Genomic DNA, 1,074,502 nt, shown 5'->3' on the forward strand with positions numbered 1-1,074,502 from the left:
ACCAAATTTATAATAACAAAGAGCAACAACAAAAAAACAGTAGTTGTCCCCAGAATTAGATTCACCCAAAGGCAGAGGCAACATTTAATTCAATACCTGTTTCTCCTCTTATACTTTACTCCTTAGTTTTAATAATAACTTTATGCTGCTATATACTATTAAACAATTTTAGACATTATGTACTCACTTCACACTAAGGAAGATAAGGACTTAATATCCTTTTACCACTCCTACACACACACATACACACACACACACGCATGCTCTTCTCCCCTCACCCCCGTGTATTTTAATCATAATTTTGTCTTAAATGAATATTCAGTTTTTATAACAGAATAATGCAAATATTGATTACAAGTAAGCAACGCTTTGTATACATTTCTTTTTTATATATATTTTTTATTTTTCCAGGAGTTAATATTGCTTAATCATTTTGTTTTGTTTTTGTATGTGTGAATGGAGATTGTGTGTGCGTGTGTGTATAATTTTTCTTATATTTCTCCAATTCTCTTCCCAGCAACATTGTCAAACACCTCAAGTTTTCTTGTAGGTTTTGTTTTTGGGGTTTTTTGCTTTTAATGGAGACATCTCTCTTAGATCCTTCCATCCTTCTGTTTCTATCAGGACTGGTTGATCTCTAGAACTGCTAAATTTTGTCAGCCTCGTATTTTCTTCATCATGACTCTAGAAATTCAATTTGCCTCTTTCCTTTGTTGGGATTCTTGTTTCCTTACTCACATCTTCCTCTTTCTTGGCTTATTCTCGTCCTTTGGTAGAATACATGTTCCAAAAGATTCCTGGGGGAAAAAAAAGATGTAAAGAAAGCAAAGTTTTTGAGATTTGCCTGTTTGAAAACATCTTTTTTCCTATCTTCATATTTGATCGTTTAGCTGAGCAGAGAATTGGATTGGAAAGATATTCCTTCAGAATTTTGAAGGCATTCCTTCATTAGCTTTCAGCTTCCGGTCTTGAGAGTTCAATGCTACTCTATTTCCTCATGACCTTTCTTTTTCTTTCTGGAAGCTTTAAAATTTTTTTTATCCTTACTGGGGATTTTACCATGCTGTGCCTGGGTATGGGTCATTTTCATTTCTCCATCTTAATGGGACCCTTCCCATCCTTTATTCTGGGCTGTGTTCCTCTATCTATTGATGGTTCCTTCTATGTGTCAGCTTGGCCGGGCCGCAGGTGCCTACATACGTGGTTAAACATTATTCTGGGTGTGTCTGTGAGTGTTTTGGGATGAGATTAACATTTGAATCAGTAGACTGAGTAAAGCAGATTGCCCTCAGCAGTGTGGGTAGGCCTCGTTCAATTCCACTGGAACTCTAGGGACAGAAGAAAATGTTATATTAGAGAGAATTCATTTTCTCTGCCTGACTGCCTACCACCTGGGCTGTTGGTGTTCTCCTGTCTTTGGACTCAGACTCGCACTGGAGCTCTACCGTTGGCTCTCCTGGTTTTCTAGCTCGTGGATTGCGGATCTTGGGACTAACTGGTCTCCATATTCAAGTAAGCTGATTCTTTATAATAAATATATTACATTTGTATGTATCTATACTATCGGTTCTGTTTTTCTGGAGAACCCAAACTCATACAGTATCTGACGATTTCTGCCTCTCTCTTTGTCCTCTTCTTGAAATCCCTATTAAGCAGATACTGAACCTCTTGAATTGCCCTTCTTTTCTTCCCTTTCCTTTTTTGTCCTACTTTTGAGAGATTCTTCAACTTTATCTTTCAACTGCTCTATTCCATTTTTTATTTAAATCAACATATTTTTAATTTCTTTTTTTTTTTTTTTAAAGATTTTATTTATTCATTTGAGACACAGAGATACAGAGAGAGAGAGAGAGAGCATGAGCAGTGGGAGAGGCAGAGGGAGAGGAAGAAGCAGACTCCCCGCTGAGTCAGGAGCCCGATGTGGGACTCGATCCCAGGACCCTGGGATCATGACCTGAGCCGAAGGCAGACGCTCAACCATCTGAGCCACCCAGGCGCCCCTATATTTTTAATTTCTAAAGCTCTTGTCCTTTAATTATTTAACTATTTTTATTTATTTATTTATTTTTAAGATTTTATTTATTCATTTGACAGAGAGAGACAGTGAGAGAGGAAACACAAGCGGGGGAGTGGGAGAGGGAGAAGCAGGCTTCCTGTGGAGCAGGGAGCCCGATGCGGGGCTCGATCCCAGGAACCTGGGATCATGACCCGAGCTGAAGGCAGACGCCCAACGACTGAGCCACCCAGGCACCCTGTTAGCACGCTATTTTTATCCCAAGAATGCAATAGCATCACTTATCTTTCAGAGGGTAGTAATAGTTTGTTTGAAGTTTTTGTAGAGGCCGCTTTCAGGCAACAACAGGCTTGAGCAATGGAAACTTGCTCAAGGTAACAGGGCCCACAGAGACCACCGACCGCCGAATGGTGGTCTGAAGGCAAACAGGCTCATTAAACAACCCATCTTGAAATAGCCATAGACCCTAACTGAGCAATCGGCTACTTAGAACCTGGCACAGTTCCCAAGATGACCAGAAAAGGGGAGAAATCCCATACAGCCCCCATACTCCCTCACTCTGCCCTCTAACTAGAGCCCCTCACCACCGCCCCATCAGTCTCTGCTTTGCTGTACTGCCCACTTTTACTCCCTTGTGGCGTGTTCGATAAACTTCAATGTCCGTTGTTCTGCCTCTGGTGAATTCTTCATGGCCCATGCCACCAGCCTCCACCCGACCTGGACGCCCCCCAGTTTTCTTCTGCTCCTTGCACAGCCTTTGATTCTCCTGAGTTTCCTTTTTTTCTGTTGTTTCATTACTTTTCTTTATGTAAGAAGTTTTCCTCAAAAGTCTTCCAGTTCATATTAAAACTGAGGTGCTCAAAGCCTGACTGGAAGCTTGGATGATGCAAACAGGGCTTGTCCAATGGTGAGTTTCACTGTAGGGTAATCAGGTGGAGCTTGGATGTTTTACTGGGCAACCCTAAAAGCCATCGGGTCTTTTTCTTGGGTCTTCTCCAAAGAAGTGTTATCCAGTCTGCTGAGTGAGAGCTATAGGCTTCCCTGCCAGCATTCTGGGGACTGAGGAGGGGAGCAGGACTGGGCATCACCCTGTGGTATGCAGCCTTTCACTCAATCCCACGGTCTTTTGTCCCGTGCCTCATCCCCACATTCAGCTGTGCCTGGCATCATCCCTGAGTCCAGAGTCTCTTCGGCATAATCTCTCCATCAACAAACCTCCCATTTCCTTCTTGGGTTGGGGATGTAATCACGGACTTCAGGGGGTAGAGTAGAAGTTCAAGGGGTCTAACTGCTCCTTATGCAAACTCTCAACTAATTTTCCTAGGTTTATCTCACATCTTGCTCCTCCTTTGAAGATGTCTAGCTTCTGAGTCTTTCAGGGGCTCCAGGCCATGAATCAGTGTGCTCTTCACCGGCAATCCGCTCTGCAGAAACGTAAGCTTCAGTTCTCCCTGCTCTAACACTTCAGTTACTACCTAGCCTTCACTTTTAACCTTCTAAAATGTTGTTGTCTCTATCGAGGTCTCTGTTCTACTGGCCCTGTATTGTCTCTTTACATCTTCACTGTCATTTTGGGGAGGTTTTAGGATAAAGCATAAATGAACACAAAACACACATTCCAAAAGATACACAAGAGTCCTTTGCCATCTGTAAGCAGAGAGAGCTGAGCACCGTTCTCCGTTCTGTGAAGGCGCCGACTGTGGGCTGGCGCGCTCAGCCTCCCCAGCCTCCTCTTCACGATTACACATACACAAAATGTTTGATTCTGTATTTTGTGTCCAGACCTTGGTTTTGTTACTTAACAAAATGTCTCGGAGCTACTTCCGTATTAGTACTTACAGGCCTGTCTCATTCTTTTTAATGACTGCATAGTATTCAACGGTATGAATTTATCACGATTTATTTAACCATTTCCCCACTCTTTTTACATTTTATGCACGCACATAGACACATATCTATACATGCATGCATTCATATTGTCTTAGAAGGTAAGTAAATTAAGTGACTAAAATTGCATTAATATCAAATAATCATATTTATGCAAGGAAGGGGTCTAAAGAATATCCAATATCATATACATAGACATCTTCACTATTGACTTATGTCTAATAGTGAATGACTAGAACCATCTCCACTGCCTCCAAAATCAGAGATGTTAGAATTCCCCTTCAGCTGAAGATACATCATAAATTAAGCGCCAACGTCCTTGAAACTCTGTAAGCCCATAGATGTAGATTTATGTAAATGAAAAACCAGGATACAATTTACTATTTATATTTTTACAGAACAGGTAATGTATTCTCCACTAATCAGATTTTATGTCAGTCAGAGTCCTGACAGGAAACAGATGGCATTTTCCAATGGGGAACTGAGGAGAATTTAAGGAAGGGACCATTTTCAGGGTTTCAGGGTTCAAGGAAACCAGAATGGGACGGTGAAGCACTTTGGGACTACAACAGAGAGAGCCTTTGCCACTTCTGCGCCCGAGGGTCAAGAGACAAGAGTTACTGGGTGCAGAGAATAAGTCTGGCTGTAAGACGGGCCCCCTGCAGGAGCTGTGGCTTCGTGGAGGGACCCACCCGACCTTCAGCAGACAGAGGAGGAGGAGCTGGGGGGAACATCTGACCTCACTCTTCATCCTGTAGTTTTGCTAAATCTGGCAACCCTAGGGGGGAAAGAGTGAAGAGTCAATCTGGAGGGGCAGATAGAGAACCTCCTCTTACCTGAAGGAGCAGTGTTGTACTGTGCTCATTTTGTAGCCGTGTCTGTGGACCTTGGGGCAAAGCCAGACAGATGCCAAGAACCACAGACAATGTATTTATCCAGTCATGATAATGAGTTCATTAAGTCAGCTCTGAAAGTTGCCCACATCTTGGCTTATAATTCCAATTATATAGAAAAGAGACTACATATAAAAAGAGTCAATAAAAATGAAAAAGCAAACTTTTCATTAAAAGAGTCAATAAAAATGAAAAAGTGAAAACATCCCCTTGTTGTCCCCTCTCATTAGTATTTGGTTTCTTTATTATTCCAGCCCATGGGTCTGCAAATAAGATATGGCATCAGTAGCTGAATGGAATGTCTCTGTCCAGGCGTTAGGAGAAAAATGCCATCATGAATAGAGGCTAAACAGACCAGAGGATGCAAGAGGGATAACTTGAGCAAAGCGTGGGAACCAACCTTACATTTATAATAAACATCAATTCGTGACAGAAACAACAAAGAAGAATATGGATGGGGCCAATAGGAAAGCAGAGTCTCTCACAAATCAGTATGATTGAATAGTAGTCTGGTAATTCCTAAGCAGCAATTTTATTCTTTATGAATAAAATTGATTTTAATGGGGCGCCTGGGTGGCTCAGTTGGTTAAGCGACTGCCTTTGGCTCAGGTCATGATCTCGGGGTCCTGAGATCGAGCCCCGCATCAGGCTCCCTGCTCGGCGGGAAGCCTGCTTCTCCCTCTCCCACTCCCCCTGCTTGTGTTCCCTCTCTCGCTGTCTCTCTCTCTGTCAAATAAATAAATAAAATCTTTTTAAAAAATTGATTTTAATTTATAAGCAAATAGAAAAAAAATAGAGACGGAGTGTCTGCAGTCATTCTTACCTTAAAATAATAAATCTGAGGGGCACTGGGTAGCGCAGTTGGTTGGGTGTGTGACTCTTGGTTTCAGCTCAGGTCCTGATCGCAAGGTCGTGGATCGAGCCCCACTTTGGGCATCTTGCTCAGCGCAGAGTCTGCTTAGGACTCTCTCCCTTTCCCTCTACCCCTCCCCATTGCATGCTCTCTCTCTTTCTCTCTAAAAGTAAATATATAAATCTTTAAAAAAATAATAATAATAGATCTGATTAGATGGGGTGGAGAAAAAGAGCCCCAAGGAAGCACTAAGATTTTATAGGTTTGGAAACTTTTTCCCCTTAAGTCTTTTTTAACTTAAGGACAGAGTCTATTTATTCCATTTCCATAGTTCATCTATTTACTGCCAAAATATGACATTTTTTATAGGTTTAACATGTTATACTTTTTATTATAAAATTTGTTTTTTGAAAAAGTACTGAGGAGGAAAAATTATTTTAAGATTCTGCCATTTGGCTCAACAGCTGTAAGAGAGTTTGAACTCATTTTTAGTGATGAACTACTGCATACCTTGAAGCCTGGGCAAGTCCAAGATTCTGGTTTCCAAATAATGACCCACATAGCCTAGTGATCTACCTGGGACAGATCACTTTTTAACACACCCTCTCTATGTGACAAAAATAACTTTTAAAGAGCAGGGGGAGTGGCAGGCAGAGGGAGAGGGAGAAGCAGGCTCCCTGCTCAGCGGGGAGCCTGACATGGGGCTTGATCCCAGGACCCCAGGATCATGACCTGAGCTGAAGGTAGACACTTAACCGACTGAGCCACCCAGGTGCTCCTCATATTATTTATTTCTAAAAATAATCATGTCATTAAAAAAACAAAGTAAACATTACAGTAAAAAAAGAAGGATTGGATTAATTCTGTTTAATTACATTATAGTAGGTCTTTTTTAAAAGGAGCAGAAACATACAAAGAAAGGCTTCCAAAAATTGTGACTACAAGGGGGTAACACAAGGGTCTTTGCAGTGATGGAACAATTCTGTGTCTCGATTGTGGTGGTGGTGACACAAACCCACATGGGATAAAATTGTACAAGAACTTTATACACACCCACAAATGAGTGCACACAAAACTGATGAACACAGAATGAGGGCTCTGGGTTGCACCAAGGTCAATGTCCTGGCTTTGATACTGCACTATAGTCAGGTTAAGATTGCAGCATTGGGATAACGGGTGAAGAGTATCAGGATCTCTGTATACTATTTTTTACAACTTTCTGTGAATCTATAATTATTTCAAACATTTAAAAATGCTTTTAAAGGTTACATACTGTGTGATTCCGTTTTTTAAATATTCTCAGAAAGACAAAAGTATGGCAACAGAGAAGAGAGGGTGGTTGCCAGGAGTAGGAAAAGGATAAGACTACAAAGGAGTAGCACTGAGAGATTTTGGGGGTGATGGAACAGTCCTGTATCCTGATGGTGGTTGTGGTTACATGAATCTATACATGTGTTAAAATTCATAGAATTGTATACCAACAAAATGTCAATTTTACTGTATGTTAATTTTTAAAAATTTTGTCATCATCTTAAATATTTTTTGAAAACTGTTGAAAGCTTTGGAATCAGTCACTTTCACTTCAATATTGGATATTGATCTCACTTATATGAGGAATCTAAAAAAAAAAAAAAAAACAGACTCATAGTAGATTCGGGAAACAATCTGTTGGTTACCAGAAGGGGGAGGGGTTGAGGGTGAAGGGGATTAAGAGGACAAACTTCCAGTTATAAAATAAATAAGTCACCAGGATATAATGTACAACATAGGGAATATAGTCAATAATATTGTAATAACTTTGTATGGTGACAGATGGTATCTTATCATGGGGATCATTTCATAATACATGAAAATATCAAATCACTATGATGTACACCTGAAACTAATGGATACTGTATGTCAATTATACTTCAGTAAATAAATAAGTAAATATCGGGTTACTGGGCACGTTAGTCTCAGTTATCTATCTGTAAAATGGTAATATTAATATCCATCTAATGATAATGTATGTAAAGGCCTTAGCATGTTACCTAGCACTGGGAAAGCACTGATTGAATAGCATTACTCATTTTTATTTACTTTTTATTTTGGGAATTCATTCTGTAAGGAAATTTAGAATAAGCAGAGGAGATAACTGGATCTTTCTCATGAAAAATTGTATTTCTTAGAGCACACCCTTTGCTTTATCTGATTCAACCTTTTCACTGAGCTATTTTGTAACTCAACTTGTAGATATGTGATAGCAATGCAAAGTAATTATCTGGTGTCATGCAAATAAATTCTGTGGTAGAATTGTGGTGTGGTGGTTTAAATTGACTTCCCCCACACCCCTGAACCCCCACCCAAGTGAAAAATGCCAGTTTTGTGTCCCTATATAAATTCATTTCAACATTTCTTTACTCCATATAAAATGGTGGTTCTTTTGATTTTTCCTTTGAACCAGTTACACTGTGTGTTTCCAGTTTCTTCACTAAATAATGAATTAAGTAAAATCTTTAACATGGGTTCATTTTATATCTGCTCGAGAGTCATGATTTTACCATTTTCAGAAATCTATCCTTTAACAATTTTATAGCTGGAAAATGCTGAAAGACAATGTGAAATTGTAATAAAATCACTCTGCACAGCATCTTATATACTAAGTCCTTTTGGCTAGTCTTAATTATCTGGAATTTTAGTGTCTTAGAAATAAATTGTCCTGCTAACCAAATAAAGTTTTTTGTTACCCTTATTAGTATTTGAACAGAGGAGGTCCTTAATAAATATTTGCTAAGTGAATCAATAGAATTGGTATTTCATCTGAGGTCCCTTTATCAGGTGGAAAGACAGCCCTTAACTTTTGTACTCGTGGGCTGAGGCCAAGATCTGCAATGCTCTTCATTACTTATTTATGGTTGTTCTGAACTTTATCTGAAATATTATGAATCTAAACTGTGGAGATATTAGAAATTTACTGTACACCTTTGCCCCTCACAAATCCTTTCCCCCACCACTATGCCACAAGAAGTCATCTTTTGCATTGTTTTCTTTTTAGTTAGAGTTTACAGAAAAAAAAGGAAAACTTTTATTTTTATGGTCACTATCAAAACCACTGAAGTCCCTGGTAAAGGTGAGGAGAACCTGTAGGCACTCACCAAAAAGTGGGAATAATCTGAATGTCTAAAGGGAAACTGAACGCTTAGAAAGAATCAAAATAAAATTTCAAGTGAGGGGGGAAAAAAGGAGGAATGAAAAAATAGTTCTGATTGGATAAAAGTAAGAGATTTTTCAGAAAACAGCGGGGTGGGTGTCAGAAAGTACCTGACAATCCACCACGGGAGTGGCTGCAGGGCCCTGGCTGATTTTTGTGTTCTCCTTGGTGAAGACAGAATGATTATGCCTTGGCACAATTTTAAAACAGGAAGAATGGAGGTTTTAAATCACTGTTTTATTGAAGGAAAAAACAGGAGTCTGCACCAGAGGATTCAAAAAACCCAGGAAGTGAAGTGTAGCCAACTGCTGCCTGGGGGAATGGGGGGGCCAGGTCTGTACCTGGATCCAGACCAAGTCTGTTTCAAGTTTATTTGATTGAGAATTTCACTTTGAAAAGAGTACTTCACGGGACCTTTGGGAGCTGTCAAATGCTGCCCCCGGGCAGAAGATTAACGGCTCCGTGGACCAGCAGGGAGAAGCCTAGTAAATCAGAGGCCCCTTGTTCGCGGTCTGTGGGCCTACAGGTGGCAACGTAACAGGCCGCGCATCTCCTGTGGGACTTCACGTTTATGGGTCAGAACTAACCGTGTGGACGGAAAGGAGCATTTGAATCCATTTTCCAAACTGCAGATTGAAAAATGGGCCTGAATGAGCCTGCAAAAGAATCATCTGTCTTCTGGAAGGATCCCCAGGACGCTGGGAGCAGTAGTGGCCTCTGGGGAGGGGAACAGCCCTTTTGTGTCTTATTGAAGGGGGCGGTCAAGTGTGGCAGTTACGAGCATGACACTGGAAGCTGCGGTCTGTCCTTTCATTGTGCGGGTTTTCAGCCTGCAGTGGTCTCAGCTGTGAAATGGGGATTATAATGAGGATTAAATGAGTGAACTCTAAGGAAAGTGGAACAATGAACATAGTACTACATACAACTATTGGCTTTTATCATTACATGTATTTGCACATATTACTGAAAATAATGTTATGTTTTGATAGAGCATTAGAAATATTTCTATAAAGCAAATAATTGTCTTATAATCTCTCAGTTTTCTGGCATTTTCTTTTTATAAATAACATTTTCTTACAGTTAGACACAACTCTAATGCTCCTTCCTCCCTCTGTCTCCCTTCTTTGCATTTCTCTTCCATGATGCTGCTCTGCTTTAGATCTGGGGTGGCCGGGAAGCGTGAGGGGTCATTTCTATCAGTTAGCCCCCAGAGCCTGGTTCTCCAGATAGCACCTGACTGCTCCCCGGAGAGTTTATCAGTAGTAGAGGAAATGAAATAATATTTACTGTCCCTCAGGCAATCCCCTGCATTGCAGTCACCTGCAAAAGAGAGGAATGTCTTCCTCCATTTTATTGTGCAATTAGTAAAGGCAAGGGAATGCCTTCTCAAATGTATGCCCAAGGGCATGGATGTTAAATGGAACCACTACCCTCCTTTCTTCATTAAAAAAATTGTTCAAATATACAAAGAGTTAGAGAGAATAGCATAATGAGCCCCCATATATCCAACAGCTAGATTTAACAATGTTAACTTTGCTATATTTGCTCCTTGTTTTATTTGTTTATTTTTTTAGGTATCTTTTTAAATATTTTATTTATTTATTTGAGAGAGAGAGCAAGTGGGGGGGGAGCGGGGGAGGGACAGAGGGAGAGGGAGAAGCAGGCTCCCCACTGAGCAGAGAGCCGGATGTGGGGCTCGATCCCAGGACCCCGGGATCATGACCTGAGGCGAAGGCAGATGCTTAACCAACTCAACCACCCAGGTGCCCCTATTTGCTCCTTGTTTTAAACAAAATTACAGAGCATGACTCCCTTCTTTGCTTTTTTAAAAATAGCTTTATTGAGGTATACTTCACATAGCATACCATTCACCCATTTAAAGAGCACAGTTTAATGTTCTTAGTGTATTTACAGATGTGTCCAACCACTACCAATATCAATTTGAAAACATTGTCATCACCCCAAAAAGAAACTTTAAATCCTCTAGCTGTTAACCCCACTTCCCACCACTTCCCTAGTCCTAGTCAACTACTAATCCACTTTTCGTCTCTATTATACATTTTGCCTGCCCTAGACGTTTCATATAAGTGAAATCATAACACATGGTCTTTTGTTACTGGCTACTTACTTTCATTTAACATAATATTTTCAAGCTTTACCCATGTTGTAGCATGAGTCAATACTTTATGGCTGAATAATATCCCATTGTTTAGATATACCATATTTTATTTATCTATTCATCAGCTGATGGATATTTGGGTTTTTTTCTACTTTGGGACTACTATGAATAAGGCTGCTATGAACAGTAGTCTACAAGCAACATGACATTTTACCCCTAATTTTTTTATATTCATCTCAAAGGGATAAGGACATTTCTCTACATAACCACACAATAGCATCCAAATTAACAATCATCTAATAACCCAATTAAAATACAAGTTTCTTCGATTTCCTCAAAATCTTTTAAGTTTACTTGTTCAAATCAGGATCCAGTCAATACAACACTTCAATATATTAACATTTGGTTGTTATGTCTCTTGAGTATCTTTTAATAGAAGAGTGCCATTCCACCTGCCTTTTTTCCTGACATTGGCTTGATGAGCAGCCACAACCTCCTTTAAATCACCCTCTGGTTGGGGCGCCTGGGTGGCTCAGTCAAGCAGCTGACTGTTGATTTCAGCTCAGGTCATGATCTCAGGGTCCTGGGATCGAGCCCATGGGATCAAGCCCAGAGTCAGGCTTGGTGCTCACTGGGGAGTCAGCTTCAGGATTCTCCCTCTCCCTCTGCCCCTCCCCCCATGCCCTCTCTCAAATAAATAAATCAATCAATCTTTAAAAAAAATAAATCACCTTCTGGCAGCCTATAAGAAAATAGCAGATAGGGCTTCCAATAGCCTCAATTCTAGTTATGTTCATTCATTGTTTTTGTAGTGAGTTTGAATTTCAGTCCACAAAATAAGTGTACCTTTCTTTTTCTATATAGAACTTCCTTTGAGCCCTGCCCTATTCTACTACATGGTGGATACTTAATCATGATTAGGATGGGCTTTCACCTTTCCCCAGGGTGGTGTCCAAGTTCCTGGGGGTTTATAGAGTGTAAACACGTGTGGGAGGAGGGTCTTGGGTCCCTGGATTACCATCTCCACAGCATCCACTGAGACATCCAGATGGCCCTCTGTCCATTCAGCGCATGCCGATCGGTGCTAGATCAGGCTCCCCTCAGCCTGGAACATGCTGTCCTTAGGTCACCTGGCTCTTGGGGCCTTGTCAATGTATTCTTGAGCACATAATAAATATTCTATGGCTCCAATTTTCAGCGGGGAGATTAGGCATTCCATGGGGCCATCTTAGGTCTGACTGTCCAGACTTGTGCTCTGTAATATGGCCTCCAGCTACAGGTGGCTGCCAAACACAAAATTGAAATATAGCTCCTCCAGATTGGGATGTGCTAGGACTGTAAATACGTCCTAGATTTCAAAGACTTCGTGCCAAGAATACAAAATAGCTCATTCACGATTTCTGTATTGATTACATGTGGAAATAATAATATTTGAATATATTGGGTTAGATAAAATATTTTATTAAAACACATTTCACCAGTTTCTTTTTACTTTCTTTAAAATGGCTACTTACCAGAACACTGAAAATTCCATATGTGGCTCAAATTATATTTCTGTTGGACAGTGTGTTGGTCTAGACTCTCCACATGGCCATTCCTTCCCTATTCTTCTAACGCCACACCGAAGCAGGAAGAGTTCGGATGTTTTATTAACTGGGCAAGCTCTATTCTGGAATGGGATTCAGCAGGGTGGGATTCACCAAGGATTCACCAGGCCTCTTTCCTGAGAGGGAAATGACACCAGTATCTCACTTGTTTCCTTTTTCGTCAACTTTCCTCTCTCTTCCCAATTCGACCATATGTAGTCAAGGGTAATACAGCCCTTCAGCCACTCTTCTAAATGTGTTGTGTATACCCCACCTGAGCTTTTGAAGGTCAAAAGCCAATCATTTGACTCTGGTTCTACTGTGTTATTCTTACCCCCAGGCAGTCTGTGGGCAGAACACCCTAGCTGCTGCCAGAATGGGGAGCTTTACAAAGAAACAGGAAATAGTGAGAATGAAAACTGCATCAGTGACTGTACCAAACATCGCCCATTACCTGTCATTCCAGAAAAGTATTGTGCAATGATTCTGTGTTAAATGTTATGCGAGGATCTGGGAATACCAAGATGAATGAGACCCAGGTCCTATTCTCAGAAAGAACGGGCCTCGTGGGTGATTGAAGAACGTAAATCCCTAGGTGCCGTGGAACGTTAGAGGCACGGCGGCTGAAACATCTGTTCAGGACACCGGAGGGCACCAGGAAAGGGCTAGACTGGCCAATTCCGCTGTGGGGGAGGGGGGCGGGCAGAGCAACCAGGAAATGCAAGTGAAAGCACTACGGAAACGAAACACTTTTTATTATGGACTGTTCTAGTGCCTCAGGAAAAAAAATCTCTTTCTGAGCCTTGGTTTCCTCAACTGAAAGTAATGGGGATGATTTTGAGCCGTTCTCTACCTCAGAGCACTGTTGTGAAGGGGAAACGTTCGACAGATATACCAAATTGTTAACATGGTTTGGCATTGGTGGTGGGATTATGGGTGACTATTATTCTGTTCTTAATATTCTGAATCACCCAATTTTATATAATGAACAAGTATTACTTTTATAGTCCGTAAAAAAAGAAGAATTTTATTTTAAATTTTGCCTTTGCTGCCAAACTTCTTGAGCTAGTGATCTATACTGGCTCCCTCTACTTCCTCCCCGTTCACTGAATCCAACCATTGTAATCTGGCTTCCACCCCTCATCCAAAGGTCTCCAATGGCCTCCCACTTGCCAAGGCCAATGACCTCTTTTCAACCCTTGTCCAACTTGACTTCTCCACATCACTAACACAGCTCCTTAAACTTTCTGAAAAATCATTAAGTTATAGTGGTAATGTACCTATACTACAGAAAATAAAAACAAAAACAAAAACCCGGGATCTACAATTGCCACCACCATAATACAACCATGGCCATTTTGGTGTATTTCCTGCTAGTCTTTTTACTTAAGCATATTTTTACACCATTATGGCATCAATGTCTATCCAATTTTGAATCTACCACCTCCTTGAAACTGTCCTTATTTCCACAAAACAATTCTTTCCTGGGTTTTCCACAAGTCACCCATCTCTCAAGCTTATACACTAATGCACTAGTATGCGTAAAATTTTCCAGTGTTTGTTAAAATGCAGATCCCTGGACTTCACTCTACCTGCTCATTCATATCCTATTTTATTAGGATTGATTTGGCTCCAAGAGCCTATGTTTTTCACTTTCTGTAGCATGTGGTCCAAAGACCATACCGAAAAAACACTGCATTGGACTCACATCTTCACAGCAAACAGCTAACCAAGCAACCCCAAACCCAAAAACAACCTTGCAAACCCAAACCACTGTTTCCTAATCATCAGATTCTCTAGGGCTAGGATTTGAGTATCTGTATATTTTTTACATCCTCCTTGTGATTCTGATGAACCCCTGCCTTAACTACAACCACACTATTCTATTTGCATTTCCCTGAACATATAGCTCACTTTCAAGTCTCAGAGCCTTTGGCTCTTCACTTGGCCTGGATTCAATTCTTCGTCACATTCTTCCTTGAGCCTAGTTCAAAGGTGGTCTCTCCTATAAAAATGCACAGAGGCTTCTCTTCCATTTCCTCCACCTTCCTTTCCCACTCACAAATTAAAGTTAGTCATTTGATGTCTACGTCTTTAGGCTGGGCAATGAGCTGCCTGGATGTATGAGTTCCCATTTCTGAGGAACAAATTACTCTAAGACTTAATGGCTTGAAAGGATAATAAACATTTATGATCTCACAGATCTCACAGCATCTGCATTCAAGAATTCAGAAGCAGCTTGGCTGGGTAGTCTGTCCCGAAGTTTCGGTCAAGGTGTAGGCCATGACTGCAGTCATCTGAAGGCTTAACTGGGGCTGGAAAATCTACTTTCCAGATGGCACACTCAAGTGGCTACCAAGTTGGAACTAGCTGTTGGCAGAAGGCCTCAGTTCCCCTCCCCAGGGATCTCCTCAGGGGTGGCATGCGCATCCTCACAACATGATGGCTGGCTTCCTACAGAGCAGGAAATCCAAGAGAGAGCAAGGTGAAGCCTGTGATATCTTTTATGACTTAGCCTTGAAGGTCACACACCATCACGTCTGCAGGATTCTATTAGTCACACAGGCTAGCCATGATACAGTATGGAAGATTATGCAAGGATATAAACACCAGGAGGTGAAATTCATTTGGGGTCTTCTTTGAGGCTGACTACCACAGTGAATATCTATTCTTTTTCTCTATCCATCACCCCTTTCTCTGTGTGGGAAATGCATTTCATGTTGTACAACTGGAGTTGAACCTTCCTCATCTGAGGGGGAAGCAGGTAACCTATGTGTGGCCGATCTGAATATTCTATTCTCCTGGTCAGAGTGGTCAATCAAATAGGCATGCCATCAACTGCAGCCAATCAGAATCTTCCTTGATTTTTGCTAGATGGATTCTGAGGGAGAGGGGGTCTCTATTCCTCTACTATTTTGATCCCTAAGAATGACTTAAGCTGAAGCTTCTTATAGCCATTGGTTCAGGTTATATTGGAGAAGGCTATCTTTAGTAAGGGAAAATGAGGCCAGCACACAAAGAGAGACAAAGATGAGCAGAGATGAAAAGAGAAAAGGGAGTCCTGATGAAATAATTTGAGCTCCCTTGATCCATCCATGCCTGAAATTTATGCTCAGACTTTTGAGTTATATGAATCAATACATTTCATATTTTGGTTAAGCTACTTTAAGTTGGATTCCTACTCCCTACAAGCAAAACGATTCCCAACAAACCAGCAGGATCCATATCTTATTTCTCTTGCGTTTCCAGCGTTGGGTTCAATTCCTGGTCTCAATTCAAATTTGATGAATAAATAAATTAATTATTATATTTTTATATAAAATCAACCTGATATATGCAAATATTGGGGATTTTTAAAAAAGAATTTGCAACTTACCAAGTAACAGTTATAAGAACCCTAAAAGTCCTAGAACCTTGAAATGCTTGTGGATCTGGCAGCCCCCAGAGCCATGATGTTAGTCTGCTGAGCTCACGGTTAGTTTCCTGTAGTTCTGTGATGTGGCTGAGTGAGTGGTTTGCCAGGATCCTGAGTGTACACAGAACTAGGCTGAAAAGGGGAATAAGAGGAGATGCACACCATATTCCCTCCATGACAGGGAAATAGAAAAAGGCCCTGAGTGGACCTCCAACCACTCACTTCTGTGAGATGTGGGTAAAATTATGTTGCAGGAATTAAAGCAAGTAAATGGTAAAGGACATCCATAAAATGCCGGCTGTGGGCTGGTGGTTTCTGTCCCCTTGAAGAACTCTGCCCAGGGAGGAACTTGCAAAAGCAAGGCACAAGATCAGATTTATAGCTGCAGGTAAAGAGTTCACCAAATAACTGTGCCAGTGATCAGATTATCCAACTCTTGGGCACCTGAGTGGCTCAGTCAGTTAAGCATCTGCCTTTGGTTCAGGTCATGAAACCAGGGTCCTGGGATCGCATCCTGCATTGGGCTCCCTGCTCAGTGGGGAGTCTACTTCTCCCTCTACCCTTCCCCCTGCTTGTGATCTCTCTCTCTCACTCTCTCGCTCTTTCTCAAGTAAATAAATAAAATCTTAAAAAAAAAAAAAAAAAAGATTATCCAACTCTTGCCCTGGCTGAGGGATTGAAAGGATCAAAAGGAACAGAGAAAAATATGGCTTCATCCAGGGATATTTTGCTGTGACTTACATTGGTAACCTCACATGTGTGAACGGTTGATCTAGTATGGGATGATATAGGGAGATAGAAAAGGAAGGAAGTAAAATGTGGAAGAGAGAAAAACAGCTTGTCTGCTGCCTGCCTTTTTCTTCAAAGTCTTCTAACACTCGGCAGCTTTGTTGCGTCTAGGAGAACTGTTATACACATCATGGACCAAGTGACAGGTCTTTATTTTTAATTCATCGCAGAAGCCCTGCTGCCCAAATGATGCCTGACAGAAAGATCTCTTGTTGGTAAGGGCCTTTTCTCAAGCCAAGGAAAACCTCAGAATTCCTTAGTTTTCCCCTTGGACTCTTATAGCAAGTCCAGTTTTCTTTAACTCTATAAACTCCGGTGGCTCCTGGTCACATAGCGATGGCTATGTTTCAGAAAGGAGACTCATTTCTAAAATAATGAGAGCCTGGATTCTAGAGTCAGACTGCCTGGGTTCAAATCACTGCTTGTCCACTTACTCACTCTGTATGATGTAGGACAAGTCATACTTTGTGCCCATTTCCTGGAGAGTAAAACGCAGTTAAGCATATGATAATAGGGGGCACCTGGGTGGCGCATTCGGTTGAGCCACCGACTCTTAGTTTTGGCTCAGGTCATGATCCCAGGGTCTTGGAATAGAGACCGCCATCAGGCTCCACGCTTAGCAGGGAGTCTGCTTCAGGATTCTCCCTCTCCCTCTGCTCCTCCCCCGCTTACTCTCTCTCTCTCTCTAAAATAAATAAACAACTTTTAAAAAAAAGAATATGATAGTAGTATTTCTTCAAAGATCTAGGGCAAGTATTAAATGAACACATGTATATGTTTATGTTTAGAGAGAATTTAGGACATGTAGTAAGCCTTATATAATTCATTTACATTATTATTGTTATGCAGACAAAACCCCCATTTTTCTCTATGAATCTTCCTGAATCTTTGTCATTGTAAGTACATTTTCTTTTTTCTTTTTGGTCCTCTTTTTTTTTTTTTTCTTTTTCATTAAGTACATCTCATGGTAATTATTTGTGGACCAAATGTTGGTTCACTGGCTTAAGCCAGTTTGGTGGTACATCATTGTCAGTATCTTGGTGGGATCTCTGCCAATTTACATCCATAGAGCTTGGGGCTTCTTGCCCTCCATAGGACTACTGGGTGGTGAGGTCCATGAAAGTCAGTGTCTGACCAAATTCCATCTGCAAACACTGATTAGCAATCAAGCATAAGAGTCCTTGTATGCTCCCTGAGCTCAAGGCTCCCGACCAGAACCTTGCAAGAAATGTTTGCTTGAACCAGATACCATGTTGTCCTAAAGCAGGGTCCAGCCACACTTCTCATTGACTCAGGTGACAGAATCCTGCATTAAGTGGCAAGCATAGGACTAAACGATCACCCAAGCCGAGAGCCCCGTTCTGGACTCATCCAAAACTTATGCCCCATTCCTTTAACGGTGAGATTCCTGTTTAGTACACGTACCTCAAAAATCATGCATTTCACTAATAGAAAGTTGTTTCTAGCATCTCTTATGCTAAAGAATAAATCCTCTAGTGTAGATTCAGAAATGAATCGTTCAAGGAGCTGTAGTAGCCACAGATCCCAAAGCCAAGTTCTTTTTTTTTTTTAAGATTTTATTTATTTGACAGAGAGAGACACAGCGAGAGAGGGAACACAAGCAGGGGGAGTGGGAATGGGAGAAGCAGGCTTCCCGCCGAGCAGGGAGCCCGATGTGGTGCTCCATCCCAGGATCTGGGATCGTGACCTGAGCCGCAGGCAGATGCTTAATAACGACTGAGCCACCCAGGCGCCCCTCCCAAGGCCAAGTTCTGATTAGAGCCCTTCAGTGCTCACAAACCACCCCCCGGAGTTTGTATTCCCCATTAGAACTTTAAAGTATTCATTAATAACTCCTAGGGTGAATATTAAAACTAATTTTTAAAGCACTCACATATATCTTGCTGTCTAAACTGAAGTATTTAAATTATAACAATAATCACCCAATGCCTATGAAACCCTCAGACTGTAACTTGATTTTCTTTTTTTAGGTGACAGTCTACCTATTAAGTCTGATTTTTTGAAGACATTCATAGATTCCTCATTAAAGACGAATACTTAAAATAACATCAGCTGATGAAATACTCTCTTTGCAAGGAATCTTCACAGCTCTTGATTTTATAATCGCTGAAAAATGTGTTTTCAGACACGTGGGTGGGTTGTAAGTGATTCTACATGTGACTCAGGCACTTTAGAGGTGACACTAACTAGAGCTCTTTAATACCAGAATTATCAGTGGGAAACGGTCCCCAAAGAAATAGATTCCTGATGAAGCTTAAATATCAATATATTGACACAGAAGGTCTTTTAAATTCTTACTGTCTATAGAAAACAACTTTGGTTTATGGTAAAAAGCCATGCAGCCAAAACAGTAGAACAGAATTCAATGCCGTGTTTATTTAGGACACACCTCACCCTCTTGCTTATGAAACTGAGCTAAAAGTAGGTCACAGTAGGCAAAATATTAAAAGAAAATATAGATATTTATTTTTAGTGTCCTGGATGGTACATAAGTTTGGCTCTAGTTAATTGCACAGAGGGCAGCAGGGGGCATAGCTTTTCTGCAGGATAAGAGAGAGAAGGCAGAAGGCAGGAAAGATTAAGAAGGGCATTTGCCAAGGACAGGGTTTGTCTAGTGTGAAGTGGGTGGTATAGGGATGCCTGGCTGGCTCAGTCCCTAGAGCATACAACTCTTGATCTTGGGGTTGTGAGTTCAAGCCCCATGTTGGGTGTAGAGATTACTTAAAAATAAATAAATAAATAAATAAAATCTGAAGTGGATGGTGTATCACTAAAAACTCAAACCAAAGTTTTTTGTTTTTGTTTCTCGTTATTGTGTTGTTAGGGGAAATGAAGGAACCCTACAATTATGGAGGCAAAGCAATTCACTGGGGTGTAAGCATGAAGCTGTTCAACCGCTCCCAGTGCCTTCCGGCGGAATCCCTGGGTAGTGGGCTCCCTTTATACCTGACTGATAGTCCCACCCAATTCCGTAACTTCCCAGTCCTATTTCTAACACTCAGTCCTCCTCATCTCTCAACTTCAATCTCAAGAACAAAACAACACAAAACTTCAATGTCAATCTAGCGGGAATGGGGGTGGGAGATGTGTCTGCCTTCACACACCCATCTTCTTCTTCTTTCCTAGAGAGGACCACCCGAGGTTTGGGGGGAGGGAATGAGAGGTGGGATCTCCTCACTTGACTCCTTTGGGCAGGAGGGCAGGAGGGCAGGAGGGCAAGAGGGCAGGAGGTGCCACGACCAAGGTTGCTGTTGCCTCTCTCACTTTTGTTAAAAAATATGTTGATTTTCTTCCCCACTCTAGCTGCCCATCTTCGCCCTCTGTGGGGGCACATGTCCTGCCACGTAGTCTCTTGATATGGGGTCTGGCTCAGGCTCAGCCTCTTTTTCTTTCTCTTGGCTCGGGCCTCCCCCTACCCAAGCAGCCCTCTTACACAACATTCTCTTGGAGGTGGCACTGGCCGGGTGGCTCAGGCTCTGTTGCTTGTCTACTCTGCTTAGATGAAATTCTATCCTTGCAGTGCAAAGGGTGGAAATGCAGTCTGGAGCCTCAGGAAGAGGGAATTAGAGCACTTTGTAGGAGACAAGGAGAACAATAGAAAACCATCTTTCATTAACTCAAAGGAATGCATCATTCCTAGAAGGAATGCAATTCCAGGCTGGGGCAGGGAGTGGATAGAGCAAACTCTCAACCCATCTCCTAATTCCAGGCAGTAACTTAATGCCCAGCACACGGACAGAGAACACATCAGATGCTTTAATTGATGAAAGCAGATACTGCATTTGATTTTAGCTAATAGGCAGAGAAGAGATAATGGTTCTACTTAAGCCACACCTTTCCCTTTCACACTTGAGGTGGAAGCTAGCGCCTCCAGAGCTCCCCACACCTCTTCAGTGCTCTGAATCTTGCCCTGATATTGCTCTGAACTGTTAAAATGCTCCTGAAGAAAAATCTTTCTTACTGGAAATAATTAGGTTTTCTTATAGATTTTATTTATTTATTTGAGAGAGAGAGAGAGCATGAGCGCGCGGGGTGGCAGGTGCGGGGAGGGGCAGAGGGAGAAGCAGATTCCCCGCTGAGCAGGGAGCTCAACCCAGGGATCCCAGGACCCCAGGGTCATGACCTGAGCCGAAGGCAGACGCTTAACCAACTGAGCCACTCAGGCACCCTGGAAATGATTAGGTTTTGATGTCTTCTTCCTGAGGCCTGATTCAAACCCCTTCTTTGTGTACCAACTCGCTAAACTTAATTGTTCCGCTCCATCCCCCCAGCTCCCATATTTTCTGTACCTCTTTGGGTGTCCAGGGACAACTCTGGGGCTCAAGTGAATAGATATTTTTTTAAAGATTTTATTTATTTATTTGAGAGAGAAAGAGAGAGAGAGAGAGAGAAAGCACGTGTGTATACAAGCAGGGGGAACAGCAGAGGGAGAGGGAGAAGCAGATTCCCGCTGAGCAGGGAGACTGACCCAGGACGCTGGGATCATGACCTGAGCGGAAAGCAGATGCTTAACCAACTGAGCCACGCAGGCACACCTAGACTTTCTTTTTTTTTTTATTTGACTGAGAGAGAGAGAGAGAGCACAAGCAGGGGGAGTGGCAGGCAGAGGCAAAGGGAGAGGGAGAAGTGGACTCCCTGATGTGGGGCTCGATCCCAGGACCCTGGGATCATGACCTGAGCCAAGGGCAGACGCTCAACCATCTGAGCCACTCAGGCGCCCCCTAGACTATTTTTTTTTTAACTTTTTATTATGGGAAATTTCTAAATCGTAGTAATCAAATTTCTACAATGGTTTCATAAATTGAGATCCTAATAAGGTTTATCTGTTTTATTTGATTGAAACATTTCTTTTTTTTTTTTTAAAGATTTTATTTATTTATTTGAGAGAGAGAGAATGAGAGAGAGCGAGCACATGAGAGGGGGGAGGGTCAGAGGGAGAAGCAGACTCCCTGCTGAGCAGGGAGCCCGATACGGGACTCGATCCAGGGACTCGATCCAGGGACTCCAGGACCATGACCTGAGCCGAAGGCAGTCACTTAACCAATTGAGCCACCCAGGCGCCCCTGAAACATTTCTTACAAGAGGCAGATTACATGAGGTTATGCTGTGGTAGCAGACAGCCCCCAAATCATAGCAGTTAATAACAACTCAGGTTTATTTCCTGCTCACATGAATTTCCATTGTGAATCAGCTTCACATACTCTTCACTCCTGGCCATGGGCTGAAGAAACAGTCCCCGTTTGGGATACACCCACTTACTGGCAGATGGAATGAGAAATGGTTAAAAACACAATGACTTTTAAAATTTCTGCTCAGAAGTAGCAAATAACACGTCTGCTCACATTTCATTGATCAAAGAAAATCACATGGCCAAAGCTGATGTTGGTGTGGAAAAGGGAAGCATAATTCTCCCAAAAAGGAGGGCCACATATATTGAGAATAATGCAATCTGTCATACCTTCTAAGTCTCTTCTTTTTTTTTTTTAATTTTTTTATTGTTATGTTAATCCCCATACATTACATCATTAGTTTTAGATATAGTGTTCCATGATTCATTGTTTGTGCATAACACCCAGTGCTCCATGCAGAACGTGCCCTCCTCAATACCCATCACCAGGCTGACCCATCCTCCCACCCCCCTCCCCTCTAGAACCCTCAGTTTGTTTTTCAGAGTCCATCGTCTCTCATGGTTCTTCCTTCTAAGTCTCTTCTAATGTTAGATTTCTCTCCTCATCCTTTTTCCCCCCAACTTACTAGTTGAAGAAATTGGGTAATTTGTGCTGTAGAATTTCCTATATTCTGGATTTTGCTAATTGCATCCCTGTGGTGTACTTGTTTAACACATTCCTTTGTTCTTCTATTTCTTCTAAATCTATCATTAAACATATATGCATATTTAGACTCAGGTTCAAATTTTTGGCAAGGATACTTCCAGGTGGTCAGGTGTGTCATTAGGTATCTCTTGCTGTGTAACAAATCATCCCCCAACTTGGTGGCTTAAAACAACTGTCATCATGTATTATCTCATGGCTTCTGTGCATCAGGGATTCAGACAGGGCACAGGGGGATGGCTTGTCTGCCTTATGATTTCTGGGGCCAAGCTGAAAAACTCAGAGGCTGGACTGAAATCACCGAAGGCTTGACTGAGGCTGAAGATGCCTTGTTCAAGCTGGTTCACTCACTTGGTTAGCAAGATGCAGTTAGTAAATGGGTTCTTTTTCTATGTGGGCCTGTCCATAGGGCTGCTTGAGCATCCTCACAACATGGTAGCGGACTTCCCCCACAGTGATTGATCCAAAAGACCAATGTTGAAACAGCAATGTCTTTTATTACCTAGCTTGTGAATTCACATGCTGACACTTCAACTGGTCACAAAATCAGTCCTTATTCAGGGTGGGAAGTCTACACAAAGGCATAAATGCCAAGAGTGGAGGTTCACTGGGGGTTGGTCACCTTGGAGGCTGGAGGCTACACGTATCAAGTGGTTTTTGATGTTAAAAAAGATAAGTAGGAACAATCTATAGCATGCTGTGTGGAACAATGGTTTCCAGCATTTGAGATGGCACGGTCCAGGAGAATTTCAGGGGGGAAAGTAGGCCTAAGTAGAACTACTAGATCTTTATTTTGCCATGTAAAGTCACTCAAAAAGAGTAACCTGATAATTCTACCATCATTTTTTCATTTTTTTAAAAGGCCTTTTTTTTTAATAGAAGTACATTATCTCAGAGTGAAGAATTATCAGTTTTGTTTTTTTTTTTTTAAAGATTTTATTTATTTATTTGAGACAGAGAGAATGAGAGAGAGAGAGAGCACATGAGAGGGGGGAGGGTCAGAGGGAGAAGCAGGCTCCCTGCCGAGCAGGGAGCCCGATGTGGGACTCGATCCAGGGACTCCAGGATCATGACCTGAGCCGAAGGCAGTCGCTTAACCAACTGAGCCACCCAGGCGCCCCAAGAATTATCAGTTTTGATGTGGAGCAAGAACTGCTCCACAAATGTACAGTGGGAATCCACTTCGGAAACATTCTGTGGTCAAGTGGAGGAGTCACGTGCTCTATCATCCCACAGTTCCGCTCCCAGCTGTACGCCCCAGTGAAATGTATACACGCACACCCCAGGAACCACGCATGAAAGTGTTCTTGCTGGTATGTTAACAATAGCCCCGCACTGGAAATAAACAAAATGCCATCAACAGTGGCTAGATAGACAAACTGATGTATATTCGTACTGTGTGCTTCCACTTACATTAAGTCCCCCAACAAGCAATACTAAAGTACAGTGCTTTAGGGTGCATACTTATATGAAAAAAGTGAAAGAAAAAAAAAGAATTAGAGTGTGATTGTGATAAAGATCAAGAGGCACCTGGGTGGCTCAGTTGGTTAAGCATCTGCCTTCGGCTCAGGTCATGCTCCCAGTGTCCTGGGATCGAGTCCTGCATGGGGCTCCTTGCTCAGCAGGGAATCTGCTTCTCCCTCTCCCTCTGCCGCTCCCCCTGCTTGTGCTCTCTCTTTCTCTGTCAAATAAATAAATAAAATCTTAAAAAAAAAGGATAAAGCTATGGTTACATTTGTGGGGAGGGAGGGTTTTCTGATTTGGGAGAGACACAGGTAGACTGTTGAGATGCTGGCAATGTTTAATTTATTGACCTCAGTGATGGTTACACAGATATTGCCTTGATAACTCATTAAGCTGCACATTTTATGTTTTTTTCTGTCTGTATGCTATATTTTACCATAAAAAGGGAGTTTTAAAAAGGAAAAAAATTAGTCTTTTTAATTAAAAATTTTAGCTTTAGGGGAAACTTTTTTTAAAAAAGACCATCTGTTCTTTCTCAGCTCCATTATCCCTCTCCCACCCCTTTCTCTGCACGGGGTGGCAGTAGGATCTCTGTTAGTCTCAGCGCCGGCAGCCTCACACTAGAGACTCTCACACATCCCTGATTCAGTGGGACAGGAGTGGATGTGTGGTTGTGTGCGCACACACGCACGAGGCTTCCCTCCCTGTGCTTCAAGAGGGCACCTTTGCTCCTCTTCCCAGGTTGGCAAGAAGAGGGAATAGCCTCTCCTCACCAACTCTGCAGTTTCCCAAAGACCGCCCCCCCAAGTCTCCCCACTTCCCCCTCCCAGGCCTTCTGGGCAGGAATGAGGGCAGACCTGCTGACAGGCATTGTCAGCAGGCCCCGCAGGCAGCCCCAGGGCCTGGGAGTGCCCTGGACTAAGAGCCGTGTGGCACTGAGCTTGCAGTTCTCAGCAGTGGGCCCGAAGAGCCCATTTTGGGACCAGGCACTTTACGGCATCCTCGTACGCTGTTGATGGAACATCTATTATATGCCAGGCATTTCACTAGCTGTTTACGTGGTGCAATGCTTTATAATTTACAACAGTTTACTTCATCTTCATAACAATTCTATGAAATAGATGGGCGATATCTAATTATTTCCCCTTTTCAAAGAGGCCATTGAGGCTCCTACGGTTTGAGTATCTTACCTAAAGTCACTGTAAAGGGCTAGCCATACCTCTGAATACCTACCATACCCAAAACCTCTCGGCAGAAAAGTAACCCTGCGTGGTTTCTCAGGCAGGGTTTGTTTGGTGTTATCGCCCGACCCACCCCCACTCCCCGTCCACAGTTGATGTGGCCAGAAGAGGTGACCTGACTCAAGGGCAGCCAAGCTATAGGACAGAGATAGATGGAGTGGCCGCAGGAAAGATCTGCCCACACAGGAATGATGGTGACTGGGGAGAGAATTCGATCATCTTGGAAACGTTTTGTGCAAAATACAGGGAAGCTGTTGTTATAATAGGAAAAGCTTTATAAAAGACCCCAGAGATGAAGAAGTTGTGCACAGGTACCATAAGGAGGTAGAAATCATCAATAACCGGGGAGTACGAGTAAGAGTAAGGTTGACTGTGAACAGAGAGCATGTATCTGCTGATACCAACAGGAGGTGAGTTATTTAAATGACGCTGGCGGGAGCCCTGGAAGCAAAGATTTCAGGGGACCAGGTTCCCATAATGATGGGGGAGCAGCACCCCTATTGCTGAGTGGGCTCAGTCCCATCTCTGTTGGCTTCTCTTGTTCGTTTCCCTCTCGACTGTTTGTTTTTTTTTTTTTTTTTTTGAAAAGTGTGAGCAGGGGCGCGGGAGGCCGTGGTCCCTGCAGGACGGGCGGCCCACCAGCGCTCTGTGTGGTGGTGGCGGGGAAGCCACGGCCGCGAGGCTCGGTTCCCGGGGATTCTGACCCGGGCAGGCGGTGGAGGGCCGGGCGCAGCCCCTGCTCTCCCCTGCTCCGCTGCCCCGGGCCGCGGGAGGCCGCTCACCGTGCGCGGCAAGCACTAGCCCTCCCAGCAACCCGAGGTGGGCTGCTGTGGGGAATAGTTCCCGTTTGGCTGCAACATTGTCTTCTGGGTGCCAGGAGCCCTGTTTCTGGCCATCGGCTTCTGGGCCTGGGGTGAGCAGGGCGTTCTCTGCGGCAGCTCCGGGCTGACAGATCCCAGAGGCCTCCACCCCGCCTGGCAGTTCGTAGTGATCAGAGGCATCATGTTGGTGCTGGGCTTTGCCGGCTGCATCCGGCCCCTCCGGGAGATACCTTCCTGCTCAGGTTTTTCTCAGCCTTCTTTGGTCTCATCGGCTTCCTGGAGCTGGCAACAGGGATCTCGGCCTTCGTATTCATGGACTGGATTTGAGACCGGCTCAATTTCTTCCTCAACGACAACATCAAGGCCTTTCGGGACAACATTGACCTCCAGAAGCTCATTGACTTTGCTCAGGAATATCCGTCTTGCTGCGGAGCCCGAGGGCCTAAAGACTGGAACCTCAGTATTTATTTCAACTACCCTGACTTGAACCCCAGCTGGGAGCGCTGCAGGGTGCCCTTCCCCAGCTGCCTCAGGGACCCTGCGGAAGGTGTCCCCAACACCCGGTGTGGCTAGGTCGTGCAGCTCAAACTGGAGCTGCAGCAGCAGGGCTCCATGTGCACCGAAGGCTGCTGCGCGGGCCAGTTTGACAAGGGGCTGCAGGACAGCCTGATTCCTGGGGCTGAGGTCTTTGTGGCCATCGCCCTCCTCCAGATCGTTGGTATCTGTCTGGCCCAGAGCCTTGTGAGTGACATCAAGGCAGTGAAGGCCAGCTGGTGAGGCTGCCACAGTGGCCATGGCCACCTGCCTGGCCTACCCAGGCGCCACCCCCTTCCACTTCCCCTGCCACGCCACTGTGCCCATAATGGGCAAGGACACAGGTGTTTCTGCTTGGACCTGAGCTCTACGTGGGGCTTGAGTGTGGGTGTGCTGTGCGCCCTGGGAGACAGCTGTGTGCCTTGGCCCGGGCTGCCTGTCCTGGAGCTGTGTGCGTGGAGGGCGGGTGTGTCTCTGTGAGTGTGCACAGGGGGCCACCATCTCTGCTGTTGGCGGGTGGCCTAAGAATGGCGCAGCTAAGAAAGTGCGGGCCACGTTGGGTGGGAGGAGTCTATCTTGTCCCCTCCCAAGCTAGGACACACTTCTCTGTGCATGGCTATTAGGGCAGGTTTGGGGCCTGCTGTTGCCTGGGACACAGCCTCGGGCAGCTCCAGAGCTGTCTTCTTTACTAGCTGGGACTTTGACCCTGCCACGAGCCCACTTTGGCCTCAATGTCTCAGATTCTAAAATGGATTCAAGAATTTTCTCTCCCTCACTTGCCTCTCAGTGATGGCTACAAACTACTCAAATAAACAAAACCCTGAAAAAAAAAAAAAGTTTGAGGCAGATAACCAAGCTATGAGAACAATGATCAAGGAAGCCTGAGCCTAGAGGCAATTAATATTATATCTTATTGGATGACAAGAGTAAAGCCTTTTTTCCAAAGTACCAATGGAAAAGTAAGAGATAGAAAATAAGAAAGTTAGAGAATTAGTCTAGGAATCTATCATCTGATTAACAGGAAAGAGGGATTTTTTAAAAAGTGAACAGAAAAAAATGGAGTGGAGGAAATTATCAAAGAAATAATGGAAGAAACATCCCCCCAACTAGATGATGTGAATCTTCAGAGGCTAAGGTCCCATTGAGTGCTCAGTGAAACAAATGAGACAAATAAGCAAACAAAAAGCCAGGGCGTATCTGCACATAGGCCAAGAACACCAAGGAAAAAGAGAAGAGTCTAAAAGCTTTAAGAAAGAAAAAAACAGGTGACACACAGGAATAGGTAGGAGATGACACTGGACATCTTAATAGCAACATTGGATGCCAGAAGACAATTCTGAGCGGGGGTGGGGGGCGGTGGGGGGGGTGGAATACTTACCAATTAATACCCGGCTAAACTGTCAGTCAAGTCTGAAGGAAGAATAAAAGTATCTTTAGTCATTCAAGGCCTTGGAAGATTCACCTTCCAGGTTCCCTGTCTCAGGAAGCCATTAATGGTTGGACTCCAGCAAAATGAGTGTGTAAACGAAGAAAAAAGATAGCATGGAACAAAGGAAACAAAAGCCACAGGGGCACCTGGGTGGCTCAGTCAGTTGAGCCTCTGACTTGGGCTCAGGTCAAGATCCCAGGGTGCTGGGGATGGAGCCCCGTGTCATCGGGCTCTCTGCTAAGCAGGGAGTCTGCTTCTCCCTTACCACGCCCCCCTTCATGCTCTCTCTCTCTCTCTCCCAAATAAATAAATAAAATCTTAAAAAAAAAAAAAAAGCCACAAAGGGAAGCTACAAGCATGCAGGACACCTAGAGAGCAATCACTTCACAGTGAAGCAGGATGATGGCAGATTTGGAGAGGGTGGTCTCCAGGAAAATGATTATTAATATACTTGAGAGTTTGACAGAATTTATAGCTTTATAAATTCTCATTGATCTATTCCTATGTACTTCGTTATTTTAATTACTATATTCATATTATGCTTTGATATCTAGTAACACAAGAACGTCCTCATTATTTTTCCTTTTCAAAAGTTGCTCTTTTGGATAAGCTAAACATTTAAATTGCAAAACAATATACACCTTTGAGTCCATGAAAAATATTATTGGGATTTTTATTCTAAATTATAAAGTATAGTAGGGTTAATATTTAGCTGGTATGTACTGCTTGGTTCTTCTAGTTGTTTCTAATTAGCAGCCATTTTGATTACTTGACATCTGTGACTCTGTGACATACCAATTTTAAATATTTTAAAATCCCTGTGGCAGAGAATGGTAGCTGGGCATATAGCTGCCCAACCTTACTATACTTCCCAGTATCCTCTGCAGTTCTCTTCAATGAAATGCCCGCTGAAGCAATGAATGTCACTTCTAGGCCTGGCCAGTAAAAATTTCTAGGCTTATCCCTTTGTGCTCTCCCCTCCCTCCTCATTTCTTAGAATGATGATGGTGACAACCAGAGTCACCTTAGAATATCATAAAAAATGACAGAGACACTATAATCCTGGACCCCTGAAGAACCATGTAGATAAGAGCCATGTGGGCAAAGACCTCCCATCCCTCCAGTCCTGCCATTACTGACAGGAAAATCTGCTTTGAACTATTACAGAAGAGAGAAATGAACTTATTGTCTTTAAACCACGGACAATTTTTAGCTCTACTTAGCCTATCCTAACCAATATAATGACTAAATAAATGTTACACTTTTAGAAGGCAATTTGATGGTACTTATCAAAATAGTAAAAGCAGAAATATTCTGATACAGCAATTTCATTTATTTATTTTTTTTTTGATTGGTATCATTAAAATCTTTTTTTTTAATTTTATTTTATTATGTTATGTTAATCACCATACATTGCATCATTAGTTTTTGATGTAGTGTTCCATGATTCATTGTTTGCATATAACACCCGTGTTCCATTCAATACGTGCCCTCTTTAATACCCATCACCAGGCTAACTCATCCCCCCACCCCCCTCCCCTCTAGAATCCTCAGTTAGTTTCTCAGAGTCCATAGTCTCTCATGGTTCGTCTCCCCCTCAGATTTCCCCCCCATTTTTCCCTTCACTATAATCATCAAGACAGTATGGTACTGGCACAAAAACAGACACATAGATCAATGGAACAGAATTGAGAGCCCAGAAATGGACCCTCAACTCTATGGTCAACTAATCTTCAACAAAGCAGGAAAGAATGTCCAATGGAAAAAAAGACAGTCTCTTCAACAAATGGTGTTGGGAAAATTGGACAGCCACATGCAGAAGAATGAAACTGGACCGTTTCCTTATACCACACACAAAAATAGACTCAAAATGGATGAAAGACCTAAATGTGAGATAGGAGTCCATCAAAATCCTAGAGGAGAACACAGGCAGCAACCTCTTCGACCTCAGCCGCAGCAACTTCTTCCTAGAAACATCGCCAAAGGCAAGGGAAGCAAGGGCAAAAATGAACTCTTGGGACTTGATCAAGATAAAAAGCTTTTGCACAGCAAAGGAAACAGTCAACAAAACCAAAAGACAACTGACAGAATGGGAGAAGATATTTGCAAATGACATATCAGATAAAGGGCTAGTATCCAAAATCTATAAAGAACTTATCAAACTCAACATCCAAAGAACAAAGAATCCAATCAAGAAATGGGCAGAAGACATGAACAGACATTTCTCCAAAGAAGACATCCAAATGGCCAACAGACACATGAAAAAGTGCTCAACATTACTTGGCATCAGGGAAATCCAAATCAAAACCTCAATGAGATACCACCTCACACTAGTCAGAATGGCTAAAATTAACAAGTCAGGAAATGACAGATGCTGGTGAGGATGAGAGAAAGGGGAACCCTCCTACACTGTTGGTGGGAATGCAAGCTGGTGCCGCCACTCTGGAAAATAGTATGGAGGTTCCTCAAAAAGTTGAAAATAGAGCTACCCTACGACCCAGCAATTGCACTACTGGGTATTTACCCCAAAGACACAAATGTAGTGATCTGAAGGGGTACGTGCACCCCAATGTTTATAGCAGCAATGTCCACAATAGCCAAACTATGGAAAGAGCCAAGATGTCCATCAACAGATGAATGGATAAAGAAGATGTGGTGTATATATACAATGGAATATTATGCAGCCATCAAAAAAACTGAAATCTTGCCATTTACAATGACATGGATGGAACTAGAGGGTATTATGCTAAGCGAAATAAGTCAATCAGAGAAAGACATGTATCATATGATCTCACTGATATGAGGAATTCTTAATCTCAGGAAACAAACTGAGGGTTGCTGGAGTGGTGGGGGGTGGGAGGAATGGGGTGGCTGGGTGATAGACATTGAGGAGGGTATGTGCTACGGTGAGTGCTGTGAATTGTGTAAGACTGATGAATCACAGACCTGTACCTCTGAAACAAATAATATATTATATGTTAAAAAAAAAAAAAGAAGAAGAAGATAGTAGGAAGGGAAGAATGAAGGGGGGGAAATCGGAGGGGGAGACGAACCATGAGAGACTATGGACTCTGAGAAACAAACTGAGGGTTCTAGAGGGGAGGGGGTGGGGGGATGGGTTAGCTTGGTGATGGGTATTAAAGAGGGTACATATAGAATGGAGCACTGGGTGTTATATGCAAACAATGAATCATGGAACATTACATCAAAAACTAATGATATAATGTATGGTGATTAACATAACATAATAAAATTTTTTTAAAAAGTAAAAAAAAAAAAAAAAAAAGAATATACCATACAGAAATACTTAAATAAGCAGGTAAGGTTTTTATGTACCAGGATGTCCACTGCAACATCATTCACAGTAACAAAAAACTGAAGATAAACCAAAGGTACATCTTTAGGGAAATGCTTAAATAAATTATAAGTATCCAATGAAATGCTATGCAGCTATTTAAAAGAAGCAGCTCTGTGGCATGCGGATAAATGATGTCATTTATAAATTAATGAATAAAAATTTGCAAATAATATTCATAACATTTTCTGGGTTTTGTAAAACAACTATAAATATATAATCTAATATATATCTAATATGTAAAATTCATATGTACATTATACATATTTATATGTACATAGAAAATGGTCTAGAAAGTTATATACCAATATATTAGTAGTGAGTATCTTTGAAGATTAGGAGCACTGTGATAGTTTTAAACTATGTCCGCAAGTACTTCCGTATTCCTCTTTGCAAAGGTGAGGCCCAATTTCTATCCCCTTGAGTGTGGCTGGATTTAATGTGTGTGTGTGATTCAGAGATGAGGTTATAAAAGACATTTGGATGCCTCCTTACTCTGTCTTTTGGATCATTCAACCTTGACACAGCTAGCTCTTACCTTGAGAGAACACCTAGCAGCTGTAAGGTGAGGTCCATGTGTTAAAGAACTGAAGCCTGCCACCAAGCAGCACTCTAACTTGCTGGGTGTGTGACTAGATCCTACCTTGGTAGTGGACCCTTCGGCCCCAGTCAAGCCTTCAGATGACTACCATCCCTGCTGGCATCCCCGCAGCAATTTGTGAGAAACTCTGAGCCGAGAACCACCCAGCTGAGCCATTCTGGATTTCTGATCCACAGAAGCCAGTACGATAATAGATGTTTATTGCTTTAGGCTTTTAAGTTTTGGGGGTAATTTGTTATGCAATAATAGATAACTAAAATGAGTATGAAGAGAAGGGTAGGGGAGAGCACTACTTTAAAATTTTTTTATATTCCTCTTCATTGTTTACTATTTTTATAATTAACATTTGTAATTTTTAAATAAAAAAAACTTTAAAGAGGGCAACCTTTAAGGCTCATCATTTGCTGGACCTAGAAAGAATCATACATATTTCAAAAAACATGTAAGAAACTCTTCCAATGACTAGCAGAAGTGACTGCATATATAGAGAAACAGGCCAAGAATATATAAAATATCTGCTGCTAGTGATATAAAACATAAGATTTTGTCAGTCATCGATCTTTATTATGTTTTTCTGCCTGAATATTACCCAGTCATCCCCGACCTTGCAAAGCAGAAAACCACAGAAGGGCATTTCTCTCTGTTCTACAAATGTTTCTGTTTGTGTTAACAAAGGACAAAGAGCTCCTTTCTGATTTTTTTCCTTCCAGAACCAGTACTTAAACTTACAGTTTTGATTAATGGTAATGCCCCTAGTTAAGACACCAGCTGAAGAAGGTAAGTAAGTATTTAACATCTGCTTCTTTCTCATCACTCCATAGCCTTCCTCTGGGTTGTACCCATTTGAACTTCAGTATTTGTCTTTTGCTTACATTATTTCTTCTCTTCTACCCAATTATTGTATCTCTGTACTCCTTGGGCAAACCCAGCAAATCAGTCCAGCCAGGTTGCAATGCAAGGACTTCCTGAAAAAAACCATTGACTTAATGACTTCCCCTCTTCATAGTTACATTTAATTCCTGTTAAGCTAATGGCACCAGGGGACTGATGTCTGCATACTGTAGCAAATATTCCCATCATTTCTTCCTCTCCACTTAAAAACATTCTTTAGCTCTTACTAAAGTTAAGGGCCCCAGAGTTCTTTATGTGAGTATTGCATATACTGTTATAGGGATTTTTATTCATGTACCAGATTTTTTAAAAAAGTAAATATTAATCTTTCCTGTTGTATAAACTAAACATCTGCAATTTTCCATATGTAATGATACCATCAAGGGAGAAAGGAGTGTAAGAGAAGAAGGGGAAAAGTCATTAAAAAGAGAATGTTAGGCTGGCTATTTCAAAGAAATCTAGACCTAGCCTGACTGAAAAGTTAAAGTAATTGTTCAACTTGAACTACATCATCACCCAAGTTGGGGTGCTCAGGGCATTCCAGTCATGGCTGTTCCAGCTAACCACCCAAGTAGTATAAAAACTGCTCTCAACCTGTTCTTATTCATTTTTAGTATCCAGGCTTAATTAGCGTTCAGACAGGAACTTGACACCTATTTGGCGCACTTAAAATATGTTAGTAAAATAATCGTCCCAATATCCTCCAGTAGTCCCCTTTGCTAACATAGTCAAAGCATCCACTATAATATTCCCGAAAGACAGTGGAGATCTATGCTGTTTTGACTATGGAAAGCAGGTCTTTTTGGATACTGAGTGTTTTATGGTCTCATTTGGATTGTGGTGGGTAAATAAGAGTGAAATTAAGTCCAAATAAACTGGCTCTTAAATCCCCATACTTGTATGGATTTATTTGGTCCTTTGATGTCTTTTTTGTTTCTCTGTTGGAATGTTTCAAATATGCACTTAAGTCACCCATAGAAAAGGCTGCTAATGTAAATGGACATGTGTTTAGAATGGGCTGTCATCTTAACCTTCCCAGAGATGCAAAACCCATAAAGCACAAAGGGTCAATTGGAATTACCTCTTCTGTTTCTTCTTTTAAATATGAGAGGTTGTAGAGTTCAGAGTGCCCTTTCCTTCTCGTCTATTTATTCAGGTGACTTAAATTTTGGCTGTTATAAGGAGGGGTTGACCCTCAACTCTAGGACATTCTTTTTAAAATTGAGTTTTAACTTTCATGCCTTACTGATTATTTTAAGAGTACTATCTGAGGCTTTGATACTCCATCTTCACTGTGTTTCCCATTAAAAAAAAAATCTATTAGGAATATAAAAGTGCGTAATCTGAAGTATTTGAACTCATATTGTAAATGCTCTTCAAGTTAAAAAAAATTTTTTTATCAGAAAAGTAACACTAAAGAAAAATTGGAAAGCAGAGGGAAAAATCATCTGTAAACTATGACTCAAATACAAGTGCTGCTAAAATAGACCTACACAGAGGTGAGGTGGGACATTGACCCAGCCAAGCACATCCAGGTTGGTATATTGAAACTGGTACATACCAACTCTTAAAAGCCCTAGAACCAAGGGGCTGTACAAGTGTACAGACTGCCTTTTACATATAACATTTTATCACAAGCATTTTCAAGTAGAGTCTTCATAAGAGAAGGAATTCTGTTCCTTCAGGTTTGTCATTTTTTTAGAGTATACTTAGAAAAGTCAAAATCTAGCTATATTATATCAACGGCTTCAACTTGGGTTGAATACTTAAGGTCTTACAGTTAGCTGTATAGTAGAAATGAGACACAATGTAAAAACTATTTTAAAAGCTTAAAGGATCATCCCCCCCTTTGCTGAAAATTACATCCCTCGAAGAAGCAGTTCAATGGAATGCAACCATGTTCTACCTGGGACGTCTAGGTTAGATCAGTCTCCCTGGCATGCTTGAGTGCATACTTCCCTTCAAAATGTGAATCCCTCCCAAAATTAGTATATTCGGAGCAGTAACAAAAATGTGTGTATAATGCTTTTAATGAACTTAACGAAATGACCCGCACTCTCTAGGGATTAAAGGTGAGATTTATGTAGTAGCAAATGGAGCTCTTGAAAGCAATTGGGTATCACGCTGGGTAATAGGAAGCATTCTGAAGTGATCACTTGAAGGTTTTTGAGGAACAGAAATAGCATAATGCTGCCTCTCAATTTTATGGCAATGTCTGTATGATCACCTTGGCATCCCTAATATCTCTTTCTCCACAATCTCATTTTAGTCGTTTTTGCCTCTGGTCTTACGGGATTTAGTTTCAGATCCTAGGTTAGGTTAGTTCAGTTGGTCACCTCATTGTACTAATGAGGCCACAGAAGTATGTACTTTGGCTTTGTGGAGAGAATTCTCTCTTAACAGTAAACCTTTCCTTCACTTTCTGTTTCCCTATCTCGCCCAACCCCCCGAGGCTAGGAGATTGTGAGCCGATGAACATATGGGAGGCTTAGGGAAATAATGGAAAAAGCACTGATTTTGGAATCAGATGAAACTGAAATCAAGTGTACTCGTTAGATGGGATTCTTGGATAAATTACTTGACCTGTCTAAGCCTCAGATTTCTCATCTGAAAATTAAAGTTAAACAATATCAAGGTTTGTTATGAGAATTAGGTAACATGAGTGGTATGACACAGCTGTAGGGAGGTGGTCCTCTCAGTAATGCTAACTCTTTACTGTTACTAGTGCTCCCCTTCCAGCACATGGTAGGGTTGAACTTCATGGCCCACTTTTGGTTGAATGGGGCCCTGAAACTGGTTCTAGCTAATGAATTGTGAGCAAAAGTGATGTCTGTTTGAAACTGCCTGTGTAAGGCCCTTTCCTTTTGACATGGTGATAGGCGACATTCAAGGTGGTGGCTGTTCTCTCAGCTTGGGCTCAGTGGCTACTGAGGAGAATGTTCCTGCTGACCCACCTAGGGTGAGTAGAATAAACAAGAAATACATTTTGACATTTTCAGACACTGAGATTTTGGTATTACTATTACAGCATAACCCAACCTATCCTGTTGCTTTCCTTTATTTGAACAACAAAGTATAAAAACGGAGAGAAGAAAAAAAAAAAGAGAGAGAAGAGGAACACAGTTTACTTAGTGGATTATGGAGACATCTGACAGATATTCTGATTTCTCCCTAGTCTTATGGTAAAGTTGTATTTCCAGACTGAATCTAGAAACAGCTTTCCTGGTGGTAGAGATGGATGTATGTTTCAGCCCAAGTAGAAGAGCTTGGGGACGCAGAGATATGAGGGCAAGCTATTTACGGTGTCATAAAGGACACTTGGGGAAATCCCCTAGGGCTTTCATGTATTTCAGATTTACTCTTGGGTGAATCAACAATATTGTCCTCTCCCTATCCCCTACTGGCAGTTTTACTTAGAAAGCATTGTTGAGTTCCAAAGAAACAAATCTGTTATATTTATAAATAAAAATAAAGACAGTATCTCTTGGAAAGGAACATTTCTTTTCACTGAATAAAATTTAATTTTGAAAAAAATAAATGTTAGTCAGAATATTTAAATGTCCTAGTCCCTTCCCCTTCATTGAATTACTAGATTTATCAATAAAATCATCTTCTCAGAGGGCTAGTTGAATATGGCCTAGTAGCAATAAAAAAAAATGCAATAGAATGGCAAATTTTATTTTAACAAACATTATTACATCCAGTGTCTCTGAATAATGAGAATGTTTACCAGCCCAAGTTGATAATGGGGGATTTTATGCATTATTTACTGTTAACTGAATTCCAGAATAATAATGGTGAACCTCTCTTAGTGCTCGTTGTAATGACAGCTGATTCATAATCATGATACTTTACAGAAAAATAAAAGGTAAACTTTATAGTAAGGTATTATGTTGGCAGGCAGTATGCTGAGTGCTCTGAGCAGGATTGCATTCAGCTTCATATAACAGAACTCCAACCACAGTGGCTTAGCCAAGTGGAGTTCGTTTTTCCATGTACAAGAAGTTCAGAAGCAGGTAGTTCATTTCTGGCACAGCTGCTTGAGAAAATCCTCAAGGACCCAGATTCCTCCTAGCTTCCTGATCTATCATCCTTAGCTTTTGTTCTCTTGGTTACAAGATGGCTGCTTTTCTTCTAGGTGTTCTCATGTTATATGGAGTGAAAAAGGAAGAGCAAACAGCAAAATACACATCCTGGCTGGCTCTTTCCTCCCCCCCCCTTTTTTTATATCAAACTATTGCTTTTCTGGAAACCCTTCCCTATAGAACAGAAACATATGGTCACCAGAGCTGTAAGGGAGTCTGTGGAGGGAGTATTTTAGCTGGGCATATTGCTACCCCAAATGAAATCGTGTTTCTGATAATAAAAAAAAGAAAGGTAGAATGGATCTTGGATAAACAACTAGCAATATTGTCCATTAAGCCTCAAGGGCATTATCCCAGATCTTTCAACAAACCTATGAAGAAGCTACCATTATTTCCCCATTTTATACATTAGGAAATCGAGGCACGGAGGGCTGAAATCACTTACCAAGGGTTACACAGACGGTAGGTGGCAACACAGGACGAGGCTAGGCACCCTATGGAAGATGATTCTCAAGTACTCACAAAAGGCAAAAATGGCAAGCTGATCGAGTTTGGAGCTTGGTTCTCCTGTGAGTCCTCTCACTGCTTAATCAATCACAGAGAGCCAGCTGGGGGCATGGCCAAGGTCTCTTGGGCAATTTGCCAGCAGGTCCCTATGGGAGGCAGTTATGCTGTCATACTTTCCTTGATGTAACCACATACTCTCAGACTCCAAATAGTCTTGAGGCAGCTGTGACAAGCATCAGTATGAGCCTGCTAATGAGGCAGAGTTCATGAGTGCAAAAAACTTCTTGGCACATCATGATTCTGGGAAGCAACATGGGTTGGGGGAGGGGTGACTTCGAAGGTGTGGTCTTCTGCCCTCTGGGTTTAGGGAGCTTTGTTTTAGGAAGGGTATAGGCACTTTGGGCTCAGGGAGAGAACAAATCATTTTGAAGCAACAAATATTGACAAAAATTTAAATAGTCATTAAAATGCCGGCGGTGGGGAGGGGGAGCTGTTTGTACTGCCCTGTTATCTTTATTCATTGTTTTAGTTAACTTTAACAGCTCCTGGCCTGTAGTAAAATACATGAAGTATAGCAACAAGAAAAAAGGCTCAGCTCAGGGCAGGAGAGCAGAGGCACTGGGAGCCAGCCAGTGTTCTCAGGTTGTAAAATAAAATCTCTAGACCAATCGGACACTGGCCTCGGGCCATGGCGGTGATTAATGCCAGAGTTGTACAAAGTGCTATGGTGGGAATGGTTAGCCAGGCTGTAGTGTGTGTGTGTGTGTGTGTGTGTGTGTGTGTTGGTTGGTTTTTTTCTTTAAAGCAGCTTAACATGAAAAATAATTTTTAGCTGGTTTGAAATCTAAAAATAAGAAGGGTCGTTACTTTTCTTTTTTAATTAAGAACTTAAGCAACTTTATAGGAGAAAAGAAGCCTAAGAAACATTAACTCTAAACTGGTTACATCATTCCAGTTCTCTCCTGATCTTTGTTCAGATACTTTCACACAGTTTTATACAATTATAATTGTTAGAGTAGAAATACAATTCTGGGTTGTATTTTTCCACTTAAATTTATTTTATATGAACATTTTCATACTTATTTGAAATATATATTTCTTTTTTTAAGCTTGAGTATTTTATTACGTAGATCTGCCATGGTTTGCTTAATCATCTCCCTATTGTTGAGCATATGGGCTGTTTTCATGGTTTTGCTGTTATAAATGATGCCACTTCCAACATCTTTGTACAAATTCTTTATTTCCTTTTTTTCCTTGAGGTTATTTCTTTATTCCTTTTGGTTATGTTCCCCAATATGGTATTATTTAGTCAATAGGTATGAAGAAGTTACTTGTCTCAGTGCTGTGACTTAACAGTGTCATCAGCAATGTAGAAACCCACCTGCTTTTCCACATCACCGGATGTGCTATTTATTTGCGTGTTGTCCCTTGATTCCCCATCTGCCCTTCCACACAATCTGCTTCAGAATGCTAGGGTGAGGAGCCTGCAAACCTCATTTCCCAGGCTTCGTTTCTAGCTGGCTTTCTGTTAGGTTCTGCCAATAGAAGTTTCCAGCAGAAAATTAGGAGACATTCGAGAGAAAGAGGGGAGAAGTCATAGTTCTCTCTCCTTCTGTTTCTGGCAGTATCTCTAGAAGTGACTTCATTTCTGGATGCCCTCTCCCTGGTGTTCCCAGCATCCTGTTTAGCACTTCCAGTGACAAAGTATAAAGTGCAATCCTATTTTATTATAGTGTAACCTCCTCCTTTTTGTTCCCTCAACTGCTGTCTTTCTGTGTTTACTAATCTCAGGGTTACTGACTTTTCCATTTTTGACCTTTCAGCTCTCCCAACAATATAATTTCCTATATTAAATGCTGTCTCTTTGAAATATCTAGTTTGGTTTCTATTTTCCTGACTGGACCCTGATATATAAACTGGATCTTATAATTCTAACATATATTTTATTAAGGCAATATGTGTTGATGGCTACCCAAAGTCTTATTTTTCATTTGTAAAAATTACGAGTGGAAATGGATTTTCTTAAACCTGTGAACATTTGACCCATTTGTCATCAACCTACTTGTTCTACAAGTCTCTACAACGATAAAAATCTCTAGATGGCTACATATATGTGCATTATTTAAAACAGTAAATCACTTGCATTTAACTGAAAAAATAAAAATAAAACTGTACACATTTCATTAGCAAATTAAATTGTAGATTTAAATCTAGTCTTAGAATCTTTATTCACTTTTGTTAGCTTATTTTTCTGTTTTAACAAATGCTATAGTGGATTGAGTGGTGGCCCCCAAAAGATATGTCTATGTCCAAATACCTGGAACATGTGAATGCTAACTTATTGGAAAAAGGGTCTGTTGATGTAATTAAATTAAGGATTTGGGTATTAGATCATCCTGGATTATCTGGGTAGGTGCCCAAAATCCAATTACAAGTGTCCTTATAGAAGAAAGGCAGAGAGGGGTGCCTAGTGGCTCAGTCAGTTAAGTGTTTGCCTTCAGCTCAGGTCATGATTTTGGGGGACTGCTCAGCGGGGAGTCTGCTTCTCCCTCTCCCTCTGCCCCTTACCCCTCACCCCTGCTCGTGTTCTCTCTCTCTCTTTCTTGCAAATAAATAAATAAAATATATTAAAAAAAAAAAGGGCAGAGAGAGATTTGAGCCAGACAAATAGGAGAAGAAAGCACAGACACACAGAAGGAGAAGGCTGTGTGCAGTTGGAGGCAGAAACTGGCGTTATGTGGCTACAACCAAGAAATGCTGGAAGCCTCAGAAGCTGGAAGAGTAAGGAAGGATTCTCCCCCACAGCCTCTGGAGGGAGTGGAGACACTGCCGACACCCTTAGTTTAGACTTCCAGCTTCCAGAATTATGAGAAAGGACATCCCTTGTTGCTTTAAGCCACTGAGAGTTTGTGATTTGCCACAGCAACTATAGGAAACTCATACAAATATTATATAATTTCAATATCTACTGTTGAAAACTATTTTTTCTTTATTCCATTTGTAGTATTCAAAGTATGTACACGTTAAAAGGGAAAAAAAGCACATAAATATTGCCATTAGACAATTGGGTTTCAGATGCTTCTTTACTTGTATCCATCTCTTACTTAGTATTTGTTCCCACCTTTTTTAGGTGAGATTTATTACAGGTTGTTCTGTTCTTTTCTGTTCCATTTTGCTGATGACTCAAATAAACCCGATAATTAGGCCTCTGTGTCATTCATGTTCAAGGGAAAAAAAAAACCTAATAGCTTTTTATTGAGCCAAGACTATTACAAATAATTTGTCTTTGTCTATCAGATGTTCCTTGACTTACAGGGAGCCACATCTCAAAAACCGATTATCAATTGAAAATACCATGACTCAAAAATGCATTTAATACCCCTAACCTACCAAACAGCATAACTTAGCCTAGCCTGCCTTAAACATGCTCAGAGCACTTCCATTAGCCTACGGTTGGGCAAAATCATCAAACACAAAGTCCCCCCCCCCCCCCACTTTTTAAAGAGTGTGGAAAATCTCATGTAACATATTGAATATGGTACTGAAAGTGAAACACAGAATGGTTGTGTGGGTACAGGATGGTGGTAATTGTACCAGTTGTTCACCCCTGAGATCCCGTGGCTGACCAGGGAGCTGTGGCCCACCACCACTGCCCAGCGCCATCAGAGAGGATCATGCCACATAGTGCTCACCTGGGAAAAGATCAAAATTCAAAATTTGAAGTACAGTATCTATGGAATGTGTATCACTTTTCTGCCATCGTAAAGTCGAGAAATCGTAAATGAACCGTAAGACAGGCACCAGATGTATGGTTTTTCCTTTCAATCCTTTTTTTTTTTTTCATTTTCAAAAATCTGTTTTCCTGTTCTTTTCCCTTTCTTTTGCTTCTTCTTAGACATATGATTCCCAACCTGTTTTTTTGTTTTTGTTTTTGTTTTTTTTAATGGTAAGGAGCTCCTGGGTGGCTCACTTGGCTAAGCCTCTGACTCTTGCTTTCGGCTCAGGTCATGATTCCAGGGTCATGGACTTGAGCCCCATGTGGGTCTTCGTGCTCAGCACTCAGCGCAGAGTCTGCTTGTCCCTCTCCCTTTGCTCCTCCCCCTGCTTGTGCTCTCTCTCTCTAAAACAAATAAATAAAATCTTTTAAAAAATTGTGGTAAAGCACACATGCTTATTTTTTAATCACCAAAGAGCCCCTTGATTATTTCCCCCCATATAGTTCATAATTTGGAGGATTTTTGTCTTTAACCTATATTTGCCACAGGTGGTGGATATTTGTTGGTTTGCTTCTCCCTAATCAGATATTCTTTTGGGAACTTACCCTTTCTTGGTGTAGCCCACATGCTTCAAGGCAAACTAACCATCTCCTCTAACACCAGAGCTAGGCCATGATTGACTTAGGTAATCAGCACATTCCAGCTCTGTCCACTGACATTGATTTAGATAGAAGAGGGCATTGGACCACATGGTCCAATCAAGGTCAATTTCAGGGCTCTTGCTTGGAATGTTGGGATAGGAATGTGCATTCTCTCCTACTGGATATAAACAAGGAAGCATACAGCCCAGCTGAGGTTGGTAGTTACCTTACGTTGTTAAGGGGAATTGATGTTAAGATGAGGGATGAAGCTTACTTGTACATAGCTGAGCAGAGGAGGAAAAGAAAATGGATCTTTGATTACCTTGGTGAGTTTCTGGATCATCTAATTTTGAAGTTTGCTTTACCTGTGGCCTTGGCACTTAAGTGAGCCAGTAACACTGTTATTGGTTAAGTCCTTTTAAGCTGAGTTTTTTCTGATTCTAGCCTTAACCGGTATATCAGGATATAATTATTTTTATTAAGACATGTAAATTTGAGTCTTTGATCCATAATTGTAACACCTGTTACCATTTATCTGCTATGTGTCATTACATTGAAAAGTAGGTACTATTATTCAGCCATAAAAAAGAATAAAATCTTGCCATTTGCAACAACATGGATAGAGCTAGAGAGTATAATCCTAAGTGAAATAAGTCAGTCAGAGAAAGAAAAATACCATATGATTTCACTCATATGTGGAATTTAAGAAACAAAACAAATGGGGGCACCTAGGTGGCTCAGTCATTAAGTGTCTGCCTTCAGCTCAGGTCATGATCCTAGGGCTAGAATGGAGCCCAGCATCGGACTCCCTGCTCAACAGGGAGCCTTCTTCTCCCTCTCCCTCTCTCCCCAGCCCCCCCCCCCCACTTGTGCTCTCTGGCTCTCTCTTTATCTATTTCTGTAAAATAAGTAAATAAAAATCTTAAAAAAGAAAAGAAACAAAACAAATAGGCAAAAAGGGGAAGAAAAGAGACAGAGAGGCAAACCAAGACACAGACTCTTAACTGTAGAGAACACACTGATGGTTAACAGAGGGGAGGTGGCTAGGGGAGATGGGTGAAATAGGGGATGGGGATTAAGAAGTGCACTTGTTGTGATGAGCACTGGGTAATGTATGGAAGTGTTGAATCACTATATCGTACACCTGCAACTAATATTACATGGTATGTTAACTAACTGGAATTAAAATAAAGACAACAACAAAAAGAAAAGTACTTACAATCATAGTCATTAAAAATATAACTCTTATGTGAGCTGCAGAGAGGAGTAGAAGGGCACAAAAGGACACACAGAAGCAATCCTTCATTTTATTTTATTTTTTTAAATATATTTTTTTTATTTATTCATTCGAGACACAGAGGTACAGAGAGAGAGAGAGCATGGGCAGGGGGAGAAGCCGAGGGAGGGGGAGAAGCAGACTCCCCGCCGAGCAGGGAGCCCGATGCGGAGCTCGATCCCAGGACCCTGGGATCATGACCTGAGCTGAAGGCCGACGCTTAATCATCTGAGCCACCCAGGCGCCCCTTATTTTATTTTTTAAGATTTATTTATTTATTTGAGAGAGAGAGAGTGCATGTGCCCGTGGGGGGGGCGGTGCAGAGGGAGAGAGAATCCTCAGGCAGGCTCCACACTGAGAGCAGAGCCCAAAACAGGGCTCAATCCCAGGACCCTGAGATCATGATCTGAGCCGAAATCAAGAGTTAGACACTCAACCAACTGAGCCACCCAGGCGCCCCAACTTTAAATTTAATAATAGGCACTCTTTCATTCTTAAAATGTTTTTTGAGGGGTGCCTGGCTGGCTCTTGATCTTGAGATCATGAGTTCAAGCCCCTCACTGGGGTTAGAGATTACATAAAAAAAATAAAATAATTATTTATTTGAGAGAGAGAGAGAGAGCAGAGCAAGAGAGAGAGAAGCAGGGGTGGGGGTTGGCAGGGGTGGGGGGTGAGGAGAAGGAGAAGCAGGCTCCCTGATGAGTAGGGACCCTGATGCAGGGCTCAATCCCAGGATCCTGGGATCATGACCTGAGCCGAAGGCACACGCATAACCGGCTGAGCCACCCAGGTGCCCTTAAAAAAATAAAATAAAATAAAAATGTTCCTTAGTGCACTCATTGCAGGAAACTTCTTGGTGGGGGGTGAGGGGGAATCCTTTATACACATTGCTTCATCCTTTTGCTATCTTACAGTTTCCTTTTACCTCCTCTCCTTAGAAGCAAACACAAATTCCTCTCCTTGTCACACCCAGAGCAGTCTGGCCCTTATCTGTGATATCTTGCTAGTTAACTCATACTCGGGACCAAAGGTCTCACTTCCTGACCCAATAAATGTTTTCCCAGTAAAGATCTGCTACAGGGGAATTCTGATGCCAGTTATTAAGATAACAGTTTCACCTTGGGGTGCAATGAGGTTAAATCACTTTGCCAACAGCTCATAGCTAAAAGGGGCAGAACTGGGATGTGACTGCAGGTCTGCCTGTCTCTAAAGCCTAAGGCCTTTTTATTAAGCAATGGCAACTCTCAATGAGAACGTTAAAGGTGTGACTTCTGAGTCTAGGTTGGACAAGGGCATACAGCTTCTGCCGTGGCTCTTGGGAACTCACTCTGTAAGCCTTTAGCTGCCATGTGAGACGTTTGGCTATGCTGCGGCCACCACGTGGAGAAACCATGTAGCCAGATGGAGAGATGCCTAAGAGGCCCTAGCTCTTCTAGGTACCAGACCGCACTGAGCTATATTCTGAATGTAGCTCATGAGGCATCCTGAGTGAGAACTCCCTGGCTGAGCCCAGACTGTGGATCATTATTGTACAAAGACACTAAGTTTGCAGTGGTTCTTCACACAGCAATAGATGACTTGGAAAAAATGCAGAATTTATATTCACTCAATCATGCAACATGTCCCTTGTCCTTATGGAGTTCACATTCTAGCAGAAAAAGCTGTCAACTTTTAAGCCACTCTGCCGTTTAGCTATGGGCATTATTTATTGTACAGATTGCTCTTGTCAAGGGCCTCTGGAAGTTATGTTTCAATCAACATCTGGAGCCAGTCTTTGTTTTTGGTACATTCGTCATTCTAAGTGATGATACCCAGGACCCTTTTTTAATGGCTTTTTAAAAAAAGTATTATTTTGGTTTTCAACTTCCTGAGTATTTTTCCCCAACTGATTTTTTAAAAAATTAAACTTTTTTGTTTTGAGATCATTGTTAATAACACATGCAGTTGTAAGAAATAATTCAAAGCTGTCGTGTAAAAACAAACAAACAAACAAACAAAAAACAAAGCTCTCCTGAACCCTTTACCTAGTTTATTCCAAACAGTAGTATCTTGCAAAGCTATAGTGTACTGCCATGGGGATATTGACGTTGACAGTCAAGAAACAGAACATTCCCATCACTACAAGGATCTCTTCTTTTTTTTTTTTTTATGTTTTTTATTTTTTATTTTTTTTTTAAAGATTTTATTTATTTATTTGAGAGAGAGAGAATGAGAGACAGAGAGCATGAGAGGGAAGAGGGCAGAGGGAGAAGCAGACTCCCTGCCGAGCAGGGAGCCCGATGCGGGACTCGATCCCGGGACTCCAGGATCGTGACCTGAGCCGAAGGCAGTCGCTTAACCAACTGAGCCACCCAGGCGCCCCTACAAGGATTTCTTCTGATGTCCTTTCATAGCTCCCTCCCCTTCACATCATCCCTGACTCCTGGCAACCACTAACCTGTCCTCCATTTTTATAGTTTTGTCATTTCAAGAATGTTATGTAAATGGATCTTTCATTATGTAACCTTTTAGAATTGGCTTCTCTCATTCAGTATAATTCCCTGGAAATTCATCCAGGTTGTGTGCATCAATGTCCATTCCTTTTTTTTTTTTTTTTGAAGATTTTATTTATTTATTTATTTGACAGAGAAAGAGACAGCTAGAGAGGGAACACAAGCAGGGGGAGTGGGAGAGGGAGAAGCAGGCTTCCTGTGGAGAGGGAGCCCAATGTGGGGCTCGATCCCAGGACCCTGGGATCACGATCTGAGCCAAAGGCAGACGCTTAATGACTGAGCCACCCAGGCACTCCAATGTCCATTCCTTTTTATTGCTGACTAGTATTCCATGGATGTTCCACAGTTTGTCTGACCATCCCTTGGTGGAAGGATGTCTGGATTATTTCTACTTTTGGCTATTACAAAAGAAGCTGCTATGAACACTTGTGTATAGGTTTTTGCATAAACACAAGTCTTCATTTATTTGGGGTAAATGTCCAGGAGTGCGATTGTTGGGTCATATGGTGGTTGCATGTTTAGTTTTTTTTAAAAGAAATTGCCCAACAGTTTTCAAGGGTGCTGTTTCATTTTATATTTCCATCGGCAATGTATGAGTGATTCAGTTTCTCCACATGCCACCTGATTTTGAATGGTAAGTTAAATATAGTTTCCCAGATAAATATTAGGACATTTTTTCCCCCCTTTGCAGGTAGCAATTCTTTGTCAACAAGCTTTAGGCCTCTAACATTCTGATTGGCTCTTAGGGGTAGGATGAGGGAGTGAAGAATTAGAAAGAAGATGAAGACCGATGAGGACACCATCTAATTTTAACCCCCAGTGACTGCTGTCTTATTTTGGGTTCCTGATGTCTTGTTTTAACCTGTTTCTATTGTAATTGTATCAGTAATCTCTTTCCCTTCAGGAGGTCTTTTCAAAGGCACTGAAAACCTTGAAGAGAAGCAAAGAGGAGCTGTAAAAGCAAAAAAAAGGCTTAGGAAGAGCTTTGAATCTACTGAAAGGTAGCAGGGCTTTAGCTATAGCTCACTAGGTAGTCAAATCAATCTTTACTAAGTAGCTGGTTTTTAGAGCAAATGCTCTAGGTAAGAGGTGACTTCTCTAATGAAGCCCAGTGGTTTAATTTCTCGTGATAATTACATTGTGCCCTATTTTCTCTCAGGCAGACATGACTCCTGTTAAAGCTACTGAAACATTGAGACATGACACACACAGAAGATAGAGCAAAAGTTTATATTTAAACATTTCTGCCCCAAATTTAAAATGTTCAGATCCTTAATAGACTGTTTTAGATAGAGCTTCTAATTATTGTATTAAAATTCCAAGACTAGTTTAAAAAATAGTTTTCTAAGTGCAGGAATCCTGCTTTATGTACATTTTGTCTTGGAAACTATGTCTGTCTATTCTGCATCGCCTCTTAGGGGAGAAACCTCTCTCAGTTCTAGGAAATTGATTATCATCATCATCATCATCATCAATATTCCTCATCTGTTTCTGGATTATGTTGTCTGATCATCAGAGGCAAAACAGCAAACTGATTTTGAAATAAAACCGAAGTTTCCATTTTGGCTAGGCTGTCCATATTTATGCTCCCCACCCCCACCACCTGGCTTAAACCGAATCTTTTGGTAGGTGTTATTCCCTGATTTATATTTCTTCAAATAAATACGCAACTGCAAAGGAGGTTTGACTAGTGCTTACAGAAAATATTTATATGGGTTCAAGCTCACAATCTCATTAGTGTTGGTCAGCACTATTTCACAGAATTGAAAGGATGGTTAGTTATTAGTAATGTAAGTAAGATTGTAGTGGCACTTGCAAAGAATCTGAGCAAGAATTTTTTAAAGGAGACCTCTCCTTTAAATCAATACATTGTGTAATTAAGAATTTCCATATATTGATTTGCATAACGTGAGGTACACTTATATTTTATATATACTGCGATTTTTCCTCTTTAACACAGGAGAAATATGTAACTCTGTAAATGGCTCCTGACTGCTTCTGTTTGAGAGAAGAACTGTCAATTTACCCCCAGATGAGCCTCTGAGAGCTTAATTGGAGTTATTATCTACTACTAAATCATCTTTAAGGCACTCTTCCTTTCACATTTGGCAAATGTGGGCATTCTGGACTCCTCTGATCAAGACTTTAGGTTGTTATTCCAACCAAAGCGGCCCTGGGTAATGGAGAGGGAAAAGCATAGCTTATTGTCGACTAAATAAAAGTTAGCTTTTGTAGAGCACTTTCTAATTTCTGAAGCACTGTTCACCTTATTTCGTTTAATCTTCCCAACAAACCCGTGAGGCAGAGATTCTATGCTCTCCTTCTTATTTCATAGATGAGAGGCCAGAGACTTGAAAAGACTAAATGAATTGCCAGGAATCACAAACAATAACTGCCAAAGTCAAAACCGGGATCTAGATTTTATAACTCTAGTGTCAGTGTCTTTCATACAACTTGTTGAGAAGAGCAAAAGCACCACTCCCAAGGTGGTGAATATTAAAATGCATTTCTTATACTCAAAGTTAACAGCACATTTCTTTGTAAGCCATCTTAACCAGACATTTATTGGAAGGATTACTACCTGATTGCATTACCTCGCCCTTCCTAAACATGGGAAATTTCTATTTCTCCCTATAGACCATTTCACCGTCGGAAGATTGAACTAAATCTACGTTTAAAATGTTAATCAATGGCATGCCATCTTAAACAAAATTCTCCTGGGATTTTAGTTACTCCTATATTCTTAAAAGGAAGTGTGAACCCCTGCATCTATTTCCCTATTTTCTTCCCTCAGTGGATTCCTGATAGGTTTAAATAATTCACTGCCTAGCCCCTTTTGGATAAGTTTCTACAATATTGGGAGGCCATGTGCTAGACCTGCAGAGGGGTTTATATGTCCCATTAGATGACTCTTAATTTGACTGCCTGGCTGTCTACAAATATGGCTTTTGATATCCCAAGACAAATGTCTGCCATTAGCCCACCTCTCCATGGTGTTGATACACGTGTGTGACCATGAATTGTTCTATACCCAGGAACTGTGTAGGGTATACAATTTCATTGCTTTTCCCAACAGATTTCTAACTATCGCCCAATTTATTTCAGTATTCCCCATGTCTTTAAAAATGCTTTTCCTCCCCAAAGTGTTAAAAGGGAAAGGAAGAATGAATGGACCAAAGGAGAATGCATTATGTAAACTTTAAAAAGACACTCCAAAATAGGCAAAAAGTGTTTGTGGGCTGAATTATTTTGAGTCTGGATTTCCTACCTTGCCTTAATTTTTTTTTTTTTAGTCCCATCTCAGTTTTTGTATTTAATTCCTACACTGTTTTAAACATTTCACTTCTCACTATGTATTCTATACTACACATACCATAATAAACACTGGCTCTGATCCTAACTTAGGCTTGATTTAAAATAGAAGTACTTAAGAATCTGAGCAAGGGGAAAAAAGCATACTAACACTCATGAGACACATTCTTTTCTCACGCCTTCTTCAGCCTATTGCCCTGGGCAGTAAATTGTACAGTAAAATAACCAGTTTATTATTTGCTGTTTTCTTTCGCTCTGCTGAGAAAAGCTACCATGCTGGCAAACCGACAGAAAATTTTAAAATGGAATACAATGTATTGCATACATGTTTGGTGAATGTGTTCAGCATATAACATTAATGTAATCTATATTTGTCTTTCAATTATTTTTTTCAGCTGGAATCAACAGAAATGTAATGAGTGAGTTTTTTAAATTCAATGGGATGATCAGAAATGCTCTAAGGAATGCAAGAGGTGATTCTTGCTCTCCGGTCCCCCTAAAAATAAGAACAATCACCTAACAACTAACTAAAAATATCTTTTTTTTTAAAGGGAAAAGCAGATATTTAAAAAGCATTGGAATTTGTTTTTTGAACTTGTGCTCAGCTAATACTTCATATTTTTAGATTCTTAGAAAATGTTCAAAGTTTTCTCTTACAGACTTAATCTTAATGAATCCTCCCCGCCACTTTTTCCCCCCTCACCCATGAATTCTGATTACTCTGTGTTTTTGGCCTTGTCTTCTATAAAATGTACCATTTTCACTCACAGCTTAAGACAGCTTTGATGTTCTTAGTATGACATACTATATGTAATGTTAGCTGTTTAAAGCTGAAGATCAGATTGTGCATAATAACATATGTAGTTTGGATTATGTAAACACTACAGAAGAAGGGGAGACAGGGCCCTTCTGTGTACAAATTTCAGATTGCTAGCTGTATGTCTGTTTAGAATGTTAAACACTCCTAACGAGGCAGTGATGAAGTTACTTCTTTGGTGACTGTGACTTCTGGAACTATAAAGACATAAATTTTTCAACTAAAAATAATTTAAAGATAATGCCGATAACGAACATATTTACTTTATGTGATTTTCTACTTGCTACTTTGGAAGCTTTGAAGATAGAAGGGGAAAAATGAATTTCATTGTCTTCAGAGTCCAGTTTAAGCAATTTCATCAAAAGCTTGGAGAATATAGCTTAAAGGAGCCAAAGACAGAAGAATGTGATACAAATTATAAATTTCATCCACTATACATTTCACCCATTATAAAGAGGTCTGAGACAGGGAATTGTACCAGTGTTTCCCTAGGATTGTTTCTTTTATATCTTAATATTTCAGATTAGACTACTGTGGAGTTTTTTTTCCCTTTGTTTCTGTCATTCTTTTATTTTTAAGGTTGCTGTCTGCCTTTTCATCTGTTGTTGAAAGATTGGTGCATTTCATTTTGAGAGAAATTAAATAAAACATATCATCATATTTTTCAGCAATGAGACATTTCAGAGTGAAGAAATAGGTCAATACTTTTCAGTTTAATAAGTTTATATTTTATTGTAAATATTCATATCCTGCTTTGTTTGAGGAAGACTTCTGGCTGCTGATATGTTTACTGCTCAAATATCAGCACAATAATAATCAGGCCTTTGAAACTATGGGTGAAAAATCCAGCGAATTTCAGTCGTTTTTCATTTATGTAGGAAGATTGTGTGGCATTTTGCTTCCTGTCCCTTTTCATAAGAACTCTAAATATGGACACCCCTCTCTGGGGGTATCTTTATATTGGGAAGCTCTGCATGAGGTTGAAATTTTTATGGGGAACATGTTTAAAACACAGTTAAAGGAGGGTTTGCCACAGCAAGGTTAGGGGTTGCCAATAAATCCATTTATAGCAACTTCTGTATTCCCAGCTCCAGACACACCATTGGGGTGACCCGTGCACAATCTTCGCAGGCCACACAAGGCAGCAGCAGCCCTAGTTGCTCTTTCTGTGACCACGGCTGGTCCAAAAGGCTTCTGGTATGGAGTGGGCTGAGCTCTCCCCTGGCTTGAATCGACTGCCTGGGATTCCTGCGGGGTGCTGGGGAACGCAGGACTCCAGAATCCGTAGGCCCTATCCTGGCTTTCGCTCTGCTGGGAAATAAAAAAACATTTTGGGAACTCAGGAATTTAATTTACTGCTACCAACTGCAACAATAACAACATCTTTGTCTCTCCCCCCTCCCCATACCTCCCTCCTCCCACCGACAGAAACACGCCCTCCGTGGGTGTAGCATAGACAACACACGATCAGCACCCAGCGGTAGGATGAGGCTGCAGAACTGGGCCCTGGGGGATCCCCGCCGACCCCCCCCGACCCCCCCCCCCCCCGGGCAATCACCAGTTCCTGAACGTCCCTATTTCGCTTTTGGGAAGAAAAAAGACAGCAGGGGAGATGCCTCTTACACCTTCCATCTCCCTTAGCTCATTCTTGCCCCAGAAAGTGAGTGGTCGAGTGTGTATGTGTATGTTGAAGGAGAGAAAATTCAAGAAAGCCACAAAATTCACCATCAAGCATCCACCAAAACTTCAGCTTAGTTAATTGCTCCCATATGTCTTCTTCGGCTGTTTTCCCAAAACGCGGCAAGGAGAGGACGCCGTGTCACTACACTGATTCTAAAGAGGTTGAAAAACTACCACTCATCTAATCCAGGCCCAGAGGGGCCCAGGCGCAGCCTCAGGAGATTAGCCTGGAGACCCGGCCCGGAGAGGTGGGGCGGGGAGGCGCTGCGCCCGCGCCCGGCGGAAAGTTCGCGCGCTGCGCCCCAGCGGGTCCCCGCAGACGCCGCAGCCCGGGGCGGGGAGGGGCGCGGGAGGCGCGGCCCGGGCGGGCGCGCGAGAGGAAGGTGCCTTCGGGAACACGCGCAAGGGCGGGGATTCGCGCTGCCAATGAGGCCCGGGTGTGGGCCGTGCGAGGCGGGGGGACGGGCCGGAGCGCAGCCTTCGCTGTGGCAGCTGCGGGAGCAGTGGCCGCGTCGGGAGCCGGAGGAGAGGCAGCCGCGGACCGTCGAGCTGGCCGCGCCCCGAGGCCTGGCCCTGGGGTGGGGAACCGCGCCGCGGAGTTGGAAACTTTCCCGGCAGGTAACTCCCGCCGCCCTGGCGCCGCCGCCGGCCTCCCTGTGTCCCGGGCAGGGCCAGCTGCAGCGGTGCTGAGGGGAGGAGAGGGTCCCGCGGAGGAGGAGAGGGAGATGGGGAGAGTGGAAAGGCATGTGGGAAAGTTTCTGGAGCCTGCTTCCCTTCCCCCCCCGGCCCCCGCCCTCGCTGGGCACACCCGGGAGCTTTCCGGGGATAGGCTTGGACATGTTGGGCGCCCGGGCCTTGGTCCTGCCGGCTCTGGAGAGTCGGCGCCTTCCCTTCGCGGTCCCCTCCGCGCGGGACCGAGTCGACCCCAGCAGAACTGGGGTGCGGGGGCACCGGCGACGCGCGGCAGCACGCTCCAGTTTCGGGACCACCCCCGCCCGGCGCGCCTCCTCGCCCCCTTTCCCGCCTCCTCTGTAGCTCGCGGGCTTGGCAAGGGCTTGGGTTGCGCCTGGTACCTGGGGCAGGGGAGGTGGAGGAGAAGCGCGCCAGGCACCGCGGGGTCCAGGACGCCCCCGGAGTGTAGGGGAGCTCGGGTCGCGAAGTTGCCGGTTGAACTTAAGCCGGACGGCGGAGTGGGGGTTTGGAATGAAAGTCTGTTGCTTCCCTTCCAAAACACAGCGATTAGCATATCCATGTTCTTTTTTTGGGGGGGGGAGGGTAGGATTAGACATTGAGGGGGAGCTGGGAAAGACGATGATTGTATCAAGATTGTGAATTCCCCTGCTCTTGGATAGTGGAGAGTGGTCACTTTTGGGGGGCCTTCTGTCTCACGTCTTACTGGAAGACTTTGGGGTGCGGGCGCTCAGCACTGGGGGTTTGGGGGGCTCCCCGCTTTGGCGCGGCAGCTTTCCGGAACGGCTGGCGAGGAAGGAAGCCCTAAGCATTGTGTGGCGTATTTGCAGACAGAAAGGTCTCGGGATCGGCAGTCTCAAAACTTACTTGACTTATTGTGTAAGGCTCCGGGAGGAAATGCGGCGGTGCCCAGGTAGAAATACCGCGCCGCGGCCAGGGGTTCGGAGGACGCTGGGCTCGGCCACAGTCTTCCCCTCCAGCCCAGTTTTGGCAGCCCCGGATCACTGTGCCTCTGGTGATGAAACTCGTATCGGTAGCGCTGTCCCTGCTGGAGTCAGCTAGGGAAGGGTAGGAGGGCACCTTCATCTTGAACTTGACCCTAGGAGCAGCGCCGTCTGGGCGGGTTACATGGTAAAGGCAAGCTGAATCTAACCGTGGGATGGGCCTCGAACTGTGGCACGGAAAGGAAGTGCCTGGTTCAGACTCTTTGAGAAAGGGTTTAGGACTGCTGAGGTCACCAACTCTGGAAATGCCAGGCCACCAGACTGCAGAAGTTAATAATGTGCTTGGAGGGGGTGGGGATGGGAGAGGAAGGGAGAAATCTGGTTAGTTGGTACAGAGAGTTGGTATTCCTCTATAGTAGAAATGAGAGGAGTGTGCATCTCTACTTTCACCGAATCCGCTACCCTACTCCCCCCGCGCCGTCCCCCCTTCCTGGGTCATCTTTATTCCTGCCAGGCTGGCACTCCTGGGATGGGGGAGGGGCAGCAGTTGTGAAGCTCCTCTGGCCAGCTTGGAGATATTTTAGATCTGCTACTAGGAAGATTCCTGGTTTTTAACAGCTGTTTCTTGATTGCTGGGAATGAGAGAATTTATGAGTGACTGATGGTCATTATAGTAGTAGTCTGAATGTTTTGCTCATCTAATCTACTTAAAGATCTCACGAGGGACCTTCCTGAGAATATGCCAGTTTCTGCAGAGTTTGTCAGCCAGAATGTTTGGTGGGTGTCAATCAGAACTCGTGGTAAATATATCCTGGTGTATTGAGATGAAAAGTATGCAGGAATAAAGGAAATTTGGTATCTGACATCCTTCAGGACTTCCTCCTAGCGTTGCTCCTGTTACCTGCCAAGTGAACTTGGTCCAGGCTTCCGGACTGTTGTGATTTGACAATAAGGGATGGGAAATAGTGTCATCCATTTTAGAGGAGGCAGGAAAGTCCAGAAATAAATGTAAGGTTACTTTTTCATGACCCTGTCTTTCAGCTGTGATGCCACAAACTTAACTTTTGCTGGGACTTGGAAGCAGTGTTTTTCTGCTTTCCTGGTTTAACCACCAGAATGTCCAAATTATCATAATTTATGTCCATGGTGGAACTAAAGCATAACTGATTCAGAGTCAGCCCTTTTCAGCTTCCCATAAGAGCCTGTAGGAAAAAAAAAACATTTTGTCTCTTTCACCACACACAATTTATTTGGTGCCATACTGGGTGACTGAGGGCACAATTTTGAAGACAATGAAATTGTCTTGATTAAACTGTCCATTTTTAGGCAATATCCCCTTCAGAGTTGCTGATTAATTCTTTATCTCCCAGGAAACGGTAAAACCAGTATCCCTGGGCTGATAAAACTACAATCCATATTATAATGATACCTGCCAGCATAGCTGGAGGTTAATGTTATGTCAATGTTTCTTTTAGACATTTCTAACCCAATTGTAAAGGTTTTGTCTAGGTTGGGTTGAAAGTGGGCTGTGAGCCTCACAGTCAGAGAAGTGGCTTTATTTTTATCTTTCTGATGAAAAGTTTAGCTTGTTACAGAAGTAAAGTTTACAAAGGCAAAATGAAGCAGAGGATGTGTGTGTGTGTGTGTATGTGTGTGTGTGCACTCATATTGCTGGGGAGGGATTTTAGTCTCTAGAATAACTTTGTTTGACTGTCTTTTAAATGTGTATTTCAGTGGTGGAAAATTAGAACCTCCTCCCAACCAAGGCTCTAACACCTTTCCAGGCCTTGGTTTTCTCATCATTTTCATCTCTAAGATGAAATTATCTTTCAGTGATAAACTTCTCTAAGAGGTAGAGAAATGTAGGAATTCTGTAACTGTGCTGTACTATTAGCACCGTGCTTTGGGGTTTACGAAAGGCTTTACCTACATATTTTAAACTGAGGCTGAGCCTGTTAGATCAGTTTACTGGGTGTCATCTATAAATGGTGGAGTTGAACTTGAACCTACATCCTCTCATTCTCCCCACTCCCACCCCCCTTTATTTATGGAGTCACCTGAGAATTGGCTAAAACTTGACAAACAGACTAATGTTAATATTTGTGGCAATTTCTCATAGTATTTCATTTATGGGTTATTCTGGTTTCAGAACCCCAGGGTTAACATCTATGCTTTGATGTCAGAGATTAAAAACAGATCAGTAATAATGGTAATAAAACTTTCTCCCCAAGAGAGCTTCAGAAATTCACATACCTCAAACTAATCATTTGTTTATTTTCAACTTCTCTTTTATTAAGTAGGCTTCAGGGTCTAGTGTGATTTATAATACAGACTAGTAACCCAGATAGCATTCTTAAGGAAATCACTTCTCAAATCTGTGTCTTTTTTTTTTTAATTTAATTTTATTATGTTAATCACCATACATACATCATTGGTTTTTGATGTAGTGTTCCATGATTCACTGTTTGCATATAACACCCAGTGTTCCATTCAATACATGCCCTCTTTAATACCCATCACCAGGCTAACCCATCCCCCCACCCCCCTCCCCCCTCCCCTCTAGAACCCTCAGTTTGTTTCTCAGAGTCCATAGTCTCTCATGGTTCGTCTCCCCCTCCGATTTCCCCTCTTCATTTTTCCCTTCCTACTATCTTCTTCTTCTTTTTTCTTTTTTAACATATAATGTATTATTTGTTTCAGAGGTACAGGTCTGTGATTCAGCAGTCTTACACAATTCACAGTGCTCACCATAGCACATACCCTCCCCAGTGTCTATCACCCAGCCCCCCCCATCACTCCCACCCCCCACCACTCCAGCAACCCTCAGTTTGTTTCCTGAGATTAAGAATTCCTCATCTGGAAGAAATGGATGCATTCCTAGAGATGTATAAACTACCAAAACTGAACCAGGAAGAAATAGAAAACCTGAACAGACCTATAACCACTAAGGAAATTGAAGCAGTAATCAAAAATCTCCCAACAAACAAGAGCCCAGGGCCAGATGGCTTCCCAGGGGAATTCTACCAAACATTTAAAGAAGAATTAATACCTATTCTTCTGAAACTGTTCCAAAAAATTGAAATGGAAGGAAAACTTCCAAAATCTGTACGTCTTTTTGTAAAACAAGAAATGAACATATCATTTGCCTTTCATCTTGGTATCTCTCAGCGGAATTACAAAGCCTGGATAAATGCCCCTTTTTTGGTGTCATCGTGTTGGGCTCTTGCTACTAATGTCTGGATAAGTCTAATTTTGCAGCACTTTTGGTGCTACATAAATTCTTCCCTGATGCTGTTGGTGTAACAGTAAAGAAATAAGGAGTAGGCTGCAGGTGACCCATTTTCACTGTGACTCTAAATGTTTGTACTGTGTCCTGCTTGCCTATTTAAGTGCACTGAGTGCAACTTGACACTCATCTGGAAGCTGGTATGGATTTTCTTTAAAAGGTTCTAAAATAAAATTATGTGCTAAGCTATAGGCCCTTTTAAGTCTGAGTAGCCTGTCCATCTTTAGCTTTTTAAACTTATTCTCAGAAGACTGCCTCTTGAGAATATGAAGCAGTGGGGTTTAAACCTCAAAAACGAGTATGTATCCAGGATGTACCGATTGACTGGAAAGACTGCCATTTCCAGTTCTGAGTAGAGAAAGCATGATGAAGCAGTATTCGCTAGTGACGCTGGGAGACTTTGTTATCAGTGTACCAGAAGGGGACGAGAGCAGCAGAGCAGAAGAGCTTCTGGTTTTTTATTATCAGGAGACTGGATTTTGAATGATAGGGGAAGCCTTTTGGTAAAGAAGGCTATCAGGAAACATTATCTTGTGGAGAGTGATAGGGGTTCTGGTTTGGTTTGGCTGTGGTATTGATGGTGGTTGCCCTTCCCCAGTAGATGTTGTCTTTAAGGGCTCTTGCAGGTATGTGTGATCAGGAAGAATATTCTGGAAAGAAGAGTCCCATAGGCAAGAATGTCAGGGACAAGAAAATTGGTGCAGAGGGATGGCAGAGTCCCTGGATTTTAGCCCCTACCCACAGATTTTTGCCACAACCATGAAGGAATTTATTAGTAAATAATCTTCCAGCCGTAGCTGAACGTAGATGTGAACCGAGTATGTTCAGTCGTATAGCCCAGAGCCGTAGTGACTCACCGCCTTCCTTGCCCCACCCAGTACACCTAGGGTTACTTGCCTATCGTGAACAGTGGCTTATATCCTCTTTGAGTCCGGGTGGGGGGTGGGGCAGTCTCTGAAAAACACTTGGTAATGCTCTTTTCATGCATATATACTCATGCAAAACGAGGATCTTTTATTACATGTGCTTTTGAAGAAATGTGAGAAAGGTTTGACATACAAGGGTACATATATTTGTACAGTTTAGAGTATAGTTTATACTTACGTAATGTGCTTTTTCCCCTCTGTCCTATCAGTATATTCTTTCTTGGCACCGTTTTAATGGCTGTTTGGTAAATCCATTACATACGTTACCATAACTTATTTAACCAGTCTATTTGGACGGGTAGGCGTGTTGAAAAGAAATATCTCTTAGGCTATCAGAGCCCTTTGGCTCAGATGTGATTTACTTATCATTAAATTACAGGGCCCAGCACAGTGCCCCGCATAGGGGCACCTGGCTGCTGGTAGCTTCAGAACCTCACATCATCAAGAAACTGACTCTTTGCTCTTAGTTCCAATTTGGGAAAACCCTAGAGAGAACCCGGATTGGCCTGATGCCAACCAAAGGAGAGTTACGGTTGGCAGTCTCCATTAGACCCACAAGATGGGACTGTGGGGAGACAAAGTGTCCCACAAAGAAGGGGGTTGTTGTTAATGGAAGAGGGAGGGAGCTGGCTAAACAAAAAGAGCTAGGTGTTTAATGCAGGATATGTTTCCCAAAGTGGTATTGCTGGTCATAACAACATACCAATGTGCCAGAGGGTAAGAACACTTTAACGCTCCTGGGATGCACACCCCGCAGTTTTCTGTGGGGGTTTGAATTGCTGCATATACAGGTGCTTGTATAACAGGGTGTTGAATTACTGCAAAAAAGTTGGGAATTGGTCATTATTATCATGTATCCCATTATACTCCCCTCTCTTTGCCATGCTTTATTCTAAATTACTTGGGGTTAGTGACATCAATTATTAATGTTTATTGAGTGCTTGCTTACCCCGAACTAGATGTTTGGATTCAAAAAAAAAAATCTGTGGAAATGAAACAGTATATTTTTTTCCTTCCCCCATTGTCCTGTGTACATAGAGTGTTATACCAGGGATGGTTAGTTGCCCATACCGTAGCATCCTGCATCCTGGTCCCCTTTGCTTCTTGTGGTTTAAACCAACTACTGTTTAGCTGATCGGGATTCAGAAATTGGAGCTGGGCTCAGCAGGCTGGTTTTTCTGCCTGGGCCTAGGCTCACTCACACTCTAGTGGTTACATGATTCTTTATGAGGGCCATTGCTATAATTCCACATTAGTTGGTATCATAATCTTGCTTTTGATTAGTTTTCCATTGGCCATGCACTTCAGGGTAAGTTGGGTGTGTCCTCTGCCCTAGGGATGAGTCTTGATTAAATCAAGTCAATTTTAGTAATGCCATACCTCCTGCTAGTGACTGGTTAATGAATATTTATGTGACAACTATTAGGAACTGCCATATTGGGAACCGAAAGTTGTCAGCAAAATAGAACAGGTTGACACTCTGAGGATCACAGAGTACAAAGATGGATGTGCTTAAGAATACAGTGACATTTTCCAGCTGCTGAATTAACTAACCCTGAAACCACTGTGACTCAGAACAGCTTTATTATTGTTTGAGGCAGTTATCTCCAAACGGAGTATGCTAGACCATCCAGTCTGGAAAGGAAGGAACTATTAGAACTTTATATCTAGAAAAAAAAGCTTTACTAATACTTAATAGATGCTTGACACTGGTTGGTATATCTGAAGGTCTCCTGTTACTTAGGTTACCTGAGAAATGAGTGGGCATTTTACAACCTGGTGGAATTGCCAGTGGTACTCTCTTTTTTTTTTTTTTTTTAAAGATTTTATTTATTTATTTGAGAGAGAGAATGAGAGAGAGAGAGCATGAGAGGGGGAGGGCCAGAGGGAGAAGTAGACTCCCCGCTGAGCAGGGAACCCGATGTGGGACTCGATCCCGGGACTCCAGGATCATGACCTGAGCCGAAGGCAGTCGCTTAACCAACTGAGCCACCCAGGCGCCCCTCCAGTGGTACTCTCATTCTTATTCTTGCCTTTGGTGAACTCTATCCCTGTAAATGGGTTTATGAATTATATTATCTATTTTTGAGTAAACTGACTCCCACAAAGTGGGCAAGTGGCTTAAAAAGATTCCTCCAAAGAAAGCTTAATGATAATGATGTAAGTTTACAGGATCAAGAAAGTGTCTTATTAAGGAGATGAGAAAATGACTTTTTTTTAATTGTTATTTTTTAAAGATTTTATTTATTTTAGAGGGAGAAAGTGGAGCTGAGGCAGGGGGGAGTAGCAGAGGGGGAGGGTGAGAATCTCCAGCAGACTCCCCTCAGAGCCTGTCGCGGGGCTCCATCTTAGGACCCTGAGATCATGACCTGAGCTGGAACCGAGAGTTGGAAGCTTAACTGACTGAGCCACTCAGGTGCCCTGAGGAAATGACTTTTAACTCAGATTAGTAAATTGGCACAAAAATTGTGTATGGATTTGTATTAATAAAAAAAACTTAAGAATACTGTTTGCATCATTCTTGTCCTTTACAAAGTTTTTAATGGATTTTTTTTTTTTTTAAAGATTGTATTTATTTATTTGAGAGAGAAAGAGTGAAAGAGAGAGAACTGGAGCTGGGTCAGGGGCAGAGGGAGAGGCAGACTCCCCGATGAGCAGGGAGCCCTATGTGGGACTTGATCCTGGGACTCCAGGATCATTACCTGAGCCAAAGGCAGACGCTTAACCAACTGAGCCACCCAGGCACCTTAATGGATGTTTTATAATGTACACACTATATTGGTATACACATGTAATTCATAACTCCAGTGTTTTAATTATGTATAAACTATATGCAATTTATAACATGTTGGGGGTACATGTTTAATTTTTTTGAGTAAAAAAAGACCAAAAAGTTTTGAGACCCTGTTTTCGTGTCACTTGTAGTTATGTAATTTTTGTTACTTGTAGGTGAAAGCACAACTGATTCAGGGACAGATAAGAGCCATGGCTGTTCCCCTTTTATTCATAGCTTTCAAGATTCTCCATGATCTGGTTCATTACTTTCTTTTCCAGACCCAGTTGTCTCCTGTGTGTCTCTGCAAATGCCACTCAGCTCCTGCCCATTCCATAACTGTCACATTCTTTGTATCAATTTTGCCTCTGGGGAGGCCATTCTCCCCATCCCCCACTACATTTTCTTTTCTTTCTTTCTTTCTTTCTTTTTTTTTTAGGATTTTATTTATTTGAGAGGGAGAGAGCACATGAGCGTGGGGGCGGGGTGCAGAGGGAGAGGGAGAAGCAGACTCCCCACTGAGCAGGGAGCCCAACATGGGGCTGGATCCCAGGCCCCCGAGATCATGACCCAAGCTGAAGGCAGATGTTTAACCTATAGAGCCACCCAGGTGCCCCCCCCACTATGTTTTCATTGTCCTTCAAGGCCTAGCTCAAATATTGCTTTGTCATTAACATTTTTCTCATCTTCCCCTTCTGCATTTACATGGTTGGTTTCTTCTGTTTAATCCCCCCAGCACATTACTTGTACAATTACAATGTTTTTTTTCTTTTTATCTTTTATTATTAAGTTACTGGCCAGCTTACTTTGCCTATGGGTTGTAGGCTTTTTTTTTTTTTTTCTTTTCTAAGTAGGCTCCATGCCCAGTGTGGGGCTTGAACTCACAACCCTGAGATCAAGAGTTGCATCACATGCTCTACGGACTAAGCCAGCCAGCCACCCTGGGTTGTAGGCTTCTTGATGGTTGGGGTCCTGTCTTGCCTTAGTTTTTTAAATTGCTTGTTTCCCTTTCCTGGGAGAAAAGGGAGGCAGGCAGAGCCCACAGTTGTTAAATTCAGTTCTGTGGTGGATGGGGTGATGGTGGGGGAGTTCCTCTCTCCTCCAGCCCTCAACAACCTTAGGAGGTAGAGTGTTCCATATACATGTGAGGGATCTGAGGTCAAGGAATGTGCATGGTTAAGAAAGGAGGATCCAGGATCCAAACCCAGGGCATTTTTATTCCAGAGTTTTTTTTGTCTGCCCTCACATGTGTTGTCCACAGTTAGACATTGTTCTCCTTTCATGTGGGAACACTGACATGGGTACACGTAGGAGGCTGTGTAAGCTGATGCTGCAGAAACACTGGACAATACTAGGCAGGTGCAGTCAGTTCAAAGGACAGTCTCTTCCCCTGTGGAGTAAAGACAAGGCCTGGAGGATGGGTTGTATGAAGCTCTAAATGCCCGTGGACAGTTAGCTGTCTGCAAGTAGCACCAAGCAAAATCATGGGGGGACTCCCATGGTAAGGGTCTGGCCTGAGTGTCTCCACTGGGAGACAGGAGGTGATGGACTTTACATGGCTCAGCTGAATCGAATTACATATGCCATTATTTTCTCCATGCTAAGGATAATTGAGGCTTGACAAGTTGTTCACTTTCAAGTTGAGCCATGTTAGATATATGCTATCATGATGGAAAACAGACATCTCTCTAGGGTTTTGAGGGTCAAATGACAGAATGTCTATGAAAGGGTTTTGAATGTTGTAAATTGCCTCCTAGATGCAAGGGAGACATCAAATTTTATTGTTTCCTTAAAGCAGTGACTTTTTGCTCAGATATCTTTGTTAGCCATTTTTGTCTTCTTTTAAGTGTATTCCCAAAGAGTTTTTAAGTGTTGAGACTTTTAAATGGAATAGGACACATTTTTTACTCAAATGAAATGCAGATATTATTCGAAAGCTTGCTTTTATACTTTTAGCCATGGAGTAGATAGAATTTGTGATAAGGTCAGTCTGTCTCGGGATCTAATTAATTGTTCAAGTATCCAAAAGACCCTTTTATAAGAATGGGACCACTTCTGGTGCATAACGATGGGAATTTGGGGGACTTCGAGGTAAATTGTTAGAAGCCCTGAGTGCTACCTGAAAGACTATCAAAAGAGTTTTGATTTCAGGTTTTGTTTAGTTTTGTGTTTTGTTACAGTAACTTATTCTGAGAAGTCATTGGAGAGGGTTTGAGGAGCCTTTGAAACTATCTCAGGGAAGTTCTGAAAGTGAAGACATGGTGTGGTTTGACAACTTATGAATTTGAAATCTATTCCATTGTGGATTTCAAAGGAAATGGATTCGAATAAGTAAAATTTAACTCCACTGAGGGAAATTTTGCAGTGGCAATTTTGTCTTATACAAAGAGTTTGATTTAGAAATTAAAACGTGTTTACTTAGAGAGTCAATGTATACTTATTGATAGATGCAAAGACAGAAAAAGTGAGGGGTTCCTAAGTTGCAAATAGATGCAGTTCTGAATATTTTATTATTCAGGGTTCTTGGAGCATGTATGTGACTTAAGAGAGCCTTATTTCAGAGTGAGTTAGCTAGAGAAGGCAGCAGTTCCCAAAGGGGGTTCCATGGAAACTGATTATCAGGAAATTAGTAGATGTTATGCAGTGAAAAAAGGCTCTGTGTTCAAATAAGTGGGACGATCTGGGTTAACTAAAGTAAAATAGGTATTTTTCTTTTTAACTGCAAGACTTTTGAGCACCGTTATTTCTAATGATCATTGTGAATCTCATTGGAGGGAAACAAAGTTTTAAGCATTTCCCAAATACATTGAATTGTAGAAACTTTCTTTTGCAAAGCATCTTTGCCAGAGAACAGTGTTGGGTTTAATTTGCTGAAGTATTTTATTTTATTTTTTTCAAGGTTAAAAAAAAATTTTTTTTTTTTTTTAAGTAATCTCTACACCCACTATGAGGCTCGAACCTGGAACCCTGAGATCAAGAGTCTCACTGCTCCACTGACTGAGCCAGTCAGGTGCCCCTAATTTACTGAAATGTTTTCAAGCAAAGCCCTGACGTCCTGACAAACTTTAGTATGCATTTCTAGCTAAGGACTTAAAAAAAAACCCACCACTTCATTATCACTTTTAAATAAAATTAACAGTGATTTCTTAATGTCATCTAATTGTCCCCCAGATGGCATTTGTCATCATTTCTGTTTTCTTGGAACTGGGATTCAGTCAAGGTTTTCATATTAGCACTGTGGGTTTTTGTTGATTTTGTCTCTTTAGTCTTTTTTTTTTTTTTAAAGATTTTATTTATTTATTTGACAGAGAGAGACACAGTGAGAGAGGGGAACACAAGCAGGGGGAGTGGGAGAGGGAGAAGCAGGCTTCCCGCCGAGCAGGGAGCCCGATGCGGGGCTCGATCCCAGGACCCTGGGATCACGACCTGAGCCGAAGGCAGACGCTTAACGACTGAGCCACCCAGGCGCCCTCTTTAGTCTTTTTAAATGTAGAAAAATGCTATCTCACCACTCCTTCCATCTCCCTTCTGACTTTTAGAAGAGATCTTGTAGGATGTCCCATACCTGAATTTGTTTCCTTGTGGTATTGTTTACCTTGTCCTTTGTCCTCTGTATTTTCTAGAAATTAGAGGTTAGATCTCAAGGCCTGGTTTAAATTCAGGTTAAATATTTTGGGCAAGAATAGGTTCTAGACTATGCTTTTCTCTTCCCTATGATTTGGGAATAGACATTTTAATTTAGCAATTTATATATATATAAATGCTATATATGTATGTAGTGGCTTAGAGTTCATTTGGAAATTAATTTTATTAGTATAACAAGGGAGAACAAGCTTAATTTTTTCCAGTTGTGGTTGGAAACATGGTGTTATTCTGAATAGTTGGCCTGGTTAAATGGTTATAATTTTTCAGTATATCTTAACAGTATAAACTATGTGCCTACTGGGTAAAGTGGTTTGAGCATTAAACATTTTTGGTGGTTGAATTTTATTCAGAATGACAGGGTATCAGGACACCTGGGTGGCTCAGTCAGTTAAGTGTCTGCCTTCGGCTCAGGTCATGGTCCCAGTGTCCTGGGATCAAGTCCCACATTGGGCTCCTTGCTGAGCAGGGAGGCTGCTTCTCCCTCTGCCTGCCGCTCCCCCTGCTTGTGCTCTCTCTCTGACAAATAAATAAAAATCTGAAAAAAAAAAAAAGAATGACAGGGTATCTGAGTTGTTATTGTAAAACGCTATTCTATAAAGATTTATTCTAAGCACATTAATTTAGGAATATGCATTCTACCTCTGTTGGATAAATTTTAACAGAATATTTTTCTGATAAATGCTTATGCTAATTTGAAGTACAGTTACAAATCTAAGCACACCCTCAAGAGTTGTAATTTTATATGTACATTGTCTTGGAAACTCAGACATGTAAATAAAATTCCTGTTGTAGCTGACTTTGCTAATTTAATTTGATATTTAAGTTTTTTTCCCTTGATATCCTTCCAAGTACTTGTATGTCTGGGACAAATTAAACTCAAAGAAATTTTGTGTGTCTTAAGAATAGCATGGTGTATATAAAGTAGCTTTGTGGGGCGCCTGGGTGGCTCAGATGGTTAAGCGTCTGCCTTCCGCTCAGGTCATGATCCCAGAGTTCCGGGATCGAGTTCTGCATCGGGCTCCCTGCTCAGCACAGAGCCTGCTTCTCCCTCTCCCTCTGTCATTCCCTCTGCTTGTGCCCTCTGGCTCTGTCTCTCTGTCAAATAAATAAATAAAATCTTTAAAAAAAAAAGTAGCTTTGTGTGATGAATGGTAGCTATCATAGGTAGTTCCCAGCACATTCTTGATTTAATCCCTTAAAGGGCAGGAATACTATTCTCTATATTAAAATTTGCTTGTTGTGAATAATAAGGCACCTTGGATAGTAAGTACTTTGGAACTATAGTAGTACGCTAAACATATATACACAGTGCTCTCTTTTTTTCCTCCTCCTCTTTTAAAAATACAAATATATAGGTTTTGGTGAAACAAGCATGGTCTTTGAAGCCTGGTGAACTGTGGTTTTGTGTGTGATTCTGGGCAGTTTACTTGACCTCTGTCTTTTTCTCTGTAAAATGGGGGTAGTAATCCTGTTTCATAGGCTTCATGCCAAGACTGAAGGTGAGAGCCCATATAAAGCGCTTCACGCTGGGGCGCCTGGGTGGCTCAGTCGTTAAACGTCTGCCTTCGGCTCAGGTCATGATCCCAGGTCTTGGGATCTAGTCCCACGTCGGGTTCTTCGCTTGGCGGGAAGCCTGCTTCTCCCTCTCCCACTCCCCCTGCTTGTGTTCCCTCTCTCGCTGTGTTTCTCTCTGTCAAATAAATAAATAAAATCTTTAAAAAAAACAAAAACACTTCACACTACTTGTGATGAGCGCCAAGTGATGTATGGAAGTGCAGAATCCCTATATTGTACACCCAAAACTAATATAACATGCTCTGTTAACCGGAATTAAAAACTTAAAAAACAAATAAACGCTTAGCACGGTGCTTGGCTCATAGGTGGCAAAACACATCGTCTTCTTCCTTCTCCTCTTCACCATATTTTTAAGCTCCACTTTCTGGATCAGTAATTGAATGGAAGTTTTTGTTCTGGGTGTTTTTATTATTTTTATTTTTATTTATTTATTTTGTTCTGAGGGTTTTTAAAATTGCTAATTTTAAGGTACGCCTTATGGAAATCCAAATAAGACCTTGATCTCAAGATAATCTGTATAGTTAGCTGGTTTATATTAAAACAATTAGATGTTTATATGAAATGTTTTGAACAAACTAGTGGGACATTTCTAGATGGTAATTTATAAAGGAGAAGGAACCAGATAAAAAGGGTGTATCATTATTGGCATGAGGATATTGCTAACAAACTGTCTGGTTTTAAATGAAAATCAGTATTGTACAAATCCATTTATTTACTAAGGATTGTGAGAACATGAGAAGCTCTGCAAACTCGAGTAGAGTTTCACTTGAGTGTGGTTTAGAATAATACACTTTATTTTCCTTAGGTGAAGTCCGCCTGTAGGGCCGTACTCAGTAATGCGTGTGTGTTTATGAACAGGGTATTGCCAGCCAGCAGAGCAGACTTCCTGCAGAGGAGAGGGGTCAGTGCTTCCCTGAAGGGCTTCAGAGCTTCACAGTGGGGAGGAGGGGAGCTTCTCCTTCCCGGCCTATTCCCTGTTAAAGACTCACGTAAGGGAGAATTACTATATCCTAAGTTTCGAGCGGGAGAAGTCAAGGAACACGTTTTGGGAGCTGCTTAAATTGACATTTATGGGCCTTGGCTCCTTGGCAATTTGGGTACACCAGGAAGTAAGTGTGCTCTTCCAATCAGCTGTGTCTGAGTCTTGGGACGTGTGGCTTTGTTAATGGCTTGTGCAAGAACAGGACCCAGGAAGATGGGCGCACACTGCTCTCTGCCCAGGCAGCACCTGTTCTCTGAGAATGAACCTGATTCCCTAAGGGCACTCACGTCCGCTGCACTTGAGCTTGTTACACTTTTTTCCCTACCATTAAGTAACAGTTTTGTTTATCCCTTCCTTTCTGAAATGTTTTGTTTAGGCAAGAGGGACTCCTTAAGCTGTCCAGCTCCACATACCGAAAGTCAAGCCAGAAAGAATCAGAGCGAGATTTCCCTCTCCCATCGTGGAAAAAGGGAGGAGATGTCATTTCTAGAGGGATAGTGATTGAGTTCTAAGCAGACGGAACTTATAAGGACATTTCACCTTCATAGGACTTTTTTGCTTCGTTTATTAAGAGCCATCTTTGCTATCTCAAGGAATATAATATCCTTATGAGTTTTAGAAGTAAAAAGTGACCATGAAGGTGTGAACTGTTTGACAAATTAGATACTGTTTTCATGTGGTGGAAGTCTTGCAATAATTTTTTTCTTTTTTTTTAAGATTTTATTTATTTATTTCAGAGAGAGAGTACACAAGCGTGGGGGGGCGGTGGGGAGACAAGCTGAGGGAGAGGGAGAAGCAGACTCCCCACTGAGCAGGGAGCCCGATGTGGGGCTCGATCTCAGGACCCCGGGATCATGACCTGAGCTGAAGACAGACGCTTAACTGACTGAGCCACCCAGGCGCCCCTAATTTTTCCAACAAATACTTCTTGAGGGCTGTCATTGTGCCCTTCTGAGGTTGAGGCCCCGCTCTGCGCCTCAGTCTGAGGAGACAAGTGCATGCATAGTATAAATGAGAGAAGGCAGGTGTGTAGCAGGAGAGTAGAGAAGGAAGGGCAGGAGGAGAAGGAGGAGGAGGAAGAGGAGGAGGAAGCGGAGGAGTTGGTGGCTGGGGAGGACTTCAGGGAGGGGGTGAAGGATGCTGATGCGTTGCACTTTGCCAGGCGGGGAAGAGGGTGAGGGGTTTTCCGTGAAAGGAGCACGAGCAGCAGAGGCAGGGAGGCGTGGAAATACAAGTCATGTTTGGGGTATTGTTACTAGAACAGATGGTGCTTGGCATTTGGGTGCAGTGGCAGGGAGGAAAAAGCCAGATTGCAAAAGGCCTTGCATGCTAGGCTAAGAAGTATGGACTTGATCCTGTAAAGCAAGTGATAGCTGTCAAAGGTTTGAAAGCAGGGAGATGATATGATCAGAGCAGTGTTTCGGAGAAAAGCTTAGGCGGCGGTGGTGTGGAGGAGAGACTGGCTCGGGGACAGATGGGTGGCAGGGCTCTCTGTTATGAGGCTTTTGAAGTAGGTCAGGTGAGAGTTGATGTTTGGGGCCTGCGTTAGTGGGAGGAAGAGAACTAATGTCCGTTCAGTACCTTTTGTTGTGCATTTAGGGTGCATTCGCTCATGTCATTGTTGCAGAGCACTTTTCATAGAACGCTGTTGAGCATTTTGCGGAGAAGGAAAGGGGCTCAAAGTAACCTGGCTCCGCCAAGATTTGCACTCGGGTTGACAGTCCTGTGCCACCATGCTTTTACAACAGAGGGAATGAGAACACAAAAAAGGGTGAGCATGGGAGATGATTTTTGCAGCAGAGTGGAAGCTTCTTCCAGAACAGAGAAGGACTGCTTAGCCGCTGACTCAAGGTAGAGGGCAAGGCTGTTTCCAGGTGGGCAGCAAGGTGTGCACAATGGGTGATACCCATGACCAAGGCCTCGCTGAGGAGGGGAGGGGCAGGGTTTGGGGCTCCTCGGGGATACCCATTTGGAAATTCCCTATGGCCAGTTGGAAATTTGGTTCTTGAAGCACTTCCTAGCCTCTCTGTAGGAGCTCCTTGAAGTCCTTTGGGTAGGCTTGGACTAGAACTTCTGTAGGAGGAGATGGTAATGAGCCTTCCTCCCGGAGCCCCCGGTCCTAAATGGTGCTGTATTGCACTTAATCCAAAGGACCCCTTCCAGACCCTGCCTGTTGGAGTTCCAGTTGGTTTGGAGTGAGGGTTGGCAGTCTGTGTTTCTATCAAGAGCCTGGGATCCCAGATTGAGCCAGGCAAGTCGCAACAGGATCCGACTATTCAGAATGTTTGGCTCTGTGTGGCCTAGGCTGTCTTTTCATTTCACTTCTTTCGGCGGGGGGGGGCTTTCAATAGCTCCTTAAGCGATATGATGTTGACCTCTGGTAAGAACCAACACCTTGGAAAATTGCTTGTTTTTAGGGACGTTCATACATTCATATTTAATTTTGCCAAGGCTGTTTTTTAGTTATTTGGATTAAATACTCAAAAGTAGCAAGCCCCTCCCCCCATTAGGTTTGTTTTTGCCTTTTAAATGGACTTTTGGCAAGAGATTTCTAGGGAAATTAGATTATGAGTATTTCCTTGCTTATGAAAAAGAGGTTGGAGGAGGGAACCTGGCAGGTGGAGGGTGAGGAATAATGCACTGGGGCTGTTGGTTTGCCTGCGGATGGCCTAGGTGGCCACAGATCAGAAAGTCACACTGAACGTGGGCCTAAGTACAACATGGTGACTACATTCACGATGCTATATTATGTGATTGAAAATTGTTAAGAGGGGCGCCTGGGTGGCTCAGTCGTTACGCGTCTGCCTTCGGCTCAGGTCATGATCCCAGGGTCCTGGGATCGAGCCCCGCATCGGGCTCCCTGCTCTGCGGGAAGCCTGCTTCTCCCTCTCCCTCTCCCCCTGCTTGTGTTCCTTCACTCGCTGTGTCTCTCTCTGCCAAATAAATAAAATCTTTAAAAAAAAAAAAAAAAGAAAATTGTTAAGAAAGTAGATCTTCGGGCACCTGGGTGGCTCAGTCAGCCTTAAGTATCTGCCTTTGGCTCAGGGTCCTGGGATCGAGTCCCACATTAGGCTCCCTGCTCAGCAGGGAGTCTGCTTCTCCCTCTGCCCCTCCCTCCTGCTTGTGCGCGCGGGCGCTCTCTCTCTCAAATAAATAAAATCTTAAAAAAAAATTAAAAAAAAAAAAGAAAGATCTTAAATGTTATCACCACACACACAGAGAAATGGCAATTCTATGAGGGGTTGGGGATGTTAACTAACCTTATTGTGGTAATCATTTTGCGATATATATGTGTGTATATTATATATACACATATATCATCGCAGTTGTATACCGTAAACTCTCATGTATAAGTCAATAATATTTCAATAAAGCTGGAAAAAAGTTCACTGAAAAGTACTCAACTCTTTGAAATCTGGGCTTTAAACCCTATCAACCAACGGTCATTAGACTGTTATTAGTCATGACCCCAGCCTAGAGACAGAGAGAGACACAGCGAGAGAGGGAACACAAGCAGGGGGAGTGGGAGAGGGAGAAGCAGGCTTCCCGCTGAGCAGGGAGCCCGATGCGGGGCTCGATCCCCGGATCATGACCTGAGCTGAAGGCAGACCCTTAATGACTGAGCCACCCAGGCACCCCTCTCTTAGCAGCTTTCAAGTATGTGATCCAGTATTGTTAACTATGGTCATGCTGTACTTTACATCCCTGGGACTTCTTGTATAACTGGAAGTTTGTATCTTTTGGCCACCTTTATCCATTTTGCCCATCCCTGTTTTTGGTGAGTGAAGGCTTTGAAGCTGGACAAACTGGGTTCAGGTCCCAAGTCAGTGTGACCTAAGTGTGACTTGGTCTCAAGGTGACCCTGGCCTGTTACCCAGCTTCCCTGAGCTTGTTTTCTGAGATTTGGGAATGTGAGTACTTTTGAAGGTTGTTTTGAGAATTGAGTGACATAAGGTCAAAACACCTAGGCCTAACTCCCTTAATCTTGGGAGGGAGTATAAGATCTGGGAATGTGCTTCGTTAAGCATACCTTCCGTGCCTGCTTCTTCCACTCGGCAGTGTATTGAGGGCTGACTATGCAGTGCATTTCTTTTTAACCATTACCTACCATATTCTACCTTTCCTAAAGAGGTGGGCATTCTTGTTTGGTTGGGGCTGATAATAGGAGAGAAAGGGTTTTTTGGTTTTTATTTTCAGCCTGTGTGTCTTTTGTGTTGGTGTCTGGTGACCATTGGGATAATTTCTGCTGCTTTGTCTCTCCTAGTGAGTAAGGTTTGGGTTCATTAACTGCTTGCTGCTGAATGGTTCATTTTTCTCATGTGTGGGAGGGAGGAGCGGCTTCTTCTTGTGTTCCCACCTTTGCTAAATGCCATTCCTACTTCCTATGTTAGTTATAGGACTTCCCCACCCCCTTTCCTTATCCCTGTCCTGGGGGAGAGCATAGGAGGGGGTCGGCTTGTTCTCTGATTGGTTTGTTCAGTCACTGACTAGGTGTCAGGCTCTGTGCTGCGTGGTTATTCTTAGATGGTCTGATTTCATACTCTTAAAGGCTCAGGAGCAGGCATTCTTTGCTCAGCTTGCAGATGAGGGTTCATCTGCGGCCCTGGGTCTCCTAGCAGGTTTACAGGAGGACCCTGGTGCCTGCTCCCTGCAATCTGCCTTCTGTCCTGACCCTCACCCACTCATGGCCCTTTCCAGGGGTGGCTCATTCTGTGCAGAATTGGTCAGCTTTTAAATCCTTTATGGGTGCAGGCCCAAAGGTCAGTTTTAGCCAGTGGTATGGGGACTGTGGATAGATGCTGCAGAGTTGGGGGTGGGGAGAGAAACAGACACTGCTCCCTGGGAGAGCGAGCTGGTGGGATTAAGCAGGGATATTGGGGCTGCTTAAGTCGGCTGGTCCTCTTTATTTTGAATGGCTCCTGAAAGACCCTGCCTGAGTGTGCAAAATGCACATTTGTGGATGCTGTAGACAAGATTTGCTTGTTCATAACCTCCTTTTTGTTTTCTGCTATTTTAGTCCTGCATTCTAGATTGCTTTTGGCTGACTTTTTGGGGGGACTTGGATTACCCACAACAGTTAAGAAGGTGTCATACCCTTCAGGACTGCATATTTGACCTCCTCAACTGAACTTTCAGCATCAGAACATGTGGCCAACAGCAGAATGGAAAGATCAATGATTCTGGAGTAAAGTAGACTTGGTTTCAAGTTTTAGCTGTCCCTTAATGCCTTCGGACAGGTTTCTTAACTTCAGGGCCTTGGTTTCTTCATCTGTAAACTGGGTATCATTGTGTTCAGGGAGAAGTGATGTTTGTGTACTACATCTAGAGTAGGGTTTCGCACCTAATAGGTGTTCAGGAGCTTCCTTTTTCATTCTAGCTTGATTCAGTGGTATTCAGTATATTTAGTGTGCCAGATATTGTGCTAAACTCTGGCAGGGGCAAAAATTAATACAATGTTTTCTTTCCTGGAGAAATTTAAAATCTAATGGCTGGGGCTGACTTGTACAAATTCATCCTGAGGGGGATAATTGCAAGGCCTAGGCTGTGGGGGAAGCCAACCACAGGAGCATTTCCTAGGAGATCCTTTCTTTCTGGAAGGAGGTTATACCTAAGCCCTCTCTTGAGGGACTGAGTAAGAATTAACCAAGCAAAGGAAGGCGGGATGGGTTGTAGCTAGGAGCAAACAGCATGAGCAATGCATGGAGTATTTAGGAGAACTATACCCAGCCTGGGTTTGGCTGGAAGCTGGAGGTACTGGGAACAGAGCCTGGTCTGGGTCTTGCTCAGAAACTTAGAAGATGTAAAATTTGCTAGGATGGAAAATCATAAATGTAAGGAAGAAGAGTTACATAAATAGTGTTTGATAGCATTGTCAGGCATTTTTATAGCACATAGTCTGAATTAAATAGATTACGGTGCATCTATATAAGAGAGTGATCTGCAGGTGTTAAAAGAATGAGGTCAGTTTATATGTGCTCTTAAGGAAAAATTTCCAAGAATATTAATAAATGAAAAAGTTTATATGCATAGGGTATCTTTGGAAGTACATATCTGTATATGTAAGCAGTGATTGCCTTTAGGAGGGATGCGGGGGTCTGGGATGGAGGACAGGCCTACATTTTACTGAAGACCCTTTTGTACCATTTGGCCATTTTTCCACATGCATGCATTCTTTAAAGAAGGAAAATACTGTAAAGAAATGACAAATGTTGTACATTATCAGGTGAGGCAGAAACCAAGCAGCAGTGTAAAAATAACCTGGGCTACTGCACTGTAATGCTATTATGCAGAATGCTAGATTATTTCATGCTCTGACAATAATACCATTCATGGGGTGTTTTAGAGTTTCCCAATTTCACATACATTATTTCAGTCAAAATTAATCACTTTCATCTGTACTTTCATAGCAATTAAAATGTTTTAAGAGCTATAAATGTTAAATGATGCTCTGTAAAGTTTGGAAAAGGAGAGAAAAGAATATTTGTTTAATGCAACATCCATGATTTTATTCCCTTCCATTCTTTGTGTATGCCTTTGTGAAAAATACAACTAAAACATACATTTACTTAATGGACTTTTCTGTTTATAGGATTTCACGTGTTTTCCCGGTGTTGTGTAATTGTTCTCCTTATCTTTTTGAAAAACTGCTATTTTTTTGGGGAATGCTGTGGTTCCTTTCCCTGTGGCCCCTGTGACTCACTCATGCTTACGTGCTCTCTGTCACAGGTGTGTTGGTTTTCTGGGTTGATGTTCATCTCTTCCTATGTTCTCGGAGCTACGATGGCCCCTCTGTCACCAGACTGCAGGGCACAGGGAAAGGGCTCAGCAAGTAGTTTTGAAGGAATGGATGTTCCTTTTGGACTTTACAACAGCATTTTAAGGGAGAGATGGCAGATATGTACAGTGTTCAGCCAAAGAAAGAGATTCAGGTTAAGCAGTCTTCCCAAATTCACATAGCACCAACCTGTAGGTGGCTGAACTCCACCTTGAATTCACTTCTCCTGACCCCAGCCATCTTTCCACCATTCTTGAAATCAGAGTTTTCAGTAGGTTTTGCTGGGGAAAGAGATGGCGGGGTTCCATTTAGAATGAGTGAAGAGGATTTTGACCTTCTTGAAAAAAATTGCTCTAGTGTGTTCCGGCAGCGGGTGAACTGGGTTCAAACCCCAACAGCCTCTTTGACAAGCTGTATGACCTTGGGCAAGTTACTTAACATCTCTGGGCATTAGTTTACAGTAAGTTAAGTAGGTATAAAGTGTATGTGGGTGCCTACCTCCACAGGGCTATCATAGTACACATAAAGCTTTTAAGATGGTGCCTGACACATGGTAGCGGCTTATTCAATGCTAATATAACTTTTTTCCCCTCATGGTTTGATGAAAAAGAATAATGCCAGTGTTGGGAAGGGTGATGGGAAAATGAATACTCTCATACAGTGTTGGGGGAATAAATGGGGACAACTCTTCTGGAGGGCAGTCTTTCAATGTGCTAATTTAAAACGTGCTAGCTTGGGGCACCTGGGTGGCTCAGTCGTTAAGCGTCTGCGTTTGGCTCAGGTCATGATCCCAGGGTCCTGGGATCGAGCCCCGCATCGGGCTCCTTGCTCCACGGGAAGCCTGCTTCTTCCTCTCCCACTCCCCCTGCTTGTGTTCCCTCTCTCACTGTCTCTGTCAAATAAATAAATAAAATCTTAAAAAAAAAAAAATGCTAGCTCTTTGACCTAGAAATTTTAGCTCTAGAAATTTATGCTAAGAAAATAATTGTATAAATATGAAGTTATATTACATGGATATTCACTGTAATATTGGTTAATAGCAAAAAAGTGGGGAAACCAAATATTTACCTCAAAAGGAGCTTGGTGATAAACTTGGTCACCCATACAATGGAATTAATAAGCAACTTTGTACAGAGTAAGAGGGAAGTGAATAGGGTGATGTGGAAAGATGTCTTCTATCTACTGTTAAGTTGAAAAACAGGCTATTGAATAGTATGCATGCCGTAACTGCATTAATGCTTTTTTCTTCAAAGTATGCATTATGTAACTGTTTGACACATTTGAGGGTCTGCTATGCGCAGGTTGTAACCCCCTTTAAATGGGTTGTGTATGTAGAAAAAGGTCTGGAAGATCTTTGGGTGGTAGGATTGAACAGTTTTCCCTATTTAAAAAATTACTTCTATACTATTTTTTCCTAATACAGGAACCATTTACATGCTTCATCCTGGTATTCTGCATGTTTTATTTTTATTTTTTTAAATTATGTTTTTTGAGAGAGAGTGAGAGAGCATGTGTGTGCAAGCAGGGGGAGGGGAGGGGCAGAGGGAGAGGGAGAGAGAATCTTAAGCAGACTCCATGCTCAGTGTGGTCCATCTCACAACTCTGAGATCATGACCTGAGCCGAAATCAAGAGTTGGATGCTTAACTGACTGAGCGAACTGGGTGCTCCAAATTAAATTTTCTTCTTAAATTTTTAAAAAGTTGTTTACTAAAATTCTCCTTTGGTTTGTCTAGAGAGAAGAGAGAGCAAGAAGACATTGTCTTCTGTCCTGACTTGCATTTACTCCATAACAAATAGCATTTGGTGTCTCCTGTGTGAGTGAATGTACTAAGGTTTGACAGTGATGTCCCAAACATCTACAGTGTTTGACATTATCACTCTTAATCACTTAAAGAGTGCTGAAGAAATTAAATTGTTTTAATTTGAAAAACTTTTCGGGTGGTTTGGGCAAAGTAACTCTAGTGTACTTGACATATCTAGTTTAAACTTTCAAGGGGGTTTCTATCTTAGGACAATGGAGATTAAACTATCAGTGGGTCCTAACCTTTTTTACTTCATGGTTTATAGATCACAGAATAGATTCATTGTTTTGTAATTAAGTGTAGAAGCCGGATCTGTTTGTGGGGAGGGGAGAGTGAGTGGAAGGGGAGAAGTGGTAGGGAGGAACAGGGTAATACATTTTAGAATACAAACTACATTAGTTCTCCCTGAGAATGAAAAAAAAATCAGTCTTGATGCTCATATCTCAATTTGAGATCTTCATATTGAAAAATGTTGAGTTTTTAATATTTTAGATTTTCAGTCATCTAAAAAAACTTGTAATCAAGTTGACTTATTTGTGGGCTTTGTAATGGTATTTTGTTAAATCCTATCTGGTTAGCTTTATTGTGTTGGGGCTTGAGGATATACTTTAGATTTTAAAATGGAATTCTTGGCATTATATATGAATTATATAATAAAAGAGCTATTATTTTGAGGAGAAAATGGATCATATATCTTCTTTTTTTTAAAGGAGTGATATTAAAGGTGTGTTTAAGTCTGCTTTCAAGTTTGTTGGAACAGATGACACCAGTCTTAGAAAGATGACAGGCTTGGAGCTGGACAGAGCAGAGTGTGAATTGAAGTTCTGCCATTTCCACACTGAGTGACCATTTCCAAGACCAATCCTTGCCTTGCTGGTTGTGAAGACACAGAGAGACAGTGCATGAAACGTCTGATCCTTGTCCAGTTAAATGTTCAGCACATAGGAGTTCCTCCTGCGCTCTTATGGTTGAGATGAAGATTCTCTCTCTGTGTTTACACCTGTGCGTGATATGGTCCTAGCTGGAGCTGGCTAGCTAGCTGGTGGGCACGGTGTTGTGCACTGAAATGTTTTGACAAGCTGGAATTCGGTCATTATTGCCATTGAACTTTTCAGTGTAATGGATGGTTACCAGTGTTTGTCTTTATTTTAAAAAGCAAGATTTGGGGGTGCCTGGGTGCCTCAATCCATTAAGCGTCTGCCTTCTGCTCAGGTCATGATCTCAGTATCCTAGGATCAAGCCCCATGTTGGGCTCCCTGCTCATTAGGGAGCCTGCTTCTCCCTCTCCCTCTGCACCCCCTTCCCTTTTGCGCTCTCTCTCTTTTTCTCTCTCAAATAAATAAAATCTTAAAAAAAGAAAGATTTGTAGGGATGGAGTGCAAATTCCAATGTAAAAGTGATGTTTGAAAACCCATGTTTGATAATCCTGTTATCAGCCACCTGAATGTTATCAAATCTGCTATAGGCTAACCAGATCTTATTGGGTAATCATCCCACCCACCCCCCCAAGCACTTGGCCAGAGGGCAGATAGCCAGAGGGTCGGATACTTGAAACTGAAGCTCCCAAAATGGCTGGAATTGTTTAGGGTCTTCTGTGGGTTCTTATAGAATGGGATAATGAGAAAACTTCCAGGTGGATAGGTCGTCTTATTAACACCTGTCTGCATTCACACTGCCTCCCCCTTCTTCTTTCCGCTTAAATCTTCCCTGTCCTTTAAGGCTCTGTCCAGGCCTCACTCAGGATGTTTCCCAGACAGTGCTCACTTCCACTCTGTACTTCTGTCCGTGGTAAACATATTAGCATAGGCACCACGGTCCTCGTCTTTGATTATGGCTGACCCGGGGGCACCCACCAGCTGTGCCTTTTGCTTGCTTTTCTTTACATCTCCTACCTGGATGCAGTGTGGACCTTCAGGACACAACTCCTGATTTTGTTTCTTCCTCTTTGTCTGGTCCAACACCTAGTGTCTTAGAAGAATCCTCTATAAAGTTTCCCACACAGCAAACAGTCTTCTCTGCTTTACTTTTCACTTAAAAAAAAGGGGGGGGGGCTCCTGGGTGGCTCAGTTGTTTGGTGTCTGCCTTCCGCTTGGGTTGTGATCCCCAGGGTCCTGGGATCGAGCCCCGCATCGGGCTCCCCACTCTGCGGGAAGCCTGCTTCTCCCTTTCCCACTCCCCCTGCTTGTGTTCCCTCTCTCGCTGTGTCTCTCTCTGTCAAATAAATAAATAAAATCTTAAAAAAAAAAAAAGATAAGGAACTTAAAAAATCATCTTTTGGTGTGTTTTCCTTTCTTCAGTGTTTTCTTTTTATAGGCATACATGCACACGATATGTATGTTAAATGACATGGTGTACTTTTTATTATATAGTTTGCTGTTTTACATACACATGGTGTATATTATCTTATTAATATGTATTTTACAAGTGATTTGTAATGATTGTGTATTAGGCATATGCCAACCTATAGGTATAACAATTTTTTAAATTACTTATTATTGAATTTTAAATAACATTGCAATGAACATTCTCCTTCCACAGCTTTTTAATTTTAATTTTAATTAATTAATTTTTTGGGTGGGGAGAGGCAGAGGGAAAAGGGGAGGGAGGGGCAGAAGGAGGGAGGGAAGAGGGGGGAGAGACAGAGAGAGAGAGAGAGAATGAATCTTAAGCAGGCCCCCTGCCTAGTAGGAGCCCGATGTGGGGTTTAGTCTCGCAACCCTGAGATCATGACCTGAGCTAAAATCAAGAGTCAGATGCCTAACTGACTGAGCCACCCAAGCGCTCTTTTTTTTTTCTTTTTAATTAATTTTCTTTGAAGTAGGCCCCATGCCCAGTGTGGGGCTTGAACTCACAACTGTGAGATCAAGAGTCACATGCTCCACCAACTGAGCCAGCCAGGCACTCCTCTCCTTCCATAGTTTTATTGAAAGACTTCCAGGGGCGCCTGGGTGGCTCAGTCGTTAGGTGTCTGCCTTTGGCTCAGGTCATGATCCCAGGGTCCCGGGATTGAGCCCCGTGTGGGGCTTCCTGCTCAGCGGGAAGCCTGCTTCTCCCTCTCCCACTCCCCCTGCTTGTGTTCCCTCTCTCACTGTGTCTCTCTCTGTCAAATAAATAAAATCTTAAAAAAAAAAAGAAAGACTTCCAACAACTTAATTGTATTAAAATCAACTTAATACAGTAGTTTAAAAAAATGAATTTGTAGAATCTGTTGTTTTATTAGTGTCCAAGTAATTTCCATGATTTGGGACTGTTCTAGTTGTTGTGGGGTCCTCTCAGAAATAAATATTAAAGTACTAAGGATCAAATAAACATGTATACTAATAGAGAGGGATGTCAGATATTTAAGTAGATTATATAAAATAGATACTAAAGAACTTACGGAAACAACCTAAGTGTCCATTAGTGGATGAATGCATAAAGAAAAAAAAATAAACACACACACACTGGAATAATATTCAGCCCTAAAAAGGTAGGAAATTGTGTCCTTTTGACAATGTATAGGAAACTGGAGGGCATTATGCTAAGTGAAATAAGTCAGAGGAAGACAAACAATGCATGGTATCATTTATATGTGAAATCATGTCTAAAAAAAAAAGTCAAACTCAAACACAGTAGAAAAGTAGTGGATGGGGGGGTGGGGGAAATAGAGTTTGGCAAAATAGGACAAACTTTTAGTTATAAGATGAGTAAAGTTTGAGGATCTAGTGTATAACATGGTGACTATAGTTGATAATACTGTTTTATATGTAATTGAAATAAATTTGCTAAGAAAGTAAAACTTAAAGTTCTCACCAAAAAAAAAAAAAAAAAAGTAAATATGTGAAATGATGGGTATGTTAACTCGGGGGTAATCCTTTAATAATGTATGTATATCAAAACATCACATTGTGTACAATAAATATCTTATGGCTTTATTTGTCAAAAATCAGTACAGGTGGAAAAGAAAAATAATTTTATGCAAGAACTGTATACAAATTAAAAGCAAAAAACTGGAGGGGGGTGTGTGTGTGGGTGTGGGTCCCAGGGTGAATGCAGACTTTGACAAAAGAATCTACCTGGATTACAGTTGTATGACAAAACCTCACTGAAAGGAATGAGGGACAAAAAGCATGAACCTGACAACTTTGGAAAATGGTGTTTTGAGTAGACACTGTATTGTAGTTGGTAAGATTGTTTCTCATGGAGTACAGGTTAGCAATTCTGAAACTGCTTTACATGTATTCAGGGGTCCAACAAATGAATAAATGGATGGTGGATGCTGGGAGCCAGCTTTCTTACTGGTGGAGAGGGGAGTTCTGTGTCAGCAAGGGCATAAGGCTACAGTGAACCATGTGGTACTGGATTAGAGTTGGAGACATCTGTATGCATTAGGTTTAGCTTCATATAGGCATAGAAATCGTTAGAGATGTGTATGCATATGCGGATTATTAGACATACATGTATTTCCTCTGTCTGACCACAGAGGTGTATATGTATATGTATATCAAAACATCACATTGTGTACAATAAATATCTTACGGCTTTATTTGTCAAAAATCAGTACAGGTGGAAAAGAAAAATAATTTTATGCATTGGAAGGGCTTGGAAGCAGTGACACCCTAGTTGTAGCAACATATCCAAATTTTGGCTTCTAAATACCATTCTTTAATAAAAATAACCAGGGCTTCTTGAAAAATGGATAATTATAGGTCTAGAGCATCTTGTATTAGAAAATTAGGAAGTACTCAGAAACATTTAAAAGGACATAGGAACAAAGTCAGAGAGCCCCAAATAGCCAAAGCTGGAATAATTTGAGCAACAAAATAGTGTGGTACTGCATTACAACCCCAAGTATAAAATAAATATAAATGAGTTTATATAAGGGAAGGGGAAGAGACATCCTCCTCATAGAAGAGTTCCAAATAGTTTATGTTAATTCCACTTACCCCTTCAGGAGCTGGGGCTTAATTTCCCTCATTCCCTTGAGTGTGGGCTGACTTTAGTGACTCACTTCTAAAGGATACAGTGTGGAAAGGGTGAAAGGTAAACTTACAGTGAAGAAAACTGACAAACACTAGCTTAACCGAATAATCAAGGTTGACATCACCAGCGGTCATGCTGCTAGCATGTGCCCTTATTATAATGTGACGAGAAGGGCACTTTACCTCTCTGGTTTCCCCTACCGACTGCAGTCTAATTGTGAAAAAAACATCAGGAAATCTCAGCTGAGAGATTTAAGACACAGTACTTGATCAGTATTCCTCAAAACTGTCAAAGTCATGAAAAACAAGGAAAACTGAGAAACTGTGACAGAACAGAGAAAACTAAGTAGATGTGATCAGTAATTACAAAGTGGGATCCTGGAGTGAAAAAAGGACGTTTGTGGAAAAACTAGAAAAACCCAAATGAGGTCTGGAATTTGATTAATTTTTTCAAAAGACACTAAAATTTTCCGCCTCAACATTTAATTATGAAAACATTCAAATGTAAAGAAAAGTTGAAAGAAATGTACAGTGAACAGCCACATACCCACCACCTGGATTCAACAATTAAGATTTTGTGGTCTGCTTTATTACATGCCTACCCATCAATCCATCTTATTTTTAAAAGCATTTCAAAGTAAGTTGCAAACATTAGTACACGTGACCCCCGCCCCCCCGCCAAAAAAAGAACCCAAAACCTGTTTGGAATGTAATTTCTGCCAAGGCTGTTGCCCAGTGCCTACTAGGCACTAACGGTTGACATTATGTCTGTGGTTGTGCCCTGTTGAGAACAGAGGGGGATGACCGGTTAGAGAGGATGTAGGTTATGTAGGCACTTTCCAGTGGTGATCACAGCAGCATGTGATTAGGAGGCCATGCTGGACTGAAATGGATCTGTGCTTGCGGGCACTGGGGCGTTGTCGGGTCTGCGAGCATCCAGGAAATCGCAGCTATTTTCCTGTCACATGGTTCCAATACCTCACACGGTATTCACTGATGTGGACAGCTCTCAGGATATCGGGAAGGGATGGTGGGTCTGGACTGGGACAGTGTGAAACGCTCAGGTATGTGGATAGTGCCTGGGCATTTATTTGGGGAGAGTCCAAGTCCTCCCTGCCTGTGCCATTCTTCCCACCTCTCTGGTCCCCTGGGAAAATAAATAGAGCGGGAAGAGGGAGGCTTTAGCTCTGAACAGGGGTAGGAGGACTGATCAGCTCATCAATCAGGAGAGTGTGTAATTATGTAGAAAGGACAGAAATCACTCCCTGAAGGCCACAGACTTGGGGATTTGCCCAGAAGAGGACCTTACAGCTGCTAACAGTAGCCCTATTCAGCTTGGGTGCATAATGATTTTTAAACTAATCAGGAACCAAAGCCGGAGGCAGAGGGGACAAACACAAATATCTTGTTGACAGAGCAAACATCTAGATTTTGTTGGATAGGAAGTTGCTGAGGAAGGTCAGGGTGATGTAATGGTGTGTGCCAAGCTTTCATCCTTAAACAGATGGGCCCCTGAGGTACCATCTGCAGCTCCCTGGGGCCCTTCGAAATCACTTCCTATAAATTAAATCGTGAGTTAGGATTGAGAAATTAGTGTGGAAGACATACCTAAAGTAAAAGTAGACAAAGGAAGGAAATTTCCATTGGAGTTACCCACTTCCTCTTCCTCCCTTGCCTTATAAATAGACCTGAGACTTATTATTTTGGTCAACTTTCTTGTTTAGTACTTGAATATCATTGCCTCCCCCAATAACCATCCAAAGTAAACTTCCCTTTCTCTTCTTAAGTGCAGACAACTGCACTTATCCCCACCTAAGCCAGTGTCAGCTGGATATTTTTCATCAACTGTCTTGCTATTTTGGGTTTTCTGTTTTGGTTGAGGAAGTAGTGTTTTTGTTTCTGGTTTTTTCTTTCATCAAAGGAATAGTTGTTCTGGGAAAGCAGGGGGAAGGGATGTTTCTCAGTCTAGATCAGAGGAAGAAAATGTACAGCACCATATTTAAGTGGCTGATTATGAATCTTAATTGGTGATGTTTTTAAGAAAACATTTTAATCAAACATTTAATGAAATACTTCAGAACAGAAGGCAGAGTCCTCTGTACCCATCCTTTGATTTATTCAAAGTTGTCGACACCCCTGGGTGCCAGGCACCGAGGAGTCACAGTGGCTCATATGGCCTCTGCTCTTGGGGAGAGGCCCAGTCAGAGGAAATGGCAGGGTGAAGTTTGCAGAGGCGTGAGGTGTGAGTAGAACATTGAAGGAGTCAGAGGAGGAGCGAGGGGAGACTTCTGGAGGAGGTAATTCTTGAGCCACAGCTCAGGGGAGTAGCCAGGTAAGGTGTGGGTTGAGTGGAGAGGACAGAGCTGAGACTTGGAAGGTAAACTGTGTGTGGGAACAAAGTGGAGGGAACATGGAGTGCAGTGGGATATTCAGGAGAGACCCACGTAAAGGTCACTTTGGAAAAGGACTGAAGAGAAAAGCCAGGGAGGGTGCATACAGATGCTGGTGGGTGAGGTCAGGGGCCGGAAGTTGGGGTGTTAGCCTGTCAAGCCTGCCGGCTTCCGTTTTCTGGGTGAAGTGGGAGGAAAGGGCATTTGTTAGAGCAGGGTTGAGGAGAATGGTAAGTTTGGGATAGTTGTTGAGGGGGCTGGGAGGGGGCTTTTTTTTTTTATTAAAAAATTATTTTTGAAGATTTTATTTGTGTGTGTGTGAGAGAGAGAGAGAGAACATGAGCGGGGCGGCTGGGGTAGGGGAGAAGCAGACTCCATGCCGAGCAGGGAGCCCGATGTGGGGCTCGATCCCGGGACCTTGAGATCACAACCTGAGCTGAAGGCAGACACTCAACCCCCTGGGAGGGGGCTTTTAAAAAAAGACATTGAGTGTCTTTCTGAGTCCAAGACATTCAAGTGCAGTAACAGCTTTCTGTGAGTAGAGTGACATCTCTTTGGGGATTTCGGGCCCAGTGTTGAGGTATGGGGAAAGTGAGTTGTGGTATTGATTCCTGTGGGTGTGGCGAAAGCAGAGAATTGCAGAGAATGGAGGGTGGTGGCAGTGGGGGTGAGTCGGATGATCAATGTTGGGGTCCATGCTGTTAAGGAATGAAGAAGGGGGCACATACTCCAGGGCATCGAAGAGCAAGTACCCTGGGAGTGAGGGGGTGTGAGAACTGGAAGGATAGGAGGTTTGGTTTTCATGCCAGAGCATTGAATTGTGCCCTCTGACTCTAAAGTGTGGTCCTGGGAATGGCTGACTAGAGCCTGGAGCCAAGGTTTAGCAGCCCAAGTGCAGTAACAGTGATGGTAACTCAGGTCAATGACTAAGTGCTGTGTGTTAGGAACTGCTGTATGTGCTTTTTTTTTTTTTTTTTTTTTTTTTTTTTTAAGATTTTATTTATTTGCGAGAGAGAGAATGAGAGACAGAGAGCATGAGAGGGAGGAGGGTCAGAGGGAGAAGCAGACTCCCTGCCGAGCAGGGAGCCCGATGTGGGACTCGATCCCTGGACTCCAGGATCATGACCTGAGCCGAAGGCAGTCGCTTAACCAACTGAGCCACCCAGGCGCCCCTGCTGTATGTGCTTTGAACTGTTAATTCAACAGTATCTCTGTGAATAGCCACATTATTATCCCCATTCATAGGAAACTGAGGCCCCCCAGTAATTGGTCAAGGTCAGTTAATAGATGATGGGATTCTAATCCAGGGTGTCCATCCCCCACCCCCAAACCCCTAAACTCTCATTCCTTTAGGAGCTGACCTTTGGCCGAAGAGAAAAATTGTAAATTAAGTCCCTCCTTCCTTTTTCTAGTGTATGAGGAGAAGTTACCAAAAACAGATAGGTGACAGCTGAGAATTGGGGTGGAGGGTGGTATGACTGTGGGTAGGGAGCGGGGGACAAACTCAAAGGAGGGTGAAATTTTTTTACTTGAGTTTGTAAGAGAAATGGGATCAGCCAGTGTCTCCTGGTGGAGAGAGGCTCCATCAAAGGCAGGGAGAGGGATGAAGGGTTAGTGTTTAATGGACACAGAATTTCAGTTTGGGAAGCTAAGAAAGTTCTAGAGATGAATATGGTGATGGTTGCACAACATTGTGACTGCACTTAATACCACTGAAGTGTACACTTAAAAATGGCTGAAGTGGTAAATTTTATGTTGTAGTATGTTTTACCACAATAAAAAATAAAAAGATGGTGAAGGGAGAAATAATAATTGCAACCATTTATGATTTTCCCAGTACAAAATGGGCGCTTATTACACACTTGACTGTATGCTGAGGATTTTGCGAAGTGCTTTATGTGTATTTTTATTTAACGCTCACTTTCAGACATGAGGTCAGTTCTGTTGTGCAGAGGAGGAATCTGAAATTTGAAGAGATTAGGCAGCTCGCCCAAGGTCCTATATGCAGAAAATGGCAGAGGCCAGGCACTACCAGATCCCCCTGACTCCAAAGCCCTTGCCATTAACCCCTAGGGGATTGAACAATGGAAAGAAAGTTCCAGATGGACACAGTGATGGTGGAGCGAGCAGGGGCAGGGTTGTGGGTGGAAGGAGGACTGGATAGGGAAAATGCTGGGCTACGCAATGAGGTTGGGTAAAGACTGGGGAGCAGCAGGACCGTGGCCATGAGAGGTTGGGCGCAGGGACTGCCCTCCTGTGTCTGGATTGGGCATGAGCTCTGACAGAGCCAGTGGGAAGGCCAGCCGACACTGACCCTGGACCCTGTCTCTGAAGGGGGCTGGGACTATCGGGAGCCCTAAGTGTAGAGTGTGGGGGGAGGTGTCTGCCATCTATAGTTATGTTGGTAGAAGTTTCTTCTTAGACCTGCGGTAGCAGAGGCCAGAGGTGTGGAGAGTGCAGAGATGGGGCTCAGCCTGGACCCCCTTTCTCATCTTCCTCCTGAACTTCTTTCCTACTGCCTGTTGAATCCCGCAGCCTGATGTTGAATTTAGGTGCATGAATATGGGAGATGAGCTGGTGGCAGTGAGGAGGATTGGCTATATTTCTAATGCTGACAGAGCAAATAGCAAGGGGAGGTCAAATCGTGGCCAGCTCTCTGCCTTGGTAGCCCGTCAGCAAACTCCAAACGTTTTGCTGCAGGTTTTCTTTCTTTCTTTTTTTTAATAAAGATTTTATTTATTTGACAGAGAGAGACACAGCGAGAGAGTGAACACAAGCAGGGGGAGTGGGAGAGGGAGAAGCAGGCTCCCCGTGGAGCAGGGAGCCTGACGCGGGGCTCGATCCCAGGACGCTGGGATCATGACCCGAGGCGAAGGCAGACGCTTAACCGACTGAGCCACCCAGGCGCCCCTTTCTTTTTAACACAAGAGTATGAAATACATGTATCAGGAAACAGATTTACCTGGCTCTTCAGGAAGTTTTTGAGGTTGTAACCTGACACTCAGAAGGCATATCCTGTCTTCAGTGGTGACCGATGGCAGTTGTGACGGGGGGGGGGGGGGGGGGGGGGGGCTATCCCAGATACTTGGATTTAGAGAGGTGGTTGTGAGGAGATCTAAGCTGTTTATAAGGGAAGTGCTCTGTTGAGAGTTCCTGTTATTATTTTACTTCACGTGCTTACATTGGATTCAGCAGAACTCTTCTCCTGCTGGTGGTTTTAGATTCTGTGCTGAGAGGCAGGCTCCTTGAGCATCGCTTTCTGTGTAACAGTGGTGACTTTGGAGAGCGTGGCCTGTGATTATATAATCATTTTGAATAAATAAAGAGATGTTCTCATGACAGGTCCTGCAAGGGCAGCCTGGAAGCTGGCATCATAGGGATTAAGTTGCCCTGCAGTAGGGTTTTGCCGCCGTCAGAGGCGCGGCAGCCGGGCAGCTGTCACCTCCAGGTGTAAACAGACTTTCGTCAGCATCATTGCAGAGTCCTGGGAGGATCTGAGCTCAGCGGGATGCTCTCCATCCAAAGTCGTTTGTAGAACCTTGCCCTGGCTGTGATATGTTTTACCCCCAATAGCCGGCTGGATCTATAGAGCTTTACAAGGGAGCTTTTCAAGGGAAGGTGGCTTGTATACTTGCTGGTGCCAAATTCTGATGAATCATTTAACTGTCCCCTTTTCTGCCCTTTTTCTTTGGAACACTTGGGGGCCAGGTAGAGTAAGGCAAATGGGATTTACCTTAGAATGAAAATAAGGACTAAAATAGCAATAACGAAGGTAGCCCTTAGTTTGGGAAATAATAATGGCTAACATTATAATGAGCCGTTATCTTCTGGGCCAAGTGCCTTCCGGGTATTATCTGAAAGCCTCTCTGAGAACAGGATCTTGTCTTTTGTTCAAGCTATATCCCCCAGCCAAAAACAGAGCCTGGCCCCAAGGAGGCTGCTCCAGTGAATGAATTTAGCACAGATAAGGATTCTGAGGCACAGAGAGTTTAGACTGTCTGCCCAAGGCCGCACCATTAATAACTGGGATTCCTTGACAATAGGTAGATAAAGTGGAAGGCACAGAGAATAAAGGTTTGTCTTCAGAATCTCTTGACTGAAAATATGATTTACTGTGGTTACAGAGATGTCTTGAGTTTTACAAAAGTTAATTTCTCCATCTATTAAAAACCAATTTTTATAATTAATTTTATTAAAAATAAATATAATTATATAATTGTAATAATGTTACGGAGATTAAATGAGAAAGAACTTGGAACACTGCCTGTACTTTGTTAAGCGCTGTATGTGTTTGAAAATTTGCCTTAAGTATCATTTATCTTTTAAAGGATGTTCACTTGGTTTTAATTTTGAAGTAAAACAACAAATTTCTTTTTTTTAACTGTGGGTACTATCTTTAAAAGTATAGACCTGAGTGAGGGGCACCTAGCTGGCTCAGTCAGTAAAGCATGTGATTCCTGATCTCAGAGTCATGAGTTCAAGCCCCATGTTGGGTATGGAGCCTACTTAAAAAAAAAAAAAAAAGGTAGAGTTGGGTGAGAAAGTATAATTCAGAGATATTATAGGAAAGCCAAGAGTGAGGTCTGATTTTAGTAATAACAATATTATGTTATACTGCATGAATACAAAATATTTTCTTAGCCAAACAACTAGAATACAGTAGTTTAGTAGGAATAGTCCATAGATCACCAAGAAATGTATATTAGAAGAAAGTGTTATTGTTTAGCCTGTAGTCTAAACATTTTTGACACAGAGTCCTATCAGTAAAATACTTTTTGCTCATACCTGTAACATTTTGTATATTTTGTATATTTATGAATTATAGTCATTATAAAACATAAAAATAAAAATAAAAGAACCAGACAAGTAAACATGATTAGACATTCTCTGCACCTTCTACTTTCAATCTGGTTTAGAAAGACTGAAAGTAATCCACAAGGGAAAGCACATAGCATTTTTTGAAGGAAGGTCTGCTAGATGGAGTGCTATGTGGATGAGAAATTGACAGAGAGGTAAACTGTCAGGCAGATTGAGTGTAGGATGTTTTGCGGAGTGAACCAGAAAGCTGTGCCTGGCCATCTGCTTGAAAATGTTGGTGAGGTGGTCATAAACCAAACTCCTGAGGATTGAAGTGTCCCCATTAGAATGGTCCCATCACTTCCTCATGACTGATTATGCCAGCCTCACTGAATTAGAGGAAAAAATATGGTTCATATACTGTTGGCAAAATTGCTTCCAAACTTGAAAGGTATTTCAACTATTTGAAAGGAATAGACCTGAATGGAGTAGTAAGGAAGTTAAATTTGGAAGTGAGAAAGTGGAAGTAAGATGAAATCACTGGACCTGACCTTGGCAAGAAGCCGGGTGGATAAAGGGGTAGGGAGGAGGCGCTGATTGTGGCCCCAGGAGAGACCGGGGTGGAGGCTGTTGAGGTCTCTGGAAAGCCAGGAGTAGAGAAGGGAGTGGGGCACTTACTGTTGTCATTATGGAATATCTGCTGGTAAATTAGTCTTAGTTTCCCACAACTTAATATTTTCTAAGATTGTCAAATACCTTACCTGTTTCTGGGTTTGGAAGATCACAGGGAAGGGAGACTGTCAAGTTAACAAACTGTTGTTCGCTTCTCTGGGGGAGAGTCCTGTAGTGGCTGGCATTCCATGGTAGAAGTCTTCAGCCTGGCAACATTGGTAAGTGCCCCAAACCGACAAGTGGTAATGAATGTGAGCTTATTTGGGATGATGGTTGGTACAGACTGATCATCTACTTTTTCGCTGATCCCTGGGATTGGGTTGAACTACTATGGTAAGTGGGGAATTGCAGACAGATACGGAATTCAAATTGTTTCTTGAACAACTGTAAGCAGACTGGGGAAATAAATGAAAGATTGCTCAAAGCTTCATTTTCATTCGAGAATGCACAAAGCTGCGTACTCAGTACTGAATGGAAAGTACAATGTGACAGGATTTCAGCAGTGATGCATTTTATTCATCATCCACAAATAAAATACTTGGGTACTATTGTAATATTTTGGGGAGAGACATTCCACAACAAGAGAGAAAAAAAGCCTCTTCTGGAAATAGGTGGGCTGGATATTAAAGAACCAGAGGAAAAAGCAGGTATGGGCCATTGATGGATACCTTCTGTTCCCTTCAGAACTTCTTTGAAAGACCCGACAGATAGACATACCCAGTCTTTGGCAGTGTTCAGCTCTGGAGAAGTTTTTAAAAATGATAGTTACAATGTCATTCTTAGAACATGACTAGTAAGTATTCCTGTCCTTAGTGTTACATATAAAAGGCTTAGTCACTCATAAATTATTGGTTGATGTGTTTGTGGCTTAATGGGGAATTTGAGAAACTGTGATAGTTGGCAGATCCTTAGCAGTGCCAGGAATAGAATCGGAGACTGATAAAATAAGGATTTGGGGTTGCTGGGAGGCCTTGAGAAAAGTGACCTCACTAAAGGAGTGAATCAAGGAAAAGTTATGTCGATTCCAGAAACATTACTCATTAGGGGAATGCAGCCGAGCCCTTCCTCTCTGAATGAGAAGCCTTGGGAGCGCCCGGGAGGGCCTGTCCTACCGCAGGGGTGCCCATGAACCCACTGTTGGGATGGTAGAGGAATTGGTACTAACGTGTGGTGCTAGTGTACAGATTACCGTCTGCCAAACCCTAGTTCAGGGATGTGGGAGGGGGATAACATTCAGAACTAAGTGTTTGTGGAAGTGAATGAAAAACTTTTAAAAATTTTCTCTGAGTGACCTTTGGTACATCACTTGTTCACATTGGGTCTCGATTTCCTCCTCTAAAAATAAAAGAGAGGTTTATTGGAATAATCTCCTAAAGAGAGATTATCTCAAGTAGAAGAGATAATCGTGTGTCCATTTTGAGTAGATGAGGGTGAAGTGACATTTATTTAACACTATCTACTACATATATTCCTGGTGCTTTGTGTACAAACGTTCCTTTAATCCTCATCGTTTCTTTACTCTAAATCCTCCCTGTAAGGTAGGGACATCACTGTTCCCATTTTACAAATGGGTGTGAGTCACGTGGACAAGGTCACCTGGCTACCACTAATAAGTGGCTGAGCTGGAATACAGAGAGAAATGGTGGTAATAATAGTAACAGTGATTCATCATAAGTTTTGAATGAAATGAAAAAAAAGTCAGTGTTTGGGGTATTGGGATTGTTTTATTCTCTCATAGGTTACTTGGAAGCAAAACAGACTTTTTAAAGATAGCAAGATCTCAGATTCCACCCCTTGAAGTGGGAAAACTCAGTTTTTGGATTGTTGGGGTTTGGGGGAGGGGCCATAAAGTGACACCCCAGTTTTTCCTGTCAGTCTGAGTTCTGAACCAGTTCTGACAGAGACAAGGAGAAAGAAGACAGTGGGAATTCAGATTGCACCGTTTTTACCGGTACTGGAGAATAGGACACACAAAAGTATCAACAGTGGGCTTCTTAACACTGAATCACAGAGCAGGCTGCGCTGGACCACTGAGGCTCCCTGACACGGAGGCCTGCTTCCATATAGCCAGCATTTTAAGAAGACTTAATTGTGTGCTTCCAGAGAGTAGCTTGACACCCAAGGAGAGGAAGTGGGGAGGGGTTGGGTCCCCCACCCCTAGTTTCTGTTTCCAAACCTCAAGGATTAGATAAGTCACCAGGGCATTTAGGAAGGGGTGAATGAGGGGCCAGTGGGGAGGCCCAGATGGTAGCTGGAGGCCTGCTCTCCTTCCACACGAAGAGAAACAGGAACCAGTTATCCACCCCCCCCCCCCCACCCCACTCCTCCCATAATAATGCTGTTCTGTTTCCCAAAGTCAACAACATTCTGGATAAATTGTTCTCTTCTACTTGAGATACTGGCTTCTGTAAAAGTGAAATTGTATTTCAAAACAAAACAAAACAAGCCTTACCTGTGTTGTTGCTGCTCTGGTTTCCATCTTAGTAGGAGTCACAGTAAACTATCGGGTCGTATATTGTTCACTCCATGCTCTAAGAAAGTCTCGGTAATTGTGTTAATAGCAGTGTCTTTCAGACACTGAATTCAGCTGTATGCCTTTGGAACTCTAAAATACCTTGGTGCTTCTAGTCTTTTTGGGAGATGGTGAATAGGTTGAAAACTTCAGGTAAACAAAAACCACCCTTATCCATATGGCTGTTGAAGTTTCTGCTATGCGAGAGATCCTGTTTTATTATTTTATTTTATTTATGTTTTTGCGAGAGACCTAGTTTTTAAGTTTGTTCTCTCCCATCATACACTATTTTTTCCTAAGAGTAATGGGAGATACTCAGACTGAAAATTATTGTGGGCAACTGGCTTGTCATTTTCTTTTTCTTTTTCTTTTTTTTAAGATTTTATTTATTTATTTGACAGAGAGAGACACAGCGAGAGAGGGAACACAAGCAGGGAGAGTGGGAGAGGGAGAAGCAGGCTTCCCACTGAGCAGGGAGCCTGATGCGGGGCTCAAACCCAGGACGCTGGGATCATGACCTGAGCCGAAGGCAGACGCTTAATGACTGAGCCACCCAGGCACCCCGGCTTGTCATTTTCTTAAGTAACATTTTTATTCTACAAGTAAAACAAATTTGCCTAACTAAATTATTCATACGAATTCTAAAACTTGTCATTTAGAGTGGATGTTGGGATATTCAGGTCATTTAGAAGGCTGTGGTTAAAAATAAAATGACCTAAATATATAGTTCTACTTTTTTTTTTTTAAGGGAAGCTTAAGCTTTTAATTTTTGTTTGACATTGGTCCTAATTCTGTTTCTATTGGGAATGTAAGTAGCTAGTCTTTCAGTGTTCTAAATAAGGAAAATTCCTTCCTCTTTTTTTTTTTGGTCGTTTCTCATGGTATCTGTGGCTCTGTTTTTTAGCCAGGTTGTGTAAGTTCTATATCCTTTCTGATACTTGAGGGGCTTATATGTGAGTGAGCAAGAAACTGGAGAGGGTGGAAAGCAAATGACTTCTCCCAGAAAAATTAATGACCGTTCGTTAATTGTTCCGATCACTCCTTTTGTATTTTAAAGGAAGGAACATTTGACATGTGAACTTGTGCCGATCTGCTTTTGGGCAGTAACTGGAGCATAAAATGTTGAAAATCAATTATGCATTTAGGGAGATGAAACAGGCTGACATATTGAAGGCATATTGTATTCTGTTTGGTGGACAAAGCAGGGCAGTTACGTCATATTCCTGCAGTAAGATTGTGTCCCAAGGGGGTGAGACACAGAGGATAACACATCCCGATGTACTCAAACCTTACAGAACATGGGGGCTTTTATAACATACTTGCCATTTGTCCTGGGAAAAAATCCTGTCTTAAAAATTGGCTCTGCTTTTTGGGTTGTTGGCTGATAAGTAAAGAATTTGATTTTTTTAAATACATTCTTGGCCTTGATTTATAGCAGTCTGGTCAATTTGCAGTGCATTCTACAATTCCCTTGTGCCAGTTAGGTGGTCAGATTTTTGCAGGAGAGGGTAGAGAGAGTTTCAGGTTTCTTCTGTAACCCACTGTGCCTGACAGAGCGCCGACTACCTCCATAGCCATTTGTAGATTTGCAGGATGCCCACATGGGTGTTGTCTTGCGTTCACTTGATAGGAGAGGCCCCGATGACTGGGTTCTGTTGAGTCTTAAGCCACACGGTTCGGTTGGTAGCTGTATTAGTCTGGATCAGGTATATTGGTTTGTGAAGGCTGCAGTAACAAGTACCACATATTGGGAGGCTTACACAACAGCAATGTATTGTCTCACAGTTCTGGAGGCTAGAAGTTCAAGATCAAGGTGTCAGTAGGGTTGGTTCCTTCCGGAGCCTGTGAGAGAGGTTTCCGTTCCCGGCTCCCTCTTTGGCTTACGGATGACCTTCTCTTCTCTGTGCCTTCATGTCATCTGTCCTCTGTGCATCTCAGTCTCTGTGTCCAAAGTTCTCCTTTTTTTTTTTAAGGACACCAGTCTAGTTGTTGGGCCCACCCTAATGATCTCATTTTAACTTGATTACCTCTGTATAAAGACCCTGTGTCCAAATAGAGTCACCTTCTGAGGTGCTGGGAGTTAGGACTATAATGGATTTTGGAGGGACACAATTCAGTTCATAACAGTAACGTATCTGGGGTCACATTCTCCTTTTGTCTCCAAATTCATCAACTTTCTCAGCCTTGTTTAATAAATATTTGTTGTTTGGTTTATATGCAGCCTAGACAGGGAAAGCCAAACTTTTTACTCACAGAAATGCCCGTTGCTCTCCTTCAGGTTCCCTGACATGCTGGTTTATAGATAGAAGTCATTTCTTAGATCACAACGGTTTTGCTTGAGGCTGTTTTTTATTGTTTTAAAAACATTTGTCTTCTCCCCCTTTGATCCCTGGAATATAAAAATTCTTGTGATTTGATGTATACATTGATTTAAGAGATATAAACCGATATATGTGCACTTTGCCCATGATCTTTTCTCTTTTAGGAGTACTTTTTTTGTCTTAGCAGCGGAAAATGATTGTCAGTGTTTGAGGGTTTATATATAGGACATGCAGCCACCTGGGTGGTTAGTCTCTTTAACTATCAGGTGTCAGTAAAAATCAAGGTACCAGGTAGTTCTCCCATCCAGGTTTGGGTTGGTACTCAGAATATAATACCTAAAAGATAAAATATATCCTATGACTTTGAATTTTCAGTAATATTTAAAGGGATATTTCCTACCAAATAACCTTTGTGCCAAAAAGGTATCAGTTTGTTTAAGAAATTTCCAAGTGTAATGCAGTTTCTTCTTAGAGCTAGGTCCAGTTTGTCTGACTCAGGATTGTAAATTCGTAGGGAATGGCTCTGTAAATGTCAGGAAATAACTATTTGCAGTGGTTCTGAGTTGGAAGACTACAGATACATACTGCATGTACTGTGTGCACGCAGGTTAAATATAGTTTTCAAAGTAGTTTTAAGTTTGCTTATATTTTACATACCTTTTTTTTAAAATGAAGGACAGATGCCAGCATGTTGAAATTTAAAAATAAGACCCTGATTGAAATGGTTTAGGACATTCTCTTGTGCATGTTGATTTATAGCCTGGCAAGACTTGTGTGTGTGTGTGTGTGTGTGTGTGTGTGTGTGTGTGTTTTGAATGCTGTTATAGAACAGGCACGGAGATCAAAACCTCTTGTCACTGTTGCCCAGCATCCCACAGTTCAAAGGCAGCCAGTTACATAGTGCTTGGCAGGAAGCCTCCCATTCTGTATATTTGTTGAGAGAAAAGAGAGACAGAGGCATCTGTGTGGAGCATTTTATAACGAAGGAAGAACAGCCCGGCTGCTGTAGGCAGGTATTAAAAGTCTATCCCACCGGCCTCATACTGTATTTGCTGCAGATGCATTCCCACGAGGCCGCCAAATTGAGAGAAAGCCCACTCTTTGTGCAGCACAGCTGTTAAAATAGTTAATACTGTTCTTCCTAAACTATTATGGGAAATACAGTATCTGGCTTTTGAGAACATGAACTTATAGTGCATTTGGGGTCTTTGAGCTCATTAACAATTTAATTCTAGCAAATAGCAGCAGACTGAATTATGTAGGCTCTAATAATTCATTTTTTTAAAGATTTTATTTTTAAGTAATCTCTACACCCAGTGTGGGGCTCAAACTCACAACCCCAAGATCAGGAGTCATGTGCTCCACCAGCTGAGCCAGCCAGGTGCCCCTCTAATAATTAATTCTTTTTAAAAATGCATGCTAAAATATATATGGCAAAATTTACATTTTAACCATTTTTAAGTGTATAGTTCAGTGGCATCAAGAACATTCAGATTGTTGCACAATCATTACCACATCCCATCTCCAGAACTTTTTCATCATCTCCAAGAGAAACTCTAACATTACTATAACGTTAAACGGTAAGCCCCCATTCCCACCTCCCCCGGTGCCCCTCTAATAGAGATTCTGCTTTCTTTCTCTATGACTTTGCCTATTCTGAGTACCTCACGTAAGTGCAGTCATATATTTGTCCTTTGTGTCTGGCAGGTCTGGTGTAATTTTTTTTTTTTTTTTTAAAGGTCTGGTAGTTCTTAAGTTCTATCTGACTAGCTTTCACCATATGCCATTTTCTTTTTGATCATAAAATAATGTAGTAGCTAACTTTAGGATATTAAAGCTCTAGGACAGAAGTTCAAAACTCATATGCCTTCAGGGGCCAGAGAGTAGTAACATCTAATATTTATAAAGCATTTGCTGTGTATCAGGTACAGCTGTAAGTGCTTTGCAGGTAACAACACATCTCCCCTCACACCAGCCCCAAGAGGTAAATACTATTCATGTTGCAGTTTGGCAGAGGGAAACAAAGATGGATTATTTGCCTAAGATAATAACATGGCTAGTATGTGGCAGAGCTGAGATGCCGGCTCAGTAGTCTCTGTGTGAGAGCCTAAACTCCTAAGAATCTCCTTGGTTGTGCGCTGGTGGTGTGCACAAAGGCAAATGGAATCCTGAGCCAGCGATGGAATGAGCGGACCAGGAATGGCACCCAATCCTCAGCCCCAGGGTTGGGGTTAACTAAGGGAGCAGCGGAGGTGGAGTGCTGCTGAGTGGAAATGCGGCCCAATACTGCTGGCACTTCCAAATTTCCAAGAGAAGCTAGAACTCCTTCTTTATGTATGACTTCGCTATTTCTAAGTCTTGGCCACCTAACTCAATTAAAAACAAAACCAAAGCACGTGGGCCAGACAGGATTTCTGTTGCCTGTTAGTTTGAGACCTCCACTCTGGAAGTTTCCCGATAATCTTTTACTTATCTAGGCCCCTCAACAGTTTGTTACCCCTTGCACTCTCATCACTTGCCATTGTTTGGACCCAGAGGCAGGTCTTGGTGATCTTTGCTCCCCAAGCTGTGATGTTCATGTAGCAATATTCAGTAAATGTGTGCTGAGTGAGCCTTTACAGCACTCATGATTTCTTCTGCTGCTGCAGGAGTTCACTGCAAGTCTCATTTAAAACGAAACAAAGCCAGTCGATCTTGAGAGGTTCATGTCCTCTCATGTAGAGCTTCATAATTTATGAAGGGCTTTTTTGACTTAACAGTGCTGATTAAAATAGGACTTTAAAGTGTGTGTTTAGAAAATCCCCCAAGGAAATTCAAATATATGCTGTGTATTAACACATAATCCTAAACCTTCTTATTCTAATAACAGCTGCTAGCATTTGTGACATGCTTACTGCATGCTAGCCAATATGTTAAGGATTATACACACCTATTTCTTTTCATTCAGTCAGGTAAGAATTTGGATTTAGATTGAATTTTAGAATTGGAAGCACTTGAACACACCTAATGCAATTTGCTGACTTTGTATATGAAGCTGGTCAAGGCCAACGAATTTAAGAGCCTAGTTCAAGGTCATATATCTGTTATGTGGTACAGCCAGAACCCTCTTGGACACACACATATCTCTTGAGTGGTATAGACATAACCCTCTTGGACATTTACCTCTATTGGATGGTGTAGACATAACCCTCTTGGACACATACATCTTTTGAGTGGTGCATCCTGTGTCTCTCCTTTTTCCTGACCTCTGGTCCCAGGGTCTTTTTCTAGGCACATAGTGCTGCTACTTGGATCTTTCCATCATCTGTGGGAAAACAGGGCTTGTTAAGTTAAAGTATAATAATGTGTTATCACTCATATAAACAGCTTCTGAGCTGTGGATCATTACTAGGATATTTGAAATGGTTTGCTAGTACAGGTATGGTTTTGGAGTCTTTGTGAGATGCCTGGAGTCTGGAGTTACATGAGGCTAAGATACCCAAGTCCTTACCTTATTAGCACAGGACCCTAAACTAAAATATCTGATCATCTTATAGATAATACTGTAAATGAGAATGGTTAACTTAAAACAGGTAATTTACATATGAATGATATAGTAATCATCACATTCATCTAATATTTGATCCTTTGCCCCCACTTGGTAGATGTCCATGGTTTTCAAGTCTACATTTGAAGCTGGAGGGTAGGGCTTGGATGCTTCTCTCACTTAACTGGAAATTATTAAGGCCTTTTTTTTAAGTTATTTTCCCAATGACAAAAGTAATCTATGCTTTTGGTATAAATTTAAAAAAAATGCAGAAAAGTACTTTTACCATTCAGAGCTTTCCTGCACACATTTAAAGTAAGACAGTAGGGGCACCTGGGTGGCTCAGTCGTTGGGCGTCTGCCTTCGGCTCAGGTCATGATCCCAGGGTCCTGGGATTGAGCCCCGCATCGGGCTCCTTGCTCCGCGGGAAGCCTGCTTCTCCCTCTCCCACTCCCCCTGCTTGTGTTCCCTCTCTCGCTGTCTCTGTCTCTGTCAAATAAATAAATAAAATCTTAAAAAAAAAATAAAAATAAGACAGTAATTTAATTTTATTTAAATTGAACAAAACACAACTGAAATGAAAACAGAAGGAATTGCTGAACTTAATGTTATTTTCAAATTTAATGTTTCCCAAACACACCCAAAGAATATTGCTCTAAAGTTAAAAAAAAAAATAGTGTATATGAAAAATATTGACAAGCCAGCAGAAGAATCTAGAACACTGTGACTTTAGAGTTCTGTTTTTCTATGTTACCATATTGTCCACATGCAAGAGAAGGACAAACAATATGGAGTGGCATATAATTAAGGGCTAGAGTATGTGATACGGCCTTACGTCAAAGTTTGAGGATGGGAAAGGGGACTTGTTAAAAACAAATTGAAAATTTTTCCTACAGAAATTAAGAGATCAATGTCTTTTTTGGTATTGTACAAGAAAAGAGTTCTGCTACATAAAAATAGGTTTGAACGCCCTGGATATACATGATTTTACTTGCTCACAACAGCCTTTAGAGGTGTTCTTTCTTGGATCATTGAGACTTGAAGTCTACCGGTGGTGGTGGGGGGGGATGGGGAGGGACACAACTCCCTGGAGGTGACAGTGCTTGTCGGGGGCGGGGCAGAAGGCCACCCTCTCTCAGTGACCTCCTCAGGCAGGTGATGTAGGTATTGTACTGGGACAGTTGTGTATCACTTGGCGATCTAGTCATGCTGAACACAGTTGCACTTCTGGAATTAAGCAGAAAAGCCCTCTAAGCGGTCCGGAATAGATAGATCATCTGTGTTTATATGCACCTGTCTCCTAAGTGTGTGCCCAGGGCTCTTTTATCTGGAGGCCGTTTGAATTCTATCCGTAGAAATGACAGTCTGGAAATTGGAGACATGCCTGACTGTGTAAGGACATCAGCTTAGAGAAAACACATGCTGTGTGCAGCCTGACAGGCCTTTCCAAGATCCCGTGGCAGGATGGTAACTGGGTTTTTGTGATGACTCCAGGTTAGGTTTTGTTAGATTCCCAAATATTTACTTGGTGTGTACTATGTGCCAGGCTCTGGGCACATGATGATAAACAAATTAGGGTCCCTTACTTACAGTCTAAGAGGGCAGATGGTTTCGTATGCAAATACAAGACAGTATAATAAGGGGTACAGAGTAGAGATGAAGGGGATATAGTGGGAGCAGAGGGAAAATTAAGACCTCTGCTCCAGAGTGAATGCAAGGTGGTAGGGTCTTGGGGAGTGAATAGGAGTTGTCCAGGTGGAGTAAAAACATATTCCAGGTTGAGAGAGACCTGTGTACACTAATAAGGTCGCTGGAATCTGGATTGTAAATGTTAGAGACGGTTTTATTCCAGATAGGTAACCTGGGGCTTTTAAAAGTTATTATGGAAATTGTCAAAAACATACAAGTAGTGAGAATATAATGAACTGCTATATACCGATCAGCCAGCTTCACAAATACTAACATTTTGCCAATCTTGTTTTACTAACCCTTCACCACTGGTTTTTATGTGGTTAGAGCATTTTAAAGCAAATTCCAGACACTATGTAATTTTACTTGTAAAGAGTTCAGTATCATCTCTAAGAAAGATCCCCCCATGCCATTATCACACAATAAAATAAAGATAATTCCGTAATATCTGTCCAACTCCAGTCCATGTGCAGATGTCCCCTATTAACACAGGTTTTTTGTTTTGTTTTGTTTTTTAAGGATTATATGTATTTATTTGAGAGAGAGAGAGAGAGAGTGCTCATGCACATGAGGTGGGGGGGTAGGGGCAGAGGGAGAGGGAAAAGCACACTCCCCACTGAGCAGGGAGCCTGATGCTGGGCTCAATCCCAGGACCCTGAGCTGAAGGCAGACACTTAACTGACTGAGCCACGCAGGCGCCCCTTGACAAGGTTTTATACTTAAAGGGAGCAGTTTCATTATCTTAAAGATTCATTTATTTACCATACCTAATTTTCCAGGGATGTTGGATAAATGGGGCATTACTCTCATACCATATTTTTATTCCTTTCTTTAGAAATGTTATACACTTTATTTGGTCTTCTGATTGTTTTAACTCAGACTGGCCCTGATGGGGAGCTGTGCCTTATAATTTTTTATATTACTTAATGGTCACATTGCAAGGTCTTTTCCAGGATTTGGAAAACATTCAAAACTCTGAGGGCTAGATTATAAATGACTTAGGATACCCTGACCAGTTCCTTTGGTTTTGCTTCAGTTTCTAGCTGTCAGTGATTAATTCATGGGTTGGAAGTGTGGAGTTTGTTCTACATAATTTTGCCCCTGCAGCCTTTGAAAGCTCTTTCCTAGCATGCCTTCTTGGCTTGGACCAGCTCAGTGTCCATACTCACATGCCAGGCTTGTTGGAGGCTCCACAGGCTCAGCTTAATCCTTCATGAGTCACCCTCCATTTTGATGCTTTCCTCAACTATTTCAGCCTTCTTTGGTTCCCTGTCCCCCTCCGTTCTTCCTGCCATGTGCTCGAGCCTTGAATTATATGCTAATCTATATCATATATACTTCTCTTGCATGTAGGCAATATGAAGCAGAAGGGATGGGAACTTTGAAGCCAGCATCATCTGAATTCCTGAGCCTGTTTCTTCTTTTTTTTTTTCAAATTGTGGTAAAACACACACACATACATAACATGAGATCTACCCTCTTAACAAATTTTTAAGTGCACTATGTAGTATTTTTAACTATAGGCACAATCTTGTACAGCTGGTGTCTAGAACTTCTTCATCTTGCATGACTGAAACTTTATACTCAATGAACAACATTTCCCTCTTTCCCCCTCCCCTCAGCTCCTGGCCAGGAGCTATTCTACTTTCTGCCTCTGAGTTTGACTACTTTAGATACCTCATGAGTTGGAATCATACGGTATTTGACCTTCTGTGACTGGCTTATTTAACTTAGCATAGTCCTCAAGGTTCATCCATGTCTTAGTATGTGACAGGATTTCTTTCCTTGTTTAAGGCTGAATAATATTCCACGTGTATATGTGTGTGTGTGTGTGTATATATATATGCACCACAGTTTCTTTATCCACTCATCTGTCAATGGACATTTAGGTTGCTTCTGCAGTCTTGGCTATTATCAATAATGCTGCAGTGAACATGGAAGTATAAATCTCTCCTTGGGATCCTGATTTCAGTTCTTTTGGTTAAATACCCAGAAGTGGGGTTGCTGGATCACATGCCTAATATGTATATTTGGGTTTGTGATACAGAACTTGTGCTCCACCTAATGCATGGCATAGAGAATGGGTCCTCTCTTGTCCAGAGTCATTGGACAGACCCTCTTGTTCATGTATTTCGCTGTACTTTATCACAGGTAGTTAGTACTTCTTGCTTTCCTGATGCCTTACTGTTTTTGACCATGTGTTCAGTAACTTTGAGAATTATTTTGAGGCAAAGTCATCATTTTCCATAAAGAAAAAAAAACACACACAAAACCAAGTTTTTATTCACTGGTCACTCACAGCAGCTGTGTCATTGAGGAAGTGTTGACACTGCTTTTGGTTTTTAAATGACTGTGTGTTATTCCTTCCCAGGACTGAAAAAATTGCAAGGTTGGAATTTTCGGGATTGTTAACAAGATCAAAAAGCAAAGATATGAAGCCAAGGGAGAAATGTCTTTCTATAAAATAGTGGTGGAAAGCAGAAAATGCTAGAATTCTGTAGAAAATGATAGGTATTGCAAAAATAAGCTTTGACCAGAAAATGAAGGTTGCAGTTTTTCATGTTATTTTGAATTGGGATACAGTTTAGCCAGTTAGAATTTTTAATGTTGTCTGATTTTTTTTTTTTAAAGATGTTGATAAAAATGTGCATATAAATTTAGCTTTGTTATCAGGGTTTTAGAACATGACTTGATTTCTTTGGAGAGAAGACCTACGTTGTTGTTTTCATATTTGTAATTTCAGTAGCCGTAGGTGTTAGCTTTGGAGTGGTTTGTAAGAAGCCTTTTCGCTCCCCTCCACCCAGGGAAGACAGTTGTAGCCATTTCTCTGATTTTCCTCAGGTTTCACCTTAGAACTTGTGAAGGAAGCTGCCATGGCGTCAGCGTACCCACTGTCAGCATAGGGGCATTTTTCTCAGAGAAAAGACACATCCTATTTTCTCTTGCTTTGTTCATGTTTTGTTGCTGGGATTTTCATTTCTGATAGGTTAAAATCCAGATCTTGTGACTTATTTGTGTTCTGGCCAGGGGACCCTCAGCTTTTTGTGATCTGAGTCATTTCCTACTGAGGCCCCGTTTGGGCCTGGAACTCCCCGCCCAGGGGTGGGAGACGTGTAGCGGGGCAACAGACCTACTGTTTGCAGCTGGGAGGAAGTCTAGTGTGCCAGGAGGAAAGAACAGGGGTCTTCAGTGCTAGTGGCCTGGCACATGGTGGTCTGGAGTGGCCCAGCACAGCAGAGTAGCCTGACAGGGGCATCCGTGTCCCCTGTGGGTCCAGAGAAGACCTCTGGTCCTTTGGAGGATTGCCAAGGGCAAGGAAACACCCCAGCCCCCAGAGACTTGGAGGTTATCAGAACTGAGCGAGAGGGTGAATGAGGCCTATGGAATGCAAGAGAAAGAAGTCGAGTTACTAGACCCAAAGTCAGGGCCGGTTAAGCAGCAAAAGCAACTTGGCCCAAACTGTTTAAATCTCTATTCCTGAAATTCCCGCTGGATTGAGCCAAAGAAGCAGGGTGGGGCAAGGGTCAAGAGGCCTCAGCTGTGGGAGGGAAGGGCTGTAGAAGCTGGAAACAGCAGGCCCGGCCTGGATGTCCCGACAACCTTGACCTCCACCCTCTTAAAATGGAGAGGTTTTTAGTACCCTGGTAGGTCATTGTAGCCTGTTTGTAAAATGAATGGGTCTGAGTGTAAGGGACACATTCAACAATGAGCTTAAATAAAACTGAGAATTGCTTTTGTGAATCTGGAAATAGATTTAGTTTTTTAACTCAGTGTAGATAAAAAAAAAATTACTTGAACCAAGTATAAACCATAACCTTTTATTATGGAACTACCAGTTAAACTCATTAAAGTACTCTCTTTACTAATCCCAAAGCAAATCAGTACTTTTGAATGCTATTACTTATCAAGACAAAAATATGAAGTCACCCAATAATCACTTCTGAATAGATAAATGATTGAAGCCGTTTGAGGTTAGGTTGCTTGTAGATGAAGGAAAAACTCACCCTAACCTTTGTGGTTCAGATAGGTACATGCAATGGTGCAGAATTTATTCCTTGGCTCTATGTCCCATATAGATTAGATACCAAGATAAACCGAAGCTTGCCCCATTGATCATAGAATCCTAACATTTAAACTTTTATTTTTTTAACTCCCTAGGAAAGTAGGAAAATCAGCATCTTTAAAAACTGTGGAAATGCTCGGGCTTATGTTAACTATACTGGAGTTAAAATTAAAAAAAAAAGAAATGCTTGGGCTATTTTAAAACACACTTACTTAAATCCCTCCTTCCTTAAGACTATCTGGGCTTCTAAACAAAAGGAACTGGCGAAGGGCAAACAGGCAAACAGGCAAGTTGGTGTCCATGCATGGTATCCCTCTGCTCAGGGAAGTTTAAATCTGGTAAGGAGCTTAACTTAACAAATACCAAAGAAAAGGTAGATGATGAGAAGTGCGAGTGTGTGGCAAGGATGGGAATAGAGAGATGGAAGGTTCCCGATCAGCATGGCAATGCTCAGGGTTGTGTACCCGCCTTTGAACACCTGTCCCGGTGTTCAGTAGTGTTGGGGACCACCGAGAGTCAGTGCGCTGCCGCTGCTTACAGTGCCTGTTCTTATTTTTGAGAACACATGGGTCCTCGGGACTGAGGTTGGCCATGTGGGCATCTTCTCTCCAGGACAGAGTGGCTTGGAGACCTACTGAAAGTGAAATAACCTTTTCTTAGTGCCCGGGATAATCTTTCAGGGCCACTAATTGTGTTGTTTTGAAATGTTTTGTTTTGCTGTCCTTGGACACTTTTGGGGATTGAAAGTCTATTTAAACTGTAACAACCTGTAATCTGTTTGGGATTTTATAAATTGTCTCCTGTCCGTCATACTTTCTCAGGGCTCTCATTGTGCCTTGATTTAGCAGCTACCCACCACCCGCTTAATTTGCAGTGACCTGGGAAACCAAATATTTCCCTCCTGTTAGAATCCTATCTAGAAAGAGGAGTAAAATAGCTCTCAGGGAGGGCCTGCGAAAGAGGTGTTGGATCAAGGTGGGGAGAGGCTGGGGAGTTCTCTTCTGAGCTGTGTGTTTGTGTTTTGAGCTGTGAAGGTTTGCAGATTTTGGCAGCTGCAAAGACTAAGTTTTGGTTCCTAGCTGCTTGCTGGATAGTTGAGGTTGCTAGTTTATGACTTCTGTCCCCTCCCCCCCTTTCCCCCACTAGTGTGTAAATCTTTTCTCCCACCCATGCCTGAGACAATTTTGTTATGGAAAGGAGAGAATGAATGTTTTCTCAGGGACAATGAGAAGAAGGTGAATGAAGGCAAACCCAGGGCTGAGGCAAGGGTTTGGTCAGTCAGCCACTATTCTCGAAACCTAAGATGCGCCCAGCCCTGTGGAGGATCCAGAGGGACGACATGGAGCCTGCCTTCAAGAAGCTTAGCATGTAGTTGGGAGAGAGAACTAACAGACCCGAAACCCTAAGTGAAAGTGCTGGAGAAGTTTTGCATTGGGTGCGAGTTCAGAGCAGAGGGACTCGAGTCAGGAACTTTAAGCCAGCTGTGCTGGGGTCCAAGCTGTGCTGGGGTCCAAGCGGTATTTGAGAACGTGGTCATGCAGTGACATTGGAGAAACCAGCTGCATTGGGAGAACGTAACCCCAATAGGGAAGTGGCAGAGGTTCTGGAGAGACTTAGCAGCACATCTGTTGAACCCATTTCAAAGGGGGAATGGATGAGGGTTTGTGACTGGTTCCCTGACTGTTGTGTCTGGGTGGCTGATTAAAATGCAGACTCTTGGGCTCTACTCCAGATAGTATGATCCCCTTCTTATGTGGTCTGAGGTGGTGTCCAGGGATGACCTCATTCTGCTACGGTGGCCTGCAGGAAATACTTGGGAAGTACTGGTAAAGAATGGATTAGGCAAAGCTGATTAACTTTCCCATGAGAGACATTGGGAAGGAGGCATCCAAGCTGGGCTGCCTGATTTTTGTTACTGTTTCAGAAGGACGGAAAGAGAACAGGTAGCTCTCGGAATTAAAGACCAGGGAAGGGAGAATAGAATTAACTCCCCAACTGGAGACGGTATTCCTGCAGTCCTCATCCTTCACCCAGATGCCCATGTTCTCCTCCTTATCCGGTCACCGTCACATCGGAGAACATAATGATGACAATTTAAAATCACGTCTGGGTTCAGCCCTTGTATGAGCCAGCTGGGTTTTATGCCTAGGGAAGCTTGTTTTTTTGGGTGCTGTAACTCCAGGAAGTTATCCTGTAATGAATGTGTACTTTGTTAGATTTGGGGAGCAAGGAAATATGGATCAAAACAACAAGCCTGTTAATACTGTTAATAGAAGAACCAGGAGAAATCACAGGAGTAAATACAGTTCAGTAGATTCTCCACATATGAAAACCATCATATTATAATCACTTCTTATGTAGTAGACACTTGACCTGGGAATGTTCTTTATGGATGAGCTTTGGATTGTTCCCTCTTGCCATCCAGGGCTTACCTGGGGAACGACCCAGGCTGTCCCACTCCTGTCTTCTCCTAAAGGGAGTGAGCCCTGCAGGCCACACCTTGCACCCACTCCAGTGATCACCACCTGCAAGTTATTATTCACTTCAGCTTCCTCCAGCTCTTTCCCTGGTCCATTTGTTTATCCTACCACCCCTTTCTTAGGCATAAATATTTCCTGCTGCCCCCACACCGTCAAGAAAAAAGAAAACAGCTCGGGGATAGGGCAGGGGCAGTGGTTCGTAGTCCCAGCTATACCTTAAGATCACTTAAGGTCAGCTTTATAAAGTATCAGCATTTGAGCCTCATCCCCAGAGGTTGTTTTCATTGTTCTGGCGTCAGGATTTCTACAGCTCGCCGGAGCCTCTGATCCGGGGTTAGGATTAAAAGGCACCTCAGCGTGAGTGAGATGTGATGGTACTACCAGTACCTGCATCTCAAGGAAAATGGGAGCTGCAGGATTTGAAATGAAAACAGGTATTTTAAAATAATGCCTTTTGGGGGCGCCTGGGTGGCTCAGTCGTTGGGCATCTGCCTTGGGCTCAGGTCACGGTCCCAGGGTCCTGGGATCGAGCCCCACATCGGGCTCCCTGCTCGGCGGGAAGCCTGCTTCTCCCTCTCCCACTCCCCCTGCTTCTGCTCTCTCTTGCTATCTCTATCACTATCTGTCTCTCTCTCAAATAAATCTTAAAAAAAAAAAAATTGCCTCTTGTTGCTCCTGTCCCTCCAATGCATGCCAAGTCCCTGGGGTTCTCCTTCTCCCTCTCTTCCTCCTTTATTTAAGTCTGCTTTCTATTAAGCATCAGCATCAAAAGGAAACAAAACAACAACCGAGAACATTCCTTTCCTCGATTTAGCATTTCAGTGACATGGTCTTCCACTCCGTCTATGCAGTTGACTGGGACCTACACCTCCGTGAACTCCCACGTGCAGCAGGCTGTGATCTTCATCTCCTCTCTGGGCCTCATGTTCTAGTGGAGCCGTGTTGGGGGCTGCAGAACCCCGTACAGCCGGAGGGTATGGGCTGTCACATGGAGCCGGTGGTCACACGCTTTGGTCCACGAACACACACTTATTTCTCTTGGATAAACAACTTGGGAGTCTCTTTGTTCATCCTTGAAAGAGAGTGATGACCAGGAAGTAAACCCTCATAATTCTCAAAAGCATTTTAAGGTTTTTTTTTTTTAGGCGCCAATTAAAAATTAGATCTGCAAATGAAGAGCTAGTGATTGGCAATTGAGGGTTATTCACCTCCTCTCTAAACTCCCGTTGTTTTAGGTTCCATAAAAATTCTTCCAATAAGTGTACTTTGTTGTCTTTTGAATTTTATAGGAGAATATTTTGTGGCATGCTTGTTTTTCAAAACTTTCTTGGGCCCAAATTTTGGATTATGCATTGAAAGGGAATGGAGCCCTCTGAATGGAGGAATACTGAAACAAAAGCAAGTAAAAAGTAGAAAGTTGCACTTTTTTCTAACCTAACATTGATTCTGGAGGACAGATTCGAGGCATAGTTTCTGAGTTTGGGTAGGTGAGTGATCTCCCTGCAGTTATAAGTAACTTCTCAAACACCACTCAGAGTTCCTCTGGTCTCGTTGACCTGCTTTTTTTCCTTTCTGTAATTACGGAATATGGCCCTTAAAACCCATGTAGGACCAAATACAGAATCTAAACACTGTGATCTCATCACCACAAAAACAGGCCGTAGGGACGGTCCTTCTTGCAGGAAGCCGCCTCCCCTTGGGACCTCTGTCACTCTGTAATTTATGGTGGTGCCTTTGTAGTCTCGAACTCAGAAAGGACCTTTCCCCCGTCCTTACAGAAGTAGTGTAACAGATGGGCTGCTCTAGGTGGAGATGGGGCCAGAGGAAAAGTATGTGTGTTTGCATAACGTGTTACAGATGTAATTTTAAGGTGCCCAAACATCGGCAGGTCCTCTGGGCAGAGGGTCTGTCTGGCAGCTGGCATATTGCGGGCTGTGATGGACATTCTCTTAAAGCTTGTGTGTAGGTGTGGCTGGGACAAGTGAGAAGCTTGCCTTCTCTGCTGAGGTGTGCTTTAAGAAGGGAGGTTGGCTGAAATACTCACATCAGCTGTGAGATGGCTTCCTTCCCTGGCTGCCAGAACCCTCCGTAAAGAGGCAGGTGATCCCTTTTATGAGTGAGTAATAGGAGGACGCCCTGAGATACCTGAGCAGCTGCTATTCACCAGGTGGTGCTGTCCTGCAGTGAGTGCTTAAATACCACCAGTGAGGTCAGCAGCCTGGGGGCAGAAGAAGCTGGGGTGTCTGGAAGTCTTGGCAGCATTTGTGGGCTGTCGCTGAATGCAAGATGAGGAAACATTTGACCCAAGGTGCTCACCTGGTCCATGTCGGTTTCTCCTCCGTGTTCTGCTCCAGGGAGATCTCTGCTGTCTCTGAAGTGGGGGAGACTTGAACCTGTGCCCTGCAGCCGTCCCCGGTTTCCTCCCAGAGAAAGGCTCTTGTGCTCTGTTCTCATCTTTGAAGCCCTGGTGGGGAAGGGGGGCATGTCTTCTAGAGCTCCTCATTAAACAGACTTAAAGGGGAGAGGGAAGGACTCCACCCAGGCTTTGCGTGCACGAACCTCTAAGACTCCGCTGCCCTGCCAGGTGGTTTTGTTGGCCTAAATGTGACTACACACGATTCTGTCCTTTTTGGCAGTGAAGCCCAGCCGCAGTGCTGTGAGGGCATTGCTGTGGGCCGAGCCTGATGGCTGGTGTGGTTGGGCATGGATAGCACCCTTGCGGAAGAACATTTCCCCGGGAAATAGACTGAGTCAGTCATGGGGAACCTCTTATTGGAGTCCTTCATTCAACAAGCATGCACTGGGTGTCTTTCCTCTTGTGACAAGAGCTGGCGCTCGGGGGTAGGGGTGGCAGGTAAGACCAGCCCTGGAGAAACTGGTAGGAGGGGAGGTCGAGGCAGAAGGAAGTGGACGCTAGAGCTCAGATTCCCTAGGAGAAGGTCTGGTGAGATTCCCTGGGGGTGGGGCAGGGGGATATTTGAGCTGTGCTAGGAGGATGACTAATTTCCAGAATGGGAGAGAGATGCCTCAGGATGAGGGAACCGGAGGGCAGAGGTGTGAAATTGGACAGTGTGTTCAGAAAGCGGGAGCTGTGTGGAGAGCTGGGACCTGTGAGGAGTGGGGCAGGAGATGTGGGCACCCTTAGTGCTTTAGGGAGGTTCTTGGCTCCTTATTTCAAACCTTTGAAACATTTCTTTGTGTCTTGGGCTGCAGACCTATTAGCATCACTTAAAGAGAAAACCTGAGATAGGAGAAGTAAACAAGTACTTCAGTACCCTGTTCCAGACCGGAGGCTTTCAGTAAATGTCCCCGGTCTGCTCGGATAGAGGGCATCGGAAGAAAGCACTAATTTTCTTGCTTTTGCCAGCCGGTCACCTTGTTTTCCCCTCTGTTAAGAGTATGTATATGCTGATGTCTCTTTCCTCTCCATCCTGGCTTTGTCGGGAGTTTCTGGGAGGTTGTAGCTGGTTTTATAAACTCTCTGCTTCTTGTCTCCTAGGGCGAGTGTGCTCACAGGATTTCTTTTTTTCCAGTTCTCTTCCTAGTTTTCTGTGGTCGACTTGTCCAGAGGAGCTTTCTGGGTGCTGTGCCCCACCCCACCCCCCGAGTGAGACCGCCTCTCTCTGTTGCCAGCACGTGGACTCTGGGGTGAGGCAAGGTGAGTGGGACTCACAGAGAATCCGACCCCTGACAGACCCCGTTTTCCAAGATGAGTTATTCTCTGAAAATTTTGAGGGATTTGAAAGTAAATTGGGTTTTTAGTCAAAGAAATTTAAGAATTTTTGAAAAAAATTTGGTGTCTTAATTACTGTGTTAAAGCACTTTTATTAATAGGGATGCTTCGATATGTTTTTTTTTCCCAGAACTTTTCTGATTTTTTTTTTTTTGGTGCCCATTTCAAGGTTTTGGGTCTTTGTATGGTTCCTAGCACAGTACTTCTCCACTGAAAACATTTAATACGTGTTGTGTGAGTAGCTTAATACCTTAATATTGACAGTTTGCAAACACAGCAGTCCTGTTAACTTATTCTGAGCTATGTCTTTTCCCTTCCCTGGGTTTCAAGGAGGATTTTTTTTTTAGTTATGTGCTTTCAGGAACTTTAGGAAAGCCGGTAAACTTCTGTACTATGGTTTTCCTGTACTGCAGTTTTGTATATGAATTTTCAAACAAAAATACCTGCTTCAAGGGTTTGGGTGAGGCTGGAAGCTCCCGATGGGTAAAACTTTTGTTCTGTTCACATTGTTAGTTGCATTCCCTATCTCTAATGTGTGGCAGTTAGTAGGACTCAAATATTCTCTCTTTCCTTTAAGAAGAGAGTTGGCGGAGAACTGGATCTTCAATCCCATCTTAAGTGAGCACAGCTTGGAGGACTGTTATTTATGCTCAGCTGCTCACAGTTGAGGCCACGGAGCAGGAATCCCCAGGAGGTCCAGGATAGAATGGTTGACTGAGGGCTCTGAAGACTGCCCTATATTCCTTATCTGTGGGTGTTGGAAAGCGTCCCCATAGGAGATGGGGGTCAAGGTTAAACCTGCTTCCAAACCTCTGTGAATTCTTGAAACGCCCGTGTAACATGCAGGTGCACCCTGCTATCTGTCCTGTGTGGCTTGCTGGCAGGATTTCACATTCTGCACTCACCCCTCCTGCCATGCCTTGCTTGTCATAAACAACACAGTGGTCACATTGCCCCTAAAACTTTGGGGGATCCTGCCAAAAGGTAAAGCTTTTCAGCAGGAGCATGGCTGGGGAGTACATAGCAGAATCTAAGGTGAAGCTTTAAAAATTAGAATACTGGGACCCTCCTTCCACCCCCAGTGTACTGAACTAGAAGTTCAGGGATGGGGAGGGAGTCCCTGCTATATATGTTTGTTGTTTAAAACTCCTAAAAGAGATAGTTATAACTTCTTAAAAAATATTTCTATGTGGACTAGACTTAAAAACAAAGAAACTCTTTCTTAGCCTGAGCAGATGTTTGGGGGAATTATTTTTGAACTCTACTAACTAGTTTAACCAGTTCATACAGCCAAGCCAAACATTCCCTTATTGTGCCATAATTTGCATGGTAGAACCATTTTATAACTTTAAGTTAAAATTGCCTAGGACAACACTTTCTATCATTGTAAGTATACAAGGAACGAGAAGAATGACATTGAAGAACAATTTTCTAAATTTAATAAGAGTTAAGGCTTATTTAGAAATCCAGGTGGGAATCTGCTTAAATGGAATTTTACCCAAAGTATGCAGAGATTTGCATATTGAAACCAAAGTTTTTTGACCTATGGTAACACATTTTTCAAAGTAGTATTGAAATAGCAATTTAAATGTATTGCCCTCAGATTTATTAGACAGGAAATTTATTTAGTAAGGGATACAGTTTTTTCCTCTTCCAGGAGGTTTTTGGGTGGTTGAGAATTAGCTAATTTTTCTTTATTCCTTCCTTGGGACCAACTTCAGGAAGTTGATAGGAGCTTAAAAGATCAGTTAAATGTTTAACTGTGTCTCTTGCAAATTCCCTTTCTCTGAAAGAAAACCTTGCAGCTTTTTGTTATTTGAGGTTTTAATAAGGTTTGATGGAAAATAAGTTTATATTTTGAGATCAAAGAATCTTACTGCTTAGGAGGGACCTTAGAGATGACCTGTTACCTGCTTTTCATTGCCTCAGCTTCATGGAAACTGCTCTTGTTAAGGTTACAGATGGCCTCTGATAGAACTCTTTGACATGGCTTTTCTGTAGCACTTGATAGCACTGACCACTCCTCATCTGAAATTTCCTTTTCTGGGTTCCTTTGCATCATTTCTGACTACATTTCTTCTTCTTTAATTTCTTCCTAGGTCCTACTGTATTTGCCCTTAAATGTTCATGTTCCCTGAGCTTTGATCCTTGGTGGTTTTTCTTTTAGTCTGCTGAGCCTCTTCGGGGGACCTCAGTACTTCTGTGGTTTCAGCCACCACCCACATGTTAATGACCGCTAAGTCTTTCTGTGAGTTCATCCCCTTGTCTAAAAACAGTCTCTTGGACATTTCTATTTGGATGACTCATATTTACTTTTAAGTAGGAATATCCAAACCAAACTCCTTTCCCTCCCAATTATTGCCTGCTTCCTGTCTCTCTGCTCCGCACCCCCCCCCCCCCAACTCCCACAAGTTCCCTTATCCCTAGGCTTCTGTCTGCTTTTCCCACTTTGGTCATTGGCATTATTCAAGCCAGAAATGTGTGACTCATCCTTCATCCTCCCTCAGCCCCATATCTTCATTTGCAATTAAATTCTATCATTTTAATAACCTAAATAAAAAAGGAAAAGGCCATTCCACTGACATTTAAATATTATAGGCATTAAAAGTTGTAGTTGGGCTTATATAAGCAGACACAATAACATGAGACAATTATGACCATTTATGTAATATACATTTTGTACTCTGCATAATCCTAGATACTTTTCATATGTTATTTCTAATTTTCACAACTAGTCTGTGGCATATTATCTCTGTTACAAGTGAGGAATTTTTTTTTAAGATTTTAACGCGAGAGTGGAGAGTGCGGGGGGGGAGGGGTTGGGGGGAGGGGCAGAGGGAGAGAAAGTCTTAAGCAGACTCCATGCTGAGCTTGGAACCCCGGGGGTGGTGGGGGTGGGGGCAGCGCTGGATCTCACGACCCTGAGATCTCGACCTGAGCTGAAACCAAGGGTCACACGCTTAACTGAGACATCCAGGTGCCCCATAAGTGTGGAACCTTAAGGTTCAGAGATCAAGTTACTGGCCCAAGATCACAGGGCAAGTAAAGCGTGGTCGGGTTGGGATTGGGACATATTAAACCTCTAGGTTGGTCTGCCTGACTCTAAAACCTTTGACACCATGTCACTCTGTTTTGCTGTGGTCCCATAATGCCACAGTGCTATTTTGGACTTCTGGTTGGTAGGTTGATTTTTGTTGAGGCCAGGAACTGGGTGTTACTCAAATTTGTGTGTCCTATATTTTTTTCCTTAATAGTAGGTGCTAAGGACAAGGTTTATTTTTTGTTTTTTATTTAGAGAGTGACGTGTGTGTAATTGTGGAATCAGTGGGGAGGAGCAGAGGGAAAGGGACAGGCAGACTCCATGCTGATCGAAGAGCTGGACGTGGGGCTTGATCCCACAACCCTGAGATCATGACCTGAGCCAAAGTCCGATGCTTAACCAACTGAGCCACCAAGGCATCCCAAGCCTCTCTTCTCTTTTAAAGTTTTTATTTTAATTCCATTTAGTTAACATACAGTATTGTAGTAGTTTCAGGTGTACAATGTAGTGATTCAACACTTGCATACAACACCCGGTCCTCATCACAAGTGCACTCCTTAACACCCATCACCTATTTCACTCATCCCCCCAACCTGCCTCCCCTCTGGCAACCATCAGTGTGTTTTCTAAGAGTCTGTTTCTTGATTTGTCTTTTTTTTTTTTTCCTTTGCTCATTTGTTTCATTTCTTAAATTCCACATATGAGTGAAATCATATAGTATTTGTCTTTCTGACTTATTTCGCTTAGCATTTTATTGTCTAGCTCTATGCATGTTGTTGCAAATGGCAAGATTTCATTCTTTTTTATGGTTGAGTAATATTCCATTATATATATATTCCATATATATGTGTGTGTCTGTGAATATATATGACTCCTCTGCTTTAGCTCTTCGTCAGTCACGTGACACTTGGGCTTCTTCCATAATTTGGCTATTGTAAGTAATGCTGCTATAAACATAGGGGTGCATGTATCCCTTTGAATTAGTATTTTTGTATTCTTTGGGTAGACACCCATTAGTGTGATTGCTGGATCATAAGGTTTTTCTATTTTTCAATTTTGAGGAACCTCCATACTGTTTTCCACAGTGTCTGCACCAGTTTGCATTCCCAAAAACAGTGCACGAGGGTTCCTTTATCTCTACATCCTTGCCAGTATCTATCATTTCCTGTGTTGTTTTTATCCATTCTGACAGATGTGAGATAATATCTCATTGTAGTTTTGATTTGGATTTCCTTGATGATGAATGATGACCATTCTTTCATGTGTCCATTGGCCATCTGGATGTCTTTGGAGAAATGTCTATTCATGTCTTCTGCCCATTTTTTAATTGGATTATTTGCTTTTTGGGTGTTGAGTTGTATAAGTTCTTTATAGATTTTGGATACTAACCCTTTATCAGATATGTCATTTGCAAATATCTTCTCCCATTCTGTAGGTTGCCTTTTTGTTATATTGTTTCCTTCACTGTGTGGGAGCTTTTTATTTTGATGTAGTCCCAATAGTTTGTTTGCTTTTGTTTCCCTTGCCTCAGGAGACCTATCTAGAAGGAAGTTGCTACCACCAATGTCAAAGAGGTTACTGCCTGTGTTTTCTTCTAAGTTTCAGGTCCCACATTTAGATCTGTAATCCATTTTGAATTTTCATGTATGGTGTAAGAAAGTGGTCCAGTTTCATTCTTTTGCATGTTGCTATCCAATTTTCCAACACCATTTGTTGAAGAGACTTTCTTTATCCTGATGGATGTTCTTTCCTGCTTTGTCAAAGATTAATTGACAGTGTAATTGTGGGTTTATTTCTGGATTTTCTGTTCTATTGATCTATGCATCTGTTTCGTGCCAGTACCATACTGTTTTGATTACTACAGCTTTGTTTTTTTTGTTTGTTTTTAAGATTTTAAGTAATGTCTACACCCAATGTGGGGCTCGAACTTATAACCCCAAGATTGAGTCGTGGCTTTACCTACTGAGCCAGCCAGATGCTCCAATTACTGCAGCTTTGTAATATACTTGAATTTCGGAATTGTGATGCCTCCTACTTTGCTTTTCTTTTAAGATTGCTTTGGCTAGTCTTTTGTGTTTCTGTACTAATTTTAGGATTGTTTGTTCTAGTTCTGTGAAAAATGCTGTTGATATTTTGATAGGGATTGCATTAAATGAGTAGATTGCTTTGGGTAGTATAGACATTTTAACAGTATTTGTTCTTCCAGTCCATAAGCATGGAATGTCTTTCCATTTCTTTGTCATCTTCAGTTTTCCTTCCCATCAGTGTTTTATAGTTTTCAGAGTATAATCAACTGAGCACCCAGGTGCCTCAATGTAGTATTTTTTTTTTTAAGATTTTATTTATTTGACAGAGACAGAGAGGGAGCACAAGCAGGGGGAGTGGGAGAGGGAGAAGCAGGCTTCCCACAGAGCAGAGAGCCCGATGCGGGGCTTGATCCCAGGACTCTGGGATCATGGCCTTAGCCGAAGGCAGACGCTTAACGACTGAGCCACCCAGGCGCCCCCCCTTCAATGTAGTATTTTTTTTAATGGAGTCTTTTTTGGGGGGGGGCGGGGGCAAAGGGAGCGGGAGAGAGAGAATCTGAAGCAGGCTCCACACCCAGCGGGGCTCAATCTCACAATCCTGAGAGATCATGAGCTGAAATCAAGAGTTGGATGCTTAACTGACTGAGCCACCTAGGTGCCCCTTTAGTGGAGTCTTTATCTAGTATTGGTATCAGAGTAATGCTGTCCTCATAGAATGAATTTGGAAGTTTTCCTTTCTTTTCTATTTTTTGGAATAGTTGGAGAAGAGTAGGTATTAATGCTTCTTTAAATGTTTGATAGAATTTGCTTGTGAAGCTGTCTAGGAATTTTTTTGATTATTGATTCAGTTTCTTTGCTGGTTATCTGTCCCAAGTTTTCTGTTTCTTCCTGTTTCAGTTTTGGTGGTTTATATGTTTCTAGGTATTTATCCAGTTCTTCTAGGTTGTCCAATTTGTTGGCATACAGTTTTTCATAATATTTTATGATAATTTGTATTTCTGTGGTGTTGACTTATTTCTCCTCTTTCATTTGTGACTGTAATTTCCCTTCTTGATAAGTCTTCCTAGATGTTTATCAATTTTACTGATTTTTTTTTTTTCTTCAAAGAACCAGCTCCTGGTTTCATTGATCTGTTCTATTTTTTTTTAGTTTCTGTATTGTTTTTTTCAGCTCTAATCTTTATTATTTCCTTCCTTCTGCTGGCCTTAGGTTTTGTTTTCTTTAGCTCCTTTTTTTGTCAGATAAGGTTAATTGAGATTTTTCTGGAAGTAGGCCTGTAGTGCTATAAACTTCCCTCTTAGAGCTGCTTTTGCTGCATCTCCAAGGTTTTGGACCGTTGTGTTTTCATTTTCATTTGTTTCCATGGACTTTATAAATTATTTCCTGGTTGATCCATTCATTCTTTAGTAGAATGTCATTTAACCTCTATGTATTTGTGGTCTTACAGATTTTTTCTTGTGATTGACTTCTGGTTTCAGAGCCTTGTGGTCAGAAGGTATGCATGGTATGATTTTGATCTTGAATTTGAGGTTTGTAATGTGATCTATTCTGGAGAGTGTTCCATGTGCACTTGAAAATACGTCTTCTGTTTTAGGATGGAATGTTCTGAATATATGTAAAGTCCATGTGGTCCAGTGTGTCATTCAAAGCCATTGTTTGCTTGTTGATTTTCTGTTTAGATGATCTGTTCATTGATGTGAGTGAGGTGTTACAGTCCCCTACTATTGTAATATTATCCATTAGTTTGTTTATTAACTGTTTTGTGTATTTGGGTGCTTCCGTATTGGGTGAATAAATATAATTGTTACATCTTGTTGGATTGTCCCCTTTATTATATAGTGTCCTTCTTTGTCTCTTGTTACAGTCTTTGTTTTAAAGTCTGTTTTGTCCAATGTAAGTATTGCTACTCTGGCTTTCTTTTGACATCCATTTGTGAGATAAATGGTTCTCCATTCCCTCACTTTCAATCTGCAGGTGTCTTTAGGTCTGAAATGGGTCTATTGTAGAGCCTTTGTTTTTTTTTTACGATTTTATTTATTTGACAGAGAGAGACACAGCGAGAGAGGGAACACAAGCACGGGGAGTGGGAGAGGGAGAAGCAGGCTTCCCGCAGAGCAGGGAGCCCGATGCGGGGCTCGATCCCAGGACCCTGGGATCATGACCTGAGCTGAAGGCAGATGCTTAACGACTGAGCCACCCAGGCGCCCCAAGCCTTTTTTTTTTTTTTTTTAAACAACAGCATGTGAAAATGTAGAATCTTCTGAATTTCTGGTCATGCTGTTTGAATCATTCACATGCTCGTCATAATGAAGGCAGAAAAGGCCCTTTCAAGTAAAGACCTTGTTAATAAGAATAGCATAGATCGATGTAGCTGTTAGCTTGAGGTTAACTGCTAGAACAGACGAGGGTATGATCTACAAAAAGCAGAGAGTACATATGTAAGTAGAGGCAGGTAAATAAAAGAGTACTGACGTTTTTTTATTTGGTTAAATCCTCTTGGGAGGTTGGATTTGAACATGTGTTGGTTCTACACTTTGTATTCTTATAGGTCCCACCTTTTACCCTGTCCTGAGAAGGAAATGCTCTCTGTTTTCTGCATCAGATTTTGGTAACAAAAGTTTGTCTATGGAACACTACATCAAAAACTAATGATGTATGGTGATTAACATAATAAAAAAAAAAGTTTGTCTAAGGAGAAGGGCCCCTTTAATACATAAAGCCAATTTATCATTATGGAATTTAGAAATTGCTTAAGCTTTCAAAGTCTGTTTTTTTCTTTTTTTTTTTTTTTTTTACAAAGTTGCCCTGTAAATTTGGAGGCAATGCTGTATTTTGTAGGGGGTTGTTTTAACTGTAACATGACAGAGCTAACCTAAAATATGGCAGGTCCACAGTGAAGAGTAGGTCTTATTGTCCCCAATTATCAGAGGCCTGCATTTTTTTAAAATATTTTTTTAAAGATTTTATTTATTTATTCATGAGAGAGAGAGAGAAGCAGAGGGAGAAGCAGGCTCCCAAGGAGCAGGGAGCCTGATGCGGGACTCGATCACAGGACCCTAGGATCATGACCTGAGCTGAAGGCAGACGCTTAACCATCTGAGCCACCCAGGTGCCCATCTTTTTTTTTTTTTTTTTTTAAAGATTTATTCATTTTAGAGAGCATGCACGTGTGTGTGCAAGTGGGGGGAGGGGCAGAGGGAAAGACTCTCAAGCGGACTCCCTGTTGAGCCATAGCAGGGGTTGCAGGGCTCAATCCCATGACCCTGAGATCATGACCTGAGCCAAATTCAAGAGTCAGACACTCAACGGACTGAGCCACCCAGACACCCCCGCCCCCCCCTTTCTCCGGAGGCCTACATTTTCAGATTTAAAAAGGCTTTTGTTGGTCCATGAAGAAAAAATTCTGGAAGAATTGATGGGAGGTGGAAAGGGATCGAGGAGAGTCAAAAACCATGATTCTTAGGCGTTGGACCCTGAAGAGTGGAGTCCTCATTAGTTGAGACTTATTAGAAATAAAAAGTCTCCGCTTCAAACCAGGCCTAAAAATCAGATGGGGTGTGGGGCTCAGCAATCTGGCTTCACAAGCCCTAGAGGTGATTTTGATGCGCTTTAACTGGCCTGAAGTTAGAGAAATCAGGCTGCAGGCCCTCCTGGTGGTCCAGTGAGGGGATGGTGATTCCTTCCCCAGAATGGTGGGAGGGAGTGGAGAGGAGCTGGAACTGGTGAGACTTAGTCATTCTCTTGGCTACTTATCAGACCAGGAAGCAGGCCATGAAGATGTAGAGGCCTGGGGTCTGGTGGACTGAACGGGGAGGTGAGAGGGGTTGCTGTCAACAGGAACCCAGAACCCACGCTGGCGAGGGGGTGTTGGAGTTCTGGGGAAGAGGAAGGCGAGTTTAGTTTTGGACATGTAGAGTTTGTGTTGCCAGGGTTGATGTCAGCAAGCTGGAAACAAAGTACTAAAACTGCAGCACAGGTGAAACAATGGGGAAACCTATTTGTGAGCTGCCCGCGTGGAGGTGGCAGATGAAGTGGGTATTCACATCATTTTTCCAAGGACAAGGGTGCAGAGAAGAGAGCTGAGATTGACTGGTTTGGAATTGGATGTTGGCAATGATCGCATTCAGCTTCTCTTTCAGAAGTGTAAGTGTATATGTTTAGGAATACATGGTGATAATAGTTTTAAATAAAACCAGATTATCCCAATTTCGTTGGAGTTTTGTCATAATGCTATCTTTAGAGGCCCCATGCTGTGTGATTAGAGCCTGGTCTTGTACATCATTCGAGCTTGGGATCCAAGGCTTAGGCTTCTCAGGACAAGGTTCCTAGTGTTCTTTCCTCCGAGAGACAAGAAGTGGAGTCAGTGTTCCGAGTTGATGGTGGCCTGTGGCAGGCTGCTGGGTCTCTCTGTCTCAACTTCTTTATCGGTCAAAGAGGACGATTAGAGTTCTATCTCCTCCTTGTGAGGACGAGACAAGACCCCTCACAGCGGGGAAAACTTCACAGCTTCAGCCAAAGGATGCTTTTGTCTCCACCTGTGCTGTGGTTTTCATGGTGTTTGGTTGCATTTGTGGAGCAAAGGTCTTCTATTTGTAACAGATGTGCAGTATTGATAAGAGGAGATAATTGTAAGGAGTCCTGAGTCTCAGTTGGAGATGGATGGCTTTGTGGTTTTCAATGAATTATCAGTACACAGAAATATGTGTTTTATTAGGTTTGTGAGAAGGCAGAGGGAGTTGGCTCGGGAAGTTTGCATAAAAACAAGGACCAGACATTTAAAGAATTTATTTTATATCCAGCTCTGTTGTAGACTCCCATATTTTGCTGTAGTGGAAAGATGCTTCACTGAGATCATGAAAACTTAGTACATCTGTGCAGCATCTTCATTATATCTAGAACAATTTCACATCCACTCTTTCTAATTCAGTGTCGTTCAAGAAACATGTGTTCCTGTTTTTCACTGGGTTCTAACTGGGATGTTTTTCCTTAAAGGGACCACACACTTATATTGAGGAAATAACGTTGTAACTGCTACAAGTACAAGGAAGCTTCTAGGTTTGGAGACTGTAGCATCTCCCCCTCCCACACGGCCTCCCCCCAACTAGAAAGAAAAGTGATCTACGTGTATTTGTAGGGAACGTGTGTGTGTGGTTTCTATGCCACTTCACAATACCGATTTTATTCCTTCGGTCTGAGATCTCTTTCATACTGTTTGTATGTGTTCCGAGAAGTGGTGACAGAATCCACGGTCAAAAGTTTCACTGCAGAGTTGAGTTACTAAGGGCTTTAATTGAACCTTTCACTGGGTTTTAGAGAAGAAAAGTGAGATGTTCGTATGTGGCATGTCACCTCACTTCAAGCGTAGAGCTTGAACTTCATAGATTTGATGAAATTATATGGGACTCCAGGAAATAACGTTTGTAATCTCCACGCATAGGAATTATTCTGTAATTCACAGTTTAGCCAGTGTTATTTGCGGTTGGGTCAGGTTTGAACGCCACCAGTTTAGTTCGGCACTACCCTCCCAGCTCTCCTGCGACTACTTGCATCTTTCTGGGAAGTTGAGCGGCTGCCATGGCTGAAACTGTGAGCCAGACTTAGGTAATTTTATTAGTCTAGAAAAAGTATTACACTCCTGCAGCTGTTGTTGTAGGTCCTGACCATGAAAACAAAAACCGTCTCAGTTACCCGGGATCCATGAGAAATTGGCAGTGGCCCAATGTAAGTCCATGTATTTTGGACTCTAAATTATATTTATCTTCATATGGGCATCCCCTGGTTTAGGGCACGCAGCTGGGGAGCGGCCTGACTGTATGAGGCGGTGGGGGTGGGGGAGCCTCGGGTACCACCCTTAACTAGGAAGCCTGATCCAGTTAATTGGAAGACTGTATAACTCCTGGATGTTAAACACTCTAAAAGGGATAAGGAGAGCGTCCAAGAAATCAGAACCATAATAAAATACACTTGTCCCATATATTCAGCCCGGCTTTCCTGGTTTTGTCTGTCGTCTCATAGTGTAAATTCCCACAGGTCTTTCTCTTGCAATGACAGGCTAGTTATTGTGGGTGGGTTGGTAATTTGGTGGTGATGGACTTTCTTGTTAGATAGAACTTTTATAGATCACTACGAAAACTAATCATGGGACTTGGCATTTAATTGCTAGGAGTGGTGCATATGTGGAATACCCAGTCTTGCTAATGTGTGCCAGTCAGTAAATGACCGTCTAATTTTCTGAATTTCAGTGGTTCTGTGAGTGGGAGAAAACTGCACTACTGTGTCTCTAGAAGCCCCTGGGCTATTAGCAGAGCACTTAGCAAGTCTGAGTAATTATCCCATTGAGTCTGACTGATTCTTTGGGTCAGAGTTTCTAGTCCTTGGGGTCCTTGGATGTACTTCAGGGCATCTGTGAAGGTGGGTGGGTGGGGGAGAAAAATCACATCTTTGTTTTCACAATCTCCAACCAGAAAGTGGCTTTTTCTTCAGTCGTGAAAATGGGCAGCATCACATATTGTCAGCACCTGTGGCTTTGGCAAGTAGAAATCACATTTGTGTACTGCACTGTGGGAGATCGTTTAAACTATCACTTACGCTCATCATTGCTTAGAAAACTGCAGTAGCTCTTACACCTGCTACTGTGTCTTGTTATGTGCGTTAAGAAGCACACATTTACTATTCTCACGGTTTTGCTGCTTAAATATTTTTATATCTGTGTTTCAACACAATTGATTTTCTTTGTAAGTATTTTCTTCGTCAGAATCCTTCAGAAACACTGAGGATCTGGATTGCTGAAGCAGTCCATGACACTTAAAAGCTCCCAGACTCCTGTCTTAGATGGCACCCTTGTAGCTCTCTCCTCTCACTCTGAGATCAAATTAGTTAACGTTTAAAAAAAAAAAAAAAAGTCAACATATTTGGCTTCTGCTTCCTAGCATGAATTGTCTTTTATTTTGGGGGCTCTGACCTTCCCCCATTTTGGGGCTCTTGGAGTGAATTAAAAAAATACGACCATCCGCCATTTCCGGGTAACCTTTCTTAATGGGCCCCGTAGCAGTCCCCTTTAAGACTGCTTACTGCAACCAAGTGTTTATGGCCAAAATGGTTTCCCTTACAAATTTCAGGTAAGGGTATACAGTGCTCTGTCTGTTGATATTATTTGCTTTAGCTATGGGAGAGATGATGCTGTGTGACTTGTATGAATTTCATTTAGCTCTTCATTGCATTACCATGGCAGGCATACCCTAGTTTTATTTTAGAACTTGATATCCAAGGTTAAAACCTTATTATATCTATTGGACTATGTAAAACTGCCCAGAGAAAGAAAGCCTGGACACCAGGCCATTCCTTGCCCCATCTCATCACCTTTTAATGGGCTTCATGCAGTTCATTCAGTGAGCTAGGGGGTGGGTTTTGAGCTCCTCTTGAATAACACTGTTCCTCACTTCTGGGGTGTTAGGAACAGGGGAAGCATTGCCCATGTGAGACTGCAGTCTCTGTCCCAGACACTCTTCCCCGTTGGTCATATGGCCCAACTTCCAGTGGTGTTCTTCTGTAAGCTCATGAATTCAGGAGCGAGCTTGCATTTTGTTGCATGACCCATCCAGGTCACCAGTATTGACAACACTGGTGTTTGAAATAACTCCTAGAGGCCTAGCAGAACTTGAGCAAGTACACAGTAGGTGTCTGTCCATAGAGGCAGATTCTCTGTTTCAGGATCGATTTGAGACATGGGATGCTGCTCTGTGAGTGGAGCGGTGTGTGTGTGTGTGTGGCCAAAGATGATTTTTTTTCCCTCCCCTATTAAGCAGTTTTGTCTGTTTGACCACCTCACCAGGTCCCTGGGAGCTAGTCTGTCTCATTTTTAGCCAAAAAAGCAGGTATAAGATAGGGACTGCGTTATTAGGCTCTGGAGCAAAACTACTGGGATGGGGAACCTGGCTCTGCTCCCATGAGCTATGTGACCCTGGCAAATCACTAGCCTCTCTGTCTTTGTAGAATGGAGATATTATGGTACCTTCTGCAGAGGGTGGTTGTGAGGATTAAATATATGTGGGCTAAGTGCTTACAGCAGGGCCTGGTATAGAGTTAGTGTGAAATGGGTGTTGCTGGGTGCACACTTCAGTCACCTGGGGGAGTTGTGAGAAACGACACCAGGTATTGGGGACTCTCATCCTAATGAAATCAGGAGCTGGGGGGCGGGGGGTTATCACCTTGTTCAGAGCATCCTAGCAAGTCACTGACAGAAGTGGAGGAGGGATTTTGATGTCTTCTGTTCCATGGGTTTAAGTGAAAGATCCATCTGTCAGCTACAGAAGCAAGAGATCTTTGTGTAATGAATAGCTGCCTTTCACGGGGCATCTTTGAAGTTGTCTGACCTTTTTTACTTTGAGGCCAGATGCCGTGCAATTTAAAAAATTTAATTTCTTTAGATTTATAATACCAGACTCCATTCGGTTGGCATTGATTGACTGCCTTTTAACAGTTTCTGAAAAATGGGATTTCTGACATGTCTTCAAGGTCTCTTCTCCTTTTCCTGTAAAGGCTTATCACCCATGCCCGAGACTCCAGCCAGGGGCTCTTTTTTCATTTGGGGTGATGGCTTATCAGCTACTGTGATGACAGTGGTCTTAGGAACCAGAAATAAAGTTTGCCTGTAAAATTCTAGCTCCTGCAGGTGGAAGAGGCCTGATTGTCCAGTCAAGCAAGAGAGGGAGCAGTATCCCTGTTAGACAGATGAGCCCATGAAAGGGGGAATAACTTGCCCAAAGCTGTTTTGTTTATGGAATGCCTTCTAGCTTTCTTCAGGGAGTTGTAGTTGCTAGATATCAAGAAGTTGGTGTGTGTAAGCTGGGAGTTCATCGCTCTGTTGTACGGTACAAGTGGAAAGCTTCACAGAAAGGAAGAAGGGTAAAGAAGGAAAGGTCATCTGTGTGGCTGTTGTGGGGATAACTGCCATGGGGAGGATCGGGGCTTGGGTCTCCCGCTGCTGTAAACCTTACAGGGGAGCATCCTGTGACCCGAGACACGTCCTCTATGGGGCTGTGTGAGAGGGTGGGAGCACGTTCAAAGACTCAGCTTCGTATTCAAACCCTAGGTGGTCCTCCATGGGCTTTTGACCTCGTGGCCACTGGGGCTCAGAGTTGATCTTGGCTTTCTCCCAGCCTTGGCTGGATGGAAGACAACTACACTTTCGCCCTTCTGCAAAAGCCACCTTGTCTTTGAGGCTTGTATTATGCACTCTCCTGGTCACCTCCCTACCCTCTTGTCCCCGAGTTCATGTAAGACTTTGGAAGCAGCCACTTGGTGCCTGAGCTTTCAAGTTCCATGTCCATCTTTACATATTGTGTAACTTTCCAGAAGTTGTTAATCTCTCTAAGCTTCTCTGCTTCCTCGGTTATAAAAAAAAAAAAAAGGATCCATACATATCTCATAGAGTTTTGTTTTGGTTTGGTTATTTGGGTTTTTTTTGGATAAAAAGATATATGTATATAAAACTCCTTACCTGACCTGTAGTCAACACTTAATACTAGCTATTAGGATGATGGCTGATAACCCCAAATGCTACCTCTATTACTGCAGTCAGCATCTGAATGGCCCTTCCCCATACCAGGAATCAAGTTGCTTCCAGCAACCCTTATTTGAAGGCCTTCCACTTTACCAAACCATGCTTTTGGCCGTCATGTGGACTTCATCATTGTCTGGAATTGTTCCATATCCAAAATTTAAAAATTCATTTAAAAGGACTGGACTCTTTCTCAACTCCCTCATTCACATAGTCTGTGTGTGTTCTTTGATTTCCTTGAGACCCCATCCCTGTCTTCTCTGGCCATCAGACCTCTCAGGGCCTCACTCCCTTCCTGTTCAGTCCTGACTCCATGGAGCACCACTCCCAGCATGTCACACGGGCCCCCTTCTCCGTCTTGTTGCACTTGTGCTGCAGACACCTAGTCACTGATCAGTCCTCCCCTCTTCTGGGGGGGTTCTTGGGGCTGAGCATCAGAGGATGCAGCTGCATAGATTCATTATTGGGTGCCATGGCTTGCTTGGTCTGCAACCTGGATTGGGTAGTCAGAGCTGTTCAGCTGTCCTTGTAATCTTGTGCTTGCCTTCGTCTCTTCTGCAAAGGCTGTTTTCCACCTTTACTGCTCCTCTCATACCTTATTTTTACTTTAGAGAGAAAATGGAGGCATGAACTCCTAGCTTCCTGCCTATGTTTTTTTACTTTGTTTTCTTCCCCCTCTGTCATATTATGCTTGACTTTGTGTCCTTCTTTGCTTGGTACAGACACTTAGGAATTTGTGCAGAATGAAAAACTGCAGTCTCTAGCCCTGTGCTGCTTCCTTAATTGGAAAACCAGGTTGTAACCCTGTTTCTCTCTGCATCTTGCTGACCCAGGAGAGTCAGGATAAGTTCCTTCAGTGCTCAGGGCCTTGCATTTTAAGTGAGGCTGTTATATTTTTTTAAATTTATTAAAGGATGGCAGTCTATTTTGAGATACAGCCATTCCCTTTGGGAATTATAGATGGATTAAAATTATGTTCCTCCCCAATATATCTATTGGTATTGAAGCAACAAAACAAATACTCTGCTGGGGTGGGGAGTGGGGCAAGTTCTGACCATCAGTGGCTCACAGCCTAGTGGAGGAAGCAGGTGGGTAAGAAGGCCTTGAGCAGTTTTGAGGTGGCTTTTTTTTTTTTTTTAAAGGTTTATTTACTAGAGAGAGAGCTTGAGCAAGTGGGGGGGGGGGAAGAGGGAGAGACTCTTTCAAGCCAACTCCTCGCTGAGCGTGGAGCTCATTAACTCGGAGCGATCCCAGGACCCATGAGATCTTGACCTGAGCTGAAACCAAGAGTCGATCACTTAATCAACTGAGCTACCCAGGTGTCCCAAGGTGGCTTTTGAAGTGGACTTGCAAATGCATTTGCTTTCTCAGATCTAAACATCTATGAATGTCTGGATGGTGGTGGTGGTGGTAATAATATCACAGTTATTTTGTCTTCTCGTTTGGAGCATCTTGCCGTTGGGGTAGGGAGGTAGGTGCTTGGTTGAGAAGCATCCAACCCGAAGACAGCTTCTGGCAACCAGGGGCTTTCTGCAAGACTGGTGCTCAGTCTTGTAAATAGCCATTGGCCTGGGACTCATAAGGCTTATTGCCAGGAATGCTGCCTTTGGTTTTCTCCTTATCTGAGCTCTTCCTGGTTTGAAGGAGAATGTATTGATTTCAGGTTTTGGCTTTTCTGTCATTGTACTTATCCCTTCTGTATGTGTATTTGAAATACCAAAATAAAACCTCCCTGCAGGCTTCTGAAGACCGGATAAGAGAACAGATCCTGCTGTGGAAATGAGTTGTTGATTGTGTATAGGCCAGATAACTTTGACCATAAATTTGGAAACTAGTGGTTGGTACCAGAACAATTCTTAAATTACTGGTCCAAACCCCTCGTGTGAGAGGATTGCCATTGAGTTCCCTTCCATAACAACCTGCTATTCATACATTTAAAAAATGTCCTTAGTGTTTTTTGTGTATAAGGTACATTGCTAGGTACTGGGAGGGATTTGTAGAGTTGACTGCCATGGCCTGGGAAGGCTTTATGGAGGAAGTAGTGTTTAAAAGTTGGGCTCAACAGATCTCTTCACAATATAAAAAAAAATGGCTCTTGGAGCCAGAAGGAAGTAGCTTGTTCATATTTTCCTCCTAAAGTGAAATTTCCTTTGTGTCAAGTAGTTCACAAAATGAAAACTTCTTTGAACAAACTTGCATATTAGTAATTTTCTAGTAACTTGAAATACCAGCTTGGAAGAGTCAGGATTTAAAATTTTTTTAAGTAATCTCTATACCCAACGTGTGGCTCAAACTCACAACCCCAAGATCGAGAGTCGCATGCTCTACCTACTGAGCCAGCCAGGTGCCCCAGGAGAGTCAGGTTTTTTGTTTTTTTTTAGAAACTTTTCCCAAAGCAACTTCTATATCCTCCTATAAAATATTTAAAATGTGGGCTGAAAGTGATTTCAATCTAATAGTTTCCACTTAATTTGTGCATCAGAAAACATTTGAGTTGAGACTTCATGCCCAGAAATCTTTTAAATTCAGGTTACTTGAGGCTGTAAATTTACTATGCTTTTTAGTAAGTCCTACTCAAATCTGAAGTCTTTTTGCCTACGATAAGCCTAAGTATAAAGAGCAGTAGAATTAGAGGTACGGTTTGTGGAATGGCTTTGAATAAAGAAGAGTGAATGGTTGAGCCTTTGTGTCTTGGGGAATAAATTATAGCCCATTGATGCCATACTAGCAGTGGAAATGGGGCAATAACATCATACAGTTGCTTTCTGATTGCTTGGTCAGTAGCCACTCTTGTCTCCCCCAGCTTTTCTGGACGAATCATCTGAATCCTTAGAGAAGTTCAGTGACTTGTTCCCAGTCACAGCACAAGGACCAGGGCTGGGATTAGGTCTCTTGATTCCTGGGCTTTTTCTAATATAGGGGGGAAAAAAAAGTGGGGGCGGGGAGAGAGACCTACTGGAATTTCAAGTATTCATCAAGGGTTGTTTTTCCCCAGCCTCATGGGAGCTCTAAAAGAATGTTGAGATATGGCTCTTGCTTTCAGGAAGCTTCTATAACACAGTTTTCCGTGAATTTCCAGCCAACAGCCAGTGCCCCATCTAGCAGGCCTCTTTGTTTCCTTTTGTGGTCTCTATTCTGCTTTGTTTTCTTGACTTGCTCTATTCTATATATTATTTATCTTGAAAGGTGCTTCAGACCCCCCACTGCCGCCACACATTTCCTTTCTTTTAGCAAACATTAAAGGTTGCTAATGGAAAGTAAATTCTAAAAGTAGCCATACAGAGGACATGGCTATTATTCAGATGAGTCAAATCTTGGTTGGAAAAAAATTTTCATACCCTTAAAGTTGAGTATGTTTTTGATGTCTCCCTTTTCTGGGGGGAGGGGGGGAATCCTTAATTATGTACAACTTATTTTTCAGTGTTTCACTTGTAAATATTGCTGTTCTGGTTTGCTTGATGTTGACAAAAGAAGGGAGGCACCTTCAGAAGAAGCTTTGCTCTGAGGTCAGATAAACTGTTTGATGGGAGAGGCTCCTTCCAATGGAGTGTGCACAAATTCAGGATAACTGGATAATAAGATTTTGTGATTGTGAGAGTTTTTAAGGTTAATTCAGGTGTGGACATGAAAGAGTATTATGAAATGCAGCATTTTCCTCACTAGTATCTCATTGCCTGATGTCACATGGATTTAACTGCATTTTCTGGCATTCCTTGTGAATGAACATATATAGGAATGTTCCTTGTAACTTATAAACTGCTATAAATGTTGGCTAATTGCTTGATTTGGAGGAAATTGCTCATCTGTGTTCATTGCAACCTAGTTAAATCTGTCAACAAATGCTGAGAACAGAGTGGGTGCGAAGCCTGTGTTCTGGCTTCTGTTTGTATTAAAGAATAAACATAGTCCCTGCCCTCAGCTCACAGATTCAACTTGGAATTGTGTAAATACGCGGTATGGCACTCCAGAAGAGGAAAATTTTCATACTAGTGTTATTCTGTGATTTCAGACAAGGTGGTCATGGTTATGATGCTGCTCTTGTGATTGCAAGCCAAAACAGATTTTGTCTTGCTTTGAAATCCTCCCTGTTTTACCTAGGGTGATCTTTGTTATATTTTATCTATCACTGTAGTCACTGTGCAGAATTCTAACACATAACATGGAGAAGTTGTGCCTATTCTCAAAGACTCTATGTGGTAAATGAGAAATCCAAAAAGTGAAAGTAAGTTTGGTACTTTATGTAACTTCTGGGCATTTTAAAAGGAAGAACTTATGGTATCTGGGAAACTTGGATGTTGAATGGCAGTAGAAAAATAAGGAAATCTAGGTGCGTTCAGGTCGTTGGTCTTCTAAGGTTAATGTCCTATACTCATATTTTATTTTCTTTTAAGTGAAAATGATAGGCAGTTTTCTCCCTTTAGAGAATTTCAGACGCTGGTCTGGAGGCTGGTCTTTTCTCTCTTCCTCAAAAGTATATAATTTAAAGAAATGGCAGCTGAAGTGACTTTTGCACTCGGGTAGACTCATTTGAAGTTTCTTCAGGTCACAGTTTGAATAGGTCTTAGAATATAAATTTAAGCTTTTCCCCTTGACTTGCTATTTATGGAGGAAAGCAGGAACTGGAAAGAAAAATTATAGTGGCTATCTGATAGCCTCTTTCACTTGACTCAAGACCACTGATGTGGAAGATACGACAATCCTGAAAACAGCTGAGCTCCCCAAAGTAGGCATCCAAGATGTCTGGCATGAGATGCCTGAGTCAGTGTGTCTTAGTCCTTGTCCTGTGGGATGTGTCTTCCCAGTGGCACAGCAGATCTGCTGTGGGTTGGAGATGACCAGGGTGATGGATCACGGGCAGCCTCACCGCCATGGTGGGGCCTGAGCTAGTCTGTGATCCAGAGAAGCGTGGGGCTTCTGGACAACTCACCAAGGGACCGTGGCCAAGCTCTGTTGGCATGTTTTATTTTTCTTTATTTTTTAAAATATATAGTCTTTGTGAAATGACAAATCCTGAAGGTTGGTTGATTTTTGGCAAAGAAAATATCTGTGCTTAGCAGGCATCTATTATTGAATTTTGTCCACCATTTTTTACACAGCATTTTGCAGTGTTTTAAGCATGACCGTCAAGAGAAATTTGTGTTTCCGTAGTTACCTTGTAGAAGCACACTGTGGTCCTCTTCCCAGATTCCGTGCTTGCCCTTCAGGTGAAACCCAAATCTTTACACCAGGGTTCACTGAAGTAGCATTTTAAAGAAGAATTAGGCTGTAAGCCATGCCCCTTTTGTGTGTAGAGACTTGTTTATAAGGTGATTTAACCCTATCAAACTTCACTATAGCTTTCTCCAAATTCTGCTTAAAGATACTATCCTCCTGGTATCTCTAGGGTGGGTTGGTTTGTTGATTTTTGTTTGTTCATTTGTTTGATTGCTGTTGCCCAAACCTTTCATTTTCTGAGAGGAGAGGCAGAGCAGTGGGAGGAGGAGGACCCTTGCTAGGAGTTTGCAGATTTGGATTTGGGCCCTGCTATTAATTAGCTGTGTGACCCCTGGGCAGTCAGCCTTCCAGGGTCTCTGTTTCTTCATCAGGGAAACAAAGGACTTGGAAAAATAAATACAGGCCTGGACCAAATGATAAGAAGGTCACTGTGTGTGCTAATGTTGTGTGACTCTGAATGGCAGTACTTAGGGACTGCTCTCTCTCTGCCCCCACAGAGGCTCTGCTTCACTCTGGGGTTGAGCAGTTGTGTGGGGTGCTACACCAAGGCCATTTCAAGCATTCAGGCTCAATAGGCAGGTGGGACCCTCTTCTACACACGTGTTTCTCCCTCTTAGCCCCTCTCCCCCTCTTCTTTCTTCCAGGAGCAACCTGCCTGCCTTCCACCTTCCTGCCCTTAGTGCATTAACAAGGTTGTGATGGGTAACACAACCCACTCGGATTTGTTACTGCTGGGAGTTGTCCAGCCATCTCATCTGAGTTACTGGAGGAAAAAGAGAGCTGCAGGAGACTCCATGATGAAATAATGGTCCTTTTGTCTGTCTCTTGCTATAGGGATGGTTTTAGGTTTCATCTTAGGCCTGGGCTATTGTGTTGTTTTTCCATGCTCAGTACAACCCTGTTTAAAAATGCAGCTTATCATTTTAAGGATTCAGCTGTAGTGCCACAGACTGTTCTACTTTCCTCCCCATCCCCCCCAAAAAGTCCTAACCATATGTAGTAAAAACACACTGTTGTGTATGCTGTTTGATTGGGGCTCCTAACATCAGCTTTAAAATGTGTTTCTGTTGTATTTATTTTGCAAATGCTTATAAGGTATGTTTTAATCTGATAAACTTCCAAAATGTTTTCCTTGTGGTTATATAATCAGTAGCATCTGCAAAACATGCCTTTAACCGTGTAGCTTTATTCTTAACCATTATCTTGTTGATTCTCCGTTCTCATGTTTTCTTTTGATGAGCTGGGGTTAGATCTGAATTCCTGTGCCAGACATCTTACAGTAATGTGCCCAGATTTAGCCTTGTAACCTTAATTCGATGTGGAATGCTGAGAATGCCCTGGGGGTGTGTGTGTGTGTGTGTGTGTGTGTGTGTGTGTGTGTGTGTGTGTGTGTAACTTTTATAACAATACAGTGAACTTCTGATCACTTCATTAAAAGTTATAAAACACTCCTTGTGTCTTTAACATTTAGTTCCCCATCTTAGTTTCTTCACAGAAAATTACTGTAAGACTCAGGGTACCTTTACATTTTCCTAAGCAATCTGTTAGAGCCCAAGTTACCTTTTATGTCAGTATGTAAGTTCAATTCCAGCTCACAACCCCTAATTCCTCTTCCCTCCCCTCCTTTTCTCTTTAGAAGCAAAGAGTGTGGAAAATGTTAAAAGCTGTGCTGAAGAAGAGCCGTGAGGGAGGAAAGGGAAGCAGGAAAGAAACAGGTATGTACAAGCAGGTGTCCATGGGGCCGTGACACCTGTGCACTCCAGGCTGGGTGGGCACCATTGCGTTGGGAATGGGTCTGAGGAGTGTTCTGGGTTAGGACGCACATAATACTGGAAGCTATGAGAAACTAAATGTATTTGTGAGTTTTTTTTTTTTTTTAAGATTGTACTTATTTTAGAGAGAGACCGTGAGAGTGAGATAGAGCACGAGTGGGGTGAGGGGCAGAGGGTGAAGCAGACTCCCTGCTGAGCAGGGAGCCCAATGTGGGACTCGATCCCAGGACTCTGGGATCATGACCTGAGCCGAAGGCAGACACCCAACTGACTGAGCCACCCAGGTGCCCCTATTTCTGAGCTTTCTTATGGGAAGTGACTTTAAAAATTGAGTTTGGGTTATGAACCAAATCCTTCCCCAGAAGACTTGTAAGGTTCATAATTTTAACAGATCATTCAGATCCAGAGGCAGTCAGAGTTATAGACATGGAGGGATAGCAGGTGTGTCCAGGAATTTGGTTTCTAGAAAGCCCTTTCCCTTTTCCCACACGTGATTGCATTTTATGTTTGACCAACTGCTGGCTGACTGGTCCTCATCTTTTGAGTATCAAATTTTCCGCCTAACAGGTGTAGCCTCACTCAGTGCCAGACTGCTAGTTTTCATTATGATGAGAGCTACTTCATTTGGCTTGGATTTCATTCCTGTTTATAGACTTCTGGTGCTTATGTGGTCCTTGTGACTCTTCATTGCATTCCATGTGATAAACTCTTCTAACGTTATTTTGGTGACCACTTAGTGGCCTATTTTTCTAGAAAAATTACATATTGTTTACCATTATTATACAATAAAAATCTGTTAGCATGGATTAATTTCCCCAAAATGTGCTATTTTACTCTGCAAACTTATGATAATCCAGAGTTGGAAAGTGGCTGGTTTTCTGAGTTACTGTATATTGAATAACACTTCAGTTTTGATTTCTATTAAAGTATAAATCCACTTATTACTAAAACATCACTGAATTATAGTTAACTTTTCATTTGAAAAGATCTTGTAATACTTTTTATTACATATTATGTGTGTATATAATTACATAATATATGTAATGTTATGACAATGTTAATATCTGTTGTTTCTGTACTTACATCATAGAATAAGAGGGCTTATACTTTTTAGTTATATGGAACTTAGACAAATTTTGTTATCCCTTAAACCAAAAAGTCTGCAAACGGCAAACTTACGTTAAAAGTAGTCTTTATTGTAAAGTTACTGTTAAGATTCCATCAGAAGCTTTTCATTAATCCCTGCATAAGCTGATACAAAGAATTCAGTTTTTAACGATAGAAACAAGAAACCATAGTCAGCTTTTAACCTTAAGAAACCAACCCCTACCTTTGAATAATTAATTAGAATTGTTACTATGGAGAATTTTCAGTTCACACAATTTCTGTCCAGGAGGACATTCACCCTCTGCTGGGTCAAGGCCAAAATATCCTTCTCTTTATTTTTCTGAAAGCAGTTTAAAAAAATTCCCGCCCTCCACTCTCCCCGCCCCCCCCCCCCCCCCCCAGTTTTGGCTCATCTGACATTCATCCTAGGGACTTTGTTACTTGCTTCTTTAGATGTCTTTGTAATTTCCAGCATAAAGTTAGGTCCTAAGCTGTCTGTCTGGCTGGAGCCGCCCAATGAGTGGCCTGGGTCTCCAAGCCAAAACTCCCTACTTAGTAATGGAGTCTTTCACAACAGACCCACCATCCTCTTTGACCAGTGCCAGTGAAATAACAAACAGTACAGTAATGATTTGGGGCACCCTGCCTTTCAGAATGGCCAGACAGTGAACATAGTTTGCATTTGTAACTTTTCCCATTTTAGAACATGTGATTTTGGGTTTATTCCCCTCTCTGGTCCTTAAGAGCAACTACTGTTTTTTCTGAATCATTTCTTCATAATAATTCCCACACTATGGTTTTTCACTAATGCAAACCAACTTGAAAAAGCAATGGGAACATTTCTCATAAAACATCTGTATGGTATGTGCCTTTTTTCTCTTAACTAGAACCTGGTTGTGTTAGTTGGGGAACAAGGCAGATGGAATTTTAAATCTTGATGAAGTTATGTCACAAGATGATTGGGGAAAATACTTGGAATTTGACCATTCATATGTTGAGCTCTGTGCCAACTCTCATTATATAAGTAGATCATAGCTAAGTTTCTGTGTAAATTAAAGTTAGCTAATCTATGGAGACTGCCCTGAAACTTGAGTAATAATATCTCCTGCAATATGGAAAAATTTTGCTCTACTGTTTCCAATTAAAACCAATCTTTGTTGCAAAGACAAAGGAAAATTCATTTCTATGTACTTGAACTAACAATTATAGAAATTTAGGAAATATTTTTGTCTAAAATATTGAGCTCAGCATTTTATATATCCTTTGTAGATTTTTACAATCTTGAACCCCCTCCCTTTTTTTTTATCGAATTGGCTTTGAGAATTTAGAAAACAATCACTGAGTTAAATTTAGTACTTAAAACAAACATTTTTCAGAAATATTGAAAAGTTGTTATACCTTCAGTTCCTATCCCTAAAAGAAAATGTCCCATGTATCTACTTTAAATTACTGGCAAAATTTTAGCAGGTATTGAAATTTAAGTTACATGTATATAAGGGTATTTGAAATATATATAGTATTAAACTATTGAACCCTGAGTGAACTCTAAAAATAGCAAAATTCTTTTTTTTTTTTAACCTAGGAAATGCTTACAGCTAAGCAAAACGTGTTTTCTGAAAGCTGTAGAATTGTGTCAGAGAATACAATATTAAAAACTTGAAAATGTTTTTGGGGAAAGTACATTTGCCTTGTCCCCACTATTCCATCAGTGCAAATGAGCACTGTGTTTCTCTTGACCTTGAGTTAGGACTGAGGCAGCAAAAATCAATATTAAACCACAGTGTGGGGAGAGCTAGATGAGGGCATGTGTGTGTGTATATATATATATATACATATATATATATATATATTTTTTTTTTTTTCCCCTCTCCCTGCTCTTATGTTAGGACCTTGATTTTTTTTTTTTTTTTAAGATTTTTATTTATTTGACAGAGAAACAGCGAGAGAGGGAACACAAGCAGGGGGAGTGGGAGAGGGAGAAGCAGGCTTCCCGCGGAGCAGAGAGCCTGATGTGGGGCTCAATCCCAGGAACCTGGGATCATGACCTGAGCCGAAGGCAGACACTTAACGACTGAGCCACCCAGGTGCCCCTAGGACCTTGATCTTAAGCAAATGTGGTATTTATTTTGAGGCTCTCCAGAGAGGAGAGACCATGTCTTTTTATTTTAAGTGACCTTTGCTATCAAAAAACTTTTGTGTTACTATTATTAAACCTATTTAATTTAAAGATGAAATAATTAAGTATATTGAGAGTATTCTGATACAAATCTGGACCAAAATAAGAGTTTAGAGTTGATATAAGAGCAGTGTAGGGAATTAATATCTTTTCTGTACAACAACACTATTTAGATAATGCATGGGGAAATGTCCCATTTTATAATAGAAACAAAAACTTTAAATATTAACCAAAAAAAAAAGTGTGCAAAACTTACATTGAAGAGAAGAATAAAACTTTGCTGAAGCACTTAACAGAAGAACAATGTTCCCAAATGGGCAGATGCAGTATTTTAAACCGACTCTCTCTTATGGAATTACCTATGCATTCTATTTAATCCCTAATGAAATCCCAACTATTTTATTTTTAAAGACCTTGTTCTTTTAGAGCAGTTTGAAGTTCACAGAAAAACTGAGTAGCAGGTACAGAGATTTCCCATGTAGCCTCTGTCCCCACTCATACGTAGTCTCCCCCAGGATCAACACCCCCCACCAGAGTAGTACATTTGTTACAACTGATGAACCCACACTGACACATCATAATCACCCAAATTCCACAGTTTACATCAGGGTTCATTCTTGGTATGGTACATTCTGTGGGTTTGGACAAATATGTAATGATCTGATCTGTATCATACGCAGTATTTTCACTGCCCAGAAAAGTCCTGTCATTTTTTTTTTTTTTAAACTTGACATAACCAGTTGATCTAAAAATTCATCTGGAAGAGAAAATGCTTAAGAATAGCCAAGGAAAAACTGAAAGTGTGGGGTAAGTGTTTCTAAATGGCTGAACCTGGTTCCCATGCCTGGCTTCTAGCTGCAAGAGAGGCTGGACAAATATGTATTTTGACTTCTTAGCTTCTATAGGGTAAAGTGGACTTCACCTCCCACCAAGGCATGCGCTGTAGAGGATTCTTCTGTCATCGACATTGGCAGGTCCCTCTACCACAAAAACCAAGCACAGATATTTAGTATAGCTGATTAGAATAGCTACTGTGTCCACCTAGTAAATGATTTGGCTAGTTTTTTGGACTTTTTTTTTTTCCTATTGGTCTCCAAGAAATGAATACTGATTTTTACCTAACATCTTTAGTATAATTATAGCTCACAGCTGATAACAGTTTTTGTTTTTTCTTTTAATCCCAGAGATATTGGCATCATTCTGGAAGCATTAGGCAGGCAAGACCAATTGCCTTGTGAGAGAGGGTTGGTCCCTCTCCCTCTATATGCATTCCTTCTCCTGTCCTCTGCCAATCTTGAAACCATAGCCTTTTGCCCTATCCAACTTTTCTAGTTGCTCTGTTTTGGTGTGGAGGTGGCTCCATGTTGAGTCAGAAGAACAAAGTTTGGTGAACTTTTAATTGTGGTACTGCCTCAATTAAAATATAGACTGATGGGACACCTGGGTGGCTCAGTCGTTAAGCGTCTGCCTTCGGCTCGGGTCATGATCCCAGGGTCCTGGGATCGAGCTCTGTGTTGGGCTCCCTGATCGGCTGGGAGTCTGCTTCTCCCTCTCCCCCTGCTTGTGTTCCCTCTCTCGCTGTGTCTCTCTCTGTCAAATAAAATCTTTAAAATATATATATATATATATATAGACTGATGAAGGAAGGGTTGCTTAATATGCCAAAATAATTGTTTATTAGTCTTTCCCTTTAGTTTAATTATTTGTGTTCTTTTTTTTCCAGCAGGGGGGCTTAGTTTGAAGTAATTTACTTAAAAAAAAAAAAAGACAGTTGACCTTCACCTTTTCATCGTTAAAACCCAGCTGGTTGGCTAAGTGCACTTATAATGGTGTTAATTAAGACATTGGATAGTCTCTAAACTTGAGTGTGTACTGAATTAATCTGTTAGCTTTGCATCTAATCCTTCACTTTGAATTTGTAGTAAAAGCAAGCTGTTTGCCTCTAAAGTTTAAAAGCCATTGATGTGATTGTTAAATGTGGTATTTTAAGCCATTCCAGGCTGCAGTCTGGTTTTCAGTGGTACCTTCTAAAAATGCCTCAATACAAACGATGCTTTGTTTTATCCGGAAAATATGAAGCTGCTTTTGATTATTCTGTGCTGCATTGCCCATTTTCTGTGGTTGTGGACTATTATTTAGGAATTTAGTGCAGTGACTGTCTTGCTGAGCTATGGATATTTGGTATCTTGTTGTTAACGGACTCCAAAAATGTTTCCCAAGCAACAGAACAGGCAGAAATAATTCAATCTAACGTATTGTATTTCGCTTTACCAGGGCACTTAAGCAAATTCTGTAAAATATTGGGGCAGGGTATAAACACAGAATAGAGGCCAAGCTGGCTTTTGGTAGAATCAGGAACACTGTTCCCTCTGGTTAGCTTGGTTCCTTCACCAGTTTCTCTTTGTTGTCTCTTATACCTGTCTCAAAGTCTAGAAAAAGCAGACTGTGGAATTAGAAGTCACAGACTCCAATCCCAGCTTGATCGCCTCCCGGTTTACATGAGTTGGGACAAGTTCCTTAGCTTGACGAAGCTGCCTTACAAGGATGTCATCAGGGCTGAATAAGAGAACCTTTTTGCAGAAGCGTCTCACTCGACACCTGACTTCTGCTTGATACTCTGCAGACCTTTCCTTTCCTGAGAAAACTGTGTGGTGCCTTGAACAAACAAAACCATTGTAAGACTTCTTGTTCTTTCCCAGTTGAAGAAAAGGCAGGACTGCTCTCAGGCAGAGGAGTGATGTTCTGAAAGCTTCTTTCCATGACTTCCCATCTTCAAATACAGATTCTGCCATCATCCTTGCATACTGAGGTCTTTTGTGCCATCCTGACCCTTTTCCTCATAACAAAACTGTGAAAGCTGAGTCCTTGGTCTCTCATATGGTGGTTTATACTTGGAAAATCCATTATTTTACCTATCAGCCTATATCAAGTACTGGCATTTTATCCTTTTTCTTTGTGAAGTTAAACCAGAAGACTTTCTCCCTTGCTAAAGAGATTTTGGGAGTCAGTAAGCAACTTTAAGAATAGATTTCTAAGTACAGTTGATAGAGTTCCTGGGGTGTTTCATTTCAACACATCCTTAATTAATGAAGGTCTTCCTATGTAGAAGGCTCTGCCTTCCATCCTCTTTGTAGCTTTCCCATGTGTTTTAGGGAAATAGAAAGGATGAAAGAGAGAAGGAAGAGAACAGATACTTAGCATTTGTCATGTGTCAGGCGTCTACATGTCATGGACCAAGCTGGTTCATCCTGAACGGCCTGTTTCCTGTGAAGGGCATAATTAGAGAAAGCTCTGGACAGAGAAGGTGAAATCAAGATACCTCCTGGATTTTCTGTTTTCTGGCTAATAAGACCCCCCCCCCCCTCCAGCAAGTCACAGCCTATCTGAATCATAAAGTTTGTAGCAGAATTCTCAAACAACATTTATTTGGGTTCCTCTTTGTATGTGCAGTTGTCCCCAGAACAACGCAGAGGTTATGGATTCCAGCCCCCATATAGTTGAAAATCTACATATAACTTTTGACTCCCCAGAATGTAAACTAATAACCTATTGGACTGGAAGCCTTACTGATAAAAAACAATCTATTAACACATATTTTGTGTTATTTACTGTATTATAATCTAGAAAAAAGTTTGCTAAGAAAATATGGGGAAGAGAAAATACATTTACAGTACTGACTGTATTTATTGGGGGGAAAAAAAACACATAGAAGTGGACCTGTGTAGTTCAAACCCGTTCTGTTCAAGGGTCAACTGTATATGTGTAAACGCAGTAGGAAACTTAATAGGGAACATAAAATAACAGTTCAGAGTCTCATTTTTTGGATCAAATCTGATTTTATTATATACATATTAAAAAAAAAAAAAAAAGCTGGGGCGCCTGGGTGGCTCAGTTGTTGGGCATCTGCCTTCGGCTCAGGTCATGATCCGAGGGTCCTGGGATAGAGCCCCACATCGGGCTCCCTGCTCAGTGGGAAGCCTGCTTCTCCCTCTCCCACTCCCCCTGCTTGTGTTCCCTCTCTCGCTGTGTCTCTTGCTGTGTGTCTCTCTGTCAAATAAATAAATCTGTAAAAAAAAAACAAAAAAAAAAAAACTGCTTTTCTGTAAAATAACCCCAAAACAATGGTCTTATTTTCTATATACCTAATTTTCAAAGAGGCTTGTCATGTGTAGTTTCTAATTCCCATAAAAACTCTATATCTGAATTTTCATGTGACCATTTGCTTTTTTAAAATTATATATACACATACATGTTTTTTTTTTTGAAAGAAATTGAGAGCAAGTGGAGGTGGCCAGGGAGAGGGAGAGAGACTCTTAAGTAGGCTCCACAGCCAGCAAGGAGCCAGACATGGGCTCGATTTCACGGCACTGATATCATGACCTGAGCTGAAATCAAGAGTTGGTTGCTTAACCGACTAAGCCACCCAGAAGCCTCCCATTTGCATTTTCTAGGAGGAGAATTCCAAGGTTTTATTTCTATTCTACAGAAATATAGAAAACTTGATTTCATATAATCTATTGGCAAATGTAGTTTGTAGTGGGGAGGTAGGCTACTAAAGATTTGACCTAGATTGACTTTTTTTTTTTCTGTGAAGGATGATCTAAGCTTACTATTCGTCTTAAGAGGATGAGGCTTCGACCTTGAGTTGTCCTGCAGCTGATGGGTGGCCACCAAGGCTAACCTGTTGGGTAGCATTAGCCTTGGTGTGGAGCCTCAAATTGAGAAACCTTTATTCACATCTGAAATCACGGAGTTGGAAAGTAGAGTCTGTGTGTCTCCACCGTCTGGTGAAGACTCTTTCTGGCTTGTAGTTACCTTCTTCCTGTGTCCTCAAATGACAAGAGCGAGCTCTCTGGTACTTCTTCTGACAAGGACACTAATCCCATCACAAGGGCCCCACCCTCCTGAGGTCAGTTAAAACTAATTATCTTCAGGGGCCCCATCTCCAAATACCATCACATGTGGGTTTAAGGCTTCAATATACAAATTTTCAGGAGACACAGTTCAGTCCGTAGCACTTGTCTCTTTTCTGATTATAAATGTAATACTGTATTTCACTGACTATAAAACATACCATATTTCATGTACCTCTAAGGAAGAAAGAGCTACTGTCAATTAACTGACATGATACTTTATTACTTAAAATTTTTGCCTTACTGAAGATTTCCTTTAGAGTTATTTTTATGTATCTCAATCTTTTTCATAAAACTGAAGGCAAAGAGGGGACCCTGGGTGGTGCAGCTGGTTGGGGATCCAACTCTTGGTTTTGGCTTGGGTCGTGTGTGATCTTTCGGTCATAGGATTGAGCCCCAAATCGGGCTCTCTGCTTGGCATGGGATCTGCTTGGGATTCTCTCTCCCTCTCTCTCTGCCCCTCCCGCTCGTGTGCTTGTGTGTACATACTCTCTCTCTCAAATAAGTAAGTCTTAAAAAAAAAAAAACAAAAAAACAAAAAAAAAACTGAAGGAAAATATAAACAGGTTGGTTAAAGCATTTCTAATTTATATTCAGAGTCTAATTCTTGTCATTTTTTTTAAACCTAGTTGTCAATATCCATTTTTCTCCACATTACATTTCTACCATCCTTTCATGATCTCAAAAGGAGATTTTAATGGAAAGCTTTCAGATATAATTCAGGATTCTTTTGCCTTCCACAGCTGACCTTAAGTGATCTGTTGACTGAAACCTGGAAAGGGCTAAAATTGTCACTCTACCAGACGTGACAACCCAGGTTTGCAGTCAGTGGGTACGACGTTATGATCACTGCCTGGGTGATGCTGATTTTTAAGATGCCATCAACTATTACATGCATTTCAGTTTTAGAGAAGTTAAAGTGAGAATAAATATGGGTCTTTGAATCTGTGCCCGATATAGTATGTGCTCATTGTAAAAAATTTGGAGAATACTAATAAGAATTTAAAAAGCCCCAGGATATTCTTTGTCTTTTGCTTATCCTTTTCAATGTCATTAGTCTTTGATAAATGCTTAATATTTTATTGTACTCCTATACCATGATTTTGTTTGGGTACATGCTTTTCTCATTCATTTAAAAAAAAAAAACAAGCCTCTGGAAAATAGGTATCTGTCTAGAAATCTCTGATTATTTTAGTAGAATGTTTCTAGGCAAGAAATTAATAATGAAAAGAAAACAAACTTTTCAGAAGCCTGTGGTACCTCTTGCCAAATTCTTTTCCAGAAGGATTGTATTGATTGTCACCTGTGTAAGCAGTATGTGATTGTGCCTGCTTACATGACTCTTCCTAGTATTGGGTATTTGTAGATTTTGATAATCTTTGCTGATTTTATAAGTTAAAACATGTATATGTTTTTAATTAGCATTTCTTTGAGATTGTTAGACCTCTTAAATATTCAGTACCCGTTTATATTTTCTCCTCATTGTCTTTTTATGACCTTGTACAATTGACCCTTGAACAACATGGGGGTTAGAGGCACCTACCCTCCTCCTCCTTCCCCATCCACACTCAAAAATTCAAGTATAACTTTTGACTCTCCAGAACTTAATAGCCTATTGTTGACCCAGAAGCTTTCCCAATAATGTAAATAGTTGATTGATGCATTTTGTATATTTATTATATACTGTATTCTTAAAAAAGAGTAAGCTAGAGAAAAATGTTAAGAAAATAATAAAGAGAAAATACATTTACAATATTATACTGTATTTACTGAAAAAGATAAGCGTCTTGGTCCTGTGTAGTTTAAACCCATGTTGTTCAAGGATCAGCTGTACATTTTTTCTGTTGTGAGTGTGAGAGGCTCTTCAGGCTGGATCTTCCCTTTTTCTAGTATGGCCCCTGGTGTGTAGTAGTAGGATTTCCTTATAAAGTCACTCACAGGGGAATTTTTATTGAAGTTACTAAAACCTGCCTGTGTTGTTAAAATACCAGGTTTGTGTTGAGGCTGGAGATATTGCTGGTCTGATTGGCTTCTGTTTAAGAAATTTATAGAGAAACCAAAATAAAGGCATAAAACTGACTCAAAATGAGTCATCAGGTTTTCCATAGTACTTGATAACTTTCTCTCTCTCTGCACAGTCCGAAAGTCTCAGTACCTCCTGATACCTGGATGTGCTAGAAGCCTGGTTCCCAGTGAGTTGCTACCAGCAGGCTGGGATAGTTCCAGATAGTTAAGCATCTCTTTAATAAATTGCTGTATTCTTTTTTTTCTTTTTTTTTTTGAGAGAGTGTGTGCACAAGCAGGGGCAACAGGCAGAGGGAGAAAAAGGCTCCCCGCTGAGCAAGGAGCCCTACGTGGGACTCGATTCCAGGACCCTGGGATTATGACCCGAGCCAAAGGCAGACGCCTAACCAACTGAGTCACCCAGGTGCCTCAAACTGCTGTATTGTTAAGTGTAAAAATTTTTATCCATGGTTTATAATCTTAGATTTTTAGATGTAGGGATTCTTTTTCAAACTAAGGTAAAGTAATGAAATTAAAGGTTTTAGAACCAGAAGAGTCTTAGAAATTGAGTTCATTGTCTTTTTTTTTTTTTTTTTAAAGATTTTATTTATCTGAGAGAGAGAGAGACAGAGCATGAGCTGGGGGGAGAGGAACAGAGGGAGAGGGAGAAGCAGGCTCCCCACTGAGCAAGGAGTCTGACAAGGGTCTCCCAATCCCAGGACCCTGTGATCGTGACCTGAGCCAAAACCAAGAGCTGGACGCTTAACCAGCTGAGCCACCCGGGCACCCCAGTGTCTTCTTTTTTGAGGAATATTTGGAAAAGAGGCATTGAGCAACTGCCCAACATTATATAGCTAAAGCAAACATAGGATCGAAGTGTAGTTTCTGACTCCAGACTAGTTCAGTTTCTACTGTGTCTCTGGCTAGCTCCATTATTTTTATTTCTAGCACTGAATAAATAGAAAGGAAGAGCTATCCGTGAGATAGAAGACAGTAGATTTCCTTTATAATTTCTCTCTCCAGGAATTTTGATTTCTACCCTGCCCCAACCCCAAAGGATTATTTGAGTTTCTTATATGGTCTTGATATCAAGACTCAGTAACTGTGAATAGTATCTCTTCTTTTTCTGTATCATTTTTTTTTTCCCCTAAAGATTTTATTATTTGAGAGAGAGTGAGGGAAAGAGAGAGAAACATGATCTGGGTGAGAGGCAGAGGGAGAAGCAGACTACCTGCTGAGCAGGGAGCCTGATGCGAGGCTCAACCCTGGGACTCCAGGATCATGACCTGAGCCGAAGGCAGATGCCCAACTGACTCAGCCACCCAGGCGCCCCCTTTTTCTGTATCTTAAGGACCATTTCTGCTTGGTGTCTTTGAGACTGTTACAAATCCATCCTATTTGGTTTTTGTAAAGCCATTTAAACACCATAAATGTAAATAGTTAAATATACAATTATTTAAAAAAAAAAAAAAAAGCTAGGGTGCCTGGGTGGCTCAGTAGGTTGGGCATCTGCCTTTGGCTCAGGTCATGATCCTGGAGTCCCAGGATTGAGTCCTGCATTGGGCTCCCTGCTCGGCAGGGAGTCTGCTTCTCCCTCTGCCCCTCACCCAACTTGTGCTTTCGCTCTCAAACAAATAAAATTAAGGAAAAAAAAAAACTATAATAGTATTAAAAATAAAGACACATCCCTATTTCTTCTCTGCTTTGCTTTTTGCTCTCTAAAGGCAATTAATGTTTCTTATTTGATTTTCCAGATATTTTCTATGTATATATGTGCATATGTACACACATACATAGATCCTTAAGAAAACCCACACGGACTTTACAGTGTTTTATTTGTAAATTTGTTGATTGCAGTTTTAGACATTTTTCATATTGGCACACACTGATAGGTTTTTTTTTTTAAAGTTTCTCAATATTACATTGGACAGATAGCCTATAACTTATTTCATTTTTCCCCTATTGATAGTTGGTTAACAAGTTTGTTCATTTATAATCTTCCTAGATTTTTGTCAAATTGCCCTTCAAAAAGGTGGCATTAAATTTACAATTCCATTTTCAGTATGAGAATGTCTATTTACACACTTACCAACATGGGTTATAATCAAATTATTTCATCTTTGCAGTGTGATAGGCAAAAATTGTATCTCATTGTTTTAATTATGCAGTTCTTCAGAATGAATTCAAACACATGTTTATTGGCCATTTGAAATCCTACTGCCTGGATCTGTAGCCTGGCTCCATAGTTTACCAGCTGTGTGAAAATGAGCAAATTACTTAAACTTTCTGTGCCTCACGGGTCACTTATGAGGATTAAATGAGTTAATATTTATAGAGTACTTAAATCCATGCTTGACACATAGTATATATTATATAAGTATTTGTCATAGAGATTTAAATTTTTTTCTCTGTCCTGTCTGTATGCTTACCTATTTTTTTTTTTGTTGAGTTTAGTATCTGTTTTAATATTTTGATAAGTGGTTAACCATTGATTACCAGCTAGAGTTCTAAGCAAGTCACACATGTCATGTTTAATTTTGAATTATAAAACCTAAAAAGAGTCATGTATGTTTCATCCTTTATTTTTGGTAGGATTAAGTGAAGGATTTTGTTTTAATTCTGTAAGTTCAGTGTTGAAAACTGAGAGGTTGCACATCATTCTTTCAGGGAGGTCAGCTCTCTTTCTTTCCCTGCTTTGTATGAGAGTTTTGATGCTGCTAATCTGATTAAACCTCTTAAAGCTACATCCTTCGCTCTAAGATTACGAAGATTAGAGATTCTGGAGTTCTTCCCTCCCCCATCCATTAAATGGTTTCCATGGTTATTGGACTCCCCAAACAGTACTTCAAATCCCTTCTGATTTCGTGGAAGCAGCATCTCAAAGATGAATGAGCGCTCTGCTGGCTTGGCTTCAGGAAACTTGGGAGTTCCAGTTTAATGTAGCTGCTAGCTCTTTTTGAACAAGTGTTTCATTTTTCTGAACTTCTGTTTTCTTGCCTATAAAATGAAGGTAATAATCTGTCATACAGTAATGATACAGGTCAAATGAAATGAAGTTTTTTTTATTTTAAGTTCAGGCATGATAATATTGATGATGTGAGGAATTTGTTTCACTCTTACCACAGGGTAACCTTGGTTTGGGGAAATGCCCATCAAGTGAGGAAATAAAATATACTCCTATAAATATTTAAATTTATATCAGGAATTTTTGATACCCAAATGTTGAGGGAGGGGTGAGATCTTTTTTTTTTCCTCAGATGTAATAGAGAAGCTGGGAAGTGAATCCTCTGGGAGAAAATAGGGCAGCACTGATGAAAGATGCTCTTTGAGTATTTACTATGTATCGGACAGTGTGCTAAATGCCTATAAACTGTTACCCCACATAATCAGTAGCTTATTAGTAGAGGTTAGAGAGCTAGTTTAAGATTGTGCAGTTAGTGGCAGAGCCAAGATTTGAACCCAGTTTGTCTCCAAAGCCCGCGTCCTCTGTAGTGTAGCAGCCGAGTTGTGTAAGCTTCCGCCATCTGCAACATAGTATCTCTCTCCCAGGGTCGTTTGTTGTCCTGATGATCCAGTGAGTTACAGGGCTTAGAACAGTGCCTGGACCACTGTAAGCATTTTATGTTTGCTCTTACTATGATTGATAGTATTTTCTGTGTCATTCTGACTCTTTTTTTTTTTCCCCACCACCCCTTGACCCCTTTAGGCTTTAGGGAATGGCAGCGTCTTGGATAGTTTTGTTTCCTTGCCTATGTGGCAGACACAACCCTGGCCATTTCATCTGGTGCCGATGGAGGAGAGCCGTGGTGATGGGTCTGGCCTTAGCAGAGTGCTGTGGGGGCATGCTGTGGGGCAGTTGTTGTCAACAGTCTGGGATGGCATGTGCTGGCTAGGACAGGGAAGGGGGAAAGGGTTTAAGTCCTAAACACAAGGATCCGCCACCAGAAGCCTCTGTATCTGCAGACAAGATGTGTGTGCACTCAGGGGTGTGGTGCCCGTATGATTCGGTGTTCACCTTGTCCTTATAAAAATGGGCTTTGGCGTAGTTGTCTAGCGCATTGGTTCCTAAATCTGGCTGCTTCCCAAAAGCATTTGCGAGTCAAATTCCCACCCGACCCCGAGGTGGGGCTCAAGCATATGTATTTGTAATGTAATGGTTAGCCAGGTTTAAGAGCCACTAGGAGGCTGCTGTTTGTTCCTAAGTCTGTGCAGGGCCAGCCCCAGCCAGCCATGGCAGAAGTACATGTATGTGATTTGAAAACTCTTGGGAGAAGGAGCTCCCCCATTATCTAGTCAACTCTGTTCTTGGCAGCCGTCTAAAGGTGCATTTGAAATACAGCTCTACAAGGAGATGAGTGACAAGGGTTCCATTCCAGAAATAACCAGGGATAGGATTTCATCAAAGCAATTTGTATTTTACTTGGTTCTTGTGTTTATGTCGATTCCTCATCAATATTTGCGTATTCTCATGCTTCCAAGTTAGGTACACAAGCAGTAATAACTATTGAATATAATTTTGGTGCTTAATTTACATGCAACTTTATAGAAATCGTTTGAGGACTGTATTTCCCAGAGCGATGCTCAGAGAATGAATGGAGTAACTCGCATTCCATTTTATATTTGAGAAATCATGATTAGAGTGGAATGTTAATATGGTTAGCTGTGGTGAGACAATATTGACATTGTTGCTAAGATATTGTACCAGACATGTCATTGAGGCTGCTGTTTTGAAAACTGAGCGATGCTGCCTCCCCCCCCCCCCCCCCATTTGTGGTGCTGCTAGAGCAGGAATATAGCAAATAAAATAACAGATGCAGAAAATGTAGTCGTCTTGTTCTCTCTCTCCACTCCCTGCCCCCCAGTACAGGCCTGGAAAGGATCTTGCTAAACAGCCACATGTACACAATTGACTGTACTGCTTTTTTTCTAGAATGTGTGCTGAATTGGTTATATAGCATTTTTAACGTGTTTTTTGTGGGGAAGAAACTTTCAGTGCTGCTTAGAAACTTGGAGATATTTTCCCTCCAAATGTTTATAGATCCCATTTTCCTTGTAAGGAGTTGAAATAAGATAAATGGTAGCAGCTCCCTCTTATCCTTCCTTTCTCTTGTAATGAGGCCTGTTGGCAACAGAATTGCTGATGGGACTGCCAGAGTTTGGATTTGAGTTGTTAGTGAGGGAGTGGTGTGCTGGTTATGGTATTGTTCTAAAAGTCTTTTACTCCCCACTTACTTTTCCACCCCCAAAATGTCATCGTGTCCAATATGACAGAATGTTCCCAATGATTATCATTCAGGGAAACGTGACTTGCTAAATTATCTGTGGATGACAGTCAGAATTTCTTAAGCACCGAACAGCATTCCACGCTTGGTACACGCCTTGGTAAGGGGATCCACAGTGTACAAAGGCAGGCTGGTGTGAAGCCATGATGAAGAGTTCTGACGGTGGGTCAGACTGTCTGGGTTCAAATCCAGATCTACCACTTGCAGGTTGTGGGGGCCTAGGCAGCTTACTTAGTAGCCTCCCTAAGCATTAGTTTTCTCATCTATAGCCCAGGGACAGTGACAGCAAATGGTGAATAAATAAGCTAATGTATGTAAAATGCTTAGCAAGTTGTCTGGTACAGAAAGTAAGACTTTTACTACTAACTTAATCCTCATTTTTTAGACAGATACATTTGATGAACATACATATATAGTTAGAATAGAGAACTCAATATAAATCCTGATGTGTTACTTGGGTACTTGCTATAACGTGAAATTCAAGAGTAAGTGAGCTCCAGCAGTCCTAGTGGGGCTCAGTGTGTAATTGGGGTAGAGAATGGCTTTACGAGTTGGATAATCATTGGGTAGTTGCAATACCCAGCGCCACCTCCTTGCAGGTCCAAGGCATCATTCACATAGATGTGAGATGTGCAGCATGGTGGTCCTAATGTCACACCCAAGATCTACAGAAAAAGGGGAATTTTCTATGTTGTAAGAAGTCATATTCAGGATGTTGTTTTTGAGAAAGGTTATTTACTTTTTTTTAAATGATTTTATTTGACAGAGGCACAGCGAGAGAGGGAACACAAGCAGGGGTAGTGGGAGAGGGAGAAGCAGGCTCACTGCGGAGCCCAATGCTGGGCTTGATCCCAGGACTCTGGGATCATGACCTGAGCTGAAGGCAGATGCATAACTGACTGAGCCACCCAGACACCCCACGGTTATTTACTTTTAAAGATTTTACTTGAGAGAGCACGAGCATGAGCAGGGGGAGGGACAGAGGAAGAAGCAGGCTCCCTGCTGAGCAGGGAGCCCAATTCGGAACTCGATCCCAGGACCCCAGGATCATGACCTGAGCTGAAGGCAGACACTTAACCGACTGAGCCACCCAGGTGCCCCAAGAAAGTTTAATGTTAAGAGAAGAATTGATTGGTTAGAGATTGCAAGTTGTAAGCAGAGAAGTCAGAGTGTAGACAGAGCTGGGGCGGGTGTGGTTCCTTTGTATGTAGTACATAGTACTACATACTACTTTGTATAGTAGTCATTGTAGTACTACAGACAAAGTACATAGAATAAGGAACTGGATCTTGAGCCACACAGTGACTGGTAGGAGGAAGCCAGTCCAGACCTTCACTGTGAGAACAATCAGTAAGGGAGACCATTCAGTGTTTGTAAGACCTGGGGAAAAGATGATGGACAGTTTGAGCTACATGGACAAGGGCAAGTCTGAGCCAGGTGGATGAGTAGGCACAGTTGGAGGTGCCCAGATAAAGGAAAGGTGAGCCCTCCTTCCTGGGGGGCTCCCTTGTTATGAGAACGATAACTTGGCAGGTGTCCAGCAGGGGGCTTGCTGGGAAACCTCCTGAAGTAGAAAGAGATGGGTACAAATTTATGTTTCAGATAAATGTTTAATGGAAAATAAAGTGTATTTTCTTGTAAAATATTCTCATTATAAAAATGTCAGAATATATGTCAAACCAAAAATGTAAAAGGGAAGAACCGTTGCTCCTTCCACCACCTTAAGAATAACCATCAACATTTTACTGAACCTTCTTCTAGCTTTTGGTTGTGCACATTTTCCTACTGTCTTAGCATATACAAGATTGTGTATACTGGCTTAAATGTTTCTTCCATATGTCTTTAAAAATGTTGATCATCTGGTAAACTCAAATTTTCCTTTCTCGTAATTTCAGTTTTTTGGCAATGAAGATGGTTGTTGTGGTGTTCTGTGCTCTTCTGCTGCTTTAGGGGATGGGGGGCGGGTGGTGTGGGAGAGCTTTTTCTATGCAGTTTCACAACCATGCAAAAAATGTTAGCCATTGTTTGCAAGTTCTGGCACAGGGCACTATTGTTTTAAGAGGTTGCCAGATAAGGTAAGAGATTGTTTCTGCGCTATGGAGTGAAGGATATGGTTCAAAACCCACATTTCCTGAATGAGAAGGGAGTGGAAACAGAAGAGGGACAGTTGAATGAAGTGTTTGAAGGCTGGGCTAGGGCTATAATTTATAGTCCCCCCCCGTTTTTTTCCCCCCCTTAATAGGCTTGTTGTCTTCACTGTTGAATAGTTAATTTTGGTTCTTAAGTAACTTTTTTTTTTTTTTTTTTCCTTCCAAGAAGGATAAATGGGCTGGCCATTTTCTGAGCCTTTGAATATCTGAGAATGTTTTTTGGTTGATATTGTAGAAAACTTGGTGTGGTTTTATAAGGTTTGGTTTTGCTGTTCCCTTCCTCAAGTTTTGTAGATGTTGCTTTTGACTTCTGGTTTTTAGTACTAGAGAGAAGTGTTGTGGGTCAAATTGTGTGTCCCCCCCCGCCCCCCCAAAAAAGATGTTGAAGTTCTAACCCTCAGTACCTGGTGAAGGTGACCTTAATAGGAAGTAGGGTCTTCGTAGATGTAACTGAGGTAAAACGAGGTCATACTGGATTAGCGGAGGCCCTAATTTATTAGGACTGTCCTTAGAAGAAAAGCACAGACATAGGGGATGATGCCATGTGATGACAGAGGCAGAGATTAGAGTGATGTGTCTACAAGCCAAAGATAACCGGCAACACCAGAAACCAAGAAAGGCATGGATTAGATTCTCTCCTGGAGCCTTCAGAGAGAGCCTGGCCCTGCCGGACACCTTAATTGTGGACTTAAAGTCTCCAGATATGGGACAGAATAAATTTCTGTTGTTTAAGCCACCATGTGGTACACTGTTACAGCAGCCTGAGGGCCTAAGATAAACAGTCTGAGGGCAGTTGGGTTCTTGTTCCTTTGCATGTCTCTGGTTTTGCAGCCCATTTAACTTTTTTTTTTTTACACTATATACTTACCTGGATGTTTATGGGTTAAGAAAAAATTATCACCTTAGTTTTGCCAGGATGAGTCAAGGTGTGTTCCCTTCAGGGACACAGCCTAGGGTATGGTGGGTCCTTTCTATCTGCATACTTTAATTCAAAAAAGATTTGTTTTTAGTTTTAAGATGATCATCTCATTTTTTCTCAGAAACACCTTTTGTTTTTCCTATCTGTAATCTTACATCATTAAAATGTTTACCCCACTCCTCTGCATCTGGGGAGACTTCAAGCTTGTTCTTTATCAAGGAATAGATTTTCTATAGTGTGAATTCTACTCTTTAAGCCTGGAATGTGGATCATAATCTGGCAACTGCTTTTTAAATTCCTTGCTTCCCTTATTTTTGAGTCTGGTGTATAGAGAAGAAAGAAACACAGTTCATGAAGGATCTAGAGGCCATGTTATCCTGGATTCTGAGGGTGTCCTGCACTTCACTGATTTTTTTTTTTTTTTTTTTGCCTTTTTTCTTTTGAGTCTTCAAGAAAATACTCCCTTTCCTCTCTCTCTCATAAGCTAGATGCTTCCTCATTCTCCCATTTTCAGGGGATGTTTGTGGGGGAGGCTTTTCATCGAAGAGACAAGATCTAGTCAGCCTGTTTGACTTACATGGATCTATTGCTTCCTGCTGGTAGGCGTGGGGCAAAGACACGAGTGGATGCCAGGGTACCTGGATCACTCCCTGACCCCATGGGCTAAGTGTACTTGGGCCCCCAGTTGTCGCAACAACAATGAAGTTGCCCTGTTGTTATCCTTAACATTACTGGGAATTCTTTCCTTTTCTGGCACTCCCTTATCTTTCCATATGCTTTTTGCATTTATGAGTTTGTCTTTTACTTTGTAGTTACAAGTATCTTATTGGGGTCTTGGGAGACGTTTTGCTAGCAGTTTTAAAGGAAACCGGAATTCATGCTTTTATCACCTTTAGCCTACCACCACCCCACTCCCTGCACTCCTGGCTGCTCCCCCTCTTCCTCGCACCCCTGTATTCCTTGGTCCTGTCCTGCCTCGTTCCTGGCCCTTTCAGCCTCTGCTTTCCCCCCATCCTCTCTACCCCCTCTAGCCTATCTTTCCCTCTTCCTGCCCTCTCCCTGGCAAACCTCTGGATTATCCTGTGTGCGCTGCAACCACAGGCGTGCCCCCCCTCCCCCACCAGCAGCGGAGATGCCCTGGACCTGGAAGAGAGCCAGAGTGCAGGGTGGGCAGAGAAGAAATGGAGCGTGTGTCTACACAGAGCCCATCAATGATGGGAGCAAGTGTGCCCAGTGAGACTGAGAATCCACCTCCTTCCGAACAACATCCTATGCTGCGTTCCCTGTACTGCGTCCACTTCAGCCACTGGAAAATAAGCTCACCTCCTAGCAGTCAGCCCCACACACCCGCACTTCGAACGGTCTTTGTGGAATAGATCTTCATTTCATCCATTTGCCAAGTCAGGCCATGGTGGGTGGCCCATTTAGACTTAAGATCTTTGTACATGGCTCAGTCCTAGGGAATGCAAATTTAAAATATTTACAGGAAACATATGCACATAAAATGTAAACTATATAAAAGTGTATACCTTCCATCCATGCTCCCACTTGGTCCGTTCGCTTTTCCAGAGGCAACCACTGCTGCTGGTTCCTGTGTGTCCTTCTAGAGACCCTCTGCACGTTTATAACTGTACGTTTACATATATTTATATACATAGGTATACAGTATATACACGTATGTAGACAGATAAGCACAATAAACACACACTCAAGGAATGTACCTTGTGTTTTAATCATCTGTATGATTATTCCCTCCACTTTCTTTCCCTTTTCATCTCTCCCACCTGTCTTGGAAGAGGAGCATAAACATTTGACTGCCTTCCTGCCTTGGTGGTTCTCAATCCTGGCTGCACCTGAGAAACCCTTGACGGAGAGCGTTGCCAGGGCCTGAGCCACGCCCCAGAGCAGCTCTGACAGCCTCCCTGGGACAGGCTCATGTTTCCCTGTGCGCAGGGATTGGGAACTGCGGCTTCAGTCGTGTGCGGGAGCGGCAGACCTGGCAAATCTGCAGAATCTGAGTGGGGGGTGTTCCATGGGACTCGGGGACCTGAGTACCGACTATCCCTGACAAGGAAATGGGGAGTAACAGATTCCGTGCAGATTGAAGATGAACCCTACCAGCTTGCTTTGGACCACAAGCGGCCCACCACTTCCTTCATCTGGGCCGGGCAGAGTGGTCAAGATTCTCAGTTCGATGAGGCGGGAACAGCTCCCAGTGCCTCCACCCAGGGCAGAGAGAGCAGGCCCGAAGGCTGCAAGAGTTAAATGAATTTACAGCGCAAAGGAAGACGAGAAGAAACTATTTAAGGTGCTTGATGACTAAACATCTATCTCGGATCCACTTCGCTTGTATGGTGACAGCATAAGGTGTGACTGACTGAAAGAAAATTAATGATCTGGGCCTGGGTGCCTCCCAAATGGAATGATCCGGAGTGCTGTGGAGCTAATTAACCAGCCGGCACGAAAAGTGAAAATAGATGAGGGAACAGGTTTCTTCTCATGGTGGCCTAGTACTGCGTATAGACCTACATATACTATTTTTGGCATTCCCTATTAAGTATTCAAAATGACGTCATGTTGAAAGGCTTAGCTCAGTAGCCTTTTTTCCGGGGAGCAGGATGGATCCTGGATTGGACTGCCTGGGTTCAGACTCAGCTCATGCTGTCGGCCAGCGTGCGCGGGCAAGATACCCGGTGCTTTCTGTGTGGTGGTCTCGTCAGAGGAGCATGAAAACAACACCCAGTTCACGAGGTCGTTGTGATAGGAGATAACGGGTATAAAGTGCTTTGAACCCTGTCCTAACACACAGTGCTCCAAGGAAAGCATTTATTGTGTTGAAATACAGCCCCCCTAGGGCTTGGGGGGGGGGGTTGGGAATATTTCTGAGGGCTTGTATTTTTTTTTTTTTTTTTAAAGATTTTATTTTATTTGAGAGAGAGCGTGAGCGCATGAGCAGGGGAGGGGGAGAGGGAGAAGGAGAAGCAGACTCCCCGCTGAGCAGGGAGCAGGATGCAGGGACTCGATCCTGGGACCATGGGATCATGACCTGAGCCGAAGGCAGATGCTTAACGACTGAGCCACCCAGGCGCCCCGAGGTCTTGTATTTTTAAAGTTTAAGAACTCTTTCCTGGTGACCTGCCTTAAAGGAGAATTTTGACAAAAATAGAGGAAATGCCAGTCTCTTTCCCCATCACCTGTGTTAGGATAAAGTACATTTGGTTCTATAACCACTGAGTATTGAGAATAAAACTGTGAGGATAGTATTTACTGATTTCCTTTTAGAATCCGCTTGGTGGATTTTTGAAGACAAAAGGATAAACTTGTCCTGTTGACCAGGTTTTTCTATACTGGGGGTTGGGGGGTGGGAGTTAGCTGCTTTGTTGCTTCTTGGCAGTATTGAATCTTAGTCATGATTCTGAATAATGTTCTGGAAAATTGCTTTCTTGGATACATTTATCTTAACTCTCTTTTTGAAAATGTATGTTAACAATCAGTAGCTCTGGCTGGTTACTTGGGGGAGATCCTGTAAGACATAAAACAGCGTAAAGTGCTTTCAGTTGCAGAGAGAGCCTTCCAGAGGCTCCCAAAATGATACTTGGATCGTGTGGGAGGAAATCTTTTCCAATTTTCTAGGTTTCTGTAAATATATATGAGCTATGTGGTTATAAAACCTTATGATGGAAAATATGTTTAAGAAACATTAATGTGCTCCCAGGCAGGGACGGCACAAAAGATGCCCTAACACATTTAATGCCCCAGTTAAAATATATTGCACAAGTCCCATTTTCTGGAACTGGATAAACAGAACATCTTTCTATTCTGAGCTTCTGTCCCCCTCCCCTCTCCACCTAGTCACTTCAATGGCACAATAAATGGAAATCTTATTTCCTGTATCTGCAGACCTATTTACCTGAATGTCTAAGCTCTCCCTTGCGTTTCTCAGGTCTGTTCTTTCTGAAATGCGATTTTGCTTTCATCTCCCTGGCTTCTTTGCCCTCGTTTTTTTTTTTTTTTCCCCTAAGCCTTCTCTAATCCTGCACTCCATTTACTTTAATCTGTAATGGTGGACATTGCCATTCTGCATAGACACCTTTAAACATTCATCATCTCCCAGATTTGCATTTTCTTCCATTATGAACTTAAATCCCTTTTCACAGTCTGTAACAGTGAAAAAGTTTTAAAAGGACTATTATCAAAAGCCATTTCTGCCAATTTAAAATGCCTTATTGGATGGCTTTAACCCTTTGATAATTCCATCATCTTTGTAAACTATGACTTGGATTTATAGTTCTTTTGTGTTGTATGTATGTGCCTATGTATGTAGTTATATTTATTACAGGTGGGAAGAACCTTATGCCCCTATGCCCTTTACGGTCTTTTATTTTTGGAACTCAAAGAAGTGGTGATTTTAAAATTAGAAAAGTGAATGTGGGTGTGTATGATGGAGGCTGTATGTGACCTGCAAAGCCTAACCCTTAAAAGCAAAAACGTGCTGACCCTTTATAGATTTCTTAATTTAAAAACATGTCTGTTTGGGGGGACCTCCATTTTTTTTCCCCCCAAAATAAAGTCCTTAGATGTGTGGAGCAGTGAGCTGGCCAGTTGCAGGAATTGGGAGAGGAGGTTGTTCTGGGTGCGTGGACCCTGCTCCCCATAGTTCACCTCCACGTCCCAGCTTCCCGTCTGTGAAGCAGTCCGATTGGACTAGACGTTCTCTGAGATTAAAAACATGTTGCGGGAGATGTGTCTGTGGTACATCAGTGTTTCATGCGAGACACCTGCTAGTCGAACAGGAGGCGGCCTAGCAGATCACGGGGTGGTTGATAAATGGTTTTCCCACTCCGGAGAGGATGCCTCGTCCTACCTGGGCTGGCATTTCTGCTGCGGCAACAGGAAGGTTGATCCAAGTGAGTCTCCTCCTTTAACGGAGGTGGGAATAAAATAGGTCACAGTTCAAAGAACACCAGAGCTGGAGGAAATGTGCCCACAGTGCCGGTTATTTCAGTGAAATGGTTTTAATTTCTCTTGAAACCTCCTTAAGCGTCTGCTGAGGAATGTTAAATCGGCCAGAGAATTTCTGGTGTCGTGTTGCCCGGAACCAATGTTGGGTAATTCTCATGGATGCCCCTAAGAGATTTCCATGTGCCACTGGCATCGTCTGCGTCCTAGTGATGCTCTTGGATTTACATTGACCTGAACCCCTTTGCTCACGTGGAGTTAAAGCACCAGGCTCCAGAATGCTGCCTCCAGCTTCCAAGCTGCCGGATCACCCCACTTGTTTCATGCTGCCTGTTCATAGGTAAAACTTCTATCCCTGCTTTGTGCCTTTCTAATAAAAGGGAGCTGGAAGTTCGGGGTCTTTAACTGTGTCTGAGAAACCAACAGGACAACATGTTTGGGATTGATGTTATGGTGAGATGTCAGAGTAAACTTGAAATAGAAACCTTTCCTTCCTGGGCCCATCTCTGTCTTGTTTTATTGCAGACCACATAAAATCACAGTGTCAGAGTGCAGCTTTTCCAAAGGCTGAAGGTCCTCATGGTTACAGCCTGCTTTGGAAACTCATCCTCACTGTACTTGCAGTTAATGAAAATATTTACTTTGCTTGATATAACAAAGTTTATGGGCAGAATTTGTAATTAGGTAGCTCTTTAATTTTCTTTTACCCTTCACTCCCCAGTTTTTTGCTTGTATCACATTGGAGAATACTAAGTATTTAAGAAAACAAACCCTTTTCCAGTAATGAGCTTTACTGTTTATTTCTGGCATTGTCATAATAGGTACATTTCTCCCTAAATTTGTGTGTCCCCATCCAAATTAAGGGGCTTGAAGTCTGGTTTGGGGTTTGCTTTTTTTTATTTTTATTTTTTTAAGATTTATTAGAGAGCACGAGCAGGGGGAGCAGGAGAGGGAGAAACAGGCTCCCCGTCGAGCAGGGAGCCCAATTCGGAACTCGATCCCAGGACTCTGGGATCATGACCGGAGCTGAAGGCAGACGCTTAACTGACTGAGCCACCCAGGTGTCCCCGGCTTTTTATTTTTTGTACAGGTTAGGAATACTTGTGTGTGAGTAGGGAAGACCGTACCTTGTCACAGCACCTGCTCCTATCAGGCCAATCTAGCCGTTGAACTAGCAGGTCTGTGATTTAGATGGTATGAGGGCAGCCACAGGGCAAACCACATGGGCAACCCATTCAAGGTCTCCCACACATCCTATCTGTGTACCTCTTGGGGCTGTGGCCCCCATGCTTTCCAAGTTCTCCATCTCCTAATGTTCCTTGCCAAATATCCAGGAAATCAGGTGACCAGGCACCATGCTTGTAGGCGTAGCACCTGCTTGTATTCCCCCTGATGAGACAGTGTGCTGGTGGGGACTGGTCATGTGCGCCAGAGACTGGACCAGAGAAAACCGCTCTCCTTCCCTCTACTTTCTCAAATCTCCTCAGTGTGGGGGTTACTCAGCCCCAGTGGGCATTGGCATTACGATATATACCCCCAGCTCTGCCTTAAGGTCCCTTCCATGGACAGAGAGCTGGGAAACCTCATGTCCTGGCTCAAGCCCTCAAGGAGGTGGTTTCAGAAGGATTTCTGGCTTATCTCCAGTGGTGTAAGAGTAGCTCCCAGGTCCTAGGAATTGGTGGTGGTTTCTTACAGTGCAGATCAGGAAGCAGGGCGAGCAAGGGTTATAGGAGGACCAGAGTGGGTGACTGTTGCTGTTCACGTAGATTTAGGATATAAGAATTTCCACTAATTCCGGCTTCCTTCCCCCATGGACAGAACGTTTGTGTGAATCTTCTTGTTTTTGAAAATTCTAGTGAGGGTTTCCTGGTAATTCTGTTTTTTTTTTTTTCTTCAAATACCAGTCACTTGGATGCTTTAGTGATAAATCTTTAATTTCCCAAGTCTGTTAAAACCCCTTCAAGCACAGCTGGCCCAGGGGAGACTCAAATGACCTTTCTGATGTTGCCAACTCATCCACTGTGGGACCATGGCTTTTCCATTCACAGCTCTTCTGGTTTTGAGTTGCCTTTTGAAAGTCAGGCATGAGCCTATATGCCTGTTTTAACCCCCCACCTTCACCCCAGTCTGTGCAGGAGGTGACTACCTATTTCACCATGCCTCCTAACATGAAGAATAAGCACAGCGATGCAATTTGAACTTGATAGTTTGGGTAATGTCTCTTTTGAGTCTTGCACACAAAGATTGACAAAAATTGAGCTTCTGATTCAAATCCAGGCCTTGATTTTTCAGAGTCAAGAAGGCCTGGTAAGGACCAGTTGGGTAGTATTTATCAGAGAGACTAGTTTGCTTATAGAAAACTTTCTATATCTTTTCCAGTTCTGCTGTATATAAAGTTAGAGCTTGTAGATGTTTTAATCATCAGGGTAATTTACCTTCCCTCCTCACCCATCCTTAGTTGCTTCTTAGTACACCCGGGAGGGGAGGAAGTGATGGGTGCGGGAGGAGCAATAGAGGAGAGCTTATATGAATGCTTGAGGACCAGCTGTATCTTTTCCAGAGAGGCTGACCCTAACCAATGTACTCTCTTCCTTTTGTCCTCTCTATACTGTAATTGTGTCCTCTGTATTTTGTCATTGGATCTGCTTACCCTAGAATATCTAATTTTCTAATAGTAAGCTTGTTTGTCCTTAAGTTCATTTAGGGGCTGAAAACCAGGGAGAACCAGCTTCATCAGTGAGTCCTGTTTCCAGTCCCACGACTAAGGGTTGGGCTGGTCGAGTTGTAGGAGGGTGGTCCCTGTGCTGTGGGGAGTGTGGCATGGATCTGACGAGAGAAGAGATACATGGTGCTGGGGAGGAATGTTGAAGTCGGGAGACCCTCCCTTGGGTTCTCTTATTGGAGAGAAGTGGTGGGAAGGTAGGGAGTTCTGGAAAACATCTGGGTGTTTGAATCTATTCTGTAATACCTATGTAAGACCCTCTCCGTTACTTGAGCTGAAATCATGGCTTCTTGTGGATCATTCATACTTGGTCTTAATCTAATCTCAGGGGGTGCCCAAGTGGCTCGGTCAGTTAAGCATCTAACTCTTGACTTCAGCTCAGGTCATAATCTCAGGGTCCTGGGATCAAGCCCGGCATCAGGCTCTGTGCTAGCAGGGAGTCTGCTTGAGATCCCACCCCCACTCTCTGCTCATGTTCTCTCTCAAAAAATAAATCTTTAAAAAAAAAAAAAAAAAAATCTAATTTCGGGGGCGCCTGGGTGGCTCAGTTAAGCATCTGCCTTCGGCCCAGGTCATGATCCCAGGGTCCTGGGATCGAGCCCCGCATTGGGCTCCTTGCTCAGCGGGGAATCTGCTTCTCTTTCTCCCTGCTCTTGCTCTCTCTCACTTTCTCTGTCTCTCAAATAAATCTTAAAAAAATTCTCAGATTGGTGGCTTCCTGGACGCATTGTTAGGAGTGAAACTGGACCAGTTGATAGGGTACAGAAAAGGGTATGAGGTGTGGAGTTCATTGATACTTGAGTGGTGAAACTTGAATTTTCTCTCACATGGTAAAAAGTCCTAGAAGTGGTAGAAGAAAAAAGAAAAAACTATTAAAAAACAACATACACATGAGATATATGGGAATTATATTCTAAGGATGTAGTTCTTAAGAATTAATCTACCTGTAATGGATGGTCTAAGTTAAGGTTTTCTCTCTTCACTCCAGGAGGTGACTTTGGTCCAGAGACTTCCCCCCAAGTCCTGCCACCCGGCCATGGTGGCGACTTTTCTGTGAGCAGCCTTCCTATAACAGAGGACACCTACAGGGTGAGCTTGGCCAAAGGTGTCTCCATGTCTCTGCCTTCATCACCTCTGCTGCCTCGACAGTCTCACTCGGTGCAATCAAGATCAAATAAAAAATCCCCAGGTAACTGAACAGCAAAACAGCACCCAAACTAGCTTGGTTATATATGTAATGCATATTAAAATGAAGCAAAACTGGTGCTTATAAGGAATTTTCTGGGAGGTTGTTTTCTTTGTTATAGTAATTTCTGGAAGAAGAAAATCTTTAAAAAAGAGAGTTATGATTTGAATAGACTCATTTCTTTAGTTCAACCTACATACAAACTATTTTGATTGCTCAGGCTAGACTTTTACAAAAATTCAAGATCTTTTTATCAATATTAATGTTAATCATTGGTCTTGTGTTCTTGATCATGAATTAGGGAGTGTTATAATCTAAACTCATTGTGGTGCATTTAAAAGTTCTGGATTTTGGCAAGGGTAATCTGACAACAGTCCATTTATTACTACGAAGTGTTATGTACTGATATACTTTCTTTGATTACATCACCCACCATTTGAACAATTATAAAATTTTTGAAAATTCAGACTTTTAAAGGGGTGGGAAGCAAGGGTTTTATGGATTACTTGTTTCAAGTATCTTTGCTTCCCTCATTACCAAGTTTTTGCACTTAACATTACCAGTGAAAACACAAACGTTACTTAACTTTGAGAGGTTATGAATCAGATGTGAGGAAAGCCTTTCCAAAATTCTTATACCTGCAATCATGAGAGTTCTTTGATCTTTTAGCTTTGCTGAGCGTTTGTTTACTGAAGGCAGGATAATTTGGGGCCCTTATTGATCATATGCCAGTGTAAGGATTCTTCTCATTTACACAGAAACGAGTTTGGAATTGGTCTAAGATGTGTCCTGGAGCTATAAAATTGGTATCTGTTTTTCTGGTTTCCTAAATATTTGTATTACTTGAGATGTGATAGGCATTATTTCTGAATCATTTAGTGGATATTTGCAGTTTGTGTGGTGACAAAATTAAGAAGGCAAACCTTGAGGCTTTGAATGTTAGAAATGGTGCTATGAATTGGTGAGTGTCCAAAACCCTTAATTGTTCTAGAGCTTTCTTATTTTGGACAGCATTGTTTACAATCCAGTCATTAGCTGGAACTTGGAAACCTTTTTGGTATGAAGCAATTTCCTGTGCCAAGGAATTTGACCTGTTTATCAGTATTTGGGGAAATTCCTGGAATGTCCTTCCTTCTCTTTGCCTTTCCCTACCACTATATCTCTTTGTCAGATTTCTTCCCTTCTTTCAAATTGTGGTTCCCACACTGCCTTTCTTGATGGTTACCCCATTGGGATTACTCTTCTTCCTACAAATTGTGCGCAGCATTTTACTTTTTCCTTTATCAGCCCTGTCATTTGTCCTTTTCCCCTTGAATCAGTGTGTTTATGCGCAGCCTGTGTCTGATGGGCATGGATAGGCACGATGGCTTCTTTGAGTATACATCATCTATATAAAACCAATATTAGAATTCTGAACTTATCTGGATTTTATTTATTTATTAGAGAGAGCACGAGCAGGAGGCAGGGGGAGAAGCAGGCTCGATCCCAGGACCCTGAGATCATGATCTGAGCTGAAGGCAGACTCTTAACCCCTGGGATCATGACCTGAGCCAAAGGCAGACTCTTACCTGACTGAGCCACCCAGGCGCCCCCTCTCTGGATTCTTAAGGGACCTCGGTTGAGAGTAATGTGAGTGCTAAGTGCAGAAGTACAACCTTTGGTAGAATTTGCCCTTCTGTAGTCTATGCTGCTGCAAATGAGTTGATGCTGCTTGGGCCTTAGGCCTGGTGAGAATACCTAAGAGACTAGGGAATATGTATTTCAGAGGGAATTTTATTATTAACAGAAGTTTGTTTTAGTGGGACTTGAATCTTTGTAATTTTTTTAATTTGATTTTTCCAGCTCTATTGAGATACACTTGACTATACCATGTAAGTTTAAGGTGTACAACATAGTGATTTTATCTATGCAGGTATATATTGCAAAATAATTACAGTAAGGTTAACACGTCCATCACTTCATAGCTACAATGTGTTTATTTTGTGGGGTGTTAGTGGGATGCTAGATAGCAATGAATGGCATGACAAACATGGGAAGTATGGCTCTCCAGAAGGGTCTCAGAGGCCACAGGCTCTTATGGGCCAGAAATCCCTGATGAGGCCTGGTCTCCTGTGTCCTGACCAAATTTGATATTTTTAGTTTTGAGACACTATCATATAGTTTGTTTTTCTCCATAGGAATAAAATTTATTAATGCTTTGCAAGGCCTTATGAACAGAAGGGAATAGTTGTGCGACATTCAGCCTTTTAATGGATTGAAGAGAATGTTCTCCATATTAGATGCTTTGGGTCCAAATTAAATACACTAAGCAGATTCTTCTTTAACGGAGCCATGCTTGTGCATTGCCCAAATTTGTGCAGCAAATTAGTGTCTCACAGTGGTAATTTGGCTTCATTATCTTGGCAATTTTAATTCAAAAGGGAAGCTAAGGGCAAAGATGCTTGCTTAAAAATGGCAGTGACTCAGAGTACATCAGACAATAAACAATGTTTTTCCACAGTGTCTAACACTCACAGGTTTCTGTTTAAGCAGTATTGTTAGAAAAGTATCCAGAGACCTAGTGTTCTACCTGCCTGTAAAATTAGTTGGCATATGGTTGTGAACATGCATTGGATTTAAAAATAGCCGTCTATTTAAAAAGCTCACACTGTTGTTGCTAATGATACGGTAAATACGGTGTGCATGCTGCGCCCATAGGTAACTGAGCCCTTCCCCTGCGCTCCCCTCACACCAGCCGGGCTGGGCTTCAGATCTTGTCATCATTCAGAACCAGCTCTGAATTACCATGTTGACTTCTGTTCTCATTTGTATGATAAGACTCTTCTCTCTCTCTCTCTCTCTCTCTCTCTCTCTCTCTCTCTCTCTCGTTTAAGAAGGTGCATTAAAAAAAAAAACTAAACCTGTTTTACTCGTTTGGATAGAAACTCTTCACTAATTGATGCTAATCAAGAAACTGTCAGGGACTGAAACCATTCTAGCAAAGGTCAAATACTATAAACCCCTGTAATAGGCACTCCAGGTAGCTTGTTTTAATGAAAGTTTGTATTTTAATACAATAGGTGATTAGCTGGTGGGTCATGGGAACTCTGGGCCAGAGACAGTTTCATTAACCTTGCAATAATGTGACCTGCATTTTTCATGGTTGAGTTTCTTACATTCCACTCATATTGCTAGCTAATATTATTTATTCTCCTACTACCTTGTTCCACATAGTTATATTTTTTTCACTTGTTAGTCTAAAGATGCAGTTTTTGAGTATTGTTTCAATTTTTTTTTTTTTTTTTTTTTGAATGGAAACTACATTTGCTGGTAAAGAAAACAAGGGCCAGTATCCATTATAGTCCTGTGGTGGTTGCAAGCTTTTTTGGATTAAGAATTCATTAATATTTGTAATGTATCCTTTTGTCTTCCAGAGAAGAGCAAAGCCCATTTCCTATGGTTTATTTATTAGTAATATCATTAGTTACTTTATACTTGGATTATATTTCCCAGATCACTTTGGGCCCATTATGAAACACTCCAAAGGTAGGGCATGAATGGGAAGCACACTTTTAAAATACTGTGATGGGGTACAGCAGTAAAGGTTAGAAAGTGGGGGATACTGCTTTTTTCAGCCTCGCTTGTGTGGAGAGAATGGATGGTACCGGCTAGGTGCACGTCTGCTGCTCGTTACAGTTCCAGTTCCAGTTCCTGCTGTAGCCCTTTTGGAAACCCCTCTGGCTGGCTGTTTCTTCAAGGCAGAAACCTCCAAGTTGACAGGCTGTGAAGTGAAGTCATTCTGCCCTTTGATTCTTGGACCATAAGTTAATTGTCTGTCCAGGTCCTCCCTCTCTCACCCTGCAAGAGTGTTTCCTGTAGAAAATTAGCATTTTTATTTACTTATTTATTTTTTTAAAAAGATTTTTTTTGATCTACTCCATCGAGACCTGAGACCACACATGCATTGCCTTTTTTCACTTAATATTATATCATGAACAATTTCCAGTTTGCTTGAAGGACTTCAGATTTAATGTCTTTTGTTTCAGTATTCCATGATTGATTTTTAACTAGTTTCCAATTGTTGGGTATTTGTTATTTTTCAGGTTTTTAAAAATTGTAGCATGAGCTAGGATATTTTGCTTTGTTTTTGCTGTTCACTGCCTATGAATTCAAAATTTTTAATTGTGGTAAAATACAAGTAACAGAATTTACCATCTTAACTGTTTTTAAATGTACAGTCCAGTCATGTAAAGTACATTCACATTATTGTGCAAGCAGTCTCCAGAGCTCCTGATGTGAATGCTTTTGTCCAGTAATTTTTGCGCACATCTGATATTGTAAGAGTGGCAAGTTCCCAGAAATGGAATTATTGAACTAAATGGACTGCATTTTTAAAGATCTTGATGCATACTGCCCAGTCACTTTCCAGAAAAGCTGTATTGATTTCACATTCCCTCCCGAGTTCTTTGAGAGGCTTCTTTTTGAAGTTAACCATCTTCTGGGAACAGTCTCAGATGGATAGTGCTGGTGCGGTGCTTTGTCCGAATTAGTAAGAAGGGGCTGAGAGAAGTCCTCCTGTCACCTTCCTCTTTTTGAACTTCCCTTCTGTCTGCACTTCTCAGACAATTCCCATTTTCTTTCCTTCCATGATACTGTGTCAGGGGAATGATCACAGCTGAGTCAGATCAAGTTCACGGTCAGAAAAACACTCAGCTGGCTTCCAGTTTTAGCTACAACCACACTCTGTTATGTGGGGAAGATCATAGACATTTTCTATTTTTTTTTTTTAAAGATTTTATTTTTAAGTAATCTCTACACCCACCGTGGGGCTCGAACTCACAACCCCGAGATCACACTCCACCAGCTGAGCCAGCCAGGCGCCCCAGGATCATAGACATTTTTGAGTTGGCGAGGCCTCCAGACCAGGTCAGGCCATCTGTGCCAGGCCCCTTTGCAGATAGGGAAGGGGATGGAACTTGCCCCAGTGTGGAAGTTACTGGTAGAGCTTTGGCCTAAGCCCAGGTCCCCTGCTCTGTCCCCAGCATGTTCTCGATGCCAGTCTGCATTGTTCTGTCTGTACGTTGTTGACACATGAGCTGTAAATGACGGCGCTTTGTGTCCTGGTTGTGTGCACACAGGGAGGCCATGGGCCTCAAGTGCCCACATGCATCTGTGAGGCTTTTTTTGGGGGGCGGGTAGGAGAGGGGAGAACAACCCAGGAAATGCACAGTCCCAGCCCAAGCCTGCCTGTAGCGCTGGCTAGTTTTAGGCCCTGCTTTCACCCAACTGGTCAGGGCCACAATTAGGGCTCTGACTTTCAGCAAGGACAGTTCCTCCTGCTGCGGTGAATAGGAAAACATTCTTTGTTTTCTCCTGGAGACATGTTATACGATAGCCTCCTCCTCGGAGTAGGCGGCTGCCTGTGCCTTACTGCCACGCCCAGCCATGACCCGGACACACACTCTCTGTTACCCTGTGTTTACGCATCGAGCCTGTGTGAATGCCTTTGCTCTACTGTGAACCTGAGGACCTTTCTGAGTGCCCTTTATTTCCGCACCTGCGATCCTGGTTCACCCATATACACTTTGTCCGTGCCTCTGACTCACCCCAGAGCTTTTGGTTTTTTGTTTTTAAAGATTTTATTTATTTATTTGACAGAGAGAGACACAGCAAGAGAGGGAACACAAGCAGGGGGAGTGGGAGAGGGAGAAGCAGGCTTCCTGCCAAGCGGGGAGCCCGATGCGGGGCTCGATCCCAGGACCCTGAGATCATGACCTGAGCCGAAAGCAGACACTTAACGACTGAGCCACCCAGGCGCCCCTCTCCCCAGAGTTTTAAAGAAGACTGATGCCTGAGTTCTACCTTTAGAGATTCTGATTTAATGCATATGAGGTATGGCCTGGGCATTGGGATTAAAAAAAAAAAAGCTTCCCAGGTGATTCTAATATGTAGCAAAGTTTGAGAACCCCACTGGTAAGGAATTATAGGAGACAATCACATATTCTTTTTTAATGAGGGTAAATAGACTGATACTATCTTTAGTTTTTAAATTTTAGAAATAATATTTGAGGAGGAGAAGACATTACAAAAATGAACTAAATAAAGGTACAATAAATCTTGGTTTCCTCGTACCCCCAGAAAGACCAGCTCTTTTGACACTCGATTGAATGTCTTTCCTGTACTTTTGTAGTACACAAGTGATGCATTTGCCCATTTGCCTGAGCACTGGACATGTAAGAGGTTCCCAGTTTTCCACCAAATAAAGAACAGTGGAAGAACATTCTTGTATATTAATATTTAAAGGCATCTCTAATATTTTCGTTGGATAGACTATGCAAGTGGGATTACTGGGTGGAAACTAATGTTGAGAGTGGATTGTGATATACTTACTGGTCATTTGTACTTTTTTCTTTGGGGAATTTTTTGTGGTATTTGTTTAATGTTCTGCTTGGGCAATATGTATTTCTTACCAAATCATCACAGCTTTCCTGTTGTTTGTTTTAAGACATACATAAGTCATGTATGTCACTAAAACATTTCCCCAGATCATCATTTTCCATTTAATTAGGTTTATAATAGTGTTTTATGACCCACAAAAGTTTTTTGTTCTCTCAGTTCAAATTTACATACTTTTCCATTGTGATTTATCCCATTGCATTTTTTAAAAACAGCTTTATTGTGATGTATCACATACCATATAATTCACCCATTTAAAGTTTACAGTTCAGCGTTTTTAGTATTTCCACAGGGTTGTGCAACCATTTCCACAATCTAATTTTAGAACCTTTTTATCTCCCTTAAAAAAAAACAAAAACCCATTCACATTAGCAACTCCTCCACATTCCTCCCTACTTCCCTCCCCCTCTCCCTAATCCACCATCCCGCAGCCCTAAGCAAATAGTAATCTATTTTCTATCTCTGAATCGCCTATTCCAGGCTTTTCATATAAATGGAATCCTGTAACATGTGGGCTCTTGTGACTGACTTCTTTCGTATAACAGTGTTTTCTAGGTTCATCCACATTGTATGTAGTATGTATCAGAACTTCATTCCATTTCATTACCTAATATTTTATTGTATGTATATACCACATTTAAAAATCCATTCTTCAGTATATGGACATTTGGATTTCTAGTTTTTGGTTATTATGAATAATACTGTTGTGAACATTTGTGTGTGCATTTTTGGGTGTATGTATCTTTTCATTTCTTGAGTGTATACCTAGGAATAAAATTGCTGGATCATACAATAATTGTATGTTTAACATTTTGAAGCACTGCCAAAGTATTTTCCAAAGTGACTGCAACATTTTGGATTCCCACCAGCAGAGTGCGAGATTTCTAGTTTCTCCACATTCTTGTCAACGCTTGTTGTTGTCAGTCTTTTTTTTTTTTTTTTTTCTTTTTGTTACAGTCCTCCTACTGCATGTGAACTGGCATCTCCTTGTAGTTTTATTATTAAGTTGTAAGAATTCTTTTTATATTCTAATTACAAGTTATGGAGTATAAAAATTTACTTCCATTCTGTGGGTTGGTCTTTTTCACTTTCTTGATACTGTTGTTTCAAGCACAAGTTTTTAACATTGATGTAGTCCATTTTATTTTATCACTGTTCTTTTGATGCTCTAAGAAACTATTGTCTACTCCAAAGTCACAAAGACTTAGACCTATGTTAATTTTTCATACATGCTGTGAGGTAGGGGCCAACTTCATTCTTGTACGTGTGGCTATCCGTTTGTCCTGGTGCCATTTACTGAAAAGACAGTTTTCCCCCCATTGAATGGCCTTTGACCAAGTCACTGCTATGCTCTAAACCAGCCCTATGTTTCACTTCTCCCGTCGCCTTATTCTCCTCCCGGTGCCTAAGGTCAGAACTTCCTCTGTCAAACTTGACCTCATGGGTGGCTTACATCTTTTGCTTCAGCCAGCCTTCCTTTGTGTCTCTCCTTTTCCCTGTGGGAGAAATAAATTCTTGCTCCAAACACCTGGAGCACTGTGCTTCCTCCTTTCTTCCTCCCTCTGCACCGATATTCATTGCATGTCTCTGCCCTGACCTTCCTTGAGCTCCTTGTCTTTGGTTCTTGTCTTTGTTTCCAACTGGAAGCCTTGGAGATAGGATCTAATCACTTCTTTCAGTTACCCTGGTACATACCTATGCCCCTGTTAAAATGGATAGTTTAGTAATTGCCAGTCATCAGCCCCATGTGACTGGTTGAAAATACTAATGGACACGTAAGCAATTTCAGTGTAATGGTACCTTACATTTATAAAGCTAGAAACATAGCTTCCCCCCTATCTAGAGAGAACTGATTCTTTAATTAAGGTCTTACCTCTTTGTCAGGGCTTTGCTATCATTAGGCAGTGAGCAAAGGGGAGTATATTTTAAGCTGGGTTTGTCAGGGGCCTTCTCAACCCTACTTTTTTTTTTTTTTTTAAGATTTTATTTGAGAGAGAAAGAGCAAGAGAGAGAGAGCACAAGCAGGGAAGGGGGCAGAGGGAGAGAGAGAAGCAGACCCCACCCCCGCTGAGCAGGGAGCCCGACATGGGCTCAATTCCAGGACCCCAAGATCATGACGCTTAACCGACTGAGCCAAAGGTGCCCCTCAACCCTACTTTTCTATGCTTCTGTCACTCTCCCGTTTTCTCAGGCTCTTGGCATTTTTGCTGCATGTTTCGCACCGCCTGCGGTTAATGACGACTGGAGGCTTTATCCGGTCACACTTTACAGCAGCGTCAGCTGCACCCCGTGGTGGTGTCAGATGGCGGCGAGGACAAACCCAGTGCCATGCTCAGAAATGAGTCTTTTTACCTCAAGAAAACAGATGGGGGCAGGGAGAGCAGTGGTTGGAATCTCTTCTTTTTGATCATTTCCGATTCTCAGAGAAGTCACAGAAGCTCATGGAAGCTATTGTACCTGTAGCTGACATTGATGAAAGTTACTGTAAAGTAGAAATAGACAAGAAGGAAAGATTGATGCTCCAGCTTGAATCCTCAAGCTTGTGGTGAAACAGGTCTGTGTGTGTGTGTCAGCAGGAATGGCTGGCTGCATTCCAGGTGGAGGGCAAGAGTGTGCAGAGCCTGGCGTTGGGAAGCTGACGCGAACACAGAATGCTGATCTCTAGAGGAGAGCTCAGTAAGAACCGGAGTGCCTTACAAAGGGAAAACTGGGACCACAGGGAAAATCTCCGTTATCTGGGCCTAGAGTGTTAAAGCAGTAGGCTTTGCCCCTGGTGGCTTACGGAGAGTAGCTAGTGAACAGTTAACGCATGGAACCCTTTGTTTGCACAAGCATTCTGAGAAATAAGATTTAGGAAACTCTTCCAAGGAGGTGTGACTTGGTGTGACTTTCTTGTCCCTTCCATCACCAACCAAGTCCTCCTTTATTGGTCAAAGGTCCTACGTGGCAGTTAATGAGCTCACTTAACTATTTTTTTAATAGAATTTTTTAAAGAGCAGCTCACAGCAACATTAAGTGAAGTGTCTGGAGATGTTTCATACACCCCTACCCCTACACACGCACAACCTCCCCATTATTGACATCCCCCATCACAGTGAGACATTTGTCACAATCAGTGAACCTACATTGGCATGCCATCATCACTGAAAGTCCAAAGTTTACATCCTTGGTGTTAGATTTTCTGAATTTGGACAAACATATAATGACATGTATCCATCATTATGGTATTCTACAGAGTATTTTCACTGCCCTAAAAATCCTCTGTGCTCCATTCCATCTGTGCTACACATCCCACCTTGAACCCCTGGCACTACTCACCTTTGTAATTATAATCTCCATAGTTTTGCCTTTGCTGGAAGGTCATAGAGTTGGAATCCTATAGTATGTAGCCTTTTCATACTGGCTTTTTCACTTAATAATTCTGCATTTAAGGTTCTTCCATATCGTTTTCATGACTTGATAGCTTATTTCTTTTTATTTTTTATTTATTTATTTTTAAAGATTTTATTTATTTGACAGAGGGAGACACAGCGAGAGAGGGAACACAAGCAGGGGGAGTGGGAGAGGGAAAAGCAGGCTTCCTGCGGAGCAGGGAGCCGATGCGGGGCTCGATCCCAGGACCCCGGGATCATGACCTGAGCCGAAGGCAGACGCTTAACGACTGAGCCACCCAGGCGCCCCTTATTTCTTTTTAGTGCTGAATACTATTCCATTGTCTGAATGCACCACAGTTTGGTTATCCCTTCACCTACTGAAGGACATCTTGGTTGTTTTTGGGTTTGGCAGTTATGAATAGACCTTCTGTAAACAGTTGTGTGCCAGTTTTTGTATGGACATAAGTTTTTAATACCTTTGGGTTAATACCAAGAAGCATGATTGCTGGCTAATATGGTAAGAGTATGTTTAGTTTTATAAAAAATTGATAAACTTCCTTTCAAAGTGGCTGTACCGTCTTTGCATTTCCACAAGCAATGAATAAGAATTCCTGTTGTGCTACATCCCCACTTGCATTTGGTGTTGTCAGTTTTTTGGATTTTGGCCATTTTGATAGATGTATGGTGGTCTCTTACTGTTTTAATTTGTAGTTCCTGATGACATATGTTATAGAGTATCTTTTCATAGCTTTTTTTCCACCTGTACATCTTTTCTGGGTGAGCTATCTGTTAAGGTTTGGCACATTTTATTTTATTTTTTATTTTTATTTTTTTTTAAAAGATTTTATTTGAGAGAGAATGAGAGAGAGCACATGAGAAGGGGGAGGGTCAGAGGGAGAAGCAGACTCCCTGCCGAGCAGGGATCCCGATGTGGGACTCGATCCAGGGACTCCAGGATCATGACCTGAGCCGAAGGCAGTCGCTTAACCAACTGAGCCACCCAGGTGTCCCAGGTTTGGCACATTTTAAAAGGTTGTTTGTTTTCTTGTTAGTTTTAAGAGTTCTTTGTATATTTTGGATTATAGTCCTTTATCAGATGTATCTTTTGCAAATATTTTTTCCCAGTTTGTGGCTTGTCTTCTCATTCTCTTGACATTGTCTTTCGCAGAAGAGTTGTTTTTAGTTTTAGTGAATTTCAGCTCATCAGTTATTTCTTTCATGAATTGGGGTTGTATCTAAACAGTCACTGACATAGCCAGGGTCGTTAGGATTTTTTTATGTTATCTTCTAGGGGTTTTATAGTTTAGCCTTTCACATTTAGGTCTGCGATCCATTTTTGAATTTTTGTGAAGGGTGTAAAGTTGGTGTCTAGGTTTAATTTCTTGCATGTGAATGTCCATTCTTCTCCTTCAAAGTTGTATTGGCTATTTCGGGTCTTTTGCCTTTCCATATAAACTTTAGAATCAGTTGGCTAATATCTACAAAATAACTTGCTGGGATTTTGATTGAGATTACATTGAACCTATAGATTAAGTAGGAAAAATTGGCATCTTGACAATGTAGAATCTTCCCTTCTATGAATATGGACTATCTCTCCATTTGGTTAGTTCTTTGATCATCAGCATTTTTTAGTTTTCTTCATGTGGATCTTTTATACATTTTGTTTATACTGAAGGATTTCACTTTTTGAGGTGCAAATGCAAATGGTATTGTTTTTAATTTCAAATTCCACTTGTTCATTACTGGTATATATGAAATCAATTGGCTTTTGTATATTAATTCTGTATCCTGCAAGCTTGCTATAATCCCTGTTCCAGGAACTTTTTGGTCCGTTATTTCGGATTTTCTACATAGACGATCATGTCATCTGTGGAAGAAGTCAGTTTTATTTTTTCTTTGCCAATCTATATACCTTTTCTTGTCTTATCTTATTGTATTAACTAGGACTTCCAGGGCAATGTTGAAAAGGAATGGTGAGAGGGAATATCCTTGCCTTGTTCCTGATCTTAGTGGGAAAACTTCTTGTTTCCACCATCAAGTATAATATTAGAGTTTTTGTAGATATTCTTTATCAATTTGAGGAATTTTCCCTCTGTTCCTAGTTGACTGAGAGTTTCTATCATGAATGGATATTGGATTTTGCCATGAATTTTCTGCATCTATTGATATGATCATGTGATTTTGCTTCTTTAGCCTATTGATGTGATGGATTACATTAATTTTCTGATGTTGAACCAGCCTTGCACACCTGGAATCAATCTCCCTTGAGTGTGATACAGAATTCTTTTGATTTATTTTTTTTTAAAGATTTATTTATTTTAGAGAGAGAGCGTGTGTGCACATAAGCAGGAGGGGCAGAGGGAAAGGGGGAGAGAACCTGAAGCAGACCCCTTGCTGAGCACAGAGCCTGATGTGAGGCCTGATCCCATGACCCCAAGACCATAACCCGAGCTGAAACCAAGAGTCGGATGCCCAACCGACTGCACCACCCAGGTTCCCTTATAATTCTTTTTATGCATTCTTGGATTTGATTTGCTAATACTTTGTTGAGGATTTTTGCATCCATATTTATGAGAGCTATTGGTCTGTAGTTTTCTTGTACTGTCTCTGGTTTTGGTGTTAGAGGTATGCTGTCGTCATAGAATCTGTTAGAGTGAGTTAGGAAGTATACCTTTTACTTCTGTCCTCTGGAAGAGATTGTAGAGAACTAGTATGATTTCTTCCTTAAATGTTTATTAGAATTCACCAGTGAACCCATCTGGGCCTGGTGCTTTCTATTTTGGAAGGTTATTTGTTGATTCAATTTCTTTAATAGCCATAGGCCTATTCAGGTTGAGCTCACTTTTTGAAAAGCCTGATGTATTACCTGCCATCAGTCAGAAACCTGTGAGACTCTGGTTTTAGCTAACTAAAATATTAGCGATACTGATAGGTGCAGAAGTCTCCATCCACCCCAGTCTTGGGCAGTTTGGAACTGGATTCACCTCCTACTTGGTGTGCTTGGGTAGGTTATAGGTCTTTCCTTATCTGGGAGATGGGGGTAATAATGGCACTTCTCTTTATAGGGTAGCTGAAATTTATATGAGATGCAGACTGTGAACTGTAGGGCCTGATACACAAGCTCTTCTGTGGGGGTTGCTGTTTCAATGTAGCCATCTGCCTTGGCGCCCATCTTCATTTTCCTTCATCTGACTTGGTGGCCGAGAATGGATTCCCACAGTATCAGTCCTCTCAATTCTCCATCCTCAGCCAGATGCCCCCCTCACCCCCCTCACCCCCGCTGAGGGATTTCATCCTCTGATATCTGTGTTTCCTGGCAAGCATATGTCTTCCTGATGGGCAGCAGGACATGAAAGCAGTATAGGGCAGTGACTGACCCACTGTCTGGGTTCTGATTCCGGCTTTGCCACTAACGTATTATTCCTCTCTTGGTTTGCTTGAGATTTGTGCAAAGTGATTAGAATTATGTCTGTAAAACTGCCCTGTAAAGGAAGCCAGCTCTGTGAGCTGTGAGGCAAATGCAAAGGCTTATTAGGAAAGCACTTCTGAGCAGAAAAGAGACATTTGGGTATAAAGCAAAGGGAGGATGCGCAGTGGCGATACATGGGATTTGTGAAGCTCCTGTGAGCTCTGTATGGAAACAAGAGTGAGTGATGGCCGAAGCTGATGGAGAGTAAATGCTCCAGCATGGTCCACACTTGCTCACCAGGCAAGGAGAGCAAAACTTGGATGGAAGTTGAGCGGACACTTACTTGTCAGAAGCACAGTTATAAAGTTGCTCCTTAGGTAGCTGAGTGATAAAGTTGGCACTTACGGCAGAAACCTGTGTGTCTGGTTACTCTTGAACATCCCTTAAACTGCTCATGAATTACTGTATGCAGACATAGTGTCTCCAGATGGCACGGTCATCTTTCTTCTGCCATTGACACAGATGGTTGTGTATTTGGATGCGCCCGATGAAGTAGGTAGCTTGTACTTAGGTCTGTGTTGTACCAGAAATGTGTACCTTATACACAGAATCCCATTATGTGAGGGCATGTAGGGGCCGAGAGTGACTAAGGGAATAGTAGATGTGTGTGTCTCATCCTCTGGAACGTTTCCCCCACCTTGTGGAGCCCATGTAGTTGAATGCAGGTGAGTGGTTGGGCCCAGGTCACAACTCCATTGTAACACTACAGGGAAGTGTCATTTGAGAATATAGGAGGTGTTAACAGACACTTGTGTCTTGGGCATTTTGATATTTCACTCTGGATGTGAGGGTCTTCAGTACTCAAAAGAAAATATGTGCCTGCTGTATACATCCTAGAGTCTAGTGTTAATATTTGATATGGGAATTAGAGGTCTTGAAGTGAGGCTTATAGGCTAGGAATCTCCTCTTTTGTTAATCAAAAAATGATTGTGGACTTTGAGATCTTTAGCAAAAATTCAATAGAAATTTTCTTTATTAAGAGTAGTTTACTTTTACAAAATAATTTACAACATTTTTTTTCTCAGTTTGAGTTCTTATTAGAGCCAGGTGTGTGTTCTCTAAGATTTGAATGAATGTATATGTACACTCATACATATGTTAAAATTTGAGTATATGTGTATAAAGGATTCTCAGAGTGCATGGTTTTTGTTTTGTTTAGAAGTGGTGGTGAGATTTAAGCAGATCTTGTCTGCATTACATAAGGTGAACTTATGTACACTTCCCTTGCTGGGGGAAATTCTATCTAAGCCATGTAGTGCTGTGGGAAGTTTCTGGATAAACCTGGGGTTCACATCCAAAGTCCCTGTTCTTAGCAGCTGTGTGTGCCTGGAAGTGACTTGACAAGTTCTCTGAATCTTGGTTTCCTCATAGTTCTTTGAGAAGATAGAGGGGATGTTGGTAAAGTGCCTGGCTACTAAAACACACGCAGAAAGTGCTGTTGCCCCCTAACTTCTGAGATTGGATAACTTGCCCCTTTTTTCATTTGTTGGCTTTTCATACTTCCTCCTCTTCTGACTTGAGTTTGTCTGACCTGGGCAGCGGGGAGGGCACGCCTGCCTCGGTGCAGGGACCTCTCACATCTTGCTGTTGATACCTGGATTTGGGTCTGTGAGTTCTGGGTGTGGCTTTGCGGAGGAGGTGACCCGTCCACAGCTTGTGTGACAGGTCTCGTCAGATCTTTCCTTCCTTTTCATTTCCTGTAGTAGGTGTTGCTCCCAGCCAAGTGCCTTATTTCTTTATTCATGGTCCTATTATAGTTCTTATTGAAAGTGGTAAAGATCAAACAGTGAGAATGCAAGTAACCAAGATTTGGAGTGTGAGAAGCGGTTCACAAGGAAGCAGGCTGATACCAGAGGTTTTGGGGTGAGGGTAGGGAAATCACCCAGCATCTCTATGCTGTCTTGAGGGGGTACTAATTCTGCCTAGTACGAAAGATCCCTCAGAATGGCCACCTGGGCCCTGTAAGATTCTCAGGAAGAAATGGTGTCAGGCCAGGTCAAGGAAGCACGCATTAGACAGTTTCTGAAGACGTGATATTTATTCGACATAAGGTTTTACTGCATATTTTTTTTTTTAAGTTTGTGGTGTCTTAATAAGCAATTGAGGAATAACAGGTCCTTTTAAGGCAGGTAAAAAATCTTACTGTAGCTTCATACCTGTGAGTCACCTTGACTTTTTTGCTGTTGCTGGTAGATTTCTTAATGATACAGTGGAAGGAAAAAAATAAAACTTACTGAGTCCAATATGTTTTCCCTGAAATGAGAAAGACTGCTCAAGAGTCTAGCAGACTGCTCAAGAGAATCATTTTAATTTGCTTTTGGATACTTTTATTATTTTTGTGGTTTAGTTTCCCTGTTTCTTCCTTTCAGACTGGAAATTCTTAGTTTGTGTGCCCTTTGGCCTTTAAAAATAGTCCCTCTCAGGACCTCTTGCTTCCCCTAGCTTTTCTGGACTGGCTGGCAGCTGAGTTGGCAAGAGTTGGTGGTGACCTTTATTTTTTCGAATGTCCGCAGAGGCACCCTGAGTTAATTCCGTTTGTCTTTCACTCGGTGATTTCATGAGGTTCCATAAACATTTGTCTTACTCAGGCTTGTTGAGCATTAGCTGTATGTTGGGCTGTGGGGTAGAGGTGAGGTAGGTAGAAAGGTAAGTAAACACTTGGCCCTCAGCTTTGGGGACCTCCCAGATTAGTGAGAGAGGTATAACTTGTGAGACCTTGAGCTGTCTACAGAGTTGTGATGTCACGGAAGAGCGAGAATCTCTGGGGGCCGCTGGTAAGGTGCCAAGTGCATGTGACAGTAGAAGGTGCTCTGAACGTGTGAATTTGGGGTTATGGCTAACAGGGGTTGGGGTGGCAGGAAGACTGTTGTGTGAAGTCTGGAGAGCATGCAGGAATGTGAGGGACTGGGCCGCCCTGGCTGGAGCTAGCTCACAAAGGCATAGTGGGGCAGCCGGCAGTGTTCGAGAAGAGCATGGAACTTCGGTGGGAACCAGGAGTGATTTTAGTCATTTGGTAGTGGTGTCCTTTGATCGTTTTTTAAATAGAAAGAAGGAATAAATAGATAGGGGTTTTAGGACAATAACTATTTTTATTCAGGCCATCTTGGAGTTGGGGCAGCTGGTTGGGACTCTTTTGTAATGATTCAGATGAAGTAGAGTAACCGAAACCTCTGCAGCATCAGGAGAATGGAGGGAGATGGGAGTCTGAGAGAGTTGTAGGGAAAAGAATCTATAGGTTGTGGTGACCTGTTTGTACGTGAGAATGAGGGAAGGAAGACAAGTGCAGAACGGCTCTGGCCAGACCTTGCTATCTCTTGTCATATACTGTGGCACACGGGAGAGATTTGTTCAGCAGTTGGGATAAATTGACCGTCCCTTGGGGCACTGCCCAGCTGCTCAGGTGTCCAGACAGCTGAGGGATCCACATCTCTGCACACGCTTCACTCCTCCTTTGCAAACCAGTTGGGAATCTTGCCGAGGGCTCTAGCTTGGTTTTCTAGGTGGGTCTAGATTCGGAAAAATTGTTGTAGCCCTAGTGGCTTTACCCTTCCCTGCTATGTAATTATTAGGAAGTGTCTCCAAGGTGATCATCATTCTTGTAATTTAAGTAAGGCTCTGACAGTTGGAATTTCAACCCCGGTCCTGGGATTTCGAGTCCTGCTGGTTCTGTCCTGCCAGAGGCGCAGGTGCTGTGTAATTAACCACAGTGTAGACTACAGAAACAGGTTGGTTGGGCGGGGTGGCGAGTTGGACTTTGAATGTCTTGAACCGTAGATGCTCCACAGAGCCTTGTTCATGAAGAGCACTGGGGAGTTGCACGTGCAGAGCCTGGGCTCGGAGTGCTCAAGGGAGAAGGAAGGGTTTCAAGACATGGCATCTGTGGCAGAGGCTGGGAAGTTCAAGTACAATAAGGCATAAAAAGTGTTCGCTTTTGGAAATGGGTAATTGATCACAGAGTAGAATTGACAAATTTCTTCTGTCAGAGGCCAGATGCTAAATATTTATTTCGGGCTTTGAGGGCCATACGGTCTGTGTTGTAACTACTCAGCCTTCTCGTCGTAGCACAGATCAGCCGCAGTCCATAAATGGATGGTCATGGCTGTGTGGCACTCATGTTTTATTTATAAAAACATGCAGTGGGGCAGATTGCATAGTTCGCCAGCTTAAAGGAAGGGGGGTGGGGGATGGAAAGTTAGTATTTATTTAGTACCTGACCACTCTGTATCTAACCCTGAGGTGTAGGTACTAACCCCATTGGCAGTTGATGGAGAGACCCAAGAGTGGATGATTTGCCTAAAGGCTGCACAGCTGGTTCCCGACTGGCTGGGATTTGAACTTCCGTCAGCCTGACTCCGAAGCCCTGGACAGTTCCATTTCCCCTCATTGCTGCCCAGAATAGCAGCATTTGGTCAGATCCCTCCCGGCAGGTACAGGTGGCATGGAAGCCATCAGGCTCTTCATTCCCATGACCTTCAGGGATGCCGGGTTGTTTGTTTTTTTTTTTTTTTTGCCTCCCCCTTGTATAGTTTGCTAGGGCTGCCATAACAAAGTACCACACAGTGGGTGCTTAAACAACAAAAATGTATTTCTCACAGTTCTCGAGGCTTGAAGTCCAAGATGAGAGTGCTTGCCGCTTTACTTCTTCCTCTGGCCCCTCTCCTCAGTTTACAGATGGCCTCCTCCTCACTGAGTCCTCACATGGTCTTTCCTCTGTGCCTGTGCATCCCTGGTGTGTGTCTGTGTGTCCAGACTCCCCCCTATAAGGACACCGCTCCAATGGGAGTAGGGCCCACGGCAGTGGCCTCATTTTAACTTAATTACCTCTTTAAAAGCCTGGTCTCCAAATACAGTCACATTCGGAGATACTGGGAGTTAGACCTTCAACCTATGAAATTTGGGGGAACACCATTCAGCCTGTAACAACCCTCTTCTTCTGTGATGGGTGTCAGAGGACTGTCAGGAACACAGCCTGAATTCCTGAATACAGGAGATAAAGGCATTGTCCTGTATGTGAAGGTATCAGTTACCATTAGAGCCTTGGATGGACTTTTTTTTAACATAAACTTTTTATTTTATCTTATTTTAAAGATTTTATTTATTTTAGAGAGAGAGAGAGCAGGGGGAGGGGCAGAGGGAGAGGGAGAATCTCAAGCAGACTCCCCACTGAGCGTGGAGACAGACATGGGGCTTGAGCTCACGACCCTGAGATCATGGCCTAAGCTGAAATCAGGAGTCAGACGCTTAACCAACTGAGCCACCCAGGTGCCCCTAAACTTTTATTTTAGAATAGTTTTAGATTTATAGAAAAGTTGCAAAGATAGTTCAGAGTTCCCATCTGACACATACCCAGTTTCCCCTATTATTAACATGGTACATTAATGATATATTGTCACAATTAATAAATTAATACTGATACATTATTATCAACTAAAGTCTATGCATCACTCATATTTCTTTAGTTTATAACTAATATTCAGGATCTTATTCAGGATACCACATTACGTTTATTTATCATATCTGATTAGGCTCCTCTTAGAGCTGTAATAGTTTCTCAGACTTTCCTTGTTTTTGATGACTTGGGCAGTTTTGATGCGTACTGATCGGAATTTTGTAGGACGCCCCTCTATTGGGATTTGTCTGATGCTTCTCTCATGATTAGACTGGAGTTAGGGGGTTTTGGAGAGGAAGACCACAGACGTAAAGTGCCCTTCTTATCACATCGCGTTGATGGTGAATACTAGCAACATGACTTATCACGGTTTATGTTAACTTTGGCTACCCAGCCAAGGTAGTGGAGTAGAGAGTAAAGTTACTGTCTCTTCTTATACCCCTCCCCATATCCTACTCTCGGGAGGAAAGGTGCCGTGAGCAGCCCATATATGAAGGGTGGGGTGTTCTCCTCCCCTTCTTTGACAATGGGGTATCTACATAAATTTGGGATTTTCTGTGTGGAGATTGATTTCTTCTTCCCCACTCAGTTACTTATATCACTGTAGATTCACAGGTAGATGCCATTTCAGGTTGTGCTATGAGACAGCCAACCCAGGGACACTCGGCCCTTCTGCCCCACATGTTGCCTTGTGGGCTCTAAGTGAAGGGAAGCTCTTTGCAGGGGCCAAAAATGCAGAGCTCTGTGAGGTCCAGCCTAAAACCTGGGCAGAGAGCTGCTGCCTCCGAAGTTTAATTCCTCCACGTAGACTGTTGACCACATGTGTGTTACGTGAAACCGTCAAGAAGAAGCCTTCTTGGGTTTTGTTCTCCGAACCCCTAATGGGTGCAAGCATTGTTGTCTGATGGTGAAGAAATGCCCTTGTGGATTTTGTCTGAAATCTGCATTGAAGCAGCGCCACCGTGTGGTAGATGCTGAAGGATGAGTGTGTTCCAGGAACAATGTCTGCCTAGTTCTGGGACTCTTCTGACCCATGTTCTTAAAAGAGGCTACCTTCTGACTTTGGCTTCACACATCACCAGGTTTACATAAGAAATAAACACTTGAAGGTTAAAATTCTCAATAGTTCTTTATTTTGGCATAGTAATTGTTAACTTTGGTCACCCAGGCCAAAGGGTGTCAGGATATCTTAAGGTAAGCTTTCTCTCTGATTATTCAAAATTGTTTAATTGCTGAGGCATAAAAGTGCAACAGGTTGAAACCCTGAACTTCTGGAGCTGTTTGTCTTTGGCTTAGGCAGGTTGGGGGCTGATTTTAGCAGTGTCATTCTTCTTTGCTGAAAGGTTTTAAGGTGTTGGGGCCTGTGTGGAAAGCAGGCAGGGAGGCTGCTAATGCCCGCCATGATGTGTGGGAATGTGGGGGTGGGGCGGGATTCCTGGATCTCTGCTTCCTGGAATGTTTACATCCACAGGAGTCATCTTTGGAATGGGAGCGGTGGGGGGAGTTGGTGGGATAATTTATAGGGCCTCGTGGTTGACCTGGTGACTCTTAGCAAGTGCTAAGCTGGAGGTCAGTTTGATAGTCTGTTGGAATCGGTTAAAGGGAAAAAAATCAAGAAGCAGCCACTGTTGGTGTAATAAGTCAGCTTGGAATCAGGAATTCTAAATTGAATGTTAATCTTGATCAGCTTTTGAAAGTGGGGTAAAACCGTAGTTGTTTTGATGGATAAGGAAAATTCTAAAGAACCATACTGTTAACTCTGTGCGCAAACCCTGTCCTTGGGGTCCGGACACAGAAAGTCAGACGTTGCTGGAGGAGGGTTGTGATGGGCTGGGTCACCGCCGGGGCTGGCTGCCTATAAGGAGATGTGCTCTGCCAGTGGGTCTTCAGTGGGCTCCTTGTCAGTGATGTCATGGGTTACCTATGTCCTCTGTGAGTGCCATTTGTCCAGTTCAAACTCTAAAGAGATAACGGCTAAGCCTCCAGATATCACCCTGCTGCTGCTCTCTTAGGTTCCTGATGTTCCCAAGAGGTATTTCAGATAACGGCAATCACATGCTTCTAAGTGTGAGCTTCTCACCAAAGAGGTCACAGAAGAACATTTGCCTCAGGCTCACAAGCCCAACCAACCTCTGCTCCGCTCTTGCTTTCAGTCTCCAATGAGCCTGTCCTGGGACTCTCTGGATTGTTAGGGGCCACTTGTGTGTGGCCTGATGCGCCAACCTCTGACCATGTACAGCAAGACCATGGGCTGCTCCTGACCTGAGAGAGAGTGTCTCAGAGCAGAGTGCTGCCTCTGTTCAGACACCAGGAACACAGAGGAGTGAGTTCTCTGGGGGATGCTGACAAGCATAGTGTGATGACCATGGGGAAGGTGGTGGCACATGGAAGGTTCTAGAATTCAGCCGAAGGACTAGAAATGAATGATGGCTAGCTCTGTTGGCTGGCTAAGGGCTATGAGAGGGACATGGACTGTGGACTGTGGTAAACTTGGAGCTAAGGGAATTTTTAGGTCCTTTTTCCCTCCCTCCCTCCCTCCCTCCCTCCTCCCTTCCATCTTGAACTCCTTCCAGTGAGCATTTTGAAGGTGAGAGACTGACTTAATACTGTGGAGAGACCATTGTTAAAATGAGTCTTTTGATGTCTGAGAGCAGCATTTTGTATACAGATGATGATAAGGGTTTCAAATTACTGTTCAAGGTATTATCGTTAATAATTTTAAACATAGCTTTCCATAGCCTTTAAACTCAATTTATAAATCTTATGTTTGTAATCTAAAGTCATACATTTAAAATGAATTTCACTTAAAGCTAAAAATTACATATTTCGAATAGGAATCACAAAGCTAATCAGTCAGATACTCTGATGGGCCACATTTAAAAAACATTAAAAATTCTCTACTAAACATGTTCCCTGAGTATGCCCAGCAATGGCAAACTTATTTCTAAAGGCAACACAGTCCTATCAGTACTTTGAGTTTGACTTCTTCAGCTCTTCATTTAATTCTCAACCTTTCTGAGGTTGCAGGGCAACCAGTATGATTGATCAGCTCAGGCAGGTTGAAGTTGGGGCCAATAATTGATGATCACAGTATGTTACTGTATTAGGATCCTAAGTTTGGCTTCAAGTAAAAACGATCAAATACATAATAGCTTAAACAAAATAAAAATTCATTTCTCGTTAATAGTTCGGAGTTACATGATTCGGGGCTGAGGTGACCTCAAGGTGTCCGTCGTCAGGGAACCAGGCCAGTTATTAGTTTATAGCAAATAGGTGTAATTCATTTAAAGAGCAGAAACTTTTTCTTGTCAGAACCCGTGTTTGTGCACTCCTTGAGTACACAGTACTATAAGGGAGCCAACAAGGGGCAGGTTCTCTTCCTTGTCTTCCTTTCTTGTGCCTACCCTCTGTGTTAATTTCCTGGGGCTGGTGTCACAAAGTAGCACAAACTGGATGGCTTAAAACAACAGAAATTCATTTTCTCACAGTTCTGGAGACCAGAATTCAGAAATCAAGGTTTTAGCACAGTGGGGTTCTAGGGAAAATCTGTTCTTGCTTCTCCTAGTTTCTGGGGGCTCCAAGCGATCTTTTTTTGTGGCTGCTTCCCTCCATTCGCTCTGTCTTCACATGGCGTTCTCTGTGTGGTGATCTGGTCTCCCTCTGTGTCTTTTGTAAGGGTACTCATGATGGCACTTTGGGCCCACCTGGATAATCCAGGATGATTCCTTCACCTCAGAATCTGCAGCTTGATCACATCCACACGAACCACTTTTCCAAATAAAGAACATTTACAGGTTTCAGAGATTAGGTCATGGACATATTTTTGGGCGCCATTATCAACCTGCCGTACCCTCCTCCTTCAAGGTCACCTCATGGTCCAGTGTGATTGTTAGCGTACCAGCTAGCATGTCAGCATTTCCTGCCAGATGGAAGAAAGTGAGAAGAGTCATAAGGGGTCCCTCTCACCTGGGTTGGCTCCATTTTAAACACTCTTCCTTGAAATCCCACCGAACACTTGATTTCCTCTCAGTGACTGCATTTATGCTGGGAAACGCACTCTTTGATTTATTTAATTCCCTGTGCTGCTAAAGTATGATTTTCAAGAAGGCAAAAAATAGGACATGCACATATAAAAGGTCATATATCAGCAATTTTATGTAGCTCATTAATTAAGGAGGGAATGAGTAAGATGTTAAGGCCAGTTTAAATGAGAATTTGGATTACAGAGATTTGTTTTCTCTGCCACACAAAATTCGTTCACATTGCTATGGACAGGAATCATTTGCATTGCTGTTAAGTTCTTGGCAATGTGCAGAGCTGTAAAATAGTCCAGGTGCTAGTCAGTCAAGAGTATAGAATGGGATAGTCCTGGAAAGTCTGCTTTATGTAAACAACTCCTACCACCCAACTCAAGGGATGCTCTATAATCTCTTTGCTTCTTTCTAAGTATTGGTTACTTTTTAAAACAGTGACCAGTTAAAAATTACGGCTTTCTTACCAAGGTAGGAGGGGTGGTAGATGCTGGAACTGGCGTCTCTGTTTCTGCCCCTCAGTAGGTCAGAGATTTTGCCCAGAACGGAGGCATCCTGCAAGTAGTGATATTCCCACATACAGATGGATACCCACTTTTTAAATTTTTTTCACTTTTATTTATATACAATAAAGTTCACTTTTTGTTGTACAGATCTATGGGCTTTAACAAATGCATGGAGTTATGTTATCAGCACCACCAGAGTCAAGTACAGAACAGCTCCCTCACCTTCAAAGTATTCCCTCATGCTTCTCCTCTGTAGTCAACCCTTACTCCCTGGGAACCACCGATCTGTTGCCTGAATCTATAGTTTGCCTTTTCCAGAATGTCCCATAAATGGAATGATACAGCATGCAGCCTTTGAGTCTGGCTTCTTTCACGGAGTATAGTACATTTGAAATTCATTTTTTTTTTTTTAAGGATTTTATTTATTTGAGAGAGAGAGAGCACGAGCAGGGCAGAGGGAGAGGGAGAAGCAGGCTCTCTGCTGAGCAGGGAGCCTGATGCGGGGCTCGATCCCAGGACCCTAGGATCACGACCTGAACTGAAGGCAGACGCTTAACCGACTGAGTCACCCTGGCGTCCCTGAAATTCATTTCTATTGTAGTGGGTATCAATATCGTTTTAGTTTTTACTGCTGAGTATCATTCCGTTGTGTAGATATACTATAGTTTACCCATTCACCAATTGAAGGACATTTGAGTAGTTTTTACTTTTGGTTGGTTATGAATAAAGTTGCCATAAACAGGGGCGCCTGGGTGGCTCAGTCAGTTAAGGGTCTGCGTTCGGCTCAGGTCATGATCCCAGCGTCCTGGGATCGAGTCCCGCATTGGGCTCCCTGCTCGGCGGGAAGCCTGCTTCTCCCTCTCCCACTCCCCCTGCTTGTGTTCCCTCTCTCGCTGTCTCTCTCTCTGTGTCAAACAAATAAATAAAATCTTAAAAAAAAAAAAAAAAGTTTCCATAAACATGTACATGCAGGCATTTCTCTTGGGTCAGTACCTCATTGTGGAATTGCTTGGTCACATGGTGTGTTTAATTTTAATTTTATATAAAAGTGCCAACTCTTTACCAATGTGATTGTACCATTTTGCATCCCCACCAAGTGGGGGAGCATTCTCATTGATTTGTATCCTCACCATCCGTTTTTACTCATCAGTTTTTTGTTTTTAAATTTTACCATTCCGCTAGGTGTATAGTGGTGACTCATTGTCGGAGCTGGACCCTTTTAATGGTCTCAGTGCAACCTAGTCAGGTTGTAACAATATCCGTGGCTAATCTTTCGACTTAATCTTATTAAGCCTATTAACCCTCTTATCCAGAGCAACAGTTCTGTTATTTCTCTATAGAAACTGTTGGAGTCTGAATCTCTTGCCTTTTCTTGCCCTTGATCTTGTCACCAAGAACATGGAAGGATTAGTTTTACTGGGTGTGACGGGATGAGTAGCATTGCAAGTAAGTGGGAGGATGTTGCTGAACAAAGTTTCAGGTGTCTCCTTTTGATGCCGTTATCTCTGTGATGGAGACCATGAGGGTTCCTGTATAGGGTGAGGGTGGGGTGTGCGTCCGAGGTTTGTTCGAGGAGAGTGGAGAAGTCTTGACCTGGCTACTATGGAGGAATCAGGAAGAGAGCTGATGAGTGAGGCATAGGACTGCTCTTCTCCTGCCCTCTCCTGAACTGTTAGGGAGGGCTCATGGAGCACCTGCCAACAGGTGGGAACCTGTGGTTGGACTGGGACCCATGCTTTTCCCTCCCACCTCTTCCCTTACCTCCAGTTCCCCCACCCTTGACAGAAAGGGTGAATGAGGTTAAAACAGGATTCCATAGTAATGACTTGCTGAATATTTGAAAAATGGTCCCAAATCAGGCTGTTCCTTAGAAGTTATTAGTTTATAGCGAATAGGTGTAATTCAATTGAAGAGCAGAAACTTTTTTTTGTCAGAACTAGTATCTGTGCACTCCTTGAGTACACAGTATTCTAAGGGAGCCAACAAGGGGCAAGGTGCTCTTCCTCAAGCAGCTTTCATCCTGTGTAGGAAAGGGAAGAGGAGAACACTCGCTCCCCCACCTCTGTGCACTGTCTGGTGTGATGCCCCGCGGGCTCCTCCCTCCCTGCACTTGCCTCTACTGCTGCTGTCCTCCCAAGTCACCTACCACTGGCCTCTGTGGTGGCTGTTTCTGTCTGATCTTTGTACTTGATTGTAAGCTGCTTTGGGGCTTGGGCAAGGTCTTGTATAGCTACACAGGACCGGCTAACCCGGTGGGTTTCAAACCTGAGTGCACATCAGTATCACTCTGCACTGGGGTGGGGTTGAGGGTTTGCATTTCGAACAAGATCCTTGGTCATGCTCTTGTTCCTGCTCTAGGGACCGTACTTTGAACATGATTGGTCTGCACCTTCAGGGAAAGAAAGTTATTGGGGATGCCGCCTCCCTCTTTTTAGAGTTGGTACTTCACCACGCGGCATAGGGCTCATTTCCTGCTTGTGTGAGTAACAGGAGAACCCTTTCTCTTATGGGCTTCTTCCCTAGTTCCTTAGGGAAACTCTGAAATTACCGTTCCAAGAAGGAGTCAGACTTTTTTCCTAGGGACATCTTAAAACCAGGATTTGTGGCTAAGCACTTATTTGTGATGGTTTGGTTAATGATTCTTATCAGCATGATAAAAACCAACTTCGGGCGTTAGATCTTTATGGTGAATTATAATTGCTACCAATAGTTAAAGGAGGTGAGGGCTAGAGATTTCTCCCCTATAAACTCAGGTGTGAATGAAAGCAAGGCTCAGACAAGGTTCTTTCTGCATGTAGATTCATAGCAGGCTGGCTCCATGTAACCATATAACCTGTTTTATATGCCTAGTAAAGTTCCAGCGCGGTTCTTTTAGGGGGTTGGTGCCCTGACAGCAGCTTGCATTCATGGTTACCTGTAGCAAGTATGATAGTATTTTAGAGACAATATATTAATTTTTCATTGTTGCCCTAAGAAATTACTACAAACACATACGCTTAAAACAAATTTATTATCTCACAGTTTTGTAGGTTAGAAGTCCAGACAAAGAGTGGCACAGTTGGTTCTCTGCTCTGATTTCCCAAGGCCCACTAAAGATGTTGGCCAGGCTGCATCCTTTCCGGAGGCTGAGGGGATGAGACACTCACAAGCTTGTTCACATTGGCAGAATTCCATGCCATGTGGCTGTAGGAGCGAGGTCCCCAGGGCTGGGGGTTGTTCTCAACTTTTAGGGGCTGTCTGCATTCCTTTGCTTGTGGCTCCCTTCCTCCATCTTCAAAGCTAGCAATGAGTCAAGTCCAGAAGGGTTGAATCCTCCTTGTGCTTTGAGTCTCCCTGGCCGCCACCCCCAAATTCTGCCTTATCTCACCTCTTACTCTTTCGTTATGGACAAGGTCACATTAGTAATAACTCAGATTACACTGACATGCTACCCTCCTCTCCTTATACAAGCCCCTTGTAAAAGTGTTTCTGGAAGGCCCCTGGGGCATCACATGTGCGTGTGAAATGAAGATCGACTCTACAGTCTTCCTCTTCTGCTTTAAAGGGCTTGTGTGAGTACATTGGGTCTACCCAGTAATCCAGGATAATCTCTCTAGTTTAAGGTCACCTGATTAGTAACCTTAATTCTAAATTCCATCAGCAGGACCCCTTCACAGCAGTACCCAGATTGTGTTTGGTAACCAGGGAACAGGAATCTTGGCGTGACATCTTTAAAGGTTCTGCCTACCACAGACAGAATTTCAGTTATCTGCCATTTTGCACTGGGGCCAAATAATTCCCTGGAATCAGCAGCTGGACCTGGGCCCTTTATTTATTAAGCCTAGGGCACCTTTCTGAGGGTCTGCTAGATTTTCATACCTGGGTCATACAAAGGCCAGAGTGTTTCCAGAATGTGTATGGTTAATCCTCTTAACTAAAATATGAATTTCACCAATGAAAATAAATTTCCAATAACCATAATACTGATTAACAAAGTCCGTGATTTAGCCAGTATGGAAGTCCATTTTTGACCTCAACTAACTTTGTGCTAACTTGTGTGACTGTGGTAAGGATGGCTAGCTGGCTGACATGTGGTGGTCTGCTCTTGTGTGTGGCTTTTTATTTTGTTTTATTTTTTATTTTTTTTTTAAAGATTTTATTTACTTGAGAGAGAGCGAGGGAGAGCGTGAGCCAGCAAGAAGGGGGAGGTGCAAGGGGAGAGGGAGAGAATCTCAAGCAGACTCCCTGCTGAGCATGGAGCCCCATGCAGGGCTGATCTCACGACCCTGAGATCATGACTTGAGCTGAAATCAAGAGTCTGACCCTTAACCAACAGAGCCACGTAGGCACCCCTGTTTTTTCAAAGATTTTATTTATTTATCTGAGAGAGAGTGCATGCATGTGCATGCTTGTGTTCTTGAGCAGAGGGAAGGGGCAGAGGGAGAGAATCTCAAGCAGACTGTGCTGAGGGTAGAGCCCTATGTGGGGCTTGATCTCAAGACCCTGAGATCATGACCTGAGCTGAAATTGAGAGTCAGTTGCTTAACTGACTGAGCCACCCAGATGCCCCTGGCCTTTCGTTTAAAAGCTAGTTAGGGGCGCCTGGGTGGCTCAGTTGGTTAAGCGACTGCCTTCAGCTCAGGTCGTGATCCCGGGGTCCTGGGATCGAGTCCCACATCGGGCTCCCGGCTCAGCGAGGAGCCTGCTTCTCCCTCTGACCCTCTCCTCTCTCATGCTGTTTCTCTCTCGCTCGCTCTCTAATAAATAAATAAATAAAATCTTTAAAAAAAAAAAAAAAGCTAGTTAACCTCAGGGCATTTGCGTGGCTCAGTCGGTTAAGCACCCAATTCTTGGTTTCAGTTGGGGTCAAGGTCTCAGGCTCGTGAGATGGAGCCCCTGTGTCAGCCTCCACGCTCAGCATGGAGTCTGCTTGAGATTCTCTCTCTTTGCCTTCTCTCTCCGCACGCTTGCTCTTTTTCTCAAATAAAATCTTTAAAAAAAAAACAAAAAAAAAACTAGTTATCCTCTGGAGTCTGTATTCCAGATTAAGACAACTAATTGCTTTTAGGCAGTAGCTTAAAGGCACCTGGCACACATTTATATCACATTATTTATGTTGAAGTGTTTGGAAATAAAATTTAGACAATGTGATAGAGTTTTGTCCCCTCATCTGGGAGCTTCAGGAGAGCGTGTTGATGTCTTGTTCTCACCCTGTGCCTGGCATGCGGTGGATGCCAGTGGATACCTGTTGAGTAAATAAGGTTGAATGAATTCATTTCCCTGCTTTCATGTATAAAAACAGGTTCAGTGTAGGAATAGCACGACAGATCAGACTGCATTGGAAGAAAGTGGAAACATTACTCAGGGTATTTTGTTGAGCTAGGGGTTTATTATACTCATAGTGCTGTAAACATGCACACTACAAACTGAGACTATCATTGTTAACAAATCATTGTTAACATTTATTTGAAAGCTGATTTATTGAGGGAACATGACTGCATTTTGAAACTGTTTTCCTACTAGATTTAAGTGCCTGAATGGCAATGCATATTTGTATCACACAGGGCCTCGTGCACTGCGTGAAGGAATGCGCCCTTCTCAATGTACCTTCAAAAATAAGGTATTCGAAATAGGAAAACGGAGGCTTATTGAGAGAGAGTCATGTCAGGTAACTCTCCTATTTCAGTCACCATTAGCAGGTGACCCATTGTTTTCCTCTCCCCTTCTGCTTTTTTTCTTCCCTAGAATTAGTCTGAATTTCCCCCGACCTTACCTGTGTTGGGGTATGGAGGAGGTTACACACAGTAGTGACAACTCAGATTGCACTGACTTACTGTCCTCCTCTCCCTGCACAAGGCCCCAGGCTGTTGTAAAAGTGTTTCTAGAAGTTTCTGGAAGCTCCCTGGGGGCAGACCAGAGAGGCTGCTGCTGAGGCAGCTGAGGCACTTCTCCTGGTGCCTTCTCTCTCATCAGCTCCCAGTACCCAGGCATGTTGGGTGGGGGGGCCTTGTGCTGCCTCTGTCCATCCGTGGAGTAGAGCCATCTCAAGCAGCATTTTAGGATTTTATTTGCAGTCTCTTCCCTGCTTCTTGTGGGAGAAATCCAAGTGATGGACAACGCACTGTGCTTGATATTACCCTCCCTTCGGGGCGAGGCTTCCTGACTGGGTTAGTTCATTTTCTGGCTCCTTCTTCCCTCAAAGTGAATCCTCCCAAAAAGCTCTCACCCCTCACAGGTAGGGGTTGTGGGTTATCCCACTAGCTCACCTGCCCTGCCTCAGCTCGGCATAGGACAAAGCAGCAGGGAGCCAGGACAGCCCGATCCCAGCTGTGGTGTTCCCTTCATGCCCTCAGGCCAGATTTCCCCCTTTCTCAGTCCCAAGTGTGTGTCTCTCCCCTCAACACTTGCGTTTTGGGGTGCAGGAGGGAGAGGGGTCAGACATTGGAAGCTCTCAGTATCATGCCCTTTAAAAGTCCCAACTGTGATCTGCTAGTTTGCCACAGTTCACCATTTGGAAATTGACTGTTTAATGACATTTGCTTTAGTGATAAAGCTTCCCACCCCCCAAAAATTCTCTTTTCCTTTTTATTGTTCCTCTATTTTTGTGAACATTTCCCAGTGTAAAATGAAAACCCCAGACCAGATAAAATTGACAGGAACCTTTTCTGTGAAAGTTCAAAATGCTTTAAAAAAAAAAAAAAAAATCTCTAAAATGATTGATAATAGAGTGTCACTTTTCATAGTCTCCAGATGTTGTGAAAAATGTAAGACTGCTTTAAATGCAATAAGTAGCCTCAGGTGTTCTGCGTCCCAAATATTGCTTTCGTATATATAATTATTTTTAACTGAAACACTCAGAAATGAAAAGTAACCCCTGCCCTTCTGTCTTTCACTGCCTGGAGGTAAAGCCCAGTTTGGTTTATTTCTGCCATTCCTTTTAAAAAATATTCCTTATATGGCAGTTTCTAAGCAGCAGAATAGTCAGCTATGTGATTAAAATGTCAAAAAGAGTAGGAAAACTGGCCGCTGGGAAAAGTATATTTGGTGATCTACATAAAGGCAGAGGACTGAATGTGGAGAAGGCCTGCCTCCAAGGTTGTCCACTGAAGTGATTAAGGGAGGTTTGCTGATCCCCCTCCCAGACGGACACAGGCCCTTCTGTGCAATGAAAAGAGCTGGCAGGAGCTCTTCTCGTGCAAGCTTCGTACTGGGAACCTGTTTAATGTCTCTGGGGCATGTTCTGTGTCGGTTGATCTTCAGCGCCCTCTCTCTTTAAAGTTGAGGACCCTTCCCCTGTATCACATAGTAGAGAATGGGGGTGGGCCGTGGGGGAATCTGGATGAAGTAAAGAATCCAGAGTTGCTATGAAATGGGTTATGATCAAGAACGATTCCTATTTATGATTGAGAACAATCCTCATTTATCTAAAACCTTGTAAACTGGGCAAGTTGGTACCCCAGCCACACAACCCTAGACCCTGCTCAGACCTAACGGAAGAAGGGTGGTCTTCCTTAGGGGCCCCACCCATGGTGGCCTGTGCTGTCCTACTTGATACCTCTGCTACTGAAGTGTGGCCATGGTCCCAGCCATACCTGGTAAGGACATCAGAATCTTCATTTTAACAAGAACCCCCCCCGCCAGGTGATCTCTATACACAGTAAAGCTTGAAACGTGCTTTGTGCCAGTGTTGTGGGTGAGCTGCCCAGGAGTGATTGGGACATGAGGCTGCTGTGACAGGGAAACATGTTGGCCTCTATGTGACCTGATTTTCCCACTAGTTTTTTGTTTTTGTTTTTGTTTTAAAGTGATCTCTACACCTGCCATGGGGCTCGAACTCAGAACCCTAAGATTTAGAGTCACATGCTCTACGGACTGAGCCAGCCAGGTTCCCCTTGCTGATTTTCAAGCTAATACCTGACAATCGTGTATTGTTTCTAAGGAACGCTTGCCTAGTAGCCAACAGGAGCACCTTGGGTGGCTCAGCCCGTTGATTGTCTAACTCCTGATTTTGGCTCAGGTCATGATCTCAGGGTTGTGAGATCACGCTGGGCATGGAGCCTGCTTAAGGCTCTCTCTCCTTCTGCCCTCCCTCCCCCCCCAAAAAAACAAACATAGTAGCCAACATACCATGCTTTCTGCATAATTATTACGTAGTATTATATTTTGGTTGTTTTGCGGGGATTAACCTGATAGCGAAGGGTGGGGGGGGGGGAGATTATTTTACTTTCAGGTAGCTAATGCCTGGGAACATTGAGCATTTTATTTTAAACAAAAAGCTGTGTGTAGAAAGGTGATGGGCAGTAGTATCCCCTGAGTAAGAGGGTGGTGGGGAAATGGAATTCTCAGTTTGGGTCCCTCTTGACAAGGTGGCCCCTTCATTTTAGGGGAGTTTGTTTCAGTGGCATAGAAATCAGTGTCACTGTGGTTTAATAGCAGTTCAGGTGTAAGATGGGTGCCCGGTGGTCACATGGCTCCCACTGCCATGGCCTCTCTTCTCCTCATCCTTCAGTCAGTCTGCTCAGCTGCCCACCATGTGGACCCTAGGTGCCCCTTGTCATGGTAGCCCTTTGGGTGGTGGAAGCAATAATTCTTCTCATTCTGAAGGGTGTTCCTCCTGTTTTCTCTGATTCCTCACAGTTCCGTTCTTGTTTCAGTTGCTGTCTTTCAGGGTAGGGACTTCCTCGACTGTCTGATCCTAGTTCACATCTGAAGAGCAAAGAAGCTGATTGAAAGCGCTGGGTAGGTGTTGAGGACAGGCTTTGTGATACTGTGATTGGTTAGGGATCTGCCATTTCTTTTAGGGGATGTCCCCAACTGGTTATTTACCGGTCTTTTCTCTTGGTGACTTTCCCCAGAGGAATCCTCTGATGTCTTTCTGCCATGGTGTGCTAGCTTGCTGCCCCTGATCTCACAGCTCAGGGTGGGGGTGCATCTGGGGTCCACCAATCTGCATGTGGAATTTTTCTTAATCCCAGTTTCTTAGTTTAGCACTCAAGAGTTTAGCTCTTGAGTCTCTGTGGTCTTGGCAGTCAGCCTTTCCAGAGAAAAATTCAGCCTCCAGGATGAGAGAGGGAATGCTTCCTGGTTCTGAGGGTCTAACTCTCCCTTAGATAGATTCTCAAGCCCTGATCCTGTGTGGCCCCATCCATGCCCCTGCCTTCAGAGGTGCCTTCCATCTCTGAGGCTGAGCCGTCCTGTCGCCTACCCCAGTGCCAACCTCTTCTAGCCCGCCCAATTCACTGCTCCTTGGCAAACTGTTTCCCACTTTCAGAAGTTTGGTTTCTTGCCTGTGGTGTTCTCCTTTGCCCATCAGTCTCTCTCAAATCCCTTTCCTGCAACTTTAATGATGTTTTGAAAAGGAGTAAAGGCAAATGAGTGTTCATCTGCTATGTTTAATGGAAAGTGTGCAAAGATTCTCTAATGAGCAATTGAGAGGAGGAAGGAACAAAACCTCTGTAGTTACACATTTTTCTTGTTTTATACATTTGAGGTTCAGCTGTTTGTAGAAAACAATTTAAATAAAAGGATCATGTTGGAGAGCAGTTGTTTATACAGGCATACCTCGTTTGATGGCACTTTGCTGTGTTGCACTTCCCAGATGTTGAGGTTTTGCAAATTGAAGGTTTGTGGCAACCCTGCGTCCAGCAAGTCCGTTGGCACCGTTCTTCCAGCTGCATTTGCTTACTTCATGTCTCTGCATCACATTTTGATAATTCTTGCAATATTTCAAACTTTTTCTTTCTTTCTTTTCTTTTTTTTTTTTTTTTACAAATTTTATTTATTTGACAGAGAGAGACACAGCGAGAGAGGGAACACAAGCAGGGGGAGTGGGAGAGGGAGAAGCAGGCTTCTCGCTGAGCAGGGAGCCCGATGCGCGGGGCTTGATCCCAGGACCTAGGGACCATGACCTGAGCCCAAAGGCAGAGGCCTAACGACTGAGCCACCCAGGCGCCCCCAAACTTTTTCATTACTATGTTTGTGATCTGTGGTCAGTGATCTTTGTTACTATTGTAATTGTTTTGGGGTGCCATGAACTGTGCCCATATAAGACAGCACACTTAATTGATCAATGTTGGTATGTGCTGACTGTTCCACCAAACGGCCAATCCCCCATCTCTTCTCTCTCTCCTCGGGCCTCGGTATTCCCTGAGACACAACAATATTGAAATTAGGTCACTTACTAACCCTACCATGTCCTCCAAGTGTTCAGGTGAAAGGCAGAGTCACATATCTCTCACTTTAAATCAAAAGCTAGAAGTGATTAAGCTTAGTGAGGAAGACATACCAGAAACTGAGATAGGCTGAAAGCCAGGCCTTTTGCACCAAACAGTTAACCAAGCTGTGAACGCAGAGGAAAAGTTCTTGAAGGAAATTGTAAGTGCTACTCCAGTGATCACATGAATGATAAGAACCCAAAAATATCCTTGTTGCTGAAAGGGAGAAAGTTTTAGTGTTCTGGATAGAAGATCAAACTAGCCACCACATTTTCTTAAGACAAAAGCTAATCCAGAGTAAGACCTTAATTCTTTTCAGTTCGTGAAGGTTGAGGAGAAATGAGGAAGCTATAGAAGAAAAGTTTGATGGTAATAGAGGTTGGTTCCTAAAGATGCCATCTAGGACTTGAATAATGAGAGAGAAGTCGATGCCTGGCTTCAAAGCTTTAAAGGGGACAGGCTGTCTCTTGTTAGGGACTAATGCAGTTGGTGACTTTAAATTGAAGTCAGTGCTCATTTACCATTCTCCAAATCCTAGGATTCTTAAGCATTAATATAAATGTATTCTGCCTATGCTCTATAAATGGAACAACAAAGCCTCGATGACAGCACATCTGTTTACAACGTGGTTTACTGAATATTTTAAGCCCACTGTTGAGACCTACTACTCAGGATAAAATTCCTTTGAAAATGTTACTGCTCATTGACAACACACCTGGGCACGTAAGAGCTCTGATGGAGATGTCCAACGAGCTCGATGTTTTTGTGCCTGATAACACAGCATCCATTCTGCAGCCCATGGTTCAAGGACTGATTTCCACTTTCAAGTCTTCTTTAAGTGATATATTTTATAAGGCTATCACTGCCACAGATAGTGATTCTCCTCTGATGGATCTGGACAAAGTAAATTGAAAACCTTCTGGAAAGGATTCACCATTCTAGATGCCATTAAGAACATTCATGATTCATGGGACATGGTCAACATATCAACATTAACAGGAGTTAAGAAGAAGCTGATTCCAGCCCCCATGGAGGACTCCGAGGGTTCATGACTTCAGTGGAGGAAGTAACTGCAGATGGGGCGGAAATAGCAAGAGAACTTGAACTAGGAGTAGAGCCTGAAGATGTGACTGAATTGCTGCAGTCTCATGATTAACCTTTAATGGATGAGGATTGCTTCCTACGGATAAACAAATAGTTTCTTGAGATGGAATCTACTCCTGGTGAAGATACCATGAAGATTGTTGAAATGACAACAAAGGATTTTAGAATATTATGTAAACTTAATTGATAATGTAGTAGCAGGATTTAAGAGGTTTGACTCTAATTATGAAAAAATTTCGGGGCGCCTGGGTGGCTCAGTTGGTTAAGCGGCTGCCTTCGGCTCAGGTCATGATCCCAGGGTCCTGGGATCGAGCCCCACATCGGGCTCCCTGCTCGGCGGGGAGCCTGCTTCTCCCTCTCCCTCTGCCTGCCTCTCTGCCTACTTGTTCTCTCTCTCTATCTCTCTGTCAAATAAATAAAATCTTTAAAAAAAAAAAAAAAAAATTTCTGTGGGTAAAAATGCTATTAAACAGCATCACATGCTACAGAGAATTCGTTCATGAAAGCGTCAATTGATGTGGCAAACTTCATTGTTTTCTTACTTTAAGAAATTGCCACAGCCACCCCAACCTTCAGCAACCACCACCCTGATCAGTCGGCAGCCATCAACATCAAAGCAGGGCCCTCCACCAGCAAAAAGATCACTTGGCGTTGTTTAGCAATAAAATAATTCTTAAGGTATGCACATTGTTTTTAGACACAATACTATTGCATACTTAACAGACCACAGTGTAAACATAATTTCATATGCCCTGGGAAACAAAAAAATTCATTTGACTCACTTTATTGCAATATCTGCAATATTTCAAGTATGCCTATAATCACTTTATAATATCTCAATTCTTAGTAAAAGGGATGATCAGAGACAAGTATGAATAAAATCTTTGTTGACTATCCTAAGGTCCATGGATGACTAGGTGGTGGAAGGTTCTGTTGCTCTGGCCTTTTCTAGAACTGCATGTTTCATCTGGGTTTCCCACTTTTATCAGTGCTGAGTGTTGGTTGAGTACACGGGCTTCAAACCTGCATGGACCACAGAACTAGTGTTTTGCCATGTGTAGGCCATGACAAACAAAGCCTCAGTTTCCTGACCTAAAAATGGAAGTAGTGTTCTTCTCCCAAAGTTACTACCACCGAATGAATTAATGTATGTAAGGGCTTAGCCTTGCGTGATCACTGAATACACGTTCTATTTACTTTGGGATATTCCATATCTCCTTTCCTATCTAGCATCACTGTTTACTGTGCCAGGTACTGTACTAAGCCTGGGAAGCAGGTCCACCTGTCTCTGCTCTCATGGATGTTCCACTTGGAACAGGAGGCTTACTTGTTCATCTTTTATCTCTGTGATATTACTGAGGCCTGAGTTGGGGAGGCTGGGGACCATATTTGAACCTAGGTAGGTCTGCCCAATTCCAGAGGCTCTGCTCTTAACACTCTGACTCCTCAATGCCAAGTATTTCTTACAGTTAGCAGTTGGCCTCTGAGCAGAACACAGTGATAGACCATTAAATGGATGGGCATGGATGCTTTCTGAAGGCTCTGGGTGATGTTGCGGTTCGATGTTCCAGCCATTTCCATAAAAACCATTGTACATCCATGTGAAATAGCCCACGTTTTAAGAGTACTTACTATTAGAGAATATTTTTGAAGGATATATGGGGTAGGTAGATTGGAGCCTGTAAATAGAGCTGCTGTTGGATTTGCTGTTACTATACCCTGAAGAGTTAAGGTGAGCAGAAATTTACAGGTGTCTCTTGAGCAGTGGCATGTTGCTGGTTGGGGCAGTTTGAATCATTGGGCAATAATAATAAAGGGCTTGACCTCCTCTGAGTCCTTTAAGTGGAAGACAGCAGATGGTGGGGGGAAAGATGCCTGTGATTTTTTTTTTTTTTTTTTTTTTTTTTACCACAGAGAATAGGTCAGGAACCAAAAGTGTAGAAAGGTTCTCGTACTTGTCCTGCTTCCATTTCTTCCTGCCCTGTTAGAGCCCTTCTTCCTAATTTCTGGCTCCTCCATAGCAAATATGTTAAATTTCCCCTTATACCCCCCTCCCCCTAGTCTTCTCTCCATGCATATTTATATAGGGATATGTGTATGTTCTAGATAAAATCTGAGTAAACCACGCTTTGTATTTTGCTGTATAGCCTACGTCCTCCGTTCATATTGTGAATTCTCCCCCTTCCCCTATAACCATTCCAATTTAACCTTTGAAAAATCCCCTTTCTGACAGGGTTAAATAAATTATGGAGACAGCCATGTGATTGAATACTGTGTTAGCCATTTAAAAACCATGATTTCTAAAGTTTGAAATAATATCCCTGTTTGTCAAGTACCATATGCTTCTTTGATGATGTAGCCTGTTTTAATGTGTAGTACATTGTAGGCGCTGGGAATTGGATTATTTTTATACTGATGTAGATGCTTTTGCAGTAAGCCTTTAGATGGCAGCATCTCTCACCACAGACCACACTCTGAACAGAACTCCTTAGACGCATAAGATGTTTGATGCAGAAGGATGCTCAAGATCCGCCTGACCCACCGTTTCAGTGTGCGGTGACGGAGCCAAGGCCCGAGAGGGTCGGGGCTGTGGCTCAGGGCTGAGCACGAGGGAGGGCTGTGGACCCCTGTCTGTCACTCTTTCCACCAGCTTTTCCACTGATGTGAAATGCTCCCTGTCTCTGTGGCCTTGTGAAAAGTGCACTTTAAGTAGAAGGCAACCAAGGAAAATGAAAGTCAAGTGGGTGATTCTGGGCCAGATGTAATGTGATGTTTGAAAGGAACAGACAGGATGGGCAGTCTTTTTTTTACGTGGCTTCATTTAGATATAATTCACATATCATACAATCCACGCATTTAAAAAGTGTACACTATAGCGATTTTTAGTATATTCCCAAGGTCGTGCAGCCATCACCACTAATTTTAGGACATGTTAATCACTTCAAAAAGAAGTCTCATGCCCTTTAGCCATCACCCCACTAGCCTGCATATCCCTCAGCCCCTGACAACCATTCGTTCTTTGTTTCTATAAATTTGCCTGTTCTGGATATTCCATACGAATGGACCCCTATAATATGTGGTCCGTGGGGACTGGCTTCCTTCACGTAGCATCCTGTTTTCAGGTTTCCTCCTGTCGCATAAATCAGTACTCCATCCCTCTTTGTTGCCCAATACTGTATGGATAGATCACATTCTGTTGTCATCAGCTGATGGGCATTTGGCTCTTGATAATGCTACCACAAGCACGGGTGTGCAAACTCCTATGCGAACATGTGTGAGTATAGAAGTGGAATTGCTGGGCCCTATAATAACTGTGTGTTTAACCTTTTGAGGAACTGCCAAACTGTTTTCCGAAGTGGCTGCCCCTGTTCATTGCCACCACCAGTGTGTGAGGGGTCAGTTCAGTCTCACTGAGAATTCCAGATTTTCCGATGATAAGTTGAGGTGGAGGGGAAGGTGAGAAATAGGACTGACGGGCTCTCTTGTGTCCCCGAGTCGCATGCTGGACCGGCTTCTGTGCCTTTTTGAAGGCGGCTCTGTCATGTGCCAAGAACGCCATCGCCTTCTCTGCCCCACACAATTGCAGTGCGTCACCAGTGTGATAAAATGCCGCTTGGAGTGTGTTGATGGGACAGCCTGGCTGTTTGTAATCCTTGCCTCCTGACTTTGGAGATAGCAAGCAACCCAATCGTCTTTGTCCCAGTTAGAGACAAATTCCAAATAAAAAGCCCGTTGCCAGAAGCTGTCCAGGTTTGAACATGTCAAAGTCGCTCCTTGATGTACACCAAAGACAGCTATAGAGTCTTCACAGCGAAAGAGCAGCTTTTGTTTTTGTTTTTGTTTTGTTTTGTTTTTGTCAGAGTTGACATTCTTGAAACTGAGCTTACCCATTCCTGCTTTGGCAGCCAGGCTGGACGTTCCCGCGTCTGTACTGAAATGACCGTGTGTGTGTTCAAGGGAGGAGAAGGGGCCGGCTCTTCCTTGAGGCGTATTTGGGTCCTGGTGAGGACACACGCTGTACATGCCGAAGCTTTGTTTGCGTCTGGAAAAAATTAGCCACACTCAGATCTTTTCCACTGCAGGTCCCGTCAGGAAGCCCAAGTATGTGGAAAGCCCCAGAGTGCCTGGAGATGCAGTTATAATCCCGTTCCGAGAAGTGTCCAAGGCAGCAGAGCCCAATGAGAATGGTAAGAATATGTTTTCAATGATTTTTACTCCGAAAGATTTTTACATAATGACATTCCATTTCTGAGTGAAACTTGAGTGCCTCTTGTAGGAATGCTTTGCCAAATTGAATTCTATTTGGGAGGTCTTTCCCCCCCCTCCGCCAGTTCCAGAGATCTGTTGAGCTAATGTAAATTCTTGGAATTACATACACCGTGTAGGAATAGTCGAGTGGGTGCATATGCATTGTTTAAGGGTTGAGCCTTATTTCCTCTCAATTTTGACCTCCCCAGCATGGGGAGATAAGGAAAGCCAGCCAGTAGACGGCTTCCAGCACTCTTCTGTTTTGCTTTTTCGGTACTCCATCGTTTTGGAGTATTCAGTAGGCTTTGGCTGAAAAGCTGACACTTTCACTGGACAGGCTTCTGATAACTAGCCTTCTTAAAAGCGTTTGGTATCTTTTGAAAGCTTTTTGTCTTTTAAAGTTTTTCTTTAGGGAATGTTGAACTAAGAGCCAAAATAAAATAAAAGTCCAAATTAATTGAAATCTTTTAGTAAAGATATTTTATACCTTTTTTTCTAGATCTGGAAATGAGTGTAACAGACATTACAAACTATAGTATTTCATGGATATATTAATTGTTCTTTATTTCTTAAATCAGTTTGGGGATTTTCCATTTGTTCCATTCCTGGGTGGCAAGGGGTCCCCAACTCATGACTCCATGGTCTTTAATTTGTATGTTTTGAACTTGTATCCCATTTTCCTGCAGAAACATGTGGTTAGGAATCCTGGCTTATGTAGAGAAGCCCATTTTACCCTCAATGTAGATACAAGTTTATGTAGTAATGCTGAAAGAGAAAGCTCATCCCTATTTCCCCTTTGGAATACCTGGCATCCTCCTCTCCCTAATTGTGGGTAGTCAGAGGTACAGCTCCTTTATGTTCTAACCAATGTGTGTGCATTTTGTGTTTCTGTGGTTATGTACTGTAGAGAGGTATGAAGTAGGACATGGTAGGAAAATGGAATAAGTAGGGTGGTGGTGAAAATAAACCTAACAATGAGCTGGGAAGAGGATTTGGCAGAAGATAAACCTCAGCAAGGGGAGTTTGGAATGGGTGGGAGATGAGATAGGGCCAGGAGCTGGGCATCGTGGGCAGGGAAAGGTGCTGTTGCCTGCGTCTTGGCATGAGAAATTGTACTCTTTCCCTTCTGTCCAGGCACCAGGCTGTTTGGTTTGGGTAAGAGGTTCACAACTAGGATTTGTGCTGAGGAGGGGCAGGGTGCCAGGTGCATGGTGGTGAAGAGGGGAGAGTCCCCGGTGGTGTCTGGTTAGGATGGCCATTCTACAGACATGAGGACCCTCTTGGTGGTGAATTCATGGTGATGGGCATTTGGTGATTTTCAAATCTCTTCTCTCATTTCTATGCTGGATTTTGAAAGAAAAATAAAAACCTGGTCCTCTGAAGTGAATATCAATGATCAGATTTACCAAGCCATTTGCCCATTTCAGAATAAACCACCCCTTACCTTCATCCCCACCCTCCAAAGCCTTTGAAGTCCTGGTCATTTATGCCCTTGGTGTTTTGACTGGCCTAGACTCCATGATGTAACCTTTCTCCCTGGTGGGGAATACCACTGAGGTCCTGTGTAGAGTTTAGGACTCCCTCTGGGGTAAGAGTGGGGGAGAAATTTAGGATTTGTATTGGGCAAAGAAGAGAGGTTAAAAAGAGTTCCAATTGTCAACTTTTCTCCTCTTGCCCAAGGCAGAATCAGCTATCTTTCTTGGGGGAGGCTTTCTCAACTGCTTGGCTGCCCGGTGAACATTCAAGTGTAAAGATTGATATTGCTGGCATAGTCTGCAACCCAAGCCCTCAGATTCGGCATTGTCTGTCTCCAAGGGGACTGAAATTATGACCTACCTGGGCTCTGAATACAGACCAGAAGTTTCCGGAAGTTTGGCCTAGAATTAAGAAATAGGGTACGTTTTCCCTTTAAGTGTTCAGGAAAAGGGGAAGAGGTACGGTTCATGTTTGTAAGCATATGGTCTCGTGTGGATAGCCATGATGTTGGTGGAAGCCCCGGCAGTTATCTGTTGGTTCATGAGAAAGTGGTTGCTTAACACAGTTCAGCTGGACAATTAGTAAAGGATGGTGTGTTTTGTAATCCCCAGGGAATCTTTTACATTTCAGTAGGGTTCATTAAATCTGCCATATTAAAGTGTAAATTTTATGTCCAGGTCAATGAACCTAAAGGAGAGGCTGAAGCAAACTACAACTAATTGAGTTTGGGTATTAACCCAAGCATTCACTAATGTATGGTAGACAAACCCTACTCTCTAGGGTTGAATATCAAGCATCATCACTTAAGTTTTAACTCTTAAAATTTTGTCTTAGCTTTTCATATTTCCTTTGGGCATTTTCTTTTTAATCTTTAAGATGTTTTTCTGGATGCTGTCAGTGACAGCATTTCCGTATTTACCGGCCTAACAAACTATTGGAAACAGCTTTTTGTGAAATGCTTTCAAAATTTCCCATAGGCTCATGAAATATCAAGTTACTCCTAAATGTTTGAAATACCCTTCCCAGGCTAAGCTGCTTCGTTTTATGGTTTAGCTCCATAAATTCTTGATTCTTAGCTATTTGAAATTTAAATCAAAGCAAAGCAAAACCAATGAGCACTTTGAATTTGTTCATTAATTTATAAGTAATTGTATTTATGCAAATTTGCATATTTTAGCCATCTGGAAAGTGGTTTGTATGATATGGGCAGATGAATATTTTTATTATATGTGAAGAATCAATCTGTTAAAGTTTACATTCACCTGGAAACATCTTTAGAGAAATATATTCTACTTTATTCAATATTCTAAAATATTTTGGAAAAACAGCATTTTCTACTCTGGGGAAAAGGAGTGACTTAATGAGCTCCTCAAACAAAATACAATCCCCCTTTTTCTATCAAATAGTTCCAATAACCTGTGTGTCATACAGAACATGTTCTTCACAAATGAGCTTCCTATTGCTAAACTAACATATTATTTAGGGGGAGAATGTCATTTACCCACAAGACAATACCTCTGCCTTAAGGGAAAATTTTATTTTTATTTATTTTTTAATTTTTATTTTTTAAAGATTTTATTTATTTATTTCACAGAGAGATAGCGAGAGCAGGAACACAAGCAGGGGGAGTGGGAGAAGGAGAAGCAGCCTTCCCGCTGAGCAGGGAGCCCGATGTGGGGCTTGATCCCAGGACCCTGGGATCATGACCTGAGCCGAAGGCAGACGCATAACGACTGAGCCACCCAGGCGCCCCTTAAGGGAAATTTTTAAAAAACAACAGATAAATTAGGATTATTCAATTACTGTAGGATCACAGCTGTATTTCTTTGAATTAGGGGCAACCATAATCCATTTAGGTTTGCTTCCATCTGTCATTAGCTACTTGAGCAAGCTTTGATGGGGAGGGGTGAGAAAGTTTTAGTCTAATGAGTCATTGCTTGGTGAAGATCAGTCTCAAAATATGATGAAACTTTTCTTCTGGCAATCTAGTTAGCAAGTAAAACTAACACATATGAAACAATAATTACATGCAAAGCTATCTTGGGAGGAGTGTCTTTTTTTTTTTTTAGATATGTTTAAATAAATACTGACACCTTATGTTTTTGATTATAATTTCAGACATCCAGCTTCTTAGAATGGTGATATGCCATTTGACTAATAGTTGATTAAGTTTTTAGTTAGATGAAAGTTCAGAAAGGGGATGTGCCTGGTATGTGTACCATGGAAGAGAGACCAGAGGTAGGGTATCCGTTCATTCTGCAGTTCCTTAAGTAAATATTAATTCTGATGCTACGAAAAGCACTATTTTGGATGCATTTGAGATGGGTTATCAAGCATAGGTTCTTTCTTCATGGAACCTTAGAGTCTCATTGGGGATTAAAGACCTGTATATGCAGAGTGACTGTAATGCAAGGGGGGAGTAGTGTTGACTAATCCAAGCTGGGTGCCCGTGGAGGAGCTGAGTTGGAAGGATTTGATTACCTTAAGATTTACCTGACAACGAAGTATAGGATGCAGTGGGGGCAGGAAAGAGACTAGGGTCAGGGAGATGGTTAGGAAGAGGTTTCAGTAGTGAGATAAGACAGAGTAAGGTCTCAAATTAGAACAGGATCAGGAAGGAAGAGGTGAGGAATAGGATGATTCTTGAGAAATTGCATGGACCTAGAAGCCAGAAGAGACAAAGGTGATGACTTCAAGGCTTTGAGACGACATTCAAGGAGCACTAAGAGAGAGGGAACCATCCGTTTTGGTTTGAGTTCAGTTTCAGGCACGTTGAGTTTGAGATGCTGATGGAACATCTAGGCAGAAGTGCCCACTGAACAGTTGGAAAATCAGACTGGGTCTCAACAGTTCTGGGTATGAACTTTTGTTTAGAGGGAATGTGATGAAATGAGAGGTGTGTCAGACTAGGGAAAGGGTCACTGGGAGAAGAGGACGGAGAAAGGATAGAAGAACCCACAAGACTGTACAGCAATCCTGGAAACTACGGATTTCCTCTCTGAGTGTCTGATGTGACAGGTGCCACTTTCCTCCTTGTAGGATGGAGGATTAGCAAGGTCAAAATTATAGGAAAATCAAATGAGGAGATGGCCTTTTAAAAAGACAACATTACTGTGCCTACCAGGGCTGTTTCAGGAGGCTAGCAAAGGTGAATGAATTTAAGTTGTAGGTAGGCGAAAGGGAAATGGAATTGGTGGGGATAGACCATTGCCTTTTTGCCACAAGGCTTTGAGCAGGTAAGGGGAGATGAGAGATCAGTTAATAGATTGAGAGGTGTATACAGCAATGGCTTTTTATTGATTTTAAAGAAAAGGGAGAATTTAGCACAATTGAAGACTTAAAGCAGAGGTTCTCAAAAGCATAGGCTGTAGGGTGCCTGGGTGGCTCAGTTGGTTAAGCGACTGCTTTTGGCTCAGGTCATGATCCCGGAGTTCCGAGATCGAGCCCCCGGGCTCCCTGCTCAGCAGGGAGTCTGCTTTTCCCTCTGACCCTACCCCTTTTGGGCTCTCGCGCTCTCTCTCAAATAAATAATCTTTAAAAAAAAAAAAAAAAAAAAAAGGTATAGGCTGTAGACTTCTAGGCATTCCCAAGACCCTCACTGAGGATCTGTGACGTCAAAACGCTTTTTGTAATGATTATTAGGAAGATATTTCCATATCTCTTGCATTGACATTTGCACTGATGGTGCAATTGTTGGTAAGACTGAGGCCTTGGTGCACATTGAGGTGGGGATACCCGCTGTGGTAGAGCTAGGCATAGTATTTTGCACCACCGTGCACTAGCATTAAAAATAATAACTCACTGAGTAACGTCCCTGACAAAGTACTGAAAATAAGGTTATTAAATCTTGACCCTAGATTGATCTTTTAAATAGTCTGTGTGGTGAAAGGGGAAGTCTCCCCAAAGCACTTCTACTGCATGCTGAAGTGTAATGGTGGTCTCAAAGAAAACTGCTTGTGTGATTGTTTTAATTGCAAGCTGACCTAGCCAATTTTTTAATGGAACACCATTTTTACTTGAAAGAATGACTGGCAAACCATGGTTATTCAGAATTGGGTATTTGACACACATTTTCTCAAAAAGGAACAAAATGAGTGTGTCATTTCAATTAAAACAAACTGACGGATTCCTTGCTAATGATAAAATTTGACCAAGTGAAAACTTAGGTTTTTGGGAATTTGTATCTGTCACCTTGAGCTTGATGGCTTCTCAGGACTTTTCATTTGAGATGTGGTGATATTAATGTGATATTTTGGTATTATATAATAAAATGTGTCAGCACTTGCAAGATCTGCAAAACCAATATTTTCCAAATTACTCAATGCATGATGTTAAAAAATCATGGGTAAAAATTCATTTGACGCTTGTAACAGACTGTTGACTTTTTATTGTAACAGAGTACAAAAAGTGTATTCATACAGATTCAAAGTCAAGAGTAGAGCTAACCTTTAAGAAATTGCTACTTGTCAAATTTTGGTGCGGTATCAACGAAGAGTATCTGTATTTGAGAAGGCTCCTCCCTTTCCCATCTACATATCTCTTTGAGACCACACAGTTCTTCACATGCTTGAACCAAAAGAAGATATCACAACAGATTGAATGCAGAAGCAGACATGAAAAATCTAGCTGTCTTCTATTAAATCAGACATTAAAAAGAATTTGCAGAAGTATAAAACAATGCTATTCTTAACTTTTAAATTGGAAAATATTTTTGGGGCCCCTGGCTGGCTGGGTCGGTAGAGCATGTAACTCTTGATCTCAGGGTTATAAATAAGTTCAAGCCCTATGTTGGGTGTAAAGATTACTTACAAATAAAATCTTTGAAAAAATTTTTTGTTAAAAATGTTTAACATGTAGGTTTTATGAACTTAAAATGAAGTAATATAGATTTAAAAAATTCTTAGTTTTAATTTCTAGTATGATAAATATCAATAGCCCATATATACCAAAGCTCTTTGGAGTTCTCAATTTTTAAGAGTAAACCTGAGACAAAAAGTTTGAGAACCACTGGCTGTGAGGAAGGAAAGGAAGACAGGGAGAAAAAAAAAGAGATGAGAAAATTGGTCCAGAGTCTGATAGTTATCTAGACTTGAGGGGATGAGGACTTGATAAGTGGCAGTATGACTGGAAAGAAAGAGGCTAATTCAGGAGACATTTTGAAAGAGGAAATAGTAAGGTTTGATACAGTTTCAATATAGGGTGAATGGGATGGAGAGCTTAAAGATAACTTGTGTGATAAGTACGTTTTTGTATTAAGTAAGGACTAGAAGTCAATTAATGGCAGTCAGCTCAGGTTCATGGGTAGATGCTCCTCTATAAATACTATTTTTGGAAAATCAAGGAGGGATGGTGCCTTAGGAGAAGGAGCAGTCAGGAAGAAATAGGAAAATGCTTGTGAACAGAAGTCAAGGAGGGCAAGAAGTTTAGCAAGAAGCAGGTCATGGACATTTAGAAGCAGAGGAAAGGACTAACATCCATCAAGGCTGTGTCTCATTTAACGGACTCAATTCAGAAGTACTATTTTGGAAACTGTTATTAAGTAAATTGCTCAAGGTCACATGGTAGTAAATGGCTGAACATTGCCAACAGTGTCCAAGCTCCTAGAGTTTGAGGAGGATGAGAGCAGAGAAAGGGCTTCTCTTGATAGAATGATCTTTGGTCATCCCCAGGGACCTCCACAGTTCTAACAGAGTCGGACTTGAAGAAGAGAGAATGATGAGATGAGAAATGAAAGCAGTAAGTGTGCGGGGCGCCTGGGTGGCTCAGTCGTTAAGCGTCTGCCTTCAGCTCAGGTCATGATCTCAGGGTCCTGGGATTGAGCCCCACATCAGGCTCCCCGCTCGGCAGGAAGCCTGCTTCTCCCTTTCCCACTCCCCCTGCTTGTGTTCCCTCTCTCGCTGTGTCTCTCTCTGTCAAATAAATAAAATCTTAAAAAAAAGAAAGCAGTAAGTGTGGGCCAAGTGGGAACAGTTCGGTAATTAGAAAAAGGAGGAAATTTGTTGTCTTGAAGGAATAATGAGTTCAAAAAAAGTTACTTAAGGCAGAAAAGTCATAAACAAAAAACTATTTTTTGTTAGTTAAGAGAAATAGAAACACATTGAATATAGATAGGAATCTGTGAAACCAGAAAATGAAATAATAGTGAGAAAGTGGGCTCTTGGTGTTAGAGTTGGTATAAATAATGACCAACTTTGATATAGCATCTTATCTTAAAGATGCTTGGTGTACAAGGTATTTTCTCACCTTTTTTTTTTTTTTTAAGCTCACAACCTTTAAGAAGTGGTTATGGCCACTTCCCTCATGAGGAAATTGAGGGTTAGAGAGGTTCACACTGAGTGGTCCAGAAGAGCTTTGATAGAAGTCCTTTCTTCTGAGACTGTAGGGAAGGATGGGGGGGATGGTTATAAGGGGCACAAATGGATTTGACTTTATGATGGCAGTAACTGAGGAGCTGGTCAGTTTATGGACTGTACCTGAGGGTTGGTGCTGCAAGTCCGAGTGTGATTAGTTAGAAAGAGACAGGAAGTGACCCAAGAAATTCCCTTTGCTTTTCTCCACTTGATTATTCCATTATGGTGTGATATTGAGGATTCCATGAAAACATTACTGGGAAGGATTATCACTCTCCACTTGTCTAATGGATTCCCAGGAAGTTATTCTTTCAGCTCCAAATACAGCCATCATAAATTCTTTGGATATTTAAATTCATGAGATGTAAAGTGTTGCTAAGAGATGATGTCTTTCTCTCCAGTTCTTATCCTGCTGGTTTTGGGTAAGGTACACTTTTTATTGATGAGTGATTTAATATTAACTACACGAATGAAAATACTTTCCATTTAGAGTGTCCCACTGGATTTTGGTTTGGGGGTCATTTTGCAGTAAGAATGAGCTCTAAGAAAATCTTATCTGACTGTTCAAATCTCAGTATTTGGTGATCGACTGTGGAAGTAGAAATGCATTTTAATTTCACAGTCCAGTGTATCAGTGTGAGTTTGTAGGCAACTCATCTCTCCCAAAATGGCACAGTCACTCTTCACCCAGGGGTCCTTCTGCCAGAATGAAAAGTTCAGAGAGAGAAAGCTGTGTATGTTAGGCAGGGGGAAATGTGGACAGCTTGATGTGGATTAAGGGATTCAAACTGAAGGGGGCTTCTGAGGGGAAGGTCACTGGAATGACATTTGAGAAAAGAGAATAATATGAAAAGACAGTTGGGAAGCTTTTGGACAAAATGAAATTGCAGTGACTTACTGGTTGCTAAACCTGAAATAAAGGACGTCTGTTCAAGCATCCCGAACCCAGGTTGGGTTTTGGAACTTTGGTGGCATCCAAGTACAGACTGAATGGTTAAGAGAACAAGTTGATCATGAGCTTGGGGGAGTGTCCTGTCAATTCAGACATTAAACCTGGGAATTGCCACAGCTCCCAACTCGTCTGAAGGGGGGAGGTTTGGATGAGGAGTCAGCTGTCTTTGCATAAATATATATGTTTTAATGAAAACCTTGGCAATTTGGGGTGTCTGCGGACACAATGTGGAGGCAGCAGTGACTCCTAAGGGGGCACCCCATTCCCCAGGGACCTACGTGGGATGCAGGGTCTCAGAGTGAGCCCCATGTGAACAACGGGCTGTGGCCTCATTTGTTGTCACGGTAAATTCTGTGGCAGCCAAGCGCAGTGTGCCTCCACAGCTGCTGCCAACTGGGAGTGTTTCTGGCGCTTTCCCTGGAGTTTCAGGTTGAACCAGAAGCTAGACATTCAGGGGCACATTCACAGTTGGGGAGCAGTATAGAGATTGTGTCGAAAGGAAAGGGAGGTGTGGAGTAGAGAAACTGCTGAGTTCCGCCCCCTTACCCGCTTCTTCCTCTTGCCATCTGCATCCTGTTGGCTCCCTCTGGTCCAGCTGCCCCTTGAGATAAAAGAGCTGCCCTGCCTGAGCCTTGGGGCGAGGGAGGGTGGGACTGATCCTGTTCTGAAGTGGTTCAGCCCTTGGGTGTGCCTGGGTTTTGCTGATTTGGTTTGGTTCCTGCCTGCTTTTCCCAATGCCCAAGTACTTTGGGAATCAAAATATGGTGGAACTCTCTGGTGGGAAGGGACCTTTTGTAGAGTGGCCTTCTGGGTGTGGTTGACCTGCCCCGGGGTGCTCTCTTACCCCTTTGGCATGGGGCCACTGCCCCTTCCTGGTACGAGTTTAACACAGATGATCCAGAAACATGTGGGCTCTCTTAACCCAGAACAATCAAGCCTTGGTTATTTTACCCCTGCAGTTTTGTTGAGCAACTAAAAAAAAAAAAATCCAAGCTGGCAAACCACAGTTCTTAGTGCAAACATTGGGAGCTTTTGAGAGTAAGCAAGGGGCGGGATGCTTTTCCTTCCTTGAGGATACAGCCAGCCTGGTTTCCCGTGTAGCTGCTATCCTGGGAGCATGACTGAGCAAAACTGGTATGTGAGTGAGGATAATACAAATGGTCTTCTCAGCTCTGCTGGTTTTGATTTTGCGGTTCCTTACAAAAGGCAACGTTAGCATTGAACTTTGGTGGTGATACTGTAGCTCAAAGGTAACACTGCTATTTTGTTCTTTCCTCATGTTGTATTTCTAAGACTTATTATCTGCAGATTTCCACATCTAGGAAAAACTGGTTCATCAATGTATGGGGTCTCGTCTCTAGACGATTAACAAAAAAAGAACAAAACATTAAGATGAGTGAGTATATTACAGGTTGCATATTGTTCTTAAGTTCTAACTTCTGTAAGCAGGGTTTGCTTTATACTTTATTTCATTCCCTGATGGATGCTGATTTAAAAATACATGAGAGGTGTTAGAATGATGTATCATTTCGTCGCCCTTAATTAAGTCCCCTTAGGCTTTTGGATACAAGGTTAACCTATAGCTCAACATTTAAACCCAACAACAGAATTCTTTTAAGTGCAAAAAGCAAGATGAGCAGCTTCTTAGGGGAGGCCAGAGAAGGAAAAGGTTGCAAGCATGCGCTGTGACCTTCAGGTTAACCGCGCATCCAGCATTACCGTGGAGTATGCAGAGAATACAGCCTGATTTCTCTCCATCTCCGCATGAACAGCAGAGTGTATCACTGGGCTTTGTCTCTTGGGACACATTTCGCTGGGATTTAAAATCTTTGTTTCAGAGTGGATTCCTGACGATTGACCCTTGAGTTGGAGTCCTGGTTTGGACTTGGCTGTGGCTGTGGAAACCCGCCAAAGTAGTCCTGCCCATGTTTTGGTTAATGAGAGCTTGGATTTCAGTTTTACCCCAACATTTAAGTAGCTTGGGGCTCTGCCAGCATGCCACTAGGTTTAACTTTATCTCCGCCTCCTGTGGGCATTGGCCACCCCGTCCTCTTGGAGAGTTAAGACGAAAGGCAGGCCTCTTTCCGCCTCTGGTGTCTGAGATGTACCCATTTTTCACATGCCGTGGAAATAGAAATTGCTATCGTATAATCACACTGTGTTCTGATTCAGGTCAGATATTTCACTCTTTGCACTTGGAGTTTCTCTTCCACTGTTTTCTTAACCTGTCACAGCCTCTTAACTAGAATGTATTGCTAGAGGACAGGCAGCGTTGTCAAACTTTGTGCATTTTATGAAAATACACAAAAGCACCAGACAAGCAGCTGTAGCGCGAGCTCCTCCAGATGCAAAACTGAAATTCCCCAGAGGGGCATCTTCATTGTTTTCTTTCTTTGTTCCAGAAGCAAAGGCCGATAATGAACCGAGCTGTTCGCCGGCAGCTCAAGAACTGTTGACAAGGCTGGGATTTTTACTGGGAGAAGGGATCCCAAGTGCCACACACATAACCATTGAAGGAAACAATGAGACCATGGTAATGCCCAAGGAAGACACTGCATATCATACCTGCTCAGAGTATGCGTGAAGGAAGGCATAACCTGTCTTCTCCCCGTCCCTGCGTGGGGGAGTCATTGTTCAGTCAAAGGAGTCTGGGCTGTTGTGTATTGAAATTTACTTCAACAGTTTGTGATTTCTGCAGCGGGGAGGTGGGGCGAGGCGGAAGGGTGCGGAACTCAAGAAAATATCCACGTTAACCTTCAAGTCACCACCCAGGGAAGAGTAGCTGAATGACTTTAAGTGGCTGAAAGAATCCCATATTAAGGATACTCCTTTTATCTTTGTAACACCAATTGTTCTCAGCTGGCTGCTTTGGGATGTGCTTTCCTGTGCGTTTTTTTAGGGTTGAGATTTTGGAGGGTCAGTGGGATGAGGAAAAGATTTGTAGGAGATGAGGCAGAGACAAACTAAGATGCGAGCAAATGGTTTGTGCATGGGAGAGCATTCTGCATTCTAGGGACCCAGCAGCCTGCCGCTTCAGGGTGGAGATGGGTAACGTGTGCATGGCAGTGAGGGGCCAGAGCTCCCGCCCCCCTGCTGCGGAGGGCCTCTGCGAGGGTGTCACGCACTGATTGAGATGGCGGTGGCCACCAGCCCCCTGGCTCTGCGAGCAGAGCCCATAAATCTTCAGGAATTGAATCAGGCTGCTGTGCTCGTGAAACATTACAAAAACAGAGTTCCCAGGTTTTCCGTACAGAGGTCAAAGAACCCATTTGTCTTCTGCAGACTTTAAATGAAAGGAAGTCTGCCTGTTTGCTATTTCTATTTTACGAATGTGCGTTCCCACTAAATTATTTCTAAGACTGCCCTTTTAATAAATAAAAAAAAATCACAGGGGAAGGGGACAGAAGAGAGATTTCTCTTTTAAAATTTGGAAGGCCACATATATATATATGAAGCCGCCTCACTTTAAAAAAAAACTGTTTTCCATGTTCCTGTTTTTAGTTTTATTGCTTTAGCGTCAGAAACAAAAGACTGTGTAGAAGCGTCCTGTGTGAAGCCGCGCTAACTCCTCCTTCCGTTCGTCTTGCAGTGCACAGCTCTGAGCCAAGGCATCAGTCCTTGCTCCACACTAACAAGCAGCACCGCATCTCCTAGCACCGATAGCCCCTGCTCAACCTTGAATAGCTGTGTCAGCAAGACGGCAGCCAACAAAAGTCCCTGTGAGACCATTAGCAGCCCTAGTTCCACCCTGGAAAGCAAGGACAGTGGAATTATAGGTAAGAAGCACACGGCTCGGTAATGGGACGGCTCGATGCACGTCGGCCAGAGCATTCACCAGGCACTTCTTCAGAAGATTTTAGTGTGGTCTGTGAAGGTTGGTCGGCCCGGGCCGCCCTGCTCTTTGCAGACTGCACAGGCTCCACGGATAAGCGAGAGGATGAAGCCTCCGCTCTTACGTTCCTTGGTGTTTATTTTTTATAACCCTGGGCTCATTGGGTGAAAACATTTCCTGATCAGACCTGACCTGTGAAGTTACAAAATCCTACCTCCTCATCGATTAATTCCATTTACTGGGCATCTGGTCCCACTAGGGCATAGAACCGGGCAATAAAATCCCTGCGTTTCGAGGCGTCTTCCCAGCCCAATCGCAAGGTCATTTATTTCTTCACTTATTTCCAGGTGTTTGTTCTTTAGTTTCTTTTCATGGGATCTGACCGCTGTTTTTGAGGCCAGAATTTTCTAAGGATGTCCACCCTGTGCCCCCACACACCCACACTCACACCAGTAGGTTTGGTTGTCCTGACCTGTGGATCAGGAGACACAGATTCTAGTCCCGACTCTTAGGGTGCTTAGCTAGGTCAACACATGCATAACATTTGAATTCTTTGCACACTTCTTTCCTTCTCTGTTAAAGTAAGGATTCTGATTCCTTCAGTAGTTTCTGGCCTCGGGTACACATTAGAATCAACCAGGGAAAAGAGCCCTTACTTTTCACATCCTCTCCCGGACAGAGTGCCTTTCCGTTTCTGAAGGTGGGGTTGTGCACCTGTGTGTGTCAGGTGTCCAGCGTGGCACCTTTCAGATAACAGACGTGTGGGACCGCGGGGTGGATTGTACGGGCCCTCCTCTGCTCCTGGACTGCTGTTTAACATTGGTGCTCTACTGAACATTCAGCTGCTTCCCTTTTTCTGACTTATGCACATGTCTTTGCGGGATATTTTACGTTCTAGTAGGGCCTGAACCCCACTTATTTCCACATTAGTATGTAATCAAAGGGAATGACATTTGAGCTCCTTGTTTTCTTCATTCACCTGCTACTTCAAGTGTAATTTGCAAAACCAAGTTGCAGGTTCATGCACTTTATATTTTGGAGGTTGCCTCAGAAGATCTGTGAGATCACTGGGGCTGGGTGGTGGGCTCCCTGGTATAGACCTCACTGTAGCTTTCTCAGGGGCCCTTCGCATAAGGACGGCCACCTCTGCCCTCAGTTTTCACTTGGATCAGCCTCTCCGGTAGGTTTTTGTTTTGTTCAGTTTTGGTCATCTTATTGAGATGCAATCACATACCATAATATTCACTCATTTAAACCACCGAATTGTTTTCGGTCTGTTCAGAGTTGTGCAGCTATCGCCACAATCCGATTTCAGAACCTTTCACCCCCAAAAGAACCCCGTAGCCATTAGAAGTCACATTCTGTTCCCCCTACACCCCCAGCCTTGCTCATTCGGTAGTCTACCATCTGTCTCCGTAGATATTAGCTGGTTCTGGACATTGCATTAAAGTGGTGGCTTGAGGTTTTCGTAGCAGATTTAAATGCTTTCACTTATTCTGCTGATTTCCTCTTCCCACCTCACTCTGCTTCTCCACCTGCCGTTTAGTCCAAATAATTTTTGCCGGTGTTACTTCTGTCCTCACGCCTTCTCTGAGCTATCCTCCACTGCCGGGTCTGTGGGGTTCTGCGACAGCCAGGCGACTCCCCTGACGGCATTTACTCTTCTGAAGTGTCCTCTCCTCCTGCCTTCAAGGAGTTCAGTGCTGCACGGTTTTTTGGACAGCCCTTTCTCTCTTCATTATATGATCTGGCATCGGCATTGCATGCCTCTGATTATGACCAAGCCAGTGTCTTGTGACAGAACCTTTTTCAGTGACCAAAGAGGACCCTCATACATTCATTCTCTCCTCCCCGCCCCCCCCACTTTCTCTCTCTTATTGAGATACAGTGCTGCAATTTTAAAAGTATTCTAAAGAGGGGAAAGAAAAGTTGCCGGTTTGGTTTTCTGTCTTGTCAAAGGAAAGATTGAGCTGCAGGGATACCAAGGCTTTTAATGAGAACTTGGTTGAATACATCCATCCAATCCCAGACCGCTTAGTCCCTCTATTTACGTGCTCTCTGTAGCACCTCAATGTTTTCCTTCAATTTACTTGATCTTGTTTTATTATTTTTGTCTCCATACGGAGGGGAAGGGGGGGCTCTCATTTATATTACTCTGGCTATCTGCTGGGCTCCTGGCATGGTGTTGGGAATGAAAAATTAAGGAAAAAAGAATTGTTGCCACTGTCACGTCGCATCGGAGGACGGAATGTTTAGTTGGTTTCTAAAGAAGATATGCAAGATTCCCATTCCAAGTTGGCATTGTCACGTCTGTTAATGTCAGCTGTATTGTAAGCTGTGTCTTGTTCAAGTTAAATGACACGTTTCATGTCATTGAGGCTGTCCTTCATTCCTTGGCTTCAGAAAGACAAGTTCCCTTTGGCTCAGCTTCACATAAAAACGGTGACAGTTGAGATGAAGTGGGAGTCATGAGGAAATGAAGTCCCCCCCAGCTTTGGAGATGGTGCTTCTCAGTGCCTTAGCTGGTCTCCGGCAGGGAGGAAGGACTGTAGGTGGCTGAGAAGCGAGCTCTGTGCTGGTGACAATGTTCCTCTGTTCGCTCTCCTGCCATGACGTGCAGAACTAGAACCTGTCGCCAAGGGACACATGGGGGGTGTGGTAGGGAGGGGAAGGAGGAAAGGCAGGTATTTCCTCTCTGGGCAGCTGGTAGCCACAGCTCTTTGAAGAGGCAGGAGTGGGGGGGCCGGGGAGGGAGAGCGCTTCCTCCTCAATCAATACGGGGTCCGCAGGTTTCACAGCCTCCTCACGGAGCGGGGATCTTGACTCAGTTGTGGTTCTGTGATTGCTGGGGGTAGGGGGTGTGCTTTCTCTGCCTGAGGAACATGACTGTTTTTGTAAGGTGTAGCCTGGGAACGGCAGCCTTTAGGCATCTTAAATATTTAACAGAATAAAATATTCAAGAACACAGTGATCTTAGTGGGCAAAGATAAAGGTGAAGATACCTTGGCTTCCTGCTTTGGAAGGCCTGGCAGCTGCTTGGTATAGGCCGGTTAGGATCCATATGCTAAATTCCACAGGCTCTGGGGAGAGGGGGAAGAAGTTTCCATTGAATTTTCCATTTCGAGTTGTTTCAGATGTGTCCACCCCTAGAGCTTGGGTTGGGGCGGCAAAGGTGTCGGGGGCGGGCTGGTGACAAATGCACACAGTTGGCGTGGCGTGACGAGCTTTGAGGGGGCTGCCGGCACCCACACGGGGCTCAGAGCTGCATGTACAGTATTAGTACTGTTTATTTAGGGTACCTGGGGGAAATTTCAAATAGTGTTAACCCATCCTTAGAAATTCCTAGCCCTCTTCTTTTTTTTTTTTTTTTAAAGATTTTATTTATTTATTTGACAGAGAGAGGCACAGTGAGAGAGGGAACACAAGCAGGGGGAGTGGGAGAGGGAGAAGCAGGCTTCCCACGGAGCAGGGAGCCCGATGCGGGGCTCGATCCCAGGACCCTGAGATCATGACCTGAGCCGAAGGCAGACGCTTAACGACTGAGCCACCCAGGCGCCCCCCTAGCCCTCTTCTTAATATGTAAGCTGATTTCCATCAGGGTGATTATATTTAATCTACATATTTTTGCCCAACAGATGCCATGTAGAGAAGGTCGTATCCCCACATGGTCACATGGCCTTCTTGGGGCTGCCACGGACTACCCTTCCTGTGTTCTGTTTCTGCTGGTTTTGATGCATTGCAGGTGAAGAGGATTTTCCTTTGAGGAATGGCTGGCTTAGTGGGAGAAAGGACAGAATCATGACCATTTGAAGAATTTATTGGACCCCTTCCAGTCTCTTTGTGTAGAGGTCAGTCAGGGCTTTGCAGAACCTCCGTGCCCTCTGTTCCAACTTTACTGTGTTATACAGAGGGGAGTCCCACTTCATCCTATTTGAGGAGGTCCCAGTTCTTGAAATGTTCTTTAGGAGTATAATAATTCTGTCATGTACAAATACTGTCTCAGCTGGATGGGCGTAACTGAATTCCCTACAAATATATATATTTTGAAAGTAAAATTTCCTACTCTTGACAGATTAAAATCATTGGCATTACCTAGAAATTAGTGTCTGATTTTTTAAATTTGCAGTGTAAAGACCTTCTAAATGTAAAACTATACCCAATCAGCATAAAGTAGCTTCTTAATAACTTGCTCTAAAAGGAAAACTTTGCAAAGAAGTGGCTTTAATCGGTGTTTCCTCCATGCCTGGAGCATACATTTTTTCTTAGTGACACTCCTTTGAATAAACTTGCTTCCAACTCTTAACAAATGGAAATTGTAAACTGTATTAATCTCAGCTTAGAAAAAATCCTAAGTAGGTGTACTCACTAGAATGTGTATGAAAGCCAATCTGATTATTTATTTACTTTAAAAAGATTTATTTATTTTAGAGACGGAGAGTATGTGAGGAGAGAAGGAGGGGCAGAAGGAGAGGGGGAGAGAGAATCCTCAAGCAGCCTCCCTGCTGAGCGTGGAGCCTGATGTCGGGCTTGATCCCAGGACCCCAATATCATGACCTGAGCTGAAACCAAGAGTTGGCTGCTTTTAACCAGCTGAGCCACCTGGGTGCTCCCCAGTCTGATTTTTTAAAAAGCATCACTGAAAGCAATGGGTTTTAACAAGCACTTTTTGATTTAAACATACTGTGTAGTTTTTGTCTGTGTCCATATCATGGTCAGTATTGTGTGTGTGTGTTTAAAAAAATGGATTATTGCTCTATTTAGGAAGAAAGGGAATGGATATTGGATGAGGAGAAACAAAACCTAGTCTTCCTATCAAGATTAAAAAAAAAAATCCTTCCTATGTATTAATAATAAATATGCCCAGGAGAAGGACTTACAAGGTAACAATTAGAAAAATTCTGGCTAAGAGGCCATTAAAAGTTAGTCACCTGTCCCTTCCAGGCCCTTCTCTACTATCTGCTTGTACCTGCTGGCATTTATAATCTCCAAATTACTTTTGTAGTATCCCAGATCTGTTTCTTTTTGAGAGCTGGTGTTACGCCAGCCCCACGAAGGAGGAGGGGCATTCCGAGTGGATGGTGTCCACATCTCCCCCACTGGGCCTGTCTCGCACACACAGCAGGTGTGTTGTTCACCTGCCCAGCTTCCCAGCGCGTGAGCCACCACGTTGCACCCGGCCAGATAGCTCTCAGGAGATTAAGTGCTCAGAATATGAAAAGGGTAAAGAATTTAGGCTCTTTCTGTTGCCTTTCCCCTTTCTCTGGTGGGGAGGTAGGGTGTGGCTTGCGTTTGCTCTTTCTCCCTTTGAAGCTGGAAGGCAGGTATAAACTTAGGCAAGGGAATACCTTCACAGAAACATTTCTCCTGCAAAAGTAGCTTGCAGGAACTACTGGGTACTGGATTAGTATCCTGCTGGTGCTTACTAGAGTTTGATAATGTTTGTTTTTCTGGCCGGTTGCTTAGGATATTAAAACAAAGTTTATCGTGGGCTGACTTTTATCTTCCCGTGCCTCGACTTGACTCCCTCCTGGGCTTGTAAAATGAAATTGATTTCAGAGGTAGCTAGAGACCTTTTGTTCCTTTTATTTCCTGGACTTCGTGTCCCAAGGGAGATGATCAGATGTGGAGAGAGGCCTACAAAGAGGAATTAATTGTATTTTATTTTCATTTTTAACTTGTTGTCAGTCCTGCCCTTTTGACTTCATGCTAATCCAGCTTTGTTGACGCCTATATTACACTGCTTGCTGCTAAATTGAAATGCTTTGAAATTGATTTGGTAATAACTATTTAGTGTTTCAGATCTGTGTTAATATTCATTTTGCTACATTGCCTGCAATTTAAAAAATCATCCTTAATTATAGAAACTTTTTTTTTTTTTTTATCTCTTGGGTGAAGGAGGAAAATTTGCCTTTACATATATAATTTGGTAGTATACTTAATGTGGGAAAGAAATCCGTAGCGATGATTTGGCCTGCTGAATGCCTGCTCTACTTGTATTCATTCACGCTGTGGTTGGATTCTTCAGGCGGCTGTCCTGTGGGTGTAGCAAGCATTTATCGGTACCTGCTGTGTCCCAGGAGCAAGTTAGTTCAGTGCTGGTACAGTAAAGCTCAGGTACAGTATGTTTTAAAACTTGTCCACCTGCGGAACCAAAGAGCGGTCGTCTGCCCTTGGAGACCTGGGCAAGTTGTCAGTTACTGAGAAGGGTTTAAAACATGGCCGTGATCGACACCTCTTGGTGGAAGGTGCATGCTGTAGGTGCATAATAATACCAGCCGCTGATAGTGCCTTGTGCTCTGTTCTGGAAGAGTCCACGACTCTGCGGAGTCACTGGACTACGTCTGAAGCTCCAGTGTCCATGCCTTCAGTATACAGGTTAGGCGAAGCTACTGGAACACGGCGTTGGGTGTTACAGCTAGGAGACTTCACGTTGTGCAAATCCACGGGCTTTTCTCTGGAGGCTCCTACCTGCTGTGTCAGACTGTGTGTGGGCAGTGTGGCCTGTCTTCGCCTCCAGTTCCCTGTCCCTGCTGACCCTTGAGGGGTTTCCACAGTCCAAGGGACTGGCAGGTGCTGCTGTGCACCATGGCTTGGGTCCCTGGCCTTGCTGCTTGTTGCGTGTCGTAGCAAAGCATGGCTTGCGCAATGCCAGGAGCACTGAGGTGGAGATGTGCTACGGAGATCTGTCTGCCACGAGCCCGAGCATGGTGTCCCTGGGCAAGGCCAGAAGGAGAGCCGGGCTCTGCGGTGCTTGACACAGGCCTGCTTTGGTCTCCCAGGAGCTGTGGAAGAAGAAGTCAGAAAGTCCCCTGGAGCCAGAGGTAACTCAGGCCACTTTCCCCGGAGTCCTCTCCTTGCTGGGCTTGGGGAGGTAAAAGCAGTCCCTCCAGGTCAGCCGCCTCTGTTCCCTGTGTGGTTCGTTAGCTTGCAGGGGGCGCGGAGGGAGAAGCCCAGTCTGGCCTTTCTGTCTGAAGGTTTCAGGCAGGCTGGTTTCATCTCTGTAATCCTTCCCTTCATCACTTGGGGAAATCCCAAATATGTTGTGGCAGCCGGAACCGTGTGTAAGATGGGGGCCAACAAGGGAAGAAGCGAATCCTGGCAGGCCAGGATGGCCAGGGTAATGGGCACGGTGCTTCTCGGGCTTTCTCTCTGCTCTTTACCCAGTCTCATTTAGACTCTGGTTTCTCCTTCCACAGGTGTTAGTGATCTTTATTCTATCGGGTCAAAGGCGGTGTCCGCAGAAGCTGGGTTTTCTTTTTTCATCCCCTTCTCCCACTTTTCTGAGCAACCATTATGTCCTTTTCTTGTTTGATCTCTCCAGCGTTTTAACTTTTAAACTCTGTGTCAACCATTAAACTGAATATAGAAGTTAAAAAATGTTTGTTTTTTCAGTGCTACTTTATTTTCACTTGTGCGGGGAGGAAAACATTCTTGGGTACTCATGAGATACGAGGCACTTTACATACCTGCCCTTGTGTCTGATTTTCTCCACAACCCAGGGAAGGACAAAGGACTCTCTTCATAGAGCCCTGGCTTTGAAAACAGAGAATGAAGACCGGTCATCTGTGGAGTGCTGGGGGGGGGGGGGGGGGAGTCAATTTCTGGGTTTTTTAGAAAAGTCTCTTCAGAAATTTTTATTGTATTATAACTTAGTGTACTGCAGGTACATGACTTGTAAATGCATGTATTTGGGGTGCATGCTCAGATTTTTCTGATAGTGTGGTGTGATCAGAACAGTGCAGAGCACCACGGCAAGGCTTCAGGCCTTATGGAGCTTCCCGCCCGTGGGGCTGGTGGGAGTATTCAGTGAGCTGAGAGATGACAAGGGCTTAGAACAGAGCCCCTACGTAGTAAGCGCTAATGTATTTATGGTAGCCACTGCTGTGATTTCCTGCGGCTACTTTATACTTAATCCCTCCCCAGTGGATTTGAAATACTTACAAATAGACATTTAGCAAAATAAGATTTTTTTCTCCCCACGAAGGTATGATTTGAGAAAAGGAAGTAAGAGCAAGTGAACGAGGGGAGGGAAGTGGGGGGATGGGGAGAGGGAGGCCCAGGCTTCCAGTTAAGGAATGAGTAAGTCATGGAGATGAAAGGCACAGCATCGGGAATACAGTCAGTGGGCTTGTAGTAGTATATGCAGACGGACGGTGGCTACACTTGCGGTGAGCACAGCATAATGTGCGGAGTTGTGGAATCGCTATGTCGTACGCCTCAAACTAATATAACATTCATTTATACTTCAATAAAAAAAAATACAAGAGAAAAGATGAAGTCGGGAGTGAGTTTTGTTAGACATTTTCATTTTGCTTATCAGTGGGTAGGAAGTTTGACAATTCCTAGTAGCCAGTATAAAGAGAAACTCAGGGGCGCCTGGGTGGCTCAGTCAGTTACGCGTCTGCCTTCGGCTCGGGTCATGGTCCCGGGGTCCTGGGATGGAGCCCTGCATCAGGCTCCTTGCTCAGCAGGGAGTCTGCTTCTCCCTCTGCCTCTCCGTGCCCCTCCTCTCCCCCAGCTTGTGCTCTTTCACTCTCTTCCTCTCATTTTAAAGGGAAAAAAAAAAAAAAAGAAAAACTCAAACACATAAGTTGATGTTTGTAAGGTAAAGACAAAAACGTGCCCATTCCCAGTATTTGGCCTGGAGAGACTTATATTTTGTAGGTCCTCAGAGAGGGAGAAGCCAAAGTTTGAACCCAAGCCCTTTGTACTTTTTACCTCATGACTTTTCTCCATCTCAAAGGCAGATGAATTCTGTTCTACCTGTGTGGTATCCATTTGATGTCAGAGGCCCTTAGTCCCTAAACAATTCTGGACTAACACTGTACTCATTGTAATTTTCTTCTTAATGTTCCTTTAAACCTATAACTTGATTTAGATCCTACCAAACTACTTATTGGCCCCCAAACTTACACGGATTTTTTAAAATTCTATTTTAAGTATGCATTCAACATATGAAAGAACCTTCAGTGGACAAAGAATGGGGTGCAGCAAAGCTGGGAAGGAGAAGGAATACGGTTTTATTGCAGTACTTTATATAGCAAAATTTAATGACTGAGTAGGTCTGTCTGTCTCTCCACCTCCTAGTCAACCGGTAACTTCGTCCCGGCTACTGTGCACCCATGATTGGCTTCTCTCCACTAGCCCCTGCCTGAGGACTACTGTTTTTAACAAGTGAGACTTCATGAACTGCAAAATACTTTTTAGTCACAGACACTTAGAAAACTTTGGCTTGTTGAGAGCTATGCAAGGCAAAGGGAGTTTTAATATAGTGCGTGGGCAGGCAAAAGGGCTGGTATTAGACCTACCACTAACTGTGTGTGTGTGTGTGTGTGTGTGTGTGAGAGAGAGAGAGAGAGAGAGAGAGGGAGGGAGAGAGGGAGGGAGGGAAAGCAAGATACAGGGCAAGAGAGATTAGTTTCTCCCAAGTCTGTTCCGTATCTATAAAGTGGGTTGATGGTTCTCAGCCTGCCTACCTCTTCTCCAGGGTTGTGGTGATCATGTATGTCCTACTATGTGTTGGACATGGTTTGGAAGTAGTGTAACCCTATGCACCAGTAGGTCTACTTAAATGTGCCATTTACTACAGAGGAAGAGAATGTGTGCTGTCCCTGGTTAAAAGGAGTTTTCAAATGATATGGAAAGTTAGAAGTAGCACGTGTGAATCAGTGAGCAGGACCAAACAAACCTAAAGTAATACTAAATTGTGAGAAGCGAAGCCTAACCTCATGGCTCGATAAAACTTGAGGCCTGATAAATCGCTCATTTAACAGAATACTGTGTGTTGGAAGAGGGGTAGAGCCCCCGTCTGAATGATGGTGGCAAGTCTTCGTTGACAAAAGCTGGCATCTGTACTGGTTGATGGAAGAAAATGCTAGAATGTTTGAGTTGTTAGGGAACTTGAAAGAGTATCCAAGTCTCCAGAAAATGTCAAATGTTACATAGATTTTGGAGGTTTTTTTTTTTTAAGTCATCATTGTGAAGATGTTGCCGTAGTTGTGTATGTGTCTGTTAACCTGAAGGTGACTGGTTAACTTGGTTAGGAGTTTGAATTTGGTAGCCTGGAAGAAAAATCGGTATTTTTGAGTAGCCTGTCCTTGTTTTAGGAACCAGCTTCTCTTCCTTGGCGACTGTGGAGCTGCCCTATTCAGTGTGTTTCTTGGGTCGTATGGGGAAACGTGTTGGGCCTTCACCTGCCCCCTTGAATCTGCATCAGGGCTTAATTGTGCCTGAACGAAGACGAAAGTACGCTGTGGGGCTTCCAGCCATGTGGGCTGCCTCTGGCACCGGATGGCAGGCAGAGAACCTTGTGAAGTGGGGCAGCCCCAGTGGGAGGGCCTGTGGCTTCAGAGCTGCTCACCTACCTGCACAGTGCACCGTGTGTCTTCGCTGAACATCACGAGGGCACTTGCGAGAGTCTCCAGTTTAGGAACACATTATAAACTTCTCCTTTTGAAACGGCAACCCCGTCTCGGACTTCCCTTCCCCCCCACTGCTTTCCTCCTCAGGACCTGGGCACGTGTGGCTATACGGTGAGAGCAGGACCTTCAGCCTGTCCCTGTGGTCTGGGACCCCTGACCAGGCCGTTCCTGTTCCCACTGCCTGCGGCCTGACCCAGGACTCAGGGTCTTGGGGGTGTCACTCTGCAGTGTATGGCACTGAGGGAATGCAAATGCAGACAAACATCACTTTGATTTTCTGTGTATTTTTTCCCTTAAGAGTATGTGCCCCCAAATAAAACCGCCACAGAATAAAACCAAACAAACGCATTTCCTGTAACTCAGATGTTGGGGTAGCCTGGGAACCTAAGTATGTCTGAGTCCCCAACACTGGACTTACAAAAGAAGGCTTGTAACAATTCACAATCACAACTTATTGACAAGTTTACCATTAATCATTATTAATAAGCAATGATCTCATTAATGAATTAGACTATTCCTATGAAGCATTAGCACAGTCCCTGACGTATAATAACCTTAAGTAAATGTTACTGGCACTGTTACCACCACCACCAGCATTTTCGGGGTGGAAAGAGTCCTACATGCCATACTTAGGCTCATATGAGTGGTCCACTTAAAAAAACACATGACTGTGATTGATTCCAAATAGATGGAGAAATTAGTTTTAATACTGTTGACAGAATGCTTGGAAATACCGGGAGTAATGGCAGACACCCAGTGATGGGCCCAACCCAAATCCCCTTAGATTGTGGTGGAAGACAGAATATCAAATCCTGAATCAAAAACAATGAGATTAAGTGTAATGTCTCTGACCACAGTTGGAAGAGAAGTGTGTTCATTTGCTTATTCATTGAATAAGCAAACATTTATTGAGCACTTAGGATGTGCCAGGTGCTGTGCTGCTCAGAAGAGGGAGATACCAGATGGAGGTAGGTGGTCTGAGGCTTCAGCACACAGGAAGGATTTTTGAATAGGGAGACAAGCAGTGGATAATGAGTCCAGACTGGAGCAGCAGTGGTAAAGACCATTTTAGAATTGTGACAGAATATCCTGCGGTCACAGGTGAGGAAATTGTTTTGTCTTCATTTTTAAACCTTTAAAGAGCATCGTAAAAATAAAACAAAACTCAGACCCTTTGATCCTGGATAACAGGCTGTTGGAGCTAATTCACCAGCCTGCTGCTAGGTGTATCATCAGGTTATGTTGATGAAGTAGCTTAATCCAGGTGGCCGAGTTCTCCATGCACTCTGATCTGCTCCATCCCATTGGCTCTCTCTGTTAAGGGCCTGGGCTATGGGGATCCCAACAGGGAACAAAAAGGGATCAGAGGACATGGCCTTTGTTCTCAAGGACACAAGCCAGTATTGGGTCCATGGTAACCTAGGCTTGCAAGGGGCTCGGGTGTTTAAATTGGAAGTGGCTGTTTGTAGAAGCCACGTAGGGCAAATATTGCTGTTTTCTTGCATCATATTCCTCCTCTTTTGCCAAGATGGTTTTCCATGCTGGTTTTCTTTCTTAGAGGCTAAATTATAATTCTGCAGTCCAGCATCCCTTCCCATGCTTGTTTTCTCGTGCTGGGAGGTCTTCTACTCCATGCTGCTAAAGGAATAAAGTCACTCTGTCCAGTTCATCTTGAACAGCTCTTATAAAGTTTAATTCTAAGGATCAAATTCTCTGCTTGACTTTATAATTGTATTTTTGTTTTCATAGATTTTCTCCTCCATCTTTTCTGCATTAACGATTGTAGTGCCTCGTCCCCCTCCCCCCTTGTACAAATATTAATTTGGGAAAAGATATTTATAGGCTCAAAGGAATTTAATGAGATATGAATTCTTTTGTGAGCAATTTATCTTTGTTAAAAAGAGAAGATACATCATCTCTAAATTACATGGATTTACTGTTAACTCTCAGATACTTTTAGACAGCTTTTTCATTATCTTACCAGCTTTTTAACCCTCCCCTGTAGAATGGCTTAGTTTATTTTCCTTGATAAGCAACATTCTTCTAATTTACCAAAATACACTGTATGAAACATACTTTGATAAAAATCTGCATGGACCGGAAAAGTTTCCATTGATAACGGGGAGGGCAGTGTGCTTGTGTTAACTCTCAACAGCCCCAGCTATGCCTGGCCTCCTTCAAAGTATTTTGGTCTCTCATTTCAGCCACAATTACAAGTTCATCCGAAAATGATGACCGGAGTGGCTCCAGTTTGGAATGGAATAAGGACGGAAGCCTAAGGTTAGGGGTACAGAAAGGAGTCCTTCATGATCGCAGGGCAGATAATTGCTCCCCAGTGGCAGAAGAGGAGCCCCCTGGGTCAGCGGAGAGCATACTGCCCAAAACTGAAGCCTCAGTTGGAGATGGTCCGGTCCCTTATTCTCAGAGCTCCAACTCGCTAGTAATGCCACGGCCCAACTCAGTTGCAGGTAAGGCCATGCCTCTCTCCAGAAGGGTTATCTCACTGGCTCTGAGGTACCCCATGTTCACTCTCTCCCCTTGGGAATCTGATCCAGACACAGGCCAGCTTTGTGATCGTGGACTGGGCACTTACCTCGTCTAGGCCTCAGTTTACCCATCTGTAAACATGATATGGCTGTCCTTACTGGTCTTTAAGTGATCCTTCCACTCTGGAATTCTGGAAAACTAATATTTAGACTCTACGGCTCTTTTGTGTACAAAGGAAGAAAGTGCCAAAAACTTTGTTCTTGTTTTTGATATTTTAAGCCTGAGTAAATTCATAACTTTTTATTACGTCTTGGTAAATAGGAATCCTTGTTTAGAATGAGTTTGTTAATACCAGCTCCAAGAATTTCTGATCCAGCTTTCAAACTTACTTTTTATAATTGAGGCCCATCATAGAGATGGGAGGTCCACTTTCTGTATCTTTCAGTTACAAGAGAGCTCACAGCTTAAAACATACGCAGTGGAAGTGAGGCTTCTCAATCAAGGGAATGCAGGCAGGCAAGGCAGATGCTCCTCAGCAGGATGGGGCAGCTGGAGCAAGATGAGGACACAGAAAGGGTGACTGTTGCTAGTTGATAGTGGGTGGTCGTCAAGCGAGGAGAGCAGTGGGGTAAGCGAAGAAAAGAACTCTGGTTCTGAGCTGTCCTGCCTGCTTTTACAGTCCCAAGTTTCTAAACTCTGTGCTCTTGGGTTGAATTTAGAAGACGACCTTGTTTCAGTCCTTCTTTGTCACCAACGTAGTACTTAAAACTTCTCCTCTACTAACACAAAGACCCAGGTTCTCTCTCCCTACATCAAAGAATTTTTTTAGACTGCTCCTTGGGGATGTGGCAGGCCAGTCTGGTTGTTGTGAGGCATTTTTTTTTTTTTTTCCAGTGGAACTCCGAAGCAGCTGATACATAAATGGCTCTAATGGAAAAGTTCTGAGAGGCAGCTCTAATTCACTTTCAAAGGAAGTAAATGGCCTTGTTCCAGAAGAGGGATTTGGCGTGTCTGCCAGAGAAAAGTTCTGGGGAGTGTTATGCATATTGAGTGATGGTTCTTCCAGAAGCTTTTATGCCCTCCCACCACTCCCCCACTCCCGACGGCATAGTATGTTGCACCCGAGGCGTTTTATACCACGTCTACCTAGTTAGGATGAACAGTTCGTTTGTACGATCCCAGAACTTGATAGTTTTATTGACCTCAACAAAATAGCAAACTTGTATTCAATTTAATCAAGCTATTTTAAAATTAGTAAACACATTAATACATTAATAGTGTTGAAAGCCCCCCATTTTGGGTTATGTTTTCTGCCTGATGTTCTTTCATGTGGTCTCCTGCTATGTGGAGTGACAGTGGGTAGGAGCTGAGCTTTTCCAGGAGAATGCAGTGATTATAGAGCAGGGCTCTCGGATTTCTGCTGTGCTCATTCATTAGTGTCTATGTGCGCACTCGAGCTAGACCTCCTGTGGAATGGGAGGGTTTTACCTCTGGGTTTGAGCAGTGGCTGCCTGGCCGAATGGGTGGGCTCATTTCTTCTGTGTTGCAAGTTTTATCAACTAAAAGCTTATTTTGAAAATAAGCAAGTTCCTTACCTCATGGTATCTGTTAACAAGCTAGGAGTCTGGGAGAGTCTTCACTCTCCACCTTCCTTACCCCTAAAGCTGAACCTCAGTTCAGAAGTCATGGCAAGATTTTTCCATGTATCATTGAGAAGAATAAAAGATTCGGGTTGTGTAGACTGTGTGTAGCACTTTGTCTAGTGATTAGAAGGCCAGCTGCTGCAGACAGGGCATAGGCAGCCCTCAGTGTTAGAAGGATGGAAATAATATGTCCGGGACCGTTTATTGCAGTACCTTGGAAGTATTTGCATGTGCAGATCCACATAAACACAAATAAATTGCCGTTTGGGAAACATCAAACGATTAAATTTGGCAGAGTAAGGACTGGCAGGTGAAGGAAAGGGGATGCCAGGTCTCTGTTCACAGCTGCCCCAGGGGATCTGGCCTCCCCTGTGGGGGGCGAGGGTATGGAAGCAAGTTCCTGAGGTGGCCGCCTTTATTATCAATGAGCCTGTTCCAAAGAACTGTGGTTCTCTCTTCACTGCTGTGCCTAGTACAGTAAAATTCTTATGTCAAAGACTATAAAAATAAGTTGGCTAGGTTTGGAGATTCACTGTACAGAGATTTTCTTTGTAAAGGTATTTGTTGGAGTGGAATTGGTTTCAAATGCTGCAGTCAGGTTACTACTTTATATCACATCAAATGTGTGGCACGGACACCTCATTCCTTTGTTAGGAAACAGAACCAGAAGCCTTTAAAATGGTATCTCAGATAATCTAGAAGTTAGGTGATTAGGTTCTACTGGTTTGGGCTAACTTCTTTTTTCTTTTGAAATGCTTTCTAAGTGGACCACAGACACAGTGTTTAGTTTTCCAAGAAACCAACAAACAGAATTACCAGCCAATTTCCTTGAAATTCTAACTGGTAATTGCCTAGACCTTATGGTATTTACCTTTAATACGTTAGTCCATGGTGTTTCAACAGGTGTTTCTTTTTGTTCAGTTCAGGGAAGTTTCCTTCTGCTTCTCCCTCCACCCCACCCCACCCCCAAAAAACTCTCCTCTCCTGTAGCATCTGAAAATGTCTTTCTCACTCAGATGTTAGCTGTACTGTGTGTGTGTGTGCACACGTGTGTGCGCACGTGCACGTGCAATGAGTGTGTAATTTAATTGTAGGGATACTAGCAGTAGGTTTATTGCAGCGTAAAATTATTGCTTTACCTCTGATTTTTGTCGGCCCTGAGTCCGGCTGAGGATTTCGAAAACGTTTATTGTTAAATACCAGAAGTGAGTCCTGTTGTGCGAGTGATGTCTGAGAATCTACTGTGCACCTGTGTGAGAAGGCCGAATGTGGTCCAACAGCCTGCTCTGCCAGGTGAGGAGCACCAGGGCGCCGAGCAGGCAGCTGAAGCTTCGCTGTCCCGACTTGTCTCCCTCAGTGGCCTTGACGACAGCTTAGAAAGCAGAGGCAGCCGGCAGCTCCTGGCTTGCAGCCCCACTGAGCCACTCCATTTCACCGCACCTTAATCATGTTTGACACAGAGACTCAGAGCTGCGGGATGGGGGAGGCCGCTTTGTTGCACACTTGGGAGCCAGAGCTGTAGTGACTGGAAATCTGAAAACAGGTGTCTGCCGCCTCACCATCTCCTGCATCTGTGTCAAGCTAGGGCTTTTTTGCAGTCCTCTCTTTGGAATGCCCTTTGTATAGTCTCATGTTCTTAATCCTTTCAGTTGTCACAGAATTATAAACTGAATGTCGTGTTCTGAGGGGTCAGGAGAAGGGAAATAGGAAACCCTTTGGAGGCTCCAGGTGTCTTTGGGTTCCCTAGGGCTGAAGCAGCAGGCCAGATGTTTGTGGCTGTTCAGCTCTGAGCTGAACTCGGCTTACGGGTTACAGCTCTGGGTGCTCCTTCCCCCTCAGCCTCCAGCATGTGGGTGTGCTCACGGTGAGATGTGTTGAGGAGAGGGGCACTTGCAGAGGCCTGGCTCAGAGTCCCAGATCCCAGGTCCCAGGCAGGAGCCTAGAAATACATGTTCCGGGTGGTGTTATTGTAGGGAGCCAGGGTGCAGGGTCTGGTCCTGGTGGCCCTCCGGGAAGTTTCACACACCCTCGTTGGGAAGGACCCAGAGAGAGAAGCTAGAGGCTGCCATTGGATTCCCAGAAATTAGGTCCATTTGGAAGTCCTACATAAGGAATTAGCTGAATCTTTCTAATGGGAGAGACTTGTGTGGGGTATTGACATAAGTATGCACAGGGTGTGTAAATAAACTGTGGATACTCACCAAAAGGATAGAGGAGCATCAAGTGTATGCTGTTGTGAAGTCATGGTGTCAGATGTCTCTCCTGGGACTGGGTGTGTGGTGGATTGCCCTTTGGGGAATGTGGCAAGAGGGGACGTGCCACCACAGAGCCAAGCCCTGGAGCCACCCAGGTGCTTGTTGAATGAAGGAGTCATGGGGGGAGGGTTTGCTAACAGTGAGGGAGAAAAGGATGAAAGCCTCAGGAGGGGAAATAGGGAGGACCCAGATTGAGCAGATGGTGCCGGTCAGTAGCGGGATGCTGTGAGCCAGAAGGTTTTCAGCAGACAGATGGCCCAACTTGACTTCTCTCGCTCGAAACTTGGTCCCACTAATGATTTCACCAGTCCTTAGAAGCCTTAGACCTTGGAATTCAACTCCTGCTCCCCACTTATTTACCCTCAAATGATGCCTATATTTTATTATCCTGGAAGAGAATTGTATGTCTTGGATTAGCAGTACCTTATGTTGGGCCACTTAACTCACAAACAAATTAGGTTAATTTTATTGAGAATTCTCTCACTGTGGCCTAGGATGTATATGCAAATAAGGGGAGGTTCTTTTTTTTTTTTTTCTTTTTGGGCAAAAACACGTACCATGTATTTACTGTTAAGATTTGCTAAGACTTAGCAACATTATTTTGTATTGGTTGTTTTTATAATCCAGCTGGTATGTATGCGTGAATAGACCTTAATGCATTTTAACTGTTCCCTATGTACTGTGAGTCTTACTGATTTGATCAGAGGTAAATATTCCTTCTTTTTAGAATTAAAAAAAAAAAAACGCATACATATAATATAGTATATAATATATACATAAAAATTTAAAGCTTAGGAATATGTTTATTTCCGATGAAATCCGCATGGCTACTTTCCAGTCAGGAGCTGACTTTTAGTGTTTGAGCACTGTGGGATTGTACTGCAGAATCTGCTCACTTAATTAACAAGGTTGGAATTCCAGCAACCATGGAAGGCTCTCCGGAGCTGCAAAGAAGACTCTAGAACTGTGCTGTGTGTTTGCAGTGTGTACTGCAGCCTTGTTGAGTGACACTTGCTGGTCAACTTTGTTTGTAAACATTTTTGGTGAAGTCTGTCTCTTTCCAGGAATAATGGAGAGTTCCGGCAAACATACCACCACATCGTTAAGAATGAGGAACACGTGGTGTTCACCGTTTTTAGGTTAACCTCACTGCAGGAAAAAATAAGCTGGGGTTGGCAAACAAAACCAAAATTACCTTGAAGTCCATTTAGTTGAAAGCCTGAACGAAATCGCTTAGTGCTTTATGATTTATAGTAGTTGGGGTATGTTATTAAAATCAACTTTGAAAAGACTAAACTTGAGTTTAATATTACAGCAACAAGCTCAACCAAATTGGAAGATCTGAGTTATTTAGACGGGCAGAGAAATGCCCCTCTTCGAACGTCAATTAGATTGCCGTGGCACAATACAGCCGGAGGTAGGGCACAGGAAGTTAAAGGTACTGATCTTTGCATCTGCTGGGATAGCGGATATCATGAATGCATTCACTCAACATTGAGGATCTGTGATAACCAGCGTTTAAGCCAGCTCATTTAAAAACATGACGTGTGCGTGTATGCTCAAAGTTTATCTATGACGTGTGCTAGGAGGCCATCCTTAACGGTTTGGGGCTTCTTCCTTAAAATCTGTGATCAACTCATTTCTGGAGTTGAAAAATAATTCTGCAATATATTATTTTGAAGTGAGGGGTAATTGAACACTCACTGGATAACACTTGTCACCAACGAAGAATCAGCTTCGTTTCAGGTCCGTGGGCCGTTGGCCACTTCCTGTAATGCACAGTCGGGTGGTCCACAGCCTCACCGAAGGGGCCACGCGTCACCACGCCCAGATGAGAGCTGGGGCTCTGTCTCTAGGAAATCGCCTTTCCCTTTTACTCCTACAGTAGTGGAAGAAACCTGGCTTAGATACTGTTTCAGACAAGCCAATGAGACCTGGTTTGGGGCCCCCTGCATCACTTTCTCTAATCCTCCGCATGTCTGTCCTGAGTCATGATGACAGAACTAGCTGGTCATTTTAATAGGACCCTTTGTAAAACCAATGGGGGGATTATAAATGAGATATGACAGAAGTATTAATAGAACCAGATTGGAAACACAGATCGCTGGTGGCATAAAACTAAAGGCTAATACTGAGTATAACATGCAAGCAATGCTAAATTGAGTTTTTAAGTGTATAAAATTATGACATTCTTCTAAAATAATTATCTTTTTTTTCCCCCTAAGCACGATTTGCTCCCTACAAGCCCCAGGACATTTTGTTGAAACCCCTGTTGTTTGAAGTACCAAGCATAACGACAGACTCTGTGTTTGTGGGAAGGGATTGGCTCTTTCACCAGATAGAAGAAAACTTGAGGAACACAGAACTGACAGAAAATAGAGGCGCCGTGGTTGTTGGAAACGTGGGCTTTGGGAAGACAGCAATCATTTCTAAGTTGGTGGCACTTAGCTGCCATGGAAGCCGCATGAGGCAGATTGCTTCTAGCAGCCCCGGTTCACCACCTAAAAGTATGTGCATGTTTCATGCTGGTCTAGTTGATGATCAAATGTAAGGTAGATGGAGGACATCCATTCTCAGTTCTCCTCACATTGTTCCAGCTTTTTGAACGCTCCCATCTCTCCTGATGCCCAGGAGCCATCCCCTGGGGTGAGGCCAGCCTTCCCTGGTCTTCTCCCAGCTGGAGAGCCTGTCTCCCTCTTTATATGGGCAGTGAAGCCTGATCCGGTGCCCTGGGGAGTTTGGGTCCCAAAACCAAGGGGGTTAGGCTCCCGGCAGAAGCAGCCAGGTGGAGTCTGTGTACAATTCTCTTGTACCCCGTTCTCCACAGCCTTTGTCCTCTATGCTGGATTTACTAGGAGTATAAAAACTAACTTAAAATGGGATATAGTAGCTAAATATTTGACTAGTCATGTCTTATTTTTATGTATCATAAACCCATTAAAAGAAAGTGTCTCTAACATGGTGCACAGGAACAAGTGAGCCATGAAAGATTATTATTATTATTATTTTTTAAAAAAGCAGAAGGAATTTAATAAAAAACCAGAAACAGCAGTTCTCCTGGGGCGGGGGAGGGGGGTGGCATCTGGGTGGATGGGAGGCAGGGCTGAGAGGGACACTTGTGTTCTCCTTTGCACCTTTGCATTTGGGACGGTGTTCACTCATTACCTATTAAAATACTCTCTGGGTCTAATCAAGAAGTATGTTCAGTATCTCACTGTACCCCTATTCTGATGTTGTAATAATTAAATTGGTCTCTTTCTCTGCAGCTTCAGATTCCTCCCAGGATCTTCCTTTCACCCCATTGCTTTCACCGAGTTCTTCTGCAGGTGTTACCAACACAGCTAAAACACCCCCTGGGTCTGTATCTGATACTCCTGAAAACCAGAGACCAAGAGAGGATGCAGTGAAATACCTTGCTTCTAAGGTAATCTGCTGTTCTAGGGGGAGCCTTCCCGAGCATGGAGGTGGGGGAGAGAGATGTTTGTTAGTTTGGCTTCTGAGAAAGGAGTTTAAAGAGGGATCTTAAAACAGAGACCATTGCATATAATGCAAAAATGTAGCTGTTGATAAAATAGCAATAGAGTACTCCAAGTAAAAGGTATTAATGAAAATAAATCTCCCCAGACACTGGCAGTGGACCTTTACTCATCTTCAACAGTGGATTGAAAGAATTCCCCAGAGTAGCAGGTTGTATCGCAGGCTCCACAAATCCATCCTTAAAACCCCATGCTGGCCTTCACTTGGTGCCAGAGTGGGAGACTGGGAGCCTTGAACGTGACCCAGGCCACCACGCCTGTGTTCCCTGCGTCCTTCTATCAGAGGTTTCTTGTGTTATAAAAGAGACTTGGCCGACTTTCCCTTTGTAGATTCAGAGCCATCAGGATCCTTCTGAAATTTTCCATGTGCTCAGCATCCGTCACAAGTTCCTGAGCCTCCCTCTGCATTCGAGCAGTTACGTCGCTCACTCCTGGTGCCCTGCTTGGGTCTCCCTGGGCAGCAGCAGTGTGAGTTGGCAGAGCTGGGGAACACGAGGGGCCAGTGTGAGGGACATCTAGGGAGGATACCCCCTGGGGGTGAGTTTGGTGCAGGGGACGGAAAAGGAGGCTTTTTTGCCCCAGATCCTTGCTTTTTGCTTCTGCTTCTGAGGTGAGAGCCGCTCCTCACTGGTGTAGGCAGCCCTGGCCGCTGATTCGGGGCAGTCCTCTGGTCAAAAATGGGTGATCAGAGATGAGGGATGGCATGTAGACTTCAAAGCCACCCTGCCACAGTGATTTTTCAAGCCACAGTAAGAGACGCGTGTCAGATGGGAGACCTGGTACACACACATACACAACTTGAAGCAAAAGCCTGTTCTTATAGCCTATGAAATTCACTGTATGGAGTGAAGACAAGCTGTCGCCGCTCCAGATGGAGCTCATGACCCGCTGTTGAGTCGGCCGACTTCTTTTGTCACACAGTGCTGGATGGACGTGGTGTGGGCCGTCTCCCCGGCGGTCTTCTGTGCTCCGGCTCCTCGGTCCAGGGGAAAGCTGAAGAGCCAACAGCCTTCCCCCGAGTGTTGATGATAAATCCAATCTCAAACAGGAGTCACATGACAGTTCCACATTGGCCACATCTGCTCTTGCCTCTTGTTTTTAAGAGTCTGCGGACCTGGAATCTAATCCCAGAACTTCCCTTGATTATCTGTGTCACCCTGGCCACACATTTAACCTGGGTGCTGCCCTCAATCTGTGACCCAGACCCAGTGAGGCCGGGCGTGTGTGGAGCTCAGGGAAACAGCAGGTGCTCATACCCTTCTGAAGAACACAGAGCACTTCGCACACGTACATTTTTACCTTTTTCACCTTTCTTGCCTCATACTCCCATTCCTCCTCTTACTCACACATGGGAAGGTATCAGAGTTTGCATACGTCTACAGCACTTTTCTTCCCAGACCCTTCTGCATCTGGCACTTTCCTTGGGCTCTCTCACAAGCAGCCTGCTGCCGCTTCACATCCGTCCCAACATAGGCAACGCTCCTCGTCCCCTCGGTACCTGGGCAGGGACCCGTCTCCTCCTGTGTGTCCCTTCACAGAACAGGCAGACATTTGGTGATTTCTGATTTGAGTCCTTCAAACCGTGTTGCTGTTGAATTTCTCCACGGTGTCAGGGTTGTGTGTGGGGAGGGGGCTGAGGGTTTGAGCCGGGCTGCCTGGCCTCCAGCTCCAGCTGTGACTTTCAGCACGACTCCCCTAGCCGCCAGCGTTACCTGGTTTGGGGAAGCAGCAGATGAGCTTCCCGAGGAGATGCTGCTCTTTGTGAAAGCAGAAATGCCGTGATTAAGGCACTTCTGGATGTTGAGTACATTGGGACTATTCGGAATTGCTTTAAGCCAGGGTAGGCTTTAGGTTTTATGCATGAGTTTTATTCATTTAGTTTCCGTACAAAGTAACTTGTACTGATCTTAGTGTGAATCAAGGTGGATTTGTGGCTGCAATTAAAAGTCTGCCCAGAACTTGGCAAAGCATGTGAATGAAAGAATAACCGAATCAGTTAAGCTAAATAATGACTCAGCGTTGGCGAAGAGAAGCGGCCTGTTTCGTGACTGTGGCCGATGGGGACACTGCATCTGTGTGGGATTGTGGAGGGAGCATGTGAAGAGGGGAAGGTGATGCTGATGGCTGTGCTTCTTGCACAGGTCGTGGCCTACCACTACTGCCAAGCCGATAACACGTACACGTGCCTGGTGCCCGAGTTCGTGCACAGCATCGCAGCTCTGCTCTGCCGGTCCCATCAGCTGGCTGCCTACAGGGACCTACTGATAAAGGAGCCCCAGCTACAGAGCATGCTGAGCCTCAGGTCCTGCGTGCAGGACCCGGTGGCCGCCTTCAGGAGGGGAGTGCTGGAACCGCTCACAAGCCTGAGAAATGGTACCTCTGAGTAGCCGCGCGCACCCTCTTTCTCGTTAGGAGTCCGGAGCGCCCAGGATGGTCCTCCAGATGACTTGGATGGGAGTGAGGGTGGGCGCCTGGGGAGAATGTGGGTGAATCTGTGTACGGCTCATTCTCTTCCCCAGAACCATCTCCCCAAAGTTCTTCCATGCTTCTTTTTTTTTTTTTTCTTCCATGCTTCTCGAATGGTGTCATTCGGGCTACCTGCTCCGCGGGAAGCCTGTTTCTCCCTCTACCAGTTCCCCTGCTTGTGTTCCCTCTCTCGCTGTGTCTCTCTCTGTCAAAAAAATAAATAAAATCTTAAAAAAAAAAAAAAAAAAAAAAAAAAAAAAGCATCTCTAATAAAGAATTAACTCTACAGTTGAATATTTCCAAAGTAGCTAATTTGTAACCGTAGGTTATTTAGAGGACTTATGCCCTGGAAACTGTTGCCTGCATGTTTTATATTCATTCCTACCTAGCAGGGGGAATAAGTTGGTCGATTGAGTGACTTGCCAGCATGTTTTTTCAGGGCATCTGCTCAGTTGAGTTGAACCTAAAGGCTTTTCTAGAAGTGTTCATTTGATTTTTTTTTTTTTTTTCTGTTTTTTGGGGGGGGTCCTTGAAATATTCAGCAAGGTAGGAGAAGTTAATGCTCTTATGGGTTGTTGCATTCCTTATCCTTTCTCCTCCTTGCTCCTCACCTTTTGAGCTAGTTTACCTGCTTTCATTAGTACCTCTGCTAGAGGAAAGGGGATTGAAACAGATCTGTCATCATTTCGCCTCATTTTCCTGGGCAGAAAGTTAGTGCTAATAAATGGAAAACTAGATTGAGGCTTGTGGGAAAGAGCCCTGTTCTAGAAGTCTATAAAAGAGAGGTTCTCACCACTGGCTGGCTGTGTGCCTTGGGCCAGATGCTTTGCCTTTGAGGGTCAGTTTTTATCCCCTGAAATCCACTGAGAGAGTTCTATGGGGGAGGACCTAGAGCTTCTCCAGAGTTAATCTCCGTATATGCTAGTTATCTTAGCCATAGCTCACCCCAGTGACAGGAGTTTATGAAGAGTTAACTGTATCCTATACATGGGTGAGATCCTGCTAATGTGTGTAATGCAATATGTTTCTGAAAGCTGTTCTATAAGATTTGTTTTTCTCTTGGCTGTGTGCTCTGGTTTTCATGATAAATTAGTAGAAAATATGCTTCTGTGAAAACCGTTTCTTCTGTGATATGCAACCTTTTTAGTTTTTCCTAACACTTTAAAGTGTGCATTAAAATACACTGGGTGGTGCCATTTTATAGAAAAGTATAATTTCATAATTAAAAAATTATTTTATCCTTTAGAGCAGAAAATTCCTGAAGAAGAATACATTATTTTAATAGATGGCTTAAATGAAGCTGAGTTTCATAAGCCTGACTATGGAGATACGCTTTCTTCATTTATTACCAAAATTATTTCTAAATTTCCTGCCTGGCTGAAGTTGATTGTGACTGTAAGAGCGAATTTTCAGGTAAGAAAGAATTCTCAAATCTCTTTTCAAGACCCCATACCCAAATTTTATGGTGTGATTAACAACATAAACTGTTATAAAGCATTTAGCTGCTGAATTGAAAACTGTATTAGGGCTTCAAAATATTTAGTCTGCAAAGCTCCAAATGGGTGAAACTAGGACCTTTTTACCATCCAAGGCACATGCATCAAGGTGTCAGGAAAGTCTCCTGTTAGCATGGCACTGTCCCTGCACTTCCAAAATGCAAGTGTCAGCCCTGGATGTAACTCAGTTTGTCTACTAGAGTTTAAAGTTATTCCTGCTGGTAGTTAATTTGTGTGGGGTTGCAGTGGGACTTTATGTTTTTTGTTGTTGTTGTTTTTTTTAATGAGGAAAGGAAGGAAAAATTTTTAGGGCTTAAAGAAGGTCCATTTTTTCATAAAACTTAAGCATGAGCTACCACTTGCAGCCAGATGAAGTGGGGGTTTTTTTGTTGTTGTTTTTTAAATTTTCTTCCCCATCTTTCCCCTCATTTGAACCCTAGATTATATCTTAACAACCTTTGACTCCTTCCCTCTACCCCTGTCCTTTTTTAGTAAAGACATTACTCTTAGATTTGATTTTTGCCCTTTTATGATGATGTCTATTTAAAAATAGCACTTGGGTTCTTTCTTTTCTCATTAGAAGTGGCATTAGGCCTCAGCCAAGCTTGATGGTTGTTTTTATGGCCATTTGATTCATACCCTTTGCAGTCATTTATCACACAGGAAGCAGAATTTGGCAATCGATAGAGCAAAGGAACAGAGTCCTATATTTTCTGTACTAGCCGTGTAAATTTTGACAGGTCCGTTAGCATCCATGTAAAATGGGAGTGATTATACTCAGCCTGACCCCTGCAATTATTACATTCAGTGAAGACCTGGAGTTAAATTTCTTCAGAAATGATAGTGGGAAGTTTAAAGAAAAAAACTAAAAACTCATCTCTGCTGTGAGGTGTCAGGATAGTGCTGATTATTAGGATGGGGATGGGATGGGAGGGGACATGGGGCTTCTAGGAGCTGGCGATGTTCTGTTTCTAGCTGCTGGTGACACAGGTATGTTTGACTTTGTGAAAATTAATGACACCATGCAATTATGGTTTGTATGTTCTACTTCCATTTAAAAGTTTACTTTGAGGGCGCCTGGGTGGCTCAGTTGGTTAAGTGACTGCCTTCGGCTCAGGTCATGATCCTGGAGTCCCGGGATCGAGTCCCGCATCGGGCTCCCTGCTCGGCAGGGAGTCTGCTTCTCCCTCTGACCCTCCCCCCTCTCATGTGCTCTCTCTCTCTCAAATAAATAAATAAAATCTTTAAAAAAAAAAAAAAAAAAGTTTACTTTGAAAGAACAGCAGTTAAAAGAAAAAAAGATGGTAGGCTCTACTGAAGTCTGAGGTAGGCAGCTTTGTCGGCAGGCTGGGTCTGGGGCACAGCCTGGCAGGGGCGGGGGCGGTTTCCGATTTCCTGGCTCAGTTTTGCAGTTCCAGTATCTGATGCATGGTGAGGGATGCCTCTTATCTCGGTGTCTGGCCGTGTTCTTAGATACACAGTGCTGGTTTGTGTCTGTCTTTGTTGTATAACCTCTGCACAATGTAAGGATTATGGGTATCAGGTCACTTCAGGATCTCCCTCCCCTTGGCTGGTATGGCCAGCTCGCTGTCTGCTCAGGGCCCTCGCGCCTCGCTCGGCTCTGAGGCTTCGGATGAGGGCTTCGGGAAAGCCATTACTGATTCGATCTCGCATCAGGATTTCTTTCACATAAGCTTTTTATCTTCAACTTATCCTATTACATGTTTTAATACAAAACAATGAGTCCCTGTAATCCATGAAAATCCTCCTTGAAAGAAAAGTTAGTGAATCTGGTTTGGAATGCAGCTCACATAAAAAAGAAATCTCTGTGGAGTGACACTGTGGGTTTTGGTGTTTCTTTTCCCCTTCCCCTGCAGGAAATCGTCAGCACGCTGCCCTTCGTCAAGCTTTCCTTAGATGACTTCCCGGACAACAAAGACATTCACAGTGACCTGCACGCCTACGTCCAGCACAGGGTCCACAGCAGCGAGGACATCCTCAGCAACATCTCCCTGAACGGCAAGGCCGACGCCGCCCTGATCGGGAAAGTGAGCAGCCACCTGGTGCTGCGGAGCCTCGGCTCCTATCTGTACCTCAAACTCACCCTGGACCTCTTCCAGAAGGGACACCTGGTCATCAAAAGTGCCAGCTACAAGGTGGTGCCCGTGTCTCTGTCCGAGCTCTATCTGCTGCAGTGCAACATGAAGTTCATGACCCAGTCCGCATTTGAGAGAGCGCTCCCGATTTTGAACGTGGCCCTTGCATCCCTCCACCCCATGACCGACGAGCAGATCTTCCAGGCTATTAATGCGGGCCACATACAAGGGGAGCAGGGATGGGAGGACTTCCAGCAGAGGATGGAGGTGCTCTCCTGCTTCCTCATTAAGAGGCGAGACAAAACCCGCATGTTCTGCCACCCATCTTTCAGGGAGTGGCTTGTGTGGAGAGCAGATGGTGAGAACACAGCCTTCCTGTGTGAGCCCAGGTACGGCAGGCCGCTTGCTGTCAGCGCTTTGCAGGGAGTCGAATGTGCGATTGGGGAAGGGATTCCAAACACAGTTCACCTTTCTCCCCCTTCCCCCTCCAACAGTTCACCTCTTCTAATGGGAAGGCAACACAGGATGAATAATTCAGGAGGGCAGTGGAAGATCCTGCTACTATACAAAAGCTTCCTTCCTTTAATTGCTAGAATCTTGGGATTCCTCAGTACCTTTGGTGAGAGAGAAGCTAGGCACACCTGGTGACCTTTCTTTGCTGCCCATTCTCTTCTAGACCTTGGGGCCCTTTATGGGAATCACATGTGGGAAAGTGTGCTGCATGCTCGGGGGGACAGCGGGCTTCTCCAGGGGCTGCTCTCAGCTCGCTTTCTTCACCTGCAGTCTGTGGACTGTCTTGCACCTGCAGGACCCCCCCTTGCCACCTCTTGGGCATGCAGCATCTTGTCCCAGGGATCAGATGTGTCTGCTGGCCCACGGAGGAGCACAGAGATCACATGGGCTGCCTCATTTTGCATTTGTGGCTCAGTGCGGTGTAACAGATTGGGATTTGGGCTCGGCAGGATTCAGGTTCCGACCTCGGATGCCCTGTTTACGACATGGTGCTGGGGCAGCTGTGTCCAGGGAGTCGAAAGTTCCATGGAGGATTCGCAACAGGGCCAGGCCAGGATGCAGTTCTCCTCATTGCCCAGGGGAGGGCCTGCACCTCGTGTGGCCTTGTGCTAGTCAGAGTGAGAGGTCAGGGAATTTGAGGGCACGCAGATGCTTTCATTTCAGTAAGGGTGGGTTCTTGTCCCACCACTTCTGCCTGGCCCCGGCCCACCTTGCTGTGGTCTTGTGGAACTTCTGCTATTCATGAGTCAGAATTGCCTCCGACTGTAACAGGCCCAACAAGTGGCTGGACTATCGCCTGTGAGCTGCACGGGGCATTTGACCTGATGCTGGGGTCCAGAAAGGAAGAGGTAAAAAAAAGCATTAGTGAGCCGCACACCACCTTCCTCCCCACAAGGATTGACTCAACATTGACCAAATAGGGGTCTGGCTGGTGTTTCATGTTGTGGGTAGCATTGTCTTCTTAGGCAATCCTGGGCTAAAAATTTGTTCTTTTGAGTCTGGTTTGAGGCAATAAACTTGTCACTTCCAGGCTATTTAGCCAGACTGTAATAACTAGGTGGAAATGTGTGCCATTTTATATTTGACATATTTAGCCAAGTCAGATCATTTTCTAGGAAGATAGGCTGTAGTTGAGTTTGTAGAAACATAGAAACAAGTTTGAAAGACTGGCGAAGGGCGTGTAGATTTGTTACCCGGGTTAGAGGCAGACATAGTTGGACTGGAGTCACCGTAAAGCATTGCTCTGGTTTGGGGGGTAGGTGGCATTGACGTTATGCAGCCGAGGGCAGAGCCGACCGCACGGTGACGGGTGGCTCCCGACTGCTGATGTGTTCCAGTACGCAGGCATGGGGCCTGACCCAGGGTAGGGCCAGAACTGCACCAGGGCAGGAGAGACACCCAGGGTGCAAAGTGTAAGGAGTTGCTACTTCTTGGGATTGTGTACATCAGCATTTACCCAAGACCCCTATAGTTCTTGAACTTCATTTAGCAGATAGAGATGGTGGAAGGGCCCTACTGGATACATTTCAGCAAAAGTTTATGCAGATCCACCACCTATAGGGTACTGTGGCAAATACACAGATTCTCTGGGACAAGGGCCTGGCTCTCGAGGGCTGCCCACACGGGAGGGCGGGTACGGCAGGAGGTGACCATGTGTAAGGAAAACACACTGCATGTGAACTTCAGGAAAGAGAAGCTTCCAGCTAGGGGAGACAGTTTTTGGAAGATGTTTCACATACATGAGGACCTTTGGGTTGGACCTTGAAAGATGGGTAGCATTTCTCTTTCCCACCTCAATTAGTTGTAATTTTGCCCCAATTATGGAGAAGAAGCAAAAAAGAACCCAGCACCCAGAGACAGTGACATTTTACCTTTTATTTCTGCCTCTTTTTGTTCATTTTAAACATTCTCCAAATCAACTTTTCTGTATTAAAATTCCCAAATTGCCTTTTTTTTTTTTTTTTTTTTTTTTTTATTACACATGGACAGCTTAGGGAGTGGTTTGGAAATGTTAGTCAAGTATCATTTTTCAGGGCTGTGTAAACCTAGTAGGCGAATGATAATGTGCTTTACTGTCCCTTTATTGTGGGGCCTGGCAGTTGTTTCTGGGTTACTTATAACTAAAGAAACCTATTGCGAATATCTTGGTGCTTTGCAGGAAAGCAATAGAATTTTCCTCCCAGGTTTGATTATTCCTTAGGTTAGAATTACAGGAGCAGAATTAAAAAGATAAAGAGTAAGTTGCTTAGAGTCTTCAGTCACATCACCTAGACTTAAGCATCATTCACATTTCATTATGTCATTTTTTGCTGATACAAGTTGTAGACACCATGACATTTTACTCCTAAGTAATGGATTATGGACCTCAAAAAGACATTTTTTAAAAAAAGATTTTATTTATTTGACACAAAGAGAGCATGAGCAGGGGGGAGGAACAAGGGGAGAGGGAGAAGCAGGCTCTCCGCTGAGCAGGGAGCCCGATGCCGGTGCTCAATCCCAGGACCATGGGATCATGACCTGAGCCGAAGGCAGGCACTTAAGACTGAGCCACCCAGGCACCCAGAAAGACATTTTCATACTCAACCACAACACTATTGCCACACCTAAAATATTAATACTAAGTCATCAGTATTATCACACATTTAGCTGTGCTCAAATTTCTCCACTTCCTTCATATTTTTCTAGTATGTTTGAATCAGGATCCAGATAAGATCTATGAAATGCATTTTATAGTGTCTCTTTTAATCTGTAGGTTTCTTTTTGCTTTGTCCTTACATTTCTTGAAAAGAACGATGAAGGGGCACCTGGGTGTTATATTCGGTTAAGCATCCGACTCTTGATTTCAACTCAGGTCATGATCTCAGGATGAGATTGAGCCCTGAGCCCTGTGCTGGGCTCTGTGCTGGGCATGGAGCTTACTTAAGATTCTCTCTCCCCCTCTGTCCCCACCCCCCTCCTCACGCTCTCTCTTAAAAAATAAATAAATAAATAAATAAAGTGGTTTCCTGTAATCTGAATTTTGCTGATTTCATCCTAATGGTATTTAATGTGTTTATCACCTCTATTTCCTGAAATTGGTTTTTAAATCTAGAGACTTGATCAGATTTTATCTTAAATATTTTTTGCAAGGATACTTAATAGGTGGTAAGTTGGCTTCCATCAGCATGCCCACAACGTCTTAGAGCCACTGATGATCATTTCCCAGATCTGTCAGTTCATTAGGGTTGCACGAGGAGTTTTAAAACTTGAACAGCCTGCTGTCTGTCCTCTTTTCTACATGTGGACTTGAGGAATGAACAGATAGGATGTCAGTAGGTGGAATGAGGCTATTGCAGACAGGAGGGCTATCTAAGGCATCACGTCAGAATAAGCAGGTTGTGTTCTGGCAACAAGAAGTCTAGTTTGGCTAGAGTTTTTGTCAGGGATTGGAGGAGTTAACAGAAGCATGTGCTAAGGAGAGTGGACTTGAATCTGTCATCTGTGGAGAACCCACAATTGAGCAGGTTTAGAACGCAGATTGCCTATGCAGGAGTGTGGAGGCTGTGGAGCGTGCGGACCTGTGTAACAGGCAGCGGGGACTTGGTGGCCCTGGCTTGGGGATGCAGCAGGTAGGGCTGGCCCTGCTGACATGAGATGGGTGGGCACAGCCTGGCCTTATGAACAGAGTCAAGGAGAAGGAGGTGCTGTAGAGGATGTCAGGGTGGTAAGCCTCAGAAACCAGGAGTGGCACTGCTCTTAGGAAGGGTAAGAAAAACAGGAGGTATGGAGCAGGTTTTGCTTCATGCAACTTGAGCTTGTGGGGTCAGCAGACCCGACCCCCACACCCCTCACTGCCACCAGTGGACAGGTTCCATTGGTGGAGTGAATGGGGGAGTCCGAAGCCTGGGGAAGCTGAAGATGTGGCATCACTGATGGGAGAAATGGTGGAGGGGCCTGGTGAGGAAAGGGAGCTCCTGACTTCTGGAGCATGGAGCAGGATTCCGGAAAGGAGGTCGGGGGTGTAGGAGCTGCTGAGAGCTAAAGGAAGATGAAGGCGAAGAGGGAGCCGTTGGCTTCCTAGTGTGGGAGGAGGGTCCTCCATCCTTACAGATTCCTTCCATCAGGCAGTGAGGGGCGGAAGAGGAGAGAGCCAACATCCTGGGATGGGAAGTAGAAGGGTGGAGAGGATCAGCAGGCACACAGTGTCTTAATGTCTCTCAGAGCCACTGATGGTCGTGATTGCTGAGGATTGTTTGTGGGGCGGGGGGAGGGTTTTGTTTTTAACACAGGAGATGCAGATGTTGGAAACAGTGTTAAGTTAATGTGGGGAAACGTAATCCATGAAGAAGGAGACGTTGGAAGTGCAAGCGGCTGGGGGCAGGGAGTACAGGCACCTTGCCTCCTTTGTGTTCCCGTTGAGGATGTTCACAGTGCCATTTCACCGAATCTTGTTTACAGTGTGTGTCCTCTGTTTGCTGAGAGCGCCTCCAGGGAAGCGCCTCACATTGTTCCCCGGGGAATCCTCCGTATCCAGCATGGTGCTAGTTAGGAGGTGGGTGTGATTGAATGAGAAATCATGGTTCGCTGATTAAGAGCATAGGCACTTGCATTGGGCAGACTGTGGTTCAGATTTCTACCCTGTTGTTTACCAGCTGTTTGATCTTTTGGGCAGATCACTTAAGCTATACCGGCCTCTGTTTCCTCATGTAGACAAACTGGGAATTATGATACTTAGTTGTTCACAGGGTTGTGCAGATTAATGAAATAATTCAGTTAAGTTTCTGCATCTGGTATATAGTGAAAGCTTGATATATAGGAGCTTTGGAGAATGAAGAGACTTATGAGTGCAGGTAGACTTAGAAGGGGCACATGATCTGGAGACCAGGAGGGAGGGAAGAAAAGGTAAATGGGATATAGAGGAATGCAGGTATCTGGTGATTACATGGTGAATTGTCTCCTCAGGTGAGAAGCTGTGTGCTTAGCTGGGATGAGTAAGAGCCTTTGATCCAGACATTGAAGGGTTCATGGTCATTTCCCCATCAGGGCCAGCCGTGGTACTTAGCTTCATGTGTCTTTGTGGTGGACATAGTTGGCATGGCCACTGAGCTCAGCAGACTGGGAGATTGAGGATAACTTAACCAGTGGCTGGGAGATGTGGGCCAGGATGAACCCTGGGACCTGCCTGTGGCTAGGGACTAGGGAGGGCATGGGGCCTGGAGCACTGGAAGGTGGCAAAGAGCAGGAGGGGTGGGAACATGGGAGGATCTCATCTGAGAGGGAAAACCCAAGCTTGAAGTCTGGGAGGTGGGTGTGTGCTCGTGGAAGAGCTCTAGTCCCTTACAGGACCATCAGACAGGACACTCAGTGTCAGCATAGTTGTAAGTCATGCCTTCCCTTATAGTATAAAAAGCAATCTCTTGGTCTCCTGCCTTGGTCTCCTCATCTCTAACATGGTTTGTAACTTATTTGAAAAACAGGCATGCAGCTGGATAGTTAAACAATATTTAAATGATGCATGCTTTTAATGTAGATTAGCAACTATCAGGACATTTGGGAGAATGCATTTTTTTTCCCTAACCTTTATCCTTTTTTCCACAACTACCTGCTCATCTTCCCCCCACCCCCCGAAAAAAAAAAAAAAAAAAAAACAGCACCTGGGTTGTCAGGTTGATAGAAATGAGAATAATTCATATTGTACAGAAGTCACTGCTGTTGGAGTAAGCAACCCTTAGCATCTTTCCCAAACAGATGGGCTCAGACAGAGGCCTAGAGCCCACAGGAGGCAGACAATGCATCTTGCAGATCTGGAGAGCATACTGGGTGGGATGGCTCCTTCATGAAAGGGTTGGTGGGGGGTTAGTTGGTAGTGTTAGTTGGATGTCCACCACGTGCCCGGACCCAGCAAGTCCACTTGTGCATCTTAGCTTTCTCCTCACACCCCCGCCCCCCCGACAAGGATCTGTGTTCCATCCAAGGCTAGAATTCTAGGTGTTTCTGTCCTGAGCTGTTGCTTGCCTGGCTCGATTTTTCTTTCCTTCTCATCGTCAGGTCTTCCCCTTGGGCCAGGTCTGCTCCCAGTGGTGACTATGCTGAGGGAGGCCTGAATCCCTGGTCAGCGATGGTTTGCTCCATCTGTACACCCGTCCATCCAAGAAAGACACATTTGAATGGTCGCTGAGGGGTGGGCATTCGCTCGGCTTTGTGACTGTCTGTGCCTCAGACAAGACCCTTAACCTAACACAATTTACAGTTTTGTGAGGGACCTAAGTAAACAAGGTGATGGCTGATGGATGAGGGACAGAGAGTGGGTGGTTCCAAAAATAAAGACCTGCCCCATCCTAGAACTTCTTTCTAGGTCACTCCACAGAGATAGGGGAATCCAGAGAAAGCTCTAAAATGACAGGAAAATAAACAGCATTGGCCATCTTTTTAAAGAGGCCACTTTTCACCTATTTTGTATGGCGATGCTGAAGCACCAGGAGAACAGTTCAGAGTTGTGTGGAGATGTTCACACCTGAGAGCCTACAGTTCGTGGAACAGGGTCTTTGTTCCCAGCCTTTGTGTTTCTTGTCCTAGGAATGGGCACGCTCTCCTGGCCTTCATGTTCTCTCGACAAGAGGGTAAGCTGAACCGCCAGCAGACCATGGAGCTTGGCCATCACATACTGAAGGCACACATTTTCAAGGTGAGACACACCGCTGCCAGGAAGAGCTTCATCGTCATTTTGATGGGTTTTGGAGATTTTCAACAGCTTTATCAACCCTCGCAGAGCTTTCCATGAGCCCCATTTGTTTTTCCCCCTTTGAGTCTCTTTTAAAAGTTCCTTTTCACCTAAAGATTCCACTTCATTCATTCCCTTTTGTTTCTTGGGTATTTAGTTGTTGAAGAGCCTGAGCTACATGACCTGTGGGGTTTCGCACTCCCTTGATTTTCCGATTGTGTCCCTATTTCTCATGGTCTAGTTTAACATGTTCTCTTTCCTCTGGATTTCCTATCATTTGGTAGTTATATCTAGAGGCTTAATCAGGTTCAGGTTTGATTGTTGCTTTTTTGGGGGGTGGGCAGAGTGTCACAGTTTCTTTAGAGTTTAAGTCTCAGGGGTTTCTGGCATCAGGAGGTACAGAATTTGTGCTTGCTTCTCTTAGTGCGATGTTACCAGTAGCTACTGATCTCTGCCTGGACTCTTCATGAAGGGTTACAGAATGGTGATATTCCAATTTTTATCCTTCCTTTATGAAATGATTGGAGAACTTGTATAAAAAGAAACTTTCTCGGGATGCCTGGGTGGCTCAGTCGTTAGGCGTCTGCCTTCGGCTCAGGTCATAATCCCAGGGTCCTGGGATCGAGCCCCGCATCGGGCTCCCTGCTCGGCGGGAAGCCTGCTTCTCCCTCTCCCACTCCCCCTGCTTGTGTTCCCTCTCTCGCTGTCTCTGTCAAATAAATAAATAAAATCTTTAAAAAAAAAAGAAAAGTTTCTCCTTCGGCGTAGTGTACGTAGCAAGGGCAGGCGTATTCCTTGACTCTCGGTTTTAGGGAGGGAAGTCAGACTCCTAGGTCCTGGTGTCCTTGTGTTAGTGCCCAGCTGCACCCTCCCAGGCGTACCCCATTACAGCCTGATGCGGCTGGGACAGGAGACATGGACACCCATTTGTCTCTGATTGCTTCCAGGGCCTCAGTAAGAAGACGGGAATCTCTTCGAGCCACCTCCAAGCCCTGTGGATCGGGTACAGCACCGAGGGGCTGTCTGCTGCCCTGGCCTCTCTCAGGAACCTCTACACTCCCAACGTGAAGGTGAGCGACACTCTGCATGGAGAGCCAGAGCTCCCAGCCCCTGCCACCATTCCTCCAGCCGTCCCACCTTTCCCTGCCCTGGACAGTGGCCAGAGGAGCTGCCGGAGCTGCTAATGATGCTTCTTCCCCTGATTCACACAGGCTTGAATGCCCTGTGACTGGTTCTCTTCCAGGAGTTTAGCTTTTGCTTGGGCAGGAAAATGTGGGCTGCTGTGTGAGCACATGGTGACAGGTTCAAAGCGGATGTGCTGAGGAAGCAATTCACAAAGGAAACCAAAGGTTAAAGGGAGATTTCCAGGGAAAATGGATTTTTAAAGTGTCCTGGGTTTCTAATCTGGACTATCTCTTTATGGTTCATAGGAAATTAAGCATTGATGAGCGACAACAAAGCAATGGGTACACAGAGACAAACTGTTCTAGAAGTGGCACGTACACGTGTGTCTGTGACCATGGGACGTGTAGCAGGGGTCGGCCCGCTGCTGGGCCTGGAGGCGTCCTCACTCTTGATCACTGGCTGTCATGTGACAGTATTCTGCTGTGCTTTTTAGAGTAGATTTTCCTTCCTCCTTTAACCCAGTCTGAGAATCTAAAACACATGAGGGCCAAGTGTCTGTTACGGCAACAAAGAAGGGCCAACTCCCAAAGAGTGTGGGAATGACTGGTTTACATTACGGCAGCTTACAACCATCTTGTCCAGTGCAAAGTAAAAAGATCATAGATGTCTTCCACTGGACATGTCAGCTAGACTCTAGGCCTTTCAGCCCCAGGCCCTGACATGCCCTGCTGCATGCAGAACCCCTGAGGCAGTTTCTCAAGGAGCCAGGTCCTCCTGTTCCAACACCTCCATGAACACAGTCCTGCCTGTTACCTTCTCAGTAGCATGAAGGGCCAGTGTAAGTAAGTAAGTGGTCATGTGGGGAAGGACATGCGAAGCCCTGGAGGTTTCTGGGCATCCCCCCTCCCTTTTCCTCCCTTCAGTTCATCAGACCCACCTGGGAAGGGTGCCCTGGGGACACTCCTGGGGGACTCCTGCCCCTCTCCTCCCACCTTGTCTGCAAACCCCACCCTCAGCACCTGGACCTTAGCTGTGTGTCTGCGTGTGGACCTTGCAGAACGCTTCCCTGGTAGATAGAGTTCTGCCCCCCGTGCTTCCTCCTCTGCCTTCCTGGTGCTTGGGAGAGGGTAGAATGAGCAGACCAAGGGGAGGCGCCCAGGTGTCAGGAAGGATGTGGCAGCGCTCCAAGTCTGGGGCAGCTCCCCTGGAGCCCTGATGCCCATGCAGCGCCCTGGTGTTGGGTAGAAAAAGGCCACTGCTCCTGGATGGATGCAAACCGGGGCTTTGCGAAGATAAGCACTGCCTCGTTCAGGCAGCCTCAGCCCACTGTCAGGGTGTTCCAGGCTTGATGAGCCCAGGGCACCTTGGATTTCAGCCGGACTCCCCTCTTGGCTGGGCACCTGACAGCGAAGCACCCCTGGAGAGCCCCTCACAAGAACCCTGTGCTCTGCCCCGCTCCCTCACTTAACAGACATAGGTGTGAATGCTGTGTCCCCGGCTGAACCCACATGAACGTTGTACAAGCCAGATGGATCGGGATGCCGGTGTTTGTAGTTAAGGAGAACTAGCTCCTACTGATCACAGGGAGCTCTTCCTTTCTGGATGGAGTTACTCTAAAAGAAAGGTGGAGGACAGGGCTGAGTTTAGATTTCACATAGTGAAGAAAGTCATATTAAGAATTTTTGTTTTACTTAGATTTTATAGAAATGAGAGTTGAGGTTACTGTGATAACATTGTTTCATCTTTCCTTTTAGCTAAAAGTGTATCTTTTGGCTTCTCCATAATTAGTAAAATTCTGTAATGATGAGGAAGAAAAATAAAATGGCAATATCTGTTTCCACTACTTGAATGAATTATGGGAACAAAAGTTACTCTTTTAATGTGGAGAAAAGTAAATGGGAAGTATACCCTGTTGCGTACGAGTTCTTAAGACAATAAATTAGAAGGTACAGTGTAAGAATGTAATGAGCTTGACCCTCCTGAGATCATACTTTCCTTTTCAACATCCTCGCAATTTTAAGAGTTATTTATCTTTGTTTTATGGAACTCCAGTGTCACCTACATCTACACAATGCCCAGAATTCTATAACTTGGTTATAGAATTTTAAGGCTTTCCATTATCCTTCTGTTTCTTTTATGTTTCAAGGAAAAAGGGGTTTTCACAGAATCTTGAACAAATTACAGTAATTTAAAATTATGCATGCAATTAAGGAACTTTTTTTAGAGAGTATTAAATGTTGTCATACAGGAATGAATGTCATTTTGAGCAATAATTGCAGTTTGCCACTTTGGTAAATTAAAGTGACTTGCTCCAGAATGATTACTTGGTAGATGAATTTTAATTTTACTGGCATGCCAGTGATTTCTAACAGTGTAGTCTCCCCTTGCAGGCTGGGGTCATGCTGGCGCACTGGGGTCCTGGCTGCCAGTGACTCTAGGCTCCTGCCCAGCCGGTTCTTTTCCTCACACAGTCCCATCAGAGTGGCAGCCAGCCATGAGCTTCCCAAGGCTGTGAACTGGGAGAACTGAGGCTGTGATTCTTCCAGCGGAAGGCAGAGGAGAGGAGAGGAGACAGGAATTAAGCGTGGACTTTGGCCTGACTTCCTTTGATGGAAAGGATCCGGTCATATTCTGCATGACAATTGGGCAGAACACATTTAAAGCGGTTGTGTTGGTGTGAACCTGTGGGGTACTTGGAAAACTGGGACTCCAGTGCTGCTTCTGGTTTTTCATGATCTCATTGCTTTGCCTGTCTCCTTCAGCCCCCTTTTTTTATTTTCTTGGATTCATTAAACCAGACGTTTATAGATAATATTGCCATTTCCAAATGTTATCCAGGGAGAGCTTATGTGGCAGCGAGGATCAGGAAATTTCCATGTAGTTAGGAATAAGTGTATAGGATGAACCATGAAACACCTTCCTTGAATGCAGAGTAATCTTAACTAGAACCGCTACAGCCGTTAGACCACGACAGTAATTAGCGTTGTGCCCAGAGCTGATCTGTGCCTTTCCCCTGTGAGCCTCTTGTTTTCTCACCTGTCAGATTGGAGGTAACAAAAGAGCCTGTCTCATAGTGATCAGAAACCTCATCAACATGTTACCACTTTTGGAAGAACATTTGGCATCTACTGTGTGATACTAAAAAAACAAAATTCAACCAAAGTAAATTTGAAGATCTAATTGCCTTTATTAAGGGACTCATGAGTAGGGCAGCATCCCACCTCGCAAGTAGAGCGGCTCCCGGAGGAGTTGTACAAAATGGAAGGTTTTTATAGGATGTAGAGTGGGGGAAGAAAGTTATAAGCAAAAGTAAAGAAACGATTGTTCCAGGCAAGGTCAACTTGCCTTAGGGGAAAGGGCAGGGGGTCTCATGCAGATTCTCTCATCTTCCTATGGCTGGTAGAGAAGGCCCATGTGACAGATTACCTCATTGGTGCAGATCAGAAAATTCCAGATTGACGGGTTAAAACTTACGTTTCTGGAGGAGGTTGAAACTACAACCAGGTTAGGTATTAAGCCCTGGTTTGGTCATTTGGCATGGCCCAAGTAACTCCATTTTGGGCTGGTGGTTTTCTTTTTAACAGTGGTCAAGTGAGTTCTTTTTATTAATTTTGCTTACTTTCAGGGAACTGCGACTCGGCTGTAGGCACCTGAGAACTTCTGGATGTGCCTTTTGGTGGCTGTTATAGGAGGTGCCCACATCTCCCCTCAAATAAGCAGGAGGTCTCCCTGCTACTCTGTGCTAGTGACAGTGGTGGTGGGGAGGGGTTTGGGGATAGGTAGACCTCTGGGGTGCCAGGCACCTGGCAGGCTCCCTTCTGTGCCTTCCAGGGGTCAGGGACCTGGGGTCTTAGCCCTTCTAAAGAGTCTGCGGAAGGTGACAGACAGTAGCAATTCATATTTATTTAGCGCTTACAGGATGCTGAGGGCTGTGCCAAGAGCTGTATGTGTGTGAGGCATGTTCATTTTTAATCTTCACAACAACTCAAAGAAGTGGAACTCTTCTGTCCATTTTTCAGATGAGGACACTAAGGCTGGGGGCACTTGGTATCATGCCCCAAATCACACAGCTGCTAGGGTGCCTGGCTCTGAGCAAGCCCGTGCTTTGCCGCCGCATTTATTTATCACCTGCTGTGTTTACAGCCCCGGGTGCCAACTAGATTCCCTTGGGAGCTCCTGGTACCAGGGCCAAGTCAGAATCTCCAAGGGTGGGCCTCCAGCATTGGAAACTTTGAAGCTCCCAGGGGGTTTCCGTGTGCAGCGGGGTTAAGAACTGTGGGCTAGGGGAAGAGCCACAAACCGATTGGGGGTTAAGTGGTAAAAATACCAGCAGCATTATACCAACGAAGGAAATGTTTTTCCCAAGAAGCAGATGAAGTGTGAGTTGATGACAGATATCTTTAGGAAAGCTCTGCCTCCAAGCACATACCTTCCAGATCAAGTCTTGTAAGGAATCCAGCAAGGAAGTACTAAAAGTATACTTTCCAACATCGTTAACAGAGTACCTATTGGGTAGAATGGGATGGCATACTGTTGTTGTCTTAGGAGGCACCTGAAGCAAGAGAGATTGAGTAATTTTCTAAAAGTCACAAAGCAAGTTTAGTGGGTGGTGGATGTAGTAATTAGTAGAAAAAGCAGGTTATTTTCTGGGAGTCTTGTGCTGCTGACAATCCCAGAGGCACATGAACATTTTAACATGTTCTACTTTTACTTTCAGGGACGCTTCTTTGTAAAGAAAAGAGTATTTACCTTTACTTTTGGCTTTACTAGGTCACTGTTAATTATTTAATCCTGTGATGATTATTTGCCAGAAAAGTGAATGTTCTGTTTTTATTTAAACAGTGATTTTTCAAAGTGTGGTCTGCCAACCAACAGCATCCGTATCATCTGGGAACTCATTAAAAATGCACAGTCTCAACCCTCCTCCAGGCCTACTGAATCAGAAATCTGGGGGTGGGGCCTGAGGATGTGCATTTTAAGTGTCTTTTTTAAATAAAAGGTTTTTGTGGCTTTTTTATTTTTAATTTTGGTTTAAAAAAACCATAACATTTAGCATCGTAACTATTTTTAAGTGCAGAAATCAGTAGTGTTAAGTATACCCCTATTACTGTGTAATAGATCTCCAGAACTTTTTCATCACATAAAACTAAAATGCTGTGCTCATTAAACAACTCATTTTCCCCTCCCCTCACCCCCAGGTAACCACCATTCTACTTCTGTCTCTCTGGATTTGACTTCTCTAGGTAGCCCATGTAAGGGGTCATACAGTGTTTGTCTTTTTGTGACTGGCTTGTTTTTTACTTAGCATCATGTCCTCAAGGTTCATCCATGGTGCAGCGTGTGACAGGACTGCCTCCCTTTTAGAGGCTGGAAAATACTCCATCCACTTCTGTTTCTCCATTCATGAGTCCGCAGACATTTTAGTTAGTTTCCTTCTCTTGGCTACTGTGACTGGTGCCGCCGTGAACACGGGCGTGCAGGTATCTCTTTGAGATCCTGATTTCCCTTCCATTGGATATGTTCCCAGAACATATGGGATTGCTACATCCTGAGGAAACTCCGCACGGTTTTCCAGAGCAGCTACCACTTTAGATTTCCACCACCAAGAAAGTGCATGGTCAGTGCATTCCCGGGTCATACTGTTGCACACTCTAGCTTGAGAACCCCGGATTAAAGTAAGGATGCTACCCCTCTCCGCAAACGCTGTTGTGACCGACATTTACGTGAGAAATTAATCTTGTTGGGGGACGTTATTCAACAGGTGAGCCGGCTCCTGATTTTGGGAGGGGCCAACGTGAACTACAGGACAGAAGTGTTAAATAATGCCCCAATCCTGTGCGTCCAGTCCCACCTTGGCCACGAGGAAGTGGTCACTCTGCTCCTGGAATTTGGCGCCTGCCTGGAGGGAATGTCCGAGAACGGCATGACCGCCCTCTGCTATGCTGCCGCTGCTGGCCATATGAAGCTGGTGTGTCTGCTGGCCAAGAAGGGGGCCAGGGTAAGCCGGTGGCATTCCCCAGTGGGTGGCGGCGGGGGGAGGGTCTTCAGAGCCCTGCTAGAATTATCGTCAGCTGGGCCAGCCTCTCTACTTTGTCGAATTGCAACAAATAGAAATTGCCACACAAACAGAGTGAGCTGCCTGTGTCAGGCAGTGCCCAATGGTGGTGCTCCGCTCCACAGCCTAGGGAAGAGAGAGGGTCCTGTGTGTTGCTCATCAGCTCTTAACTCTGCTTCGTACTGCCCAAGGGGAGGCAGAATACCAAGGACACCCCTGGCCACTGGCAGCATGAGTGGGGGGGTCATCCTTTCAAAAGCCTGGAAATGGTGACCTAGAGCTCAATCACAGATTTTAACACGGCACTGGATTGGTTGAAAAGATTTTAGATGTTTGATGTTTTTCCTTTCTTCTGCCTATCCCATTTCATTCCATGTCTCTCTCTCTCAATTTTTTTTTTAAGATTTTATTTGTCAAAGAGAGAAACGTGAGCAGGGGGAGGGGCTGAGGGAGAGGGAGAAGCAGGCTCCCCACGGAGCAGGGAGCCTGACACAGGGCTTGATCCCAGGACCCTGGGATCATGACCTGAGCCGAAGGCAGACGCTTAACGACTAAGCCACCCAGGCACCCCTCGTGTTTCTTTTTTTAAATAATAAATTGAGTCCTATGGATCTTAGAAGCCACATGCTTGAGCATGCTTGAGCGCATGACACAGGAGCTGGACAGCCCAGAATCCTCATTTCTCCACCTGCCAGCTAGGATACAGGGCACACTGTGGAGCCTGCGTGCCTCAGGCTTCTCATCTGTAAAATGAGTCTGACAACAGTATCTACCACAGGGCTGCTGTGCGAGCATTAAATAAATGTAACTGTCTTATTAAACAAGTTACTCTAGGACCATTAATGTTAAGAGATTAAATGAGAACAGTGCCAAGCTCACAGTAGACTCTGTTTAGGTTTACCATAAGCATTTTGTTGGGAGAGATGGGATGTGCAATAGAAATAAATCGCTGGTGTTTGTCTTATGGTTAATTAGGATATGAAAGTTTCAACAAAGACATTAATTAGGCTTATAGTAACTATGGGAGCCTTTTTGTTTTTTCCCTCAAAAATACAACGTTTCGGACAAATGAACTTTAGCTCACCGAAGAAGGACAGTGTTGCAGTTAAGCCTTCCCAGTGGGTGCCTTTGTGCACGTCTCCATGCCTTCATGTCTACATCTTAAATTGTGGTTTCTTTATTCCGAGGCTGGCCAGCCCCCTCCCATCATAGCTGAAAGCGCTGTGGGAGGAGGCTGAGTGTCATGCAGGTGGCTCCTGCAGAGCTTTTGGGTGGGGGTGCAGAGTGTTCCCAGAATCTGCAAGGCGGTGAGGGTGGACCCTGAGCTCCTCTACCAGTCCAGTATTTCTGGGATTAGGCAGGGCATGGCACATTGTCTGCTGCCTCTTGGACCTTTAGGAGGTAAGCCGCACTTAGACACTAGCCATGTGGCGAGCTGGCCTTCCAGGCTTTGAGGACCCACTTTACATGCTAACATGTCCTAGCTCACCTGACTGTACATGGCCTCCTTCCCCAGTTACATAGCCCTCAGGGTCCTTTCCTGCTCTTCCCTGTTCATAGCTAGATTTTTCTAGATCCCTGCCTTTTGCTGGCTCTCCTGGTTCAGTGGCTAAACTGCTTTATTTCCCCAAATCCCAGCTTGTCACAGCAGATTTAGTGTGTTCCACTCATGGCAACCAGCATTGGGAAGCCTACGGCTTTGGCTGAGGTTTTGGTCTGTGCCTCCCATGTCTCCCAGAGAAGTTGGAGCTCTAAGTCATTTGCTGGAGAGACAGGAATTGAAGGTGCCCTGTGATTGCTAGATCTACAAAGGGTCCCTCTGGCCTAGAGTCCATTCACTACTAGGAAATCATTCAAATGGAGATTAAGTGCTCCAGAGAAAGTTGCATTGGAATGCGAACGAACCCCACAAGCATCTGCAGTGGGATGTGGTTTGTGCACTTCATTTGGGGTGCACCCGTTTTCTCCGAGGGGAGGTGATACTAAACCGTGACCTTCTCCTGCCCCCCAGGTGGACCACTTGGATAAGAAAGGCCAGTGTGCACTGGTGCACAGCGCACTGAGGGGCCACGGTGACATTCTCCGGTACCTGCTGACCTGTGAGTGGTCGGCAGGCCCTCCCCAGCCGGGCGCACTGAGGAAGAGCCAAGCCCTGCAGCAGGCGCTGACGGCGGCCTCCAGCATGGGCCATAGCTCGGTGAGTCCCGCGCTACGAGGTCCCTCATGGGAAACTCTAAGCCTCACCCCAGTGTGGGTCAGGTGCTTTTTCCAGTCATCTTAGTTGCTAGACTGTGATGCACATATGAAAGAAAATGAGGATTTCAAGAAATGGCAGTTGGTTTGACCCACGTGCACAGACCTTCTGCTGGTGTCCCACCCTTCCCGGGAGAGAAGAGTCCAGGGTCTCGGTGCGCATGCGCACTCACGCACTCCCCCCCCCCCCCGTGATATGCTTTCTCTGTTCCTTTTTGGCAGTGTCCCAGTTCCTCCTCTGTTGTACGTTTACCCTCCAGCCCGGCTGTCTTCAACTTTTTTCTCTTTGATTCATTCTTTTGTCCTTGTGATCTTTTAAAAATAATCACGTGGAATGCTAATTCTAAAATTGTTAGTGAGTATTTGAAGCATTTTTAAAAATAGGACTTGAAAGTTCTGGTAGCATGTAAGAATGCTTGTCATTCACAGTTCCTGCACTGAAGGAAAGCTTCACGTAGTAGTTAAATAGAGCACTTATTTTTGGTAGGTGTCGGTATTTCTCAGTTTGAGGATTTAATTGTCATCTCCTGACGCATGGGTCTGGGAACTTAATAACATTTTACCTGTTCTCTTCCACCTGTTTCTCACTCTGTATTACTTTCAAGCAATTAGAGTTGCCAGTATTTGGTAAGATTCTAACCCACAATAATTTATAGTGAATTTGGGTGCAAAGCCAGCTGGCTGGCTGACTTTTTGGCATTTAAGACACAATGGGAGACACATGGACATGTACACACACACCCATGTGCACACGTGCGTGCATGCATATGCACCAAAAGCTGGCTTAATTGTGGCATTTAACACATTAAAAGTACACGTGGACAGTGTACTTAAGCCAGCACAATATATTGCAACAAGTGCAGAAATACAAGAGAATATAGCTGTCTTCTGTTAAGACATGTAAAAAGGATTTACAGCAATATGAAACAATGCCAGCCAACTTACCTATATGTTTTAGTTTTGGAAAAAGTAGTAATTTCATTTCAAAAATACATGTTTCATAGCAGTATGTTAAATGTTACTATGTAATGGGTGTATTATTATTCCTTTAAAATAAAACTGTAAATGTGTTTTTTAACTAGCCATATACGTAGATGCACAGAGAGCATGTTAAATAGACAAATCTGCAAATGGAGATGTTTTTCCTTTTTTAAAGTGCTCCCTAAATCTGTGTGGGAACACAGAGTGTGAAAAATCATCATAGGAAGGACAGTGAATGCCACGTATAGATGTGACCTTTATCTCAACTCCTGTTACACTCAACTTGTTTCAGAGCTGGCTGGGAGAAAGGCTGTGCAGAGCAGCCTCCTTGGGGCCCTAATCTGTCTCCTGGAAGGGGGCAGGGCTCCTTCACCAGAAGACTTGAAGGGTGTATTCCTTTGCTAATGCTGTTGGAACAAGTGACCGCAAACTGCAGTGGCTTCAAATAACACACACCTATTCTCTTACAGTTCTGGAGGTCCGAAGGCTGAAATTCAGCTGTCAGAAAGCCAGTGTTCCTTCTGGAGGATCTAGAGGAGAACGTTTCCTTGCTTTTTTAGAGCTTCTAGAAGCCTTGTATTCCTTAGATAGTGGCCCCTTCCTCTGTATTCAAAGTGTGTAACTCTAACTTATGCTTCTCTCATCCCAACTCCTTCCTCTGACCTTGGTTCCTCCCGTCCCTCTTTTGAGGAGTGTGATTATGTCAGGTGTATGTGAGATGTACACCTGGATAATTGAGGATAATCATCTCATGTCAAGATTCATAATCACATCTGCAGATTCCCTCTTGTCCTATAAGGTAACATTCACAGGTTTCCAGGATGAGGATGTGGACATATTTGAGGCCATGATGCAGCCTACCACAAAGGGTGTGGATTGGGAGAAGGGAAAAAGGGCCTCGTGATGATCTCCTCCTGGTGCTGTTGCACGGGGTGAACACTGGCTTGGGGCTCACATGCTGCCGTTTCCCCACGAGCCAGCACTCCTGCCTCCATACTTGTGATCCAAAGCGCTGTTTGATAAGGGAGAAGGGAAACGAACTAGGGGAAAGGGGAAGATTATTGTCAGTAGAAAAATCATCTGGATGATATTATTTATTTTATTTTATTGAAAAGGTATATCTTGCTTTGTTTCCTGTCTTTGTGAAAAAAACAGATTCACCATCTCCTGGCGATTTATGCAGAAACTGCACTTTGTATGATCTCCCGTGTCCTTTGTTGATTAGGCTGGCATATTTGGGTCATGTTGGAATTCATTAGAATTCTGAGTACCTAGTCATCCTGAACAATGTTGCTGAAATTTACTGAGTTTTTTTTTTTTTTTCATTCTTCTCAAAGTGAAAATGTGAATAGCATATGAATTATGCTTGAAAACAGTTTTCATTATATTTTGTCTCCTTGTGCAGCATGAGATAATCATGGTTACAAAAACAACACCCTCTCTCCTTTGATACATGGGATATAATAAGCACATATGGCTCTGAGAACTCATTAAGTCACCTTGCCACTTCTGACAGGTGGTCCAGTGCTTGCTGGGGCTGGAGAAGGAACACGAAATAGACGTCAATGGCAATGATGCACTGTGGGGAGAAACAGGTAATTATGGTTCCCCTGCTTGTGGTCTGGGCCGGCTTTCTTGATGGTTTAGCTCCCATTTTGGCCTAAATTGTTTTAAAAATGACTTGGGATGCACGTAGTCCTATTATTTTATCACAAGGCATTTGAAGTGTAGAGCTTTTAAAACTTCCCAAATGAGTAGTAAAAACTTTTCTTGAAGCAAATAAAATCATTTTGAATTAGACTAGCAGTTCCTTGCAACATCTGATGAATCTCAGCTAGAAATACCGAAATAAGATGGTAGTTTCTGCTTGGTGGAGTCTTCCGTATCCGAACCAACCTGATCTTCTATGAACGATGCAGTCTGAGCAGAGTGGGAACTTCCAGCCTCGTATTCAGATAAATCAAAGGTACTGGGCAAGGAAGGCTGCAGCCAGCCTTGCAGAATGAGAGCAGGACTCCAGCCTCGGGGTGGGGGCACACTTAAAATCCTGACTACAAGCTACCAAATCCCTTTCCACTGTTGTGGGGTATGCATGTTTAACTGCAGTGTGGGAGGGAAGCCTGAGGTGAGTACATTGTAATGAAGATCTGAGTTGGTTACTTGTCAGATTAATACAGATAATGCTGCTTTGAAATTTTCCACTTGACTGTTTTGGGATTCAAAAGACAAGACTTCAGGTGATGAGTTGCTATTGAATAGGTGTAACCAAGAGTGTTAAAATGCATTTCCAGGCTGTGTTTTGTGGCATACCTTGGAGATATTACAGGTTCAGCTCCAGACCACCACAATAAAGCAAATAACACAATAAAGAGAGTCAAATGAATTTTTGGGTCTCCCAGTCCATATAAATGTTCACCCTATACTGTAGCCTGCTAAGTGTGTAGTAGCGTTACGTCTTTAAAAAATATACATACCTCAATTAAAAAATTTTTGTAAAAGAAAAACTGTCATCTAAGCTTTCAGTGAGTCATAATCACTGATCAGAGATCATCATAACAAATATAGTAATGAAAAAGTTTAAATATTGCAAGAATTACCAAAACGTGACACAAAGACACGGAGTAAGCAACCGCTATTGGGATTGAAAGGTTGCCACAGACTTTCAATTTGTAAAAAACACAGTATCTGTGAAGTGCAATAAAGTTAGTACCCTAAAACAAGGTATGCCTGTGTCTGAGTTCAGTTTCTACCTGCACAGAAGTATTTCCAAATGCTTCTGAATTAGTTCTTAACCAGCCAAATGCTAGTGTGTAGCGTTGATCAGCTAACTCACACTCGGGAAGAGCCTCAGTTGCCCAGCAGGGAGTACAGGTCTGCACTTCCGAGCCTCCTGGTGCCCTCTCTCTGGGGCTGCTGCCACGGGCGTGGCTTACAAAGCTAGTCTGTGGTACCTCGGGAGGAGGTGGCGTGGGCCCTGGGTCCGGGGAGAAGGCAGGACCCAGATGGGGTTTGATCATGCTTGGGCTAAATGTTACAGATTTAAATAGTGTCCTGTATTCCTTGGAGCCTTTCCTCCACCCGTTTAGGCTGCTCTGTAATTTGGCAAAAGCGAAGTGTCCCTCCACATCCACACTGTATTGTGCCTAGCAGTGAGGCACCCACCGGGTCAGCGCATGACTTGGCTTTGTGCTGAGCCAGAAGGTCGGAATCCCTGTGAGGACTGCCCCACCGTGGGCACTGTTTCTGTTTGCTGGGGACCTTGGAAGTAAAAGCAGTTGTTTCGCTTCATGGTTTTGTTTGGTCCTCATTCCTGAGTGTGGTCAGTGGTGCTTTGTGTCTCAAGCACTCTAGAATGGAGCTTGTCGGTCTCCAGCCACGGCTTGAGGGTGGGATCCCGCAAGCGGTCCTGTCAGGGGTGTGGGAAGATGACAGAATACCTGGAAGCATATGGATAAAGCAGTTCGGTATTTCTTTTTGAACCTTTGTAGAAGTTAATATGGGTCTGCTCAGTATATGTTTAGCGATGGCCAGCTTGGCTTTAAAATACCCGCTGATGCGGTAACCGGGCAGGGTCTCCTTGGTCTGTGTTTGGCTCACCTTCCCATCCTTTCTCTGTGCGGCGATGCTGCCCTGTTTGTACAGGGCAGCTACCTGCCCTTCTCTGCGCTCACGGCCACATTCCAGAAGTGGGGGAGCTAAATCTGTGCGCACAATCCTCCCCCGCTTTTTTGCCGGGAGAGGCCCTTACGTGCCTTGTGTATCTCCTTTATATTGCAGAAGTGTCGTTTTCGTGCCTGTTGCTGATTAGAAGCCGCAGGTCGTCCGTGATGACAGCTGACAGCCGGAAAGGGGGGAGCCCAGGGAACAGCAGCCCTGTGGAGGTTCCCTGGTCACTCGGGCCAGTCCCTGTGGGGTGGGTGGGAGTAGGGACAGCCATGTGCCTTCTGTACCCTGGGCATCTTCCCGCTGATGACCTGGAGTCACCAGATGTCATCACAAAAGGGGATGGTTCCTCTCTTAGGTTGAAAGTATAATAGATTTTAAAGACATTCATCTAAAATAGTAACTTTAATTTGGGGGTTTATTGCTGCAAACCTACAGCTTTTAGAAAACTTACAGGACGTCTACTGGTTTTAAGAACAGAGAGCTTCATGTATGTAAGTTTCCCTTTCACCCGCATCTGGGCCCATTTGCTTCTCATGTCTGGTTGATGTTTAGAGTCCAGCCCCTGAAAACCTGCTCTGGAGTCTGGTAGCTCTTTCGCACCTGCCCTCTGTGGAGAGGTGGTGGGGCCTGTCAGAGAACACAGAGGCACTGAGGAGGGAGCTGCTGGTGCGGGGCTGAGCCTCTGCTCTGTGACGTTCACAGACGTGGCCAGACAATCTCCGGCCCGTGCTTGCTTCCGGGGCAGCCTGGAACATGACACAACATGACAGGAACCCGTCAGATGGTTGTGTTCTCTCCGTTTCAGGCATTCCTCAGTCGTGACAAGTAATTGTGCTGGCTCCCACGAAGTCCCAACCTAACTGAGTTACTCTTTCCATATCTGTGTTTGTTGTAAATTAGCCCAAACTGAAATGGTTGGAGATGCCTGACTGGTGACCTCATGCTGGTGCAAATTGTCAGAGGAGCTGCGTTTCCCAGCCGCAGGCAACGCTCGAGCCTGTGAGCCTGCTCTTTGAGTTTTGGGTCAGAATGCCTCTTACTTTGTAGGGAACCAGAGGCCCTGCTATTTCAGCCTTTGTCATTTTATGTGCAAACGTGCCTGTCTTGCCACAGAGCCTTCCCTACCCCTGACTCCGCTGGGTCACTTTGCAGTTAACCATTTATACATTTGGTTGTTGATGTTGTGCATTTGATCAAAGGTCGTTTTCCCCAGATTGTGGGCTTGAAGAGGGCAGACACTTCCCGGTCTCTTGTGCTCCCCTGTGTGAATGGCAACTGTTGTCCCACAGGACTTTCTGTGGTGTTGGAAGTGCACTCTGTGCTCTCCAGCCTGCTAGCCACGAGCCACTGGCCTCAACTGGTGCTTGTCACTTGGGTGTTGGCTCAGGGCACAAGCTGGTTTATAGAAAACAAGGCCATATGGTTTTAGGGTAGGTGACATTAACCTTGCAGAATAATTTGGGAGACAGTTCGTTGTTGGAGTGGGAGAGGGAAGGATCCTGTTGCTCATAAGGCCCCAATCTGGCGGTTTCTTTGTGTCTGTCATTGCACAGGTCGTGTCCTGCTGGATTCCAGGCTGGCTTAGAAACTCTTGTCAGAGTTGGCGCCGCACATGGGCTGAGGGTGGAGCTGGCTGCTGGCTCGCATCTTGGGGAAGACAGCTAGTAGCCACCAGACGTGGTGTGGGCGTGACCGGTAGCCCAGAGCGCGGGTGCCAGCCCATCCCTGTGTCCATAACGTCCTAATGTCCCCCTCCTGCCTGCACCGCCGGCTCGACTGCTCACCCCACATGTGCTGTGCGCTCACACTGGAAACCCTTCTCACTGCTTTCTAGCTGGCCTGTCCACAGGCCTGAGGCCCCGGGCTCCGTGCCCAGCAGACTGCTCCCTGGCTCCCCTTCCTTGATTTCTGCAAGGGGATGCCCTGTCAGGGGAAGTTAGAAGTCTGGCTGAAATCCTTCCTGTCCAGTGTTCTCTTCTGTTGCTCAGGCTATTTCAGTTGGTAAAATACTGTTGGTAAATACTTTCTAAGGAAGTTTAGTCATTGTAAATACTATGGTTTTTTTTTTTTTTAAGATTTTATTTATTTATTTGACACAGAGAGAGACAGAGTGTGTGCACAAACAGGGGAGTGGCAGGGTAGGACCCGACTGCCTCTGGAACTTGAACCTGAGATCTAGCCCTGTCAGCCGGGGCGTTTCCAGGCTGGTTTAGGGGGAGGAAGTACTCACACCTATTTCCCTACTGGACCATGAAGCTGGGTAATGAGTTGTACTGCATCCTTGATGTTTTCAAAGCTGCCGTCTTATCTCCCTGGAACTGCTTTAATTTCCCACTCTGTGCCTCTGCCTGCCCTCCCAGAGGTGGAGTGACCTTCAGCTCTGAATCACAGGTGGACCCAGGCCATGGATGGCTGAGCTTATCACACTCAAGGCTGCCCCAGAATAAGGTGCATACACCCCAGGGAACAGGATGCCTTATTGTTGGTTTAAAAATGACCCTTTGTGGGACGCCTGGGTGGCTCAGTCAGTTAAGTGTCTGCCTTCGGCTCAGGTCATGATCCCAGGGTCCTGGGATCGAGTCCCGCATCGGGCTCCCTGCTCAGCGAGGAGCCTGCCTCTCCTTCTCCCTCTGCCTCTGCTGCTCCCCCTGCTTGTGCGCATGCGCTCTCTCTCCCTCTGACAAATAAATAATAAATAAAATCTTAATTAAAAAATGACCCTTTGTTCATTCAGATTTTACTTGACAGTTTTTAGAGAGAGGGGGGCTACCACTTGGTAACAGTCTAAAAGTAAATTTAAAACTTACGGGATTGAGTTTGGCATTCTTGTATGTATGGACATCTCAGAGCAGATTTTCAGGTGAGAGGCTGGAAGGAAAAAGCGTTTGTCTATTGCTTGTTGGGGCATGTGGAGAGTTTGTATTAAGGACTTCTCTAAACGTATCCTGCTTAGAAAAGTGAAGTGACTTGCTGTTGTACACCTAGGATACTCCATTTTTGGAGGTCCTCAGAATCTCACCAAGCTGTTGTTGGGGAAATCCTTGTCAAGGCATTCTTTTCTCTGCTAGTGTTTGAGAAAGTGCATAAAATTAGTGGAAATTCAGATTTTGTCAGTCCAAATGAAGGTAGAAGTTCTTGATAGTTTTTGGCCTAAAAGCATGGCAGAGGGGTAACCCAGGACCCTAGAGGGTGTGGGGAGGGAATAACCCAGGATGAGTGTGGTAATCAGGATCCTGGAGGGTATGGGAGAGGGAGTAGCTCAGGACCCTCAAGGGAGGGGGGGAGGGATGGGATAAGCTAGGACCCTATAAGGGGAAGGACAAAGCCCGGTAATGTAGGACCCTGGAGGAGGGGCTAACCCAGGCTCTGGAAGGAGGGAGATGGGCATGACAGCCACCCTAAAGTAGAGATTTGGGGGTAAGAACTAAGGGGGCTGGGTTTGTCTGTACCCTGTCTTCTTCCTGCTCTGGCAGACCCCTGGGGTTTGCCCCTGGCATGGGTACACTGTGGAGAGCCATTCCTGTCTGCTGATAGGACAGCAGAAATCAGCTACCTGTGTGTGCCTGCAGGTGGGGGGCAGGGAGTGGGATGTGCTGAAAACCCACACCGTGCAGCTCAGGTGCAAATGAACCGGAAGCTTGACCACTTACCGTAATTCTGTTCATCACTTGTAAAATGTTGCTTTTGCTGTGCATAGAGTCCATCCTTCCTGTGAGTAGTTCCTTACTGTTCATTAAAAAACCGCAACAAACTTCTGCTTTTCAGCATTAGAAACTTGTACTCCTCTGCATTTAGGTAGCTTAGAGCATCTGTACCTACACTGCTGCTCGTTCTTTCACTCCGCGAAGGATACGTGGTTCATCTGCACTTCCACAGAAAAGTCCTAATTGTTTCTTTCAAATTCTTATTGAAATGTTTGGATCCTTCCTTCCTTGCTTCCTTCCTTCTAGGCTGAATGTGAACTTGTATAGAATGGTTCTGTGGAGGGGCGTCTGGGCAACTCAGTCGGTTAAGCATCTGGCTCTTGGTTTTGGCTCAGGTTGTGATCTCAGGGTCCTGGCATCGAGCCCCGCTTCGGGCTCTCCGCTCAACAGGGAGTCTGCTTCTCCCTCTTGCTCTGCCCTTCCCCCCACTCATGCTTTCTCTCTCTCTCTCTCTCTCTCAAATAAATAAAATCTTAAAAAAAAAAAAAAAGGTTCTGTGGAAATGCCCCCTTTAACCCTGACCCCTTGCATGGAGTCTTGCACATAACTATCTTCCCTGCATGGCCAGCCCCTTAAGGAGAGCAAAACCACACATTATACATGCTTTAAATAATTTGGTGTGTAAGAGGATCTATTGGAAAATGTGAGCATTCTAAGCACACTTTAGAAGTGACAGCTCTTAAAAGCTGTGTTCTGATAGATTTTTTAGAACAAAGTCTGTATGAAATGTGATTTATGTTGTCCATGTTTTAGGAAATTGTTCTTAAATTGAATTTATGTTATTTATAGTACACATTATTCCTCAAGGGGTTTGAAGAGGCTTATTTGAAATAATACATGAAAGAATAGGAAAAAACTAAAGTCAGGAATAGGACAGAGGAAGCAGCACAGTATTCCTGCTCCAGTTTTGGCCTTAGGATGCCATGTGACCAGAGTTTGAAGGAAACATAGTCATTGTAGATTATTCTTTTTGTCTGTGGGAGAAAGCTTAACAGTTCTTCAGAAGAAAAGTGTTTTCTGGTACTCTTGTTCCAAAACAACATTCATAGTCTGCTTGGTTAGTTGGATATTTTTTAAAGGAGACTTTCTGGAGGCAATAGCAGAGGAGTTCAGATCTTGGACTTCATATCCTATCTCTGCCTCCCACTAGCTGTGTGACCTCAGGCAAATTGGTTTAACTTCTCTGGGCCTTATTTTCCTCATCTGTAATACGGGGTGAGTGATACTTGCCTCATAGAAGTTAGTTGTGTATTAAATGAATGTATGCATTTAAAGGGCCATGAAGTGTCAATGTAGGAAGCATTTTATAGGTGTCATAGTAGAATATTAATATATGTCAGGATCTCCCTATTTCTACTGAGAGCATGGATCCAGGTTCATTCGACTGTTTGGGTTTAATTCCTGACCGTGATTGGCTCTGGGTTCAGGGCAAATCATGTAACAATTCCTTCACCTCAATAAAATGTACATAACAATCATCTCATTCAAAGGATTCTTGTCAAGATTAAATAAAAGTTCACCCACAGTATTTTGCCCAGAGCTTGGCCGTTGTAAGTGTTCAGCAGATACAGCATGCTGCCACGGTTGTGATAAACTGATTGTTAATATCTAATGTTACCTATGTAGACATTTTGTCTTGGTAGATTGTTGAAACAGATGTTTAAGTGATAAAATCTTAGTTTGCGATTATTTTGCAGGTATGAGGGACGGAAATGGATTTTGGTTACATGTGAAGTCCTGTTTCGTGGCAGTTGTACATTTTATTTCCTTATTGAATTCCTTGGCCATTTGAGGTTCATGTTTTAATCCTCACACAGAGACTGACAGTGTGTTTGTACAGAACTTGTAACATGTCAGGAGTGTCCTGGTTCCTCAGATTTGGTTCCTGCCTTGTTTTCACCTCCATAGGTAGCTCACTGGAAGCCGGGACCATGTGGTGGGGAGTCCGCGTTTTATGTGATGCTCAGTTGCCACCTGTTGCCTGGTTACACAGATGCCCTCCCCTCCATCCTGGCTGCCACAGGCCCTCCTGGGGGACTTGTGCCAAACGGAGAACACGAAGCAGGGACTGAACAAGGATGGTGTTCCCAGCAACGACTTAGGAGACTCATGGAGCATTTGGGCAGTGCTGGCTGCCCGCTCCTAAGGGCCCCGAGCCCACCCAGCAGGAGGGCTTTGTGCAAGGCTGGGGGGGCTGGAGCCTTCTCAGGGGTTCATCTCCCAATGCAGTGGTATTTTTCAGTAAAAGTAATCTTTCTCGTGTTTCGTTTTACGCTTTACCTTGTTGAGGATTAGATCAAATAACTGCCTGGCCTCTGTGGAGATGAAGAATTTATAGCTATTGGGAAGTTGTTCTTCTTTTGAACAGAAGCCCTCTCGTCCCCCTCAATGATGGAAGCAAGTGCCCGACAAAGCAAGGCCGGGAGATTTGGCTTTTATAACTCTTCCCTCCATTCCTGGAAGGTGGAGCAGGGGGCGTTGCCTAGCTTTTGTTTGGGGCTTAGTGCTGCTTTCATTCAGGCCGTGGACTTTGGGGGCCAGGCTTTCGGCCAGCCCAGACTCAGAAGACAGCAAAGCCAAACACAGCAGTGGTGGGGGGTGGGGGGCAGCCTCCCCCTGAACAACTTAACCCGTCTGTTGTTGGAGATCAAGGGAGAGGGGCTGCCATTCCCAAAAAGTTTTTTTAAAATCATAAAATTCCTAATTGCAGTTTACCTTTTAGATAAAATAGCTGAGGATTTTCCAGCATTGCGTGTGCACTCTTTACTTTTGTTCTTCTCCCTTACTGTTGAGTGGGGTTTGTCCAGCGCGCCTCTAGTTGAGGTTCAAACATCGCTGCCTTTGGCACATCTAATGGTTTCCATCTTGGTTGCAGCTAGAGTTGCATTTATGAGAATCCTGCTCATTACTAATGTTGGCAGTTTCCTCTTTTTAATCTTCCACTCATTTATATAAAAGGTGGAAACGCTAGTATATTAGGAAATAAAGTGCACCAATAAACATAAGTGTGCAAGCGAAGCAGAGCCAGTTTGTCCATGTCACGCTCTCAGCCATCTCGGCCGGCAGGACAACCTCTCCGCAGGTGTAGACTCTGCTAATGTGCCCGCCTCTGGCCTGTGAGGGCGGTGTGGGTACTCAGTGTGTGATGAATGTATGAAAAGGTCGCTTTCTGGAAGTGGGAACCACCTCTGTGTGCACTGACCTGTCACCCTTCTCTCAAAGTCTCTAAATTAGGAGCAGAAGCATCTGAGGCAGGGGGGGAAGGGGGATAATTATCCATTGTTCAAACCCTCGAGCCTGCACCTGTGTATTTAAGGGACAGATCTGCCATAAAATGTTATAAACAGCCCTGTTTACAGAATGACTGAGTTCTGGCAAGTTGACAGTGGAGTTTTTGTAGGTCAGACCTTTGCCCAGAGAACTTTAGTGTGTCAAAGGTTCCTGCAAATGATCCAGTTTACAAAGAACCATATCTGATGTCTTCAATAAATTCATATTATTGAGAGTAAATTGGGTTTTCTTAACATGAACCTCTGCCGTGACAGATCTCATGCTCTGAAGACAGGATGGTATTGCTGAGGTACAATTATTCAGGATCGTCAGAGGATATATGCTTTCGTGGGAACTTAATTAGAAAAATGCCATCTTGTTAAGGAATTTGTGAGTAAACGAAATTGTGTCCAATTTGAGTCCTAGAAAGTGCCATGTGTTCACATTGATTTTTAGAGTCTCCGTTTCGTGCCAGGTCTTTTTTTGCCTTTGTTTCCGAATTTCGTTGGCCAGAAGACAGGCATTGGCCCTCTGCCAGGCGCCCGCAGCTCCTGCCCTCCCTGCTTCCTTTCTCTGGCCAGACCGAGTGCACTGACCCTCATCCGAGTTGTGGTCAGCTCGGAGGTCAGCCTTTCCAGCAGCAGAGCCAGCATGCCTGGGCAGGGTCTTGCCTGATGGTGTTTGTTTAAGCCTGTGGTGGACTATTCTTCAGTCTTGCTTGTTTCCGAAGACGGGGTCCTTCAGTCTGCGGCTGCTGGAGCTTGAGGTGCACTCTAGCTAGCCTCAGGGGTTTTGAGGGATGAGGCCAAAACTATTCGCTCTGAGTAGAGAAGGGGACATGCAGATCCTGCTGGTCTGCATCACTGGAAAACGAGAGCATGTCGTTGGGACTGTGGGCGCAGAACGCGGGCCGTGGTAGGCCTGAGCTGACTCGGCCGACCCTCTCTTTCAGCCTGCGCTCCTTGGTGCTTTCTCATCTCAGAAGGAGGTCGCTCAGTGAACACGCAGCAGTCTGGCTGCAGAGGAAGAGAAGGGAGGCCAGCCCATGGCCAGGCCCGGGGTGCCACTCACGGCCGCTGCTCACGGCTCAGGCTTCGGGCTTCTCTGGCCCCTCCATAGAGCACGCGGCCCTGTTTCTAGTGCCGGGCTGTCATATCTGCCCTGCTGCTGTCGCAAAGATTCAGTAGCAGCGGCGCCAGACATCCCGACCCAAAGGCCCCGTTTACAATAGGGATGGAGCTTGTTAACCAAATACAAGATAACGGCCTGTGAGTGCGCTGCTTCGGACCTCCTCCAGCGCCAGGGCCCCGAGTGTGCTCCTTCCCCGGCCGTGGCCCCGCCTGGGGCGTGCGTGCGGGTTCATTCGTTCGTGCTGTTCCTGCTGTGGGCCGCTGCAGCCAGAGGAGGGGTGAGGAGGAGCAGGGGGTCCAGGGGGTGGCTCGTTGTCCAGATCGTGTCCGATCCCTCCAGGTGACCCACGTAAACACGTGCTCGTGTTCTTAAGCAGTCGTTAACACTAACGTCACGGCAGGAACGGACTGTGCCAGGTGTGCCTGGGACCGCCAGGCCCAGGACCCACTAGCTTAGACTGCGTAATACAGACAGGATCACCTCCGCCACTGGTTTTCAAACATTCTGCGTATGGGAACCCCCAGCTCTACCCCTGTACGTTAGCATATAAAACTGATTTAAGTACTGTTCTGTTTCTGGTATTTGTTGGTAATTTACTTACAAGTTTCGCTGTATGTTGAGTGGCGGTGAGCCTCTTTGTGTAACACACGTAGGGATGGCACCAGCATTCGAGACCGCGCGGTACCTTCCACTCCCATCTCCATCCTGAGAAAGTCAGCGATACAGACGGCAGCTGTTGTTAAATGTGGCTCTTTTTGTAGTCGTAAGGAATTCTCTGGCCAGTGACAGGAAAGCATTATTGAGATGGCCCAGTGACAAGCTGTTCTGGTGACGCATTCCCTGCCTCAGGGACTTGGGCCAGGAGCGAGGTGAGGGCTCACTCCCGTTTGGAAGGAGAGCCAGGGCTTGCTCTCCCCACCATCTTCCTCAGCCTGACCTTCACATCCTCAGGGCCCTGAGGGTAGGACAGCCTGGCACATTTGCTCACGAGTCCTGCCGCCTTCCTCACTTCCCCGGCGCGTGAGGTCCCTGGGACGGGCGCGGAGCACCTCTGTGTGAAGAGGTGAAGTCACTGGCCCGCTGCACTATGTCCCCGGGGACGGCCCGAGGGGACGTCTTTGTTTCTCGGAGGAACTGCTTTTTGTCACAGGGAAAGCAGGCCCAGACGTCAGGTTTACATCCTGGGGCGTGTGTGGCTCCTGGGGCTTGAACTGTGGCCAGGCTGGCTGGCTGTCCTGAGCGGGGTCTGAGGAGGACAGAGGGACGGAGATGTGCGTGTGGAAGGCAGGGCTTGTGAGCACTTGGCTCCCCTAGGCTTGACTCCCGTGGGCCCAGGAGAGCAGGGCACAGACCCTGGGGTCCACAGCTGAGCCACCCACACGCCCTCTGAAAGGGGGTGCACTACTGTGGTGGGGCTCTGTTTCTGTGCGCCGTAGGACCACGTCACCCTGCGTGTTCTTTTGCGTGTTGTTTCTTTGAACTGCAACAAGCTGGTGAGACTGGCCAATGCATTGTGTGCCTTCAGCTGCATATCGTTTGTCGTTGCTGTGTGGTGTTCCCCTGGTGAACTGGACCGTCATTTGTCGATGCATCCCACCACTGACAGCCATGCGGTGGCTTCCAGTTTGCGGCTGCTCTGAGGACGTCCCTCAGTATGCTAACGGAGCGTCCCCAGGCACGTGTCTCCAAGTGGGGCTGCTGTGTGATGGAATAGGTAGGTCTTCAACCAGCGGTGTGAGAGTGTATCCATTTCTCGATTAGTTGGATTGCTCCTGAGGCTGGGTACTTCTCATGAGTTCATTGGCATTTGGACTTTACCTTTTGCAAAGGGCCTAGTCCCGTGTTTTCCTGATTTTCATCCTGAGATGTCTTACTGATTTGTAGGAACACTTGATCTAGTCTGGAAGCTGGAAATGTGTCCGTGTGAGGCTGTATTTAAAAACAGAGTTGTCCCAGGCCGGCAGCAGGAATAGAGCCTCTCCTTCCTCTTGTAGATGCTCCCTCCTGCGGCCTCACTGTCCCACCACAGCCCCTTCCTGTCCTTCCCTCACTGAAGCTTGTCGTCCTGGCCTGGGATTATCCCCAGAATCGATGACTGTCCTCTCCTCTAGACGATGATTCACGAGGCATAGCAGAGGACCCTCTTCTAACTGAACCCCTCTTTTTACCACGCCCCGTCAGGAATCACGACCTGGGGGGTGAGGGGGCACAGTCACTGATGTGGGGCCTCATGAGAACCTTTTCAATGTATTCTCTTTCCTTCCATACTGTTTTTGTTTTATCCTTGGCTGACCTCCCCCGAACACCACTGCTACCAGCAGGCCACTCACTGCTCAGATTCTCCCTGGGCTGTTCGCCTGAGCACTCAAGACCCCCTACAATCTGATCCCCTTTTCTTGCTTTCTTAACATTCTTAATCCAGCATCTTGGCTGGTTACAGAGATTCTCAGCTCCATAAAGACAGGAGCGACTTGATATGCCCTTGACTCGCTCAGTAATTACTAGTCCTTGTTGATTGAAATTTATGCCTTTAAGGGAGGAGGCTGAACTGGATAAAATACTGATCTCTGTGTGTGTGTTGCACCGTATTCTGGGTATCTCTTGCTGTGGGGAGAAAACAAACAAAAACCCTAAAAAGCAAAATAAAACCATAAAACAAAAGTCTAGTGGCTCCTGAACCTACAGTGTGGACTGGGCTTGGTAGGGATGGCTCACGTCTGCTCGCCTGCTTTACCTGGTGTGGCTAGACTCTGGGGATCCATTACCAGGACAGCGCACGCACATGCTTGCCGGATTGTTGCTGGCCGTCTCCTGGGACTGTCAACCACCCACAGGCCTGGATTCCTCTCCCTGTGGGTGTCACCGCAGGGCTGCTCAGGCTTCCTCCCACCGTGTCGGCTGGGTTCCAAGAATGAGTGTTCCGAGGAGGAGCAGACGTTGCCCATCTCAGGACCTGGCCCAGACACTGGCATGTCGTCCTTTCTTCTGTGTTCTGTTGGTCAAAGCTATCACAGAGCCCAGCCGGGTTTAGGGGGGCAGGGGAGGACGCATAGGCGCCTTCCTGTCGGTGGGAGGGTGATGCGAGGCCTCGTGGCCGCTTTCCCCCCCGCACACTGACAGACTCCCCCTCCCCTGTGACCCTCCTCTAGCCCTGACTGCCGCTGCCGGAAGAGGCAAGCTGGAGGTCTGCGAGCTGCTGCTGGAACACGGAGCTGCGGTGTCTCGGACTAACAGGAGAGGGGTCCCACCTTTGTTCTGTGCAGCACGCCAGGGCCATTGGCAGGTACCTGGTGGGCCCGCGAAGGCTGCAGAAGCCACGGGTGGGGTGGAGTTCACTGTGGCCCATCTCTCCCCTGGGGCCACGTGCGGCTCCGCTGAGCCCTGTCTTTTTCACGTACTTGGCTTCTGCTTGTGCTGTCAGTTCTCCTCAATAACCACAAATGTTTGACAGGCAAGCACAGTCCGCCCTTGTAGGCTGGTAACCAGGAGCTAGCCTGGGGCAGGGGAGACCCAGCGAGGGAATGGGGAGTGGGTGCACCCTGTTACCATAACAGAAGACTTGCTGTGACACAGCTGTTTTCATGATGGTGTCACCCATTCGTCCAACACACTTGGAAGACGAGTGGTTTTGTTGTGCTGTTTAGAAAAGGAAACATTTTCTCTCTGGTCCAGCACTGTGATTTAGGCTGGTTTCTTTCTTTTCTTTTCTTTTTAAGATTTATTTATTTATTAGAGAACACAAGCATGAGGGGCAGAGGGAGGAGAGAGAATCTCAAGCAGACTCCCTGCTGCTGAGCGCAGAGCTCGATGTGGGGCTCGATCCCAGGACCCCGAGATCATGACCTGAACCAAAACCCCTTAACCGACTGTGCCACCCGGTTGCCCCATCAGGCTGGTTTCTTTTACTAGGAGTGACCTGTTGTTACCTTAATTCAAGGGAGCAGCGGATCCTTGAGAACAGCAGTTCGGTCGTTTATTCATTTTGGAAGCAGCGGCCATGGACCAACCCCATGCCTGGCATCAGGTTAAACACAAGCTGCAAACAAACAGATGGATCTTACCATGTCCATTATAGGAAGAATTTTCTAGATCCAAATTTACATCATGGAATCGTGTCACTCCTTCTTGCTAGTCCCCTTGTTAGGAACTGCAAGTGCTTCCCACCAAGATTTTGGCTTTTCAGTTCCATTTCCAAGAGCTGGACTTGTACCATCTGCTCCCTGTTATCCTCACAACTTCTCTGTGCTGCCCTAACTAATCCTCTCTCTCTGGGTCTCAGTCTTCCTAAATCGTGGGGAGGTTTGGAAAGCACATATCAGTGTATCAGGAACAGGGAAGCATTGGGAATATGCCACCTTTTGTTGTTGTGGCCATATAACAAATACTGGGCCAGAGGGAGGGAGACTCTGGCCCACCCCCTATATAAAGGCCCTCCCGCTGGGATGGTAGTTGTTAAGAGAAGCCTCTCTGGTTTTTTGTTTTTGTTCCCCAGCCTTATCACCATGCACTGGTTGAAGGCACAGTTCTGAGGCTGGGAATCTCTTCCAGGAAGCTTTGCTAAAAATTGCCTGCTGTGAAGGTCAAACCATCCACTAAGCCCCCGAGGCTTAGAAAAGCAGATTGCTTGGGGGTGTGGTGGGTGAACGCTTTCCTGCAGTCTGTGTCCTCCTACCAAAGTGTAGCTGCAGCCCCACCATGGGACCCATAACCTTTGTCCTCTCCTTTAGTTCTCCCATATGCCCTGTTGTGGCTGTCTGGTCATTGCCTGATTGCAATTGGTATCTCCCCTTCTCCACGTTACTGTTTATGCCTTGTATGTGCGTGTTTTATTTTATTTTTTTATTTTTTATTTTTTAAAAGATTTTATTCATTTATTTGACAGAGACAGTGAGAGAGGGAACACAAGCAGGGGGAGTGGGAGAGGGAGAAGCAGGCTTATTGCAGAGCAGGGAGCCCAATGTGGAGCTCGATCCCAGGACCCTGGGATCATGACCCGAGTCGAGGGCAGACGCTTAACGGACGGAGCCACCCAGGCACCCCGTGCATGTTTTATAGGTATAATAATGAATTGGGCGTGTCAAAAAAAAGAGTATATATTTGCAAGAAGATTCTGTTCAAAGGAATCCAATGGAAAGATTTCACAGGCCTTACAAATCACACAACTTAGGCATTTGAAGAAGAGAATCCTTTGCTACTTTTAAGTGTAGAAAAATCTGCCTGGGTAGAGAGCACAAGATCTGAAATGGAGCAGGGGGATTGTAATTCCAAGTGTTTCTTTCAGATTGTTAGATTGCTTTTGGACCGCGGCTGTGATGTGAGCCTAAGTGACAAGCAGGGCCGGACGCCCCTCATGGTGGCCGCTTGTGAAGGACACTTGAGCACCGTGGAATTTCTCCTTTCCAAAGGTAGCAGCGTGGGAGCCCCCGCGGAGGTTTCTTTCGGAAGGACAAAGCAAAGAGCTTTGGCAGGCCCGCTGACAGTACTTTCTGATTCAAGTTTGAGAAGTCTTTTTGTTACGGGCATTTTCTGATTTACACATAAGTAGAAAGAATGGGCAGTGCATGTCGTACCATACCCATTACTCGGCTTCAACTGCGGTGATCAGTTTGCCAGCTTCAGATGTCAGAGGCTTGATTGCTGCGCATGAGCGCAGGTGTTTGCAGATGTGAATCCGTTTGCTTCTGGGCTCTGTCTTAGCGAGTTCATGTTCTTTGAATGCGCTGTTCTTGCAGGTGCTGCCCTTTCTTCTCTGGACAAAGAGGGTCTGTCGGCATTAAGCTGGGCTTGTCTGAAAGGTCACAGAGCAGTGGTCCAGTTTCTGGTTGAGGAAGGAGCCGAGATAGACCAGATGGACAAGAACGGCCGCACTCCCTTGGACCTGGCCGCCTTCTATGGTGACGCAGAGACCGTACGTACCCGCAGGTGGTCACGCTGTCCACCTGCACCTGGGCCCGCGCTGCGGAGAAACCCGTTCCCGGAGTCGAACCATTCCCCGAGTGTGTGGGAGGCCGTGTCTGCATGTGGTCAGCATGTACGGGCGTGCTGTGGGGTAGTTTTCACTTTTATTCTGTGACATGCAGTCTGTTCCAGAACTTGAGTAAAGATTTTAATAGACTCTTAAAACCTTCAAAATACACAATTACAAACTGCGTCTTCAGCAGACTCATAATTGAATATGTATACACACATGCATATGTAGTTTTATTTTCTTCTTAGTAACCCATATAAATAGAATTCCTGTACAGAGCATTTCAAAATTGCTTTTTTATGTATATGAGAAATTACTAATCAGATAACTATCTGGTTTGTTTTTAAATGGGTGTGCCATTGTCTAGAAATAATATAAAATTCTTAGGGCATTATCTTTTAATCTCTTTGCCAGATGCCTAAGTCTAACGGAGATAAGAAAGGACAAAACATTAGTAAGCTAAGAACTGCAAAATGTCTTTCAGGGCAGAAACCATGTCTTTGTCAGTTTCCGCATCCCAGGCACTGAGCAGGTGTTAAAGGAATGTTTGGCTCCTTGAGAGTTACCACTTTTGAAGAATTAAATATGTCTCATGTGCAGATTAGCCAGAGAGACAGATCCTGGTTTGCTGGAAGCAAAGGAGCTTGGAACAGAAGCTGTCCTCACTCTGCACGTCTTGCCTTGATGCTTTTAGGAGGCAGTGATGTTGGCGTTCAACGGTCTTGATTTCCTGGACGGTGTAAATTGTACTTAATGTCGATTTTCAAAAACAGCTGTGTAACTACACTTCCCATATCCGTACTTTTATGTTTCAGCTTATGTCACCTTACCAAATCCTAGTTTATCAGTATATTAGGGAAGCATGAAGGAGCTTAGCATTCTAGTGTAATTTTTTTTAATTGTGATTTAAAAACCCACAACGTAAAATTTACCATCTTAACCATTTCTAAGCGAAGAGTTCAGTAGTGTTACGTACACTTCACATGACTGTACCTCTAACATCCACACTTTACCCTGTAACCCTAAAACTCTGTACTCACTCGGCAAGGCCTCGGTTCTCTCCTCCTGTAGCCCTGGGCAGCCACCATTCTGCTTTTGTCTCCGTGAATTGACTACTCTAGTACCTCATCTACGCGGAGTCCTAGAATAGTTGTCCTTTAGTGACCGGCTTCTTTCACTAAGCATCGTGTCTTCAGGGTTCATCCATGTTGTAGCCTGTAACAGGATTTCCTTCCTTTTTAAGGCTGAATAACATTCCATCATGTGGCTCTGCCACATTGTGTTAATCAGTTCATCTGTCCATGAACACTTGGGTTGCTTCCAGCTCTTGGCTGCGTGCAAATATTTCTTCAAGATCCTGTAAATTCTTCCAGATCTATCTGTGTTCTTTGCGATATGTACCCAAAAGTGGGATGGCTGGATCCAACGATAGTTCTGTTTTTAATTTTTTGAGGAAACTCCATACCGTCTAGAGTGATCACACCAGTTTACATTCCCATCCACAATACACAAAGGCTCCTGTTTCTTCACATCCTCTCCAACACTTAAAATTTTCTGTTTTCTTTCTTTTTCTTTTAATAGCAGCCATCCTAATGGTATGAGGTGATAGCTTGTGGTTTTCATTTGCATTTCCCCAATGATTAGTGATGTTGAGCATCTTCTCATACGCTTGGTGGCCATTTGTATATCCTCTTTAGAGAAATGTCTATTCATGTCCTTTGCCTGTTTTAAAATTGGATTATTTGGGTTTTTTGTTGTTGAGTTGTAGAAGCTCTTTATATATTATGGAAATTAATCCAGTGTCATTTTGAGCAGCTGGTAGACTATCAGATTCACATGAAAATCTAAGCTGGCTACAGATTTCTAGTGAGTAGAACACTTTGAGTAGCCAAAGTGGTTTTTTTCTCTGTGCTCTCTTCATGTCCAAGTGACTGCTGTCATGCCACATCCATCTAGGTACCGTGCTCTCAAAACTTGAGCCTTTACATTCCCAATATTTGAGTCTCTTTCCTAAGCCTTAAAGTGAGTTGTAATTGGGTTTATTTGACCTCACGCTTCTCCAGCTTGCTGTCCCCAGGCAGTGTGGATCTGAGTGTTTCTGAGGTACCCATTGCTGTAGGCTGCCAGCACATTGGAGCTATTGCAGACGTCTGCCTCCTAAGAAATCAGAGATGAAAAGAGGACTGTGGCCATCTCTGTGGCAGGGGAAGTGGACGTGCACGTACTCCTCTGTGGTGTATGGGTGCATGCACGTAACGTGTCCCTCCCTGAGAATGTTCACCTGCCTTCCTTGTTGCTGATAGCAGACTGGGTTTTAGCCATGGACGGCAGCTCCTCTGTTTCCCGTCCGCTTCATTTCCATTAGGATCCTTAATGGCCAGAGGTAGGGAAGATCACAGTAAAGCTAAGACTGCCATCTGCTCCCCAGGAGGCAGGGGTGGGAGGGGTGCAGCGCTCTTGCCACCGACCACCCCTCAGAGCTCTGTCTTTCCCGCCACAGGTGCTGTATCTGGTTGACAAGGGAGCCGTGATCGAGCATGTGGACCACAGTGGCATGCGCCCCTTGGACAGAGCCATTGGTTGTCGAAACACATCCGTAGTGGTTACACTACTGAGAAAAGGAGCCAAATTAGGTCAGTAAACACCTCGTTTCAGCAGCAAGGGAGGGAGGTGAGCTTCAGATTCTAGAGTATGTCAGGGACCGTAAAGATTTCCCTGCTCCCAGATTAAAAAGTAAGATGTCAGGTGCTTAGAGATTTTTTTCCTTCCTCTATAAGGCTCATTTAATCACAGTTATCCAAAATGCTTCAGTAGCTCATAACGTTATCACTGCTGTGTGGGTAGAGAGCAGCAACCAGTGTTGAAGAACAGTCTAGAATTGAGGGCGTTAGGGATGCCCAGGAGCCATGGTGGGGAGCCGTTCCATTCACCTCTGGGGGGGAGGCCGGGCATCGTGGTTAAGAAAGCTCACAGGTGCTCTGCTGAGCAGCTGCGTTTGAGAACCGCTGTTTTGGAGTTGTCGTCGTCCGTCAGGTAAGCCGCAGCAGTTTCTGTGAAGGAAAGGTCACAGGAAACGGGAAACAGGATGGGGGGGATCACCTGAGGACACTTAAGGGGCCGAGGGGCCTCAGTAGGGAGAGCCTCTTCTGTGTGGCTGGCCGGAACATGACCCGCCACTCAGAATGTGTGGGTGCGGGGCAGCCGGAACAGGGCTCTTGTAGTTTAGTCTGCCAGACCTTTGACCAGCGGCGGCCGTGAGGAGGCGACTCTGGCGAAGATGAGAAGGTTAGCTGATGTTATTAAGCAGTCCGCCATCTCTGGAATTATTCTGAGCAGTTTCTAGTTTTAGCTTCTTTCATCCTCACCTACCCTCGAAGTAGGTAGTGATAACCCCATCGTGTTGCAGAGGAGGAAACCAAGGCCCAGCGGGGGCAAATAGCTTCCCTCAGGTCGTAGTGCTCGGCAGAGTCCGTGCTTGAGGCCGAGTGGCGTGGCTCCCGACCCTGCTCTTCCGTAAGCTGCCTCCCCTGCATGTGCTCAGGAGCGGGGCTGGGGGCCACGGGGCCGTGGGCCTGGGGAGAGGGCAGCGGGGCCGCAGCCGGCCTGCCTGGGCGGGCACAGTGCTGAGGCTGCTGAGAACGCAGACCTTCACTCGCCAGCCGACGTGCGCCCTGCAGGAAGCGAAGGAGATTATTCGGAAGCCGTGTTTAATTGATTTTCCCCAAATTCCCCACTGGAAGGGGTGGGTGGAGGGGGGTGGTTGGGCACGGCCGCCCTGATGCCTCGGTTTCCCAGCACTCTGTTTTCATCCGAGTAACAGGTGCACCTGGGACAGCCTCCCTCCCAGGTGCTTCGCTCAGCGTGAGGTCGATTCAAAGGGAAACCTGCTCCCCGGGGGCCAGCCCGTGTCCCCTTCATTCTCCCGTTGTCTGGAAGCTGCCGGACACGCCGTGCTGCTGCCTGTGACTTTCGCTGCAGCGCGGCCCCAGAAGCCGTGACCTCCTTTCCTCCCTGAGCACTGACGTGCCTCTGAATGCCGTCTTTGTTTTGCAGGAAATGCTGCCTGGGCGATGGCTACTTCCAAACCTGATATCTTGATTATACTTTTACAGAAATTGATGGAGGAAGGAAACATGATGTACAAAGTAAGTGCTATCGCCCTTTTCTGGGATGTGACAGCCCACGAGCAGCCTCCCAGCCTGGTGTGGATGGGACTGTGCCAGCGCGCGTCACACCGGCGGCCAGGCTGGGAGATGCTGCGGGGCCCCGGGCCCAGGCTTGCGGGCCTTAACAGCGGGGCCTTGGAGGCAGAAGGCCCGTCTCCGTGTTGGAGAACCGTTACGCCGGAAGCAGTCCTCGCGGCTGTGACTCAGGGCCTGAAGCCTTGGCGTGAAGGCAGAGGCGCTTCAGGCAGGAGATTCCTGAGTACACCGTGTCATGACACACACGGGAAAGGGACACTCGGGGACATTTCAGAAGAAGAGGATCATTAAGTCTCCTAAGACTTTATTATCTTAGTTTTAATATCTGTAAGCTTCTGCCACTTGAAATGGTTTCTAGAGATATTTTTACTTAAGATAGTCAAGGTGTATGTATAGAATACTCTGTTACTCAGGAGACTGACTCAGTTTTTTCCCCGTTATCCCTTAGAAATGGAAATGTAAAGACTAGCAATTTAAAAGTAAAAATTTTAAATAAAATTTAAAGTAAAATTTCTAAAATAAGACCTCAGCTTAGACCGGAGGTCAGCAGACTCCTCCTGTGAAGGGCCAGACGGTAAATATGTTAGGCTTCGCCGTGTGGTCTCTGTCACGGCTCCCCAGCTTCTCTGCGGTGGCACGAAAGCAGCAGCAGGTGACACACGAGCAAATGGGCGCGGCCGTGTCCCAGGCAGACGGTATTTGTAAAAATGGGTGGTAGGCCAGATTTGGCCCGGAAGCTGTAGTTGGCCCACCCCTGGCTTAGATAGATGCTTTAGGCCATTTATGTGGATCGCTGCTCTTTCCAGGTCTGTGATTAGACAGAATTAAATGTTTTGGAAACAAACAAAAAAAACTGCATTATGACCATTTTAATCCTTTTATCATGAGGCTGCTGCACGGGCTACATTTAGTTTTTCCCTTTTCCTTTTTTAATAACGACAAATAAGTAGGCATCTAGCACGACCCAGCAGGGTTCCTGGCTCGGAATCCTTTTGAAATGGAGTTCAGAGTGTGTGTTGTTGCGGCTTTGAAGTGGTTTTAATATGAATTTTGGTAGGCAATTATGTTAGAAATATCAAGCCATTTTCAACAGCCTTCATACCTGCTGCGCCGTGACTGAGCAAATGGATTTCTTTAGCCTTGGAAATGACGTGCAGCGCTGTTCGATTTTTAAAGCCCACACTTTAGTTCCTCTTCAAAGAGAAATTATGATTCTACAGCAAGCTCTAGGCTTCACCACAAGACTGTACTTGCCTTGAGAACCACATCATTTCTTCATCTGATTTCTGTTACACTTAGCATTAAAACATCTGTGGATGAGGGATCATTTCTGAGCTGGTTTTCAAAAATATGTAATGGAGGGGCACCTGGGTGGCTCAGTCGGGTAAGTGTCCGACTCTTGATTTCGGCTCAGGTCATGATCTCAGGCTCTTGAGATCGACCCACATTGAGCTGGGCGTGGAGCCTGCTTAAGATTCTCTCCCTCTCCCCCTGCCCCTCCCCCCAACCCGTGTGTGTGGTGCTCTCTCTCTCTCAATAATAATAATAAAAAAAAAATATATATAACAGGATAATCTGATGTTTTAAGATTGACAGTTATCAATTTGGCAACGTACAGACCGCTTCCTAGAAAACCAGTTTCTGTCTTACTGCGCGGAGCCGGAGGCTGCAGAAGCCTGAGGACAGCGAGGCCGGTTCATACCAGCCGGAGCCTCGCATGTGCTCTGATGGTTTCGGTGGTGGAGGGAGAACCTCACCAGGGTCTTCAGGTTGTGGGAGCCTATTCATCTTGGAGCATCTGGAAAAGGATCAATTTCTGTGCTTTTTGATTCCTAGAAAGGGAAGATGAAAGAGGCAGCCCAGAGGTACCAGTACGCCTTAAGGAAGTTTCCCCGAGAAGGATTCGGAGAGGACATGAGGCCATTCAATGAACTAAGAGTTTCCCTCTATCTCAATTTGTCTCGCTGCCGAAGAAAAACAAATGTAAGCTGTGGGCCCTTGGTCTACTCTCTTAGTAGTAGAGTGTTGGCTCGTGCTGAAGGCCAGCCCTGCACAGACCAAGTCAGGGGGTCTGCTGTGTGATTTGTTTGCGCATCTCTATGAACTTGGCGTGTGGGGAGCTGCTTCTCTTGGGTGGTTGTCATGTGGTCACTGTCCCGCCCCGCCTCTCCAGGTCCTGAGACAGTGCATTGGAGGGCACTGTCCTCTGCCTCAGCAATGAGGGCGAGCAGACTGCCGCTCCGTCCCTTCCCGACTGGGTGCTGCCAACGTTGTCATGGGCGGCCCTTCCCAGACGCAGAAGGAAAGGGTACCATTGAGTTGAACATGGGTGTATTCCAGTCTGCCTAGTGGTTATTGTGTTTGCCCAGAGGGTATACCAGTAACTGGTTAACTTGTAATTGGTAGGAGTTACTTCATAGTTAATTTGTAACTAGTAACTCATAGACTTGTTTCAGTACTTATTTCTCCTACTTTTTTTTTTTTAAACTTCATCTTCTCACCATCAAATCCATTGACCTGCTCACTTCTGTGCCCCCCCCCCACCGCGTAGGGGGCGCCTAGCTGTTCCAGTGGGCTGCGTCTCTGCCCCTCTCTGAGGCCCCCCCCAGCTGAGTTGTTCCAGTGGGGGGTGTCTCTGCCCCTCCCTGAGGCCCCCCCCCCCCCGCAGCTGAGCTGTTCCAGTGGGCCGCCTCTCTGCCCCTCTCTGAGGCCCCCCACCAGCTGCTTGGCTTCCATGCACTCTTGCCTGCTGATGCACGGCTTCTACCACTCTTCTCTCAGTCCGGAATCACCAATTTTTGTTTCTCTACTGAACTCTTCTCTTAAGATATTAATAAGCTTTAACTGTCTCCCTACTTTAAAACAAGAGAACTAAAACTTCCCTTGCCCTTTACCTCCCCAGCTGTCCCAATTCTCTGCCAACCTGTAGAGCAAAACTCCTAGTAAGAAGCTGCTTGTAATCCTGTCTCAGTGCTTCTCTTGACTCATGTATTTAAATGTTGACACTAGGACTTTGGCATGGCAGAAGAATTTGCTTCCAAGGCTCTCGAATTGAAACCAAAGTCCTATGAAGCCTTTTATGCCAGGGCAAGAGCGAAGAGAAATAGCAGGTACTGTCTGGGGGTCGGTCTGTGACTAGAGAAGCCTTCTTGGGTCTCTGCGCTGTCACAGCTGCTGGTTGACTTTGGGGGTTGCGGACTCACAGGCATTACTCAAATGCCTCTCATCCCTAGCTTCCAAGGGGCACAGCAGTGGGTATTCTTAGCAATGGCTAGACTTTTGTTTTCTCTTGACATCCCGGTAACCGTTCCTGCCCTGCGCCCCAGCTGCCACTCGCTGCCACACAGAATGCCTCGATCAGTCTGTGCTCGCAGGGAAGCTGCCAGCTAGAGACACGAGAGCAGGCAGGTGGGGGAAGGGAGGAGAGGCCTGGAAGACATTTGGGTTAGAGATGGACGCGGTGAGAGGCGGTGGCGAAGGAGGATTCCGACACCCACTGCCTTATGCCGGTTCCCACTCCCGGCCCGGCGGGGTGTGCAGAGACAGCGGGGCCCGGGCACGGCGGCGCAGGCGTGGGCCGGGATTCGCTCCCGCGCCGCCCGGTAGCTCTAAGCCAGTGCGGAGCGGGCCCTGCCCACCCCCGCCAGTGTTGCAGACGCCCTCGGCCGCCTTCCCGCTCTTGCTAGCAGAGCTCTTACGCACAGCGACGTCCCGAGCGCGTGCCTACACGGCTTGTAACTCCGCCTTCTGTTCTGACATAAAGGCAGTTTGCGGCGGCCCGGGCTGACCTGCGGGAAGCTGTGAAGCTCTGTCCCACCAATCAGGAAATCAGGAGGCTCCTGGCCCGTGTGGAGGAGGAGTGCAAGCAACTGCAGAGGAGCCAACAGCAAAAACAGCAGTGCCCGCCGCCAGCCGCGCCCAACGACTCGGATAACGAGGAGGACGCCCCGACGGCTGGCTTGAACGACCACTTCCATCTTGAGGAGGCCGAAGACGAAGACACTTCCTCGCAGGAGGAGTCCATTTCCCCGGCGCCCAGGCCTCAGCCCTCCGCATGCGTCCCCTCTCCGTACATCCGAAACCTTCAGGAAGGCTTACAGTCCACGGCCGGGCCGGCGTCCCCGCAGAACAGGCCGGGGGTCGGTAAGGGCCTGAGGGAGGCCGTGGTTCCGCCGGGGCTGGTGCTGCAGCCCACCCGGCAGGCGCAGATCGTGAAGACCAGCCAACATCTGGGGCCCGCGCAGCCAGGCGCGCGAGGCGGCGGCCCGAAAATGCAGGTCTCTGCCCAGACTGCTCCCCCGAGGCCTCCTCCCGGGGGGACGGCGGCCGCTCCCGCCGGGGGCCGAATCCCGCGTTTGGAGGGAACAGGTACTTCGACTGTGGGAGCCGGTTCTGGCCATTTCGGAGAGCGGCTGGGCCCCAGCCACGGCGTCCAGCTGCAGCACAGCGACGGTGGCGCTGCCTGTCCCTTACCAAGCAAGATAAAAACCGCAGAGAGGCTTCTGTCTCATGCCGCCATCGCTGTGGACGTCGCTCCTTTAAACCAGGCTGGGCCAGCGAGCTGCAGCGACGTGCGACACCCAGCTTCCCTTGCCAGCTCGGGCTCTTCTGGTTCTCCGTCTGGCAGCATCAAGATGTCAAGCTCAACCAGTAGTTTGACTTCGAGCAGCAGTTTTTCCGATGGCTTCAAGGTCCAGGGACCGGACGTTCGCATCAAAGACAAGGTGGTTAACCCGGTTCCGGGCGGGACAGCTGAGCACAGGCCGCGCAGTACTCCGTTCATGGGCATCATGGATAAGACTGCCAGGTTCCAGCAGCAGATCAACCCTCCAAGCCGTACCTGGCACTGTCAGATGCCGGAGGGGCTCCTGACAAACGCGTCTTCTGCAGCTGGCCTGCAGCCCTTGAACTCGGAGAAGCCCCCTCTCAAACAAGCGGGAGGGCATACCAGCCAGGCCAAAACCTGCTCTGTTCCTACCCTGGCGGGAAGTGTCCACAGTGCGGCACAGGGGAAGGAGCTCGAGGAGAAGAAATGCCAGATTCCAGTCCACTGTCAGGATAACAGGATCGCTAAGACTGTTTCTCATCTGTATCAGGAAAGTATCTCTAAACAGGGGCCTCACGCCAGCAGCGAAGCCCACAGGAGTCACCTTCCTTCAGCAAAACCGAAGCGGTCGTTCATAGAGTCAAACGTGTAAGCCTTAAGAGAGAACCGTATGTGGGATTGGGCAAACAGTGTGCTGGCTTCTGGTGGTAATTAAAAGGTTTTTCATGAGACAAATTACCTGTTAGCCATGTATTTTTTTCTTTTTTCCTTGTGGGTGATTCAGATGCCCTTGATATATTTAAAATGTGGGATAAAATTTCTTTGATAAATAGCTAGGAGTCACCATAAATAAAAATGCTAACCAGAATTAAAAACTATAATTAGTTATGCCTGTTCAGTTAAACATTTAAGACCGCCCAGAAGACATTAACTCATGCTCTTCTCTTATGAAATTGTTTGGTTTTTATCACTTTTCTCCTAGCCTTTGCTATGTGATAAAATCATAATATTTCTTAGAGAATGTAAATGTCTAGTGATAGATCTAACTCATGGCATAATATCCAGATGGTGTATTCTGGGAAAGGTGGAATTTTCAGGTTTCAGTTCCATTGAGTCAAATCCCAATTTTTATATATAAATATATAAAAGTTTCTAGCTGAACATAAGCGTGACTATAAATGTTATACAGCTGATTTTTTTGTTTTTTTTTTTTAAGCAAAATACGAGAACATCCAAGTAATGTTCCCTGCGTAGTAGTTCCCTTAAGAGGATTAAACATTTAGTTCCATGTTATGGTTCTCATTAAAAATGTTTTTATAGCACCTTTTTTGGAACTATATTCCCACTTCAAGGTGTTTTTAACGTTTGGAAACAGTATAAGCCATTTGGAGTCACGATTGGTGGTTTTGGGCTAAAGTTGGATTTAGGCTAAAATACTAAGAATATGGCACTCTTTACGATACGTAAATTAGCTCTCAACTGGTTCCCAAACTGCTTTTAACAATGATAGGGCACTCCTGGGAGAGGCGTTCCAAGGTCCTTTAAGGACACTATTGAATTTGGATAGTTAAGGTATGGTTGGTTGTTGCTTTTGTTTCATTATACAATCATGACTTTATAGTCATATGTTGTACATATTAAATAGCCAAGTTGTATTCAGACTTGTAAATATAACTATTTCAAGTAGTTAATCATCATATATTTGCATGTTCTTTGTAAGCTTCCTTCATGCTGGTTATTGCACTGAACGATGTATTATTATGGCATGTTAACAGTATACAGGTAACAGCACTTTATCTCATTTATATGAACACCTTTGAGGTGCTACTTAAGTCCAAACTGATGTATTATTCATTTGTAAAGATAAGGTACAGCAATGAACCTTGGTTTAAAGGTATTTTTATATGAAAATGGTGTGCTATTGGAGGATGTGAAAATGCTAATTTCAAAGAGGTGGGAGTATAGTTGTTTTATATGTTGGGATGTGAAATTTATTTTCTAGAATTGGGGAGAAGGAAGTTCTATATTTACAGAATGTTTTAAAAATGAATAGTTGTCTTGAAATTCTTGTGAGCATCATTATGGTTTTGTACGAATAGGAAGTCTTCTGGTGTCATTCTTCAGCATTTGTTCCTGAGTGTGTAAGCGTACTTTGTACAGCTTTATCATTTTTATAGGCTTTCCGTGAGTTCTGCTGTAAGTACTATGGCTTATTTATTGTTCATTGTTTTCTTTAATATTTGTGGAAGTCTTACTCTTTTGTTTTGTAGTTTTGTTTCTGCACAACTACTGTACTTTTCCATATGGAATAAAGAATATTAATAGAATTTGTTTTGTATTAAATGAAACAGTGGGTAAGTAGAGACTGTCCTGATGACAGTGATCTGCTTTGGTTTAATCCTGGGTGATCTTGTTACCCTAAAGGAAATAGTGAAAGGTCTATTTTTATAGTAATACTACCAGATGCATATTTAATTTCATTGAAGAATAATTTCAGAAAAAGGGCAAAGCTTCGTGATATCTCAGAATATTCAGTGGTTAACATTAGTCTTTTTGCCTGAAATAGGAGGAAGAGCATTCTGTACTTACCTGTTTCAGAAATCTTGGTGTCTGTTTTTACTGGCAACAGGATCTGTTTAGTACTGTAACTCTCAAACACTTTGGCAATACACCGAACACTGTGTTGATTATGAGAGTTCTTCACATTTGTATAATCTTTCAGTTAAAAGGAGGCATTTGTCTTTATCCCCACATATTTCTGTCTCAGAGCAGTGGGAATGAAGGTGAACATCAAACTGGGTTGTATTGTGATAAAACCCTGAGGTGGAGTCTTAGGCCGGGGTATCCCCTAAGACTCCTTCAGGTTCCTGTCTGGGTATGACTGTTATTAGTAAGGCTGAGTAAAGTCCTTCTTTAAAGCTCTATATTAAACTTAGGGGTTAAAAACAAAAAACCAGGTGGGACGGAAAAGTGTTCTTAGCTGACAGAGAATTGTTAGATGACTTTGGCTATGAAACTGCCAGTGGGACTCCTGGAATTTATTAGAAACTACATTAGGATTTTGATACAGTCTTAGTAAAGATATTTGGCCCAGTTAGCCCGGAGAGAAGTCTTTTTGGGAAGTCACTAGTCAGTGCCAAGGCCAGGGCTGCGGGCAGGTCAACACCGCTCCCGTGTCATCCTCAGTGAAGGGCTTGGCCTGGGGAGCATGGCGGAGGGGTCTTGTGGGGTCCCTTCCTGGGGGTGGTTTTGGATTTGGTTTGTTTCCTTGCGTGTCTGGGGGGAGGAGGAGTTGTCAGGCTTTGGATTTATTTGCATTCATAAACAGAAGCACTTCACTTTAGTAAATTATTGGCATCTCAGTTTTCAACCATTTGGTTAACAAGAAACTATGATGGTGAAACGTAGAAGAGAAGATTGCCGCCTTTAACACATTTAAAAGATAACCAGTCTTTTATTTTGTTTTCTATCAATGATGTCAATGATTTTTAATAATTTTTTTTTTAAAGATTTTATTTTTGACAGAGAGTGTGTACAAGCAGGGGGAGCAGCAGAGAGGGAGAAGCAGGCTCCCCGCCGAGCAGGGGGCCTGATGCAGGGCTCCATCCCAGAACCCTGGGATCATGACCGGAGCCGAAGGCAGATGCTCAACCGACTGAGCCACCCAGGTGCCCCGATTTTTAATAACTTTTATGTAAAAAACCAGTCTGCCTCCTTTGGAAAATAAGTCTGTCAATCAGAACAAAAAATATTTGGCCCAATGGTGGGCTCTGTCACTTAAAAAATCTTTTGTTAAAATTATGTTAACCTACTTTCTCTATAGAATACAATGGAAAAACACCTAAAATGTGTTCCCAACCTTTTTTTTTTCTGTCCTCACTTGAATGTAAGAAGCATGGGTGGTATGAAAAAGAAAATCCTCTTGTAGAATCAGACTGTAAATCCCAGCTAGGTACACAAAGGAAATAAAATTCAGTAATCCATTAGGAGGATGGAAATTTTACAAAGCAGCAATTATAAAGAAAAGCTATTTGGAGCTTTTTGTGGTAGCTAGGCTTTGCACAATTCTGTGAACACAGCATATTAGCTGTTAATTTGTAAAATATAGAAAAAGACTATATACATAATTACATCACTTTTCCCCTCTCATTTCTGAGTTTTTGAATTTTTGAACAGTAAAATGAGGGTTTTGGGGGGGTAAGAACAGAGTCTTGGGCCCTGCCTGCTCTTACAGCTGGGTTCTAATGTGCCTTCCGTTCCGGGACACAGCTTACGACAGGTAGGGAAAGTCGCTACCACCTCAACTTCGTGAACTTGAAGTTTTCTGCTGAGGGAACACTTATCAGGGTATTGTATTAAACACCAATCTCTTGTGTAAAAATGTATAGTTACCCTAGCTTAGAATGTTATATGATAACTTTAAGAATTCTGAACTCTAAAAGGAGGCTGGTTTGCTGCTATATTTCAACAAAGCCAACTTGACATATTCATGATAATTTATTCCATCTAACTTCTACACAGGTTTGGACTATGGGGAAAAATCATTACCACCTTGCAAATTTAGAATCCAACGAAATTGCTCATTAAACATTTCAAAATGGTTTTTTCAATTTAGTCATAAACAAAACAACTATTTTGCTACAAATTCTCTTTAAAAGGATTCCAAAGAGTTATCAAATTAATGGCTTTAATTAACTAGGATTTCAATGTTATGTTCTTGATTATTCTGATCTTTAGTTGTAATGAGAATATGACCTTTTATCGAGCAAGAATTTGAGCACTGCAATTTTAAGTCAAAGTGAAACTTTATTTTTCTACAGGTTAAGATTTCTTTCACTAATACAAAAAGGCTTTTATAGTAAAAAATAGAAAAGAAGTCAGGTGTATGTTACTTAGTCCATACGATTTAAAGAAAAAGTTTTTATAGGTAGCTAAATCACTTTTCTCCTGTTTTGCTTTTAATAATATGATTAATATTTACCTTTAAATCATTCAAATGAGATCACTGAAGAATATAAACAATATAAACAATTTTATTTTTGATGTGTCTCTAGCCATCGGCTGATGGCCATTTTCAGAGTCCTGTTTGGTGTCAGTACCATTGAAGGAAGAACGAGATTCGTCATGGGACTTGTACGTTTCTTTTTGCTGATCCAATTTTCCATTGCTTCCTTTTCATATGAATAGCCATCTAAAAAAAACCCCACATACACACAAATTATTTGCAGTGTAGGAAAGGGAGGTTGGGATTACCAAAAGGAGTTGAATATACCAACTCCACTGCCAAGGCCTTTATTGTGATTTAAATGGTGGTCTTGTATCACTACTCCTAAAATACTTCTGCCACAACACCTTAAATTCTGCCCTACAAGATGCACTGAGATTGCACAAATTACCTGGAACAGTGTCAACATTTTACTGATAATTTTGAACACAAATACTGTAACAAAGGACTGTGTCCAAAATTCAGATGTAGCAGAAAGGAAGAAAGGAAAAAGCCAGGTAGAGGAGAGTGGTTGTGAAGATAAACTGCGTTATTAGAGCTGTTAGCTGTGTGTGAAAAGTAATATGGCTAAAGATGAAAAGAGCCTTAGGAATACCTCAGCAAAACTTTCTGACATACTGGAAACTCAGGGAAATGGATACCGAGAGATTATAGAACTCATCCCACTAAGGACTTGACAGTAAAGGGACTTACGATTAAAAAAAAAAAAAAAAGCTACGGGCTAAGGTTTGTTAATACATGTTTGTGCAAAATTCTTTGCACATATAAAGACTGGAGTTTTTGCTTCACTACTTTTTTTTTTTTTTTTTTTTACTCTTCGCTCTTTCTCTTTAAACTGAAAATCTTAGTTCCTGATTACATTTACACATTTATTTGCTTTAATTTACAATGCATACAACAGTTTCAAACTAACAGTGTCAATATATTACTAACACAGACTGTGAAAGAAATTTAAGATTTCTTTCTGGCTCTTTGTGTCACCAAAAATAGATCCACTAGGGTTTTCTAACTGAAATACTGTGTTTGATGAAAATCACTTGGAAAAAAATTCTTCCGTTTGGTTATGTTACCAACTTGACATATAAGTGTGTTAATTTGCTTCCCTTTTTTATCCTCTCAATTTTTAGATCGGTTTGTTTTGCATGATTTAATTCTGTAAAACATTTAAGTGACTGCAAAGTAAAAGCTGTAAAACAAGGTACATCCAGAGGAGTCTATTCTCTGTCCAGCACAGGTTCCCTCCCATCCCATACAGGTAACTATGTATATTTTTATCCTTTTGTTTCTTCTTGAAAATATAAGCGTGTATGTGTAAACACACAAAGCATACACATTCTTACACAAGAGCTAGCATACTGTACATTATTTTGCACCTGCTTTAACTACACCCTTTTTTTATTCCCCTCACCTCCCCCCACCCCCCCCAGCAGTCCACTGTACAGATGTATTGATGGACATCTCGGTTGTTTCCAGTCTTTGCCTTTTACAAATAGTGTTGCAATGGACAATCTTATTTTGGGGGAGATTCCAGAAGTAGGACTGCTGCATTAAAGAGTATAATTTTGTTAGATATGCCAATACTTCCATAGGAATTCTACCATTTTTATTCCTACTAGTTATACTGATGAATGCTTTTTTTTTTTTTTCCTGAAGAGCTTCACCAAGAGAATATGTTGTCAAACTGGATTTTTACCAGTCTCTCATGAACAATGCTAGAGTATATCGGTAGCTTTATTTTGAGGAAGATAGAACTTTTTTTATATATATATATGTTTAAGAGCCATTTTTTCTTTTTTTCCTGTGAACTGTTACTATTTTTGGCCCATTTTTCCATTAGGCTGCCCTTCACCTGAGATTTTTTCCTTTTTAAAGAGAGACATAATTGACATACTAGTTTCAGATGCACAACATAATTCTTCGCTATACTGTGAAATGATCACAATAGGTCTCACAAACCTGCATCACCACACATAATTACGAATTTTTCCTTTTTCTTGTGATGGGAGACTTGTAAGATTTCTTTCAGGGGTAAAGGGGGAGAGGGAGGCATGGAATGAATAAGTCCTGGGGATGAAAGGTACAGCACAGGGAACACGGTCAATGGTCTTATAATAGCGTTGTATGGAGATGGAGGGGCTACGCTGCCGGTGAGCACAGCATAATATATAGCCTTGCTGAATCACTATGCTGTATGCCTCAAACTAATTGCTCAACTAGATTTCAATTAAAAGCTCTTAGCAACTTTCTAATATACATTGTTAGCTATAGTCACCATGCTGAACACTGTATCTCTAAGACTAATTTCGTAACTGGAAGTTTTTAGCTATTGACTACCTGCACACTTTGGCCCATTCCCCCACCCTCTGCCTCTGGCAACCACCAATCTATTCTCTGTATCCATGAATTCAGTGTTTTGTCTTAGATTCCACATGTGAGAGAGATCATAGGGTATTTATCTTTCTCTGACTTATTTTACGTAGCACAATGTCCTCAAGGTCTATCCATGATGGCACAAATGTCAGGATTTCCTTTATTGTGGCTGAATTATATTCCATTGCACACGTATATATTTTCTTTATGCATTCATCCACTGATGGACACTGGGGTTGTTTATATGTCTTGGCTATTAATAAATACTGGCAATGAATGTGGGGGTACATATATCTTTTCAAGTTAGTGATTTTGCTTCCTTTGAATAAATACCCAGTAGTGGAATTGCTGGATCACAAGGTAGTTCTATTTTTAATTTGAGGAATCTCCATATTGTTCGCCATATTGGTTGCACCATTTTACATTCCCACCAAACAGCACCTAAGGGTTCCCTTTTCTCCACATTGTCACCAACATTTTTTTTTCATATATATAATAACCATTTCTAACAGTTACGAGGTGACAGCTCGTTGTGGTTTTGTAGTTCCCTGATGATTAGTAATGTTGAGCACCTTTTCATGTACTTGTTGACAATCTATATGTAATCTTTGGAAAAATGTACATTCAGATCCTCTGCCTATCTTTTTTCTATTGAGTTACAGTTCTTTATATATTTTGGACATTAACCCTTATCAGATGTGTGATTTGCAAATACTCTTTCCCATTTCATAAGCTGCCTTTTCACTTTGCTGATGGTTTCTTTTGCCGTGCATAAGCTTTTTAGTTTGATGTAGTCCCACTTATTTTTGCTTTTGTTGCCTTTGCTTTTAGTGTTACATCAAAAAAATCATTGCCAAGACAGATGTCAAAGGGCTTACCACCTATGTTTTCTCCCGGAAGTTTTTTGGTTTCATGTCCTACATGTCTTTAATCCATTCTGAGTTAATTTTTGTATATGGTGTAAGATAGTGGTCCCATTTCTTTCTTTTGCAAATGGCTGTTGTTTTCTCAGCACCATTTATTGAAGAGGCCTTTCCCTATTGTATATTCCTCATTCCTTTGTTGTAGATTAATTGATCATATATGTGTGGGTTTATTTCTGGGCTCTCTATTCTGTTTGTATCTGTTTATATGCCAATACCATACTCTTTTAATACCATAGCTTTGTAATATAGTTTGAAATCAGGAATTGTGATGCCTCCAGCTTTTTTTTGTTAAGATTGCTTTGGCTATTCAGGGTCTTCTGTGATTCCATAAAAATTTGCTCTTTTTTTTGTGAAAAATGCCATTGGGATTTTGACAGGGATTTCGCTGAATCTGTAGATTGCTTTGGGGAGTACAGATATTTTAACAATATTCTTTCAATCCATGTCTTTCCATTTCTTTGTGTATTCTTCAGTTTCTTTTCTCAATGTATTCCAGTTTTCAGTGTACAGGTTTTTTTGGGGTTTTTTTGTTTTTCTTTTTTTTTTACCTCCTTGGTTAAATTTATTCCTAGGTATTTTATTCTTTGTGATGCAGTTGTAAATGGGAGTATTAATTTCTCTGAGAGCTTGTCACTAGTATACAGAAATACAACAAATTCCTGTGTATTAACTTTGTATCTTGCAACTTTTTCTGAATTTGATTAGTTCTAACAGTTTTTTTGTGGAGTCTTTATAGTTTTTCATATATAAAAACATGTCATCTGCAAACAGTGACACCACTTCCTTTCCAAGTTGGATGCATTTTACTTTTTTTTTTTTTTTTTGCCTAACTTCTCAGGCTAGAACTTCCAATACTATGTTTTGTTTTGCGTTTCTTTTTTAAGTTTTTTTTTTTTTTTTTTTTTTTTGACGGGGAGAGACACAGAGAGGGAACACAAGCAGGAGGAGTGGGAGAGAGAGAATAGGACCCTGGGATCATGACCTGAGCCGAAGGCAGACACTTAACGACTGAGCCACCCAGGCACCCCTCCAATACTATGTTGAGTAAAAGTGAGGAAAGTAGGCTCTCTTGTCTTGTTCCTGATCTTACTGGGAAAGATGTCCGCTTTTCACTGCTGACATTGATGTTAGCTGTGGGCTTGTCATATATAGCCTTTATTATGTTGAGGTACATTACCTCTATACCCATTTTGTTGAGGGCTTTTATCATAAATGGATGTTGAATTTTGTCAGAGGCTTTTTGTGCATCAATTGAAAATAGGATTTTTATCCTTTTTGTTAATGTGGTATATATCATGTTGATTTACAGAGGCTGAACCATCCTTGCATCCTTGGAATAAATCCCATTTGATCATTGTATGTAATCCTTTTAATGTACTGAATTTGGTTTGCTAAGACTGAGGAATTTTACATCTATGTTCATTAGGGATATTGGTCCATAATTTTCTCGTGTGTTCTTGTCTGGTTTTATTATCAGGGTAATGCTGTTCTTGTAAAATGAGTTTGGAAGTGCTCCCTCTTTGCCTAGTTTTTTAAGTTTGAGAAGGATTGGTATTCCTTGAATATTTTTTATATCTTTGGAATATAAACACTTCATTAGTTTTCCACACATTTCTCTTGGATTTTGAATCCAGGTTAGGAAGTGTCCCCATTTCCAGATTATCAAGGAATTTATATTTCCTTCTAAGACTTTTTTTATGTTTTTCTCTCTCTAATCCATTTGGAATTTAGATGTGCAGTATAAGAGATGAAGGCAGTGTTACCCTTTTCCATATGGCTATTAGTTGTGAGAATACCACTTTTTAAATATTTATTGTTACCACTGACTTAACATATGCCATTTTTATCATTCACTAAATTTCCAAATGCACTTGGATCAATTTCTGTATTTAAAAAAATTTTTTTCCTGTTGTTCTATTCATGTGCCAATCCCAAAGGCTTAAAACATGTTCTAATATCTGATAGGGCTAGTGACACTCCTCTTTTTCATTTTCTAGATTATTTGTTGTGTGGTCTTTCCAATGGAACCTAATCATCATCTTCTGTATCACTAGGAAAAAATCTAATAGTGACATCTTGCGGACATTGTATCTTCTTATCATGGTATGCTCTCCATTTGTTCCAGGTTTACTTTGCAGGGATGTTCTTTGTTTTCTTCATGACTGTCTGGCACATTAAGTCCTCTGTTGTACATTCTTTTTTAAATTGACGTTGGCACACTATGGTAGTTTTGGGTGTACAACATAGTGATTTGGTAAGTCTGTACATTATGCTATGTTCACAAGTGTGTAGTTACCAGCTATCACCATACAAAGCTATTACAGTATCCTTGACTATATTCCCTATGCTGTACCTTTTATCCCCGACTTATTCCATAAGTGGAAGCCTATCTCCTGCTCCCCCCCTTTACCCATTTTGCCCATTCCCCTACCCACCCTCCCTTTTGCCAACTATCAGTTTATTCTCTGTATTTGTGGGTCTGTTTCTGCTTTTTGTTCATTTTTTTTTTTTATTCCACATATAAGTGAAATCATATAGTATTTGTCCTTCTCTGTCTTAGCATAATACCCTCTCAATCCCATGTTGTGGCAATGTTATACCTTTTGATTGCTTTTGTTTACATATACATTTACACATGAAGGCTATTGATTCCTCTTTGATTTGACTTGCTAAATGCTGATTAGACTTATTAAGCTATCGTCTCTCAGCTCTAAATTCATGCATGATACTGAGGACTCCGCATGCTGGAGCCAGGATAATGCAAACCACATTTCTGCTTTACCAGTTGGCTTCTTGTTAGATCTTGCAATTGGATTCCTCTAGAAGAAGACAAAAACAGAGTGAAGGCTCCTACCAGTGCTGTGCCTAGCCATGGCCCTTCATCTGGCAGGGGTAGTTGGTTATACTCTGCAGATTTTTTGCTTGTTTCATTGTAGGTACTGCCCCAATTTGTCTTATCCTTTCTCCTTTAGAGGCACCAGCTGGTAGCTACCCCTTCTTAAAGGCCTGGATTCTGGTTCTTGGAGACCCACATGAGGTTCTGATAACCTCAACTTCCTTTTGTTCCCTAGAGTCCTAGAGATGGTAGATGATTTCTGCAGATGCCGTTAGTGCCTTTTTCTTTTGAGATACAGTTGACATAAAGTCTACCTTTTTTAGTATACAATTCAGATTCTTAATGGTGATGGTTGTACAACTCTGAATTATACTAATTTCAAAACATTTTCATCACTCCATAAAGAAACCCTATACCCCTTAGCATTCACTCTCCCCTCTCCTGGCAACCACAAATCTACTGTCTGTCTCTATAGATTTGCCTATTCTGAACACTTCCTATAAACAGAATCATATAATATGTGGCCTTTGGTGTCTGTCTTCTTTCACTTAACATAATGTTTCCAAGGTTCATCCATGTAGCATGTGTCAGTATTTGTTCCTTCTTATAGTTGATTAATATTCCATTGTATGGATATACCACATTTTATTCATTCAGTGATGGGACATTTGGGTTATTTCCACTTTCTGGCTCTTATCAATAAGACTATGAGCATTCATGTACAACTTTTTGGATGAATATTTTCAATTCTCTTGGATATATATCTAGGAGTACAAATGCTACATCACATGGTAACTATGTTTAGCTTTTTGAGGAACTGCCAAACTATTTTCAACAGCAGCTGTACCATTTTACATCTCCACTGGCAATATTTCTGCAAATCTAACACGTTAACCTACTAGGAAGACTAGAATCTATCAAGTGGTATCTCAATGTGGTTTTGATTGTCATTTCCATGATGATATTGGACATCTTTTCTAGTGCTTACTGGGCATCTGTATATCTCTTATGGAGAAAGGTCTATTCAAATCCTTTGCCTATCTTTTAATTGGATGATTTGTCTTACTGTTGAATTGTAAGAATAGCTTGAGTAAGAAAATATACTCGAAGTTGAGTAAAATGAACCTTAATCTTCTATTACCATCACACTGGCCTATTACTGATAAATAATGTCCATGTTAATATTATATGTGGAATATTATGAATTCAATAATAGCTAATTCATTTGCCACCAGGCTAGATAAATCTGATAATAGAATGTTTTTGACCTTCCAGGTGAGAGGGGCCCACTTTTGTTATTTCTTAGTTACATTCCATTGTGGTGAGGTAATGCTGTTTGTGTTAGTGCTGGGTGCTTAAATACAGTTAATATTTATGAATGTCCCGTATCTTTTTAAAAAAGTGTAATGTCTTTTGAACGTTCAGGGTTTGGTACATTTCTGCTTTATGAAAGTTGTTGCTGTGTTTGAGACTGCATAGCTAATAATAGCTACCTTCCCTGAGAAGTGTGGTCTTTAGTATTACATAGTATTTTCCTGTGTCTTAAAAAAAATTTTTTTTTGGTCTGAATTCTATTTTTACAGACATGTATGTAACCCCTTCTTCATGCCTACCCTTTTATTTCTAGCCTGTCTGAATCCTTTAGGTTGGACTGTGCTTTGTTAGCTAATCTCAAATCTTTTTTCTCTTTAGTGATGAGTTAAAACCAAACTGTTTTTTTTTTTTTTTAGATTTTATTTATTTATTTGACAGAGACAGACACAGTGAGAGAGGGAACACAAGCAGTGGGAGTGAGAGAGGGAGAAGCAGGCTTCCTGCGGAGCATGGAGCCTGAGGTGGGGCTCGATCCCAGGACCCTGGGATCATGACCTGAGCTGAAGGCAGACGCTTAACAACTGAGCCACCCAGGCGCCCCCAAACTGTATTTTTTATATATCACATAAACTTTCACTATGGGAGCTGGTTTCATCAATTTTAATGCTGGTTACCTTTACCCTAGTATCTTTTAAAAAGAGACCAAGAGGGGTGTCTGGGTGGCTCAGTCGGTTAAGCGTCTGCCTTCAGTTCAGGTCATGATCCCAGGGTCCTGGGATTGAGCCCCGCATCAGGCTCCCTGCTCAGTGGGGAGTCTGCTTGTCCCTCTCTTGCTCACTCTCTTAAATAAATAAAATCTTTAAAAGCAACCAAGAACATACTCAAAACTTCAAATAGGCTTTTCATCAGTTAATAATCAGTGAGTGTATTCAATTTTTCATATTCTCTCATTTTTAATGTATATTTTATCTGCACTGTTAGAGCATGTTATCATATAGTGTTTTGTCACCTTTAACTGAATTCCCGTAAGTGAATAATTTTTCCTTCCCTGCTTGTGGATTGTTAGTTTCTTGGGTGGTGGTAGTGAATAAAATGTCAAATCATTCAGTCTATGGAGGTGCAGGTTTCCTACTATAACAAAGTCAGTTACACTGGCCGTAGTTCACGTAAACTTCAATATCAGCTTTTCATGGTATTATAAAATAGTGATTCTGTAGAATAAGTTTTCGGCTGGTAACAAATATTTGATAAACAGGAAAAGCAGGCATTTGGATTGGATCTAGAGCATTGCTAATGATGTGTAAGGTTGCACACTACTAAAGCTCATTCCAGAGCAGTGTGAGGGATTAATTATCAGAGCTACAAAGCAAAGACCCCTCCCCACCTTCACATACACACACAGAGCCTTTCATGTATAAAAGAAAAGCCACTGACGCATTATTATAACTAAAAATGACACTCCTGTTTTCTTTGAAAAATTCATGCATGAAGCTTACTACAACTAGAGTTGGCTTATTTAAATCAAAGGTGGTGCCAGGGGAGAAAAATGACAATTTTTATAAGAATATATAGTACACATTCAGTGTTAACTAGTAAGTTTGCTTGTTTTTAAATCCTTCAATAAAAAATATTTGTCCAAACAGTACCATTTGACTTTTGCTATAAACCAAGATAATGAGTGGACAAATCGAGAACTGTACCAGCAGCTAGTTCTAGCTAGTAAACAATATTTAATAATATACTCAGATGGACAGGTTCTGGTAAAATACCAAAGAAATGATACCTATTACAAGATTTGTTTCTTAGACTTCCATTTCTGGTAATCAAGCAGATTAAACCCCCAAATTTCTTGCTATATTATACTTAGAAATGTGACTAAAAGAAACATCTTTTTACATGTATAGCTGACTTGCAGGTTCAAATGGCTTCACCCTTATGAAAGGTTCAAGTGAAAAATATTAGCTCACTGGCCTGGGCTCTGAATTTATATTACCTTTGTCCAAGAAAAAAACTTGCTCAGTCCCCCTGTTGTCCTGGGAAATGGACAAAGCCAGCCCAGCACCTCTCTGGGGCTATATGCCCTCTTCCCGCACTGAAATTCCACAGGTAATACTTGACTGAAGGTGAACACTCACAGACAACAAAGAGCAGATTTAGGACTGCACAAACCTCAGAAAGTGAAAATAAATACAACCTCCGAATATTTCTAAAATAAGAATGAATCTATACTGTTCCAAAGCACTGTTACCTATATTAATTCATTTAATCTGCACAACAATCTTATGAAGAAACTGATGTATGGCCTGAATAACTCCCTATTTGACCTTGGAGTGACCCAAAAAGGCTGGCTCCAGAATCTGTGCCTTTAAACTCCAGGCTAAATCAGATTTCCAGAAATGAAAAACTACTGACATTGAAATTTTGAAGCAATGTCAATGGAAAGGTTAAACAGTGTTTAGAGGACTGGGAGGTAGGTCTGAGAAAATTACCTAGAAAGGCTGAAGAGATAAGGTATATAGAATGAGAATGGCTGAAAGTTTTCCAAAATTGATAAAAGGCACAGAGTTCCATTCAAGGAGCGCTATGCACCCTGGACAAGAATTAAAAATACTACCAAAGAAAAACTGTTTGAAACAAAAAAATCGGAATTAAACTGACATTATACTTGCACAGCAACAACAAATGCCACAGTATGTTCTCTCTATATAATTGAGAGGAAACACTTTAGAGAAAAAGCAAAACGGTCAGATAGTCATTTCAAAAGTGAAAAAAACTAACAAACCCTAAGTGTGAACACTGATTTTTTTTTTTTTTTTTACAAAGCTACCTAAATGAATTAACATACTTAAATGTTCAGAACAGACTTGAAAGCCATAAGATGATGGAACACCTGACTAGTGTAAAGTTTTCATTTCTACTCCTCACTCCAACTCCAAATTAAGTTTGTTTTTAGATTTTCTGTAATTCGAATCAAAATATCAATTAGATTTTCTTTTGTAGTATAACAAGATGATCCTAAAATTTATCTGGAGGTCTGAATGGGCAAAAATTGGACAAGCCAATTTTTAAAAAGATGAGCATAATTCAAACTAAAAATAGGGCAGGACCTATCAGTATTAAGATTTTATCTAGTGTACCTGTGTATATACTACATGACTGAGGATTTTCTTCTGCAGAATTACTTGGAAAAAGATGTCCATCAGCAGTGTGAGTTAATTTATGGCACGTTCATACCATGAAATACTGTTCTGTAGTTGTGAGCATACTGACAAATACTATCTCATATGTTAAGTAAATTCAATTTTTAAAGTTTATATCATATCCCTTTGTCACAGAATAAAATTATAAATAGAAAAATATCTGGAAGGCTATATCAGAAAAAGAAGAAGCCTCCACATCTTCAAAATCTATATTTCCTATTGCTTGTTTCTCACCAAGCACATGCTGCTTTTTATAAAGGATAGATGAATAAAAATACTGTGTAAGAATGCTTCTAAGGCAGTTTAACAGATACAAGGTGTAGAGGTCTTCTGAAACACCAGGGGGAGAAAAAGCCAAAAAGGACATGTAATCAATTCAGAAAAATTCAGCAAAGAAGGAGAAAAGAGCTAGAAGAAAGCAAAATCAAATGGAAACATGCTGGAAGGAATTAGCCCAGATAGATCAATCACAATAGACAGAAATCAGTTCAATTCTATTAAATTGTATAAAAAAATTCTTCATCTTTATTTAATTTCTACACCCAACATGGGGCTCAAACTCACAACCCTGAGATCAAGACTAGCAGGCTCTACCGACTGAGCCAGCCAGGCGTCCTGAGGACAGATTTTTAAAAAAATTCAACTTCAACTATATGTATGTTTCCCCCAGGGAACACCTCTAAAAGTAATACAGGAAGACTAAAAATAAAAAGATGGCAACTCTCCCTGGATTATACTACGTGGAAGAAAGCTAATCCCAAAATGTTATTTACTGTATGATTCCATTCATATAATACTTTTGAAATGACAACTTTTAGAAATGGAGGACAGATGAGGTCTGGAGGACATCTAAGTATAAAAAGGCAAAAGAAGGTTTGTAGGTTTGGAACTGTTCTGTCTTGATTGGTGGTTGATGTCCAAAAGGGACAAACTTGTAGAATTTACAACACATGCATGGAACTGGGGAAATCTAAAGTTTGTAGACTGCATCAGTGTCCATATCCTAGTTGTGATATTGTATCATTTTGCAAAATGTTGGCAGCAGAACAACTGGGCAAAGTGTACAGGATCTGTTATTTTTTAGAACTGCATGTGAATCTTCAATTGCTTCAATCAAAATCATAAAGGCTAAAATGAAAGAGGCAATACTAAATATAAGTAAGGCTGGGGAGCAACTAGAATTCTTATACACTGCTGGAGTGGGTTTCAACCAGTCTGGGTAACAGCCTGTACATATCTACTCTCTGGAATATACCCCAAAGCAATGCACATGGGTGTTCACCAAAGAAGATGATTAAGGTTCATGGCAGCCAATAATGATAGAATGAATAATTTGTAGTATATTCACACGTAAAAATTTAACAAATTACTGCTTTGTACAATAACATGGATAAATCACACAAACCATGCTTAAAGCAAGAAGCTAGACCCAAAAAAGACCTAGTTTATGATTCAATTTAGATAAACTTTAATCAGAAGAACATTTTTATTCATCTATAATGTTAAAAGTTAGGAAATGGGTTACCTTTGGTGAAAGATTATTATGTGAAAATCCAAGATGTACACTGTTTTAAAAATAGATTGAAAGAAAAATACCATGCAATTATGAACAAAAAGCAAGAGAATCAAGATTAAAACAAATGATACAATTCAAAACAAAATACATTAAAATGATGCCAACAAGAATATTTTAAAAGTAATTGAAAATGCAAACCTCCAAGAAGAGCGAATACTCAGAAATCTAATTTGGTGAAGTAATCTATTAAAAGCTGTATTTGAATTCATAATTCAAATCTCCTACAAAGGAACTCTCCTACAAAGAAAACTCCAATATCCCTTATGAACACAGATACAAAAATACTGAAAATATTAGCATATCAAATCCAGCAGTAAGTGAAGAATTCAAACCCCAGAGATGCCACAAAAAAAGTTCTAAAATCAATTCAGCAAAGTTGCAAGATACAAAATCAACATACAAAAATCAGCTGTGGTTCTATACGCTGAGGAATCCAAAAAGGAAATCAGGACAATTCCAATTACAAATAGCATCAAAAAGAATTAAATACTTAGTCATAAACTTAAGCAAGGAGATAAAAGACTTGCATGTTGAAAACGACAGAACATCGCTGCAAGAAATTAAAGACACAAAGGAAAGACATTGTGTTCATGCACTGGAAGACAATGGTTAAAATTCCCATCCTACCCAAAGCAGTTAAAGAGTCCACGTGATCCCCATCACAATCCCTCTCAAAATGCCAAAGACATTTTCTGTAGAAATAGAAAAATCCATCCTAAAATTCATATGGAGTTGCAAGAGATCCTGAAGAGCCAAAACAATCTGAAAGAAAAAGTTGGAAGACTCCCATTTCCTGATTTCAAAAGTTACTATAGACGAAGCCACAGTAACCAAAACAGTGTGGTACTGGCATAAAGGCAGCTATGTAGAGCAACAGAATACAGAGAGAAATAACCCCCCACATGTATAGCCTAGTGTTTTCAACAAGGGTGCCAAGACCATTCAATGGAGGAAAGAACAGTCTCTTTAACAAATGGTGCTGGCGAAGTGGATATCTGCATACAAAAGGATAAGTACACGATATACAAAGATTAACTCAAAATGGAACAAAAACCTAAATGTAGAAACTAAATAAAACACTTAGAAGAAAACACAGGGGCAATGCTTCATGACATTGGATTTGGTAATGATTTCCTATGTATATGACCCCAAAAGCACATGCAATAAAAGAAAAAAACTGGACTTCATCAAAATTAACTTTTGTGTATCAAAGGGCCCCATTAACAGAGTGAAAAGGCAACCTGTGGAATGGGAGATATACCTGTAAATCATACCTGAGAAGGTATATACAGAATATATAAAGAACTCCTGTATCTCAACAACAAAAAAACAGATTGAAAAATGGTAAAGGACTTAGATATTTCTCCAAAGAAATATAAATGGCCAAGAAGTAGCTAAGACATTCAACATCCTAGTCATTAGGGAAATGCCAATCAAAATCCAAATGAGGGATGCCTGGGTGGCTCAGTCGTTAAGCATCTGCCTTTGGCTCATTCAGGTCATGATCCCAGGGTCCTGGGATCGAGTCCCACATCGGGCTCCCTGCTCAGTGGGAAGCCTGCTTACTCCCCTCCCACTCCCCCTGCTTGTGTTCCCTCTCTTGCTATCTCTCTCTCTGTCAAATAAATAAAATCTAAAAAAAAAAACCACACACACACAAAATCCAAATGAGCTACTACCTCACACCCATCAAGATGACTATTATAAAACAAAACAAAAACTAGAAAATAGTTAAGTACAGGTAAGGATGTAGAAAAATTGGAACCCTTGTGAACTGCTGGTGGGAGTGTAAAATGGTGCAGCCACTGTGGACATGGTACAGTGATTCCTCAAAAAATTAAATACAGAATTACTATATGACCGGACAATTCGACTTCTGGGTATATACCCCAAGAGAACTGAAGGCAGGGACTTGAGCAGATATTTGTATACCCACATCCACAGTGGCATTATTCATTATAGCCAAAGGTGGTAAAAACCCACATGTCCACAGTTGGATGTATATACCAAGTATGATATAAACATACAATGGAATATTTTTTACCCTTAAAAAGGAAACCAATTGTGACACATGATACAATGTGGATGAATCCTGAAGACACTATGCTAAGTAAGTCAACACAAAAGGACAAATATTGCCATGATTCTCCTTATATGAGGTATCCAGAACAGTCAAATTCAATACCACTGAACTGTATACTCAAAAACTGATAAAATGATTTTATGTATTTTTATATTACAATAAAAAAAATCAATGAATGTAATTGTGTTAGGCAGAATAATGACCCACAAACATGCCTACATCCTAATCCTGGAACCTTTGACTATGTTATGTTAACACGGCAAAAGATTATTAAGCTTGCCAAGGAACTGAGGTCACTAATCAGCTGATTTTAAAACAGGAAAGTATCTATCACAGGAGTTCTTAAAAGCAGAAGAGGAAGGTAGGAAAGTGGGTCAAAGAGATGCAATGTGATACAAAGAGATACTAGGTTTGAAGCTGGAAAAAGGAGCCAGTGTATTAATTACCTATTGCCTCTGTAACAAATTACTGCAAACTTAGTGACTTAACACAATTTATTATCTTACAGTTCTGCAGATCAGAAATATGAAATCAGTTTCATTGGGTTAAGATCAAGGTGTTGGCAGGATGGCATTCTTTCCAAAGGCTCTAAGGGAGAATCTGTTTCCTTGTCTTTATTAGCTTCTAGAGGCTGCCTGAATTCCTTAGCTCATGGTCCTGTATCACTTCAACCTCTGTTCTGTTGTCACCTCTCCTCTGACTCTCCTGCTTCCTTCTTTCACTTACAAAGATCCTTGTGATTACACGGGGTCGATCAGATAATACAGGGAACTCTTCTATCTCAAGATCCTTCATATCTGCAAAGCCCTTTTGGCCATGTAACATTGATAGGCTCTGGGGCTCTAGAACATGGACATCCTTGGGGAGCCATCATTCTGCCTACCACAGGGGAGAACAACCCTCAGGTTATAGCCAGCAAAAAAAAATAGGACCTCAGTCCTAAAATCACAAGGCACTGAATTCTACCAACAACCTAAATGAGCAAGAAATGGATTCTTCCCTAGAGCCTCCAGCAAGGAACAGAACCTGCCAATACCTTGATTTTTGCCTGTGAGAATGTACTGGACCTCTGACCTACAGAAATGTTGTGCTACTAATTTTGTGGTGATTTGTTATGACAGCAATGGGGAACTAATATAGTAATCTATCATAATACAGGATAAAAGAGAAAAACCATCTTATTTCAGTGGATAAGCATTTTATATATTCTCAGCAACTGGAGATAGAAGAGAACTTCTTTAACTTGATAGAAGGCAGCTTACATCATACTTAACGGTGAAAGATTGAATTGAACTGAATACTTCCCTCTTAAGAGCAGATTAAGGCATTCCCACCACTTCTTTTCAACACTGTATTGCAAATCCTGGCCAGCATAACAAGAAACAGGACAAGAGGTAGGGGTGGAAGGAGGCATACAGATTGGAAATACGAATGTCTACTTGCAGATGACAGGATCATGTATGAAGAAAATCAAGTAAAAAGATCTATAAAAGGTATTATTACTAATAAACTGAAGCGAAGTCACAGAGTACAAAGTCAATCTATAAAATGAACTGTGAAAAACAATGAATTGGGAATTGAAATTTTAAAAACTAGTATCTATAGTGTTATAAAAATACTAAATACCTAATGACAGTATTAACAAAGTATGTGTAAAACCTATACACTGAAATACAAAGCACTGCTAACAGAATGAAGACCTAAGAAAAGGGAGAGCTGTGTGATATTCATGAGTTGGAGCTGTCAGTTCTGAATTGATCAATAGATTAAACACCATTTTGATGAAAATCCTGGCAGGCTTTTACACTGAAAACTACAAAACATTGTGGAAAGAAGTAAAAGAAGATACAAATAAATGGAAAGACATCCTATTCATGGATGGGAAGAGTTAATATTGTTAAAATGTCCACACTTAACCAAAGTCATCTACAGTTTCAATACAATCTCCATCAAAATCCAAATGGCACTTTTTAAAGGAATAGGAAAACCCATACTAAAATTCATATGCAATCCCAAAGTATCCTAAAGAGCTACAACAATCCTGAAATAACAAAGCTGGAGGCCTTATACTTCCTGATTTCAAAACATATTACAGAGCTATAGTAATCAAAAAAGTATGGTACTGGCATAAAGACAAACATACAGACCAATGGGACAAAATAACCCAGAAATAAACCCTCACGTCTGTGGTGAAATGATCTTCAACAAGGTTGCCAAAACTATGCAATGGGGAAAGACCACACTTTTCAAATGTCCACTGAATATTCTAATAAAAACGATCAAAACCATTCTTTTTCATGTTCATAAAATATTCTGATTGGTTAATTCTGCTTTGGGACACACATGCCATAAAAATAACCCTAAGTAATGGGTAAGAGAAAAAAGGAAATACCAAGGTATCATTGCAATGCTATTTACAATATAAAGATTTCCACTATTTGGTATATATATGTGTTTACAAGAGTCAAAATGTAACATAGAGCCACAGTGGAATAAAGTTATTAAAACTGAAAATTATGTAGACTACGTCAATATTTAGAAATGTATAAAGTTTTACACAAAAATTAAAAAACATAATATGGATTCACTGATTACAACTATGTAAAGTATATATGTCTGTGCCTATTGACAAAGATTAGAAATTAATGTGGAAAGATGCAATTTTATAACCTTTAAATCTTATTCCGGTAAGGTTGTTTAAATTCATGATAGACAAACATAAGAGATCTCAACAGTCTATCTCAAAAACAGTATTTTACCTTGCGTACTTGTAACCAAAAACACATTTCACAAGTAAAGCTTGTTAAACTTACCCCTTTTGTCTCCAATCTTATCCAAACCTACTCCATCCAATTTTATTAAGAAATATATAATGTTCAGTAGTTTACCTCAGATCAGAGGAGTTTAAAAAACTACTTATGAGCTATAAAACAGATTTTAAAAATGTTCCACATTTAAACAAACTTCTGTGAACTAATTACATTATTTTTTCATTTAGCACATGATATGCCCTGAAACTTAGAAAAGCATCACACATACCTGATGCAATGACAGGATCTTTCATAAGCTCCCTCGTTATTGGACATAGAAATTCATCAGGAATTCCAGAAGAAAGGGTTTTCACCTTTGTCCTGAGCTCTTCAATTTTCCTCAGAACTTTACTCCGCAGCCCTAGAGATTCTGAACAGAAATTATTTTGTTAGGGTGGGAGAAGCACTGGTAACCTCTATGCAAGGCTCTAGCAAATAAAGATTTTATCTATTACAACGAAAAATCTTCAGACATCTGTTTTACCACATGGAACTGTTTTCTTTATAAAATCTTTAATCTTTGTACTATAGAATACTGTGTGGTTAAAATAAATCAGCAACTAATGGAGAGTTTATTCTACACAACTTTATTCTGAAAGTTGGAGAATTTCAGACTGCTGAATACTAATAAACTGTACTAAAAATCAGAAAAGATTCTTTATTATTGGTTGCTGTGTTTAAACAAAAAAATTTCCTAACAATAATTTTTGAAGATCTTCAGTTTAATAATGTAAAAATTCCATCTGATGTTTAAAAATTTTTAAACTAGATATATCTGTTGATCTCATATGAAACACAATCATACATAAAGCTCATCTGTTTGTCCAAGACTGTACACACAAATTTCACTCATTTGTATTTTTACTTCTATCAAGTTTTAAATTATCTTAATTTTTTTTTAAAGACTTTATTTTTTTGACAGAGAGAGACACAGTGAGAGAGGGAACACAAGCAGGGGGAGTGCGAGAGGGAGAAGCAGGCTTCCCGCCGAGCAGGGAGCCCGATGCAGGGCTTGATCCCAGGACCCTGGGATCATGATCTGAGCCGAAGGCAAACGCTTAACAACTGAGCCACCCAGGTGCCCCATCTTAATTTTTTAATTTTAGGAAGTGTAGTGTAATTAGCTGTTTACATTTTTATTTAAACATTATTTTGAGAGAGAGAGCAAGAGAGAGCATGTGGGAGGGAGGGGCAGAGGGAGAGGGAGAGAGAATCTTAAGCAGGCTCCACACCCAGCGTGGAGTCCAACATGGGGCTCAATCTCATGACCCTGAGATCATGACCTGAGCTGAAATGAAGAGACAGACACTTAACCAACTGAACCACCCAGGTGCCCTAGAACTTTAAAATACATCAGAATGATGTGAAAAAATAAATGCCCTATTATTTAATAATTTATTCTGTTTGTTCAGTTTGCTAACTTTCCAAATCTTAAACACGAAGCAGATTCCTTAATTTACTAGAGAATGTTAACATTTTTGTCTCCATTCATAATAATGATTTTCCTAATTCTGCTATTAGACTACCACAGATGTTAAATTACATTTCAATTTTGGCTTGGGCCTGATCTGAAACTTACTTTGTTGAAGTTTAAAATGATTCTAACTATTAACCCTGAGATTCATCCTTCAAAAACTATTTCAAACCATTAATTAAATCCAAGAATTTTTTTTATCAGAATATAATTCTATTCCAATTGTTTTTACTATGCTTCTTTTGTTTTTAAACATCCTTTATTGAAATCTGAAATTATTGTTTTACATTATCAAGTGCTTCTGTGTGATAAGGTAAAGATTTATTATGAGAGAGGAATGAGAAATCAACTAATGAAGATGTTAAATTCAGCAGACCTTAAAAAAAAAAAAAAACACCCTACACTCTATTACCTACTTTTAGGAGGAAAGAGTAAATTATAAAGGAAATAAGTTATTACAGATACAAACATAACTTTCACAGTATGACCTGAAAACAAAACTATCTGACCCTAAGTATTTTCACAAACCATCATTCTGTTAGCTTCTTAAAAGGCCGTAAGATTCCAAGATATTTAAATATGTTCACATGCTATATTTACCATATAAGTAAGTATAACACTATACTTCAAAATGGTTTTAATCTTTTTGTTGTTATTTGACTCTTCATTAACAATAAATCTCACTATGGATATCCTATTTCCTAAGCTTTCCAATTAAGATTTTATTATAGTATGTTAATAGTAGTATGTGATACTATTTTTATTAGAGCATGACACTAAGACTTCAAACTATTTTTGATAGGGATCTGGTATCCAGAATATATCAACAACTCTTACAACTCAACAATAAAAAGACAAATCAATCAATTTAAAAAGAGCAAAGCATCTAAACAGATATTTCTCCAAAGAAGATATATAAATGACCAATCAGCACTTGAAAAGATGCTCCAATTCATTAGGTAAATACAAATCCAAACTATAATACCACTTCACATCTACAAGAGTGTCTATAATCAAGACGACAGGTAATAACAAGTGTTGAGAAAGAGCTGAAGAAACTGGAAACCTCACACACTGAAGTACTTATACATAAAAAACATGGATGAACCTTGAAAGCATTATGTTACATAAAAGAAGCCAGATACAAAGGGCACCTACTAACAGTTCCACTTATAAGAAATGTCCAAAACGGCAAATCCATAAAGACAAAGTAGATTAGTGGTTGCCAGAGGCTAGGTAGACAGAATGGGGTTCTTTTGAGGGGATAAAAATGTTCTGAAATTGGACGGTGTTTATGGTTATATAATTCTCTGAATATTCTAAAAACCACTGAATTATACACTTAAGGAAAAATGACTTGTATATTGAAAATGACAAAGCACTGTTGAAAAAAATTAAGAAGACCTGATTATACTGAAAAATGTCCTGGGACACCTGGGTGGCTCAGTAAGGTAAGCGGCTGCCTTCAGCTCAGGTCATGATCCCAGGGTCCTGGGATAGAGTCCCGCATCAGGCTCCTTGCTTAGCAGGGAGCCTGCTTCTCCCTCTGCCTGCCATGCTCCCTGCTTGTGCGCGCGCACTCTCTCTCTCTGGCAAATAAATATCTTAAAAAAAATTCTCTCTCTTCCTCTTCTTCTGCCCCTCCCCCTCCACTCACACATGCTCTATCTTAAAAAAAAAAAAGTCCTGTGCTTATGGATTGCAAGACTTAATATTGTTAAGATGACAATAATCACCAAATTAATGCACAGATTCAATATAATCCATACCAAAATAGGTGGCTTTTTAAGGAGTGCACTTGTGATGAGCACCAAGTATTGTATGGAAGTGTTGAATCACTACACTGCACACCTTAAATTAATAATACACTGCATGCTAACCGGAATTTAAATAACTTAAAAAAATTAAAAAATTTAGGGGGAGGAGCAAGATGGAGGAGTAGGAGACCTAAATTTCGTCTGGTCCCAGGAATTCAGCTGGATAGGGATCAAACCATTCTGAACACCTACAAACTCAACAGGAGATCGAAGAAAAGAAGAGCAGCAACTCTCTGAACAGAAAAGCGACCACCTGGAAGGTAGGAAGTGTGGAGAAGTGAATCCGAGGCGATATTCAGGAGGATAGACAGCAGGGGAGTGGGCCTCCGTCAGCCGCTACCAGCAAGTGATAGAGCAGCTGAGCACAAAATCAGAACTTTTAGAAGTCTGCTCTGCTGTGGGACGTCGCTCCAGTGGCTAAGCGGGGGGTGGAACCCTCTCTGGGACATTCTGGTCTCAGGACCCTTGGGGTCACAGAAAGACCGGGGGTGCCTGAGTGCAGCAGAGCTCCCAGGTATCCGAGCAGGGAAGCTGGCTGCAGAGACGGAGCCGAGGAGAGGGCTCTCAGCTCGGGGTTGCCATAAACTGTGATCCGAGGCACAGTCAGGCCACTGCTCCTCCAGCAGGGACCCAACAAGCGGCAGATCCGGGGAGACTCCCCCGGGAGGAGCAGCGTGGGAGTGCACCGCGGGGATCTGCTGGGTTTGGAGACTCCACACGGGGTCGTGTGCCAGAGATAAAAACACTCGGTGACAGGCTGGGTGAGCACGGAGTGCGGCCAGAGACCGGGGAGACGGGAGTGATTGACTGCTTTTCTCTGGGGGCACACTGAGGAGCAGGGCCGTGAGTTCTCGGCTCCTCCAGGCAGAGATTGGGAGGCCGCCATTTTCACTCGCGTCCTCCAAAGCTGTACGGAAAACTTGCAGGGAACAGAAGCTCCGAGAGCAAACCCGAGCAGATTACTTAGCCCGGACCCGGTGGGGGCGGGGCAATTCTGCCTCCGGCAAAGACATTTGGGAACCACAGCAACAGGCCCCTCCCCCAGAAGATCAGCAAGAACAGCCAGCCAAGACCAAGTTTACTGATCAATGAGAACGGCAGAACTCCAGCGCTGGCGGAATACAGCACATAGAATCCATGGCTTTTTTCCCCGATTCTTTAGTCTTTCAAAGTTAATTTTTTTAATTTTCTTTTTTTTTTTCTTTTTCCCTTTTTCAACCAACATCTTATCAATCCCTTTTTTAAAAATCATTTTTATTTTTCATTTTTAGAGTCATATTCTATCCCTTCATAGTAGTTAACCTTATTTTTGGTATATATATAAGTTGTTCTCTCTTTAAAACTTTGGGATACAGTTTCTTCTAACAGACCAAAATATACCCTAAATCTCTAGTGTATGGCTTTGTTCTAGTCTCCTGCCTGATCACATTCTTTTTTTTTTTTTTTTCTTTTCTTTTTTCAACCAACTTTTATAAAATCTTCTGTAATTTTCATCTTTACAGTCATATTCCATCCCTTCATTGTATTTACCCTTATTTTTGTACATATATAAGCTTTTCTTTCTTTAAAGTTTTGGGAGGCAGTTTCTTCTAACAGACCAAAATACGCCCAAAATCTAGTGTGTGGCACTGATCTATTCACCAGCCTGATCATATCTGATCATATTCTTTTTTTTTTTTAATCCTTTTCGTTTTCTTTTTTCTTTCTTTCCCTTTCTTTTCCCCCGGTTTCAGGTCTCTTCTGATTTGTTTAGTGTATGTTTTTCTGGGGTCGTTGTTACCCTGTTAGCATTTTGTTCTCTCATTCATCTATTCTCCTCTGGACAAAATGACAAGACAGAAAAAAATCACCTCAAAAAAAAGAACAAGAGGCAGTACCAACTGCCAGGGACCTAATCAATACGGACATTAGTAAGATGTCGGAACTAGAGTTCAGAATGACTTTTTTTTTTTTTATTTGACAGAGAGAGACACAGTGAGAGAGGGAACACAAGAAGGGGGAGTGGGAGAGGGAGAAGCAGGCTTCCCGCTGAGCAGGGAGCCCGATGCGGGGCTCGATCCCAGGACCGTGGGATCGTGACCTGAGCCGAAGGCAGACACTTAACGACTGAGCCACCCAGGTGCCCCCAGAATGACGATTTTAAAGATACTAGCTGGGCTTGAAAAAAGCATGGAAGATATTAGAGAAACCCTTTCTGGAGAAATAAAAGAACTAAAATCTAACCAAGTTGAAATCAAAAAGGCTATTACTGAGGTGCAATCAAAAATGGAGGCTCTAACTGCTAGGATAAATGAAGCAGAAGACAGACTTAGTGATATAGAAGACCAAATGATGGAAAATAAAGAAGCTGAGAAAAAGAGAAATAAACAACTACTGGATCACAAGTGCAGAATTCGAGAGATAGGGGAGCCTGGGTGGCTCAGTCGTTAAGCGTCTGCCTTAGGCTCAGGTCGTGATCTCAGGGTCCTGGGATCAAGCCCCGCATTGGGCTCCCTGCTCCGCGAGAAGCCTGCTTCTCCCCTCTCCCACTCCCCCTGCTTGTGTTCCCTTTCTATCTCTCTGTCAAATAAATAAATAAAAATCTTAAAAAAAAAAAAAGAATTCAAGAGATAAGTGATACCGTAAGATGAAACAATATTAGAATAATTAGGATCCGAGAAGAAGAAGAAAGAGAGAGAGGGGCAGAAGGTATATTGGAGCAAATTATAGCAGAGAACTTCCCTAATTTGGGAAGGAAACAGGCATCAAAATCCAGGAGGCACAGAGAACCCCCCTCAAAATCAGTAAAAATAGGTCAACACCCCAACATCTAATAGTAAAACTTACGAGTCTCAGAGACAAAGAGAAAATCCTGAAAGCAGCTCAGGAGAAGAGATGTGTAAACTACAATGGCAGAAACATTAGATTGGCAACAGACCTATCCACAGAGACCTGGCAGGCCAGAAAGGACTGGCATGATATATTCAGAGCACTAAATGAGAAAAATGTGCAGCCAAGAATACTATTATCCAACTAGGCTGCCACTGAAAATAGAAGGAGATAAAAAGCTTCCAGGACAAACAAAAACTAAAGGAATTTGCAAACACGAAACCAGCCCTACAAGAAATATTGAAAGGGGTCCTCTAAGCAAAGAGAGAGCATAAAAGTAACATAGACCAGAAAGGAACACAGACAATATACAGTAACAGTCACGTTACAGGCAATACAGTGGCACTAAATTCCTATCTTTCAATAGTTACCCTGAATGTAAATCAGCTAAATGCCCCAATCAAAAGACACAGGCTATCAGATTGGATTAAAAAACAAGACCCATTAATATGCTGTCTGCAAGAGACTCATTTTAGACCCAAAGACACCTCCAGATTGAAAGTGAGGGGGTGGAAAACCATTTACCATGCTAATGGACACCAAAAGAAAGCTGGGGTGGCAACCCTTATATCAGACAAATTAGATTTTAAACCAAAGACTGTAATAAGAGATTAGGAAGGACATTTTATCCTACTTAAAGGGTCTATCCAACAAGAAGATCTAACAATTGTAAATACCTATGCCCCTAACATAGGAGCAGCCAATTATATAAGCCAATTAATAGCAAAAGCAAAGAAACACATCGACAACAATACAATTATAGTAGCGGACGTTAACACCTCCCTCACTGAAATGGACAGATCATCTAAGCAAAAGATCAACAAGGAAATAAAGACTTTAAATGACACACTGGACCAAATGGACTTCACAGATATATTCAGAACATTCCATCCCAAAGCAACAGAACACACATTCTTCTCTAGTGCCCATGGAACATTCTCCAGAATAGATCACATCCTAGGTCACAAATCAGGTCTCAACCAGTACCAAAACACTGGGATCATTCCCTGCGTATTTTCGGACCACAGTGCTTTGAAACTAGAATTCAATCACAAGAGGAAAGTCGGGAAGAACTCACATACATGGAGGCTAAAGAGAATCCTACTAAAGAATGAATGGGTCAACCAGGAAATTAAGGAAGAATTAAAAGAAATTCATGGAAACAAATGAAAACACAACTGTTCAAAATCTTTGGGATGCAGCAGAGGCAGTCCTAAGAGGAAAGTATATAGCAATACAAGCTTTTCTCAAGAAACAAGAAAGGTCTCAAATACACAACCTAACCCTACACCTGAAGGAGCTGGAGAAAGAACAGCAAATAAAGCCTAAACCCAGCAGGAGAAGAGAAATAATAAAGATCAGAGCAGAAATCAATGAAATAGAAACCAAAAGAATAGTAGAACAGATCAACAAAACTAGGAACTGGTTCTTTGAAAGAATTAATAAGACTGATAAAGCCCTGGCCAGACTTATCAAAAAGAAAACAGAAAGGACCAAAATAAATAAAATCATGAATGAAAGAGCAGAGATCACAACCAACACCAAAGAAATACAATTATAAGAACATATTATGAGCAACTATATGCCAGCAAATTAGATAATCTGGAAGAAATGGATGCATTCCTAGAGATGTATAAACTACCAAAACGGAACCAGGAAGAAACAGAAAACCTGTACAGACCTATAAACACTAAGGAAATTGAAGCAGTAAGCAAAAATCTCCCAACAAAGAGCCCAGGGCCAGATGGCTTCCCAGGGGAATTCTACCAAACATTTAAGGAAGAATTAATACCTATTTTCCTGAAACTATTCCAAAATACAGAAATGGAAGGAAAACTTCCAAACTCGTTTTGAGGCCACCATTACCTTGATCCCCAAACCATCAAAAAGGAGAATTACAGACCAATATCCTTGATGAACATGGATGCAAAAATTCTCACCAAAATACTAGCCAATAGGATCCAACAGTACATTAAAAGGATTATTCACCACGACCAAGTGGGATTTATTCCTGGGCTGCAAGGTTGTTTCAACATCCACAAATCAATGTGATACAATACATTAATAAAAGAAAGAACAAGAACCATATGATCCTCTCAATAGATGCAGAAAAAGCATTTGACAAAATACAGCATCCTTTCTTGATGAAAACTCTTCAGAGTATAGGGATAGGGGGTACATACCTCAGTATCATAAAAGCCATCTATGAAAAACCCACAGAGAATATCATTCTCAATGGGGAAAAACAGAGCTTTCCCCCTAAGGTTAGGAACATGGCAGGGATGTCCACTAGCACCACTGTTGTTCCACATAGTACTAGAAGTCCTAGCCACAGCAATCAGACAACAAAAAGAAATAAAGGCATCCGAATCAGCAAAGAAGAAGTCAAACTCTCACTCTTTGCAGATGATACGATACTTTATGTGGAAAACCCAAAAGACTCCACCCCAAAACTGCCGGAACTCACACAGGAATTCAGTAAAGTGGCAGGATGTAAAACCAATGTACAGAAATCAGTGGCATTCCTATACACCAACAACAAGACAGAAGAAAGAGAAATTAAGGAGTTGATCCCATTCACAACTGCACCCAAAACCATAAGATACCTAGGAATAAATCTAACCAAAGAGGCAAAGAATCTGTACTCAGAAAACTATAAAATACTCATGGAAGAAATTGAGGAAGACACAAAGAAATGGAAAAATGTTCCATGCTCATGGATTGGAAGAACAAATATTGTGAAGATGTCAATGCTACCTAGAGCAATCTACACATTCAATGCAATCCCCATCAAAATACCATCCACTTTTTTCAAAGAAATGGAACAAATAATCCTAAAATTTGTATGGGACCAGAAAAGACCCCGAACAGCCAGAGGAATGTTGAAAAAGAAAAGCAAAACTGGTGGCATCACAATTCCGGACTTCAAGCTCTATTACAAAGCTGTCATCATCAAGACAGTATGGTACTGGCACAAAAACAGACACATAGATCAATGGAACAGAATAGAGAGCCCAGAAATGGACCCTCAACTCTATGGTCAACTAATCTTTGACAAAGCAGGAAAGAATGTCCAGTGGAAAAAAGACAGTCTCTTCAACAAATGGTGTTGGGTAAATTGGACAGCCACATGCAGAAGAATGAAACTGGACCATTTCCTTACACCACACACAAAAACAGACTCAAAATGGTTGAAAGACCTAAACGTGAGACAGGAGTCCATCAAAATCCTAGAGGAGAACACAGGCAGCAACCTCTTCGACCTCAGCCACAGCAACTTCTTCCTAGAAACATCGCCAAAGGCAAGGGAAGCAAGGGCAAAATGAACTATTGGGACTTCATCAAGATAAAAAGCTTTTGCACAGCAAAAGAAACAGTCAACAAAACCAAAAGACAAGTGACAGAATGGGAGAAGATATTTGCAAATGACATATCAGATAAAGGGCTAGTATCCAAAATCTGTAAAGAACTCATCAAACTCAACACCCAAAGAACAAATGATCCAATCAAGAAATGGGCAGAAGACACGGACAGACATTTCTCCAAAGAAGATATCCAAATGGTCAACAGACACATGAAAAAGTGCTCAACATCGCTTGGCATCAGGGAAATCCAAATCAAAACCTCAATGAGATTCCACCTCACACCAGTCAGAATGGCTAAAATTAACAAGTCAGGAAACGACAGATGTTGGTGGGGATGCGGAGAAAGGGAAACCCTCCTACACTGTTGGTGGGAATGCAAGCTGGTGCAGCCACTCTGGAAAACAGTATGGAGATTCCTCAAAAAGTTGAAAATAGAGCTACCATACGACCCAGCAATTGCACTACTGGGTATTTACCCCAAAGATACAAAGGTAGGGATCCGAAGGGGTACGTGCACCCCAATGTTTATAGCAGCAATGTCCACAATAGCCAAACTGTGGAAAGAGCCAAGATGTCCATCAACAGATGAATGGATAAAGAAGATGTGGTGTATATATACAATGGAATAGTATGCAGCCATCAAAAGGAATGAGATCTTGCCATTTGCAATGATGTGGATGGAACTAGAGTGAAATAAGTCAATCAGAGAAGGACATGTATCATATGATCTCACTGATAGGAGGAATTCTTAATCTCAGGAAACAAACTGAGGGTTGCTGGAGTGGTGGGGGGTGGGAGGGGTGGGGTGGCTGGGTGATAGACATTGGGGAGGGTATGTGCTATGGTGAGCACTGTGAACTGTGTAAGACTGTTGAATCACAGACCTGTACCTCTGAAGCAAAGAATACATTATATGTTAAATAAAAGAAGAAGGTAGTAGGAAGGGAAAAATGAAGGGGGGGGGGAATTGGAGGGGGAGACGAACCATGAGAGACTATGGACTCTGAGAAACAAACTGAGGGTTCTAGAGGGGAGGGGCGTGGGGGGATGGGTTAGCCTGGTGATGGGTATTAAAGAGGGCACGTACTGAACGGAGCACTGGGTGTTATACACAAACAACGAATCATGGAACACTACATCAAAAACTAATGATATAATGTATGGTGATTAACATAATAAAATTAAAAATTTAAAAATTAAAAAAATCAGGTGGCTTTTTTTTTTTTTCGAAACAGAAACTGACAAGTTGATTCTAAAATTCACATGGAAATGCAAGGCACCCAGAGTAGCAAAACCAATCTTGGAGAGAAAAAGAAAAAAAGGACACATATTTTTTTATTTAAAACCTACTACAGGGCGCCTGGGTGGCTCAGTTGGTTAAGCAACTGCCTTCGGCTCAGGTCATGATCCTGGAGTCCCGGGATCGAGTCCCACATCGGGCTCCCTGCTCAGCGGGGGGTCTGCTTCTCCCTCTGACCTGCTTCCCTCTCATGCTCTCTCTCATTCTCTCTCTCAACTAAATAAAATCTTTAAAAAAATAAAAAAATAAAAAATAAAAAATAAAACCTACTACAAAGCTATAGTAATTAAGACAGTGTGGGGGTACCTAGGTGGCTCAGTCAGTTAAGTGTCCAACACTTGGTTTCAGCTCAGGTCATGATCTCAGGGTCATGAGACTGAGCCCCGTGTCAGGCACTGCGCTCAGCACAGAGTCAGCTTGAGATTCTTTCCCTCTCTCTCTGCTCCTCCCACCACTCTCTCTCTCTCTAAAACCTTAAAAAAAAAAAAAAGTGTGGACCCAGCATAAGAAAAGACAAATAGATCAATGAAATAGAATTGAGAGTCCAGAAAGAAATCCTCACATTTGTAGTCAGTTGATTTTCAACAAGGGTGCCAAGACAATTGCAAAGGACAAGAATAGTCTTTTCAGGGGCGCCTGGGTGGCTCAGTCATTAAGCGTCTGCCTTCGGCTCGGGTCATGATCCCAGAGTCCTGGGATCGAGTCCCACATCGGGCTCCCTGCTCCGCGGGGGGCCTGCTTCTCCCTCTCCCACTCCCCCTGCTTGTGTTCCCTCTCTCGCTGTGTCTCTCTCTCTCAAACAAATAAATAAAATCTTAAAAAAAAAAAAAAAGAAGTCTTTTCAACAAATAGTGCTGGAGCAGCACCTGGATATCTACATCTGAAAGAATGAAGTTGGACCCTTACCCTCACACCATATACAAAAATTAAGTCAAACTTGATCACACACCTAAATGTAAGAACTAGACATATAAAGTTAATAGAAGAGAAACAGGTGTAAATCTTCAAGACTTGGAATTAGGCAATAGTTTCTTAGATATGACACCTATAGCACAAAGCAACAGGAAAAAAAAATATATTGGACTTAATAAAAATTAAAAAATTTTTGTGCTTCAAAGGATACTATCAAGAAAGTGTAAGGCTAACCCAGAGAAAGGGAGGAAATATTTATAAATCATATATCCGATAAGTCTTATATCTACATTTATATAAACAATAAAAAGACAACCTAAGTTTTTAAAATGGCCAAAGGATCTTAATAGACATTTCTACAAAGAAGATCTACAAATGGCTAACAAGCACATGGAAAGATGTTCAACATCACCAGTGACCAGGATATGTATGTTGAAACCATAATGAGAAACCACTAGGATGTCTGTAATTTAAAAAACAAGTGTTGATGAGGATGTAGAGAAACTGAAATCTTCATATATATGGCTGATGAGAACATAAAAATAGCACAGCTGCTTTGGAAATAGTCCAGCAGTTCCTCAAATGTCAGCACAGAGTTACTATATGACCCACCAATTCCATTCCTGATTATACATCCAAGAAAACTGGAAACATTATCACACAAAAACTTGTACACAAATGTTCAGAGAAACATTATTCATAATAGCTAAAATGGAAACAGTCTCAATTCAATCAACTGATAGATGGATAAGCAAAAAGTGATAAATTCATACAGTGAAAAAAATACTCAGTCATAAAAAGAAATGAAGTACTACTATATGCTATAGCATGGATGAACCTTGAAAACATTTAACCAAGAGGCCAGACAAGGCCACACATTATAGGACTCCACTTGTATGAAATGTCAAGAAGAGGCAAATCCTTAGAGACAGAACACAGATTCGTGGTTGCCAGGAGCTAGAGAGAAAGAGAAAGGGGAGTGACTGCTCATGGGCATGGGCTTTCTTTCTGAATGTATTAAAATGTTGTGGAATTAGGCAGTGGTGAGGGCTGTACAACTGTGGATATACTAAAAGTCACTACGTGGTACACTCATAAAAGGGTGTGTTTTATCATGTGAATTATATCTCAATTTTTAAAATATATACATTTTTAAAATTAGTTACATGGTGGCTTTAAAGAAATACTACATAACATTTCTTTTCCATAATCTAATAAAAATATATACACCAGAGTAATTACTATGCCAGAATATTAAGAGGAAACTATTAATACAACTAAAACCAATCTCAGAGTAAATTATTAAAAGTCACTTTTAAGACCGCCTATCTTCCACTAATCTTACCAATTTTCAAATCATCAGCCAGGCTTTCTTTGGTGAGATTCAACAGTTCTCTTCCATCAATGTTATTCATTTTGAAAACACCAACAAGGTCACTTAAACCTTGTGCACAAAGCCACATTGAGACATCATCCTCTGACCAGTCTTCAGTAAACTGCTTCGCTTGATCTTCTGTGCTCCTTGCTTTTAAAAACAAACCGACAAACAAAAAGGCAGGTAAAATAACAATGAAGAAAAGTACTTCCTTTATAAATATTCTCACTGAGAATTAAAAAGTAAATGAAATTTCCTTAAATCTGTGTTTTGCTCTTTAACATTCTTTTAAGATATTTCAAAAAATCAAATAATACTATGCATAATTACAGTATTACTTAATACTATATTAAATACTACTCTTTTGGAACTTTTTCTTTTCACTCTAGAAAAACAATTTTTTTTTATTATATAAAACTCATAATCTGGGTGCCTGGATGGCTCAGTCAATTAAGCATCAGCTCAAGTCTTGACCTCAGGGTCATGAGTTCAAGCCCTGTATCAGGTTCCATGCTGGACGCGGAGCCTACTTTAAACAAAACAAAACAAAAACCAAAAACCTCATATCAGCAAAAGTATTCTATGTGCTCTATCATCTGCATATCAGCACCACTATTTCGTTAATTCTGACAGTGATAAAAATAAAACTCCTAAATTATGTGTCAACATTGTTTGATGAGGCCAAAAATAAAATGAACAAATAAAACTGTGATTTCTATTTTGTTCCCAGGCTGTATTTATCTGAAAAAATAGTGTGCAGTACAAATAAATAGCTTACAAAACTATGGGAGGTATAATATCCATGAAAGTGCACCGAAAAGCATTTACCAACAGTTTTAACATAGACCAACTACTTTAGAACAGTGGCTTTTCTAAAATTATTTTTAAATTATATTAAATTTAGATGTATACTTTATACTGAGAAAAAGCAAGGTGAATAATTTGCCAAAAAATTATGGAATTTAAAATTTTAATGGTGAATGGGTTGAACTGGGTTAGATGCCCTTACTAACCTTGGCAAGGTGTTTCCAGATCAAATTGCCAGATGTTCACTGTTTTGTCCATTGAACCAGTAGCAAATAAAAGGGTATTGGGTGCAAAGGCACAACTTGTGACATACCTGGTTAACAAAAACAACTATTATGTATCCTCAGACTAATTTTTTAATTATATTAATATAAAATGAGGTTAAGTTCAGACCTGGTGTGCTGAGTCAACGTGTGAAGTATATTCTCAGTATTCTGAAAAACAATAAAAACAGCTTTATATTTACACAGGCAGGAGTAAAGTTACTGGTAAGGGATTATCTGACATAAATGTTTCTATGCTGTGTTTTAATATTATTAGTCACGAATGTAAGTTGACACTTCACCCAATAAAAAGAGAATAGCATCTATAACTAATAATATTATCAAGTACTTATTTCACTCTTTCTCAATAATTAGCACTGTTGTCTGCTGACCATCTTCCTAGAAGTTTTTAGTATAAAACACTCTTGGCTTTTGCTGACTTATTTGCATTTACTCATAGTAACCTAAACATCTGTTACATGAAATCTGTAATTTTGCTATGACATCTGACTTGTATCCATTGCAGGACCAGTGAATAGAAATTAGTCACTTAGATTCTGAATACACTTAGCCGGCCATCTAGCATCTAGACATATTTATTTTATTAATTTTTAAAAATGAAGTATAATTAACATACAGTATTATATTAGTTTCAGGTTGTATTTAACTGAGACTCATAATTATTTAATGGAGAAAATTTAATGTTATAGCTATTCTTGTAAATGTAAAATCTCATGAAAATTTCTTGAGAAACATTCAGGATCTACTTCACCCAGTGAGTATTTTTGCCCATCTCCTGCCAGAGTGCTCAGTGATTTGAACTTTCACGTGGAGGACTACCTTAGATTCCTTGCTTGACCCACTACACTTCTGATGATTTACATCTCTGTTTCATTTGCTGGCAAAGCTGCAGCCTGAACTCATCATTATGAGGCTCCATTCAACTTTCTCCATTCTCTCTTAAAGAATATTTTCATCAACCACATCTTTATTATATGTAAAACATTCATTTTTCTTCGTACTTGTGCAACTCTGGTCTTTATTCATATGGGTCTATCAAAAACTTGCATTTTCCCAAGTTCATTAAATCCTACTCTTCCTTATACTCTAAACCTAGCCAGAACTCCACCGGTAGTAGGCCACTTTCAGCTACACTCTTCCAAAACCCTGGGGTAAACATTCATCCCTTGCTGTTATGGAAACCTGGTATAAAAATTTAAGAATAATCAATTTGAAGTGATTTTTTTTTTTTTTTTTTGGATATAGGTGCTCCTTAAATCTGTATTTTCTTTGATCAGATTAAACATCTATTCATCTTAAACATCTGTCCATCTTAAAATCATTATTGAAATATTTAAGGACTTGTCCCAGAACCTGTACCTTAATCTGCACAACTATCTTAGCATTTCTGAAAATGTATATTCTTAGGCACTTGAAAAAAGTATACATTTTGTTCATCTTGCCTAACAAAATTTTTAGTTCAGTAGCCTAATAAACATAATTTACACAGATCCCACACAAAAGATTTTGAAATACTTACAGTATCATATACTATGACAGACTTATCCACTGATCTTTAAAAGAAAAAGGAAATTATGGGTAAGAAGTTCTATAAAAACAAAGTACAGCATTTATTAATTAGGATTTTTAAATAATTTAAATTTTTTAGAAAAGGCTGAGATATTGATATGCAAACATTTATTTTTAAGAGATTTTATTTGAGAAAGAGAGAGTGCACGTGCACAAGCGGGGGGAGGGGCAGAGGCTGAAGCAGACTCCCCACTGAGTAGGGAGCCTGATGCCATGAGGGGGTGGATCCCAGGGCCCTGAGATCATGACCTGAGCTGAAGGCCGACGCTTAACCTACTGAACCACCCAGGCACCCGTGATATGCAAACATTTAGAATGCAGTCTCTTTTTGTTTCTGTGTATGAACTTTTATTCAAAAAACTACATGCCGTATATGAAATTTATCAGAAAATTATAAACTTTAGTAAACAATGGCATATGCTATTTATACCAACTAGCCACACAGAAAATAAGCATTTCTGATGTATAAATAAGACACAATCCCGTATCGAGTTAATAACTCAAAGGGAAAAGCCACTAAAAGGGAAGCTATTACAGTTGACCCTTGAACAATGCACGGATTAGGGGCATTGATCCCCTTCCCCATGCAGTTGAAAATTCATGAATAACTTCTGACTCCCCAAAAACTTGACTACTACTAAGCCTCCTGTTGACTGGAAGCCTTACCAATAACGAGTGGTTGATTAACACATGTTTTATATGTTATATGTATTCCATACTGCCTACTTAAAGTTCAAGAAAATCTTCAAATCTTAAGAGAAAATACTGTACTACATAAAAAAAAAAATCCCTGCATATAAGAAAGCCTATGCAGTTCAAACCTATGTTGTTCAAGGGTCAACAGTACTTGTTCCTTGGTTTTTGTTTCGGACAGCATTGTTCTTTATCAGTGATATGGCCATGCCTTAATTACTAATCTCTCTCTCTCTACATACACACAAACACGCACACACATGCACACATCTTGTGACTCATTTTTGAAAATTATAATCTAAACTTGATATGAACTCTACACAGTTTCTTTTAATGGTATAAAAATTAAAAAAAAAAGCCATCTGGGATTATTCTAGTGGTGAAAAAGATCATCAAAGAAAAATGCAATCCTATAATAAAATACATAATTAACAACAACAGATAAATGTTTCTCCATAATATTTTTCCTCTTTAAAAATAGTCTTTATGCCACCACGATGTATGTTGCAAGGTGAGAAAACACAATACAAGTGTTACTACTGTCTGTACAACTTTAATAATATTTGTATTTATTAAAAGGTGGCTAATAAGAGTCCAACCATAGGAGTCCTAGCTCCTGGAGGGCTTAAAATTCCTTGTTTAGTAGGTTATCCAGTGTAGGTGATGGATTTTTTACTGTAGAATCTTTGTTATAAGTAGAAAAAAGGAATTACATTTTAAATGTTCAAATGTAAAATAAAATACAAGAAAATGGGAAGCATATGAATGCATTCTGGATGTCAAACAGTTATAGCATTAAATGTTAAAATCCCAGCCAAAAAAAACTGAGAAATAATATTAGCAGCTAACATTATTTGACTATGTATATATATGCTAAATATAATTTGTGGATACTCTTATTTAGTCCTAAATTCCTCAAGGTACAAGGTATGATTACTAAAATATATAAAATTCTTAGGGAAAACTACTACTTCTGAGCATCCTAAAAAAGAAAAAAGCAAATTCCATCTTCTGAGATCACAACTGGTGCAATTAAAACTAACTGGGGTGCCTGGGTGTCTCAGTCAGTTGAGCATCCGACTCTTGGTTTTGGCTCAGGTCATAATCTCATGGGTAGTGGGATCAAGGCCCACATTGGACTCTGTGCTCAGGGTGGAGTCTACTTGAAAGACTCTCTCCCTCTGTCCCTCTCCCTGCTCTCTCTCACTCTCTAATAAATAAATAAATCTTAAAAAAAAAACCAAACCCTAACTCATCCTAATAATATATCACTTGAAGAGCTGGATCATCATTAGTAATCTTTATGAGCACTGTATACTGAGAAGACAGAAATTAGGGCAACAAGCAACAGTCCACTATGGGAATAGGAAGCAATAAGGCCAAAAACAGACTAGAACAAAAAAACAAAGCACCCAAGAAATTTAGACAATCTTGTAGGCAATAGATGGCCAGCCACGATGGCAATGGAATAGGTTCACTTGTTATTGAGGTATGAAAATGAATCTGAGAAACAAAAGGCCAAACGTGAAGAACTCTTAAGAGTCTAATGAATCCAAGCAAGAAGAATGGAAATTATAAAGAGACCTGCAAACTTTGAGAGATAAAAAAGATTGTCAACTCACCTCCTGTAGTCTTTAATTTGGTCATGGGATTCAAAGAAAGATACAATAGGATTTGATAACTGATTAGATTTGGGGGAAGGAAATTAGGATTAGGGAAAAATAATAGTTTTTAATATTTGAGATTTGAGTTTGAAAGACTAGAAGAATAATAGAGCCGTTGTAAACAGACACAAAATAAAATACTTTGAAACCACTCGAACAATATAAAACTTCAAAATATTCCCTAAATTGAACCTGAACCAACACCACACAAGAAGTCCCACTGTTTGGTGCTCCTTGTTACACATTTCCTGCCTGCTTTATGTAAATCTTACCCCAACTTTTCAGTATGAACATTCCACCACAATCTGCCCTGTCACTGTAACCCCACATTTCCTTATAAAGGAGGCATTAGTATTGAAGCCTTTTGATACTCCATTTCTTCAGTTTTGTGGCACTCTAAAACCTCAACTCTCCTCATTCAAGACTACAAGACAAATATATCAATTATATCCAGATGGATACTGGGTGAGAGCAACAACACATACAGTTATGTGGTTGATATGGAAGAGCACAGACTCATGGGGGATCCGTGACATTATAGTGACACTGTACAGCCACCCCAATATCAGAAATACCTAAAGCATTTTAATCTAAACTAGCTTTATACAATGGCCAAAAAGCTAATCAAATGAAATTACCAACATTTCTTTAGGGCAAGTGTGTTCCTAAGGTTTAAAGATTTATTTTGCACTCAAGCGTTTTTATTTTAAATGTATTGATCTATGTTTCTTCTCATTCAGAAAGTATTTGCAGTCTCTTACAAAGATGTAGCAAAAACAAGGTAAAAATTATGTGAGGAGACCGGAGAGGAAGAGAATACAAAGATGAAGTGGACAAGAGAAATGAAGGTTAAGATTTAGTGTCCAAGGGGCTCCTGGGTGGCTCAGTCGGTTGCATGTCAGACTCTTGATGTTGGCTCAGGTTACGGTCTCACCGTGGGATCGAGCCCCATGTTGGGCTCCGCACTCAGTGCAGAGTCTGCTTGTACCTTTCCCTCTCTTCCTCCCCCTCTCCCCCTGCTCGCACTCGCTCACTCTCTCAAACAAAATCTTTAAAAAAAATTTAGCGTCCAAAATATACATCATAAAATCCAGTCCACCCTGCTACAGGAGGGCTGCAGCTTTGGTTCTGAGCTTCTTCAACAGCAATTCAAGAAAGAAAACATGATATGTTAACACAATTTAAGATAGAAATACAAACCCAAAGTCTGGAAAAGAGACATCAGTTCCTCAGACTGAGACCTGAAAGAACTATTTCCCCCAAAGACTTTATAGAGAGGATTCTATGACACAAAGTCCTCAACAACTCTTTCTGAATGAACATGGTAAATTTCAAACAGCTGTTTTATAATGCCCCCTTAGGATAGGTCAATGGCCGAAACCCAGAAAAAGCAGAAATCAGAAAATGTCCAATGTTCTGGATTACATAAAAAAAATAATATATATATTTTATAATCATGTACTGAACAATTATTATGCCCCCAAAATAAGTAATAAATGCTTTGCCTGCATTTTCTTATTTAAGCTTTGTAACAATCTTATGAAGAGCATGTTATTATTTTCCCCATTCTATAATTCAGAGAAGTGAAGCTGAGATAAGATCTGGAATTAGTGAACTTGCTCAAAGTCACACAGCTAGGAAGTGGCAGGGCTGGGACGAAAACTCAGTTCTATGTGATCCTAAAACCCAACTTTTTGGATTTTACACTTCCTAGAACATCATCCCCCATGAATGTATTAAAATTAAAATGGATTCATAATGGGGACATAGCCTGACAGTTTTAGCCTAAAAACGTATAGAGCAGATGGCACAGCTATTCAAATTTCACTAAAACTTTCACAAGACATCTAATTTCAAGCAATGCAATATCTAATAACCCTCTGTAATAAACAGCATCACGTACTTTTAGGATACTAAATGAACTGACCTGTTCTATAGGATTATGAACAATGTAATGTTGTAAAGAGAGGGGGGGGAAAAGATGATTTGAGTTTTGGAAAAGTGATCTTAAGCCTTCTCCTGCTAGTCATTACTGAGCAAGAGAAGGTTGTTTGTAAAGCCACTCCAAATTCAAGACAATAAAACTCTATCCTTCACATTTATAAAATAGATAAAATATAAACAAACTTCTTATTGGGATGAGAGAGGACACTTCCCATCCTTTCTGGAATAAGGCTCCTGGCCTCTTCTCCCTCTCCTGCTTAGCAGAAAAAGAATGACAAATGACTAGAGAGTTTGGGGAAAGATGCTAGGTCATGTGGCCCAGCCCCTTCTGGATTTTCTTGTATCTGATCTACCCCTGCAGGGGAAGTCTGCGGTGGTCCATGCTGCCCAAGAACAGGTGAGCAAGTCAGCTGCAGATCTAGTCATGTTACCCAGTCTGTCTTACATTTCTCTCTCATTGGTTTTTGACTCAAGAAGAGGAAAAGAAGATGCTATTTATTGAACTCTTAAAAATGAGGAATTCTTAATCTCAGGAAACAAACTGAGGGTTGCTGGAGTGCTGGGGGGGTGGAAGGGATGGGGTGGCTGGGTGATAGACATTGGGGAGGGTATGTGCTATGGTGAGTGCTGTGAATTGTGTAAGACTGATGAATCACAGACCTGTACCTCTGAAACAAATAATACATTATATGTTAAAAAAAAAAAAAAAAAAGAGGATAGCAGGAAGGGAAAAATGAAGGGGGGAAATCGGAGGGGGAGACGAACCATGAGAGACTATGGACTCTGAGAAACAAACTGAGGGTTCTAGAGGGGAGGGGGGTGGCGGGATGGGTTAGCTTGGTGATGGGTATTAAAGAGGGCACGTATTGAATGGAGCACTGGGTGTTATACGCAAACAATGAATCATGGAACGCTACATCAAAAACGAATGATATAATGTATGGTGATTAACATAAAAAAAAAACTCTAACAAGGATGGGCATTTTAAAACTGATTTCCAAGGAATCCTAACTACTAGAACTGAGAATAGAAAGAGGCAGTCCTATTTGAATTATGAAGACTGATCTTGCCTGCCTGAATAGAAGCTAATATACATATATAATGTTCATTTTATCTGGTTGATCAAGATTAGTAGGGTGGTACAAAAGACAAATTCTGCCAAGGGGCTAGAGGAAAATTAGAGGAAAGATGCAGAGAAAGATGGAGGGAAGAAGTTCCTACACGTTTTGCTCCAACATGTGTGATGCCATCATAGCTCTGAGAGCTAATAGAATGTGTGAAGCAGATATGAGAACCCACATATTTTTTGCTAGCCCAGATATTGAAGAAATTTAAAAAAAAATAAAACAATCCACTCTTCTACTTTTTTATTTTCCCTAAGAAAAAAATGTTATGTTAACATGCATTGAGTTTTTTTAATGAATTAAAAATATTTTAGAATTTTCTGTTTTATTTTTGGTAAATAGCGAGGTCCTCAATAACTTTTAAGAACGTCAAAGAATCCTAAGACTAAAACATATGAGAACCATTACCTAAATCATGGTTCAATTTCTATACTTCACCTTTAGCACTCATCTCCTATAGCTAGGCAATGCATATTAGAATTGCTTTAAAAGTTTCAATCATTTTCCTAAATCTATACAAAGTTATAACAACATCCTAGGTCTCTATCATCTCTACAATCTATTTTTCCAGCCTCAATTCCCCTTATTCCTCCTTATAGTTATCATACATTTTAATCCACTCAAGAATTTCCTGCCTCTTGGAATCCCCTTTCTGTTTCCCAATCCTCCCATATCTGCATAAATTCCATGATGCCATTTACATGGTCACCCCATATCTATGCCTTATACAACTTCCTTAGCACACCTGACCTATAATCCCATTCTGCTGTCAATTCATTTTTCCTATGTAGCCATTTGTATTCAAATATCTTCTATCCTACTCACTTTTTCCCATTGTCTCCCTCTTTAGCGTATGTATCCATTCCATCTTACCACTTTCAGTCCCAAATGGAATCTATCATTGACCAATTAACTTGTTATTTATCTACTCATGAAGTAGGGTTTAAACATATCTCCCAATTTCCCTAAAAAGCTAAATGTTTACATTTCACCATCTTACATTTCCAACCCATTCACTTGCCTATTTACCCAAATGAATTAAGAATATTCAGAAAAAATATATGAATGGGACCTAGAGCAATACCATATACCAAACAGTATGTAATAATGTAAAATTCCACTTATCCACAATGACTGGAAAGGTACATTGTAGTTAACATAAAATATTAAGATTGATATATATACAAGCTAATAAGGAATTATAATGCTATGAAATAGCATTTTTTAATAACAGGTTTTATAACACAAAAACTATACTGAGTTTCACTTAACACGTCTTTCATGATTCAGAAGGCAAAGGTATGTCAGATCTTGCAGTAACATCAGGACAGAGAATTAAAACATCTTCAAGGGCACACTGTCTTATACTTCCTTTTATATGCCATAATGCAACTGGCAAAGACTTGGGCCCATAAGAGAGTCATAAATACTTGCTGAATTTCATATCATCATTTTGTCAAGTAACCTCTTAAGAGTGAAATGCACAATATATCCCCCAAAACAACAGAAGGAAATCCAATTTTGTTTAAACTTTCACTGACTTCAATTCTAGGTGAAAAGAGAATTACTATATATGCTTTTTGATGATGAACCATGAAGAGCCATGATTGTGGATTTCAATGCTATGGCCTGTGATATCAGATAGGCAAGGGTGAGAAAATCCAATGGCAGCAAGGAGAAAATATACCAAAGTATACAAATAGAATATAAAGTAACTGAATCATGCTACTGTGTACCAAACCAATTGCTTTACAGAACAAAGTTTTGAAAATAAAAGCCAACGTTAAAATTTTCAACAGAGAACTAGCAATCATAAAAAGTGACATAGTGGACCTGAAAAAATAGCCAAATACAAATTACAGGACCAAAAAATAAAATAACACAAATTAAGGATTCACCAATGGACCAGTTTAATATAACATATCATGATGATAAAGCTAAGGAGAGCATCAGCAAAGGGGAAACTACTCAGAATAAAACACAAGAAACAGGAGAATGAAAAATACAGAAGAGAAGAGAAAAGATATAAAGTTTATAGTAAGATAGTATATTTTGCATTTAATTGGAGTCCCAGATTTAGAGGTGAGAAAGGATAAAGGCCATATTTGAAGAGATAAGATTTTCCCCTTAACTGATGAATTATCATTTTATGTATTTAACAAACTCAGTGAATTCCAAAGCAAACTAAGTAAAAAGAAATCCAAATCTCAATACAAAGTAAGTATAAAAAAAAAAAAACATAAACAGAAAGTTCTGTGAGTACCCAGTGAAAAAAATACAAGTTACATCCAAAGAAGCAACAGCTAGAAACAGGTTTCTCTATAGCAATGCACAAAAATAGTAAGTCCTGACTAAACTGTGTTTATCACAACAAAGCAAGGTTGGTTTAACATTTGAGAAATCAATATAATTTACCACCCTAACAGAATAAAAGAGAAAAATCATATGATTATTTCAAGAGAATCATAACACTTTTTCATGATAAAAACAAAACAAAACCTCTTACAAACTAGAAGGAACAGAAGAGCTAATAAAGTTTATCTCCCAAAACCTACAGTAATCACCTTAATAATGAAAGGTCTCCTTTATAAAGAGGAATCAGAGGTTGGCTATTACATTATTTCCATTATCCTGGTACTGTTAGCTAGTTCAATAAGGCATAGATGATGTCAAAGATATACTGATTAGAATGGAAGAAACAAAAACCATCAACATGTGATATGATTTTGTACATAAAAAATGCAAAAATTGGGGCGCCTGGGTGGCTCAGTCGTTAAGCATCTGCCTTCGGCTCGGGTCATGATCCCGGGGTCCTGGGATCGAGCCCCGCATCGGGCTCCCTGCTCGGCGGGGAGCCTGCTTCTCCCTCTCCCACTCTGCTTGCTTGTGTTCCCTCTCTCACTGTCTCTCTCTGTCAAATAAATAAATAAAATCTTTAAAAAAAAAAAAAATGCAAAAATTAAGATCCTTACAATATCTTAATTCTGTCAGGTGCCTGGGTGGCTCAGTTGGTTAAGCGACTGCCTTCGGCTCAGGTCATGATCCTGGAGTCCCGGGATCGAGTCCCGCATCGGGCTCCCTGCTCAGCAAGGAGTCTGCTTCTCCCTCTCCCGCTCCCCCCTCTTGTGCTCTCTCTCTCACTCTCTCTCTCAAATAAATAAAATCTTTAAAAAAAAAAAAAAAGATCTTAATTCTGTCTTTCCATATATACATCCCTATATTAGCCATGTCTTTTATAATAGCAACAAAAAAATTAAGTGCCTAGAAATAAATCTAGAAATTTCTAAGTTCTCAGAAATAAAAGATAAGGAGAACTTCTAAATAGAAGACAATTATTGAGAGAAGTCAAAACAAAAATAAATGGAGAAATAGGCCACATTCATGGATTAAAAGACTCAATATCATAAAGATGTCAATTATCCCCAAATTTATCAGACTCAATATAAGCCCAATCAAAATCCAACAGGTCTGTGTGTGTACAAGGGATAGCTGGAGGCAATCTCACAAGCTAACTCCAAAAGTTATATGGAATGCCAAAATCCAGGAATAGCTAAAATATAAAGCCTTGGAAAGACAGAATGGTTTTAGAGCAAGGATAAATAGAACAACAGAATGAAATAGCAGGCTAAGAAACAGATCCACACATATATGGTCAGTGATTTCTGAAGGTAGCAGAACAACATGAGAAAAGATGATCTTTTCGATGGGTATTACTGGGACAACTGGATATCCACATGGAAAGAAAGAAAACTGAACTCCTACTATACTGTACATGATACACACAAATCAAATCTGATAGGGGAAAAACAATGAAGGTTTTAGAAGATAATATGGGAAAATATCCTAACTCAGAACATAAACTGACTACACTAAAATTTAAGCTGTGAAAAGAAAAATCCACAGAAGGGAAAAGATATTTGCAACACATTTAACAAATAAGTGGCTCATATATGGAAATAGAGAGACAATACATGTAATTTCAACAACAGATCAAAGAAAAAGATAACGCAGAACAAAAATGAGCAAGAGACATGAACAGGCACTTTATAAAAGAGGAAACCCATGTGGCCAATAAACTTCTGAAAAGATTTTAACCCCACTGTTTTAGGGAAACGCAAATTAAAAACGCAGTAAGATTAACACTTCACATCTGTAAGAATGGCTAAAATTAAAAAGACCGAAAATACCAAGTATCAAGGAAAGGCTAGGATGTGAAACAATATAGCTATAGAGGAGTTCGGCTACTTGGAAAACAATTTGATGTTACCTGCCAAAGTTGAAAATACAATTATTCTATGGCTCATAAATTCTATTCCTGTGTATTTTTCCTACAAAAATGCATGAACATGTACACTAGAAGACACAGATAGATTCAATTATTATTATAATGCTCCCAAACTGAAAATAATCCACGTATTCGACATTAAAATGGGTAGGTTATAGTATACACATTCAATGGAATATTACATAGCAATGAAAACCCACAAGTCACAGTTGTATGCATTAATATGAATGGATGTCCCAAACATCATGCTGACTAAGGGAAGCCAGACACAAAATAATACACATTATAGGATTTGTTTTAAGTCAGTTTAAAAGAAAAAAGTGATATTGTAGATGACCTGAGGTGCTGTCATGCTAAAGGGGCACCTGGAAGGGGAGGACTTTGGAGCAGAACCAGTGATGTTCCATTTCTTGGCCTGAGTAGTGCTTACACAGGTTTATATCCATTTATCAAGCTGTTCTCTTATGTTTTATGTACTTTTCTGTATATCTGTTCTATTTCATATCAAAATGGTTTAAGGAAATTAAACTAAATAGCTTACCCCGAGACTAGCATCTGCCCATTATGAGAAAAAGCACAAGCCAGAACAGGAGCACAGTGCCCATTCAGTGTACTTTTATATTTTAATTCAAAACCTGCAAATAACAAGGCAAGAAAAATTAGCAAGCTGACTGTACTTAGAATTTATATTTTTAAGTCAAAACTATTTCACTCATTTATTTTAATAAATTATCTTTAAGTGCCTAAAGAATACAAAAATGAAAAAAATCTTCATGCAACTCAGGTATCAGAATGCAGTGTGATTAAGTGGTTTCAAATGTTCAGTAATGGGTAAAGAAAATGGTGCACTCAGCAAAGGTGGGGGGATTATAATGATCAAGTACTTTTAAAATTTAAAATTTTAAACTCTATAAAAGACATAAAAATATAACATTTTAAACTAATCTAAAATTTTAAACCATTAAGACAATCTTGGCATCTAATTTTTAAAAATACAGAATACATACTGGGTGCCTTGCTGGCTCCGTCAGTGGAGCATGTGACTCTATCTTGGGCAAAGTTTGAGCCCCACTCTGGGTGTGGAGCCCACTTATAAATAAAATTAAATATGTAATGTGTGTATATACACATTGGTGCCCCCAAAAGATCACTTTTTAAAATCTGGTATCAAGAAAGTATTTTCTCAGGGGTGTCTGGGTGGCTCAGTCGTTAAGCATTTGCCTTTGGCTCAGGTCATGATCCCCGGGTCCTGGGATCAAGCCCTGCATCGGGCTCCTGCTCAGCGGGAAGCCTGCTTCTCCCTCTCCCGCTCCCCCTGCTTGTGTTCCCTCTCTTGCTGTCTCTCTCTCTGTCAAATAAATAAATAAAATCTTAAAAAAAAAAAAAAAGAAAATATTTTCTCATTCCGTAAATTAAAAATAGTAATTTATACATCTTACAATTCCAATTATATCTTCTAATACTCCTACAAAGTATAATAACACTAATATCCTTTTTATACTTTCTGTAATTACTGAAAAGAAATATCACAGCTATCTTAAAGCTAAATCGATGGAATTCAATATATTTTAGTGACAACCTATAAAAATGACTATTAAGAAGTTGACCTGAGGAGATAAGGAAGTGAAATCTATTAATTTTCTCAGAATAAAAACTTTTTTGAAGCGTTAATGGCTCTTAAGATAACAGCATTTAATTAAACAAAAAGGTCATTAGAGCAGGTAAAAGTTTTAACAAATAGAAAAGAACATATTATTATTACTAAATATACATTTTATTTCTATTCAAAACAGAAAAAAAACATGTATTTTTTATCTGGGAGAGGAGATGTGGTCACTGAATGCGCCATGGAATATACAGATCAGGAACTGGCACGATCAATCAAACAGCAAAAATGTTAACAAGTTGTAAACCACATGAAGACCAGTAAAACTTGCAGTATCACCATAGGCTATATTCTCAAGTATAAGATCCATAAGTCTACTAACAAATAAACAATTAAAAAAATTAGGTGCAAATGATGATAAACACTTTATAAAAAGGCTTTGATGGTGCAGGTTTATAAACTGTTAAGTATGTTTTTCAAAAGAGTCACTGTAAAAACACATTTTCCAGGCAATGCATGACACGTTTTACTTTTGAACAACTATTAAAGACATATTTAGAACACCCAATATATGACTATATTCATGGATTCTCATAAGAATTTTACTTTGGCAGGAGTAAAAGACAGGATAGACCAGCGTTCGCTGGTATGTCATTGAACACATTAAAAGAGTGACTAAATATAACCTAATAGGCAATAAATTAACTGAATTTCCACAAAGAGAAATATTTATTTCCTGATAATGGGCCCTTCTCTATACACTGGTATAATGACAAAGATTTTCTCTTTGCTCAAACTCTAGCCAGGCTCTTTTGAGCCCTCTTCTCACTAAGGCCCTGACCTTGGCCTATAAAGACTTACACTAACATAGTTTCTGACAGCTCAAAGCTGCATGCCTAGGATAACCCTAGTCCCCTTCAAGTACCTGCCTGAGAAAACTCAAGGCTGCCAATAGAATTTACTGTTCGTTCCAGCCAACACATGATGATAGATAGGACCCCTGTCTCCCACTCTGTTGGGGGGGTAGGAGCCTAATCTCCCTAAGTGCCAATTAGCAAACCCAGATGAGTTTCACAGGACCCCCACCCTTCCTGTCACTGACCTCCCTCCTTATTCCCTCATTCTGCCTTCAAAATGCCCAGTCACCTCTGTATAAACTGAAGCTGAGGAAAGTTCACATTGGACTCTACTCCCTACTGCAATAGTACACTACTGGGTAAAATCTATCCTTGTATTTTAGTGTCCAGCTTTGTTCATCTTTGACAATAATTGTCAAGAACAAAATGCAGTTTGTAATTTAACTGAAGCTTATCAGGTAACAATAAAGTAAGAATATTTTTAGGCATTTGAAGTAAGATGGCCAATTGACCATATAATTTCAGAGTTCCCATTAAAATGACAGCAAAAGAATTAATAAAGATATAAAAGCACATCAATGAAGAGAATGGAAAGAGAGGCATCAGCAATCCAGAAACTGAAGCCAGTTTGGGGAAGGCAGAAAGCACATTAACTGACGAGGTAGCATAGCGGAGTAACAGCCCAGGGCGCAAAGGGAGGGGCGACGGCCAAGAAGAAAGTTAATCTGCCCTAGAACACCCCAAAAGACTTAGGACTATCACCAGCTAGGGAAAAGGAAAATCAGAATAACACAGATATCAACCTGAAGACAAAGAAGTGAGCAAAAAAGTCTGTTGTGAAACACTCGGGGTCCACCTCCAATCCCTCCCTCATCCCACCCACACATAGCATGTTGCACAAAAGCCAGATGCTTCTCTACAGGCAAAACATTTCTAGGGAAAATAACAGCTTTCTGGGGAGCTCCTTGGCAGCTCCAGGGCAATTCTCTAAGCCCCTAAACCTCTCCAGTAAGGGCCAACAATCCACTTCCTCATCCTAAAGGAAAGCCAGCAACAACAAACCACTATATGAACAGAGCTTCTAAATATCTTGTTATTGCCTAATTCTTAAATGTCAGTGGAATAAATACAAGGATCACCAGACATCTGAAGCAGGTAACCATATGAAAGAGAAAGATCAGAGTAAACAAAAAAGACTCAAGAGCAAACAAAGATAATCAGGAAACAAGAGGGAACAACAAAACAAAAAGCCTCTAACCGATATCCTGAGTTTTGAGATGATCTTGCATTCATAAAACAAAAGGAGGACACTGAAAAAAAGAAACCGTGAAAAAGATGAACTTACAGAAATTGAAAATATGATGGAATAAAAAATACAAAACGTTAAAAGATAAAGTTAAGGAATGTTTCCATTAAGTATGAAGAAAAATAAAGAGAGAAATGTGGTGGTGGGGGGGGCTACATATGGAAAGAAATCAGGAGTTCCAACACTCAATTAATGAGAGTTATTAAAAAGAGAGGAAATGGGGAAGAAATTATTAAAGAAATAACTTAAAGGAATACTGTTTTCCAAAACCGAACAATGTAAGTTTCTTGAGTGAAGGATCACCTGAAGGAATAGTGCATTATAGAGAGGAAAGACCTCCCACGCACTGTCAAAACACAGTCACTACAGTGAAAAAAATCTAAAATATGGTGGTAAAACAATATTTATACAAATGGAAAACCACCAAGAGTTGCAAACAGATAAAGTGCAAAGTGGTTACCTCTGGTCAGCAGGAATGTGGGTGGTGGTGGTGTTGAGGTCATGATCAGCTGTGAGCATCCAATTTTTAAATCATGTATATGTATGTAATTACTCTGATTAAAATTTATTAACACATACTTTTATAATCAGTTAGATATCCAGAGTTCCTTAAGTAAAAAGATTAATTAAAACAGAAATTCTATCTGAATTGCAAATAATTTTAGAGAACTACTGGTTGAATACATACATACCTAAGATATGGGTAAAAGAAACCACCCAAATTTTGATCTGGCAGTCCTGACCACATGATGCCAATCGGAAAAACTGAAGACCTTGCTCTCCATCTAAAAATGTAAATTTGTTAAAAATAAATACCAAGAATTGATAAAACATTTAAACCAAAACATTTTCAACTTCACATATTGAGATCTGTTAATTCTATCTATTCATTTAAACCATATTCAAAAGCAGTATTAACTAAACGTAAACCACAGAATGAAATGCTGATTAAAGAATTTATTTTAAACAAGGTGCATCAAAGGATTATAACCCTGGCCACTGAAGTTACTACAACAAAATACCTTTTTATTTACCTTCCACTAAGAATATAAACTCAAGGCTCTAATGGGCCAAAACTGACTCACTAAGCCTGGGGCATCCTCCAACCCAATTTTAGAGTCCATAAGGCTAGCACTGATGGGAAAAATTGGGGAGAAAAGTTATGAGTGTTAAATGTTTAATTATTCCCAACTTAACTTTTTTTTTTAAAAGGACATACCCACTTCTTAAAAGCTTAGTCTACTGGCCTAAATCGACAGGAAGAGGGCATGGAAGGTCTGCATTCAGGACCCTCCCAGATCTCACCCTATATGTATCCTTTATAATAAAGTTTTATTTTAAATAAAACTTAAAATAAATTTTAAGTATAGCAAAAAAAAAAAAAAAAAAGCTTAGTCTATAATTCACATGGAATAATAATGAGAGATTTTTCCCCCCGTTTGATTTAATCAAGACAAAGGCTGGAATTATATAAATCCAAAATAACATTAATTCAGTCTGTTTTATTTGGTAGAAATTATACAAGTCAGGGAAAGTAATCAGTAAATTTGGTGTCACAAAAAATCCACTAGTTTTTAATGCTGAGAAAATTTCAGTGTATAATTATATATACACTAGATAAGTTCCTAAATATTTGTGGCTAATGTAAATATTGATATCCTCAAGTCAATTTTACATGAGTTCCACCTAACATCATAGATGCAGTTTCATCAAAGGAAGTTTTGGCACTGATACATACTAAGATACAATTATGTGCCTAAGAGCAGGGGAGGCTCATCTGAAGTGATTTTTTTACCTGAAATCTAAAGGATAACTAACAGTGAACCAGGTGAAGGGTCCACATGTAAAACCCTTGGAAAAATCTTAGAAACATTCAAGGAACAAAAGGAGGCCAGTGTTGCAAGAGAATGTCTGAGGCCAAGTGTGTGTTGAGAGGAGGCAAATAGAATGTGTCTGGTACTTATAGGCTTTGTGTTTTGGATTTGCTATTTTATACCTTACCTTAATCTTATTTTAATCAGCCACTGGTGGGTTTGAAATAGGGGAGTGCCAAAACCATCCTGCCCACCTTTTGGACCTGAGCTGTCCAATAAGGTAGTCACTAGCCACCTGTGGCTACTGGACACTTGAAATGTGGCTAGAACAAATTTAAACGTGACATAATATACACACCAGATTTCAGAAACCTAGTACCGAAAAATAGTAAAATATCTTAAGTGTTACTATTATTGAAATATTTTATATATGAATAAAATAAATTAAAATTAATTTTACCTACGACTAAAAAGTCTTGTATCTACAATGTAGCTCACGTTATATTGCTAATAGGACAAGCACGGTGGTGTAACAGGACTTGAGGCAGCGAAAGCAGAACTTCCACCCTTACAGAGGATGAAATAGAAGACAGCTTCCCAATTCACTGTTATCTATTTAAAACCAAGAGTCTGTCTATATTCAGGAGTTTGTATTTCTGATTGTGTTGTCAAACATCTTAGTTTACAAATTTAGCTTTTGGAAGATTAAATCAGTAAACTGAAATTTTAGCTTCTGTTTCCAATTTTTTTAATTTCACATTTCTCTTTGAAGATCAATATACTGTATTCTAAAATCCACAGCACAACCAATAGGGTTAGGTCCTCTAAGTTACCATATTCAAGGAATCCAGATCTACTATACAAAGTTGAGTCATCCCCAACACATCTTAAAGAACATAATTTTCCCTTATGATATTTCTTCATGATTTCATTTTGGTCAAGATAAAGGACAAGAATGATTCCTTAAAAGGAATGAATTTAAAGGGCTTCTCATTTATTAAAGATGAAATGAAAATGAATAAAAGAATTAAAAGTCATACACAAATTACAAATAGGAATTACTAGAGCTTAAGAGATTAAAATAACTAACCAGAAACTGGCTGTGAAGAAAAATCACAGCAGGTAATTCCAAGATCATGTGCTTTTTCACTATGTAGACACCTCATTTTATCATCCCACACTGTTAAATCTCCACATGAAGAGCCAGTGACAAAGAGGTTTCCAGTTGGAGAAAATGCACAGGCCACCAAGGAGCCGTCCTTAACGCTACCGCATCTGAAATAAAAGCAAAACAAGGGCAGGGAAGGGGCTTCATTTCATTTCAGAGGATCTTTTACTTTATATTACAATTTCTAACAGCAGCTTGCTAGAGTAAAAACAGGAAAAATGGCTATCAGAGAACTAGAACGGGCAACAGATGTCTATAAAAATATCATATGCTATAAACTGAGATATGCTTTTCCAAAAAAGGGGTTTAAACATTATCTTAAGTAATATATTCAAGCCTAAGCTATACAGATCCAAACCAAAGTCCATGTATCTTCCTGTTTTTCCGTATGGCAAGTCTGTATGAACACATTAAAATCTACAAAACTTAACAAAAAAAGCTCTGACAACCAAAATATCAACTATAGTCACACATTTTTTAAAAACCTATTTTTATTGGAAAGCATGTTATTGGGGTCAAAAGTGCTTTCAACTTTTGTATTAAAATCACCCAGAAGCATCATCTTCAAATATAAAATATAAATAAAATATAAATATAAATTCTTTATGAAAAGAAAATGCTGTGAACAAGTTAAAATTATCTTGGGAAGATAAGGAAACAATGTGTTGACAGTATTAATTTTAATTTTCTCAATTAGGAAAAATAAACTGGTAAAAGCCTAACAATTAGTGCAGGGTCCCATGCAGGGCTTAAATCTACTGCAGTGTTATCTTTTTACAGCATACATTAGGGAACTAATGGTAGAGAGGCAGAATTCATCACCTGATAAGTGAAAAGGAAAATTTCCTAGTTGACAGCTATATTTCATTCACATAAAAAAAAACTTGAAAGAGATTCCATTCCTTCTGAGCTCTTTAAACGGTTCATTAACGCCACTTAAAACACATCACCTTCTTCAACCCACAGACCTAAATCTAATGAGCAACAGTTGTTTACCAGCTGGCATGTGCTCTGAATGATTCAGGGGCAGGAGAAAGTATATTGGGCTATTTTACTTGGTAACATTTAAAAGTTTGTGGTGTTTAATGTACTTAAGGTCACTGAACTGTACACTTAAAAATGGTTAAAATGGTAAACTTTATGTGATATATATTTCACCATAACATACATAAAAGTACATAGCTTTCATGTTGGCAAGTTGCAACAGAACATTGCCAGTATAAATTAATTGATGTATTTTCATCTAAAAGGAGTTTTTTCAGGTGGTTTTTTTAAAAAATGATAACACCACACTTATCACAAGGTTCTTTCTTCTGGGGTTGATCATTTGCCCAGCAAGAATCCTAGTCAGGAAACAGCTGTGTTTCTCAGGTGAGACTTACCTACCATTACTCTATTACTGCGAACGCTTGAGTCATGAGTGACAAAAATAAAGCCTAAAATTACTGAATCTTATTCAAAAGACTATTTTCTTCATCTAGCTCTTAAAGTAGAAAACCATAAAAATCTAACAAGATTAACCCTTATTTTACAAGAGAAGGATTGGAAATTTAAAACTCTCAGGGCCAAGAAAATCTACTACAAAAACCAGATTAAACATGTTTTTATGACCTTCAGAAGACAGGTCAAAATGTCTTTTCTTGTGATATCTGAAAATTATCTGCTCCTTAAAGTCATCAAAGTATTCTGCTTTCTATTTTTATTTATTTTTTTGGCAGACTTGTTAATAGGGTTAGAAACGGAAAGGGTTTAAGTATTCATACCTATATAACTTGTATGTCTGGGCATTCCATAAAACAACCGTTCCATCAGCTGCCCCTGATACCAAACAAGTGGAGTCTGGGGAAAACCGGCACACCCTCACGGGGCTACCAGTGGGCTGTTCCATCACGGCCAAAGTCTCTCCAGTCTGAGTGTTCCATAGGACAGTGGTACCATCTGTTGAACAGGAAGCCAAAACATGTCCTGAAGGGGAGAAACAGCAGCAGTGGACAGCATAGGTGTGAAACTTCAATGGCGAGTGGGGCAGCTCGGTAAAGTCACTTAGGGAGTACAGGCGAATTGTTTTGTCCAAAGAGCAAGTAGCCAAGAGGGAAGAGGAGAACGCACAGCAGTTGACATCATCACCGTGATCGGCTAACGTGTGAATTAGTTTCACCATGTTCTTTATTTGAAGTAAAATGTCCTGCAATTTTTAAATAAAGGTTACTTCATCCTTAGAATCAAATAAATGTAACTCATATCCATATAAAGAGTCAAAATCAATTTAAGGATTTGCTCAGTCAAAGCTCCTACATTCATATTTTTAAAGGACAAATTATTATACCTGAGATAAGAATAATTTGGAGAGAAAACAGCGATAAGACTATAAAGTTTGATGATGATCACAGTCACAAATGACACACCAATAAAGTTCCATTAACTCCTGAAAAAGAACCTTGTCAAATAACTTCAAACTGATTTGACACTGAACACCCAAAACATTGGGTATTTATTTCACCTCTGAAGCCTTTCCCTTAACTAATTACTTCTCAAAAATGCCTCATTCCAGATCTGCTAATCTCAACTCAAAAAGATTTTCCACTCTTAACTGTCTCGGCTGCTCCTTCCACAGAACGGAGCCAAGGCTCTACAGCTCTGCCTTTGAGATGCATTAACTGTCCCGTTCACTCATAAAAACTAAGAAATGGTTTCATTCAAAATTTCAGCGGCAGTGCTGAAAGCTCCCATGTCATGGTCGGCCACCTTGTTTGATAAAGAACAAAATGATATAAAAGATTTGAGGTGAAGAACCAGTTTAATAAATCCAAGGAAACCAAGAGAAGGAAACCAAAGAGAAAGAGTGGCAAAAAAAATGAACATAGCCAGACTGCACTTAAGAACAAATTTACAAATTTAGATTAAAATCGAAACCCTTCATCACAGCTTACAAAACGCTGTATGTATGATCTGGCTCTTGCCTGCCTACTTCTCAGATCTGAAGTCCCGCCCCTTCCCCTTTCCCTCATTTCCTTCCAGCCTGCCTGGTCAAATGGATTCTGTCTTAGATCTTCACAAAGCTGTTTTCCCAGGCTGAAATTCTCTTCCCTTTGCTTTTGGGATCCTATTTCTCATTCAGATCTCAACTCCAGTGTCTCCCCTCAGAAAGGGTTTCCTAGTCTAAAGCAGCCACCCTCCAGGCTAATATATCACCCTGTTTTAATCCTCAGTGTAGCAATTACCACCATCTGATGTATTTATTTGTCTCCCCACCACTAAAATGTAAATTCCAAAGGAGTGGAGATCCTGTCCATCTTGCTCATTTCTGTATCCATAGCACATAAAACAGTGTCAGACACCTAACATGCTCAAATAAATATTTGATTATTTTTTTCCAAATCCACTTGAGTTCTACCTCTAAATTTCATATATGAACACAATATAAAATTATCAGAAAACTTAAAATAAAGCTACCAATACTTAAAAAATCCAGCAGTGGAAAAATAATGCAAAATGAAATAATCGGCCCTGAAGGAATAGGTATACTCTTAGATTGTAATGCATAATCCCTTGTTCCAATGTTATTTGCAGAACTCTTTACAAATAGACGGAGCATATCTTTTTCAATATTTATTGTATCCCAAAACTTCAGCCTCTTTTTTCCAAACATAAATTTCAATAACGTCTAAATAACACGCAAAAAACAAAAACAAAAACAACCCACGAAATGTCCTGGTGGATTGTCACCTATATTACCGCACGGAAAACAAGCAAGATCATGAGGTCTTTCGGAAGAACTCCCAAATCCCAACTGTGCAAGTACACTAGGTAATCTTGCAAACAAACTTTGGCTTCCACACCCTTGTGGCACTCAGCTCCCTTTGCAGTTCTAGACCAAACAGCTGGAAGAACAGAGACATAATCACTTAAATGAACAGTCTGTTTTGAAAAGCACTCTCAAGCCTACCACCACCTGCCTCGGGGTGTGGGCATCCATTCAGCCGTCACTCTGAAGGCTCAATTCCTGGGCCGGTCAACTTGCCGGTGTCGACACACGCATCCCTATCTAATCCAAAGCAAACGGAAATGTGCCCCAAATCTCCCCAAATAAAGCCCCGCGACCTACTCCCCCCACACGCAGGGACCAAAGGTGTACCCCACTCTTAGAGCCGGCCGGGCCTCAGCGAACTGAGCCACCCAGCCGGGCGGGCGGACAGCTGACGGGGAGCCGGGCCTTTCTGGGCGGCGGCACCCGACCGGGCCCAGCTGCGGCATCCACGCAACGCCCGCAGGCCCCGCCCGGCCTCCGGCCTTCGGCCCCCGGCCCTGGCCGCACCGCCGCGCCCCGCTCCCGTCCAGGTCCTGGCTGACCCCCGTCGCGCGCTTGGAACCAGACTGCGAGAACCACAGGGTTCAGACACCTCGAGTAGGGAGGCACCCCGAGTAGGGAGGCTCCCCGAGCTGATCCCAGCCGTGATCTCCCACCTGCCGCCGCCGCTGCTCAACCTGCCCACGGATGCGGCCACGTCCACCTCGAAGACCCAAGGCGCGCGGGATCCGCCCTCAGGTGCCCCCGGGCGCGCGGGGGCCACGTGACGCGCAGGTGAGGCGGGCGGGGCTGGCAACCGCTGAAACCCTAAGAGAAAGGAAACAGGCCCCGCCCCCGAACACGCCCCGCGCCAGCGCGCATGCGTGGCCTCGCACACCCCGGCTGCGGGCTTCTCTTAATTTTGGCCCTAGATCAGCCTGACTTCAGTTTTGGGAAGAATCTTTATTTGCAGTGTTTTCCCAGTTGGGGAAGCTGAAGTCCCAAGGCTTAGCGAGTGCCTGAAATATGGTTTTTAAAGGTGGCACTGTGTCAACTGTCTGGTTATGGCCGCTCAGGGTTTTTGAATCTGCTTCCTCTCCGGTATTTCTCCCCTGTATTCTGTTCTCCTTGGACCTCCGTGATTGCTCTTTTCTGTTTAGGCTAGCTCTGTCCTCAGCGGTCCACAACCTGGTGTTTTCTGCCATCATCTTTGTACTAAGGTTTCCCACATCTCCTCAGGGCAGTCTGCTCGCCGCTGAATCCGAGGGCCCTGTTCATTGGACAGAAACCAACTCATAGGTACAGAAAACAAGCAGGTGGTTGCCAGAGGTGGGGGATGGGCAAAATATTGGAAGGGGATTAAAAGATACAACTTCCAGTTATAAAATAAGTAAGACACAGGGAGACAATGTACAGCGCCCAGCAACATATGGTTGTGCCTGTCTCTTCACATTCTTGACAGACTAATGTTTAATATTCACTAATTTGATGAGCAAATTGGTTATAATATTCTTTAAACTATGTAAAAGAAACTCCTGCCTACACATGCCAGTCGTTCAGCACAGAGACCTCGAGGCCGATATGGTTAGTTTTAGGGAAAGGCAAGTTCAGAGAGGGAAGCCTTCTTGTAGCTGGTCTCTAGTCTAATGAATTTGCAATTTATGAGATGTTAATTAAAATATCTCGCCAATATACTAGAAAAACATTTTAAGAATTTGTAGAGATCTTTGATCACATAAGTGAACTGGCTATCTTATTTTACAGAACAGATTGAGTGTCAAAATTGTTGGAACTTTAACTTAGAATCTTAAAGATTTGTATTTTATGCATTCTTTGTTTTATGTAACTGTGGTCAATAGTTAATCCTATTTTATCTTTAATTTCCAATTATTCTTTTTTTTTAAAGATTTTATTTATTTGTCAGAGAGAGAGACTGAGAGCATAGGCAGGCTCCCCGCCAAGCAAGGAGCCTGATGCGGGACTCATCCCAGGACCCTGGGATCATGACCTGAGCTGAAGGCAGATGCTTAAGGGACTGAGCCACCCAGGAGTCCCACCAATTGTTCTTTGTAGTAGTGCTACTTAAGGAATATAGAAAACCATTTTACTTTTTAAGAAGATTTTTATTCATTTGAAAGAGCAAGCGAGTGCGAGAGCACATGAGCCAGGGAGAGGGGCACCAGGAGAGGGAGAAGCAGACTCCCCTCAGAGCAGGAAGCCGGAAGTGGGGCTCCATCCCACGACCCCGGTATCATGACCTGAGCTGAAGGCAGATGCTTAACCAACGGAGCCACCCAGGCACCCCAAGATTCATGGTTTTTTTATTACATAAGAAGGTATGACAGACACTGATGTCCCTTTGGACAGTTCTCCTCTGGACAATTCTTCTGAAGTCCCCCAGCAGTCTTTCTCTCATGTGCCACTGCCCAGAATTGTATCACATGCCCATTTGTTAAGCAATGACTTTCAAGAGGAATGGAATTGCCATTAATTAAGATTCACCCTCCTGGAGCTAGAAAAGGGCCCAATTTTCCCTGAACCAACATATACAAGAGCGGACAGAAGGAAATAAGGAGACAAGACAGCTACTACATACAGTTAAAGTATTCCACATGGAAAATATCTATACAATAGAAAGCTATTTAACTTAAGAGAATAGATGTGAAAGTAAGCCACATCTCAATTACGTTATGCCTCAATCTTTAATCCTTAAACAGTATTATTTAGTATATTCACCAGTTATATTTACCAGCTAAATTTACCATACTTGGTTGGGTTTTTTTTTTTTTTTTTTAAGATTTTATTTATTTGAGAGAGAGAGAGCACAGGCAGACACTTAGCCAACTGAGCCACCCAGGTGCTCCTGGTTGGGTCTTTTTAAATGTTAATATAAAAATAATGCACATTTGTTGCAAAGATATGATATATGGATAAGGAAGATGACAAAGATGTCATCTTCCCAGATTCTACCAGAGAAGAAAACACTGTGAACATTTTTATACATCCCTTCAGAATTCTCCCCATACTAAGTGCATTAAATATATTTTAACAGAATTACTATATTCTATAGTGTAACCAGTTTTTTCACTTAATTTACCAACATGAACATAGATCTACATGATAGTTTCTTTTTAAAGATTTATCCATTTATTTGAGAGAAAGGGAGAGTGTATACACACATGCGAGGGCAAGTGGGAGGAGGGGGAGAGGGAGAGAAGCAGACTCCCCCCTGAGCGTGGAGCCCCAGCAGGGCTGGATCTCATGACCCCGACATCATGACCTGAACTAAAACCAAGAGTTGGACACTTAACCCAGTAAGCCACCGAGGCACCCTCCCATGATAGTTTTTGGTGGTTGAACAGAATGTTTTTAAAAAGTCACTCCTATATTAAAAAGAATTGAGATTTGCTATAATGAAAAGATTCAGAAAATTACCAATGCTGAAAGCAGTATTTTAAAAGGAGTTGTAAACATATTTTGAGAAATGGAGGAATCATTAGAATAAGTAGATAGCCTCTCAAAGCATTATACTGTCTCCATACAAACCTGTGTTGTGTAAATGCCTCACTACCCTTTGGTGATCTAATGAACTCACTGAGCTTTCCTTTCACTTCAGAACCCAAGATATATTCTCAATTGGCTCTAAGCCTCAGGATTAACAGAGACATAATCTACTGAATTCTCCCTCAAGATTCACCATATTCTTTGATATCCACCACCCTGATTAATGGGCTGTTTTTTTATTAAAGGAGATGGTAAGGAGTCTGTTCAGGGAGAATAAGAATACCCTTAGAAATCGAGCTTGATACTTTAACATATTTTAATTAAAAATTAATTTTTTTTAAAGTTCAAGAATGGGGGCACCTGCGTGGCTCAGTCAGTTAAGAGGCTGTCCCTTGATTTCATCTCAGGTCATGATCTCAGGGTCTTGGGATTGAGCCTCACATCAGGCTCCTTGCTCAGCAAGGAATCTGCTTAAGGATTCTCTCTCCCTCTGCCCCTTCCCCCTGCTCGCTTGAGCATGCACACTCTCTCTCTCTCTCTAATAAATAAATAAATCTTAAAAAAAAAAAAAGTTCAAGAATGAACTACATACAACTTATACCTCACAACACTTTTAGTCATACAATGACAACAACCCAAATGATTTTCACATGTATGATCAAGGTAGAGAAACTATAAACAGATCTCAGATATTAATTTTGCTACTACCTCTCCCTTGATTTATTTTTTTTAAAGATTTATCTATTTATTAGAGATAGAGTGGGGGAGGCAGAGGGATAGGGAGAGAGAATCTCAAGCAGACTCCCAGCTGAGTGCAGAGCCCTACTCAGGGCTCAATCTCACGACCGTAAGATCATGACCTGAGCTGAAATCAAGAGTCGGCCACTTAACCGACTGACCCACCCAGGTGCTCCTGCCTTCCCCCTTGATTTAAATGCCAAGGTGCAAAATTCTCTTCCAGTGAAGGTCCAGAGGATCCAAGTTAGCTGTTCCTCTAACCCTGTAGTTAGCTAACTCCTTACCCACCACACTTCCAAGCACTACTTTTGCTATAGTAACTCATAAATCTATGCAAGTCCTAGCAATACCTAAGAATTCTCAATATTTTCTATTCACCTGCATATACCTGAGCTTTTTCTTTAGCAATATCAGCTTTCCCAACGAACTACAGCAAAGGCAAATGTTTCATCTCCTGAATATCACGGGCTGAAAATAAAATTTGGTGCCGTTCTTACAGTCCCTAGAAAGCAGATAGGGTTAGAAATGATACTTACATTAAAAAAAAAACAACAACTGCAAACATGCACATTGAAGCTGCTAATATGAGTAAATTGCTTGATACTTTTCAAAACATGGTATTCAAATTCAAAATCTGTAATAAATTGTTAGTGAAAAATAATACAAGCAAATATTGAACACTCATTGGGAGGTAGGGAAAAAGAATCCTCTTTCACTGCTGGTAGGTGTGTAGACTGGTGCAATCATCTGGAGAGCATTATGGTAATAGCATGGAACGTGTGCACATACCTAACCTGCGTACATCCTAGAGAAACTCTTATCACACACAGTCTGTTTTCTATTGCTGTGTAACAAATTACTCAAAACTGAGTGACTTAAAACAACAATATTTATTATCTCATAGTTTCTGTGAGTTGATAATTCAGTAACATATAGAAAGCAGTTCCATTGCTATATACTAATAACGAGCTATCAAACAAAAATGAAAAAAATAATCCCATTTACAATTGCATCAAAAAGAATAAAATGCCTAGGAATAAATTTGACAAAGGTGAAAGACCTGGAAACCAAATACTATAAGTACTGATGAAAGACACAGGTAAGTGCAAAGATATTCCGTGATCATGGATTGGAAGAATTAATATTGTTAAAATGTCCATAGTATCCAAAGCAATCTACAGATTCAATCCTCGTCAAAATACCAATGGCATTTTTCACAGAAATAGAACAAACAATCTTAAAATGTGTTTGGAAGCACCAGGACCTGGAATAGTCAAAGCAAAATCTTGAGCACGAAGAACAAAGAGCTGAAGGCATCACGCTTCTGGATTTCAAAGTATAATCCAAAGTGATGGTAATCAAAATAGTATAGTACTGGCACAAAAACAGACACTTAGATCAGTGGAATTGACTAGAGGGCCCAAAAATAAACCCATGCATATATGGTCAATTAATCTATGACCAAGGAGGCAAGAATACACAATGGGGAAAAGACAGTCTCTTCAATCCATGGGTTGGGAAAACTAGACAACTACATGCAAAAGAATGAAAGTGGACCATTATATTATGCCATATACAAAAATAAATTCAAAATGGATTAAAGACTTGAATATAAGACCTGAAACCACAAAACCCCTAGAAGAAAACATAGTAAGCTCTTTGACATCAATCTTAGCAATATTTTATTGGACCAGTCTCCTCAGGCAAGGGCAACAAAAGTTAAAATAAACAAATGGGATTCCATCAAATAAAAAACTTTTGCATAGTGAAGGAAATCACTAACAAAACGAAAAGGCAACCTACTGCATGGGAGAAGATATTTGAAAGTCATATATCCAGAAAGGGGTTAATATCCAAAATATATGAAGAATTCACACGATGTAATATTAAAAAAAAATTAAAAATGGGCAGAGGATTTGAATAGACATTTTCCCAAAGAAGACATTACAGATGGCCAATAGCCACGTGAAAAGGTGTTCAACATCACTTATCATCAGGGAAATGCAAATCAAAATAACAGTGAGATATTACCTGACAGTGGTTAGATTGGCTATTATCAAAAAGACAAAATAACAAGTATTGGCTAGGATGTGGAGAAAAGGGAACCCTTGTATACTGTTGGGAATATAAATTGGTGCAGCCACTATGGAAAGCAGTATGGAGGTTCCTCAAAAAACTAAAACCCACCACATGATCCAGCAATTCCACTTCTGGGTACTTATCTGAAGAAAACAAAAACACCAATTTGAAAAGATATATGTACCCCTATGTTCACTGTAGCAATAGCCAAGATAAGGAAGCAACCTAAATGTCCGTCAACAGATGAATGGATAAAGAAGATAAGGCGTGTATACACATACACACAAATATTACTTAGCCATAAAAAAGAATGAAATCTTGCCATTTGTGACAACATAGATGGACCTAGAAAGTATTATGAGAGAAATAAGTCAGACAGAGACAAATACTGTATGATTTCACTTTTATGTGGAAAACAAAAAAAAAAAAAAATAGAAACAGATTCATAGATACAGTAAACACACTGTTACCAGAGGAGAGAGGAGTTGGGGTGGCTGAAATAGGTGAAGGGGATCAAGAGGTACTAACTTCCAGTTATAAAATAAAGTCATGGGGATGTAGTGTACAGCATAGGGAATATGGTCAATAATACTGTAATAACTTTGTATGGTGGCAGATAGTAGCTACATTTATCATGCGGATCATTTCATACTGTATAAAAATAGCAAATCACTATGATGTGCACTTGACACTAATATGTCAACTATCCTTCAATTAAAAAAAAAAAAAGAACGAAACAGCTCAGGAGTGGCTTAGCTGGGTGGTTTTGGCTCAAGATCTTTCATGAAATTGTAGTCCAGATGTTGGCTGGGGCTCCAGTCAACTGGATGACTGAATGTTTAACTTGGGCTGTAGGATCCACTTCTAAGATGCTGCAGTCGTGTGGTTTACAAGTTGGTGCCAGCTATCGGCTGTTCCAGAGGGCTGCTAGTGTCCTCATAACATAATAATTGGGTTTACCCAGAGCAAATGATCCAAGAGAACAAGGTGGAAGCAGAAATGTATTTTATGACCTAATCTGGGAATTCACAGGCTATCACTCTGCCATGTTATGTTGGTCACACAGGCTAACCCTGATACAATGTGGAAAAGGATTATACAAGGGCACACATACCAGAAAACAAAAATCATTTGGAAACATCTTGGATATGTATGACAACATTCACTGCAGGATTATTTGCAGTGGCAAGAAATTGCAGGCAATTTAGGTATTCTTTTTTTTTTTTTTTTAAGGTTTATTTATTCATTTGAGAGTGAGTGAGTGAGCAGGAGTGAGCAGAGGGGAGGGGCACAGGGAGAGGAAGAGAATCCCCAAGGAGACACCCTGCTGAGCACAGAGCCTGAGCTGGGGCCTGATCCCAGGACCCTGAGATCATGACCTTAGCCAAAATCAAGAGTCAAATGCTTAACTGACTGAGCCACCCAGGTGCCCCTTAGGTTTTCATTCTTAAGAGAAATTTGAAAATAAAATGTGGTATGTGCCTGTGATGCAATACCTTGCAGCAATCAAAAGTAATGAACTAGATTTACATATTATTTTTTTCAACTCAAGAGAAATAGAAAAACAAATTTATAGCATAATGCAACTGATAAAGTTTAAAAAAACCATTTTTCACACTATTTGTAAAGATACACATGTTGCTAAATATATAAAAGGTTAACTGGAGAGATATATTAAAAATATTTGTATGTGGGGGGAAGGAAATTGAAGAGTTGCTGAGTGAAGAAGTAAAAAAATAAAAGAAGGGCTTTACAAGAATAATGTGAAGAATGTGACATGACTTGAGGAGAGGAGTTACCTCAATTTTATATAGCTGAGGCTTAAAAAATATTTTTTTTCTCTTTAAGGTAGAGTAGTAGTATAGCCCACGCAGGTTTAAGAGATCTCACTGAAGCAAATTTCCTAGTAGATAAGGTTCTACTAGTTTCCCAGTGCTGTGTTTTTTTATGAGTCATATTCCTGTGGAAGGAAAATTTTGATTCTCTTAAAAATACCTCCTTTGTCCCCTTATTGGAATGAAATTCTTTTAACAGAACACAAACTTCTTTCATTACTCAACTGGAGATATCTAAGATACAAATAACCTTGAGAGAGGTAGCCCACACAAAAAAATTTACAGAAGGAGTAAATGATTGATACCAGATTTCCTTGAGGATGTGTTTACTGGGAGGCTAAATGAATAGGATTTTAAATTTCTTCAAAGGCGATGAGGATGGAGGTGATAGAAAAGAGAAGGAGCACAAAGGGGGTACATAAGGTACTAAGGACAGGTTAGAGCCTTCATAATTTAAAATTAGTACTTTTAACAAATTTCATTTTGGGGTTGAAACAAGAAAAAGGGATCACCTTGCATTTATGTAAGTTAGTTCTAATGAATTCAAGGTATACCCATAGATAAGTTTTCACTTAATTTTCACTATGGTTATCAATTAAATAAATATTAAATTACTCTCTACATACTGTTTCAAACTGATGATTATTTTCTGTGTTTAATAGTAGTGCACTGTTCGGTTATTCTGGTTGGTTACTACTTGAGTGATAATCTAAATCTAATCATGAGGGCAAGCTAGTGTTTTATAATTTACAGAGCAATTGAAACTAAAATGGAGAAGGTTCAGGTTAAACCCTAGTTTATTATTTTTTTTAAAGCCTAGTTTATCTTAATTAAAGTATGTTGTGTTTACTTGTAATTCTGTGACAGCCGAGGGTTAGGAAAACCTTTTATATTTGAAGAGAACGGTGATACTGGTTTATTGAAGATATACCCAACCCAGGGCACTGTGACTGCAAGATTCATTCACATAACAAATGATCCACAAAGGTATAGTAACAATTATTACCTAGATCAGTTGCCCTTTTCTGACCATGCCCACGTCTTGAACAGCTACCCCTGTTGAGTAACAATGAAGATGCTGGTCTAAAGGAGCCCATATTGACCAAGCTTTCCTTTTTTCAGAGATATCTTATTTATTTTTAAAAGAAAATTATCACTCTTCAAAAATTGTGCTTTATGTGTTTAAGTATTTTATTTCTCATTTATGAACTCCTCAGACACCAGACATATTATTATCAGGCTGCTTATATACCATCTAATATAAATTAACGTAAGCATGTATCATCCCTAAGGCACAACACCCCCATGAAGAAGACTCCCCATGGAGCATCTGGCATATCTATAAACACAAAAACCCAGACACTTTATTCACAGCACCACCTTGTTCTTTTCTTTACATGGTCTTTTTGATTAAGCACGAGCCCCTTGAGGCGTAAGTGCAATACTTGGTTAACAGAAACTGACATATTTACATAATAACAGCTGATTTTCATATCAGTCTCTACAAACAATCTAGAAATTTTGGAAAATACTTGGTGGCTTCGAAGCATTTTAAAGTTAGGAACATTTTCTTCAAAACTTTTCTATTCTCTCCTCACTATTAAAAAGCCATTCTCTAAGGACATCATCTCAGGACCACTTCTCCACTAGGCTGTAAGCTCCACGAAGGGCCTGTGCCTGTCTTGTTCACCAGTGATTCCTCAGAGCCCAGCAAGGCATCAAATCCTATTTCATGAAGGCTTGAATTTGTAGCTCATGACTTATTAGACTAATTTATATGATCAATTTTTCTTATTGACTACTGACAATTGGTTACATGTCTACCAACAGAGACATTTTTCATATCAGAACAAGACTTTTAAAATGTATTCTAATATTTTCATATTGAAATGTGAAAACAACAACAAAATGTGGTCGAGAGAGGCTCAGGCGCTAATGAAAGGCACAACACTTGACTTAAAACCACCCTCCTCCACCCAGCCCAATGTTCATTGAACTACACAGTCTGCCGCTCCTCCTTTAGGATTTTGTAAAAATCAAATTGAAATTAAATTATCTTTTTGAAAAGAATATATATTCAGGCTCATTAAGAAAAACTAAAAAACTAGTTTGTAAAAGTCTTTTATTGTATCCGTGCCACACATAGTAGAGAAAAATAACACTCCTAAAAAAAAGAATGCTACCTTTTCCACAACATTTGATTTTAAATAAAACTTCAAGTACTCTTACATAGGTACAAAAAAAATTCTGATCTATTTGCCTCCAACAGGCCACCACAACACACAGTAGATAAAACACAGTGGTTACAAATGTCTTTTAAATTTATTTCTGAGGCAAGGCAAATGGGAAGGAAATGTTTCTATGAAAAAATACTGTGTGTGTAGGAAATTGTCACAATTTTATTCCACATGGATACAAATGATTATACTTTAATTTAGGCCCTGGTGGCTTAAAATTATATAACAAAATAGAAAAATGGAAAACTAATATCCCCTACACCCTGTTTCAAAGGCAGGCACTACCAAGATCAAGGAGACGCCACAGTGTTGGTAGAGGATAATTACTGTACAAGCCGTGTAGCTATAATTACCTTCAGACTAAAATAAAATGCTACAATCCTTCTAAGGCATAAACAATAATGTCTCCAAACAATATATACACATAATACATATTTAAAACAAGACTTAATATAAACAATAGTGAACAGTATATACATGTCAATTTTTCTTCACTGTCTTGAAATACAATTTAACTACACAAGTGATGCAGCAACATATATATATATATATGTATATATATATAAATGTACTTGTAACTCTACAGTAAAGTTTATTTTTGGTGCTTTTATAGCACATCAGTGTAAACAGTTTACCTTGGCTTTGTTTTATATTTTAAAACATTCCTTGTTGTATTTTCAAGATTTAAAGCAATTTTCTAGTTCTTCCTTTTCACAGAAAACGAAGATTCTGGATGTGGTTTAATCATAAATAATTCATAAAATTAAATACATTCACTAAAAAATAAACTACAAAGTAAAAAAATGAAAAATAGATATTTATTGAGAGGGAAAGGAGAACCATTTCCCACATTAGAGCTCTGGTGTTGAATATTCAGTGCGATTTGATATATTTTAATTGCTATTGCACTATAACACCCTTTCCTTTGAAAATTCTTTGGGTGTGCTTCCCTGTTCTACCTAAATTAGCTGATAAATCACACAAACCAATAACCAAGGGCCTTGGTTGTTGTAGGAGTGAAGCCTTTAAAAATGGTATCATTCTTCTGATACTTTTTTTTTTTTTGTGATACTTATTTTAAGGAAAAAAAGTCATTATGTATGTGCCTTGCACATTTATGTAAATACAGTTCACACTGCTGGTCTCATTTGTCCTTGTTTAAAAGGAAAAAAAAAAAGATTATTATAACTTCAGCTCACTTTGAAAATATCTGTCCACTTTTTTTCAAAATACTTCCTCATACTGTGGCCAGCTCTGCCTATATCAGAATCATCTTCATTAAATGTTTCACAGTTGTCAAAAACAAGCCTGACATCTACAGCAAAGGTTTCAAGGTTTGGATATCTGAAAGAAAACACATGATTTAGAGGTTGTTTTTATAGGGTGGCTTTGTTTTATAAACAAATGAAGAGGTAATAAAAGGTAAAATGAAAAAGTAAAACTGAAAGAAAAAAGATTAGGATAACTACATTTAAACGGATATAAAACATATTATACTCTCTTATAGATGAACATTTAAAAAATTGCATGTGTTCTGAACCATGTACGATTTAAAAAGATTAAATGGAAAAAAACACATTTCTCTGAGGAGCAGGATACAGTTCAACTAACTAGCATTTTCCCCACATCCAATTTCCTGTTTGACCTGTACATAGTGTGCTGTCCCAGGACTCATCCCACTTAACCGGTTTATTAGTTCCTCTGGCCAGTTGTGGCACCCTATCATCCACATTGAAAACTATTTAGTTGCAGTAGAAATAATGGAAACACTTCCTGTGCCCTATAAACATTACACTTGCCCTGTAGCTTCTATATACATCCAGGATATACTGCTTTGTGTTAAATCTTTCCCACTTCCCATTTCTGTTCTTTTCTCTTCGGATGTGCTCTTTTGCTCAAGCACTGGAGTACGATAATCCAAAACAGGCAAAAAATTTTAAAAAATGTGCTATCCCTTTATCAGAGATAACATCATGAAGACCTGCTTTTCCATAAGAAGCACTGTGGCTTCAGTGCTTTTTCAGTGGGATAAGCCCCGACATCTTTCTCTGTAGAAACATGGCAAAGGGAACAGAAAGGTGAATGAATCTGCGTCAGCTCACTGGTAAGAAAGGAGTGGTTTGTTTCAAGCCAACGCAAGCCAAACCAATACATTTTGAAAGAGAGCTTTTGGGAATTTAAACTTAAATTAATTCTAGCTTATGGTAAGCTAAGTACTAAAATAATTTACGTATTAGAAATACCCTTGAAGTACACACTGAAGCTCTGAGACCTGGTAAAAGTGGAATTAGTTCTTTGATGGGATACCTGGTATAGTCTTCCACACCTTCTCACTTCCCTCTGCTATGTGCAATAATAAAGTAACATTTCTCTATCTGTAATGAGCTCACAAAATTAATTCAGACCTGATGTAACCTCACCCATTTTCCTGTTCTTCTGGGAATTATTATTATTTTTTAATGAGGGGAAATTCACATAACATAAAGTTACCCATTTTAAGGTGGACAATTCAGTGGCATTTAGTGCATTCTCAACATTTACTATTACCACCTCTATCTACTTGCAAAACATTGCCGTTGCCCCAGAAGGAAACCCTGTATCCATTAAGCAGTTGCTTCCCATTCTTCCCTAACCTGTCCCTGGCAACCACTAACTGGTCTTTCTCCATGGATTTGTCTATTCTGGAAGTTTGATATAAATGGAATCATACAGCATGTGTGGGAATAAATTTTATAAAATATTTAAAAGTTACTTTGAGAAATATTTATCTCTTTAGACTGTTCCTTACTATAAGAAATGGTTCATGATTAATGCTGGGGAGACTAACATCCAGGACCGAGTTCTAGGTGAGACAAATACTAGTCCCACAGTTGATGGAACCCAGAAAGATTCATTAAAGCAAGTACTTCCTCCCCTCTTTTTGATAAATTTCTAGTTTAAACATTTGAAATACTGTTTATGAGTTTTGGTTCCAATTTATTAGTTTGGGTTTAATCAAACACCTTGAAGTTAGAGGAGCTTAAACCCACTACATTTTGCTTCCCACAAAACTGGCATCACAAACACAATTACACAGAACTGCTTCCCTCTCTCGGCTTGCCGCTGCTGTGGCTTCCTCCGTTCACCAGGACTCATTCTCAAAAGGGAACACCAATGTTTGGTAATGTCTAAGCTCTGTGTTAGTGTTTATTTTGGGGATTTTGAGGTCTGTTTGTTTGTTTGTTTGTTTTAGGTTCAGTTAGCCACATTATAGTACATCATTAGTTTTTGGTGTAGTGTTCAATGATTCATTAGTTGGGTGTAATACCCAGTGCTCATCACGACACACTGAGGTTTAGATTCATCCTCTATCCAGGAACTGGAGAAAAATGTAAAGCCTTTCTGTGTAAGTCTTTGTCCTGGCCATGTTGATTCTAAGTCCATTATGCTACCCACCTAAACATCTGATTATTTTGATAGAAAAAGCAAAAGAAGTAGTTCATAGCTAGACAGGAGCTATTGCTTTTTGGTTCACATTAGAACCAATAGTTTTAATGGTTTTGAATGTTTTCTGAATTTGGGCAGGTCCCTTCCGTAATTTTTTAAAAAATAAAACAAAACAGACATAATCTTTTGAAACATGTGAGAAGGACACTGATCATTTTGAGTTAAGTTCTACTCAACTCTTATAAATTGAATGTAAATTATGGAGCACAGTGATTTTCACCAAAAGAACATTCAGGAGGAACTAAATAACATACTGCGTTATAATGGTAATCATAATAACAACAATAATAATGTAATTAAAATCTACTTTATAGATAGTCTTTCAATGTAAAGTTCCTTCTTTCTCCATATTTTTTGTGACTTTGCCTAAAGTATGGTCACAGGGTCCATTAAACTAAACCAGTAATAAGGAATAAGAGGAGCTGAGGAGAATGAAGAAGAGAACACATACAGCTCACAGCTCCTGGTCATTCACATGTGGAATCGTTTTGTGTGGGCTTATTTTGTAAGTGAACAGCCTCATTTTTGGGGCTCCAAAATGGGCCACTGTTCAGAACCAAATAAACTCCATTAACAGCTGCTAGTCTGGTAGGAGTTTAAGGTGGTCTAACAAATATTAACTGTGGCCAGGAAGTCACTTCACCCTTCAGGTAGGATCACAAAGACAATATGGTAGAGAGGAGCAAATAATAGCTTTCTCCCACATTTAATAAATACATTCTTAGTATTCTCCAACAACCCATAATTAAACTTTTAACATTTAAAAAATTAAATTTTAATTTAAAATTTCCAATGACCTTTTATCTCTACATTGTAATGATCTGAAAATATTACAGTCAATTTTTGTTAAATCCACATGAGATATTATCAATATTCCACTGATGTACAATATAAGCTCCATTTTATGTTATTTACTTACTTTGGGAGGCTTCCCTGTTATTTTTCTTTACCTCTCAGGCTGGGTTTGGTTGGCCTTCCAATGTCAAAGGCAGCGTTATCACACTGCTTTTTAATTGTTTAAACAATTTTAATGGACTTGTCTTTCATACTGTACTACCCTAACCAAACACACAAACACACACAGACACACACACACACAGACACACATACACACACCCTCTCTCCAAAGGCAGAGATTTTTGGCTCACCAGAAGAGTACCCAGCAGATATTAGGCATTCAATAAATATTGAACTGAAATTATTTACTTACTGTCCACTACTTAATTTCTCTCTAATTGTGGAAAAATCCATAGGCTTCTTAATAACTTTCTTATAACCAGGAACAAGTTTCAAGTTTACAGGAAGTAGAAAAGGCCATGCATCCTCATGAGTTTCCATTTCAGTAAGGATCATACTAAAAAAATAATGTTTGAAATCAGTATCTATGCTTTAGAATTATCAATTTTTATTAAAAACTTAGTTTTTATAATCTTTCAAGTAAAAGTAATGCAAATTAATTTATTTTAAAAGATGAATACATTTATTTATACTATAGACTTTACATTTTCCTATTTATATAAATTGTCAAAAAGTCACCTTTGATATAGTAGAAAATTTCTAAACAAATAAAATGAAATGTTATAAATATATTGTACATGCAAACTGAAATAATACCTGCAAAGAGCGAGGTCTTTGGAGTCATCTCTTTTAGGTTTCTTAATAGAAGTAAAACTTTCCTGTTTTGACAAGTTAACAGAAGTGTTTTCCTCCATTTTTCTTTTTTTCAGGTCTTTGTTTCCTCTTTTTAGTGAACTATTTGTAGATGCAGAGTCTTCATCTTCAGTATCCCCTGTTAAAGTTACTTTCTTGCCTTTCTTTGACTCATTAGTCTTTTTTCCTTTGACATGAAGTTTTTTGATTTTTAGAGTTTGACCACTTGCCTTAATTTAAAAAAAAGTAAATGAGGTATAAGAAAATAACCATCTACAGACCTATTATTTTAAATTATTAAAGTCTGACAGGACAAACAAAAGGAATTTTATCTCTGATCTACAAGGTTGATAATTTTATTTTTAAGAGAGATCTATGAATTTGATCTCCCATAATATAAGGTTAAAATCTAATAAAGCATGAAAATCTATCTTAAGAACTCCTAAAACTTGAAGCTGTTGATCTCATGGTAATCCATCTTTGGTACTACAGAATTTAGCAGTATTCCTTTAGTCTAGGTCGCTAACCAAATGAGTTTAAAGGTACAAAAGGACTATCTTTTAGAACACAATTAGGAACAAAGGTGAAAATAACAAATAAACAATACAGAGCTTATTAATAAGACAATTGAAGACGTAATAAAAAAACTAGGCCAAAACATGAAAAATAGCTCACAAAATGTCAAATAAAGAAAAAGTCCTTTATAAGTGATTAAATCTACTGGAAATTTGTATATATTTGTTTATTTTTGGATAAAGGGAAAAAAGCATTTGCTATAAAAAGAGAGTTCCACTAAATTGTGGTTCCCAGGTGTGAACAAAGTAATGGTGAAAAATCAGAGAGAGAGACAGAGAGAGAGGAAAAAAATGTCTGTTTTTGAGGAAAACAATAAAGACACAGTATAAAAGAGATCATATTTAAAGGATATGAATTCTAGCTATGGCTCTGTCAGTAACTAGCTATGGAATTTATACAAATATATCTGTGAGGCCCTATCTTCTCATCTGTAAAATAAGAAAGATAAGCCACACAACTGGTAAGGTCATTCTAGCTCTAAAGTTACATGAAAAAAAAAAAATCTCAGTGTAGCCTTATGCAATGTAACTACAGCTTGCGGTCAGCACACTGATATAACAACGAGCTCTCTTCCCCCATTCAGAAATAGGGAAATAAATCATATTTTGAGAGTTAAATGTTATAATAAATATAATAGATCATAGAAGAGAGATATGCAGAGTCAGATATTCAGTCTAGCCACAATCTAAAGTTGGCTGTATTCTTGAAATAAATTTGGCTGAAAACATTTCTTTGGAGTACTTCATAATAATTTCTTTGAGGATTTCATGAACTTTTCTATAATATTTTTAAATAATTGCCCATAAGCAATTAAAATTATTTGGTTCTCTATTGGAAGGCTAAAAGTATAGTTAAGGAGAGATTTTAATTGCCTGAAATAATAAGGCAAACTATAAATCTAATACCTTCCCCATATCATATCAAAGAATCACTACCCCTTGTCACTAACTAAAATAATTAAAATGTTTTACTAAGTCTCTTTTCCATTTAGTTTATCAATTTTTATTCATGAATATCTGATATTCTGAGTTTTCATATTACACTAAGCTTTTATCACTCTGAAATCATAAAAAAAGAGAAAGAGAATGCTTAACATAATGAAAAAGTCCATTTAATGAAGATTAAGTTGGATTGAATAATTATATTACTTAAGAACAAAATTTCATGAATAAGGGGCCAAAACTTCTTGTTCTTTATGTGAACTAAATTATTACTTGGGATCATTTTCTAACAAACTCATAACTACAGTAGGAAAACATGAAATTTAAATTACAGAATCAAAAGAACTTTGTGTTTCAAAAAGACAATGAAGTTTATACATTTCTTTACTAAGTAATGTTTATCAGCTTGCCTCATCATACTGTACACATACCCACACTTATCTTCATAAAGACTTTATTTGTTAAGTAATCTCTACATGCACCGTGGGGCTCAGACTCAACCCCGGGATCAAGAGTCACATGCTCCACTGACTGGGCCAGCCAGGCGCCCCCACAGAAACATACTTTTAAAAGCAAGCTTGTATATAGTTAGTTACTCTGTTACCTGATTTACTTTGTTCTGGGACAGAGATACCCCACTCCCTACCCTTTTTCTCTATCTTTTTATAACCCAAATTCAAAGAGGAACTTCAGTATGTCTAAAGCAGAACCTATCAGATTACACATAAAAGGGCACATTTCTGTTGTTTGTATATATTTATATATCAGAAGTTTGTGACTGGTGGCTCACAGGCTGTAAAGAGCCCACAGAATGTGTTGCTGCTTGGCTCATATAATGCTTGTAAAAAGTCTTGAGTTTGTGCCAACACTAAACATTTGGGAGGATATGCATAAAATCCATAAACTTGAAATACTGGTAGATCCTGGAACATTGGGCCCACATGTCTACATGACAACAACTGGCTGGAGTTGAGTAATGACTGTTATATTTAAATTGGGGCATGACTTTCCTATTTGCCACAGTCCCAACTCTTTTGTGTTATTTGCCTGACTTTTACAGGTATTGGAGTTTGAAACCTCATGTGTGTGTGTCTATGAGTGTGTATAAATATGTGTATGTATATTTATACATATATATGTGTGCATCAATACACATATACACGTCTTTTTGATTCTATGATCCTATGAGATACATAAAACAAATCTATAAATTTAATAAATATATATAACAAAGTGCATGTATATATATTGGCATGCACATACATATACACAGAGTAAAAATAAAATATGTGCATAAATAGCCATTTGAGAGCAAGACAGTATAAATACTTACAAAAACTGAATTAACTGGAAAGATAGTTTAAAAACATTAACTTTAAAAATCTTTATATATCAAAATCAAATGTTTAATATTTTTTATTGCTATAAGAAACATAACATCTAATTCACTACCTTTAAAAAAACAGGGAGCAGAGGCTTAGAAATCTGCATTACATAGAAGCACTTGAATTAGATCATAGATCATATGTCTCCTAGTCCACTCCTTGAATGATAGATAGCCAAAATTCTAATTTAAGCAAATTTACTGAAAACAAAACCTCCTATAGTCTACCAGATGATAATTCAAGAATAAACATACCAATTTGTTAGTAATTAATAAAGCATTAGAGGAAATTTCTATAACTTGACAGTTAAGAAGCTAAAAGATAATTTATGTACAACCAGTGAAAATTATTACTGAATTACACTAGATATGACAAAATAATCAAGTAATGAAAAATTAAAAAGTGATTATTAGTGAATATAATGCCATGTGGGACTCTCTGCTATTTTATAAAAATAAATACATTATAAAAATAAAAATATATAAAATATATTATAAAAATAAATAATAGAAATCAAGTGTAATAAAGTATTAATATACATGTAACAGAACTTTAAAGTCATAAAAACTCTTAGACACATGACCATATTTGATCCTCAAAAATCTCTACAAATTAGGGGTGCCTGGGTGGCTCAGTCAGTTGAGCGTCCAACTCTTGATTTCAGCTCAGGTCATGATCTCAGGGTCGTGGGATGGAGTCCCACATCTGGCTCCATGCTCAGCTGGGAGCCTGCTTGAGATTCTCTCTCTTTCTCCCTCGGCCCCTCCCCCTGCTTATGCGTGCGTGTGTGTGCACGCATGTGCGCACACTCTCTGTCAAATAAATAAATAAATAAATAAATAAATAAATAAATAAAATCTTAAAAAAAAAAAACACCTCTCTGAATTAGATACTATCCCATTTTACAGATAACCCTGAAGCTAAGAAAGTGCTCCAATGTTAGAGATCAGGGAGGTAAGAAAAACCAGCAAAGCGACTGAAAAAGAGCAAAGGCAGGAAGACAACCAGGTAAGTATGGAATCCTAGAAGTCAAGTGGAAACAGGGTTTCAAGGAAACGGAGTGCTCCACTCTATCAAATATACCTAATAGGATAGATGAGGCCTAAGCACTGATCACTGAATTAAGCAATGTGAAAGTTATTTGTGGTCATGATAAGAGCAATTTTGGAGAAGCTATGGAGGTGAAAATCTGACTGGAACGAGTTCAAGAGTGATTTGGAGGAGAAAAATCAGAGAACCAGAACAGAAAACTTTCCATGAGTTCTTCTGTAAAGGGAAGGGAAGAAATGGGGGAAGTGAATCAAAGAAGAAGTGAGCCCAGAAGAGGGTTTTTGTTTATTTAGTTCTCTCAAGACGGAAGGAATAGTAGCATGTTAGTGGGCTGATGAGAAGAACCCAGGGGAGAAGGAAACATAGATGATGCAGGAGAAGAGAGAACTGTTGGAATCATACTCCTAAGAAGGTGAGAGGGGGTTGGTTCTGAGGCATACCTTGGGAAACTGAGTTTGTCAGAGCCACTAGCAGTTCACGGCAACAGGAGAGAAGGTAGAGTATGTGAGCACAGACACAGGAAGAATGGTGCATGTGGTGGCAAATTCTTGTAATATTTTCTTCTGGTGGCTTCTATTTTCACAGGGCAATGGGAGTAAGGTCATCAGTTGACAATAAGGATGGAGGAGACAGAGTTGGAGGTAAATCATCAGGCACCATTAAAGGCCTTCTTAATGCCTCGAATTTAAAGGGCTGGGTGTTTTCTCCAACCACATTCAGATATAAAAATATAGGTGCAGGGAAGTCAAGAGTTGGATTAACCAGAATGATGGTCTTCCCAAGTGAGAGAGAGGCAAAGGGGATAAAGGTGGATGCAATGGTTATGATAATGAAATGCTGACATATTACAAGCAAGGTTAGGAGAAAAGAGAGGACATGAAAGGGGAGAGGGACAGTGAGAAGGTCTTCAGATAAATGGACTGGAGGTCAAAGAATTGTTGGAGTTTGAGTGTGAAAGAGGGTAGACTGAAAAGAAAGGAGGCAGTGAATAGATGGATGTTTGGAATTTAGTTCATGGAGACATGGCAGTTACTGGTAATGATTAATGGTAGTTATTGGCCAAGAGATTAAACATGGAAGGGAGTGACTGAGTTAGGAAACACCTAACAAAGACTCTGGCCCTCAACACATGTTGACCCTTTCACACTTCTTACTTTCTAATTCTATTATCATATTATCAATCCATTATGGGTGTCCACAGGTTTCTAATTTAAATGTGACCAGAAAGTGACTTAAAAAACAATGCCTATTACCATCTGACCTAGCAATTTAACTCCTAGGTATATACCCAAGATGAGTGAAAACATTTATTCATACAAAAACTTATATATGAATGTTTCACAGCAGCATCATTCATAATAGCCAAAATATGGAAACAACCCAAATGTCTATCAACTGAAGAATGAATAAACAAAATGTGGTATATCCAAATAACGGAGTATCATTTGACTATAAAAAGGAAGTACTAATACATGCTAGAACATGAATGAACCCTGAAAATATTGTGCTAAGTGAAAGAAGTCAGACACAAAAGGATTATATGTAATGACCGGAATAGGCAAATCCATTGAGACAGAAAGTAGAATAATGGTTGCCAAAGGCTAAGGGGAGATGGGGAATGGGGAGTGACTGATAATGGGTACAAAGGCTCTTTGTTGGGGTCATGAAAAATTTGTTGTGGAATTAAATAGTGGTGATGGTTGTACAACTTTGTGAATATTGTAAAACCACTGAGTTGTGCACTTTAAAATGGTGATTTTTATGGCCTATGAATTATATCTTTAAAAAATCCCCATACAGCTCTGCATTTTGATCTGGCAATTGAACGGTTTAGTGTTAGGTCAGTCTCACCTTAGCAATGCAAGCGGGACAGAACCAGTCCCCGTCTGGTATAGTGGTAATCTTGGGCCTGTGGCAGTACGTGTGACAGCCTTTGTCACAGCCATCACAAAGGAGAAGCAGTTCTTCATTATCTCCCTTTCGACAGATCTGGCAGTACTATAATACATGAGAAATCATTTAAAATTAGCTCTCTGCTGTGAAGAATAGTTATTGGGATATTAAACACACCGTAATTCCTAATTCATATTAGTAACAAACATTCCGCTTGCTAACAAATATACAGTAGCCATACACATCTATGTATCTCTCATTACACAGATATGGACCACATGACGGGTGAGCAGTTCAGTTGGGGTAAATGCACATTTCAGGTACACTGCAAAGAACAAAGCTAGAGGTTGAATGCCTGCACACACTTCAGAAGCATGTACACATTAACATATGAAATCATTAACGTGACATTAGAGCACATAAAGCAATGAGTAGCTTTAATACATGGTGTTTTAATTTTTTAATGTATTTCATCTTTTGCTTATCTTAGCATCCTCATGATATCCTGAGAAAGAAATAAGTAAGAGTTAGAGTAATTTTTAAGATCAAAATTAGGAAACTTGTATTAGTATCAAAATTATATATAACAGTAAAAAAGATGACCCTATATTTTGGTAAATTATCCATCTATTTTTTGAGATTGATTAAAAAAAAATGTGTCCAAACCAAGAAACTTTGGAATTCAACCCAAATCAAACATGTGTCAACAAGTGCAGAAAATGGATCCTACAAAATGATTTCTAAAGAGAAAAAAACAAAACAAAAAACTGGTAACAATAAACTAAATCAAAGAATTTAATTGGTCATAACTTATTTTGTAGAACTAAAAATAAAATTATTTCTTCTCTGTGAAAAAGTTTCTAATACCATTAAGAACTTTAAAATCTGTAAAGAGATTTTCCCCCCATGCATACATACTTTGTATAACCAGTTTCACAAAGGGAAAGAAGCAAAGTTAGAAAAGAAAAACTTTCAAGATAGCTTTAAAAAATGGTCAACACTAACCCTGTGTTTTGACATTTAGCTTATACTCTGTCACAGTAGAAAATGTCTTGTAATCAATTATTTTGAAAAATAAAAACATTTAAACTGTAAGTCACTTATACTAATTGAAAGTTATATATTTATACTCTTAAAAACAAAACAGCTTGACTGTTCAAACTTAATTTTTAAAACTTTCAATACAACATTAAATCTTAATCTGGGAAAGTCTAAAATAGTCTTATATAACTCAATATGCACATCGATGACAGCTTAAAAATCTTATCGAAATGGCAGATACACACTATTCAGCTTAAATATCTATCAAGTATATGTAATATGCATAATACTAAAATTGTCATGTGTGCTAAGAGCAAAAGCAGCAGAGTTTACCATCCCAACAGTAAGTATTTTATGACCTTTTCTAATACCACATCACTAAATACCTTCTCCAAACTTAAGTTACATCTTTAAAACTTCTATTGTAAAAATATTGAGAAATAACATTTAGAAAGTTATAATTAAATCCCTATGACAAAAAAGGTTAAAAATCAGTTTCATGAACATTAAGTAAACTCTATTTTTTCTAATAGATACCTAGAAATACTATAAAGTCTCTCTGACATCTCACATTTATGGTTTAAAAATAAAATTCTTTTCTGATACTTAATAAAAAAGGGTGGCAGGTATCAAGCTCATTAACACTTTGGAAAAGTCACAGCAATAGTTCATAACATGTTAGAGCAAATGTAGAGCATAAAATAGTGGCTGTTGCCTATGCTTAACATTAACAACAATATAAAGCATACCGTGGGCAGAGAATTATCTGGAGGCAAATTATGACAGCTCCTTTCCATGATAAGCCTGGTCTCTGGCAAAGAGGGTATTTCTAAAGGTACTGAGTACTTTAACATTTTGTTAGGACTTGTTATGAGGATTATTCTAGGCACTGTTACATTTCTAGTTAAAGGTTAAAAAGTGCTCATTAACCTTTGAATATGAAACTATGCCTTCTTTTCAAGATAGTTTCATAGCAAATAATGTACGATTAAATATTAAAAAATGAAGATTATAAGAGATGGAGTTAAATAATGATAAATGTATATTAATAACATGAAAAAGACTTATGAATTTGCCAGAAATGAAATAAAGCTTTTGACTGCAGAAAGTATAAAGGCAGATTTTGGTACAAATTTTGGGTTTCTATATACAGGTTATAACAAATCTGATCATATCATGATGACTATTTTGGTGTATATGAGGAAAAGAACTGTTCCAGTTTCATTTTGATGTAGAATTCAATCTCTTTTGATCATTACAGTCTAGACTTCACCAAGTATATTTCTCCAAGGTGATTTTAAAACTGGTTTTAATAATAAGTTTTAGAAGAAAGATTCTTTTTACCTGGTAAAAATGCTACCAGATGAACAGAACTTGCCTTCAATCTTATGGTAAATTGTAATGTGGATTGGAAAAGACCTAAATTTGAGCAGATTGTGAAAACTGCAGATTCATTATTCCATGGATATTTTACATGAAGAAGGGAAAAACCACAGAAGAAACCAAATTTATTTGTAAGAATGAATAAGGCGTTGAGTAGTCTAAACTTAGAGGTTAAAATAAAGGAAAGAATGTTAAATTATTTAAGGATCACTTCTTTTCTTTGGGGAATGACTATTTTAAGTAAGGAATTTTACTATTAGTCATGCATGAAAACAAATCTCAAATGTTTGGATTTTATAGCTAATCTGTAATTCAAAAGCAAATGTCAAAGTAATTCATAAAAGTTCACATATAATAAATATTTCTGTATCTGATATAAGAGGCAAGAGGGACATGAACATGTTTAAAATGAGCATCTCTCTGGAAGATATATGGACTATAGCTTTCATTTGGAATATATAGTATTTGGTGCCTGGTACAAGGTAGAGGCCACTGCACAATGATAACTACTTGGGCTTTAGCAAAGAAGGTGAAAAACCAGTTTTAATGGTTAGGAGAAAAAAAAAAATAAAAGACCTACTCTTCATATCAGCTACTTCCGATGCCATATACATGATATCAAGCGCACAAACTAAGAGCTCTCTGTTTATTTTGCATTTACTTATCTAGTTATTTCTTAGCATTACAGAAAAAAAAGAAAACTGATAGAAATATAAAGACATTTTAAGAATGCAGTGAATGTAGCAGATAATGTTAGCAACTGGAATGTTTACAAGAGTGAAAGGGTCTTCAAAATATTTAGATGAACATCTATTATGTTAACAGAATACAGAAAACAACCTCAGTCAGAGTTATAAACAATATTCAGTGGAATGAGAATCAAGATTTTTAAAAAGAAGAGAGAACATATTTGGAAGTTTCCATCAAAAAGCTCAAAATAAGGAGAAAAGTATCAAACTGATACAGTATTTAAGAATTAAACAAACTGTCAAGTAAAGCATACATTATTTTGACAATAAGTAATGTATTAATTAAGAAAGGTTTAGAGGTTGGGAAAAACAGGACAAAGTAAATGAGTTATAGTATTTCTTAAATGAAAACACTTACAACTTTCATAATTGATTTTTCCCATGCTATTGATTTCTGTAACTGCTGAATGCACAGAGCTACCTGTGCAGCACTGCGAGCTTCTGATAATGCCCTTCTCCATACCCTGAGCCCTGGAGCAATATCCTCTTCAATTCTGCATTGAAATATAGAAAAATTAAGTAGGTCATATCCACATTTATGGTTACTGAATGTGAAACAATCATCACACTGAAAGCCAAGCAATGACAAAAACATGGAACAGCCAATAAGAATAAGGTTTAAGCAACTAAATTTGATGTAGTGCACAGACTGTGGCTACGTGCCTCAAAGCTTAGTCACAACCAGGTAAATGTAAGATCACTTTGCAGGATTATCAACGCACATAACAAAAAAAAAAATGTTTTTACAAAGCACCATGCAAATAGCATGATCCATATGGATCACAGACATACAAGAAGATACATAGATAACAGGCAATAGAAAATAGGCTCCAATTAGCAAAGAAGCACAATAATTTTTCAAGTTAATCTCAATAACCTACCCGTCACCATCACCACTAATGGATGGTGCAGGAGCAGGGACAGTAACTGTGCCCACATTATCCAGTTTGATCTGAATGGTGGTACTTAAGGGGCTCTTCAGATACCTTCTCTCAATGTTCCGCTCCAAATCAGCCAGCCTGGTTACAGCTATATCTAGGGGGTTGTCACTCTTCCGTTCTAATGCATCTGCACTGCTTTCTTCTTCGCCAGTAAATTCTCCATCATGCTCCTTGCACAATTTAGAAAATGACTTATGTTCAAAATATACCAAGTCCTCCCTTTCTGATGCAGGCTCTGGACACATCCAACCCTATATATCAAGAGAATAATGTTATTATGGTTTTCTCTTAAAATGCCTGATGGGTGAATTACCTGTACTTAAAATACAGCAGCAGACACCAGCAGATCTCAAGGATCTTTACTGAAAGTTTTTACCTTGTGTTTCCTAATGCTAGGTAGAAACAAGAACAGAAAATTAAAAGACACAGTTGTAAGAAAAGTCTGAAGAAGAAAATTTAATAACTTTGGTATTATGAAAGGTATAATGAAAATTAGCAAAGTATTCTGAAGGATTTGAGGATAAGTAAATATTTATTCATTTCATGGGACCACTTAAATGGAAAACTCCCGGTAGTCCTGAACTTGGTTCTTCCTTTCCATTTTCACTCCTTCTACCACCCTTCTGTACTTACCACTTTTTCCTTCAGCCACAGGAGCTTTGCCTAAGCTGTTACATTTGTCTGTATGGCTTTTTCCCTGTTCCTCTTCACCTACTTAACTCTACTCATCCTGTAGCTCTCATGTTAAAATTTACTTCCTTAGGGAATCCTTCCTTGACCTCCTTTGGGAGATTAAATCTCCCTGTTACAGGCTCTCATAGAACCACATAATACTCCATAGCCTTGTGTAATTTTACATTGCTATGATTATTTGATTAACATTTTTTCTACCTCTAAATTCCATGAGGGCCATGTCTGCTTTTAGCCATTTTATCTCCAGCAGAGTAGGGCAAACAGATGGCACTCAATATATGTTGATTGAATAAATAAATGATCCTACAACTCAGCTTGCTTATATCAATCCTCTAGCTCCAAATCCTTCAAAGACTCCCTACTATTTAACAAAGTCCCTATTTTTACCATGACATTCAAGTACCTCAATCTACCTCTTTCTCATATGTTCCCATTTATGTACCCTACACTGCAGTCAAACTCCACGACTTGCCATTCCACTGATATGTTCTGAGCCCCCTGATCCTGGTGCTCCACTCATGCTGTTCGCTTTTTCTAGTATGGCATTCCCTGTTCTCTGACCGTCAAAACCTTCGTCATCTTCTCAAATTCCATCTTGACTTCTCCACGAAATCTTCCCTGATCTTTCTCATATTTCCCAAGTCATGTATTCTTTTTCAAAATTCATGCATAACTCTGTACTTGTCTGTGATGAGTTACTAGATTCTACAGAGATGTCCATGTCTTATCTCCCTATCATATGACAAGCTTTCTGAGGGCAGAAACCACCTTGTATCCAATTTTGTGATGTCCACTGCCTAATGTGGAATAGGTACTTAGTAAATAAGAAACAAAATGACCATTATGTTTTTTATTAAATCTCTTTAGTGATAATTATTTTGTCTTGTATATTGTGATCAATTCTTTCTCATTAACTCAGTAGAACATTTATATTTAGGACGTAAGTATGAAATTATAAGTAGTATGCATAAGTGCACTAGGTACAAGTCATATCCAATGGCCTCATTCTTTACAGTTTGAAAAGGATACTACATACCACTTAAAAATATTTCACTTAGCTACTGAGAACACAGCCAAAAACATCTAAGCAGCTGGTTATGTGATAAGGTCATTGCAACAAAATTTGAGTATATCTCCAGGAAAATGTTTCAGGCCCATGCTCTGACTTTATGCATAATTAGAAAAGCGTGATGATATCCTTTTCCAACGAACAGCCAGTCAGAATTGGCAAGTCAGATTGGGAGTGCGGGAGGGGAGGTGGAGGAAAATAGGGCTGGTAGAACCAATCAAATCTAAACCAGCAAATAGTAACAACTGACCATGAGAGAAAACAGACTATAGAAAGTAGATGTGATAGTTTAAAAATCAAAGCACACTGGGATCATTTACCGGAGGGGCAAAACCTCTTCACATTTCCTGAGGGAATCATTATCTAATCACTGGTCTTCATACTGAAGATACTGTGTCACCAAGATAATTTCAATCAAACTCATTATTCTCAATTTAAGGCGGCAGTGTAATACATAACATAAGTGATCCAACAAACATGTTAAAAAATTATAGCACTAAATGGGATAATTATCATTTCTCCAGAAAATAAACTTGTGTAGAAGAGTTCACTTGTTGAAGACGCCAGATAAATGAGGCATTTTTATATTGTATTATAGTACCAGGAAAAAGATTCATATAGTTGCCTAGCAAATGATAAACTTCCCAAAGTTGGTAATTATGTTTGTGGCAAGAAAGGGATATTTTATTAGCTCTGGGAAATCATATTTTTTGGAAATCCCTGAAAATTTCCAAATGCCAGCATTAAAGTAATTTTGAAGAAATATTTTAATCATTGGATAGGATAGCATAAGTTTCTCATTCTGGATAAAATCTGGATAAAATGTGAAATATCAAATCAAATTACATGGAAACTACATTTTTTAAACCTTTTCAGGTGTCTGTCTCATGCTTATTCACTATCAATCCATTTATTCTCAGTGATGTCACCTTATTATCAATTGAGAAGACCTTTATACTCCTCTTTACAAAACCAAAAAGTCTTACACAAAGGTAAAGCTTTCCTTCCTTTTGCCTTTCCATTGGAAGCCAGTTTTGATCATTGTTTGTGACAATGGTAATGCCCAGTAGATAAATACATAAATTAAAACTTTATATATATACGTAGGGTGTGTGTGTGAGCGTGCATATAATATAACACATATCCAGATATATCTATATTCTCCAATTTAAAATTATATACAGTGATAGTCTGACATACAACATGGCTTGTATAGAGGTGCTTCCTGGACCTACATGAAACACAGCAGTAGGAGTTTAATAGAGCATTATATTATCATGGGTAAACCTGTGAAACTCTGCTTGCAGTGAAGAACTGCATACCAGAAATGATAGTTTTGATTGTCATTAAGGAGGCAGCAAGATTTAGTAAAAAGAACATGGGTACTGCAGTTAGACTGACTTGGTTTGAACCCATATTTAGCCACTTACTATAAGACCACTGGCAGGTTACTTACTCTGAGCCTTGTTCCTTACCTGTGAGATGGGGAAAATTAATTCAGGATCATGATGAGGATTAAATGAGATAAAATGAAGACATTTAACATAGGAACTGGCAAATGTCAGGCATATAAAATATTAGTTACCTTCCATTATCCTAAAAACAGATTTTATTCCAAGTCAATTTTACCTTCACTTGCAAACTTGCTGATGCAACTCTCCTTTCTAGATCTTCCACCTGTTGAAGAATACTCAAATCCATTTCCATTGCTTGATCTTCTACTGACCAGTTCTCCACAATATCTCGAGTTACCTGGTTTTCTTCATTTTCATTTAATTCAATAATAGCAACTACATTTGAAAAGAAATTAATTTAATTTAATTTTTTTTTTAAGATTTTATTTATTTATTTGACAGGGAGAGACACAGCAAGAGAGGGAGCACAAGCAGGGAGAGAGGGAGAGGGAGAAGCAAGTTTCCCGCGGAGCAGGGAGCCCGATGCAGAGCTCGATCCCAGGACCCTGGGATCATGACCTAAGTCGAAGGCAGACGCTTAACGACTGAGCCACCCAGGCGCCCCAGAAAAGAAATTAGTTTTAAAATCCACTTTATTCCCCAATGATTTCTTTCAGAAAGTAAATAAAATTCCAGGGGTAACATGTGAATGTAACTTAACAGACACAAGTGCACCTGTGCGTATGCAGGCAGCTTGCTTTCAAAAGTAGGAATATTCTTTTTTAAGAACACAATATGTCTGCAGGTTGTAAAAAATTATAAGGAAGTAATGCCAATTTAAGAAATGTACACGGTTACTATTTTTTGAGCAAAATAGGAAAAAATGCCCGTTAGTAATAAATGAAGACACACTAAAATACATTTTAAGGTAAAAGAATGAATTTTCGTAAGTAAGCAAGAGAGCAGAAATCTTTTAGGTACACACCATCCTTATTCTTGATGCAGGCTTGAGTAATATAATCCAAGTGTTTCTGAATTTGTTTCTGTAACGCCTTTTCTCTTATTCCTCTGAAATGCAGCACTTTGAGCAAAGCTTTTAGATCCTCTGGGTCAATAATTCTCCACCAGCCAAATTGCATTTCTAAGTCAAGATAAATATGTACATCTTTTACAGATATCTTGAATATGAATTAATGGCACAACACAAATCAGAAGATTTATAACTACATATATAACCATCGAAGATTCAGTTATAATATAGGACTCTATTAACAATGAAATAAAGTCAGTGGCTAAAAACTATCTCAATGCACCTACCTTCTGGAATAGGTTTTGGACTAGGAAAATCTACTGGTTTTGCTACTTCAACAGCCGCAGGTTGAGTTGAAGAGACTTTTTCATTCTGTGGCAATGGAGATTCACTTTTACTTGAAGCAACATTGGGAGTCAAGAATGAATTACCATTTCCTTCAGATAATCCCAATCCCGATCCCAGACTAGGTAAAGGTGATGTAAATGGAATATTAGAAGCAAGCATGCCAGTGGGCCATCCACAGAACTGGAGTCCCATCATAGATACTCCACTTTTCATCTACAAAAAACCAAAATATTTTAAAAGTAGAACAATCTAAAAAGTTAGGAAAAATGTTTAGCATCTGAAATTATTTTTTAAATTCTGAAAAAAAAAAGGTAATTCAAGAAGCCTTTGCCTTGGACTAGAAATGCATAGTTGTAATGAAGCTTGGTGATAGCAATTGTGACTCTTCCCAGTTTTCAAACTGTGGCAGGGATAATACAAATATCCAACTGATTCCCCTGGAGTGAGAATTTTCACGGGATCAAAGATTAAATAAAACAACATAGAAATGAGTTACAATGAGCAGTACAAACCTGAAGAGGTGATACAGCAAATGGATTGAGGCCCACGGGATTCTGAGAGGAAGATGATCCCAGAAGGGGAGCGGGGGCAGGTGAGGGGGACGTAGATGGTGGCTGAGACTGAGGAGTCACTACGGAAGCAGCTGATAAATCAGCATGGATAAGTGAAGTGTCATCACAAGGGGTTCTTGGCAAAAGGCTGAACCACTGTCTATTCTTTTCCGTCAGTGTTTTTAACAACTGGTCATTGGGTAAAGGACTGTAGAACTTCCCTGGACCACTTGAACCAGTATTGAACAGATTATTAGAGTCTGTCTTTTCCATGTTGCTTTGGGTTGCTGTTGATTGAATGCTGCCCAATGAATGTTTTCCACTATTTTGATAAGACAATGTACACCCATTTGCACTACTATTTGGTTTGGGGATCATCATATCTGAGTCAGGAGGCATCTTAGCTACTTCTAAAAGCTTGCTTAATTTTGAAAAAGAGCCAGGTTTCTGAAGAAACAGATTTGTGTTATCTTTTTCTTTAGGATCTTCCTTTTGCTCACAGTGATCTGGATTTGAACAATTTAAAGTATCTTCAGAGGTCTCAAATATTTCTTCTTTGATCTGGATGCTTTCTGCCTTTTTCAGCTTTTCTCTTTCTTTTGCAATTTCTTCTAGTCCTACAAAAGTGAAAAGTATTAAGAAGATCAGTTGCTTCAGATCCAACCAATACTTTAATTGTATATTATTACTATTTATCAAGTAATATGCATAAATATATAAATAAACTTTTCGAGATTACTTACTAAAAATCAATGATCTTGTTTTTTATAGGCTACATTTGCTCATTGGAAAATTAGTGTAGTTTTATAATTAACCATTACAAAATTTTAAAATATTAAAATATTAAAAGCCCTAATACACAACAAAAATTACTATTAACATTTTTGTGTAAATCCTTCTAGGAGTTCTCTATGCATAACCATATACACATATACACGTAAGCCTATAAAGTAAAAAAAAAAGGAAATCGTATTATAATATTCTAACCTACATGTTTTACTGAATAATACTCTGTAAACATCCTAATGTATTAATAAATATATAACTGCACCATAAATTTTAATGGCTATCTTCAGTGGAATATTATCATAATTTGAATAATCAATCTTCTACTGATGGCTATTAATAGGGCCTAATTATTCACTATTATAAACAGTGCTGTAAATGATGAATGACCTTGTATCTGTATCGTTGGACTTTAAAACTTCTTTTTTGATTTACTTCTTCAGGATAAATTTCTAGAAAAAAAAAAAAAACTCCCCGATAGGTACTTTTCAGAGTTTTTGCGATATAATTGTCAAGCTGCCCTCTAGAAAGTCTAAATCAATACATATTAATGCCAGAAGTACACAAAAGCATCTATTTCCCTATCCCTCAGTGAAACTGAATACTAACGATATTTGTCTTTTCCAATATCTGGGAGGTGAAAATCTGAATTGTATATTTTTCTGATCACTAGTAAGGCTGATTATCTTTTCATAGGTTTATTGGTATTTCTCCTTTGTGAACCTCTGGTTCATATTTTTGGCAAATGTTTTTAAAAAATAATTCATAAAAACTCTTAAAAATATAAATCCACTAGTTTATTTGATTTGAAAAGTAATATATGTTCAAGATAAAATATTCAGTAATGAGAGGTATAAAGTAAAACCCTTTCTGTCCTATTCCCTCAGTCCCTATTTCTACTCTTTAGAGGTAACCATGGTTAACTAATCACGCCTGTAGCTCCTTCTGGAAATCTTATATGCATCCTTGTGACTATCATTTTACACTACTACACAAATGGGATACTACTCTTCACTTTTCTGCAACTTAGAACAAAATCCCAATCCCTACACAAGGCCTACAGCACTGTATGATAGTTCCTGGAAACCTCCACAACCTCTGGCCACTTTTGTCCTTGTTCTTCCTTTCTCCCTTTTTTCATCTTCTCAAACATGCTAAGTTCTTTCCTTTCTTGGGGCCTTTGCACTTGCTATTCTCTCTGCCTAGAATACTGTTTTACCTCATGTTTCAGATTAAGTGTCATTTTGTCACAGAGGTTTTCTCTGATCACTTTATCTTTTTTTTTAAAGATTTTATTTATTTGACAGAGAGAGCACAAGCAGGGGGAGCAGCAGAGGGAGAGTGAGAAGCAGACCCCCGCTGAGCAGGGAGCCCAATGACATGGGGCTCTATCAGGACCCTGGGATCATGACCTGAGCTGAAGGCAGATGCTTAACCATCTGAGCCACCCAGGCGCCCCTCTGATCACCTTATCTACAGTATGGTCTCTATCCCATTCACCTTAGAATATCATTCTGTATATTTACTTGGCAGAATTTACCATTAGACACAATATTCTGTTTATTTTCTATTCCATTCCCCCTCCCACACACTAGAATTTAAATCAACAAGCTTTACTTAAAGGTAGAGCAATGTCTACCTTGCTTATTATTGGGTCCCAAATGCCTAACATGGTGCCTGCTATAAAATGGGGACTCAATAAACATTTTTTAATGATGAAATAAAAAGAATGTATTTAATATTTTCACTATACACCTTCAACAGCTTTCAATGGCGAAACATATAACTATACTTCATCAGCTGCATAATATTCTATTATATGGATATATCATGATTCATTTAATCAATCCTCTATTAATGTTTGAAATAGCTCTTACATCCTTCTTTTGATGTTAGTTTCTACCCCAAATTAAAAGCCTATTCCTCATACTTATGCTTCTGCACAATCAGGTGTCACAGGGACGAGATTCACCTACTTGCATGAAACAACCAAAAAACAGACAAAATAATATGGAACAATAGTTTATAAGAACCTGGACATCAGGTAACAATGAGAGAAAACAAATGCAGCAAGCCCTATGATTGCTCCAGCTTACTGCCCTAGGACAGTTTCCAGGCTACATCACAAGGAGAAATCCAGGCAGAGCTGGCCGACTCCTGAGATGAGGAGATGGAACTGAGAGTCCAAGGGAGACCCCAGTGGCTTGAGTGCTCAGGAGGGAGTACTGGAGAGGAGAGAGCTGCCTAAAGAGAGAACTCTACAGATCTGTGGATGGACCCCTTGAGTGTTCAGCTGAATACTCATCAGTGCCGAAGTGTCAGGAACCCACCTGAGACCAGGGAAAGAACCACTTGAAAAAGACTTGAAAAAGAGGTGACAGTGCTAGGTGCTCACACAGGCTGGGAATGGTACCCGTTCCTACCAACCAGCTTGGGAAACCTCAAAATTCACAGACGTTAGGTAGAGTACTCAAGGATCTCACGTCAGTAGTTAGACTGAGCACTGTCCTAGTCCTACCTAACAAATTTTAAAAGCAAGACCTGAAAGGATCAAACTTTTTCCAAGTACCTTAACTGTGTTCCAGTTAAACAAAGCTCAAAAATGTTTGTGGGAATTAAAAAATATCCAGCACCCAACAAGGTAAAATTCACAATGTTAGGCATCCAAACAAAATTAGAAGGCATGCAAAGACACATGAAAACAGGACACATAATTAGAAAAATCAATAAATGAAAACTGACCCCAAACTAACAAGATAGTAGAATTAGGAGACAAGGACATTAAGTTTGAGAAAATAATAGTTGAAAAAATTCCAAATTTGATTAAAACTATAAACTACAGATCCAAGAAATGCAACAAACTCCAAGGAAAAGAAATATGAAGATAACTACACAAAGACATATAATCAAATTCCTTAAAACCAATGATACAGAAAAATCTTAAAGGCAGCTAGCAAAAAATCTTATGCCTCATATCTCTATGCACTTCTACACATTTGCCCTGAGAAGAAAACCCTACTTCATCACCTCTAATTAGGCAAATGTGGAAAGAGTCACAAATATTCTCTTCATATACCTGTGCTTTATACAAGTTATTGGTTAGTAAAGAAGTACTAATAGTTGTTCTTGATTTATTCTGAGAACTAGTATCTTTAAAAAACCTCTGTCATATGTCCAAAGACAAATGGAATAACCAACCAGGCAACCAATTTTTACTGGTTTGAGACTAGATGACTTCCCATTTACATGTAATAAAGTAGATCGAGCTGATGATACATTTTAATAGCCTACTCATGGTTGTCTTCAACTTTTACATTCAAATTGCTTAATTATAAACAGCTAAATCTCTAATTAAAATGTAAAATTATTTTTAAAAATTTGAAAGTGTATACAGGATGTTTAGTATAAAGAGATTCTTTAATTTTAAATAATTTTCTATCTCCATTTCATACAACCCCCTAGTTCCTTCCAGTCCTTACTTCTCTGACGTGTGTCAATGAGTATTAATAAACATCTTCAAAACAGACTGAAGAAGAGGAAGACAAGAGATGAAACAGGGAGTGCTGTTCACTTGATTCATTTCTCTGGTAGTAAATATAAGTGCATAATGACAAAGAAAATACCATTTCTCAATTAAAATAAATCCTTAAAAAAATACCATGTTTTCTACTGGAAAGAGAATACGTCTTCTTGAATTTTATCAAAATCACTTTGAACCCTCTCTGTTCACCTAAGAGTTGTCATTGGACCCAAGGGTCCAATGCCACTCTAAGTTCAAGTGAAAATTTTTTCCTTTGGTTCTCTTTAGTTGGGCTGAAGCAAGCTGTAACTTTCAAATAAATTCTACCACACTGTAGGTAAAACACACGCCTGGGTGGCTCAGTCGTTAAGCGTCTGCCTTCGGCTCAGGTCATGATCTCAGGGTCCTGGGATCGAGCCCCGCATTGGGATATCTGCTCAGTGGGGAGCCTGCTTCTCCCTCTCCCACTCCCCCTGCTTGTGTTCCCTCTACCGCTATGTCTCTCTCTGTCAAATAAATAAAATCTTTTAAAAAAAAAAAAGAAGAAATGTAAAAAGCCTGGCATAGAATACAGGTCTCTATGCAATGGCTTCGTCACAGGACTCAAAGGCACTTTCCCATTCAGTAGAGCAGAACCTCAGGAGCACTTGCACTGGTCTTCAGCTGTCTTTATGTCGATAGTGCTACCATGATCCAGCTCCTAGGAGATTTCTTCTTATTACTGTGGAGAAGTCTAAAGGAAGCAGATTCTCAACATTTGTCTCTCTAGGATTGTCCCTTCCCAGTCTGATTCAGGAATTTAAAAAAAAGATGATCGATACCATAATACCCTCTCCCTTCAGGTTAAGAGTCCCCCACATATCCATAACAGGAATTATGTTTTATACTTCTAGACCTAATGCTGTAACCACATCCTAATACAAAATGGAAGAGTAACATTCACATCACAGTATGTACATATAATTAACAACAAACTTGTTTCATTTTCCTTCCACTTTGCTGAGGGCCAGCAGAAGGACAGTAGAATCTTCAGCTAGCTAATGTCAACACTGTTCTCAGGGTCCTAGGTATATACACTTTGCTTCTTGGTATGCATACCCCTTAGCACTGTTTCTAGACCCAAAGGTCCCTTGACAGCTTTACTGTTAGAGAAACTTTCTACCCTTTCGCACAGCAAGGTGTAGGGTAAAGTGTTTTATCTCCTGCAGTGCTCTTGTCACGCGTCCAAGTCCTTTGGAACCACTATGGGAGCTGGAAGATCCCGTGTACTATTACTTCTCTGCTTGTAAGTTGCCTTTACTAATAACCTTTGCTGCAATTAGCACTGTGTGTGCCATTAGTGCTTTTTGTAACCATGCATCTTGTACAGCAGTTGGTGTCCCAAAAGGTCCTAATGTCATGGATTTCTGGAAGGGGAGCATGCAGGGGTGGAAGATTTTCTCCTTGGGGTCAGCAGTAATTCACTTGGTGGAGTTAGGATGGTCTCAGTAGCTGTGCCCAAGGATGGCAGAAGCCCTAAAGTATACACTAAACAGGGAGACTAGGGGTGATAAAGTGGCTTGAAATGCAGTCGTCCCTCCTTCCGAATCAACTTAGAGATTTCCATGAGTCCTAAGTTGGAGGGTGACCTGGAAAGGGTGACGGCAGCCCCTTCAGAAGGGAAAGTGGGGCCAACTCCCACAATCCCTCTGTTATGATATATGAGGCAACTAGCCCTGTGACAGGAAGCCAGTTTTTGTGAGGCGTGCTCTGTAGGAGCCTGAGTGGGAATACCAGCAGAAGGAAATCCAACCATAAACAGAGTTAAGAAGAGCTAGGTTCTCAACAGGTCCACTACCAAAAGCAGCACTCGGAAGGATCCTTAGAGGCTTGGCTTGCTTGTTTGCATGACGAAGGGACAATAGTGGTATTAAAACAAGCGGACGAGGGGGAAACACATGCCCTTGTTACAGAATGAGCAGTCTAGGTTGACTAGTAGTGCTGGGACAGGTACGGCCACCCTTTTCAAACTGGATGCTTGGTAGCTTTGGTAAAATAGATCCCCGTTGGGGTGATTTTCCTGAGACTCTTGAATGTGAACTGGACTAGATCCACATAGGACGTAGCTGCTCTGAGACACTAGCTATGTTAGCATGTTTATAAGAAAACCCAGGGCTTGAGAGGGGAAGGCTTGACAACATGAACTTAGTGCAAAGAATGTTAAATGACAGAATCAGAACAGGTCCACCTAAGTGGACAATGGCTTTGACTTTACTCCTTCCTCTGAGAAGCAATGTTAGAAAAGAAATAGTTCTTTCAGGTCATACAAGCCCCATTTCAGGGGAGGAAATGGAAAGAGAGAGCCTAATACGTGGCACAGGTTTCCATACGAAATAAAAAGAAAAGAGGAACAAAGGAAGGAGAGGATAGGCTAGACTTCTGGCAGACTCCCTCACACCAATAAATGTAGTACTGCTCATAAAGAGAAGGACTGGTAAGACAGAAGTTGATGGGTTGTGCAATTCTAGAGTGTGGAAGTGTTATCCACTTCAAAAACCTAAAAGACCTACTGAGATGGTGGAAAAGAGACCTGAGATGAGACACAGAAGATCCAACGGCCACAGGCTTGAAGAGTTGTTTGGAGAGGGGGATAACCAGAAGATTAGTTGAAGAAGGTGCCCGGGGAGGACTGTCCTTGAGAGATTACAGCTGTTAAGCCTCACCCCCACCCACCATCCAGTAAGAGCTCACAGTCTCTAGACTCTTCAGGAAAGGACTCGGGAACAGAACCTAGGGAAATACCCTGTATCATCTCAACTCCTGAAATGGGGCTATGGGTGGAAATATTCACAGTCATCAGCTCCACCTTACGAGTGTGATTCAACTCCAGAAGCCAGACTTTCTTTGTTCCTGATATGGGCTCTTTCAAGTTTAAGAAGGGCTAGGGCTCTATCCCTGGGTCCCCCTCCAAGAGATTGCTAACCACCCTCCTCGGTTCACTGTGCTGGAAAGGAGAAGAGCCTCAAACATTTATGGGTTTGCTAGAAACGAGGGACCAAGTACCTACAGTTCCAGAATGCAAAAAAGCCTTGGCCAACAAGTTCCTTTATTACTGCTGGGAGTTGGTTCTTACCTAGGGCTCAAAGCCCGAATCACAATCACTGCAAAGGCTTTTGGGCCTTTTGTGTGAACTCCAATTGTTCCTTTATCAGACTGCATACTGGCATGGAAATACTGGGTTATTTAAGTCCTGCACAAGCATTTCCACATATCAGTTGGACATATTTGTTGTGACCTCTACTGGCAGCTTTGGTAACTGTTGGCCAGGCATGCTGTCAACACTCAGGTGCACTGACCAGGCCTGCCAAGGCTGCACAACCCAGTTACATACCTGGAGGAGAAAGATTGCATTTCTTATGGAAGAACAGATTCAGGTAGGGGTACTGAATAAGGCCATTTCACTATTTAACAACGCTGTTTGACACTAGCACTACAAGGGCCTTTGACTCTGGCGAAGATATTCTGATGGCATTTGTTAGCTTTTGAGTTATCTGATTTCCTCTAGCCACTGAACAGGATACATCTTTCCTGGATATGAAGGAGTTACTGCGCCTCTTGCATGTGTGGACCATATAACACTATTAAGACTGAAACATATTTATTATATATAGGGTTTCCAGAAATGATACAATCAAACAATTGGAATTCCTTCCACAGCTGCTGCCATTCAGCAATGGGCTGGCCGACATAGCACTGAGTGGCTGGTCCACGCTCCCTCTTCTCCACAGGCATTACAGAATGCTGGAGTAGTATTCTAAAAGATGGTTGCACTAACCCCTCCATGGTGACCTCCGTCCACTTTCTGGTCTGGCTGCCCTCTACTGATTATAGTCTGAAAACTCCTCACACCTCATAAATGTCCCTACACTTCGGTGAAGTTCCCTGACATCCTGAAGTTGAAGAGCAGAGATGAAGAATCTACTTGGTATGCTGGGGACACTGAGTGTTTATACTCAACATCCCTCTCCTTTTTTTGTACCTTTCAACAGGTGGCTGGAAGGTTCCTGTTGTTCATATTACGGATGAATGGATGGATACAAATGTCGATATTCTCTTGCTTTCCAGATGACACTTGCAAGCAACACCCCCAGGAGGGGCAATTTTGATTCTCTCTTTACTCCAAACAATTCTAAATTCTTGTTGTGCATTCACCCTACAAGCAGGAGACTTTGCTGCAGTCCTTATACCCATAGTGTACTCTGTCTGGAGGACATCTTTGGTGGGAAAAATGGCACCTCCTGATTTCATGTGGAACTTACTGTTCCAGAAAAAAAGGACAGACTGTATGGATCACCCCTGAAGACAATGATGGACTTGGCGTGGGCATAAACATGCCTGACCACAGAAGGTGAGAGCGTGGATGTAGCGTGAATAATTCTCTCGTCGCCTTTCTTACCGATACTGTGTCGGTAAGACTCAAAATCTCAAAGGCACTCGAGACTTTCCAGCTACGATCTCTAGTGTCAGCATCAGAACCTACTTGTAAGTTGACAGGTACATAAGGAAACAAGCTTTCATTACTTTGCACAAGGGCTCTTTCCTTGATAGGCACCCATGAAGCTGAGGGTATGACCCCAAATCAGCGACCCTGGGGGACACTGCCATTGAGAAGGCTTAGGCTCTTATCACTGAACACATTCGCATTGATTCTTTGACCTGAGTAGTATTATAAATGCATAGTTTCGGATCATTTGTTGGATATACTATAGACATATGCTCAGGGGAACTCTAAATCTACTAATGTTGTGGAATATTATTTGTTTTGGAATTTCTCTGGCTTATTGGATGCCTCCTTCAGAAGGCACCATTTAAAATGCAACTGATAGAAGGCATACATCTAGTGAGCCACACCAAGGGTCAGGGGGTGGACTGAAGGGGAATAAACCCTCAGTTTTAGCTAAACGGCTACAGGGTCTCTCCTCCTTCACTCTTCCCTGAGGCCCATCAGCAAGCCAGATTAGCCACTGAGCCAGTTTGCAGAGGGATAGCAGGGCCTTTAGCTGCTGTGGGCACTGTTCCCAAGGCTCTCAGTATGTGGAATCTGCCCTTTGTATTCGTACTCCCTACTGCTGTTCCCAGGCCCAGAGGTCCTTTGGTATATATGTTGTTGCTTAGAGAAACAAAGGGTTTTCTACCTCCTCTCGGACTAACCTATAAATACAGAGTATGAAGGAAGGCATCTCTCTCTTGGGGTGCTCTTGTTACTTGTCCAGTCTGCAGTCTGGACAACACTCCTGTGGAACCGATATGGGGGCTCAGCCAGATCCTATGTTCTTTGTTATGTCTCTACTCTAGAGTTACCATACTGATAAACTTTGTTGTTATTAGCACCATGTGGTTCACTTATGGTGTGAGTTATCTTGCATCTTGTATAACATGAACTAACAGTTTTCTTTGGAGGTAATCCAAGATCTGATATCTTCTCTCTGGATAAAACTATTATAGGGATTTTAAAAAATAGGTTGGGCATTTATTTTTTTAAAACTTGTGCATTTAAACTTTTAAATAGATGAATGTTAAGTCTAATTTCATTAAAAACAGTTTGTGCTTTTAGATAACTTTTAAAAATTGATAAATGAGAGGAATAGGATATTGCATATTTTTAATACTGTATTAACTTTTAATATCCACTTATTTTATGGAAGTTTCTACCATTAGTACTTATTCATCCTTATCAGCCTTGTCTCTCACACTACTTGCCTACAGTGCACACTAATATGCTCTTGTTCTTTGTCTTCATATATGGTATATCTTTCTAATTAGATTGTGAGCTCTTTCTGGATAGAGACAGTTAATTGATTCTTTTATATCTCCATAGTACTTAGTACAAGGTACAATATAAGTGCATATTAAACACTTGATGATTAAAATAATAAAGGTTTTTCCATTTTAATTAGCTGTAAGATAAAGAGAAGGAATCTACATCTGTTAATTTTATAACTTTCATAGCACTTAAAATAATATAGGAGATGCACATTCATCAGTGAATTAATAAAAACTTTATGAGAAAATAACCCCTAAGTGAAAATTTATTCTTACTTTTCCCCTGTACCCTGCAATGACCACAAATAATAGTATAAAGTACAATTAAGGTTTATATATCACTTTGTAGCTCTCTTAAATCCATTATTTGACATGATAACAACAAAAGAATTTATACAAAGCCTATTAAAATTCTTTTGTAGAAAGAGAAATCAGGGTCCAGAGAGGTTAAATGGTAGGGCCTGAACAGAAACTGAGGTCCAATAACTACAAATTCAATTAATGTTATTTAATATGAGACCTAAAATTAAAAAGAAAAGTTTCCTATAAGCTATTCTTATAAACCTTATAAAGACATTTAATTACTTACTTTCTTAAAGTATTTTTTAATGTGCCTGTGATATATAAAGTACTATGTTTAACACTAAGAAGAATCAAAAAGTACGTGACAGTTATAAAACTTAAATAACATGAACAGTATATCTATCAATTGCCAAGATAATGGTATAATTATTTGGTTTTCTAGGAGTTCACAGATAGTAAAAATTAATTCCACTTACATAAACTAGAATTTATAAAAGGGCTAGAACTTGAGCTGGATCAAGAAAGGTGAAATTCAGATGGTGAAGAAAAGGCAAGTTAGCATTATATTGAACAGAATTTGACAAAACAAAGCACGCAAAGGCACGCAAAGAAGGAGGAATGCACATATGTTAAGCAATGGTGGATAGACTTGTCTATGTTAATTCATACTGGAGAACAGTATAAAGATATTTTGAAGTCAGATTTATAGAAGGCCTTGAATGCTTGCATGCTAGATTGTATACAGACATACTACATCATCTTATCAGCAATAGGGAGTCATTCAAGGTTTTGGAGTAGAGACATGATGACAGAATGTAATGGAAGGAAGAGAGTGTATATAGAGAAGTTGGGAACAGGTGTAATAATCCACATACATATTAATAAAGAACTGATTTCAGCAGTGTTGCAAAGAGATTAACTTAAGACATTTTGAAAGAAAAATAGAAGCCCTAAATAACTTCACATTTACATGCCCAGGTGATTGAGATTGATGTGGCCCTTAATCAAATTGAAGAATATGTAATTGGTCCGCGGTAGGGCTAGGTTTCTTGGTTTTTTTTTTTTTAAGCTTCTCAGATTATTCTTATTATAGATAAGGCAAAGCCACTTGCCTGGGTACTTCTTTACTGCGTTTAAGCTTTACCAAGGCTCTGCATCTAACAAGTGACACACAATTTTACAACTTTTTTTGCAATTTTATAATTTTAAATTATATCTCTAAAGATATATGCACTCGTGTTTATTGAATCATTAGTTTTTTTTTTTAAATTCCAGTTAGTTAACATACAGTGTGATATTAGTTTCAGGTGTACAATGTAGTGATTCAATACTTATATACAACACCAGTGCTCATCACAAGTGCCCTCCTTAATACTCATCACCTATTTCACCCATCCCCCTACCCACCTCCCCTCTGGGAACCATCAGTATGTGCTCTATAGTCAAGAGTCTGTTTCTTGGTTTGCCTCTCTCTCTTTTTCCCCCTATGTTCATCTATTTTGTTTCTTAAATTCCACATATGAGTGAAATCATATGGTATTTGTCTTTCTCTGACTGGCCTATTTCGCTTAGCATAATACTGTCTAGCTCCACCCATGTCACTGCAAATGGAAAGATTTCATTCTTTTTTATGGCTGAGTTATATTCCACTGTGTGTGTGTGTGTGTGTGTGTGTGTGTGCGCGCGCGCGCACGCGTGCATACCACTTCTTTATCCATTCATCAGTCTATGGACATTTTGGCTCTTTCCATAATTTGGCTATTGTAAATAATCCTGCTATAAACACTGGGGTGCATGTACCCCTTCGAATCTGTATTTTTGTATTCTCTGGATAAATACTAGTAGTGCAATTGCTAGATTGTACAGTAGTTCTACTTTTAACTTTTTGAGGACCCTCCATATTGTTTTCCACAGTGGCTGCACCAGTTTGCATTCCCACCAACAGTGCAAGAGGGTTCCCCTTTCTCTACATCCTCGCCAACACTTGTTGTTCCTTGTGTTAATTTTACCCATTTTGACAGGTGTGAGGTGATAGCTCATTGTACTTTTGATTTGTATTTCTCTGATGATGAGTGATTTGGGCATCTTTTCATGTGTCTGTTCACCATCTGTATGTCTTTTTTGGAAAAATGTCTCTTCAATGTCTTCTGCCCATTTTTTAAATTGTATTGTGTTTTTTGAGTATTTGAGTTTTATAAGTTCTTTATATATTTTGGATACTAACCCTTTATCAGGTATGTCATTTCTAAATATCTTCTCCAATTCCACAGGTTGCCTTTTAGTTTTATTGATTGTTTCCTTCACTGCCCAGATGCTTTTTATTTTGATAAAGTTCAGATAGTTTATTCTTGCTTTTGTTTCCCTTGCCTCAGGAGACATATGTAGTAAGAAGTTGCTATGGCTGGTGTCAGAGAGGTTACTGTCTGTATTCTCCTCTAGGATTTTAATGGTTTCCTGTCTTACATTTAGGTCCTTAATCCATTTTGAATTTATTTTCATGTATGGTGTAAGAAAATGATCCAGTTTCATTCTTTCGCATGCAGCATTATTTTTAATAGCCAAGATATGGAAACAACCCAAGTGTCCATCAATAAATGAATGAATGAATAAGAAGATGTGGCATACACACACACACACACTGGAATATTACTCAGCTATAAAAAAGAATAAAATCTTGCCATTTGGGACAACATGGATAGGCCTAGAAGGTATAATGCTAGGTGAAATAAGTCAGTCAGATAAAGACAAATACCATAGGATTTGACTCATATGTGGAATTTAAGAATCAAAACAAATGAACAAATAAAAAATGAGATAAAAAATCCCCAGACTCTTAAATACAGAGAACAAACTGGTGGCTGCCAGAGTGGAGGTAGGTTGGGGGATGAATGAAATAAAGGGGAGAAGAGTAGAGTTATCTTGGGGTGCCTGGGTGGCTCAGTCAGTTAAGTGTCTGACTTCAGCTCAGGTCATGCTCTCAGGGTCCTGGGACTGAGCCGCATGTCGAGCCCTGGGTTGAGCTCTGTGCTCAGCAGGGAGTCTGCTTCTCCCTCTGCCACTCCCCCTGCTCCTGTTCCCTCTCTCTCTCTCTCAAATAAATAAAATCTTAAAAAAAAAAAAAAGAGTACACTTATTTTGATGAGCACTGAGTAATATATGGAATTGTTGAATCATTATATTGTATACCTGAAACTAATATAACACTATGTTAATTATACTTAAATAAAAAATAGATTTCCATACTAAAACTTTCATTTAATTTCATTCTAAACAAGCTCCTCCTCTTGGCTTCTTGGATTCAGTTTTAAAAAATCACAATATTTCTACTGAGGATTAATTCATCAAATTTATCTCTGATTCCACTTATATCATATACAATAATTTCTCATAGGATTTCTACCTTTAAGATATCATGTTCTTCCCATGTTCCTTGTTTGCACCTGAGCTTAGGGCCTTCCTACTTTTAATCTAGGCTACTAGAATGATCCCACAACTGATTTTTCCACCCCTTTTTTTGCCAATCCAATGTGTACTTAACTCCCAGATTATTCTAGTGTAGTTCCCCTGCCTATATTAGTCTCTGCCTTCAAGAGGCATTTAACCCATTTCTTCTACCACCCCCCCACCCCCAAACACACACATCTGGCAACCACCAATCTGTTCTTTGTATCTATGAGTTTAGTTTTTTCTTTTTTATTATTTGTTTAGATTACATATATAAGAGAGTTCATATGGTATTTGTCTTTCTCTGTCTGACTTCACTTAGCATAATGTCCTTTTTTAAAAAAGATTTTATTAATTTATTTGACAGAGAGAGAGAGCACAAGTAGGCAGAGTGGCAGGCAGAGGGAGAGGGAGAAGCAGGCTCTCTGCTGAGCAAGGAGCCCGATGCGGGACCCGATCCCAGGACCCTGGGATCATGACCAGAGCTGAAGGCAGATGCTCAACCAACTGAGCCACCCAGGCACCCCACTTAGCATAATGTCCTTGAGGTCCATCCATGTTGTGGCAAATAGCAAGATTGCATTCTTTTTTATGGCTGAGTAACATTCCATATGGGGTGTGTGTGTGTGTGTGTGTGTGTGTGTGTGTGTGTAAACCACACTGTCTTTATCCATTCATTCATTGATGGACACACATAGGTTGTTTCCATATCCTGGAATAATATGTAAAATAATCTGTGAATAATGCTGCAGTGAACATAGGGGTGCATATACCTTTTTGAGTTAGTGTTTTCATTTTCTTCGGATAAATAACCAGAAGTAGAATTGCTGGATCATATGGTAGTTCTATTTTTAATTTTTTGAGGAACTCTCATACTCTTTTCCATAGGCTTCACCAACTTACATCTCCACCAACCAATTTACATCTCCACCAACAAGAGTTCCCTTTTCTTCACATTTTCACCAACACTTGTAATTTCTTGTCTTCTTGATTCTAGCCATTCTAATAGGTGTGAAGTAAGATCTTACTGTGATTTTGATTTGCATTTCTCTGATGATTAGTGATATTGAGCACCTTTTCATATGCCTGTTGGCCATGTGTATGTTTTCTTTGGAAAAATGTCCATTCAGATCTGCCCATTTTTTAATCAGATCGTTTTTCTGCTTTGAGTCACATGAGTTCTTTATATATTTTGGTTATTAGTCCCTTATCAGATATAAGATTTGCAAATATTTTTACCCACTGAGTAGATTGCCTTTTCATTTCGCTGATGGTTTCCTTTGCTGTGCAATAACTTCTTAGACTCATGTATTCCCACTTATTAGTTTTTTCCATGCTTAAAATATTTTTATTTTTAAAACATTTTATGCAAATAGTTAAAAAGGAACCCACCACACTATTCTGTAAAATCAACATGCTGGCCCATCAACATCAATTTTTAAAAAGAGATAAAAGGCAGCTGAAGCTTCTATGTACCCTCCCTGACTCCATGAGCAACTCCTGCTCTGGAAAGGCAGCACATGGGTTTCACGTATCATTCCAGTACATGACTTTATACTCTTACTTCATATAATTTGAAACCATAGGAAATATATTATTATGTAAAACAACACTGTTTACTATATGCCAACAATGCTTACATGCCAGCCACTACACTACTCTATTTTACATGCATTATTAACTGCCCCCCTTCCAAAAATTTTTATTTTAAAAAAGGGTGGTTCCATTGCTAAAAACAACTACTTTATAAAAATTGGGGCCTGGGGGCAACCTGGGTGGCTCAGTCAATTAAGCGTCTGCCTTCGGCTCAGGTCATGATCTCAAGGTCCTGGGATCAAGCCCAGCATCGGACTCCCTGCTCAGCGAGGAGCCTGCTTCTCCTTCTCCCTCTCCCTCTACCTGCTGTCCCCCCGCTTGTGTTCCCTTTCTCACTCTCTCTCTGTCTCTGTCAAATAAATAAATAAATAAAATCTTTTAAAAAAATTTGGATCTGGACATCTATGTGATTAAGCAATCCGCTCTTTCCACTGGACTGTTAAACTACTACAAGGCATGGATTGTGTTTTATATATCTTTGAACCTCCTCTAGTGCCTAAAAATGCCTGGCATAAAGCGGGTATTCAAAAAGAAGTGTGTTGAGAGAAGTTTTTGCCTACAGGTATCACCGTGGAGCCATTGCTACATCCTCAGACTTGTAAGCACTGACATAATACTCTCAGTCCCGTCAGAATTTTAACATTTGGAAACACCCAAACATATAGTTCAATTTCAGACGGTTTATCTAGCACATAAATGCACTGTGTGCTGAGTTAGTTAATGTAACACAAGTGGAGGCAGCAAGAGAAGAGTCTAAAGTAAAAAACATCACGGATTGTGTGGTAACACAAAACTCAAGAAAGAAAAAAGTTTAATGGAGAAGGAGGTGATCATAAATTTCAAACATGAACAAGATTTCAAGATGAATGAGGATTATGATAAGGATCTTAGTTCAAGCAAGTTATCTCCAGGGATACTGTTGGGATGGATGCTTGTTGCAAAGGTTGAAGAATAAACCACATGTTTAAAAATTTGACAATGGGAAGGGAGAAAAAAATGGAGAAGCAGCTATAAAGGATAATACAGGTGAAGATCCTTGTCCACTAAGTAAGAAAAGAGTAGTTTATGTTTGATGTCAGAAAGAGCGGCAGAAGAGAAATCATGAACAGGGAAGGAATATTTTTCAGTGAAAGAGGCATTATGAGTTCAAAAGGAATGGGAATCAAGGTTTTACAATGTTTACCCATAAAGCAAATTTGATTCTGGAAGCACAAAATATACTGAGGAAGTAACAGGGTTTAAAAAATATGGCTTCTTATATTATTTTGTAACAGATTAATAGTTCCTACCTTCACCACTCTCCATGCCTTCTACAAAAATCCCCCCACATTGGGGAAGAATCCAGTACCGGCGTCTGTAACGATCCTGGCCAAACATCATCGAACGCAAAGAGTGAGAAGCGTCAAAGAGCTTCCTTCTGTACTGACTCTGTTGCTGTTAAAAAATGATGCATATAATTAAGCTATGGGTGTCAAGTGGTTTAAAAATTAATATATAAGTGACTTTACACTTATTATGCCCTTAATAAGCAGATAAATTTCACTACTGGGAACAGACAGCAAAAGAGCTAAATATTACATGCCTGACTTCAATTTCAGTAACATTTACAAAGTTAGAAATTATTTTGAAAGTACTTAGAATATTTTTGTTACCATGGATTAAAAAGATGCTTTATTTTATCAGTTATCTTATAGTAAAACTCATCTTATGCTTGATAATAAACAATGTGATCAAGTATTTTACTGGCCAGAACTAGTTCAATTCTATTGATGATATAGTGTATGACAAATGATTCTCACATATGTAATTGACCATATCTGTATTTGCTTATTTTTATACTCATACTGTAAACCTAGGCAACATACACTAAATTATGGGGTAAATTTGAGATGAATCTAACATTGATATAATATATAGGTATCTCATAATATTAATTTCATAATACTTTAAAAAATTCATCTTTTTTATAAAAGTTCATTTAAAACTTCACTAATGCTACTGAAATTCAATTTTTAATTGAATATTTTAAATGAGAAGTACACAAATATATAGTTTATAAATCCAATGCAAATAAAATACACAAATATAGTAATGTATAATAAAACATAAGATGCTGAAACTATTACCATGATATTTGATTGAACTTTAAAAGTAATTACCTCCAAGAAATAAAACCATGCATTTACTTATATTTTGTATTTAAATGAAGAGCTAAAGAATATAGGCCCTGATTAAGTTTAGGCTTTTAACCTTGGCATTAAACTTTCAAGGTTTAATTGTGAGAATGTTTCTAAAGCTCCTCATTTTAATTACTTATAAAAAAGCTTGTTTTTATTTAGCAGCCAGAAGAACTAATTCCATATGAGGTGGATCTTTAAAACCCTGCAAAAAAGATGTTAACTGTAATCTGGAAAGTGCTTACTTTACTCAGTTTTTCAATCTGTTTTTCTAGCTCTTCAACACTTGCTGCTTGGTCACCTTCATCCTATACATAACAAAATACAGTATCATTTACCTGTTTTTAAGATTTATTTCTTTAATCAATCAGCAAATATTTAATGAAAGTCTCCTCCACACAAAGTACTAGGACAGGCACTATGGAAATAAGTAAGACTCAGTTGTTGCTCTTTATAAATAAAATAATCTGGTAGGAAGACAAAATATTAACACTAAAAAATAAAACCATCAAATAGTAGGAAGCTATAAGGATCTCAAGATAGGTAGAGATTAAGAGTCATGGAGTTCATGGAAGGGTGTGGGAATCTATACCAAGAAAGGCTACACAGAAGAAGTTGTGTTTTTGTTTTGTTGCTGTGGTTGTTTTTGTTTTAAGAAGTTGTGTTTTAATCAGCTATTGAAGAATGGTTAGGAATTGATCAATGAGAGAAAAGAAGGCAGGGCATTCCAGAGAGTTTGACACATCATGACCTGAAAGGTACATCAAGAGTTAATGTGGGAGATGAGGCACGGATGAGTTGAGGGCTAAATTGTTGAGAGCTTTAAGTGCTTGGCAATGGGCAATAATATCCTTTGAGGGAGGTTAAACATCAGAACTATGCTTTACAAAGAATAATCTGGTAACAGTTGTAAGATGGCCTGGCACAGGGAAAGGACTAGAATTGGCAAATCTTGTTAGTAGGTTCCTGCAGTGATTCAAGAGAGAAGGAGAATGTGGGCCTCGCTGGTGTCAAAGAAATAGAGATGAGAAAAGCAAATGGATCTAAGAGATATTACTAATTAGAACTACTAAGTCCTGACAAGTCTGGGATCTGAGGTAGGAAAGAGTAAATTATGATGTTAAGGCTTTAAATCTGGGAACGGCAAAAATATCGGTACTGTTAATCAAAAGAGTCATTTTTAGAGCAAAGAAGGTTAAGTTACATTTTGAACACATTGAGCTTTTAGAAGAAAAAAATAATCTCTACTATATATAGTGCTAATTTCATAAACGGAAAGTACATTTATGACTATATGAATTTTTTCACTCTAGAAAATATAGGAAAACTAACCCCGAATTATATGTTTGAGAGGGAAAGCATGAGATAATAGAAGGTATATGTGCTTCTTTGAATCTCAGCTGCACTACTTTCATATAGGCAAATTACTTAACTTTTCTAAGACTGTTTTGTTATCTGTAAATTGGTCATAACATTATCTGTAACATGGGATTTTTGTGAGAACTAAATAAGAACAGATCTGAAAGCAACTAGTATAGTTCCTGGCATTTAATATATATGTAAGATTACCTTCCTTCTTTCTGAAAATTGTACTTTAATGAGAAGATGCAGGTACATCTTAGGATAAAAAATAAGAAACTTATTTTTGATGTTCACTTTCTATAAGCATTTTTACAAAGCCACATTGCCACCAACCACTCATGAACAGGTATTTCTACACTGGTATGGTTATGGCCCCAATAAAAGGAAGTGAAAGGAAAATCTCAACAGTTTTACCATTATCTATCATTTATTTACTCCTTATCCAAATTTAGTGAACCAAATTACAAAAGCATTTAGGCACACTTTTTGTGCTAATAGCAATATGATTTCTATTTTGGATTTTAAGAAACCTAAAATCTTTAAATCTTGACTCTCAAATAGATATTTACATATCTATAGGATTCTAAACTGATCTTTTAACCAAAGGATAAATGTTTGATAATTTGCTTATGTAAAAATACAATTCAATCAACAAATATTTGAAATAAGTCATCGAAGTAGCTATGTATCAGCCAAATTAACTAACTGCCATTTCTAAGACTCTTCCTATGATGGAAAAGAAGTAAAATGTCAACTAAAGTTTTATTTAAAGGAGCTTTGGCTAATAGTCCTTATAATTTTAAGAAATATGAAGGAACTTGAAAGACCAGAGAGAAAGACAACAACAAAATTAAGAACACAGAATCCCTGCCATGGTTCTCCATGGTTTATCATCCAATAGAGAGGGCCATTATATGTCCCTATATGCTGGAGTTTAATTGTCCACATAACCTCACATGCCTAATTGTGAAGTTAAGGCTCACAAAAGTTTCAACACAAATCTAAGTATTAGAGAGACTCCATGTGTTAAAGGAATGAAAAGTGAGAAGAGGGGATCATGTTTGAGGCAAAGGGCTATCTATGACCTAGTCAAGGGCCATATTTTCTAACTGAAAGAGATCATGTGGGTATCTGCAATTAATCCTTTAAGAAGTATAACTACTGACATGACCTATACTTTAATCAAGAGGCCAAATCTATTTTTGGAGGAATAATGTGCCTATCTTACCAGTCAGATTCATTAAATAGTTAAAATTTTATTTAATAGGAAATTGAGAAGTGGCTGCCAGTTCTCCATTATGAGGAACAGCTCTCAAATCATTTAAATGAATTGCTAATTTGCCTTCTTAGGTCCTAAAATATTTATTATTTTTAAAAAGCTTTTAAACTGTTTTCTCATATTAATAACAAGCTATACATTTGCCAGGATTTTGATCAATGAAACCCTACAATCTAATTAACTCTATAGTTCAACACTCATAAAAAAATAAAGTACCACTTTAAATAATACATCTGGCCTAAAAAACACTAATAATGATTTTTAAATAATTAATAATGATTTTTAATCTCCCTTAAAGAAAAAAAAAAACGTATGGTTTGTTAATTTTCCATGTGAAAAAAACAGCCAGGCAAAACAAATAATTTCTGTAAATAAACTCTAATTTAGTGGGATAACTACCCAGTAGAATACACTGAAATCCCAATACAGAGTTTTAAAATTTATGGGAGTTAACACTTCAAAACAATTTATAACATTAAGTGCTGAAGAGTGATCCTAATTCTATGAAAAGGTGATTAATATTGGTCAGAAAGGTTTAATTCCTGCTATAGAGACAGCTCCACTTGCGAAATGAAGCCCAGACTGGTTATAAATGGTTTCTTTTGTTTGAGTAATTACAATTCTGATATCCAAATTATATACTCTTCACATTATTTATCACAGCATGAAAATATATGACCAAGTGGTTTCAAAAGTACAACATTATGAAATAATTAATTTCTGCAAGGAATCTCAATATAGTCTCCTTTTCAGATTGGTACTCAAAAGAAGTAAAGCTCATTCTAGTGATTTTTATCATTTTGGTTTAAAATATAACATGGGGAAGAATTTATGAAAACATTTTGCATGTATGCTATTTTCACTTAAGAGACCTGTATAGCACATGATCTTGTTAAGTTCCTCCACATTATCCAGATTCAGTCAAAATTTTGATTCAGTAATTCATCACTGGTCTTGATTAGGTATTATTTTCATACATTCTATCAATAAATTCATCCCTCTAAGTCTTCTTTCCTTATTTCTCCAGCAGTACACAGTTGATGTAGGAAAGGAAAAGAATCCTTTCTCAAGGGATGCCTAGGTGGCTCAGTTGGTTGGGCGTCTGCTTTTGGCTCATGACCTGGGGTCCTGGGATTGAGTCCCGTATTGGGTTCCTTGCTCAGCAGGGAGCCTGCTTCTCCCTCTGCCTGTCACTCCCCCTGTTTGTGCTCATGCTCTCTCTCTCTCTCTGACACATGAATAAATAAAACCTTTTAAAAAAAATTCTTTCTCGACTTCCTTAGTTAAATACTCCTGGAATTGAGGGCAAAAGGAGTGATTGACCGTATATTGTCTTTTGAGTATCATTCTGCAGGCTCATCAGTATTTCTAGCATTCTTTTCTGGTAAAAAGTGAACTTTAACCTTTATTTCCCTTTTATACATGTCTATTTCTGTGGCTTGTGGCTTATGGTAGCTTACCTTAAACACACACACACACAGACACACAGACACACACACACACACACACACACCCTCTATGACCTTGCCTTCTTCCCTGTAGCCTACTCTTCAAAGCTAGCCCCTCCACCTTGATTGAATACCCTCCAAAATCTTTAGGGACTTTATAACATTAATTATTCTCTTCATCTCTTTAATCTTCAACCCCCCTCTCTTATTTTATTGACTCCCTTCAACCAAAAATCATCTCATGTCTTTCACATCTGAAAAATCCTTGGTCTTCGTCTACCTCTAGGAACTAACTACCCTTTCTTCTGAGGTACAATGCTTAAAGCAGTCATTTTCACTTTCTCACTTTCTATTTTTCTCATTCATAGCCTGGTTTCCACTCCTACCCCTCTAATGAAATTGTGCTGGCACCGGTTACCAATGAGTCCACATTGCCAAATTCAGTGAATACTTTCAGTCCTCATCACATGGGATTCCTGCTGCCTTCATACTGTTTATCACTCTCTCCTTTTTGAAATGTTTGATTTTCTTGATTTTTATTACTACATGAGTAGAAAAGAGTTAACATTGTGGGCCTGACTGCTGTCCTCTGAAAGGCTTGCTCATAAGATTGGCCCTTGGTGTCTGGGAACTTGGGTTTTGAAGGGTTTCCTTCACTCTGATAAGACTGGCTCACTAAATTGTGCTAACAATGTGGTTGCTACTTTTCTTCTGGGAGTCTGGAATTTTGGCCGACGCTATGCAGGGGATGCCCATGTGACCAGCCCCCAGTAAAAACTCTGGGCACCAAGTCTCTAATGGGCTTCCTTAGTACACAACATTTCACATATGTCACAACTTATTGCTGAAAGAAATAAGCCCATTCTGTGTCACTCCCTAAGAAAAGACTCTTAGAAGGTTGAGCCTGCTTTCCTCTGGATTTTGGCTCATATGCCTTTTCTGGTCGTGCTTTGTTTCCTTTTGCTCTAAGAATTCATTGGCATAGCATGACTAGGTTCTGAGTTCTGTGAGTTCTCCTACTAAATCACTGACTCTGGAGGTGATCTTGGGGACTCCAGACCCACTACAGAAATCTCCTACCTGATTATTTCTTCTTCAGCAAAAATATTCTTCTTCAGCTCTTAAATATTGATGTTCCCTGGGTTTCCAATGTCAGTCCACTACTCTATTCACTAAATCAATCCCCCTGTGAAAACTTATCCACTTCATGATTTTAAATTATTGTCTATGTGCTAATAACCTCTAGATCTATATTTTCAAGACTGACCTTTTCTTCGGGCTTCAGATTCTTAAATCCAACTGACTGCTGAGTTCTGCATAGGCACTTCAAACTTAACAAGTCTAAAATAAGGCTACCATCATTTCCTGTCTTCAGCTATCTGTTCCCTCCTCCCGTCCTCCCCTACCATCTATTTAATCTGCTGCTCCTGATTTCTCTCAGTAATGGCAACAATAGCATGCAGTCTACCAAGCCAGATAGTTGGGAATCAATCTTACCCCTCCATCAACCTACACAGCCCATCTTCAAATACTACTCATTCTTCCCACTAAATATTTATTGAATCCTTTCTTCCTTTATCCCAACTGCCATTGGTCTAGTGTGTGGACGCCTCACAACTCATCTAAACTACTGCACTATCTCCTGACTGATCTTCCCACCTCTGATCTTGCCCTACCCAAATCTGTTTCTATCTTCTGCAGAACTGCCATAGTGAGTCACTTCAAATTCAAGACTGACCATGTCCTTACCTTACTTATAACCTTTCAATGGCTTCCTATCACCAAAAAAAGTATAAAATCCTAGTACACAGCTGTTAGATATGAGGCTCTCCAGTAACACTGAAGCACCTGTAATCCCCTTAAAGCACATTGTGGTTTCAGGCTTCTGCGTCCTCGCTCATGCTGTTCTCTCTGCCTGGAACACTTTTCTGTAGATTCTTCCCCAGATCAACATGCAGCCCACCTGGTAGCTCAGCTAATGAGTCCAGAAAGCCTTTGTGAGAATTTATTCCTCAAAAAGGTTAAATGCCCTTCCTTTGTACCTGACTAGCACATCGTAAATACTGCTATCAAATCAGTGAACACTTAACACATTACATTTTCTTATTTCAAATATTCCTCAGTGAGACTGTAAATTGAGAGGGGACTTCCAGTGTCTTATTCCTCTTTGATCAAAAGTGCCCATAGCTAGACACATAATAAACCGGTATTTAAGAAATACACCAATCTCACTAAACCTGACAACACTTTTAGGGCATGAAGGAAATGAAAGATATTATGTTACCAGAATAAAAGAGAATACCTAAAGTTAAGAATCTGCATAATTCTCTGGAGAACGCTCAAGTCATTATATAAAAAGAAAAACTTAACTTCTTTTATTCAGTTTAAGTGCCTTCTATGTGTAGGCATTGTATTCAGTATCTACCTCACAAAAAACTTGATGAGGTCAATATTGTAACATTCAGTTTCCAGATGAAGAAACTGAAGGAAGTAATTGTCAAAATGGAATTCGAACACAAATTGATTTGACTCCAAAATCTGTGTTATTTTTCAATATGTTATGCAGTCTTAGGTTTAAAATCAACTTAAATTTAATTACCTCATCTTCACAGATATCAGTCTTCTTTCCTTTTTTGTCATCTTTATCTTCTTCATCCTCATCATCTTCATCAGCTTGGTCATCACTATCATCGTCATCATCATCATCAAAATCACTGTCACCTCCCTTCCTTCTTCGTTTGCGTCCTGGTGTGGGTGTGCCCAATGGATGCTGTTCTTCTCCAAGATCAATGCCACCTGAAGTGTCTCTTTTGCCTGTTTTCTTAGCATGAATGATTCTGAGCCTTTAAATATGAAAAAAATAATGATATGGTAAAGTCTTCTCGCTCTACTTTTTAGAGAGCATAACATTTTTTAAAAAATATTTTATTTATTTATTTGAGAGAGAGAGAGCACAAGCAGGGGGAGGGGCAGGCAGAGAAGCAGGCTTGATCCCAGGATCATGACCCGAGTTGAAAGCAGACGCTTAACTGACTGAGCCACTCAGGTACCCCTTGTTTTTCTTTTTTAAGACAGAGAAAGATCGAGAGCGTGCACATTGCGGGGGGAGGGGGGAGCCGAGGCAGAGGGAGAAAGAGTGAATCTCAAGCAGGCTCCATGTCCAGCACATAGCCCGACCCAGGGCTCGATCTCATGACCCTGAGATCATGACCTGATCTGAAATCAAGAATTGGACGTTTAACTGACTGAGCCACCCAGGTGTCCCAAAGAGCACAGCATGAGTTTTAAGGAATAAATCAATGACAATAAAAATTAGAATTAAGGAAGTTTAACAAATACGTTTCCAGAAATAATAGAATATATTAACTTTAAGAATTATTCAGGATATCTCTTTGGAATTAGAACACATTTAAAAAAATAAAACTTAGAAGGCTGAAGATTAACTCTAGCAATGGCCAAGTGATAATTCCTGATCTCATACTATCAGACTGAATAAATTCAATTCAAATTACCGCAAAGAAACTATCCTCTTAACATAGAAGTTGAATAATTTCAGCATTGTATTTCCTGGCAGGAAGCTAATTAAGTTTTAATGCTGAATACATTTGGATATGTTAGACCCTCTGTAAAAGCAAACTTTAATTAGAAAGCAATTAAAAAAAAAGTGGTAGTTTCAAACAGGCTCTGTTTACGACAAAAGTAACCTGATAGCAAAATTTTAGAAAATGCGATTACTTGACTTCTTTGAAATAAAGAAGATAAATGGACTGTTTTCTAAGTTTGAAGAATATGAGCTCAATGAATCTCATTATATCTTTTGTCCACTGCAAATTCTGACCCTGAGTTTCATTAATTACATACCTCATCTTTATAAAGCTTTACCTTTTGTAATTCTAAGACAAAATAAATTTGAAATTCTATCTTTCCAACTTGTATGTTTTACAGGGGAACTTGTACAAAGGAAAAACAGTAAACTAATTTTAATAAAACAGGACTTACTTGCGAAGTTTACCTTCTACTACCCATTTATCTCTCCTCAAGTTTGACATATAATCAATGTTCTTGTCAATTTCACTGTCAATGCAAAAATTGGAAGACATAAATTAATCCATTATGTAATACATTAATTTGGTAATAAGCATATTGATGCAGTTTTTGGTAAGTATAAATGATGATTGCCTATGAATAGCAAAAACAATTGAAAATTATATTAATATATTATCCTATCTTAGAGATATATAGAAAACTTAAAATGTCCAGTAATGGTAGAAATGCATAGCTCCAAAATATTTGGATTGATCCTTTTCCTACAAAGGTAAAGGACTAAAAGTAACATATTTAAATCTGTAAAATAATAAATAGCAAGAACAAGATGAACATGGATTTGTTCACCAAATCTTGAAATACTAGAGTGGAGTACTTTGACTCTTAAATGAGATAGTTTTTTTTTTTTTAAAAGTACAAATTAATAATAAGCTAAAAATATTAAGATTGCATTAGTAGATAATAGTAGATAATAAAATAAAAAGTAGCTGGATAAGTCTAGGAATGGCTACTAAGGAAAATCAGGTAGTCATGTATCATTGAAAGACATCAAAAAAAAGAAAAATTCTGGATTCTTTCATTTTTGGCACTACAGCAAAAAAAAGTATTTTTACATTTCAGTGTATAAATAAATAACAAAATTATTATATAAACAAAACAAGTTACAAAGACTGTATACAGTATGACTCAAATTTTTGTTTCAATAGACTGCAAAGAAATACATTAAAATATTACTAGCAGCAGTCACCTCTGAATGGTGAGATCAAGTATAAATTTAAATTTTTTTGCATTAGTCTGTTACTTCAAAATTTTCAACAAGAAATTTGTATTATTTTGTGATTAGACAAATTCAAAACAGGAAACAATCACCAGAAAAGTCTGGGTATATGCTTACCTCACCACACTCTTACTGCATGCCAGTTCATTGATCAGGAAAGCCAAGACTGAAGCTTTCTGTGCTGGAGTATGAGCCTGAAAAGCTTTGGTTTTCAGGCTTTCAGTAAGTTCAGTTTGTCCACAATGGGCTTCCATAAAAATCTGCAAAATCTCGGAAACATTGTCTCGATTCACACCAACATTTAGCAAATGTTCTCCAAGAGCTGTTTTGGCCTATAAAAGTTTGACATTTTTATCATTATTGATCATAACATTCATGACATAAAAACAGTAAGATTTTAAAATACGGATATTACATGATCTAGATGTTACTGACAAGGACTTTATTCATATTTTTGATGAAGTGGAGATTAAAAATAGGCAATTGATAGCCAAATATTTAAGTACTTGTAATCCTTCTAGTCCTTCTTCAAGCCCTAGGTTAAAAGTTAATCTCAGGAAACAAACTGAGGGTTGCTGGAGTGGTGGGGGGTGGGAGGGATGGGGTGGCTGGGTGATGGACACTGGGGAGGGTATGTGCTATGGAGAGTGCTGTGAATTGTGTAAGACTGTTGAATCACAGACCTGTACCTCTGAAACAAATAATACATTATATGTTAAAAAAAATAAAAAGAAGATATCAGGAAGGGAAAAATGAAGGGGGGGAAATCAGAGGGGGAAACGAACCATGAGAGACTATGGACTCTGAGAAACAAACTGAGGGTTCTAGAGGGGAGGGGGGAAGGGGGATGGGTTAGCCTGGTGATGGGTATTAAAGGCGGCATGTATTGAATGGAGCACTGGGTGTTATACGCAAACAATGAATCATGGAACACCACATCAAAAACTAATGATGTAATGTATGGTGATTAACATAACATAATAAAAAAAAAAGTTAGGCAGGGAGAATAGTATGTAAACTCATGGGTAGAAATAGTCTATCACACCTTCTTTGACTATAGAGACTATCCTAAGCTTTTCCAGGCTTTATCTAGACATTCTATCAGTAGTAGTGAGGGGTAGGTTCAAGAGCACTACTATTGTGTTCTGGCTGTCTGGTGTCATGGGTTCTATTGCCTGCAATAATAAATGAACAGGGAGATGGAGGAGAAATTAACAGATGCATCTGGAAGCTTCTCACTCTACAATATTATCTATAGCAAGGCTGACCAAAATGTGTACCTTAGTTGAAATTAAGATAAATTTGAACTTATTGGGTATCCACATTAAGAGTCTTCATGTGCTGGTCTATAGGTGCTTTGATCAGCCTCGTTATTCACAGTGATTCAGAGAGAACACAGTATAATTTCAGAAGGCACACATAAGTTCTAACTGCTTTATGAATTATGAATTCTGTTTTGTCTCATATCACATGGGTATTTCTTTAAATCAGCTTGTTTTTTGTTGACAGCTAGAGGAAAAGAATAATTTGGGAATTATCTATATTCTTAGGCTTTATGAACCAGGTTTTTCTAGGTTTGTACCAATTTAACCTGAAGCAGATCTACATTTAACTTTGTGAGATGTGTAGAAAAAAACTGGATCAATCAATATAATCTTCTGCTAATATGCTAAAGCCAGCTAACAATGCACCAATAGTACAAATTAAAAAAAAAAAACTTATATTTTGTTTTTTTTTACCTTGTATCCTGTAATTAGACCTGGATCACATACAGCAGCTGAGAGGAGCCTCACAAGCAAGTCTTGTACTTCACCCATGCTGTCCCCTATATTTAGCAATCCCTCTTGAAGAACACTCAGGTTTGGAACATCAATATTCACATCAAAGCCCAAAACTTTACCAAAGTTTCGTAAGAACTGCACCACCATGAGACAGTCTGAAAATGTACTTCCAGAGAGAACAAGTCCTGGAATACGAGGCAACTCTGGCAAAGGCTGCACATAAAACAAAATAATAAACAAATCATTTTAAAGCCATGATTTTATATCTTCTGAAGTAAAAGAAGTTGCTGTCTTTCTTTTTCCTGCATCATACCAGTGATTTTCCCTCTGGATTGTAAATCCCCCAGGGGCACGCAATACCACAACCCCATGGTATTAAGTATAGATAGGCTCTTGAATGCAAGTCACCAACAGTAAATTTTGGTTGAACCCAACATGAACTTAGATTTCTTCAAAAGAGAACACTAATTTTAACTAACTTACATATTGATCAACATTGGTTTATATGGCTGGAGCAAAAATTAGATAACATAAGAAACATTTCAAAAGTACCTTCCCATGGACGTACTTTAGTGGAGTACTGATTTCTTCTAATGATGGAGACCAATTTATATCTCACGCTACTTTGGGAGCTCAGAAACTAACAGTGTGCATCTGTGGGCTGTTTGGTTGGGCATGGTGGCATTTTTGGCTAATGAATGTGGACAAATTACTAGGTCAACATGATCAGAACCCATGACCCTATCAAGAACCCAGTTATACTGCAACTAACAATCTTTAGGTTTCCTATATGTAGCGAAACATTAATACTGAGTTTCAATAAAAAAATTAGAAAGCTGTCTCTTTTGCGCCTTCTCAAATATGTTTACGTATTAACATTTTGATAAACTGTAGTACTAGTTGTCATAAACATTTTAAAAATTAAGTAAATAGGTAATCTAAATTAAAAATATTATTCTACATGAATGGGATTCAATAATTATATCTTAAACTTTGAGTAGAAAAAAATGTGACTTGTAAGTATTTCTATTTCTCTGAATTTGTCTTGTTCAAAAATGTTCCCCTACCCTTCATTTACTGAAATAACTAATCAAATACTTTTTCTACTAATATTGTATGGAAACACAGAACTATGGATAATAGCTGATACCATACAAATCTTTTATGTTCCTTTTGAAAACCATTTAATTCAGAGACTTTTCCTGAACCCTATCATATGCATACATTTCCATATGACTCTAAAAATGTATTTAACAAAGCTAACAAAAATAAGGCTTAAAATCAACATATATTTGATACAATGCATATGGATTTAAATAAAAATAAAAGATGCAAGGAGATAAAGCTCATTTATGATTAAAAAATATTTGCTCACTATGAGGCTTATTAAATGTGTTAACTAACATATATGCCTATTCTGGGCTTAGGAAATTTTAAACATCCAATTGACTAAAACTAGCATGTATAATTTCATTTTTATTTAAAGGCATTTATGCTAAGTAACTAAATAGAATATTAATATAATTAAATCCTCACTGGAGTATTAAAAGTTTGATTTAAGTACTTTAGAAGAGAGCTTACACAGATTAAGAGACGATCATTATTTGTATATCAGATTAATATGACTTATAAATAAATATAGATGCTATTGATCAAGTATAATAATATATTATTGATACAGTATCATAGAGATGATATGCACCATTAATATAATTTTTGAGAAATACCATCTTCTTAGAGTCAAACATAATAGATTTCTACTCATAAGTATATGAAATCATGCCAGATACCAATATTATTTGGCTCTTTCCAAATTCCTACTTTTATATATTTTAGCCACATTACATGTCTGTGAAGCATGATGGAAGAGAAAACACATATGAAGTACTTTGGTTGGATATACTTCTTGGCTTTCAAGATGATAAGCAGTATGGACTCTGGAATTTAACAAACTGGAGATTGAATCCAAATTGCCACTTATTAGCAGTGTAATCTTGGGCAAGATCCTTAACCTCTTTGTGTCTCAGTTTTCCCATCTGTAAATGGGCATAAATACCAGTTCCCCAGGACTACGGTGAGGATTAAACGAGAGAATTCATCTGAAGCACCTAGCATAGTGCCTGGCATGTAGTAAACGTACTCAATAAAAGTTAGCTACACTCACTAAAGCATTGAAGGAAGTTGTAGATTATAAACCTTCACTTATTTAAATATCTACAGGCGTGCGGTGAGGAGTTGCAGCTTTCCGTACCTAAATGCCTGGGAGGAACCAAATGACATATAGAAATCCTATCCATTTCTCTAATTCATCTTTGCAGAGTTCCTCAGTATTTCTACTTCAATTTAAAAAGGTTTACATGCTCCACTTAGGTATTAAGAAGTGTCATTATTGGCATAGGAGCTCTGGAGAGGTTTATTGGTGGCCATCCAGGAAAGGCAGCTAGACCTTGACTTGGAAACCCGCTGCTCTGGTTAAAAATAAGAGGCTTTCATAATGGCAACTCTGGCAAAGGAATCAGGTGAGACACAGGAAAAATTAAACTTATTAAAGAAATGTTTCACATGATAAATTACCTTTTGGTCTGCTAAGCACATATCTTCATTAGGCTTCTTTAGTTCCTTTGCCATTTCCAATTCCAATCTTCGTTGCTCTAGTTTACGTTCTTTATTTAATCTTTTCTCATCACGTTTTTCTTGCTTCAACCGTTCTTTTTCCTTAAAAAGAAAACCAAGTCCAACAGACTCTTTAGTCACTGTATGTGTTTGAAAACTCTCCAGTTAAAAATTTAAAAAGTTATCAAAGGGTTATTATTTCCATGAACAGAATTATCTTAGGAGATTTAGGAATAGACTTGGAACTACATAGAAACAATGACTTATTTTCACCCTTTGAGTTTTAAAATAATCTTATGATTGTGTGTGTGTATTTGTATTTTCAATATCAGATTCAACTCAGATTATTCTATTATTCAAAATTTATTCAATCCTTCCCCAGGTTACAATATGAGAATAAAATACTTATTAATAAAAGCAGATATATAAAAGGCACATGGGTAATTAAATATTTATAAAATACAGTTAGCTAGTATTAACACAAATTTTTGTGTAGCTCCAGGAAGCAAGGGAGGATTTACAGCATGAATGTGGAAGCAACATGCTTGAATTTGCAAAAGCAGTTCTTCCAATTAACTAGTCTTAAGATAGCACCTGTGACGAAACCAAAATATTATTTGCCACCGTAAACAACATTTAAGAGAATGTAAAATGGATTCTGAAGGTAATTCCAAAAGCATTAAAAAAATATTTTCAGTAATGGCAGCAATATGGAAATAATTGTCCTGTCTCCCTGTTGTAGGGGACAACACTCTGCTGGAAGAAGAAGTCAAGAGATTCTCTACAGTTAATAGTAGTGTCAGGACTTTATTGCCAGACCTCAAATACAATTCTAACTTAGATGAGAAATAACAGTGGAATCATTAGGCAGTTCTAACCTATTACCTCACACATTTGACACATTAATGATGGGTTTACTTTTATAAAGCTGGTCATGTCTCTTCATTGATTAAAAATCTTTTAATTTTCTTTATTTTTATCTAAATAAAGTCCAACTCCTTACTTCTGAATTCAAAACTCCTTTTTTTCAATCTTATCTCCCATTTTTGTATTCTATGTAGATTTAGTCAACCTATTTGCTATTCCTGATGAACATCTTATTTCCTCACCTCCTTATATTGGTGCACTCCAAGCAGGAAGGTCATTACTCCCATCTAGTGGATCTTAATCTTATTTAAGCACTACCACCTCCTCCTTAGTACCAATTTCTCTTAATTCTCATAGCTCTAACCTATAATTTTAACATTGCACTTATTGCTTCCTGTATATATTAGCATTTTTGCCCATTTTCTAGCTATCTCTGTTTCAATTACCATGGCAAAGAGAGCATACTGACTGCTGTGGGAGGGCATGCCACAGGGGAGACACAGAGGAGAGGATATTCCAGGCAGCGTAGAGAAAGCACAGTGTATCTGAGAAATTGCTACTAGTGTCAAGAGTGGAGTGTAGGTTGCAGGTTGAACAGCTGCTGAATATTATGATACAAAGCTAGAGATCAGGTCATGAGAGCCTTTTTATATGATATTCTCAAGTCACTGCTCATTTTTATACAACCTCTAAATTTCTGGGTTACTGATTCACACAGACATTTGGGAGGAAAATGATTCAGAAGCTATATTGTGAGATTATTGACACCCAAAAAGTGCTACAATTAATCTTATCGATCATAAACTAAAAGCAGTTTCTGAGGGTCTAATGACACAAAATATACACAATTAACATGCAACATTCCCACAATGCAGTATAGATTTTCAAATCAAATTATCATTGGTAGAACATTTTTTCCCCAGAATTGGATTTTCAATTTATAAACACATGAATTTTGCTCTAAGAATTCTTCCAAGGAAGAGAAAACATTTTGGTCACTTACCAGAATAATGAATTACAATCACCAACAGAAAAAAACAAATGTCTCTTATAGATTTCAAAGTAGCTGGTGTAAATTTTTCTACCATATAGGACTAACCCAGAATTCTTAATGATGTTCATAATAATAATTACAAAAATAATAATTGAGACTACTAGTCACTAAAAACTGCTAAAAATGGTTACCATTTCTTTTCAAAAAGAGAGAAAGGACATGTGTGACATTAATGCTCTCTTCACTGTGCCAACTTCACTTTTATGGCAATCTGGGGGTACATAATACTTCAAGGATATGCAGACAATGAGTTAGAGTACATTTAACATCATGGGGTAAATATGGCTTATATTCTTGGATACCATTTTTAGCTAGTGATAGGCAATATTTTTTCCAGTTAAAAGCATGGTTATAGTATGGCATGGAGAGTAAAATGACATCAATTTTTAGGATAAAATGAAGATTTCCAAGAAATCTTAGAAATTTGTAGGACCTTTATTAAAGATAAGCATCCATTCTTGTCTTGAAGTATTAGGGATACCTCAAAGGAAACACGAAGTCTCTAAATGTAGTAAATTTGGTGAATTTACTCATTTATTTAATGAACTTTAATGAATTGTATAAGACAAGGTAACTCTCAAAGAACTAGAGCTTCTGGGTCCCCTCAACAATCAACTAATATTTAAAATGGTATATAAAGACAGTCACAATCTAGCCCCACACAAGTTTTGGTCTCATATGTCATGATTCTCAGTGAATTTCCCATGCTCTAGTTATATTGTGTGATACACCTGAGTTGAGAAGACAGTGTAACCAGTTTGAGGCATTGCCTCATGATGAAGATGATGAAAAAGGACGAGGAGGATGGGGAGGAAGACGAGGAGTACAGACAAGAGGAGGAGACAGGGGAGAAGGAGAAAAGCAACAAAGCCAAGACAGGGGCATACACAAGGTGAAAACTGATTAACCCCCTCTTTGCACCTTCCTCTTCTCTGCCCATAGGTCATACTGAGTTACAACACTGTACCTTTGTATACGCCATTTCCTCTGCCTGGAATGCAGAACCTCTCTTCCTTAGCCCAGAAATAAAGGCTGCTTTTATTCTTCTCGTAAGTGCTTGAGGCATTTTAATATTTCTCTTTTTTCTTTTGAGCTTCCACATAACTTATTATATTATTTATTGCACTGTGGGACAATTATTTGTCTAAAGTTGATCTCTTCCACTTTAGTGTAAGCTTCTAGAGGTCAGAGGAACAAACTTACTCACCTGTTTCTTTATGGACCTATTCAATTCCCAGCAGTACAATTTGCCAGACACTTCAAGGAAGTTTTTAACGATTTTATTTTTCTCCCTATCAAGCCTGTATCAGTTCAACTTTCCTCTCCCACTGGTCTCAATGTTGTTCTTATTTCCAACTACAATAGTTGTCATATGTCTTTAACAGAAATATTTGGTGTGCATATATAAAAATTATTTAAGCATTCATTCATTGGCTGAATGATTAATTCCACAAATGCCATATAAATAACGATAGATTAACATTTGTACTAGTCATTAAACATATTCAATAGCTGGTTTTTTTTCTCAACTTTTTTTTTTATTCTGTGGACATAATTGATGTCTTCTATTTTCAATTATACACAAACCTTGTAGCCAAAAGCAGAGTTTAATACATTTATTAATAATATTCAAGTTATATTTGGGAATTTAAAAATATCTAAGATATATTTCTCACATCTACTCCAGCATTATTAAGCTCTTAATCATTTTAACTGCATACACTATGATTTGATGTGTTTGCAAATACACCGTCCCCATATCAAAATTAAATAGACTTATTATCTGGTAATTTTTTCCAGAAACTAAAGTTTAAAGTGGCAGTACTATTTTAGGCCAAATTTGGAGATGTTTAAACTGTGTAGTATTCTCTCTTCTAGATTTGGTATACTGTTTGAAAGAGCAATATTTACCAACTTTTCACCTAAGCCTTTTTTTTTTTAAGATTTTATTTATTCATTTGAAAGGGAGAGAGACAGAGAGTGCACAAGCAGAGGGAGAGGCAGAGGGAGAGGGAGAAGCAGACTCCCTGCTGAGCTGGGAGCTCGACATGGGGCTTGATCCCAGGACCTGGAGATCATGACCTGAGCCCAAGGCGGATGCTTAACCATCTGAGCCACCCAGGTACCCCACACCTAGGCCTTTCCTTGACAAATTAAGTTACCATGCTTGATCCTACACTTAATTTCTGTAATAGCATGGTTTTTTTAAGATTTAATTAATTAATTAATTTAGAAAGAAAGAGTGCATGTGTGCACGTGCACAAGTTGGGGGAGGGGCAAGAGGAGAGGGAGAGAGCAGACTCCACGCACAGCGTGGAGCCAACGCAGGGTTCAATTCCATGAACTGGAGATCACGACCTGAGCTGAAACCAAGAGTGGAAGCCCAACCGACTGAGCCACCCAGGCACCCCTACAATATTATGTTTTGTTGTTATGTCAAATGCTAGGATTTCACAATGGAACTTTCTCGTTTTGTAAGGTCAATTCACAACAAACCTTTGATGTACCAGAGAAGACTTATGAAACCTATCATAATATGAAAGGAATGTTAAAACATATTTTACATTAACAATGGTTAAATTTCAGGGCAATAACTTAGATTGCCTCCAAATGACTACAAAATATAGCTCCTGACTGTATTTTAGATTGACTGTCAAAAATGACAAGCATTTAGTATGTCTCCTCTTAATTTTTTTGGCCTTCATAACCCCATATTCTCCAGTTTTCTAGATGTAGAAATTCTTGAAGTAAATGAATTCTCGGAATATAAGTCATTTATAATAAAATATCTTTTTAATCATCTTAATTACAGTAATGGAATTTTCCATATCAAAATATGACTAATATTTTAGTTAAGAAGTCATTTAAATTTCATTTCAAAGTTGAAACACCTTTTGATAGCAAATGCATTAAATTTAGATTATCCTAAACAGCCCAAAATACAGAGGGTGAAATTTTCAAAACTAGTTTTTTACTCACACAAAAAGATTACTTTAGGGGCTCTCAAGGCATAAATGACAGTATTTCCAGAAATCTATAGCATAATAATAAATGTATGAAATAAATTTATTCTATTTTAGAATCATAGAAGTTTAAAAACCAAACAGTGAATGTGGTAGAATGACCTGTTATTGTAAACTTTTACAACTTATCAGACTGCAAAACAAGACATTTTTAAGAGACAATGTTGCAAAGATGCCTTACTTTTTTTGCTTTTTATGATTCTACTGCGTCTCTTAGGTCTTTGTTCTGGGCATAATTAGGAGAATACATTTCTTTTGACAGCAACTTGTACTTAAATTTCAAAGACATAAATATAATTTAAGAGACACAGGTTTACCTCAGAGTGCAGGAAGAATACAAGTATAAATAAGATTAATAATACAAGTCATTTATAGAAGACATATATAAAGATTAAAAGTAATACTGTTTTATGGTAACACTGAATATGCATAGAACAATCAGGGTAATTTTTTTTAAAGGGACTATTTTTACATTTAAAATATTATGAAAATTAAGTTTAAACAAATGAAAAAATTATGAATCACATGATGAAGAGAGAGACCTTTACATTTTATTTATTTATTTTTAAAGATTTTATTTATTTATTTGACAGAGAGAGACACAGCGAGAGAGGGAACACAAGCAGGGGGAGTGGGAGAGGGAGAAGCAGGCTTCCCGCCGAGCAGGGAGCCCGATGCTGGGCTCGATCCTAGGACCCTGGGATCATGACCTGAGCTGAAGGCAGACGCTTAATGACTGAGCCACCCAGGCACCCCTACATTTTATATTTTAATAAAAATTTTATTTTATAGGTATAATATTTAAAAAGAATAAACCTCCCAGTTATTGTATTTTCTTAAAATCTCCCAAAGTATTATAGAAGTCTGTACTTACTTTAGATTATGTATCTAATACTGTGTAGAATAGCTGCTATAAGTGTCTCCTAAATTAAAATTAATATTGTTAATCATTCTTGAGTCAGATAATCAGAGATTTTAATATACCTAAATTAAATTGATAATAATCTTTCAAAAATTGACTTTGTTTATGGAACATTTAACATTTTATCATATAGTTAATATAAAATCATTTTATATGTTTTTAGAGTATTTAACTTTAAAATTAAAGTACATTATAAGTACACTGTATAAATACAGTATTACAGGGATGCCACAGAAGTATATTTACTATGTCTTCAACTGAACAATGGGTTTGCTTAAACAAAACCATCTACGTGCACAATTCTACTTATTTTCATTTTTCACTAACTAATGATTAACATAAATATAGGATTATAAAATAGTCTCATGACTTGAATCATGGATGGGGAGGGGTTACATATTTTTTCTGCTTTCAAATTGTTTATTAGATGACTTCTGAAACCTGAACTACTCTCTTCTATTTTATGGTTTTGTCTCCTAAAGTGCTGACAGAGTCATTCTGTGATAGCTGTATATTTAACAACCTTTTGTAGTTTATTGATCCTTGGAGGGAGACATATAAAAGACTCTGACGATTACTACGGTTGATTATTCAGTTAATATGAGTATAGTGATTATAAATTTGTGACTGGTGTGGTTTACAGTTCTTATAAATGAAAGAGGAGATTTTGAACTACTTTGTCACATTGCTTTAACCAACCTGTTTCTAGTGCTTAGTAATAATGAAAGCAGATGTGTCTCATATTATATTTGAATTATACTAGGAAATAAGCCTTTTTTATTCATGAGACTAACTATTCTTTCTGACATTTTTCTTACAAAAATATTTATGAACTACGATGATATAGTAATGATCCTTTAAAATTATTAAGAGAAATAACAAGGCAATTTATGTAAGTCTGAATATTCTTACTAATTATAGGTTTTTTTTAAAGATTTTTATTCATTTATGGGGTGGGGGAGAGAGCATGAGCAGGGGGGAGGGGCAGAGGGAAAGGAAGAAGGAGACTCCCTGCTGAGTAGGGAATCTGATGCACACACCGCCCCCCCCCCCCAATCCCAGGACCCTGGGATCATGACCTGAGCTGAAGGCAGATGCTTAACCAACTGAACCAACCAGGTGCCGCCCCACTAATTATAGATTTTTATAACAGAAAAAATACAGAAATTGGGATTATTTTAGTAAAAATTTATTGAGTTAATACTAAATCAGAAAGATCAGTGTAGTGTACACAGAGTAACATAAAAGTGGTGTTTGTATTACCATCTTACTTTGATAGATATGGGAAGGTTCTTGGAATAATTTCAGATATTAAAGGAAATTTTTAGTTAACAAGGTGAAAGCTACTTATTTTTTTAACCTCATTAGTTCTTTAAATATTATTCATAGCATTTTTGTTTACCTTCTCTATTTTTCTTTCTTCAAAATCTAATAATTAAATGTTGAAGGTACTGAAAGTTAGAATCAAGGGTTACATATAGGCAAGTTCAGAATTTTTAGTTGGTCCTGCCTAGGTATCATATGGCTTTAACTTTACAATAAAGTTTGTTTTAATAGTTAATAACAGAAAAAAAATTATAGGTAATAGGATATAGAATATGAAGCCAAGATATGCCCATTACAATAGTTACATCTTTTACATGTTAAGTAATAATAAGGAAATGGACAAGTACATATAGCAATATTTTGTTAATATTCATAGAGGTGGCACGTTGATACAAAGATTTGGTGAAAGTTTGGATTGCCAGTAAAAACACATGCCTAATTACTCCCTAACTGTTTATACTGTAAATTTTTATCTCTCTGATATGATAAAAAAAATCATTATTATTATTTTTGTTTTTCCTGAAGTATCTAATCTAATGCTGTGCACAAAATAGTAGTTTAAGAAGTTAAAAAAAATAAAATCCTAGTTGATCACAGATCTATAGGTACCATTCAAGAGAGGAACACAATTTAAAATCAGAATAACTGGTAAAATTATCTAGTCTTGTTCACAAGTCTATAGTTATCAGAGGATAACAACATTTTAAGAGCTCAGTTTTACCCGTGGGGTTCTCTTAAACATTCCAATAAAGGATTGCTTATGACATATGTCATTTTAAATAATAGTTCCTTGAATGTCTAACTTTAAGAAAACCATCTAGAGTAAAATATTTTATTATTACATAAAGAAAATTATATAGATAGAAAACATAATAATGTATTCATTCTTTTTTTTTTTTTAAGATTTTATTTGACAGAGAGAGACACAGCGAGAGGGGGAACACAAGCAGGGGGAGTGGGAGAGGGAGAAGCAGGCTTCCCGCTGAGCAGGGAGCCCGATGGAGGGGGCTGGATCCCAGGACCCTGGGATCATGACCTGAGCCGAAGGCAGACGCTTAACGACTGAGCCACCCAGGCGCCCCAAATGTGTTCATTCTTTAATGATATTTTTATCACCAATTGGTTTAACTGCCATTTTCATTTTAACTCATTCATTCATTCATTCATTCAACTACAATTTTCTAAGCTCCAACTATATACCTGGGTCTATAGTGGTAGACAAGACAGACAAGAGTCCTGTCCTCAAAGATCTTACATCCTGGGAGGAAGCAGACCATAAACAACTGTAAAATAAATAAGATAAAGGAATGGAGTTCCAGAGGTGGGGTATAAAAAAAAGGCAAAATTAGGTGTTCTGGGAAGGCCTCTTTGACAAGTTAACATTTGATCTATAACTAAACAACAAATAAGAACCACTCAAATATCTGGTGGAAGAACAGCAATGGTAAAGACCCTCTGTTTAGGATAATAAAAAAACAAAAATGACCGGAATATAGTACTCTTTTAAGAGACAAATTGTATGAGGTAAAGTTGGAGTGACAGGTGGAGGTCAGAGCATGTGGGACTGCTTTGTCATGGTGAGGAATTTGGACTTGATTACAATTGCAAGGAGAAGCCAATGGATAGTGTTAAGATGTAACCTGGTTTACTTTCTGAAAAGATCACTCTGGCTGCTCTGTGGAGAACACATAGGGAGTGCTGAGGAAAACGAGAATGAAAACAAGGAAAGGGAGGTTCAATTATTATGCTTTATGTTATTGCTTTATACACACACACACACACATTTTTCTTTTTTTTTGTTTGTTTGTTTAATATTTTGGCATGGTTGCCTTGACATTCCTTTCCCTTTTTTTTTTTTTTTTTAAGATTTTATTTATTTATTTGAGAAAGAGAGAATGAGAGACAGAGAGCATGAGAGGGAAGAGGGTCAGAGGGAGAAGCAGACCCCTTGCTGAGCAGGGAGCCTGATGCGGGACTTGATCCCGGGACTCCAGGATCATGACCTGAGCCAAAGGCAGTCGCTTAACCAACTGAGCCACCCAGGCGCCCCTGACATTCCTTTTCTAATTACTTAATGCTTAATGTGGGCAGCCCAATCAGGAATGTGTATTGCCTCAATATAGGTGCTTTCGTTTTTAGTTCCTTCTCACTTTATCTGATACCTATTTTTATTTTTTGAAGTACTTCAGATAGAAGGGTGAATACTGTGTAGGTTACTCATGTTTCTTTTTTCTGAGGATGAATGAGCTAGGAGAGGGAGAGCTATACTTGGTTTCTCATATCCCTTTCCAAGTTTTATTGGAACTGATGTACCTGGTTTGCTTTATCTAGTCAAAGGTAAATCTTTTTTCCCATGAAAGGTGCTCTTGGTCTTTTGTGGCTTCTTAGAAGGTTTAATTTTAATTATCTTCATTTATCCTGTGGCTGCTATCTTTCACTCAAACCAGATCTTGCCCACCTCTCTTCAGCAGCTTTTCCTACTCTCCTCCTAGGCAATTGGAAATATGAAAAACCAATGAAAGAGATCATGTCTTTGGGGCTTTGGGCACCTTTTAATTTTAATTTTAATTAAATCTGGGCATTTACTCTCTTTGATGATCTTACTCTTACTCTTGGGTTCTCCCCTTCTACTAAATTCTAGTATATCTGAAGATATGCTCTGGGTTATTGTCATTATTGTGCCTTTCTTTAGCTTTTCTCCCCATCAGGAAAAATCAGAATGGCATGCCCTGGCTTTTTTTTTAGTCCTCTGGAAAGAAGTATACTTGGTAGAAAGGAACTTGTCTCTTGAGGGATTTTCTAGGTATTTTTCCTGAGTTGTTCCTTCAGTTTCCATTGCTCCATATTGGAGGAAATTAGGTTGAGCTTTTAATTAATCCCCTTTCCTACCTCTCCCACTGCCATACTGCTTTTAGAAGGGAACAGAGATAACAGCCACTCCAGTTCTCAGAATCTGTTGCATTTCTTTCTCTGCTTGTCATTTTTCAGAGATTATGGTTATAAATCCACACATAGACTCTCTGTTATGTTAGGTGTAGAGGCTGTCAGTGGGCCTGGATAATTAACAGGTTTGGAAGAAAAGACAGTAAGAAAAATGTTAAGGCAAAACTTCCATGAAATTTAGGAGAGTCACAAGAAGTGATTGCTAGAAGAAGCTTTAGAGGTAATCTATGTTAGTAGTTCCCAACCTGGCTATGCATCTTGCTAGGCCCACTCTACACAGCAAACACATGCAGAGTGATAAGGAACTATAAGCACTGGGTGGCGCTATGCTTTGTTCCAGAAACTTCACACATGCACTCATACAGATATACACCCAGTTAATCATCACTACAAAATGAAATAGGAACTGGTATCATCTCTATTTTATGGATGAAAAATTTGAATCACAGACAGGTGAAATAACTTGCCTAAGGTCATACAGCTGGAAAGCACTGAAACCAGAATTCAAATCCAGGTAACTGGGTTACAGTGTTCAGATTACTTTTTTTTTTTTATGTCCAGGTTCCTAAGCAATATACTTTTGTCTCTCTATATTAGAAATCTATAATGATAGTTTAAGCCAGAGCTGAGGCCAAAATACTGAAATACAGGCCTCTCCAACTTCCAGACCGAACTGTTATTTTATTAATTCTCATTTATTAAATGTTTATCTCAGTTGATAATCTTATAATCCAAGGAGGTAAGTATCATTATCTCAATTTAAAAGAAGAAATAACCTTTAACTAATGAGAATTTAAATAAAAATCTGAAACAAAAAAACAGAAGGAGAGGAGGGAAGGAAGAAGGAAGGAAGAAAGGAAAGAAGGAAGGAAGAAAGGAAGAAAGAAGCAATTGAGCCTCAAGAGGTAAAGCAAGTTGGTTCAGAGTCAGTATGGGAATTCTGAGTCTCTCACACTCCAATGCCCTGGATATCATGGCCATACTTCTATTCAACTGGTTTTATTTAATACACAATGCATTCCTTTGTAATATATATTTTAACCTTTAATTGCTTTCTATTACATTCCAAATAAGCTCATTTTGACTTATTTCAATAATTTCCTTATTCTGAATTATCTGTTAAAAGTCTATTTTAAGGAAAGTACTTAAGCCCAATTTTACAAATAGAACAGTAAAGAATAATTCTGAAGGCAGAAGTCCATGGTTGGACTGACTGGTATTTCAGTTAGGACACACAGGACTTGTTTAGGCATGCTGTAATATTAAACTTTTATCCAAGCAAATACCATTCACTACATTAAAAAAAGATAATTAAAATCTCAGCCAAGAAAATTAACACATAGATTGGAATCCTTCCTACATTCTTTTATGTTCTAACAGTTATTACTTTTAATATTTGGCTTGCTTGTGAAAGCCAGTGAGCCATGACAAACCTATACTATGAAAAATTTATATTTAGAAAAACCAATGCTTTAGGAAAAAATACTAATATTTTTTCTAGAAACATGCACTTACTTCTGCTTTTTTACGAGCTTCCATAGCTTTCATAAGCATCATATGTTGTCTCCTTCTCTCTCGTTCCTATTAGGCCAGATAAAATTAGGAAAATAACTATAATTATAGTTCGATTTTGAAATGGAAAAACAAAACAAAACAAAACAAAACTCAGTATAGCATGTTTAGCATTTATAGACAAGTCACAGTAAATACTAAATATAAGACAAGAATGGCCAGTCTGTGCATGTTTTAGTTCAGGTTTAGAAAGCAAATACAAGAACAATCAAAAGCAAAAAGGTAAAGCAATGAACATGGAGACAGTGTAAACAGAAGCATACAAGATTTACTTATGGTCAGTTGTGATGCTCCTTCAAAAGCTGGCAGAACAAAAAGCATAATGGTTGGCTGGAACAGGTCAGTTACCTTACATCTGCTATTAGAAAAACCACAAATATGTACTATAGGCCAATTAAGCTAAAGGTTGTATTGTTCTTGAATTTTTAGATCAGGTAGAAATTGATTTATAATCACTTCCACTTCACAGTTTTAGAATTAAGTTATTTTTATTTCAAGCACACTATTGTTTTGTAAATTCAATAGGCCACCAACAAATTAGAAATATATATATTTTTTAGAGCTTTTATACCAATTTAGTTAAACTAGTCGTGGTTCACAAACCAACACCAATGAAATGGGATATTCCTATTTACTGATGTCTGCCACTTGATGCGCTATTTAAGACCATAAAAGCTGCACCATGGGCTAATAAATGGAATCTAAAAGGCACAGTATGAAAATAAGGTAGGCACTAGTTTTGACCATCTCATTTTATTTTAAAATTAAAAAAATCACAGTTATATCTAATGAGTTCATTTTGTTTAAACGTATTTGGTCCCCCCAAAGGGATATTTCTAAAATTATTTCCAAAATTTTGTCTATAAAACCAGAATATATTTCATATTCTCTCATCAACCTAACTCAAAATTCCCATTGTATTCAATGGCAGTTTTGCACCTAGAATGATGGGAGAATATGGGTCAATATCGTATCTAATTGTACAGTGATCCAACTTTCATTGTGACATCAGTAATGTAAAGTTTTAGACGGCAGCCTTATATAAGGCTTGCAAAATTCAATTAGCAATCTTGGAGCTGTATCATACTTCTTTACGGACAGACAAGCAGATGTATGCAATGCACTGTGCTGTAAAGCCATGCAGCAGTATGTAATATGACAGCAGCCAGTGCTACGCTGTATGCATTGCTATGACAACCATATCACAACCAAATCACAATGCGGTGTTAGATGTACAAAAATAAACATACCCATACCATATCTAGTCTATGCCTCTCCAACTCCTGGTAGAAAGAGTTGGCACAACATTATGAAACAGAAATCACAGAGTCATGAAACCAATTTTTAACCCCCCAAAAGACACCAATACCAAAGCAAGGCAATAAACCATAAGATGAAGGAAAAACTTAAGCAGGAATTACTTTGGAAACTTTTAAGAAAACATTTTGAAGATTTTCCCCCAAATAGATTTAAGAAAAATTATAAAATGTACATTTCAACAATTGTATAACTATATGTATACAGACCTGATGCTTCAGAAGAACAGCTTGTTGTCTTCTCATTTCTTTTTCCTTAAAAATAAGAAACTCTTAATATATAATTCTTAGAGAAGATTTAGAACATAGTACAAGTATTAAAAGTTCCTTTTCTGAGACTCTATAATCTTCCATTAGGTCGAGCCACATGGAATTGCAAATATTTGATCATTTTTTACTTACATAGTGGCAATTTCATATGCTCCTACTTAATACAGAAAGATTAGACGATAGAAGCAAGGATCTTATTCAGTAGCCATTTAAACTTAAAATTCAATAACCTAATAGCATATTTCAATGGCACATTCACTGAACTGACTAGCTAAATGGTCAGAGCATATCAGATACAATTGATACATGTATCTTTAAAATTATTTTAATACATTATATAGAACCCTCAAATCCAGCTGATTAGAACTCTCTCCACTCTGAACATAAATTCCCAAATATACTATATTGTACCTTAACAGCATCCATACATTTCTGTGCACTATCTATGAATGAAAGTAACAACAGGCTGAGATCAGCGTAAGATTTTCACACTCAGCTATAATTCAAGGGCACTACCCCAAGGGGGTAGGGCTTAATGCAAGCAATTCTACAAATGTCATCAATTTAAATATTCTTATAAAGATAAAAATCTAGACGATATTAAGGGAAGTGATGAAAAGGGGTAGAAATCTAAAGAAAAAAGTAAGACAGTCACTGTAGAAAAGGTAACTAACAGTTCCCTGGCTTTACAGGATATAATTGTGTCTGTTTCCGAAACCAGTAGGATCACTCAGCCGTCCTCTTTCAGTAATTAATTATGAGAAAAAGTGGAAGGTGAGGGGTAGAATGTGTGTGTGTGGTTGGGGGGTCCAACTCTAATGCTTCATGACAGAAAATCAAAACCAAAACATTACAATAATTAACAATGGCTAATTTTATTACTGGCAAATTAACAGTTTGCTCAAGTTAGGTTTTTGTTTCTGTAGGCTCTTCACTGTTTAATAATTAAAACAGTTGCTGGACATTAACCAAGATAAAGTTATAATCTAAGTAGAGAATCAGATTTGGGACACAATTTGAAACATAAACATCAACAACACAAAATAGCTTTGGGAAGATCATTCTGATTCAGCAAAACTATATACAGGTATTATGCAATAGTTTGCATTTCTGATTTGATGTTTGCTACTTAAAGAGCTCAAATCATCACATAAAACCCATATAATGAAATTTAAAAAAAACATATACATATGATATACATACAATAAAAGCACACATTATACACATGTATCTGTGCTAAACATTTTTTTAAGATAATCATTTTGAGGAGAGCTATTTTTTTTCATATAACTGATACTGGTGTAACATCACACCAGTGATGTTTTATTTTTCAAAAATAAAAACTGTGTGATGTTCTCATCTAAACTAACCTTTATTCGTTTCTCGGCCTCCAATAATTTGGCATTTGCTGCTTCTTCCTTCTTTTTCTTTTTAGCCTGTGCATGCAAAACAGGTCTCAAAGTCATGCAACAGCACCACTACAACTTGAAAATAATCTCAGACTTGAAAATGGAGCTACATGTCTCACAAAGTACAAAACAATATGTAACATATACGTAGACAATTACAGATTTCCCTCCAGTTAACATTATATTTAACATACGAATTTCATTTTTAATGTATAGATTAGCATGAAGATACACAAAAGTTCTTAAGTGCATAAGAGTATGTCAGCTTTTACGCTTCAATCTCTGTTAAAAGTCTGAAATAACTGAGTGTTATTGTCATTTTAACTCAAAACTTAATTACAAAAAAACTGATTTTGTGGAATGTCTTATCTTTTTTTCTGATTTTTAAAAGTAAAACACAATCATTGTAGAAAATTTAGAAAATGGGGTGGATTTTAACCGATAAAAGTTATTTAATGAATAAATCATTAACACATTAAAAATGCACGTGTCCACTTTATTTGAAATTTCTTTTTTAACACTTGAAATTTGAGATAAAGAAATCCATTACTCAGATGATTTAAATGAAACATTAAATCTCATTTTCTCTAGCTGTACAATGTGGTTAATTAAAGGCTTTTTTTTAAGTAAACATATTTCATGAAGTACGCTTTGAATATCAAGATCATGCTATCAAATTTGAGCTTCACAATCTTAAAGTCTTTATCTAGTAGTTTTATAACCATCCAGTAGTTATTGTCAGTTTACTTTAAGATAGGCATATTTTCTATTTGGTGGGTTTTAAAATTAATTTGAAGTGGATAAGGAAATATGTTCATATTTCTGCACAGAAAAAAAACTGTAACAGAAAACCTCAGCTATCTGGAGTCCTCAGGAAATTGTTTTATATGGCAATGGTTTCCTGAATAGCTGAGAGGTTATAATAATTTTAAACATTAAAAGTTATTTTCATAGTTTTGGATGAAAATAATTTTGAGACATATGCCTGTTCAGACATAGCACACTTAACACAATTTGGCTTTTTCTTGATGACTCAGGGCCATTGTTCTGATCAGTTATTGTACTACACAGTTCGATAGAGTAATGTATTTTGGCCATTAAGGTGTTGAAAATTGTTTGTTATTCAAATATAAAATTACACACTCTTGCTAGGCTTTTGAATTCCTATATATGCGGGCTGGAGTTTTTCTGCATTTTCCCTTGCTGTCTTTTGGCTATTACTTTTGCTATCGCCAATATATGTCCTCTAGCCCTATTCCAGTAGCTTCAGGGGAAGAGGGATATATTAGAAACCAGAAAACCAAGCTAGTTAAACTGTTTCTACATTGAAAATTTACTTTACTTTTGTAATGTTTTATGTCTAAATTGAAAGTAAATATCTGACTATAAGTCCTAATGAGTTTTCTAGAAGTAAAGAACAGGAGTTTTCACACAGGAACTTTCTGACAACTATACTGGCTGCTCAGAGGTTTCCTCTTTTTCTGTTTTGTCTGATTTTCTCCATTTTTACTGTTAGGATTAGATTAGCTTGCTAAGTAAGGTTCAGATAAGGTCTTATTCTATGCGTTACATTTAAAGAGAATTTCTGATGAACATATTAATTTGTATGAGTGAGAGATCATGTGGGTAAAATTTTTATTTTTGTAGACTTTAAGATATATGACGAATTACTTTAATTATATCAAATTTAAGAGTTCTACCTCTAGAATTTGCTGGGCTCGAAGTTCTTTTTCCATTCTGATTTGTTGAATTCTCTTAATTTTTTCCTGTAGAAAAAATAATGATAATTTAAGACAATAAACTAAATATATAGGTGAAAAGTATTTAAGTGGAATCAAATGATATAAGTACACATTTACCAAAGGTTGCCCATGCTGGATATAAAACTTAATGATTTAGCTTAACATCATATATACATTCATGTCTTAAATTAATATGATTTCATAAAATTTCTCAAAACAATTTGTGAAGTACAAATGCTAAATAAGTATATAGAAACCAGGTCAACCAAGGTAATTAAACTCATTTAGCCTGTATGCAAGTACAAGTAATATTTAATTTGAGATAAATCTAGGTCAGAATAATAGGAAAAAATAGTACCTCAGGAGTCAGAAAACCTAAGGCTCATCCTGAGTTACTGTCATTCATTGCATGATCTTGAACAAATAACTACTCTTGTATAAAATAGGTGCTTGCCCTTTACTCACTGTTATGATGAAATCAAAATGCTTAAAAAGTATAGAGTACCATGCAATTGTAATAATTATTAACAATTTCCATACCATAATTTATTTCACATGGTGAATAACATGATAACATGACATTACTTTTAATTACTACAATAAGCCAAATTCAGAAGTAATCTAATATTATTTAAAAATGGATTAATTATTGGGGCGCCTGGGTGGCTCAGTTGGTTAAGCATCTGACTTCAGCTCAGGTCATGATCTCAAGGTCCTGGAATGGAGCCCCAAGTGGGGCTCCCTTCTCAGCGGGGAGCCTGCTTCTGCTTCTCCTTCTCCCTCTCCCCTCTGCTCGCACTCTCTCTCTCTCTCTCAAATAAATAAATAAATAAAATAAAAATGGATTGATTACAATTTAACATTCTAGGGAATGATTCACATGACATACTAGGTATTCACATTGCCTAAATTTAACATAATAGTTATTGTTTCAGAATTTAATGATCATGTAAAGTTTGATAAGAACTTTACATGTGATTTTTAAAATGCAGTATGCTATAAGTACACTGTTAACAATTTCATGTTTATAAATCCCTTTGAAATTCCCAAATTGGCACTGATGAGAATACATAGTTTAAAAAACAAACAAACAAAAAACTACACAAATTGTTCCACTTGCAAATTGCACTTGTCCTAGGATTTCTAGAACCAACACATTTTATACTACTTTCTATTACAATACCTACTCCAATCTCCAGATGCTAGTGTACCTTTTGAAGCTATGCTTTAATGTTTTAAAACTTATTCCTTTTTTCCCCCACACTAATGTTACTGATTCCCTGCAGGGCTCTACTGCAAGAAAATGAGATTTCTGAAATTACTGTTCTGATTTTAGAAGACTGATACCATTCTATAATTTTGCTTTTGGTGATCCTACTTGGTATTGAATATTAATTATAGCTTGCCAAACATAAAAACCCAAGGGTATCTTTTATTTCATTTCAAAATCTTAGAGAAGGCTGTACGTGATCCACATTTGATATATTTATTTAGATTAGAACTTGAGACCTACGTAAAGCACATTTGTGATTTAATTTTTCTGCTTTTGTTAACCATGAGGTTATAAGGTGGTATGTTCTCAAGTCAGCAAAAGTCATTCATTCTTCTCTTAAGCACAGAGACAGGTATGGAATCTTGGACTTAAGTACACTCAGTCAGAACTTTATCTTAGCTGTCCAAGTGATTCATATATATTTACATATATTTGGTAGTGCTGTCATTGATATTAGCAGAGATAAATCTTTTTTATAAATTATAATATTGGGTCACCTTATAATATTGAGTACCCAAGCACTGAACTGGGCACTTTACATAAAATATCTTATTGATCCTTTAAAAAAACAACATGGGAGTTGAAGTTATCTTTTTTTTTTTTAACCTAAAAGAAAACTGAAGTTCCTAGAGGGTATATATTTTGCTTAAAGTCAAATACTAAATACAGAGAAGACCTGGTTAGATTCCAATGCTTTTGCTCCTTTTGCTTCATAATAATGCTTCTGGAAGCCTCCAGAAAATTGCTTTGAGGACTATATGGTGACATTTTAGGCCTACTAGGTGGCAAAAATAATCCAGAGGATGAGAAGCACATGCTACTATTTTATCCCAGATCTAATGCTGACTTTAAAATAGGCATTGTATAACTCCCTGTGTGAGTAAACCTTGCTAGACTTTGATTCACTTTATTGGCAACAAGGAATAAGTCAAATGGTATTACGAGACTACCTTCAGACAAATATCAACGAATATCTAATATCAGTTCATTTGTATTAGTGTTGCTGGAATCTTGGGACCCCAATGCTTTTTTTGATGAGCAGCAAAAACTACGTAGGCTTAGGGTGTAGCCACCTCAAGAGTTTAGGATCACAAAGCTGACCTTTGAGTGCTGATGGGATTTGATGGGTCTCTAGCCATTAGGAAATAGGCTAAGCCATAAAAAAATAGTATTTCACTTAAAATGAATATAAACTATTTTTACATATATATGTAATATGTAGTAAATATAATATTTTAATAAATGTATTTATGAGACTACATATTTTTAAGTCAATCTTATCGTGTCTTTAGCAGTCACAATCAACAAACTAAGGAAAGAATTCAAGTTTAAAATTGACTACATTAAATTACAGTAAAGGAGTACACCATATAGTTTGGTGTTTTTATATCTTTTAAAAAGTGAGCATTTGTTTTGTGCTAGGCATTGTGATAGACATTTTACATTCACGATCTCATTAAATCATTAGCTAATGCAGTTATTTTCTTTTACCATGGAGGAAACAGAGACACAGAGGTTAAATAACTCATCTAAGATCACAAAATATTAAGCAGCAGAGAACATATTCAACTCTCAGCTCCTTGACTACAGACGAAGTTCTGGCTCCCCATTCCCCATCAACTCTCCCTAATCCCACTGCCTTAGCCAATACTGGAAGGAACCTTGGAAATAGCCACATCACATCCAGCCCAACCCATTTATTTAGCAGCTATTTATATAGTAACACAATTTACTTCATTTCATACTCAGAAATAACTACTTGCTGTTAAAAAATTTAAACAAATCGTAGTTTCCCCCATTTCCTTTCTGCTTTAATGGTTATGTGACTATGTGGAGATGGCAGAGTAGTTCACACACTCCCATCTTAAATTAAGTCGAATATCTTGTCATGTAATGCTTTATCTATAAAAATTTAAAAATCACTTCATTTACCTATCCTTAATTTTGAAAACTACATAGGGGAGAGATATTGTAGACATAAGATAGAATGAATGCTGGACATGCTGAAGTAGTGCTTTCTTGTTTTTTTTGTAGTAGTAATTTTTAAGCATTCAGAAGCAGTGGGAACAAACCCTATTCTATATAACTTGAGTTTAACTTTTTACTCATATTTTATGTTTCATTACAACAAGCTTTTCCTACTAAAATATGAACATTCAAACAATAGCCTTCATTTACTGATACACTACTTTAAAAAGTTTGAAAGCCGTTCAAGATGTCCACTTATATTCAAACTCTATCAAGATATTAAAAATACTTAGATTTACTTTTTGGTAATCTCTAAAAACTTGGAAGTAGAAGACTTGGTTCAAAAATGAGGTGAATTTTAGGGGAATCTGGCTGGCTTAGTTGGTTAAATATCTGCCTTCAGCTGAGGTCATGATCCTAGGGTCCTGGGCCCTGGGATCGAGTCCTGCTTTGGGATCCCTGCAGGGAACCTGCTTCTCCCTCACCCTCTGCCTGCACGTTCTTTCTCTCTCTCTCTCAAAGCAATAAATAAAATCTTAAAAAGATGAGGTGAATTTTAACTAATGCAAGAGGACAGCTTTCTAAGATACATAACATTAATGTGAAATACTGTTATTTCAGAAATCAAAATGAAAATAATGTACATATATACATATACCAATAGAGCCCCAATATAACACTTGTGTTTTAAAAATCAGTTCCAATGCATAAACGTACCTGTTGTTTCATAATCTTTATTTGTTCTTTTTGCTTTCTCTTCTCCTCAGCAGCCATTATTGCTATGGTGAAAAACCAAAGCACAGATATCATCAGCAAGGGAATGAAGAGGAGAAGCTTCTTATGAATTCCCCAATACTTACTCTTCATGTTTATGTTTTCATTTAAATCACCCACCTTGTTGTTTTTTGGCTTCTTTGGCAACTCGAGCCTGTTCCTGCTTTTGAAGTTTTCTCAAAAGCTTTATTTGTGCTGCTTGTCTGGCTATTTCTGAAACACACAAAATTTCAAGGAATATTATTAACAACTTTACATAACTGCTAACCTAAGAACAATAACTGTGTGAAACTGGTATCATCATGAAAGACCTAATTTTTAAGAAAATTGCCTAAGGTTAGATACCAACTGGGAGAATGGCGTGGCAGAAAATTTCCTGTCCCTTTCCCATAGAAACTGCCAAATTATTTCACCAAATATGACCCCATATACAGGACTACACAAAAATGATACTTCTTTCAATCCTCTTCATAGAGGTCAATCTAAGTATATTTTTTCACATTTCACGTAATCCCCACTTTGTAGGAAAATAGGTGCTAATATGCAAAAATAGTGATTTAGCTTCAGTCTTAAGAATAACAGAATATTTAAAAAGGAAAAAGAACCCCAAATTGAACAAATATAAAGCCTCTAAAACTCAGTATCTCAATCAGCTATATAAGTGGTAAAGTTTTTGAATCCAGTGACATTTTCATTTATAAAGGAGAGGATCTAAATCTCCTAAATAAAAAGAGTACAGAATGTCATTGAGTTTCAAAGACAACCTAGTCCTCCTAAGTTTTAAGGACAAATGTATGAAACCGGGATAGACTGACATAATTAAAATGGTCCCAACTTTCATTCTTCCCTCTCTCCATGTAATTTGCAATGTGATTTTGCAGTTCCTCTCATCAAGAGGTAAAATATATTTTCTTGTCCCTTGATGCTGAGTTCAGCCATGTGATCTTTCTTGGCCAACAGGATGTTAGCAGTTGTGATGCACATAGAAGTTTGACAATATACCTGTACTCTTTCTATTTTTACTCTTGTGCCTTGCCCTTTACTATAAGGACATGTTTGGGCTAGGCTGCTGAAGGTTGGGACACGTGGAGTCAGTTGACTTCACATATGTGAACAAGCCCAGCCAAGATCAGCAGAGCTGCCTAATTTCCCTCCAGCTGCTTCCATCTGTGCCACAATTAATACCTAGTGTTGTACATCACTGAAGTTTTGGGGTTGGCTGTTTCCCAGAATTACTGTGGCAGTAGATAACTGATATAGAAAGCATTTAATGTCATACTTTCTTCTGCTGGCAAACTTGGTCAGAATACTTTTAACTATAAAAGTGGTGTATCATAGTATCTCTCATAAAATACTGCCTTATGTTAGACATTATTTTAAACTTCGTAGCAGATGAGTTTTAAGAAATCTATATATTATATTCAGTAATGAATATGATTGGCTAACACCTGAATTACTTGAGCTTTACTAATAATTTCTGCCATTTATTAAACTTCTGTATTAAATTTACATGAACTTGTTTCATCTTCATAACAATCTTATGAGCTAGGCAACATTATGCCCAGTTTATAGATAAATAACTAAGGCTCACAAAGGTTAAATAGCAAAGCCAAGATATAAACCCAGGTCCTTCTGACTTCACAGTCTATATGCTACTAGTTCTAAGAACTTTTAAGAAAAGTTGAATGCCTTGAGATTTTACATAAGAACCTAACCCTATGTCCTTGAAACAGCTGAGGTGACCTTCGTTACTATGGCTTATTTTCTACCAACAAGTCTTTAAAAAAGGAGATGGGATGTAAAGGGTCTAATTTTGTCTAGTAAACTGGAATTGTTAATGAAAGATGAAATGGAAGATGCTGCTAAAATATATTTCTAATCCTCCAATAATTTTCAACACTAGGTTATAAGCATCATCAAAAATTCCTAAGCCACATAAAAAGGATCTTCTGTTCACTAAATACCCTGGGAAATAAAAATCTATAAACAAGGTTGCAGAATCAGCAAACTCCAATAATAATACACCTGAAGGATACTGTTCTCACCTATGATAGTACCAGATGACTATTTTTCTAACACTAAAGAACTGAAAGCTTTCACTGAACTCTACTATAAAGATCTAAGTCTACCTTAAAATACAAAGATGTGTCAAGTGGTTAAAAAAAAATGTGTCCTAGAAAATGTGGCATAGGTGTGATCTTTTGTTTCAAGCTAAACTGATGGTCTCAAACAGAAATCTGGCTTATAATAAAGAAATGCTATATTTAGGTGTGTATTTGTGTAAGAAAGTATTGGCCAACTTCAAGACCCACACAAGTACACAGTAATTTTTATTTTTAAACCCTTAGGACAGAAAACCATTAAAAAGTTCAACCCATATCTTTTTACTTTAGGAAGGAGGATAAAATTCTTAATAATCATTAAAAATTCACATAGCTTAAACTTCACATTATGAGTAGTTGGAAAATGTTTTTAAAAGTTAGAAACACTATGGAGGAAGGAGAATGAGAAGACCTAGAAAATTCACTCACGCTCTGAGAAATAAACTGCTCCCAACAGCTTCTCATTAATTTAGATTATGGCTGCTGAATACATTATCTATTATAACTAACTTTTGAAATATCAATTTTGAAAATATCTTTTATGGATTAAGAAATTACCTATTTAAATTTTAAAGATAAAAGTTTATTTTTGAAATAGTTTACACACACAATCGATTAGGGATATTTTAGATATACCACACTTCTTTGATACTAAGGTGCATTTTTAAATATAGTCTAAAATCAGAATGTGTCTGACAATTGGCAGCACTTCTCTTTCTTTGTGTACATCTTAAAATAATGGTGCATTGCAATGACTATAGCATCTCAGGTTCTATGATATATGAAATGGAGAGGTACTATCTGATATCTTAGAAAATTTAAGGTATTAATGGTATTGGCAAGTTTATTTATTAGGTTAAAATCTTTTTCATATTGAAACCCTCTCAGATTCTTACATTTATTCTCTTGAGAAATTAGAGAGCTCTCGTTTCATAATGCTTGGATGTACAAAGTTTGCATTTATTTTACTGTTCTGAACTTTTCTTCAAATTAAGTCTAGTTTTTCAGTCTAGTTGAGGCCTAGTAGAATAATAATATATAACAGAAACTGCTAGAATCCCCTCAGATAACCCCTTCAAACTGTTAATGTAGAAGCCTTTGAGAAGTAAAAGTGGTGATAAAATGATTCATTCCTTTCTTCCCAAGAAAAAACATAAATATTTTACCATATATGCTTCTAAATATTAATAATAATTATTTATTTACTGTTAAATATTTAACATTTATATACTTGTTGAGAAAAAACATATATACATTATCAGGTCAAAGGTAACAGAACTTGCAAAAATGCAACATAACACAACAAGGGAGACCTATGTAACGGAATACAAACCAAATTGAAATCTAGAGGGAGAAAAACCTTTGGGTAAAAGTTAAGTAATTAGCTTCTATATTGTTAAAAATAAAATTTAATTAATTTTGCAAATATAAAGTTACCATTTTAGATACTAAGTATTAATAGCATTTGTATTATATATGCATGATATGCATGAAGAGCCCATGCTTTGGGTATCAGTTAATTTTAAGCTTTCTTATTTTAGGCAAACAATGTATACTCATCACTATTATACATTCATCGGAAGAGTCAGTGGATTATTGACAATATTAATTTTAAAACTCATCATTTATGGCTATATCTGTTAATAACTTTTTTTCAGCCTTCACTAGTAACTATTCAGGGGAGATGAAAGTCTTAACAGAAACCAAATAAAATAACATAAAAATTTCACAAATGGGCTGCCTGGCTGGCTCAGTTGGAAGGGCATGCAACTCTTGATCTTGGGGTAGTGAGTTTGAGCCCCATGTTGGGTGAGAGATCACTTAAATTAATAAATAAATAAGCTAAAAAAAATTTCACTAACATACTATGGCAGAGAAAAACTTATATGACATTAAGTTATATGCCAGGCAGTTAATTTACATGCTATTAGTGGAAGTATGAATTAGTACAACTTTTTTGGAGATAATGTTTGCCTGCTATCTACCAAAATTGAAAATGCACATACACTTTGATTCAAAGATTCTATCTCTACAATTTTATACTATGGATAGCCATACCCATAGAAGGATATGAATAAATGTGTAATATCGGTTTACTGCAGGACTGTTTGTGATAGCAAAGATTGGGAAACAGCTCAAATAGTCATCACAAAAGACTGATTAAATGAAGTATGGCAGAGCCATACATGGTGCCTCACTTACTATTCAGCTATTGAATGTGTTAGGTTGATTTTTAAGTGCAGATACAGAAAGATGTTCAAGATAAATTAAGTGGAAAAAAGCAAGCTGAATAGGATGTACAATATAAGTTCATTTATTTATTTTAGAAGTGAAAAAGGATATAGATATATAATACAACATATTATACATGTGTATGTATACATATATTGTATCATATGACTGTGTGTGTATATATAGGAGTATGTGTACACATTTCTGGATAGACTATTAATAATGATACCACTTATGAGTGTCTTTTATTTTAAAGTGAGTGAGAATGAGTGTCTCTTTATTGTGAAGCATTCTGTTCTATGAGTTTTCGTTGTGGGTGTCTGTTTTATAATAAAAACAAAGCAGCAATAAAGAAGTCAATATTATGATGGTATTTACAATAAACAGAAATAAGTCAAGCTTTTTCTCCAGAAAAAAACCATGAGAAGTAAAATCCTATTAGTCTTTTAAGTCAGTTTTTATTCTTAAACCTTTATTTTATATCGATGTATATGTTTCCATACATGCTTGTGACTCTAAGACACCAATGCACAGCCTTAGAGGCTTCACATTTATAACTGGTAACTCCTAATAGAACGGCTTTATTTTCGTCAGCTTTCTCTGTATCAGACATAGCATGGGAACTTCATGTTGATAATTTATGTGTAGTTTGGAGTTACAGCACATTTGAGGTTATTATGAGCACTTTGTGCTTGATAAGTAACACTTTCTAGTGATCTTAAGTACTTTTTGATTTAAATCTATTAGTTGGCCATTTTGAAAATATGTGTGATATATCCAGACTACAGAAGAACTCAAACTAAAAAGACTGGGGTTACTTACCAGTAATTGGAGTTCTCTAACTGAAAATTTACTCCACAGATCCACATATTTTGGAGTTATTCCCTTGTACCACCTCAAGGAATCGGGAGCTGTTAAAATGAGAATTTCCAGAATGTTGGCACAACCTTAAGGCATGTGCCAAGTGCTGGTTGATTCCCTTTCTGTGCAAGCCTTAAAAGCTTATCCCCCACCTTTGTAGTTCTAAACACATAGGGTATAATGTGTTTATGAGTATGGCTCTTGAAAGGAGCCTACCTAATCAAAGAACTCCAGTTACCAGTGGGATTTTATTTTCTCATTTTTATTCTAACAGAAATATCTACTTTTAGAAAGTGAGAGCAGCATCAATCATTCATAAGTCAAAAACATAAGAGATACATAGACTTTTTTAGTATGATTATTACAGTGTTGTATATATGATATTTCTTACCTTGAGCTTGCAATTTTCTTAGCAATTTGGCATCTGTGTTATCTAGAAACTCAGCGCTTCCCACATTTGGAGGTCGACCCTTCCGACGTCTCATCCTGGATTCCTCTCTCGCTCGTTGTCTATCTGGATTTGGTGGTCTTCCTCTACGGCCTTCCATTGCCCTGATACGGGGAATGACATCCTCTTCTTTCAAAAGACACCACTGCATTCCCTTTTAATTAACATTTTATAGAAATAATATATTAAAAACAAAATGAACACAAGTGATCAACAGATCAGAAAATTCTAGGTCAATTCAGATATTTTGAAATTTATAAAAGCTAGTACAAACCTTAGGAATTTTATTTTTTAAATTAAATTTATAATTGTTCATTGCCTTTGGCATATCTTTGGTATTCTTACTTTAATGACTTCAACTTTAAATACATAGAGAGATCTATATCTATAAACATATTTATAAACATATGTATCTATAAACACAGATATATCAATCACCATTTCTGAACTGTAATGACCATAAAGTTGGCAGATATTTGAAAATATTAGTTGTGTGATGACAACCTATAGACTGTTTTCATGTGTTATCAGTTCAACCAATCATGAAGCTATCCAAATAACAGAAGGAAGTTTCTCTTTATAGAAATATAATAGCTAATAAATCAAGGAATAAGTTAGAATATCAACATTTGTGCAATACTTGATGAATTTATGGATCTAAGCATTGAACTTGAATGGATGGCAATCACCAGAAATAGAGACAACTTGACAGACATCAGCCTCCTGATGGAGGTTCACTCCATCACCTATAAATTAATCTTGCCCCCCAACCAAATAAATCAAGCCTATATTTGATTAAGTCTGGACCTATTTACTATGACTTTATAGGAAAAATAGGATAAAAAGTGTATGTTAAACTACACAGCAAAATCCAGTCTGTGGGAAATTCTACAAATTACCCAGTTTCTTCAACAAGTAAATTTTAAGAAGTTAAAAAAAAAGGAACTGTAAGAAGAATAAAGGAGCTTTAAAAGATGTATCAAATACATTTTATCTAGATATTGATTCAAATAAACTTCAGATAATTATGATAACTAAGGAACAATTGAAACTGTGAACAATGCCCAACATTTGATGATATCCAGAAATTATCATTTTAAAGTGTGATAATGGTACTCTTGTAGAAAACAAGAGTCCTTATCTTCTAGAGATACACATCGAAAATTTAAGGATGAAATAAGATGTGTTAGATTTGCTTTAGCAAATTATGGAAGAGTAGAAGTAGATGGAGGCATAAAACAATTGGCCATATGATAATTTCTAAAGCTGATGATGGGGTACGTGGTATATATTATATATTTGAGATTTCTCATTGTAAGTCCCCCAACAGACACACCTACACCAGCATAATGCTAGTGCATTATAGGAATAATCCTGCTCAGTGCATAGATACAATTTGAGTCTGGTTTTTATTATCCTCCACATGTCCAACAAAACAAATACACTTATTTATTGTCCTTAGTAATACGTTCAGATACAAGAAAGGCATCCTTTTAAAATAATCCGTCTAAAATAATTGTTTTATTATTTCTTCTTTTTTTATTATGTTATGTTAATCACCATACATTACATCATTAGTTTTTGATGTAGTGTTCCATGATTCATTATTTGCGTATAACACCCAGTGCTCCATGCAGTACGTGGCCTCTTTAATACCCATCACCAGGCTAACCCATCCCCCCACCCCCCTCCCCTCTAGAACCCTCAGTTTGTTTTTCAGAGTCCATAGTCTCTCATGGTTCATCTCCCCCTCCGATTTCCCCCCCTTCATTCTCCCTTTTTTAAAGAGGGAATTCCTTTAGTATGAAGGTTAAGGCTTTTTAAAATATGCTTTTTTCTCAAAAGAATCTTAACCTAGGAATTTAGCTTGAACAACTGTAAGCAATTCTGCAACCAAAAATAATAAAAAGTTCTTGAGTTACATTTTAGGCCATGATTCCTAACCTGGGGCCAGGAGTCTATGAATATTTCATTCAATGGGTACTAAAAATACAAATACTACTCTTGCTACCATAACGGATGATAGTTACTTCCTACATTTAGAGCACTGTGTTTGTTCCAGGCATTTTCAATACATTATATACTTTAATCTTCATAACAACTCTAACCAATAAGGTGAGTTTTATTGTTCTTACATTTCAACTGAGGGAATTCAGACCCAATAAGGTTAAATAATTTCCTGAGGTACAGAGGCAACAAGGAACAGAACTGTATTTCAAAATTGGGACTAACTCTAAAACCTGTGGTCTTAACCACTACATATTGGTTGTTGATTGTTACCAAGATGTTTTTATGCTTGATAAGTGACTGATCACAATATTCAGCCATGAAAGCATGTCACAGCAAGACTGTGTGAAAAAACCTAATGCATATAGTCTATATTTATATGTTTAAAATAATATCTATACTAACTCTTTTCAGTAATTCTCATGTGAAAAATAATTTTAAAAGTTAATTCTGAACAAAGTAAAAATTTTTTCCTGAGATTTCAAAGGAATAGGAACAATACTTCTACTAACTGCATTTTTATGCCACAAGCCACTAAGAAGGAAGCCATCAAAACAATTTTATGTTCACCAGTATAGGAAGCTTTTGATTAGTTTAGGTTTTCATTTTTCTATTATGCTCTTAGGCACCAAGCAGCATGCATCACATAAATTGAAAAATATAAAAGTGACATTCGTGACACTTGGAGTAGGAGAGACTAATAAAAGAGTATGTAAAGGAATGTGCATTCAGTTTTTAAAGTATCTCATTAATAATAAAGTCAACTTTAGCCAAGATTTAAAGGGTTTTATCAATTTATCTTTTTTATCCAGTTACAATCGTTTTTTTTTTTTTTAATCCAGTTACAATTTTTAAATAGTTGTTTTACTCAGCTAGGAAAATATACCTGTGTCAAAAAAGGAATAGATTATTTTGGTGCCCAAAATTTACCAGACAAATATAGTGACATTACCATTTACATTTTTGCCCTTGGCATTTATAAAGAAAATACTTGCCAAGGGAACTGCATATATTGTGCTACATATATAGTCTTCTGACTCCTGGATTTTAGAAAATGAGAAATGGACTGCTAGGAAAATCGGAAGCTTAAATTACAGCTTTAATTCACTAAGTAGTCAAAATAATTGTGAAGGGGAGAAAAATGTAGTTTTCTCAATAAGCTTTTCCTCAGAAAAAACAAATATAATTTATATCACCTGATTCATATGCTATAAGCTTTTTTGTCAATCAGAAATTATGCATCAAAAGACAGTTAGCTTATTATTTTTTCTTAATTTCTAAGACTAAGATAGTAAATGGTTCCTGAAAATAGTCTTTCTTAACTAAGATTTGAAAGATGAGGACAAAAAGAAAATAGATGATCAACATGATGGACATGGTGACAGATCAGGTCATTTTACCATTATAATTCTGCTTTCAAAAGTTACTAATTTCAATCTTTAGCAATAACACCTTCATTTCTATATATACTACAGAGAGAAGAAAAAAAGATTTATGTTTTATTTCAGAAGACTGAACAGAATAATTAACATAAGTAAATAAGTACACCATATAATATACACTTCAATGCACTATAAAAGTGCAATATAAGACTGTCATGTATTATAAAAAGTTTCCACTACTTAAACATTTGTTGAGACACCTACTTTGTACAAGGCATAGCAGTGTCTAAAGGTAAATGAGAATCTTCTCCCCGACAGGACCAACATTTTTAACTTGGGACAGCACGCATTCCAATGCAGGTAATTCAAGGAGCACATGCCGAGTAGTCATAAATTTGAAAAAGGGTTTAGAGGTTGGGACAAAAGGTTGTCTGAATTGTCCACTTAAAAAATAATGATGGTCTGGGCGCCTGGGTGGCTCAGATGGTTGAGCGTCTGCCTTCGGCTCAGGTCATGATCCTGGGGTCCTGGGATCGAGTCCCGCATCGGGCTCCCTGCTAGGCGGGGAGCCTGCTTCTCCCTCTGCCTCTCTCTCTCTCTCATGAATAAATAAATAAAACATTTAAAAAAAAATAATGATGGTCTGAATTAGGGCTTGAGAATTAGAGCTGGAAAGGAAGGTGAATACATTGGTCTTTTAGGAGGGAGAACTACCTGGATGTGAAGGAGAGAAGTCTGAATGGAGACCAGAAAGGTGATTTAAGTTTGAAGTGATCTCTAGGTAACATGGAAAAGGGAAATGGTAATGAGATTTTCTTCCCAAAGTGAAGATACAGGATGGAAAAATACTTGAGAAAACCTACGAATAAAATTTCTTACTCTCAGGTATTTTATACCTTAAGCACTAACTAAAACTTTAAAAAATATATCCAAAATCTATAAAGAACTTATCAAACTCAACACCCAAAGAACAAAGAATCCATCAAGAAATGGGCAGAAGACATGAACAGACATTTTTCCAAAGAAGACATCCAAATGGCCAACAGACACATGCAAAAGTGCTCAACATCACTCGGCATCAGGAAAATCCAAATCAAAAGCTCAATGAGATACCACCTCACACCAGTCAGAATGGCTAAAATTAACAAGTCAGGAAACGACAGATGTTGGCGAGGATGCGGAGAAAGGGGAACCCTCCTACACTGTTGGTGGGAATGAAAGCTGGTGCAACCACTCTGGCGAACAGTATGGAGGTTCCTCAAAAAGTTGAAAATAGAGCTACCCTACGACCCAGCAATTGCACTACTGGGTATTTATCCCAAAGATACAAATGTAGTGATCTGAAGGGGTACGTGCACCCCGATGTTTATAGCAGCAATGTCCACAATAGCCAAACTATGGAAAGAGCCAAGATGAATGGATAAAGAAGATGTGGTGTATATATACAATGGAACATTACGCAGCCATCAAAAAACCCGAAATCTTTTTTTTTTTTTTTTTTTTTTTTTTTTTTAATTTTTTTATTGTTATGTTAATCCCCATACATTACATCATTAGTTTTAGATATAGTGTTCCATGATTCATTAAAAAACCCGAAATCTTGCCATTTGCAACGATGTGGATAGAACTAGAGGGTATTATGCTAAGCGAAATAAGTCAATTAGAGAAAGACATGTATCATATGATCTCACTGATAGAAGGAATTCTGAATCTCAGGAAACAAACTGAGGATTGCTGGAGTGGTGGGGGGTGGGAGGGATGGGGTGGCTGGGTGATAGACATCGGGGAGGGTATGTGCTATGGTGAGTGCTGTAAATTGTGTAAGACTGATGAGTCACAGACCTGTACCTCTGAAACAAATAATACATTATATGTTAAAAAAAATAAAAAAGAAGAAGAAGATAGTAGGAAGGGAAGAATGAAGGGGGGGAAATCGGAGGGGGAGACGAACCATGAGAGACTAGGACTCTGAGAAACAAACTGAGGGTTCTAGAGGGGAGGGAGGTGGAGGGATGGGTTAGCCTGGTGATGGGTATTAAAGAGGCCACGTATTGAATGGAGCACTGAGTGTTATACGCAAACAATGAATCATGGAACATTACATCAAAAACTAATGATGTATGTATGGTGATTAACATAACATAATAAAATAAAAACAAATTCAAATGAGTAATTTTAAAATATTTTCTATATTCAGAAATTCAAAAATTATATGAAATTTAATTTAAATATGATTTGTATTTCAACATTTCTATTACTCTTCATAAATGGTACTCTAAAGTATAGTTGAACATCTCATGAGCAATTGGCCTGTTTTCACTTTATCTTACAGACATTGAATTGTCTACCTAGGATCCTACATTTTACTGACAGCCTAAGTCCATATGTGATTTGCCAGCAACATGTTCAGGTTTTAATGAAATGTATTCTCAGTCTCATTCTTGCTTTAATTTGATATCATAGCTTGTCTTTATTTTTCTTTTGTTGATTCCATTTTGTTTGATTTTATATACTTGTAGGCTGATTTATTTTGGGATTTAGTAAAGGGTATATAAGTAAAAGAAGTAAACCAGTCCACCAAAAGTCAATTCATTGAGTAATCTATTTGCCAAATTACTGAGTTTTTGTTTTTGTTTTTTAAGTTGAGTATCACCAAGACTGTGCTGCAGCCATTTCAGCATGGATTTGCAGTCCTGGGCCATTAAGTGTCAATTCCCATGTTAATACTTGAGATGTCTAATACTTTTCCAATGCTCAATGTTATGTAAGTGAATGGAGGAACTTTACTCATATTTTCCCAGATTGGGACCTGTTTCTCTATCCCAGTCCTTGCCTCTGATAGTAAAACAGCTGAGGTGAATTATTTTAAAACTGGATTAAGATATTTGGTCTGACAATTTTAGATCTGTTAGTCATTTGGTGAATTGATCATTTACCCAATTGATTTCTAGCTAAATAATTTTCAGTAAATTTAACCACAGTTCAAGTAAACAAAACTGATTTTTTTCACCACCTTTTCTTTATAAGTATACTTTCATAATCCTTTACTTCCTAAAAATTAATTAAAAAGCTTTTCGAATGTTATAGCTAAGAGGGAATTGATCTTAAAGACCTCCTATGATATATATCCTTCACATTAGAGATGAGGAAATTAAGGCCTAGAAAAGTAGGCCTCAGCTTTTCAAAGTAACATAGGATGCTGAGTTACCCCGCCAGGAATCTAAGAAAAATTTTAGGGCACAAGCAACATGAGGGTATCAAATATTTTTGACAGAACTTCCCGTTTTAAGAAAAACATTAAAGTTAATATCATGAGAAAAATCAAAATTTTGTTGAATTTCCTTATGCCTATTTCATATTTTAGCATTATATCTATCTTTAGTTACTTTACAGTGCAGAGATAGGTAGTGAGAGCTTTATGTACCACAAACTTTACAGCATTAGGGATTCTTAATCTACTGTAATCATAGAGTTTATTATCATATACTGAATAGCATTTCAAATATGTGAAAGAGTAAGATTATCTATGCCGGGGAGATGGGCGTCACCTACTAAAAAGCATTGAGAAAGATGTGGTTTGATACAATTATTCCACAATGCTGGCCATGCTTTCTAGCTACTCACAGTAGGTTACCCTCTAAGAGCCATGACCTTCAAATACCTCTTTAGCTCCACGCTTGGATTCATACAGTTGGCCTCCTAGTAGAGGCCCTTGCCTAGCCATCAAAAATCCTACCTGGTAGATTAGTGACATAAATTTTCAGTAGTTTAGATTTCTGGTACTGATCTTTCATGTTCTCAGTGTCCATATACGCCCACAGGTATGTTGCATTAGGTGCGACAGTTAACAGCAGAGTTGAATTAGAACCCTGGTTGCTGACTCCCAATCTTTTGTTCTTTACTGATATGAAATAATTAGCAGCATTACCATCTTGCCAGAGACTGTGTGTTGTCTGCTTTATTGTGAAGTTTCCGATATTCCTTACTAACAAAATCCTGATTTTCGCTGGACAGCATTGTGCTCTGTGTTTTATCTTCTCTAAGCCAGTGATCCTAACTCTTACGTCTTTCGTACTCTTCAGTTTCTCTACAAACACTAGTTTTGTTTTTTCAAAGCTAGGTTTTCAAGTTCATTTCTGTAGTTTTGAAATGTGTTCAGTTTTCTTTATGGAAAATGCCTTTAGGGAAAAGGCCATGAGAATGGCCTTACACCATTAAAAAGAAAAAAAATCTTTTTAAAAAACATACATCTCAAATAGAAAAGGCAGCATTTTCTAAGTCACTTCTAACTTGGTCCTTCTTTGCATCCTTCCTTTTCTTTGTTTTTCTATCCTGAATACAGTAAACATTCATTAGTCTATGCTTATGAACGTACTGGTTGAAAAAATAAACATAATTATTACATTTATGATTAAATGTTTTCTTCTCTACAATTCACAAAAATACTTTTCAAAGTAGACGATCATATATTTCAAAATAATTTTGTCATTAATAATTTATCTTGAAGCCTTTATATATTCCTAATAAAAATGTGGAAACCTTTTTACCTAAATATCTTATTTGGGTAAATAAAAATAACCTTATTTTATATTTACCAAAATATGTCGAGCTCATCCTTACTATTATTCTGACACCCAAAACCAAAATAAAATGAAAACAACAGTAAACATTAGGTTTAACAAGTTCTTTATAATGTGATGAAGCAGAAGTCTGTAAGGAATCTATTTACCTTAAACTCTTTTCAAAGGAGTTTCACTGGCTAAAATAGTTAACAGAATTTCATTACAAGGTAGCCAGCCCGTAAAGCATGGCCTTGTAAGAGGGTTCATTTTGTTCCATGAAGCCTATTATCCCTAAAATCATGGTTTTTATAGAAGCCTGTAGGAAGTGATTGGCATGTAAGTATCAGAAGACGCTGACAAGTAGCTGATTCTACAAATCTCTTACCACATTTGTGGACTGAAATAAATAACACTGATAATGAATAGATTAAAGCGCCCCCCCCCCCATTTCTTGTGTCAACTCTATTTACTTTAATTAAGGACTTTTCTTTCTTATATTTTGAAAGCAATCATTAGATTGTTGTCTATTTACTTAAATTTCAATAAATATAAGCTCTCATACCTCTCCTCTTATTGTATTATATGCACAGTGAGTCAATATTTTCAAATGTTTGCTGTTAATAAATATATGTATAATCTATCTTAAGCTCAGAAATACCTTGAGTGAAAAATAACTTAAACAAAATAACCATGGTTCTCTATTACAGACTAGAATTATCTTCTAGTAGAAATTATCATTTCCTAAATTTTATTTGTAAAACATAGAGCTTTGCAATACCACTGCTGAAATTTTTGAAATGCCTTGAATAAAATGAGAACTTACAGAACTAATATTGGTTATTTTTGATAACTTTATGAGAAAAAAGAAAAATATGATGGAGAAATTATATTTTCCAATGCAAATAGTTTATTAGGAAAGTGACTAAGAATAGTAACAAATCTGCAAATACAGCATTTCATTTGCTATCAAACATCCAAAAAAGATAAATGAAGCTTGGAAAACTGTAGCAGTAATATTCCAAGTCATTAGGTACAACCCTCCATGCATTTGGAAAACTGAATGCTTACCTTTTTTAGAAGGGTTCGTAGAAGTATTTATTTTTTAATATAAAATTGTTTTTCACTTTGTATGTAATACAAGCAAATTTTAGAAAATGTGAAACTTGCAAAAAGTAGAAAGAAAAAAAAAATGATCCACTGTACCACCAACCATTACATCTATCATTAAAATCTTGACACATTTTCTCCCAATCCTTCAATATGCAGTTTTGTTTTTCAGTATCTATATAGTCATCATTCCCATTCTGCAACTTGTATAAAGGCAGACATACTGTAAACGCACACAGATCGTTTCTGCATAGTACCAGTGGCTTGGCCAAACTATATTTTACATCTTCTACAAAATTTAGGCCAATCAAATTATCACACATCATAGTTACTCTAACAAAAATATATAATCTTTGTTCATTTTCATAGAAAATTATTACATAATTATATACATTTCTAATTAACTATATGCTTATACATATTCACCATATAACATATGGAAATGTATATGGTTCTACAATTATATGTACTATATGCATTTCTAATTCACTGAACTTTTTTTGGATTACTTACCTTTAATTGTTGTTCTCTCAAAGTATCCTGAAACAAATCCAACTTACTAATTTTTTTAACTGACAGAAGTGCTCTCAAAATTGCTAATATTTTCCCCTAGCAGTCGGCTGAAATGTTGGCAGCTTCACATATTCTGAATTTAGTAATTCATCATATTTCCTTGATGAATTGATCTCTCAACAAAGCAATACACATTTGGAAACACTGATTATGTTTAATAAAAAGTGAATGGATGTCAAAGAACATCTTATTCTGCCTAATGAGGCTTTATAGATTAAGTCTAATTGTCACTGATACAAAACTAAAAATCTTTTATGTATTGAACAGCAATTAGCTTTCCTCTCAGAACAAAAATCTATTCAACTTAAACACATAAGGATATCTTTGTCATAAATAAGACAAGTAAGGATTTGATACCATGAGCCAAAAGATTAAAAAATGATTAGGATTTTTAAATAAGATTATTACTGTTTTCTACTATTTTTTGTGATAAGAAACTGATCCAGTATATATGGAAGTGGGTATAATAACAATAAAATTCTGAGGATCTGTTTGGTAACAGATTTAGTCTAAGTTTAAACTTTTTTTTTTAAATAAATCTTTATTTAAAAAAATTTTTTTTTAAAGATTTTATCTATTTATTGAGAGACAGAGAGTGAGAGCAAGAGAGCATGAGTGGGGAGAGAGGCAAATGGAGAGGGAGAAGCAGACTCCCTACTGAGCAGGGAGCCCAACAGGCGTCTCAATCCCAGGACCCTGGGATCATGACCTGAGCCAAAGGCAGACGCTTAACCAACTGAGCCACCCAGGCGCCCCTAAACATTTTTTAAGTTTAAAAAATAAAAAGAGAAAAATCCTAGAATATATATTTTAAAGATTTTATTTATTTATTTGACAGAGAGAGACACAGCAAGAGAGGGAACACAAGCAGGGGGAGCAGGAGAGGGAGAAGCAGGCTCCCGCGGAGCAGAGAGCCCGATGCGGGGCTCGATCCCAGGACCCTGGGATCGTGACCCGAGCGAAGGCAGACGCTTAACGACTGAGCCACCCAGGCGCCCTCTAGAATGTATTTCAATCAAGAAGCTAAGCCTCAGAGAAATATATTTTGGCATTTTAGAATTACCAGGAAAGAAACAAGCGGAACTGGATGCAACGTGTTCCTTAAAAAGTCATAGACAATAATGAAAATGGGTTATATGATTAATGTAAAAGACCACTGTTAGAAACCCTAAGTTTTAGTTATGTCTCTGCCTGGTTGAGACTGTGTGATCTTGGAAAATTCCCTTAATGTTTGAGGTCTCAAAAAAAACCCTGCAGAATTAGGAAGGCCTTTTTTTATTTCTTTAATTATAATATTAGAGGGTAAGATAGGATGGAAGAACCTGCCTATTCACACTAGAAAATATTTATTACTGGAAAAAATTTCTTTCTGCGCCAAAAGGAAGAAAGAGTCAAGAAACAAAATATCAACTTCAGTTGGCTGAGCAATTTAACCTTTTGAAACATTTTCATGCATATGATCTCATCTTAACCTCACCATAATCCTATGAGGCAGAAGTAAAATTATTATTGTCTTTATTTTGCAGACAAGGAAATTGAGGGAAAAGGTAGCATTATTTTGATGCTTGAAATCACAAAGTCTATTTCACAGGTTAACAAGAATCTAGGTCTCCTCACTCCTTAACTAGGTCCTCTTTCAATGGAGCTGATAAAGTTAAAGGGAATAATAAGCATATTTGCTGAATCCAAGTTAGAAACAAAAGCAAAACCCTAAAGGAAACATATAGGAAATGAAGTCTCTGTGGTGGGTTCTTTGTGCTGATTGGTAAGGTTGTGTACTTAACCCATAGGCAAAAAGGGAGTTGTGGTGATATTTTCAGAAATGTATATAAGTAAGTGAAATATTCAATTTCTGTAAAAAGCAGAAATTTCACTCACCTAATAGTAAGGAAACGTCTCCACCCCCAAATTATCAAACTTGTGAAAATGGCTCATGTAGCATGGCATAATCAGATGGACAAGATCCTTCCCAAAAACTAAGGCATATTTATTCCCCTTTGGACTGACTTCTAACAACATATTTTTCCTACTCCAATTAATTTACCTTTAAATTAGTTTACCTTTCAGGGAACTAATGTTTTTCTATATTTCACGGGAACATGCAGATAATTTTATACCTGTATAAACTGTAAAATTGTTGACAAAATAAATAAACAGGACAATGCTGACTTAAAAAATTTGAAAAAGACATCTATTATGTCAAAGCTCCTTGTTACTAGAATATGGTAAATTGAGGCCTTGGTGAGTGTTAACCACAGAGTTATATGTATGGCTTATACGAATTAACTGACAAAAGGCAATGCTTCGGAGTGTAGTGAAATTTACTTCATTTAGGTTATGGTACTACTTTTTGGTTTAAAGACTATACTTTTTAAAAAGTGGATACCTGCGGTCCATCTCTGGCTTCATAGAAGTCACCCACTCTTATTTTTGCACTGAAGCTGAAATTGTCCCTTGAGATATCCATTATTCCATTTCTGCTGAGATACTGAAAAAATCACATATTTTTCCACTTCAGGTTTTTAATAATTACAACCCAGCTTTGATGTAGCGCTTTCTTCAGGACACTAACGTTTTGCATATTCTATCAAGGGGCTATGGATTTAGAGAAGATCAATTTAAGTTAAGTACATTTAGACCCATACAAGAGAATTATGTTGTATCAAGGAACTTTATCCGAGAAAGGAGAGCACCTTTTTTCCATAAACATGCTTAACAGGCACCAAATGTGTTATTTGGTGAAAAGTATGTACCTTTATTACTTCAGGGTATTGCCTAAGTTTCTTTCCACATGGAGCATAATATGCTACTTCTCCTTGAAGGCGCCCTCCAAAGTTTCTTATTCTGGTCTCTCTTTGCCAGCTACAGGCAACAGAAATGAGAGTTATAACATATTTAGTTTTAAGAAAGCTTTTTTTAAAAAAAACTTAAGAACACATGCTTTTTAGACAACATGAAAAATACAAATAAAACAAAAAGAAATCCCTAATCATACAACTCAGATACATTTATCATTAAAGTTACTTAGATTTTTAGCTAAGTAATTCCACTAAAAATTAATCAGACTCAAGTTACAAATATTAAACTCCGTTAAATTTCTTAGAAATCGTAACTGGTATTACTTTGGGTATTCGGACAAATTCAGTAACATGTGTCAATGTGTACTGATTTTTTATATCTGAGAAGCTTTAGGTGAAAACAGGACCATAAACCTGGCTCTCTGCTCCTTGAGGATCACGTGCTTCGAGTGTAAAACTTCTCAGTTCCAATTAAACCATTTTAACCACACTCTGCTCACGTCCCCCAGTTTTGCCCACAGTGGCTTTTACTGTTCTTTAATTCCATCTTTGCAAAAACCTCTCATACTCTTAACTGTGTCTCCGCCCTGCCCTCTGCCAAATGATTTTCTCTTGCTTGCTCTTTTTTCAGTCGGTAGTCCCATTACCGCGTGACCCCATCCCAGTGTTGCCATACCTAAACACTGCAGTTGGCCTTCATTTCAGTTTTCTGATATATCAACTTCTTTGCCCTTTGCTCTAGCTCTTCTGCTCTAATAAATACTATGCAATATATTCAATTCTTTTATGAATAGCAGAGAGTGAGATATAGTGAGAAATCAAACATGCATAAATATGTGGAGGCAAAGCAAAAAGAGAATCTTATTTTGCATACCCATATTCCAAAGGAATACGCAGTTCACGCTCATCTGTTACTCTTCTTCTTTTGGAAGTGCCTTCAAGAAAATTCAGCCAGTTAACATAAAAGATTAGTTTATATAGATGACAATTTTTTGATAGTTCTGAAACTTTTCTTTAAATAATATATCTTAATGACTTGAATTACTGAAGGTATTTCTGCAACTTGTAGGTTACTTTTAGATGATGTGCAACAAAACACACTATACAGAGGATTTTTTTTTCTGTCTCCTTTGGTCTGCATGATAGAATAACTGGTCTTTCTACAGAAAATACAATGGAAGGTAAAAATACATAGCTTTCCTCTCATTTTGTATTTAAAGAAATAGCTAAAGAAGGAGGAGGAAAATCATAGATAGAGGTTTCAGAAAACCAGGTACAGTTGTTTTCATTGAGAATATGAGTTTTAAGATGCTGAAAAATTTCAACAGCTGGCTCATACACTTAAAAATAATATAACTTCTATGTTCATATAAATCCATAGTCAAAACCACTACTAGATCTTTTAACCTAAAGTACAAAGGAAGAGGATTATGATTATATGTAAAATTCTTCATAGACAATGGCCAAGTTTCACAAATGCAAATATGTGCATCTTAAATTAGCAGAATATCATACTGGTCTGTGGCAAATGAAAGCAAAACTAGACATTTCTAAGAAAAGGGTGAAATCAGTAAAGCAACATGATACTGTACTATACACTTCCATATTTTCTTAGCTATTGAAATAGAAATAAGTCCTTTTGGAATATTAATGTAAAACTTTTAATGAAGACCTCTAGACGTTTATAAAAGGTCAAATAGAAAAAAAAGGATGTGGCATGTTAATGAAATAATAATGCTACTCGCTAACTCAAATGACCTTTGGCTATGTGTTGGGCAGATATGCAATTGTATCTCAAGTAACCTAGTGAGCTCACTTTTATAAAGTACAAAAAAGTCCAACTGTTAGTCAAATTCTAAATTCTAGGAGCATAAACTGAACACAAAAGCAGGAAGATAATTGAAATCAAGAGCTGTCTGTCATCAATCAGGTTCTTAAGTGGGAAGCACAGAATAAAAATGGTAATTGGTCATATCCTTTGAAAATACATGCTGACCTTTCTTAGCCAACCTCGAATCTAGCTGTAACACTTGATTCCAATGAGGTCATCCCCAGAACACTGGATAAATAAGAATTCTTGCTATGGTTTGACTTCTACTTTACAATAATAAAAATAAAGTGTAGGTACCAGAGTGTGGACTTGAAGTAAGTGTGGAAGAAGGTGTGCCAAGAAAAGCAGGTGACTGGGACTCAGAACATAAGGCAGCAGGAGCAGAGCCTGGGGCTTTTGTTATGTGGAGGTTACGAGGTGTTGAGTGAGCTGTGAGACTGATGGAAGGGCTTTTGACAGAGGAAGTTGTTTTATTCAGTTTCCTTGAAGTTTTCTCTCCTTCAGTATCACTATCTGATTCATCTTGGTCTTTATCATCATCATCATCTTCTTCTGATCCTTCTGTATCTGATTCTGAATTACTATCTGATTCTGGGAAGTAAAAGAAGCATTTGTATATTATAACTAGATCATCACCAACATTTGCAGTTTGTATCTAAATGGAATAGTTTAGGAATCAGCATCTGTGATTGAATTCAACTGAGCGACTTTCCTGAAGAGTTCATGTAAAATTTACTATCTTACAAGCTATTTGAGTACAATGTATGCAGAATTACAAATTCTCAAAATTCTTTGTTCAAAGTATCGGTTTTACTCAACACCTTAATCATAAAACAGTTCTTCTCACATGACACTATTCACATGATGAGTTCTGCTTAGTGGTTTCAAAATCATTTTTAATTTAATAGAGAAACTAAGGTATAGAGGGAATAAAATTGATTCTTTAAATTAATAGATTCCAATAGCTTAAGAAGTATACTAGGTTCAGTATGAGGAAGAAAAGTCTGGAACTACCATCATTCTTTCATCTGGGCTTTGAGGTAAAAGAAAACCATTTTCTGAAAGATTCTTGGCTTTTCTGGTTGTAGTTATTTTATTTAGATGCAAGACCTCATCAGGCTTCTCAGGCTTCACAAAAGACCAGGTTACATAAATAATTATGTGGGAACATTTAATGGTTTAATAATTTAAGTTTGGTCTAGGAATGTCGTCCTATAAATGCATCTCTTCTTACAAACAGGTATTTTTTATTCCTGGATTAAACTCGATAAACACAGACCTGATACTTGGAATGTATTTTAAAGGTTCCCAGAATAGGGGCGCCTGGGTGGCTCAGTCGTTAAGCGTCTGCCTTCGGCTCAGGTCATGATCCCACGGTCCTGGGATCAAGCCCCGCATCGGGCTCCCTGCTCCACGGGAGGCCTGCTTCTCCCTCTTCCACTCCCCCTGCTTGTGTTCCCTCTCTTACTATGTCTCTCTCTGTCAAATAAATAAAATCTTTAAAAAAAAAAGGTTCCCAGAATAACAATTTTTGTGGAATCACGTTTTGTGTAGTACCATCTGCCTATGTTGAAATTTGTTATAAAAATTGCCTTTGAAAGTTATTCATAACGATATTCATACTCGATCATGCAAAGTTGTATTTATGGGAATACCAGGAAAAAATATTATCAGGAAAAGTTGTTCTTACCCTGAGCAAGTAGGTTGTTTCTACCTTAGACGCTTTAAGATGTATAACTGACTATATGTTCCTATTCATATTGGCAGCTAGAAAATTTACCATTGGACTTGTGGCTGACCAGTAACAAATCCAAATATTTTTATAATATGTATTTCACCTTTGTATATAAAATTTAAATTATCTTATATTTTATGCTTTCAATCTTCTGTGGAACAATGAGGAGAGTTAAGGGGAAGAAAAATGGAAAGAAGTCTTAAAAAAAAAGCAAAACTAGAAAGCAAATCAAAATAAAATCAAGGAGCACTCTACTTGATTAAGTAAGTTCTGTGTTGCTAATGGACATTCATAGGGATTTAGGTTTCTGGTGCTTTCTAAATGACTGACTACAATTTTACCTCCTTCATTCAAAATATCTACTGACACATTTAAATAAGCAGCAGAAGAAATGAAAAAGAAAGGACAAATGAACGGTCATGAATTAAATGAAAATTAAGCAAATTTGTGAAGTTATTTCTTAATTTATGCATCATCTATTTTCACTTAAAGTTTTTATTTGTTTAATGTTAAATGAATAATAAAGCTGAGAATTTAACTTAGGATTTCTAATTTCAATCACTCCAATATTTTACCAGCTCACTATGGACAGGCACATAGCTGCGTGAAACAGTGAATGACAAAGACTCTAAGTCTGCGAACTAAGAACCTCCTTTAACTGTTTTGGTCCACATTCAAAAGCATTTAGATAAATACTTCAAATTTAAAAATAGAAAATAACCTGATTGGCTGTCATCAGATTCATCATCTTCATCATCTTCCTCATCTTCTTCCTCGTCATCTTCTTCTTCATCCTCGTTTGAATCTTCAGAATCTTTACTACTGGGAATGTCTGAATCTGTTCCCCTAAACTGTTCCACTAGAGATTTTGCAGGGTGAGGGTGGTGCTGTGTTTTTACTGTGTTTACATTATTGCTAACCGCTTTTTCCTTCCCTTGAGGATGCACTGTGGGAGAGGCAGAGGGCATCACAGTCGCCTGATTGCCAGTGGTCCTTCTCCCACTTGTACTCAAATGTGCAGGTGAGGAAAAAGGGGTGCTACTTGCAGTAGCAATGTTTTCATTAATCTTACTCTGCATTTTAGTTTTGGTAGTAAGTGCCAGAGGAGCTTCTTGAATGACACTCTGAATAACTCCATTTGGTTGGTGATTACCTAAAAGTGCATTTGTCAAGAATGGATTAGGGTGGTTGTTCTCTGCTGTTTGTTTTGGATGTGCTGGTGAACTAGAGGTTGCTTTTGGATTTGACAAAGCTGCAATAACCTTCTTCAAGCTCTTGGATGACTCTTGTTTCTTTAACTGCGCTGGGAATGTCTGTTTATATTGTTCCTGTTGAAACATAAGTTAAAAAACAAAACAACAATGTACCATAAAAACAAAGATTACTTCTATTTGCCTCCCATATCTGACAACAGCTGCTCATATACAAATTTAAATCATGATATACAAGTGCTGAAAATTAGTGGCAGTGATGACTAGTTGGTTGCTGAATCTTGGCTAGACATAATATGTTTAAAATTCAATTAGTCTTTCTCCCCTCAAAATATAGGTTTCCTGACTGCCCCTCTCTCATTATTATTGCTCCCACTGTCTTGATAATCTAAATCTGAAACTCTAAAAACATCTTTTACTTTTCTCTCTTCCAAGTCAGCCGTATCCCTATGTCTTTTGGATTCTTTCCTTAAAATACTGCTCAAATTTAAGCCATACCACCCTTTCTTCCCACACAACTCCCAATATATGCTATATGCCAATGCCGATTTTACCTTAATTTACAGCCTTTACTACTTAAACTACAGCCTAATACCTTGTATTAGCTCCTTGGTTAAAAGCTTTAGTGTCTCCTTTGTCATTGGCAACTTTATAAAGCCTAAACACTTAATTTTGATCCTCAAATGACTTTTCAAGTAGGCACTAACAGAACTTTCTAGTCAAACTGGACTATTCGCCATGCCCTGTGCATATCATACTTTCACTACCTCCACATTTTGCTATAATCATTTTCTCTGTGTGAAACGTCCTCCTCTTATAAATCTCAAGCTGATGAAATCTTGTTCCTTCTTCACAATCCCACCCAAGAAGTTTTCCACGTGTGTTCCAGCCAGAAGCACTCATTGTCTCTATCCTTTGAACTCCTTTCCCTCCTATCTGTTACCTTGTGCTACCTGCGGCAGACACGATATGAAGCTGTTGGCATTTCCGGCTCAACAGCCTGTGGGATCCACCTTAGAGTGCCTTTAGCACATGAGCATTAGAAAGTGTGTAATACAACAGTTCAGAAAAATTATACTTTTGGAAAAAACTGATTTGTAAACCACTAAGCCGTAAAACTTACATCTGTAAATAGAAACAAAAAATTATTTGGCTCTCAGAATCTTCTTAAAAAGAATAAAATCGTATAAACTTTATTAAATATATGTAATTAATACATGAAATACTTAAGTAGAATGATTAAAATATTTTAAGTTACTAGAAATACAGTTAAATTTCAGAAGGTAAAATCTGTAATGAAAATGGTTGCCTTAAAATTAAAATCAGCAGTGCTGTCAGCTTGGATCTGGGCTCTTAACACTCTAGTCGGCAAAAATTCGCGGTGGGCATTTCGGAAGTATAAATGCAGATGGAATGCAATATAGAATGACGTATTAAATCTTTTAAAGGAGCAGTACTAATAAGCACTACGCAATTCCTAATAAACTGCTTTATCTTATTTAACATCTTTACTATAACACTTCACTTTGTAAACAAAGACTGTCACATAATACTCATACCTAAGGCAATGCTTCACAAAAAGAAAGTACCTAATTAGTATTTATTCAGTGAATAAAATATGGAAAATTATACTAAATAATTGCATTTACCTTTTAAAAAGAATTTTATGGCAAAATTCTTATATAAAATACATTAACATACTTAATTTTACTTAATATTTATATAATATAGAAATATTATGTATTACATGTAAGTATATAATGTACTTACCTTCATATTTAATATATACTGATTTAAGTTTTCAGCAGAAAAATTTAGCGTATTTTCACTTCTTAGAACAAAATTATGTCATATAATCATTTTGTACTCTTTTTTTTACAGGTAGTAAATTTTCCTTCTAAATACATAGGATCAAAACAGTCATGAAAACAAAACCTCGCCCTTTAGTTTTGTGTTTTAATTTCTGAAATTGCTTCTCACTCCATAATTCTAAAGACCCACTTCCCCTATATTGACACCTGAAGGTTTTCAAAAATAACCAAAGATCACTGTATTTTATCTAAGAGTAGTAGCTGTTACTCTTTTAAGGCAAATATGTTGTGCTTTTTGATATTGGGGGTGGTACATAAAAAGGAAGAGGGGAGAAAATTGAGAACTGCACAGAAGCAAATGTCTTGCTGTTCTAAGATAGACACTTGGATGACAAGAGTATTGAAAGACAGGTTTGAAACTCTGTCCTACCTCCAAGTTCTTGTTCCCAGCCCTTACTGAGTCTCTCAGTCTACACAAAAAATCCTCTAGGCAAAATTTGATAAAGAAAATTCACTACTGTTATATAGATCCAATTAATGTGTATTGATTTGAATTAAATGTCTATACTATACGTGTATGGAAAGAACCAATGATTAAATAATACTAAAAAAAAAATCACAGACTAGTGGAGGAAACAGATACATGGCAGGTAACATGAAATAGAGACTTTCATAAGAATAAAGCAAAATTCTGTATGTTAGACTATCATATAAAGAAAGAGAGCTGATGTAAGAAAAATATTTATAAAATACCCTTTAACTCAATACTAGGTACCAATGAAAAGTAGATAAAGTCATTTGGAGTTGAGTCTAATGTGAAGATCCACTCACATAAAATATTTCCCATGAATTACCATTATCATTTTAGAAACACCAAGAAACACCAAATTATTTCATCTTAATCATGGGCTTTGATGTAAGAATGACCTTGGTTTAAAATCCTTCTACTCTTTACTTGTTCTATGATGTTAGCAAGTGACTTAATCTCTCTAAGCCTTAGTTTCTTTACCTCACATAATTTTGTAAGAATCACATAAGATCAAATGTATAGGAAGTCTCGGTTGGTTACATTTATTAAGCAAGTGTTTAATAAGTGACTTTCTAATAGGCAGTCATATAAAATTCTTTTAATAAGAAATATTTAAGAAACTGAAAAATCAAGAAACCTTTCAAAATGCAAATAACTCTTGATAGGCTCTATAATCTATCTTAAAGTGGAATATACATTAATGAAAAATTAAAATAACTCAAACAATGTAATTTTTAGTTTGCTTAATTTACTCATGGAGAGTCAATAATGTGATGCCAATAATAATACCTCCTTATGATTGAGCAGTGCATTACAAGTTATCGTATGCATGGTATAATACCATTGGTCACTCCATGTAGATCAGGGATTCTCAAATCTGGCTACCCATTTGGAAGCTTTTTTTTTCTTTTTTTAAGATTTTATTTATTTATTTGACAGAGAGAGAGACAGCAAGAGAGGGAACACAAGCAGGGGGAGCGGGAGAGGGAGAAGCAGGCTTCCCACGGAGCAGGGAACCCAATGTGGGGCTCGATGTGGGGCTCAATGCGGGGCTCGATCCCAGGACCCTGGGATCATGACCTGAGCCAAAGGCAGACGCTTAACGACTGAGCCACCCAGGCGCCCCTGGAAGTTTTGATATATGCAATACCTTGGTCTCAGCACAAGAGATCCTGATTTCATTGTTCTGAGGTGTTATTCTTTTTTTTTTTTTTAAGTTTTCCAAGTGATTCTAGTGTATACGTAGGCTTGTGAACTACTCATTTAGATTCTCAAAAAAGCCTGATTTATCCAAGTCTTTTTTACTTTGACCCTGTTCTTAAATTCTTCACAGTAAAATAAGATTTAATGGACAAGGACACTGTAACTTTTTTAAGAAAGAAAGGCAGCATATCGCAGTGTTTAAGAACAAGGATTCTAGTGCTACACTGCCCAGATATGAATTCTAACTCTATTACTAACTAGCAGTGTGATCTTGGGGAAATTATTTAAGTTTCATGAATCTCAATTTGATTGTCTGTAAATGGGCATTATAATATTTGTAGCACTTACAGATGTTAGTGTTCAATGAGTAAATGCATTTTCAGCACTTAAAACAATAGCTGGCAAACAGCAGGAGCTGTACAAGAATTATCTAATGATTAGGAGGCCTAATGATAATTTTTGTAATCAAAAGACAGGATATTTTGTTCAAACATAATATATTTTCTCTACCCTAGATTGGTTCTAGAATAAAAGGCATTGGTCAGGGACGCCTGGGTGGCTCAGTCAGTTAAGCGTCTGCCTTCGGCTCAGGTCATGATCCCTGGGTCCTGGGATCGAGTCCCACATCGGGCTCCCTGCTCGGCGGGGAGTCTGCCTCTGCCTCTCCCCCGCTCATGCTCTCCCTTTGCTCATGCCCCACCTCTCTCTCTCTCTCTCTCTCTCAAATAAACAAGTAAAATCTTTAGAAAAAAAAAAAGGCATTGGTCATTTAATTATTAGAATTCTACTAGACATATGAATGTAGACTATGTAGTAATATAAAATCAATAGCAAGAAAATAAAGAAGAAAAAATTCTCTGATTAGTGGTTCTGGTATTTGTATAAATAAAATTATTCAAAATATTTTGTATTGCATATAATTTGTTAAAAATGGCAAAGGAACTCTCTCTCTAAAACAAACAAATAAATCTTTAAAAAAATTCTTCAAAAAAGTGGGGGGGCACCTGGGTGACTCAGTTGGTTGAATGTCTGACTCCTGGTTTCAGCTTAGGTCATGATCTCATGGGTTGTGAGACTGAGCCTGGAGTCAGGCTCCATGCTCCCCACTCAGCGGGAAGTCTGCTGGAGATTCTCTCCCTTTGCCTCTACCCCCACACATTCTCTCTAAAATAAATAAAAACATCTTAAAAAAATTCTTTTAAAAAATGGCAAAGGAAAATGATTCTTCATAAAGGATTTTTATGCTTGTAATTGATAGGATTATAGAAGTAAACTATTCAAGTTTATTTCTTTAAAAAAGAATATATTGATATTAGAAAAAAAAGGACATTGATCTTAAACAAAATAATTGTGGAGTATATCTTATTCAAACATATGTCTCCCCTTACTACTAAATCATTATACCTCAGGAAAAAAAAAATGACATGATTGTGTTGCCAAAAATATATTAAGCAGATGTATATGTAACTATAAAATCAGAGAAATCTAGCTTTCTCATGTGCATATTCTCTTCCTGGTAACTAATAAAGTATGGAAATAAGAGTAGAATTTAATTTAAACTTGTATATTATAAGACAATATAAAAGCTCTTTCTCTAATAATGAAATTCTTCTATAAGTAATTTTTCACTTACCCGTTTGGATCGCATTTCACTGGTCAAAGGACTAGATTCTTCAGAGGTATTTTTATTCCCTGCTTTAAGTACATCAGGAGAAGGAACTATGAGTTTCATGTAAGTTTCCTTTTTGGCTTGATTTACCAAAGATAAAGGTTTCACATTGGACACCAATCCCGTAGACTGTATTACACTTGTGTGTTTGTTCACAGATTCCTCCTTTGCCTGAGAGCTTTGGAAAATAAATGGAAGCTGCTGTGACAAAACCTGAGGCTGCTTCTGCTGGGATTGGAATGATGAGTGAGTCTGGGATTCAGACACAAGAGGTAATGGCTGGTGTATTCTTTTTTCCTGGGCTTTTTCAGTTGCTTTCTGTCCATCTGCTTTTGGGTCTGAAATACCATGTAATAGCACCTGTAAATAAAAATAAAAAGATGACTTCTCAGTATCTATTAAAACAAAGAATGTCATGCAGTAAAACTGGGAGAAAAAAGGGTACTTTAAAAAGTGCTAATTAGTTATGATAGTTACATAAAGCTCACTAGAAAATATACCAAATGTCCCTTTAAAAATGTTTCTCCATCTCTTTTCTTGGGCAAATGTTAAGAACTAAAGACATGATTAACTTTAAACTTTATAGACTTTGAGAGTCAAGATAAACCAGTTAATTCCTAAATAGGAGTGGATACTGCCAATAAACTATTTATACCTGGTTGTTACTCTTATGTTGTGCTTCTCTCTCTGAATCAGAATCATCATCTTCACTTTCTTCAATACTTTGATCTTCTTCTTCTTCATCTTCCTCTAGATCATCTGAATCACTACTACTAATGCCTTCACTTGAGGTGTCTGATGATGTGCCCGAATCACTATCACTGTTGCTAGAACTTTCCATAGCTTTCTTCCTTGGTTTCTGGATAAAGACAAGTTTTTAGCAAGACTTTATTTTTGGAAAAATTCAAAGTTCAGTAAGAGGTATGCTCTTTTAATTTTCAAGTGATATTTCCATCTCAAAATGTCATTTTAGAAAAAAGAGAAAAGTCACATGTTGTAAGGGTAGTTATTCAACAATCAGATCCAATTAATTTATATGATAGGAATTCTCCAATGAAAAGTACAGGCTGTGTCATGTACAGAACATTAGAAACATTGACATAGTATATATGTAGATCTATTCATATGACTGCCATGCTTCAAAACGTATGGCAGATTAAAAAGAGCAATTTACAAAATGATAATTCCAATTACGATAAGGGCTACAGACATTTAAGTTCTATATTTAGCTGTAGTCTTCTTTTTTATGTGGATAGTGAGTCAATAACCAATTATTTATATATAACGTGCCAAACACACCTTCTAGATGCTGGACAACAAGATATCTAAGATAGAGTCCTTGCCTTCAAGAAACTTACATTCTAGTGCAGGTGGTGGTAGAGTAGACAAATGACTAATATGAAAGCAAATAATTCCATATGTAATAAGTGCTGGAGAGAAGATAAAATAAGTAGCAAAAGACTTAAGGGCTGCTTTAGCAATGAATTTAATTTTTATATTTCACTTCAGAAAAGATAGAAAATACGATAAAGAGAGATATTAATTGGAACATTAAAGGCTCTACAGGAAAAAGAAAACCCCAAATTGGTAGAAAGTGACATTAGGTCACATTAAAAAAAAACTTTTGTGTTTAAATAACAGACAATAGTAGAGGTGCCTGGGTGGCTCAGTCGGTTTAGCCTCCGAATCTTGTTTTCAGCTCAGGTCATGATCTCAGGATCATGAGATAGAGGCCCAAGAGGGGCTCCGCACTCAGTGGAAAGTCTGCTGGAGAGTCTCTCTCTCCCTCTGCCCCTCCCCCACTCTTACATAAATAAATAAATCTATTTTTTTTTTTTTTAAGATTTTATTTATTTGACAGAGGGAGACACAGTGAGAGAGGGAACACAAGCAGGGGGAGAAGCAGGCTTCCCGCTGAGCAGGGAGCCCGATGTGGGGTTCGATCCCAGGATCCCGGGATCATGACCTGAGCTGAAGGCAGACGCTTAACAACTGAGCCACCCAGGCGCCCCTAAATAAATAAATCTTAAAAAAAAAAGAATAGACAATAGTAGTGGATACAAAGGAGGAAAAATCATTAGATGAATTATGACTAAATAACTATATAACAATGGAAAAGTTAAAAGTCGCCAATAGGAAGACTAAAAAGGAGAAATACTGACATGATAGAGCAAGACTGAGTATAATCCAAAGTTACATAGGAACATTTCAACACGATTCACTGACATAAAATAAAGAACAAAATATAGAAAAAGCAGCAATAAATTACAAAAGCAATGAATTACAAAAGTTATGGTCTTAACAGCAATACAGTCTGTCATGACTAGTGAGTTGGGGCATGAAAGACAATAATACACTTCTACAGAAAGAAGCCAAGTTGAAGCAATAGTTATAGATTGCACATTAGTACTCTTTCCCCTGTGCTTTCTGAAATTTGATTTAAATGAAATGAAATACATATGAGTGAAGAGAGTCAGTCCTGTTGTTATACTCTCCTTGCAATGGTAACCTGTGTTAACTGTTTCAAACTAGCAACCATATGCTTCCTCCAGAGATACACCCTTCAATAAGCTGACTAATAGTAACCATCATTCCTGGAGCTATGTCTTTCCCTCACAATAAAGCAGAGTGATGAGACACTGACTTGGAATAGTGTGGGTATCACAGAATGAAAAAGACCAAAGTAGAGATTAAAGAGAAACAATAGTAACAATACACTATTACTATTATAACAAAATACTAACAATATAGTAACATTAAGCCTACCATTTATTTGGCAGAGAAAATTCTCCTTCATTGTAACCAAAATCTGTTGTGGGTTTCTAAGCATGTATAGCAAGATTATGAAAATCATAAAGAGTCTAAGTAGAAGTTACCACTTTGGTTTTTAATAGAGGCTAAGAAAGGAAAAGAATAAGGGAGATACAGTAATTTACTAGAGAAAAATAAACTCCTATTTTAATGCCCAAGTAATATGTGTAGTTTTTAATTTAAAGGTGGCATGAGAAATGGAGTCTACATGCCTCGAGAGTGGGTCTAGAAGTGTGGATTCTAAAGTTTTAGAGTGCAAAATATTTACTTGCTGAACTTGCTACAACCAGCAGATTGCTGAGTCCCAATTCCAAACAGGGCACAGGGATCTGCATTAACATGCACTTTAATGTGATTCTGCTGCAGACAGTCCTTGCAGACCATACATGACAGCATACAAAGAGTCTGTGCCTTTAGAAGGTAACAAATTTAGTCCCCATTTTAGAAAAAATGTAGAAGTGAATATACAAGTCCAGGTATTAGAGAAAAAGAAAATTAGTTTCAGTATTACCAATTTTGTCTCCTTAGTCTCTATTAGTTATGTGTGTGTGTGTAGTTATTTTGTATTCATACACAATTCAGTAGTGTGCCTCTTTCCTGTCATTTAAACATTTTAAAAATGAGTCTTCTTAGGTTATCAAAAAATGACCAGCGAAGAGCTTATTAACCAGCCCCCCAACCCCATTCCAATCTGGGAAAGCTTTTCAGAACCCTCTCCTTGAACTTTCTCATTTCACTGTATACTTATTTCTTTCAGTAACAAAATACATACAACTTCAAGGCTATTATGTACCAGGCATAGTTGCTCTCCTCTCCAGAGATACAAAGGTATGATGGCAACTCTGCCCCAGTGGTAATGGAGAAGAGAATCAACAAACAATGTAAATAAGAGTTTTTAGTGATACATACCATGACTAAAACAGGATACTTGGATAGACAGTGTGTGCTGGGGGGGGGGGGGGCGGCGGGGTGTGTGTGTGTGAAGATTTAGATGCAGTTATCAGGTAAGATCTTTCCGAGCTGAGATCTAAATGGAGAGTGAGAGACACCCACATAAAGATAAAAGAGTAGAGCCTTCAAGAACAGGGGAAAGACCAAAGGCAAAAGCCATGAAATAAGTCTGATATGTTAAAAAAAAAAATGGTGAGGCCAGCTAAATCAGCTCCAGCACAGGGAACCAGGGAGAGAGAGCCACAGAAAATAAGGCTGGATGGACTGGCAGGGGTTAGATCATACAGGGTCTTGTAGGCTGAGTGAGATAGGAAACTACTGGAGGGAATGATAACATAGGATAGCTTAAAACCATAAGAACTCACTTATGTTTTAAAAAGACTGGCTGTTGTGGTCACAACATGTTACTGGCTTGTAATAGCAGGAGTGGAACTTACTCAAAGTTGAACAGTTTGTTTGTTTTTTCTCAACAGGCTGTATGTGTATTTTAGTCTGTGATGTACATTGTTTAATTTAAAATATCTACATTTATTCTAAATATGCAAGCATTGTATATGAGGGAATTGGACTTAATCAATGATTTTCAATAGGTACTACTAAGATAGCAACCCCCAGAACGGATCATCAAAATTAGCTAAAGAACATTTTTTCAAACTACATATGAAAAAGGTTACCCAAGCAATGTCCATACTACCCAAAGCAATCTATAGATTTAATGCAATCTCTGTCAAAATACCAACAATATTTTTCACAGAACCAGAACAAATAATACTAGAATTTGCATGGAACCACAAGAGACTCCGAATAGCCAAATCACTCTTGAAAAAGAGGAACAAAGCTGGAGGCATCACAATCCGAAATTTCAAGATATACTACAAAGCTGTAGTAATCAAAACAGTGTGGTACTGGCACAAAAACAGACACATAGATCAATAGAAAAGGAAAGAAAGATCAGAAATACTCACACTTTTAGGGTCAATTCTTATCTACAACAAAGGAGGCAAGAAAAGACAATGGGGAAGAGACAGTCCCCTTGGTATTATAGCTGAGATGGTGAAGAAAGTGATGTGCGGCCCAATCACAAACTGCTGACTCTGTTCCCCTAGAAAACCAGGGCTTCAATTTGGTTTTTATAGAATTTAGAGATGAGAAGATGCTGCCCTAGTTATTATCTTTGTTTCCAAAATGTTTGCAGTTGATGCTAAGACTTTAATTCAAAAATAAACAAAGACCCCTTGCTCAAGAAGAAATTACAAATGAGAGCGGACCAAATTCACTAATATGGGTACACTTACTAGAAATTCTGGATATAATGTGTTAGTTCATATAGCTGGAAGTATCTCAGCTTACTTGCTTGGATGCATGAAACCTGGACTCAGTGGTGGCCTACATTTAACAAAGTGGAAATGGCACAGCTTCCCTGGCATGATGTGGAAGAGAAAATATAAAGGCTCAGAGTGACCAGAATACTAGAGTGAATTTATCACATGCAATTTGCATATCCACCCTACTCCTGATAATACCTTTTCTACGGCAGACAAGGTCTAGTCAGAAGGCAGAAACCCCATCAGCAATTTGAACAGAGAGATTTTATCATATGGAATTATTAATTAGTAGCAGAATATGAACTACTAAGAGAGATAAAGAGACCTCTAAAGAATACTGAAATAGTGGGGCGCCTGGGTGGCTCAGTCATTAAGCGTCTGCCTTCGGCTCAGGTCATGATCCTGGGATCCTGGGATCGAGCCCCGCATCGGGCTCCCTGCTTGGCAGGAAGCCTGCTTCTCCCTCTCCCGCTCCCCCTGCTTGTGTTCCTGCTCTCACTATCTTTCTCTCTGTCAAATAAATAAATAAAATCTTAAAAAAAAAAAAAAAAAAGAATCCTGAAATAGCAGATGTAGGGAATAGCCACTTACTGTAGGGCAGAGGTAGAGTAGTAAAATAAAGGTAAACTTGGAAGAGGGCCTCTATCTTCCAACCTCGTTCACCCGAGGCTGAACTTCAGACTTTGGAGAGGATGTGGCTGTTGCCCACTGGATGGCAGAAAAGCTCACTGAGGCATCACAGGTCAAGGCTGGCAAATAGGAAACATGCCAGCTGGCATGCCAGGAAAAGTTTCTGGAAACCTCCTCGCTGGGGTGCCAGTAAAATTAGCTGGAAAGCCACCCACTGGCATCCCAGCAAAACTTACTACTAAGATGCCGCTGGGAGACCCGCTACACGGTGTGTACTACAATGTCTCTTAAACAGAGCCCGCAGAGAAGCTGCCGGCTGGTGAGAAAGCTACCCTCTGGCAGCCACAGCATGAGAGCAAGAAGAAAACACTGGAACCAGAAACTGAAGCCCTTTCTTCTTCCAGGGTTTCTCCAAGACCCTCTGCTGACAAGGTCTAACATTGCGCCAACTGGTAAAGGAGAGGAGAGTGAATTTAGAGCTGAGAGGCATAAATTGATAACGTGCACAGCTGGGAATCTAATGAAATAAAACTGGCCATGAGGTGGTAACTGTTGAAAATGAATAATGGGTACACAGGATTATTATGCTATTCTGTCTATTCTATATATTTCAAATTTCCCATAATAAAATGTTTTCTTATCTTTGTTTTCCTAAAAACATAGGCTCTGGGGTCAACCCACCTGACCTCAAATCCTGGCCAATTACTAGCCAACTATTGTGAGGCTCTGTTTCTCCATTTGTGATAATAATACCTAGCTAATTAGGGGTATAGAGAGGATTAAAATAGGTATTATATGCAAAACAATTAGAGTAGAGCTGTTATGTGTTAAGTTCTCCATAAATCTTAGCTATTATTACTATTTGTATTATTTATACTGGTGCTGACAGTTGTAATTTTTAAGAGTCCTAATGTTAGTACCAAACCATAAAAATAAACATGTGTAAAACAGGAGTGGTAATTCATAAGAAATTGTTCCATAGATTCAGTTGGTTTGAACCTTAGAATGCTTATATAAAGATCTGTTATATATTTGTCCTTGAAGGAATAACTTACCTTATCTTTTATTTTGTCAGCTCTAGCATCCAAAGGCTGGTTTTTGTTTTGTTCCTGATTACATTTTCGATTTCCTCCACCTGAGCTTATACTTTTAGTTTGTCCCACAGAACTTGAAGCAGTAGTGGATAATACAGGTGTGTTGATACCAGATACAGATGATGTACTGTTTCCATTTATTGACCCATTTACACCTTGAAAATAAAAACAAACATGTTTATCCAAGAGAATATTGTTCAAAGGAGGAATGAAGTAATGATACATGCTATGTATAATGTGAATGACTCTTTAAAACATCATGCTAAGTGAAAGAAGACAGACACAAAGTCACATATTGTATGATTCCATCTGTATGAAATATGCACAATAAATCCATAGAGACAGCAAACAAGCTAGGGATTGCCAGAGACTGAGGGAAGGAAAAATGGGGAGAAACTGCTTAAGGGGTATGGAGTTTCCTTTTGGAGTGATGAAATGTTTTGAAACTACACAGAGGTGGTGGTTGTTCAACACTGTGAATGCATTAAATGCCACTGAATTGTTCACTTTAAAATGGTAATTTTATATTTATCTGAATTTCACTTCAATTAAAATAATGTTTATAAATATAATTAAATGCAAATATTTCCCTTTTCAGAGCAAACTCACCAAAAACTCTTACCCAAGTGAAAAACGATAATAATAATAAATCATCCAAAATCCTATTATAATTTGCAAATGCTATTCTAACAACAGTTATCAACTGCAGAAATATTAATGATCACTTAAAAGAAAAAAAGGAGTACTTGGATATTAGTTTTGATGAATTTAATGCTTAATTACAGAAGTAAATCTTATACTGAAATAAAGGAAAAAGCAGTGGGAGTTGAGAGTTAGAAGTCCTGGGTTCAAATCCTGCCTCTGCCACACTGACATGTAAGCAGTCCTCAAATCACTTATTTATTCTTGGATGCGAAATGAGGATACTTCCAATCTCTCCGAGTTATTGTAAGGAGTAAGCAAGACATTGTGAAAAAGTGTCTAGTACAATGTTATATAAATGTTATTAAACCTAAACTCTACTGAAAATAGGTATTGGAATGGAGAGTTTGTAATACATCACTTAAGTTAACAGGAGTACCTTTTTCAGGACCATTTCTATTACTTTTTCCTGAAGTCCTTGAATGGAATGAAGAAGAATCATGATTCTGGGCTGGAGGAGCAAACAGCGGTGGAATTCCCAGTAATGGTGGAAAGAAGGCTGCCCCTGTACGACTATGAACATCTGTTGTTCGCCACCATTCTGCACCTCAAAACCAAACATCAAACAAACAAGCAAACAATACTTGAATTAACTTCCTAGTTAATGTAACAATGCTTTTTATATTTTATTCCTGGAAAAAATATCAAGTTTCATCTTGGAACAGAACAGCTGAATCATACACAGTTCTGATCATCTAACTATAAGACAGCTGATTAGATGTTATGTTATACACTCATCACTCCTCTCATTAAGATAGTATCCAAGGATCTTCACTTGGCAACTTCTTTGAACTCAAGTTTATGAAGAAAAAAGGTAGTCTATGGTTTTAAAAATAAAATGGAAAATTTGGAAGGGCAAAGAACTGTCTGACTTCTTGATCACTTATACCATAATTTTTCTAAATTAGTAAAGAAATAATATTTAAGAATATACAAATGTATTTCAAAACCTTAGAATTTAAGGTTATCATTTACAACCTATGTAAGAATTTCCTCAAATTACATACAATTTAAATCTTGGTCTGATAAATCATAAATAATAATACAAAGACTGCTACTATAAACCAATATACCTCAAGTGCATTTATGAAAGAAGATATTCTATACTTAAATAAAAACATAAAGATAGCAAAAGCAGTGGGTTTTTTTTTTTTTGTCTCAGAAATGAAAAGTATTCAAAAATTTCCAAAACAAATCATTAAAATATAAAAGGTTTATAACATTCCTCCCCATAAAGTTAATAAGGAAAGCTTGGATTTTGTTTATATTTTCTCTCATAAATTACAGATAACAATGATTGTTTTATCAATGTAAAATGAATCAATGGTAGAAAATCATCACATGCAATTTAGATGTTCAAACAATGGCTCTTAGTTAAAACTTTTAGAAAAGGAGAGAAGCCAAATTTTATAGAACACAGTTTTCAAAAAGGGTGAAGATTAAGAAGAGATTTGAAAATAATCCAAAAGAAAGTCTTGTATTGCCCCATTTAAAATCTCAGAAATAATCTTTCCACTTGGCTAACCTGCCAGATCCCCAAATCAGTTATGACCTTTCAGGTTAATCTTCCAAGAGATATGCTATATTTTTCACTGATTGTAACCACCACGAGGAAATTAGAGAAAAGAAACCCAATAATATAGTATGGGAAAAATTCAATATTGTCGGTTTACTGTATTGTATGATCTTTAAATCTTTTCTAGGAATATCTCTTCATTAAAAATAGGATGTAATGCAATGTGCACCTTCATTATCTAATGGCAAAATGTGTTTTCTTTAAAAAGTGAAATGTTCATGGTAGCTGCTATTCTAAAAGGTCTAAAAACAGTATAAGCAAAAAACTGCAAAAGCTATTCTTCTGCACTGCAGGAAGGCATTGCTAGTGAAATGGCATGAATGCATATTTAGCAGTGCCTGAATGATGGGAACTGAACCAAGAATAACTATACAAAAGCATTAATCATTTATCCACTGTTTAGATGAAAGAAGTATATTTAGGTGGGAAGAAAAACTGTGTATTTTGGACTTGTATCAGCACAGCTGGAATCTATTATTATGTATAGGTTTGAAACCTAGGTTCCAAATAGCTAATAAAAAGGGACTGAGGTTTCCTAAAGATATTTATATTATTTAATATAGAGTCTATAATTAAAGTGTTACAGCTGAATGTATAGACTTCATAAACAACCCACAAATCAGTAAGGTAATCAAAGTATAATAAGATTCAAATATTTTAGATATAACCTCAGGAAAAAAAAATAACCATAACACTGTACTTTAGAACGTCACTATAAATAACTACATGATGGGGTTAGAAAAAAAAAGTTGGAAAATGTGTATGTTATAAACAAGCTGACACCACAGGTAAAAAAAAAAAGAAAACAAGTAAATAAAATCAATAAAATAAAAATACGAAAATGGTAGAGCTTCTGACTACTTTATAAATGTCTAATATTTCATAAGAAATAATGTAATTTTTGTTAAATGACAAGCTTATTTATCATCCAAGTTTAAGAAAAGAGAAAACAAATTTAGTCACTCACAAAATAGTTTGTTGATAAAACAAAATATACAAAATAAGTTTTACTTAAACCTGCCTATGATGAGTTTCTAAATGTATTCAAAGGAGGTAACAGCATATTGGCAACATTAATCATATTCAACTGAAAGAGTCTAATATTTCAGATGATACTGAGCCTAGAAGATCTAGCAGAATTTTTAAATCTTTCATACTTGATAGAGCCAGATGCTTCACAGAAATTCATGGTAATATAATATAAAAATATAATGACCAAAAATTATGAAAATTTTTAAAGAAATTACTGTGAAATACTATTTCAATATAAAATGGAAATAATATACTAATATCCATTAAATAATTTTGCATCTGTTGATTTAATCATCTGAAATGCAGAAAAGTACATAAAATTTTAAAGTAAGTTATTCTTTATTTAAAATTTCTAGTAATTTCTTCCTTGTGTGTCTTCTATTTTTAGGTGATTTCAAAAATTTGGCAATTAGATTACCCTTTTGAATAAAGGCAATTATAGAGAATTTAAATTTAAATTATTATACCCAATCTACAACTTAAACAAATGAGTCGTCTAGATCTAGGCATAGTGTCCATTTGGCAAAAAAAAGTATGCTTATATAGACATACTTTCACCATTAAAGATTGCCTTGTAATTGTCTGTTTATCCATCTCCTAAAAACTGTAAACAACACATACTATGTCAAGGTATTCCTCAGTGCACAGAACATAGTAGATGCTCAAAGAATTTTGTACAATAAATGAATGAGTGAATAATTCAGGCTCTTAGAGAAGTTATTAACTTTCTTTTTATATAGTGGAAGTATCAACATTATTGAAGTCCAGATAAGTAACTCTTTACACTTGTTAACTAACATTCCAGTACAGATAGTATTTGATTTTAATAATGTAGCAATTATATTGTGGTTTAGAAAAGCTCAAAAGCAATGGTATAATAAACTATGACAAAATGATAAAAAAATTTTAAGACATCAGTAACTATATTACTACTATCTATTTTGATTTTTAATCAGAAATCCTATATTTCAGCAAATGTCTATTGGATTGATCACCTTGCCAAGTGATCATGTTAGAAACTGGCCAAAATAAATTCCTATTAGTATTTTTTTTTAAGACTTAGTTTAAGACTTTATTTTAACTTTCTAGTCATATTACCTCTCCCCACCAGCTCCTCTCTCCCAGACAGCTGAATTAAAAAAATAATATGACTCAAGAAACAGTGCTTGAAATATACAACCATCTTTCCATTCTGTATATAGTTAAAATGAGATACTTGTTTCCTTTTGAAGAAGCACTTGACAGTTTATTACCCATTAAAGTGGGCAAGAGGAAATAATAATGATAATTACTAATTATGTACTTATCATGTATGCTAAACATTGCAATCAGTACTGATATGGCTTATCTCCTTCAATCTTCACAAAGGCCCTAAGAGGCAGGTACTATTATTTATCCTCATTTTTCAGATGAGAAAATTGAGGCAGAGTGGTCATATTACTTGTTCATGATCACACAGCTAAAATGTAACATAGCCAGATTTAAATTCAGGTCTATTTGTCTCTAGAATTTTGCTCTAATTTTTAAACTATTTTATGTAACACCAAACCATGCATCCCTTACTAAAATTTATTATAGAAAATCAATCACTGGAAACACATGAAAGTTTAGACTTTCAAAATAATAAAACAAGAAAAATTATAGCATGCTTGTCCAATTTAAGCTTTAATTGGTGCCTTCCTGAGCTCCCGAATTTTTCAGAACTTGTAGAATTGGGGATAATTCTGGTCTTGCTGTAATGCAAGTGGTGCAAATCTATAGTTGTTCTGATCAAATATGGAAAAATATAGAAATTTAAGAGCCAAGTTCATCATCCTTGGAAAGTGCAGAGAAGTGAGAACTCAAAATAAAAATAGAGATATTCATTATAAGAACTGTAATTTACTTTCCACTGTAAGTTAAATAATTTTTTAAAAATCAAATAAAGCTGAAAAAGTTCATCAAGCTCTACACTCACAATATGTACGCTTTCCTGCATGTTATATTTCAATAAAAAGCATGAGAAAAACTTGGCCTAATTATTCACTTTTGTGGCAGATGCCCCTTTCTCTAGCTAAACACTTGAATACAATTGTGCTGCCATCTAGCACACATAGTGTGGGGGTTCTTTTGCACATGATAAATAGGATTGCGTCAATTCTTGTACAAGAGTTTTAATATACCAGGCATTAGACTATTCTTTTTGTTCAATTTAATAAACAAATTACTGCTTGAACATTTTCAAGCTTTCCTCCTTTCCTTGAACACTGTTTGTAACAGATGTTTACCTGGAAAAGATGCTAGTTGGGGATGTGCGGCTAAGGCTGTGGGTGTACCAAGTGTCCCCAAACCACCAAATTCTGAATGCCCTGAGCTGGCTGAATGTAGACCAAAGACTGGGTGGCTGACCATTGGGAAGGCACTCGACACTGTGGACAGGTTAAACGGTTGATCCCCAGCTGCTCTGAATAAATGTCCTGGGAGGGAAAAAAACACACTTAAAGTTGTACTATAAAAACAGATGAGATTTACCTGATTTCAGTGTTCATAATTAAAATTTATAATAATTTCTTATCAATTAAATTTTTATCTTACATTTTTCCTTTTTCTATTTCTGCTCTCCAAACCCTACAGAATATTTCTAGAAATATGAAAGTACTCTAAATATAATGAAAATGAGTGGTATAACCTTATTTACTTCGAATTTGAGATTTGGAAAATAATGTTTTAGGTACGTAATTGTCACTAATTATAATAGTTTGACCTGCTGACGTGAGTTGAACTTTCTGTTAATACATGTACATTATTATCAATTTTTTTTTTACTCATAACAAGGAAAATAAAAGCGTTCTATTAACATAAGGTTGAAAACCAATGAAGTTAGTCCAGAATTCGTCACCAAGCCATTACTCAAATTATCACACACTCTGGGCAAAGCATTCCCAGTTCCAAGTGCCAGAAGTGAAGCTATGGTCTCCAACAGCTCTCAGGTGAGGAGAGTTCATACCAAAAAGGGATATATTCTAGCCTAATAAAGCAATACAAAAGATAGCATAAAGATTAAATGAACAAAGTTACTAAGATATTTCTAAATGCATCTAAGGGTGGTTATCAATATAAAAGTCATTTTTAACTTTGTGATAGAAGGATCACATTCAATTCAAATGTGTGACTTTTCAATCTCCACTCTAAAGAGAATCTAGTTCTAAGTGTCATAAACTCCAGGTTGAAATGTTATACAACTAAAAACACAACTTATTTTTCATACTTTGTAAGAGATTTGACAGAAATTTGTTAATACTTGGAAATCCTCCTTTTACTTCCAGGAAATAATTAAGTTTCCCTAGCCTGATACTATGAAAATAGAGTATCAAACCTCACACTCCAGGCTATTTTAAGAATTTATTGTGTGAAAGGTATTATGCTCTGTGTTAAAATAAGGATAGGTCTTCTTTATTATCTTCTGTTTATATCATACCTAACTGTGCACTGCAGTTTAATTACTTTTAACATAATACATTTGAGAAATGTAAAAATAAAAGCTAAAAATAGGTATACTTTTTGTTATCATTTATCAGTTATCAAGGAGATCTCTGCACTGCTTTTTTATTCCCTGAGAGCCAAGAGGAATCATCAAAAAGGTTAGAGTGTACCCTCAGAGACTAATATAAACCCTATATTATTTACTGAAATAACATTACATTTTTTTATTGAGGTAGTAAGATTTAAATAAATTACACCAAGTATATCTTATATCAACTTATAAGATAAAAACTTCTGATTGAGGATCAAGGTCCCATTATAACAACACAATAGCTGGGTCTCACAGGGAAGATGCTCAAAGTGTCTTTGCAAGGACGGCCCACAAAGAAACTGTAAAGGAGCACAAGGGAGTCGGCCAATCTTTGTTTCTGTTCATCACAGCCTAAACAGAAAATTTTTGAATTCAGTAGTTTTGTGTTATCAGAATTCTAGATTACATTAGCACTGAAGTTGAGTCAAACAAAAATAGGGCATACTACTAGAAAAGGTCATTCAGACATCATTAAGACTAGCAACAGGCCACCAGAAAGACTGTGTAATTTTTTTTTTTTTTTTTGCAAATTCTCAAAAAGCCAGCTAGTTTCTCTAAAAAAAAATGAACCTGTAACATTAAGAACCAGTATTTATATATTTATTTTTACACGTAAAATCCCTGGTTCTCACCCATCAATTCAACTTCATGAATCAGATGTCCTTAATCAAATGTTTCATTTATAAAACATACTATAATCAGTTACATTTCCTTTTACATCAGTTTTCTGGATAAGCAAGTTGAAGTGAACATTCTAGTTTGAGGATTTTAGAATCATTTTTCATTTATATTTTACAAAATAATAATTCTTAAATTATATTTGTCAACTCTATGTAACAGTTATTTAATATGAAAAAAATCTGTGGGGTAAACTCAAAACTATACAAATATAAAAATTCAGAACAGATTAAAATTATAAAGGGTCAGAAGCTGATAGAAATACTTCTATAATAGCTAATGAACTGGTAGTAAGCATTCTTAGATGCATAGTTAAAACATCAATTTTATTTTTGTGAAGAAGTAAATGAGCTAAACCTTGGAGTCTCATGAACAGAAAACACGAATAATATCTAAATGAAGTTGTCACTCTTGCAGCAGTAATTAAGAACCAATCATACACAATTTGATGACAAAAAAGTTTTTTAACTCTAAAAAGAATGATACCTAGAAGGAAGTGAGTCTAGAATTTCAACAAAATATGAGCTTTACTCACCACAGATTCAAATGGAAAAAAAAAAAAAGTATAGTCCTGTACACAGAGTTACATTGTGTCTGGCAACATTACAAAGAAGCTATCTTATTCTATTTTCTTATTTCTCCTTGTAAAATTCTTGGTGAAGGTAATTAAAACATAGAAAACACCCAAGTGACAACAGAATCTATAGGGTTTATTCCCTGTTGGTCTATTCGCTTCTGCATTTAGTAAAAAAGACTAGGACCACATTATAATGATTATAGTGATACCATATATTATCACAATAACACTAATCAGAGACTTTCTCTGCTATACATGGATATAGTTGTACACAGAAGGGAAATAATTCCATAACACATTTCATATTTTTCACTATATTTTGCCCTTATAGCAAGAACCTAGAAGTCGATGATATAAAAATTACAGCTTTCTCATTAAAAAGCTCTTAACACTATAATTTTAATATTGTTTTCCTACCACCTTAAAAAAACACAGATAAAAAAACAGATAAAAAAAAACACAGATACTAATTCCACATAAAAAAATCTTCCAGAATTACTCTGTTCTTTATTCAAAAGTTTCTGTAATTCAGGCATTTCATGAACATACCTATTAAGTGTCAGGTGCTATGTTTGGAACTTGGCATACAAGGATGAATGAGACAATCCATGACCTCAAGAAACTCATGGTTGAAGATAATTTAAATAGTACTGAACTATTTTTTATACCACAATGTATAAAACAAGTTATTTAATATTTCAATATTATTTAAACTGGTACTGCTCTATGTAGGAGTCAATAATAGATCCCAAATACCTAAAACAGTGTCTCAAAGTAGATATACAATAAATATATGTTGAACAAATTAATTCACCATCCATAAGAGCAGAAGAGGCACATCCATGGGACTGATCCAAAGACCTTCAATTAGAAGTTGTTTTGATCTTCATTCAAACTTGCAAATATACTTCCTAGCTTCCTTTTGCCTTACTTCACCAACCCCTGGTCCTTTATTATTTTTTTTTTTTAAATTACCACTTGGCCTTTCTTCCTCCTTGATTCCATTTAAGTCACATATTGGATTTGATCACTCTTAAAATTCTACCACCTCCAAGCTCTTAAACTCTTAAGTTGCACCCTAACCACAATTTCCCCATTTCCATTTCCTTATTTCTTAGCATGACGTCTAGTCACCCCCAGTCTTCTACCACTCCCCTGACCCTATCTATTCTTCCTTCTCAATTTCATCATCATTACTCCGGTGTTAACCTTGAAGGGAAAGTCTCACCTTTATGTCTACTCCCTCCCCACTTCTCAGAATCTTTAACATCTGTGCCAAACCTCAAACCTCAAGTTACTGAAGTTTTCTTAATTACCAGGTCCCACTAATCTTTACTTGTCTTATTTTTCACCTCTCTGTATAAATCTGACATTGCTGAGTGCCTCTTCCTTATTAAAAACCACATTCAGCAAGATGGCGGAGGAGTAAGAGACCTGGATTTCATTTGGTCCCAGGAATTCAACTGGATAGCGATCAAACCATTCTGAACACCTACGAATTCAACAGGAGATCGAAGAAAAGAATAGCAACAACTCTCTGAACAGAAAAGCAACCACTTTCTGGAAGGTAGGACGTGCGGAGAAGTGAATCCGAGGCAATATTCGGGAGGATAGATGGTGGGGGAGGGGACCTCCATCAGCCGCTACTACCGGCAAGTGATAGAGCCACGGAGCACAAAATCGGAACTTTTAGAAGTCTGCTCCACTGTGGGACATCGCTCCAGTGGCTAAGCTGTGGGTGGAACTCTCGCGGGACAGTGTGGTCTCAGGACCCTCGGGGTCACAGGAAGACCAGGGGTGCCTGAGTACAGCAGAGCTCCCAGGTATCGGAGCGGGGAAGCCGGCTGCAGAGACAGAGCCGAGGAGCGGGCTCGCAGCTCAGGGTTGCCATAAACTGTGATCCGAGGCACAGTCGGGGCCACTGCTCCTCCAGCAGGGGCCCAACAAGTGGCAGATTCGGGGAGACTCCCCTTTGTCCCCCGGAGGAGCAGCACGGGAGTGCACCGCAGGGATCTGCTGGGTTTGGAGACTCCACACGGGGTCGTGAGCCAGAGATAGAAACGCTCGGTGACAGGCCGGGTGAGCACGGAGTGCGGCCGGAGACCAGGGAGACGGGAGTGATTGACTGCTTTTCTCTGGGGGTGCACTGAAGAGCGGGGCCCCGAGTTCTCGGCTCCTCCAGGGTGGAGATTGGGAGGCCACCATCTTCACTCGTCCTCCAAAGCTGTACGGAAAGCTTGCAGGGAACAAAAGCTCCCGAGAGCAAACCTGAGCAGATTACTTAGCCTGGACCCAGCAGGGGCGGGGCAATTCCGCCTCCAGCAAAGACATTTGGGAACCACGGCAACAGGCCCTTCCCCCAGAAGATCACCAAGAACAGCCAGCCAAGACCAAGTTTACCGATCAATGAGAACGGCAGAACTCCAGCGCTAGGGGAATACTGCACATAGAATTCATGGCTCTTTTCCCATGATTCTTTAGTCTTTCAAAGTTAATTTTTTTTTTAACTGTCTTTTTTTTTTTGAATTTTTCCTTATCCCTTTTTCAACCAACATCTTATCAACCCCTTTTTAAAAAAATCATTTTTATTTTTCATTTTTAGAGTCATATTCTATCGCTTCATAGTAGTTACCCTTATTTTTGGTATATATATATATAAGTTGTTCTCTTTTTAAAATTTTGAGATATATAGTTTCTTCTAACAGATCAAAATATACCCTAAATCTCTAGTGTATGGCTTTGTTCTAGTCTCCTGCCTGATCACATTCTCTCCCTTTTTTTTTTTTAAATCCTTTTCTTTCTTTTTTTAATCAACTTCTTATCAATTCCTTTTATAAAATCTTTTATAATTTTCATCTTTACAGTCATATTCCATCCCTTGATCGTGTTAACCCTTATTTTTGTACATATATAAGTTTTTCTTTCTTTAAAATTTTGGGAGGCACTTTCTTCTAACAGACCAAAATACGCCCAAAATCTAGTGTGTGGCACTGATCTATGCACTAGCCTGTTCATATTTGATCATATTCTGGTTTTTTGTTTTGTTTGGTTTTTGTTTGTTTTTACCCTTTTCTTTTCCTTTTTTCTTTTTCTTTTTTCTTTCTTTCCCTTTCTTTTCCCCCAGTTTCAGGTCTTCTCTGATTTGTTTAGTGTATATTTTCTGGGGACGTTGTTACCCTGTTAGCTTTTTGTTCTCTCATTCATCTATTCTCCTCTGGACAAAAGGACAAGATGGAAAAAATCACCTCAACAAAAAGAACAAGAGGCAGTACCGACTGCCAGGGACCTAATCAATACGGACATTAGTACGATGTTGGAACTAGAGTTCAGAATGATGATTTTAAAGATATTAGCTGGGCTTGAAAAAAGCATGGAAGTTATTAGAGAAACGCTTTCTGGAGAAATAAAAGAACTAAAATCTAACCAAGTCGAAATCAAAAAGGCTATTAATGAGGTGCAATCAAAAATGGAGGCTCTAACTGCTAGGATAAATGAGCAGAAGAGAGAATTAGTGATATAAAAGACCAAATGATGGAAAATAAAGAAGCTGAGAAAAAGAGAGAGAAACAACTAATGGATCATGAGGGCAGAATTCGAGAGATAAGCGATACCATAAGACGAAACAACACTAGAATAATTGGGATCCCAGAAGAAGAAGAAAGAGAGAAAGGGCAGAAGGTATATTAGAGCAAATTATAGCAGAGAACTTCCCTAATTTGGGGAAGGAAATAGGCATCAAAATCCAGGAGGCACAGAGAACCCCCCTCAAAATCAATAAAAATAGGTCAACACCCTGACATCTAATAGTAAAACTTACAAGTCTCAGAGACAAAGAGAAAATCCTGAAAGCAGCTCGGGAGAAGAGATGTGTAAACTACAACGGTAGAAACATTAGATTGGCAACAGACCTATGCAAAGAGACCTGGCAGGCCAGAAAGGACTGGCATGATATATTCAGAGCACATGATATATATTGAGAAAAATATGCAGCCAAGAATACTAAATCCAGCTAGGCTGTCATTGAAAATAGAAGGAGATAAAAAGCTTCCAGGACAAACAAAAACTAAAGGAATTTGCAAACACAAAACCAGCCCTACAAGAAATATTGAAAGGGGTCCTCTAAGCAAAGAGAGAGCCTAAGAGCAACATAGACTAGAAAGGAACACAGACAATATACAGTAACAGTCATCTTACAGGCAATACAACGGCACTAAATTCATAACTTTCAATAGTTACCCTGAATGTAAATGGGCTAAATGCCCCAATCAAAAGACACAGGCTATCAGATTGGATAAAAAAACAAGACCCATCGATATGCTGTCTGCAAGAGACTCATTTTAGACCCAAAGACACCTCCATATTGAAAGTGAAGGGGTGGAAAACCATTTACCATGCTAATGGACACCAAAAGAAAGCTGGGGTAGCAATCCTTATATCAAAATTCAATTTTAAACCAAAGACTGTAATAAGAGATGAGGAAGGACACTATATCATACTTAAAGGGTCTATCCAACAAGAAGATCTAACAATTGTAAATATCTATACCCCTAACATGGGAGCAACCAATTATATAAGGCAGTTAATAACAAAAGCAAAGAAACACATCAACAACGATACAGTAATAGTGGGGGACTTTAACACCCCCCTCACTGAAATGGACAGATCATCTAAGCAAAAGATCAACAAGGAAATAAAGACTTTAAATGACACACTGGACCAAATGGACTTCACAGATATATTCGGAACATTCCCAAAGCAACAGAATACACATTCTTCTCTACTGCCCATGGAACATTCTCCAGAATAGATCACGTCCTGGGTCACAAATCAGGTCTCAACTGGTACCAAAAGATTGGGACCATTCCCTGCATATTTTCAGACCACAGTGCTTTGAAACTAGAACTCAATCACAAGAGGAAAGTTGGAAAGAGCTCACATACATTGAGGCTAAAGAGCATCCTACTAAAGAATGAATGGGTCAACCAGGAAATTAAAGAAGAATTAAAAAAATTCATGGAAACAAATGAAAATGAAAACACAACTGTTCAAAATCTTTGGGAGGCAGCAAAGGCGGTCCTAAGAGGAAAGTATATAGCAATACAAGCCTTTCTCAAGAAACAAGAAAGGTCTCAAATACACAACCTAACCCTACACCTGAAGGAGCTGGAGAAAGAACAGCAAATAAAGCCTAAACCCAGCAGGAGAAGAGAAATAATTAAGATCAGAGCAGAAACCAATGAAATAGAAACCAAAAGAACAGTAGAACAGATCAACGAAACTAGGAGCTGGTTCTTTGAAAGAATTAACAAGATTGATAAACCCCTAACCAGACTTATCAAAAAGAAAAGAGAAATGACCCAAATAAACAAAATCATGAATGAAAGAGGAGAGATCACAACCAACACCAAAGAAATACAAACAATTATAAGAACATATTATGAGCAACTATATGCCAGCAAATTAGATAATCTGGAAGAAATGGATGCATTCCTAGACATGTATAAACTACCAAAACGGAACCAGGAAGAAATAGAAAACCTGAACAGACCTATAACCACTAAGGAAATTGAAGCAGTCATCAAAAATCTCCCAACAAACAAGAGCCCAGGGCCAGATGGCTTCCCAGGGGAATTCTACCAAACATTTAAAGAAGAATTAATACCTATTCTTCTGAAACTGTTCCAAAACATAGAAATGGACGGGAAACTTCCAAACTCGTTTTATGAGGCCACCATTACCTTGATCCCAAAACCAGACAAAGACCTCATCAAAAAGGAGAATTACAGACCAATATCCTTGATGAACATGGATGCAAAAATTCTCATCAAAATATTAGCCAGTAGGATCCAACAGTACATTAAAAGGATTATTCACCACGACCAAGTGGGATTTATCCCTGGGCTGCAAGTTTGGTTCAACATCCGCAAATCAATCAATGTGATACAATACATTAATAAAAGAAAACAAGAACCGTATGATCCTCTCAATAGATGCAGAAAAAGCATTTGACAAGTAGAGCATCCTTTCTTGATCAAAACTCTTCAGAGTATAGGGATAGAGGGTACATACCTCAATATCATAAAAGCCATCTATGAAAAACCCACAGCGAATATCATTCTCAATGGGGAAAAACTGAGAGCTTTCCCCCTAAGGTCAGGAACATGGCAGGGATGTCCACTAGCACCACTGCTATTCAACATATACTAGAAATCCTAGCCACAGCAATCAGACAACAAAAAGAATTAAAGGCATCCAAATTGGCAAAGAAGAAGTCAAACTCTCACTCTTTGCAGATGATATGATACTTTATGTGGAAAACCCAAAAGACTCTGCCCCAAAACTGCTAGAACTCATACAGGAATTCAGTAAAGTGGCAGGATATAAAATCAATGCACAGAAATCAGTGGCATTCCTATACACCAACAACAAGACAGAAGAAAGAGAAATTAAGGAGTCAATCCCATTTACAATTGCACCTAAAACCATAAGATACCTAGGAATAAATCTAACCAAAGAGGCAAAGAATCTGTACTCAGAAAACTATAAAATACTCATGAAAGAAATTGAGGAAGACACAAAGAAATGGAAAAATGTTCCATGCTCATGGATTGGAAGAACAAATATTGTGAAGATGTCAATGTTACCTACAGCAATCTACACATTCAGGGCAATACCCATCAAAATACCATCCACTTTTTTCAAAGAAATGGAACAAATAATCCTAAAATTTGTATGGGACCAGAAAAGACCCCGAACAGCCAGAGGAATGTTGAAAAAGAAAAGCAAAGCTGGCGGCATCATAATTCCGGACTTCAAGCTCTATTACAAAGCTGTCATCATCAAGACAGTATGGTACTGGCACAAAAACAGACACATCAATCAATGGAACAGAATAGAGAGCCCAGAAATGGACCCTCAACTCTATGGTCAACTAATCTTCGACAAAGCAGGAAAGAATGTCCAGTGGAAAAAAGACAGTCTCTTCAACAAATGGTGTTGGGAAAATTGGACAGCCACATGCAGAAGAATGAAACTGGACCATTTCCTTACACCACACACAAAAACAGACTCAAAATGGTTGAAAGACCTAAACGTGAGACAGGAGTCCATCAAAATCCTAAAGGAGAACACAGGCAGCAACCTCTTCGACCTCAGCCACAGCAACTTCTTCCTAGAAACATCACCAAAGGCAAGGGAAGCAAGGGCAAAAATGAACTATTGGGGCCTCCTCAAGATAAAAAGCTTCCGCACAGCAAAGGAAACAGTCAACAAAACCAAAAGACAACTGACAGAATGGGAGAAGATATTTGCAAATGACATATCAGATAAAGGGCTAGTATCCAAAATCTATAAAGAACTTCTTAAACTCAACACCCAGAGAACAAATGATCCAATCAAGAAATAGGCAGAAGACAAGAACAGACATTTTTCCAAAGAAGACATCCAAATGGCCAACAGACACATGAAAAAGTGCTCAACATCGCTTGGCATCAGGGAAATCCAAATCAAAACCTCAATGAGGTATCACCTCACACCAGTCAGAATGGCTAAAATTAACAAGTCAGGAAATGACAGATGTTGGCGGGGATGCGGAGAAAGGGGAACCCTCCTACACTGTTGGTGGGAATGCAAGCTGTTGCAACCACTCTGGAAAACAGTACAGAGGTTCTTCAAAAAGTTGAAAATAGAGCTACTCTACGACCCAGCAACTGCATTACTGGGTATTTACCCCAAAGATACAAATGTAGGGATCCGAAGGGGTACATGCACCCCAATGTTTATAGCAGCAATGTCCACAATAGCCAAACTGTGGAAAGAGCCAAGATGTCCATCGACAGATGAATGGATAAAGAAGGTGTGGTATATATATACCATGGAATATTATGCAGCCATCAAAAGGAATGAACTCTTGCCATTTGCAATAATGTGGATGGAACTGGAGAGTGTTATGCTGAGCTAAATAAGTCAATCAGAGAAAGACATGTATCATATGACCTCACCGATATGAGGAATTCTTAATCTCAGGAAACAAACTGAGGGTTGCTGGAATGGTGGGGGGTGGGAGGGATGGGGCGGCTGGGTGATAGACATTGGGGAGGGTATGTGCTATGGTGAGTGCTGTGAATTGTGCAAGACTGTTGAATCACAGACCTGTACCTCTGAAACAAATAATACATTATATGTTTAAAAAAAAAGAAGAAGAAGAAGAAGAAGAAGAAGATAGCAGGAGGGGAAGAATGAAGGGGGGGAAATCAGAGGGGGAGATGAACCATGAGAGACGATGGACTCTGAAAAACAAACTGAAACTGAGGGTTCTAGAGGGGAGGGGGGTGGGAGGATGGGTTAGCCTGGTGATGGGTATTAAAGAGGGCACTTTCTGCATGGAGCACTGGGTGTTATACGCAAAGAATCATGGAACACTACATCAAAAACTAATGATGTAATGTATGGTGATTAACATAACACAATAAAAAAAATAAAATAAATAAAACCCACATTCAGGGGAATGGGAGGGGGGAGGGGGACCAAAAAAACCACAAACAAACACACACACAAAACCCATGTTCACCCTTAAGCTCCAGGTCTTGAACTGTCTTGATCTTCTTCTCAATTGTATCTTTTAATAATATTTCTGGTCTGCTTTATTGGATTTTCTTTTCTAAAAGTAAGCATTCTTAAGGATTTTGTCCAGCTATATTTATTTCTTTCTGTATGCTTTCTTTCTCAGTTATTTCATGTGCTTCCACTGTTTTTTAACTATCAGTTCTATGCAAATAATTGGTAAACTAGGATTTTAGTTCTTTGAGAACAAAAGCTGAATCTCATTTATCTCAGTATCCCCAATACTTGTAAAGTGTGAAACATAATTGGTGTTTAACAAATGTTTCCCAGTGTTGTATTTTTGGTCACGTTATTTCTTCTACTTCACAACTCCCCTATCCCCCCACCTGTGTAACATGCTTTTTCATTTCTTTTGCCTCATATAATCCTATCTATCCTAACCATCTCAAAAACATATTGTGTAAGAAGTATCTCTGAATTTCCCAGACATGCTTTGGGGTTTCTTTGAACTTTCATGATTACTTGCTATCTTTTACCATACCGTTACTAGAATATAAAGTTACAAAGGAAAAGGCCATCTCTTAATCATTTTTACTCTCTACAAAACACTGCATAAAACAAACCTATGGCTGCAAGGGCAACACTTCCTAATACCTGCTACAGACAACTAAAATGATACTTTTGTTTCTTTCTTCTTTTAAAAGGCTAGAAAAACCAGGAATTATTCTTTAAATGGTTAAGAATACAGTTGATCCTTACACAACATAGAAGTAAGGGGCACCAACCCTCCCTCCACCCCCTCTGCAGTTGAAAATCCACCTATAACTTTTGACTCCTCCCAAAACTTAACTACTAATAGCCTATTGTTGACTGGAAGCCTTACTGACAACATCAACAGTCAATTAACACATATTTTGTATGTTATCTATATTTTATACCATATTCTTACAAAAAGTAAGCTAGAGAAAAGGTTAAGAAAATCATAATGAAGAGAAAGTACATTTATAGTACTATACTGCATTTTTTTATTATGTTATATTAATCACCACACATTACATCATTAGTTTTTGATGTAGTGTTCCATGATTCATTGTTTGCATATAACACCCAGTGCTCCATGCAGAATGTGCCCTCTTTAATACCCATCACCAGGCTAACCCATCCCCCCACCCCCCTCCCCTCTAGAACCCTCAGTTTGTTTTTCAGAGTCCATCGTCTCTCATGGTTCGTCTCCCCCTCCAATTTCCCCCCCTTCATTCTTCCCCTCCTGCTCTCTTATTGAAAAGAAAAGTGTGTATAAGGGGACCACACAGTTCAAACCTGTGTTGTTCAAAGGTCAACTGTAGATCTCACTTTTTCTCTGCTCCAATTATAAAAAGCATTCACAATGTTACTCAAAGGTCTTTGGGAAATTAGAAGCTGATTTAATTCTATGTTGCGGCTTTAATCTTTTATACAGCAGGGGGTGCTGTTTAGATTACACCCTTGGTTCTATCACCAGAACAATGTCCTTAGCCTTTAGCTGTCTTGAAATTTTAAGCTACTGTTCACCTTGATTTTTGATCATGGACTGGTGGTGGCTCAGTGAATGCTATAACTACATTTAAAACAGAGCACTGATACTGTCTTACATGAAACAAAATACAACATGAATCAAACAGGCTCTATTAATATTACAACTACAAAATAAGATTATTTGGATATTAGAATGTTCCACTTCTGGAGAAGTAATTTTTTTCTACATTAATATATCTAATATCAGAAGATGCTCCCAAATAATAACTTGTTATGATTAAAACTCTTAAATTTTGCTCAGAGAAAACATTTGCAACCTGATAAATTGTATCGTAAAATGAAAATAATTTTAGAAGATTACATTTATTCTTTTCAACAGATATTAACATTCAAACATAATTTCTATATTATGAATGAACTTTTTAGTTTCTATTTTAATGGGTAGGTAACAATGCACATTTTGCATAATAAAAATTAATATACATCCATAATACCTAAGTTCTGACTTATATTATAAGAAGCTGAACACTTTTGAGCAGAGCTTTTCAAATTCTGCTAGTCAACATATGTATAGGTGATTTAAAGCAGTTACATGTCAGTGTTTCAGTAACAACGCATGGTAACTGCAAGTATCTTTATTAATGATAGTGCATTTCATGCCACAACACAATAAGGGTTTTCCTCCCACAAGAACAAAATAGTATAAATACTGTACTAATGCCTTGAACCTGAACTACCAGTGAACAAAATCTCCTGTCAGGAAAAGTCCAGATAGCCAATTAAAACAAAATAATTACAAGAAGTATGCTAAAGCACCTAATCTTTTTAAAAATCAAGGAGACGGATTACTATGATAGAACTCCACAAATGTTGCTTTTTGTATGCTAGAAATAAAAATGTCTTTAATCTTTCATTGCTTCACAAACTTGTTGCAACATGTCTTCAAACTCGTCTCTAGTTCTTTAAAATTATAAGCATAATTTTACAGCATTGCAAAATCAGCTTCTAGTATACAACCTGCAAAGTAGGCTAATCATCAAAGATGGCAGTGCATTCAAATAAAAGTTACATGTGTACTTTAACACTAGTAATGAATAAGTGTAATAACCAAATTGAACATCATCAAAATTACTGTAAATTAAAGAAATGCTCAAATTACTGGCTCACATTAAAATTCTTAAATATATTAATCTTCAAATATTCTGGAACTCAAAATGTACAAACTATAACCTTGAACTTTGATTAGAGAACAGAAAGAATTCTATAGTTAATGGTGACATTTCCTGCAAATAATCTTCATTCTATTCCTGCAGTCTCAAAACTTTCTCAGTAAGTTAACCCCTACATTTTAATATTTAAAAAGATGCATGGCATGGAAATAAAGCCTTTATTTTTAAGCATTTATTTTGAGATTATTTTAGGACTCACAAGAGTTGCAAAATTAGTAGAGTCCCAACCTCCCTATGTTAACATCTTATATGACAAAATATAATTTTCAAAACCAGGAAGTTAATCTTAATTAACTAAAATTAAAAATTTATTCAGATCCTATCAGTTTTAGTTGCTGTATCTCCTTAATTTTCTCTTATTTGTGACAGTTCCTCAGTCTTCGCTCATGATCTTGATCCACTGAAGAGTACTGGTAGAACATCTCTCAGTGTGAGTTTGTCTGATGCCTTCTCGTGTTTAGAAGAGGTTAGGCAACATTGGGAAGGAGAAGCAATACACTCTTCTCAGTGCAGCATATCTGGGGTCCAAGATGTTGCTATGTGTACTGGTGATACTAACTTTGAACACTTGATTAAGTTGTGATCTGCCTGGATTCTATGTCAAGTTACTATTTTCCTTCCAAACAGTTTTTTTTTTTTTTTTAATTAGAAAATAAATCATTAATAGCCTAGGTAACCTTGGGAACTAAAGCTGCCACTCTCTAACACTGAACATGGTAAACCGTTTTCGTTTCAGTTCAGCAAATGACTGTTGTTAAAGACAGGAGCAGTTCCTCTTTTGTAAAAAGCATTTTTGTTAGACCGATGAAAGGATTTAGAGTTCATGGATTAAGATGCTAAAAATATATAATATTTTATATATACTTTTATCTTCAAATCCAGCTATACTTTAATAATGAAATAGAAAAAAAGATCACTAAAAATAATCAAATTCCAAAATCTTATTTTACCTATGTTTCAATAAATAAAAAATTATTATAATGAGCAAAAATTATTAAAATCAGCTTTGAGAAACATACTGGGTATATTAATTTGCTGGGGATGCCATAACGAAGTACCACAAACTGAGTGCCTTAGAACACAGGGTATCCTCTCACAGTCCCAGAGGTTAGAAGTCTGAAATCAAAGAGCTGACAGGGCCATGCTCCCTCTGAAGGCACTAAGGAAGGATCTGTTCCATGCTTCTCTCTTAGCTTTTGGGAACCTCAGGTGTTCTTCATATGTCCTCACATGGGCTTCTCTGTGCATGTCTCTGTGTCCAAATTTCCCCCTTTTATAAGGAAACGAGTCGTACTGGACCCTATTTCCAAATGGGTCACATTCTGAGATACTGGGGGTTAGGACTCCAGTATATCTTTTTTTGGGAGGAGGTAAAATTTAATCTATAACACTGGGTTTATTTTTATGAGTACTTAACTGATTCAAAGGCATTACCTTCTATAGTAATTTACTGTTAAAATTCTAAATTAAAACTACAAATAAAAGTTAAAGTAAAATAATATTTCAAAAACAAACCCACTGAGGAAGGCTATACAGCTGAACATCTGAGAGCCTTTATTTATGAAATTTGTAGATATCTACACTATAGACAGATCAACTAAAAATGTTATAATAGTTATTTATACCATAACATAAATACTAAAAGAAACTGGAATGAAACCTTGGCTTTATACTCAAACCCACAAGAATAGGCCTATCTCATTTTTTTGATGATTCTCTAGCGACTGTAAACTTAACTCTTGGTTATCTTTTAAATGAGAAGTTCTAATAAAATAATAACTTTGGACTTGCAGGGTTTTATTTATTCATTCCCTGTCCAGTAAGGTCAACTGATGCTTTTTTTTTTTTTTAAGATTTTATTTATTTATTTGACAGAGAGAGACACAGCGAGAGAGGGAACACAAGCAGGGGGAGTGGGAGAGGGGAAGCGGACTCCGCGATGAGCAGGGAGCCTGATGCGGGGCTCGATCCCAGGACCCTGGGATCATGACCTGAGCCGAAGGCAGACGCTTAACCGACTGAGCCACCCAGGCACCCAAGGTCAACTGATGCTTTAAGATTCCTCACCACATGGCTTATAATGCCCATCCCCAACTAAAATCTGCATAGCCATTTGGTACTACCAGAACAAAATATAGCATGGCCTAGGAAACTTATTAATTAAAGTTAATTTATCATCTAATTTTCAAGTCCAAGTCCTGCAAGGTCATCTCCTTCCTTTCTTCAAAAATTGCTTCTTGAGCATATATTTTGTGCCAGGCACTGACTAGAACATGCTGATAAAAGAAAGCAGATATAGTTCCTGTCCTTTAAATGTAGGAAAAGGGGCAAACAAGTAAAATAACACCAAATGTATAATTATATATTGTGAAGAATATGATGGAGGAAATTATTAGGGACAAAAATATGTAACAGTGGAACAATTACCTAGACACTGTGAAAAGAGGAGAATTCTCCAATTAATGTCTCAGGACATTTAACCTGAGAAAAAGCATAAGAATCAGCCACATGAAAATTTTCCAGACAGAGGGAGAACATGTTTGACATCCTGGTTTGGGAAAGAATGCTTTGTATCTGAAGAAGTAAAAGGCCAGGGACTCTGAAAGATATGGGAACAGAATGAGAACAGTACCAGATAAGTTGTTTTTTTTTTTGTTTTTTTTTTTTAAGATTTTATTTATTTGACAGAGAGAGACACAGCAAGAGAGGGAACACAAGCAGGGGGAGTGGGAGAGGGAGAAGCAGGCTCCCCGTGGAGCAGGGAGCCCGATGCAGGGCTCAATCCCAGGACCCTGGGATCATGACCTGAGCCAAACGCAGATGCTTAACAACTGAGCCACCCAGGCGCCCCCAGTACCAGATAAGTTTTAAGCAGGCAGAGATTAGATCATGAAGAGTATATCGGTTAGGTCAAAAAGTACCAAACACCCAATTCAAAATGGCTAACTGAAAAGGTGAATGTATTAACTCATATTGTGTAAAAACTTTTGGGAACAGCTCCCTTTAGATAAGGAAGACTGATTGAAAGTTTACCAGTACCTAATTTCTCTTTCTTCTCTTGGCTCTATGTCCTCAAATGGGCCCTTTCTCCTAAGTTTGTGAGACAAAAGGGTATCCTTTCTCACTAATAAAAATCCCAGAATGGAGTCTCTTTGTCTTTGATTAGTCTGACTTACATTATGTGCCCATTATTCCTTAACCAATCACTACTGCCTGGGAAAAAAGATATTTGGATTGACTAGACTGGGTCACATATCACCCCTGGGGTCTTAAGTGAAAATTTTTTTTAAAGTGATTTGTTTTGACGGCGACAATTTCAGGTAATATTGTAGTGGTGGTGTAGAGGTCACATGAACCATCCACAGAAAATAATAATAAAACCTTGATTTAAAACAACATCAGGAAGTTTAAAGGGGAAACTCCGGCAGTGAGCAAACCACAGAAACAATGAGGCTCAAATTCAGAGCCTGAACTATCCAAATGCCTAGCTACGAGTACACTGCATGAATGGGATTGGACCCAAGGGGGACAGCAAAATGGCTAGCAGAGAACATAGAGAAATCTACTCTTGAAAGACAGAGCTACCCATGGCAGATCAGTTGAGTTTGATGTATTTCTTAACTGAGTCCATTCCTTCACCATGATTAGGTTAGACAGCAGAAAGCCTGAAGCATCAGAGTACAGAGTCCAAAGCTGGCAGAACAGCTGGAAAGTAGTACAGGATAATCTTAGAAGCAAGGGAACCAGAGAGAAAGAGACTCATCTCTGCCTAAGTACTTGGCTGACCCGACAATTTTCACAGGCACAAAGGAGACCCACAGGGTGCCAGTCTAAAAAAGCAACCATGGAAAGCCAAAAAAACAGGGCACAGATCATCATCCGTATGTTTTTGACCACAATGACATTAAAATGGACATCAATAAAAAAAAAAATCAAAATGTCAAATTGTACTTAACAGGGAAATTTATAGCATTAAATGCATATATAAGAAAAAGAAAGGTCTTAAATAAATGATCTAAGCTTTCCCTTTAAGAAGTTACAAAAAAAAAAAAAGGAAATCACACTCACAGAAAAACAGAAGGAGATAATAAAGGACAGAAATCAATAAAACAGAAAACTGAGAAAAATCAATGAAACCAAAAGCTAGTTTGTCAAAAAGATGAATAATATTGATAAACCTCAAAAAATATTGATAAACCTCCAGTCAGAAAGAAAAAAGGGCACAAATTATTAATATCAATAATGAAAGAGAAGACATTCAAAGGATGAGGTATTATTTGGATCAACAATGTGCCCATAAATTCAATGATTTAGATGAAATGGACAAACTCCTTGAAAGACATCAACAACCAAGGCTCACTAAAGAAGAAAAAGATAACCTGAATAGTTTTATGTTGATATTTAAAAAGTTGAACTCATGTTTTAATATCTTCCAACAACAACGACAAGAAAACCTTGAAAACCCAGATGACTTCACTGGTGGATTCTACCAAAAATTTAAGGAAGAAATAATACTAATTTGATACAAACTTTTCCCCAAAACAGGTTTTCAAGAAGGAGGCAGAGGTCAACTATATCATTTCTGACAAATCTCAAAAGAGATTTCTTTTGCTTTTTTAAAGATTTTATTTATTTGAGAGAGAGAGAGAGACAGCACGCAGGCATGAGTAGTAGGGGGAGGGGCCGCAGGAGAGGGAGGAGCAGACTCCCCACTGAGTGCAGAGCCTGTCGTGGGGCTTGATCTCAGGACCCTGAGATCATGACCTGAGTGAAGTCAGACGCTTAACCAACTGAGCCACCCAGGCGCCCCTCAAAAGAGATTTGTGCTAAGTATACATGAGCTATGAAATGTTCTGAAGAAAAAAACTGCTGAAACTGGAATAAAGCTCATCTATTGTATCAGGAGTTTTTTTTTTTTTTTTTTTTTTTAAAGATTTTATTTATTTATTTGAGACAGAGAGAATGAGAGAGAGAGAGCACGTGAGGGGGGAGGGTCAGAGGGAGAAGCAGGCTCCCTGCCGAGCAGGGAGCCCGATGCGGGACTCGATCCAGGGACTCCAGGATCATGACCTGAGCCGAAGGCAGTCGCTTAACCAACTGAGCCACCCAGGCACCCCTGTATCAGGAGTTTATTACACTTCACAGGTTGGGAGATATGGCAGGGGGCCTATCACTAGATGAGCTCAAGTGGATAGGTAATTGGCTCATTTAACATTTGTTCTAAACTTCTTTCAGTGTATCTTCCTGTGATGCAGAAGCTGGGCAGCTAAAAATTACATTTACCAGTCTCTTTTGCAGCCAGGATTCTGGATATTATTTAGATTCTGCCAATCAGATGTATTTGGAACGAATTAAAAACTGAGTTAAGCTGGCAGATTAGCAGCCCACGAGGCATCCTTTTAGCTGTATAGATCTAGCAGGTAACACAGATCAACCTTGGAGGCAGTTACGTCAGTGGTTCCTGATTACTGGATTGCAGCTAAGGTGGTATGATCCATGGAGTCTTCAGTTGGAAAAGTGGTGTCCTGATTCAACCAAAGGTAGTTTCCTTAAGCAGGCCAATTCAACAGTAATGCCCTGAAATCATTTGTGGGGATGAGGGAACCAGCTCCTCAATAATTTCATAAGTATCCAACTCCCTGTATTAAATCTCTTTCTGCTTAAACAGCCTTAGTGGTTTGTGTTATCATGGGCTGAACTGACAGATATATTAACCAACAGCCCCAAATGGCCACAGTTGCAAAACCAAAAGGCCAATTCAGTCTATCATAACTGACCTGATATCTGATAACCACAGACTTTTCAAAGTAATACTAAAAGAGAGGTAAGTGAAATCTTTAAAAAATATATATGTATGACCTCGAAGGTAAAAGAGTAGTTCTTAAACAAGTCAAAAAGGATAAGCATAAATAAAAATACTGATAAATCTGACTACATTAAAATTGGGAGTTCTATTAAACAAAAGACAATTTAGAATAAAAAAAGACACACCACAGACTGGGAAAAGATATCTCCCACAAATATAACTGACAAAAGGACCAGCATCCAAAATGTAATACACTCATAAATCTATAAGAAAAAGATACATAATCCAATAGAAACATGTATCAAAGCCCTAAATAATCACTTCAAAAAGAAGAAATCCAAAAGGCTAAAAACATAAAAATGTACCTTAATGAGACACTATTTAGTATTCAGCATTGACAAAAATCAAAAAGCCTGTCAATGAGAAGTGTTAGCATGGATGACAAGCATCAGGAATTCTAATATACAGCTGGTGGAAAAATAAATTAGTACTACTGGTAAAGTTGAAGACATTTTCAGAAATGTACGCTTATATGCATTGGAATCCATGTTTAATGGTCATAACATTGTAATTGGTAAAAACAACTCAAATATCCACCAGCAGTTGTGTGGATATATAAATGGATGTACATTTCATTAAATGCAACATGCAAAAAGATACCTAAGCCTTTTATCCTTTAAAACTTATTCCTCCTCCACGTTTCTCATTACATCACTCCTGACCCAGTTATTCAAGTCATGTCAGGGCTTCTCTCTCTCTCTAAACATTGCCTTGCCAAATTTGAATAGTCATTATGTCCTATAAGAATCTACTCCCTAAATATCTCTGCAACCTTCTTTCTTCATCTCCAATAACTCCTTAATATGGGCCCATATCATTTCTCACCCAAATAAATACAAGTAATTCCTAAAAGTCTTCTTTGCCTCTGGTGTCATTCCCATTGCAAACTGATGTTCAACATGATGCTAAAGCTTTCATTTTCAAAGCAGTGTGATCATATAAAACCCTTCCACTTGGATGAAGTATGAATAAAAATAATGGTTATAATTTACTAAGCCCCTACTGTACAACAGGCATTATCTCATTTATCCTTATAATGCTGCAAAATGGGTGGTCATATCCATTTTATGCATGAGGCAACTAAAGCTCAGAGAGGAATACGTAATTTACCCAAATTCACATAGCTAAATGTGAATAAGCCAAGATTCCATTTCAAGATATTTCAATTGCAAAATCTTTGCTTTTAATCAATACATTATTCTGCCTAAATTCCTAAGCATCACACATGGAGTTCTAAATGATCTGACATGAGCCCATTCCCCAGCTTGAACTCCTGTCCCTCTGGTTCCACTTAGCCATAGTAGGTATTGCTGATCCATTCTCTCCTTCCTTACTAATAACCTCTATTTTCTTCAGGACGGCAGTATGCTCAGCTAAAAACTAGTTTTCCTGACCTTCCTTGAAGCTGAGATTACCATTCTGATGAAAGAGAAATAAGTGGAAATCTCTGGATGGGGTTTCTGGGAAAGCTCTTTAATAAGGGTCAAAGTAAGCTGGCAAGCAACTTTTGCCCCACTCCCACCCCACCTTCTTTTCTGGAAAATAGTGCTCTATGTGGATCAGCTCTCTTACAGCCATGGGATACACATGTGAGCATGAAAGTCCCATACTCTAGAAGACACAATATAAAATTAGGAGCCCAGGTCTGTGATGGCATTACCCACTTTGGGACTGCCTTTCAATGGGCTTGTGTGCTTAAATGCCATGCTTTCCTACTCATAGTTAAGCACTGTCAGAACTGACACATACCCTAAGTTGAGGCTTTTACTGGTCAACTTGCAATTTCCTCAATATACTATGATTTGGCACACATCTATAGAGGGAATTAAGATACATATGTAAATCAGTCTCTTTAATTTTTCAAAGAAAAGTAGGCATACTTAGGCTTTAGCCAGAGAAGTTTTAAATGGCTTATTTGTTTTGTATATTCAGCATTTTTATAAGCTTTTGTTTGAAGGTTCTACCCTTAAAAATGGGTTGAAAACCACTGGTCTATGACACAATTTAAACTATCACTGAAATTTATCAAAGTTCTATCTTTGGATTAGGTCAATGACCACAAATCTCAAACAAATTTGATAAAGTGTAATTGTGAAACTATTATTCTCTTAGCCTTCACTCAGAGCCAGTATGTGGAATCGTCTGAGTATCTGTGAAATTGGCCCATGGGATACTGTGCATTATTTGGCTTGTTATACAAAGATTCTGGTGACATATTTCCTACACCATTCAGGGCCAGAAAAAAGTTCGGTTTTCATCTGAGGAATTGATATGCTTACTAGCAATGGTGTGTGAGTCATGTAAGCCATTATGTTTTCCTTTTATTCTTAGCAGCTAATTCAGTAAGTTTTTTGTTCGGTAAGAGTGGCTTTCTTCAGCTAACACCTTTTCAGTTTTTAGAGCCTATGTTTTGATATTTTAGTTATTTTTTTGTTTTTTTATTGTGCCAATACATTTACTGAAAGCTGTCCCAAATTATTTTTTAGAAATAGGCAGTTATTTTTAAAAACTCATACCTTAAAGGGAAAAGAAATATTACTCTTCTGATAAGATCAACAAAATCCATATGCAGATAGACTTATATCAATCAATCATTATTGCAATGTTGTTTTCTAACCTAGTTACTACAATAAAATTAAAGTGTGTTGTGTTGTGAGATGCAATCCTCCCAGGTCCCTGCATGTTGTCACTGGGTATGCTAAGAATGCAAAGCCTAGACCATTCTTTAAGCAGGCCATTTCTCAAGATTGCATTTGCAAGGAACAACCCTGAAAGATAAAGCAACATCTTTAAGACAAAGAGTGGGTTTGCTTTCATTTTTATGAAAGCAATGGATTCCCCAAGTTCAGTATTCTTCAGCTGTGATACAAACCCACTGCATTTATAAGGTTCAATTGGGCCATCATGTAACCTCTGTGGGACTTGGGAGGCATGGGGAACCAATGCCAACATGATATTCATGTTAACTGCTGTGACAATAAGTAATAAAATTTCTGACCCAGGAGTTTCATGTCTTCTGCCAGCATCCATAATAGTGACAGACTAACTTGTAGGTAGGTTTAATCCCAAATCCTGACAAGGTATTCACTCAAAAAAATTAGTTGATGATTCAAAATTTGAAAGCAGGTTTGAATTACATCCTTTGTAACTCAGAAGAATTCCTATAGACATACCATTAATGAAGATGACAGAGAATGGCCAGTTAAAATAACTGTTTAAAACAACAGAATGTCCTCAAAGGAGCCATTAAAGAACTGCTGAGGTTTTGACATTTTAAAGATGAAAATTGTTTTCTTGTCTCTATAAATCAAACAAATTGAGGAGATTTAAGTTGTTTATTAAGACAGAGTCCAGGCCCATTAACACTCGACGATCTTGTTTTAAAATGAAGAGAATTATCAGAATGAATGGGCCAAAAAGAATGAATCAAATAAGAGAAGACAGGAAAATGATAAATAGAGCTATGTAGGACAACTGCACATTCTCTTAAGCAACCTTTGGGTTGGAAGTTAATATAAGGCTTTACTTTAAACATAAACCATAACACTGTTAAAGCTAAAAACAAAAAAAAAGCATTTTCTTAGAAAGTGAAAAAACTCATGCTGTACATACTGAAAGTATAATGTGTTAATAACTGATCTATTTCTGAATAAACATAGAAATAAAATATGTTTCCATTCAAAATAAGCAACTCAACCTAAAAAGTCTACAACCTTTTAAGTTGGTAAATAAATGATAAAAAATGAATTCCTTTCCAGACAAGGAAATTTCTGATGCTACCCAGCAACTCAGCATACCCCACACCCCTTTTGCAACTCCCAACTACTGCCAACAAAAAATAGTGCTCAACATTGACTAATTCAGAAAACTGAGAAATTGGTAACAGCAAAGTGTCCAGAAAACTCATGGCTCTGTACTCAAGAATGCTATTAAATCTTCAACATTAAAAAAAAAAATTCTCCAGAAACCTTATATAAAGACTAATTCAGAAGTAAATACAAAGTTAGACGGCAGATTGGAAGATACACTGAAATGAGTTGACAACTAAGGAGAGAAGAATTATAAAAAGCAGGGAAGAATAATTACAAAGATACAATTGTGTGCAATCATTTAGACAAACTAACTTAAGATAAACCTGCATCACTATTTTTGAATACAGCATATCATCGAAGGCATTCATCATTTCATATATAAGGGAAGTGTGCATGAAGTTGTGAAAGGACTTAACCAAGACTGCACAGGACGCAAGAGAACAGGGATTTTATTTATTTATTTTTTTAATAAAAGAGTGTTTTATCTTAGTTATTTTATAATCACTAAGAAAATTCTACAAAAAATTGTTCTGATACATCAATGACAAAATGACATCCTTCCTGTCATTCCATTGATTAAAAAAATAATTGAACAAATATGTATTTGGCAATTTACCAAGGTATTTTGTTAGCAAACATTCCATATTTATGCACTGCATTTATCCAAAATTATAAATCTAATTTTAAAAAGTGAGATATCATTTAGTTCTTCTGCTTATAAACATACGAAATAATCTTTAAGATAAAAAATATTTAAAGTTAAAAAGCTTCCTAGTGATAAAGGAATGAGTTGATCACACTTAACATGTTTTCTTTTTTTAAAAAAAGGATGTATTCTACCAAACCTGTGTTTGAACAAAGAGTGATTTGGGGCAGTAATTAAAAAAACTTTCTACATAATTAATCAAAATTTATGGTATTTTAATTTCTGAAATAAAGCTCTTATTATTGTCTTTTTAGCAATCTAAACTTTGTTCATGTTTAAAGAGAAACTTGTCATGCTGTTAATTTTTTAAAATATTTTCCATCGAGTAAATGATCTATCTCCCTTAGTACACATCTGTGAACAGGGGTAGCTGGAGTTTGGTGAAGGATTATTTCAAATACCAGAAGCAAATTTAGAATAAAAGGTCCATAGCATTGGTACCTAATCTTATCACCAAGGACTCCTTTGTATTTCTTCACTCCCTCATGGGCCTATTGTTTCAAAACATTTTGCGTGTACTCATTTATTAATTGAAATGGTCAAATTAAGAAATTATGATGAAACTCTCAAAGAGAGCTTCTACTAAGCATGAAAAGTGCAATCTCAGTGTGCTGGTAAAATACAGAAAAAGCACAAACTAGATGTTTAACCTAGTTATTGTTCAACAGGTCAAAAGAGGTAATGAAATCATTTTATTCAGTTCAATAAAATACTACGAATGCAAATTAGTAAATGGATGGCATTCTAAAACTGAGTTAATAAAGGGTATTCACCACATGGGTTGATTGTAGAGCTAAGTGAAGCAGCTCCCGTGGAAAGGCCGCCTTTTGAAACTGATGAAGCCACAGAAGGTAGAGAAGATGAAGGTGTAGTAGTGGAGGCTGTTGAGGATGGTAACCGTTCTCCAGACTCCATATCTATGAGAGGGAGAAAAATGTTAATTCTCAGTACTAGATAGTGGAATTATTCAAAGAATTAAACATACCTTAGTATCAAAATAAGTCAAACATTTAGGCATACTTTTATAAAATGTGAAATAATTTCAAAATACATGTTCTTCAGAAAGATAAAATATGGAATAAAAACATAAGTATAATTTAAAATACCAATTTATGAAATAAGTTTAATGTTAAGTGTACCAAAACTTCTCTTAATAGACTTGCATATAACATATTAACTTCTTATTCTTCTTAAATCACCTCATCATCTATTCATTTACAACAGAATACCCATATTATCTTAACTCAAGAAAATAACACCACATTTGAATGGACTGTCTTGTAAATTCAAGTCTTGAAAATCTTAAGCATCCAAGGATCTGACCTGGTAACCTCTATCAGAGCAAGCACTCCTCCCCCACCAAAAAGACAAATATATTTTAGAGTTGTTACTAATGTCAGGTTTGAACTATAGTTAAAATGGCCTTAGTACAACCCATTTATAATGACCAATTCACTTACATGTAACTTTTTTTTTTTGCTTAGCTATTTCAGGTGCAAACTTACATTGGTCTTGTTGTAAGTTTATGTTGATATTAAAAATGTAGAGTAAAAATGGGTGAAGGGGGATCAAAACATATAAACTTCTAGTTTTAAAATAAGTAAGTCATGGGATATAATGTACAACATGGTGACTACTGTTAGTATTACTATAGTGTATATTTGAAAGTTCTAAGAAAGTAGATCTTAAAAGTTCTCATCACAAGAAAAGAAATTGTAACTGTGTGGTGATGAATGTTAAGTAGGCTTATTGCGATGATCATTTTGCAATATATACAAATATCCATCATTATGTTTCTCTTCATATTCTGTCACTGCTCTCAATCACCTCTACAGATGATGATACTGCTATAATGAGTATGTCCATATTCTTAAAGAACTTTCCTTTCTCTTTATTAGCATTCATCATGGAAAAGAGTAGTTGGTATTGATGGTTACATGAAACTAATGTTTAAAAGGCAGGTTTTGGGCCATCAAACAGTCACAAATGAGCTTGGAGACAGGTGGCTGGTCTGATGGCAGGGCCCGTACTGACATTTTCTCCACAAATTATTTTCACCAACAAGTCTCATTTCACTACATACAAAAATTATGTATCCTTTACCTAGTTAAGAGTTTACAAAAAAGGGCTATTTTTAAAAATGTATAGCTGGTAACCTCATTGTCTTAAAAAAATTCTAAAATGTACTATTTAAACATGTTATTTTTAAAAAATAATGTAAAGGTTTTTTTTTTAAATTTGCCTTTGTACTCCACAGCAAAAATAATTTGGTGATATAAATAAGTACTTTAGCTGAGTACTTGGCATAAAACTATTCAATAAGGGGCGCCTGGGTGGCTCAGTTGGTTAAGCGACTGCCTTCGGCTCAGGTCATGATCCTGGAGTCCCGGGATCGAGTCCCGCATCGGGCTCCCTGCTCGGCAGGGAGTCTGCTTCTCCCTCTGACCCTCCCCCTTCTCATGTGCTCTCTCTCTCTCAAATAAATAAATAAAATCTTTAAAAAAAAAAAACTATTCAATAAATAATAGTCATTACTTTTTTTAGGATAATAAATTATGAACCCTACGTATATTTCTTTCTGTTGCTGTAATTCTTTCTGTTGCTATAACTTGATTCAGGACTAAAGCAAGTAAAACCCAGAAAGCAAAATGAGCAGTCTTTACATATTGCTTATTGGAGATCTTTTCTTGGAAATGGTCATTAAAATTAAAAATATACATATACTTGGATCTTACAATCTACTTTTGAGAATCTATTCTGTAGAAATAAAATACTAGTAGGTTCTTTATTATAACATTGTTTAAAAATAAAATTTAAACCTGGCAATAAGAAAGAGTAGAACTACAGCTAGTAGTATGATGTTAAGGGCCTTTTTTAGTTTCAGTGAAAGTGGAATTTTCTCTTTTATTCTTGGTTCCTTTTGTTCATTTAAGTGGAAAAGGGCTTAACTTAAAAAAAAAATGCTTATGTAGAGCATAAGCTTTTCCTTAGAAGTTCTATTATCTACATTATTCATGTATTATTTTATTTCAACTATTTTGATCTTAGTACTGCAGCGATAGAGTCCAGGGATGCTGCTAAACTCCTACAATGCACAGGACATCCTGCACACAGAAAATTACCCGGCCCAAAATGTTAGTAGTGCCAAGGTTGAGAGATCCTGATCTAAAGTATCAAAAATTATATTACTTAGAATTCAACTAACTAAAACTTTCTATTAAGTAGTAGTTCTATATAATTGTTATAATAAGATGATTCAAACTGATTTATTGACATTGTGACAAATTATAACATGATCATTATATTCAACATATCATTTGTGTCAGTCTAACTCTAGTCTCTTATTTTACATTTTGTCCTAATTGTTTGAAATTGATAAAGTACGATATGTCATTAACACATATCAGAATATCTGCTCATGCTGGATAATATGAATTTACTATATTTTACTAGGATGATATTTGCCAATAACAATTCTGAGAATAGACAAAAATCAGAATTACCACAAACAACTTTCCTGCATGATGATTTTCTATACTCATTCCAGAAAGACTCAATGATCAGTTGTTAACGATAACACTGTTCAAATTCAGGCATATCAAACTTCCCTTTTGTGTAATCACAGTGTTTATGAATGCTGACAGCTGCTGGGCATAAACCTGAGCAGGTGCTATTAGGGAAGGACAAGACATGTTGACTAAGAAATACAAATGTGATCAGCTGCCCTTTGTTTTAGTTGCACGATTCTTTAGTGCTAAAAGCACAGCTACAGAATAGACTGAATATTCAGAAAGTAAACATAAAAAGAGACTTAGATGTTTCTTCTAGAAGGTGTTCTGTCTTTATCTTTGCCAACAATACCAAAAGTTCTCTGTGGGAATTCAAAGCACAAAAGTAGATTTGATGAAACCTGGCTTTTCCTTGCAATGTAAACTCAAGTGAAAAACAATAATCAAGAACAATAAAGATCATGAGGTAGTCACTATGCTGCTGCTTTTGGTTTAGTAGTACCACTAACAGATTTACAATTCCAGTATTTTCTAAAAGTTCTGACAAAGGCTTTTATAAAACTGTTTCTTTAGATAACTTCCAGGCAACTGAACACTTGGACAAATAATATTTCAAGATTTTAAGTAGCAAAACAAAAACAAAAGCCAAGAAGACACAAACACTTTTCTGGTAAGGGATTTTGTGAAACAGGAGATAAGGCAGAAACACCTTATTAGACAACAAACAAAATTATATATTTGAAGGGAAATCATTCTAATTACAAAACTTTTATTTTACCTACATTTTCAAAAATAGTTACTTTGAGTCATTAAGTATAGTATATTGTGGTTTAAAGCATGACTATATAAAATGAACCAATTTCCTTTGAAGCTTCACACATTTTACTACCACTGTAAAGAGTAACAATTACATCCCCAAACAAAAGTGGGCTGGCAATCAGGTGCTCTGTGTTGCAGCCTGTGATCTGGAGCAAGTCTCAGACACCCTAAATACCAGTTTCCCTGTCTGAAAAATGATAGGGTTGAACTAAACTAACCCTCTGATAGTGCCTACTATCAGAATTTTATCAACTTGATGGTAAACAAAACAAAACAAAACAAAACAAAACCTTCACATTGCATTAAAATATTTAACAATTTCGGGTGGCTGAGTGGCTCGGTTGGTTAAGCGTCCAACTCTCGATTTCAGCTCAGGTCATAATCTTAGGGTCATGAGATGGAGCCCTGGCATTCAGTGGGGAGTCTGTTTGAGATTCTCTCTCTCCCTCTCCCTTTACCCTTCCCCCCCTAAAATGAATAAATAATTCTTTAAAATATTTAACAATTTAATTCCACTTTTTCCTTATCCTCCCTTTCATTGGCCTGGTTCTATCTCCTAATGTGTATCATGCTAAATTACAAATTTCTGCTAAATCTTTTAAAGATTTACTCATCTTATTTATACCTCAAGAGACTTGATAAGAAAATTATCCAAGAGTAAAGCACTGATTTTCATACTGTTCAGTAAATATCTATTCAAAAGGATTAAATATTCCTTTGCAATGAGATATCTGTGAGAAAGAGGTTATCCTAAGATATAAAAGAATATTATAGAAGATCTGAGCAAAATTTAACATGTATGGATCATCTAAACTGCAGGTAGAGTATATGAATTTATTGACTAGGATTAGAGATTTCTAACAAGGATACAAAAGTCAGAAGAATAAAAAGAGAGACAATGTCTAGTTAATTGTTCCTTTCATCTACAAAGTCCCAAAGTACACGCAAAAAGACCTAAAGCTTTGCTTAACTAGGAAATACAACTAAAATTAACTGGAATTTCTGAGATATTTCTGGAGAGTAATTGAGGCTGATGAATAAGAGATTGAGAAAAACGAAGCAGGCTAACAAATAGAAGTCATGTTACTTTATGCAAGATATCCACATACACTCAGAAGTTGAATAAAGAAAGACTCCAAGTACTACAGTCTGATGAAATAGAATTAAAACTCCCTTTCAGCGGGAAAGAAGCAGAGCTAAACTAACAGGAAAAACACACTTCTTAAAGAATAAAATGCTATAAAACCCCACTCCTGGCACGGAGACCCACAACCAGGAAGGAACTCAAAACCCAGAAGTTCTCCCTGGGGAGCAAAGAGTTCGAGCCCCACATTGGGCACCCCAACTTTTATGACACATACTTGAGAGATGAGCCCCCAAACAACTAACTTTGAGAACCCAACAAGGCTTGCATTCCAAGACCTACAAGACCATGTGATCTGAGAAACTGCTCTTAGAGGACTCACACTCAGATTCACCCACCCCAGGACCCAGCTCAGAGGCAGCCAATCACACCCAGACCTAAAGTGAAGAAGGTTCACCTACTTATGTTAAAGCATCGGCATGAGGGAGCAGCATCTAATTTAACACACACATCCAGGAGCTTGCTGGAACACTCGCCAAGGATGGAGACTGGCAGATGTCATCTTCACACTTTCCTCTCTGTTGTACTCCAGAACACCAGTATCTTCCAGAAGGAAGCTTTTACATGCAACTAGTGCCCCAATTTTGATGGCTACTACCTAGGAAACACCTCTTGACTGCCTACTTGTAGAGGCCAGGGGAGATTGTTTTCCTGGTCCCACACACTGTAATAATCATACCCCTATCTAGAACACTGATTTTTTGACTGCTTCCAAGGGATAGCTCTACATCACCTGGCTCTGGTGGGCAGTGGGGCTCACACTCACAGATCCACACGACTGCACCAAGCAGAGAAAGGGTTCTTAAACAGCTACCATGTCCAGCAAAGGGAAGATGCAACAAACGCACAGCTTGATCTTTCTGTGAGGGAGCTTTATTAGCTAATCACCATGAATTTGACCTGAGGGGTCAGCTTCTAATTAAACATACATCGAAGGGCTGACTGTAATCTTTTCCAGAGAACTTGGAGGCTGGGTACTATCTTGGAGCTCACCATTTGTCACATTCCAGGGTCCTAGTGTCTCCTAGAGAGTTTTATACACATCTGGTATCCTAGTTTTTATGTCTGGAGCCCTGGTTTTTCTAGCTGTCATGCAGGGAACATCCCTTCATCACCTAGCTCTGGGGGTACATGGAAAGATGTTCATATCACTAATCATCAGGGTGATGCAAATTCAAACCACAATGAGATAACACCTCACACCCGTTAGAATGGCTATTATCTGAAAGACAAGAAATAACAAGTATTAGCAAGGGAATGGAGAAAAGGGAACCCTTGTGCACAGCTGGTGGGGATGTAAATTGGTGCAGCTACTAAGGAAAACAGTATGGAGGTTCCTCAAAAAAATTAAAAATATAATGATCCGATAATTCCATTTCTGGGTATTTATCAAAATGAAAACACTAATTCGAAAAGATAATAGGCACCCCCATGTTCACAGCAGCATTATTTACAATACCCAAGGTATGGAAACAACTTCAGTATCCATCAATGGATGAATGGATAAAGAAATTGTGGTATAAATATAATGGAATATTCCTCAGCCATAAAAAGAATGAAATCTTGCTCTTTGTGACAACATGAATGGACCTCGATGGCATTGTGCAAAGTGAAGTAAGTCAGAGAAAAATAAACACCATATGATCTCTCTTACGTGTGTATATCTTTAAAAAATTTAGAAATAAAAATAAGAAAAAACCAAGCACATAGATACAGAGAACAGACTGGTGGTTGCCAGAGGTTGGGGTGTGGAGGGCTGAAAAAAAAGGGTGAACTGTTTTTGTCTTCTTTTGAATTTAAAAATGTTCTGCAGAGTCTTAGGTATTTTTAAGTGTGTTGGAAAAAAGCAAGGAAAAAAAGAAGTAGAGGGTATGGCTCTAGCCCATATGCTACTAACTTCCATCAAAGATCCTCTTTTATCTGTTTTGTATAGTGAGATTCCATGTGAGATTTTGTTTGAAAAAAGGGTCCCATTGCATTAAAAAAAAAGTTTTCAAACCACTGATCTAAAGGATCTCTTTCTCATATCACTTCTTTTTTTTTTTTTTTTTTTTAAAGATTTTATTTATTTATTTGAGACAGAGAGAATGAGAGAGAGAGCACATGAGAGGGGGGAGGGTCAGAGGGAGAAGCAGGCTTCTGATGGGAGCCTGATGCGGGACTCGATCCAGGGTCTCCAGGATCATGACCTGAGCCGAAGGCAGTCGCCCAACCAACTGAGCCACCCAGGCGCCCTCTCATATCACTTCTTAATAACATGACCATCTGTCCAATCCTATTTGCTGTGACTTCAAAATCTGAGTTCCCAACTGGAAGTAGGAGGCACTTTCATTCTTGCTTGGTCTTCAAATCCTAATTTCAAGCCACTGTACAATGTGTCTTCAAATTAGATCTTACTCCCCTATGAAGAACATCCTCCTAACTCTGTACCCCAAATACCCTGACCCTGGTAGACTGAGTCAATCACCTACTTGGGGAAGTTGTAAGTGACACATCTTACTACCTACTAACTCTTTTTCAGTATCCCCCTGGATACTCAGTTCTCTCTTCTCTGTTTTCGATCTTCATTTGTTTTAAAGAGGAAAGCAAAAAGAATAAGAATAAAATAAGGTAATTGTTGAATAGAATGCTTGGCTCTATTGACATTAATTAGTAACCTCCCCATTGGAGGTTGGGGGGGAACTAAGTGATGGATTTACAATATTATAGTAAAACAATTTCTTCCTCTTAGAAAATTTAAAATCTAATGACTCATCCTTTCCTTCCCGTCTGTTAAAATGGAGAAGGTAGACTTCCTTCATTCTCTTAAACTAATTATCACCTTTTTGCAGCTTGTCAGGAAATTTACCTCACTGATCATTCTCTCCCTTTTCTCTCTCTCTACTGGACTCTTCTCAGTTATCTTCCATCTTTAAAAACAACAGGAACTCTCCTTTGACCACTCATCCCTATTTTGCCACCCATATTTTTTACCCTCATTTTCAACTAAGATTATTAAAATGAAATTGTCTACTTTTATGGTTTCCTTTTTTTTTTTTTTTTTTTTTAACTTGCCCCTCATAACATCACTTACTCAGGTCTGGCCCATCATTAGTATGACTTCAGTGTTGGGATCCCGCTGCCAAAACAACGCATGAAAGTTAAGCAAAATCTAATCAGGCGAGTCTATAGCTCAGCAGAAAGACAGACTATAAAAATAATACAGAAATTAACCAGGAGGTAAAGAGAATTTTAGAATAAAAGTTGGCAGCAATCTGACTGGGGGAATGCAAACAAATCAGATGGAAAAATTTAAACAATGGTATCTTTAATGCAGGAGGCAAACACTGTATGCAAAGCATGGAATTCATATCCCATAAAGGGGGTTGAGCATGTACCTGTCTATCCTCCTGACCCCCAATCCAGTCCATTGCCAAGTCTTCTCAACTTTACTATCATAATTTTATTTTATTTTTTACTTCTACCATAATTTTAAATTGATCTACATTTTTCCATCTCCATAGTACCACCCTGATCCATGTCACTAACAGTTTTCCTCTAGAAACTGTTTTCTTTTGTCCCAGTACCCTAATCCTTGCTGCTAAAATCCATTCTTCATAGAGTAAACTTTGTTAAAAATATAAATTAGATAATGGCACTTCTTCAACTTTTCAATAAACATTGCAGTTATATTTAAGATAAACTATAAAATCATTGAAAGGCTCTACAAAGTTCCTCCATCTACATTCTTTAGCCTCATACATAATATGTGCTCAATATTTTTTGGTTGAATGAGCTAAATATAAAACATAAGGGGAAATTATAGAGATATTTTTCATAGTCATGACTGTTTTCCTTGACACTCTTATCATTAAACTCTAAAAAAAAATTAAGTGAAAAACTGAAGTGAAAAAAATAGGATGAAGGAGATATTTAAATGTTGATCCTATTATTTACCCTTTTGAATTTTTGTTTATACATTTAATAATTTGAAATAATTAAATACATTCACCAAATTTTCAGGGAAACAATTTTAGTGAAGTTGTTTAATTCTATGGCAGGCAAAATAAAATTGATAATAGATATATTGGAAAACACACAGTTCAAATGGAATATGTTCAAAGTTGTATAAAGGACCGAAAGCACCATGAATACAAGATTGGGAAAACCACTAAAAAGAAACAGAGTTTAAAAAAAAAATGAGGAGTCAGATTACATAACAAGTAAATTAACTTAAAACTGAATTTCAATGTGGATCAATGTATCAAATACATTCTACTATTACTGACAGTATCATCACCACTTAAAACCCTATTAATAACTCCATCCATCACCATACTACTTATTGGGAGTCTAGTATTTATATCAGGCACTATGTTAAGTATTTTCTCTTCATTATTTTAATTATACCAAGTAAACTGCAAATATATTGTCATCAATAATAATAATTTTCAGATGAGGAAACACAGACATATAAAAATTAAGTAACTTGCCATAAACAAAGCTATTAAGTGTCAGAGGCAAAAATCTGACCTCACTCTTGGTATTTAAGAAATTTTATTATAATCTGAATTACTAAGGGACATGTTAAGTGTGGACACTATACTTTTTTAACACTTTAAGAAATAGGGGAAGAAACAGATAAGGCACTGTGAACAATTAAAATGTAACAAAAAATAAATTTTATTTAAAAAAAAAAACAGAAAATTTTAGGCCAAAAATAAGAAGACCAAAGAATAAGAATTGTGGTCTTAAGAACTCCTGGTTTAAAAAAAAAAAAAAAAAGGCATGTAAGGGCACCTGGCTGGCTCAGTCAGAAAAGCCTGTGACTTGTGATCTCAGGGTCATGAGTTCGAGCCTCATGTTGGGTGTAGAGATTATTAAAGAAAATAAACTTTAAAAAACCTTAAAAGAAACAAAAATTTCTTTTACTTACTTATTTATTTATTTATTTGTTATGTTAGTCACCATACAGTACATCATTAGTTTTTAATGTAGTGTTCCATGATTCATTAGAAATAAAAATTTTTAAAAAGCATCTAAAAAATAGTCTCTGCTCACTTTAGCAGCACATATACTAAAAAATAGTCTCTTATTCAGCCTTTTTCTTTTCCCTCTAAAAATACCTATAAAAACCCAGAAAAATAAAATGTAATACCATAAAAAATTAAGAGGGCTAATGACCCATCAAAATCTAGGAAGAATTTCTCTACTCCAACAAAATAAACTGAAATATTTATTAAAGTGGTTAACACATAACCCATTAAAAATCTTATTTTCTAATACTATTTAACACAAGAAAACATTCACGGTTAGTGTTAAATGAAAAAAGGCAACATATATAACATAAAGTATGATCTAATTTTGTTTTTTATTTATTTTTTTAGAAGAATTATAGAAAGACCACATTTTTACTATTTCCACCTTTATGTTTCTTTTTTTAAAATTTTTTATTGTTATGTTAATCACCATACACTACATCATTAGTTTTAGATGTAGTGTTCCATGGTTCATTGTTTGTGCATAACACCCAGGGCTCCATGCAGAAAGTGCCCTCTTTAATACCCATCACCAGGCTAACCCATCCTCCCACCCCCCTCCCCTCTAGAACCCTCAGTTTGTTTTTTAGAGTCCATTGTCTCTCATGGTTCGTCTCCCCCTCCGATTTCCCCCCTTCATTCTTCCCCTCCTGCTATCTTCTTCTTTTTATTTTCTTTCTTAACATATATTGCATTATTTGTTTCAGAGGTACAGATCTGAGATTCAGCAGTCTTGCACAATTCACAGCGCTTACCAGAGCACATACCCTCCCCGGTGTCTATCACCCAGTCACCCCACCCCTCCCACCCCACCCCCCACTCCAGCAACCCTCAATTTGTTTCCTGAGATTAAGAATTCCTCATATCAGTGAGGTCATATGATACATGTCTTTCTCTGTTTGACTTATTTTGCTCAGCATAATACCCTCCAGTTCCAACCACGTCGTTGCAAATGGCAAGATCTCATTCCTTTTGATGGCAAGATCTCATTCCTTTTGATTCCATGGTATATATATACCACATCTTCTTTATCCATTCATCTGTCGATGGACATCTTGGCTCTTTCCACAGTTTGGCTATTGTGGACATTGTTGCTATAAACATCGGGGTGCACGTACCCCTTCAGATCCCTACATTTGTATCTTTGGGGTAAATACCCAGTAGTGCAATTGCTGGATCGTATGGTAGTTCTATTTTCAACTTTTTGAGGAACCTCCATACTGTTTTCCAGAGTGGCTGCAACAGCTTGCATTCCCACCAACAGTGTAGGAGGGTTCCCCTTTCTCCGCATCCCCGCCAACATCTGTCATTTCCTGACTTGTTAATTTTAGCCATTCTGACTGGTGTGAGGTGATATCTCATTGAGGTTCTAATTTTGTTTTAAAAAAGTACAGGGGCACCTGGGTGACTCAGTCAATTAAGTGTTTGACTCTTGATTTCAGCTCAGGTCATGATCTCAGGGTGGGATTGAGCCCTGCATTGAGGGTCATAGGGGGAGGGAGAAAGAATCTGAAGCTGACTCTTCACTGAGCCGGATGCAGGGTGCAATCCCATGACCTCGAGATCATGCCCTGAGCCGAAACCAAGAATAAGACATTTAACCAACTGAGCCACTCAGGCACCCCTGGATATAGTACATTACTTTAAATGTATTTTCTCTTCCTTATGATTTTCTTGATAATATTTTCTTTTCTCTTACTTTACTGTAAGAATACAGTATATAATACACAAAATATGTGTTAATCAACTGTTTATGTTCTTAGTAAGCCTTCTAGTCAATGTTAGGCTATTAGGTTTCTAGAGAATCAAAACGCATACACAGATTTTCAATTGCATAGGGGGTTGGGGCCTCTAACTCTGACATATTTCAAGTGTCAAGTATAATCTTAAATTTTATTTCTGGTGTAGAAAAAATTCTTGATCAAGAACATATTAAGTGATTTTACAGATGCAAAATTTGTCCCTGAGGGTACTTTAGGAAGAAGACTTATAATCATTTGCTCCGGATGGTTCGAAAGAGATGAATTAGTCACAAACTCTACATTTCAGTTACCATTAACCAAGAGCCCAAAATTACAAAGGATGCTAAAAAAAAAAAAAAATTATTCCATAAAGAACCACATGTATTTTGAAAACTGCTGTATAAATGTTATTGACTTAGACTAATTGTTCACTAACCCAAATGCAAGATTCTATATCAAGTCATAAAACCAATTTCCTCTCAGCTATATTATTCACTAATAATAATAGTTTACTTAGGGGCGCCTGGGTGGCTCAGCTGGTTAAGTGACTGCCTTCAGGTCAGGTCACGATCCTGGGGTCCTGGGATCGAGTCCCAAATCAGGCTCCCTGCTCCTCAGGGAGCCTGTTTCTCCCTTTGCCTGCCACTCCCCCCACTTGTGCTCTCTCTCTCTCTCTGTCAAATAAATAAATAAAATCTTTAAAAAAAAAAATAGTTTACTTAACCATAGACAAATTCTTATTTCTAGATGCCTATTATATAGTATAAATGAGTTGTTGATTATTGGACAACTTATAATGAACATGCTTGAAGCAAGTGGAAAAATAGACTCCACATTAAAAGAGAAGATATAAAGAACCAATGGAAATTTTAAAATTAAAAATGCAATAACAAAAGTTAAAAACTCACTGAATGGACACAGTAGAATGCAGATGATATAGAAAAGAATTAATGAACTTCAAGATAGATAAACAGAAATTATCCAATCTGAACAGAGAGAATAACCATTAAAAACAAATAATGAAAGCTCAGGGACATGTGGGACAGCAACAAAAGGTCTAATAGCTGTGTCACTGGAGCCACAGAAGGAGACGTGAGATGTGGTGCTGAAAAATTACTTGGAAGAAATAATAGTACCTGAAAACTTTCCCTTTTTTTTAAAGATTTTATCTATTTTTTTGAGAGAGAGCGTGCGCACATGAGTGGAAGGGGAGGGGGAGAGGGAGAAGGAGAAACAGACTCTCCACTGAGCAGGGAACCTGACATGGGGCTTGATCCCAGGACCCTGAGATCATGACCTGAGCCAAAGGCAAATGCTTAACTGACTGAGCCACCCAGGCACCCTGAAAACTTCCCATTTTTGATGAAAGACATAACTGATTAGATTCAAGAAACTGAGCAAACTCCAAACTGGATAAACTCAAAGAAAAATTAAGATCTAGATAAAAATGGACAATATTTCAACTAAGTACACTGCTTTTACCAAATAAATTCAAGTTTTAAGAATTTCCTATTGGGAAAGTAACAGAAAAACATTTTTCCAGAAAGTTGAAATTTGTAATTATATTGTATTGTTTTCTTCCTATTCCTTCTTTTTGATCTATGTCAAAAACTTTGACTTCTTGGAAAGATATATCTTGCTTCTGACTGTATTTTACTATATTATTATTTTTCCTAAATTTAAGACAAAATATCATTAATGCTAGGGTCCAACAGAACATAGCAAAACCTATGCTTCGATTCCTTGTGTGAATACCAAATTTACTTATATTAAGACTCTTTAACTGAAAAAATCTGGATCAAATCACACATAAAATACATACATGAAACATGTAAGTTAACCAGATCTCCCCTTGTTACACTTTTCAATCCAAGACTTACAGAATGTTCACTTATTTTATACAAAATTTTATACCACACAAGTCCAAAATAGCAATAAAATCTGCCCAACATCCTGGGAATTTACTAGCATGGGTGTGACCCATCTAACCTAAACTAAATCTTAGTATTATAGTCCTATGTCAGGTTAATTCCTTCAAAACTGATAAGGTCAGAAATATACTTTTAGGAATTTTAAGTTAATACTGACAATCCTTGTCTCAGAGGCTGGAAGAGACAAACGAAGTCACATTTATCACACTAAACAGAACTTTGGCTAGCCCAATGCTAATCTCTAGAGCTCTGGTATGCATGCCTGATCAGATTCCACTTTCTCAGAGGTTTATTATAAATGAAGGCATGATCAGGAAAAGAAAATGCACTTATGTTTTCTGAAATTATTGCCCTTCCTCAGAATGCATGAAAAGTTTTCAAAAAATAGCTTTTCCATGACTTGTTATAATGATCTATAAAAAAACACAAGTTTGCAGGAATCTATGGCTACTATTAAGTTTATACAACTTATATCTGTGTAACATGTGTCAGGGTCACATTAACCCTAAAAATAATTTTAAAAACAAGCTCACAAAAATTTAGCCTAGTCCTACCAACACTCACTAATACCATGTCTTCCTCTCCTTTAATTGGGTATTGATATCAAAAACTAGGCTTAAAATATATAAATCTAACCAATTTGTTTACAGAACCTACTTATAGACAGGTTTAAAAGGTGATTTCAAACATCCCAAATGTAAGCAATCATGTGCATTTTGATGTTTAATGTTTTCTAAAACTTGAACATGTCCCTATCTTCTAGAAAGCAAGCATAGAAGTATAGTTAACCCTTGAACAATGCAGTGGTTGGAGCGCTAACCCCCACCCAACCCAGTGCAGTCAAAAATCTGCTTAACTTTTGACTCCTGAAAAACTTAACTGCTAAAACCCTACTGTTAACTGAAAGCCTTACTGATAATGTACAGTTGATTAATACCCATTTTATATACATATTATATACTGTATTCTTACAATAAAGTAAGCCAGAGAAAAGAAAATGTTATAAAAAATCATATATGATAAAAAATGTAGATGATAATTATATGTATCATTAACAAACGTTAGACATCAAAAATGTAAAGATAATGTAAAAAAAGAAATTCGTGTTTATTTACAGGTATTCATGCATTGATAATGAAAATGTAGCAATATGATTGCTTTATGATAGTCTAGTATAATGGATACAATGCTTCACAGTAACCAAGCCTATACACTAATGCATAAATTGTTATAGGCTGATACATAGTTTCTCCAATTATGAGAGGCATACTGTACAGTAATGTAATTCTTTGAAAGCAAAGTTATGAAACAGTATGAAAACTAATACACTGACTTTATATTAAATATCATTCACCTTATGCCTATGTTAAGTATAGGCTATCCACTTCCACACAAGTCTTACATACAATGTTCTACATGATGAAAACTTAGGGGGTGATGATGGTAATGACACAAAAACATCTTATTCAGTTCTTGCTGTACAGTTATTAGATTTTCATATGACACATACAACAGATAAGTTTATTAAATGTACAGCATAATGATTATTTACTATTCATTAAGTGGAAATGAATCACCATAAAGGTCTCCACCCTTGTCGTCTTTCCACTGGAGGCTAAGAAGGCGGAGGAAGGGGGAGGGCTTGGTCTTGCTGTCTCATGGGTGGCAAAGGTGGAAGAGGCAGAGGAGGTGGAAAGGGAGGCAGGACAGGCAGGCACACTTAGTGTAACTTTACAGAAATACTGCACATTATGATTTCTGACTTTTTTGCTTTTAATTTCTCTAGAAACATTTCTGTACAGTATCAATCCTTCCACCATTTGCTTTAGTTTCAGTGCCCATATCATAACGGTCCATGTTATAAAAGAAGTAAAAAGCAGTCTTAAGTAACTAGAACACTAATGCCAGATTATCTAATGTCAATTTGGCACTGCTTCTTCCATGTCTTCTTCCTCATCACCTGGCACTGGTTTGGAAGGACTCATTTTCATCAAGTCATCTTCTATTAATTCCCCTGGTATGGCATCTATTAGCTCTTGAATTTCTCCAAGATCCACTTGAAACCCCTCTACATCCCCTGCACTACACCTCTTTTGCCATAATCACAATCTCATGATTTCCCTGATTGGTTGTGTTGTAAATCCTATGAAGTCATGCACAATACATCTTGACACAGTTTTCTCCAGCAAGAATTTGTTTTGGGTTTATGGCTTTCACAGCATTTTCTATAACAATGATGGCATCTTCAATGGTACAATCCTTCCAGACTTTCATGATGTTTTCTCTATCAAGGTTCTCCTCCATTGCACTGACAAACCTTTCAATAGAGTACCATGTGTAAAGAGCCCTAAAAGGCTCTGGGTAACCAATATCAAAAGAACTTTAAAAAGGCAGTCCCTTGGGGCGCTTTGGTGGCTCAGGATCAAGTCAGGGTCCTAGGATCAAGCTCGCATATGGCTCCTTGCTCAGCAGGGAGCCGGCTTCTCCCTCTGCCTGCCACGCCCCCTGCTTGTGCGCATGCTCTCTCCCTCTCTCATTCTCTGACAAATAAATAAATAAATAAAATCTTTAAAAAATAATAAAAAATAATAAAATAAAAGGCAGTCCCTTACTGGCAGGGTACTTCCTGACTTCAGGGACAAAGCATCAATGGATACAACCCAGAAAAGGATTCTTTTTGCCCAGGGGTTCTTCTTGTACAAACAAAAGACTGGTATCTGGTATTTATCTTTTTCCTTTAACCAAGGGTTAGCAGCTTTACAGATAAGGGCAGTCCTGATCTTAAAATGCAGTCCTTCCTACCTTAGATCCTGGTGCTTCCTTGTCTTTCTTACTACTGAATGTCTTTGCAGCACTTTTTTTCCAGAATAGGGCACTTTCATCTGCATTAAAAACTTGTTTAGGCAGAAATCCTTTCTCCTCAATAATTTTCTTAATGGTGCCCGGGAACTCATCTAGGGCTTCGTGGTTGGCAGAAGCTACTTCCCCTGTTATCTTGACATTTTTTAAGCCAAACCTTTTTCTAAAATTATCAAACCATCCTTTGCTGGCATTAAATTTTCTAGCTTTAGATCCTTCACTTTCCTTTTACTTTAAGTTGTCATATATAATGATTTTGCTTTTTCTCAAATCCTATTGGAGTCTATAGGTATATAGGTATGCCTTTCTTATAGCAATCCTGCACCCACATAAAAGCTGCATTTTCAGTACAAGAGAAAAAGGTATTTCACAAAAAGCGTTAAGATTTTCATGCCTGCAGGTGTAGCTGCAGTGACCACTTCATGAATTTCTTTTTCTTTTTTTACAATGGTCCTTGTGTTAGATTCATTTATTCTGAAATTGCAGTCAACTATTGCTGCAGACCTCAACCTACAGTACATATCAAGCAATTCAATTTTTTCTTGTAATACGACTTTTCTCTGCTTCTTGGGAGCACTTCCAGCACCCAATAGGGGCACTTTGTATGGGTCCCAAGGTGTTATTTAAGATTTACGGTATTGCATTAAACAATGTGAGAAGTATGCAAGAACCAGAAGAGATCACTTTTGACTGCAGTATGCAATTTACTAGAGAGATGAACTGCTCATGCAGAGATGATTAGCATCACTCAGCGTTTTAAGCAGACACTTGCAAAACTTGAGCTCACTGTGATAGCAGTAGGAGGTGTGTACAAAATCATTACAGTAGTAAATATGTACCACAGTTAATTTTATGCAGTTATAATTTAATACTATATCTTTATGTTTGTTTACATTTCTCTTAGCTGTGAATGGTGCCATGAATAGTCTGTGTGTAAGTTATAATAAATTTTAACTTTTTATAGATTTGTGTATATTTTGTGCTAGTAAGTGATGAAACAGACTAGAATCTACTTACATTTTACGCATTCATGACATACCTTTTTCTTAATTTTTTTGATATTTCTAAGCTACGCAGTTCATCTGTGAATTTTTCAAATTGTTGCAAATCTCAAAAAATTTTCCCAATATATTTACTGAAAAAAAATCTGCACATAAATGGTCCTATGCAGTTCCAACCTGTGTTGTTCAAGGATCACCTGTATACTAGTGGTTGGGAGAAAATTAATTCTATAGTGGGTGACTACTGAATATATTCTGCTAAAGTTTATAGCATTTTAGAGCTCTGAAATTATATTTATTATTATTTTTTAATTTATTATTACTTTTTTTTAAAGTAGGCTCCACACCTAGCATGGAGCCCAAAGTGAGGCTCAATCTCACAACCCTGAAATTAAGACCTGAGCTGGTATCAAGAGTTGGACACTTAACCAACTGAGCTACCCAGGTGCCCCACTGAAATTATATTTAAATTTTCAGGAACCATTTTACTGTAAGACTTCTCACACACCATAATAGAATTTAAAAATCTCCATTATCTAATATTATAGCCATCTGATGCTAGAGATAACCACTATCACTATCCTAATCTTTTCATCATTTTTCCTTACTTGAACTGTCATCTAAGTGACTCTTCTCTCCCAACAAAACAATCTTTTGAAAAAAAGACCATTGTGATGACATATCATATGACATACTCAAGGTCCACCCTTTTCCCATATTAACAAAAAAATTGAACCCAAACTACTCAGGCTTACCTTCTAAACTTTTTCACTTCTCAAAATTTCCCTCTCAATATTACCCAAACAAACCCAAATGTTATTATACCCACACTTTCCCAAATCCTTATCTTAGTTCAAGTTGTGTTCTCCTCTCTACAATGTTTTTCACCCCTTGCTCAATACCCACATATCAAATTCTTCCTGTTCTTCAAGTCCCAGGTGAAAATGACACTCCATGGAGGTTTACCTTATTACCCAAGCTGGAAACCAATCACCCCAAATCCTTAGTACTGTTAATTATTAACAATTTTGAGAAGTCAAAGCTCTGAAATTTATAATCTTTAAAAAGCATTTTATCACAGTCTATTTTATTGTACTTATCATATTTTATCCTGTATTACAATTATGAACTTGCAATCTGTAAGTTTATGAGAACAAAATCTGTAAGATTATGGGAGCAGAAATCAGGTTTGTAATATCTTACAGTTCCCATAGAGTCTAAGTAGGGTACCTTGCCCAAAACATTTGCTTATTAAATATTTGTTGAATAAATGAAAATGTGTATTCATTATTTATGTGCCTTAAATTAGTGGGTCATATTCAAAAAGAAAACAAAGATATGGCAAGAAAAATAGCAATGCTATAATTATTAAATTGTAAAATCCCAATATTAGAGCCAGTATTCTATCAAATTTGTTTCAAAATGATCACAGGGAATATTAAAATATTTTAAAACTCCAGCATAGAAATCATAGGTACTCCTGGAAACACTGGGGAAGATCTGAGTTTAAATGGTACTAAAATATCTCAATATTCCTAATATTATAAACAAAGAAAAAAGTCATTCATATTTGTAAAAATATATTCCTTTATTAACCTAAGAGTAACTTGTTTAGAGGGTGAAGATAATCCAGCTAAATAGTATTAATTCTATCTTATCACAATGTTACCCCAAAAGAAAAATAGTAAGTGGTCACATTTTAAATTTTACAATTCAAAGAAAATAATTCATTAAAAATAGCTGTGTTTCATTATGTGTCTAAATGGATAAATAAAACAAGGCCCAATTTGTATGCTGCCTACAAGAGACTCACTTTAGATGTAAGGAAACATATGAACTGAAAGTAAGGGGATGGAAAAAGATAGTCCATACAAATAGAAACCAAAAGAAAGCAGAGGTAACTATATTTGTATCAGTCAAAATTGACTTTAAAACAAGGACTGTAATAAGAGACAAAAAAGGGCATTACATAATGATAAAGAGGTCAACCCACAATAGGATATAACACTTACATTGTGCACCCAACATAGGAGGTCCTAAATATATAAGCAAATGTTAACAGACCTAAGGGGAAAATAGACAGCAATACATAATTGTTGAGGACTTTAATATCCCACTTATATCAAAGGATAGAACATCTGGACAGAAAATCAATAAGGAAACATTGACCTTAAACAACAAGTTAGATCAGATGAACTTAACATATTTACACAAAACATTCTTATCAAAATCAATAGAATATGTATTCTTCTCAGGTGCACATGGAACATTCTCCAGAATTCATATGCTAGGGCACAAACAAGTCTTAATAAATTTAAGAGGACTAAAATCATACCAAGCATCTTTCCTAAGTACAGTGATATAAAACTATAATCAGTTATATGAAGAAAACTGGAAAATTCACAAATATGTGGAGATTAAACAACATGCTACTGAACAACCAATGGGTCAAAAGTGAAAAGAGAAAACAAACAAACAAAAAATCCCCAAAGACAAATGAAAATGGAAAATATATCAAAATTTATGGGATGCAGCAAAAGCAGTCCTAAGAGGAAATTTCATAGTGATAAATGCCTACCTCAAGAAACAAGAAGTCTCAAACAATGTAACTTTACACCTGAAGTAACTAGAAAAACAAGAACAAACAAAGCCCAAGCAGAAGTAAGGAAGTAACAAAAATTATAGCAGAAATAGAGACTAAGAAGACAATAGAAAAGATCAATGAAAGTAAGAGCTGGTTCTTTGAAAAGATAAACAAGACTGACAAACTTTTAGCTGGACTCACCAAGAAACAAAGGGAGAATACCAAATAAATAAAATCAGAAATGAAACAGATGTTACAACTTATACTACAGAAATACAAAGGATCATAAGAAACTATTATGAACACTTAAATGCCAACAAATTGGACAACCTAGAAGAAATGGATGCATTTCTAGAAATATACAAGCTACCAGGACTGAATCATGATGAAACAGAAAATCTGAACAGACCAATTACTAGTAAGGAAATTGAATCCATATTCAAAAACTTTTTAAAACACAGAAGTCCAGGACCAGATAATTTCACTGGTGAATTCTATCAAACATTCAAAGAAGAATTAATACCAATCCTTCTCAAACTCTTCCACAAAGTAGAAGAGGAGGAAACTCTTCCAAATTCATTTTTTAGGAGGCCAGCATTACCCTGATACAAAACCAGACGAAGATGACACAAGAAAAGAAAATCACAGGCCAATATCCCTGATGAGCATACATGCAAAAATCCTCAACCAAATATTAGTAAACCAAATCCAACAATACATTAAAAGGATAATACACCATGATCAAATGTGATTTATTCCAGAGATGCAAGGCTGGTTCAACATCTACAAATCAACAAATGCAATATACCTACTAACAAAATGAAGGATAAAAATCATATGATCATCTCAACAGATGTGGAAAAAGCACTTGACAAAATTCAAAATCCATTTACGATAAAAACAAAGCAAGTATAGAGGTAGTGTACTTCAACATAATAAAGGTCATAGATGACAAGCCCACAGCTTAACATCATACTCAATGATAAAAAGCTAAAAGCTTTTCCTCTAAGATCAGGAACAAGAAAGGGGTGTCTACTCTCCACTTTTATTCAGCATAATATTGAAAGTCCTAGCCAGGTCAATTAGGCAAGAAAAAGAAATAAAAGACATCCAAATTGGAAAGGATAAAGTAAAACTGTCTGTTTGCATATGGCATGATTTTATATACAGAAAACTCTAAAGACTTCATCAAAAACTATTAGAACTAATAAATGAATTCAGTAAACTTGCAGGATACAAAAATCAATACATAAAAATCTGTTGTGTTGCTAATACTAATAGTGAACTATTAGAAAGAGAAATTAAGAAAATAATCCCATTTACAATTGCAACAAAAAGAATAAAATACCTAGGAATAAATTTAATCAAGAAGGTGAAAAATCAGTATATTGAAAATCACAAGACATTAATGAAAGAAATTGAAGAAGACAAAACTAAATGGAAAGATATTCTGTGCTCACAGATTGGAAGAATTAATATTGTTAAAATATCTATATTACCGAAAGCAATCAACAGATTCAATACAATCCCTATAAAAATTCCAATGGCATTTTTCATAGAAATAAAAACGAACAATCCTAAAATTCAATACACCCTGAATAGCCAAAGCAACCTTGAAAAAGAAAAATAAAGCTGGAGGAATCATGCTCTCTGATTTCAAACTCTATTACAAAGCCAAAATAATTAAAACAGTATGGTATTTGCATAAAAACAGATATACAGATCAGTAGAATAGAATAGAAAGCCCAGAAACAAATCCAGGCATACATGGTTAAATAATTTATGACAAAGGAGGCAAGAACATACAATGGGGAAAGGGCAGTCTCTTCAATAAATGGTGTCGGGAAAATAAGAGCCACATGCAAAAGAGTGAAACTGGACAACTATCTTACCATACATAAAATTACATACAAAAAATTAACTCAGAATGGATTAAAAACTTGAACTTAAGACCTGAATCCATAAAACTCCTAGAAGAAAACATAGATAAGCTCCTTTGAATCTGACATCAAAAGTAAAAGCAACAAAAACAAAAACAAGTAAGTGGGACTACATAAAAATAAAAAACTTTCAAACAGCAAAGGAAACCATCAATAAAATAAAAAGGCAACCTACTGAATGGAAAAAATATCTGCAAATCATGTATCTGATAAAAGGTTAATATCCAAAATATATAAAAAAACTCGTATGACTCAATAGCAAAAAAAAAACCCCAAAACAATCTAATTAAAAACTGGCATAAGATCTGAATACACATTTTCCCAAAGAAAACATACAGATGGCCAACAGGTACATAAAAAGATACGCAACATCATTAATCATCAGGTTAATGCAAATCAAAATCACAATGACATATCACCTTACACCTGTTAGAATAGCTATCATCAAAAAGACAAGAAATAACAAGTGTTGACGAAGATGTGGAGAAAAGAGAACCCTTTGTGCACTATTGGTGGGGATATAAATTGTTGTGAAACAGTATGAAGTTTCCTTGAAAACATTTAAAATGTAACTACCATATGATCCACCAATTCCACTTCTGGGTATTTATCAAAATGAAACAAAAACAGTAACTCAAAAGGATATGTGCACCACCATGTTCAATGCCGCATTATTTACAATAGCCAATATATGGAAACAACCTAAGTGTCCATTGTTGATGAATGGATAAAGAGATTGTGAGCATACATTAAAAAAATAATAAAATCTTGCCATTTGCAATGACATGAATTGACCTTAAGGGCATTATGCTAAGTGCAGTAAGTCAGAAAGAAAAAGACAAATACTGTATGATCTCTATTATATGTGGAATCTAAAAAAATTAGAAAGAAAAAAAAAGAAAGCCTAGCTCATAGATACAGAGAACAGTTGGTGGTTGCCAGAGGCAGGAGGTAGAGGGTGGGAAAAATGGGTGAAGGCGATCAAAAGTTTTTAAAAAGGGGGGGGAGGGGGTCAGACATAATAAGGGGTCAAGAACATATAATTGTAGGGAGTGAGAATGGAGACTGTAGCTTCATGAGGGTAGTGCAAGCCTTAGCAGAGTTCTGCATTTGTGAGTGTATGAAGTTAGGTTACAGGTCCCCGGAATATAGAAAAAATAAATTTTTAAAAAATTGTATTTCATTCTTTAGACAAAGGTCATGTCAACGCTTTCAACTTAAATTTAGGATTATAGGATTTTTATTGTACCATATCAATTTTTACATCCTCAGTTCTTGCTTTTCACTTGCCAAAAAATCTCAGTTCTTGTACCAAATATCAGTTCTTGACACTTTCAGTCCTCAACACAGAATTACTCATTTGATTTATAACAAAATACACAACCAAAAGAATAACAATCTCAGAATAACAATACCAACATCAACACAAGAATATAGTTACTGACAATTCTTTTGGCCTTTAGCATGTAGTCCACTAGGGATATACAGTCAAATTATAATATTTTAAAAGTCTCTTTAAATAGTTCTTCTCTGTGTGGTTACACCTTCAGCTAGATTTAAAAATAATCAAGTCTTCTCATTACATTTCATTCCAATTTTTAAGGATAGCATCCAACTAGACAGCAAGCAATTTTGATGAACCAAAGACCAATGTATCAAAAGCAATGTTTAAATCTGCACAGTCTGATAGAGTAGCCATTAACCAACAATATGAGGATAATTATATTTAATTAAAACCAAATAAACTTTAAAAGCACACTAGCCGTGTTTCAGGTTGGTATCGATAATGTGATAGCTGTTGACCACTTGAAACATGGCTAGTGTGACTTTTAAATTTTATTTTGGTTCATCAAAATTGCTTGCTGTCTAGTTGGATTGTATCCTTAAAAATTGGAATGAAATATAATAATATTCTTCCCTGAGACATTGAAATTTTCTTGCTTAGCAAGGTAGTCTGCTTCATATTGAGTAACTTTAGCTGTTAAAATTGTTAAAGCATGAGTTGGCAAGTTTAGGGCAGATACTACCCTACTAAAGCTTTTTGAGGAAGGTCAGCATGCAAGAAGTTATCTGGGACAGCAGCTACCTTCACGAAGAAATTGAAACTATTATCATGCTATCATGATTGCTTCACAGAGTATATTTGCCATTACCAAAATTCTGGGGATATCATTAAAATCACTTGTAGATTATTTAAGGTGGTATAGCCATTTGGAAACTATTCACTTAAAAGCTGCACCATTCACTTAGGAGGTAATCTCAAATAACTCTATTGTTATAACTTGCATTTCTTCTTAACATTTCCAACAAAATATTCCTAGTACAAATCAAAAGTTTTATTTTATTTGCAATACTGTAGGTTCAGTTACTACTGGCAGAAGAGGCCATATACATATACATATACATATATGTTCTCAACGCATTTAGAGAGACAGAATTTAACAGGGAAAAAAAAAGGTGGCTTCACAGAACAGAAGTAGATAAAGGATTTCCTTGCATGGGTTTCCCCTTGCCCCTCTACTGATGCTGACAACATTCCCTGTACAAGTAGGGTCTTTCAAGAGTTGAAAAAGAAGCTAAAGCCTTGTATCCCAATGCCCTTTTATATTAGAACTTACATCAGAATTCCAGAGGAACCCATTACTCCAGTGAGAGAATCAAAGATAAATAATACACAGAAAACACTGGCTTTGAACCCTAAAATTTTAGGCCATTTCTAAGATTTTGAATTCTTTAGTCCCAGTTGCAGAAAAATTTTCAAAACTGTGACCCATTTATTAGAAGGTCATGAAATTCACATATCAATGTCATAAGAAATGAGATATTCTGAGAATTTTGCATTCATGTTCATCAGGGATATTGGCCTATAATTCTCTTTTTTAGTGGGGTCTTTGATTTTGGAAAAAATGAAATTTTCTGGGTCATTATAAAAGAAGCTTGAGAAACACTGATCTATTTGGTTTCCCAATAATGCACGTCTTTTATGGCGAAGCACAGAAGGATTTTATAATCCCTAATCATACTACCTGCTATACTGGAATGATTACTATGACTCCTCCTCCTCCTCCTCCTCCTACACACACACACACACACACACACACACACACCTCAACATTGTGTGTGTGTGTGTGTGTGTGTGTGCACTACTATACTAGCAGAATCCATGCTTTTTGTACACAGTCCATAAAGTAAGAGTGGCTGTACAAAATTCTTAGATTTCCTCTAGGACTCAGGGACCTATACTCGTAACTTTCCAGCCTATGACAAAGTAATATGGGATATTATATTAGCTGGGCACCTGGGATGGTGCCTAAATGCTAGAGTCGTCTACTTTGCATACTCAGCTAATTAAAGATAGATCAAAGTTATTTCACTCAGATGCTATAAGGGCACCAACTATACAAAGTTTAACCATGTATGGAAACATGTTCAACCTTCAAAAGACATTTATATCTTTATCTTTTTAAAAGATTTTTTATTTTATTTATTTATTTGAGAGAGAGAAAGAGAGCAGGGAAAGGGATAGAGGAGGAGGGAGAGAGACAAGCAGACTCCATGCTGAGCACAGAGCCCAACGCAGGGCTTGATCTCATGACCCTGAGATCATGACCTGAGCCGAAAACAAGAGTCAGACGCTTAACCAGTTGCACCACCCAAGCACCCCAGAAGACATTTATTAAACCATGAAGCATGCTAGGTGTTTGGGATATAATGAATAAGTCAATTAGGTTAAGTAGTCTACCTCAAGGGTTTATAGTCTAGTGGATTGGTGCAATGGTGAAAACCTGATCAAAGTTGAGTTAAACAGTTTTTTCCTTGCAAAAAATTGAGCTAAGTGACAATCATGGTGATACCAGGTATTGGAAGGTGGTATAGATTCAGGAAATGGAGTGGCCTTTTGGGGAGCCATATATGTAAATGAGCAAACAGAAAAGTAGGAAAATAAGTTGGATCTGCATTGGAAAGATATTACATTTATTCTTTATTTTGTTAATGATTAGGGATATCTATACTAAAGGTTATACATTTTCTCATAGTCAAAAAAACAAAAACATTTAGTATGAAAAAGTAAAATGCTTCTGAAAATAAATTCCCATCTTAGAATCTAAGTAGGGATTTGTAATTGTTTTATAATACATAGGATATTACATAATTTTAATTATTCTTTAATGATTACATTTATGATTCATCTATAGTTGTAAATCGTAGTATCTATAGAGACCACATGGTAGTATCTTATATCGCAGTAAAGTGGGAGAAACAGAAATGAGTGTCCAAAACCAAACATAAATTTTAACTGAAGAAGAAATACTTTTTAAAAATTAATACTACTGAAGTTAAAGAGAACGAGAAATTTGAGAATTCTGATAAAATTTCAAGGAAAAATTATTATACATGAAGAATATTCTCTTTGCCTCTTGTATTGAAATAGCTTATCTATTACTAATTCATTTAACAATTATTATTGATTATCTACAACAAAATTATATAACAGAGTACTTGTTAGAATATATAGATAAGTCCCTGTCTTTGCCTTATAGAAGTTCATCATCTAATAATTTTCATTTTTTAATTCTCTCAATTTTTTTCATTTCATACTATTCTCACCATAATTTAACCCAAATCTAAATGACTACAAAATTTTAAAATTTTCCTAGTAAATAAAAATGTATATGCTCACTTTACTAAATTCAGGAATATTTTTAGAACACCGGAGAAAATTTTTTTAAAAATCCAACTCCTCACATATGACATATAATGTCTAAGTCTTGAACCTGTATTGGGTACTAGGGTGTGTCTTATAATTCTTGTTCTCTTTTAACCCTGAAATAATTGAAGATTTTTATCCAATCTCTCCTCATCTTTAGGACCAGAGAGAGGAGAAATAGTGTGAAAGAAGAGCTAGAGGTTGAGGTGTGAAGAGGTGGGTAGGGAGACTAAGATTCTGAAGAGATGCAGCATCACATGTAGGGTAGGCTACCAACCGGTAAGAAAAAAGATTTTGCCTTGAACTAATTTTTAAATATGACAGTTTTCATGAAATTAAATTCCAACCTTCACCTCCATCCAGGAAGTAGGTGGTCCATGCTCCACTGTGCTTTTCCTGTGCTTCACCCATTCTTCCTCTATATAAACCATTTAATTCACCAGATAAGACTTCTTGCTACTGATGTAATCCTTGACCCTCAACAGTGGGCCTCATTACCCCACCCTCATGGTCAAAGCTGTCTGAACCAGAAATGACCTTGAGGAGACAATGGCTAGCCAGAAATCTATGACGTGTGTTAGCTGCCTTAAAGGATGCTATGATCTAATCAGATTATCTCTAACATAGACATTTTAACTAATCAAAACAGAGGAAGTTGTTACTGAGTGGGAAATCATAAAGGCCTAAGAACATACAAGTTAAAGAAAAGTGGGTTGGAAAAAATGTTGGAAGAGCAGATGTACAGAGAAGCTGAGTGGTCCTGACAGAGAAAAAGTGAAAGTATTACCGATCTCAGGTTCTTTTCTTTAGACCTGCCTTTTTCATTTTTTTTTTTTGTATTCCCTAAAACTTCTCTCTAGCCTTCCAAACACCCACGCTTCTAATGAGTTTTAGTGGGTTACTATTACTTGTAACCAAAAGACATTGGTAGAAAACTTCCTAACAAATGTCATGTTTTTTAAGTCTTGTCTTTTCTCATCCTTGCTCATGCTATTTATACTACCAAGACATATTCTGTTTTCCCTTCCAAGAGTCCATATACTATCTTCCTTCAAATATAGGCCCAAGAGTCACTTTATCCATAAAGCTGTCTGTGACTAACTCTAGGCCACAACTTCCCATCTTTGAACTATAGACCACTTTAGCTTCTATCCAGGCAGCTGCTAATTATATTGACTTTTTACTGCTCTGTATCTATTTTATAAATTCACTGTATCATTTAAAACATAGCCAGTGTGTCTGTCGAGTCTTAGTTTGTGAACCAGTAAAATGGGATTAATTATACCTACTTCAAAGAGCTATTGTAAAGAGAGTGCCTAAGCACACTTCCTGCTAGGTCCTTATATGTCTGGCCAAAATTCAGAAGAAAACATCTTTATTTTCTTCAAACTAAACATACAAGAATGGGAAAACAGCTCATTAAAACTTAATACCATTTCTTTCATAAATTAAATGTGAACAAAAATAAGTGACAAATGTCAAGAGCATTTTTACTTCTAAGCAGATTTCTTTCACAGGTAAACATGAACAGATGTTGAAATATATTAGGCTATCCCCTGTCAACATACCCTCAAAACAGTATTATCATTACTTTAGCTATGGATAATAGTATAGTTTAAGGTTTTGTTTTTAGGTAACAGCGACATTTTCAGCTTTTTTTTTTTTTGAAGATTTTTTATTTTTAAGTAATTGCTACACCTAACGTGGGGCTTGAACTCACAACCCCTAGATCAGGAGTCACGTGCTCTACCGACCGAGCCAGCCAGGTATCCCTCAGTTTAGTTTTTAGATAACCAAAATAAAACTGCTTTTTCCTGAGAATACATAATTTTATAATTTTCATTATTCAAAAAATCCATTTTGTTCAGACTATAACTCCCTTTCTCAGTAATTTAGGGATCAAGTTTTCTCCTTTATGATAATTGATAATCTCCACAGATTCACAAGTAGTTATATAATTCCCTTCACCGTTCTCTTAACTGTAAAATTTAGTCAAATTATGTACTTACATCCTTTCAGATAGGTCTCTTCCATTTTCCTCTTAATTTTTTATTATTTTCTGAATTGCATTTAATTTGTCCATTTCTTACTATATCAACAGCCCTAAGTATTAATATAGTACTCCCTAGTTTTTATTTGGAAGAATTAAGACCCTCCATACATTGCTCAAAGACGATTTAACTGCCTACATTTATAGTAGAAGGCCCTAAGTATATATCCCAAACATGTCTCAACACGATCTGCACTAAATACATGAAAATATTTAACAGTTAAATATAGTGATATACTTAATATAACTACGGGCCAATTTTTTTTTAGTATTTCTAAAACCAAGTAAGACCAAATGTCAACTCAATAACAAAATCATTCTAAAAATGAGAAATGAAATAATAAAACTAAGTATCTTTTTTAAACAGCTTACTGATTACTAAAATAAATGCAGGGGCGCCTGGGTGGCTCAGTCATTAAGCGTCTGCCTTCGGCTCAGGTCATGATCTCAGGGTCCTGGGATCGAGCCCCACATCGGGCTCCCTGCTCCACGGGAAGCCTGCTTCTCCCTCTCCCACTCCCCCTGCTTGTGTTCCCTCTTTCACTGTGTCTCTCTGTCAAATAAATAAATAAAATCTTTAAAAAATAAAATAAAATAAAATAAAATAAAATAAAATAAAATAAAATAAAATAAATGCAGTCTAATGATAGAACCATATGTACTTATTTGGACTACAAAACTATGCTTAAAGTGGTTATCTAAATATTCCACTTCAAATGTTCAAAAGGTAAGAATACTTGCGTTTCCACAAAAGACCCTGAATAGCCAAAGCATCTCAAAAAGAAAAACAGAACTGGAGGCATCATGGTTCCGGATTTCAAGCTCTATTACAAAGCTGTAGTCATCAAGACAGTGTGGTACCAGCACTAAAACAGACACAGATGAATGGAACAGAATAGGAAACGCAGAAATGGACCCATAACTCTAAGGTCAACTGATCTTCAACAAAGCAGGAAAGAATATCCAATGGAAAAAAAGACAGTCTCTTTAATAAATGGTGTTAGGAAAATTGGACAGCTACATGCAGAAGAATGAAACTGGGCCACTTTCTCACACCATACACAAAAATAAATTCAAAATGGATGAAACACCTAAATGTGGGACAGGAAACCATCAAAATCCTAGAGGAGAAACAGGCAGAAACCTCTTTGACCTCAGTCATAGCAACTTCTTACTAGACACGTCGCCAGAGGCAGGGGAAACAAAAGCAAACATGAACTATTGGGGCTTCATTAAGATAAAAAGCTTCTGGGGCACCTGGGTGGCTCAGTCGGTTGAGTGTCTGCCTTTGGCTCAGGTCATGATCTCCAGGTCCTGGGACTGAGCCCCGCATCAGGCTCCCCGCTCCGAGAGAAGCCTGCTTCTCCCTCTTCCACACCCCCTGCTTGTGTTCCCTCTCTCACTGTGTCTCTCTCTGTCAGATAAATAAATAAAATCTTAAAAAAAAAAAAAAAAAAAAGATAAAAAGCTTCTGCACAGCGAGGGAAACAATCAACAAAACTAAAAGGCAGCCTACTGAATGGGAGAAGGTATTTGCAAATGACATATCTGATAAAGGGTTAGTATCCAAAATCTATAAAGAATTTATCAAAGTCAACACCCAAAAAACAAATAATCTGGTTAAGAAATGGACAGAAAAGATGAATAGATACTTTTCCAAAAAAGACATTTAGATGTTTAACACACATGAAAAAATGCTCAACATCACTCATCATCAGGGAAATACAAATCAAAACCATGATGAGATACCACCTCACACCTGTCAGAACGGCTAAAATTAACAACACAAGAAACAACAGGTGTTGGTGAGGATGCGGAGAAAAGGGAATCCTCTTATACTGTTGGCGGGAATGCAAACGGTGCAGCCACTCGGGAAAACAGTATGAAGGTTCCTCAAAAGTTAAAAATAGAACTACCCTATAATCTAGCAATTGCACTAATAGGTATTTACCCAAAGGATACAAAATTACAAATTTGAAGGGGACTATGTACCCCGATGTTTATAGCAGCATTATCAACAATAACCAAACTATGGAGAGCCCCTATGTCCATCGACAGATGAATGGATAAAGAAGATGTGGTATATATATACAATGGAATATTACTCAGACATCAAAAAATGAAATTTTGCTATTTGCAACAACGTGGATGGAGCTAGAATATATTATGCTAAGTGAAATAAGTTAGTCAGAGAAAGACAAATACCATATGATCTCACTCATATGTGGAATTTAAGAAAGAAAACAGATGAACATATGGGAAGAAGGAAAAGAAATAAAAGGAGAGAGGGAAAGAAATCATAAGAGACTCTCAACTATAGAGAACAAACTAAGGGTTGATGGAGGGAGGTGGGTGGTGATGGGTATTAAAGATGGCACTTGTGATGAGCACTGGGTGTGGTATGTAAGTGATGAATCACTGAATTCTACTCCAGAAACCAATATTGTATTACATATTAACTAGCTAAAATTTAAATTAAAAAAAAAAAAGAATACTTGGGTTCCTCAAAAGGCTAAACAGAGTTACCATATGACCCAGCAACTCTTTTCCTAAGTATATATCCAAGAAAAAGGAAAATATATGTCCACATAAAAACTTCTGTATGAATGTGGAAATAACCCAAATGACTGTCAAGTGATAAATAAATAAAATATATCCACAAAATGAAATATTAACCAGCAATAGAAAGGAATGAAATATTGATACATGCTATAACATGGAAGAACCTTGAAAGCATCATGCTAAGTGAAAGAAGCCAGTCACAAATGACCACATATTGCATGATTCTGTTTATATGAAATGTTCCAAAAAGGCAAATCTGTAGAGACAGAAAGTAGATTAGTGGTTGCCTTGGGCTGTGGGAAGGTTGGGGGAGAATGGAGAGTTATGGCTAATAAGTACTGAGTTTCTTTTTGGGATGATAAAAATGTTTTAGTTGATTGTGATAATGGTTGCACGACTCTGTGAATACAGTAAAAACTCAATTGTATACTTTAAATGGGTGAATTGTATGGTATGTGAATTACATGTCCATAAAGCTGGTATTAAATAAAAAAAAGACTATTTGAATCTCATGTTGATAAGATGCTATTTGACTTAATGCATTCTCTACTGAAATTTTAAAGTCAGTATTCTCAATTTCAGCCTCTATATCCAAGAATGAATGTAGAATGTTCCCAGAATGACCTTTCATGTGTCAGTTATCAAAGCCTCTCAAGAACTCACCTGTGTAGTTAATTTTGCATCTGTATGTGTGTCTGTGTGTGTGTGTACACATTAATATAAACTTGCTAACGCTATATTAATTCAGTTTGGGAACTGAACAGGTTTATCCAAGATTATGAGTTCCTAAGTACTTATCAGACTTGTTCCACAACTTCATTCGAATGGTCATGTGACTAACTAGATTTTTATAATAGAGGGATTTGATAAAGAAAAATAAGCCTGAGGGGCGCCTGGGTGGCTCAGTCGTTAAGCGTCTGCCTTCGGCTCAGGTCATGATCCCAGGGTCCTGGGATCGAGCCCTGCATTGGGCTCCCTGCTCAGCAGGAAGTCTGCTTCTCCCTCTCCCACTCCCCCTGCTTGCATTCCCTCTCTCACTGTGCCTCTCTCTGTCAAATAAATAAATAAAAGCTTTAAAAAAAAAAAAAAAGAAAAGAAAAGAAAAATAAGCCTGAGATTCTAAGCCACATAAACTGTTCATTCCTTTCTGCTGATTCTGCTTCCTACATATCTTCTCTCTATTCCCACTATTATCTTACAATCCTAAATCAATTCTTACTGAAAACACTGCAATAGCCTTCTCTAAGAGGTCTGTTTCTCTTTTCCCCAATCCTCCTCCACACAGCCTCCACACAGCCATAGTAATCCTACTACAAAAACAGTAATCATTTTAATATAAAAATCTGATCCTGCCACTTCCCTACTTAAAATTCTTTTAGTATCTCTGCATCATATGTATGGTAACATTTACTACCAATTGTCAGTTTAAAAAATGAAAAAGAAACTTAAGACATAGAAAAAAACCTCTATTTCTTATAAATTTTTTAATGTAGAAATAACTTTAAGTCTTCATAAATACGCTTGTCAATAACTACACAAACTACTTATCCATTTTCAATTTCTGAAGTGGAAAAATGTTAGCCAGCGAGGTCTCCACACTTCCTTCAACCTATCACTCCAAACTCAATAACAAATATTAAGAACCTCTAAGAGGGACAGTTAGACATATGCTTGTCAATCATGATCCTAATTTTGAACCCACTCTCCTGTTTCTATTTGAGTCTACTCTGGTTCTGTCACTTCTATCAACTTTTCATTCTTCCTCATTTTTTTTATTTGATGGTTCCATTTATTGTTTGTGTAAGACCCTGGATTCCCTTGATAACTATTTTAATGCCCTAGACTAACTCCAAGGTTTCTGGCTGCTCTGTTGGACAGTCCCCATATCCTTGTTAAAGTTAGTACAAAATAGTCTTTATCCTGTATTCCAAATCTTTGATCGGTTAACCCAATCCCACTACCATTATAGTAGAAAAAAGTTACTTCAACCTTACGTAGAAGCAGCCCCTGTTCTAAGTATGAATATCAACTTATTCAATATGATCCTTATTGGTCTTCTGTAATTCTGTACTTATAAGCAAAAGTTTTATCATTGTTTATGCTTTCTTATCCATCTAAAAAACTGTAATTATTTTAGCTGATTATAGATCTTCTCAATAAATAGCAGAAAAGTGTAACGATAACATATATAATAACCAACCACATCTCATCTTCACATCCCCAAATAAAAGAGCAAAATAACAAGGAAGAGCACTTGGAGTAAGGTGGCACTTCCAGCTATGGTACTAATTAATAGCATCTGACACTGGGCAATTTAATTTAACATCTCTAACTATAGTTTTCCCATGTGCTTGGGACTCTACTTTTGAAAATACATTAGTAATGCTTTTTTTAAAACCTTCTCCTGCAAGTTTAGTTCAAAATGGTCAAATGTCCTAACATTGCCTTCTTCATGAGGCCTTTCCTGGCCACTTTATTTAAAAATCACCACCACATCACCAATACCACTTCTCTTTAGCACTTATTACAATCTAAAATATATTTTATCCATCTAAAATATACCATCTACTCTATATTTTATTTTTCTATTTATTGTCTGACTCCCTCACAAGATTGTTGACTATATAATGTTCACTACGGTATCTTCAGAGTCATAGAACAGTCCTAGCATATAGAATATGCTCAATGAATCTTTGTTGAATGAATAAATGAACAGATATCCAAAAGGATTGACAAACTGGGGGCCTATTTAATTCCAAAAAGTCATGAACCTTAGAGAGTAAATCAGAAAATCTCTTCAAAAAGTTTTTACAAACTGGTTAAGTAAATTGAATAAAATAAATCAATGTTTTATACTTTAACTTCTTTTAAATACACTATGAACTTGATAAAGCAAAAGCATTACTCTTGATTAGTACATTTATCCTATCATTCAAAAAACCTAACTCGTAAAATTCAAAGTACAGATCCTTCTGTTGGTACTTAGGCTTCTTCTTTTCATTTTTTAAAAAAATATTTTATTTATTTATTTGACAGAGAGAGAGAGAGCGTGCGCAAGAGCAGGAACACAAGCAGGGGGAGTGGGAGAGGGAGAAGCAGGCTTCCCGCTGAGCAGGGAGCCCGATGCGGGGCTCGATCCCAGGACCCTGGGATCACAACCCGAGCCGAAGGCAGATGCCTAACGACTGAGCCACCTAGATGCCCCTCTTTTCATTTTTTAAAAAGACTTTATTCACTTGAGAGAGAGAGAGACACAGAGAGAGCACAAGAACGGGGAGAGGCAGAGGGCGAGGGAGAAGCAGACTCCTTGCTGGGCTGGGAGTCTAACGCAGGGCTCGATCCCAGGACCTGGAGATCACCGCCTGAGTCAAAGGCTTAACCATCTGAGCCACCCAGGTGTCCCTTCTTTTCATTTTAATAAACTGTTGAAACCTAAAAATTTAACTTGCCATTCTAGTGATCTATTTGTGCCAATCAACTCTTTTCCAGTATTTATATCAAACTTCTCAAATTCATTACAGGAAAGGAGTTAGGGTTACTAGTTCCCTTGTGTTAGCTAATTTTATTTTACTTAAAACATAGCAAGATCCTGAGGTCTATTCAGTCACACTAGGCTTATGAGTCTCATATTAAACATCTCTCTCTTAAGACATACATTAGAGTCCCACTGAAGACAGATAAATGAGATTCTACTCTGCTTATACAGCAAAATAATTTTTATATAAATATGAAATATTATCCACAAATACATAAAAGTGAAGGTCCAGAACATTCCTCTAACAAAGTTTATCATGAACTAATTTGGTTTTCTGCTATTCAATCTGTACAGGTAGCATATATTTTAAACAAAGATGCAGAAACAATTATGTTTCAAAATCTGCCTTAGTAAATGGAACTTGATTTACAAAGCTACATGTTTACTATATAATTACAATCAATTTACTTTGAATATTGATGGACAGGAGTAACATTATAAAAATGACTTAGACAGGGGCGCCTGGGTGGCTCAGTCGGTTAAGCGTCTGCCTTCGGCTCAGGTCATGATCCCAGGGTCCTGGGATCGAGCCCCGCGTCGGGCTCCCTGCTCCGTGGGAAGCCTGCTTCTCCCTCTCCCTCTGCCTGCCTCTCTGCCTACTTGTACTCTCTCTCTACCTCTCTGTCAAATAAATTTAAAAAAAAATGACTTAGACAATGTATCTTCAGATAAAAGTAGTAAGCCCACTACAAATGGAAGTACTCATCCACTTTGAGAAAATTTGACCAATAAAAATCTTAAGTTAGAATCTAGCAAAACAAACAAGCGTATGATTTATTTCACTGTAGAAGAGAATTCTAGCACAGTGCCTTTACTTACTAGGTTTTCAAATATTTACTATTAAATGAATTCTTTGCTACTTAAGAGTTTTATCTAGACTTCCTTTAATGCAATAGTTCTCAACTCTATATTAGAAACACCTGGGGATCTTAAAAATATTTATACTTCTGTCAAGGCCCAACTTCAGACCAGTTATATCAGAGTCTCTGGGGACGGGAGCTTTGCATTAACAGTTTTGGAAAGCTCTCTAGGAGATTTTAATGGGGAACCAGAGTTGAAATTGATTGCCATAGTGTTTTAAAAAGCTTCAGTTCAACATTGCTAAATTCTATCAATTTTGAGGTTCAAATGAAAATAATAATCAACTAGTGCTCACTGAACTGTTGGCCTGGTATATAATATTAAGGATGCTATAAGACTAACTAAAATGAAAAGAAAAAAAAAGATCTGCTAGACTGAGGTGGTAGGAGGGATTAAGACGAGTACAAGAAGAGTAGGAAAATACATAGACAGCCTAGATGAGAAGATCCCATGAGAGAATGGGAAGAAAATAGAATTAATCTTAAGGTCCAAAAGCTAGGTGGGAAAATTAATAAAATATAGAGACAAATTCATACAAGTAATAGCAGATAAATGTAAAGAGAGCTTTTATACACTCGAACTGATAACCAACAACTTGAGAAACAACTGTTAACGAAGGATCTGAATAGGTTACAGACGCACAAGCTAACTGTATATTACAGACTGTCTACATTGTGTCCAAGTGTCCAAGTGAGCCTTCAGGGTGGTTGGTAACAAGGGCAGGTGTGAGAACTCTCAGTCATCCTCCTATCATAACACGGACAGAGAAATCTGAACCAAATACCTCTACTTTCCAAGTGTCTTCTGTCTCTTCCCAAAGAACTTTTATAAGGGCTGCTGTAAGTAGATTGTTTAAACCAAGGTTTACATATACAGTAGGCATACTTGAAAGGAAGGAGGGATAAAAGGATTGCCACACCTCCCAAAAAGTTTCTACGAGAACATGTGACTACCTGGGTAAGGCTCTCCAGCCAGCCATGAATCCCTTACCAGGTAACCCTTATCTATCACTTCTTAAGTCTCTACATTACTGAGGGTGGAAATGGACTCAGTACTCTCAATTATTTATCTTTGACCCCAAAAGGAGGGAGCCAGCATGATGAGAGCAGAAGTGGGCATAGCAATGGAACCTATCGTCCCAGCTATTCAGGATATGTGAATTGTAATATGCCACACTGGATACCTGAATATCCACAGAGTTCAGCTTTAATATCACGTCTAAGGAATGATTAATAAAATCAACAGATTAAAACAAACTGATGCTACTTAGGAAATAAAGACTGTAGAAAAGCTTTCAGAGAGGAATGATGTAGATTTCTATTAGCTATTATTAGATGAAGAAATCTCCTGGTACTTGGGCAATAAACCCACACAAAAAACAAGTAGGTCTGGTTGAAGAAACACCCCAAACCTTGAAGAATACTTTTAATATTTAGGCTGCAGCTTAGAAAAGAGGGCCTGCCTTTCAGAAACTGTAGATCTATTATAATTCAGGGCCAGCAAGGAAAACATCATTACCACCAATATCTTGCTCTCCTTTTCCCAATTTTTGACATCCTGAATATTTTCCTTTTGGGGTCAAAGATAAATAATTGAGACTACTGAGTCCATCCCACCCTCAGTAAGTTGTGTCCTAGGGTATAAGGAGGATAAGAAAAAGAAAAGGAAAGGAAAAAATAATGAGGTAAGTGAAAGAATCTAACAATTAAGAAAAAATATCCAAAGAGCTAAGAGTCCAACAATTGGCACTATTAGTAGGAATGACAATCCATCACTCACACACAAGCCACCTGCTCGATATCAGGTATAATACCTTGCAGGATGAGCCAACAGAGAAGTAGTGGTGTCCATAATAAGGTAACTAAACTATAGCAATAAAAATTAAAGATTCATGAGACCCTCAAATAGAGTTTGGAATAATAAGAAAAGAGGACCTTCTGAAAGATGGTAGATGGCCATCAAAGAAAATCTGGATGGCCGCAAAGGAGATCTCGATGTTTCCAAGGACAAAACAAACAAACAAACAAAACAACAACAACAACAACAAACACAGAGGTTTGCTTCCAAAATGTAGCCTGAGATATTGAAGAAATCCAAAACCTGGAGAAATCTGCTATGAAATCTAGAGAAAATTTATTAGGCAACAGATCAATGCTGACTCAGTAATGAAATTCACTACAATAGAGTAAGGAGGTAAAAGAAATTCTGGACAATCTTAGAAGATAAAAATGAAGATCTGGGAAGAACAAGAGGCAAACAAAGACACTCGTCCACATCTGGTGATATATTGGAAAAGGCCAGTGTTGGCACAAACACACCTTAAACACCACTCCATCCAGTATTATCAGTTTATCAGTACACTAAGATACCGGGAATCAAATTAGATCTAGGATTCACTTATGCTTCCTACCATGTGATAAGTAATCTTCTAAATTGAATAATAAAATAATTAAAAAAAGAAAAATGAAAAGGGACAAAGATAAGTTATACTAAAGATACAAATACTTTTATTTTTTAAGGTTTTTTTTAAGATTTTATTTATTTATTTGTCAGAGAGAGAGAGAGCAAGAGAGCACAAGCAGGGGAAACGTCAGGCAGAGGGAGAAGCAGGCTCTCCACTGAGCAAGGAGCCTGATGCGAAACTCGATCCCAGAACCCTGGGATCATGACCTGAGCCGAAGGCAGACACTTAACCGACTGAGCCACCCAGGCGTCCCTAAAGGTACAAATGCTTTTAAAAAGAAACTTAAGGGGCGCCTGGGTGGCTCAGTCAGTTAAGAGTTTGCCTTCGGCTGAGGTCATAATCCCAGGGTCTTGATATCCAGCCCCGTATCAGGGCTCCCTGCTCAGTGGGGAGTCTGCTTCTCTCTCTCCCTCTGCCCCTCCCCCCTGCTCATGCACCCTCCTTCTCCCTCTCTCTCATTCTCTCTCTCAAAGAAAATCTTAAAAAAAAAGCCAAAAACTTAAAACTTTGAAAAAGTGAGGTTCAAAAGGGACCATACTGTTTCTAACTGGAAGTAGAGATATTTTGAAATAGAAATAATAGCAAGATACATTTGATTTCTACTATGGGTGATTACCTGGCCTAAAAATACATTCCAATCACTAGTTTCAGCAGATACCTTGAAATGAAAGCTGATTTTTTTACCCTCTTTAAATTTTTTTAATTTTTATTTTATTGTCATAAGAATACTTAATATGAAATCCACCTTTTTTTTTTTTTTAAATTAAGGAGGCTCCACGCCCAATATGGGGCTTGAACTCATGGCCCTGAGATCAAGAGTCGCCTGCTCTACAGACAGAGCCAACCAGGCACCCCTGAAATCTGCCTTCCTCACAAATTTTTTAAGTGTATACTACATTACTGTTGACTATCAGTACGATGCTGTACGGCAGATCTCTATAGCTTACTGACCTTGCTTAACTGAAACTTTACACCCATTGATTAGTAGCTCCCCATTTCTTCTTCCTGCCACTTCCTGGAAACAATCATTCCACTCTTTGATTCTATAAATTTGACTATTTTAGATACCTTATTTAAATGGGATCATGCAGCATCTGTCTGTGACTTACTTCATTTAGCATAATGTTCTCAAGTTTCATCTATGTTGTCTTATACATCAGAATTTTCTTCTTTTTAAGGCTGAACCATATTCCATTATATTCATATAATTATTTTCTTTATTCATTCATCTGTTGATGAACATTTAGGATATTTCCACATCTTGGTTATTGTGAATAGTGTCGAATGAACCATAGGAGCAGTAATATGTCTTCAAGACCCTGATTTGAATTCTTTTGGATAAATACCCAGAAGTGGGATTGCTAGAGCATATGGTAATTCTATTTTTAATTTCTTGAGGAACCTCTATACTATTTTCCATAGTGGCTGCATCATTCTACGTTCCTACAGTGTGCAAGGGTTCCAAATTCCTCACATCTTAGAGAACACTTGTCTTTTATTTTTTCATAATAGCCATCCTGAAAGGTGTGGAGGGATATCTTTTTGTGGATTTGCTTTGCATTTCTCTGATTAGTGATGCTGGGCATCTTTTCATATAAGTGTTGGCTGTTTGCATGTCTTGTTTGGAGTAATGTCTGTTCAAGTCCTTAGTCCATTTTTAAATCAGGTTATTAGTTACTAGTTTTTTACTATTGAATTGTAAGCGTTCCTTATACAGTTGACCTTTGAACAACATGGGAGTTAGGGGCACTGACCCCCCCCTCCACAGCCAAAAATCTGTGTATAACTTTTTACTCCCCAAAAACTTAACTACGAATAGCCTACTGTTGACCAAAAGCTTTATCAATAATATAGTTGATTAACAAACATTTTGGATATGTATTATATACTGTAGTCTTAAAGCAAGAGAAAAGAAAATATTAGGAAGAAAATCATTAGGAAGAAAACATACATTTACAATGCTGCACTGTATTTATTGAAAAAAAATCCATGTGTAAATGGACCCACACACTTCAAACCTATGTTGTTCAAGGGTCAGCTATATATTTTAAAGATTAACTCGTTATCAGATATGTGGTTTACAAGTATTTTCTCCCATTCCATATATTGCCTTTTCACTCTGCTGTTTCCTTTGCTGTCCAGAAGATTCTTAGCTTGATGTACTCTTACTCACTTATTTTTGTTTTTGTTGCCTATGCTTTTGGTGACATATCTGTAATAATCATTGCCAAGACCAATGTTATGAAGTTTTTCCCCTAAGTTTTATTCTGGGAGTTTTACAACCTCAGGTCTTATATTTAAGTCTTTAATCCATTTTGGTTGATTTTTGTGTATAGTGTAAAATAAGGGTCCCATTTCATTCTTTTGCATATGGATATGCAGTTTTCCCATTACCACTTACTGAACAGACTAGCTTTGCCTTATTGTGTTCTCTTAGCACCCTCTTCAAAGATCAGTTGATTATATATGCATGGATTTATTTCTAGGCTCTCTATTCTGTTTCATTGGTCTATATGTTTGTCTTTATTCCAGTACTATACTGTTTTGATTACTGTAGCTTTATCCATTCACCTCATATTTTGAAATCAGGACGTGTGATGCCTCTAGCTTTGTTCTTCTTTCTACAGATTGATTTGGCTCTTTGTGATCTTAATAAATTTAATTCATTCATATGAATTTTAGAATTGTTTTTTTCAATTTCTGTAAAAAATGCCATTGAGATTTTGATAGCGATTACACTGAATCTAAAGACCACTTTGAATACTATGGACATTTTAACAATAGTGCCTTCTAATCCTCCTCTTTAAATTTTCTGCTTCACTTAGTTTTTGATCCTTTTAAATTCTTTACTTTCTTATCAGCTTAGCAATGTCACAACATTTAAAATATTTTATCTAATTATTTAATTTTCAGTAGCTTATTCAAAGTATTTAAATCAACCACAATTCTATGTTCAAGTATTATCTTTTTGGTTTTAACCAAGTGGAAACTTTTTTCCTCAAAAGCTTTCTCCAAGTTTAACCTTTGTTGATGACTTAAGAGACCCCATAATCTCATTCTTAGTTCCTACTTATGTGTGGAAAGACTCAGTAAGCAGGGTTGGGGGGCGTGGGGGTGTAGGGAGGAGAGAGAGAATCTCATACAGACTCCCTGCTGAGCCTAGAGCCCACCCTGGGGCTTGATCTCATGACCCTGAGACCATGACCTGAGCCAAAGTCAAGCGTTGGACACTTAACCAACTGAGCCATCCAGGTGCCCCCACCTTTGATGAGAAATTTAAAGGAAGCTTCTGATTAGTCTTCCTTTTATTTACAGAAATTACTTCTCTGATGTCCTAAACAATATTCTTATTAAGGTGACCAATTATATCTGTTATTACTATTTCCATATTGAATCCACAAGTGTAATTAATTATTGTTTATGTGCTTGTTATATTATATATCCTTCCTAGGGATGTTTGTAATTAGGTCAAAAAGTTTCCCTATTCCAATATTGCTTCCCATTTCCTGGGTTATATGACCTTATCCAGCCAGTGAAATAAGCCTGTCTTTTGGCTTAAAGGTATATTGTGTGTATTTTCCAGTTAGATAGAAGTAAGAATGATTTTACTTTATAATGTGAAAAAGGCAACTAAAAAAAAACCTGAACATTGGGTAGAATTACACTAAAGTTACACTAATTACTTGTGGAAATGGCCATACTTATCCTTTCACAATAGATTCTTAGGAATGGAGAAACAGAAATTTAATGACCATATTCTATAAAATATTACTGCAAAATTGGAATTACATGCAACCAGAAGACTTAATTATTTTATTAAAATTAACTTTAAGAGGGGCTTTTTACACATACATGTTTCCTTTTTCTCTTTTTCTTTTAAGAAAACCATATGTGGGGCGCCTGGGTGGCCCAGTCCATTAAGCGTCTGCCTTCAGCTCAGGTCATGACTTCAGGGTCCTGGGATCAAATCCCACATCGGGCTCCCTGCTCAGCCGGGAGTCTGCTCCTCTCTCTCCCTCTGCAGCTCCCCCTGCTTGTGTTCTCTCACTCTCTCTCTCACAAATAAATAAATTAAATCTTTAAAAAAAAAAAGTATGTTACGTGCTGAAGCCAGTATTCATTCAGTGTAATCCTTTACATACTCTATAGTACAATAGAGTAAAAGTTAATGCTTCATGTAGTCACTGTGAAAAAGAGATTGGCAGTTCCTCAAAAAGCTACACATAAAATTACCACTTGACCTAGCAATTTCACTCCAAGGCACATACATACACTGAAAAGAATTAAAAGCACTGTCTTGAACAGATAGCTGTACATTTAAAAATCCATCAAGAGATGAATGGATAAATGTGATATATACATACCTACATATATTTGCCATATTTGTGACAGATAGATAATGGGATATTACTGAGCCCTAAAGAGCAATGAAGTTCCGATACGTGCTATAACATAGATGAAACCTGAAAACATTATACTAAGTGAAATAAAACTGACACAAAAGGACAATTATTATATGATTTCACTTACAGGAAATATCTAGAATAGACAAACTGATGGGAACAGAAAGTAGATTCAAGTTTACCAGGGGTTGGGGAAAGGGAGGGAATGGAGAATTAGTGCTTAATGGTTAGAGAGTTTCTGTTTGGGGCGATGAAAAGTTTTGGAAATAGAGAGTGGTGACTGTTACACAACATTGTAAATATAATTAATGCCAATGAATGGTTAAAATGAAGGGGTGCCTGGGTGGCTCAGTCAGTTAAGCAACCAACTCTTGATTTCCACTCAGGTCATGATCTCAGGGTTGTGAGATCAAGTCCTATGTAGCGCTCTGCGCTCAGCAGGGAGTCTGCTTGAGATTCTCTCCCTCCTTTTGCCCCTCCCCCTGCTCATGCCCTGGCATGTGCTCTCTCTCTCAAATAATCTTTTAAAAAAAAATAGTTAAGGGGTGCCTGCGTGGCTCAGTCAGTTAAGCATCTGCCTTCGGCTCAGATCATGATCCCATCAGGCTCCCTGCTCAGTGTGGAGCATGCTTCTTCCTCTCCCCCTCCCCCTGCTTGTGCTCTCTCTCTCAAATAAATAAATAAAATCTTTAAACATAAAAAATAAAAAAAAAGTAGTTAAAATGGCAACTTTTATGTTACATATTTTTCCACAACTTAAAAAACTTAATAATGTGGAATACATTGGATTATATACTTTAAATGGGTGAATTATAAATTGTAGTGTGTGAAATATGTAAATAAACACATTACGAAAATTAATATTTGAAGTCTTTCTTCAAAGCTTGAAGTTCAGATCTCTTTTCTTTTTTCCAGCCTTCCCTGGTCATCCTAGTGACCCTTCTCTTATTCTCAAATCATAATATTTTACTTGTTTATATTACTCAGCATGCTATTAACCTTATCCTCTTTTCGGCATCACTAGTGTTTTTTAATTACTGTTACACATTTAATATTTGATTATGCTTTGTTGATAAAACAAGATTAGTTGCTCATATTATCAAATCAAGATCCATATTTAATATTTGTTTGTATTTTGTTTACCAAACAAGATTAGTAGTAGCCCAAATTGTCAAAAGAGGACCCAGTAGCCCTCTGCCATCTTCAAATCTTCAAAAAATAATTCAATATTACACTTGCACAAATACATAGAGTAAAAACTTCAGTAACAACTGTTGAGAAAGCAGTCTCAAAAAATAATCAGAATACTCATTCCCTGGGCACTCCACAATTAATCAAGGATGTAATAGATTTAGTTAAGTATAATTATTAAAAATAGGCAGGAGGATACTCTTACCAGAAAAATTTCTGACTGACCATTTTTCTTTTTCCCCAAATGAATTAAAGACACTGTCCAAGCAAAAAATAAAAGAGGCGAAGAATATACAAACATTTAGCATATATACAGTATTTTTTATTCCTAAGTAGATATGTTTCAGATATACTTACTTCTAATCCTAGACAGAATTAACTAAAATGAGATTATATAAATAATAAAATTACAACAGCCAACCAAAATTTTTATTTAATGAAAAATCTCATTTAATAATTATAGTGGTCTTAAATTATACATAAGTATTTGGGGCATAAAATGAAAGAAAAGGAAAACTTTACAAAAAAGAAATAGAAAAGATAAATATTTATTTTTTTCGTTCCTTTGAAAAAATAGCCTAAAAAATTGAGAAATGTATAGAATAGTGTACTTGGAATAAAGCCATATAAGTTATAGAACAGTAATATAAAGACTAGGTAAATTTCCTACTTACATCCTTAGTATATGCTTAAAAACCTGTTAGGCTTATAGGCTATTTTAATCCACAGTGGAGTTTTGTCTTGTTTTTTTTAACTGGTACTTTTAAAAATGTGCAAAATGCAGGGCACCTGGGTGGCTCAGTCGCTTAAGCGTCTGCCTTTGGCTCAGGTCATGATCCCAGCATTGTGGGATCGAGCCCCGCATTGGGCTCCGTGCTCAGCGGGGAGCCTACTTCTCCCTCTCCCTCTGCCTGCCTGCCTGTCTGCCTACTTGTGATCTCTCTCTCTCTCTCTCTCTGTCAAATAAATAAATAAAATCTTTAAAAAAATAAAAATAAAAATGTGCAAAATGCTTTTGTTAAAATATTTCTTTCCTGCAGGATGTCTAAATGACCTTCTCTTCAGTGTGTTTTTAAAAACATACCATACATTATATAAATTATATTTCGATCTAAAAGCAAATGTGTAAGTTTGAAAGTATAGCATCATTACCTCAAAAGTAAATCTGTTTCAATGAACAACTATGTTTCTATTCCCTACTGAAGCAGAATGACATATTCACTTTTACATTGAAAATATCCACTGACATCTCAGAGAATATTGCTCTTCCAGTCAGAAACACAGCTGACTAGAAATTTATCAAATTTATTTATCAAATTCACTTCCCCAGAAAATAGCCAATAAAGGGAAAGAAACAAAAATGGGTTTCCATCAGATAAATACATGAGTTAAACTCATTCTTTATTAATTAAAAAGTCCTCATGCCCTTAATCTCTGAGGTTTTATAATTTACACATGACTCCAACAAGCTTGGATTGTGATTTCCAAGGTCACAGGCATAAAGATGATGATGATGGCAGCTGTAATTTTCTAAGCACGTATTAAGCACTAGGCATGGGGATACAGCTAAGAGTGGAGGGACTGTCTGTAATAGGTAACTGTACCGAAAGTTGTGCAGACATTCAAAAAAACCCCAACAAACAGCTTAACTCTATGATGGAGAATCTATAAGCCTTATGTCTCAAGGGTATCACTATGTTACAATAAGGATAACAAAAAAAGACAACTCCCTGAGACCTTAAACAAAAGTTTAAAGTTTTACAAAGTTTAATATATCATATGCTTTTAAAATAATGAGCATAGGCAACAGAACCTAAAGATTTAGATTTGAATACAGACCCATCACTTAATATATCAATGACCTCAGGCAATTTTAATCTCCCTCAGAGTCAATTTCTCCAAGTGTAAAATGGGAATCATATTTATTTTATGGCACTATGGTGAGAATCAACATTTGTAATAGCACCCAGTACAACTCAAACTCAGTAATATAATAGATACTGAAATAGTCTGAAAATTAAACTACTAGAATAAATTGTTCTTTGAAATAAGCAATTTTATTACTTTTAAAAATACTATAACTTTTTAGATGTTTAGATGTTACTCTGTAGTTAAAGTAGAAAATGCTAAGACTCATTTAAGTGTATAAAGAATGCTCTTGAATCTCATCATAAGGCACCTCTTTGATCAGGTAAGTTGAATTCATTTTTCAGCCTCAATTTAGATGGTATCTCCTCTGGAAAGCCTTCTCACAAACTCCACTTGCATATCTACTAGACACTTAAAAATCTACCACATCCAAAACCAAAGTCCTGATTGCCTATTTCTATCCCGAAGTTGCTCCATCTAAATACCTTCCCTATCTCACAGCCAATGGCAAAACCATCCTTCCCAGTTTCTCAGCCAAAACCTTAGAGTCATTTTGTCTTCTCTTTCTCTCATATCCCACATCCAATCCACCAAAAGACTTTTTTGGTTGTACCTTAAAAACATCAGAATTTGACGGCTATCAAACTTCAGTCACTTAGATTACTCTATAAGCCTTCTAACTAGTGGTCAATGTCTCCCTGTATAGTCTATTCTCAAAACAGCAACTGGAGTGATCCTTTAAAAGTACAAGCCAGGGGCGCCTGGGTGGCTCAGTCGGTTAAGCGTCTGCCTTCAGCTCAGGTCATGATCTCGGGGTCCTGGGGTGGAGCCCCCCATCGGGCTCCCTGCTCAGCGGGAAGTCTGCTTGTTTCCCTCTCTCTGTCCCTCCCCCCGCTCATGCTCTTTCTCTCTCTCAAATAAATAAAACCTTAAAAAAAATTTTTTTTTTTAAATTAAAGGACAAGCCAGATTTACTGATAGCCCTGCAATGGCTCCCTGAAGTCACTATAGAGGTCTGTAAAGCCGTACATGATCTGACTCTTTCACCAATTACCTCTGTCAATACCTTGTCTACCCTCCCTTCTCCCTCACTCTGCTCCAGTCACACGGTCCACTGCTCTGAACACTCTGAGCCCCTGCCTCAAGCCCTCTGCCTGGAAGGCTCTTCCCAAAGAATTCCACATAGCTGACCAATTCCTTGGTCTTTGCTCAAATATCACCTTTTCTATAAATCCTTCCTCAACCTCTGCAACCCATCACCACCATAGCCTTCTTATTCTGCTCTACTTTTTCTATCTTCCATAAAACTTGCCAACTTCAAATGTGCTATATACTTTATTTATCATGCTTATTGTTTATCTGCATCCCCACTATACATTCCACAAGAGCAGAGAGCTTTGAAAAGTTTTATTCACTGATATATCCCATGTACCTAGAATAGCACCAAAAATGCAAATAAAAATGTGAATAAAAGAATACATTAGATACTTCCTATGTTGCCTTTAGCATCCTGCACTGACCACTATTATATCAGTTATCAACTGTACTAAATAGCCTGTTAATTTTCCATCTTTTCAACTAAACTGTAAATTTCTTGAAACAAGGAATTTTATTTTACTTTCCATTAGTAGTGCTGGTACTTCCTTACAGTGCTTGACACCTAGTAAGTACTCGGCATTATTTAATAAATTGATGAAAAAAATAAAACTATCTACATCAAGGTGTAAGCACCTTTATTATCTCCAAAATATAAACACAAAGCTTAAAGGCATGACACTGAAGACTGAGTTCTGGATTCTGGATTCTGTTAGTGTGTTTGGTCTGGATCTGGCACTTATAAGAACACTGTTGAAATTATTTAAGTTCCCTACAACTATTTCCTTATCAGTAAAAATAGAGGAGTAATGATGGTATCTGAATCTCGTGATTATCCCAAATATAAAATGCAGGTAATAGTGAAGGATTCAGAATGTGTCACTCTAGCATATTGACTATTTTGAGTTAAAGGCACTTGAAAAACAGCAAATATAAGGAAAACATTCTGACCTTCCTTCTTTTGCTTAAAAGCAAAAAATGTAATTCCTCTATGAAAGATGTCCTCCTATATCAGAAGGAAAGCAACATTCTTATCATCAAGGACAAAAAGTTGAGGCTGAGATAATTCTACACAGACTGTTAAAAATAATTCTCTCCCTTTAGCCTCTGCACATAGTCACTTTCCCACAACTGCCTCTCTTTGTTCAACTTAATATAAAACAAGTAGGTTTTGCCATTTCTGTGGGTGTTCATTCCTCATGCAGACCCCTATGTCACACAAAACTTCTTTAAATAAATTTGTATGCTTTTCTCCTGTTGATCTACATTTTTTAATTTAATTCTCAGGCCCAGCCCCAAACAACTGTAAAAGGGTAAAGGTAAAAGTTTGTATCTCAGACAAGAGAATTAGGCCCAGTGATTATTATATATTAAGCAGTCAATAATTGACATCTATTATTTGTTATTACAAATTATTTTTTTTGTTATTACAAATTAAATAGAGCCACTACTGTAAGTCCTACTTCAATAACTTGACTAAACTAAAATATTCACTAAACATAGTCTTTAGAATCTCCTAAAAAGCACCAATGATTTATATTAAAAATTGTTATCTAAAATAATTTTGATAAGATTTTGCAAAAGAAGGTACCTTAACTCTCTCAATAAAAGTAAAATTATATTTACATTATTCCCAGAATATTTTTAAATATTTCTGGATATTAGGTTCTAAAACTATCTTTGGTAACTGCCTTCAATGTTTAATAATTTCATAATATGTTTTATTTTATATGGCCAAGATACCTAATAATAGAGTTTAAAAATCAAACATCTTACTATTTAGATGAACTACATTTATAGGCCTTTAATATATATACACACATTCTTCCCTCTGCTCTGAATAATCTTATTTCCAGAAATAAGACTTTTGAGAAAAAGATTTAAGTACATTTGTGACTCTTTACTAAATCACCTCCAAGCTTTTCACTTTTCATTTCAGTCATGTATCCAACAATAAGTATAATCTTTTGGTAATGTTATATTAAGAACTGAGCAAAACTAACAATTCTGTCCAAATTAAAAACCCAATTACATAGTGTTTATTTTAAACCCTGTTTTCTCTTATTTTATAATAAAAATAGTTTTTCTATTGTTTTATAATAGAAATAATTTTTCTATTATTTCCCTGTCTACTGTGACTCCTAAATGTTTTCCTACTCTATCTCGAGTCAGTTCTCCATTTTATAAAATACTTGTGAAAACTAATTTTCTTTATAGTTTATACTAACATAAAGAAATAAACATACACATTTTACTTAACACTCATATGGACAGTAGACAAGAAAACTGAGGTAAAGCAGTTTAAATGATTGTCCCAAGACCACAGATGGAGTGACTGCCAGCTTTAGGATTAAAACTAAGAAGCTCATTATTCCCTTCTTATATTCCGAGTACTTAATACTGTTTTTACATCACAAGGATCTCTTAACCAATTTAAGAACAATAATTTAATTTGATAATTAAAACAATTATCAACAATAATTATGACAAACGTAAATAGATTTGTGAAATTTATTAAACAAAACCAAAATTACTTTATCCAAATATTCCCTGAAAAAATTAATCTGATTTACCGCATAAGTTATTTTTTTTTATTTCCCTTAGAGTGCCAAGAAAGTGACAGTTTAATATAATTTATCATTTCAGTGTCTTTTTTAAAGGCCAATTTCTTTAACCAAAATCTACAATGAGTATATGAGATGGTTGCTACCAAACAGAAATACTTTGCATTAAAAGAAATTCTCCAAACTTAAAACAGTAGTTTCTACTCTAATTGTAAACTTAAACTTCAGGATATATTTAGAACAGAATTATCTATGAAAAGACAATGATAAAAAGTAAAGAAAACACCAAATACTATTGCATTTACAAGAGAAAAAGACATACAGTATAACATTAACAGCTTACTGTGGAGAGTGGGTTTAATCAGGAAGTAGCCATTATCCTTTCGATTCAGAGCAGTGACAGCACTCCAAAACAACAAGCCGTGATATTTTTCAGTTAAAAGGAATGAAAGAATACCTACTATTGTGTCCTAGCTTGGCTGACCCCAAAGGTCACCACATGTCTTTTATCAAAAGCCATCATGAAAACATAATCCAAGTAAGCATTTACAATGCTCTATTTGTTGAAACACCTAAAATCTACCTAACACAACCTCTCTCTCTCAGTTACTCACAAAACATGGCTGTCTTATTCAGAGATTAGCAATTATTGTAATGAGATACTGTCGGAGAGGGTCAAATAGTACTTCCTGCAGTTTACACATCTTGATTTCCTGGTAAACAAACTGAAAGGCAGGTGGAGCACTTAGATCACCAGTAAACGTGAATGCTCACGTGACAAAACTAAGCCAGGTAAGGTTGATGTCTCAAGTAATCGTTCTTTTCTTCATTTTATTAACGTCAAAACAGACAATAAAGAGTTCTTTCTTCCCTTTTTTAAGGAGGGTTTATTCCTGACATGCATGGGCACACAGTTTGTAATAAGGAATGCTTGAAAAACGAATCTGTTTAAGTAGGTTTTAAAAATTACTTCTGGCAAGTAAATTGTAAAAAACGAGGCAATGCCAATAAGATATATGTATAAAAAAAAAAAACTAAGAATAACTGTTCTAAAACCTGCTAAATATAAGGAAAAGTGTTTAAATTTCAACTGCTTCAAGAAAGTAGATAAAAGAAGTTTCTGAGTTATAATTAAAGGCCAAAATTAAATTTTAGTCAAAGTATAAGCCTATTTTTATCAGAGCAAGCTCCTGCAAAAATATTGCTTTATAACTTATGTGGCAGTCTTCGAAAAAAAAATCTCAGTTATATGAATCGAAAAGTTTACAAAACTTGAAGCTATTCCCAGCATCCTTTAAAATTCACATTTCAAAAAGAAAATAAAACTGAACATATTTACTTGTGAGCATCTTTTAAAAAATATTGTTAGTTTGAAGACTAAGTTTTCTTGTCCTTAGTTTTTTTCCCCAAAACTGCTGTTTTTTCCTCTCTGAAATTTGTAGTATAGTTGAATGAGAGTTTGTTTAAATTAACTAAAGGTATAAAACAAACACACATACTCAGTCAAAATGATAAACTAATTCACTACTTTAAAAATATTTAGGATATTTTTTCTTAATCTACAAAACTGAATTTATCTTAATTCTATATATACTAAGGCCATGTATCTATGTCTTATTAGGAACATAACATGCTTTAATTTTAAATCAAAGAGTTTTAACGACCCTCTTACAATATAATCATATCAAGGCATTAAATTTCATTACTTAAATCATATTTACTCTATTTGTGAAATAAAATTCTAATGTACTGAAATAGAAAACAAAACAAAGTGACAATTAAATTAATAACAACAAAAAGAACACCCAAGTAGAGAAAACTGTGCCAAGAGAACAGAATCTCAGAATAGGTCTCATTACAAACATTATGTGTCATTTAAAAGGAGTGTGTATTCAGTATTAAACATTAACACAAGTCGCTAATCACCATCTTTACTACAATGCCATGAAATAGACAGCAAGTTTTCAGAAAACTATGAATATGGAGTTCCAGTTCCAGTTCAGTTCCAGCTGAATTTCTTGGTCAAATGAAATAATTCAAATATTCTATAGTTACCTGGAATGCAAAACAAAGCCCTTATTTCCTTTATAGAAAATTTAAAATAGGGGCACCTGTGTGGCTCAGTTGTTAAGTGGCTGCCTTCTGTTCAGGTCATGATCCCAGGGTCCTGGGATTGAGCCCTGCATCGGGCTCCCTGCTCAGTGGGGTGCCTGCTTCTCCCTCTGCCTGCCGCTCCCCCTGCTTGTGTTCTCTCTCTGTCAAATAAATAAAATCTTTAAAGAAAATTTTTTTAAAATATAATTTGTACTAAATATGTAGCTTTGACTGTGATTCATATACTAAAAAAAAAACCTAAATTTTAAATTAGAAAATTATTATTTCAGTTATTTCAAAGATCCATGACTATCTTAGTTTCCTATAATACGTCAAATTTAGAGGATAATGAAATAAAAATATAGAGGTAAAGAAAATAAATTTGAAATTTTGTTTCATTCAAGGTGGCTTTTATCAACAATCAGCGAGTTTTGGTATTAGTTTATAATTCAGCTGAAAGGGCTGGGACAAAAACCAGGGTAATATATGTGGTACCCTGTGAGTTAGAAAAAGACCCCCTCTGAGGTCGCATATGAGAAAAAGACACCTTTTCTTCCTCTAGGATGAAATTCAGCCCTACTTGTTCTCTCAAGTCAGGAACTCCTGTACTGGGCACACCCAGGACTATGACCTATACCTGGTAGCTCTGTACTGGCAAAAAGCTTCAGAAGGGATTCCCCTGCCCCTGGCAAGTCTAAGAAGCCACAGAGGAGATTAGTCACCCACGACTTAAGAAACTCATACAAAAAGAAGAGAGGGGGGCAGGGGAGAGGGAGGGGACACAAGGAGGAAGAAAGGTTCCTGCTTTTATTGCTTGTCTTCTGCTGGCAATAAATACGCTTTACATGGTTATTTATAGCCCATTTTATTCCAAAATAATTTAATGTGACTTAGAGAAATATGAACAGCAGAATATATGAATATTTTATATTCAAAATATAAATTAATATGAATAAAGAGAAAATAAGGGGAAGGAAGAAAGATGAAACACAAGGTAAACTTGAAACACAGAAACATCTATCATAAGGCCTTGTCTTAGATGTAAATGGTTCAGCTCTGAGCTTCCTAGCAATAAAAGTAAAGTGGGAAACAAGACCAAATTACTAAATTTTAGGGGCCTCTGGGTGGCTCTGTCGGTTAAGCGTCTGCCTTCGGCTCAGGTCTTGATCCCAGGTTCCTGGGACTGAGCCCCTTGTCGGGCTCCCTGCTCAGTGGACAGCCTCCTTCTCCCTCTGCCCCTACCCACCACTCCCCCACCCTGCTCGTGCTCTTTCTCTTGCTCACTCTTGCTCTATCTCAAATAAATAAAAATCTTAAAAAAAAAAAAAAAAAAGAAATCACAAAATTTTAATTCTCTGTAAGATGTATTACAAACAAGCACCAAAGCTTTTCCTAGTACTCAGAATTGGGAGAAATTTCTTTTATACTTTTCAATAATGTAACACTGGACAATGCAATAATTTTTTTCAACAGCATCTTTACAGAAATTAAATAACAAATTTCATATGAAAATTTCTTTTAACACTTCCTCAGTGCAAGCTGGGGTCATAACTAATGAAAAGTTACCCAGAAAATAAGCCATCCTCCTAGGAGAGCTTCTGTAATTTATTTAATCTGGGTTTTTAAACAAACACTAACAATCCCCAGGATCTTTTGTTAAATTCACAGTCCACTTTCATATTCCAAATTCATACTTCATTTTCTAAATTCAGGTTCTTCTGCTGGATGAGTAAGTAAAAATGGGCAGGCAAGCTATCACTGTGGTTCCCGAGCAGATGAAAGAGAAGACACTGGTAGTTAGGGAAGTCTAGACACTTCAAAGGGAACTTCTCTTTTTTACTTAAAACAATTCCTCTCTTCTTTGTTAGACTTTCTATAATCCTGCTCGATCCAACAACCTGAAAACCCGATCTATGATGACTTTTATTCCTCTTCAGTTTGGTATTTCTAACTATGGTAAAAAAAAAAAAAAAATCTGACTTAGGGTTTCTAGATTCCTATGTTCTCATTCAGTCTGCACCAATTTGGATTCATTTTAGAGCATGAATCTTTGCATAGTTTTATAGCATTTGTTTTTTATGTTATTGGTGGGGGGAAAAGAGAGTTGTAAAATTACTATAAATAGAATCTCTCTCATTTTATTATACAAGAAAAACAAGGTTGGCAATGGTAGCCTCTCAATATACCATACATGTGGACTGAATACTACTACTAAAATTTAACAACGCTACAACCTGATTTTCACATGTGGAATAAGTAGGAGCAAATCCTATCTTCCATTGTAGCTGGGTTGGTTGCTTTTCTCTCTCCCAAAGATGCCAAATTTATGTTCTGTTTCCCATTGCTTCTCCATCTAATTAGCAGTTTAGATCTTATCACTTTCAGAATGCTCCTCTCTCAGATCCTGACTGTTTGGGCCCATAAAACCTTCTTTCTCTACCTGATTTAGCTCTATATTATTCTCTAATTATTTTAGGGATCTGCCTTACTAGATTTTGAAATTCCTCATTTTATATTACTCACTGTGAATCATAAAATGCAAACACCATAAGTACAAATTAACTTATGCATTAATAAACTGCTGTACATATTTATTACAGTTCATGTTTGTTCAACATGAACAGGATATTTATTAGGATTGCATCGAGTGAGCCAGATGCCAATTTTTACCATACAGGTAATTTCTTTTTTCTTTTGAGAGAGAGCGGTGGGGCAGGGTGGTACAGAGGGGCAGAGGGAGAGGGAGGGAGAGAATCTTAAGCAAGCTCCATGCCCAGAACATAGCCCAATGTGGGGCTCAATCTCACAACCCTGAGATCATGACCTGAGCCAAAATCCAGAGTCAGATGCCTAAATGACTGAGCCACCCAGGCGTCCCTATATAGATAATTTCTAAATGGTGTATCAAATCAACCCATATTAAATCAAACCTTAGGCTTTTCTACTTTTAAGATGGTCAAAAGAATTCTAACTGTAAGAACAACTTTTAAGAACACTACCAAAAACCAAACAGATTTTATGTGTCAGACCTAAAATGAACAAAATTGAATAACGACTGTGTCCAATATAGTTTGATCCATATTTGAACTCATATAAGTAACTCAGAGTCATGCAGCCTACTCCCTTATTAAATGAACTTTTCCAATGTGTAGCCACCAAAATTTGTTATTTCTGAATTTCCTATTTTATGAAAATTCAGTCTTAGTAATTTCAATGTACAATTTTTGCTATTGCAAAACGTAGCAGTATTTACATTTGGCATAATATGTACACTTGCTTAACATTTTTCTGGCAATAAGAAAAAGCACTCAACATTTAAAAAAAATTTTTTTTTAAGATTTTATTTATTTATTTGACAGAGAGAGAGAGAGACAGCGAGAGAGGGCACACAAGCAGGGGGAGTGGGAGAGGGAGAAGCAGGCTTCCCACAGAGCAGGGAGCCTGATGCGGGGCTGGATCCCAGGAACCTGGGATCATGACCTGAGCCGAAGGCAGACGCTTAACGACTGAGCCACCCAGGTGCCCCAGCACTCTTAACATTTAAAAATATGTTAGAAAGCATATGCTTAAGAAACTCATATTGATTAGCATCTTAAATCAATCAAGATCATATTCTAGTCATTTAAAAAGTTATAGGATAATTAAAATGGTTACATTATTAACCACCTTATAATTGTTTACCTCAAAGAACAAAAGTAGGAAACATCTATCATCATATAAATTGAAAAGCTTTTGAACAAATTTAACAATAAAAGAAAGAATATAATTTGATTTTCTTTCTTTTCCTAAAAAGCAAACTGGAAAGAGTAAACCAAAGGAAGCTACAAATATATATATTTTCATTTATTGCAACATAATAGATACACACAGAGCCTGTGAGAATACAATATTCATTTTGCTGCAGAAGAACAGACATTGCATAACAATGAGATTTGCTAATGAAATCAACCATCAACCTGGAATACATATGTATTAAACCAAGACCTCAGTGTCATTTTCTTTTTGCATCGTTTGTTCTTTCTTTCATTTTTTTCTTGACCTTGTCAGTATTTTTGTCCTTTAGATTTCAGAACTTTGGTAAAGAAAATCAAGACTATAATATTATAGTGTAATGCTTTTTATTCATCACATTTATTTTTAATGTAAATTCCAATTGTTCTGCTTCTATCAGCACTATTAATGTACCTCTGGAAAAAAAAAAAAAAATCAATGGATGCTACCAGAAGAAACAAAGGAGGTTTATTTCTATACAAAATAATTGGATCAGGTCTGAAAAAAACTTTTTTCAACATCTGACATAAATTCCAGATGACAACTTTTATAGCAATGTTAGTGCTTACTTACTTAATAAGAAATTTTTAAAAATTATATATATATATATACATATTTTAAAGATTTTATTTATTTATTTGACAGAGAGAGAGCAAGAGAGCACAAGCAGGGGGAGTGGCAGGCAGAGGGAGAGGGAGAAGCAGGCTCCCTGCTGAGCCAGGAGCCTGATGCAGGGCTTGATCCCAGGACCGTGGGATCATGACCTGAGCTGAAGACAGACGCTTAACTGACTGAGCCACCCAGGCACCCCCCCAAAATTATATATTTTAAAGTCACTTTTGTAATAATATAAATCCTCCAGCAATTTCTACTACTGACAGTTATTAAGTGAAATAATATAGGGCTGATATAACTATCAACATGCAAATTATTCTAATGCTTTTAGATTAAAATCATAATTTTTCTCCCCAAAATACTCTGCTATCCTGATCTATAAAGTTAACCACCAATTTCCATTTATCAAAAGTAAATAATTCTGATAATTTTCTTATAAATTTATTATTTTAATTTATGATTTAGTTATTACAATTTTCTATAAAAGTCCAAAAGACTATGAAAGTACTTGATATTATATATCTTTTTAAAAAAAGCATTACTGTCCCTCAGAATTGATTTATATCTTTTTGAGTACAAGCTATTTAACTAAATGACTATCCATCCTATTGGTTGACTGTTTACACAATTAGGTTTTCAATTCATGTGTGGTACAGATAAAATTAACAGCCTAACCTGCTGTGGTATATAATTGCTACTAATTCATGATAATAACAACTTTTAAAGATAGCAATACTTATACAAACTAAAGCAGCCTCAGTCAAATAAAATTAAGTTTTCTATTTTTATTTTTGTAATACCTTAATATCTAACCTCAAGCAATATCCTGCAAAATAACAAAAGTCAATAAATATTACAGTAATGTTGAAAAAGTAAACTGAATGCTCCTTATTAAATTTAAACTCTCTGAAAGTTGCCACTTACAGTCTAATAGTTTTCCAGACTACTTTAAAAACCATGAAGGGTGATTTTAAGAAAAGAACCACATAATCGCAGAACAATGATTAATCCACACACAAAGTATTTCCCTAAGAAAACCAGAAATTTCTATTAAAATGGCAAAATATAAGTCAGACTGTAGAGAAATAGCCAGTTTATACAAATGTCTATGGCAATACTGAAAACCTACTTTCACTAGGGCAAAGAATGGAATCCTAAAATGCAGTGATGAGCTTTGGAAGGTCATCTAGCTCCTTGCGACTCAAGTGTGGTCCACAAACCACCAACACTGCAATTGCTTCTTAGAAATAAAGACTCTCAAGCCCCAGCCCAAACCTACTGAATCACAATCTTATGTACCGTAGATTTAAGAAGGCATGATCTAGAAAATTCTTCAACCTACCTAAAAATTTGTATACCAATTCCAGTGACCTCTGATATTCTAACTCATCAAAAATCCATATTAAAATGCAGAATATTCAAAGAATAAACAATTTACTTGTCATACTCAAAGCCCATTACCTACCATCTATTTAATTATTTGAAGTCTCATATTCATATGGTCTACTGATTTGAAATTTGTGGTAATAAAAGAATAAGGGGGCAGGAATAATATCTTTTTGTAAGATCTTGGAAAGTATTAAATAAATGGATAAATGGAAGTATTTACACTTTCTTAGAAATTATTTTAAATTTTTCAGCAGAAGGATTCTTTCTTAAATAGAATCTTGTGAGGAAGCCCAGTATAATAAAAAAATTAATGAAGGCCTGCACTTTGGCACAGGAGAGGGACCCAGCAGTAGCCAATGCATCTCAACAGAACTACCTCAGAATATAGTTTGAAAAACTCTGATTTAAGGAAACTACTTAAGAGTCTAAAAACAAGCTGAACAACTCATACTTATCACAAAGTTTGCCGCTCTTCAAAGTCACTATATAGAGGCCAACTGTTTATTCTTTGGTGTTTCAAACTAAGAACACTAGATAAAATTAGATAATTAAGCATTTTTTTCTCACTCAAATTGATCTTTCCCCAAATTGTTCTAATTGGTGAAGCTAGATTTAATTAATATGTGATCTTTAATTATTTTAGTTAATAGTATGCCTACCATATACAAGACAGTATGGTAAGTGCTACAAGGGCAATATAGATTAATGGACAAAATACTCTACTTATCAAACCCTAGAGGGGTTAAGACAACTAAATACCATAAAGCAATATAACTATGGAAGCATAATTAAATGAGGACTTCAGAAAAGGCTTCAGGAAAGGTGACATCTAAAGTAGGCTCTGAAAAGTGTATAGGATTTTGAAAGGCAAAGAAGGCCAGGTGGAGGAACTGGGAAAAAATGGCATCATAAGTGGAGGGAAGACATATGCCGAAAAGCAGAAGCTGAAAAGCACTGCGTATATTTGAAGAATAGCTTGAGGCAGCTTGCAAGCTCCCTAACAAAAATCATGAGTTGTTAGGGGCACCTGGGTGGCTCAGTTGTTAAGCATCTGCCTTTGGCTCAGGTCATGATCCCAGGGTCCTGGGATCGAGCACCAGGTCGGGCTCCCTGCTCAGCAGGAAGCCTGCTTCTCCCTCTCCCACTGCCCCTGCTTGTGTTCCCTTTCTCGCTCTCTCTGTCAAATAAATAAATAAAATCTTAAAAAAAAAAAAAAAAGAAATATTGATCTAACAGGGTGCCTGGCTGGCTCAGTTGGTGGAGTATATGACTCTTGATCTCCGGATTGTGAGTTCAAGCCCCGCACTGGGTGCAGAGATTACTCAAAAATAAAAATCTTTAAAAAAAAAAAAAAAAGGAAATGTTGATCTAATAGGATGGATTGGAGCAGGAAGAGAGTTCCAATAGGGATACTGTAATATTCAGTCTGTTGCAATAGTTTAGGCAAGAGGTGAGGGACTAAGGTTGTGGCAGTGGAGTCAAATACAAAGTTGAACATGAAAGGTGAGATTTTTTTTTTTTACTGTAGGTGGTCAAAGGGTAGAGCAAGAAATAAAAAATGTATATTATAGAAGTAGAATCTTTTGGACTTCATAGAAGGTTCTATATAGAGGGAGTGGGAAGGCAAAAGTTAAGGAAATCCCAAAGGTTGGCAAGAATGTAGAGCAGGAAATCTCTTAGGCACTGCTGGTGTAAACTGTTACGACCACTGAAGAAAACATTAAGCAATACATAGTAAAATCAAAGCTGTATATATAGTCTATATCACAGCAATTCCACTTCTACATATATAAACCAGAAAAATTCTCATACGTGTGGGTAAGGAGACATATACAAAAATGTAAATTGCGGGGCGCCTGGGTGGCTCAGTCGTTAAGCCTCTGCCTTCGGCTCAGGTCATGATCCCAGGGTCCTGGGATCCAGCCCCGCATCAGGCTCCCTGCTCCGTGGGAAGCCTGCTTCTCCCTCTCCCACTCCCCCCTGCTTGTGTTCCCTCTCTCGCTGTGTCTCTCTCTGTCAAATAAATAAATAAAATCTTAAAAAAAATGTAAATTGCAGCAGTATTTTTATAATGAAATATTGGAAAATGAATAAATTAAAAGACTGTGGGATGTTTACATAATAAAATAGTATACAGCAGTTAAAACAAATGGCCTAGAGCTACACATATTAACATAGATATATATCTTTAATATACAAACACATCCACTTGAGGGAAGCAAAGGTTTTGTTTATTTACTTCTATTTATCATTTTATTTAAGACAAGACAATCCTAAATAAACCAGTTAAGATAGGAGAAGATGGATATGTTTTATGAATGATCAATGAAACAAGTCTCTAGAGGACAAAGAAAAGGAAAAAGGTGAAAGAAAAAAAAACACGAATAAACTCTTAGGTTTAATGTGGAGGTGAGACAGTTTTTTGTTTGTTTGTTTTTCTTTTTTTTTATTATGTTATGTTAATCACCATACATTACATCATTAGTTTTTGATGTAGCGTTCCATGATTCATTGTTTGCGTATAACACCCAGTGCTCCATTCGGTATGTGCCCCCCATCACCAGTCTAACCCATCCCCCCACTCCCCTCTAGAACCCTCAGTTTGTTTCTCAGAGTCCATAGTCTCATGGTTTCCCCCTCCGATTTCCCCTCCTTCATTTTTCCCTTCCTGCTATCTTCTTCTTCTTCTTTTTTTTTTTTAATTTTTTTTATTGTTATGTTAATCCCCATACATTACATCATTAGTTTTAGATATAGTGTTCCATGATTCATTGTTTGTGCATAACACCCAGTGCTCCATGCAGAACGTGCCCTCCTCAATACCCATCACCAGGCTAACCCATCCTCCCACCCCCCTCCCCTCTAGAACCTTCAGTTTGTTTTTCAGAGTCCATCGTCTCTCATGGTTCTTCTCCCTCTCCGATTTCCCCCCCTTCATTCTTCCCCTCCTGCTACATTCTTCTTCTTCTTTTTTTCTTTCTTAACATATATTGCATTATTTGTTTCAGAGGTACAGATCTGAGATTCAACAGTCTTACACAATTCACAGCACTCACCATAGCACCAGGACTTATTTTATAACTGGAAGTTTGTACCTTTTGACCACCTTCACCCATTTTGCCCACCCCTTACCTCTGGTAAATACCATTCTATGCTTTGTATCTATGAGTTCACAATTTTTTGTTTTTTGTATTTTGGGGTTTTTTTGTTTGTCTTTTGTTTCAGATTCCATATATAAATGAGATCATACGGTGTTGGTTTTTCTGTCTCACTTATTTCACTCAGCACAATGCTCTCAAGGTTTATCCATGTTGTTACAAATGGCAGGATTTCCTTTTATGGCTGAATAATATTCCATTTTATATAAATATTACATTTTCTTTACCCATTCATCAATTGATGGACACTTAGGTTATTTCCATGTCTTGGCTATTGTAAGTAATGCTGCACTGAACATGGGACTGTGATGTAAAGTTTTTTTCTCAGAGATGGGTGGAGACGTAGAAAAAGAAAACATAATTTTTTTTTAACTTTTAATTTTGAAATAACGATATATTTATAGAAGGTTGCAAAAATAGTACAGTGAGGTCCCACTTATCCATCACCCAGTCTCCACCAATGGTTATACTTTACATAACTATAGTGCAATATCAAAACCAAGAAACTAACTACAATATATTTGTATAGTTCTGTCATTTTATCATATGTGTAGATTCATATAAGCAACACTGCAATCAAGATACAGAACTATTCTATCACCACAAAGATCTCTCTCATGCCACTCCTTAACAGTCACACCCATACTCCTCTCCTAAAGCCTGGTAACCACTAATTTGTTCTTAATCTCTATAATTTTGTCTTTTTTTAAAAAAATATTTTATTTATTTATTTGACAGAAAGAGGCACAGCGAGAGAGGGAACACAAGCAGGCGGAGTGGGAGAGGGAGAAGCAGGCTTCCCGCCGAGCAGGGAGCCCGATGTGGGGCTCGATCCCAGGACCCTGATATGACCTGAGCCGAAGGCAGACGCGTAACAACTGAGCCACCCAGGCGCCCCTATAATTTTGTCTTTATATAAATGGAATCATAGTGACTTTTGAGATTGGCTTTTTTCACTTAACCGAATGCCCTTGAGATTTATCCAATTGTTATGTATATCAATAATTGAAACCTTTTTATTGCTGAGTAGCATTGCACAAAATGGACACACCATACTGTATTTAGCCATTCACCTACTGCAGGACATTTTGGTTGTTTCCAGTTTTGGCTGTGACAAATAAAGCTGCTATGAACAAATACGTACATTTTGCTGAGATGAATGTTCAGGACTGTGGTAGTCTGGTCATGTAGTAAGGGTATGTTTAGTTTTTTTGTTGTTCGTGGGTTTTTGTTATTTTTTGAAAAACTGCCAAACTCTTTCCCAGAGTGGTTATACCATTTTATATTCCCAGAAGCAATGTATAAAAGTTCCATTTCTCCACATCCTTGCCAGCATTTGATATATGTCATTATCTTTTATTTTATTGTTCTGATGCATGAGTAGTGATAGCTCATTTTTGCATTTCCCTAATGGCTAGTGATATTGAACGTCTTTACATGTACTCAACTGGTATCTATACATTCTCTTTGGTGAAATGTTTCTTCATCTCCTTGCTCATTTTCTAATCAGACTGTTGGCATTTTTACTGTTGAGTTTGAGAGTTTTTATATACTCGAGATATGAGATATGAGTACTTTGTCAGATATGTGGTTTTCAAATATTTTCTCCTAGTATATAGCTTGTATTTTCATTACCTTCACAGGGTCTTTTGCAAAACAAAAGGTTTTAAGTTTTACAAAGTACAATTTACTGATCTTCACTGATTTTTTCTTTTATGGATTATGCTTTTTATGTCGTGTATAAGAACTCTTCACCAAGTCACATCCCATAGATTTTCCCTTATATTTCCTTCTAAAAGTTTTATATATTATATTTAATTTTACAATCCAAAGAGATTTTGAACTAGGAAAAGGGGAAATTGATAAATCTGATAAATCTATCAGAAGGTCTTCAAATATTTAGTAGAGTTAATTTCAAAATTTTTTAATATCCACTAAAAGTATGAAGCACTTAAGATAGATACAAGGTATAGAATCTAGAGAGTAGGTGTCTCTCTCTGTCAAATAAATAAAATATTTTTATTTTATTCTTTTAAGTGCTTTGACAGAATTGTACATCAGTGCACCTGACTTAGCCAGGAAGAACTTAAGAGTGTTCTTGGGGAAAATTACATCTGTTCTAAACCTTTAGGAAGGCTGTGCTAGGAAGAGATAATAGACTGAACAAAGGCAAAAGAATATACCCACTGCATGCTTAAGGAAGTATACATGGTCTTAAAGTTGGAGAGTCCTAAGTATGAGAGATTTAGGCCAAATTTTGGGTGTAGGCAGGAGACAGATTATGGAACATTTCATATGCCATGCAAATGAGATTAAATTTTATTCTGTGTGATGGGAAGCTAGTAAATTATTTTAAGTAGATGAATAATCTAGTTAGATTTGTGATGTCAATTAAATTGTCACTGAGAGGATGATGAATTTGGACACAGCAAGACTAAGGGCAGAGTCACCAGTTGGGAGTCTACGGTGACAGCCCAAGTGAGGCATGATGCAAACCTACATAAAGATTTAGGCATTATGAATAGAGAAGAAAGGATGGATTTGAGAAATATTTAAAGAAAAAAAAATAATGTAGTCTTTGCTGAAAAAGCAGGCAGGGAAAGGTGTTGGCTTAAGGTGAACAGAGAAGTTATGAAATAGCATTTGTAGAAAATTCTTTTCTTAACCTTTAGCTAACCTGTAGTATTGGATAACACAGTATTTACCATAGCAATGAAAAACACCAGTACCATAAGATGCTCTTTGAAGGAAGAGTCAAACGAGTTAGAGATTCACAAAACTTATTGGCACATTAAAAGATGCACAGAAACAGCTGTTAAACAAATTTTGTCATTCTGTTTAACATTAACCTATGTTTCCCAAACTTATTTGACCATGAAATTTTTTTTTCATGCAATACTCACTCCATACAACCAATGCAGTCTACTAAGACTACTTTGGGGACTATTGGTTTAGCAACAATGTGGGCTTTGGTTAAGCTTAGAAGATAATTTTTTAAAATCTTCTCTTTAAAAAAAAGAATTAAGGGGCGCCTGGGTGGCTCGGTCGTTAGGCGTCTGCCTTCAACTCAGGTCATGGTCCCAGGGTCCTGGGATCGAGCCCTGCATCGGGCTTTCTGTTCCGCGGGAGGCCTGCTTCTCCCTCTCCCACTCCCCCCTGCTTGTGTTCCCTCTCTCGCTGTGTCTCTCTCTGTCAAATAAATAAAATCTTTAAAAAAAAAAAATTAGGGGCGCCTGGGTGGCTCAGTTGGTTAAGCGACTGCCTTCGGCTCAGGTCATGATCCTGGAGTCCCTGGATCGAGTCCCACATCGGGCTCCCTGCTCAGCAAGGAGCCTGCTTCTCCCTCTGACCCTCTCCCCTCTCATGTGCTCTCTCTCTCTCATTCTCTCTGTCTCAAATAAATAAATAAAATCTTTAAAAAAAAATAAAATAAAAAAAAAAAATTAAATCTAAAATGTAGGTTTATGTGAAATTTCTACAACCTCATTTATTACTCTCCATTGCTCATCCCACTTCAGTCATGCTGGTTTCCTTATTGTTCTTCAGTTATGCCAAGCACAGTCTTCCTTAATGTCTTTGCATTTACTGCTTTCCTCGGGATAGTCCTCACTCAGATATATGTGTGACTTGCTCCCCCCATTTTCTTAGGATCTCTATTAAACTGCCATCCTATTAAACAGGACTTCACTGACCACTCTGTAACAAATACTAATTCCACAGCCCTTGCACTCATAACCTTTAATTTGCTTTATCTCTCTTCAGTGTTGGTTGCCATCTAACATATTAAATATCAATTTATTAAGTATTATCCCTTTTGCTCACAGGCTGTAAGCCCCATGAGTGCAGAGTCTGTTTTGTTTACTGCCTTATCCCCAGCACTTGCATGTACTAAGCACTCAATAATTAGTTGTTGAATAATTTAGTAATCATGACTTAACTTCTAACTGAGGTTATTTACTTCATATTAAAGTAAATAACGGGGGGTGCCTGGCTGGCTCAGTCAGTAGAGTATGCACCTCTTGATCTCAGGGTTGTGAGTTTGAGCTCCATGTTACTTAAAAAAAATAGTAATAAAATAAAATAATAAAATAAAGTAGATAATTGGTGAAATAGCTACATATCAACATATCCATTAATAGGAATAGTATTCTCCTTTATGATGTTAACAATTAATATTTTTCATGCCCACATTCTATCTATTAAGGTCTGACCAGTTTTATCCAAACAAAACTTATAAACAAAACCAAAAATTTACTTCAAGATTCTGGAAGGTTTCAACACTAACCTTTCAAATCTGTCTCCTAATCAAAAACATTTGTAAAACTGTTGAATAATTTTATCCGTAGAAAATGCACAAGCATCATTCTGTATAATTATTGTCAAATTTCTCTTGAACTGTGCTTCTTTAGATACTGGCTTACAAAAGACTCCAACTGGAGGCACTGAATGTCGCAACCTTGACCCTTTAAAGCAAAGGATCCTTTTCTTCTGTGATGGACAGTGACTCCATTCTCTAACTTCAGCAATTGTCAAATGCTTTAGTAGATTTTAGGTGTGTAAGGCTTCCACTTTCAATTTGAGTCATGATGTACTCTTTAACATAGGTCAGCTGTTCAGCTGAACACACTCTGCATGGTAATATACTCTTCATGATGGAAACATGTATTCCACTAAAAACTAGAAGAAATTCTCACTGATACATGCAACATTTTTTCAAAATATCTCAGTATAAACCCTTATTTTAATATTTAATATAGTAGTCATATTTTAATATGAAATGCAATATTTCTAAAAGAACAGACTTTTAAAAATACTCAAATAAGTCAATACAAAATATATATTTGAAATGGTTCTGATTGAAACAAAATATTATTTAAATATGTTCTTATTAAGTACTAAGAAGAAAGTTCATGCATATATAACTTTATAACCCAGGTATAAACTCTCCATTCAACAAAAATTTTTCTATACTACAATCTAGTGATGACAGACTAAAATTAAAAAAAAAAAACTTGAATTCTTTTCAATAAAAGTATGTGCAATTGAATAGTAAATAAAAGTCTCTAAAATTATCTTCTCTTATGCTGTAAGTAGGTATACGTTGTGGTATTCTAAGTTTTATTCAAAGAGAATAGTTTCTTTTACCTTTATAACGAAAGGTATTTTATATGTATAGCAAGAAATAATCTAACAGTTACCTAGTGTTTTTCAGGAACTAATTTGATTACTTTGGTTAAATCAGTCTCTGAGAGTTGGTCTCTTCATCTGTAAAAATGAGAGTTTGTCTAGGATTTCTAATATACTTTCTAGCTTTAATATTCTGTGACTCTACAAAATTAATTTTTCCCAGTTAAACTCTATTGTTTTTTTCTCTTGTAAACTGAGAAATACTTTTGATACCAAGAAATGCACATTCTCTTAAAAGCTTATTTCTTTAAAAACTAGATAATAAAACATATTTATGTCTCCCTATAATTAAACACCTCAATTTGTCCTGAAATATGATAAGTACTGTTTATCTACTTTAGGTGAATAAAAGCTGAAGACAATTTATTAGAGCATAAGTAAGACTCCTGAATACTAGAAGGTCACAGCCTGTGTGCTGAGCTGCTAGCAAAACATCTATGATGCTCCAAAGCTGCCATTTCTCTTCCTTGACAAAGACTCCATCTGCCACTGAGCCATTTACAGCCTCCAAGTCAGAATATCAATGATTTCCAACCATTCTGCAGCCTGCTTTCACCTTGACATCACCTCCGTAAGCCATCTAAAGCAGATGATACATATATCCCCAACGATAAGCATGAAGCCCATGCTTTATTCACCCGATAGGTATTTAAGCTTCCCTCTAATGTACCATTTTTATTTATGCTGAGTTGAAAAGAATTTTAAAGTGTATATATTTGCTGTAATTCTTGTTGCTTTACTTACATGCTCTAAATCAAATATATTCATAAAACTTTAAAACCTGAAAAGACCACACTACATAGTGTTCAGTAATGGCTTAATAACTAAGACAACAAAACTACATCATAGTTACACACAATATCATCTGCTAGAAAATTATTTCATATAAAATATTTCCTTAGAAATTGGAAACATTAAAGCAAAGAAGAAATGTTGGTAAAATTTCTAGTTTTGTACGTAAATCAATGTTGTAATATTGTAACAAGTGAAAGCCATCTGCCTTGCAATAAAAGAGAGCCAGAGAATTTTTCAATTATATTTTGTTATTTCCTCCTAGTTTTTGTTTGTTAAAGTATTAGAAATAGATGCAAACTTCCAAGAACTATTAAAAACTCTTCTTTCATCCCTTTTAAATAAAAGCAGTATAATCCTTGGTAATTGGTATTTATGAAAATGGAATAACCTTATTTAAAATATTAACTTTATCTGAAAGCAATTCTCTATAAAATAAATAAAGATTCAGTTAAGTCCTATTTATTATATGCAAAACATTAAGGGGACTACAAAAAAGTTTAAAGCAAGATTCTCGGCTTCAAGTAGCAGAAATTATACATGAACTCATGAAAAATCACTTAAAAAGACAAGGCACTTTACCGTGAGAGGAAGAGTGTTACACAGGAAGGAATTCTGGGTTACAGGTTAGGAGACTGAAGTCTAATTATATCTCTACTCTGAACCCTCCAAGTGCTTATGTTAGCCATTTAACTCTAGGAAAACTATTTACCCAACTATAAAGTGAGGTGACTAGGATAGGTGACATCTAAGGTCTCTTCCTGCTGTAGCACTCTATTACAGGACACCATGAGTCTAGATGTCAAATGATTACAGACACTAACTGACCCTAGATGTTAAGTGGCACCCCATTTAGGTAGATGAGGCCTGTATTAAAAAGGAAATGAGATTTGGGCTTGGTCTTGAATATGTATGCAGAGGGAGAAACAGAATCTTCCCCAAAAAGGGAATAGCATAAATAAAGGTGTGGAAAATGAAATCATGATTTCATATATGTTACTGTGGCAATGTTATCCACAAGGTGTGAGAAGAGGAAACATGATACTGGAGACAGAGAAACTAGAGAGACTTCTAAACATGACCTAATAGGGTGGTGGTGGGAATAAAAGGAAAACAAAGAAGGCAAAAGGATGCAAAGGATGCAAGAGATAATGAAGCCAGAGCACGGGCACTTTTAAGTTCTGATCTAGAGCCAGAGGAAGGAGAGCAATCCAACATGATACCAGGATTCATATACTGATGTGAGAAATGGTGATACTATTAACAGAAAGAGGCCTGAAATGTGATCCTCTTTCTAAAATAACATGAAAAAAAAAAAAAAAAAAGAATACATTAAAAAGAAATAAAGCCATCTAATTTAAAGAAAAAGAACACTGAACCGGAAATTAGACACTGATGCTGGACTCTGCCATGAACTGGCTGTGTAACATAGAGCCAGCCACTCTAAGGGTTGGTTTTACAAAATGAAAGTACTAGACTTGATATGATTTTAAGATTCTTTTCAGTTTCATATATAACATGCATCTTAATTTCTGAACAAATTTGAAGTTGTAGAGGCAAGAAATCTTTTGAAATAGTCTTAGTCCTGACTGATTGAAGATTTAGCATTTTTTGTAGATAGAAAAAGTTAAGAAATACAAAGTATGTCATCCAAAAATAATAAGTATGGTTATTTTCACCTAACAGGTACAACCCCAAACACAACTGCCACAAAACTAAAGACAGAAGAAGCAATTTCAGAATTAACGCTGCATTTCTGAGCCTGCATTAATCATTAGCTAATTCATTAAATACCTGTTCCTAGGAACTAAGGGAAAGGCAAAAGAAGATATGATTTCCATGTTTAAGCATATAATAACTTTATTAGTGAGATAAAATGAACATAGGTGAAACAATAAAAAATTGTCTTGTATGTAGACTAACCCACATACCAAAAAATTCATTCCTTAACATCAGTTCAAAGGGGAGATGAATCCTGAAGCATAAACTGAAAAACGTAATGGATATGAAATTTGGTTAAAGGAGAAAATATTTTTAGAGTGTTTCCTTCAACAAGAAAGGCCATAATCAAATTAAAATTTTATTCATATTTCATAGTTATTTTTGGACAATGATTATTTTTAATTTCAAGAAAAACTTCCTACTTATTATGATGTCATGATTCAAAATATATGGAGGATTTATAAAGTGTGTTCCTAGAAGAATGTGTCAAACAAACAAAAAAAAGACAAATTTTTTTCTAAGCACTAAATTACAATCTAAATCATATTCTAAAATACTCTGTATTCCATAACTAATTTTAAAATTAACTAACAATTTTAATATTTTTCGGGAAAGTAGTTAAATTTAACAAACATAGAAAAGAGGGAAGTTAACTTCTAGTAACTCCACTTGTTTCTTCCATTAAGTATGCTTATAATAAATAATTAAAACAGCATATCAGAACTTATTACTTGTTTTTTTTAAGTTTCATTTATTTAAGTAATCTCTACACCCAACTTGGGGTTCAAAAGCATGACCCCAACTTCAAGAGTCCCATGCTCCTCCCACTGAGCCAGCCAGATGCCCCAGAGCTTATTACTCTTTTTTTTTTAAGATTTTATTTATTTATTTGACAGAGAGATAGCGAGAGCAGGAACACAAGCAGGGGGAGTGGGAGACGGAGAAGCAGGCTTCCCGCCGAGCAGGGAGCTCGACGTGGGGCTCGATCCCAGGACCCCGGGATCACAACCTGAGCCGAAGGCAGATGCTTAATGACTGAGCCACCCAGGCACCCAGAGCTTATTACTCTTAATTCTCAATACTTAACATTATAATCAATTGAAGGTATAATATAATTGGCAGGTACTGTACATATTAGCATATGGCAAATTTTTATTCTTTGGGAAAAACACTTCCATGTACTCACAAACTTTGATCTCCAAAATGACTACTTTCTTTTTAAAATATACCTTTATTTTACTTGAAGAGTATGAGGACTAAAAGTAAACTTTCTTTTAATTTGCCTAGTAAGTCCAACATTCAGGATGTAAAAATGACCATAGTACAATGCTTAAAATAAGACAAAGAAAATGGGTTAAAAATAATTAGAGTGTTTCCTATGAAAATGCAAGTACAACTTCAGATAATAATGAACCCAGCTCTCTTCAAAGATATGAACATTCTCTTTTCATTATTAACATTTAACTAAAATAAATTATTCCTTTTCCACCTCTCCAAGTAAAACTCATGGTAAAAAATGGCCTAGAGTTACTGCAATTGTCCAGTAGATTGTTTAGTAAATGCTGATCATATCTTTGTGGCAAAGATATAAATGAGTTACTGCTGCTATAGTGATTTGATAATTGTTTTGGTTCCCAAGTCTTCGTATATTAATCCCTCTTTAAATAGTGCTGTAGAAAAGAACAATTAATGGAAAGTAACTGGCTCACAATGTAGTTAAAATCATATACGAATTTGCTAAACACATGAGCAAATAATTACACAAAGACATTAAAAATCCATTCAATCCAACAAATTGAAACTAGAAACAAGTCTGAGGGCTTAAGTTCTAATACTGTGAACAGACATATGTGAATAAGGCAGTTTTGTCCACAAAGAGCTTACCATTGAATACTATAAGTAAAACTTCTCAAGGAGTTTCACAAACTGTTTCAAAGTGTTTGTATTTTTAAATGAGGCTATAGCATGTTTAAATATCTCTTTATAATAATAAATAAAATAACAAAATAACATAAAAATAAATAAAATAAAATAATTATATAACAATAAAATAAAATAACAAAATAACATAACATAACATAGTAAGCAAAAACAAATAGGCTGAGAACCTTAAATGTGTATCATGTGTGGTGGTAAGTGACAATCAGATGAGTGCTCATGATAGTCAATCCCTGTATCACACAGCAGAATACTGATATAGTTGCTATGATGGTTTTGATGCTTTTTTTACATTTTTTTGTTAAAAAACAGAAGCATGAGGTGCATTAGTAAGGAAATGAGCCAATGAGGACATAAAGTGATAATTCAGCAAAATGAAAAGATAATCCCACTTATATTAGGTATTTGGAGTAGTCAAATTCATAAAAACCACAAGTAGAATGGTGGTTGCCAAGGAATGGAGGGAGGAGGAAATGGAAACTTGTTTAATAGGTATAGAGTTTCAGTTCTGCAAAATGAAAAAGTTCTGGAAACTGGTTGCACAACAATTTGACTATATTTAACACTACTGAACTGTACAATTAGAAAAGTTAGCATGGCAAATTTTGTGTTAAAAAAGATGCCTTTAGGTGCTTATACAGAGATGCCTAGACTTGAAAGTTGATAAAGTATGTCTCATATAATTAAAAATATAATAAGATTGTGTCCCTTGCAAAATAGAAAAAAACAATTGTCTTTATATACCAAAAAATTATCAAAGATTAAATTCAAATGAGGATATTATATTTGTTAATGTACCGACCAAATATATAAAATTTTTACTGAAAATCAACTTATTAAAAGTTATGCAAAAACTGACTAGAGATTATATTTCCTGAAGAGATCCGTAAGATTATACTTTATTAGAAAAAAGGTTTTAGGATTTTAAAAATCTTAAAAATGACGTAAGCAAACAAATTACAAACAACAACCAGATGCAATAATAAAAGTGTAATCAGGTTCTCCATCCTAGAGAGTAGCACAGTGAAAGAACTGATGTTTTCATCAATTTGGGAATGTAAGAAAAATCTTGCTGGAGAAGGCAATTAAATTTTAAGAATAAATAGTTCAACATAAGAAAATCAATTGATATAACATACTACATTAGTAGAATGAAAGGGGAAAAATCACATCAGTATCTCAATTGACACAGAAGTAACATTTGAGAAAATCCATCACTCTTTCATGATAAAAAAAACAATTCAGAAAACTAAGAATATAGAGGAACTTCCTCAATATGAAAATGGAATTCTGAAAAACCCACAGCCAACATCAAACTAAATGGTGAAAGACTAAAAGCCTTCTTCCTAAGATCAGGTAGAAAGACAAGAATGACTGCTTTCACTGCTGGTAGCCAAAGTAATTAGGCACAAAAAAGAAAGAGAAAGAGAGAGACAGAAAGAGGAGGGAAGAAGGGAGAGGGAAGGAGGAAGAAAGGAAGGCATATCCAAATTGGAAAGTAAAACTATCTCTTGCAGATGACATGATTCCAAAGATAGAAAATCACAAAAATAAAACAAACAACAAACAAAAAATAAAAACCCGACTAGCACTAATAAACAATTTCAGCAAAGCTGCAGAGTACAAGATGAACACACATGCATACACACACACATACATGCACAAAATCAGCCGTGTTCTATACACCAACAATGAACAATCCAAAAAAGAAATTAAGAAAATTTCATTTACAATAGCATCCAAAAGAACAAAATACCTATGAATTAACTTAACCAAGGAGGTGAAAGCACTGCTAAAAAAATTAAAGATGATCTGAATAAATGTAAAGAACATCCAATGCTCATGAATTTTAAAACTTAGTATTTTTAAGACGGCAACACTACCCAAGGTGGTGTACAGATTCAATGCAGTTACTATCAGAATTCCAACAGCTTTTTTTCTTTATAGAAAAAGAAAAGTTAATGCTCAAATTTATGTGGAATTGCAAGTGGCCCCAAATAACCAAAATAATATTAAAAAAGAACAAAGTTAGAGGACTCACACTTCCCAATTTGAAAACTTACTACAAAGCTACAATAATCAAAATAGTGTGGCACTGGTGTGAGGCAAACATATACACCCAATGACACAGAACTGATAGTATAGAAATTAAACACGTACATTAATGGCCGACTGAGTTTTGACAAGAACACCAAGACCATCTGGTGGAAGAAAGAAGAGTCTCTTCAATAGATGGTCCTGGAAAAACTGGATATCTATATGCAAAAGAACTAAGTTGGACCCCTACCTCACAATAAATATGAAAATTAATTCAAAATGGATTGGGACACCTGGCTGGCTCAGTCAGTAGAGCATGGGAGTCTTGATCTCAGGGTTGTAAGTTTGAGCCCCATGTTGGGTGTAGAGATTCCTCAAAAATAAAATCTTAAGAAAATGGATCAACAATCTAAACATAAGTGAAATAATAAAACTCTTAGAAGAAACATAGTGGTAAATCTTCATGAACTTGGATTTGGCAATGAATGCTTAAATATGATACCAAAAGCACAAGCAACAAAGAAAAAAAATAGATCAATTGGATTTCAAAGAATTAAAATTTGGGGGGTATCAAAAGTATTATTAAGAAAGTGAAAAGACAGTCTACAGAATAGGAGAAAATATTTGCAAATCATATATCTGGTAAAGGCCTAATATCCAAAATATATAAAGAAGTCTTACAACTCAACAACACAAAGACAACAAACCCATTTAAAAATGAGCAAAAGATTTGAATATACATCCAAAGAAGATACATAAATGGCCAATAACCACTTGAAAAGCACTCAAAATCATTAGCAATGTATGAAATGCAAATCAAAAATCACAGTGAGGTACCACTTCATGCCCACTAGTATAGCTATAATACTAAAAAATAAATAAACAAATATAATTAACAAATATTAACAAGGAAATGAAGAAATTGGAAATATTATACATTGCTGGTGGGAAAGCAAAATGATTCAGCTGCTGGGGAAAACAGTTTGGTGGTTTCTCCAACAGTTAAACATAGAATTAACATCTAACTCAGCAATTCCTTTCCTAGATAAATACTCAAAAGAACTTAAAACAGGTACTCAAACAAGTACCAGTACACACATGTTCATAGCAGCATGACTCACAGTGTCAAAAAGTGGAACAATTCAAATGTCCGTCAATGTATGAGCAGATAAATAAACTGTGGTATACACATTCAATGAAATATTATTCAGATACAAATAAGAATGAAATACTGATCCCCACTACAAGGTAGATATATGTGGTATACACATTCAATGAAATATTATTCAGATACAAATAAGAATGAAATACTGATCCCCACTACAAGGTAGATGAATGAAGCCAGAAACATATATGAAGCCTTCATATATGTACTATTCCATCTATATTAAATCTTCAAAAAGGTAAATTCATAGAGACAGGATACAACATGATGAATGCACTAAATTATTCAGTTTTAAATGGTAAATCTTATGTCATATGAATTCCACCTCAATAAAAAGCTTTAAAAAAAAGCAGATAGGACTTGATCAAGTTCTTTTCCAATGAGAAAGGAGAAGTATACCAGGGTTAAGAACATTTAAAAAATGCAAAAGGTCTTTTGTATGAGGGAAAAAAATTTATAATTACTTATTACAGATATCCTCCCTCAATTTTTTCTTCTCTTACTCCCTTCCTCCATCTCTCCCTCCCTCCCTCCCTCTCTCTATATATAAATAATATATATTGTGTATAAATACTAGAGAAATACATATTTCTCTCCTATAATTCAGATTATACCTTCTGTCTTGGTCCTACAATGATTTCTCTCCTGTTTTCTACTTCCTCTTATCTATTTTTTATGAGATGGCCTCAATGTTATCTTCTAATCCTTCTAAGTAAGCTTTTCATTTGATATTTTAATTTCTAAGAGCTTTCTGGTTTTGGCCCACTCATTTTTTATAGCAAGCTCTTGCGACATGGACACATCACATTGTTTTCTCTTACTTCTCTAAAGATATTAACTATACCAATTATTTTTCTTCCTCTTGTAGAGTCTCTGTTTCCTCTATTTTTTTTTCTACTTATATGTTTAGGTCTTTGTTATTTCTAATACAGGCTTTCCTCAAATGTCTGATGACCCTTACATATCCACTCATATTATAGAATGGAACATTAAAAACTCAATTGGAAATTTTGTCAACTTGTATGAGGCTTGTCAACTGTGGATTTCATCTGGCTAAGCCATTTCACTTGGGAATCCCTTTGATGTTTTTATCCTTAGGTTTTTCTGTAAGAGCCAAGTTAGCAAAGTTGACTGGGAGACCACAATATTCAGTATATAATAAGCCTTCACTCAAACCCCATCTTCCTTTGATGCCCTTGTCCACAAAGGTGTTTCATTTACTTAAAGTCCAAAGATGCTCAATTTCATCCACTACAGAGGATAAACCTCCAGTCTTCTTTTTTCCTTATTTTATTATGTTATGTTAATCACCATAGATTACCTCATTAGTTTCTGATGTAGTGTTCCATGATTCATTGTTTGCATATAACACCCAGTGCTCCATTCAATATGTGCCCTCTTTAATACCCATCACCAGGCTAACCCATCCCCCTACCCCCCTCCCCTCTAGAACCCTCAGTTTGTTTCTCAGAGTCCATAGTCTCTCATGGTTCGTCTCCCCCTCCGATTTTCCCCCCTTCATTTTTCCCTTCCTGCTATCTTCTTTTTTTTTTAACATATAATGTATTATTTGTTTCAGAGGTACAGGTCTGAGATTCGTCAGTCTTACACAATTCACAGCACTCACCATAGCACATACCCTCCCCAATGTCCATCAGCCAGCCACCCCACCCCTCCCACCCCCCACCACTCCGGCAACCCTCAGTTTGTTTCCTGAGATTAAGAATTCCTCGTATCAGTGAGATCATACCTCCAGTCTTCTACTGAATGAAGGAGGCATCCAACTGTGTTAAGTACAGGAGATCTGAGGAATAAAACGGTTAAACAGACTTTTTATGTTTATTTATTTTTTAAAAGATTTTATTTATTTATTTGACACAGAGAGATAGAGAGGGAGAGAGCAAGCACAGCAGGGGGAGCAGAGGCAGAGGGAGAAGCAGGCTCCCCACTGAGCAGAGAGCCCAGTGTAGGGCTCGATCCCAGGACCCTGGCATCATGACCCAAGCCAAAGGCAGACACTTAAATGCTTAACCGACTGAGCCACCCAGGCGCCCAGGACTTTTGTGTTTAATGAATGTTTAATAAACATTTTACATTTTCATACAGTCTTTGTCTCTAAAGATTCACCTGTACCTATAAATTGTCCCCCACCACTGTTGCCACCTCTTCCAGAGATACTTGGAATTGATCATTCCCGAGTCCTCAAGGGTTTCATTCTTGCATTTCTTCCCAGCTCTCCTCATTGTGAGCTAATTATTCAGTTCTCTCACTCTTCTAAATTGGTTACTACTCATCTGTCCACTCTCCAGCTTCCAGAATTTTGTTGCTATTCATCCCTCTCCTATTTCTTTGCTTGTTTTCTTAAAATGCATTTTTCTATCAAATTAGTGGGCCTTCAACAATTAGCCAAACTAAATATTTATGTTCAAGCTACCTATTGTCCTATTCCTCAGTCTCATGAATTTTTTTCTACATTAAAAATCATTTTCTATTGGAAGATGCTGGTTTCAGGGGGTAATTACTCTGGTGCAATTAACTTTAAAGGTCATTTTTTATTATATAAAGGCTGGCTACCCTTTCTCGAAATTCTGCTGTGTTTTTCTTTTATCTTTTCTTTTTATATTCACTCTGTACAACACCACACTCCTTTTTGACTGAATACTTAACTGTTAAGGAGGAAATAACACCCCCTCCTTCAGTCCCTTCAATTCTCTTAGCATACTTATGTTCTAAATTACATTTTGCTGCTTTCATTTCTCTTCATATCCTGACATGCAGGTACTCTGCATTTGTAAGTTTGTACTTTCTCTTTGGGCATCTGCCTAGGTTTCATACAATTTTATTTTCTAGGAATCCTTCCTCTGATTCTTGACCAACAGACTTATAAAGCACATAGTTTTCTTCACTAGTGTCATGTCGCTCATTCCAGTTATACTGACATTAATCTCCTATCACTCTCACAGGTTTATTTCTGAGAGTGCCTGCTTAATATTATGATAGGAAACCTTATATATCTAACTGGGATTTTGAGCGGGGAAAAGATCTAAGCTCCCAGTTGAGGACCCTTGAAGAGGCTTTCACCAGCTCAAAAATAAATAAATTCCCTTTTTATAATCACACCTGCTCCCTCAAACAGCATACCTCCCTTCAAAACTTATAACATTTCATCTTCTTCCCATCTCATGTACACATAAAAATAGAGGATAAAGGGTGAGAAAAAACAGAAGGGGGAAAGGGCAGCAGTAAGAAAGAACACCCTTAATGCTTTTTCACCCTCCACTGAGAAAAGAAATTGAACTTTCTCATAAACACAAAATCAGGTACCACTTATTTATTTTGCTATATAGCTGGAAATCATAAACTTTCTAAAGATTTTTTTGTAGCATTAAGCATCACTGTTCAAATAGTGATACCTAGCCCCTACTATGCTTCAAAAAGCATAATGGGAAATCTCTATAGAATGAAAATTTTTGATAAGGCCTTTCCCACCCTCAGGGATCACACCATTCTTTCCATATTCCAAAAACATTGTATATATACCTCTATGATGGGATCTACTACATCTATAATGACTGGTTTGTGTATCTGTTTCTTCACTAGATCCTAAGCTCTTAAAGAAAAGACAAGAAACAATATATTTTCCATCTTTGGAAATTTACTAACAGGTACAATGTAATGTTTAGAGTCAAGGAATAATGCATATCCATGAATTTCTCCTTAAGATGATGGAAACTTCTTAATTCTGATAGCAATGGTATATATAATTTAAGAATCAGAAAACAGAATACCTCCAAAAATATAAATTATAAAGAATTTATAATATTGCTTTAAAGCCACCCATGTACTAGACATGGCTTCCTCCTTAAAAGCCTCCAGTAGGAGAAAAGTTGAATGTGGAACATTTTCAAATTAAACATGAGACGAAGGAAAATAAAATCAAACACCAACCATAAAGACTTCCAGTGGCTTCTCTTCACATTGGAAAAAAGTTCTAACTAGTTTTGATGACATCTGCCTACCTCTACTCCCCAGTTTACAATATCCTAGCCTCAGCACTGTGATTCCTATTTCCTCAGATCCTTACGTGGCTGGCTTCTTCTGGTGATGATTTCTCAATATGAGTGTTGCCCCCTTACAGAGGCCTTCCCCAACTTTTATAAGTATACTGCCCTCAATTCTACCCTGCCCCATATGTGCTATCACATTTTCCTTAGTTTTCACCCTCCTCAGGAGTTCTTACCAATTATTAAAAATATTTTATGTATTTATTTACTTCTGCTCTCTTACTAGAAAGTAAACCTGATAAAAGTAAACAGAAGGAAATTTGTCTTACTGACCACAATATCTACAATAGCTAGATAGTGGAAGTATGTAAGTCAGTGCTCCATAAATGTTTGTTAAAAGAATAAATAAGTGACTGAATGTGAAGCACATAATATACTGATTGAATGAATGAATGGCTCACAATTCCTTTCTAGGGAATAGTTTCTCAGGCAGATTCTTTGAGTACATCATTGACTTTAAAGAAGTATGAATTTGAATCCCAGTTATACCAATTACTAATTATGTCCACTTGGAACAGTTACTTAATATCAGTACGTTTAAGATAAAATGATACCTGGAAACTGTCTGGCACACAATTAGCCTTCATTGTTAATTCTCCCTTAGAGGACAGGAGTTGAAAGTGGAAGAAATCATAGGAAGAGATCAAATATATGTTTGTTCTAATCGTCACTATTGAGCATCATGGGTTCACCTGTTTACTGAGGAGCAATAGGTCACAAGCAGAGCTAAAAAAAAAATTGATATGACCATGACTGCATTTGGAACAAATAAAATCACATCCCTGAAACATAGTTGGCATTTGGTTATCATCTGCTGAAATAATAATGAACAATTTTAGGTCACAGAAATTTCAAGTTATAATTTCTTGAATATTTCTTAAATTTATATTTGTAAGAAATACAGTAGCCAAGATATTAGATCAAGACACTCCTGGATTATGATCCTTGTTCTACCTCTTGATCACTGTATGACCTTATGTGAGTTGCTCAACCTCTGTAAGTCTCAATTGAAATTGGGTTGTTGACAATTCAAACTTTAATTTACACTTCAAACATTTCTCATTGCTCTTAAGGTAAAGGAAGGAAAAACACCTTATCCTATTCTACAATGCCCTTTATCTTATGGTTGTTAATCTCAAACCATAATCCTTGTTCTCTGTATTCTAGCTACATTGACCTTCTATTTTTTTCCTTCAAAGCACTATGTTCCCTATATATTTACCTATGTAGTTACCTTTATTAGAGTTTTTCTATTTCTTCATATGGCTCTTAGTTACTGTCTATGTCCTTTCATTTCAGCATTAAGAACTCCTTTTATCATTTCTTTTAGGGCAGGTCTACTAGCAACAAATTTCCATCTTAAATATGCTCAAAGAGCTAACGAAAACCATGGACAAAGAACAAAAGGAAACCAGGAAAATAATATATGAACAAAATGAGAATATCAGTAAAGACAAAGAAATTATAAAGAGGAACTAAATAAAAATGCTGGAGCTAAAAAGTATAATACGTGAAATGAAAAAGTCACTAGAGGGGTTCAAAGCAGATTGAAGAGACATAAGAAAGAACCAACAGACTTGAAGATGGGTCAATTCAGATTATCTAGGCTGAGGAACAGAAAGAAAAAAGTATGGAGAAGTGAACAGATGTATTATGGGTTTCTCAAAAGGAGAAGAGAAAAAGGGGGAAAAATATTTGAAGAAATAATGACTGAAAACTTCCCAAATTTGGGGAAAAAACATGAATCTACACATCCAAAGAGATCAATGCACTCCAAATAGGATAAACACAGAGAGAATCACACTGAGACACATAGTCAAGCTCTTTAAAGACAAATACAAAAACAGAATCTTGAAGGCAGCAAGAGAGAAGCAACTCGTCATTTACAAGGAATCCTCAATAAAATTAACAGCCAATTCTCATCAGAAACCATGGAGGCCAGAGGCAGTTGAGATGACATATTTAAAGTGCTAAAGAAAAACAATTATCAACCAAGGAGTCTATATCTGGCAAAACTATATGTTAAAAATGAGGGAGAAATTAAGATATTCCCAAATAAATGAAGTAAATGAGATAAATATTAATAGCACCATGGCAAAAAGAGAGCAGTGTAGTATAGTAAAGACACAAGGATCCATGTCAAACTGAATGGGCTTTAACTCTGAACTTCACTGATTAATAACAACGTAACTCTGGGTGAATTGTTTAACCTCTCTATAGCTTGTTTCCCTTCTATAAAATGAGGATAATAACAATACCACCTTCATGAAGTTAGGAGGATGAAATAAGCTAAAACACTAAACTCATGAAAGGGTGCCTGGCACATAATTAAGCACTCAACTGTTGACTATCATCATCATCATTTTTATAGAAGTTCTGGAAATATTGGTTTTTATTCCCTTCAACTACCCATATTTCTGTAAAACAAACACTGAATATTGAGAAAACATGATACAATAGTGAATTTTTCTGTAGAATTGTGCATTAGTAAAATCACAAATCATATTTTATGTCTAATAAATGGATTGAACTAAATGTTTTGTCACCCCTTTAATCAGAGACCAAGTAAAAAAAAGTGATTGGTGAAAGCAGTTTTTTTTCTCAAGCCTCTGACATAGATGCTTATGCCTTTAAGTATAGACCTGTGCTTTTTACCTAAACAGCCCAACACTACTATCATAGCTCCAATACTTTCTAACAATAATTCCTTAATATTAAATATTGAATCAGTATACACATTTCTGTGTCTTAAATAATATTTTTTAACTGTTTGAGTTTGGATTCAAATATGACATATACATTAGAATAGACTGATATGTCCCTCAAGTCTCTTCTAATCTGTAACTGCTCCCACCACATCCCCATGCCATTAATATTTTTAGTTGAAGAAAATCAGTCTTCTGTCTTCTAGAGTTTCCCAGTATGGACTTTCCTAATTTTATCTCCTGGTATCATTTAATATGTCCCTCTATCCTTACTATTTCTTGTAAATTAGTCTTGATCATATTCAATAATTTTTCTTTTGTTTTCATTTGGATGGACAGCTTCATAGTGGTGGTGTGTACTTGCATTAGCAAATACATGTCTTTCTTACATAAAACAGGAGTGATAAATAAAGTTGTTAGGAAGATTGAATGAGTTACTACAAATCAAATTCTTAGATCAGTACCTGGCATACAGCAACACTCCATAAACACTGGCTCTTATTATTACACTGCATGCAGTGATCTGATATCAGACCAGATGAGAATTTTTGAAGAAGTAGTTAAAGATAACTAGTATTTCTGGCTTGGGTGGCTGAGTGGATGTTGATATCATCGAACAATAACAGGAAACATGCAAAGAGGAAAAGGTTTCTGGGAAATTGGAAGAGAATGTGTTCAAGTTTAGACATGTTGAGTTTAGTGCTGTGGGGTAGCAAGGTACCAATGTCACATACAGAATTGCAAACAAGGATTCTAAAATTTAAAAGTCTGTGGACAGGAAATAAAGATAAAATGTTGAGAAGAAAAGGGAGCTCAGTTAAGGTCACAGTTGTCATAAAAGACTACAAGACCATTCTTAGAATAAATTGGCACTGGATAAAGAGGTAACAACACTTCAAGCAAAGGAAATGATGTATGGAAAAAGACAGACAGACAAAATCATCACTCTATGTTCTGGTTATAAGAAAGTCCTGACTAGGGGCCCTTGAGTGGCTTGGTAGGTTGAGCATCTGACTCTTGGTTTCAGCTCAGGTCAGGATCTCAGGGTCATGGGATCGAACCCCGTGTTGGGCTCTGTGCTCAGAGGGGAGTCAGCTTGAGATTCTCTTTCTCCATCTCCCTCTGCCCCTCGCTCCCTGTGCTCTCTCCTCTCTCTCTCTTTCTCTCATTAAAATAATCTTTTTTTTTAAAAGAATGTTCTAAAAAAAAAAAAAAAAGAATGTCCTGACTAGAAAAATATCTGTGAGTTGGAAAGTTACATAGATAGGACAAAGCTAACTTTGAATGGCTTTGAAATTTAGGAACAGGTAATTCAATTTAAGTAGGAAATGGGAAGATATTTAAGAAGTTAGTAAGATAACTAAACTCTACGCTGTGGCAACATCATGCAAAAATCTAATAGAATTAGAAAGTAGAAAATGTACTTACTGTATTACTCTAGAAGATTTAAAATTTATGCCAATTTTAATTCCACCTAAGCTAAAGAGAACACTCCCTAGGCACTGTGACTTCAAGCAGTACCCCAGAAATGGAAGATGGCATCTTTAGTGACTTCCCATTTCCCTTTCCATTCCATTCTCTTGTGTCTCCTCTTCCTTGTGAAATCAATGCTCTCAAGCTGCCCTAACTAAATAAAAATAAAACTACATTTTTGCAATGATGCACCATCTTGCTCCCTGAAGCATTGTGGTTACATCTCCACATTCAGTTCTAGCCTGCCACGTGATCTTTCATTTTCCCCCTACCAACCTATAGATCCGTTATCAATTTCAAGTAATTCATACAACATGGTAAGTGATCAAAACCCTAGGGGATATTTAATTTAAAAAGAAGAATTTACTAACCTGTATGAATTTCAAATTGTTAAATTATATATTCTCCGTATGTTTTCTATGTATTTATCCATTCTGGTTCATCCTGGCATTATCATACTAAGAGACACACCAGCACAGGACAGTTTATTGAATAAATTTCTGCTGTGCCACTATTGGATACAAAGCATTCTAACAGACTCTAAGGGAATTGCAAGAATGAATAAAACATAATCTATGCCTTTATTAGATGGTAAGGACTTTACAGTCTAACAGGTGAAGTAGCCAAACACACAACTCATCTCATAAGGCAGGTAAGAGCTTTATAAGAATGTTTCTGAAATGTATGTATAGACCCTTACAAATGGAGAAAAAATATCTTCTGAACACATGGGTAGATTGAAATTAAATTATATTACCAAAATACATAGAAAACTAAAACTATGGATAAGGATAAACTTTTCCTGCTATTAGATCTATTTCAACATACTACCAAAACAAATTTATAAAGTATGCACATAAAAGCTACCAAACTAGGGATGCCTGGGTCGCCCAGTTGGTTAAGCATCCAACTCTTGATTTTGGCTCATGTCATGACCTCAGGGTCATGAGACTGAGCAACCAGTCAGGGTGCAGTGCACACTGGGCATGGAGCCTACTTAAGATTCTCTCTCCCTGTCTGTCTCTGCCCGTCCCCCCACCCCATTTGCACATGCTTTCTCCATCTCTCACCCCCCCCCCCAAAAGTCACAAAACTAACAGATTTCAAATTGTTACCATATGATGTTTTTGCTAAAATGAAATCATTGTACTCAACATGATGGAATATGGTACTGATTGCTACTTCCCCATTATTTCCCAGTTACATTTGAGTTTGGCATGCTTATCTAATAATCTAGTGTTCCCTGAATAATTTAATATTGCCACCATTTCTTTCTACTCCAACTACTACAAAGCTTTAATTTAGTTCACTCTGATGTCATCTGGCCTTCACTTGGTACAAATGAACCACTTGTACATGTCAAATCTATTTTTGTTATTTTCTTATTACACTGACATAATTAAACACAATCATAGTTCTGAAAGTACACGGTAGTAATTGGTTATAAGGTAAGCATCCCAGGTGATAAAAGACTATGCCTGTATTAATTTCTTCTTTATTAACATTTGTAAATTATTGTAGCAAACCCCCTCTCCACAGAGAATATATCTACATACTCAGGTCCAAGGTAGTGCTGAAGAACACTGCTATGACAGATATAACGAATATGAGAAAGGCAGAAATGATAGGAATATTAACTCCAACTGCAAGGGAATCCAGAGGTTTTATGGAAGAGGTAACATTTGAGGGGAACTGTGATATTTGAGTTTACTGTCAACTGTGTAAGTTTTCTAAAATTTCATTTCTATAAGTTTGACACTAAAAATATGGAAGAACTAGAGTAAAAAAAAAAAAAGACACCCAGAAATATTCAGTAATAGGGGCAATAAAAAGAATTTTATGAATGAAAGGTAAGTAGTTTTTCCTGAGACAAAAGCAAACTGGAGAATAAGACTGTAAACATTAGATATGCTATTCATAAAATAGATGGTATACTTTGCATGTGGAAAAGTTTACTTGCACTATCCTATATTATGATGGAAATATACCTATTAATGTAATGTTTTTAAAATGTGTGCTTGCAAAAAAGCATTCACATAAGGACAGAATCAGTAATATTTGTATTAAACTTAAAAAAGAAGATTTTATTTATTTGAGAGAGAGAGAGCACGTGAGGAGAGGGAGAAAAAGGGAGAGAATCCCAAGCAGACTCTGCTGAGTGTGGAGCCTGACACAGGGCTTGATCCCACAACCCTGAGATCATGACCCAAGCCAGAACAGAGTCAGACTCAACCAAATGAGCCATCCAGGTGCCCCTAGTTAAACTTTTTTTTTTTTTTAACATCTATGACATGCTAACTTAGGTGCTTTTTCAATGCTATACAATAAGAATTTTCCATTTTTATCAAAACCTTTCCTCTTCTACAGTTTTTCCTTTGTATATTTATAGAAAAATAATAATCAAACTTCATAATTCCATAACTCAGTCTATAACAATCTTCCTCTCATCTCTGAAACAGTTTTTGCAGATTATATTTGTATTTTTTCTGCTCCTTGACTAACATCTGGAAGTCTGCATTGGTGTTCTAGAAAGTGTGAGAGAAGAGAATGATGTACTAACAAAATTAAATTTCAAGTCATTTTAATTCAGAAAACATTTACCTAGTCTAGGTGCTAGACTCACTACAGCAAAAGAACACCAAAGTAGAAAACTTTTTTCCTTTATATGCTCTCATGCTTCTATAATTTATTTCTAGACTATGTTAAGATTACTGTCTTTTTCTTTTTTTAGGCATATTTATTGAACAGTAGCTCATTTAGAATTTTTAGGTAAGAACTAATTTTTAAACCAAATGAGCCTGTAACATTGTGCACTTCCACTTGTTCAAAGAAGTTTAGTTGGGTCTCTGCAGCATAGTGTCATTTATATCTGCAGTCACTCACCCAGAACACCATGCATGCTTTTAGCTCCATTAATGGTATAATGGTGCAACTTTTGCTGGAGATGCATTAAGGGGGTAGGGTCTTTTATCCAAATATACATCTCTGCTTTTGGTATTTAAAAAGTAGAAAAATAAAGGTCAGTTAATACATGGCAGACTTCTTCTGGAAATGGCTAATTTCTCTACTTTGCAAATAACGACTTATCTATCAATTGAACACACTAGGAAAGACACTTGACCTTTCTGAGTCTCAGTTCAGTCATCTGTAAACTGTAATAAAGGCTCAAATAGAAAGCACCTACCATCTTAAAAAACAGTGAATAAATAAATATTAGTTTTGTTCTTCCTCTCTCAACACTAATAGAAAATATATTTATTTTTAGAATATTTAATGGAAAAACCATGAGAAAAATAAGAATAAAAATAAAGAAAAAATATACAGAATATTAAAAGAACTCTTTGCTAGGTACCTGGCACTTACCAAACTTCTTGGTAAGTAAACTCCTACAAGATCTAAACTTTAGGCTCATTTACTTCCTCAAATTTTATATTTCAACAGTATTGGACCAAAATATTTGCATGTCCTGGAACATATGTTCTTTCCAAATCTATATGCCTATTTCCTCTTTCTGGATTTTCTTCCTTTAAAAAAAACTGTTTTTATTTGAGCACAGTTGACACAAAGTATTATGTTAGTTTTAGGTGTACAACATAGTGATTCAACAAGTTTATACATTATGCTATGCTCACCACCAGTGTAGCTACCATCTGTCACCATACAACACTATTATAACATCATTGGCTATAGTTCTTATGCTGTGCCTTTTATTCCTGTGACTTATTCATTCCATAATTGGAAGCCTGTATCTCCCACCACCTTTCACACATTTTGCCCATCCCCCCATCTCCCTCCCCTCTGGCAACCATCAGTTTGTTCTCTGTATTTATAGGTCTGATTATGCTTTTTTCTTTGTTTGTTCATTTGTTTTGTTTTTTCGCATGAGTGCTTTACACATATGAATGAAATCATATGGTATTTGTCTTTCTCAATCTGACTTATTTCACTTAGAACAATACCCTCTAGGTCTATCCATGTTGTCAAAAATGGCGTGATCTCATCCTTTTTATAGGTGCATAATATTCTTCTGTCTGTCTGTATGTGTCTATGTGTGTGTGTGTGTGTACATATACATATATTTACACACTTACCACATCTTCCTTACCATTCATCTATCAATGGACACTTAGGTTGCTTCCATATCTTGGCTATTGTAAATAATGCTGCATTAACAAAGGGGTGCATGTATCTTTTGGAATTAATGTTTTCTTCTAATTCATACTTCAAAATTCTAGACCAAATGTCATCCTTCTCTGTAAAGATTTATTTAGTTTCCTTTCCTAGACACAGTGAATCATTCCCTTTCCTATTTTTCTCCTAAAATCGAAGCTATCAAAAGTGACAGCAGAGTTTAGTAAAAGTAAATGAAATATAAACAAACCAAAGACATTTTAACAATGGCATAAACTTTCTTTGTCAAATTATTTTGGTACGTCAGGATTAATTTTAGGCATGAGTGACAGAAAACCTGAAACCAGTGGCTTACAAAAAAATAAGTTTATCTCTGTCATATCAAGGAAGTCCAGATGAAGACACCAGGGTAGACATGGACAAGGTAACATCCTTAAGATATTAGAGACTTTCTCTTTTATTGCTTTGCCCATTCTTGTTTGGGTTTTCCACTCATTTCCAATTATCATGTCCACATTATAGCCAGCAAGGAAGAAGGGGAAAAAAAGAGGGAATGCAACCCTTCCTTTAAGTTGTACACAGTCCTTCTGCTTATTTATCTCTAGCCAAACCTTAGTCCCATGACCACATCTAGATGCAAGGGAAGCTGGGAAATATTTATTCCAGGTATTGACATGCTAGGAAAATATTAGTAGATGGGGAAAATCAACATTTAGGGACAACTACCGGTCACTATGACACTTGGTTATATCTTATCTGTGGTAGATAGCTGACATTTTAAATTTGCTATCTACTGCCAATATTTCTAGTAGAGTGTACATTGTAAAATATCTAATAATTCCTTCTAAACTTCAATTTTTATTTATTTTTTAAGATTTATTTATTTATTTATTTGACAGAAAGAGAGAGTGGGAGAGCAAAAGCAGGGGGAGTGGCAGAGGGAGAGGGAGAAGCAGGCTTCCCATGGAGCAGGGAACATGATGCAGGACTCGATCCCAGGACCCCGAGATCATGACCCGAGCTGAAGGCAGCCGCTTAACCAACTGAGCCACCCAGGCGCCCCTAAATTTCAATTTTTAAATGAAATATTTCTGTTGGTAGAGATTAGTCTCTAAAAACTTTAAGTGAAATTTATAATAAAAGTACAAAGGGGAAAAAGGAATATTAACAAAAACAGAAAAGGCTTGGGGTGCCTGGGTGGCTCAGTTGGTTAAGCATCCAACTCTTGATTTCAGCTCAGGTCACGATCTCAGGGTTATGAGATCAGCCCTCATCAGGCTCCACACTGGGCATAGAGCCTGCTTAAGATTCTCTCTCCCCGTCCCTCTGCCCCTCCCCCTACTCACGCACACACGTGAGAGCTCTCTCTCTCTCTCTTTAAAAATAAAGACAAAACCAAACCAGAAAAGGCCATTTTATTTTAAAAGCTGCTTTGTGGCAGATTATTAAAATATGTAGTAAAAGGATAAATCAGAATATTTAAAAATATAGCTAATGTATTAATGAAATCACGTATTAACAAAACTGCACGTAAGTGAAATAGCATGAATACTCTCAAAGACAAAGAACCTGGAAAGATTTGAGAAGGAAAAAATCTATGAGTTATTTTATTATACGCCTATAAATGCTGTCTAGAGATTTTTATTTTATTTATTTATTTATTTACTTACTTATTTAATTTCTTAAGGGTTTTATTTATTTATTTGAGAGAGACAGCACGCAAGAGAGCACAAGCAGGGGGAGAGGGAGACAGAGAGGGAGAAGCAGGCTCCCCACTAAGCAGGGCACCCAACACACAGGGCTTGATCCCAGGACCCAATCCCAGGACCCAGGGATCATGACCTGAGCCAAAGGCAGATGCTTTAACCGAATGAGCCACCCAGGCACCCCCATGCTGAGATTTTTAATCAAGTAGATGTGATCACAAAACAATACTAAAAATTATGGTAGAATAAAGCAAAATCAGGTTAGGTAGGCTAAGATCTCACACTATGTGACTTGAGAAAAGTAACTTTACAGGTGATGATATGACTATGATGAGGGGTCAAAAGAATTTAGTACGTATCAGCCTCTGTGCTATACTTTATAAGCATGGTGTCACTTAATATTCACAGCACTCCTAGAGATATAAATATTATCTCTGCTTTAGAGAGGAAAAAAATGGATCTTAGACTATGTAACTGGATCAAGATCACAACACGTAAACAAAGGTTTTTCTGACCTCAGTTCATCTTCTTAACCATTACACATATTACCTCCCTTCAAACTCTCTGGACCTTGGTTTTCTCATCTGTTGTATAAGGGGAATGTACCACAACCTGAACCATTCTAAAGTTCATTCTAGCCTTTTAAGATGTTAGTATTCTACTGAGGTCTTTTTCTCTAAATAAAAGCACAACATATCAAAAGATCTAATCAGCCTCCTGGCTGGAATTCATATGTCAATTAAGTTATCATAATATATGTAACATGGAAAGTAGAAATTTATTTACTGAAACTTATAGACAAAAGGGCCACAATGTGTGAGTAAGTTAAATTTGGATGTTTGCAATATATCCCTGATCTTTATACCTGATTTCATGCCCCTTCACGTATGTGTAAAGGAATCATATATAAAGTTAAGTAAGAGGGAAGAAAGTTAACAAACATTATATTTAAATCTTGCATAGCAATCCTTCTTAAATGTATGTAACATCATTTTACAGGTGAAGATACTGAGGCACAAAGAGGCTGACTTGCCTAAGGTCACATACCTGGTACAAGTGGCAACAATACTTGAACTTTCTCTAGTTCTTTAAAAAAAAAAAAGAAGATTTATTTATTTATTTTAGAGAAAGAGTGAGGAGGGGAGGGGCAGAGGGAGAGGGAGAGAGAGAGAATCTTGAGCAGACTCCCCACTGAGCATGGAGCCTGAAGAGGGGCTGGATCTCATGACCCTGAGATCATGACCAGAGCTAAAATCAAGAGTCAGATGCTTAACCAACTGAGACACCAGAAGCCCCAAGCTCTCTCTAGTTCTTAAACCTACATTCTTTCCCATCCACCTTGCTTCCCATGGTTCACTTTTGGATATTCAGGCATTAATATTCTTATTTCAATTTTAATATAGGAAAACTAAAGACACTAATTAATTTAGCTCTTTCTGGGGTATTTATGATTACCAGCAAACATTGGCTGAATACTCATTTGCTTAGCACAGTGGAAAATATATATTAAAATATGTAAAATATAAGAGAATATATGTTATCAGTAACATAGAAATAATAAAAATTAAGCGTTACAAACTACTAGGTAGAGAGAATCCCTTTCAATTAGGATGCTTAGGGAAGGCCTCAAAGAGATGATTACATGTGGACAGGGTATTAGAGGAGAGGTCTGAGTTCATCAGAAAAAACTAAAAGCCTAAAATGAAAAAAGGATACTCTAGGGAGGGGCACCTGATTGGCTCAGCCGGTAGAGCATTTAACTATTGATCTTGGGGTTATGAGTTCAAGCCCCACGTTCGGTGTAGAGATTACTTAAAAATAAAATCTTAAAAAAACAAAAAAGAATATTCTAGGGAAAGGGAATGACATGAAGGTAAGTATGGAGCCAAAATGAATTTTCAATGTGGAGTTTGTAGTCCCCATTGGGTAGAGTGTAAGATTCTTCTTGAACAATAGAATATTTGGCTGGGAAATATATTACAGCCAAATTGAGGAGGAGCTGGAATGCTAAGTTAGAGTATCTAGATTTTATCTTGGAGGAAATGGGAAGTCACTAAACATCTTCAAGTAGAGAAGTGAAAGAGTCAAAGGAATGCTTTAATAAGATTAAACTGAGGATGTATATACTTCAAGGGAATGGATGATGGCCAGGAAGATGGAAGATCAGTTAAAAGATTTGAACACTTCTGTGGATTATAACTTGGGAAAAATAGAAATTCCCCTGAGTTCTGAAAATTTCTAAGGAAAAACTATAAAAGATGTATATTATATAATATACAAAAACTCATTACAGCTTCAGCTCTGAAACAATCCATAATATCCTTTCCCACCCCAGCCACAATATTCTACTCTTTTACTTAGTACTTTATCATCTCATTTCATCAGCTTATCTACTTCTGCCTAGTTCCTTAACCTCTCCATTTTCTCTGAACATATCACCCCTTCCCTGGCCTCACTTTATTTCCGCCCCATGGTCAACACTTGAACTACTCACTCCACAGTCCCCTCAAAGGGAATCAATGTTGAAATCTACCCTCTTTTCTTGATTCAAGAGGCTGGAGAAGGCCTCACAGCCCTGATATTATTACAAAGTAAGGGTTTCTATTATCCGTCACTTATGAACATCTCAAATGAATATTTCTTAGTCTTTAACTTATTTTATATCAGGTAATATTGGATACTACCTCTCTTCCTGAAATTCTTGAATTTAGAACAATAGCAATTACATACTCTCTTAATATTACCCTAAAATGTACAGTGAGTCAGCATTTTCAAATTAAAAACCTTTTTAATCCAATGGTAATGTTAACTTCCTTGACTGTAAAGTACTTAATGATAAACAGAAGGTTACTACAGAAGTATGTTAATATTTTGTTGTAAAACTATTCAGGCAGAGTAATAAAGTTCTGATTAAGAAAAAAACAAACAAGCAAAGAGTTGCATATCAGAAATAGCTGAATTGATCCCTTAGGAAAAGGAATGAATATGCCATAAACATCTGAACATCTGTATACCTGATGATGATAAAGCCTTTAAAAATACAATGAAAGTCCTCTCTGGCCTCTAAAAAATGTTAAGCTTAAAAAAATAAACCAGTTTTCAAAAAAAAGTTAAAACATAAATACAAAGATTATCTACACATGAATTTACATTTCTGATAATTACTGCTTATACAATTAATGAACAATTAGAACAGGATTAAAGAAACAGATTGAGTAAATAACTTACTCTAAATTTATTTCTCTGTTATTTAAAAGAATTTTTCAAAAATGCTATATTTTTACTACTTAGTAATTTTATAATAAAGTGGATCAGGGCCTTGGATAAAGTTTTCTTCTTTAAGAAACATATTTCCTTATATATAGTAGAAATTAACACTTTAAAATTCAAGAGGAGAAGTATCAGTTACTTATGAGAACTATCTCTTTTCAACAACTCTCCATATTTGGAAGACTCTCTATAAATCATTTAAATATCAATGAAAAATTTAAGCAAGCTTAAGAATCCTTTCAAGGCTGTTTTCACAGTCTTTCCTTAATAAGTGATTACAATCTCAAGTAATTTTATTTTTGTAAATTTTTTCTTAATATGGATTCACCTTAAGTGTTGTCATTTTTTAGTAAAAACAAAAATTTTATTTTATTTATTTATTTATTTTTTAAAGATTTTATTTATTTATTTGACAGAGAGAGAGATAGCGAGAGCAGGAACACAAGCAGGGGGAGTGGGAGAGGGAGAAGCAGGCCTCCTGCTGAGCAGTGAGTCCGACGTGGGACTCAATCCCAGGACCCTGGGATCATGACCCGAGCCGAAGGCAGACGCTTAATGACTAAGCCACCCAGGCGCCCATAAAAACAAAAATTTTAAAAACAGGATGTTCTGATTATGATTCACACTGAAATGTATTAATATAATTAAGCATGTAATTTCAGTCATATATTAAAAGTAATTTTCATTTTAAATGTTTTAAGATCATTTAAAGCAATATTTTTAGTATTTAAATAATTAACTAGAAGTATGAGATGTGGTTCATAGAAAATGTAAACATTTAATTGCCTGTTGAGAGAAAGAATAACAATTTAAAATTATAAATATTTTCCAACACAATTCTCATTCTGGAGAAAACAAGACATCCTTAAAAGATTATCATTTTGGTCTTACTGTGATCAATGTGGTCAATCTTGTGACATCACTGTTGAGAAATCTGCAATAGGAAAACAGAAATAGTATTCAGCTGAATCATATCTGAGTAAGTAATTTCAGAAACTAAAACATTTGTTTAGAATTTTTGTCTTTCTTGATGCCGTAAGTCATATTTAAATCAATCTAAAGTCAGGGAAGGTATAACTGGCATGACACAAAGCATGAAGCACTTGCAGGTTGTTTATGGGTCATTATTTATTATAGGATGATAGATTATGTTTTGTTTATAATCAGATGGGGTGTTAACATAACATATTAGTAAATAAGCTATAGGACATTTGGGTTGCTTTTTGTTTTCAAATATTTACTAAGAAGAGAATCACAGTGTCTTAATATACTATAAACAAGATACAGGTACTGTTTATAGATAACTTTTTCTCTATGATCAGATTAGCAGCCCATTTTATGGCTAGAATGTGAGCAATTTATTATCAGTTGATAGGAGAAATGGCTTAGGCTCATCCTTATGAAAAGTGACAAAACTAGTAAAGATTGAAAATATCATTGGGAAGGAACTATACATTATAAACCAAAAGGAAGTTATAAGTTAAACTATTTCCTAAACTATAGAGAGCTTAGAGTTCTTATCCCTATAAAATCTAAGCTTTTTGAAATTTCTCAATTAACAAGGCATGATTTAAGATAAGCTTTTAAATGTTTTGTGTTAAAAAATGACACAACATTATGGTGTTTTAATATTCATAATGGGTCTTCGTATGTTATTTCATCAGATCGTCATAACAATTCCTTCAAAGTAGCAAGAAAGAGATATTACTTATTATACACTCATGAAAAATAGATGTTAGAGAGTATACATGACTTGTCCAAGAGAACCGAGTTTTCTTTGGTTCCTTTTTTATCTCACACCTTCCATCCATTCCATTCTGCCAACAAACACATTACCCTCTGTATCCAAAGACCTGCCTTCAAGGAGCTACTTCCTAGCATTATGCCCTCAACTTAAATCAATATAAAAAGCAGTCATGTGGGGCACCTGGTGGCTCAGTCAGTACAGCATGTGACTCTTAATTTCAGGGTCGTGAATCCAAGCCCCATACTGGATGTGGACTCTACTTTAAACAAACAAACAAACATACACACACACACACACACACACACAATAAAAAGCCTTGTGATGATAAAATGTCAATACAAAAAGTCTTATGAAAGAAGCAATTACACTTTCTATAAAACTCTGTAATTCAAAAGGGTATTAAAGTTTTTTTAAAATAGTTACATTCAAACAATATTTGTGACTGAATAAAAAAATAAATGTTCCATTTTATTTTTTTTAGAAAAAAATACAAGGAAATTAAGACTATATCTGTACTTAAAACTGCATACTATATTTAAAGCTCTAAAGTTAATAGCATAAAAAACTAGTAAAGGCATTCCTTCATCATGGTAACAATTTTTACACATGGCTTCCTGGATACATGCAAATGCATAAGAAAAAAAATACATGAAATTAAAATGACACTAGATAAAGCCAGACAAATCTTAAAGCTTCTCATAAAAATCCTAAGTGGCTTTTACAAGGAAAGGTAATTCTTTAAAATAATCTTGAAACTAGGAAATATATTCAAATTACACATATAAAAATTAATATTACATTTTATGAAAACATAATTCAACTAATATATTGGTTATGTCCTATTTCTCTACAAGTCACCATTTCAGTAAATATGCACAGGGACAATCTCAACTATATTTATACTTAGAAAACACCTACCAGTGTTAACTGTGAGATAAATCAAGATATACAATTATATAAGCAAGCTTTCAGTAATTAACATATAACTTATCTTTATTTTATCTCTTCTGCCCCAAAACAGAAAGTCTTTCTTTATGTAACTGATTTTAACATAAACCATAGAAGTCTCAACACACACAAAGTAAGGATATCTATCCCTACCTAGCTTATTGAAAAGATTCAAAGGAATCAATGAATAGAACACCTACATTTTCTCACCTCACTCAATCTGAACATAGAAGTATATGCTGCTTAACTCTAAAATTCATTTAAATAGTCATTAAATATTTAATCGTTCATTTATATATCAGTTTAATGTTTTTGCCGTGTTTGCACTTTTCAAGGTGTGGTTATACAATAAAAAATTATTTCTATTTTTTAAAAAAATCTATTTCTATTACATAAGAAAAATAATCTCACAGGGGCACCTGGGTGGTACAATTGCTGAGCATCTGACTCTTGGTTTCAGCTCAGGTAATGGTCTCAGGATGGTGGGATCGAGCCATGTGATAGGAGTGCAGAGTCTGTGGAAGTTTCTCTCTCACTCTCCCTTTGCCCCTCCCACCCCTCACTCCACACACACGTGCGCGCTCTCTCTCTCTCTCAAATAAATAGATAAATCTTAAAAAAAAAAAAGAAAGAAAGAAAAATAATCTCACAAATCATATGCTACTTTAGGCTGTTTCAGTGTTGGCAGTCTTGGAATGTAGAGATTATATCATTCTCTTTTTAAAGATTCACAACTACACATATTTTGGCATACATTTTTAAGGTTTAATAAAGACTTTTTAAAACTCTAAATGTGCTTCTACCATCATCTAGCTATTTCAAATCCTGACCATTAATATTTTTAATTAGGTAAATTATTCGATAGAAAAAAATTACAGGGTCTGATAAGCAATATTTCTTTTTTTTTAGGAGGGAAGTAGAAAATACTCATAAATATTAGGAAACCACTGGGGAAACTGATAAAATTGCGATCACCACCAACGGAATAAGCACTTTATGCAGTGCCGTGCAATGAAACTTTCTGCAATGATGGAAATGTTCAGTCTCAGCTGTCCCAACACCTAGCCCACAGCCAAATGTTGCTATTGAGCACTTGTAATATGGCTACTGTGACTAAGCAACTGACTTTTAAACATTAATTAATTTTAATTATTTTTAATTTAGATTTAAATAGCCACTGGTAGATAGTGGCTACCATATTAGAACAACTAAGCAATTCTGACACCATACCAGGATTGAACTGTAAATGATTCTCCTACATATTTGAAAATGTTTTTCTCTATTTTTTAGAAGTGGGGGAAAAAAAAAACAAAAAAACCTCAACTGTGTTGGGTAGGATATGTTCATTTCAGAAAAATTGCTCCAAATTTGGGAAGGAATTCTTTTATCTTTGAATAACTTTCAAGTTTATGTTTGGTGGGAAAAAAAGATTTATTTTACCATCCTTAATGTATCATAGGGCTTATATGGGGAAACACTCTTAAGTTTTAGAGAATTGAGTTCTAAACCTTTTCTGAGTGCATTTATATTGCCTGCTATTTAAAAGTTTCAGTTTGCCTTAGGGGCTCCTGAGTGGCTCAGTCAGTTGAGTGTTGGACTCTTGGTTTCAGCTCAGGTCAGGATCTCATGGGTCATGAGATAGAGCCGTAAATCAGGCTCTGAGCTCAGCAGAAGTCTGCTTAAAGATTCTCTCCCTCTGCCCCTCCCCCCCACTCACACAGGCTCTTGTCTCTCTCAAAGAAATAAATAAATCTTAAAAAAATAAAATAAAAGTTTCAATTTGCTTTACTTTGTTCAGCTGGACAGAACATGTACCATTATGACTAAAACCTCAATAGAACATAGAAAAAAAAAAGAAATTTATTTTATTAACAACTTTGACAGTCCTGATCCTTACGAGTCTCTTTTGCTATCAATTGTTTTCCCTTTCTTATTATGTTTTAAGAAGAAAAGATGAGCAAGCTTTAATAGCAAGACAAAAGTTTTAACTAAGCATGTAATATGGCATATATGAAAAAACCCTGCTATCTCAGTCTAAAGTGAGTATAGAAATAGAAGACATTATACACAATTTAAAAAGCTTTGTTAAGCAGCTCTTTCAAGTTGGATAGGCACCAATCAATTTAGATACTTACTTTACATGCAAATAAAGCAATAGAAATCATTTCCTGACCTGTACAAACACTGGTATCCTGGCTAAAAGTTGTTTTCCTGATTTCATGGGGGAAGATATCCAAGGTAGAAAAAGAAAGGAAAACAGGCAGCGTTGATAGATATGGGTTCCAATTCCAACCAGTATTTTTGGTGCATCAAACTCACTGAATGCCTCCTGTCCTCAGTTTCACCTGTGTCTAAGCAGGGTATGTAGTAAAATATCTGATGCGCTTCTTTCCCTAATGTTCACAGAGAATGTGAAGGCAGTAGTTCCAATTATTCCAGCAACCTCACATTAAACCATGCTAAAATACAGTGAAATTAATAAAAAGGATGGAACCTCCTACCTTAAAACAGACAACTGACTCCCTGAAGTCAGGTGTTCATACAACTTACAAAAATGAAAGAAACAAAGAGTCCTACAGATTCACCAATTCAAAGCCATCAATTTTTATTTTGACTGTTTACAATTTTTTTATCCAAATAAGCAAGATCATCAACGCCTAGGTTCTATATGCTGCCACTATTTGGCTTTGAAGACCTCATCAGGCTTTCTGGTAGGGTAAGTAGTCCTCTAATTCAAAACCTGCTGTTGATTAATTCAATATCCGCTGTTAGAAATAATCAGGAGTCCACTATCTACCCTAGAGAAACTCAAAGTTAGAAAGTGATGACTCTATAGCCTACTGACACAAGTCTAGGAAAAAGCAAATGACAGTTTCTCATTTTAAAAGCTCTAACTTGGGGCGCCTGGGTGGCTCAGTCAGGTAAGTGTCCAACTCTTGATTTCAGCTCAGGTCATGACACCAGGATCCTGGGATTGGGTCCTGGGTCAGGCTCCATGCTCAGCTGGGAATCTGCTTGAGATTCTCTCCCTCTGTCCCTACCCCTGCTTGCTTTCTCTCTCTCTCTCTCTCCCCCAAATAAATAAATAAAACTTAAAAAAAAAAAGAATAACGAATTAAAAAAAAATAAAACCTCTAACTTTGTCATATTACAACCTAGAGCAAAGTGAGATTTCCCTTAAGAGAGCTTCCTTAAGTGCTAAACAAAACCAAAAGCAAAAACAAAAAAAGCATGTATAATCTCTTTAAAGCCTTAAAGAAATGAATTACCAGGATTCTAACTTTTTGTCACCCTCTCCAAGCTTCTTACTACTCTCTTCAACTAACAACTCACTGTCCATACTACTACTTCAGGTAAGACCAAATATAAACAGAGATCATTTAAAAAGCACTCCTTGTATGGTCAATGATTTCACATTTCTTATAAAACAAATTACATTTCCATAAATTACTAAAATGTATCAATAATTTCACTATCCTTACTATAAAAAAAACCATCATCCCCTCAAAATGAATCATATTCTGCATTTGAAATGCTTGTCCTTATTGTTATGTATGATTGAAACCTCTAGAAAAGTTATAATTCCCAAAGGTTAACTCACAAAATTTTTAAGCAACTAACATAAGTCTTATTACATGAAGTTTAGCTAGAGTTCAGATGGTAACTTCGTAATTTTGCTGATAATAAAAACCATGTAAACACAGTACAACTGGCTATTAGATTTCGTGAACCATTTTTAAAAAATTTAAATATATATAAGCTGCGTGGTTTCCCCAACTTTACCACCCTATTCTTTCAACACTAATTAGCACTTCTCAAAATATTTACTCACTGGTTCATAGGTTTCTGCTTTAAAGCCATAAATGGTCATCCAGTAGAGGAAAAAAGTGGGTAGCACTGCTAACCAGTGTTGAAACATTCTTGAGGTTAATATATACACAATATCCAAAAATGAACTAATCACTTGGGTGAAGTAACATAATGAAGAGCTTCATTTGAGAAAAATTATATGCTGTTTTGGCTATACTTTTATTTTTCTAAGTTCTTTAGGAAATTCAACTCAAATTGTAGCAACACAAAGAGGTAAAGCCTTCAGGAATTACTATTAACTAACTTAAACACATTATCTGAATATAATTATGGGGAAATTTTAGTTTTTATCAAAATCAGAGTCCATCTTAGTCTTATCAATAATTTGCCACTTACAAGATTGCCTTAAAAAAAAACAAACAGAGGGCGCCTGGGTGGCTCAGTTGGTTAAGCGACTGCCTTCGGCTCAGGTCATGATCCTGGAGTCCCTGGATCGAGTCCCTGGATCGAGTCCCGCATCGGGCTCCCTGCTCGGCGGAGAGCCTGCTTCTCCCTCTGACCCTCCCCCCTCTCATGTGCTCTCTCTCTCTCTCATTCTCTCTGTCTCAAATAAATAAATAAAATCTTTAAAAAAAAAAAAAAAAAACAGAAAAACAAAAAAACCTCACTTGAACAAGCCAACAATTAAGACAAACACATAAGCTCATAGTTCTTTAAGGGTTTCATGTCTCATAGCTAAAGAGATTGAAATGAAATTATTCCAATCCAAACCTTCAAATATCCAATTCACACTATGGCTATGAGGACTCATGAGGCAGTTAAGCAATGTAACAAGATAAAGGCAAAAAAAAAAAAAAAAGTTAGATCCAAATAGCTAAACTTGCCATCACTAGTAAAAAAAAAACTAGGTTTCAGATAATATATATTTTCTTCTCTTCTATTAAAAGAACTTTGCCATGAATATTAAGGGACTTTATAATTATTACTGGTATATATATATGTTTTTAGAACCCTTGAATGATTTCATCATAAACAAGAAATCTGGTCTAACACTTTCAATAATAAATTACATAACCTGGTCCTCATTCAGAATTTTGGCATATATTCATTATATACCTTAGGCAATCTCTTAGAACTTCAGTTTGCCATACCATAATTATCTACTTTACACTGAGGTTGTGAAGTTTAGTTAATTATGCTTATAAAATTTTAGAGGTACACAGATGAAAGAGAGGTGTAAGGCATTGATATAATTAATTGCTATGTACTTAGTGAAAAAAAATGCAACTTACAAACATTTAACAGCAACAATCTGGATGAATCTTTTTTTTTTTTTTTTTTTTATTTATTTGACAGAGAGATAGAGAGAGAGTACAAGTAGGCAGAGAGGCAGGCAGAGGGAGAGGGAGAAGCAGGCTTCCCGCTGAGCAGGGAGCCCGATGTGGGGCTCGATCCCAGGACCCTGGGATCATGACCTGAGCCGAACGCAGATGCTTAACCGACTGAGCCACCCAGGCGCCCCAAACTGGATGAATCTTAAAGACACTACACTAGAGGAAATAAACCAGTGCTGCAGACTGAATTGTTGTATCCACCCCCATACCTCCATAATTCATATGTTGAAATCCCCAATGTGATGGGGATTTGGGGGGTGACTGGGTCATGAGAGCAGAACCCTCCTGAATGGAATTCATGCCCTTATAAAATAAGAGACCCCAGAGAACTTCCTTGTCCCTTCCACCATGTGAAGTTATAGCAAAAAGACAGCCATCTGTGAACCAGGAAGCAGGCCGTAACCACACACCAAATCTGTCCACACCTTGATCTTGGACTTCCCAGCCTCCAAAACTGTGAGAAATAAGTTTCTATTGTTTATAAGCCACCGGATCTATGGTATTTTGTTATAGTTATCCAAACAGGACTAAGACAGCCAGTCACAATAGGACAAACGCAATATGATACTTAACATATTGTGATGTGAGGTACTTATATGAGAGGTACATGAATAGTCAAATTCATAAAACAGTAAGTACAATGGTGATTTGCCAGGGGCTGGAGAAGGGGAGAAGGGGAATTTATTGTTTAATGGGTACAGAGTTTCAATTTTGGAAGATGAAAAAGTTCTGAAGATGGTGATGGCTGCACAACAATGTAAACGTACTTAATACCACTGAACTGTATACTTAAAAGTGGTTAAAATGTTAAATTTAAATGTTATGTATATTTTACCACAATAGTAAAAAATGAACAAGTGAAAATCTTATATAGGGATGCCTGGGTGGCTCAGTTGTTAAGCGTCTGCCTTTGGCTCGCTTGATCCCGAAGTCTTGGGATCGAGTCCCACATCTGGCTCCCTGCTCCACAGAAGCCTGCTTCTCCCTCTGCCCCTCCCCCTGCTTGTGTTCTCTCTCACTCTCTCTCTTAAGTAAATAAATAAAATCTTTTAAAAAAAGAAAAGAAAATCTTATATAAATCACAAACCAATCTTAAATTTTTCTTTCACTAATACACATGTTAAAACGTTAATCAAATCAAGGGATTCATTTGTTCATCCATTTAGTAACTATTTATCAAGAGTTTTCTATGTGGCAGGCACTGTGCTAGACCTGGAAATATGGCAGGGAAAAATACAAAGTCTCTGTCTTCACAGAACCTATGCAGAAATCGTGGAGACCTTCAAAACAACAAAAAGTACAAAAATTATATCCTTTTTCATAGTGACAAGTACTACAATGAAGAGTAAGGAGATGGGAGTGATGGCAAGAAAGGCCTCCCTGAGAAGACTACTGTCCAGAGATGAGACTGAAGTAAGAACAAATGCTCCAGGTAGAGAGAATACCAAGTACCAAGGTCCTGAGGTGGAAAGGCTTAGGTGTTTTAAAAAAATGACAAGAAGGCACAGTGCTGGTGCACAGTAAGTTAGAAGTCAGTAGTAGGAGAGCTAGGCACAGATCACAGAGGACCTGGAAAGCAACAGTAATATTTTGGATATTATTCCAGGTATGCTGAAAGCCATATGGGATGCTTTCACTAAGACAGTGATGTGATCTGATTAAAAAACAAAAAACAAACACCCTAGTTACTGTATACAGAATAATCTTGGGAATAGGAGAGGAAGAGATTAATCAAAACAGAGAGACCAGTTTAGAGAACTGTAGTAATTCAGGTGGAAATGAGGGGACTATCATGATAGCCATGTCGATGGTAGAAGTGGTTGGATATTTGCTTGCTGATGGACTAAGAGAAAAAGTATCAGAGTCAAGAATGACTCCAAAGTTTTGGTCAGATCAATTGGGTGAATAATGCTGCCAAACACTGAGATGGAGAACACTGGGGTAGGAATAGCTTTGGTGGTGGTGGTAGTGATAATATTAAGAAATCAAGAATTTGGCTTTGACAAAGTTAAGTACCCAAGTAAAAAGCTTCAGGAGAGATGACATGATCAACTGTGACAAATGCTGCTGGACAACACTTAACCTGAGGGCTAAGAAATGGCCATTGGATTTAGTGGGGTAAATTCACTGGTGCCCATGACAAGATGGTTCTCAGTGGAATGGTTAAGACAAAGGCATGAATAGGATAAGTAAAGCAGAGAAAGTGTGATGACAATGTAGAAGTGGCATATACGGACAACTCTTTGAAGGAGTTTTGCTATAAAGGACTGTACAGAAATGGTACTGTAGCTCAAAGGGGATATGGGATCTTGAAATATTTTTGTATTAAAATGAGGGAACAGTACAGCATGTACATATGCTGATGAGATGATCTAGAGAAAAAAAGAATGATGATGGGGAAAATTACAGAAGCAAGATCAATGATTACTAAGCATTTAATAAATGCATAAATCTGTCCTTTCTGCTAGAAAGGCAAAGATAATAAATATAAGACATGTAATTAATTTAAGGGTTATATGGAAACTATATTGAAAATCATAGGGGGAAAATATTATATACATAATCAAGTTAAAAATCCCTTAGAAACAGTATTATTTTATAATAGAGGCTGTCATGTTAAAAAGATTATGCAAAGCAATGTTGATGTATTTTATGATGTGACAGCAATGTCCTTCTAAGCTATACCCATACAGCTGCACAGTGTAAGAATAATGCCATACACAGCTTTTATTTGATTAAGCACACTGGGGCTTAAATAGGATCAACATTAGATAAAGAGTAAAGCCAGCAACTTTTAAAAACATCTCCATTGTACTTTCCCTTTTCCCTCCTCTGTATTGACCCATTTCCACTTTTGGATTTCCAGCACTGTCTCTTCTATAACTCATCACTCTACTCAAAACAGAAAGCAATTCACATATCAATTATTTACACAAATCTTCATCATTTCCAGAGTTCCCTTCTCTCTGCTTATTAATTACTTTCTGCAATGTTCCCTAGCCTCCTTAAAAAAGTTAAGAATTAGTTATAACAGGTGATGGGGATTAAGGAGTGCACTTGTTATGATGAACACCGGGTGTGAAACTAATATAACACTGTATGTTAACTAACTGGAATTTAAATAAGAACTTAAAATAAAAAGAATTAGTTATAAAAAAATTCTGAAAGTTATAGGGGCACCTGGGTGGCTCAGTCATTAAGCGTCTGCCTTCTGCTCAGGTCATTATCCCAGGGTCCTGGGATCGAGCCCCGCATCGGGCTCCCTGCTCAGCGGAGAGCCTGCTTCCCCCTCTCCCTCTGCCTGCCGCTCTACTTGTGCTCTCTATCTCTCTGTCAAATAAATAAATAACGTCTTTTAAAATAAAAATCTGAAAGTTATAAAGGCAGGTGAATAATTACATATTAGTGTAAATTAATTTAGATATGTTACTCAAACACATTTGCATTTTAAGCTTTTTTCTCCAAGACTCTGTATTCCTTGTGTATTTTTTTAGATTTATTTATTTATTTGAGAGAGAGAGCATGCACGCGTGTGCAGTGCTTGCACATGCATGCAGTGGGGAGGGCCAGAGAAAGTCCAAGCAGACTCTGTGCTGAGCTGGGAGACCCGCACAGGGCTCTCTGTCTCACAACCCGGAGATCACGACCTGAGCCAAAACCAAGAGTCGGGCGCTCAACGGACTGTGCCACCCAGATGTCCCAATTCCTTGCATATTTTTATTTTATTTTATTGATTTTTTTAAAAGATTATTTATTTATTTCAGAGAGAGAGAGACAGAGATAGCAACAGAGATCAAGAGCGAGTGGGGAGGAGAGGGAGAAGCCGGCTCCCCACTGAGCAGGGAGTCCAACGCGGGGCTCGATCCCAGGACCCTGGGATGGTGACCTGAGCCAAAGGCAGACGCTTAACCGACTGAGCCACCCCGGGACCCCTCCTTGTGTATTTTTATACTCTGTCCTTTTCTAAAATAAGATATGAAGTAATACACTTAGGTACAAAATATACAAATTAAAATTAGAAATTGAGAGTGAGAAAAATAACATTAGGCCAAGAAAAAGGTTAGTTTCAAAATGCATACCACAAGGCCCTGTACCTTTTGTAATGGGAGCGACCAAAGATAGGGCTTTGAGTTTCCTGATAATCAATGCAAAGAAATGACCACCATATACTGCTTTTGTTGATTTATATTATTCACAGTACTCATAAAGTTAAATCATTTTTTTGAAGGAAGAGAGCTTACTGAGACCCGAGGAAAGTCATTCTATTGAGTTGTCAAAAAGATTCCAGCAAATAAACAAAGTAATCAGTCTTGAACTACTATTTCTTTAACATTCCCCAGAGACTGGCCAATGGCATAGTACTTAAGAGCATTTCGGCAGCTAAACAGGGTTCAAGTATGTCACACATAACTTTATTTCAAAGAAAAGATGTGGAATATCCAAAGCAGTACTCTACCTATTTCAGGTATTCCTCCCCAAAATATAATGCTAGAAATCACAATGAATTTTTTTAATTGAGATAAAATACACATAACATAAAATTCACCATTTTAAAGTGTACAGTTCAGTGGTTTTACTATATTCACAATGTTGAGAAACTATTTAATTCCAGAACACTTTCAATATCCCAAAGAGAAACACCATACCAATTAAGCAGTCATTGCCCATTCTCCTCCAGACTCTCCCTTTCAGCCCCTGGAAACCCCTAATCAATTTTCTGTCTCCATGAATTTGCCTATTCTGGACACTTTCACATAAATGGAATCATGATATGTGACCTTTTCTATGTGGCTTCTTTCACTTAGCACACTGTTTTCAAGGCTCATCCATACTATAGCACACATCAGTACTTCATTCTCTTTTACAGATGAATAATATTCAATTGTATGCACATTTTATTTATTCATCCATTGGTTAATAGACATTTAGGTTGTTTCCACCTTTTGGCTATTATGAATAACACTATGAACGTTCATGTACAGATTTTTGTGTGGACATAATGTTTCAGTTCTCTTAGATATATACCTAAGGAACAGGAATTTTGGGTCGTATGGTAATTCTATATTTAACTTATTAACTGCCAAACTGTTTTCCAAAGTGGCTGCAGCATTTTACACTCCCACAAGCAGTATATGAGATTCCCAAGTTTTCACATCTTTGCCAACACTTGTTATTTTCCATTGTTTTTTTATAGTCATCCCAGTGGATATGTATTATCTCATTATGATTTTGATCTGCATTTTTTGATGGCTAATGATGTTGAGCACTTCGTCATGTGCTTATTGGCATTTGTATATCTTCTTTGGAGAAATGTTCTAATCCTTTTTGTTCACAATGAATTTTTAAAGATTTTCATCTATTGCCAGTGCTCAGATTAGGAGTGACAAAATAAAATAAATTATAATTTGTGAAAATGATAAAAGATCAAAACTACTTTAAGGCAGAAAACACATCATATTATATGGATCTACTGTATAATGCTAACCAATATCAACACAAATCCTTGCACTGCCTGTGAATTTTCTTCCTCCTCACTATCAAATGTGTTGCCTAGTTAATGAGCAGTTGGTATCCATAAAGAGGCATATTGTTTTAACATTTCAACAAAAACTGGCAATTGTCAAATAATCAGAAAAAAGGTGGATATTAAAACAGCATGAAGCATTTGAAAAGTAACAAATGGATTACAGCTTGAGGAAGTAAAGCATATTTACATGCTCACTGAGTTCTTCATGCAGACTGAGAAGCTTAAAAAAAAATTAAAAACTCTCATACGGAGCTTTAAAGGCAATGCTAGTTTGACTCTCAACAGCGGCCAAAAATATGCCAGTGCCTCGATTACTCTGGTCTGAATAGGCAACATTTTCCTTTAAAGTTCTAGGAATATAAGGTACTGATCACCAAGCTAGTTAACCAGACACAATCAGCAACTTAAATTCAAGGTAAAAAAGATGGTGAAAGAACACTTGTGAGTTTCTGAAGAATGTGATTCTTAAGAGACAGAATTTGAAACAAAGATAATACTGAATTTGCTGGGAGAAGAGGACAAGATCATGAAGAGTTATTAATAAGTTTAATCACTTGAATAAATTTTATTAGATATAATTTTAATTCACTACTGCCATAGTAAATGAGTTTTATCATACCACTTACTATTCTTTTCCTTATATTAGGATTTCCATGACCTATCCCCTAACATTACTTAGTATGATCTCTGTTCTACCTAGTGATGCACAGGCAGCATTTATCAAGTAACAATTAACATATGCCATCTATTCCATAACAAATTATGTCTTGATTTATAATTTCAATCTATATTTGTGATATTATCAGTGCTACACAGCATTATATATTAATGCCACCCAGCCTGTTCTCAAAACAATGCATAAAGATTTAAATTTAAAAATTGATCCTTATTCTCAAATTACTAGTGAATTAAACAAGCATAAAAGTTGGAATATTTCAAAGAGAACAGCTGCTGCCTTTAGTTTCTAAAAAAATTGTGAACTGAGCTATTCAGGATGAAACAATGATTGTTTTTGTAGCAACCCAAAGAATAACCAACATACAGCAAAATGTGCAGACTGTGTTCTTCCTTTTCTCATCATATACCTAAACAAAATAGGCAAAGAAGTTTCATCACACAAAAACAGATTTAATGCTTAACTTCTGTAATTATCCACTTGATCAGCAAGTTTTCTAATACTAAGCAGAAATAGTATAAAAAGATGCAAATGTCTGCTTCTTTTTTGAAGTTGGTAGATTTACAATTTTTAAAACAAAAATATATAAAAAAGATACCTAAAATTTCTCATGATAAAAAATATATTTTGGGGGGGCATCAGAGTGGCTCAGTCGGTTAAGCGTCTGCCTTCAGCTCAGGTCATGATCCCAGGGTCCTGGGATTGAGCCCTGCATCAGGCACTTTGGTTAGCAGGGAGGCTGCTTCTCCCTCTGGCACCCCCCCCAACTCATGCTGGTGTGTGCTCTCTCTCTCTGAAATAAATAAATAAAATCTTAATATATATATATATATATATATATATATACACACACATATATTTTGACTCAATATTTTAAAAATGATTTCACTTTTCTAATTACTTTATTAGAGTATTTTAAAATGTATATAAATTAAAATTTCACCATTTTCAGCAATTAATTTGTCTGGGAGATAATTTTTTGTTTTGTTTTCTACCTTAATCCAAAGAAACTAAGTTAGTACATTAAGATACAAAAATGTTCCATGGGGTGTGCCTGGGTGGCTCAGTCAGTTGAGCATTGGACTCTTGATTTCCCCTCAGGTCATGGTCTCTGGGTCGTGGGATCAGGCCCCACATCTGGCTTGTCCCTCTCCCTCTGCTTCTCCCTCTGTTCTCGCTCTCTCTCTCAAACAGATAAATAAAAATCTTAAAAAAAAAAAAGTTTCGTGATAGGGATGCCTGGCTGGCTCAGCCGGTAGAACATATGACCCAATCTCAGGGTTGTAAGTTTGAGTCTCACGTTGGGTGTAAAGATTACTTAAAAAAAAAAAAAAATCTTGAAAAAAAAAATGTTCCATGATAAAACAGTAAGCCTTGTGCAGTGTCTGATACACCACAGGTTTTCAATACACATCTGTTACACTAAGTTGTGTATTTTATCTGCTTCAACTTCCTGTGATGCACAATACCAGAATATGGAGAATAAAGATTCTGATCTTTGGTTTAAACTTTAAAACTTAAAAAATTCTTACTTAGTAATCAATTTCACTTTAGAATATGGACAATTTCAACCCAGTATTTTAAATGTGATTTGACTGTAAAGAAGAGGGCAAGAGATAAAAAAGTAGATTAATACTCGATTTGAAAGTTCTCCAATATATCACCCTGAGGGGAAAGTGATCCTACTTTAAATGACCTTTTCCTGTCATTTCTAGCCCCAGGACACTTTTTATCCCTTCTCTCTCTGTCTTCTCTCCTTTTGTCTAGAGAAAAGCAACTTCTACCAGAAACCCTTTTCTAAACTCTGCCATCTGCCCTCTGACCCCAATGCCAACTTTCAGCACTGCTTGCAGCCTGGATAAGTGTGGTGATCTAATACCCCATCAGATGCCGTGCATATCTCTTTCACTAATTAACTTATATTATTAGGATCTTCTTTTTATTAATTTGTTTCCTTTACTAGACACCAAGTTTCATAAAAGCAATGGTTATGTCTAATATATAACAGATGCTTGTGGTATAATGAAGAAATAAATATTTAGTCTTTATCCCTGGTTCCTGACACAGAGCTCCAAAAAGTTCTGGAATTTAAAGATTTTATTTATTTTATTTTATTTGAGAGAGAAAGAAAGAGAGAGAGAGAGAGAGCAGGGTGAGGAGCAGAGGGAGAGGGAGAGGGAGAAGGAGAGAATTCTAAGCAGATTCTGCGCCCAGCACAGAGCCCAGACACAGGGCTCAATCCCATAACCCTGAGATCATGACCTGAGCCAAACCAAGAGTAAGATGCTCAACAAACTGAGCCACCCAGGTGCCCCAAAAGTTTTGGAATTTAAATTTACCATCTCTGGGGCACACAAGCGGCTCAGTTGGTTGGGCATCTGACTCATGATTTTGGTTCAAGTCATGATCTCAGGGTCGTGAGATCAAGCCCCTCTTCAGGCTCCATGCTGAGCAGAGTCTGCTTGAGATCCTCTCTCTCCCTCTGCCCCTCCCCCGACTCATGCTAGCTTACTCTCTCTCTCTCTCTCTCTCATTTTCTCTTTCTCTCTAAAATAAATAATTAATTAATTAAAAAATAAAAATAAATTTACTACCACTGTATGCTGGTGAGTTGCCTCATGGGGAAGGTTAAGTAGATAGCTTCAGGATGGGGGCTGGTCACCAGAAAAACCAACACTTGATTAGAGGGCTAGAACTTTCAGCTCTACCACCTCCAAAGACAGGTGAGGGGCTTGAGATTGAGTTTAATCAACAATGGGCCAATGTTTTAATCAATAATACCTATGTAATCTTCATAAAAACCCTTAAATGATAGGATTTAGAGAGCTTCCAAGTTAGTGAACAGATCCACATGCAAAGAGGATCATATACACTGACTCCATGGAGACAGAAGACCCTATGCTCATGATCCTTCTGGACATCACCTTATATACTTCTTCTCCTGCCTATTCATCTATATCCTTTATTATAAATTGTAATAGTAGGCATAACACTTTCTTGAGTACTACTGAGTACTGAGGGATGGGGTCATGGAAATCCATGATTTGCAGCTGGCCAGGCAGATGTGTGGGTAGCCTGGGATCCCCATCTGCAGCTGGCACTGAAGTGGGGGCAGTCTTGTGGGATTGAGCCTTAACCTATGGGATCTGCACTAACTCCGAATAATGCCAGAATTGAATTAAATTGCTGGAGACCCACTTGGTGTTAGAGAATTGAGGAATTTGTTGTTGGAAAAAAAAATACTCAATACACTTATTTTGGGAAAATGAATGAGTGAAAAGTTAATTTTAAAAAAGGTAAACTATATTTAATTTATTAACATGTACAGTCATTTTTGCATCATTTTTCTAGTTTGTTTTTCCCTTTTTTGCTATTTCTTTATATTTAATTTCCCTATATAGACAATGCTTGCTTTTTTCTCTTATAATTATTTTAACATAAGCCCTCTCTTTTAAACTATTACTTTCAAGTTTGCCTAAACTTAAACCAAAGTATATTATCAAAATCAAAACCAAAAACAAAAATTTGATTCTCCTTTATGAAAGACTGAGAATTTAGCATGGACTTACATACTTGTCTCTTATTTTATTTATCATAACTTCAGAATGAAGATTGTGTTTAATTAGAATTTTCTTTTCCAGAGATTAACAGAGTGTTTAGGACATGAAGTGTACTCATGAGCTGGAAGAGCAAAATACTGTGAGGGGAAAAAGTATCAGAAAAAGACTAGAAATTAGAAGAGAAGAAGGGAAAGATCTTCCTAGAAAACTGGAAATGAGAGAAACACAGAACAGGAGAGAGGAATACTGAATTTGGCTGAAGGATATTTTGAGTGATCTTCAAGAAAATAATTTCAGATAAAAAAATCATAGAAGGTTAACAAGACCTCACAGAGGTAAGACATGAAAGGAGAACTTGTAAGAAATTTGGTAATATAGGACCCAGAACTGCCAAAACAATCCTGAAAAAGAAGAACAAAGATGGAAAGTTTACACTTATTTTTTTTTCAAGACTTACTACAAAGCTACAGCAATTAAAGGCAGCGTGATATTGGCTTAATGTTAGATATTTAGATAAATGAAATGAAATTGGGAATCAAGAAGTAAATTTTTACTTTTGTAGTCAATTGATTTTTTTTAAGATTTTATTTTTATTTATTTGACAGAGAAAGAGAAAGAGAGAGCACAAGCATGGGGAGCGGCAGGCAGAGGGAGAGGGAGAAGCAAGCTCCCTGGGGAACAGGGAGCCTGATGCGGGGCTTGATCCTAAGACTCTAGGATCATGACTTGAGCTGAAGGCAGACGCTTAACCAACAGAGCCACCCAGATGCCCCCTAGTCAATTGATATTTGACAAGAGTGACAAAACACTACAACAGGGAAAGGGTGTCTTTTCAACAAAAGTGCTGGAACAATAGGATATCCAAATGCAAAAGAATGAAGTTGGACCACTACCCTACACTATACACAAAAACTAACTCAAAATGGATCAACAACCCCCCCAAAAGAGCTAAAATTATAAAACTCTAAGAAAAAAATATAGGTGTAAATCTTCTTGACCTTGGATTAGGCAATGATTTCCTATATATGATGTCAAAAGCAAAAGCAATTGAAGTCAAAAGCACAAGCAATCAAAGAAAAAATAGATAAATTGAACTGTATCTAAATGTAAAATTTTTATGCCTCAAAAGACACTGTCAAGAAGGTAGAAAGACAACAGAATCAAAGAAAATACTTGCAAAGCATTTATCTAAAAAAGAAATTGTATGAGGGGTGCCTGGGTGGCGCAGTCGGTTAAGTGACCCCGACTCTTGGTTTCGGCTCTGGTCACGATCTCAGGGTTGTAAGATCAAGTCCTGTGTCGGATTCTGCTCAGTGTGGAGTCTGCTTAAGAGTCTCCCTCTCCTTCTGCCCTTCTCCCCACCCACCCTGCTCACTCACTCTCTCTCTAAAGTAAATAAATAAAATCTTTTAGAAAAATATATATATTAATAAGCTCTTACAACTCAATTTGTTAAAAATGAATAACATTTTAAAATGGGAAAAGGAGGGCACCTGGGTGGCTCAATTGGTTAACCAACTGCCTTCGGCTCAGGTCATGATCCTGGAGTCCCAGGATCAAGTCCTGAATCGGGCTTTCTGCTCAGCAGGGAGTCTGCTTCTCCCTCTGACCCTCCCCCGTTTCATGCTCTCTCTCTCTCTCAAATAAATAAGTAAATAAATCTTAACAAAAAATAAAATGGGAAAAGGATTTTAATAAAAATTTATCTAAAGAACATATACTTATGAACAATAAGCACATTAAAAGATGCTCAACATCATCAACCACTGGAGAAATGCAAATCCAACACACGATGAGATAACACTTCACACCCCCTAGAATGGCTGAAATGAAAAAGAAAATAACAAGTGTTGGTGAAGATATGGAGAAACTGGAGCCTTTGAACATTGCTGGTACAATTATGTAATGTTACAGCCACTTTGAAAAATATGTAACAGTTATGCAAAAAGTTAAACTGAGTTACCATGTCACCCAGCAATTCCTTTCCTAGGTATAAACCCAAGAGAACTGAAAACATATCACATAAAAATCTACCTGTGTGTAGGTTTTGTACATGAATGTTCATAGCAGCTTTTTTCCTAATTATTTAATATTCATAATTATTCAAATGTCCATCACTGATAAATGGATAAACAAAATGAAGTATATTCCTGCAATGAAAGATTATTCAGTAATAACATGAAAGGAAGTACTGATAAATACTACAACATGAGTGAACCTAAAAAAACATTATGTTATGTGAAAGAAGCCAATCACAAAGACCACATATTGTAAAGTTCCATTTATATGAAATTTCCAGAATAGGAAATTACTGGTTTCTAGGACCCATGGGAGTTAGAAACCTGTAAATTATTGGTTTCTAGAACTCAGAGGAGTGCAAAGTAGAGAATGACTTCTAGTTTATATATGGGATTTCTTCATGAGGTGATAAAAGGTCCTAAAATTACATAGTGGTGATGGTTACACAATTCTGTGAATATATATTAAAAACCATTGAATTGTATATTTATGTAAAAGGTTACATTTTATGGGTGAATTATGTATCAATAAACTTAGTTTAAAAAAAAAAACAGTTAAGAGACATGTAGGAGATATTAAGAAGCTCCAACATACAATAGGAAGGTCCTAAAAGAAGTGGAGCAAATTATAAAGAAGTGATATTTGAAGAGTTAAATAAGTGAGTGTGTGTTAGAATTGAGGAAGGAATTCGTTTCTCAGATTCAAAGTATATTTTGTGTCCCAAGAAGGATAAACAAAAATATATTCACACCTAGACACATCATCAAAATAAAATTGTGGAACATTAGATAGGATAAACAGGAAATAACAACAACAAAAAAGTCAAAGAGAAAAAGACATATTACCTCACAAGGAATACTGACAGACTATTCCTCAGCAACAAGAGAAACCAAAACAAAATGAATAGCTTCAAAACTGAGAAATTCTATATAAAATACAATCATTCATTAAAGATTATTTTTTCTTATTTAGAGGAGGGTAATTTTAATTGTAGATGTTTCTTTCTTGATTATTCATTTACTCAGGTTTATAAAAGTCCTGAAGCAAATTTAATACTTTATGTTTCTCTAGGACATTATCTATTTTATGTAAGATTTTAAATTTCACATAAGTCTTTCATTTTATTTTGTTACTTTTTAGGTGCCTGTGATTTTAATATTTTTCATGTCTCGATAATTCTTGCTGAAAGTAACCCCTTATTATTAATTTCTGTAGCCCTTGATAATATATCTTGCTTTGATATCTATTTAGTCTGAAATTAATTTAATTAATCCAGCTTTCTTTTGATTATTTGTAGTTTCTTTTGTACTCTTTTACTTTTAATCTACCTATGTCTTTATATTTAAAATGAGTTTTTCTTCAATAGCATATAGTTGGTTCTTATATTTTTATCCAATTTGACGATCTCTTTCTCTTAATTGAAGTACTTAGATCATTTACATTAAATATAAATACTGATATGACTGTTTAAATCTACCATCATGCTAGTTGTTTTCTATTAGTATTGTTTTTTTTTCTTTTCCCTCTTTACCAGTTTTCTTTTAGATTAAGTATTTATTTATTATGGAAAAGAGAAAAGATAAAGAGGAAAAGACTCATTTTATGAAGCTATATTAATTTTTTTAAAGATTTTATTTATTTATTTGACAGAGAAAGAGAGCACAAGCAGTGGTAGTGGCAGGCAGAGGGAGAAGCAGGCTTCCTGCTGAGCAAGGAGCCCGATACGGGGCTCAATCCCAGGGTCCTGGGATCATGACCTGAGCTGAAGGCAGATGCTTAACGAACTGAGCCCCCCCAGGCACCCCATGAAGCTAGATTAATTTTGAAAGTAAACCCAAACCAATTTCAGTTGCAAAATCCAAAATAAATTGATAAATCAAATCCAGTGGAATACTAAAAATACTATTAATAAATCATGACTAAGCAGCTTTTCTAAAGATTCAGTTATTATTTGAGAGAGAAAGCATGCACAAGAGAGAGCATGCATGTGTGTGCGGATGGGGGGAGAATGGGGGGGATAGAAGGAGAGGGAGAGAGAATCTTAAGCAGACTCCACGCCCAGTGCAGAGCCCGATGTAGGGTTCAATCCCTGGCCCTGAGATCATGACCTGAGCTGAAATCAAGAGTTGGACCCTTAACTGACTGAGCCACCCAGGTGCCCCTAAGCAGTTTTTATTCTGAGAGAATACAAAGACAGGTCTATTTCTGGAAAGCTATTATTGTTAGTCACAATATTAATGAATTAAAAGGAGAAAATTACAATATCTTCTCTTTTTGTTTTTTTAAGATTTTATTTATTTGAGAGAGAGAGAATGAGAGACAGAGAGCATGAGAGGGAGGAGGGTCAGAGGGAGAAGCAGACTCCCCGCTGAGCAGGGAGCCTGATGCGGGACTCGATCCCAGGACTCCAGGATCATGACCCGAGCCGAAGGCAGTTGCTTAACCAACTGAGCCACCCAGGCGCCCCTACAATATCTTCTCAAGAATGCAAAAAAGTATTCAGTAAAATTCAAATATAAGTTGTGATTAAAAACTCTTATCCAACTTTGTTGAACAGTAGAACAGGCAAATCACAAAAGAATCTTAGATAACTAGTAAACATATGAAAGATTTTCAACCAGGCAGTGGGAGAAATAAAAATAACTATCAGGAATCACTTAATAACCAGTCAGATTGGTAAAAATTTTAAGTCTAATAACATCAAATTCATAAAGGATCAAAAGATACTGAAACTTGCATGCATTTTGTTGCAGCAACTGCTCCCTGCATAATGATGTTATCCAGAAAAGCCAATGACGCATGGCAGGGACAGCGGCTCCCAGAACCCACTCTCCAGATGTACAGATATCAGGGGCTCAGGGGGCACTTGGGAGCAGTGAAGGGGGTACACTGAAGGACAGGTGTGTGTGGTCCGCTGGCAGCCATGAGGTCAGATCTGTCCCAAGTTACAACACAAACCTATGGACTGTGGAATGTTATATACAACCATCAGAGAGCAATTTGTCATTAGATAATCATTTCAAGGTGCAAATCCAATTCTAGATATATACTCTTCATAACTCCCACAGCTATGCATAAAAAGACAAGTAGAAGAATGTTCCCTGTGACACTCAGTGAAAAAGTATAAACACCCTATATATCCATTATTAGGAGAACAGACAAATTAACTGTATTATATTCATACAATGAAATACTGTTCAGCAATGAAGATGAATGACTTACAGTACATGAATAAACATAGATAAATCTGAAAAACAAAGATTAGTGATAAAAGCAGGTTGGAAAATGATACATACAGTATAATGTTATATAAGGTTTTAAAACATGCCAAACAATGCTGCGTATCATATACATGTATGGTACAAAAATGTACACTTTCTTAGGAGTGATTAACATAAATCTCTCTTCTATGGAGAGAAGAAAGAGAAAGAATGGGGTTGGGTAGGTATATATACGATTTCAAGTGTATCTATTTTATTTGTGTAAAGTAAGTTGAAACATGTGGCAAAAAGTTAACATTCATTAAAGCAAGGTGGTAGGTACAGTATAAACATTTTCATTGTATTAGTTTATAGTCTATGTTTGCAATGTTTTAAACATTTTTTTTAAGTTTTAAAAAACATTGCAAGGGGCCAAGGAGAGGTTGGAGGCTTGAGAAAGTGAAAATATTTGGAATCTTGATTGTGGAGAATGTACTAAATTCAGTTTATTAGAAATGAGTGACACAATTGCCAGTAAAAAATACAGTAATTGGATTGCATGGAAGCAATTTATAGAAAGATTCAAAACAGTGCCATTTTAGACAGATGTTCCCTTAATACATTTAATAATGTCTACTTACAAAACATTCTACTTGAATTTCTCTCCCCTACAAAATAAAGAATTAAACAATCGTATAATAATAAAAAACAAATCTCTGGGGGAGCCTGGCTGGCTCAGTCACTGAAGCATGCTACTCTTGATCTCAGGGTTATGGGTTTGAGCCCCACGTTGGGTAAAGAGATTACTTAAAAAATAAAATCTTTAAAAAAAATACAACAGACAAATCTCTGTAACCATAATAAATTTATACAAAAGAATATTTCTATTAACAACTTTTAAAGTTATTTTTATTCTAGAAGTCATCTCTTTTCAAAGATACCGTAATTAAAATATAGAGGATTCTGAATACCAATATTTGAATGGGAAAATCCTTTGATTTTATTAACTAACTGACACAGTTTAAAGGGATCTATAAAAACCCACTTAGGTCTTTCAAACTCTAAACTTCAAAATTATTATGTAACTTCAGGATTTATTGAAAATGGTTAGAATTTGGGGCACCTGGGTGGCTTAGTCGGTTAAGCGTCTGCCTTCGGCTTAGTCATGATCCCAGGGTCCTGGGATCGAGCCCCCCGCATCAGGTTCCTGGCTAGGAGGGGAGCCTGCTTCTCCCTCTCACTCTGCCTGCCGCACCCCCTGCTTGTGCTCTCTCTCTCTCTCTCTCAAATAAATAAATAAAATCTTTAAAAAAAGAAAATGGTTAGAATTTATTAAAAAACAAAAATCCACTTTTTGTAATAGCCCTACACTTAAATAACAGAACTAGAACCTCTACTGGATCTCTCTGATTTTTGGAGTCTAAGCTTTACAGTAATCACCTAATCTTTCAAGTGAGTATTTAGAGTGAGTAATCTTTCCCTAAATTTTTGAGAGCAGGAAATGTGTTCTGTGCATCACTGTTTTCCCAATGCTTAATCCATAATAGGTGTTCAATAAATAATTATGTTTAGTTAATGAAATGAATCTAGCCCCTAGCACAGACACAGCCTCAAATCTCTGCAAGACAGGACAGCCAAAGCAACCATTGTGGATCAGACCCACGGGTTCATTCAGCTTTAGACTCTGGAAATTATTTAGAGATATTACTATCCTCGGGAGTACTACTCTTTTTTTTTTTTTAAGAATTTTATTTATTTATTTGAGAGAGTAAGCATGTGCAAGCAGGAGGAGCAGAGAGAGAGGGACAAGCAGACTGTGTTGAGCATGAAGCCAGACACAGGGATCAATCTCATGACCCTGAAATCATGACCTGAGCCGAAACCAAGATTCCCACACTTAACTGACTGAGTCATCCAGGTGTCCCAGGAGCTCTACTCTTTTTTTTTTTTTTAAAGATTTTATTTATTTGTTTGATAGAGAGAGAGCACAAGTAGGCAGAGCAACAGGCAGAGGGAGAGGGAGAAGCAGACTCCCCGCTGAGCAGAGAGCCCGATGTGGGGCTTGATCCCAGTACCCCGGGATCAGGACCGAGCCAAAGGCAGACACAACCAACTGAACCACCCAGGCGCCCCTGGGGGCTCTACTCTTAATACTACCCCCCCAATACCTCAGGCAGTAAGCAAATCATTTGGATCTAAAATTCTCTTGAAGATAGAGGACCAACGGACAGCTCTTTAAAATGTAATAAAAAGGGAAACCTGCTTCTCCCTCTCCCACTCCCCCTGCTTATGTTCCCTCTCTCACTGTGTCTCTCTCTGTCAAATAAATAAAATCCACAAAAAATAGAATGTAATAAAAATATTTTTATATATGGGAATTCATAATTCAGACTAATTTTGACTCAAAAAGTCATGATTCATTGCTAATACTATAGGTAATGAGATGATGAAGACTAAGACAAGGTCACTGGATTTAAAAAGGAGAATATAATTCATAATGCACAAAGGAACTATTTCAATAGAGTAGTAGGACCAGATGGCAAATTACTTTTTATAAATGTAATAATAATAATTATCTAGTTTAAATTTCTTATATTTAGGACTATGTGGATGATTCTATTAAGGGTTAATACCACAATAAAGGAGTAATTATAATAGAAAATTCCACATATCCATATAATATAGGCCAAGCTAAAAGGTAAGTTATCACCTATTAGAGTTTATTATATTTCATATGCATTTTGATAAGCCAGGAACATTAAGAGCAGGACAACTTTTTCTTTTTCCTTTTTAAGATTTTATTTTTAGGTAATCTCTATAGCCAATGTGGGTTTTGAACTTACAACCCTGAGATCAAGAGTCACATGCTCTACTGGCTGAGCCAGTAGACCCAGGATAACTTCTTTTCTTAAAGTACAGCAATTTATTAAACAAATAACTTTTCTTTTGCTGATTTTTATCCTGATACATGAGAAAATATCAAAACATTTTAAGAATGCTGAGGTGCGAGGTGGTAGATGAGAAGCAAACAAAAGTAATAGTATACCATCATAGGAAAAGCAAGTCATATACAGAATAAAATTTATTCCTGTACTACATTATCTACTAATTAAAATAATGATGTTAATAATTATAAAACAATTACTAAGTATTTTTAAAGGCTGTATTATATGTATAGGACTTTTTCCAGGCAACTAATCCCTAATGGTGTTCACAAGAAATATAAAACTTAGGTCTACCATATGTTCTTTTCTTTCCCATTTTTAAATTGTGTTAAAATAAACAAAATTTACCATCTTAGTTTTAAGTGTAGACTTCAGTGGTACTAAGTACATTCACATTTTTGTGCAGCCATCACCATCATCCATCCCCGTAACACCATACGTTCTTTTAAAAACACTGTTAACTAACATCCTGATTGTGTGCAGTACAACAAGTGAGTAAAAGAGCTACGCAGAAAGTTCAACGAGTTAATTGCAATGAATGGAACATAAAGCTGGTCACTTACAATGCAAGTATTCTGTAGTATTCTGGCCTGGAATGCATAATCTGACTCTAACCATGAGGAAATACCAGACAAACCCAAATGAGGGGCATTCAATTAAAAAGAAGTGGGAGAGGATATTTTCTTCAAAAACATCAATGTTAAAGATGATAAAGAAAAGCTACAGAGAAGTTATAGATTAAAGGAAACCAAAGAAAAATGACAATTAATTGCAAAGCTTGATCCTGGACTGGATTCTGTATTGAATGGAGGAAAAACCAAAAAGGAAAATATCCGGTCAACTAGTAAAAATTAAAATATGCACAGGAGATTAGAGTTTTGTAAACTTTAAATTTTTCTGAAGATGATCACTGTACCCTTATTCTTAAGAAATACACATCAAGGGGCGCCTGGGTGGCTCAGATGGTTAAGTATCTGCCTTTGGCTCAGGTCATGATCCCAGGGTCCTGGGATTGAGCCCCACACTGGGGTCCCTGCTTGGCAGGGAGCCTGCTTCTCCCTCTCCCTTTACTGTTCCCCCTGCTTGTGCTCTCTCGCTCTGTCAAATAAATAAATAAAATCTTTAAAAAAAAAAAGAAAAAAATACACACCAAAACGTTTAGGGGTAAAGAGCTGTTACTCTCAAAGGTTCAGAACAAAAAAGAAAAAGGTGAATTTGGAAGAAGGGATAAAAGCTATACTAGGTGTTCTACACTATTCTTATTCTTGCAGCTTTTTTGCAGCTTGAAATTACATGTAAAGAGTTAAAAACTGTGCCTAATAGGTAGAAGCTAAATATGGAATTCTAATTCATAACACTAAAGAATATAAGAAATTATTAACATGTAACTTACAAAAGTAAAATACAAAAATACATGTAATTTCAAAGTACTCAGTTTATTATACCTAAATTGTGAAAAATGTCAGATCTGTGCCTTTCATGAAACTGGATAAATATAATGGGGTCAGTTATATCAGGACGTTCTGTATCTGGTCAGTAATTTTGATTAAGATTCAGAACTTCTGGGAAATTGCCTCTAGCAATGTTTGTTTATTAATATTATAAATGCTGAAAACATTTTTTTGCATCACTGAATTCAGTCCTTGCTGACTAACATTTCATGGGTCAAAATGAATGGGTTTTCTATTGATTCAGCCAGTGTGGTGATTGACAAACATAATTCAGTAATAGCAGAATGAATAAAATGTCAACTTCTGTTTCTGATACTTGCCAGAATCTTTTTTTTTTTTGCATTTAATTTTTTTAAATTTAATTTTATTATGTTATGTTAGTCACCATACATTACATCATTAGTTTTTGATGTAGAGTTCCATGATTCATTGTTTGCGTATAACACCCAGTGCTCCATTCAGTACGTGCCCTCCTTAATACCCATCACCAGGCTAACCATCCCCTCACCCCCCTCCCCTCTAAAACCCTGTTTGTTTCTCAGTCCATAGTCTCTCATGGTTCGTCTCCCCCTCCGATTTCCCCCCTTCATTTTTCCCTTCCTATTATCTTCTTCTTCTTCTTTTTTTAACATACAATGTATTATTTGTTTCAGAGGTACAGGTCTGTGATTCAACAGTCTTACACAATTCACAGCGCTCACCATAGCACACACCCTCCCCAATGTCTATCACCCAGCCACCCCATCCCTCCCACCCCCCACCACTCCAGCAACCCTCAGTTTGTTTCCTGAGATTAAGAATTCCTCATATCAGTGAGAGCATATGACACTTGTCTTTCTCTGATTGACTTATTTTGCTTAGCATAATACCCTCTAGGTTCCATCCATGTCGTTGCCAATGGCAAGATTTCGGTTTTTTTGATGGCTGCATAATATTCCATTGTATATATACACCACATCTTCTTTATCCATTCATCTGTTTATGGACATCTTGGCTCTTTCCATAGTTTGGTTATTGTGGGCATTGCTGCTATAAACACTGGGGTGCACGTACCCCTTCAGATCACTACATTTGTATCTTTGGGATAAATACCCAGTAGTGAAATTGCTGGGTCGTAGAGTAGCTCTATTTTCAACTTTTTGAGGAAACTCCATATTGTTTTCCAGAGTGGCTGCACCAGCTTGCATTCCCAACGGTGTAGGAGGGTTCCCCTTTTTCCACATCCTCGCCAATATCTGTCATTTCCTGACTTGTTAATTTTAGCCATTCTGACTGGTGTGAGGTGGTATCTCACTGAGGTTTTGATTTGGATTTCCCTGATGCCGAGCGATGTTGAGCACTTTTGCATGTGTCTGTTGGCCATTTGGATGTCTTCTTTGCAGAAATGTCTGTTCATGTCTTCTGCCCATTTCTTGATTGGATTATTTGTTCTTTGGGTGTTGAGTTTGATAAATTCTTTATAGATTTTGGATACTAGCCCTTTATCTGATATGTGATTTGCAAATATCTTCTCCCATTCTGTCGGTTGTCTTTTGGTTTAGTTGACTGTTTCCTTTGCTGTTACTTGCCAGATTCTATCAGTGCTTTATTTTCATTCTATCCTTTTAAAATTATTTGTTACTTCTGATTTACTTTCTTCTTTGCTGCTTCATTGTTTTAATTTTTCAGTAGCCTTTTTGTTTTATATTTCATTTTTTTTTTTTTAAAGTAGGCTCCATACCCAGTACAGAGCCCAGTGAGGGGCTTGAACTCACAACCCTGAGATCAAGACCTGACCTGAGGTCAAGAGTTGGACGGTCAACTAACTGGGCCACCCAGGTACCCTTCATTATTTTTTAATCTTAATTTTCCTTTCAGCGGTAATTTTTATTTATTTATTAATTATTATTATTATTATTATTATATTAGTCTCACTTTATAATGATAAGGAAGTATGGTAATATGGTTAATACAAATTATGAACATATGGATTGGAATCCTTTTCTTCATCCATTTCTATATTAAGTCTGAACAAAATCTAAGCTTTAGTATATTAGAAGTTATACATTCAGACAAAAACCCATTCCCACAATATTAATGTACTTGTGCTAAATCATATTTAGACTGCTAAAATAGTGTTGCTTTCTCACATTATATACCATCCTTGGTTTTTGCTTTATATAATCATTATTAACTCTATAAACAATATAATATATATTACAAGAAGGTAAATTAGACTTTATATTAATGTAAGGTCTTAATGCAGGTAGGAAAAGAATCTTCTGATAGAACTCCAACACTGTCTCCTATAATTGCTTTATAGTATCCTAGCACAAATCTTATTTATCTGTATGAAATTTTACAATCGATAAAGATAATTTATATTTTTTCATATTACTTCTTAATATATCAATGAAGTACATAAAGCACGTATCATCACACAAAAGGAAATTGAAGCTTATAGACAGATTAGATTTACCAACATTATATAGACAGCAAAGTGGCAGACTACAAAGGACTTAAACGCCACCATGTCCCAAACCTAAACAATGGTAAGGATTTCTCTTGGTCATGTCACAGGAACAAGTGAAAAGAAATATGAAAAGTTGTTATACAGAACCCAAAGCAGCACTACGTGACCATACTACTACATCTCAGTCATCATGATTATCTCTAATACCTGCTAGATACCTCATAGGACCATAGATACCTTGGCACTTCATTTTGTCTGCTCTGCAATGAGCAAACATGTTCTACTTCCAAAATTTCTAGTACACCAAAAACATTGAATCATACAATGATTTTAAAAGCTTTTTGTTTTGAACTGATGGTTACCAGAGGGGAGGTGGGTGGGGGGAATGGTGGGAAATAGGTGATGGGGATTAAGGAGTGCGCTTGCTGTGATGAGCACTGGGTGATATATGGAAGTGTTGAATCGCTGTATTGTACACCTGAAATTAATATAACACTGTATGTTAACTATTCTGGAATTAAAATTTTAAAAAGATAAAAGACTTCAAAAAATAAAAGCTTTTTGTTTGGGGCAGATATAGAATAACCAACAGGAGAGCAAATAGTAAATAATGCTATAACACACATCAGTTCTGACTCTTTTTTTAATATTTTATTTATTTATTTATTTATAAGAGACAAAGAGCATGAGCAGGGAGTGCGGCAGAGGGAGAGGGAGAAGCAGGCTCCCCACTGAGCAGGGAGACCAATGTGGGGCTTGATCCCAGATCCTGGGTTCATGACCTGAGCTGAAGGCAGACGATTAACCGACTGAGCCACCCAGGTGCCCCTTGACTCTTTCAAGATAAGCTCTTCACTGAGAAGTTTTTTAGCCTGATTAATTGTAATTATCATCTAGAACCAGTAAAGGATCAAATGTGTTAGGAATAAGGAATGAAGACTAAAGAGAGCCATGGAAAATACTGGTCCACTACATGGGGATATTCTTACCCTTGCCACTGATCAAAAAACATTCACTGTTGCAGAAGCACAGCTAAAAGAGAATGAGTATAGCCACTACTCAGCATTCACCTCTGACCCAGATTCCAAAGAGTGGTCAGGGCTTGCTCTGATTCTGGGGTGTAGGTGGAGGAAGAATCTCTCAAATTGGCAATATATAAGGAGAAACATTATAGGAAAGGTAAACACCAATCTCCTTAGGGTTTTTTCACAGCTATAAAATAATAGCAATAGAGGCTGCAATTGTTTGCAGGGGTGGTAAGGGGTTAGGAGCATATATGGATACATAGTCTTATCAGATAAAATGCTCTTAGGCAGCGGGGCAAATTTTCAAAACTATCTTTCACCAAGTAGGCACTCTAAAGTGGAAGTAAAGGAGCACCTGGAGCACCTGGCTGGCTCGTGAAGCGTGCAACTCTTGAGCTTGGGGTTGTGAGTCCCACGTTGGGTGTAGAGATTACTTAAAAATAAAATAAAATAAAGTGGGAGTAAAAGCAGAATTGGGGTCTGGGCAGGCAGTTTTTCCAAAGGTATGAGTCTACATATGAATGCAATGGTCACAAAGAAAACAAAATAACAATCAACAAAAACAAAGATCAAGTTCCCTCCCTAACCTCTCAGGCTGTTGAATGAGGGATGAAGTGACTGAATAAACCTATATTATCAAAGCCTTCAAGATACAAAATAGTACCCAGATAAACAGGGAAAGAAGTCAAGAAGAATCTACCTGTATATTCTTAAGCAAATAGTAGGTCTTTATAAATCTGCCCTTATATGAAGATGACTTAACCAGAACAAAAAGCTGGATAAAAATTTTGCCATTAAAAGCCATGAAATAAACCCAGTATGTGAGAGATTAATGAAGAAAAGATACACCAGGAAACAAGAATGAATGACTACTTTCTAGTCCCAGGAAAATTTCACTCTGTAAGTTAAAAAATGAAATAAAAATAGAATGAATTAGAATTTGTGAATTTAGTCCAACCCCAGTCAAAACTCAAAGGATTAATTTCTAGGAATGACAAAAGTGGTCAAAATATATGTGAAAAAACAACTAACAGAAGAATTCTGAAATAAGTAAGCAAAGATGAGAGGTCTGTCCTAAGAAATATCAAAACTTATACAGTTAACAATTAAAACTGAAGTACTGAGGAAGAAATAAGAATATGAAAGAAACCCTTTTGGCTCCCTGAGCAGTGCCATGACAGCAACAAGAGGCTTACAAAAGGCAGCAGAAAGGGAGCCAAGAAGAAAGTGGTTGATTTATTTTCTAAGAAAGACTGGTATGATGTGAAAGCACCAGTTATGTTCAATATAAGAAATATTAGAAAAACACTAGTCACAAGAACTCAAGGCACCAAAATCACATCTGATGGCCTCAAGGGTTGTGTTTTTGAAGTGAGCCTTGCTGATCTGCAGAATGATGAAGTTGCATTTACAACTGAGGATGATCAGGGCAAAAACTGACTAATTTCCTTGGCATGGTTCTTACCTGTGACAAAATGTGCTCCATGGTCAAAAAATGGCAGACCATGATTGAAGCTCATGTTAATGTTAAGACTACTGATGGTTATTTTGTCTATTTTGTGTTGGTTTTACTAAAAAACACAATCAGATTCGGAAGACCTCTTATGCTCAGCACCAGCAGGTCTGCCAAATTTGGAAACAGGTGATGGAAATCATAACCCAAGAGGTGCAGACAAATGACTGAAAGAAGTGGTCAATAAATTGATTCCAGACACCATCAGAAAAGACACAGAAAAGGCTTGCTAGTCTATTTATCCACTCCATGATGTCTTTGTTAGAAAAGTAAAATTGCTGAAGAAGCCCAAATTTGAATTGGGAAAGTTCATGAAGCTTCATGGTGAAGGTAGTAGTCCTGGAAAAGGTACTGAGGATGAGACCAGTGCTAAAGTTGAACGAGCTGATGGATATGAGCCACCAATCCAAGAATTTGGCAGACCTGCTAGTGCTGAGCATTACAGGTCTTCCTTAACTGTAAAATGGAACAGATATAGAACCTATCTCAAAGGATTCTTGTGAGGATGAAATAAATATATGCCAAGTCCTAACAGCATAATACCAACATGAGCAAAAGATGTTAACAGAAAATTTACAGAAAAAAACCCGAAAGTAGCCATTAGATGGGTCACATGGAGGGCTCAGTCAGTGGAGCAGGTGATGCTTGATCTCCGGGTTGTTAGTTTGAGCCCCATGTTGGGTGAACATATAAAAAAAGTGTATAAAAAAAGTGGCCATTACCTACAAATATATTAAATCTGACTAATAATCAAAGACATATAAATTTGAACAATCTTCAGTCATCATTATGCACCAGATTATCGAAGGTTTTAAAAAAAAAAAGTACCCAGAATTGAGTAAGATGTGGCAGCAAGTACACTCTCATATAATTTTAGAGAGAGTATAAATTGTTACCATTGTTTGGAAAGCCTTTTGGCAACAAGTACCAAAATTCTGATCCAGCAATTTCTCTTTTAGGAATTACACTACAAAAATAATCACAAGAGCGTAAAGCCAAATCTACAAAAATGTTCAAGTGGGAACTATTCATAATTTGGAAAACGTTGAGCCCATCCAAATGTCTATTAATGAGCATTAATTAAATTAGGGTATATCCATAAAATGACTTTGTAGTGACTGCGAAGTGATTTATATTCTCTATATTCATGAGAAGAAAAGTGCTCCACAACATACTTTCTTGAGTAAAATGGAAAATTACAAGTCAATAGAGTATGACCTTGTATTTATAAATGTATGTGTGTATACTTACAGAGAAGAAAGTTCAATATTAGTACAATGTTACAGTGCTGACCTCCAGATAGAAATATTTTAAGTGACTTACCTTTCTTACATAAATTCTTTATGTATTACTTAAACTTTCTATAGGACTATGCATTACTTTAAAAAACAATTACAGAACTAAAAGAGGAATATCAATTCTTCCTCCAATGACTGTTTTCATTGCACAAAATAACTGATCCAAGCAAACATTACGTGAGCAAAAGAAAACATACTTTGAATTATACCCTAAGATTAGAAGAACTTGACAACTCAGGAAAAGGCAAAAGTAAGACCAATTATGGCAAAAAGATTCAACAGTATCTCTATTATAAAACATATCTAAAATTATGACTAGAGTCCTCCTAAATACTGCAAAAAATAAAACTAGTAACCTGAATGAGGAAGAGAAAGGCAAAAGAAATAGCTAAGAAATTTACTAGGCACGATGAAACTTAATACTGCTTTTCAAGTGACTCTGAAAGTAATTGAAAGAATTATTCAAACATGAGAAAGGAACTAGTTCATTTATGTCAGAGGACTTTAAGTTATTTAAGAAAAGCTGTATCGAGAGGGGCCTCAATGACTCAGTTGGTTAAGTGTCCGACTCTTGATTCCAACTCAGGTCATGATGCTCAGGGTCTTGAGATCAAGCCCTGCTTTGGGAACCCCACTCAGTGCAGAGTCTGCTTGAGATTCTCTTTCTTCCTCTCCCTCTGTCCCTCCCCCAGCTCTCTCTCGCTCTACATAAATAAATAAATAAATAAATAAATAAATAAAATCTTTTTTACAAAAGAAAGAAAAGTTGTATCAAACTAGTTGAAACCTTACTTGTCTTCACTTGTCACTAATTACCTACCAAGATATCCCATAATGATATAAAGAAAAACCTAAAAACATACAAGCGTTAACTTTTCCTAGTATCAACACATGAAAACTATTTTTTCCCTTATGAAAAATCCTAGTGCATAACTTTCCTATTTGAATTCAGGAAAAAGTATTAAATGAAGATTAAATTCAAAGCATCAGGAGCAACATGGAAAAACAGTCAAGAAACTGAGAGTATGGTTCCAATTTTCCATTTAATTTAGTCTCAATTTCACTATAAGTAAAACAAGAAGACTGACTAGAGCTCCAAATATATCTAATGCAGCATCAGTGATATATCTTTGGAAGAATTATATGCTCCATGAAAATAAAGGTTCTATTGGTAAAACAAGTTCAGGAAATTCTGCATACCATTTACCTTCTCTGAAGAATCCTAAGCACCGTACTGCAGAAAAGAAAATATTTAACTTTGTGTAACTCACCATTTCTCATAATTAGACAAACTAAATGTCTGTCAATAGAGGAATAATTAAAAGATTATACATCATAGCGTGATTTTTACAAAGAACACATTTTATATATTGACACAGTAGATTTCTGGGACCCAAGATAAAAAAGATAAACTACAGAATAATACATATATCAACTAGTTTTTGTTAATTTAGCTTTTGTATATATATGTAGTCATATGCATAAAAAAGGTCTAAAAGAATACACAGCAAACTTTTTGAGTGATTCTGGAAATGGCAATTGGCAGAGTCAAAGGGGAATACATTTAACTGATAGACTTAAGTGTATCTTTAAATGATCTTAAATGTATCTTTAAAAGGTCTTAAATATTTATCTTTCTGGGGGCACCTGGGTGGCTCAGCTCTTAAGCATCCGACTCTTGGTTTCAGCTCAGGTCACAGACTCAGGATCCTGGGATGGAGCCCCACACATCCGGCTCCGGGCTCAGCAGGAAGCCTACTTCTCTCTCTCCCTCTGACTCCCCCTGCTTGTGCTCTCTCTCTCTCTCTCTCATTCACTCTCAAATAAATAAATGAAATCTTTAAAAAAAAATACAAGTTAAAAAACTTAAATGCTCATAATAGTCAATAGTTAAATAAATGACTAAATAGCAACTCAAGAAAATGTTTCAATGTTATTTTATGACTTGCCTACTTTTCACAAGAATTTTGAAAGTTAACTTAACAAAGTAATGTGTATAATTATGTAGAATACATAGCAACCAAAAAAGTACCTATAAACATAAGGGAAAAAATTCCAATGTGTAATTTTGTTATGATCATACCTGTATAAAATGAGTATATTCTTTTATAAATTGAACAAATGTAATACAACCACGTGTGCTAAATACTGAAGAAACAGACACAGAAGTTGTAGCACTTGCCTCTCAGGAAGCATAGAGTCTAGTGGAATGAAGACAAGTAAATCAAGTGTAATAGTACAATGAGATTCATTTATTCCACCCACACAAAAAACATATTCAGGGTCTACTATGTGCCAAGTCCTGTCTAGATGTTATTCATTGGTAGAAAGAAAAACAAAAAATAATTCTTTCATTCTTTAGGAGAGAAAACTACAATAAAAATATTTGAAGGTCATAAGTGCCAAGGGAAAAAATACAACAAAAAAAGGGATAGGGAGTGCAGGGTGGAGGGTTTGCAATTTTGGTTAGGGTGCCGTACAAAAGAATACTTTGGAGCAATGGTTTGAAAGAGCTGAGAACAATCCATAAGGTTATTTGAAGGAAAAGCAAATGCAAATGTTTTAAGGCAAGAGTCTACTTGTTATGTATACAAGACACACCAAGGAGTCTAATGTAGCTGGCCCAGGGTAACTACAGGAAATGTAGTAAGAAGTGACATGAGACTGGTAAGGGGCTATAAGAAAGATCATGTGGGGTCTTTTAGGCTACTGCAAAGACTCTAAGTCATATGGGTTGGTTGGTTGCTTGCTTGCTTGCTTGCTTTTACAGATTTTATTTTTCAGAGTAGTTTTAAGTTCACAAAATTGATAGGATGATAGAGATTTCCCTGGCCCCACAAATGTATACCTGTTATCAACATGCTCCATCAAAGTGGCACATTTGTTAAAATTTATGAACCAACACTAACACATCACTATCATGCAAAGTCCATACTTTACATTAGGGTTCACTCTTGATATTATACATTCTATGGGTGTGGACAAATATATAATGACATGCATCTACCAATATAATATCATACAGATTAATTTTACTGCCCTAAAATCCTTTGTGCTGCACCTAATTCCTCCCTCCTACCCTTTGAACCTCTGACAAACACTGATCTTTTTACTATGCCCAGTTTTGCCTTTTCCAGAATGTCATATGTTTGGAATCATACAGTCTGCAGCCTTTTCAGATTATCTTCTTTCACTCAGTAATATGCATTTAAGGTTCCTCATATGTCTTTCCATAGCTTGATAACTCATTTCTTCATAATACTGAATAAGAGTCCCTTTCTGGATTATTTATCCATTCACCTACTAAACGAGATCTGGGTTGCTTCCAGGTTTTGGTAATCATGATTGAAACGTCAACCTTTTTTGTGGACATAAGTTTTCAAATAATTTGAGTAAATGCCAAGGAGCATGTTGGGTAAAATGGTAAGAATATGGTTAATTTTGTAAGAAACTGCCAAACTGTATTCCAAAGTGGCTGTACCATTTTGCATTCCCACCAGCAATGAATGAGAGTTCCTGTTGCTCCACATCCTCTCCAGCATTTGATGTTGTCAGTGTTTCAGATTTTGGACAATCTAATAGGTGTGCAGTAGTATCTCACTGTTTTAGTTTTAACTTCCCTGATGATGTATGATGTAGAGCATTTTCATGTGTTTATTTGCCATAATGATTTCTTTGGTGAGCTGTCAAGATCTTTGGCCCCTTTTAAAATTAGTTTGTTTGTTTTCTTATTATTGAGTTTTAAGAGTTCTTTATACACTTTGGATAATGGTCCTTTAACAGGTGTGTCTTTTGCAAATATATTCTCTCATTCTGGGTCTTGTCTTCTCATTCTCTTGTAATTGTCTTTCATAGACAGAGTTTTGAATTTTAATGAAGTTAACAATTACTTCTTTCATAAATCGTGGCTTTAGTGTTATATCTAAAAAGGCATGACCATGCCCAAAGTCATCTAGGTTTTACCCTATGTTATCTTCTGGAAGTTTTATAGTTTTGCTTTTTCATTTTAGGTCTGTGATTCATTTTAGATTAATTTTTATAAAGGATGTAAAGTCTGTGTCTAGATTCATTTTTGCATGTGAATGCCCAGTTATTACAGCTCCATTTTCTGAAAAGACTATCTTTGCTTCATTTTATTATTGCTTTGCTTTGTCAAAGATCAACTGATTATATTGATATAGATCTATTTCTGGCTTTTCCAATCTGTTCCATTGATCTATTTGTCTATTCTTGTGCCAATACCACCCTGTCTTGATTACTGTAGGTTTATTGTATATCTTAAAGTTGGGTAATGTTGGTCCTTCAAGTTTAACATTCAGAATATTAAATTTGAGATGTCTAATAAACTGTAGGTATAGGTGCCAAAAAAAGCAGTTGGTATGAGAGCTTGAGTTCAGGGGGGAAAACTCCAGGCTTATAAATTTATTACATTAAAAAAAAAGAAAAGGTCCTTCTCAAACTCTTTCAAAAAAATAGAAGAGGAGGAGGGAACATTCCCAAATTCATTTTATGAGACCAGCACTACCCTGATAACAAAATCACACAAGGACACTTCAACAAAATTACAGTCCAATGAATCTGATGAACAGAAATGCAAAAGTCCTCAACAAAATATTAACAAACCAAAATCAATAATATATTAAGATGATCATACATCATGATCAAGTGGGATTTATCCCTGGGATACATGGATGCTTCAACATCCATGTATCAGTCATGTAATACACCACATTAATAGAATAAAGGATAGAAATCATATGATTTTCTCAATAGATGTAGAAAAAGCATTTGACAAAATTCAACAACCATTTATGATTAAGAACTCTCAACAAAATGGGTATAAAACGAATGTACCTCAACATAATAAAGGTCATATATGACAATCCCACAACAAACATCATTCTCAATTGTGAAAAACTAAAAGTTTTTCCTCTAAGATCAGGAACAAGATGAAAGAGATAAGTATGACAATTCTCCCCATTTTTATTCAACATAGTACCGGAAGCTCTAGCCAGACCAGTTAGGCAACAAAGAAAAATAAAAGGCATCCAAATCAGAAATGGAAAAGTAAAACTGTCTCTGCTTGCAGATGACAAGATACTAAAAATAGAAAATCCTAGGGGCGCTTGGGTGGCTCAGTCCTAAGCGTCCGCCTTCAGCTCAGGTCATGATCCTGGGGTCCTGGGATCGAGCCCCGCATTGGGCTCCCTGCTCAGCAGGAAGCCTGCTTCTCCCTCTCCCACTCCCCCTGCTTGTGTTCCTGCTCTCACTATCTCTCTGTCTAAATAAATAAATAGTTTAAAAAAAAAAAGAAAGAAAATCCTAAAGACTCCACCAAAAAAAACTACTAGAAGTAATAAATAATAAATTCAGTAAAGTTGTAGAATACAAAATCAATACACAAAAAGCTGTTTAATTTTTATACACAAATAACAAACTATCACAAAGAGAAATTAAGAAAACAACCCCATTTATAACTACAACTACATCAAAAAGGAAACAAAGAAACCTAGGAATTAATTTAATCAAGGAGGTGAAAGACCTGTACACTGAAAACTGTAAGACACTGAAGAAGACACAAATAAATGGAAAAAATATTCCATGCCATTCTTACAGATTGGAGGAATTAATATTGTTAAAATGTCCATACTACTTAAAGCAACTTACACATTCAGTGCAATCCCTATTGAAATTCTAATAGCATTTTTCACAGAAATAGAACAAACAAATCCTAAAATTTGTATGTACCTACAAAAGACTCCAAATAGCCAAACAATCTTGAAAAAGAGGAACAAAGCTGGAGGCATCACACTGCCTGATTTCAAACTATATTACAAAACGACAGTAATCGAAACAGTATGGTATTGGCATAAAAACAAACCAAGACACAAAGATCGATGGAACAAAATAGAAAGCCCAGATATAAACCCATGCATATACAATCAACTAATTTGTGACAATGGAGGCAAGAATAAACAATGGGGAAAGGACAATCTCTTTAATAAGTGGTATTGGGAAAACTTGATGGCTACATGCAAAAGAAAGAAACTGGATCACTATCTTACATCATATACAAAAATCAACTCAAAATGGATTAAAGACTTGAACATAAAACCTGAAACTCCTAGAAGAAAACATAGGTCATAAGCTCCTTGCAATTGGTCTTAGCAATCATTTTTTTAGATTTGACACCAAAATCAAAGGCAACAAATGTAAAAGTAAGCAAGTAGGACTAAATCAAACTAAAAAGCTTCCATACAGCAAAGGAAACCATCATAAAAAAAAAATGAAAAGGCAACCTGAGTGGGAGAAAATATTTGCAAATCATATATCTGATAAGAAGTTAACATCCAAAATATAGAAAGAACTCCTACAACTCAGTAGCAAAAAAAGAAACAATCTGATTTAAAAATGGGCAGAGGATCTGAATAGACATTTTTTCAAGAAGATATGCAGATGGTCCACAGGTGCTCAACATCAATGATCATCAAGATGATGCAAATCAAAACCACAATGAGGTAGCACCTCACACCTGTTAGAATGGCTGTTATCAAAAAACAAGAAATAACAAGTACTGGCAAAGATGTACAGAAAAGGGAACCCTCATGCACTGTTGGTTAAGAATGTAAACTGGTGCAGCCACTACTGAAAACAATATGGAGGTTCCTCAAAAAATGAAAAATAGAACTACCCTTTGATCTAGCAATTCCGATTCCGGGTATTAGAAGAAAATAAAAAATACTAACTCTCACCCCCAGATATATATGTTTATTGCAGCATTATTTACAATAGTCAAGAAGCAACCAAAGTATGCATTGATGCATGAATGGATAAGGAAAATGTACGTGTGTACAATGAAGTATTACTCAGCCATAAAATAGAAATATTGCCATTTGTGACAAAATGGATGGACCTTAAGGGCATTATGCTAACTGAACTAAGTCAGAGAAAGAAAAATACCATATGATCTCACTTATATGTAGAAAATCTAAAAAAAAGAAAGAAAGAAAAAGAAATGCAGCTCATACATACATACATACTGAGAATAGATTGACGGTTACCAGACCCAGGAGTGGGAGAACAGGTGAAATGGGTGAAGAGGTCAAAAGTTACAAACTTCCGGGGCGCCTGGGTGGCTCAGTCATTAAGCGTCTGCCTTTGGCTCAGGTTGTGATCCCAGAGTCCTGGGATCGAGCCCCGCATTGGTCTCCCTGCTCCGCGGTAAGCCTACTTCTCCCTCTCTCACTCCCCCTGCTTGTGTTCCCTCTCTCACTGTGTCTGTCAAATAAATAAAAATCTCAAAAAAAAAAAAAAGTTACAAATTTCCAGTTATGAAAGAAATAAGTCATGAGATGTAATGTAGAGCATGGTAACATGGATAGTAAATTATATTGCATATTTTAAAGTTGCTAAGGGAATATATCTTAAAAGTTCTCACCACAAGAAAAAAAATTTGTAACTATGTGTGGTGATAGATGTTAACCAGACTTAATGGGATGATTATTTCACATCATATTATTCACATCATACTATTAAATATGTTAGTCATCAATTATACCTCAATAGAAAAAAAATCTGCTTAAAAAATGGAATAAGCAACTTTGGGAGTCATTAGCATCTCAATGCTATCTAAATCCAGGGTGTTGAATTATTTCACCAAGACAGTTATAGTGAAAGAACAGAAGTTGTGCAAGGAGTGAGGCCTGGGGTATGGGTGGAAACTTGAAGAGAAACCAGCAAAGAAAGGGAAAACAGAAAACTAGGAGGAAAAACAAAATATGAAATTGTGGAGGGGAAAGGAAAAGAAAGTTTAAAGGAGGACAGAGTGATAAACTTTGTTAAATGCAACAGGTTTAGTCAAGAAAGTGAGAATTGAGAACTGACTGAAGTCACAGAGGTCATCAGGGACACTGACAAGAACAGTTTTGTGGAGTTGTTCTGAAGCAAAAGCATGACTAAAGCCAGATCAAGAAAGAATGGCAGGAGAGGGGCGCCTGGGTGGCTCAGTCGCTTAAATGTCCAACTCTTGGTTTTAGCTCTGGTTGTGATCTCAAGGTCTGGAGATTGAGCCTCACAGCAGGCTTGAGCCCCACCGCAGGTGCTCTGCTCAGCGGGGAGTCTGCTTGGATTCTCTTTGCCCCTCCTGACCTCGTGCTCTCTCTCAAATATTTTTAAAAAAATGGTAGCAGAATATTATAGGTAGCAAATAAAATTCCACTGAGTGAAAAGCAGAGAATTTATGGCAGTAATGAAGAAAATGAAAAGAAGGATCTTATTTACCGAGTATGTTGTGGTAATAATCCAAGAAAGGGAAACATGATGATGCAAAAGGGAGACGTGGGTAATATGAAGCAACTATAGGAAAACAAAAGGAATTACATCCATCTAATAAAACCGCAGGCTAGAGTATGAGAGCGCAGAAAGGTTAGTGTACTGGGATTGACCTCCAGAACTACCTCTGGGCAGATCTCTTTGAGATATCTCTCAAATATGATTTGATTTGATGATGGGTTGGGTAATAAATACTAGGCACGTGGAATGAAGAAGTTTTGCAAAGGCAAAAATCTTATTGGCAATTATTTCTTTCTTTTTCCAGTCGGCCATCATATTTTCACTCCCACTATTTCATTTGCATGCCTAGGAAATCTTGTTTGTTCTGAAACGTATTAAGGCTAGTAATATTTGGGGGCGTCTGGGTGGCTCAGTTGGTTAAGCGGCTGCCTTCAGCTCAGGTCATGATCCCAGAGTTCTGGGATCGAGCCCCACGTCGGGCTCCCTGCTCAGTGGAGAGCCTGCTTCTTCCTCTCCCTCTGCCTGCCTCTCTGCATACTTGTGCTCTCTCTCTCTGTCAAATAAATAAATAAAATCTTTAAAAAAAAAAAAGGCTAGTAATATTTGGGGCGCCTGGGTGGTTCAGCCGGTTAAGCGTCTGCCTTTGGCTCAGGTCATGATCCCAGGGTCCCGAGATCAAGCCCTGCATCAGGCTCCCTGCTCAGCGGGGAGCCTGCTTCTCCTTCTCCCTCTGCACCACCCCTCATGCTTTCGCTCTCTCTCAAAAATAAATAAAAATAAAATCTTTTGTGGGGGGTGCCTGGGTGGCTCAGCCAGTTAAGCCTCTGCCTTCGGCTCAGGTTGTGATCCCAGAGTCCTGGAATGGAGCCCCAGGTCAGGCTCCCTACTCAGCCGGGAGCCTGATTCTCCCTCTCCCCCTGCTTGAGGTCTCTCACTCTCTCTCTGTCAAATAAATAAATAAAATCTTTAAAAAAATCTTTTTTTAAAAAGGCTAGTAATATTTGATACTATTTTCATGTAATTTCATTAATTATAACATAATGAAATTAGTGCAAAAAGAAAGGTTATTTCCCTGAAAATCGAATGTTTCTGAAAAACTTGATAAAAATGTTTTCTTAAAGTTACTGTTAATTAGACTAGGTAAGACAAGCAGACAAGCATACATATTGACAGAAGATATCATAAAAATATACAGGGACTCTGCACCCAGAAAGCTTTGTAAGAATCTAGGTTATTTCACTTTAAAGAATTTGGAGGTGTGGGTGCAGTAAAGACACAATGATTTCCACTTAAAGAATCCATCCTCAAATAAAAAAGTATAAATTCACCCCCCCAAACAGATTTTTTTAAAAAAATCACAAATGAGGGGCGCCTGGGTGGCTCAGTTGGTTAAGCAACTGCCTTCGGCTCAGGTCGTGATCCTGGAGTCCCGGGATCGAGTCCCGCATCGGGCTCCCTGCTCGGCAGGGAGTCTGCTTCTCCCTCTGACCCTCCTCCCTCTCATGCTCTCTGTCTCTCATTCTCTCTCTCTCTCTCAAATAAATAAATAAAAAATCTTTAAAAAAAAAAAAAAAATCACGAATGTGAAAGTTTTGGGTTATTAAATGTTTACATTTATATGTATATATGTGTGTATATATATATATCTTTGTAATGATTTCCCATTTTAACTGTTTTGATTAAATGAACAGCTATCACCTCCAACTGCATTGGATAAGAAGTTTCTGTTACTGTAAATTTGGCAAACAATGGTTAGAAGTCATTTTTAAAAATTTAAGTATCCATACTAGAAATATGCTAGTTAAGATGGTTAACATACTTTCCCTTCCTCCTTAAATAAGAGTATTTTTCCTGATACTCAGAATCATCTAACAAAATCAATTAGATATTTCCTACATATTAATTTTATAACTGTAATACAGTGATGCCCTCATTAAATGATGAAGACTAGGGTGCCTGGGTGGCTCAGTCAATTAAGCATCCAACTCTTGATTTCAGCTCAGTTCACGAACTAAGGTCATGAGAGGGAGCCCCAGGTTGGACACTGCGCTCAGTGGGGAGTCTGCTAGAGATTCTCTCTCCCTCTGCCCCTCTCCCAACTCTTGCTCTCTCTCCTCTCTCTCTAAAATGAATAAATAAATCTTTAAAAATATAAATAATAAATAAATGACTAGGACTTTGTCCCTGTGCTTAATGGCAGCAATCAAACTTCTTTCAAGTTTTCCACATCTCTCTCAGAAGTTTTGTCAGCTGTGACTTGCTTGCTGCCTGAATGCTTACTTAAAAATAATCTTTTTGGGGTGCCTGGGTGGCTCAGTTGGTTAAGCATCTGCCTTCGGCTCAGGTCATGATCTCAGGTTCATGAGATTGAGCCCCATGTTGGGCTCTGCGCTGGGTGTGTAGCCTGCTTAAGATCCACTCTGCCCCTCCCTGCTCACGCACTCTCTCTCAAAAAAAAAAAAAGCGTTAACTAATCTTCAGTTGAACCAATTAATCAACTTCAAGCTTATAAATTTCTAACTTAAAAAAAAAGAAATTTAAGCGGCGCCTCAGTGGCTCAGTTGGTTAAGTGACTGCCTTTGGCTCAGGTCATGATCCTGGAGTCCCAGGATCTAGTCCACATCGGGCTCCCTGCTCAGTAGGGAGTCTGCTTCTTCCTCTGACCCTCACCCCTCTCATGTGCCCTCTCTCTCTCAAATAAATAAAATCTTTAAAAAAAAATTAAGCGAGATCACTAATTATTCTCCCTGTTATATATCCAAATATTACTGGTATATATGAATTGGTCATTTGGGGTTTTTTTGTTTTGTTTTATTTATTTATTTGAGAGAGAAAGAGAGAGAGCATGAGCAGGGGGAGACACAGAGGGAGAAGCAGGCTCCCAGCTGAGCAGGGAGCCCAGTGCTGGGTTTGACCCTAGGACCCTGGGATCATGACCTGAGCCGAAGGCAGACACTTAACAGACTGACCCACCCAGGCGCCCCTAAATTGGTCATTTTGAACATTAAAAAACTTAATAACATATCGTAAGAATAACTAAAAATATAGTGAAAAATTAAAATTATTCTACATAAAATAGACTGGCATAATATAAACTCTAAAACTAAATAATATAAATTAATGTATAAAAGCTTGAATTTAGAGGGGATGCACTAAATGGGTGATGGATATTAAGGAGGCACTTGTGATGAGCACTGGGTGTTATATATATGTGACGAACTACTAAATTCCACTCTCGAAACTAATATTACACTATATGTTAACTAAAATTTAAATAAAACTTGAAATACTAGAGGAAAAAAGCTTGAATTTAGATGTTCAGTTAAAATTTTGATCCTATAAGATTTTATACGTTGAAGTTCATTACTAAGAAAAGATAGCATCCCTCTCCTCCTTCCACAATGCCAGTACAGATACTTTTCTTTTTTTTTTTTTTTTTTTAAAGATTTTATTTATTTATTTGACAGAGAGAGATACAGCAAGAGAGGGAACACAAGCAGGGGGAGTGGGAGAGGGAGAAGCAGGTTCCCCGCAGAACAGGGAGCCTGATGTGGGACTCGATCCCAGGACCCTGGGATCATGACCTGAGCCGAAGGCAGACGCTTAACCGACTGAGCCACCCAGGCGCCCCCAGATACTTTTCTAAAACTGAAATCTGACTAAATCTTATCATGTCTCTCTCCTCCTAAAAACTTAACTTAAAAAAAGCCCACATTAATGATGTCGCATCACCTGCAGGTTTCTTCATCACTTGTCAGCCTGATCTTCCAACATTATTTGCTAGCAGTGTACTTTACCACTTTGCCCACGTGAACATACTTCAATTAATTCTTCAAAAATGTGTTAAGATTTCAACTTGTTTAATCACTATAATCTATGATGATATTACCAATTTTAAGGTCCAGTGCTTGTTGTAAACGTGTAACTTTTAGATGATAAAATGTGGTCCTTGCCCTCAGGGTATAACAATATGCTGACTTTCTCCCTAAAATAGTACCCAATTTCTCAGAGCTACCTCTTTACATTAAATCTAATTCTTCTGATGTACTTATCACTCTTTATTGTAATTTACATGACTGTTTCCCCCTGCTAGCCTGTGAACAGAGAGAAAAGTAACAGTGTTATGCATGTCTACACTCTCAGCACTCAGCCAAATGAATTACCAACAGTAGTTGTTCAATGCTGCAGGGAATGGTATGCAGTATAGCATGATCGAAAAAAAAAATGCCAGTAAAAGGAAAATATCTTTGATAGCTACACCTTGTCATTATATAAACATATTTAAATAAGCTTTAATTTTAATCCACAGCATAAAAAATATTAGATATATCTATGAATTAATTATGAGTCATCTTAAGAAATAACAACTCCAAAATAGGATTTTCGCTGTTTTAGAGACGCTACTCATATCTTGGACGGGACAATTCTTAATCGGGGTGAGGCTTCTTCAAACCTTGCTGATGGCTAGCATTGCTGGCCCTGCCCTCTCTGTCAGTGCCTCCCTTCAATCATTGTGAAAAATCAAAACATCCTACATATTTGAAAATGTCCCCTTGGTGAATAATTCTCCTCTGAGAACCCCTGCTTAATTTTGTGTTCAACTTTATTTGCAAGTAAATCAACTACTTTAAATAGTTGCTGCACATCTCTAAAACTAAAAATTAAAATATATGTAAAATTTAAAATTTAATATGAAATCAGTTCTTCAAATATAAGTAAAGATTTAATACATTTAGCCACTCTATCTTAGGGAGATATACATAAACACAAAAGACTAAACAATCTATTTAAGTGTAGGAAAAAACCAGAAAGTGTCCAATTTTTATTGGGAAAAAATAAGAAAATTTTTCCAACTACTAACACCAAAATTTTATGTGTGGATTGAGACTGGCACCACCCACAGGGTTGAATATTAGACAATTGTGCATCCCATATGGTACCCAAGCTATCCTGTAGGAAGTGAATTCCACATTGTAGAAGAACTCATAGTGGTATCCGTATTCATTTGGTCAGCATATTGTCCAGAATCACAATATATACGTCAATGGTAAAGTGGGTATTATTGACTATTTTAAACTAAATTTCACAAGAGGGGCTTAAAAACATTTCTACCAAAACAAAACAAAACAAAACATGAATATGCTATGGTGTGAATGTGTGTCTACCCCCCAAATTTTATGTTGAAATTCTAAACTCCCAGTGTGTTACGATTAGAAGAGAGGACCTTTGGGAGGTGATTAGGTCATGGGTAGAGCTCTCATGAATGGGATTGGGGCCTCTTAGCTCCCTGCTCCCTCCAACATGTGACGGCATGGTAAGATGGCTACGGTCTATGAACCACAAAGCAGGCTCTCACCAGACTTGGATTCTGCCAGCATCTTATCTTAGACTTCCTAGCCTCCAAAACTGTGAGACATAAATTTCTATTGTCTATAAGCCACCCAGTCTATGGTATTCTGTTAGCCAAAACAGACCAAGATAGAGTATAATACAAGTAACAGAATCACAAGAAATGACAGAAAAATGCCAAAGCTGATGCTTTTGCTCCTAGTTATCAGCCACATTATGGTGGGGTGGGGGGGAGGATGATCTCTGCCAAAAATAATAAAGAATTTAACAATAAATTACTTGTAATGTGGATATCTTATTATTGTTAACAACTATCATCCTAAGTGTCCAGTACACTTTGAGAAACTGGCTCATAACTTAAAGCCTTAATTTTTAGCAAAATATTTTAAGATATCATTTATATCATCTTTACCTCATCTTATTTTCATTTTACTTATTAGTATATCATATATCCTACATAATATATTAGAATATTAGTAAACTTATATAATTCATAAACAAATATATATATTTTATATAATTCATAAATACACACACACACACATACACATATATAGGTGATCTATGCTCCAAAACATTTTTACTGTTAGGGAAGCATAATCAAAACAGCTAAAACAAAACAAAACAAAAACAAATAAAACCCAGAAAAACAGTTCAAAGACCATTATTATATAAGATTGGAGCCTAAAAAGCATGTAATCTAAGAAACATTTCTCAAACCTTAGAGTGAACTTGATTTAAAGACAACACTAAGGGGCACCTGGCTAGCTCAGTTGGTAGAGCATTCAACTCTTGATCTCGGGGTTGTTAAGTTTGAGCCCCACATTGGGTGCAGAGAAAATAAAATCTTAAAAAAAGAGTGAAAGAGACAATACTATAAGAAAAGACACCTGGCAAAAAGCAGCTACTGCTAATCACCCACTCAATAGAACACAAGTAAAAGTTCCTTGAAAACAAGGGCACCTGGGTGGCTCAGGAGGTTGAGCTTCCGACTCTTGATTTTTGTCTCAGGTCGTGAGATCAAGCCCTAAGTCGGGCTCTGTGCTCAGTGTGGAGTCTGCTTGAGGATTCCCTCTCTGCCCCTCCCTCTGCCCCACTCTCTCTCTCTCTCTCTCAAATAAATAAATAAATAAAATCTAAAAAAAAAAAAAAGTTCTTCAAAAACAAAAACACTGCCTTTTCGGGAATACAGTTGTTTGGTGCTCCATTGCACTTCACAGAGAGTGCTTTTACAGATTGAAGGTTTGTGGCAACCTTGCCTTGAGCAAGCTATTGGCACCATTTTCCCAACAACATTTGCTCACTTTGTGTCTCTGTGTCACATTTTGGTAATTCTTGGAATATTTCGATTTTTCTTTCTTTCTTTTTTTTTTGAGGAAGGAGATAAACCAATTTTATTGTCCAGCATTATGTTATACAAAAATCTAGGAACAACAGATTTGTAGAGAATAAATGAATAGTAAATAAGAGAGCAATGGAAGTAATTTAAATTTGAATTATTTTCCATGATATTACAATGAAAACCATCCCAAAGTATGTGCGTGTCTGGCTTCAGAATAGGTGTGCTCCCTGGCCAAAGCAAAACCTGCCATAAATTTAAGATGTTCAATGTCTTGTATGCTCTACTGACTCTTGACAAAAACTTTTGAGATCTTCAAGAAAAGTAATGTATTCCTGATGCTCCAGGGCTGTGCTGAGCTCCACCAACTTAACTGCAAAAGTGTTGTCCACCCCTCAGCCTGCCAGGAAATCCATGCAGGGGGTCATATAAAGTCTAAGCCAAGTGATCGGTGTTGAGCGTACTTCCCCTCAGGCTCGCCAATGGACTGAACGCTCATTTCCCTGGAGAAAATATCACTCTTGTCCTCCTCTCCTTGCCCAACTTCATCTTCTGGATAGTGACAGTCCAGCAGCAGGGCCTTCTTGCTACCATTCTTTATAACTTCAACCATGAAATTGGGAGTGGACGTCAATTCAGGCTCCTGTTCTTCAACCCTCTGCCCTTAGGAAGGCTCCTCCTCTCCTTCAAATGTTGGCAGGATGCTATTGTTAATGTTGAAAGTGACAATGAATGATCTTTTCTCTAGCAACTTTCCCCACTACTTTGGCTTCTGTCCCATTCACTTCCAGCTCCCAACTTCCAGCCACCTTGGGAAGGGACTTATGCTTCTGCCTCTTCCCTTCCTCCTTAATTTCATCACTCAGTAATTCAACAAAAGCTCTGTCCCCCTGAGTGGGCTGCATGCTGCAGCTGCATCCCCAGGGTGCTCAAGAGCACAGAAGACTCAGCTGATCCATCCCATTGCAGGCAGAGCAGCCCCAAGTGCCCCACAAAAGGCCCACTCAGGCTGCAGCAGAGGTTGAGGCAGCAGAGTTGGGACTGGTTGCAGAGCCCCTCCAACAGGGAAGCCCAGGGCATGGGGTGCTGGGCACAGCAGAGACAGCATTAGGGCTGCAGGCATGTGTGGGCATGAAGGTTGACCCAGGCAGAAGACCCCAGCCGGTGCCCCACTGGAAGGCGTCTATTTCAAATTTTTTCATCATTATTATATTTGTTATGGTGATCTATGATCAGTGATCTTTGATGTTACTATTGTAATTGTTTTGGGTGCCATGAACCATGCCTATATAAGATGATGAGCTTAATAAATGTTGGGTGTGTCCTGATTGCTCCACTGATGGATCTCTCTCCCTCAATTTGGGCCTCCCTATTCCCCAAGACAACTATATAGAAATTAAGTCAATTAACAACCCTACAATCGCCTCTAAGTGTTCAAGGGAAAGGAAGAGTCACACTCTCTTTAAGTCAAAAGCTAGAAATGATTAAGCTTAGTGAGGAAGGCATGTTGAAAGCTGAAACAGGCCAAAAGTTAGGGCTCTTGTGCCCAACAGCCAAGCTGTGAATGCAAATAAAGAGTTCTTGAAGGAAATTAAAAATGCTACTCCAATGAACACATGAATGATAATTAAGTGAAACAGCTTTATTGTTGATATGGAGAACGTTTTAGTGGTCTGGACAGACGATCGCACCAGTCATAAAATTCCTTTAAGCCAAAGCCTAACCCAGAGCAAGGCACTAACTCTCTTCAATTCTATGAAGGCTGAGAGAGGAGAGGAAGCTGCCAAAGAAAAGTCTGATGCTAGCAAAGATTGTTTTATGAGGTTTAAGGAAAGAAGCCATCTCCATAACATAAAAGTGCAAGGTGAAGCATCAAGTGCTGATATCAAAACTTCAGCAAGTTATCCAGAAGACCTAGCTAGGATAATTAAAGAAGGTGGCTACACTAAACAATAGATTTTCAATGTAGACAAAACAGCCTTCTATTGGAAGATGTCATCTAGGACTCTCATAGCTAGAGAAAAGAAGTCAGTATCTGGTTTCAAAACTTCCAAAGAAAGGCTGACTCTTGTTAGGGATAAATGCAGCTGGTGACTTGGAGTTGAAGCCAATGCTTATTTGTCATTCCCAAAATCCTAGGTCCTTAAGAATTATGCTAAATCTATTCTAACTGTGCTCTATAAATGGAACAACAAAACCTGGATGACAGCCACATCTATTTACAACATGGTTTACTGAATATTTTAAGCCCACTATTGAGACCTATGGCTCAGAAAAAAAAGATTCCTTTCAAAATATTACTACTCATTGACAATGCACCTGGTCACTCAAGAGCTCTGATGGAGATGTCCAATGAGATAAATGTTCTTTTCATCTCTGGTACTACAACATCATTCTGTAGCCCATGGATCGAGGAATAATTTTGATTTTCCCATCTTGTTATATAAGAAACACATTTTGTAAGGTTATCACTGCCAGATAGTGATTCTTCTGATGGATATGGGCAAAGTAAATAGAAAACCTCTGGACATGATTCACCATTCTAGATCCCATTAAGAACATTCGTGATTCGGGTGCCTGGGTAGCTCAGTTGGTTAGGCGACTGCCTTCGGCTCAGGTCATGATCCTGGAGTCCCAGGATCGAGTCCCACATCGGGCTCCTTGCTCAGCAGGGAGTCTGCTTCTCCCTCTGACCCTCCCCCCTCTCATGTGCTCGCTCTCTCTCATTCTCTCTCTCTCAAATAAATAAAATCTTTGAAAAAAAAGAAAAGAACATTCGTGATTCATGGAAAGAAGTCAAAATATCAACACTAACAGGAGTTTGGAAGAAGCTGATTCCAACTCTCATGAATGAACTTTGAAGGGTTAAAGACTTCAGTGGAGGAAGTAACCGCAGATGTGGTGGAAATAGCAAGAGAACTACAATTAGAAGTGGAGTCTTGAATATGTTACCAAATTGCTGCAATTTCATGATAAAACTTTAATGGATGAGGAGTTAATTCTTACGGCTGTGCAAAGAAAGTGGTTTCTTGAGATGGAATGTATTTCTGGTGAAGATGCTGTGAAGACTACTGAAATGACAACAAAGGACTTGGAATATTACATAAACTTAGTTGATAGAGCAGTGGTAGGGTTTGTGAGGATTGACTCCAGCTTTGAAAGCAGTTCTACTGTGGGGAATATTATGCAACCATAAAAAATGATGAGATGATGCCATTTGAGACAACATGGATAGACCAGAAGTGTTATGCTAAGTGAAACAGGTCAGACTGTGAAAGACAAATGCCATATGATTTCACTCATAAATGGAATCTAGAAACAAAAATAAAAACAAAAACAAAGAATAAACAAAGAACAGAACCAGACCTATAAATACAGAGAACAAACTAATGGTTGCCATAGAGGAGGAGGGAGGGGGCTTGAGCAAATCATGTGAAGGGGAATAGGAGATATAGGCTTCCAGTTATGGAATGAATAAGTCACAGGAATAAAAGGCACAACATAAGGAACATAGTCAATGAAACTGTAATAGCATAATATATAAACTTGTCAAACACTAAGTTGTATACCTGAAACTAATGTAATATTGTATGTCAACTGTAGTCAAATAAAATAAAAAAAGATATGTACATTGTTTTTAGACATAATGGTATCATTACACACTAAACAGACTATGGTATAGTATAAACATAACTTTTATATACACTGAGAAACCGAAAAATTAATTTGGCTCACTTTATTGCAATATTCACTTTATTGCTGTGGTCCTGAACAGAATCCACAATATCTTCGAGGTATGCTTGTAGATTTAATATAGGAGTTAAAAATTTTAAAGGAAGCAACCAGAGGAAAGCAGCCTAAATTTAGGTTTCTAAAGCAAAAATTCTTTAAAATGTGCTATTTCTTAATTGTAAAAAAGGAAAAAAACAGTGAAGGAAGCAAACTTCTACAAACTCGAATAGTTCATCTATTTACAATGTGAACTTTATCAGATTTACCTACATTTCAAGAAGAAAATTAAAAATACGAAGAAGAGGGGCACCTGGCTGGCTCAGTTGGTAGAGCATGCGACTCTTGATCTCAGGGTTGTGAGCTCAAGCCCCACATCAGGCATAGAAATTACTTAATAAAAAAAATTTTTTAATTAGTCTAATATTTTTTAAATGCAAAGTGGTACCTTTTAAAAGTTTCTAATTAGCTTTAAAAAATAACATTTTACATTTTTTTATTTTAAAACATTTGTTTCTTGACATGATACACAAGTAAGAGTCTGATTACATATAATAATATTTTTAATATCTTCTCAGAATTTAAAATCTATTTTTCCGGGTTCACTTAAATAGTATGTGTGGAAACATATTGACCACATTAGGCTTACATCACATAATATCACAACTCATTCCCTAGAAAATGTGTTATTTTAATACCTATGAATGAAAAGCATATTATAAACATCTAAAGGTATAACATCACAAAATGGATAGTAGTCTAACCATTCACAAGAATGAAAAGCTCTTTTCCAAGCTGTTAGAAAGGTTCTTTCCTAAGCTTTCTAGGCAAAACAAGTCTGAAGCAAATGAGAGTTAAGTTTCAGGGTTTTTCCTCCTACTCAACAGGCGTTACATTGCTTATTTTTAAAACAGGAGTCGTAAATGAAACACAACTACAGGTGAAGAGTTAGAATCCTCATTAATTTCAGTTGCTGGTTGTCTTGCCAATTTCCCTAGTCCACTTCTGTTTCTATGGTAACAAAGGTAGAATCAGGAAGCAGAAGCAAAGATTTTAAGATAACAGTTATATAGGGACAGTCAAGTACTGAATTGCAAAAGATGAAAAGGAAGAATGGAATCACAATTCGTATAATTTTAAAGATACTCAAAGGGAGGAGTCTTCTAGTCCAGTATTCCTTGTTTTCATGGAAAAGTATTTACATTTTCATTATAACTTCTAAAAATTTTGATTCCACTCCCACTTTGGGTGGCCAAAAAACAAAACTAAACAAAACTCTAAAATCACCAAGTGTCCAGATTTACCCTCCATCACAAAATTCACAGTACTAGAATTAAGCCTTTAAAATATGATAGCATATTTTGTGATCCTAACTGGGACTCCATTTTAGATTTTGATTTTCTTTGAAACAGTGGATTCTAATGTGACTTTTTATTTTCAAGCAAAGCAGCTACCTTTAAGAATGAAAATAAACCTTCTATTAATACTAGTATTAACCTTTCAAATATATGCATATACTTTATACAAATGAAATACATATGTGTCTGGAATACAAATTTCTTCAGCAAAGTTTCTAAATATTTCTGGGGTCATTTTAAGTTTGTGAGTATCCAAAATCATGACTTTGTTAGATCCTTTGAACTGTTTATTCTTTTCCAAGTTGCTTTATGTTCAAAATATTCTTCTTCCTCTCTCAAAACATTGTCACTCCCAAGAGTCTATGTTTCTGTCTCTGTCTGTGTCGTGTCTGTGTCGTGTCTGTGTCTGTGTCTGTCTTATTACTCTGGGGGAAGCAAGCTGCCATGTCAGAAGGAGCACTATGGAAATGACCATGTGACAAAGAACTGAGGCCTCCTACTAACAGCCAACAAGGAACTGTCATTAATAATGTGAGCTTGGCATCAGATCCTCCAGCCCTAGTTGAGCTTTGAGATGACTGCTGTCCCAACTGGAAGCTTGATAGCCACCTCAAGAGAGACCCTGAGTTAAAACCACCTAAGCCAATCCCAGTTTCCTGACCCACAGAAACTAAAATACAAAGATTAGTAGAAAAAGCATGTTGGAAAATGATACATACAGTATAATGCTACTTAAGGTTTTAAAACATGCTAAATAATGCTGATAAACTTGAGTATTTTGCTAAATTAGATAATGAATAAGGTATCTTATTCACCTTTTTATTTCCTCCTACCCTAACTCGAAGAGTTCCTTGCCTAAAACAAATACTTAATAAGTAAATGACAAAGTAAAGCATTAAGATATAATGCAGTTTGGCCAAAACTCATACCTAATGCACTTGCTCTTACTGCTAAGGGAAACAAAAATTTAAGCCCCTACCTCTATGTGACAACTAAAATAATAACAATAAATGTTCATTTATAAAATACATGATATGCTAACCTGTAAACATCAGAAAACAAAGAGTATGTCCAAAGTCTACATTTCAACCACTTTTTACCACAATGAACATATAAACTTTGGCCAAATTTTTGCATCTTTAGCTACAGACAATCTGGAATATACCTCTGTTTAGTTCTATGCATCCAAATATTAATCCTCTTATAAGAATGTTCCGGAGGGGCACCTGGGTGGCTCAGTCGGTTGAACGTCCGACTTTTGATTTCAGCTTGGGTCATGATCTCGGGGTCATAAGATCCAGCCCCAAGTTGGGCTCCATATTCAGCAGGAGGATACTTCTCTTCCTCTCTCTCCCTCTACCTCTGCCCCTCCCCCCACCACTCATGTGCTCTCTAAAATAAATAAATAAATCTTAAAAAAATACAATAAAATGAAAAATAAATAAAAGTCCAAGCTGAGACTCTTCACTAAAAGTTAAAAAGTTTATTTTGTAGCCATAGTAGTTGTACAGTAGTGTACAGGCTTTACTAAGACATGCAAAAGCAAACTCAAGGAGGTTGGTTAACATTCTTGCTTGCTCCTATGAAAATAATCAGCCATAACCTCATAGTAAGACCAGCCTTTTGGGGGGGATCAAGAAAAATCTTTAAAATTATTATGATCATATCCCTCAAAAATCTTAGCAAAACCATTCCTTCTAAACAATTCAAATACAAATATAATTCCCCAGTAAACAGAAACATATGATTATCTGTAACAATTAAGAATATACAAATTAGGGGTGCCTGGGTGGCTCAGTCCATTAAATGTCTGCCTTTGGCTCAGGTCATGATCCCAGGGTCTTGGGATCAAGCCCGGTGTCGGTATCCCTGTTCAGTGGGGAGCCTGCTTCTCCCTCTGCCCCTCCCCTCATTCGCTCTCTCTCTCTCTCTCGAATAAATAAATAAAATCTTAAAAATATATATATACATATTAAAATAAAATTATCCCCATTAAGAATACAATAAAAAAAAATTTCAAAGTCCACAGGAAGGAGTAGAAGATAGTACAACTTCTCCTGAGGAGCATTTCATGAATATGTGAAAAGAGCCATAAAATCTGAATAAAACAGCATTCATTCACATAATCCCTCCCAAAAATCCACCCAAAAGTATCAAAACTAGTATAAGGAATCCATCATCAAAAAAGTCAGGGAAAATACCAACACTGTAACAAGACTCTGACTCTATACACATATGTTCCAAGGGTATAAGCGGCAGATTTTAAGAAATAAGAACAGTCTGAAATGTCCCAACCCACAACTTATAGAATTGAAGTTTAGGAACATGGAAGGCCTATAAGAGAGATGGGAATCACAGAGCTTGGCGCTCATGTTCACTTTGGAGAAAGACATCAAGGGGCCTTTTGGGCCTCATTGTTCTAATTTTCCTTAACCTGTCATTAGGGTTGAAAAGGAGCCAGCTTTATAAGTGATGATCAAATCTGACTAAGCAGACACAAGTACTGACTCACTATACAAAATCCATAATCCACAGTATTGCAGAGTAACAATTCTCCCCTTGCTGATATCCCCCATCCACAGATATGCCAGGCTCTCCCTGAAGGAGGGGAATTGCTAAAATCAAAGGTTGACCCTCAAACATAGGATTACAGGTACACCCACAACACAGATCTCAAGAGATTCAGCAAAAAAGTTCTAGGAGAAAACAAACTATATTTCCTTTTGCCCAGTTCATCTTGTTGCTTATCCCAAATATTGAAAACCATCAACATCTAAATCTCTGTCTAGCAGAAATTATAAAATGAAAAACACTTAAAAAACACTAAGGTAGGGGTGCCTGGGTGGCTCAGTTGATTAAGCAGCTGCCTTTGGCTCAGGTCATGGTCTCAGGGTCCTGGGATCGAGCCCCACACTGGGCTCCCTGCTTAGCAGGAAAGCTGCTTCTCCCTCTCCCTCTGCCTGCCGCTCCCCCTGCTTGTGCTCTCTCTCAAATAAATAAACAAAAATCTTTTAAAACACACACACAAAGGTAAATAGAGAAAGCCATCAAGAATTACCAAGTTGCCCATGCATTTAAGTAAATTTCAACTTCCTTTCTGAATTTTTTTGAAGTCTTAATAGAAATAGATGAATACTTGCTTAACATGATTTTCAAAAACACATCTAACAAACCAAAAGCGAGTATCACAGACAATGATGAAGTATTTGAAGCATTTCAAAAATCAGAAAAAAATAAGGGTATGCTCAGTGTTAATACTAGTCAACTCTATTCTTTAACCGAAGAATAAAGTTATAAATATTAGAAGTGTGGCAGCAAAATCATCTCTATTTGCATAAGATATGATTACATATATGGAAAACCCTAGAGAATCAACTGAAAAATTACTAGAAAAAGTAGGAAAGTTGAGTAATTCAATCAATGGCCAGTAGGAATTACTCCACAATGTTTTGGGGAAAACTGAATAGCTTGTGGGGAAAAAAATAAAGCTGAGAGTTCACACTTCACCTCTTTCACTTAAGTAGATTCCACCTATGATAAAAATTCAAGTGTAGGGGCGCCTGGGTGGCTCAGTTGGTTAAGCGACTGCCTTCGGCTCAGGTCATGATCCTGGAGTCCCACATCAGGCTCCCTGCTCAGCAGGGGGTCTGCTTCTCCCTCTGACCCTCTTCCCTCTCGTGCTGTCTCTCATTCTCTCTCTCTCAAATAAATAAATAAAATCTTTAAAAAAAAAAAAAATTCAAGTGTAAAGCAAAACAAACCTTAGAGCCATACACAAAAAGAATGCAACATTGGTCTTCTAAATACTTGTTATTTCTTCCTATATTGAAAATAACAATATTGGGGGGGGATTCCACAATAAATATCAGAAAAGGAAAGAAGGGAAAAAGAAGAAAGGAAAAAGAAAAAAAATAACTTAGTAATGTGTTAGAGCTTGCTCATAGAAGTTCACAAGAGTCAATTGTTAACAATTGTGAAAATTGTTAAAATTTTCAGGAATTTCACGACCCAGTTGTTAAACATTATTAAAAATTCAAAAAGTCATTATTAAAAATTAAATTATATAGGGGTAACTGGGTGGCTCAGTTAGTTAAGTGTCCGACTCTTGGTTTCAGCTCAGGTCATGATCTCAGGGTTGTGGGATCAAGTCTCTGTGGGGCTCCATGCTCAGAGGGGTGTCTGCTTGGGATTCTCTCTCTCTCCCTCTCCTTTGGCCCCTCTCCCACTCACACTCCCACTCTCTCTTTAAAATAAATACATAGGGGCACCTGGGTCAGTCAGTAAAACATCTGCCTTCAGCTCAGGTCATGGTCCCAGGGTCCTGGGATCAAGCCCTGCATTGGGCTCCCTGCTCATCGGGGAGCCTGCTTCTCCCTCTCCCTCTGCAGCTCCCCCTGCTTGTGCTCTCTTGCTCTCTGTCAAATAAATAAAATCTTAAATAATAATAATAAATAAAATAAAATAAATACATAAACCTTTAAAAAAATTATATAAACACCAATCAATAAATTATATTAAAAATAAGACAATAAACACTCAACTTCCTAATTATTTTACCACATTTTATTATTCTCTATGCTGTTGAGGTTATTTACATCTATTGTATCAGCTTGGTACAGATACTGTATAATAATTGTGTGTCTACACATCCCAACTCTGTTCAGTGGTATTAAATTGTTGGAATGAAATAGGCCGTGTCAGGAGTATTTACACCAGGGAAAAGAGCACACACTATAAATCGAGACTCCCTCCGCCAAACACACAAACCAGTTGTTACCAGAATACCACTGCATAAATGTAAACCATTCATTATGCTTTGACCCAGCAAGTCAATCTCCTGGAATGTTTCCTAATGAAATAAATTACAATATGCACAAAGGCTTAGTGATGTTTGATGTTAAATTATTTCATTATATGTTATATGTTAATCAAAAACAGTTTAAATGCCCCAAACTTGGGTAGTTGAATAAATTATTATATACTGTTTGAAAATATTTAATGACACAAGAAAATGCCTCCTGATATAATCCAAAAAAGAACTAATAAAGTAAAAAAGAACGAAAAACTACAAATATAATATCTATTTCCTAAAAAAAAAAAACCACACACACACAAATACTTACATAGAAAAAAAGATCAGAAATTAAAACTTTGTTTTATGAAAAACCAGCAAAGAGGCATTTCTAGATGAAAAAATTTTTTAAAGATTTTATTTATTTATTTTTTATTTATTTGAGAGAGAGAATGTGCATGAGCAAGGGGAGGGGCAGAGATAGAGGGAGGGAGAGAACCTCAAGCAGACACCTCGCTGAGCACAGAGCCTGACAGGGGCTCAATCTCATGACTGTGAGATCATGACCTGAGCCAAAATCAAGAGTCGGATCAGACATTTAACCAACTAAACCACCCAGGTGCCCCTCTACTTGAAGAATTTCTGATATCTGGAACTTGAATTCTGAAATTTCTTTCCACCAAAGCTCCAATCTCACTGCTATACACACCCACATCTTCTCAGTCCCTCTAATTACAGAGGTACCCCTCCTTCTAGTTAATGTCAATCAGTCTAACATGGGTTTGGAACCCATGTCTTCCCACTTCTCAAAGAATTTCTGAATTATATCCTCTGCCCCTATATTTTCATTCTCATCAAGAAAGTCATTTCAAGCCCACATTTCCTTCCTAGAAACTTGCCAATTTCTTTTTCATTTCCCTTAAAAAACAACAACTATCCAAACTCCATGTTCCTTTTTTTTTTTTTTTTTTTAAAGATTTTATTTATTTGACAGAGACAGCAAGAGCAGGAACACAAGCAGGGGGAGTGGGAGAGGGAGAAGCAGGCTTCCCGCTGAGCAGGGAGCCTGATGTGGGACTCGATCCCAGGACTCTGGGATCATGACCTGAGCTGAAGGCAGCCGCTTAACGACTGAGCCACCCAGGCGCCCCTCTATGTTCCTATTTCTTTAGCTTGCGTCCAAACCACTCCACTAAAACTATTATTGCCAAGGTCACTAATGTCCTTTTTTTGCTTAATTTAATAGGATTTTTTTATTTGTTCTTACTTGATATCACAAAACCATTTCACTCTATGCCAGCTCCCTCATTTTCTTTTTAGAGAGGACGTTTATGAAACTAACTTGCTGTTTTTTCATTTATGAAAACTTTCATTTCATTAAATAAACTTCAATATAAAATAAAATAAAAATGCAAGTAATAGAATTTTGGATATTTGAGGTTTTTATCTTTTTTTTTTAAAGATTTTATTTATTTATTTGACAGAGAGAGACACAGCGAGAGAGGGAACACAGCAGGGGGAGTGGGAGAGGGAGAAGCAGGCTCCCCACTGAGCAGGGAGCCCAATGTGGGACTCCATCCCAGGATCCTGGGATCATGACCTGAGCCGAAGGCAGACGCTTAACGACTGAGCCACCCAGGCGCCCCTAAGATTTTTATCTTAATACTTTCTGCATTTTTCAAAACTTTTGAGAATATTTTTTGTCAAAAATACACCTTCAATTTTAAAACAAGTCTTGTTGTACATCTAAAACTAACATAATGTTACACGTCATTTGTACCTCAATTTTTTAAATGTTAGAAAACAAACGAAATGAATATAAAGAAAAAATCAAAGGACAATGAACATGATTAACTCTAAGAAGGAATAACTGGCAAGTTGTAGAGTTGCATGTACAATTTACATTTATCATAAACATATGGCACAAATATAAAACAATATGAGAATTTACCTTTTAAAGGTTCAAGTTGTATTCCCAAATAGTCATAATTCAGGCATCTAATAAGTATAATAGAATTATTTACCAGGATGATAACCCTATCTTAACAAGGAAAATTTATTTTTAACATGCTCAGGATTATCTAATAAAATTAGTATTTTTATAAAGAATTCTACTACAAGAGGTAGAAACAAAACAAAAATTTGACAATGCCAGGGCGCCTGGCTCAGTCAGTTAAGCATCTGCCTTCAGCTCAGGTCATAATCCCAGGGTTCTGGGATCAAGCCCCACGTCGGGCTCCCTGCTCAGAAGGGAGCCTGCTTCTCCCTCTCCCTCTTCTTCTGCCCCTGCTCCTGCACTCTTCTCTCTCTCTCTTACTCACTCTCTCAAATAAATAAATAAAATCTTTAAAAAAAAAATTGACAATGCCTTAAAAAGTTGACCTTTAGTTATCTAGTTCAACATTCCTTATAATAGAGATTTTTTAGAGTATACAGCAAAAATGTGGTACAGATACTAAATGTTGACAGGAAGTTGGGTCTTAATATGGGCATTAAAGGGTAGTTTTACTAGCAAAAAGGAATGGGGAAGGGGATGTCTGGCTGTCTCTATCGGCAGAGCATGCAACTCTTGATCTTGGGATCAGGAGTTCGAGCACCACTTGGGACACAGAGCTTACTTTAAAAAAAGGAATGGGAAGAATTATATGTCAAGAAACAAAATATATGAGAAGTGTCTATAAAAACTCTGGGAAGGAAGACATTTTTTTAAAAAATATTTTATTTATTTATTTGTCAGAGACAGAGAGAGAGCACAAGCAGGGGGAGCAGCAGGCAGACGGAGAAGCAGACTCCCCACCGAGCAGGGAGCCCAATGCGGGACTCGATCCCAGGACCCTGGGATCATGACCTCAGCCGAAGGCAGATGCTTAACCGACTGAGCCACCCAGGCACCCGGTTTTGGTCTTTTTTGTTTTTTGTTTTTTAAATTTTATTTATTTATTTTAGAAAGAGAGAGAGAGTGTGAGTGTGAGTGTGAGTGTGCGGAGGGGCAGAGGGAGAACGAGAGAATCCCAGGCAGAGTCCATGCTGAGTACAGAGCCTGAAGTGGGGCTTGATCCCAAGACCCCAAGATCATGACTTGAGCCAAAACCAAGAGTCAGTTGCTCAACCCATTGAGCCACCCAGGTGCCCCGGGAAGAAGACATTTTTTAAGCTTAAAAATGGAAACAATGGTTTTAAAAATCTGAAGAAATGACAAGTTAGTATTTCACATTTCTGTAAATAAAAAACTATTAAAAAGTTAAAGAATTATAATAAATATAATAAAAGCATAATATCATTAATACTTAGAAGAATTAATAAATAGCTTAAAATAAATATACTAAGACCTCTGTGCAGTAACAGGCAATGTCAGAGACAAATCACAAAAGAGAAACAGGTTACCTAAAAGACGCTCCTTCTAATTAGTCACAGTAATGCAGATTAAATAAAGTACAATTCTTCTGCAATGGAATCGACAATGACTAAAAATGGTGACTATAACCCAATCCAATGAAGGTGTAGTGAAACAGGTATGGTTATCTATTACTAGTGAAATACTATAAACTCATACAATCCTTTCAAAACCCAAGTTTACAATACATATATTAAGAACCTTAAAGTATTCCCAGCCCTTAACCTAATAATTATATTTTTGGGGATTTTTCCTATGAAATGATGTCAGACAGCAACAAATAAAAGTACTATGCATAAAAATGTGCATTGAAGCATTATCTATACAGGTCGGAAGTAAGGAATCAATCTATGTGTATGCACAACCATGGGCTCCACTACTAGCATTCCACTGTCGCACAAGGGAAGAATCAGATAACCCTGTGAGGAAGTACAGGACTGGGAAAATTTCCAAAAATATAACTCTTCAGAAGTCTTAGAAAATAAGCAGATTTTACCAAGCAGAAAGAGAGGGAATAAGAATTGCATACAGGGAACATCATATGTAAAATCATGGATTCATGAAAGTCTATCCTCAGGGATCCATAAAAAGTATGGTCTGCTTGTAGTATGTTTAGAACATGCTGCCTCCTATCTCCCAGGGGTTTTCAGAAAGTGATGTTTAGCAGTGGTTTAAACACATACAGAGCAATAAATACAAACAAAAATGAAAAAATATGAGGTTAACTGGATGTGAGTATTCATCTTCATACAATGTGATACACCAGGAGTAAAGTAGAAGGGTTTTAAAAAACAGATGAGGGTTTATCTTAAGCTAAACTCATCATTGTTAGATTGTTATGATATGTTAGAAACAATATCTAACCACTGGCAAGTGGTAAGCCACAGCCAATCTCGCTTATTCTATTTATTTATTTATTTATTTATTTATTTATTTATTTAAGAGCGTGCACACAAGCAAGCGGAGGGGCAGAGGGACAAGCAAACTCCTCATTGAGAGGGGAGCCCAATGCAGGGCTCAATCCCAGTACCCTGAGATCTTGACCTGGGCCAAAGGCAGATGCTTAACCGACTAAGTCACCCAGGTGCCCCCAACCTCTCTTGTTCTTACTTTCAATATCTGGAAAGGAGAAATAAGTGTTCAGCTACATCAAATTATTGTTATAGTCATAAGAAATAGATTTGCATGCAAGGTATTACAATCTCCAACCTCCCCAAACTAGCTCAACCCCATTCCTTTAAATTATCATGTACCTCATATTTATCCTCCTGCCCATTCTCCTGCTATTAGTCTAGTCATTACCACCTGACACTGGAATTTCTGCAATAAGTCACTGGTCTTTTTTTTTTTTACCTTTTTATTTCTTTTTTTAATTTACTTTAATTTTATTATGTTATGTTAGTCACCATACATTACATCATTAGTTTTTGATGTAGTATTCCATGATTCATTGTTTGCGTATAACACCCAGTGCTCCATTCAATACGTGCCCTCCTTTATACCCAACACCAGGATAACACAGCCCACCACCCCCCTCCCCTCTGGTCTTTCTTTTAATAGTCTCTACTTTCTATACATTTAACAGAGATCTTCCGGATCTATCTTTCTAAATTTTTAATCATTTCACATCTCCACTTAAAAATCTATTACCTGGGGCACCTGGGTGGCTCAGTCATTAAGCGTCTGCCTTCGGCTCAGGTCATGGTCCCAGAGTCCTGGGACCGAGCCCCACATGGGGCTCCCTGCTCAGCGGGAAGCCTGCTTTCCCCTCTCCCACTCCCTCTGCTTGTGTTCCTTCCCTCACTGTCTCTCTCTCTGTCAAATAAATAAATAAAATCTTTAAAAAAAATCTATTAGCTAACCCAAACCCCTTTGTAACTTTATCTCCCACTACACACACATTTTAGTTAGGTAGGGTTCCCTCCAATCTATCCTTCGTTCAGGTTGCTGTTCTAAAATATCTATTGCTGGGGTGCCTGGATGGCTCAGATTGTTAAGCGTCTGCCTTCAGCTCAGGTTGTGATTCCGGGCTCCTGGGATCAAGCCCTGCATGGGGCTCCCTGTTCAGCGGGAAGCCTGCTTCTCCCTCTCCCCCACTCGTGTTCTTTCTCTCTCTCTCCCCCTCAAATAAATAAAATCTTAAAGTAAAGTAGGCTCCATGGCTACACACATTCTTGAAATCACGAACCTGAGATCAAGACATGAGTGAAATCAAGAGTTGAATGTTTAAGCAACTGAGCCACACAGATGCCCCCAGTAGAGACTCATCTTATTGGGGGATGAGGGATAGTTTCTAGTCAGTAGGCTATATCAAAATATAGTAAATATTATCTTTTACATGAATCATACTGGAGACAGATACATGATCTCTCAATAAGTCCAACACAGCCAGTTTGACTGCCAGCATTAAAGTAGATGTCATTTATGTAGTTGAGTTCCAGATATTCATAGATGGCCTGCACTTAGGAGCTATGATATACAAAAAAAATATTTATATTAAGACGTAAGAGCCACAGTGACTGTAAGATGCCACACAATGAGAACTATCCAGAGAGCACCAGACTCCTGTATCCTGCCTATAGATAAAATCACTGAATGAATGATGTTTACTGAAATTGTTTTTCCTTTCCCACCCACAATTTTTCCTAACATAAATAATTTAATTTCAATGAGTTAAAATCACGAAAGATGAGATCGCACTCTATGTACATCCTTTCTCTCTAAGTAAATTATGACTTCCTTAAGCATATTATGGGCTATGTGTTTTATTTCTGAGCACTTTGAATTGTTTCTAGTTACTAAGTAATAGATGTCAGCCTGATTCTTGTTCTCAATTTAATGATCAATTTATTTAACTACTTTATTTTACTATCACTACTGCCTAATATGTGATTATTAGCACATCACAATAGTATGAAACATGAAAAAATAAGTGATTTTTACTTGTTTCCATGGGTAACTATAGGATTACTTTCAGGTCTCTTGTGAAGTCCTGAGATTAACAAACACAAAAATAAACATGCATTTTTACCCATGTAGATGTAAGTAATTTAGTTGGTACCTCTGGACTTAAGCAGAAACATATCAAATGCTACTTACTAAGAATAAAATATTTGCAATAAATTGCAAAAAAGAGACCTATTTCACAAAAAGTGTCTCACATTAAAGCAAAAAAGGTCAAATCAAGATACTATGTCAATAGAATACTTCATTAAAAGCAACAACCCCAAAAAACCAAATACTGGAAAGTTCTGGTCATGTTCAATCTAGAACTTCCCTAATTTGGGGAAGAAAACAGGCATCAAAACCAGGAGGCACAAGGAACCCCCCCCAAAATCAATAAAAATAGGTCAACACCCCGACATCTAATAGTAAAACTCACAAGTTTCAGACACGAAGAGAAAATCCTGAAAGCAGCTCGGGACAAGAAGTCTGTAACCTACAATGGTAGAAACATTAGATTGGCAGCAGATCTATCCACAGAGACCTGGCAGGCCAGAAAGGACTGGCATGATATATTCAGGGCACTAAATGAGAAAACTATGCAGTCAAAAATACTATATCCAGGTAGGCTGTCATTGAAAACAGAAGGAGAGATAAAAGCTTCCAGGACAAACAAAAACTAAAAGAATTTGCGAACAGCAAACCAGCCCTACAAGAAATATTGAAAGGGGTCCACTAAGCAAAGAGAGAGCCTAAAAGTAACATAGACCAGAAAGGAACAGAGACAATATACAGTAACAGTCACTTTACAGGCAATACAATGGCACTAAATTCATATCTTCCAATAGTCACCCCAAATGTAAATGGGCTAAATGCCCCAATCAAAAGACACAGGGTATCAGATTTGATAAAAAAAGAAGACCTATCGATATGCTGTCTGCAAGAGATTCATTTTAGACTCCAGATTTAAAGTGAGGGGGTGGAAAACCATTTACCATGCTAATGGACATCAAAAGAAAGCTGGAGTGGCAATCCTTATGTCAGACAAATTAGATATTAAAGCAAAGACTATAATAAGAGATGAGGAAGGACACTATATCATACTTAAAGGGTCTATCCAACAAGAAGATCTAACAATTTTAAATATCTATGCCCCTGACATGGGAGCAGCCAATTATATAACCCGATTAATAACAAAATCAAAGAAACACATTGACAATAACACAATAGTAGTAGAGGACTTTAACACCCCCCTCACTGAAATGGACAGATCATCTAAGCAAAGGATCAATAGGGAAATAAAGGCTTTAAATGACACACTGGACCAGATGGACTTCACAGATATATTCAGAACCTTCCATCCCAAAGCAACAGAATACACATTCTTCTCTAGTGCCCATGGAACATTCTCCAGAATAGATCACATCCTGGGTCACAAATCAGGTCTCAACCGGTACCAAAAGATTGGGATCATTCCCTGCATATTTTCGGACCACAATGCTTTGAAACTAGAACTCAATCACAAGAGGAAAGTTGGAAAGAACTCAAATACATGGAGGCTAAAGAGCATCCTACTAAGGAATGAATGGTCAACCAGGAAATTAAAAAAGAATTAAAAAAATTCATGGAAACAAATGAAAATGAAAACACAACTGTTCAAAATCTTTGGGAGGCAGCAAAGGCGGTCCTAAGAGGAAAGTATATAGCAATACAAGCCTTTCTCAAGAAACAAGAAAGGTCTCAAATACACAACCTAACCCTACACCTAAAGGAGCTGGAGAAAGAACAGCAAATAAAGCTAAACCCAGCAGGAGAAGAGAAATAATTAAGATCAGAGCAGAAATCAATGAAATAGAAACCAAAAGAACAGTAGAACAGATTGACGAAACTAGGAGTTTGTTCTTTGAAAGAATTAATAAGATTGATAAACCCCTGGCCAGACTTACCAAAAAGAAAAGAGAAGGGACCAACATAAATAAAATCATGAATGAAGAGGGGAGATCACAACCAACACCAAAGAAATACAAACAAGTATAAGAACATATTATGAGCAATTATATACCAACAAGTTAGGCTATCTGGAAGAAATGGATGCATTCCTAGACACATATAAACTACCAAAACTGAAGCAGGAAGAGATAGAAAACCTGAACAGACCCATAACCAGTAAGGAAATTGAAGCAGTCATCAAAAATCTCCCAACAAACAAGAGCCCAGGGCCAGATGGCCTCCCAGGGGAATTTTACCAAACATTGAAAGAAAAATTAATAGCTATTCTTCTGAAACTGTTCCAAAAAATAGAAATGTAAGGAAAACTTCCAAACTCATTTTATGAGTCCAGCATTACCTTGATCCCAAAACCAGACAAAGACCTCATCAAAAAGGAGAATTACAGACCAATATCCCTGATGAACATGGATGCAAAATTTCTCACCAAAATACTAGCCAACAGGATCCAACAGTACATTCAAAGGATTATTCACCACAACCGAGTGGGATTTATTCCTGGGCTGCAAGCGTGGTTCAACATCCGCAAATCAAACAATGTGATATAATACATTAATAAAAGAAAGAACAAGAATCATATGATACTCTCAGTAGCTGCAAAAAAAGCATTTGACAAGTATAGCATCCTTTCTTGATTAAAACTCTTCACAGTGTAGGGATAAATGGTACATACCTCAATGCTATCTATGAAAACCCACAGAGAATATCATTCTCAATGGGGAAAAACTGAGAGCTTTTCCCCTAAGGTCAGGAACATGGCAGGGTGTGTCCACTATCACCACTGCTATTCAACATAGTACTAGAAGTCCTAGCCTCAGCAATCAGACAACAAAAAGAAATAAAAGGCATCCAAATTGGCGAAGAAGAAGTCAAACTCTCACTGTTTGCAGATGATATGATACTTTATGTGGAAAACCCAAAAGACTCCACCCCAAAACTGCTAGAACTCATACAGGAATTCAGTAAAGTGGCAGGATATAAAATCAATCCACAGAAATCAGTGGCATTTCTATACACCACCAACAAGACCGAAGAGAAATTAAGGAGTTGATCCCATTTATAATTGCACCCAAAACCATAGGATACCTAGGAATAAATCTAACCAAAGAGGCAAAGAATCTGTACTCAGAAAACTATAGCATACTCATGAAAGAAATTGAGGAAGACACAACGAAATGGAAAAATGTTTCATGCTACGGATTGGAAGAACAAATATTGTGAAAATGTCTATGCTACCTTGAGCAATCTACACATTTAATGCAATCCTTATCAAAATATCAATTTTTTTCAAAGAAATGGAAGAAATAATCCTAAAATTTGTATGGAACCAGAAAAGACCCCGAATAGCCAGAGGAATGTTGAAAAAGAAAAGCAAAGCTGGTGGTATCATAATTCTGGACTTCATGCTCTATTACAAAGCCATAATCATCAAGACAGTATGGTACTGGCACAAAAACAGACACATAAATCAATGGAACAGAATCAAGTGCCCAGAAATGGACCCTCAACTCTATGGTCAACTAATCTTTGACAAAGCAGTAAAGAATGTCAATGGAAAAAAGACAGTCTCTTCAACAAATGGTGTTGGGAAAATTGGACAGCCACATGCAGAAAAATGAAGCTGGACCATTTCCTTACACCACACACAAAAGTAGACTCAAAATGGATGAAAGTCCTAAATGTGAGACAGGAATCCTTCAAAATCCTTGAGGAGAACACAGGCAGCAACCTCTTTGACCTCAGCCGCAGCAACTTCTTCCTAGACACATCACCAAAGGCAAGGGAAGCAAGGGCAAAAATGAATTATTGGGACTTCATCAAGGTAAAAACCTTTTGCACAGCAAAGCAAACAGTCAACAAAAGCAAAAGACAACTGACAGAATGGGAGAAGATATTTGCAAATGACATATCAGATAAAGGGCTAGTATCCTAAATCTATAAAGAACTTATCAAACTCAACACCCAAAGAACAAAGAATCCAATCAAGAAATGGGCAGAAGACATGAACAGATATTTCTGATGGCGAACAGACACATGTAAAAGTGCTCAACATCACTTGGCATCAGGGAAATCCAAATCAAAACCTCAATGAGATACCACCTCACACCAGTCAGAATGGCTAAAATTAACAAGTCAGGAAATGACAGATGTTGGCGAGGATGCGGAGAAAGGGGAACCCTCCTACACTGTTGGCGGGAATGCAAGCTGGTGCAGCCACTCTGGAAAACACTATGGAGGTTCCTCAAAAAGTTGAAAATAGAGCTACCGTACGACCCAGCAATTTCACTACTGGTTATTTACCCCAAAGATACAAATGTAGTGATCTGAAGGGGTATGTGCACCCCAATGTTTATAGCAGCAATGTCCACAATAGCCAAACTATGGAAAGAGCCAAGATGTCCATCAACATATGAATGGATAAAGAAGATGTCATATATATACACAATGGAATATTATGCAGCCATCAAAAAAAAAAAAAAAAAAAAAACCGAAATCTTGCCATTTGCAACGACATGGGTGGAACTAGAGGGTATTATGCTAAGTGAAATAAGTCAATCAGAGAAAGACAAGTATCATATGATCTCACTGATATGAGGAATTTGAAAAACAAGACAGAGGATCATAGGAGAAGGGAGGGAAAAATGAAACAAGATGAAATCAGAGAGGGAGACAAACCATAAGAGACTCTTAATCTCAGGTAAAAAACTGCGGGTTGCTGGAGTGGAAGGTGGTGGGAGGGATAGAGTGGCTGGCTGGTGGACATTGGGGAGGGTATGTGCTATGGTGAGCACTGTGAATTGTGTTAAGACTGATGAATCACAGACCTGTACCCCTGAAACAAATAATACATTATATATTAATAAAAAAATAAATAAATAAAACTCTTTGAATTGAGGATACCTCAGCTCTTTAATAGGCTAAAAATAATCATGTGTCTATTCCTTTTTTAAAAAATAAACACTCATCTTACATACAATTGTTAAAAAAAAGCACTTACAAATTCTTTAAACCAATACTTCTCCTTTTTGAATTTTGGCAGTACATCTATGAACAGTCTTTCTGGAAAGGGAAGGGAAAGAAAGCTTTCACCTAACTGGCCAAAGTATTACATGTTCTCTTCCTGGACCGGATGTTTACTGTTTACACAGCCCTTCCCTAACCCTTCAACTTCCTACTTCAAATCCCCAAGGTATGATTATAGATAAGAGTTCTTTTCTCTAAGCTGCTGAAAATATTAATGACAGTGCATAAGTTAATGCTAAAGTACTTAGGCCAAAATGCAGAAAATCTTGAGACTTTCCAAGAGTGCTCAATTGTGTAAGAGTGCTCCATTTCTCTTAACCCCATTTAAAAGCCTTCTTTAAAACTATCTCCTCTTTGATGTTGTTACTACCCACCCCCTAGCAACACTTCCTTTAGCTCTGCAGTAACCCCTCTTTTAAAATAAAGAGATTTGACCCACAACCTCTGTCTGTTACTGTTGCCTGGCAGACCCTATTTCTTCCAGTATGCTACACTAACACATAAAAGGAGAAACACATCATTTTGTGACTTACAGGCTGCTCCCTGATTTTTTTAGATGCTCAAGATGGGCTTTTCTGTTTCTTATGTTGCCATAATGGTTCATGTCAACAGTAATCCTTTTCCCAGGGAAGTCCAGAAGTAATGTGTCAATAACCATGTCATCATGAAACCAGAAAAGTATGGCTTCTTTCTCAACTCAGACACTAGATAGCCCTCTATTTCTACTCATTTCCAACTTTATCTCAAAACACATCATCATACAAGAAATAATTATGTAAAAGTCTTAAGGTTTTCTTCTGGCACATCTCTTGCAAGTGAATAGTCATCACAACATTGTAAATAAGGAAAATGAAATAAATTTCATTATCTTAGTGCAGCAATCATGAAGATAGGAAAAGTCTAACCACTGAAAATTAAGACCTCATACATTTGTGTGTGAATTTTTTTGTATCTTTCCTTTTCATACGCTATTTTTTAAATTAGGCTCCACATGCTGCATGGAGGTCACGAGGGGCTTGAACTCATGACCCCGAGATCAAGACCTGAGCTGAGATCAAGAGTCAGATGCTTAACGGACTGAGCCACCCAGGTGCCCCATATTCTCTATTTTAAATGGTATTTCTATTATTAGTGAAGTTCAGTACTGATGTAATTACAAATAGGGGCTATAAATTTTGTTTCTTTTTGTCCTTATGGATATTCCTATTATTGGCAGTTCAGCCAGTCTATCTTCTTTATTTACCCAAAGTAACTAAAAGTAAAAATTTTTTTGAGTCAGTCATTGAATCCCCTTGGAAAGCTAATTCTTCACCAGTAAACTGAGAAAAGGAAAACAGAAATGTCCTCTCTTGCCCAATGTTCTTAGCAGGTATAACCATGCATTACGTTTCAAAACAAAAACAAAAACCATTTTTAAAGCATTGTAAGAGGGGCGCCTGGGTGGCTCAGTTGGTTAAGCGACTGCCTTCGGCTCAGGTCATGATCCTGGAGTCCCTGGATCGAGTCCCGCATCGGGCTCCCTGCTCGGCAGGGAGCCTGCTTCTCCCTCTGACCCTCCCCCCTCTCATGTGCTCTCTCTCTCTCTCATTCTGTCTCAAATGAATAAATAAATTCTTTAAAAAAATAAATAAATAAAGCATTGTAAGAGAATGAAAGAGAAAGGAGTGGTTCTGATTAATCTTACAAGAAACACAATATTTCAATAACTGATCAGAAAGGGAAGTTCTGTCAATTTTAAACTGGCCTCCACAAACAATAAGCCTATCATTGAAACAGATGATTTGAAACTGATTAACCCACCCTCTCCAGAGAAAAGCCAAGCAGTCATTCTTGAAAGCAATGGAGGAAAAGAAGGATCCCATAACATTCTTTTTCTTCTGGGAGAAGAGGTTTGGGTTGAGGTAACCTCAAAAAGGTTGCCCAACCACTCCAGGTAACTAATAGACCTAGCTTTAATTTATTTGTTCTATGAGGGGCTCATAACGCCCTTCTTTTATTGGATCCTTTCTTCCTGATCTCTAAATATTCAGTTTACTCATTTTTCTTGGTCTAATTTAATGCTACCTAAACCAAAAGAGCCTTTTCTAATGATTCCAACCAAAGTCATCTCGTCCCTATTCTGAGCTTTCACAAACTTTCAACCATAGCTCTCTAAGAATGCTGAACACTGCATTCAGTTTAAACTTGATGAATGAAGGTAGCTGTCCCCTTTTTTCCCTATTATTGATACTAGAACAATAAAGGTGTATCAAATACCAGTGATTCTCCAGTGGTTGTCATTACTGAGTCAATTCATTTTTCAAGTAACGGCTACACTTTCTACTGTTTTGTTGGGTTATTAATATTTTATTTATTTTTAAAGTTTTATTTAAATAATTTCTACACTCCATGTGGGTCTCAAACTCATGACCCAGAGATCAAGAGTCATATTCCTCTAGCTGAGCCAGCCAGATGCCCTAGGGTTACTAATATTTTAAAAATTGAGTTCATTACCTCATGTTTCTTTTTATCTAAATATAATTACCTGTTGTAATGAGAACCAAAAAAGGTAGACAAATAAAATCTGAAACCTTCATTTTGGTGAAAACCTAAGAAGTTCTCTTCTTCTGATCTATCAAGAAGTGGGAGAGGAAGGGAAACAAAACTTATTTGAATTTTACTTCCTTTTAGTTCCTCAGTTTATTCTGTGATGAGATTCCAAAGAGCAGGAAAATAACTGAAAGGACAACAGTCAAAAGACAGAGAAAAGGGGCATACGATAATTCACAAAATGACTAAGGTAACCTCAAATAATAGCAAATTAACTGTGTAATAAAGTTATTATCATATGCAACTCAAAACTAAAACATAACACATTGTCCTTTAATAACCTTTGAATTTATTATTTAGAAAAAAGTACAGCCCACTATCAGCTAGATTAAATTTGGCCATATATTCTATTATATTACCAACATATCCAGCCATTTGTGAAGCCAAGAAAGAGTAAAATGCACTCTTAGGAGTGGTACTCAACCTTGAAGTGCTGAAAGCTACTTCATCATCTAGCATGGGGACAAACACATGCATGCACATGTGAACATAACACTATGTTGTATAGAAGGCTCAATATAATCACCATCCTTATAAATCACTCAGGTATCCACTTATTTTAACATACACAAATCAAGGCAGAGCTCCCTGTGATTCCTACAAGGATATCTGAAATCACATTTAACATTTCTCCTCCCACTCTTCTCACTGAAAGCTTGAGATATAGAGGTTTTCTCCTCTTCTTTCAGCCACTACTAGGCAGCACAACATGCAGGAAACTATTACAAGTGGACTAGCCTATACATATCATTTAAATACTGTAAGAGCATAGCTGTGCTTAATATTCCAGAAGGGACCCAAAAAGCAGAAGACTCCTCATTAGATTTCTTCTAAAAAAAATTAAAGTAGCTTCCTGGTTTTATGATTAGCATTATTCTAATCAAATCATAATGTCTTGTGTCTCTTCCTTTCTATCTTGTCTTACACCACTCATAAACTAACAGTACAGTCACGTTTCTATATATTATGTGAAATTGTTTTACAGGCTAATTAATCACAATCTATTGCTTGTGTTGTTAGCTAAAACTATAGATAACTAGCAAAATATAATTAACAGTATTTTCAAATCAAAGATAATTCAGTTACTTATCTAAAGACAAAATTATAAAACATATTTTCCAAAAATTACAATGGTTGTGTAATCTAGGTTTGTTTGTTTTTGGTCAAGATGAAATATATATGAATAATACATTATTGACCTTTTACACTTGGTTCTTTCAAAGCTTCTTCATTTTATACAGCATTTAAATTAAATATTTAAAATTGAAGCTGTTCTATGTTGCAAACACAGCTAAAATGAAGAGCTTCTGTAGCAGCAGTGACCAGATTTTAAATGCAGGTAGATCAATAAAAAAAAAAAAAATCACCAAGCACAGGCTCCATGTGTGAGTGGAATGGTTTATAATAGCTTGCAAATGACTATGTGCTTGCTGTAACCAGCTGTTCTTAAATTATGAATATGCAACCAATTCATGTTAAAGCCAAATCCCAGCACTATTTCTACAGAGAAATCCCAGTAGTTTTTCTTGTTCTACATGTTAGCTCTGTTAAGGATACAAATAGCAGTAAGCTTCCGAACAAATAGGACCAAACTATTGGCATTTCATGCACTGGGTCCATTATCACAGTGGGGGATGTCAATCATTGGTACATTCCTGTAACAGCTCAGGCAATATGACAATGATCTTGTAAGAAAAAAAAAAAAATCAAAATCTCTGCAGCATACTCAAAGTCCTTCTGACAACCTAATGCTTTCTTACTTCAGCCAATCAGAATGTCAGACATGACCTACTAGAAGACTTGCATCAAGCCTGAAACATTTAAAAACATCAATCATAAAAACAAAGACAGGACATTGAATTATACAGTATTAACCTCCAGGGTTTGCATACAAAGACCTTAGATTTATTTATGTCCCAGTGAGTTAAGAGCTTCAGTACACCGTTCTTTACACCAAACTGACTGCCAATTTGATGAACCTCTCTGCCCTCAGCAGGAGTGCACCGTCTTTGATTAATGAGTGCATGCTTGTGGAAAAGTGTTAAGAGGAGAAAACAGTGGAAAAACACACAATTATGTCTACACATAGCTGAAGTACCAATGCAATAATTATCTTCAAACCAAATGCTCCTTTTTCCTTAAATACACATGCACACATGTGCACACACAAAATTAGTAAAGGTTCTTACCTATATATTACCTACATTATTATTATCTCTAACACTTCTTTTCTTGAATGAAAGGCATTCAAAAACCAAAATACAAATCAAATTTCATAAATTATAAAAACAACTATTTTAAAAGCATTAATTAAAGAAAGAGAAAACACCCCATCTTATACAGTAAATTTTTAAATATGTGGGATAAAAACTGTATTTTTACCTCATACTCTTATAAAAGCCTATTCATTTTAAAACTGTTTAAACTATAAGTATCAAGACTATTAACTATTTTACATCTCAGACTCTATTATGAATTGCCACAATTCACATAACATTCAAAACAGATTTGAAAGTCCTGTAAATTTATTTTGTTTTTCTTTCAGCAAAGATGTTGCTAATATTTTATAATTCCGTATGTAACTGTAAATTAATTATACATATTGCCCATAATTTCAAAGTTAGTAGGGTCAACAGAAAAACTTATGAATGAAAATTTAAACTTTTTATGACTCTTCTGTTTAGAATAACCAAATGTAGAAAAATTCCTACTTCAATGATGGGATGCTGATCTGCACTACAATTAAGACCATATTACCTGTAAAAATGAGCTAAGCATTGAGATTCCTTTAAAATAAAAGTTTACATTTAGGGGCGCCTGGGTGGCTCAGTCGTTAAGCGTCTGCCTTCGGCTCAGGTCATGATCCCAGGGTCCTGGGATCGAGCCCCACATCGGGCTCCCTGCTCTGCAGGAAGCCTGCTTCTCCCTCTCCCACTCCCCCTGCTTGTATTCCTTCTCTCGCTGTGTCTCTGTCAAATAAATAAATAAAATCTTTAAAAAAAATAAAATAAAAGTTTACATTTAATATATAATTTACCATAATTTAGTTTATATGAATATCTGCCTTGACACAATATGAGTAAATATATTTCTTAAAAATTGAATCATAGGCTAAGGTAACAGAATGATTTTCTTTTTAAGGAACTGTATGGCTATTATATAAAAAGAGTTGAGAAAGTATATTACCTGAAGGAAGTCTTAGTAATGCATGGTCTATTTAAAAGGAAAACATCTCTATAAACTTATAATTGCAGGAAATCATAATTCTGGAATCACTTAGCAGTGTATTAGAAGTGTTTACAATTTGTTTATATTGTATAGGAAGTCCTTTTAATGGCATTTAACTCAGCAAATCATATATTCTAATCACCAATTTCACATTTTAAGTATTTATTAAAGGCAAACTATTTTAAATATGTTATAAATTTTATGCTCTTTGAAAAATTATTTAAATGCTTATGGTACTTAAAGATTTAAAGAATTAAAGAATTCTTAAAAGAATTCTTAAAGAATACTTAAAGAATTAAAAATGAGTAAATACTAAAACTAGAAAAGATCTCCTGACATAGTGGTAAACTACATCATATACCCTTAAACTTATTATCCTAAAGGTTTTTTTACACATTTTTTAAAAAATATGTTTTCTCTGTTGGAGTGGTCATTCCTTATTCCTCCTCTTTCCTATCTCCTTTCCTATCAAATAAATAAATAAATAAAATAAGTAGAAAACACTTAAGTATCAATGGGATGATTTGACACCTTTTAGTTCCATAGTTTGATAGCTGAAACTATCACCAGAAGTTACTAAGTATAATAAAAATATCATTTCAATTTTTAAAATCACTAAATGACCACTAGTCAATTATTTACTATCTTCACCTCCTTAGAGAGAAAATTAAATATAAAATTGCCCATTTCCTCAATAATTCTTTTCTCTTCTGATTACTTTCTGCAACAAAAGTTTAAAGAAATATTTAATCAAACAAGTCAACATTTATTAAATAAAGCACAATTTTTTAAAACCTTATGGTATGAAATACTTAATTTTATATAATCAAAAACTTCTTAAAATACCTAACTAGGTAATTTAATTAATCCCTCAGGATATCAAGTATATTAAAAATCATTAAGATATTATTTCAACTAGGGGTCAAAATCACACATTACTTTGTGTTAAATCACTTCTTTTGGTAGTCCTAGCTAAGACTAGGTCAGAAACTCAGAAATTACAATTTAAAATCTTTTCTTTTGAGAAATCTTTAAACCTAAATGTAATCAAGTTTAACACATTTTTTCACTAATTCAAGGAGATAAGACAGAAAACAGGAACTTTCCTGCAACTGTGATATCCTACATCTTGTATAGTAACACAAAAGTAGCAACAAAGACATTAACAATTGCAGTTCAAGCTGGGAGTGACTGTTCTGTTTCAATTCAATGACACCACTAATGGCTTCTTAGCAGCTCCATGAAATCAACCAGCTGTCAAGTTGATGCATCAGAAGGAACAGTTATGCACTCCCATAAGAAAAAGCAACACATCAGGATGTTTGGCAAAACATCTGCTCCTTTACACTGCAGTTCTATAATAAACATGCAAACAAAGAAATGAGAGAAAGGGCAACAGAATTAAAATTCCAAGGTTTCCATTACAGACTTAAACGCATTTTAAATAAATGACATAAAAATAAAAACAAATTTCTGCCAACTTGAATACTTTGTTATTTTAAATCTTGAAAAATGATAAATTACTCAGATTCTTCTAGAAAGGCAAAAGCTACATAAAAATCTTTACATTTTAAAAACTGAGAGCAAACTATATTCACCAGGAAAAATTATCATAATGTACAAAACTCAAAAAATAATACCGAAATACATCCTTCCTTCATTTAATAAGTACTTAGTAAATTATGCCAACAGAATTCTAATAAATGCATTTCCAAGACTGAATACTCTAAAAATATTTTAAGTAGTGTTTGAAAGAGTAAATGCTACTATAGTTCAGCAATAATTTAACATATAGGAACAGTAAAGATACTATTCTCTGGATTTTAAAATATCTGCCTACTCCTACTTCTCTCCTAACCATTATATGAATACAATATTAAGTCCTGATAAATAACTTTCTTTTTACAGCATACAATTTGATCACCTCCCCTATAAGACTCTTATTTGTCATCACAGGCTTAAAATAATTTTACATTCAACCATTCATTTCAAACATTTGTAAAATTTGACTTTTTTCTATCTGAAACTTACAAGTGCCTCAAGGTTGTCTAAATTATTGATTATGCAGCATAGTGACAATATGTACAGTGTTTACAATAGGTGTGAGACATCCAATGTACTTAACTACCATTTTCTTAAACTGCTTATCCTCTGTTGCTTGCCATTTATAATCTGCCAAATCTTCTAGTCCTTTGTTGCATGTATAATTTAAAACCATCTGTTCTATGTGCTCTTAACTATTTAAACATTTTTCACCTACCTACAATTCACATAAATGGCAGACATTCAATTCAGTCAAGCTTTCTATATAGCGTTTTACATAAAAAAATTCCAAGATAAATAACACAGCAAATAATACCAAAGAAGACTGCTACAGAGATAAAAACATACTACTACATACAATGTAAATTTTTATGTTAGACAAACCTTTTCAGTGTATTCAGAATTGTTTCTATTAGTTTTGGTTTTTTTTAGTTAATTGTAGTCAGTGTTTTTCCCCAACCCAGAAGACAAAGAGAATGCAAATTAAATACAGACAGTTTCATGTCCTTGTTAGAAGTAAATATGCTGACTGAAAATGACTACAGGAGACAGAATTCCACTTTCCCATTCAATTTACAGTACCTCTTATTTATATACCAGTCAGTGTATCATTAAGTTTGGTCATGTGACCAACCAAACTTCTGTGAGATAAAAAACTATTTTAGACAAGCAAATTAAAACAACACTAATTTTTATTGTTTATTTTTTCATAATGGCTGACAAAGAGCTTACAGCTTGAAGTTATAAAATATATTTTAAAATAAATTTTGCTTTTAAATACATTTTTGCCAATCGTTTAATATCTGCTACTAAATTTTAAAAGTATCCAGTATCTCCAGGTATTTTAATAGTTTTATCTTTCCAAAATGTAAGGAAATATGTAAAAAAAAATAGATTATTTAATTACAAAAGGGGATCTAGATAATCTAAAATAATTATACGTAAAATATTAACCAAGCCGATTAAAGAAAAATCCACAGCAGAGTGGAGTAAATGAGAAAGGAATATACTGATTAAAAATAACATTTGAAACCTTTAAAGAAAAAAACACGTAGACAAAAAGCTAGGTGAATACCAATGACACTATAAAAGTTTATACCATCTTTTTGCACATAATTTTCCACCTGTTACCAAAACGTAAAATGTGTAGACGCTGAGGGTTCATTTTGAGTGCAAGACCCCAAAATAAGCAACACAACTTATCTTTAACCAGTAAGTTACACGGTCCTTTAAAACCGGGAAAAAATTAGGTGAAAAATTTTCTCTTGGGAAAATTTCTCGATAAAGTTTACATGACGTCACTGGGCCCCCTGAACATTCCCTAAACTTTGAGTCTAATCCAGACACACTTTTTGCCTTTCTAGGGCTTCTTTCCCTTTCTCAAAAATAAAAAAAGGGAGACTTGGGAATAAAAATTGCCCAAGATGGCGAAACGCTTGTTGTTTAGAGGGCAGGAAAAAAAAAATGGAGGATATTGTAATATACACAAAGGGATAAATTTCAACAACTCGGCCAAGGACTGCAGCTGCTTCTCTCTTTATAAGGAAGCAACACACAAAAGATAAATACAGAGGGAGAGAAAAGAGAAAATCGCCCAAACAACAGAGCCAGCTCTTACTCTCCCAACACTTCCTTCCTTTCCCAAGTCCCAGTTCTGGGGTTCATGGAACTACTTTAACAGGAGGAAAGCCGCGAAAGAGAAAGGGGGGAGGGGAGCGACAAGAAGATTAAAAGAGCGAAGAAGAGTTGAGGGCTGGCGGTTGTTCCCGGGGAAGAACTGCTAGGAGACAGACATTACTGCAGGAAAAGCTGTGCTCCTCTAACCCTGTGTACAAGCATAGATCTTCCCAAGTATCCAGCTCTTTTCCCGGTCCCACCTGCCCCCATTACAACACCCCCCACCCCAGCCCATTTCTGTAAACTCTGGAGCTCCAAGCTACACAGAGAAAGCAAAAGAGGCCCGGACGGGGGGTGGGGGGGTGGGGGGGTGGGGTGGGGGTGCCAGGAGCAGATCAGCAGTCCTAAAGGGAAGAGGGGGCGGAGGCAAAAAAGGGCAGCAGTAGGCGGACTGGGGGGGTGGGGGGTATCTTGAAACTACCCCGGCAGGGATTGGGGGAGCAGCGTATACTCCGGGGTAGGAACGGCGATCGCAACAGCGCCAGAGGTTATCCTTTAAGAAGCAAAACTGTTGGTGGCAACCCGAGCGCTGGGAGCCGAGCGCTGGGAGCCGAAGGGAGGAGGAGGCGCGCAGCCCGGGCGGCCGAGCAGGGCGACCGGCACAAAGGAGGCGGACTGGCGGCGGCTGCGTCTGCCCGCGGCCCTGCTGCACCGAAGTCCCGCACTGGCAGCTAGGAATAAAGTTTACATTCTCCGGAGACCGCACCCCCCACCTCCCCCCCAGGACCGCGTCCTCCTCCCCCAAACTCCGCTCGGGACCCCGAGCACCGCCCCAGCCTTCCAGCCAGCACAACAAAGAGACACACCGACCGGCGAGGGTAAACAGCCGCGGAGGGCGAGCAGGGCGGGCAGGGCGAGCGCCTCGAGAGAAGCCACTCCGGAGTCCCCGCTCGCAAGAGCGTAGTTTCTCCTGTTCAGCTAACAACCGGCTTTGTAACATTTGGAATTTTCATCTTCACCCGCACCCCTCACACCCGAAGATTTTGAACTCACCTTTACTTTCAAACTGAGAGTTGCGGTGGATGAGATTTTTGCCTTCCCCAGATGGTTGAAGGTTACGACTTTTGTTTTTGGAAACCCTACCACCTCCTTATCGCGATTATTATTTTTGCAAGGAAAGTATAAAGAGAGTTGGAGTGGAGGTGAGATTTGTGATCGGGAAAGCCCTTGACTCCCTCCTTCTCCGCCTTCCGCCTCTCTCTGATTAGTTCCTATCCAGCAGCAGATTGAAGCAGGAGATGATTCTTCTCAAGGTTTGTTCAGCAGCTTCACTTCTAGGCGAAGGCTTCATGAACCAAGTGACGTCAACCAACAAGGCTTCTCTCTCTCTCCTCTCTCTAACAATGAAAGTTGCTGTTAACAAGGGAAAAAAGAGAGAGAATTGTTTATACCATTTCAGTTCCAATAATAAATGACCTATCAGCTCCTAAAGGAGCCAAGGGAGGGAGGGGGGTTGCTTCTTCCTCCCAAGAATACTGTAGCTTTGAGTTTGCAACCGATCCTTGTCCCAGGAAAAAGTTAAGAAACTTAATATTTTTTTCTTTCCAAAGTAGGACTCTAGAAAATAGGATTGGAAACCTAATTTAAAAAACGTAAACTGGACAATAAGGAGCATAGATTAACCATTTCCACCTAAACTTTTTTGTCTGTAAACTCAGAATTCGGTTGAAGTCTGTAAACCAACTAAATTAATATGCCAGGAATTCGTGGATGTTTAGAACTCGAAATAAAAAGCAGGACGCAGGATGGTCCCGGGATAAAACGCTGCTGCCCAAACACGGGCAAATTAAATTAGCAGTAGTGTTGATGCACGGAATTAAAATTTAAATATAACACGTTAAACCTGCAAAACGTTTTAAAGTTAGAAGTTAAAACTGTAAAAGGTAATCTCAATTGTAGTTTTTCCCTCCAATTTCTGAAGTCAAAGGGGGGGGGTAGCTAACTGTAGGAATTGAACACTTTTTTAAAAAAATCAAGTTAAAACTGGTAGCTCATTGCTCCATCTTTAAACTACACAGGAGGTATGCTTTTTGTCTACCCCCAGAATCTCCCAACTTTCTGTTGTTTACCCTTACATTTCTCCCTCACCCCCCAATCCCAACATCCTGAAACCAATGAAGTTAAAATAAAGGTGAAATACACCCTATTCCCTCCTGGGTACACAACCCATAGCTTCCTAAAAATGATTTTTAAAAAGCCATAACTTTGGCTAACGCTTTATTACACAAGAATATATATAATTTAATCTTTTTTATTGAGGTAGTGTTTTTTCCCCCAGAACACATTAAAGTCTCCAAGTTTATATAATTAAAAATTGCATGATTTAATTTTCAGGATGAAGAGCAAGTGAAAGGCAAGCCACAGAAGAATAACTTGACCATATATGTATATTTTGTACATACATTTGTGGATAAATGTATCTTAAAAGATGCTATTGTTTTATGTTTCCTCTTCAGCCACTGGCTGTGATTTTAATTGTGCTGGAGGATCTTCATTAGTATTAACACATGGGGAGATTTCACAAAGCTGCTTCATTAGGGGGGAAAAAAAAGCTTGGCAGACTAGGTCTTTTTGCATGCACTGAGAATGTCAGCCTTACCTCGGTCATTTGTAACATAATAAGTGCAAGTACAATGATTGCAATGCAGGAGCACTGGGGGAAGGGCAGAAATACTGCCTGCCTAATAGGGATATCTGAAAAAAAGGCTGCTCATTACACAGTAAAATGTATGCTAAAAATTAGTGAAGATGATGTCTCAGGAGACTGATGCTAAATAAATTAATGTGCTGATATGTTTTTAATTATTATTTTTGTAGTAGTTTATTTCGTTCTCAGGATTCACATTGAGCAGCAAAGCTGCGCTAGCACTTATTGATTTTTTTTCCCTGCCACATTCCCGGAATACAGATTTTAATCATTTCACTACACCACACTCAGTAATTTCATTAAAAACTGGAACCTTCCATCCCCAGAAAAGCATTTAATTTCAATGACATACAATTTCTCTCCTAGCAGAAAACTGTCTCTACAGTAAAAGCTGGCCTAAGGTTCAAATGCATAATTTAATCCTGAGTTTTCCATGCTCTGCATTCCTTTGAAGCTATAATTTGAGTAACTACCTAATAACTGTAATAAGGACAATAATTTCCTTATAATATATTATTAACTCATATTTAATTAACTCAGAGGCCAAGCTCTGTACATGTATGACTGGGTCAAGAGTTCTACAATCTCAAAATTCACCAATAATGTTCCAGAAGAAAAATATAGATTAAAATATAAGTGTGAATGCTAGCATTTAGATATTCCAGCCAAAATAATTAACAAAAAAAGTTCATGAGTTTTAAATAATAGCGGTCATTACTCAAACAGTATTTTAAAACATTTGGAAATAAACAAGGCAACTCACTGATATTTCTATATATAAAGAATTATTAATATTTCAACAATCCATTTCTGACAATTTAATCACTAGCATTACTTTTAAGAAAGTATTCAATTTTGAAAAAATTTTTTTAAAAAGGGCTAGATTCAAGTTGCCTCAATTTTTATACGGAATCCTCTCCTGAAATAAAGTTAAATGCACACTTGAGTAATTTGGAAAACTAAGGATACTTAAATACTTCAAATACATCAAAATAAGTTTCAATTTTAGGTTCCAGTAATATTTTGAAATGATATTGAGTTGAAGATGGTACTTTGTTTATTCAAACACTAGGTTTCATAAGGATATGTAATTTATATTGCCTGTTTTTAGAGAAGAAACCTGTGGGAAAAACATTTGATATAATAAAATTCACTTATTAAATTTTGAATATATACCTAATCAACAGAAAACACTGGGTACATTGGTAATAAAAGTGATTAACTTATATAAAAACTTATATAAAAATAAAAACTCATATTCAAAATTCCTATCATTCTTCTGGTTGATTTTAAAATCATAATCCAAAAAATGTTTTTAAGAGTATGTATATATAATTTCAAGTTGCAGCCATATATAACACAAAGTTGTCTTTTCCTTGGGTGAATGATAAAGTAACTTGTACAAAATAAGACTCAGTGTTGTCAGAATGTTGGAATAAAGCATAAAAGTCATGATAATAAAGAACTTGATTTTACTGTCTTTAAAATATTTAAAAACTATACTTATTATCAAAACTATACATTATTCCAATAATTTGAAAAATATTTTTGTAACACTCTTAAGGCTGAAATGCAGTTAAATGGAAATCAATAATTAACAAAATAGTTGATAAATGAAAAACTCAGATTAGCTAATATTCATAAGATGAATTTCTACATTTCAATAAAAAAGCTTTAATTGTGTATTTAAATATATATTTAAAATAATTTGGTGCTATTTGGTAGTTCAAATATATTAATTATCCAATTTATACCTTTAAAACTGATTTTTTAAAAAAAGTATACTAGAAATTTAAAACTGGATTATTCTAGTATTTGCTACCCTCTATGAAATTGTGCTTAAATTATTTTTTTAATATGATTCCTTCCCTTCTTTATGTTATCACATTTGATTGTTTCAAAGATTACAACACAGTCATAGAGTTGGAGGGTGGGGGAATAATTACTACAATTATAAAATAATTTGACTATGGTAGCACTTAGTTCTCTACCTAGAATAATCATCTAAATTAGTACTTCATCTTCAGAATTGCAAAAGAATTTAACAAACATCTTTTCTAATATTACTGATAATTATTTCTGAAATTCTATATAAGATATATACCTATCCCATGCTAATTATGCCATCACTATATGTAAATTGTTGCACTTCTTCTGTAAAGCAGCATCTATTTTTAAGACCAAGATAGAACTTCTCAAATAGGGAGATATAGAGATAAAGATGATTAGGTATCTAATTTATTACTATAGGTATTATACATGGATCTTCAAAGGATAAGGAATTGACATGTATGTACAGAGAACAAAGTCTAGGAAGGCTGATACAAAAAGCCAATATGAAAGATCTCAATAGTAGAACAAGCTGGCCACTGTCATGTCTTGTTTCAGTTTCAATCAGTACAAACTAATGAAGAGTTATTTGTTTTCATTCATTGAACAAACATTTGAGTGCTCACTATATGCTATGCACTCTGCTAGAGACTGGGAAAACATGAAAAGCTCACATTCTGGTGGATGTTGAAAGTGTGAAATTCCTGAGAGATTAGAGACTCACATAAATCACATTATAAAGATACAAATAATAAAGTTTTGCTAGAATAAAGAGGACGGGGCAAATAATTCTGACTTTGAGTCTAAAAAAAGCTTTATCAAAAGGATGTCATTTGAACTGCATCTCAAATACCGACAGCCTACCAGGCAATGCTTCGGAGGGGCAGATCCTAAGTAAAAGAAGCTGTAAGTTTAAATAAAAAGAGCTACTAAGCCTGGTGTCCATCCACTAATGAGAAGTTCACCGAAACAGGAATATTCATTGTGAGGTATGGAATACCAGGGATGAAGAAGGAAAAGGAGGGTAGGACCTGAGAGTGAAAGGCCTAAGATACCATGGTAAGGTGACTGAATTTATCCTGAGCGCCAACAAAAGTCAGCAAAGGAGTGACATGATCAACCTTGTTTTTAGGGAGCAACAACTATGTAGGCAGTGCAAATGATAAACTGTAGTATGACCAAAGTGCTAAACAGTTCATGAGAAAGATAGTGAAGGACAGTGGCACTGGAGATTTAAAGCCAGATGTTTTTGAGGTAAAATGTGGATTTGGTGACCAACTGAAAACAGAGGGAGTTAAGGGAGAGGAAGGACTGAAAGAAGACTACAGGGATTTCTGGCTTAAAAAACTGGATAAGTGCTGGAGTCATTAAGTAAGATCCAGAATATATAAGAGAATACAAATCATAAAATAGTCATGAATTAGAACTTAAATTTATACTTTATAAGGCCATTTTTAATGGGATTATCAAAATCTACCAGAAAGTTTTTTTTTTAAATATACATACCCAGGCCCAATATCCAGAGATTCAGTAGGTCTGGGGTGGAAAGCAAGTATTTCTTCTCCTTTAAAAAAAAAAAAAAAACTCTGACAGTGCTTCAGATAAAGACTCCTGATTAAGAACAGTGTTATAAGCATAAAATTGATTATAAAATTCTTTTGGAATAAAAAGGAAAAAAAAAACAAGAAAAGCCCTGAAAAAGAAGAGCACTGAAAGTGTGTGGGGCAATCTCATATCAGATATTAAAATACACTATATATGTAGCCTTTATAATTTACAGCTGGCATTGGCACCTGAGAAAAAGATCAATGAAACACAATAGAAAATTGAGAAATCTACCCAAATGCATATGAAAATTTAACATAGATAAAAGCTGTATCTCAAAGCAGTGAGGAAAAAATTGACTTTTTAATAAGTGGTGTTGGGATCTGGGTAGTCATAGGAGATGAATTTGGATCTATTCTAAGGATAAGTTTTAAAAACAGATACTTCAATGTAAAAATTTGAACCACACAAGTACTAGAACTTATGGGTCAATTCCTCTATAACTGGAGAGTAGGGAAAACATTACTCGCAATGGTCAAAACTAGATGCAATAATGTGAAATACTGGCAATACATAAAATACATTCAAATACATAAAACTAAAAAGGTTTTATATAGCACTTAAAAAAAAGGTTTTATATGACAAAAAATAAATAAATACCACAAGCTAAGTACAATGACAAATGAGAAACTCAAAAAATATTGTAACTTATATGAGACAATCCAATAACCCTATATATAAAGAGTATCTAAAAATGAATAAAAGACCAACAGCCTGAACAGACATTTTACAGAAAAAGGCAAATGTCCCTTAAATAGAAATACTCTCAACCCTGCTCATAAGAGAAATGCAAATTAAGAATCACTGAAATATTATTTCTCACCCAACGAATTGGCAAAAATCCAAAAATTTAACAACACAACCTGTTAGTAAGGCACTTATGAGAAAAGGACCACTCTCAAATACTGCTTGTTGAAATGAAAAATGGAAAAAACCTCAACAACAGAGAATCTGACAGTATCTAGCAAAGTTACATATGCATTTTTTTTTTTTGACTAGCAAAACCCATTTCCAGGAATCTGACCTACACGGACGAAAATATAAAATCGATATATAAATATATATATATAAGAAGATATTCACTAAAGCATTGTTTATTATAGGTAAAGTTTGGAAATAACCCAAATGTTCATCATAGGGAAATGGTTGAATTAATTAGGGTACACACACACAGTGGAGTACTATGCAATTTTTAAAAATGAATGAGGAATGTATATAATATGAAGTATTTCACAACCACAGTATATAATAAATTAAAAAAAAAAGCAAGGTGGAGAAAAACTTCTATCGTATGCTACCATTCATCCAAATATTTATTTAATTTTTTAAATGAAAGGAAAAATCAAAACCTTAAAAAACATGGTTACCTATAAGAAGAAAGGGAACAGGTAGAAAAGATAGAATAGTAGGAAGTTTTCTCATAAAACTGGTTTTGTAGATGTGATTTTGGAACCATATAATTTACATAATTATAAAACAAAAACAAATTAAATTTTAAAACACTCCCATCAAAATGAAAGCTAAATGGGGCGCCTGGGTGGCTCAGTCGCTAAGCGTCTGCCTTCGGCTCAGGTGATGATCCCAGAGTCCTGGGATCGGGCCCCACATCAGGCTCCCTGCTCCGCGGGAAGACTGCTTCTCCCTCTCCCACTCCCCATGCTTGTGTTCCCTCTCTCACTGTGTGTCTCTCTCTGTCAAATTAATAAATAAAATCTTAAAAAAACAAAAATGAAAGCTAAATGAAATAAATAAACTTAATTGTATATGGAGTTCCATACAGAGACTATTCCAAGTGACTTTACATATGATAATTTTTATCTTATTTTATTTATTTATTTTTAAAGATTTTATTTATTTATATGACAGAGAGAGACACAGCGAGAGCAGGAACACAAGCAGGGGGAGTGGGAGAGGGAAAAGCAGGCTTCCCACGGAGCAGGGAGCCTGATGTGGGGCTCAATCCCAGCACACTGGGATCATGACCCAAGCCAAAGGCAGATGCCCAACGACTGAGCCACCCAGGTGACCCCATTTAATAATTTTTAAAAACCACACACAAACACAGTAATTTAACAGTATATCTCTCATAGGATATAAAATAAGAAAAATAACTTTAAAGCAGCAACAACAAAACAAGAACTTAAATTGTTATCACTAACCGTATTCTTGCGGCCTAAATTGGTGCTGTTATTTTAATATTGTTGCATGCATAGTCTGAGAAAAAGCAAATGGATGTTTTGCAAAAAGCAAAGTTGGTATTTTTAAAACTTAATTTTTGCTATGTGACAAAAAAGAAACAGATATAAAATGAATGAGTTACATAAAAACTCTCTGATCCTGAATTAGATGTATGAAGAACTCATTACATATTTTATATTTAAAAATACATACTTCCTAATTCTGCCCATTATAAAAGCCTAAGAAACAGACTATTGCAGTAGCAACAAGCCCACACCTGTGTACCAATATTATGGCCTCTAAATACTATTTGCCCCTGAAAAGAATTCCTTGATGCCAATGCTGACTCCAGGTTTGGGATAGGAAATGTTCAAGATAAGCCCAGAATACCCTATTACACCATTAACCATGAAAACTATCAAGGCATCAGGGACGTCTGGGTGGCTCAGTCGGTTAAGCATCTGCCTTCCCTTCAGGTCATGATCCCAGGGTCCTGGGATCGAGTCCTGCCTGCATCAGGCTCCCTGCTCAACGGGGAGCCTGGGCTTCTCCCTCTGCCTGCTTCTCCCCCTGCCTGCTTGTGGTCTCTCTCTCTCTCTGACAAATAAATAAGTAAAATCTCTCTCTCTAAAAAAAAAAAAAAAATATATATATATATATATATATATATATATATTATTAAGTGCCTGGGTGGCTCAGTTGTTTAAGCATCTGACTTGATTTTGGGTCAGGTCCTGATCTCAGGGTTGTGAGATCCAGCCCCCAGAGAGGGGCTCCCACACTCAGTGCAGAGTCTGCCTGAGATTCCCTCTCCCTTTGCCCCTCCCCCGCTCACGCGCTCACTCTCTCTCTCTCAAAAACAAAACAAACCAAAACTATCAAGATTATTGGCATCACGTTAAAGGGCTGGAGAACCAATTTAAAGAAGACAACTTGAAGTGACTCCCACTGGCCAAAGATGAGACAATTTGAACATTGTTAAGACTAACTACAATGGATTGAAACAAAAATATACCTTTTTTAAGAGAGGGAGTGGGGAGGGGCAGAGGGAGAAGGAGAAAGACAATCTTAAGCAGGCTCCATGCTCAGCAAAGAGTCCGACTGGGGGCTTGATCTCACAACCCTGAGATCATGACCCAGGCTGAAATCAAGAATCAGACGCTTAACCAACTGAGCCTCCTAGGCACCCCAAAACATAAATATATCTTTTTTTTTTTTAAGATTTTATTTATTTATTTGACAGAGAGAGACACACAGTGAGAGAGGGAACACAAGCATGGGGAGTGGGAGAGGGAGAAGCAGGCTTCCTGCTGAGCAAGGAGCCCGATGTGGGGCTAGATCCCAGGACCCTGGGATCATGACCTGAGCCAAAGGCAGACGCTTAATGACTGAGCCACCCAGGTGCCCCTAAATATATCTTTTCTAAAAAATATTTTATTTATTTGAGAGAGAGTGAAAGCAACATAGATCACAGAGGGAGAGAGAGAAGCAGACTCACCACTGAGTAGAGAGCCCAATGTGGGGCTTGATCCCAGGACCCTGAGATCATGATGGCATCATCTGAGCTGAAGGCAGATGGCCGACTGAGCTACCCAGGTGCCCCAAATATATCTTAATATGTAAATTTATAATGATACTTTTTTTTTTTTAAGATTTTATTTATTTATTTGACAGAGAGAGACGTAGTGAGAGAGGGAACACAAGCAGGGGGAGTGGGAGAGGGAGAAGCAGGCTTCCCACGGAGCAGGGAGCCCGATGTGGGGCTCGATCCCAGAACCCTGGGATCATGACCCGAGCTGAAGGCAGACACCCAACGACTGAGTCACCCAGGTGCCCCTAATGATACATTTTAAAAAACATAATTTTTCATCTTTGAATGATGCTAGGGAACCAACTCATAATTTTGAAAACTGGTAAATAAAGGAAACAAAAATTTACTCAACATTTCCTATCAAATGTACGTTAGGGAGCCTAATTTGAAATTGTGTTGAAATATATACTGATATATATCTGTGTGTGTGTGCGTGTGTATAAGATAGATAGATTTCAACATTAGATTTTTTTTTACAAAGGAAATTTAAAAATGTTACTGGCCTGTACTAAGAGATCAAGAGTCATATGCTCTACCAACTGAGCCAGCCAGGCACCCCTTGATTCAGTTCTTAAAGGAAGTAGTGAAAATTGTGCTTAGGAATGAATCTGGGTCCTTAAGTATATATTTTTCAAAATGCTGTGAAAATAATTGAGCAGTGATTATAAAACTCTGGTTTTTCACTTGAAACATGTTGACTGTAAAGTGGGAAGGTAGTCACATGAATTTTTGAAATCTGATAGGAGATAAAAAATATTTCTTCCTGGGGTACCTGGGTGGCTCAGTCGGTTAAGCATCCGACTGGATTTTGGCTCAGGTCAGGATCTCAGGGTTGTGAGATGGAGCCCCATGTCATCTGCTCTCAGCGCAGAGTCTACTTGTCCCTCTCTCTGCTCCTCCCCATACTCTCTCTTTATCTCTCAAAAATAAATAAATAAATCTTTTAAAAAATATATTTCTTCCTAACCCAGAAAAGACCACTTCTGTGATTTCAGAGGGCTTGCCCAAATGGCATGCGTCAGTACCTTGAATAGTTTGAAACTCTCCTTCAGGGCAAAATTATTAAAAACAATATATCAAAATAAACCATAAGGCAAAGAAGGCTTAATCACTATGGGATTGACTCATACGCATCTTTCTTTTTTTTTTTTTTTTAAGGTTTATGTATTTATTTGTCAGAGAGAGAGAAAGCGCACAAGCAGGGGGAGAGGCAGAGGGAGAAGCAGACTCCCCGCTGAGCAGGGAGCCCAATGCAGCGCTCAATCCCAGGACCCTGGGATCATGGCCTGAACTAAAGGCAGACGCTTGACCGACTGAGCCACCCAGACGTCCCATACACATCTTTCTTCCCCCCATCTCCACCCAGAAAAAATAATCTAATGTGTACTCATTTTACTTTGAATACCTTTGTTAGAGTATTCATCACACTGTATCAGATATTTTAGGGTGTTCACATCTCTCAATTGGATTGTGAATTCCTTGAAGTCTAGTAATTGTGGTCCTCCCCAACAGAGGTGTGGTGGTAAATCTGGGAAATTTTTTGAATAAATTTCAAATAATAATAAAATATACAACACTGTATTGTAAAATCCATATAGCCAGTTGATTCTCACAGAATACTTTGATTTTACCAAACTCATGTGTCTGTAGCTCTATTTGTAGCCAACCTATAGTTGAAGTTGAAGAATGTAGTTCTTACATAAATGGCCATTGATACTTTTGTTTAAGTAAATGAGTAAGACGAAAATGAAAAAAAACAACAACTTTTTCATCAGTGATGTGAGGGACTTCTTGCTAATTTGTTAATAGTTTTCAAATATTAGAAGATTATTATTTTGGGGTCCCTGGCTGGCTCCGTTGGTAAAGTGTGTGACTTTTGATCTCAAGATGGTGAGTTCAAGCCCCACGCTGGGCATGGAACTTACTTTAAAAAAAGAAATAAATAAAAATAAAAACTGAATCAGATCAGTCCATGTTGTTTACAGATAATTGTGCCCTGGGAATAATGCAATATGAGAAATAATATTCAGGTGTCAACTCTTTAACTAGTAGAGTAATGTTGTTCCTTGTCCAATAGTTTTTATTCCATCAATATAGATTCCAATATACCTTTTCCAGAAAATTTTTTGGCTCTCAAAATAATTATGATCCAAATTTTTAAAATTTCCTCCCCTTTAGCATGGTTTTTCAGCAATTTTTAAAAAAAAAAAGAAGTTGTCAAGAACTTCACCCTCATAAATGAACTGCATATAAGGTAAAAAGTTCATTCATACTCTTCACATAAAAGGTTTCATCCAACTGTAAAGCCCAGTATCTATTAGCATGCACATGTTAGAGTAATTGTGCTTTCATACTGTTTATCATTGATATTATAGTGTCCAAATGTATCACATTAAAGGAATTTTGCCAATAGTTGATTCTGACTTGTTGCCAGACATAATATTTATTATTTTGCTGCTGGTTTAATAAACTTGGCAACTGTATGGTTTATAACTGCTTTTGCTCTGAGGAGTGCAACACTGAATTAATACTTCCTTAGCTTTAGTGTCTTCTCCACTTTTAGAGACAAAAATACTGGAAAGCAATATTTTGTGTTTATTCTGGAAAGCTTTTACTATTTTACCAGAATTGTTTACCAAAAAATGTCATTAATTTTTTTTTAAAGAGAGTCAATGACATTAAAATATCCCTAGCCCGAATGAATTCAAATTACTTTTTATAACCTTACTCTTTCCCCCTATATATTTATAACCCTTCTCCCTCTCTCCCATTCTTCACTGAAGAGAGGCAATCCAAAAGAGGGAGAAAGATTATCCTATAAGAAGCAAAACAAATGACAGAAATCACCTGGAAACAAGGTAATATAAGCTGGATCTTTAAAAATGGCAAAAATTAAACTTATGAACAGTGAGCTACTTAGCATGGCTAAACTATGAGGGGAGGGAGACAATTCAGATGGAACTTTTTTTTTTAAGTAATCTCTACACCCAATGTGGGGCTCAAACTCATGACCGCAAGATCAAGAGTCCCATGCTCTACTAATTGAGCAAGCAGGTGCCCCTCAGCTGGAGCTTTTGTTGCAGGTTTTATGTGCAGCTTTTGTTGGAGGAATTAAGTTGAATTAATTGAGATTTTCTTGGAGGTTCATCTTAAATACTTAGAGGAGGAAACCTATCTTTTTTTCATAGGGAGACAGCCCTTGGGATTCAGATCATTCCCTTAGTTCGGGAGTCTTGAAGCCTCTGTTTCTGCCAAGAAACCATCCCTATCCTTCGCTTTTCACCTTTCAGTCATCTCTTCCCAGCAGCTGTTTCTATTTCTGCATAGTAAGAAAGAGAAAAATGTAAGGAGACACTATTCATCTATTCTTCTACTATTATAGGCGTATTAATGATGAATCTCAAGATCATCATTAATCTTGAGATCGAGATAGCTTTTGGGGACTAGATGTGAGGTTGGGCACCACACTATGCTTCAGCAAATCTTCTGTTTCTTTCCTTCTTTTGAAATGTATTATATAGGATTCTATCCTGTTTCTCATTTCTGGTTACTGCTGGTGAACATTTTGTTTTGTTTTGGCTTTTCCTTCCTTTTTTTAAAAATTTTTGTAGCTCATATCATTAAGTGTCAGAAGAGTGAAATTCTGTAGCTTCTTTCTACTATCTTTACACAAAAAGTCTCTTAACTGAAAACATACTTAATTAGAAGTATATTAATTATTTTAGATGGTAATGACATGTAATAACAAAGCTTAAATCTAGAGGAATTTTTTTTCTACTGAAATCCTTTCATATATCCTTTAATCACTACACTATGCCATGTCTTTTCTTTCATTCAGTCATTTCATTGTTCCAGAAATATTTATTGAACATCTATTATATCTCAGGTCCTAGTATAGGTGCTAGGGATACAGCAGTGAAAAAAGTAAACCTGCCTCATGGGGCTACTTTCTTGTAGGGAAAGAGAAGTTATAAACACACAAGCAAACACACAGTATACACCAGGGTCAGGAAACTTCTTTCAAAGGCCAAACAATAAATGTTTTAGGCTATGTGGGCCATGTGTCTCTGTTGCAATCTCTCAACTCTGCTTTTGTAGTGAAAAAACCAGCCACAGGCAATGTGTAAAAAAAAGTGGGCATAGCTGCCTTCTGAGAAAATTTCATGTACAAAAACAAGTGGTATGTAAGGTTTAACTCACTGGCCATAATTTGCAGACTCCTGTTATATATATATTTTTAAAGATTTTTATTTATTCATTTGAGACACAGTGATAGAGAGCATGAGCAGCGGGAGAAGCAGAGAGAGAGGGAGAAGGAGGTTCCCCGCTGAGCCAGGAGCCGGATGTGGGGCTCAATCCCAGGACCCCAGGATCATGACCTGAGCCAAAGGCAGATGCTTAACCATCTGAGCCACCCAGGTGCCCCAGATGCCCGTGATATATGACTATGACAAATATTATGGAGAAAAAATAGTAGAGGCAAGATGTATAAGAAGTTCTAGGAATGGTGAAAAAGGGCCCACTAATAAGATATTTGAGCAAAAACCTAAAAAGAAGTGAGTGAATAAGGCATGTAGACATATAGGGGCAGAGCTTCCCAGACAGAGGGAACAAGATTTGCAAACGCTTAATTTGTTTAAGAATAGTATATAGGCTGGGCGCCTGTGTGGCTCAGTCGTTAAGCGTCTGCCTTCGGCTCAGGTCATGATCCCAGGGTCCTGGGATCGAGCCCCACATCGGGCTCCCTGCTCAGCGGGAAGCCTGCTTCTCCCTCTCCCACTCCCCTGCTTGTGTTCCCTCTCTTGCTGTGTCTCTCTCTCTGTCAAATAAATAAATAAAATCTTAAAAAAAAAAAAAAAAAGAACAGTAAATAGGCTAATGTGGTCAAGAAGAGCACCAAGAGATAAGGTCACAGAGTGCCATTAATGGTGCCATATTTTGTAGGGCTTTTAGGCCATTATAGAAAGACTTCGGATTTTCACCCTACCTAGGAAACCACTAAGTGGTTTTGGGCAAAGAAATGACATAGTCTGACTTACCTTTGGAAAAAGATCTCTCGTGCTTCAGTGTCAGAACAGACTTTACCAGAACAAGAATAGAAGTTAGGAGACCATATAGAAGATTGCTAAAAAATCCAACCAGGGGATGATAATACTAAGCTTAAAATTGATGGTAGTGATTGAAGTAGGAGAAAGTGGTCAGATTCTGAATATATTTTGAAGGTAGGTCGAAAGCATCTGTTGGTGGATTGGATATGTGCTATAAGAGAGAGGAATAAATAATGACTCCATAGATTTTTGTCTTCAGGAACTAAAAAACTAAAGTTAGCACTTATTTACATAAACATACTGCAAAAGTGCTGCTTTGGGTAAAGGGGTTGGGGTCTGGTATAAATCAATAGATTGGTTTTGTACTTGTTAAGTTGTACATGCTAACTAAACACTCAGGTAAAAGATGTTAAGTACAAAGATGGCTATATAAGTTTGGAGTTTAGGGGAAAGGTCTAAGGCTAGAGATACAAATTTGGAAGTTACTTCCTTATAGTACTTAAAGTGTTGATAGTAGGGGTGCTGAGTCGGTAAAGCATGTGACTATTGATCTCAGGGTCAGGAGTTCAAGCCCCATGTTGGGGATAGACCCTACTTGAAAAAAAAATAAAAATGAATGAATGAATGTTGATAGGATTTAAAATATGAAATGGTTGAGATCACCAAAGAGTAACTGTAGACAGGCTAAAGCCCTGTGGGACTGCAATACTTAGAAGTTGGATATAAGAAGAAAAACTAAGGAAGGAAATTAAATAGGAGTGGCCCAAAAAATGAATGAAAAACCAAGACTAATGTTGTAAACATCAAGTAAAAAACATGTTCAAGGAGGACATAGTAATGAATTTTCAACTGCCATTCATAAGTTGAGCAAAATAAAGATTACAAATTGATAATCGGGTTTGCAACAAAGACATCACAGCTGTTTTATTGAAGTGGTTAAAAAGATCTTTAAAAATCATCTTTCAGTTAAGGAGTATGTCTTTTTTTTTTTTTTTTTCTACAGGGGATGGGAAGTATTTACTTTCTAAGCCCCTGGAAATGTGAAAATTTCTTTATACCTCCTTCGAAAATGAAAGACAAATCAGTTGAACACAAAATTCTTAAATCAATCTTTTCCCTAAATGTTTCTTCTATTTCTTATAGAATTTACTGTTATAGAGAAAGTTGAACCCATTCAAATGAGCCTGAAACATGTAAAGATTTTTTTTTTAAGATTTTATTTTTAAGTAATCTCTACACCCAACACGGGGCTCAAACTCAGGACTCCAAGATCAAGAGTCACATGCTCTACTGACTGAACTAGCCAGGTGCCCCAAGATTTCTTAATAATTAATGTATATTAAATTTTATTTCCTTATAAGAATCATTACTCTTCTGAGTGTTTATTCTTCTTATTATAATTCAAAAATACTGTCAGGTAGATTTATGAATGGTTCTCATCTTTGTTGATTCTTCGTAGATTATGCAAAATTATTTAACTGGAATTATTAGATTAAAAAATCTTATTAAATATTTTTGATTTTTCCTCATTTGCCAGTTGCTTATTTTGTAACTTATCTAAGTTAGATATGCTTTAAAAATACTATCATTTCCATATTTTCTTCTTTTTCTCTGCTTACAGGGTAAACTCAAAATCACATCAGTGATTTGTCTGCATGATAATTTGGGTACATACTGCCACTAATACAGATTTAAATTCTATCAGCAAAATTTTAATTTCCTTGAAATCTTGCCTGATATCACTCAACACTCTTTTTATCCAATCTTAACATTTTCCTATTGTACTTTGGGTTTTCTGCTCAACTTTTATCAAGATCATACTTACTCTCTAACCTTGTAGCAGAAATTAAAAATGTTTATAAAATTTTCTTCTAATTTTTAGTTTTATATTCTTTCTTTGATTTTGGGGTTAATGTTCATTTTCTCTTCTTCTGTAATGTTTTCCATAGATTGCTTAATGACTGTTTTCTATTTCTTTCACTTTAATGAGGTAATATCTATAACAATTTAGTGCTTGGCATAGGCTATTTTAGACTTTCCTTGTGCACACTAAGTCAAAGACAGGTTCTCAGATTTATAGCTGGATATAGATATATATGTCATACCTATTTAGGTATGTATATATGAGTTTGTGAATGTGTATAGCTTATCATTTAATTCCCAGTATCAAACAGGACTTAATCAGGTTGGAATGGTCTAGGGATCAGGTCAATCCACCAAAAATCTATTGACTAAAAGCTAACATTCTATTTACTGAATGATTGATTTGTTAAATATATCAAATTCATTCACAAGTAACAACAATTAAAGGCTTTACAATATATTAAAAAACATAAAAATATAATGAAACTTCAGAAAACAAAATACCAGGGTTTCAAATAATTTTTTTATATATTTAAAACCTTTTAATGTATCATTTTGCAAAATTTCATTTTTAAGTAATCTCTACACCCAATATGGGGCTTGAACTTACAACCCCGAGATCAAGAGTCACATGATCCACTGACCTAGTCACCCAGGAACTCCTTTTAACATATTTTTTATTTGGGATTGTTTGTGCTAATTTTTACTTTTTTCAAAGCTTTGGTTTTTATTTTTTAATATTTTAAATTTATTTTATTAAAAAAATTTTTAATTCCAGTATAGTTAACATAGTGTTACTAGTTTCAGGTGAATAATACAGTGATTCAAAAATTTTATGCAATACTCAGTGCTCATCAAGACACGTATACTCTTAATCCCCTTTACCTATTTCACCCATCCCCGCACCCACCACCACTCTGGTAACCATTAGTTTGTTGTCTATAGTTAAGAGTCTATTATTTGGTTTCTCTATTTTTTCCTTTATTTGTTTTGTTTCTTAAATTCCACATGAGTGAAACCATATGGTATTTGTCTTTCTCTTATTTTCATTTGCATTATATTGCTAGATCCATCCATGTTGTTGCAAATGGCAAAATTTCATTCTTTTTATGGCTGAGTAATATTCCATTATATATATATATACACACACACACAATATGTATATATGAAAAATATATGGATATATTGGATATGGATATATATATATATCTGTGTGTGTATATATACATATATATATATACACCACTTATTCTTTATCTGTTCCTCTACTGATGGACACTTGGGATGCTTCCATATTTGGCTATTATAAATAATGATACAATAACAATAGGGTTGCATATAACTTGTTTAATTAGTGTTTTCATATTCTTGGGGTAAATATTTAGGAGTGGAATTACTGGATAATATGGTAGTTCTATTTTTAAGTTTTTGAGGAATCTCCATACGGTTTTCCCACAGTGGCTGCACCACTTTGCATTCCCACCAACAGTGCACAAGGGTTCCTTTTTCTCCACATCCTGGCCAACACCTGTTTTTTCTTGTGTTGTGGATTTTAGCCATTCTGATGGAGGAGACATGATACCTCGTTGTTATTTTTTGATTTGCATTTCCCTGATGAATAGAGATGTTTGTTTTCTTAAAGATTATTTATTTATTTATTTGACAGAGACACAGGGAGAGAGGGATCACAAGCAGGGGGAGTGGGAGAGGGAGAAGCAGGTTTCCCACTGAGCAGGGAGCCCGATGTGGGGCTCGATCCCGGGACCCTGGGATCATGACCTGAGCCGAAGGCAGACGCTTAACGACTGAGCCACCAGCCTCCCCTGATGATTAGAGATGTTGAGCATCTTTTCACGTGTCTGTGGCCACTGGCATGTCTTCTTTGGAGAAATGTCTTCTCATGTCTTCTGTCCATTTTTTAAATTGGATTATTTGGCCTTTTTGGTGTTGGGATGTATCAGTTCCTTATATATTTTGGTTACTACCCTTTATCAGATATGTCATTTACAGATATCTTCCCCATTTGGTAGATTGCCTTTTAGTTTTGTTGGTTGTTCCATTTGCCATGCAGAAGCTTTTTATTGTGATGTAGTCCCAGTAGTTTATTTTTGCTTTGGTCTCCCTTGCCTCAGGAGACATACCTAGAAAGATGCTGCTATGGCCGATGTCAGAGAAGTTACTGCCTGTGTTCTCTTCCAGGATTTTTATAGTTTCAGGTCTCACATTTAGGTCCCTAATCCATTTTGAGTTTATTTTTGTGTATGGTGTGAGGAAGTGGTCCAGTTTCATTCTTTTGCATGTAGCTGCTCAGTTTTCCCAACACCATTTGTTGAAGAGACTGTCTTCTTCCCATTGCATATTGTCACCTCCTTTGTCCAAGATTAATTGACCATATAATTGTGGGTTTATTTCTGGGCTCTCTGTTCTGTCCTTTTGATCTGTGTCTATTTCTGTGCCAGTACCATAGTGTTTTGATTACTACAGGTTTGTAGTAGATCTTGATATCTGGGATTGTGATACCTCCAGTTGTGTTCTTCTTTTTCAAGATTGCTTTGGCTATTCAAGGTCTCTTGTGGTTCCATACAAATTTTAAGATTATTTGTTCTAGGGCGCCTGGGTGGCTCAGATGGTTGAGCGTCTGCTTTCGGCTCGGGTCATGATCCCGGGGTCCTGGGATCGAGTCCCGCATCCGGCTCCCTGCTCGGCGGGGAGCCTGCTTCTCTCTGCCTCTGCGTCTCTCTCTCTCTCTCTCCCCCTGAATAAATAAATAAATAAATCTTAAAAAAAAAAAAAAAAGATTATTTGTTCTAGTTCTGTGAAAAATGTTGCTGGTATTTTGATAGAGATTGCATTAAATCTGTAGATTGCTTTGGGAAGTATGGACATTTTAACAATATTTGTTCTTCCAATCCATGAGCATGGAATATCTTTCCATTTGTTTGTGTTGTCTTCAGTTTCTTTCATCAGTGTTTTATAGTTTTTAGGGTACAGGTCTTTCATCTCCTTGGTTAAGTTTATTCCTAGGCATTTTATTATTTTTGGTGCAGTTGTAGATGGGATTGTTTTCTTAATTTCTCTTTCTGCTGCTTCATTATTAGTGTATAGAAATGCAATGGATTTCTGTATATTGATTTTACTGAATTCATTAATCAGTTCTAGTAGTTTTTTGGTGGAGTCTTCTATATATAGTATCATGCCATCAGCAAATAGAGTTTTGCTTCCTTACCAATTTGGATGCCTTTTAAATTTTGTTTTGTGTGTGTGTAATTGCTGTGGCTAGGACTTCCAGTACTACGTTGAATTAAAGTGGTGAGAGTGGACATCCTTGTTTTGTTCCAAATCTTAGAGGAAAAGCTCAGTTTTTCACCATTGAGTGTGATGTTAGCTGCAGGTTTTCCATATTATGTTGAGCTATATTGAGCTATATTCCCTGTAAACCTACTTTGTTGAGGGTTTTTATCATGAATGGATGTTGTACTTTGTCAGATGCTTTTTTTGTATCTATTGAAATGATCCTATGGGTTTTATCCTTTATCTTGTTTCTGTGATGTTTTTCAAAGCTTTTGAATTTATTTGAATGAAACCTTTTAGTTTAATTTATACTTAATATTCCTACTTCTTCTGATACCTTTGAATACACTTAAATGTAAAATCAAAATTTTAAATTATTACTAGTTTATTTTTGGGAGTTTTAATTGAGATATACAAGTAATTTACACTTTGCACAAGAATGTAGGACAGTAAAAATGACTTCATTCAGAAACATATGAAGATATTTATTTATTTATTATTATTTTTTAGATTTTATTTATTTATTTGTCAGAAAGAGAGAGCACAAGCAGGGGGAGCAGGCAGAGGGAGAAGCAGGCTCCCCGCTGAGCAGGAAGCCCAACACAGGACTCGATCCCAGGACCCCGGGATCATGACCCGAGCCGAAGAGCAGATGCTTAACCAACTGAGCTACCCAGGCGTCCCTGGAAACATATACAGATTTTAAAATAATTATTGGAAAATTTATGATTGTTCCATAACCTTTACAAAATTTGTCAATACACAGAAAACTATTTTACTGTTGGCTATAAATTTACAGGTAAATGAAAAAAAAAATTTTTTTTTTTAAGATTTTATTTATTCACTTGAGACACACAGAGAGAGAGAGAGAATGAGCAGGGAGAGAGGCAGAGGGAGAGGGAGAAGCAGGCTCCCAGCTGAGCCAGGAGCCCGATGTGGGGCTCGATCCCAGAACCCTGGGATCATGACCTGAGCCAAAGGCAGATGCTTAACCATCTGAGCCACCCAGGCGCCCCTAAATGAAAAAATATTAAAACCAGTATTTATTGGGGTCCCTGGGTGGCTCAATCGGTTAAGCATCTGACTTCAGCTGAGGTCATGATTGCAGGGTCCTGGGATTGGCCCGCACGTTGGGTCAGTCTCCACGCTCACTGGGAGTCTGCTTCAGGATACTAGCTCTCCCTCTGCCCCTGTGCCACAGCACGACCCCCCCCACACACACCCCCGGCCAGCTGCTTGTTTGTGCATGTGCACATGCGTGCTCTCTCTCTCTCAAACAAATAAATCTTAAAAAAAAAGTAGTTTGAACAGTACTTGCTTTTTCTTCCTTGCATAACTTAAGGTTATGGTTGGGAGTGAGCAGCTTTTCTATTCCTTGATGAATTTCATACGGCATTTTTTAAAAGTTAAATTCAATTAACATATAGTGTATTATTACTATCTTAAAAAAAAAAGTCTCTTATGGTTTGTCTCCCTCTCTGATTTCATCTTGTTTTATTTTTCCCTCCCTTCCCCCAAGATCTTCTGTTTTGTTTCTTAAATTCCACATATGAGTGAGATCATATGATAATTGTCTTTCTCTGATTGACTTATTTGCTTAGCATAACATACCCTCTAGTTATATCCACGTCATTGCCAATGGCAAGATTTCATTTTTTGATGGCTGCGTAATATTCCATTGTATATATACACAACATCTTCTTTATCCATTTATCTGTTGATGGACATCTGGGCTCTTTCCATAGTTTGGCTATTGTGGACATTGCTGCTATAAACATTGGGGTGCAGATGCCCCTTTGGATCACTATATTTGTATCTTTGGGGTAAATACCCAGTAGTGTGATTGCTGGGTCATAGGGTAGCTCTATGTTCAACTTTTTGAGGAACCTCTATACTGTTTTCCAGAGTGGCTGCACCAGCTTGCCTTCCCAACAACAGTATAGGACGGTTCCCCTTTCTCCACATCCTTGCCAACATCTGTTGTTTCCTGACTTGTTAATTTTAGCCATTCTGACTGGTGTGAGGTGGTATCTCATTGTGGTTTTGATTTGTATTTCTCTGATGCCGAGTGATGTGGAGCATTTTTTGATGTGTCTGTTGGCCATTTGGAAGTCTTGTGCCCATTTCTTTATTGGGTTATTCATTCTTTGGTGCTGAGTTGATAAGTTCTTTATAGATTTTGCATACTAGTCCTTTATCTGATATGTCATTGCAAATTCTGTCGGTTGTCTTTTGGTTTTGTTGACTGTTTCCTTTGCTGTACAAAAGCTTTTTATCTTGATGAGGTTCCAATAGTTCAATTTTGCCTTTGTTTCTCCTGCCTTTGGAGACATGTCTAGCAAGAAGTTGCTGCAGCCGAGGTCACAGAGGTTGCTGCCTATGTTCTCCTCTAGGATTTTGATGGACTCCTGTCTCACATTTAGGTCTTTCATCCATTTTGAGTCTATTTTTGTGTATGGTGTAAGGAAATGGTCCAGTTTTACTCCTCTGCATGTGGCTGTCCAATTCTCCCAACACCATTTGTTAAAGAGACTGTCTTTTTTCCATTGGATATTCTTTCCTTCTTTGTCAGAGATTAGTTGACCATAGAGTTGAGGGTCCATCTCTGGGTTCTATATTCTGTTCCATTGATCTATGTATCTGTTTTTGTGCTAGTACTATACTGTCTTAATAATTAAAGCTTTGTAATAGAGCTTAAAGTCCAGCATTGTGAGGCCACCAGTTTTGGTTTTCTTTTTCAACATTACTTTGGCTATTCGGGGTCTTTTCTGTTTCCATACAAATTTTAGGATTATTTGTTCCAGCTCTGTGAAAAAAAAAAAAAAAGTCGATGGTATTTTTTTTTTAAGATTTTATTTATTTATTTGAGAGAGAGAGAGAGAGAGCAAGCAGGAGTGAGGGAGGGTCAGAGGGAGAGGCAGACTCCCCACTGAGCAAGGAGCCTGATGCAGGACTCAATCCTGGGACTCCAGGATCATAACCTGAGCCAAAGGCAGTTGCTTAACCAACTGAGCTACCCAGGCACCCAAGGGGATGGTATTTTGATAGGGATTGTACGGAATGGGTAGATTGCTCTAGGTAGCATAGACATTTTCACAATATTTGTTCTTCCAATCCATGAGTATGGAACATTTTTCCATTTCTTTGTGTCTTCCTCCATTTCTTTCATGAGTGTTCTACAGTTTTCTGAGTACAGATTCTTTGCCTCTTTGGTTAGATTTATTCCTAGGTACCTTATGGTTTTGTAAATGGGATTGACTCCTTAATTTCTCTTTCTTCTGTCTTGTTGTTAGTGTATAGAAATGTAACTGACTTCTGTGCATTGATTTTATATCCTGCCACTTTACTGAATTCCTGTATGAGTTCTAGCAATTATGGGGTGGAGTCTTTGGGTTTTCCACATAGAGTATCATGTCATCTGCAAAGAGAGTTTGACCTCTTCTTTGCCGATTCAGATGCCTTTTATTTCTTTTTGTTGTCTGATTGCTGAGGCTAGGACTTCTAGTACTATGTTGAACAACAGTGATGAGAAGTGGACATCCCTGCCATGTTCCTGACTTTAGTGGAAAAGCTCACAGTTTTTCCCCATTGAGAATGATATTCACATAGGCTTTTCATAAATGGCTTTTATGATATTGAGGTATGTTCCCTCTACCCCTACACTGTGGAGAGTTGTAATCAAGAAAGGATGTTGTACTTGTCAAATGCTTCTTCTGCATCTGTTGAGAGGATCATATGGTTCTTCTCCTTGTAGTGTATCACGTTGATTGGTTTGTGGATGTTGAACCACCCTTGCACCCAGGAATAAATCCCACTTGGTCGCGGTGAATAATCCTTTTAATGTACTGTTGCATCCTATTGGCTAGTATCTTGGTGAGAATTTTTGCATCCATGTTCATCAGGGATAGTGGTCTGTAATTCTCCTTTTTGATGAGGTCTTTGACTGGTTTTGGGAATAAGGTAATGCTGGCCTCATAGAAAGAGTTTGGAAGTTTTCCTTCTATTTCGATTTTTTGAAACTTCAGAAGAATAGGTATTAATTCTTCTTTAAATGTTTGGTAGAATTCCCCTGGGAAGCCATCTGGCCCTGGGCTCTTATTTGTTGGGCGATTTTTGATTACTGCTTCGATTTCCTTGCTGGTTATGGATCTGTTCAGGTTTTCTATGTCTTCCCACTTCAGTTTTGGTAGTTTATACATGTCTAGGAATGCATCCATTTCTTCCAGATTGCCTAATTTGTTGGTATATAGTTGCTCATAATATGTTCTTATAATTGTTTGTATTTCTTCAGTGTTGGTTGTGACCGCTCTTCTTTCATTCATGATTTTATTTATTTGGGTCCTTTCTCTTTTCTTTTTGATAAGTCTGATTGATCCTATTAATTCTTTCAAAGAACCAGCTCCTAGTTTTGTTGATCTGTTCTACTGTTCTTTTGGTTTCTATTTCATTGATTTCTGCTCTAATCTTTATTATTTCTCTTCTCCTGCTGGGTTTAGGCTTTATATGCTGTTCTTTCTCCAGCTCCTTTACGTATAAGGTTAGGTTGTGTATTTGAGACCTTTCTTGTTTCTTTTTTTTTTTTTTTTAAAGATTTTTATTTATTTATTTGACAGAGAGAGACACAGCGAGAGAGGGAACACAAGCAGGGGGTGAGGGAGAGGGAGAAGCAGACTCCCCGCTGAGCAAGGAGCCCAATGCGGGGCTCGATCCCAGGACCCTGGGATCATGACCTGAGCCGAAGGCAGACGCTTAACGACTGAGCCACCCAGGCGCCCCCTTTTCTTGTTTCTTGAGAAAGGCTTATAGTGCTATACACTTTCCTCTTAGGACCACCTCTGCTGCATCCCAGAGGTTCTGAATAGCTGTGTTTTCATTTTCATTTGTTTCCATGAGTTTTTTTTTTAATTATTTAATTTCCTGGTTGACCCATTCATTTTTTTATAGTATGCTCTTTAGCCTCTATGTATTTGAGTTCTTTCCAACTTTCCTCTTGTGATTGAGTTCAAGTTTCAAAGCACTGTGGTCTGAAAATATGCAGGGAATGGTCCCAGTCTTTTGGTACTAGTTGAGACCTGATTTGTGACCCAGGATGTGATCTATTCTGGAGCATGTTCCATGAGCACTTGAGAAGAACTGTGTATTCTGTTGCTTTAGGATGGAATGTTCTGAATATATCTGTGATGTCCATCTTGTCCAGTGTGTCATGAGGGTGTTAATTTTTTTAAGTTGAAGTTATAACCTGCTATTTAAATTCTTTAAATAATTAAATAGTTTTTCCACTAATTTTCCTGGGCATTGTTGGATAGAGAATCATACCATCTGTAAACAGAAGTGGTTTACCTCTTCCTTTCCAGTTTTTATGACTGCAAATTCTTTGTCTTGTCTAAAACTTTCATAGCAATATTAAGCATCCATATCTTTTCCTGACTTAGTGGCAATGTTTCTATTGTTTTGTTGTTGTTGTGTATTTTTGCTTTTGTTTTTGTTTTAAGTAAGCTCTCTGCCCAAATTGGACGCTGAACTCATGACCCTAAGATCAGGAATCTGTATGCTCTATGAACTGAGCCAGTCAGGTGCCTCATATTATTTCTTTATTAATGAAGACATTTAACAGGGAATTAGCTGAATACAAACTACAGGAAGGGCTGGAGGAACAGATTCTAAAAAGACTCTTTTTTATTTTTTTTTTAAAGATTTTATTTATTTATTTATTTGAGAGAAAGAGAGTGAGAGAGAGAGCACAAGAGGGGGTAGGGTCAGAGGGAGAAGCAGACTCCCTGCTGAGCAGGGAGCCCAATGCAAGACTTGATCCCGGGATTCCGGGATCATGACCTGAGCCAAAGGCAGTCACTTAACCAACTGAGTCACCCAGGCACGCCCTAAAAAGACTCTTTAACAATGACTTTCAGTGGTACCTGGGTGGTGCAGCTGGATTAGAGTGTGACTCTTGGTTTTGGCTCAGTTCATAATCTCAGGTCATAAGATCAAGCCCCATGTGGGGCTCTGTGCTCAAAGCGGAGTCGGCTTGATATTCTCTCTGCCTCTCCCTCTGCTCTTCCCGCTTGTGCTCTCTCTCTCTCTCTAAAATAAATAAATCTTGAAAAATAAATAAATACAAATAAAAATGACTCCCAGAACAAAATCACTGAACACCTTCCTGAACCTGCTGCCCAGTAGTAACAGCCAAGAGGAACAGAAAAGTAGCCTTCACTTCACTTCTTCCTTCCAAATTTTGCAGGAATGCATATTATTGAAGGGACTTAATGTGTATCCAGAACCCTAGCAGCCAAGGAATTCAGGAAATGCAATTTTTAGCTTTCCAGTCTCTTCAGTACAGGAAGGCACAATAGAATATAATTTAATGGAAACTGAATGAGCCAAACAACTCTACAATTCCTCTGATCCCTCATTCAGGGATAGGAAGAATTTGTATGCATTAGTGAACTATTCTCCATTTATACTCAGGATATGAGGGAATAAGTTAGAAGTAGAGAATGTCATAGCAACATAAGTAAAACATTATAAAGAAAAACCCTTCCAGTTATAGAATTATAAAATCCAACAAAGGCCATCTCAAGAGATATTAAAAAATAGATCAAGTAATTTTTCTGGGATAATTAAGGGTACATTTTTACCTAAAATAATGTACAGAAAAATGGTTTCTCAGGTTTCCTCAACTGATTTAATAATTATCCACTATATTTTTATATTTACCAGGAATATAACAAAATTTTAGCTTTTTATATATTTTTTCATTTTACTTTTTTTAAGTGAAAAGATGTACTTATCTTTATCACCAATGTTGTTCAATATACCCAGTTATAATATGAATCAAACTGTTAAGTTCAGCATGGAAATTTTTACAAAATCTGTTTGTTGATCTCTTTTTTGTTGATCTATTTACTCATTTGTTGATCTATTTACCATGTATCTTTCCATTCGGCAACACCAAAATCTGAAGCCTCTTATTAAATTAGGAATCATCTAAATTTCTTCAGAAAATTCTAGGTGTGGACAGTTAATATTTGACCAGTCATTAAAATTCTTTATTTACTCTTGTTCAGAAAACTCCAGTGGTAATGTTTGGCTTACAGTGCAAGCAAAGCCTTCCTTTAAAAATAATTTTATCTGAGAGGCAGTTTCTTAAGATCAGTAAAAATATTTTTATACCATTTATTTGCTGTTTCTGTTGGTATTTTTCAACTAATGTGTCTTGTGTATGATTTGAAACAGTTAAATGGAACAACCTTTAAAATGAAATACATTTTAGAGTCATTTTTCCTTCTAATTTATATCTCTATTTATTGTCTATGTTATACTGTTTTATTACATTTGTCACCTTAATGTGACTAAAATGAGGGCCTTAATTATGTATGTATGTATGTATGCATGTAGGTATATATGTATTATTCCCTGATTTTTGTCCTAATATGAAGCACATCATAAGAATTAAATGAAGAGTTGTAAGCTCTCTTCTTCCTGAAAATACTAAGTAAATCCTAAGAATAAATAAGATGCTTAGTAAACTTACTGATATAAGTAACTTGTTTGTTATGATTCAGAGCCATTTGTGTATCTGTATATGTGTACACATACTGTTCAGTGTTATATTTTATTTCTTCCAAATGCCAATAGTAGACCTCCACCATATTAAATATCTTTCATCCAAATGGAAAAATTAAAAATATAAAATTATATTAAAATCAAGTTTTTCAAGGCAAACTCATAGAGATAGCAAGTAGATTAGAGGTTACCAGTAGCTGAGGAAAGTGGGGAGTTATTGCTTAATGGTTACAGAGTTTCTGTTTGTGGTGATGAAAACAGTTTTGCAAACAGCAGATGGTTGCACAACAGTATGAATATAATTAATACCACTGAATTGTACCTTTGAAAATGGAAGAAAGTGGTAAAATTTATGTTATATATGTTATGAGTTCCTAAAATGGCTAGAATGGTAAATTTTATGTTATATATATATTAAGCATAGTCTTAAAAAAGTGATTATTCATTTACAAGAATGGTTATTCCCTTAAAAATTGCCACATTTACTTAACTAAGCTATAAATATTAAATATATCATAGTCTCAGACCTCCATTTCTGAGCTGATTTTACCTGAGAATTTCACAGATATATAATAATCTATAATTCATTTCCATTATGCTAGAAATTGACATACTTTCCTTGTTGAATAAATCATTTAAATTATAATACATATGCTAAACCTTTTAATTTTAGTTCAGTCAAAATACTGATGACAAGCACTAAGCAACCAAAAATCTAAGATGGACTCCTGAGAGAAAAACAGGTGTCAGCCCTTATTGAACAGAAGTCCTATACTGTGGTTAAAGGGAATCTTCAACAGTGATATGATGTATACATACCAAAGCCCACACGATTATCAATAATCATGTTCATTTGCTTGAAAAGTAACAAAAACATACAGTATGAGAGAAGAAAATTCTCAAGAAATAAAAAGACAGTTTTAATTCCTGAACTATACAGCTCAACTCATTTTAGAGGTAAAAAAGAAAGAAAAAAAAAAACCTCATTCTCTAATTTTTTTTCTAAGTACTCTTTAAGAGACTGTTTGCAACACAGCACAATGGTATTTTATTATAGAGCAATTTTCTAAAGATATTCTTAATGTTCTTAATGTAGCTATGTTTTTTGCTAATTATATGTAGAAGACTAAAAATCAGTAATAAGCCATGAAATTAGCATAATTTTAAACAGAGGTAAATGATAATTCTTTTTTGTAGTATCAAAAAGAGGACTGAAAGACAGGAAATTATAATATATCTTGTTAAATTTTATTTCTGATTTCATATCTATCATTAAACATGTATTAGAACAAAGTAAACCCGTAAAGCAACGAATAGCACATATTGTGACAATGAGGAGTCATCCAAAGAAATTGTGGTTTCAGAATATGCTATTTGAGCACAGACGATTTTATTCTTATTTCAGAAGCTTCATTTTTCCCAAATCCAGATTACCATAATATTTAGAAATATAAAAACAAATACTTTTATGGTTTTGGTTTTTTTGTTTTCTTTCCTCTTTTCAGGATTACGCTTATGGCTGTACCTATAAAGTTACTTCTAAGCACAAGAGAAATAACAAATGCTGTATTGTTTACACCCCCACCTAGTGGTCTTAAATTTTTATTTAGCATAGTATTTAAAAAATGAATACTTTAAACATGAAAACTCAAAAAAGTTATCTGGCAAAAATTAAAACAAACCAAACTTTACAGCTAGGAGAGGTATTATTAGATCATCGAATCCTGTGCTATTCCAACTAGGGGGAAAAAAGTGGAGCATTTTCTTAGAACATCTGTTTTACTTAATGCTACAAGGCCAGTGCCTATTCTGGAGTAAAATGCTTATATATACCCTTTCCATTACAAAATGTAAATCAAGTTCATGAGACACTATATACTAACCCCAACTGCCAACTTGCTATACAATGTGGGGTTTTTTTGTATATGTAATTTCTTAGATATTTTTTCTAATCCTCAGAATTTTCCTTTCACTTCATATCATAGCACATATACAACCTGAAGCCAACTCAAAGTCCTAGTCTAGATTCTTTTCTACAATTTATTTAAAATTTGGTTTTTGGAAGGAGTAGATAGTTCTATGAATTTTAATGCATGTACAGACTCATGTTACTATCAGTACAATCAGGGTACAGAACACTTCTAACACCTTCCACCTTCAAAATCCCCTTTACTATACCTTTGTAGTCACACATTCCCACAATTCCTAGCCGTTGGCAACCACTGATCTATTTTCTATCAATACAGGTTTGTCTTTGCAAAAATAGTTTACAAGGTAATCATACATAATGTAAACGCTTGAGAAGGGTTTCTTTATTTCATTGATCCCTTTGATAACCAAATTTTTTCAGTTATCAATAGTTCATTCCTTCCCGTTGATTTTTAGCCAATTTCTTTTTTTTTAAAGATTTTATTTATTTATTTGAGAGAGAGAGAGAAAGAGAGTGAGAGAGAGAGCACAAGAGGGGGTAGGGTCAGAGGGAGAAGCAGACTCCCTGCTGAGCAGGGAGCCCAATGCGGGACTCGATCCTGGGACTCGATCCTGGGACTCCGGGATCATGACCTGAGCCGAAGGCAGGTGCTTAACCAAATGAGCCATGCAGGCGCCCATTAGCCAATTTCTTATTCCTATTTCATTTTTGAAATTTTTAAATTTTAATTCTAGTTAATATATGGTGTTATATTACTTTCAGGTGTACAATATAGTGATTCAACATTTCCATACCTCACCCGGTGCTCATCATGATGAGTGCACTCCTTAATCCCCATCGCTGTTTAACCAATCCCCCACCCTCCTCTCCTTTCTCTTGTTGAATAGTATTCTATATAATATATAGAATGGTGTATAGTAGCATGGTATAAAAAGTAGTACCATAGTTTGTTTATACATTCAGCCACTGAAGAACTTTTGGGTTGTTTCCACTTAGGAGTGATTGTGAATAGAGTTACAAAGATTTGTGTCTAGGCTCTTTTCTAATTTTTAAATGTAGGCGATTTACTAGTAGAAGCCTTTTGTAAGTCAGATATTTATAAAGAATGTGACATGAAAATGTAACTTTCATAAAAGTAAGAATTTATTTAACTTTTTTTTAAGATTTTATTTATTTATTTGACAGAGAGACACACAGTGAGAGAGGGAACACAAGCAGGGGGAGTGGGAGAGGGAGAAGCAGGCTTCCTGCCGAGCAGGGAGCCCGATGCAGGGCTCAATCCCACGACCCTGGGATCATGACCTGAACCGAAGGCAGCCGCTTAACGACTGAGCCACCCAGGCGCCCCATAAAAATAAGAATTTAAATAAACATACATATTTTTAAAGATTTTATTTTTAAGCAATCTCTACACCCAATATGGGGCTTGAACCCACAGCCCCTAGATCAAGAATAACACGATCTACTGACTAAGGCAGCCAGGCACCCCTAAATAAATATTTTCAATTGCCTCAGTTACTTCATTACTATTCAGGGATTAAGCATTAAGAAGACAATTATTTCTATTTATATGTGAAAAAAGTAAAATAGAAAGACTGAATAGTCAAACTTCCTTTAAACATAAGCATATATCATAATTTACTTAAAAACCAAAAAGGTGAGACTTCCAAGGACAATGGTGGTGTAGGAGGATCCAAGCTCACCTTGACCCAGGGATACAACTAGATAATACCCACACTAGTAAAAATAACCCAGAAAATGATCCAAACAATGGCAGAACAGACCCTCTACAGCTAAATATAGAGAAGAGGCCATATAGACGAGCACAGGAAGGGCAAAGATGTGGTCGGAAGCCAAATGACCTATGGGACTGTCCACTAGAGAAACACAGTGGGTATAAAGAGGAGAAAGAAACAGACCTTCACTCCAGGCACCCCCGGTACAGGGAATCCACATGGGGAAGATGAATCTTCATAACATTTGGTTTTGAAAACCTGAGGGTCCCAACAATCAGTGGGGCTTAACATCTGGAACTTTAAAAATCAGTGGGTTCCACTCTGGGAGAGCTAGGAGGGCAGAGTCCCTGCCTTTAAAGAGACAGCACAACAAATAGTGATTCAACATTTCCATACCTCACCTGGTGCTCATCATGATGAGTGCACTCCTTAATCCACATCACTGTTTAACCCATCCCCCATTCCAGCTGAGATATAGGGTAGCAATACTTTTTAAAACAAAGACTGTAACAAGAGACAAAGAAGGAAACTATAGAATCACAAAGGGGATGATTCAACAAGAAGATATAACAATTATAAATATCTATGCACCCAACATGGGAGCACCCAAATACATAAAGGAGAAAATAACTAACATAAAGGAAGAAATTGATAGTAATACCGTAATAGTAGGGACTTTAATACCCCACTTATATCAATGGACAGATCATCCAAACAGAAAATCAACAAGGAAAAAGTGGCTTTCAGTGACACATTGAGCCAGATGGATCTAACAGATATATTCAGAACATTCCATCCTAACACAGCAGAATACATATTCTTTTCAAGTGCACATGGAACATTCTCCAGAATAAATCATATGTTAGGTAACAAAATAAGTCTCAAAAAAAAAAAAGAAGTGGAAGTCATACATATATCTTTTCTGACCACAACTCTATGAAACTAGAAATCAACCACAAGAAAAAACCTGGAAAGAACATAAATACAAGGAGGTTAAATAACATGCTACTAAACATATGAATGAGTCAACCAATAAATCAAATAGGAAATAAAAAAATACATGGAAACAAATGAAAATTAAAACACAATGAGCCAAAATCTTTGGGATGCAGCAAAAGCTGTTCTAAGAGGGAAGTTTATAGCAATACAGGCCTACCCCAAGGAGCAAGAAAAATCTCAAATAAACAACCTAACCTTACTCCTAAAGGTGCTAGAAAAAGAACAAACAAAACCCAAATCCATTAGAAGGAAGGAAATAATAAAAATTAAATGAAATAGAAACTAAATTGATCAATCAATCAATGAAACCAGGAGCTGGTTCTTTGAAAAGATAAACAAAATTGATAGACCTTTAGCCAGACTCATCAAAGAACAAAGAGAGGACTCAAATAAACAAAATCAGAAATGAATGGTGAGAGGGGTGCCTGGGTGGCTCAGTTGTTGATTATCTGCCTTCGGCTCAGGATCCCATGATCCCATGGGCCCTGCACGGGCCCACATCAAGCCCCGCACTGGGCTCCCTCCTCCACAGGAGGCCTGCTTCTTCCTCTCCCACTCCCCCTGCTTGTGTTCCCTCTCTCATTGTGTCTCTCTCTGTCAAATAAATAAATAAAATCTAAAAAAAAAGAAAGAAATGAATGGTGAGAAATAACCAACATCACAGAAATAAAAAGGATTGTGTAAGAGATTACAAAACTTATATGCCAACAAATTGAACAAACTAGAAGAAATGGATAAATTCTTAGAAACATCTATCCTCCCAAAACTGAACCAAAAAAATAAAAAAATATATATAGAAAATTTGAACAAACTGGTTACCAACAATGAAATTGAATCAGTAATAAAAAAAAAAAACCTCCCAAGAAATGAAAATCCAGGACCAACTGGCTTAACTAAGGTTAATTCTACCAAACATTTAAAGGAAGTTAATACCTATTCTTCTCATAATACTCCAAAAAATAGAAGAGGAAGTAAAGTTTCTAAATTCATTCTATGAGGCCTGCCTTACCTTGATACCAAAACCATATAAAGACACTACCAAAAAAAAAAAAGAGAGAGAGAGAGAGAGAGAGAGAGCTACAAGCCAATATTTCTGATGAACCTAGATGCAAAAATGTTCAACAAAATATTAGCAAATCCAATCCAAAAATACATTTAAAAAATCATCCACCACGATTAAGTGGGATGTAATCCTGGGATGCAAGGATAGCTCAATATTCACAAATTAATCAATGTGATCTGTCACATCAACAAAAGAAAGGATAAAAACCATATGATAATTTCAACAGATAGAAAAAAAGCATCTGACAAAGTACAACATCCATTCATGATAAAAATCCTCAACAAAGTAGGTTTACAGGGAACATATCTCAACATAATAAAAGCCACATATGAAAAACCTGAAATGGACATTGCACTCAATGGTGAAAAATTGAGAATGTTTCCTCTAAGATGAGGAACAAGACAAGGATGTTCACTCTCACCACTTTTATTCAATGTAGTACTGGAAGTCCTAGCTACAGCAGTCACACATACAAAAAACAAAAATAAAAGGCATCCAAATTGGTAAGGAAGAAGTAAAACTCTCACTATTGGGGCGCCTGGGTGGCTCAGTCAGTTAAGCGTCTGCCTTCGGCTCAGATCATGATCCCAGGGTATGGGAATTGAGCCCCAAAGAGGGCTCCCTGCTCAGCGAGGAGCCTGCTTCTCCCTCTACCTCTGCCCCTTCCCCACCCCAACCCCCTTTCGTGCTCTCTCTCACACTCTGCACTCTCTCTCAAATAAATAAATAAAATCTTAAAAAAAAACCTCTATTTGCCGATGGCATGATACTATATATAGAAAACCCTAAAGACTCCATCAAAAAACTACTAGAACTGATTAATGAATTCAGTAAAATCAATATACAGAAATCCATTGCATTTCTATACACTAATAATGAAGCAGCAGAAAGAGAAATTAAGAAAACAATCCCATCTACAACTGCACCAAAAATAATAAAATGCCTAGGAATAAACTTAACCAAGGAGATGAAAGACCTGTACCCTAAAAACTATAAAACACTGATGAAAGAAACTGAAGACAACACAAACAAATGGAAAGATATTCCATGCTCATGGATTGGAAGAACAAATATTGTTAAAATGTCCATACTTCCCAAAGCAATCTACAGATTTAATGCAATCTCTATCAAAATACCAGCAACATTTTTCACAGAACTAGAACAAATAATCTTTTTTTTTTTTTTTTAAGATTTATTTATTTATTTATTCAGGGGGAGAGAGAGAGAGAGAGACGCAGAGGCAGAGAGAAGCAGGCTCCCCGCCGAGCAGGGAGCCGGATGCGGGACTCGATCCCAGGACCCCGGGATCATGACCCGAGCCGAAAGCAGACGCTCAACCATCTGAGCCACCCAGGCGCCCTAGAACAAATAATCTTAAAATTTGTATGGAACCACAAGAGACCTTGAATAGCCAAAGCAATCTTGAAAAAGAAGAACACAACTGGAGGTATCACAATCCCAGATATCAAGATCTACTACAAACCTGTAGTAATCAAAACACTATGGTACTGGCACAGAAATAGACACAGATCAAAAGGACAGAACAGAGAGCCCAGAAATAAACCCACAATTATATGGTCAATTAATCTTGGACAAAGGAGGTGACAATATGCAATGGGAAGAAGACAGTCTCTTCAACAAATGGTGTTGGGAAAACTGAGCAGCTACATGCAAAAGAATGAAACTGGACCACTTCCTCACACCATACACAAAAATAAACTCAAAATGGATTAGGGACCTAAATGTGAGACCTGAAACTATAAAAATCCTGGAAGAGAACACAGGCAGTAACTTCTCTGACATCGGCCATAGCAGCATCTTTCTAGGTATGTCTCCTGAGGCAAGGGAGACCAAAGCAAAAATAAACTACTGGGACTACATCACAATAAAAAGCTTCTGCATGGCAAATGGAACAACCAACAAAACTAAAAGGCAATCTACCAAATGGGGAAGATATCTGTAAATGACATATCTGATAAAGGGTAGTAACCAAAATATATAAGGAACTGATACATCCCAACACCAAAAAGGCCAAATAATCCAATTTAAAAAATGGACAGAAGACATGAGAAGACATTTCCCCAAAGACATACAGATGGCCAATAGACATATGACAAGATACTCAACATCTCTAATCATCAGGGAAATGCAAATCAAAACCACAATGAGATATCATGTCACACCCACCAGAATGGCTAAAATCTACAACACAAGAAACAACAGGTGTTGGTCAGGATATGGACAAAAAGGAATCCTCTTGCACCATTGGTGGGAATGCAAACTGGTGCAGTCACTGTGGAAAACAGTATGGAGGTTTTTCAAAGTTAAAAATAGAACTACCCTACCATCCAGTAATGGCACTACTGGGTATTTACCTTCAAAATACAAAAACAATAATCCAAAGGGATACACGCACCCCTATGTTTATTGCAGCATTATTTACAATAGCCAACTTATGGAAGCAACCCAAGTGTCCATCAATAGATGAATGGATAAAGAAGATGTGGTATATACATACAATGGAATTTTACTGAACCATAAAAAAGAATGAAATCTTGCCATGTGCAAAGACCTGGATGGAAGTCTAGAATATAATGCTAAGTGAAATAAGTCAGTCAGAGAAAGTCAAATACCATATAATTTCACTCATATGTGGAATTCAAGAAACAGAACAAAGAAAAAAAGAGAAAAACAAAACAAAAGATAGTCTTACCATAGAGTGTAAACTGTTGGTTACCAGAGGAGAGATGGCTGGAGGATGGGTGAAATAGGTGAAGGAGATTAAGAGTACAGTTATCACGATGAGCAGTGAAGAATGTACAGAATTATTGAATCACTATATTTTACACCTGAAACTAATATAACACTGTATGTTAACTATACTGGAATTTTAAAAAAAATCTAGAAAGGAAGTGGTAAATAATCAGGCCACTATTACCTCTTCCTCTGCTCATGGCATACGTCAATAATCAATCAAGACACACTTTGATTTTGAGCTTTGATGTGGTCTCAGAATGCTCAATGCACAGCTCTAGCCGGCCAGTACCACATAATCAGAGTTGGGACTCCAGTTGCAACAAATGTTCCCTTTCCTATTTAGGAGAAATTATTCTCAATAAACTACAATCCTTATAAAATTATTTTAACTTTATAGAAAAAAAATAATCCTATTCTTAATCCTTGTCCTATTTACAAATGTATGCTTTTTCACAAGACAGAGCAAGAGAGAGACCGATGGGGTAGTTTTGGGCAGACTTTTGTGCCAGAACAAAATCCAATATATATAGGGAAAAGAGCCTAATCTCAGAAAAAGGAGGAGGAGAAGGAGGAAAAAGAGGAGGAGTAAAGACGAGGTTATAGTCTGTGGAGAAATTGTTAAAATCTTATTTGTCACCAACTGTATTGAGCTATTCTTCCAGTTTTGTGTTTGGTACTTATTTGATAGTAAGTTTGTGTTTTTAATGTCTTCATACTACCTATTTGTTAGACATCCATGTTAGATTCTAATAGTGTAGGTACATACTTGGATTCTCTTCCTATATTCCAAACACATAAAAACGGCAGATAAAATTTTAAGGAAAGGTTGTGGAAAAAATGGCAATGTGGAACTCAGCTTCCCCACCCCCTCAGAAAGATCAAGGACTAGACAGCTATCCATGAACAAAATCAGCTCCAGAAGACCTCTAGAGTCCACTTAAAAAGCTTCAGCAACACAGTGGAACAAAACAGAATAATTACACAAAAAAAGAAGGAAGACAGCGCTTCATTTTGCCTGCATCATCCCATCCCCGAAGCTGGCATTGTTCAGCACCAAGAAGGAACTTCCAAAATACGAAAGGAAGGGCAGGATGAGCAAGCAGCTTCTCCAGCCCTTTGGGGCACTGTGTGAAGGTACTGCTTTGGTTTCACCCCACCAGATCAGCAAAGCTGACACGTACAGAGATAGTTAAGCATAAGGAAGAAAAGCAGAGGCTACTATTAGTAGACACACAGTGGGAAGAGGCCTAGGTTCAGAGATCTGCTCTGCAGACAAACTCAGCAGATTTCAGCACTGACAATGTCAATAGCTAGCACAGTCTTCAAGGACCATCAGGCAAATTTCACCAGATTTTGCCCCACAGGAATTAGTGTTCACTAAGCACAGCCCACTGTAGCTGCACAAGTATAAGACGCTAGCTGACTGAGTCCCTTCTCATCCCTGCCAGAGTCTGGTAGCTTGAGCTTCTACAGCTGTGCAAGTGCAAGACACCGGCCTAAGCCCACATGGCTGACCCCCACTGCTATGTTCAGAGGTAGCCCTTTCAACTGTGCAGCTACACATCACTGGCCTGATGCCTGTTAACAGCCTCCACTACAGTGCACATGCCTTTGGTGGGGGGGTTGGGGTGAGGGGGTAGTGATGGTGGTACATGCACCCACAGGTGACCACACAGACAACCAGGGCCTTGCAGCTGCTTGTGGGCCCAGATCAACTCTGGCCTCTTGTCACTGAAGCTGGCACCATGGTGCTCACTTGTAGCTAACTTTTCCAGCTGTGCACCTGCACACCCCAGCCTGACCCCTGTCACTGCCCCCCACTACAGTGTGCACACTTGAAGTTAGAGTGAGCAGCCACAGGAGCGCGCACCTCTCTACAGGGCCTCTGCACTTGCCAGTAAGCCAATAATCGGCCCTGGCCCTTCCTACCTGCCCTGGTCCCCATCACTATGAGTATGTCCGCAACTGGCCCCTATCACTACATAGGCACCCACAGCTGACTCCCATAGCTGAGTGTGTGCAAACCACTGACTCTGGTCCCCACCACTACTTTCCCTGGGTACTGGACCTGGAAGAGCTTGCTGAGGACTCCAACAGACCTTGCCACCACTGCTTGCCAAGGACCACACATTTGCCAATACAATGGACCTCAGCAGCCTGAACCAAAGAGACATCATGCCCTTGCTGGACCTGGTACTGGCACATACCCTCACATTTGGCACCTTGTACCACTAGAATCAAGGTAACATGATACAGCAAGTCCCCACTCACAGGTGAAAGGCTTCCTTTATCAAAGTCAGTCCATAAAGTCTGGAAGAAGTAACTGCTTTTTCAAATGTTCACATACCTATGCAGGGCTACAGGCACCATCTAGAATCAGCGGAAGCTATCTCCACCAAAGGAAACAGTAAATTCCTCCAGGAATGGCCTGACAAAGAATTCAAAATAATTATTCTACAGATGCTTGGAGAGCTACAAGAGAAGAGAGAAACAATTACACAATATCAAGAGAACAATAAAAGAAAAAAACGAGAAGTTCAACAAGAGATAGAAAACACAAAAAGAACCAAACAAAAATTTTGGAACTGAAAAATACAATGACTGAACTAAAGTATTTAGAGAGCTTCAATAGTAGAATTGAACAAGCAGGAGAAAGATTTAGAAGTGAGATCAATTAAAATTATCCAATCATAGGAGCAAAAATAAAAAAATAATGAAAAGAAATAAAGAAAGCCTCCAGTACTAATAGGACACCATCAAAGTGAAATAATGTATGCATCAGTGTAGTGCTAGAAAGGGAAGAGAAGGATAAAGGGACGGAAACCTTATTTAAAGAAATAATGGCTGAAAATTTCCCAAATCTGGGGTGATATCTAGACATCCAAGTTTGTGATGCCATCAGGCTGCCTCAAAATTTCAATAGAAAACAATCTTCTCCAAGACACAATAATAAAGCTGTCAAAAACTGAAGAAAAAGAGAAAAATTTTGAAGCAGTAAGAAAAAAATAAAATTCTCTTTATTGGGAACCCCAATAAAGCTATCAATGGACTTTTCAGAGACCTTGCAGACCAGAAGAGAACAGGATGGCATATTCAAAGTGTTAAAAAAAAAAAAAAAAGAAACTGCCAACCAAGACACTTAACAGAGTAAATATGTCCTTCAGAATTGAAGGTAAAATACTTTCCCTACTAAACAACAGCTGAGCAAATTAATCACCACTAAACCTGTTACAAGAAATGCTCGAAGGCATCTTCAACCTGTATAAAAAGGATGCTAATTCATATCAAGAAAACACAGGAACGGGCGCCTGGGTGGCTCAGTCATTAAATGTCTGCCTTTGGCTCAGGTCATGATCCCAGGGTCCTGGGATTGAGCCCTGCATCGGGCTCCCTGCTCCAGGGGAAGCCTTCTTCTCCCTCTCCCGTTCTCCCTGCTTGTGTTCCCTCTCTCGCTGTCTCTCTCTCTGTCAAAAAATAAATAAAATCTTAAAAAAAAAAAAAGAAAACACAGGAACATAAACAACACACTGGTAAAGGTAAGCATATAGCCAAATTTAGATACCCTAATACTGTCATATAGTGATGTGTTAACTAAACTCTAGTATAAAGGATAAAGGACAAAAGTATTTAAAATAGGTATTGCTTCAACAAGTTGTTAAGGGATACACAGTACAAAAAGATGTAAATCATGACATCAAAAAACATAAAAGGGGAAGGGAGTAAAAGGATAGCGTTTTTGTATGTGATCGAAGTTAAATTGTTATCAGCATAAAATAGACTGTAATATGATATTTTATGTAAGCTTCATGGTAGACATAGAGCAAAAACCTATAGTTGATATCCAAAAACATAAAGAGAAGAAAATCAAAGCATACTACTAATGAAAATCATTCATCTATAAAAATAGGCAGCGAGAAAGGAAAAAAGGAATAACGAAACTAAAAAACAGCCAGAAAACAATTAATAAGATGACATTAGCAAGTTGATATCTATCAATAATTACACTAAATGTAAATGTGTTTAATTTTCCAATCAAAAGGCATAGAATGGCTGGATGGACAAAAAAACTAACACCCAACTATATGCTGTTTACAGGAGACTCACTTCAGCTTTAAGAACACACATAGGCACAAAGTGAAGGGATGGCAAAAAAATATTCCACATAAGTGGAAACCAAAAGAGAGCAGGGGTAGCTATACAGTTGACCCTTGAACCACACCGGTTTGAACTGTGCAGGTCCACTTATATATGACTTTTTTTTATAAACACAATATCATAATGTTTTCTCTTCCTTATGATTTCTTAACATTTTCTTTTCTCTAGTTTATTGTCAGAATACAGAATATAATACATATAACATACAAAATATGTCTTGAGTCTTTATGTTATTGGTAAGGAATTCTGGTCAACAGGTTATTAGTTAACTTTTGGGGTAGTCAAAAGTTATATGTGGATTTTCAACTCTGCTGGGGGTCAGTGCCCCTAAATCCCACACTGTTTAAGGATCAACTGTACTTATATCAAACAAAATAAACTTACAGCCCAAAACGATAACAAGAGATGAAAATGGTCATTATGTAATGATGAGGAGGTCCATCCATCAAGATGTAACAATCTTAAATATATAGGCACTTAACATTAGAGCACCTAAATATATTAAGTAAACATTATCAGGTTTGAAGGGAGAAATAGACAATACTGTAACAGCAATATACTATATACTATATACAGTATACTGTAATACCCCATTTGCAACAATGGATAGGTTATCCAGATAGAAAATCAACAAGGAAAGTTGGACTTGAACCATACTTTAGACCAAATGGAACAGACATATACAGAAAATTCCACCCAACAGTAGTAGAATACACATTCTTCTCAAATGCACAAGGAACATTTCCCAGGATACATCATATAATAGGTCACAAAACAAGTCAGACTCAAATCATACCAAGCATCTTTTCTGACTATAATGGTATGAAAATAAGAATCAATAACAGGAGGAAAACTGGAAAATTCTTAAATACAGGGGGATTAAACAACACGCTCCTGAATAACCAGTGGGTCAAAAACTAAATCAAAAGAGAAATCAAGAACTATCTTGAAACAAGCAAAAATGGAACCACAACATATCAAAAGCCTAAGCTGCAATGTCAGTTCTTTTTTTTTTTTTTTTAAGATTTTATTTATTCATTCGAGACACAGAGATACAGAGAGAGAGACAGCATGAGCAGGGGGAGAGGCAGAGGGAGAGGGAGAAGCAGGCTCCCCGCCGACCCAGGAGCTGGACGTGGGGCTTGATCCCAGGACCCTGGGATCATGACCTGAGCCGAAGGCAGATGCCCAACCATCTGAGCCACCCAGGCGCCCCCCCCTTTTTTTTAAAGATTTTATTTATTTATTTGACAGCGAGAGAGAGGGACAGCAAGAGAGGGAACACAAGCAGGGGGAGTGGGAGAGGGAGAAGCAGGCTTCTTGCTGAGCAGGGAGCCCAATGTGGTGCTCGATCCCAGGACCCTGGAATCATGACTTGAGCCAAAGGCAGGTGCTTAACTGCCTGAGCCACCCAGGCGCCCCTGCAAAGTCAGCTCTAAGAGGGAAGTTTACAGAGCTAAATGCCCACATTAAGAAACACAAAGAATCTAATAAAAATAAAAAGATCTCAAAACAAACCACTTTACACCTCAAGGAACTAGAAAAAAAAAATAAATAAATAAACTAAGCCCCAAATTAGCAGAAGAAAATAACAAATATCAGAGCAGAAATAAATGAAATACAGACCAGAAAAACAATACAAAAGATCCATGAAACTAGGAGCTGCTTTTCTGAAAATATAAATAAAAGTGACAAAACTTTAGCTAGACTAAGTCACTGAGTGGAGAAAATCAAACCTTTGTGTACTGTTGGTGGAAATGTACAATGGTACAACTACTATGGAAATCAGTATACAAGTTCCTCAACAAATTAAAAATAGAACTACCATATGTTCCAGCAATCTGATTTCTGGGTAGATATCTAAAGGAGATGAAAACAGGATCTCAAAAAAGATTATCTGTACCACCATGTTCAGTACAGCATTATTTACAATAGCTAATATATGGCAACTTGGTTCCTTAAAAACACAAATATATAGTTCTGCATGTCAGAAGCTTCCAATGAGTTTTTCTTTTTAAGATTTTATTTTATATATCTATATACATATATATATATATATATATATTTTTTTTTTTTTTTTTTTTTGAGATAGAGAGAGAGAGCTCATGGCGGGGAGTGGCAGAGGGAGAGGGAGAGAGAGAATTTTAAGCAGGCTTTACACCCAGAGCAGAGCCCAACATAGGGCTTGATCTCACGACCCTGAGATCATGACCTGAGCCGAAATCAAGAGTCAGACACTTAACTGAGCCACCCAGGGGCCCCTAAAACATTCTATTTTTAAATAATCCCTACACCCAATGTGGGGGTCAAACTCACAACCCTGAGATCAAGAGTCGAATGCTCTACTGACTGAGCCAGCCAGGCATCCCGGAAATGAGTTTTATAGGGCTAAAATTAAGGTGTTGACATACCTATTTCCTTTTGGAGGCTTTGAGGAAGAATCTGTTTCTTGCTTCTTCCAGCTTCTGGACACTGCCAGTATACCTTTGTTCCTGGCCACATTACTCCAATCTCTGTTGTCCCATTGCTACCATCTCTTGCCTACATTTTTAAAAAACTCTTGTGATTACATTTAGGGTTCACCCAGATAACCCAGGATAATTGCCCATCTCAAGATCTTTAACTGAATGACATTTGCAAGTCCCTTTTGCCATATAAGGTAACATTTTTTAGGTTCTAGAAATTAGGATGTTAAGTACCACAGTAGTCAACCTCTCTGTCACCCAGCCACTGGCAACCACTGCTGTTTTACCTTTTCCATAGTTTTACCTTTTCCAGAATGTCATATAAGTACAATTACAGTATGTAGCATTTGGAGTCTGGCTTCTTCATCTAAGCATAATGCTTTATGAAATTCATTTATTTCATTGCATTAATCAGTAGTTCGTTCTCTTGTATTGCTGAGAAATATTCCATTCCATGGACATTCTACACTTCATCCGTTCACAAGCTGAAGGATATTTGTGTTGTTTCCAGTTTTTGACAAGTATGAATAAAACTGATAAAAACTCTCATGCAGTTTTTTGTGGGAAATAGTTTTCATTCTCTTGGGTAAATACCTAGGAATAAGATCGCTAGGTTGCATGGTTAGCATGTTTAACTTTCTAAGAAACTGCCAAACTGCACTCCCATGTGCCTCTACCCATTATATCTTTTCTGATGCACATAATTACCCACTGAATAAATACAGAAAAAGTGTTCATGAAGAAAAAATGGAGGAAATAGTTTTTGGTTAGACAACACTGTTTACCAACGTGCTACAATGAATTCTCAATAGAGAAAGACAAATAAAAATAGGAAAACACATTTAAAAGACAGGATAGATAGTTCTAAAGGCTACAACATATATCTAAGAATAATTCCAGAAATCATTTAAGAGAATAACAGAGGAGCAATATTCAATAGATAATAGCTGGAAAATTTCCAGAATTGAGGAAATACTTAAATTCACAGATTGATAATGTACAAACAGAATAAAGAGTCTTACCCAGACACATTATGATAAAAATAGTAAGGATAGTAAGGAAATGAGAAAATCTTAAATCTACCAGAAAGAATAGATTACCTAAAAGAATGAAAATTAAGACTGAAAAAACATTTTACCAACAATAGCAGAAGCTAGAGGACAATAAATAAATCTACATTTTATGTGAAATATTGGGACCAGAAATATTTCAGAATTCAGATTTTATGAGGGGAGAAAGGATATTAGAAAATTAATATGGTCCATATCCTGTACATTACATAGCACCCCCATCTGCACATTTAGCCAGCTCCAAGGAGTAAGACTTAAGTAGCAAGGTGAGAGAAAGGGGATTTATATCAGGCTCCAAAAACTTCCAGACATATAAAGAGATACATCATGGGAGAGAAGATCTGACAAAATTATATTAACTTTGCATGGAAACTGCAAATTAGATCACCACTTTGCATGGTTTTACCTTCTTTTTCTGTACTGTTTGTGCAAGAGTATAAATTAAAGTTTCCAGACCTTTTCTTCCCAAATCCCTGTCCCACTCCTTAGAGGTCCACTCTTTAGTGTTTTGGTCTACAATTCTAGAACTGTATTTTTAAAATACTTTTTTTGATCTAGATTCAAAATAAGAAATGCATCACAATCTTCAAATCACTTGCTCATACACATAAACACCTGCAACAAAAGTTTCTGTAACAGTAATTATGTGTCTAACACTGGCATTTTCTGTTGTCTTACTTAACTTGAAAAAAATGTGACTAAGTTAACTTCATGACACACCAGTTGGTAACAACCTGCAGACTGAAAATGATCTAGAAAATTTCTATTCATGTATAAAAGTTTTATATAAAAATAGGATAAAACCATAGGGCTCATGGGTGGCACAGTTGGTTAAGTATCCAACTCTTGGTTTCAACTCAGTTCATGATCTCAGGGTTGTGAGATTGAGCCCCACATGGGGCACCACGCTCAGCACAGAGTCTGCTTGAGATTCTTTCCCTCTTCCTCTGGCCCTCCTGCTCATGCTCTCAATCTCTCTCTCGAAAATAAATGAATAAATCTTTTTAAATTTTTTTTTATTTTATTTTTTTTAAAGATTTTATTTATTTATTTGACAGAGAGAGAGACAGTGAGAGAGGGAACACAAGCAGGGGGAGTGGGAGAGGGAGAAGCAGGCTTCCCGCCGAGCAGGGAGCCCGATGTGGGGCTCGATCCCAGGACCCCAGGATCATGACCTGAGCCGAAGGCAGACGCTTAATGACTGAGCCACCCAGGCGCCCCTGAATAAATCTTTTTTTAAAAGATGGTATAAAACCATACAACTTATATCTTTGCTACATTGTAGTTTTAAGTTTTCATTTAAATTCCAGTTAGATAACACAGTGTAGTATCAATTTCAGGTGTACAATATAGTGACTCAATAGTTATAGTTATATACAATACCTAGTGCTCATCACAAGTGCTCTCCTTAATCCCTATCACTTATCTAACTCATCCCCCACCACCTCCCCTCTGGTAACCATCAGTTTGTTCTCTATAGTTAAGTCTGTTTCTTGGTTTGCCTCTCTTTTTTTTCCCTTTGCTCATTTGTTTTGTTTCTTAAATTCCACATATGAGTGAAATCATATGGTATTTGTCTTTCTCTGACTTATTTTGCTTAGCACAATACTCTCTAGCTCCATCCATGTCATTGTAAATGGACATTGTAGCTGTCTTTATTCACATTCTTTTTGCATTATTTGTTAATATACTCTTAGTGTCCCTAAGACCTAAAGCATACCCTATATCCTCATTTGTGCTTTCCTTACTTGTACTTGTATCCAGGAAGAAATAATTTATTTTCTAAAATGCCTTTCTAAGGCAGTGCCTGGCTGGCGCAGTCAGAAGAGTTATATGCAACTGATGAATACTAAACTAATGAGGTACTATATATTGGCTAATTGAATCTAAATTAAAAAAAAAAAAAGCATGTGACTCTTAATCTCAGGGTCATGAGTTCAAGCCCCACATTGGGTGTAGACATTAGTAAAAAAAAAAAGAAAAAAACTTAAAAAATAAATGATTAAAATGATTTTCTAGGATATAGACCAGAAGCATCTGTCAGATCAGAGGTATATCTTAAAACTTCCACAAGAGATGCTATATTTTTACATGGAATTTCCTGTCAAACAGGCCAAGCTGTCCACATCATGCTTATTCACTAAAATGGAATTTGAGGTTGGAAGTATTATTACTTGAAAGAGTTATGAGTAATGTCAAGATCTCCTTCCTTTATGCCCTTTTATGTATGCATGTATGTAAGACTGCTTAGTTATTAGTTTTGTTATGTAAATAGTTTCATGAATTTAATCACAGACCTCGATGCTTTTCATAAGAGGTGGGAAATATGACAAAGTGTTTCCACTTAAAAGGTGCAAATAAAATGCATAAAAATGTTCTACTGAGGTTGTATAATTTATTAATTTTCTAGATACCAAGTAAACTATAAATATTATTTTTATTATATTATCTATTATATATATTATATTATTTTTATTTAGAAAGAATAAGCATCAAAAAAGAATAAGCATCAATGAATTTTAAAAGGTAACATTTGGTAACTGACATAATTTAACTAAAGTATTACACTTAAGAATAACAAATAGGATATGTATCTTACAACTTTTAACTCATTTAAAATTTACTTTTTATTTTGAAATGATTTCAGACTTACAGTAAAGTTACAAAATAGTACAAACCACTCAGTGCCAAGATCTTGGTTTCTAGATATCATTTTTCAACAAAGGGAACAAGCCTCTGGAAAAATAGCCCATTTAGGGCTGGGACAAGGAAAATACAAGATAAAGCAGAAGCATTTTATAGTACTAGAAAGCAAGGAAATGCTCACAAACCAAAAGGATGGGGACATGTCAAAAGGCCATAGGAGTTTACCAGGATTCCCAATGGCTAAAGCCGGAACTATTTCAGTGACAAATAATGTACTAGATTTAACCCAAAGAATGAAACAAATATACATGAGTCCATAGAAATATAAAAAATAGAGAAGAGTCAAATATTCATTATAAAGGATGTAGAAATTATCCTGTCCAGGAGGTGAGGCTTAACCTGCCCCACCCCTGCCTTTGAGAGTGGGCTGGACTTAGTGACTCCCTCCCAAACAGAGTAAGAAAAATTGGAACTTTGTATATAGAGAAGAAACCTGGCAGATACTATCTTATCTAAGATATCAAGATTTAGATCACTAGAGATACCCTGTTGATAGCATCTATTCCCCAATATAATGTGATGAAAAGGGTACTTCACATATATATATACACACACACACACACACACACACACACACAACAAACCAAAATTGAGGGACATTCAATTTCACCAGTATCCTCAAAACTGTCAAAGTCATGAAAAACAAGAAACGATTGAGAAACTGTCACAGACCAAAGGAGATTGGAGAGTGATGACAAATAAATGCAATGTGGTACACTGGATTGATCTTTGAGTAGAAAAGGGACATTAAATGAAAAAATCACAAAATGTGATTAAAGTTTGAAGTTTAAAAGATCATAGAAAACAGGTGAAATCTGAATAAAATCTGGGGTTTAGTTAACAGTAATGTGCCAATATTGGTTTAGTTTTCAACAATGTACCACTAAAAATGACAATATCAAAGAAAATTAAATTGGGTGAGGGGTGTACTATCTTTTAAACTTTTCTGTAACTCAAATTATTCCAAAATTTAGAAGTTTATTTAAAAAAAATACAATTTCCTTAAACCCTTCACTCAGAGTCCCCAAACTTTAACATGTGCTTTATCCATCTTTCTCCTCCCTCTACACTTTTCTGAATTTGATTAACAAGCTGCAGACATGATTCCCCTTTATAAATATTTCAATATAGTTCCTTAAAAAGTACATTTATCAAAATAAGTAAATTACTATTAACATAGCACTATCCAATTTACAGACCTTCACATTTTGCCAATTGTTCCATTAACATCCTTTATGACAGAAATAGAATAAAATAAAATAAATAATTTTTTCTGTCTTGGCCAATGACTCAGCCGACTGTCATACATTGTATTTAATTGTCACATCTCTTTAGTCTTTGATCTGAAACAAGTTCCTTATTCTCTTTCTTGACCTTGACATTTTTTAAGAGAACAGGCCATTTTGGTGAATTGTCCCTCATTTGGGTTTGACTGATGTTTCTTTATGTTTAAATTCAGGTTACATTTTTTTTGTTGTTTGATAAGTTGGTGTGCATTTTATTTTCTCCTTAAAAATAAAACACACACACATGCACACACACACACACAGAAGAAAGCAGATCCACTGAAAATGAGAGTGATATCCAGTCAATGCTACTAGTAGGATGGGCCAGGGTTTCCACTTCTGTGGTCTGGATGAGAAGGTTTTCTATTTGTTTGGCTGGATCAGTTTCACCATTTGGTGTTCCAAGTGAGTCATTCAGTTTTGGTTTCTCCATGAAAGAGCCCCCTTTGGAGTTCACTCTAAGGCCCACATGTGTTTGTTTCTGCTGCTGAGCTGGTCTGATCAGATGACAATATGGTAAAGGCTTCCACATTTCCAGCTGCCCAGAGTTTCTTTATTTGTTGTTTGTTTTTATTTTAATTCCAGTATAGGTAACATACAGTGTTATAGAAGTTTCAGGTATACAATACAGTGATTCAACAATTCTATACATTACTCAGTGCTCATCATGATAAGTATACTCTTTAATCCCCATCACCTACTTTCCCCATTACCCCATCTACCACCCATCTGGGAATCATCAGTTTGTTCTCCATAGTTAAGAGTTTGTTTCTTGGTTTGTCTCTTTTTCCCTTAAGTTTGTTTTGTTTCTTAAATTCCACATGAGTGAAATCATATGGTATTTGTCTTTCTCTGACTGACTTATTTCACTTAGCATTGTACTCTCTAGCTCCATCCATGTATTAGAAATGATAAGATCTCATTCTTTTTTATGCCTGAATAATATTCCATGGTATGTACATACCACTTCTTTATCTATTCATCTATCGATGGCTACTTCCAAATTTTGGCTGCTGTAAATAGTGCTGCAATACACATAGGGGTGCATATATCCCTATGAATTGGTGTTTTTGTATATTTTGGGTAAATATTCATTTTTTTAAAAAGATTTTATTTATTTATTTATTTGAAAGAGACAGCAAGAGAGGGAACACAAGCAGGGGGAGTGGGAGAGGGAAAAGCAGGCTCCCTGAGGAGCAGGAAGCCCGATGGGGGACTCGATCCCAGGACCCCAGGATCATGACCTGAGCTGAAGGCAGATGCTTAACCATCTGAGCTACCCAGGCACCCTTGGGTAAAATTCAGTACTGTGATTACTGGATGGTAGAGTAGTTCTATTTTTAACTTTTAGAAAAACCTCCATACCGTTTTCCACAGTGGCTGCATCAGTTTGCATTCCCACCAACAGGGCACAAGGGTTCCTTTTTCCCCATATCCTCACCGATACTTGCTGTTTCTTGTTTCTGATTCCAGCCATTCTGACAGGTGTGGGGTGATAACTCATTGTAGTTCTGATATGCATTTCCGTTATGATGAGTAATGTTGAGCATCTCTTCATGTGTCTGTTGGCCATCTGTATGTCTTCTTTGGAGAAATGTCTCTTACTGTCTTTTTTGAAAAATTTTATTTAAATTCCAGTTAGTTAACATACAGTGTAATATTAGTTTCAGGTGTATAATTTAGTGATTCAACACTTACATACAATATCCAGTGCTCGTCACAAGTGCACTCCTTAATCCCCATCATCCATTTAACCCATCCCCCTACTCCCTCCCCTCTGGTAACCATCAGTTTGTGCTCTATAGTTAGATACTATAGATAATGCTGCTATAAACATCAGGGTGCATGTATCCCTTCAAATTAGTATTTTTGTATTCTCTGGGTAAATAGTGCAATTGCCAGATCACAGGGCGGTTTTATTCTTAACTTTTTAAGGAACCTCCATACTGTTTACCAGAGTGGTTGCACCAGTTTGCATTCTCACCAACAGTGTAAGAGGGTTCCCCTTTCTCCACATCCTTTCCAACACTTGAGTTTCTTATGCTATTAATTTTAGCCATTCTGACCGGTGTGAGGCAATATCTCATTGAAGTTTTGATTTCTGTTTCTCTGATGAGTGATGTTGAGCACCTTTTCATATATCTGTTGGTCATCTGTATGTCTTCTTTGGAGAAATGTCTCTTCATGTCATCTGTCCATTTTTTAATTGAATTATTTTTTGGGTGTTGAGTTGTATTAGTTCTTTATATATTTTGGAAACTAACCCTTTATCAGATATGTCATTTGCAAAAAGCTTTTCCTATTCTGTAGGTTGCCTTGTTAGTTTTGTTGATTGTTCCCTTGACTGTGCAGAAGTTTTTTATTTTGATGTAGTCCCAGTAGTTTATTTTTGCTTTTGTTTCCCTTGTCTTAGGAGACGTACCTAGAAATATGTTGCTACAGATGTTGTCAGAGAAATTACTGCCTGTGTTCTCTTCTAAGATTTTTATGGTTTCAGGCCTCACATTTAGGTACTTAATCCAATTTGAATTTATTTTTGTGTATAAGAAAGTGGTCCGGTTTCATTCTTTTGCATGTAGCTGTCCAGTTTTCCCAACACCATTTGTTGAAGAGACTATTAGGATGCATGATGTCTATTTGCTCCATTACTAATAATGTTAACTTTGACAACTTGGTTAAGTTGGTGCCTCAACTGTAAAGTTGCTCTTTTTTTTCCTTTAGTGATTAATAAGTATCTTGTGGGGAGGTATTTTGACACTGTAAAACTATCCACCTTTGTCATCAACTCTTCATGTTCTAGTTGTAGGATCCATTGATGATTCCTGCCTGAAACATTTCCTGGCTCTTTTTACATATTTGTATTTCCATATGAATTCTGTATCAACTTGTCTAGCTCTATAAAAAAAGTATGTTGGTGGGAGCCTGGGTGGCTCATTCAGTTAAGTGGCTGCGTTTGGCTCAGGTCATGATCCCAGCGTCCTGGGATGGAGCTTCATGTCGGGCTCCCTGCTCAGCGAGGAGCCTGCTTCTCCCTCTGCCTGCCGCTCCCTCTGCTTGTGCTATCTCTGTGTCAAATAAATAAATAAAAAATCTTTAAAAAAAAAAGGCATGTTGGCATTTTTTTGAGATTATGTTAAAATTACAAATTAAAGAGAACTGCCCTTTCATTTGTTCAAATCTATGTATCTTTCTGAAGTATTTTAAAGTTTTCTTCAAATAGCTTCTGTATACTTCTTGTTATATTTATTCCTAAGTATTTTATCTTCTTTGTTGGTATTTAATTGGGGTTTTCCCTACAACTATATCCTCTAACTGGTAAATGTTTGTATATGTAAAGGATTTTAGGTTCTATTGAATTATATTAAATGCTAATTTTATAGCTTGCTGGTTACTGAATTATTTTATTGTTTGAGTTAGTTACATAATATATAATGATTCTCTAGGTCAGGAGCCCACAATCTTTTTCTATAAAATGTCAGAATACTTTCAGCTTTGTTGGGTCAAACCATTTTTACAACTATCCAACTGTTACAGTGGAAGGAAAAGTAACTACAAGGCAATGCACAAACAAAATGATATGACCAGATTTGGCCACTGGGCTACTTTACTGATCCCTGCTCTAGGGTTTTCCAGGTATACTCTCTTATCTGCAAATAGAGTTTTCTTATTTTCTAATTGTTACGCCTCTACTGATTGCTCTTTTTTAATTGCATTGCCATTAGTGGAGTTACTGGATATCCTTGCCTTGTTCCTAATGGTAATAGTGAAAAAACCCTTAGTGTTTCCCATTACGATGATGTTAAAATTAAAATATCCATCAATTCGTATTTGTTGAGTGTTTTTACTAAGTGTTGATTTTTAAAGGTCATTTCAGCATCTATATATGATTTGTCTCTTTATATTCAATATGGGATATATTAATGGGTTTCCTAATATTTAACCAACTTTGTGTTCCTAGAAAGAATCCTACATGGTCATGGTGTATTATTTTCTTAATGTGGTATTGGAATTTGTTAAGTAATATTTTATCTAGTACTTTGTATCAGTATTTATAATTGAATTTGATCTATAATTTCTTTTTTGTATTTTCTTTAAGAATTGGTATTATTCATTTTCAATGATCTGGAACAATTTATAGAGCATTGAGGCTATTTGGTGTTTAGATGTTTCATAAAATATCCTTGTGGTACCATGTGGGCCTGGTGCTTTTTTAGAAAGTAGTCTTTGATATCTTTATGTCTTTAAAGAAATTAGACTAATTCGGGGTACCTGGGTGACTTTGGTAAGCATCCGACTCATGATTTTTGGCTAAGGTCATGATCTCAGGATTGTGAGATCGAGCCCTACATTGGGCTCTGGGCTGGGCTTGGAGCTTGCTTAAGATTCTCTCTCTCTCCCTCTCCCTCTGTCATTCCTCTCTCTCCTTCTCGCTTTCTCTCACCTGCTGCCTCTCTAAAAAAAAAAAAAAAAATGAAATTAGATTATCTCAAATAAACAGTATTTACTTTGGAAATTATCTTTTTCATTTAGGTTTTCAATTATATTTAAAGAGAGGTCTGCACAATGTCCACAATAGCCAAACTGTGGAAAGAGCCAAGATGTCCATCAACAGATGAATGGATAAAGAAGATGTGGTACATATATACAATGGAATATTATGCAGCCATCAAAAGGAATGAGATCTTGCCATTTGCAACGACGTGGATGGAACTGGAGGGTATTATGCTGAGCGAAATAAGTCAAACAGAGAAAGACATGTATCATATGACCTCACTGATATGAGGAATTCTTAATCTCAGGAAACAAAATGAGGGTTGCTGGAGTGGGGGGTGGGGTGGGAGGGATGGGGTGACTGGGTGATGGACACTGGGGAGGGTATGTGTTCTGGTAAGCGCTGTGAATTGTGCAAGACTGTTGAATCTCAGATCTGTACCTCTGAAACAAATAATGCAATATATGTTAAGAAAGAAAAAAAGAAGAAGAAGAATGTAGCAGGAGGGGAAGAATGAAGGGGGGGAAATCGGAGGGGGAGAAGAACCATGAGAGACAATGGACTCTGAAAAACAAACTGAGGGTTCTAGAGGGGAGGGGATTGGGAGGATGGGTTAGCCTGGTGATGGGTATTGAGGAGGGCACGTTCTGCATGGAGCACTGGGTGTTATGCACAAACAATGAATCATGGAACACTATATCTAAAACTAATGATGTAATGTATGGGGATTAACATAACAATAAAAAATTTAAATAATTGTTAAAAAAAAAAAAAGAGAGGTCTGCAAAGGAGATTCTTAAGATTTTTTAAAATTTGAGCTATAAATCCCATATCATAAAATTGAACTTTTTACACTGTTATGGGCTGAACTATGTCCCCTCTCCCTCCAAATTCATATGCTGAATTCATCTAGTACCTCAGAACGTAAATATATTTGGAGACAGGGCCTTTAAAGTAATTAAGGTAAAATGAGGACATATGGATGGGCTCTAATTCAGTATTACTGGTGCTTATCAGAAGAGGAGATTAGAATACAGACAACACACAGACCAAGAAGTGACCATGTAAGGACACAGTGAGAACACAGCCATCTACAAGCCAAGGTCAGGCCTCAGAATAAAATCAACCCTGCTGACACCTTCATCTCAGACTTCCAGCCTCCAGAAGTGTGAGAAATAAATTCCATTGTTTAAGTCACTCAGTCTGTGGCATTTATGATGGCAGCCCTAGTACATAAAATATACAATTCAATGGTTTTAGGTGTATTCACATGTTTATGCAACCATCACCACTGTGTAATTCTAAAGCATTTTCATCACTCCAAAAAGAAACCCTGTACCCGTCAGCTATCACTCCCAATTTCTGCTTTCCATAGTCCCTGGAAACCATTAAATCTATTTTCTGTCTCCTTACATGTTGATATCCATTTGTCCTAGAACCCACTGTTGAAAATACTTTTCTTTCCCTATTGAATTGTCTTGGCATCCTTGGTGAAAATAAACTGACCATAAAGATGTTATTTTTGTACTTTTTCTTTTTTCACTTTTAAAAAAATTTGTTATGTTAATCAATGTACTTTTTTTTTTTTTTTTTGAGAGAGAGAGGTGGCACCTGTGCATGTGCACAAGTGGGGAGTTGGGAGGGGCAGAGGGAGAGAGAGCGAATCTTAAGCAGGCTCCATATCCACCACAGAGTCTGGCACAGGGCTTGGTCTCACAACCCTGAGATCATGACCTGAGCCACCCAGGAACCCCTATTTTTGTAGTTTCAATTCTATTCCACGGATCTATTCCATGTCTATCTTTATGTCTGGGTGTTTTTGTTGTTTTTTTTTTTTTGTGGAGGGTGAAGGGTAATAGACATTTTCATCAACTGAAACAATTTTTATTCTCATTTCCTGTTTTCTTTTGAAATTAGTTTTATGTAGTTCACATTGCTGTCACCTCTGTATTTCTGTGAACAAGACTGACTGGAGCAGTTTCTAAGATTCCTATATCTTATACCAGATAGAATGTTCTCTGCTTTGAGTAAAGAATGATTTCTTTACTGATGGGATTTGGGGGGCATGGCAATGTGAAGGGATTTGCCCTCCTGTTTTTAAAAATATTCTTCTGAGGATGCCTGGGTGGCTCAGTCGGTTAAGCATCTGCCTTCGGTTCAGGTCATGATCCCAGGGTCCTGGGATCAAGTCCTTCATCGGGCTCCCTGCTCAGCGGGGAGCCTGCTTCTCCCTCTGCCTGCTGCTCCCCCTGGCGCCCCTCCTCAAAGTGATTTTAATCAGTCTTAAGCCTGTCACTAGCTCCCTTTTTGTCCTCTGCAATTTTATGCAGACCACTCTTGCTCTCCACCATGGCTTGCACAGAGGCGTGAATGATGGCTTGTTATGATTGGGTATACATTTTTCTATTTACAGATAACATGTAGTTTGAACACTCTCTTTGTTCTAGTTATGTTAAAACATGGGTTATGTGTAGTTTCATTTGTTCTTTATCGTTTTTTTTTTTTTGGAGGATATGTGGGGAGATTCAGATTCATGCATTTGTTGTTACTCCAGTTATCTAGTTTTTAATATTTTTGTAAATATTTTGTTTGTTTTTCCTGGATGAAGAACGGTCAGGCTCTTAATGGTTTGAGATATTTTTACTCTAGTACCACAATGATAATACTGCTTGAGAGCAATATTGAAACTGACTAATCTTCACTGACTCAATGGTCCATATAGTATAAGGTGTATTATTATAGATACTGTAATCTTACCATGGCATTCAAATAATTCGTAAACCATGTGGTATGTAATCAGTAATGACAACTGTAGAAGAAACATTGTTAATTAAATGCAAAATAATACAAGTCTTACATTCAAAAGGAGATACTTTTTTTTTTTAAGATTTTTTTTTTTTTCATTTGACACACAGAGAGAGACAGCAAGAGAGGGAACACATGCAGGGGCAGCAGGAGAGGGAGAAGCAGGCTCCTGGATGTGGGGCTCGATCCCAGGACCCTGGGATCATGACCTGAGCTGAAGACAGACGTTTAATGACTGAGCCACCCAGGTGCCCCGAGATACTTTATTTTTTTTAAGGTTCTCTTTCCACCAGGAAAATTATTTTTCTTTAAACAGTCAAGTTTAATAAATTAGTAGTTTAACATAATTTCTATATGAGGGTATCTTATTCATAGACCATACTACTTTTGGCTTTTATTGAGCTTTATTTATCGGAACACAGCCCATGTGAAAAACCTAATGACCATAATATTAAAAATAAAATGTCAAATGAAATTATTATTTCCTTATACTTAAAGAATCTTTACCTATACTTAATAGAAATTAACCTGGAATTAGTTTTAGTAAAAGATATTTTGCTTTAGTAAAGATGTTTCTTTAAATTTCTGTGACTTAGTATTTTTATTCTTCGAGCTACAATAGCATTCCTTAAGTGTTACTGCACTGATTTTATTTTATATAGGAGTTAGAACTGACTATTGGGAATTTGGTTCTATTGGGATTCAGGTTCTATCAGTTAAATAATATGTGATCTTAGGTAAATAACTTTGCCTCTCTCAGCTGTTGTTTTTTCATATGAAATATGTAATTAATTTGATAGTATCTATTATGAGAGGTTGTGAAAGGTTTAATTAGTGTTTCCAAAATACTTTTAAATATTTGAATGAAAAGACTCAGTGCAAATTACCAATAATTATCATTTGGGCTAGCGCCTGTTATTCTGCTAACCACCATTGCCAGAGCACTCAGTGTGGTATCTTATGAAACTAAGTGTATCAAAAAACTACTATTCCCCTCAATATAAAACCATTTTATTAATGGGTACAGCTGTATCTCACACATACATACATATATATATATATATATGTATGTATTATTTAACTTTCTATCAAATACTATGCACTACATAGTATTATAAACAGTATTTTTTTTTGTTTCAGATATATATTTTTTAATTAATTTATTTTAGAGAGAGCACATATATGAGTGGGACGGGCAGAGGGAGAGGGAGAGAAACTCAAGCAGACTCTGCACAGATCACAGAGCCCGATGTGGGGCTCGATCCCAGGACCCTGAGATCATGACCTGAGCCTAAACCAAGAGCCGGACGCTTAACCGACTGCACCACCCAGGCACCCCTCAGATGTATTTTTTTTAATAGTTCTTTTTTATTTAAATTTTATTGTTATGTTAATCACCATACATTACATCATTGGTTTTTGATGTAGTGTTCCATGATTCATTGTTTGTGCATAACACCCAGTGCTCCATGCAGAACGTGCCCTCTTTAATACCCATCACCAGGCTAACCCATCCACCCACCCCCCTCCCCTCTAGAACCCTCAGTTTGTTTTTCAGAGTCCATCGTCTCTCATGGTTCGTCTCCCCCTCCGATTTCCCCCATTCATTCTTCCCCTCCTGCTATCTTCTTTTTTTTTTTCTTAACATATATTGCATTATTTGTTTCAGAGGTACAGATCTAAACAGTCTTTTTTTAAAAAAAAGATTTTATTTATTTTTGTGAGAGAGAGAGAGAGTGTGCGCACGAGCAGGGGGGAGGGGAAGAGGGAAAAGTAGACTCCCTGCTGAGCAGGGAGCCCAATGTGGGGCTCAATCCCAGGACTCTGGGATCATGACCTGAGCCAAAGGCAGATCCTTAACGGACTGAGCCACCCAGGCACCCAACAGTCTTTTTGTGAAACCAGAACACAGCATAGGATATGAGCATAAAGTTTTACGATACTATGTCTTACCAAGTGCCTCAAAATAATGAATTTGTTTTAAATAAATCATAAATACAAGTAATCCTAGGGAGCTGGCTGTTCACCTTTTAGATAAATGTTCTTTTAAAAAGCTTTGAGGGGCGCTTGGGTGGCTCAGTCGTTAAGCATCTCTGCCTTCGCCTCAGGTCATGATCTCAGGGTCCTGGGATCAAGCCGCGTACCAGTCTCCCTGCTCACTGGGAAGCCTGCTTCTCCCTTTCCCACTCCCCCTGGGCTTGTGTTCCTTCTCTCACTGTCTCTCTCTCTGTCAAATAAATAAATAAAATCTTTAAAAAAAAAAAGCTTTGAGAATTTCGCATTAATATTGTATTTCTATTTCATATCTTCAACATCTATGATAATTTGAATGACATATAGAACATTTTATTCATATATTTTGAAAAATTTGTGTTTTGTATTTATTTATTATTTTTTTAAAGATTTATTTATTTATTTATTTATTTATTTGACAGAGAGAGACACAGCAAGAGGGAACACAAGCAGGGGGAGTGGGAGAGGGAGAGAAGAGAGGGAACACAAGCAGGGGGAGTGGGAGAGGGAGAAGCGGGCTTCCCACAGAGGAGTGAGCCTGACGTGGGGCTCGATCCCAGGACCCTGGGATCATGACCCGAGGCAAAGGCAGCTGCCTAACCAACTGAGCCACCCAGGTGCCCCTCAACTTAACTATTTAAAAGTCTTTTTCAAACCAGGTTCCTATAAAAATTTTAAATGTCAATTTCTTCCTTTTAAAAAAAGATACCGTAACTCAATGAGTTGTTATTCAAACACACAGAATATAAATATTTGAATAATGACTTGCTATTAAACTCAAAAGTTTATTTGTAAATGGCAATTTCTACCACAAACACTAATTTAAATAATAAAGTCTGTTTGCAACAACATGGATGGAGCTAGAGAGTATAATGTTAAGTAAAATAAATTAGAGAAAGAGAAATAACATGATTTCACTCATATGTGGAATTTAAGAAACAAAAGAACAAGCAGAGGAAAAAAGAGACAAACCAAAAAACACTCTTAAGTATAGAGAACAAACTGATAGTTACCAAGAGATAGGTGGGTGGGAGGATGACTGAAACAGGTGAAGGGGATTAAGAGTACACTTAATCATGATGAGCACTGAGTAATGGACAGAATTGCTGAATCACTATATTGTACACCTGAAACATCTATAATATTGTATGTTAACTATACTGGAATTAAAATTTAAAAAATAATAATAATAAGTAATAAAGTCCGGCAAGTAAAAGATTCTACCTGTGTCCCTAATATCAGGCAGCAATTCACAAAATAATTATATAAGAGTAAATTCTATTAATTGTAAATTCCACTTAGAATCTTTTCATACTATTTTCTATTAGTATTATTCATTACTACTTATTCTATACCATTTTATTTAGTTAGCTGGGGCTGCTATAACAAAAATACCATAGACTGGGTGGCTTAAACAACACGTTTCGCACAGTTCTGGAGGCTGGGAAGTCCAACATGAACGTGCCTGATGAAGCTCCACTTCCTGAGTTATAGACTGCTGCCTTATCATCATGTATTCCATGGTTCTCTCCTCCTCCTTCTTCTTATAAGGGCACTAATCCCATTATGAGGGTCCCACCATCATAACACAGGCTAAACCTAATTATTTCCTGAAATTCCCACTTCTTAATACCATCACATTATGGATTAGGGTTTCAACATATGATTTGGGAGAGGGGGAAATGTTTATCTCAATTCATAACACTAATAACAGGATGAAAAATTTCTCAATCTCATAACGAGGTAGTCTAATTTTTTTTAGAAAAAAGATATTCAGGGGCACCTGGGTGGCTCAGTTGGTTAAGCCTCTACCTTCAGCTCAGGTCATGATCCTGGAGTCCTTGGATTGAGCCCCGTGACAGGCTCCCTGCTCAGTGGGGAGTCTGCTTCTGCCTCCCCTCCCCACGCCCCACTCCTGCTCTCTCACTCACTCTCTCTCTCAAATAAATAAATTCTTTAAAAAAAAGAAGATGTTCAAGTAGAATTTATATTATGTATGCATATTGTAGGTGTTCCATATATTTCATGGTTAAATTAAACATGATCTAATTATCAAAAATGCTAGAGCAAATTTAACTAGCAAACAAATTGATTAAAGAAAAGTACTACAGGGGCACCTGGGTGGCTCTGTTACTTGGGCGGCCGACTCTTGATTTCGGCTCAGGTCATGATCTCAGGGTCATGAGATCGAGCCCTGCATCAGGCTCTGTGCTTAGCACAGAGTCAGCTTGAGAGTCTCTCCTCCTTTCCCTCTGCCCCCTGCTTGCACTCTCTCTCTGTAAAATAAATAAAATCTTAAAACAAAAAGAAAATGAAAATACTACAAAACTTCATTTTGATGTGAACAGAGCAATGCTTCATATTTTTTAAAAAGATTTTATTTATTTGTCAGAGAGAGAGAGAGAGAGAGCGCAGGTGGGCACAAGCAGGGGGAGGAGCAGGCAGAGGGAGAAGCAGGCTCCCCATTGAGCAAGAAGCCCGATGCGGCACTCTATCCCAGGACCCTGGGATCATGACCTGAGTGGATGGCAGATGCTTAACCAACTGAGCGACCAAGGCACCCCGCAATGCTTAATTTTTAATAAAAACTACAGATTTAAAAAATTTCTAATGACAATCCAAAATATTATAAAGTATTCTATAAATTAAATCTAAATGTGATTAATGTCATAACCATCAGCCACCAAGAAAAAGACATTTATTATAAAATAAAATTTATATATACATCTCACAGTGCAAATATTAAAAGAGAATGCATTCAGTTATAGATACAAACATAGAACCTGCTAATTTTTAAAAATTTTTATTTATTTGAGAGAGAGAGCGAGAGAGAAAAGCAGACTGGCCGCTGAGCAGGGAGCCCAATGTGGGGCTCGATCCCAGGACCCTGAGATCATGACCTGAGCTGAAGGCAGACGCCTCACCTACTGAGCTACCCAGGCGCCCATAAAATCTAATTTTTATTTTTTTCTCTAAGTAGTAATTTTTTCTTTAAGTAATGATGGTTATTTTAAGATTTTCCTGGATTTTTAAAAAAAGACTTTATGTTTCAAGAGCAGTTTTAGAATTGAAACTGGGAAAAGTGCAAACATTTCTCATATACATCCTGCCACCACATGGCAGGATGGCCTTCCATTTTCAACATCACTTACCAAAATGGCTTTTTTCCCCCACAGATGAACCTATATTTACACATCATCATCACTTTAAGTCCACCGTTTACCTTAGAGTTTACTTTTGCTATTGTATATTCTATGTTTGGACAAAAGTATAGTGACATATATTCATCATTATTACATTGTAAAGAGTATTTCCATTGCCCTACAAATCCTCTATGGTATGCCTATTCATCTCTCCCCAATCCTACTTCTGGCAACCACAAATCTTTCTTGTCTCCAGTATTGCCTTTTCCAAAATGTCATATATTTGGACTCATATAATATGTAGCCTTTTCAGAATGATGGCTTTCACTTGGAAATATGCATTTAAGTTTCCTCCCTGTCTTTTCATCACTTGAAGCTCATTTGTTTTTAGCTGTGAATAATATTCGACTGCCTGGATATTCCACAGTTTATTTACCCATTCATCTACTAAAGGACATCTGAATTACTTCCAAAATTAGCACTTATGAATAAAGCTGCTATAAACATTCATGTGCAGGTTCTTCTATGGACATAAATTTTCAAATCCTTTGGGTAAATACCAAGTAATGTGAGTGCTGGATAGTGTGGTAAGAGTATGTTTCATTTTGTAAAAAAACTCATTTTGTAAGAAGTTATCTTCCAGGGCGCCTAGGTGGCTCGGTAGGTTAAGCCTCTGCTTTTGGCTCAGGTCATGATCCCAGGGTTCTGGGATTGAGCCCCACGTCGGGCTCTCTGCTCAGCGGGGAGCCTGCTTCTCCCTCTCCCTCTGCCTGCTGCTCCCCCTGCTTATGCTCTAACAAATAAAATCCTTAAAAAAAAAAAAAAAAGAAGTTATCTTCCAATGTGGCTGTACCATTTTGCATTCCCACCAGAATTATATGAGAGTTCCTGGGGCTCCACTTCCTTGTCAGCATTTGGTATTATCAGTGTTCTGAATATGGGCCATTCCAACAGGTATACAGTGGTATCTCACTGTTTTAATTTGTAGTTCCCTGATGACATATGATGTGGGGCATCTTTTCATATGCTTATCTGCTGTCTGTATATCTTCTTTGGTGATGTGTCTGTTAAGGTCCTGGGCTCATTTTAAAATTCAGTTATTTTCCTATTGCTAAGTTTTAGGTATTCTTTGTATATTTTGGATAACAGTCCTTTATCAGACTTGCCTTTGGCAATTATTTTCTCCCAGTCTATGGCCTGACTTCTCATTGTCTTGACACCATCTTTCACAGAGCCAAAGTTTTTAATTTTAATGAAGTCCAGCTTATCAATTATTTCTCTCATGGACCTTGTCTTTGGAGTTTTATTTAAAAAGGCATAACCAGGGGCACCTGGCTGGCTCAGCTGGTAGGGCATGTGACTCTTGATCTCCAGGTTGTAAGTTCAAGCCCCACACTGGGTGCAGAGATTACTTAAAAATAAAATCTTAAAAAAAAAAAAGGCATAACCATATCCATAGTCTTTAGGTTTTGTCCTGTTTTGTCTTCTATAGTTGTATAGTCTTGCCATTTTATACTAGACCTATGATCCATTTTGAGTTAATTTTGATTAAGGGTGTAAAGTGTGTATCTAGTTCCTTTTTTTTTTGGCATGTGGATATGCAGTTGGTCCAGCACCATTTTTGAGGCAACTATCTTTGTTCATTGTATTGCCTTTGGAACTTTGTCAAAGATCAGTTGACTTATCACTCTTCTGTTCCATTGATCTATGTTTATTCTTTTGCTAATACCACACTGCTGTGATTACTCTAGTTATATAGTAAGTCTAAAATTTTGGGTAGCATCAGTCCTCCAAGTTTGTTCTTCTCCAGTATTACGTTGGTTATTCTGAAATTTTTTTAAGACTTTATTTATTTGAGAGAGAGAGAAAGAGAAAGATCATGAGCAGGGGAGAGGGGTAGAGGGAGAAGCAGGCTCTCCACTGAGCAGGGAGCCCAAGGTGGGGCTCAATCCCAGGACCCAGGGGTCATGACCTGAGCTGAAGGCAGATGCTTAACTGATTGAGACACCCAGGCGCCCTATTCTGAGTTTTCTGAATAAATTTCAGAATCAGTTTGTCAATGTCCATGAAATGGCTTGCTGGGATTTTGGGGGGACAGCACTGAATTTACAGATCAAGTTGGGAAGAACTAACCTCTTGACAATATTGAATATTCCTATCCATGAACATGAAATCTCTCTCCATTTATTTAGTTCTTTGATTTGTTGCTCAGAATTTTAAAGTTTTCCTCATATAGAGCTTATACATACTTTGTTAGAGTTATACCCAAGTATTTCTTTTGGAGAGTATTTCTTTTTGGATACAATGTAAATGGCACTGAATTTTTAATTTTAAATTCTACATGTTCATTACTGGTATATATACTGGAAAGCAACTGACTTTTGTATATTAACCTTATATCCTGCAACCTTACTATAATCAATTAGCACCAGTTTTTTTGGTTCTTTCAGATTTTTTACATAGACAGCCATATCATCTGCAAATAAAAACAGTTTTATGTCTTTCCTAATCTATATACCCTTTTTTTCAAATTTCAGCTTTATTAAGGTATAACTGGCATAAAATTGTGAGATATTTTATAATAAGTGTACATCATGGTGATTTCATATACATATACAGTGTGAATCAATCTGTACACCTTTCATTGCCTTATCGCATTAGCAAGGAGTTCCAGTACAATGCTGAAAAGGAGTGGTAAGATGAGAAATCTTTGCACTGTACCTGATCTTAGTGGGAAAGCTTCAAATTTCTTACCATTAAGGACAACATTAGCTGTAGATTTTTTGTATACTCTTCATCAAGTTGAGAATGTTCCCCTCTATTTCTATTTGCTGAGTCTTTATCACAAATGGGTGTTGGATTTAGTTGAATGCTGCTTCTACATTTGTTGATATGTTCATGCGATTTTTTATTTTTAGCCTGTTGGTGTGTTGGCTTGCATTAACTGATTCTTTAATGTTGAAACAGCCTTACATACCTGAGATAAATCCCACTTGATATATAATTCTTTTTATACATTTCTGACTTTGATTTGTTAATATTTTGTTAAGGATTTTGGCATCTATGTTCATAAGAAATACTGGTCTCAAGTTTTATTTTCTTATAATGTCTTTGCCTGGTTTTGGGTAGTGCTGGTTTCACAGAGCAAGTTAAGAATTATTCCCTCTGCTTCTATCCTCTGAAATTGTAGAGAATTGGTATAATTTCTCCCTTAATGTTTCATACAATTCAGTAGTGAACCCATTTTTGGGCCTGGTGCTTGCTGTTTTGGAAGGTTATGAATTATTGATTCAATTTCTCTAATAGATATAGGCCTATCCAAATCTATTTCCTTGTGTGTGTCTTGACAAATTGTGTCTTTAAAGGAATTGGTCCATTTCATCTAGGTTATCAAATTTGTGGGCACAGAGATGTTCATAGTATTCACTTGTAATCCTTTCAATTTCCATGAAATCTGTAGTAATGTTCTCTCTTTCATTTCTGACATTGTTAATTTGTACACTCTTTTTTCTTAGTTAACCTTAGCTAGAGACTTACTGATTTTATTGACCTTTTCAAAGAACTGGCTTTTAGTTTCGTTGATTTTTTTCTATTGATTTCCTGGTTTCAATTTCATTGATTTCTGTCCTAATACTTATTATTTTTTTTTTTTCCCTTCTGCTTACTTTGGACTTAATTTTCTCTTTTTTTCTAGTTTCAAGGTAGAAACTTATTGAATTTAGATCTTTTTTCTTTTCTAACATATGAATTCAATGCTATAATCTAAGCACTGCCTTGCTGCTTCCCACAAATTTTGATTAAGTTGTATTTTCATTAAGTTTAAAATATTTAAAAATTTCTTTTGAGATTTCTTCTTCAACTCCTATGTTTAGAAGTATACTGTTTTATCTCCATGTATTTTAAGATTTTCTAGTTATCTTTTTGTGGTTGATTCCTAGTTTAATTCCATTATGGTCTGAGAGCAGACATTGTATTTCTTTTTTATTTTGTTTTTTAAAGATTTTATTCATTTATTTGACAGAGAGAGACAGTGAGAGAGGGAACACAAACAGGGGGAATGGGAGAGGGAGAAGCAGGCTTCCCGCAGAGCAGGGAGCCTGATGTGGGGCTTGATCCCAGGACCCTGGGATCATGAACTGAGCAGAAGGTAGACACTTAACGACTGAGCCATCCAGGCACCCCAGACATTGTATTTCTATTTTAAGATTTGTTAATGTGTGTTTTACATCCTAGAATGTAGTTTATCTTGGTCAATGTTCCATGTGAGCTTGAGAAAATGTTAATTTTTCTGTTTTGGATGAAGGCGTCTATATATGTCAATTACATCCAGTTGATTAAAGATGCTGCTGAGTTCAAGTATGTCCTTACTGATTTTCTATGTGCTGGATCTATCCATTTCTGAGAGAGGAGTATGGAAGTCTCCAACTATGATAATGAATTCATTTATTTCTCTTTGCAGTTCTATCATTTTTGCCTCATGTAGGTTGATGCTCTCTTGTTAGATGCATACATATTAAAAACTTGTTATGTCTTCTTGGAGAATTGACCCCCTTATCATTATGTAATCCTCCTCTTTATCCCTACTAGCTTTCTTTACTTTGAAGTCTGCTTATATACATAATACATATAGATTTAAAATGAGTTTCTTGTAGAAAACATAACAGTTGGATCTTGTTTTTTCATCCATTTTGATGATGTCCTTTAACTGGTGCATTTAGACCACTGACATTCAACATAATTATGGATATACTTGGATTAATATCTATTACATTTGTTACTATTTTCTATTTGTTGTCCTTTTTCTCTGTTCCTATTTTTGTCTTTCACTCTTTTCTGCCTCTTATATTTTAACTGAATGTTTTATATGATTCTATTTTCTCTTTCTTAGCGTATTAATTATAGTTCTTTTGTTTTTGCTTTTTTTACTGGTTACCCCCAGAGTTTTCAATATACATTCACAACCAATCCAAATCCACTTTCAAATAACAATATACTACTTCACAAGTAGTGTATCTCATAATAACAAAATAATCGTAATTCCTTTCTTCCTGTTTTTATATCATTGCTGTTATTCATTTTGCTTATATATAAGTATACAGAAGTACTTATATACACATACATAGACAGATACATAAGAATACATAACTGAATAGATTGTTGGTATTATTTTGAACAAACTGCTACTAGATTAAAAAGAAAAATAAAAGTTCATATTTTACCTTCATTTTTTCCTTCTTTGATGCTCTTCCTTTCTTCACATAGATATGAATTTTCCTTCTCTGTAATGAATTCCTTTTAACATTTTTTGTAAAGCAGGTCTATTGTCAACAAATATCTTCAACTTCTATTTGTCAATTTCTCCTTCAGTTTTGAAGGTAATTTCACATGGTACAGAATTCTACATTAGTGGGTTTTTCCTCTCAATACTTTAAATATTTCAGTTGACACTCTTGCTTGCTGGTTTCTGAGGAGAAATTTGGTGTAATTCTTATCTTTGTTCCTTTGTTTCTGTAAGGTGTTCTTTAACTCTGGCCTCTTTCGGGATTCTTATATCTTCGATTTTCTTCAATTTGAAAGTCATCTGGTAAGGTGTAGTTTTCTTGGGCCTTTATGCTGCTTGGTGTTCTCTGAATTTCCTGGACATCTTGTTTGGTGTCAATTTGGGGGAAATTTTCAGTCATTGTTTCAAATATTTCTTCTGTCCTTTTCTTGATTCTGAGATGGTCTCCATTACACCTATGTTGTATCTTTTCTAGTTGTTCCACAGTCCTTGGATATTGTGTTTTGTTTTGTTTTTATACTTTTTGTTCTCTTTGATTTTTGGTTTTTAAGGGTTCTATTGCCATAGGGAAAACCCAGGGAAAATGGACTTCCCCTTGCCAGAAGTCCAAGAGTTGTTTACTTTGGGAATCGGTTCTAGCTCCTGAAAGTAAATCTCACAATATTGTGACGGCCTATGATTGGGTCTCCCTGGAGTTCTTATGTCTCAGAATTGTCCACACTGAGCCTCCAGCAATTTATCAATTATAGTTCAGGTTTTCCTACCCAGGCATCTGTTCCTGTGGTGGTTTCAGCTCCTGAGTCTCTACTCCTATAAGTCACAACTCACTATATTTGTCTGTCTAGTATCTCCAATCTTGGGGGTAGTGTTTGCCTTGTGTCCTTCTCTCTCTTATAAATTCATGAACAGCTGCTGATTTTTCAGTCTGTTCAGCTTTTTACTTGTTGTTAGGATGGAGGGTGGGGACTTCCAAGCTCCTTACATGTGTTACCAAAAACTGAAACCACTATTCCTTGATTTTTAACAGGAATACATGGTCCCATTCTTGAGGACTAAGGACCTGTGTCATTTGTTTTTTCATAAATAAAGGTAATTTATTCATTCATCTATATGAATTGATGGAATGCTAAATTAAAAATATTTTTTTTCAATGTAGGAAAAAAGGGAAATGCTCCCTTACTATTACTTTAAATATAACAATGTAATGTTTAAAAGTTGAATCTGTATTTAAAAATTTACTTTACATTTTATTCTTAAAAGCATTTTTTCATCTACCTTATATTAATAAGGTTTTGTTGTTTTCCAAAACATTTTCCTGAATAAAATAAGTTAGAAATATTGCAAAGATAGTCTTTGTCAATTTTGCTATGAACAAAGCTTAAATTCTATAAACAGTTTTGCTAGCAAGAAAACAGAAGTCTTCTAAATGGGGTGTAAAAACTTCTACTCAGTATATAAAGTTGCTTTTCTCTCTCTTTGGTTGATTTAGAAGCAAAGTTTTGCAGTAGTATATTTAGGTCTTTCTATACATTTTTTTCCACTGAAGAGAATAAATGCTAATAGCTTCTATGTGGCTTGATTCTAAGCACAGGTAAGACTAAACACTAAAACAGTTTTTATTTCTGAACATTATCAGGAAGAATTACTAAAATTTGGGGCGCTTGGGTGGCTCAGTCCGTTAAGTGGCTGCCTTCGGCTCAGGTCATGATCCCGGGGTCCTGGGATCGAGCCCCACATTGGGCTCCCTGCTCAGCAGAGAGCCTGCTTCTCCCTCTCCCTCTGCCTGCCGCTCTGCCTACTTGTGCTCTCTCTCTATCTCTCTGTCAAATAAATAAATAAAATCTTAAAAAAAAAAAGTTACTAAAATTTAACTTTAAAGTCTTTTCTCAAACTCTTTAGATACAAATTTTCATCTATCCAATTAATTTCTTAATGCTATAATTTATGTATTTTTTCAGATTAAAGATTATTAATAAGGCCTATTAAAATCCTGATATATAACTTCATGAAAATAATTGTATTTTAGAAGTACTCTATCAATTTGTAACATGATGACTAGTAGCAAAATTGATGGACCAAGAAAACATTTGGTTATCAACCTAAAGAAACGATGTCTAAAACAAAACAGTCATATCAATATATTTATAAAACCATTAAGGGAAACCAAATATTCATTAAAGTTGTATTTCATATTTTCATTCACATCCTAGGACCCTAATATGAAAACACATGTTCAAAACTTTCAACTGAAGAACTTTTTGAGATAAAGTTCATAAGAATAAATACCTTAATGAATGGACTTCAGAACAGTAAAATAATAACTTTCCTGAGAAAAGCCTTTCCACAATTTAAGCACAATTAACTGTATGCAAACAAAAAAGTGCTGAATTAATATTTCTAAGAACTGAATTAAAATATTTTTTAAAGTAGAATGTTCTTAGCTTTAAAGAGAATAATATTCAAGCCACAACAAAATCAACAACTACCGCCAACATATTTGTGTGCTGTGTTAAAGCTAAAAATTACAAACATTAACTATAAATGAAGTATTTAAAGCATGTCATTGTTATAACATTTATGATGACATAATGTAGAAAAATTTAGGATTTCTTCTGTATTGTCCATGGTACAAATGGCCCACTTGCTGTCAAGAATGGCCAATGCTACATGGTGAAAAACTGAGACTGGACTCTGGGATAGGAAACAGAGTTAAGAAGCTAAGTAATATATTTGTGTTTATGTGTACAGTTTTTTAAAAAAAAATTATTATGAAATACAAAAATATTGATAAAGTGTTTTTATTTTTTTTATTTTTATTTTTTAAAGATTTTATTTATTTATTTGACAGAGAGAGACACAAGCAGGGGGAGGGGAGAGGGAGAAGCAGGCTTCCCGCTGAGCAGGGAGCCCGATGTGGGGCTCGATCCCAGGACCCTGAGATCATGAACTGAGCTGAAGGCAGACGCTTAACGACCGAGCCACCCAGGCGCCCGATAAGGTGTTTTTAAATAATGAAGTATATTCAATGGCTTTAGCAAGTTGCTGAGAAAAGGAAATGAATAGTGGAAAAAAATTAAGATAATTCCTAGGCAGGTTAGTAGTATAACATGCATTGTATATAATGCAAGCCAGTTAGATGTACTGGGTGATTCTGGAGGAAATAGAGTTACCATGTCTTATTATTAAATACTTAGGTGACCGAAATGCAGAACAGTATCAATATGTGAAAAGGATTCAAAAGGGACCTAAGCGATAGTTCTCTGCATAGTTTATAGTTCTGAATAGTTTAGTTTTCACAATAGGAAATCCAGAAATAAATCCAGTATAAATTTGAAAATTCAATGTGTGACAAAAGCCATACATAAAGACAGGATTATTTAAGAAATGCTACTAGCATAGCTGGCTATCCATTGAATAGAACATAAAATTGTATCTTATTACCTTATTCCATATACAAAAATTAATTTGAGTTTAATTAAACATAGTCTAGAAAATCTAGGATACTACATGATATAGTCCAGGGATAGGTATGACTTTTTAAACTAAGCTAGAAACCCAAAAGTTATAAAAGAAATCAGACACATTTTACCACATGAATGTATCTTTAGCTAAAGATACTAAATAGCAAGTCAAGAAAAAGATGAGAGAGTTGAAAAAACACAATGAAGACAGGACAGAGTGGTAACAGCTATCACAATTGAAAAGAAAGGATAAGCAATCAATATAAATAGGGATTTAGATAAGAGGTACTTTTAGTTGAAAAAAGCAAGATGAATATGCACATTGAAATCTGATGCTATTTTATAAAATAAATGGTTAAAAAAGCTATGAAGAGTTCTGTGTGTGTGTGGAGAGAGAAGGAGAAAGAGAGCACACATGCACGTGTGTGTTACAGAACTATTCTTCTATTTATTTATTATTTATTTACGAAAGAGAGAGAGTGCGCGTGTACTGGGTGGGGAGGGGAAAAGGAAGAGGCAGAGAGAGAATCCCAAGCAGGCTCCAGGCTCAGTGTGGAGCCCATCACTGGGCTTAATCTCAGGACCCCGAGATCATGGCCTGAGCTGAAATCAAGAGTTGCATGCTTACCCAACTGCACCTCTAGACATATTCTTTTAAGACTCTGTGATCATACAGCAAAAAGTGCAGAAAGATACTCACTAATTTTGTAAGGATACTTGTAGAGTCGTAATTAGAGGCAGGAGAGCCAAATTACGAAGGAATGGGGAAAAAAGCAAAAGAAAAGTCCTGTACTAAAATAGCTAGTATGCATAATCACATACCTACATTGTTATAAGATCATACACATGAAGAAAAATTAAGAGAAGGGGACAGTGACCAAACTTGCCAGAGGAAATACCCAAGGAATTTATATAAGTATTTGGACACTCTTCTGCTTATAGTCTCATAAAATGTAAACTGAAGTAGCCACAGAGGCCAAATATTATCATTCTGATGTGTGTATGTTTAGCTTGACTGTTATTAAAGGAACAGAGTCAGTTCAATAGGGTTTCACGGTTTACTCGAGAGGTCAGCAAACTTTCTATAAAAAAACAGATAGTAAATATCCTAGGCTTTCTGGGCCCTATTGTCTCTATCACGACTAGTCAACTGTGCCACTGCAGGGTAAAAGCAGTCATAGGTGGTGATGGTTATTTTTAGGAGTTAACTTAGTGAATATAGAATATCAAGTTATTTAATCAAACACTAATTTAGGCATTGCTGTGAAGGTATTTTGTAAATGTGCTTAACATTTACAATATGTTGACTTTAAGTAAAGGAGATTATCCTTGGTAATATGGTGGGCCTCATCTAATCAGCCTTGAGAGCAAAAACAGCTTTTCTGTAGAAGAAATTCTGCCTTAAGACTGTGCTATCCATTTCCACTGGAGTTTCTGGCCTTCTGGTCTGCCCTACAAATTTCACTGTTAACAGCTCCTACAACTGTGTTAGCCAATTCTCTAGACACATAAATAAATAGGTAGTACTATTATGTACTATTTGTTCTGTTTCTCTGGCCAACCCTAATACATAGACAATACATAAACATAGCCTGCCTGTGTTCCAATAAAACTATTTACAATAATAGGCAGTAAACCAGATTTGGCCTGTATACCATATTTTTCCAACCCCTAGCATTATTAATATTAAAAGATAGCTGTTTTTATTTAAAACTATGTTTCAGGCAGTGTGAAATGTGCTTCACATATGGATTCCAGGTGCCTCATAAATTGGGAATTGCTTCTGATCATATATTCTAGAGTAGCTATATGAGCAAGAATGATATTCCTAGAACCAGTGAGTGCTTTTTTTTTAAGATTTTATTTATTTATTTGACAGAGAGAGAGCGAGAGAGCACAAGCAGGGGCAGCTGCTGGCAGAGGGAGGGAGAAGCAGGCTCCCTGCTGAGCAGTGAGCCCGATGTGGGGCTCGATCCCAGGACCCTGGGATCATGACCTGAGCCGAAGGCAGACGCTTAACCAACTGAGCCACCCAGGCACCCCAAACCAGTGAATTCTTGATCATGAGCTTAGGTATAAGAAATCATTTCTCAGGGGCTTGGGCTCCCTGCTTGGTGGAGAGCCTGCTTCTCCCTCTCCCTCTGCCTGCCACTCTGCCTACTTGTGTTCTCTATCTCTCTGTCAAATAAGTAAATAAAATCTTAAAAAAAAAATAAAAAGAAAGGGTTTCTCAGAGAGGTGGGTTTTTTTCCCCCTTTTTTTCAGTGAGGGTTTTAAAATGGTATTCTCTTTACTTGTTTTTATATTGTTTCATCTATTAGCTTTGGGGATTGAAAATTATTGCAGCAGAAATCAACAGTGTCTTGGATGTTTATTTATTAAATGTGGTACCTTTTGATTAAACTCAAATTTTTAAAATTCCCTTCAATTAAGGGAAAAATTAAAATTCACAAAATCACTAAATCAGGGGTTTATCATTTTTGGAATGAAAGGAATTCTTTACATCAAAGATTTAAAGCACAGGATCTTTAAGTAAGAAGGAAGAGTCCTAGGGGCGCCTGGGTGGCTCAGTTGGTTAAGTGTCTGCCTTCAGCTCAGGTCATGATCTCGGGGTCCTGAGTTGAGCCCCCCTTGGGGCTCCCTGCTCAGCAGGGAGTCTGCTTCTCCCTTTCCCTCTGACCCTCCTCCCCGCTTATACTCTGTCTCAAATAAATAAATTAAAAAAATATATATTTTTTTAAAGATTTTATTTATTTACTTGACAGAGAGAGAGACAGCGAGAGAGGGAACACAAGCAGGGGCAGTGGGAGAGGGAGAAGTAGGCCTCCCGCTGAACAGGGAGCCCGATGTGGGGCTCGATCCCAGGACCCTGGGATCATGACCTGAGCCGAAAGCAGACGCTTAATGACTGAGCCACCCAGGCACCCCAAATAAATAAAATCTTTAAAAAAAAAAAAAAAGGATGAGTCCTCAATCTATTATTAAATAATATTACATATTTAAAATTATCTATACCTTGGGCACTGAGTGGCTCAGTCAGTTAAGCATCCAACTCTTGGTTTCAGCTCAGGTCATGATCTCAGGGTTGTGAGATCAAGGCCTGTGTCAGGCTCTGCTCAGCGTGGAATCTGCTCGGAACTCTCTCCCTCCCCACCCCCCATGTGTGTTCGCGCTCTCCCTCTCCCAAATAAATAAAATCTTAAAAAAATAGAATTACCCATAACCTGAAATAGCAGATCCCCAAATTGGTTGATGGCATATGGTTTCCTTCTCCAGGGATTAATAAGATTCCCATTTAAGAAGAAATTGGCATCCTTTCTTTTCAACTCAGGGACCTCCCTATAACCACTCTTTTCTCATCCCCGGTATTACCTCCTGTTACTCAAAAGCTTAAGAAATAACCTACATTTAAAAATAATTTGATTTATAAAAAGCAAACATGACCATACTTTTTCAAGATCACATGGTTTATTCAAAGTGAAGAGTATCTATAAGCTTGCCCTTACATAGAGAAGCATCTTAGGTTAGGTTGTAGAATGACAAAAAAGTAAGAAAAATTGGAACCTTTAAATTCAATATCTGAAAGAGATCTCTAAGCTATCAGATAGTTGAAGAAATGTTTAACCACAAGAGGAAAGGGCTGTTATGACCATGACCAAATGACAAATTTATAAAGTAGAAGGGGGAAATTAATAATAGTAAATAAGAGCCTAATGTAGAGAAGAAGCCAAGTTCAGAAATGGAAACTACTAGGAGTGGTGTGGGCAAGTGATGAACCAAGATATTTAGATATAAAAAGGTGTGTCCGAGTTGGTCATAAGGACAAAAAGTTTAGCAAAGGAAGGTCAATTAGGGGAATTTTGTGCAAAAAAGAAAATTATGGAATCTAAATTGGTCAAACAGTTCTGAATTCAAAAATTTTGCCTGTCAAATCATTTTGTACTGATTTTTAGTTCAGAAAACATAGTCACCATTGTAACCCATCTGTATCCACAATTCCTACCAAATTGTCTTTAACATAGGAAAATCTCAATGATTATTTGTTGATAGTGATAGTTACATGGAAACTCAAATCAGAGAAGGTATTTTAAAAAGACAATAACTAACCATTCTCAAGGAATAAAAACATAGTTATCAGCGATCTTTACCCAATTACTAGCATCACTAAGAAATTAGAGTCTGGAAGGTATGTTTAGCATAGAAAATTGGTGCCACACTCACCTCTGCTGATATCATCAGTTCTGGGTGGGGATGAAGCCATAATCTGCCAAAATCTGAACCAGTCTTGCAGGGTTTGGGGGTTCTGTAGAGAAGTTAGTGCTACCGGGTCTGACTGCCATAGCTCAGGAAAATGGTGCAGTCATTCCTCTTAGCGTAGAAAATACTTGAGAAGATGTTTAAGGGACCTATAAAATATTAAGCCCCAGAAACACAGTATTAGCAGTGGTTTAGACATGGAATACAATAGGTAAGTTATGGAATGCTTACGATGTTCCAGGAACTGATGCATTATCTCATTTAATCCTTTCAGCAATCCTATAGGATACAGGTATTGTTATTAACCCCGTTTTACAGAAACAGGTTTTAGCAAGGTTAAGGAATTGCTCAAAACAAAAAAGGTAGTAAGATAAGAGGCAGAACTAGGATTTATACTCATGCAATCTGGTGCTTCAGGTGTGTATATCAATAGCCACAATGCTAGAGGTATATTCAAACAGGCTGAGAAAAAAATGTGTTCCTTAAAAAGGGCAAATTAATTTCCTCTGAAGTAATGTGTTCACTGTATCCCATACCAGGTGCTCTTTAACTCACATCCTAAAAACATAGACTGGCATTTACCTGACAACTTTAAATAATAATAAACTTTAAATCTTTAAAATTTATAATATTTTACAATTTATTTATAATAGTGAAGCATAGACAATCTGTTAATCTCCCAGAGTGAAATGGGATAAGTGATAGTGTATTCCCTTCAGATGAAATGACAAAAAAATACATATAAATCTCATACTTCATTAATTGGAATTATTTGAATCCAATGCATTGCTTCAAACCTAATAAAATAAGTCACTTTAAAAATCAGGTGCCGTGAGTAAGCCTACAAGTTTCAAAAACTTATCTTTACCGGTAAAGAATTTTTATGTTTGATAAATTATTCAAAATACGCACATTATCACCTGAATCCACGTAATATCTAAATCCACATAAATTGTGGCTTTCTTCTCTAACTTACTCCCTTTTATTTTTTACTAATCATTTACATATTAAGTTTACCACATCTACAGGTTTTTGAAAGTTTCGCCTAATTTTCACCAGACCATTTACCTCACAATTTTCTTCCCAAGTGAATTTTTACTGCCAAATATGTAGCTACACTATCAAAGATCTGTATCACGATTTTAAAAGACATAACTGTAAAAGTATACACCACCAAGACTGAACGACCACCAAGAAGGAACGGTCCCGGAGGAACCGGCTCCTGCCCTGAAAGGGGGGGCTCGCAGACCACAAACAGGGTGGGCAGGGAGCGGGAGGAGGGGAGGTCGGAAGAGGCAGTGCTTGATTCAAGTCAATAAACATTCGCTGCGCCACTTACCAAGGGCCAAAAAAAAAAAGAAAAAGGAAAAAGAAAAAAAATAGCTGGGCAGTATTTCAAGCAGTGGGTCCTGCAGGCTTACGGGAGGGGGCAAGAGCCTATGGCGGGGACTCAGGCGCCGGAGAGCGGTAGGGCTGGATCAGAGCCTCTCGCCAGGCAGGCGAGGGCGGCCAAGTAAGGCCAGGCCTCTAGCGCGCCGCTCCCGGCGTCCGCACCCTCGCTGGCCCAGCCGCCGGCCCGCCAGCCGACCAGCCGCAGCTGCTTACCGGTGGCGCCTTGCTGCCTCCCCGGGGGCAGCCCGTCAACGGTTGCCGCAGTCAGAGCACCACCCCGCGGTAGGGTACGTCGAGCCCGCCCGCAGCTCTCGGGTCCCCGCAGGACCGCCCCTCTCGCGAGAAGTCGGGGGGGGGGGGAGTCCGTGAAGTGGGGGGAGGAGAAGAAGGGAGGGGCTTTTAACGGTGGCGGCTGGTTCTGCGCCGGATCTGGGAGAGGGGCGGGCGCCATTGTGCTTCTCTGCGGACTGCTCTGCCTCAGTTAGGGGCCTAGAACTCGGAGGAGGAAGGCGGTGGTGTGGTCGCTACGAGCAGGACGCGCCTTGTTCAGTGCCAGCTCGGGAGCAGGGGTAATAAGCTGCGGCGCTCGGGCTTCTCCCTCTCGGGGAGTTGGTTCTAATCAAGGCCGCGTGGGGGAGGGGAGAAAACGAAGTGCAGGCCTGGGGACGCCGAGGCTGCTTCCCTCGTCTTTAGTTGGGGCGGAGGAGCGTAATCCGCACCGCGGTTACGAAAGGCGGCCGGGCGCAGGCCTCCGCCGGTGTTCTTTCGTCTGGTGGTGGAGTTTGTGACGGGTAGACAGGCAGATTGTACGTCTTCCTTATGGACGTGTGGTCGGCGAGGGCGAGGGGCTTGGGTCCTACTTTGGCCTTTGGCGGCCTCCTCTTGGATGGGGGTAAGGAGGATCCTCTGGAGCCCTACGGACCGGGAGTGTCACGAGTGAAGTATTTAGTGAGCGCCGTGTAGAAGGCGGGGAGGGTTGGGACTCCGCCAACCCGGTATCCATTTGAAGGGTCTTTGCCAGCCCTTTAATTGCGGTGAAGATTTGCTCATTGATCGCTCCATTTCTTGAATATCGTGATACTTCGGGAGTTGTTTTGTATCGTGGGAAATTGTATGTTCTTCAAATTGAAATAGTTGATGATATATATATATAAAACCTGTTGGCATAAGAAGTGAAAATAATGGAAGGCTCCAGTTGTAGAATATTCCCTCATCTTGATGGAACTGCGTAGTGAAGATGAACATGTACGAAGAAGCACCATAAAATACTACAGTTAATATTTTTTTTCTACGTACACATGTAGATAGTAATAAATGGGGAAAATCTGTCCTGGAAATGGATTCGTCACGACTAGTGTCGTTTGGCACTACTGAGAGTAAAAGTGCCAAAGTGAAATTGAATTTAGTAAGATATTTTTTTAATTTTGTAGGACTTTTTAGTTCTTTTTGTAAGAATTATTTTAAACCTCCCCGTACTCCCTTCTCTCCTTTCTATCTAGAGCTAAGGTAAGGTTAAAAATGAATTTTTGATTTAAAAACCAAACGGTGTACTTTTGTTAACAAGGCAAACACATGGTGTAACTAGATTTTTTTCATGAGATAAACATTTTGTTTCAGGAACGGGGGTCAGTATTTCATTTACAGCTCTACAGCCTCTTGTGAAACAGTTGTGGTGTATGAGGCATTTAGAGTGAGAAGATCTGGGTTTGAGTCTTAATTTTGCCATAATTATTTAACCTTTTCAGATTTCCTTGGACACATAGCAGTTTTCCTTGAGTTGAGGTGAGGATTAAATTAGATGAGGTAGCTGGTAGTAGTCAACACCTAGGGGATGTAATACTCTGGGAGTGAATTTTTAATGGATATAAACAATTGGAATTGATACCTGAAGTCCAGTTGTTTATATTCTGGTCAGAATAACCTTAAAATTTTATTCTGCCTGTAATATCCCCTTCCCTCCGATAATGTATTTATGTAAGTTCCATACTACAAATGTTTTTAGATAAGAACTTTTTACAACTTTTTCTTTGCTCTCTAAATTATGCCACAGATGTAAGCATGTGGGTATGCATAGTCTTGTCTTTTTTCCAAAGTTGCATGCAGGGTCAGATGTCTTGAATAAGAATGATTAAAAATTTCTACTTACTTAAATACAGGTGATTATTCTTTGTTACCCTGGCAAGAGAGCTTATTTTCCAAGATAAAGCACAAAGATTCCCTTATATAGACATGCACATATGTTCTACATGAAGATGTCAGATAATCAACTGAGACGTCATCCATGGCACTCATACAGCCAATTTTTAATGAGTTCCATATCCATTTCATACAACTCTTCATCTCGCATATGTTCAAGAGTTGCCCATGTTTTACTATTTTAGGAAAATAATAGTGCAAAATTATCAAATTATGCCTAACATTTTTGATAATTTGTTATTCGTTGTATTCTGGCTACTAGACCAGGGCTTCACATTACAAGAATGAGCTTGACACAGCATCCGCCTTCCACAACTCACAGTTTAGTCATGAGACTAAGGTATAAACTACTGCTGTTACCTTGGTGTAAGAACATAGTAGTACTGTGGGAGCACAAAGGAGGGGTGTTTAATCTTTGGGGAAATTTTTTACAGGAAGTATTGCTTGAACTGAGATGTGAAGATGACTAGCAGTTTGATAAGGAAAATGCAGAGTCATGGTATCGTATTTTGTTTTAGGAATGGACAATTTGTTCCCATAGCTGCAAAAAATTGAGTGGAAGGTGACATGAAAGACCTACTGTTTTAGAAAGTGCTCTGTGCTGTTGGGAATGGAGAGCTATTGTGTCCCTAAGCCCAGTAAAAATGATTTTTAGATTATTTTTACTGACAGCATCCTTCTGTTACTGCAGATAATTAAGTGCCAGTAATAAAGAACAATGGGAAATGTATAAGTGGAATGCAGAGTGAAATGCTTGCATCAAACCTTATTTTTAACCAACAAATTAAACTGAACTAATGACCCTTTTAACTCTTAAATGTAACAGGATTAACAACTGATCACAGTAGGATTACAATGTAAAATGAGTAAGATTTTGAATTCCTTGTAAGAGCTCTTTGAAATCAGTAAAGCAAAATTCTGTTGTAATGAAATAATTTATCTTCTCACAAATCATTATTTTATAGAAACTCTATCTTTAATACAGTTGCTAATAGTAAGATGAACCCAAGGGTGGGTATAAAATTCTAATTTGAGAGTTGGCTGGGGTTTAATTTTCAGTGATCTTAACTTTTCTATCCTGGTCTGAACTCATGTGGTCAAAACTGGTTTTTCTTGCTCTCAAATATATTTCTCAGTGGCTCTACCAGTTAAACTACATAAGTTGAAAATCTGGTTTTGAAATCACCTACTGCTCTACACCCAGTTTTGTCAACAGCTTTAGAAGAGGGCAAATTTTGAACCTTAAAGCTAGGTTCTTACCTTTTACTAGGATCATTGCACTCCATTGTAATGTGTTTCTCACCTTTCAGGAAAAAAACCCTAAAATGGTGTCCACTCTGAATGAAGATTGAAACTTGACATTTACAGATTAAATATACTTCAGAGAAGAACGTATTATCTTTTAAAGTAGTGTAGACTTAATAGTCATATTTTCTCTTGAAGATGTTAGACATTTTTCTAATTATTATTTAAGGCATGGGTATATCTTTGTATCTTAAATGGCTGTCATCTAAAAACCCAGAGGCAGTTATTTAGAAGACTTTCTGTTGTGACCATGCACAGCTTGCATATCTCCAGGTTCACTGGGATCAATAAAACACTAGCATTTCCCATTTAAAATATATATTTTTTTCCCTCAGAAGCAGGTTTTTTAAAGAAAAGAAATAGAGGTAAATAATGGAATTATGTTTGCACGTCCGGAAGACTAGTGGCTATTAAAGTACATAGGTATTTTGTGTGATAACTCTGGCCTTCGTGCCATGAATTTATTGTATAGTAATATTGTGCTCTTGATAATTCACTAACTGCAACTCCACTAGATGTTTAAGACAAATTCTAAATTAGACCCTGAAATAGAATCAGATTTTTCATAGAAACTGGGTACATAATAATAATTGTAGCAAAATTAAAATTAGGATGAGTTATGAAACTTTATTGCTGCGTAGGAGACCACCTCAGAACCTAGTGGATTAAAACTGCTGTTTACTATTACAGTTCTGTGTACCTGTTAAGCAGTTCTTTTGGTTTTGCCAGGGTTCACTCATGCACCAGCATTCAGCTGTGGGATTTCTCAGACTGGAAGGTCCAAGATGGCATTACTCACATGTCTGATAGTTGGTATTGGTTGATATTTAGGCTTTGCTTCATGTGGCCTAATGACATGGGGGTCCCAAGACAGCATTCCAAGAGAGTGAAAGTGGAAGTTGTAAGACTTTTACAGCTTTGCAGATCATATAATGTCACTTAACACTGCATTCACTTAGTCAAAGTAAATGTCACAAGACTAACCCATATTCAAGGGGTGGGGAAAATCAGATTTTACCTCCAGCAACATCACAATATAAAGAGGTATGCGTACTTGGATGGGAGGGATTTGGAGCCATGTTCTATAATTTACCACAAGTTGCTTAGAATAGTTTAAGTACAGGCACTTTTAAAGATGTCATGATTGGGATTTTCTTTAAAATAGAGGATGGTAAAACAGACTATAAGGTAAGTCAGGTGTTGATAATTGTTGGAGACTTGATTGGTACATGGAGGTTTACTACTGTCTCTAGCGTATGTTTGAAATTTTTTATAGTAAATTTTTTAAGGCATACTCAGGTATTTGAAACATTCTGTGAGAGGTTTTAACCTTATCTTCTACTTAATATTTACTAGAATAGTACATTTTTGCTTAGTACTTATTTCTTTTGTGGTATGTAGATACTAAAAGAGGGTAGACCAGTAGTATTTCAATTTAGGGAATTAGAAGTTCTTTATAGATTTTATTAGAAGTTATTAAAAAACATGTCTTTTCATTTGCAAATAACTGTTTCCCTTAATTATAAAAGGAAGACCAAGTACATTAAAGAAATTTTGGAAAACTGAATATAAAGCAGAAAACAGAACCCAACCAGAGATAACAATAAAATGTTAATAATGCTTATTTTTCCCAATATTTATGCATATACTTATATAGGCAAGGTATTTTTTTAGATAGCAATTATCCTCCTGTAATAAATCTGAATGACTTTAAAAAGTCTTTTTATTATGTGCTAAAGATAATTTTTTTAAAAGATTTTATTTATTTTAGGGAGGGAGAGAGAGCAGGGGCAGGGTGGGGGGGGGAGCAGAGGGAGAGGGACAAGCAGACTTCGTGCTTAGTGCAGAGCCGAATGTGGGGTTCAGTTCCAGGACCCTGAGATCATGACCCAAGCTGAAATCAAGAGTCGAATGCTCAACTGACTGAGCCACCCAGGCACAAAAAGATAAATTTCAAGTAATGAAAAAGCCAAGAGAATGTCTACTAAGCTGTATGAAACTTTTTAATAGTGATAGCATTGCTTAATAGTAGCGAGTATTTGCTGAGTACGTAGTATGTGCCAGCAAAGTTCAAAATATACCTTGGAAGTTGGTACTATTATCCCCATTTTGTAGGCAAATAAATATTGGAGAAATTAAGCCTAGAGTCACACCAAGTAAAGGACCGATCTCATAGCTTGCGTTCTTAACTGTCATTTCTGCAAATGGTTAGAAATTGGCTGCTGTGCCAAAAATTGGGCAATGCTTAATTTATCTTGCCTGGCCTCAGTTTCATATTTATTTCTATCTTTATTAATTAAATTAATTAAATAAAGGGAAAGTCTTAGGTGTGGGTCATACTGTTTGTTAGTGTAGATGGGCCTGAGGCCTTTTTTGTTAGTCTAGTTATTTGGTTTATGACTACTGTGTGATTCTTGACAGATCCTGAATAACACTGTTACTGTAAGTAATGGAACAGAGTGGTCTAGAGAGTGATGGGAAAGGATACATGTTATTTGAGAGATCCCTTTATAAGCAGAATCCGCAAAAAACTTTTTAACGTTATGCTGTCATTTTTCTGATCTTAGGAATTAATAAGCTTTCTAAATTTGGTAATCAGAAATCCAAGTCATACTTGGTAAACAATTTGTGGTAGTGCTCAAAGAAAGCTTTATTGTTAAGTAGGGAATAGGTAAAACTTCTTTGGTCTTGAAAGTTTTCTGATACTGCCAGAAGCTTTTCAGTTCACTTTTTCATTGTGCCCCAGATTCTACTCATTAGGCATAACCAGTGGAGAGGGAGCACTTAGGCTGACCATATAGAAAGTACAGTGAAATCAGAAGGCATGGAGGTAGCATATGTGTATGGGGAGAAGTAAATGGATCAGTGTAAGTGATTGAAAATATGTTACCACCTCAGCTTGCTATCCTCTGTGTTTTCAAAACTGTTTCCACCATGCTTCTAGTCCTCCTCTGTGTACTTCACACTATTCATTTCTTTAAAACTCATCCAGTGCTTTTTTTGTTTTCTACTCTGCGAACTCCCTGCCAAAAAAGAAAAAAGATTTGGTTTTCATCAGTATCCTGAATAATTCCCCCCCACCCCCAAAGAATTCTTTTTCGACCTATTGAATCTGCTTGCTTTTTTTTTTTTTAAGCTTTTATTTATTTATTTGAGAGAGAGAGAGAGAGCAGGAGCAGGGGGGAGAGGCAGAGGGAGAAGCAGGCTCGCCACTGAGCAGGGAGCCCAATGCTGAACTCGATTCTGGGACCCTGGAATCATGACCTGAGCCGAAGGCAGACACTTGAGCCACCCAGGCATCCCAAATCTGCTTTCTATCTATTTACTTTTGGACCCTCATTAATTTGCCTTGGAGCCAGTATGTTTCTTCTTAATAACTTGTCCTTAGTTGGGGACAAACTCAGGGGATTTTTTTGTTTGTTTTTAGCTGTTGGTATTTCAAAATCTTTAGTAGTTTCTGAGCCTATAGCCTGTAGCATTTGATTGTTCCCTATTATTCCACAAAGGTAGTAAAATTAATTACTAACTTTCAGTATTGTAAGAAATGCAGGAAGATGTATACGAATCTATTATAAAGTTAGGCAAAACTAGATAAATGTTTCATCTTTGAAAGCTCTGTTTCTCAGGAATATAATTTCTGGGGTACTAGGGAGAAAAATAATATACAAATTACTGGTGGTAAAAAACTTCAAAACCATTGCCTCGTTAAAGTACAAACTCCTGAGCAAAGGACACAAGATTGCCTTTATAATATGGGTCTGATTTTATGTAGTCATTCCCTTCAGAGACTTGTGTTCCTTTCTCCCCTTCCATACCTTCAATTTCACTCTGACACTCAAATTATTTTCTGTTTTCCAGTTCTTCAACATGTTTTAGCATTTTTATGCCTTATTTCTCTTTTTCTATGTTTATTCTGCAAAGGTCAACTCAGATGTTACCTCCTCTGAAGTCTTTCTCATCTGGAACTTTTGGCTATTCCCAGTCAGTGCTCCCATGGCATTTTCAGGTTTTTGTTGTTTTTAAATACAGTTTTCAGTGTGGTGTGAGTGTCTGATCTAGAAATTGGTGTAATTGCTAATTCTCTTTGGTAATTATTCCTGTTGTGCTTCCTGACTCTGATCCTTTTGTCAGTTTTGAAAAAATTTCACCCAATATCTCTTCAATGTTTTTCTCTGCCCTGGTCCTTTCCTTGTGTAAATCCAACTAAGTGTACAGTAGATTTCCTTACTCCTCTTTCGGTGTCTCTTAAACCCTCCCTTCTATATTTATCATCATCTGTTTTTCCATGCTTCATTCTGGATAATTTTCTTTTAGCCTTTTTCCCTAGTTCTTTAGTTTTGCTTACTTTATTGTTAAATGCACCAGTTTTCCACTTTGCTAACATTGGGGCCATATTCATCTGGTTCTGCTGACTCTTACTTCTTGGCAGTGGGTTAATTTTTTTTCCTTATATTTTTGTGTGTCTTGTAATTTTTGGTTAAATGCCAAACAATGTAAGTTAAAAAAAAAAGTGGAAATTGAGATAAATAATATTTAAGCCTGGATATGGACGTACTCTACTTCTGTCAGACTGTTAGTGTGATGGGTTGAGTTGGTTTAGTCTGTAGTTGAGCCAGGCTTGAACTTTATCATCACTTTATTTACCTTCAGAGTTTTTCAGTAGTATACTGCTATTACATAGTGCTTGGTGTGAGGCCTGGGATACTGGAGGATTTCTTTTAGTATTCTTTCACTATCCTCAACTTCCTGCAGGCCCTGCTCATCTGTATCATAAAGAGGTCTCTCTCTCTCTTTCAGGCTGTTGTAACTCTCTCAGCAGTAGGCTGCCTTTGTTTCTTATTTGAAGCAAAGCTCATGGTAAAAGGGGGTGTTCTTAGTTCTGTATATCTTTCTCTAGTCAGGCAGGCTCTCTGTGCCTGGTCCTCAGAGGTGGGCTGTCTCAAAATTTCTGTTCTTCTCCCTGCCTCCTAGAGTCCAGAGTGCATGCAGACCCCTGCCATGCCCCCCAACCCTCCTGCACCCCCAAAGCAACTGATCTCTGCCTTGTATTGATGGGAGATCTTGGACAAGCAGGTTTCATAGCCCTGCAAGTGGCCACAGACCTTTGCCTTGTATTGGTGTAGAATCTGTGCTGGAAGTGGGTTTTATACCCCTTTTCCTAGCCACAACCAATCCCACCTTGTACTCCTGCAGGATCTGGAGCATGGATGACCTTCTTCAGGTTCTCTCTTAAGCATAGGCAGGCTCTGCGTGGTCATAACTATAGAGAATGAGACTTTTAGCTCTCCTGTTTGTCCTCATTCTTATGAGCTCTCAATGGAGGCTTTTGGAAAAGACTCACCTTGTGTCGAGGCTCCCAGAGTTTCTAAACTGTCTCACACTAGCAGATGTTTATTTTTAGATATTTAAGAATTTGATAAATTCCGGCTGTTTCTTATCAGCCTTTTTGTGGCCACCTTTGTTTTATTTCTTCTTGTGGAGGGGCTTACCATTCTTTGTTGTTCAACTCGTAGCCTCAGCTCTGGTGCACTTGAGAAAAGTGATTTAATAGATTATCTGGCTCATTCTTATTATGTTAGGAATTAGAGTGATGCTCTCTTATATTTTTCTATGCATTAAGCAGTGAGGGAATATTTAAGCACAATTTTATTTGTTTTATTTTGCTTGAAAATATTCAAGCAGAGACAAGTTGGGAGACTAGTAAAATCAGTATCCACATAACCATGCCTTATGCATGTCCTGGGCTTTGATTTCCTCCACAGGACTGGTAAAATGAAAATTTAAACTTTCTAGAAATTGCAAATGCTCCCGGGGCAGAAGTGGCTTTTGTGTTTTCGTATCTCTTTGGAATCCCATTTTCACTTCATTAAATTCTCTTCATTACATATCCTTATTGTCTTGTCAAGCCTCCATTGCTTTTAAGAGGATGCTTTTTATATTTTAATCTAACATTTTCCATTGTTTTGAGGAAGGATTGCTTTGAGTAATCTGCTATCAAGAACTTCAGATTCTCTTCTATAGCGTTTTGTATATCTCTGCTATTATACTTGTATCACAGTTATTTTTGTACTTACTTATTTTTATTCCACGCCCTCTGTGCCTGAAATATGAGTTTCAGGAAATAGGTTTTATTATTATATTTCTGGAATTTAGCACCCTACCTGGTATATTGAAAGTACTCAGTAACTTTTTTTTTTTTTTTTTTTAAGATTTTACCTAGGGCGCCTGGGTGGCTCAGTTGGTTAAGCGACTGCCTTCGACTCAGGTCATGATCCTGGAGTCCCGGGATCGAGTCCCACATCGGGCTCCCTGCTCAGCAGGGAGTCTGCTTCTCCCTCTGACCCTCCTCCCTCACATGCTCTCTGTCTCTCATTGTCTCTCTCACAAATAAATAAAATCTTAAAAAAAAATTTAAAAAAAAAAGATTTTACTTATTTATTTGACAGAGACAGATAGCGACAGCAGGAACACAAACAGGGGGAGTGGGAGAGGGAGAAGCAGGCTTCTCACCGAGCAGGAAGCCCGATGCGGGGCTTGATCCCAGGACCGTGGGATCATGACCTGAGCCGAAGGCAGATGCTTAACAACTGAGCCACCCAGGCGCCCCAAAAGTACTCAGTAACTTTTAGGGGGTTTTTTGTTTGTTTGGTTTGGTTTGGTTTTTTTGGTGGCAGTTGGAAATTAGGCGGAAACAGTAGGTTAGAGTTTCGGATGCTGGGCCAAAGAATTTAGACTTCCTTTCTAGTAAGGTACTAGAAAAAAAAAATTTGATTGGAAATGTCACCATTACTAGTAGAATGAAATACAAAAGATGAAAATGTGAGTTCACTTTAGATAGAGCCAAGCATGGTATTAGAGACTGACTGACTTTGTTGGTTTACCCAGAGTGGCCCTGGTAATCCAAGTAAAGTCTTGCTGAAAACATTGTAAAATTCAATTTTAATTTGTTTGTATTCCAGTGTGAGTTGTGAGATAGTTTCTCAGTTGCATTTAACATGTGATTATGAGTTCTTGATAATTTGCAGATAATATCAGGCACAGAATTACAGAATTTTACATGTCAGGTGATGATACAGAATTTCTTTAGGCTTTTTATCTGAACTGAGAGAAGGTTTAAAGCAAGATTATTTCCACAGAATAGATTTGAATTGTGCTGTTACACTTTTTTTTTTTTTGTCTAAAGATCCTTTATAATGTTCAGCAGGTAACTGGAAAACATGAACTTAGTTTGAAGAGCTCTTCAGAGTTTCTTAGGAAGCCCAGCAGAATGAAATTACCTTTAGGGGGAAAAAAGAGCCAATTTTCCTAGTAGCTAACAAGTCACAGGTTTATGAGATGAACAGACTACATAAATTGTAGAGTTGGTATGAATGTATCTATTTTCCATTCCTGTTGCTTATGTCCGTCATTATTAAAATGCCTCAAAAGTGAGGAGGGTATACTGAACAGGGTGAAATCACAACCAGTTAGGTAAACTAGCAGTTAAATATCTGCTCCAGAGAATCTTCACCCAAGTGACCTCATTTCCAACGCTGAAAAGTTCACTAAAAGTCTCAAATACTGATCAAAAGATTTTTGTCGCTCATTTTCTTTTTTCTGCATTCAAACCAAGTCTGGAGAATGGAAAATCAGCCCCTTGGAGCTGGCAGTGCCTCAGCTTATTCAGATACGTTGATAAGAAACATGAACAGATAATTCAGGTGGACCCGTGATGCCTAGGACTTGCATGAGGCTTAAAGAGAGTACAAATTAAGTGTGCTGTGGAAATTTCATAACAATCATGAATGCTGTGTACAACTTGAGTGGGAAGGCATGGCAAATAGTCACATATCCCTTCTGCTCAAGCTCATGCTCCACTGTCCCATCTGACTTACAAAACACAGGTTTAGGGGCACCTGTGTGGCTCAGTTGGTTAAGCGTCCAACTCTTGATTTCGGCTCATGATTTGGGCTCATGCACTGAGCATGGAGGCTGCTTAAGATTCTCTCTCTCCCTCTCCCTTTTCCCCCAACATCCCCAAAAGAAAACACAAGTTCAAGGATGAAATTACCAAGAATTTCAAGATGTCAGGAGCAGAGCTTTCAGTCAAGTGCAGCATCTTGTACTTCTGCATATGTCATATACCTGTGAAGCCAGCCCTTGGTGGTAATGTTCATCTAATTACCAAACAGCTGTCTAACTCAGGAATCAAATCTAAAGAAATTTAGATTTAAAGATGTACCGTGTTAGAAAAACTGAGAGACTATTATACTGACCATTGAGGAAAGATTGTACTTAGGAACTTTTTTGTGCTGTACTCTAAGTCTTGGTTAAAAGTATTGAGCTTCAAATACCTTTTTCTGATAGTTTGTTCTTGCTTATACTTTTCTGTTACAGCACTTATTGTGTGCTTTGTTCTCTACCTAACTACATGTTCATAGTCACTATCTCAGTGCTTACATTCAACGTCCTCATCTCATCGTCCTGTTCAGTATTAATGTGCCTAGCACACACTAAATATCTAGGCTTGAAAAGATGCCTCCATAGTACTCTGTAAGTGGTCTGGGAGCAGTCTTTCAAGGACTGCACATTTTATTTTTTTTCTACATTTTTCTGTGCTTTTGACCTACAACTTATGCAACCAAATTATGTAAGTTTTCTGGTTAACACCTACATTGTCAGAATTCAATCAATTTATGTAGAGGAGTTGCCAAAAATAGTTTCATAGAGTATAAATTCTATATCTCAGAGGACTCTGCCTCTTTGCCTTCTCCCAAGAGATTTGTTTTGAGCAGATTTCCTACTAGGTTAGTTTCATTTTGCAAGTAAGTCTGCAAGTAAGAATTGAGTATAAATACAAAGTAAACTATAAGGTATGATTAAGAAGCATAATTGTTGTTATAGAACCATGTGTAGGCCTATATCTCTTAAAAAAACATTTTGTTTTTCTGTTAATATCCTCATCACAAATACAGTCCCTTGTTCAGTATTTTTTTTATAGTCCTTTGTTTAGTATTTTTATAGCCATCTTAATAAAATGATGAACCTGCTACTTGTTAAATCATTTATGGGTTTTTGCATGTCAGTATTTAACCATTGATATTCTTGTTACTAATGTATATACCTTCTTTGAATGTCCAATTCATAATTATTTTTGATAAAATTTTATATGGATGTAGTGTAAATGGTTTATAAAAGCTGAAGATAGGGGCGCCTGGATGGCTTGTAGTTTAGGCGACTGACTCTTGATTTTGGCTCAGGTGATGATCTCAGGGTCCTGGTATAGAGCCCTGCGTCTCGCTTTGCTCAATGGGGAGTCTGCTTTGGGATTCTCTCTCCCTCTGCCCCTGCTTGCTCGCTCTCTTTCTCTAAAATAAATAAATCTTAAAAGAAAAAAGCTAGAAGGTAGAAAAGATTTATGTTAGGCAACTGTATGCTTTATCATCCAAACCAGGCCACTTTTAAGAGACAACCCAAGGACTATTAATAATTGTCCTGGGATAATGAGCAGGAATTACGACTTTTCTGGAGATTCTAGACAAACCAGGAAATATGGTCATCCTATTTTAAAAAGGAAAAGAGGAGTACTTTGCCCCACCCTTCATTTCCAATCTCTTTCCAAAGGCAGTTACCTTCAACTTTTTAGCTGTTCTGGGATTTACCTTCACTTTTTTTTTTTTTTTTAAGATTTTATTTTTTTGACAGAGAGAGACACAGCGAGAGAGGGAACACAAGCAGGGGGAGTGGGAGTGGGAGAGGGAGAAGCAGGCTTCCCGCTGAGCAGGGAGCCTGATACGGGGCTCGATCCCAGGACCCTGGGATCATGACCTGAGCGAAAGGCAGATGCTTAACGACTGAGCCACCCAGGCGCCCCTACCTTCACATTCCTGAAGAATGTTTATACTCTTCAGTGATTTTTCCTATGTATTTTCCTTATTCACCCTTGTCTTCACTTCCCCAGTCACCTCCATCCCATACATGTTTGTAGCAAAATTGTTGATTCAATAGCTTATGTTTACATTATTATAACTAATTAATATTCACCCAAGTTTCACCCAAACACTCCTCCCCCCTTTTTTTTTTTTAAGATTTTATTTATTTATTTGACAGATACACAGCGAGAGAGGGAACACAAGCAGGGGGAGTAGGAGAGGGAGAAGCGAAGCAGGCTTCCCGCTGAGCAGGGAGCCCAATGCAGGGCTCAATCCCAGGACCCTGGGATCATGACCTGAGCTGAAGGCAGAGGCTTAAGGACTGAGCCACCCAGGCACCCCGAAACACCCCCTTTCTTGAACAATAACTGATAACGGAGAAAATTTAATTGCCGTTTGTTCTTTGTACTTAGCAATTTTTCTTACCCAGTTGTATCATGGTCTGTGCCATATATGCCAAAATAATTTCCATATGCCCCACCTCCTCCCCTCTGAACTTTGCTTCCATTATCTGCAATCCTGCTCTGGTCTGGATCCTATGCTTCCTACATACCTTTGGAACTATTTCTTGGGTTCTGTGTCTAAACTTTCCTTTCTTAACAGTTTCCTGGGTTCCATGTCTGTTTCTTTCATTCTTTACACTCTCATTTTCATTGGACATACTCTTCATTTATCTTCCTTTGATATTTGTCTTGTTTTTTGATCTTTTTAAAAGATCTTGCATGTCTGAAAACAGGTCCCTATTCTCCACCTCACATTTAATTGCTAGATTGGAATTCAAGTGTAAGCATTTTTCTCAGTACTACAGGCATTGCTTCATTGTGTTAAGATTTTTTAAGGTTGTAATTAAGAAGCCAGTACAGGATCTTCTCTTCATTTTTGGTGTTCTAAAATTTCAATATGATAAATTGTGCTTAGTGTTGGTCTTTTTTTCTTTGATCCTGCTGGGTACTCTAAAGCCCTTTCAATGTGGAGATTTGTATCCTTCAGTTCTAGAAAGGTTCTTTTATTTCTTTGGTAGTTTTCTTTCCATTTTCTTCTCTCTTTATTAATCATGGCTAAAGTAAGATGATAATTCCCTTGGTTAATTCTATTTTAAAGTTGTAGTTTCTATTTCTGAGAGGTTTCCTCAATTTATTCCCCATAATTATGTTGAATTATTCATTTCATTGTATCACAGTTTTTAAAAAGTGTATCCCATTTTGAATGTCCACAAATTCTTTATTATACTCCAGTTTCCCTGTTATTTTATGAATGGATGTCTTTTGATCTCTTTGAGAGTAGTAGTTAGCTATTTTCCCCAAATTAAGTTCCTTTTTTTGGGGGGGGGGTTATCCTGGTCTTTCATATCAGAGGGTTTCATTGGATACTTAGTAATCCTTAATGTTTATCTGTTTGAAGGAAACACTAAAAAAACTGATTAGAAAACTCTTGATGATTAGTGGACTTTGCTGTGGGGTAGGATGTTCATGTGGCAAACTAGCTTGGTAATTGGGAGCAGTCCAAATGTCAGTATCAGAAATCTTATCTCTGGTGTTTTGTTTGGTGATCCAAGAGTAAAATCCCTTAATTTTATGGCAACATTGTAGAAATAGGACTGGGAAAAAGTTCTCAGGTCTCAGCATTGAGCATATAGGTTTTATTTTTTACACTTACCCCTGCAGATTTGATTGTATACTTGGGTGGGATGGATTGCCTCTGAAATCCTTATTCTTGAGAGAATAAATACTTTTGTAAGAATGAAGCTAGGGGAAGAATTTGGGGTTTTACTGCTTCAACTACAGATTTGATTTTAAGCCACGCATCTTCTCTTTTATGGTATCTTGTACCTTCAGGTCATGGTTCTTTTTCATGTGCTAAGGCTTCTAGTTTCTACCTCTTTCTTTTTTTTTTTTTTTTTTTTTAAAGATTTTATTTATTTATTTGACAGAGAGAGACACAGCGAGAGAGGGAACACAAGCAGGGGGAGTGGGGGAGGGAGAAGCAGGCTTCCCGCGGAGCAGGGAGCCCGATGCGGGGCTCGATCCCAGGACCCTGGGATCATGACCTGAGCCGAAGGCAGACGCTTAACGACTGAGCCACCCAGGCGCCCCTCTACCTCTTTCTAAGGGCCTAGGGTGTAGTTTTATCTTCTCTGCTTAATTATTGTGCCTTTACTCCTCCTTTGGATTTTCCAAATACACATTGAAATCTCTTGCCTTCTGTGGCCCCTTTGAATTCATTTACTGTTGTCTTTTTTTTTTTTTTTAAAGATTTTATTTATTTATTTGACAGAGATACTCAGCGAGAGAGGGAACACAAGCAGGGGGAGCGGGAGAGGGAGAAGCAGGCTTCCCACGTAGCAGGGAGCTGATATAGGGTGAGCCGAAGGCAGACGCTTAAGGACTGAGCCACCCAGGCGCCCCTCATTTGTCGTCTTATCAGGGTTTTGGAAGGAGGGGCAAAATAGATGCATAAGGATAATCTCATGTTTTAACTGGAAGTTCAAAACCAACCTTTTTTGATAAGCTTTCTTTTATTTAATCATATCTCTGTGACTTTTACTGTGGTTTGTCATTAGTTGGATATTTTTAGTGGAATAATTTTAATTGAGAATGAGTTTGTGTTACATCTTTTTCATGTTTGTTGTATATCCTCTGCTGCAATATAGACCATATGTTTTGGTGTTTTTTCCTCTCTTCATTCTCTTTTCTGTTATTGCCTGATACCATGTTTTTAAAGTAAATATTATCAACAAAGGAAATTCTTTTGTAGTAACTTAAGGTAGAAAGTGGTGATTGATCCGAAGTTGGCAAGTTAATGAGGTTACATGCCAAAAATAGATTAGGTATTTTTACCTTAAATGTTTAAATTTGAATTTTTTTTTTTTTATCTTTTCCTTTTCCTTTTTGGGGGGGCAGGGGTGGAGGGTGGGGTGGGAGGGGACAGAGGGAGAGGGAGAGAGATAGAAAATCTCAAGTAGGCTCCATGCCCAGTGCAGGGCCTGAAGCAGGGCTCCATCTCACAATCCTGAGACCATGACCTGAGCTGAAATCAAGTCAGACGCCTAAATGACTGAGCCACCCAGATGCCCCTAAATTTGAGTGTTTTAATAAAGCAAATATACCTTACCCAAGTGGCATATCAGATAAGTGAAGTGCATCTGTTTGTAATTGGTTTAATGTCAATCCACTACCAGAACAAGAAGGGAAGTTTTGACCTTGAAAGTGGGTAGGGAGAAGTTGAAGAGATTATTGTGATTTCAAGTTTTTTTGATTTATAAAAGTAATGTCTTTATAGCAGCACTATTTGTAATAGCCTAAAATTGGAAACAGTTCAGTGTCCATCTGCAATACAATGGACAAATTTATGTGTATTGATACAATGAAATACTATATAAACTAATTAGAGTGAACTAACTACAGCTGCATGCTACAATATAAATGAATCTCACAAATACAGTGTTGAGCAAATAAAACCAGACATAAAAGAATACATATTATATCATTCCATTCATATACATAACACAGGTGTCCACCTCTGTCCAAACGTAGAGCATTTCTGTGAATCCTTTTGTAAGTTGGAATGGTGAAACGTGAAGAAGCAATTACCATTAGTTTATATGGGAAAGCTTTTGAGTGTTGCCAGACCCAAAAAATAACCTCTCTCAGACTTTTCTGTTATCGTACACCACATCTTGCTAATGGATACACAGTATACATCGAGATAAAGCACAGAAGCTTGTAGACAGAGTTTAAAGTTATGGTGGCTTGATGCTGAGATGACAAGTGTAGTTCCCGGGGAAGGAGGTTGGTGTTGTCACTTGCTACTCAGGGTACACACTGCGTCTATAATGCTGCAAAACAAATGCTGAATGCTGTTTTTTCACTTTTCGTTGCCTTTTTATAAAACCAAAAAATTGTCTTTGGATTTCTTTTGGTTAGCGAAAGCAGGGACTGTATATAGGTCTTTCATAAAAGTGATGTGGCATAATGTGGACTTTTGAAAAGTGGGAGATACCTGTATAATTAAAAGATCACACATAGCTATTGTGACTCTTGGTGTAGGTTGAGGAATGTTTAGTAAAGAAAAGTTAGAAATTATTCTCACTTTTGAGAAAGGGAGATAGGAAAACAAATTATAGCATAAGGTAGTGTGTCTTAAAAGTATATACAGAGTAGAAGCACACAAAGAAAAATGGTTGATTTCATACCATGACAAGGAATTGAATGGGGAATGTATAGAGTTTCCAGGTACATACAAAGTCCTGTGAGGGAATATTGTGATAAGGGGGGTGCAAATAGTACAGTATAGCTAATGCTCATGGTTTGAGTGTTAAACACTACTAATAGATAAGAATAGCAAGACAGCCAAGAACAAATTTGTATTGGATTCCATAGAGACAAAATTGAGTAAGGAAAAAAGCCCAGGCTTTGGAAACAACCTCAGTTCCTCATCCCTCTTTTATCAGTTTGCTTCATTCTATCGGCAGTAGGAAGCCTTTGATGGACTTTAGACTTCTGCCTTAGAGAAGAGGGGTGTTGATAGTCTCATAATTCACAATGTTGGATATAGTTAATTTGCATGGTTAATTCTTGATTTGAGCTGATGATTAAGGAGGATTAAGAATTGAAGGTTTGCATGTTTTCCCAAAGGCAATTAATCAACATTTGCATTTCACAGGAAACCTCAAGAATGGAGTCTAAACCTTCAAGGATTCCAAGAAGAATTTCTGTTCAACCCCCCAGCTCTTTAAGTGCTAGGATGATGTCTGGAAGCAGAGGAAATAGTTTAAATGATACCTATCACTCAAGAGAGTCTTCATTTAGACTGGATTCTGAATATCAGGTAACATCCTAATTTGGAATGTATGTACACAGTTTCTTTCAAAATCCTTGGGACCACATGGTTTTTAGATTTTAGAAAAGTAGTGAGTGTAGTTAATAAGCTCAGATGGATCTGAGGCATCCTGTAATAAAACACACTAATAATATCTGCAGGAAAATGAATGATTATTCACACCAAGTAGCAAAAACTCAATGTTTTCAATCTTTGTGGACTTCAAAATTATGAGGAAGGCTTTGTGGTCTTATGTAAAATCATTATACTGTATTTCAAAGACTTGGAAACCTATTTACTTAAAAAACATAAGTATCAACTTAAGTATAAATTTGACTAAATTAGTCAGTGCGGATGACTTGGTCAAAGGATCAAAAACTGCATCCTTTCTTAACATTATACCGATTGATCTCACTTTTCTCTGCATGTACACAAAGCAGTGGTAGAGTAATGATTGTTAAGTTTTTCTTTAGTATGGCTTCTAAGTATTTTGCTTTTAGTGATGGGTGATTATTAAATTGACAGACTGTCTTTTGTGAAGATGTATTACTAACAATCTTTTAGACAAATTTTGGGACTTTATTTTCATGCTTAGTAATAATGAGTTTGCAGATTCATGATCTACATAAGCTACTCTTACGTAATTAATTTTCCTTTGGATTGATAGCACTTACGGTTTTGAAATGGCTTATTAGTGTTATAAACATAGTAGTTTTAGTAAAAAACAGTATAAATCTCAGAAGGCATGATTTCTAGGTTTAATGCAATTCATATTGTTCATCTTTCAAATTTCAGGTTATTGCATTATTGGCTGAACAGCTAATTAAATCATGTGCACAAGTCTGATGTTAGGTAACTTGAATCTAAGAGAATCTTTTAGTGAAAATTTCCATTTAAGTATTTATAAATGTATATATCGTGATATATTACATGAAAAAGTGTCATTTTAAAATATTTTTACACAGTAATAAGCATTTTATAAAATATTCAGAGAAAGAATAAAGTAAAAATATTCTCTAAAATGCATATATTACATACTTCCTCGCTTTTTTTTTTAAAGATTTTATTTATTTGACAGAGAAAGAGATGGCGAGAGCAGGAACACAAGCAGGGGGTGTGGGAGAGGGAGAAGCAGGCTTCCTGCTGAGCAGGGAGCCCGATGTGGGGCTCGATCCCAGGACCCTGATATCATGACCTGAGCCGAAGGCAGACACTTAACAACTGAGCCACCCAGGCGCCCAACTTCCTCACTTTCTATGAACTATTTACTGAGTCTCATTTTAAATGCTGATTGATAATGTATTTTTTTATTCTGTTGCTAGACAAAAGAACACATACCAGAGGTACAGAATCACATATTTGCATCCTATAGAAAAGTTCTGGATTAAATGATTATGACTTAATAAGAGCACAGATTGATTTTTTTCCCCTATATTGTCTTCATAAAAAATTTGTCTACAGATCTTTCTCTGATTTTTCATATAGCTTATTAGTGAGGAACAGACTCTGAAACCAGACTCTGTTGCCTGGATTGGAGTCCCGTTCCACTACTTACTAGCTGTGTGAACGTGGGCAAGTTTCTTTATTACATCTTTCTTTCTTATTTTCCGTATCAGTCAATCAGGTTGTTAGTGTTAGATGAATTATTACACTGAATGAGAATAGTGCCTGCCACATGATGAACACTATATAAATGTTAGCTGCTACATTTGTTTTTATTATAATTCTTATAGTTAATTATATTAGCTGCTAAAAGTCTTAGCTGTATTTAGAAAATTTATTGACATTCACTTGAAAAGATAAGTATCTTCAAGACTATTCTTTTTCTTAACGTCCTAGATTACTTTAAAAGTCTTAGTTTTCATTGTGGAGGTTAAACAAATGCAAGCATAAAAAACCACTTATGTCTTTTATTGATTCTTAATAAGATAAATCAGGGTTGGAGTTTTTCTTAATGTTTTTCAATTGCTTTAAATGGCATCCAATTTTTTTTAATGGATTATAGGAACATTTCCAATCTTAAATCAGTTACTCCTAGCCTGCTTTGCTCTTTAGTTTTGATTTAGAAACTGAGACTTCTGTGTTCTTGCAAAAATTATTTTATATCTGTGTTTCTTACGTAAAATGGTGGTAACTAGCTTTTCACGTGGTTGTTATTAAGATTAATTGAAAGAAATAATACATTAAAGCATTTAAAACAACTGTGTCTGGAACTTAGTAAGGGTTCAGATGTTTCTGTTTATGATGATGATGATTGTGATTGCTACTGTTATCATTATTTCCTGGCTTTATATTGGCTTAAATAGATACATTTAAGGTATAGTGTAATATGTTGTCAGAATATTTATATTACATATTATGTATTTAGTTTTATATAATATTCTTAATACTACTTAACAAAATGTATATTAAATGAATGAGACCTTTAAATGTCAGAGGGAACTGCTTGCAACATAACACTCCCCTTGTCTCAGACACTTAGTAAAGCTGAAGCTTCAGAAAGGAGGTCAGGACTAGGCATGATAGATCAATTTGTTATGTTAAGGATTAAATAATAGGGAAATACCTTATATTTATATATTGCTTAACATTTTGTAGAACATTTTTTGCTTTTAATTTTTTAATTTTATTTTTTTAAATACAGCTTTTTTTTTTTAAGATTTTTATTTACTTATTTGACAGAGATACACAGCGAGAGAGGGAACACAAGCAGGGGGAGTGGGAGAGGGAGAAGCAGGCTTTCCACGGAGCGGGGAGCCTGATGGGGGCTCAGTCCCGGGACCCTGGGATCATGACCTGAGCCGAAGGCAGATGTTTAACGACTGAGCCACCCAGGCGCCCCTGCTTTTAATTTTAAATAGGATAATACTTGTGTCATTTTATAGGTAAGGATCTGAAATCTGAAAAGAAGTTGTTTCCCTCAGTCACATGACTAGTATATAGTGTACCTGAGTTTAAGAATCTAAGATTTACAGATAGCATTGTTTCTTTGGGAAAATATAGATTCTAAGTTCCGAACAATTGATTTTCTGAAGATCTTTTGGTTCTCAGCCATTTGTAAGCTGGGCTGCCTCTGTTACTAGTCTTGCTGATATTTCTGTTGCTTCATCTTGAAGTTTTTGTTACAATTTGAATGGTTGAGAACTAGGATCATCTTACCTCTTTGTTAACAGTAAGTAGAATTTTAAATATTTTTTTTAAAGAAAATTTAATTCCTTTAATTCATATTGTTAAAAGTAAAAATTTGGGAGCATTGTGTGAATATGTAATTGTTTATGTGAGTTCCACATATATTTCTATAACTCAATTTAAGAACTGCTAATCCTGCTACACTTTTCCTTTTTTTGCTTTGAGATTGATTACTTTTAATATGAAATAATGAGAGGCTTTTTATTTATGTGTTTTCTAGTTTGTAGATCAGCTTACAGAGCTCAGTACCATTTGCATATTTTGCATACTATATTATCTCAAGAATTAAAAGAACCAGTGTCATTAACACATTTATCTACTACAAGGTTAGCTTCCAAGGAACTAAATACATGCATGCATACATATAAATACAATTAGACAAGAAAATGAGAATAGTTTTAAAATGGAATCAGGAAAAATACAGATAAAGTACTGAGAGTGGGTCAAATTTGTATCACTGATAGGCATTTTTAAGCACTGTACAGTGTTTTAGAGTTAAACTTGGACTCTTGTTTTGGGCGTCAGGAAGGTCACAGGGAAATAGAACCAGATCTATAAGGTGTTTTGTTCAAAAGGAAAAGAAACCCAGTTCCTCAAAGAAAGCAGTGCTTCGCAGTTTGGTCTGAAAGGGGACAGTGAATGATAGAGTGGACATTGTCTTCATTGTAGTATTAATATTATTAGTATATTGCTAGTTTACTCAACTTGTTTCTTGGTAAATCTCCGTGTAAGCAAAGGACATGATGCCAAAGTGTACAGCTTAGTGAAAAACAGTTCTGTAAAGGGACAATAGAGTGATCTGAATACCAGTTTTCTGGTAGTCTTCATCTACGTATTAGGGAGTTTTGAGTGATAAATGGACTCCAGATCCTCCTCTCTGGTGTATGTATAAGGTTTCTTACCTGGATTTGGGCATGAACGAATTCATAAATCTTAAAATCAGCTAATGTCTTTTTTTTTTTTTTTAATGAGAATTGAAAAGACTACTCATTCTGAAAGGCAGTAGGAAATAAGACTTTACAGTAGTGTGGCAATGGATGCTCTAGCACATGAATATTTAGAGGTCAAAGTTCCATGGTGTTGCATATGGCTAATTTTGGTCTGGAAAATTTTCGAAGCAGGAATTAGCGGTCATCACAGTCAAGGCATTGATTCATTGAAATGAGGAGCCAAAGAAGAGCATTTCATTCTGGATTTGCTTCTGTTACTGTGTATTAGATAATTTCCAAGTGATTAAGCATTGTTCAGTGGATAGCATTGGTTCTATTTGTAGTAATTGTTAAGGTTCTTTTTTTTTTTCTTTTTAAGAATAGCTTTATTGAGGGGCGTCTGAGTGGCTCAGTGGTTAAGCGTCTACCTTCAGCTCAGGTCATGATCCCCGGGTCCTGGGTTAGAGCCCCGCATCAGGCTCCCTGCTCAGCGGGAAGGCTGCTTCTCCCTCTCCCACTCCTCTTGCTTGTGTTCCCTCTCTCGCTGTCTCTCTCTTTGTCAAATAAATAAATAAAATCTTTAAAAAAACCAAAAAAGAATAGCTTTATTGAGTTATAGGTCACATACCATATGAGTCATCCATTTAAAGTGTACAGTTTGGTGGTTTTCAGTATATTCACAGAGTTGTGCAAATCATTACCACAGTCAATTTTAGAACCTTTTTTTTTTTAAAGATTTTATTTATTTATTTGAGACAGAGAGAATGAGAGAGAGAGAGCACATGAGAGGGGGGAGGGTCAGAGGGAGAAGCAGGCTCCCTGCCGAGCAGGGAGCCCGATGCGGGACTCGATCCAGGATCTCCAGGATCATGACCTGAGCCGAAGGCAGTCGCTCAACCAACTGAGCCACCCAGGCGCCCAATTTTAGAACCTTTTTATCACCTCAAGAAAAAAACCCAGAATCTAGCTATCACGCACTGCCCCTCCCTCTCAGCACTAAACAACTGGTAGTCTACTTTCTGTCTCTCTAGATTTCCCAGTGTTGGACTTTCATTTACGTGAGTAGAAACATACACTGTAGTCTTTCGTATTAGCTTTTTTCACTTAGCATGCTTTCAAGGTTCATCTGTGTTATAGCCTATATCAGTACCTTATTCCTTTTTATGGATGAACACTATGCCATTGAATTGGGTATACCTTTTTTATGGATGAATAATAGTCCATTTTTTGGATAAATCACATTTTGTTTATCCATTCATCCACTGATAAGACATTTGTGTTTCCATCTTCTGGCTGTTATGAGTAATGGTGCTGTAAATACTCATGTGCAGTTTTTATGCAGACTTATGTTTTCAGTTACCTTAGGTTTATACCTAAGAGTAAAATTGTTCAGTCATATAGTATAACTCTGTGTTCCATTATTTGAGGAGCTGTCAGACTATTTTCCAAACTAGCTGGACCATTTTTATTTTATATTCCTACCAGCAGTTATGTGTGGGGGTTCTGATCTTGCCACATCCTTGCCTACACTTATCTTACATTTTGATTCTAGCCATCCTATCATGGGTGTGAAATGTCTCATTGCAGCTTTGATTTAGATTTCCTTGATGACTCATGATTGTGAGCATCTTTTCATGTGCTAATTAGCTACTTTTATATCTTTGAAGAAATGTCTCTTCAGATCCTTTGCTTATCTTTAAATTGGGCTATTTGTTGCTTTATCATTGAGTTGTAAAAGTTTTTCATTTTAAATTCCACTTTTTCATTAATGATATATGGGAAAGTGATTGACTTTTTTTTTTATATTAACCTTGTGTCCTGCAGCCTTACTGTAATCCTTTATTCTACAAGGGATTTTTTTGTTGTTGTTGATTCTGTGAGATTTTCCACATAGTAGAGGGCATCATCTGCAAATAAAGATATTTATGTCTTCTTCCCAATCTGTGTACATTTTATTTCCTTTTCTTGCCTTATTGCATTACTTAGAACTTCCAGTGCAGTGTTATAAAGGAGTGGTGTAAAGAAGAACCAAGTAAGCCCAAAGTTAGTAGAAGAATGGAAATTAAAAAGATCAGAAGGTAAATAGAGACTAAAAAGGTAATAGAAAAGATAAGTGAAGTTAAGAGCTGGTTTTTTTTTAAAAAAGCTAAACAAAATAGACTAACCTTTAGCTGGGTTCACCAAGAGAGGAGGATTCAAAATCAGAAATGAAATAAACGATACCATAAAACTACAAAGGATCATAAGGGACTACTATGAACAATTATATTCCAAAAACTGGACAACCTATAGAAATAAATTCCTGGTAACACACAACCCACTAAACCTGAATTAAGAAGTAGAAAATCTGAACATACCATTAACGAGTAAGGAGATTGAATCAGTAATCAAAACCTTCCAACAAACAAAAAGTCCAGGATCAGATCACTTATATAAATTCTACCAACTTCTCAAACTTTCAAGAAACAGAAGAGGATGTAACACTCCCAGTTCATTTTATGAAGCCAACATTACCCTGATAACAAAACCAGACATGGACATTATAAGAAAAGAAATTTATAGGACAATATCCATGATGGACATATGTGTAAAAATCCTCAACAAAATATTAGCAAACCAGATTCAATAATATGAGGATTATACACCATGATCAAGTCGGGTTTATCCCTAGGATACAACGATGGTTCAACATCCACATATCTCGTTAATGTGATATACCACATTAACAAAATGAAGGAGAAATATATATTTTTTTAAATCATATCATCTCAGTAGATGCAGGAAGAGTGTTTGACAAAATTCATCTGTTTATGATGAAAACTCAGCAAAATGGGTACAGAGGGAACATACCTCAACATAGTGAAGACCATATATGACAATCCCACAGTGAACATCATACTTGATGGTGAAAAGCTGAAAGCTATTCCTCTAAGATCAAACTAAACTAAAGAGACAAGGAAGCCTACTCTTAACTACTTCTGTTCAACATAGCATTGGTAGCTCTAGCCAGTGTATTTAGGCAAGAAAGAAAGAAAAGGCTTTCAAATGAGAAGATGTGAAACTGCCTCTCTTTTCCAGATAACATGATAATATTTATAGAAACTCTAAAGACTCCACTAGAAAATTGTTAGAACTGAATAAATCCAGTAGAGTTATGGTGTACAAAGTCAGTATACAAAAATCAGTTGCATTTCTATTACACACTATCAGAAATTAAGAGAACAATCCTATTTGCAACTGCATCAAAAAGTAAAATACCTATGGGGAATTAATTTAACCAAGGAAGTGAATGTTGTATACTTAAAACTATGAGACATTGATAATGAAAGAAGTTGAAGAAGACACAGATAAATGGAAAGCTATTTCGTGCCCTTGGATTGGAAGAATTAATGTTGTTAAAATGTTCATACTACCCAAAACAATCTACAGATTTGGTGCAATTTCTACCAAAATTCCAGTGGCATTTTTCACAGAAATATAACAATCCTAAAATTGGGACTCTTGAAAGGCCCTAATAGCTAAAGCAATCTTGAGAAAGAACAAAGCTGGAAGCATCATGCTTCCTGATTTCAAACTATATTATAACACTAACAGTAATCAAAACAGTATGATATTGGCATAAAAGCAAATAAGTAGATCAATGGAATGCAATAAAGAGCCCAGAAATAAACCTACACAAATTTGGTCAATTAATTGACCACAGTGGAGCCAAGAAAATACAGTGTGGAACGGAGAGTCTCTTCAGTAAATGGTGTTGGGAAAACTGGAAAGCCGTATGTAAAAGAATGAAACTGGGCCACTATCTTACTCAATACACAAAATCAACTCAGTGGATTAAAGATTTGAGCCTAAGACCTGAAACCATAAAACTCCTAGAAGATTGAGGAGGTAAGATCCTTGACAGGGGTCTTGGTGGTAATTTTTCGGATTTCACACCAAAAGCAAAGGCAGCCAAAACGATAGTAAACAAATGGGACAGCATCAAACTAAAAAGCTTCTGCATAGCAAAGAAATCATCAAAACAAAATGGTAAGGCAACCTACCAAACATGAGAAAATATGTGCAAATCATACACCTGGTAAGGGGTTAATCTCTAACACATAAAGAGACAGTCATACAGCTATGTAGCAAAAAAAAAAAAAAAAATCTGATTAAGAATGGGCAGGGGTTGGCACTTGGGTGGCTCAGTTGGTTAAGCATCTGACTCTTGATTTCGACTCAGGTCATGATCTCAGGGTCGTGAGATTGAGCCCCATGTTGGGCTCCACGCTCAGTGGGGAGTCCGCCGGAGTATCTCACATCTCTGCCCCTCCGCCCCCCCAAAATAAATAAAATCTTTAAAAAATAATTATTTTTAAAAATGGGCAGAGGATCTGAATGGACAGTTTTCCAGAGACGACATTAATGGCCAGTAGGTACATGAACAGGTGTTCAGCATCACTAAGGGAAGACAATGGCATCACCTCACACCTGTTAGAATAGCTATCAAAAAGAAATAGCAAGTGTTGGCTAGGGTATGGAGAAAAGAGAACCCTCCTGTGCTGTTCGTGGAAACATAAATTGGTGCAGTCAGTCACTATGACAAACAGTAGGAAGGTTCCTCAGAAGATTAAAAATACAACTACCATATGATCGAGCATTTCCACTTCTGTATTATCTCTCTGAAGGAAGGAAAGACACTAATTCAGAAAGATACCTACAATTCCATGTTCATTGCAGCATTATTTACAAGAGCCAAGACTTGGAAACAACCTAAGTGGCCATTGATAAATGGGTAAAGAAAATGTGCATATATATATGTATACAATGGAATACAGTTCAGCATAAAAATGACAGATATCCTACCATTTGTGACAGCATTATGCCAGATGAAATACATCAGGCAAAAACAAATCCCTAATCTCACTTATATGTGGAATCTAAAGAAAACTCTGGGGACGCCTGGGTGGCTCTGTTGGTTAAGCGTCCAACTCTTGATTTTGGCTCAGGTCACGACTCGGGGTCCTGAGATCGAGCCCTGTGTCTGGCTCTGTGCTGAGCGTGGAACTTGTTTGAGAGTTTCTTCCCCCCCCCCCCAAAATAAATGTCTGAATTTATAGATACAGAGAACAAAATGGTGGTTACCAGATTACAGGGGGTAGGGTTGGGCAAAATGGATGAAGGTGGTCAAAAGGTATAAACTTCCAGTTATAAAATAGTCCTGAGGATTTAATGGGCAGTATGGTGATAATAGTTAATAATGCCATGCTGTATATTTGAAAGTTGGTGAGAGAGAAGATCTCAAAAGTTCTCAGTCACAAAGGAAGACAATTTGTTAATTGTGCGGTAGTATAGTAGATAATAATTTTTTACTATATGACCCATGAGATCATGATCTGAGCTGAAACCAAAAGTCAGATGCTCAACTGACTGAGCCACCCAGGTGTCCTTTTGGGTTTTTATGGAGGCTTCATTATATAGTCATATTGATTAAGTCATTGGCCATTGGCTGTTTAAACCTTCAGCCCCTCCCTTTCTCTTCTCTGGAGGTTGGGGAGTGAGGTAGGACTGAAATCTTTCTTTCCCTAAAAAAAACCAAAAAACAAAGACTTAGTTTATTTAATTGTTAAAATAATTTAGAAATGGTAAAAAGTAAATGATTCAGACCAAAGATACTTGAACAGTGAACCAAATTGGTAGGAGCTAAAAAAGGTTTTGATTTTGAACTTAAGCCAGCAGAAATACTGGTCAGAACCTTTATTTTTCCTTTCCATATATTATATTAACAAGCATTTTGTTTCTGGGATGACATATGGGCTGCATTTTAGAGTTGAGTCATGAAAATTGTTTCCTGTACAGTGAGTGCATCTTTTCCCATCAATAGCCAATGCCTGAAAACTGGATTGATTTTAGACTTTTTGTTCATTTCTCACTGTGTCTCTAAATTTGATGAGTTTTTTTTTTTTTTTTTTTTAAAGATTTTATTTATTTATTTGACAGAGAGAGAGACAGCGAGAGAGGGAACACAAGCAGGGGGAGTGGGAAAGGGAGAAGCAGGCTTCCTGCCGAGCCGGGAGCCTGATGCGGGACTCGATCCCGGGACTCCAGGATCATGACCTGAGCCGAAGGCAGTCGCTTAACCAACTGAGCCACCCAGGCGCCCCTAAATTTGATGAGTTTTTATGTCTTACAATTACTCTCTGTTCCCATTTTGTCACAAGGACTTATTTCCTGCCATTTCAATGACTTTATAGTTGAGCTTCCTACTTTCTGTTCCATTTTTTTCATCTTCCGCAATGCTCTAAGGATCTTTCTAAGAAGTAGTTGATCTGATGATATTTCCTCATTCAGTAATTCCCAAAGTCATATTTACACAAGTGCTATTCAGTAACAGTTTGTCTGGTCCATGCAAAACAAGAAAAATAAGGAAAAGATTTTGTGCAAATGAAGTTTATTCACTTTGTCTGTTTTATTCTGTTAAATCCATCATGTTTTGGGAACATATAAAATGCCCTTTATTTTTATTTTTTAAAGATTTTATTTATTTATTTGACAGAGAGAGACACAGCGAGAGAGGGAACACAAGCAGGGGGAGTGGGAGAGGGAGAAGCAGGCTTCCCACAGAGCAGGGAGCCCGATGTGGGGCTCGATCCCAGGACCCTGGGATCGTGACCTGAGCTGAAGGCAGACACTTAAGGACTGAGCCACCCAGGCGCCCCTAAAATGCCCCTTTTAAAAACGGGGGGTGGGATTAGATGGTATTTGCTAATTTTCATTTACTTGTCAAAAGCGGCAATTCTTTCTAAATTTTACATTGAAACATTTTTATTTTAGTCTCTGAAATTCAGAGGTCTTAGAATCACTGGCCTATAGCACATGGTCCCTAATACCCTAATTATGGCACATAAGATGGTTTGGTTTTGAAATATCTAATGAATTTTATCTCTGATGCTACTCCAGTTGATTGATTGATCGTGGAGGACTTGGTGCGGAAGGCTTGTGCGACCAAGTTTGTACTAAGCTGAAGCCACATTCATTGGGCAAAATATTCTCTGTTCAAGGGATGAATGAAATCCTGATCTGGCCCACTCCTCCTTATTCAGCTTTACATCTTGACTGCTTTTCTTTGTGTGCAAGGTTTATTCTGTAGAGTTACCATGTAATACAGTTCCCTGAAAGCTTGCAGTATGCTTCTTGTAATTGAAGCATTAAAGAAAAAGATACTTTGAACAATTATGGTTGAAATATTATGTCCTTATTATTTAAACCTACATTTTTAAGGGAACAAACTAATCCTTATCCTTTTTATGCCTTATATTGACTAAATTGCTTAACCAATTAAAGAATTAGGGGGAAGTAAAATAGTTTGTACGTTCTGAGTGATTTTTGTGTTATGGATTGTTTGTGTATACTTAACGTGTTAAAGGAGAAAACCTTGAGTTAAGAGTTTTAATATGTACTGTGTTTAATATGTAGTCATTTATCTGTTTCTTGCTTCACTGATGAAAAACTTTCAAATCAGAATGAAAAAAAATACCATTTATTAGTGATATATGACTGTATTTCTGAGAATGGGCATTAGATGCAGGATGAATTTTTTATTATTTGAAAAACCTTTTTTGGGGGGAAGCCTGGGTGGCTCAGACGGTTAAGCATCTGCCTTAGGCTCAGGTCGTGATCCCAGGGTCCTAGAATTGAGTCCCACATTGGGCTCCTTGCTCAGCGGGGAGTCTGCTTCTCCCTCTGCTTGCCGTGCCCCCAGATTGCTCAGTCTCTTTCTCTCTCTGTCCCTCTCTGACAAATAAATAAAATCTTAAAAAAAAAAAAAATCCTGTTTTTATAGTAGTTTTCATAATAAGTTTATATATTAGTGTTTTTCTTGGTCCTTTAGGGATAGGAAACCAGTTCCTCAGGAGTTTGAAATCTTAAACCAAGAAAACAAATGATTATAAGGTTTTTGTTCTTCACTTTTTTTCTAACCAAGTGATTATATACAGTTACATGGAAGATTTAATCTAAATCTGATTGATTACCCAGCAAAGTACAATTACAGTATAAAGTAAAGAGACACATGGGTAGAAAGGAACAAAGACTATGAAAAACCTTCATGGTAGAACAATTTTTGTGCTTACGAGGAATGAGTGAAATTGGGGATTAAATTTCATAGACTGAATGCAAGCAGCATTCTGTTCTTCCATCAGAACACTTTTTTTTTTTTTTTAAACTTACAGTCTACATCAGCATCAGCATCTGCATCACCATTTCAGTCTACATGGTATAGTGAATCTGAGATAACTCAGGGAGCACGATCAAGATCACAAAACCAGCAACGGGATCATGATTCAAAAAGACCTAAACTTTCCTGCACAAACTGTACATCTACCTCAGTCGGGAGAAATACTGGACATGGTTTTAATGCAGTATCAGGTAAGAGTTAAATCTGTGTAAGAGTCACTATCTATGCATTTTGGACTAAAGCCCTTTTTCCAAGACATAGTGGTATTGAGCAAGTAGAATGCATGTAAGATAGTGGGTCAAATGTAGTGGAGTTTCTCAAATCTTACCTTAAGTTAGTGCTACAACTGAAATAAACTCTTAGTTTTGGATTTTTGTTCTAAATTTGATACAAATATCCGACAAACAGGATTAGCATATTTTGATTAATTAGAATAGCTGATACGCATGGTAATCAAATTGGTAAAAGTGACATGTATTTTGCCGGTTGTTATATAAGAAGTCAGTTTCGTAATTGTTACACTAGAAAGGCAAATTTACTGATACATATTAGTATTTCCTATCCTAAGCATATCTTTTGTAAATGTTGTGGTCTATACTTATTTTTCAAAAACAGAAATTCTTTAAACAAAAATAGTTGGTGTTTTTGTAGGAGTTCTATATAAGGAATCTGAATGTGGGGATTTTAGCCGTCTAACTAGCTATATGGCATTGGACAAGTCACTTAACCATTCTGGGATTTAGGTGACTTATCCATAAAGCTCCATACATGGTATTTTGTACTCACAGACACACATTTGTTGCACAAATTGAAAAGCTCTTTCTTGAGAGGGCAAGAGGTTCCCTCCTCACTTACACTTACACTCCTCTTCAAATGAAACACCAGGGAATGCCTGAAATAGTTTTAAGATGAGACAGAATTTGTGATGACACAGTTGGGAGATAAAATTCTTGAAATGCTTATGTATTATCAGTTGAATTAGTGTAAGTGATTCCTTTCTATTTTGATAGACAGGACCTCCTTGGGAAAGACACTGCCCATCTGAAGAATATTAAGAGTAGTGTGATGGGTAAGAGCAGACTGTCCTTAACACTGTAGAGAAACACCAGATATTTTTGGTCTCTTCTACTCTGTGAAGGCATAGCATTAAATACCCTGGGCCATTTCCCTTAATGAGGAGGAATCAATAAGACTATTGGGACTAGGAAAGGAAGAACCAAAATTTTCAAGGTAAATAGGGGCAAGGTTGTGAGACTTACCTTTAATGTATTTTGTTAGGTAGGATTTCATTTAAAAAGATTACGATTGCAACAATACTTTAATTCTTAGAATAAGAGTGAACCAAGTGCGATGTCAATGATAATATTTCTGATAAAATATTGTCAGTATCTGTAGTAAAACATTTTCCATTTTGAGATGGCTTGATTTTGATTTTGGCTGTTCTCTCCAACATCACTTTCATTGACTTTTCAGGAAATTCTGCATCTTTGGCAAGCTTTGCATTTTTGTTCTGTAGTTATTTTACATTATGTTTACACTGTATGGTCAGATGTTCTAGAAAGTGACTGAGACATTGGCATCATAGATGGGTGGTCGGTTTTAGTGTTAGAGAAGAATGTGTTTCTGAGTAGGAAATAATTTTATAAGTGATGAGTTCATTAAGAATAATTTTATGTTTTGCTGAATTTTGCTTCTGATTGCAACTCTGTAACCTTGAAGATTCCTATAATAAATCACAATAACCTCCCTGTGTAATACTGAAGATTGGTCATCAGAAACCTTGAAAGCTTTCTCTGAATTAAAATGTCTTCAATTATTTTAAGATTCTTCATGGAGACATAATCAAGTTCCCAGATCTTCATCAATGGTACTTGGATCATTTGGAACTGACTTAATGAGAGAGAGAAGAGATTTAGAGAGAAGAGCAGATTCTTCCATTAGTAATCTTATGGATTATAGTCACCGAAGTGGTGATTTCACAACTTCATCATGTAAGTATAAGTTGTATTGTTATGTGTAACTTATCTAATAATGTTATATTTCTCTCTTTCTGCGTATCATTAAAATCACAGTACAAATGAATACATGAAGTGCATCTTGTGAAGATTTCAAAATAGCTTAATATGTATTCTAGTACCTTATTATGTTTTTAAAAATAAAAAGTTTGAAATAGATGTACATTAATATCTAGGTTCCGTCTGCCTGTAATTTTCTTACGCTTTTCCTTTTAAGAATGCATATGTTCTAAATTATACTACATAATTTTTGTATACCCCAATAATGATCATTTGCCTTATACATTTACTCTTGAACAATGCAGGGGTGAGGGAACCGATACCTATCTCCCCCCATCCTCCAGTACTGGCACTTGAAACATCTATGTATAACTTTTGAATCCCCCAAAACTTTAGTACTCAAACCGTACTGCTGACTGGAAGCCTTACCAAAAACATAAACAGTTGACACATACTTTTTATGTTATATGTATTATGTAATGTAGTCTTACAATAAAGTAAGCTATAAAAAAGAAAATGTTATTAAGAAAATCATAAGAGACAATACATATATAATACCTACTGTATTTACTGAAAAAAATTCTGACCTAACTAAAGCTTGAAATCAACATGTTGGCATAGTTTAGAATTACTTTTGTTTAACGTGAATGTACCTTTATTTTCATTCAGTTGCAATAAAGACCCACACTATTTCTGTCAGTGTACATTAAGCTTAAGGTTTTCAAAATTAAATACTATGAAACAGAAATACTGAAAAACAGAAAGTGCTTTTTGAAATTGGCAGATCTAGCAGGCAAAAGTGGAGTTTGATTTACATAGAAGAAAATACATTTGTTCTTAAAGGTGTAGGTTATTTTAAATAAGCTTATTGGGGCAAGCCTTTGCTTAAGACAGTGAAAACATCTTTTTATTTGCTTGGCTTCAGATGGAGGAGCTGTAGTATATAGTATCAATACCATCTATGCTTGGAGGTCTGCAAGTATAGGATAGAAAAGATTTAACCACTAAGAGTTTATCCCTTCACGAGGTTCTCTGCGTTAGTGCAGTAGCAATCTTACTCTTAAGTAGGTGTATGGATGAGTATTCGTTATAAAGGAAGGCAAAAGTATTTCTCATCCCATTTCAAGATTTGAACCACCAGTAGTATACTTTTCAAAATTGCAGCTACCAGGGCGCTATTCTGACCCAGCTCCCAGCAAGTAGAGGTATGTCTGATGAGTAACCAGAGATAACATCCACTGCTCTTAATTTGAAAGAAAAAAGATTGGAGAAAGTTTTAGCTGGTAACAAGGTTTGCCATAAAATTATAAGGATGATAATATTTGTGTTTCGTTTTATGCTTATTACAGAGTAAGAAGAATCTCCAAAACACTGTCTCCCTAGGATTATTTTGTCTTTATTTGTTGTGAGAGTCATTCACAGTGAATTATTTGGCCCATTTAAAATTCCTTGTCCATTTGGATATTATTTTATCATATCAATTTCTGATTAACAAATTCAGACTGTTATACCTTCAACAAGTTAGTAGATTTAGATGTTTATTTCATAAGCTGTGACACATTTCTTTCTTTTCAGTTTACAATGTACTGGATTTTATCAAAGGTATAGAAAGAGAAATATATTTATTTTTTTTCCCTATAATAAGAGTTAAGCTGTATATTTATAGTATAGCAGTATTTGGTTTGAATCCAGTATTTCAGTTTACAGTAATTAGTTAATAAATGCAAATTTAATAATACTCAAATTTTATTTCACGTAATTGGTATCTTTCTTTTCTTTCAAAAATAGATGTTCAAGACAGAGTTCCTTCTTCATATTCACAGGGAGCAAGACCAAAAGATAACTCAGTGAGCACTTTACAGTTGAATACATCATCCACAAACCACCAAATGCCTTCTGAACATCAGACCATACCATGTTCTAGGGACTCTAGTAGAAATTCTCTAAGATCAAATTCTTCTCCAAGAGAATTGGAATCTCCCCAAAGCAGTACACAACCTGGATTTTCTTATATTTCAAATAGAGATGAAACCTCAAGCAGTTCAGATAGGGTTGGTTCATCTCAAAGATCATTTCAAGAATCTTCTGACAACGAAGGTAGACGTTCGACCAGGAGATTGCTGTCGCGTATAGCTTCTAGTATGTCATCTACCTTTTTTTCACGAAGATCTAGCCAGGATTCCTTGAATGCAAGATCATTGAGTTCTGAAAATTCTTATGTGTCTCCAAGAATCTTGACAGCTTCACAGTCTCGTAGCAATGCAGCATCAACTTCTGATGTTCCTGATAATAGGGCATCTGAAGCTTCTCAGGGATTTCGATTTCTTAGGCGAAGATGGGGTTTGTCCTCTCTTAGCCAAAATCATAGCTCTGAGCCAGATTCAGAAAATTTTAACCAAGAACCTGAAGGTAGAAATACAGGACCATGGTTATCTTCCTCACTTAGAAATAGATGCACACCTTTGTTCTCTAGAAGGAGACGAGAGGGACGAGATGAATCTTCAAGGATACCTACCTCTGATATACCACCTAGATCTCATCATATTTTTAGAAGAGAATCAAATGAAGTGGTTCACCTTGAAGCACAGAGTGATCCCCTTGGGGCTCCTGCCAACAGATCACAAGCATCTGCAGCTTCGAGTAATGCTGCTGCAGGTGGCTCCACGTCAGATTCAGCCCACAGTGGAAGAAATACAGGAATAACAGGGGTCCTGCCTGGTTCCTTGTTTCGATTTGCAGTCCCCCCAGCACTTGGAAATAATTTGACCGACAATGTCATGATTACTGTAGATATTATTCCTTCAGGTTGGAGTTCATCTGATGGAAAAAGTGATAAAACTAAAAGTGCACCTTCAAGAGACCCAGAAAGACTGCAGAAAATAAAAGAGAGGTAAATTTGAATACCTGTCCTAAGTTCGTAAAGCAAAGAGCGGATCAGAGGAAGAAGTCCTTTTCTATAAATGGTTTCTCATAACATTGGTATCTGAGATTTCTTTTCCTTAAAATTTATATCCACTAAGATGTTAGATTCTCAAAGGAAATGGATGAGAATTAATAAGGTAGGCACTGGGAGTATAGATTGCATCAAGAAATAATCTAAAGATTATTTTTAACCAGCTTTTGATACAGATGCACAAAAAGACAAAAATCTTAATCTCTTACCTGTTCCTTGGTGGACCATTGCTAAATGGGATTGGTAAAGGGGCTCCAGTGGTTACGGGTTATCAAAACAATCTGTCTTAGCGTTTAGTAAGATTTATTTACCATTTATTTGTATTTCTTATCTCAGACTCTTTTTCGGAATGAGGTAAAATCATTTACACAAATTATTTTGTTTTTGAAGTCCAGGTATATACTGAATATTCTTTGTATATTGTGAATATTTGATAGAAATACTAGTTTAAATTCAGGACTTAGAATCTTTTTATGTAAATGTATCTTTGTAGAGTTGAAGATTGCTTAAAAATCTCTGGTAAGAGGGAAAAGATGAAAAATCAGAGATTTTAGTCCCAACTTGATTATTTTGTCATGTTAGTGTACTTAGTTTTTCCAACTATTAAGATAATTTTTATAAAAAATAATTTTCCTGATAAAACAGGTTAGGATAGTACATGTAAAATATACTTGTAGGAAGGGCGCCTGGGTGGCTCAGTTGGTTAAGCGACTGCCTTCGGCTCAGGTCATGATCCTGGAGGCCCGGGATCGAGTCCCGCATCGGGCTCCCTGCTCAGCGGGGAGCCTGCTTCGCCCTCTGACCCTCCCCCCTCTCATGTGCTCTCTCTCTCTCTCTCTCATTCTCTCTGTCTCAAATAAATAAATAAAATCTTTAAAAAAAAAAAAAAAAAAAAATACTTGTAGGAAGAAAAGACTTAGGTAAAGTGAAGGCTGTGGGGTGTTTTGTGTTTTTGTTTTTTTCTTGTTCATAAAGCCCTATTGTAATGGAATTGTTGGGAAGCATAGTTGTTACTGTCATTTTAGGTTTTTTTTTTTTTTTTAAGAAGATGAAATACTTTCAAATCTACCTCTGGGGACAGGGAACTGAAATGTTGGACGTTAGGCCACAACATTCCCTTTTTTCCTTATGTAGGACAAATTGTACCATGGGACTATTTTCCTGCACTTAAAGTTTGCTGTTTTTCCTTGGAGAAAGATTCACTGCCCTGGTAGTGTTAGCTTTAATGTCATTTTAGCAACTCCCTCTGATTACAAGCTGTCTGCTGAGGAATTTAGTAACTATTATATTTCTTGTGTTCAAAGTTAGGTTAATTTGAGTGCAGTGGTATAAATAGAGCAAAGCATTAGTTTAGTAATTTCCAGAGAGAAACAAATTAAGCCAGCACCACCCTGTCTGGTTAGATAGTTTATAAAGCAGCATTTGTTGGTTATTTTGTCATAGAGACTGTATGTGTATTCCTTTATTATATATTTTGCTCATACATGAAGATTTTAAGACACTCTGCAGGTGAATTAATAAGAATCTAAAAAATTGAACCCCCCAAATAAAAAATAATTGAAACTATAAGCCAAAGAAGGTTAAATCTGAAGGTAAAACATAAATATTTATGCTTGAGGTTATATCTCTGGTTCAGCCAGAGCATGATAGTCACTTAGTCGTTGTGCGTCTAATCCTCTTTCCACACATCTTTTGCTAAATTCATTAGGAACCTGTATAATCCACTTGTATTTCAGTAGCAGTTTAAGCATTCAGTTGTTTTAATTTACTGAGTACCTCTTTCGTGCCAGCAATAGACTAAGGTAATAGTGATTTTAACAAAAAAATTACACACACACACACACACACACACACACACACACACACACACACACACACCCCCACCCACCCACCCCCCTATCATTTTGCATTTAAATTAAGCAGTACATGTTGGCCTATTAAATAGAGAACATAGTTTAATGGAAAGGCTTCACACTTAAAAGCCTGCCCTGTAAAAATCAGGATGACTGAATAACATTGCAGCAGGTGGGGGAAATGGAGAATTTAAAAACCTATTGTTTTTTTACTGTGATTTAATACAAAAAGTCTTATCAGTTTAAATATATGTGGTTCTGATAGCATGTAAATGAAAAAAACACAGGTCATTATTTAATTTATTGAAGTTGTCCTAACAGTTTTTTTAGGAGGTGGGGGAGAAAAGTGATAAGTATATACGTATATTCCTTTATACTATTGGAATTTGAAGTAGTCTGTGATACTGTAAAAATTAAAATCTCTTAGGGATGTTTGTAAAGTGATCGTGAAAAATAAGGAACTTAAAATGTGATATCAAAGGCAAAATTACTTAAAGCATTTGAAGATAATAGGAGATACCCTGTTTCATTTACCTTTAAAATACTGTAATTTTCATTCTTATTGAACTGGTTTTTTTATGGTGATCGCTGTTTTTTAAGGTTTTTTGCTTTTTTCTACTCAGAACATGAGTAGAAATAACAAAGACATTGTTTGAGATTAGGTATGATTGGAAATGACCAACCAGGATGAGTTATCATAGCTGTTTACAAAACTTTCCTTCTTTTCTAGCCTCCTTTTAGAGGACTCTGAAGAAGAAGAAGGTGACTTATGTAGAATTTGTCAGATGGCAGCTGCATCATCATCTAACTTGCTGATAGAGCCATGCAAGTGCACAGGAAGTTTGCAGTATGTCCACCAAGAATGTATGAAAAAGTGGTTACAGGCCAAAATTAACTCTGGTGAGATTTACCTTTTTATGTATTTTATTTTCACAGTTTTTCCAAGAGATGTACATATCAATGCATTTTAGTTAGCAAATCTGATTATAATTTATTGTGAAAGTTATACACATCAAACGTATGTTATTTTTTGAAGCAAAAGTACTAAAGAGCATTCATTAGTCTTTGTAAATTTAATTTCTCCTAGTGTTTCTTATATTTCTTTTTTTTTTTTTTTAAGATTTTATTTATTTATTTGACACAGATACAGCGAGAGAGAGGGAACACAAGCAGGGGGAGTGGGAGAGGGAGAAGCAGGCTTCCCGCTGAGCAGGAAGCCCAATGTGGGGCTCGATCCCAGGACCCTGGGATCATGACCTGAGCCGAAGGCAGACGCTTAACGACTGAGCCACCCAGGCACCCCTCTTATGTTTCATTAACCCAACAAACTACTTTTTCATAGATGTTTGATAACTATAATTGGTTATCACGGTTGATCCTTATATGTTATGTAAGATCCTTTTGAATTGAATTGAAGAAATAATACTATTTACCAGCTGTGTGTCCTTGAGAAATATTTGTTTCTAATGCTGTTGTGCAGTAATAATAAGGTTACTATAGGGATTCATTGTTTATTGAGTACCCGTTAGGCAGCCAGGCACAGTTCTAAATGTGGGATCTAGAATGGTGGACAAGACAGACAAGGCACTTGCTTTGGTGGTGGTATTGGGTGTTAAAGGAATGCCTTGTTGAGGTGAGGACATTTAAACTGAACAAAGAGGAGCTAGCTATTCCAAAATGAGGGCAAAAGCATTCCAACTGAGCAAACTCCTAGTGTGAAAACTTTAAGGTGGTAACATGACAGGTGTGTTTGAGGAACTGAAGGAAATGCAGTGTGGCAGGAGTATAATTAGTGGTAAGGAGACGGATGATACAGTTGAGATAAGAGAGATTAGCAGAGGTTATCTCATTTAAGACTTTTAAAACGAATGTCTGAAGTTTAGATTTTTGTCTTAAGTGTGATGGGAAGCCACTGAAAGGCAGGGGAGTAAAATGATTTTATTTTGGTTGCTCTGTGGAGAATGGATTTTAGGGGGACAGGAGTAGAGGCAAGGAGTCCGTCCAGGAATCTATCTTATAAGAGATGGTGATGGTAGTGGTAGAAATGGATGGATTCTGGTATGTTTGGGAGGTAGATTCTGTATGACTTGCCAATGGATTGGATGTAGTGAAGGAGAAAGAACAATTTGAAAAGTTTATATTTTTGCCTTGAGCAACTAAGTAAATGGTGGGGCCATTTACTGAACTAAAAGAAAAGTAGGAATGGAATAAGTGTGGGGCAGGAAATAATTCTGTTTTAGACATAAACAGCTTATTAGAGAACCATCTAAAAATGTCATCTAGGCAGTTAGTAGACAAACCTAGTGTTTCAGGAGATCATTAGTTCTGAAAGTTAAATTTTGGGGAATTGGAGCACATAAGTAATAATTTTAAGCTATGGGATTAAGTAAGATCCCAAGAGCAAGAACCAGGTATCAAAGGAATGCCAGGACAGAGCCCTGGGGCACCCAAGCATTTAATAGGAGCAGAGGAGATTTGAGGAGTAGCCTCAATCTGGTAGGAAGAAAACTAAGAAAATGTAGTATTGTGCAAGCCAAAAGAAGAAGGTGTTCTGAAGAGGGTATGATCAATCCTGTCAGGTATCACAAAGAGATATGAACAAAGAAATGGCAGTTGGTAGCATGAATGTCCTTGGTGGCTTCAGTTTTTGTGGAGTGGTGGAATCATGAGCATGATTAATGGGATTGAGAGAAAAGGTAAGACAGGAAACAGCCACATAGACCCCTCTTCCAATAAGCTTTATTGTTAAGGAGACTGGTGATAAGGGGGAGGAATTGGGGAGTAAAATGGGGTCATAAGACGTGTTTTTTGTTTTAGTTTGAAGTGGGAGATTTTAGGGCATCTTTTATTTTAATAAAAGATACAATGGAAAGAAAAAAGTTTTAGCCTTTAATAGGAAAAAAAAATACTTTATATCTAGAAGGCTGGTGTTGATATGGATATGGTCAGTTTGTTGCTTTGATGAGAGGATGCTTGCTTGAATTCCTGTGTAATTACAGTTACTTCTGTTTTCTTAAAGAGGTAAGGTCTTTAGCTGATTAGGGGACAGGTTAAGAGATTTTGATATGGAGGGAAAATAATACTTGAAGACGTTTTTAGGGTTTTCTGGAGGTACCAGTGTCCATAAAAATCTGTGGCTCTGAATATGATTAAAAAGTGAGATGTACATTTTTTTAGAAGCAGTTTTCAGATGTTTGGATATAGACATGGATTTGAGTTTGCTGGGGTTGGGATCTTTGCTAGGCAAATATGATGAAGAGAGTTAAGGATATTCGTAAGGACATAGCTGTGGTGGCCATGGAAATTAAAATCAAGAGGGGGAGTGTAAGGACATCAGGAAGTGGATAGTGAGAAAGTGGTAGGGTTAGTGTCTATGAGTCTCATTGACATTGAAGAGAATTGCCAGAGTAGGTAACCTGAAATGATGAGAAGTTGTGGGTACACTGGAGAAAATGCCTAAAATACAGATTTAGGGGTAGTGCAGAAAACTATGATGACAAAGTCAAGGGTATGACTGTAGGGAATGGCTGGGCTGGGGAAGGGTAATACTTAGAAGCATGGATGTTGAGGAAATGTGTGTGGATATTGAAGTAGCCAAGAAGTTGATAAAGATGGAAATCCAGGTGCTAAAGTTATTAATGAAAGAGGATGGACTTAGAGTTTCAAAATAGCAATAGGTATAGGGGTTATTTATTTCTACTTCTTGGTCCTGAGGTACAAGGGGTTGTTGTGGGAAAAAAAAGTATGTATCAGTCTAGAGGGGCCCTGTGATTTAGGCATGAAGTTGAAGAGATTAATCAAAAAAAGAGACTGATTATGAGAAATTTAGACCATGAGTACCAGAGGACATAGTGAAAATGACTAGTAGGGTGAGAAGGGTGGGAAATTGGATCAGATTAGTAAATGGACACACTTGTATGAGATTGACGGTCTGATATAATGGTGACATAGGAAAATCATTTATGAGGTATGATGGCATTAATACTAATTTGAATAATCTTTTGGAAGAGTTGGGTAACCTGTTCAAGCTGGAGATTATGAGGCTCCTGGGAAAATTTTGTTTTTGTGTAGCTAGGTAGCCAAGGCCGCCTCGGGGTCCGGGGCTTATGTTTTGTTTTAAGGTAGTCTGATCCCAAAGCTGTGGGACAGACCCATCTCACCTGTAGCAGCCTTTTCTTAGCTATATGGTGTTATGACAGCCTCTTGTCTTTATTAAGTCAGTGCCCTCGGGCATTATTAAGATGAAATGAGTGTTCAGCATGGAAGCATTTGTTCTTGGCCCAGGAATGTTAGCCATTACCAAAATGAAAAACAACATGATTCACTTTCTGATAATATTTGCAGTTACATTGTTAGTGTTGTGTAGGCAGAAAAACAGATAATACAGTGTGTTAAGAACATAGGCATTTTGGAATTAGATAAGACAAGATTGGGATAATGGCTCTAACACTTAACTGGAAGATCTCGAGTAAGTTTTTTAACATTGGTTCTCAACCCTGGCTGCTGGTCACAATTATCCATTAGAGTTTTTAAAAATATATATGCCTAGATCTAGTTTCGGACATTCTTAAGTAGTTCTGGGATTGGGCCTCAGTTCCATTATGAGTGAAACTGAGTAATATTTACCACACAGGGTTGGTGTGAAGGTCAGATGAGATGATGTTTATAAATAGTTTCTCACAGTACTGGGCATGTGGTAAATACTCAATTTGATGGGTTTTATCAGGTTATAATAAGTACTTTCTAAGATTTGGTCAAATGAATGTAAAGATCTCAAGATCTGAACATTCCTGATAAATTTTCACAAACCTTTCTCATACTTACATAAAGACCCATATGGTAGAAGATTCATTCTGGTAGAGATTGATTTAAACATTTATTAAGCAGCTGCCATGTATGGACTGTTAAATTCTGCAGGTGTGCAGAGATGAATAAAAGCAAGTCTCTAGACATACGAGTTTAGACAAATGCAGTCAGGGCCTACTGAATGACGTGGGGTATACATGGAAAGAGCCCTACTAAACAATGTAGGCATAAATGGACTTTTCCCTGCTGTATATGACCTTTGTGAATGTTGTTCTATAAGTCACTTAATTCCTAGAAGAGGAAAAATGAATCCCTAAGATGTATAAGAATTTGTACTAAATGGTCTATATCCAGGGTCCATATTTTATAATCATACTTTTCCTGCTTCTGAATCAGAGGATAGTTTTAGGAAATGTCTGCTAAATATCTTTCACATTCTTTATATTCTCCTTCAGGTCATAATATGGACTTACCCTGAATTTAGTTCAGTGGAAATACTGATTTTTTTTTTAATTAAAATATTCCAGATGGCATTTTAATTTCAAAATCTTTAAGTACGTTAGACTCCTAAAACAGCAACAACAACAACTAGGTTTTATTCATTCCTTGAAATACTGTGACTATCTTACGTAGTTTGACTAGAGGACATTTTGAGACAACATACTGCCTCACGATAGCACTCACTTTCTGTTCAGGTATTTTCAAAAGAAAATGCATATAAATTACTATGGCTGTCTTGGACTTTACGTGAAATTTTACTGTTTTAAGAGTTTTAAGAGCTCCTTGAAGACAACAGGGGTTACTACTTTTTCCCTTCTAAATTTTGGCACATAACAAAGTCAACAAATGGTAGCTGAATTGAATCTAAACCTCTACACTGCTAATCACATGACTTCTCAAACTTTTAGGACATCTTTTTCAGTTTAAAGCTCTGTCTAAAAATAAAAACGATGGGTGGGGGGTGGGGAAATGGCTATATGTTTAATTAGACAGGCTATTATCTATTTAATTAGAGCCAGAAGCTTAGGAGTAACCCATAACTGAATGCATATGGGATAGAAGGAGCTTTTTTTTTTTTCCTTTTAATTGTGATAAAATATATATAATGTAAAATTTTCCTTTTGACCATTATTAAGTGTACAAATCAGTGGCGTTGAGTACATTCAGAATGTTGTGTGACCATTACCACTATCCACTTGCAAAATTTTATCATCACCCCAAACAAAAACTGTATCCATTAAGCAGCAACTCCCACTCCCCTCTCTTCCCGGTCCCTGGTAACTTACTCACTTTCTCTCTGAATTTGCTGTTCTACATAATTCACATAAATAGAATCACATTATAATATTTGTCCTTTTTGTATCTGCTTTATTTTACTTAGTAAGTTTTCAAGGTTCATCCGTGTTGTAGCATGTGTCAGAACTTCATTCCTTTTATGGCTGAAAGGAGCTGTTTTTATCTAGACAGAGGTGGATTCCTTTTTTCCCCTCCTCCCTTATAAGGAAGACACATTTCTTAGAGCACAAAAGGTTTATATTGTCATATCAGAGATACTGGCCTGGGTATAGGTAACTCATTGTTTGGGATATACTATATTATTTAAAATTGTTTTCATGGCATCTTGCCAAGGTACTTGAAGAGGAAGTAGGAAGTACAGATGACATTCCATTGTCAGCTTCCCACTGACAGGGGTGGGACTGTATGTGCATTTCCGGGAGGCAGAAAACAACAGATACCTAAATAATGGGCGTGGGCCTAAATTCCATAGATTAGGACCTGACAAGCACGTTAGTGTTACCAGTGCAATCTTACTTCCTTTCTCCCTTTTGATTTTCTATAGTCTAAGCTTAAAACTTTACAAGGAGGCGCACCCGGGTTGCTCAGTCCATTAAGTGGCTGCCTTTGGCTCCGGTCATGATATCCAGGTCCTGGGATCAAGCCCCACATTGGCTCCCTGCTTATCGGGGAGTCTGCTTTTCCCTCTGCGTCTTCCCCACCCCCCACTCTGCTCAGGCTCTCTTTCTCAAATAAATAAATAAAATATTAAAAAAAAATAACTTTACAAGGAAAAATGTTTTGTGGAGACATAGCAGAACTAAGCTTTACTTTTAATTTTACCAGGTTCTTCATTAGAGGCTGTAACCACCTGTGAACTCTGTAAAGAGAAGTTGCAGCTTAACCTGGAGGATTTTGATATTCATGAACTACATAGAGCTCATGCAAATGAACAAGTTAGTATATTTTGCCTAATTTGGTAAGTGTCTATTCTATGCTTAAAGGACAACTCTTGAAGAAAAGATTAAATCATGGTCAGAAAACCTGCATTGAAATAATAATAGTAATGTTTTTAATATAATTAATTCTCTGTTATTACATTAGGTATTATATGATTTTATAATTTTGTATTATTTTTCCCCTAACTTTTTAAAGCGAAAGGCAAATAACCAAGTCACAGATTTTAAGTTTAAGGTAAAATTCATCATATGCTTTCTAAATAAACCTGAAAATAATAAAAGCTTAGGAAATTAGTCCCAAAGTAGTAGTAATGCCAACCTTCTCTCCCCATAGCTGTCTAGTTGTGAATGCCTTTGAGTACTGGAAAATAATTGAAACACCAGTCCCCAGATCTGCATCCTAGTTCTGTATTTTTTATGTTAGGAATAATTTTTTTACCAACCTACCTGACGCCCCCTGTTCTTCCTCCTGTCTGGTTCCCTCTACCCTCCCTATTTCCCCCCATTCCCACTTCATTCTTTATGTTGAACAAGTTACCTTTTATGAAATCATTTATTCCAAGTTCACATTGTTTCTCTTTCCTTCAGTATTGTATCACTACAGTCGTGCTGTTACTTATATAATGAATAATGTCGGGATTTCTCTGATCATATTAAGATTTTATTTCAAATATTTTCCTCTCATTTCTCAGATTTTTTGGTATGTATTGATCACTGCTCCCTACCCCCAACCCCCATTGATTTGATCACTCATTTTTCTTGAAGCTTAGAGCTCAGTATTTTTCCCTTTTTAAAGGAAAATTCAGGGGAGGGGGGGAGATGTTGAAAGAGATTACAAAGGTCGACTCTAGAGCCATACTGTCCATGTGTGCTTAGCATATTTGTGATAAAAAGAGATATGATGGTGAGAGAATGCATGAATGCTTGAAAAACACTTTTTAAATGAGGGAGTAATGGACATCTCCTCCCCCCACCCCCCTGCCCTTTTTAAATTGAAGTGAAGTTTATATAACAACCATTTCAAGGTAAACAGTTTATTGGTACTAGTACATTTGCAGTGCTGGGCAGCCATCACCTCCATCTAGTTCCAGGACATTTTCATTTCTAAAAGAAAATCCTATACCCATTAAGCAGTTGCTCCCTCCCCCTTCTCCCATCCCCTGGCAACCACCAGTCTGTGTTCTGTCTCTATGGATTATTCTGGATATTTCATATAAATGGAAACATGCAATATATGATCTTTTGTGGACATTCTTCACTTTTTAAATGTGGGAATATGGATACCCTTTGAAAATCTGGTTAAGACCAGAAACACTCCTTACAAAATACACATAGACACAAAATCTGTACATAATTTTACAGATTCCCAGATCTCTTGAAGCTAATTGCTTACATCCAGGTTAAGAGTCACTGATCTAATGAATGAAACATGAGGCAGTTGCTGTAGTACAGATGCTACTCTAATGTTAATTATTGTTTTATTCTTTAATGAAGAATACTCCAAAAGGTACTCCAAAGGGAATATCACTTTCAGTAAGGAATTGTCTTAAATTCTTAAGACGTCTCTCTAGACAGCTGGACATTGGTATTTTAAAGAATGGGGTTGGGGAAGTATGGAAGGGTGCAATAATGCAAAGAATTTTGTGGTTTTTTGTTCTTGGTTTTTTTGTTTGTTTTTGTCTTCTCAAAATTAGAGTAGGTTTCAAAGGATGGTTTTCTCCTGCCATTCTTTCTTAAGTGCTCCATCATGTCTCTTGAAGGTGGTTTTTGGCTTTTCAGTATAGCTAGGAATGTTTTTATTGTTCTTCAAGGATTTAAATGACAGCCTTGATTAAGCTTCCTGGCTTTAACATCTTTGTTCTTTGTGAATCATGGATTCTAGTGGCCTGACAACTACCCTCATTTAAATACAGTTTATTTTTTCATTATCCAGTGCCTTCATCTTTTTCAAGGTGATAGCCATTAAACTCTTTTTTAAATTTTCTAGATACATGATTTCCTTTTAAGTTAAAAATAAGCAGTTAATGAAATATTTAGAGAAACTTTTAATCAGTTTGAAATTTGTTGAGTATTCTGAAGAATCTGTAATCAGTAACTCGCTCAAGTTCGTACTAAGAACATACAATTCTTAACTTCAGATAAGTTATTATCAAAAATGATGCAAACTACAGATAGTTCACTGTGTAACAATTACAGAACAATTTAGATTTTTAATAACACTATATTCATGTTTTGTATTCTTAGCTTCGAAACAATAGAACAGCTTTGAACCAAAGAACTATTTTGCCCACGCAAATTTCTATGGGAATGATATCTGGAAGTTACTTTACTACCTTTTTTTTAAGTTCATTTTTCTATCTGCTGTTGCCTTTAAATTAGTTAAATTACATAAGAAACACGTGACCTCTCAGAGTAGGATTTTAGTTACGTAATATATTGATATAGCTGTAGATGAAATGCTAATTTTTAAGTAAACAGTTATAGCCATTTGTGTAAAGAAATCTATTTTGAGGTTTATAGGGAACCAGACCATTCATTCTACCATCAAATGAATTTTTTCCCACTTTTATATAAATAATTACATAAAGGAAGACTGCATGAGAATAAAGAAGTTATTCATGCACCTATTTGAACACATTATAAAGCATTAGTAAAATTTTATGAAACTACGAAGGATGGCTTTTTATTTCTTTTTTAATAGATGGCACTGTATCTCTTCCTAGGAACTGATTATAAATACATTTCCTCTAGTTTATCAGTATACCATGAGTATCAATCTCATTCTACTAATTTTTCATTCTCCATATTTTTCTTTTTCTCTTGTTTGCTTCCCTGTTGAAGGCTGAGTATGAGTTTATCAGCTCTGGTCTCTACCTAGTTGTGTTATTGCACTTGTGCGAACAAAGCTTTTCTGATATGATGGGAAATACAAATGAACCAAGCACACGTGTCCGAGTAAGTAATATTGGAGTTGGGGGGATGGGAGGGTGCGATGCTGCAAGTGTTTGCTTTGGAAAGCACATTGTTTTATATGTTCACATTCTGTTTTCTTTGGGGAGCTCTTATATTAAAGTGTATCTTAAAAATAAAGATACTGTAGATTTAATAGAAATTGCTGTCTTCCTTACTTCTGTATCAAACAGCTTAATTTTTTCATAAAGCTATTTTTAGAGAAGTAATTTTCTAGCTCTTGAAGGTAATTGGAATATATTTCAGTGAGAAACAGGGATGGAATTGAAAACACCTAGGGGAAATGCTCTTTTTAATTGGGGAGGGAAAATCCAACTCATTATTACAACTTTGAAACCTGACATTGAAATTGAACTCCAAAAACCGAAAGAGTATGGGAAATTAACTTCAATTTCATTTGTTACTGTCCTATAAAAGATTACCAGTGTACTAATTTTTAAGCATTCATATTACAAACTACTGAAGATATGGACCATTGTGTGTTTACTCTGTTCACTCTTATCTTAATGTAACACTTGAGCTAGCTGTCTTTTAGGTGCTCATAAGTAAAATGATACTACTTACCTCAGTGTACTGTAGGAAATTTATACTCTGCTGCCTTGCCCATTTTGTGTGGCAGGGGCTAGGGTCTACATCTCATTACTCTAGCATTGTGAACACTCCATATCTTGTAACGTGTTCACAAAGATATACTTCAAACTATTTTTTAAAATAAATGTTCACTCTGATGAAAAAATAGAGCCAAGTTTCTGGTGGGATGTAATGTTTCTGTTTTATTTTGAAAATTATCAAATAACCAATACATATACTGCTTCTTAATTGGTTAAAAAAGCATTTTTCTGTAATCATGTGAACATTATTCCTGTGAGCCTTTTGGACATTATCATCATTGAGAGAAAAAAGAATGAGCTACCAAGAGCATTCAGAACTTGAGCAAAGATCTCTTGACTTCTAAGGACTTAAGAAATCATAGAACCTAAATTTAGTAAATGCCATAAAATTATTTCTTAAAAGGTGACTTATCTTTTCAAAATGAATAAACCTTATATAATGCATATAATAAGATTTGTTGGATTCATGCCTTTGTAAAAAGATATAGACAAATTATATTAAAGAAGTCTTTACTGAATTAAAATACTTCTGGAGCTATCAAATTTAGGCAGGAAAATATTGATTATTGTTCCTGTTTTGTTCTGTTTTTTTTTTTAATTGACCACTAAAAGTGAATTCATTTGTGTCCAAATTGTAATGGTTTTAATTTTTTTTCTCCATAATTTTTGAGGTGTATTTATGCAAGAAGACAGAATGCCATTGGATAAAATTATTTTATTGTATCTGTTTTCAGTTTCTACATGATTCATGACTTCTACATGACCATTTATATAATGATTATATACCAATTAAAAGATAATATCCTAAGCTTGTAATTTTTGATGTGGGGGTAAAAAAGACCCCTATTTAAAGGCTTAAAATGGTGTTTGACTTTTTTAAGTAGAAATGAATCTCCTATACTGATTCTCTTTTTAGATCCATTTGCAACATTTAAACTACTATATTTCTTTCTGCATTGTTTCTAGTTTATTAACCTTGCAAGAACTCTTCAGGCACATATGGAAGATCTCGAAAGTAGGTGGAATTTCCCCTTCCCAGACTTGTTGAATTTACTTTTGCAAATTAAACCCACAGAGCAAAACCTAACTGTATATTCTTTCTACCAAATTAGAGCTTCATTTATAGGCCTAATAATAACAAAATAATTGATTTGGGAAAGATGGGTTGGGCAACTGACAGGTTTTTTAAAGCATGTTTTTTTTAAAAATTCTATTAATTTTAAGGTACAAATGGATGTATTTTAAGTATTTTATTTTAAATAAAATTTTATTTTTGAACACCTTAATTTTAAAACTTTTAATCAAAAAGAAAACGTTTATTGGTCAAACCACACTTAAATCTGTTAGATTTGTGTGTGTGTGTCTATGAAATTTGACTTGTTATTCAACTTTGTTAGATCGTTAAAGGTTTTCCCTGGGTTTGTTTACAGTTCTAGGAAAATAGGGGTGAAAGATTCCTAATTCTGAGTCTATAACAGAAGCCATAGTTTTTTTTTTGCTCCTTGTTCAGGTCCTCATGGACCTTTAATAGGCAGCCAGCTCCGCCAGCAGCTCCAATCTCTTAAGATCACGTTCCAGCATTAGGACTTCTGCCTGGGCTCCTATGTGAAGGCACTTAATGCCCAAATCTTTACAGGCATCTGCACAGCTTAACCTCAAAGTCCTACAACCTCCAGGGTGCTTCATATCAGGTGGGCACAGACATTGGTGGCTCTGAAACAGTTCCTGGGAATCCAAGATTACCCTACCTATTGTACTTTTTCACCCAAAGCAACTGGCTCCCCAAGATCAGATTCCATTACACTCTTTGAAGTGTTTTAAAATATGTATTCTCCACTTGATTATCTTCTATACATCTTCAAAACACTTGGAGTGTTATCTGTAGTGTGAATAACATTTTTACCTTTAGGGAAAGCTCAGCGTCCTTTGAAGTAAAGTTTGAGAAGGACTTGGTCTTCATGGGAACCTTTTAATGCCTTGAATATTCTAAGACATGGATTTTTGTCATTAAGTCTGTACTGTTTTTAAGTTTTGAGAGGATTAGAGGTACAACCAGATAATGCATTTTCACATTTCATTATGTGTGAAAATGGTATATAAAGGAGTAAGTGGTATATAAAATGGGAATTCATTTGGTATATTTTTTCTTTTATACCTTCTTAGTTCGGATCCCTTGTGTAGTCTAACACAGAGATCTCTTTTTTGGTCAATTATAATTTATACTTTGCCAGAGGTGATGATAGTAATTTGTTTCACTGTATATTTTCCCCAGATTGCTTGTTTTGTTTTTTAAACTAACATTTTCATTTAGAATTTAGTTTCCTAAACATAGCAGTGTCTACTCCCAACATATGAGAAAGATGGAGGTAAAATATACTCAGACTCAGCTGTGAGTGAAAGATGTGGGTGCTGCAAGCTTACTCCTAAGTACCAGAATTTTCATATGTTCTAAGAGTTGGTTCTGACTGAATTTTCTTCTCCTGTGGAGTTAATCAATAGAAAACATGAGAAGTTCCCTGAAAAGCTGTTTTATTTTTTTGTTTGATATTTCTCCATGATACAGCATAAAACTTAACCATAGGATTTACTCATTCATGAGCTAAGTATATGCTTGATACCATTTATTAAAAATGGACTTAAGATTTCTGCAAGATAAATAGACTGAAATGTGGAAACTTAGTTTCATCCATACACGTAGCATAATTTTTTTGTTGATTCCATTTGTTGGGTGCTCTTAAATATTGGGTCCAGTATTAATACAAGAAGAGTATACATTTAGCCTTTCTGCCCTTGATAATAGGGGAAATGCTGGTTGGGTGTTTATTTTAGTGAACTTCATTTTCCTCAACACATAGAACAGTTTATAGACTACATAGTTTTTTACTTATGTCTTTCCTATAGACATTCTAGGATGTGTATTTTAAACTTCTGAGCTACTTTAATAATAAATTGATGTCAGAAATATGCAAAAATGATGTTTCTGACAATGTGGAAGCATAGGAATAATCTCAACAAAAGATTTTTATTGAGTCCAATTATTTTAACTTAGGCTGTGTCTATATAAAGCTTTTTTGACTAAATAGAGCTTTTTTTGGCATTGTATAGACATAGCTTTTGACGTAAATTGCAAGAACACCCATAACCTATTCTGTGTACATTTTTTTTCATTCTCATCGGATGCATCAAACATGCAGCAGTAATAAACCAGATTCTACTCAGGTGTGTGAGAGCACTTGCCTCAAGTTCATTTTTTCTCTGGTGTCTATATCATTAGCTACTATGAACACAGATTGATCTCAGCTTTTTAGAAGACGTTTCTTGAAGCACATTTTTAAGCATTTTCATATTTATAAAAACTAACCTAACAGAAAGATGTTGGGGGTGGGAGCATTGTGGATCGCATCACCCACAGTCAAACCACCCTAACCCTGTCATAACTTACCATTTTGACCAAACAGTATACTAAATTGGGATTTTTATTTTACGAGTCATTGCTATTCTGGCTTCATATTTACACTTCCATTGTCATCCCCCTTAAAATCATTCTTGATCATCCTGTTTTCTTTCAACAGCTTCAGAGGATGATTCCGAAGAAGATGGAGACCATAACAGAACATTTGATATTGCCTAACTTCATATAAGACAAATGGATGATCTGTGAACAAGTGTTTATTAAAACTGGCAATTAAGTATGAATTAATTTTGTGGGGGAATGCCTATTGAATACATTGACTATATATATGTGTGTGTGTGTGTGTGTGTGTGTGTATATATACACACACACACACAAGTATATATATTCATTCTCAAGTATTGCTGAATTAAAATTCTGCTGGACCTTTTAACATGGCCAGTGAATCTGATGTTTATAAACTGGTAATCAAAAAGTATTTTTCTTTTAGGTGAGTGGGAAAGTGTTACCCTTGTTTTAGATATCTAAGCAATGCTGATGACTCTTTTTTGTGTTCTGATTACTGTAGTCATATTTATGAAAAAAGGTTCATGTTTTAGTCTCTTGCTAGTGAAAAAAGTGGGACAAAATATGCTTTTGAAATAAAAATGGCAAATGGCACCTAATTATTTTTCCTTTCAAAATGCCTTACGTTGCAGTCTCATTTTCATAATTATTTGCTTCCAGTGTTTCTAAAAAATCAACTGGGGAGTAAGTTATGAAAGCATATATATTAGGTTTCCAAATTTAATATGAATTATAAATTCACTTAGCAATAAAATCTAATTTTTAAAAAATATATAAGTATAAAATGTATAAATGATGGATAAAGTTTTGTATTGATTTGCAAAATGCAGATTATATTTGATAGGCCAAAGTATGTAGATATTCCTTTTAGGAATATTACAGCTGTAAAATATATCAGAATTGCCCATCAAATGCTATTTGGGAAAAAAATTATTGCAATCTCAAGTTAACAGAATATTTTTAATCCCACGTTTAAAGTTTAAAACACTGGTTTTCAATGTGTTTTTTAGTGTTGTCACTGCTTTATAGATAAATATGATATAAATAACCTGTTTGGATCCTGGTCGTTTTTAACTGTTCCTTGGTAATTCTGAGCATTTATTTAGTGACTTAATATTTTTCACGACTTTTGGAGAACAGATGAACATTACCTATTCACCATGAATAGATCTACACTGTGGTCATGAGTTGTGTATACTTTCATAACACTGTATATTTCCTCTGTCAACACCCTTAGCATACACTTTTAAACACCTTCAGGTGGTTCCAGATTAAATAAAGTCTTATGTTACAGCAACGAACTACATTTTCAGAACCTAAGTAGAAACCATGTAATTTCTCAAATGTGAATCAACAGTTTGCCCACACCTAGTTTGTTGGTCTTAATGTAAAAACCTTGGCTGGAAATAAAGTGCATACTGATTGATTTACTTTATAGTTTGAAATGTTTCCTTTTAAATTGGTGCTCAGAGTAGACTTCAAACCTTAGAGCCAAGAACTTTATTAAATAAAATCCTGTTTCATATAAAAATATATAACTTTCTAAAACATTTGCTCAATTCACAGGTTACCTTTGCATTGCCTTAAAGAAAAAATACAAAATTTAAGGATGCCAGTTTCAGTATCTATTGTCCAGGTCTTTAGGGATGCTTTGAGTTTGAAACATTGACACTTTTAATAGAACTCAGCATGCAAATTAAGTATCTTCTGCTTAACCCACAAAACTTTTTATTTAAAAATTTAAATAGTAGAAAACATTCCATTGGCATGCAGTTTATAGTTTTGTTATATGAAATGCTTAATGACAGATACACAGTGGCTTGAGCTTTATAGTGTTCTCATAGTGCCTTAGTACCACTTACTGTTTCATATTTCAGTATTGTATAAGCTTCCAATACCCTGTAAGTATGAATTAGAAGGAATAAGGAAAGTCTTTTCACTGGTTGTTACTTTTAAACCCTAAACAAATAGAGACCATATGTAGAATGCAAATTCCTAGGAAAATGAAGTTGTAATACTGTTCTCTCTAGATACTTGCCAAACCTAAGAATTTATATTGTCCTTATTAGCTAGAACCAAGATGTTCAAAAAAGAAATTTATACATTTTGAATGTAAACAAGAACTTTATGTTATTCTTAATGTTAAAAATAAATACAGATTTGACCGATCCAGTTAGCTGTTGACCACCAAATAGATACAAGGGCTGGTTACAGATGTTCTGATACATGAAGAAAATTAAGATTTACTACTTCACTACCAGGGACCTCTAAGAACTTACTTGAAAGATGAAATCAAATGTGGAAAATTAAATCAGTTAAAGCAGCTGTTTTGGAAGAGCTACCACTGGGTAGAAGTTATCAAAATGAACAGAAGAAAATTAGTTGTATGGGAGTTAAGTGGAAGGGGAGATTTTACAGCAGCACTGTCCGATAAAACTTTGTGATAATGGAAATGTTCTATAATTTGTTTTGCCCAACATGGTAGCTACTAACTACACGTGTTTTGAGCATTTGAAGTGTGCCTCGTGCAACTAGGGAACTGAACGTAAAGTTATATTTAATTTTAATTTATTTAAATAGCCACATGTAGCTTGTGGCTACCATATTGGACATTGTAGAAATTTGACTATTAGAGAAAATTTTAAGGAAGAGTTAAGATCACGCCTAGTTCTTAAAGGACTGGTAGAACTTGAAAAAGGAAGGAATTCCAGTCTGTTCACTATTTGTACCACTCAGCTTATCAATAACAAAATAGACAGTATCCAAGATCTCAGAAGTTTAAAGCTCTTACAGATTGTAATTGTTTTGTGTACTACAGCTAGTGTAACATCTGCTCGTTTAGTACCACATAGCCACACTGTATAGTCCTGTCATCACTTCGTAGTTTTTCCTGTCAGTAAACAATAGTGCCATCAGTTGTGATGAAGGATGTTATTCATAGTGCCAGTGTAAACGGATGGCACACGCTGGGACTTTGTTGCCATTGGTCAAGCATGAGAGAGAGTGTATCTTCCCTTAAGTATTCCCCATAACGGATGGCATGTGGGTTAGGGTGAGAGATGACTTCTTTGAACTTCCAAGTTTCTAAATAGAGTAAATCTAATTTTATGTGAACTCTGCATATTCTTTATCTTTTATTTTTAAGCTGTAAAGGATAAGGAAAATCATTCTTGCTTCAGAGCTTTCATTTTCATTTTTTACCCCCAAAATGATTTTCACCTTTGTCTTAAAATGTACATTCACTGAAAACTTTGAGCATCACCACTACAGTAGTATGTAGTGTTTTTCTAGAGTTTTTGCTTACATAGTTTTCATGTCATTGAATGGCTAGTTCATCAGTAGTTGGAGAGCATGAGATACCTTAGATAGGAACAGATCTGGTGGTAGGAGAAAAATCCTTAAAGGGGCTCTATGGTAAAAGTGTTAGCCTCACTGCCAGCCTCCTCCACACCTTCCTGGTATAGCTGTAATCTTACTGTTTCAAAAAATCTATAAAATTTTGTTGAAGTTCTAACCATTTGTGATCAATGCTAAATACTATTTCTGCTCCAAAGTGATGTTCTAAAAGTAATGAAATTGTAAAATTATGTGGAATATGGGCTCCTTAAAATCTACAATATTTTCTACATCTAACTCAAAAAGGAAGATAAATATTAGAGGAATTATCTGCCATAGTAAATAGCATGTGGATCTATTTAACAGTCTTTTATTTCCCGTATCTTGTTTATTAATAAAGGAGCAAGACCTAGAAACTGGTAAAGACCTGGTGATTGTAAAACTACAGTGGTAGGTAGAGTTTTGTTTTTGTTTTAATTCAACTATAACCCACGGTGGTTCAATTAAATGGGAAGGAAGATAGAGAAGTAGACTGGGTTTTTATTTTTATCTGCTTTACTACTTTGGGCTTTATTTAAACTGTTTCAAGTGAAGGTGCATTTAGGGAAGTGGTTAAAACTACTAAATTATATCTATGATTATTTTTTAAAAGTTCTTATAAGAACCTAAAGATCAATTTTTGTCACAGCGATTACATGAGAATAATGAACGTTACTGGAATAAGGAAATAAACCATAAAAACTAATTTTCATTGCCAAGTTTTACATTAAAATCTTGCACAGGAATCACTGTCAAAGTATTTGACGCCTTAATCTGAGATTTCCAAAATCTTAGTCAAATTGAACAGCATACTCGTTTTCTTCTGCAACTACCAAAACACAGTCGTCGTTATAAGGTGATTGGGGTGCAGTTGAAAAAACTGTGGTGAAACCAGAATCCAAGTTTCTTTTGTACAGGAACCAAATGATTGCTCCCAAAACTGTCAAAATTACTGTGCTAGCAATCACCAAAGCTGATATTAAAATGTGGTTATCTGAAAAGGAAAAGACAGAAAAAAAAAAAAAAATATATATATATATGGAAATCAGTTACTGGTATTGCACTTGGGGGAGCACAAATATAGTTTCATCATGTACATATTTGCCTAAAATTAAGGATTTTCCCACATTGATAAAATAAATTACACATTTATTATGCTTCTTAGCTTGAACAACTGTCATTCAAGATTTCACCCAAGGTTTACAATTCGCCACTCTACTTTGAGATCCTAAAATGGAAATCACCCACACTCAGGGTGTACTACAGTTCTGTTTGTCTCCCTTGGGTTTTACTTTATATTTACTGCTCTTTTCAAGACTAGTTGTCTTTAGAGGTTTGTTTACATTAATGAGGCTTATTGGTTCATCTGGTGTTTGGCATTTAAAATTTGTTCTACTGAAAAAAACAGGAATGGCAATAAAAGTATCCTCCACCCCCCCTTTTTTAATATTTTTTATTTGAGAGAGCGTGAGTTGAGGGAGGGGCAGAGGGAGAAGCAGACTCCCCACTGAGCAGGAGATACAGGGCTCCATCCCAGGACCCTGAGATCATGACCTGAGCCATCCAGGTGCCCTTTTTTTTTTTTTAAATTCAAGTATCTATGTGTGTATTCCTTAGTTATGTTCAACCTTAACAGTTCTTGGCAATTCAAAACCCTTGTAATCTTTCAGTAAGTCAGTCCAAGGAAATTAACTCAGTTTAGGAGTTAGGAGGAGGTAAATGCTTTGGGGGCAAGGTATTTGTATTACATTTAGTAGCACCCAAAAGTATGTCCAAAAAATCTCAAATTATTTTCTCTTTATAGATGTATTTTTACATTATGGTTATTTGAATGTACCTATATCCTCCTTTAAGCTATGCTTTTAAAATGATAAAATGTAAAGATTAGCAAAGAAAATCTGGCCAAAAGTTACTTGTTAAAGTGAGAGAGAACCACTGATATTTTTAAAATATTGACAGGCTTCTTTAAAAAAATAACACAGGAGGAGTTGGGTAAATGGCCACAGCTGAATTCTCTCCTTTTTGGTCCTAAAATAAAAGTTTGTAGTAGTCACAATTTGTTAAGGTGTGGGTTGTATTCTTATTGGAGACCCTCAGATTAAAAAATGTGTATCAAGAAAGCGGGGCACATTGTAGTTAAACATTTATGAAATACGTATTTCTTAATGAATTCAGAGCCCACTCTGGATCAAATGTTGCCAGATCTTTCAGCTATTCCTAATAGGGTTTTGAGAACCACTTAGACCTACCAACTCTTTTCTACACATTTCCATCTGCATATATCCTCCCCCACCCCCGTATACATGTGCATAGCTTAAAATTCATAGTTCTACAAGATAAGTAACAAAAAATCCTGTGTTCCTTCTGCCCTACTACTCACCCTGCATTCCCATTCCTGGTAACTTCTGTTATTTGCCTCCATGCTTAAAATAACATGCTTACACGGCTTTTCTTGATTCAGTTTTTTAATGTCAAATACACATAACAAAATGTACCGTCTTAACCATTTTTAAGTTGACAGTTCTATAGCATTAAGTAATTCACATTGTTGTGCTGTGTCACCATTTATCATAGAACTCTTCATCTTTCAAACCCGAGACACTATATATTAAACAAGAACGCCCCATTCTTCCCGCCCCTCCCATCAGCCAGCATTTTACCTTGTGTCTATAAGGTCGACTACTCCAGGTACTTCATATAATTGGAATGAAATCGTATTCGTCCTTTTGTGACCAGCTTATTTCACTTAGCAACTAATTTCTTCCAAGTTTGTGCATGTTGCAGGACGTGTCAGAATTGCCTTTTTTAAGGCTAAATAATGTTATATAGCCATGTTTTGCTTATCCATTCATCTGTCGACGGACACTTGGGTTGGCAACTTCCACCCGTGGCTGTCGTGACTAATGCTGCTCTGAACGTGAGCATACACATCTCTGATACCTCTTTTCACTTCTTTCGGGTATATACCCAGAAGTGGAGTTCCTGGATCGTAGGTATTTCTATTTTTAGTTTTTTGAGAAGCTACCATACTGTTGTCTACCATTTTACATTCTTACCCAGTAATGCACAAGTGTTCCACTTCTCCTTATCTTTGTCATCACTTGTTTTCTGTTTTCTTGTTTTTGTACATAGCCAACCTAATGGCTATGAAGTGGTGCCTTCCCTTGATTTATTTTTTTAAGTAAGCTCTACACCCAACGTGCTTGAACTCACTACCCCAAGGATCAAGAGCCCCATAATTTGCCAACTGAGCCAGCCAGGTGCCCCTTTGCTCTTTCTGTTTTTTTTTTTTTAAGATTTTATTTATTTGACAGAGACACAGCAAGAGAGGGAACACAAGCAGGGGGAGTGGGAGAGGGAGAAGCAGGCTTCCTGCAGAGCGGGGAGCTCGATGCAGGGCTCGATCCCAGGACCCTGGGACCATGACCTGAGCCGAAGGCAGCCACTTAACGACTGAGCCACCCAGGTGCCCCTTTTTGATTTTTTTTAATATTTATTCCTATGGAAGAGTGAGAACATGATTCTCCAATATCTACATGAACTCTCAAACACTCCTTTCCTCCTCTTCCATCATAGTTCTAGCAAGCCCTAAACAGAGAAAAAATATCCACGATACATATGACAACTCATATCTAGAATTAAAAAAAAAAAAAAAACTACCAATCAGGAAGGCAATCCAATTAGAAATAAGGACAAAAAACTTGAAGAGCCATATCACAAAAGAACACACTGAAATGGTTAATAAGTGTGTTAAAGTACTTAACATTATTCATCAGGGAAATGAAAATTAAAATGACAGATTGCTACATGTAACATCTGAATGGCTAAAGTCAGGTTGACTTTCATGGGATGGATGTGTAGAGTGAATAGAACTTGCATACACTGACAGGAATGTAACAGTTCAACCACTGAAAAATTATGTGATGGTTCTAATAAAAGCTAAACATATTAGCTATCCTATGACCTTGCAATTCTACTCTTTGGAATGTACTCCAAGAGAGTGACAAAATAGATCCAACTGAGAATGTTCACAAGCAGCTCTTACCATAGTAGTACCAAACTAGAAATGATCCAAATATACATAACTAGAGATTGGACAAATTGTGATATATTTATAAAATACTCTGCAACAGTAAAATAGGTACAATATATACCCAACATGGGTGAATCTTAAAAAACTGAAAGAAGCCAGTAGAATTACATTTATGTTAACAACAAGCAACTCTAAACTATGGCGATAGAACTCAATAGTGGTTAACTAGGACAGATGGTGGTAGGAGCTACATTTATTGCGAAAGGGCATGAGGGAAATTTTTAATGTAACAGAAATGTACTGGATCTTGATTTGAGAGAGAGATAGCCAGGTGTATACAGAGGCAACCACCAAACTATACACTTAAGATCTGTGCAACTTACACCTCAAAGAGATTAAATGGGGCGCCTGGGTGGCTTGGTTAAGTGTCCAACTCTTGATTTTGGCTCAGGTCATGATCTCAGTTGTCAGATGGACCCCTGTGTCTGACTCCACGCTGACCATGGAGCCTGTTAAGATTCTCTACCTCTCCCTCTTCGTCTGTCCCTCCCCCCCCCACACACGCACACACGATCTCTAAAAAAAAATAGATTAAAAATTATACAACCTGGCAAAAATCCACAAGTTTTGTAACCCTTTGTTTCTGGGAATGCAAAATGGTGCAGTTCCTCTTACTATTAGTATCGATCCAAGCTCTATATCCACTTTCAACCCATTTACAGGGAATCTAATCTTTAGATAAGTATTTGTGCAAGGCAGATTCATTCATTGCAGCACTGTAATAGCACATGTTTGGAAACAAGCTAAGAAGGATCTGGGGCTGGTTAAATAACTGTATATCCGTACAATGAAAGAGTATTCAGTTGTAAAGAAGAAGGAAGTTCAATCTATAGGAAATGATACAGAGATACCTAAAATATATTAGTGAATAAAAGGGGCAAAATAAGTCCTATATCTCAGTTTGCTTATTTTGGCAAAAAGAAATAAGACATTCATTTAAAGAAGAAACTGAATGGGTGCCCATTAAGGATAAAGGTAGAACAGGGTAGATGGGGGCAAGTTGGGAGACAGGTTTTTAGTGTTTGCCTCATTATAATTTTGCTTTTTGAGCCACGTTAATATATTACCTGTTCTTTAAAAAGGATTTAGTAAACCCTTAAGACAGATGCTTCATGAATTACAACTATGAGGTCAAATTTTTTTAAATGAAAGATTGCAGAGTGACTGCCTACAAAAACAATGGAATTCAATAGGAAATATTTTTTGGTTTTTAAAAAATTCGTAACTTGCAGTTATATTTAGAATGTCAAGTCTTATTCCTAAACTAAGAGACCTTTCTAAATTCTTACAAAAGTTGTTCTACTTTATGTTATACAATTAATTTTTAAGGGGTCTTTAATATTTTAACATTTGAATCTTAATATTACTTATGGGAAAAATTTTAACAAAAGACTTACCTGATAAATATTTCTTTTCATATGGGACTAAAAGAAAAAAGAAAATTAAAATTAAAATTCAAGTATGCTTTATTCTAAGTTTGCCTTTAAACACTTTCAGAATAGTTAAAAATGAACCCCTTATTTAATAGCTTAATATTATCCATATTTCTATTGCTTGGTCAATTGTGTTTTCCATTTTGAACAAAGGTTTTTTTTGTTTGTTTTTTTAAAGAAGATATAGAGGTCTAATGTAATGCATTAGCTTGGTTGGTGGAAAAGTATTAGGTAACTCAAGAAAAAGTGATGAGGTGAAGAAAACAGAATTTTGGTAGAAAAGTATAGAAAACAAAGCTAGTAAAATTAAAGTGTACACCTGTGATCTTATTAGTATGGATTCACTATTTCTGATGTTTCAAAGTTACAGTTTAAAAATTTGGTTTATAATAATGGTGCCCTGAGACTTCATACATGAAAAGAACCAACTTTTTTAAATCCAATAAATACTGGAAGTTGAATTCTACTACCATAAAACTATGAGAAACTTAATATAGTCACTATAAACTATTGTAGTTAAGAACCCTGCTGAGGCAAAAAAAAAAAAAAAAAAAGTAAAATGTAAAGGGAAAAATAGCTTTGGTTTACAGTAGAAGTAGAAGAGGGTAAATCCTAAAGAGGCGAAATGGGGAAATGGCCAATGTGTCTCAGGCATCCCGAAATCATATTTTGAAATTTTAAGTGTTTTTAATGAGAAAACAATTCTAAAACTTAGAACAAACTTTGATGTTTAATAATAACATCAAAATACTGTGGGACACAATAATTATATTCATTAGAAAGCATTCTGATGAGGAGGAGGGGACGGCCAGAGCCTGGGAGTGGTGGGTGTGTGGAGGGGCAGGGGCCAGGTTCAGAGCTCACCCCTTGGGAAAAAGGAAAAAAGAAAAGCATTCTGAGAGGTCAGAAGAAAAATTACACTTTAATCCAGAATAAATTATAAACTACAACACGGTTTTTCTTCATTTGTCTAAACAAAGGATGTTACTACTTGTACAGGGTCAAATTCTTTGTAGTAAACATTAGAATTTTGGAAGTCAAAGTATTCTTCACCATTTCTGTTTAATCAAATCAAATGCAAGGAAACTGAGGATTCCTTCAAACAACAGAAAAAATTTTTAACTTCTTGTAGGCTCTTAAGTGTAAGATAGGATAAAAGTATGCCTGGTTCACATAATCTTGGTCCTACCTCTGAAATGTTGCCTGGTTCACATAATCTTGGTCCTACCTCTGAAATGTAAGAGAATTACATTTGACTTCTGAGAGACTTGCCAGCAAACCATCCTAATATGTTCTGAAATCTTTCTTACTCCCTCTAATTTATTGAGGCATAACTGTCTCAAAGAAAATTATTTTAAAACCAGCCCTACTTTCCCCACCCCTCTAGGAATGGAAAAAAGTCTTCAGTTATACTTACTAGCTGATTTACAAAGGGTTCCTTCCATAGAAGAAATCTCACAATTTCCTTTTTTCCATTCACCTGTCTTGGTGTGCAAAAAGGCACAGGTGTCAACCAGATCCTCACCATCCTCTTGGTCTGTCCACTTATCAAATGTCATATTTGACTTATCAAGCCACTTGAAACGTGCATCTGTCAGTTAAGAATATTTTCATCATTATGACAGTTTTAAACTGTTAGAGCCATGGAAAAGGGTCTAGCATTAAAGGTGGGAAGTTACTAAGGTATGTCTGGTCAAAACTTTTCATTGTAGGATTTAAATTAGGAGGAAGAATATATCTTGTGTACAAGCACATCAAAGGTATTGGTTCAAGGAGCGCCTGGGTGGCTCAGTCAGTTAAGCATCTGCCTTCGGTTCGGGTCATGATCTCGGGGTCCTGGGATGGAGATCCAAGTCGGGCTCCCTACTCAACAGAGAGTCAGCCTCTCCCTCTCTCCCTACCCCTCCACCCCACTTGTGCTGTCACTCTTCCTCTCTCTCTCTCTCTCGCTTTCTCTCAAATAAAATCTTTTTTTAAAAAAAGGTATTGGTTGAAGAAGGTTCTATGGATGGGGTGCCTGGGTGGCTCAGTTGGTTAAGCATCTGATTGTTGATTTCAGCTCAGGTCATGATCTCAGGGTTATGAGATCCAGCCCTGTGTTGGGCTCTGCGCTGGGGATGGAGCCTGCTGGGGATTCTCTCTCTGCTCTCTCTCCCCCTTTCTCCCTCTTAAAAAAAAAAAAAGTTCTTGAAAAGAATGTAATATAGTAACATTTTCATGGGGAAATAGCCAAGAAAATTAAAATATTAATAGTAAACTTAGTAGTTTCATTTCATTAATTATGTATGTACTTTTGTTTTCTACAGGGACACTAAATACATAGTATTGCTCTGATAGTTCAATTACCTTTATCCTATTGTTGACACACTAATATTTATGACCCTACCATATTAGAAAAATACTGAGCCTAGAACCGTATTTTAATCCAGACAAAAGAATCAACTTTGATTCTTCTGTGTGAAACACACTGAGCTGCTCAGGGAAAAGCTGCAGTCAGTACAGGTCATGTACTGGGTACAGGGTGCACACTGAACAAACAATACCCAGACACCACAGGAAACACCAACTTGAACTAGAGAACTGAAGAATCTCAAAGTCATCAATTTTAGTACCATTTTAAAAAGTGATTTCCTACAAGGGTAAATATTACTTACCATCTGTGTCAAAAAACATGCCTAGTAGGATATCACTTGGGCCTTTCCATTGCTTTTTCAAAGTATCCAGTATAAAAGCATTTTCTTCTTCATTATGTATGCTTACCATGTCTGCTCCTGGAATTATTTTTAGGTAGGAAAAAAAAAAGCATGTTTCCAGAATCAATGAAAATCACATGAAGTATATAAAAATTATGCATTATTATAATACTTATAATAACATTACACTTTTACACCTTTTTAAGATTCAGCTTGAGAATATGCACATTTCTGAAAATATGAGAAAAGTAAAATGGGATAAATTGGGCAGAACCATTTTATACTCTATTTCATTCACAGAGTCGGTAATTTACAGACAAGGGAACAAAACCTCATGCGAGACTTGAGCAATCAACACATTTTCTTCATCTCTCAACTTCACTCTTTCCCATGACTTCTTCCTCTAGCACTCATGGTTTCTCCTGTCGTCACTGCACTACCGTAAGGAGGCCAAGCTCTGACCACACCCAGAAGAGCTAAAAACTGTGAGGGCAACCTGCCAGAACAGCTCCAAGACCTTGTGAAGCTCAAGCAACAGTGTCTGACCGGCCTCCTTAACTGCCTGCCTGGGCCTGTTGCCCAAAGCCCTGCGCCTTCCCCTAACTGTCTTTGTGGTCCTTAGAAAAGTCTCGGCTTTGGGAAACTGAGCGAGGAGGTCCTCGCTCTCACTAGATGGTTGATCCTTCCTGGGGCTCTTTCGCACGATTCCAGAGCCAAGACCAGCAGCCATCTATTTGTGTCACATACATTAGCTGTCGTCCTTACAGTCTAAGCACCCCATAACTGTCAGGAGTGACCACCCTTCCGAGAGCCCTTTAACCCTGCTTCGTAACCTAGACAAAGATCTCTCTCGCAAATTAAACATCCCACTTTCTGTACTACAACTAATATAACTACACGGAGAAACGAGGAAGAAGTCTTGCCTACTCTTAAATTACATGCTTCCAAAACCATCCTGACTTAACAAAGGCTCCCGAAAATGTCAGAATATTGTCTTAGTTTAGGGGTTCTCCGCCTTGAGCAAGCATCAGAATCACCTGGACGGCTTGTTAAAACAGTGCTAGGCCACATCCAGAGTTTCAGATTCAGCCAGAGTGAGATGGGGCCTGAGAATTTACATTTCTAACAGGTTCCAGGTGACGCCGCTGCTGCTGATCCAGGGACCACTCTTTGAGAATTATAGGAGGCTTAAATCATAGGCTGCTCTATTTATGACATCACGCTCAAGTTGATAATGATTTTCATAAGTTAACAAATGGAAAAGACAGAGCTCCTGTTACATACTGATATGGTAAAAAAAACTTGTATTAGGTGACCACTTCTACATCTTTTAAAAGGGGCTTGTACAAAAGAAGAAATTTAACTACAGGAAAATTACTATAGGGCCAAAAAATCTCCCCCAAACCATATTGTATTATTAAAGAAGAAAATCACAAACTCGTAGACTAAAGCTCCATTATAAATAAAGAATCAAACACCTTAATAGAAAAAAAAAATATTAGTTTCAAACTGTAAAAAAGATAATTCACCCTCATAGAAGCAAATAGAACACAAGAAATGTGTGAAAAATGCAATCTCACTGATAAAGAAATGAAAATTAAAATAAGCAGACTTCCAGGCTTACAGATTAAACAGTGCTGGCCTTGGGTATAACAAAATAGGAACTCATAAGTGGTTAGGTGGAATAAAAATTAGTACAGCCTTTTTGGAAACAATTTGGCAAGATGTGTCAAAAACTAAAAACACATTATTTGAACCAGCAATCCTTAACAATTATGCTAAAACAATCATAGGCTCTGTGTGCAAATAAACACAATTATTAATGGTTATCACATGACAATGAAAGATTGAAAATAATGACAATGAAAGATTGAAAATAATAGCCAATATTAGAGGATTAATTAAATCAGTTATGGAATTTCTGTATACCAGATTAATGTACATTTATTAGGAAATATGCATTGTATTTTTACTGCCACAGACATTTTTAAGGGAAAATGCAGATTACAGAGCAGTTTGCCAACTACGATCCCTTTTCTTATACATTAAAAAAAAAAAAAAGTATTTTTTATAAATTTGCCTGGGGGGAAAAGCCTAGGATACTTACCAAAATGTTAACAGTCATTACATTTCCTTAGGGTGGTGCATTTAGGGTGATTTTGATTTATTTTATTTTAAGATTTATTCATTTATTTTAGAGGGAGAGAGTGCGGGGGGAAGGGGCAGAGGGAGCGGGGGAGAGAGAATCTCCAGCAGACTCCCCGCTTAGCGAGCCTGACTCAAGGCTTGATCCCACAGCCCCAAGATCATGGCCTGGGCCAAAATCAAGAGTCGGATGCCCAACCAACTGAGCCACCCAGGGGCCCCTGATTTTGTTTTATTTTTAGAAGATCTGCACACGTTTTTCTCATTTTTTATAGTGATCGTGCATAAATTGTGCAATTACCAAAAATCTTTAAAAGAAAAAAAATAATAAGACTGGCCTTTAAAATGCTTAATAATACTTTAATCCAAAGTTAGGATTCACAGGGTTCCCTGAGTCCTATCTCCATTTTTAAAAACCCTGTGATGGTTTTCTTATCCTTTCCAGCTGCTCATCTGTTAAATGTCACACAGACTTTTCATCTGTTTTACCCTGATACTTGTATTCACGTGTGAAACGTAACCAAAATGCCACTCTAGAAAAATTCTCAAGGGAAGTATTTAACTAGGTTATAGTTTAGGCTTAAGTGTTCAGAGATGAGGTTTTCATCCTTTTCTTTGACCTTATGGCAGCCAATGGAACTTTAATGATTCTTTTTTTTTTTTTTTTTAAGATTGTATTTATTTGCGAGAGAGAGAATGAGAGACAGAGAACATGAGAGGGAGGAGCGGACTCCCTGCCGAGCAGGGAGCCCGATGTGGGACTCGATCCTGGGACTCCAGGATCATGACCTGAGCCGAAGGCAGTCGCTTAACCAACTGAGCCACCCAGGCGCCCAACTTTAATGATTCTTAACCCTGTAATCTAATTAAATACTGTATAAACTTAAATTACTGTGTCAGGCAAATAAGACACACTTTCATTTTCTTTAACAAAATGACTGCGTAAGTCCCTGAAGAATGCATGTGCTCAAGAAAATTTTTTTTACGATGCATTACCAGTGACAGTACCTGCTGAGATGTAATCTGGGTCTTTAATTTCTTTTTTTTTAAGATTTTATTTATTTATTTGACACAGAGAGACACAGCGAGAGAGGGAACACAAGCAGGAGGAGTGGGAGAGGGAGAAGCAGGTTTCCCGCCGAGCAGGGAGCCTGATGCGGGGCTCGATGCGGGGCTCGATCCCAGGACCCTGGGACCATGACCTGAGCCGAAGGCAGACGCTTAACCACTGAGCCACCCAGGCACCCCTTCAATTCTTTTAATAGCTAGTGACATAGCTCACAAATCACAAAAAGGAAAGGCTGAAAACATTTATTTCTTCTATTATAATGATAACATATAAATTAAAGATAAATGTTGCAAAATAAGAAAAATTTTAGTTTCTCGCAATTATTTTCCTCATTATGAATAATGAGAGGGTAATATCAAGAAAATTAGCACAAAGCCCTGGGAATATTTCTAAATATAGCTCTCTGCAGCCCAAAAGGTAACAAGTCACTTGTTTTCTAAATCCCTAGTGATAGGTTTAAGATAGGATTTTGTACAGCTGGGAAGATTTTATAAATCCAAATGTAAATATTCTAGTATTCCTATGCTTTTTCTTCTTCATACATAGCAAACCCTGAATCCATGTCCACCATACTACTCTAAATGAAAACACTACTCTAGCCAAAAATAAATACCAGCATTATGATTAATTTTAGCTAATTTTCTAATTCATTAGTGAACTGGGTATTTCCAGAGTGGAAACAAATATAGAGGATTATCAAATAAATGGTAAGGTTAACAGAAATGTATGAGAAAGCTTAAAAAATCTAATCAGTAATACGAACTGAATTTATAAATTTTAACTGGGGAAAAGAGACATATATCTTTTTAGACAGAAGATAATTTTATAAGCAAATTTGTACATAACAATTTAAAATTCCTAAATGGCTACCCTGCTTAAACAAGTAGAGTTAATGGACTCCGAAACAAGCAGTCAAGATCAAGTCACAAAGTTGTTGGGTGTTTCCAATTTTGTTTTGCTTTGTTGACTAAAGAAAAATGGCAAATACAAAAAAACAAAACAAAACACTACACTTGAATTGTAGAAGTCAGCCAACAAGTATTAATTATGCCTCTATTTTCTAAGCAGTTGCTTACCTGCTAAAGATACGTATTAAAGCCGGACAGTAAACTCTGACCTTGTGGTTCATACAAGCTAATACGAGTACAGGAACGTGTCTCTTTTTGTTTTTTCAGCCTCCAATATAATTTCTGTTACTGAAATCTATGCGTAAGTGTATGTAAAATAAGTGATTTTTTTCAAAAAAGAGATAGAAAATTGTTACGGGGAAACCCCATTTAAAAAATTTCTATTATTCGCAGCACCTGGCTGGCTAAGTTGGTAGATCACATGGCTCTTGATCTCTTGTGAGTTCAAGCCCCATGTTAGGGGTAGAGATTACTTAAAAATAAAATATTTTTTAAAAAATTCCTATTATTCAATTCCTTTAAAATGAAGCCATACTGATATGTTGGAAATTTTGGTTTGTTTTCAGAGAAGCAATATTCAACACCATTTGGCAGGTATGAGTTTCTCAAAGGGAAACAATATGAGTACTATGTGGCACTTAATGGGATTAAAAACTTCTATGCTTACGTTCATTCCTTCTATAATAAGTATGATTTGATATTCTTCCAAAATGTCATATTGGTTGGTTGTCAGAAATTTTTTTTTTTTTTTTAGGTAAAGGGCATTTCTAAATTCTGGAGTTAATAAGCCTAAGATAAAATTTAATGAAATGATCAAGAGATTTTAGATCTCATGCAGTAATAAAAAGCACTTCTAAAAAATCAAGGACTGTCATATCACCATCATAGATATTTCAGTTGAAAGAGATGCTATTCCACATCCTAGTTTCAGTTTGAACTTACGAGAATCACAACAATTAGAGGCTTAACAACAAGGATGCACTTTGGGCCAAACAGCCAAATGTATAAAGAGCACCCAGACACACCTTTTTAAAAATGACATTTTTAGGAGTGCCTTGGTGGCTCAGTCGGTTAAGCGTCTGCCTTCGGCTCAGGTCATGGTCCCGGGTCCCAGGATCAGCCCGCGTCAGGCTCCCTGCTCAGCGGGGAGTCCGCTTCTCCCGCTCTCCCTGCTTGTGTGCGCATGTTCTCTCTCTCTCTCATAAATTTTTTTAAAAATGACATATTTATTTGAAATATTTCACAATGTGAAGTTGTAAATATACTTTCCAGAGAACACAGAGTGTATCTGCTAGCAAATAGCCTTTTTCCCCTTTTTCTCCAACAGACACTTCTTTACCAGTTTCACTTCATGGTCCCATCTGACTTCTGCCCACACTGCATACACAAAACAGCACTCTCAAGGGCAGAAAACAGAGTGATTAAGAACCATGGCCCTAAAATCAGGTCCGAACCTGGTTTGAATTCTGGCTCTGCCAATTATTACCGCATGACTTTGAACAAATAACTGAACTTCATTTCTCCCCTTGATGAAAAGAGGCTAATGATAAAGCACCTGATAGGTCTGTTAGGATAATTAAACCCAGGTAAACATCTGATGTACCCGAGCACAGGGCCCGGCACCGAGTATGCACATTAAAAAGACAGTGCCGTTGCTAAGTTTCTGTCATGTAGCTTTGGACAGGATTGTCTAACAGCTGTCTTCCAACTCAAAGGTTAAATATATACCCAATTCCATTGTGTGGCTTGTATATTCTACAATAAAAATTGTTCATTTATTACAAGGACCCAGGTGAAAGATACGACAAAACCATTTTTTGAAGAAATTAGTTAAAACCATTTACGACTGTGGAAAAAAAAAGAATAAGCTTACCATGGTCAGTACACTGATTTCTGACGTCCTCTATGCTTTCTACTTTGATGGCTTCTTTAAGAAAAATGTAACAACTGTCTTGAAACTGAACCCAGGCAGATGAAGGACAGTCTGTGTGGGAAAAGAGAAACACTGTGAAATAACTTGGGAAGAATTCCATGAATTCCTAAAGATACTAGATATTAAATTTTCAAAGAAAAAGAGAATTTAGACACAAAGCTCTTTGTTAAAATAAGAAATCAACTAGTGTGATAGGAATTTATTTTTCTCCATTCTACATGTGGGAAAAGAGAAATGTGCCAATGATTCTCTTCTGATTTGACAGAGCAAAGTTACAAGTCTTTAGGGTGTTTAGGAACTCAGACTTGTAAATTACAGAATTATTACCAAGGCAACAAACTATCCAGAAGGAAAACCAATCAGAATTACAAACTCTTTTTGAAGGTTATCTTTGCAGTATTTAGTAACAATTTCAAGTCTCAAGAGTTTTGCAAGAGCTTTTTTTAAAAATTATACTTCCAAGAGCAGAGACAAGTTGCGAGATTATGAATATTCAGACAAGTTTTCCTATCGCACAGGAAAACAAGGTTGATGTTCTTATGAATGTTCTTAATTTAACACCTCATCAAAGCACATTCTTTGAACTAATTCTATGAAACAGAACCGTATCTCCTCCTCTGTAGGTGCAGAGTGGAATGGCACCTCCTTCTCTATTGTGATTTTTGTTGTTGTTCATTATAAATGTTTACATTTTTAAGTCTTGGCTCTGGAATTTCATTAGTTAGCATGAACTTACTTTCAAAAGTAAGCCTTGAAGAGCTTGATTTCACAGGCCAGAATGGAGAAAGGGGGAGGATTTTACTGAATTCCAGTGAATAAAAAGAGCTTAATCTTCCCTATTCTCTTAGGTCTATGTAGGGAAAGTCACTATGATTTTTACCTAGCTTTATTTTTAAGTTCTGTATGTATTGTAATTTTAATATAAACAAGTAAAAGAACGCCCTACCACAAAGATCAGAACTTAACCATCAGCAATGTTAATCTAAATTCAACAACCTTGAGTTTACTAAACTCAGAATATGGCAGGGAACATTAGTTGTCCCCTACTTGAACCCAGCACTTTTTTCTCCCTGTGTATTTACTCAGTATAATTTTATTTTATTTTTATTTATTTTTTGTGAAGGTCTTTTGACCTCAGCTTCTCATACAGCACAGAACATGTCCACCAAGCTAAGTTGTTTTCCAGTCTTCCAGCAACTTCTGGATAATGAGCTGTGAGCTGAAGTGACAGGTGCAAATTGCCTTTAAAAGGAAGGAGTATGCTCCCTGGATCATACCTTCCCTTTCCCACTGGCCGAAATGTAGTTAGCCACCTTTAATCATGTAAACAATGGGAACAGCCTAGGAATAACAAAACAACAAGACAGAAGGATCCTACATGGAGCCATGTAACACTCAGACTGTTAGGAGAGAAAAAAATAAACTACTATCTTGTTAGTCGTCGTTAATTCAGGTCATTGTTACAGCAGGTGGGTCAATAACCTAAGTAATACTAGAGGCTACTTAAAATTGTCCCCATGGTGAGACCTGAATTTTTCCCGGCCTCATACTGCTACATTTAGTAGTTAAATCATCCAAGATGGGAGCTCCTGCCTGACTGGCTCAGTCCGTAGAACATGCGACTCCTGATCGCAGGATTGTATGTTTGAGCTCCATGTTCAATGTAGAGATTACTTAAAAATAAAATCTTTAAAAAAAAAGAAAACTAAATCATTCAAGATGCACTAGCGTGAGAGTAGGTGTCTCAAGATACAATTTATTTTGTATACAGGTTTTTTCCTTCCTGCTGTTCTGTAAGTACTTGCATTACACATGTTGACTACCTTGGCTTGAACTCTGGTAGGAATCTAGAACTTTCTCCGTGTAGTGTCTTACAGGTAGTTGGTAGGGATATTTTAGGAACATTTGCTTAATGAAACATTAAGTTAAAAAAAAAACCTGAGTGTAAAATTATATGTACAGTATGATCCCAGGAGTTAAAAAGCAAGGAAGTCCAGAAATGTTTAGGAATTGGAGAGGCCAGACACGTCTGGAGGGGCAGGGTTCAGGGAGGGTCTGAAAACAGGGTGTGTTGCTGAAAGTCTGTAAGTGGAGCAGCTAGGCCCGTAGACCCTCTTCCTGAGAAACAGTACTCAGCCATCATACTTTAACTATATACCTCTGCTGCCCTCTTTGAAAATCTGGTCCTTACTCAGAGGAACTCTTTTAGATTTAACATATAAGTGCAATCATACGGTATTTGTCTTTCTCCGTCTGACTTACTTCACTTAGCATAATACCCTCCAGGTCTATCCATGTTGTCACAAATGGCAAGATTTCATTTTTTTTATGACTGAGTAATATTCCATTGTGTGGTGATGTATATATCTTTATTCATCTGTGGATGGACACTTGGGTTGCTGCCATATCTTGGCTATTGTAAATAATGCTCCAATAAACATAGAGATACATATACCTTTTTGAATTGTCTTTTGTTCTGGGGGGTAAATACCCAGTAGTGGAATTCCTGGATCATATGGTAGCTCTATTTTTAATCTTTTGAGGAACCTCCATACGGTTTTTCACAGCGGCTGCACCAGTTTGCATTTCCACCAACAGTGTGTGAGGGTTCCTTTTTCTCTACATCCCTGCCAACACCTGTTATTCTCAAGGTATTTTTAAATTTCCTCTTTGATGTCTTCCTTGACCCATTGGTTGTTTATGGTAGCATGTTGTTTAGCCTCCATATGTTTGCGGGGTTTTTTCCCTTTTTTTTTTTTTTGTACTTGATATCTAGTTTCATACCAGATGTTTGTTGGAAAAGATGCTTGATAGGATCTCAATCTTTTTAAATTTATTGAGACTTGTTTTGTGACCTAACATGTGATCTATTCTGGAGAAAGTTCCATGTGCACTTGAAAAGAATGTATATTCTGCTGCTTGGTTCCTTATACGTCTATTAAGTCCATTTGGTCTGATGTGTTAAGGCCGTGGTTTCCTTATTTTCTGTCTGGATGATCTGTCCATTGATGTAAGTGGGGGTTAAAGTCCCCTCCTATTATTGTATTGCTGTCAATCTCTCCCTTCGGGTCTGTTACTATTTGCTTTATATATTTGGGTGCTCCTGTGTTGGGTGTGCAGATATTTGTAACTGCTATATTCTCTTGCTGGGTTGATCTCTTTATCATTATGTCATGCCCTTCTTTTTCTGTTGTTATATTCTTTTAAAGTCTGTTTTGTCCGATGTAAGTATTGCTACCCAGCTTTCTTTCCATTTCCATTTGCATGTAATGTCTTTTTCCATTCCTTCACTTTCAGTCTACATGTGTCTTTAGGTCTGAAGCGAGTCTTGTAGGCAGCATATAGTTGGGTCTTGTTTTTTTTTTTGTTTTTTTTTTTAAGCAAGCTCTATGCCCAATGTGGGACTTGAACTCACAGCCCCAGGAACAAGAGTTGCATGCTCTACCAACTGAGCCAGCCAGGCAGGCGTCCTGGTCTTATTTATTTTTTTTAATCTATTCAGTCACCCTATGTCTTTTGATTGGGGCATTTAGACCATTTACATTTAAAGCAATTACTGATAGCTATGTACTTACTGCCATTTCTTTAATTGCTTTCTGATTGCTTTTATAGTTCTCTGTTCCTTTCTTCTTCTCTTGCTCCTTCCCTTGTGATATGACTTTAATGTTATGTTTGGATTCCTTTCTCTTTATTTTTGTGTACCTATTATATATAGGTTTTTGGTCTGTGGTTACCATGAGGTTCATATATACACATTCTATGTATATAGCAGTCTATTTTAAATTGATGGTTGCTTAAGTTTGAACACATTCTAAAAGCACTGCATTTTTACTCCCCCTACCACATTTTATGCCTGACACCGTAATTTACAACTTTTTATTTTGTGTGTCCCTTAACTGTAGATACAACTGACTTTACTACTTCTTTTAACCTTCATACCAACTTTATAAGTAGTTGATCCACTACTTTCACTATATATGTTTCCTTTTACCAGTGAAATTTTTTCTTTCATAATCTTACTTCTATTTATGGCCTTTTCTGCTTAAAGAAGTCCCTTGAAAGTTTCTCGTAAGGCCAGTTTAGTGGTGATGACCACATCTCTGCCCTCCCTACCCTTCCCAGTGTGGCTTTTTTTTTTTGCATCTTTGGTTGTGGAAGAGCTGCTGTGCTAGTCTTCAGGTTGGTCTCAGAGACCGTTGATCTATATGTTGTTACAGCCTTGCTGTGTCCATGGAAGGAGTTGAGCTCAGGATCCTCCTACTCTGCGATCTTGATCCTCCACCCTCTGGTGTTTCTTTAAGTACAGGTCTATTACAAACTCCCTCAGTTTTTGATTTTCTGCAAATATCTTATACCTGAGCTGAAGGCAGACGCTTAACGACTGAGCTATCCAGGCGCCCAAAATTCTCAATTTTATTATCTATATTCTTGAACTTTAAATTAGTTATTTTAAAGTCCATTTCTGATAACTCTAATTTCTGGGTTGCCTTTTGGTCTATTTTTGTTTCTTTTCTCCTTTGGCCTATTACTTGTTATGCCTGGTATGGGTTTTGTTTTTGTTTTTTTTGTTTTGTTTTTTAATCAATTACCAGAGACTGTGTAGGAAAAAATGCAGAGGCTCTAGATGATGCTATTCTCCTCTAGAAGGGACTCTGGTAGGAAGCTTAGGTATTGACAATTACCTTAATACAGTCAGGGTTTGAGTTGACCTGGGGAGGTGTTATAGCCTTTGGGAGGCTCAATATCCACGGATCCCAAAGAAAGTCTGGATACTAAGTACAGCCTCTCTTCTTTGGCAAGTTAAAACTCAAATTTTTGTCTCCTTAACACCATGAGACTGCCCAAAACCCTGTTCTTCCTTTAGCTGCTTAAGATTTTGGCAACTCTCCTAGGGGGAAAAGTTAATACACACAACACTGGGCTCACCTCAACAAACGGCCATAGCAGCTCTCTGCGGCCTGCAATTACGATTTGTATGGAATTTCATCTAGAATTTCTAGTTGTTCTCCCCACTCATTGATAGCCAGAAGCAGAGTTCCCTTTTCACACCTTTGAACAAGTTATTAATAACTGTTCATCCATCTACCCACCACCCATCTAACAAACATTCGCTGAGCATCTTCTGTATGTCAGATATTAATGGTCAGCGCTAAGGGGTAAGGAGAGAGAGATATAACGAGGAATGACTCCTTCACGTAAAGTGCTCAGTCTGATGGGAGAGTTCGACACATACACGTAACAGATATTACAAAGGTATGATAGGTAAAATACTGTATAAGACAATAAAAGAAAGAGTAAATAACTTGTAAAGTTAAGAAACATTTCAAAAAGAAGGAAATAATTTGAGCTACAACTTACAGGATAAAGGAGTTTGCCATGTACAAAAGGAAAAAGAAAAAGAAATTCCAAAACAGAGGGAGTACCACAGAAAGCAAAATGACAAGCACCTAGTAAAGAGTCAAATATTGAATGAGTGAAGTAGGCAGGTCTCTTCCCTCCTCTCTTTCCTCCCATCAGATACTGTTTTATGTGTTAAGACATGATAGACAAAACAAACAGTCATTTCCAGAATGAAACTCAAATACAAAGTCACAAGGGCAGATGCTGTCAAATGCAAATTTTGATTTTCTTCTCTTTTTTTTCTTCTCCTATTTTCTTCTGATTCCTTTTGTTGCCTTTTCTTTATCCTTATAGAATTAAAAAAAAAAAACAAACTTAAATGGAAACAGACTCCATTACCATGTTTGATGACACCTGAAACACCTTTCCATATCACTGGAAGTTCTTGAATCACAAGTTGACAGATGCTGCCATATTATTTCTAGTCAAAGCTACACATAATATTTTCTACTGATAATAAGAATATAAAAAATATTTTTTGCAATATGGTTTATAGGGAATAAAATAAGTCTATTGAATACACAAAAATATAATCAATACCAAATGATGTAAATTTATAAATTATTTCTTTGTACACTTGTAGTTCTTATGCTCTGTGAAAGCTTTAGAACTCTGCTCTCTAAACTACCTATTGGTTAAAATATACTCTTATTTCAGAGGCAGCTCCCAGGTCAGTTCTCTCCTCTGAACTTCCACAGGACTTTGCATTACACCATGGATGAGACGCCCTTCTGGTTACAAGGACTAAAGACTTGCTCAGGTTACTCCAAATGATAGAGATTGTTTGTAAGGATACATGGGATAATAAGAAATCTGAAGATTCTATCTCAGTAAACAGGCCTCACAGGGTTTTTATACCAGGAACTCCCTTGAGCTGCTGTCTAGCCTAGATCTTTGGTTTAGGTAGTTATCGCTGTTTTGATTAGCTGTGGCTAGGGAACTGAGTAGATGGCACAAACCATGGAGACCTATGCATAAGAACCACAGGTAGCCATTATTCTTGGAAAAGGAGCTGTGTTACCCTTTGATGACCAACACACTTTCATATGGCACTGATCAAATCCTGCCCTGTATGACAGTTATCTGATATTTACCGTTTTCCCAATTGGACTGTTAAGTGCATGACAACAGAGACCATTTCTGAAACCTCAGTGTACCCTCAATAGTAACTATCATAGCGTCTTGTACATAACACAAGATATCATGCAGAGCACTAGAACAGGGCAGGGTTCTGGTAAGAACATTAAGCTGTGGAGAAGTCTGGCTCTGACCACATCATCCTGGATATGTTACTTAACGTCACTGTGCTCTAGTTTCCTTATTTGTAAAACAGGGATAATAACGGTACTTATTCTCATGGGGGTTGTTGTGAGAAAGGTGTTCTAGGTGCTAGATACCACAGTGAACAAAAAGGAAAAAAAATCAAACCTTTATTATCTCACAGTTTCTCTGGGTCAGGAATTTGGAAGCAGCTACCTAGCTGGGTGATTCTGGCTTGGGGTTTCCCATGAAGCTGCAGTCAAGCTATTCGCCAGGGCCGCATCCATCTGAACACTGAACTGGGGTTGGAGGATAAGCTTTCAAGAAGGCTCCTTCGTGGGGTGGTGCTGGCCAAAGGTAGGAGGCCCAGTTTCTCACCATGTGGACTTCTTCACAGGGTTGCTTGAGGGTCTCTATGACATGGCAGGTGGCTTCTCTCGGAGCAAATGATTCTAATCCAGCCTTAAGAGACACACTCTGTTATTTCTGCAATATCCTATTGATTACATAGGTCACCCCTATTCAGTGCTGGGGTGAGCTACACAAAATTCTGACTACCAGCAGGAAAGAATCATTGGGGCCATCTTGGAGACGAGCAACCAAAGATGGTGGTAAGTACTGAGGAGGAAAGTTAAAACAGAGAAGCAAGATCCTGGGAGTAGCGTAGGGGTTAGAGCTACAGTTTTAGAAAGGTGTCTAAGAACGATCTCATTATCAAGGTGACATATAAAAAGTCTGAATGAGCTGAAGGAAAAAAGCCCTGTGGAAATCTGGGTCAGACAGGGACTAGCAAACGTGGGCGCCTGAGATGGGAATGAGGATGAGGATGATGATGATGACTGCAGCAACTCAAAGACCACTGCTGAATAATTAAATAAGCAATACATGGGGAGACACAAAAAAAATTAAGAAGCTATAGGCAGAAAAATACAAAACAAACTGCTAACTTCACTTCCTCAAAATTTTCAACTGTCTTCTCCTTAGGTTCATTTCAGCATTAGCAGTAACCCCGGTTAATTCACCACCGAACCCTTCTTGTCTGCTACCGGTCAGTGTGTGGCCCAGAAACAAGCCCTAAGCCCTACTTAAGACATCTATTTGTACTTTGAGAAGAAACGTGTTCAAGAAGAGGCTGACTCCTTTTGTGTGAGGAAGCCTATTGAAGCTCATGCACTTCATGAGCAGAAAGCTAAGCTCAGCCTTCTTCGATGCTAAAAGTTATCTCTGCTATAACCCCATTCCCATTAAAAACCTGCCTCCCCAAAATACTGCCATGAGTTTTCAATTAGAGGTTCTGTAATACCTTCTATAAAAATATATTTCAACAAATATACTTCACACCACACACACACACACAATGCTCTCTGCGAAGTGCTTTTCTATTACTCTTACTTCTTCACAGCTGTCCTGAAAGATAGGTTATTAATAATGTACCTAAGTGACTCTTTATGGGTTTGATGACTTTATAATTCTATTGACTCAATATATACAGAAATTAAGGAGCCTGATGAAAATTTTTAAGACTTGTACTTAAGATTCCAAAAGTTTCTTTTTAAAATTTTTTTTAAAAAGATTTTATTTATTTATTTGGCAGGGAGAGACAGAGCGAGAGAGGGAACACAAGCAGGGGGACGGGGAGGGGGAGAGGGAGAAGCAGGCTTTCCGCTGAGCGGGGAGCCCGATGCGGGGCTCGATCCCAAGACCCTGGGACCATGACCTGAGCCGAAGGCAGAAGCCTAATGACTGAGCCACCCAGGCGCCCCAGATTCCAAAAGTTTCTATATAGATCCTCTGCCTAAATTACCATGTGCTAAAGAATAAAATGGCATATCTACAAGAATATTTGGCACTACAAGTCAGTTCTAGCAGAACTCTCTGTTCCCTTATAATTTCTCTTCTTAAGCAACTAGGCACAGCATAAGAGGAAGTGATCCTTGGGAAATAACTTGTTCTGAATGTTAACAAAGCGAAGGCAAAGACGGCAGTTTTCCCCTGGTCAATAACAAAACCTTTGCCCCTCACCCATTAAGATATGAGTCACAGTGACTTAGCTTCCGCAACAGCAACTGTGGCAGAGACAGAGAAAGAAGAGGAGCTGTTTATTGTTTACTACGAACGGAGGCAGGAGTGGGGTTCTAAGGCCCTGACTAATCTAGAGAGCCTGTGGCCATACTCTGGGCTGCAATCACAAGGAAATTCAGCCACTCTGACACTCCATTCCCTCGCCACATCACCCTCCCCAACCCACCTTCCAGGATGTCCACCTCCATCTTCTCCCCTCCAGTCCCTCTGCAGAAGAACTGTCATGAGGTTTATTTATAGAATGCAGGTGCCGGTGTTACTCTGCACCTTTCTCACTGGGCACCACTGGTCTGTTTTCTTAGAGATTCAGTCTCAAGATCTGCCCTCAAAATCCAAAATAACCCACAAATAAAGAAATACTTGATATGTATCATAAAAAATTGTGGACAATAACCCTGTTGCAAAACTAGTTTTCAACACAGAAGCACATTTTTAAATGCTTCTCAACAATGAAAGACGTCCTGAAATATTACCTAACTGTAATTTCACTTTTTCATTAGAAGAAAAATATTTATTAATGTTTCAAAATTTACAAAAATTTATCTGAGATAATTTCCCCCGAAACATCACAGTGCCATTTACAAGAACTAGAAAAAGTCAGGGACGCCTGGGTGGCTCAGTGGGTTAAGAGTCTGTCTTCCACTCAGGTCATGTCCTAGAACCCAGTCCTGCATGGGGCTCCCTGCACAGCAGGGAGCCTGCTTCTCCCTCTGCCCGCCCCTCCCCCTGCTTGTGCGAGCGCACGCTCTCTGACAAATCAAATCTTAAAAAAAAAAGAATTAGAAAAAGTCACATCAATAGATTAAATGATTTAATGCTTTGAACTAATTCTGAAATCAATTCATGACAGAAGTAAAATAATTTGAAAGAAACTAAAATCCCATTATCCCCCTTACTTTTAAAATCATTCACCTAAAATTCTTGGTCCTTTTATTATAAATTAGAATAAAGTGCAAAGACACAACTCAAAACAAAACAAAAATTCCTAAGATAGCAAAGTCTCTGCTATTATCTATCTTCCTTCTGGTAAGGGGAAAGACAAGCAAGAAAATGATAAACAAGATGCATTCAGATAGTGTTAAGTGCTTCGAAGAAGATAAAATATGGGCATGTGATAGAGAATGTGGGGTGTTCAGGGAGGGCCTGAGGTGACATACGAAGAGAGATTTGAATGATGTGGGTGGGGGCAGCCATGCCAAGGACAGCGGAAGGGGAGGACAGTCTGGGCAGAAGAGCCTGCAGGTGGTTGAGTCCCCAGGGGCTCAGTGTGGATAAACAGAGTGAACAGCAAGAAGAGTGGTAAAAAAGATAACGTCAGCAAGGAAGGCAGGGGCTCATCTAGGGCTTGTAGGCTATGGCAGTTCAAAATTCGTAACCTAGATTCTGATCCACATGATGACCACAGAATGAGGACTTACTCTGAACAAGCTTATATTCACTCATCTCATACCACCCATGGGAAATCACCTACCCAGTAAACACACTGATCACCCACAATGTAAAAAGGCACAATTACAGAAGAAGTTTTTTAAAGGGATGCCATGGAACCTTATTTGGGAATTTAAACAATGGTTTGTTCATCGTGATTTTCAAGATAATGATTAAGAACATAAGATCACTTACGTTAATAAACTCCAAAATAACAGAGAACAATAACAATGATTGCCACTTCAACATTAAACTTATACTTCATGCAATACCATGGGAGCTCTTCTGTTAAGATCTTGCCACTCAGCTAATTTTGTGATAACCTTGAAAAGCTCTTTCTTGACTTAGTTCTAAGTGTAATATGATTCCTGATCTTGTCTGGGTAAGATATTGTGAAGTACTGTGATGAAAAGCATAGTTTTTCAGCCCTATATCATCAACATGAATGTGAATGTGCTCAGTAACCACAAATACCCAACCCACATAAAATGGCACTCACGATGTTTTCTAGTCGCAATAATTACCCTTCATTTTGTAGGAAGAGAACAGAGGGAAGGACACCAAGACTTAGCATGCCTGCAAGAGGTATGCTTAATGCTCGTGATAGTCCTACGGGGTATTATCTCCAAGTGCAATGAGTTAGGTAACTTGATCAAGGCCATAGGGTTTGTACCCAACTCCAAAGCTCATGCTCTTTCTAAATTAATCCTTAAAGCCTCCTGACTGATAGAAGCTGGTTAATTACCCGCGTTAACTTATTCGACATGCACCTCTTAAGCTCTTGAAAAGCCTGTTTAATACCGGACTTAGGAAAAAAGAACGAATTTCTCCAAAGATAGCTTGTGCTGTTTTACTGTTCAAAACAGCTTCTCTGAAAAAGAGAGATATCACCATCTAGAAACGGAATTTTTTTTTTTTTTAATGTGACAAGAGAAGTATATTTTGACTAACCTGAAGTCTGAAGGCATGGCAACCCAGAAGGTGGGTTAAACAGGCAGTCAGATGTTACTGGCAAACATATGAGGGTGTGGACAGGGGGGTCTCAAAACCGTCCAGCCTCGTCTTAAAGAAAACGAACGTGCTCATAAACAAAGTGTGAAAATCAGCCCATCTTGTTTCTGCTCCTCCACAGGCAGCAGATGGCATAACTAGTGGTAAATGCTGACCCACAAGAGCTTCCAGGAAGGGAGCTTTGAGCTGGGGAGCAGGTTCTGAGCTGCCTACTCTACTGCTGCCTCCAACACAGAGATCCCTGTCAGCAGGCTTCCAGGAGAAACTTAGAAAATGACAGTGAAATTCAAGGGGGGAAAAAACCCAAGAACCAAAAAACAAAACACGTGCATAAGCATTTTATTCAAACCCACACAAGGATTCACTCAGTTCTTGTTTACTTTGTTAATTCCTAGAATTGCTTCATCAATAGTGGTTTTGGATGGAGGTCTTTCCCCCATTCAATATTTTTGACATGCTTGTACGAAAAACTTGTTAAAAACAAACAAACAAAAAACCACCCCTCATAGTCAACAGAATTGTCTATTTTCCTCAGGAGTCATTTGGGAAATGACTTGATTAATCATGTATAATTTTTCAGGTGACACTTGCATAACAGCAGAGCAGACTTAAAGACTTTTTTTAAATCACACGACTTAAGAGGAATCCAAGCTTCGCCTGTTCACGTCCCGCTTCGATCCAGGGGTTATTTGGCTGAACTGTTTTCCTGTTTCAACAACTTGAACACCAAGCAGCGGGACAAACAGGGAGGCCAGCGGAGGGCCCGCTCCCCCCCCCACACCCCCGCCCCCGCTGCGCAGACGGGAAATCTCCGCAGCCAACTGCCCCACTCCTCATCTCAGCCCCAAATGGCCCCGAAACTACCCTGGTGTGGGGCTCTAAGCCTCATCGCTCTGCCGTCAACGAGCTCCCCGTCTGGGGACCCTCCCCGCGAGTGGGGTCTGTGCCGAAGCTGGGGGCACGGTGGGGGAGCGAGGGCACGCTCGGGTCCTCGGCGAGCCCTTCCCCGGGGCGAGCTCTCAGAAACCGCTGCCCGGCGGTGGGGGGGGGGGGGCGCGCGGGGCGGGTGGTGGCGGGACGCAGGGCCCCGGGGGCGCACGCGCTGGGCGCGCAGGGCAGGGCGAGACCCTCGGGTGGCTGCAGCCACCGCTAGGCAGGGGGTGAAGGCGACCGCTCGGGGTCGGGCTCCCGGGGAGGGAACGGGGCAGGGGGGCAGCTCACCCGCGACGGCGGCGGTGACCAGGCCCAGCAACAGCAGCGGGAGAGCGGGCAGCGCGGGCCGGGGCATGACGGCGGCTGCGGACGCCGAGGGCGGTGCTCCTCGGAAGTGCGGGGCGCGGACCAACCCGCCCACGCGGCCGGCGGGGCGGGGGGGGGGAGGGGGCGAGAGAAAGGCGAGGGGGAGGGGAGGGGGCCAGCCCGGGGCTGACCCGGCTGCAAGAGCCCGCCCGCGCGCCGCCTCTTGCACGTCTCTCTGGCATTTGAACTGGCATAATTTCGGACTCTCAAAAATGTTACAAAAGGAGTCCGAAGAATTTCCATAACCCTTCAGCCAGCTTCTCTAAATATTAACATCGTATGTAACTCCCCAGTAAAATGGTCAAAGCCAGGAAATTAAAACTGGTATAATAGTATTCACTAATCTACAGCCCTTACCACACCTCATCAGTTGTCCCCCTGATGATCGTTTTCTGTTCTAAAATCCAATCCATCATTTTATATGGCATCGAGATGACTCCTTAGTGTCCTTTAATGCGGGACATTTCCTCTGTCATTGTCTGTCTTTCCCCCATCTCGTTTGAAGAGTACTGGGCACTTTGTAGCATGTCCTTCAGTTTTGGTTTGTCTTAGGTTTCCTCTTAAGGGAGATCGGAAGAACAGGATTCAGGTTTTTTTGTTTGTTTGGCGAGAGTACCACAGAAGTGATGTGTCCTGCCCAGGAGAGACCACCTGTCGATCTGTGTCATATTGGTGATGCTAGTTTTGATCACTTGGTTAAAGTGTCTGCCAGATTCCTCCTTTGGGTCTAATGATAAGAAACCTTTTCAAAGCCTCCTCCCCGTGGACTATGTCCCTTAGACAACTTTTTTATTTTTATTTTTTTTAAGATTTTATTTTATTTGAGAGAGAGAACACAAGCAGGGGTAGGGGCGGAGGAGAGGGAGAAGCAGGCTCCCCACTGAGCACCCAGCCCCATGCGGCTGGATGGGAGGACCCTGAAATCATGACCTGAGCTGGAGATCATGACCTGAGCTGAAGTCAGACGCTTAACCGACTGAGCCACCCAAATGCCCCCCTCAGATAACTTTTATTTGTTACCAGTTTCCTGGATTAAGTGTCATTAAACTATGCTTGCACAGCCCTTGATGAATTCTGCTCCTACCTTGAACTTCTAGCCTCCAGAAATGTGAAGCAATAAAGTTCTGTTGTTTAAGGAAAAAACAAAAAACAGAAATGATGCTTGCTATAATAGATATATAAATTAGACAACTGTAAATTGACTGGGGAGGGCATCTGGCACCAGACAACACAATGCACAAAACAGGGCCAGGTAAGACCCTGACATAGCCTCATATCATTAGCAAAAGAGTGCTTTAAAATCGAGTCTAAATTCAACAATAAAAAGCCAAGGAACTCAATTTAAAAATATACAAATTATCTGAATAGATACCTCACCAAAGAAGATATACAAATGGCAAAAAGCTTATGAAAACCCTCAACATCATATGTCACTAAAGAATTGCAAACTAAAACAAAAATGAGATACCACTATACACCTATTAGAATGGCTAAAATCCAAAACACTGACCATACCAAATGTTGACGATGAGGAGCAAAAGGAACTCTCATTCATTGCTGGTGGAAATGCAAAATGGCACAACAGTTTGGCAGCTTCTTGCAAAACTAAATATATTCCTACCATACAAGTCAACAATTGTGCTTCCTAGTATTTATCTGAACAAGTTGGTAACTTACATACACACAAAAAATTGCATATGTATGTTTACAGTAGCTTTATTCACAGTTGCTAAAACCTGAAAGCAACCAGGATGTCCTCCAATAGGTGAGGGACAAACTGTGGTACATCCATACAATGGAATATTATTCAGCATTAAAAAGAAATGAACTATCAAGTCATTAAAAGACGTGGAAGAACCTTAAATATATAGTACAGTATTATTAGCTATAATCACTATACTGCACATTAGATCCCCCAAACTTCTTCATCTTATAACTGGAACTTTGTCCAACATCTCCCCACTTCCCCCACCCCCAAGCCCCTAGTAACCACAACTCTACACTCTTCTAGGAGTTCGGCTGTTTTCGATTTCATATATAAGTGATACCATACAGCATTTGTCTTTCTCTGTCTTACTTACTTTTTTTTTTGTATTGAGTTATAAGTTGACATATAACATTATATTAATTTCAAGTGTACAACATAATGATTCGATGTTTGTATATATTATTAAATGATTGCCATGAGTTTAGTTAACATCCATTGCCATTATAATTATAAATTTTTTTCTTAAAAATAATTTTTTTTCTTGTGATGCTGACTTATTTCACTTAGCATAATGCTCTCAAGTTTCATCCATGTTGTCACAAATGCTAGGTTCCTTCTTTCTCTTGGCTAAATAATATTCCACTGTGTATGTATGTGTGAGATATGTATATATATAAAGTTTTTTTATCCATGCACCCACTGACAAATACTTAGGTTGCTTCTATGTCTTGGCTATTGTAAATAATGCTGCAGTGAACATGGGAGTGTAGATATCTCTTCAAGATGTTGTTCTCATTTCCTTTGAATAGACACCCAGAGGTGGGATTTGCTGGATTATATGGTAATTCAAGCCCCACCGTAGGGCTTGAACTCATGACCGCAAGATCAAGAGCTGCGTGCTCTACAGACTGACCTAGTCAGGCACCCCTGGTAATTCCATGTTTAATTTTTGAGGATGGGGTCTCTTCTTTCTTCTTCACAGACTCCTGTTCCTCAACTTTCCTGAAGTAACTTAGGACGGGTAGAGGAAACCAATCAATTTTCCTAATGGTTGTCAGTACAAATATATGGTTTTTAATTTCATCCGGGCCCTATATGCCTTTTCTGTGATCCTTTTATTTGTCTTGGCCATTGTCCTCCCCCATTCTTCTGATCAGGTATTTCGAATTTTTTATTACTCTCTTTAAGCCAAGACCCAATTTGCTACTCACGTTTCTCAGCAGAAGACCTCCCTTTCTACTCAATAGAGATAGGGGGGCATCAGGTATAGACAAAAATCTTCAGTACTTACTGCTCTCCCCTTCTCTTCCACGCAGGTCTTCCTTGTGTGGCCTCAGAGAGGAAGGCAGGCTTCCCCAATCCATCCAAACCCAGTTCCTCTTTCTGTGGGCTTAGACCCACCCCTCTCCTCCATCTTCCCCAAGATCTTCTTCCATGACTCCATCTCTCTCCCCTCCATCATTAACTTCTCTCTGTCTACTCTTTGGGGTGTTTTGATTTGTTTGGTTTCTTTCCTCTCAGCTTCTAAACCTGTGAACCACTTTCCTCCTTCTTTGGAAAAAAACCTTCTTCCACCCTCCTCCCTCTAGCTGTGACCCAATCCCTGTCCTTTCCTTCTCCACTATACTTTTCAGCATTTCACTTTCCCCATTTTCTAGTTTCCCTTTTACTTCAAAGCTCACTCTGGATTCTGGCTCTGCTAGCTACATTTCCACTGGCTTAGATCACTAATGTTTTCCTAATTTTCAGAGTCCAGTTTTATCTGACTTTGCTTCTCTGTTGTTTAGCAATTGGAACAATGTTTACTTGATCTTACCTTGCATGAAAAGAGTATTTGGCCAGGAAACCTAAACCCTAGGGCTTCCCAGAGCTGATCGTCAGCCCACAGAAGGTTCCTGGGGAAGGTCCCTGGGCCGAGCATTGCTGAGATCCCTTTTGGCCTGAGATAGGGAGGAGGCCTAGATAACTTTAGGCCAAAAACAGAGTGAGTCCTCTTCTGTGTATTTCAGCTCCCGTAGGCCCAGGAGTGGGAAAAACAGGATGAAGAGGAAGGGCTGATGAGGAGATGCAAATAATCCAGGAAAAATGATAAAGGCCTGAATTAAGACAGTTGATAATGGAGACAGCCACTCTGAGAAGCCTGAGGTAAAATTGACAGAATTGTTGGATTAGGGAGATGAGAAAAAGAGGATGTGAGGATGAATTCTGGGTTTCTAGCTTGGGAGTAGAGGGGTATGGCGTCTTCATATTGAATGAAAGAGAATATAAGAAGTAGAACTGGTTGGAAAAAAACTTTCTACAATTCTGCCTGTGATTAATTTAGCTTGGAAAAAAGAAATACACATATATTAAATCTGTTGAAATGTAGATATTGTAAGAATGCTTTAATTTAGAATATGCAGGGAATTAGGTGTAACTTTGTATAGATCATGAGGTCTAGTTAAAAAAAAAAAGTGTTTGAGATCTAGTTAAAATTTGTCTTCTTAAGACAAAATTACTGAACTAATAACAAGTCTTCGTTTCTCCAAAAGGGTTTTAGGATTAAATGAACCTAAGATAAAGGAATCTGAATCTCTTTCCCTAGCATAAACTCAGCAGTGGCATAAGGATCGGGGGTTGCCAAACCATTGCAGTCATGTGCAGAGGGGGACTCCCAGATAATGGTGACATCTTGCCCTAGGATCAGGGAGGGGAACATGTTGTGTGTGGGGTGAAGAGAGGAAAAAGAGGGTGATCATTGGTATCACTTCTACATTTGTCCCCTGTACCTGATCAGTCGGTATATTTACTTGCTTTTTTAGGTACCTGGTTTTGAGAGACCAATTTTGTTAGACCACAGGTGGGGGTTGGATTAGCTAGGGAAGACTGGAAAAGGCTTCTTCGGTTCTTCTGCAACAGGCAAAATGGGAAAAGGAACCCATGGGCAGTTCTGGTCATGCTGAGAAGTAGATTGTCCAGTGGAAGTTAGAGCCTGGAACTGAACTGAATATGAGCCTGGAACTGAACATGTGACCTACTGACTGAGAAGTGGCTGACAAATGTCCTGGTTTGGGCGATGGGGGCAGGATCTCCTGAAGAAGCACCAAAAACGAGAAGTAAGTGGGCCAAAATTGGAATTTCTGCTGATCCAATAGTTAAAAGACTTGCTAAGAATTGCTGAGTCAAAGGCATCTGAAAAAGAAACTCAAATCAAACATTCAGAGATGTAGGATGATTATATTCTTTTTTTAAAAAAGATTTTGTTTATTTATTTATTTTGAGAGAGAGAGAGTAGGGGGATGGGGAGAGGGAGAGAGAAACCCAAGCAGACTCTGTGCCGAGAGTGGAGCCTGATGCAGGGCTCGATCTCACGACCCATGAGATCATGACCTGAGCCAAAAACAAGTCGGATGCTTAACCGACTGAACAACCCAGGTGCCCCTGATTGCATTTATTCTTTAAATAAAGGATACCTTGCATTACGACAACTGCACACTTATTTTTTGTTATACTATATGCCTGACATAATAAAACCCAACCTAGAGATATTTTTTCTGACAAGGACCAACAACAGTTTTACTTAAAAAAATAAAACAACTTTATTACAGCATCACTACTATATATAACTGTACTTTTCTTTTTTTAAAGATTTTACTATTTTATTATTTTTTAAGTAATCTCTATACCCAATGTGGGGCTCGAATTCACAACCCCAAGATCAAGAGTTGCACGCTCTTCCAACTGAGCCAGCCAGGCAGCCCGCATAGGTGTGTTTTTCACATCAAGTTGATTTAATTCTTTGAAGAAAGTCTTTAACAGCTAAAATTGTGCAGATGACAGGGCAAGAGGAATAGTCTAACAAATTCAATAAAAATATATCAGGACAACTGTATTATAGTTTTAGACTATAATAAAACTGTCTTAGAAAATTATAAGTTTATCATAGTATAAACACTCTAAATCTTAAAATAAATCTATGAATATTATACAAAAATATTCTAAAGTATAAACACTGAATAAAAAATTCATCATGTCCAATGGTGATGGACAATATAAAAATATATTCTTGCTGGTAAAATTTAAAGTGATAATCACAAAACAGTGTTTCCTTAATCATTTATCATCTAAAATATTTTAGTAGTAACCACAAGGTTTAGAGTTTCACTGTAAAATTTTCATTTTTACAAAGGCAAGATATACAATTTCCTTCATAGACCCCTTTTCTCTAGCTTACAGAAAACGGCAAAACAGTAACACAAATTTCTTAGTCAAAATTTGGCATGTCATAGAAAGCATAAAAATTATGAAATCTTCAAGAACTTGTATCCTTAGCTGGTTCCCTTTAAGAGGAAAGAGTTATATATTGTACATAAGAAAAGACAAAAAACACACTGCTACAGTATATCTAAATCAATCTAAAAACAATGTTCTCACACTTTAGGAAAATGTTCAGTACTAAATTTCCTTTAAAAGCCATTGTTTTATGAATAACTATGACAAAACAAAATATTTGCATTTAAACAATTTTGGTATGAAATATCTCTGGAACAGTATAAGAAGCATCTTGCCAAAAGCATTATTTTACTGTGTAAAAAAGTAAGCATATCTCATTGTTTAATAATTTCTCCTAAATGCTACAAATGACTATTTTGAAATAATGTTGATATTATTTACAGTTATGTTTTTACCTTGAGGTACAAATTTCACATTAGGCTGGATATTTTTTTTAAGTAGGCTCCACACCCAGCATGGAGCCCTACGCAGGGCTTGAACTCACAAGCCTGAGATCAAGACCTGAGCTGAGATGAAGAGGTGGACACTTAACTGACTGAGCCACTGAGGCGCCCCTAAGCTAAATATTCTTAAAAGCTAAAAGGTAGATTTATGACCTAGTAACATGCCAATTTTAAGTCTCTAAGCAGTTGTGCTATTCATATATACATATCCTAGTTACTAACTACATTCTTACAGAGAAAAATGCACATTAAATTTATTACCCTATAAATAATTTGGACTTTAGTTCCAGCTTTGGTTCTTTTCCATTCTATTAAGGTTCTCCATTCTATTAAGTAAAGTTTTAAACATGGCATTTTGTGGATAATTCACTGTAGATACCAGCACAGCAATTAAACAACTGAAAAAGTACTTACGATTTGTACTTTAGAACAGAGTAAATACTGACACTGGGAAAAACCGAAATGGCTCATTTTCCCTAACACGTTAGTGCAAATTAGCAAACTTTTAGAAGAATTTAGTCATTGAAAGTGGGAAGCATAATCTCATCTTCATTCATTCCTTGTTCATATCGAACTGAAGAGAAGCCCGGCCAGTGCGACCGGTTCCTTTGGAAGAGGAACCAAACCAGTGCACTGATGAGAGCTAAGACACTTAGCACAGCAAATGTGATAGTTATTCCTCTGTAATCAGGGCCTAGAATAGGAAAAGGTTTGACATTGGAGGAGAGAATATAAAAGTCATCGTTATTGATTTATACATTAGGCTGTGTGTCACTCTGTACAAAACACAAGAAGCACCTGATTGTTTCATAGCATTAACACAGAATGCAAACTCCATCATCAAACACTCAGGTGTGCTCTTTTCAGATTTAACTCTTTTCCCTTTCATTTGAATCCTATTCATTGTTTTAGCAATTTTCTTCTAAAGAAGTTAAAGCATTATCTTTATTCTCACTTTCCCCATCACCCTTTCAAGAACATCACATCCAGTATATTACCTTACTTTGATAGCAAATTGTTAAAAGTTGTAAATTTTTGTGTTTGACTTACCTAGGGCCAAATAAAGTGTTATTTGCTTTAAAGCAAATTTAAGACTTTAGGATGACTTCATTTAGCTCCTAGCTATTCAATTTCAAATGCTGTCCCAGACCTCTTCTTTGCATGCTGCCCAGACGGACTCAGTTTGTCCCCTTGCTTTAAATACTATCTCTATGCTGACCTCTCTTCTCTCTCATATGTCCAACTGCATGCTAGACATTCCATATGAATATCTCTTCTCCATATGGACAGCTCAGAATGCCAAAACAGAACTCTTGGTTTATGCCACCATAACCCTGCTCCCCAGCTCCCCCCATAATCTTCCAGTTGTTTTCCATTTCACTCAGCATAGAACCTGAACTCTTGACCCTTGCTTTCAGACTCCTGGGTGTCTGGTGCCTGCCTACCTTTCAGATCTTCCTTGAGCACTCATCAAGCTCATTCTGCTTTAGGCTCTTTGTTCCAAATGGTAGTTCTGCCTGGTGGGCATCTTCCCCTGATCTTTGCTTGGCTGGCCTTTCAGATCTCAGCCTCAGTGTCTCCTGCTCTTAGATGTCGTCCCTGATAACCTAATCGAAAGTAGCCATCCCCCTACCCAGCACACAAAACAGGGCATGACACTCCAAATATTTTCTGAATCAATGCATGAATATACAAACACCAATCATCTAGCATTGGGGTTTCATATTTAATATTTACAAACCAAAAAGACATTTTTATGCTAAATCTTCAAAACTCTTGCTGTGAAAAATTTATAGCTCCTTTCTCTAGAAATGAAATTAAGATAAGATTTTTATGGTTATTTTATATGTCAATTCATGATGAAATCTAAGTTTAAATTATGACTTCCTATAGATGCTCCTTCCAGGAAATTTTAAGTAATTAAGTCCAGTTTTGCACTGTTGCTAAGTTAATCATGAGTTTTATGGGAATGAGGAGAAAGGAAGCAAACTAACTGCAGAATTAGACCTTTGAACTTTTACATATTTGACTGATAGAATCAAATACATCTTAAGAACATATTCAAAGAAATGAGCTCCCTAATACTCTGGCAGCTTCTACTTTTCTTAGGGAAGAATTATACAAACTTTAGGCTGTCTAGTAGTTTCATCTGGGAGTCTTAGACATCTTGGCATTTCTATCTCTTGCAATCTATTTTTCTGACAGAAAAAATCTGCATGGCTTCATCAAGTTTTTTGGATATACTGAAAGGACTAAATAAGGACTTTAGGACCCAGTACAAAACTTTGCACATAACTGAGTTGCACATTTATTTCCTGACCTGTTCCTCAAAAAATACTCCTTAAGGACAGGTTCCATACTTACCCAGAGGAACTTTGCAGACAACTCTTCCGTAGCCTTGTGAACATTCAACTTTTATCCAAGTTTCATTTGAAGCTAACAAAATGCTACATTTTCCACCATCACTCTTACTTTTATTTGCCCATTTGACAAATGTCACTTTTGATCCATCTAACCAATTCCAAGACTGATCTAAAGAAAAAAATTAAGTTTATTACCTCTAAATTTCTTTTCTTTTTTTAAATTTAAATACAATTAGCCAACTTATAGTACCTCATTAGTTTCAGATGTAGTGTTCCATACTATATCAGATGCATATAACCCCCAGTGCTCATCACATCACATGCCCTCCTTAATGCCCACCACCCAGTTACCCCATCTCCCCACCCGCTTCCCCTCCAGCAACCCTCAGTTAAGAGTCTCTCATGGTTTTCCCCCTCTCTGATGACTTCTGATTGTGTTTTCCCTCCCTTCCCCTACAGTCCTCTGCCCTGTTTCTTATATTCCACATATGAGTGAAACCATATGATAATTGTCTTTCCCTGATAGACTTATTTCGCTCAGCATAATACCCTCCAGTTCCAACCACATCAATATAAATGGTAAGTATTCATCCTTTCTGATGGCTGAGAAATAGTCCATTGTGTGTGTGTGTGTGTGTGTGTGTTTGTGTGTGTGTGTGATATGACATATGACATCTTCTTTATCCATTCATCTGTCAATGGACATCTTGGCTCTTTCCACAGTTTGGCTATTGTGCACATTGCTGCCATGAACATTGGGGTGCAAGTGCCCCTTCAGATCACTACATTTGTATTTTTGGGGTAAATACCTAGTAGTGTAATTGCTGGGTCATAGGGTAGCTGCCTCTAAATTTCTAAGGTAAAATGGCATACAACTCATTTACTTAGAACTATGCTATGTCACTATTTAAAATGAAACTTATTGAAAGTGAAAAAAAATAAAGAAATCAGTCCTTCAGTTGCACTTGTCACATTTCAAGTGCTCAATAGCCATATGTGGCTAGTGACTACTCTGTTACACAGCACTGATATAGAACATTTCCATCTTTGCAGAAAGTTCTATTAGACAGCACTGATATAAAATGTGGTGTTTTGATTAAAGTGCAGAATGCTTGCACTTTGATTGTGTGAGAGATAGATTTCTAAAGACCTGAATCCCCATCAGCATCCTCACCCCCAACTAAAAAACTCGTATCATTAAAGATGTGCTGGGGGAGTAAGGGTCAAGAGGGTCCAGGAGGGGTTTCCCACCATGACTCCATTTTTATTTTCCAGCTGAGATAGCACCACCTTGTGGTGATAGTGTAAACACAATTTAGAATTCATTTAGATGGCCAACTTTGAATCCATTCACTTTTTGACAAGTACTTAATATTTTGGGATTCACATTTATTTCAATTATTTAGAATTCACCTTAGCTTAAAATGTAAAACATATTTCCTATTCTACTGAATTTGTACTCTTAATTCATTCTTTATCAATTCTAAAGTTCACTCAAATCTTTTATCCATTATTGCTTGGATTAATCCATTATTCCTTGAAAATTTCTTCCACAAATCTTTTTTAACCAATTCTCTGTAATTTTATTAAGCTCGTTTGAAAAACAAAATAACCATTTAAGGAAATTTTTCTCTTTGGTAAAAATGTTTCAAGAGGGAAGAGAACAACAAGAAGAGAACCTTCTGAAAAACAGTTATAAGCTACAAAAGCACAGGTGATAGACACTAGAACTCTAAGGGAAGTAAGTCATGAGTTCTTTGTGGGAGCCTTGGGGGCACAGATACTGCTGTCGGAGAAAAAAATACGTTGTCAATCCAAGTACCTTAAACCTCTAGAACATCCCAATTGATTTAACCTGATTTTCTACTTCATTAGTGTTTTCCATCGTTACTAATACATCACTCGCATATTCATTAGGAATTTATAAGTCTCCAAAACAGCCAGCAGACCTAGCTTATTCGTCAATAAGGAGCATTTGAATTAACCACCACTTAACACTCTTTAGCAAGGCTGACTTGGTATTTAGGACAAGTTGGAACTCTCTTTGCACACTGTGCACACAAATATGTCACTTACCAGCAGAATATTGAGATAATCCAAGCCAAACTCTCATGGTAATATTATTATTTTCCCTCATCAGTCTGCTCACGAACTTATTTTCATCTTCATCCTCTATGGTAACAATAGTTGCAGAATGATCTGTTGAAGGAAAACAAACCCTAAACTAATTAGCTCTATGCAAACTAGGGAAGTGGCTATTTCTCAACCAGCCATTTGGAAAAAAAAAAAAAACTACCATGATCAAGATCATTGAGAAATTCAAGCTTTACACAGAGAATATTTTGAAAATCTGGTATTTGTGTCAGATTTTTAAAAGTATAGCATTAATAGATTCCAAAAAATTTAGAAATAGATTGAAACTTTACATAGAGAAATTTTTATGTTTACCTGATAAACATTTTGATCTTGGAACTGCCTGCCAATGAGACCATTGTGTATGAATAGCTAGTCATAAGAAGTGGAGTATATGATTGTAGAAAGATGTGTTTCAGCATGCTCTCCTCAACAACCATTTCTGTATAATAACTCAGCTTTAAATTTGCTTCTATTAAAATGAAAATGAAAGCAAATAGGTTTGGGATCTTGGGGAGAATTTCCTTTAATATTATTTTATACATAAGCGTTTTGGTTATGCCCATTGTAAGTTCCTAAATGTAGTATGGAATCAAATAATCTTGAAGTTTGATAAATCGCCCTAAACCCACAGAGAAAATAGTACTATCACCATCATCAGGCAAGGGATAGAAATAAAATAATAACTAGACTTGGAAATCAATCCTAAGTGGAATCAAATAGTCTTCAACAGTGACAAAGCATTTCTTTGGTGGTGGTGGCATTGGAAGAAGGGCAAAGGCAAGTCTTTCCTCCTTTATAGAAGATCACAGTGTGCATGTGCTTGTTTAATATTACATAATACTGTAGGGGAAGATATTATCACTATTTTAGAGATGAGAAAACAAAGGCTCAAGGAGATTAAGTAAATTAGTCAGGTTTACGCAGCTAGCCAGTTATAAAATTAGAAAGCCAATCTCAATCCTTTCTAATAATAAGAATAGTTTGAATGCTCACTATTTGCAGGGCACTGTGCTACATTTGCATACATTATCTTATTTCATTAATTCCTACAGCAACCTAACCTTTGAAATAAGTACTATTTTCATTCTCACTGTTCAGATGAGAAAAGAGAAGCAATTATGTAACTTCCATAATATCCCTCAGCTAGTAAGTGTCAGAGTTGTGAGTTAAAACTTAGACTTGTCTGCCTCCAAGGTTTACATGCATAACCCCCACACTACAGTGACAGTAAACCTTTCTATTTTCTCCTGTGGGAGCAAGAGGCTTCTGACTTTCAGAACATATGTATAGTTCACAATAGTTTCCGTTGTGTGTGTGTGTGTGTGTGTGTGTGTGTATACATGTATAACACATGAGAGTTCCCACACAAAAATTTCCATCATGTAGTTAGCAGTAACAAGGAGATTTTAAAATCAGCCAGATGTCTCCACAACAGTTAGCAAAATAAATGAGATAAATGCCATCAGTCTGGCTAAATTGCTACTCAAGGATGCAGGTCTTTGAAATATTCTTGGTATTCTCCCTAGAAGTCATTTCACAGTTTGACTATAGGGTAAATTTATCATGGGAGAGATCCAGTTATTGTTGCCCTTTCTAAAATAGTTAAATCTGAAGACAAAAAGTCCTGTTCCTTACGGTGTTCAGAGGATGTGGGCCATTTCTATTGCAGAATGGAGGAACAACCCATGCTTCCTTGATTACTCTGGTCAGGATAAGCTTACTTATTAATAACTAAGTAGTGGGAAAATCTATAATTTTGTATTTAATACTTAACCTTTACAAAAAATTTGCCTCCTAATCCCTTCATCTAAACATATCTAGCTTTATTTAAAACCATTTCATTTGTCATTTTCACATAATGGTTCACTTAGCAATTTTTTATTCTACTTCTTTCCACTTACTTTTATTTTCCATGTACTTACTCTTACATTGGTCATTTATAATGGCTATTCCAATATTCCACTTAACTCATATATCATAAAATACTTAACCACTAGGCAAATAGGTTATAAAATGCTATTATAAATATTGAGTGTTTTAAAAATGTTTTAAAAATATTTATTTATTTATTTGAGAGAGAGAGAGAGAGTACATGTGTTGGTGGGGAGGGGCAGAGGGAGAGGAAGGGAGAGAATCCCAAGCAGACTCCCGCTGAGCGCAGAGCCCAACTCGGGGCTCGATACCACAACCCTCAGATTATGACCTGAGCCGAAATCAAGAATCGTACATTTAACTGATTGAGCCACCCAGGTGCCCCCAAAATATTTTCAAAAATATAATCATTATTTCAAGTTGTTTTCTTGGAAAAAATTCCAATGATTAAATTATTGAGTCCAAGAAAATCAATAAATTTTAACTCACCAAGTTTTGAACAGAACTGTTTGGCTTCTGAGAAATTGCGCAATGCCCGGTCAGATGTGTAACAGTGCTCCTTGTACTGGATCCATTGTGACTCATTCTCTTTTACTGCTGGACATCTTGATGAGTATGTATGAGAGGACACCTCTTTAGCTATAAAAATGTTAGACATGACTGTAAAAATGCACAGAAAAAATAGCTGACTTTTAAAATCTCACTAACTCCTATTTGAAACTGTGGTTCCTGTAGGTAAGAAGCATTCAACTCAATACCCACATCAGAGACAGCTACAGCCCATACTCTAAGAATATACATTCTGCTTAGCTTTTTGCAATACCATTTTTAAAACTGAGAAAACAGAAGAAAGTATTTAGCCCTCGAAGATGGAATTACCCTAATGTAAAAAACAATTGAAGAGACAGAATAAGAAGCAAAGACAGGCTCGGCAGGCCTGTAACTACTTTGAAATAATACTTAAAATTGTTGCTTTCTTTGGATGCTTTTTATCTTGATAATATAAACCTAGTTTTACCTTGCCATATAAAAAACTACTTTTAAAATTATATACACAAGTGAAAATTTGGTAATTTTTTACAAAATACAGTATATCTGCACAGCACAATCTGTCTCCTACCAAGAGAGTAGCTATGGCTTCTGTACCCATTAAATAATAACTCCCCATTCCTGCCTGCCCCCAGAAACCATCTTTCTACTTTCTGTTTCCATGAATTTGACAACTCTAGGTACCTCATATAATTGGAGTCATACGGTATTTGTCCTTTTGTGTCTAGCTGATTTCACTTAGAATAATGTCCTCAAGATTCATCCATGCAGGTTGCATTATGTATTATGTGTCAGAATTTCCTTCTTTTTTAATGCTGAATAATATTCCGTAGTATGTATATACCACATTTTGCTTACGCATTCCTCTGTCAGTGGACAACTTGGGTTGCTTTCACCTTTGGCCATTGTGAATAATGATGCTGTGAACACGGTTGTACAAATATTTGTTCCAGTCCCTACCTCCATTTCTTTTGAGTATATGCCCACAAGTGGAATTGTTAGATCCTATGGTAACTTTATGTTAAAATTTTTGATAAATTACCATACCATTTTCCACAGTGGCTACACACCACTTTTGATTCCCATAAACAATGTACAAGGGCTCCAATTTCTCCACATCCTTACCAACACTTGTTATTTTCTTTTTTTTTTTGAAGAGTCCATTTTTTTAAAGTTTTTGTTTTTGTTTTGTTTTGTTTTGTTTGAGAGAAGGAGAGAGATGGGTTGAGGGGAAGGGGCAGAGAGAGAGAATCTTAAGCAGGCTCCATGCCCAATGTGGAGCTCAACGGGGGTTCAACCTCACAACCCGAGATCATGACCTGAGCTGAAGTCAAGACTTGGACATTTAACCTACTGAGCCATCCAGGAGCCCCTTGAAGATTCAATTTTTAAAGTTTGCCCTTGGGGGTGCCTGGGTGGCTCAGTCGGTTAAGTGTCTGCCTTTGGCTTGGGTCATGATTTCGGGGTCCTCATTGGGCTCCCTGTTTCTCCCTCTCCCTCTGCTGCTCCCTCTGCTTGTGCTTTCTCACCTTCTGTCAAATAAATAAATAAAATCTTTTAAAAAAATAAAATAAATTTTGCTCTTGTATTAGTTTCCCAGAGTGCCATAATAAATTGCCATAAATCTGGTGGTTTAAAACAACAGAAATTTATTCTCTCACAGTTCTGGAGGCAAGTATAAAACTGAGGTGTCAGCAGGATTGGTTCTTTCTGGAGGCTCTCAAGGAGAATCCGTTTCAGGCCTCCTCGCTTCTGGTGATTGATGGCAATCCTTGGCTTGAAGCTGCATCACTGCAATTTCTGCTTCTGTCATCAAAGGGCCATCTCCCTCTGTGTCTGTTTCTTTCCTCTTACAAGGACACCAGTCATTGGATTTAGGGCCCATCCTTTTTTTTTTTTTTTTTTTTTTAAAGATTTTATTTATTTATTTGAGAGAGAATGAGATAGAGAGAGAGCATGAGGGGGGAGGCTCAGAGGGAGAAGCAGACTCCCCGCTGAGCAGGGAACCTGATGCGGGACTCGATCCCGGGACTCCAGGATCATGACCTGAGCCAAAGGCAGTCGCTTAACCAACTGAGCCACCCAGGTGCCCCTAATTTAGGGCCCATCCTAATCAAGCATTACATTACCCCATCTTAACTATTACATCTGGAAAGGCTCTTTTTAAATAAGGTTGCATTCTAAGGTTCTGGGTGGACATGAATTTGGGGGGATACTATTCAACCCAGTATAGCACTGAATTTGTGTTTGTTCATGTTGTCATTCTACTTGCTCCTATAAAGTCTGTTTAGCTAACACAGATGTCCTTTCCATTTTTTGTTTACTTTTCATGTATTCCAATTGTTTTTCTAAAACATTACATTTATTTTCTGTACCTAACAACTGAGATGTCAGTTCTCGATTACCCATTTATTCCTCATTCTTGAAATCATTCTCCCTTTCTTATATTCACTTGCTTCTCTGGATAAGGTTTTCACATTTTTTTCCTGCTTGAATCTGTTTAATTCCAAATGTTGAATCTTCTCTGGAGGATTCTTTGGAGCAGAAAGCAGGGCAAGCCCTGAGAACTACCACTGCCACCATCTCTTGCCTTGTCCAGCAGGCTTCTGCAGCTCCTGGGTGGTCTTGGTTCTTGTGCTCTTCTTCAAGCCTCCACCTGTCAGGATGACCCCAAGTCTAGCTCCTGATGGAAGGGGATTTTTCCTTAGATTTTAAGGATCATATAAGTTTGGAAAATGCTTAGTTACACAAAGTTAAATAGATTTCTTTACTGTAGAAATTCCCAGAGCCATCAATATGGTAAATCAAACCTGAGGTATTTCCCAAATTTATATGTTGCTGAACTCTTTTTTAAAAGGAGCATTTCAGCCTTTGAAAAACATTGCTAAGTGCAATTAAAATTCACATATTAGTAATAGGTACCCAGTGACAGAGGAACTGAAAGTCTTCGGGAACATACCCTGAACGGGTATATCATATTTGTTTCTCTTCACAAAGTATCAAAATTGTTTTTATAGGATTTGTGAATAAACCTTATTTAAAAATTGACAAAAAATTCCTTTGAATATTTAATCATGTGCACAAAACAAAATGTCATATTTTAATAAATATAGTTATTCAAAATCAAGTCTTACATTTTGTAGGTTTATAACAAATAGCACCATCACTAACAGACTTGCATTTTTCATGTCTCCAAATTCCTTTTGGATCCAAGACAACACAATTTCCAGCAGACGGTTTATCTTTCCATGGGATGTAGTCAAATGTACTGCCATCAGACCATTCAAAACTTGATTCACTTCCCTGTTTTAAGAATAATAGAGATAAAAAAAGCTTAGGACTTTTTTAGCATAAGAATTGATTTTTTTAAAGATTAATAGAGATAACCTGATTCCAGACAAAAGAATGTTCAAAAATAACATTAAAAAGAATATATAGGGGCGCCTGGATGGCTCAGTCATTAAGCGTCTGCCTTGGACTCAGGTCATGATCCCAGGGTCCTGGGATCGAGCCCCGCATCAGGCTCCCTGCTCAGCGGGAAGCCTGCTTCTCCCTCTCCCACTCCCCCTGCTTGTGTTCCCTCTCTCGCTGTGTCTCTCTCTGCCAAATAAATAAATAAAACCTTTAAAATATATATATATATATATATATATATACTTTAAGAAGTATTGGAATGGATTCTTAATTATTTGCTTACAATTGTTATAGGTCTGGACCTATTTGTAAAATAAGGGATTTACTTTTGATGCTTTGATTTGAGACATTTATTCTGGTGCAATTTAAGTAGGACTTTAAATTTATGGACAGAGTTACTATACTCTGTCTCTAGATTTATTTTTTTTTAAGGATGAGTTTATATAACACTTGAAATTAAATGATGTGCAAATGGCTTCCAGTTGTTACAATACAGATTTACAATCCCAATCTCCATAATATCCTGAATATTGTTTTTTATGTTTTATATTCTGCGATTTGTGTCTCTGGCTACATTTTTTCATATTATGGAAGCCATCAAACAGCAGGGGGCTGGAAGAAGAAAATACTTCCCACAAAATTCATATGGGAAGATTACTTTTGGTTTTCCCTTGATTCTATAATCCTAATGTGTCATCCTTTCTTTTGTTTTCTTCACTTTGTTCTAAAGATTATTTAAATTGGGCCTTCAATTCTAATCTCAATAGATGCCTATTTTTGGTATATTGGACACTATTATAGGTACATGAATATACTAATTAATAAGATTCAAATAGTGGCACAAAAGATATGTTTACTACCAAAACATTATTCTCATGTAGTGCAATTTGTAGGGGGAAAGTGAGAGAAGAAAATATACATTTATTAGTTCTAACATTAAGAATTTTATTTGGCATTTTATATAAATTTTTGTGTTAATCTTCACTATAATCCTATATTAAGGAAAATATTATCACCCCAGTTTTACAGATGAAGAAGAAATAACCTTGCAAAGGTTAAATAACCTGCTCACGATCACTGAACATGTAAATGGAAGACCCGCCACTAGTACTGGACCTCAGGTTTTTCTGATTCTGTGCTATTCCTGTTTTACCCGCTTTCCAGTTGTTCTGCCCAACTAGGTGACAGAGAGGTGTTGTTGAGATATTCATCTACTGGGCCCTTGGGATGGCCCGGGAGTGTCTAGGGCAGCTGCAGTCTGCCATTTGCCCTACTTCATTCTACAAATACAATTTGCTTTTTGGTTTGTGTTGCAAAAAGGTAAGAAAGCACTATGCTATGCAAATTGAGTTCCAGGACTTAATCCGATGTTATACTTTGAATTAATATCTTATGCTCAAATTTCCAACCTTCTAACACATTTGGAAAATTTCTGGAAAATAAAACAAGACTTACATCATGACTTGAGAGCCCAATCCATAGTGGAAATCCGTCACGTTTTACGAGGTCTTCCAGAAAGAGCTGGCCATTTTGGTCATGAACACTTGCCAAATAACCTCCACTTTGGGAACACATGTTTAATGCTTCATACCATGTTACCTTTTTTTGTATAATATTATAAATACCATCTTCATATGGAATAAACTGTGGCAGAGTAGCATTATATTCTTCCTTGTAGTCAACTATAACATTTAAATTAAAAGTATTAGGGATTATATTTAAATTATTTAAAATACATATTTTGGACAGCAAAGAAATACAATTATAAGAACATATTATGAGCAACTCTATGCCAGCAAATTAGATAACCTGGAAGAAATGGATGCATTCCTAGAGATGTATAAAGTACCAAAACTGAACCAGGAAGAGATAGAAAACCTGAACAGACCTATAACCGCTAAGGAAATTGAAGCAGTAATCAAAAATCTCCCAACAAACAAGAGCCCAGGGCCAGACGGCTTCCCAGGGGAATTCTACCAAACATTTAAAGAAGAATTAATACTTATTCTTCTGAAACTGTTCCAAAAGATAGAAATGGAAGGAAAACTTCCAAACTCATTTTATGAGGCGAGCATTACCTTGATCCCAAAATCAGACAAAGACCCCATCAAAAAGGATAACTACAGACCAATATCCCTGATGAACTGGATGCAAAAATTCTCACCACAATACTAGCCAATAGGATCCAATAGTACATTCAAAGGATTATTCACCACGACCAAGTGGGATTTATTCCTGGGCTCCAAGGTGGTTCAACATCCACAGATCAATCAATGTGATACAATACATTAATAAAAGAAAGAACAAGAACCATATGATCCTCTCAACAGATGCAGAAAAAGCATTTGACAAAGTACAGCATCCTTTCTTGATTAAAACTCTTCAGAGTGTCGGGATAGAGGGTACATACCTCAATATCATAAAAGCCATCTATGAAAAACCCACAGCGAATATCATTCTCAATGGGGAAAAACTGAGAGCTTTCCCCCTAAGGTCAGGAATATGGCAGGGATGTCCACTAGCACCACTGTTGTTCAACATAGTACTAGAAGTCCTAGCTTCAGCAATCAGACAACAAAAAGAAATAAAAGGTATCCGAATTGTCAAAGAAGAAGCAAAACTCTCACTCTTTGCAGATGATATGATACTTTATGTGGAAAACCCCAAAGACTCCACCCCAAAACTGCTAGAACTCATACAGGAATTCAGTAAAGTGGCAGGATATAAAATCAATCCACAGAAATCAGTGGCATTTCTATACACCACCAACAAGACAGAAGAAAGAAGAAAGAGAAATTAAGGAGTTGATCCCATTTACAATTGCACCCAAAACCGTAAGATACCTAGGAATAAATCTAACCAAAGAGGCAAAGAATCTGTACTTAGAAAACTATTAAATACTCATGAAATAAATTGCGGAAGACACAAAGAAATGGAAAGACGTTCCATGCTCATTGATTGGAAGAACAAGTGTTATGAAGATGTCAATGCTACCTAGAGCGATCTACACATTCAATGCAATCCCTATCAAAATACCATCCACTTTTTTCAAAGAAATGGAACAAATAATCCTAAAATTTGTATGGAACCAGAAAAGACCCCAAATTACCAGAGGAATGTTGTAAAAGAAAAACAAAGCTGGTGGCATCACAATTCCGGACTTCAAGCTCTATTACAAAGCTGTAATCATCAAGACAGTATGGTACTGGCACAAAAACCGACACACAGATCAGTGGAACAGAATCGAGAGCCCAGAAATGGACCCTCAACTCTACGGTCAACTAATCTTCGACAAAGCAGGAAAGAATGTCCAATGGAAAAAAGACAGTCTCTTCAACAAATGGTGTTGGGAAAATTGGGCAGCCACATGCAGAAGAATGAAACTGGACCATTTCCTTACACCACATACAAAAATAGACTCAAAATGGATGAAAGACCTAAATGTGAGACAGGAGTCCATCAAAATCCTAAAGGAGAACACAGGCAGCAACCTCTTTGACCTCAGCCGCAGCAACTTCTTCCTAGACACATCACCAAAGGCAAGGGAAGCAAGGGCAAAAATGAACTATTGGGACTTCATCAAGATAAAAAGCTTTTGCACAGCAAAGGAAACAGTCAATAAAACCAAAAGACAGCCGACATAATGGGAGAAGATATTTGCAAATGACATATCAGATAAAGGCTAGTATCCAAAATCTATAAAGAATTCATCAAACTCAACACCCAAAGAACAAATAATCCAATCAAGAAATGGGCAGAAGACATGAACAGACATTTCTGCAAAGAAGACATCCAAATGGCCAACAAACACATGCAAAAGTGCTCAACATCGCTTGGCATCAGGGAAATCCAAATCAAAACCTCAATGAGATGCCACCTCACACCAGTCAGAATGGCTTAAATTAACAAGTCAGGAAATGTCAGATGTTGGCGAGGATGCGGAGAAAGGGGAACCCTCCTACACTGTTGGTGGGAATGCAAGCTGGTGCAGCCACTCTGGAAAACAGTATGGAGGTTCCTCAAAAAGCTGAAAATAGAGCTACTGTACGACTCAGCAATTGCACTACTGGGTATTTACCCCAAAGATACAAATGTAGTGATCTGAAGGGGTATGTGCACCCCAATGTTTATAGCAGCAATGTCCACAGTAGCCAAACTATGGAAAGAGCCAAGATGTCCAACAACAGATGAATAGATAAAGAAGATGTGGTCTATATATATACAATTGAATATTATGCAGCAATCAAAAGGAATGAAATAGTGCCATTTGCAATGACATGGATAGAACTAGAGGGTATTATGCTAAGCGAAATAAGTCAATCAGAGAAAGACATGTATCATATGATCTCACTGATATGAAGAATTCTTAATCTCAGGAAACAAACTGAGGGTTGCTGGAGTGGTGGGGGGTGGGAGGGATGGGGTGGCTGGGTGATAGACATTGGGGAGGGTATGTGCTTGGTGAGTGCTGTGAATTGTGTAAGACTGATGAATCATAGACCTGTACCTCTGAAACAAATAATACATTATATGTTAAAAAAAAAAAAAAGAAGATAGTAGGAAGGGAAAAATGAAGGGGGGAAATCGGAGGGGGAGACGAACCATGAGAGACTATGGACTCTGAGAAACAAACGGAGGGTTCTAGAGGGGAGGGGGGTGGGGGGGATGGGTTAGCCTGGTGATGGGTATAAAGAGGGCACGTACTGAATGGAGTACTGGGTGTTATACGCAAACAATGAATCATGGAACACTATATCAAAAACTAATGATGTATGGTGATTAACGTAACAAAATAAAATTTAAAAAAGTACATAGTTTGGGTAAGACTGGACATGCAATCATTTCTAAAGTTAAATAAAACTGGATTTCTTATTAACAAAGGAAGTAAAATGTAGACTTTATTTTCATTATTGCCACAACACATATAATAGGTTCTTAAAAATTACAGTTGTCTGGTTGACTAAAGAAAGGTATAAACACTGTCTTTCATTTAAGGAGCTCACATAGGAATTGGGTACAGGAAACAACAGTTCCTGAAACGCAGGCCAAATAATTAACCACTATAATATGTGTGACTGAGTAGAGAAGGAGATATTCCTCTGAAGTAAGAGAGTCAGAAAGCCTGCTTAACAAATTTGGTTTGCAGAGTTTAGGTTAGTTGAAATTAGGACTAAAAAAGAAAATAAGGTAACCAGAAAGTAAGCTAAAAACAAATGAAGAATAATATAACAGTAACAAAACCACAATGATGAGGGTACTTCAAAGAGGCAGAGAAGCCAAGTGAAAGAGCCAAAACTAGAACAATTTGAATAAAATATTAAATAATGTAGCATATTGGATTATAACCCAAAATATAAAATATATAACCATGAGCCGATACTGATATAAACAACTGACTGAATAAATTTAAAAATGGGAGAGAATAGACAAATCTCTTGTACAGAAGAATTCCAAATAATTTACATAGGTATGCCCCTCTCAGGAAGACGGAGAATAACTCTTCAGTCTGTAAGTGTGGGCTGATTATGGTGAATTCCTTACAAAGAATATGGTATGGAAATGGGCAAAAGAGTAACTTTGCAGTGGAGAAAGCTAACAAACATCATCTAGAGCCAGGTGATCAAGGTTAAAATCAACAGTGGTAAGTCGTGTTGATGGCATAAACCCTTCATATGATGTGATGAAAATGACACTTTAACTCTGTGGTTTTCTTCCTAAACGTCAAACTCACAACTCCAGTTTAATCATGAGAAAAACATCAGCCAACCCAAAGCGAGGCACATTCCACAAAATACATGACCAGTGCTCCTCAAAACTGTCAAGGTCATCAAAAGTAAGAAAATTCTAAGAAACTTTCACAGCCAAAGAAACCTAAGGAGACATGTGACTATATGTAACATAGTATCCTGGATGGAATCCTGAATAGAAAAGGGACATTAAGTAAAAAATAAAAAAATCTGAATAATGGATGGACTTTAGTGAATAGTAATCTATCACACTGGTTTATTAGTTGTGACAAATGTACCATAGTAACGTAAGATGTCAACAATAGGGGAAATTGGTTATGGTGTATATGGGAATTCTCTGTACTGTCTCTAACTTTTCTATAAATATAAAAATCATTCTAAAGTAAAAAGTTTGTTAAAGAAGTAAAAAAGAAGGTGGAAGTCTTTTGTGCATAAAAAAACATAAATAAATGTGCAAATGAGGATAAGCATACACTGTACATGGGACAATTAAGAGATCAGCCTGACACAAAAAAAGCCTTATTGAGCCAAGAATGGGGGAAGAATTGGGGGCTGGAAGAAAGCCTAGAATTTTAGAATCGACAGTGTTTCTAAAAAGTCTTAGAAGCATACATAGACTCAAAGTAATTGGTAATAGGAAAACACTGGAGATTGCTGATCGAAATGATGCTCCAGAAAGTTATTCTGTGGCACTATGAAGGGAGATCAGCCTGGATGTTAGCAGAAGCCTTAAACCATAGTGGCCATTATAACAGTTTCGAAACCGTGAAAAATTTAAAATTGATATGCATTTAAAAATAGATTTACTTAAGGAATTAGGCAAATTTAAGAGACATTTATTTTTAGGCTAGAATGTCAAAACTTTACCCAAACACACTTTCTTATTTATAAAAATCTTATTCAGTCTTCAAGACCTAACCAAGTCTTGCCTTGTCCTCAAAGCATTTTTTGTTTTCATTATTCCTGTTTTCATCGATCTCTTTTGATTTTCCAACAAACTTAAGCCAGTACCAAATAACCTAAAACTAACCTACATAAAACAATGCTAACGAGTTAAATGCTGTCTCCCCAACTACATTTTACTCCTTGATTTTAAGACCATGACAATGCAGACTGTGTCTTTTCCTTCTTCTGTAAGTTCCGTAGTACCTCTCATCGGACAGAAAATAGAGGAGGCACTCAAACAGTACAATTCATGATTCCCACCCATGGAGCTGACAGCTTTATGTTCTCTTTCCCTGGAGTGGAAAGTCTACTTTAGCATACTTACCCATTTCAATTTTACAAGCAAGAATGCTGTTCTGGGTATAGGGAAGTATTTCTTCAAGAACACTGAAGGTCTGAAAATCCCAGAAGCCATCAGTACTCAAGCCAGCAAAAAACTTGCCATTTTTTATATCTGGTCTTCCTCCTCTCCAATTTGTGTATGACAGCATGGTCTTATCAGACCACAGAAGAGAATTATCTAGGGAAGAAAGAGTTTTTCTATGTTTAGAGATTAAATAAAGACTTGAATTATAGTTAATATTTCAAACTCAACCGATTCTCTTTCTTCTTTACCTACTTTCTAAAAAGTTTTATGATTATGTATATCCCTTTAAAATATTTTCTGACCATAACAGGAAATCATGCTTATATTTAATTTGGAAAGTACAAATTATAAACATAAAAATTAAACTTATAATTTCACCATCCTGTAATAGCTTTATGTTTTGCTATTTTTTAAATCAAATTTTCATTTCTCCTGTATATATGTTTAATTGCAATGAAAGTGAATATAATTATTTTATTTAAAAATTAACACATTACAAAACTAGTGATAGAAATCTCTTCTTTGGACCTAAACCATACACAATTGTGCACATTTATGTCAACTAATTTTTGACAAGGGTGCCAAGACAATTCAATACAAAAAGAGTAGTCCCTGGGACCACAGGATATCTACATGCAAAAAAATATATATATGATTTATATAAACATATATATATATACATAGTTATATAAATATATATAACCATATATATAAACATATATATATATACATAAACACATTTATATGTGTATATGTGTTAGACCCTTTCTTTTTACCATATAGAAAATTAACTCAAAATAGATCATAGACCTAAAGGTAAGAGCTAAAACTATAATACTCTTAGAATAAAACATGGAGTATTTCTTCATCACCACGGGGTAGGCAAAGCATAGATATGCATAAGTGATAAGATAAATTGGACTTCATTAAAATTAAAAAGTTTTGTGTGGGGCGCCTGGTTGGCTCAGTTGGTTAAGCGTCTGCTTTCAGCTCAGATCATAATCTCGGGGTCCTGGGATGGAGCCCCGAGTCGGGCTCCCTGCTCGGTGGGAAGTCTACTTGTCCTTCTCCCTCTGCCTCTCCCCCACCCTTTCCCCACTTGTGATCTCACTTGCTCTCTCAAATAAATAAATAAAATCTTAAAAAAAAAGTTTTATGCTACAAATTCTACTATCAAAGTGATGGTGGGGGACACCTGGCTGGCTCAGTCAGTAGGGCTTGAGACTCTTGATCTTGGGGTAGTGAGTTCGAGCTCCATGTTGGGTATAGAGCTTACTTAAAAAAAAAAAAAGTGATGGGAGAAAATATTTATAAATCATTTATTTGACAAGGAACTTATATCCAGAATATATAATTATAACTCAACAATAAAAAAGACAAATAATTAAAAAATGGGTAAATGATCTGAATAAAGTTTTTTCCAAAGATGATATATAAACAGCCAATAAACACATGAAATCATGTTTAATATCATTAGTCATCAGGGAAATGAAATAAAAATAAAATAAAAACCTCAATTAGATACCACTTCATACCTACTAGGATGGCTACATCAAAAAAAAAAGAGATAAAAACAAGTGTTGGCATAAATATAGAAAAATTGGAAGGTGTGGAAAATGGTATAGCAGCTTGGGAAAACAGTCTGTTAGTTCTTCAAAGGGTTAAAAAAAGACCCAGCAATTCCTCTCTTAAGTATATACCCAAGATAAATGAAAATATACATCCACATAGAATGCATGTGAATGTTCATAGTGGCATTATTCACAACCAAAAAAGTGAAAAGAATCTAAACGTCCATCAACTGATGAATGGATAAATGAAATATGGTATATCCATACAATAGAATACTATTCAGCCATAAAAAGGACTGAAATACTGACACGTGCTGCAGTGCTACATGCATAAGCCATTACGCTAAGTAGAACAAGCCAGTCACACACACACAAAATCACATATTGTATGATCTCACTTATATGAAATGTCCAGAATGGGCAATCTGTAGAGTCAGAAAATAGATCAGTAGTTGCTGGGAGTTGGGAGAAGGGATAGGGAAGGAGGAGGAAGTGCTAATGGGTATGGTGTTTCTTTTTGGGGTAGTGATAGCTACACAACTCTGGGACTATATTAAAGCCATTAAATTGTATACCTTAAATGGCTGAATTGTGTGGTACGGGAATATATCAAACTTTTTGTAAAAATAAGTTGCTAGGCCTATTAAAATGATGAATTTGCATAAAGAGTGACGTCACTATAAACTACACATACCCATTGTTGTCCTGGTTATTTGTACCTTTCACTGATGACCATCTTCCGAGGTGGTTATACCCAAACATCTGCCTGCAGCACAGACATGCTAGAAACACTGTACATGTGATCTGGTTCCTGCTCACTGCTTCATATCACCTCCTGTCTCCCAGGCCCTCTTTCCCTCTCCCCAAACATTTAACTGACAATTTTCTGGCCAGTATGATGGACGAGGGTGTATTCCTAAAGTTGCTATACAAAAGGGCCACTTTTTCACTTGGTTTGAAGCATCTTTCAGTCGACAAGTGGCTTCCCTTAGTAGTTTCTATTCATGGACCTACTTCTGAAAAGTCAGAACTTTTTTTTTTAATTTAATTTTATTATGTTAATCACCATACATTACATCATTAGTTTTTGATGTAGTGTTCCATGATTCATTGTTTGCGTATAACACCCAGTGCTCCATTCAATATGTGCCCTCCTTAATATCCATCACTGGGCTAACCCATTCCCTGCCCCCAAAACCCTCAGTTTGTTTCTGAGTCCATAGTCTCTCATGGTTCGTCTCCCCCTCCGATGTACCCCCCTTCATTTTTCCCTTCCTACTATCTTTTTCTTTTTCTTTTTTTTTTACATATAATGTATTATTTTTTTCAGAGGTACAGGTCTGTGATTCAACAGTCTTACACAATTCACAGTGCTCACCATAGCACATACCCTCCCCAGTGTCTATCACCCAGCCACCCCATCCCTCCCACCCCCCACCACTCCAGCAACCCTCAGTTTGTTTCCTGAGATTAAGAATTCCTCATATCAGTGAGATCATATGATACTTGTCTTTCTCTGATTGTGAAAAGTCAGAACTTTAAAAAAAAAACAAAATCCTTTGTATCAGTGGCATTATAATTAAATATTATTTAAGTATATGAAATAATTAAACAAATCTATGGATGTGAATTAAGCCAGTAAGAATTAGATTTAAACCCAATTTGCTGTTTGCTTGAAACATTTTTCTATATCTCTCATGTCTATATATTTTAGTAGAAATTTTGTTACTCATACAATTTATAAAAAGAAGTTAAGATGCTTAAAAGGAAGTGTACAGATCTGAAAGTGCTTTTCAGAATACAGAATACATTTTCAGTTGTTTCTGATAATATAACTAACAAAGTATATCAGAAGGTAAAATTGAAATCTCTATATCCTGGGTGTGGTCTCCACTGGTCCCTATGGGAACACTGTTTCCTCAGTCATTTCCAGGTAAAGCCTGGGAACTTTCCACCTACTTTCTCTCCATTTTAATTTTAAGGGTATTCAAGTGTCATTGGAGAAAGGATTTGGGCCCTTAAGTCCTACTACGATGAACTCATTTTCAACTGGCAACCTAAGTCTTACCTATTGCTTGATACCTTAATTTTTGTTAACTCATCTGCATGCCATAAATATTTAAGAAAAACCTTAGCAACTCTAAAAAATGTTAGGTTAGATAGCAAGGAGAAGGCTATATATATATATATTTTTAAAGATTTTATTTATTTATTTGAGAGAGAGAGCACAAGCAGGGGGAAGGGCAGAGGGAGAAGCAGACTCCCCACTGAGCAGAGAGCCAGATGTGATGTGGGTCTCAATCCCATGACCCTGGGATCATGACCTGAGTTGAAGGCAGATGCTTAACCGACCAAGCCACCCAGACACCCCAAGAAGGCTATTTTTAAAATGGTCACATTTGGGCGCCTGGGTGGCTCAGTTGGTTAGGCGACTGCCTTTGGCTCAGGTCATGATCCTGGAGTCCCGGGATCGAGTCCCACATCGGACTCCCTGCTCAGCAAGGAGTCTGCTTCTCCCTCTGATCCTCCCCCCTCTCATGCTCTCTCTCTCTGTCTCATTCTCTCTCTCAAATAAATAAATAAAATCTTAAAAATAAAATGTTCATATTTGAGTAATTTAGCTTCTGCCTTTGGCTGTCATTATCCTGTGCCCCTTAGTAAGGCCCACCGCCCTTTTTGGCTAGATGTATGCTTTTGATGTGTGATGTCTCAGAGTTACTTTTTTCCTAATTCTAAAACTTTTATGATTTTCAGGACATCTCTAAGTATTTTTCTAAATTGGTCTTATTTCTGCTATTATTAGAATTTGTGTTTTAAAAAATTTCATAGCAGAATGCCTGGGTAGCTCAGTTGGTTGGGTGGCCAACTCTTGATTTCAGCTCAAGTCATGCTCTCAGGGTTGTGGGGTTGTGCTCTGTATGGGGCTCCTGCTCAGCAGGGAGTCTGCTGGAGATTCTCTTCCTCTCCCTCTGCCCCTCCCCTGCCACCGAGTGTGCATGCATGTGCTCTCTCTCTCTCCTCTCCCTCTAAAATAAATGAATGAATCTTTAAAAAATTTCATAGCAATTATACCCTGGACTTGTGGCATTTAGTCCCAATTTCGAATATTCTATCTCATTGTCAGACTGTTTCTCATTTTTCTTTTTTTTTTTTTTTTTTTTTTTATTTTTTATTTATTTTTTTGAGAGAGGGAATGAGAGAAAGAGAGAGCACATGAGAGGGGGGAGGGTCAGAGGGAAAGCAGACTCCCCGCTGAGCAGGGAGCCCGATGTGGGACTCGATCCCGGGACTCCAGGATCATGACCTGAGCCGAAGGCAGTCGCTCAACCAACTGAGCCACCCAGGCGCCCTGTTTCTCATTTTTCTAATGCATACTCCAAGCCAATGCTGTAAACCCAAAGGTGCAACATTAATAGAAGTATAATTCCATTCTCACTCATCCCATATACATAGTAGAGATATAAGGAAAATATTGAAGATTTCTACGGCAGCGTGGTCATTTTTTGTTAGTCTTGAATTGGTAGGAGAGATAGTGGAGAAAGGAAATTATTTTCCACCAGATAACTCTAACCTTGGTGGTAAAGGCATTTTAATGGCAGATTTGAGATACAAAAATTGTCTGGTATTTATATAAGTTCTGCTAAGTGCATAATTATAATTTTGTATATTGGTAAACATACACTTTGAAGAACTATATTTTTGTAGGTTGGTAAACAAGTAGTTCATAATGAGGTATGAATATAAATAGAGAAAATCAGTAGATTTACAACTTACTTTCATAAGTTATACCTAATGTGACCCATGAAGCCATATTACTGAAGTGCAGAAGTTGCTCCAGAACGAAGTTATTCTCTTTTTCATCTCGAATACTCAGAATATGTGATTTTGGATCTGTTAAATAAAAAATAGTCAATAATTTTAATAATTACTTATCTAGAACACTTTATTTTGATAGATTTAGAAAATTTTATTTCCCAGCTTAATAAACTCTAAAACAATACTGGAAAATAAGACAGACATGTAAATTAAAACTATCTCATTGTCCTGGGGCTCCTGGGTGGGTCAGTCAGTTGAGCACCCAACTCCTGGTTTCAGCTCAGGTCATGATCTCAGGGTCATGAGATCCAGCTCCACATAGGACTCTGTGCTCAGTAGGGAGTCTGCTTGAGATTCTCTCCCTCTGCCCCTTCCCCCTGCTTAAGCTCTCTCTCTTTCTCTCAAATGAATAAATAAATCTTTTTTTAAAAACTATCTCATTGTACTAAAATGAATAGATTAAGAAGTTTTCAAACATTTTGATGTTATTTTATTTATTTTGAGAGAGATAGCACATGGGAGGGGAGGGAGAGAGGAAGAGAGAGAATCTAAGCAGGCTCCACGCTAAGCCCTTCACAGATCTCACGACCCTGAAACCATGACCTGAGCCCAAATCACGAATCAGATGCTTAAGCAACTGAGCCACCCAGGTACCCCGAACATCTTGATGTTAAATTTGGTCTTAAACAATAGTGTAAAACTAGCAGCTGAGTGGAGAATTTAAAACATTGATTCACTTCACTTTTCCCCATTTAAAGCTTATTTTGAATTGGTACAAATTTAGCCATATTAATGATACACTGCCAAAAACTATAATAAACAAAACCTCTTGGATGGTCTATATGATAGATCTTCCTTTTCCTTAGAGATCCCTATATTAGGGTTAAAAAAGTTTAATATTTCCCAAAGGTGTTCCTCAGGAAATTAGCAGGAGTTTCTCAGAAAAAGACTAGATGGATAAAAGCGTCGAACATTGGTTAAACAAAGTTAAACTAGTTCATTTATGGCAGTAATTTTTAAAGTATATGCTGATGTACACTTGATAATGTCTAACAGGAAGCCGTGGTGTATAGTATTTCTCAACCTTGTTATTTTTCTAAGGACCCTTTTCGTAGACTATCTCTCAAGACTAGTTTCTAAACAGCACACTTTTGGGAATAATGGTTTGATATTTTCCATAGGAACTTCCCACAGTTCACAGGTCCATTGTTCAGAAGTCACAAATCCTCCGTGGATCTCATAGGGAATATCTGAAGAGTCCTAAGAGCTGAAAGTGTGAAATATGCATTTCTTTTAAGCAGAGCTGCTTCTTTGCTTTTGACTACTTATCTGAGCTTTCAACCACCCAAATTCACCTATTTTCACTTTGCCCACAGTCTAACTTGGTTTAACATCCAGTTCTCTGCTTGCTAGAGTTATTTCTTTTCCTTTGTAAGTAGAACTCATTTTGTTTATACATGTAAAGACAGACTAGTTCTCTAATGGATGGGTAAAGAAGTAACTCTTATATTCTCCATTTTAACTAAACAAAATTTTAATCCTTTTTTTGTTGACAATGTAGAAATTAGGAGATGAATATTTTTGAGATCTAGTGCTAATTAGAAATATTTATAACACACCTCAGGTGAGATTTGTTTTTTTAATGAACATATACATAATGGCCACATAAGATACTTACTCATTTTCTGGCATTTAGAATGAACTTCATCTGGTGGTGTTGCCGTATATTCAGTCTTTGCTATTATGAAATTGTAGCAAGAGTTCTGAAATGGTATCCATGGAGTAAATAGAACAGGAGATGGACACTGAACATTGTCAAGTGCTTTGACCTCTTTTTCAGTATCATCTAAAAAAAAGACAACGGTATGAATTCTAACTTTAGACATAAATGTTAAATCCTGTTCATGGTAATTAGGCTTGATTTGTAGGGAATATTCAGGAAGCCAATTAATAATAGCTTAATGATGCTTGTTCTGTTTATACTCAAATATAATGTGACCTCTTAACTGGGTTTCTGTAGGAAGGAATTTATTTAACACAATTTCTTTCCCCTGCTGTAGAGTGAGTGGGAGAATATAAAACATGAGACACTATTAGGTGAAATGTAGTTTCTGTCTTCCTATATCACCAAACCTGAAATACAAGGGGTGACCTCAGAGACGATACAAAGATGCTAATAATGGGCACCTAACTATAACTTTGGGAACTCATCTTTAAGTTTCTGGTTACTGATATCTTCTCTAATTTTATAGGTACATCTTATTTTTTATTTATTTTTTTAAAGGTACATTTTAATGAAATACGTGATGTTCTAAGTTGTTGCTTTAATGAAAGCAAACAGAAATAGTTGAAAATCTGACATCTAGAAAATCTGGCTTTTTAAAAAATTTAATGAAAAAGCCATACATTTAAGAAGATCCAAATATAGATATGCTCTACTCAAAGCCAATCAAGCAGATTTAATATGCAGTAGAGACCATTCAGAATCTCTCCCAGCTCACAACTCCCTTTGTCTGGAAAGTAGCTGTATCTTCTTACTACTGCAAATGCACAAACGTGGGCCCCTGGCAGTTGTAAAACCACTTTCCTCTGACTAGGCTAGAGATCGCATACCTTACTCAGTAGGGTACATCAGATTCTCTCTAAGAATTTGGAATTCAGGGATAGTCAATTCATCTCCAGTTACAGCTATTATTGAAAACTACAGAGCTGCCATGTTTCACCATGTGCAGAGAGAAGCAGAAAGTATATAAAAAGAAGAGTGCAAATCCATAGAGAGAAACAGAAGGGATAGGTGGGAGATAGTATCTCTGGGTTCCTGATTCCATTCAGTTTCTTATTCCCATTCTCATGAAGCTCAGCTATATCCCCATTTTTGAGGATCTAAATTTCCCTTTTGGCTTAAGCTAGCTTGAGCTGGTTACTGTTACTTACAAACAATGAATCTTAACAGTGGCTCTTAAAAAGAAACAGTAGTTGTTGATAAGAATTACCAAAAAAATTCCCACAAATAGAATTTCCTATAGAATATAAACACAAAATATATACAAAATGAGGCTAATAGGAACTTAAAACTGAAAGGTCAAGTACCATTGTCAGCTGACAAAAATAAAGATATAACATGTCTAAAATAACAAATCAATGACAAAGTACCTAATATATAGTAATTCTACCTGAATACAAATTTTCACAACAAATTTTGTTGTAAAAAAGGACATGATTATAATTTCAAAACCAAAAAATTACAAAAATTTTACAAAACTACTCCCCATAAATCTCACTATTCATGAGACTGATAATAATTTAAGAATTAAAATATTTAAAATTAGCATACTTCCTGGATAGTAGCAAATAACACCTGGTTGCATATGATCACAATCAGATGTTTTCCAGAATCCATCAGTGTCTAATATTACACAGTCTTCAAGTTGCCCATTATTTTCAGCCCAGCGACTAAATTGAACATGCTTCCCATCTGACCAACCAAAGTTGAGTTCATCCTGTAAGCAGCAGAAATACATGTCAAGTGGCAATACATCGTGTTATCCCTTTTGTATTATTTTGTCCCTTGTAGTCAATCGAATGACTTTTAATTTTACCTTATATTTAACACACAGTTACATAGCACTTACCATGCGCCAGGCAAGGTTGTAAGTGCTTTGCAGATATTAACTTACTTAATCTTCATAACAACCATATTAGATAGGAACTATTGTATCCATTTCACAGATGAGAAACTGAAGGCATGTAATGTGTGCCAAGTCCCATAGAATATATACTGCAGTGCTGGGATTCTACTCCAGGCCATCAGACGCTAGAGTCTATGGTCTGAGCCATTACACTGGGCTGCCTCACACATAATTGGAACTGTGGGTTGTTGGAAGTCAGAGAAACAACATGAAGTAGTGGAAAGAACATGGGCTCTGGTGCTAAGCATATCTAGTTTGGAATTCTGGTTCAGTCATGTATTAGTTTTTGATTTGAGTTTACCTTGCCAAGTTTCCATCCCCTCAGCTATTAAATGGATGTGACACTTAACCTCAGGGCTGGAATTAGTGGGGTAATGTGTAACATAATGGCCAGCTGGTACACAGGAAGAGCTACATAAATGTTAGCTCCCTTCCTCTCAACCCTCACTCAGGCCTTGTGCATCTCACACTGCTGATTTTACACTTGTCTTTATGATGAAGCTTCCTCATTCACTCTATTCTATTGTGCACTAAAAGTCTGTGAACATCCGTCCGTCTTTACATCCTGACAAGGGCCTGACCACCCACCTATCTTGAGAGAGGTACAGAGTCCAGGGGATGGATTGTGGGATACAGACCTGTTCACACTTCCCCATTGCACTCCCAGAGCACCAGGCCTTATATACTGACCCAATGAACTAAGCTGTCCTGAGGCCCAAGGCAATTTTACATCACTGGTTTATTTGGAATATTGGGTAAAGGCCACACACAGTATCCTTAGTGAACTATAAATAGCAAACATGTTTAAGTTTCAACACCACCATTTCATTCTGAAACTGTTCTCCACCAGGGTTCCAGCTGTAACTTTGTGGCCAGTTAATCCCTAAGCCCCTGGGCCTCGAATGAGGACCTTTGGCCAAGTGATGTTGCTTGTACTTGATATTACCTTGGATTCCCTCACCTTTGCTGCACTCACAAGTAACCCAGGTACCTGGGCCTTTGGAACTTCTATTCCTTGTAGATAAATCCCTGCACCCTCTTTGCTGAATACCCTCTCTCTTTATTAAGACTGTAAGTATCTCTTTACTAAATTCTTGACCTTAATTGATCTTAATTAAAACATATCTTTTCTAAGGGAATAATGTCCTTTCAACACCCACAAGGGAAGGCTGTTTATTTTTCCATTCTCAGATACCACAGGGCTATGAGAATGGAATAATAGGTATTTTTATCTCCTTTAGTCATTCCTTTAAAGTTTATGCCAACTCCCAGATTCCTTGCCTCTTTCTGACATTCACTTAAGACTTGGCCTCCTTGTTCCTCCCTGACATTTACTAAGGTGATGTCCCATGTCTTGCTCGTCCTCCTGGTCCTACCTTTGATTTATGGACATTCGTGTTCATGTGGATGACTCACCAGTTCCCCAGCCTTCTTGACTTCCTCTATTTCTATGTACTTCCAGTTCTACCTACTTAAGAGACCAGCTGCCACAGTCACACTCTGGATTTTATATAACCCAGAACTGCCACAGGCCTTAGTTCAGGCCAACATCAGCTCCTGCATGAATTTCTACAAGAAAGCTCTAGATCCCTCACTTCCTCACCCATCCTCTGCCAATATGATTCTTCTCAAGTAAAAATCTGTTATTGTTACTACCATGTTTAAAATCTTTCAACACCCTTCCATTGCTTTCAATGTAAAGTTTTGATTATTTATATCATGTTCCAAAGATTTAAGGCAGTTTATGCAGATATGTAATAAACCTGTTAAAGAGTGAAAGGAAAAAGAGAAACATAGGTGAAGATTGAAAATAGGATAAGAGGGTGTCTGAGTGGCTCAGTCGGTTGAGCACCTGCCTTCAGCTCAGGTCATGTTCCCGGGGTTCTGGGATCGAGTCCTGCATTGGGCTCCTTGCTCAGCAGGGAGTTTGCTCCTCCCTCTCCCTCTGCCTCTCCCCCTGGCTTGTGCTCTGCTCTCTTTCACTCACTCTCTCTCTCAAATAAATAAATAAAATCTTTAAAAAAAAAAAGAAAATAGGATAAGAAACAAGATCAAAATCCTTAAGTGGTGAAAAAAAAAGTTAAAAAATGGTATGATCCCAAAGGTCTTAAAAATATACGTGTACATAGAAAAAAACCTTGAGAGATATATACCAAATTATTAAATCATATTTATTACTAGGTACTGGGATTACAAATGATTTAAATTTTCTTTTTAAAAAATTTACTATAGGGGCACCTGGGTGGCTCAGTCAGTTGAGCGTCTGACTCTTGATTTCCTCTCAGGTCATGATCTTAGGGTTGTGAGATGGAGCCCTATATTAGGCTCTACTGGGTGTGGAGCCTGCCTGGGATTCTCTCTCTCCCTCTCTCTCTGGGCTCTGCCCCCCCACCCCCCACCCTGACTCAACCCTATTTGGTTTTTAAATTCTTTTCTTCCTCTCTTCTTTTCATTGGCTGGGGAGACATGGCAGTTCCTGAGTCCCACTCAGTCTTTAACTAGAATAAAAAGAAGTGATCAGCTACATATGTCCACTAGAACTTTTTCTTCATCTAAACAATAAAGCACCAGATCTTTCAATAGTAGAAAGATGATGGCCACTAAAAATTACACACTTCATGAAATTTACTCACTGGAGTAAGATTTTACAATCTCCAGGTTCTTTTAGTCTGATATGAGAAATGCTGTGTGCAACAAAAATTTCACATTCCATCACCCAATCCAGGCAGTTGGGACTGAAAACTTACGTCTTGACTGGAGAGTCCAATCCATAAAGAAGAGTTATGAAGAACCGCTTGTACAGTTAGGAACGCCTGCTGATAAGGGTCTGTGATGCTCACCAGCTGCATGTTATCTTTCTGACACTCCCTTAGAGCATCAAACCAAGTCATAGTCTTCAGGATGATTTTGTACAGATTATTTAGATACTTTACTGTGTCTGAAGTATTCTGCAAGGTCTGTTTGCTTTCAACTTCTGTGTGTAAAAAAAAAAACAAAAACCCACAAAAAATCACCCACGCTGCAAGTCATGGGACGTTGATCTTCAAGTTTCTCCACAATGAGTACTTCAGATATTACTTATCTATTCATTTATTTTAGATTTTGGTTAGGAGAACTAGGCATGTCTTGCTGTGTACCTTAGGTAATATGTGTGAGCCACAAAATTTGTTTTCTAAAATTAGAACAAAATTCTGTTTTTGTTGATCTGATTTAGGAAGGAAAAAAAGCTGTAAGTAAAAGTAGCCTTCGATAAGATTACCATTTCAGGTTGGTGTCAAATACCTCCTTTGTTTAAACTCCTTCAACAAGAGAAAGTGTTAGGTGTTCCCTTACAAAGTTTTCATCTGGGAGAGCTCCAATGAAAGAAATGTACAAAACAACCCACAAGAGGCTGTACTGAACTATTGCTTTACAGTACTTTTTCTGAATAAAGCAGTTCCTAAACAGTATGAGACAAATGAGCATAGTTTAACAAAAATTTCTTTAGAAGTACATGGATTATCTACTTGAGGTTCTCGTTACATGACAAAGTTTTTTTCTTTTTAATCATTTGTTAAAAACATTGTAATCAATGAAAACAATGTAGTACCTTCTAAAAATATCTTTTTGAAAATATGGATGATTCTTATTTTTAAGCGCACATTTTATTTTTATTTGGGTTACAGTAAGGTATACACAGTGATCTGTTTATAATGCTTCACACCTTTATGTGTGTGTGTGTGTGTGATAAACTTAAGTGTGAATGTTTACCAAAGTCAATTAAAAACATTACACTTTTTCTCCTTTCTCCAGGAAACAAAGTAATAACTGAAAAATGTCAGAGTAGGAAAAAGAACAACCATAACTTACTATAATTAGGCAACTCCTATTAAATTCCAATTGATACTTAATTTTGGTATTTAATTAAGTAAACCAATGATAATTGAAAAAAATCACACTCCATTTGAGATAATCTGACTCACTGAACCAATATGGATTTAGCCATGTTGAAATTTTAGGCAAGCTATGTTTACAAATTAATATAAATTCATTTATAAGATTTTTTGTGAAAAATACTGTATATATCTAACAGCATAAAGTACCATAGTTACCTACATAATAATTTATACCTGAATATTTCTGACAGAGAGACAGAGTGTGGCGCTCACTACAGGAAGTGAAATTCCATGTCCCAGTATAAGGTGACTTTTGGAGGTTGAGTATTAAAGCACAGTCGTATTGGGACTCTTCCTCAAAAATCTAAACAAAAAGGCAAACATGTACAAACAATCATGAAACTATAACTGTCTGAAGATCCTAGCAGGAGAACTTTATATTCCAAATCGGATTTTTCTTCCTATAAAAAATTCCATTAAAGAGCTTACCTTGAAATCACAAGAAAACCCTCAAAAATTTCCAAAGCATGGGCAAAGGGCAACTAACTTTGGAAATTATAAAACAAAACAATGGCAATATTATTAAATATAAATTGCAAACAGATAAAGAAAAACTGGTAAAAGTAAGATGAAGACACAATTATAGTAATATTTAACACTCTGCTATCATTCTTCACATTTCAAAACAAAAAGGTAATGATTATTAATTCAATTTATTAGATGTTTATAAAAGTTTTATGACAAGCTGTAAATACTACACAATAGAGAACTCACCTTAAAGCTTTGATCCTATACTAGTCACTATAAAGACAACCATAAATAAAAGTATCTATTTAGATTTCATTCTCTGACCACAAATCAGTAATACTAGATATAAAATTTACTCAAAGTATAGCGTTCCTATATTTTTGGTATGTTTGAAACATATCACACACTTAGAAAAATAAGACAAGCTTATCCTAGGAGCTACAGATTTTTTAAAAAACACATACATACGTGCTACACAATAAACATTGAACCAAAAATGAAACAAAATAATTATAGTTAAGAATAATATGAGGACTATCACAAGGGAAATGAGTAAAAGTTTTTATAGAGCTAAATATGTATTCCTATTATTATTAAGTTTTTTATTTGAGTATAGTTGACACACAATGTTACATTAGTTTCAGGTATACAACATAGTGATTCAGCTTCTCTATATGTTGTTATGCTATGCCCACCCCAAGTGTAACTACCATCTCTCAGTTTGTTTCCTGAGACTAAGAATTCCTCATTTCAGTGAGATCATATGATACATGTCTTTCTCTGATTGACTTATTTCGCTTAGCATAATACCCTCTAGCCCCATCCACGTCATTGCAAATGGCAAGATTTTTTTTTGATGGCTGCATAATATTCCATTGTATATATACTTTATCCATTCCATTGTATATCTTCTTTATCCCTTCATCTGTTGATGGACATTTTGGCTCTTTCCATAGTTTGGCTACTGTGGACATTGCTGCTATAAACATTGGGGTGCACGTACCCCTTCAGATCACTACATTTGTATCTTTGGGGTAAATACCCAGTAGTGCAATTGCTGAGTCGTACGGTAGCTCTATTTTCAACTTTTTGAGGAACCTCCATACTGTTTTCCAGAGTGGCTGCACCAGCTTTCAATCCGCCAACAGTGTAGGAGGGTTCCCCTTTCTCCGCATCCTCGCCAACATCTGACATTTCCTGACTTGTTAATTTTAGCCATTCTGACTGGTGTGAGGTGGTATCTCGTTGAGGTTTTGATTTGGATTTCCCTGATGCCGAGCGATGTTGAACACTTTTGCACGTGTCTGTTGCCCATTTGGATGTCTTCTTTGTAGAAATGTCTGTTCATGTCTTCTGCCCATTTCTTGTTTCGATTACTTGTTCTTTGGGTGTTGAGTTTGATAAATTCTTTATAGATTTTGGATACTAGCCTTTATCTGATATGGCATTTGCAAATATCTTCTCCCCCTCTGTTGGCTGTCTTTTGGTTCTGTTGACTATTTCCTTTGCTGTGCAAAAGCTTTTTATCTTGATGAAGTCCCAATAGTTCATTTTTGCCCTTGCTTCCCTTGCCTTTGGCAATGTTTCTAGGAAGAAGTTGCTGTGGCTGAGGTCAAAGAGGTTGCTGCCTGCGTTCTCCTCTAGGATTTTGATGGACTCCTGTCTCACATTTAGGTCTTTCATCCATTTTGAGTCTATTTTTGTGTGTGGTGTAAGGAAATGGTCCAGTTTCATTCTTCTGCATGTGGCTGCCCAATTTTCCCAACACCATTTGTTGAAGAGACTGTCTTTTTTCTAGTTTTTTTTTTTTTTAAGATTTTATTTATTCATTTGAGACACAGAGATACAGAGAGAGAGAGAGAGAAAGCATGAGCAGGGAGAGAGGCAGAGGGAGATAGAGAAGCAGGCTCCCCGCTGAGCCAGGAGCCCAATGTGGGGCTCGATTCCAGGACCCTGGGATCATGACCTGAGTCAAAGGCAGACGCTTAACCATCTGAGCCACCCAGGCTCCCTGAGACTGTCTTTTTTCCATTGGACATTCTTTCCTGCTTTGTCGAAGATTAGTTGACCATAGAGTTGAGGGTCCATTTCTGGGCTCTCGATTCTGTTCCACTGATCTATGTGTCTGTTTTTGTGCCAGTACCAATGTCTTGATGATTACAGCTTTGTAATAGAACTTGAAGTCCGGAATTATGATACCATCAGCTTTGCTTTTCTTTTACAACATTCCTCTGGTTATTCGGGGTCTTTTCTGGTTCCATACAAATTTTAGGATTATTTGTTCCATTTCTTTGAAAAAAGTGGATGGTATTTTGATAGGGATTGCCTTAAATGTGTAGATTGCTCAAGGTAGCATAGACATTTTCACAATATTTGTTCTTCCAATCAATGAGCATGGAACGTTTTTCCATTTCTTTGTGTCTTCCTCAATTTTTTTCATGAGTATTTTATAGTTTTCTGAGTACCGATTCTTTGCCTCTTTGGTTAGATTTATTCCTAGGTATCTTACGGTTTTGGGTGCAACTGTAAATGGGATCGACTCCTTAATTTTCTCTTTCTTCTGTCTTGTTGGTGGTGTATAGAAATGCCACTGATTTCTGTGGATTGATTTTATATCCTGCCACTTTACTGAATTCCTGTATGAGTTCTAGCAGTTTTGGGGTGGAGTCTTTGGGGTTTTCCACATAAAGTACCATATCATCTGCAAAGAGTGAGAGTTTGACTTCTTCTTTGACAATTCGGATGCCTTTTATTTCTTTTTGTTGTCTGATTGCTGTGGCTAGGACTTCTAATACTATGCTGAATAGCAGTGGTGCTAGTGGACATCCCTGCCGTGTTCCTGACCTTAGGGGAAAAGCTCTCAGTTTTTCCCCATTGAGAATGATATTCGCTGTGGGTTTTTCATAGATGGCTTTTATGATATTGAGGTATGTACCCTCTATCCCGACACTCTGAAGAGTTTTAATCAAGAAAGGATGCTGTACTTTGTCAAATGCTTTTTCTGCATCTATTGAGAGGATCATATGGTTCTTGTTCTTTCTTTTATTAATGTATTGTATCACATTTATTTGCGGATGTCGAACCAACCTTCCAGCCCAGGAATAAATCCCACTCGGTTGTGGTGAATAATCCTTTGAATGTACTATTGGATCCTATTGGCTAGTATTTTAGTGAGAATTTTTGCATCCATGTTCATCAGGGATATTGGTCTGTAATTCTCCTTTTTGATGAGGTCTTTGTCTGGTTTTGGGATCAAGGTAATGCTGGTCTCATAAAATGAGTTTGGAAGTTATCCTTCCATTTCTATTTTTTGGAACAGTTTCAGAAGAATAGCTATTAATTTTTCTTTAAATGTTTGGTAGAATTCCCCTGGGAAGCCATCTGGCCCTGGGCTCTTGTTTGTTGGGAGATTTTTGATTACTGCTTCAACTTCCTTACTGGTTATGGGTCTGTTCAGGTTTTCTATCTCTTCCTGGTTCAGTTTTGGTAGTTTATACATCTCTAGGAATGCATCCATTTCTTCCAGATTGTCTAATTTGCTGGCATATAGTTGCTCATAATATGTTCTTATAATTGCTTGTATTTCTTTGGTGTTGGTTGTGATCTCTCCTCTTTCATTTGTGATTTTATTTATTTGGGTCCCTTCTCTTTTCTTTTTGGTAAGCCTGGCCAGGGGTTTATCAATCTTTTTAATTCTTTCAAAGAACCAGCTCCTAGTTTTGTTGATCTGTTCTACTGTTCTTTTAGTTTCTATTTCATTGGTTTCTGCTCTGATCTTTATTCTTTCTCTTCTCCTGCTGGGTTTAGGCTTTATTTGCTGTTCTTTCTCCAGCTCCTTCAGGTGTAGGGTTAGGTTGTGTATTTGAGACCTTTCTTGTTTCTTGAGAAAGGCTTGTATTGCTATATACTTTCCTCTTAGGACCGCCTTTGCTGCCTCCCAAAGATTTTGAACAGTTGTGTTTTCATTTTCATTTGTTTCCATGAATTTTTTAAATTCTTCTTTAATTTCCTGGTTGACCCATTCATTCTTTAGTAGGATGCTCTTTAGCCTCCATGTATGTGAGGTCTTTCCTACTTTCCTCTTGTGATTGAGTTCTAGTTTCAAAGCGTCGTTGTCCGAAAATATGCTGGGAATGATCCCAATGTTTTGGTACCAGTTGAGACCTGATTTGTGACCCAGGATGTGATCTATTCTGGAGAATGTTCCATGGGCACTAGAGGAATGTGTATTCTGTTGCTTTGGGATGGAAGGTTCTGAATATATCTGTGAAGTCCATTTGGTCCAGTGTGTCATTTAAAGCCTTTTTTCCCCTGTTGATCTTTTGCTTAGATGATCTGTCCATTTCACTGAGGGGGGTGTTAAAGTCCCCTACTACTATTGTATTTATTGTCAATGTGTTTTTTGATTTTGTTATTAATTGGGTTATATAATTGGCTGCTCCCATGTTAGGGGCATAGATATTTAAAATTGTTAGATCTTCTTGTTGGATAGACCCTTTAAGTATGATATAGTGTCCTTCCTCATCTCTTATTATAGTCTTTGCTTTAATATCTAATTTGTCTGACATAAGGATTGCCACTCCAGCTTTCTTTTGATGTCCATTAGCATGGTAAATTGTTTTTCCACCCCCTCACTTTAAATCTGGAGTCTAAAATGAGTCTCTTGCAGACAGCATATCAATGGGTCTTCTTTTTTTATCCAATCTGATACCCTGTGTCTTTTGATTGGGGCATTTAGCCCATTTACATTCCGGGTAACTATTGAAAGATATGAATTTAGTGCCATTGTATTGCCTGTAAGGTGACTGTTACTGTATATTGTCTCTGTTCCTTTTTGGTTACTTTTAGGCTCTCTCTTTGCTTAGAGGACCCCTTTCAATATTTCTTGTGGGGCTGGTTTGGTGTTCACAAATTCTTTTAGTTTTTGTTTGTCCTGGAAGCTTTTTATCTCTCTTTCTATTTTCAATGACAGCCTACCTGGATATAGTATTTTTGGCTGCATATTTTTCTCATTTAGTGCCCTGAATATATCATGCCAGTCCTTTCTGGCCTGCTAGGTCTCTGTGGATAGGTCTGCTGCCAATCTAATGTTTCTACCATTGTAGGTTACAGACCTCTTGTCCCGAGCTGCTTTAAGGAGTTTCTCTTCCTGTCTGAGACTTGTGAGTTTTACTATTAGATGTCGGGGTGTTGACCTATTTTTATTGATTTTGAGGGGGGGTTCCTTCTGCCTCCTAGTTTTGATGCTTGTTTCCTTCCCCAAATTAGGGAAGTTCTCTGCTATAATTTGCTCCAATATACCTTCTGCCCCCTCTCTCTTTCTTCTTCTCTGGGATCCCAATTATTCTAATATTGTTTCATCTTATAGCATCATTTATCTCTTGAATTCTCCCCTCAGGATCCAGTAGTTGTTTATATCTCTTTTTCTCAGCTTCTTTATTCTCCACCATTTGGTCTTCTATATCACTAATTCTCTCTTCTGCCTCATTTATCCTAGCAGTTAGAGCCCAATTTTTTATTGCACCTCACTAATAGCCTTTTTGATTTCGACTTGGTTAGATTTTAGTTCTTTTATTTCTCCAGAAAGGGATTCTTTAGTATCTTGTGCTTTTTTTTCAAGCCCAGCTAGTATCTTTATAATCATCATTCTGAACTCTAGTTCCAACATCATACTAATGTCTATTGATTAGGTCCCTGGCAGTCGGTACTGCCTCTTGTTCTTTTTTTTGAGGTGAGTTGTTCCGTTTTGTCATTTTGTCCAGAGAAGAATAGATGAATGAGAGAACAAAATGCTAAAAAGGGAACAACGACCCCAGAAAAATATACACTAAACAAATCAGAAGAGACCCGAAACCAGGGGGTAAAAGGAAAAAGAAAAAAGAATATGATCAGGCTGGTGAATAGAACAGAGCCATACACTAGATTTTGGGTGTATTTTGGTCTGTTAGAAGAAACTGCCTCCCAAAATTTTAAAGAAAGAAAAACTTACATATGTACAAAAATAAGGGTAAATACAAGGAAGGGATGGAATATGACTGTAAAGATGAAAATTAAAAAAGATTTTAAGAAAGGAATTGATAAGAAGTTGGTTGAAAAGAGAAGAAAAAAAAATTTTTTTTTTAAGAAGGAGAGAATGTGATCAGGCAGGAGACTAGAACAAAGCCATACACTAGATTTAGGGTATATTTTGGTCTGTTAGGAGAAACTGTATTCCAAAATTTTAAAGAAAGAAAAACTTGTATATACAAAAAACATAAGGTTAAATACAATGAAGGGATAGAATATGACTGTAAAAATGAAAATTAATAAAGCCTTTAAAAGAAGAATTGATAAGATGTTGGTTGAAAAAGAAGAAGATTTCAATAAAAAAAGAAATAGGAAAAGAAAAAAATAATGAAAATTAAGGAAATTAACTTTGAAAGACTAAAGAATCATGGGAAAAGCCATGAATTCTATGTGCTGTATCCCCCTAGCGCTGGAGTTTTGCAGTTCTCATTGATTGGTAAACTTGGTCTTGGCTGGATGTTCTTGCTGATCTTCTGGGGGAGGGGCCTGTTGCAGTGATTCTCAGATGTCTTTGCCTGAGGCAATTCTCATTGATCGGTAAACTTGGTTTTGGCTGGATGTTCTTGCTGATCTTCTGGGGGAGGGGCCTGTTGCAGTGATTCTCAGATGTCTTTGCCTGAGGCAGAATTGCACTGCCCTTGCCAGGGGCCAGGCTAAGTAATCTGCTCAGGTTTGCTCTCAGTAGCTTTTGTTCCCTGAAAGCTTTCCCTACAGCTTTAGAGGACAAGAACATAAAACAGACCCTTGTTCTTAATCCAGTAATTTATAGAAGATTGGGTATTTCACAGAGCTATATAGACTTTTTTTCTTTTTTAGAGAGAGAGCGTGCACACATATATGCATGCAAGCAGAGGTGGGAGTGGGGACAGAGGGAAAAGAAGAGAGAAAATCTTATGCAGGCTCTGCACCCAGCAAGAGCCCAAGGCAAGGCTTGATCTCACAATCTTGAGATCATGACCTGAGCTGAAATAGAGTCCAATGCTCAACTGACTGAGCCACCCAGGTGCCCTGAGCTATATAGATTTCCCATTAAAAAAACTTACATGTGTTGGTATTTTCAGTCTCCCACCAACTAATAATGGGTGAAAGTTACTGTATGTCAGCTCTCTGTTATCCGTCCATTTGTTTACCCTTTCATAGGCAGTCCAGCGCAAACCAATCCATAAAGTAGCCTCCATATCCGGAAGCAAGGATGTAATAAAATCTGTCAGAAAGAGATTTCTTTTTAAAGCATTTGACTTATTCAAATTAAAGATACACTAAAAATGTCACTGAATACCTCTTGCTTACCTACAAAGATACTCTTTTGCCTATTCTGTAACAAAGTAGTTTAATAAGATATTTTTAATATGCTAATTCCCCAAAGCCTGTCAGAAATACCTTGGTCCCCAGATCAGAATAATACATGTTTCCAAAACAATTCCGTTACCTTGTTCTCTCTGGCTCAGCACTGAAGGAAGGGTGCCACCATATGTGCGACAAGTATCACTCGCTTGGGAAAATGTGAGAGACTTTGGTTTGATTTTTAGAAAACACTGCAAACAAAAAACATATATGAAGCATAAGATTCCAGACACAGGAAAGCTCACATAGGAAGTAAACACCTCATGTTTTAGAGGGCTGCTAATTTTTGGTCTGTGAGATATGGAAATTAACAAAGTAGTACTATACAAATGCAGATCTACACTCTCAATATAAACAACTAAAGAGTGGTCTATTAGTCAAACTATTTTTTTAAAAAATCTCCCATTTACTGCTTCCTATGTGCTAAACAGTTTGCATAATACTATCTCATTTAATTCTCACAACAAATGGGGAAACCGAGGCACAGGGCAGTTGAGTAACTTCACCTATAGGTAAAATAGCCAGACAGTGGTATTGTCAGCACTTAGATTCTGTTCCATCTGATTTCAAAGGCTGCACTCGTAATCATCACCTCCTTATATAAAAACACACATTAAAAAAAAAAAATCATCCCCCCCTTTTTTTATTATGTTCAATTAGCCAGCATATAGTACTTCATTAGTTTTTGATGTAGTGTTCAACGACTCATTAGTTGCATATGACACCCAGTGCTCATCACCATATGTGCTCTCCTTAATACCCATCACCTGGTTACTCCATCCCCCCACCCTCATCCCCCTTTCTTTGGGTAGGATATTTTAATTCAAATTTACATCAACTATGTAAATTAATTTAGTCCCAGTATCTTTGGAGGGAAAAAAAGATTGTTCTAATTTTATTTTTTAAATTTTTTAATAATATTTGTATTTTTTTACATAGTTTATTTATTTATTTGACAGACACAGTGAGAGAGGGAACACAAGCAGGGGGAGTGGGAGAGGGAGAAGCAGGCTTCCTGCTGAGCAGGGAGCCCGATGTGGGGCTCGATCCCAGGACCCTGGGATCATGACCTGAGCTGAAGGCAAACGCTTAATGGCTGAGCCACCCAGGTGCCCCAAGATTGTTCTAATTTTATTTTTTTTTTTAAAGATTTTATTTATTTATTTGAAAGAGAGAGAGAGCATGAGGGGGGGAGGGTCAGAGGGAGAAGCAGACTCCTCGCAGAGCAGGGAGCCCGATGCGGGACTCGATCCTGGGACTCCAGGAGCATGACCTGAGCCGAAGGCAGTCGCTTAACCAACTGAGCCACCCAGGTGCCCGATTGTTCTAATTTTAAAAAGCCAAAATACATCCTTACTATTTTAGCTTCAGTGCAGATGCTTTCAGTTGTCAGACACATATCTTCCTTTTTCTTTTCAATATGATCATGTTAGTGTGGATTGGTACACCCTAAATAGTGTTCTTTGAACCATTCTACAAAATGCTTTTTTTCAGCCTCCTTAAAGACTAAAGTGGCCAATGAGCTATATGTCATTGGGTGGCTTCTAGAAAAGACCCTAGACAGAACACCCTGAACTTGAGCTTGGAAGCTTTATTATGTTAAAGATGACAGAGCAAAAAGAAAAAAGGAGCCTGGATTTGAAGATGTGGTGGAGCTTCCATACCAGCCCCAGCCCACTTACCATCAAACGTCTTTTGTGTGAGAGAATAGATGTTTTAACATAGTATAGCAATCTCTTACTTAGCAGCCAAATGCATTTCCAAAGAGATAAATATACCAATATGGATTATGCATTTCAAAGACACAGATACAGAACGTAGCATTTCCCAAATCTATTTAATCATTAAACACCCTTGAAGGCAAGATCAATGATTAACATTTTGTTAGCATATGTGTAGTGTAGAGCCCCAAAAATAGTTTGGGAAATGCTGGTCTAATTTTTTTTTTTTTTTTTTTACAATTCACAGTGCTCACCACAGCACACACCCTCCCCAATGTCCATCACCCCAGCTACCCCATCCCTCCCACTCCCCTCCACTCCAGCAACCCTCAGTTTGTTTCCTGAGATTAAGAGTCTCTTATGGTTTGTCTCCCTCTCTGGTTTCATCTTGTTTCATTTTTCCCTCCCTTCCTCTATGATCCTCTGCCTTGTATGTCAAATTCCACATATCAGTGAGATCATATGATACATGTCTTTCTCTGATTGACTTATTTCGTTTAGCATAATACCCCCTAGTTCCATCCACGTCATTGCAAATGGAAAGATTTCATTTTTTGATGGCTGCATAATATTCCATTGTACATATTTACTACATCTTCTTTATCCATTCATCTGTTGATGGACATTTAGGCTCTTTACATAGTTTGGCTATTGTGGACATTCCTGCTATAAACATTGGGGTGCACGTGCCCCTTCGGATCACTACATTTGTATCTTTGGGATTAAAATGGATGAAAGACCTAAATGTGAGACAGGAATCCATCAAAATCCTTGAGGAGAACACAGGCAGCAACCTCTTTGACCTCAGCCACAGCAATGCTGGTCTAATTTAATTGGTAGATGCTGCCTGAATGCTTTCTTTCAAGTGGAAAATATATCAGCCAGAAATTGTCAGTTTCCTTCATGCTATAGAGATAGTTTTATTATTTAAAGTATTATAATCCATTGACCAATCAACTTCAGCAATTTAAGTTTACTAGCACAGAATAGGAACACAGTACTTTGAAAGACCTGTAGGCATGACTAATTTGAGAGCTAACTTGGTTTCTGGCACTGTAGAGGATCAGGTGAGTTACTGAAACATGCAGAGGCTTTCTTAGTGAAGTTATCTGATGGGCTGCAATTCTGCCACAGGCCATACAACCATCATGAAAGCAATCATCATTTGTACAACGTAGCATTTCTCTTTTTACCTTATTCTGAAAAGTAATCCAATCCCCAGAGCACTGTATTTTAGCTGCAGAATCTGGACTATATTTTTCTAATGAAGAGACATTATATTTTTCACAGATGAAGGGCAACTTGGTACCACAGTCTGCTGGTTTATTTAAGTCTGAGAAATGAAAAGCAAGATTATAGGGGTGAGAATTTTCTGTTCAGCACATTTTAAAAACAATCCAGTAGTAAAGAAAATATCTTTCAATCGATCTTTCCCAAACAGTTAAAATATATTCCTTTTTTACTCTAGCCATTTCTATTTTCTGTCATTACTCTTATCAGTAGGCTATAGCATACCAGCATTGCCTATAAAAATGCACACATTTGGTGGAAGGACCACAGTTACCACCACAGTTCCTGATGGTGGGAAATAGGTTGAAAGCAAAGCCTAACAAAGGGAAAAGAGACCTAGACTATATTTAGAATTGCTACCTGTTTATCTTTGCAAATTTGTCTGTATGCTTATCAGTGATGAAAGTGGTAAGTTTATTTCTAAGTAACTGTGTAGGATAAAGGAAGTCAAAATACTCACAGTGAAAAGCACCTCTATTTGTATTTGGAATTTGAGCCATGGTCATTAGCAATAAGCCAAAAGAAGATGAAGCAACCAAACGTATAATCAAAAGGAAAGCAAGGTTAAGCTAGTAATTGAACCTGAAGTTCACACATTACATATTCAACATTAAAGGATTTGGAATTAATTTACCACTAAACCAAGTCTTGGCAGACATGCACAGGCATTCCTCCCGAAATGTTATAGGAAAGTGAGGCCATGGATATCGTGAGCTGAAAGAAAATGAGAGATTTCACAGCTCATAACGTAGTTACATGTTCTATTCTGTCTTCTACTGTAATTTTAATTCTAAATTTAATGTTACGCCATTACTTTATACCACTATTTTCTTGATGCCAATATGCAAAAGGACTTGGTTTCTGTAGTTCACGCAGTTTATGGATTAATGTTCAAAACAGATTATAAATAGCATTTTCTAAAGGGGAATTTGGGACTGCTTCTTTCCAATGCCTTTACAAAGGCAACATCAATGGTGTCACATACTACATATAACGACGACGATCTGCCGGCTGCTCAGCAGTTCTCACCCACCACTTCTGTTCATCACCAGATATCTGAAAAACAAACCAACCAACCAACAAAATCACCCATGCTTATATGTGCTCAGTTTTCTGAAAGAGTTTTCATTTAAATAGCCAGTCCCACCATAACCACAACCACTAAAATTTCCAGACATTCCATTACTTCGGTCTCTAAATTATCAGGTCCTTTCATCAAAGAAGTTGCTGAAAACTCTTCGTATAACACTATGCGCTATTTTGCATACAGAAAATAGGGTCACTGTAGTTATAGGCATACGTTAATTGGATATATAGTGTTCTATTGCAAATAATTATAAATTTAAAAACATAAAATTATTTTTCCTACAAAAAGCTATTTTACAAAGTTAGTTATTAGAAGAAACAAAAATCTAGTACAAAATTTAACAAAGAATTAGAATATTTTATATTATCTATTTGTGCTCATTTTATAAATTGACATTTATAATTAATCTTGAATATTTTAAAACATTATGCAGTTCTATTTAACTTTTCTAACATGAAACGATGAATTTGGATGTTGTTAGGCAAATTTTACTTGAAAGGAACATTTAACTTTTGTAGATTTTGGCAAGATTTCTGAAATCATTTCTAATGGAATAAATATCAAAATAAGAAAGATTTTAAATATATTCTCTCAAATTACATTTGCTATTTTGTTTTTGATGGCTTTTAGTCCTGCAAGAGATGTCAATGTAGCCAGAGAGCTGTGATTGCTAGCACAATACAGGACAGCTTCTTCATAGTTTAAGTGAGGATCAGCAACAAACCAATATTCACTCCCTTCAATTACAACCGGAGGTCCATGAATTCCAGCACGCTCTAAAGAAGAAGAATACTGGAGTTACGCACAGATCAAACTGCACCATCCAAGCATGAATTAATGTTCAAAACTATTTATAAATCCATTTAGATTATTGGCTCTCTCTGGCCAGGGCAGTGCTGCTTGCCAAGCACCAAGGATCGCTGAGCCAGAGACTTTGCCACCCTCCTGTACTCAAGGGGGAACAAATCCAGCTCCAAAGCCTCATTCCACACCAGCCAATCACCTTTCCTGCCTGGAGGTAATTCATCTCCCTTGAAGATGTGATAGAGAAGCTGGCACTTAGGCCTGGGCTTAAATAATTAACTAAGTACATTACTGAAAAGGTAGAAGCAGTTTGGCTAAGTTTCAGATTTCTTAACTTACCTGGATTGTACCAGTCTGGTGTTTTTGGAGTACGGCCTGTATAAGAAAGAAAGCAAAAGGGTCAATATTAGTATCCAATTACAGATAATGTCATACTATAAGTAAGTGCCTTTAATCTAACTCAAGAGCACTTGCAGGATTGCTGAGTTCGACCATTTCTGGCCAAACCATTTCCTTTCATATTATGATTGCTTCAGTTTGAATTTTGTGGGGCCTAAGCTAAAGCTGCTTTAGTGGCAATCAAAAAGGCAGATCTGTTAACTATTAAAGTATTCCTAGCAGTTTTCTATCTTATATCACGGAAGCCACAAAGGAAGACTAGATGGATAAAATATGGCTAATAATTAGAAAGTATAAATAAGTAAACGAGTATATTATATACATTACATAGAAGCACTAAGGAATAGGCACCAAGATAATCATCACCGCAGGATGAGGTTATTCAGGAACTACTTTTCCATCTAATGCAATTTGAATAATTGTTCTATAAACCTGGGTCAGTAGAGTTCATTGTCCCCCAAGGCATCCTTGTAAACAATGTACAGTAATAGAGTATTGAAACTTTTGAGGAGGTGAGAGACAAAACTGGGAGAAAAATAATAAAAATCACCCAGAATTCTTCATCAGAAACAGAGAAAATATGTACTTTACAAAGAATTATGGGCCTTGAAGTTGGGTGGGTCAGGGTCCAAATGCCCTCAGACCTTCACTGCTGTGGGACTTTGGATCAGCTGCTTAGCCCCCTGAGACTCAGCTCTCTACTCTATAAAAAAACAAGAATCCACTACCTAACTCACAACGACTGTGAAAATCACTTTAAGGCTGCCTCAACAGAAGCACCCAGACAATTCCAGGGCTGAGCGGCTCCCCTCTTCCACAAGGATGCTAGTTGCTTTCGGCTCCCCTCTCCCACAGGATGCTAGTTGCTTTCCTCTCCCTTTTCATTCTGGTTGTAGGTCATACTGGTTTCAAGGCAAAGACATAGTTTGATGACTATTAGAAATTACAGGGTAAAATAGCTATTCTTAATTTTGCTGTTGTCTGGGCCTACTGCAGAGAAGACCCTCCTCAGAGGACTGCCTATATATCCAACATCTTTGGTTTCTCTCTCTGAGTCAGCTCTTTGTATATTGGATAATTTCTATCAACAATGGGTTAAATCAGTTAAAAATATGCATAGTTTCTTGTTTGTAATCTTGTCAAAAACTTCTGTTCAGACACATGAAAAAATGCTCAACATCACTCGGCATCAGGGAAATACAAATTAAAACCACAATGAGATACCACCTCACACCAGTCAGAATGGCTAAAATTAACAAGTCAGGAAACAAAAGATCTTGGCAAGGATGTGGAGAAAGGGGAACCGTCCTACACTGTTGGTGGGAATGCAAACTGGTGCAGCCACTCTGGAAAATAGTATCTATGATCCAGCAATTACACTACTAGGTATTTATCCAAAGGATACAAAAATAGTGATTCAAAGGAGCGCCTGCACCCCACTGTTTATAACAGCAATGTCCACAGTAGCCAAAATATGGAAAGAGCCCGGATGTCCATTGACAGATTAATGGATAAAGAAGATGTAGTATGTATATATATGGCATTGGTATTGCATATATGGTATTATATATATATATATATATATATCTTATATATATAATATATATAATGGAATATTACTCAGTCATCAAAAGAACGAAATCTCATCATCTGCAACAACGTAGAGCTAGAGTGTATTATGCTAAGTCAAAGAAGTCAGTCAGAGAAAGACAAATACCATATGATTTCACTCATATGTGGAATTTAAGAAACAAAACAGGTGAACATAGGCGAAGGGAAGGAAAAATAAGATAAAAAACAGAGTGGGAGGCAAACCATAAGAGATTCTTAACTATAGGGAACAAATTGAGGGTTGCTGGAGGGGAGGTGGGTGGGGGAATGGGGTAACTGGGTGATGGGCATTAAGGAGGGCACTTGAGGTAATGAGTACTACGTGTTATATGCAAATGATGAATCACTAAATTCTACCCCTGAAACTAATAATAATGCACTATATGTTAACTAAATTGAATTTAAATAAAAAATTAAAAACATCTGTTCATTTGTTTTTTGGATGAACCTATGTCTAATCTTGAAATTTCTTTAAATTAGTGAGAAAAACAGAGTGCAAGGTTGTTTTTTTTTTTCACAAGCTTATGTATGTGTGTACAAGGTATCAAGAAATACAAAAACAGTTGTGTTTGGATAGTGGCATTATAGGTGATTTTCCTAAAAATATTTTTATAAGCCTTATTTTTGATACTGTTTTTCAATGAAAAATATAATTTTAAAATTATATATATCTATAGTGGTTATGGCTATTTAAAAATTTTAGCTTGTCAGAACATCCCTTTTAGAGAAGAGAACTAATTAGAACCAATTGGGTCAGGTAATAAAAAAGGCAAATACTCTGGTTTCTCTCCAGATCATATGAATCTTTTGTCTTTTTTAAAAAGGCAAGAGCTAGAGAAAAAGTATAGTGATTTAGGCTACTGAAGAAGTAAACTGCTTTCAGAAAACCAGAAAAATACAGATTAATACAGAAATATCCAGTTGAGCAGACTCTGGAGGCTCTACTAACTAAATATCCAGCTACGTGAATGTGACACATTGTAACTTAGAGTTTAGGGACTATCAAAGGGGAGTTTACATAACCTTTAAACTCTGGATCAAACAATCATTGATGGCTTCAAACAACTGTGAACAGGCTGAGACAGGAAGTTCTTTAGTTTTAAAATTTTGTTTCTGCACGGGGACAGCAGGGGTGCAATTATTTAGAAGATCTATTTAGTTAGTTAATAGATTTAAGTTTGCTAAGTTAGTTAATTCCCTTCTTTTTCATTTAAAATGAAAAAATACATAAAAAGAAAAAAAGACAACCACATGCTCTTCGGAATATTTCCTGTGGTTACTGGTTTGTAATTTCTATGGTTATGCTGGTGTGAACTCTTGGGTCTGCCCCACCACTCAAACAGGAGCCATGGGGGTGGGGTGGCAGCTACCGTGTGAGGGCGCACTTTGGAGGGAGCAATGACTCTGTGCCATGTTAGCAAACACCAAAGACTAATGGGAACATCACCATTACTGCTTCAAATCAGAGACATTATCCAAATTAGCTATTATGTTAGTTACTCCCTGCTTGTTTAAAGGGAACCCAAACTGGTTTCCCTTTGTTCCTCTTTTAGGTTTCATCAAATAATCAGAAATAACTGAGGTATAATTTCTCCCTTAGAAAAACCTCACACACACACACACACTTTCCTCTTTTATTAATGGCCTGCCAGTTGCCTTTGTGAAAGAGACTTACCAGTTACTGTGTTGGATATCATGTCTTTTAAAGGCAATATGGTGGTGACCTTTTTAAGGAAAAAGAACAATCTTCTAATAGGTAGTTGCATGAAGGAAACCTCTGCGTTCTTTGAGAGCTTAGAGGAGGATATACATTTAGTTTCAATGATCTACATTCGGTTCAGAAATTTAGTTTAGAGCTTTCTGTGCATTTACCACTAATTAATTTAATATATCCAATAAAATTATTTAAAATTATTAAGAAATAATTTGGCTGTTAAAAATCTTAACATTTTCCTTAATATTTCTTTAACATTTTCCTAGTAACAAGCTAAGTAAAATGGTATCTCTTTATTCTCCTTTCTCTCCTTTTTATCACCAAAGCCTCTACTATCAAGCTAACTGGTTTCTTGAATTTGAATTTGAATTCCATAAACTACTACCAGTTTTGGAGTTCAGAGCAAATTGCTTCTACATGTTACAGAGACCTGCAAAATTTTGATTTCTTGACTTTTGCCTCATTTTCCCCAAGCTTATCTTCATTTTGTCCTTCATTTTGCATCAAAATAAAAATTGAAATGATTCCCTCCACTATGTGTCTTCTTTTAGTTGAAATAATCTTTCATTCCAAAATCTAATCTCTCTAAATTCATCTTAAATTTTATCTTCTATACAAATTCTTTCATGATCAAAGAGGAAAATACCATCTAATCTCAATAAACCAGCCTTGTACTTGGGGTAGGAGTCAGGCAAGATGGAGTTTAATATATTAACTACATCTTCATAGGCTTTTTAAAGTTATAATTATAGACTAAAATGCTCTCTTAGGTACTTTAGGCTTGGCATTTATAATGTTCACATGAGAAGATTGTGAAAAGGAGTAACTACCACTTACCTTTTGGAATCTGGCATACCCATTCAAGTTTTGTATCACAAGCAAAAGGTCTTAAGTAAATAAATTCTCTGTCATCATAGAAATACCAGCTTCTTCGCCCTGGACTTTGAAGGACCTAAAGGAGGAAGAGGATTGAAGAATATTTTGAAGTTGATGCAGCTTTATAAAACCTTAAAGTGTAAGCCCTATAGTCTTTAATCTGTTTTAGCCCTAGCACCCAAGACATCTGTTTATGAATGAACACAGTGTTTAAATAGTTAACAGCCTAATCAAGAATCTTCAAAGGGGCTGATACAGGAAGTATATCATAAGGTCATGTTTATATCCAAAATGTAAATTATTGGTTTTTTTTTCTGTTTTTGCTGATATGAAATTATAGATTGCACCTTTAAATTTGAGAAAGGTCAACCTAAAAAAAAAAAAATGTTTACTTCAGTGGCTTCCCAACACCAGATTTTGATTAAAGCAGATCTGTGAAAACGGGACATAAGAGTCTGACATCAAGGGCCAGGTTCCTGCTCTGGTGTTGCTCTGCACTGCTAGGATGTTAACCTCCTCTGCGTGATCCGAGATAGCTCTCTACAAACCCCAGCCAGTAAGCAGGCAAGAGAGGAAACGGGAGGGGATGACCTAGGAGGAATCTCCATCACTTTTTGGTCTGTTTTCTCTCTCTCTCTCTTTTTTTATTATGTTATGTTAATCACCATACATTACATTATTAGTTTTTGATGTAGTTTTCCATGATTCATTGTTTGCATATAACACCCAGTGCTCCATTCTATACGTGCCCTCTTTAATACCCATCACCAGGCTAACCCATCCCCCCACACCCCTCCCCTCTAGAACCCTCAGTTTGTTTCTGAGACTCCATAGTCTCTCGTGGTTCATCTTCCCCTCCGATTTCCCCCCCCCTTCATTTTTCCCTTCCTGCTATCTTCTTCTTCTTTTTTTTTTTTTTACATATAATGTATTATTTGTTTCAGAGGTACAGGTCTGTGATTCAACAGTCTTACACAATTCACAGTGCTCACCATAGCACACCCCCTCCCCAATGTCTGTCATCCAGCCACCCCATCCCTCCCACCCCACACCACTCCAGCAACCCTCAGTTTGTTTCCTGAGATTAAGAATTCCTCGTATCAGTGAGGTCATATGAGACATGTCTTTCTCTGATTGACTTACTTCGCTCAGCAACCGACAGAATGGGAGAAGATATTTGCAAATGACATATCAGATAAAGGGCTGGTCTGTTTTCTCTTAAGGCCAAGATTCTGGCTGGGTATTAAGGGGAGATTCTCCTTCTAGAACACTGCCCTGGCTGGCCTTGTTCCTGACATAAGCTGCATCAGTGTCTCTTTTATTTAGCTTTTCTTTTTTTTTTGGTAGATTTTCTAATCTCTTTACACATAAGAACTCTATTTACATAGAACATAGTTTTTGCATCAGTGTTCTGGAAACCTTACAAACTTCTCTAAGTTTTCGCCTTCTCATGTGTTAAGCTGAGAATTCTATAAAAATGGCATGATACTATGTAGTTTATTACTAGAACAATTGCTGTTGCCTAACATCAATCTAATTTCCCAACTTTGTTTTCAACTATGGCACCAATGAAAACTTCTTGATCTGTATTCTGTTCTCCTCACTGCCTTAGCCTCTCCCTTCCACTCTCCCTTATTTTATGCCACCTCCTCATGCCATCCCCCATTAGAAAGGCTTACCTTTACCTGTACAAAAGCACAGTTCAAGTCCCACCTCTTTCTGGAAATAGGCCAGAAGAATCACTTCCTCTTCTGAGTTTCATCAGCCCTCCTCGGCCCACTAATTTGGAGCCTATTACTGTACAGTAATAAGAGCCACCTTTTTGAATATGAATTTTATCTTCTCAATTTAAGTCTAAGTTAGGTGGCTTGAGGACGGGGCCATGGGTGTTCTTACCTCCCATTGCATCTAATATCATGCTCCACATACAAAACGCACTCTGTAGATCTGTTGCCTCACTGCACACAACGCCAAATTTATTTCTTAAATATGCAGATTTCCAGCATTGTACTGACCTTGACAGCAGCACAGTCTCTGATATCATAATCCTGCTGAAACTCATTTTCCATGAGAATAGTAGACACCTTAAAAAACAAGAGAGGCTTGAGAACTTAAGACTGATGTACAAATATCTGCAATTTAGATGTAATTTAGGCAGCTTTAATAACTCAAACACATTCACATGCCAAGGAAGGAAAACTTTTTCATCTTTTTTTTTAATATCAGGATGTTAAATCATGAGATGACTTAGAAAATATACTGTCATCAGTTTCCAAACAAAGGAAGCTACAGTTTCAGAAGTGGAGGTTAATACTGTATTAAGTTTGCAGCTGGAAATCACAGAGAATAAGGAGCTTGCAAAAGACCTTTTTTTGGGCATGTGTTGAAATGCTAGTTATTCAATTAACTAATTTCAGATATGCTCCCATTTGAAAATGAAACTCAAGAAATTTTACATTTGGAAGAATATATGATGAACTGACACAATGGTAATGTGGAGTAAATATTCAATAAATTTGAGAATAATTTGCTCCTATAAGTGTTACCTAAATACCTTTATATAACTCTTATATTTTATAAAAGTAAAAGCTTCTCATTATGAGAAAAGGAAATAAAAAACAGCACAGGGCGCCTGGGTGGCTCAGATGGTTAAGCGTCTGCCTTCGGCTCAGGTCATGATCCCAGGGTCCTGGGATCGAGTCCCGCATCGGGCTCCTTGCTCAGCAGGGAGCCTGCTTCTCCCTCTCCCTCTGCCTCTCCCTCTCCTCTGCTTGTTCTCTCTCCGTCTCTCTCGCAAATGAATAAATAAAAATCTTAAAAAAAAAAAGATTGTCTTTAAAAAAAAAAAAAACAGCACAAAGAAAAAGAAAAAAAAACTTTACTATCCAAAGACGACCACTATATCTACATATCCATATTTTTATGTTTTTAGGACTATAGAGAAACTATCTGTATGGTTATTTTTTAATCTTTAAAAAATAGTTATTTATTTATTTATTTATGGTTATTTTTAATTTTTTAATTTTTATTTTTTTTAAGATTATTTATTTATTTATTTGACAGAGAGAGACATGAAGAAAGAGAGGGAACACAAGCAGAGGGAGTGGGAGAAGGAGAAGCAGGCTTTCCGCTGAGCGGGGAGCCCGATGAGGGGCTCAATCCCGGGACTCTGGGATCATGACCTGAGCAGAAGGCAGACGCCTAACGACTGAGCCACCCAGGCGCTCCATGATTATTTTTTTAAATAAAAGGGAGGCTAGTATCTTTTTTTCCTCACTTTATATATGTGAATGCATTTCCATTTCAATAAAGATACTTCTTCATAATTTTAATGGTTATATAGGATGTGGATGTATTATTTAACAATCAACTTACTTGATATGGAAACAAAAAATCCCTTTACATTATTCCAAACAAGAAAATTTAAACTTACTGGTGTATGATCACTCCACTCCCAGGATCCTAGTAAATCAAATTTAAACTTACTGGTGTATGATCACTCCACTCCCAGGATCCTAGTAAATCTGGGCTCCTTTTATTCAAACCTATCCACAGCCAACGCTGGTCACTATGTAAAAAGGAAGTATTAAAAAACGATTTGAGCACAGATTTGGCAAAAATATATAGCATTCACATGTCTAAAATACTTAAGACATATAAGTTTGTCTTGTCACTTACTGAAAAGCACAACTTCAAGCTCTATAAAAAAGAGGTCTCCTGAAATAAAACTGAACTTTAAATATGAAGTAGCTATGGAAAAAGTACCATACTTCTTAGAACTAAGTTTTCAGTTATGTTCTTCATATGAAAGGTAAAAACTATTCTGCTTTGAACTTGAGGGGAAAAAAGTGCATGATTATTCTAAATCTTTTAATGGAGAGCTTCAATATTAGACAATGTTTTTGATACAAAGATAGCAACAGCATTTTCTTGAAGTGTCTACCTATAACACAATCAAATATCTTTTTTTTAATGCAGAACAAATCATTTGGCTAAATTTTTATTAAACAAGATCAAGATTAAAAAAAATTATTTAATCCCCACTGCCCATTAAGTTTAAAGTAAACAAATATAAGTATTTTTTTTAAAGATATTATTTTTAAGTAATCTCTACACCCAACGTGGAACTCAAACTCACAACCCTGAGATCAAGAGTCACATGCTCTACCGTCCAAGCCAGTCAATTGCCCCCCTCAATTTTCTTAAAGAATAAGTATCTTCTAAAAGCCAAACTCCGTGGGTTACACCAGACAACATAATTAAACAGTCATTTAAGTGATTATATTTAACACTCATAACTCTTATACTTCTATGTACAAGGCATTGAGCTAGGTGCCATCGTAATACAGAGAAGTACAAGACGTAATATCTATCTTCAAACGGCATATAAACTACTCAGGGAGACGAGATATACATGAACAAGGAAATAACCACCATTTTGGAAAGATATCAAATGATACAAAATCTGCATAAATTTTAAGCATTACAAAACTTTCGAGAAAGAAGGTCATTGTGGACTGCAGGAAGTCAGGAAACATTTTGTGAGATTAGTAGGACAAAAGACAGTCTTCAAAGGATGGCTAATATTTCTTAGAGTAAAATCTGAGTGTTTAACACTCAATATCCAGATTGACTGAGAGGAGAAAGGATAGACATTTCAAGGAAGGATATGTACAATAACATACAGAAGCAGGGACATATGTTGTAAATATCCCTTTTCCTCAATTAAACTTATTCTCTAGCTAGGAAGATACTGCTAATAAAAATAGAAGTAATATAGCCATAAAAACATTTTCTTCACCTCTAACCCCATTTGAAAATATTCTCTAAAATGGGTTACACTTTTTAGGCTTTTTAAAAAATTTATTATTATGTTCAATTAGCCAGCATATAGTACATCATTAGTTTTTGATATAGTGTTCATTACTTTTTAAATTTTTCATTACTTTACTCATTACTTTTTTTTTTTAAGATTTTATTTTATTTATTTATTTGACAGAGAGAGAGACAGCAAGAGAGGGAACACAAGCAGGGGGAGTGGGAGAGACTGAGCAGGGAGCCTGATGTGGGGCTCGATCCTAAGACCCTGGGATCACGACCCGAGCCGAAGGCAGACGCTTAACGACTAAGCCACCCAGGTGCCCCCAACGATTACTTTTTAAGTAGACTTTTAAGTAGACACTTTTTAAGTAGACTATTATCCATGTAAATTTTTTTTTTTTTTTTTTTTTTTGGTGATGCTGATTACTTTCCATATAATTTAACCTTCTGATTGCATGTAGTATATATGGTCAGTACATATGAGTGTATATTATATATGCATAACTAGATACATATATAAATGTTACATGCATATAAATATAGCACATATTAGAGAAGGCATAGGATCCAAATCTAAAATTAATCCTTACTCTCAAGCTCAATATATGGAATGTTTAGCTGAAAAATGTAAGTCTGCCTTTCAAAAAATTTGCTAGTGAGTCAAGGCTAGAGCAAACTTAATTTTACTTCTTTAAAAAAATTTTTATTTATATACTTGTGAGAGAGAGAGAGCACAAGCAGGGGGGAGCGGGAAGGCAGAGGGAGAAGCAGACTCCCTGCTGAGCAGGGAGCCCAATGCAGGACTTGATCCCAAGACCCTGGGATCATGACCTCAGCTGAAAGGCAGATGTGCAACCGACTGAGCCACCCAGGCATCCCGAGCAAACTTAATTTTAAAGTAATTTCTCATGTTTTAATAAAATAATTGCTTTTCTTTACCTCTTCCCTCTACTCAACATTCCCCCATACTTTAATATAAATAAATACTTTTCATCTTTTCGGTCTTAAGCTTTTCAACTTATTGCAATGGAATATGAGGACTGTCCCCTTTCAGTCTTTATTGCTATACTGTTTTCTTTCACAGAAAAAGATTACCAATTTGTAGATTTCAGATAATCCAGTGGAGACAATTAAGTCCAGTTTGAATTTAACAGCTATAAGAGGAATTTGCAGTTTGTGTCTTCAACTATTCAGAGCTTTCTAACAGGCTTCCAAATTTATCATACTTCCCAACTGCTGAATTTCTAAACCACAGGGTCTAGATAATTGCCATATACAGTATAGTTAAAGTCAGACAGGTAAAATAAAGAGGAGGTCAAGTTTGCTTCCTCGTTCCTTGGAGATGTAACTTTATTTCTTTCAAATTTTTGCACATAATATATTTGAGCCTGGGGAATTTGTGCACATTTTGTGTTTCCCTAAAATAAGCCTTAGATAGCCTATCTTCTTTTTACAATCAACAGTACAACCAGGAAGATGGTCAAAGATCATTTGTCACCTGCATTTACTCTATAGTCAGCTCCCACAGAGAGCCTCTTTAGAGATCTGTCTCTACCTTTCCACCCAGTCCTTTCTTCGCTCTACCTCTGCCCACTTAGAAACCTCTGCTCTCAAGCTCACTTCTGCCTCAGAAAATAGTTTCCCAGAAAACACAATTTGCTGCATTGTCCAAAATTTTTTAATCTTTACTACTTTCTGAGATTGAACTTCATTTCAACCCAGACATTTAGAGTTCTTAGCTTCTAATTCAAGAGATTCATTAGTGTTTTATAAATATAGAAAATAGTAGCTCTTGTGTTTTTTTTCTGTGTGTGGTAAGAGGTGGAAAATATTTCCTCAATTCTAACTTATTCCTGATTTGACCTGGTTTATCCATAGGCAGATAAAGAGAAGAAGAAAGTGAAAATCACATTAATCACTGCATACCTCTAATGTGGATTTAGAAAATTTGAGGGAGGGGAAAAAATGGATCATAACTGGAGAATTAAATCAACTGGAAAATTTCTCACTCTTTATAAATTTTTCTACAACAAGCACTAAATATATGGTTTTAGGGTGTTAGGTTAAGAAGACACTGCACGAAAGGTTAATATGTGTATCTGTGTTAAAATTCCTGCTCTCAATCAAATTTCCCAGTGCATCTGGTTTCTAAGGAAAACAGTATCTCAGCTATAAACCCCAATAAATACTATTTGATGAGGGCGCTTAGTCTGCAAAGCCTTAGATTTATATCTAAATCCATTCATGCCACATCACAGGAGGTAGTACACATAGCAGCAACAGCATGGCAAACGAGGCTTTCTCCTTTAATCCTAAAACTGTTTTTGTTCTACAATGGCTTTCCCTGGTGGGCTGCCATTAAGAGATGCAAAGATCTTAGAGCCTTAATGACTTGGTACACCATGAATCCTTTTCATTGAAATACAAATAGAGATGTGGAATTTAGATTGAGAGAAGTATAGCAGTAATCTGACTTAATTCCTTGGCATGCAATACACAATTTGGGCAATGGACTTCTGAGAAAGGTCAATTCCTGCAATAAAAAGGTAAGGCCTTCAAGGAGTAAGCTTTAGAATCATTTTCTGATATAAATGGGTTTGTCTCCTTCCTTCCCTTCAAGCCATGGTTACAATATTGGTTTTAGAATATGTTGTCTTTCTAAGTAAAGTGTGGGTAAATGGTCTCATTATTAATGGAGCACATAGTAAGCAGACAACACAGGCTGCTTAATATGGCACATACCAGCGGCTGGGTTAAGAGTACTAAAATATGGTGCTTATGAATGAAAGGATTATGGTGATTTGTTTTTTCTTTGCTCTCTTCTGTTTTCTGAATTAAATATATATTACTTTTGTGATCAGAAAAAAAATTAAACACTGTTGTACATTCTTTGGAAAATAAACTATATGCATGGGAATGGAAGAAAATGGAAAGGATTTACATTAAATGCTAACTATGTTTATAACAGAGCTAGGACTTGAGGTGACTTTTATTTTTTTCATTATCACTTTTTTATTCCCCAAATCTTACATAATGAACTTGTATTAATTTTTTAATTGAAAGGAAACTCAGCAAGTGTGTTCAGAAACAAAGAAACAAATCAAGAAAAATTCCTTAATTACCTCTCACACTCCAGTGTTATTTTATAGTGTAATCTCTTCTGTATATAGAAGCTTAATGATCATTTATATCGCATATGATATTCCATTTTCCATCAATTGATTCCCACAAATATCCACAACCTCATTGCTTAGTACTCATCCATGGCTTCCTGTTCCAGTTAAAGATTTCTAACCTCTTGCTTGGTATTAGTTGAAATCCACTTTGTTTATGTCAGTATTTTACTTAAAAATACTTTGGCCTAGACAGTATGATACTGTGTGTGTCAAGCTTGAGATCTAGGGGCCAGTAAGTTGCCTTGCTCAAAATTCTCACTTCAGGGAGGATCAGCAGGGTATTAGATGTTCCAGAGGTGGCCACCACAAGGATGTCTGTTACCCAAAGCCACACCTGAGGTTTGGTTATTAGCAGAGAGAATATCAGAAATAGGTGTATATCAGCAAAATTAGAAGCTTGTTAATCAAGGTTAGAAGTGGGCTCTCAATGGTGAAGTTGAAATTGTTTAAGATATGGGGTATAGCTAAAATATTTAGAGACACTCTCACCCTTCATGAAAGGTTATTTCTTTCTGGTGAGGCTGGTAGCCAGTACCATTAGAAATGGATCTGGGGCTTGATCTCTAAATCGTCCCATGTCTAGTCATTGGGTCAGGTGATCGGAACTGCCTGATGGTAACTATAATGTGAACACAATCCTGCCTCAGGAATATTGCCAAATCTACCTCAAGTGAATCTTCCTTGCAAGATGGTGGCTGGAACACCTAGGACAGACAGACTGCTGGGATGTTGGAAGCTTATGAAACAGATTGTATGAAATAAGTTCTGTGTCTGCTTCAATGAATGCTTAATAAATGTTTGTATATGTGGAAAGATTTGGTCTGAGTTTTGTATTCATTATAATCTACTCTCAAAGTTGTGGGGAGTAGCTAAGAAACACTAACCTCAAAAGGAAATTAAGAGTTTGGATATCCAAATTAGCTCAGGTTAGTGTGCAATGAAATCTTGTATAATAATTTCTAGTGCTAGAAAATGAAGTCCAGAATGTCTGAACTTCTATAATAGATGCTTAATAAATGAATACTTATGGAACACATGTACTATATTTTGCATCAGGTTTCCAGCACATTGTAGTGAAACTTCCCTTTCTTAATGAGAAAAACACAATAGTAGGTATATGAATGTAAATCTGGAAAATGTGGGAAAATGTTCAAACATTTCAAAAATCACTCAAAATCTTATCTTCCAGAGGTAACAATTATCTTTCTTTGATGTATTTTTGTAATCTACTTTTAAATGTAAATAGTATATTTTTTTATTCTTCCATAATTTGCTTTTCCTCCCACTTAATATATTGTAAATATTTGCATGCTATAATATTTTTTTTTTAAAAAATCTTAATGCACAGGGTATAAATTCCAAACAAAGATCAACAATAGTGATGATAATAGGGATCTTTACCTTTTTCTGACTTTTACAGAAGTGCATTTAATGTTTACTCATTAGATGTGATATGGCTATTGGTTGAACTATCCTTCTTTTCTTTTTTTTTTTTAAGATTTTATTTATTTATTTATTTGAGAGAGAGAGCACTCAAGAGAGGGGGTTGTGGCAGAGGGAGAAGCAGGCTCCCTGCTGAGCAAGGAGTAGGGGGTTGGGGCAGAGGGAGAAGCAGGCTCGCTGCTGAGCAAGGAGCCTGATCATGACCAGGGATCAAGGATCCTGGGATCATGGCCTGAGCTGAAGGCAGACACTTAATCGACTGAATCACCCAGGTGCCCCCATCCTCCTATTCTTACTTTACCAAGAATTTGTATGTTAATTATGTTAACTTTATGATATATTTATATATTAAACCAGGAATGAATAGTGAATTTTACCAGATGTATTTTCAGCACCCAGTAAGATGTTCATATGACACTTGACCTGATATACATAGAGTTCCTAGCACTAACCCAACCTTGTATTCTTGGAAGAAATCCTACACGGTCAAGGTATGTTATTTTGGTATACTATAATGTAGTGGGTGAAGGAAGTGGGCTCTAATGGTTCAAATATTGGATCCTTTACTTATTATTTATATAACCATGGGCAAGTTGTTTTACTTCTCTGTATCTGTTTTCTCATTGAGATAAAATGGTCATTGTAATAGTACGTACCTCATAGGTTGTTGTAAGGATTAAATGAGCTAATAGAAAACACTTAGGACATTATCTGGCTCATAATAAGCACTCTATCAGTGCTTGTTATTCTATCACTTACCAGTATTTACTTTTTCAAGTCTAGTCATGAGGTTGGTCTGTAATTCTTTGTGCTCTTGTTGATAGGTTTTGATATCAGAATTAAACTAGTTTGCAAAATAAACCAGATGTCTCTATCAGTTTCTATGTAATGGAATACAAGCCCTTGCTTGTACTACTGAAATACAAGGTAATGATCACTTCTTTAAAATGTGAAGAAATTGGGGCGCCTGGGTGGCTCAGTCGTTAAGCGTCTGCCTTCGGCTCAGGTCATGATCCCAAGGTCCTGGGATCGAGCCCCACATCACGCTCTCTGCTCCGCGGGAAGCCTGCTTCTCCCTCTCCCACTCCCCCTGCTTGTGTTCCCTCTCTTGCTGTGTCTCTCTCTGTCAAATAAATAAAATCTTTAAAAAAATAAAATAAAATGTAAAGAAATTCACATATATAACCATATATTATGCTTTCTATCTCTTTCTTGGAAGAAATTCTTTGTCAACTTTTTCCATTTCTTTCATGGCTATTAAATTACTTGGTTTCTACTTAATATATCAATTGTATAGTAATTTGTATTTCTCTAGAAATTGTTCATTTTAACAACTTCATTTGTCACAGCATAGAATTATGCATAGTATTCTTACCAATTAAAAAATTTCTCCATGAGGGCGCCTGGGTGGCTCAGTTGGTTAAGCGACTGCCTTCGGCTCAGGTCATGATCCTGGAGTCCCTGGATCGAGTCCCGCATCGGGCTCCCTGCTCGGCAGGGAGCCTGCTTCACCCTCTGACCCTCCCCCCTCTCATGTGCTCTCTCTCTCTCATTCTCTCTGTCTTAAATAAATAAATAAAATCTTTACAAAAAAAAAAAAATTTCTCCATGAAATGGGTTTTATAATCCCTTACTAAGTCTTCATTTTAAGTATCTTTATCCTTATACAAAATCTTTATTATGTTCTTTCTTATGGTTTCCTTGTATTGATGTTGAAATTTATTTTACTTTTAGGTGAATGCTTATTTTCATTATTTTTGTTTAATAATTAAAGCTCTTAAAGCTATTAATGTACCTCCAACTATAGCTTTGGCTATATCCCATGAATTTCAGAATGAGTGTTGTTATTATCATCTATACAGTTTTGATTTATTTGACAAAAAAGTTACTTAAAAACATTGAATTTATAAGTGGATAGGGTTTGACTTCACTTCTTATGTACCTGTATAATTTCACCACTTTGGAATTTTAGATTTTCTTTTTAGTCTAATAGATCAATTATTGTAAGTGATACAGGCAAAGAGCCTGAAGAGAAAATATATATAGACTTTGTAATATATGAACAAAGAGGATATGGTTAAATCAATCTTAATTATACTATTCGTATATTATTTCCTTTTGTCTGTCTCACTTGTTGATGAATCAGACAAGTGTTAAAGTCTCCCATTATTGTTATTTATTGGAGAATTTCACTAATATAAGTAATTTTTTTGCTTCATATATTTTGATGCCAATATTTTTAAATGTGTAATGGTTCTTGACTATTATAATGTCGTTGTAGATTGTACCTTTATTCAATATGAAATAGATCTCATTTCCCCATCTGGTGCATTTTTACTTCACTTGTATTTTATCTAATAATAATACTGTGACTCCAGTTTTTTGTTCACATTTGCACAATATAATTTTGCTCATTCTTTTAATTTTCCCATTTTAGTTACTGTATTAAGTTTGTGATTATTAACTCAAATGCTATTTAGGTTAATATGGGACAAGAACATAACTAAGTGAAGTGGATCAAGGAGTAATAAATTAGAGACCACCACAAATCGTAGAGTGATGCCCTATCTTGGTAAGCCATTGGCTACTCAGGACTAACCAATTATTGCTACAATATGAAAATGTGTCCTATTGTTTTAATTTTTAAAGAAGTGTTTAAAAATATGGATTTTTATCAAAATTTCTCAACTTTGAAACACTTTGTAGCTTCTTCCTTCTAGGAAAAGAACATCATACTCTTTGGGCTGGATAGGTACTAATTGGTAAGATTCGTTTGAGGTATTTTTCAACAGCATATAGTTGAATTTCATTATTGAAGAAATTTGCAGACTTATACTTAAACATAACTGGTAAGAGATAAATCTGGTCTTCTGCCATCTTGCTTTATATTGGATTTCCTGCTTTGTTATTTCATTTCTTTATAATTTACTATATAAACCTTTATTTCACCTATTATATATTCAGTAAATAAACACACTCTGTTTTAAAAAATGCATGTAATTTGTGTTTCTAAATATGAATTTTAGGTAAATGAGGAATTTATTATACTTTCATTTTTTACAACCATTTTATCTCTTTATATCCCAGTTTTTATTTATAAACAGAGTTAAACACCTGGTCTTATTAAAATATTCTCATGTTTCTCTTTTAGGATTTAGGATAATTTCTTTCTATTTTTATTATTACATATTGCATTATTTAGACTGGGGATGTTTTTACATTATATATTCTTCCTCTTAATTCTTTTAAAATAAACTACCTATTCATGTGTTCCTGATTTTTAATTCATCTCTCAGCTGGAATGTGTCTTTGAATTTTTTTCAAGAAGGAAGCTATAGGGTTATATCAATAATAATCTTCACAAACAAAAAGCAATGTAATTGAGAACTAAAATTAATATACTACAAACATTTTCCACCTCAAAACTCTATTTTTAAAAAAGATTCAGAGAGAGAGAGAGAGGGAGAGAGAGAGCGAGCACACAAGCAGGGGGAGTGGGAGAAGGAGAAGCAGGATTTCCAAGCTGGATGCAGGGCTTGATCCCAGGACTCTGGGATCATGACCTGAGCTGAAGGCAGACGCTTAACTGCTTAACAGACCGAGCCACCTGGGTGCCCCCACCTCAAAATTCTTTAGATGCCAGTTTTTAAATGCCTTCCTACATATAATGTCCTACAGAAGAAGCTACCTGGGTTTTCTGTTTTGTTACCTGTTTTGTTTATTTTTTTTGCTGTTATTCTTTCAGGCTTTTGTTTGAGTCAAAATGATGGAAAGTATTCACAAGGATATGTCTAAACGGTAATTTCTTTTCCATAATTTTGCCTGGTATACCCGAATCCTTGATTTACAGATTTGGGTCTTCTTTTCAGTTCATAAAAATGAGGGAAGGAAAAAAATAAATTTGTGAAGTTGAAGGCCCTCATACTCATGTTTGCTCCCAAAGCTTCAGAGAAATTTTTCTCCTATGACAGCATCACCTGGTCCATATTCCTCCACATTGTCCCTAAGGACATCAGGAAAATCATCCAGGAATCCTTCCACCATAAGATCAAAATCACAAAGCCTTATTGATTCTGTCTTTGTAGCATCTCTGATTACTTCCCTATATTCACATTCTTCCTACCCATTCTCAAAGTAGTTTTCCATCAAAGGGCTGTAATAGCCTTCTAATTACTTGCCCTGCATCTACCTACCATCTCTCTCTTTCTCCCTCTCTCTTTCTCTTTCTTTATATATACACACATACACACACATATAAACACCTTTGTTGTTGTTTGTTTTTTGCTTATTGACTTAAGATCAAACTCTTTCCCTGGCAAAGAAGGATGCTCCAATTTCATATCCAAATCTCATTTTCTAGCTAAGTGGTATGACTCATTTCTCCCTGACCATATCTGTACACTCTGGTCTCAGTACCTTTGCTAATGTTCTGTTTTCTCTGGCTCCTTCTCCTGGTCTTACCTTTCAAAATACTACCTTACTTTCTAAGAACCATTCTTCTTCATAACATTTTTCCCAATTATAACTCCCCAAAGCACTTCATCTGACTTTAGAATTCCATGGTCCCTCCTTACCTTTGTTCTAGATTTTCACCATACTTTTCTTATCCCCATTGTTGGACTTCATCATGCTACATAAAGGATGGGGATTCTATCTCCCTCATCTTTGAATTATTTACAGTGTCTTGCACATAAAAATGTTTGATGTTGAATGACTGCTTAGCACTGAATGACTCTTAGAAAATAAAACATGTCAATTCTGAATACCTGGAGGACATTAAATTTAGCATAGAAGATCTCATTCTAAAAGTATTACCTGAACTGGTCCATTAAAAAGTGAAGAAATTCCTTTATTTCATCCATATGAGTGAAGCTAGGGAGGTGTCCTCCAAGAGCTTGGCAGAATCTCTCAGCTTCTTCCCAGTTCCTTTTTCTTACAATTCTTTCTATATGAAACAGCTTAACAAGACAAAATGTTAATCTCTTTTCTGGCATAATCATAAAGTATTCATAATTTCAAAGTTTATTATGGTCAAATGTGTAGGTTTTAAAATTAAGTTTCCTATTTTAATTCAAATATAATTAACATACAGTGTTATATTAGTTTCAGGTGTACAATAGAGTGATTCAATAATTCAATACATTACTCAGTGCTCATCATAAGTGTACTCGTTAATCCCCATCACCTATTTCACCCATCTCTCCACCCACTTCCCCTCAGTTTGTTCTCTATAGTTAAGAGTCTGTTTTTGGTTTCTCTTTTTTTTCCCTTTGTTCTTTTATTTTGTTTCTTAAATTCAAATGTGTAGGCTTCCGAAATGGATTCTCATACGTGTAATAATAACATGAAAATGTTTTTATTTTTACCTGTAATAAAAACAGGTGAAAAAACATATACTGTGACACAAACAGGACCTGCTGAAAGTGTCAACTAAAAGGCCAGGACAGGGGCCAGCTACTGCTGTCAGATGGATGCCCTTCCTCAGCCAGGATGGGGAACTGCTCCAACAAGACATCATATTCTCCCACATTCCTAGGACCAGCAGGTAAGGCTATAAAGGATACATATGAATACTTTGGGAGTAGACTTCTGCAGAGAAACAACATAATTATGAACATAATACACTAAGACCGGTATAAGTACAGGCCTATTTTCTGATGAAGATGAAGCAAAGGGCAGATTGCACTGGTGTGCTAACATTGAGAGAGGGTGGCAAAACAAAACTTGCCACTTCAGACTCTTTCTTTGGTTTGTGAGGATTAATTTTTTCCCAAAAAAAGAAGAAGAGGGGATGATACAATGGTAGATTGAATTACTGATCCCAATTCTTCAGTTCCCCATGATATAACCGTATATTCTTGCCATGGCCTCCTGGTGGGTGAAGTATCCTTCTCTGTACCTTGGTTTGGGGCCTGGCCATGTAACTTGCTGTGATCAATGGCATATTAGTGGAGGTACAGTGAACAGAGGCCTGAAATGTGCTTACATGGTTAGGCTTTCCTCTCAGGCTCCAGCAACTGACCATAAGAAGAACAAGCCCCTGATAGCTACTGATGCTTCAGCCTGAGACCAATCAAAAGGCAGCACATCCCAACTCATAGCCTGGAGCCCAGCATAGCTGACCCACAGTTGAAAGCAGAGCTCACCATTCAAGCCTAAACTAAAACAATCAATCCCTGTTTGACCCAGAGATCTGTGAGCATGGGACTAAATGTTTGTTGTTATAGCCACTGAGTTTTGGGATGGTATGTAATGGTTTCTTTGGGGAACAGCTGACTTATAGAGGCCCCAAAATAAAATTTTTTTAAATTATAAGAAGTGATAGAATTCTTCATTTGACATAAAGATTAGAGGGATATGAGAATACTAAGCAAAGTGTCAGCATGGCATGTAGCTTACTTAACTTCTCAGAACAAAAGAACACTAGGAAAGAGCGAGTGTTGGCTCTGGCCCTGCTCTTTTGGGTAGGACATGAGTTCATCTGGGGATGAGCTGTCTCATGACAAAGGTTCAATGGTGCTCCCAAACACATTGGTAGGTTACATATGTGCCTGGAGAGAAGCATAATTTCTACAAGCATATGGACTAGGATAGTAGAAAGATAACCTCATTAAGGAACTAAATGAGAATGTTACTTTACCTTATAACAAGAAAGACTTGAGGGGAAACTATGCCAGCCTTCAGGACAGGGGTCTTCAGGCTTAGGAGCTACTTCTTCAGGCTGAATGGGCCCACTTATTTTCTTGCAAACCGAGAGTGCTCTGAAGTTTCTGCAGTCTTTCACCTCCCACTTTCCAAGAGACTTTCCAGTAGCCATAGCCACACACCCGCCTGGAGAAGCTGGGGTTGAATCAGAAAGTTTAATTAAACATTACATTTGAAAATTAAAGTCCAAATACTTTCTAGTATCCTTGCCCTTTATTTGGGCCAAGGTCTGGAGAAAGAATATAAAAGATAACAGAAGAAAGAAATGTGTTGTTCATAATAATGATGATGATGATGACGACAATGATGGTAATAAAGAGAAGTGTTTATTACCTGCCAGGTACTGTTCTAACAGGATCAAATGAATCAGTCCTTACAACTGACCTCCAGAGTCGATTCTATTGTCATACTAAGGTACAGTGAGGATTAGTGACTTGTCCAAGGTCACATGTTAGTAAGTGGTTGATCCAGAACTAGAACCCAGGTGGTCTGCATCTGGAGCTGTACGCTAAACTACTAAGCTGCTCAGCATAGCCTAAGTGGTTCACATTAGCTTTTTTTTATAGAAAGCCAAAATCCAATACAAAGCATTTGATTAGAAATCAGGGGATCTGGATTTTAGTAATTCAATAACTAGGTAACATTTGTCAAGTAGATCACCTTTCTGAGATTCTGTCTTCTCAACTCTAAAATCAGAAGGGATTTCTGAGGTCCTTTCTGGTTCACAATATTCTGATTCCATGGCTAATTATGGTCAATGCTTTGAGCTTGTTAAAAAAAGATGAACTAACTTTCAGATAAATAATACCTACAATATTGCCTCCTTAATTCTCACCCATTTGGAATAATAGAAATAAACACATTCAATTTTGGAGAAAGAAGCTAAGAGAAAAAAGCAGAGAGATGAAAGTGTAAAGCACTTCAAAATGAAGCTTCTAGATTCTGTTTGAGACTTACATGGAAAAGATAAACTTGCATTGATGGTTCTAGCTTTGTGCCATTAGAGGGTGGTTTCTGAAAACTGAGTTTTTTAGCTCCTTTTTGGGCATTATTCCCAAGGATTTCATAAGGGAGACACAGTCACTGCTTCTATTTATGGTTCCATAGACAGACTCTCATCCTGAAGATCATCATTTGCCTCACATTTCAAAGCTAAGTGAAGACCATATCTGGGAGGTACACTGCATTTCACAAATCATCATATTCTACTACTTTAAAAGTAAGGCACTCACCTGGCTCAAGAAAATTCCAGTTGGAAAATGTTACAGCTTGCTTTACTCCACCAACTCCTGTCCAGCTATACTCTCCATGTGAATCTATATCTCTCAGGCCAGTCCAGAAGTATTTTCCTGGAGATTTAGTATACTTTTTAATCATATCATTCAGGTATTCTTGCTCAAATCTACAAAACAAGAGTTAAATTAGTAGGTGTTTTTATAATGATTGAATTACTATGTAAATTGAAAATGCACCTTTCTCTTAGGAGACTTACTTCGTAAAGCTAACCCAGAGTTAAAAGTTCACCAGTACATGTTTACTGATGGTCATACCTGCTAGTTATAGTCAGATTGCAGTTGGTTCCAAAAGGGACCTCATCCCTGTAAATCTTGTAACAGATTTCTCCATGTCTTTTCCAGCCCTAAATCCGAGGAGAAATATCACACTGTTCAGACTTAATATCCTACCTCTAAGCATGATTCTGCTACACTGATAACATCTCACACTTAGAGAAATCAAGGACATGCACCGGTAATTCATACACATGATGAAGGTGGGATACAACTTCAGAGATAACTCCTACAGGATTGTGAGCTTGTGTCAGACAGAAGGTGTGTCTTATTTCTCTTTGCCTCCAGGGCCTAGCTCCTCATAAGACTATAACGTTGTTGGTTGAACTATTTTTGGAGAGGAAAAATATAAATGGGGGAAGTAAAGACATCAGCATTAAGGATTATAATCACATACATTTTTATAGAAATCATGAATAGGTAACTCTTTCCTATAACGTTTTTTCTTCTGTAAGAACGCCAATATGTAATGATTCACTGCCCTCTGATTTGCTCTAATGTAAATGAACAGAAGGTAGCCATTTCTTCTATTTTCCAAGTCTGAATTGTTTCAGTCTCACCTACCATCCTTAACCAAGAAGGTGTAATATTGCTTAGAAAAACTTACGTAGGGACTTTACATACCTCATCTGGAGGACACATCTTGTCAGATGTTGTATCATTCATTTGTTCTCCCTTTTTCTTACATACATATTTAAGTTTCTCTTCACAGGACTGGACTTTCCACTGACCTAACTTTTTAAAAATAGAAAGAAATTTTTTCCACAGAGAAATTATCTGCCATATATTTAGAGTTGAACTCTAACTTATTTTAAATCAAGATAGTTTCTTCTCACAAAACTGTGAGCAAGGGGCAAGGGGAGGAGGAAGGGGAGGGAAAGGGAAAATGAATGACTATGTCTGGGAACATATTCCTAGAAAATGCTACCCGACAGTCCTGCAAGGTTGTGGCTCACAGTCTGTAATTTCAGCACCACCTCAAGATCATAGTGGAGATGAATTCCATTTTCTTAGAAGAGTAACAATAAAACCATCAAAGGACATTTAGTACAGAAGTTGAAGAAAGAAGAACTCAGCCTACACGCAGTTGACAGTGTTCAAGTCTTCTCCCACATGACATGGTCAAAGTTTGCCCATTGGTTAAAAACTTTTGGACATGTCAACCAACCATGCTATTTCAGTCTCCTCATATATAACATAATCATGGTAATTAGAACAGCTACTGTCCAAGAATTCCAGAATCAAAAGTTCCTTCCACTTTACTTAGCTTAGACTTCAAAATTCTCTCTTAACATGACTTTTGCTTAAGTCACTCTGCTTTCTTCAAATTAAATTTCAACAAGTCAATTGTGATAAGAGTCAGTTTCAAACACTGGAATGCTGTCTAGGTATGTTATCAGTTTAGTCTTGCCTGTGGGATCTCATTTCTATCTTTGACACTGTATCAAAGACATCTTAAATATCCTTTTAAATAGAGCACCAAATGTGACACCCTTCTAAATTCATCTAGGACACCTTTCTAGATACATCTTTACTCTTGAAACACTCCTAAATACACATATCATTTATTACTTCCACTTAAGTCTCTCTAGAAGTTTGAGGGACACAAGCCTCCTAAATAATTAGAAGTCCCCAGGAAAGTGATACAAACAAAATATAAAGATACACATGTCTTTTCTCTCAACATGCAGCCTATTTTGGACTCTTAACTAAAGCATGTTCAACAAATAGTTAAGCATTCTACAGAAGAAAGCTGTTCTCTGAAAAACATTAGACTTAATTTTTAATTAATTAATTAATTTTTAAAGATTTTCTTTTTTTAAGTAATCTCTACACCCAATGTGGGGCTTGAACTCTTAAACTGGAGATCAAGAGTTGCATGCTCCACTGACTAAGCCAGCCAGGCGCCCCTGGACCTAATTTTTAAATAAAAATATTTTTTCACTTCTCAAATTAAGATTAATATAAAAATCTGAACATGAATTCAGAAGATGGGATTTTTCCCTTAAGTTGTGGTTATATGTTAAATATACTGATGGTCCAGAGAGAAAGCAGCTTATTAGAACCAATCTGGCAGAAGAATTGAGTTCTAACGGGATTTCCTTCATGTGTTTCAGACCAGAGCAGATACTCTCAGACAGGAAGTGGATTGCTTACTTAGTCATTGTTTTATTTACATCTTTTTTCCAGTAGCTTCCAGAAAGACAATCTACAGGGCTATGACCTTTTATTTTCTTTCTAGGCTTAAACACAAATATCCCAACCAAAATCATCTTAATATTATTTGGTATACAATAAGAATATAAATAAGCCACAGGAAGTTTCCTACCTTTCCTAAATAGGAAACGCAGTTGGGAGTCTTATTGTAGGGAACATTTGGCTCATTCTTATTCCAATATGTTAGAGTAACTTCAGTACCATCAGACCACTGAAATAAACTTGGTACATTTTTGTTCTTAAGACCTATCCATATTTCTTCTTTGGCATCTAAAAGAAAAATATTTTATTTATTTGGTTTTACTCAATTACATACTTCAATATGTATATTGTTACTGATTTTACATTCTGATAATGGGGTTTTAGGAGCCTCCATGGTATCTGTAATTAATCTATGAAAATATTGATAATTTAGGCAGGCCAGGAGTCAAGGGGTTTCAGGGTACTTATGCAGTCAGAGTACACAGTGGAAAAGCCACACTGTGATCTGTAGGTTAGGTGTTCCTGCTATCTGATTTAGATAAACCTTGCTTTATGGGTTATACAGGTTTCCTCTGCTATCCGAAAGCTCTTTCTGCCACTTCACTTTTACTGCCTGTTTTCACTAAGTGAAAGAAATCTGAGGTGGATTTTTGCTTTTACAAAATGGTGTTTGCTTCTTTGTTTTTATGCCATTTTGGTTTATGAAAGGTTTCATAAGAACAGTCTCCTTTTGGACAGCAGGGGAAAACTGCAATGAAATTCTACAAATACAATCATAGATACTCCAGTTAGAATAGGACTGATGTCCATCCCTGCCCTAGGATGATGATGCTGCCCTCCCAGGGGAAACAATTAACACCATGCTGACACAGAATAGGTGTCTATTATTAGCTATTACTATTAGTGAATCCTAGGAGGAGGATATAATACAGCCTGTCTAGTGTATTTTTGTTCTTCAGTCTTTAGCCTTTAAATAATTACAAAAGTGAAATAATCATGAAATAATCATCACTTAAGCATCTGGAGCAACTTAAATAGCACGTAGTTTATGAGAAGAGGGAAATTATTCAATCACTGGCTATACTGTCAAATTGGCAGCTATTAGCTACATGTGGCTATTTGTAAATTAATTAAAATTAAATAAAAGTAAAGATCAGTTCCTCAGTTACATTGCAAGTGTTCACAAGCCACAAATGGCTGGTGGCAGCTGTACTGGACAGCACAGATTATAGAACAGTTCCATCATCACGGAAAATGCTATTGGACAGTGCTGATCTGTAAGAATCAAATTGTAAGCTTTCATTCCCACCAAGAGTCTAAAAATAGGGGTACTTTAGAATGTTTTAAACCTCTCAAATAGGATGTTTTAAAAACTTACCACCATTATGGAGTTTTGTGACAACCACCTCCACATCTGCTAAAGAATGAATGCTGATGAGATCGCTGCTCAAGGCTTTGCATTTTGTATGTGCCTTATCCCAGGAATCACTTTCATTTACCAGCAGATAGCAAAAACCATTATTTGACAGCCAGCCTGCATCACAGTGTGTATCTAAATATGTCCAAACATCTGCAGGAAAAGCAGCTATTTATATTCCAGTAAAGATACATCTATTTTGAATCAATAACATTGCAAATTCTTCCTTCTTAAATCATCAAGATGCTGGAAAACTGGGGAATGGGATGTCAAATAGTACAGGGACATGAATTTATGTGTTGCTTCATTCTACATAACATCATAAGAATGACTGCAGGGGTAAAGATAATGATATGACTGTAATGTGATACAAATGTGCTACATGATTAGGCTCCGACTATTTGAGGAGGGATTGCCCTTAGTCCTAATAGACAGGAGAATTGTGTGGGGTAAGCCAGTTGCTGACCAATCTTCCTTGGTATGGGGATTTGTTAAGTTCCCCTCCAATCTCTGACTTTGAGAGGTTATGAAGTCCAGCCTCCTTTCATGTATGGTCAGATTAGCAGGGGATGTGCATTTATGCCTACCATTGGACAAAGGACAGAGATTTAAGGAATAGAGTAAAACATTTATAAACTCCACATGAAAGAGAAGATAGCAATTCAAGGGAAAGGGCACAGGACCTCTCTGGACCTCTTCTTTCCTTCCCGCTCGTAGACCTACATCCTCATGCAATTAGTGATTTTTTGTTTTGACCATGTTAAAACTCACTCAGATGATGGTCAAGAAAGACTGGAGAAAAAGACTGAGGTATAAAACCACACAAAATACTTCTATCCTTCCTTAATAGAATTAGAAATTAAGTCAATTACTCAGACTTCATGGATTCTGAACTGTTTGGAATGTCTGTTGCATGAAAACACAGCATCTTAAAAATGCGGACAGTTTATTCTTCGTTTAAAGATAAAATTCAGGTCCAGTTAGCTTCTCACACTTGCAAGATAACTCAATTTTAAGTTTCTGAAATAGCACTTGCTGCTATTATTATTATTATTTTACAATTATGATAAAGGAACAGAGGAAAAAATACCCATAATTGAACTTAGAACAAACATTTTCCTATTCTAGTCTTTGTCTCTATGAATACATATTTTTACAAGATTAAAATGAGAAGTAGGCATATCATTTTGCTCTGCTCTTGTATTTTCCTGTTGGCACAGTTATTTTAATAAATGCATATTACTCGATCATGTGGAAACATCATGATTTACTTAATAATTGCTACTACAGCATATTTATTTGATCTATCATCAGTCACCCTGGTTTATTTTCATCTGTGCTGTCTTTTCTATTATGCTTTTTGTTGTGTGGACTAAATTTGGTTTGAATCAACTTGGAAGATGAATGTTCATTTCCCCCTATATTTTAATAAAACATCTCCTGACAATCTTTATTCTATATATTTATTTTTTAGTCTTAAAAAATAGCTTTATGCTCCTATATGGATAAGAAATTTCATTCCCTTCCCCAACATTCTTTAAACAAGACATTTTAAAACCTCCTTTTTTTCCCTCCCAGTTTTGAGTAATAGTTTTTCTTATTCAGGAGGATTTAATCAAATACCATGTATGTGGTGGGGCTTGTGCAAGATAGTAAGGGCCCTCTTCTTATTCCTTCAAAGGCTTCTGAAGTTTCTCTGCACCTCAGAAACTTCAACTGTTCCATGTTTCTCTTATCCCTGAAATCCCTTGAAAAAAAAACAAACCCTCCTTGTACACGTTTTGTCCTTCTGCACCTCCCCTTTTCTACCTGATTTATCAACACAACAACCTAAAGAAGCAGCCTGGCAAAGAAGGACAGAGCAGAGGTGGGCATCATGGGGCAGGAACTGGAAATCCTGGAAGAGTTCCCCCATCCATCGTTTTCTACTTTTCACAGAGGCAGGTCATACATAAAACCTGAGTGTGCATCAGCATCTCCAGGAAGGCTTCTTAAAACGCAGATTGTTGGGGCCCGCAGAACTTTTGATTCAGTAAGTCTTGGGGGTGGGGGGGTCCTAAGAATTTGTATTTCAAACAGGTACAGGTGATACTGATACTCTTGGTCTAGGAACCATACTCTGAGCACCACTGTTCCAAAGAAAAAAGAGCCACCTGTGAACAGAAACGTATTTCTTACCTAGAATACCTCTGCCTTCTTATGAGGATATACCAAACCAAAGCTTTACACATATAAAGTTAATAATAGCCAACCACAGGGTCAAAATGAAGTAGTTTTTGGCATTGGCAGGAACAGGTGAAGGAAAGGTAGAATTAGATATCTGAAATGGATCTACTTGACTTCACAAAACTATAATTTTAAGACCTACTTGCACAAGGAAATGAAAAAGATACCTGTTAACTCCACTGTGTTATTTAATGGTTTCTTGCAAATATAGGGCAATTGAGCTTCACAGGAAAAACTCTGCCATAGACCAGACATGGCATCCATTCTCGCACAGCTGGATCCGCCTATTATCATAGGTGCACTAGGCATATCTTAAACGGTAGAATTTTCAAAGAATTAGAAAGAGAAGGTTAGGCCCACAGTGGTGGTTAGAAAAATAATTTGTATTCTTAATTTTCTGCTTTTATTGGAACTCATAAAATAGTTAAACCTTCTATTAAATTGAGATGTATAAGCCTCAATGAACACCCATGTGCTTAAATATGTCTTCCTTCTAAAATACAGGATCCAAGGCCAAATACTATGACACAGTATAGTCAACTTAAAAAACAAAACCAAAAATCAAAAACAAACCTCTGTCCCCAATCAATTTCCATATCATACTCTGCAGACGGTAGCTCTTAATCTTCTACTCTATATAATAAATATTCTAATTTATGATTCTGTAATGCCCTTAAGACCTTGAATTAAAAGTTAAATTATCTGTAAAGATTTTATTTACTGAGATAATAGAGAATTTATTCACTAATAATGAAGTTTCATTAAACTAAAATGACCTATTGGTATTTTATTGCACTTAACCCATTTTTCTTTTATGTGTACAGGATACTTTCGTACTGAAGCTAGTGTTAACTCTTAGGTTCTACATTTGTCAGAAGCCCAAGATTTTATTTTTTTAAAAAAGGTATCTAAACTTCTTTTGGGGAGAAAAATCTTTTGGCTAAGTAGGATTTTGTTTGTTTTATTCACTATAAAATTTTCTTTAAGGTATTCATTTGTGTAATAAAATACAGCCATTATGTTGTTAGTACTTGAGGACTACCGTACAAGACCCTAAGAGTTTTAAAATGAGAACATATTTCTGTATGGATTTGAGCTGCAGATGAAACAACACAGGTTAGTCATAGACACGTCAAGTCACCTGAGGGACACAGAACAGCTTCTAGGCCATGTGATGGGGTTTATTCTGCTGTTACTTAAAAATGTAGGGTTGCCGTAAAGGTTAGAGACAAATGCTCAGTTATCCATGATATGGTTCAACTTGTCTATAATGGTATCACAGTAAAGAAGGAATTAGGGGAAAAAATTCTTTGGAGAAGTAACCATAATAACAGTTGTCAAGATTTGAAATTTTTATAAGCTATCAGTGAGTGGGATGCTTTTGTTTATTTACTTTTTTGAAGCTTTTGCTCTGTGCATAGTAGGTGGAGGAGGGAGCAGTTACCTGGGTCCCAGTTGAGAAAGTTTAATGGCTTGTGGTCTGACCATTCCCAGCCTCTAGCAGAGTATAGTTGATTTAAGCCAATCCAGAAAATTCTTGGAATGCCTTCTTTTTCTGTAAGAATCATATAATTTTAACAAGTGACAAAATTACCTAAATTATTATCTAAGTCAGACTTCAGTTTCTACTAATAGCAAAAATATCTGAAGGCCTTGATTGTAAGTCAGGAATCTATCCAGTTTCATAAAAATACTTGTCTTATGAGGCTGTAATGATGATTAAATTATTTATCTGGAGATATTAGGGTTTTACTCATAGTTTGAATTTACCAAATATTTATATTTATTATAAAACAGGGTGATAGGATTTATCTGAATTAGTCAATAGGTATTTGTTTTATATATAGAAAAAATGCTTAGAGTTTTGTGCAAAAGGGAAAAAAACAACCCATGAAACCCACCTCTTCCTTTAAAGAACTTACTAATCTTATAAAAAGTAAATGCACATACATGCAGGATAAACTTGTTTTCAAGTCAGACTGATTGTGTTCAAATTTTGGCTCTGCTAATTACTTGTGGGTGCAAGTTACATTTCCTCTCTGATCCTCACATTCCTCATCTGCCAAGTGAGCATAATAAAAATACCTATACCTCATAGCGTTGTTATATGGTATTAAATAAGATAATGTCTGAAAAGCATTTAGTCCTCAGTCTGAAACATCATTGTCAAATCATCAGAGACTCAATAACTTGGGTTTCTTGATTTTTAAAAAAGATTTATTTATTTATTTTAGAGAGAGAAAGCAAGGGTGGGGGGAGGGGTAGAAGGAGGGGGAGAAAGGCAGATACCCCACTGAGGGTGGAGCCTGATGTGGGGCTCAAGCCCACAACCCTAAGATCACGACCTGAGTCAAAATCAAAAGTTGATCACTCAACCAACTGAGCCACCCAGGTGCCCTGGGTTTCTTAACTTTTAAAAAATAAAATAAAAACTTTCTGTTTATAAACTTTCTAGTAAAAAATGTGCAATACTCTGATGGATAAAGATAGAAATGTAGTGATCCGAAGGGGTATGTGCACCCCGATGTTTATAGCAGCAATGTCCACAAAAGCCAAACTATGGAAAGAGCCAAGATGTCCATTGACAGATGAATGGATAAAGAAGATGTGGTGTATATATACAATGGAATATTATGCAGCCATCAAAAGGAATAAAATCTTGCCATTTGCAACGACATGGATGGAACTGGAGGGTATTATGCTGAGCGAAATAAGTCAATCAGAGAAAGACATGTATCATATGATCTCACTGATATGAGGAATTCTTAATCTTAGGAAACAAACTGAGGGTTGCTGGAATGGTGGGGGGTGGGAGGGATGGGGTGGCTGGGTGATAGACATTGGTGAGGGTATGTGCTATGGTGAGCGCTGTGAATTGTGTGAGACTGTTGAATCACAGACCTGTACCTCTGAAACAAATAATACATTATGTGTTAAAAAAAAAAAAAAAGAAGATAGTAGGAAGGGAGAAGTGAAGGGGGGGAAATCGGTGGGGGAGATGAACCATGAGAGACTATGGACTCTGAGAAACAAACTGAGGGTTCTAGAGGGGAGGGGGGTGGGGGGATGGGTAAGCCTGGTGATGGGTATTAAAGAGGGCACGTACTGAATGGAGCACTGGGTGTTATATGCAAACAATGAATCATGGAACACTACATCAAAAACTAATGATGTAATGTATGGTGATTAACATAAAATAATAATAAAAAAGAAGAATTAATCCCCCCCCAAAAAAGATATACAATTTTACTGAATTCATAAAAGATGTCACAAATAAGTAGAAAGGCATACCATTTTCATGGATGAGAAGACTTAATAATATAGTGACGGCAGTGCCTCTTTAATTAATCTATAATTCAATGCAATTCCAAAGTCCCAATAAAGTTTTTCATTGAGATTAATAAGGTGATCCTTAAATTTATAGAAAAGATTAAGTGATTTAAAAAAAGCCAATGCAATTCAAGAAAAAATATGAGAGGACTTGCTCATCCATATATACTATGCAGCTGGCATAATTAAAACAGTGTGGAATAGACACACAGACAGACAAGTAGACCAAAGGAATAGGATGGAGAGCCTAGAAATAACCCACATGTAAAAGGGGAGTTTATACTTATTAGAGGTGGCATAACAAATCTGAGGGAAAAATGTGAAATAAATAGTGCTTGGTCAACTGACATCCATGCAGAGAAAGATAAATTAGATTCCCATCTCTAGAAATTTTATTCCAGATGGATTATGGATATAAATATGAAAAGCAAAATTATAAACTTTTGGAAGAAAAATGAGAGGATATGTTTATCATATTAGGGCTAAGAAAGAATTTGCTAAGTAATATAAATAAGCACAAAACATTAAGGAAAAGATTGACTGACCAAATTAAAACTAACATATTTTTAAATGATAAGAAGCAACAAATGTAAAAAGACCAAAGACTAGGAAAATATATTTGTAATCCTACAAGAAAAGATAAGTATATGTAAAGAACTATAACACATTAATAAGAAAAAGCCAAACAACTCAATAGAAAATAGGCAAGGGATATCAACTGGCAGATTATAAACTGAAAACCTGAATGCCTAATAAACACGAGACACAAAACCACATGAATTATCAGTAAAATATAAAAGAAAAATGAAATACCATTTCACATTCATCACTTTGGCCAACTAAGTCTGATAACACCAGGTGCTAATGGAGGTGTAAATGAATGCAGATCCTTTGGAAAGCAATTCAGAATTTTTGGTTAGAGGTGAAGAGATGTGTGCCCCATGACTCAGCAATTCCTATTCTAGAGAAACTCTCATACATGTCTGCCCCCTGAGGCACATATGAGGATGTTCCTTGCAATAGGAAAAGCTGAAAATAACCTGTTTCTCAATAGGAGAATGGATAAGTTGTGGTTTATTCATACAATGCAATACTTTACAGCAGCAGATGACAATGGATAAACTTACATATGGGCAAATAAGCATTTGTATCATTTAAAAACAGAACAATAGTATAATGAAAACATATACAGTATTTAGACATATATATGTTGTAAAAGTACTCAAAGAATGGTTATTTTGAGAGATGGACATGGAGCTTTAACTCTGTTAATATTTTATTTTGGGGCGCCTGGGTGGCTCAGTGGGTTAAGCATCTGCCTTTGGCTCGGGTCATGATCCCAGGGTCCTGGGATGGAGCCCGGCATCAGGCTCCCTGCTCCATGGGAAGCCTGCTTCTCCCTCTTCCACTCCCCCTGCTTGTGTTCCCTCTCTCGCTGTGTCTCTCTCTGTCAAATAAATAAATAACATCTTAAAACAAAAAATAAAGAACAAAATCATTGTATTTCTTTAAAGGGAGGGAAGCAGGGAATCAATCAATGCAAAGCAATATGACAAAATGTTAAGTGTATAAAGAGTGTGTAAAGTCAGGGTGGTGGTTACACAGGTTTCTTTCAGGTTATTTTCTATTTCTGTATATATGTTTTCATAATTAAAAATTTAAGAATTCCCACCATCACCACACAAACAAAATAAAACAAAATCCTATCCACTCAATGTGTCCATTGATTAAATCCACTTTTAGATTTTCTTAGTCCTCTCCTTGCCTTTGAGGATGGCATCCTCTACTCAACACAAGGACCTTTCCCTGAGGCCTCTGGTATGACTCAGCCATCTTCGTCACCTTCCTTAATTTCTCTACTTTTCAATGTTCAAAGAGTTTAATGTTCACCTTTTAAGAAATCTTGTCAGTTAGGCTTAGGGTAGCAGTTTAATCCCACTACCTCATTCCATTTTCTGAACATTACCCTCTTTTCAGTCTCAAACATGAAATGCATTTTCAATGGATAGAATAGGATTATATTCATACCTTTCTGCCTGTGGGCTTCAGTGTTGACATTAAAGAGAAGATAGAAAAATATATATACCAAACAACATACCTGGATATGAAAATAGAGGTAGACAGATGGCATCTTTACAATCCCAGCAATTTGCTCTACCACATGCAAACTTACCTTTAAGATAAGTTAATTCAGCAGCATTGCCGATGCTCAGTAAGTCAGCTCCTTGATTCTGACACGAAACATAAGCTTCCTTCCAAGAAAGAGCTGCCTGAGTATTAAATTGGTAGCAACTTCCAATCTGCTCATTCTTTTCCCAATTATCTTCACAGCCATTTTCTGTTGATAAAAAGATATATTAGTGATCATAAAGTAAGGGCATAATGTTTTATATTACTAACAATGCTTACCAATATTGCAATTCATTTTCCATACTCTTAGGATACACTAAAATTGAAGCTTATTGTTCGACTAGACCATATTTTGATCCTTTGGTTACACAAAGAAATTGAAGTCATGGGAACTAAATGACTTTGGTTGATTATAAAGCTTCAACTCTCCTATCCTCTACTCTCCCTTTATCCCCTATCAATTATAATGCCATATTTTAGCCCATGCCTGCCCTCTGCTGAAATGTAGGAGTCTTCAAATGTGTTCACATTGTCAAACTCCTGAGCTGATGGAAAACAAGCTCACTTGAAGACGGTGGCAGACTGCAGAGGGGTTTGCCTACAGCCTGCAGTGAAACCACTGTGTGTGTGTGTGTGTGTGTGTGTGTGTGTGTGTGTGTGTGCAGACATGCTGCTTAAACACCAAGACTTAGAACCCAAGTGACTACCTTATTTGAAAAACTCAATCTAAATTTCTCCTTAATGTTTTAACAGATGATTTAATATATGACACATAATATTATATAACCAATATTGCAGATGTCTATGTAGACATACGTGTGCATATGTATACAGACATACATGTTCATTGTATAATGTGCATATTATTTTCTTTAACAAAAATCTAAAAAGCAAGTATAACTTCAGACAAAGACCCTTCAAATTATTTCTTAGATGAGATATATAGGTCTTGACACAACTGGTTCAAAAATATACTTAGAGACTCCCATGTACTCTCTAGAAGAGGAAACCCAATATAGACTGTGCCAAGTGTGTCCCAGGTTCCACTCAGGGAGTTTTCCAAAGGGCCTACAATAACCAGTCACCCATCACATGTTAGACTCATGGCCTTTCAAGCTGGAAGGGCCCATTGAGATCATCTTGTCTAATGCTCTCATTTCACAGATGGGAATAAAGATCTAGAAGTGTCTGTGGCAGAGCTATAATCAGAGCACTGGTCCCTAAATCTGGTCTTGATCTTCTGAATGGCATACACTGCTTCTTCAGCCACTTTCGAATGGCCTAAATAGCAACTGAGGTGGATGTGACATTCGATGAAAACAAAATACGTGGATTTGCAAGTACATCGCCTAAAGTTTCCTTATTATCCCTGGGGCCTTATGCCTGTAAATCCAGAAGCTTCCAGTGGGATGGCAGTATGTTTGCTATAAAATATAATGTACATGGTTTAGCCATCCTTGGTTTTGAGAAACTCACAGTCTTGCTTCTTCCCTAAAAATAACTCTGAGAGGTATATGAATACTCCCATTCTCACCCCCACCACCCAAAGGAAGCTAAAGATACTGAGACTAATGACAGTCAAGGAAGCAAGGTAGAGTGGAATAAGTACACTGGGGAATGAGGGTCAGGAATTCTGGAATCTCCACCAGACTCCATACAAATGTGTTCTGACCCTGACAGGCCATGTCATCAATTTGCATCTGCTGCCCCTCACCTGAGAAATGAGGGTTTGCAACTGGATAACCTCTAAGCTCCCTTTCACATCTAAAATTTTGGATCCAGACTATAGTGAGGTTTAAATGAAATCAGTGACTAGTTGACCAAACTCTGCCTGATACCAACTGTAGCTGAAGCAAATATTGGCTTTTATCTTTCAGTAGGTTCTGAGTATTGAAAAGCCTGTGCCTCTACTGAGAACAGTAAATTCTCAAAGTGTGGTCCCCAGACCAGCATCATCAGCATCACCTGGGAGCTCACTGAACTGCAAATTCTTGGGCCTCACTCCAAATCTACCAAATTATAATTTCTGGAGGTTGGCCCCCAGAAATCTTTGTTCTAACATACTTTCCAAGTGATTCTGCTGCAGAACCATTGGCTCAGTATAACCTCTTCTAGTTGCTTAAAACTCTTCATTTTGAAGCTCAGCTTCCCTTAAGGAGGCATCAGCATTAGTAATACCACCAGGTTGGCTACTGAATGAGGCATTATAGTGTATTTGTTTGGGTCAAGGACTTCAGAACTGGATTTCCTAGATTTGAATCCTAGCTCTAAAATGTATTAGCTATGTGATCTTAGGCAAATGATATAACTCCCCCGCACCTCACTTTGCTCATCTGTATAATGGGGATAATTAGTACCTACCTTAGAGGGTTGTGTGAGGATTGAATGGGTTAATATAGTTTGAGTGCTTAGAATAGTACTTGACACTCGGCAGGGCCCTATAAGTATTAATTATTACCCAGGTCTGGAGCTTTTCCCTTTCTCTTTATTAGACACTCTTCCAAACTATTGCCCAATTAATCTGGAGCACTTATCACTTGTCAGGTACTATGACCTGTAACTCCCACCTGACTGGTAAGAAAATATGTCTGTTATATACCAGATCATGATGCAACTGCTACGTTGGTCTCTCTCTCTTTCTAAAGAACAGTGAATTCTTTAGCACACCCTGAGTAGTTTGCTTCTAGTAAGAAGCAATTAGAAAAAATGCTCTGCCCAACATAAAGAAATGGCAGGAGAACAGTGTCACTAATTTTGAGAGGACCAGGGATATAGGTCTCTTTGGTCCCTCTTTGCTTTAGGCCATAAATATACTTAAGTCTCTACCACCCTAACAGTTTTTCTTCAACCTATCTACCCCCCAAAACCACCATCCTTGCTCTTTTTCTATTCCATAAAACTTAAGAGGCTTTCTCTACTTCTTGTTCACACTTCAGTCCACTATAACCTGGCTTCTATGACCACTGGTCTTTTGAAACTGCTGTAGCAAAGGTCAGCAGCAATTTCCTAACTGCTCATGCCTTTTCCACTTCCTCTTCCTGAGGCATCTGTGCTATAGAACATTCCCTCCTCCTTTGTCTTCCATGGCACCATCTTCTCTTGGTTCTTTCCTTGGCCTACTTCTGAAAGCAAGTTCATAGCTACACATTACTTCCTTTTCTCTCTTCAAATACATACCTTCTCTAGGATAATATTTGTTGCGGTCATTTTTGAGTTATCTCAGACTCTTCCTTCTTCCTTTGGTCTCACATAAATGGTATCCATTTTCTTTTCATATATAAAGCCTGCTAGCCCATACATACCTGGTTTTAAGCAGATGCCCCACTTTTGATCATATTCATAATTTAAGGTGGTTGCACACCATGGCCCACCATAATTTTCATCAAAAATGCACTCATGATGCCAGGTCCCATTAACTAAGAATGGAAATTCACAAGGTCTTCCATAGGAGTTCCCACCGCTGGTATATATCTCTGTGGTGTGGGGAGGAAGTAGAGGAAAGGAAAGTTAAAAACTGGACAATCACCTTCAGTTAACCAATTCCTAAATTTTCTGTGAGAGAAAGATTGCTGTTTTCACTTAAGAGAATATAGTATGTAAGTAGGCTGCACAGTGTGAAAATTCAGAGCATGGATGCAGCATTCAGCTCTGAACTTGAATGCTGGCTCAACTGTGGGACTGTGGGCAAGCTCTCCAACTTTTATTAGCCTCAGTTTCTATATTTGTTAATTAGGAATAATCGTATCTAGCTTATAGGTTTGTTCAAGAGGATTCAATGAGATAATCCATGTAAAGCTTCATTTATTGTGGTGTGATGAAGAGCTAAACGATCCTGGCTTGATTCAGCAGGGATCAACTGATTACCATGGGTGGCAGAGAACTTCACCAGAAGGAGTGCCCTGCATGAGACTAAATTTACATTCTATTTTATTTTCTTTAGTAAGACTGGGGCCAGAAAAATACCTTGGAATCACTGAGGGTGGGTGTGGACTTTGGAACCAACTCTAGTTAGACAGATGGACACATAGCCCCATTGTTCACTGATTGGTGGTAGAATTGAGATTGTGCATCTCAAGAAGTGGGGGAAACAACAGCTGGATCTCTGAGAAGGTTCTTGGAGAGAAGCAGGGCATGGTAATTCAGGTTATAAAAGAACCAGCTTTAGCTGGGCAGTCATGGGACTAGCTGGTGGCCAGCGATGTAGCAGAACTAGTTTTTCATTTTAATAATTTCCCCTGGTACGTGGAGAGGAACAGAAAAAATTATTCCGACCTCAAAGTATCCTTAGAAATACTAAAGGAAGTGCTCAATACTTTTGCAGATAACAGTTCTCTTGGAAAGGTGTTTTATTAGAACAGCTAACTGTGTAATTATTTTGGTTACCTTTATCCATATCCTTAATTTGTTTAAAACCAAGGTCATTATCATATCAAATAATGGCTATTGGGTAAAGCATAATAGTCAGATCTTATCACCCTTTATCAGGCTATTAGGGTCCATTAAAATGTCTCACAGATTTGCTTAAAAGTGTGCTTAAGAAATAAGTCAATCAGAGAAAGACATGTATCATATGATCTCACTGATACGAGGAATTCTTAATCTCAGGAAACAAACTGAGGGTTGCTGGAGTGGTGGGGCGTGGGAGGGATGGGGTGGCTGGGTGATGGACATTGGGGAAGGTATGTGCTATGGCGAGTGCTGTGAATTGTGTAAGACTGTTGAATCACAGACCTGTACCTCTGAAACAAATAATACATTATATGTAAAAAAAAAAAAAAAAAAGAAAGAAAGAAAAAGATAGTAGGAAGGGAAAAATGAAGGGGGGAAATCGGAGGGGGAGACGAACCATGAGAGACTATGGACTCTGAGAAACAAACTGAGGGTTCTAGAGGGGAGGGGGGTGGGGGGATGGGTTAGCCTGGTGATGGGTATTAAAGAGGGCACTTATTGAATGGAGCACTGGGTGTTATACGCAAACAATGAATCATGGAACACTACATCAAAAACTAATGATGTAATGTATGGTTATTAACATAACATAATAAAATTAAAAAAATAAAATAAAACTTCCTCTTTACTGTAAACCTGTGAGATTAATAGGGCAAGTATTACACTTTTTTGTGAAATCCCCATTTTTGCAGTGTGGTTAAGTAAGACATTCAATAAACTGTAAGTGACAGAGATGAGAACTGGCTCTCTCATTAGAGTCCTTGACATGTTAAGGACACCTTGTGACTTTAATGGCTGCCTTCTCAGGTTTCAAGTTATGTTTCATAGCTCAAAGCTGGGCTTCAATTAAAAAGCTCTCCTATTCACAACATACTTTGAAGAATGATAAGCATATAACAACCACCACATCAGTAGCAGCTAAATTATGCTAACTATTCAGGAAGAGTTTTATTCTCACACATTCTTCACTGCTACTGGACCTCTTAAATCCCATGTGTTTCTCTAGAGAGACAGGCTTTTCCTGAGAAGAATCTTCTGTGTGAATTTATGATGATAGCACTCTTAAAACAACAGCATATTCTGCAATAGGTACAAATTTGTGATTTGAATCACTTACATGGAAAACGAACATTAATTTCTTCATTGAGGCAAAATAGCTTCAGTGGTTAAAGAGTTTGGCAGGCTCCTAAGAGTTGTTCAAAATGTAGACAGTTCAGTCATTTTCCTCTGGATTTGCCAAATATTCAAAATTTGAAGAGTGCGAGTGAGCTCAAGATATCTTAATGATTGATATAAATGCATATCTGAATGCTAGTCGAAAGCAATTCATTCATAACATTTATACAACTAAAGTTTTCTCTCAGATGAACATGACTCACACAGAGTGGGGGTTGGAGAGAAAGGCAACCCAGGACATAATGACAAATAATTTTTCTTATATTAGACGTAAAAAAATTTATAAAAAAAATTTATAGAGCAAAAACCAAGGGAGAAATAAAAAAAGCTATATTTGGGGAATTCAATCATGGTTTTGAATGGTAGCCTTGCTCTAACAAGCTGGGTAACCTTGGACTTCACTCTTTTGGGACTCAAGTATCTTATCCTTCTTATCTCTATAAAGCTAGACAAAAGGTAGGGCAGGAACCAATATGGGGAGTCTGACATAGCAGTCCCAGATAAAGTCCTGAACTTCAGACAGTAGTCTCTAATCTAAGAAGAGGAAGGGACTACATAAATTTAAAAGAGTAAAACTTCCAGGACTTAATATGTGATTAAATTTAAATGGTGAGAGAGGAAAGCAGGACACTCTAGGGTGACTTGTAGATTTCTGACATATACGACTTAGATGGTACCAATCACCTGGAAAGGAATGGAGGAGGCAGGTTTGACCCTGGCTTCTGTGCAAATTAAAACTTGAGGTATGTGGCGATGAGTCAGAGCTATGGGAGCCTTTTCTCAGAAATCTCTAAATTTCTTCTTTGAAAATTCAGTGTTCCAAATATTGTATCTGGTAAGATCAGGAAATACTTTATGCCTGTGGGCTCTTGCTGGAGGCACTGTTTAAGCTCTCTCTGGGGTGGTACCCTAGGTGGGTTCTTAAACTTTTTTGTGTTACTGATCATTTTGGCAGCTGTGTGAAATGAGCAGGTCCCCTTCTCAGGAGAATATTACAAATGCATAAAATAAAAACCATGGGATTACAAAGAAAACCAGTTAGACTGAAATTTGGGGGACTGAAGGAATTTACAATTACAACTATATCCCTCAAAAGAACTTGGGGCAGGAGACAGGGAGAGCCCTGCCAAGAAAATTATCCTTTCTGATCTTTGAACAAATACAATGAAACAAGTCAAATCCAGTTCAAAAGGCATTTTCCTTTCATTCCATGTTCTCTCTTAGCTGCCAAGTTAGAGAAAGATTTTCAAAGGGCAAAATTTAAACTTGCCATTAAGTGGTATCCAGAAAGTAATTGGTCTTTTTTTTTTTCTTTTTAGGTTTTATTTAAATTCAAGTTAGTTAACATATAGTGTATCATTAGTTTCAGAAGTAGAATTTAGTTTCATCACTTGCCTTTAACACCCAGTGCTCATTACAGCAAATACCCCCTTTAATGCCCATCACCCATTTACCCCAACCCCCCATTCACCTTCCCTCCAGCAACCCTCAGTTTTTTCCTTATAGTTAAGAATCTCTTATGGTTTGCCTCCCACTCTGTTTTTATCTTATTTTTCCTTCCCTTCCCCTATGTTCATCTGTTTTGTTTCTTAAATTCCACGTATGAGTGAAACCATATGGTAATATTTCTCTGACTGACTTATTTTGTTTAGCATAATACATTCTAGTTCCATCCATGTCATTGCAAATGGCAAGATTTCATTCTTTTTGACGGCTGCGTAATATTCCATTGTATATATGGGAAGAAGCTGGCTAGCAAAAACAAACTTGTTCAACTACTCAAGGACTGAGGATTAAAGAAAAGGAAATCCCCATCTCTAATTCTCTAATCTAATACTTTCCCATAAGAGTAGAACCTCACATCTTAGAAATGGATGCATGCATCTTCAATAGGAAACAGAAATAGTTACTATAGGAGAGGAATTTGTGCAGATAACTGAAAGACTAAGGGGCCAAATTTAGCTTAATTGAGCTTTGAGAGAAAAGAAAAATCTCTGTAAAGCTAAGTAAATTTACAAAGAAGAGCAAAGGTGAGATAATAGTTAAGACTTAGAGACGATTAAATCTATGTTTATATATCAACATTTGATGTAATTTAGAGCAACATGATAAAAAAGATTTGTTTGGGTGATAACTAATTACACCTACTCATTCTTTTTTTTTTTTTTTAAGTAGGCTCCCCGCCCAGCATGGAGCCCAACTCGTGGAGCCCAGTGTGGGGCTTGAACTCATGACTCCGAGATCAAGACCTGAGATGAGATCAAGAATTGGACACTTAACCAGCTGAGCCACCCAGGCGCCCCGACTGACTCATTCTTTTTAAACTTGGAAATTTGTTATAATCTAGTTTCTAGACCCAGAACAAAGTTCATGATCAGCTCCCTCACAGGCAATATTCATATACAGTTGACACTCAAATAACATGGGTTTGAACTGCAAGGGTCCACTTATATGTGGGTTTTTTCGATAAATACGGTACAGTACTGTAAATGTATTTTCTATTCCTTATAATTTTTTTTTTTGAGAGAGAGGGAGAGAGCACACACATGCACACACTTGAGTGGGGGAAGGGCTGAGGGAGAGGGAGAGAGAGAATCTTAAGCAACTTCCATGCTCAAAGCAGAGCCTGACCTAGGCCTCCGTCTCACTACCAAGAGATCATGACCTGAGCTGAAACCAAGAGTTGGACACTTAACCAACTGAGCCACCCAGGAGCCCCTCCTTATGATTTTCTTAATAGCATTTTCTTTTCTCTAGCTTACCTTATTGTAAGACCACAGTATGTAATATATATAGCATACAAAATACATGTTAACCAACTGTTTACGTTGTCAGTAAGGCTTCCAGTTAACAGTAGGCTATTAGTAGTTAAGTTTGGGGTGAGTCAAATTTTTAACTGCATGGGGGGCAGTTCCCCTAACCTTCACATTGTTCAAGGGTCAACTGTACTTATTTTTTAAAGCAATTGAGGAAAAAGTCCACTCTTAAAATCATAAACACAAACATCAAAGTGTGACAGCCATGCCAAAAATAAAAATGAACTCACACAAGGTCTTAAAGTTTTTCCATTACATAAAAATCTGTAGACAAGGAGAAATGTATTTCCTTTCTTTTTCTTTTTCTTTTTTCTTCTTTTTAAACTTAGAATAGGTTTGATTTTATTAGGTCATTTGAATTTCATCCTGTATGAAGGATTTCCTGTTACTCTAATGTTTCCTTTCCTCTGGAGTTCAGAATGTAATCATAGGAAATACATATGCTCATGTATCATAGAGATTCCAGATCCCAGATCCCAGGTTTACTACAGAGTGACTGTGTGACCTCTGACAAGGCACCCAACCCCTTCTAGCCTTACCTGTAAAAGGGGAAAAGTAGCACCAATTTCACATAGGTAGCTCAATGATAATGCACAGTGCCTGGAATTGAATGCTAGCTCACTGCCCTTACCAGTGCATGACTTTGTGGTCAGTTGTGCATGTTCAATGTCACATTTACCAAACACAACGGCAAATGACTCAAAGTCCCTCTCCAATACTCACCATGGTAAGGCATACGTAGCTCAATGATAATGCACAGTGCCTGGAATTGAATGCTAGCTCACTGCCCTTACCAGTGCATGACTTTGTGGTCAGTTGTGCATGTTCAATGTCACATTTACCAAACACAACGGCAAATGACTCAAAGTCCCTCTCCAATACTCACCATGTTAAGGCATATGTAGCTCAATGATAATGCACAGTGCCTGGAATTGGGAATGCTAGCTCATTGCCCTTACCAATGCATGACTTTATTTGTGGTCAGTTGTGCATGTTCGATGTCACATTTACCGAACACAACAGCAAATGACTCAAAGTCCCTCTCCAATACTCACCATGATAAGGCTGGTCACAGAGGTTTTCCTCTGTACCTCCTTTCTTCCAGACATCAGATGAATTTGTACTTGCTACAGCATGTCCATTCTTCAGAGCCAGTCTGTACTGGGCAGCTCCATACAGAGAGTGGTGCTCACATTTCCACCAGAGTAAGGCACTGGAGTCACAGTTGAACATTCTCAAGGAATCTGTGGGTTTGGTAATATCTAGCCCAAGGCACTTCTGGGATTGCAAATGAAAGAGTCGATGCTGGGACACCCACTTCCATAACATGTCCCTACTTCCATCACAGTCTGTTGCTACTATCCAGTCATTCAATGGCTTGATGCACTTGCCCATGTTTTCATTGACGATAGTGAATGGATCATTGCCTGAGTCAAGACAGACAGTCAAGGAAGACATTTCAGAATTCTGAACTGTGTGGTCAGTGTGCCTTGGCCCCTGCTTGCTGAGGAGAGTCTGAGCACCATTGGACTATTCCCACCCTCCAACCTCTATAAACTGCAATGCACTACACAAGGTCAGAGGACAGTGGTAGCCAGAGAGGCAGTATAGTGTGTGTTAAGAGCATGAGCCAGTCTGCCAGGGTTCATAGTCTGCCTCTGCTACTTATTACCCATGTGATCAGGGCAAGTTATTTAACCACTATGCCTCAGTTTCCTCCTTTGTAAAATAGTACTTCATATGGAAGATGTTAGGTTAAAATGAGCTCATACCCATAAAGCACTTAGAAGAGTATGTATATTTGTTATTGTTATTCCATGAAATATCACACCCCCCCCCTTTATTTAATGAGATGAAGAAGCTCCTTAGTTTTCATCTTCCTTAGACAGGTGGTCAATGAAAAATATCCTGAACCTATTCAGGACCACAGTTCTGTCTTGCTTATACTTTACCTATTATGGCAGGGTAAATTATTACATGGCATTTCCATGTCTCAGAGGAGATGGGGAGACTTCTGAGGGGGCAGAAGTAGAATAGTGGGGTAAAGGGATGAGAGGAAATGAAGGTCTGGATTCTGAGGATAGGAGAGAGCTGTGGTCTGCTCTACCATAGCACCTTCAGGAACGTGATGGGAAGCCCGTGGGGAGGGGTTGGGCGGGTGCTGCTGACTGTGTGGATCACCTAGGGAGGTTGAACCTGAGCTCCAGAAATCACCTGAGATACAGAATTCAACACCCAGTAGGTTTGGATAGTGGGAAACTCAGAAGCAACGAGTGTAAGCTGAAGGTTAAAGGAGGGACCTCCCTGAATATTTCCCTGCAGTTTCTCATGAATTAGGGAGACCTCAGTGATGACAGAAACTGAAGTTCTGTTAACTTGGTGGAATGGGACTTCAGAATAAAATTTATTTTGATTTTATAAAAATAAAGTAATGCATTGTTTCTTGCACACCTGAGCTTGTGGAACAGGATTCACATCTGTTACAACAAACTACAATCGAACAATTTGGCCTGTGCTTTTACAAAGAAAAATTTTTGAAGTTATAGCACAAAAGTTCATGTTGATGAGAGTAAAACTGAAATATTTTAGACAAATTTAAACAATCATTGTCAATAAACCAAAGGGTTCAGCAGAAGGACCTGTAAAACTTTAGTTCCCAAAAGGCACTTTCATTTTGATGCCAGCTTCACAATTGCTAATTTTACTAGTGCTAAATACCTTTTCTAATAATAATTCACAGGCTTTCAGAGTTAAAAATTCTCATACCAAGGACTTGAGAGGAAATTTCATCATGTAAATAATAACTATAAAATCAAGTCACGTTTCAGCTTGAACTTTAAAGAGAATTTTTTGTTTTAAGCAGCAGCAGTAGCAAGAAGAGAAACAATAGGAACCACCACAAAATCCTGTAAAACATTAAGCTACTTTTGCTTTCACATTTGTATTTTAAAATATGACACAGGACTGCAGTTAGGTGTCTTTGTCATAGCTTTCATCCCTCACTCTTCCTTCTTTGACATCTCTCTGCCATTCTCTACTTTATGGACACCATTTGGGAGGACAGTTAACATAAAAAGGAAAACATACTATCTTAGATTATCACTCACAGTTTCTCCAATGTCCTCCTACATATTCAATATCCACTCAGACCCACAAGGGTCTTTCAAACTATTCTCTCTTTCCCAAACTATTCTCTCTCACTTCTCCAAAAAAATCTTGCACTCCAAAGTATCAGCAATTTCTGCAGGAAAAAAGAAGTCTGCTTCTGCAGGAGAATAGGCATCCACCACCCTTGCTGGAACCTTCCCCTCCCTTGCCCTGTGGTCTCATTGCTCTCTTTCTTGGGCACTTTGCTCTGTGCCCCTTGAACCCAGATAGGTGAACTGGACTAGCAGTAGCTTTGTTACATTTGCAGTTTGGAGTTCTGGACTTCTCAAGTTGCCTTTGCAGAATCCAATAGGTTACCACAGCTGTTAGTATAGTGGAACAAGCAGTGGAATAAGGAGTTAGAGGTCCTAGATTGAAGACCTACCTCAGCTACCAGTTAGCTGGGAGACCTTGGGGAAGTCGCTTAATCTCCCCAGGGTCTCTGTATCTCCAAACGTAAGATGAAAGCAGAGACAATATAAGATATCTAAGCCACTTTCAGTACTAACATCCTATGCTTACACAAGATAACAGTTTTCTTAGCCTTGTAGGTTTTACCAGTCTTTGCTAAGTTCATTGCATATTATTCTTGAACAGATGTCCACAACTTTATTATGCCCTGCTAATGCTAGTAGCATTTTAGGTCATTCTAATCCTATTAGTATCAGGCATGGGCACTTAGGTAACAGTGATGCTTTACAAATACTCTTTGGAAGAGAAAAAAAAATTTTTTCCTTTCCCATTTACTCTATGTGTTACTTCTAGGACACCCATAGACTTAACAAGCTTGTAGAAACTCTGAAAGACTACAGGAGAGATGTGGAGTAGCATGGAGAAGGTATGTTAAAGAAGAGTTGCCAAACTTACCTAATTGCAACATCTATGGTCATAAATACTTGCCTTATTCTAAATCTGTCTTTTAACTAAGTATGTATAATCAATGTTTGACATCTATAGTGGTCACTTAGCACAAACATTAATTATTGATATGATTTAAGGAAACTTGCCATTAGCCTTCATACATAATGTATGTGTAAGCATTCATACATAATACATAAGGTAGGGAGCGTCTTGTCTTCTCATGATGTTTCCCCATATTTTCCGTACCCTTAGCAGAAGCTGTTCAGTCTGCCTCAGTCTTGTGACCCTATTGGGATGGTTGACTGAAGAGTGGGAAGGACTGAAAATAATTCCTTTTTTTTTTTTTTTAAAGATTTTATTTATTTATTTGAGAGAGAGAGAATGAGAGAGAGCACATGAGAGGGGGGAGGGTCAGAGGGAGAAGGAGACTCCCTGACGAGCAGGGAGCCCGATGCGGGACTCGATCCAGGGACTCCAGGATCATGACCTGAGCCGAAGGCAGTCGCCCAACCAACTGAGCCACCCAGGCGCCCTGAAAATAATTCCTTTTTAAGGAAAATTTGTTAAATAAGGGTATATAAAATATTTCAGAAAGGTATTACACTTTGAAAAGGTAATTACAGAGCAACTTAAAAACAGATTCTTTATTGACAACCTTATGCTGTATCTTGCTCATGTTACCTTACATTGGTCCTAAATGGAATTTTAATGTTTACTTCCACACACAATATTTGGGCAAATCTAAAAGGCAGAGGTTGATGAAAAGAAGCCTCATCATCCCTAGTAGCAATTTTTATATGCTTCATTTTATATAAACATTCTAGTGGTGTCTGAGAGGAAATAACTAAGTAGCATTATCATATATTGAAAATGAATTTTTAGTATGCCACATTCATCAAAGGAAAACCATCTCCTATTGCCTAATCATTAGGTAACCTTTGTCTTACTTAAACCAGAGAGCTTTGCACATTCCAAAGAGAAGCTGGACATCAACATTTTATGATCACAGACAAATGGAGGGGGAGATGGAGGCAGAAGGATGAAGACTGCAGCATTTTTGGTTTCAGGGGAACTTCTACAGCTCACAATGTTAAGCATCTTGTGGTCATCACCACATGTGCGGAGTGTACAGGTGGAGTAGGAAAGAATCAGAAGTCTGGGTTTGCCAGTTCAAAAACAGGTCCTGAAGTGACCTTGGGTCCATGACAGTCTGCTAGGAGTCAGAAAGCTTTGGGGTCAGATTGGGTGGTATGGGCCGGTGAGAACCTCAAGAGTCTCAGAAGGATTGGTTTACTTCAAGCTGTTAGCTCTCCAAGGAGGCAAAAAAGTAAATAAGCATTGGCATTTCCCCAAGGACACAGAGGAACTCCTTCAGCACCTGAGCAACCCAGACCATCTGCACAAACCTAGCTGCATACATGTGACAGAGTGCATGCCATTACCAGCATTGTGAAGCTGACACACTGCCAAACAAGTTACTCAAATGGCTGGGGTTTCAAAATTCCAGTGCTTCCCTTTATGGGACCACAAGTGTGGTCTGAGGGTGAGTGTAAGCTGGCCAGAACAGCCGCTAAGCATGAGGAAGGATGCAGGAAAACAAATACCTATGAGGATGTGAGGACCTAGTGCAGGGAAAATGGAGTTAAGCTGGTGCTCTTTGGTTTTGGTTGATGAGAAAGGCCAGGGATTGTAGAGAATGCAAAAATTAAGGCAATCTGGAATTCCGTGGGGGAGACAAAACAGTAAGACTAAAGCAGAAGTAGACGGAAACCAAGACTTCAGTGATTGAAAGGTTAGTGTGTTTTGACTGTAGTTAGTTATGGCAATGAAATTTCTCTCCCTGGATTGTGGGGCAGGTGGAATAGAATTCTCACAGCCAGTAAAGGACTTTTGGGAGTTTCCACCAGGGAGGGTCAAAGAAGAATGGAGAAGGGTGAATCAGATCAGTATTCACTAAAAGGTCCTTGTTGGGGGCGCCTGGGTGGCTCAGTCGGTTAAGCGACTGCCTTCGGCTCAGGTCATGATCCCAGGGTCCTGGGATCGAGTCCCGCATCGCTTCTCCCTCTCCCACTCCCCCTGCTTGTGTTCCCTCTCTCGCTGTGTCTCTCTCTGTCAGATAAATAAATAAAATCTTTAAAAAAATAAAAAATAAAATAAAAGGTCCTTGATGTAGATAGGATGATGTTATTCACACTCCGGGAAGCTTCTTCCCATCACTCTCTGAAAAAAGTCTAAATCTGGCAGTAACTTAGTTTAGCTGCCACAAGAAAAGAAGAGCCACAAGGGTTGGAACCTACAGTTTTCAAAAAACTTCCTTGCCCATCTTTTACTTCCTCATACAGGCAAATTAACAGAAGTGGTAGGTGGTGATGGTTCACTGACTGCCCACTATGCAGCACAACTAAGAAAGTCCTCAGGGAACCTTTTGCCAAGGCAAAAAGAAAGTAAAAGCAAACTCCGGTTGCTGCCAGGGGGTATGGTGAGGCTGGCACTACCCAGAGCATCACCATCGAAGGGAGTCTATTCCTGGTCCTGCTTCCGCAGTTAGAGGCAGGAAGGAGGTCCCTGGGCAAGCGACCAGACCTTCAACATGCGGCCCTCAGCCTCGAGGGAGTGTTTTGGAGCTGATACACCCATTCATTAGAAGAAAGGATCGCTGCTCAAGGCTTTTGGGGAGGGCATCATAACGGAATTACCATCATGGTTACTTTAGGAGACATAGCTTAACCGGACTTCCTTTTTGACTTGCACCTTTGGCTATCGTGCAGCCAAGTCGGGCAATCATTAATCATCCTTGGCGCTGTGGGTAGACAGTTCCTCTAGACACTGAGTGGCCAAGGTGACCAAGAGGCGAAGGAGGGGCGAGATGGGCTGGATGGAGTTTGGGGAGTGCTGAGGAGCCTTTTACTCCAGGGAAGCAAGATATTAGAAGCGAGAGGACGGGGGGGGGGGGGGGGGGGAGGGGGACGGGCGCAGAAGACTGTGCCTCTTCTCTAAGGTGGCCTCTTCTTTAGCAAGAGAAAGGCTCTGCTACTCCACGCCCCACCCCGCCCTCCACCCGGCGCCCGAGGGCCATGGAGTCCCTTCTACTCAGACCTCCCCTTCGGCTGGCTCACTTCTTCGGTTCCAGACCCCCGAGGCAAGCAGAGTTGACGAGACCCGGAGCGCAGCCCTAACCCGAACCGAGGAAAGCCGGCAGACCTGACAACGTCGAGGGCCCTAGCCGCCGGTGGGCTGGCGCACCCGCGGTTACCTGTGCGGCCAGAGGGCTCCGCCAGACCGAAGCACCTGAGGAGTAGCACGAGGAGCTCCGCCGCGCGGCGAAGGGTCGCCCAGCGCGTCCTCATCCTGAGCCGGCCCAAGCAGTCCAACCGGATCCTCAGGCGCACGCGGCACCCACCCGTCCTGATGCGCCCAGCCTGCGCTTTTGCCGCCAGCCTCCCTGGGGGGTCCGGCCACGCCCCCTCCGCCCTCGGCCAATCAGGCGAGGTGGGGCGGGGCAAGGGCGTGGAATTGATGGCGGGAAGACCGCGAGCTGAGAGTTAGGCTCACCTTCTGGAGGACCGACCCTCCCGGAGGCGGGAAGTGCGCGTGGAGCGAGAGAGCAGTGTCTCGCAGACTACTGGGCTTGGGGGTCCTGGCTCCCGCCTTTTCTTCAGTAAAGTTGAGGAGACGCGGCACTTGCTGGGACTTGGCAACACCCTGGTGGGTGGGTTGGGTCTGTCTAGGACCTTGTTCTCTGTGTAGCGCACCTCAGTGTGGGAGGACTTCATTGCCCGGCTGGGCTGGAAAGGCACCCACAGCCTCTCGGACCCCAAAGGCGGAAGTCTGCGCCCGTAGGGTTGCTGCTGCGGTCAAGCCAAAGAATTCAGGTGGTCTTGGTTGCGTCTTGTGTATTTGGATAGCGCAAACAAAGGCACGCTGCAGTTTCACCCACAACTGTTAAAGAATTAAAAGCAAGAGCTATTTGAGTGACCCTACAATCAATACTTCCAACGATTTAGGCCTTATAACCATCTGACCTTTGCACGTAAGCTCTTTTCTTAATAATTAAATAATAATAATAATAATAATCCAGTAGAAATGTGGAAGTCTGCATCCCAAACCAGCGATGTGAGAGTAATATTTATCCTCTCCCTGTGGGATCTGTAGTCATTATAAATAGGCTGACCTAAGTTGCCTGGGTGTGAATGTCCTGTAATTTCAAACCTCATAAAAGCACATGGTGTGTACCCAGAATCACCTTCATTGCTGTCCCCCAAGATTGAATTCTTCCATGAGGAGAGGAACATCTAGGTTGCCTTTCCTTTTTTTTTAAAGATTTTATTTATTTGACAGAGAGACACAGCGAGAGAGGGAACACAAGCAGGGGGAGTGGGAGAGGGAGAAGCAGGCTTCCAGCGGAGCAGAGAACCTGATGCGGGCCTCAATCCCAGGACCCTGGGATCATGACCTGAGCTGAAGGCAGATGCTTAACGACTGAGCCACCCAGGGGCCCCTAGGTTGCCTTTCTTGATTCCAGCTGCCAAGGCTTCACTGATGGCTCCCAAATCTACCTTGGGTCTGTTCTCTCCCTACCGGGGCCTTTTAGTTCAGTAGATATGTTAAGCACTTGCCATTATGAGAATGGGCACCTCCCAGGATAAGATAAAAAGACAACATCCCTGCCTGCTCAGGTTTACTGAGTACTGGGGGAGACTGAGGCACACACAGTTTAACTCAGGGCAGAATGAATGCGGAGACTAGACAAAGCTTCAAGGAAGACAACACCTAAACTGGGCCTTGGGTAGTGGGTATTTCACCATGCACAGCTGCTTGGAGAAAAATAGTGACAGAATGGCAGGAAAATGCAAAGCTATGTCAGAAGAGGTCAGTCCAGTATGGCCATCCTGCAGGGTGCATGTGTGTGTGTTGAAGGTAGTTGTGGTGGAGGACTTAGTGAAAATGACAACAGAGAGGTGCGTTGTGGCTGTGTTGTGAAGTGCCTTGAATATGACGTCAAAGACATTGATTCGATTCTCTAGAACTGGTCAGTGGAAAGTTCTGAGTAAGACAATCTGCTACTGCTCTGATTCCCTTTGCATTTGTGGCTGCTTGCCTTTCTGATCCTGCCCAGCTTGGAGCTAGTTGGGGGCAGGGGTCTTACCTTCTCATTATTACCATCCTACACTGAGCACCAGGCCTGACCCAGAGTAAGCTCTCAATAAATATGAGTTTACTTAATTAATAAATTCCTAGAGCCACGACCTTAGCGTAGGGCCACAAAAGCTCCTGCTTGCATTATGTTGCAGTAATTTCTCAATTGACCTTCCTGCCAGCAATTTCCCTCTCAGGAAAAGGAATCTTTGTTTGGAATATGTCACCTTTCTTCTACTCACATCCTTTCAGTGCTAACAGGGAGTTCAGGAGGCTTGTGAACCCCTGAAATTATATACAGCTTTATGAATACACTTAAAAATTTTTTTTTGAGAAAGAAAAGAGGTCCAGGGCTTTCATGAGAGTCTCAAAGAAGCCCATAATACAAAAAGAAAACTTATGTAGGATAAAGCAAGCTCCTCTACGATCTGAACTTTTGATTACCTTCCTATGTCACTCCTTGGTTCAAGCAACCTGTCTGATCTGTTTTGCCCTTTCCTATCTCTGCCCATATAGCCATATTTTCTCCAATCTAGAATGCCTCTTTTCCCTCTCTCTTGTGTTAGTCCTACCCTTCCAGTTAAGGCTCTGCTCAAATCTCACATTTTATATAAAATGTCTCTAAGAAGAACCTTAACCCTTGGGGATTCCAAACATCTGGATATTGTTGCATTGTGTTCACTTGGCATTTAACACGTATGCTTCCTGCTGCTTGAGTAGTTGCCCCTTATCTGCGGTTTTGTTTTCTGTGGTTTCAGTTACCCTCAGTCAACCACAGTGCAGATGTTCCTTCTTCTGATGTCTGATCAGAAGGTCAATAGTAGCCTAAAACTATGTCACTACATCATTCAGCTCATTTCATCTCATCATGTAGGCGTCTTATAATCTCCCATCATTTCTAGGAGGATGAGTATAGTACAATATCTTGAAAGAGAGAGAAAGAAGAGAGACCACATTCACATAACTTTTATTGCAGTATATGTTATAATTGTTTATTTTTTATTACTAGTTACTGTTGTTAATCTCTTAATCATACCTAATATATAAATAAAGCTTTATCATGGTTATGTATAGGAAAAACATAGTATTTATCAGAGTTGGTCCCATCCTTGGTTTCAGGCATCTGTTGGGGGTCTTATAACATATTCCCCATGGATAAGGGGGGACTACTGTACTTTTTCTGTAGTTACATGTGCACTGATACTCCACCTAGGTTATATGTCTTAAATAAGTATTTATTGCCTATGGTGATAATAGAAAGCAGTGTATCCTTCAAGTCTCACCCTGAATGTCACTTCCTCAAAGAAATCTTTCCTGACTCTGCAGTCTAGGTCAACTTCCTCTGTGATAGGTTCTCAATGCATCCCACACTTTGTTTTGATAGCACTTATCATAGCTGGATTGAACAATTATTCACTTGCTCACTTGCGGAATGTCTATCTCCCTTTCCAGGCTGCAGGACCCATGAAGGCAGTGTCTGTTTAGGCACTTCTGTGTTTCTAGTACCTGGACCATGATTTGCTGGATCAGTGAATGAATAAATGCACAGTAAGTGCCTCATAAAGGATGAATGAATAAATAGATACATGGTAAATGCCTGGTGCAGGCAACAGGAGATCTACACATTTAAAAAAGGGAGAAATCAGCTGGGGTGGATGGGTGGGAGGGTCTTCAAGCACTAGGTTGAATGTCCTTGGATGAGTAACAGTCAGTAGATAGAGGTGGTGGGGAGGACACCACATGGCTGAGGCCATGATGTGAGCAAAATAACAGACATCTGCCACCTGCCAGGTGCCAGGCCATGTGCTGAGCATTTCCTGTGTGCTCTTGCATCTAATAATTAGCCTATGAATGAAATATTATTATCCTTATTTTACAGATGTGGAAACTGAGACAACATAGACAAGATTGATATAACTAGGCCAAGGTCAATAGATAAGTAAGGATACCAAAATGGAAATCTAACTATAGAACTTGCATGAATGTGTGAGAGTGTTAGTATTATTTTATTCCCCGTCACAATTAGGAAGAGGGAACATGAGCTTTTAGATCTCTAAAGTGAAATTTTAAATTATAAAATGTGTCATACCTCAAAAAGAGTAGCTAGGCTGTGGGTCTCCTCCTGATCATGTCCACCTTACTCTCACACATACGTAACCCCTCCTCAGAGTTATCATTCCTTTCTTTATAGTTTCCCCATATATGATTCATTCCTTAAATAGTCTATATAACTTTGCAAGTCTTTGAATTTTATGTAAGTAGAATCATTTCAAGTTTTTTTGGGCACTTATCTTTTTTGCTCAAAATCACGCCTGTGACATTTATCTGTGTTGGTGTGTGTAGCTATAGTTTGTTCATTTTTATGCAATGTTCCATTGTAAGAATAAAGCATACTTTATCCATTCTCTTGCTGGTAGACATTTGAGTAGTTTCCAGCTGGGTAATTTGCTGTAGTTAGCAATGCTTCTGTGAACATTGTTGTACATGTCTCCTGGTGTACATGGCTAGATTTTCCTGAGAGTGTGTTCTTAGAAGTGGAATTCCTAGAGCATAGGGTATGTTCAGCATCAACATTATTAGACAATGCCAATGTGCTTTCTAGTTTGCACCCCCAGCAGTATGTACAAACATTCCCGCTGCTGAACATCCTCAATACTTGGCATCTTAACATTTTTGGTGGGGAGCAAAATGGTATCTCATTGTAGTTTAAGGTTGCATTTTTCTGATTACTAATGCAGTTGAACATATTTTCTTATGTTTATTGGTTATTTGTATTTCCTTTTCCAATTTTTATTCAGGTTATTTGCCAGTTTTCTCTTAGATCCACTTTCTGCCCTCCCCTGCTTTGAATCTCAAGGGCCTACTCTGCATTCTCAGGCTCCCTTTCTCACTACCTTCTGGTTAGGTTCAGCTGATGAGAGTTACTGGCAGGAAATGGAAGTTTGGGAGGGGGAGAATCCAAGGTGTTTCTCTCCTCTATGCCTTGGGAGCATGCCAAGCAGTGGCTGTGTCTCTTCTGTGGTTCCACCTCCTACCTGGAAGCCCCACCCTTTGTGGTCCAGTTCCTACCAGGCAACTGTGCTGTGCTTCCAGCATGTTTGGGTGTTTCCTTCTCCAAGGTTCTAGCTCCCACAGGGTAGCCCGGGCTCCTATTTGGATAACACTAGTCCTTCTCTGTTCCTCAGGTCCCAGGGGTAGTAGTAGCCTCTTGTAATTGGTACTTTCTAGATAACCTCACTGGCACTTATTTTTAGGTCTTTCAACAACTCTGTAAAAGGTTATTTCCCTATATTAAACTTCTATTGAACTACCTGGCACGGGTTTTATTCTCCTTACTGGACCATGATGATACTGATTTAACATATGAAAGAACTGTACCTGAGACAACATCCAAAACTGAGTAAGATGTGAACAAGAGAAACTACAAATGGAGCATATTCAACTGCATGAGGAGTTGTGGCATAAAGAAAACCAGTGTGGGGGATGCCTTGGTGGCTCAGTCGGTTAAGCATCTGCCTTTGGCTCAGGTCGTGATCCCAGGGTCCTGGGATCGAGTCCTGCATTGGGCTCCTTGCTCAGTAGAGAGCCTGCTTCTCCCTCTGCCTGCCACTCTCCCTGCTTGTGCTCTCTCTCTCTCTGACAAATAAATAAAATCTTAAAAAAAGAAAAAGAAAGAAAGAGAGAAAGAAAGCCAGTGTGGGATGCATTTAAACTACAGTTTTGATGATGCCCACAGATGGTCCCAGGTGTAGTAAGGAGGCCACAGGAGGCCCAAACAAGAGCTTGGTCTAAGAATAAATTTTGAACAATTCCCACAGCACCGTGATAATAAAGATTTGTATTTATTCCTGGTTATAACTAAACTCATGAGGACTATAATCATGGATACAGACCCCAAAGGGCAAATATAAGGTTGTAATTCACCCACTTAAAAAACAAAAGACAAAGTTAAACAACTTCTCTTATTAAAATAAACTGAGCTTACTCCGCAGACTTTAAATTGTAGAATTCTCAGATGAGGAAATGTTCCATCAGTATATCTACAGAACATTGACAGAAGGGACTGGAAAGGAGCCAATGTGGCTGACTCATTCACTTACTCAGCTTAACCTCATGCACAGACACCAAGGAACTATGGAATTACAGAGTTCACAGAGAACTCTGGAGTCCATCATCTGCCCTCCCATTTTATGGACAAGGAAACTGAAGCTCAGAGGGTTCAGTGACCTTTGTGGATATAAGAGGCACAAGAGAGGTTAGATGCAGACCCCTGAGATTCACAAGAAGACTCCCAAAACACCAATGAGAGCATCTTAGGGCCGGTTACGTGCCTCTGATAGAAGGCGGGGGTGAAATTTATGTGCAAGGTGATGATGCAAGGGTGGGTCATAGGTTAAGAGGCTGCTGGTGTTGGTACGACTTGTGTAGTTGGTAGCAGTGTGTTGCAAAGATCAGTGATGTGTTTTGGGTAGGAGTGTAACATATCAAGCATGGTGGGAATTCCCTAAGAAACATTTTTGTCAAAGGTGCATTCTTTGGAAAATAAGGAAATAATTTTAATGGTACAAATGATTTTCTAGATGTGGGAAATGTGATGAAGGATTAAGTTTTGATAGTGGCATGCATTCACTATGTTTGGCAAAGAGGCAAGAATTAGGGTGATATGTTTGCTTTTTACTTACATAATTGGAAGTTCTTTCCTCAGAATAACCAAATCCATTGCTAAAATCTGTTCTAAGACAACAACAGTTCAAATGATAAATAACCAACGCCCGGGAGTCCTTGCTCCTCAGGGAAACTGGTCAGGTTTACACTTTAGAACAATTATTTTCCTGGCCTTAGCAGAAGATAGTGAAGAAATCAGAGTGTGATGTGACTCTCCTTCAAAGCTGACTCATAACTCAGGACCACCTAACTTGTTATTTAAGGGTGAGGTTAAGATAGCTTACCTTAGTTAAGGTTACCTTAGTTAAGGTAAGAATGCTGGCTGACTGACTTTTAGAAACACTTATCAAGTATAATAGTGAGAATCCTAAGAAATTCTAGTACTGAGAGCTATGACACTGTTTAGTACTGAGGGGTATTACTGTATTTACCAATTTTACCATTATTCACCTTTTGTCAACTCACTAATATCTCCATGAAGCACATGGTCCAAACTTTTCCTTTCTAGGACCTAGTTCTATCTCCTTGTAGATTTCTTTCTTTTTTTTTTAATGATTTTTTTTTAAAGATTTTATTTATTTATTTGAGAGAGAGAGAATGAGAGAGAGCACATGAGAGGGGGGAGGGTCAGAGGGAGAAGCAGACTCCCTGCCAAGCAGGGAGCCCGATGTGGGACTCGATCCAGGGACTCCAGGATCATGACCTGAGCCGAAGGCAGTCGCTTAACCAACTGAGCCACCCAGGGGCCCTCCTTGTAGATTTCTTTCAAGAAGCAAAATGTGCCTCTTACCTTGCTGATAGGCTAGAGGCCATCTAATGTGAGTTCACCAGGTCTCTATTTTTCCTCTCTGTAACTCGTCTTTATCTCAGCCTTGGAGGAAAAGCCAGACCCCTTTTTCTTAACATAACTTCTTCTGTGTTCCCAACCATATCATTCCCCTGTCTAGTATTTTTTAGTTTCTCCCTCTCCATGAATCAAAGGAAGAGAGACTCTGAGCATGTTTTAAACTTTTTATTTTTTAAAAATTTTTTAAAAAGATTTTATTTATTTATTTGAGAGAGAGAGAGAGAGAGAGAGACAGCATGAACAGGGGGGAGGGGCAGGAGAGAGAAGCAGACTCCCTGCTGAGCAGGGAACCCAATGCAGGGCTTAATCCCAGGACCCTGGGATCATGACTTGAGTTGAAGGCAGATGCTTAACCAACTGAGCCACCCAGGCACCCCATTTTTATTTTTTTTACTATAGAATATAAAAACTACACCCAGAGTAGAGAACATAGTGTAATGAATTTACTGTTCCCATCACCTTCTTCAACAGTTATCAATACATGATCAGTCCTGTGTCATCTCTACTCTGACCCACTCTCTACTCCTTTCAGATTATTTTGAAGCAAATCTCAGACATCAAATATTTCATCTGTAAATATGTCAGTATGCATCTCTAAAAGATCTTGTAAAGACATAACCACAGTACATTATCTCACCTAAAAACAATGACAAGAATTCCTTAATACTGTTAAATATCTAATTGGTGTTCATGTTTTCCCAATTATCTTATAAATGTTATTGTTTTGTTTTTACAATGTGTTTGAATCAGAATCTAAATAAGGTTTTTACATTGACACTGGTTGAGATTTCTGTTAAGTATCTTTAAATCTCTAGGCACCTTGTCTTTCCATTCTTTTTCTCTTATAATTGTATGAGAAAAAACTGACTTGTTTGTAGAATTTCTCAAAGTCTGGATTTTGATTATTGCCACTGTTGTGTTAACATGTTCCATTATCCCTTGTAACTCTTATACATTAGTAGTAGGCTTTATGAGACTCAGATTCGATTTATTCATGACAGTGCTATTTCATATGTGTGTTTTCCTGTCAGGAAGCCCATAATGTGATATTTTTTCTCATTGTTTGGTGATGTTATCAGCCATTGATGATCATTACTAGGGTCATTAGGAATTAGAAAACAGAGATCTTCTAATTCTATCATTTTTTTCTTCATTTATTAGCTGGCTGCTTCTTTAAAGAGAAATTTTTCCTTATCAACTAGTTGGTTACCCAGATCATATAGGAAACTTGATTCTTCCCTTTATTGATCAGTTTTGGAAGTATAGGGAGGTGGTTCATTCATAGCATCCTCTAAAGGTGACCAATGAGATTTTAATTTTTAATGATCATTTATTCATATTTGATATTTTTCAATCCCTTTCATTTATTATATATTTGTTGATGCTCCACTTTGGCCAGGGGAGACATCCATAGGAGTCTTTCATAGATTCCTCATGATCTGGAATGACAAGATGTTTCAGTCTCAAACTGTACATTTCTTGTCCCAGACCTGGAATCAGCCACTTCTCTAAAGATGTTTGCTTCCTTTTAGTAGGAAATGGTAGAGACCAAACTGGGTGCTAGGACTACTCTTTCCCGATAGGTTGGTCCTCATTTCCATCATGGGTTTTGAAACCAGACATATGAATTTGAGTCCTCACCCCACCACTTGCCAGCTGGGTTGTTAGGCAAGATACTTATTGTTGATGGTAGAAATGCCCTTTTACTTCTTTTATTTTGAAATATAACATATATGAAAAAGTAAGTAAAGCATACATGTGTAGTATAATAAATTACAAAGTGAATATCTATGTAACCACCACCTAGGCAAAAAATATGTAACATTTCCACAGATACTGTCTGTGTCCCTTTTTTATCACACATCCCTTCATCCTCTCTAGAGACAGTCACTATTTGCACTTTAATGGTTATAATGCCCTTACTTTACTTTATAATTGGATCTCTTACAAATAGACCCCTTAGAGTTCCCTGTTTTTGAACTACATACAGGTGGATTCAAGCTCTGTGTATTCTTTTGTATCTGATTTCTTTTGCTCAACACTGTACTTGTAAGATTTATTCACATTGTTGTGTGTAGCTGTGTTTTTTTCATTTTTGTTGCTATATATATCTCATTCTATGAATGCACTGCAATTTGTTTATCCATTTGATTCCAATTTTTGACAAATACAAATAAGGCACTTTGATCATTGTACAAATATTCTGATGTATAAATGCATGCATTTGTTTTGAGTATATTCCAAGGAGTAGAATTGCTTGGTCACAGGGTATGTGTATATCGGACTTTAACAGATAATGCTGTACTATTTTCCAAAGTTGTTTTGCCAACTTACTTTGTAAGAAAAAGACCCAATTGGGCTTCCTGCTTCTCTTCTTAAAGACAATTCAATGGGAAGCTCTGAAAGAGAAAGAAGCTAAGACTTGCAGGGGTTACTTTAATCTGTGGTAATGAAAAACAGCAATCACAGGAATAAATACTTGGAGCTTCCTATTCCCTGCCTCTTCTTTTGGAAATTGTATTGTTCTCTGAAATATAGTTCAAATAGGCCTCTTCCTTGAAGCCAACCCTGATTCCATTAGCTAGAATGAGAATGCTTGCTAGGTTTTCCTTTGTATTATAATTATGTGCAGTCTCATCATCCCCACTGGAGCAGGCACCAAATCTTAATGTGTTTTTTTTTTCTTCTTCAGAGTTTTATTTTATTTTATTATTTTATTTTATTATGTTATGTTAATCATCACACATTACGTCATTAGTTTTTGATGTAATGTTCCATGATTCATTATACGTTTGCGTATAACACCCCGTGCTCCATTCAGTACGTGCCCTCTTTAATACCCATCACCAGGCTAACTCATCCCCCCTCCCCTCTAGAACCCTCCGTTTGTTTCTCAGAGTCTGTAGTCTCTCATGGTTCGTCTCCCCCGCTCCAAGTTTTATTCCCTACTCTCTGGTACAATTCCTTTTAATCAAAGAAAAGAACCCTGTCAGGCAACAATGGATGATAATTCAAGAATAAAAACTAAAACCTTCATTTGTTTAGTAAAGGACACTGGGTTTTTTCCCCTCACTTTTGCGGGCAGATTGTGCACCACTGTGTTTTGTGAGGTCACCACAAAAAAGTTTGGATAAAATATTTATGGCTACTTCTATTTCCAGTTCCTTCAAAGATGCTTTGTATGTTTTGTGATTTCATTCATTGTATGGCTGTTTTATAGTGTTACTATTATATTGTGATGTCTATGTGTAAGTTAAATAGTTATTGAGTCAAAGGGATTTTTTAGTGTTTTATTATTCTTACAGTAAAATAATTTAGTCAGCAAATCACCTACCAGGTTCCTGTATGCAATTTACAGAATGAAAGATAGACACCTAACAATTCAAAAATTAAAAAACAGAATACAACCATAAATTAAAGTGTATCCTTCCTACCTTGTAAATAGCTATAATTGGTCTCTGCCCCATGGGTGGTCAGACTTCCCCTGTGAGTTAATAGAAAACTAAGGAAACACTGTTAAGACTCTTAAATGTAGTTCAACTTCACATTGCTTTTAGTGGAAAGGGTTGATTTCTGGAGCCTGTGTGTGTGTGTGTGTGTGGGCGCACATGTGTGCACAGGCGTGCGTGACACACCTGCATATCTGTAGGTGTCTTTTCCCTATTGATATTGTCCTCCTAGGTTGGTTTCTTATATCTTTGCTTTTCATATTTTAAGATACTGCTCTATGATTGCAAATGGCACATCATCATTTCCACACTGGGTATATAGAGCACTTTAAGTTCCTCAATTTGACATACAGTTTGCAATTGTTGTCTTCACTTGTTATCACCTTGCCATATTTATGCCTAGTAGGCATTACCCAAATGAATATGAGTGTACTTTGGCCTGAGCTTCTACTTCTCACACTCAGAGAGGCTGCCATGGCCATGGCCAAAGCCCCTGTTAAAGGGTATGCACAGGTTATGATCCTCTGTTCCACATGACCTTGGAACTCTGATCATAGCTGATTGGATCAAAGATGAGCTCCTTCCTCAAAGACAGCTAGTCTTTAGGTGGCTTAGCAGAATATGAAATAGCCTTTTCTGAGTTGGGTTCCTCAGAAACAGGTCTTGGGATGCCTTGTATGAATGTGAAAATATGCAAATAAATCTAGAATTTGTTTTGCTGTCACAGGACTCTTGAGATATGAAGTGTTCTCAGAAAAAAGTAGAGTAGTGGGGACATGGGACAGGGAAGGAAAGTAAGACAGAGAAGGTGGATATCAAGCAAAACCCCACAGAAGATAACTATTACAGTTCTGCAGAGAGGTTTGGAAAGAAGTGATCACATCACAGACAAATCCATCAGGGGTGAGGGATCTGGGGTATTTATACTCCCATACTCATAAATCATTGGTTAAGGGCTGAGCCTAGGTATATAAATTTCCAGGCACCGCTGCTCTCTATGCATGCAGAAAAAACTGTCCTCATGCAGCCTGAGGGCAGCCCTTTGACAGTGAGATGCAGGTGTTGGTTGTTGAGAGTGAAAGCACTCTAGGACTGAAGTACACTAACATAGCACAGCCATCAGAGGGTATCTGCACAGAGCACTATCAATGGGCCTACAGGCCTGGTGTGTGAGGTTGCTCAACAGGGACTATTGTGACTCATGGAGCTAATTTTATCCTCTCTCTTAGAGATCTGGATGTGACATATATGGAGTTAGTAACAATTGAACAGGCATCAGGATCCAGGAGCAAGAAGCAGGAGAGTTGAAAGAATAGAAGCAAAAGTTTACAGAATTCACACTCTTTGTAGGTGGGCATGTACTCTGGTTTCACTCAGCTTTACTCTCATTCCCCTGAGGAAGTAGGTATTTCCTTATTCTACCATTGTTTTTTGTAGTGACAGAATACCTTAAATATAAAATAAGGATAACAGACATGACTCCCTCGGAAGAAGCACATGGCCAGATTCTTGGGTTCAACTACCTTATTATTCTGCTTCCTCTTTTTTCTCTTTTCCTCACTTGTCCATGTTGGGTGAGGTGTAGATTCCACTTGGGATGACTAACTAGATTATTACTGAACTCATCCTTCTGTGATTTTCAATTTGAGTTGTGGGTGTCTCTGATGAATTAGTCTAGAAATTAAAGATGTGTTTGTAACATTTCTGTACCTCACTGGCTTCATGGTGGGCAGCAGGTAGCTGTTATAAACTGTGATTTGGCATCAATCCTTGGATTACAAATACCTCTGCCTCTCACCTTACACCAAGTCCCAAATTCCCCCATTTTTTATGCATTTGAGCTCAGCACATTGGAGTTGTTAAAATGAAAATGTTTTCTGGAAATAACCCATATCAGTAATAAGGATGACATGACTACATTAATTTTTTTTAAAGGCAACAATATTCATTAAATAACATTTGTTAAACACCTACTTTGTGCCTTACTTTTCTTATGGGACTAGTAATAGTACCTACTTCATAAAGGTATAGTGAGAATTAAATGAGGGAAGCATTTAGATTAACACCTGGAATAATTCTAGTGTGCAATAGCTGAAATTTATTATTAAAATTGTTAGGTAGTAAAGTCACTATTGGAGATATAAAAAATGGACAAGATATGGTCCTTCTCTTCAAGGAGCTCCGAGCCTAATGGAAAATGAGACGTGTAAAGAAGCATTTATGATTTGGTAGGATTTAGTGCAAAATAGAGACATATTAATGCCAGGGTACTAGCTTAAAAGAGTGAACAGTTAATTTTGCATGAGTAGGTAATGAAGATTTTCCAGAGTTAGGAGGCCATGGGCTAACATTTGATACTGGGCACTGATAGAGGCTGTCAAATGAGAGTGGGGTGGAGGGCCTTCTAGTAATGAGACACAGTACAGTACATTTGGGAACTGGAGTGGATACCCAGCAGTGGAGCAAGGTCTGTCTGCAGAAGCAGACAAAGGTGATACTGGATGGTAAGGTGGAGCTATGTCAAAAAAAGGTTCTCTGTGTAACGTTCAGGAGTTTGGACTTTATCCTCTGCACAATGCAGACCACTGAAAGGGTTTGACCAAAAACAACATCAAAAAAGATATAATCATATTTACATTTTGAAGAGATGACAAGATGACTCTGGCAGCTGTGGACAAATGCCAAGTTGGTAAGACTGGTCGAGCTGTTAGGAAAGTCCTGGCAAGAAACAGGAGAGTGTTAATGAGGACAGTAATGATGGGAACAGAGAGGAGATAAGAGATAAGGCAGCTCATACAGGGAGACAGAATATAATAAGCTGCTATTAAAAGGGTTAGAGATATCATTATTATTTATGGTACAGTTAGGCCCTTCCAATTATTCTAAAGAAACTTCTCATTTTAATGCCTGTCAATCCATGTATTGAGATTCTTTGCATTTCTCTTCAAATTGTATACTGTAGTGTAGGGTTTGTAGTTTCCATCCAAATTCATCTCCATTTAAATTGTAAATATTGGAAGAGGAGAATAAAGCAGGGGTAGTCATTATGGCTTAACTTGTGTTTGCTGCGGATCCTAAACCCTGAAAAGTCTCAGAATGAAGAATTTGGGGAAATAGTCAAGGTAAAAATGGGAAATTCTGGAGCTATAAAGAAAAAAAATGAGATAATAATGGTAATACATAAGGATTATATTGATATGTGTTAGTGAATTGCTCTAATAGAATATTGGTACTATTTGGAAAGCTGTCAATGTCATCTCATATTTAAACTATTAAGTGCATGTTTAAGCTGTGCAAATCACTTGCATTCATTTCATGGCTAATCAATCCAGTCGGAAAGTGTTTGCCAAATGGTAATGGGATTTTCTCCAGCAGCCAGATACTTAAGTCACTAGACACCAAATTATGGGATAAAAAAAATCAGCTCCACATCCCAGATAATTATTGGCTTAAAACAATATTGTGTTGAGTTCTGGCGCATACCCTCTAACAGCAGATGTCTTTGTTTTGGACCATTTTGATGATCTCAGGAACTCTAGCATGATAAACTAATGATGCAAATTATTTTTTCATTTTAATTTTACATTGTAGATAGAACTATTGACTTTTAATGTAACATATTTTCTGTTGCAGCCAAGGCCTAAATTAGAGTAATAACAATGGAGAAATAGAGCAGGTGACATATTTTAGAGCTATTTGGAAGTGGAAAGTAAGAGCTTAAAGAATAAATTCCAGGCGTCTGAAGTGGGTGACTGGCAAATGATGGTGCCATTTGCTGTGATGAGGAAGACAGGAGGAGGGGGAATATTTAAGGAGAAGACAAATTCTCTTTTAGATTTGATGGATTTGAGATATCCATGTATGGGTGTGGAGAAATTTACTAATCCTTTAAATCTAGAACTCAGGAGGGATCCATATTGGTGACAGAGGTTTGAGAGTCATCAGTGTACAGGGAGTAGATAAAGTTATATGAATGACTGAACAATGAAGAATTCTAGGGAATACTAACATGGAAGGGAAGAACAGGGGAAGAGAAGACAGAGGAGGCATGAAGACAGTCAAGAAGAAAAGGTGGAGGAGGGAAACAATGAAAGAATATTACTTATAGAGAGATGGTTTAAATCAGTGGTTTCCAAACTTTTTAAATTATGTATTCAATCAGTAATTTTTTGAACAATCCCCATGTATATTTACTTATGGATTATATACATATACTATTTTAATCTATATAATAGCTATTAATAGATAGACCCTAATTTCATGACCTGAGCTGAAACAAAGAGTCAGACCCTTAACCAACTGAACCACCCAGGCGTCCCAAAGATGTATATTTCCTTTTTTTGACTTTTTAAAAAATGCATTTTGTTTTATTATTATTATTGTGTTTTTTGGCATATGAAAATTTATTATTGTCATGTTTTCACCATCAAAACTTATGATTTCAGTCTTTCCCTCTTGCCATTTCCATTCTCTATTCTAGCCACCTCCCTCCACCACCACCTGGGTGTCTGATGCCAGCCCCTCCCACATCCTCTAGGATCCTATTTCCCTCCTTTCTCTAGAAGTTTCAATCACCCTCTTTACAGATTTCTGCCCAGTGGCCTGAAATATGCTCAAATGTCCCCTGTTCTACAGCAACCTTTCTTGGTTATCTTTCCTTCCATCTCCACACTTAAAAAAAAAAAAAAAAAAGAATATATGTAGCCTCCATGTTGTCACTTCACTCTTGTCTCTCTCTTCTTTTTCTTAAAGTCTGGCTTGTTTCCTCTTAAAGGTGACTGATCCGGGAACTGTTTGCCCGCATCCTCTTTGGCATCCCTGGTTGTTTGCCACTGGTGACCACGTGACCACTGCTCTTGCTTGTCCTATGAGGACTGCACTCCTGATTCCTCTGCTACCTTTCCTTCCTGGTTGCTCTAGTGAACATTTGTCAGTTTTTGGCTGCTTAGCATCCTGACCCCTGTCTGTTTGGGGAAATTGCTGGGGCAGGGGTGTGGAGGCAGGCAGAACCCACAGGTCAGGGGAGGCTCTAACTCTCCCCTTCCTCCCTCCCCTGCTCCAGCTGCTAGCGTGATGGCTCATGGCCTGTGCCCTGTCAATCAGAGGCTCCTGCCCTGAAAAGTCAGTAATTATTTCTGCAGGTGGAAGTAGCATGAAAATTCTCCTACCCAGAGCAACGGCGCAGCCTCAGCACTGCTGAACATGCCCTGCAGGCAGCATTGGGTTGATGTTCTCACCAGTTACTACTCCTGTGGCCTGTGGGAGCTTGTCCTGGCTGACAGCTGCTGGCCTCATGTGGTCGCTTCTTGTTTTCTGAGCCTGGTTCTCCCTTACCTGCTTTCTGAGAGCAAGCCCGTATGCTATCAGTAAACTCCTTTTCTGCTTGGGCAAGAGTCAGTTGGTTTCTGTGGTTTGCTCTTAAGATCCCCGGCTAGTACATTTCCTTTTCTTCCTCCCACCCCCTAAGTGAAGGTATTCCTCCTTGCTCTTTCTGTGTCTTTTTTTACCATCCACACTTTATAGCAAGCTAGCAAGCTCATCTATTGCCTGGGTGTCAATTACCACCTTTATGCCAATTTCTCCTATATCTTTTTCCAGATTCCACTTCTCTCCTCAGCTTTAACCTAAGCTCACGCTTCCAAACGCACACCCTCTTTTGTCCTTAAGATGCCTCAAAATGAACAGCAGACTCACCAACTTTTATGTTGCCCCTAAATCCATTTCTCCTCCAAATTTCTCTTTCTTGCTGAACATGCAAACTTTGGATTTTTCTATCTATGCCATCCCTCCCATCCCCAAACAGTGCCACATTTTTTTTTTCAGGACCAGTACCTCATATTCTTCTTTCCCTGCTACTGTCTATTACCTTGTTGTTGCCTAAACAATTGACCTATGCTCCCTACTAAGCTCCTCTAGTTGTTCTCCTGAATCAATTTGACACATGTGGTCAGATTAAATTTCCTAAAACACAGTTCTGGTTATATCACCCTTTCTCCTGCCCCTTCATGCACCTTCAGTGCTTCCAGGCTAAAGTGAAAACTCTAGAACCTGACTCTCAAGCCACCCACAATCCGATCCTAACCTACTTCCCCCTTATTCATGCTATATGTGGGATTTTTTTTAACATTTAATGACCTGACATCATGTTCCGTATTTTCCCACCTCGAAGCCTTATGTTTTCTTTACATCAAGTGTCTTTCTCTGTAGCTCAACCCAAGCACCAACTTAGGTACCTAATCAAATGCCATCTCTTCCAAGAAGTCCTCCTCCTGGTCCCCAAATGAAGTACTTCTCAACCTTTAATATGCATATGAATCACCTGGGCATCCTGTTAGAATGCAGATTCTGATTCATTAAGTCTGGTTAAGGTTGAGGTCTGGGATTTGATATTTCTAACAAGTTCCTCCTTGATGTTGGAGGCTCCTGGGGCACTCTTGGAATAACAAGGCCCTAGAGAGAAGATATTCTTTCACTAAACCATAGGGCAAGATACCAGGGCAAGAACTGTATATTATTTATTTACAATATTCCATCATCTTTAAAGCACCCATTTTGCCTCCTCAAAGACAAGGGTTGGGCTTGGCTCATCATTATTTTAGTTGAATACAGTGACTCAATCAATTTATTCTAAATGAATTAAATGTGCTCCTTGTATCATCTCCTTTTCTCTTCTACTCCATGGTTACCCTCACTTCTTAGTTTAACTGGATTTTACATGGCTATATCTATGGGAAGAAGAGAATGCCCCATATGTGACCTGCTATAGGTAAGGATGATCCAGCATGTTTAAGATAATGCTAATTTAATTGCTGTTATAGATCCCTATCTTAAATGCCAACAACTGAATCTACTCTAGCTCAAGCAGAAAAGTAATTTATGAAAGCATAAATAACTCACAGAATTGTCGAGAGGGTCAGAGACTACACAGCCAAGGCAGTGCATAAATTGTACCAAAGGATTCCTCAGCCACACCTTTTGGGCATAGACTGCAGTTTACCATGAACTTGAAGGTAGTCCTGGAACTTCAGAAACTACTCCTTCTGAAAGCTGTATGTGTCTGCCTGTCCCACCACAGTGGGTTCCTGTTTCTTCATGTCTGTGTTAGTTCCTGGTGTGTAACAAATTACCACTGAGGGGCTTAAAACAGAAAAAAATCTATTCTCTCACAATTCTGGAGGCTGAAAGTCTGAAATTAATATCACTGGCAGAAATCAGGGAAGGTGTTGGCAGGGTGGTGCTCCCGCCAGAAGCTCTAGGGGAGAATCCATTCCTTGTCTCTTGCAGGTTGTGATGACTGTCAGCATTCCATGGCTTATGGCTGCAAAATTCTAGTCTTCAAGGCCAGCATCTTCAAATTCCTCTCTGCTCTGTCATCACATTGTCTACTCCTCTTTGTGTATGTCAAATTTCCTCTGTCTTTCTCTTACAGGGATACATATGACTCAATGTGTGGCCCTCCCAGATAATGCCAGTTAATCTCCCCATCTCAATTCCTTCAATTTAATTTACATCTGCAAGGTCTTTACCATGTACAGTAACATTCACAGGTTCCAGGAATTATGACTTGAAATCTTTGGGGGCCATTATTCAGCTTACTACAGTGGTGTTTGCTTCTGAATTGAAGTGTCACTCATGTGCATCTCATTGGTGGAGCCTAGGTCACATGCCTGCTCCTGAGCTGCAAGGGAGGCTAGGGAGTGAGCTTGTCAGGAAAGGTGGCCAAAATATATGTCAACTATCAACTAAACTCGTCTCCAAAGCTTCATTAAAATGAACTTTGTGCCAAGATCTTTAAGCTAAGAGAAGCTACTTGTTGCTGAATGTTTTGGGCACCAAATTTCAAGCCTTGCATCTATTGACAAGGAAAACCATCAGTTTAGAAAACCATTTTCTTTGACTTGGGGAGGGCGGATGGCAAAACAAAATACCAGGTATGATTTTTGGGCTGTATTCCTCTTTCGATCATAGGAAAAATCTGCCCCAGGACCCTAATATGAACAATTCAGTTAGATCCAATATTTCATTAAGAATGCTATTTGGTTATAATGTCATGGTAAATTCCATTTCTTATTGAGTCTGATGTATATCACTCTTGTGATGCTTAGCATTGTCCAGTAGATTTATGGCAATAAGGACTTGGGCAATAAGAGGTAGACAACTTCTGTTTCTTCAACTCCCTGAAATCTTATTTTCAAACAAACCAAAGGGTCCTTCTTGTACGTCCCTCCTTTTCCCCAATGCACATATGTCAGCAATTAACCTCCCCAGCTTATCTGTACGCCTGTTAGAAGTAAGGGTGCCAACTCTTATTTTCCTAATCATTCTGTCAAAAAGAAATTCCAATAATCTGTTAGAATGTGCCATGCCTTAGTAGTGTTATAGTGATGGTAGGCATCTTACAGGTTGCACAATGTCCAAATTACTGTGGCAGGAACAATAATTCTACATTTTGTGGTGTATATGTGTTTAAGAAGGGGAGAGAACCATTAGAAGTTATTGAGATTAGCATTTATAGCAGCTTCATAGATGTCAGTGTAAATACATCTTGGGCTCTTCTGTGTGAATAATCTTCTGAGAATATTGTTTTTATTGTTGACACTTTGCTGCAGTTTTCCAAGATACACTTAAAATTCAGTTTGTTCCCCTGACTGTGTTTTGTGAATCTGGCAGCATAATAAAAACTTTTGGAAGGCCCAGAATCAAAGTGATGAAAAAAAATTAAAGTTGTAGGGAAAAATAATTTCTTTCTTTAACGTCTGAGGCTTCCTATTTCTTTGTTAAGAGAGATTTTATTTGGAAAGGGACTGTAGTGTTATGATCTGATGACTGACAGTGATCCCAGGTGCCCCAAACACTAGTGGAAAGTTTGGGGCAAATTCCTGACCCTTTCTGGTACTCCGTTTCTCATTTTGAGATGAAAATAATAACCACGTCACCATCTTGTTTCCCGGTGCCAGTTACTTTCCTCTTTCTTAGATATGATTGGCATTTTCTGAAAAGTATATTTTAGTGCTTGTTTTTCCCTTGGGTTCTAGAATGGTTTTGTGTATACCAAACATCCACAAAACGTCCATCTCTTTTTTGTGTCCCCAAACCCCCTGATTTGATGTGACCTTTTTGGTGGAGGGTGGAAGGATGAAGAAGAACTGTAGAGGTTTTGGAAGCTTCACTCTGTGAATTAATACTTCTGCTTCAGCATAATGTTGGTATTTGATCAAACATAAAAAGCTTCAAGCTTTTAACGTCCTGCTGACACCAGGATCAGCAAAGCATTGAAGCGGAAGCTTTCTGGTGGCTGATTAGAGAGAGATTTTATTTCACTAGCTTTAAGACTAAGTATACCTTTTATCAGATCTTTCTCAAGGATAAGCTACATCATGCATTATAAATCAAATTCAAGAGCTTTAATAAAGGACCCTTGATAATTTGGTAATATATTATCACTATGTTTTGGAAAGGCGATAAATGACTGCTTTTTATAGTGTAATTTAAAATAATAATATGGATTACAGTTGTGTTCAGTCATGAAAGTATAATTTAACAGTTTGGGCTTATAATAACCCTTTTTCCCTTGACAGTGTCCACTCTTATTTTAGCCCAAGAATGGCTTACTTGGGAATGATTTACTATGCTTGCTTTTAGAGTCTGGTAGGGCTGAACTTGTGTTTAATTGGAATTTTATGTTGTTGTCTTGGAAAAGCTTCGCACAAAAATGAAATTGAAAGTTGGAGAATAAAGACTGCTAAAGCGTGAGCCACTCCAATATCAAAAGCATGGCCCATGTTTGCAAGCTTGCTATATCAGGGCCTCCAGGAAATGCATGGCTCATGAGATGTCGAATTGAAGAGAGTTTAACGAAGAAGCTATATTAAAAAGATGTGGGAAGGTTAAAGGAAGCAACAAGGGACAATGAAGCACCCAAGAACTCCATGCACCAGGGATCTGTTACTACCCAAGGCCTGAAGAAGCAAGCAGTTCTGCTGTTCCTGGATCTGGAAAACACAGTAGCTGTGGGAGAGGAGGGGTGATGAGAGCTGTGGCATCAGTGGAGGAATGTGGCCACTGTTAAGTTACATTAAACCAAGAGGGAGCCAAGGGGATCAAAATCCAAGCCTTTCCTTTTTTTTACCTTTGAATTTCCTTTTGGAGTGTCCCATTGAGCTGGACCCAACAGGAGCTAGATGGCAAGGAAGTCCAAGTGATACAGGCTGAGGCACAGAGCTGGGGCATGGATTTGGAGGAATATCCAGCACACATAGAAGACCGGAACAGACCTGATGCTAAGAGACTTTGCATTTATATCTGTTATGGATATGACCTATTAGAATCTACACTCAGTGGTCTTCCAGTTCCCATTCTTTTGCTTCCCAGTCATTACTAATGGAAAAAGGTTTTGTCAAAGTTCTCTTTTGTCCTGGGTTATGTGACTTTCAGAGCTGTTTGTTTGATATCTTTAATCAGTTTGGAATGCAGTGTACTAGCTTTAATAAGAATGCATCAGTCTTTGGGAACATAGGACAAAACAGAAACAACCCAATCCTGCTACAATCCAGGACTGCAGGAGGAAATCTTGCCATTCATAAGATTTATCAAAAAAAGCAAATGGATAACTTCACTTTTAATCGTTTGTCAGGTAATCTATAGAGCACCTCTGGGGTTCCTAACGCACCCTCCTCCACTCCTTTCCTTCAGCTCCCTACTTTTAGAGCTCTCCTTGGGGCTCCTTCCCTGTTCCAGAGACTGGTTTAGATTCCAAAGCAGAATTGCAACTATGTCTCACCTTCCGAAGTGTCTGCATTTGCTGAGAAACCTATTTGCCCATCTCTGATTTTATGGCCCAGTAGCATGGCCCCTTTGGTTGTCCCTGTCTACCATGCCCCCAACTCCTCTAACCTCCACCTGTCTTGTAGTGCTCTGGGGTTAATCAAACTGCAGGCAGCACAAACTACTGACAAGAGCTGGAAACCAGGAATCATGAGATCAGGTTCTGAATCCAACTTTGCCACAAATTAGCCATGTATCATTCAGTGGTCAAATTGAAGAATGTTTCTAAGCCCATTTTCATCATCTGAAAAACAGGATGCATGACATCAGTCTGTGATCCCTCAAATACTACTGTGAAATAAATAGAATGAGAGCTGGTGGAAGAGGCCTAGTTGTCGTCACAGAAAATGGACGCTAAGTGGAGATGGGTTGGACCTTGAAGATCACAATTGTGTCCCGGGACCTGGTTCTTAATTTTAAGCCACAGAAAGTCACTCTTGTTTGGGACCAGGGGATGTCATGCCTTAGCTCCCCATAACTAAACACCCACAGAAGCCAAGCTAGAGATCATAATGCCAATCTAGGATTATTCTGCCATCCAAGTATGCACTGTCCATGTGTTCTTCCATCATTGCACCAGGACAAGTCCCTTTGGTCAAGATCCCCTTCCCAATGAGATCACCCACACTTGAGCATCTCCAACAGTAACAATCTGGGGCCATCACTGCCCCTACAAAATCACACAGGAGGCTGAAGTTGCTATCACGATGCCAGTGTATTAATTTACAATTAGAAATTTAAGATGAGTACTTGCACAATGAGCACCTTCTTTTAGGTGCATGGGAATTTAATCATAATCACAAAGCATTTCTTGTATCATAGGCAACCCCTCTCCTAGGGCCTAATATATTCAAAATCTGGAAGATCAAGCATTCTCTCCATACTAGGCAAACCTACACTGAGGACCCAAATCCTAGAGAGATTTTGGGCATGGAAATGGAATAAAGGAAATTATGCTTACAGCACAAGTTCAGATGCTTTAATAATACATCCATCTCACCCAGGGATGACTTTGTAACCCTAAAATTCTTGGGCCATTCCCCAGGAGCCTTGCCATTGGAAGTGGAAATACACCTTGTCCAATACCCAAGTCCCTTTCCCCCAAAAACTGTTGAGGATGTCTGTCTGTGAACCTGCTTCCACAGGGCACTGATTCCCCTCCCTACCCCCTTCCTCAGCACCTTCTTGCTTTCTTTTCTCAGACATGTCTAATCAAGCTACAGTCTAGACAGGTAACCTGGGAGGCTATATTCTCCCTTAAAATGACTTGCTTATTTATGCTCAAATCCATCCTGTGTGGATTTCAGAGTTAAGTTCTGAGGGAAATTCTTACTTCCTGTGTTTGCTGCAAACCTTAAACACTAATCACTGAAAAGCAGCTTACGACTTGGCTGCCATGCTGGGCCAGCCAAGCCCTCTGTGAAATGTGCTGTTCAAGTGTGTGTGTGTGTGTGTGTGTGTGTGTGTGTGTGTGTGTGTGTGTGTGTTGGGGGGTGGAGCAAGGCTGCTGCTCCCACCGGTTCCTTCATAGGCTTCACATGGATTGGTTGTGTTTGTTCCCAAATCTATTTATGCCATTTGGTACTAGGTATTGTAATTTTATATTTTAATTAAATTTAAAAACATAAAACATGAGTATAAAAAGAAAATTCTTTTATGAGAACTCAGCTAAAAGCCTTGAGAAGACTCAATACAGGAGAATAGCTAATTCTGTTGTTTTTTTTTTTTTTTAAAGATTTTATTTATTTATTTGAGACAGAATGAGAGAGAGAGCACATGAGAGGGGGGAGGGTCAGAGGGAGAAGCAGGCTCCCTGCCGAGCAGGGAGCCCGATGCGGGACTCGATCCAGGGACTCCAGGATCATGACCTGAGCCGAAGGCAGTCGCTTAACCAACTGAGCCACCCAGGCGCCCGCTAATTCTGTTGTTGAACAAGACAATTATAAATATTGGGGAAAGTTATAAAAATTTAGGGCTTTGCACTCAGATTGGCCTACAGCTATCTTTAAATTTGCACTGCACTCAAGATACTGAGACTGGAGATTGTGGACAAAACCCTGTGGGTATGCCTTATGCATGAGGCCAACAGGAAGCCATATTAAAATGAATGATACTGTCCCTATACCAAAAGATCTGTGAAAAATGTGTCTTTATGTCTTCTAATAGAAAATAAAATGTTTACACTAAGTATGCATCTATTAATTTCTATGATTCCTTGCTTTAACTGATATTTTTGATTCCCTGAGTCCCAACTGAGTTAGATGAGTGTGCTTCCAATGCAGTATGAGTTATAACAACAATAGGATGAATATGATGGCTGCCTTCCGTGGAAGTACACTTCTTAACAAAGGCAGTTTATTATTAAAGGGTAACATTAAATTTACTTATTAATATGCAATTCAATTACAGATTATCTTCTAGAGCAATACATAAGCAGGTAGGCCTTCCTGCTCAATATTTCTCTTTTCTCTCTAAACTTCCCTTGGAAAGTATAAGTTGTAGTATCAACTAGGAGTTTCTATTGTGAGTATCAGTGTCACTAGCTCTCTGATCCTTCCCCGTGGCCAGGAGACGCTGCTTCATTCAGAGGTGCCCCATGTTGGGCAGTGTGCGAGGCACTGGTTTTCCCTTGCACTTTTAGGTGTCATCTGGAGTAAAACAGGAGTAAAACAATTTCTTGTGTGACCAGATGAGCTTTTGCTTAAGGACTATGTGTACCTATGGCCTGGGTAAACACTATATTTATTCAGACATGCTCTTTTTTTTTTTAATTAATTCCTGTATAATTAACATACAGTATTATATTAGTTTCAGGTACACAATTGAGTGATGCAACAATTCTATCCATTACTCAGTGCTCATCATGATTAAGTGTACTCTTCATCCCCTTCACCTATTTCACCCATCCTTCCACCCGCCTCCCTTCTGGTAACCAGTCTGTGCTCTATATTTAAGAGTCTGGTTTTTTTGGTCTGTCTCTCTTTTTTGTTGTTGTTCGTTTGTTTTGTTTCTTAAATTCCACATATGAGTGAAATCATATGGTATTTGTCTTTCTCTGACCGACTTATTTCAGGTGTATTGTATTCTCTAGATCTATCTATGTTGTTGCAAATGGCAAGGTTTCATTCTTTTTTATGGCTGAGTAATATTCCTGTGTGTGTGTGTGGTGTGTGTGTGTATACCACATCTTCTTTATCCTTTCATCTGTTGATGGATATTTCCATAATTTGGCTATTGTAAATAATGCTGCAATAAACATAGCAGTGCATGTATCTTTTCAGACATGCTCATTCTTGAACAGATTTCTCATTAGTCTCCACAGAACTGCATTTTGAATCAAGAACTCCAAAGTCCTTGGTGACAACGATGTAATGCTTCCTTTTAAGTCCTCACTCCTCCCTACCCTTCTTAATGAGTTTTCCCTGGTTCTGCCTTCTGACTCTGGGTCTCACTCTCTCCTCAAAGTCTACAGGGGCAAGAGTCCCACTGATTCCTACATCTCTGAGTTGGGTTTCCAGCTCCTACCAGCTCTACTCTCTAAGAAGGTACAAGTAAAGTTTAAATAACCTCTTGGGGACATGACCTCATAAGTTGGGGCTAAAGAAGCTCAAGTTAATTCACAAAATGCCATGTGGAAACAATATTAAAGTCACAATTTTGGGGTTATGGGAGGGGCAAGAGAAAATATTAGTATAGTCCTTTAATAGCTTGCCATATTAAATGCAAAGTATATTTATTTGAAGAATAATATACAATGAATATATCTGGAAAATATACAATGCTTGAATTCAATGTAAATGAGACACTTAATGGGAGAGACTGAAAAGGGCATTTTATATTAGTTTTAAAAATCAATTTCCATTATTAAATAGAAGCTGAAACAAATTGAAAATAGCATAGATCAGGATGTCTTTTTTTTTTTTTGCAAAAAAAAATGGTATTGCTACTCATAATTACAAGAAATGGATGACAATATTTTAAATGAGTTAACTTTGGCCCACCATGCTTACTTCATGGTGTGAAGAAAACAGCACTTGAGTGATTTTTTTCCTTAATTTGTTCTAAATTACAGTAAAGTGCTCTGCAAGAAGCAAGTGCTTGTGTTAATTAACTCTGAGTAAAGAAGGTCACTGGTATACATGGGACTCATTTTGTGGTTTTAGTTATGGATTTTCTTCTGCAATTACAATTCTTCATTAGGCATTATAAGCACATGTAGATTTTCAATTTTTTATCTAGCATTTCAGATTTAGGCACATTTGTTGATTTTTCTCTTCAAAATTTAAAATGCAACAATAATAATGGAATTGACTTAAATGGAACATATGGTTCAACATATTTATAAGTATACCTAAAATACTGGCCATTTATATAGACCTGAATATTATTGCTGAATTTTTTTTTTTTTTGGTATTTTTAAAAGTTTTAATTCCAGTATAGTTAACATACACTGTTACATTAGTTTCATGTATACAATATAGTGATTCAGCAGTTCTATCCATTACTCAGTGCTCATCATTGTAAGTGTACTCTTTTTTTTTTTTTTAATTTTTTTATTGTTATGTTAATCCCCATACATTACATTGTAAGTGTACTCTTAATCGCATTCACCTTTTTCACCCATACCCCACCTACCTCCCCTCTGGTAACCATTAGTTCTCTATAGTTAAGCATCTGTTTTTTTGATTTGTTTCTTTTCTCTTTATTTGTTTCTTAAATTCTACATGAGTGAAATCATATGGTATTTGTATTTCTCTGATTTATTTCACTTAGCATTGTACTCTCCAGATCCATCCATGTTGTTGCAAATGGTAAGATGTCATTCTTTTTTATGGCTGAGTAATATTCCAGAGTGCATATATACCACATCTTCTTTATGCATTCATCTACTGATGGACACTTAGGCTGTTTCCATAGTTTGGTTATTGTAAATAATGTTGCAATAAACATAGGGATTATAGCTGAATTTTTTTTAAACCACATACACTATTGTACTTCAAGTTTTGCAACATAAAGAATTAACAAATCTGAGTTTTCAGTCATTTTACATTGAATTGTAAACATCAGATAGAAAATTCTAAATGCTGTAAATTCTTGTAAATGATTCAAGATACCCAAAGTTCTGTCAGGCTTTTGAGAACCTTAAACTGCTAAGTCAATATTTTTAAAATAGATATTAATTTTAAATGTTTATTTCTAATGTTCAGTTATAAAAGCTTTAGTTTTGGGATGCCTGGGTGACTCAGTCGGTTAAGCATCTGCCTTCAGCTCAGGTCATGATCCCGGAGTCCTAGGATCGAACCCCACATCGGACTCCCTGCTCAGCAGGGAGTCTGCTTCTCCCTTTGCCCTTCACCCCACTGAATGCTCTCTCTCTCACTCTCACTCTCTCTCAAATAAATAAATAAAATCTTAAAAAAAAAAGCTTTAGTTTTTTTTAGTGTAAGCCATGATTTTTATGCCTATGAATTATAAGAGAGCCATAGTATATATTATTTTATTCATATAACACATGATATATAGATTTTTAAGTTGAAATTGTTTACAGAATTTAATATTTGAATGCTGTGGTAGGATGAGCACTGCATACTTACTTGCCTCCTCCAAACCACTGCTGTAATAACTTGGAATCACTATAAACAAAATGGCTTTGAATGGATTTAGGCACAGTATAAAGGTAGTAATGTCTATCATTCTTGTGACTGTCTTTTTTCTGAGGATTCCAAGGTTAGCTACATGACACTTGGGTCTGCCTTTTCTTCATTGTTACCCCAAACTGAAAACTTTTTTCCTACCTCAAAAAGATATCAAAGAAAGCTGTTTTATCTAAAATTTTCTATTTAATAGGCATCATTCTCCATATTAAGCCTCCTTCTCTATCTGACAGAATTAGTGTCCTTTTATTTTTTTTTTTGATTCTGTTCCTCCTGTTATTATTTGTACCACATTGTTTTGCACTTATTATTTACATATTCCTCTGCCCCTGAGGCCCTGTGAGAACAGAGACAATTTTATTCTTATTTCCAGCACCAGAGCCTAGAACCTTCTCTGGGCCATAGTAGGCTCTCAATAAACGTTTAATGATCAGAACTGCTCATCAATATCTTGAAGTACTGCCCATATATACAACAGTGCTTACTAAGATATGTCTAAGTATGTTGGATTGGCCATTTTAGGTTTTTAATTTTTTAGATCCAACCTCTAAAGGGCCGGATGGCAAGTGTCGTAGACTTTGTGGGCTATTTTGTCTGTGTCACAACCACTGAGCTCTGCCGTTGCAGCCTGGAAATGGTCAGACACAGTGTGAAAATGAAGGAGGATGGCTGTGTTTTAATAACTTTGTTTACAAAAACAAGCAGCAGGCTGGATTTGGCCTTGCCAATCTCTGCTCTCAATTACTGTTTTGAGGGGTGGAGGAAGAGGGAATGGAGATGCCAACCATGCATTGTAATAATTACTACAGTCCAAGTGTCTTATAAATGTTGGCAATGAGAATTACGATGGACATAACATTTTTGAAATATCTGCCATTAAGACAAAGCCATGAGGTTGTAGTGGATAAGCAGGAGTAAAAGAATGAGAAGCCCTGACAAGACTGGGATCAAGGAAGAGTGTGGAGAAAAGAGAGCAAAAAAAAGTAAATGTGGCTGACAGCAAGATGTATGTTGGTCCAAAACCTCCAGTAGGAATGCTGTTAGGCAGATTGAAGAAAAGATGAATCTGCTTGTTTTTCATTTGGGTCAGGAGAGAAAGAGCATCAAACAGCAGTGGTCCTCAAATGTTTGCATACTTCCTAAAAGAATTTTGAAAACAAGATGTATATCCCTTCGCACATTTCCAAGTTGACATATAAGTAGGATGCGATTTTCAGCATATTATAAATAATGGCATTGAAAAAAAGTGTCATGTCACTCTGTTAATATATCCAATGGAATCTCATATCATAGCAGATTTTTCACTTTTTTACAAAAGATTTTGTTTATTTAAGATAGAGCGAGAGTGAGTGAGAGAGAGAGCACGAGTTGGGGGGAGGAGTAGAAGGAGAAGCAGGCTCCCCCCCTGAGCAGGGAGCCTGATGTGGGGCTCGATCCCAGGAACCTGAGATCATGACCTGAGCCGAAGGCAGACGCTTAACCGACTGAGCCACCCAGGTGCCCCAATTTTTCACCTTTTATTTTGAATGATTTTAGGTTTACAGAAAAGTTGCCAATATAATAGAGAATTCCTGTCAGCTTGCTCTATTGGTACATTTCACATAACCATCATCAAAACTAAGAAACGAGGGGCACCTGGGTTAAGGGACCTCAGTTAAGCGGCTCCCTGCTCCCTGCTTCTCCCTCTCCCTCTGCCCCACCCCCCTGCTCGTGTGCACGCTCTCTCTCTCACTCTCTCTCAAATAAATAAAAACCTTTTAAAAAATTAAAGAAAACTAAGAAATGAATATTAGTATGATACTTTATTAACAAACTATAAATTTCATTCTATTTTCACATTTTTCCATGATGTGCATTTTCTTTTCTGGGATTCAATCCAGGATGCCACCATGCATTTAGTTGTCATGTCTTCTTATTCTCCTCCAATCTATGACATTTCCTCAATCTTTCCTTTTATGACCTGGGTGCTTTGGAAGTGGTCAGTTGTTTTGTAGAAGTTCCTCAATTTGGATTTGTCTGGTGTTTTCTATTATTAAATTAAGATTATGCCTTACTGAAGAGGATACCAAAGAAGTCATGTGCTCTTCTGAGGGCATCATACTAGGGATTACATGATGCTGATGTGGCTGATTACTGCTTATATTAGCCTTGATTACTTGAATAAAGCGGTTTATTTACTCTAAGGTTAGTACTTTCCCATTATAATTAGTTACTGTCTTGGGGGTGATACTTTAAGGCTATGCAAATTTCCTGTTTCTCTTCAAACGGTCACCCACTAATTTTAGCACCCACTGGTAGATCTTGCCTATATAAATTATTACCGTTGTGTTTTCCTAATGGTGATTTTTGTTTCTCTCATTCCTTCTACACTTACTGTAATTCTTCTGTGGAAAAGAACTGTTGTTTCTCCTCAGTTTATTTATTCATTCATTCAGTTGCTTGTTTTTTTTATCAATATGGACTTGTACATATTTATTCTATGGGTTATAATCCAATACTATCAATATTTTTTTTTCTCAAATTGTTCCAATATTGGCCATTGGGAGCTCCATCAGGTTAGTTCCTATGTTCTTTGGTCATGACCTCATATTTTTGTGAGCAATTTTTTACTTTCTGGGGCCACAAGATAATCCACTTTCATCTTGCATTTTTCCTGCCCCAGACCTGGAATCAGCCACTTCTCCAGGGCATCCTAGTTCCTTTGATTGGAGATACATTAACAATTTGAATTCCATCATAATCTATTTAAAAATAGAAATACACATAAACAAGCTCTTGGCAGTCAGAGATTTTGCTTTGTTTTTCTCCTTAGTCTTGTATTTCCATTCCAATCCACCCATAGAATTTTATTCTAATGTAATATATTTTTAATCTTGAAAATATTTTATTCATCACCTCGTCATGTTGGCCTACAGTAAAAAATATGTATGTAAATTAAAATTATTTTTAAAATTCTCTGTGAACATAGGCCCTAGGTGTTAATACATTTTCTTCTATATTGAACTGTCACTTTAATTTTTATTAGTACACAATTGATCAGAACAACATAAATATATTACAACAGTTAATAAATAATTAGTATATATCAAACTAAAATGTTATAGGTAATGTATCTCTTAATGAAATGGACGTATCACAGATAAAATTAATTAATTTCAAATTGCCAGAATGAGTCAGGATTTAGCATGAATTCTACTATTATTATACTCAGCCATACGTGCTGAGAAACTCTGGTAGAGATTGCTGGTGCTCATTGTAGTTGGTTATCCTCTCCTTCCTGAGCACACTGGGAGACCTCTCAGACTTTCTTGCATTTAGGTTGGACCATGTGACTAGTCTGGCCAATGATATGTGAGTGGAAGTGCCACTTAAGGATGCAGAAACTTAAGAGTTCTCTACTCCTTTTTCCTGCCATAGTATCACATATTCCCAAGGTAGGGACATGGAGCCTGGATCTATGAGTTATTGCTTGGATGTGAACTTCCCTGGAGAACCAATGGAACCATAGCAGGCTTTGCATGACCAAAAAAATAATTTTTGAGTTTTGTTTTGAACCATTAACATTTGAAGATTTTTTTTGTTTTCACAGCATGCCCTAACCTATCCTGACCAAAATAAAAACTTTCTTCATATAAATAAGTAGATGGGAATGAAAGGGGATTCGTTATAGCAATATAATTTCATTATTTGAATTATTTTCTCATTTGTGCCCAAAGTCACAGTGATCCTACAATAAAAATCACTTTTCGTCATCTGTCAACTGATAATTTGATTATGTCCTTCTTGAGTTTTGCTTAAAGCAAAGAACTGGAAACAGTCAAGTTGCAAAAGGATTTGTTACCCAGTCATTAGAATGATTCACTTTGTCAGTTTCCTAGAAGTAAAATTAACAGGCTTTACTAAGACTTTTCAAATGACTATTAATTATACTCTTTCACTCATAGGCACCGCTTGTTTTATCTGATATACCAAGTAAGGTTGGGGAAATGATATTGTTAATGTCATTATAGTTTTGTCAATACTATTTTTCTATTAAAATGTCTTTATCTTAATAAGTGCTTTAATCATGACACTGGAGTTGTTAATTTAGTTTATTCAGGTAATGAAAAATATTCGTCATAAAACTTAATAGGTAAGGCCAATCTTCATTGTCAAATCCCTGAGCCAAATAAGACAAATAAACATTCAGAAAAAAATCTGATTCCATTTTTCAGTTCAATGAGCATGTTAAGATTCACCTTCACTTAGAAATCTAAGACAGATAAAGCACAGGGCTTTGTCATAAGCCTTTCATCAGGATAAGGTAAGATGTCAGGTTCTTTTTTTTTTTAAGACCTTATTTATTTATTTGACAGAGAGAGACACAGCAAGAGAGGGAACACAAGTAGGGGGAGTGGGAGAGGGAGAAGCAGGGAGCCCGATGTGGGGCTCGATCCCAGGACCCAGGGATCATGACCTGAGCCGAAGGTAGACGCTTAACAACTGAGCCACCCAGGCGCCCCAAGATGTCAGGTTCTTATCGGTATCTACACTCCCTTTGTTTTCACCAGAAATTTCCCCAGAAATACCTTTTCTGGCAATAGTTAGGGGCTGCATGAGATACTCTTAAACAAAAGTAGTAGTTATCATTTCTCTTGTTACTCTGTATAACGCATATTAACTTAGAATATCCCAACATGGAAATTTCTCACTCATCACTTCATCCTTTCATCAAAAAATGTATAAACACAGGGAAAGACATGAGGCTCTATACTGGTTTTAGAATTCCTTTATTAAAAGAAGCTTCATTGACATCACGACTTTGAATTTTTTCTCTTTGTTTGGTGCCATGAAGGATTTTCCCAAGATAAAGCATCATAACAAGATTTGGGGTGAAAGCCATGGTTTGTTTGTTTGTTTGTTTTGTTTTTTGTTTTGTTTTGTTTTGTTTTTTTGAGGTAGAGATAGGCATTTGTACAAGAGAGGTGGAAAAGAAGAACCAGCATGACACTATGCTCTCACATGTGTTCTCATGCAAGTTAATTCTAAGAAAGAATATATATGAAGGTTAAAGATTCTGAAAACTGAGCTTCTTAAAAATATCCATGCCCCTCTGTTCCTTGGAAATCTTTATGTACCTTCAGGGTATGTGTCCTTAGTATGAAGACTGTTAACTTAAAGAATGTATTTCAATAGTCCATGAAAGCTACATACTTAATCAAAGATAGGTTCTAAGTTAGCTTCTGTCAGGTAGAGGTAGGAGACCCATTGGAGGACTCCAAGGCCCTCTAAATTGGAGACTCTCCTATATAGGAGATGCCTGGACCCATGAATGCAAAGTCCTGCAAAACCACTGTTGATGAGAAATAAACCTTTGCTGTGTTCAGCCACTGCGATTTTGGGATTGTTTGCCACAGCACTTAGCCTCCCCTAATAGAGTAACTGATGTGCTAGATAGGTCTCACTACTGCAGAGATGAAGTGGCTTTGTATAACTGCAGTGTTCAGGTAGAGAATTGGATGGGAGTCACAGCCAATATACTGAGGGTAAGGCAGTGCCAGGGAGAGCCAGAATGGAGCCAAATCAAAGAGAATAGACTACAGGTTGCACCAACTACAGGCTTCATATCTGATGCCAGCTAAGTTCCCAGGAGTGGGGCCAGACAACCACCCTCAGTGGACACAGATAACACATATTTATAGTCACTTATCACCTTCTCCCCCCAGTACTACAACAACACAAGTTTTCATATATCCAATACCATTCTGAGGAGGAAAAGGAAACTCCTAAAGACTGTTTATCTAAAGAGATCATCTAATCCACCCTTGATAGGAAGGGGACTTTCAATTGAAGAAGCATTTAAACTAAAAGAGGACTGTTGGAATTGGAAGAGCCCAAGATATATTTAATTGTAAAATCCAAGATTTTCCATTACCCAGAGTCATGGATAATAATTGATATATATATATATTTTTTTGGAGAGGGGCACATTAATTATGTGTGAATGAGTTTGTGACCCTGATGCTTTTTTGTTTTTCATGCTATAGCTATGAAATCTAGTTCAGATTAAAAATAGATGTGCAAAAAGTTTTTTAAAGTGCACATCTATAAATAAAACATAATATTTCAGTACTTTCTATTTCTGAAATTTCAGTAATGGGAAAGAGTGCATGATCTTGTCCATGGGGACAGATTCTCTAGAAATGTAGCTCAATACTAAATAGCAAAGTACAGAGCATTGACAAACAGAGCAATTTCTTTCTGCAAAACCACTTTATTAATGACATACTTTGTCAAATTGCTATGTGTGACTATTCCACTTCAATATACCTTGACTAGAAGGATAATTGATTAGCAGTTTTTACCAAGCCCACTGAAAAGAATAGAACTTTAATTTCACTTGACAGATTGTTAAATCAGGCTTTTATACCACCTGGTTAGTTCAAGGCAATTATTCTTGTGACTTCTAAATAGACAACTGCTACATAATAGAATATCTTTTAAAAAATGAAGTCTCAAAACTTAAAAAAAAATTATGGAAGTAGATCGTCCTAGTGTGTAAGCTACACACCAGTAGCAAAGAGCCACTTTTGGAAGCTGTATTAACTGTTTCAGGCCACGAGGACTCCACTCTTAGGGTATGTTCATCAAATTCTATTTCTAAGGATGATGGCTTTTCACTTAGAGATTCACTCATCCTTTCTCCCAGAGTTCCACCTTGTGACTAGTGGCCACTAGTTTTCAGGGCAGCAGGATGTAATAATTAAAATGCACACTCTGGGGAGGCCTTGAGATTCCTCCAGTTCTTCTCTATCACAAGACCTTACTTAATTTTCATAACCACCTGGTATTTTCTACTTATGAATTTCTTTACTGGATTTCTCTCACTTTTCTCTCATTGGAAAATAAGTGACATAAAAACAAGTTCTCATTAATTTGCTCACCCCAATCCATCCAGTTTCTAGAATGGCACGTGGTTTTTCATAGGAATGCAGGGAATAGTTATGGAATGAGTAAACTTTAAAATATTGATTCTGAAGTCACTTTTCCATAATGAGAAATTTGTGAAGGAAAGTCAAATCTGTGATATTCAATTTGTGGACAGTATCATACTATTAATCATTATTTACCAACAGCATTAACTAGTCCAACACAAACAGAGATGGTTCTTAAGAACCATAGTTTACTAAATAGAATACCCCACATAAACCTGTTTATATAGCAAAGGTATCTAGATTATAATTGGAGAGTCATTTATTTAGTACTTCTCAATATATCTTCTAGTGTGGTTCTAATGGTACTGTAATTCATATCTTCATTTTTCCCCCTTTACATTTAAATTATATGTTGTATTTTTTAGTTGTTAGGAGAGTTATATATTACTTTATACCTTTAGTTTTAATAAAGGCCATGAGTTTTAACAATAGCAAAACTTCAATAAATTCCTTTAAGCTTATCTATATTTTAAAATAACAAAGTTATCATTTAGTAAATGAAGATTTTAGGCCACATTATGTAGTTGCTTATGCAAGTGTGCTGCTAACCAAGATCTTCCCTATTTAAAGACAGGTAATTTTTCTTCTTTAGTTTGGGAAGTCAGAACTAATAAAAACAAATATCACTCTAAATATTAGTTTAGAGCCCAGAATGTGTGAGTTTTAAGCTTAGAAATTTGTTTTCTAAACCCTGATGTTAAAATGATTGAATTAGAAAACAAACAAGAAACCTCTCAGAAACCTTTAACTTTTTGTCTTGTATACAAGCATAGAGTTTTAAAATTTGTTTTGCTTCCTCTCTTTTTTAATGGGATGAGTGTGAGTAAATGTCTGAATAGATATCAGATTAGTTTGAAAATTCTTTTTAAATTTCAGTAGAAACATATTAATACAAAACCTGTTATTCACATTGGTTCGAGAGTCTTCAATAGGGAGTTATTTTTAATAGTTCTTGTTTTCTGACTAGTAACCATTGTATAATTTCCCCATTTTAAGAATAGATCACAGTTTGGGGAAATGAATAAATCAACACCCATCTGATTTGGTTACAGTTCAAAACCAGTAATCAGTTTAAGAATAATTAAAATAGTGACACAATTCACATTATAGTGGCATCTGGTATGTAAAGGAAAATGCAGGGGAGACTCCTCTTAAGTCTTTAGTTATCGTTAGGGCTGTAGCGTTCTCTGAATTCATTGTTACTGGTCATTCTTCTCAAGATCACAAATGAGAATATTTTCTTCCAAATGTACTGTACTGAAGTTGGCTGTAGGGTAGTAAGGATTCCTAAACTGTGCAAATCTCCTGAAGATACCTCTGTTGTGCTTGTATATGCAGAAGGAAAGTGTGAAAAGTGCCAGAATTACTGTCAGTGTCAACGCTACTGCAAGAGGTACAATACTGTGACTTGGTCCTGAAAAAAGATGCAGAAAGGAAAAGTTCAATGACAATGAGTTAAGATAGATACTGTCACATAGTTACTTTCTATATTATTATTTCTAAGAGAAATCAAAATGTTCTGTACTGTTCAAACCTACCTTTTCCTGAGTGCTCCTTTACTGGGTGAATATCTAAAACCAAATACAAAAAAAAAACTGAGATGAAAATTTTCTTTTAATTCGGCAAAATTATGTTATTATTTATAGCAGGGCTCAGCAAACTATGGCTCATGGATCAGATCTGGTGCCTGTTTTTATAAATAATGTTTTACTGGAACTCAGCCACACTCATCCATTTATGTATCGTCTGTGGCTGCTTTCATGCTACAATGACAACGTGACAGAGACTATATGGCCCCCAGAGCCTAAAATATTTACTGTCTGGCCCTTTACAAGAAAATTTTGCTGACCCCTGATTTATTGTAATCATTATCATTGCTCACAAACACATATGCTGTTTTTTTTTTTAAGCTGAAAAAGTTCCATCTAGTCTCAGCACTGTGCTGCAATAGAAATACAAATAAAATATAGTCCCTGCCTGCAAGGAACTAAGTTTTGTTAAGCTCTGAGATGGAGTTTGTCCAGCAATGATAATCTCTTTACCTCCACGCAAGGATTTTAAAATCAGCACCTTCTCACCTTTGCAATCTCAAGAATCTCAGGAAATGAATAACAGCTCCCCCATTCAAAAAATTGGAGGGTTCTGTTTGAGGACTTTCTACTGTAGAAATGTATCTCTTTCAAGTAGGCTCTATCTCTAAATTTGAGCTCTGCTATTTTTAATCTAGGTAAAGATCCAGAGAAATATGTAGAGAATGACTCAGAGGAAGATCAGTAAAGGGATTGCGAGTGGAGAAAGTGCCTTGGTGCAATACTTATGCCCATTCACTCTTACACACTTAAAAGAGATTTAAAAGAAACATTGTCACCAACAGCAAAACCACATTAACAGAACTTGTTTTTGCAACTTAAAAATAATACTGCATACTTTTTCGTAATACTATTGAAAACATATATTATGTGTGTGTGAAGATACTTTTTAAAGAAAGACTGTTAAAAGAATATTTATTCTCTGGATGCATGCAGTGGGCAGATATAGAAGGAGCATGTAGAGTCAGAATATTTGGAGCATGGTCCTTGATGTAGCCCCAGTTTGGACAAGTGCTTTTCTCATCTGTAAAATGGGAATATTGTTTCTCCATTGCCTTAGGAAGTTGCTGTGAGGGATGAAAGAGGTGTCCTCTATATTATAGGAAGCTTTAAAGTCCTGTACAGACACGAGGTATTTCTGATCTGTTCTTGAAATTGAATGCTATTGATCACTTGGGCACACTACTTATTAGGCTTAGTCATGTTTTCCACAAGAGTTGCTATCCACACTACTGGGCTTAACCGTTGGTGCAGACACCTACCAGTTTTTTCTCCTTCATTCCCACCCAGTGTCTAATCAGATCACCAAAGCCTGATGATTCTCTTTTCCCATTTCTACTCTTCCTCGTGTTCCTAGTTCTATCATTCAAATTACAACTGCCTCCCTTTACATCTGGATGAGTGTGATTTCACAGCAGGTGTCTACAGAGCTCCTAGGGGTTCCCTGTCTTCTTCACCATGAAGTTCAGCTCTTGAGACTGGTACTCTCTGCGAATGGATCCTACATTACTGTCCAGTTTTATTCCCTTCACTACCTAATGTGAGCCCTTCAGTCTAATATAAGCTTATTCTCAATTGCTGCCTTTAGTCATACTGGGACTTTTGTTTAATATGGCTTCCCTTCTCTATTCTCTTTATCTTTTGGGATTCCAAAACCTTATCTCTTCTCAGAAACCTTCACCAGCAGCCGAGGCCACACCAATTCCTCCTTCTCTGCAATACTGGCATCTAGAAATGTTGTGATTATTATTAAAAACACATTTCTACTGTTAATGATCATTGTTAACATCCTATCTTAGAAATCTCTGTATTGTTTGCAATTGACTACAATTTTCTGGCTTAGATTTCTAAAATTATTATTTCTTTTTATCACCACAAACTATGTAGCTGAAGGTAAAGTTAAACTATGACTTTTATAATATATTATGGCTAGCAACAGAGAATCACATCTACTTATCCACAGCAAGAATATCTAGGCCTAGATTATATTTTCTGGGACCGAAGATGAATCTTAAAATTTCTGAGCAGCAGTTGCCAGAATAAGGGTTGCTGGTTAATATTACTAGTTCTATTTTTTTGAGGTTAAGCTGCTTTTTTGCCCATTAACGGCTAGGGTGACACTGGAAAGTCATAGTCTTTATAATGATTTTTTTTCTTCATATTAGAGAAAGAAGGAGCTGAAATGTCCTCTGACTTACTTGATGTTGAATAAGATGATGTTAGAATCTTTCTGAATACTCCCCGAATACTTGGATTTTCAAAGCTTTAAATGCTAAAGAGGTGGGTCAACATTAGTCAGGGTAGAATCAAAATGAAGAATTACCCTCTGGCTTTACCCACCTGCTCCCATTTTGCATATAAATCCTTTTTTTTCTTGACATGGGGATAACTGCCATACTCCTTCGGGGATCCTCAGGGCAATACATAGATGGGGTTTGACATGATCCATCTCTGGCTTCCGAATGCCCCAGTTTGACTGGTCTGTGGGAGTTCCATCAAACCACTTTGTGGTTTCATCTGTGGAAAAATTGCTGACTTACTATGAATTATATGTACAATTATCAAATATCCTAAGACTGGAGTGAACCATAAAAAGCAGCTCCTCAATTTAATGAGACTGTCTCCTTATCTGATGCATGCAACTCAGTAGGTACAGTCATGAACTCAACATCAAAAGGTAGGTATTAGTAAAGTTGCCTTGTGAACAGCTCTCTCCATTTGTTTTAGATATACTGTTCTAATTTAGTTCATTTAGAATATCATCTTTCTTAAGGTAACAGTGTGAATTTTGAAATATTCCCTATCATTATAGTCAATTTAAAGAAATCATTTTAAGTCCTAACATCTGTATCATTGCAAAATAGCTCACTTTCTAACATAATTTTACAGTGAATTTCTTTAAAAAGCAATCCACAGGTGTACTAAGGGGTGGGGGCAATGATAGAGTCCATCCATGTGTAAGCAATAATGGGGGTACATTGGCTGAAAGGATTTAAAACCAACAATAAAAGTAACTAAAAGTCGGTCATCTTTTTATTGTCACAATGGACTAGAAATTCTAAACAATGTCTGTGATTGAAACACTCCCCCTTATCAGAGTGGACCCACCCTCCACCTTGGTATACCAATGTAATAAGTTCTCCGTACCAATTAAGATAATTTTCTTTATAAGTACTTTCAACAACCATCAGTTACATAGAGAGAAGAATGCCATGCTCTCATTTGATCACAAACCCTGGTTTTTATGAGAAGCAAATAATTTTAATAGCACAATTTATCCCTGAAACATTTCTATAACTCTGTTGTGCTTTTATAACGTTGAGGAATAATCTGGGTATTTTCAAATAAATAGGGTTTTGTTGTCTATGACTAAGTCTGTGAACACAAGTTTCCATCCAAGAATCTTCATGATGTGAGGGTAAGTATAAGATAAACTTGTTGTTTGCTTGTTTTCATTTTTGGTATTGTAGGATTATTTAAAGGGACACAAGGGTATAGAAAAGGGTTAGCAATATTGTCTTTGGAAGAAATGGCTTTAGGATTCATGCTATTTTTCACAGCAAATGTATCCAAGAAGAGCTTTCTGGTTTGTAGATGCCATTTTCATCAACCTTGACCACCATGTATTTATTTATGCCCTGTCCTCTTCTCTACCCAAATCACTTACTGTCACCATCAAACTGAGCATTCAACCAAACCATCTGGACAGAAGAACCAAAAGCAAAAAGCTCTTCTAGGAGAAATGAATTTTCCTCCTCATCCTTGATTGTTAAAAGATTAGATCCTATAAAAGAAATAAGCAGTAAATAAGTATTTGTGTTTATGTGTAATACAATTTAAAAAATGTCTCCTATACCACCATAATTTATAAAGCTCAGTCTTTGCAGAGTGAAAATTTCTATTGTAAATAAGTGATTTTTGATTAAAAATTATACCACATTTATTAAAAGATACAAGGTTGTACTTAAGAAGTCAAAGCATAGAATATTAATTTTAGGGAACTTTAAAAATTTATAATTCAAATGCATTCAAAAGGAACATTTTCTTGGGAAAGTGTAGTATTCTGAGACATCATCTTAGGTTTTCAAATTCTATCCTGGACATTGAATTTCACAGATAAACCATCCCCAAACAAGCAAATTCAATAGTATTTATCTTTTCAATTTTTTGGTTGCTCCTAAAGTCACTAAATAATCAGACAAATGAAGAAAACCACATTGTTTACTGAAATGTCAAGAAGGAATGCATTGAAAGCATTTTACCATCACAAAAGAATTACCTTCCTTTTTGCAAAATTCATGAGCAGCCTCAAAACTCATACTGTCTAGGACTGTAGAAAAACTGTAGCAATTACTTTTGAATTTTATCCAGGGAATAGAAGTTTCTGAGCACAACTCTGGACGTCCATATGGTTTTGTTTCTACGAACAAAAATCAGTTATGATTTTAGGGTGATGACTGGGTTCATTTATTAAGATAAACATTGCACTAAATTCTATGACAGACTAAGATAAATATGTGTAATGAGATTTTCATGATAATACTCTGAAAGAGTGGGTTTAATAAAAATGATTATAAAACCAAGACTGGTTTGTAGCATTTCTGGCAAAAATAATCTTTACCTACACATAACAGGGTGTATTAATGCATAGCTTCTTAGGCTTAGTTTGGGTGCTGCATGGGTGCTGCTGTCTTTCATGTTTATAATTGGTATCCTAAAGGTTGGAAAAACTGGGGGATGTGATTCATGGAAATACTGGAAACTGAATGAAGTCAGCAAGAGGCACTTCCAAATGTACAAAATGTGATCTGTGCAGTGCTGAATATTATAGATTTAGAAAATCCTCACCAGCCAATCAACCTATGAGAGAAAAATAATGCATTCAGTAAAGTAACATAGCATAACAAAACATAATACATAACTAAGGGACATTTCAGGTGGACTTTGCTTTAGAGGTCAAGCATGAGAGTCAAATCCATGCTGAGATCCTAATTGTGTATGGCTGTGGGCATGTTACCTAACCTCCTCACACTTTGGTTTCTTTATCTATAAAAAGAGAGCTAACAACAACATCTTTCTTACATGAGAAATTTATTTTTTTAAATTTTTTTCTTCTAAATAATCTCTATACCCAACATGGGCTTCAAACTCCTGACTCTGAGATTAAGAGTTGCATGCTCTACTGACTGATCCAACCAGTGTGCCCCTACAAAGAAGTTTAAATGAGCTAGTGTCTGACACTTCTTAAACACTCAACAAATACAATGCTATTGAAAAGGGAAGGATAACTTTTATGGTGTTTTAGAAGCAGAATTAGCTTTTCCTTCATACATGCTCTTAATGCAGGTTTCTAGCCTGATCTCCCACCTCTTCTTACTGGTACCCTGCCATGCAGGCAAATCTCAACACCAGCTTTGCTTTATACATGTTCAGTCCTTTCTTCCTTCCATGTCTTTGCCCAAACTTTTCTGCTCAGAATGCCTCTCCATGTCCCATCATTGTCTGACTACATCCCATCTATTCTTCAAGGCCAGTCTCCATAGTCATGTCCTTCAAGAAGTCTTTCTACTTATTCTCAAGTGGATATGATGTGTTCTCCTTCCTGCTAACCCCCACAACACTTACTACCTCTTTTCCATCATTTGGTATAATAGTTATTTGTTTGAACAGCACCTACCAGACCAGAGGCTTCTTGAGGACAGATACTTCTTATTACTCTTACTCATAGCTCCTGCTTAGCACAGTGCCTTGCACACAGTAGGTTCCCAGTATGTATTTATTAAGTTGAATAGAACTGAACCTACCAGTAGGTACACGACAAATTGCTCCTTGAAGAAATGACTCGCAGGCTGTGCTACTCCAGCGCCCACTGGTGTCAGCAAAAACACAGTCACCCAAGATGGATGACTCATCGTCTTTCCAAAAAGTGAAGGAAGATTTGGTTCCATCTGACCAGTCAAAATTAAGACCATTCTGTGGAGGGAAATTGAGCCATTATTTCCTTGCTAGGACTGCTGGTGGCATTACCCAATGCTGTTTGAGCAGCCCTTACTTCACACATAGATTTATATTTCCACATCTAGACTTATTTTTCAGGGGGTCTAGGACAGCTTGTGAATATGGCATGACAAAAAGAAATACCTGTCACAACAGTATCTTTTTTAGTTTTTGGGAATCCTTGGTTCCCTGCCACCATAATTTCCCAGTAAGCCATCAGAGTGAAGTTGATCAATATCTTGTTCTTGACACCAAAACAAATTTCAGATTGATCAAAGATTCATACATAAAATTGAAAACATAAGTGCTAAAGAGAACTTGGCTAAATATTTTATGCTCTTGATGTGGGGAAAATCTTTTCAAGTCTGATACAAAATCCAGAGGCCATAATGCAAAATTGACTACATGACGTTAAAACATTATGTAATGCAAAACTACAATAAACAACCATAAAATGCCATTCTCTCACCTATCCCAATGGCAAGGATTAAAATTTTGATAATACCCAGTATTGATAATGATATGAATAAATGACATGTGATCATAGTCGTTGGCATGTAAATCAGTATGAACTTTTGGTGGGCAATATGGCACTCTTTCTTAAAATTTAAAGTGTGCTTAGCAATTTCACTTCTAGGAATTTATCCAACTTGCACAAAGATGTTTGTTTGTATTATTTGTAATTGTGAAAAACTGAGAAGAACCCAGATTTCTACTCAGAGGAGAATGGTATGCTATATCCTTATGTGGTGCTCTCCCAAAGAATGTGTTGGATTTTTATGTGCTGACATGGAAAGCTGTATAAGGCATATTAAACAAAAAGCAAGTTTAAGGACAGCACATGTAGTATGACCTCATTTGTACTTGAAAAACAATACAGATATTCATTCATCATGTGTATATATGTGTATAAGTAGAAAATTTCTAAATGACACACAAGAAACTGTTTACAAAAAAAAAAAAAAAAAAGAAACTGTTTACAAGTGATTATCTTTGGGTAGTAGAACCAGAGGTTGGGATGGAATAGATAGATTTTACTTTTCACTACTTTGAGTATATAATACTTTTACTTAAAAAAAGAGAAAACTAAAAAGGTCTTACTTTCCAAAATACATCCTTAGAGGGAGAGAAAACCCATGTGTTAAATTCCAAGGGGGTACTGAATTAATTAATAATCACATTTCTAGGCAGGAAGCATGATCCATTTTTCTAGGGGATTTCTTAAATGCAACAAATTACTCAAATGCAGGTGCTTGAGTTTAAGAAGTGTTCCATTGCCCACATGAGGCAGTATCCCCAGATACCCAGAAATTTTCAGAGAACCTTTGAAGGACATTAATTCCCAGAAATTAGGCAAGTGGATGTATACTCTAAAAAGGTATACCTTTAATTTGTAGTCATAGGCTCTTCATAAGGTTGGTCAGTAGTTATTCTATAAACCAATTACTTAAATGTTACCTTTACTATTATTTCTGGGAATTTTTTTGTATTAATTTCAGTTGCCATATCACTAAGGAGGTAGATGTGAAATTTACTTATGCAGGGATGTTCCAAGGGATTTAAGATACCTACATCTGCAGTGAATAGTCCAATCCAGTGGGCATGTCCTAGCCGGTTGAGGATAACAGTGAGGAAGGACTGGTGATACTGATCTGTAATGCTGGCCAGTTCTGCTCCATGCATTAGGCAGGTTTTTATTGCTGTATACCAAGTCATATTTGCATTAATTATTTTGTAAGTTCTGTTCCCATATTCCAAGGTATTGGGGACTGGATACATATCAGATGTATTTATGCTGTGTCCAGAGGGATCTAGAACAAGAACAACAAAAATCATTTTTAGCATCTGGTTGAGAAAGAGGGGAGGCAAAGCTTAGTTTGGATCCCTGTCATAATGGTCCATTCTGTGGTTAACATCAGAGTTTTCCACCCCAGAACTATTTCAAAATGAGAATAAATACCTGAAAGCATAGGTGGTGCTAAAGAATGAGAACGTTTAGGAAATTTAATGCATGAGTGTCTTTAAAAGTATACACATATAGGGGTACCTGGGTGGCTCAAGCACTAAGCATCTGCCTTCGGCTCAGGTCATGATCTCAGGGTCCTGGGATCAAGCCCCGCATCGGGCTCCTTGCTCAGTGGGAAGCCTGCTTCTCCCTCTCCCACTCCCCCTGCTTGTGTTCCCTCTCTTGCTGTGTCTCTGTCAAATAAATAAATAAAGTCTTTAAAAAAATTAAAATTAAATAAAAATATACACATAGTTAACCATTTCTAGATTTCCTATTTTTTTTACTGTCCCTTTTTAAACTGACCACTTTTTGATGGAACTGATCTCCTTAGGCAGGTTTTATTCCACTCCCTACACCCGGCCTAACACATACTGCTCTGGCAGAACTTAATACTTACTAAGAGAATATTGACATATATTATGTCGTCATATACAATGTTGCAGACATAATTTTACAAGTGCATATTCTCAAATACCACCCTTTATTAAATTTGAGATTGCATGATAGTTGCTATCATGTTTAATGTTTACATGTATAAATTCTAAAAATAAGTTTAAAAGTTACATTAATAAACACTTAAAATATACACAGTTCCATAAAGACTTACTATTAATATATCATAAAGACTTACTATTATATATTAATAATTAATATATTAATATATTAATATATCAGAGTCGAGATTTACAAATTAAAAGGCAAGGTTTTCCCAGACATGATCAGTGGTGCTTTCTTTTTCACGAGTGACAGATTATGTGACAGCTAAGCCCGTGTTTTTACACGCAAGATATTTCCTCTTTAATATGTGCACTTGGCCTTTTTGTTCTATACTATATTATGTACTAGGATAGGCTTATTTTAGGAAACCTAAAACAGAAAAATAAGAATTTCTGAACTGTCTGATCCAAAGTAGCTGGAATATTTCCCTGTTTATTGGTTTTATTACATTTGGGGTTGAAAAGGAGCATGATGAAGTGTAGATAGGTCAGAAGACCTGGGAATCAAGCCCAGTCCTGACTATACAGGGCTAAGTGACGTTGGGAAAATAAGTAATCCCTCCAAACCTCAAATTTTTGTTCTGTAAGAAATGAGTAAGTCCTTCCTTAGAGGGGTGTGGGTAGGATTCAGAGATAACCATATAGGGCACTAATTGGAACTCAGTATTTAGAACATAGTACCTGGAACACAGCAGGTGCTCAGTAAATGTTGGTTCTTTATGCCAAGTAAAAATGGCAAAATGGGAATTTGACTTTTACGTGAAAATGTGACCTCAATATAATAGTAGTTCATATTGTAAAACCAAAGTGAAATTAACCTATTTACCAACCAAATTGTAATGGAGTACACTTTTATACCTGTTTATTCATCACAGCCTATGTACCAATTCTAAGGTTATTTTTTTAAAAAAACCCAGTATAATACCATAGTAGATTTTTAAAATAGTAGATTTTTTAAAATGATAATAATTGGTAAGATTAAGGTAACTGAAATTTTTCATATATGTGACAAAATACCAATTTGACTGTTTCCCCCATTATATATCTGTATTTTCACACATATAGAATTCTCCATGTGTAATTGATTCCATCAAACTTCAAAACGTAAGTGATTTTGAGCAACATGATTTTGCCACCCATTGACCTAAAAAAGAAAGATCTATTGGAAACCAAATCCCAAATTGGGGCTCTTGACTTTGTCCTTGTCTCCCTGTTATTTAGGAATCTTTATCTTTCAGGCAGTTAGACTTTAGGCTCTAAGTCCAATGTAAGCACATATTTATATGGCAAATAAAGAAGTGGAGCAGAATTTGGGCATTTATTGTAGGCTACAAGAATTTGTGTAGTTACATTCTTCTTCCAGACCTGCACTATCCAATATGGTAGCAAATGCACTATTGTGCATTTGAAATGTAGTTTGTCTAAATGGAGATGTGTTGTGAAATACTCTCTGGATTTCAACAACCTACTACAAAAAAAAAAAAGAATGTAAGAGATCTCATTAATATTTTTTTATATTGGCTATATGTTGAAACGATAATCTGCTGGATGTATCAGTTTAAATACGTTATTATAATTATAATTTCAAAAAAAGAATTTGTGTAGTTAAATAATACATTTTTTGGAAATAATAATAGAAACAACTATCATTTGTTAATATGCTGGCAACTTGCTAAGCATTGTATATACATAGAGTCTGTGAGATAGTAATTATCCCACTTGACAGATGTGGAAATCAAGTAGGTTGTGAACTCCAGTGCCTATACTCTCAACCACAGCTACTTTATACTATGTCTAAAAGAATGTATACATTGTTAGTCCCAAAACTATGAGAGCTCGAATATGTTACTTACTTTTTCTAAGCCTCAAGTTTCTTATCTGTTACATGGGGAGACTTTTACCTCCTTATCCTAGTATCGTTGGGAGGCTTTTATGCCTTAATGCTTCTGAAGCCAAGACACAGTGCCAGGTATATCCTAAGTGTGTAAGGACATGGTATATTGATATTTCTTTCCCTACAAAACTCTACTCTTCTCATAATACTCTTGCTATAACTGACTGGGTATCTTCTTTCAGTTCCTGACTATTATTATGTTTAAGTGATAACTGTGAATTAGGAAATGGGGCTTCCCTGGAATTGCTTTTCTGGGGATGATACTTAGTGCATTAAAGAGTTCACATGCATGCAACACTAAGAAGTATAATTAATATTCCAAGTAAGTATATATACAACAGCCTGCCCAGAGTTCCACCCAGCTCCAGACACACACTATGGTCTTCCAGAGTAGCATGGTACAGGGAAGCCTTGCACTTGAAGAAAGCATGAGGTATGAGCTATTGTTGTTGTTCTTGCTGTTTTTATTTTTATTATTCAAGGTCACTTACAGTGCATCTGCCCTGATCATCAACACCCCTGACTGTGTGTAATAGTATGGCTTTTGTATTTCACACCAAAAGTTACTGGGGGTTCTCATCATCAGCTCTAGAAACATGCTACATGCCATATTTAGCCACAGAAGGCATTTTTAGGTTTCCAAGAAAGTGGGAAATATTAGTTTGTTTATTTCTCTGATTCTTTTCCAACATTTTCTTAATGTCTTTTTATTACCTGAATATACTCATAAATCCAGAACAAAGCAATTAAGCCATTTAATATGGCCAAAATGGATGCATAAATGTGGTCATCTCTCAAGTGGTCTCTGTAGTCTTTGGAACCCCACTAAAGAATATAATCCTGGGGTAGTGGAAATTAAATGAGTAAATATATGTAAAACTCAAAAATTAAGTGCCTGGCACTGTTAATTATGAAAATGACAGTCATACAGTGTGTAAAACAAATATGGAAGAGAAGAGTGGGGCATAGAGATGAAAGGAATAAAAAAGCAAATGTTTCTTACCCTGTATTCTTTCACAAACAAACCCATGACCTTCTTTTCCACAGTCTTCAAAATACCATTTTCCAGTGAAACGAAAATTAGGATTACTTGATAGCAAGGCACAGAGAGTAATATGTTTTTGAACTTCAGTGGTGTTATGACTTGGAATCTTTAAAAAGATACATATGTTTTTTTAAAAAATGGTAACATATAGCATTATTATAACACTGACATTTTTATCAAGGACAATTTAAAAAATTCAAACAGTATTATTCCTTTATTTGCATTTAATAAACCTGTTCACAGATCACTTCATAACCTACAAGATAAATAATTATTGTGATAGTAATTACACTAATGGAACACATGAAAATGATATGTAATTACATTATTAAAATTAATATATTAATAACAGACTAATATAAATTTATGCCTATAAAGTATAGCAAGTAAAAAAATACTTTAGTAAGTATCAAATAGGATCTCTTGGTAAAATGACTTCTAAAAAATAAATCTGAAAACTCACGTTTATTACATCAGATGGAGACCAGTTAGAATATGCCACAGGCTTTCCATTTACCCATTTTTCATAATTATCATTCTGTAACCCTATCCACACATTAGTGGTCTGGCCAAAAAGATTCATAGTAATGAAAGCTGAAAAACAGGAATACATTATCAAGTTTAATACCATATAAACCATTTGGGTAATCATAGAATTCTGTTTATAGTTATGATTTTATTTAAATGACAGCAAAACTTAATTACCAATCAGTTGTAGGAATTGGTTACTTTGTTCTTATTAGGGTAATGCAGTCTCTTTCACTTCTGTTTCGGTTTAAATTGACGCACACTAGCTGGCTAAACCTGGGATTTCATCATATTATTAACAAAACTATTTCCAGTGTTCATTCAATGCCTTTCTAAACAAAAAAGGATTTATCTACTATACTTAAACTGAAGTATACAATTGTCTAAATATCAAATACAAGTGTACAGGTAAATCTAAAGGGATCTAAAAATTATACCATGCAATTATAAAAGAATATACCTCAGATTATGTTAGCCATTTTGAAATACAGATCATAAATATGTCCTTATTTTTTCCACTACTACTGGGGAGACAAAAACCTCCAAAAATCAGCAGTTTATAAGCAATGCAATGTACTTTTACAGATGTCATGATATAAGCCTCATAGGTTAAACTGAAAATTTATGTGTCATCAGCAATATAATACTTAAAATGTGGATTTGGAAATATTAGTATTTGGGGGGAACATTATAATAAATATTTGAATAAAAAAGTTATTTTTGCTTGATTGAACATGGAGTACTCTACCTTGCTCCACCTCATTTTCAATGGCGACTAGTGCTCCCCCTTCTTCAACACAGAAATCTTGAGCGGACGTCCAGTTCTTCCAATCACTTGGGTCTTTGGGGATTTTCACCAAAAGGCACTTTTAAAAAAATGTCCAAAAAAAAAGCATTCATTTCCATATTTTCCTAAATGAGTTAAAAACCTCCCAAAGACACTGGAGATCAAACTTTAGAATTCTTCATAATTTTCTAAAGCAGAAATGACTCATTTTTTTTTCTTTGAGCTGCTCCAAAGGTATGAAAGTAAAACAGAGGACCGGCTTTTAGGGTAAGTCAATATTTGCATGCATTTGTATCCGGCAGGAACAGAAGCAAGGATGTGCTTTGTTATGCAGGATATCAGAACAATGTCTTCTGCTCAGTGAAAAACAGTATTCCTTTTTAAAAGGAGCCAGCCTGATTGCAAAGGGTATAGTGGTAGATTTAATTTTTTTTAAAATTTGGAGGTAGCAATTAATAGCTTAGTTCAGTTTTATTTACAAATACACTTCCTCCCTTTAAGTTAGAGAGGAATACTAGGGAATCAAACCGCATCAGGTATTTAAGTTCACTAATTACTTGAGTTAGCGATGTGGTTTTTAAGTCCACAAGGAAGAGCCAGAGAAGAAAAACATGAGCACAGTTGGAAGGGAAGCAAGGGCAGAACCAAGGAAACCTAGGAAGGAGAAACAGAAGGCTGTGGGATTTGGCAGTGAGAATTGATCGTTACTCATGAGAGAATCATGTCTGTGGCACGGCAGGGTTAGTCATTATGGGGTGAGAAGTGGCACAGTAACTACTGGACAGGTCAGGTAGGGTCAGTGAAATTTAAACATGTTAATAGGGTCAGGTGGAGTCAGGGGAGAGGGAGAGATAGAAAAGACAGGCTATAGGGGATCAGGCAAATTTCCAGAGAAGTCAGGAGAGACTGTATACAAAGGATATTCCATGTGGACTATTCTCTTATCAATGAACACAGGCAAACACATTCATTGATAGGTTAGATCTCAAGATTTCGCCACCAAGGAAACCCCAGTTACAAGACAATTCTAGGCTAGTGTGGAAGCCTACACTTGAGAGAGCATCCTTCCCCATCCTCCTTTGGAATGACATCTTTCCTCATCCTTTAATTTCTATATTTGTCAGTCCCCCCACCCTTCCCCATCATCATAAACTCCCTAAAAAGCAGAGAGACTTTTCTTTGCTCTTCTCTGACCATCACAACAAAGAAGTTCCCCAGTAAATATTTATGGAACATAATAAAAGCCAATAGACCCCTAACTAGTTGTCAAATGACATTCTCAGGCATTCTAGATTTAGTCCAATGGTTCCCAAAGGGGAGCATTCAATAACGTCTGGAGACATTTTTGGTTGTCATAGCTCAAGGGGGGAGCTTTGCTATCGGTGGGTAGAGTACAGGGATGCTGCTAAACATTCTTTAATGCGTAGGGCAGTCCCCTCATAACAAAGAATTATCCAGCTCCAAATGTCAATAGTGCCCAGGTAGTTCTTTTCAGAACTTAATCCTGATCATGTCACTCTTTAGTTTAAAACTATTAGGGATTTCCATAAATAAATAAATAAAACTATTAGGGATTGTCCACTGTTTTTAGGATAAAAACCAGAAACACTGATGTAGCCTGGAGTTACCAACTAACAGAGGAAGTACATTTTCAATTCTTCTGGTCCTCTTTACCTTGTTTGCTTCACAAAGAAATGGAATTGGCTTTAAAGGATTTTAATTTTATAACAACTATTCCTTTATCTATTTCCTTTCATTTTGTCTCTTTTCTCTAATTACAAATTCCAAAGAGTGGCACACACTAATTATTAGGCAGTCTTATCATTTAATGTGAATTCACCTTGTGTTCAGATAGTCACACTAATGAACCATTCATAAATACCAGTGAACCTCATTGGTTTAGTTAGCTCAATAAATCTTCCCAGAAAACACACACACACATACACATACACACACACACACACACACACGCCCCCCATCCTACCCTCCTACTCCCCCATCCCCCCCACGTTGGCCTCAGCCACGATTTACTAGCTTATTTCTTATTCCCACAACTTCATTGTTTCCTAAAAAACCCAAAAACATATTTACTAACACAGTTTGAAATGGTGTCATTAGTAATTAAAGCAAAGCAGTAAGATGAAGTACAGCACTCTTAATTTTAAATTGTTTATTTACTTACTAATTTGCAAAATGTGATCAAGTTTAATGCATCTCTTATTATTGCTGTGAATTAAGGATATTCTACTGTATTGCAAACAAGTTTTGAATATAAATTCTTTTTTTATCTCAAAGTCATTTCCAGTTCAAAATTTGAAAATGGAATTTATGACCTTTCTCCCAAACTTCGTCCTTTTCCAGTGTTCTTACTGATGTTGACTGGCAAAGTCAGCCATGTATTTATATAAGCCTGAAACCTGGGAGTCTCCTTGCCTTCCCACTCCATCCCCCTTTCAATTACCATTTAGACATACATCCCATTTCTCAGAGTCCTTTCTCATTCTTCCCATTCCTGCCACCTCACAGCCTTCACTATCTTAGCCCAAACTACTTCTCTCTTCCCTGGACTATTACAGTAGCTTCCCAACTACTCTTAAAACCTTCCTCATCCTTGGGCGCCTGGGTGGCTCAGTTGGTTAAGCGACTGCCTTCAGGTCGTGATCCTGGAGTCCCGGGATCGAGTCCCACATCGGGCTCCCTGCTCAGCAGGGGGTCTGCTTCTCCCTCTGACCCTCTTCCCTCTCGTGCTCTCTGTCTCTCATTCTCTCTCAAATAAATAAATAAACAATCTTTAAAAAAGAAAAAACCTTCCTCATCCTTGCCTTCCTCCAATCTGTCTTTGCCATTGCAACTTGAATGATTCTTTTCAAAACTCAGTGCTGATCATGTCCTTCTTTCGTTAAAACCCTTGAGGGGTTTCCTATTGTTCTTAGGATAAGAACAGAAACTCTTTTTCATCACTTTTCACACTCTAGTTCTCTATGCTTCCTTTAGTTTCTTCATTAAGTCCATTCCCTCTCACCACAGTACTTTAGCACATGCTGTACCCTCCCCTGCTTTTAATGCTTCCTGTCCTTCTGACCACCTCAGTCAAGTTCTCCCGTTAAAAACTTTTAGAGAACTATGTAACTCCCCTTCATCGCATGTGTCACAGTTACAGAGTTATACTCCTGATTGGTTTACTAATGTTTGTTCCCCCTCAAGTCTGTAAGCTACAAAAGAGAAGGGATTGTGTTTGTTTTTCCTCACCATCAAATTATCAACATCCAACATAGTTGAATGAATAAAGTGTTAATAATGTGAATACTTTTTTTAGAAAAGAGGAGAGTATTTTTTAAAGGAAAAGCTATGTTGTGCATGAAATAAAATTTTGGCTAATCCCAAACTAGATGTGCAAAGCAGCCATTAGCACTCAATCCAGATCCTTGTATAAAAATGTGTGAGTAGGGGCACCTGGGTGGCTCAGTCAGTTAAGCATCTGCCTTCAGCTCAGGTCATGATCCTGGAGTCCCAGGATCAAGTCCCGCATCGGGCTCCTAGCTCAGCGGGGAGTCTGCTTCTCCCTCTGCTCTTCCCCCCATGCCCCCGCTCCTGTTCTTTCTCTCTCCCTCGCTTATACTCTGTCTCTCAAATCAATCAGTCAATCTTTAAAAAAATGTGTGAGTAGAAGCGTAAGAGTTAACCTAATACACACACAAGCACATGCACACTTAGAATTTTTTCTGCTTACAGCTCTGCTGTGATAAGTATCTTAGATGACACACTCTTCTAGGGGTAATCCCGGGTCAAAACTCATATATCATCACAGAGAAAATAATCGATGAAACATTAGAAAAGATGCTTAACTTCTGGTAGCTCAGTTTTAAAACTCTTAATGGTGGATAATCAGTCAACCAGCTAGGATTTTTTTTCTTAGAAAAAAAACCCCCAAAAATTAGCCCTAGGAAATTGACAAACAAGAAGCAAAATTTAGTGGGACATACCATACTGATGCTCATTCAGAACTGTGATGTGAATAATGTCTGTCATTGCTACCTCCCAGTTTTCCTTCTGTAACTTTGTTAATCAGGGGAGCCATCCCCATGGGGCTCTCCTCCTCTCCGTTTTCAATCCTCTTATTATCAGTTTTTCTAATGATCTGATAAGCCCACTTATTCCAAGGTGTAGATGACAGATGAGACAATCTCAGAAATATTTCCCTTAAAAAAAATAGAGTCAAAGCAAAGGAGTGAGACTCCAATGGTGGGATTTTAGCCATCTCTATGCACGGGAAGGCATGGTGGGTGGGGACACTTGGGGACCCTGTAACCTCACTCTGCAAAAGATCACCTTTTTCAGGTAGCCTGCTGTGACTGTATTTATTAGTCAAATCCTCTGGATGATTCAAAGACTAAGTTGTGCAACTGTTGCGTTGCTGGGCAAATATTGGCTGCACAGTTGAATAACTGAGGGAGCTTTTAAAAAACACTGATACGTAGGGGCACTTGGGTGGCTCAGTTGTTGGGCGTCTGCTTTCGGCTTGGGTCATGATCCCAGGGTCCTGGGATCGAGCCCCGCATCGGGCTCCCTGCTCAGCCGGGAGCCTGCTTCTCCCGCTCCCCCTGCTGTGTTCCCTCTCTAGCTGTCTCTCTCTCTGTGTCAAATAAATCAATAAAATCTTAAAAAAAAAAAAAAGTGAAACTCTGACTAATATGGAAATAATTTGCAAAAAAACAAAAACAAAACACTGATACGTAGATCTGATGCAGATCAATTAAATCAGAATCTTTAGGATGTCCCCTGCACCTTGACATTTTTAGAAAGCTCAGGGGTGATTCTAAATATTTGATCAGGGCTGTGAACCACTAATCTAGCTGTTAATTATCAATAAAGATTTTTTTAAACTTTGAGCTACACAAAGGTTTTTAATCCTGCTCCAATCCTGCTTCAGAAAGTCTTTCTCGTCTCATGTATGTGTTTGTGCTTTACTCATGCCCCTTTCTATTCCTTTCAAAGGAGGCATTCATTTGCTCCCTTGCCTGGAGTCTGCTCCACCATCACTGCTACCATGCCTCTATACATAGATACTCAATCTGCTTACGCAGGAGAAAACATGGACTGGAGTTAAGCTGTGCAGATATAAAAGTTTGGGGGGAGGATAATAACCAAGGCCTGAACCAAAAACAACCTTTGAGAGTTTCTGAGAATTATTTCTCTAATGCCAAGGATTTGATTTGCTGTGAATTTCCTTAAAATGTCCTCCTTTATATATGGGAGAATTTATGATTAGTAACTAAAACAGTTGTGTTCATACTTTGGGGTTGCTCACTGTCTGCAGCAAAAGTGTGATTTTGAGACAAGATAGGTATTCCTTTGTGGCTGTTCCATACAGAACACTCCAGGATGCATCTGTTCTAATAGTTGCAAGGCACAAAAATTAACTAAAAATAGACCAAGACCTTAATATAAGAGCTAAAACCATAAACTTCTTAGAAGAAACATAAGAAGTAAATTTTTATGACCTTGGGTTTGGCAACCTATTCTTAGATATGGCACCAAAAGCATGAATAACAAAAGAAAAATTAGATAAATTGGACTTCAGTAAAATTAAAGCTTTTGTGCATCAAGGGACATTAGCAAAGGCAACCTATAGAATGGGAGAAAATACTTGCAAAACATGTATCTGATAGGACCTTAATATCTAGAATATATAAAGAACTCCTACAACTCAACAATAAAAAGACAAACAACCCAGGGGCACCTGGGTGGCTCAGTTGGTTGAGGGGCTGCCTTTGGCTCAGGTCATGATCCCAGGGTCCTGGGATCAAGCCCGAGTTGGGGTCCCTGCTCAGTGGGAAGTCCGCTTCTCCCTCTGCCACCCCCCCCGCTTGTGCTCTCTCTCTCAAATAAATAAATAAAATCTTAAAAAAAAAAGATGTGGAGAAACTGCTAACATACACTGTTGGCAGGCTTTTAAAATGGTTCAGCCATGTGAAAAACAGTTTACTCGTTCCTCAAAAAGTTAAACATAGAATTGCTATATGATGTAGCAATTCCATTCCTGGGCATATACCCCAAAGAAGTGAAAACAGGGACTCCAGCAGGTAGCTGTATGCCAATGTTCACTGCAGATTTATTCACAATAACCAGAAAGTGGAAACAACCTAAGTCCATCAACAGATGAAAGGAAAAACAAAATGTGGCATGGAATATTATTCAGTCATAAAAAGGGATGAAGTTCTGATACATGCTATAAATGGATAAACTTTGAAAACATTATGCAGAGTGAAATAAGCCAGAAACAAAAGGACAAATATTGTATGAATTCACTTATATGAAATATCTAGACAGGCAAATTCACAGAGATAGGAAATAGATTCAAACTCACCATGGGCCGGAGGGATGGAGAATTGGGAGTTATCGCTTAATAGTTACAGAGTTTCTGTTTGGGATGATGATAAGTTTTGGAAATAAAGGGGATGGTTGAACAACATTGTGAATGTAATTAATACCACTAAATTGTACACTTAAAAATGGTTAAAATGGCATATTTTATTTGAAATATATGTTACCACAGTAGAATAGCTTAAAAAAGAACTAATTGTCAAAGGTTTTAATTCAAGATTTGGTAATACTTAGTGTTCTATTGAATACTTGCTACATTTTTTATATTGAAATGTATAGCTGGTAGATTTTATAGTTTGGGAAAATAGGAATCAGACAGAAAATATTAACTATTAAAAATGTATCTCAATACCATAAAATTTTAGAAAACAACTATATTTTAGAAGATATCTCAGAGTGCCACCAGATTGTGTCATGGGGCTATACTGGTCTGGTAATTCTTAAATTCTTATACAAAATGGCAACTGTAGGAAAGAGACAAGACTACCAGACTCAAGGTCAGAAAACCTGAGGTTGATTCTCAACCTGACACTTATTTGCTGTGAAGTTTCATAAAAAACACACAATGTTACTAGTCTTGGTCTTCTCATATATAAGATGGGATAACAATTCTGTGTATTTAAAAAAATTCAATAAAATAAGATATATATATTAAATCACCCAGCAAAAATTCTTAGCCACAAGGTGGCAGAAACCCAAATGTTCATCAATGGGCGAGTGGAAAAAAAATATATGGTATATACATATAATGGAATATTATTCAGTCTCAAAAGGGAAGGAAATTCTGACACATGCTCTAACATGGATGAACTTGGGGGACAATTTGCTTAGTGAAATAAAGCAGTCACAAAAGGACAAATAATGTATGATTCCACTTATCTGCAGTATCTGAAATAGTCCCATTAATAGGAACAGAAAGTAGAACGGTGCTTGCCAGGGGCTGGGGGAGGGGAAGTGAAGCGTTACTGTTTATTGGATTTAGGGTTTTGGTTTTACAAGATGAAAAAGATCTGCAGATTCACTGAATAACAATGTAAATATACTTAATAATATTGCACTACACACTTAAAAATGGTTAAGATGGTAAACTCTATATTATGTGAATTTTACCACAATTTAAAAAAATCAATGCCAAATATGTATTAGGTGCTCCACAAATACATGTAAAATCCAAATGGCCCCGTATCACAAATTAACAATGAGAAGAGGATCACAAAGAAGAGAAGGCTCTGCCGAATATAACTGAACATACAGACTGAAAACTGGCCCAAAGAGCAATTTCATATTAACATATTAAGTCATGACACAGTTTGGGTTTTTCCTTTATCAAAGAATGAAACATTTATAATTTGGGATGCATTTTAATTACTTCCACCTAAGGCCTAGAAAGTTATTTTATTATAAAACATAAGGAGTGGAGGGAAAGTCTTGGCCTTAATTGGAGGCAGTATCAGAAATAATAAATCTGGTTTACAATATTCCCACTGGCAATTTAAAAAAAAAATTTCAATTCTGCATGGAAGCACCAGCTTCATGAGGCTCAAGATGACATTGACTGAGTTACATTATTAGTGGGTCAATTCACGAGGCAGGCGGAGCTCTGTGCCTGCTTCAGGCAGGGAAGACACGAAAGGAGAAGACGGAGGCTGTACCCTCCGGAGTTGACAGCTCATTTGGGGGCAGGGCCTAGTGACACAGGCTCGCATGCGTCACGCCTAATGAAACAGTCACACAGCACAATGAATGACTGTGTCAATAGCAAAAACTAAGTATACAAACGAAGGGTGGTGTCAAGGCTGTTTCTTTATTCCTAGAGGTTTGCCCCTACCTACATTGAAAACTCAAATCTCTTGAAAGTTGTGACAAAAAAAAATTCCAGGTTCCAATGGACAACTCCTGGTTTTTTAAAGCCACACCCACTGTTTGATTATGTTCTAAAATAAACATCCACAACACAGAAACAAAGGCAACTTTTTGAAAATGAGTTTACCTTATAGTTAAAATACAGCCATCCTCTAGGACATGTTCCATGCTGTTTTGGGGTATCTTTCTCTTTCTCTATGACCCAAACCTTCTTTCGCTTACAGATGCCAGGCATAGAAACTGAACACTCTTCACTAGCCCAGAGTCCTGGAGGAGTAAATGGGTTAGAAATGACCTGAAACAGTGCTGACTCTTTGTAGGCATTCTCCATCACATTTTTATGACAGCTAATGGTTTATCATAATTTTTTAAATCTAGAAATTGAACTAAACTGCTAATGGTAGAGTTCTCTGGTAATAAGAACAAACTGAGCAGGGTGCTAAATCGGTAAATCTAATTCAAGAACGAAGAAATTTTGCAAATGCAAAACAAACAAACAAACCCCAACTAACTAAAATACTACAATTGAAATCACAAAACTGATTAAAGTTCCGAGAATATTTGGTTTGGTTAACAAAAGAATGTAGAGTAATATTTTTCTTTTAAAATATTCAATATAAGGAGAAAAAAATTCTAAAACAATGGATGATCATTTCTAATTTATAATTCTTTAGAAAATATATAATTTTGAAAAATTAACTCAGTAACTTCTAAGAAGAAGCACTTTTCAACATTGACCCTTAAAAAAACAAGCACACATAGACGTGCCCGCAAGAAGATACATCCCAAAGTCCTTAGCCTCCTGGAAAATGTATTTTAATTTAGAAGAGCTATATTTTCAGAGTAAAGGTTATAGAACGCATTTCATTAGCATTCAAGTTATAGATCCCAGAATAGGGCAAGGATGCATGTAAATTGCAAAGGCAGTTTCAGTTTTCTAGTGTGAGGGATATAAGCCAAAAAATGTTGGCATTTTGAAGGAAGGGCTGGAACACTATTTTCAATGCAGAGTAGCTGCTAGTCTTCCAGAATCACAAAACAGCCTTTCTGTAGGCTGTTGTGACACCTGCTGGCAAAAGAGAGCTGATTAACAATGTGGTTTTCCCTTTCCTTTCTCTGCAGATGCCCTTACACCAAGGATTGCTTTCCGTGTTTACCCCTCTCCTGATTTGGGGCACAGGTTCCTTATGAATCTGTTAAGGGTCAGGAACATAATTACCTTTTATAGGATAAAAAGAGTGGGATGGATATGAGTGGACAAATCAACCCAAATAACACTGTACTAATGAATTGAATTAAATTAAAAAACCCATCTTAAAGGTACATGTATTTCTAAATACAGCCTGGAGACAGTTGGTGTTCTATGTCAAGAAGCAGTTAATAAGCCAGGTATTAAAAAAAAAATACTGAACTCAATGAAAATTTTTCTTAAATGTGAAAGTGGAAGTAAATTCCACGGGGGTTAAAGTTCTGGCCAATTATAACTGAATTATTATGAAGAGATTTTAAAAATGGGCCCATATTGAAATTTTTTAGAGACTAGTATTTGTCAGGCATATTTTTGACCAGTTTCATTGGGTCTATTTCTGGTGCTGTTTTGGTTCATGAGGAATGACTTATCTGGTTGTAATTCATTTTCAAGAACATGAAAGAATGGAATTAACTATAGGAATGGCCATCATCACCACTTAAAACTAATGAAACTCATCACATTCAATTATAAAGCAAGCTAGCCAAACAAAACCCTCTCACTGAACTAATGCAATGAAAATGAGACTTTAAGCCTTCTGAAAATTATCAGTTTGTGTTATAAACTGAAAAATTGGTAAATAAAATAACCTGTTATGGATGAAATGAAACCACATCTCTGGCTCTGATTATTCATAGATCCTTCTCTTCCTTTGTCCCAGTTCTGATATATTACTGGCGCTCCGTCTCTCCAGCTGTAGGTAAATTAAGAATTTTAGGGTCTTCTTTTATTCTGTTATGTTCAATCTCCAACACCATTCTTGGAGTTCTGGGGTAATTTTTATTAAATTAAAAAGATACTCATGTCTTTGGTTAGAGAAATGAAAATTTATAAGTTAAAGATAATATTTGAAGGCTATTCAACAATTGATCACTAAGATCTAGTCCAATCATTTTGCAAATAAAACCTGTCAAACAAAATAAAATGCAAATTGATCTAGGTCCATACCGAAATTCATCATTGGCTCTTTCGTCTCGAAGTCCAATCCACCAATTTACACCATACTTTGATAGCTATTAAAAAGAAAAAAAGAAAATGTCAGCATTTATTCTACTTGTTTTCCCTTTTCACTATTAAGATTAATGGGGTTGCTGTTAATAGCTTTCTATTCTTCAGTATTTTACCCAATTATCTAAAGAAGAGTACACTAAGGCCTAGCATCTTGAAAGAACCTGAAACTTCATTATTTTAAAATATTCCCTCCTCATTATGAAGGGAAATTGGAATAAAATATTGAAAATCTTTCGTACAACTTTCCCTATGTATTTAAAAGTAAATTTTCTAACTCTCATAATAGGGCTTTAAAGAGTAATATTGTAAAGTAAAATAGGATATGGACTCCTATTTTTTTTACTAAAAATTTAGTGGTTTATTGTCTCAGTGATTTATAGTTCACTGCATATGTTACACTGTTTGAAAAACAGTTCAAGGCACAAAGACATCAATAGTAAAAAGGATTTTGAATTTTTGGCATTAGTCTGATCGTTAAGTTTTTAAACTGAGTATTAGCACCCTTCCCATTTTAATAGAGAGACACAATATAGGACAAAGGAATACTATAGAACTTCCGGTGTTTAGCAACCAGAAAATTATTTCTATATTTTACTAATTTTGTACCATTATTTATCACACAGATCTCAGTGCAAATAAAGTATAAAATGAAACAGCATGTTCACACATGTGTGCATGCACACACGCACATACACTACAGCAGATGTAATACTGGACTTATGACCCAGGAAATTGAAATTCCCTCTTTACCTATAAAAGAGGAAGAAGCAGTAAGGATTTCTCTAAGACCTCTAAATCAATATACTTTATTGTGTGTGTGCTGTGTGTGCGTGAAATGTAACTTAATTTTTAAGCTAAAAACCTGTTAATTTGAAGGCATTGTATATTTAAATTTGCACTTCATTTCTTCTATAAAAATTGGAGAATACACTTTAAGATATGTATTTTTTTTCCTCATGAATGTTGGGTCATCATACAACAGAACCTAATAGCTCTCTAACATTTTAATTTATAAACAGGTATTTTTATTCCTTGAACAGCGTGGCTGTCTGCCATATCAGCAATTTGAGAATAATGCAAGATGGAACAACTATAATTTGGGATCCCTGAGGGGTTGTTTCATGGACACGTTCTTACATGCTGAATTTAGATTCCTGTTGTCAGGCTTTGAAATGGGTCCATTGGGACTGGCTGTGAACTCAGTGGGAGAACCACAACAATTTCATTCAATCTAAAGAGGTCTCATGTGCAACAATATTGGAAATCATGGCCCGATTGTTCACTGCCCCAATTAAGGACCTCTAAAGAGAAATTATAACTACTACATCTTAAGTGACATATTTATTACCACCTCAATTATAGCATGGTGATCCTCCACAGGGCGCATCACAACCTGTTGTGATATGGAATAGAACTGCAAGCTAGAAGGACAAGCTAGAAGATATCCAGGGTGAAAAAAATCCATGGTGAAAAATAGATGTTGTAAATTTTAGCTTAGGTATCAAATCACAAAAATAGAAGACTTATTAATGTTATTTCATATAAAGAAATATAATATGACCATAGATTTCATAACATCAACTATGTTTTGTTATAGACATTATAGATAGCATCATATGGGAAGATACTTATAAAAAAAAATAATACAGCAACAGCCAACATAATCTATGAAGTAATTTATGAAGTAATATAAGGAAGAGTAACCTGTCATGTCTTCAAATGTTTCCATCAAAAATATCAAAACCAGGTTACTTTAAGGGTTTAAAACACTGTATTTTGGAGGATGACTAATAGATTTGATATATTTTTATTAGAAGTATTTAGACACGAAATTATTTTTTTTAAGATTTTATTTATTTGAGAGAGAGAGAGTATGAAAGAGAGAGCACAAGCAGGGGGAGCTGCAGAGGGAGAGAGAGAAGTAGGCTCCCCGCTGAGCAGAGAGCTCGATGCAGGGCTCAATCCCAGGACCCTGGGATCATGACCTGAGCTGAACGCAGACACTTAAGCGACGGAGCCACTCAGGCGCCCCTAGACATGAAATTAAAAATAAGAGTAAATTGCAATTTTGAAATGCAAATATTACACAACACAGCATAAAAATGTTAGTGGATTAATTGACTAGTAGTTCATGTTAAACAACTCCTAAAGTGCTTAAGGCTTTTTACTTTTTTGGCAGTAATCTAAGCAACAAGATGGCTCAAAAAAGAAGTACTCAAAAATTCACTCTCATCATGCCTGTGGTATTCTGTTACTCAAAGAGAAAATACTGACTAACCACTTTTCCAAGATAGAAACATTTTGTTAAAAAAAAATCTGCTTCAGATTTAAAAAATTGCATCCAGCTTTCTTTTTCAATAGTTCTTTCACTTTCCAACTAAATGTTATTTTTGTTTTTCACATTTCTAAGTTACTACTCTTTATAGGGAAACTATACAACACATATGTAATATTAAAAATGTTTAATTAGGGGCGCCTGGGTGGCTCAGTCAAGGTTAAGCATCTGCCTTTGGCTCAGGTCATAATCCCAGGATCCTAGGATCGAACCCCACATGGGGCTCCCTGCTCAGTGGAGTCTGCTTCTCCTTCTCCTCCCCCCCTCGTGCTCTCTGTTGCTTTCTCTGTCTCTTTCTCTCAAATAAATAAATAAAATCTTTTAAAAAATATTTAATTACTATTCTGATTCTTCTTGCACTTATAGAATGAGTATGCCACAAAAGTGGGTGGTATGATCTCTACATGTTTAGTTCCTCATCCTGGAATAAAATCACTCTGGACAGACTCATTCTAGTACAACATTCATAGATACGGAATTTCTTACTCATGAAGTGTAAATGGGCACCATAAATATCACTCCTACCACCACCAAAAAGTGCCTAACACAGCCATAGATTATGCGATAAAAAGAACTGCTTTGGGAACTTATAGCTTTCTTCTTTCTAAATTGATACCCTTTTCCCTTAGCTCCCTTGCCCCTTTTCATTCTACACATTTTAAACCATCCAGTAATTTTCTTTTGTAGCACAGTGTGGTGTTAGATCAGTCAGCTGCTCACCCATCAAACTGACAAGGCATTCTGTATCAACATGGTCACAGGCTGGGTAGCAATTTTGCCATGTAAGACACCACAAGGTTTGTCTGGTTTGATATCACAACTAGATCTAGCCCTCAATTAGTATCATGGCACTGGGTATGACTTCTCAAACAGCTAAACCCATGGGTTTTACTATTCCCTTCTGCGGAAGGTATTAACTCTTCCATCCTCACTGGCTTCCCAACCACTAATAATTGGGAGAGTAAATTCAGGGAAAGGTGAAGAGAGGAGACCTGCAGATATTCCTAGGGGAGCTAAGCTCTGTTGGAAAGATCAAAGAAGCCTTTCATTGCTCATGTCTGAGACAGAGCTGACACCATCTTTTGGAGAGGGATTTTAGAACTCTTTTTGATTTTGATGTAACGAAGACATTGTGCTCTTATACCCCCCACACGGCTGTTCTGCTACCAGCAGAAGGTTTTTAAATGACCCTGTAAGTCAGATGGCCTGGGTTCATTTCCAGATTCCACCACTTAGTTGATGTGGAAATAACCAAGTTGCTTCACCTCTTTGGAGTTTTAGCTTCCTCAATGGTAAAGTACTGATAATAGACTTCCCACAGAGAGTCCTTGGAAAGATTAAATGCCATTAAATATTAGTACTTAACACAGTGCCTGACACAGTTATAATAAGTATTGGCCAAATATCAGTTCCATTTGAGACATGCACTTTGTCATGTTGATGGATGGATTTGTTTTCAGACATTGACCTGATGTCTTGTTATTGCCACCAGGAGTCTGTTGTCTTGTTAAACGAACGTATTTTCTGACATCATGTTGATGCTTAACATGGATTTGGCTTGAGTGTTCCATTTGTAGGAGAGGAAGGGTGGTAAAAAATAGCACACAAACCAATAGTGGGGAATATCTCGTTCTTGTGGTTGGTCTATCACTGAGACTCTATGGAACTGTGGGGTTGTCACCTAACCCCCCTGTTTTTCAGTTTTTTCCATCACAACTCAGTAGTAGTCCTGACCTACCTGCACCTTGCAGGCTGTCTATGCATCAAACAGGATTATAGAAATGGAAAAGTCCATGAGCTGTAAGGGAAGACATTTCTCTTACATGCCAAGGATGCTTTAAATATAGAGCTTCATTTCAACAATCAACTTACAAACATGTGCAAAGATGATAGCTCAAGAAAGGATTCCCGGTGATCATGAAATAATGTTAAATTTTAGAAAAGAAAAAAGTTTTTTCTTACTTTCAAAGATTTCCTAGGGAAAATTGGGAGTGAGTTTCCTCCCTTAGTGTCCCCTTGATAATTTTGTACATATTGCTCCCTTTTCACTTATTATTATTTCCAGCTTTTTAACAACAGAGACTGTATCTCATTTTTGTGTTGTTGACATTTTTATGTCTTTGACAAATATCACAATGCCTGACACATACCTAATGCTCAATAAATGCTTGTTGAAGAAATATACTGAAAATGTACACTATTCCTTGGCAGTCTGCTTCATTATTTAACAGGTTTTGCATGCTTCTTTCCAATTAGCCTAGCTCCTCAAAGATTGTCCAAGTCTTTATCTTAAATTGAAATGGAAAACCACTCCTTTTCATTTTATGAATATTGAGTCTTTATAGACTTAAAAGTATTATATTCTTGTAAGTAAAATTCAAAACTTTGAAATAGCCATGCGCATGCCCCCCCCGTACACCTTGTCCCTCATTTGTGCTTTATTTTCCTCCATATCATTTATCTATTTATCTTTTAATAAAATATTATGTAATGCTATGTACTTATATTGATCACAGTCTTTCTTCCCAGACTAGACTATAAGCTCCCCAAGGGCAGGAATTTTGATCTATTTTAATCACTGATAGAGCCCCAGCCCTTAGAAGAGTAGACTCTGAATAAATATGTGCTGATGATTGGATGAACCTCATGAAAGCAATAAAACTCTACTTACTCATAACTGTTGCTAATAAAGAATGAAGATAAGTGAAATGATCGACCAACATAGTAAACCTGTGTTTCCATTATTTTCTCTTAATCCCTATAACAGGAAGAAAATCAATTCTCAAAAATCTGTGGTTTTAAATGAAACTTAAATAAATGTCTGAAGTCAAATAAAAAAAAAATCCCCCCAATGACAGAAGAAGGAGCTAAGCTCTGAATTTCTCATGATTAATTGTATTCAAATACCGCTCTTATTTTGCTGTGGATAAATTCTTGCTCATGTGCAGAATGAATTGTGAGAAGATCACCACGCAGCCAGCCACAGACAAACTCAAAGGAGTGCCATTCTGCAGCATAGGTATGAAAAAGGTACTCCGCATCCTGATAAAAGAGCCAGGGAGCATCTGAAAGAAAACAAAACCAAAAAAACAAAAACCAATGCAAATGATGCAAAAGCTATTGACTGATGTGATGCAGACTGAAACAGGATATGCTATGATTGACCCCAAATTTGTAATTTGGTCACTTAGCATTAAAGAAAAGTGTATGTGTGTGTGCGTGTGTGATATACATAAATAAGTATATTTACACACACATAACTAAGTATATAATTTGCTTATTTTTCTTGGTTTATCTCATCTAAGAAAACTTCATTTGCATTGCAAGGTCTGGGATAAATGCATATTTTAAAATCACGTGTCACGAAAACAGTGTTATTATATTAATCTTTAGTCATTTAATGAATTTATTAATTTGACCATTAATTAGTTAATTTGAACAAATTAGTTCTAGGTTGACATAAGAAAAGAGAGGCTCGATTGGAGGACTGTAGTAATACAGTAATGGTATATAATGGCACGTAATTAGAAATTCAAGAATTGCCAGGATAGTTCTTACCATACTGGTACCAGGGTGGAATCTTGGGTCTCACATCTGCAAAGTGAAAGCAAACCATCTTGAGTGACCTTTCTTCACAAGTGCACCATCTCTGAATTACTTCAGCTCTAAACACGGTATTTTGTACTTTGCTTTTTAAGAGACCATTTAAAAACCAGGTACTTTGTGCTGTTTGAAATATGGTTAGTTCTCATACTTGAAGAGGAGGCTTAAGACAGGCCTCTGATTAAAGAAGAAAGGATGCGAACACTTGTCAAGGGCCTACTGTGTGTCACACAGTGTTAGGTGCCTTCACTTACTCATTTGACAAGTAATTTTGTTTGCTTGTAAAGTCACAGTGACATTTCTTCCAGGTTGTACTTGAAAAATACCATATTCCACAATAGAGTTGGTTATCCTCATTTCCTATTAACTAAATTAGCATACTGCCCTGGTGTCACCTTTTCTCATTCCCCTATGAGGCATTCTTTGCTGTACAGTTTGGTTCATCGTGATGGTTGTTGGTCCTGTAGTCCGGGATGTTTAAATTTTAGATTTCTATAACTCTTCGCTTGGAAAAGTGCTATAGATTATTAGAAAGCAAACAGATAGTAAAGATCTTATTAATATTTTTACCTCTTGGGATTTTGCATATCCATTCACGTTTGGAACTGCAGTGCAAGGACAGCAATGTCTTATTTGCCTTATAAACAGCACAATTTCTTGCATCTTCTCCAAAATAAGTATTGTCTAAAAATGAAGAGACAACCTGCAGCAGATGAAGTTCGTTATTTCTTAACGATGATCCCCCACAAAAAGTTTCAAAAGCTCAAAAGAAGCATCTCTGTAAATAAATCACAATAGACTTCTGGAGGAAGCTTAAGAAATGTCTGGATAAGACTGCAGTTAAAGGTTGTTCCACATTTATGAAGAACAAGCTAACCAAACTAGCATTTTTCCTTAAAGATGCTTTTTTTTCTTAAAAAGAGGCAAGCTACTCCTTTCTCCAGAAGGAACAGATGAGATGTAAGCTCCCTTTTGAACTTGCGCTATTGTCTCACTGGCCACAACAGGCTAGCCCTGGGACTCTGGGTACATTTCTGAAAGGCTCTGACCTGTCACATTTGGGTCTCATCTGTGATGCAGATTCTTTTGCATATACATTAAGCTTTTAGTCTTTAATCACTAAATTCTAAGTTATCCCTAGCTTTAATTGGGAAACTCCAATGCTTTCCATGAATGGTCATGTAAGGCGAATGTTAAATAAAAATTTGATCTTCTCAATGATTTAATGGCTACCTAACAGAAGAGTGGATGGACCACAGGTAAAACTGGACTAAAACTTTGGGAAAAAGAGGATGTTTGAAACATTTATACTCCTCTTCAAACACGTACACAATCATACAACTCCTCTAACTTAAAAATATGTAAGTTCAGATTCAGACAACTGTGGGAGTTTGAATATTTGTTTTGTCCAGTAGGGAGTGGTAGGGAGGAACTCCATGCGCTGCTTCATGGCTTTATTTCATTTATTCTGAACCAAACTGTCTATTCCTCTCTATCACTAATAAGAGTGTTTCACTAAAACAAAAGGAAGCATTTTCAGCCTCTACATATCACATTTCATTTTCCAGGTGCCACACTGACATTAACCACCCAACTATGCCATGTGGTGACTGCCATTTATGCAGCAGGTGGACCCTGCTAAGTTCCTTCCATTCTCTGGGCCTCAGTTTCTTTGATAGCAAAATAGATGGATGGGGTGGGTGATCTCTAAGGTCTCTTCTTACTCTCTGGTCCTGATACCCTTCTCAGAGAAGCAGTACAGAGGTGGAAATGTTTCATATATTCATATATACATATATATATATGTATGTATGTGTGTTATATGTTTAACTAGCATGTCATTATTTTTGTTTTCCACATATAGTTTTCCACAGATGCTTTCCTTGCCACAAATTTTCTCTAGTGGGACTAAAGATCATTTTTCTCTATGGATCTTTACTATTTCAAAGTTGGGCTGCTGCTCTTTTGCCAACTAGGAGACATTATAACATCATGGCTTTGGAGGCAGACAACCTGTGTACAGATCCTGGCTCTCTTATGCATTATTTTAGGCAAACTAAGCATTCTAATAACCACTGCACTGAATCATTATAAGGGTGAAATGAGATCATGCAGCAATGCATTCAACCCATGTCTGCAATATAATCCGGGCTCAATAAATAGGAGCTGCGTTAAGTGCTCACTGCAGGCTCTTGCTAGCCTCCTATTTCACAGGTGTAACTGAATACATTGATTTTGCATGTGCCTTCAGATGGATCTCATTTCAATCTGGGATACTGCTTCCATTTTTTCCCTATCATCTTGAGGAAAATAGGAGAATTCCTCATTGCACCTGAAAAAAAAATGTAATAGTTCCTTCTTTCCTTCACAGAGGTTTTTACAAGTATGAGGCTGAAAGAAAAGCAAGGTTTTTTTTCCAACCGAATAACTTGCTCTGGTTGAGAAGGAGATGGTATTTCTAAGGCTGGCACTTCTGTTCTTTTAGAGATAAACCAAAATGGTTCTTTTCATCATGATCTGGACAAGGGTCCCACATTCCTATAATTAGGTACTAAGCTAGAGAGGGAAAGTGGAGTAAAGAGAGCTTAATATTATTTTAAACAATAGTTGCTTCTTTCTCAAGACTCTTCACATGGGAGATAGTTTGGGGTGGTTTTTGGAGATTTTGATTCCTTTCCAGGATGAGATCCTACAGCTGGCCTCAGAACTATGTGGCTTGCGAAGTTTTCCCCGGACTTTGCAAAAATAACTTATGGTACCAAGATCTGGTGCAGTTTTTGATCTGAGTCTGAGTCACAGGAAATACGGTCATTATTTCCAGGTTCTCTTGGTTGGTTGACCAAGGTGTTCCAGGGCCCCCTGTTTTGAATTCATTTCCTTGTCTTCAGTTTGGAAAAACTTACAGGAGTCCCATCAGACCACTCCCAAGAGCCAGCATTCAGTGGATTTCTTTTATTAAATCCAATCCAGAACTGCCTTTCTTCTGTCCTGTGAAGAGAAAAAACAAAAACTTGGCTCTTCCTATTGAATTCACAACATAATGTAATAGGTCCAAGAAATATTTTAAAGTATTTATGTGCACAGGAAAACAGCTGATACTCCTGGCAGGATAGATCAAGTCAGCATACATTTATTAACATTTCCTATATGCAAAACCTGAGCTATGAGATGAATGTAGAGAAGATTAGCCTGGCTTCCTATTTCTCTTGGCTTGTATGGCGTGCTCGCTGGTGACATGCAGTTGAGGGAAAAGTTAACCCATATTGAGAACACTGCTTTCTCATATTCATTAGGAATGGCAACATCTTTCAAGCAGGATAAGAACACACGAAATCAAGTTGGTATGAAATTTTGGAATGTCTTTTCCGTAGAGGACTTTTTACTACTTTACTATGTATTTACCACTTTCCTATGCTTTGATTTTTTGCTTTTTTGTCAAATGTTCATGTTCTTTGGAGGTTAATTACCACCACCTCCTTTAATAAAAGGTACACAGCAGATTTTGGGTTTTGTTTTTTCAGAGCCCAACATAAATAATTTCATAGCAAATCAGTCCAAGGCACAGTAGATTCACTTCAGCAGTCACCACTGGGTTAGACTTGGCGAGAATCCCCACAGAGAACCATCTTTCCTCCAATTAGGCAGAGGACAAATACATCAAACCACAGAGTACTCAATAAATCAACCAATAAAGTCTAATTGTACAACAAACCATCTCACTAAGATAATTTTCTGAGAATAATTTGGAGAATTAAAGATTTAAAAGATTCAGAAGTCATGACAGATGCTTTATTTTCGTTACTGCAGTGAAGCAAGCCTATTCTGAAGCATCCCCTTCTCAGATATGTGAGCTATTGTGCCTGAACGATACAAATGAAAGTAAAATGTGACTTAGAAATCTGTGAGATCATTGCGGCCTGGTTGGTGACTGCCCTGATTACAATTTACAATTCACAAGGTTGTGGAGGGGGAGGACGCTGCCTTAAGGTTAAGCCAGGTACCTTAACATCAATGACGTAGGCTGGGAATTCATATCACTCGCCTGCCTTGAGAACTTTTTATTCCTTTACTTACTGAATTCAGAGTTCTACATTTTTCCTGAAATGTACTGGATCCTAGATGGTATTAATTTTCTCTTCATCAATTTCCTATAATTTTATACTTTTTAATAATATAATAAATAATAAAATAGAAATTAAAAAACAGTGCCATAAGAAGGACAAGCATGTATGCTACTATAAGAACTGGTTTATTTGCTATAATCAAGCATGAGATTTTGTTAAACTCCCTGGCAGTCTGGATACAAAGTAATATTATATAGCTTTTCTGATGAAGTGCTAAAGATTAACAATTTGATAGATGCTTGGCATTAAATTCCACAAGAAATTTCAAGTGTGAGAACTTATGACATAATGATATTTGATCTTACAGCAAATTTGGAAGTAGTTTGCATGTGGTTATTTCATATAGCAAACCTCACTATACCCAAGTATGAAAGGATGTTTTGCAAGGTGCTAAAGTCATGAAGAAAAGTTACAACTTAGAACAGTGTAGACTATCCCATATCCCCTGGATCTGTGGCCCCACACCAGACTTACAGTCCAATTAATCAGGAAGCTTCTTAAAATTTTCTTCAGTTTCAGAGAATCTGACTCAGCAGCTCTGGTGTGAGGCCAGACGGCTCCGTGTCAAAAGGTGTCCCAAGTAAGTGTGAGAATCAGTCAGATTTGGGAAACACAGTTTAGGTCAGCATTTCCCACAGGGACTAGCAGTTCCATGGGATGTTGATAAGTGTCCTCAAAAAAAGAGGTTTGTGGCTGAAGAAAATGCTTCCTTCCAGAACCCTTTACAATGCTAATGCATATGGCAAATTTCCAAGTTTGTGCCTTGTTTTGCCAACATATTTGACTCTTACCCCAACAGTACTCTATGAGACTCACATTGGGAGATGTTGTCAAAGGCTCCTACCATTAAGGTCATTACTGTAGATGCTAGAGATGAATAATTTGATAGATATTGCATATTAATATTCTTTTGGAGTGTCCTAAAGGAAAACTATGGGGAAGGCCAGGATTTTCCTCAAAAAAATAGTTTTGGATTTTCTCTGTAATTCAGGCAAGCATTTCATTGAGACTCCAGATTTCCAGAGCTTGGAACATAGTACCTGGAGTTAACATTTGTTTTTATGAAATAAATGTATGGAGCCATGGAGCCATCCTGCCTTCTCAGGGGCAGGATTTTTGTCTATTTTGTTTATTGCATTCTCCAGCCAGCTATGCATATTAAAGTACCCCTCCCATAGAAGATATTCCAAAAATGTATGCTAACTGATAAGAATATTTTAGAGAAAGAGGCCAATGGATGAAAAAACTCGCTAAAAAAGAACATAATGGCTGTCTTCAAGTATTCAAAAATAGAGTCGACTTGACCTGTATTGCTCTGGCTTACTAGAAAGTTGATCTTTGAAACCAGCCTCCAACAATGGAATGGGCTCTCTCCCAAATAAGGAGCACTCTGAAAGGAATTGTGCAGATAGTAGGTGACCACAGGAAGGAGTTTTTGCATTGGGTAAAATATAGCACAAGCCTTTTATGTTTCTTCAAATTTAAATTAAATTGATTTTCTAACCATGTAATTCAAGATTCTGAAACTTACAAGCTGGATACTGACAAGTGAATACCTGTTTCCTCAAATGTAAAATTAGGACGTGGATTGGAATTTTTTTTTTCAATCAGTATGACTTTTTTTTTCCCTCCAAACAAAATCTTACATGGACTCCTAATCTGTACAAAATAAGCAGAAGTGGAGCTGGTGGGAGCTGCTCTGGTGAGTCAGTGATGGAACTAGGGCCTCTGCCCACTTGGTCCCCTCCCTGGTCTTGGGGTTCCAGGACTCTCAGGATCCTCAGACAACACTTTGAAGATCATGGGGTTAGATAATTTGAGTTTGGCCGAAGAGCTCTGAAATTCTGATTTGAGGTATACAGGAAAGATTTCAGATATCAAAACGATTGCCACTTTGTTCTTTGTTTTATGGAATGAGAACTTGGTGCAATATAAATATAAAACTATATGTGTATATTTTTCTTTCACAACTAGTAGCTAGTTGGTTTTAGGCTTAAGACAAATACTTGAGATTTTAAACAAATATTTGGGATACTCATCCCTAATAAGTCATTACTGGGAAACAGAAAATTTGATTGCATTTTTTCAAAATTAACAAGTATTTACCTATTAAATTTTGAATGTAAAAGCTCATTCACAAAATTCTCTTCCTCAATATGGGCAAAGCTTGCAAGGTGAGCTCCAAATTCTTCACAAAATGCTTCTGCTTCTCTCCATGTTCTTTTCATTAGGACTTTTTCACTATGAAATACCTGATTTAGTAGGAGAAAAAAAAGTTGACACTATCATGGATAAGGTGAGGCTGTTTAATTCTGGACAAGAAAATAACAGTAATATAATTGTCATTATTCTATAGTAAAAGCTTGACCCAGTAGGGAGAAATAACATTTATTGAACTAGAATGTGTCTATTCATCTAAAACTATTATCTCATTTTATTCTCACAACAAATTCATGAGGAGGATATAATGAGCTCAGTTTTATAAATAAACTCCTTGAGAACTCTTTTTTTTTTCTTCTAAATTTCCTGTAACTGGCATATACTTGTCCCTTAATAAATGTTTGTTAAGAGATGTGGACAGTCAGGCTAAAAGAGGTTATAAATTTCTGGTCACACAACTACAAATAGGCAGAGCTAGGATTAGATCTGGTACTCCTTGCTTCAAGAGCCCATGAATTCCTATCCCACCAGATTGCCTTCTGACAAATTAGAATTGGCTGAATGATCATGAATCTGGCTGACCCATGGCAGGAAATGAGAAATGAGATCTGGGACCTAGGGCAGGTATATTACTAAGGTCTTTGGGTCTTAGCTGTGCCTAAATTCTCTGCTGTTTCTTAGCTGTCCTCACAGTAGCAGGAAGACGTCAGTAAATGGAGAGTCTACTTCTGACTCTATTTAGGATCAAGGGTGAGGGTCCAAAAACATAGAACTCCATATCCTAGGCCTCTGTGCCCTCCTCGTTTTTAACTGCCTGACATTATGCCAGAGTCTCTAATGCCAGGAAGGCACCCTGCGGCCAGGCTTCACCAGACTCTGATTTGCTGAGACCAGAATGAATAGCTGTGGGCCACAGCACAGCCTTTCCATCTTTTAAATTATATGTCAAAACTCACCTCTGGGAACCTTTTCTTGAATCACTTAAAATTCATCAATCCCACCACCATGCCCATCAAACACACCATACATTTGTTGACATGTCAGGGTAATATATAGTAGAAAAGGCACTGGACTGGGGGGCCCAAGACCAGGGATTTATTCCAACTCTGTTAATAAATAATTGTGATCTTGGGCAAATCACTTAATCTTGCTGCCTCAGTTTGCAATTTCTAAAGTTTAACTTATTGCTTTGTGAGGTCAGTGTTACCCGATGAATTTAATGTAGGGTTGTATATGTGTACATTAAACTGAATGCATTCACAGATGTTTCATGACAAGAAGATTGTAGGTACTGATTTACATCTAGGATCTAAAGCTGATACGCAAAAAGACATTTCTTCACACATTTTTTCACATATATATATACACACACACATATATATCAACTGTATGTATTAATTTGTTTGACCCTCAGGTGTCTGGCAAGTTGCAAAAGCTATTTTTAGCAGCAGAATGGTATTATTCCATAATAAAGACTTTATTCATTTTCTTACAAACTATGGAATTGTACCATTTCAATACCCGGTGAGCATCTGCCTTGTTCATTTGATATTATGCAATAAGAACAACATTGACTGGGGCCTTGATATCAGTCTTCAAAAAGAGGCCTTCAGTATCACCAGGGATATGTCAGTCTTTTGACTTAAAATTATTTTGGAATATAACTGAAAAGACAGAGACAGTCAACAAATATTAAGTACCCGCTGTGTGCCAGGCACTGTTCTGGAGTAAGGGAACTTGGGATACGTGGACAAAACTGAAATAATGTTGGTCCCATTGAGAATGCCTAGGTACCCTTGGCATCACCTTGAAGCAGCTGGCCAAGCCAGGCTCTGATTCCCAGTCCAAGTAGCAGGGGTGAAAGGGCCATCTCTCTTCCTGCTCCGTTTTCTCCTGTTTTCCCACTGGTTGCTTACACAGGGACATTGCCTTAAAGTGTCTGCAGTCCTTCACTTCCCAGCGACCAGGTGGACTCCTTCCTCGCATGACAACGCAGCCACCATTGTAGCCTAAAAGCAGAAAACAACACTTTTTAATATACTAGAATGACTAGAACATTTTGTTCTTAGAAAACAGGTCTTTAGAGTGTTGCACAATTAACATCTCATAATGAAGTGCCCACATAAGAACAATAAGGATGAAAATGAATGCTTTTTTAATAGGACTATCTCATTTCTCTTCCTTTCATCTTTAGAGAAAAGAATAGAAGATGGAAAAGTGAGGGAAGACAGCCTGTGAAGACTGGAATTTGGACATTTGGAGCTCAGATGGCAAATGATAGGAAACTAGGCACTGTTCAACCTGGGACTGAAATATCCTCAATATTCAATCAAATCCCCAATATTTCAATCAAATGCCAACATTCCTCTACTTTCAATTACTGAGCTTTTTTTTTTCACTGTGCAGAGAAAAATTTAGCCCACCATTTACTGAGCACTTACTCTGTATACTGTGCTTTGAAACCCCATTGTAAAAAATCAACAATGAAAAATGCATAGTGCTTATCCTCTGAGAAATAGATTTCACAGGGAAGATACATAAATGATGAATTCAAGGCAGATTGCAAGGTACATAACAGAAAGCCACTCTCCATGGGAGAGTGGAGAGAATGAGATAAATTCTATATGTGGTGAAGCTCTGGGGGCAGGAATAAGGGCAGACATTAAGGAAAAGGGAAAGACCATCTAGTTCTGGATGAAGCTCTATTCTTTTGTGTATGTTTGAACATATTGGAAAATGAACCATATTTTTCCATAGAAAGAATTTCTCTGTTAAGATGCTCATTTGTCATCAAATATATACAACTCATAGGACAGCTAAAAAATACACCTCAAATTTCAGTGAATAGTAGAAAACAATCCCATTCCAAAAGTAGAATACAAATTGAGTAAGAATGAACCTTTTTTCTTGAAGCCAAAGTGATCATTCATTTATCTAAGTCAAATTCAACAACAACAAAATTGTGCATCTATATCTACATACCAGGCTAATCCGTATATTAGCTGCTAGAGATAGAAGGACAAAACAAAACAAAACAAACAAAACCCAACTCTTATTTTAGCACAGAAGAGGCACAGATACAATTGCATTGAACATAATGTGTGACGTACTATACTAAAGGAGAGTTCAGATTTCTGTGGGATATTCCAGAAGGGGTGATGGAGTCTGCCTCAGGATGTCAGTAAAGGATTTGCAGGAAGTGACATTTGAACTGAATTTTGAAGGATGAAAAGGAGAAAAGAGTTTTCAAGGGGTGCTGGTAAAAAAAAAGCAAGCAATTATAGATGGAAGACTCTGACGACTCTGACGACTCTGGAACTAAAGGCACTTTAAAAAATATAGTCACTTGGTACTAAATATTTGTCTTGCTTAATTTCCTTCACAAGGAATGGCTTCATTTTTTTTTTTAAAGTACAGAGCAACTGGCTTTACCTTGTCAGCAATGGGTGGTTATTTTATGCTCATAGAAAGACTAAAGAGATGGGGAGTGAGAAGAAAGAAGACAGAGGAAGACATACAAAGAGCCTCTCCTAAAGGGATGGAAGAGTTTGTGCAAAAAGAGAAAGAATAGGGAGGCTAAAGAACCAGTATTTGTGTCTTCAACAATCCTGAGCTCACACCCCATGTTAGACACCAGGCATCACGGTCATCCACAATAGGGTCACAGTCCCGTGCGTGTGTGCATGCTGATTTGTCAAAGAGACCCACAAAGGTGAAAGTGACCAGTAGTAAACAGGAAAACATGACTAGTATGACTTGTATAGAAGAAAAGGAAGTCAAGAGAGAGAGTTGGTCCATACAAAGGCCATCAGTCAGCTCCATTGGCCAGAACAGCTAGTTAGTGTTAAAGCTGAATGAATGATTTGGGGCCATGCAGAGGGGAAAGAGTATAGTATGTAACTGCAACCTGCCAGGAATGGAGCTTTGCAATCCTGTTCAATGTAATTTTGGAATGCAACTCACGATCTAGCTGGTCATGAACAATAGAGGAGATGCTGCATACTCTGTGTGATGAGATTCTAATGAAATTGAACTGTGGAAATCCACATGGAAGCCCCAAATGTAATATTGCTAATGGAGTTTCTTTGGTTGAAATAGCAGGGTAAACATGCACTCCCTCTCAATGCCTCCATCCCTCCTTCCCCAGCAGCCTTTGACTTGGAGCCTGAAGTCTGGAGTTCTAGTGTCAGCACAAATATTTAGTAACTCAAAACTCAAACAGGTTAATTAATCACAAAAATGTGGGGATAACAATTCCTTTTCTTCTCACTGGTTTTCATGAAGATCAAATAGAATAAAAGCACCCTGAAAGATAGGAAGGGCTAAAACCAGCCCTAAGATGTTGTTTCTATTCTTATTTTGACTTTTCATTACAAAAGCTGGGATTTTGTGGCAGGAGTTCTGCCTGCACGTTCAAAGAATATTTAAAAAGCTCGAATCAGCAAGTTTAAAATGTAGTATACTTTTTTTTGTTGGTCTTGCATTTTGTCTTACTTTTTCACATCAGACAATGATTAAATAGCTCTGGTTTTAGATACTATAGATACTCAACTCATCTTCATTAGTGGAGAAGGAGATGTTTGTGAACTGCTATGAAGATGAAAAGTGCTGTAGGAGTGTTATTGGTATTCTAAAGTGGTTAGCTTAATGGAACATTTGACCCAAATTTTAGAATCTCAGCCCCAAAGAAGCAGTAAAGCGGTGTAATAAAGGGAGACTGGGCTAAGGGAGATATAAACCGAATTTATAATCCTATATTGTGGGTATGCTTGCAAAAGCCAAATAATAAAGGTAGGGTGTGGGAAAGAGTGGAGAGAGTTTTTCTCCCTGAGAAATTATTCTCAAATTCAATAACTCATTTCCCATTGGAGAAGAAAAACCATCATCCTATTCCTCAGTGATGACTCTCACATTTAAACTGATTCTCCTTACCTGTCTTACCCTCTCTATCCCCCTTCACTCTCTCCATCAAACATGAATGGGATAACTTTAGGTCAATTAAGACATTCCAATTCACTATTCTAGTCCTTTCCATTTGGCACAGCTATCTAACCATATAAATTAAACTGAGCTGGGAAAACCTCCATCTTTTACCTCTCTGGTCAAATACCTGAAAGTAGACAAATGAAATCTATTTGTGGCCTCAGGGTAGCAGGGAACTGTAGCCAGGCCTTCAATTATTTTACTTGAGTCTGTCTAGTTATTTTCCCATCCTGCAATAACCCTTTCACATCCTTACTTCTTAGGCCCTGTGCCCTACCCACCCTCCTTCTCTGTCATTTTTTTCCTTCTTCATGGAGAAAAGTGATACTATGGGGGTAGCTTCCGTCGAATGCTATATATCTGCCTGATACTGTATTAGGCATTTTATATGGTCTTTATATGGTCTTTTCTTTATTCAACTTCAAAAACTCTGAGATGGATATTAGCATCTACAGTTTGCTAATGGAGAAATTGAGGCACAGAGGTTTAGTAACTTGCCTAAGGTCACATGGGGAGGGTTTGATGCAGAATTTGAAAGCAGATTTAACTGAATCTACCATGAGACAATGTCAAGGTACAGAGTAGGCAGGCATACAATAAAAAGCTGTTGAATGATCAAATCTTCCCCTCAAATTATGTTCCTCCATTTCCATGGAACTCCCTCTCATTCCCCCAGTCACATTTCTTTTCTGTGTGTGCTCACAGCATTTCCTTAAAGATCTACGAACCCATTTTTACCTTGTATGAGTTACATGATTATAAAAAGATATGGAAATTTCCAAAGAATGCCCACAAATGAGAATAAATATGTCTTCATTTATGTGGTGGTTCATTTCAGAACTCTGGGAAGCCTTAAACTGGACCCACCTATCTATCTGATGGCTGGACAGGCTTCTCCTTGCTATGTGGAATCACTTTCAAGAAAAGCAGACCTGATTTGCTTTCCCAGGATCCCAATTTCCCTGTCATTGGCAGAAGATTTCTATCGACTTGGGACAATTGGGGTAAATGCTCTAGAGTTATCCCATATGAGTGAAACACACCTTTTCTGCAGTGCCATCTATATCTAGAAACAAAACTTTTTGTCACAAAGCCTGAGTAATAGGTAGATGTAAAATAGTGATCTCAAAGTGTTTCTCCTTCTTTGTACAGACAACTCTGAAACTGTAATATAACTTAGAAAAGATTTTCGAGTGTCTTAACAAGAACGGACACACTTTTTTCCTTTCACTCTACAGCCTTCATTTATATTGAATCTTTAAGTACAAACTACATTTTAGTTTCTAATGCATTAGCGTCCCTAAATAAAAAAGGCCCCATTTTCCCCCTTTAATTAGTGGTACTAGTTAGTATAGATCAAAACTGGTTTTCCTGTTTTACCTGGATAGTTACTTCTCTTAAAATACCAAGTGCCACAGTCTCTTTACTATTGTTGTTTTAGTAAAATAGCAGGAAACTATCTCTTTATAAAAATATCCCAGATATGAAGCTATGAAGAAACCCCTAATGAATCAATGGATCTACGCACTGATCATTAGTGGCTGCTACCATTGCAAAAAGTGAGAAAAGTGAACATTATGTGCCTTCAGATAGAATACCAACTTCTTATGAAAAGGTTTTCCAAAAGAAAAGAAAATCTGAATTATATAGTGCCTCTGATTCTAACTTTTTAAAAATAAAAATGTCAATTTTATGGAAAATGAAGAGGATAGAGTAACATATTAAACAACATACAGAGATTCAATCAAAAACTCCAGACTGTAGGAAACTTCAGGACAAATAACCCATTTGCACAACAAAATTTTTAAAAAGTGGCAGGGGGGCAAGAAAGAAGGAAACAGAGATTAAAATAGACTTTAAGATATCTATCAACCAATTGCAATGTATGAATCTTTTTTGGATCCTGATTCTAACAAACTGTAAAATCCATTATATGATATTTATGAATAATTTAGAAATTTCAGCGTTAACTGAAGATTTATGTTATGAAGTTATAGTTAATTAGTTGTGATAACTGTCTTATATTTGTGTTTTTAAAAAAGAAGTCTTTATCTTTTAGGGATAATATTGAAATATTTGTGGATGAAACAATATGATATCTGGGCTTTGCTATGACAAAATATGGGAAGTGGGTGAGGGTATAGATGAAACAAGATAGACCATGAGTTCATAACTGATGACACGGGTGATGGGTATATGACGGGTCATTACACTATTTGGGGAACATAATACAAAGTTGAAAAAAGCGGCAGAACTGCGATTCCACCATAGATGGAATATTTTGATGATATGATATAAGGACAGAGTCTTGGCTAAGTTTATAAAACACAGCAGGCTTCCTGTTCAGTGGTCAATTTATATAGTCAGTTTGGGCTGGATTAAGATTCTGACATGAGGACCAAGTTAATGGACACTTTCATGATAGGCAAGGAAAAAAGTGTGATTTAGGATGGTGTTTCTGCAAACTGCAATTTAAAAGAAAAAAGGAAACACAGAGGCTTTTATATTGCTATTTTCTTCAAAAAAAGATTTACATTTTCATCTTATTCAGAGACAATTTACTCAATGTCAGTCAGCATGAGCAGCCAAACTGAGCATCATGATATTATTTTTGCTTCAGGGAGAACAGGAAAAGAGTAGTGCCACTCAAATAAATTACAAGAGAAACTTATGAATGACAAGGAGCTCTGCTTCAGTTCCAGATTTTAGACATCCCAATATGCCCCAAGGAAGGTAACATTAAGAACCAAGATTTTGTCTACTCAAAATGTATTAATTTATTTTGACAGGTATAGACATTCCTAACAAAATTCCAAAGTATATTAGAAATGAAACCTGAGCTTTTTTTTTTTTCAGTAATAGTGTGACATGGAACTTTACTATTCTCTGCATTTTAATAATATTCACAGATTTGTAGAATGAGAATGTTGTTTATTGACTGGATTAGGATGTTTCTTGTTTAGAGCCATGCAAACTCACCAGTTTCTATACACATTTCCTAAACCAATGCTTATACACAAAAAATGTAATTTGTCTTAACTTCACCTTGCAGGCATCTTTATAAAGCATGGTTTTTAAAAAAATAATAAACTATATATTTTAGAGCATTTTGGATTCATAGCAAAATTGAGTGGAAAGTACAGACTGCCCTTATACCTCCTGTCCCAAATACATAAAACCTACCTCACTATTGACATTCCATACCACAATGGTACGTTTGTTAAAACTTACAGTGACACATCATTACCACCCAAAAGCCATGATTTACATTAGGTTTCATTCTTGGTGTTGTACATTCTGTGGTTTGGACAAATGTATAATTACATATATCCACCATTGTAGTACCATATAAAATAGTTTCATTGCCCCCCAAATCCTCTGTACTCTGCCTATTTATCTCTACTTCCCCCTAACTCCGGCAAACCACTTTTTGCTAGTAATCTTTTTACTGTCCCATAGTTTTGCCTTTTCCATAATGTCATATGGTTGGAATCATGCAGTATACAGACTTTTCAATTGGCCTTTTTCACTTAGTAATATGCATTTAAGTTTCATTAAATGTCTTTTGATGGCTTGATAGCTCATTTCTTCTTCTTTTTTTTTAAGATTATATTTATTTATTTCAGAGAGAGAGAGTGAGCAAGCATGAGTGGGGGGAGGGAGAGAAGGAGAAACAGACTCCCTGCTGAACAGAGAGCCTGATGCGGGACTCCATCCAGGGACCCCGAAAACATGACCTGACCAGAAGGCACATGCTTAACCAACTGAACCACCCAGCCGTCCCAGGCCTTTTGTCCATTTTTAAATCTTGTCCTTCATATTCTTATTGTTGAGTTTTAAGAATTCTTTGTATATTTTGGATAACAGTTTTTTATCAGATGTGGTTTTTCCAAATATTTTCTCTTAGTCTGTGTTGTGTCTTTTCATTCTCTTGGCATTGTCTTTCTTAGAGCAGAAGTTTTTAGTTTTAGTGAAAATTGTTTCTTTCATGGATTGTGCCTTTGGTGTTGTATCTAAAAAGTCATTGCCTTACTCAAGGTCATCTAGGTTTTCTATTATGTTATCCTCTAGGAGTGTTATAGCTTTGTGATTTACATTTAGGTCTATGGTTCATATCAGTCAATTTCTGGGCTCTCTATTCTGTTCTATTGATTTGTCTTCCGCCCCCCCCCCCCAGTACCACACTGTCTTGATTACTCTAGCTTTATAGTAAGTCTTGAAGTCAGGTAGTGTCAGTTCTCTGACTTTGTTCTTCTACATCAATATGGAGTTGGCTATTCTTTCCATATAAACTTTAGAACCAGTTTGTTGATATCCACAAACTAACTTGCTGGGATTTTGATTGGGATAGTATTGAATCCATAGGTCAGTTTGTGAAAAACTGACATCTTGACAATATTGACTTTTTCTATCCATGAACATGGAATATCTCTCATTTTATTTAGTTCTTCTTTGACTTATTTCATTAAAGTTTATAGTTGTCCTCATATAGATTTTGTACATATTCTGTTAGATTTATATATAAATATTTCAATTTGGGGGGTGCTAATGTAAATGATAATATGTTTTTAATTTTAAACTCCACTTGTTCATTGCTGTTATATAGAAAGCAACTGACTTTTGTTCATTAATCTTTTATATTGCAGTCTTGCTATAATCACTTATTAGTTCAAGGGATCTTTTATTGATTCTTTCTGATTTTTTATGTAGATGATCTTGTCATCTGTGAAGAAAGTTTTATTTTTTTCTTTCCCATCTGTATACCTTTTATTTGTTTTTTTTTTAAATTTAATTTAATTTTATTATGTTATGTTAGTCACCATACAGTACATCATTAGTTTTTGATGTAATGTTCCATGATTCATTGTTTGCGTATAACACCCAGTGCTCCATGCAATATGTGCCCTCCTTAATACCCATCACCGGGCTAACCCATCCCCCCAGCCCCCTCCCCTCTAAAACCCTCAGTTTCTTTCTCGGATTCCATAGTCTCTCATGGTTCGTCTCTCCCTCCAATTCCCCCCCTTCATTTTTCCCTTCCTACTATCTCCTTTTTTTTTTTTTTAAACATATAATGTATTATTTGTTTCAGAGGTACAGGTCTGTGATTCATCAGTCTTACACAATTCACAGCGCTCACCATAGCACATACCCTCCCCAATGTCCATCACCCAGCCACCCCATCCCTCCCACCCCCCCACCACTCCAGCAACCCTCAGTTTGTTTCCTGAGATTAAGAATTCCTCATATCAGTGAGATCGTATGATACTTGTCTTTCTCTGATTGACTTATTTCACTTAGCATAATACCCTCTAGTTCCATCCACGTCGTTGCAAATGGCAAGATTTCAGTTTTTTTGATGGCTGCTAATATTCTATTGTATATATATACCACATCTTCTTTATCCACTCATCTGCTGATGGACATCTTGGCTCTTTCCATAGTTTGCAATGCCTATTTGCTTTAATAACTGTTAGCAAACTAAGAATAAAAGGGAACTTCCTCAACTTTATAAAGAACATCTACAAAACATATCATACACAGATATCATACTTAATGGTGAAAAATAAAAGCTTTCCCACTAACATCAAGGAACAAGGCAAGGCTGTTCCTTATCAACACTTTTTTTTTTGAAGATTTTTATTTATTTATTTGAGAGAGAGAAAGAGAGCACAAGAGGGGGGAGGGTCAGAGGGAGAAGGAGACTCCCTGCTGAGCAGGGAGCCCGATGCGGGACTTGATCCTGGGACTCCAGGATCATGACCTGAGCCGAAGGCAATTGCTTAACCAACTGAGCCACCCAGGCGCCCTCAACACTTCTTTTAAACATTGTAATAGTAGTCCTAGTTAATGCAATAGGACAAAAAAAGCAAATAAAAGCAAGAAACAACAAATGTTGGAGAGGTTGGGGAGAAAGGGGAACCCTCTTACACTGTTGGTGAGAATGCAAGTTGGTACAGCCACTTTGGAAAACAGTGTGGATGTTCTTCAAAAAATTAAAAATAGAGGTACCCTATGACCCAGCAATTGCCCTACTGGGTATTTATCCCAAAGACACAGATGTAGTGAAAAGAAGGGCCATATGCACCCCAGTGTTCATAGCAGCAATGTCTGCAATAACCAAACTGTGGAAGGAGCTGAGATGCCCTTCAACAGGTGAATGGATAAAGAAGATATGGTCCATATATACAATGGAATATTACTCAGCCATCAGAAAGGATGAATACCCAACTTTTACATCAACATGGATGGGACTGGAGGAGATTATGCTAAGTGAAATAAGTCAAGCAGAGAAAGTCAATTATTATACGGTTTCACTTATTTGTGGAACATAAGAAATAGCATGGAGGACATTAGAAGGAAGGGAAAAATGAAGGGGGGGATCGGAGGGGGAGATGAACCATAAGACACTATGGAATCCAAGAAAGAAACTGAGGGTTTTAGAGGGGAAGGGGGTGGGGGGATGGGTTAGCCCAGTGATGGGTATTAAGGAGGGAACATATTGCATGGAGCACTGGGTGTTACACGAAAACAATGAATCATGGAACATTACATCAAAAACTAATGATGTACTGTATGGTGACTAACATAACATATAATAACTAACATAATAAAATAAAATTAATTAAAATATATATATATAAATAAAAAATAAAAAAAACAAACAGGCATTGGATTTTGTCATATGTATGTTTTTCTGCATCTATTGATATGATCATGTGACTTTAAAAATAGCCTGTTGATGTGATGGATTACACGAATTGATTTTCGGATGTTAAATAATCCTTGTATAACTGGGATAAATCCCATTTGGTTGTGGTGTATAATTCTTTTTTACATTGTTGGATTCAATTTATTAATATTTCATTGAAGATTTTTGCTACTCTGTTCATGAGAGATATTGGTCTGTAATTTTCTTTTCTTGCAATGTCTTTGTCTGATTTTGGTATTATGGTAATGCTGGCCTCAGAATGAGACAGTAAGTATTCCCTCTGCTCTGTCTTCTGTAAAAGATTGTAGAGAGCTGGCATAATTTCTTCCTTAAGCGTTTAGTAGAATTCACCAGTGAACCCATGCGGACCTGGGTTTGTTTTGAAAGCTTATGAATTTTTGTTTCAATTTCTTTAATAGCTATAGGCCTACTCCAATAGTTTATCTCTTCTTGTGTGAATTTTGGCTGATTGTATCTTTAAAGGAATTGGTCATTTTCATCTGGGTTATCAAATTTGTGCATATAGAGTTGTTCATAATATTCCTTTATTACCCTTTTTTTTTTTTTTGATTTTATTTATTTTTGAGAGTGAGAGAGAGTGTACAAGCAGGGGAAGAAGCAGGCAGAGGGAGAGGGAGAAGCAGGCTCCCCGCCGAGCAGGGAGCCTGATGTGGGGCTCGATCCCAGGACTCTGGGATCATGACCCGAGCCGAAGGCAGATGCTCAACCATCTGAGCCACCCAGGCACCCCTCCTTTATTACCCTTTTAATGTCTCTGGGATCTGTAGTGCTGCTCCCTATTTTATTTGTGATATTAGTAATTTGTGTCTTCTCTCTTTTCTTAGTGAGTCTTGCTACAGGGTTATCAATTTCATTGATCTTTTCAAAGAACCAACTTTTGATTTTATTGATTTTCTTTATTGAGTTCCTGTTTTCAATTTTACTGATTTCTGCTCTAATTCTTATTATTTATTTTCTTTGACCTACTTTGGATTTAATTTTCTCTTCTTTTTCTAGTTTCCTAAGGTAGAAGCTTAGACTATTGATTTTAGATATTTCTTTTTTTCTAATATATGTGTTCAGTGCTTTAAATTTCCCCCTAGACATTGCTTTCTCTGCATCTTACAAGTTCTGATAAGTTGTATTTTCATTTAGTTTCAAATGTTTAAAATTCCTCTTGAGATTTCTTCTTTGACCCATGTGTTATTTAGAAATGTATTGTTGAATCTCTAAGCATTTTGGAATTTTCCAGCTATCTTTCTGTTATTGGTTTCTAGTTTAATTTCACTGTGGGCTGAGAGAAGACACTGTATGATTTCTATTCTTTTAAATTTGTTAAGGTGTGTTTTATGGCCAGAATGTGGTCTATCTTAGTGAACATTGCAGGTGAGCTTGAGAAGAATGTGTAATTTGTTGTTGATGGATTAAGTAGTCTATAGATATCTGATAGAGGGGTATTAAAGTCTCCAACTGTAATAGTAGCTTCATCTATTTCTCCTATTTCTTCTTCATCTATCTCTCCTGGAGCTATCCAAAACTGCTCTATCAGTTTTTTTCTCATGTATTTCGACACTCTGCTGTTAAGCACATACACATAAAGGACTGTCTTCTTAGAGTAGTGACTCCTTTAACATTATGTAATGTCCCTTTTTTTTAATCCCTAAAAACTTTCCTTGTTCTGAAGTCTGCTCTGTGAAATTAATACAGCTATTCCTGCTTTCTTTTGATCAGTATTTGCATTGTATATCTTTCTCTACCCTTTTACTTTTAATCTACATGTGTCTTTATGTTTAAAGTGTGTTTCTTGCAGTCAACAAACAGTTGGGTCTTGTGTTTTGATCTGCTCTGACAATCTCTGCCTTTTAATTGGTATATTTAGTCCTTTGGATAATTATTATTACATATTTGATATATGAAAATTATTTTGATAGTATTATAATAATATCTATCTTTCCTCAGAGAAGAGCCTGAGGCCCCCTAACCCATTTCCTCTAGAAACAAATTTAGAGGTAACCTATTGCCTATCATTTCTTGGGGTAGCCCTGATTGAGACCCACAAGTAAAAAAGGGAGCAAGCTATCCAAATAGGAACTCATGCTGAGGTAAAGGGGTGTCGACTCTAGGTTGGTGACCTAAGGACCTAAAGCTTGTTCCACAGAGGCTTGGTCTAGTGTAGTTGTGGCTGAAGCCATTATTTTCTCTGGAGCTAACTAACCTGGCACAGTTGTGGGATCCATGGGCTGAGGTTATGAGAGTGAACTAATAGAGCTCTAACTCTATTGTTGAGTTGTGGGATCCAGAGCTGAGGTTATGAGAGTGAACTAATAGAGCTCTAACTCTGAAATCCTGGCTAAATTACCACAGAAGTCCACGGAGGAGATGGATTAATAAGAATGTTATCTAAGTAATGGGTCAGCATTCCACAGCAAAGTGGCAGTGACTGTGGACTGATAGAGGTGCCCATATGTGCCCATTCACAGTGCTTCAAAGAATAACAGACTATTCTGGATGGAGTAAGCCGCTGAGATTCTTCGACAATGAGGGGGAGATGGGGAAAAGACTTTAGGAGGAAGAAACTGGACTTCCTGCTAATAAAGGCATACGTGGTCATGAGCAATAATTTTAAACCTTGAACCTGTCAAATGTCACATGCTTTATACTTTTAAAAATGATCAGCCATATGTCACCCCCTGCGAACCTCTGGTAATTGTTTTAGTTGATTTAGGCATTACGAAAACATCAAGGAAGCACGGAAGGAGGTGGACCATGCGGTGGAAGGAATTTTGGTCAAAGAAAACAGGAGGGAGAAGCGGTATTACAGTCCCCTCTACTCACGAGGCTGATGTGCATTCCAGTGTGTGTACTGCACCGGCTCAGACTTCTGCCCCCCTGCCGTCTTCCAAGTGTATTCTCCTGTATCATTTTGATCTTGAAGAGCTATCCAAAAATAACTGTCCTTCGTTTTTACCACACTACTGATCAAACTGGTAATAAAAGCCTGTTCAAACCTTAAAAACGGAAAAAGGAAATGGTTATAGTAAGTTTCTGGGCAATAAAAAAATGTCATTAAAGCATAATGAGGTGCACAGAATGGCACCAGAGTAAGCCTTTCTGATGAATTCTTCAGAACATGGAGCAGAAAAACACTCAAAGACCCCGAACATTACTAATACATGCCAAATGTCTGTGCAATTCCTAGAAATAGATGAGTGAGGAGAATTTGAGTCTCAAAGACAAGGCTTAATTCTTTCAAGGATAGAGTCCAGCTCCACTTTCAGAGTAGAGGTGGTAAAGTCCATCAAGCTAGCAATATATTTCTTGGCACAACATGTGCCCTATTTTGTAATTAGGCCACATAGCACATACCTTGCCATAATGTGTGCCAGGGGGACCTGGCAGCGGGCAGGGGGAATGAACATTGCCAACATGGAGTTCACATGTACCCATCCACCACACTTGCCTGGTGATAAGAGAACTGAGATTGGAGTAGCAATTTTATGACTCCCGAATCGGTTTGTTCACAAGCACATGGAGTCCTTGGCTTATTCAAATGTGTTCAGTTGTGCACATTCACTGAAGATAAATGTAAAACCCTAGGAACTAATCCAAGGATGTACACCCTCTCATATTTTCCCCACACAGCTGAATGAATTAGTGTTCATTGATTGGTGGCAGCGTTCCTTTCCCAACATGAATGCAGCAAAAGTGGAATCTGGAAAATTTGTATATATGCTTCCACATGAATATCTAATAGAAAAATGTGAGTATTAAAATTTAAGTAGCATTGAAATTTTAGGCTAAGTTGTAAACGATCTTGAAAAATTTATTTTCAATGTGTCTGAAGTTTTGAGGAAACACATTTCAAACAGTGGTGACTTTGGCCAGAACTGCTGAGTCAATGAGAAAGGGTAGGCCTGATGAAATTACCTAGGAAACCTAGGAAGGCAAATTAGACTTTTTCATCCAATTCTGGAATTGTTTCATTATCAGGCATCCTTAAGTTGCTAAGGGAAACAAAAGCAATGGGGTCAAAGGAAATGGGGGGGAGGGGAGGAAAGAACACAAAGAAGTAAAATTTTTAACTGCCTTATGAACATCACTACCAACATTTAGTGATCTTAGGCATCCATGATACTCATCTTTGCAGAGCATATGGATTTTTATTATGCTTTAGTAAATATTTTCTGTACTCTATTAATAATCTAAATAGCACACATTTGAAATTAGAAAAGTTCTTTTTAACTAGATTACAGTGGCAGAATTTTATGTAAATATGCTTCAAAAGGAAAGTACATAAAACTAAACATTGTCTAGATGCTATTGTAATTTTCCTTATGCTTCCAGTGGTTCATGCTCTCATAATTTAGGATCTGCTTTTCCTTCTCCCCTCTTAGGCACAGTAGCATTGTTATCATGCCTATCCAGTGCCTTTAACTACTGTCTTAGGAGGCCAGCAAGGCACTACATCCTGGAAGCTACGGCCAGACCACCATCACTGTGCTGGTTCTAAACCCAGGAGACATTGCTGGTTCTTCCATTACCTTGTACTATGGCATTTATTGGCTAATGGAGAGAAAACGTTGTCTGTGAACTTGGCCACTGATACCATTATTCATGACAACATTTTGCTTTTGTTCCCTGTTGGTTTTAGATTTCTTTAGTCCACACTGATTTGTTATTTTATCACTATTAATGATTGCTTAATACAATAGAAACCTTGTGCTTCTTAAATTGGCAAGTATCTTTTAAGTAGTTGCTTATAATACACATACATTAGGTCCTAAAACCTTCAAATCAGGACTCTAGTTTTCTTGGTACAGTTTAGAAGATATCATTGTTAATAAAGAAATTCAGCTAATATGTCTTTCTTTTAAATCATATATTCTAAGAACTTAACTCTAGATCACAGCATGCAGCCTTTTGAGTGTCTGTTTTCAACAGATAAAGAAACAAGAGGACATTTTATACTCATTACCAGTCACTATTTGGTTCCAAACACTTAAAAAAAACTCTGAAAACTCTGGCTCACAGTAATAGAGCAGATGATATTTTAAGGTCTTTTCCGGCCTTGTGTTTAGAATTCTTCATTTGAGAATATTCCAGAGTTTTTTTTATATTTGGTCTTTTTGTCTTGTTTCACTGGATTATATAATTCAAATGTTTTGTGACTTAAGGAGCAAAAAGTAACCATATGTACATGTTTTTATATTATTATTTGAACCAGAATAACATATTATATCTAAGGAATTCAGTAAAGTAAAAATTGTTATTTTTTAGAAAAACAAATGATAAAATACTTTGCATACGTGTAACTACTTTTAGAAAAAAAATTTTTTTCCAATCAACTCCTTAAAAAAGTTAAGAAATCAAATGTGCATTTTCAATGTAAATAAGAAAAATATATCTTGAATTTCCATCAGTTTGATGAGAAATTGTTACTCATGGTGCTAAACATTACATTTTAATTTTAAAAGTGTAATTTGAAGACAGCAATACATTATTTTTGGGATACATTGACAAATTTTTTCATTTCAAAATAAATTTTGCATTTCAAAAAATGCACACTTCAAAAGGAGATATTGTGTATTTGAATCTCTAACTGAACATATTTCTTCATCTGTTTAGCCAGTGACAAATGTAGCTGAAAGAAAAAAAAGATGTTTCTTGTCTATAACACAACACTTAGCTGACAGCAGTACTTAATGATTATGTTTGTATTACCTAAAACAAGAGATTGAAAAAAAGTAATGAACTGGATGTAGCTTCACTAGAGAGCTTATTTCAATTAAAAAAAATTGTGGTAGTTTTACACATAGTGATCCAGTTAGGAGGTATTCAACTTTGAGCTGAATAATTGCAATGGGATTTCTTTTAATAACATAATTGTTAACATTTTTAATACCATATTCAAATAACTGACTCTATTGCTGAATGAATACAAAAATGATAAATTTCTTCCTCTTTCTTTTAAATAAAGAATAAAAATAGAATATCAGTAGTTTTAAAATGGGAGAATGCATCATGATTATTACTACATAAGAAGTTTTTGGTGGCTTTCCTCAAGAACTAGAAATATTAAGTTTTTGGCTATTGTTTATTGCAAAAGACTAGAAGAGAAATATAGATTTAGAAAAGATACTTAACATACACACAAGAAATAAACCTGGAAGAACAAATTCCAAACTGTTAATGGCAGTTACCTTTGTTAACTGTTAATGGGAGACATGTGGGGGGGAAGGAGGAATGGAGGTGAGAGGACACTTTCACTTTTAGTTTATATTCTTTTGGCTTGCTTGAATTTATACCAATGAGAATGTTTTTATTGCATAATTTTAAAGAGATTAACTAAAGTATGTTTTTAAAAAGAAAGTTAGGGGGGCGCCTGCCAGTCCGTAAGCATCTGCCTTTGGCTCAGGTCATGATCCCAGGGTCCTGGGATCGAGCCCCACATCGGGCTCCCTGCTCAGCGGGAAGCCTGCTTCTCCCTCTCTCACTCCCCCTGCTTGTGTTCCCTCTCTCGCTGTGTCTCTCTCTGTCAAATAAATAAATAAAAATCTTCTTTAAAAAAAAAAAGAAAGTTAGGGGTGCCTGGGTGGCTCAGTTGGTTGAGTGTCCAACTCTTGGTTTCGGCTCAGGTCATGATCTCATGGGTAGTGGGACTGAGCCTCAGGTTGTAAGGCTCCGCACTCAGTGGGGAGTCTGCTTGAAGATTCTCTCCCTTTGCCCCTCCCCCAACTCGTGTGTGCTCTCTCTCTGTCTCTCTCAGATAAATAAATAAATCTTTAAAAAATATATAAAATAAATAAAAAGAAGAAGAAAACTGAATTCTATTAAAAAAGTGTTAGAACTAATAACTTAGGCAAAGTTCAGGATGCAAAGTCAACACACAAAAATCAGTTGCATTTCTATATACTAACTAATAAGAATCTGAAAAGGAAACTACAAAGACAATTCAATATATAACAGCATCAAAAATAAAAAAAAAATAGTTGAGAATAAATCTAACCAAGGAGGCGAAAGACTTGTACACTGAAAACTATAACACACTGCTGAAAGAAATTAAAGAAGACCCAAACACATGAAATACATCCCATGCTCATAGATTAAAAAAACCAATTGTTTAAATGTCCATACTACCCAAAGTGATCTACAGATTGAATGCAGTCTATGTCAAAATCCCAATGATGTCTTTTGCAGAAATAGAAAAATCCACCTTAAAATTCATATGGAATTTCAAGGGATCCTGAATAGGAAAGACAAACATGAAAAAGAACAAAGTTGGTCTCACACTTCTTGATTCAAAACTTACTGAAAGTACAATGATCAAAAAATGTGTGGTACCAGCATAAAGACAGATACAGATTAATAGAATAGAATAGAGAACCCAAAAATAAAAACACTTGCATATATGGTCAAATGATTTTCCACAAGTGTGCCAAGACTGTTCAATGGGAAAAGGACAGTCTTTTCAACAATGATGTTGGGAAAATTGGATATCCACCTGCAGAAGAATACATTTGGACTCTTCTTTCTTTATACCACTTACAAAAATTAACTGAAAGTGGATCAAAGACCTAAATGCAAGAGCTAAAATTATAAAACTCTTAGGAAAAAAACACAGGGGAAATTTTTCATGACATTGAATGTGGCAATGATTTCTTGGATATGTCACCAAAAGTACAGGCAACAAAATAAGAATGGATAAAGTGGACTTAACCAAAATTTAAAACTTTGTGCATCGAAGGACATCAACAGAGTGAAAAAGCAACCCACAGAATAGGAGATACATTCGTATTTGCAAGTAGGAAATACATTCGTATTTGCAAATTATGTATCTGATAAGGGATTAATATCCAGACTATATAAAGAACTACTAGAACTCAACAACAAAGAATAAACACTCCAATTAAAAAATAGGTAAAGGACTTGAATAGACATTTCTCCAAAGAAGATATACAGATGCCAAAAGCACATGAAAAGACACTCAATATCACTAGTCATTAGGGAAGTGCAAGTTGAAACCACAATAAGATACCATTTCATACCCATTAGGATGGCTATTATATAAAAACAACATAACAAGTTGGCTAGGATGTGGAGGAATTGGAACTCCTGAGCACTGCCTGTGGGAATGTAAAATGGTGCTGCCAATATGGAAAACAGTATGGCTCTTCCTCAAAAAATTAAAAATAGAATTATCATATCATCCAGAAATTCCACTTCTGGGTATGTTACTCAAAAGAATTGAAACCAGGGACTCGAAAGATATTTGTACATTCATGTTCATAGCAGCATTTTTCACAATAGTCAAAAGGTGGAAGCATCTCATGTCCATTGTATGAATGGATAAACAAAATGTGGTATATACATATTATAGAATATTATTCAGCCTTAAAAAGGAAGGAAATTTTGACACATATTACAACATAGATTAACCTGGAGGACATTAGACTAAGTGAAATAAGCCAGATACAATAGCACAACTGCATGATTCCATTGATGTGTTAACTTAGAGCTGTTAACCTCATAGAGACAGAAAGTAGAATGATGGTTGCCCAAAGCTGGGGGCAGGGGAAAATGGGGAGTTATTATTTAATGGGTACAGAATTTTAGTTTGGGAAGATGAAAAAGTTATGGAAATGGATGATGGTGATGATTGTGCAATAATATGACTGTACTTAATGCCAATGAACTGTATACTTAAAAATGGTTATAATGATCAATTTTATGTTCTACATATTTTATCACAATAAAAAATTAACTGCAAAAATGTTTAGGGGGTATGGTGGTTGCAGGAAAGTAGCAGAGCTGTAAAAATGCTTGGAAATAATGCATATTTAAACCTAGGAGAAAATGAGATATTGCAGGACTTCTTACTTTTGGCAAAATGCAAAAATTAAATGTCATTTGGATTATTTTATACCAAATATTCCATGGCTGATTGATTCAAGATTTAGATATATATGCGTTTACATGATTATCCATGGTAACTCTGGAACTCAAGTTTTGCAGTCATGCCCTATCTGGAAGTAAAGCGTCCAGGCCTGAAAAAATTTTGTAACAGTTAGCAAGAAAATAACAGTCTGTTAGTCCACAATAAGGGTCTGTTTTTCTTCCCCTCTCTATTCCACAAAGTGTTAAATGTCCTAGACCAGGAGCAGTTGCCTGATAACAAAAGAAATACGTAATTTGTAGCAGGTGGTTCTAATTGTGCCCATCAAATCTGTCCTCAATTGTGCAGAAGAGTGGAAAATCAATTAGCAACTACAAGCTTGAGCACTGGTGAGTGACAGGAGTGTCTTAACGCAAACAGGAAATCAGTAATGGAAGAAAATGATTACCAAGGCTGCTAGTGGACACTCCTGGATCTGAGGAGAATTTCCATCTACTGTCCAACCTTCTCAGACAAAAGATGCTGTTGAAAAATTTTGTTGTGCCTTGTCACTCAAAGAGTGGGGTGTAGTATGGGTCTTTGTTTCTTACCTGATGGAGTCTGCGTGAATAAAAATTAAGAGCACGGGGCCCTTTCTTTCCTCAATGTGCATGTCCTGTGTTGGAGTCACTGCTTTGGGTGTAGATATGTTTGCAGGGCAATGTACACGCGTGGTAACTGTCTAGGAGAGATGCCTCACTGGGCCTAGTGGAGAGCACTGCAGGAGCTTGACTGTTCATTGAGTAGCATACTAGCACAAGGTCACCTGGGTGGGCATACGAGGTTGTGGATGGAATGACAACAAACTTATCGATGCTATAGTTCTGCTTTAGAGTTAGACCACATATTAGTATTGGCTACTGAATACAGTTTATCAAGAAACAAATCATTTATAACATACTCTTAGATCCAGTTTTGGAGGAAATGGAACCAAGGAGATTTTTTTTTTTTTTCCAGACACTTTCCGTTATTTGTAGGAGATCTCCATTCTTAGAAAATGAAGACTTTGAACGCTAACAGATTTCTGCCTTACTTGGATCACTGTGGCATTATAGGTTATCTGTAATGTCACTTTGTTGGGGTTTTTTTGTTTTTTGTTTTTGTCAGAAAGAGAGAGAGAGTGCACAAGCAAGGGGAGCGGCAGGCAGAGTGAGAAGCAAACTCCCTGCTGAGCAAGGAGCCCGATGTGGAACTCGATCCCAGCACCCTGGGATCATGACCTGAGCTGAAGGCAGACGCTTAACTGACTGAGCCGCCCAGGCATCTCTGTAATGTCACTTTGAATTTTCCATTTATTGTGTTCTTCTACTTTCTTCACTTGTTTCATATTTCTATGTTCTATCTCTTCAGCTGCTGGCCTGCAAGTGGCACCCGGACAATTACACCAGGCCTTTTATTTCTTTTGTACAGCACGCCAGTGTTTGATATGGTGCCTCTCACAATATAGATATTTAATAAATAATTTTTTAATAAATGCTTGACTATTGGCTTTTTGCACTGTCAGATAGCATATGAGAAGTAATTAACACAGTGCTAGGTATGTGACAGGTATTCAATGAATATTACACAAAAAAAAGAAAAGAAAGAATAAGACATAAGAAACAGGTGAAACAATTACACTTATTTTCTTCAGTGAAAAACATAATTAAGTTATAGTTAACAAAAGAGCATAGCTTCATTGATCAGGCTCCTGAATAAAGCCCAATGTTGGCTCACTTACTGGAGGATTTCTAACCCAAGGTGTTCTTGAAACATTTTGGGTGGGTGGGCAAGTTGAAGATAAAGGCTTCCTTCTGCCTGGCAGCTGGGAAGAAGGAAGGTAGAACCAAAAAATAACACTGAGATACATCAAGGGTGGTGCTATTCCTGAAAGAAGGGTCTCCTGAGCACAAAATGTCTCACTAGGCAATTTATTTTGCCAACTGCTGTCAATCCAGTCGTGTGTGTGTGTGTGTGTGCGTGTGTGCGCGCGTGCATGTGTGTGTATGCATTCTGTGCATGGTTTGAAGGAAAGACTGGGAAAGAAAGTGAGAGGTAAGAGGAGGAAGGAAATACTGGTGTCTTTGAATGTTGACTTCCTCTGTGAGGAGAGCAGAGAAAGCAGTAATTCCTCCTACAGATTAGACCTATGTGTGAAGAGTCTACATAAAACCACAGTGTCAATTGTCTTGTTTCCTGATCTTCAGTGGATATTTTTAAAGGCAACGGCCTCAGTAAAAAAGCAAGTGACTAGCTTTGCAGGTACAAGTTCCCATGCAACCACTGAAGGATTCTACCTTGTTTCTGTCTTCAGCTTGGAGGAGTCGGTTTCCCAGCCCTCATTGTTCTCTTGGCATTGATAGTGACACTGAGGTCACTTCCGCTGTTGGTACTTTTATTCCCTATTACAAATCTATAGCATGTTGCAAATTCTGTGGAGTGTCAAAAGGACACAGTTTCTCTGTTAGTATGGAGAAGACACCTGTGCACAGAGAAGTCTACATCTAAGCAAATATAGAGCTAAGAAGCAATGGGGAAGCATTTGAAAATCCTCCACAGTTTAGCTATACTTTCGTTTAAAAAAAAAAACCCACATAACTCACACACATTACATTAAAAACATACTTAATTTTTAAATTTTTAAATAACATACTTCGTTTCCATTACAAACCTTTAGATAAAATCTAAATACAATTGAATACATTAGCAAAGCTAAATAATTAATATATCTTTATGGAAAGTAAAAGTCATCTTAAATTTTCTCTTTGTTACTCAAAAATTGATTTAAGAATAACAGTGTATGATTTAAATTCATCTCAATCAATAATTTAAATAATTTAATACTCTAATGTACAGTACACTTTCGATTTTGACAAGTTACTGATTATGGCTAGATTTTACCATCCCAGGAGCCCTCTTGTCAAAAAAGTACAGTCATGTTTCTGATAGAAAATTTCTATCTTACCTGTTTGCAATGGTTACAGGCGCAGGAGGACAGTAATAACCACTGGAAGCATGGTCAAAACTTCGAAGAACAGCGTCAATTTTGTAACAGAATCCACCATGTCTCTCCCATCCCTTAAAAAAGGAAATAGAAAATCAAGGACATAATCCGATTTAAACAGCAAAACATTGTTTTTGTGTATTCTCACTCAAAAGTCAAAACTTGAATTTTTGCCTTGAAATCTTTGTATGTATCCTACCTGGTAATGCCATTAGCTACAGCCACGTCTATATTTATTTAATTAATGATTAAAACCTAAAAGTTTTAATTAATCTGAAATCTTAAAACCTAAAACAGATGAAAACAAAGGGGCACTCACTCAAGATCTCTCTCTTTCTCTGTCTCTGCTCAGACTTACAAAATTTCATACCAATGGTTCCTGCAGGATGGTAGAAGTTAAGAGTGTTGGCTTTGAAGGCAGAATGCCTGGGTCTGAATACTGGCTCTACTACTGTGAACTTTATTTAGTCTCTAAATGTCTGAATTTTCTCCTCTGTAAAATGAAGATAATAATAGTATCCACGGAGTTGTTCTGAGAATGAAAGGGAGACAGTGCAGGCAGAGACCTTAAATAGAGCCAGGAACTCAATATGAGCAAAGAGGACATATGTATCTAGATACTAGTGTATGTTTTTTTCAACTTTCTTTCATATTACATATTTCATGCTACCCCACTAAGTTTCACTGAGGTTAGAGATCTGGATAAAGTCATAAGCTAGTGGACAAGCTGTCCTGGAACCCAATTCTGGTGTAATCCATGATGGTCTTAGCTAGATCATAATATTTCCAAATAGAAACTAGCTAAAATATATATAAATTATTCCTAAATCAATCAACTGGCTATCCTTTGAGAGAAAGAGAGCAAGCTTTGGCATTTAAACAAAAATGATAAATGCGTAGCTCCATGGCTCCGCCCTGAGAGCAATGAGGGGTGGCTCTGTTCTTTAAAATCATATACTGCAGGAGACATGCATTCACTAGTCTTCTATACTTAAACTGAGTTATTTTAGTCCCTTTCCAGTATTATAAAATCACATCACTTACATCTATTTTTATGTATTCACCAGGGTTTTTTTTGTATTCACGAGATTTAAAATACACTTTATTCTGTGTCTTGCCAATACTTGCCAGATTTTGATCAGATATAAAATGATTTCTGCTATATTTCTTATAAAAGGTCTCAGTCTTGCAGTAAATTAAAGAAAACCTTATTTTAGAACTCAGCAATTTTAGTTCAAAACATATTATTAAATGAGGTGTGGATCACAGGAGTTCCACATCCAGCCATCCAGGATGTGCTCTGAACTCACTCCCTTAACCTCTCCCCCATAATCTTATCTATGTGAGTAATTGACAGCTCCAGCCAGAAACCCCTGGATCACTCTAGATGGGGTGGGAGGTTAGACTGCTTTTCTATCTGGAAGGACAGGCGGAGGAAGGCTGACAATTTGACCTTTCTAACAAAGTATTCCTTCTTCATTAGTAGTTTTCAGATCACAGGCTGCTTAGTAAAATAAAAAATCCGAGAACTGAACAGGCTCAAGAAAAGTGGCAGGGGGAGGGATGTGGCATAGTAATAACCAGAAAAACAAAGACTCTTTACTATAAGCCTTTGTCCATACAATGAAAGTGGGAAGAATAATTGACTGTATCTGTGAATATCTTTTGTACATGAGGCGCCATTTCATTTTAAATGATGATGATGACAGTACTGAAACAATTGCTCGTATTATACAATCCCAAAAAACTAACTCAGAGGGAAAAAAGTCTTTTTTTTTTTTTGCTTTGAAATTATCAAAAAATCCCCCCCCCCCCCCACCTTATGTAGTGCCTTTCATTCCTGTGACTTATTCATTCCATAACTGGAAGGCTGTATTTCCCACTAACCTTCACTCATTTTGCCCAACACCGCCCCGCCCCCCCGCAGGCAACCATCTAGTTTGTTCTATATATTCATAGGTCTGATTCTGCTTTTTGTTTGTTTATTCATTTGTTTTTTTAGATTCCACATATAAGTGAAATCATATGGTATTTGCCTTTCTCAGATTTATTTCACTTAGCATTATACTCTGTAGGTCCTTTTCATGTTAGTGCAAATGACACAATCTCATCCTTTTTTATGGTTGTGTAATATTCCTCTCTGTGTGTGTTGGGGGTGTGTATGCATACACCACATCTTCCTTATCCATTCATCTATTAATAGACACTCAGGTTGCTTCCATATCTTGGCTATTGTAAATAATGTTGCAATAAACATAGAGGTGCATATATCCTTTCAAGTTAATATTTTTGCTTTCTTTGGGTAAATACCCAGTAATGGAATTATTGGATCACATGGTATTTCTATTTTTAATTTTTGAGGAACCTCCATACTGTCTTCCAAGTGGCTGTGCCAGTTTACATTCCCACCAACAGTGCATGAGTGCATAAAGATTCCTTTTTTTCCACATCTTCACCAACACTTACTATTTCTTGTGTTGTTGATTTTAGAGATTCTGACAGGTGTAAGGTGATATCTCATTGTGGTTTTGATTTGCATGTCCCTGATGATGACTGATGTTGAGGATCTTTTCATGTGTTTGGTGGCCATCTGTATGTCCTCTTTGGAAAAATGTCTATTGAGGTCCTCTGTCCATTTTTAATTGGATTATTTGGGGATTTTTTAGGTGTTGACTTTTGAGGTTCTTGCATATTAACTTCTTATTGGATATACCATTTGCAAATATCTTCTCCCACTCAGTAGGTTGCCTTTTTGTTTTATTGATAGTTTCTTTCACTGTGCAAAAGGTTTTTATTTTGCTGTAGTCCTAATAGTTTATTTCTAATTTTGTTTCCTTTGCTTTAGGAGACATATCTAGAAAAATGTTTCTACTGCCAATGTGAGAGAAATTACTACCTTTTTCTCTTCTAGGATTTAAAGGTTCTGGGTCTCACATTTAGGTCTTTAATCCATTTTGAGTTTATTTTTGTGTGCTGTGGGAGAAATATTTTATTTTTTGTTTTGTTTTGTTTTAATGTTTTATTCATTTATTTGACAGAGAGAGCACAAGCAGTGGTAGTGGCAGGAGGAGGGAGAGGGAGAAGCAGACTCCTTGCTGAGCAGAGAGCCCAACGTGGGGCTCGATCCCAGGACCCTGGGATTATAACCTGAGCCAAAGGCAGACGCTTAACGACTGAGCAACCCAGGCGCCCCTGTGAGAAATATTTTATAAGTTGATTTTGCATGTACAAACTGTTTAGAGAAGTGCACTGAAGCAGTTGGCTAAAGGGAAGGAAACTTTTGAAACCATATTCATGGATTGATACATAAAGAAATTAATGGGACTTTCATCACAAAGTTAGAGAACTGGCTCTGAACTCCAAATTTACTCTGAACTTTAAATACTGGTAATGCTAGCCAGAAAAGGGAAGCAGTGTACAAAAGTTTGAATAGAACATCAGTTCTATTTCTGCTGTGTAAGGAGTTAATTTCCTTTTCAACACAAATACAACATGTTGAGTTGCCTTGAAAACCACAGTAAGACATACTTTTTTTTTTTCAATATTTCTCGTCAGATAGGGATTAGATCAGTAATCAGCTCTAAGTAATTCAGGAACTGTAGTCATTAGATATAATGTTTGGTAGCATGTTAGCTATGGCATAGGTATTATTGACCTAGAGGATGAAGAGTAATTCATATGTTTACACACTGACTAATGAATAAATTGCAGTTTCTTGGAGAGATGGGTCATCACTTCATTGAAACATAAATAACTGGATTAGAAGAAAAATAAAGAATTGCATAAAAAGCCAGGTTTGGGAAATTTTTGAGATGCATACAAATCTCCAATATTTAAACCCAAATTCTTTAGTGTGTGGGGGGGGGCGGGGATGAGAAAGAAAGAGAGGGAGAAAGAGAGAGAGAATGCATGTGTTGAGAACTTTACTGCAGGATATTGAATGTATTTGAAGAAATTTAAAACATAACTGTCTACCTTTGACTTTTAAACCTGAAGTATTATGTATCTTTTATTACTTTAAGTATTGAAAATAAGTATGTTAAGTACCAAAAATCGTTTATTACTTAAAATATGAAAGTATTTTTTATTATCTCTTTCCCAAATAATAAATATATTGCAAACATGCACTTCTTGCCAGTATTCTATTCAAAGATTTAAGTTTAAGAATAGTGAAAAGGAAGTCAGGACTCTTGAGTGCAAAAGTTCACTCTCCATCAAAGGAATGCGTTTCTTTTCACTCTGCCGGTCTTCACCTGTGAGACAGGGCATCACACAGCAGTCATTGTTTGTACAGATGGTATAATAGGATCATTTATGTTTCTAATTTCAAAAGAAAAGTAGTTTAGGTCAAAGAAGCAACGATCCTTCTCAGAGCTGTAAATCCTTCATATGCCCCTAGCTGATAATTGCTTGGTTTGCTAAAAGCAGCCCAAGGTCAGAAAAAAAAGAGGGAAGGAAAGAAAGAAGGAAGAGAGATAAGGAGGGAGGGGAAAGAGGGAGGAGGGAGCAAAGGCAGGTGTGAGAGGGAGAGAGATTCACTTTAAAATTGCTGTTGCATAAATTATTCTAGTTATGAAGTCACTACACTAAACACAATGTTAATAGCACTTACCTCTCGACAGCCTGATTCAGTGTCAGAAAGGACATGGCCTGCTTTCTTACAAATGTAAAAAAGTGTTTCTTCACAATTTTTAACTTTCCAGTGTCCCTCCTAAGTGGAAAAATGTTACAAGGATGAATGAATACACTTCATTATTGATGCTGATAGGCAACATCAATTATTTTGAATAAAAGTATGATTAATAATAAGTGTTTCAGGATGGAGTATATGAGTCAGGACTTTGTGTGGTCCTTAGAAGGGTTGATATTCTCTCTACATGGGAGTGGGAGGCCCCGCTTCCTCCAGACTCTCAACAATTCTAAGACACGCAATCCCAGATTGGTGGGCAGGAGAGGAGGGGCCACTAATGTTTCTTGATAGTGTGCTAGGCCTAATGTTGGGTGATTGTCATGTATAATCTCAACGTTGCTGTGCGGTAGGCATTATTACTCCCATTTGAAAGGTTAGGTTTAATATTTGCATAAGGTCTTACAGTCAGTAAAATTTGGAACTAGGATTTAATATCAGACTCAGCCTGGATTTACATTAGCTGCTCTCAATTTTTCCTTTAAAAGGATGGGTTAGAGCGGTGATTCTCAATCTTTACTGTGCATCAGAATTATCTGGAAGGGTTACGAAAGCACAGATGACTGGTCCTCATGATCACTGTGTCTTATTTAATAGGTCAGGTAGGACCTGAGAATCTGCATTTCTTACAAGGTTTCAATTGATGTTGATGCTGTTGGTCTGGGGGCCACACTTTGAGAGCCACTTGGATGAAACTATCCCTGTGACCAAGTCAGAATGCTGCTTCCTCTCTTTAATCACTTCTAAGTGTAAAATCGAATGCTTTGCTACTTACATGCATAAACCTGATACTGGGGGAATGCCTGGAAGCTACCATGAGTTACCCTAGATAACATTATAATAGCTGGACTTTGTGTTCAAGCCACAATGTCCTTCTTTATTACTAATTTTCCAAAGCCCCACTCCATTTCTTCTTTATATGACAGGCGGATACTTTCACGTCTTCTAGTTCTACAGACGGCTGCTCTAATATCCTACATTAATAATGAAATACAATAACTGCTAACAGATTAAAATTTTATCCTCCCAAAGGATTTGTTATTTTAACACAAATCAGACCTTTAGGCCAAAAGGCTCACAATTCAAATTTTAAGTGGTATCTCAGGCAAGCAGGGTTTTAGGGGAATATGAATACTGTATAGGAGGCTGACACCTTCATCTGTAAGAGCAGCTCTGGAGCCCTCCCCCCTGGAGTCTTCCAGCAAACCACCCCGTTAAAGGATAGTGTCAGGCATACTGTAGTTGCTTAATAATAATTGGATGGATGGATGAATGAATGAACATTTTCCTAGGCTCTCATATTCAAATTAGGCATCAACCATGCTTAGGTAACTTGTTAATTATAATAATTATATTCATATTGAGCTCTACTTCATGGGAATAAATGTTACTTTTTACGCATCCACTATTTAAGGAGCTACTGAGCTTCCAGAAAGGGGGACACAAAAATCAGCATTGTTCTGACACATCCTGTAATATTAATACCTGTCCTTACTCTCTTAAATATAATTTTCCTGTCCAAATGTTGGCTCCTGTTCTGTGGACATGCTAAGTGAAATACCGGTGTCTGTCAAATGAAAAAGGAGAGTGTCAGTAGGAAATGAAGGTCATCTTAATTATCTCAAAACCAATGAACCAATAAAGCATCAAATATTGTAGAATAAACGGTGATGGCTTTCCACAGTTAGACCCAAGACAAACATTTAGAGAGGTCATTGTTTATCCCCCTTCAAATGTGACTTGAGAACTACCTTAGCATTTAAATTGTAACTGAGCATATCTATGACAGCCTCAAAGATAATACAATGAAAGTGAGGCGCCATAAAAGTAAGTGCTTAGAAATTTTCTAAGTTTGGATGGCACAGTTACTTTGTCAAGCTACTTAAGTAACATTTAATAAACTGCACTTAACATGGTATCCTGGTGATAAGAGTGAGAATGCCTACCAAATCCTAATGATTTACAACTCAACCAGTGAGTTTAGTAGCTATCTGATCAAAGAGATTAAGTCTAGTCTAAGGTATAATAAATGCGCCAAATGACTTGGGATTAAACTAATTTTGTGTAATCTAATCAGATGCTTTAGATATATGAAAGACTAGAGCATAGAGATAAATGTGATGTTAAGACCACTGGGACCATTACATACACGTAAGGAAAAGAACAAGATTTTCCACTGAGTCACAGTTTTCAATGGGGTTACACACATTGTAGAAATCCTTTTATGTTAATAGGATAATGGAGCGTAAAAGCCATCAGTCTCTAGAGTAATTTCCTGACACTTCAGATCTTCTCCTCACATCTTCACCATAGAGGTCAATGACACCATCATCCACAAACACAGAGGTTGCTCAAGCCAAACACCTACCCTGTGCTCACCCCACATCTAATCTAGCAACAATTTCTATCCTACAAAGGATCTTTGAATTTATCTGCTTGTTTCTATATTCACTACCCCAATTCAACACTGGAGTAGCCTCCAAACTGGTTTCTCTCCTTCCATTTTTCCTCTCTCTTATCTATTCTCTAGGTAGCAGCCACAGTTACTTTTTAAAATGTAAATCAAACCATGCCCTTCGTCTCCTTGAAGCCCCCTTTTGTCATTCTATACCAGGGCTATAAGCCTCACATTTTTCAATTCCTCCTGCCCTCTCTCCTATAATCCCCTCATCAGTTCTACTTTCAAGCCACACTGGTCTTCTTTTTGATTATTAAACATGGCAAACCTTAGCCTTCCTTTGGACTTTTATACTAGCTGTTGTCCCCTGTCTAGAATGTTCTTCCCCTGCGTCTCAAGAGTTTTTTTTTTTTTTCCTAAGTCCCAGCTTAAACGTCACCCCCTCAGAGAGTCTTTCCTGACTGTCCTGTCCGAAGTAGCAGCCCCAACCCAAGTTTTTCAGCATCAGGTCACCTATTTCCTCAAAGTTATCATCACAACTATAATTACCATGTTTTTCCTGTGTGCACGTGTTTACTGCCTAGCATGGACGCCCCAGGAAGAGCAGGGACTGTGTCCGTCTTGGTCTCTGCCACAGCCCAAGTCCCTGATGCACGTGGTCCTCAATACAAGTCCAGCAAAGTGAGCATTAAACAAACAAATCAACTTACAGATTGCTCTGCTGAGACACATTGCTGGCTTCTATTTGGAAAAATTTGGGGCTCAAGTGTGTGCCAATTAGTAAAGGTGACTGAGGAGCCATTAGACCATTCAAAGGAAACTGGAATTTTATTGCTGCTCAAACCAATCCATGTTTCTGATGCATTTTCTGTAAGAGATAAATGTAAATTACAGGAATCCTATTATATGCAAAGGATATAATGCACTGGGCCTGTTACAAATGATTTCTTCTTTATTCCTTCACGCAATAAAACCTGTTTAACTCTTGGTATAAAATATCTACTTAGATCTTTTTCCCCTATACTACCCCATCTGCTCAACACAGACCTTGGAAGTGGGACAGAGTGTGATCTCAAGCCAATGCAAGGACAAAGCTTAAAAGCAAGTCAGATTGCTGGGACTCTAATTAGTTCCTGCTACTATATGAAAAGTAGATTTGAACAGTATAGTTTTGCCTCTGCTTAGAGGAAGGAAAAATAGGAAGGTCAACTGGATTAGGAAAAGGGCACTTTAAAAAAAACCCTTTACAATATATTTTTTCTTGCCCTTTTTTTTTTTTTTGCCATGAGAAAAAAGGAGCAGAAACTCTTAGAAGCATTAAAATGGGAGCAATGGGGCTGCTAGAAAAGTAAATAAAGTTTGACAGCCCAGGTAAGGTGAAAAGACCCTAGGAGGCTGAGAGAAATGTTCAAGTGCCCCTATGGAGACAGAGGCAGCCACAGGATCCTTTTAATCTCAAATGCAGGAGGTGAGAAAAGTGACAGAGAAGGATTTTTGTTTTCACTCTAAACTAAAACCTAACTTTCAAAAGGTCACCAGAGTAGACTCTGGAGATTTTTTTTTTTCATTAAAAAAATTTTTACTCTAACTTGGTGATTTCAATGTTTTTTCAACAGAATTCTATGTCAAATATATGACATAGGGGGAGACCTGCTCTGATGGACAAAAGGTGGGTGGAGGCTTAGGAGCTCAGAATTTCTGAACGTGGCACACAGCTTGCAAACCACCAAACTGAATAAATTTTCACTGGCTAAAGTTATTAAAATCCGATTATTTATCTCAGAAATTCCATTATTGCTTAGATTACATGACCACAGCATACTACTGCTATGTAGTGGCCATAAGGCTAAATTGCAGGTTTAAGTTCTCTTATTAAAAGTTTCTGGAAATGACCTTCGCCCTTAAAAAAAGAAAAAAAACCAACATCTAATGTATCTGGTATATGTAAGGTGTTACAAAATTTCTGAGCATATATTTTATAAAAATCCAATGAATTTGCACTCCTGAATATTATTTAGAAACTTGAGATATATGTGCCATAATCATTTTTAAATAGCTTAACTTCTTTTCAACTCCACTAATAAAGATAGTGACTACATTATATTTCATACCTCTTAAATCAGAGACATTTGGCACTTACCATCTCCAAGGAGGGTTACAAGAAACTCCACATCTGCTAATGAAGCAATGTTTATCAATGTACTGTTATCAGACTGGCAAGAATGCAAAGCTTCCTTCCAGGTCTTTTTTTCTTTCTGAAGTTTATAGCAGTTACGACTGTGGGGATTCCAGCCAGGCTCACAGTGGGTAGCATAATATTTCCAAGCACCTTTTTCTTTTTAAACCAACAAAAAACAATGTCATTTTCCACAATTTTTAAAATGTTACTTATTAGCCTTAATATAAATTGTGATCAACATATGATTACTTTAAAAATTTGAAAAACAGAGACATATGAAACAATAACATATAAACCATCTAGATCTTCAGAACTGAGAAGGATTCAACATATGAGCTAGATCTAGATCTAGGATCTAATGGATCCCAGTGACTCATTTTACAGATGAGCTAAGGCACAAAGAGGTAAGGAGACTTGGTAAAGGTCATACAACCCAAGTGAAGAGTTAGGGCTAGATATAAAATTCAGCAGTTAGAGTTCTGCATTTAAAAAAATCTTTTAACATTGGAAAAGGAGTATTATGAAAAACAGTTTAAATGGCATTCCCAAGATTTTATGTACAGTATGTGGGTGGGGGTAGATATTTATCCTCAGCTGAAAAAAAGCTTGAAATTCTGGTTACTTCCTCCAGAGCAGAGATGACAAATAGCTTTCACTTTTAGGTCAGTCTGAGTGTCTGTGTTGTCCCTCTGGGTTCATATGGACACTGGGTTAGACTTACAGGAAAATAGCGCCATGATGCTTTGGCACTGGAAGGGAAGGAGGTGGTGTGTATGTCAAATTTGGGCTCTCCCTTTCTGGGAGCTTGTCCTCAATCTGGTAATTAGCATTTTTACTTTATTTTGTTAACCACACGGAGTGCCTACTTTAAGCACTAATTTAGTTAGACACAACTCCAGGGCTATTTGGGAAATGAGACATTGTTTTAAAATTGCTCTGGGATGCTGACAGCAATTAGAATCACAGTCCAAGAATGTTAGAACATTTAGGTATCATCTTTTCCAGTGGTTTTAAACTAAATAATATAGTCATGGAAACCCTTTTAAAAGTGGAACCTTTAAACTTCACTCTACGGGTAAGAAAAAAGTAAAAGAGGAACTTCTCTGATTGAACCAAAGGTGGAGCCAAGCCAAGAACCCAGAGATCCTGAAAACACAGTTTGAAGACATTGGACTAGATCATCAAAAGAATTTGTTAAACCTGAAGCAACAGCAAATAATCCAAACTAACAACTTAATTACCCTCATTTGTGGTCTTTGGACCTCAAATGGTAGATCCAGAGAGTAAATAAAACAGAAGAAAAAAAGGATGGCAGGAAAGCATAAGAAAGAAACAAGGAAGAAAGGAAGAAATGGACAAGAGAAGAAGGAAGAGATGGAAAGGAACAGCGATAGAACGTTCTCGACATAATGAAAAAAAATCTCCACATTAAAAAAATGGCACAATGCTTCTTCTTCCCCCTATTCTACCATACCCTTAGGCTTAGCCACTTAAAGGAAAATGAAAGTTCAAGTCTGGTTGTAAGGAGTAATATTTAAAAATAATAATTCAGCTTATTATTTTAAATCTGGAGTTGTTTTTAATTATGCTGGTAATGATTCTTTAAATATGGTTATATTTTTATTTCTACTTTCTGAGTTAAGACATTAATTCCCACAGAAACTAAAAAAGAGTCAATAGACCTTAAAAACAAATAATTGGGCTCCAGGTATTAGATTGTAATTAGGTGGTATTTAAGTCTTTGTTGCATATAAAAGTTTGTATGTCATTTCAAGGAGGATAATGAGAGATACAGAGTGTGATAGGAGATAAATGAAGTAAAGAATTTTATAAAACTATGTTCTAATTTGTATTTAATTTCTAAGGTAACCATAAATAAAACTCAAAACTAGAATAGAAAAGGAAGCATATCTTGTCTATCTCATGCAGAACAACTAAGAATGCAAATTTTTAAAAAAGAAGCAGACGATGTTTTCAACACCTAGGTTATTCTGCTTTGGTTTTTAAAAAAAATTTAGTAAAAACTAACAAATGCATTTGTTAAATTCATGGTGCCTTTGGAATAACAGATGTTATCTACTTACATATATTTATTCATATAGATATAAAAACTAGCCTTAAATTATGAATTATTAGCAAAAATGTAAAGGAATTTGAATATATTGAGAGGACAAGTAAGCAACTCATAAAAACAACTTAAAGTAAAAACACTTACCAATCTCTTCTTGATCAGTGTGGTTTAGATATTTTTTACATATATAAGGCAAGGCGGATTCACAATCCCGACTCCTCCAGGCATTTGGCATAAATGAATTAAATGTTCCACACTGATATTCAACAAATGGCTCAAAATCTATTTCTGAAAATACAGTGTGTGTGGGTGTTTAATGTCAGAGGCAAAATCAGTTTAATATATATTGATGTCATTTTATTTATTCAAGTATGATATATTTGATATATATAAATGTAGTTTTTAGCATCAAGGAGATAGCCCTTCTCTTTGGCATGTATGGCAAACCCTATAAGATGTCATATTATATCTATGGTTTTGCAGTTGAAGTCCATACATGACAATGAAATGAGTTCCCAAAGATAACAATAGCTGATTTTATTATTTTAAGGAAATATTTTGCCATTTGTTGCTATTTTTAGAACAGCTGACGGGAGTCTTGGCTCCAACCCAGTTCTCCTGCAACCTTGGCTAAATAGCTTACCTTCTTGATCTCCATTTTCTTGTCTGGAAAAGCTAGGCTTATGGGAGTTGAGGCAAGCTTAAAGATGATTATAAACCCCTTTGAAATAACACGACTTATATGTACGTGGGAAATAGCTGTTGTGTAAGGGGGCGGGATCATGCCACCCGATGAAGGCACGTGAAGCACTGCAGGTACCTGGGTTCCAGTTCAGATAGTTGAGCGGTGTTCTATCAGACCACTGCCAGCCAGCGTTTTCATCCAGCTGATTCAGACCTATCCACATTTCCACTGCTTCACTGCCCAAGTGCTCTGAAATGAAGAGAAAAACGGAGTGTCAACACACGCAAACAACCTCCTCCCACAATGTTACACTTCTTTCTTGTTTTATTATTCCTGATGGATGCAGTCTAAGTGAACTCTAGTCCATGACAAAGGGTTTTAAGTGCTACTAAACTCCACTCTGATGCTTCAGAGTAACAAAGTCAGCCTCTGCCATCTTGAGAAACACAGCAGTCTCCTAAAGGCTCACCAACAGCAATTCTTCAGCCCTGAAGTGCTTAATCTAAGCATCGGAAGTGCTGCCTCTCAATGATCACCAATCCTCCCAGGGCTGCATGGTTGCAAATTTGAGACCATCTGATCTGTGTGAGCTCATGCACTTAAGGGTTTTAGACGGCAGAGGAGGACGTGTCCAGGAAGGCCACTCCAGAAAGGGCCCCTCTGTCTTCCTTCCCTTGCTCTGTGTGCATGTGTGCCTGGTGGCAGCCTTAGCTTGAAGGCTCCAAGCAAGGGTGGAACAGGAAGAAGTGATGTTAATCTGTATAATGGGTATATGTATGTGCCCATAAAATTTTCTGCACATTTCAATATTTTTTAAGTATTTCACAGTTAAAAAATTGAACAATGTAAAGAAGCTTTTCTTTAGGGATCTGGCAAGGAAGAGAAAAGCAGATAAGTATTGTTGGTGAATGGAGGCAAGTCCTCAAATTTAAGAAGGTATGCTAAAGCAAGCAGGGAGGGGGCTGTCCAGTGTGAGAGCCAGAAGGAGTTGTCTGACCAAGAGGAGAAGCATAATCCAAGGGACCAGAGTATCCAGAGGGATGGATAGCAGGCTGGAGCCATACTCTGTTGCATCTTCAGCCTGGGTTGGGAGAAGGCTTTCTGGCAGGCTGCCTCCACGGCCCCTGCTCCAAACCACTGGGCCACAGCTCCACACATTTTAATTAAACCCCATTTTTGTTATAGGTGCTATGTATAAACATGTACATTGGCATGCTTGTACTGAAAAACATGGTTATCAGAACTGTAGGATTAGGGGAAATTTTTCTTTGGTTTTTCTTTTGTTACATGAATTTTAAAAAGTGATTCTAGAATAAGAGAAATAAACATAAGAAATAAAAGTCAGCCCAAAATGTAGAAGGCCAACCAGGGAGAAGTATGTAATGGAAATAAAGGGATGGTTATTTTTCCGACTGGATAAAAAATATTATACAGCTGTTTAAATGATGCTTTTTAAGTATTTAAAAGAGAGATTTTTACTAACATTGAGGGTAAAATGCAACCTACTAAATTAAAATGTTAATAGTGTTTCTGGATTTGGGGATTATGGCTCCCCAAAGAGAGAATGGACTCACCAAAACTGATCATATACAATGCCAAAAAGAAAGCCACAATAATTTCAAAAGAATCTACACAGTGTATATTATGGTCTACAATTATATTTGAATCATTTTGCTTTAAAAAAATAAAAGCACTGCCTTTAAAATTCCCCCAAATTATTATAGAATAAATTTTTTAAAAAAGTGTCAGAAACGTAGTGAAAGTGACTAGTTTTGTGACACTTTCAAATGTCGCTATTTAATCTTTTAACCTATAAAAGGGAGCATTTTTCTCTTCCTCTTATGGTTCATCTGCTTCAGAACCCAATATATTTTGAGCCAGTTGCAGGTGCCCTGCCCGAGACCGAGGCCCTGACAGTTAAGACTTATAGATAGGGTGACTGTCCCAGTTTGCCAGGAAAACTTATAGTTTATGCTGGTAGTTTCAGCATAATTACTAATCGCAGCCTCTTTTACTCTCAAAAGAGTCTCAGTTTGGATGATTGGTTGTAGGATCACCCAGATTATAAAGATCAGTGTATTCACATAACAAGCCAGCAGCATTCTCTGTGATTGAGCATTTCAGTACAATAGGGGAAAACTGGAAGAACCTATCCCACTTAGGAAAGAAAGGGGGCTTTATAATTTTGAGACCCCAGAAATCCCTAAACAGAAATGGCATACCATTCACAGGTCCCACCCTTCCAAGATCCTGCCTCATTTACATGGAGTCTCTTTCTGATGTCGATTCGATTAGTCCTTTCAGTAACACTATCTGATTAAATCATATAATGGGTATCATGATGACAGGACGTGACAGGGAAGATGGATTGACAAGATAGAGAAATTTTCACATTTCATATCAGTGCAAGTGTCAAGCGATATCTTCAAATAACCTAGTTAAAATACTTAAATAATAATTATTCTTATCTTAGAGTTGTTTTGAATACTCTCTGTGCAGTTGTTTTAACAATACACATAAAAATCACTGCGTAATTTATAATCTGTGTTTAAAGTTACAAAAACATCTATCTAGCTTTACAACTAAATTGGCTCACAATTCTGTGATAATAAATTCAAACCTAAATTCTTTTGGATATTTCTTGGCATTTGTGACAGCTTAGATAATTCCTTATATCATAGTTAATTAATGTTCACCAGTGATTAGAAAGAAACTAGACTATTCTCATTATTAAAAAATACCTTGGTCAGAACAGGGTTCTGTCTTTATGAATAGACTTCTGTTTCCCTAAACAATCCCCCGAAGTCTAATTATAGAATTGTGGTATTTAAATCAAAGTCTCTGACATATCTTATTTCTTTCATCATTATTCAAGTTTGATGAGTAAGTCTAAACCTTCTTACTAGAAATCCTGACAGTCAAGATAGATAACAATTATAATTCATACATGGAATGCAAAATTTTCTGTAAAAACCATTACAGGCTAATAAAGATATTGGAAATTGGTGATTTCCTGCAGTATGACTCACTCAAATCAGTTTTGATCATAATTTCCTACTTTTGCATGTCTGTGGGGAAAGGGGCAAAACTGTGCTGTTCAAGCATTTGTTATATTCCTTCTGGAAGGTATTAATGACTTTCAAAAGCTTTAAAATGTGCTTCCTCTTTCACCCAGTGAATATACTTCCACAAACTTATAGAGGAATAATTGGGGATCTATGCCCAAAGGTAAGTGCAGGGATGATTTATGATAGCAACAAATAAATAAAAACAAAATAAATAATTTTTTTATCTATCGGACTATCTAATAGTAGGAGGTTAGATACATATATTATTCCTAACCTATAATACTATGTAACCATTAAAAATTATGATGCAGATCTATATTTATGGACATGGATAGGTGTACATTATATGCTGGTACATGAAATAAGCATCTTATCAAACTGTGTGCATAGTTGTTAAATGGTTAATACACAATGAATGTTTGTTATGTGTGCCAGGCCCTTTTCTAAGCCTTCGCCTGCATCATAACATGTAATCCACACTGCCAACAAGTAGCACAGTTATTATTTCCATTTGATGGGGGGGCGGAATTTGAGGCACAGACGGGTTAGGTCACTCTGCTGGGAAGTGGTAGAGGAAGGAGTCCAACCCAAGCAGAGGGTTCTGTGGTCCCTGCCCCTAGCCATTCATGCATTTATTCAAAACTATTGTTTATACATACTATATATGTATGTATGCCTTTATATGTTTTTTTCTAGAAAAACATGGTTATCTCTGGATTGTAGAATGATGGGATATTTTTCTTTCTGTATACTTGAAATTTAAAAATTATTCTAGAATAAATATGTACTACATGTGAAACAAAATTTGAAAAAAGTGTCAGAAACTTTTAATGAGTGACTAATTTTGCCATACTTTCAAATGTTTCTAAAAATTTTTAAAAAGCTGTGTGTACACATCTACAAACACATTTAATCTATAAAGGAGAAATAAGAGGATAGTTTAGGTGATGGGTAAAACCCAAGACCCAGTCCATTAGCACAACTCTTTTGACATATTATTGTCCTATCCTGTTAGTTAACATGTGTGTGCTTTTGCTTTTCCAACCAAATTTTAAGTTCTTCGTCATCCATGAGAAGGTCTATGTATCTGTGCATATTGACTGACAGGTGAGATTTTGTTTAATTAATAAATGACTTAATTATTTATTAATGGAAGCTGAATAGCTAAGATCTCCAGCAGAGCAGGGATTTGTATTTAAGTTTGGAAGTATCCCAGATCCACCTGCTGGAGTTGCAAATTGTCCTGGGTTCCTTGCTGAGGCCTCAACTTCTCTTCTCCCAGGGAGAGAAAATAAAGAAGAAATGCCCGGGTGCCAAATGGTATGGCCCAGGGGACAGGTCACAATTCTGGGTGTGAGTTGGCACTGTACTTATAAAATAAAACATTTTCTAAGGGACTTTTTTTTCAGAATATATTTTTGCATACCTGGACATAACTGTTAACAGTCATTTTAATTGCATTAATATCGGTGTGTGTCATCCACCTACTTACTCTTTATGAAATTTTCTTCGTTCTCATCTGCAATACTTAGTAAAGCTCCTCCTTGCATCTGGCATGAATAATGTGCCTCATTCCAGGAAAGAGAGGAAAGCAGGTTGAATTGGTAGCAAATGTGTGAATTGAGATCCTTCTCCCAGATGGCATCACAACCCACCTCTGCGGACGCTGAAAACAAAGTCCATTAAAACATGAACTATAATCTTACTTTATCTATACAACAATGCATTTCTAAGATGAATTTGAATGGAATGATTCCAATTTCAACCTTTAAAACTTCAGTGCCTTATTGAATCTTGATTAGGTCTTTATGATGAAATATGCATTGTTATCCCACTGGTACTTTATGGTTCAACTCTTTCAAGATTTAAAGGAAATTCAAGAAATTATCAATAAAGAAGGTCCAATGCTTTCTGGGAAAATAAGAGAAGGCATTTTTAAAAGAAGGAAACAGACAAGAAGTATTTGTGAAAATAGCATGAGTTCTCTAAAAACTGAAAGCTGTGTGAATTTAAATGTTTATTTGAGACACATGCAAATGTTGTTTCAAAAAGCTTTTTACCCCCAAATACCAAAATGCTAGGCGGAATAAAAGGGATACAGTTGAAATATGAGTTTATGATGAAGACAAGTTTTTAAATAAACACTGAGAACAGGAACACTGATATTCAGTTTAAGATAAAGTTCTTTCAACCCAAAGGAAAAGAAGCAAAATGTACTTGTAAAACATTGCATAGTATGCTTAAAAGTAAATTTAATGAAGTCAAAATGTGGATCTGAAATTTGAAGTTTACTGAAATAACAGAAAATAAAGACCTAGTTCGGGTGATTTTGCTAAAATTTTAAATCAAACCCCAAGGAGAACTAAGAAGCCACAGTAATTACCTGAGATCAAACTCAGCCAAAGAATTTCAGAATGTAGAAAATGTGAAACATGCTATATCATGAGTATAACTGATGGACAGGCAATTTGCTAAAATCTAGAATAGTATTTCCCAAAGTGTAATCTACAGAGTAAGACAACTTCACGAGCTCTCCAAGAGGAGCTGGGACATAATGCATAAATAACCTCCTCTGGTAAATTCAAAATGTACAAGAGCATAGTAAAGGCTCTGAGAAGGTCTGTGGTAAAGAAACAGCTCAATTTTAATTTGGTTGTACTTCAAACTTACTTGACAATGAAATCTTTTTTGTTTCTTTCCCCCATAATACTTAGATGGTTCCCTTGGGAATGTAGAAATTTGTTTTCATGTCTGATCACAACATGCTTTCCCCAGAATTGAGTTAGTTAACCAGAAGTTATTAAACCACATATAAATCTAAAGTTGTCTATATAGTTTTCTGACTGCTACATGTATTTATAAATGGATCCAAGATTGAAGGAGGGCAGAAAATAAAGCTATCACCAAGTAAAACTGAAGGAAAGGAAAAGAAAGGGGGAAGGAATATTTCAGTAATCATCTTGCTCTCGTGTCTGAAATTTCCCCATTGAGAACGAGTCCTTAGAGATTGTCTTCAGTTAAAATGCTAGACCATCCCTGAGATGGACAACACAGTAAATGTTAACAGACATGAGCTCAGCCCTGTTCATCTGGCGAAGACAGTTGAGGCCATAAGAGCGGGGCAGGGGACTGTTTACAATTTCATTGTGCATAAAAATCATTTAGCCAGCTTGTAAAGAAAATGCAGATTCCTTGTTCTTAGTCCCAGAGACTGAGTTAGTAGGTCTGGGGTAGGATCCAGGAAACTGCATTTTAAACATATTCTTGATTCTAATGCAGGTGGTTTACAAAGCAAACCCTGGGAAACACTGACTTGGAAGAAAAAAATTAAAGCATTTCCCAAGGAGTGCAAGTCTGAGTAGCTCTTTACTACTAGAAGATAGTAAGATGTCAGAAAGGGAGAGATGTTGGTAGAAAATGTCAGAGGGGGAAATCGGGGGAGGATGTCAGGAAGAGAGATCTGGGATTGGGTAACTGCCTTTCATCTCCTGCCATAAGGAAAGAGTCAATAATAAATCCTAATTATAAGCCTTCAGTTCACAGCCATATCATGATAAGAAAAGGTCTGGAGGACACTTCAATTGATCTCATTCCCATTTTTGCCAAGAGTTGGTCCTGCCCTTTCTTTCTTTCTTTTTTTTTTTTAAGATTTTATTTATTTATTTGAGAGAGAGAGTGCGAGCAGGAGTGGGGGAGAGGGGCAGGGAGGGAGAGGGGTAGAGCGAGAAGGAGAAGCAGACTCCTTGCTGAGCAGGGAGTGGACATGGGGCTCAATCCCAGGACCCCATTATCAGGACCTGAGCCAGAGGCAGACGCTTAACTGACTGAGCCACCCAGATGCCCTGGTCCTGCCCTTTCAATAGGACATAGATTGAACTGTGTAAACACAGCTTTTTGCGGTAACCTGCTTGAATTCTGTACATTAAACAGTTGAGATGAGAGGCTTGCAGGTGATCCTGTCTCTGCTGCAAATTATACAGCCCAGTTTTGTTAGATTTCCCTTGGTTTGGAATTATCTGTGCCAATTCTTCTTCTTCTTCTTTTTTTTTTTTTTTAAAGATTTTATTTATTTATTTGAGAGAGATAGAGGGAGCTCACGAGTCGGGGGGAGGGGCAGAGGGAGAAGCAGACTCCACACTGAGCAGGGAACCCAACGCGGGGCTCAATCCCAGGACCCTGAGACTATGACCTGAGCCGAAGGCAGATGATTAACTGACTGAGCCACCCAGGCGCCCCTGGGCCAATTCTTAAGGTTAATCAAGAGGAAACTTGCAGTCAAATGTTTGCAACAGGTGCCTGCCTATATTCTTCTAACAAGTAAGTTCATCTGTCATTGAAATTTGGTTTTAACTAAAATATAAGAATTTGTACTTCCATGCACCCAGACACAAGCGCTGTCTCTTCTCTAGATGGGCCGCATGTCACTCCACAGATCGTATTAGAAGGCTGTAGGGTAACAAACGGGATGAAAGCGCCACGGTGGGCCTGGGCACTGTGGTGTACTCTCCTGATTTCCCTTCACGATCGAAGACCTTATTTCTCCAGCTGCCAGGAGACACATCTCAGTGTTAACCTTCTTCAGGGAGTGCCTTGACTGAGAAGTCTCTTTGCCCAATATCACTCTCCCTTCCCAAAGGCAGCCTGCAAACTATGATTGGTCAGTGCAGGGCTATGGGTGCCTCCTCTCACCTCAACTAGGGGCAACTCCAGCTTGAGAAGCTCTCATACAGTCAGTCTAGGGGTCTCCAGGCCTGCATCACAATCCTGCACAATGCTGCTTTCTCCCCGTCCTCTCCACATGTATTGATCCTGAGAGCACTCCCCCAAGAGAGCTGCATGTTCATCTCTGCCTCAGGGACTGCTTCCCAGGAACCCACTTGGCACAGGCTCCCATCTTGGCCTGGGGCATATGCATTTAATATTCTTAGTTCTCTTGTTTCTTCATACATAATCTCTCTTCCCAAGCTACTGAAAATGCGAGAGTGAAGGCTGGTGTCTCAGGTGCATTTAATTATTCTTGAAAAATTCCACTCTAAGCCTAGAGTCATATTGTCATATTTCTTTGCATCTATGGCTGCCTTTATATTGTTGCTCCTGTCACTAAACGATGAGCTCCTTGAAGGAAGCAACTGTGTCCTATATATCTTTGTATCTCCTACTATTGGATGAAAGATTACCAAAATCCTTTGCATGTTATAAATAGGTGATTTTTTCCCTCCTTAAATATACCTCTCTTCTAATGAACTGAGATTTATTCATGTCAACACTGATTTTTATCACGGATTTTGCTGGGAGGCAGCCATTCCTTTTCCTTTGTTAACATGGCTGGTTTTTCTTCCCAAAGGATACAGCTTTCCCAGGTCAACTGTTTCTTGCCACTTGAAAAAAAATTTGAATTCTTTAAAAGAAAAAAAAGGAATTCTCATACGATTAGAGCAACTCCAAACTACGAAGTTATTATTTTTCTCTCTTTGACCTTTTATATACTCATCACGAAGTTATTGGATCTCTGCTCCCTGCAAAGTGCTGTGTTGGTAAATCTCATGTAAAAAGAATATCAGACCAAGTCAGGACTTCTTGCTGTACCTTCCTAATGCCTTACGCACTTCTTGGTGGCCCTGATCACAGCTGAAATTAAATGATGTATTTAATTTTGCTCGTTGATTCTCTGTTTTTCCCGATAAAATGTAAGGATCAGGAAGGCAGGCACCATGTTTCATCTTTTTCATGCTCTTCCCCACACTCACCCATCAGCATTTAAAGGTAATTGGGTAGAGGTGAATATGCTATCAAAGGAACCTGAGAAGTGCTGGCCGCAAAAGAAAGAGGAAAACTAGTAGGTGTGGGTCCTAGAAGCCCATGAAAGGAGATGGTGTCAATTTTGTTACATGTTGCTGAGTCTTTAAGTAAGTTGAGGACTGAGTCCATAAGTGAGCATGAACGCTGTTTCAACAGAGGAACCCAATCATTGGCCTTCTCTGTGCCTGCTCCAAACAGATGAGCAGAGAAAAGTCATTCTGATCAGTTGATTATCAACCACCCCCAATACTTCCTGGAAACATTACTACTTTTCTCTAGTAAGCTTGCTCTCTGGCAGCCATAATGCTCATTTCACATCTTTCCTGTTGTCCAAACCTCTTATTCCTTCTTCCCCCTCCTCAGAGAAAAAGTCCACAGCCTCTGGACCAGTTTCTCCTCATTTTCTTCCATCACCTAATCAATCAAACTTCTTGGAACTGCACCATCATCTCCCTCTTCCTTCTTATGGAGAAATTGTCTTTACATCTATGAAAGGTCAGTCTGTCCATCTATGATCTGGATCCTACTTCCTTCTGTCTTCTGAGAGATCATATATACACAATCAATTGCTTTCACTTTCCTGCATCTTCAGCCTCTCTCTGTTGGATCATTTCCACATACATTCCAAGATGGCCTAGCGTTGCTCATCCTTAAAAAATAAGAAACAAAAATACTTTCTCCCTTGGCATTCCCATCCCCCCTTTTCTCTACCCCCATTAGTCAAATACTTTTACACACATACTCTCTTCAATTCCTCATCTCCCATTTACTCTTTCAAAAATAACAGTTTTATTGAGATATACTTAACATGACATAGAATTCACCTATTTATTTATTTATTTAAAGATTTTATTTATTTGTCAGAGAGAGAGAGAAAGGAGAGAGAGCACAAGCAGGGGGAGCGGCAGGCAGAGGGAAAAGCAGGCTCCCTGCTGAGCAAGGAGCCCGATGCAGGACAATCCTAGGACCCTGGGATCATGACCTGAGCCAAAGGCAGATGCTTAACTGACTGAGCCTCCCAGGCGCCCCTAACTCACCCATTTAAAGTATATAATTCAACGATTTCTAGTACAGTCAAAGAATTGTGCAACCATCACCACAGTCAGGTTTAGAACATTTTCATCTCCCAGTACCCATTAGCAGTCACTCTCCATCGCTCCTCAATCCCCATCCCCACCCTCGGTCCAAGGCAACCACTAATTAGTTTCCATCTTTATGGGTTTGCTTTTTCTGGACATTTCATATGAATGGAATTCTACAATATGTGGTCTTTTGTGACTGGCTTCTTTAATTAGCATAATAATTCCAAGAGTTGTCTATGGTGTAGCATGCACCAGTACTTCACTTCTTTTTATTGACCAATAATATCCCACTGTATGACTATACTACGTGTTATTTATGGTTTCATCAGTAGATAAACATTTGGGTTGTTTCTCTTTTTTGGCTTTATGAATAATGCTGCTATGAGCATTTGTTTATAAGTTTTCTTTGTGTGGGCATACATTTTCATTTCTCCTGGATACATACCTAGGAGTGCAACTACAGGGTCATATGGTGACTCAATGTTTAACATTTTCTTTTTTTTTTAATTTTATTTTATTATGTAATGTTAGTCACCATACAATACATCATTAGTTTTTGATGTAGTGATCCATGCAACCTTTTGAGGAACTGACAGACTGTTAATCCAAAGCAGCGGTACCCTTTTACAGTCCTACTAGCAGTAGCTGAGAGTTCCAGTTTCTCCACGTCCTCATCAACATTTGTTATTATCTTTCTGGTTGTAGCCATCCTGCTGGTTGTAAAGTGGCATCTCATTGTGGTTTTCGTTTGAATTTCCCTGATGGCTAATGATACTGAGCATCTTTTCATGTGCTTATTGGCCACTTCAAATCTTCTTTGGAGAAATGCCTTTTCAGACACTTTACCCATTTTTAATTGGGTTGTTTTTTTATTATTGAATTATAAAAATTCTTTTTATATTCTAGATATAAGGTCCTTTATTATTTATATGACTTGCAAATATTTTCTCTCATTCCATGGGTTGTCTTTTCACTTTCTTGATAGTGTCCAGTGAAGCACAAAGGTTTTTAATTTTGATGAAGTCCAATTTATCTATTTTTTCTTTTGTTGCTTGAGTTTTGGTGTCATATCTAAGAACCCATTGTCATATTTAAGGCCATGAAGCTCTACCCCTATATATTCTTTTAAGAGTTTCATAGTTTCATCTTTTCCATTTAAGTCTTTGATCTATTTTCAACTAATTTTTTGTAAGGTGAGAGATAGGTGTTCAATTTCATTCTTTTTAATGTGGATACCCAGTTTCCCTTACCATTTGCTGAAAGGCTATTCTTTCCCCATTAAATTGTCTTAGCATCTTTGTCCAAAGTCAATTAACCATAAATGAGGACTCACAATTTTATTTAATTTTTTAAGCTTATTATTTTTTTAAGTAATCTCTTTACCCAACATGGGGCTCAAACTCACAACCCTGAGATCAAAAGTCACACGCTCTTCCAACTGAGCCAGACAGGCACCCCTATTCAATTTTGACAGGACCAAATTGTCTTGATTACTGTAGCTTTGCATATATTTTGAGGTCCTCCAACTTTGTTCTTTTTCATGATTATTTTGGCTCTCTTGGGCCCTTTGAATTTCCATATGAATTTTAGGATAAGCTTGTCACTTTTTGCAAAGGAGCCAGCTAGAATTTTGATAGAGATTGCAGTGATAGTGCCCTCTTAGCCATATTAAGTCTTTTGGTCCCATGAACATGGAATGTCTTTCCATTTATTTATGTCTTCTTTAACTTCTTTCAACTATATTTTGTAGTTTTAAGAGTGTAAGTTTTTCACTTCTTTCATTAAATGTTTTCCAAAATATTTTATTTTATTTTATTTTTTAAAGATTTTATTTATTTATTTGACAGAGAGAGACACAGTGAGAGAGGGAACACAAGCAGGGGGTGTGGGAGAGGGAGAAGCAGGTTTCCCGCTGAGCAGGGAGCCCGATGCGGGGCTCGATCCCAAGACATTGGGATCATGACCTGAGCCGAAGGCAGACGCTTAATGACTGAGCCACCCAGGAGCCCCTATTTTATTCTTTGGGATGCTACTATAAATGGAATTGTTTTCATAATTTAATTTCTGGATACAATTGATTTTTGTATATTGATCTTGTATGCTGTGAATGTGTTTATTAGTTGTAATAGTTTTTTAGTGAATTCCTTAGAATTTTATATATATGAGATCATGTCATCTGCAAATAGAGATAGCTTTACTTCCTCTTTCCAATCTGGATGCCTTTTATTTCATTTTCTTGCTTACTTTCCCTGATTAGAATCTCCAGTACAATGTCGAATAGAGGTAGTGAGAATGGACATTCTCATTTTATTCCTGATTGTAGGGAGGAAGCATCAAGTCTTTTATCATTAATTATGTTGGTTGTGGGTTTTTCATAGATGCTCTTATCAGGTTGAGGAAATTACCTTCTGTTCCTGGTTTTGGAGTGTTTTTTTTTTCTTAGTTACACAAAGGGATTTAAATTTTGTCAAATATTTTTTCTGCATTTATTGAGATAATCATGTTTGTTTTGTCCTTTATCCTATCGATATGAGTATTAATTGGTTTCCTGATTTTTAAACCACTTTTGCATTCTTGAGAAAAGTTCCAGTGGGTCATGGTATACAATTCTTTTTATATGTTGTTGCATTCTGTTTGCCAGTATTTTGTTGAGGATTTTTGCATCTATATTCATGAGAGATACTGGTGTATAGTTTACTTGTGATGTCTTTGTTTGGTTTCAGTATCAAGGTAATATTGGCCTCACAGAATGAATTGGGAAATGTTCCCTCCTCTTCTATTTTTTTCATTTACTCTTTAACCCACTCAGTTTGGCAACTAGAGTTTACTTGGTAAGGTCATCAGTGACCTCCATGTTGCCAAGTCCAGCAAACACTTAAGTTGCAGATCTTGTCAAATCAAGCCCTTCGGCAGCATTTGGCAAGTTGAGTTCCCTGTCTTGGCTGATGCACTCTTTTTTCTTGCCTTTACATGCCTGGCTACCCTTCTACCACTTTGGCTGTCTATTCTTAGTCTCCTTTGCTGGTTCATTCTTCTCTGTTCAAACTAAATGTTGAGGTCTTAAGACTTGGCCCTGAGTCCCCTTTCTTTCTATTCTACACATACTCTAGACTATCTAACCCATTCCTATAAATCCCTTTACTACAACTCTCAAATATATAGAGACCTCTATGTCTAACTGCCTAGTCCACATCTCACATGATTGACTGATACATAACTTGTCCCAGTCTGAATGCTTCATTGTCTCTTCCAAATCTGTATCTCCATTAACTTCGCAATGCATATCAGAAACCTGGGGTCTTAATTAACACTTCATTTTCTCCCTTATCCTTCAAGTCTGTCCTTACCAGTGAGAAATCCAACACCTGGTTAAAAATCTATATATGATTTTTCAGGCCTGACCATAGGCAATTACAAAGGCTTTATCTGGTAGACCTCACGGGGGAAAGCTCCCCTCCCATATCAGACTTGGTTCACAGACGATGCACTAAAGTCTCTGGAGGGAGTTTCAGTCAAAGATTCAGGCCCCCCTGGGCCATCATGCTCTTCACATTCCTAGCTCTGGCTCCTTCATTTCTAAGCCTCTTTTTCTGAGGCCTTGGGATGGTATCCTCTTCAGGTACCTCTACTGAGGTTGGGGGGTAGAGGAGGGGGAATCTTGAAGACAGTTTTACCCACTCTGACTCAGTGCCCAGTCCTTTTCCACTCCTAGCTTTTCCCTCCCCACTTACCCTTGACCCCAGAATCCACAAACCTGAGGAGGCTTTTGTTGAGGGCTCTCTCAATAGCCTGTGCTGATCCTTCTGACCTTTGACCAGTGTGCCATTCCATAAGGAAAATGGAGCAAGAGGAGTTGGTGCTTCCTCCCATTTTAGGTTCTTGCTTATATCTCACAGTAAGTGATAAAAGGCTTAACTCTTTCATTTTTGGCTTGTTGCTTTAATCAGCTACTCAGACACATGACAGCTCAGCTTCTTCTCTCCAGCTCAGCTGTGTTCCTAAGAACCACATCTTATTCAGTCTATCTCCAGATTAGATTTTCAATACATCCATTCTCCAACCCACTTTCTGCTACCTAACTCAAGTCACCACTATCCCTGATTCAACTACTGCTGGGGCCTTATAACTGGTCTCAAGGATTTCCTTCTTGCCCTCCTGCAAGCCATTTGCCATAAAGAATTCAGAGTGATCCTCAAAAAATTTTTAAATCATTATCATATCACTGCTTAAGATCCCTTTATAGCTTCCATTTATAGTTAGAATTAGGTAAATCTTTACCTCTAGAACACCTTGAATTATCATGCTTCTGCATGAGTTGGCCTCTGCCAACTTTTCCAGAGTGTCTTGCTCCTCTATCCCTTACTGTGCTCTTGCCACATTGTCTTTCCTAGGTAGAAGTAACCTCTCTCCCTCCTCAAAGCCTTCAGGCATTTGGCTAGTGGCACATTGTGGGTAAAGGTAGGGAAACAATCACCCTTGGACAGGTGAGAGTATTTTATCATGGATGTTGTTTAGAATTGTCAGTGCATGTGCATGGTGAGTCAAAAGCATATTGACATCTAGTTGGTTTTATTATTTTTTTTAGTTCTATTCAAACAATGTATTTCCTTTATTGCCTGTACACCTAGTGCTGACCATTCCCATAGACCATGCACCTCTAGGTGGATATCTCATCCTCTCACTTTCCATCTTGATAACTGTTATTCATCTCTTGGACTAGAGATTTAAATACAACATACTCAGAAAAACTTTCCTTGACTCACAAATTTAAATTAGATTTCTTACTGATAACACCATTTTTTTTTTAAAGTAGCACTTATCAAAAATTATATATCAATTTGGGTATTTTACTTGAATGTGAACTTCATTAGGACAGGCACTATGACTTTCATCTTTCATGTTCATGGTTATAATCCCAGCACAAACTTGGCACATAGTAGGTGTTCAATACAGATTTGTGGGAATGAATGAATGAATGGTTTGTGAAAATAGAGATCAGGCATGCATTGTCATAGAAGTCAAGGAGGGACAGTGGACTGCGGAATGAAAGCAAGGTGAAGAAGTATAGACAATTCTTTTGAGAAGTCTGTCTATGGTGGGGGGGTAAAAGACATGGGTGTTTTCAGGAGGCAGAAGTGGGTATGAAAGTGTTATATTATTTTTAAGATATTTTAAGACTTGAGTGGGTTTCTCTTACACTGTTGGTGGGACTGCAAACTGGGGCAGCCACTCTGGAAAATAGTATGGAGGTTCCTCAAAAAGTTAAAAATAGAACTACCCTATGACTCAGCAACTGCACTACTAGGTATTTATCCAAAGGATAGAAAAATACTGGTTCAAAGGGCACATGCACCCCAATGTTTATAGCAGCATTATCAATAGTAGCCAAATTATGGAAAGAGCCCAAATGTCCATCGGCTGATGAATGGATAAAGCAGATGTGGTATATATACACAATGGAACATTACTCAGCCATCAAAAGAATGAAATCTTGCTATTTGCAATGATGTGGATGGAGCTAGAGTGTATTATGCTAAGCAAAATAAGTCAGTCAAAGACAAATGCCATATGATTTCACTCATATGTGGAACTTAAGAAATAAAACAGATGAATATAGGGGAAGGGAAAAAAAATGAGAGAGGGAAGCAAACCATAAGAAATTCTTTTTTTTTTTTTAAAGATTTTATTTATTTATCAGAGAGAGAGAGACAGAGGCAGGCAGAGGGAGAAGCAGGCTCCTTGCTCAGCAAAGAGCCCAATGTGGGACCTGATCCCAGGACCCTGGGATCATGACCTGAGCCGAAGGCAGACGCTTAACCGACTGAGCCACCCAGGCATCCCAACCATAAGAAACTCTTAACTACAGAAAATAAACTGAGCGTTGATGGAGGGAGGTGGGAGGGGGATAGGTTAATGGGTGATGGGTATTAAGGAGGGCACTTGTTGTGATGAGCACTGGGTGTTATATATAAGTGATGAATCACTAAATTATGTACCTGAAATAAATTTTGCCATATGTTAGCTAACTATAATTTAAATAAAAACTTAAAATAAAAAAAAAGACTTAAATTAAGCAAGTTTAACTGCTAATGGAGAAGGATCCAGTAGAATGGTGGGCATTGAAATCACCTAGAAAACTTGTTAAAACAGATTGCAGGGCTGCACTTCTAGAATTTCTGATATAGTTGTTTGGGGTGTTGCTGATAATTTTCCTTTCTATCAAACTTGCAAGGAATGCTGCTGCTGTTGGAATGGGGATCACACTTTGAGAAACACTGAGATACAGGTTGGAGAACGTTGAATGGGAGGCTCTGGAGTCCAAGCGGGGAGATTTGCTCTAGATAGAAAGAGGAACACTATTGTATAGGGTGGAGGAAAAAAGATGGGTGCAGACCCAGGTGGGCTTAAAGGTTAGGGAACAGAAATTGTCAAAACTTTCCCTCTGATGGATCCTGTTTTCATTATGAGTAAGAACTGAGGTCATCTGATGAGAATCAGGAAGGAGAATGGGGGGTAGGGTAAGAAGTTAGAGGAGGATAGGGAGGTTGGTATGATCATTGTGGGGAGCAAGAGAGCAGTATGACAAAAGAGAAATAATAGCATTGCAACCAGTGTTGGAGGCTTAGGTGAGGTTCACAGTCATACATCTATGTTGATACCAATCTGCCCGTTACACCATTGAAGTTACTGATAAAATAATTGTATCAGCTGAATAAGGTTCAAGGGCAATCAGACCATTCCAGAGGTTGAAGTCTTAAAAATATCTCAAACTAGAAGAAGAAGAATGTAGCAGGAGGGGAAGAATGAAGGGGGAGAAATCGGAGGGGGAGAAGAACCATGAGAGACGATGGACTCTGAAAAACAAACTGAGGGTTCTAGAGGGGAGGGGGGTGGGAGGATGGGTTAGCCTGGTGATGGGTATTGAGGAGGGCACATTCTGCATGGAGCACTGGGTGTTATGCACAAACAATGAATCATGGAACACTATATCTAAAACTAATGATGTAATGTATGGGGATTAACATAACAATAAAAAAAATAAAAAAAAAATATCTCAAACTAACTGAGCATGACTGTCCAGCTGTGTAAGACACACAATTAAGAGGGACTCATCATGGCACAGAATTGCCTCTAAACAAACCCAGAGAGATTCCTATATATCTCCTTGTTCCTGAAAATCTACAGTGACAAGTGCTTTATTGTATCCCTCCTGCCAGTGTGTTTATATATGTAGTAGTACTAAATTTAAATTTTGCTCACTTACAGTCAACTTTTTTTTTAAAAAAGGGAAGCATCATTTTGCAGTGAGATACTAAAACCTTCCATTAAGAAAGATGAGATACAGAAGTACAAATCTTTGCTTTATTCCACTCACTCCTTTCTGTCCTATTCACTTGTTGCTCCCGTGGAAAGAGCTATCAGCTTGCTCAGATTTCAGCCTTTGACACATCATTTTGAGTTATGTTGGTTACGAGGAACCAAAAGTAACAAGAAAGGAAGAAAACTGGAAGTGTAATTTAGCACTATACAAATGGTGCTGGTTGAGGTAAAGGTCAGGAGAGCTGGAATCTAGCAGGCTGTCAAGCAGAAGAAGCTTCTGAGCTATAGGAAGACTGGGGGGTGAAAAGCCCCAAGCACCACTGTACCCAGGCTTCCACCTGGGAAACCATAATTGAATACAGGAGACAGAGAATGGTAACAGGGCTCTTCACAGAACCTCAGGGAGAATACTGCGGTTAAAAAAAAAGTCAAAATCCTAGAGGCGAACATAGGCAGTAACCTCTTCAACATCGGCCACAGCAACTTCTTTCATGACACATCTCCAAAGGCAAGGGAAACAAAAGCAAAAACAAACTTTTGGGACTTCATCAAGATAAAAAGCTTCTGCACAGCAAAGGAAACAGTCAAAAAACTAAGAGACAACCCACAGAATGGGAGAAGATATTTGTAAATGACATTACAGATAAAGGGCTGGTATCCAAGATCTGTAAAGAACTTCTCAAACTCAACACCCAAAAAACAAAAAGTTAAGTCAAAAAATGGTCAGAAAACATGAACAGACACTTCTCCAAAGAAGACATACAAATGGCTAACAGACACATGAAAAAATGTTCAACATTGGGATGCCTAAGTGGCTCAGTTGGTTAGGCGTCTGCCTTCGGCTCAGGTCATGACCCCAGGGTCCTGGGATCGAGCCCCACGTCGGGCTCCCTGCTCAGCGGAGGAGTCTGTTTCTCCCCCTTTCCCTGCTCATGCTCTCTCTCACTCACTCTCTCTTACAAATAAATAAATAAAATCTTTAAAAAAAAAAGAAAAAATGTTCAACATCATTAGCCATCAGGGAAATTCAAATCAAAACCACATTGAGATACCACCTTACACCAGTTAGGATGGCAAAAATCAACAAGAAAGGAAACAACAAATGTTGGAGAAGATGTGGAGAAAGGGGCACCCTCTTACACTGTTGGTGGGAATGCAAGCTGGTGCAGCCACTCTGGAAAACAGTATGGAAGTTCCTCAAAAAGTTAAAAATAGAGCTACCCTATGACCCAGCAATTGCATTACTGGGTATTTACCCCAAAGATACAGATATAGTGAAAAGAAGAGGCACATGCACCCCAATGTTCATAGCAGCAATGTCCACAGTAGCCAAACTGTAGAAGGAGCTGAGATGCCCTTCAACAGATGAATGGATAAAGAAGATGTGGTTCATATATACAATGGGATATTACTCAGCCATCAGAAAGGATGAATACACACTATTTGCATTGACATGGATGGAACTGGAGGGGATTATCCTAAGTGAAATAAGTCAAGCAGAGAAAGACAATTATCATATGGTTTCACTCATATGTGGAACACAAGGAATAGCACGGAAGACATTAGGGGAAGGAAGGGAAAACTGAAGAAAGAGGGGGAAATCAGAGGGGGAGATGAACCATGAGAGACTATGGACTCCGGGAAACAATCTGAGGGTTTCAGAGGGGAGGGGGGGAGGGGGATGGGGTAACCCAGTGATGGGTATTAAGGAGGGCATGTGTTGTAATGAGCACTGGGTGTTACATGCAAATAATGAATCATGGAACACTACATCAAAAACTAATGATGTACTGTATGGTGACTAACATAACATAATAAAAAAAAATTTTAAAAAAATGTCCCCAGTATTAAGGCCATGTGAAATACATGTTAATGATATTGATATTGGTTTATTTTTAAAGATTTTATTTATTTATTTGAGATAGAGGGAGCGAGCATGAGTGGGGGAGGAGGGGCAAAGGGAGAGGGAGAAGCAGACTCTCAGCTGACTGGGGAGCCTGATGTGGGGCTGGATCCCACGACCTTGGGATCATGACCTGAGCTGAAGGCAGACGCTTAACCCACTGAGCCACCCAAGCGCCCCTGCCCCAGTCTCTCCTGCATCTCTTCCTTCATCACATCTCCTCACACTCCAAAAGCTGAGGGGTTAAAACCAGCACTGGGCCTTCAGGATTCCTAACCTCTGTGTTAAAGTCTCCACTGGGATTGGTCAATAGTCCATACCGTATTAGTTGTTAAATGTCTTAATATCAGCTCTGTATATAGATGTATGTTTACAGAATTATCTGCATACTGTGAATTGTCTGATGAAGAATTATCTGCAACAGGATCATTTAGGTTACTTGTCAAAAATGCAGATGCTTGGGTCCCACACACTGGACCCACTGCATCTCTGATAGAGGGGCCAGGATATGTATTGTTAACTATCCCCCTGGTGATTCTAGAATATCATATCAAATATAGTCTGTATTTTCTGGCATAGAGCAAATCTGTCTGTATTACATCTAGAGACCAAGTTCTTTGAAGGGAGGGTCCTAAGGACTGACACTCTTGATATCCACCACTATGCTAACGTAGTGCTGCTGAAAGACAATAAAGAGAAGGAACCACTGATTCAGAAGTGCATACTGAATGCATAAGTTAGATTTGATGATGATATATGTTGATGCTGATGGCAATGGCTAATCCTGGTGAATGCTTACCATGTACCAGAAGTACATGTACCTTAGATGCATCATCAAATTGGATCTCAATAATCCTAAGAGTTACCGTTATTATCTCCATTTTATGGCAAAGAAACGGAGACTCAAGATCTCATCATTGAAGGGAAACAGACTCCAAGCTTGGTCTGTCTGACTTCAAAACCTGTACTCTCTCTTATTCACTAAGCCATACTGGTTCTTAGATTAGAAAACAATTCTACAGATAACTTATAAATTCTTTGGAATTCATCTCTTCAATTTGCGTTTGTTTCTAATTTATTTGTTGTATTTGTCATATATGTGGAAGGGAGGTAGGCAAGGAAGAGGAGATAGTAGGAGCTATACTCTCTGACTTGCAAGAACCAAGGTGGAGGACACTGAATATAGAAAGTAGAAAGTATAGGGGCGCCTGGGTGGCCAGTCTGTTGAGCATCTGACTTGATTTCAGCTCAGATCATGATCTCAGGGTGGTGAGACTGAGCCCCGAGTTGGGCTCCACACTGGGCATGGAGCCTGCTTAAGATTCTCTCTCTCTCTCCCCCTCTGCTTCTCCCCCTTCTCTTTCTTCTTAAAAAAAAAAAAAAGTAGAAGGTATATATAAATATTCTTCAATATTTAGCAGGTATTGGAAAACTTTTAGCTAAATAAAAATAAAATAGTAAAGTACTAACTGAAAAAAAAAATTAGAACATTGCAGCTGTCAGATTTTGAGGTTATAGCTAGAAATTGAGCAATAAGGAAAGGGAGTCAAGATGAGAACTCATTGTTGAGAAATAATGAGGGCAATTGCGATTTTAAAAAGGTCATCAGGGGACCAGCTGATGCCTGGACCTGACAATGGGTGAGATAGGCAGTCTGGACATGGAGAAATTAAGGCAGCTTATAGGAGGGGGTGGGTTGCACGTAGAAATAAAGAATGAGTTTTATATGCATTCAGGTTTGTTTTGACGTATTCTGCCCAGAAGCTGGGATTAATGAGCGCACAGAGTGTTATAATTTCATTCTGGTTAAAGCATCCTTATGCACTGAGCTTAATGAAGAAAGGCTAATTAACATCTTTTGAGCATAAGAGGAAAAAAAGAATATACATCAGAATTGTCTTTTCAAGGCAAAACAAACACAAAATCAAAATCTGGATAAATGGAATCAGAGTGCTTATTCAGACTTCAATATATCAATCCTGGTGCTTTTCCTTAAATACAGATAACTTTCTAATCATGCTTGATTCATTCATGACATATGGGGAAAACTAGATTTTCCTCTTACTGGGATCTGGGCAAAATCCCCACTTCTCATCTCGTTCATATCGGCTGGTCGTGGCGCACCACAGTAAGTGGCCTTCCCGCCCTTCCCGGATGCATTCATGATGCCACTGTCGGTTATACTGGAAGGGAAACATGCATGGTGTTCCGTGGGCGTTCCCTTTGATTGTGTACAAATCTAGGAGAAAAAGGCAAAGTCAAATGAGCATTATGTCAGCTTTGTCTTTGGAAACTGTCATATAGTTAATGCGTTTTTTATTGACTGAGAACCTACGATGCATAAGGCCCTCGCTATCCCACAGAGAATCCTTGGGGCCTCACTGTAGGCAGTGTGTGTGACGGTACAAGGGTAAGTGCTGGCTTCAGAGCACGTGCTGATAAACGTCTTGTTTACCTATTTTCTACCTGGTTATTTACAGTGGTGCCCCACCACCGTAGCACACATATTTGTCAGTGGCTGAGAAGGAAAATTAAATGAAAATCTATTTTAAAATACCTTCTCACCCCCAAATACATCAGGGATCACCATCTGAACCTCAAGAATTGTATAGGCATTTATGAATTCATTCATTCAACAGATATTTATTGGGCATTTAATGTGCCCAACACTGGGGATGTACTAGAGAGCAAATTGCAAATCTTCCCTTTCATAGGGAGCTTCTGTTCTAAGAAGTGTACAAGTAAACATATAATTTCAGATAGTGATAAGTGCCATGAAGAAAAACAAAGCAAGGCAGGAAGATAGTGTGTGTGTTTGAAGGATGGAGGAGCACTATTGTGGAGAGGGTTGTCAATGAAGGCCTCTCTGAATAAGAACTGGGTGAGGTCAAGATGCAAGTCTTTGCAAAAGAGTCGTTCTGGTGGGCGGGACAGCAAATAAGAAGGCCCTGTGACAAGAGTGTGTGGGGGGTGTGAAAGGGGAAGCACAAAGAGGTGCAAAAGGAAGTGGGATTGGGGATGTACTGGAGCGTCAGCTCACAGAGGGCCGGCTCTGCCGCATTATGGATTTTGGCCTTTGCTGTGAGGGTGGTGGGAAGTCAGTAGTGAGTTTTGAATGGGAAAATGACATGATCAGATTTCCATTTTTAAAGACTAACTCAGGGTGCAGTGTGGCAAACCGAACCGACACGGGGAGAGGGGAAAATAGGATGACTAGCTAGGAGGCCTCTACTGTGAGGAGGTGGCCTGTCGGCTGCTTTCTCAGAGTATTTCAATAATCGGGTATCCTCGGCCTTAAGCATGACTCAGTGGGGCCGGGGTGGGGGGTGCTTTCAGTGGTGAGGGGGGATCTGGGCCACCCTCAGTTAAGGGGGTCTTGGAGCAGAAAGGCCAGCTGTGGAGGTTTTCACTCCCTCGCCACAGTTTGCAAGGCTAGATTGAGCACACACCACATTGCCAGCCCTGGAGGTTTGGCGGTTTAGGAATTACAGGTATTTCAGGATACATCCCCCTGTTTCAATCCCCTGACTTCTACTCAGTCTTCCCCTGAGTGTGTAGGAATGTGGGTATAAGGCTAAAAAATTAACATAAAGCAAAATATTAAGTTCTTCCTTAGAATCGAAGACTATTCAGAGTGCTGGCTTGCAACACTTGCTTATTGTAGTGAGTCCTGGAAATGGCTTGCTCTTGGCTCTCTTTTTATTTGGTTTATTGTAGGTACAAAAGAAAATCCTGCTTTGGATCTTAGGAGTCCCTTGCTCTGCTTCCTAGGACTGGTGTAAAGTTCTTAGAAGGATATGCTCTTGTTAAGCCATAGTTCTACAGAGCACCATGAGGTCAGGGGCCACATCTGTCTCGTTGGCTTGTGTAAATTAAATGCCCAGCACTGTACCAGAGAAACAGTCAGTGCTCAATAAATAAGTGAAGGTTAGATGGATGAATGAATGAAGAGAGCTACAGAGAGAAGTCTAAGAGCCAGGTTTGAGGTTTCAGAATTTATACCATGTTCTGTCTTTTTTTTTTTTTTCCTGCTCAAAATGCCAAATATTACAGAACTATGGAGAAGGAAAACCTCCACTCCTGAAACCATGCTTTTCCACCCCTTGACACTTGCCAATGGCTTTGACATTGTGGTTTATCTTTAAATGCCTTGTCCACGACCATGATGTGGATGCCAGTGAGGAAGCTTTGAGGTGCTCTGTGGACACACTCATACATGGGGCTGAGTTTCTACAATAAGAGAAATGGGGGCAGGAGAGGTTCTTCTATTCATCCTGATAAGTCTTTACTTCATAGACCTTTTCTTCCCACCTTTATTTTCTTTTTCTCTCCTAGCCTTCCATTCTTTCTCCTCCTTTCCATTGATTCCCAGAGTTATTTAAGTGTTTTCTCCCCTAATACCTTTAAATTCCAAGTTTTGCTTCTTTAGCAGAATGTAGAAAGCTCATTCCAAGACTCCAATAATCCTTTTATAATAAGCGAGTAAGCAACTGAAATGTGTTTAGCAGACGTCCCTTGAGACTCTAGGTGCTGTCATATAATTCACAAAACTTTACTTAGGGGCAAACTTTCTAAATATACCCTTTCACAAGTAGTTTTATTTCAATTATTTTTTTTTTTACCTTTGTGCAGATATTCACAAATGCTTCCACCATCTGACATATAGGAAATCCACTTGTGAAGATATTTCCATGAGGCCACAAGCATGTTGTTGTGGTTCACCTGGACCGTGTACTTGAGAGGGCCGGTGAGCATGTTCCTGTTACAGAGCCATCTCAAGGAAATGTGAGTGGAATCACACTCATATATGCTCAATGGCTGCTCTGGATTAGATAAATTCAGGCCTAGGCAGCCACTGCCTCCTATGTTAAAGAGGCGGTGGTTTGAAACCCATTTCCACAGCATGTGCTTGTTCGGTGGTTTGCAGTTCTCCAGGGTCAGTACAGATTTGCCTGCTTGAATGCATTTCTTGAGGCTTTCACTCTGGATAATGAATATTCCTTTATCTGAAACAACAAAAGAGAAAATGTGGCATGGAACTTTCATGTATCATTAACTAGTGTCATGAGGATCCCAGTGTACATGTCTATATGCTGTCATGTGTCACAATTTACAGTCATTTTGAACAGATCTGGAGTTGATGGATGGGTCCACCCGAAGAGCTTTATTTGCACAAAACAGAGGGGTTTCTTGGGAAACAAAATGGACTTGTTGGAACTAATGGGGAAGTGATCTAAGACCTCCATGGACATACAGCTGCAAAGGCTGCCTGTTGACCCACAGGAAGCGGTATTATGGCGAAGGAGCTCGCCACAGCTGGATAGAGAGCAGGGATTGGTAATAATACCCAGGGCTAAAAGGGAGGGACATTGTATGCCCAGAGGTATGGTGACCCTTTGGTTTTCTTCAGGCAAGTGCCTGAATATTAGAAACCTACCAGCTGAACCAAGGGTCACTGAAATGGAAAGTTCTACCATCAGATTCCTATAGAAAAACAAAAGTGTATAAGTGAAGTGCTGTTTTGTGTCTTGATACAAGGTGCAATGCTGGTGGGAAAAAAGCTTCTCCACATTTGTTCTCAGTGCTGGCTCCATGTGGAGTAAAAAAGTGGGGACATTTGCTCTGGGGATGGCCTCTTCACGAGAGCAGCCTCATTGGGTGGGACCAGCAATAGGTGGATGCCCAGGACACTGGCTCAGACCCGGCACCACGTGTAGATACATGAGGGATGGTAGAGGACTATGGCAGTGGCCAAGCCACTCAGGCCACAGAGAGATGTGGAGAAAGTAGGCTTTTGTGATACACTTCTGAGCCTCTAACCTCTGGAGCCGGCAGAAGAGATTTCGGTGAATTTCCTGTGGAAAAGCTGGTGGGGCCCAGCCAGGGCATGGGTGTTAGCTACCTGCCCACTATCGGACTATCTCTCAAGTCACTGGTCTGGAAAACACCTGTTATACAATTATGAACGTGTCCTCTCACAGGTTTTTTGGAGGTAGAAATCATGTCTAATTTCTTCAGTCTAAGCACGGAATGAACCGAGTACGTTATAGAAGTTCAGTAAATGCTTGATATTGATTAAATGTGCTGACGCTGCACAGTCCTGCCTGCAGAGGTTGGAAGGCCTGGGGTTCCTGAGCTTCTCACCTCAGAATGTCTGGTCAAGGTCCAAGAGCTCTTTTGTTCACTCATTAGGTAGGCTCCCTTCTTATATTTTACCTCCTCTCCATTCTTTAAAAAGCTGAAGGAACCTTATCAGCTTTCCTTAAAATGGCTGTGGTTTAGGGCAAGTTGTGTTGTGTGGCGGGGGCATAGAATGACAGGCGGAGGCCTTCTGGAGATTTGGGACAGTGCAGGACAAGCCTCCTTGTGCATCAGTGCATGGGGACAATGTTTCATTTTGGTAAAAGTTCTTTTGTTTTTTCCAAAGTTACTCAGGCCAAGAACTGATTTACTGTAACCAAAATCACTGACGACATTGTTAAAAAAAAAGATTGTCAATGTATTAATTAAAGCTATGCCTCATTTAATAATTGATAACTTTACTCATAACCATATATTTGGGGAGTTGAATTAGTTGTCAGAAAATTGCTTTGATCATCATATATCAGAGCAAAAGAGAAGCAAGTGTGTTTGGGCGGGGGAAGAGAATGAATGGTTTTAGGGAGATTTCATTTAGATCAGGAGATTTGTTTTCCTAATGAAGACGATGTCTATATGGTTATTAGTAATAGTCATTCAAGATCAAATCTACCCCTTGCCAAAGTGATGTGGACTCTGATAATTAACCTTCTCTCCAACTCTCCTTTTCACCTTTTCATGCCTGGGTAGAAGGTTAACCTTAATTTCTGTTGTAATCTACTAATTACTTTCTAGCTAGCCCAGAGTTTCATTAATTTTTCACTAAAGGATAATTATTTTACTATAACTGTTCTGTAGGTTAGCTTCTATCTCAAATACATGTTCAAATATAGCCACCTACTTACTGGCTGGATCTCAGCCCCCTGGGCCTCAGTTTATACACCTAAGATGGGTAGAGAGACGAGGGGTTGAGGACTCTCAGTCAGGCAGACTGGTCTGGAATTTTGGGCAAATTTTTAATCTCAATGAGCCTCACCTTTCCCTTTTGAACTGGGAGCATATGTGATACTGATCTCACAGGGATACTAAAAGTATTCCATTAAATAACCCATGCAAAGCACATCATACACCACCTTGGCATAGGAAGACTTCAGCAAGTCGATGTTATTATTACTATCATCCCTTTGGCTTCCCAATTCTTGGTCTGCAGAGGCAACATAGATCTGATTGAACACCTGGAGAGTGCTAACTTGAGCATCCCCAAAGACTTCTCTTCTATCATTACCAGAAAAATTCATTTTTACTCTAGCTTTTGCAGCACACAGTGTGTGTAGACTTTTAAAAAAATCCTGAAGTCACCTTTTATGGAGGAAAAATACTCTTCAAAAGCCAGATAACAAAATTCTTGTCTTGTTTGTTCAAATATGTGAGCAATCATGAATTAAGAGTCCTCATCTGTTCATCTTCCACACTAGTATCTACCTGTGAAGTCTATACTGCAGCTCTCTGATAAGAAAGAGACAAACACATGATGTTGACAAGCAGTGTATGGATGAGTGAATGGATGGTCTGTAAGTCAACATTGAAATTATATATCACTAAAATTTTGGGTGAATAAATAATGTTTTTAAATGTTCAAATTATTAAGTGTTACGAGAAAAGGAGTGGTGGGATCAGAACTTCTGGAGTTACACCAGTGATCATAAAAATACCCTTCTGAAGCAGAAGATATTTGACAAACTTAATCCCATGCTGCTCACCTTTGGCGTGTTATGTTTTCATGCCCAGCTGCCTTTAGAATGTAGCTTTTGGAAAAGTTCCTCAGAATGTATCATAAACAAGTAGCTCTGGCTTAACAATAACAATAAATATGCCATCTCCAAAAGAATACTAGGCCATATGAAGCTAAAAAATGACCCAATCCCATTTTCCCATTAAACTATAATAGAATCTGGTCCTGGCACCATTAATCTCTATAAATTCACTGAAGAGAAAACAACTGCTTTCAAATAGACTATGAGGAGACCCAATACAGGTATCAATATTCTGATTATTGTTATATGCATATATGGGTTGTCTGTAACAAAAACATAATGTGGAAAAAGGCCACCAATCCTTAGTGTCTATAGTCAGGTTTTGAAAGGATGAAAATCAAATGTGGGAGGAATCAAGATTGATTATATATGTCAAGGACATCAGTTCTGCTTGAACACTGATTAAGTGATTAATGAAGGACTGCCAGAATTACTAAATCTCTTTGCAGTAAAATGTTATTATACTTCCCTTCATAATTATAAGTTTAAGAGGAAAGAAAGGATTGATTTACTAGAAGTAACTTATAAGCTAACTTTTATCCTTTTTGCGAGGGTGGGGGTAGGGGATAAAATCCACAGAAGACAGTGGTTCTACTTTCTACTTCTGGGTTCTTCTGAGGAGGAGATCATTTTAGACCCACCCTTTGGCCCCACAGGATAACATGTACTTTTTTTTTTTTAAAGATTTTATTTATTTATTTGACGGAGAGAGACACAGCGAGAGAGGGAACACAAGCAGGGGGAGTGGGAGAAGGAGAAGCAGGATTCCCGCTGAGCAGGGAGCTCGATGTGGGGCTCGATCCCAGGACCCTGGGATCATGACCTGAGCCAAAGGCAGACACCTAACGACTGAGCCACCCAGGTGCCCCTAACATGTATTTTTCTAAGAAATGGGAGGAGAATTCTTCCTTGATCAAATGTGGAACTTAGGTTTAAGGTAATCCTTTTATGACTGCATGTAGAATATTACTACATTCCGCAAGTATTCATTGAGTGCTAACCATGTGGTAGGCACCAGAGACCAGAGACAGAGAGAAGAATTATTTGTCTAAATATCTGTCCCATAAAAGTATATCTATTTCTTCTGAAATCATGAGAATTCTAGTTAAAGAAAAGAAAGGAGTTCCATCAATTCCAAAGAAAACATTATAACTACATTTAAAATAACCCTTAAAGCAAGTGATGAAAAACAAAAGAAAATAGCCCAGAACTTAAGACACTTGACTGGATCCTCAACTAGTGTCATATGTGAGGTGGACATGGGTCCTCAGTGTCCTCGGATCATTCTGAGTGGGGAGAGTGGGTGTGGTTGCATGCACTTGCCCACTTTCCAGGGAGGAGACAGAGAACAGACTGGAAGGAATTAGGCCATTTGGAGGAGACTAACTTTACCCATAAACCCGAACCATGAACTTTAGAGCTGGTGGGACTATAAAGGTTATTTCACTGAATCATTCTTTTACATTTTTTTCCGAATCCATTTTGTCTCTGAAGTTTAATATCCATGTGCTCAGTGAGGACAATATAGGTCTAGTTCTAGCTTTATTTACATACATTAATTGATAACATATAAAGAAGAAAATAAACTGCTGCAGATTGTTGCCAAAAATTTGAAGTAGGAGACTTAAAATTTCAAACAAACATTTTTTCAGTCCCTAGTATGGTATGTGTTAGGAACCCTGCAGAAAGAAGGATATGTATGTCATAGTGTTTGCCCTTAAGGAATTGATGTTAACCCTGGGAGTATATCATGAAATGTACAGAAAGAATTATAACTTAACGCTGAAGTATATTTTGATGTCAGAGGTATAAATAAACATATTGAGGTAAAAGCCAGGGTTAGGAGGGGTAATTTGGCTTTTCAGAGAAATCTCTCTCTCTCTCTCTCTCACACACACACACACACACACACACACACACATTTTCATTCAACAGTCATTTATTAGTGACCTAACTTTTGTCACACACAGAGGCACATTGGTGAACTAGCCAAGCAAGATGCCTGTTTTCATTGCAGAAATAGAGAAAGAGAGAGTTCAGAATAGTGGAGGAGGTCTATAGGTGCACAGCTGAGGAGGTGGGCAAGGAGGCATTCTAGGCAGAGCGAATATCACCAAATCTCAGAAGTGACAAAAATAATCAGCTCCAGGGTGATGAGAGTCCACCTATATAAAAGACTCTGGTGGTTATACAATATAAAATTAGAAAGAGGTGGTTTGAGGTCATTTTATGACGAAGTTGAATTTCATTAAAAAATTTGTCTATTATTCTTCAGATGAGAGAGAGAGCTTTGGGAATAAGAGAAGGCATGACTGAGGCTCTGGTGTAGATGAATTGGCATGGTGAATCATTCAACAAAAGCATTTACTGAGCACTTACTGTGTGCCCAGCATTGTTTTAGGTGCTAAGAATATAGGTGTGAGACAAACGTCCAAGTTCCTGGCCTGGAGGAGTTCTCATCCTTAGGTGGGATGAGACAGTCCACCACGGAGCTGGAGCACTGTCTGGGGATTATTGCTATGATCCAGTAAGGGGACAGAAGGCCTCAATTCAGCTGGGTGTGGTGAGAAAGGAAAGGAGGGAATGGTGAGACTCCAGTCACTAGAAAGAGAATTTAAAGGGGGAAGAAATGACAAGATTTAGTGATCAATGGAACGTGAGGTTTCTGGAAAAGGTAATTGCAATGATTTGTTTTCTGGTTTCAGCTGTTCAGTTGGCTGGCAAATGCCTGCCAATTCCTACGATACCATGAGGTTGGAGTCTAAAGCCTGGGGCTACTATTCCCGTCTGATCCGTCCGTTGGAATGGTGCTGACTGTAGGTACCTGTAGGACATTTCCCTTGACGCCCCCACTACTTCACTTTTGGCACCCCTTCTGATCACCTCCACCTGCCTTGGGGTGCCTCCGTCCGCTTTAGACAGCTCTTCTCTTAGAAATGGGTGGAGGTTTGAAGTGGTAAGTGAGTAAGATAAGGTTTGAAGCATTAAGACTTCATTGAGGTTTCTGTACTTTTCACACAAAAACACTTGAAACAAGCAATAAAACAACAATTCCTAAAGAAATGCTCTTTTTATGGTGGATTTTAGGCAAGCAAAGGGCTTTCTGGTATTTAATAAATTCCATTATGGTGGTGGCCACCTAATCCAACTACACATAAAAAGTCAGCCTCTGTGCTCCTCCATATTAAGGGAAGAGGAAGGAAAAGTTCACATACACGGTTCACATCAAGTGCAATGCTTAAGAAAGCTATTAGGAAACCACAGCTTGGCAAATACAATCCAGTTTCAATCTCCCACCCCATTTGCCTGGATTTAAAGCTCTTCTCCTCAGGGCACCTGGGTGGCTCCGTCGTTAAGCGTCTGCCTTCGGCTTAGGTCATGGTCCCAGAGTCCTGGGAAGGAGCCCCGCATCAGGCTCCCTGCTCAGTGGGAAGCCTGCTTCTCCCTCTCCCACTCCCCCTGCTTGTGTTCCCTCTCTCACTGTGTCTCTCCCTGTCAAATAAATAAATAAAATCTTTAAAAAAAACTAAAGATCTTCTCCTCTATCCACCCACACGGCCGGTGCTCAGGCACTCTCTGCCCTATAACATCTCCTGAGTCTGTCCAGTTCCTTTACGCTCTGACAGTACAGTAGTCCCTCCCCCACCCTTAGCTTCCATTTTGCTTTTGGCAGTTTCAGTTTACCCAAGGTCAACCATGGTCAGACAGCAGATGATCCCTCTTCTGAGGTGTTACCAGAAGGTCGCGGGTAGCCTAATACTATGTTATAATACCTACGGCATTCACCTCACTTCATCTCATCACATAGATATTTTATTATCTCGCATCGGCACAAGAAGGGTGAATACAGTACAACGAGATATTTTGAGCGAGACCACATTCACATAATTTTTATTACAGTATATTATAATTCTTTCATTTCATTATTAGTTACTGTGGTTAATCTCTTACTGTGTCTAATTTATAAATTAAACTTTATCCTAAGTATGTATGTATAGGAAAAAACATAGTATATATAGGGTTTGGTACCATCTGCGGTTTCAGGCATCCACTGGGGGTCTCAGAATGTATCCCCCGCGAAAAGAGGGAGACTACTGTATTTCAGTTTGGGCGTGGAAAGGGTCCAGAAGATAGTGGGGAGGGCATTTCTCTCCTGTAACCAATCTGAAGGTGAGCAGTGTCTCTCTTGAGATGTATTGACCTTTTCCAGCAACACAAATTTGGGTTTGTCCTGTGCAGTGAACAGTGGATTCAGATCTGATTGTGTTCCTTACTTAGATTACTCTGTAGCAGGAAAGGATGTTGTAAGCCACTGAATCAAGTTCTGTTCATGGCTGAATGATGCAGAAAATCTGGATTCTTAATATGACTTTCCAAACCAATAAGCAAGGAATTTCTGATGCTTGCAGAACTTGAAAGAACAGTCCCGCAGAACAAAGTGAAAAGTGTGCCTGTCCCTTCTGGCCCTCTCTGCATGCATATTTGCATTTTATCCCAAATCATCTGAGATTTGGTGTTTGTCTCTTAATCTGACAGCACCTAACAAAGCCTGTGGCTACCTCTCAATTGCCTGCTATTAATCAACTAAAATATAAAGTACATTTTAAAATATGTCCTTATCCTGTCGCAGAACTTCCGTTTCTTTATCTGCCCTAGCACTGTCCTTGACTTTGAGCTTTCTTTCTTTTCCTGCAGCTTCTGAACCTGGATAATCATCATCTCCACAGGCCTATGGGATCCCTCTTGCTAAATCTTTTTACGTGTTCTCTCCCTTTTTTTTCTAATCTTCCCAAATCACCACTCCCAGTTCCACGGGGCACACAATGCTCTTTCTCACATGCGGGAAACATGAAACCCAGCTAATCAGCTCCACTGGCTCCAGTTTTGTGGGGATTCAAATTGCCTGTTACCAAACCCTGTGTGAAGTGGGTTAACCCTTGTAGACTGTCCTTACCACACCGTGCTTACTCAGATTCCCTCCCGTCCCTTCCTCAGTTAGCAGTAGCTGACCCTTGCAGAAAATCTCATCTCTTCTGAGGTTCTTCGCTGTATCTCTCTGTATCTTACCAGTGAATTGATAAGTTGAGTTGAAAACCTTTCTCTTCCTTTTAGCTTTTAGTCTATCCCTCCATCATTTTGTCTTTAACTCAAAAGTACCTAATAGACATGGCTGGTATAAAAATCATTATTCACAGCAGCTCTGTTATCTTTTTATAGACTTGAAAACATACCATATCAGTCACCAGGAAGCCTGGCTACAAAGAGCAAGTTACGGCAAGACACAGTAAGACAGAACACAGTTAAACTTCCCTCTACAAATGCCTGCTTGTTGAAGCCCTGGGGATGTGATTCAAAGACTAGGTCACCAAAACAAATAGAAACAGAAAACAACTTCACCAACAGCCAAAACAACTCTGGAAATGATGTGACATTATTGAACGCAAAACTGTTTACACGAGCTCATCCATCTTAGGTGCTTTAAGAATATACCCATTTAAGAAAAATACACATTTACTTAACTGGGAGATAGAAATTAACACAAACACAAAAACAACTATTAATGGTAGATATGTTGTTAGTTCCTGTACTAGTTTGCTAGGGCTGCAATAACAAAGTACCACAAACGGAGTGACTTCATAGAAATTCACTGTCCCACAGATTTGGAGGCTAGAAGTAAAAAATCAAGGTGTCAGCAGGATTGGCCCCATCTGAGCCTGTGAGAGAAGTATCTGGTCCAGGCTCCCTCCTTGGCTTGTAGATGAGCGTCTTCTCCCTGTGCCTCTTCATATCATCTACTCTCTATGCATATTTCTGTGTTCCAATTTCCCCTTCTTATAAGGACACCAGTCATATTAAATTAAGGCCCACCCTAAGCACCTCATTTTAACTTGATTATCTCCATAAAGGCCCTATCTCCAAATAAGTTCTCATTCTGAGGTAATGGGGGTTAGGAATTCAACATACAAATTTTGAGGGGGATACAATTCAAACCATAGTAGTCCCCATGCTTCTGATTCAGGCTGGCTCCCTACTTTGCAGGGCCCAGAGTAAGATAAAAATGTGGGTTCCTGCCTGGGCCAGGGAAGTCAAGTCAATCTCCACTTCCCGTGAGCCCACAAGGGATTGCAGCCTCTGTGCCAGCCAGTGCTGGACTCACGCTCAGTGCCTGGATTGGGGATAGGTGACAGGCTCCCCACTCAGTCCTCACCAAACACACCTGGTGCTGTCAGCCCAGCGGGCGTAGCCGCTGCCTTGCTCCTCCCTGAGATGCCACTGGTCTTCCACTAGCAGACCCCGGGCCCCCTGTCCTCCAACCTGAACACAACCTGTTAGCACAGTGGATAGAGGGTAGGAGTGGGGAGGCAGCCGCTTAGAACCCATCCAGGGGATCTGGCGGGGTGGGGGTGGGGGTGTGACACAAGTGGGACTGAGCTTGAACTAGCTTCTAGCTTCTGGCTCATGCTCTGTTGTCCCATGAGACTTCATGCCCAAAGCACAAATTCAGAGATTAAAGTTATTAAGAATTGCAAGACCCAAAACCACAGAACATTAAACTCCAAGTGCAATGCCCTGCTGAGCATGGCACTCTGTGTCTTCATGGGCCACATGCCCATGAACCCACCCTGTTCTTACTTGAACAAATCTAACACTATGGAAGAAAGACTAGCAAACTACAGAGCACTTCTTTTACGGCAGAACTGCTTGAAGCTGAACAGTAACTGCCTTGGTTTCTCCATCTGCACAATGGGTATAATAATAGCATTGGCTTCACAGGATCGTGATAAGGATTACCTCAGTCACTGTGATCACTCTATAAATGTTAATAAAACAAAAGCAAATCTTAACATTGAACATGGATAGTGCCAAATAAGACAACAATGTTTTTAGTTAGAGAACTACTTTGAATTTCCTCTTATATTTTCGTAATTGAAAAGGAAAGTTCTCAAGAGAAGAATGCCAAAAGCCAGAAATAGTAAAACTTTTTTTACTAGCATATTTCTTTTTCATGCTAACACCTTTTTTTGCATTTATTTTATTACCTGGGAGGCTGAATATATTTTTAGGTTAGCCATTTACTTTTTTTAAATTAAGTTTTCATTTAAATTCCAGTTAGTTAACATTCAGTGTAATATTAGTTTCAGGTGTACAATTTAGTGATTCAACACTTCCATACATCACCCAGTGCCCATCACAACCAGTGTACTCCTTAATCCCCATCACCTATTTCACGCATTCTCCCACTCACCTCCCCTCTGGTAACCATCAGTTTGTTCTCTATAGTTAAGAGTCTGTTTCTTTGTTTGTCTCACTCTTTTTTTTTTCTTTACTGATTTGTTTTTTTTCTTAAATTCCACATATAAGTGAAATCATATGATATTTTTCTTTCCCTGACTGACTTATTTCACTTAGCATAGTAGCATATTTCTTTGGAACTGTAGTAATCTGGAAAGTATCATAAATTAAAAAATCATGTGGCCACACATGAAAGCAGAAACCTCTTTTGTTTGTTTTGTTTAGCTCTGTATCACAGAATCCAATTTACAGAAATTTTAATAATATTCCTCCATTTTTCTTGAGTGGTTTTATAAAATATTTTTCCCTGAATGACTTAGTACAGTGTTTAAAAGGCATTTGTTTGTTTCTTTTATGAACAGTTTTTCCTTTCACTCTGAATAATTAAAGAAATATAATTTACGTTCCTAGCTTTGTATTGGAACATCTCCTAAAAGGCTTTCAAGGATAATTTCTACAAGAAAGTGGAGGCAAGGGTCTATAAATGTCTCAACTATACTACTTTGATAGTAATATAGTTCATATGAGGGTTGATAGATCATATAAGGGTTCATCACACAGGGATGAGTTTAGAAGAGGCAAAACAAAGGAATCATTTCTTCAGAAAACTGGATATAAATAAGCAAATTGTTAGGTCAAGGAAGGGGAGATGAGGGGACAACTGAGATCTCTGTGTGACTCTACTGTTCTGGTCATTGGCTTGGAACCTGCATTGTGTGGAATCACACAATGATTACAGTTGTTACTGTAACAACCAACAATAAAAAGAGGTTAGAAGCTTAATGAGAAAAAGGAAAGCACCAGGAAAATTGGAAGTCTATGCTGACTCTCAAAGGCTCGTGAGGAAAACAGCCAGTCAGAGAAGTTGGGATGAGAAAAGTATGAAGTGGAAGAGATTCTGAGAGATGATGATGAAGATGGGAGGAACAGAGTCAGGTGGTGGGAGTGATTGATGACCGGGTAGGACAGCTAAACCAGTATCTGATCAGGCTTGTACTTAAATTCCACATCTCTAGATTAGGAGAATGGCTCGTTGAGCAGGGGTGTAGGAATTGCCCAAATCAGTAGCTTTTCTGCTTTATGAAAATATTCACCCTTAACATGTAGACATACTGGTTTGGAAAAGGAAGAATTGCAGAGCACAAGAGGCTGGCTTCCTGTTCCTCCTGTCACAGAATCAAATCACATGCTCCCATCAAACAACAGGATACAGAGTGAATTATTTTGTGAGGTCATAAGGCTATGTGTGTGTGTGGGGGGTGTCTTTTGCATTAGTGCTTGAGTGCCTGGTTCGAATTCCCATTTTTCTAGTTCCTATAGGTGCAAACTCTTTAACCTTCTTCATCGGTAAAGAAGGGTATGTATTAATAGTACCTACCTCATTGTGGTAAAGACTCAGTGTGTTAATGTGTGTAAAATAGCACACAGTAATCATTGTCCAATTGTTAGTTACTACGAGGAGCAGTCAAGGGAACCACCGTTACCTTTGTATCAGAAATGGAAGCTATGGGGAAATCTCAGGGTCACCTCGTCTCCCCATTCCTGCCTCCAGGTGGTGGCTCTCATCACCCTCCTTCAGAAACCTCTCCCCCATGGCACATGGTCTTCCCTTCCTCAACACTGGGGTACACCATCCTGAACCTCTTCCTTACATTCGCAATGACTTTGATGCCAGCAGGCTCCCTGTTCTCCTCTCCACCTCAATGCCTTTAACTTCTGCACAGATGCCCTAATACTCCAACCCAGTGTTTTCTCCACCACAGGTCATGGTTCATGAATGGGTCATGATATCAGTGTAGTGTGTCATAACCCGTGTTACAAGACAAAGTGGAATGGGACAGAGTAGATGAGTAGCAGCACATCGTATTAGGTAATGGTATTTTTTATTTATTTTATTATTTATTTATTTATTTATTTATTTTTAAAAGATTTTATTTATTTAACAGAGAGAGACACAGCGAGAGAGGGAACACAAGCAGGGGGGAGTGGGAGAGAGAGAAGCAGGCTTCCCACGGAGCAGGGAGCCCGATGTGGGGCTCGATCCCAGGACCCTGGGATCATGACCTGAGCCAAAGGCAGACGCTTAACAACTGAGCCACCCAGGCGCCCCAGGTAGTGGTATTTTTTAAATGAAACTTTTGTTTCACACACATATGTCTGTATTGCTGTGGATGATGGGTTCCTCAACTTCCACTGTCCCGAGGACCTTCTTTCACCTGTTCCCCACTTCAGTGACCACGCCTACAACCACACCTTGGACTTGGTCACTATCAAGAAAGGATCCACCTCCAAAACTTGTTATTTCCATTTTATAACCGCTGTCCCTCCTCTTCTGCCATTTCTTCTATGTCTTTCACTGAGTTTATTATTTTTAATTTTCTTCTTTTTTTAACCCATATTTCTTGAATCCAAACTTTCTGCTTCTTAGTATTCCTGCTGTGACTGACTTAGCCCAGATCATCAATGTCTTTCTTCATGAGAGTTGATTTAACCTCTCACATGGTCTTTTTGCTGACCTCCATAATTACCCTCTTCAAGTCCCAAACTGACCATGGCATTCCTAAACTTAAAAGTGTGTTCTGGTTCCCTTTTGTCTGAACTCATGAAGCTGTTCTCAGCAGTACCCAGTTCACGTCACCAGAATTTATTTTCCTTAAGCAGAGTGCCTCTAACCAAACTCTTCATTTCCTCATCTCTTGCATGCATCCGAATATTGATCTGTCATAACTTCTTGTCCTGCCACAACCCTATTCTGGGGATCTACTCAATCACAGCCCCTGATGGAGCAGATCCATGTGTGCACCTCACACCACTATTGCAGCCTACCAGCCATGGAAGGCCTCTAATTCAAGGGCAGAGTGCAGGGACTAGCCAACAGGCTATGACAAGTGTGGCCAGATTCCTGTCCTAGGAAATTAGGCAACTCTTCCAAAGAAGCTGTGGGAGCTACACATGAAAGGTACTGCAAGTAGACGCAGAAGAAACCAGTCCATAGAAAGAGAACCGAACAGGGACCAGCAAGCAGCCCCTGACAGAGGGAAACAGAGGAAGTCGTTGCTTTATTTCAGAGGCCAGTTCTCAGTTCGCAGGAGGCCTGGCTGCACAGGAGAGCCTGTCCTCGGGTCCCCCTTGAGATCCTAGTGCCCTTATATCTAGCCTCATGTTTGCCTGAGTGACCTTCCGTGGGCCCTCTTTCTTCCATCCAAAAGAGCTTAGACTAGAACTTTCAGCCTATTGCCCAACATGTGATTCTGTGCCTCTGTGCTTTCCTCCAGAATGTTCTATCTCCTTTCTACTTATCTTTTAGGAAAATAAATGCCTTTTTGTAATCCACAGCCCCTCAGGCCAGTACCTTCTGAGTATGCCTTTAGAACTTTGCTCATTCCTTGTGATCTTAACATCTACTGCACTGTTTTGTAATTTTTTGTGTTTCTGTGTCTGTCTCTGGACTCTCGGCCTCTTGAGGACATATCCTACTCATATTTTTATCTTCCCAATCTGGGAGTAAGTAGCAGATTCCATTGGTTATCCATACAGCCTACCCTGGAGGTCATTTACCTGACAGAGTTCTCATATTTTCTGACTGACTCTCTGTGTCTCCTTGCCTGACAGTGCTCCATTCAGGCCAGAGACCAGGAGATTAGTGCCCCAGGAGGGACCCTCCATCAGGGAGGAACGGGAGTTGGTGGATGAATACCTCTGTTTCCTGCGCTTCAGTGGGTCCACTGCGTTCTTCACAGTCACTGAGAAGGGCTCCTGTGAAATTGAGCCCCTTCCCTGTCTCATTTCCTCACTCTTCCATTGTGTCTTCTAGAATCACCTCCCAAATAAACTACTTGCATCGAAATATTTTCATACCTGAATAATCTCTCTGCCAACTATGTCAAATTTTCAGATTTGCAAACTGTCACTTGGAATGTACAGGAGGTAGCAGATGGTTTTAACTTCGGAGTGTCCTTGGCCACTAAGAAGGCACTGATTAGAAACTATCTCAGGCCAGGATTTGGGGCTTCTACATATAGTAGGGATTAGCTCCTTAGTGCTAACCGGGGCTCAGAGGCTTACTGGTGCATTTTCTCTGTGTGGCTTGGGTGCAGCTTCTGTCCTATGGGCTGCTGTCCTGTTCTAGATACTAGCACTCAGGCACATTCTAAAATGTAAAGGAAAAAGCACTGTATGGTAAACTCTTAGTGGAGATGGTTCCTACGAGGGGGTCAGATGTACATCCACAGGACCATTTCTTTCTTTCTTTCTTTCTTTCTTTCTTTCTTTCTTTCTTTCTTTCTTTCTTTCTTTCTTTCTTTCTTCTTTCTTTCTTTTTCTTTCTTCTTTCTTTCTTTTTTTCTTTCTTTCTTTCTTCTTCTTCTTCTTCTTCTTCTTCTTCTTCTTCTTCTTCCTTCCTTCCTTCCTTCCTTCCTTCCTCCTTTCCTTAAAGATTTTATTTATTTATTTATTTGTTAGAGAGAGAGAGCACAAGCAGGGGGAAAGGCAGAGGGAGAAGGAGAAGCAGACTCCCCGCTGAGCAGGGAGCCCGATGTGGGGCTCGATCCCAGGACCCTGGGATCATGACCTGAGCCGAAGGCAGATGCTTAACCGACTGAGATACCCAGGTGCCCCCACAGGACCATTTCTATTGAATTTACCAAGAAGGTTAAGAGGTCTCTGATCTTTGGCCATTTTAGAATAAGAATTACTCAACCTGTCCCTGATAAAGCCTTGTGGGAGTGCTAGAGAATACAGTCCAGAAAAGATTACCTCAAAAATGTAGGCATAGTTGAGAAGGAAAACAAAGCAAAACAAAACAATGAACGCAGGGATGGATCACACCTTGTTTTACCTCTTCTTTCCAAACTTATCCCCAAAGGCGGAGAGGAAGGGACAGAGGCTGCCTGGAGACTCCTGCTGGTTTATCTACCCCCCTGCCTCCCTCCTCCTTTCACAGAGGGGCTGCTTCCAGTTTCAGACACTGGCCTCTCTGCCTTAGAGGCACCCATGCAGTTAGTTATTCTCCACTGTGGGCCCCTGCAGGACAACCTCCCCTCATGACTCTTCACACAGCTTTTATGAGTCTTCTCTGTATTGGGTGCTAAATAAATGTTTGGTGACTTGATCCATGTGTGCACATGGGCTGTGGGGGTGACTTTGAAGGAACTCTGGCTCACAAGCCTGCCAGATGCCTTACCAACGATCTCTGCATATCACACACCCCATTTCTCTGATGAGAGAAACTGAGAGGCAAAGAGGGTTATTTGCTCCAGCTTGCATAGTTCATGGCCTACAGAGGCTCCACGCCTCTGTCTGCAAGATATTAACAGAAAAGATTAAGTATTCTTTCCAGAAGGAGCAGAGGGCTGGAAGCCTGGCTAGGGGCCACTGGGCAAGTGGCACACATCCAAGTTTGCTTTGGGAGGGGACGAAGTGGGACATCTTTTTGCCCTCATTTATCTGAGTGATGATCCTCCCAAATAAACAACTCTCGGGTGGCTACTTTCTGAGACGTCTTCTATCCTTCTGTGCCCGGCTTGTCCCGGGTCAGAGTGTAGTCAAGTTTTGCCTTCCAGCCCAGGCCGGGGGCCGCCCGCGGATGCCTGGAGGATGCGGGGCGGGAAGAGTGGGGTGCGAGGCCCGTCCGGGTGCAGGACGGGCCCATCCGCCGGCCTTCTCCGGACTACCGAGACGCGGCCACCATACAAATATGGTCACCCCTCCCCGCCCTCAGCTTCGCCCCTTTCTTCTCTGCCGTAACCACCCCCGCCCGTAATGTGCCGATCTGGTCTCTTCGGCCCGGGGACACTCACCCTGCCACTCGAGGACCGACTCGGGGGTAAGCGCGGTCACCGCGCCCTCGGCGAGGCTCCGTGGCGCCCCCAGCAGAAGCAGCAGGGGCGGCAGCGACGGCAGCAACAGCATCGCTAACCACCGGGCTCGCCGGTCGCCCGGAGTGACGGTCGCGGGGGGCCAGCGCCAAAGCCCGAGCGCGGGGGCCGCGGCGCTGGAGGCGGGAGCGCAGCCCCCTCGGTGCTCCACGCCTGCCCGGGCCTTGCCACCCCAGCCTCCCGGAGGCCCACGCCGTCGTCCCTGTCGCCACAGTGTGCCGACACCCGGGGCTCTGGGCTGGAGACCGGGACGTTGCGGAGGTTTTCCCCGCCCTACTCACTCGGGCTTGGAGAAGGAGGAGGAAGAGGCGGTGGACCATCTGCCCATCCCAGAAATTCCTGCCTTTGGGGTGGGGAGAGAGGAGTGGTGAGGCTGCCCCGTGCAAGCTCCGCCTGCTTCCAGCCCCCTCTCTCCTTCCTGGGGAGGCCGATAGGAGTTGGGGGTGAGCAAGTTGAGAATCTCTGGGACAGGAAATCTGACATCTGGGTTTGCAAACCACCCGGATTCTGGTAAACACTGCGGGTTTGGCGGCAAGCAGCTTAGAGTAAACCAAGCTGCTCTGTGAACCCAGGCGCTTTGAGAGTACTCTGGAATGTGGACCATGGAGATCCGTGGGGTGCGCCAGGGTCCTCCCTCAAAGTACCCCAAGGTTCTTCCATTGTTGAGCTCCTTTTATTTTTTTAAAATGCCATCTCCCCACTTTCCATCTCCTTGGATCCCCCTAACCCAGCAAAATAGCTGGGTTAACCCACTTTACAGCTGTTATCCCACTTTATAGCTGAGTAAAGCCGTCGGGAAAGGCAAAATTATTTGCTCTAGGTCACTCCTTAATCTAGTAAAAAGTTACTCCCTAAACTGGTAAGTAGGAAAAGACTAGAATGTAGTTCTTCTAACGTAGTCTTTCAAATAACCAGCAGAACACTAGAAACATTTAATATTCATGAGAACAAGCTAACATAAGACCTTTCCTAAATAGGACCTTGACCTTAGTCATTAAAACATGAGAGAGGGGAAGGGAGCTTAAAAAAAGGGGGGGGGAGGTGGTGGGATCTTGGAGGACCTTTCTCAGCTGCTTATTGGTCAAGATCAAACTAACGTTTTTGAGTGACAGTGTCTGCTAGAGACTGAATTGCATCCTCCTCCCCCAGTTTGTATGTCAAAGCCCCAAATCTCAATTGTATTTGGAGATAGGACTTTTAGGCATTAATTACATTTAATGAAGTCTTAAGGGTAGGGTCCTAGATAGGATCAGTGGCCTTAGAAGAAGAGGGAGAGAGAGATCTCTCCACCTGTAGTCACTGGGGAAAAGCCACATGAGGACACAGCAAGAAGGTGACCATATGCAAGCCAAGAAGAGAGCCCTCATCAGAAACTGAAACTTTGGACCTTGATCTTGGACTTTCAAGCCTCCAGAACTATGAGAAATAAATTTCTCTTGTTTAAACCACCCAATGTATGATATGTTCTTATGGCAGCTCAACCAGACTAATACACTGTTTTAGCCTGGCTCTGCAGAAAGCAGAACCTAGGATGAGATCCCTGGCAGGAAATGGGATTGAAGACCAGAGTGAAATAGGGAAGAAAGGAAAACCACTGCCTTGGCCACTGCAGTAGCAACATGTGTTCGGTCCTATAGGAACCTCAGAAGGCCTCAGAACAGTCTGGCATGAGGAAAAGAGGAAAGCATTTATCTATAGGCTTACGATTCCTGCTGGTTAAGGTGCTCCTAGAGTTAATAACTCCTCTGCACATTTTCTTGGCAGTGGTGAGCTTTAAGCGTGGTCCTATGCCTTGGCATCTCAGAGGCCCGGGACAGACAGCAACAGGTGCATGGCATGGCTAGAGGTGAGGTGCTGTCAGTTTGCCCCAGAAGGAAGCTGGGGGAGGCCTGTGCAGGGCTGGCTGCTGCAGAGGTAGCTGGTGGAAGGGGCGAGACTGAGAGAATATGAGAGTTTCCAGTGTGTGTACTGAGTCAATTGCATATCATTAGATGTAGAAGTTAGCATCTCTGCCTGAAAACATGCAGAAAAGGGATGCCTTTAGCATACTGACTGTAGAGACTTTAATCATGATATATTTCTCCTGTGGCCTCAGAACTACATTGTGTGCTATGGGAATATCTCCAAAGTAGGTGATTCAGGCCTGAGTGGGCTGGCATCTACTACAGCAGTGAAGTGCAATCCGCATGCATAATCAGGTAGCAAAGTGTAATAGTGTTGTCAGTCTTTGGTGAAGGGCAGTGCAGGGAGAGTAAATGGGAGAGAGATCAGGAAGAGCTAGAGTGATTGTACAGGGTTAGATGTACTCAGGAAGGGTGGAGGAAGAGGCTGTGCTAGGATGGGAAGAAACTGTGAGAAAAAATACAACGGTTTGGCAGAGAAATGCTTGTATAAGCAACAGCGAGTAGATGGTCCTACCTGGGGTGAAGGGCAGCTATTGGGGTACCCTGGCAAATGAGGTCAGTCACTGGGACTTTGGTCTACCTCCCACTGGTTGTGGGATCCAGGTGAGACAGTCACCTGCCCTGGGCTTCAGTTGTACGCTCTGTATAATGAAAAAAGGAGAAAGCCTTCCTTGACCCAAAGCAGAGAATATTCCAAAGTAGCAGAGCTATGAGTGTGAGCAGGATTAAAAGGGAAAACAAACCATATTTCATCTAAGAGCAATTAGTATAATGAAGAAATGGTGATGACAGCTTCCTGGGCTACTGACACCACGCTTCCTATTCAACAATTAGAAGACTCAGAAAAGAGCTAGTTTTTCATCTCTTCCTGAAATATTGTGGCTTTGAGGTGAAAATCCGTGGCAAAGAGCTTTTTAGCCTTAGAGAAAATTATTCTTTCCCATACCTCGGTCTTGTGTGTGTGTTACATTTACAAGACAGGGTAGTATGATGGTTAAAAGAGGGGCTCTGCCACTTAGCCTTAGTTTCCTTCTGTATAAAATGCAGATGGTAACATTTGCTTTATAGTGTTGCTGTATTAAATAAGTATGTGCGGTGCTTAGCACAGAGTCTGGCATCCTGAGAGTGTTCATTTGTGGGAAGGTAAATCCTGCTGTATCATTGTCTCCTGACCACAGCCAGGAATGGGGTGGCTAGAGCTCTGTGCCTTCAAGCCTTTGCACACCTCTCCATTGCTCAATGTATCACTTTGAATTAGATTTAGTTATTTGATTATATCTCTCACTTGAATGTGAGTTCCTTGGGGGACTGACTATATTTTCCTTCTCTGTGATTCTGCAGGGCAGCATGGTTCCTGGTCCTTAGTAAGTTGTCAAAAAGTTTCTGCTGAATGAGTGAGTGAATGAAGGGAGGTAGGAATGAGGTTCAAAGGAATATAGTGTTTGGAGTCATTTGAAACTCAAGAAAAACTTTAGAACCTGAATTATGTTGAGTGAAAACAGTGGAGAAAATCAGGGATTTAAAACTCACTTAAGGCATGGGTTATGGTGAGGGTCAAAATTAACAAATATTTTTTGAGTAGGAAATCAGGGAATCAGGGTCTTAGCAAGAAAGGGTGAGGCCCTTATTTATAGTGAAGATTTAATGAAAGAACTATAAAGCTATGGGCAGTTGTGAAAGGAACCAAAACAAGATGGTGAAGACCTAGTTTCTAGGAAGTGCTGGAAGTTGTTATTGCTATACCTGGGATTAAAAGAACAAGGACAGGGAGCACTCACAGGATCCTTGCGAGAGCTATGCCTGTGAGAATATCCAACAGCACAGGACAGCAACTACTACCAAACTGAAGTTTGTCAGAGAGGAAGCTGAGAGTATAAATAGTCTGCTCTATCTTCACCCCACCCTCTTTTCTTTTCCTATCGGACAAACCCAACCAGAAATCAGTGGACAAGGGGCCCACAGAGGTCAGCTTCCCAGAGCACAGAGCAAGGTGGAGAACTATGGACAGTGATTCTGGAGAGTCAAGCAGAACTATCCAACGCAAGCACCTTCTGTCAATCTTTGTCCTGGTGCGGAGGCTACAACAAAGAACAGGGCATAATGAGTCCTTGCCCATGATCACAAACTTTAGATTCTAGGGGAAGAAACAAACAGGTAGCCAAACAATTATAATAGGATACAATGCAGTTCATGATATGAGGATATATCTGAAACTTGACAAGTACTTAGAAGGGCCACTCATTAAGGCTTGAAGCTCTAAGAAGGCTTCTAAGAAAAAGTTGCATCTAAACTGGCACCTCAAATATTTAGCTGACCTCAAAAGATACAGTTAAGAAAATGGAAATGAAAACCACCAACTGGGACAAAATATTTGCAAATCATGTATCTGATGAAGAACTTGTATCTAGAACATATAAAAAACCCTCAAACTCAATAATAAGAGAATAATCCAAATAACAAATAGGCAAAAGATTTGAACAGACACTTCACTCAAGAAGATATTCAGATGGCAAATAAATATATGAAATGATTTTCAAGACCATTAGGCATTAGGGAAACGCAAATTTAAACCATAATGGTATACTACTATACACCTATTAGAGTGGTTAAAATTAAAAGGGCTGACCATACTAAGTGTCAGCAAGGATGAGGAGAAACTGGAACTTTTACACACTGCTGATAGGAATATAAAATGGTGTGATTGCTTTGGAAAACAGTTTGACAGTCTTGAAAAGTTAAAAAACATATAACTAGTTAGTTTCCTAGAGCTTCCATAACAAGTACAACTGGGTGGCTTAAAACAACAGGAATTATTCTCTCAGTTTTTTTTTTTTATTTTTATTTTTTTAAGATTTATTTATTTGAGAGAGAGAGGTGGGGGAGGGGCAAAGAGAGAGAGAGAGAGAGAGAGAGAAAATCTCCAGCAGACTCCCCACTGAGTGAGGAGCCTGACGTGGGACTGGATCCCATGATCCTGAGATCATGACCTGAGCTGAAATCAAGAGTCAAGCACTCAACAGACTGAGCCACCCAGGTGCACCTCTCTCACAGTTTTTCAGACTAGAAGTCCAAAATGAAGGTGTTGGCAAGGTTGGTTTTTTCTTGAGGCTCTGAGGGAGCATCTCTTCCATACTTCTTTCTGGTAGTTGCTGGTAATTCTCAGTATACTTGGCTTGTACCTGCACCCCTGCAAAATCTACCTCCATCATCCCATTGCCTTCTTCCCTGTATATCTCTCTGTGTCTTTGTACAGACTTCTTATAAGGGCATCAGTCATTGAATTTATAAAATTCTGGAAAATGTAAACCAATCTGTGATGATCAAAAGCAGATTAGTAGATGCCCAGAGATGGGAATCAAAATGGGGGGTTAGTGTGAGAGACGTAGCTGAGCTAAAAGGGAATGGGCAAATGTTCTGTACAGAAGGAATAGAGGCAAGAGTGGACTTAAAGTACTTGAGAAAATTCTGTAGGAGAGAGATTGGGTATTGAGGTGGGAGGTTCTAGAAACACTGAGGCTAAATCGGAAAGCTGGGGTTAGGTCCAAAATCATGTTAAATACCTTTATGCTAAAGCCAATAGGAAACCATTAAGGGGTTTCACTGTGACCAGATTTATGTGTTACATTTTAAAGAGAACTCTTCCTGTTGTAAAATTAAGAATGGATTAGACATGAGCGCTTTATGAGAATGAGGAGGCTGCTGCAGGAGTCTGGACAAAGAGATGGCTTGTGATTGGACGAGAAAGGAGACAGTGGCAGATTGAGAGAAGTGAACACATGTTATAAGTTGTTTAAGAGGAAGAATCATCAAGACCAGGTTTATTAGAGAGAGAGAGGAATTGTCAAGAATGATGTCCAATCTGGTGGCTTCATCCACAGAGAAATAAGTTTGGGGAAGGAGTAGGATTTCAGTTTGCGATATGTGGAGAGACTTATGGGACATCCAGGTGGAAATGTCCAGGGGGCAGTTGCATATATGTGTATTAAAGTCAGGAACAGGATGGGAGCATAAATTTGGAGGTTATCTGTGGTTGATAATTAAAGCCATGGGAGTAGATGTGACTGTTGTAGATTGAGAGAAAAGAGAAGACGCCTGAAAAGAATCAGAGGGAACAAGAACATTTAAAGGACAGCTACAGAAGCAGACTGAGAAAGACTTAGGTATCTAGAAGCTGGGGAGGAGTGTTTCAAGGAGAGAGCCATCAACAGTTTCATATGCTCTGGAGAGGTCAAAGGATTCAGGACAGAAATATGCACTGGATTTAGGGACAGGGATGTAAGTTATAACCTTAGGGAGAGTGTTTCTAGTGATTGAAGCCACAAGATGCATTTGTGGTTGGGGGTGACTTGGAGCAGAGCCATCCAGTGTAAACAGTTCTTTCAAGCAGTTCATGGTTGTTGGGAGAAGGAGAAATAGGTGCATAGGCTGTGGGTACATGCTTGGGGATGAGAGGAAATGCGGTTGTTATTATCATTATGTTAGTTTTTAGGTGAGAGACTTGAACATGTCTGAATTCTGATGGGAAGGATCCAATAGAGAGGGAGAAGTCAAAGATATTTACTACTGGAAATGTCAGAGTGAGGTCCCTGAGTAGGCAGAAGTTTCTGGAGCAAAAAGTAAAAGGATTCACTTTAGAAGGGAAGGCAATGCTTCCTCTTACAGCAGGAATTAAGGAAATAATGGTTGCAGACCCAAGTTGAGTCTGGACGCTGAGGGTAGAGAGTTCTCTCATCTGCTAGGTTCTAGTTTCTCTGTGAAGTAGCAGGGAAATTCATGTGCTGGGAATGAGGAGAGAGCTGGAGTCAGAGAAAGGAGGCAAGGCTAGTCCTGATGTCCACAGAGAGCTGCTGCGGAAATGTCGCTGGAAATCTGAGTGTTGCCAGGGACCCAGATGTGGTCAAGGACCATGAACTCATGGTGGATCATGTATTTTCTTAACAATGCTCAGCAGCCTAGGCAAATGCAGGGAGATGTTACCCAATCACGATGTTACATACAAGGGAGTTGGAGACAGTGACAGGAGAAAGGTTGATGATGGTGGTGGGGTCACACAGGGCTCGGTGTCATGATCACAGAGGGGCAAGTGGAGGTATGCGGGAAGGAATCTGGCGTCAGACTCTTAGTTTCAGATTCTGGCTTTGTCCCTCACTAGTTGTGTGATGGGTCACTTGCCTCATCTGCACAATTAGCGTAAAAATGGTACCATATCACTGGCTTCTTAAGAGATTACATGACTTAATACTTGAAAAGTGCTTAGAACAATGACTGACACATAGTAAATACTCAGCAAAGTGGTTTTTATTATTAATTATTGTTACTTGAAACAAATAAAAGATATTTTTGGGCAAACAAAGAATGGGTATTAATTTGGTTTCTTGCTGGGTTGAGAGAAAAGCCATACTCTCATCCTTCTTTCTTCCCAGTAGCTGTCTTTTATGGGGTGTTTGCCAGGTGCCAGGCTTTGCTCAAGGTGTAGCAGTTAAAAGGTCATACTGCCTGTGTGGGATTCCGCTCTGTGACTGCGCCAAGTCATTGCACCTTACCCGGCCTCTGTTTCCCTTCTGTAAAATGGAGTAATACGAGTACTCACTCCATTGTAGGCTGTGGGTACGTGCTTGGGGCTGAGAGCAAATGCGGTTGTTATTGTTATCATTTTGTTAGTTTTTAGGTGCCAGACACAACTGGGCCTCCAGAAATAGAGTCACAGGCATTTTCCGTAAGATGTGGAAAGCACCCATAATCTGGCAAATAGTGAATCCTCATGAAATGTAACTACAGTTATTAGATAATACCCACAACAGTTACATCATGAGGTAGATATTATTGCAGTCACTATATACGGATGAGGACCCTGAGAGAGTTTAAGTGACTTATTGCTAAAGCCCTACCCTGAGCTACCCATTAACTTCATGTGGTAAGTTTCCTCATTAAGAGGAAACTGTACTGTGGATAAAAGGGAATGTTGGTTTATATAAGGCAGAAGTTTTCTAACCTATTTAATATCTATTTTTAGCAGCATTCCCCCAGACATTTATTAACGTCTTCTGGATGTGTTCGAAATATCACTTTTTTTTTTTTTTCATATAACTATGTTGTGATTTAGCAACACCATGGTATTTTAACTAATAATACAGGCAGTGGCTAGAGTACTAAGAGGAGAAAACAAGTGAAAATTCATTGGGCTAAGGGCCAATTTCAGAGTGAGTTAATGAACTAGTTTTTCACCTTTATCCAGGCAGCAATTTATATCAATTTAATTCAATTAATGGCTTTCCCAGTGAATGGTATTTAGCCAGAAAGAAAGTTCCAGCCATGTGGAAGTTTCAGCTGAGTCTCTGTCTTGATTGGGTGTACACAGGGTGTCTGAAATCTGCCCTGTCAGTGCAGAGCCTAGTTTCTGCATGCTCATGCTTTCTTCTGCCTTCTTCCACATGTAACCTTGGAGAGGAAGTGCAGAGGAAGCAGGCAAGTGGGCACACATCCCTAGACAAAGGAGGAGAACCCTCTGGGGAGAATGTTCACCGAAGAGCTTTCTCAAAGCCCTGTATCTCTGGTTGTCACCCTGTGGGCTCTACCTTTCCTAGAGCTTAAACAGAAAGGCTGGGGAGTGATCAATATTTATTTAACATCTATTAATCATTTTCTGGTAATTTAGATATTCTATTCCATTTAATATTCTGAAATGTGTATAAGATAGTTTTTGTAATTACCAATGTTCCTTTTAAACAAAAACAATAACAAAATAGAGGTGTTGCTGCACCTTTTAATTTCATCTAAAGACTCCGCAGAAAAATCCAGGCAAAATCTGTGTGTTCTCATCTTGAAGGAGTAGGTAAGGGTCTGAGAAGGAGGCAGATAGAGAGAGGGTAGAACTGATGGGTTAAAAAATCCTTCTTCCATTATCTCTTAGCTGTGTTACTTTGGTCAAATTATATAATCTTGCTGAGTTTCGTCTCTATATGTGGGACAATAAAAGCCACCTTATAGGATTATTGTAAGATGAGAAATAATGTGAGCCAAATGCCAGGTACAACTGGGCCTCCAGAAATATAGCACAGGCATTCTGAGGTAGGGAAAATGATCTTAATGAATCAGGGACAAAGAAGTTTCTGGTATGTTCATACTTATCATGTACACTCATAGGGTTGGAGATCATCAAGCTTTATTTTTTTATTTTTTATTTTTTATTTTTTAGAGGGGAGAGAGGGAGAGGGGTGGGGACAGAGGGAGAGGGAGAATCTTAAGCACAGCACTCTGTGCTCAGCACAGAGCCTGATACAGGGCTCGATCTCACATAATCAAGAGTTGAATGCTTAACCAACTGAGCCACCCAGGCACCCTGCCATTAAGTTTTATTTTTAAGCCAATTTAAAATGCTAAACCTCAGGGTAGAAAAGTAAGATAGTTGGGATTAGACAGGAGATAGTCATGGGGCTATGAAAAGAAACCTGTAGACAGAAGTCTTCACCGACCCTTCTTAAGTTTAACTGGTTTAAATATTAGACTTCAGTGCAGCTTTCTGAGAAGAAACTCTGCAAAGCTCAGTGAATAGAGCACTAGGAAATTGGCAAACCTGTTTGATATTGCTAGTTGTCCTGGGAGTCATCCAAAGCATGCTACTTGGCTTTTCCATAGCTTAACTATTTTTCTGGGTTGAAATAGGAATCACAATATTGTTAAATGTATGGATTACTGTAAAGGGGGAAGGTATGGATGGCTTAATGACCAGGAATCCATGAATATAACTTAATTTTTTCTGCATTATGTTTGTAAATCAATATATAGTTTTGTTTCAGCATAATGGCTTTATTGGCATTTTGTCACTAGAAAAAAGCAATTTATTAATACAAGGCCAGAAACCTAACTAGGACTGATGGGTTAAATAACATCTTAAATACATTCCTTGTGAATACAGTTACAAAATTATAAAAGGCTTTTTGCTGTACTTTTACTGAGATAAAATTGAAAAACAAAAAACTGCAGAAATTGAAAATGTACAATTTGAAAAATTTTGGCATATCTATATACCCATCAAACCATTATTATAATCAAGGTATGAGCGTATCTATCATCCCTACAAATTTCACTGTGATCCTTGGTAAGCCTCTTTGCCATCCGTCTTCATCCCCAAAGCTATTGATCTGCTTTCTGTCACACAGATTAGTTTGCAAGTCCCAGAATTTTATATAAATGAAATAATACAGTATTTACTGTTTTCTTGTCTGGCTTCTTTCACTTAGAATAATTATTTCAAAATACTGCTCTATTGTTGCATGCATTAATAGTTTATTTTTTTTAATTGCTGAGTAATATTCCATTGCATGGCCATACCATAATCTGTTTATCCATTTGCCTGCTGATGGATATTTGGGTTGTTACCAATTTCATGCTATTATAGATAAAGTTGCTATGAACTTTTGTGTACAAATCCTCACGTGGACATACCTTTTCATTTTTCTTGGGTAAATGCCTATAAGTAGAATAACTGGATGATATTGTTGTTATATGTTTAACTTTTAAAGAAACTACCAAATTGTTTTCTAAAATGATTGTACCATTTTACATTCCCACCAGTAGTATGTGAGAGTTTCAGTTCTTCCATATCTTCTCATGGATTGAATTGTATTCTCCCCCAAAGATCTTGAAGTTCTAACCCTCAGTACTTGTGAATGTGACCTTATTTGGAAATAAGGTGTTTGCAGACAATCAAGTTAAGATGAGGCTATCATGACTGGTGTCTTTATGAAAAGTGGACATTGGGACACAGAGATAGGACACTCACACAGGGAAAACACCATATGAAGAAGAAGGCAGAAACTGAGGTGATGCATCTACAAGCCAAAGAAGGCAAAGATTGGGGCACCTGAGTGGCTCAGTCGGTTAATTGTCTGTCTTCAGCTTGGGTCATCATCCCAGGGTCCAGGGATCGAGCCCTGCATTGGGCACCCTGCTCAGCAGGGAGTCTGCTTCTCCCTCTCCCTCTGCCTCCTGCTCTCCCTGCTTGTGCTCTTACCCTCTCTCTCTCTCTGTCAAATAAATAAATAAAATCTTAAAAAAAAAGAATGCCAAAGATTGCCAGCAAACCACCACAACCCAGGAGAGAGGCATGGATCAGATTCTCCCTTATAGCCTCAGAAGGGAGAGCTGACCAATTTTTCCAACACTGATTTTGGACTTCTAGCCTTCACAACTGTGAGACATTAAATTACTGTTGTTTAAGCCACCTAATTTGTGGTACTTTGTTCCGGGAATCCTAGGAAACTAATGTACTGGCCAACACTTGGTATGGTCAGTCTTTTAAACTTTAGCCACTGTACTCTAATAGAGTATAGTGGTATTTCATTGTCGTTTAAATTTGTATTTCTCATACAACATGGTGGCTATAGTTAATAAGCATATGTATTATATACTTGAAATTTGCTAAGAGTAGATATTAAATGTTCTCGTCAAAGGAAAAAATGAAAAAAATGTAACGGTGAGGTGATAGTTGTGTTAATTAATTTGATTATGCTAGTCATTTCACAATATATATGTATATCAAAACATCATGTTGTGTACTTTAAATAGATAAAATTTTGTCAATTATACTTCAACAAAAAAAGAAAAATAAATAAATTTACTTTTCTCTAATGACTAATGATGTTGAAAATCTTTTTATGTGCTTATTTAATATCCATATATCTTCTTTGGTGAAGTATCTGTTTAACTCTTTTGTCTATTTAAAAAAATTGATGTTTTATTATAACTGAGTTTTGAGAGTTCTTTATATATTCTGGATACAAATTTCTTATCAGACATATAATTTGCAAATTTACTTTCCCAGTCTGTAGCTTATTTTTTCCTTCTCTTAATATTGTCTTCTGAAGAGCAGTTTTGGATTTTGGTGAAGTCCACTTTATCAGTTTGTTCTTTTTATGGGTCATGCTTTCGAAATCTAGAAATCTTTGCCTAACTCAAGGTCACAGTGATATTCTATGTTTTCTTCTAAATGCTTCATATTTTAAGATTTTACTATTAGGTTTGTGGTTCATTTTGAGTTAATATTTGCTTATACTGTAAGATTTATTTTTTTTATGCATGAATATTAAATCTTCCCAGCATATTTATTTATTTATTTATTTTTAAAGATTTTATTTATTTGAGAGAGAGAGAGAGAGAGAAGAGCAGGGGGAGAGGGAGAAACAGGCTCTCCGCAGAGCAGAGAGCCTGATGTGGGACTCGATCCCAGGACCCTGAGATCATCACCTGAGCCGAAGGCAGACGCTTAACCGACTGAGCCACCCAGGCGCCCCCAGCACATTTATTGAACAGACTATCCTTTCTCCACTAAATTGCCTTTTCACCTTGATCAAAAATGAGTTGTCTCTATTTGTCTATTTCTAGACTTTTTTATTCCATTTATTAATTATTTGTTTATATTTGTACTAGTCCCTCCACATTGCTTTAATTATGGTAGTGTTATAAGTATTGAAATCAAGTAGTATTAACCCACCAATTTTGTTCTTCTTTTTCAAAGTTATTTTGGCTATTCTAGATCTTTTGCATTCTCATTTGAATTTTGAAAATAGTTTGTTAACTTCTGCAAAATTCCTGCTGGGATTTAAACTGAGATTGCATTCAATCTGTAGATCAGTTTGGGGAGAATGGACATCGTAAAAATATTGAGTCTTCTGATCCATGAACAAGCAATATCTATTCATTTATTTAGATCTTTAATTTTTCTCAGCAATGTTTTATAGTTTATAATGTACCGTTCTTTTACATCTTTCATCAGATTTATCCCTAAGTGTTTCATACGTTTGATGCTATTTTTTAAAGATTTTATTTATTCATTGGAGAGAGTGAACACGAGCGGAGGGGAGAAGGTGAGGGAGAAGCAGACTCCCCACTGAGCAGGGAGCCTGATGCGGGACTTGATCCCAGGACCCTGAGATCATGACCTGAGCTGAAGGCAGACACTTAACCATCTGAGCCACATGGGCACCCCGATGCTATTGTAAATAGCATTTAATTATTTTTCAATCTGTAATTTTTTGCCAGTATATAGAAATACAATTCACTTTTGTATATATTGATCTAATATCCTGCAACCTTGCTAAACTCACTAGTTCTACTAGCTTTTCATAGGTTCCATAGATTTTTCTGCATAGACAATGATGTCATTTGTGAATAAAGACAGTTTTACTTCTTCCTTTCTAATCTGAATGCCTTTTATCTTATTTTTTGGCTAATTGCACTAGCTAGAACCTCCAGTACTAGAAGTATATGTTGAATAGAAATGGTATGAGTGGAAAGTATTCAGTCTTATGCCATTAAGTATGATCTTAACTATAGGGTTTTCATAGATGTCTTTTATCAGCTTAAGGAGGATCTCTTCTATTTTTAATTTGATGAGAGGTTTTATCAGAAATGGATGTTGCATTTGGTCAAACACTTTTTCTGCATTTATGAGATGATCATGATTTTCTTTGAGTTTATATGGTAGATTATTTCATTGGTTTTTGTATGTTAAATGAACTCTGCGTTACTGGAATAAGCCCCATTTAGCTATGATATATTTTCCTTTTATGTATTGGATTTGACTTGCTAATGTTTTGTTTAAAATTTTTTCCGTCTATGTTCATGAGGAATATTGGTCTTTAGTTTTCTTGTAATGTCTTTTGTTTTGATATTAGCTTAATGCTGGCCTCAAAGAATGCATTGGGAAGTATTCCCTTTTCTTCAATTTTCTGGAAGCGTTTGTGTAGAATTAGTAGGTAATTTTTTCATTAAACATTTGATAGAATTTATCTTCAGAGCCATCTGGGCCTGGGCTTTTCTTTGTGGGAAGGTGTTTTGTTTAGAGAGAGAGAGAGAGCATGAGCAGGGGAGTGGCAGAGGGAAAGGGGGAGAGAGAATCCCAAGCAGGCTCCAGGCCCGGTGCAGAGCCCGAAGTGGGGCTTGATCTTACCACCCTGAGATCATGACCTGACCCGAAATCAAGAGTCTGGTGCTCAACTAACTGAGCCACCCAGGTGCTCCTCATTGTGGGAAGGTTTTTAATTATGCTTTCAATTTCGTTTGCAGATATAGGGAAATTCAGATTGTCTATTTTTTTTGAACAATTTTTTTTGTCTTTCAAGGAATTTGTCCATTTCATATAGGTTTTCAAATATATAGGCATAAACTTGTTCATAATATTCCCTTATTTATCCATTTAATAACTGTAGACTCTATAGTAATATCATCTGTGTCATTCCTGATATTGAGAACTTGTGTTTTCTATTTTTCTTTTCCCAGTCAATCTTGCTAAAGGTTTACCAATTTTATTTATCTTAAAGAAACTTTGAGTGTCATTGATTTTCTCTTTTGTTTTTCTATATTCTATATCATTGATTTCTGTATTCTATATCATTGATTTCCACTTTATTATTTCTTTTCTTCTGCTTACTTGAGCTTTCTTTTTTTTCTCTTCTTTTCTGGTTAAAGTAGAAGCTGAGGTCATTGATTTGTGATTTTTCTTATTTTCTAACATAGGCATTTATTGCTACAAATTTACCCCTATGTACTGCTTTAGTGGCACCCCACATATTCTGATATATTATGCTTTTGTTCAGTTTAAAATACTTTCTAATTTTCATTTTGAGTTCTTCTTTGATGCATGGGTTACTTAGAAGTGTATTATTTTGTTCCCAAATATTTGGGGATTGACCAGATATCTTTTTGCTATTGATTTCTAATGAAATTCCATTATGGTCAAAGAGCATACTTTGTGTGACTTGAGGTTTTCTAAATGTATTGAGATTTGTTTATGGCCTGGAGTATGGTCTATTTTGCTGAATATTTCATGTGTCCTTAAAAAAATAATAATAGCTTCGGCTGTTGTTGGGTAGAATGTTCCACAACTGTCAATTAGATAAGCTGGGACTATGTAGGACTCACCTTGTTTGTCCTCTGTCTCAGGGATCACTGTCCTTTAATGCCTGATGTCCAGTGTCTTGAAAACGATTGTTTTATGTATCTTGTTTGTTTGTTTTTATTGTTATTACAGGTGGGGGAGTAAATCTGTTGCCTGTTACTCCATCTTTTTTGGAAGCAGAAATCTCATCCATTTTTTAAGGATTTTTTTTTTATCACATCACATTTGACCCCCAAGCTCGCTTTCATGAGGAAAAGGAGGAAGTAGGAAATAAAGGCTAGCATTAGGAACTCTAGAAATCTGTACTATAACACTTTTTTCAATGCCTTATGACTCTGCTTGGTTTTTCCCAAGGAGTGTTTGTGGTATGTGTGTGTGTGTGTAGTGTTGGTACATGAATGTGTTTCATATTTATCTAGAGCACATTTCAGAACCAATGAGTAAATGTAAAAAGCAAATCAAATCTGAGTAGCCAAATTAGACATAAAATCTTAGAAGCATGTTACTGAAGTCTCTAGGCTAAAATGTCTGTGTTTTAGTTGAGGAAAACACTTCAGACCCACACTCTTATGTTATAAATGATTCTAACATTGGGATATTAGGTTTTAACCCAATTTCATAGAAAAGGTATTAGAAGGACAAGAGGCTACACGAGGCATTCTCACTGAGAAGCTTGGCTGATGGTCTCTGCACTCCAGCAGCTGTCCCTCCAGGAGAGGGCATGCTTGTGTCCAAAGCTTCCTATTCATTTTAGGCAGTACGAGGAAAACAATGACCAGGACTTTGCTTCACCTTTCTTTTCCAAGGCTCCATGAAGATCAGTGCTTTTCATTAGCACTATCTTTCCTCACACCATACAGTAGAAAATACTATCAATACTAAAAAAGTCTTGTGACTTTTTTTACAGAAATCACATTCCAGCCCTATTCTAGTTTTCTTCTATTCTTCCTGAATCACTTATTTCAAGATAGTTTCTTGGATTATTTTTACAAGGGGTTAATCATCTCTGTTTGTGCTGATTTTTACTAGTTTCATTTCCAGAGTAATTTAATTTTCAACTGTGGGGATGGCACACTTCCTCTCTGTGTGCTGGATAAAGTTATGCCATGCATAAACCAGATTACCCAGACGGCATGGCCATACTTTGTACACTATCCTACTCCCTGCAGTGTAATGAAATACCCTGCCTCCTGGATTTTCCCTGGTCCTTTGCCTTTAACTGTATTCCCTGAGGGGATAGTGTGACTCACCGATGTGAGCTGCAGAAAACCTGTGCATCTCTTTTTACTAAATCTTTCTCTGTTTTGACTTGCACTTTCTATTCAGGCAAATTCCTATTTGTTAGTAAGAGCAATTATTTTCAAGAAAGGCTAGGCCCCAAAATGAACTGGTCTTGGCTTGTTAGCTTAAGTTTCTTAAAAAACAAAATCTGAAATCTGTCATTTGGGTTTGTTATTTGTCATAAATAGTTGTGGCCTTGTTATTTCCATTAGTATTCTTAATTTTGCCTGTAGGTCCTCATGACCTACATTATTCTTCCACTCCTTTCCCTGGTTTTCCCAGTGCCTTCCTTTTTCTAAGAAAAGCCTGTGATTTGTTTGGTGGGTTGTCCCTCTGGGAGGATGGGCTAGGAAAAAGGCTAAGATACATTATTGTGAAATTATTCTTAGAACTGAACAATGACCTCTAAGGGGCCACAAATGTGAATTTGAGAAACGTTGCTTTAAGTGGTTTTTCCTTCATCTCCATCCATATCAAATATGTCTATCCTTTGAGTCCCAAACCTAAGTGTCAGCACCCAGAGGGTATGAATAAGTCTTTTTAATATTTATTATTATTTTTTGGGGGGAGGGAAGGACAGAGGGAGATAGAGAAACAGAATCTTAAGCAGGCTCCATGACCAGTGCAGAGCCCATCACAGGGCTCGATCTCACGACTGTGAGATCATGACTTGAGCCAAAATCAAGAGTCAGATGCCTAATCGACTGAGCCACCCAGGTGCCCCCAAGTCTTTTTAACACTTACACCTAAATTTTGTCTGTATTCTTCACTATGGTACCTGGAAGACTTAAGGGACCCCTTCTGAGATTTAAACTCACCTCTGGTATCGGGGAATCCTTGGTGGGGGGGGCTTACGTGTCCTATGGCAGCTTCCTGGTGCTGCTTCTCCATGGCACCATGCCTAGGCCCAGAACACTGTTCCACATTCCACTGCCTAAGCTGACTGAGCACCTGCCTCCAGGCCCAACCTGAGTCTCCCATCACCCACTATATTCCCGGCTGCTGCCTGTCTCGGGGTTTCTGCTCAACCTGCAGCCCTGGCAGGTCCCTGCTCCATTGCTGCCACTCACCTCCACTCAATGGCCTGATGCTCTGCTTTCTGAGCCAATAGAGCCCATCTTCCTTTCGCCATTTGCAAGCAGCTCCTCTCTTCTGTGTCCCACTCTTTCCAAAGGGGCACCACCGTAGAATTGCCTTGGCCCCAAGAGTTTACAGGTCAGACTTCAGTTTCTATAGAATTCTCTTAAGGTCTGGTTTAAGAAGCTGTTACCACATTTACCCAGAAACAGCATTCCTGTCTTACAATTTAGCCCTTATTTTGAATTATCTAACTCATGATATCAGAGACCTTCCTGTGTTATTCTTTTTCATGCGCTTCATGGTTCTTCCTTAAAATTTGTCTTCAGTTTTCCAATCATATCTAGACCCCAACCTTGGATACTCTGCTCTTTTTCCAAGAGGGTGATTATTGGAGGAACTCAGGTAATGAAAAACAACTACCATTTACTGAACATTTATTAAGCAAATATGTCAAATTCTTTAATATGTTATTCCATTTAATTCTCACAAGAACCCTAGGAAATACGGTCAATATATGCAATAATGATACAACACAGAACCAGGTTGAGGACAGGAATGTCTATCAGATTGTTAGCTCTTCCCTGCGAACTTCTCAGCAGGTGAAGTTAAGACACATAAATTTACATCCTGTTACTGCCTAAATCTAAGCCTAGGATATTGAATGGTAGCTTTGTGTGTTGAGAAAGGGTAAAAAAGATAATGTGTGCTTTCCTGTGTCCATCCGGAACTGAAGTCATCTTCAGATTTTTGAATGAAACATAGAATTGTATTAAAGCATGAATTAGTTATCTCTTAAAATGAATAGTAGATTTGATTAAGTCAAACAATGAGTGAACATGTTCAAAAATGCCTCAGATA

At 38.5% G+C, this 1,074,502-nt stretch overlaps 6 protein-coding genes, 4 long non-coding RNA genes, 1 other non-coding gene and 2 pseudogenes across 60 annotated transcripts; 4 read left to right on the forward strand and 9 right to left on the reverse strand.

Moving 5' to 3' along the window:
* Window positions 1-331: 331 nt before the first annotated feature.
* Window positions 332-37,601, reverse strand: LOC118521782 (uncharacterized). Of its 5 annotated transcripts, none has more exons than XR_013446754.1 (5): window positions 37,465-37,601; window positions 28,037-28,068; window positions 24,129-24,279; window positions 21,937-22,025; window positions 332-797 (listed from the first exon to the last, which is right to left on the reverse strand). It is a non-coding gene; the product is annotated as an uncharacterized LOC118521782 (long non-coding RNA). The 5 variants fall into 5 exon arrangements; XR_013446757.1 differs by lacking the exon at window positions 332-797 and adding an exon at window positions 4,015-4,679; XR_004910298.2 differs by lacking the exon at window positions 332-797 and adding an exon at window positions 9,111-9,682.
* LOC118521784 (U2 spliceosomal RNA) lies at window positions 20,388-20,579 on the reverse strand. The gene has a single exon (XR_004910299.1). It is a non-coding gene; the product is annotated as a U2 spliceosomal RNA (small nuclear RNA).
* LOC118521783 (tetraspanin-17 pseudogene) lies at window positions 25,689-26,901 on the forward strand (annotated as a pseudogene).
* A 12,873-nt stretch (window positions 37,602-50,474) lies between the features above and the next one.
* LOC144381616 (uncharacterized) lies at window positions 50,475-51,796 on the reverse strand. Its single transcript, XR_013447152.1, has 2 exons — window positions 51,506-51,796; window positions 50,475-51,091 (listed from the first exon to the last, which is right to left on the reverse strand). It is a non-coding gene; the product is annotated as an uncharacterized LOC144381616 (long non-coding RNA).
* A 75-nt stretch (window positions 51,797-51,871) lies between these two features.
* On the forward strand, window positions 51,872-281,233 carry TANC1 (tetratricopeptide repeat, ankyrin repeat and coiled-coil containing 1). 12 transcript variants are annotated; one of them, XM_078070842.1, is made up of 28 exons: window positions 51,951-52,078; window positions 107,804-107,928; window positions 128,488-128,651; window positions 129,480-129,558; window positions 156,836-157,036; window positions 195,617-195,721; window positions 206,963-207,093; window positions 208,150-208,336; window positions 221,018-221,281; window positions 226,514-226,636; window positions 227,424-227,705; window positions 228,465-228,622; window positions 230,876-231,107; window positions 232,447-232,613; window positions 234,574-235,181; window positions 241,861-241,969; window positions 242,953-243,075; window positions 248,892-249,128; window positions 251,197-251,382; window positions 253,936-254,014; window positions 267,340-267,473; window positions 269,472-269,595; window positions 269,923-270,098; window positions 272,659-272,791; window positions 274,212-274,303; window positions 276,197-276,343; window positions 277,370-277,470; window positions 278,124-281,233. In XM_078070842.1, the coding sequence occupies exons 3-28, from the start codon at window positions 128,649-128,651 to the stop codon at window positions 279,556-279,558; spliced, it is 5,616 nt and encodes a 1,871-aa protein (XP_077926968.1). In that variant the 5' UTR covers window positions 51,951-52,078; window positions 107,804-107,928; window positions 128,488-128,648; the 3' UTR covers window positions 279,559-281,233. The 12 variants fall into 12 exon arrangements, with proteins under 12 accessions (XP_077926963.1, XP_077926967.1, XP_077926965.1 ...); XM_078070843.1 differs by lacking the exon at window positions 128,488-128,651; XM_078070837.1 differs by lacking the exons at window positions 107,804-107,928; window positions 128,488-128,651 and having other exon boundaries at window positions 51,872-52,078.
* Window positions 281,234-283,923: 2,690 nt separating this feature from the next.
* WDSUB1 (WD repeat, sterile alpha motif and U-box domain containing 1) lies at window positions 283,924-337,910 on the reverse strand. 4 transcript variants are annotated; one of them, XM_036118517.2, is made up of 11 exons: window positions 337,723-337,910; window positions 335,022-335,443; window positions 333,181-333,365; window positions 330,969-331,061; window positions 327,049-327,142; window positions 316,748-316,781; window positions 315,338-315,378; window positions 315,151-315,257; window positions 314,108-314,287; window positions 301,256-301,396; window positions 283,924-284,097 (listed from the first exon to the last, which is right to left on the reverse strand). In XM_036118517.2, the coding sequence occupies exons 2-11, from the start codon at window positions 335,417-335,419 to the stop codon at window positions 283,940-283,942; spliced, it is 1,431 nt and encodes a 476-aa protein (XP_035974410.1). In that variant the 5' UTR covers window positions 335,420-335,443; window positions 337,723-337,910; the 3' UTR covers window positions 283,924-283,939. The 4 variants fall into 4 exon arrangements, with proteins under 4 accessions (XP_035974410.1, XP_035974412.1, XP_077926975.1 ...); XM_036118519.2 differs by having other exon boundaries at window positions 335,022-335,196; window positions 337,723-337,909; XM_078070849.1 differs by lacking the exon at window positions 337,723-337,910 and adding an exon at window positions 337,659-337,679.
* Window positions 337,911-347,306: 9,396 nt separating this feature from the next.
* On the reverse strand, window positions 347,307-729,119 carry BAZ2B (bromodomain adjacent to zinc finger domain 2B). Of its 24 annotated transcripts, XM_078070852.1 has the most exons (41): window positions 728,926-729,063; window positions 727,285-727,469; window positions 660,069-660,126; window positions 655,079-655,438; window positions 575,648-575,690; window positions 484,464-484,607; window positions 459,460-459,648; window positions 454,964-455,131; window positions 453,844-454,037; window positions 447,727-447,930; window positions 447,036-447,431; window positions 441,370-441,976; window positions 439,211-439,504; window positions 437,957-438,017; window positions 437,038-437,146; window positions 436,671-436,772; window positions 424,597-424,807; window positions 419,131-419,223; window positions 418,954-419,015; window positions 414,954-415,019; window positions 413,215-413,280; window positions 411,785-411,829; window positions 411,509-411,541; window positions 410,202-410,267; window positions 398,513-398,653; window positions 395,897-396,151; window positions 394,275-394,489; window positions 393,335-393,409; window positions 391,935-392,178; window positions 385,492-385,554; window positions 384,359-384,503; window positions 367,580-368,235; window positions 367,007-367,280; window positions 366,675-366,830; window positions 365,925-366,085; window positions 362,474-362,784; window positions 361,951-362,086; window positions 358,378-358,524; window positions 352,539-352,804; window positions 352,135-352,278; window positions 347,307-348,782 (listed from the first exon to the last, which is right to left on the reverse strand). In XM_078070852.1, exons 6-41 carry the CDS (start codon window positions 484,603-484,605, stop codon window positions 348,629-348,631), a joined length of 6,651 nt encoding a protein of 2,216 aa, XP_077926978.1. In that variant the 5' UTR covers window positions 484,606-484,607; window positions 575,648-575,690; window positions 655,079-655,438; window positions 660,069-660,126; window positions 727,285-727,469; window positions 728,926-729,063; the 3' UTR covers window positions 347,307-348,628. The 24 variants fall into 24 exon arrangements, with proteins under 24 accessions (XP_077926978.1, XP_077926991.1, XP_077926986.1 ...); XM_078070865.1 differs by lacking the exon at window positions 660,069-660,126 and having other exon boundaries at window positions 362,579-362,703; window positions 728,926-729,065; XM_078070860.1 differs by lacking the exon at window positions 660,069-660,126 and having other exon boundaries at window positions 362,474-362,703; window positions 728,926-729,064.
* On the forward strand, window positions 605,437-607,526 carry LOC118552194 (small ribosomal subunit protein eS1 pseudogene; annotated as a pseudogene).
* A 2-nt stretch (window positions 729,120-729,121) lies between the features above and the next one.
* On the forward strand, window positions 729,122-781,625 carry MARCHF7 (membrane associated ring-CH-type finger 7). 7 transcript variants are annotated; one of them, XR_004925405.2, is made up of 11 exons: window positions 729,122-729,281; window positions 746,787-746,951; window positions 759,271-759,466; window positions 761,099-761,266; window positions 763,079-764,180; window positions 766,827-766,996; window positions 773,024-773,133; window positions 775,978-776,091; window positions 777,684-777,732; window positions 778,228-778,408; window positions 780,290-781,625. XR_004925405.2 is itself a non-coding variant. In XM_078070877.1 (11 exons), exons 1-10 carry the CDS (start codon window positions 729,599-729,601, stop codon window positions 778,368-778,370), a joined length of 2,097 nt encoding a protein of 698 aa, XP_077927003.1. In that variant the 5' UTR covers window positions 729,410-729,598; the 3' UTR covers window positions 778,371-778,408; window positions 780,290-781,625. The 7 variants fall into 7 exon arrangements, 3 of the variants coding, with proteins under 3 accessions (XP_035974422.2, XP_077927003.1, XP_035974418.2); XR_013447153.1 differs by lacking the exon at window positions 729,122-729,281 and adding an exon at window positions 729,408-729,604; XM_078070877.1 differs by lacking the exon at window positions 729,122-729,281 and adding an exon at window positions 729,410-729,604 and having other exon boundaries at window positions 778,354-778,408.
* A 2,634-nt stretch (window positions 781,626-784,259) lies between these two features.
* Window positions 784,260-909,409, reverse strand: LY75 (lymphocyte antigen 75). Of its 2 annotated transcripts, XM_036118524.2 has the most exons (39): window positions 909,249-909,389; window positions 903,043-903,414; window positions 896,849-897,019; window positions 893,590-893,754; window positions 889,531-889,641; window positions 888,254-888,397; window positions 885,822-886,013; window positions 884,574-884,731; window positions 882,869-882,979; window positions 882,227-882,315; window positions 881,909-882,078; window positions 880,612-880,811; window positions 878,787-878,929; window positions 868,018-868,099; window positions 866,547-866,615; window positions 864,493-864,607; window positions 860,271-860,306; window positions 859,728-859,903; window positions 859,026-859,096; window positions 858,675-858,754; window positions 857,944-858,083; window positions 855,115-855,220; window positions 854,729-854,889; window positions 847,326-847,455; window positions 845,964-846,190; window positions 842,862-843,027; window positions 841,206-841,373; window positions 839,486-839,602; window positions 834,099-834,293; window positions 828,537-828,763; window positions 826,802-826,970; window positions 823,608-823,757; window positions 821,187-821,309; window positions 819,112-819,279; window positions 797,785-797,895; window positions 791,751-791,867; window positions 790,514-790,687; window positions 789,061-789,087; window positions 784,260-784,564 (listed from the first exon to the last, which is right to left on the reverse strand). In XM_036118524.2, exons 1-39 carry the CDS (start codon window positions 909,340-909,342, stop codon window positions 784,362-784,364), a joined length of 5,628 nt encoding a protein of 1,875 aa, XP_035974417.2. In that variant the 5' UTR covers window positions 909,343-909,389; the 3' UTR covers window positions 784,260-784,361. The 2 variants fall into 2 exon arrangements, with proteins under 2 accessions (XP_035974417.2, XP_035974416.2); XM_036118523.2 differs by lacking the exons at window positions 784,260-784,564; window positions 789,061-789,087; window positions 790,514-790,687; window positions 791,751-791,867; window positions 797,785-797,895 and adding an exon at window positions 815,281-817,441 and having other exon boundaries at window positions 909,249-909,409.
* Window positions 790,000-790,506, reverse strand: LOC144381617 (uncharacterized). The gene is made up of 2 exons (XR_013447155.1): window positions 790,325-790,506; window positions 790,000-790,285 (listed from the first exon to the last, which is right to left on the reverse strand). It is a non-coding gene; the product is annotated as an uncharacterized LOC144381617 (long non-coding RNA).
* LOC118552201 (uncharacterized) lies at window positions 803,373-810,419 on the reverse strand. The gene is made up of 3 exons (XR_004925410.2): window positions 810,247-810,419; window positions 804,673-804,966; window positions 803,373-803,531 (listed from the first exon to the last, which is right to left on the reverse strand). It is a non-coding gene; the product is annotated as an uncharacterized LOC118552201 (long non-coding RNA).
* A 31,913-nt stretch (window positions 909,410-941,322) lies between the features above and the next one.
* PLA2R1 (phospholipase A2 receptor 1) lies at window positions 941,323-1,056,819 on the reverse strand. 2 transcript variants are annotated; one of them, XM_078070878.1, is made up of 30 exons: window positions 1,056,404-1,056,819; window positions 1,040,043-1,040,426; window positions 1,037,486-1,037,659; window positions 1,020,809-1,020,982; window positions 1,016,384-1,016,497; window positions 1,015,708-1,015,851; window positions 1,013,454-1,013,648; window positions 1,012,024-1,012,181; window positions 1,008,841-1,008,939; window positions 1,004,190-1,004,302; window positions 995,149-995,321; window positions 982,425-982,627; window positions 980,565-980,710; window positions 977,238-977,322; window positions 974,905-975,037; window positions 974,290-974,325; window positions 973,639-973,796; window positions 968,334-968,398; window positions 967,976-968,079; window positions 966,264-966,403; window positions 957,851-957,968; window positions 957,038-957,168; window positions 956,533-956,680; window positions 952,703-952,941; window positions 950,938-951,106; window positions 949,488-949,553; window positions 948,801-948,917; window positions 947,474-947,650; window positions 945,083-945,115; window positions 941,323-944,958 (listed from the first exon to the last, which is right to left on the reverse strand). In XM_078070878.1, exons 1-30 carry the CDS (start codon window positions 1,056,513-1,056,515, stop codon window positions 944,744-944,746), a joined length of 4,323 nt encoding a protein of 1,440 aa, XP_077927004.1. In that variant the 5' UTR covers window positions 1,056,516-1,056,819; the 3' UTR covers window positions 941,323-944,743. The 2 variants fall into 2 exon arrangements, with proteins under 2 accessions (XP_077927004.1, XP_035926888.2); XM_036070995.2 differs by having other exon boundaries at window positions 949,413-949,553.
* Window positions 1,056,820-1,074,502: the final 17,683 nt, after the last annotated feature.

Source organism: Halichoerus grypus, chromosome 4 (genome assembly GCF_964656455.1).
Source record: "Halichoerus grypus chromosome 4, mHalGry1.hap1.1, whole genome shotgun sequence".
Taxonomy (NCBI): domain Eukaryota; kingdom Metazoa; phylum Chordata; class Mammalia; order Carnivora; family Phocidae; genus Halichoerus; species Halichoerus grypus.

Coding starts and splice junctions, on each gene's coding strand:
- LY75 (XM_036118524.2), bottom strand. CDS start 909,342: ATGAGGACGCGCTGGGCGACCCTTCGCCGCGCGGCGGAGCTCCTCGTG. Junction 903,415..909,248: donor GGAGCCCTCTGGCCGCACAG/GTAACCGCGGGT, acceptor GTCTTGACTCAG/GCAATGATCCATTCACTATC. Junction 841,374..842,861: donor TATTTGCTACTATCCAGGAA/GTATGCTAATTT, acceptor TCTTTTTTTTAG/ATGATACTGAAAAAGAGGTC.
- PLA2R1 (XM_036070995.2), bottom strand. CDS start 1,056,515: ATGCTGTTGCTGCCGTCGCTGCCGCCCCTGCTGCTTCTGCTGGGGGCG. Junction 1,015,852..1,016,383: donor CTATCTGAACTGGAACCCAG/GTACCTGCAGTG, acceptor CTGTATTTTCAG/AAATAGATTTTGAGCCATTT. Junction 944,959..945,082: donor AAAGGAGCACTCAGGAAAAG/GTAGGTTTGAAC, acceptor ATCTTTTTTCAG/GACCAAGTCACAGTATTGTA.
- WDSUB1 (XM_036118517.2), bottom strand. CDS start 335,419: ATGGTGAAACTAATTCACACGTTAGCCGATCACGGTGATGATGTCAAC. Junction 333,366..335,021: donor CAGACATACAAGTTATATAG/GTATGAATACTT, acceptor CTTTTATTTCAG/ATGCGGTAGCGTTAAGGACG. Junction 301,397..314,107: donor GGCTGATGATTTGAAAATTG/GTAAGATTAGTG, acceptor ATTTCTGTTCAG/AATCTCTAGGGCTGCGGAGT.
- BAZ2B (XM_078070851.1), bottom strand. CDS start 484,605: ATGGAGTCTGGAGAACGGTTACCATCCTCAACAGCCTCCACTACTACA. Junction 413,281..414,953: donor GAGCCCAGCAAATTCTAGAG/GTAGAACTCTTA, acceptor TTGCATGCACAG/GCTAAAAAGAAAAAGAAGGA. Junction 358,525..361,950: donor AAAAATCAATTATGAAAGTT/GTAAGTGTTTTC, acceptor CATGTATTATAG/TACTGCCAGATCTGTCGAAA.
- TANC1 (XM_078070837.1), top strand. CDS start 51,887: ATGAGGCCCGGGTGTGGGCCGTGCGAGGCGGGGGGACGGGCCGGAGCG. Junction 226,637..227,423: donor TAGGGCACAGGAAGTTAAAG/GTACTGATCTTT, acceptor TTTCCCCCTAAG/CACGATTTGCTCCCTACAAG. Junction 251,383..253,935: donor CCAGCATGGGCCATAGCTCG/GTGAGTCCCGCG, acceptor CACTTCTGACAG/GTGGTCCAGTGCTTGCTGGG.
- MARCHF7 (XM_036118525.2), top strand. Junction 761,267..763,078: donor TGATTTCACAACTTCATCAT/GTAAGTATAAGT, acceptor TTTCAAAAATAG/ATGTTCAAGACAGAGTTCCT. Junction 776,092..777,683: donor AACCAAGCACACGTGTCCGA/GTAAGTAATATT, acceptor CATTGTTTCTAG/TTTATTAACCTTGCAAGAAC.